At 39.0% G+C, this 1,153,433-nt stretch overlaps 1 protein-coding gene, 5 long non-coding RNA genes and 2 pseudogenes across 16 annotated transcripts, besides 12 other annotated features; 5 read left to right on the top strand and 3 right to left on the bottom strand.

The window, feature by feature from the left end:
• Positions 1-34,811: 34,811 nt before the first annotated feature.
• On the bottom strand, positions 34,812-91,793 carry LOC105370955 (uncharacterized). The gene is made up of 3 exons (XR_932582.2): positions 91,737-91,793; positions 89,414-89,522; positions 34,812-35,160 (listed from the first exon to the last, which is right to left on the bottom strand). It is a non-coding gene; the product is annotated as an uncharacterized LOC105370955 (long non-coding RNA).
• On the bottom strand, positions 181,911-1,133,767 carry AGBL1 (AGBL carboxypeptidase 1). 11 transcript variants are annotated; one of them, NM_152336.4, is made up of 25 exons: positions 1,133,364-1,133,767; positions 1,071,320-1,071,383; positions 1,069,542-1,069,688; positions 1,058,826-1,058,957; positions 1,054,361-1,054,454; positions 988,436-988,473; positions 965,508-965,716; positions 956,369-956,534; positions 955,356-955,423; positions 950,493-950,609; positions 948,549-949,129; positions 946,930-947,013; positions 946,311-946,397; positions 943,320-943,468; positions 941,681-941,768; positions 933,604-933,748; positions 917,979-918,132; positions 815,841-816,021; positions 690,448-690,577; positions 667,254-667,385; positions 658,850-659,026; positions 657,102-657,164; positions 538,951-539,114; positions 225,299-225,400; positions 184,335-184,562 (listed from the first exon to the last, which is right to left on the bottom strand). In NM_152336.4, the coding sequence occupies exons 1-25, from the start codon at positions 1,133,412-1,133,414 to the stop codon at positions 184,547-184,549; spliced, it is 3,339 nt and encodes a 1,112-aa protein (NP_689549.3). In that variant the 5' UTR covers positions 1,133,415-1,133,767; the 3' UTR covers positions 184,335-184,546. The 11 variants fall into 11 exon arrangements, 9 of the variants coding, with proteins under 9 accessions (XP_011519529.1, NP_689549.3, XP_016877407.1 ...); XM_011521227.4 differs by lacking the exons at positions 225,299-225,400; positions 657,102-657,164 and having other exon boundaries at positions 181,911-184,562; XM_017021918.3 differs by lacking the exons at positions 184,335-184,562; positions 225,299-225,400; positions 657,102-657,164 and adding an exon at positions 297,231-306,300 and having other exon boundaries at positions 950,526-950,609.
• Positions 224,813-225,454: an enhancer, noted in NCBI's record as "OCT4-NANOG hESC enhancer chr15:87531164-87531805 (GRCh37/hg19 assembly coordinates)". NCBI's record gives its function as "activates a minimal SCP1, AML or CMV promoter by ChIP-STARR-seq in naive and primed H9 embryonic stem cells {active_cell/tissue: H9 hESC(naive and primed)}" and the evidence as "EXISTENCE:reporter gene assay evidence [ECO:0000049][PMID:30033119]".
• LOC102724452 (uncharacterized) lies at positions 224,961-274,590 on the top strand. Its single transcript, NR_135683.1, has 3 exons — positions 224,961-225,050; positions 273,621-273,735; positions 274,297-274,590. It is a non-coding gene; the product is annotated as an uncharacterized LOC102724452 (long non-coding RNA).
• Positions 225,868-226,814: an enhancer, noted in NCBI's record as "NANOG-H3K27ac-H3K4me1 hESC enhancer chr15:87529804-87530750 (GRCh37/hg19 assembly coordinates)". NCBI's record gives its function as "activates a minimal SCP1, AML or CMV promoter by ChIP-STARR-seq in primed H9 embryonic stem cells {active_cell/tissue: H9 hESC(primed)}" and the evidence as "EXISTENCE:reporter gene assay evidence [ECO:0000049][PMID:30033119]".
• LOC105370954 (uncharacterized) lies at positions 267,056-280,507 on the bottom strand. Its single transcript, NR_135682.1, has 3 exons — positions 280,418-280,507; positions 278,194-278,304; positions 267,056-267,205 (listed from the first exon to the last, which is right to left on the bottom strand). It is a non-coding gene; the product is annotated as an uncharacterized LOC105370954 (long non-coding RNA).
• Positions 305,957-307,156: an enhancer, noted in NCBI's record as "MED14-independent group 3 enhancer chr15:87449462-87450661 (GRCh37/hg19 assembly coordinates)". NCBI's record gives its function as "activates an origin of replication core promoter dependent on BRD2, BRD4, P300/CBP and CDK7 cofactors, and independent of MED14, by STARR-seq in HCT116 cells {active_cell/tissue: HCT116}" and the evidence as "EXISTENCE:reporter gene assay evidence [ECO:0000049][PMID:35650434]".
• Positions 601,116-601,617: an enhancer, noted in NCBI's record as "NANOG hESC enhancer chr15:87155001-87155502 (GRCh37/hg19 assembly coordinates)". NCBI's record gives its function as "activates a minimal SCP1, AML or CMV promoter by ChIP-STARR-seq in primed H9 embryonic stem cells {active_cell/tissue: H9 hESC(primed)}" and the evidence as "EXISTENCE:reporter gene assay evidence [ECO:0000049][PMID:30033119]".
• Positions 622,474-623,203: an enhancer, noted in NCBI's record as "OCT4-NANOG hESC enhancer chr15:87133415-87134144 (GRCh37/hg19 assembly coordinates)". NCBI's record gives its function as "activates a minimal SCP1, AML or CMV promoter by ChIP-STARR-seq in naive H9 embryonic stem cells {active_cell/tissue: H9 hESC(naive)}" and the evidence as "EXISTENCE:reporter gene assay evidence [ECO:0000049][PMID:30033119]".
• Positions 640,233-640,861: an enhancer, noted in NCBI's record as "H3K27ac-H3K4me1 hESC enhancer chr15:87115757-87116385 (GRCh37/hg19 assembly coordinates)". NCBI's record gives its function as "activates a minimal SCP1, AML or CMV promoter by ChIP-STARR-seq in naive H9 embryonic stem cells {active_cell/tissue: H9 hESC(naive)}" and the evidence as "EXISTENCE:reporter gene assay evidence [ECO:0000049][PMID:30033119]".
• Positions 640,862-641,491: an enhancer, noted in NCBI's record as "H3K27ac-H3K4me1 hESC enhancer chr15:87115127-87115756 (GRCh37/hg19 assembly coordinates)". NCBI's record gives its function as "activates a minimal SCP1, AML or CMV promoter by ChIP-STARR-seq in naive H9 embryonic stem cells {active_cell/tissue: H9 hESC(naive)}" and the evidence as "EXISTENCE:reporter gene assay evidence [ECO:0000049][PMID:30033119]".
• Positions 684,456-685,040: an enhancer, noted in NCBI's record as "H3K27ac-H3K4me1 hESC enhancer chr15:87071578-87072162 (GRCh37/hg19 assembly coordinates)". NCBI's record gives its function as "activates a minimal SCP1, AML or CMV promoter by ChIP-STARR-seq in primed H9 embryonic stem cells {active_cell/tissue: H9 hESC(primed)}" and the evidence as "EXISTENCE:reporter gene assay evidence [ECO:0000049][PMID:30033119]".
• Positions 896,419-916,554, top strand: AGBL1-AS1 (AGBL1 antisense RNA 1). The gene is made up of 4 exons (NR_046012.1): positions 896,419-896,657; positions 901,005-901,255; positions 908,303-908,475; positions 916,313-916,554. It is a non-coding gene; the product is annotated as an AGBL1 antisense RNA 1 (long non-coding RNA).
• Positions 975,582-976,460: an enhancer, noted in NCBI's record as "OCT4-NANOG-H3K27ac hESC enhancer chr15:86780158-86781036 (GRCh37/hg19 assembly coordinates)". NCBI's record gives its function as "activates a minimal SCP1, AML or CMV promoter by ChIP-STARR-seq in naive and primed H9 embryonic stem cells {active_cell/tissue: H9 hESC(naive and primed)}" and the evidence as "EXISTENCE:reporter gene assay evidence [ECO:0000049][PMID:30033119]".
• LOC124900360 (uncharacterized) lies at positions 1,040,117-1,040,189 on the top strand (annotated as a pseudogene).
• On the top strand, positions 1,075,008-1,075,118 carry RNA5SP400 (RNA, 5S ribosomal pseudogene 400; annotated as a pseudogene).
• Positions 1,089,540-1,090,077: an enhancer, noted in NCBI's record as "H3K27ac hESC enhancer chr15:86666541-86667078 (GRCh37/hg19 assembly coordinates)". NCBI's record gives its function as "activates a minimal SCP1, AML or CMV promoter by ChIP-STARR-seq in naive H9 embryonic stem cells {active_cell/tissue: H9 hESC(naive)}" and the evidence as "EXISTENCE:reporter gene assay evidence [ECO:0000049][PMID:30033119]".
• Positions 1,090,078-1,090,615: an enhancer, noted in NCBI's record as "OCT4-NANOG-H3K27ac hESC enhancer chr15:86666003-86666540 (GRCh37/hg19 assembly coordinates)". NCBI's record gives its function as "activates a minimal SCP1, AML or CMV promoter by ChIP-STARR-seq in primed H9 embryonic stem cells {active_cell/tissue: H9 hESC(primed)}" and the evidence as "EXISTENCE:reporter gene assay evidence [ECO:0000049][PMID:30033119]".
• Positions 1,090,616-1,091,153: an enhancer, noted in NCBI's record as "OCT4-NANOG-H3K4me1 hESC enhancer chr15:86665465-86666002 (GRCh37/hg19 assembly coordinates)". NCBI's record gives its function as "activates a minimal SCP1, AML or CMV promoter by ChIP-STARR-seq in primed H9 embryonic stem cells {active_cell/tissue: H9 hESC(primed)}" and the evidence as "EXISTENCE:reporter gene assay evidence [ECO:0000049][PMID:30033119]".
• Positions 1,096,670-1,130,042, top strand: LINC01584 (long intergenic non-protein coding RNA 1584). The gene is made up of 6 exons (NR_120368.1): positions 1,096,670-1,096,772; positions 1,103,526-1,103,614; positions 1,105,733-1,105,852; positions 1,125,044-1,125,083; positions 1,127,014-1,127,137; positions 1,129,667-1,130,042. It is a non-coding gene; the product is annotated as a long intergenic non-protein coding RNA 1584 (long non-coding RNA).

Raw genomic sequence — 1,153,433 nt, 5'->3', positions numbered from 1 at the left:
TGATGGGTTTGAGGAGGAGGTTGCCGTGGAAACCATTTAGTTTTTAATGATGGCACATCTTCTGGAAAGAACTTGAGACCGGGAGGACACTTGATCCTTTTTATGGCACAGATAGCACAGGGCCTAGAATTGAGTTTCCAAACAAAAGACAACGGGGCAGCCTCTTATGTTTCTTTTTTACAACACCCACACATTCACTTTTCTTTCAAATAAACAGTGACTCTACGGTCTTTATGACACAGGAGTTCAGTGCTTGGAAACAAAGTAGTTGTAGAATGAACGTACTTCAGGATATGTTTCCTTGAGGGGATGACTTGATTCCAATTAAAAGGTAATGGTAAATTCTCCTTGTAAATAAAGAGAATTTAAATGATAAAAGTCTGGTTGTCCCGTTCCTCATTCTCTGTCTTGTTTCTCGTTTTCTATGCCTCTTTTGTATCAGCCAAAGTTAGGGTACATTTGGCTTCTTGTTCATTTCAGGTAGAAATAGGGAAGAAAATAATGAATGATTGAAACATGATAGAATTAATGAATCATAAGACATTCTCATGAAAGCAGTGTGGGACCTTCATATTTTCTTTTGGCCACTCTAAAGGAGAACTAGGAAAAGGAAGAAACAAACAAGAGGCTACTCTTGTGCAAAAGTTCTTGGAGTTTCATAAGATTTTCAAATTGTATATGGTAACTACCACTGAAAGATGTTAGGGAATAACACCAAATTGCCATTTGATCTTGGACAAAGCACCCCATTTGCCAGGCTTCAAGTGCCTCCATGAATGGTTTGGACTGAAGTCACAGGAATTTTCCAAATGATAAAGGTTATGAGATTATAAAATAAAGCTCAGTGTTGCAATTTATGTTTTACACTAGTGTGTATCTTTCTCATTAACCTAAATTCTTGGGTTATTGTTTTCCCTCTATCATTGCCCTTGGCCAGAGAACAGTACTTCGTGCATTCCCCAAACGACAAGCTTCCTTTTGACTCTGCAAAGGCAATCACGCATAAAAACAACAAAGGAGAAACACTAATTATTTGAGGGCTGAAAACACACCAGAGTGAGACCCTGTTTAAAAGATTTACAAAGAGATTTATACCAGCCAGGTCATTGCAAAATGAGAAATTGACTCACAGTATTGAAGTAGACATCCCCAGAAGGGTTTGGTTTCATATTGCCTGCCTTTTGAGAAACTCAGATATGCTGATTAAATATTTTGCTGTTGCTGACTTTCAGAAGCCTGTTGCTACAATAGACTTGCCGAGTTGCCTGTGATTGCACAGGGTCTTGCTTAGAGTGGCATTATCTCCTCATACCTACAACAGTCCAGCTAGTCTAGTTGTCAAAAAGATTGACATATGTTTGGCATGGGCTGCCACCCAGTTGTGTAGAGTTTTTTGTTGCCATTATTCCTATATAGAGTCAGTTCTGCTATAACATTTATTTTGAAAATAGGAATTAGTCCCAATATAATTGATATATCAATGAGTAATTTGAGCCTAATTCAAATTTTCCATTTGCTTATGCATGATTTTGTTCACATCTAAACTAAACTGAAGTGTTCAGTGAACACTGAAAACTGTACTGAGTCACACACACATATGTACACCTTAAGCATCTACCAGTGACCTCAGTTCATCACACGTTATGAGCCACAGTCATCCACACCTGGTGTTGCCTGACATCAGCTAATCATCCTTCCACCACTTCACAGTAACTCATGAGCTGGAATCCTTCTGACACCTTCTTCCACAAGCAAACTTCAGGACTTTTTCAAGGTAAAATGCTGTATTTATTGCAGTATTTATTGCAGTATTTATGTGTTTCTTAATCACTTCATATATGTAAAACTGCTACCATTTTTATTAGATTTCTCTCAATTTCTTTGTTTATATGTCAGTGTCAAGTTTTTGAGTATTTTCCTCTTGGTCCCTGCAGTTTTTGTTGCACAATTTTGCATGCTGGAGTGTATCAGTTTTCGGTTACTGCTGAACCTCAAAAGTGGCTGCTTAAAACGACACAAATTGGCCAGGTATGGTGACTCACATCTGTAATCCCAGCAATTTAGGAGGCCAAGGTGAGAGGATCACTTGATACCAGGAGTTTGAGACCAACTTGGGCAACCTAGTGAGACCCCATTTCTAAAAAATAATAAAAATAAATTGGCCTCGCATGGTGGCATGCACCTGTAGTCCCAGCTGCTCGAGAGGCTGAAAGAGAAGGATTGCTTGAGCTCAGGAGGTCAAGGTTGCAGTGAGCCATGATCGGGCCACTTCACTGTAGCCTGGGCACAGAGTGAGATACTGTGTCTAAAAATATATATATACATATATATATATATATTCTCTCATAGTTGCTGTGAGTCAAATGCCCACTCACAGTGTGACTTGACTGGATTCAACTGGGTTCTCTGCTTAAGTTCTCACAAAGCCAAAATCAAGCTGTTGGTCAAGCAGGGCTCTTATCTAGAGGGTACTGGAGGAGAATCCACTTCCAGGCTTATTCAGGTTGTGGGATAATTGCAGGCTGTCCTCCCTATTCCCTTGGTTGTTTTCTTAGTGGTTCCACCCATATGCCTTGGCTCATAGGCCAGCTCCATTTTCAAAGCCAGCAACAACATGCAAAGTTCTTATTTTGCTTTGAATCTCTCTATTCTCTCCTTTCGCTCTATCTCCCTGATTTCCTCTTCTGACCTCAGCTGGAAGAAAATTCTGCTTTAGGAGCTATGTAAGGACTTTCAGCCCATCCACAAAATCCAAGATAAATCCCTCCTTAATTGTGTCTGCAAAGTCTTTTTTTTGCCATGTAACATGACATATTCATACCAGGGGTGAAGGTCATGGGGCCAGATTTCTGTCTATTACACACAGTGATTTGTAGGCATATACCCATCACCTGAAAGCAGAACTGACAATGCTGATGAATTGTCTTTGTGTTCTCATAGCTTTCCTGCTCCTCGTCCTGCTTTTAAAATGTTGAGATCCTTCAACATTCATTCTTTGCTGTCTTTTCTTTGCACTCTTTGGAATTAGTACTTATCTTTTCTTTGAGTGACAGACTTTGGAGAATGTAATAAAAAGAGTGCTCCATCTCCTCAGGCAAGTGCAAATACACATTACATGTCATGGATCCCCCTGCAACCCTTCCAGGGAACTCCTGAAATATGTCTCCTTCTGCCAGCTTATGTTGAAGGATGGCTTTGATGTGACAAGTTCTTGCTATGTGCCAGATAAGGTACAACACACTTTGTGTTAACTACCTTATTGCATCCTCATAGCAAAACTATGAGGATAGTTTTGTGATTCACATTTAGCCTGAGGCTTTAAAGCAGCTTGGTATTCTATAAAATGGACTGGAAACTCAAATTCACGTTTTTCTGGCTCCCAAGAAAAACACCTGGCTTGAAATATTACCTCACTACAGTTCATGAAAAACTGTCTGTCTTTTGCCCTGATCTCTGTGCTGATGTCCAACCCAACTAGCACCCCGCTCTCTGTGCAGCTCCAAATTCTCTCTCCATTTCTTCTGCAGCATTCCCTAGCTTTATCACTCTCATCCCTATTGTACCCTCATCAATCAGGTAAACACAAAAACTTGGTTTGTTTCTTCTCTTTTGCTGCAATACCTTATCAATCACAAAAACCCTGCTAATAACCATCCTCTACTCCCATGGAAAACTTCTATTTACCTTTTTTTTTGGAGATAGGATCTTGCTCTGTTACCCAGGCTGCAGTGCAGTGGCACAGTCTCAGCTCACTGCAACCTCCGTCTCCCAGGCTCAAGCGATTCTCCTGCCTCAGCCTCCCGAGTAGCTGGGATTACAGGCACCCGCCACCGCGCCCAGCTAATTTTTGTATTTTTAGTAGAGATGGGGTTTTCGCCATTTTGGCCAGGCTGGTCTTGAACTCCTGACCTTAAGTGATCCTCCCATCTTGGCCTCCCAAAGTGATGGGATTACAGGTAACTGCTATTTACTTTAAAAAGAAAAACAGAAAACATGTCTCCTCCAGAAGTTTATCCAACTCTATCATGGAGAAACATTAAATAATCTCAGATTTTAGAAATATTCCTAATAAATTATTAATAAAATACTTCTACTCTCGCACTTACTTCATTGTATCACAATTAATTATTTTAATCTGTCACAAACTAGATATGAAGTGGGTATTCCCTTGAGTAAAAGGCCAAGTTCTTAGTTTTCATTTTACCATTCTTTCTTAGCATTTGTCTGGAATACAGTGTGTGCTTAGCAAATATTTGTTAAGGGTAACTGACTTAAACTCAATTCAGGTAAAAACAGCAAAGGTATGAGGTTTGAGTAAGAATAGTCTGACTTTTGGCTGGGAGCAGTGGCTCACGCCTGTAATCCCAGCACTCTAGGAGGCCCAGGTAGGTAGATCACCTGAGGTCAGGAGTTCAAGACCAGCCTGGCCAACATGGTGAAACCCCATCTCTACTGAAAATAGAAAAATTGGCTGGGTGTGATGACATGTGCCTGTAATCCCAGCCACTCAGGAGGCTGACACAGGAGAATCGTTTGAAACCAGGAGGCAGGGATTGTGGTGAGAGGAGACAGTACCACTGCACTCTAGCCTGGGCAACAGAGCAAGACTCCATCAAAAAAAAAAAAAAAAAAAAGAGAATAGGCTGACTTTTGTGAGTAAATGGATCTTAAGGTATCATCCCAATTAAAAGAATGAGATTAAAAGTTAAAATGATTGACATGTTTAACCCACTTTAGGGAGTACTTTTATTCCAAATAATGAGTTTTCTAATTAAATAGCATAATACTAGGGGCTACCCTAGGAGGGATGGCTCTTATGTAGACTCCTCTAGTGTTCTGGGCCCAGCCCAAAGAACTGGCCCCATTTTTCTCTACTGGTATTTCACAGCAACTCATTTTTAGGACTATGAATACATGAAATCAGTTGCCCAAGCAACAAACTGCTGGAAACCCTGTGTTATCAGCTTTGTAAATGATTCTAATCTTACAAATGTCAGTCAATGTTGCATCATGGCTGGGTTTGAGAGAGGCTCTGATATCTCTTAGTCTCATCTCATGAAACTTATTGAAGATGGAACATTGAATCAGATCCCTACAAAGACTGCCTTCACATTCTTTAAAAGTAGAAAATATTTTAATATTTAGCATAGTGTTACCATGGATTATAGGATGTTTGTCATGAACAGGCTCAGAAAGTGAGTCAGGCCTATTTTCCTCCAAGTACTAATGGATATGAGTAATATGATTCCACAAAGAAACATTTTCTGAGTGCCACACTAAGCCCAGCCTAGTAAATGACACATTCATCCACTTTACCATATTTAATCCTCAGAACAATACAAATAAGAGCATACTTGTAATCCTCCATTTTTGAGATGAGGAAATTAGGCTGACAGTGATTAAGTAAGTTGCCTAAACTCCCATCACTAGAAAAATTGAACTTAGGTCTGTTTGATGCTAAAGTTTGTTCTAACTTGGTTTATACTCAAGGCAGAACAAGGCAATAATTAGAATGCTTAAGGCAGGAAACTGTAGTGGTAGGTCCAGGGCCCATCTGCTCCATGTCTCCTGCAGTTTCTCTGGAAGCAGCTTTGCACCTGAGTGTTGAAGGATCCATCTGGGACTCCAGAAGTCATATCTTCTAATCTTTCCCAGTGAACTGAGTGAGGCTTGGGCAGATGGTGATTTCTATGCCTCTGCTACAGGTGATTGCACTGACAAGGTTCCTCTACAGAACCATGCCAAGCCGATGCCAGGCCCCTGCCATATGCAGACCTCCAGCCTTTCAACTCTATGCTCATTAACTTATCCAAAGAGCCATTTGGAGAACAAGCCAGTGGGAAGACTTGGAGCCCTGACTAAATGCACTCCAGTTACAGGTCTGTCTTCCACCTGTCAGTTTGCATTCAGACAAGGATGATAATCTGATTAGGTGAATTGGGAATTATCAAGATTCACTCCCTCTCCTTATTTCCACAAAACAGACAGATCTAGAGATGGCTGGTAACCAATGAAACACATGTCGAATGGCCAATTAAATTCCCCCAGCTTTGTTTGACTTCTCAAATTGAAAATCTAATCCTCAATTTCTCTTCACTGGTTAAACCAGCATAAATCTCTCTTGGCATGTGACCTACTCTGACCTAGGAAAAAGCTCCTTTAAATCCCCTGTTATTAGCCTTGATCTTATATGATCCAAGGTCTTTCATTAATTTTCAGCGTGGCAGATGTAAGTCACTCAGTCCCTAAGAACACAAGCCAGGGTCTGGAAGGACAATAATGGGATATCAGGGATATTTAGACAAGGAAGCCTAATCTTTTGAAGTTGACAAAGAAGGAAATTCTCTTGCTTTCCCAAAAAATGACTCTTAGGGCTGCTGTCAAAGAAACAGCATTAAGCAGTCTTTGATTTGAGGTAGGGAGATATTTCCTCCATTACAACCTCACAAAAGTCAAAAATTATTGCATCAATGTTTAAGGAGTCATGAGGCCATCAGGACATTACAGACACTGACCGTGCCTCATGTTCATGGTGTCATTGCTCTGGATTTTTCCTGAGCTCTCCCAGTTAGCGAGCAAAAGGTTTTTCTGGTTTTTGATCAACATGAGTCAACATGGCTCAAAAACTAAAATAGTTTCCCAGAGTGCCCAAGTTATATACTATGTCAGCAAAGGTAAATTTTAAGTGAAGTTAATGAAGGATAAATTTCAGCATCCTCACCTGCATGAGTCACTTCTGAAACCCTAGGAGGGGGCCTGTGATGCTTTAACTTGATTATATATTTTTATAAAATTTGCAAAATTAAACAATCTAACCAAAATCAATTAAAACTATCATAGTTCTACTTGATGCCACCCTCCACAATACTTTCTCTCTTGTTGTATAGCACTGGAGTGGCTGCAGGTATGTTGGGAGTCAGCTAAATTTAGGTTGAGTTTAATGAGATATATTTATGTGATTTGTGGTTATGTCTATAGTCAGGTGACTGTTAGCCAGCTCCTAATAGGAATGGCTTCTGGGAACCCCTCTCCTGTTCACTATGTTGACTCACCCAATATTATGGCAGAAAGTTGTGGGACCAGGGATTATATTAAAATATAATCCCAAAGTGTTCAATACCAAAATATATGGTAAAGACAGAGAAACATGGTTAGATATATAGAGAACCAGAAGCTACTCTGTGGAAAATTCTTCCAATCATCATATATGTAAAGCCATGGTTGAAATGAGGTTCTTTTCCATACTTAGTCAAAGCAAAAGTTTGCTCTTGTCAAGAACATACTTAATAATATAGCATATAAATTTATAAATTCATCAGAAATAAATTTTGTGATTGCTTGATAATTCAATTAATAAAAATAATCATTTGAACACATTGGAAAATAAACAATTTTCTTGTTAATATGACATGAAATACTGACATGGACAAAATAACATAAAACTTATATTATACCATTATAATTAGAATGTCAACAATAATTAGGACAAAATGGATAGTGATTTGCAGCAATTGAAATAATATCTCAGATGATTATATAGGAAAACTTGAAATTCCCTAAAATCTTATAGTTTGTATGTGACAGAATCCTGACAGTTTTCTCAAGTTTGACAATAATCTACATTTTAACAATAATGTCCTTGCCAGTAATGGTTTGTAAGTCTCAAAAAAAAAATTCTGGACTATAAAAAATTTAAAACAAAAACAAATTGTGATCAACTACCAGATGATATGTCAATTCTATTCCATCTTTAGAATAAAATGATACCAAAACAGTGTCTCAGGACAAGTCAAATGAATTTGCAATAAAAAGCATTATATAAAATATTAATTTAAAAGTATATTTTTTATATTTAGTTTTTGTAAGGTCTGTGACATTTGTCAGTCCTTTACAATTATTACTTGTTATTTATTTTCAATTTCTTAATAAATAATTACTTTCTATCTCTTTTTCTTTTTATAATTTTGTACTCATTTCTTAAAAAGCACATCCCAAATTGTATGAGCCTCAGGCTACATGAAACCTGGATCCACCAGTTGAAAGTTGATAAAAACCCAACTCAACATAGAAAAAAATATATGAAAAATCAAGCATGGCTAGATCCAGCATCTCAAATCATGCTATTATTAATAGAATGCAGTCTTATACTTTTACTTGCTTATCTTTCTTTTTTCCCCTTCTATGTTAGTTCCATGCTCAATCCAGCAGTGACAGACTCTCCTCATCCTCACAGTGCTCCCAACACTTTTGACCAAAGTCCTGTGTTGAATCTCATCAGTTTGGACCAGCAAATAAATCTATCCATGAACAAATGCCAGGGAACTGAAAGACTTTAATTGGCCAGAGGTATCACATGTGCTAACCCCTTGCCTGCTACACGAACATCCTAGAATAAGAAAGTGAGAAAATTAATTCCCTGAAGAAAACCAGGGAACTGTTATTAACAGAAGAATAAATGGTTGCTGGTTTAGCAAAACAGCAGAGCTCCAGGACACACGCATATTTTCTTCTATATATTTTATTAAGACCTTCTTAAGGCCCCAGGTAGCCATAAAAAGAAGCATATACCTGGCCAAAGAATGAAAATGAAGAAAGAAAAACCATGACATTTGTCTTCAAAACTTGTCTCTACACTTTGCTTAAACAAATTTTAAAGTCATAATTTTAAGGTGTAGTTGTGCTTAAATATAAGTGCTAGATCTGGAAGGGAAACAATAGCACCAAAGATTCAACATGAATATTGTTTGACATGCACTAGGACTTCACTTCCATTGGAGCACAACATGACCTACCATTACTGGACATCTGACAAGTGCCAATAGAATGGTAGTCTCCTGTGGTGCTAGATAATTTATGCATGCATTTCTAATCTTCACAGCCACCAAAAATGTATTTTTATGTATACTGTAAGGGTGAAAAATGTGACCCCCATCAGATTATGTAAATAGTTCAAGATCACCAAGATCATATGTAGAAGAGCCAATATTCAAACTTCTTAATGAATACTTTTTGTATATCATGCTGCCTCTAAAGTATTTCACCATACTTCAAACCTAAAGCATTTTATTTATGCCTGTGTGTGGTTGTATGTCATAGAATAAATCTTGCTAGAACATACCAGATTATAGTCCTCTTCCTTAAAACATACAGATTCCCCCATTTCAGCTCTAATACTCTGCAAATGTGGGATACAGCCCATCTCCTAAATAATTAGTAGTCTCGCTAGATCAGTTTCATCAAAGTCCCTGGTGTTGGCAGCAGGTGTCATATCAGGTTAATATGACAGAGAGCCTTTGTAGGCTTTGATGTGCCAGAAAGAAAGTCCAGCACATTCTGGAAGTTACCAGGCATGCTTAGTCTCTATGCTGTAGCCTTCTGTTTGGGCAGATATTTGTGCAAGCTTACTCTGCTTTCAAAGACCTTATTAGAAACATCTTGAGTTTCTATGACACTCTAACTTTTGTGAAGCAAATTTAAATAAGTTAAAGTTGAAAGGGGTTTAGAGAGAGTGAGAGATAGAGAAGAGATTCAGCTTCTCTGTTCCCCAAAAAATCTAGCAAGGAAGAAATCAGAGCAAGTGTAGGTAAGCCTATATAAGTCATAGTAGGAACTCTAGGTCTTTCAGGCAGGCTTAGCCCTTCTCAGACCCTATCTGGTGCCCATCACAGGAATGTGAAGCGTTTATCCTGGGTTCTTCCAGTGAAAGGGGAACTAGCTCCGCAGCATAAGGCAGTCCTGTTCCAAAATGGCAGGCTCAATCATTAGTAGAGTTCATACTCAACCCCTCTAGAGGAAGGAGGCTTCACATAAGGGAGCTGATAGTGTCAAACTATCAAGGGGAAGATGTGAGAATCCCAAGCTCTGCAAAAAAAGTGTGTGGTTGGGGGGGACCTGGAATAGCAGTGATGGTGGGTGGTACAGTTCCAAGAGCTTTGAAGGGCATATAACACATATCTTACAAGAGTGCATTTTTCAATGAAGCTGACTTGAAATTGTCTTTGGCAAAGACTCACATGGTGTGACTCTGGGAAATGTGTGAGGCATAGCTTTTCCAAGACAGGAGTGTTTAGACTTTAATAGGGGCAGCAAACCCTGTAGCTATCCTCTATTTTCCCCACCTTTCCCCACTTCCACAGGCGAATCCCATAGAAACAGATAACTTAAAACTTAATGAAGATTTACAGGAGTTATTAAAAAATAAGTGTGTTATGAAGAATGTTAATAAGATGACTTATCTGTGAATATCAGATTAAACAGAATACCTATAAAATTGAGAAAACGGAGAAACCCTGCACATGTGGTAAAAACAGATGACCTCATCTACTGGTGTATTGTAGTGACCATTGAGGGCAGAAACAGCCTGTGCTTAGATATTGTACTTAGATCCCTTAATCCATTTTTATTGGCACTTACATCTGTTTTCCTCCAGAGAGGCTAATCAGAATGATTTGAGAGGTTTTTAAATAATTTCTCATGGACACCAATGAGAAACAGAGCCACTACAATCAAGGAAAATTTTATCATTTCTGTCTTTGCTTTCTTCACACATCAACCCTTTTCTTTCTGGTCATGGATATATTATGATGTGAGCCTAGAATGGCCGTGACCATCAAGCACACTTTTAAATTTTATGTAAAAGGTTCATATATGACATTATAAAGATGGCTTTATTATTATTATTACTAATATTATTATTATTTTGAGACGAAGTCTTGCTCTGTCGCCCAGGCTGGGGTACAGTGGCACGATCTGGGCTCACTGAAACCTCTGCCTCGCAGGTTCAAGCGGTTCTCCTGCCTCAGCATCCCAAGTAGCTGAGATTACAGGCATGCACCACCAAGACTGGCTAATTTTTGTATCTTTAGTAGAGACGGGGTTTCCCCATGTTGGCCAGGCTGGTCTCGAACTCCTTACCTCAGGAGTTTCCCCATGTTAGCCAGGCTGGTCTCAATCTCCTGACCTCAGCCTCCCAAAGTGCTAGGATTATAGGAATGAGCCACCGTACCCTGCCCCAAAGATGACTTTAAAGTTAAAAATATATATACAGAATCATCTGAGACCACAATAAAAGAAAATAGTACTTAAAAACAAAGCCAGAGTACAATGCTGAGAATGAACCCTGATATAAACTACAGATTTTGTGTGAGAACGAAAAGTCAATGTGGTTTCATCAGTTGTAACGAATGTTCCACTGTGGTGGGAAATGTTGAGCATGAGGGGGATGGTGCTTGTGTAGGGGCAGAGGGGCTATGGGAAAGCTCTGTACCTTCTGTTCCATGTTGCATCAACCTAAAAGTACACAAACAAGAAGTCTGTTTTTCCAAAAAAGCTATTAAACAACAACATGTACTCAACTAGTTTTTAACTTGTTTTCTTGAATCTGCATAGGCAATAAAGACCTACAATTCCTGAATATTAAGAGTGTATCAATAATGAAATAATTACATATTAAAATGAATGGAGTTCACTGAAACCTATAGACAGGGATAAGTTCACGGCTTCAAAGATTTTTATTACTATCAAAAACATGACAAAAATTAAATGAATGTCACACTTTCAACTAAAGAAGTTAAAAATGTATATAATAAAAAAGTTAAGAAATTCATAAAGATAATTGTAGAAATTGGTAATTTAGAAAAAACAAATAAATATTTTCTTTGAAAAAATGAAATGGAATCAAAAAACCACTGCACTATTGAGTTTTTATTTTTGATTCATCTCACAGCTAGCTGATGGAGGCCTTACAGCATTTTTTTTTAATATATGAAGTATTTTCTGGACCCATACATATCTGAAAATAGCTTCTTCTTGTAATCACACATGAAAAGAAAACGTTAGCTGGGAACAGAATTCTTCAATAGCAACAATTTCTCTCTTAAAGTTTACTAGATATTTATTATCAGCTGACATTGCTATAAACAAAAAGTCAAAGGCTGGTTTCATTTTTTCTTTTTAAAAATAATATTTCACTGCTTTATCCTTGCAATATTTTTTAACTGATGCTTTAAATTTTCTTATTTTGTTTTTCAGTAATTTTAGACCATGAAGCAGTTCTTTTTTTGTTTAATAATATTTTCTTCTGCTAGCTTTTTGGTGATTACTTTTGCTCAGTTGTTCTGGGTCCTTCCTGAGGATGTCATTTATTAATATGTGACTATTTATATCCTGTCATTCTTAACATTTCTTTAAAAAAATAATAAGTGAGTAGTAGATGCTCGAAAAACAATAGTGAACAACATACAAAGGATTTCTAACTTTCGGCACATACAATCTAAGAAAAAAATAAATTAATGAAATAAACATAAATATGTTTACTGTTTAGTCCTACAGCCATTTATTTTCTTTTATGTGTTTTTAGTTTTTGTTATTTCCCCCCTCCATTCTTAAATCTCTAGTTTATCATCTACATTACTGCTTTAATTTTCTACTGTGTTAATTTTATTCTTTACAGTTCTACACTTCAATATATCTTTTAATTATATTTTTAAAATTTTCACTTACTATTTAAAACCTTCCTGTAAACTTCTTTTCTCTTGCAAATTGTATCTCAACCAAATCCATCTTCATGCTGCTATCACAGAATTCATGATTTTTGGCCTTTATCAAAAGCACCAACAAATGCATTCTTAAAAAGTTTTACATAATTTTTTTATAAATATGATTTTGCTCCAAATTTTTCAGGACATTTACCCTCGTAATGTTACAGAATCTTTGCCTAAATTTTATTTTGTTTCAGTTTACCTGTTTTCATTAAAGAGAGATCTCTTTAGATCTGGAGCTTTCCAATAACAGTGTGCATTTATTCATTTTGATCCATTTTTCCTGTCAATCTAAGGATTTCCTGAATGTCCTTGCAAGTACAAGTACGAGCATATGTGTGTGTCACCTAAACAGACTACTAAAATCTTAGAGACATTAATCTAACAGTACTATTGGAGTAAGGCAGGGCAATCTGCAGCCATCTCCATCTGTTCTTTTGCAAAACAAGGTGTATAAAGTTACATTCCACAGCTCCCTACTCCTGCTGCTCTCCTTTCCTCTGTCCTGACCTATGCAGGGCAATGTGCCCTTGCCTATTCCCTTGAACACCCTATGTCTTTCATACCAATTGGACATAGAGGTAGACATGGTAATGGAAACTTTATGTGGAGGATGATGACATGGTGGGAGTGTGACTTCCAGGGCTCCTGTTTGCTGGCACAGATACCAGGTTAACTGAGACTGCGGTTCCAGGAAGAGTAGGTGCAAACCGTGGCTTACCTCTCGTGTCACTGGCTGTGTGGCTGTTTAAGTGGACTGGGCATAAGCAGGAATTTTTGAACTAATCTGTGCTCTGGTACTGTAAACAGGAGTAACTTCTGCTGTAGTGTGACCATTTTCTGATTACTGTCTTAGCGCCTTAGGATGTTGTCATTTAGTTTTTTGTCATATTGATTTTGAAAGGAAGGTAGGAAAAGCCAAACACTGTGTCATAATTGCCATCTAGATACAGGGTTCCTTCCTTCCTTCCTCTTTCTTCTTTTTCTTTCCTTCTTTCTCTTTCTTTCCTTCTTTCTCTCTCTTTCGTTTTTCTGTTTATTGTGTTTCATTCTCAAGGTCATACTGTATCTGTTTTCTCAAACTTTCTACTTCAAGCGCATGAAAGGAAAGGTTTCCCAAGCTTGGGGTAAATACCTGGCAGTGGTCTTCAAGTTCCTCTTTCCATTACAGCAATAGTCACTACATCAATCAAATGGAGCAATGATTTGTAAGACCTTGGAAACCAGAGAGCATGATAAAGTGGAAGAGGTATTATCAAGGAAGATACATTCCATGTGCAGATACATTTTAGAGCACAGGTTATTCAGGGTGGTCCCAGGACCAGCAGCATCAGCATTCCCATAGAACTTGTTAGAAAAGCAAATTATCTGGCCCCACCCTAGAACTGCAGAATCAAACTCTGGGGCTGGGGCCCAGCAATCTGTTCTTTAACAAGCCCACCAGGTGATTCTGACACTTGCTAAAATTTAAGGACTGAGGGTTCAGGTTTCACAGAGGTTAAGGGGTACAAAATTATAGCTAGACAGGAGGAATACATTCTGGTGTCATACAGCACTGTAGGCTGACTAGAACTAACAACAATCTATTATATATTTTCAAATAGCTAGCAGAGAGGATTTTGAATGTTCCCAACATGAAGAAGAAATGAGAACTGTTTGAAGTGATGGATATGCTAATTACCCTGATTTGACCATTACACATTGTATGAAAGTATTGGAACATTATACTGCATCCCATAAATATGTGCAATTATTATGTGCCAATTAAATTTTTTTTTTAAATTGAGAATCATTGACTTAGGGAATAAAGCATGTTGTGGTCAGTTCACTGAGAGGATGGGCTCTGAGTGCAGCATATATTCTATCATCCTGACAATTGAACTGAGAACAAATTACAATAAAAGTAGCTGGTAGTTTCACTGTTTATTCACTCATTCAACTTCCGTGTCCAGCCATGCACCCAGTGCCGAGAAAACAATGTAAGATCTCCCAGTCTGGTAGTAGATAAAAACAAATATAAACTCCTCAATTACAAAGCCCAGACCAGGAAAGAATGCCATGAAATCACTCAAATTGGCTTTGAGGATGTAGGGAAGGCTTCCTAGAGACGAGCATATCTGAGAAACGGGATACGGGTAGAAAAAAGTCAAGGATCATGCAAGTTAAGGTGAAGTGAGGAGCAAATGGGGTTAAGTGAAATTTCTAGGAGAACAAGTTGTGAAAATGTGATACCAGTGCCAAGAGAGGTCACATTAACAGGTGCAATGGACTGCAGAGTCAGAGAGATGGAAATGGGGTGGTATGCAAGGTTAAGAGTAAGAGTCATGACTCCAATCAAAGTGCAGGGAAGAGTCAGGTGAGTGATCCTAACAAGTTGCCTTGGCAGTAAGAGCCCACTTAGTCTGTTCTTAAAATGGCAATTGGATGTGACATCTCCAGAACCATGTCATGAGATCTGACTCCATATACCCTGGTCCAATTCCGAGCCCTCCAGTAGATGGAATCTTCGCTAAGAACCAAGAAATTGTGAAAATTTGCAGTGTGTCAGGGAATTTGGCAGTAGAAACTGGATCTTACATTTGATGTATGGTGTCATTATATATTCCAATGTATGAAATTTGGGATCAGGCTATTTTTGATATAAGGGTCTAGCATAGCTTGAAGTATAAATTAACTCTTCCTTGAAGCCAAATTTTTTGAAACTTGGTGAGCAATAAACTTGAACTCATCAGATGCATTGGGAATTTTAAAATGCACTTCTTTAACTGAAGAGTTATATGGCAATCGAAATGGCAGAAGATGCTGATGCCAGTGCCAAGAGGGCAGGGAATATAAAAGAATCTGGAGTCTATAATTCTGACATATGGGTTGTAGGGAATTGGGGGAAAAGAAAGCTCAAAATTTGAAGTATTGGACCAGAGAGTTTACATCTGTTGAAGTCTCTGCAGAACTAAATATAACAGCTCTGGGAGGTATCAGGAGAGAATGAACCCGTCTTGAATGTCAGGCATTATTCTAGAAATGTTTCCATCTGCCAGGCCATTTAATCTTTACTCAACAAGGTTAGAGGCAGGGATGTGCATCACAACATTCGGTTGAGAGAATGGATGATCCAAAAGATTTGGTAATTTACCCAGACTCTCACATCGCTAAAAGAAGGCAGATCCAGGATTGGATCCCAGCCCTTCAGGGCACCAATATCTTTCTCCTACCCAATCCCACCAGGATCTCTTTCAGGAGACCGTGTCTTCTCTTGCCTTCTCCAAGAGCTCCAGCCTGCCGAAGGGGCCCCTGAGTGTCTCTGTTGATGTGGTTTGGGAGCCTGAGTAGCAGCCTTTAGTAGTTTCACAAAATACATCTGAATCAGGTTTCAGTGATTCAAGTAGAATGAGGCCAGATTTATGAAGTTAAGAAACATTAAATCCTTCTTTTCCTGGGGTTCAGGGAGAAGAAAGGTCTTGCTGCCAACCAAAAAAAAAAAAAAAAAAAGTAGTTTCTCATTTCTCCAAGGCTGCATTTGGAAGCTCATGCTTCCATGATATAGGAAACACAGATGAGCAAAGTTTCAAAGTTCTCACCACATGGAGAGAGCAGACTCAGCAGTCATCCAGCGCCCACCTCACTCTGAATGGGCAAGTTTCCCAGGCCCCGAAGCGACATCTGGAATTGGACATACAGGCGCAGGTAAGGGGAATCATCAGAGGAGGGGGCATTCGTTCAATCATACGTTCGTTCATTCAACCAATATTTGTTTTGGCAGGTTCGTAAAACAGAGCTAAACGCAGCCAAAGTCTCCATTCTACTGCAAGCCCGGAAGTTCCATAAAGCTGGTCAGGGGCTAATATAAGACTGATGAGCTTAGGCTGAGGAAGTGGGAAGTGGGGCAATAGGAAGGCAAGTCCGTCCAGGCAGTTAGGCAGATTCAGGGCCTGGTAGGATACCCAAAGAGAATCAGGAATGCAAAGGAGACACAATGGTCAGGGCAGGGGCAGTGAGAAGCCAATAATGAGCTTGAGGTATAGAGGCAAGAAAGGGCTAGAGTATGAGCTGCGGACTTTCTGAAGCCCAAAGGCTGGATTCTTCACATATTTCTGGCCCAGGACCCACACATTTCTCAGTACATATGCAAAGCGGATCTCATAGGCGAAGACAAGTACAGCCTCCTGAAAGATGTAGGGTGGGGAAGAGAAAGGAGCAGTGAGCCAAACAGTTTTAGCAGCTCTGTAGGCAGCTTGGGCTTTGGAAGGTGCAAACTCATTGTTCTCTTGCATGGTGAAATGCAGTTACACCATCCCACAACATCCAAACCGACACACCAGGGTATATGAAGTCTGGTCTAATCCATACTAGGGATCAAAAAGATTAACAGGTTTATATTGCACGAGGTAAGCCCTGCTGAAAAATCCTTCCTGCTAACACATCCTAAACTCAAACACTTCCCATTGGGACCAGCTTTCTTTCGAAAAGTAAAAGTCCCACTGTCCATTTTCACAAGGGGCAAAACGTAAAGATTTAAAACCCCAACCTTGAAGGTTTATTTTTCAAATTTACCAGGCCAGAGAGAATGACTTTTAACCTATTCATTCTTATCCAGGGTTTGAAAATTAGGAGCATTTCTGTGTGTCGGTTACAAGTAAAAATTTCACTATATTCTAGGAATTACACAAAGCTTACAGCTCCTGTCAAATTAATACAAATTATAAATAAATGCAAGTACATGTCCCTTCAGATTAAGCTAATTGGGATGGTGGCTGCTTCTGCATCTGGCAAGGGTCCCAGCAGTGTTGGTCAAATAGAAAGACCACAAGTCCAGTGCTCAGAGATAGCTGAGTTGGAATAATCTCTGGCCCACCAAGCAATAAGTACCTACTATCATGTCTGATCCATGGTGGTACCCACTAAATTTAAATCTCCCTCCTTTAACTTCATACTCCATTTGGGTTGCCTCTTCACTCCATCTCTCTCTCCAAGGAGGATGTTAATCTTTGGGTTTGTTTGTTTGTTTTTGAGGCAGAGTCTCACTCTATCGCCCAGGCTGGAGTGCAGTGGCGCTATCATGGCTCACTGCAGCCTCAAACTCCCCAGGCTCAGGTGATCCTCCGACCTCAGCCTAAAGGGTAGCTGGGACTACAGGCATGCACCACCATACTTGGCTAATTTTTTTGTATTTTTTTGTAAAGGTGGGGTTTTGTCATGTTGCCCAGGCTGCCTGGAACTCCTGGGTTTAAGCAATACACCTGCCTCAGCCTCCTAAAGTACTAGGATTATAGGTGTGAACCACTGCACCTGGCCAGGATATGTGATAGGCTCCTTTCCCCAACCACCCCCACCTGGCCCTTCCTAGTTCACAGTGCATACCTGAAGGCAAGGCTCAAGAAATTGTAACAGAGCTCAGAGAAGCCAGGCTTCAAGGTTCAGTGGGAATCCCGAGTCTTACACTACACAGCACCTCCAGAAGCCAATTTGTCCAGCACACGCTCGCAGACAATGAAACACAACAAGATAATGCCCCACATAGTGTCTACCACTTTTCCTCCTCTTCTCTGCCTGCCTTCCCCAACCACCTGGGATTTGCCCGATCAGGCACCTTCTTCGTTGACCCAGTGTGGGAACCTTCTCAGGGCCCTCCCTCCACTCCCTCATCTCCTGGGACAGGAAGGACTCCAGAGAACAGTTAAATAGACTGGCAGGATGAGGAGGCTCTGCCTCATGATAGAGCACACAAACCAGGGGCTGCTTTCCTGCCCCAGCCTTGCCTCGCGGTTAGGAGCACATAGACTACTGAGTCACATCATAAATTGTTTCAAATGAGTTTTTCTCTCCTGTTAATGTACCACGGCAGGAGGAAGGGGTCAGGGGAAAGATGTTGAGCAGAGAGAGACTGAATTGAGAGGAAAGGGCTCAGCGGAGCTGGAGGGAGCATAAAGGGATAGGATTTAGACGCCCACTCTGTGGTGACAATCAATTTCAGCCGTAATAATAAGATAACGCAGAGGGGAAAAAGCAGACGTGCCAGAAGTGATAAAATGGAAATGAATTCTCATTACCTTGCTGATGAGAGAGCCACAGCTTCTGCCACTGCCTCGTCACTTGGCAAGGGGGCATCTCATCCCAGTGTTTATCATGTGGGTCTGGGCAAATAAGAGAAGAGAGAAACGTGTACAAAGTTTCACTGCAGAGCAGGGAAACTCAGCCATGCCGTCAATAGAGATCTCAGAGGCTCTCAGCGAGTCACTCCCAACCTCTACTCCAATCAGCAAGCCCCTACCTTTGGCTGCGGGGAAGGGCGCCTTGATTCACCAAACCGAACCATTTGAGCCCTCAGAGCTGCATTTGGCTTCCAATTCTCCAGCAGAAACACCTGTAATCTCCAAACACCTGAGTGTGGCAAGGGTGCAGGCAATGAATCGGTGCAATGAATGCCCTGCATGTAAGCTTCTGTCTGGAGCTGGTGGTGACAGTAGAGTTCATGGCACATTGCAACAGGCAGCCCAGAAGTCTCCCTGTTGTCCCACAGACCACACTGCTCAGCAAAGTTTAGGGAAAGATACATTTTGCCTTTGGCACCCAACACTCTGTAGTTTGTCATTCAGAGCCTCTCCATTAACTGGCTCCAACCCATTGCATTCACTTTGTTAAGCTTTCTGCCAGATTCTAGCCTTATTGGACTACTAACCATTCCTAGAACATGCCTGTGCTTCCTGTATGCATTGGTTTCCACATCCCCCTCTATTCTGTCCTTTCTTCCTGCTTTTATTGCCTGAGTGTTATTCTTAAAGATACAGGTGCAATGGTTGGAAATGTCTTCTCCATTATGTAAATCTCCTTTATAGCTGATTTATATTGTTTTATTAACTTTACTATTTCATATATTGGACCAGAGTTATTTGTACAGTTATTTGTACAATCTAATCTAAACCGTTAGACTTTAGAGTCATAAGCCTTTCGGTCTAGTGCAGTGATTAATAGAGAGCGATCCACATAGTAGGTGCTCACTGTCTTATTTTTGTTTGTTTTGTCTTTAATGTGTGAATGAGAAGAGGAAACAGGAAGGTTAATGGCTTTTTTCCCTTCATAGCCATTGCTAAGGTTTCTTTTCCTCCAGTTCCTCAATCCTCCGTGGATCCTTGGAATGTCAGCTGTTGTTGATTTCAGACTTGCTGATAGACTCAGACTACAGCCTTTCCAATTCTAGCTGGTGTTTCCTTCCATGAGTTCCTGGATGAAGCGTGCGCTGGCAGGAATCATTAGTGTCCTGACACTCATTATTGTAACTTAAAATGGACACCAGATTCTATTTGCATGTATATTTCAACAGTTTGATTCCCTTTAGAGCAGGCCCACTTTCCCGCCGACCCTGACCCTTTGGACACATCCTTGTTGTCATGCAAGGCTTCTTCCCTCCTTGCATCAACATTTGTTCTACCTATAATAAGGGCCACCTCCTATATGAATCTGGGTCAAGTGTGGAAGAACTCTGTGTCTAAGATGTTATCCCTACCTTTTAGGATATGCACTACAGAGTACATATCCAACAGTTGTCAAGATCTCTCAGGATGGACACATGGCAATGACAGTTTTATCTCAGGAGCATACGCTGGACCAGCAAAGAGACAAAGGAGCTGTTATGGACCAAATGTGTGTGTCTCCCAAAGTTCATATCCTGAAATTCCAACGCCCAATATGATGATGTTAGGAGATAATGTGTTGGGGAGGTAATTAGGTAATGAGGTGGGGTCCTCGTGAATCAGATTAGTGCCCTAATAAGAAAAGAGACAAGAGAGAGCTTCCTTCTTCTCTCTGCTTTCCACCATGTGAGGATACAAGAAGGTCTACAAACCAGGAAGAGGGCTCTTACCAGAACCCATCCATGCTGGAACCATGATCTCAGACTTCCCAGCCTCCAGAACTGTGGGAAATAAATGTTTGTTGTTGAAGATACACAGTGTATGGCATTTTTGTTGTAGTAGCCTGAACTAAGACAGAAGACCACTTGATTGTGGGCACTGAAGTTCTTCCTAATACAGCTTTCTAAACATGTGGTTCACATCAAGCTGGCAGTCCTTTAGTTTTCAGCTGGTGCCTAGGCAAGAAATTAAACACTATGGAATCATGTACAGATAACTACTTCCCTTTCAATTGTCTGACTATAACACAGAGAAAGACTCAATTTGGTGCTAGATGTGAATATCTTCAGACACTTACTAATAATGCCTTTTAACAAAACTAGACTAAGCCAGAGATCTGCAGCCTTTGAGATCACCACTGTCTGGCCAGAATTTAATAATAATGGCTTATTTTTATAGTCTTGACTTACATGATTACCTTTCATTTAGAGAAGGCAATTTTGGTTTTCCACTAATGTACTAATGATAACAATAGGTAACAGTTCTTGAATGTTCATCATATACAGGGCACTGATGTGTTTGTTGTGTTTGGATCTAATCTTCATGGCAATCCTTTTAGTTGGGTGCTATTATTATTCCTTTTACAGATGAGGAAACTGAGGCATAGAGAGGCAAAGTAAGTTACCTGAGATCACATAGCTAGTAATTAATGGACATGGGATTTGAACCCAGTATGTGCTCTTAGTCACTATTATTGCTTCTGGTAATGATATAAAATGCGTTTTTGGAACAAAGTTATTTAAGTAAAAATAAATGTTAAACGAACTTAAATATTACATAATAATAAATTATCCTGAGGGTAGAATATAAACACTTAGACTTTTGGAAGCTCGGAATTAGAGTTACTCTGTTACGGTCTGCACAGTGCCCCCTTGGCCTGTAACAACCCAGATAAGGGAAGAGATTGAGCAGAGTTTGGGTGGCCAGTTGTCCAGATTTCCTTTACAAAGTAGACTGGGTGAGGAGATTTTTCTGAACCTTGTATGGGGTAGTGGAAGCTTGTGGGCTCTGAAGTAAACCAGAGCCATAAACCCTAATTTTTCTACTGCAGGCCTTGTGCAATTTTCTGGGTCTTTTTTTTTAATTTAAACTTTCTAATCTGAAAGCATGAAAAAAATCACACATCAGAGGATTGTTGTGGCAGAACAGGGTGACATACGCAACATCACTAGTGGAGGACACAGCCTAAACGAGATTTTTAACAAAGATCTGTTTCTCACCCCATGATTTTTTTTTTATTGTGGCAGATGCCAAGATGTGCTCAGAGATACTGGTGTGACCAGACTTACAGTTTCAGAAATATTTCTGAACTGGGAATTTAAAAGATGTGTGAATATTGCTATTTAGTGTTCAACTTCTAATAAACCACTAGATCCTACCCAAACCCCACCCCATTTCCCATAGTAGACTCTTAATATACTTGGCCAAAGTCTTTGGGTAGAAGCCTACATATTGAAGATATACAAAAGTCATATTCCTTGCAGCACTAGCAATGACGAACGTGTCCACCCAGAGGATGGTGGAAAGACTAAAGGACCACCTGCAGCAAAGTTTGAAAAATATTTTCCATCACCACCTGAACAGCTTCCTTTTTTATTCTCTTTTTCTTCAAAAAAAAGTTTATCAGAATTGATCTTATATAATTTCAGTAAATATTGAACAGTAACAAAAATACGTATTTTATTGCTGGGGAAGAAGAGAGAGTCTCTGTCCTGCAGAAACTTGGTTTAATTGAGGAGAACAAAAACTAAACATGTAATGAGTCAATTCAATTGAAAAAAAAAATAGGCTCCTACTGTTTAGTGCCTAGAACTATGCCTGGTGTACAGCAGAAATTTGATATTTGCTGAATGAATGAATGAATGAATCCTGAGGTCGGAACTAAGCCTGGTATACAGAAGAAATTCAATATTTGCTGAATGAATGAATGGATGAAACTTAAGGTCAGAACTATGCCTGGTGTACAGAAGAAATTCAGAATTTGCTGAATGAATGGATGAATGAATCTTGAGGTCAGAAAATTTGCTTATTGTTGAAGCGTAAACATGAGCTTGCTTCCCCTGCCCACACTTTCATGCTCATTCAGTACCTGTACCTTAGCTCCTTTCTTTCTTGACATTTGTGTCTTCTTCATTATACTGAAGGCCCCTTAACAGGGAATGTGTTTTCCATGTCTATGTGTCCTAGAGCCTGGCACAGAGAAGACACTTAATAAAAGTTCTTTGAATTCATTTTGATATAAGCCCCACTTCCTTGCATGCTTTTCTTCTAAACCTGGTACATCATGCATTAGAAACATGGGGTGGAAGCACCTGGTGCTTACAGATCCTACTAAAGTGACTATCCGGCACAGGTATGAGATAAAAAGATTGAGGTCATTTTAATAAAACTTCAGTTTTACCCTCTGGTTATTTTGCAACCAGCTCTGTAGGGTTATAGTATCCTTTATCAGCTTATAAATCAGTTTCAGTAAGTTCATAAATTTTGTATTATGTGTCACAAGAATTTGGCCTTGACTTGAAAACAATGGTTGTGTTGATTAAAATCCAGGCCAAAAACTTCTACTCAGGCCAGGTTTGAATCTGTCTTTCTCATAATGACATCCTCAGTTTTATGCATTTTTGTTAAATTTAAACAATGCTTCCTATGAATGGATCATGGATTTACACCAAACTAAATTTGTAACTGAGGAAGAAAATATGATATTATGATCTCATCATCTGGTGGAAATATTTCTAAGAAAGAGGAAGATGGGAAGAGATGAAAAGCCAACTAGAGGGAATTAACCTCAACTATGTCTGAGTTTCTCCGCTGGGGGCTTCACATATGTGGAAGCTTAATATCCTCACTACAATACTACGAGGCCTGTGTTATTAGCCCCTTTCACATAGGAGAAAGCTGTTTCCAAAAAGAGATTTTGGTCAGCCCACTGTTACGCAAAATTGACAGAGCTCAGGATTTTAAAACCACTCCTGAGTTCCTAAAAGCTGAAGGTCTTTCCACTGGTAAGTGAAAACAGGCCAGGAAAAACCAAACTGATTTAGCTGTCTCTGTAGAAAATGGATTATGAAGAGAACATCTTCCATGAATATCCCCAGAAATACCTCTCATTATCGGAGGAACCCACTGAGCATGTCCATCTTCATCAGTGTGCTATGGTGAGACCAGGGCATCTGAGGATGGTCTGAAATGAGGAAGACTCAGGCCAACTCTGGTGAGTGTTTAGAATATTAGTATTTTCAAAAGGGTCATTTATTATTGTTTGGTTTGGCTTGGTAGTTTTGCTAAAAAGTATATGAACATTAACAGAAATGAATTAACATTACAGAAACACACACACACATACTTTTTTTTTTCTTTGTTTTGAGACGGAGTCTTGCTCTATCACCCAGGCTGGAGTGCAGTGGTGCGATCTCGGGTCACTGCAGCCTCTGCCTCCCAGGTTCAAGCGATTCTCCTGCCTCAGCCTCCCAAGTAGCTGGGACTACAGGCGCACGTCACCACGCTCGGCTACTTTTTTTTTATTTTTAGTACAGACGGGGTTTCACCATGTTGGCCAGAATGGTCTTGATCTCCTGACCTCGTGATCTGCCCGCCTTGGACTCCCAAAGTGCTGGGATTACAGGCATGAGTCACCGCGCCCAGCCACACACATACTTTTAAATGCTACAAGACTTCTTTTGTTTTTAGCAGTATAAGTGCAAACTTCTCCTCACAGCTTGCAAGGACTTTTCACTTCCTGGCCCCAATTCCCCTTCAGCTATTTCTCTTCTGCAGCATATGCTCAGCTAAACAGCTTGACTTGCAGTTCATCCAATCCTCTTTCTCTCTCTGTGCCTCTCTTTGAGAACAGCTTTATTGAGGTATAATTTATAATAAAGTATACCTGTTTAAAACAGACAATTTGATAAGTTTTGACATCTGTATACCCCTGTGAAACCATCACAGAGAGTGAACATAGCAATTATCCTGAAAAGTCTCCTCCTGTTCCATATTCTTGCCCCCTGCCTGTCCTTCTTCCCCACACCGAGAAACCACTGTTCTGCTCATTGTCACTATAGATTAGTCTGAGTTTCCTAGAGTTTTATATAAATTATGCATTTGCAGACCTTCGTTGTCTGGCTCCTTTCACTCAGCATAATTAGTTTTGGATTCATCCATGTTATTTTGTATTATCAGTGTATCATCCGTTTTTATTGCTGATAGTATTCCCTTGTGTAGATATACTATTATTTATTAATCCATTCCCCAGTTGCTTTCACTTCTGGGAAATTACAGATGAGGCTGCTTAGGATCATTTGTTTACACGTCTCTGTATGGACACATTCTTTCATTTCTCTTGACTCAACATCTAGGAGTGGAATCACTGGATCATATGGTAGATGTATATAGATTTATGTTCATTTTTTTTCTGGGTTAAAGAACAGAAATATATTGTCTCAGTTTTGGAGGCTAAAAGTTTAAAGATCAAGGTGTCAGGAGGATTGATTCCTTCTGAAGGCTATGAGTGAGAATCTGTTCTTGCCTCTTTTCTGGCTTGTTATAGTTTACTTGCAATCTTAGCCATTTTTTGGCCTGTAGAAGGATCGTCCCCATCTCTACCTTCATTTTCACATGCCTTTCTCCCTCTGTGTGTGTCCACATTTTTCCTTTTTTTTTTTTTTTTTTTTTTTTTGAGACAGAGATTCGCTCTTGTTGCCCAGGTTGGAGAACAATGGCGCGATCTCAGCTCACAGCAACCTCCGCCTCCCGGGTTCAAACAATTATCTTGTTTCGGCTTCCCCAGTAGCTGGAATTACAGGAGCCCACCACCATGCCCAGCTAATTTTTATATTTTTAGTAGAGACGGGGTTTCCCCATGTTGGCCAGGTTCATCTCTCACTCCTGACTCTGTGATCCGCTCTCCTCGGCCTCTCAAAGTGTTGGGATTGCAGGCATGAGCCATCGCGCCTGGCCCACATTTTTTCTTCTTTATAAAGACACCAGTCATGTTGGATTAGGGGCCCACCCCACTCCAGTATTATCTCATCTTATGTGTTTGATGTTTCAAGAAACTGCCGAACTGTTTTCCAGAGTGGTTGTACCATTTTTTATTCCTAGCAGTAGTTTTTTGAGATTTCTAGTTCCTCCACATCCTTGCCAAGTGAACATCTGATAGAGTCCATCATTTTTTAAAATTTTACATATTCTGGGCAGGGCGCGGTGGCTCACGCCAGTAATCCCAGGACTTTGGGAGGCCGAGGCAGGCGGATCACGAGGTCAGGAGATCAAGATCATCCTGGCTAACACAGTGAAACCCTGTCTCTACTAAAAAAAAAAAAAAAAAATTAGCCGGGCTTGGTAGCAGGTGCCTGTAGTCCCAGCTACTTGGGAGGCTGAGGCAGGAGAATAGCGTGAACCCGGGAGGCAGAGCTTGTAGTGAGCCGACATCACTCCACTGCACTCCAGCCTGGGCGACAGAGCAAAACTCTGTCTCAAAAAAAAAAAAAAAATTACCTATTCTGATAGTAGTGTATTGATATCATATTGTGTATTTCATTTGCATTTCTCTAATGATGAATTGTATTTCATGCACTTATTTGCCACCTATCTCTTTCTGGTGCAGTATCTTTTCAAATGTTTTGTCCATTTACTTATTAGGTTGTTTATGTCATATAATTCAGTTGTAGGAATTCTTCACATATTCTAGATACCAGTTTTTTATTAGATGTAGAATTAGAAAATATTTTTTCTCATTCTGTAACTTATCTTTCATTTTCTTAGCAGTGCCTTGTGAAGAGCAGTTTTTAATTTTGATGAAGACTGAATTATCAAGTATCTTAGTCGGCTTGGGTTACTGTAACAAAATACCACAGACTGAGAGGCTTATCCAACAGAATTTTTCTCACAGTTCTGGAGGTCAGAAGTCCAAGATCGAGGTGGTAGTAGAGTAGGTGCAGGGTGAAGGCTGTCCTCTTGGGTTGCAGATGTCCACAATATCCCTGTGTGCTCTCAGGGCCATTCCTCAGTGAATGTCTGTGTATGGCAGGGGGCGGAGGCAGGGAGAAGGAGTGAGAGAGTGCTCTGGTGTCTCTTCTAATAAAGACACCAATCCTATTGGATCAGTGTTGCACCCTTACAATCTCATTTAAACTTAATTACTTCCATATAAGTCTCATCTCCAAATACAGCCACACTGAGGGTTAAGGATTCTACATATGAATTTTGAGAGGCAAAAACTCTCAGTCTACAACACTAGTTTTTTTTTTTTTTTTTAATTTTGTAGATTGTTCTTTTGGTGTCCTATTTAAAAAATTATTTCCTAACCCAAGGTCACAAAAGTTTCCTTCTGTATTTTATTGTTTTAGATTTTACATTTAGGTCTATGATCCATTTTGATTTAATTTTCATATCTCTGTGAGGTATGTATTGAAGTTCGCTTTTATATATGGATATCTAATTGTGCCAGCATCATTTATTAAAGAGTATTCCTTCCTCATTGAATTGCCTTTGGCAACTTTGTTTTAAATTAGTTGTCCATATACGTGTGGCTTTATTTCTGTTTCATAAACTGATTTCTCTAGCTTCATATTGATACCACACTCTGTTTATATAGTTTTATAACTCTTGAAATCTGGTCATACTAGTCCTTCAAATTTGTTCTTTTTCAAAGTTATTTTAGCTATTTTAAAATCTATGCATACCCATACATTCAGAATAAGACTTTCAATTTCTACTCCTCCCACACCAAAGTAAAACACTACTGGGGTAATGGTTCTGACTCATAAATGCTATATATATCACAATGTATTTAAGTTGTCTCTGATGTCTGTCAGCAATGTCATAATTTTAGTGTATATGCCTGTACATTTTTGTCAGATTTATCCCTAAATATTTTATATTTTTAAATAATGTGAAAGATATTTTTAAAAATTTCAATTTCATATTTTTTGTGTTTTATTGAAACATGATTGGCTTTTGTACATTGATCTTGTATTATGCAGCCTTGCTCAACTCAAATATGGGTTCTAAGAGTGATTTTGAAGGTTCTACCAGATTTTCTACATAGACGATCATGTTATCTGTAAGTAAAGAAAATTTCATGTTTCTTTCCAGTCTGGGGACATTTTATTTATTTTTCTTGCCTTATTATACTATATGTTACCTCCAATTAAATATTGAGTAGGAAGTTGGAGAGCAACCATTCTTGTCTTGTTTTCAATAAAATATTCAGTCTTGCACTATTTTGTATGATGCTACCTATGTATTTGTTTGTTTGTTTTTTAAATGTCCATTATCATATTGAGGAAGTTTCTTTCTATTTCTGGTTTTCTGAGAGTTGTTGTTGTGTTTTTTAAAATCAGGAATTTCTCATTTTCTTTTCTCTTAATTTCCCATATTCTTTTTTCCCCAGAATTTACTGAGATAATCAGTTGCTCTTCTGTTTTTTAGTTTATGGCAAATTGCATTGATTAATATTTGAATGTTAACCAGACCTTGCATTCTTGGCATACATCCTCACTTGATCATGATATACTATTATTTTTATATACTGTTGTGTTGATCTACTGAAATTTTCTTTAAAACATTTTTTATTTGCGAAGATGAGAAATACTAATCTGTAGTGTTATCTTCTTGTAATATTTTTGTCTGGTTTGAGTATCAGAGCAATACTGTCCTCATGGAATTAGTTGGTAAGGATTTCTTCAGTTTTCTGGAAGAGCTTACATAGAATTTGTATTATTTTATCTTCAAATATTTGGTAGAATTTATCATTGAAGCCACCCGAGACTGGGATATTCCTCAAGGGAAGAATGAGAGAAAGGAGAGAAAAGATGTATTTAACTACACATCCAATTGTTTTTAAATGATATAAGGCAATTTATGTTATTTACTTTTTCTTGAATGTGCTCAAGTAATTTGTCTTTTATGGAATCCATCCATGTCATCTAAGTTGTTAAATTAATTCATAAGATTATAAAATATTTTCTTATTATCCTTTTAATATCTGTAGAAACTTCAGTGACGCCAGCACTCTCATTTGTGATATTGTTAATTTGTGTTCTCTCTTATTTTCCTGAACAGGCTGGCCACAGTTATATCAATATACTGATCTCTTTCTCTCTCTCTTTTTAAATATGTCATTTGGCTGCATTGATTTCCTCTGTTTTTTTTTTCTGTTTTCTATTTCACTTATTTCTGTTTTTTAAAATTATTTCCTTTTTTACACTTATTTGGAATTAACTTGCTTCTATTTTTCTGATTTCTTAAAATAGAAACTGAGATAATTGATTGGGAATATTTTCTTTTTTACTAACAAAGGCATGTAGTGCTATACATTTTCCATAAGCACTGTTGTGTTTTCAGTTTTTATTTGTAAAAAATACTTTATTTTCTCTTTTGCTTTCTTTAGCCCAAGAGTTATTAATAAATATTTTATTTGGTTTTCATATATTTGAGAATTTCTCAGAAACTTTTATGTTAATTATATCTAATTAAATTCTATTACAGTGTGTATACTAAATTCTTTTCAGTGTATTAAGATATTTTATGATCTAGAGTATGATCTATAAGTGCTCTCTGTTTGCTTCAAAATAATATGTATTCTGCTGTTGTTGGGTGTAATGTTCTATAAATAGCAATTAGATTAGCTAGTTGATAGTGTTATTCAAATCTTCTGTATCCTTACTTAGGTTTCTATCGGTCTATTAAATATTAAGAGAGGATGTTGAAATCTTTGACAATAAACTGTAGATTTGCTTTTTTTCTTGGAAATTCTAAAAAGATTTAGGATGATTATATGCTCTTGATGAATTAATACAGTCATCATTATGAGTGACTCCTTGGTCTATGATAATATTCAGTGCTATAAAATCGACTTTCTCTAGGCCAGGTGCAGTGGCTCATGCCTGTAATCTCAGAACTTTGGGAGGCCAAGGTGGGAGGATCACTTGAGCCTGGGAGTTTACGACCAGCCTGGGCAACATAGTGAGACCCTGTTTCTAATAAATAAAAAAATAGCGGAGCATGGTGGCTCTTGCCTTTTGTCCCAGCTACTTGGGAAGCTGAGGTGGGAGGATCACTTGAGCCCAAGAGGTCAAGGCTGCAGTGACCCACACACTTCAGAGCAACAGAGCGAGACCCTGTCTCAAAAAAGAAAAATTAAAAATTGACTTCGTCTGATATAATATAGACATTCCATTTTTCTGGACTAGAATTAGCATTATATATGTTTTATCATCCTTTTGTTTTTCATCGATTTGAGTTTTTATATTTAAAGTGTATTCCTTTTAAGAAGCATATAGTTGATACACTCTTTTATATAAAAATAAAATGTGATAATCTCCACCTTTTAATTGGGATATTTACCCTAGTCACCCTTAATGTGATCATTGATAAGTTTAATTTTATCATCTTGCTATTCGAATTCTGTTTGCCTTATCTGTTCCTTGTTCTGTTTTGGTCTTTTTTTGTATTATTTTCTATTATTAGGTTTTTTGGTTAATTCATGGCTACAACTCTTGATTTTGTTATTTTAATTATTTCTTTAGAATATACTATATGTATATATATACACACATATATATTTAACTTATAACTTCCTACTTTCAAGTGATATTGTACCACTTAACATATAATAAAATAACCTTACAGTGGCATACTTCCATTTTACCCCTCCTGACCTTGGGATATTGTTGTCTAGCATTTTACATATATGTGTGCAGACATGTGTGTGTGTGTGTGTGTTTGTATTTTAAATACCATATTATTATTTTAATTTGAGCAGACAATTTAAAACATATATTAACATTTTTAAAAAATGTTTTCTCTTTACCCATGTAGTTACCATTTCTAGTGTTCTTCATTTTTTGCAGAGATCCATATTTAATCTGCTATTATTTCTCTTCTGCTTGAAGAAATCTCTTTAACATTTATTATATTGAGAGTCAGTTGGTGTTGAGTTCTCTTAGCTTTTGCATGTCTGAAAAAGTATTTGCCTTCGGTTTTGAAAGCTATTTTCATTGGATATAAAATTCTAGGCTGACAGTTTTTTATTTCTTTTAATACTTTAAACAATATTGCTTCATTCTCCTCTGCAGTGTTTTTGAAGATAAATTAGCTCTCATTCTTTTCCTTGTTCCTCTTTGTTTTCTCTGCCTGCTACGAAACTTTTCTCTTTACATTGCTTTTGAGCAATTTGACTATGATGCATGTGTACTTTTCTTTATTTTTCTTGTGCTTCTAGTTTGTTGAGTTTCTTGGGTCTGTGGTTTATAGGTTTTACCAAGTTTGAAAAGTTTTCACCCATTTTCTTTAAATACCTCCCCCAGTCTGCTCTGTTAGGGACTCCAATTGCACTGTATTAAGCCATGTAAACCTGTCCAATTGTTCAATAACCACTTTTATCATGATGTCTTATCTTATTTCTGCCACTTCTTATCCAGTGTATTTTTCATTTCATGCATTTTAGTTTTCATATCTAGAAATCTAGTTTAAATAGTTTTAAAAATATATTTTTATGTTTAAGTTTTAGCTTATATGGAATATAATTATTATAACTATTTGTGTTCCCAGTCTAACACTTGTTTCTGTTTGCCATCAGTTTCGATTCATTGATTTTTCTCCCCATTATGCATCATATTTTCCTGCATCATGCTTGATTAGTATTTGTTTGGGTGCAAGACATTGTGGATTTTGCTTTATTGGCTGCTGGATATTTTTATGTTCCTATAAATATTCTTCAGTTTTCTTCAGAAGAGATGGAGTAAAGTTACTTGGACATAATTTGGTCCTTTAGAGCTTGTTTTTAAGATTTGTTGATAGTGGCCAGAATGGAATTTAGTGTAGAGATAACTATTTCCCACTACTAATGCAAGATTCTTCTGAGTATTCTAAATAATGCTCCATGAAATAAAAGGCTTTCCAGTCTGCATATTTTTGGCTCTGTTGGAGCAGTCAGTACTGCTCCCTGTAATTTATTTAGGTAGTGATATTCCTGGCCTTGGTTAGTTTTTTTACACACATGTGCTAACCAGTACTCTGCTGCTTCCTCAAGGAGACACTCTGCATATCTCTGTAGTTCTTTCTTTCTGGGCATCACTCTCCTCTCTAGTACGCTTTCCAGTGAACTCAACCCACATTAGCGGCCCTGGACCCTCAACTGTGACTCCTCAATATCTAGTCTACGTGTCTCTGCCTTGTTTTCCCCTCCCTTTGCTAAAATGGTTCAAGACCATAAACTGAGGCAATTGCATAGTTTTTCTCATTTGTTTCCCATTTCTCAGGGATCACTGTCCTTTGTTGCTTGAGGGCCAGTGTGTCACAAATCATAATTTCATATATTTTTCCAGGTTTTTTGGTTGTTTCAGGTAGGAAGTATATCTAGCACCTAGCCAGAAGTGGAAGTCCCTCTCTGATTCTCTTTCATTTCTGCCTTTTGCACAATCTATTAGCTTTACCTGAAATAGTCTTTCCTCCATTCTTGCTATCATTTACACATATTTTGGATCTTTACTTAGTCATTTCTTCTCCTGGGTGATCTCCCAGGCTACCTTTCCTTAGTGCTCCTAGAGCACCTGAGGCTTACCCCTCCTTAATACCAATACTATTGAATATAATTGTCAGTTCTTAGTATCTTCTATTCTACTAGACTAAGGACATCTTGAAGGCATAATGAGAATGAGAATCACTTTCTTTTCACCATTACATCCTCTGGTCCTTGAACTGAACTTTGCATATATTCTTCAATATTTTTAAAAGTGCAAATAAATAAATGGGCTAACTCTTGATTGATTCCAACACAATATGTAAAACAGAGAAAATAAAAGAGACACATTTTGCTAAGGATATTTTACTCATATAAATTTGACCATATATTAGAATATTTGTATTTCCAGATACCAGGTGTGCATTCTCTAGCATGTTTTCAGACTTGCCAATCCCACACTAAGGTACAAGGATTGATGTGTGCCCAAGAGATTGCCTCCTAAATTGTCGAAAGCAATAGTAATTCAACAAGTCTGTGGATTGCTCCTTAGAAGAATTGACTAGTCTATTGATGGCTGTAGGGCTTTCACATAACCATAGAGTCAGAAATCAGAAACCCAAGCATAAGCACTCTGAAGAGCTATGTTAGTTTCCCCTTGCTTTGTTCAATGACAAGATGACAAAGGTAATGAGACATGCGGGGAGAAACAGTCTGATATAAACTGAAGGAAGGAAAAGAGGAAGCATCAAGATAGCATCAAAAATGAGATGCAAAACAATTCCTATTGAGAGTCACCTCTCCAATGTCAGGAAAAGTTATATAGACAAGGGATTACAACCTGGCTCCAAAACAATATAGAAGTTTGGGATTCCTCTCTGGATAGCAAACACATGAACCATCAAGGCTGTGCAATACAGAGTTTGTAAAAAATATCTGTAAAGAATTACCAGGTATCTAGTGAATGTGGCCCCAATTGTGAAGAATATATGGACTCACAAGGGGATAGTCCAAATTTTAGTAGTTTTTGTTAAAGAGAGCCCCAAACCCTATTTCCCTGCAATTTTCAACCACTAGTAGTGGCATTTTTTTTTTCTACTGGATCTGTAGAGTATTTCTGCTATTTTCTTTATATGCCTACTTTCAGTGTTGTTCTAGAGCCAACTTATACCCACGTGTATGAGCCAATCTTCACAGTGCCATGTTCAGTGCCTTCACATAGGCAGTTGGAAATTAGACATGATGAAAGTATCCACACCATAGGAACCAGCTACGCAAGTCAGGGCTCTCCCCAAGGAAAGTCAATTGTTATACATTTATCAGCATACCACTGACTACATTTTAAATATTTCTTGACAATGACGGTTTTAAGAATAACAACCTCAGGATCACGTGCCCACATTGAGCTGAGCTCTATATTGCAGGACAGCTGACACCTTCAGCCTGTGTTCTCCAGGCTTCTGTGTCAGTGAATTTCTGGCTTGATTTGGTCATTTGCAGACACTGAAGAGAGATTGGGGTAGCCAATAGAAGGGAGGCAGATCTTTCTACCCCCTTGTTTCTGTCTGTGTCCCTTGCAGCGTCTACATCTCTTCTTTGGTTTCAGCTTCTGACAATGAGACCTGCCATGGAGCCAGCTTCTGAAATAATCCTAGTCTTCTAGCTGTAGCATCACCACTCCCTCCCTCTTTTCCCTCTGGTCTAAGGGAGTGGTGGCTCGTGCTATTGCTAATGTCAGAATTGCTATCTTCTATTAGGCTTCTAAGCTGGTTCATCACCTGTGCAAATTCTGCATTAAAGTCATTCTGCTTAAATATTCATGTGGCATCTGAATCCCAGTTAGGTCCTGACTAATATAGTGCTTGAGTAATTGGCCAAAGTTCACATAGCAATTAGTTAAGCTTGGATTTCAAGCCTTATGTTTGACTGTGGAAACTCTGCTATATACAGTAGTCTGATACCACCTTCTAATCTTGTTCTGGTTTTCAGATTCTCTATACAGGCTGACCCCTATGGCCTACTAAGAATGAATAATTAAAACTCTAGGAATCCCAGGTAAGTCTTTCAGGCAAAGGTCCTGGAGAAATGTCCTCACTGATGTCCACATTGAAAGCTTTCAGTTATTCATCTCTGCTTCAAATTGGAAAACAAAGAAGATTAGATGAACTTTCCAAAGCTCTTTTCCTGTAGGAGTATATAATCTTGCTGTGTCTAAAAGCAGTGCTATTTTATGTTTTTGGCCACAAATACAGACTTAATGTGGCATATAATAAAACATAATAAAATACGTGACATATTATAGGCTCATGCTCCTCTGTTATATTTGTGGTTGAATTAGAACTATGTCATAAGGTTACCAGGGAATAAGAAAACATTACAGACACGTGCACTTGGTCATCATTACCCTGTTTTTCTGATCCCTGTAACTCGCCCTTCTTAGCTCTCTTTGGTCAAAATCGTGCCCAGTTTTCTTGTCTATCTTGTTGACAAGTGCAGACTCTATCACTGTCCCCAGTTGTGCCAAATCCATGATAGTTATCACCTACTTTGTTTTACCCCATCAGGTGCTCTGGTGGTGAATATAAAGACAGTCCCCTGAGAAACCAGGGTTTTAAATTCCCGCTGTGAGACGTCTATGTGTATCCCTGTGACAAACTTGATTTTGCCCTCTTCTTGTTTTGTTTCTACAGGGTTTGTTGGAGTTCAGGGTTGTCGCTGAGTGGTGGAAATATTGTTCTCAACCAAAAAAAAAAAAAAAAATGTGGGGATTACATGCCAGTACCATCCACCCCTGCATTAGAAGTTTTCATCGAAGAGCTTCATTTCACAAGGTACTATTTTTCCTTTCATAGCATTTGCCACAAATGCATTTTATTTATTCATTTATTCCTTGTTGTTTCTCTCCCTTCACACTGTTAACTCCATGAGAACAGAGTTTATTTTCTCCACCTCTGTATATAGGAGAGTGTCTGGCATAGTAGGGAAGCCAGAGATATTTGTTGCTTGAACAAAAGTAAATGCATAAGTTGAGTGAACAGATGGCTGCAGGTCAAACATTATACAATATCGAACACCTTCTCTCTGTGCACTTCTGAGCCCTCCCCACCTTTCCTCAGACAGGAATGAGAAGCACAGGCAGTCCCAAGCTAGTCCTCGGCCATAGTTTGATCTCTGCCATATACTAAGCAATGTTGCTTCTGACTTTTCTTCGGGAGCCCTTATGGTCCATGAATTCTAGATGAAATGAAATCTGGAAAAAGAAGATTGTTTCTACATGTTAGAGGTAGAATAAATGAAAAAGGAAAAATATTGTGTATTAGGAATAAACAATGATAGCAACAATGGTAGTATCATATTCGCCCTGGGTTTAAGTCAATTCTTTATCACTTATAAGCTGTGTTACCTAAGACAAGACATTTAGCTGCTCCAACTTCCATTCTTTTTCTCACATGTAAAATGTCAGTGATAATTGTACCTTCTTTTACTAATTCATGCATTTCTGAGGGATTTAAAGGTGGGTTTTCCAGGCATGTTCTCACTCCCAAGTGACCCCTTTTTTCCCTCACCTTTTTCTCTTCTCTCACAAAAGCTCCAGGTTTTTAATACATTGCCCTCACCCAACTTACAAAAAATAATTCTCTCAAGTGTCACTTTCCCTCAATGATGGGAGTGACTTGTGATTGATTTATGTCCTTCCCAGGGTAATTTATATTTTTAAATTGGACAAAGGGATATAATTTCAATGGTAGAACTTTAGGGTGGGTTATAAACTCATTGGGAAGTTGTCTATGTCCTGGGAGCATACATAGAGTCTCTCAAATTAAATCACAAATAACTGCCTTTCTCATAAGTATCTAAGGCCAAGTCTGCTTGGTTGATCAACCTCTGAACATGTGGTACATAGCACTCACCAAAGGTGCTATTGATATGTTCTGATGTACACTGCGAATGTTTCCTAAATAGATAAAGTGCAAGGCATGTGATAGGAGTTCTCAATAAATAATAACCCATGTCCTTCATGGGGCACAGTGGTCCCACTGTCCGGTCTGGCTGCTTGAAAAGTAAACTTGAAGAAAGTTATAACTCGTAAGGAAAGTAAAATTATCTAAGGTTAGACTATGGGCCTCAGATGACAGCTGAGGGCAGAGCTTTTCCAAGAAAGGATTATTCATGGAATAATAATTCAATTTAGGATTCCAACTGTAACATCTCAGATAATTTATTCAAGTTTATGTAATTTAAGGTCCGGAAAGCACATTATTAATTGTATTGTTTACAATCATCTAGACTTTGCTGTGGTATCACATTCACCCTCCAATCTAGGTGACTTAACAGTATCAGCTGTTTTTTCTTTAAATAAAGTTACTTTTGTTTATATTTAAGGTATATGACATGTTGTTTTAAGCTACACATATACTACAGTGGAACAGATTAATATGTCCATTATCTCATACATTTACCCATCACTGCCTTCCATGTCAAAAGCAGCAATAATCTAGTCATTGAGCAAAACTCCAACACAATACACTGTTATTAACTATAGCCATCATGTTATAAGTTAGATTTTTCAGCTTGTTTATTCTATATATTTGCTGCCTTTTATCCTTTGAACTGCATCTCCCCATTTTCTCCCCCAACTGTGGCCATAGTCATGATTCTCTATATTCTCTATCTCTGTATGTTTGACTTTTTTTCTCCCTTTCATTTTCTGTTCTTTCTTTTTTTTTCTTTTTTTTCTTTTTTTTAGATACCACATATAAGTGAAGTCATGCAATATTTTTTCTTTCTGTGATCTGCTTATTTAAATTAGCACAATGTCCTTCAGGTCCATTTACGTTGGGGCAGATGTCAGCATCTCCACCCTTTTTAAGGCTGCATAATATTCCATTGTGTATCTGTACCATAGTTTCTTTATCCATTCATTCATCGATAGACAACTAGGTTATTTCCATATCTTGACTATTGTGAATTTTGATGCATTGTGGATAAGTTTATGAGATGGTGATTTCATTTCTTTTGGATATGTACCCAGAAGATGAATTGCTGAATCATAGGTAGTTCTACTCTTAATTTTTTTAGAAATCTCCACACACTTTTCCATTGGCCACACCAAGCTACATTTCAAACAGTGTACAAGGGTTTCCTTTTCTCTACATCCTCGCCAAAACTTGTTATCTATTCTTTGTTTGACAATAGCTATTCTAACAAGTGTGATGTTGTAGCTCATAGTGGTTTTGATTTGCATTTCTCTGATAATTAGTGAGGTTGAAAACCTTCTCATGTACCCATTGCCCATTTAATGGTGTCTTTAGAGAAATACATATTCAAGTCCATTGGCTACTTTTTAATCAGGTTATATGTTTTCTTAATATTGAGTTGTATGAGTTTTTATAAATCCTGGATATTAATCCCTTATCTGATATATGGTTTGCAAATATTGTTTTCCAATACATAGGTTGCCTTTTCATTTCATTCTTTACTTTGTTGTGCAGAAGTTTTTTAGTTTGATGTAGTTCCATTTATTTATTTTTGCTTTTATAGCCTGAGCTTTTGGTGTTGTAGCCAGAAAATCATTGCCAAGGCCAATGTCAAGGAGATTTTCCCCTATGTTTTCTTCAAGGAGTTTTATGGTTCCAGGTTTTATGTTTAAGTCTTTTATCCAACCTGAGTTGAGTTTTACGTATAGTGTAAGAGAAAGTTTCCATTTACATTTTGCATATAAAAATCTAGTTTCCCCAGCAACATTTATTGAATAGACTATGTTTTCCTCATTGTGTCTTTCTGTGCCCTTATCAAAAATTAATTGGCCATATATGGTTAAATGTACTTCTGGGATCTCTCTTCTCTTCCATGGTCTATGTGTCTGTTTTTGCTACTGTTTTGATTACTATAGCTTTGTGATATAATTTTAATTAGGAAGTGTGATTTCTTAAACTTTGTATCGTTTCTATTTTCCTTCAGAATTTCATTAGCCATTTGGAGTCTTTTGTGGTTCCATATGAATTTTAGGATTATTTTTTCTATTTCTATGAAGAATGCCATTGGAATTTTGATAGGCATTGCATGGAATCTATGTATTATTTCAGGTACTATGGACATTTTAACAATATTCTTTCAATACACAAGCATGGAATATATTTTCATTTATATTTGTCCTTTTTAATTTATTTCGCCCATATTCTCTAGTTTTCAGTGTACAGGTCTTTCACCTCCTTGGTTAAATTTATTCCTAAGTATATTATTTTTGATGCTATTGTGAATGGGATTGTTTCTTGATTTTTTTGGCTACATTGCCATTTGTATATAGAAAAGCCATGGATTTTTGTATGTTGACTTTATATTCTGCAATGTTACTGCATTCATTTATCAGATCTAACATAGCAGTTTTTTGGTGGAGGCTTTGGGGTTTTCTAGATATAGGATCATGTAATATTATCTGAGAAAGATAATTTTACCTCTTCCTTTCTGTTTTGGATACCTTTTATTTATTTTTCTTGTCTAATTACCCTTGATGGTATTTTAGTACTCTGTGGAATAGAAGTTCAAGAATAGGCCTTCCTGTCTTGTTTCAGACCTTACAGGACAAGCTTTCAGTTTTCTCTATGATTATCATGTTAGCTGTGAGTTTTTCATAAATGGTCTATATTATGTTAACAAACTGTCTTGGTCCATCTAGTGTCACTATAGAGGAATACCTAAGGCTGGGTATTTATGAAGAACAGAGATTTATTTGTCTCATGGGTCTGCAGGCTGGACAAGAAGCATGGTGCCAGTATCTTCATCTGGTGAGGGCCTCAAGCTGTTTCCAATCATGGTAGAAGGGAAGCGGAGCCAGTGTGTGCAGAGATCACATGACAACAGAGGAAGAAAGAGAGAGAAGGGGAAGATGCCAGGTTGTTTATAAAAACCACCTCATAGAGGAATTTACAGAGTGAGAACTCATTCACCCCCTCCCCAAAGGAGGACATTAATCTATTTTTGAGGAATCTGACCCCGTGACCCAAACACCTCCCATTAGGGCCCCACCTCCAACATTGGAATCAAATTCAGCATGAGGTTTGGGAGAACAGACATCCAAACTATAGCAGAAACTATCTATACCCAACATTTTAAGAGTTTTCACAAGAAAGTATGTGGAGTTTTGTCAAATGTTTTTCTAAATCAATTTGATATCATATTTGATTTATGTCTTTTAGTCTATTAATGTGATTGATTTATGTATGTTAAGCCAGTCTTGCATGAAAGGGCTACATTCTACTTGATCATGATGTATAATCTTTTTTAATCTGTTGTTGAATTCAATTTGCAAATTTTTTGTTGAGGACTTTTGCAACAATATTCATCAGAGATATTGGCCTGCAGTTTTCTTCTGGTACCTTTGCCTGGGCCTAAAATGTCAAGGTGATTTGTTCCTCACAAAATGTGTTAGAAAGTATTCCTTACAGCTTTATTTTTTGAAAGAGTTTAAGAAGTATTAATATTAATTATTTTTTGAAAGTGTGGTAGAATTCAGCTGTAAAGCCATCTGGTCCTGGGTTTTTCTTTGTTGGAAGGTTTTTAAATTACTACTTCAATCTGCTTGTCATTCATCTATTCTGGCTTAAGATTTATTTCTTACTATGTTATTACCTATTGTGGATTAGCAGGGCCTCTGTTCCATGTAGTTACCCAGAAACCCAGGCAAACAGATTCAAAATGCACAGCTTAGCCTTGGAAGTGACAGATGTCACGTGTGCTCATGGATCACCTCCCAGAATTAGTTACATGGCCTTCTTAACTACAAGGGGGGCAAGTAAGAAGGAGAATTGAACCAGCTATTAATTGTAATATCTTCCTTAGATATCTTCTAGGTAGTGTTTTTTAACCCATTTGGGACCATGAACTCATGATACATCTCATAAAAATTCCGGGCCAGCTACACAGAAAAATGTAGATGATTATATACAACTTTTGCATTGAATTTCATTGAGTTTACAGATTCTACTACAACTCAGCCAGGAGGCCACTACCAGAAGTGTGGTGGAGCTGACTTAGAGTGGACAACAGGAGTCTTCTGTAAAATTGTTAAGAATTTTGCAAGACAATTGATGTGTTGCTAGCTCCAAATGGCCACAGTGGGAATGCTGACACAGTGGAAATTGGCGAATGCTACCAAATCAACTCTGCCTAGTGCTTCTTTTTCTGGAAAATTGTTTGCTAAACATTTCCTGTAACACCAATGCCACTAGTGGCCTCCACTTGTTTGCATCTAAGCAACTCCTCCTCTAGATCAAAGATCTCAAATACACATCTCACATGTCTATTCTGCTTGACTGGTAAGCAATGTCTTAGAGCACTGTCTTGGGAAGGAATCTGAGATATCAAAGTGTACTAGCATCAGATAGCAATATCTGACTTAGATGTTAGAGTCCAGAGTGGAAGCAAAAGTGTGTAATTCTTTCTTTTTTAAAACAATGGCCTTATTATGCATATAGAGATACTAAAGCCCAACAGGATTAAATGAAATGACCTGCTTCAGCTCAATTAATGTTGTCAACAACTCTGGATTTCTATACTGTATCCAACCCTGTCTCTGAATCAGTACTGAACAACTAGTTTCTGCAGCAGCCTGACATGACCATTGGTTACCCAGGAGACAGTGATCTGAGATGGTTATCACTCCTCTACTAATTTTATTATCTTGACCTTTGAAGGTCATAGCTTTTTCTATGGGTGTGCATTTTTTCTAGTACCATTTAGCTGAGAAGTATTGAGGCAAGTCTTCTTCTGGGAGAAGAGATTGTGTTTGATATAAGCTGGACATCTGAGATTTCCATCTGAACTGGAGATTAGATTTGGAGATCAAAGAACAGGGCCAAATCATTCTTTAAATTAGTAAGTACCTTTTGGCATGACAACCCCTTGGCACTAGCCAACAAATTAGGGGTGATCCATTTTATCACCTGTGCACTTTAAATTAATTAAATACATTAACCTTGAGTGTTTGCATTTTTCTAATGTACAATTATAAAACATACACAAAAAGATTAAAGTTAAAGGAATAATTTTAGCTAGAGACCTGGTTAAGGTAGTGCCCTGTACATGGCTCCCAGGTTATCTAAAATGAGGCAGCCATGGATGCTTCTTATGTGTGACAACATGACGCCCAAAGTATTTAACAAACCAGTAGGAATGACCCCCTCATACATTGGGGTATATATGTGCCAGCCATTCTGGGTACCCAATTGAGGGCACACTAAATTAGCCGCCTCCCACTGTTTACCTGGTGTGCTCCTAATTGAACTATGACCATCGGAGCATAGAAGAAAGGGCCATAAAGGTGTTGTTGCATTGATTAATGATAGTCATTGATGAAGTGTCAAGTCGTTACTGCTTGACCAACGCAGGACACAGTACCTGCCCTCCAGCAGCTCATAACCTGTGGATGATGTCCTTGTTCTACATGCAGAGAGATGGGGAAATCGTGCTACTCTGGTCCCCAGAATTCCCAGTCTCCCTTCAACAGATGGCCCATGTCCCTGACAAAGGGGATCTTGCTACTCCTCTTATTTTACATCCTAGAAGGAGCAAGAAAGGGAGAGTTGAAGAATGTTGTTGCAATGCCTTCATTCTTCAGAAAAATTAGATCCACAGAGGGGAAGTAATCTTCCCAAGATTGCACAGCTACTTTATTTTACACAAGTCAATGCAGAGACCCAGTTTTCCCAGCTTCTAGTCCAGTGTGCTAATCAGTGGCATTTTAAACAGAGTTGAAATTATCTAAAATTTTGTTGGAAAAAAATGGCACAATTATGCCAGTTTTCATACTACTCATTTACAATCAAATAATCACTTTGTTTATGAGGAACGTGTTTTTTTTTTCCTGATGATTTCTATTCGTTATTGTTGATTTGACTGCTTTGCATTTATGTTTTTGACTTGGCCGTCTTTTTCTTTAATATTCTGGTTTCTACTAGTCATTACCGTGAAAGAAATTAGGACAGAGACTGAAAGAATAATTAACTGCAAATACACATTCATGCTTATGGTATTTTTGTTTTTCAAGGAATTTTCCACTCTCATTTCCTCAGTTCATTTTCAAAGAAACTTTATGAGGCAGATTGACTATTACGACGTGACCCATTTTAGAGTTCATCAGTTAGGTAGCATTCACAGCATCACACAAGCATTTAGTAACCAAGCAATGACTAGGACCAGTTTTCATGGCTTCCAGTCCAATGTTCTTTCTATGATACAAAGGCATAATATCTGCTCTAATATCTGAGTAATACCTACCAGCCTAAATATTTAAATGCAGGTTCCCAGAAGAGGTCATTAAAGTCATAATTAAATAATAACAAAATCTCCTTTTGTTATTTAGAAATACGTTTCTAAACTTCACTTCCTACTTATCTGGGGCATTTTCAACACTGGGCTCAAGGTAAAAATCCATCAATATGCGTCAAAGGGTTCACATTCATAATCATGTACCATTTTTTCCATAGAAGTTTATCTCAAGTTCTCATTCATAATATGACTATTTAATAATTCTGGGCACATTTCTAATCAGTTGCCAAACCTAGAACAGACTAGGATTGAATGGAGGATGGGAGTGAGAAAAGGTGGGTGGAGTGATTATACTGCAGCAATGACTGTGGTAACAATAAGAAGTGATAGCTGGGAAGGTAACAGCAAGGGGGAGAATTTGAAAAATTTGGGAAGAAAACGAAACTGAAAGAAGGTAGTTGCTCTCCAAATACCTAGTAGCCCAGTTCCATTTTCTGAACCTTGTTAGATCCTCCAATCTTACAGATAACCCCGAGCCATTAAGAGCAGTTTCATTTAAGTTCATTAAGATTAAGAAAATGCAGGGAGGTAGATTGTCACCCATCATAGAAATGTTTCAATCCCACTTGCTCAAGACTAAACCAAAACAAATATGTTTGTGTGTGTGTGCGTGCGCGTGTGTGTGTGTTTGATGCTTTATGGCGTATAAGCAAATAAAATCAGTGTGTCTTTTGCTGTTGTTGCTTTTTAATTAGGAGGCAGAGGAATAAACTTCTGTTACCTGGAATTGCCCCCTAAGTGGAAAACATCCTTTGCCTACAATAGCAGATAAATAAGGCATTAGTATCTGTTCTCTTCTATATTCTCAAAGGCTACCTTATCTCCCAGGATACAAAGAGATGGAATCAGACAGCCTGAGAACTTTGCCCTCCTGTCAGAGCTGGAACCATCACTGTCACAGTGCACACATCTGGTGCTTTATGCCCAAATACAGATTGGTCATGGTCTGTAGTATTTCCCAGAGCAGAGGCTGACTTTGGCAGCTGGTCCTGGAAGAGCAGACAGCCTGGAGGCTAGGGGCATAAGGCAGAAGGAAGGAGCAGTTCAGAGGGTCACTGCATGACAGCCAAGGCCCTTAGGAGGCTGGCAGCCATCAGGGCAATTCAGAGAGTGCAGTCCTGAGGTTGACTGCCACAAACCGTGACTTCCCACTTGGGCTTGCTCAAAAGAGGACTTACTGGGTATTTTTGCTCTTCTGCTTGCTTTTTGTGGTTGCATTAACTTCAGTATGCCTACCCACAACAACCTTGTTTCTGGGATTATTAACCACCAGTGGCCACTGGGGTACTACAGTAACTGTGCTAGCTGCAATCACCGCAGATCTTTGCCAGTCCGGTTTCTTCTTGGTACTCGAGGTTGATCCCAAACACTAGTAGAAGAGACTGATCCTGATGATGCTACCTAATGCTGCCTTCACCCTGCAGCCCAAACAATGTCCTAAGTCTTTGATGCTCTATGTTTTTTTCATAATAGCGTTTGAAATTATCTTACTGTTTATATAATTCTTTACTGTTTCTCTCTTCCTCCATTAAGGTAGAACCTGTCTGTTCTGTTCACTGCTGCATCACTGTACAAATCCCTGCTTAGGACACAGCAGGTGCTTAATAAGCACATGTAGGAAAATGATGGATGAATAAATGGATACATTAGGATTACTCTTGTTTTTCTCACCAAGTTTCTTTTAATTAACACTTGTAGAGTACAAGACATTGAGGATGCCACTGTGAGTCACAGGAAGGCTAAAGGACTGTCCCAGTTCAAGCAGCTTCCTTGTTGTGTGCAGGTCCATTTTAGGAAGACAAAAACAACTATTGGATACAATAAGCTCTGGTAATGTTAGTGACATGCATGGGAACCTCTTGTCTTTAGTGAACACTCTTTGTACTTCATCGTCTGTGCACAGGTCTTTGATGGAACAACAGAAGAGACAGGGCTCATCTGACTGATCCAAGGAGCAAGGACACCCAGGACTTATCTTTAGATCTCACCTCACCTGCCTGAGCAAGCCAGTGAGAATGGGATGTAAGGAGTCAGCTCTAGAGGTCTAAAGAATCATCTAACAGGGAAAGCTGAATGTATGGACATTCTGCGGTCTTCTGCCACCCAGAAGTACAGGGCAAGATGTCCAGAATGTGGATCCTATCTCTGACCTTATCCCATTTTTTCAGTTATTCTCAGCAGTCACTTTTTTGCTTGTAAGTATAGAGACGCTCACCTTACTCATAATACAATCTAAAGATCTTCCATGACCTCTCTGACCTGCAGGATCTCCCTCTAATGCCTCTCTTACCCTTCCCTTCTCTTGAGCTTTGCTTGACATTCCTGGTATCTCTGCCAAGGCCACTCTCCTCCCTGAGTACTGCTTGGCTCACTCCTTCATTTAACTTTCACTTTGACTCAAGTTACCATGTTTTCAGAGATATTTACATATACTTCACAAGTATTCCTACTTATGATGGTTTTTTGTGTATCAACTTGACAGGGCAAAGGGATGTCTAGATAGCTGGTAAAACATTGTTTCTGGTTATGTTTGTGAGAGTGTTTCTGGAAGACGTTAGCATTTGAATGACTAGACAGAGCACAGAAGATCCACCTTCACCAATGTGGGTGACCATCATCTAATCCCTTGAGGGCTAGAATAGGACGACGACAACAACAACAACAACAAAAGAAACCACAGCAAATTTACTCTTTCTGTTTGACTCGGACACTCTGTCTCCTCCAGCTTGGGGACACTGGTGCTCCTGGTTCTCAGGCCTTTGAAGCCAAACCAGCAGGGTTTACAACATTAGCTCCCCTGGTTTTTGGACCTTTGGACTTAGGCTGAATTATGGCAGTGGCTTTCCTGGTTCTCCACTTGGGGATGGCAGATCATGGGACTTCTTGGCCTCCATAATTAAGTGAGCCAATTCCCAAGCTGAAGAATAAAATTCAATAGAAAAACTTGACTTTTGCACCATTTTATTTTGGCAGCCATTCTCAGACATAATCTCATTTTATCCTCTTTCTTCAACAAATTCCTCCTCTGATGCTGCTGAATACTTATTTTCACAATGATACTATAGAGAAAGGAGTCACCTCAGAGCATCCATTCAGCCAATCTTTATTCTTCACTTTTTTCATTCCCAGGCCAAACCTTCAATCTATTCTCTGATTCAGCTCAGAGGAAGGCAGGCATGTGTTTACCTGCAGCTGAGAGTCAAGCAGGAAGCAGGGCAGTTGAACTGCCTCCCTGTTGTTACACCTGAGCTCTTTCTACACTGGGTACTATATGGAATGATTCATTTGAATGGGTATTTTCCCGTGGTATTGACTGACATCTACACCATTAGTGTGCTCAATGATGACATAGAACTAATTTATATATAACTTGATAGTGTGTTCTTCCAACCTCCTTGCTCAGCAGAAAATTTTAGGCTAATTCTTCTTAGTTCCATTTTGGTGTTAAAGGAAGTCTTGGGCAGTCCACTAGTGCTTCCATCTCCAAAGAAGATATTCAAGGCAAAGTTTATGTTTCTGCGTGAGTAGGTGAGGGCTTACATTGGTCCAAACCGTCATATTTGTGGTTATTCATGGAAGAAAGTTTTGCTGGGGTTGGTGGTTTGTTACATCCCCAGGAGCAGAGTTGAACATCATTTCAAAGTGGACACTTCATGAGTAATGGGCTTCCCACTGTTGGTGGATAAGTTCCTCTGGAGGGCAATGAGGGGAACCATCTGTAGTGAGGCAGCTTCCTAATCATTGTCATTCTTTACCTCAGAGATGGAGGTTTATCTTGTCCTTATACTGTTATCTCCCCAGTCTCTGTGCAACTACATGTCTCCTTCTTTGGCCTCTGTCATTTATCAGTCTCTGCAAAGGGAGGCTTGTATCTTCCTATCTAAGCAGTTTGCAGAGCATTTGTCATTGTTTCCACAGTGAGTCACTACCCACTGTATATATGTAGAAGAGAAGGAATGGACCCTTAGGATATAATTGAAATAATTTAGTGGGTGTGGGGGACAAGCTGTTTGATTCTGGAGAATACTTTATATGAATAATTTTAGTAATGGAAGATGTTGTTCTCAGAGTCAAAATTAGAGTGGTTTAGACTCTGATGAGCCTAACAAAGTGACATTACTGTGAAGTCCCATCCAGTACAGTAGGATCCCATCTAATACTGAGTTCATGGAAAGCTCTCAACAGATGAAGGCATCATGCCAATTGGTCAAGTCAAGAAACACTACCTGGAGAATTACTGTTTACCTAGAATTGTTTCTGTTTGAAGAGATGATTTAAAACATAATATAGAGCCAGACGTGATGGTCCACACCTATAGACTCAGCTGCTCAGGAGGCTGAGCCAGAAGGATCCTGTAAGCCCAAAAGTTTGAGGCTGTAGTGCGCCCTATGATGCCATAAATGGAAACTTCCATGACCTGACACCTTTGCTTTCTGATGGTTCAATGTACATAAACTCTGTTTCATAAATACAATTATTGAAAATATTGTATATAATTACTGTTAAGGTATGTGTATGGGATATGTATGAAACATAAATGAATTTCATGTTTAGATTTGTGTCTCATCCCCAAGATATCTCATTATGCATATGCAAATATTTCTAAATTCAAAAACATCCAAAATTGATAACACTTCTGGTTCCACATATTTCAGATAAGGGATACTTAACCTGTATTTCATTTAGACAATGCATATTATTTTAAGATATCTGAAAAATCCCTCAATTAATTTACATGTTAGGTTTCTTCTAAATCTGAGTCTGTTATAAACCCTGTATGGTTTATATAGACTAGAGGCTAGACTGGCCAAACAAGGTACTTTAAAGACATAAGACAACAGGCTATCACTATCAGAGTTCTATGTCAGCAATGGTGCAGAACTAGAGGGCACTTTCTTTGGAAGAAGCTTAGGAGTCTGTCCATTGTCTGGAATCTAGCACTTTTATGTTCTGGTTTAGAAAGCACGTTATACGCGTTGGGCTTGATGCCACATGGGAATATAGCAAGAGTGAGAAAGTACACGGATGGTGGGAGGTGTAAAATACTTCCTGAAGACCAGGTGATTTGAACATCATTTCCACTCCAGAGAAATCAAGGGCCAGTGCCATTATCATTTCCTCAGGGAAGATGCAGATGCATTTATTTTTGTAATAAATTAGATGATTTCATTGCATCCTGCAAAGTCAAAGGACTTCTCTTCAAATTCATTTTATCACATGAAAAAACAGACTATTGATTAATTATGCAACCAGTAAGGCTATTTTCCCTGAACCAAACACTAAATTCTTTCAGCACTGATAACATGGTTTTCAACTCAACTCTATTTCACAAACTATTTGAGCACTTAATATGTGCAAAGGGCTGTTTGTTTTCAAGCTTTGTCCTAGTGAAGGGATTATTAGAAGTTGCAGAGACTCTGTCATCTGGAAATCAGAGGCAGTGGAAAGCTACAGGAAACAGGAAGTGGGAAAAAGCCTTACACCTCACAAGAGGAGCAAGACAACCCAAGTTGTGTGCCCACAACCACAGCAAATTCAGCACTCAAGCCTGAGGGTAGTTCTCAGTATTTCAAAGTCAGGCAAAGGTAGGGTGAGCATGGACGAAGACCAAATCCCTGTGAATTATGAGTTAACAGGCACCTCTGCAAAGAGTTGGTGTTTCAGGCAAAATTCCCTCATAAAAAGTAATGTTCTGTATGGACACATAGACACTAAGAAGCCCCCAAGGAGAAGAGGAGCTGATAACAGCTTGGGTGCAACCAGTAGATATTAAAGAAGAGCTGCTTGTCACAAATGATCAAACCAGTGCCTATCACAACCTGTGAGCTCTTTCACTACTTGGTCTAAACACCTCTGAGACTTGAGAAAGGGACTTTTGTTATATTTCCTGACAATTTATTTTCCTACTGTTTTCAGGAAAAGAGCTGAGTAGACTGCAATCACCTGGCTATTCAAGAATTGTTAGGGGCTAGGGCAGGAGGTGGGAGAACTGAAGAGAGGCAGGGTCTCTGCATTGAAAGAGTCGGCAGACTATTAGAGATGAGATACCATTGTGCAAATAACTACCTACGTATAGACTAGTTGAAGAGAGGACTGGTGCAGAAGTTTGAGAAACATTACCCTGAAGGCTGAAGATGAATGTAGCAGAGAGAGCTGAATGAAAGGGCACAAAGACGGGGGAATAACATTAGCAAAGGTATTAGAAAAAAAAAAAAAAAAAGCAGACCCTTCAAAGCTTCGATGTGAGGTTTATGAAATTAGGTAGGAAAGGTGGCAGGTAGGTGGGGGTGTTCCAGCTCCTGCTTTCCTATGACCTCCTCCTCATACCAACATGACCCTTACTTCTTACCAAAGCCATGTGTGGGTAGAAAGCCCACCAAACTAAAAAGAAGGAAGTGCAATCAAAATGAGCCTCAGAGACTGTGAGCTCACAGGTGGCCCCAAACTGCAAGAGTGGCCTGACCAAAAACACTTCCTCCACACTTATCCTTATAGTCAGTCCCTTACTTTTGAGGCTCCAGACTCAGACAAGGTTTCATTTTTTATTTGAATTTCATTACAGGAAGTAAGGAGGGGAGTGCCTGCTAACCCAGTGCCAGATACCACCCACAATCCTTTAGCATATTATTATTACAGATTTTCTGTTTGTTTGTTTTAATACATGTGCATGACCTACACACCATTTCAAGGAGTGCTTGTGGTCATCAAGAGAGGAGGTTGCTTGTGCCACATCAGGTAGGTAGAGAAAAATGACCTGTAACACTCAGATCACAGCGAATAAGGAGACTGAGGAGAAGATAAACCTTCTCATTGGACATTTCAAAGCCTCTCTAAAATGGATGCTTCTGACATATCTTTTAATGAATGTTAAGTGAAACATTTAGAATATAGAAGTGGGTAACAGTGTTAGGAGTCTCTTTATAGTTATTATTTTTAACTTTTAAAAAATGAAGTTTTGTTGATGATAGAAGTGTTGCTTTCTTCATTAGTAGTAGTCCTATCACCCCGCTCAGCTAAGTGGAAAACCCTTCCTTCTTTCCCTGACTTGTTATGCCACCAACACGAGGCTGCATCTTTATATCCACTCTTTAGCCCTATGATGGAAACTAAAGGCTAATAGTAGTTTGAGGCTAGACTTTAGAGGACCTCAAATGTTATGGTAAGGGCATTCACTGTTATTTGGTGAGCCCTTAGAAACCATCGCAGAAGGAAGTGTTAAATAACCAAAGATGTCCTTAAGGAAGATAGTTGCAACATTTAAAGAGAATGAACTGGATGGTAAACTGGAAGCCCTTGCAAGTGGAGGCCATGCTAGCAGCTGTGATCTGATCCAGGTGAGACAATAAAAAATTAGCTGTACTGGGGGCATTGCAATGAAAAGAGAGCATAGATGCTGCCATTCTCTAGATTTACAGCAACCTTGACACACAATACTAGAAATAGATGCCAGGTTCCCTGCACTGCTGCTGACATTATCAATAAAATATAAATAGTAATAAAAATAATAGCTAGTAATTACTGAGTACTTTGTGTCTGGCATCATACTGAATTCTTTATATTTATTAACTTATAGAATGAATAAACTTCTCAACAACTCTCCCAAGCAGGCCTATTATTATCCTGCTTTGTAGGTAAGGATTTTGATGCTTCATGATGCTAAGTAACTTGCTCAAGTATTAGCATCAGGTAAGCAGAAGTACTGGGCACTAAACATAGGTCTGTAGGACTTTATAGTTCATGCCCTTCATAAAAGATTGCCCCTCTTCTCTACTGCATAAAGCAGTTGCCTGCCACACCCAAAGAAAATGATAAGAAATGTGCCTCTTTTGAATGCTGTGATTCATTTCCACTTTGAATAAGAGGGAATAGAAAGGAGATTCTAGGAGAAGGCTTTGGCTTAGAATCAGGGGTAGAGAAAAAGTCATTTGTTAAATTAAAATTTTAAAATATAATCTTAATATCTGAATTGAGAAAATGGAAAAGAAAAGGGGCAATGCCAGCCGAGCACAAGGAGGAATATTTTAGGGCAATACACCTGTGTGTGCCAAAGAAAGGTAAATTGAAGGGAGGAACAGAAGAACTCCATAATTAGGTTTCCAATTCACTGAGTTTGCATCACACATCCTCGAGCGTGTCTTTACTGAAGGGATTGTAAAAGACAGACAAGGTGGTTGAGCTTTTGAAGCCTGTAATTTGGGATATCTTTGTTACTGGATGAGAGACTGATGTTAGACAAAAGTGACATGTCAATAATGGGGAAGAGGAGTGGGTGGAAATTGATGCCTCATGGTAAACCCTGATGTTTTGAAACTCTTGGATTAGATTACTGGCTCCATTTACTGATTTTAATAGTGAGTAGAAGGAATTGGTGTGAAATTTACAGGAGAAATTTACAATTGAGTGTCGCTTTGGAAGCACCCAAGTAACAGGTTTTGTTTTGTTTTTGAGACAGGGTCTCATACTATCACCCAAGCTGGAGGGTGCTGGTTGGTGCAAACTGCAACACTCACTGCAGCATTGACCTCTCAGGTTCAAGCAATCCTCCCACCTCTGCCTCCTTAGTAGCTGGGACCACAAGCTCATACAACTATGTCTGTCTGGCTATTTATTTTTTATTTTTTTATTATTTTTTGCAGAGACAAGGTCTTCCATGTTGCCCAGGCTGGTCTCAAACTCGTGGACTCAAGCAATCCTCCCACCTTGGCCTCCCAAAGTGGTGAGATTTACAGGTGTGAGACACTATGCCCAGCCTGAGTAACAGGATCTTATGCAAACAAATCAGTAACCAACTGGGGTCAGTTCAGGTTGATGGCTTTAGCAGATTCTGTTATGTGGACCTTGGAAGTTATTGGAAGATGGAGATACGGCATCCTCAGAGTGTTTTCCAAGGGACTGTCTCATGTTAAATGCACTATTGAAAGCTTCACATTTCCCTGGAAGATATTTAGTGGTGCATTTGACTTCCATTTAGGAATAAATAATTATTTACGAAAGGTTTTCCCCTAATAAGAGCTTTGATTATTTAGAGAAGGTTTGTCCTTTTTGTGATAAAAATGCTTATTGCCGTGCTTTAAATTAGTTGCAAAGCATCCTCATTAACACAGCCAATCTGGTAAATAATGTGTCTTAGGGAAATTATCTTATTAAATAATAATTAGAGCCCTTGCTCAACAGAACATTAGAATCCTAGTTTCATAAATGAGACCCCCTATGCCATTCATTCTTTTATTTTTTGTCTGTATACCTATAAAACTAGTAATGTCAGAGAATAACAAAAATAAATCCCATGAATGAAGTGAATTCTTCTTGGTTCTAAGCTTTGCTCTGGTAGTTATCTTTGCAGTTTGAGTTCCTCCTTGGTGTAATGGCAGAACAAAGCAAAAACTTCTTCAGATATTTTTATTTTTATTACTTTTAGAGATGAGGTCCCTTTCTGGAATCTATGCTGGAATGCAATGGCAGCATCATACCACACTGTAATCTAGACCTCCTGGGCTCAGGCGATACTGCCACCTCAGCCTCCCAAGTAGCTGGGACTACAGGTGTGCACTACCACTCCTAGATAATTTTTAAAAATTTTTTTTGAAGTGACAGGGCCTCACTGTGTTGCCCAGGCTGTTCTGAAACTCCTGGCCTCAAGTGATTCTGCCTTGTTAGCCTCCCAAAATGTTATGATTATAGGCAGGAGCCACCATGCCCAGCCTGGATCTTTATTGGTACTTACTGTATTAGTTTATTTTCATACTGCTATGAAGAAATACCTGAGACTGGGTAATTTATAAAGAAAAAGAGATTTAATGGACTCGCAGGTTCCACGTGGCTAGGGAGGCCTCACAATCATGGTGGAAGGCAAAGGAGGAGCAAAGTCACGTCTTGCGTGGCAGCAGGCAAGAGAGTGTGTGCAGGAGAACTGCCCTTTATAAAATCATCAGATCTCTTGAGGTATATTCATTATCATGAGAATAGCATGGGATAAAACCACCCCCATGATTCAATTCCCTCCCAGTGGGTCCCTCCGATGACACATGGGGATTATGGAAGCTACAATTCAAGATGAGATTTGGATGGAGACACAACCCAACCATATCATTCTGCCCCAGCCCCTCCCAAATCTAATGTTCTCACAATTCAAAACATAACTATGCCCTTCCAACAGTCCCCCAAAGTCTTAACTCATTCCAGCATTAACTCAAAAGTCCAAGTCCAAAGTCTTATCTGAGACAAGGCAAGTCTCTTCCACCTAGGAGCCTGTAAAATCAAAAACAAGTTAGTTATTTCCTAGATACAATGAGGGTACGGGCATTGGGTAAATACACCTTTTCAAAATGGGAGAAACTGGCAAAAACAAAGGGGCCACAGTCTCCATGCAAGTCCAAAGTCCAATAGGGCAGTCATTAAACCTTAAAGTTCCAAAATGATCTCCTTTGACTCCATGTCTCATATCCAGGGCACACTGATGCAAGAAGTAGGCTCCCATGGCCTTGGGCAGCTCCACCTCTATGGCTTTGCAGGGTATAGCACCCCTCCCAACTGCTTTCACAGCTAGCATTGAGTGCCTGTGGCTTTTCCAGGTGCACAGTCCAAGCTGTCAGTGGATCTGCCATTCGGGGGTCTGGAGAACAGTGTCCCTTTTCTCACAGTTCCACTAGGCAGTGTCCCAGTGGGGACTGTGTGGGGGCTCCAGCTCCACATTTCCCTTCTGCACTGCCCTAGCACAGGTTCTCCATGAGGACCACACCCCTGAAGCAAACTTCTGCCTGAACATCCAGGCATTTCCGTACATCCTCTGAAATCTAGATGGAGGTTCCCAAACCTCAATTCTTGACTTCTGTGCACATGCAGGCTCAACACCCCATGGAAGCTGCCAAGGCTTGGGGCTTGCACCCTCTGAAGCCACTGCCTGAGTTGTACTTTGGCCCATTTCAGCCATGGCTGGAGCAGCTGGGAAGCAGGGCACCAAGTCCCTAGGCTGCATACAGCAGGAGAGCCCTAGACCCTGTTCCATGAAGCCAGTCTTTCCTCCTAGGCCTCTGGGTCTGTGATGGGAGAGGCTGTTGTGAAGGTCTCTGACATGCCCTGGAGACATTTTCCCCATTTTCTTGGTGACTAACATTCAGCTCCTTGTTACTTATGTAAATTTTTGCAGCCAGGTTGAATTTCTCCCCAGAAATGTGGTTAACTTTTCTATCACATTGTCAGGCTGCAGATTTTCCAAACTTTTATGCTCTGCTTCCTCTTGGATACTTTGCCACTTAGAAATTCCTTCTGCCAGACACCCTAAATCATCTCTCTCAAGTTCAAATTTCACAGATCTATAGGGCAGGGGCAAAATGCTCCCAGTCTTTACTTTACTCCAGTTCCCAATAAGTCCTTCATCTCTATCTGAGACCATCTCAGCCTGGACTTTATTGTCCATGTCACTATAAGCATTTTGGCCAAAGCCATTCAACAACTCTCTAGGAAGTTCCAAACTTTCTCACATTTTCCTGTCTTCTGAACCCTCCAAACTGTTTCAATCTCTGCCTGTTACAAAGTTGCTTCCACATTTTTGAATATCCTTATAGTGGTACCACACTCCCAGTAACAATTTACTGTATTAGTCCATTTTCACACTGATATGAAGAAATACCCAAGATTGGGTAATTCATAAAGAAAAAAAGGTTTAATGGACTCACAGTTCCATGTGGACTCACAATTATGGCAGAAGGCGAAGGAGGAGAAAAGTCACATCTTACGTGGAGGCAGGCAAGACAGTGTGTGCAGGGGAACTATGCTTTATAAAACTATCATATCTCATGATACGTATTCACTATCATGATAACAGCCTGGGAAAAACCCAGCCCCCGACTCAGTTACCTCCCACTAGGTCCCTCCCATGACACATGGGGATTATGGGACCTACAATTCCACAAGAGATTTGGGTGGCGATATATCTAAACCATATTAGGTACTATGCATGGAGAGGTTCTTCAGATGTAGATGACTTTAGCCTTTATTTAGTTCAGCTTTCTATTTATAAAGGCTGTGTTGTATAATTTCTCCAATTCACAATTATGCATTGTTTGGTTATTTGCTTTCAGTACAACTCTATTACGACTTTGTGCTATTTGTACTATTGTCAGACTGGCCAAATTAGCAAAAAGCTCCTGCTTATTTTGAGCCAAATTGAGACTCCTTAAATTCCACTTGCTAATCCTAAGTGTAAGGATTACTCTTATGTCTGGAGTAAGTCTTATACCACAGTTCCCTTGATGTGTTCCAGGATGGTTCTTCACACATCTGCAGGAAACTCTGCTATAGCCCTTTAGTCTGCTGTAAATGTAGCAGCTTCCTTCATTCATTCTTTACATGATTCATTTTCAAACAATTTTTTTTAGTGCTTCTATGGGGTCGCATGGGAGAGGCAAGAGAACCAAAACCCTGCTCTCATCCTTCAATTTTTAGTGGAAATTAGAAATTCTTCCACTTCTAACACCTAAACAAATAGGTAAATAAGATAATTTCAGAGAGAGAAATGTAAAATGAAGACCAGCCTAAACAATGTGGTGAAACCCCATCTCTACTAAAAATACAAAAAAATCAGCCTGGCATGATGGCATGCACCTGTAATTCCAGCTACTCAGGAGGCTGAGGCAGGAGAATCGCTTGAACCCGGGAGGCAGAGGTTGCAGTGAGCCGAGATCATGCCATTGCACTCCAGCCTAGGTGACAAAGCGAGACTCTGTCTAAAAAAAAAAAAAAAAAAAAAAACACACCGGAAGGAAGTAAAATAGGGTAAGATAATAGGGATAATAGGGGGTGATGGGGAATGGGAAGTCAGGTGGTTAATTTTGATAATGTTGTTAGAAGAGTGCTCTGAGGAAGCCTCATTTATGTTTAAATATAAATTCCAAAAGGAATCCACCCAAAAGGGTAGATTCCAAAACTACCAAATGTATAAGGCAGAACCTTACAATTAAAAGGAGTAGAGATAAAAATGCCCTAAGCAGAAATAGCATAAACATAATTGGATGGCTGGGGGCACACAAACCTTCCTCTGGACCAATTCTACTTTTTCCATATTGCTCTTAAATGTTGGGGCTCAGAACTGGAAAAAATGGAGTAGGTGGGCTCTGACCAGTGCACATCACAGATGTCTCCATAGTGTCAACTGTCAAGGCTGCATTTAGTAACCTATGACACTGCAGACTTATTTAAGCTTCTGACAACTTTGATATTGAGAACTCCCCTACCTATGCTTTGGGACCATCTCCTCACACCTGTATTTATAAAATCTAATATTTTAATGTAAATGTAGAATTCTCATATTTTTCATTTTGTTTCATTCTATTTTGGTTTACATAGAGTGTAACAACCTTAAGGCATTTTCAATTCTGTTTTGGTCACCACTGTAATCTAGCCATCCAACAGTAATTTGTTAAACACATTGTATGTGCTTCTATTAAACTCTTACATGAAGATGTTCACCAAAACAGGACTGAAGGTTGAGCCCCCACAGCTGTCCTCCAGAAAACGTTTTCTCCATGTTCAGAACCACCAATGCATCATAGGATGGATATAGAACCAATTTTATTTTCACATAAATAATGTAATATCTTAGTCTTAATTCAGCATGTTTTTGTATGTCATGAGAGATTATGTCCAATCCATTCATGAAGCTGAGATAAAATAGCTTTAGCACTATTTTATTAACTAAGTAACTAAACTGAAAGAAAGGAAAAATAAACAAAAAGAAAAGAAAGAAAGATAGTTGGAGGAAGGAAGGGATGGAAGGAAGAAAGAGAGATGGAGGGAAAAAGAAAGAGAAGGAAAGGAAATGAAAGGAAAGGAGAGGAAGGAAAGGAAAGGAAGAAGGAAAAAAGGAAGGAAGGAAAGGAAGAAGGAGAAAAGGAAGGAAGGAAAGGAAAGGAAAGGAAAGGAAGAAGGAAAAAAGGAAGGAAGGAAAGGAAGAAGGAGAAAAGGAAGGAAGGAAAGGAAAGGAAAGGAAAGGAAGAAGGAAAAAAGGAAGGAAGGAAAGGAAAGGAAAGGAAAGGAAAGGAAGAAGGAAAAAAGGAAGGAAGGAAAGGAAGAAGGAGAAAAGGAAGGAAGGAAAGGAAAGGAAAGGAAAGGAAGAAGGAAAAAAGGAAGGAAGGAAAGGAAAGGAAAGGAAAGGAAAGGAGAGGAAGGAAAGGAAAGGAAGAAGGAAAAAAGGAAGGAAGGAAAGGAAGAAGGAGAAAAGGAAGGAAGGAAAGGAAAGGAAAGGAAAGGAAGAAGGAAAAAAGGAAGGAAGGAAAGGAAAGGAAAGGAAGAAGGAAAAAAGGAAGGAAGGAAAGGAAAGGAAAGGAAAGGAAGAAGGAAAAAAGGAAGGAAGGAAAGGAAAGGAAAGGAAAGGAAGAAGGAAAAAAGGAAAGAAGGAAGGAAGGAAGGAAGGAAGGAAGGAAGGAAAGAAGGAAACCTTGACTAAATTTGACACAACGATCTACCTAGTCACCTGTGTTGTTTTATGTAATCTTGTTTTCAATGTCCCCAAGCTACCTGCATCATAACAGCCTGCAGAATTTTGACATGGTGGACATTGCCTTACCTGTTTTTGCTGAAGAAGTAGAATATTCATGTTCTTCTCCCTGATCATTGCAGGACTGATTCATTTTTATCCTTCAGCTTTCAGCGTTGATCTCACCTCCTCGAAGATGACACATCTGATCCCTCTGTCTAAAGTAAGCCCCATTTACAATATCTTTTCATTCTTTCTCCAAACATCCTACTGGTTTCCTTTATAGAATATACCATAATTAATAATGACATATATTTGTTTATTTGATTTTGGCTCTCTCTTCTACAAAACAGTAAGCTTCAATAGGGTTGGCTGGTGCCTACTTAGGTTGCCGCTGGAACCCCATTTCCTGGTATGGTCGAATGAATGAATGAATAAATGAAGGATCATGTAAATGTAAGAATAAGATATTAATTAAAACTTGAGTTTTATAAGTAGGCAGACCTGAGTTAAAATTCTAGCATAACCATTTACTAGCTATATTCCTTTTGGAAAATCACTTAGCCTCAGAGATTCCTCCTCCTATAAAAAGGATTGTTCTGAGATCAAGAATATGGAAATGCCTGCTATGCTGTAACTTCTTACTGAACGCTAGTTTTCTTCTCACTCTCTCTCTCTCACTTTCTTTCTCTCTGGACACAGCCTTGCTCTGTCATCCAGGCTGGTGTGCAGTGATGCAATCTCAGCTCACTGCAACCTCCACCTCCCAGATTCAAGTGATTCTTCTGCCTCAGCCTCTGTAGTAGCTGGGATTACATGTGCCCACCACCACGCCCGGCTAATTTTGTTGTTGTTGTTGTTGTTGTACTTTTAGTAGAGATGAGGTTTCGCCATGTGGGCCAAGCTAGTCTCAAACCCCTGACCTCGGTGATCCACCCTCCTCAGCCTCCCAAAATGCTGGGATTACAGGCATGAGCCACCAAGCTGGACCCTTGTTACCGATTTCTTTAGTCTTTTAGCATTTCTCACATTCTTCCTGTGTTCTTAAAGATTACCTACATTGTCTCTAACTTATCTGAAGGTTTTTATCAGTAGCACTAAATGCAACTTGGTTGTTTTTCATTTTAAGTTTTCAACTTCCTCACATGATTCTTTCATTTACATATCCTTATAGGATGTTTTTTAATTTTCTAGTTGGAGCCCCATTTCTTCTCCAGAAGCAATCTTTACCTCCTCTACTTCATCAAGCATCACAATTTTCTAGGTTAGTAATTTAGATACTCAGGTCATATTTACATAGTAGATATCAAAGATATATTTGTTGATGAGTAAACTGGCTAATCAGGGCCTTGCTTTTGGAAACTCTGTCTTCCACAGAGTAGAATTCTTCTGTAACATGGAGGCTTCTTTGGTTTTGAGGAACTCTTAAACTCTTAGAATTAAGAAAGGATCTTAGCAGACAAATCAAAAAGAAAAAGGCTAAGAAACCTTAGTGAAAAAAGTCAAGAGTATATCCCATACATCCAGATCTGAGGCCAGTTCTCTCTCTTGTAAGATTAAGAACTACAGTTGATGAGTAATACTACCATGTGCTGAGTAACTAATTCATTTAATTTTCACAATAACCCTAGGCAGAAAGCAAACAACATTATCATCTCCATATAGAAACAGGCTAATCATGATTGGTTAACTTGTCCAGTTTCTCACTGCAGAGAGCTTGTCTGACTCTGTGGTGACTAAACATGAAATTGTGTTGCTTCCTTTAGTTCACCTTAATGGCAGAGAAAAGATGAGGTCAAGAAAATATAGTCTGCATTGAGCCACTTTCCCCTTACTGGGTTCTAAAGAACAGGAATTGGTAATAGATTCCAAGAATGCTTGAAGAAAAATTCAGCAGCCAAGAAGAATCTGCACTACTCTGTTTCCAGAATACTATAAATGGGGCATAATTGAAAGATTATCATGAAATCCTTGCCTAAGCCAATGTCTAGAAGGGTTTTTCCAATTTTATCTTCTAGAATTTTTATAGTTTCAGATCTTAGGTTTAAGTCTTTAATCCACCTTGAGTTGATTTTTGTATAAGGTGAGAGATGAGGATCCAGTTCCATTCTCCTACATGTGGCTAGCCAATTAACCCAGCACCATCTGTTGAAAAAGGTGTCCTTTCCTCACTTTATGTTTTTGTTTGTTTTGTCAAAGATCAGCCAGCTCTAAGTATTTAGGTTTATTTCTGGGTTCTTTATTCCATTCCACCAGTCTGGATTTCATGACCAAGAACCCAAAAGAAAATGCAATAAAAACAAAGATAAATAGCTGGGACAAAATTAAACTAAAGAACTTTTGCATGGCAAAAGGAACAGTCAGCAGAGTAAACAGACAACCCACAGAGTGGGAGAAAATCCTTACAATCTATACATCTGACAAGGGACTGATATCCAGACTCTACAGCGAACTCAAACAAATCAGTAAGAAAAAAGCAAACAATCCCATCAGAAAGTGAGCTAAGGATTTCATGACCCTCAGTCTTTCAATTATGCCCCATTTATAGTATTCTGGAAATAGAGTAGTGTAGAAAATTGAATAGACAATATTCATAGGAAGATATACAAATGGCCAATAAATATATGAAAAAATGCTCAGCATCACTAATGATCAGGGAAATGCAAATCAAAACCACAATGCAATACCACCTTACTCCTGCAAGAATGGCCATAATAAAAAAAAATCAAAAAACAGTAGATGGCGTGGATGCGGTGAACAGGGAACACTTTTACACTGCTAGTGGGAATGTAAACTAGTACAGCCACTATGGAAAGCAGTGTGGATAATTAAAAGTAGAACTACCATTTGATCCAGCAATCCACTGCTGGGTATCTACCCAGAGGAAAAGAAGTCATTATTTGAAAAAGATACTTGCACATGCACGTTTACAGCAGCACAATTCACAATTGCAAAATTGTGGAACTAACCTAAATGCCCATCAATCGATGAGTGGATAAAGAAACTGTGGTATGCATATATGATGGACTACTACTCAGCCATAAAAAGGAATGAATCGACAGCATTTGTACTGACCTGGATGAGATTGGAGACTATTATTCTAAGTGAAATAACTCAGGAATGGAAAACCAAACATTGTATGTTCTCACTGGTACGTAGGAGCTAAGCTATGAGGATGCAAAGGCATAAGAATGATACAATGGAGTCTGGGGACTTGAGGGGAAGAATGGGAGGGGAGTGAGGGATAAAAGACTACAAATATGATACAGTGTATAATACTGGGGTGATGGATGCACCAAAATCTCACAGATCACCACTAAAGAACTTACTCATGTAACCAAATACCACCTGTATCCCAATAACTTATGGAAAAATAAAATAAAGTAAAAAGAAAGATCGAGGGGAATCACAGAGGTAAGAGGTACACATGAAATTGACTTCCATAGTCATATTTTCCATGGGAGCTTTTGGTAAAGCTGCCTGATGCCAATCTGGTATTTATGAGTTTCCTCCCCTAAAAAAAACCCAAAACTAAGGTGTTCTTAAGGTTAAGGGGTCTATTGGTACACCCCCAGCCCCCATGAAATGATTTTACTATACTGTTGTAAAACTATGATTGGGAAGTTTCACGATTTCCTCTAACATAAAAGTACCACGGAAAGGTTAAGACAAACCAACTGCACAACTTGGTATTTCTTAATTGTAATCAGTTGAGGCCTGTGATTCAATCATTATGGATATCATTTTTTAAACACATGCTATATACCAGGCATGATATTAAATATGTCATGTATACTAACTTTATTCCATGAAGCATTCTACAAGGGGTTTATTATTCACATTTTACAAATGATGGAAATGGCTCTAAAGGCTGGGCATGGTGGCTCATGCCTGTAACCCCAGCACTTTGGGAGGTTGAGGTGGGAGGACTGCTTGAACCCAGAAGAAGTGCTTGGGTCTGGGAGGTCAAGGCTGTAGTGAGCTGTAGGTCAAGTGGTGATTGTGCCACTGTACTTCAGCCTGGGCAACAGAGCAAGACCCTGTTTTGAAAATGAAAAAAAAAAAAGTGGCTCAGAAAAATCTATTGGATTTGCCAAGACCAGATTGCAAAGCCAAGACCCAGGATGCCTGCCTCCACAGTTTCTTCCACTATACTTCTTATAGCTGGTATCAGTGTCAATATTGCTGGCAAAGTCCTGTTAGCAGAAAAGTAATTAGGTTCCTGAGAGGGAATTGAACAATGGAGAGAGCTGTAATTGGGGTCTCAAGGGAACCATGAGGAAGTAGTGCATAAAATTTTAGAGGAGAGGGCATAAGGAAGTGGAAAGGTAGGAAAATGGAAGACTTCTAAGACCAATTTCCGTCTTCTATTATTGGCTTTCTCTTTCTGTGCAGTGCCTCCTGTGAAGCTTAGGGTAGTAGCACACTGCAACCAGGAATCTCTATGAACATGAAAAAGAATAATATTGCCTCTTCTGAGCACAGTGGCTGAAACAGAATTACTGACTAAAATTCAAAGTGATAAGTGAGCCTATCTTGGCAAGGCTTTTGAGATTTCCCTTTCATCTTTCAACACTAGAGCTGGGAATTATCAACTTCCAGTTGTTTTCCAGCTGTTTTCCTTGAATCTTAGGGGACCACAAAAGACAAAATTGGAGGCCGAAGGGCAATGCTTAGGCCATAATGCCACCTAAGCATCAACCAAAACACCTTAATTTATATTTTATTAGGAAATCATTTGGAAAAAAGTAGTTATTCTATTTAGAAAATAAAAAATAAAGAAGGAAAAAAGTTACTTTTGTATTTGATGGGAGAACAGTCTTAGGCTCAAAGAAGCTGTAAATAGTTAAAAAAAATTAGGTTGCCTTGAATATGAGAGTGAAATTTAGACAATAGATCTTCATATGCCCATGTCAGTGCTAATTCCACATATAAAAAGGTTTATTTTTCAGTATTTAAAATACTTCCTAAAATTTAACGTAATATTTTTCAGTATTGCATCAAATATTAAAATCAGCTTTCTACAGCATCCCTAAACAATGACACTTCATGTCATACTGCAAATCTACAGAGACTGTCTTTGACCAGTTGAAGCTGGCTTCTTGGAAAAGACCTGAACTTATACAGTATTTGATCATACAGTATTGATTGAGACCCATCCTGCTGCTGAATGAATTTGTTCAATCCTCTCATTTTCAGAGGAACTGCTACAAAAATCATTTTTTCTCTTGGTCATTGTTGTTCACATTGTGTATGCTTCTTTGATTTATTCTATCTCAGGCAAAGGGACAGACTGATTCTTCTGCCTAGGCTGTTCTGATTGGTTGCTTTGGGATATCACAGAGAAAGCCCTAAGGACCAATTCTGATCATGCATGTTTGAACTAATTTAAAATGCCACTGTTATTGCATTTAGTTATTATTTTTATTGAGGTATAATACGCAAACACAAAGTTCACAGATTTTAGCATACAGCTCAGTAAATGTTTACATATAAATGTAATTATGTAACCAACAACCCAAATAAAAATAAGATCATCCCCAGCACCCAGGTTTTCAGTGCTGCTTCAGAGTCAATAACTGTCCTCTGCTATGAAGTAACCAATTTTTTATTTCTATCATCACACATTTATTTTACCTGTTATTACATTAATAGAATCATGCAATATGTACTCTGTTGTGTCTGTCTTTTTTCATTCATCACTATCTCTGTGAAATGTATCTATGTTATTGTATGTATCAATAAACTCTTTCTATTATTGCTGAATAGGTAACATTCCACTGAATGATTAAAACATAATTTGTTTTTCCATCTTCCTGTTGATGGGCATGTAAGTTGTTTCTAGTTTTGGGCTATTACAAATCAAGTTGTTATGGACATTCTTAAATGTATGTTTTGGTGGGCTTATGCACTCACTGGTTCTTGGGAATATGCCTAAAAGTAAAATTAATGATCATAGTTTAAGCTACTGTTTGACTTGAGTAGATACTGCCTAATAGTTTTCCAAAGTATTTTAACCATTTTACATTTAACCACATCCTTTTCAATATGTATTTTCATTTTGCATCGTAGGTTTTTTATTTTTATTTTTTTATAAACTGGGTCTCATTATATTACCCAGGCTGGAGTGCAGGGTTTATTCACAGGCATGATCATTGTGCTCATAATGCACTGACACGCTGGAACTCCTGGGCTCAAACAATCTTCCTGCCTCAGCCTCCAGAGTGGCTGGAACTACATGTACACACCATGGTGCCCAGCTTTCTGCATTGTAGTTTTGTTTTTATTTTTATTTTTTTTTGAGACAGTTTCTCACTCTGTCACCCAGACCGGAGTGCAGTGGTGCAAGCATAGCTCAGTGCAGCCTCGACAACCTGGGCTCAAGTGATCCTCCTATCTCAGCCTCCTGAGTAGCTGGGAGTACAAGCATGCATCAACATACCCAGCTAATTTTTTTTTTTAATACAGAGATGAGGTCTCACTTATGTTGCCCAGGCTGGTTTTGAACTTCTGGGCTCAAGCAATCCTCCTGCCATAGCCTCTCAAAGTGCTGGGATTAGAGGTGTGAGCCACCAAACCTGGCTTGCAATGTAGTTTTGATTTGCATTTCCTTAAAGGCTGATGGTTTGAACTCCTCTATATATGCTCATTGACCATTTGAATACTTTATTTTGTTAATTGCCCATTAAATTATTTTGTCCATTTTTTTAAATGGGCATTTTATCTTGTTATTATATTCTTTATTCTAGTCTTTTGTGGAATATATGTACTGGAAATATCTTCATCCAGTTTATGGCTTGCCTTTTTAAATTTTTAATGGTGTATTTGGATAATTCGAAGTTTTTAATATTATTGAAGTGCAATTAATCAATTATTGGCTTAAGGTTAGTGCTTTTTCTGCTGTGTTTAAGAAAATTTCTCTACTTGACACACAAAGAATCTTCTATGCTTTCTTCAATATTTAGGTCTATAATTTATCTTGAACAGTTGATTATAAAATTTCTCTATTGTATAATGTAGTGGTCAAGTTTCATTATTTTTTTCTTATTAGTTGTCCAATATGGAGTCTAACTGCTCCCTATTATTTATGGAAAAGACCACCATTTATTCACAAAATTGCACTGGTACATCTACTGCAAAGCAGGTGACTGAATATGTGTGAGTCTGCTTCTAGACTTTCTGTTCCATTGGGAGATTTGTCTTTATTTGCACTAATACATCACTGTGTTAATAGTTACAGTATTTCAGTAGTATTTGACAGTCTCAGTCCATAAGCTTTGTTTTCTTCTTTACAATTGTCCATTTATCCTACGTCGTTTACATTTTTATATACCTTTAGAATTAACTTGTCAATTTATACACCTCCATGCATATATGGTCTGAGATATTGATTGGAATTGTATTAATTTTAGAGATCTATTTGGGGAAAATAGAAATCTTAACAACATTTAGGCTTCCAATCCATAAAAACAATTTATCTCTTTGCCTTTTTAATTTATCACAGCAATATTTTTAAATGTTAATTTAAATATCTTGCCCATATTTTGTTGGATTTACTTCTAGATATTTAAAATTTGATGCTATAGTAAATGGTATTAAAATATGTCCTACAGAAAACCAAACACCTCTCATGTTCTCACTCATAAGTGGGAGTTGAACAATGAGAACACATGGACACAGGAAGGGGAACATCACACGCCGGGGCCTCTCAGGGGTGGGAGGAAAGGGGAGGGAGAGCATTAGGACAAATACCTAATGCATGAGGGTGCGGAGCTTAAAACCTAGATGATAGGCTGATAGGTGCAGCAAACCACCATGGCACGTGGATACCTACGTAACAAACGTACACGTTCTGCACGTGTATCCCAGAACTTAAAGTAAAATAAAATATATGTATATGTTATAACTAGTTCATTGCTAGTGTACACAAAGGCACTTTCTCTTTGCCTTTGGTGTTCAGCAGTTTGACAATAAAATTATTTGATATGATGTTCTTTACCTTTATTCTGCTTGATATTTGTTGTTTTTTTGAGAATAAGTATAACTTTCATAATTAAAAAATTATTAATAATTGTCTGCTTAAATATTATTCTGCTCTCTTTCTTCCCCTTCTGAGACTCTAAAATACACAGTCAGACCGTTTCAGTGTGTCCCACATATGTCTTCTAGTCTGTTCTTTTTTTTAATCATTTTTTTCTGTACTGCGCTTTGTTTTTCTTTTCAAATTATTTTAATATATTATCACGTTTGCTCCTTATATCAATTTTGAAGGGTGAAAAGGTAGATGTCATTATTCCTTTTTTACAGGTGAGGACACTGAGGACTGAGAAATGTAACCAGTATGCTGATCACCATGCATCAAATTGATTATTGAGCTAGGAACTTTTAACTTAATATGCTGTCCAATAGACCAAACCTCATTAGAATGAATTCTAAACTCCTAAGCAAAAAAATATCAGAAGTGTCCTCAATTAAGAAGTGACTCCCTTCAAGATGTAATTACTTGAGCAGTATTTATCCTGTGATATAATCTCAAAATCTCATATCGATAGAAATGCAAAGTGACTCTTCTATATACCACACCAATGCCAGGAGATTCAGAGATTATAAACTCAGTAACTAATTTTATACTACAGAATGGTGTTAGGACACTATGGTTCACTACATAGTATTGCATACCTCAGGTGACAGCTTTTTTCGTAACTAAGTCTTGGGTTTGAACAAGTCTCTCCCTATCCCTCCCTTCCCTTTCCCCTTCCCAGCCGCTATTATCCTCTGTTCTACTTTTTACTTTTATGAAATCAACCATTTTTTAGCTTCCACATATGAATGAGAACATGTGGTGTTCAACTTTCTGTCCCTGGTTTACCTCACTTAATGTCCTCCGGTTCCATTCATGTTGCTGCAAATGACAGGGCTTCCATCTTTATTATGGCTGAATAGTCTTCCACTATGTGTATATACCACAATTTAAAATCCATTCATCTGTTGTACACTTAGATTGATTCCAAATCATGACTATTATGAATAATGCTGCATTGAATATAAGGGTGCAGATGTCTCTTTGATATACTGATTTCCTTTCCTCTGGATAAATTCTTAGTAATGGGATTACTGGATCATGCAGTACTTTTATTAATACTTTATTGAAGAACTTCTATCATGTTCTTCATAGTAGCTGTACTAGTTTTAGTTTACATCCCCACCAATGTAAATAAGAGTTTCCTTTCCCCTGCATCCTTGCCAGCATTTGTTATTTTTTTGTCTTTCTTATAGTAGCCATCCTTACTGGGATGAGATGATACTTCATTTGGGTTTTAATTTGCATTTCTCTGATGATTAGTAATGTTAAGAATTTTTTCATATATTTGTTAGCCATTTATATGTCTTCTTTTGGGAAATGTCTGTTCAGATCATTTGCCTATATTTAAATCAGATTCTTTGTTTTCTTGCTGTTTTGATGTTTGAGCTCCTGGTACATTCTGCATATTAATTCTCAGTCAGATGAGTAGTTTGCAAATATTTTCTGCGACTCTGTAGGTTAGCTTTTCACTCTGTTGATAGTCTCCATTTCTGTGTAGAAGCTTTGTAGTTTAACATAATCCCTTTTGTTTATTTTTGCTTTTGTTGCCTGTGCTTTTGAGGTTTTAGTTATAAAATATTTTTCCAGACCAGTGTCCTGAAGCATTTCACCTATGTTTTCTTCTATCTCTACTACACTTTTAATATTTTCAATTGGTCTGCCTTCATGTTCACTGATGCTGTCTTCTATTGTATCCAGATGTTAAACTGATCTGTGGTAGATTGAATGCAAACATGGTCTCAAGTTGCCACTGTTCCATGCATTTATATCCTTTGCAATGCAAATCTGAAGTTTCTTTTTTCAAGAAATTGAGTCTGTTTTCCTACACTTTCATCTGGACTGGCATCTCACAGTTGTTAAATTAGCAAATATCTTGAGGTGGGGACCATGTGTTTGTGTAACTTACCTAGGCAGCCACAATCTTATAATATCTTCTTCATCTTAGAAGACATAATATTGTACGCCTTTTTTATTATGTGGGTGATTTCATTCTGTCTTTTAGAAGACAGATGATATTTCTAGTATCCCTTCCCACCAAAATTCAATGACTTACCCATGAGAAAAACTGACCATGTTTTGGGACCCTTCTGGCTTTCAATCCATTAAACCAGTGCCATACAACCACCATGATTCCCACTAGTTTCTTTCCTCCCAGTAGCATCTGTTTATCATGATCTGGCTTATACACAGAATCAGAAAATGACCCTGGGGAGGTAAACATTTGGTGATCTGCTCACCAAAACAGAACTCTTCCCTTTCTTGAATTTTAGTTGATCTAATTTCTGTTGCTTCAATAGCTCTCCAATGCATTTTAAAATATGTCTTGCAATTTATCTTTTTTCCCCTTGGTCATTGCAGTAGAAACATTGGTCTGTTGTGACCTATTGCATGTTACCCGAAATGAGCTAAAAATGCAATTTTTAGACAGAAATGTCAAAGCTTTGGGGGGGGGCAATCTTAGTAAGAACATAAAGAGTAATTATAACAGTATGCTTATGATATGACCCTATAGACTTCAGGGAATTGGGAGAATGCATTTTTCAAACAGAGCAAGTAAGGATTAGCTTAGCTCTAACACCACGTTCATTTAATGGTGGGTGCTGCTACACATTTTTGGTGAGCTACTCTCATCCCCATTAAGCGTTTCAGATTCCATCTCCCTGTCAGTCCTGCCTTTTGCACTATCCACTTTGCCTCCAAAACCATTCCTTTCTGAGCTTTGTGGAGATGCAGCCCTATGAGTCATATATTTAGATTTTCTCAATTCAGGAAGAGCTCCAGTTTAATTTATAGTTGGTTTTCAACTTTGTTCATATGGCTGGTTCATTTCACCAGTTTGACACTCTTTGTCTACATAAATAATAGCTTGAAACATGGCTAATTTCTCAGTTTTAAAAACCACCTGGTGAAGACAATCACTATCCTTTGTGTGGGTATAGCTTCTTAGGGCATAGCACAGGCTTGTGTTCTAATAGGTGGTTCTGTGGAGTAGGAAAGTGACTTCTCCTTTCAGGTAGGATGTGGAAGGTTGTAGTCAACCACTGTTCCCTCTTTTACAGATTAGAAAATTGAGACACAGTGAAAGTCCTCAAATAATATTCCACTGGAATCTAATTTTTTTAAAGAAATATTTCTATGTGGAAATTATAACTTTATTTTTAAGTCTAGAAAATTATCTCAGAGATAGGAAATTTATCTCAGTTAGTAAGTACCAGTACTATTTAAAACCAGGACTATAAGACCCCAATCCTTGCTCTTTCTATTATGCTAGGAGAGGTTTTTAAGCTAACAAGAGACAAAATCAGGTTCCAATAGCACATTTTGTGACTCTAAGACCAGAATACTTTATTACATCTTGCACTGACTCCTAAGAATGCATCTCATTATTCTTAGATGACAAATTTTCCAGGTGTCAACAGAGGCAAAAGACTGAAAAAAAAGTGAAGAAGATGGTTATTGATAGCATCTATTTCTGATGCCTGTGAATTATCAGTTCTAAGAAAGAAAAAAAAAGAAGCAGGATTTGCAACACCAGGGCTTTCTGATTAGCACTCTAGCCAAAAGGCAGTACCATCTGACATTGTGCAAACATACTCCATCTGTCCAATGTTTGGATAGGCATGGAGTGGGAGAGGAAGCAGAGGAATTTATCTCAGATGTAAGTAATGGCTGAGCTGTCTGGCAGAGTCATCCCTGAACTACAGCCACTGCTGCTGGGCCAGCCTGATTGATTGATTTCAAAGTTTGCTCTGCACAAGGTTTTTCTAAGCCACGCTATTTCATTTTCAAAGCCTATATAAGAAAAGAGGATGAGAAAGTGGAGGAAAAAAAGAGATGTCCTAAAGGCCTCAAGAAAATTAGAAATAGTCATACCTTCTGGCCAGCACAAAATAAGCATCATAATCAACCTCTAAAGAAGGAAATGCTAGGGCTGAAGATGCCAGCCAGGGACCTCCCTGAAGCCTGTGAAGGCTTGAGCTTCCATAAGGAAATGGACAAAATTGCTCTGCAATGTGCATCCCCGATCAATATTTCATTATCAATCTGTTATTGTTTGTAAGAATTTCCACTTCAGACTCCTAACGGCAGTCAGTAAATCTTGCTGATCAGTGCAGTCTTCTGAATGAGGGCAATTTTTCACCAATCATCTTTCTCAGATTTGGTAAAATGGGCAGCAATTCATGTTCCTTCTCTGGTTCCCAGCCTATAAGTAAGCAATCTCCTTTTGATTATCACAGGCCACTACCTTTTGGCTTTCACATAAAGTCCATAAATGTTGATGTCCACACACTGTGACATTTTTAAGTAGAAAAGTCAAATGGTAGTACCTGGTACACCAGGTTGTCAAGAAATCTAAAAGTAGAAAGAGATATTTAAGTCATCTAATGTATATTTTAAATTATTCATTCATTCATTGATTTGTTAAATAATTATTGTTTTCTGCTATTTGTCATGTACTGTGCCAGGGACTGGGAATTTAGCAATAAATGAAAGAGGTGACTTATATGAATAATTCACATTAACGATACAGATTTGGGAAATGATTGGGCTATAAATTGGGTGGATACCTGATTAAATAGTTACTTTCTGGGAAGACATTACAGTTGAGTAGAGACTTGCATGAACAGCAGGAGCCAACCACATTAATAAAAAAGGGACATATTCCAAATGGAGAGAAATATAAAGATAAGTCTCAAAGTCAAGAAAGACCTTGGTTTTGTCAAGAACAGATAGATCAACATGCCTGGAAATGTTTATTCCATGATGATTCTAGTTTTTTTTTATCATTTAAAAATATAAAGAATTTATTTTTACCAAGACACTAAAAACCAGGACTATCTAAAACAAAAGGCCACTGTGAAAAGAGAATGTATTATTCCAAATATTTATTAGGGCCTTGGTCAAGGAGAGTGAGATATTTAAAAAGTCTTTGCTTTTTTGAGGGCAGCTGCTTTCCCTGGTGAGCTCCTTGTGTCAACATGGAAAGTACCACCAATGTGATGGACTGCACAAGGCAGTGGATGGGGCACTTTTAAAAGTCTGTGCTAATCAGGAAAAAGTATGCCTACATCTTATCATTACTCGTTCTTTTTTTTTTTTTTTTTTTTTTTTTTGAGACACAGTCTCACCTGTCGCCAGGCTGGAATGCAGTGGCATGATCTCGGCTCACTGCAACCTCAGCCTCCCAGGTTCAAGCGGTTCTCCTGCCTCAGACTCCCAAGTAGCTGGGACTACAGGCATGTGCCACCAGGCCCAGCTAATTTTTGTATTTTTGGTACAGGTAGGGTTTCACCATGTTGGCCAGGATGGTCTTGATCTCTTGACCTCATGATCCGCCCACCTTGGCCTCCCAAAGTGTTGAGATTACAGCCGTGCCTGACCCTCATTACTCATTTTTAAAACACTGATTATATATCTACCATGTGCCAGATCTCATTAAGCCTTGAACATATTATGATGAATAAAAATGTTAAGGGACATCATGAAGCTCATTCTAGCCACAACTCTTCAAACTGCACCATGGATCATTTTTGAAAGGTAAGAAAGATCCTTTATTTTTGTAAATATTCCTAGAGTTCTTGGGCCATAGCAAAGATCTAACAAGGGAATAAAATTATTCAAAAGTTGTTACCCAGTAAAACAGTAAGTAGGAGAGAACTGTGGCCATACCAGCCCTACCCCTCACAGAAAGAAAAATCTCCATGGCTGGAGATGCTCCTGCTGCTCAGTTTCCAAGGCCAACAATTGACAACCTAATTTCTAACACAGAAAAATGAGGCCAAGGTGTTTATATGACCATGCCCAAACTGAGTAAGTCAAAGGGATATGACACCTTTCACCATCTGTGAGTCATGATGTCCTGATATTCAGAGTCATCATAATAAACAAACCTGTATTAGGTACTTTTGTGACATTTACCAAAAAAGAGGACTCAGAAAATTTTAATGGTCTGTCCTGGGAATAACATAGAAGAAAAAAAAAAAGAAAAAAAGCTCATTAAAAAAATTATTTACTGCAGATGGTGAAACATTCCTTATAAAATTAATAAAAAGAAACTGCTGGGTTTCTATCAAAAGCATGAGCTTTGAGTAGAACCATAGCTAAGCATTATCTAGCTTGCCCTATGAACCCACTTTTTAAAATAGCTGCTTACTGCTTAAAAGTCACATAGTCCCTGTCACAAGGTCTTAACTTCCCTTAATTGCTTTTACAGATAACATCTTTAACATTAAGAAATCTCAAGTTTTCCATTTGAGAAATCTTCTGGATTCTGCATTCCAGTGGTTCCACTGAAGCCAGTAGGGCTGAATACCCCATGTAGGAACAGACTCAGCACAAGAATGTAGGTTCTACATTCTTATCATTTCATTCCCCATGCCCTAACCAATCAGTGATCCCAATTCCTCAGCCCACTATTCTCCAAAATTTCCTTAAATATGCCCATCCAAAACCCCTCAGGGAAGCAGATTTGAGGTTCCCTTCAGTTCCCTTCTTTGGTTGCCCTATGATTATTAAACTATTTCTCTACTGCAACTCTTGCTGTTTCAGTGTATTGGTCTGTTATCATGCTGTAAGCCATCAAACCTGGTGGTCCTATAACAGTTCAAGGCCATTTTTGATAAAATACACAAAAATTGGCATTGCACATATATAGCTAAGATGCTAATGGTGGTTTGTAATATGCTGGACATTTTTATGTTGTTTGATTTTTATTATGTTTTTCACAAGTGGCAGGAGTCAAAGCTGTTTGTCCTGCTGGAAGGTTCTATATTAGAGTTAATTATAAATGGGTCAGTCTTTTCCTTGACTTTGACATTTTGGGGAACAAGAATTGTACTGTTTGTAGTCTTGAATCATTAATAACTAGCATAGTGATGACAAATAACGAAAAATAGATGGCTACTGCATAAATGAATGAATGATTGGATGCATGACTCCATGTGGTGACCCAAGCCTTGAAGTTTGTTGGTTACTGCTATAGATCTAGCCTCAATGGAAGTTCTGTGTCTTGTATCCCTGCTTTAAATTTTTAGTAAGGTCTTCAAAGATTCTTAGCAAAGGTTAAAAAAAAATAGAAAAAGGAGATGAAAGGTTAAAATACATGCTATCCTATTTCTCTCAGGTTACACTATGTTTTCAAGATCCATGCCTCTTTTTCAAAGCACTGAGCATGTTTCAACTTTCCAAGTCGTTAGAAATAGGAAAGAGGCAGGAGAAAATGCAAATCAGCTCTTGGCTTTCTAAAGGAAAGAGGTCTTTGATTTGCACATTGTTTCAATTCTTTGATTATCAAATTCTAAATAATGCCTGAAATAGCAGCTCAGAACTAAGCTTGATTCTCACCAGCAGCCCAGACAAGGTGGTCATTGAACCAGACACCACTGCAGCCATGCACGGAACCATTTGGAATGAAGGTAGGTTGAGCCAAGCCTGTAATCACCTAGCTTTACAAAGAAGAAGCTTCATTTGAAACACACATTGCTTCCTGTGTGCCAGCTATTTATTCCTTTTGTTTTCAACCAGCTAGCAAATCAGAAGAATTAAGGGGATTAAAAAGCAGAGGAACTCATGACTTTATGCATTAAAACGGGGGTAGTGTTGAATGAAACCATTTCTGGGCAATGCCACTGCATAAAAATGGACTGTGGAAAGCAGCCCAAGGGGAAGAAATACTTCAAGTTTGTTCCCTCCTTTCACTCTTGCTCAACACACAATGCAAGACCAGATATGTTTCAGGATGAAAGCCCAGAAGAGATGCTAGTCAAGTTCACTTAAGTTTAGCAATCTGCAGGGTCTCTGCTGCAGAGGGTGTGGAGAGGTGCATTGCTGGCAGTCATGCAACTTGGTACAACATTTTTGGAAAGCATTTTGGCAATATTATCAAGAGCATTAAAACTCCTTTGATCCATTAAATCCACTTTGGAAAGCAATCCTGAAGAATTAGCTCACAATTCACATAAAATCTTATGTGCATGAGTATAGATCAAAGCTTATCCATAATACAAAAATATAGGAAATAAATATTTGCCAAATGAGAGAATATTTAGAAATTTTTTTGAAATAATATTTAACCCTTAAGATTATGTTTGCATAAAAATGGGTAGTGAATCAGGCAAAATTGAAAAAATATGTGGAATTCAAAGATGAGATAGTAAAATTTGATTCGTTTGTTAGATTATGGGGACACTATAATCTATGTAATAGAAAACATCAAGTACCTTAATGTTAAACACCTTATTATTTGCTTGAATTACTGAATGCTTCTTTGTTAATGTTAAAATCAAGGTAGCTAAGCAATCGAGTTATTTGGTGTTTGCGCTGTTTCCTAAATTGTGTCCAAAAAATGTGCAAGGGAAAATTTTTGATATTGGGCATAGATTAAGTAGTAAGAGGACATGGAATTTATGTCATCTCCCAGTATATGTGTGTGTGTGTGTGTGTGTGTGTATCTGGTGTGGTGTGTGTGTCTGTGTTTTATCTGATTGTGTTAAATGAAATTGTGCACATTTGATTAAAAAAAGAGCTTGGAGAATCCTAAGCTGTGACTATTTTCTTCTGCTTTTTGCTAATGTGTAAGCATGGGCAGCCTGAAATAGTAAACTGCTGGGGCATGATACCTAGCACTAGAGGACTTGGCTCTTCCACTTTCTAGAAGGTGTTGCGGTATGATATTTAATATTTTTTAAGTTTCCTTTTGTCTTTAGAAAAATAAAGGCTAGGCCGGGTGCAGTGGCTCATGGTTGTAATTCCAGCGCTTTGGGAGGCGGAGGCAGATGGATCACCTGAGGTCAGGAGTTTGAGACCAGCCTGACCAACATGGTGAAACCCCGTCTCTACTAAAAATACAAAAAATTAGCTGGGCGTGGTGGTGTGTGCCTGTAGTCCCAGCTACCCGGGAGGCTGAAGTAGGAGAATCGCTTGACCTCAGGAGGTGGAGGTTACAGTGAGCTGAGATTGCACCACTACACTCCAGCCTGGGTGACAGAGCGAGACTCAGTCAAAAAAAAAAAAAAAAGAAAGAAAGAAAAGAAAAGAAAGGAAGGAAGGAAGGAAGGAAGAGAAAAAAGAAAATGAAAGAAAGGAAGGAAAGAAAAGAAAAGAAAGGAAGAAAGGAAAGGAAAGGAAAAGGAGGAAAAAAAAGAAAAATAAAGGCTAATAATACCTTCCCTGCATAACCCATTAGTTTTGGGGATCCAAGGAGTATGTGAAAGAATTTCACAAACTTAATAATTCTAAGGCTGCATTTTTAAAAGCCATTTCACATTCAAGTGACAGACATGAAGAAACTTTTAAAAATTAATCATAACACCTGTATTCAACTTAAAAATAAATCATTTATGTCAACACTGAAAATATATAGTGTAAAATTATATCAATTGTGCCATCAATTACTTCATTTGGTTTGTAAATCAATATCTACATCATGTCCACATACTACATTTGACTGCTAAGTCTCTTGAGTGTATTTTAACCTATAAAATTCCCCCTCTCAGTCTCTGTCTCTCTCTTTTATTCTTTTTTTTTCTCTCTCTCACTCCTTTCCCCACTATCCTCGAACATTTATTTGTTGAAAAAACCAAGTCCTTTTTCCTGTCACGTTTCTCACCTTCTGAATTTGTCCATATGGTGTCATATAGCACGTTCTATCCTTTGTAAACACTGGGCCTTGATAGAGACTTAATGAGATTCATGTTTGATTTTTTTTCTCAAAAATACTTGCCTACACTTCATTGCTTTAATAGTCACGTATTATCTTGTTGCCTCTCTTTTATGATGTTAATATTTATCAATAGGTTCAGGAGTTGTCAATTCAATTCGTCCATTTTTAAATTCTCCATTAGTGTTTCATCTAGTAGTTTTAGTAGCCACCAAGGATTATTGTCTAGATTTATAATTATATTAACGGATGGCAAAATGATGATATCCTTCCATTATTTCTGCTCTTGTCAGCTGTGGAATTTTTCTATAAAGAAAAGCTTGTATTTCTCTACTATTAAATTACTCTGAAACCTAATTGGCATGGGAAAGGCAGGATAAATGCATGTGTTCCCCTGCCCCCATTTTTTTGCTACCAGTTTTTTAAATACTGAATTTGTGCCTTAAAAATTTCCTCAAGTGATCAGTGAGATGTATTTTTGTGTCACTATGAATTCAGAAATGATGATCTTGAATCTTTTATAACCAAACTTCTTTTTGATGCTCAAATTGTTTATTCTTTTCCAGTGGAGGTCTTTCAGAATGATGCCTATGTCCTTTTACAGCATAACCCCAATATACATTAAAACTTTCTTATTTTCTGGTAAATATGATCTTTTATGATTCTTTTTGTAAAGATGTCCATTATGTGGACATCATGTAGACATTGATTTACAAATCAAGTAAAGCTCATTTCCTGTCCCAGATCTGGAATAAATCATTTCACCAAAAATTATTGGTTCCTTTTAGTGAAAAATAGTATTCTGAAATTAATTTTCAATTTTGAAATCTTATTATTATTGCTATTGGATATTGTTATCATTGTAGACCATTTCACCGGACAAAGGTAGTAAAAAGTAATTTATTTTTGTAAAGCCAAAATACATTATATGTTCATAAGAAAATTTCCTATTTGAATTTAAGATAGTATTAACTTATTTGATTTTATAGTTTCTCCTCTTTCTTTGCACTAGAAATCTTAAGTTGAAATATTTTTAAGTAATTACACAGTTCCTTTATCTTAAAATTATGTATCTATATGTATCTAGCTATAGAAACAATAACATTGTTACAAAAAATACTAGAGTTCTATAATTAGTATTTAATATTACTAAATACTTGTTACTCATAAAGCTTGGATAATCAAATAATATTTTTAGGCCAGCAAATTTATATAAAGTTAGAATCATTTGCTTTATTTTGTTTTTGAATTTTAGGCATCACTTTTATTTTATTTTGATTTAAGTTTATTTTATAATTTTGGAATCATTTACGTATTTCCAAAGAAAAACCTGTCACACAAGGTAGAGTGAGATAACTCCAGCTTTTATTCCATCCTCTTTACTCTTTTCCATCCCTTCTCCCATATATAATAATTCTTATTAAATTATCTTCATCCGTATCTATATCTCATACACTACAAGCAGTTGAAGAAAATATTACTGAATTAGAAAAGAAATACGAGGAAGTTATCCAAACATACCATATGGATGGTAGATATAAAAAAAGAGCATTTATATCCTTAAATTTTTATTTTAGAAAGCAAGAAAAAATGAGAAATAGTGAGCTAAAACTTCTATTGGGGAAGCTAGAAAATAAAACCAGAGTAAACACAAAGAAAATTATAAAAGGAAAGCTATAGTAAAGTTAAAAACCAGGCATTTGCAAAGTAAAACACAGAGAAACCATAGAGATAATTAAGAAACCCAAAATTGTTTACAAAAAAACTAAAACAAAGCAACAGAAAAACAATACTTCCTGGAAAACAAGGAAAGGTCTGGAAATGTTTACAGAGCAGAGGGGACTAAGGAGATGAGACGATTAAACTCAATATATCCTGGATAGAATCCTGAAACAGAAAAAGAGCATTGTGGGAAAACTAATTACTGTAAATCCAAATAAAGTGTGAAGTTTTAGTTGAGCAATGTATCAAAGTTTGTTCATTAGTTGTGACTAATGTACCATGATAAGGTAAGATATTATCAATATGGGAAAGTGGGTGAAGTGTCTATGAGATCTCCCTGCACTATATTTGAATCTTTTCTATAAATCTAAAATTATGCTAAAATTAAAATTATATTTTAGCAAATAATTATTATGGGTATGTGAGTGTGTGTATGTGTGTGTGTATATATATATATATTCTCTATCTGTAGGATAGGTCTGTTGGAGGCCCTCAAGACAACCTCCATGTTCGGAGATCCTGTAGAACAAAGTATACTCAACATATAATTGTACTCACAGCTAAGATTTATTGCAGTGATAAAGTAATAATATACCTGGATCATGAAGGAAAAAGACACAAGTGCAGTCTGGAGGAGTCCAGGGGCAGATTTCCTCGTGCTTTCTCGCTTCCACATAAAGCTTTCTTTTGTCCCACAGAGCTTTCTTTTGTGTTGCTGCACAAAAGTGCATCAACATGTGTGTTATGGTTGTGTCCGGAGTAGCTTACTCAGTGCTCAAGGTGTTTTCTGGGGATTGCTTATGCAGTTACCCTCTGCCTAGCATGTACCAACATTTCAGACACCCATAAGGAAAGCAAGTATTCATCATAAACCATATTGTCTGCACAGTCTATAAACAGTGAACCACTTTTATCAGTTAGGGAAAATTTCATTTCAGTATAGAGAACTATTTACCAGCCAGGTTCTCAGACACCAGCCAAGGGCAAAACTTGGATGGCGGCATTTCTAAAGATTGCATTCTCAGGTTTGCTACATTAATTCTTTTCTGCACAGTAAGGCACAAATTTTTATTTTTGTTTTGTTGTAGCAAATATATCTCTACATATATTAAGCTGAGTTTCTTACCTTAGTACTTTATATTTGTGATGGTTAATTTTATATTTCAAATGCCTACGCTATGGTACCCAGCTGTCTGTTCAAACACCAGTTTAGATGTTGCTGTGAAGGTATTTTTTTTAAAGATGTGATTAACCTTTAAACAAGTAGACTTTGAGTAAAGCTCATTACCCACCATAATGCTGGTTGTTATCATCCAATCAGTTCAGTGGCTTCAGAGAAAAGACTGAGCTCCACATATCCACCCTACAAAGAGGAAGGAATTCTGCCACCAGGTTGCCTTCAACTCAAGACTATAACACATACTTTTGCCTGGGTCTCCAGCCTGCCAGCCTGCCCTGCAGACTTCAAACTTGCCAGACCCCACAATCACATGATCCAATTGCAATTGTTTTAAATCTCTTTCTCTCTCTGTATGTGTATATTTATATATATATATATATATATATATATATAGAGAGAGAGAGAGAGAGAGAGAGAGAGAGAGAGAGAGATGCATACATATATATGCATATTCTTTTTGTTGTTGTTTAGTTGCTTACAATTCCATTTGGGGAAGATATCATAGTTTACTTCACCAGTTTCCATAATCAAAATCTGGGTAGTTTTCAATTCAATCATTTGATATATCACAGTGTTTCAATGAATAGTCCTATCTTATGTTATTTAATATTGTTATCTATCAGTATGTTTGAAATAGATTCCTAGAAGTGAGATTACTGCACCATATGATTTCCCTTGGCATTTGGCAAGCACACTAAAAATTACTATAATGAATGACCTCACTTACCCTTGGGCATTATTTATTCTTTAGGTCATCCTTTGAAACCAGACCATAAATCATTTTGCATATTTCAAATGCACCATTGTATATTTTAAAGGTTCATATGTGGAAATAAGAAAACATTAAATAAAAGATAAGTTGTATCTCAAAATGTATGGGTTAATTAAGGTAGTAGGGTGTGGAAAGATATTGGCTTGAAATGGAAGGTTTGCACATGGAGAAGCAATAAAATCAGATAGCTAGTTTAACTGGAGGTAAAAGTATGGATCTGTGAAGAGAAACCATACTTCTTGGGAAAATGAGGTCAAAGAAAGTTAAGCTGAGAGACAGTTTAAAACAACCACTCGCAAAATAATAAACAAAATGCATCTTCTGTTTCCAATTAATGTGTGTATACAAAATAATTGTTTGTCTCTATCCAGAGTAACTAAAATATAATTGGATTTTAGATATCCTATATTTTTATGTTAATTTATTCAACAAGAAGATAATTGAAGCAGGAACTGCGGAAATGAGTACTTTGTCCCCCAGGTGCCCTGAAGACTTCAGGCTGATGGAACGAATGTGAAGAACATGAGTCTTTGGGGAAGAGCAGGTTTGGAGGGCAGGAGAGAGACTAGGGAATGAAGACCATGCAGACGGATTTTTCTCAGACCCATGTCCTGGGGGTATATTCAGGAAATGTGACCTATTTCAGAGATATTTTATAGATACTATTCAGGAGAGTTACTGGCGTAAGACTACACTGAAAAGTGTCTTAAGCAGCAACATTGAAATAGATCCACAGACCCCATGGAAAAAAATAACCTCTTAAGAAATCAAAAGAGTGGGCCAGGCGTGGTGGCTCATGCCTGTAATGCTAGCATTTTGGGAGGCTGAGGCATGCGGATTCCCTAAGGTCAGAAGTTTGAGACCAGCCTGGTCAAAAGGGCGAAACCCCATCTCTACTAAAAATACAAAAAAATTAGCTGGGTGTGGTGGCACATGCCTGTAATCCCAGCTACTTGGGAGGTTGAGGCAGGAGAATCACTTGAACCCAGGAGACAGAGTTTGCAGTGAGCCAAGATGGTGCCACTGCACTCCAGCATGGGTGACAGAGTGAGACTCTCTCTCAAAAGAAAAAGAAAAAAAGAAAGAAAGAAAAGAAATAAAAAGAATAGTAAAATGTCACCAAGCTAAGTCATAAAGTTAAGGACCATGTCTGCTTTTGTTCATGGTTATATTCTCAATGCCTAACACAAAACAGATATTCAGGACAACTGGGTCAAAAGAATGAAGACATTAATTAATTTAAAATATGCCAGAAAATAGAACTATAGTTTTTTATAAGAGGCTGATCCTTAGGCTAACATCTTGCTGAGTAACTCATAGACTTGGCCCACATTAGCATCTTCATAAGCATTCTATGAGTGAATATTCACCTCCATCTCCATTTTCTTCCTAGGAGCTGATCATTCTGGTGTAAGTCTATGGGCTCATTTCCTGAGTCTGGTTGACTTTCTGTTTTATAAGGGCCACCTTGCTATATCCTTTCAAAGCATTTTGAGGGACAGCTTTCCCCTCCTCAGCAACCACCTTCTTCAGCTACATTCAAGAACACCCACAGAAAAGCCTTTGGCTGTGGGGAGTCATTTGTTAATCAGCATGGGAATCAGAGGAACAGAGGAACATAGGAACAAACACATGTAGAGGGAAATGGTGTTCATCTTCTCAGCAGTCTTTGACTCCCTTTCTCAGATGGGATCTCGATATTCCAGTGGCTTCCAATCATCCTTGTATCTCAGGTGGCTTTTGCCAAACCTCCCTTCTCCTTGAGACCCTGCACTGTCCTCTACAGCTTGGAGTCAAGCTTATATCGTATAACTCTTTTTATCAGGTGTCCTCTTTCTAGCATAGTCCCCAAAGTACAATTAGAATGAAGCAGCAGGTGAGCGCTGTCATTCACTTACCTGGCCTGACTTGTATTTTACACTTGTGGAGACCTCCAGGCTGAATGACCCCCATCTCCTGACTCACCACCCAACTTCCCACGTCTTCAGAAGTGAATGTTTTGTGCGATGTTAAGAATCCCTCTGACAAGTTAGAATTAACAATAAAACTATTTTAAGATAACCTGCCTAAAAGCTGGTGCCTGAGTTTCCCTATGTTATCAAGTCAGTTTAACGTGCTGTGTAGCTGACTTGGAATTCAAGCATTCAAGTCAAAAAACCCCATATGTAAGAGTAGGATAGAACCAAGTATTCCATTCATCAATTAATCCTCCTCCCGTTCCAAAACGTTTTAGTGATCATGCTAGTTTCCCTTCAACTTTGCTTCTTTTACACTTTAATTCTTGTTCCAGGCTCTCTACCTTTCTCATTCCACACCAGTTCTTTTGAAATTTTATCCACATCATTCTTTTATGGCCAGTTATGTGCCAGTGACAGTCAGAGGTACCCTCCAAAGCTTGGACTGTTTCTAAAAGTTCCTGGCCTACAAGTACATGTATCTAAACGCCACAAGAGTTCCAGTACTGAACACAAAATATCTACCCGGCAACCATGATCCTCCTCCAGGATTCCTTATCTTGGTAAATGACAACAACAGTTTTGTAAGTCAGATATCAAGGACTCATCCTTGTAAATGTATTTTCCCTACCTCCCCACCCATATCCCATCTACAAGGAAGTCCTGTCAGTTTTGCCATCTAAATGCTTCTTGAACCCATCCGTTTGTCACCATCTCTTTCTTAGCATCCTACACAAAGCTGTGATTGTCTCCCACCTAGACTATGGCAATAAGCTCCTAACTCCTCCATCCATGGCCATTCTACTCTCCCTTTCAGTGTATCCTCTGTGCTATAGTAAAAGGGATCTTTTTTAAAAAATTAGATTCATGGGTTACATATGCAGGTTTGTCAGAGGGATATATCGTGTGAATGTGTCACCCAAATAGTGAACATAGTACCCAATAGGTAGCTTTTTGACCTTTGTGCACTTTCTTCTCTCCCCTCTTTTGGGGCCCCTGGTGTTCTATTGTTCCTATCTTTATGTCCATGTGTACCCAATGTTTAGTTCCCACTTACAAGTGAGAGCATGCAGTATTTGGTTTTCTGTTGGTTTTCACTTAGGATAATGGCCTCCAGCTGCATCCATGTTGCTGCAAAGGACATCACTTCAGGGTTTTTTATGGCCGTGTAGTACTCCATGGTGTGTATGTACCACATTTTCTTTATCCAGTCCACTGTTGATGGGCACTTGGGTTGATTCCATGTTTTTGCTATTATAAATAGTGCTGCAATAAACATGCAAATGCAGGTGTCTCTTTGGTAGGCCAAAGGGATCCTCTTAAACACAAATTTTTAGGCACAAATTGCTTTATGTCTCATCTCTCAACTCTACTTTAAAAGTAAAACTTCAGAAACTCCAAACCCTCCTTAAAAATTTTTTTTTTTGCCTTTAAAATAAAGACCAAAGCATATTCTACTCCCTGCCTCTGTCTCCAGTTTCGCTTTATTATTTGCCCTCCCCCCATCCCTTGTACTCTTTACATTACGTTTTGTTTCATTGTTTGATTGTTCGGGTTTCTTTTTCCTGTTGTTGTGCTCTTTTCAGCCACAGGACCTTTGTACATGCTATTCCTTTTTATGTTTAAACTTTTTCTATGTTCTCTTGTTTTAGCTAACTGAAGACCTTACTTACTTCCTCGCTTCTTGTAGATGAAAAGTGATTTAATATACATCATAATGTTATGTATATTATGAACAATGATGATCATTACAGCACTATATTACATAGTAAAAAATGGAAAACATAAATATGTACTCATATTGGAATAATTAAAGAAGTTATAGTATAACCTATGTTGGAGTATCATGCATCACTTTAAACATGCTTTTAACATTTCAATAAACTTGTTTTTCTAAATAAATTTTATTGTGTATGTTTGAGATTTACATCATGATGTCATGGGATACATATAGACAGTAAAATGGTTACTACGATGAAGCAAATTAACATATCTACCATCTTACATATTTACTTTTCTAGGGACAAGAGCATTTAAAATCTGCTTACTTAACAAAAATCCATAATACAATGTAATTTTATTAACTGTAGTAATCATCTTGCACATTAGATCTCTAGACTTTATCCTATATACCTGCCTCTTAGTATTCTCTGACCTACATCCCACCCTGCCCCAGCCCCTGACCCTACTACCCATTTTTATTCTCTCTCTGCATATATTTGACCATTTTTGAAGATTCCAAATATAAGTGAGATCATTATGCAATATTTTTCTTTCTGTGTCTGGCTTACTTCACTTAACACAAAATATGCTTATAAAGTAAGAAGGAAAAATAATAATACATAATTATGTTTTCTATGAAACCTTAATTTTCTTAAAATCAAACAAATATGTATGTTTTTATATGTGTTTGTGCATTTATACACACAGATAAAAAGCCTAGACATATATTCACAAGTATATAAATAGAAATGTCTTGGAGGTGAAATCATAGTGGATATTTCTCTTCTTCACATTTTTGTTTTCTATATTTTGTACGTTACATATGGTACTGCTTTAGCTGTTCTAAGCATTAACATTGAAACTGTAAAATGTAAAACAATGTTTTAAGAGATCAGTGACACACACGTTAGATCTGGAAAGAATGGTGACAGAAAGTCCTTCTGACTTATTCACATTCGGGTAAGAAGGATGGTGGGATCTCATGGCAGGCTGGGCAAGTGCAAATGCTGTGTCAGGAGTGTGGTTGTTGTTCTGATCTCCATCCAGCACACATTTTGATAATGCCACCAGGAAACCTTCTCTAGGGCCATCCTGAGCATGTAAAAATGACTGGCCATTGAAAACATGTCAAGTAAAAAGAAAGCTGGAGACTACCACTTGGTTCTTTTCTGCTTTGGGCCAAACTCTGCATTTGCTTCTCTTAGCCCTATGATCCAATAAACCATGACCCTATCAAATGTGAAACCTCCTCTCCTCTGAAACTGGATTTAAAAAATCAGGATTATGTGTTATGTTTTTCTGGGGTCTTGGATAGACTTTGTAAAACTAGAGGAAAGGGAGATGGAGGGAGGGAGGGAGAGAGAGACTAAGAAAGAGAGAATCTCCTTTTGTAATTGTTGCTCCACTTTAAGACCAACATGAGTCATAGGGGTTCTTGGAAGACTGTTCAAATATTTTAACAAACAATACTAGTTTTTTAAAAATCCAGAGGTATAATAAGCACTTGTCAGGAAGTGAGCCAAGGTGGATCCTCAGCATGGCCCACTGAGCAACCAGCGTACATCTTATTGACTTAACACAGTCAGAGAAACATGAGTTTGAAATCTGACCCTCTTAGACACTTTGTGACTTTGGAAAAGTTACTTAAATGCATTTATGCCTCAGTTTCTACATCATACTTACTTTGAGGGGTTGTTATAAATAATAAAAATGCTGTATGCAACATACCCAACAGACAGAGTACTTAATCATAATTATTTTTATCAAAGGACTTTTAATGCGAACCTGAATGTTTTGTGCTTTGGACTGGATTTTGCTGGAAATAGGAAATAGTGATATTCTGGTAGTCATGGGGTATTATAATCTCAAACCTGTGAACCATCAACAATTATCAAAACTTTTGTTGGACTTATGAGAGAGTTTAGGTCTCTTATTTTATGGAAAGTTATCTGAAAGATATGCAGTTTATGCATCTAGTTTTTGAAAATTCATCCTTTTGTTAAGCTGGACAACAGAGAAGCATTTTGTCTCTTCCTCTCCCTCACCCTTTTGATTCCCCACCATCTGTCTTTACCACATAGAATGCTTTTATTTTTCTTTTTATGAGCCAGCTTAGTCTTATTCTGTTGCCCAGGCTGGAGTGCAGTGGCGTTATCATAGCCTACTACCACCTTGAACTCCTGAGCTCAAGTGACCCTCCCTCCTAAGCCTCCCAAAGAGAGTAATTAGGACTACAGGCATGCACAACCATGCCTGGCTAATTTTTCTCCTTTTTTTTTTTTTTTTTTTTGAGACAGGATCTCCCTGTCTTGCCCAGCTTGTCTCGAACTCCCGGCTTTAAGCGATCCTCCTGCCTTGGACTCCTAAAGCCTTGAGATTACAGGTGTGAGGCACTGTGCCTGGCCAAAATGCCTTTAAATGAAGCACTATTTGGCATTATGGCAAATGCTCATGTGGAGGAATATTAAAAGAAGCATTCTTATAAAAGTTGTGTTTTTTGCAAAAGTTTGTTGAAAACCATGTCTACAACAATCCATGATGTTCTCTTTATTTCTCTCCAGCCCCAGGACCAGTAGCAGTCATGCTTCTCCTGATCAGCAGGTTTCTTTTTAGCTTGTAGAAATGCTGAGGCATATAATTCCTTATTTTTCCTCTTTTTCTTGCTATTATGAAACACACTGCAACATTCTAGAAAGAGTGTTAGGCATTTGCTAAGCATTTTGTTTATTTACCTCCGTCCTCTATTCCTCATATCCTTTATGAATGTACTCTATCACTTTATATATCCTATATCCTCATATTCCTCATATCGTCTAGGCATAGACTCCATTGTATATTTATCCTAGGATCATCCCACTTTTCCTTTTGCCATAACCTCTTTATTTAAATTACACTTTTTTTCTGTGCCTTTATGTAAAGCACCTGAAAGCATTTTCAGAAGAAATATTGTGAAGAAAGAAGAAAGAAAGAGAGGGCAGAAATACGGAAGGAATGAAGCAAGACAAGAAAGAAAAGCACGGAATATGTTAATAAACAGACAAAAGCCAACAAATAAATAATAAACTAATAAACCCTTCAAGGTAAGTATCATGTAGAAACTGTGTCTACTAAAGTCATATATGTGGCAGAGCTGTAATAAAAATATTTTGATTATAATCGATCAAGAATTAGGAAATAGATATTCAAGAAAGACATTATTTGCGGAATGTAAGGGTCATTATCATGGAAAATGGATTTTCAGCAAGGCTATGCATCTTTCCTAAGTGAGTGAATAGCAAAGCTTCAGAGCTTAGACCTTTCAATAGTTAGTTAAGACTTTTCAGGCTCAGCAAAAGGAATTCTTAGTATTGTACTCTGCTGCGGTATCAGAGCTTGTGAATGTCCCATCCTTTCCCTCAATCTTGAGTATGGAATAAGTATGGAGAGCAGGGAGTGAGGGTGCTGCGACTGTCTGCAGGGCCCTTCACCATCCTGAAAGCCTGCCAACCAGTTTGATGCTCTAGCAGAGGGTAAAAAAGCCAGCTTGCAAGCAAGCAAATAAAAGATACTAGATCAAAAAGATCTTTTTAAAGACAGTACATACACCAGCCCCCGGGTATTTCAAATATTTATAATTCTCTACATATTTAATCTTTAAGAGTTCTTGAGATGCTATGTTCAGAATCTGATGCTAACATACCCAGCTCAGTGATACTATCAAAGTCATTGAAGGAACATAGGAGAGAGATGAAGGAAATATATGAAAAAGACAAAATAATCAAAACTCCTAAGGCAGTCCACAGGACTAGAGTCATAGAATGACAAAATTGAAAGAGACCTTGGAAATCTCATCCCTCCCTTTCACAAAAGGAACACTAAGGCATAGAGAGATTTCCCAGCATGTCCGTGTTACTCAGAACTGGATATCTTCGGGGGAAAGAACCTTGGTACTTTCAAATGAGATGAGCAAACAGCGATGCAAGAAATGCAGAATATTATTGCTAATTCCACAGGTCAGAAATGTGACAATTATGACATAAGTTAGGCTGGCCCATACTTTAGCCAATGGGGTAAAATATTAGCTACGTAAGTTAACAATTCCAGCTATCAGTCATCATAGTTATTAAGGGTTTTTCTCTGAGCCACACTAGAAGGAAGAGAAGGAAGTTAGGAGAAGCCCAGGATAAGGACATGGTCTCTGGCTTCAGAGAACTTTCACTTTAATTGGGAAGATGAGGAAATCACAGAAAAATATAATGATTCAGGATTATCCAGCAGTATGTAGACTGTATAGCATTCATATCTATGCTACAGTTTCTCTTGTCCAGCCCAGATTTTTTGAAGGCATTAATCTCTTCTATAAAGCTCTAGAGGTACTCATCCAATATCTGTTAAATTTGTTGACTGCCAACTCCTTTTCCCAGTGAAGTTCATTCCATTTAAGAACATTCCAATCATTCCACAAAGTGTGCATAATTCAAAACATCAAATTGTACATGATAAATGTATACAAGTTTTTCTGTCAATTATAGAAAGTTAAAAAGAACATTCTAAATGATAAAAATGTCCCATTTATATTTACTGTAGATTCCTTTCCATTTTCTTTCTTTCTTTTTTTTTTTTTTTTTTTGAGACAGTGTCTTTGTCTCCCAGGCTAGGGTGCAGCGGCATAATCACAGCTCACTTCAGCCTTGACTTCTCAGGACTCAGGTGATTTTCCCACCTCAGCCTCCCAAGTGGCTGGGAATACAGGTGTGCACCACAACACCCAGCTAATTTTTCTATTTTTTGATGAGACAGGGTTTCCCCACATTGTCCAAGCTGGTCTCGAACTCCTGGGCTCAAGCCACCTACCCACCTCAGCTTCCCAAAGTGCTGAGATGATAGGCTTGAGGATAGGAGAACTCTGATTCTCCTTATATTCCAAAATTGTTGGATATTTTAAGATACTCATTGTGGCTTTCTTCTACCAGACACTGAGTTCCTTCAATCACTTCTCACATAACATGGATCCAGGACCCCCCACTACCTGAGTGCTCTCCAGACCCCAACCCAACACACCCCAACCCAGGTGTGATTTCACTGGCTCAGAATGAGCGGGATGACGGTCTCTTGTTCTGAAAAGTCTATGCTATTTCTATTCTTTTTGCCTAATATTGCATTAATATTTTGGCATCTATATCACATAGTTGACTCATACTGAGCTTAAAGTCAATTAAAACCCCTGTATCTTTTTCACATGTGTTATTGATAAATCCCCCCCCCCAATTATTCATGTCTGCAATTGTTAGTGGTTTTCATTTTTAAATCTACATTTGTGCCTGTTAAATTTCATCATGTTGTATTGAGCCCATTGTTGCAGCTTTTGGAACATTTTTTTGGACTCATTTTTAGCTCTTTTTCCCAGCTCTGTGTCACGCACAGGTTGATTTGGCCATATGCAACATCCAAGTTAAGAACAAAAATGTTGATTAACCTTAGGCCAAAGCCAAGATTCAAGAGTGAAATTCGTTTAAGGTAGAACCTATTCATTAGTTATACGTCTTTGGGTCTTGTCAGTAAAAGTGGATTTGAACGTGAGGCATCCTGAGATTGGATGGCAGTGATCCTAAATGAGAATTTCCTTGGAACCATTGATAACATGAAACAAAGCAAATCTATGTCATGCGTTTAAGATATATTGTTGTTGTTTGTTTGTTTAAGAGAGGGCCCTCTAATGATAATTCGTAATATAGGTCAGGCTTCAGCTTTTTGAGGAATGGTAACTGGCGAGAATAAGGATTCAGTGTAGCAAATTAGAGTGGGAGAGGAACTACAGTTATTGATGGAGATTGGTTAAAATAGATATAGAAATTATAAAGAAAGAGGGATAGATAAAGCCCATATTGGCAATCCTGAAGAGTCTATATAATACTCAGGATTAATCTTTGGCACTGTGGCTCCTGAATCCAGAAGGCAGTACAGTGTCAATTACCACCAGATGATGTGGCTGAATATATCTCTTGTCCCTAGGGATAAAGTTGCAGTTGGACCTATAGCTGGGATCCATTAGATACAGATGTGAACAGCTGGGGCAGCCACCAAAAGGACAGCTCAATCAGAAACAAATACTCTACACTTAATTAACATATAATCCCACATTTTCTATATATTTTAATATAAAAAAATTATAAGGAACCTAGTGAAACCTATATATATAAACATATAAATGTATATTTATATGTTTATATATAATATATAAACCTATAAATGTATATTTACATGTTTATATATAATATATAAACCTATAAATGTATATTTACATGTTTATATATAATATATAAACCTATATATATATATATATATATATATATATAACTTACTTATCATAGCTCTGATCTACAAACTTAGCAATTTTATTAAGGAGGGGTGGAAGAAGGTGGCATAATATTAGTTTTACTTTATTTATTTTTTTTCAATGAACTTTGTGACCCAAAATAAGCCATTGAATTTCTATGAACTTTAGTTTTCTTATCTGCCAAGGGGACCTAAAATGATCTACTTTGCAGTGTTTAGTAAAGATCAAAACTACAAATAATAGTCAGCTGGCACATCATGGTAACTCAACTAATGATAGCTCTTACAAAAGAAAAATTGGGGGGGGGAATCATGAAAATGGGAAAATCAAAGATCGCTATGATTTCAAGCCTGAATGACTAAAAGAATGAATTAAAAATTATGTAAGAGAATTGTTTTCAAAAGCCCTCCTGAAGCCAAATTTTTACCAGCCATTGATGTAACAAGAAGCTTCTAAAAAACGATGTTCAATCCAATTGCCCCTTAGGGTTCCTTTTTGGTAACACTTAATTAACTATAATTATATGTTATTCTATATACTTGAAAGAGATAAGCGTAGATTTCTTTAAGAATATTCTGAATTTGAGCTTTCCACACATCTTCACTGACCTTCACCCCTTCATTTCAAATCAGTGGGGCTTCACTGTGTTCAAAGCATCCCACGTCCTCTTTTTCTGTCGCATGCTAGAGCTAGGGAGAGCGTGAGCACAGCCCCCGCTGGTCCCAGGGCAGAAAGCCGGCAAGGGAAAGGCATCTTCGGGGTCTCCAATAATTCTTCATCGGCTCTTTTAGTATTCTGGGATTTGTGTGATAAAAGATGGCGCCTGTGAGGGCCGTACCGCTTGCTGCCTTCCTAATGATGAATAACCTGGCTCAGATTAATAATTAAAAGTGCACCAGGGAGTCATTCGTGGGATGAGACGAGGTTTGCCTTGTTCCTACCCCTTTCGAAGAGCTGTGCAGAGCTCAACTGTGCGGGAGAAGAAAAAGCAGACAGAAGGATAGAAAGTGTGCTTTGGTGATTAATGCGGAGCTGGTGTCCAGGCGAGGCGCTTTCCTGCCACGGCGATTTCCTCTGCAGTCTTGCTATGTCAGGCGGGCGCAAGGCCACGCCCTCTCCACTCTGGCTCCACCCTATTCTTTCCCATCGTCCGGGCTCCATTGAGTTTAAAATGAAATTACGAATCTCTGCAACATAGCCCCACTGTTGCATTTTAAGCACTTGGCACTCCTTATACTGTTCCTGAGATGCCCATGGTAATGTGTTACAAAAGCACATAAATTAGTGACGACTTACAGGTTGCTCAAAGTCGTGTAGTCCTCCAGAGTCGCCTTGCTGCTTGGCTCTCCACTCTGGCGAGTCTAAATACGCTACTGCCTTCCTGACCCAGAATCCTTCTTCCAGCCTAGAATGTGATTGGCAGGGCAGGAGTTACCGGCTGATAAACGCAACTGAGAGTCTGGATTGCAGGGCAGCATAGACCTATGGGAAAGACCACACTCACACGAAAATATGTCAGAAAGGAATAGGCTTGGGTGGGGTGGGCGGGAGTCAGCACCGGGTAAGCCGAGTCCTTTTTCGGACTAGAAGGATTAGGCTGTGACTTTTCTGTGGTGTTCGGGAAGGTACAGCTTTGGCAAAAGGAGCACAGCTTGGGAACCGAGATGGGGCCATAACTCCTCCTTCCTCCAGATGGTTTTCTGTGCATCCCTGCAAGCAACAACCAAGGAAGAGAAATCCTGTTAGCAGGACTCCCTTGGCGTGCTGGGGCAGCTGCAGCTCTATTACGGTATTTCCCATTCACTCCAAGCCAGCGGCTCAGTGAGGCAGCCAAGTGGAGCTGCCCACTTTGCTGTACCCACTCATTTGACTTATTAGCAAGATGGTAATTATGTTGGGAAAAGATGAAGAGCAACGAGGGGGAGGCAAAGGAAGCAATTTTTTGGCGATGGGATGACAGCCCCCAACCACCTCGGTGTAGGTGACTAGGAGAGAGGGGAGGAGGAGAGGGAGGAAGGTGGACGGTAATTAGCAAATCTGCAATTGTGCCTGAACATCTTGTGTTTTTTTTTGGAAACTTGCTTACAGAGAATGGCCTCTATAATCAGGCCATCCGCCCACTCATCCTTATGAAACAGTTACCCAAGCAAGGCCCAAAGGGGCCCCTTTTAATAAGGAGAGTGCACTTGCTTCTTATGGGTGTTTTTGGGGACAGTTATAGCTGCCTATTGCTTTTAACTAACTTAATGGTGTCTCTTTCAAGAGAGTTAAAGATAAGTGTGTGTTAAATTCAAGAAAGCCTGCGTAGTCTTGTCCACCAGCCAGGGCAAGTTATTCAAAATGAGAAACTTCCTTCACAAGGTCATTCAAAAATATTTGCTGAAGACCTCTTATGCCCTGGGCACTGTCCTAGATGCTGGGACACAGCAGTCAAGCAAGCAGATACTCCTGGGTCATTTACATTCTTGTATGAATGTGGAAAATAAATAAGTGAATAAATATTTTAGATAGTAAAAAACAATGTGAGTGATTAAGGGGTGTGGGTATTTTCTATTGTGTGGTAAGTAAACAACTCTGTGAGTAGGTGGTGTTTTTGCCAAGAGTCAGTTGATAAATATGAAATAGCTGAAGAATGAAGCTAAACACCAACACTGGGGGAAGTGGTATTCCTGGCAGAAGGCAAAGCCATGGAAAGACCCTAAGGTGGAAATGAACTTGGCATTCTGAGGGACAGCAACAAGACAAGAAGGGCTGAGCAAAAGGTGTGGAGGACCGAGGCAAGGCAATAGGAGCAGGCAGGAGGGCAAATCACAGGCCATGTGGACTTGCTTACATTTTATTCCAAGAAAATGGGAAACTATTGAAGGGTCCTAATCAAAAAGGTGGCGTGATCAGGCTCATGTTTTCAACATATACCTCTAAATGCTGAATGGATAATACATCAAATAGGGACAAGAGAGAGTGTGTAGAAAATGGGGGAGTGGGACTGGCTATTGAGCCAGGCAAAAGGTATATAAAGTCTGGCGCTCGAAACAAAACAGGTGGATTACAAAGGAGATGTCTCCACAGCCTAGAGGTGCTAGGACTAAGCAGCTACTGTACATGCCTATTTCACATTGGCCATTGGCTGTGCACTCTAACAATGCTACTTTACTTGTTGCCTACTAGGCTCTGTGAGGTTGGGACCCCCATTTTATAGATGGGAACTCAAAGAAATAAAGTGACTTGTTTTTCATCCCATCTAATAATAGGGAGTAGAAACAGGATTTGAACCTAGGAGTCACATCTGAAGTTCATGTTGTCCCCATTATATCTCACTATCTCTAGCCTGGGGAGCTTAGATGCTCATGTTACCAGGCACCAGAATAGGTCGTAAGCACAGGACTCTAGTCTGGGCTACTGTTCTATCTCCTAAATCTAGAATAGTTCTTGGCAAATAACAGGCTTCTAAAAATGTGTCTGAGTATACAAATGGTTGAATAAACAAATGAAGTTCTCAAGTATTAAATTCAGTGGGTTAAACAACAACAACAACAACAACAACAAACATCTTTTTCTGCATGCAGGAAATATTGGTCCCCATAACCAGGCTGAGTCTGAAATGCAAGTCAAGTATTACCAGATCTTTAAGAGGAGAGATGCAGAGATGGGAAAGAGGGCAGAGACTGTATCATTCAAGGATGACTTGCCTAAGATTACATCATAGAGTAAATAAATGACGAGTGGTTACAGAACTCTCACACCCTCACTGTCAACCCAAGGAAAGGGAGTCAGTCCTGGGAAAAAAATCAAAGGGTCTGAGCTTAAATCCCAGAGATTATCATCAGTTGTCTTCAATGTCCTCATCGCAAAGGGGAATATTATCCATTTCTGAGTGATGTAGTACAGATGAAATAATGAATTGTGAAATAGCTAAGAACAAGCACTGGGTAAATAAAAATTTTGATGAGTTTGTTAGATGTCAGTTTTATTGATGATATTATTTCATCATATAACCTTCAATTTGTTCTAAATATTACTAGTCTATCCATGCAGAACAGAAGTATATAATTTACTCAGAATTCTGAATCTTCTAAAAACATATGTACCCTTGATAAATGTAGCTTGGACGTTTCTTTGGAAAATCTATTCATTAATCCATATAAATTCATTCATACATTTATTAATTCAATAAGTATTTTTAAACATTATACAAATACAAGATAACTGATATTTTGACTAACTCATGAGGACACAGGGCAGAGCATTGAGGATCCAAAGGGACACATATTCTCAGGAGTCTCTGATGTCTTGGAGTATAGTGTGAGATAGAAAAAAAATGTATGGGTAGAAAGGGGATTGTCTAAACCTAGTCCAGAATGATGGAAAGTCCTCATCTGCTAATGGTTATTTTTAGCTGGCAGAGATCATTGCCCAAAGTCTAAGGGTCAGTGCTTTCTTGTGTTTTCCAAATGGTTCTCAGGGTGTCAGAGAGGAAATGGTCAGATGGCCCTCCTAAGGATGAATGTGCTGACTATTCAGTTTCCTCACTACTCTTTTACATGTATGAACTTCTTCCCAAGTCCACCATAAAACCTTTAGTAAAAGCACCAGATCTTCATGTGTTTATTACTGATCTTGTTTATCACAGTTAAATCTTTACTGACAGAAACTAAATGTCAACTAGGATGCCTCCTTATGCCTAAAAGTTTAGTGAGATTGGCTTGAAACCCCATTTACACATCCTTTTGAGGTTCAAAGCCCATCCATCTCATTATTTTACTATTTTAATTCCTGGAAAGCTTAAATTAAATACTGCTTGTTTGCTTGCTTGTGATCCCTTCAGTAAGCCATATTGTTTCAAACAAGAAACCCATATCTTTACTAATTTTCCCAAAAGAAGATCTACCCTCCCATATAAATACACAAGACTGCAGAAGACTTTTTGAAGGAGCTGAAAAGAGAGTTTAGAGAGGAGTAGGGGGCATGGGGAGAAATATTTGCCCAGGCAAAGCAATCAAAACAGTAGAATTTTAGAGTCTTTTTCTCCAAAAGTCCTTTTTGTTTTCTCTGTCATTTGGAGTTCCTCTCTTAGCTCTTTGCCCTCAAGGTCCACTATCCTACCACCGACTGATTGCTTACTCTTCTTCCTCTCTATCCTCTACTCTTCTACACCCTTCCAGGGTAACAAACGAACTTACTTTCTGCATCTTACTTAAAGTAGCTTGCCTGCTTCTCTGTGACTCTTGCCACATCCTACATAGAGGCTTTTGCAATCTGTTTCTATACCAAGTGTTCATCAAGATATTGTTTCAATCAAGGCCATTGTCTCATCCTCGTAGGAAATCAGGTGTTATCTATCAAAGTACTTGTCGGATTTCCATAGAGGTAGGCTCTCTGGGAGTGGCTCCAACCACCCCCTCTACCTCCATCTCTTGTGTTTCTGTCCCTTTATGTTCCAGTCATAATGAATTATTTGCAGCCGGTGCTCACTGGCACTTCCACATTATTGCATGTTCTTGTTCCAAAGCCTGGGAACATCAGCATCTACTTTGTATAGCTAAATCCTGCTTAATTTTTAAATCAGCTTAAAAGTGGCCTGCTTTAAAAAGATTTTTCCATCACTGAGCAATGTCATAGTCCCCTTCCCCTCAAAAATTTGGGTATTTCTGTGACATCTGTGTTAACTTCTACAATCGGCCTTATTGTTTATATTTTAACAGTTTGACCATTGTCTTCTCATCTCTGCACCCCATATCCATACACTGTATGTGTAATTCATATGATGCCTTAAGTAGTGCTGAATGAACAAAAGAATAAATGAATTAACTGACAAATAAATCAATGATGTCATCAATGACTATCTCTTTCATTGTTTCTATAATAACAATATCTATATTTTTTTAAAAAAATATAAATGAGAACACAACATGTATAACATTTTTTGTTTTTCTTGGTTTTTAAATTTTTTTGAATTGCCACAGCTTTAACAGCAACTGGATCAGTTGACTGCAAACACTATGATGTGTTTTGGCCCTTGAATCCTATACATTATGGCATATGCAAAAAAGTCATAATTTCAAGATGATAATTTGAATGGAAACAGATGGTATTTCAGTAGTGGCACACATAGATTCTTGCATCTTGCAGGTCATGTTCCCCACCCCCCCTTGGGAAAATATTACATTTGCCATATTTCTTTCCCCACCTCCCCGTCTCCACCCCTCTGGCCATATGTTTCATAATGAGGGCACTTAAAATATCATAGAATTGGCCTGTCCTCATGATATTTAAAATGTGAAATGTGACAATATCTTAAACACATTTCAAACACATGGCTGCAAAGAAGGAGGAAAAAGAAGCAATGAAAAAAGTTCACACTAAGTTATTTTTAGGGAAGGTCGGCTAGGAGGGAACGGGTATCACGTTAGGGATTTCAGATAGAAAAACTGGCTGCTCTGCCATAATGCATGAAAGATGGTATTTGATGAATGTGTGATCGATGTTTCTGAGAAACAGACCATCAGTCAGAAAATATGTATTTTAATTTATAGAAGCAAAGGGCCTGGGCCACCCAAAGAGTTTGGCTATCTGTTCTCTAGTCTGGAGAGCAGGCGAGAGAAAGGTCACCCATCTGCTTCCCTGGGTGTAATTCTGCTTTGCTGGGATCATCTGCCTGCAGGCCAGCCATGGACGAAACTTGGCTGGGCTTAGCTGTGTTGGCAGCAGGTGAAATATCAGATGGGAAGACCATAAATAATAAATGGGCCCATTTTTCATATTTGGATAGAGAGAAATGTTAATCAAGTTAGGGAAAGTTTAGATCCCTTGTTTTAAACAGCTAGGCTTTGATTAGTTCAAGATTGACCATTCAATCTCCAAAGGCCTTGGTATTTCTCTCCGCCAGAACATGGGGAAAAGCTGACCATATTGAAGGGTCTGTGTATCTCAGTTCCGTTTAGAGGTTCAGCATGTACAGGTCCAGCTGGTCTTTTAATTCTCACTTGTCCTTAGAGTGAGCATGGTAGATGTGAGATCTGCTGTCTTTCACACTGCCTGCTTCTGAAAAACAAAAAAAAAATTATACTACCCATGCTTCCACAGGGGTGTGAGCACTCCAGGAATGCACAGTGATCTGCAGTGAACACATGTATTAAAAAGAAGACCAAAATTCACAATAATTCTGGAAATCAAACATAAAACTTTAAAGAAATATCAAGGCTTTTAGTAGGCCTCTTTACACCTCCAGATCCCTGGGAATATTTTTTCAGTCTCTTCTGTCATTATTCCACCTGGGAAATTGTCGCAGACAGATAGAGGAGGAGCAGCCTTCTATAAAAGCACTGGCTGGTCTATCAGGCTTAGAAAAGCAAATAACTTCTCACTTCATCTCATTGCTTTCCCTTTAAGTATCTGCAGTACAAAAGTCATGTGATGCTTCTGGTCTTCAAGGAATGGCGTTCATTCAGAATTGGAATTTTGTCATGGACAGATAAAATCCCAAGTGGAATCAGAGGAATATCTCTTGGACATCCAACAAACTCATGGTTTGTGGAACCAGTGCTGGCTACTGTGCTCAGAGGAATAAATTCCTTTGGTGACAATGGAATATTTAGTGAAGTATGCTGCAGTTGATCATGAGCACTGATTGCAAATATCGAGCCTGAAAAAAATCTGCACATGTACCTCTTTCCATGTGTCCTTTACATTGATGCCAGAATGATTCCAATCTGATCATGGCACTTTTATGATCACAAATGGCTTCCTTCAGTGGCTTTTCATTGCCTATCAAATAAAAGTTTAACTCTTTTGCTTTGCTTTCACCATCTCAGTAATGCGTTCTTATCTTCGTCACTCTACTCAACACAGCTTTCTCCAAATTCTATCCTCCAAAGTGCTTGCCCTACTTTACCACCTGCCTTTTCCATTTATTCCTCCCAGAGGACCCTCTAATACTGATTTTACTTATTACCATCCTAGAGGCCTCCAAAGACCACTTCAAAGAAGTCTTTTCTGATCTTCCCCTCCTGCAATGCCTTGATCTTCTCAGAAAGTTTTCAGTGCTATAGGAATGACCACCGTATAATGCCTTGAGTTAGAAACATTTGGTCAGTTCTTTGATCTCCCCAGGTATATTGAGAACTCTAGGAAGGCAGAGATCTTTCATTTTGAAATGTCCCAGTGCTTAGTGGAGTGTATGTGTTTCTTTGTTCTTTTGTTTTATTATTTTATTTAGAGTCAGGGTCTCATTCCGTGGCCCAGGCTGAAATGAAATGGCACTATCACAGATCACTGAAACCTGGAACTTCTGGGCTCAAGCAGTTCTCCAGCCTCAACCTCCCGAGTAGCTAGGGCTACAGGCGCTCACCGCCACACCTGGCTAAATTTTATTTTTTATTTTTATACTTTTATTTTTTGTAGAGATGTATTGCCTAGGCTATTGAAGTGTTTTGAATATAGTAGATGCTTAATAAATATTTGTTAAGTGAATTAGTGGATTTTAATTTTGTAAAGATGACATAACATAAACTTCTATGATGTTTATTAATATTCTAAGCAACATGCTATCAACTACAGAATAAATTGTTTGCTTTTAAATGCTTCCTGGAAAAGAGATTAATTGCTCTGGTTAAATTAACTTGCATAGCTGATAGGTGAGATTCCAGATGCAGGAAAGAAAACTAGCACAAGCTCATAAATTCAACATTCTGAATAACAAATGTTGCTTCTTGGAAGAGATATACCAGATTACAGCTAGGTTCAAGCCCTGTATCACAGATATCTATCAGGAACAATATAGTTTCACCATGACAACTGCAGAAGGCAGTTCTGGCCTCCTTTCCTAGGTTGGATTGAGGACTAGTTTCCAAGAGGCATCAAATTGAATTTCATGTGTAGAATTCAACTGGCAGGTTAAAAGGGCTTGTAGATCTAATTCGATGTGTAGAATTCAACTGGCAGGTTAAAAGGGCTGGTTTTCCTGTGAGGTAACTAGTGTTAGTTAAAGGCACTGAAAACAAAGTACAGACAATCTCTTTCCCAGTATTCAAAGGCAGCAGAAGAGGTGTGGGCTGAGGTTAATTCACAGCTGATGATGCAACTAAATAAAAATAAACAGATGTGATGAGTGACTGTTGATTGAAAGCAATTTTTAAAAATTAAAGTTCATATATTTATTCAAATTAGCTTTGACCTAATGCCCTATTTCTATCCACCCAGGACACCACAATACACTTCATCATGTCTTCATAGTCCTCTCTTGGCTGTGACGGTTTCTCAGATGTTTTTGATGACCTTGACAGTTTTGAGAATTAATGGTCAGGTATTTGGTAAAGTGTCCCTCATTTGAGATTTGTCTAATGTTTTGTAGGCTGAGGTTATGTGTTTGGCAAAGAAGACCCACAGAGGCAAAGTACCATTTTCCTCCCATTACACCAAGGGTATATACTATCTGCATGGCTTAACATTGTTGATGCTAACCATAATCACCTGGCTGGGACAGTGTTTGCCAGGTTTCTCCACTGTGAAGTTACTGTGTTGTATCACTTTCCACACAGTACTCTTTGGAAGAAAATTACTATGTAAAGTGTGAGGAGTTATGATTCACCTCCTTGAAGGTGGAGTATCTACATAAATTATTTGGAATTCTTCCACAGGAGAGATTCGTCTGTTCTCCACTATTTATCTAATCATTTATGTATTTGTTCAATCATTTATTTATATCAGTATTAACTCATGTATAATTACTTTATACTTTCAGTTATCCAATACTACTTTATTTTCTTACTCAAATTGTTCCAGCTTTGGGCATTGGGAGCTCTTTCCATTCTTCTCTACATACCTTTGATATCTCCCTCCATTGCATATGCATATTTAATTACTTTTTTAGCAGTTTCTTACTTTCTGGTACTACAAAATGGTCCAGGTTCATTTTGTATATTTCCAGTCGTGGCCCTAGAACTGAGATGGGATTGTTCCCTTGACCCCATTCGCGGGTGGGAACTGGAGTGGCTCATTTCATTCCGCCCATGACTGGCCACTTCTCATAGGAGGGACTGTGTGAGCGAGCTAATATGGGAACCAGAATGAACCAACGCTGGGACTGACTTGTTGCTCATCTGGCAACAGCAGGCTTTGTGTGGGCCCCAAAGCAGCATCACTCAGTGGCAACAAGGATACTTACCATCCAGAGATCTTGGTTTCTATGCCATTCTCCAATCAAAGGAAAGGGAGCTCCTTGGAGAAATTGGCTAATTCTGATACAGAAGGGCTGGGCTCCCAGCTAAACCCCACCCTTTAAGCCTGCAACCGTGGCCCTAAGTGAAAACAGTTGACCCCGTTTTTCTGTCCAAATGTTGCCTTTTTGGCTTGCCCCTATCCTGTGCCCATAAAAGACTTCAGGTGGTGGAGCAACACGAGCAGCTGAGCATCAAGGCTACAAGTGGCTCAGTGGTGAGCAGAGAAGCTTCTGAGCAGCATCCAAATGTGTTACAACCAATGCTCTTTCACCTCTGCCATCCGGGGACAGCCAAGTGCCAACCTGCTCAGTGGAGGGTCAGAGTGGCAGCCCCTGCCCTCTCGGCGCCCAGGTTCTTGTCTAGCGTCCAGGAAGAATCAAGTCACACGAACCATTTGAAAGGTAATGAATTTGGAAGATTTTATTGAGCAGTGGGTGGCTCTCAGCAAAAAGGGAGGCTGGAAAGGGGATGGGAAGCTGATCATTCCCTGAAGCCTGGCGGTCTCCGGCTGGGCCCCTCCTAGAAGCTGCACCATCTGAAGTTAGCAGTGTCTATCCGTAATCTCCGATGCTTCTCTGCTCACTACTCAGCCACTTGTAGCCGTGATGTTCAGCTGCTTGTGTTGCTCCGCCACCTGAAGTCTTTTATGGGAACAGGATAGGGGCGAGCCAAAAAGGCAACATTTGGGCAGAAAAACGAGGTCAGCTGTTTTCACTTAGGGCCACGGTTCCAGGCTTAAGGGTGGGGTTTAGCTGGGAGCCCAGCCCTTCTGTATCAGAACTAGCCAATTTCTCCAAGTGGCTCCCATTCCTTTGATTGGAGAACGGCATAGAAACCAAGATCTGTGGATTGTAAGTATCCTTGTTGCCACTGAGTGAGGCCCTCTCAGTAGGCAAAACAAGGAAACATAAATGTGTATGCTAACCTGTGTATATATATAAATATCTATAAATTTTTCAATGCATTACCATCTCTATTATGCTAAGCTAATTATGAACTCATACTGAGGTGTCCAACTCAAATATATTACCATCTGGGTCATTCTAGTCTTATCCCCTTGTTTGTCTGTAACTGCCATTCTGATAGTGAGAACCCTGCCTTACATCATCTGCCATCCATTTATGTGATTGTTCAATGCCAGTATTTTGTATAGTGGTTTCAGAATTATTAACCCATATTTCCATGAGAAACAGCTTTACTAATTAGATTACATTGCTGTATAAAAGTTATTTTGCCTTAGTTTTACAGACTATGCACATTTCCAAATTTACTTAGATTAACACCTTTTCCTGAACCTCATTTGGTGAGGTTGTTCACATATCTGTAATACAATTCGATTATTTTACCAGAGTCTGCCTTACATTCTAGAATCCTCCAACATCCTAAATGACTTTGTATACATGCCTAAATGTCTTTATATATATAGACACAAATATATATATAATTTACTTTGCATACTTTAAGAATCAGTCATTGCTATGTCTCTTGCAACTATTGATCAATTACCATCTTTATTGATTTGCCTTTTGCATGTCATCTAATTGAAATTATATCATATGTAGTTCAGACTGGCTTTTTTCACTTAGCAACGTGCATTTGAAGTTCAGTCCTTTGAGGTTTTGATAGCTCACGTCACTATATTATTGACTAGTATTCCAGTCTATAAATGTACCACTATTTAGTTATCCATTCACCTATTGAAGAATGTCTTTTTTCAGTTTTTTTTGTCATTATGAGTACAGCTTTTATACCCATTTATGTGCAGGTATTGTATAAATATATGTTTTCTTATATTTATAGAAACTAGGTAAATATCTAGGTGTACAATTGCTGGATAATATGGTAAGGCTATGTTTAACTTTGAAAGAAACTGCTAAACTGTCTTCCAAAGTAGCAGTACCATTTTGCATTTGGATCAACAATGGTCCCTGCTGCTCTGCATCCTCTCTAGTATTTGGTACTGAATTTTTTTTTAAGCCATTCTGCTAGGTATGCAATGGTATCTTATTGTTCTTTTAATCTGTGTTTCCCAAAGGACAAATTATGTTGAGCAGCTTTTCATGTGTTTATTTGCCATATGTGTATTTTCTGTGGTGAGGTATTAATTCAGATCTTTAGCCTATTTCCTAAAATAAGAATTATTTTTCTTATTATTAAGTTTTGATATTTTTTATGTCTTTGTATATTTTGGATACAAGTCATTTATCAGATGTGTGTTATGTAAATATTTCTCCTAGTCTATACCTTGTCTTTTTACTTTTTCAACAGTGTCTTTCCTAGAGCAAAAGTTTTCAATTTTACTAAAGTACAACTTACCAATTTTTTCATGAATCATACTATTTGCATTGTATTTGAACACTTGTCACCAAACCCAACATAATTTAGGTTTTCTCTTATGTTTCCTTAAATAAATTTTACAATTTTGTATCTCACATTTAGGTCTATCATCCCTTTGGAATTCACTTTTTTGTAAGGTGTAAGGTTCTTTCTTTTTTCATTTGCTTTTTTCTGTCTTTTTTTTTTTTTCTTTCTTTTTGCATGGGGATATCCAATTGTCCTACCATCCTTTGTTGTAAATATTATACTTTCTTCATTGAATTTACTTTGTTACATCATCAAAGATCAGTTTACTATATTCACACAGATCTATTTTGGGCCTCTCTGTTCTGTTCAACCAAACTATCTGGCAATTTTTTTTCCCAATAGTACACTATCTTAATTACTGTAGTTTTATAGTAAGTCTTGAAAAACTGGTTCATAAAAGTTTTACACCTTTCTTCTTCAGTATTTGGTTATTCTATGTCCTTTGTTTCTCCATATAAACTTTAGAACCAGGTTGTTGATACTTACAAAATAACTTGCTGAGATTTTGACTAGGGTTGCATTGAAGATATCAATAAAAAATACGGACTATATGTTTTAATATTGGGTCTTTCAATCCATGCATATGGACTCTCTATTTAGATACTCTGATTGTTTTCATCTGTATTTTATCATTTTTCTGCATATAGATTCTGTACATGTATTAGATTTATATGTAAATGTTTATTTTGGGAGGAGGAGTTTATTGTAAATGGTACTTATGAAAAAAATTAACATTTTATGTTAACCTCGAGGCCTGCAGTCTTGTTATTCCCACTTATTGGTTTCAAAAGTATTAATGTAGATTCTTTGAGATTTTCTAGAGTGACAGTATTGCCATTGGTAAATAAGGCATTTTTATTCCTTCCTTTTCAATTGGTGTACGTTTTATAATTATTATTCCTATCATTGCACTAACTAGAATTTCCACAAATATTTTGAACAATATTGGTAAGAGATGACCTCTTTGCTTTGTTCTCAATTTTAGGGCATAAACTCTTAGTGTCTTACTAAGTATGAGGTTAGCAATTGGTTTTTGACTTGTCCATCAAGTTAAAGTAGTTTCCCTTTATTTCTAGTTTGCTGAGAATTTTTATCATGAATGAGTATTGAATTTTCTAAAATGCTTTTTCAATGTCAACTGATAGAATCCTATGACATTTCTTCCTTAGCCTGTTGATATGGTAGATTACATCCCGGTATTTTCTAATGTTGAATCAGTCTTACATATCTGGAAAAACTTTCATCTCACCATGGTGCATAACTCTTTTCAGTCATTATTGAATTTGATTTGCTAATTTTTTAAAAGGTTTTTCTGTTTATGTTTATGATAGATACTGTAGCTTCTCTTCCTCCTCCTCCTCCTTCTGGTTTCAGTTTAAGGGTGATGCTAGCCTCAAGAATGGGTTAGAAAAATTTTTCTCTGCTTTTATTTTCTGCAAAGGATTGCGGAGAATTAGAATTATTTTTCCCATATGTTGATACAAACTTCCCAGTGAAACAAGATGGATGTAGCGCTTTCATTTTTGTGCAAGTTTTTATGAATCGCATTGTTCAAGGAATTGGTTTATTTCATCCGCGTTATCAACATTTTTGCTAATAGATTTATTTATGGTATTTCTATAGTATCCTTTCAGTGTCAGTGAGCTCAGTTTGTATAACCTCTCTTTAATTTTTAATATTAATAATTTGTGTCTTCTCTTTCTTCATTGGTTAGCCCAGCCTGATGTTTACCAATTTTATTTATCTTCTCAAAAATTAGCTGTTAGGCTTTTTAAATTTTCACAATTCTTTTACTGTTTTCAATTTAATTGGTTACTGTTCTATTTGTTTTCTCTGCTTGCTTTATGCTTAAATTTTCTTCTCTAAGTGGCAGCTTGGAGGTATTGATTTTAGAGCTCCCATATGTTCTAATACAGGCATTTAATGCTGTAAACGTCCTTGTTAGCAATATTTTTCCTGGATCACATAATCTTTGATAATTCCAATTTTAATTTTTTGATTGATACATAATATTTGCAGTTATTTATAGCATACATGTGATATCTTGTTACATGCATAGAATGGGTAATAATCATGTCAGGATATTTAGGTTGTCCATCACTTCAAGTATTTACCATTTCTGTGTTGGCAATATCTCAAGTCCTCTCTTCTAGGTATTCTGAAATATATAATACATTGTTAATTATAGTCACAATGCTCTGCCATCAAACATTAGAACTCATTTCTTCTATCTAACTGTATATTTGTACCCATTAACAAACTTCTCTTTATAACCACACCAATCCACATATCCCACCAGCCTCTGATACCTATCATTCTCCTTTCTACCTTTATGAGATCAAATATTTTAGCTCCCACAGATGAATAAGAACATGCAGTATTTGTCTTTCAGTGTCTGCTTTATTTCACTTAACATAATGCCTCCAGTTTTGTCCATGTTGCTGCAAATGACATAATTTCATTCTTTACTATGACCAAATAGTATTCCATTGTGTATATATGCCATGTTTTCTTTGTCCATTCGTCCATTGATGAACACTTAGACTGATTTTATATCTTTGCTATTGAGAATAGTGCTGCAATAAACATGGCGGTGGAGATGTCACTTTGATATACTGATTTCCTTTTCTTTGAATAAATACCCAGTAGTGGGATTGCTGGATTACATGTTAGTTCTATTTTTACTTTTTTGAGAAATCTTCAAGCTTTTTTCTATAGTGGCTGTACTAATTTACATTCCCACCAAAAGTATACAAGAGTTGCATTTTCTCTACATCCTCTCCAGCATCTGTTATTTTTTGTCATTTTAGCAATAGCAATTCTAACTGAGGTAAGATTGTATCTTATCATGGTTTTGATTTGAATTTTCCTAATAATTAGATATGTTGAGCATTTTTTATATACTTGTTGGCCATTTGTATTTCTTATTTTCTGACATTATCTCTTCATGCCTGTTGCCCACCTTTTAATGAGATTGGTTTTTGTTTGTTTGCTTTGTTTTGTTTTTTACTGTTAGGTTGTTTCAGTTCCTTGTATACTGTGAATATTATTCTCTTGCCAGATGAATAACTTACAAATATTTTCTGTCATTCAAAATGTTGTCTCTTTGTCTCTTCACTCTATTGATTGTTTCCTTTGCTGTGTGGTGTTCCAAGCACCATTTATTAAAGAAGCTGTCCTTTCTCCAATGTATGTTCCTGGGGCTTTTGTTGAAAATCACTTGGCTATAAATATGTGAATTTATTTTTGGGTTTTCTATTTAGTTCCAATGTTTTATGTGACTGTTTTTATACTAATACCAAGCATTTTTTGGTTACTATAGCCTTGTAATATATATTAAGAAGGGTGTGAGGTCTTGCTCTATCACTCTGGCAAGAGTGCATTGGTGCAGTCATACATAGCTCACTGCAGTGTCAAATTCCTGAACTCAAGCAATCCTTCAGCCTCAGCCCCCTGAGTAGCTGGGACTACAGGCATGTGCCACCATGACCAAATATATTTACTTTTGGTAGAAACAGAGTCTCACTATGTTACTCAGGCTGGTCTTGAACTCCTGGGCTCAAGCAACCCCCCACACTGGCCTCTCAAAGTGCTGGGATTATAGGCATGAGCCGCCACACCAAACCCTTGTAATATATTTTGAAGTGAGATACTGTGATGACTCCAGCTTTGCTCTTTTTACTTACAATTGCTTTGGTTCTTTGGGCTCTTTTTTTTATTCCATACATATTTCAGAATTTTTTTTTTTTGTATTTCTGGGAAAAATGACATTGGTATTTTGATGAGATTGCATTGAAACTCTAGATTGTTTTGGGTACTATGGTTATTTTAGCAATATTAGTTCTTCCAATCCATGAGCATGGGATGTCTTTTTGTTTGTGTCCTCTTCAATTTCTTTCATCAGTGTTTTGCATTTTTGTTTGTGGAAATCTTTCACCTCCTTGGTTAAATGTATTTTAAGGTATTTTATATTTGTAGCTATTTTAAATGGTATTGTTTTCTTGATTTGTTATTCTCTGCTAGTTTATTATTGGTGTGTAGAAATGAAAAATAAATTCAGTAAAGTTGCAAAATATAAAACTGTATGAAAAATAAAAATTTCTGTTAATAAATTTTTTCATATGGTTTTATATTTTGCAACTTTACTGAATCTATAAGCTCTATGTTTTATTTTTCTGGTGGAGCTTTTTCTAGATACAAGATCATGTTATCTGTAAAGAGGGACAATTTGACTTCCTTTTTTCCAATTTAAATGCCTCTTATTTCTTTATCTTGCCTTATTTCTCTAACTAGGACTTCTACTGCTATTTTGAGTAGAAGTGGTGAAAGTTAGTATCCTTGTCTTCTTCCAGTTCTTTAAGACTTTCAGCTTTTTCCCATTCAGTATGATGTTAGTTGTGGGTTTGTCATATATGGCCTATATTATGTTGAGGTATGTTTCTTCCATGCCTAGTTTGTTAAGAGTTTTTATCATGAAAGAATTCTAAATTTTATCAAATGCTTTTTCTGGATCTTTTGAGATGATTACATTTTTTGTTCTTTGTTCTGTTGAGGTAATGTATCACATTTATTGATTTGTGTACATGAGACCATCCTTCCATCCCATGTATAAAACCCACTGGATTATGGTGTATAATCTTTTGGATGAACTGTTGAGTTCTGTTTGCTAGTGTTTTGTTAAGCTCATTTGCATTTATATTGGCCTATATTTTTCTTTATTTGTTGCATTCTTGTCTGCTTTTGGTATCAGAATGATGATGACCTCATCTCAGATTTAGTTAAGGAGAATTCCTTTTTTTTTTTTTTTTTTTTTTTTTTTTGGTGGGGGAATAGTTTGAAAAGAATTGATATTAGTTCTTTTCTGTAAATGTAGTAGAATTTAGCAATGAAGCCATCCAGTCATGAGCTTTTCTTTGTTGGGATTTATTTTTTATTAGTGATTCAGTATCATTACTTGTTTCTTGTCTCTTTGGATTTTCTGTTGCCTCCTGATTCAATCTTTGTAGGTTGAATGTGTCCAGGAATATGTTTAGTTCCTCTAGGTTTTCCAGTTAGTTAGCATATAGCTGTTGCTAATAGTCTCCGATCTTTTGTATTTCTATGGTATCAGTTGAAATGTCTCCTTTTTTATTTCTGATTTTTTTGGTTTTCTTCTCCTTTTTCCTCAGTTAGTCTAGCTAGCAGTTTATCACTTTATTCCAACTTCTCATTTCACTAATCCTTTGTATTTTTAGTCTCTATTATGTTTAGGTCTTCTCTGATCTTTATTATTTCTTTTCTTCTACTAATTTTGAATTTGGTGTATTATTGCTTTTCTTATTTTTTGAGGTAGATCATGAGATTGTTTACTTGAAATCTTTCCACTTTTTGTTGTAGGCATTTATTGCTATAAACTTCCCTCTTAATGTTTTTGCTGTATCCCATAGATTTTGGAATGTTGTGTTTTAATTTTTGTTTCAAAAATTTTTTTGATTTGCTTCATTGACCCGCTGGTCACTTTGTAGCATGTTGTTTACTTTCCATGAATTTGTACAGTTTTCTATGGTCTTACTGTTATTTATTTCTATTTTTATTCCATTGTAGTCTGAGAAGATACTTGATATAATTTTGATTTTTTAAAAAAATTGTTGAGACCTATTTTATAATCTAACATATAGTCTATTGTAGATAATTTTCTATGTGCTGATGAGAAGAATGTGTATTCTGTAGCTGTTTAATAAAATATTCTTTAAATGTCTGTTAAATCCATTTGATCTGAAGTGCAGTTTACATCCAATGATTCTTTGTTAATTTTCTTTCAAAATGTTCTGTCTAATGCTGAGAGTGGAGTGCTAAAGACTCCAATTGTATTGCATTGGAGTCTATCTCTCCCTTTAGAAATAGTAATTTTTGCTTTATATATCTAGGTGCTCCTGTACTAGATGCATATATGAGAATTGTTATACTTTCTGGCTGAATTGGTCCCTTTATCATTATATAATGACATTCTTTGTTTCTTTTCACTGTTTTTGATTTTAAATATGTTTTATCTATTATACGTACAGTGACTTTTGGTCACTTGTGGGTTCCATTTGCATGGAATATCTTTCTCAGTCCTTTTTAGCTTCAGTCTTTATTAGTGAGGTCAGTTTCTTGTGAACAGCATATAGTTGGGTCACACTTTTTATATTCATTCAGCCATTCTATATCTTTTAAGTGGAAGTTTAATCCATTCATATTCAAGATTATTATTGATATGTTAAGGCTTATTCCTGTCATTTCATTAATTGTTTTATTATTATTTGGTATATCCTTTGTTCCTCTTTTCTATCTTATTGTCATTGTGGTTTGGTGGCTTTCTGTAGTGGCAATAGTTGAATCCTTTCTCTTTTTTATTTGTGTGGTTGCTTGACCAGTGGGTTTTATGCTTGTGTGTGTTTTCATGATACAATGCATGATAGATACTGCTTTTTTTCTTTGTGGTATAGGACCCTCTTAAGCATTTTTTGTAGGTCTGGTATAGTGGTAATGGATTTCCTCAGCTATTGCTTATCTGAGAAATACTTTATTTTCCCTTCATTTATAAAGGTTAACCTTGCTGGGTATAGTATTTTTGGTTGGCATTGTTTTGTTTGTTTCAGCATTTTGAATGTATCAACCCATTCTTTCCTGGCCTGTGAGGTTTCTGTTGAGAAATTTGTTGTTTGTCAGTTGGGATTTATCTTATAAGTGACTAGATACTTTTTTTCTTGCTGTTTTAGAATTTTGTCTTTGTCTTTGATTTTTGACTGTTTGACTACTCCGTGTAGTGAGGAAGACCTTTCCAGGTTGTATCATTTTGAGGATTTCTGAGCTCCCTGTATCTGTATGCCTAAATCTCTTGATATGCTTGGGAAATTTTCAGCTATTATTTTCTTAAATTGATTTTCTACCCCTTTGGTCTTTTCTGCACTTTCTAGAACACTAAGAATTCAAATATTTGGGCACTTTGTGGTGTCCCATATGTCATGTTGGTTTTGTTCATTCTTTTTTTTTATTATTTTTCTTTATTTTTGTCTGACTGTTATTTCAAAAGACTTATCTTAAAGTTCTGAAATTTTTTTCTTCTAATTGATCGAGTTTATTGTCAAAGCTCTTGAATGTATATTTTATTTCATTCATTGAATTCTTTAATTCCAGGATTTCTGTTTGGTTCTTCTTTATGGTATCCTATCTCTTTGGTAAGTTTCTCATTTATATTGTGAATTACTTTTCTGATTTCTTTTTATTGTATATCTATGTTTTTATCTAAATGAGCTTTTAAAATATCATTATTTTGAATTTTTGTGGCATTTTATAAACTGCTTTTTCATTAGAATCTGTTGCTGCAGAAGTATTGCATTTTCTTGCAGGTGTCATATTTCCTGGCCTTTTCATGTTCCCTGTATCCTTTCATTGACACCTGTGCATTTAATGTAACAGTCATGTCTACGTTTTTGGATCTACTTTCATAGGGGAAAACATTTTCCTGAAGATATATCTATGGTGTTGGTTGATTAGGGCACTTTGGCTTTGGTTCTGGGTGCAAGCAGTAACATTGTCTTCATATATTTTCTTCAGCTATAAACAGTGTCAATGATATATGTGATTTCCCCGGTAGCTTAGGGTGCAGTTATCAGTGGAGATTGTGGTGAAGTTTTGCTGAGGATGGGGAAGCTAGGTAAGCCAGTGCTCAGGCCCCAGTGGTGGCAGTGGCAGGCTAAGCATGCTTGTCTTTTGGTCTGAGGGTGGCATATGCTGGTATCAGTGTTAGTGGTTGTAGGTTGGCCAGTTCTTGGACCTCCAGGTACCTTGCTTGAGTGTCAGCTGTGACATCAGTAGGTCATATTGGTGGACAGTTTCTCAGATCCCTGGGAAATAGGCTTGGTGTGGTTGATGGCAGCAGCAATGGTAGGGCAACCATTTGGCTCCCAAGCTGTCTGCACTGGTGTTGGTGATGGTTTCAACAGGCTGAGTGGGTTAGTATAGTATCTGTGGCCAGCCCAGCAACCCCAGTGATATGTATGGGTATTGGTTGTGGTGGGCAGGAATGAGGTGATCTTTAGGTTCCCCCTTGGATGGAGGCAGCAGTGGTGGTGGTAGATGGGGAAGCCTCTCCTCAGGGCACATGCAAGTGCACTGTGCACCTGCTACTCTGGAAGGTAAGGTTGCTGTCAGTGGCAGCAGTGTCACCAGGGCTGGTGTCACTGCCAGTAGCTTGCACTTTATCTATAGCAGCAGCATCCAGCAGCAGTGGTGGCTGCAGGCAAAGGATGTCAGTTGGGCTTCAGGAATGTAAAGATGCAGGGGCTGATGGGCCCAGGGCAGGATATAGTCTGTTGTGGGCTGGGCTCTCAAAATGGCCCTGCAATGTGGCTGCTTAGGTCTCACCAGGTGTTTAAGACTCAAGATGAGCTTCCTCTCTGAAGCAATGTTTCCAGGCAACTGCCTGTGTTAGTCTCAGGGCCTGCAAGGGTCAAGGGGCTCTCCTGTGGCTAGAATTGCAGGAGTCCATGGTGGGAATTTAGACTAATGGGAGTCTCTCACTTCACTTTCCCCACATTGAGGAGCCTTTCCAGGCTCCCAGCTGATCTTGGCTGAGCAGACTGCCTAGCTTCCCTCTCCTTCCTTGCCTTAGGTGTTTCCTGTCACTTTTCTGTTGAATTTCAGTATTCTCTCTTAAATCATTCATTCAAAGTGTGATTATCTACTCACTGTTTTGATTCTTCTTCATGGAGGGTGCAAGTGTCAAATGTCCCTAGTCAGCCATCTTGAAACCCCTTCTGAATTTTTATTTTCATTCTGTTCAAAATACATTTTAATTTTTCTTGAGAAATATATTTTTTGATCTGTGTGTGTTAGGAAGCATATTGTTTCATTCTTGAATATTTGGTAATTTTTCAGCTTTCTTTTTGTTATTAATTTTTACTTTTATTCTATTACGGTCTGAGAACATATTTTGCATGATTTCAATTATTTTATATGTTAGTTGTATCTTATGGCCAAGAATGTGGTCTATTTTGGTAAGTGTTTCATATGAGCTTGTGAAAAACGTGTATTCTGGTGTTGTTAGATGGAGTGAATTATTTAAATGTCAATTGGACCAAGTTGATTGATAGTGCTGTTTAGGTCATCTACATCTTTACTGATTTTCTGCCTGGTTGGTATGTCAGTTACTGATAAACTGTGTTGAAGTCTCTGACTACAATAGTGGATTTGCCTACTATTAAGTTTTTTCAGTTTTTGCTTAATGTATTTTGTTTGGGGTATACACTTTCAGCATTGTTATTCTTCTTAAAGAACTGACACATTTATCATTATACAGCATTTCTTCTTTATTCCTGACAATCATCCCAGCTTTGAAGTCTGCTTTCTCTGAAATTGTCAAAGGTCCTTCAGCTTTCTTCTAATTAGTGTTCGCATGGTATGTCTTTCTCCATTTCTTCATTTTTAACTTATAGGATTATTATGTTAGTTTTCTGTAGATTACATAGTTTGGTTTTAATTTTATTCATTCTGATAAGTCTTTGTCTTTAAATTTGTAAAGTTATACTATTTACATTTAAAGATATTATTAATATTCTTGGTTTTTATTCATTGAATTTTTCTTTGTTTCTTATTTTTCTTCATTTTTCTGCTTTTCTGGTTTTAATGGAGCATTTTATATTTCCTCTCTTAACATATCAGTTATATTTATGTTTTAAAATATTGGGTGCCTAGAGTTTTCTGTATGCAGTTATAATTAATATAATTTCACTTCAAATAATACTATATTGCTTTCATATGTAGTGCCTTAGAACATATTCTTCCCAAATTCTCCCTTCCATACCTTGTGACATTGTTTTTATTTACCTCATTTATTCATGTGCTATATTCACCCAATATATTGATTCTATTATTACTTTGTATAGTAATCATTTAGATGAACTAAGAATAAAAAATGTTAATTTTCTTTTAATTTCATTTATTCCTCTTTTTATGCTTTTTTCCTTTACAAATATCTAAATTTTTTACCTATAACATTTTTTCTCTGACTGAAAAATGTCTTTTAAGAATTTCACTGCATATAATTCTAGGTTGATTTTTTTCTTTCAGCTATTCAAATATTTTACCAACTCTCTTCTTGCTTACATGATTTCTGATAAGAAATCTGTCATAATTCTCATTCTATTCTTATTTCTCTATAAGTAAAGTCTCTTACTCTCTCTCTCCCCTTCTCTCTTTCTCAAAATTTTCCTATTGTCTCTGGTTCCTAAAATTTAAATATGGTATGTCTCTCTCTCTCTCTCTCTCTCTCTCTCTCTCTGTGTGTGTGTGTGTGTGTGTGTGTGTGTGTGTGTGTGTGTGCATGTTTCGGTAATTTACCTGCTTGTTATTCTCCAAGATTTTGTTTAGTCTATCTCATTAATTCTGGAGAGTTGTCAGCCATTATTATTTCAAATATTTCTCCTATTCTTCTCTTATTCTTTTTATCCTTTTATCCTAATTATATACATGTTACATTTTTTAAAATTGGTCCAGAGTTCTTGAAATTCTGTCTCCCCCCACCCCCAACATACACTCATTTTCTTTGTATTTAAGTTTAGGAAATTTTTATTCACCAGTCTTCCAGCCCTGATTCTTTCCTCAGTCATTTATAGTCAATGGATGACCCCATCAAAGACACTGTTCATATTTGTTATAGCATTTTTTTGTTTCTAGCATTTGTTTTTTATTATTTTTTAGTTTTTCCATTTATCTCTCTATATTACCTATTTGTTATTGCATATTATCTACTTTTATGTCTGGTATAGCCCTTAACAATTCAATTGTAGTCATTTTAAATTCCCTGGCTGCTAATTTTATCATTCTGTCATATCCGAATCTGGTTCTGATTATTGCTTTGTTTCTTCAAATGGTGTTCATTCTTGCCTTTATGCATGCCTTGTAATTTCATTAGAGGCTAGACATATTGTATCAGGTAATAGGAACTGAAATAAATAGAAGTATAATGTGAGGATACTTGTTTATCTGATTAGGATGTGGCCTCTGTTTGATGTTTGTTATAGCTATAGGTATCAGAGGCTTCAAATTGCTATAGCATCCGTGTTTTAATTCCCTTGGGTGTCCCTAAGTAGTTCTAGTTAAAGTTTATGTCTTGTATTTCTTTCAGGCATAATCAATTATATTTATAAGGTAGTCTTTTTTCAGTCATGTGTATGGGATGGGGAGTGTTCTATAATCTTCCTATTAAATCACAGTCTTTTAGTGGGCTTGCATATTGGAGCTGTGTTCTCCAAAGTTGTTTCTCCAGTGGTACAGCTTGTTCTCAATAGTCTCTAATTCTTTCCTTGACTAGAATGTTCTCCATCCTTTTCCTTGATACTCTGACTTCTATTGGATATCCTGTTCCTTTAGGTGAATTGGGAAGACTGAATGATACTGAATGGAAGAAATTTTCTTTCTGGTAGAAGTTTCTGGCAAACACTTTCCCTTGGAGAGTAGGATTTGCTTATATAGAAGGTTATGAGTATACTTCACAATGATTGTTCTTCCCCTTTCTCCATTAATAAAAAGTAAGGATATTCATCAAATCTTCACCATAAAAACTGGTCGGAGTTTCTGGGGATAAAGCCCATGAAAATTTGGGAAACTCCCAAAAAAACAATGATCTTCAATAGTTCCTGTCACTTTGTCTACACTTAGTCTCCTGCAATTCATCAAATGTAATATGTATTTCTATGGGGGAGTCAAGACCACCCCCAGTTTTAATGATTTACTAAGAGGACACATAGAACTCAGCCCTAATCATACAGTTATAATTTTCTGTAGTAAAATGATACAAAACAAAAGTATCAAGGGCAAAAGATGTATAGGATGAAGTCTGGTGGAAAACAGACTCAAGCTCCCCAGAGTCTTTTCCCAGAGGAAGCACACAGCCTGCTGTTAATTCCTACAGCAATGAGTTGTGACAATGCATATTAAATGTTACCTACCAGGAAAGCTTATTAGAGACTCAGTGCCCAAAATTTTTATTGAGGTCATCCTCTGCATAGCACATACCAAAATTCCAGACTCCCAGAAGAAAAATAGTGTTCAGAATAAACTGCCTGGTTTGTACAAACAATGTAGGCAAAGTGAGCCCTGTTATTAGGTCTGGGAATGGTAGTAACTCCCCTGAAATCCAAGTTTCCAAACACCAGCCAAGAGCCAACCTTTCAGCAGATCTTTTTTTGATTTTTATTTTTTACTTTAAGTTCTGGGATACATGTGCAGAACGTGCAGGTTTGTTACATAGGTATACATGTACCATGGTGGTTTGCTACACCTATCAACCTGTCATCTAAGCCCACATACATTAGGTATTTGTCCTAATGTTCTCCCTCCCCTAGCCCCCGACCCCTCAACAGGCCCCGGTGTGTGATGTTTCCCTCCCTGAGTCCATGTGTTCTCATTGTTCAACTCCCACTTACAAGTGAGAACATGCGGTGTTTGATTTTCTGTTCCTGTGTTAGTTTGTGGAGAATGATGGCCTTCCAGCTTCATCCATGTCCCTCTGGCAAGTCCTTCTAAGGACAGCATGTACAGTCCTGCTGTGTTGAGTCATGCGCATCATGTTTCTCCCAGTTTATGGCTCCAGACTCTTCTGCTTCAGATTTCAGTGGCTATATCTCTCCAGATGTGCCTGTCTCACCTGATTTCAGGGTAGTAACTTATCCTTATCCTGCAACCTCAGTTTTTTAAAAGGTCCAAGAGAAGTCATTGCCTTTTCTTTATTGTAGGAATTTCTTGTTGAAATAATGACAGTGATGAATTCTATGTTCTTTATATGTCAGAATTGAAATAAAGCCCAAGGGGCAATTTCAATGCCACAAATTCCTTTGGGAAAGTTTTTACCGAACTCTAGTGTTGTTTTGGTAACAACAAACAAGCCTTTCTCTTCTTCCTGGAGGAAAAAGAAACAAAAAGAAAAATAAAGAAAACAATGTCCAGAGGGTAGGTGTATGTGTGTGTGGGTTAGGGAATGGGGAGGATGGCTGGGAGGGTGAGTGGTTGGGTGCAGCCAAATAGCAATACCCGTCAACTCTCAGCAAAATTTTGAGGGTTTGGAGCAATAACTCTTAATTGTATACATACTAAAATACTAGGGGTGAATTTTGGTAGGATACCATTGTTTAAGCCCCATCCAAGACCAATTAAATAAAAATCTTTGTGACAGAACTCAGGCAATGGTATATTTAAAACATGAACTAAAAACACTGCTAAAATAAAAGATGACACAAACAAATGGAAAAAAATTCCATACTCATGAATTGAAAGAATCAATGTTATTAAAATGTCCATACTACCCAAAACAACCTGCAGATTCAACAGGATTTCTATCAAACTACCAATGTCATTTTCCACAGAATTAGAAAAAAACTGTTCTAAAATTCATATGGAACCAAAAGAAAGGGACTGAACAGCGAAAAAAAATTCTAAGTAATAAGAACAAAGCCATAGGCATCACATTACCTGACTTTCAACCATATTAGGCCATAGTAATCAAAATAGCATGGTACTGATACAAAAACAGACACATAGACCAATAGAACAGAATAGAGGATCCAGAAAGAAAGTCACACACCTACAGTCATCTGATCCTTTGACAAAGTTGACAAAAATAAGCAATGAGGAATATTTAATAAATGGTGTTGGGATAGCTGGCAAGCCATATGCAGATGGATTTAAGATTTAAATATGGCCAGGCGTGGTGGCTCACACCTGTAATCCCAGCACTTTGGGAGGTCGAGGCGGGTGCATCACAAGGTCAGGTATTTGAGACCAGCCTGGACAACATAGTGAAATCCCATCTCTACTAAAAATACCACAGATTAGCTGGGTGTGGTGGCGGACACCTGTAATCCCAGCTACTAGGGAGGTTGAGGCAGGAGAATTGCTTGAACCTAGGAGGCGGAGGTTGCAGTGAGCCAAAATCACACCACTGCATTCTAGCCCAGGTCACAGTGTGAGACTCCATCTCAAAAAAAAAAAAAAAAGATTTAAATATAAGACCCAAAACTATAAAAATCCTGGAAGAAAACCTAGGAAACAGCATTCTAACACAGGCCTTGAGAAAGAATTTACGGCTAAGTCCTCAAAAGCAATTGCAAGAAAAACAAAAATAGATAAATGGGACCTAATTAAACTAAAGAGCTTCTGCACAGCAAAATAAACTATCAACAGAGTAAACAGACAACCTACAGAATGGGGGAAAATATTCACAAACTATGCATCTGACAAAGGTCTATATCCAGAATCTATACAAAATTTGAATAATTCAACAAACAAAAAGAAACAAACCCCATTAAAAAGTTGGTAAAAGACATGAACAGACACTTCTCAAAAGAAGATATACCAGCAGCCAACAAACATGAAAAAATGCTCAACATCACGAATCATTAGACAAATGAAAATCAAACCCACCATGAGATACCATCTTACATCAATCAATATGGCTACTACAAAAGAGTCAAAATATAACTGATGCTGGCAAGGCTGCAGAGAAAAGGAAACACTTATACACTGTACGTGGGAATGAAAATCAGTTTAGCCACTGTGAAAAGCAGTTTGAAGATTTCTCAAATAACGTAAAACAGAACTACCATTTGACCCAGGAATCTCATTACTGCAAATATACCCAAAGGAAAAGAAATCATTCTACCAAAAAGATACATGCACTGGTATGTTCATTGCAGCACTATACACAATAGCAAGGGCATGGAATCAATCTAGGTGCCCATCAGTGGTGGATTAGATAAAGAGAATGTGATACATATATACTATGGAATACTATGCAGCCACAGAAAAGAATGAATTTGTGTCCTTTGCAGCAACAGGGATGCAGCAGGAGGCCATTATCCTAAGTGAATTAATGCAGTAACAGAAAACCACATAACACATTGATCTCACTTATAAATGGAAGCTAAGCATTGGGTACACATGGATATCAATGCAGGAACAGAAAACCAAATAACACATTGTTCTCACTTGTAAATGGGAGCTAAGCATTGGGTACACATGGATATCAAGATAAGAACAGCAGGCTGGGCACAGTGGCTCATGCCTGTAATCCTAGCGCTTTGAGAGGCCAAGATGGGTGGATCACCTGAGGTCAGGAGTTCGAGGCCAGCCTGGCCAACATGGCAAAACCCCATCTCTAAGAAAAATACAAAATTAGCTGGGCATGCTGGCGCATACCTGTAATCCCAGCTACTTGGGAGGCTGAGGCAGGAGAATCCACTGAACCTGAGAAGTGGAGGTTGCAGTGAGCTGAGATTGGCCACTGCACTCCAGCCTGGGTGACAGAGCAAGGTTCTGTCTCAAAAAAATAAATAAATAAAAAGTAAGAACAACAAACAACAGACACTGGGGACTAGTAGAAGTGGGAGGGAAAAAGAAGGGAAAGGGCTGTGAAACTACCTGCTGGGTACTAAGCTGACTACCTGGGTGACAAGATCATTCATATCCCAAACCTCAGTCACACAACATACCCATGTAAAAACCTGCACATGTACCACCTGAACCTAAAATAAAAGCTGAAATTTAAGAAACAAAAGAATCTTGGAAATAAAGGGAGTATCAGCAAGCTTGAGAAGGCTGGCTTAAATCCATGGAGTGGAGCTTAAGTATATAGCAGATTTCTATACCTGAGAGCATGTGATTTGGGAAGATTAGTTACATGTATATACACTAGTGAAAGCATATTGTCCAACCCAGCTTTTAGGAAGTAATCCTAAAGAAACAACATTTAAAAAGAGATATGTGTTAAGTGATATATACAAAAATGTTTACTGTAATTGTGATAGATACACTCTTGTCCCAAATTCTTCACCCTTCTCGGTATCCAAGCTTTTTACTATGTCCTGTTGGGGTTTTTCTTTACAAAAGTTGGAGTACACTTTGAGCTTGGTTATGATTTGCTTTGGACAATTTTTTATGGGCAGCTGTAATGTCACCAAGGATTCAGAATGTGCTTGCAAAGTCAAGTTTGTTCCTGCTGTTGCCATAAAATAGCATACCCCAGATAGCCTAATGTTTCATGGAAGAAGAGAGCCACATGGAGAAGATCCTGAATTGCCAATATATACAGGGAACCACAGCTGCCATGGCTGAGCAGTAGATCCACAAATATAAAGATTATTATTTTAAGACACTGAGTTTTGTAGTGGTTTGTTACTGAACATTATTTTAACAATAGCTGACTGATACCATAGTATAATTTACAATATCAAAAATTCAAAAAACAACTTAAATATTCCATAATAGGATTGACTAAGTGAAATATGGCATGTGCATGCCATGGATATGTAGTTACTAAAAACAATGTTATAGAAGAATATTCACTGACCTGGAAAGTCCCATTAGATACTTGATAAATGAATATATAGCTATCAAATACTATGTATAGTATGCTTTTTTGGTAGAAAATATATATAGATTTCTATCTCTGTATATCTATACATTTACATATAAATTTAAATTTTTGCATAAAAAAGATTAAAAAACTAAAGACTAAAATATTAAAAGTGGTTATTTCAGAATGTTGAAATAATAGTTTTTTTTTCTACCTTTATACTCTTCTCTTTTCCAAATTTTAGGGATGCAAATAAGGACAAGGAGAGATTTAACATTACTAAATATTCCAGACAGCTGCAGATTTCCCTTCCATATTACAAATTTCGAGCTGGTCTCGCTGCATGCTAACATGACTGGAAACATCTGAGAGAGTGTCTGCACATCTCAGTATTTGTAAAATCTGAATGAATGAGAATCTGAATGAGGATACATAGTTTATTGATGTCAATAAATGTTTTCATCATCACAGTATATCATTTGTAATTTGTATCAACTCTTCCTTCTTGATTCAGGGTGAAACTTTCTGCAAAACAGTATTGCTGATACAACAGGCATTTAGTGTCTATTTGGTGAGTGTATGAATGGGTGGTTGAAAGACTGAGTCAATGATGGAATGAATGTCAGATGGCTGAGAGATTGTAAAGCAAAACACAAAAAACTCTGGTCCACTTCCTCTTGTTTGGCAAGGAGACCAGGTGGGAGTCAGGACCAACTGCAACTGGGGTTGAATCTATTTTTTAGTGTATAAGAGATGACTCCATACACTGTATCTATGTGAGTGTCACCATGGTTTTGTTCTTATTGATAACCCAGTAGTCTTTTTTCTAAACTTGTTAACCTCTATGTTACAAAAATACATTTAACATGGGTAAATGACTTCAATAATACATTGGCAAGATTCTTTAAATCTTTGTGCCACCAAAGAACAAGGGCTTTCAGAATAGTGGATGTCTTCTTTAAATGGATGCATGAATATGAATAGGTTTGGTATAAAGCTTTGGGATTAGATCAATATTATATGTCATATAAAATAAATCAACTCACGCAGGAACTGACAACAAAATCTTTCCATATCCAGAAATTTGTCCACATTATTACTAGGAGTAATCTGAGTTTGAGTCTCATCATAATCTTAACTTAGGACCTCAAGCAATCATAATGATATAGTCTTCCCTTAATAATGAAAATATTAGCTAATGCTGACAAAAGAAACCACCTCATTTCAGAGTGATATGTATGTAGTAAATAGTGCATTTAGATGTATTTGTATAAATTTCAGATGTATTTGTATAAATTTCAGATTTAATCCACATTTCAGCTCTTCCTTACTGTATGATTCAGGAAGGCTATCTTAGTGCATTTGCACTATTATGACACAAAATATCCTAGTCTTGGTAATTTTTAAGAATAGGCCAGGTGCAGTGCCTCACACCTGTAATCCCAGCACTTTAGGAGGCTCAAGCAGGAGGATCACTTGAGTCCAAAAGTTTGAGACGTCCCTAGACAACATAGTGAGACTTTGTCTCTGCAAAAATTTAAAAACTAGCCAAGTGTGGTGGTGCGTACCCATAGCCTCAGCTACTTGGGAGGCTGAGGTGGGAGGATTGCTTGAGTCTAGTAGGTTGAGGCTGCAGTGAGCCGGGATTGTGCCTCTGCACTTCAACCTGGGCAAAGGAGTGAGCTCCTGTCTCAAAAAATAAAAAAAAAGAAATGAATTTTTCACAGTATTAGATGTTCGTAAAACTAGAGGCACAGTACTAGAGGCTGGCTTGTCCAAGATCAGGATACCAGTAAGTTCAGTGTCTGGTGAGAGCCTGGTTTCTGCTTTCAAGATGGCACCTTGTTGCTACATCCTCTGGAGGGGACTAATGCTGTGTCCTCACCTGGTAGAAGGGATGGATGGGCAAAAAGGGTCCCACAATAGTTCCTTCCAGTTCCTTTATAAGACAGTAATCCCTCATGAATGACAGAGCCCTCAGGAATTCATCACTTCCCCAAAGGCCCCAACTCTTAATATCATCACAATGAGTATTAAATTTCAATGAGGATTTTGGAGGGGACACATTGAAACCATAGCACTCTCTGACATTTCTGAGGTTACCTGTACACAGAACTATGGAAAGCTCTGAATGAGATAGAGGTGAAGAAGCCTGGTCATGTTCCACAAGGCAAACAATGCACTCATCAGTTTGGACAACTCAATTTTTGTAAATTCTTCTCTACACATGACACTAATAGTACCTAGTTACTGTGAGAATAAGTGACGTTAGTCATACACAGTGCCTGGCATAGGTGTTTGGTACATATTAAGCACTAAAGAATTATTAGAGTCCTCCTTGCTTTTTTCTCTTTTAATGTTATTTTCCTCTGTCTTCTATTCTTTGTCTCTTTATGTTCTCCTTATTTTTCCATCTCATGTACTAGGAATTGCTGATTCAGTACAGATGTTTGTGACAGGATATACCCTACTGCATTAGACCCAGTTTCTCTCTTGCCCCAGCATACATCTACTTCCTTTGAGTGAACATGTTCTAAATTTGAAAGATAATGGTGGCAGTTCTTGACATCAAATTCTTCCAGATTCAAGTCAGATGGAAATAGAGAGATTTTAAGGTCTCAGCAAAAATTTGATTGTATCTCACATGCTTTGATTGAATCAGAATTTTATCTCGGCAGGGAGAATGTGCTGCAATTGATTGGCTTAAGTCTGGGTCATACGCTCCAATCCTGGAGTCATGTGTCAGGGCTCCACTTAAATCACAACCTGCAAGTGGGTTGAATAGATGCTGAGAGGCTTAAATGAACATTTAACTTACACAGTATTTTATTTTATTACCAGCCTTAGAATCTTCCCATTCATATAGTAACAGCTCCTCAGGTAATATATAGGAGGCATGGACTGGTTTATATGGAAAGGATTAGGAGAATTTTTAGCCTCAGGATATCAATCCATAGGCTTTTATCTTTTAGAAAAAAAAAAGTCATGAAGACTTATATAAGGACCTCTATCCAATATTGCAATATCTTCACCAGTCTTTTCCCAATTTGACTGTTTCCTATTGTTTAAATTACCCAATTATTCCATAATTAAAGAGGGAGACCAGGAAAGAGCTTCTTCTGTTTTATTTTCTGTGTCTCATCTTCTTCTTTGACATTCCACCATCTATAGCATCACCAACCTGAGCCTGAGTCTCCAACTATTGAAGAATATTTGGTGCCAATATTCTTGTGCCATACTTTTTACGTGTTTGGATGTACTCCCAAATGCCTAATGGTACCCATTAAACTTCAAATTACAAAGATTTTTTTGAGGGAAGAGGCATACAATCCTGTAAATAAGTAATGTAGAAGGAGAAATACACATACACACAAACACACACACACGTTACCGTGTGTGCCAAGAGACATGAAATCTAGGGATAGGATGATAGTTTGTACATATTCATGATTAGAACCAAAGAGAGAAAGAGAGGAAAAACAGATTATAAAGCTTTCTTTTTAGCACTTTGCTTCAGTTCCATTAGAGTTTTAATATCAACAAAGTATTTCACCAAACACCATTATGAATTAGGCCCACCTATCCCTGTCGTTCAGATATGGGAGCTGAGGCCTGGAGAAATTTGGGGTCTTTCTCACTTATTCACTGAGGACTCAGTAGACCTGGCCTCCATTTGCAGTATGGGTAGACATCACCCTTATAACACACACACTCACACACACATACACACACACGCATGCACACACACAACTACAAACAAAATTACTTGGATGAAACTATAATTTTTAATGAAACAGTTCCTATATGTAATTGATTCTATTAATTCAGTTTACAAATCAATTCATTTTGTTAAAAACAAGCCATAAAATTGACTGAACCTTTCACCTTTCCACTGGTCTGATGACTGCATATACAATATAAGCACAAACACCTCCACGTGTGGTTTCAGGGATAATAGACTAACAAGAAACAGGAAGGAAAGTCAGAAAAAAATTAAAAGTGAAGGAAGAACAATGCCAAGGAGTGAGTATAAAGGGGAACAGAGAGGAATGCCAGTCTTCAAAGGACACAGCCTGTTGAGCAACCAGAATTGAGATGCATTGAGAGAAACTGTCAGAGTAAGCCGATGGGAAGACTGACACTCTGGGAGCTCTTATTATGATCCAAGAACTGTTATTTAATTCTCCCCTGACCTGAGAAGGCAGGTACTGTTATTATTATCACATTTGCAGAGATGAGAAAGCTGAGGGACAAATGGGTTAAGTAACTTGCCCAAAGTCATAAAATGGTAAGAGATGAGAAGAGTTTGTGACTCCAGGTAGCCCATGGTGTGATCCTGAGCACTGCTTGTCACAGTGACTGGGAATGAACCTAGAGGTGTGCACAGAAGCCATGGGGCAGTGAGGGGCTGTGAACAGGGACAGTGTTTAGTGCAAGACATGCCCAGTATATGTTGTATGTACACGGAGGGGATTCACGTGATTGACAGCGGTAGAGTAAAATGTGCAGGTAGATGAAAAATGGGCCCAGCATAAAATGCACAAGGGGCAGAAAGAATGGGGAAGTCAGGAGAGAAGAAAGAAAAATAAATGAGTAATTAAGGTAGCCAAAGCCTTGAACTGGACTGAAACACCAGCCAGTTGCACAGGGGCCAGAGCCAGCCCACTGTAGGCGCATCCACAGAAGTGGCCACTGTCTTTATAGCCGGGACCACACGGAAATGTGGTGGTTAGGTTCTAGGAGTTGATAACGTCTGCAGAGCTGAGCACCGTATACAACAAAGAGTAGACCCTCAATCAATGTTAGCCCTTTATTCCCAGTACACTGTCAATACCTACTATGTACTAAGTACCTACTACAGGTTAGGTAGTGGTGATACTAAAGAGGGCCTTATAAACTAGGGTTTGGAGTCAGGCAGTTTTGAGTTTGAATCCCACTTCTGTCACTTAATGTTCATTGGAGCTTTGGCAAATGTTCTTAGTTGCATTTCTCTTTTCTCTGAATTGTGCGTAATAGTAATTAGCACAGTACTCATGGCATTGTGATGGCTCAGAAGTGGTTAGGTGTTGAAGATATTTTGACATTATTACCAAAGTCTTACTGTGCATCCCTTGCAGATGATGGAGCTCACAGTTTAACAGGAATGAGAAACACATAAACAATGGATGCTCTGGTGAACACAGGCATGATCTTGAGAAAAGAATGCACTCCTCCCCCCCATAGATCTAGAGACTGCCTCTTCATTTTCAGGAAACTGCCCTTGTGGGTATCAAGAAGGTCAAGGTGACAATTCAGCTGTCTCAGCAAAGCCTGAAGAATAATAGAAAGATTCCACTGCCGCGTTTAAAATTGACTCATAAAACTATGCAGGAAAATGGCAAGGTTGCATTGTATGTTTAAATATAAATTTCATCAGAAGCCTGGGAAATATTTCTGAGGTTTAGAATTCAGGCCACACACCTGAAAGCAAACCTTTGTCAAACCAAGAATTCCCTTACAAAGCAGTTCTTCACATTATTTGGCATTCGTTTGTCACATAGTAATTATCCTATTAATCCAAATTAAACCCTTATCTTAGGCTCTTTATCCAAAGTGTGAATATAACAATTAATGGGGGGGGGGCTAAAAAGGAGGAGGATTTTAGAATCATGCCTTTTCATGAGAGTAGACATTGCGTTTTTTTGGCAGCAAGAAAGAAATACACTTTTAACATACGCAGTGTAAGAACTAAGACATGAATATAGTTAAGAAATATGATAAATTACAGGTTTTTAAAGGTCTTCAAAGTTCATATAGTGATCTGCAGGGAGATTATAAAATCGCAAGCAGTCTCAGTTAGTGGGCACACCAGATCCTTCTGGCACTTTATATTCCAGAGACTTCTATTTATGTGACCAAAGAGTCCTATAAAAGACCGTCACTTAATACAGGATCCCATCCCACAGATCCAACGGGCAGCAGCAGAGAAATCCTAGGGTAGGACTTCCCAAATGCCACGAGGAGCCCTGTGCAGCTGCTTTGTAAGAACACTCTCAAAACCTAGATGACGGGTTGATAGGTTCAGCAAACCACCATGGCACATGTATACCCACGTAACAAAACTACACGTTCTGCACATGTATCCCAGAACGTAAAATAAAAAACTAAAAAATAAAAAGAACACACTGGAGAGCCTGCTAAGAGACATATTCTTCTGCCCCACTTTGGAAGATTCTATTCAACAGATCTGAAGCATGGTTTCAGGATCTGTAGGTTTTATCAAGCTCTCCACGTGATTCCGATAGCTAAGAGTGGAAAATTAGTGTCAAATGCAAAGTGCAAATCACACCTGACAGTGAGAATCTCCTAGGCAGTTACATAAAATACAGACCTCCAGGCCACACTCCAGACTCACTGTATCTGAATCTCTGAGTTCTGAGCCCAAATGCCGTTTCACCTCCCCACAGATGAGTCTCAGCCTCTGACCTAGTATGAGCTTATGCGTCAATGCTTTATGTCTGTAAATCCACTTCCTAACAATACCAGTCAGTTCAGAACTGGAGGCAGCTTTGAGTTTTAATTCACCTGTTTTACCTACTAGACCTGTGACTCTGGATCAGTTCCATGACCAAGAAAAGTCTCTGGTGACTCATCTGTGAAATAAGCACAGGTTATTGTGAGGATTAAATAGTAGTGAGTATAAAATCTCTAGTAAACTGTCTGGCAGGTAGTGGGTATTGAATATTTATTTCTCACCACCATAACTTTATTTATATCTTAACTTCAATATAAATTCACACATTTGAGTAAATCTAAAATAGAACATTTTGGTGGAGGAATTATGATCAGAACAAAAATAAGGTCACATTTTGCTTTTGCTAAAAGAGAAAAATGAAAAAAAACACCAATTTGTGATGAGGTTGAAATTAAACCAGTACATTTACACTGCCATAGGCAAAGTGAATTGACAAGTCTTTTGGAGATTTGATGTGTTTTTAAAATTATAAAAATGCTCAGATATTCTGACTTAATCATTTTCCTTCTGGAAAATTTTCTAATGAAATCGTCCCCAAAGATGGAAAACACTATTTTGATCAAGATGTTCACTTCAGTAGTGAAGAATTTTGAGATGAATGTTGAATGTTCAACAAGGCATTTAAGACCAGGTACATTCATTTAGATGTAATATTATGAAGCTTCTAAAAGCAATAGTATACGTTATACAGCAACAAATAAAAGTAGCCACACAGTAATGAGAGAAAGTCAGAGCGTAAAATTGTATCTATTCTATGATTACAAGTTTAAAGTATTTATGTATAGAAGACATGAAAAATGAATAACTGACTCCAAGTCTGAGATATGATTTTTTAAATTTAATACTATTATTATTACAATACTGCTGCATGTTTAATGACTACTTGAAAATATTGCTCATCCGTTTTATTACTTAGCAGAAAAAGACAGCATCCACAGAGGTTCTGACATAAAGCCACCTTGAATATCTCTGACAATTAAAGAAGAATCTCATTTGTATTATAGGGCTCCCCTGGTTAATCACCAAGCCCCAAACAGAAGGAGATCAGGTTCAGTGATAGGAAAGAAAAAGGGTAACCCAACAAGCGCATGCCAAGCTGGACACAGGAATATGAGCTAAACCCAGAACGATGTCCAAATTCAGGTCTGGAAGGGAGTGTTGATCCACAGGACGGCTGCACCTGGAAGGCATCAGAGGTATGGATGCCTCTGCGGGTTTGTTACGTCCTGAGGCATGGGAAAAGCAGCGGAAGTACATTTTCACATATACTGAGTAGAGTCTGAGATGAGCTGAGCTGAGCATTAGCTGGGATGGCCTAAAGAAGGGATTGGTTCTCTTTTCCTATGCTTATTCTCTTCTCCATATCCCTATGTGCTCCAAGGCCATGCCTGATTCTATGGGTGCACTTTTGACCCTATTATGGTGTTGGTATATTTGTTTGCTAGAACTACACTTTGCTTAAGAAACAGAATTTTGTTTTCACACAATTCTGGTAGCTAGACATCCAAGATCAAGATTTCAACAGGGTTGGCTTCCTCTGAGGCCTCTCTCCCTGGCTTGTAGATAATTGTCTTCCCCTCCCTATGTCGTCATGTGGTCTTTTCTCTTTATTGTCTGTGTCCAAATCTCCTTCTCTGTTAAGGATGCAAGGCAGATTGGATCAGGGACCACCCTAATGATCTCATTGTAAGTTACGTGCTTCTTTAAAGACTCTCTCCAAATACAGTCACATCCTGAGGTACTGGGGCCTAAGGCTTCAACATATGGATTTTGCAGAGAACACAATTCACCCCACAACAGTTGTCGTGCTTTAGCTCAGAACATGAAAAGGGTCCCTGGAGAACCAGGTAACCAGTCACATGTGCAATACAAGGTGTGCATGGGCAGAGAGACTCTGTGTGTTGGGAAGAATCTTGGAGATTAAACTTGACCTAATCTTGGAAATTACTTGACCTTCATTTTATAGAATAGAGGGAGACTTGGGTGGGTTAGGTGAGCTGCCTGGGACTATAGCAGGCAAGTTCACCTCCATCTTTGGAGCCTCCTGGTCTTTTTGAGATACCATGCAAGTTATCACTTTTTTTTTTCCTCCTTCTCATCCCTGGACTTCCCCTTCTTCCCTTGAAGTAATCCTAGCTAATTGTGTCTCAAGCCTGAGTCCACAGAGACACTAGCCTTGACAGAGGGGGATTCTGAGTAAGGGTCAGAGGCTACATGAGTCCTTCTTCCCCATCCTGAGATGTAGTTCTGTTGGATCCAATTGAAGGACAAGAATAAGAAGGCTCCATCCTATTCCAGCTGAGGCCTTTTATCTGCAGGCTTCTGGAACAAGTGGAGTAGGAAAAATGGTTCTCATCAGAGGACTCTACTTCCCCACCAAGGAAGAGGAAAACCCCGGCCAAGATGATTCCTCATGCTGAAAAACAGTTGGGCTTTCGGTCTATTTCTCTGTGCCTCCCCCTCTTTCTGACCTCTTCCCCTTCAACAGTGGCCTCCTTCGCATTCCTCAGACATGCCATGCACCATGTTCTGTCCAAGGACCTTTGCAGTGGCCGCTCCCTGTTTGTCATGATCTTCAGATCTTCAAGTATTCATATAGCAGCTTCCTTCAGATTCTCTCACTGAAGCCTACCCTGATCATCCTATTTAAAACTGCAAGCCACTACATCCCCCAGTCCTACACCTATTACCACCTATGCCTTTTCTGTTTTTCTATAGTAATTATCACTTTCTAATATATTCTATAATTTATTTACTTTTTAGGTCTTTGTTTATTGTCTTTCACCCTCCACTAAAACACACACAAGTCAATTATTTTTTTAAGAATAACGAATTCCAAGAACTAAGAAGGCACTCAAGAAATAGCTATTGAATGAATGAATGAATGTCTTCTACCCACAGTTTGGGGTGACTAAGCATTCTTTTCTCCAGCCAACTGAAGTCTCCTAGTAAGGAGATTAAGAGACAGGGAGAAGGAGGGAAAAGGATGTTGGTTATCCCTCTGTGTACTGGTTTGGAGAAACATAAAAATGTCAATTCTAATTATATAATAATAATAGTGGAAAGATCTTACGGTTATTGAAAATCTATTTGGCTGCAGTCAATTCAATAGTTATATCATACAGCAATTCTTTACAGATCCAAAAATTCAAGTTCAGAAAAAAAATAGGTCCCTGTTTTAAGATCACGCAGGAAGTAAAAGAAATCAAATTAACAATAAAATCCAGATCGGCCTGGATCCCACATTCATTGCTTTTGGTACACCATCACTACAGTCCTTTATTTAATGACACACCAGGACATGTTCATTTCCCTCTATTTTCTTAGAGGGGATATTTGTCATGAGAGAAAATTAGCTCCCTAAAGATTCTGAGTGAGATATCACCTGACCTCAACTTTATGGCTGTCTGAATATCAAACCAAGGCCCCCTCTTACCTAGTGGATTCCCATTTCAGTGTTATAATACATGTGGGTGTTGACTAATTTGGGGTGTGTCCTCTAGCATTTGTTGCCTACATTAAAGTACTGTCTTATATGACTGATGGAATTTTATAAAGAAATAACAATTCAATGTTTTCTTTACAAAAGCATCACTACAACTTCTTTGTTTTTCTATGTTCTTTCTTAAGTGGAATAAAAATGGATAGAGTCATAATTAGCTTGCCCAGAATTGCCAGATACACCAAGGGAATGAGCCACCCTTGTGCAGGTTCATGATGGGTGGGTCTGCTCAGCCAGTGGGCTGCTCACATGAGATCTGTACATCCGGGCTGGGACCGATCCTCTTCTTGAGCCACACATGTCTGCAGCAGGTATTGATGTTCACATCACAAATGTAGAGTGATAGAATATCTCTGTTTTTCCTAAAGTATAAATAAAGATATGCTATAAGCCCCCGTTTTGAAAAGCACAAACATTTAACCTCAATAGATTTATGGAGACTTGGTCAGCTGGCCTATGTCTTAGGTATTACGGGGGAGCAGTAATGAGACACCAAGCTTTGCTGGATATGAAGGTGAAATAGATGTTCAATTATCCATCTGTGCACATCGTGTCTCCTCATTCTGAAAGCAGGCATCAAGGCCCCTTCATGTTCACTGCTGTCCTCATCTGTGGTGCTCAATTGTACATGTCAGTTTGACTGGACCAAGGAATGCCCAGATAGCTGGTAAAATGTTACTTCTGGTTGTGTCTGTGAGGATCTCTGGAGAGATTAGCATTGGAATCAATAGACTGAATAAAGACAATACCCTCCACCATGTGGACCAGCATCATCCATTCTGAGGGTCAGAATAGAACAAAAGACCAAGGAAGGACAAATTTGCTCTTTGCTTGAATTGGGACATCTAAATTTTCCTACCCTCAGACATCAAAGCTCCTAATTCTTGGGTCTGTAAACTTGGACTGAGAATTCTCTCTTATATATATATAAGAGGGAGAGAAAGATAGATAGATAGATAGATAGATAGATAGATAGATAGATAGATAGATAGATGAGAGAGAGAAGATGGATGGATGGATGGATAGATAGATGAGAGAGAGAAGATGGATGGATAGATAGATGAGGGAGAGAAGACGGATGGATAGATAGATAGATAGGTAGCTATTCTATTGGTTCTATTTCTCTAGAGAACTCTGACTAATACCTCATCCATTTTATCATTTTTCTCTTTTTGGAATTTCAGAGCATCCTACTGCCCTTGTGTACCTGGGGACACCAAGAACTCTCCTTTCCTATTAAGAGCTCCTGGAAACCTGAAGCAACCCAGGAGATAAGGACCAGGGCTTCTCTCACAAATCTATGGAGTACTAAGCCTCAGTCTAGAATCCAGGATATAGGGTATCTTATCCAGGACTCACAATCATCCAAGTCCTCCCTTTGGTGTCCTGACTCTCTTCTCCATACCACCCATGACTTTTTACCTAATCTAGAAACAAGGTTGCTTGACTTTTTATCTCTTCATTCCAACCTACCACCAATAGCCTAAGGTTTGTGCCTCCAATTCTTTGTGGCTCAGAATTTTGAAGATTAATGTTTATGTTCCTTAACTCCCAAAGCATATTCCATCTTGATACTCAAAAGACTAGAACTGACTTGTTTTCTGGGCTCTGTGGTAAATAATCTAACCTGAGGCAGTAGATCCTTCATTGTCTCTTTTGAATGGAGAAGAACGATGGGTTAAAAAAATTACGAAGATTAAAAACTTACTGTCAAAATAGTATCTTACTAGACACCTTAACTAATGAGGGAAACATGTGGTCAAACTCATCAAAAACCAGTGTTGCTAACTGAGAACTATGAGCTGATAGGTATCATCTCTATTGCACAGGACAGATAAATAAGAATTCTCAGAATTCTCAGGATCTTCAGCTGCAGTTGCCTCCTGGCAGGTTTTTGTGTGCCAGGGACTGGAAGCTTTTTAAAATTTTTTCATCATTTTCCAACTAATATGTCAGATTTTGGGTGCCCTAGTCCAGTGCTTCTCAAACTCTAACATACATGCAAATCACCTAGGATATGGTCAAAATGCGATTCAGATTCAGCAGGTCTGCAGGGAAGCCTGAGACTATGCATTCCCAAAGAAATCCCAGGGGCTATTGATGGTGCAGGTTCATGGACCAAATTTTGAGTACAAAGTAGTAGGTTGATTTCATCTGCAACTTACTCATATGAACCCTATACTCCAAGCCTGCCAAATACCCATAATTTTAAAATTATGTTTTTTCTGTGTTGTTTGTCCTCTGTCTAAAAGAGCTACCCAGATTAGCTGTTTGTTTCTGTCTTTGTGGTTGTCAATCCTCAGGCCATGCTCTCCTGATCCCTTACTTCATCCATGTCCTAAACAGGGGGGGTTTGATACAGTTGCCATGTCAACGCATCACGCTGCTCTCTAGCTTTTTTTTTCTTATGCAACATATTATGAGTTCATTAAATACAGGGATTATGTGTGTCCTTTCTCATTACCTAATATAGTGTGTGGCTTAAACCAGATATTAGTGATTGCTTGAATGAATGGATGACTAAATGAATGAAGCTTAATGTTTGACAGGTGAGCAATGGCACAAATTATATGAACCACGTATAGATATATGCACAGGGGGAAAAAACCCTCCCAACCTCATATTCTGACAAGAACAGATGATCAAGGCTGTGTGTAGATTGCTAGGCCTGTTTCAGAAGAGGGGCCAAAGACATTGAGATTTTATTCTGTCACTAATGAGATGAATTAATCTCTAGGACTATCTGTGTAAAGAGATTCATTCACTTTATACCTCCAGCACTCTGGGGTGGGAGTGGGGCAACCAGGAAGAGGGGAAGAAAAAGATTTCTCCTGCTCCTCGAGGCTCCAGGAGAAACCTCATTGCACAGTGGAGATCACAAGGGGAGGCCCGTGGCGATTATTACCTTTTGAAGATGGTAGATTCATTTCTGCAAAAGCCAATTCCAGGTTTGTTCCCATTAATCCCCTGCTTGATGAGAACGGCGGGGTGTACTGCTAATGGTTTCTGGTTGCTTTTGGGCTGATGTGAAATGCATGTGATAATTAGCTAACTAAATTAGTTCTGTTCTGTTCTCATTATTTTTTATATAAAATGGTTTTGTAGGGATGGATTTTTATAACAATGTCTGGTCTAATTTCTCATTATCACCATTGGTTAAAAAAACCTGATAACAATTTTCTCCCCATTTTCAAGGATATCTCTTGTACTCACCTCTCTTGGTGATTTTCAAACATGCTCATGTATGTATGGCCTATTACATACGAAAAACACTAAAATTCTGGAATTGTCTCCGTCCTCTGTCTTTCCTTTGGGTTCATAGGACTGTCATCACTATTGGATTTCCTCTTGAATATTCACAGGTCAGTGGTGATTTTCCTCATGGCTCTAAATGCAGAGAGAAGCACAGGATTTTCTGCTACTGCAAGCACAAGGACTTTCCACCCCAACACGTTAACATCCCAGATGTATGACATGAGCCACTCTCTGGGACTTGCCCATCTGTTCTAAGTCTCAACCACCTGGTGATTATGCAGAAAGAGCAGAATGCATGCGGCTTTTTGTCCTGGCATGGCCATTAGGTTTTAGGGCCTTACAAATCCCTGCATATACAACCTGCTCTGGAGAGCTCCCTGTAGGATTTTTGATAGTGCATTATGCTGAGTTGCTTGAAATTAGTTGAATTTGCACCTCCTTCTTAGAGGTTGTTTCTTATTTTTGAACAAACCAATTCTGGACAGTCTTATATATAGAAAAATTCCCAGACAATATTGTGAATTGAATTACATGACTTTGTCTATTTGGGACTCAGCTACTGCATCAGCAACATAAGATGTGCTCCAGGGTTAATTTTCCTAAATGTGATATGGATGTTGTTAAATGATATACTGAGATTTAGTTCTTATACTAATTGGGTTACTATGGTGTAACTTTTTAAAAGATTGCCATAGATTCTGTGACACTCCTCCCAGGGTCAGATGGGGTCTAATTTATCTTCCTGTGCTGGGCTGGCCTGAGTGAATTGCTTTACCAAGAGGAGTGAGTGGCATACTGAGACTTTTTTTTTTTTTTTGAGACATTGTCTCACTCTGTCACCCAGGCTCGAGTGCAGTGGTGCCATCTCAGTTCACTGCAACTTCTGTCTCCCAGGTTCAAGTGATTCTCCTGCCTCAGCCTCCAGAGTAGTTGGGATTACGGGCCTGAGCCACCATGCCCAGCTAATTTTTTGTATTTTTAGTAGAGACAGGGTTTCACTAGGTTGGTAAGGCTGGTTTCAAACTTCTGACCTCAAGTTATCTGCCTGCCTCAGCCTCCCAAAATTCTGAGATTACAGGCATGAGCCACCACGCCTGGCCCACATACTGAGACTTCTGAGGGCAGGACATAAGAAACCTTATAGCTCAGTCTGGAGGATAACAGCCACCATATAAAGAGTCTGACAAGCCTCCCACCGCCATGCTGTAAGGAATCTCAGGTTTCATGTGGACAGGCCACATGGAAGGAGGAAGAGAGAGAGAAAGAGAGATACCCAGCTAGGCTCCTGCTAATTAAACCATCTTAGTTCAGGTGCTACACGTGAGAATAATGATGCCATTTTGGATGTTCTGCTCAGTAGAGCTTTCAGATGACTACAGCCCCAGCTATGCAAAAGAAAGCCCAAGCAAACACCATCTAGTTGAGCCCAGTCAACCCACAAAGCCATGAGAGGCCATAGTAAAGTATTTCTTTTTAAGTCACTAAGTTTTGGATGATTTGTTTAGCAGCAACATAGAATGTACAAACAAATAACTCAGTATTCTCATCTATAAAATAGAGATACTTACGCCTATCTCCTGTGAATGCTGAAACTTAAGTATAAATAGGTAAATCCCTTAGCACATTACCTGCAGGAGGAGATTCTTAACAATTCTCACTTCCTCTTCCTTTCCAGTTCTAATCATTTATAAATTTGTGATCAATTTTTGTAGGTCTGTATTTGCCTTCCAAAGTTCACTTGTCTGAAATATCGTCAGAAAGAGAAAACACTTACAACCATCCATTTATTTCATCAGTCACTACTTTCAATAATAGCTAAATCTTAGCCATCCAGAAACACCAAAGAAATAATAATCTGGATAGTTAAGTTTTATGGTGAGTTCAGCATACATTTTTCATAATTTTCAAAAATTTATTTTAAAAATCCTAATTTAGATGTAAATCTTGTTAACATCGATTATACTTTTTTATACTATTAAAATACCAATATACTCAACATGATGTGATATTAATGTTCACTGATCACTTAGTCACTGGGATAAACACAAGTTATTATATTGTATTGTCATCTAATTATTACATAACCATTTGTGTGTACATCACAGATCCCTGGTTGCTATCATTTTTTTTTTCTTGTTTAGTGAGTTCTTTCCCATGCCTTTCTGCTAAACAGGTTAGCTGTCGCATCCTGGAACTGACAATATAATTGTTTCTGGGAAACTTCTCAGAGACTGCCTGGACCACTGGCCAGACTACACATGTGTGCCTTTAGGTCAGGTGTCCACTCGTGGTCTGTCAGCTGTTGCATGTTTGGGTGATGAGACAGAAAACATAATGACTACGGGGGGGAGTGGAATGCTACAGAAATACAAGACAATCAACTGAAGGCCTTGGGAGGCACATCCTAATATCTAGACCACTTGAGGGTTCACGGAAGGCTACCTAATATCTAATAAGCTGTAGCAGTAAGGCATTGCTCTTACCGCTCCCATATTAACCTGGTCTGTAGAATTTAATTTCCTGATTTGCTGTCTGCTTTCCCTGATGATATGGCGGCTCTTCTTGTAACTTCAAATCATCTGTTTGCTGCCTTGACAATTTTTCAGGTCCTTACCAATCCCAGTCCCTTCTTTTTGGGGTTTGGACTCCATCCAACTGGCTGCCGTTTGGGGCCTGAATTCGCATTGAGAAATAGTGCCTGGATCCAAGATGCCACCATCATAGAGTATTATTCCCTAGAGATTAATAAGAAGAAATAAAATCAAGCCTTGAATAACAGTGCAGTTCAGAATGAGCCAAAGGTCATCTCCCACTGGACAGTACTCCACATTTATTAGCATTACCCCAACAACCATAATGATGATTGCTAATATTCTGACAGCAACTCAGCATGTCCCATGCATCATACTAAACATAATCTTATGAGCTGGATTTTACTATTATGCATGGTCCATAAAGAGGAAATAAAAGGCAGAGCGGTTGAGAGAATTCCCCAAAACTACAGAGTGAGCAAGAAGGAGCGGCAGAATCCAAACCCAGGCAGGGAGTGTGCTCCCTTACCGACTGCACCCCAGTGCCTCTCACAGTGCTAACCCAAGCCTGGCCTTGGCAACCTTACTTTTCTTACTTTTGCAGCTCAGTGAAGACTGTCTGGAATGCATCGTGGCACAGGCTGTGTGTGTTGTCACATTCTCTAGTGACCATTTTGGAGCTATCTTCAGATCGTGCATCAGCGTAATTAGAGAAACAGTGATGAATTACTGAAAAAATTAGCAACTCTAGCTCCCCAGTGAGATCCATTACAATTTTCCTGTCGAATGCTGGCTAGTTTACATGATTTTAATTTCTCATATTCCTTAAAGAATTGCATCTTGGGAACATATCTCAAAAATTCCATATTCCTTGACTATATTGTTCTTGTTCTACCGTACTTTGAAATTTAATTCCTGATTGGAAAGAGCATAAATTTTTGTCACTGCTACCTAGAAACATAATAATGTTTCTTCATCATAACCATAAATCTTTCTCGTCTTTCATTCTCCTTAAATTTAAGTGGAAATTATTTGATAGATTAGAAAAGTCCATAAATGGCATTCAGACATACTGCTTTTTTATAATTAATTTCTATTTAATTTTTTTAGCCTATGTTTTTAACAACGGCTCTTTGTCAAGGTCTTCATTAAGCTTTAACTGTTTCAATGTCTATTTTTTTCCTTATCAATAGGGAATTTAAAATTTTTCCTAGCCATGTCATTTTTAGCTGTGATCTATCCTTTACTACAGTAATAAACAGACTAACTAGCCTGTATTTCTAGTTGTCATTTATTGAAGCAGTTAGTAACTCAGCTTCTCAGAGGATCCAAATGTATCCCTAGGGGAATTCAGTTTGCCTTTTTGTTGTACATATGACATTCGTAGAAACCCTGGTCTAATAACTTTATTATACAAATAAAAATAAAAAGATCAAAATGTTGACGGCCTTAACAGTGTGAGTTTAGAGCCAAGGATCCTCTAATTTTTTCTCCTGTGGTTACTAAAAAATAACAAGTAATAAGATTATTGTTGGTTTTGAACTTCAGACACCCTAATTAAGATGGTGGAAAAACTTCCCTTGGAACATCCAGTTCTACTCCCAAAGATAATAAAGAGATCACAGACAAAAGGAGCATCACGACCTTTTTAAAATGTTTATTTCTTTCCTCATACTCCATTACCCAGAGAAAAACAATAAATAGCAACCACAATGAGAAACAGGGAGGTGGGAAGACAGGACAAATGATGTACAGTCATGCACCATGTAACAACGTGTGGGTGAATGATGGAGCACAGATATGATAGTGATACCATTGGATCATAATGAAACGTATCTAACAACTTGATATATGGCACTTGATATTGGCATTTCAGATCAAAGAGGATAAATAATTAATATTCAGTATAAATAAAAATGTATACATCATCTGCGTTTCTGTAACTGTACTCTATAATGTTTGGACAACAACAAAATTGCCTAATGACACATTTCTTAAAATGTATCCCCATCTTTAAATGATGCGTGACTACATATATTTTTAAAGTCTTAACTCTAAAAATAAGAGGCATAGTTGAAAATGTGGCAAATAAAAAGTCACTTTCTAGAACCCAAAGACAGGTAAGGAAATTTCTCATTGAATTTTCTAGTTGAAGGAATCAGCCTAAATTCCCTTTAATGAGAGACTGGCTAAAGAAAATGTGGTACATATACACCATGGAATACTATGCAGCTGTAAAAGGTAATGAGGTCATGTCCTTTGCAGGGACGTGGATGGAGTTGGAAGCCATTGTCCTCAGCAACCTGAAGAACAGAATACCAAACACCACATGTTCTCACTTACAAGTGAATGATGAGAACTTATAAGTGAAAGCTGAATGATTAGAACACATGGACACATGGGGGGGATTAACACACACTGAGCATCTGTTGTGGGAAGGAGAGCATCAGGAAGAATAGCTAATGGATACTGGGCTCAATACCTGGGTGATGGGATGATCTGTGCAGTAAACCACCATGGCACACATTTACCTACGTAACAAACCTGCACATCCTGCACATGTACCTCTGAACTTAAAATAAAAGTTGAAGAAAAAAAGAAAAAGAAAAAGTCAGAAAAGCAATCCATTTTGAAGTGGGTGTGTTCAGGATTCTTAACCCCTCATTTGGTATAGTCTGATGGGCCAAAACCTGAACCATTAATCTCAGCTTACCAGATGAGAGCCCTATGCTTGCCTATAGGTCTGTGTGTTTTTTCTGTACTTCGGTACCAATGACTAGAGATGGTTTTACTTAGCATTACAGGTAGCCACTTAAGGCTAAACTATACTTGTCTTAACCCACTGCATCCTAAATAACCACTACCTTGGAAGTGGGGCCAATGAGATTCTTCAGCACTGACTGATAATCTTTTCTCTAGTTCCTCTGCTGGAGAGGTATAGCTTATTTCTTTCCATTTCCTCCTGTAGCATCAGGTATATTCCATACACTATTGTACCTTTCAATAGTATGCTAGGCTAATTACATCTGACTATTCCATAAGTCATGACAACAAAAAGGTCATTCTTCAATCTTTGCTGTTTCCTATGTTCTCACTGTTTAGTCTGGATCAGCTGGTCAGCTTGAGTTAAAAGGGTTGGAGGAATTCAGAACAGTCATTTTCCACGGCCAGACTTCCCAGGGACATTTAGCATACATTTCCATATGATGTTGTGGTAGTGATAAGTGACTAGGCTGGTGAAGGAATATTGTAGGAAATCATCAAGAGGGAAGAAAATATCTACAGACCAAAGTGGTAGTTCCAGAGAAGCATCAATAGAGATCATCCTGAACTAGGTCGATGACGAATCACATATATGTACTTGAAGCACCATAGGATTCCATTCTAAGAGAGGGAAATAGGGCTCATGTGAATATTTGCTGAGAAGATGTGCCAAGCAAAATAGGACTTGATCCCAACTCATACTACGAGGCCAGTATTAGACTGATGCCAAAACCAGAGAAAGATGTCACAAGAAAACAACAGTAAATATCCCTTATGAATATGGACCCAAAACCCTCAACAAAATACCAGCAAAACGAATTCAGAAACAGATGAAAAGGATTATGCACTGTGACCAAGAAGGATTTATCCTAGGATTACAAGACTGGATTAATACCCAAAAATCAATACTATGTTTATAGCATGAAGAGCAAAAACTACATCATCATCTCAATAGATGGTGAAAAATTATTTCACAAAATTCAATACCCTTTCATGATATAAAAAAAAGAGTCAAACAACTAGAAATAGAGGAAAACATTATACTTAATGGTGAGAAATTGGATGCTTTTCCCTTAAGCTTGAAAATGAGGCAGAGACATCTTCTCTACCCACTCCTATTAAACATGGTACTGGAGGTTCTCACCAGGGTAATTAGACAAGCCAAATAATAATAATAGTAATAGGCATCCCGATTGAAAACAAGGAAGTAAAACTATCACTATTTGCGGATAAAAAATCTTGTACATAATTTTGTTAAGCCAAAGAAAGACTATTAGCAGTAATAAGTGACTTCGGCAGGGTTATAGGATAAGCTAACAATATTCAGTATTTTTAATACCTTAGCCATCAAGAATCTGAAAATAAAACTAAGATGCAATTCTACTTACATTTAAATTTCCCCTAAATTAAAATGCAAAATAAAATACTTAGGGATAAATTTAACCAAAGACATGTAATAATTAATTGTATACTGAAAACTACAAAGCAATTGTTACAATTTCCAGGAGACAGAAATAAATGAAAAGTTACTCCTTGCCATGGATCAGAAGATTTAATGTTGTTAAAATAGTGATAACACCTAAATTGATCTACAAATTCAATGCAGTGCCTATCAAAATCCCAGCAGCCTTATTTTCTTCTAGAATTGGCAAGATGATCATACAAGTTATATGGAAATGCAAGGGACTCAAAATACCCAAATCGATATTGAAAACAAAGAACATAATTGAAAGACTCCAATACTTGATTTCAAATATGCCCCCCACACATACACACACAGTGTAATATTTCTATGCCACAAAAAGAATGGAATCATATCTTTTGCAGCAACATGGGTGGAACTGAGGCCATTATCTTAAGTGAAATAACTCAGTAACAGTAAGTCAAATTCTGCATGTTCTCATTTATAAGTGGGAGCCAAATAATGTGTATATGTGCATGGAGAGAGTGTAGTACTGGACATTGAAGACAGAAAAGTGGGAGAGTGGTAAGAGGGTGAGAGATGAGAAATTACTTAATGGGTACAATGTCCATTATTTGTGTGATGGTTATACTAAAAGCCTGCACTTCAGAGCTAAGTAACATATCCATGTAACCAAACTGCACTTGTACCCCTTAAATTTATAAGATTTTTTTTAAAAAAGGTATTTCTAGTCTCACCAAGGATTTCTGCATTGCTAAATCCAGTGAGCAACATTAAGGAGAGTGTCTTTCCTGCTATTTCAGCAGCACTTAACCCCAGTTGATCCCTCTTCCTTCTTGTGTAAACTCTCCTGCCTCGATTTCTGTGACAGTCCAGAGTTCACACTGCTCCTTTCCCTTCCTGTTTGCATGCTTAGCCCCCACTACTGAGGAATTAAGTGTTGATGTCCCTCAAGATTTGACCTTAAGTTTGCTTCTCTTCATGCTCTATCCTTTATAAAAGTTGGTAAAGATGTGGCTTGCCTATTGGTCCAAACGCTAAATACATAATCATTTCATACCCACAGTAGCTATGTGAGGTAGAGGGTTCAGGCAAAACCTACATATGTCCAAGGCCATGTGCTATGTTTATAATTCAGTAAGTCCAAAGGCTGGTAAAACCACTGTCTTACCTCTGGATGATTTCACCTACTTCCCTTACTTCACTTCATATCTGTAGGCTGATAACCCAATGTCTTATCTCCATCCCTTCTCTTTCACTCAGTTAACTTCTAGTCAGTCATCGGGTCTTATCTCAAATGTTACTTCTTTTCCATAACTCCCAAACTAGGGGATATCCTGTTATGTATTCTCATTTCCTTAACGATGCTTAGAAGGACAGTTATTTTACAGGTATAGGTTTACATATTCAATTAATAACCCTCCCTCTCCTCCACAGAGAATAAATTCTGTAAGGGTTGAGTCCAAGCTACTTTTGATGTCTTCTGTTTACAGCAGTATCCAGGACAAAGTAAGCATGGAATAATAATTTAGTAAGTGAAGGAATGCATGTGTGAATAACTAGTCAAACAGACCTTTGTTGATACCCTACTTCTTCACTGTGCTGATGGGACTTTAAGTAACCAATTGACTCTCCTACTCCAGTATTCCTTATCTGTAAAAGGAGGATCACAATACTCCCAGCCATGCAGGTTTTCTGTAAGGATTAAGTAAGATAATATATTTTAAAAGCTTCCAGCAAAGTTCCTGGAATGTCATAAATGTTCAGCGTTCTGACAACCTATACTACAAGAGCTTCATCTTAGAACAGCATCTAGAGAAGGACGGGATTTGCCCAACATCCCATAGCTTGTGGCAGAGGCTGGATTGCATTTTACCACCTTCAAGCCGTTGTTAACTCATTGTTCATCTGTGTGACATACTCAACTTTCCATTTTGGCAAGATTACTCTGGCTGCTCTGTGTGTGTGTGTGTGTGTGTGTGTGTGTGTGTGTGTGTGTGTTGGGCAGCAGCCACCTTTCCTGTCTCAGACCATAGCTTTAACAGCACTTTCTTATGATAGTGGAGTCTGACGTCCTCACAACCCCATAACCCCTAAATCCCCTGGTAGGAAGAATTACAGGATTCAAATGCCTGCGTTTGTAAAGTGGGGAATCATTACAATTCTAAACTCACTATGCTGCTCCTTAAATCCAGTCAGATGATTTCCATTGAATTGCTGCTGTATGAGATGAAACATTATCTTTGTGTTATATTATTATTATTCTACCAAGACATTCAAGCCTCTGAAATGCACTTTGGAAAAGCCTTAGGGTGCATGCTGTTTGGTAAAAGGCATTGCTTCTGCACTGACACCTGTGTGCAGTGGTTTAGTCAACTGCTTGTTTTCACGCCCCTCACAACAAGGGCTTCTGAACTCAGGGATGTTTAACAGGAATCTGAAATAATCAGAAAACAACGAGAGAGGTCCACGGGGGAGCAGCTTTGGCAGGGAGAAAGGGAGTCCGTAATTCACAACTGCCAGTTCCTGGGACCAAAGCAGCCACCTGACTGACAGCCAGGGAAGAGAGCCTTTTTCAGCCTCGTTCCCTGGGCTTCACGCCTTGCCTCTCCATTTGCTCCTGTTCTCTAGCTGCAAAAGGAAGGGAGAAGAATATCTGCTCTGAGCTGCAGAAAGGGGTTTGAGGAAGCTTTTCAACCAGTGCTGAAAGCTGCCCACAATTACAATTATCCATCATGAAACCTGCTTAACTGTGCAAAGCCAGATAACCAATTCTCATTTCTTCGCACAAGTAGGATTTTTCAGGCCCAGGTCAGGCTTTTTCTCTCTTACTCCATTTTTAAAGGGAAAGGAGCATGGTGCTTAATTCAACCAAGGGCCAGCATTTTGGACTGAATGGTTTTACTCCCTTTCCTGCCCTGCAAATTCATGTGTAGAAACACTAACCCCCAATATGATGGTCTTTGGAGATGGGGCCCGTAAGAAGTAAGTAGACCCATGATGGGATTAGTGCCCTTATAAGGAGAGATGTCAGAGAGAGAGAAAGAGAGAGAGAGATCTCCATGATCCTGAACCCAGGAAAAGCCACTTAAGAAACAGCCATAAAGCAGATGTCTGCAAGCCAAAAGAGAGCCCTCAACAACAACTGAATCAACAGGCATTTTGACCTTGGAACACAGAACTGTACAAAATAAATTGTTGCTTAAACCACCTAGTCTATGTTATTTTTTTTGAGATGGAGTCTCACTCTGTCACCCAGGCTGGAATGCAGTGACACAATCTCGGCTCACTGCAACCTCTGCCTCCAGCGTTCAAGCGATTCTCCTGCCTCAGCCTCCCAAGTAGCTGGGATTACAAGCCCTTCCACTATTCTCGGCTACTTTTTGTATTTTTAGTAGAGACAGGGTTTTGCCATGTTGGCCAGGCTGGCCTTGAACTCCTGACCTCAGGTGATCTGCCCACCTCGGGCTCCCAAAGTGCTGGGATTACAGGCGTGAGCCACCGTGCCCAGTCATCTATGGCATTTTCTTATGGCAACCTGGGATAACAAAAGACAGTCAGGGGCCACCATGTAATGAAACATGTATAAAAAGATGTCACTTTTGTGACTTCTAGGAAGCTGTGGCTACTTGGTGTATCGGGTTCAAATGTCCTTTTTTTTGGTCACCCACAGTGTGTGGCTTGGGCCAGAGGAGCAGTTTTCCTTTAGTTAGCACTTCTCTTGGTGGGATTCTGCCTTGCTTTCCAAGCACTCTTGATTCAAAGCCTCCCTGGCCTTGTTAATAGCATCAGACTGCAACAGGGGCTGGCACAATTCAACAATGATTTTGCCCTTTCTAACCCACTGCAGGTGGTAGCTTTTGTTATTATTAATTCTGGCCTCCATGTCATTCAGGTCACCCTGGGAACAGAAGCTTGGAGCACATGGACAAATGGACTGAATATTCCCTTAGCTGCTTGTGGTTAATTCCTGAGTCCATCCTTAGACTCAGCTCTCTAAGGCTGTCAGGCCAGTGGGAGCTAAAATCCCCTCAGTATATACTTAAGGGTTTTGTGGGCTTTTTTTGTTTCTCAGAAATGATTAGATAATTCTCTTCTTTTCTTAAACCTGGGACCTTGAGGAAACCTCAGTGGCTAAAATTTGTCAGCAATGAGAATTAAAGATCCACATCCAAAGTCAGAATAGCCAGATAACTCAGCCCTCATTTATCCACTCCAGAACTCAAGGCTTACTGTCTTTAAAATGAAATGATTAAATAGTCTTATACCTAATATATGAATGTTTTCTCTGAAATAAGTGTGACTCTACACATTTTCCAGGCTCTCTATGCTGTATGACTTGGAAAGGGATTTTTGCATAAATCGTTCTCTACGCCAGGGGCTTCCAAAGCATAGAACCGGCAGCATCAACATCACCTGGGAATTTGTTAGAAATATACAACCTGAGGCCTCATCCAGGACCTATAAGATTGAAAACTCTGAAAGAGGAACCAAGAAACCTGTGTCTTAACAAGCCCTGCTTGATTATGATGTGTTCTTAACTCTGAGGACCACTGTTCCATCTTAGCCATACTTTTTTCACTAATCCTATTTTTAAGCACCTTTACCAATACCAAAAGCATGAAGCCAGATAGTGAAACCTCATCCCTCTTACTGAAGTGACTGGCACAGTTTGGTTCAAATTGTCTGAGAGCTTGTGACTTTTGATCTCTAATTGGTGAACAAGATACCTATGTATCCATAAGAAATGTGCCTTTTCCTTTTTTCAATTTCTTCATTTATGCCTCAGTAGAGTTTCATCATTTGCTTCCAACAATGAACATTTTTCCAGTTTATTCCTAGACAATGTAACTCTTTTGTTGCTGTTGTAAATTAGATCTTTGCTGCATTTGATTTTCTAACTTTACTATTTGTGTCTAGGAAGCTATTTAATTTTATATATTAATTTTTTAACCAGCCGATCTCTAAAATTCTCTTACCATTAAAACAGTTCTTCAGCTGATTCTCTTTCCATGTATACAATCTTATCATGTGCAAATAATAATAAATTTGCCTCCATTTGTATATACTTGATACTTTAACTTATTTTCTTACTGCATTGGTTTGTACTTTCAAAACAATTTAAGTACAAGTAAGTTTGTTCCTGGTTTTTAATGGTAACACTTCTTTTTATTTTACTAATCATGATCTTTGCCATTCATTTTATGTGCATTTATCAGATTAAAAATTTACAAATATATTTCTAATTCAAATTTTATTGGCAAAATTAAATAGAAAATCAAGAAATGCATGTATTTAATATACCAAAATGTCTTCGTCAAGTTTGTGGAAAATGTTGGATTATTTAACAAATACTCCTAGTGGAATTTATTATCTAGCAGAAGAAAACCTATCTGGGCTTCCATTTTATACTATTTCCCAACGGAATTCCCAGGGAACTAAACATTCCAATTAAAAAAAAAATACGATATTGATGATAAAATATGACATTAACAAGGTCAAATAGATGATAAAAATAGATTTTTACTAACTTTTTTCCAATTCCGATAACACATAAAAGGTTAGTGTCTCTAATGTCCAAAGAAAATTTACAAATTCCCTAGGAAAATATATATATTCCGATAGAAAATACCAGGCAAAAGCTACAAACAAGTTACAAAAGAACGAACTCAGATTGTCATCAAACATGAGAGACTCCAATTAATAACAAGAGAGAAATGTAGATTTAAATTGTAAGATGTCTATTTATAACTATCAGACTGACAAAATTTAAAAGGAATAGCAGCATTGTGTCTTGTGTAGGATGCGGGTAATAGGCTTTGCTATGTTCACTGTAGGGAGGTGGATTGCTACTGTTTTTGAGGAAAGCAATCTGGCAGCATCCATCACATTTAAAACACATGTATTCTTCATTCTAGTCATTTTAATCCTGGAAATCACTTTCATTAAAATAAAGCACTAGTACTATAGTTGGATGCTGTGGTGTACCACCCAGATCTCCCCTCAGGACTGAGTCACTAATGCCCCAGGTGTCAGGAGTGTTGTAGCGTATCTTCAATTAGAGTAGCAGACCTGCTATGGTTGATATAAAATAAAGAATATATTATAAAGACAAGACGTGACACAGTGGTGGGAAGTAGTGGAGATGTCTGACCCTACATCTGGTGTTGGGCCTGAAGTCACTGTAGGTCAGCCAGACCATCAGTCACAAAGGAAAGCTGGGCGTGGCTAAAGGAAGAACACACTGAAACTGGGACAGTGATCTGCAGTGCATGAAGACAAACTGGAGTCCAAGTCTCTCACCACCTCCAACCTCAATGCCACAGGAGACTTTCAGGAGCAGCTGGTACCATTCATCACAGATGTGCATACTCACTTGCACAGGGTCAGAGAAGCCAAAAGAGTAGATGTGGTGGGAGTTGGGGAAATTATAGGTCCATCCATTAATCAATCAGGTGAGCTAGTAGATTAGCAAAAAGGTGCACAAGCTGTCTGTGTCTGGCATCCTGTACCGACTTTTATTTTTTAATTTATCTATTTATTTTTGAGACAAAGTCTCACTCTGTCACCCAGGCTGGAGCGCAATGGCACGATCTTGGCTCACTGCAACCTCCGTCTCCTGGGTTCAGTCTCAGCCTTTTGCGTAGCTGGGATTACAGGTGTGCGCCACCACACCCAGCTATTTTTTTATTTTCTTTTATTATTATTTTTTTATTTTTAGTAGAGATGGGGTTTCACCATGTTGGCCAGGCTGGTCTCGAACTCCTGACCTCAAGTGATTCACCCGCCTTGGCTTCCCAAAGTGCTGGGATTACAGGTGTGAGCCATGCCACCCGGACTGTAACAACTTCTAGACATGGCAAAACAGCAGCACATTTACCTCTGCCTTTGGTTATCTCCCACCACTTTCTGTTTTGTCCAAAAGGAACCTAGAGCAATACAGGGAAGGGGATTCTGAGAAATGTAGTTCTAGCCTAGCTAAGATGATAAGGAAAAAAGCTCTGCAATCACTCAGCCAAGTTGCTCTCCAGTAATTGCCCTCAGTCAAAGTAAGCTGCCCCATCCAAGGCTTTGACCCCTCTTTGGGGACAGCAACCACTATGGAGGTACAGAGGCTTAGCCTCCTTGCATCAATTGGACCAACTGCGAGCACCTGATTTCAGAGCCACCCAAACTCCTCAAGGCCTCTGATACAACTGTATTGCAATTCAGTGGCTCCTTCTGCCCAATCCTGGTCCTCTCACCCCTCACAGATGTTCTTCCTGGGAACGCCTCCCCAAAAGCCTCCTGCAGCAACTCTCAGAAACTCAGAATTCGTTTCCCAACAAACCCAACTTACTACAAGTATATATAGATATTTTATGATGCCTTGTTTGTGGTAACAAAATGAGGAGACAATGTGAATTTCAATTATTGGTTGAATATATTAGGTATCTACATCATAGACTATATGCCAGCAAGAATATGTAGTAGTTGCTCACTCAGGTCTCCCTTTTGAAGTGCTCACAGGGAAACGCACTTCCTCAGATCTGGGTGACAGTCCACAGTGCCCACAGGGGCCTCGCGGCATCTCCCAGTCTCATTGGCGTGGCTGTGACTTGGAGCAAAAACTCCCCAGGCCTCATCTGTGGTTGTTTCCTCATTTTCATTTCTAATTTGAGGTATTTGTGATACTTATGCTTTCTCCTCCCACCTTTTTTTTTTTTTTTTTTTTTTTTTTGAGACAGAGTCTCGCTCTGTTGCCCAAGCTGGAGTGCTGTGGTGCGATCTCAGCTCACTTCAACCTCCAAAGCTCTGTCTCCAGGGTGCAAGCGACTCTCATGTCTCAGCCTCCCAAGTATCTGAGATTACAGGCATGTGCCACCTATGCCAGTCTATTTTTTGTAATTTTAGTGAAACAGGGTTTCTCCATGTTGCCCAGGCTGGACTTGAACTCCTGACCTCGGCCTTCCAAAGTGCTGGGATTACAGGCGTGAGCCAGCGCATCCAGCCTCCCTTTTTTACTTTTTAGTTAAAATGTAATTTTTAGAGTTTCCACTAATTTTTCTAATTTTTAATTCACTTATTTCTGCTTTTATTTAAGTTCTCCCTACTCACCTTCAATTTATTTTGTTTTCCTTGAAACCATAATTTTCATGTTTTCTAGTTTAGTAAACATGAATAATTTTTTTTAGTTTAGTTTTAGTTACAATCTATTGATTTCCTGGGAGTTATTTCATGATTCCTGATTCATGTTGTAAAATGTTGGTTTTGATTTTTTTTAACACAATAGAGGGATTTTTAAAGTTTCTAGATTGGAGGCTTTTTAATTTTTCATGTCTATGCTGGGAATTATTTAATAGCTTTTATACAAATTATTTTAAAAATATGATCCATATTACTTTCATTTGAGAATTCTTGGAAGATTTCTATCGCCTAATATATGGCCAATGTTTCCAAATGCCCCATAGGTATTTAAAAACAAGTTACCTTCCGGGTATACAGCAGGGAAAAGTTCAAGAACACATTATTGAGTGTACTTTTTAAATTGCATTTAAAAATCTCTATTGTAACTTGGATTAGTCATGCAATGCAAGAGAAGTTAAACTCTGCTAGTTACCATGTTTCTATATTTTCTCCTTTTATTGCCCACAATTCTTGGTTATGCATTTTAATGTTTTGTTATTTGATGCATGAAGATCACATGAACACTTAGACGTGTATGCGTCTGTAAATTTTATTATTATACAGATCCTTTAGTCATTTAAATTTTTGTCTTGGATTTAACTTAAATACCATTGTTGTGGGCTGTGATTTATTTTTCGTTTGTGTTTGTCTGATGTGATTTTATTCTATCTTTTCACTTTCAAACTTCTGAGTCAATTTCAGATATGTCTCATATATATGGCATATAGTTAGGTTTTATTATTTGATATAATCTGAGTCTTTTTCTTTAATAGGTTAGTTTATCCCACTGACATTTGTTGCTGTAACAGATATTTTTGTTCTGAATTCTGTCATTTGTGTTATTCCATTTGTTTTTAATGTTTCCTATAGCATCTGTCATTAGCTCGATGGTTTGTATTTTCTTTTGCTTTGTATGTATGATTTGGGTTTTAGTTTTGATAATCTGTAATGTTTATAGACTCTATTTCTTATATCATTGGCTTTACTGCTACCTTTATTACTAACATTGCCCTTAAAATATATAAGGTCTAATAAATCTATCAATTTCAAATCGTATCAAATAATAGGAAAGCAATATTTTTACATGTTCTTTCAATATCTGCTTACATATGCCACCACATTTTTGTAAGTTATGATATAATCTTTAAATTATCAAGATTAAAAACATTTATATTTTGCTGTTAAAATGGTCACACTTGTCCAGTTATACATTTAAACAAAATGTATATTTTGTTTAACAAAATTAACACTTGCCACCAACTTTCACCTCACAGCTTCTCTGACCCTAAGCTTCTTATTTTGTTTAATGATTTGTTTGATGGAGTGTTAAACTCACTCCTCATTCTGAACCAATTCTCTCCACTCCTGAGCCTTCCATGTTTCCCATTTTCTGCAGGTCAGAAGCCAAAATTCTTAGTATTATATTCAAGTCCCCCCATGTACTTGTTTCTGTCTGCTTTTCTAGCTTCCTCCCTCATCAATTCCTGCCTCCAAGTTTTCATTTTGTTTGTGGAGCTGCCTATAGTTTATACATGTATCAAACAATTTTATGTTCCCGGACCTATAGCTACATTGCCAAACACTTAACTCTTCCTGCCCTATTTTATGCTAATTCTAATTTGTTCATAAACATTCAGGTCAGAATTTATATTTCAAGTAAAAATTTATGACTGTATAACTTGAACATAGAAAGTTACAAATCCTGAATGTGCAGCTTGGTGAATTTTTACACACAGACACACAAAATCACACCTCCCTATCCAGATGAGGGAACAGAAATTAATCTGCAGGCCAGAAGCGCTGTTTATACACCCATAGTCACTGCCTCCCTCCCCAAGGAACCACTCTGCTGATTTGTTGCCATTAGTTATTTTTGCATGTAAGTTTACATGCATGGAAAAATATTGTATGGGTAATTTCGTGTTTGATTTCACAGGCCCTGCAGTTTTTGGTTACTTCCTTGATCCAGTCTTTGATCACCTCTGTAGCCCCAACCTCTCAAGTCTTACCAGCCCCCATCTATCCCTTCAGCCCTGTCTGCCTTTTTTGTTCTAGATTCCCCCAGCCTGGCCAGTCCAGGCCATCTCTGTAGAAGACTTGATGGCCTCCACTGGACCTGATCACTTAGGGAAGAGAAGAAAAGCCATAGCAATAGAAGACCAAGAAAGGGAGAGATATAGAATCATTTTTTTTTAAGAAGCCAAAAAATAAAAAATAAAAGGAAGGGAGAAAAAAGGAAGAACACATCTAGGGCATTCCTATTTTTAGGTATTGAGATTTTCAAAAAATAGACACACACCTAAATACATATTTGTCAAAGAAAATATGTGTCTTCTAGTAAACTTTTCTACGTTGCTATCTATTTTTAGACAAAGTATATATTATTAGTAGTAGTATTATTTGAGATGGAGTTTTTTGTTCTTGTCACCCAGGCTGGAGTGCAATGGCATGACCTTGGCTCACTGCAAACTCTGCCTCCTGGGTTCAAGTGATTCTCCTGCCTCAGCCTCTCTAGTAGCTGGGATGACTAGCACCTGCCACCATGCCTGGCTAATTTTTGTATTTTTTGTTTGTTTGTTTTTGGTAGAGATGGGGTTTCACCATGTTGGCCAGGCTGGTCTCAAACTCTTGACCTTAGGTGATCTGCCAGCCTTGGCCTCTCAAAGTGCTTGGATTGCTGGCAAATTATATATTATTTGAAGTCCATATCTGATGACTTAAATATATGCATCATCTGCAGATAGGTTTATTTTGTTTATTTCTTATCTTTGTCCTTTTTCTTGGAATTCTCGATAATTTTTAAAAGAATGTCACGTGCTGAGTATGCAAAGATGCCATGCCCTCTGCATATAAAGTCTCTGGATGACATTTGCTTATTTTAGAGAATATTTCCTTCAGGTTATTATTTGTAGTTAGATTAGTAGTAGACCACCAGTCTTGTATTGTGACAACTCAAGGCTGATTTTAGGCTTGGTAAGACATAGGCCATGTCCACCTGACTCCCCTAGACTGCCAGGAGTCCCTACATAAAATTATGGGATGTTTATCAGGGTCTCTTCACCTTCAAGTGCTCTGAATTATAATGTTTATCTCTCTCATACCATAAGGTGGCTGATAGCTCAGCTCCACTTAGCCCCTTATGACCTACTTTCTATTTGGCTTCTCCACCTCTCTGACAGCACAAAATACACATCAGAGAATTTATCAAGAGGAAAAGTTGGTCTCACTTCTCTTCCCTTCTATTTGGGATCTTGGGCACACAAGAAATAAGGTCTATGCAGACCAATTTCTTCTTTTTTTTCCCTGTGAGACTGCCAAAAGCTCTGCCTTGTTTTTAACTTGGTTATCAGCTGGAGCAGCTGTTTCTAACTAGGTTCTTAGACTTTCCACAAATCTTGTTAACGATTCAATAAGTTACTAAAGTGAAAAAGTAGAGTAGAATATCATACTCTCCTCAATACCTTTCCTTGGGGACTTGGCATTTTATATCCTGCCTGCCTTGGTACATATATAAGGTTTTTACACAGATTTTTTTCTGAAATATATGTTATCCAGTTTTGTAGTTGTTCTCATGGAGAGGATTGGTCAGCTATGTGCTAGTACATCATAGGCATAAGCAGAATTCAGGAAGTAGTTTTAAAGCAAGACAACTACTAACTCTCTCCACACCTCTCCCAGATTCATTTTGAAATCATAAAATATGAGAATAAGAGTCATCTGCAATAGTGTTGAACACTATACATGTCTATTGTTCCCATACCTGAGATCTTGACATTGATACCGTAGATACCTGTCTACTGGTTGGAAAGAAGGGCTCATCCAGAGTGTCCTTTTATGCAAAGGCAGATTTACTAAATCTGAAATAAGGAGCTGCAGATGATATAATCACAAGTCTCCAACAAAATCCATCAATTTAGGAAAGGGTAAGAGCTTGATTTGAGGGTGTTCTGTGGTGAAAATAGGCAACACATTTAAATCCTAACAATGCTCTAGGACAACAAAATCATATTGTTGCATGTCTGACTCCATCACTAGAGGGTAAGCTTCCTGAGGGCAAAAAAAAAAAAGGCATCATTTTTCTTTTGCAAAGCCAATTTTTCAGGAAATGTTGGTTAAATTCTGTACCATAATGACTCCCTTAATGCTTAATTTAGAATTTGCTTTGTTCACTCATTTATTCATTTATTATTTTTTTCTAGCAACTCAATGCATATTGGGAATGAGCACCCTTCCTTAAGGACACGGCAAGGAACACAGACGCTAGGGCCTAGGCTTTGTGGGACTTACTATCTAATCCCCTTTCCACTCAAACACTGATTGTTTGGGGATTGTGATCGCTTACTCCTTGATGATAAAGACCATAAGCCTAAATTACGGAAAAAATAGGAAACTACAGAGAAAGAAAATGGAGAAGAAAGTCATGTCTTATTTTTTCATCTGAATTTAACCAAGGTAATGCCTCCTGCTATATTCCTTCATGCATTCTCTTATAGTTCCAAACGCTTATTCATAGATAGTTTTACAAATGTAAATAGTTTTATACCATATATACTGGCTTTTAAAAATCCTATCAGAATATATTGAATAACTTTCTACTTGTTTCCCTTATATTTTGAACCATTATAGACATATATAAGTAGTCCGTGGAGTGACAACATAAGCCACCCCCCACAAAGTTTTAGAAAAAAATGAAAATATTTGCCTTTTACTTCGTATACTTCTCTCCGCCGTATTCTTGTGCCTACCTTTCCCTCCCTACACTGTGAGGCATTCCCAAAGATAACCATTATCCTGATTTTTCTGTTCATAAGTATTTGAATTTTCTTTACTTACTAAATACTTATGCATCTGTCCATGTTGTATAATTAAGTGTATTTGTTAAATTTTATAGAAAATCACATTTCTGAGACCCTTTTTTTCTTCTCAAAATTATAGTTGTAGGATTTATCTCTAGAGAATTATGTAAATCTAGTTTTTTAAAAACTTTAATATAGGATACCACTATTTAGTATAGGTTTTATCACTGTCTTCTTAAACATTTAGGGTTATTTTCTATAATTTTTCACATTTCACCCAAATGGGTGAAATGAACATTCTAATTCATGCTTTCTCAAGTACCTATGTAAGAGTTATAGCCTGAAAGTAAAACTGCTAGTTAAAGGGTTCATGCAATTTCAGCTTAAATAAATATTGCCAAACGTTTCTCTAAAGTAGTTACACCAATTAAAATTCTTAATTTCAATTTACAAGTGTATATGTTGCTACACATCTTTGTCAATTCTTAGCATTATCAGGCTTTACACTTTTTAGCAATTCTATGGCTATGGAATCTGAAATTTCATCATGGCCTATATTTGCAAAACTTTCCTGACAAGTGAGGGTGAATGTTTTTATATATATTAATTGGTCATTTTGGTTTACGCTTCTAAACTGTTTATTTCTTTGGCCAATATTTTAATTGAATTATTTTTGTTGAACTTATTTTAGGGATAATTTTGAACAATTTGCACACTAATTCTTTGTTATCTAAATGCAATACAAGTGACATATTTGCAGGTTTTATATAATTTTTTTTACTATTTTCATTATCTGAAGTTTTAATTTCTTCCTAATAATACTGATTAAATTTTTCCCTTATGGTTTATGAAAATTTTGATTAAAAGCTGCCTGTCTAGATCTTCTTTTTGAAGTTAAAGTTTGGCTGTTCACTTTGAGGTCAATATTTCATCTGCAACTAGTTTTCTTTATAGCATAGAAGTAGAGTGTTTTCCCTATAGAGATAATTGCCACAACATTGCCAATTACAAGCGTGTGATTTCTTTTGCAATATCTGTCATGTGTCAATTTTCTATAGATATTTTACATTTGTATCTAAGATCTTATTCTGTTTCTTCATTCTATTTTTCTATTCTTGCATCAAGACTATGTTGTCTTAGTTACCCTAGCTTCTAATAGTTCTTGGTGTTTGTTATGATATGTCTTTCTTTATTCTCAATTAACTAGGTCATTTAAGACGTTTGCTCTTTGAGGCATATTTTAGAATACACTTTCTAATTCCATTATAAAATTTGTTTGAGATTTTGAGCTGAAATGCTTTAAGTTTTTATATTAATTTTTAAAAATTCAATATTTTATATCATTTCTGTATCCATAGAATGACCATATGAATTATCATTAAGTATATATATGTATCAATGTGAAATGTTTATGTATTGATTAACAAACATTATTATATTGGTGAAATTATAAAATAAATCTCTTCAAAAACTAGTTTCAAAAATTAAGCTATTCCAAAGAAAAAAAGTAACATGTAACTGTGTAAAAAAAGACAAAATGAAAAATTATCTCGTGCATTTGATTATTAAAATATAACATAAGCAGAATAATTATTCTTAAGACATTTACATATTTCATCAAATTTTAGCTCTGTCTCTAATACAGAGGATCTAATATTTTTCTAAATAATTTTTGATATGTCTTTATTATTTTCAATTTTTCATAAATTGGCCTCAAGTGCATTTTATAATAAACTTGAAACTGCTGACACCTTAAACCTACTCTATTCTGTATATTTTCTCTTCCTTTGAAAAAATCTTTATAAACTCATCCAGTAAGTTGCTATATGATTATTTTCAATTTTTTTTTACCAATTTTAAAAACCACAAAATCATACACTTTTAATATTATTTCATTTTAGTGTAGGATAAATGTATCTACTTAAAAATAGACATTCCACCAAAATATTTTTCATGCAAGTCAAGATGTTTGAAAACACAATTATAGAAATTTGACATTTAATCTGGTATGCCATTTTAACTCTTTTTATTTAATTTATTTAAGACCTTTTTGGCTTTGCGGTGCACGAAGTTTATTTATGTAAGGCACACATACAGAGGAGTTTAAAAATCACAATTGTGTAGTTATGGTAACCAGCGTCACATTAAAAAGGAAAAAATCGCTCTGCTCTAAAAGCTGCCCACCATCGTGCCCTCTTCCAGTGACTACACCCATCCTCCACAAAAGACACCACTGCCCTCATTGCTAACACCATGAATTAGTTTGGCCTGCTTGTGTACTTTATATTAATGGTATTATACAGAATGTAGTTTTTCATGTCTGGCTTCTTTTATTTGATACTGTTTGTAAAATTCAGTCATGTTTTGGGGAATAGTTATAGTTCATTTATTTTCATGGCTAAATATTTTATTTTGTATATATAGATTATATTTTATTCTGCACTATAGTGATTTTCAATTTCAAGCTATTGTAAATAGTGGTGCTATATACCTTCTCTTATGCATCTTTTTTTTTTTTTTTTTTTTTTTGAAATAGGGTCTTTCTATTTTGCCCTGGCTGGTCTTGAACTCCCGAGCTCAAGCGATTCTTCTGCCTCAGCCTCCTGAGTAGCTGGGGTTAATTACAGGTATGTTCCACTGCACCAGGCTACACATCTTTTGATGAACTTATAGACACATTTCTATTGGATATACAGGTAGGATTGGTACTTCTATTCTACAGAGTGTGCATGTGTTCTCTTTTATGAGAATCCCAATTGGTCCACATTTTTATGAACGCTTGCTGTTTTCAGTCATTGTTACCTTTAGCCTTTCCAGTGGTGAGTAGTGGTATCGTGTTGTATTTTAAACTTCAACACCACTCATAACTACTGAAGTCAAGCACCTCTTTATACATTTGTTAATATTTTGGTGATATTCATTCATGAAATATTTGTTCATACTTTTTGTTGTTGGTTTGGATGTTTGCAAGGTTTTTTTTTTGGCCAATTCTTCTGCTGGTGGTCTGCCTTTTGGTTATTGATTTGTAGGAATTATTTTGTTGTATTGAATACAAATCTTTGTCAGAATTTTTTCCCCAGATGTGTGACATGCCTTTTTCCTCTGTTACTAGTGACTTTTAATGAATGAAGGTTTTAAGTTTTACTCATAAGTAGAAAAAAACTTAGTATTTTAGTTGAGAGAACTTTTGCTCTGTAGATACTGGTATTTCTATTGAGCTCAGAAAATAATGTTCTAGAATGAAGATACTAATTTCTATATTTTTCATGTTTATAGGTATAAATATTTCAGCCTAACTATGTAAACTCGTAAAATAATTTGCCTGATTCTGTGGCATGTCTTGGATTCTAAGATGATATTATGTGCAAAGTTAGAATTTTCATTGTCTTGTTGTGGCTGCTATTGTCATGCTCACCCATTGCTTTTGTGGGCATGAATTTTCATATCCCCTTTTGTGTTCAAACTTTGTTTTCAATAACAACATTTAATTAAGAGCATCAGCTACGGAATATTTTGACATTCCATTTGTTAATTACTTTAAATAAAGATTTCCAACTAAATTTGCACAAGATACAACTAAATTGAGAAGAACATTTTATTTTAAAAAATGTTCAATAACATCGTAAGCCATGGTGTTTCATTTCCCAAATAGTTTTTCAAAAGCTCAAGTGTTTGTAAACTTTGGTGATAAGTAGCAAAGAAAGAGTATTACTTGCATGGGCCCGGTAATCTCCTTGTTTTGCCAATTTCTTCCCTTTGGAATGGCTTCATTTACCGAATACCTGTACTCCCATTGTAACTAGGAAGTAATTTGCATTTGATTTTTTCAGGCTCATAGGCAGAAGGGGCTTGCCTTGTCTCAGATGAGACTTTGGAAAGTGGACTTTTGGGTTATTTCTGAAATGAATTTAGACTTTGGGGGACTGTTGGGAAGGCACGATTGGTTTTGAAATGTAAGGACATAAGATTTGGAGGGTCTAGGGGAGGAATCATGTGGTTTGGCTCTGTGTCCCCACCCAAATCTCATCTTGAATTGTACTCTCATAATTCCCACATGTTGTGGGAGGGACCTGGTGGGAGATAATTTGAATCATGGGGGCCGTTTCCCCCATACTGTTCTCATGGTAGTGAGTAAGCCTCACGAGATCTGATGGCTTTATCAGGGGTTTCACTTTTGTCTCCTTCTCATTTTCTCTTGCCATTGCCACGTAAGAAGAAGTGCCTTTCACCTCCCACCATGATTCTGAGGCCTCCGCAGCAATGTGTAACTGTAAGACCAATTAAACCTCTTTTTCTTCCCAGTCTTGGGTGTGTCTTAATCAGCAGCATGAAAAGGGACTAATACACTAACTAAGACAAAAAGAGAGAAGACAATAATTACAAATATCAGCTGGGCACGGTGGCTCACGCCTGTAATCCCAGCACTTTGGGAGGCTGAGGCGGGTGGATCACGAGGTCAGGAGATGGAGACCATCCTGGCTAACACGGTGAAACCCCGTCTCTACTAAAAATACAAAAAAATTAGCCGGACGTGGTGGCAGATGCCTGTAGTCCTAGCTACTTGGGAGACTGAGGCAGGAGTATGGCATCAACCCAGGAGGTAGAGCTTGCAGTGAACTGAGATCGCGCCACTGCACCCCAGCCTGGGTGACAGAGCGAGACTCCGTCTCAAAAAATAATAATAATAATTTTAAAAAAATAATAATTACAAATATCAGGAATGAAATAAGTAACATTGCTATAAATACTACAGACATTAAATAGATAATAAGGAAAAACTAGCTTTATATATGCCCATAAATTGACAACTGATATGAAATGAACCAATTCCTTCAAGTACATAAACTTTCTAGCTCACTCACAAACAACAGATAAACAGAACAGATCGATTTCTGCTAAATAAATTGAACTTGAAAAAATTTAACAAAAAAAGGTTTTTTTCCAGATAGCTTCATTGGCAAACTGTATCAAATATTTAATTAAGAAGTAATAACAGTTGTACGCCAATACTTCAAGACAACAGAAAAGGTTAAAAAAAAAGTCCTAACTCACGTTATTATGCCAGTACTACCATGAGGCCAAAACAGTACAAATACAGTCTAAGAAAAGAAAGTTAACAAGCAGTATTCTTCATGAACATAGATGTCAAAGTCCTCCACAAAATATTAGTAAATAAAGTCCAAAAATACATGATGAAGTAGGGTTTATCCTGGGAATGTAAGCCTGATTGAACATACAAAAATGAATCAGTTGTAGCTTATTTCTTATTTGTGCCTGTAAAGTATGTTTCTTCTCTTATTTTTGAGATCAAGAAAGGGTTATATAAATTGAGAGACTTTCCAGAGTCTTGAGAGGTAAAGAGGAATGTTTTCTCTAAACTTCTCACCCAATTAATATAGTATTATTCTGCAAACTTACTACAAAGGGCAAATGATATTTTTAGAAGACATTTAAAAACAATTATAATAAGAACTAGAAGTAATACATGTACAGAAAAAAGAGAGATAGAGTAACATTAATGAAAATATGTACTACTAGCTTTTTAAAAAATATTTTTAATAATATTCAAAACTGGTACATTAGTAGACTTCTGTAGTAAAGAAGTCTATCAATTCTTCAAAGCTGTTCCACATCTCAGTTTTCTTTGCAATTGATTCATGGTATTCACAGATAGTTTTTTCTCTCTAGATATATTTTGGTTTTTGTTGTGGTGGTGGTGGTGGTGGTGCTAGTGGTGAATAGATAAAATGTGTGGTCTTTATTGTAGCACTTTGACAGTCAGCATCTTCAAACTGCCTTTAAAATAAATCCAATCTCTTACAACAAACATTATTTTCAGGGCCATTTCATTTCCTCTTTTATGTTGGGCTAATTTTTATGTTTTAAGGCTGCTTTATATTTGAAGTCCGATGATTTATTTTCATTTCACTTGTGGTATAAGTGCATTGTGCTTTGATTCTAAGTCTGCTTCTTTTTCTCTCTTTCTTGAATTCCTTTTTCCTTTGATAATGCGTTACCTCAAGATATTTTTCTCAAAAAATAAGTACATGGAAATTTTTTTTAAGTTCTAGTACATTTGAACATATTTTAAATTTTCATTTACATTTGATTTATATTTTAATAGATGTAGCATCCTAACTTCAAAATTGTTTTCCCTCAAAATCTACTTCCCTCAAAATATTAATAATATTAATTTATTGTCATTTGACATAGAGTGTTGCAGAAGAGAAGACTAAGTTCTTTGCCATTTTTTCCTTTGTCAGGAATACCATTTTGTTTTGTTTTGCTTCCTGTTTCTTTTTCTTTCCAACTTTTATTTTAGCTTCAAGGGGTACATGTGCAGGTTTGTTACACAGGTAAATTTCATGTCACAGGGGTTTGGTGTACAGATAATTTTGTTACCCAGGTAATCAGCATAATACCCAATAGGTAGCTTTTTTATCCTTACTCTCCCCCAACCCTCTACCACAAGTAAGCCTTGGTTTATATTGTTTCATTCTTTATGTCCATTTATATTCAGTGTTTAGCTTCTGCTTATAAATGAGAACATACAGTACTTGATTTTCTCTTCCTGCATTAATTCACTTAGGATAATGGCCTCCAGCTCCAACCATATTGCTGCAAAGGACCCAATATTTTTTATGGCTGTGTATTATTCTGTGGTGCACATGTACTGTATTTTCTTTATCCAATCAACCATTGATGGGAATCTAGGCAGATTCCCTGTCTTTGTGACTGTAAACAGTGCTACAATGAACATATGTGTGCATATGCCTTTATGGTAGAATGATTTATATTATTTTTAGTATATATTCAGTAATGGAATTGCTGGGTGGAATGGTAGTTCTATTTTGGGTCCTTTGAGAAATCTCCAAACTGCTTTCCACAGTGGCTGGACTAATTTACATTCCCACTAGCAGTGTATAAGTTTTCCCTTTTCTCTGCAACATCACCAACATCTGTTTTGTTTTGTTTTGTTTTGTTTTGTTTTGTTTTGTTTTGTTTGTTTGTTTTTTACTTTTTAATAATAGACATTCTGACTGGTGTGAGAGGGTAACTCATGGTTTTGAGTTGCATTTCCTTAATTATTACTGATATTGAACATGTTTTCATATGCTTGTTGGCCACATATATGTGTTCTTTTGAGAAATGTCTGTCATGTCTTTTGCCATTTTTAAAATGGGGTTGTTTTTTGCTTGTTAGTTTGAGCTCCTTATAGATTCTGGATATTAGATCTTTGTTGAATGCATAGTCACAAATATTTTCTTCCATTCTGTAGGTTGTCTGTTTACTCTATCGATAGTTTCCTTCGCTGTGCAGATGCTCTTTACTTTAATTAGGTCCTACTTGTCAATTTTTGTTTAGTCTTTGTCATGAAGTCTTTGCTGGGGCCAATGTCTAGAATGGTATTTCCTAGGTTTTCTTCTAGAGTTGTTATAGTTTTAGGTTTTACATTGAAGTCATTAATCTGTCTTGAGTTGGTTTTTTATATGGTGAAAGGTAGAGGTTCAGTTTCAATCTTCTGCAAATGGCTAGCCAGTTATCCCAGCACCATTTATTGAATAGTGAGCCCTTTGTTCATTGCTTATTATTGTTGGCTTTGATGAAGATTAGATGGCTGTAGGTGTGCTGCTTTACTTATGGGTTCTGTAAACTGTTCAGTTGATCTATGGGTCTGTTTTTGTACCAGTACCATGCTATTTTAGTTACTGTAGTCTTATAGCATAGTTTGAAGTCAGGTAGTGTGATGCCTCCAGCCTTATTCTTTTTGCTTAGGATTTCTTTGACTATTCAGGCTCTCTTTTGGTTCCAAATGAATTTTACAATAGTTTTTTTCTTTCAAATTCCATGAAAAATGATGTTAGTAGTTTGATAGGGGTAGCATTGAATCTGTAAATTGCTTTGGGCAGTATAGCTATTTTAACAATACTGATTCTTTCTATTCATGAGCATGGAACGTTTTTCCATTTGTTTGTGTCATCTCTGATTTCTTTCAGCAATGTTTCGTAATTCTCATTGCAGAGATCATTCACCTCCTTGGTTGGCTGTATTCCTTGGTATTTTCTTCTTATTGTGGCTATTGTGAGTGGGATTGCATTCTTGATTTGGCTCTCACCTTGGATGTTGTTGGTGTACAGAAATTCTGTGGAGTTTTGTACATTAATTTCTTATCCTGAAATTTTGCTGAAGCTGTTGATCAGATCTAGGAGCCTCTGGCCAAATAATATGGTGTTTTCTAGGTATAGAATTATATAGTCTGCAAAGAAGGATAGTTTGGCTTCCTGTCTTTCTATTTGGATGCCTTTCATTTCTTTCTCTTGACTGATTGCTCTGGCCAGGACCTCCAGTACTATGTTGAATAGGAGTGGTGAGAGTGGGCATCCTTATCTTGTTCCAATTCTCAAGGGAAATGCTTCCAGCTTTTGCCTGTTCAGTATGATGTCGCCTGTGGGCTTGTCATAGACAGCTCTTATTATTTTGATGTATGTTCCTTCAATGCCTAGTTTGTTGAGGGCTTTTAACATGAAGGTTGTTGAATTTTATTACAAGCCTTCTCTTTATCTATAGAGACGATCATGTGGTTTTTGTTTTTAGTTCTGTTTATGTGATGAATCACATTTTTGATTTGCATATGTTGAACCAACCTTGTATCCCAGGAATAAAGCTTACTTGATCGTGGTCAATTAGCTTTTTGATGTGCTGCTAGATTTGGTTTGACAGTATTGTGTTGAGAATTTTTACATCCAGGTTTACCTTAGATAATGACATTTTTATTTTTCTCTGATTATTACTTTCCATAACATGATGTTAAATCATTTTTTTTTTGGTGGGGGGGGATGGAGTCTCACTCTGTCGTCCAGGCCAGAGTGCAGTGGCGCGATCTTGGCTCACTGCAAGCTCTGCCTCCTGGGTTCACGCCATTCTCCTGCCTCAGCCTCATGAGTAGCTGGGATTACAGGTGCCTGCCACCACGCCCGGCTAATTTTTTGTATTTTTAGTAGAGACAGGTTTTCATTGTATTAGCCAGGATGGTCTCGATCTCCTGACCTCGTGATCTGCCCATCTCGGCCTCCCAAAGTGCTGGAATTACATAAATCATATTTTTAAATAATTAGCTCTTTGATCTTTCTGATTAAAAATTTTATTTAAAGGTCTTTTCTGTTACCTGAATAATTTATTTACTTGCAGGTTCAGATGTTCTGCTGACTTCTAATGGTCTTGTGTATGTGTGTGTGTGTGTGTGTGTGTGTATGCACATGCGTGCTGTTGGTTTTCTTTAAGTGCCAAATGATCTGACGTGTTATTGTTGCTATACAGAAAAACTAGTTAGTTTTAAATATTTACTATGTATGTAACCCAATTATAAAATTATCATTATTTATAATAGATTTTCTTTCAGTTTTCTCCTTTTGATTTAGGTAAAATTGCCATTACCTGTGAAGAATTATCTTTTAAAATATTCCCTATTTTAATTAGTATTATTATTTTTATTCTTTTTTATTGTATTGGTTGTAACTACCAGAAAAAATTTAAGTATAGTATTGTAATATGTTTAACAATACTTATTATATAGATAATACATAACATTTCATATTATGTCATAGCATATATAGTTCTTCTAGAATGTAATCATAATGACATCAGCTAATGGTTTTGAAATCATCATGCAAAGTTAGTATACTTCACTTGACAGTTTGCTCAAAGCTTACATTTTATGTTCTTAAATGTAGAAAATTACTATAAATTGTTTTGAAATTATTTTTAACATCTATTAATATTTTTTCTTCTTTGCTTATTAAAATGACAAATTATGTTAATATATCCTTTTGTTGAAATAGCGTCACATTCCTTTATATACTTTATGCACTTGTATGTTATTAACATGCTGGTTTCATTTATTAAAACATTTTGCATTTCTATTCTTGAAAAATGAGTCGATTTTCTTGAGCTATCTTTGTGATTCATTATGAAAATTATACTTGATTTATAAATTTAATTGAGAAGAAATGTACTCCTTTCCACAATGCAGAAAAATGTAGAGAGCATGAGTGTTACCTGTTTCTTACTGATTTTATAGAATTTAAAGCTCTCTGGACCCACAGTTTTAGTGGAAATCCTTAACAGCATGCTCAATTTATTTCCCCGTTTAATACATTTGTTAAATTATCTCTTCTATTTTAAGAAAAGCATAGAAAATAACCCTTTTCATATAGATTTTCCAATGTTAGCTGTAGAAATGTATAGGAGTATTGTTTTAAATCTGTCCCATATTTGTGCCCTCTTGTTTATGTATGGATTTTTGTAGTTTTAGTTTTCTGAATTCTGAATTTTGCTTGATTACCTTTAAAAAAAACTTTGACTATTTTTAGAGTTTACCCCCAAAACTAGCTCCTGCATAAATTTATCATTTTTTCAATTCTCTAATATATTAATTTCTAGTGTTATCTTTGTGATTTATCATACATATTATCATCACATCTTTGCAGGAGAGGAGGCAGTTTGTTTTTGAAAAATTTATTTTCTTTTTTATAGTTCAATAATTAACATATTTGAGACTATGAGTATGCTTCTAAAGACATGTTTTTCTGCCTTAAGTTTTCACATGTTTTTATTCTAATTGGCATTAATATCTAAGACTGTAACTAGGCATATTACTTTGATTCTGGAACTACTTAGTATACTGTTTTTATCTTCTTTCTTTTCAATTTAAAAATGAGTCTATATTTTGTAAGTATTTTATTATTACTTGTTTTTTATTATAGAGTTACGTCAGTCCCATCTTCTGTAATAAATCTGTCTTCTCGTTTGCCAATATTATGACATATTCCTTTTACTTAGCTGTTGTTATGATGTTTATTAGTAAAATCATATCCTGAGTTTTCAGAGTTATTTCTTGTGTGATATATTCTGAGAAGAGAGATATCCAGCTTATGATATTAGTATCTAAATAAAGATACTCAGGAGAAAATTTAGGATTTTTAAACAGCTTCCGAATTTAGAGGCCAAACTCTAAATAAGATCCCATAAGGTTCCACTTGTTTAAAAAGAAATCTTTTGCTCTCCTTACTGCAAAAGTAAACCATAATTCAATTAACTTTTCAAATATCAAGCCATTTGGACTAGAATTAATAATGTGGTATCATAAGGATAAATAAGTTCTGACAAGAGTTCTGTTCTTTAATCCTTCAAAACAAGTAAATAATCAAAAAGGGGAGATGAAGCTTAGCAGAGGCTGACAGGAATTTTTGAACATATCACAAACACAAGGAAAGTCTATAGTGTTTCAAGTTACTCTCTATTGATTTCTCTTTTGTCCTTTCCATCAAAGAAGGCTCATGTTCATTACGATGTGCTCTAGACTTGGAATAGGATGTCCCTGACAGCTGCTAGCAGGGATCCTGGGATGTGTCAGAAGATATCCAGTTTCCTTTGAAACTGGACATTCTGAAGAGAAGCTGCTGTTGTTTTTGATGTTAAAAGCACAAATGCAAAAATGGTCCAAATTTCTTAAGGTCTTACTAGTGTGGTAGGATATATCTGTGAGATGAGTCTCAAAACATGCATGGCTTTGGCCATACAGCATGATTTTAGCCTTCATCAGATTAATATGTGAAAAGCCAGGCCCTCAGTTATTTTCTCTGGATTGCCAAAAATCCTATATTATCTTATATTTGTTTCCAAGTAGTCACAACTGACCTTTCTTCTCACATTTTAGCATCCAGTTTCCACTCTATTTCCCATCACTATACTTGTATTTGTATTTATATTTAGACACTTGGTCCATATGTGAACATTCCTTTTATTATTTATGAATGCATCTCCTCATAACTAGATAATGTCAGTTCTTGCTCTAATATTCATTACCATTTTCAGGAGCCTCCATGTCTTTGTTTTGTAGCAGCAGGGAGGATGTTTAACTATTCAGAATCACAGAAAAACTCCATTCAAATAGAACCAAGAGACCATGATTTTGTCCATCATCTTACAGGTACAAAGTCAGTGCATGACATTCATAAGTTCACACACAGTTTGTCTGTAAAAGATACAGGACTGGAATCTAAGTTTCCTGAATTTAGTTCTGTGTACTTTCATCTACAACAGTCATTTTCTAACTTTTTAAAGGCTCAGAACACTTTACATGATATATGCCCTTGAGTCAAATAATATAAAATAGGAGCTAATTTAAAATAAATGCTGGGGATCTAGACCCTATCTCTTCCACTGCCCCACCTCTTCCCCTTCAGCAGGTCGTGAAGCAACCCTGCAAACACATAATTTGAGAATGACTGCTATGAAAAAGAAAAAAAAATAGAGAACAGAAAAGACAATCGGGAGTGTCAGAGCCCCAGGGAGGCAACCAATTGTGTAGGAAAATAATTTATATTTTAAATAAAATGGTCAAGGTAAACCACAACGAGATGGTGACATTTGAGCAATGACTTAAAAGGAAATAAGGGAGCAATGCATGTGGACATCGGGGTAAACAACATTCCTGGTGGAAGGAACAGCCATTGCAAACTCCTGGGCATGTCCAAGTCCCAGTGAGAAGGTGCATTTGGAAATACAAGAGGGGAAGGTTTCATCTGCTAGCCAGCTAGGTTAAATCAGAGAGCCCTGAGGAGACTTCTGATAACACGTGTTGCAGCTAAACCATCTTTTGTATCATTAATATAACAAGCACTCTCAACCTTCTTATAGGACCAAAACTTCTAATTAATTTGAACCTTCTTAAGTGTGGGTTTGTGCATGCGTGTGTTTAAGTCATTCATATATATTTTTATATATAGGCACACATACAGATATATTGGAAGCTTACCAAAGAGGTTGTTCTAGAAGATATCACTGATTTTTACTATTTGCAGACACTACACCTATTTGATACAGCATCTTTCAAGCTGAGAACATGGAGCTACCTGGGCAAAAGCATTACATGCATATGGGTATAACATAACCACATCTAAGCAAGTGCTTCTGTAGAAGATTCCATCATAGTTAAGTGAGTTGTCTTGCAGTCTGAGAAGGCATGTGGTTTCTTTGACCAGTGATTCAGAGAGACCTTTCCCAATAACTAAGCTTTATCAATCTATTCAATATTCTGTAAAACATTGTGTTCTAATCAAAGTGCCAGTGTCCCTTGACCATCTCATTTCCTTTCCCATGAGATCTACTCTGCCCAGAATGCTTTTCCTCTGGTCTTTCTTTCATCATCGCACAGACTACCTGGCAAGTATCTGTTCATCCTCCAAGAAGAAGTTCATTTATCATCTATTCTGCAGCAAGCAGAGCACGTGGCTTCTTTCTCTTTGCTCCTTCAGCATTCTGCTCCTGGCCTCCTTTGAAGCACAGTTGCATTCCATCATTGCTGTGTATATTTGCACAGGTCTTTGCCTTGTACCACATTGTGAGCTCCTTAAGGACACATAATGACAATTGATTTATTTCTGCATCTACAGACTGAACCCAGTGTCTAATGCACAGTAGACTCTTAATAAATGTATATTCAACACGTGTGAATGAGTTCTATGAGTTCAAACCTATTATGTCGGTACACATGCGAACTAACATTTAGAACATCTATGGAGAAAATTTCCATGTTGAAAATCAAGAAGCTGAACTCCGATATCAGTAACACTTTATATGAAGTTTTTCATTGGGATTAAAAACATATATCATTTTATTGTGCTTCACTTTATTGTTCTTCACAGATATTGCTTTTTTTATTTTTACCAACTGAAGGTTTGTGGCAACCCCACATCAAGCAACTCTGTCGGCACCATTTTTCCAACAGCATGAGCTCACTTCTTGTCTGTGTCATATTTTGATAATTCTTGCAATATTTCAGATTTATTATTATTACTATTATAACTGTTATGGTGGTCTGTGATCAGTGATCTCTGCTGTTATTATTATGGTTTGGGGCACCATCACTCATGCCCACATAAGATGGCAGACTTAATCGATTAATGTTGAGTGTGTTCTGACGGCTCCACCAACCAGCCATTTCCCCTTCTCTCTCCCTCCACCAGCTAAAAGACTACAACTTGCTGAAGGCTTAGATAATCGTTAGCACTTTTTAGCAATAGAGTATTTTTAATTAAGAAATGTACATTATTTAGGCATAATGCTATTGCACACTTAATAGGCTACATTTATATGTATTGGGAAAAAAAATTCCTGCGACTTGCTTCATTACCATATTCACTTTATTGCATTGGTGTGGAAACAAACCCACAACATCTCAAAAGTATGCCTGTATATGTAAAGCAAACCTCCTTGGGTCTCACCCAACATGAACTGGACTTGCACTGAACCATTTTTGACTATGCAGGTAACAGGTCCTGAAAACAAAAATAATCATTCCCATTCAGAAGATGAGATTTCTATATCAGTGAAATAAAGTGCCTTAACAAAGATGCACCCATTCCTTTATTTATTCCACACATTTACTGAGCTTCAGGCACTGTGTTAGATACATCAGTGAAATAAAATACCAAAACCTCTGTCCTTATAGAGGTTGCATTCCACTTGTAGTTAACAAAAAATAATTCACTGATTTAGCAATACAGCAGAAATAGGAGGATCAGTAACACAAGGGATTCTGGAGCAGGTTTGAGTATGAATAGGGTTGTCTGGGTGGACCTAATTAAGAGAGGTAAGCTTTGAACAAAGATTTAGAGGGATAGAGACCTCATAAGAGACCTCAGCCCAGGAGGATCACCTCTAAACTGGAATCTCCTGTAGCAAGGACCCCAGGAAATCAACCTGAATAGCTGAGCAAACGCAGCAAACATTCCTGGCACCGTTTGTTAAGTTCTCCTAGTACCAGTAGCCTGCAGAAATGGCATCCATAAAATATTCTAATAGTATAGCCATCTCCAAGATGAATCTGGTCTATGCATTTTAAAGATAACAAAATGTTTCCATCACCATGGTGCTTTGAAATTATTTTTAAAGATCAAGGAAATTGGCCAATTTGGATGTGTTTAAAATGGAACATATTTACATCACCTTATATATTACCCACCCTTTAACAATGCATTCTGTGCCTATACCAGGGGTACAGTTGTGTCCCCACCACCTTGTGGAATAAACGGGCTAAATAAATGCTGCTGGTAAAAGGCTCAGTGATGATAGATTCATGGCAAGTTCCCTGGAGGTCACTGTTCTTAAGATCGGCTGATGTTTCCTTACTTTGCCAGCACCTATCAGACTGCCATTTGTAGAAAATTGACTTGGGCAGAGCTATCATTATTATTAATATTATTTTATTCTTGCCAGAAACTGCCATTTCAAAGTGTGTTCTTTTCTGGACTGAAAAACAAAATAATGAGCCTGTATTTTTATTTCCTGGGAGGCCACATTCATTTGCATTCATTTACAGTTTAGACTCTCCAGGTCCTATAATTTGCACAATGCTTCTAGAGCCAGGCATATAATCACAGCAGGGGAGAACTGAGTCCCCAAAGCTTAGATATTGCAAGATGCCTAGGTTGTGCTTATGTTGGCTCAGGGGTCCTAGTGCTTTCAGCACCATATCCATGTATGTATGGGCTGAGACATTTCATATAGAGAGATTTGCATCCTAGCTATTGTGCTCAATCTCTGATGGGTCTGAGCCTGTCTGCTCGTAAGTCTGTTTGCACAGGCCAAGCACCATAAATGCGCTCTGTTGAACAATCAATCAGATCCCTGACCTGTCATTTTTTTTTCTTTTGTGGTTGTAACACCAACGTGCATGTATATAGCACTATTAGATAAGTGGCCCCCAGGACAAACCTGATTAGTGATAAAGAGTGACTTTGTGACAAGACACTATTTCTGGTCTTTGACCCCATCTACTCTTAAGCATCCAGACCTCTAGCCCACCTGACTCTAGGAACCTGCAAGGAAATCTCACAGATATTTCCAGGCTTCCTGCTGCTGTGTTTCATGTTATTCCCTTCTCTGCTATTTCTTGTCATGATTTATATCAGCTGCTTAAACCATCAGAGCATCCACAGCAGACAGGGCTGGTCTCTGTTCTGGTTTCCTATTGCTACCTAACAAACACACTAAAACTTAGTGGCTTTAAACAACAACCATTTAATTTGCCCACGATTCTAGTTTGTGAGCTGGGCTCAGCTGGTCTTGCCAGTGATCACTCCTATGACTGCATTCAGCTGGCAGGTCGTCTGGGCGCTGGGATGCCAGTAAGGCTGGGCATCTTCCTCTGCTCCTGTAGTCTCAGAGCTTCTCCCATTCCACATGAAGTGTCCACTCTGTATCTCCATGTGCTCTCAACAGTAGTATGACTGGACTTCTTAGAAGACTGAAGATTCCCAAGAGCACAAAATAGTGGCTTCCAGGCATTCATAAGACTTAGACCCAGAACTAGCACAGCGTCACTTCCAACACATTCTATTTGTTAAAACAAATCGCAGGCTGAGAACAGATTCCAGAGAAGGGTCAGGATTAGGGTGAGGCAAATAAGGTTCCTTGGACACATCTCTGAGTAAGTGGATCTGTGTACATGGATCTCACTTATATTCTGTGCCATAGGCACCTACGTGGTCTCACTCTAGTCCAGGTCCTGCTGAAGAAAAATGGAAAAGGGCATGAATCTCAGCAGCCAGGATTTATTGGGGACCATCAAGGTGACAATGTAACATAATCTGGTTTATAATGATTCACATTCTTCCCAGATGAAAAATATTCTCACTCCCTACCCCACAAAAGCAAAAAGTATGACCCCATTTTAATGTTATGCTTGGGTTTGAGGTCTAGGATATTGTCTTCTAAATCAGACCCAACGTGGATGAGGTTCATTGTCTGTTTTTCCTCAGGGTCAACCGAATGAGTATACATCTTCTCAATCTAAAGGCCTGTAAAGTGATCTTACACACCCCAGGGTATAACACAGAAGCAGACATAGAAGTAGAATAACTGCAATGGACAAGACCATGCAAAAAGTAATTTAAAAAATAAAAAAGATGCATTTCAGTCACTGGCTTGCAGAAATTCTCTCATCTACCAGGGCACATATCATCAATTTTCTTATTCCAGGGTGAAAAAATATTCCTTGATTAAGGCTCAATTTTAGTCCTTGGAAAATGTGTGTGTGTGTGTGTGTGTGTGTGTGTGTGTGTGTGTGTGTGTGTGTTGGCTGTGCTCTTGGCATCATCCTTTTAAAATCAAATTGGCATGTGTTTTGTACCTAAGTGGTTTTCTCATCCTACCGCCTGTCTGTAGGTGTCCAGAAGCCTGTTATTATTTTGAACTGTCCTTGGTCCTTTTAGTTCAAGCTGCTAGTGCTTCCATCAATATAATTACATTTACAAACTTTGTAAGTTTTCTATGAGTCATATCGGTGTTTACTTCATCAGACAAAAACCACACCTTCACATATCTTCAAAAGAAATCACACTCTACTTTGGGCTGCTGTGATACAATGCCCTTCAGATTCTTAGAAGTCTTTTGGCCTGAGTTCATAAGGCACCCCATTAAACTCTTCTGAGGTCCTGTCACAGGATTTGCAGTTGCATTTCTCATTTGATTTTGACCTGACCCTGAGGCCATCTTTTACTGACAGAACCCTAGATTTGGTCCTTGCCCTGAGGCCAATTCTTATTTTGAGAATCTTTATTTTCTGGAGAAGCTGCCTATGAAAAGCGTTTAATTTTCCATACTATCAAATTCAAATGTGGGTTTTATTTTCTCTAGCTTCTATTAATACTTGAAAACTGAACAGCTTATCTCTTAGTTCATCTCTAGCTGTATATTATGAAACAGACAAACATAACTGGCACTCATACCATTCAACCTAGACATCTCCTTAGCTAGAGGTACAAACTCACTGAGTAAATTTTCCTTTTTTTTTTTTTTTTTGAGAAACAAGGCTGTTTATTTCACCTGGGTGCAGGCGGGCTGAGTCGGAAAAGAGAGTCAGCGAAGGGGAGATAGGGGTGGGGCCGTTTTATAAGAATTGGGTAGGTAAAGGAAAAAGGGGGGTTGTTCTCTGGCAGGCAGGAGTGGGGGTCACAAGGTGTTCAGTGGGAGAGTTTTTTGAGCCAGGAAAAGGAATTTCACAAGGTAATGTCATCAGTTAAGGCAAGGACTGGCCATTTTCACTTCTTTTGTGGTGGAATGTCATCAGTTAAGGCAGGAACAGGCCATTTAAATATCACGTCTTTTGTGATTCTTCAGTTACTTCAGGCCATCTGGATGTATAGGTGCAGGTGACAGGGGATATGATGGCTTAGCTTGGGCTCAGAGGCCTGACATTCCTGTCTTTTTATATTAATAAGAAAAATATAATAGTGTTGAAGTGTTGGGGCGGCAAAAATTTTGGGGGTGGTATGGAGAGATAATGGGAGATGTTTCTCAGGGCTGCTATGAGCGAGATTAGGGGCGGTGTGGGAACTGAGAGTGGGAGAAATTAAGCTGAAGGAAGATTTTGTGGTAAGGGGTGATATTGTGGGATTGTTATAAGAAATATTTGTTGCATAGAATTATTGGTGATGGCCTGGATACGGTTTTGTATGAATTGAAAAAAGAACGGAATAAGACAAGGAGAAAAACAGATATTAAAGGACTAAGAATTGGGAGGACCTAGGATATCAAATTAGAGAGTGCCTAAGGAGATTCAGCATAGCCCTGCCAGCAAAGATTATTTATTTATTTTAAGAGGGAGTAAAGAGTGGCAGTTTGGGGATAGCACCAGGAGATATCAGCTGTGATGGCTTGGAGAAACAGTGTAAACCGGCAGTGTAAACAAGAGCAGGGCATTTATGAGTAGTTGAGAATGGTGAATAGGAGTATGACTAGACAGAAGATAGTAGGGATGGCAAGTTGTTTTTTTTTTTTGGGGGGGGGGCGGCAGGGGCACAGTCCAAGTTGATCTGGTGTCTGGAATGAGACTGAGACTTAATAAAAAGGAGCATCCATTACAGGAGCTCAAATGGGCTGTACCTTGTAGCATTCCGATGACAGGCCCGAATTCTGAGAAGGACAAGTGGTAGAAGTATTGTCCAGTCCTTTTTATGTTGGTGGCTGAGCTTGGTGAGGTGTGTTTTTAAAAGACCATTAGTTCACTGAATACTAAGAGCCTGAGCAATTGCTTGGGTGCTTTGACTAATAAAGTCCTTCTAGGACTGTATAGAGGTGGGAAGGCCAAACCGAGGAATTATGTCTGACAGAGGGAAGAAATGACCGCGGTGGCCTTCTTAGACCCTGTGGGAAAGGCCTCTACCTATCCAGTGAAAGTGTCTACCCAGACCAAGAGGTATTTTAGTTGAGTAAAGCCAATTTGCCAGTCTTGGGCGGGGGCAAATCGCCGAGCTTGATGTGTAGGGAAGGGAGGGGTCCTGAATAATTCCTGAGAAGTAGTAGAATAGCAGATGGAACACTGAGAAGTTATTTCCTTGAGGATAGATTTCCATGATGGAAAGGAAATGAGAGGTTCTAAGAGGCAGGCTAGTGGCTTGTACTATAGCATAGCCTGCCTTAGCTGGTGTGTGGCAATTAGGCCGGGCGGAACTGCCATCAATAAACCAAGTGTGATCAGGGTGAGGAACAGGAAAGAAGGAAATATGGGGAAATGGGGTGAATGTCAGGTGGATCAGAGAGATACAGTCATGGGGGTCAGGTGTGGTATCAGGAATAATGTGGGAGGGCAGATTGAAGTCCAGGCCAGGAACAATGGTAACTGTGGGAGATTCAACAAAGAGTGAGTACAGCTGAAGGAGCCAGGGAGCAGAAAGTATATGCATCAGGTGTGAGGAAGAAAATAGATTTTGGAAGTTATAAGAACTGTAGAGAGTGAGTTGAGCATAGTTTGTGATTTTAAGGGCCTCTAAAAGTATCAGGGTGGTGGTGGCCACCACATGCCAACTTGAGGGCTAGGCAAAACGGTAAGGTCAAATTGTTTGGATAAAAAGGCTACAGGGCATGGTCCCGGTTCTTGTGTAAGAATTCTGACTGCACAGCCCTGCACTTCAGCTGTGGGTAATGAAAAGGGTTGGGATGAGTCAGGGAGAGCTAGGGTGGGGGCAGTCTCTAAAGCTGTCTTCAAGGAACAGAAAGAGGAGTGGGGAAAGGATTTAGGATCTATGGGGTCAGCTAGGTCTCCTTTTGTGAGTTTATATAATGGTTTTGTTAGGATGGCAAAACCAGGTATCTAAAGTCGAAAGTATCCAACCATGCTTAGGAAGCAAAGGAGTTGTTGTTTTGTAGAAGGTGCTGGGGTTTGAGAGATCAGTTGGACATGATAGGCAGGGAGAGCACGTGTGTTTTTATGAGAATTATGCCAAGATAGGTAACAGATGAGGAAGAAATTTGGGCTTGACTGAACTAATGGGGGCTGTCCGTGAAGCCTTGTGGCAGTACAGCCCAGGTAATTTGCTGAGCCCGATGGGTGTCAGGGTCAGTCCAAGTGAAAGTGAAGAGAGGCTGGGATGAAGGGTGCAAAGGAGTAGTAAAGAAAGCATGTTTGAGATCTAGAACAGAATAATGGGTTGTGGAGGGAGGTATTGAGGATAGGAGAGTATATGGGTTTGGCACCACCATGTGGATAGGCAAAACAATTTGGTTGATAAGGTGCAGATCCTGAAATAAGCCGTAAGCCTTGTCTGGTTTTAGGACAGGTAAAATGGGGGAATTGTAAGGGGAGTTTATAGGCTTTAAAAGGCCATGCTGTAGCAGGCGAGTGATAACAGACTTTAATCCTTTTAAAGCGTGCTGTGGGATGGGATATTGGTGTTGAGCAAGGTAAGGGTGATTAGGTTTTAATGGGATGGTAAGGGGTGCATGATTGATCGCTAAGGAGGGAGTAGAGATGTCCTACACTTGTGGGTTAAGGTGGGGAGATACAAGGGGAGGATGTGAAAGAGGCTTTGAACTGGGCGAAAAGGTGGCAATGAGGTGTGGCTGTAGCCCAGGAATAGTCAGGGAAGCAGATAATTTAGTTAAAGTGTCTCAGCCTAATAAGGGAACTGGGCAGGTGGGGATAACTAAAAACGAGTGCTTAAAAGAGTATTGTCTAAGCTGGCACCAGAGTGGGGAGTTTTAAGAGGTTTAGAAAACTGGCCGTCAATACCCACAACAGTTATGGAGGCAAGGGAAACAGGCCCTTGAAAAGAAGGTAATGTGGAGTGGGTAGCCTCCATATTGATTAAGACAGGGACAGACTTACCCTCCACTGTGAGAGTTACCCAGAGCATCTGTGATGGTCCTGCAGGCTTCCGAGGCAATCGGGCAGTGTCAGTCTTCAGCTGCTAAGCCTAGAAGATCTGGGAAGGTGTCAGTCAGAGAGCCTTGGGCCAGAGTTCCAGGGGCTCTGGAAGTGGCTGCCAGGTGAGTTGAACAGTCCGATTTTCAGTGGGGTCCTGCACAGATGGGACACGGCTTAGGAGGAATCCGGGGTAAGTTTTCTGTCTTCTAAGTCCATGGTCCCCAACCTTTTTGGCACCAGGGACTGATTTCATGAAAGACAATTTTTCCATGGATGGGGTGGTGGTGGGACATAGTTTTGTGGTGAAACTGTTCCACCTCAGATTCTTAGGCATTAGATTCTCATAAGGAGCTTGCAACCTGGTTCCCTCGCATGTGCAGTTCACAATAGGCTTTGTGCTCCTATGAGAATCCAATGCCCTGGCTGATTTGACAGGAGGCAGAGCTCAAGCAGGAATGCTTGCTTGCCCTCTGCTCACCTCCTGCTGTGTGGCCCAGTTCCTAACAGGCCACAGACCAGTACCAGTCCACAGCCTGGGGGTCAGGGATCCCTGTTCTAAGTCACCTAAGATGACAGTGTTTCCAAATATTCTGCCATTACATAACACGAACCATCTTTCCTCCAACCTTTATTTACAATTCTGTACTAGTTCATTTTCTGTTGCTTATAACAGAATACCTGAAACTGGGTAATATGTAAAGAAAAGAAGTATATTTTTTATAGTTACAGAGGCTGAGAATTCTGAGATTGAGGGACTGCATCTAGTGAGAGTCTTCTTGTTGATCGGGACTTTCTGAAGAATCCAAAGGCAGCACAGGATGTCACATGATGGGCGGCTGAGTGTACTATTTCAGGTCTCTGTTTCTCTTCTTATGAAGCTACCAGTTTGTTTCCCATGATAACCCATTAATCCATAAGTGGATTAATCTATTCATGAGGTCAGGACCCTCATGATACAATCACCTCTTAAAAGATTCCACCCTTCAATACAGCCACATTGGGGATTAAGCTTCCAACACATGAAAACTGGGAGACACATTCAAACCATAGCAAATTTACTCATGCCTTTCTAGCACCCAGTAGCAGGCTTCTTATTGCCCTTTAAGTACCTATTCTCCACTAAATCCCAATGGCAATGTCACATATATTCGATATTTGTTATGGCAGCACCTCATGTATAGGTAACAATTTAAGTTTTAGATATCTATTACTGCATAACAGAGAGCTCCAAAACATAGTGACTTAAAACAACACTAGTTTATTTTCTCATACCCTGTGCATCAGAAATTTGCACAGGGTTCAGTTTGACAATTCTATTATTTTATAAGGTTTTGGCTTGGGTCATTCACTTGACTACATTCAGCTAGTGTCTAGGCTAGTGTAAAGATACAAGAAGGCATTTGGATAGCTAATTTCTCCAGCACCATGTTTGATTCTATTCTCTATCTAATTGCATTGGCATCTTTGTCACACTCAATAAACTATTGTTTTATTGATCTAAGTGTTTATATTTTACCAGTACCATACTGTTAAAGTTGGTTTCTTATAGAGATCACTATAGCAGTGACTTTTTCATATCTAGTCAGATAATCTCAATATTTTGATTAAAGTATTTAAACTCTTTATATTTAATGTAAATATTAATATGACTAGATTTCAATTGATTATCATGCTATTTCTTTTTTATTCTCTCATCATTTATAATTTAGTCCTTTTCTCCTCTTTTACTGAATAATTTTGTGTTACCTGAATATATTTTTCTATTCCAACTTACGTCCACTCTTGGCTTATTAGATTTATCTGATTTTTAATTTAATTTTATAGTGATTGCTCTATGATCTAAAAATCCATTTTTAACTTATTACCTGCTACCTGTAAAAATATTATACAACATCCTACAGCATGTAAGAAACATACAACAGTATGCTTCTGTATTTCCCACCTGACCTTTGTGCTATTGTTAGCATACCTTTCATTTCTATATGTTAGGAACCTCACGACACATAGTTATTATTTTTACTTTATATGTTAAAATATTAAATAAATTTTTTAAACATGAAATAGACTTTTATATCGACCCACATACTACCATTTCTAACACTCTATTGTTTTCTATATGTCCAAGTTTTCATGTGGTATAATTTTTCTTTGGTATGAAGAACTGCTCTAAACATTTCTTGACTACAGGTCTGCTGGCAGTGCTTTTGTCAGAAAACGTCATCATTTCGTGTTCATTTTTGAAGAATATTTTCATTATCTACAGAATTTTGTCTTCGCAATTATTTTTCCTTCCAATACATAAAGGTTGCTGGTCCTTTATCATCTGGCTTGCTTTGTTTCTGACAAGATGCCTACATTCATTTTTATTTTTGTTTTCCTATACAAAATATGGCTTTCCCCCACTCTGGCTGTTTTTATTTTCTTTTTATTACTGACTTAAGAAATTCGGTAATGATTTGCTTTGGTGTCACATTTTTTCATTTTTCTTCCTCAGGATTTGTGAGGCTTCTTGAATAAAGAAATACATAATTTTCACAAATTTGAAGTTTTTAAATAATTTCTCTAATATTTTCCTGTCCATTCTGCTTCTTTTCTAAGAATCCAATTAAGCATGTTAGACCTCAATAATGTCTGCAGTTCACTGCTGTTGTGGTCACTTTTTCAGTGTTTCTTCCCTCTGTGCGCTTGAGTTTCCTCTGCTCTGTTTTCAAGTTGACTGGTCTTTTTCTCTGCAGTGTTTATTTTTTGCTAATTCCATCTCTTGCTGAACTTTTAATTTCAGATAACGTATTTTTAAGCTCTGGAGTTTTAACAAAAATGTTGTTCACTTGTTTACTCATAATTTCCTTCTTATTCTCCTCTTAATTTTTGAACATATAACAGCATTTTGAAAGTGCTTACATGCTATTTCAGTCATCAGTTGTGTTTAAATCTGTTTCTGTTGACTGATTTTTCTTCTGGTAATAATAGTTCACATTTTCCTGGCTCTTCACTCATCTAATATTTTTTATTGGATGTCTAGTATTATGAATGTTACATTGTTGAGTATTTGGATTTTGTTGTCTACCTTTGAAGAGCACAGCAGTTTGTTTTGACAGCTAAATTTCTTTTGGATCAGCTTGTCATTTCTAAGGCTTGTGTTTAACTTTTGTTAATGTGGATATAGATTAGCCTTTGTTCCAAGGCTAGTTTAGACTCACTGCTTCAGTAACCTACTTGGATCTCTACTGAATGTGCTCAGAATTCAGTGTCTCTCACTGTATTCATCCGTTTTCAAACTGCTATAAAGAAATACCCAAGACTGAGTAATTTATAAAGGAAAGAGGTTTTAATTGACTCACAGTTTCGCATGGCTGGGGAGGTCTCAGGAAACTTACAATCATGGCAGAAGGTGAAAAGGAAGCAGACACCTTCTTTACAAGGCAGCAGGAAAAGACAGTGCAAGCAAAGGAGGAACTGCCAAACACTCATACACCCAACAGATCTCGTGAGAACTCACTGGCTATCACGAGAACAGCATGAAGGAATCCACCCCCATGATCCAATCACCCCTCCCTCCCCTGTCAGGTCCTTCCTCAATACAGTTTGAGAAGAGAGTTAGGTGGGGACACAGGGCCAACCCATCTCACTCACTGTGGCTATTAGGAACTTGAATGTCTCCCAGCCCTGTAAGAAATCTGGAAGTTGTTAGCACATAGTTTCCCGGCAATTGTTCTTTTTAGGTTTCATAGAAGATTACTCTTTCCCTGTAGAGAGTAATATTTAGCCGGAGACTCAAAAGGGCCCCTGCAGATTTCTGTGGCTCTCCCTGTGAGTAATCCTTTGTTCTCTGGTGCTCTTCTTTCACCTATTCTAGTTACCCCTGACTTTCCAAGATTTTTTCTCTGTCTTCTCTTATCAGCAAAACCTTCAGGCTCTGATTAAATTTCTTCTTCCTTTGCTAATGGACTCTAGGCAGAAAACTGGGATAGTGATTTAGACCAGCTCTTTAATTTCCATTTTCTTAGGGATCACAGTCTTATCCTACCTGTTGTCCAATGTCTGAAAAATATATGTGTGTATATATGTATGTGTATATGTATATGTATGCAGTATGCCACTTTAATTTTTTTCTCATTGCCATCTGTGTGTATCTTAAAAGATATTTTCTGAGTGGTTCCACTCAGAAATTAGTCTGAATGATACAAATATAGATTCAAAGTTTCCATAAAAACTATGCTTTAATACAGCTCCTCCCTCCCCCCAATTTATGTTATTTTTGTGGCAAGTTGCATCTTTATATAGGATGTATCCATTAACATAGATTTATATTGTTTTATGCATTTAAATCATATAAAAAATAAAGTTAACAAAAACTAAAAATACAATAATATCAGCTTTTATCCTTATGTAATTATCTTTACCAGGATTTATCATTTATGCATATAGCTTTGATTTTCTGTCTGATATTCTTTAATTTGAGCCAAAGGATTCTAATTAGGATTTCTTGTAGGGCAGTTCTACCAGCAATGAACTCCTTCAGCTTTTGTTTATCTGAGAATGAGATTCTTGAATGTGTAGATATGTCTTTTATCAAATTTTAGAGTTTCTTCAAATATTATTTTCTCTCCTATTTCCCTTTCATCTCCTTCTGGGATTCTCATTATGTGTATGTTTTTATGCCTAATGGTGTCCCACAAAACCTTTAGGCTCTGTTCCTTTTTCTTCATTTCTATTTTTCTTCTGTTCCTCAGACTGAATATTTTAAATGGTTCTACCCACATTTTCTCTGATTATCTTTTCTGTTTGCTCAAATCTGCTATTGGTATCCTTTAGTGAGTTTTTTGCTTCAGTTATTATATCTTCAGCTTTAAAATTTCTGTTTTTTATAGTTTCTCTTTATTTATATTTTTTATTTATTCATATGTAATTATTCTGGTTTCCTGTAGCTCTTTAAGGTAGTTGAATTACAGTTATTTGTCTAGTAAATTAATGTCTGCTTTCTCAGGAACCGTTCCTATAAATTTCTTCTGTGAATAGACCACACTTTCTTGTTTTGTTTCGTGCTTCATAATTTTGAAAACAAACATTTTTAATACTAGAGTGTGATAACTCTGGAAATCAGACTTTTCCCTATCCTCTGCAATTGTATTAGTTGCTTGTTATAGGCTGTAGCCATTGGTTTAGTAATTTTGCTGAACTAATTTTGTACTGTATAGTCTTCTTCACGTGTGATCTCCAAAGTCTCTGTTCATTTAGTTTGTATTCAGCAAGTATTTTGGCAGATACTTCCTTACATGCCAGGAACGTCAACCTCCAAAATAAGAAAATTGACAAAAAAAGAGGAGGAAACAAATTTTAATAATAATAATAATCTATTTATCCTGGCCTTTGCAGGATAGGCTGAGTAACAGCTCAGCCTTCCAACATCAGATTAATTTCACTTTATTCTGCAAAAAGAATGTACTATTCTCCCACCTCTGTCTTCCATGTTTTGAAGCTTATGTTTGAAGCTATTACTTTGTGTTAATGATTCTTAGTTCACAATCTTAAAAAGAAAACAGACTGCAAATCTGTGTCTTTTATGGCAAAGAAAGAAACAAGTAGTGGTGTTATATTACCCCTTCAAAAGGAATAGCCCCTGTGTTATTTGCAGATTGGCTATGTGCTGGGTCACTCCTTCGATGTTTAGCCTTAGTTTTCGCTTCCTGCTTGTTCCAAGCCTAGAGATTAGCCCTAAGTGAAAGCTTAGGGCTTTCCCAGGTCTTTTCTGAGCATGTATCATGTCGTGGGCATATGTGTACCTTTCTAAATCTTTCAGTATACACAGGTGTCTTTGAGTAGCCTACTTTCCCAAAGAATCTCTCTTCTTATGTTTTCACCCATGCTTTGGGTATTCTCCTGTATGCTTCAGCCATAATCTTTTGCCTCAGGTGATTTTGGCTTCTTCAGTTGATTTACAAGGTTCTCAAGGATTGCATGCTGTTTTTCCACCCTGTGTGAGTTCCAGATCAGACAAAACAATGACAAGCAACTTGTGTCAGTTCTTCCAGCAGCCCCCAGACAGACAGATTAGAACAAACATAATTCTTTGCAAATGAGGTGTGTAATACTCCCTCCAGAATCAGGAAATGAGGTTCTGGGAAAGTGGGCTGCTGTCTTCAAAATCACTGCCAAACTGGAGAAGGGGTAGAGCAAGGGCAAGTAAAAATGCTACATAACTTTTCTACCATTTTTAAATGGTCTTTTTCTTGATTCAGCATTTGCTTGGTTATTGTAATTCTTTTATGATTTTCAGGATTCTGACAGTTGATTCTGACAACTTTGCTTGATTTTTCTGTTTCTGTTTGAAGAATGAATTGTTAGAGTTGCCTACTCCCCTACTTCTGCTGACATCATCTCTATTTTTACTTATTTGTTTTCTGGACATTACTAGTAGATAACAAAAGAGCAATAGAGATGAAATATGAAACAAAACCCCTGCAATTCTTTCCTGCTCCTGGACTGCACTTTGCAATAGGCAACAACATGAACTTTTACAAATTCAAAGGTGAAATCCAGGAGAAGGTGTCCTGAAGGGATTTGTGGGCATGCTGTTGCTAGACTTGAATACGTTCGATTCCTTTTACATATCTCCATTCTAATGAGAAGACCCTACATTTTCATAATTAGTGTGCCAATCTTACCAGCAGAAAGAAGACTAAAAATAATTTTGTCCCTGCAGTGTAGCAATGTGCCCAATAAATGTATTTGTTTGGATCCTCAGATAATTAATTTTGGCAGTATGTGTTCATTATTCATCCATTGATTAATTTACTCAACATATAAACTCTATGTATATACATATATATACACATATATATACATATACGTATATAAGTATATGTATATATATACTTATATACGTATATGTATATTATATATGTGTATATATACACATAGTTTATATATTAAATATATACATATATACATATATATACAGGTATATATACACGTACGTATATGTACATATACGTACGTGTATATATACAGGTATATATACACGTACGTATATATACATATACGTACGTGTATATATACACGCGTATATGTACATATACGTGTATATACACGTATATACGTATATATACGTATACATATATCTATATGTATAGATATACGTATATACACATGTATCTGTATATACATATATGTATATACACATGTATCTGTATATATATATTATGTATGTATACATTTATACATATGTATGTATACATGTATATATGTATGTATACATGTATATATAGGTATGTATACATGTATACATGTATATATGTATGTATACATATATGTATGTATACATGTATATATGTATGTATACATGTATGTATACATGTATACATGTATATATGTATGTATACATGTATGTATACATGTATATATGTATGTATACATGTATACATGTATATGTATGTATACATGTATACATGTATATATATGTATACATATACATATACATGTGGCTATATACACATATATATATACATATACATGTGGCTAGGGGCTGTTGCATTGGACAGCACACAGATCTAGCTGGTTTCTTGAGCTGTTACTTGGGCATTTACCAAGTGGTTCAGTCAGAAAAATTAATGTTTTATACTTAAAATAAGTTGTTTCTACACTATACTATATATGGTATAATCTATAGCATAAACCGCACAGTTCTTGAACACATATATATATGTGTTGTCATTTAAGTGTATATCATTTTGTTCATTAGTGGTATACATAAATGGAAAAAGAAAATCCCTGACCTCATGGAGCTTATATTTTAGTGGTAGAGGAATTTTTAAAAAGTATGTAAATAAATAGACTTAATAAATGCACATTATGAATATATATTATATAATATGCAAATATAGGCTATATGGGATATTAGTTTTTAAACCATATAGTAAGGTTAGAAGATTTTGGTAGTGATGCCAAAGAGAAAGGGTTATAATTTTAAGAAAATGATTGATGAGGGTAGTCTTTATGGAGAGGTGACATTTAAGAAATATATCAAATATCTTGAAGGAAGTAAGCAAAGAGTGGTTCAGATAAAGGTTCAGTCAGTGCAAAGGCTTCAAAGTGGGACTTGACATATATGAACCACAAGAAAGGTACTGTGTGGAATGAGCAAGGAGAGACATAGTAAGAAATAATCAGAGGGATTTTTAGAAGCCAGATGCTGTTGCCCACTATGAGTCATTTTAAGGACTTTAGCTATCTCACACTTTTGCTGAGTGATCTCTTGCTCAGGAATCATTAGAATATTTTGAAAAGGAGAGTGACATGATTTGACTTAGATTTTAAAAGAATCATTATGGCTACCATGTCAAGAATAATCTCTAGGGTAAAAAAGACATAAACATGAATTTTCGGTATCTCCTTCCCACTAGATTATCCCGTTTCCTTGTCCTGCTGCACTTTTCCGGAGTTTCCAAAGAGGAATTACATGCCGTGATATGACATCTTTAAGTTTTGTATCCAATTCTCCTAAATTCTGATCAAGTTCTACTGGTCTAGGTTTCAAGACAGTGAACATGAATGTCATTTTAGGGCCTATTGTCTTCCCAGTCCAGCATGGGCAAGATTCATTGTCCTTTTCCTTGATGCAGTCAGATTGACAGTGTCTCTGAACTTCCGGTACCTATTTTCATTATTAGTTAGGATTCTTTCACTTGCAAGCAACTTAATAAAGAATTGTTTTATTTTTACAGTCATATTTCACCAAAACCAAGGGCAGAAATTAAGCCAAGCTTCAGAGAGTGCTGGAATCAGAATCTGTAAAGCCACTGGGAATGTACCCAATCCTTTAAGAAAGTGAATATGATTGGCCCAGCTTGGGTCAGGTCTATCTTGATTAATCGGTTGTGTCCAACTGGACAGTCACATTGTACAAGAGTAGCCATAAGGGGCCCCCTTGTGGAAGGAGGAAAGATATTTTCAGAAAACGTAAAATGGTTCAAGAACTGTGCAGTTTATACTATAGATTATATCATATATAGTATAGCATAGAAACAACTTATTGTAAGTATAAAACATTAATTTTCTAACTGTACCACTTGCTAAATGCCCAAAATAACAGCTCAAGAAACCAGCTAGATCTGTGCCGTCCAATGCAATAGCCCCTAGCCACATGTAGCTATTGAACACACTTGAGATGAGACTAGTCCAAATCAAGATGTACAATAAGTACAAAATACACCTTTGATTATGAAGATCAAGTACAAAAACAGAACATAAAATGTCTCAATATTTTTTATTAACTACATGTCTGGATATACTGCATAAAATAAAATGTATCATTGAAATATATATATATATACTTTTTTTACATTTTTAATGTGGCTACTAGAACATTTAAAATTACACATTCGACTCACATTATATTTCTATTGGACAACACTGAGCTAGATTCATAGTACATTTTAACACTGAATGACAGCATACAAAATATATGCAAATATGTCGAGATGTAGACATGGTGTAGAAGTCAATGCTCTTTTAAGTTTCCCTTGGAATCCGTTAATCATATTCATGCATTTGTCTCCAGCTTCTGTGAACTTCGCTTCTAATGACCTGTATCTGCAATGCTGTTCGCATAACTATCTATCTCTTGGCTAGGAGAGCCACCTTTTCCTGCATGCCTTAGAGCTCACACCCCTCCAGGGCAGATTGTAGCCAGTGGCTGACTTATCGATCAAGAATGCCCAGCTCCTGTGCTTTGAGTTTTGACAAACTGTGAGGTGCAAACTATACTCCAGAGTTCCCCACAGAATCAGCTAGAGATTCGACTTTGCCTGAAATCATACCTTATTAACTTCTTCCCCTTCCCCTTACTTTCTCCATTTTTTTTTTTTACCATTTTATCCTGGGAGTGCTACCTTAAACTATTTAGGTTGGTGCAGAAATAATTGCAATTTTTGCCACTAAAAGTGAAGGCAAAACTGCAGTTACTTTTGCACCAACCTAATACTTGCCCATGAATCTTTATCTCAGGCTTTGCTTCTGGAGAACTAAAAAAGGCACATGGTAATTTTCTTTAAGTGGCAACTTGGACAGATTTTTGTAGTAAGGCTATGATTCCTGATGAGCCATATTCTCTCCCATGCTGCAGAGTGTTTCCTTACAAGCACAGAGTCCACAGAAATCTACAACTGCAGAGTTTTAATCAATATCTCAGTTTGCAAACGAAGGAAAAATAATAAATGGATACGGCACTGAAGGACAGTGTGTAATTGTGAAAGTCTTTTCTTTGGTTACTGATAAAAGTAATTTTATTCCAGAGAAGACCAAATTGATCTGAAAAATCTCCTTCGGCTCCGAGGAGAGTATGTTTGGATTGTTCCTTAAAAGTCATGCGGAGACATGTACAAGGCATGAATGGGGTGCAATGGTACATCTTTGAGCAATTAGCTAAGTACCGTAGAACTTGCCAGGACTGTCTGTCAGATTAAATGTGGAACAATGCCCAGCTTCAACTCTGGCAAAAATAAAACAAAGCAAAAAAAAAAAAAAACAGCAAATGAAGTCAAAACAATGTAATAAACCATGCTAAACTAAGTACAATAAAAGTGGAAGGTATTGAAAAAGAATAAAGCTTTAGTAAAGAGCCTGAAGGGCAAAAAAAAAAAAAAAAAAAATACAACAAATATTAAAAGTCCATTTCTCGTCTCATGTTAAAGAAAAAATCATTTGACATGAAGTTACATTTTTTATCTGCACTTAAGGCTGGTCTGTGTTATCTTAATACAATAAGGGAGCCACATATTTATTCCTATTTGCTGTAAATGTATATTTTTCATGAGAAATATCTCTCTATTTCTGTTAATATGTCTTCTTTTTCCAATTTTGCCGTTGACTAATCTTCCATTTTGTAATTATGGTTACATCAGGGTATCACAGATGTTGGTTTAAAAAAATTAAGGAAAAAAATGAGACAAAATATCAGTGATTTCAGGATATGTTTGAAAAGTTGCCTTCTTCCATACACAAAGCTGACACATGAAAAGATAAGGGAAGGTTGAATTTGTTCTGGCTTACAGAAAGCCCAAGATATTGTAGTGGGAATTGAAGAAGTAGGCAAATATGTTTGCCTAAAAATGAAAATGCTTTTTTTAAATAACAGCAAATATTTGCCTTCAGTTGACAGCAAATCGATGTCACTCTTCTCTGAAGTAGTGTTGGTTGTATCGGAAATATCAGGACCTGTGATGCCACCTCTGTCCTTCCTCAGCTCAGCCGCAACATCCTACCAGAGTGTAGACTTGTATGGACTGGGTGAGAGGCTGTGGCTTGGTGCGAGTAGAGTAATAGAGTTCAAATACACTGATAATTGGGAAAAATAGACCGAGTGAAGGAACTGGGATAGCTTTCTAATGGAGAAAAAGTGGATTTTATTCATAAGGAAGTAGTAAATTGGTAAATGTGCTCAATATAGTTAGCAAGGCAATATCACAAATAAATTTATTTAGAAAAAGAGGGGAAAAGTGCACAAGGAAGCTTAATGTGTGTCCTCAAACCACCAGGAATAATTTTGCTGGGCTTACTTGCAATGACATCATTTTCTCTACTCTTTCCTTAGTTATTTGCCATGATGGCAAAACTCACTTTGATTATTCTTATATGTTAAACACCAATGATTTTGTTAGTGATACAATCTATGGTCAAGCAAAGAGTTGTAAATAGAATGAGAGACTAGAATAATAAAACCTGCTTTTATTACTACTGTTCAATAAGAAATACTTACCTGTTCAAGCTGCCCCAGTAGAAATAAAAATTATATCTAAGAATTTGGTTCTTAAAACGATTGGGTATTTAAATATTGATATTTAAAGTTGAGTTTCACTCAGTCTTGAGGATAGAATCAGCTGCTCTTTATTATTTTTAATCTCTTCTCTTAACCTTGTATACATATGCCCACCATAAGATTTCTGAATCCTTGCATATTGTGCTAAAATGTCATGGGTGTACAGTAGACACATAAAGTAATAGTGGTAATAGTGACTTCAACTACAGCCACAAATGAGCTGTTCAGTATAAGCAGTTTTTCCAGATACCTTAAGTTTAGTTTAAGTATCCAACCTTTTAATTGTAATAATCTTGCTTAGATGTCTTTCAAAAATATAGATTTTTTTTTCATTTATCCTTAGTCAAAAAGAATCAATGAAATTTCACTTTTACTTCATTATTCAGAATTTTCTTTATGTATCTTCATTAACATCCTAGGAGCCATCAAGGGATGAAGGGTTGTTTGCCTCTACAACAAAATACCCAGAAGTGCTATGCATTTTAGTTTTGTGGCTTTTGTGTGTGCATGTGTTTGCATGTGTACGTGTGTGTGTGTATGTGCACCTTATTCTATGTCTCCCTCCATTTATTAGCTGTTGTGAGTTATGAAATCAGATATTTGAAGGAAAAGATTATATTCTAGAGAAATACAAACATAGAAAAACATTAAAATTCTTGTTTCCCTACAGACTATCTCTTTGACTTTAAAAAATACTCTCTAAACCTTAGTTTCCTCATTATAAAATGGACATATAACTATAGTCATCTCATAGGGTTTGTAGGAGGACAAAATAAGAAATTATACATAAGTACCAATGAAGGGGTAGTGGCCATTACTATTCCTAATGTTGCTGTCGTTGTTGTTATTATTATAAATAGAGTGCTGGTCCTTTGAAAGAGGATCTAAGAAAAATGCAAAGAATAAAGTATTAGCACATCAAAGCATGCATGAACTAGGGACATTATGCTTGGTGGTTAGATTCACTTTCTTCTTGATGACTAGTTTTGGTCTATGTTTAAATTGATGGATGTTCCAGAAAGTGATCCCTGGATAAATGAGTTGTTTCAGTATTACATAAAGGATATTGAGCCCCTGATGCTACAAAACCACTCATGGCTCTTTGAACCGAAAAAAGAGGCACTATTTCAAATATGGAAGCTGCCTTGGTAAGAGACATTTTAATGCTTGAGTAGAAGACTATCTATGTGAAGTACCTTTGCGATTCTTTCATTCATTTAGTTAATGTATATTTATTATATTTACCTAGTGTTAGTTCTGTCCTGTTCTAGGTTCAGAGAACTATGAACCAAATAGGTGGAGTCTATTTTTATGAAGATTGCCTGTCCTTATGTTTTCTTATGGAGGTAGATATACTAGATAAGGGAGTGCAGGGATGATGGAGCAACATTTTCCATAAGACATGTACAACATCTTGAAGGTTTCAGATATTTCCTCACAGATCCAGGAGGAGCTGGGCACATGGCATGAACTTCAATACTTGCTCATTTGAAGGGAGCCTCATCAAGTGTCACAAACTCTGAGAAGGAATAAGAAATATATTAATTACTATGCTTGAAGCCGTGTAACTTCTGGTTTGTGCCACAAGTTTGGCAAATTGACCTTTTAGAGATACGAAATTCATTTTCCTCATCTATGGATTATAAACAATCATACTTACATTTAGATTAGAGATGTAAGAGATATTTCTCCTCTTCAACCAGAATGTGAGAATGTGAGGGCATGAATTCTTATTTACTGCTTTATTCCCATTGCACTGAATAGGACCTGATACCTAGAAAATTCTCAATACATTTTTTTTAATGAATGGATGATTTAAAAATATAAAGTCATTAGGTAAATTCCAAGTATTAATATTATTGATATTATCATCACTACACTTAAAGTATTATTGTTTACACATGAAATTAATCTTTAAAAGTTCTATATGAAATTGGCCACTTGAATAAATTTAATTCAACTGACTTACTCACTAACCACGTTTGAGTCTATATGGGTCAGATATCCTATTTTGATACAGATACAAAAGCAAACAGGAAATACAATGCCTCTGCCTGCATGATAGTTGTATTATAATACAGCTTACAAAATATTTCCATTATTTTTCCAATAGAAAGACATTCTCAGAGAAATCTCACAACTTACTGCATTGAATATTATGAGGTTGATCAATAAGCAAAGGGCACTTAGATTTCTCACTTTCCAGTTAATATTGAAACAGAAGGTATTAGAGGAAATGGAGACTTTCCTTTTTTTTTCTTTTGGCCATACATTTATATATATATATATTTTTTTCTTCCACTTTTAAGTTCAGTGTATGTGCGCAGGATGTGCAGGTTTGTTACATAGGTAAACATGTGCCATGGTGGTTTGCTGCACAGATCATCCCATCACCTAGGGATTAAGCTCAGCAGCCATTAGTTATTCTTCCTGGGGCTTGCCCTCCCCTCACCTACACCCCTCGAGAGGCCCCAGTGTGTGTTGTTCCCCTTGATGTGTCCATGTGTTCTCAAAGTTCAGCTCCCACTTGTAAGTGAGAACACATGGTGTTTGGCTTTCTGTTCCCGCATTAGTTTGCTGAGGATAATGGCTTCCAACTCCATTTGTGTCTCTGCAAATGACATAATCTCCTTCCTTTTTATAGCTGCATAGTATTCCATGGCGTATATGTACCACATTTTCTTTCTCCAGTCTATCATTGATGGGCATTTAGGTTGATTCCATGTCTTCGCTATTGTGAATAGTGCTGCCATGAACATAAACGTGCATGTATCTTTATAATAGAATGATTTATGTAATAAATATACATCTATATAATACATATCTATATAATGTATTATATAATGCATAATACATCTATATAATGTATTATATAATGCATAATACATCTATATAATAGAATTATTTATATTCCTCTGGGTAATGAGATTGCTCGGTCAAATGGTATTTCTGCCTCCTGTCTTTGAGGAATCACCACGATGTCTTCCACAATGGTTTAACTAATTTACACTCCACCAACAGTGTAAAAGCACTTCTTTTTCTCTGCAATCTTGCCAGCATCTGTTGTTTTTTAACTTTTTAATAATACCCATTCTAACTGGTGTGAGATGATATCTCATTGTGGTTTTGATTTCCATTTCTCTAATGATCAGTGATGTTGAGCTATTTTTCATATGTTAGCCACATGTATATCTTTGTATTTATTCATTTTTATATGTTATTGAGGAACAGGTGGTGTTTGGTGACATGAGTAAGTTCTTTGGTGGTGATTTGTGAGATTTTGGTGCACCCATCACCCAAGCAGTATGCACTGCACGCTATTTGTAGTCTTTTATCTCTCATCCCCTTCCCACCCTTTCCCTGAGTCCCCAAAGTCCATTGTATCATTCTTATGTTTTTGCATCCTCATAGCTTAGCTCCCACTTATGAATGTGAACATACAATGTTTGGTTTTCCATTCCTGAGTTACTTCACTTCAAATCATAGTCCCCAGTCTCCTCCAGGTTGCTGCGAATGCCAATAATTCATTCCTTTTTATGGCTGAGTAGTATTCCACTGTGTATATATACCACAGTTTCTTTATCCACTTATCAATTGATGGGCATTTGAGTTGGGTCCACATTTTTGCAATTGCAAATTGTGCTGCTATAAACATGTGTGTGCAAGTATCTTTTTTGTATAATGACTCTGGGTAGGTATCAGTAGTGGGATTGCTGGATCAAATGATAGCTCTTCTTTTAGTTCTTTAAGGAATTTCCACACTGTTGTTCATAGTGATTGTACTAGTTTACATTCCCACCAGCAGTGTAGAAGTGTTCCCTGTTCACCACATCCATGCCAACGTCTACTATTTTTTTGATTTTTTGATTATGGCCATTCTTGCAGGAGTAAAGTGGCAGTGTATTGTGGTTTTGATTTGTATTTCCCTGATCATTAGTCATGTTGAGCATTTTTTCATATTTGTTGGCCATTTGTATATCTTCGAGAATTGTCTATTCATGTCTTTAGCCCACTTTTTCATGGGATTGTTTGTTTCTTGTTGATTTGTTTGAGTTCATTGTAGATTCTGGATATTAGCCCTTTGTTAGATGTATAGATTGTGAGAATTTTTTCCCACTCTGGGTTGTCTGTTTACTCTGCTAACTGTTCCTTTTGCCGTGCAAAAGCTCTTTAGTTTAACTAAGTCCCAACAATTTATCTTTGTTATTATTGTATTTGTGTTTGGGTTCTTGGTCATGAAATCCTTCCCTAAACCAGTGTCTATAAGGGTTTTTCCTATGTTGTCTTCTAGAATTTTAATTTTCAGGTCTTATATTTAAGTCCTTAATCAATCTTGAATTGATTTTTGTATAAGGTGACAGATGAGGATCCAGTTTCATTTTCCTACATGTGGCTAGCCAATTATCCCAGCACCATTTGTTGAAAAGGGTGTCCTTTCCCCACTCTATGTTTTTGTTTGCTTTGTTGAAGATCAGTTAGTTGTAAGTATTTGGGTTCATTTCTGGGTTCTCTACTCTGTTCCATTAGTCTATGTGCCTATTCTTATACCAGTACCATGCTGTCTTGGTGACTATGGCCTTATAGTATAGTTTGAAATCAGGTAGTGGGATGCCTCCAGGTTTGTTCTTTTTGCTTAGTCTTGCTTTGCTTGCTTTGGCTATTTGGACTCTTTTTTGGTTCCATATGAATTTTAGAATTTTTTTTCTAATTGTGTGAAGAATGATGGTGGTATTTTGATGGGTATTGCTCTGAATTTGTAGATCGCTTTTGGTAGTAACGTTATTTTCACAATATTGATTCTACCCATCCATGAGCATGGGATGTGTTTCCATTTGTTTGTGTCATCTATGATTTATTTCAGCAATGTTTTGCAGTTTTCCTTGCAGAGGTCTTTCACTTCCTTGGTTAGGCATATTCCTAAGTTTTTTTCATGTTTTTTGTTTTTGTTTTTGTTTTGCAGCTATTTTAAAAGGGGTTGAGTTCTTGATCTAATTCTCAGCTTGATAACTGTTGGTGTATAGAAGAGCTACTGATTTGTGTACATTAATTTTGTATCTGGAAACTTTGCTGAATTCTTTTATCAGTTCTAGGAGCTTTCTGGAGGAGTCTTTAGGGTTTTCTAGGTAAACAATCATATCATCAGCAAACAGCAGCAGTTTGACTCCCTCTTTACCAATTTGGATGCCCTTTATTTCTTTCTCTTATCTAATTTCTCTGGCTAGGATGTCCAGTACTAAGTTGAAGAGGAGTGGTGAGAGTGGCCATCATTGACTTGTTCCAGTTCTCAGAGGGAATGCTTTCAACTTTTCCCCATTCAGCATTATATTGGCTGTGGGTTTGTCATAAATGGCTTTTATTATATTGAGGTATGTCCCTTGTATGTCGATTTTACTGAGAGTTTTAATCATAAAGGGATGCTGGATTTTGTCAAATGCTTTTTCTGCATCTATTGAGATCATCATGTGTTTTTGTTTTTATTTCTGTTTATGTGGTGTATCACATTTATTGACTTGCCTATGCTAAACCCTGCATCCTTGGAATGAAACCCATTTGATCATGGTGAATTTTCTTTTTGATATATTGTTGGATTCAGTTAACTAGTATTTTGTTGAGGATTTTAGCATCTATGTTCATCAGGGATATTGGTCTGTAGTTTTCTTTTTGGGCTAGATCCTGGTTTTGGTATTAGGGTGATACTGGCTTCATAGAATGATTTAGGGAAGGGTCTCTCTTTCTCCATCTTGGGAAATAGTGTCAATCGGATTGGTAGCAATTCTTCTTTGAATGTCTGGTAGAATTCTGCTGTGAATACGTCTGGGAATCTGTCTGGTCCTGAACTTGTTTCATTGGTAATTTTTACGTTACCATTTCAATCTTGCTGCTTGTTATTGGTCTGTTTAGGGTATCTAATTTTTCCTGAGTTATGCTAGGAGAGTTGTATCTTTCCAGGAGTTTATCCATTTCTTCTAGGTTTCTAATTTATGCATGTAAAGATGTTCATAGTAGCCTTAAATGATCTTTTTTATTTCTGTGGTGTTAGTTGTAATATCTCCTGTTTTATTTCTTATTGAACTTATTTGGATTTTCTCTCTTCTTGGTTAATCTTGCTAATGGTCTATCAGTTTCATTTATCTTTTCAAAGAACCAGATTTTTGTTTCATTTATCTTTTATATTTTTGTTGTTGTTTCAGTTTCATTTAGTTCTGCTCTGATATTGGTTATTTCCTTTCTTCTGCTGGGTTTGGGTTTGGTTTGTTCTTGTTTTGGTAGTTACTTGAGGTGTGAACTTAGATTGTCTGTTTGTGCTCTTTTAGACTTTTTGATGTAGGTATTTAGTGCTATGAACCTTCCTCTTAGCACTGCCTTTTGTGTCTCAGAGGTTTTGATAGGTTGTGTCACTATTGTCATTCAGTTCAAAGAATTTTTTAATTTTCATTTTGGTTTAATTTTTGACCCAATGATCATTCAGAAGCAGGTTATTTAATATCCATGTATTTGCATGGCTTTGAAGTTTCCTTTTGGAGTTGATTTCCAGTTTTATTCCATTGTGGTCTGAGAGAGTGCTTGATATAATTTCAATTTTCTTAAATTTATTGAAGCTCATTTTGTGGTCTATCATATGGTCTTTCTTGAAGAAAGTTCCATGTGCTGTTTAATACAATGTATATTCTGCAGTTGTTGGATGGAATGTTCTGTATATATCTGTTAAGTCCATTCGTTCTAGGGTATAGATTAAATCCATTGTTTCTTTGTTGAATTTCTGTCTTGATGACCTGTCTAGTGATGTCAGTGGTGTATTAAAAAGTCCCCCACTATTATTGTGTTGCTGTCTATCTCATTTCTTAGGTCTATTAGTAATTGTTTTATAAATTTGGGAGCTCCAGTGTTAGGTGCATATACATTCAGGATTGAGATATTTTCCTGTTGGACAAGGCCTTTTATCATTATATAATGTCCTTCTTTGTCTTTTTCAACTACTGCTGCTTTAAAGTTTGTTTTTTCTTACATAACTATAGCTACTCCTGCTCACTTTTGCTGTCCGTTTGCATGATGTCTCTTTTTTCACCCCTTTCACTTAAGTTTGTGTGAGTCCTTACGTGTTAAATGAGTATCTTGAGGGCAGCAGATAGTTCATTGGTGAATTCTTATTCATTCTGCAATTCTGTATCTTTAAGTAGAACATTTAGGTAATTTACCTTCAATGTTAATATTGAAATGTGAGGTACCATTCCATTCATCATGCTATTTGTTGCCTGTGTACCTTGGTTTTTTTGACTTCATTTTTTAAATGGTATTTTTATTTTATAGGTCCTGTGAGATTTATGCTTTAAAGTGGTTTTGTTTTGATGTTGTTTCCAGGATTTGTTTCAAAATTTAGAGCACTTTTTGAAAAGCAGTTCTTGTAGTGGTGGCATGGTAGTGGTAAATTCTCTCAGCATTTGTTTGCCTGAAAAAGACTGTATCTTTCCTTCATATATGAAGCCTAGTTTCAATGGATACAGAATTCTTGGCTGATAGTTGTTTTGTTTGAGGAAGCTGAAAATAGGGCCCCAATCCCTTCTAGCTTGTACGGTTTCTGCTGAGAAATCTGCTGTTAATCTGATAGGTTTCTTTATTTTAATAGGTTACCTGGTACTTTTGTCTCACAGCTCTTAAGATTCTTTCTTCCGTCTTAACTTATATAACCCGATGACAATGTGCCTAGGCGATGATCTTTTTGTGATGAATTTCCCAGGTGTTCCTTGAGCTTCTTGTATTTGGATGTCTAGGTCTCTAGCAAGGCCAGGGAAGTTTTCTTCAATTATTCCCCCAAATATATTTTCCAAACTTTTAGATATCTCTTCTTCCTCTGGAGCACCAATTATTCTTAAGTTTGGTCATTTAATATAATCTCAGACTTCTTGGAGGCTTTATTCATATTTTCTTACTCTTTTTTCTTTGTCTTCGTTGGATTGGGTTAATTCAAAGACGTCTCTGATTAGCTTAATAACTAACATCCTGAATTCTTTTTCAGGTAAATCAGGGAGTTCTTCTTGGTTTAGGTCCATTGCTGGTGAGCTAGTGTGATTTTTGGGGGGTGTTAAATAACCTTGTTTTGTCATATTACCAGAGTTGGTTTTCTGGTTCCTTCTCATTTGGGTAGACTCTGTCAGAGGGAAGGTGTAGGGCTGAAGGCTGTTGTTCAGATTCTTTTTGTCCCATTCAGATTCTTTTGTCCCACAGTGTGTTCCCTTGAGGTAGTACTCTCCCCCTTTTCCTATGGATGTGGCTTCCTGAGAGAATAGCTGTAGTGATTGTTATCTTTCTTCTGGATCTAGCCACCCAGCAAGTCTACCAGGCTCTGGGCCAGTACTGGGGATTTTCTGCAGAGTCCTGTGATGTGAAACATCTGTAGGTCTGTCAGCCGTGAATACCAGCAGAGTATTTGGCATGTCTCCTGGGTCCTGCAGGAGCAATCCGCTTCCTTCAGGGGTCTGTGGGTCCTTTCAGGTTTCCTGATTTATTCCTGCAGTTGTTCTGGAGCAGAAATTCATAATGCAAGCCTCCACATGCTGCTCTGTCTGAGTTAGAGCTGCAGTCTAGTCCTGCCTCCCATCTGCCATGATTCCCTAGGAGTTGAAAACACATGTCTTCTTTTGAGAAGTGTCTGTTCATGTGCTTTGCTCACGTTTTAATGGGGTTGTATGTTTTTTTCTGGTAAATTTGCTTAAGTTCCTTATAGACTCTGGATATTAGGCCTTTGTCACATGGATAGATTGCAAAAATTTTCTCCTATTTTGTAGGTTGTCTGTTCACTCTGATGAGAGTTGCATTTGCTGTGCAGAAGCTCTTTAGTTTAATTAGATTCCATATGTCAATTTTTGCTTCTGTTGCAATTGCTTTTGTGCTTTTGTCATGAAATCTTTGCCCATGCCTATTTCCTAAATGGTATTGCCTGGATTTTCTTTCAGGGTTTTTATAATTTTGGGTTTTACATTTCAGTAAGTCTTTAAACCATCTTGAGTTAATGTTTGTATATCGTGTAAGGAAGAGGTCCAGTTTTAATTTTCTGCATATGGCTGCCAGTTCTTCCACCACCATTTATTAAATAGGGAATCCTTTCCCCATTGCTGGATTTGTCGGGTTTGTCAAAGATCAGATGGTTGTAGGTCTTATTTCTGAGTTCTCTACTCTGTTCCACTGGTCTATGTGTCTGTTCTTTTACCAGTACCATGCTGTTTTGGTTACTGTTTGGTTTGTAGCATAGTTTGAAGCCAGGTAGTGTGATGCCTCCAGCTTTGCTCTTTTTGCTTAGGATCATCTTGGCTATATGGGCTCTTTTTTGGTTTCATATGAATTTTTAAATTTTTTTTTCTAATTAATTCTGTAAAGAATGTCAATGGTAGTTGAATGGGAATAGCATTGAATCTATAAATTACTTTGGGCAATATGGCCATTTTCACAATATTGAGTCTTATCCATGAGCATGGAATGTTTTTCTGTTTATTTATGTCCTCTCTGATTTCTTCAAGCAGTGGTTTGTAGTTCTCCTTAAAGAAGTCCTGCACATCCCTTGTTAGCTGTATTCCTCAGTATTTTATCCTTTTTGTAGCAATTGTGAATGAGAATTCATTCATGATTTGACTCTCTGCTTGCCTGTTTTTAGTGCATAGGAATGCTAGCAATTTTTGCATGTTTATTTTGTATCCTGAGACTTTGCTGAAGTTGCTTATTAGCTTAAGAAGCTTTTGGGTGGAGATAATGGAGTTTTCTAGATATAGGATCATGATATCCACAAAAATAATTTGATTTCCTCTCTTCTTATTTAAATACCCTTTATTTCTTTCTCTTGCCTGATTGCCCTGGCCAGAACATCCAATACTGTGTTGAATAGGAGTGGTAAGAGAGGACACCCTTTTCTGGTGCTAGTTTTCAAGGGGAATGCTTTCAGCTTTTGCCTATTCAGTGTGATATTGGCTGTGGGTTGGTTATATATGGCTTTTATTATTTTAAGGTATGTTCCTTCAGTTCCTAGTTTATTGAGAGTTTTTAACATGACAGGATGTTGAATTTTATTGAAGGCCTTGTCTGCATCTAATGAGACAATCATGTGATTTTTGTCTTTAGTTCTGTTTATGTGATCAATGACATTCAGTGTAAATTGTACCAGCTCTTGTTTGTACCTCTGGTAGAATTCAGCTGTAAATTCTTCTGGTCCTGGGCTTTTTTTGATTGGTAGGCTATCTATTACTGCCTCAATATCAGAACTTATTATTGGTCTCTTCAGGGATTCAATTTTTTTCCTGGTTCAGTCTTGGGTGGGTGCATATGTCCAGGAATTTATTCATTTTATCTAGATTTTCTAGTTTATGTGCATAGAGGAGTTTATAGTATTCTGTGATGGTTGTTTATATTTCTGTGGGGTCAGTGGTGATATCCTCATCATTTCTGACTTGTTTCTTTGATTCTTCTTTCTTCTTTATTAGTCTAACTAGTGGTATATCTATTTTATTATTTTTTTCAAAAAACAGGCTCCTGGATTTGTTGATTTTTGAATTTTGGGGGGTTTCTATCTCCTTCAGTTCACCTCTAATCTTGGTTATTTATTGTCTTTTGCAATGTTTTGGATTTGTTTGCTCTTGGTCCTCTTGTTCTTTTAGTTGTGATGTTAGGTTGTTAACTTGAGACTTTTCTAGTTTTTTAATGTGGGCATTTAGTGCTATAAATTTCCCTCTTAGAATTGCTTTAGCTGCATCCCACAGATTCTGGTACATTGGCTCTTTGTTTTTATTAGTTTCAAAGAACTTCTTGATTTCTGCCTTAAGTTGATTGTTTACCCAAGAATCATTCCGGAGCAGGTTGTTCAATTTCCATGTAGTTATATAGTTTTAAGTGAATTTCTTAATCTTGCATTCTAATTTGATTGCACTGTGGTCTAACAGACTGTTTGTTATAACTTCAGTTATAACATTGCTTTTGCTGAGGAGTGTTTTACTTCCAATTATTTATAAATTTTAGAGGAAGTGCTGTGTAGTGATGAGAAGAATATATATTCTGTTGTTTTGGGTGGAGAGTTCTATAGATATCTGTCAGGTCCACTTGATCCAGAGCCGAGTTCAGGTTCTGAGTATCTTTGCTAATTTTCTTCCTTGATGATATGTCTAATAACGTCCATGGAGTGTTGAAGTCACCCACTATTTTTGTGTGTTAGTCTAAGTCTTTTTGTAGGTCTCTAAAAACTTGCTTTATGAACTTGGGTGCTCATGTATTGAGTGCATATATATTTAGGATAGCTAGTTCTTGTTGAATTGAACCCTTTACCATTATGTAATGCCCTTCTTTGTCTTTTTTTTTATCTTTGTTGGTTTAAAGTCTCTTTTGTCAGAAACAAGGATTGCAATCCCTGCTTTTCTCTGTTTTCCATTTGGTAAATTTTCCTCCATTCCTTTATTTTGAGACTATGTGTTTCTTTGCATGTGAGATGAATATCTTGAAGACAACATACCAATGGGTCTTCTTCACTCATTATCCAGCTTGAGATTCTGTGCCTTTTCATTGGGGCATTTTGCCTATTAACATTTAAGCTTTGTATTGTTATATGTGAGTTTGATCCTGTCATCATGAGGCTAGCTAGTTATTTTGCAGACTTGTTTATGTGGTTGGTTGCTTCATAGTGTCACTGTTCTGTGTACTTCAGTGTGCTTTTGTAAAAAAATACTTTTGGTAACAGTTTTTCCTTTCCATATTTAGTGCTTCCTTCAGGAGCTCTTGCAAGGCAGGTCTGGTGGTAATGAATTCCTCCAGCATTTGCTTGTCCAAAGAAGATCTTATATCTCCTTTTCTTATGAAGCTTAGTTTGGCCAGACATAAATTTCTGGGTTGGAAATTTTTTTTAAGAATGTTGAATATTGGCCCCCAATATCTTCTGGCTTGTAGGATTTCTTCTGAGATGTCCATTGTTAGTCTGATGGGCTTCCCTTTGTAGGTGACCTGGCCTTTCTCTGGATGCATTTAATAATTTTTCTTTCATTTTGACCTTAGAGAATCCGATGATTATGTTTCTTGGGGTTGATCTTCTGGGGGAGCATCTTAATGGGATTCTCTGCAGGTCCAGAATTTGAATGTTGGCCTGTCTTACTAGGTTGAAGAAGTTCTGAACGATATCCTGAAGTATGTTTTCCAACTTGGTTCCATTCTCATCTCTTTCAGGTACCCCAATCCATTGTAGGCACAGTGTCTTTACATGATCCCATATTTCTTGGAGGTTTTGTTCATTCCTTTTCATTATTTTTCTCTATTCTTATCTGCCTATTTTAGAAAGATATTCTTCAAGCTCTGAGATTCTGCTATTGATACTTGTGATTGCATTGTAAATTTCTCGTGTTATGTTTCTCAGCTCCTTTAGGTTGGTTATGTTCATCTCGAAACTGGCTGTCCTGGCTATCAGCTTTTGTATTGTTTTATGATGATTATAGCTTCTCTGCATTGGGTTACAACATGCTCCTTTAGCTCAGCAAAGTTTATTATTATCCACCTTCTGAAGCCTACTTCTGTCAATTTAGCCATCTCAGCCTCAGCCCTGTTCTGTGCCCTTCCTGGAGAGATGCTGCAATAATTTGGAGGATATAAGGCACTCTGGCTTTTTGGGTTTTCAGGGTTTTTGTGTTGATTCTTTCTCATCTTTGTGGGGTTAACTACCTTCCATCTTTGAGGCTGCTGACCCTGGAAAGGAGTTTTTGTGGGATCTTTTTGCTGATGTTGTTTTTGTTGTTTTCTGTTTGTCTGTTTTACTTTTAACAGTCAAGCTATTCTTCTGTAGGACTGCTGCCATTTTCTAGGGGTCCACTATGGACCCTAGTTGCCTTGGTTTTTCATGTACCTTGAAGTATTATCAATCAGTGAAGGCTGCAAAACAGCAAAGATTGCAGCCTGCTTCTTCCTTGAGAAGCTCAGTCCCAGGGAAGTACGGACATGTTGCCAGCCCAAATTGTATCTAAAGGAGGTAGCTGGAGACCTCTGTTGAGAAGTCTCATCCAATCTGGAAGAATGGTATCAGGGACCTGCTCCAAGAAGCAGTCTGGTTTTTTTTGGTAGCAGAATTGTGCTGTGTTGTGGGGGACCCTTCCTCATCTGGACTGTCCAGACTCTCCAGAGTTGGCAGGCTGGAAAAGCTGAGTCAACCAGAACACAGAATGGCAGCCACCCCTCTGTCCAGGAACTTTGTCCTTCTCAGGCAGACTCCAGCCTGTTGCCACTGGCTGGCTGGAATTCCAAGCCAGTGTGTCTTAACTTGTGAGGTATTGTGGAAGTGGGGCCTGCAGAATGATGCTGCTCAGCTCCCTGGATTTAGCTCCCCTCTTAGGGGATGTAGGGACAGATCTCTTACCTTGTCAGAAATCCTGGGGCCACAGTATGCAAAACTCCTGGGTCTCTGTGTGTGCCCCAGTGGCTGCTCTGCAGGGACTTCACACAGCTCTCTGTATCAGACCCAAGGCCTTGGTGGTATGGGCTTAGAAGGGGATCCCTGATCTGCTGGTTGCAAAGATCTGTGGGAGAAGCATGATTTCCCAGGTGGAATCACACAATCACTCACCACTTCCCTTGGCTGGGGGTGGTGGTTCCTTTGGCTCTATGCCACTCCTAGGTGGGCCATCACCCCATCCTGCTTTTCTTCATTCTCTGTGGGTCGAGATGTTTGCCTAGTCAATCCCAATGTGAGAATCTGGATATTTCAGTTGAAGGTGCTGAATTCACTTGCCATTTTCTTTTCTCTCCATGAGTGTTGCAAACTGTAGCTGCTTTTAATTGGCCATCTTGGCCCAGTCCTAGACTTTCTTTTATAATGTCCTCAGTTTATAGATGAGATAATAAAGGCCAGAGAGATAAGTATTTTGTTGAGACTTCCTTTGTTGGGAACATCTTTGCACCTCTTCTCAGCCTAGCAAGCACCCACTCATTCTTCAAGGCACAGCTCAAATGTCCCTTTGTCTGAGAGACCATCTCTAACTCCTCCAGGCTGAGTCCATTGCTAAGCCTGCACTTAATTCTTGTCTCTATTATAGCAGTCAGAACAATGATCTGAAATATGGCTGAACATAAATCACCTGGGACAGTTATTAAAAATCCCAATTCCTGGGCCTTATATCAGTCCTAGTGGATCAGTGGGTCAGATTCTCCTTAAGGGTTACTTGAGAGTTTGCGTTTTAAACAAGAATTGGAGGGGACTGTCATGATGACGTGATATGGAAAGCATTAAATTAAACTAGCATTCAGCTAGGATGGTTCTGGCTGCAAGTAAGTAAAAATTTATTTCAGACTTGGTTAAGCAATAAAGTCATTTATTAGCTCAGATAACATCAAGTCCACAGGCAGAGCAAGAAGTCTTCAGATTGCTTAAAACAGCTGCTTATGTGTATCACCTAGGACACAGTAAACTTCCCACGCTCTACTCTGCAGTTGGCAAATTTAACATCATTCTAAGGTAGTATACCTTAAAGGCATTAGATGACCTCTTTAGCCCATGAGGGCATTTTTCCCATAAGTGTCTAAAAATTACTCCTAATGTTTTAGTTTTCAAGTTAGCTTAGACTTAAAGCTCTATCCCTGAATTCATCAATAGCAGGGGTGTGGGGTGGGGGAATGAAGGATGAAATTACTATAATTGGCTAAGAATAATCAACTATGGGAAATAAGCCATAAAATGCTTTAGGAGATAAATAGATTTATTTATGCACATCTGTTTCCCTCCACTAAACCATTTTCAACTGAAGTCAAGAATCATGTTGTATATATAACTCCTAGCACAGAAGGCACTCAGTGTTTACTGAATGAATGTTGCAATGAATCACATAGCTTGGAAGGGTGAACTGGTTTGACTTCCATATCATTGCCCTTACCTATACACATAGTATATTCGGTCAGGGTTTTCCAGAGAAGGAGCCAATAGGACAGATAGAAAAATAGGTAGATAGATAGACAGACTAGATAGATAGATAGATAGACAGACAGACAGGCAGAAAGATAAGGGATTTATTAGGGGAATTGGCTTCCATGATTATGGAGGCTGATAAGTATTATCACAGGCTGGAGAACCAGAGAAGCCAGTAGCAGGGCTTAGAATAAGTCCAAAGGCCTGAGAACTAAAGAAGCTGGTGGTGTAATTCTCAATCCAAGACCAAAGACTTGAGAGGCCTGGGAGGCTAAAGGTGCAGGTTTCAGAGTTCAAAGCTTGAAGAACCTGGATTTCTGATGTCCAAGGGCAGGAGAAGAAGAGTGTCCCTTTCCTGAAGAAAGAGAGAATTGATGCTTTTCCACCTGTTTGTTCCATCAGGGCCCCAAGCTGATTGAATCATGTCCATTCACATTGAGCGCAATCTTCACCACTCAGTCCACCAACTCACATAAAAATCTTCTCTTAAAACACCCTTAGAGAGACGCCGAGAAACAATGCTTCACCAGCCATCTAGGCAGCCCTCTATTCAGTGAAGTCGACACCTAACATTAATCATCAAGCATGGCTACAGAAAGGAGTTTCTTTAAGCAATCTTCTAATGGAGGGCAAGTAGGGAGATAGACATAGTATTCAGAGCAGGCCTCCTTGTTCAGGTATTCCCCCACTGAGCCTGGCAGTACAAGTGATAAAAGAACTTCTCCATTTAAAATGTTCAGGAATAAAATGCATTGAAATATCCGGGTACTCTTCTGTACCTCTTCCTTCTGATTCTGCCTTTGTAATGGACTTTATAAGCACATATCCGTTAATCTGAACACTTCTTAAGAGGTAATCATAATAACTCGCCTAGATCTAATGTTGTAGAGAAACATTTTATGGCCCTAGGATACATTTTCATCCAAGTTATTAAAGCCCAATTACATCATGTTTTCTTCTAAGGAATGCCAAGTACTTGAGGGACAATATTGCAGTCACTCTCACTTGTGTCTTGGAAATAATTACACAGATATAGCAGATAAAGTCCTCTGCCCTTCCTCTCAACGAAATGCAAAATTGTACTTACTTGCCTAAGATCACGCAATAGAATTAAGAGAGGGAAAATTGAAATAAGAATGCAATTTTTCTCTTTCTTTTGCGTTAGCTAATACACACAGCCTTCTTTGTGAAAACATTAGACATATATATTGTGATGATGAAGAAACTATCATGTTGGGTGGTCAAGGGAGGAAATAAAACTTAAGACTTTCTAAATAACATTTCTGGGCTATATCATGATTCATATCACAACTGTCAGCCTTAAACCAAGCAATGTGTTGGAATTAATACAAGAAATAATAAGTGTCTATCATTTATTATTATTGATTATAGTTTAGGTACATTAAAGGTATTTTTTGATAATTCATATTAACCCTATAAGTTGGACTCTATTTTGCTTTTTAGAGATCTGACACTCAGAGATCACTAAGATGTAGAAGGATGTACAGCTAGGAAAGGGTAGCTCCTGGAATCAAATCAAGTGTGTCTATGTTCAAAGCCCATGACCTCCCTGCTACCCCATGCTGCTCTGGAATAGTTGAGCTGGGAATTCAGCATAACTAACTCCATTTTGTTAAATTTAAACAAGTCACTAATGTCTCATTGAGTGAACTTCTTTAAATGAGGACAATATTCTCCCCTCCAAATTCTTCAGTCGGGTAACCTCATGTAAGTCTTCTAGAAGACAGCATGCCTAAAATGAGAGGCAAGGCCTCGTAACCAACTGGACCCAGATCAAGTGTCTAATAATTGTCACAAGATCACCTGCATGGGTCTTGGAACCCTTCCTACTTATTTATTCAACCAAAATAAATCTTTAGGAGTCTTGTAAAAAAAAAAAAACTATTCAAAAACAAAAGAAAAAATAGATTATTATTTTGCTCTAATGAGGTTAGGTATTTTAAACATTGTTAAGAATGTTTGGGCCACCTCTAAACAGCAGCAATTTCAGCTTTAGTTGCTGAAAATCAACCAGGACCCCAGTGAGCACACAGCTTTAAAGCTCCTTAAAGCCCCAGACTTGGGATGCACTCAATGCCAATGGAAAATTCACTGAAAAATAACAAAGAGACCAGGGCTGGCTTTGTTTCATCCAGCCTTCCTGTCTTGCCAGACCTTTCAGATAACAGAGCAGGCATATTTAAATTTGAAAGTTTTTTATGATTATTTAATAAAATGAGGATGAAGTAAGCAAATAACTGTTGAGAAGAAGTAACATTTAATTTCCAAGAGTGCCCTGAGAGACATATCATGGAGTGAAGCCACCGCAATTACTTGGGAATTCATTGTCAGAAATGTTAAACTAATTCAGGCTACAAGAAAATACTTAACAGTATTATGAAGTGTAGATATCAGTAGCCGTGGTCAGAAAATAAGCATTGTTGCAACCGCATCCAGGACAAGGTTGAAGATTTGAAATTCCAAGTCAAAGACAAAATATTCAGCCAATTATCTCTCAACTCAGAAACTTAGAGCATCAAAGTGCAGAGCTGGAAAGAATTTTTTGAGATGCCCTCAAGGGCAATCATCTCCCTCTAGGTAAGGATATATCTCAGCCATACAGAACTGATGGATTTCGAGGGGTATTTAATTTCAGGTTTCACTTTTTATTTAGCTTCTAGCTCCCTATCTAGTCTGCTGTACTGCTCCAAATGCCAAAAAATAATTTTTTTCGTATTGACTACACTGGACATATTTAGGGTGAGATTTAAAAGTGGCTCCTCCTCCATTTAACACCAATACTATAATAGAGGAAAGGGCAGGATACAGCCCAGAACACACTCAGTATTCCTTTCCTTACCACTCAATTCCCCATCATTCTGTTTCCATCAGTGGTACATAAGTTCCTCTTACCAGGTGACTGTGAACAATTTCCTTCTAGTAAAATGATTATGTCTTAACATTGTATCTTCACCCTTTTCCCCACTGAACCATATATTCGAACCATATATTCAGTAATTGAGGTTAAATACATTTCCTTAAACATTTACAAGTATAATCCTTTGTATTTTACCCTCCAATGTAGGAAAGTACCCCCCCAAAAATATGGAAATGAGAAAAATCAAGGAATTAGCTTTATGTTACTACATTCTTGTTGGATTTTTTTTTTAACCTAGCTTGGGCTGAATAATGAGCAGATATGCAAGCGTGTGTGTGTGTGTGTGTGTGTGTGTGTGTGTGTGTATAAATTTGTATATACAAAGAAAAGTACTAGAAGAAACTAACATGAAGGGTCACCTTGATTTAGCAGAGCATACCTGAGCCTATTCTCCTTCTCAGCATTTATATTTCTAAATAGTTATCTCTATTAAAAATTGGACATAGTAGCCTCTGTTGGGCCTTTTATAAACCTCAACAGAAGAAAATTAAATTGGCTATTTTTTTTTCTTAGGTTTCATGGTGAGATAGCTCTATGGAAAGTAAACGGAATATGTACCAGCTTGTTCTCATCTTCAAAACTTTGATGACTCTTTATAGATTTTCTGCAAAGTAATTAAAGTCCAATTAATTAGAAAAATATACACAATGGGCATTCTGAATATAATATCTCCAATGGGTGCAACTTTTATTATCTTAAACAAGTGGCTAAGCCAATGTTGCAAGTTTAAATTTTGAGCTCCTAAGCAAATATCTCAGAAAATACACTCTTGCACTTTGTTGACTACAAAATAAACTCCTCTCCAGTGGAGAGCTATCTCACCTCCTTTGGGAATCCATTACAGTGCAGTCAGTTTGGGTAGCATGCTGGTAGATCCCTTTTTCCTATAATGACTGTACCCACAAACATACTGAAAATGCAATATTTTTAAATGGACAGTAGAAGCTGACCACTGAAAGGAATACAAGGGGAATATTTTGGTGACATACAGAATTACCAAGTAATTTATCTCTTATTTAAATCTGGACATTCACTTCCTAAGTATACATAAATTTAGCTGTTGTTACATAATATTCCCCCTTTTCCCCCATTTATGTTCTACTTGTAAATAATGCTGGCTTCTATTACAATTTCATGTTCTCAATGGATCAACACAGTGAAGGTTTCTTTTCTATTCACTCCCTAGTTCAAATTTAGATAGTGTGGGAGTGGGCCTCTTCTCCATGCAACCATTCAGGTACTCAGGCTCCTCCCATGTGGTAGTCTCCTTCAATACACAGTTAGGGGTTGTCCTGACATCATCTAGCTGGCAGATGGGAAGAAGGGAGTGCAAAGACAAGGCAGGTTCTTATGTAACTTCTGTCACTGAACTGCAAGTGACAAATCACTTTCATTCACTATCTATGGCAAGAACTGCTGACATGGTCTCACTCATATATGAGAGAAGTTCACAAAATTTAGTTTATCTGCACTTAACAAGAAGAGAAAAATGGGTTTGGTGAGCATTTAGCCAGACTCTGCTACATTTTCTAGGCTTTGTCTCTGTTTGATCTTTTCATCTTTAGATAGATGTATTAGTCAGGATTTTCCAGAGATGGAATCAATATGATGGGTGGATAGATAGATGAACAGATAGATAGGTAGGTGGGTAGGTAAGTATGTAGGCAGACAGATAGATGACAGATAGGAGATTTATTAGGGGATTTGCTCTTGTCATTATGAAGGTTGAGGAGTCCCATGATAGGCTATTTTCAAGCTAGAGAACCAGGGCAGCTGTAGCATAGCTTAGTCCAAGTCTAAATGCCTCAGAACCAGAGAAGGTAATGGTGTAATTCTCAGTCTGAGGCTGAAGGCCTGAGAATCCAGGATGGGGAGCAGGGGAATGGCGCAAGTTGTGAAGTTCAAAGGCCAGAGAACCTGTAGTTGTGTGGTCCAAGGGCAGGAGAAGAAGAGTGTCCCAGCTCCAGCAGAAAGAGTGAATTCACCTTTCCTTTGCCTTTTTTTCTACATCAGCCCTTAGCTGATTGGATGCACTCATCCATGTTGGGTGGTGTATTAGTCCATTTTCACCCTGCTGATAAAGACATACCTGAGGCTGGGCCATTCACAAAAGAGAGAGGTTTAACGGATTTACAGTTCCACATGGCTGGGGTGGCCTGACAATTATGGCAGAAGGCAAGGAGGAGCAAGTCAATCTTACATGGAGGGCGGCAGGTGAAGAGAGTTTGTGCAGGGAAACTCCTTATAAAACCATCAGGTCTCATGAGACTTATTCACTATCATGAGACCAGCATGGTAAATACCTGCCCCCATGATTCAATTGTCTCCCACTGGGTTCCTCTCACAACACATAGGAATTCATGATGAGATTTGGGTGGTGAGACAGCCAAACCATATCATTCCACCCCTGGCCCCTCCCAAATCTCATGTCCTCACATTTCAAAACTAATCATGCCTTCCCAACAGTCCCCCAAAATCTTAACTCATTTCAGCATTAACTCAATAGTCCACAGTCCCAAGTCTTATCCAAGACAAGGCAAGTCCCTTCTGCATATGAGCATGTAAAATCAAAAGCAAGTTAGTTACTTCCTTGATAAAATAGGGGTGTAGGCATTGGGTAAATACGGCCATTTCAAATGAGAGAAATTGGCCAAAATGAAGGGGCTACAGGCCCCATGCAAGTCCAAAATCCAGTGGGGCAGTCAAATCTTAAAGCTCCAAAATGATCTCCTTTGACGCCATGTCTTATATCTAGGTCACTCTGATGCAAGTGGGCTCCCATGGCCTTGGGGAGCTCTGCCCCTGTGGCTTCACAGGGTAGAGCCTCCCTCCCAGCTGCTTTTGTGGGCTGGCATTGAGTGTCTGTGGCTTTTCCAGGTGCATAGTGCAAGCTGTCAGTGGATTTATCGTTCTGGGGGCTGGAGGCCAGTGGGCCTCTTCTCACAGTTCCACTGGGCAGTGCCCCAGTGGGGACTCTGTGTGGGGGCTCCAATCCAACATTTCTCTTCCACACTGCCCTAGCAGAGGTTCTCCATGAGGCCCTGCTCCTGCAGCAAACTTCTGCCTGGGCATCCAGGCATTTCTGTACATTATTTGAAATCTAGGCAGAGGATCCCAAACCTCAATTCTTGACTTCTGTGTACTCACAGGCTCAACACCATGTGAAAGCTGCCAAGGCTTGGGGCTTTCACCCTCTGAAGAAATAGCCCGAGCTGTACATTGGCCCCTTTTAGTCATGGCTGGAGTAGGTGCAATGCAGGGCACCAAGTCCCAAGACTGCACATAGCATAGGGACCCTGTACTGAGCCCATGAAACCATTTTTTCCTCCTAAACTACCTCTGCACCTGTGATGGGAGGGGCTGCTGCAGAGGTCTCTGATATGCCCTGGAGACATTTTCCCCCATTGTCTTGGTGATTAATATTCAGCTCCTTGTTACTTATGCAAATTTCTATAGCCAGCTTGAATTTTTCCTCAGAAAATAGGATTTTATTTTCTATCGCATTGTCAGGCTGCAAATTTTCCAAACTTTTATGCTCTGTTTCCCTTTTAAAACTGAATGCTTTTAACAGCACCCAAGTAATCTCTTGAATGCTTTGCTACTTAGAAATTTCTTCTGCCAGATACCCTAAATCATCTCTCTGAAGTTCAGTGTTCCACAAATCTCTAGGGCAGGGGCAAAGTGCCATCAATCTCTTAGCTAAAACATAACAAGAGTCACCTTTGCTCCAGTTCCCAACAAGTTCCTCCTCTCCATCTGAGATCACTTCAGCCTGGATTTCATTGTCCATATCATTTTGGTCAAAGCCATTCAACAAGTCTCCAGGGGGTTTCAAACTTTTCCACATTTTCCTGTCCTCTTCTGAGCCCTTCAAACTGTTCCAACCCCTGCCTGTTACCAAGTTCCAAATTTGCTTCCAAATATCAGGTATCTACAGCAGTGCCCCACTCTACTGGTACCAATTTACTATATTAGTCCCTTTTCATACTGCTGATAAAGTCATACCCTGAGACTGGAAAGAAAAAGAGGTTTAATGGATTTACAGTTCCACATGGCTGGGGAGACCTCACAATCATGGCGGAAGGCAAGGAGGAGCAAGTCATGTCTTACATGGATGCTGGCAATTAAAGAGAGCTTGTGCAGGGAAACTCCTTCTTATAAAACCATCAGGTCTCATAAGACATATTAACTGTCATGAGAACAGCGTGGGAAAGACCTGCCCCCATGATTCAATCACCTCCCACTGGGTCCCTCCCACAACACATGGGAATTCTAGATGAGATCCGGGTGGGGAGAGAGCCAATCAATATCAGGTGGAAGCAGATCTTCCTTACCCAGTCTACTAATTCAAATGCCAATCTCTTCTGGAAGCACTCCCACAGACGTGCTTAGAAATAATGCCTTACCAGCTATCTGCATATTTCTTAATCCAGTCAAGTTGACACCTAAAACTAACCATCACACCTTCCCTCCTTCACTCACCAGAAAAATCTATCTTCAGCAATGAATAATCCAAATTTTCTTCTTTATGACTTCCATTATTTCTCCTTATAAAGGCTGCAGAGATTCAGTTTCAGATTCAACAAATATCATTCGGAGTCCACTATCATGGCAGGTTGTTACAAGGAATTGCCATATACATTAGGCTATTTAATATAGAAACAAGCATTGTAGAGCCAGCTTTAAGATGAGAAATCTGAGGCCCAGGAATTGACTAAGCATACACAGAGGTAATCTGTAGAGTCAGCATTCCCATTTGCTCCTGTGATGGATTCACTTACATATCTAACTGAGCTGATTCTTCCACCAGCAAACATTTTATATCTTTTTGTTGCCCAGTTATTTTCTTAATTCCTTTATCCTTTATATTTTCCCTCCCAACTTCTTATATAGTTATCTCTCAACTAAAACACCTCATCCTGTCTGTGTTCTTATTCATGTCTATTATGAACAAGACTAATGCTAGCAATATATTTGTATCAAGAAAAAGTATGTTGTTTTGTAAAGAAATCAGAAATACCAATATTGAACTGGTGATATCAATTTTAAAGTTCCTACCAAAGTCCAGAGTACCTGCAAATTTTCTATTAAAATTGATTTTCTTGAGGAAATAGTTTAGCTAAAAGCAATGTATTTTTCTATCTTAGTGGGGTTTATTTTGCTGCTGTATCTAATATGGATCATTTTAAGAGTCCAGTATTCTGTTAGTTTCATTACAAACCTGTAGTATTTCAGCTGCATTATGGTTATATATATATACAGCTAGCGTAAGAACCTGGTCTTGATGCAAAACATTTCTTTCCTGGAAAAAATGTACTGTATATTTCAAATGAATACCAAACAATTTTTCTTCAGTGGCTTTGTTAAAAAGGCATAATTTCTGTGATTCTTTTTTGAACCCTTTCTATAACTTCACTTGATTTTTACCCAATACAAGAGAATTTAAACTAATTTTGTACCTTCTCTGGAGTATTATTCAGATAGAGCATGACTTAGTTTTTCCCTGCTTTGTTTTACTTTCTGCTATGTTTTGGGGATAGCAAAACCCATCCTACTTAAAGCTCAACCCCCTGTCTCACTCCTCACCCATGAAACAGGACCCATGTCAGATCCTTTACTTTTCTCTCATTCCATTCTTCTCAGGCTGTAGTCCAGGTTTAAAATCTTGGCTCCAAGGGGTTCCAAGATGGCTGAATAGCAACAGCTCCAGTCTACAGCTCCCAGAGTGAGTGACGCAGAAGACGGGTGATTTCTGCATTTCCAACTGAAGTACTGGGTTCATCTCACTGGGGCTTGTTGGACAGTGGGTGCAGTGCACAAAGCATGAGCCAAAGCAGGGTGAGGCATTGCCTCACCCGGGAAGTGCAAGGGGTCAGGGAATTCCCTTTCATAGCCAAGCAAAGCTGTGACAGATGACACCTGGAAAATCAGGTCACTCTCACCCTAATACTGCACTTTTCCAATAATCTTAGCAAACAGCACACCAGGAGATTATACCCCGTGCCTGGCTCGGAGGGTACCATGCCCACGGAGCCTCACTCATGGCTAGCACAGCAGTCTGAGGTCAAACTGCAAGGCAGCAGCGAGGCTCGGGGAGGGGCACCCACCATTGCTGAGGCTTGAGTAGGTAAACAAAGCGGCAGGGAAGCTTGAACTGAGTGGAGTCCACCACAGCTCAAGAAGGCCTGCCTGCCTCTGTAGACTCCACCTCTGGGGGCAGGGCATAGCTAAACAAAAGGCAGCAGAAACCTCTGCAGATTTAAATGTCCCTGTCTGACAGCTTTGAAGAGTAGTGGTTCTCCCAGCATGCAGCTGGAGATCTAAGAACAGACAGACTGCCTCCTCAAGTGGGTCCCTGACCCCTGAGTAGCCTAACTGGCAGGCACCCAACAGTAGGGGCAGACTGATACCTCAAACGGCTGGGTACTCTTCTGAGACAAAACCTCCAGAGGAAAGATCAGACAGCAACTTTTGCTGTTCAGCAATATTTGCTGTTCTGCAGCCTCTGCTGCTAATATCCAGGCAAACAGGGTCTGGAGTGGACCTCCAGCAAACTCCAACAGACCTGCAGCTGAGGGTCCTGAGTGTTAAAAGGAAAACTAACCAACAGAAAAGATATCCACACCAAAACCCCATCTGTATGTCACTATCATCAAAGACCAAAGGTAGATAAAACCACAAAGATGGGGAAAAAACAGAGCAGAAAAACTGAAAATTCTAAAAATCAGAGCACCTCTCCTCTTCCAAAGGAATGCACCTCCTCACCAGCAACGAAACAAAGCTGGACAGAGAGAGAATGACTTTGACAAGTAGAGAAAAGAAGGCTTCAGATGATCAAACTTCTCTGAGCTAGAGGAGGAAGTTCGAACCCATGGCAAAGAAGTTAAAAACCTTGAAAAAAGATTAGACAAATGGCTAATCAGATTGACTAATGCAGAGAAGTCCTTAAAGGACCTGATGGAGCTGAAAACCATGACACGAGAACTATGTGACGAATGCACAAGGTTCAGTAGCCAATTCGATCAACTGGAAGAAAGGGTATCAGTGATTGAAGATCAAATGAATGAAACGAAGTGAGAAGAGAAGTTTAGAGAAAAAAGAATAAAAAGAAAAGAACAAAGCCTCCAAGAAATATGGGACTATGTGAAAAGACCAAATCTACATCTGATTGGTGTACCTGAAAGTGACAGGGAGAATGAAACCAAGTTGGAAAACACTCTGCAGGATATTATCCAGGAGAACTTCCCCAATCTAGCAAGGCAGGCCAACATTCAAATTCAGGAAAGACAGAGAAAGCCACAAAGATATTCCTCGAGAAGAGCAACTCCAAGACACATAATTGTCAGATTCACCAAAGTTGAAATGAAGGAAAAAATGTTAAGGGCAGCCAGAGAGAAAGGTCAGATTACCCACAAAGGGAAGCCCATCAGACTAACAGTGGATCTCTTGGCAGAAACTCTACAAGCCAGAACAGAGTGGGGGCCAATATTCAACATTCTTAAACAAAATAATTTTCAACCCAGAATTTCATATCCAGCCAAACTAAGCTTCATAAGTAAAGGAGAAATAAAATACTGTACAGACAAGCAAATGAGAGATTTTGTCACCAACACTCCTGCCCTACAAGAGCTCCTGAAGGAAGCACTAAATGTGGAAAGGAACAACCGGAACCAGCCACTGCAAAATCATGCCAAATTGTAAAGAAAGACCATCAATGCTAGGAAGAAACTGCATCAATTAATGAGTAAAATAACCAGCTAACATCATAATGACAGGATCAAATTCACAGATAACAATATTAACCTTAAATGTAAATGGGCTAAATGCTCCAATTGAAAGACACAGACTGGCAAATTGGATAAAGAGTCAAGACCCATCAGTGTGCTGTATTCAGGAGACCCATCTCACGTGCAGAGACATAAATAGGCTCAAAATAAAGGGATGGAGGAAGATCTACCAAGCAAATGGAAAACAAAAAAAGGCAGGGGTTATAATCTTAGTCTCTGATAAAACAGACTTTAAACCAATAAAGATCAAAAGAGACAAGGAAGGCCATTACATAATGGTAAAGGGATCAATTCAACAAGAAGAGCTAACTATCCTAAATATATATGCACCCACTACAGGAGAACGCAGATTCATAAAGAAAGTCCTTAGAGACTGAGAAAGAGACTTAAACTCTCCCACTATAATTGTGTGGGAGTCTAACACCCCACTGTCAAAACCACTCAGCTACATGGAAACTGAACAACCTGCTCCTGAATGACTACTGGGTATATAACGAAATGAAGGCAGAAATAAAGATGTTCTTTGAAACCAGTGAGAACAAAGACACAACATACCAGAATCTCTGGGACATATTTAAAGCAGTGTGTAGAGGGAAATTTATGGCACTAAATGCCCACAAGAGAAAGCAGGAAAGATCTAAAATTGATACCCTAACATCACAATTGAAAGAACTAGAGAATCAAGAGCAAACACATTCAAAAGCTAGCAGAAGGCAAGAAATAACTAAGATCAGAGCAGAACTGAAGGAGATAGAGACACAAAAAACCCTTCAAAAAAATCAATGAATCCAGGAGCTGGTTTTTTGAAAAGATCAACAAATTGATAGACCACTAGCAAGACTAATAGAGAATAATCAAATAGATGCAATAAAAAATGATAAAGCGGATATCACCACCGATCCCACAGAAATACAAACTACCATCAGAGAATACTATAAACATCTCTATGCAAATAAACTTGAAAATCTAGAAGAAATGGATAAATTCCTTGACACATACACCCTCCCAAGACTAAACCAGGAAGAAGTTGAATCTCTGAATAGACCAATAACAGGCACTGAAATTGAGTCAATAATTAATAGCTTACCAACCAAAAAAAGTCCAGGACCAGATGGATTCACAGCTGAATTCTACTAGAGGTACAAGGAGGAGCGGGTACCATTCCTTCTGAAACTATTCCAATTAATAGAAAAAGAGGGAATTCTCCCTAACTCATTTTGTGAGGACAGCATCATCACGATACCAAAGCCTGGCAGAGACACAACAAAAAAAGAGAATTTTAGACCAATATCCCGATGAACATTGATGCAAAAATCCTCAATAAAATACTGGCAAACCAAATCCAGCAGCACATCAAAAACCTTATCCACCATGATCAAGTGGGCTTCATCCCTGGGATGCAAGACTGGTTCAACATACGCAAATCAAGAAACATAATCCAGCATATAAACAGAACCAAAGACAAAAGCCACAGAATTACCTCAATAGATGCAGAAAAGGCCTTTGACAAAATTCAACAGCCCTTCATACTAAAAACTCTCAATAAATTAGGTATTGAAGGGACGTATCTGAAAATAATAAGAGCTATTTATGACAAACCCACAGCCAATATCATACTGAATGGGCAAAAACTGGAAGCATTCCCTTTGAAAACTGGCACAAGACAGGGATGCCCTCTCTTATCACTCCTATTCAACATAGTGTTGGAAGTTCTGCCCAGGGCAATCAGTCAGGGGAAAGAAATAAAGGGTATTAATTAGGAAAAGAGGAAGTCAAATTGTCCCTGTTTGCAGATGACATGATTGTATATCTAGAAAACCCCATTGTCTCAGCCCAAAATCTTCTTAAGCTGATAAGCAACTTCAGCAAAGTCTCAGGATATAAAATCAATGTGCAAAAATCACAAGCATTCTTATACACCAATAACAGACAAACAGAGAGCCAAATCATGAGTGAACTCTCATTCACAAATGCTTCAAAGAGAATAAAATACCTAGGAATCCAACTTCCAAGGGATGTGAAGGACCTCTTCAAGGAGAACTACAAACCACTGCTCAACAAAATAAAGGAGGACACAAACAAATGGAAGAACATTCCAAGCTCATGGATAGGAAGAATCAATATCGTGAAAATGGCCATACTGCCCAAGGTAATTTATAGATTCAGTGCCATCCCCATCAAGCTACCAAAGACTTTCTTCACAGAATTGGAAAAAACGACTTTAAAGTTCATATGGAACCAAAAAAGAGCCCACATTGCCAAGTCAATCCTAAGCCCAAAGAACAAAGCTGGAGGCATCACACTACCTGACTTCAAACTATACTACAAGGCTACAGTAACCAAAACAGCATGGTACTGGTACCAAAACAGAGATATAGAACAATGGAACAGAACAGAGCCCTCAGAAATAATACCACACATCTACAACTATCTGATCTTTGACAAACCTGACAAAAACAAGAAATGGGGAAGGATTCCCTATTTAATAAATGGTGCTGGGAAAACTGGCTAGCCATCTGTAGAAAGCTGAAACTGGATCCCTTCCTTATACCTTATACAAAAATTAATTCAAGATGGATTAAAGACTTAAATGTTAGACCTAAAACCATAAAAACCCTAGAAGAAAACCTAGGCAATACCATTGAGGACATAGGCATGGGCAAGGACTTCATGCCTAAAACACCAAAAGCAATGGCAACCAAAGCCAAAATTGACAAATGGGATCTAATTAAACTAAAGAGCTTCTGCACAGCAAAAGAAACTACCATCAGCATGAACAGGCAACCTACAGAATGGGAGAAAATTTTTGCAACCTAGTCATCTGACAAAGGGCTAATACATCCAGAATCTACAAAGAACTCAAACAAATTTACAAGAAAAAAACAACCCCATCAAAAAGTGGGCCAAGGATATGAACAGACACTTCTCAAAAGACGACATTTATGCCACCAACAGACACATGAAAAAATGCTTATCATCACTGGCCATCAGAGAAATGCAAATCAAAATCACAATGAGATATCATCTCCCACCAGTTAGAATGGCGATCATTAAAAAGTCAGGAAACAACAGGTGCTGGAGAGGATGTGGAGAAATAGGAACACTTTTACACTGTTGGTGGGACTGTAAACTAGTTCAACCATTGTGGAAGTCAGTGTGGCGATTCCTCAAGGATCTAGAACTAGAAATACCATTTGTCCCAGCCATCCCATTACTGGTTATATACTCAAAGGAATACAAATCATGCTACTATAAAGACACATGCACACATATTTATTGTGGCACTACTCACAATAGCGAAGACTTGGATCCAAGCCAAATGTCCAACAATGATAGACTGGATTAAGAAAATATGGCACATATACACCATGCAATACTTTGCAGCCATAAAAATGATGAGTTCTGGCACAAGACAGGGATGCCCTCTCTCACCACTCCTATTCAACATAGTGTTGGAAGTTCTGGCCAGGGCAATGAGGCAGGAGAAGGAAATAAAGGGTATTCAATTAGGAAAAGAGGAAGTCAAATTGTCCCTGTTTGCAGATGACATGATTGTATATCTAGAAAACCCCATTGTCTCAGCCCAAAATCTCCTTAAGCTGATAAGCAACTTCAGCAAAGTCTCAGGATACAAAATCAATGTACAAAAATCACAAGCATTCTTATACACCAACAACAGACAAACAGAGAGCCAAATCATGAGTGAACTCCCATTCACAATTGCTTCAAAGAGAATAAAATACCTAGGAATCCAACTTACAAGGGATGTGAAGGACCTCTTCAAGGAGAACTACAAACCACTGCTCAAGGAAATAAAAGAGGATACAAACAAATGGAAGAACATGCCATGCTCATGGGTAGGAAGAATCAATATCGTGAAAGTGGCCATACTGCCCAAGGTAATTTACAGATTCAATGCCATCCCCATCAAGCTACCAATGACTTTCTTCACAGAATTGGAAAAAACTACTTTAAAGTTCATATGGAACCAAAAAAGAGCCCGCATCGCCAAGTCAATCCTAAGCCAAAAGAACAAAGCTGGAGGCATCACGCTACCTGACTTCAAACTATACTACAAGGCTACAGTAACCAAAACAGCATGGTACTGGTACCAAAACAGAGATATAGATCAATGGAACAGAACAGAGCCCTCAGAAATAACGCTGCATATCTACAACTATCTGATCTTTGACAAACCTGAGAAAAACAAGCAATGGGGAAAGCATTCCCTATTTAATAAATGGTGCTGGGAAAACTGGCTAGCCATATGTAGAAAGCTGAAACTGGATCCCTTCCTTACACCTTATACAAAAATCAATTGAAGATGGATTAAAGACTTAAACGTTAGACCTAAAACCATAAAAACCCTAGAAGAAAACCTAGGCATTACCATTCAGGACATAGGCATGGGCAAGGACTTCATGTCTAAAACACCAAAAGCAATGGCAACCAAAGCCAAAATTGACAAATGGGATCTAATTAAACTAAAGAGCTTCTGCACAGCAAAAGAAACTACCATCAGAGTGAACAGGCAACCTACAAAATGGGAGAAAATTTTCACAACCTACTCATCTGACAAAGGGCTAATATCCAGAATCTACAATGAACTCAAACAAATTTACAAGAAAAAACCAAACAACCCCATCAAAAAGTGGGCGAAGGACATGAACAGACACTTCTCCAAAGAAGACATTTATGCAGCCAAAAAACACATGAAAAAATGCTCATCATCACTGGCCATCAGAGAAATGCAAATCAAAACCACAATGAGATATCATCTCACACCAGTTAGAATGGCAATCATTAAAAAGTCAGGAAACAACAGGTGCTGGAGAGGATGTGGAGAAATAGGAACACTTTTACACTGTTGGTGGGACTGTAAACTAGTTCAACCATTGTGGAAGTCAGTGTGGCGATTCCTCAGGGATCTAGAACTGGAAATACCATTTGACCCAGCCATCCCATTACTGGGTATATACCCAAATGACTATAAATCATGCTGCTGTAAAGACACATGCACCCGTGTGTTTATTGTGGCATTATTCACAATAGCAAAGACTTGGAACCAACCCAAATGTCCAACAACGATAGACTGGATTAAGAAAATGTGGCACATATACACCATGGAATACTATGCAGCCATAAAAAATGATGAGTTCATGTCCTTTGTAGGGACATGGATGAAATTGGAAATCATCATTCTCAGTAAACTAAAGTATCACAAGAACAAAAAACCAAACACCGCATATTCTCACTCATAGGTGGGAACTGAACAGTGAGATCACATGGACACAGGAAGGGGAATATCACACTCTGGGGACTGTTGTGGGGTGGTGGCAGGGGGGAGGGATAGCATCGGGAGATATACCTAATGCTAGATGACGAGTTAGTGGGTGCAGCGCACCAGCATGGCACATGTACACACATGTAACTAACCTGCACAATGTGCACATGTACCCTAAAACTTAAAAGTATAATAAAAAATATATATATAAAAATTTTATATTTTATATTAAAAAAATGATGAGTTCATGTCTTTTGTAGGGACGTGGATGAAGCTTGAAACCATCGTTCTCAGCAAACTATCGAAGGACGAAAAAACAAACACTGCATGTTCTCACTCATAGGTGGGAATTGAACAGTGAGCACACTTGGACACAGGAAGGGGAACATCACACACCAGGGCCTGCTATGGGGTGGGGGAAGGGATAGCATTAGTAGATACACCTAATGTAAATGATGAGTTAATGAGTGCAGCACACCAACATGGCACATGTATACATATGTAACAAACCTGCATGTTGTGCACATGTACCCTAGAACTTAAAGTATAATAAAAAATATATATATATATAAAAGAAAAAATAAAGTAAAATCTTGGCTCCATGTCACCTTGGGCAGGTTGAGCTAACTAACTTGTCAGAAGTGTCTTTTTCTGCATCTGTGCAATTTGCAGTCATGCTTATATCTCAACCAAAGCCTTACTTTGCAGAATGATTGTTACAACCAAATGAGATTCTGTATATCAGCTGCCCATTCCCTTGTTGAGTACTGAGCATGCATTCCACAAATGTGGCCTTTATTGCCATATAACAAATTAACAAACTTATTGGAGAAAATAAGGTGTGATTATTATTTTCAATTTCTCTAAGTCTAGGCATGACTTATCTGGGGTCTCTATATCAGAATCTTTAAGAGGCTACAATTGAGGTATCAGCCAGGGCTGCAGCCTCATGTAAGTCTCAGCTGGGAAAGTATCCACTCCCAATTCATGTGTCTGCTGGCAAAATTCAGTTCTTCAAGGGCTGGTTGGATTGAAGTCCTCAATTTCTAGATGGCTGCTGGCCAGCAGCTGCCCTCAATTTCTTGTCCCTTGAGTCTCTCAAGATGGCAACTTGCCTTACTAAAGCCATGAAAGGATAGAGTCAATTGAGAGAATCTACTTGAAATACAAATGTTACAGTCTTTTGTATCCAGTCACTGAAGTGGTATCCTATCACTTTTGCTATATTTTATTACATAACAGCAAGTCACTAGACTAGATCATACTCAACGGGAGGGAATTACACAAAGCAAATATATCAGGAGGTGGAAATTCTTAGGAGGTCATCTCAGAAGCTGCCTGTCACAATCCCCAATCCTATGTGTTCCTAAGACATCACAGACATTCAATCTACTATATATACATAGCTCAATGTGTTACATATCTAGTTCATTTACACAGAACATGTAAAGTATAAGAAAGTAAATATATAAAATACAAAAATAGGCAAAGTGTGTGTGTGTGTGTGTGTGTGTGTGTGTGTGTGTGTGTGTGTGTCTTCCACATGTTTGGCCAATATATTGTGTTTTTAGTATATAAGGAGTTATGAAATATGTCTTCCTCTCATGAAAGAATGCACAGTTCAGGTGTTTATATTAGGTTTTCCATTAAGTCTCTTTTAAAAAAAAGGAGCAGAGATATTAAGAATGTGGGCTTTACAAACATGCTTAATGGCTCTCTCTGTGTAATTTAATAATCAGATGTTGGGAACCCATGAGGAAAAAACAAAAAGAAACCTAGCACATCAATCAATCATAAAATCATAGACTCTAGGCCTAGAGGATACAGTCTATCAAGTGATCCATCAATATCTATTGTGCTTTTTTCTGTTTTCAAAGGCTATCCTAGTTGCTAAATTCCAAAGTCTGAAGGGGGAAAAAGCCACAATTGAAAAGGGGCTTGATAAACTGAAGCTGAGAATTAATTTAGTCTTCAATTATTTTTGACATGTAAACAAATGTTGAAGCAGTCTCCTTAGGGCCAGGGGAAATTTGAAGGAGAGTATACTTCAGGGAGAGAGATGGAAAAAATGAAAACACAAAAGTGAAAGGATGCAGGGAAGAGAGGGCACTGCAGGAGGCCGCCAGGACCTGGTGACTGTAATTAGGGAAGTTGGCCATGCATTTGGTTATCTCTGAGATACAATGTATGGAAATAAGAGACCGGCATGCACAGTTAGACTCTAGAGTGCCATGGGACCAGGAAATATGATTAGACCACATACAAATCATTTAAGTTCAAAAGAAGGTTAGTGGATGAGGGACTAGGTTTATTCATAGATGCATACTTGGACAAATACAGATCAAAACAACAGGAAAGAAAAAAAGGCTATTCATGTCTCTTTTTTTTCTTTCTTCTTATTTTTTGTTTTCAATTGCAGCTTTATAAAGATGGTTATGATTCTAGAAATAAGTTTTATAATGGATATTTTCTGTGGTGGTCTCTTAAGAAATTTTTAAATCAAAATATATATTGGAGTATTAAAAGGGAGCAAAACAAAATCCACAAGTTTTGTCATTGTTTTTAATGGTGATGAACTCCAAAGTTTTCTCATTTTGGTTTAAATAAAAATTTTTAAAGTATGAGCAATAGCGTTGCTATTGAATTGTAAATGATTCTTATCAGTCAAAACCATGCTTTAGGCTTTCAGGTAAAAGATGGCAAACAGATCTAATGTGTTTATATTTTGTTCATTCCAAAGCCTACTGAAATGACAGAAATATGTAATAATAGAATCAATCAAAGCCAGCAATTCTACTCTTAGGTATATGCTAGGTATATGCTTTGAGACAAGGTCTTGCTCTGTTGCCCAGGCTGGAGTACAGTGGCACCTTCCTGGCTCACTACAGCTTTGACCTCTCAGGCTCAGGCTATCCTCCCACCTCATGAGAACAAATAAAGCATGGCTACATGCAAGAACAGGGGTGAATCTCCAAACACAGATTAAAGAAGCAGTGCACAAAGTGTATATACTGTGGAATCCTGCTTACATAAAGTGCAAAACAGGCAAGTTTAATATGGTGCTAGAGGTCAGGATAGTTGACTTCCTTGGGAGGGGGGCTTAGTATCTGGAAAGGTGCAGGACATGGGTTTCTGGAATTCCTGGGAAGAATCTGCTGCTTGATCTGGGAGATAGTTACACAAGCATACTCTTCAAAAATTAATCAAGTTATAGCCTCACAATATGTTCACCTTTCTGTATGTATAGACTTCAGTAAAAAGTTGGGTATATGAACAAATGAGTAAATGAATAAAATATCCATAGCAGGGCTAGGAGGCTGGGAGGAGTGTCATCAGCCCACATGATGGTTATGGGGTTTGTAAAAAATGCAAAGCTGATGGGAACAGGGTAAAAAATGATAAAATACAGTGAACCTGAGAAAATTGCAAACTCATCCAAGTGAAGAAGAGTATCTCTAAAAAGTGATTTTTTCCATTAGTGTTTCGAATAATTTCAGAATGATAGGCAGTGGTGTCATAAAATTAGAACCCGGAGGCTGGAGAAAATACACTCCTGCTGCAAAGACTGATCAATGCAGATTCTTATTTACAAATATGAAAAGATGACTAAAAATTCCCAAACATTTGAGGCAATTCACCCTTGTGAGAAAAAGCATCAAACCAAACAAACACAGAAAATTCAAATTCAGGAGGAAAAATTGTTAAAATTAAAAACTAAAATCTTAATGTAGCAGAGAATAATTAATGTATCAGAGACATTGGTGGCAAAAAGCTGCCCCTCAGGTCAGGCGAATTTTCTACCACTGTATTTTCAAATATTTTCTTTTTTCTCCTCTGTGCCTTCCTTCTGGAAATAATCTTCAGGGCTTTTTGAATTTTGACACATTTCTATGTCTCCTAAAAGACTTTCGCCCCAGAAGTTTCACTGGCATAGAATTGTATCTATTTGATTGAGAGCTGTGGGCTCTGTAACTTGGACAGGTTGGTTAACTTCTATGTACCTTAGTGCCCCTATGTTTGTTTATTTACTTATTTATTTTTGAGACAGGTTCTCGCTCTGTCACTCACCCTGGAGTACAGTGGCACCATCCAGGCTCACTACAGCCTTGACCTCCCGGGCTCAGGTGATCCTTCCACCTCAGCCTCCTGATAGTTGGGATTACAAGCACGCACCATCAAGTTCGGCTAATTTTTAAATTTTTTGTAGAGATGGAGTCTCTCTAGGTTGTCCAGGCTGGCTCAAACTCCTGGGCTCAAGCGATCTTCCCACCTTGACCTCCCAAAATTCTGGGATTACAGGTGTGAGCCACTGTGCCCAGCCCAGTACCCTTATTTTAAAAGCACAATTTACTATCTACCACATAGGACTAGAGAATGGATTAAAGGAAATAATGTAACACGGTCTCCATCATAGTGCCTGGCCAAAAAAACATAAAGTCAGCTCAGCACCAACATAGCTCTATGCTTGGTAAATACCAGGTTTAAAGAAATAGTTCATTACAGCCTCATATTTTACTGTATGGGTCAAAGATTTTACTTCACCCCACAGTATCTGTTTCTTTCGACCATTATAAGGTTGAGAAATAAAATGAAATTAAATCTTACATATACTTTATGTTCTAAAGTCAGCTTGTAAGATGACTAATTGGAATGTTTAAATTTGCCCTTGGAAAGCCTTTTAATGGCTTATAAAATATAGAAGGGTATATGTGATTTTTAAATACAACTTTGAAAGCAACTTTTCTTTAAGCATTTTTTTCCCTCTGAACCTCACTGAATTCTTCAAGCTCTTTTATGATAAAGAAGCAAACTGATCTACTTGCCTAGAAATAAATGTATCATTTTTTCATTGTCTGGGAAATCTGTAAAATCATTAACCTATTTTCCAAGACGACCAACCACTTCAGAATTGCCTCTTTCTAGGGCTTGAGGGAGAGTGGTATGGTAGAGAGTCTTTTAGTTATTTTCTCTTTTCTCTCTCTCTCTTTTCTAACTATTCATAATTGAATAGCTACCCAGTTGGCGTCTAACACTCTGGACAGTCTGTGCCCGGCTGTGCCCATCCGACCCCATCCTGGGACGTAGAGAGATCACAGGCCAGGATATATATATATAGAGAGAGAGAGATATTCCCTTGTTGTTTAGGCTTTTCAAAGTTGTTCAAGTGAAAATCAGTGCTCTGATTTCTGAGGGCCATCTCAATTCCAAGGCTGGGCTATCCATATCATTCCAATCTACTGCTTTGAATTTGAAAGACAAATTTCCCATCAAAACTCAGTTCCTGGTTACTTTCTTTGCTGCGGGGAGCTTCCTCTTTCAGTGGTCTCCATAGGACTGAAGTTGAGTTCTTCTTCAGAACCTGCGTCACAGAATGAATGTGACACAGAACCTGTGTCACACTGAATGAAGCGTTGTGACGTCGAATGAAAACGTCACTTTGGGGTTTGGCAGGATGGATGGGAAAGGATCTCCTGTAGAACTCAGGTTTGGATCAATATCTCTAATTCCTCTTACCCCTACCCTTCGAGAGGAGTCCCGGTTTCTGCCAAGAGCTCTCAGTAAAGAAGTGTCTAAAGAGCTATCCTTGCAAAGCAGGCCAGCGCTAATAAAATGACAAAAAGCATACTGAGAAGGGGATCTGACATTTGAAGTGGAGATTCATTGAAATCTGGCTTCAGGCAAAGGAAACTGTTGGATTTAGATAGATTTGCTTCTCTCCCTGCCTTTGGAGTGAGCTTTTATTGAAGAACAACATACATAAAGAAAAGTTCACATAGCACAAATCATAAGTGTGAAACTCACTGAACTTCAACAAAGGCAGCATACTCATATAACCACCCACGTGAGAAGAACACCAACCCCACCCCTCAGAAACCTCCCTCAGACTCCCTGCCAGTGACTACCCCACCCATAACTGCTCTCATGTTTGTGACAGCAGAAGTAACAGGTATATTTGCTTTTGAAACTTTGTTCAGCTGCCTATTCATAATACACCCTAGGAAAACTGGGTTAACTTGTGGGTTTCCATATCAGCCATGTGGGAGATAGTAATTCTTATATTATTGCCTATCACAGTGTCCAATATATAGTTGGTATTCAATAGAAGTTTTGAATAAAGGGCAAAGAAGAAAACAAGAGTTGATGTACAAAATGCCTTGGGAATAAACTGGGGTTACAAGGAGAAAAATAAGGATCCAGCTGCTTAGGACAGTACATATTAAGTGAACTGTGTCTATCAGTCACAAATTTAATTTGTAGCAGTTTATTATACTTTCCTTTTATATTACAGTTAGAGCACAATGTTGATACTCTGAAACTATTTATGTCAAATATTATATCACTTTACTTTTTATTTTAGGATAATAAAAAAATGACAAATATTGGTCATAAATGGGAAGTGTTTATTCCAGTTAGATTGAGGACCTCTGCTTAATTCAAATTTCTCTTCCACACACTCACCACACTGGAGATATTTTAGGGATGCTCATGTCTCTTTGCATAGCTCAAGTCATTCCTGCCATTTAAAACAGTCACCCGTAAGGAAACTATGACTAGATAACAATGGCTTTGAAAAGCCAAGCTAGGAACTGAACTTATCTTTTAGTATGCACCAGATAGCCATTGTGTAATATTTAGCCGTTTAGGCATTGTTGATATTGAGCAGGCTTAGCATTAGGCATGGAGGTGAAAATCATTACAAAAAAAAAAAAAAATCCAGACTTCCTTGCAATCCTGGTTGGCAAGAAACACTCAGACCCAGGGAAACAGCAGCCCTGAACCCATGGCCATCTGTCCATTTATGGCGGTGCACCCTGATGAGGGAGGTGACACTTCCGCTAAGTGCAGTGCCAATACCTAGCCAATAAGACTGCAATTAGGAAGGGATTCTGGTTCCAGCAAATAGCTGGTCACTGAGAAATAAATTTAGTAATATATCTAGTACTGTGTTCAGTGCAATAGATCAAAGTATGTGGCTTACTAGAGATGAAAAGTGCAATTCTAAAGATTTCAAGTTAAATGGGAATGTATTTTTGCATTAACTAAATATTTGCTAAGTATCTTACATAGTTCCGATGTTTCCCTCCAAACCTCATGTTGAAATGTAATCCCCATTGTTGGAGCCGAGGCCGGGTGGGAGGCGTTTTTGTCATGGGGGCAGATTCCTCATGAATGGCTTGGTGTCCTCCTGGCAGTAATGAGTGAGTTCTCAATCTGAGAGCACATGAGATCTGGTTGTTTAAAAGAGTGTGGCACGTGCTACATCCCCTTGTTCACTCTTGCCATGTGACATGCCTTCCCCCACTTCCCCTTCTGCCATGAGTAGAAGCTCCTTGAGGCCTCTCACCAGAAGCCAAGCAGATGCCAGCACCATGCTTCCTGTACAGCCTGTAGAATTAGGAGCCAATTAAACCTCTTTTCCTTATAAACTACCCAGCCTCAGGTATTCCTTTACAGCAGCACAAAAACAGACCAACAGTATCTACTATGTACCTGGTATAGGGAAGATACAGAGAAAGACAAAATTGACAGCCTTAGTCTATCCCCAACTAATACAATTGTTTCAGGAAATGCTTGATTCCAAGTCCTTGGAAGAAGTAAAGCTGAGATTGAGATTTTGGGTGTCCTTGGTGATTACTGAGGGAATTTCTATTGACCAGAATGTGTGAGGAAACCATACGCAGTGCTACGGGCTAAAGTCAGAGAGAATTGACATAAGTACTCACAGGCAGGCATCTCTGTCCCTCTCTACCTGTGTAAAACAGACAATATTCACATCCAGGCTCAAATCCTAGTTCCTCCTCAGAGCCCTCCATGGTCCCTCAGTCAAGAGTCATTCTCCCTTCCTCTGAAATTATCTTATTGCCTAGATCATCCTTATGGATTTTGTCCTGCATTGCTTTGGTTTGTAATGACTTGATCTCTCATACTTTGGTTTCCTAAGCATTTTGCAAACCAAAAATAAATAAATAAATAAATAAATAAATATAAATCTGAAATGAACAAAAAGTACATAAGGGGCCTGGAGAACTTCACTTTTGGGGAAACGATGGAAATGGGCAAACGTGTAAGCAGTTCAGATGCTGAGGGAATTTTAGAGACATATGATAGTTTTATGCAAGAAAAAAATAAGTTGGTGTTCTGTGCCATCACACTAAGAATGCACAGAGCTTCATTTCAACAAACAAACAAATGAACAAAAAATAAAAAGAAAAAGACTTTTGTATCATTTGCCAGAGAAAATTCAGATCCAGTATTAAGGACTGATCATGGGAGAAGACAGCGAGAATCCTAGACACTCTACTTCTTTCTCTTTTTTGTCTATTATAAAAAACTACATTGCAGGTCTCAGGATCAGAGAGCCTAGGTACTCTTATAAAATGTAATGCTAACAGCAACAAATGAATAAATTATGTAATCCTACCCCTCCTTCACTATTCTCAATAACAGAATCCTCTTGTATCCACAGCCAGAGTGGAGATTTCTATCCTAAGAAACATACCCTAGAATCATAGCCAGATAAAGCATTCATGCCATTCTAAAGTGAGGCCCCAGACAGCCTATAAACCTCCCCCTTCTGAGTTTCCATATGCCAAGGACTCTCCCTCCCTGTCCTTGCTCCTGGTGGCCTTGAACCACCTTCGGAGGTAGACCTTGTTTGATGTTCCCCAGCCTCCAAGCTAACTCCCTGAGACTCTTTAAACATGTGCAGGTATTTTACCTCTCTGTACCTCAGCTTCTCCATATAAAATGGTGGTCATAATAGTATCTACCTGTTGAAGCTGTGAAATGAGTACATATTTATGAAATTCTTAGAAGAGTGCCTGGTAGATAGTAAGTGCTATAAAAGTATTTGCTGTCAGTATGGATATTCCCCATGTGTCCAGAACCCAAACCTTTCTCTTTTTTTTTTCTGAGATGGAGTCTTGCTCTGTTGCCCAGGCTGGAGTGCAGTGGCACAATCTTGGCTCACTGCAAACTCTGCCCCCTGGGTTCAAGCAATTCTCCTGTCTCAGCCTCCCAGGTAGCTGGGACTACAAGCACCTGCCACACGCGTGGCTAATTTTTGTATTTTTAGTACAGACAGGGTTTCACCTTGTTGGTCAGGCTGGTCTTGAACTACTGACCTCAGGTGATCCAACTGCCTCAGCCTCCCAAAGTGCTGGGATTATAGATGTGAGCTATGGCGTCCGGCCCCAAACCTTTCTTATTTGACCAAGCCCCTATCCTCTCTCATCTGGAGTTACACAAGAGCCCTCTAACCATTAGTTTGCTTGTGATTTTGCTTTCTTATACGCTTTCTATCTTCCACAAATAAGCCAGAGGATCCTATTAAAAAATAAGTCACACTCTCCAGAGTTTTATCTGCTTCAGAATAAAACTCCAAAGTTCTGGCCATGGCCCCCAAGACCCTGGAATGAAGCATCTGATATTTAGAACCTGTCAGGTCAGATATGCTGCTGTGTCTTTGACTTTATAGAACCCCACTCACACTGTTACTTGCCACCCCTTCGCCATCCTGACCAACTTCTTTCTGCCACAGGGCCTTTGCGCTTGCCAATTCCATTGCCTGGAAAGTGCTTCCTGCATGTGTCCATATAGCTCATTTTCTCACTTCCTTCTGATCCCTGCCTAAATGTCATTTTGATCAGATAGAAAATTCTTAAACATCTTCTTTAAAATAGTACCTACCAATCTCTATCTTGTTCCATTTTTATTCAAAACATTGTCATATGTCATATTATTTATTTGCTTAGTTTTAAAAAAATAATAAAATCTTTATCACCATTCTTCCTTTAATCATTGCTATATACTTCTCAGATGCTAACAGAACACCCAGCACTAAGTGGGCAATTAATCAACAAATTTAATATTGGCCTCATTTTAGAAAATATTTTAATCATTTCCCATCTTAGCAGATTAAAAGGGGGAAACCCTTATAATCTCTTCAAGAGAAGGGGAAAAAAGCAGTTGAAAAAATTTAGCAATTATTTAATAATAATAATAAAATCCTTATCATACATAGACTAGAAGAAAACTCTACTAACCTAATAAAGATAATCTACCAAAAATCCATCAGACTTTACAGTAAAAGCTTAGAAGCATTGATTTAAAAATCACAAATGAGGGCTGGGTGTGGTGGCTCATGCCTGTAATCCCAGCACTTTGGGAAGCCAAGGTAAGATGATAACTTGAGGTCCAAAGCTGGAGACCAGCCCAGGCAACATAGTGAGACCCTATCTCTACAAGAAATAAAAAATCAGCCAGACTTGGTGGCAAACACCTGTAGTCCCAGCTACTTGAGAGGCTGAAACAGGAGGATCATTTGAAGCAGGAGGATCAAAGCTGCAGTTAGCTATGATCACACCATTGCACTCCAGCCTGGGCAATAGAGCAAGACTCTGACTCTTAAAAAAAAAAAAAAAAAAAAAGCAGGGGGAAAAAAATCAGAGATGAATAAGTATATTGGCAATCATCATTTTCACTCAATATTTTATTCAAAGTCCTAGCCATTCAAGTAAGAAAAATAAAATGAATAAATACTTGTCATAAATGGGACAGAAAACCCTGTCAATTCTGGGGTGATATTAATATTCATGTAAAAGAAGCATGGGAATCCATAATCAAATTACTAAAATTAATCATCAAAATGTATAACTTTGTTTCTAAACATAAGACCAAAATTTGAAATAAAGTGAGTTCTTACACACTAGCAATATACAGTTACAAAGTATAATTCGAACATACTATTTGCATTGCCAAAATATTAAGAACTGAATAACTTTTAGATAAATCTGACAACAGAAATACAAAGAGAAAGTGATAAATCCTTATGTAATAGCATTAAGAAAGGTAAAATTAAATTGTTTTTTTAATAGGTCTCCACACAATTATAAAAATATACTTCTCAAATTAATCTATAAAATGTAATATCATTGCAGTGTACCTCAAAATGATATGAATAGGTATTTTAAAGAAAAGAAACAAGAATCAACAGCAAGCAAGACATTTACCAATGAAACCTTGGTGTATATTTACTAACAAAACCACAAAGGGATCCACCAATTGAGATCAACATCTACTGGCAGATAGTAAGTACTGAGTTCTATGCATACAGAACAACCAGTAATCGTATTCATTTGTGTGAATGTAAATCGTTGCAACCACTTTGGAAAAGAAGTTGGCATTGTCTTGCAAAGCTGAAGGGTATGTTGTTTTTTTGTTGTTGGCCCACCCATTTACTTTCTCTTTGTCCAGTCCCAATGTAGTCACATGCAGGGTATTTCATCCAGCAATCCCCGCCCCAAGCAATGTACAATCAGGAAACTGACATACTCACGGGGAGACATGCAGAAGAAGGTTCATCTTGAAAAAGTTTGTAATGGCAAAAAAGTGGTAAGCAAACCAAATATGCTTTGGCAGGAAATTGGATGATTTTAATCTGTAATGTTCAGATAAATGAGTGGTACAGATTGGTGAAAATAAACCATAGTGTCACATATTATTATAGATGGATTTTAAAAACATATTATTGAGTGGGAAAAACAAACTTTAATAGGATATATATAGTAAGATACCAGCAACATAAGGTCAGAAACATACAAATATTTATAATCTATTTCTTATTAAAATATACATAATGTATGGTAAAATATATGGTGGTCTAAGAATCTGATAAAAAATTAAGAGTGACTATCATTGTCAGGAATGTATGGTACCGTAGTTATGAATAAAGGAAAGGAAACACGATTATATCATTAGATGCGGAGAAACCTTTTGATAAATTCCAATACCTATTAATGATAGAAACTATTAACAAAATAGTAAAAGAAATGGAAGGGAAAATTTCTCAACCTGATAAAACTAATTAAAAACAGCCAAATTTCACCACTTTTGTTTAATAATATAAAAGGAGGACTTGGCCTGTACGGTAAGTCAAGCAAAGAAATAAAAGGCATACAATTTGGAAATAAACTGTCTTATTTGTAGTTGATAAATCATGAATACAGAAAATTCTAAAACATCTACCTAAAAGGTTTTTAGAAGTTTTTAGAATTACTAGATACACTTATGTATGCAAAACAATGTACAAAAATCAACTGTCTTTTTATGTACTAGCAATAGCAATTGTAAATGTAATGCAAAAACACCACTGACAATGATGTCAACTGTCAGGCCTCTGAGCCCAAGCTAAGCCATCATATCCCCTGTGACCTGCACCTATACATCCAGATGGCCTGAAGTAACTGAAGAATCACAAAAGAAGGGATATTTAAATGGTCTGTTCCTGCCTTCACTGATGACATTCCACCACAAAAGAAGTGAAAATGGCCGGTCCTTGCCTTAACTGATGACATTACCTTGTGAAATTCCTTCTCCTGGCTCATCCTGGCTCAAAAAGCTCCCCAACTGAGCACCTTGTGACCCCCACTCCTGCCCGCCTGAGAACAACTCCCCCCTTTGACTGTAATTTTCCTTTACCTACCTAAATCCTATAAAACGACCCCACCCATATCTCCTTTGGCTGACTCTCTTTTCAGACTCAGCCCGCCTGAACCCAGGTGAAATAAACAGCCTTGCTCACACAAAGCCTGTTTGGTGGTCTCTTCACATGGACGCGAGTGAAATCAATGAAACAGAAAACACTTAAATATAAATTTAACAAAGCAGGTACAAGATTTGGACACTGCAAATTACCAGCATTAATAAAATAAACACAAATAAATGAAGAGATGTACAATGTTCATCTATTGATCATTCAATATTAGTAAGGTTCTCTCAAACTGATCTATAGATTCGACACAACCCCAGTCTAAAGCACACCAGATATATGACTCCTCTACATCTTCCTCCCCTTTTTCCTCCTCCTCCTCCTCCTTTTTGCTATTATTTTTGTAGAAATGGATAAGCTGATTATAAGATGTATATTATATGAAAAGGCTATACAATGACTACAAGTTTGAAAAAGAAATAAGTTGAAAGACTATCTGATTTCAAAACGTATTATAAAGTAATTAAGAAAGTACGGTAGTGTGTGTGTATATGTGTGTGTAAATATATATGTATATAGTTGTAACAAGCTAGGAGTCCAGAAATAAATACCCACATGTCAATTGATTTTTATAAAATTTACCTAGACAATAGAAGAAATAAACTTTTTTAAATTTAATTCTTTACAGATAGTACTCTAACAATTGATATCCTGGCCGGGCGCCGTGGCTCACGCCTGTAATCCTAGCACTTTGGGAGGCCGAGGCGGGTGGATCACCTGAGGCCAGGAGTTTGAGACCAGCCTGGCCAACGTGGCGAAACCCCGTCTCTACTAAAAATACAAAAATTAGCCGGGCATGGTGGCAGGCACCTATAATCCCAGCTACTTGGGAGTCTGAGACAGGAGAATGGCTTGAAACCGGGGGACAGAAGTTGCAGTGAGCCAGGATCCTGCCACTTCACTCCAGCCTAGGCGAAAGAGGGAAACTCTGTCTCAAAAAAAAAAAAAAAAAAAGATTGCTATCCATATAAAAAAATAAACTTTGACAATTCACATTGCATACAAAAGCGAACTCGAAATGGAACATGGGACTAAATGTAAAAGCTAAAACTATAAAACTCTTAGAAATAAATATGGAAATACAGTTTAGATACAACAGCAACAATATAAACCATAAAAGAAAATGTTGATACGTTGGACTTCGTTAAAATTAAAACCATTTTTCCTTTGAATACCACCACTGGGACAATGAGAAGGTAAGCCACAGAGTGGAAGAAAATATTGACACAACACAAATCTGATAAAAAAAAAATTGGAACAAAAAATTTTTACAAATCCTAAATGAGAACGCAAACAACCCAATATAACATGGGTAAAATCTTGAATTGACACATCACCAAAGAAGTTTTAAGGATGGCAAATAAGCATATGAAAAGCTGCTTAGCAGCGTTAGTCATCAGGGGAAAGCAAATTAAAACCATAATACGATGTCACTGCATACACATTACTAAACTAAAATTAAAAAGGCTGACGATGCCAAATGCTGATGAGATATAAAGCAACTGAAATTCTCATACATTGCTGGTAGGGGTGTAAAATGATACAACTATGAGGAAATCATTAGGAAGTTCCTGATTAAGTTAAACACAACCTACCATATGAACCAGACATTTCATTACCAGATACTTACCCAAGAGCAATGAAAATAGATGCCTACACAAAGCATTGTACATGAATGTCCATAGAGGTTTTATTCACAATAAGCAAAAACCAGATATAATCCAAATTCCCATCATTAAGAGAATGGAAAAACACAATATAGCATATCTACACAATGTACTACTATTTTGCAATAAAATTAGGATACTACTAAAACATGCAACCACATAGATGGATCTCCATGAATGAATCATTATGCTGAGTAAAAGAAGTCAAAAATAAAAACTGAATGTTTCAATTTATAAATCGAAAAACCTAGAAAATGCAAACTAACCTATTTTGACAGAAGGCAGATCATCGGTTGTCTGTGACCAGCCAGGAGTGGAGGCAGGGATGGAAGTATTTTGTATATATTGTAGTGGTGGTTTAACAAGTGTATGTGTCTGTCAAAACTCATTGCACTGTGAATTGTAAATGGATATTTTTTTAATGACACCGTTAAAATAAAAAAGCAAGCCACTAACTGGGAAAAATATTGCACCTATATGTATATGAGAGAGGTCTTGTCTCCCAACTATATGAAGGACACTTAACTCAATCATAAAAAGAAAACAGGCCGGGCGTGGTGGCTCACGCCTGTAACCCCAGCACTTTGGGAGGCTGAGGCGGGTGGATCACAAGGTCAGGTGTTCAAGACGAGCCTGGCCAAGATGGTGAAACCCTGTCTCTACTAAAAATACAAAAATTAGCCAGATACGGTGGCAGGTGCCTGCAACCGCAGCTACTTGAGAGGCTGAGGCAGGAGAATTGCTCGAACCCAGCGGGGCGGAGGTTGCAGTGAGCCGAGATCACGCCACTGCACTCCAGCCCGGGCGACAGAGTGAAACTCTGTCTCCAGGAAAAAAAAAAAAAAAGAGAGAAAAAAATGGAAAACAATCTACTTTGAAAAAATTGACAAAATATGTCAATAGACACATTTCCAAGAAGATCTACGAATGATCAATAAATACATAAAAAGATATTCAACATCATTAGTCCTCAAGAAATGTCCATTTAAATAATAGTAGCTAAAATTAAAACAAAACTTTGAACTAAGCCTACCTAATGAATATGGATTACCTGAAACCTCCCTACATTTCTGGTGGGAATGTAACATGAGTACTAACACGTTGGGAATGTTTTAAAGTTAAACATAGGACTTACCATACAACCCAAAAATTTCTCCCCTGGGTACTTATCCAAGAGAAATAAAATGATATGCCCACATAAAGCATATGCCTATACTTGTATATAAATATTTTAGGATCCAAATTAATAAGAAACACCTTAATTGTCCAGCAACAGAAGAGTGGGTATGCAAACCGTTGCATACAGTGGAATACTACTCAGAACTCAAAGAGAACTACCTATGTACACAACAACATGGATAAATCTCAAAGCACTATATTGCACAAAACAAGCCAGAGACACCAAGTACTTTTGTATAATGTACGATTGTATTTATATAAAATTCTAGAACACTGAAGACTAACCTATATTGACAGCTGATACTGGTTGTTTGAGGCTGGAGATTAGGAAAGGGGCTACTTGCAAAGGAACGCATGGGAACCTTTTGGAGGTAACAAGTCTGTGTTCTCTATCTTGATTATGGGTATATATACTTGTCAAAAGATATCAAACCATATACTTAAAATGTATGCATTTATTGCATATAATTACATCTGAATAAAGCTGAGTTTTTAAAAATTCAAAAGAGGGGTTAACATAGTCAGGAAAGACAAAAGAACATCAAAAGACCTTCAGGGGTATTGCTGATATTTCATCACCAGGTCATAAGGTAGGTGTTTGGCACAAGAATTTTTGTTTTATTATATTTCAAGCCTTATATACTCATCATATATATTCTTTGTGCGAATGAAATATTTCATAATAAAAAATAGATTAGCCATGGTCTGGGAGATGATAGTAGCCATGCATATAAGTGACAAAGATTAATATACTGATTATAATAGAAGATCCTGCAAATCAATAAGAAAAGATAAACACCACAGTAAATATTAGGCAAGATATATTAGTAAGCAATTTGAACAAGAGGAAATGTGAAGATCAATATACATTCAAAAAGAAGGTCAACTCAATAGTAATCATGGAAATACTAATTAGAACCATAATAAGACACCAATTATCACAACAAAAACAAAACAAAAACAAAACAAAAAAAGGTGTGATAATAGTAAATTCTAATGAAAAATGGAAATTTAAATTTGTAGAACCACCCTGAAAAGCAAATTCCAGTCAACTAAAAAATGGCGTATTCTGATCTAGACAAACTCACAGGTTCTCAAGAATATACAGCTGATCCTTGAACAGCATGAAGATGAGGGGTGCCGCTTTTCCCATTTGGTTAAAAATCCTTGTATAACTTTTGACTCCTCAGAAACTTAACTACTCATAGCCTACTTTGACCAGAAGCCTTACCAATAGCAAAAACAGTTAACACTTATTTCGTATTATATACTGTATTCTTACAATAAAGTAAGCTAGAGAAAGGAAAATGTTATTAAAAAAATCACCAGAAAGAGAAAATATGTTTACTGTTTACTAAGTGGAAGTGAATCATCATAAAGGTCTTCATTTTCATTTTCTTCACATTGAGTAGGCTCAGGAGGAAGAAGAGGAGGGGTTGGTCTTGCTGTCTTAGGGATGACAGAGGCAGGCGAGGTGGAGGAGGTAGAAGAAAAGGCAGACACACTGTTTCATCTTTATTGAAAAGAATCCATGTATAAGTAAATGAGATCACATTCATATTGTTCACAAGTCAACTGTATATAAATATTCCTATCAGCTATGTTTATAATAGCAAAAAAAAAACAAGATAAAAGAAAATAAGAATGTACCACAAGCTAAATGTCCATCAACATTATACAATGTATACTATAAAAGAGTAAAATAGGTATCAACATGAGTGAGTTTCAAAACATAATTATGGGTGAAAATATATGTTCTCTGCTTAATGAAATTGGAAATGTGCATATTTGACAATTTTAAAACCATTCTGCCTATTATTTGGGATGATATAACTATATGATTAAATATAAAGAAGTTCTTAGGGATAAGAAACTCTTTCTGAGGGCAGTAACTTTTTCTAGTTTGGGAGGACATTAAGAAGAATGTGATCAGCATGAGGTACCTGGGGCCTTCATCGTTTTGATGATCATTTCTTAAGCAGAATATTCATAACATGAGTGTTCATGATATCCTTACTCATATTTGGTCTGTTGAAAATATTTTACATTATAATTTTTAAAGTAATTATAGGAAGCAAAACAAATAAAGAAAATTAAGAATGAGAAGAATTTTCTGGTCCCAGGAGGAATCATTCTGCTGGACTAAGATCCACTTACTCTCTGTGCCTCTTGTGCCATAATCATCTCAGATGTCTTTACAAAGCTGATGGTTTAGAATGGTGATGGATCCTGTTTTCCTGTTTTGTCCCAAGGCAACTTTCATTTTTCTGGGCCTAGAAGCTGGCTTAACGGGGAGATATTTTGGTCATAGGCATTCAAAGAAAAAACAATTTAAATCAAGCAAGGACCATCATTTCAAACTCAAAAAAAGGTGCAACTGTATTAAAAGTTTCAAAAGTATTCTGCATTTCTGTGACGAAAAACAATCAAAATCTATGTCAAAGGTTTATACTAGAACTATGTAAAGAGCACTTACAAGTCAAGGAGAGAAACCAAGGAGATACATGGACAAAGATCATGAACAAAATACTCATATAATAGTGACGAAGAGCTGAGAAACATATAAAGACATTTCTTATAAGTAATTAATGAAATTCAAATTAAACAAACATTAGCTTTTCTGTCCATTAAACAGGCAAAGTTTGAAAAACAATGACCATGGTGTTGCACAGACTGCAGTAAGACTGAGACTGTACGATGCAACTAATGAGAATGAAAATTGATAAATTCTTTCTGAAAGCACATTATTAAAATATACTAATAAATTTAAAATATTCATACATTCTGGTTAAATAATTAATATTGTAGAATATTCACTGAGGAGATACTAAGAGATGTGAACAAAAGTATACTTATAAGAATGTTTTTGCAATCCCAGCACTTTGGGAGGCCGAGGTGGGTGGATCACCTGAGGTCAGGAGTTTGAGACGGGTCTGACCAATATGGTGAAACCCTGTCTCTACTGAAAATACAAAAGTTAGCCAGGGGTGGCAGCGTGCGCCTGTAGTCGCAGCTACTCAGGAGTCTGAGACAGGAGAATTGCTTGAACCTGGGAGGTGGAGACAGTCGTGAGCTGAGATCACACCACTGCACTCCAGGCTGGGTGACAGAGCAAGACTCTGTCTCAAAAAAAAAAAAAAAAAAAGGATGTTTCTGAAGCACTATTTATATTTAGTAGACAGTAGATAAAGCTTCAATGATCATGAAATTAATTATGTTCATATAATCATAAGTGGTTTTAAAATAATATATAATTTGAGTTTTTAAAATAATAGCAAGAGAAACGAATGAGAACTCAATATTTAATGAAAAAACATGATGCAAGACTCTATTTAGTATGATGTCAATATTGTATTGTGTGTGACTAGTGGAATCTACGTTTTTGTCCATTTTTGAGACAAATGAAGGAGGCATATTTTCTCAAAAAATCTCTCTAATATGTCTGCTGCAGCCCACAACCTAGGAGAGAAGTTTACGATTTTCTTAGAGGAGGAATGGAAGTTACTTTTTAAGTATCATTGACAGAGGATTAGGCTTCCCAGGGAAGATGCTTTCACAGAATTCGCTGAGCCATTTTCCACTGATGAATTTTGCAGCCCCTTTGCAGTATGAATCTGACTCTGACATTGATATACACAGCAGCCAATGCTATTTTTTGGAATGCTCCCGCAGGTGGCAAAATCTCCCATTCAAACAGAACATTAAATATAGTTTAAAATCACAATAACACACAAAAAAGCAATCAGCAGGCAGCTCTAACTTCTGGCCACCGTCTATAAACAGGTGGTGAAATTCTTGTACCAACCAATTATTCAGAGAATATTGGATAAAATCAATGGCTTCAACTACACTTCTGATTTAAAACTAGGATCTGATTACTGAGTTGAGTTGCTGCTCTAGGAGGGCAAAGAATTCAGGATTGAGGTTAAAATCAAATAAGATGACAAAGGTTTTTTCTTTTTAAGAAGCTCCTTCCTAGATTTCAATCCCAACAATTTCTCAGGCTATATTTGGAGATAAGGGCATTAGGGGAGAGGAAGGGAAAAGAAAGTGAGAAATTGCTCTCACCTGTTAAAAAGTCTCTTAGTGGATCCCAGTAAAAATCACTTGGTAGATTTCTCTCTGTTGTTATGGGATGGGAAAGGGAAACAGTGAGATGTGTATGAGATGGGGCCAAGAGGGGTCCTTCACTCTAATATGGTTTCAAGTTCTTCAAGAAAGTGCCTCTGGCCGGGCGCAGTGGCTCACGCCTGTAATCCCAGCACTTCGGAAGGCCAAGGCGGGCAGATCACGAGGTCAGGAGATCGAGACCATCCTGGCTAACACGGTGAAACCCTATCTCTACTAAAAATACAAAAAACAAACAAACAAAAAATTAGCCGGGCGTGGTGGCGGGCACCTGTAGTTGCAGCTACTCCGGAGGCTGAGGCAGGAGAATGGCGTGAACCCGGGAGGCGGAGCTTGCAGTGAGCCGAGATCGCGCCACTGCACTCCAGCCTGGGCAACAGAGGGAGACACCATCTCCCCCCCGCCAAAAAAAAGAAAGAAAAAAAGAAAGTGCCTCTACATTGCTTTTAATTATTGGCTCACTTACCTGTGTGTTTTCAAATAATCTACTCTTAAATTGTATCATGTATTAGATATAGTAAGATAACTGTGATTTTAGGACATTGGGGGAAACAAATGTGCATTATAATTGTGGATAGTTATTTTATTTGAAATAAGGTGCACTCGAATTTTTGTTTGCATTTTCAATATTGCACTGCATTTCCCAAATTGTCATAATGGATTTTTCTTAAAGAGCGGCTTATTCTTCATGATTTATATTTTAATTGCTCAGATAGACACATTTTTAGCATTTTAATAATTTAAGGACAAGTGACCAAAATGTGTAGAAATAGTTCAGTTTTAATGACAGTTTAGATGAAAGCATCACCAAGCATTACAAGTAGGATTTACCTCCTCACACTGTGTCATGCCAGTGAATAGGATACAGGTTTTCTGAAGCCTGTGCCTTCACCAGTTCCAGAATGCTCAATACAGACATGTTAATATCTCCTTCAGTTTGAGTGTGAATTTGAAAAGCAAGAACTCATTAAATGATTCCTGTCAGTTTTCTGCCTCAATTCTCCACCTCTTATGGGTTCCCCCTGACTGGATCCACTGGACTATGTAAGTTCAGATTTATTTCCAAGGAGAAAATAGGCTGATGACAAGACATAGTAAGAGGCTCCATATCTTGCCAGTCTGAGAGGCCTTAATATTATTTGTTCTTTTACATGAACTGCAGTGACTTAGAGCTTATCTCTAAGTTCTTCCCTCCTGCCCAGCTCACAGCCTGACCCCAGAGGTGCTAACGTGATCTGATTCTGAGGGCTTCAGTAACCACATGTTCACTCCTTCACCTGGGATCCTTTGGTGGGGCTAGGTTTCTGAGCTGGTTTATATTTTGGTCCTACATCAGTAACTTTTCTGAGTCATTCATTTTCTGTTAAGGAGCACTACTTGTTTTACCTTGCTGTAGGGCTGCACGAGTACTTAAACCCCCAGCTTTGTAAGTCAGGCTCTGCAGCTCATAGACATTTCCCAGAAGCTATTTGTCTAAATCTTCGTTGCTAAATTTGGTCTGCCTCCTACTTTTAGAACTTTTGAATATTTATGACCATCACTAATATATGTGCCCTAACTGAAACTTACAATCGCTTTGTGCTATCTGGTCAATTCCATTGACCCTATTCCCCTAACCTAGGAAGAAGATCTACTTTCATTCTCTGAACCTTAGTGTATTCTTTTTTTAGTCTTGTTGCAAGTCTGTATATGGCATTTCAGATATGAAAATTTCAACCTAAGTGTGTGTTGACTTACTTGTAAGGTTAACAGACAATAGTGGTTAGGTAGTAGTCTGTGAATTTGGCTGATGGAATTACTTATAGACAGTTTTAACTGAATTAGAAAAGTAAGCATTAGTTTAAAATAATACTGCTTTTATCTAAAAAATTATTTATAAAAGACTACATGATAGTCTTAGAAACATGATAGCTTAGAAGATAATTTTGATAAAATTTAACATTTCTTATTTTAAATATCCTTAGTAATTCAGGAGTAGAATGATTCTTCTGGGGCTCCACAATCAACTTAATAAACAAGCTAAAGAGGCATTCCCCTTAAATTTGAAAATTAAGACATATTTCCTTATTCAGTAGTCAATATCGATCTAAAAGTTTTTAAGTAAGCAATAAGAAGAGAAAATAACATCAGAAATAATCATACAAAAGTAGGATGCAAATTCATAATCATTTGCAAGAAAATGAAATCTAGTAGACTTAAGTAATTAATTACATACTAAATTCATAAAACCCAATAATTTTCCTATCATTATAATAACAACTCAGAAAAATGTAATGACAAGAAATAAATCTCATCTATAATTGCAATAACAGAAATGTAATGCTTAGGAATAAACTTGACAAATATTATATTGCAGTTAAGGAAAATAAACAGCTTTTTTTCAATATATAAAAAGATTTGAATAATGGCATAAATTAATCTCTAATTTTAATGTGCAATGACTATCCAATGATATTTGATGAGTTCTTTTTATCTATAAAAATAAATGTATCACAATAGTAAAAAAAAAAACTTTAATAAAGAAAAAGGAACAATAAGGAACTTACCACACATTACAATTTATTATAAAATTAATAAAGTAGTTTTCTATTAGCTTAGTAGACCGCTAAAACTGCATACAAAATCCAATGCCAAAGTCAAATATATATAAGATTTGCTATGTGTTATGAGTGGCACATGAAAAAATGAATTTTTATATAAGTGATATTTGATGGAACAAATGAAAATTTATTTGGAGAAAAAAATGGAAAATGTTACCTCATAACTTATAGCACCAGAAATATGAAATCTTTATATAAGATGTAAAACACACACACACAGAGCATAAAATACCTGAAGAGAACAATAAAAGATGTAACTTTCACTATATTAAAATGTGTCACTTTACAGCAAAACAGTGAGTCAAAATTAAAAGACATCAACAAATTCAGAAAATATAACATGCTGCAAATGTAGTATAAGTATCTTTGAAATATATATGAAGACATTTATAAATCACTAAGAAGACAAACAACTTGAGTGAGGACAGCAACAGATCCATACACGACATAAACAAAGTTGTTTTTGAAATGGTGAATATGCGTATATACGAATAAATATATGAGCATATCTATCTGTGTTTATGTATAAATTCCACTCTTTTTGTAATAAAAAAGATACGAATTTAAAAAAAAATCTACAAATTTTGTCTATCAACTTTGAAGAGTTTAAAAGGAGTATAGGAATAATATTGTTGAGCTGGGTATTACATCTCACTAGTGTAAGAGAGCTTTAGAATTACTTTCCTTTTAAAGACAATTTGGCAGTATGAATCAAAATATTAGACTCAGTAATGCCACATTTAGAAATATATCCTAAGAAAAAGGCATGCAAAAGTTAGCAAAACAGTTGTTTATTCTAGCGTGTTTATAATAAAATATTTAAAATCATCCAAATGCCAACAATAAGCTTTAGTTAAATAAACTGGGGTACTTGAGAAAGAAACAAACAAATGCAATGCTATTTAGCAATTAGAAATTATATGGGTAAAGAACATCTAATGACTTGAAAATTTTTTTATGATATATTTCTAAGTTGTAATAAAAAATTTATGAACAATATATGCCCTACCATCCAAAATTATACATGGATACATATTCACATATATATACATATATACTACAGATATATAAGCATATATATTACTAGAATAAATTATAATTTCTTAAATAATATAATTTATTAATACATAAATAAGTAAAATCATAAATAAAAATATAATAAATGATTTAGCCTATGTGATAGATCTAAAATTTTTTATCCTATTCATACTTTTATAATTTTAAAACTTTCTACAATGAATATGTGTAACCAACATAATAATTTTAAAGTATATGATTTTTTTGCTTATTTACTCAGTTATTCATTCACATACTCAGCTATCATTACTGAGCAGCTGCAGACAGTTTATTAGGTATGAAGTTAAACTGCTCTGCTGTCATGGGGCTTGCAGCCTAATGGGATAGCCAGGCCAAACAATCATGCAGAAATTCCATGATTTCAAACATTTTGGCTATCTAGGAAAAGAACTGACCAGGTGTTCTTGAGAATTTATAACTGCGATCATATTTAGTCTGAAGACCCAGAGGATGCTTTCCTGCAAAATTGACATTTAAGCTGAAAGACAGGTTGAGTGTGGGATGGTTAAGCAAAAATAAGGAAAGAAGTTCTCAGACAGAAGGAACATCATTTGCAAAAGTCCACTGTGTCAGGAGGGAGCCTGAAACATTGTGCTTTAGAAACATTGCAAATATTTGCTGATGAGGTTGGAGCATGGAGAGCAATGGGAATTTTTGGAGACAGGGTCTTTAGTTGTAAAATAAGGGAAATACTTTGTCTTTGATATGGCTTGACTGTGTCCCTACCCAATTCCCATCTTGAATTGCAGCTCCCATAATTCCCAGGTGTCGTGGGAGGGGCCCTGTGGGAGGTAATTGAATCATGGGGATGGGTCTTTCTCTTTCTCGTGCTCTTCTGGTGATGGTGAATAAGTCTCATGAGATCTGATTTTTGTATAAAGGGGAATTTCCCTGCACATGCTCTCTTGCCTGCCACCACGTAAGAAGTGATTTTGCTCCTCCTTCACCTTCTGCCATGGTTGTGACACCTCCCCAGCCATGTGGAACAGTGAGTCAATTAAACCTCAGTCCTTTATTAATTACCTAGTCTCCGGTATGTCATTATTAGCAGCTTGAGAACAGACTAATACAGTATCCTTAGAGCAATGGGAAACCACTGTGGGACATTTTATCTCTTTGCTCCTCTCAAAAAAGCTCCAGAAAGTTGAGGGGAGGATTACTTGGTCCTGTCTCCAGAACCTCAGAGCTAATGAGAAATGAATACCAGGAGTTCCCCAAAACCACTTATTTTAGAGACCTCTTAGACCCTTGCCTAAAGTCCCTAATACCAAGAAAAAAGCTCCAATAATCCCCCTGCAACATTATTCTGCTTTATATCTCCACTCAGGAACTTCAAAATAATCACCCAGAAGTGTGGTTTCTCTCCTGTCAATTTACTACATTGTTACCTCTAGCCAACATACAGTAAATTCCACCATATCCCCAACTAACTTGCTTGAGATTCTGTTTTTGATCTGGCTCAGAGTGGAAATTCAAAAACTGATAGTCATAATTAGCTAGTATTGCTCATGTCCTCTCTGTTCTGATCACTGTTTTTTTTACTTGCTATTATTCCTTTTGATCTTTCTTCTCATCTTTTTTTGCAGAAAAGTTAAATATATAAATATATATAATTTATATTATATAATTATATATAATTTTTATATATTTAATATATATAATTTATATTATATAATTATATAATTTTTATATATTTAATATATATTATATATATTTATATTCAATATATAAAATATGTTTATATTCAATATATAAAATATGTTTATATTCAATATATAAAATATGTTTATATTTAATATATAAAATATGTTTATATTTAATATGTTTATATTTAATATATTAAAATGTTTATATTTAATATATTAAAATGTTTATATTTAATATATTAAAATGTTTATATTTAATATATTAAAATGTTTATATTTAATATATTAAAATGTTTATATTTAATATATTAAAATGTTTATATTTAATATATTAAAATGTTTATATTTAATATATTAAAATGTTTATATTTAATATATTAAAATGTTTATATTTAATATATTAAAATGTTTATATTTAATATATTAAAATGTTTATATTTAATATATTAAAATGTTTATATTTAATATATTAAAATGTTTATATTTAATATATTAAAATGTTTATATTTAATATATTAAAATGTTTATATTTAATATATTAAATATGTTTATATTTAATATATTAAATATGTTTATATTTAATATATTAAATATGTTTATATTTAATATATTAAATATGTTTATATTTAATATATTAAATATGTTTATATTTAATATATTAAATATGTTTATATTTAATATATATATGTATATATTCATGGCACATTGCAAACATTTTTTAAAGGATTAAGAACACTGGGGGTACGCAGATTTTATAATTCTGCTTTTCAATGAAGAAATATATTCAGAAATGTAAAATGCATTGCTGAAGGACAAACCTGGGGAAGCCTGGTCTCTTAACACAAGAGAATGCTCCTTTCACCACAGCATACCACTTTTTATTAAGCACAAAGATCCTTTCTCTTTCTGCCTGGAGAATAGAAGTTGCTGGATTACTATGGCTATGTCTGTGTAATGTACTTCTCACAGTAGTTAGCATAGCATTATGCCCTTTTAGGTGCTGAAGAGATGCTTTTGGATGATTGACAGCCAACTTGTGATTTTTTTCCGATCATGCTAGGCCAACCTGACATGAGAAGTCTTGGGAGGAACTAGTTCCCTGAAGAGGAATGTAGGCTGACACTGAGTGACTTGGAAATGACAGGAAGTCAATTGAAATTGCTACTATAGTTAAAATGTCCTTTTAAGTAATTCTACATAAAATAGATTTCTCACCATCAAGAAGCTTCAACTGTTGATGGTGTAGCAATTTTAAGTCACAAAAGTAAGTTTAGGTTTCATGAGCATAAAATCATTAGGAAGATGATACTGTTCACATGTCACCATGCTCTTCATGTGGCTATTTAATGTCAGTGGAGTTTTAAACAAGGAATAATAACAACTAATATATACCAATTGCTAACAAACAGGACTACTGACCATATCTATTCATCATTTCATACCATCTTCACAACAAGCTTACAGCATCACAAATACATACCAGTACTACTGTTACACAAATGCCAAAACTGAGGCTTAAAGAGGTTTTGAGATTCACCAAAGGTCACACAACCAGAAAGTTGCAAAAATCCAATTTGTCTGATCCAAATTCTTTGTTCTTAACCACCGAGCTATACTGCTTATACCAAGATTATAATGAAAGAAGCAGATGGCTACTCCAGAAATTTGATTCTGGGTGAAGTTTATTGAGACTCTGGATCTACCATTGTCAGAAAAAAAACTCAGAAAAATTACTTGTCAGATTGTGAAAAACTAAGTTTTAAGGGAATGAAAATTATCAGACTTGCAATAGATTAGCATACAATGAAAGAGAAAAGAAAGCTTTTGTAAAGCAGAATGGCCACATTAGCATGCATGCTCAGTGCATTCTCCCCCTGTAAGGAAAGGGGAGCAAACAAACATGCAAATATTTGGTGATCAGGAAATCAGAAATGCAGGTGAGTTTCAGAAGTCAAACATTTAATGGTATCTGGCCAAAAGCTCAGTGCATCTATGTAACATAAAGATAGGCTTGACAGTAATGCCCATAAGATAAAAGTGTGATAGATAAGATTCTTATTTTCAAATCAGAAGTTATAAATTTAATAATTTCAGTAAATAAAAAACGCTTTGTTTGAAATACATATCTTTATCTGCAATAGACCATTTATCATCCAAGCCTGAATGAAGTCTATGTCTTGGTCTGGAATGGCACCAACAGGTGCCACTATTTCCTCAGACCTACTAGAATTTCACGTCTTAGTTATATGTTGGGCAAATAGCAAGGCCTATTTCAGGAATGCCAAATGTTGTATCTGTGAAACTTCTTTCTCCTTCTCTCCTCAGATCAATAATCTATGACAGAGTTGGCAACTAGGGCTCACAGAGTGGTAATCATCTATTTGGCATGGCTTTCTGACATGCTGTGTTAAGATGGATTCTGAGGTCTTATCCAGGGTAAATGGAAAACTATATTCATCAGTGTATTAGTTCGTTTTTGTATTGCTACAAAGAACTGCCTGAGAGGATAATTTATAAAGGAAAGAGGTTTAATTGACTTACAGTTCAGCATGACTAGGGAAGCCTCAGGGAACTTAGAATCATGGCAGAAGGTGAAGGGGAAGCAGGCCCCTTCTTCACAAGGCAGCAGGAAGGGGAAGTGCCAAGCAAAGTGGGAAGAGCCCCTTATAAAACCATTAGATCTCCTGAGAACTCACTATCATGAGAACATCATAGGCGAAACTGCCTCCATGATTCAATTACCTCCACTTGGTCTCTCCCTTGACACAGGGGGATTATGGGGATTATGGGGATTACAATTCAAGATGAGATTTTGGTGGGGACACAAAGCCTAACCATATCAATTAGTTAATTCAGCTGGCCAAAGAATGAAAAGAGAGGGAGCTGCAATGTTTCCAGATACCAAATTACCTCAGTTATTTAAGTTACGCAAATAAGAGGAGAAATCATGTATTTTACTGACTTAGTAACATATTAGATGCTAGAATAGCAGCTATTCCTATTTTTTCTTTTACCTTTCTCATAGAGCTCAGTGTTTTCTGTTCTTGACTATTTAATTAAAAAGCACATCCCCTCTCCCCATATCCACATACTTGGGTTAGTAGGAATAGTATAAATGAGGCAATATTTAGCATTAATATCAACTGGTAACCTTTATTAACAAGCCATCCCTTACTGTAGAATGCTGTTTAGAGCAGGGTGCTAAGGAAACACGTAGTAGATGGCAATTAATGTCTCACCACATGTCACAAAATACAGCTCTTAATAGAAACATACTCAAAAAAGGGCATAAGAAATATACTTCTCTCAGGTTTGAAGATTCCTAGCATTTCTAGGTTTCATCTACATCCAAGTATGACAGTACAGTTTTCCCAGTTCATGCAAACAGGAAGAGCTAATAGGTAAAGTGAGCCATGCTCATCTTGGGTACTTGATCTTCTAATTTGGTTTGAACTGTCCTGAATTCGAGTTGTCCCTCAATATCCTTGCAGGATTTGTTCCAGAACCACTGCAGATGCCAAAATTCACGAATGCACAAATCTCTTATATAAAATGGTGTACTATTTGCATATCATCTACACACATTCTCCTGTATACTTTAAATTATCTCTAGATTACTTGTAATACCTAATGCAGTGGAAGTGACATGCAAATAGTGGTTAAATGTATTGATCTTATTTGTATATTGTTATGTTTTATTATGTTTTTTCCAAACATTTTAAAACCTCAGTTCGTTGAATCTGTAGATGGAGGACCCATAGATATGGAGGGCCAATTGTACACTATTCTGCAGTTCAGATATCTAGGGGAAAGTTTCAGCTAACTTCCATCCAATATGCATATGGAAACTGAATGTGGTAGGAACATACTGAATTTTGTAAATTGCTTTGTAATGTTTTCCCTTGCTAGGATAAAGAGAAAAATTGGCTATCACATATTGCTTCTGCATTATCAAATCAAACCTAGGTACCATGATTGTAGTTTAGAAAACTAACTCTGAAAATAAAGACAATTTGTAATAGGCCTGCGTTCAAATCATTGCTCCACCACTATGACTTTGAGCACATAGCTCAACGTCGTTGAGCCTGAGTTTCTGCCTTAGTAAAACTGACTTATTAATATAGACTTCAACCAATGGTTATGAAAATAAATGTAAATGGAATCATATCTTTAATGCACATAGTAAAGTGCCTGATATACAATTGGCAATTCATAAATGACAACAATAAGCAATAATGACTTCTAAAACTCTTTAAATGGTGCTTGCTCATACTAAGTACCATATAAGTATTTGCTACTATTATTAATATTCCTGTATTGAAATTGGGGTTTCTTTCTTTTTCCTGCCTCCCAGTATATTGGGATCTCATTCAGGGGTTGTTCTGAGGGCTGGAAGGAAGGGATTAACACAATATTTCCAATGCTGCCTTGGCCTGGGCTCCACTTCCTCCGCAATTGAAAGACAGAATAAGCTACTAGAGTTATTGGGTAGACTTTTGGGCTCCCCATGCCTTTACCTTTTAGTCTTATTTTGCTTATTCTGGATACAACTCTTCCCTGTAAAGCAGCTACGACCTACCACCCAACTTCCTTATAGTTATAAGGAAGCCCCATGTAGCTAGAGAAAATTCAACATGAAATCCAGAGTCCAAGTAACTCTATTTTTGCTGATGTTTAAAGATAATTTCAACTGTGTTCTTCCCACATTCCTCAGTGAGGTGACTGTAGACCAGCTCCTGATTTGGTTAATAGCATGCTGTTTCCTTAAATTCCCACTGTAGGTTCAATGAGAGAATTTCATTCTATTTCCATTTTCTCCTTCTTCCCACTTCCACCCTGATGACATATTCAGAAATCTATGCAAATTCAACCAACAAATATCTGCAGATATATATGTACATCTACCCTTATATCCACACCCACATATACCAACACATGAATACACAAACTAAAATGCACATATGCCCACATACACATTCCCACGCAAATAGTCACACAAATGCATATGCTTGTGCAGAAACACCCACATGCAGACTGATGAATACACTTGCCTATGCGTATGTGCATACATAAAGGTGAATATTCACATACATATGCATGTATCCTCACTGACTCTGGTCTGGGACATGGCAGAGACTTAAGGTGTTCCACTTCCTGTGCTTCGTTTTCTTGTATCCCGTGATTACTAGTTTCTAAAGGAGAGCAGGTAGTATCTTGCAACAACTCAAGTTGGAAGGAAAACGTGTCTGTTTTTTGAGTTAAGTTGGGCCAGTCCTGAGGTCTGAATGATTGTGCAATGTGTTGTGGAAAGCACATAACTTGTTTGATTTCACTGGCCCACAGCTGGAGCAGAATTTGCTCTCAGAATGAGTTGTACCTTGAGTCTCACCCACACCTGATTTAGATGAGACTTTGAACTTTAAATTTTGAGTTGATGCTAGAACAAGTGAATACTTTTGATGCTATTGGGATGGAATTAATATAGTTTGCATATGAGAAGGACATAAATTTTGGGAGGCCATGGGCAGAGTACTATGATTTAAATGTTTCTCCTCAAAATTTATTTGTTGAAATCTAACCCTAAAGTGATGGTATTAAAAGGTGGGGCCTTTGTGTGGCGACAAGGTTATAAGGGATCTGCCTCATGAATAGAATTAGCGCCTTTATAAAGAAGGCCTGTGGGAGCTTGCTTGCCTCTTCCACGATGTGAGAAAGCTACAAGGGGTCTCCATCTGTGAGTAACAAGCCCTTACCAGACACCGAATCTCCTGGTATCCTGATTGTGGACTTTCCAGCCTCTAGAACTGTGAGCAATAAACACTTTTGTGTATAAATTACCTAGTCTAAGCCATTTTGTTATAGCAGCCTGAAGAGACTAAGGCACAGAGATATTGAATCCATTATCATGGTGTGGGATAAGGGAGGTGGCTGAAGAGTTGATTGAGTCTGCTTTCCCTCATTTTTATGCCAGGGTAAGATGAAAATCAGACCAAATTTAGTTACATGGTGTAGTCACGGGGCCTAAGATCATTTTGCTTCCAAGAGTCTTAATTTGATAGAAAACTTTGAAAGAGCATTGTGTTATTTCCCTATGCGATAATCCCCCTGGCCATTTCTATCCATTGCAAAATGCGATGTAAGCAATTAATTGTAAGTTTTGGAGCAATCAAAGCTTAATGTTTGAAGCCATATTTGTGCTTAGAAGTCGTTTTTTTCCACTGAACATTCCATCTAATCATTACCTTAGCTCTATGAGATAGAGACTATTATTGCAATTACACAAATCTGAGGCTCAAATATGAAACTCAGAGACTATTGGCCCCTAGAAGGTCAAAGAGATGGTAATCATTTGAGGAGGTAATCTAGGCCTTCTTTCTGACTCCAAATCCAATGTCATTGTCACTACTCCAAATGATTTTGGGTGACCCTCTTTCTGCATGTTCAGGAAGAGACTCTCCTCACCTTTGAAGTTGGGCAATATTACTAGCCCCACTCTGCAACATAAAAGAGAACCTGATATTTTGTTTGAAATGATTCAATCCCGGACCTCTTCAAGGAGAACAACAAACCACTGCTCAATGAAATCAAAGAGGATACAAACAAATGGAAGAACATTCTATGCTCATGGGTAGGAAGAATCAATATCGTGAAAATGGCCATACTGCCCAAGGTAATTTATACATTCAATGCCATCCCCATCAAGCTACCAATGACTTTCTTCACAGAATTGGAAAAAACTACTTTAAAGTTCATATGGAACAAAAAAAGAGCCCACATTGTCAAGTCAATCCTAAGCCAAAAGAACAAAGCTGGAGGCATCATGCTACGTAACTTCAAACTATACTACAAGGCTACAGTAACCAAAGCAGCATGGTCCTGGTACCAAAACAGAGATATAGAACAATGGAACAGAATAGAACCCTCAGAAATAATACCACACATCTACAACTATCTGATCTTTGACAAACCTGACAAAAAGAAGAAATGGGGAAACGATTCCCTATTTAATAAATGGTGCTGGGAAAACTGGCTAGCCATATGTAGAAAGCTGAAACTGGATCCCTTCCTTACACCTTATACAAAAATTAATCAAGATGGATTAAGGACTTAAATGTTAGACCTAAAACCATAAAAACCCTAGAAGAAAACCTAGGCAATACCATTCAGGACATAGGCATGGGCAAGGACTTCATGTCTAAAACACCAAAAGCAATGGCAACAAAAGCCAAAATTGACAAATGGGATCTAATTAAACTAAAGAGCTTCTGCACAGCAAAAGAAATTACCGTCAGAGTGAACAGGCAACCTACAGAATGGGAGGAAATTTTTGCAACCTACTCATCTGACAAAGGGCTAATATCCAGAATCTACAATGAACTCAAACAAATTTACAAGAAAAAAACAAACAACCCCATCAACAAGTGGGTGAAGGATATGAACAGACGCTTCTCAAAAGAAGACATTTATGCAGCCAAAAGACACATGAAAAAATGTTCATCATCACTGGCCATCAGAGAAATGCAAATCAAAACCACAACGACATACCATCTCACACCAGTTAAAATGGCCATCATCAAAAAGTCAGGAAACAACAGGTACTGGAGAGGATGTGGAGAAATAGGAACACTTTTACACTGTTGGTGGGACTGTAAACTAGTTCAACCATTGTGGAAGTCAGTGTGGTGATTTCTCGGGGATCTAGAACTAGAAATACCATTTGGCCCAGCAATCCCATTACTGGGTATATACCCAAAGGACTATAAATCATGCTGCTATAAAGACACATGCACAGGTATGTTTATTGCGGCATTATTCACAATAGCAAAGACTTGGAACCAAGCCAAATGTCCAGCAATGATAGACTGGATTAAGAAAATATGGCACATATACACCATGCAATACTATGCAGCCATAAAAAAAGATGAGTTCATGACCTTGGTAGGGACATGGATGAAGCTGGAAACCATCATTCTCAGCAAACTGTCACAAGGACAAAAAACCAAACACCACATGTTCTCACTCATAGGTGGGAAGTGAACAATGAGAAGACTTGGACACAGGAAGGGGAACATCACACACTAGGGCCTGTGGTGGGGTGGTGGGAGCAGGGAGGGATAGCATTAGGAGATATACCTCATGTTAAATGACGAGTTACTGGGTGCAGCACACCAAAATGGCTCATGTATACATATGTAACTAACCTGCATATTGTGCCCATGTACCCCAAAACTTAAAGTATAATAATAAAAAAAAAAGATATGGGCCAAAGAATGAGGATTTCTGTTAAAAAAAAAAAAAAAGAAATGGTTCAATCCCACACCTAAATTCAGACTGGACCTTAAGCTCTGTTACAGCTATTTTCACATTTTTGTTTTGTTTTGTTTTATATTAAAAAATACTACAGAGTCCCTGATACCTTAGCCTTTATTGCTATTTTGAAAAGGCGTTTTCAGTAATATTTGTGAAACATGGCCCAGATGGGCAAAATTAAAGGCCTTCACTTATTGCCAGTGACCTCAAAAACAATTTACCTAAGATAAACTGTCTATTATTTCCTTTATTATTATTATGATGATGATGATGCTTTAAGTTCTAGGGTACATGTGCAGAACGTACAGGTTTGTTACATAGGTATACACATGCCATGGTAGTTTGCTGCAACCATCAACCCGTCATCTACATTAGGTATTTCTCCTAATGCTATCCCTCCCCTAGGCCCTCAACCCCTGACAGGCCCCGGTGTGTGATGTTCCCTCCCTGTGTCCATGGGTTCTCATTGTTCAACTCCCACTTATGAGTGACAACATGCAGTGTTTGGTTTTCTGTTCTTATGTTAGTTTGCTGAGAACGATGTTTTTCCAGCTTCATCCATGTCCCTGCAAAGGACATGAACTCATCCTTTTTTATGGCTGCATAGTATTCCACGGTGTATATGTGCCACATTTTCTTTATCCAGTCTATCATTGATGGAAAGAAACCATCATCAGAGTGAACAGGCAATCTACAGAATGGGAGAAAATTTTTTCAATCTATCCATCTGACAAAGGGCTAATATCCAGAATCTATAAAGAACTTAAACAAATTTACAAGAAAAAAACAAACCCATCAAAAAGTGGGCAAAGGATATGAACAGATAACTTCTCAAAAGAAGACATTTATGCGGCCAACAAACACATGAAAAAAAAAGTTCATCATCACTGGCCTTTGGAGAAATGCAAACCAAAACCACAATGAGATACCATCTCACACCAGTTAGAATGGCAATCATTAAAAAGTCAGGAAACAGCAGATGCTGGAGAGGATGTGGAGAAATAGAAACGCTTTTAGACTGTTGGTGGGACTGTAAACTAGTTCAACCATTGTGGAAGAGAGTGTGGCGATTCCTCAAGGATCTAGAACCAGAAATATTATTTGACCCAGCAATCCCATTACTGGGTATGTACCCAAAGGATTATAAGTCATTCTTCTATAAAAATACATGCACATGTATGTTTATTGCAGCACTGTTCACAATAGCAAAGACTTGGAAACAACCCAAATGCCCAACAGTGATAGACTGGATAAAGAAAATGTGGCACATATACACCACGGAATACTATGCAGCTGTAAAAAAGGATGAGTTCATGTCCTTTGCAGGGACATGGATGAAGCTGTAAGCCATTATTCTCAACAAACTGTCACGGGAACAGAAAACCAAACACTGCATGTTGTCACTCATAAGTGGGAGTTGAACAATGAGAACACATGGACACAGGGAGGGCAATGTTACACACCGGGGCCTGTCAGGGGTTGGGGGGTAGGGGAGGGATAGCATTAGGAGAAATACCTAGATGATGGGTTGATGGGTGCAGCAAAACACCATTGCACGTGTATACCTATGTAACAAACCTGCACATTCTGCACATGTATCCCAGAACTTAAAGTATTTAAAAAAAAAAAAAAGATTTCTATTTCTTTTAGAAGCAGAAGTGACCATAGGCAAGCCCACTAAGCTGTCTACATTAATAAGGTTGTGTCAGTGGTTCATGTTCAGGAGGTGATTTACTGTAACATGCTCACTTTAAGGATCCTACGGACCTACTATTAATAGATCAGTAGCTTCCAATCAGGGATGATTTTCTCCCAGGAGACATTTGGCCATGTCTGGACACATTTTTTGTTATCACAGTGGGGGTAGTGGTGGGTAATGTGCTTCTGACATCTAGTGGGTAGCAATCAGGGATGCTTCTAAACATTTTACAATACATAGCATAACCCTCCACAACAAAGAATTATCCTACAATACATAGCAGGACCCTCCACAACAAAGAATTATCCTGCACTAATTGCCAATAGTACTGAGGTTAAGAAACCCTGCAAAAGAGTGATTGAAGAGTCCTAGTTTTACAGTCAGGCAGAACCAGGTTTGGTCCCTAATTCCAGCACTGACTAGCTGTGAACTTAACCTCTCTAGGTATAACTTTACTCAAGTAAAATTAGTATAATAACACCGAGTCTTCCAAATTGTTTGAAGTCACACACAAACACACACACACACACACACACACAGAGAGAGAGAGAGAGAGAGAGAGTTTCCTGGCTCAGATCTTCCATTAGTCTGATTGCTTGCAGAGCTGGCTTTCTATTCTTAAATTATGCCAATGTATTACCCTTGAATCGCTCATAATTCTTTCTTCAAGATCTCTTATCTCTGGCTTTATAAGTATGAACTCTGAGCCCAGCTCTGTACTAGGTAGTGCTGGGAAAAATCAGACACTCGTCCACTAGGAAGCTACTGCCTTCAGAGGACCATTGTTCAGAAAAATCATTGAACAGTGGTTCAATGAGAAAGGCAGTAACTCAAAAAGGACTAACACAGAGACTTTGGAAGAGAGGGAGTCTCCTACTCCACCCTCTAACCTACAGACTACACTAACTCCGAGTGATGTGATGTGAGGATACACCGATAAATAATGAGACTGAGCTTTTTCCAGATCCTTAATCATATTCTGACACCCAATATTTGTCATGTATGTTTCCTGAAACTTCTTGCTATAACTTTGTAATATGTGTGCTTTCAACGTGGTAGATTGTTTATAATTCATCCAGTATACTAGATGATGTTCCCTTTGATTGGAAAGTTTATGTCTAACTGATCTGAGGACAGCACTAATCCAAAGAAAGCATTTTTGAAATGATATAATTAACCAGTGATAAATAAATGTTAAATAAATATTTTCAAACCATTAGAATATTTCTAAACTTGACATTTGGCACTATTAGAAGAGTGTAAGTAAACTGAGGATTCTGTATACTACGTGTCAATGTAGCCGTGGCACATTCATGCCATTAAATGTCTTTCTCTACTCACTAGCAAATTGTTTTGTGTTAATCAAGCGAGAGTTGTGGTTTTATGCCAGGTTGTCCATGGCTTTTGTCATTCTCCTTATTTCCTAATATATTCTTATCCAGTTATTTAGATCCAGATCTGATGCTGATATATATGAATTCAAACTGGTCACCTATTCAAGGCTTACATGATATTTTAATATCATTGTTTATGCTTTGCAATTGGTTAATGCTCACGTTTTAATCGTCACGTTTTAAAAGATAAGTGCAATTAACCTTAATTACATGTTTCTAGTTTGTGTTTTCTAATTTACATGCAGAAATGTGTGATATTCATAACTTTAGAAGTTTGAGTCTTCTACAATAGACTTTCTCAAACTTTTTGTGCACAGGAATCAGCTGGGGATGTTGCAGATAATGCAAGATTCTCATTCAATAGCTCTGAGGTGGGACCAGAGTTTCCACATTTCTAACAAGATCCACAGTGATGCTAACCTTCCTTTTCCAAGAACCATATTTTGAATAGCAAGGTCCTAAATAGACCTGCCTCGAAATATGTTTTATAAATGTTTGTGGCTTTTCATGGAAAGAAAATATCTTCTGGTGTAAATCTTATATTCAATGGTATGTCCTGCATAACCTGAAATTTATTTACTCTGCATCATTGTCTCCCTAGGAGAGCTTTATGAAGCAAAATTTCCAAGAAGTGTTATTAATAAGAATTCTTAAAAAAAGTGTTTTGTGGTGAAACGAATATGTGGCATGATAGTAAACAAAGTAAAAAGAGATTTTTTTCTTTTAAAGACATATGATTAAAAAAAAGATGTTTCTTTAAGAATTTTTGGAATCTTAGACATGTTAATGCCTTGTGAATGATAATAAAAAATGTGTCCTTCCTGGAGAATCATTTGGAAATGCTATTCCAGAAAACACACAGATCCAGGAGTCTCTTATGTCTCTCCACCAAAAATCCTCTCTCCCACTTCTGGCCCAATCTGGATCTAGAAATTGCCCATTTTCAATTTTGCTGAGGCTTACATTTAACACTTTTGTGTCTACATGTGTATTTATAAACCTGGGTGCAACTTGTCTTTCTTTTCAAACACTGCTAAACTTATTGGTTGGCTGTCTCCAGGATAATTGAATTTGAGAATTGAATTTGCAATTTGTAATAGAAAATAGTAACATCATATGACTGCAAATAAGAACTCGCCAATACATCACAAGAGATTTGTTTAGTGTTTTGTGGGGAGAAATGATTATTTATCCTCACATCCAGGCTTTTCGGACATTACTCTATAAAGTCAGTTTCAGGCCCTTCTATTTAGTAGCCCTGGCTGTTCTACTGCCTTCACTGCCCTCTTCAGGAATGCTGAATCAAGATTATCCTAGGTGATGGTAAATGCACCTGAGAGGCAATATCTTAGGCATACCCTAAGAATGGCCCTGTATGGCAGATGCACCTGAATGTGTGCTCTAGAGCTAGGGAATCCAGGAGTGGCTAAACTAGAGATTCATTCCTGTCTATGAGAAACATCTGAGCCCCCGGCCTGACCCACAGAACATGGGAGATACAGAGGATCGAGGTCCTGAGTTTTGGGTTGAATGAATGTTGCCAAATGGAGGTGGTCAGGGAAAGGGTTCTAAGTAAAAATACTGTATAGATTGCATGCCTTTCCAAGTGGTGGCAGTTCTCCTGTTCATCCCACCACCACTGGACCCTCTCCCCTGTGTGTAACCTCAATGAAGCCCCAGGTCTCGTTTGCTGGCTCTGGGTCTCTTCTTCAGACCCTTGAATCTGGTGCCCTCCCCACTGAAGTCGGTAGAAGTTTGGCATAGCACTTAGTCTCCACAGTGATAGGGTTGTCATTATACTGACCAATTTTTCAGAAATCCTACAGTAGAGCTGCAGAGTGGACCCTCATTGGCTTTTTTTTTCTTTTCTAAAGCCTGGGTAGATTTATAAGTACTCCTAACAGAGGTTGCAGCAATGACTCCCTTTTTTGAGCTTTATTTAGTATTAGTGACAAAAATTGTAAACATTTAAATGTACAGCATGATGATTTGATAACACATACGTATTGTGAAATGATAACCACATCAAGCTAATTAACATGTCTATTATGTCACATAGTTACCATTTGTCTGTGGGAGTGTGGGGATAAGGACACTTGAAATCTACTTTTTTAGCAAATTTCAAGTATACAATAGAGTATTATTAACTCTAGTCATCATGCTTTACATTAAGTCTCTAGAACTTAGTCGTCTTATAACTGAAAGTTTGGAGACCCTTAACCAACCACTCCCCATCTGCCCCAACCTCCAGCACCTGGCAATAACCATTCTATCCCATGTTCCTATGAGTTTGACTATTTTAGGTTCTACATATAAGTGAGATTATGCAGCGTTTGTTTTTCTGTCTGGCTTATTTCACTTAGCATAATGTCATTCAGGTTCATCCATGTTTTCAGACATGGTAGATTCCTTTTTTATGGCTGAGTAATGGCTAAGTGTCCATTGATGGATGCTTAGATTGTTTTCATATCTTGGCTATTTTGAATAATGCTGCAGTGTACATGGGGGTGCAGATATCTCTTGGGGATGGTCATTTTCTTTCTTTTTGGGGGGGATATATAGCCAGTATTAGGATTTCTGGATGATTTTGTAGTTCTATTTTTAATTTTTTGTTGAATCTCTATACTGTACTAATTTACATCCTTACCGAATATATAAGGGTCCTGTTTTCTTTACATCTTTGACAACACTAATGTTTTGACTTTTTGATAATGACTTTCTCTTGTGTCAAGCTCTACTTGAATCTGATCCTTACCCTATGAAAATAAAACAAGAGTGGTGGATTTGGCTCATTTCAACCAGATAATTTATATTTCTAAATAATATGGAATTACCTGTAGTTTATAGATATGAGCATAAGTTGTACAAGGAAAGAAAAGCTATAAAATAGAGTGATAAGAGCTTGAATGGGTATAAGATCTAGAAGTAGCTCCCTAATAGAATAAAAACTAAGAGCCATCAACTATCAACTCCAATCCTGTGTCTACATCTTTTTAACAACTAAGAAAATGTTGAGTCAGACTGTGCGGAAAGCAAGATAAGTAGTACCCTGCATTTTTGTTACATTTTCATTTGTTTTCAAGTCAACAAAGAAAGGTTAAAGAAGCAAAAGGCCTTCAGTTGAATTATTTAAAAAATATTTTGAAATATTATGCGCTGCACATTTACCCGAAACCTTAAAAGAGTTGGTGGGCATCTTTAGAGATGACACAATTAAAGAAGAGCTAATCCCATTTCCCCTGAACAAGACAAATGAACAGAGCAATAAAGATCCAATGTGGCTGTGTAAACATCCAATCAATGATCCACTTGTTAAGCTAAATCTGACCTGGAAATAGAGAAGTGGAGAGAAACTCAGATAAGAATAATGTGCATCATTATTTTGGCTTTAGAAGAAAAAGATAAGTCTTGTGAAAGGGTATTGAAGCAAATGAGCACAGAGATGAATGTGTTGAGGAGAGAAAAAGAAGGAAAGAGTAAGAAAGGAGAGAAAAAGTGACAGAAGCTCATTAATAAACAGGAAAGAAAAACAGAGTAGATTTACCAGTTATCTGAAATAGGGAGCTTAAATTTTAATTCATCTCTCCTGACAAATAACAAATCAAAGAAAAAAAGAAGACTTTGGGTGTTTGTGTGTGTTGTAATGATGATCTCATAAGCAAACACTCTTCTAAGTAAGAAACAGAAAATGGAAAGTGCATATTGCAAGTCAGTCCATATTAGAAATGTGAAACCACTTCTGGTCAAACCAGAGAACACCCATTTCCAGGCAGGGACATTTTTTAGAAGAAGCATGGAAATGAAAGGCATGCATTTGGGTTCTTAGGTACAGAACTGGATGTTGAACTACTCATTTTATTGTGTTTGTATAAGTAGATTTAATTTTTTTTACTAAATATTAAAATACCTTTAATCAATTGGACAAGAATACCTTTTTTATGAACACACTTCCACATATAAAAACAGAGAGCAATAAGATTATTATGTTTGATGAACAAAGATTAATAAATACTAAACTATTGCTACATTAGCTTCAGAAGTCTTTTTTGTTATTAACGACTTAAGTACATCTGTAACTGAAATCTCACATCATCCTTTTTTGTCCCTCCATTTCCAGAAAGGGAATATTTTCTCTCAGGATTCTGTGTACTTACTACATTTGTAGGCAACTATAAACAGTATATATTATTGTTTCTGAGTGTTTTAACATTTCAAATATATGGTACCTTACTGTAAGTATACTTTGCAATATTTGCTTCCTTCTTGTGGTATTATATTTTTGAGGCTTATTCATATTGATATTTTTAAATCTAGCTAATTCATTTTAACAGACACATAGTGTCCCACTGAATTAAACATAAAGTTTATTTGTCTTAATAATGGATAGTAAAATTGTTTTCATGCTTTTGCTATTACAATCTGTGCCAAAATGAATATCTTCTGAACTATCCCTTTGAATACATTTGTGAAATTTTTCTAAGATCGATTTATAGAAAGTGCTGATAAAAAATTATATATTGCTTTAGCTTTTCAACTGAGTCTTTACATTTAGTTTTTTAATCAATAGATTTATGTGTATAGCACAGAAATCTATTTCATTAATTGTTTTCTATAAACAGCTAATTGTTGCAGAACCTTATACTAAACTTTTTCCTGTTAAATTTACTACCATTGCATATACACCAAATTTCTATGAATGTAGGTCTGATTCATGTTTCTTTTTCTTTATAATTATTTTTCTTGTCTATACCTATGCTAAAATCAAATGGTTTTAATTAATTTAACTCTGTGGTTCTCAATGGAGGACATTTTACCCTCCAGAGGGCATTTGGCAATGTCTGGAGACATTTCGATCATCACACCTGTAGGGGCAGTGGCCAGGGACACTGTTGAATATTCCATTAATACAATGCAAAGGAGAGTCCCATTCTACCATCTTTCATTTTCTTTTCTTTTTTTTTTTTTTTTTTAAGAAACAAGATCTTGCTCTATCACCCAGGCTGGAGTGCAGTGGCACAATCATAGCTTACTGCAGCCTCCAATTCTTTAGCTCCAACAATTCTCCTGTCTCAGCTTCCCAAGTAGCTGGGACTACAGTTGTATGACACACAATCGGCTAATTTTTTATTTTTATTTTTAAGTTACAAGGGTCTTGCCATGAGGCTTAGGCTGGTCTCGAACTCCTGGCCACTAGTGATCCTTCTGCCTTGGCCTCTAAAAGTGCAGGAATTATAGGTGTGAGCCACCGTGCCTGGCCTCAAACATGTTTTTGTTCAGAGTTATATTGACTGTACTAGGTTTTTTATTATTCCATACGAATTTTAGAGTTAAGCTCTTAAAATCCAAGAAAACAAAATCTTTCAACATTTTAATTGAATTAACATTTAACTTATAGATTAATACGACAAGAATTGATGATTCATTATATTGATTCTTCTCATTTATTAAGGGATAAATCTACATTTGTTTTGAAATTGGAAAAGCTTCTTTAATTAAATTTGATATTTTTACTCTGAAAGATCATTCAAATTTTTGTTAAATATATTACAGGATGATTACCTGATTTCTTTCTTCTGTTTTATATGTAATTGATTAAATTGTTTTTCTGATTGTTTGCTGCTGCTATATAGTAATGTGATTAATTTTTATATATTGATATTTTCCATTATATATTAATCTAACATTTTTTCCCAAATTCTCACAGTATATCTAAATATTTTTTATGGATTCCCTGAGATTTTACTTTGTTGACATACCTCTATCTGAGAAAAACGAGAAGATTTTAACTTTTTCCCAAATGTTACATATTTTATTGAAATTTTTTCTTCTGCATTAGTGGCTAGGCCCCTCACTACAATGTGATGATAGAGGAAATGGCTGAACTCAGCATTAAAGAGTAAAATTTTCTGTAGGATTTTAGTAGATATATTTACCACATTCACTGAATGTCCTTTAATTTCAAGGTATTAAAATATTGAATAAAATATATAAAAATAGATTATTTTTCAGTGTGTTGAATTCAGATTTTAGACTTGATTTCAGATCCCACACGCACAGAATGGAGACAATCATACTGCTTAGTTCCTAATTACTAGATTGATTGCCCTTATCATCAGACCATGTATAACACCTCTAATGTTTCATGTCATGTTTTTTCTTTTTGTGCCCAATTGCCTTTGTATTGTTCCTTCTAGACATGCACTTTATTTTCAACAATCTATACCGTTTTAATTCATTCTGTATACACACTTATGTGCATAGATGTGTTCAGTGTTATATGCTGCATGTTTAACTTATGTAAATATTAATTGTTATTCCATTCAATTTCTTATTTCACTAACATTTTGAAATGCTGCTACATTGCTCTATGAAAATGTAGCTCTTTACTTCTCATTGCTAAATAGTAATCTTTGGCATATGTGATGATTAATTTTATGTGTCAACTTGGTTAAACAATGGTGACCAATTGTTTGGTCAAATACTAGCCTTGATGTTGCTGCAAAACTATTTTTTAATGTGTGACTAACATTCACATCGGTTGGTTTTAAGTAAAACAGATCACTCTCCATGACATGGATGGACCGCATCTGATCTGTTGAAGAGCAAAGACAGATGTTTCCCAAAGAAGGAATTCTGCCTCAAGTCTACAATAGAAATTTTGCTTGAATCTAGTTTTTACACTCAAGTATGCAAGATCAACACTTACTTGAATCTCCAGCTTCTGCCTTGTCCTGTGGGATTTGGACTTGCCAGCTCCCACAACTGTATGAGCCAATGTCTTAGAATTTATCTCTTTCATTTTATCTGCCTCTCTCACTCTCTTTTCATCTATCATCTATCTATCTATCCATCTATCTATCATCTACCTATATCTATATCTATCTATATCATCCATCATCTCTATCATCTATCTAATCTATCTATCTATCTATCTATCTATCTATCTATCTATCTATCTAATCAATCATCTATCTACCTATCTATATCTAAATCCTACCGGTTCTGTTTCTCTAGAGAACCCTAATACAGAATTTATAACTTTTTCCTTATATATTTTCCTAGTTAATGGACCCATTAATAGTCTATAATTTCTTGCTACTACCAACAATGTTGCTTGGGATAATTTTGTAACTTGTTTCGTATAAACTGTATAGCTCTATTTACCCAGATTTGATACAGCATGCACATGTATACTTAATTTCATTCCAAAATGCTAGACTATTTTGTAAAACCCTGGCTTCATGTCTCACTCCCACCAGCAGGAGTTTCTCCATGGCCACAATAACATATATATTATTGAATTTTTCATTTTTACATGTTTGATATAAAGTCGTATCTCCTAAAACCTTTCTTCTATGGAGGGAAAGCCTTGGAATCCTATTTAAGTATACTAAAAATCGAGTCTAGTTGATTTTCATTTTTCTTCTTCATAATCCGGTTGTTAATTTATTTTCAGAAATTAATTCATGTCATATGCATTCAATCATGTATATTTCATAGTACCTTTCCAAGACTTTAAAAACTTTTGTTGATTTTATCATTATAGCTACTCTAATCTTTCTTTTCTCTTAATCATACTTGTCAGAAGTTTGTCTATCTTGTCTTTGTAAACCAAGCTGTAGTTTTATTTTTACATTTTTTGATTTCTTTCTCTATTCTGTTCATTTTTGATTACATGTTCATCATTTGTGTCTGGTTCTTTTTTTAAATTTACTCATTTCTATTTCTTCCATCTTGAGTTGAATTCTTGGCTCCTTTGTTTCAGAACTGATTTGTTTTCTGATAAGGGTAGCTAGGGCCACTGATTTCCTTCAAGTACTATTTTGTTAGCAACCCACTCATTTTAACCTTCAGGGTTTTCATTGTGATTCTATGATTCAATTTTAAGTATGTGCTAATTGTGCTTAGGAGTTTTAAAAAAATTTCATTACAATGAATATTTAATAACATTTATTTTGACTTTAGATATATATTAAAATTTTTATTTTTAGTAAATTTGTACTGGAGTAAATATACATATAAATTTGCACAAATCTTAAATCCAAAATGATAATGAAATTGCAGGGTTTCTAAAATATGCAATAGTGAAATGTACGACAGCCATAGAACAAAGTTCTGGAGGGGAGAAATGGAAGTATGTTTTTGTAGGATTCTTATACTGTATGAGAAGTTATGTAGTACCACTTGAACTTACACTCTTACAAGTTAAAGATATATAAGTAAAGATACGTGAACTCTAAAGCAACCACTAATGTAATAACACAAGTTATCATGACTAATAAGTCAAAAAAGATATAACCATAAACTAATATTCAATTAAAATTCAGAAAGAGAGAAGCAGAATAACAGATGGAACATTTTTTTAAATTTCAGTGTTTATGTTAGATATAGAGGGTTCATGGGCATGATTGTTACATGGGTGTATTGCATGATGATGAGGTTGTGGAATGGATCTTGTCACCCAGGGAGTGAGCAGAGGACCCAATAGGTAGTTTTTCTAACCATGCTCTCCTCTTCTTTCCCCCCTTCTAGTAGTCCACAGCGTCTATGTTCCCATGTTTATGTCCAGGTGTGCTCAATGTTTAGCTCCCACTTAAAAGTGAGAACAGGTGGTATTTGGTCTTTTGTTCCTGTATTAATTCACTTAGGATTATGGCATCCAGTTGCATCTATGCTGCTGCAAAGGACATGATTTCAATCTTTCTATAGCTGCACAGTGTTCCATGGTGTATATGTATCATATTTTCCTCCTTCAGTCAATCACTGATGGACACCTAGGTTGATTCCGTGTCATTGCTATTGTGAATAGCACAGTGATGAACATACAAGTGTGAGTGTCCTTTTGGTAGAATAGGATAATTTATTTTCCTGTGGATATATACACAGTAATGGGATTGCCAAGTCGAATGGTACCTCTATTTTAAGCTCTTTGAGAAATCTCCCAACTGCTTTCTATAGTGGTTGAACTAATTTCCATCCTTACCAACAGTTTATAAGTGTTCCCTTTTCTCTGCAGCCTCACCAGATTCTGTTGTTTTTTGACTTTTTAATAATAGCTATTCTGATTATTATTATTTTGACTTTTTAATAGAAGCCATTCTGAATTTTATTAATAGCCAGACTGGTGTGAGATGGTAACTCATTGTGGTTTTTGATTGATTGGCATTTTCCTGATAATTAGTGATGAGGAGCATTTTTTCAAATGTTTGTTGGCTGCTTGTCCATCTTCTTTTTTTAGCCAGAGTGATCCAGCAAGAAAAAGAAATAAAAGGCATCCAAATAGGAAGAGCAGAAATCAAACTATTTCTTTTTGCTGATTATATAATTCTATACCCAGAAAACCCTAAAGACTCTTCCAAAAGGCTCCTAGAACTAATAAACGACTTCGGTAAAGTTTCCAGATACAAAATCAGTGTACAAAAATCAGTAGCATTTCTAAACACCAATAATGTCTAGGCTGAAAGTCAAATCAAGAACACAACCCTTGTCCAGCCACAGTGGCTCACACCTGTAATCCCAGTTCTTTGGGAGGCCGAGGTGGGTGGATTGCTTGAGCTCAGGAGTTTGAGAACAGCCTGGCCAACATGGTGAAACCCTGTCTCTACAAAAGGTACAAAATTGAGCTGGGCATAGTGGCATGTACCTGTAGTCCCGGCTACTTGGGAGGCTGAGGTGGGAGGATTGCTTCAGACCAGGAGGCAGAGGTTGCCGTGAGCCAATATCACACCACTGCACTCCAGCCTGACATGAGATGCTGTCAAAAAAAAAAAAAAAAATCCAAATACAGCTTACCAAGAAGATGAAAGATCTCTACAAGAACTACAAAACACTGCTAAAAGAAATCAGAGACTACACAAATAAAAGGAAAAAATATACCTTGCTTGTGGATAGGAAGAATCAATATAGTTAAAATGGCCATACTGCCCAAAGCAATTTATAGATTTAACACTGTTCCTATCACACTACCAATGTCATTTTTCACAGAATTGGAAAAATATCTAAAAATTACATGCAACCAAAAAAGAGCCAAAATAGCCAAAGCAATTGTAAACAAAAAGAACAAAGCTGGAGGCATCATACTACCCCACTTCAAACGATAAAACTATAGTAACCAAAACAGCATGGTGTAGCACAAAAACAGGCACATAGACCAATGGAACAGAAAAGAACAATCAGAAATAAAGCTGCACACCTATAACAATCTGATCTTCAAAAAGGCCAGCAAAAACACACAATGGGGAGAGAACTCCTTATTCAATGACTTATGCTTGCATAATTGACTATATGCAGAATGAAACTGGACCCTTACCTTTCACTATATACAAAAATTAACTGAAAATAGATTAAAGATTTAAATGTGAGACCTCAAACTCTAAAAATTCTTTAAAAATCTAGGAAATATTCTTTTTAACATGGGTCTTGGCAAAGAATTTTTGGCTGAGTCCCCAAAAGCAATTGCAACAATACAAAAAATTGACAAGTTGGACCTAATTAAATTAAATAACTTCTCAGCAGATGAAACTATCAACAGGGTAAATAGATAACCTACAGGATGGGAGAAAATATTTCAAAAACTATGCATCTGACAAAGTTCGAACATCCAGAATCTATAAGGTATTTAAACAAATCAACAAGAAAGAAACAACCTCATTTAAAAAATGGGCAAAGGATACAAATTTTTTTACAAGTAGCAAGATACCAGTTTTAATTACAGTTATATCAATAATCACATTAAGTGTCAATTATCTAAGCACTTAATTAAAAAGTAGAGATAGTTAGATTGGATAAGATATCATGACCTTACTAGATATTGCCAATAAGAAGCATGTTTTAAATATAAATAAGCAAATAGATGAAAAGTAAAGTAATCAAACAATGAAATAATTTGTATGCTACTAACACTGACTAAAAGAAAATAAGAGTGACAAAAAAATTTTTTTTTTTTTTTGAGACAGAGTTTTGCTCTTGTCCAGGCTGGAGTGCAGCAGCGTGATCTCGGCTCACTGCAAACTCTGTCTGCTGCTTTCAAGTGATTCTCCTGCCTCAGCCTCTGCAGTAGCTGGGATTACAGGCACCTGCCACCACACACAACTAATTTTTGTATTTTTAGTAGAGACGGGGTTTCACCATGTCGACCAGGCTGGTCTGGAACTCCTGATCTTGTGATCCACCCGCCTCAGCCTCCCAAAGTGCTGGGATTACAAGCGTGAGCCACCGTGCCCAGCCAGGAGTGACTATATTAACAGCAGACAAAGTTGATTTCATGGAAACAATGTTACCATATATACAGTCATTTCATAATGATAAAATGGTTATGAAGAAGACATAGCAGGCCTAAACATGTGTACACTTAACAATAGAGCTTGAAAATATATAAGAAGCAAAACTGGATAGACTTATGAAAAGCAATAAATAAAAATTGCCCAAATCATGAGTGTGGAGCTCAATAAATTTTTACAATTTTCAGATCAATAAATATGATATTATTGGCATTCCAAAAGTTTCCCTTTGTGTCTCATCTTAGCAACTCTTTTTCTCAAATAACCACTCTCCTGACTTCTAATCCCACAGACAAGTGCCTTTGTTAAAATTAATATAAATCAGTTAATATGATCTTTTGCATCTCCTTTCACTCAACATTATATGAGATTAACCATGATGTCATGTACAGCTGCACTTTGTTACTATATAGAATTTTTTGAATTATTTTACTAAAATGTCTTTACATATTTTTTGGATCAACATTTGAATTGTTTTCTTGTGAGTGCTATTAGGAATTGGGCAGTCGTGAGCATTCTTATATTTGACTTTTGATGAACGTAAGTATTTATTTGTCTTGAGTATAATAGCAAAGAGTAGAACAGCTGAAAACTTAGGGTATGTGGGTACACATTTAGTAGAATATGCCAACATATTTATCAGGTGGTTGTGCCAGTTCATAGTTCCACTAGCTTCTTATCCTCACCAACACTTAACATTAGGTCCAGGAGTACAATGAGGCAGGTGAGGCAATGAAGGTAGAAAAATTTAAAAGGTACACACCCTCATTGACTTTTGAACCTAGCATAACTTGCATGAACTTAAGAGGGTGTCTCTCTAAAAATTAGGTGCTCGGACACAAAATTTAAGAAGGCACCCAGTTTGAGGTTTTTGTAGAACTCTGCATTTGAGCAAACTTGAGAGTAAGTGCCTTCTTAAATTCTATACCATAGACACACTTCGTTTATCTCACTCTACTCTCAGCCTTGTTTCATATAGTGTTTTTATTTTATTTTTTTATTTATCTAAGGGGATTGTAGTGTTTTTGCATTGTTATTTTTACTTACATTTCACTGATGATTAATGATGTTGAGAACATTTTAATGTATTGATTAACCATTTTGACATCCTCTTTTGTGAGTTGCCTTTTCAAATCTGTTGTCCAATTTTAATTGGATTAGCTGTGTTTCTTCTTCTTATTTAACATTCTTTGTATATATTCTTCATGAATCCTTTATTGGATTTCTGTATTGCAAGTACATTTCACTCTGACTTTCCATTCCATCCTCCAGTGGTTTCTAATAGTAAATAAAATATCTTAATTTTAGTAGAGCTTAACTTATAAATAAATATACACACACAAATATATGTGTGTGCATATATATATACATATATATATTTTTTTCTTTTTGGTTACTGCTTTTCTGTCCTACTTATGAAATCTTCTTTCTTATTTTCTTTTTGTATATGTAAAATCTATGATTATGTCTCTTTTACTACTCCTGATATGAGTATTTTTTTAACTCTTGGTTGAATTCTATGAATCTAATTAGTCTTTCCCAAATGTAAATTTGATTTTATTTATATTATTTTATTTTACATTTGTTTTTTATTCCATTAGTCTATCTTTTTATTATTTTCTTGTTTTAACTTTATTTGGGGTTAACTGATTATTCTTTCCTTAGCTTCTTGAGATGGTTACATAAGTTACTGTTTTTTGAGAATTTATTTTTTAAGTTATATTTATTTAAAATTATCTTTCCTTTAGGTAATTTCTCCTCTAAACAGGCTTAACAGATATATTTTGATAGGGCATTTTTTGGTCTTTTAGTTCAAAATATTTTCTAATTTCCAGGTTGATTTATTTCACCCCTGTCTTATTTACAAGTATATCTTAGTTTCCAAACGGCTGATAATTTACTTTTTGTTATTGATTTATAGCTTGATTCCACTGTAATCAGAGAACGTACTCTACATACAATCATTCCTTAGAAATTTGTTGAGCTCACTTAAAGGCCCAGTATATAATTATTAATGATAAGTGTCCTATGTCCAATGAAAAAATATGCTATTTTGCTATCATTGGGTATAGTGAGGTTCTATATGTGTTCATATACAAAGGCTCATAAATTACTGTAATTGCGAGTTTGTCTATTTCTCATTTTAATTTTTTAATTTTTACTTTACATATTTCAAAACCTTTTTTACTCTTTTCTTCCAGGTTCTAGAATGGAGAAGGATCAAAGCATTATTATACACATAAAACATTAGCAGTTTTATGATTTTTGTGGATTGACCCTTTTGTTATTATGTAACCCCTTTCTTTTTCTTTAGCAGTATTTTTTGTCTCAGAGTCTACTTTATTATTAATATATTTAAGTCAACTTTCTTTTGATTATTTGACAGCCTGAAATATCTATGTTATCCTCTCTATTCTAGGAGTTTTGATTTTTTTCATCTAGTTTATTTATGTCTTAACAGTGGCCTTCTTCCTGAATTGGCTCCAAAAGTTTGAAAATTCCCTGAAGGGTGGAGCAGTTACAGGACATGGGCATACCTCGCTACAGTTTCTTCTTTCTGGGATCTTAGTTACTTGATTCTAGGAAAACTCCTGACTGTTTCTGATGTCTTCAAACAGATTTCAAATTTCATCTTGATTTTGTAAGTTTTTCCTAATAGGAACATGGGTCTGCTGCAATCTGTTCTATCAAAAAGAGAAACAAAAATCTTAATGGGTCATTATTTTTTTATTTTTTTCATTTAAGAAAATTATCTGCCATTATTCTTTACAGTATTTCTTTTTTTCTTCTAAATTATCTCCTGTTGGAACTTTTACGTGACTTTTTCTGCAGTTTTTATTGTCTCCATTTCTTCATTACGGGAGACATTTTATGTAGGCTGTATGGACCACACAGTTCCTGTCACTACTATTCAGTTCCACTGTTGTAGCACGAGAGCAGTTAGAGATGTTACATCAATGAATGTCTGTGGCTGTATTCCAGGATACTTTATTTACAAAAAGTGGTATCCAGGGCCTACAGGCCTTAGCTTACCAATTCCTGGGCTAGGTTATGCTAGTGTATTAAACATTCTTGACATCTCACTCGTCCAAGATATCAAATAGTTATTTTATTTTTCTCTTCCTCATGCTACATGTTTATTTTAGATATATCAATGGCACTCTGCTCATTGCAGTTTTTCAGGGATACTAGCTAAGACATCTTGTTGGCACTCAAACAGAAAAGAATGTTCTGGCAATTAAATATTTACTTTGGAAGACATACTCATCACACGCATTCAATCACTCGTTGGCTAGAAATATGATGGGCCACGCATAATCCTCTAAGTGTACAAAGTGACCAGGAAGGGTAATCTTATGGCAGTCAAAAAACAGACAAATCAAATGAGTGGCTCTAGTGTCCACTTAGGTGAGTTTTAACCTTTTTTAAATAGATTCATTTCTTTTTCCTTCGATATTAGTATTCTTATATTTATCTTCTAATTTACCAATTCTTGTTCCATATGTGTCTACGTTTTTATTTTAAATGTCCATTTACATTTTAATTCTAATGACTATTTTTTATTTTTAAAAATGCAATATGTTCTTTTTTAAATCTGTCATTTACACATATTGTTTTGTGTTTGCTTTGGTGTTTTCTAGGTGCTCATTGGTGTATTTCATTCATCTCTTTATCAGTCTGCAGCTTATTGCCTGGGTGTCTGTCTGGTGGTGTTTGGTCTAAATCCACCTCCTCCCCCCAAGTCAGGGAGCCTCAGTGTCACTGCACATGCTAACTCATGGGGCTCTTGGTTCTATTTTTGCTTCTGTCATGCCGTAAAATGTTAAACCAGTATAGCCACAGAATTGCAGAATTGAAAGGCTCTCTTTCATCTTTTGAGGTAGATGACAACCTTAACATCATGTTAATGGGGGAAAATTATTTGATGATGTAGAGAAAAACTTCAGCTAAAGCAGATAATTAATGTTTCTCCTAATGTCCGTTATCACCAGTATAGCAGATAGCAGTATAGCAGAAAAAATACTATATTTTTAATGTAAAATCTAAAGGAAAAAACAACGTCAGATAATCTGTATGAATTATTTTATATACTAATCACAACAACTTCACAAATTTGGTATTTTTAAAATGAGTAATAAAATAAGAAATATAAGGCTAACTTGCCCTCAGTCATTCAGCTGCTACACGGTGAAGCTAGGATTTGAACCCTGGATCTCACTCAATGCCTATATCTTTTGACTCTTTTGTGCACATTTTCTTCCTTCAGTGTTGTAAAGCAATCATATGACTTACAATTTGATAACAAAATTACAACAAAGTTTGATATTTTCAAAATAAATTAATAAAAAATTCGCTGGAATTAGCTCAGCAATCCTTTCTGTTTTCGCCCTGAAGCCATGATCAGGCAAACATTTCAAAGTTCCATAATTTATCTGCAAATGATTGAGTCATAGAACAACATAAAATATGAAATATCTGACATAAAATCTACCTAAAGCAATTTATGAAATACCTGAAGGAATACTAAATTTTAAAAACCAACAATATAAATTTAGGTCAGGTCAATAAGACAAGCTTGCCAGGTTTCAGGACTAGAAATTATGCTCATGTGAGTAACTGTCCCTCAATTCTGGTATCATTCAAAACAATTACCAAAATATGAAATTAAATGGCTGATCAAATCCAAGCATATACTTAGTCAACAGGAGCCGGGCAGCTTTCATTATTCATTATTCATTAAGATCAGCAAAGAATTCCCACCACCCTTCTCAAATTTAGCATTTAATTTTCAGAGAAGCAGCAGAGATGATCTTCGTGTTTCTAGCTGATTAAGTCGGTAGTCCCTGGATAGGTTTGTGTGCTTGCAGGGAGTATTGCCACATCCTTAAAAGGTTCCTTGAAGAACTTAAAGCCCATATGAAAAGATGCCACACAGATTTCTGAGTAATGGGCAGGGGACATGCGAAGGGATGAATCAATTCCCATCTCCCATCTCACCTCCCTGTAGTATTTCTTTTTCTTTCTTTTCTATTTTGTTTTTTTTTTTTTTTTTTGGACCGAGTTTCACTCTCGTTGCCCAGGCTGGAGTGCAATGGCATGATTTTGGCTCACTGCAACCTCCCCCTCCCGGGTTCAACCAATTCTGCCTCAGCCTCCCGAGTAGCTGAGGTTACAGGCATGTGCCACCATGCCTGGCTAATTTTGTATTTTTAGTAGAGACGGGGTTTCTCCATGTTGGTCAGGCTGGTCTCGAACTCCCAACCTCAGGCGATCCACCTGCCTCGGCCTCCCAAAGTGCTGAGATTACAGGCTTGAGCCCCTGCGCCCAACCTCCTCATGGTATTTCTTAGCATTCCCCACTAGACACTTCAACAGAAATAATCATAGTGAGTCTATTAATAAATGAATAAAAGGTTTATGGACTCATGTGTTCATGTATGGAAAGGATAAATTAAGTAGATTATATATACTATATAAACTAGCACTGGAATAAATTCCACTACAAAAAAAAAGAATCCTAAATGTTATATCCTTAAGCTCAGTGAAGTATTCAAATAGCAGAATGGGAGTTTGAATTTTTATTAATTTCAGTGTTGTTTTAATTTTCTGGCCATCAGGCAAGATCCAGTCTGCTCAGCACATCACTTGTGCACGTGACTCTTCAACAACTTTTCCAAAGGCTTCTTCCAACCAAATAGTAGCCCCTTAACACTGCCTGTAATAAAATATTGCATCATAATTAGTGACCCGGGATGAACCTAGGTTGCTGTCTTTGAAAGAAATTTGAACTTAGAGTTGGGAGATGTGAGTTATAATTCTCACCCCACCTTAAAATATCTGTTTGACTTCGGGCAATTAAGTTAATCTTTCAGAAATTCTGATTCTGGAACTGTAAAATGAGAATTATAATACCTGTCTTCTGTTGAGTAGATGAAATCAGATAACGCACATGAAGGCACTTTAATGTGAAAGTGCTATACATTTGGGAAGAATTATTATTCTTTGACTCTGAGCTGTCCTTCAGCTGAATCTACTTGTAAAAACTTTGGTGAGGTCCAAAAGTATCTTTTTAAAGTGCTGTATCCCCAGACTGCTGACTAATAACAATGAATCAAAATAGAAAACATACATACACGCACACACATATGCACACACATATCATTCTACTATTCAATGAGTCAACCAATTTTAATAAGTTGTAACAGTTTTTTACTTTTCTTTTTTGAGATGGGGTCTCACTCTCTTGTCCACACTGAAGTGCAGTGGCACAATCTCAGCTCACTGCAACCTCTGCCTTCCAGGCTCAAGTGATCTTCCCACCTCAGCCTCCCAAGTAGCTGGGACCACAGGTGCATGCCACCACAACCGGCTAATTTTTTTTTGTATTTTTTGTAGAGACGGGGTTTCACCAGGTTGCCCAGGCTGTTCTCAATCCCCTCTGCTCAAGCCGTCTACCTGCCTCGGCTCCCCAAACTGCTGGGATTTACAGATGTGAGCCACTGTGCCCGGCTGGTTTTTTACTATCTTTTCTACTACCACCCATTGAATGGAAATAAATCTGTAAACTTTTTTTCTCTATCTTTACATATCGTGAACTCTTTTCATGATATCAAATATTTTCTTTATAACTTTTTTTTTTTTTTTTTTTTTTTAGTGATGGGGTCTTGCTCTGTTGCCCAGACTTGGGTGTCGTGGTAAGATCATAACTCACTGCAACCTCGAACTCCTGGTTCAGGCGATCCTCCTGCCTCAGCCTCCCAAGTAGCTAGGACTACAGTGTGCACCAGCACACCCAGGCATAACATTGTTTTATCAGCTGCTTACTATGTCATCATTTTACATGATAATTATAATTCCTATTTATTGCTATAATTTATTTACTGTGACATTGTAAACAATGATGTGACAAATTTCATAATACTTATATACACGATGACCATACATTCTGATTTGCTCAGGAAAGAGCCAGTTTACAGCCGTTGTCCTACTGTAAGTATTTAGAGAAAACCCTTTTCCCTGCAAAAGTCTCCTAGTTCGGTCAATAAATTGTATTGTCACTCTATCTTAAAGATTCTTACTTATTGCCCTTAAGAAAATTGAAAATGGAATTGCTGAGTAAAAGATGATAATTAATTCTACTTGTTTTCTAATGTGAAATACATATTCATTTCTGAAAATGAATTGAAGGTATTAAAAATTTGCAGATTTCATGAATGAAGGCATTAAAAATATGCAGATTACTTATGTAGGTACTACATATTCTTGGACTATCTTAAACAGTTATTTTTGTCCCTTCCTCTTTCAGTTCTACTGTGCGTCCCTTATGACTTCAACATTGCTAAAGTTCTGAGCAAAGCGATGTCCAGTCGAATGTTCTGTCTCTCTATCATCAGGACTGACTTTGAATTGGTCCCCTAACTCAGCTCAGTATGTTCCCCGAATGGTGCCATGCTTTCCCTGCACATGCTGGTCGGCCATCCTGAAACATGCCTGCCCTCATTATTATTATTATTATTATTTAGACGGAGTTTCACTTTTTGCCCAGGCTGGAGTGCAGTGGCACAATCTCAGCTCCCCGTAACCTCTGCCTCCCTGGTTCAAGCGATTTTCCTGCCTCAGCCTCCCAAGTAGCTGAAGTAGCTGGGACTACAGGCATGTGCCACCATGCCTGGCTAATTTTGTATTTTTAATAGAGACAGAGTTTCTCCATGTTGGTCAGGCTGGTCTCGAACTCCTGACCTCAGGTGATCCGCCCGCCTCAGCCTCCCAAAGTGCTGGGATTACAGGATGAGCCACCGCGCCCCACCCTTCATTCTTCACCTGACTCTTACTCTTCCTTCAGGTCTTATCTTAGATTTCATTTTATCTTAGGCATACTTTTTTGACACAGCATATGTTATACTGTGGCAGAGAAAGTTCGTGGTCCAAAAGTACTCCATGTGCCAGCTACATTCTCCAGTCTTCCTTGAAGTTAGGTTTGGGCCATTTGGCTGCTCCTGGCCAATGGGCTGGTGATACAGGAGCTAGAAGGAAATGATTTAGGCAGACAGCGAGGGTAAGAGAGTCCTTGGTAAGGTTTCCCTTTAATAAAAAGCAGCCTGAAAAATCAAGCTGCAAGCATAGATAAGCAAGCTAAAACTTGCATAGGGAAATGCCAGCAGCTGTGCCAATAGAAAAGGGATACCTGGAAGCCAGGTATATTCAACATGGAGGTTCCCTCTTCCTTTTTCTTCATCACCACATGTGCAGTAAAAAAGCAGGCAACATGGTGCCGGCCGGGTAGAGAACCCATCTGCATAACAAAAGATTAGGGTGGGGTGGCCAGCATCTTCACACACTGTGTGAATGGCGCACCTGGTCCAACCAATCTCTCGTGCCCTATGTAAATCAGACACCACATCCTCAAGGTCGTCTGTAAAACCCTGTGTATTTTGTCACAGAACCAGAAGACCTACTGGGGAGCTCCTGTCTCTCTGCAGGAGAGAGATATCACAGATTCCAAAATTAATAGAAATTTTGAATACTGTTTTGTGAATTTATTTTTTTCCACATCTGGATATGTTGTAATCTCTTTCCATGTCTTCTATGTCAGGATATAAAGTCCACACAAAGTTTCCAGTAGAATTGCCATTTTTCTTCTTCCTTATCATGCTAATCTTAAAAGTGATGTGTTCCAGATAGGTAGTTTCAAGATAGAACAGGACTCTTTAATTTGTATGAGACTTAGGTTAACTGAGAAATAATCCTTAAATTATTTTAAGTACCTGAGATTTTAGAGCTTTTACACTGTAACCAAATCTGTTAACTCTCCTGACTTATAGGAATCTTGGTTCCAAAAGTAGGGTAATGACGTTACAAAAACCTAATTTATGTGGCATTGAATAAGGAGTTGAGCAGTTAACAGTGAGGCTAAGAAGATGGTGATCCATTTTTTACAGTGAAAAGTGAGAACAGGTACAATGTGCCTGCAGTGTTAGAAGGAAATAATACAAAATTTAAAAGGCAGTTGTTACTGAGATATTAGCAACTATTGGTGGATTGACAAGGTATTACAAGAAAGACAAGAACTCAGTAATTCATTAGCCTCCTTATAAGTAGAAATGAACTGGAATGAAATAGAATCCAGAAAATTGGGTCCTTGCAGGGTTAGAAAAGCCGACTGTTTCTAAAGCCCAAACTGTAAGAGAAGGGATTACAAAAGGCTTTGAATCACAAACGCTCAGTAAGATAAAGTGATTCTAGGCAAAGATCAGATTGAGTTTTAAGGTATTTTAATTAAGTTGAGAGAGAGAGGTGTGAGGGAAAAAATGAAAAGTAATAAAGTGGCTCTAAAATCTATGTCTCTTCAGATGTCTAGGTGTGGTTGCTGGTTCCTGGAACTGAGTGAGAGTCCATGAGTCAGAATCTGATTAACTTTTTGAGACAATGAATAACCTAAGAAGCCACAAGTTCAGAATGTAAACATATCTTTTACTGAAACAATTCTAAAACCCTCGGAAGAAACTTCCCGACAGTAGAGTCAGGGAATCTAGAAGAAATGTCAAATGAGCCCTTCCAGGAGTAGAACCATGACTTCCTCTTGAGTCCTCCTCCACCTTAGGGGATGAAAACTTCACAGTCCTCCAAGCACAATTGCTATGGGTGGTGACTGTTGCTGTCTCCCTCACATTCCCTTTTTAAAATGGGAGTATTTACTACAGTTATCCTATTCTGGTTACACCACTGTGTACTGAATGTTTTGCGTATGTGTGTGTTTGTGTGTGTAGGTTTACAGGGGAGGCAGTTAAGGAGAAAAGGAACATCTTAGTTCTCAACTCTCTGGATCAAGAGTTGACTCTTCTGTCCTAATGGAGAGAATACTGTATATTGCCTGGTTCGAGTTGGATGCCTGTGCTATTCATCCATTGCCTCTCAGTTCCAATATCACCCTTTTTACTGCCTTGTTGAAATAAATCTGCAATCTTAACTCTTTTTCTTCCACCAGCTAGCACTAATTCACTACAAGGCACTGGAGAGAGATTCTGGCAGAGAAGAATTTTGCCTCCTGCTTCTGGCATGTTCCCTGGGCCTGCTCCTGTAGTGTGCATGGTTCTCCTGCATCAGGCTCTGCATTGCATGGCAGTCAGCAGCTCTCAATGGCTGGCACCTTGCCTGGCAGCTCTTCTTTGAGCACTTTGTTGTAGAGTGCCTCCAGTAAGAAAGATGCCTCCTGGTGAAGTTTTCCTGGAGGGCAGTTTTCCAGCAAATTCCAAAGGGCCTATTTCCAGCAAGATCTGCCAGGATGGCTTCTCTACGTATATTATCTCTATATACAGTGACTTCTCTGCCATCATGAGCCACAAAATGGCCTCTCCAGCCAGGTTGGATCTCAGCTTTGGGTGGGGAATGGCCACTGCAGAGGGCTCTTCCTTGGGCGTGATGTCTCTGCTCCATAGCTGTGACTGTTCGTCATGTTTACTATTTCTATGTTCTTTAGAGTTCTCGACTTCCAGTGACCTAATTCCTGATTACTCCAATTCCCTATTAGAATATTTATATTACCATAACTGTTAAAGTACTGTGTAGTTTTTCTCCTGACTGACCCAGAAATTACAACGTCCTGACAGGGTTGAGCTTTAGCTTTTCCTCCTGGGGAAGTGTGAATACATTTCAAATGTGGAGGAAAAGAGTCTCAGAATATTTAACCAAAAGCCAAAGAGTTTGTGCTCTTCAAATATATCCATTCATCTTGTAAATGTCACAGTCTCCTTTGCAAGTAGATTCCATGTTACTTAGAACCATGTTTTTTACTTCATATCACAGCACGCATAGGACCAAAGAGTATGGTTTATCTACTGATTGCTTTTGCCAAAAGACAAAGTTACAAGAATTACATTTAAAGATCTAAGGTTGCTTTATTTGAGGTCCTAGAATTGGGCAACACTTCATTTCATAAAATGGAATAAGTTCCAGTGAGCTGAGCAGAGGACATTGGTTTTATAGGCAGAGCAGGGCTGAAGAAAGCAGAAACAAAGAACAGGAAGTGATTGGTCCTTTCAAATTTATATTTCTTGTAAGGTAGGAAAACAGAAACAAAACAATAGAAAAGTGATTGGCTAACATCAAGTTACTTCAGGTTACTTTTTGTTTAAGAGTTAAAGGCAGAGGGAACTTCATTACCACGCCAATTGAAACTGGCCTGTTTGGGAAATTTGCCTATCTCTCCCTCCAGATTTCTCAAGTTGGATAACTCAGTTTTGGTTTGGTGATGTGGAGCCTCAGCATAAGTGACTCCATTTTGACTTTTAGTTTGGTCTGTTGGGCCCTTGTGTGTGCACTTAGTTTGTAACAATTTCCTTCTATAATTTTTATTCAACACTCTTATAAGTTCCCTGAAGGTAGGGACCATGGCTTAGTGGTCAACATTATATGCCAGGTATTCAGCATATAACCAGTACTTAATGAGTATTTGTGATTCAATGAGTGAGTGCCTGATCACTCAGAGAGATTACGTTTCTTGGACACTTACCATGTGCTGTCAATCTTCTAAATAGTTTGATAAATCATCTCAGCTGAAACAGCAACTCTATGAGGTCTATATTATTATTATCTCCATTTTACAGATCAACAAATTAAGAGGTTAAGTTTTTCTAAAAGAAAGTGTGTTTCAAACAAGACATACCAAATCAAAGGGCTCCATTAGAAACAGTGCACTCAACCGGGCACAGGCTCATGTCTGTAAGCACTTTGAGAGGCCAAGGCAGGTGGAGCTCTTGAGCATAGAAGTTCGAGCCCAGGCTGAGCAACACAGAGAAACCCCGTCTCTACCAAAAAAAAAAAAAAAAAAAAAAAAAAAAGGACTACCAAAATTAGCTGAGTTTGTTGACACATGCCTGTAGTTCCAGCTACTAGGGAGGCTGAGGTGGGAGGATTGCTTGAGCCTGGGAGGTCAAGGCTGTGGTGAATCAATAATGGTTCCACCTGGGCCAGTGTAAGACCCTGTCTGGAAAAAAAAAAGCATATATATATAAAATAAAAAAAGAAACAGCGTACTCTATTCTCTCCCATGGTTATCAAGATTCTGCCAAAATTACTGGTGCATTTGGCTGACTTTCTTCCTTATTCCAGTCTTCTGCTTATTTGCCACTCAGGTGATCAGCAAAAGCTCAGAAAGAGTGGTACTGATGGAGAGGATAAATGCTTACCCAAACTCACATAAGTTGGCATATCTGCAGGGAAACATCACGTTAGCCTTTGAGGAGAGAGGTAAGTTATTAGGCTGTATTAGGATTCTTTAGAGGGACAGGACTAACAGGATAGATGTATATTTGAAGGGGAGTTTATTAAGGGGTGTTGACCCACACGATCACGAGGTGAAGTCCCACAATAGGCTATCTGCAGGCTGAGGAGCAAGGAAGCCAGTCTGAGTCCCAAAATCTCAAGAGTAGGGAAGCCAACAGTGCAGCCTTCAGTTTGTGGCGGAAGGCCTGAGGGCCCCTGGGAAATCATTGGTGTAAGTCCAAGAGTCCAAAAGCTGAAGAACTTGGAGTCTGATGTTCAAGGGCAGGAAGCATGCAGCACAGGAGAAAGATGAGGGTCAGAAGACTCAGCAAGTCTGCTCTTTCTATCTTCTTCTGCCTGCTTTATTCTAGCTGAGCTGGCAGCTGATTAGACGGTGCCCATCCAGATTGAGAGTGGGTCTACCTCTCCCAGTCCATTGACTCAAATGTTAATCTCCTTTGGCAATACCCTCACAGACACACCCAGGAACAATACTTTGCACCTTCAATCCAATCAAGTTGACACTCAATATTAACCATCACACAGGCTATGCAGGGATCCAAACAAGAAAATGTGTAACAATTTCAGAAGTGGCAAAAAGCAACAACGAGATGGAAAAAGATGTGAAGGATGTGACAGTGAATGTGGGTCACCCCCAAGGCTCTTTGTGGCAAGACAACGCTGGAGCTTCTCCTTTGCATGAAACTGATTGATGCTGCAAGGTCCTGAAGGAAGACAGATGTTTTTTGTTTTGTTTTGTTTTAGTGCAGTTCTCCAGTAAAAAGAAAACCCAGGCGGTGAATAAATTCAGTCTTCTCCTTTGGGAGAAGTTCACTTCTACTGGGGCCAGAATCTGCTTTTACATACCCTGAACTAGAGGATCAGAGTATCCTCAAAAGGCTTTCTTGGTACTTCAACTCTGATATCCACCCATCCTTAGAACTACGGCTGCTGCTCCAAAACCTCATACCTTGCTTTCTCCAACCCCTGAGAGAGAGATATTGGCTTGAGTTAGTCTCAATTTTGTTAGGTATCCTGGACTAGGTGCTTGGAATGGCTGAGTGTCCCTCCAAGCAGATGGAACAGCCCCCATGCCATTCTTCCATATTAGTTGGAAATACGTTCAGCTGCCTGAATTAGAAAATCCCATGACAGAGGCATTAGGGAACAACACTTTGGTTTTCTCCAAAAGATCAGGGAGGTAGGCAATTACTATGATTATTTTAGTAGCTCTACCAAATTAGGTCAAAAGTTTCTTCCATTTTTGTGGCCTTCCTCTCCTGGTCACAGCGAGGTTACTGACACTCAAGCCATCATATCTGTGTCCCGTGCAAGATGGGAAGACTATAAAAGGGGAAAGGGCTCTTGGAGGCCATTCTATTTTCTATAATCAGGAAAGCAAATATTTTCATAGCTCATCTCTTCACACCCACTTCCCAGCAGACTTCCATGGGCAGCAAGTCTTCCCACAGAAGCAAGGGAAGCTGGAAAATTAGGGACCACACTTATCAGAAGTGTCTCTGCACAATCATGCCTTGGAATGGATATGTTGCTGCACCCCAAAAAAGTAGTGTGTCTCAAAACAAGGAACAATAAGAGACTAAATACTTGATGGGCAACCAACTGTATTGGCCATTTCTTCTATTTAATTTAATACATCAGACCTTACTCTGCTTCCCTTAGCTGTATGGTCTCACCTCTTGCAATTCTACTTTGAGGTCCCTGCATGCTTTACGTCCAGGCTGTAGAAGGATTGAGCCTGCTGAGGCTGTGCAACAGGGTAGTACATAGCATGTAATATTTTACAGGTTGAAAGAAACTTTTGTTTTAACTTTTATTTTAGTTTTGGAGGTACATGTGAAAGTTTGCCACATAGGTAAACTCATGTCATGGGGGTTTGTTGTACAGATTATTTCATCACCCAGGTATTAAGCCCAGTATCCAATAGTTATCTTTTCTGCTCCTCTCCCTCCTTCCATCCTCCATCCTCAAGTAGAACTCAGTGTCTATTGTTTTCTTCTTTGTGTGCATAAGTTCTCATCATTTAGCTCCCACTTATAAGTGAGAACATGTGATATTTGGTTTTCTGTTCCTATTTTAATTTGCTGAGGATAATGGCCTCTAGCTCCATCCATGTTCCTGCAAAGGACATTATTTCATTCCTTTTCATGGCTGCATAGTATTCCATGGAGTATATGTATTACACTTATCCAGTCTACGACTGATGAGCATTTAGATTGATTCCATGTCTTTGCTATTGTGACTAGTGCTGCAATGAACATTTGTGTGCTTATGTCTTTATAGTAAAATGATTTATATTCCTCTGGATATATGCGCAGTAATGAGATTGCTGGGTTTAATGGTAGTTCTGCTTTTAGCTCTTTGAGGAATCACCATACTGCTTTCCACAATTGTTGAACTAATTTACACTCCCACTAACAGTGAATAAGTGTTCCCGTTACTCCACAACCTCACTAGCATCTGTTACTTTCAGACTTTTTCATAATAGCATTCTTAGAGGTGTGAGATGATATCTCATTGTGGTTTCCATTTGCATTTCTCTAATGATCAGTGATATTGAGCTTTTCTTCATATGCTTGTTGGCTGCATGTATGTCTTCTTTTGAAAGGTGGCTGTTCATGTCCTTTGCCCACTTTTTAATGGGGTTGTATGTTTCCTTTCATAAATTTATATAAGTTCCTTAAGGATGCTGGATATGAGACCTTTGTCAGATGCATAGTTGGAAAATATTTTCTCCCATTTTGTAGGTTGTCTGTTTACCGTGTTAATACTTTCTTTTTCTGTGCAGAAGCTCTTAAGTTGAATTATATCCCACTTGTCAATTTTTGCTTTTACTGCGATTGCTTTTGGTGTCTTTGTTATGAAATCTTTGTCTGTTCCTATGTCTAGCATGGTATTGCCTAGGTTGTCTTCCAGGATTTTTTACAGTTTTGGGTTTTACAATTAAGTCTTTAATTCATCTTGTGTTGATTTTTGTTTATGGTATAAGGAAGAGGTCCAGCTTCAATCTTCTACATATGGCTAGCCAGTTATCCAAGCACCATTTATTGACTAGGGAGGCTTTTCCCCATTACTTGTTTTTGTCAGAGAAGAAATATTTTAATAGTCCTGATAACATTCCCGTATCTTGAATGTCCTGCTAACATTCCCCTATCTACAAAGCATAGCACCTGGGGTGGTGTTGAGTCTGGATTCCTTGGAAGTGTCAATATACACCAGATAATGGCCAGTTTTCCACAAGAATATAGATGACTAGCACTTCCTGTCACAATACCTGGCACAGTGAGTAATTTACTTTTGTTTTTTTTCTTGTTTATCTGTTGTTCTCTCTCTCTTTCTCTCTCTGTCACACACACACACACACACACACACACATACATACACACTGCTGTTTACAATTTGGCAATGCATTTGTTGTCCATTCAAAAGCACTCATTGACAAAGATGGGCTCTCTCGAGTGTGGCTGAGATGGTGTGCACTTAGTGGCACTGCAGAACCCCAGGGCCTGGGCACCAGGGCTGCACCTGCCGAGCAGCCCGCCTGTGAGACCCATCCTCGGCCGCTCTGCTGCTCAGTGGCGGCCTCTGCCTTGCCTGCTGGAGCAGGGCTCTTCAGCCGAGGACAGGACAAGTCTCTCCTTTATTCAAGTCTTTCACTGAGCTCCCAGAGCTGCAGTTGCGAATCTTTTGTTTTTATTTGTAAACTAAGTGAATTTGACCTGGAAATCACCAAAGGGGAATACATTTGGAACATTGAAATGCCATTTTTACAGGCACATTTCTAATCATAGCTGCCCTTTAAAACCCACATACAATTGTCACCTTGAGTTCCCCTGTTTTCCAGCCTCAGTGCGGCTCTCTTTGCAAATCCCACAGCATGACAACAACAAGATTTCATTTTTAGTCAGACTTGACACTGGCTAAACACTAACGTGGGCTCTTTATGTTTCCATAAACTCTCTTATCACAGAGCCACCAGTAGAGCATGGGAAACTGAAAAATAAGTTCCAATTAGAGACTGTGTTGGTCCACTCAGGGTGATATGGCTCCCAGTGTTTTTAGAGAGGGAAAGAGCATAAAAGAAGAAGGCTGTGTGCCCCAGCTTGCCCCTGAAGGAGCTGTGACCACTATGGTGGCATGGGGAAATGTCACTCATTAGCTGGCTTGCCTCCTAGCCTAGAATTTGTTCTTACCTTCTCTGTCTTCTCCTAAGCCATCCCTTTCTCTGAGCAAATCCAATGCCTTAGAGCACCACCAATGTATTCACGTGTACAATTAATTTTAATGTCACATGTATAACCATAACTCCGTGTGGTGACTCACAGTGCCCGCATTATCCTCTTTGCCAAGTAAATGGTAAAACACTGAACGACCCTCTAATTGATCTCTGGGGTCACAACAAGACCTGACAACGGGACTCACCAGGCACAAGAACATGATGGAGAAGTCTGAAAACAGAAAATGGAGAGGAATCGGGGAGAAAATCCGCTGAGTTCATTTTCACTCCCATAATGAAAAGAAATCTGGTTCAGCCTGGAGGATTACAAAATAGGACAAGACCAAGGTGACCCCAGCTGCAGTGTAAATTTATTTTATAGTTTTTACATTTTAACTTAAATGCTACATTTGTCCCATTTATTATGGCACAAGGTTGGAAAATTTGGTGTGATATCAGGAGGAGAATGGATCCAGAATATCTGGAGTATGTCTTATCGTCCTACCAACAATTTCCCCAAAATCAGTGTTTAAAAAATATTTATCAATATATGTAGAGGTTATTTTGGCAGCCCATGGAAAAAGGGAACTTACTATTTTCCTCACCATGTATCTGGTACCCAGAAGTAACCACAATAATAAATAACTACACTATTAAAAGGCAACATTTATTGTGTGCTTACTTTGAGCCAGATACTGTTGAAGTACTGTATTAACCAGCTCCAGGGGCTATAATCTTAATCATGACATCCTATTGACCCTGTAACTTATAAATATAACATAGTATGCAGTTAATAAATATTTATTTTAGCCATCTCCAAGAACTTTGGGAGACAGTTTTGTTCTGCTATTTACTTTTTTTTTTTAACCTATATAAGGTTTGAAATGGAGAAATAAGATAATAGCAAGGAGGAAGTCTGTAAGCACAGAACATACTGGCTTGTTTATTCTGCCTCTCTCTGGTTCAGATGAGGGAATATAGTTGAAGATTCACACATTCTGGTCTATTGTTCTAAATGGATGATCCCAAAGACTTATTCTTGGCCAATAGGGAGCTGTTAGACCTTTTTCTTGCTTTAACAGCTTTCTGGACACTTAAAGAGATAAAATAAGGAATAAATCATTTGATGCCCCTACTTTGCCACTGGGAACATTGGGTTAACAGCACTCACAAGCTGCAGAACAAGTCTCCTTGGAGAGGTGAATTCACTTACTCCTCTCCCCAGCTCACAGCAGCTTTTAGCTGTTTATCATAATTCTGACCTCTGAGCATAAATTTGAAGAGATAATGGATGAAAAAACACTCTATTAAAAGTATAGTGCAGGAAGCCAGTGCTCTCTGATGATTTTATTATTTTGTTTCTATAACTGAGATTCATCATAGAATCCACAGACGGAGAACATTAGAGATGATCTTGCCCAACTTGTTCAATTTTTAGACGGAAGAATTGAAGATGGAGAAACTTAATAAGGCCACAGAGCTTGTACTGGGCAGTGTTAGAACCTCAACCAAGATCTCCTGACATCCAAACTAGAGTTGTTTTTCCCAAAGTGGCAATTCCTCCGGCAAGGGAGCCTATGTTATATGCATTGCATAAGACACTGGGGAATACAAAGAGATGGGTGTAAGAGAAGACTTAGTGGTTAGAATAGAGCTATTCTTTGAAGGAACCGGATACACGGAAAGTGGGTAGAGTGAAATAAAACACAGGCAGGCAGATAAAACGTGATCATTGAGGAGGGGATGTAATCACCTAGCAGGTTCTTCCTGCCTGCTGCACAGACAAATCCAATTCCCTGAGACTGTGGTATTGCAGTCAAGAAAGGAGTTTAACTGATGCAAGGCCAGACACACAGGATAACTGGAGTTGATCTCAAAAGATCAATCTTAGGTTCTACAATAGAGATGAGATCTATGAGAGCAATTGGGGAAGTCACAAATCTTGCGACCTCTGGCTACATGACTCCTGAGCTGTAATGAGCTATAGAAATTATGCCTACATTTGAGCAGAATTCAGACCCCTCCCATATCCCTTATTTTGTGGCCTTTTGGTTTCATCCCCCAAACAAGGAGGGGATCAGTTGTAGGGAGGGACTATTATCATCCTTGCTTCAAAGTTAAACTAAAAACTAAAGTCCTCCCATGGTTATCTTGGCCTCTGCCCAGGAATGAACAGGGACAGCCAGCCTGTAAGGCTACAAGCAGGATGGAGTCAGCCACGTTAGATTTCTCTCACTTCCATAATCTTTGCAAAGGTGGTTTCAGAGAAACTGTTAAGGTCATGTTTGAAGACTAGTTATAGATTAGACTAGCACATGAAAAGTCTCAAACAGCAGAATTAAAGGCAGTCTATCTTGTTTAAAATTCTATTATTATTTATTCAACTGCATATTCACAAATTATGCCTCAATATTTAGAAGAATGACTTACACTTAGCCTTAAAAAATCACCATGGAGATGACAGCTGACTAACAATTCTGTTTCCACCAGGAAGGCTCTCACAGACAGTCAAGACCAGAACATTTTTTTCAAGCACTTAAAACATTGGCTAAAAGTCTTCTCATCAGAAAGAAAATCAGTCCAGATTCAAGTAACTAGACTTAATGGGACAAAACTTCCATAAAAGGTTAATTTCTGCCTTCAGCAAAACATTCATAATGGGCCATTATATGGTAAGCAGTGAAGCAGGAGAATGGGGAGTCAGCCATAGTTGATGTCATTGCAAAGCGATTTTGGAAAAAAATACAAGACTCAGGACCAACCCCTGTCCTTGCTTCACGGAGTTGACTAAATGTGACCTAACTGATTGTCTCTGAAGACTGGTGATTTGATTTATTCTCAGCAATTCTCTTTTCAAACAATTCTCTGGCTTCAACACCCACGCAAAGCTATTATACATAGCAAGAAGGGAAGGAAAGAGTTTCCACGCACCCTTTGAAACAGGTCCTAAACACTATCAAATCAGCTTATCCACACAGCAGTCCATTTTAGAACCTGAAAGATCTGAACTGCTGGCATTAATCAAATGACTTGAGTAATGCCTGAACACCCCTTCTCCACTTTTAAATGTGTTGACAGAGCCTAAAGTTAATGGTCAGGTCTATCCTTGCAGTAATATCATGTTTAGAAATTACTTCGTTGTTTATATGCACTTAGGGAATTTTACATTATACATTAGCAATAGTTGATATAACAGGGCTCTTCAAATGGGAGGGTGTTGGAAGGAGTCTTGTGTTAGGTCTTGGGAAACCTGGGTTTGAGTCCTGTCTTTCCTACCTGAATGACCTCAGGAACTAATTATATTTTAGCCTCACTTCCTCCGTGAGTAAACTGTACAAGCTAGATAAGATAAATTTAAAATCCCTTCCAGCTTTATAACTCTATGATTCCACAATTACATTCATTTTGTCCTTCAGAATATCAAACAGAACCACAAGTAGGCATTTAATAAACATTGCTAGATAGCATCACACTTGATTTTTTTTTACTGCTTGCATGTCTTCCCCTAAACCATTCAAGAATTTTAAAGTATTCAAATAAAGATTCTGCAAATTGTACATTTCATTTTGCTTATATATTTAGGCAACCATGATGCCTTCAGGGTTATAGTTATAAATGATGGCACTGGCTTGTTTTAAGAAGCAAATAACTCTAGGAAAATAGAATTCAGAGTATTTCTACCCAAGGTCCCCCCTCCACCTCACACCACACACATACCTTAAAATTTCAGAAACGTATCAAATGAAAAAGATTTGTTAGCATGGAATTGATCAATACAACAACCAGCAGCAGCAGCAGCAGCAGCAGCAGCAGCAGCAGCAGCAGCAGCAGCAAAAGCACCACTATTCATTTTGTTGCTGTAATTTTTCAGTGAAATAATGTAATTTTTTTTATGTAGATTCCTATTGTTACCAAACTGAACTGGGGTCCACTTGCCCAGCATGGTAAGGCCAAACATTCCTACCCAGGTTTTGCAGCAGGAGAAAGGTGGGTGTTTATCTGCAAGGCGCCAAGCAAGGAGAATCAGGTACCTCACTCTGAAGACCTGACCTCTCTGATAGCTTACAAACAAGGGTTGTTAAACGTAGGGGTAAATTTCAGGGAAGCGGAAGTTACAGGCAAAATTGTAAATCAACACATGGAGGTTATCCTTTGGTTTGGCCTATAAAGGCGAAATATCTTGAAGCGAAGGGTAACATGTCATAAGTAGATTCAAAGATTTTCTGATTTGCAATTGGTTAAGGAAAGGAAGCATTGTCTAAAGACTTGGGGTCAACAGAAAAGGATGCTAGCTTTGGCTTATGAGGATGACTCCTTCCAGGCCTCCGAGGAAGAAATTTGGAGTAAAAGACGGCAGGCAGTCAGAGTCCAGTCCTCAGCTCCTCCTTATCTGAGGTCTACATGCCAGCAGATCTGTTTGGTGGGGGTCTGGGTTTCTGAAAAACAACTAAGGGATTTATGGTAAGATGTTATCTTTAGTTTCTATAGGGAATCAGACATCTCGCAACTCTAACTTCCTTGACTATTGTTTTAAGCCACTATTACCTTTTTGCTTGCCAAGTTGCTCATTTACTTTTATGTGCCTGGAATTCCCCTTGAAGAAACTCAAGATTTTCCTTTATATCTATGGTTCAGGGGCTGGCAGGCCCCTAAGAGGGATCCCTGATCTATCTCACTTTGAAAATAATTGTTGAATTATTCTGAGTATTTTCTTTTTTATCATTTTTTTCATGGACCCTTAAATCCTATAACGAACAGCTAGCACATGGCAGATAAATGTATTTTCTTTCGCTCATATGCTGAAAATAATTGTTTATTTTTAAGGGAGCTATCTACAACCAGAGAAAATATTTATTAAATAGCAGTCAAATTGAAATGATGACCTCTAAGTAAGCATCTCAGAGGTCTCCCTTGCTTATTGTTAATTACAGAATAAACAGATCTCCCGAAGCAGTGCCCCCAACAGAATGGACCTCCTCTTATCACTGGCAACTGCTATCCCGCCCCTGTCCCTCCCTGCCTCACGCTGACCCCTTATATTTATATAGTAGTGATAAATAAATTGTCACATGCATCACTTCATCCTGTTCATAGTTACCCTAAGTGGAAAGTAGGACAGGATTTTTATTTTCACTCTGGAGGGTTTTTCAGAGTTGGTGACTTGCCTGAAGTCACCCTATCAGCAGTTAACTGGAACAAGGATATAGGTCTCCTAACTCCCATTCCAGTGATATTCGTTATATTTTGTGGCATGGGAAGGAGTGAGCCATTGACGATAATATTCATCATTTATTTGTGCCCTTTTAAGTAGTATCTGGGGGAAGACAAATACCATGATTTATGGTATGTTTCCTTCGGCAAGCAAGCGTGGATTGTTGGAATGCATGATAGACAATTTACACACACCTACCTATGTGCTTACCAAAATATTAGCCAGCCAAAGGGCATTTATAAATGAGAATTGGAATAAAATTGAGGAAAGGCAGGTAGGCAACCTCCATGAAGTGGCATATTCTAGTTTACCCAGTTTAGAAATCATATTCATCTGTGAATATGTTCATCTGTGAATATGATATATAGAACTTCAGTTGGATGCCAGTGATGAATGTCAATGATCATAAAGAAAGCTATTACTGGAAGTTTTTCAGTTATAGTCAAAGCTGAAACACGCTGGCTCTCTGGAAAGCCCGGATTCCTCTGAAGATCACCAGGCTGATGGATAGTGCCATGCAGTCCTAATATTTTGAGAACTGGATGTTGAATTGTGTATCTGAAAGGAACCTCTGGGCACTGCTCTTTCATAATTTTGTGACTTGCTAGACTGGGAATCTCTTCATTCCAGAGCATTAGTATTACTTGGATGCCATTCCCTAAGATGCATCTACCTGGCCATGTAGGCAAAGGTGGTGAAAATTCACAGGTAGATTCAGGCCTCTGAGTTGATATTGGAGGGGAATGTGATCAGTTGCTGGGATTGTGAGGCGTAGCTATCCCATTTTGTGTATTGTCCAGAGGTTGAGGAAAGAGTATTAAAAAACTGTTTCCTTGATAATCATGTTGATAGTCTTTTTGTTCAGAGCCACAAAGGGCAGACCTTGAAAAGGTATCTCAACCTTCAATCTTTCCCCATTTAAAAAAGCCAGACCAGATGTCACTACTATTGCTATTTACATCAGATTCTTTCTTATTAAGAGAATGTTTCAAGACCTGACCTGAGGAGACTGAATAGTGGTAAATGAAAACCAAATAGGAAAGAATGTAAATGAATAGTGGACTGAGGAGGAGGACATGGCAGACAGTGGAAGAAACTACAAATAAACACTGCACTCCAGCCTGTCGACAGAACCAAGACTCTGTCTCAGAGAGACAGGGAGTTTGAAAAAAAGAGTTTCAGTATGGAATGATTAAAAAAAAGTTCTGGAGATAATAGTTGCAAAACAATGTGTATGACACTAAATTGTACATTTTAAATGGTTAAATGGTAAATTCAATGTTATGCATATTTTACCACAATAAAAAATAAATTATTAAAATGTGAAAAAAATTATAAATTAACACAGCTTAAATTAACATTCAGCAACCTCACATGTAAAATAAACAGGTAAAATATGAGAGACAACTTAATTACTTTCATTCATTCAAATGAAATGCTTTATTGCCAGAAACATTGTAGTTAGAAGAGATTGGGATAGAAGAGGCAGAGGGGCACATTCAAAATGACCAAAAGGATATAATTCATACACATACAGAAAACATGCATGGTACTTGGAGAAAAAGATAGATATGAGTGATAGAGCATCGTTGTTGTTAAGACTCATACGTTCTTCCACATTTGTAGAAGCTCTGCAGCACGTGATAGTGCAGTGGAAAGAGCAAACCAGCCCTAGACTCAAATAAATGCTCCAGTCCATATTAGCTCACCAGTTTCAGGAAAGGGGCTTTACATCACTGAGCCTCAAAGAAAATCGGGTTCATTGTCAGGATTGATTTGGACTCAGACGGGACCTGAAAATCTTTCTGCAGACAGGGCCTCTCTTAGGCCAGGTCCTCCCTGGTCCCTTCCACCGTGAGCTGTGTGTTCTCTGCCTTTGCTTCTCTCTGTGCCTATGCCCTGGTTGGTCCATTCTGTTCCTCTGCCCTCTCTTTGCTCTGCATCACAGATTCTGACAGCCCAAGGGCTCAGCATCCTTACTTGAGTTTGCATATTGTTCTTCATGCCATCAATTGCCTTATGACTTTTCAAAACCTTTCAATGAGCTAATTAAGTCATTATCTTGATATTCTTAGTTTAAATGGCCCATACAGGGATCTGACTGGCCTAGCTTATCCTTCCTTTTTTGTTTTATACATTTATTTCTATTTCCTCAGACATTCCTTACATAAAGTACATTTTAAGTGCAAGACTCAAACATATATACACACATGCTCACAATATACATACACACACATTTTATATATATATATGCATATATAAAACTATGAATTTGCTGTCCTTGAAGTAGCTGCTCACCTTTGGTCTAAATATTTAAAGGGAAGGGTGAGGTCAGGTAATACACAATATTGCAACCTAGGTTTGTCCTTCAATCAGTGGTTTTGAGAGGAACAACTGCCCTAGAGGTCTGTGTAGGCAAGCAGACACAATGATTGACATTTCTAGTATGCTGGCACATGGTAATTTTTTTTCAATAACTACTACTGGTCATGATTATCAATATTGGATTATATTATTGCTACTTCCTCTATTCATTATAGCCTTCTGCCTAGATCTTAGCCTAAAGTAACTTTTTAAAAATAATTTTATTTATTTATTTCAAAGATGGGGTCTTGCTCTGTCACCCAGGTTGGAGTGCAGTAGTATGATCATAGCTCACTGCAGCCTGGAACTCCTGGGCTCCAGTGATCCTCCTGCCTCAGCCTCTCAAGTAGCTAGGACTTATAGGCCTGTGCCACCACACCTGGCTATTTTTTTTTTTTGTAAAGATGGGGTCTCCCTTTATTGCCCAGGCTGGTGTCAAACTCCTGGCTTCAAGTGATCCTCCCACCTCAGCCTCCCAAAGTGCTGGGCTTCCAGGAACAAGCCACCACACCTGGCCTAAAATAACTTTCCTTATTATTTGTAAGTTGAGCTACTTTGAGGCATAAGGAACAGAGATACTCAGTTTATCCTAAATAGCATTTTACAATTATACTAAGCAGGATTCCTAGAGTGGAGATTTTATTTTATTTTATTTTATTATTTATTTATTTATTTATTTATTTTTAAGATGGAGTCTCACACTGTCGCCTGGGGTGGAGTGCAATGGCATGAACTCGGCTCACTGCAACCTCTGCCTTCTGGGTTCAAGCGATTCTCCTGCCTCAGCCTCCTGAGCAGCTAGGATTACAGGCGCCCACCACCACACCAGGCTAATGTTTTGCATTTTTAGTAGAGACGGGTTACACTATGTTGGCCAGATTAGTCTCGAACTCCTGACCATGGGATCCACCCGCCTTGGCCTCCCAAAGTGCTGGGATTACAGGCATGAGCTACCGCGCCTGGCCTGAGTGGAGATTTTATTGAGGTCAATGCAATAGTTCTAAAAGTACAACTCCTGCTCTGATGATGCATAGAAATTCTGGTGATTGCCCTGTGGTATCCAATCCTCCAGACTCTGGCTTGAATGACTTGGCAATTTTTTACCTCTATTTCTATTATTAGCACTGCTTTTGTAAAATTATTCTACATGTGTCTCAAATTCAAACTCTTCAACAAAGAAAAATCGAATTGGCTTGTTAAGTCTCCATCCAGTCTATGGCATTCCTATTAGAGCTTTCACACCAAGTCACTTCATAGATCTAAGGAATCCCTATAAATTGACTTGCTTCTTTTGGGTTGGGGGTCAAATCCATCGTGTTCAAGGTCATGATATCATTGAACACAAACAAAATGACCTATTTGTATGGAGTCTCTTAAAAGGAGGTTGTTTACATGGCAGGTATACTAAGCTATTGGAAAGTCATTGTGACTGGCTAGCACCTTGCCTGGCCTGAATGGTTCAAAGTCTCAATAAGTTTCTAGGACCAGAACGAATGGCATTCATTTTGTTCAGAAAAGATTTATGTAGTGAGGATAATGTAAGACGAAGTAAAGTCATGGAGATGGAAGTTGGCAATCCTCCACAATAACTTCTTTTCATCTGCAGCAGATAGAAAGGAGAGGATAGACAGAGGCTTACAGACCTAAAGAGAAGAAAATGACAGGGGCAAAAGGAATAGGGGAGAAACATGAAAGGAACGTGGAGGGAAAAGGTAATGGAAGGAAAGGAGAGGAGATGAAGCAGATATTGACGTTTTCCTTCTCCTATAGGTTAGTGTTCTCCTGCTTTCCCTGATCCAGACTCTCCTTTTCGCACCTATAATCCCAGCACTTTGGGAGGCTGAGGCGGGTGAATCACAAGGTCAGGAGATTGAGACCATCGTAACTAACACAGTGAAACCCCGTCTCTATTAAGAATACAGAAAATTAGCCGGGCATGGTGGCGGGCGCCTGTAGTCCCAGCTACTTGGGAGGCTAAGACAGGAGAATGGCTTGAACCTGGGAGGTGGAGGTTGCAGTGAGCCGAGATGGCGCCACTGCACTCCAGCCTGGGTGACAGAGTGAGACTCTGTCTCAAAAATAAAAAATAAAAAAAAAAAAAAAGAAAAGAAAAAGAAAAAGAAAAAAGAAAAAAAGAAAAGAAGAAAAGAAGAAAAACTCCCATCAATGAGAGGAAGCCTGTCAGCACCTATTTGGTGGACAGCTACTTTGCTTACATAAGAACAAGGCTTGAGATAGTAATATGAGCATCTGTGTAATGCATAGAAGCTCTCTACATTCTCTGAGATATAAAGGAGAGCACTGACGTTGGAACAGAAGAAAAATACTTAGGACTGGTGTTATTAATAGAAAAAGCTTCCTGATTATCAGTATCATATTTTCTTGAAGGAAACTAATGCTTCTTCTTTGCCCTATAATTACACACCATGTCTGTTAGGACAGCAGTTCTCAAAGGGTGTTCCTTGGACCAGCAGTATCAGCATGATTTATGAACTTCTAAGAGATGCAAATTATTAGACTCTACCATATACCTCCCCAATCAATCACCAGGATTGGGGCTTAGCTCTCTGTTTTAACAAGCCACCCAGGTTCAGGTTCTTCTTTCTTCTTCTTTTCTTCTTCTTTTCTTCTTTTCTTCCTCTTCCTCTTCCTCTTCCTCCTCCTCCTCCTCCTCCTCCTCTTCCTCTTCCTCTTCCTCTTCTTCTTCTTCTTCTTCTTCTTCTTGACAGAGTCTCACTCTGTCACACAGGCTGGAGTGCAGTGGTGCAGTCTCGGCTCACTGCAACCTCCACCTCCCGGGTTCAAGCGATTCTCCTTTCTCAGCCTCCCGATTAGCTGGGACTACAGGTGCCCACCACCATGCCCAGCTAAGTTTAATTTTTAAATTTTTTAATTTAATTTTTTGTATTTTTAGTAGAGACGGGGTTTCACCATGTTAGCCAGGATGGTCTCAATCTCCTGACTTTGTGATCCACCCTCCTCAGCCTCCCAAAGTGCTGGGATTACAGGTGTGAGTTACCGCACCTGATCACCCAGGTGATTTTTATGTGGCCAAAGTTTGAGAGACACAGAGTAGCAAAATGTAATGATTCTTATCGTGCACATGGAAACTATCCGCTGCCAAAAAGTGATGTCCAAGTTATGAAGGGAACCTACGAACAATCTTGTGGTACCTTCCCCACCACAATTCCCTCTCTGCTTCCCACTTCTGAAAGATTATAGGTTTCAGAGCTGTCGTCTTTCTCTCCCAAACAGAGAATAAGCTGAGAACCTGGACAAACAATATGCCTGCTGAGCACCCTCCACATTCATTATACTTTCCAGGTCATGATTAACAGAGGAATTGACATAGAGCTTTTCAATAGCTAATATTACAACTAACACGGCTGTACTTCAAAGTAATTTGCTGACTATAAACCAAATCAATGAGGTCTGGGCATCCTTGCAATAAAATTGAGCCTCAAAGCATTCTGCTAAGATTACACACCTTTCTACCCTAAATGGGATTAAAAATTCTCTATGTCCTTGCCAATAAGACCATTCATTGTACCATTAGGATCACAATGTCCTTTCAGGCAGAACTTGTGTGTGGCACTTACCAGCCAATCTATCGTGATGCAAACATTTGTGTGTATGAGCATGTGTGTATGCATCCCTGTGTGTGTGCACATGTATGTGTGCATGCATACATGTGCATCTGTGAATATGCATGAATAGACATTTTATCTAGGCTTTCCATTTAAAGATTGCTTCATAACTTAAAACTTGTGGGCAAATGAAGTAAAATAATTGACACGTATTTATGGAGACTGCTTTTGTATGTATATATGCTATGAATATTTTATTTTGATGTATTATCTAGAGTAATGGCTCCAGGAAGGTGTAATGATATCATGGCCTCATGGGAAAAGTAGAGGATTTTCGTCCAAATCACATGGCTTTAAATCTTGATTCTGTCACTTATTAGCTGTATGACATAGGGTGGGTTTTTAAACTTTGTTAATCCTCAATTAGGTAGTTCATATAATGAGGAAAATAATATTTAACATGAAGTTTTATAGGGAGCATTTTGTCAGATAATATCCATAAACAAACTGAAATTGGAAGATGCTAAATGATGAATGATATAAAAAAGACATAACCTTGCTTTCAGGGAATAGTGTACTTGCAGAGATATGACAGTCACATGTGAAGCATTGAACCACAACAAAAGAGATAAACAGCCAAATAGCCAAGCACGAAAGGATATAGTTAATTGCATAATAAATGCTTTAAGCGTTCATGGATAGAAGCACAGAGAGAGTAGGAGTTACAAAAGATACTCAGATCAGGGGTAAGCTGAGATTTGAATTGGTCCTTGAAGGGAGGGAGGAACAGCAGGAAAAGGTGAGGAGGTGATAACAGGCAGGATAAACTTAGGAGATGGGGAATAGGCCACTCTGCCTGAAAAGCTGGTCCTGGGCCCTGTGTATTGAAGACAAGCCCGGCAAGGCAGGCAGAGGTGAGCTAAATTGTAGAGGCTTTTGAATGTCAAGCTGATACATCATATGGACAACTGAAGGAGACAGTCTTTTCAATTCACTTTAATCTGCCCTAAGCCCACATAATTCAACAGATCTGTTTACCCACTCTGCCTATTTATCATGTGTTCAAAGTTATCTGGTGTAAGAGAGAGAGACAAGGGATGAGAGCGCAGATAGACACATCACCACATTAGTGATATCCAGCTTCAGCGATTGCATCCCTGCCACCACCATCCCTCGGGCCGGATACCTGGACTCCTTCTTGCTGCAGTGCCCTGGGTGGGATCATTGTGCAATTTTTGTCTCCTTATTTTTCACATGCTCTCACAGTCAGATTGAACATCTCCTCCTGGTCATCATGCCCTTCTACCACAGCTGTGATAATAAGCTGATTCATATTTCTCCTAGTTTCCTAAACCAGTCCCGTTATCTAAACCGTTGCTTCAGAACTTGAGCTTGCACTTGTAATTCTTCTCATTGGTAACTGCTCCCTAGAAATCGCTTCATTGCCTCTTTTCCACCTGGATTGTTTCATTATGAATCTTTTTATTTTGTTATGTATAATGAATGAAAAATAGTATTATGTTTATTTCTTGATCATACTTGATATTCTGTGTCATTTAGTGGTATAATTTATAGCATTTAAATTATAGCTATAATTATGAAATGTCAGTTTTCTACCTTCTGTTTAGTTTTTTAAAATGTTTCTGGGCCGGGCATGGTGGCTCACCCTGTAATTCCAACATTTTGGGAGGCCAAGGCAGGTGGATCACCTGAGGTCAGGGGTTCAAGACCAGCCTGGCCAACAGGGTGAAACCCTGTCTCTACTAAAAATACACAGAATTAGCTGGGCATGGTGGCACATGCCTGTAATCCCACCTACTTGGGAGGCTGAGAGAGGAGAATTTCTTGAACCCAGGAGGCGGAGGTTGCAGTGAGCTGAGATTGTGCCATTGCACTCCAGCCTGGGTGACAGAGCGAGACTTCATCTGAGAAAAATAACAACATGTTTCTGGATTTTGATTTTTGTTATGCCTTTTGCTATATGCAACAATGTAATTTTATTGGTGAAGTTGCTCTGTTAATACTATTACTAATAATATTAAGGCACTGCAAAATACTATTTTTGAAATCAACTTTGTTTCATATTTATTAGCCTTTTTTCTTCTAATTTATGATTATAAACTAGTTATACCTTTAAGGATATATCTTCATCCTCCTACATAAGCCAAAATAATGCAACCCAATCAATGAAAGACTGAAAAATTACGACTAAGTCCATACAGAGTAACCATTGGTTTGTTAGGTCCCTTTTTTATATAGACCTGTGCAGGAAGCAGAGTCCCAGGGACATGGAGGTGGGATATCTGTTTCATGAAGACCTCACTTTATACCTTGAACATCTCAAATGTCGTTACTAGATCAACTGCTCCTGAAGGATATATGGGAGAGCGGACAGTCTGGGGAAACGTGTGCTCTTTATAACTAAGTAAGACTCTGAGTACAAGATGGTGAAATTAGAAGAGGTGGACATGCCACAGGCGCCTTGACATTACAGCCTTGGCCACAGACAGTCTGATCCATGCATGCTGTGCTGCCTTCTACTGCATCCTATTCCTGTCCCACTAGGCAACTCCAAACCTCATCAAGAGGGAGTAGGGACTCCTCTTAGGGGCCTCCTCCTCATTCTCCCTCCCCAAGCATGGAAATAAAAGAAAATATTGAGTTTCTTCCAGGGAAATTCCAGACACCTAGCTGGCCTTGAGAAGTAAGTGAGCAACCTGATAAGCAAGAAGGTAACAGTAGCTCAAAACAATAGCCAAGGAAGCTAGAGTCATGAGATGTTTGGTTCCCTATAGAAACTAAAAATTACATCTTAACGTATGTCCCTGAGTTGTTTTTTCAGAAACTTGGACCCCGACCAAATGGATACACTGGCACGTAGACCTCAGACAAGAGGAGACTGAGGACTGAACTCTGACGGCCATTTTCTGTTCTAAATTTCTTCTTGAGGAGCCTGGAGGAAGTCCCATCCACAGGCTGGAACTCACCATTCCTTTCTGTTGACCCCCAAATCATTAAACAAAGCTTCGTCTGCTTAACCAATCACAGATGAGAAAAATCTTTGAATCCTCTTACGACCTACTTCGAAATGTCCCAACTTTTTTGGTCAAACCAATGTATAACCACCACGTATTTATTGATGACTTTGCCTATAACCTCTGCCTCCCTTCCTTTAAAGACCCTTACCTAGAAGCCGCTGGGGAGGTCAGGTCTAAGTGTGAGCTGCCCAGTTCTCCTTGCTTGGCACTCTGAAAATGAATGCCCTCCTTTCTCCAATTGCAAAACCTCAAAGTGGATGTTTTGCCTTAATGCACAGGTGAGCAGCTCCCTAATTTGTTTTGGAAACACCATGTTCACATCCCAGCTCAGGCAAAATGAAGGAAAAAAACTATGTCTAAGAGAGTACATTTTTAGATGGAGCCAAGAAATCTGGCATAAACCTGGAGCTGTACTTGTCGAGTTCAAATCACAACTCAATCCCAGGCTAGCTGTGTATACTACATCAATACTTTGGCCTCACATGTAAAATCAGAATACTGGGATGAATATACCTATGTTATAGGATTGTCATGAAGATTCATGTTATTAATGTATATAAAATGCTTAAACTGTTCCTAGCACTTGGAGAGAGCATTACATAACCCTTGATAATATTACTGTTTGTGGTAAGCAAAATTATAAAAATAAACCCAATGAAATCTGCCCTGTGTTTTCCCCTTCCCCACTTTTGATCATGGATAGAGGCCCTGACTATGATGAGATTTCACTCCTGTGATTATACTAGGTTTTAAGGCAAAGAATAGATGATCAGGGTGGGTCTAACCTAATCACACTAGCCTATTAAAAGAAGAGAGTTTTTCTGGCTAGTAGAAGTAAAAGAGATTCAAAGCATCAGGGAGGGGTGGTGGTTAAATCCACTTTGTTGGCTTTGAGATGTCACAGGCCAAGGAATGGAGGCGGACTGTAGGAGCTGAGAACAGCCCCTCTGACAGCTGGCTAGGAAATGGGGAGCTCAGTGCCTACTACCACAAGGAACTGAATTCAGACAACAGTTTGAGCTTGGAAGCAGATTCTTTCCCTGAGCTTCCAGATAGGAGTCCAGGCTGACTGACGCTTGGGTTTCAGTTTCGAGGCCTCTTGAACAGAGAACCCACGGAGGTTCCCTGTGCTTCTGACTTACTCACCCTAAGACAGTAAATAGATAATGTTCGACAGCACTAAATTGGTGGTAATTTGTTTCCCAGCAATGTAAAACTGAGGTACAGGTACTGATATCCCTCCCCCATGAGCCTGCCCTTTACTCCTGAGGCCCATGGCAGAGTGGGCCAGGCAGCCCCTGCCTACTCCTTCTCCCTTGTCCCATTTCAGCCCCACTGGGACTCCAGACACTGTGAGTGCTTTACAGGCTGGACACATCCTGCCACACCATCTTTCTCATATCATCTGGCACAAGGTATTACAACACCAATTATAAAACATCGTGAGAGAGCTTGCCGCAGTCGCTTCTATTTATAATCTTCCTCTTACCACAAAAACTGCTCTCTGCAACAGGCACCAAATTAGTGTCCTTGAAGGCTCTGGTTTTTTCTTCATTCATATAAGAGTTTTTCCTTAGGTAGTCGGGTGTGTGTGTGTGTGTGTGTGTGTGTGTGTGTGTGTGTGTCTCAACAGGGAGTGGGCAACTAAGCAGCTAGTCATTGATGAGCCCTAGAGATTTCAGTGTCAATTCATTCTCCCTTGCTGGGCTCTGTTTTTCCTTACCTTAATTAATGTCATGTGTTTCTGGTCTTTTCATCTTGTAGCCACTAAAGATGAGAAAAAAGCAAAACAAAAAACAACAACAAAAAAACTATTCAGAAAAAGAGAAGCATGGCTCAGGTAAGGCTGTCTTTCGGGAATATCACTGACTTATGTCAGACTACAGGAAAATCTATTTCAACAGAGACAGGAAAAGGTAGAGGACCAAGGTGTGTTTCTCCTGTTGCTCTTTGCTAAGCGGTCTTGTTGAAGGGGCCACTCACTTATAGCATTAATTTTTAGGTTGAAGTCAAGTGAAGTTGAGGAACAGTAACAGTTTAGGATTTAAAGAGTATAGATCCTTTCCTAATAAAGTAAACTGAGTATCACTTGAAACTAGCTGATATTGATGTGGTGCATTATAGATCTCTGAGCGTAAGTCTGCAAGGTATCCCTAGCATTACTATGCCACAGCCTTCAAAGTAGTACTCTGAAAAAAATAGAGTCACCAGGGGAACACATGATATTGTTCAGAACACGCACGGACATGACAGACAGAGACCCAGAAGAATCATTTCCTGAACCAGAGCAGACACCTTAAGGGAAATCCTGCTGATCCCAATCCAGACCCGATTTTGTTGGGGACATATTTCTCTATGATGTTTACTTAACCACTGTTTGAAATTCATGTTGTTCATCTTTAAAAATGTTGCTCTGAACATTTGCTAGGGGAAGCTTATAGTGTGCTTCACGTATTTCCCATACACATCATCAACTACCACCATCAGCCCATGGTAAGATTTCTGTAAAAGGTCACACAGCATTTTTGTCTGGAAATGTGGAGAAGGAAGCTGAGCAAAATTTAAATTAATAGGTACGTGGGGGAGAAAACAGGCCTTGACTAAGTCTGAAAATAAGACTCGGAAAATTACAGATCCATTTCCTTTTTTTTTTTATTTTTTGAGACTGGGTCTCCCTTTGTGGCCCAGGCTGGAGTGCAGCGGCATGATACGGATCCATTTCTAATTGAATTTGAAGAAGAAAGTGTGAAGGCAAGTTTGCCTCAAGGGAAAAATGAAGGGAGGAGATGTCCACTGCCACTAGGAACATTTCCTTTTCCGAGGTGTTACACCATGGGGAGAATGGGAAGAGGATGCAAGCTCAGTTCAAACCCAAATGCAGCCTCTCCACTAACCACTCACTTTGCCCAAGCTGCTAACTATCTCCCAGACTTTGTTTCTTTGTCTGTAAAATGGGTATCATAATAGTTATTTACCTCAAAGGGGTTTTGTGAATAGTAAACATTCAGCCCAAGGTCTGGTTCATGTTTATGGTAAGTTGATTATTATCATTACCATCATATTCATGAACTGCCCAAATAAATGGAATCTGTAATTTCCTAGAAATGAACTTTGCAAATTTCTTGCTTCTGCTGAATTCTCTTTGGTGGCTTCCCCCATGTTTTCATCCAAAATGAACAACTGAACCTTTCATCTATGCAAAATATAATGAGAACCCAGCTGCTTGGGAGTAATGGACTTTTACTAGAGATTTGAGGGACTAGGGATGGAGTGAAATGAGATCCCACAGAACAGAGAACAACTTAAAATTCAATCCTGGACATCACTTTTTTATGAGTCAGGACTTCTCTGAGGCCCTCTTTGCTCCCCTGCCTTGAGCCATGCTGGGAAGTCCTCATCCTCTCTCTTCTCTCTCTCTCCTTCTCTCCCAGTGCACACCCCTGGCCCCACTCCCCGAATCTTTGGTACCATCTAATGCACAGCAGAGCAGCTTTTCATCCCTCACCCCGACATTTGCATATCCCCAAATTCAAGAAACCGCCTCACTAAAGGAAGTCTCCAACTGCTTTGAATCTCTACGCTTCGCAATGACAAGGCCTGGAACAAGGTTGTAGAGGTGATCCGCATATGTTTACTTGCCCTGTGGCTGCTGCTAGGTCACTGCTGTCTGTCTCCTTGCATGTTGCATGTAACTGTACAGTGGCCGGAACATTCAGTGTGCTCAGTAATAATGAGCTCCCTTTCCCTAACCCTCTTGCACACATCCTCCCCTAAATGACCAGATTTGAAAGTCATTTTGATTGAAATCCTGAGTGTGTGCAAAGAGCCTAGGAGGAAGCTGGGCCCCAAATGCTGAGAGACAAGGTCGATGAGGGCAGTTGGCCCAGGCCCAGGCAGAGGCCAGGGACAGGAGAGGGACTGTGAAAGAACTCTCTCTGAACAACCAACAAAGAGTCAGTGAGGAGTGGGTGGACCAACTGCACAGTGGGGAGGAAACGAGCCTGAGAGAGCAGCCACGCCTCTCCCCCATCTTCTCTATCTTCTCCCAGGGTGGCATCAAACTCCCCCTTCCAACAGCACTTTAAACACCAGTGCAGCACCTAGCAGGCCAAACCATGTGGATGAAAACAAATTAGATTCTTCCCTGCCCCACCCCAGCTGAAGTTTGCTGACTCAATTCATTCCCCCTCCTTTAGGTCTTCCTGTTTATGTTGTCATTTTGTTTTATTATTTATTTTTAGCCCTGATTTCGGAAGCTTTTATTCTGCTGGGCATTGGCAGGATATCAACGGCACTGCTCTGCTCTGTGCTCTGAATAGATCATTGTGCAGGCCTGGCCTCGGTCCCTGCAGAGACAGAACGCTAGTGTGAGCCACCTCACGCTGCCTCTTCACCGGCCTGGCCAGCCCCGGGCCTGCTGGTGTTCTCTGCAGGCCCCGCCAGCACAGCATTCATGTTCATGAATATTAGAAATAGAAGTGAGGTTAGATTTCGTGTGGTCCAGCCCTTCACCCTCCAATGGAGAAACTGAGACCCAGAGGAAAGGGTCAGCCCAAAGCCATATATTGAAGTAACCGAGCCAGAGCCTAAACCTTGGACTCTCAACTTCTGTTATAATGTTCTATTCCATATGCTACGGAATCACTTAAAGAACAAAACCATCATTTCCTAAATTACACAATAGGTGAAGACCAGAGTGCCTGATCCATTTTTATTATTTACATATTTTTTCTGGACTCTGGATGTACTTACATTCACACACACACACACAAACACACACACACAAAGTCCAGGACATCAATAGGAACTCCTTTCATCGTTCTCACAGGTTATTCTCTGTTATTTTTTCTTCTTTAAAAAATTTAAAAAAAAATTGCTGTGAGCTGGTAGCAGCAACCTGGTGCGGCTTGCCTCCTTGGACAGGCTGCAGCAGCAATGAAGCAAGGGACACGCTTCAGTTCCCAGGACAATGGTCTCTTTGACTGGGAATATACCAAACCAGAATTACAAGTGTGCAAGAATAAACAAGGCTGGAGTCAATCTAAAGTTGTTTTACACTCTGTTTTATTAAAGTCAATGCATTTCCGTTCCTATGTGCCCAGCTTAGGCTTGCTTAATTATAGACACCCGGGGTGAATGCTAATGTAGACAGGACAGTCGGTGATTGGAAAACAAGGCCCTTTTCTGACCTCTACAGGCCATTTGGAGGAAACAAGAAATTGCTTCTGGAAAATTACCGACCAGGAGGCACCGCAAACGGGGCTGAGGGAGGTTTCTCCTGGACGCCTCCTTGAAGCTCTGAGTTGGCTGGACTCACGTGTGTCCTGCTTTCCTGCAGCTCTGCTCTCCATGCGTAAGAGGTTACTGAGGCAACGGGTAGGAGGTCATTCTCAGGAGACCGTTCTAACAGAAATTAAGATCTCAACCATTCAACACATATTTATGGAAGTCCCACCACATCTTGGGCACGATGCTAGGCTCTCAGGATGTAGCAGTGAACAAAATTGTCTTTGTTCTCCAAGATATTACAGTCTTGGTGCAGTGGGGCGGTGGGGGGGAGGTGAAGAGGGGACAGCAAAGTCCACAGGCAATGCCATACAACAAAAGCTGTGACTGGGTTTCTCCAAGATGACAGTAGGAACTCAGAATCAGATCATGGGAGACTTCTTGGAGGAGCCTACATTTAAGCACATAATGGATAGATCTAGGCACATGGATGGAAGAAGAGGGAACAGAAGAGTAAGGTGCTTTCTGAGAATTGAAAGTAAGTTTTTATGACTTTAACAGGGGCTGATGTCAAGAGAAGAGACCAGAAAATTACGTAGTGGCTGGATCTGAAAAGGCTCAAGCACTAGGTCCTGTCTGCATTTTATCCTTAAGACCATGGGAGGTCACTGACAAATTATAAACTGCGAAAGTAGAAGCCGGTTTTCCTTCCTAATACTATCAGGCTGCACAGGGATGAAAGGGTTGGAAAGGAAGCACAACCAAAGGTGAGAAGAGTGGTAAGAAAACTTGAAGTCCAGGTGAGAACAGTGTTACCGAGTCTGATTCTTAGCTTTGGACTCCAACCAAAGCTAAGATTCACACTCAACAACATTGCAGATTCATCTATTTAGTGAAGATCTGAGTACCTGCCTCGGCCAGACAGTGAGCTCTGCATCTGGCACACAAATAAATCAAACAACGCCGGTTTACTATCGGCATAATCAAGTTTAGGAATTTGGAGGTAGAGATTTTGTTGGGAGGAGATTTTGACTTTGAACCTGTTGAGTTTGAAAAGGAGCAGGAAGTTATGCAGAAATGGCCAGTAGGAGTTACTTGTATTTGAGTCAAGGATCTACAAGAACAACACACTTTCCTAGAAATGGAGACTTGCTCCATAACCTCTCAGAGGGCCCTTAGGGGTCTTTGAAGAAAGATGTTTTTCCTTGGAGAGCAAGTTTAAGAGTCCGATTGCCTGAGTTAAGGTTGTGATCTGCTACTTACTACCTGTATCATCTTAGGCTAGCCCTTAAATTCTTAATGCCCTCATTTATAAAGTGAGCATAACAACAGAGTTTAGCTCGTTGGGCTGAAGTTTTAGGCTTAAACATGATGACACCTGCGATGGTCTTAGACTATTATAGATACTAAGTGTTGCTAATTACCACGTTAGCTGTAACTGTGTTATGGTTCATATTCACCTCCTCTGGGGAAGTGGAGGGAGCATGAGTTAGGAAGTCAGATTTCCCCGGGAACAGATTCCAGCTCTATCATTTACTAAACGTGTCTCTTTAAGTATGGGTGCACTTCATTTTTAAAATGGCAATCATAATGTCCATTTATCCCACAGAGCTGGTACTGAGAGTGAAATGAGTCACTTATGTGATTGTCTGAGCAGAGCAGAAACACAGGCAGATTTTTCCTCCTCTAATACCTCCCAAAATAACTTCCTCTTCAGAATGAAGTGTGGGTGGGGTCTGGTTGATAGTCTTCTACCCCAGGACATTCATTCATTTAACCCCCATACCCTGGATGTTTGGATGGCAGACCTGTCGGCTTCTCTGCTTCCTGTCCCGTCCCACAGCCAGTAGAGACAATTGAACTCAATGCCATGTCTTGCCCTGCCCTTCAAGACCAGGGCTACACTCAGACACTTTAACTGAATAGCTCCAAATAATTATGCTTAAGTGTTACTTATTTTGCCAGGAGCTGGTCATAATACTTGTCTGATACCAAGAAATCATTTTAACCCCATAAGAGCCTAGAGACTATAAAAGATCATTGAAATCCCCCCATGTAGAATCATCTTTGCTTCAGCCTTTTTATTTACTTTTAGACAGAGTACAGGGTCTCACTCTGCCACCTAGGCAGGAGTGCAGTTGTGCGATCACGACTCACCGTAGCCTCAACCTTCCACTTCCAGGCTCAGGTGATCCTCCTGCCTCAGCCTCCCTAGTAGCTGGGACTACAGGCATGCACCATCACGCCTGGCTATTTTTTTTCTTTATTTTTTGTAGATTCAGGGTCTAACTATGTTGCCCAGGCTGGTCTCAAACTCCTGGGCTCAAGGGATCCTCCCAGCTTGGCCTCCCATAATTCTGGGATTACAGTTGTGAGCCACCACGCCTTGCCTGCTTCAGCCTTGTAAACAGTCAGTGCTCTCCTCTGTTTAACTACTTGTCATAAGAACTAAATGTGGCTCATTTGGTAATTCTCTCATAGACTGTGTTCTCTACCAATGATACTGAACCCATTTTACTTTGCATTGGAACTGGCCCAGAATATATACACACTTCAAGTACAGTTTATGTCACATGCTAATGAGAGATGAGTCCCGTCTTCTGCCCAAAAGGCCTTCATCTTGACATCTGTGTGACAGTAGAGCCTAAAATCATCAACCAGCTGCCCCTCACCTGTATGAACATGTGTCATGTGTCTGAGGATCAACCTTCCCTCACTCATTGTTATGCTTAAAGCCCTGTGCCGTGTGTGTGTGTGTGTGTGTGTGTGTGTATGTGTGTGTGTGGTGGGGAACTCAAACTCAGCTTCAGCTCCATTATGTTGAATTGTGTGTGTGTAATAGATGATTTTAAGTTATATGCAATTGTATCTTTTTATTATTAGGCACTGAAAGGTTGTAATAGAATCCATTTTTATCTCAAAATTCCCTTTTACCACTCTATTTTTTCTTTTCTAAAGAACACTTTTTATCAAGCATTGGTAGCATGAACCAAACTGCAACACAAACAAAAGAGGACATCTGTTGGGAAGACAGCAGCAGGCTCCAGAGCTGATGAATTATTTTTGCCCAGAAAAGCCCTCCTGGTGGGCACCAGGCTACTATGCATGTCTTTCCAAGACTAGAGAGTTTGGGGAGCTGGGGTGAGCTGTACCAGCAAGGCAAAACAAATCCATCATTTTAATGCAAATCCAAATGCTGAGATCCACCATGCGAGTCATTCTTCTGTGGCCCTAACAAGGATGACTTATGTCAGGCATTTCCTGGGAGCTCCTTCTCTTGGCATAGGGCAGAGGCTGCCCTTAGCATATGAAATCGACTCTACGGCACCATTTTCCAGGCTGATAAATGAAAGGGTGTAATATGACCTTCCTTGTGTTGGCAGCCCTCAAGGTGAGCTTGTAACTCAGGGAGCAGGTTAATTTCAAATATTCTTGGTGGCTCTGAATCCTCTTTCTGGAAGGAAACTGAAGCCAATGTATGGAATTCTTGGATGCTGATTCTTATTGATGGGATTGCAAGGAGAGCCCAGGCAGCCAAGTTGGCATGATATCCATGGAGCTGCACAGACAGTTCTCACCAAAGGGAGCATAGGAGGCAGAGCCCCTGGGTAAATGTGGCAGCTCCTGGGAACCCTTGGAGATGCCACCCCTCCATTATCACCACTCTAAGCATTTGCACAACACAGGTAAGGAAAAGGACACCCTGCCCCTTGTTAAGCTCGCCTCGCACTGGGAACTCTTCCATGGCAACCACCAGCTTGAGAGGCCAGGCTGCACTTGTGCTACACGTCCTTTTAGTGAAACTACAACACAAACTCTTCTTTGTGTTTCCCTGTCTATAACACAAACTCTTCTTTGAGATGGAAAACGGAGGGATTTAAGGAAAATAAGTGAGATTTCATTGAAACATTGGATGTCTGAGTTTGAAGCTGAGGGGAAGACACATTTTTGAACACCTGCAATGTGTTAAGAAGTATGATAGGTATAGGGACAGATGCCAAGATAATAGCAGGTTTGTGCACTTTAGAGCTCACTATTCAATGGTGAATGGGGGTGTGGGTATAAAAGACATATTTATCAAGTTAAAAATAAGCATAGTATAAAAGAGATATATAAACAGTGCAACAGGGGCATGGAAGAGAGATTATATATAACTTGGCATTGGGTGATGAGGACAAGTTTTATAGAAGAAAGGTGATATTTGAACTGAGTTTTGATATTCCCAAATGAGAGAATGGGAGATTCTTATCAGAGGCAGAGGAAAAATGTGAAAATGTTAGAAAAATCAAAAAGTACATTTAGGGAGCTGTGTGGCTTAAGAAGTGCCCTTCCATGCCCCTATTGCACTGTGCATGTGCATATGTGTGTAGACACTCACAAGCATAAGTGCGATGAGAGAGAAAGAGGGTATGTTCTGTGGCAAATCAAAGAGAACAAAGAATGTCAGAACCTGAGGCTGTCAAGGAGATTGGGGCCAGGCTATAAAGGGATCTGTTGAGACATTTAGACTTCCTTCTGAAGGAAATGTGAAGCCACAAAGCCTCTTGCCAGAGGGAAGTGTTACGAAGGGGTCAGTAGTTTCCACCCTTGAGGGCTCGTGGGTGGCAAGTCTTGGGCTTCTATTCTAACAATGGGACTATCTTAAAGGTGAAATCAGAAAGCTCCCAACCTTTGCCCATCAGAGAAGTTTTACCAGGCTGTCCCATGAAGCTGCAGGCCCCCACAGCCCCTCAGCCCCAGTTCCAGTCCTGCATGCAGAGCACCGGATGACAGTTGGTACAGGACAGCATGCACTTGGCCTGCCCCAACATCGCCTCTCTGGACTCTCCTCTCTCCTCTGCACATTTTGGACCACATTTGCTTCCCATTATGGCCTACAACTCCTTGGAATTCTTGGGTCATCTTAGTTTGGCTTTGAATTTGGTAGAACACGTTTTATCCCAACAATTCACTGAAGTGGTCTGGCCAGCAAGAGAAAGTCCTGGCTTGACTGGAAGAATGGCTCTTATAACTATTGAGAGTTAACTCTCAAGTAAGTACCCTCTAACTCTGGATGGAAGACTGGTGAGATTTGACACAAGATAGCCTTCAGTCCTAGCAGGAAAGGAGAGAGGTCTGCTCCCAAGTCCCCTCTTCCCTCCAATCAATTGCCTTCCCAACTCACTGACACCTGGGCTTAGGTGCTCAGGACATTCACCTGTGTCCCCAAAATCACCAAGTGTTAGGTACACCTCTCTTTGTTCTCCTTCTGCTTCCTGAGGTACCTCTGATTTCTAGGAAACCTTTCGAACGGGCTATCATGTAGGCCACCAACATTTAACATGTCCCCAAACTGCACTTATTATCTTTGACCTGAATGCAAACGTTCTGCTCTTCAAATATAGTAGTATCACACCTGGGGCACTCCTCAAACTACTGAACAACCAGCATAGCAGGAGCACCAAACCCTCAGCCATAAACAAGGGAAAAATGGCGCTGATATCAGTCACGGGCATGCCTCTGCTGAAAGCTCTTTAAGTCTCCCCCATTACATTCAGAATTAAATTCAGCCTTTTCATCAAGGAATGCCAAATGCAGCTTTATCTGACTGCTGTCTAGTTTTTCCATTTCATCTCTTGTCACTCTCCTCCTTTCCTCACATACAAACACATCTTTTAAACCAGTCACACTGAACATTTTATTTCAAGCTCTAACTCTACCACAGGGCCTTTGCACAAAATCTTTCCACTCCTTCGCATGTCTTTTCTCCCTTTATACTTGAAAACTCCTGCATATTCTTCAAGAATCACCCAAATTATGACCTTCTTTTGGTAGACTTTTACCACAACTGCCACCCCCATTAGATTAGGCGTTTTTGTAATATTCTTTGCAGAGTTCCATAATGGCATGGGCCATACTGCATTAACTTAGAATGTTTATTGTTCTTCTTTGTCTGGTTACTGAGGGCACAAAATAGGTCTTTCTTATCTGCATCCGTAGAGCTTAGTAAAGTGCATGACCCACAGTTAGGGGTTAAATATACATTTGTTACATAGATGGATCAACAAATACTTCATGTTCCTGGCTTTTTCTGAACATGCCACATAAAAACTTATCTGTCATGGTCACGTTTTTTAAGAAACATGCCTCATGACCAGAAGCTAACCCCCAAAACTAATTTGGGCTGAAATAATAATTAATGATAAGCTAGCATCATTCCCACCTCTCTCAGCAATTACATTTCAATATTATCTTCTTGAATCCTCAAAGCAAAGAGAAATCAGCACCATTATGCTAGCCTTTATTTAAGAGTGGAAAGATTAAATATGGGAGGAGTTAAGAGCTATATAGCGTTTGGGTTTCACTTTCATTATCTTTGCTAATAGTCTTCAAATTTCTTGCATATGTTACATAAACATACATGTCTTAATATGAAGAATGGATATACAATTTCTGAACTACAAAATGGAAACTTGGAAAAGAGTTAAAAAAATAAGAGACTATTAATAATGTTATCAACTCCCAAAATCACAACACAGATGCCTTTCTTCTATGCCTTGGAGCTAATCCTGTTTTGTTCTGTGGCTTTCTGCTGGTCAAGAGGTGTGTGCTATGAGTGTCATCTGAGATTATTCTGATATATCCAAAACTCCCTTGGTGGTGTTTGGAACATCAGGAGAAGTCTTTTGGCAGATATGTAATCTCCCAATATGTATTATTATCTTTTCCCTTAGTATTCAGACTTTTACTTCAAACTTCAAATTTTAGCTGGGCCCACCTCAAATAAAGACTATGTTTTCTAACCTCTCTTGCAGCTTCCTGTGGCTATAGGCCCATTTTTTTCAGCCGGTGGGATTAAGAAGAAATATTATGTAGAGCTTTTGGAAAGATAGAAAACAGGCATTTCTTTTTGTGTTCTTCTTGCTACTGCCTGGGATGCAGATGCAGTGACTGATGCTTCAGCAGCCATTCTAGACCAAGAGTAGAAGCACACACAGTAGAGCCAGAAAACTGCAGAAGCCAGGTCTCTGACACCATGCAGCCATGACACTAGGACTGGTCTTCCAGTGTGTAAAATTCCACAGGAAAGAGAAATAGACTTATGCCTTATGAAAGCTACTACTATGATAAGTTGTCCATCTCTTGCAGCTAAACCTAATCCTAACTAATACACATGACATCTAAAACAGCCTAAGTTTGACCTAGCGTATTCTATCTCTCACTCTACCACTGCCTTTGTCGTCCCTTCTCATCCTTTCTTCGCAGGTCTCGTACACTTCATTATTCAAATAACTAAGCCTCTTCCTTCCGAATGCTAAAAGGCCTTGCTCCATTTTCACCTGTTTTAAGTGATTCCAGCCTCCTAGATTCTGCTCCTCTGTAATCTCCTTCCCAGCTCCCTTCCAGTAAGAGGGCCTATTTCCTACCATGTGACTCCAGAGAATTCTGGATTCTGGGTTTGTCGTCGTTGTTGTTGTTGTTGTTTGAGACAGAGTCTTGCTCTGTTGCCGGGCTGGAATGCAGTGGTGCAATCTCGGCTCATGGCAACCTCCACCTCCCAAGTTCAAGCGATTCTCCTTTCTCAGCCTCCCAAGTAGCTGGGATTACAGGTGTGCGCCACCACACTTGGCTAATTTTTGTAGAGATGGGGTTTAGTAGAGACAGGGTTTCATCATGTTGTCCAGGCTGGTGAGAATTTTTTCTTAACTGTCAGAATTCTTATATAGAATGTTCTTTTGTGTTATGAAGAAAAATAAGCCAATGTTGTTGTGTACCAAATGCTAAGCTATACACTTTTATATATCATCTCATTTCATCCTACAATAATTTTATGATATAGATATACTTATCCACATTTTATATATAAGAAAACTGAAGTTTAGGAAAATTTAATTACTTGCCTAAATTGTCATAACAAGCAACTGCCAGATCTAGCATATGAACCATATCTGTCAGATTCTGAAATGAATAAATTTTCCAGTAGGTCTGGTACTTCCTAGCATTATGTTTGGTGATCTGAATACATAGGATCTTAAAATCTGTGAAGATCAGTGACAATGTCTTATTTCTAAGAGTCTAGTGCAGCTTCTGGCCTGTACCACATATGTAAAATATATGCTGCTTGAGAAGATCACAGATGAAACCTGCAATTACTTGGATGCACAGTTTTTCATGTTCAAGCCCCAGCACCTGAAGACCCTGCCAGGATCCCCAGAGTCTCAGTGGTTTGTTCTGGGGTGCTCAAATGCTATGGTGGGGAGATAACATTGGAAGATAACACTTGTATATGGAACAACTTAAATAACCACTTAGAATTCTGGCTGAGAAGCCAAGAAGAAGCCCAACTCCTCTACTTCCAGCTTGCTCCAGTTCAAGCACAAGAATGGAGAATAACTCAGAAAAATCTTGAAAGGATCCATGGTAATCTTGAGGCTACCCATTGGGTCCCATTCTAAGTACAATAGCAGCTTGCATAGGCCCCAAGGGCTACCTAACTCTAATATAAAATGTTATAAAGTGGCTAGCTTCTACGCATAGGGAAACTAGAACAAAATCTGGAAATGGGGTTGCTGAGCTCACACAGGCTGGCTTTTTGCACTGACATATACATTGTGTGTGTCTGATGATGAAGAAGCAGCAACACAGCTGCTAGTCCAATCCAATGGTTGGAGACACAGAACTTGCTGTGAACCTCGGGGCTATGGGATGGCTTCTCCTCCCTGCCCTGGTGCCTCCTCTTCTTCCTCTCCCTCAAACTTATTGAAGGCACACTCCTGGATCCTCCGGTCCAGCTCAGACAAGCTCCCTTCCTGGTCTGAGCTGTTGTCGGTACTGTAATCAATCTCCTCCAAGCAGGCAGGTTCATCCTCCAGTTCCGAAGGGACGCTGCCACTGCTGCTGCTGCACCTGCCATTGGGTCCCGGGAAATATGGAGAAGAAAGGAAGAAGAGGAAGGTAGACAGGGAAAATGTACAAAGGGAAAGGGAAGTAGAAGGAGGAAGATGGGGAAGAGGAGAGAGAAATGAAAAAGAGAAATTAGCCAAAAAAGGGAACACATTCAATTGGTTGGAAGAGGAGAGTGGAAGTTTCCTGCTTTGAGTTTTAACCTCAGATCACTGCTCCTTTAAATGTGTCATATGCACACTCCCCTGTGTCCTCAACCTTGAGGCTTGGGGGGGAAAGTTGTAACAATTTGCAGGCTTCTTTCTTCCTTTGCCAGCAGAGTATACATTTCTTAGCCCTATTTCCAATCAGAAGATGTGCACAGCCTCACATGTTTAGAATTTTTCAAAGTAGTTTAGGCTTTAAGTGAACAATCAGAGAAGGTCATCACTGAGTGTCTGAGAATGCCATGTCATTTTCTTCCAGGAAAGAGTGGGATTGGAATGCAGGTAGACAGAACTCAAAGCCCTCGTGTTTCCCACTCCAATAAACAGCACTATGAGTCATATTACACGGTTCTCCTTCATCATGATGAATGGTTTATAGTAGCTGGAAAATTAATCCAGGTTGAAATTAACAAATGACAGAGTAAGTGGGCAAACAGCATTCTGCTTCTACAGTGTTTGTGCTTTCCCACTTATGCCCTCTCTCCAGTTTATTAACAAATGGAAGATCAACAGGGGTTGACCAGCAAGCGATAGAAGGGGGCAGTAGGAACGAACATTAACAAAAACTTTACAGCATATTGTGAGCAGGGGGAGTTTCCTCCCAAGGAGCTGTATGTCTCCCTCATTTGCATAAGGCACCTTCTTTCCTGAAGACTTTCTAATCACTCCCTACTTAGGACTTAACCAATTAGGATTAGCAGCGTGCTGGGTTTCTGCTCTGTGATTTATAGAAGGCAAGCACTTCATAAATCAGGCAGAGCTGTTCATCCACCTGCCTTGCCATAAACAATGAAAATGGGTAATCAGCAGCATGGTTACATGTTAGATCGGGAAATGAATCAAAGGCCAGTGTCTTAATTGTCTGCTGACTGATGTGAGCTGCTTCTGTGCTCTCCAGGCTGCGGTACCCTAAACTGAAGGTCTGGTGGGACATTGCCTGAATGGAGAGGAAGGGGAAGAAATATGAAACTTGTTTCTACAGCATCACAACATTAAATTGTTATCATATTTTACAGGCTGACTTGTGGGTAATAAAGTAGCTGAGTAAAGGAAGGCAAGAGCTGCCCCAGCTGCAACACAGGCTCAAGTCATTGAGAACCCTGGGAGCCTGTGCCTCACCTCCATCATGCTAGGTATGGAGGTGTCAGTGTCATGCAATGTCAAAAGCCTGTATTTAAATATTGGCTGTGGGACTTTGGAAAAACTGCTTAATCTAATAGAATGTCAATAATAATACCTCAATAGTTGCATTGAATACTAAATGACAAAACACATGGATATTGTCTAGCAGAGTATTCTGTGAAATAAAGGCAATCACCACATTTTAATTCCATTGCTGTGCTGTTGATTCTGAAGAACATGGTGAAACATGGTGTGGAAGAAGAGCATGCATGTAGATTTGTTGCTTCACACCTGGGTTACTGCAATAACTGTTGCAAAACCAGCCAAATTGGCACTCCTAATAATTTCTCTAAACATCATTTTTATTATGCCACTTTTGTGGAACTTGCAATGATGCTCCCTTGCCTATTAGTGCAATGTGAGTATTGATGAACAGAGCCTACAGGGTCCAGTGGGACACAACAAGGTCAGTCTTGCTTAAATAATGTCCTGCCTTGCATCCTGCACAGTTGGCTCTAGTCACTCACAAACTTGCAGTTCTCCCGCGCATCAAGTTGTCAAGTCGTACTTGTTGTGATCATTTAGACATACCAGATGTAATATTTTCCCAAGCCTTCACAATTTCCTAAAACCGTCTGCCAACCCCTCAACATACAACCAAATGCAGCTTTTTTAAAAAGCTCACTTTAATTTCTATGAAATGACTATTTTGATAACTCCATCTCTTAATGAAATTTCCATTTTCTAAATATGAGTCTTTACAAATTAATTTATTTTTATCATTAACATGGTTATAGTGTTATTGTCAATAAGGCCCATGCCTCTGTCAGATTTATGTTTATTTTATACTATAGAACACCTAGAATGTAATGAGATCATACTAGACATGCAATAAAGAGTTGCTGAATTGAACATATAACAGGGGTATATATAGAAAAAACCATATTTGAATCATCTTTTGTGGAATTACTTTTTAATTTATTTTTAAAATATTTTTATATATGGATTATACCACAATTATCATGTCTGTGAATTTTAGTGTTTTATAACAAATATGGTTTTGTCATTTATATATAATAAAATACATGTAATATATTTATATATAATAACATACATTTATTATACATAACAAAATAAATATAATAGATACTACAAATAGAATATATAATACTTATTATATATGATATGATAATACATTATGTAACATAATATGTTATAAACATATATATAAATTTAGGAGTCTCAAAATCATTTAATTTTATCTCTCACTTATTTGCCCAAATGCAATGTAAGCATTCTAATAAGGAATTAAGATACATATTCAAGGACTTTCACTTCTGAAAAGATGGAGAAGTATTTTTACTTTTTCCTCTTCCTAATTTCCTTCAATATTATATATTAAAATATTATATACTAAAAAAATAAGAAGACACTGAAACGTGGATGGAGTAGGGAGAGAAAAAGGCAGACCGTATCAGGGCCTCAGGACTAGCAGGTGGAGTTGGCAATGATCTCTCTGGGTTTCCTTTGGGCCTCACATACTCTAGATTTGGAGCTGGAACAGCTGAGAGCTGGAAATGCCAAGAGGTGCAGATGATTAAAAGCCCCAACAAGAGCTTGTTTCCTCTAGCCACACGATGAGGAAGGGGGCAGCTTATCAAGAAAGAAAAGTTTGTTCTACTCCAGGCAAACACCACAGAAAAGCCAGCAGTCCCACCCCCATCCCCACCAACAAAAGCAGGGAGCCTAGGCTTCTACTCTCACCAGACCCCCATCTCCCTCATGCGGGAGCCAAGACTTTTATCCCCACTGGGTAATAATGTGGCTTCCTCCCCTTCAATATCAGTGGAGGTTGTGTGGGGAACCTGGACCTCTACAGGCAATTGTTGGTAACAAGACTGTCCCCTACCACTGGAGAGCAGTAAGGAGGAACTGCTGCTTCTTCTGGCCAGAAAGGGATCAGCAAAGTCCTGGTGGGGAGCTGGAATTCCCACCATGGCCCAGCAGTAGCAAGGAGCCCCTCCCCACACTGGGTGCCCCTGGAGGCCTAGTGGGGAACCTAGACTTCCACCCAACACCTGACAGTAACAAGCTCCCTTTTTCTGTTGTGTGAATGGTGTCAGAGAAATCAGCTCAAACAGAAGATTTAAATAAGATCCATAGCCTCATAGGATAATACTCAAAATGCCCAAGTTTCAACAGAAAATCACTCATCATACCAAGAATCAGGATAATCAAGACATGCCAACAGCAAGATGATACAGCTGTTAAAATTATCTGACAAGGATTTTAAAGCATATAAGTGTTGCCATAAGTAATTATGGACACACATGAAACAAATGAAAAAAATAAAATGTCTCAGGAAAGAAATAGAACATCCCAGAAAAAAAGGTAGGGAAAATAAAGAAGAATAAATGGAAACTGGAGAGTTGAGAAATCCAATAACAGAATTATAGAACTCAGTAAAAAACAAAAAGTCTCAGCAAAGAAATGGAAGCTATAAAGAAAAATGAAATGAAAATTTTAGAATGAAAAAATATCAAAAGCTAGATAAAGGAAACTCAGTAGAGGGACTCAACAGCAGAAAGGAGAAGGCAGAGGAAAGAATCAGTAAACCTGAAAGTAGAAAAATAGAAAAAACCCAGTCTGAACAAAAACGTGAAAATAGACTTTAAAAAAAAATAAAGAGAACATTAAGATCCTGTAGGACTATAACAAAAGATCTAATCTTCATTTCACCATTGTCCCAAAAGAAGAGAGGCTGTGAAGGTATCCAAAGAAATAATGTCTGAAAATGTCCTAAACTATGCAAAGGACATAAACCTACAGATACAAGAAACTTAGAAAAACCCCCAAACAGATAAAGCCAAAGAAATCAAGGCAAAGACAGATGATAGCTAATCTTCTTCAACTAAAGACAAACTTAAAATCTTGAAAGCTGTGGGAGAAACTTTAGGGGAACAATGCCATAGGGAAAAGCAATTAGAATGGCAGCAAAGTTCTCATCAGAAACCATAGAGGCCAGAAGAAAATGGCACACCATTTTTCAAGTGTTGAAAGCAAAGAACTGACAACCTAACACTCTAAAACTAGCAAAGATATCCTTCCAGAATGAAGGGAAACTTAAAACATTCTCATGGGAAGTAAATTTTTGATAATTTTTTGGTAACAGATCTACCCTAAAAGAATGGTTAAAGGAAACTCTCTAAACATAAATAATAAAAAGAAATTTTTAACACAAGCAGGCAGAAAAAAGCAACAAAAGAGTAAAAATATGAGCAAATACATAGATTTTTCTTTTCCTAAGTTTTTAAGATGATGTTTGACAGCTGAATTAAAATTTATAAAATTGTGTGGTGTTTTTTACTATATTATATAAATATTTAAGATGTTCAACAACACTAACTGTGAGGGAAATGCAAATTAAGACTATAATGAGATATCACTGCCCACCTATAAAAAGAAATACAATTTTAAAATAGTCATTATACCAAATGCTGGAGAGGAGATAGATGAGCCAGATCTTTAATACATTCCTGGTATGAGTGTACAGCTGTTCTGGAATGTAGTTTGTTAGTTTCTTTAGAAACTCAAAGCATACTTTGTAAAACGATGCCACAATTACACTCTTGGACATTACACCCAGGTATATAAAAACTTATGTCCACACTGAAACCTGCACATGATAGTTCACAGCAGCTTGATTTGTAATAGCCCAAACCTGGAAACATCAAAATGTCCAAAAATAGGTGAATGGTGAATGAACTGTGGGACCTGCATACCAGGAAAAACGACTCAGCCACAAGAATAAATGTATTATTATTAATATTGATATTAATAGTTTTGCTGTTTGAACATTAACCAGCTAAAACTTTAATGTAACAACTAAAAAAAATTCATCCACAACAGAAAAAACATATATAAAATGCTTAGTCATAAAAGCAATAAAAACTATGTAGGTTTACATGAAAAAAGTACCAAATTTCAGTGTGGGTCATAAAGTGACACCTAAATGCATACAAAGAAAATTATAAACTATTTTGAAGTAAATATTTTATTCAATTATTAAAAATTTTTGAAATTGTTTGAAATGTAACTAGAAGACCAAATCACCAACAAAAACATGGAATTGGGTTCAAAGAAAAAATTATTTAAAGAAAGGGTAATGTGGGGTTACTTGCTCTATTTGTCTTAGGACTCTTTATAAGTTGGTCTAACAAAATATAGTAAAGCTGAAGAAATAAAAATATAGTGCAATAGAAAAGAAAGTTGGAAATGAAGACACCATTATGTATACAAACTATTACACTATAAGAGGGTTTTTTTCAAATAGAGCACCTGCAACAATTTTGGCATGAAATCAAGTTATAACCCTATCTCACACCATGATAAAAATGTAATTCTAAATGGCTTGAAAATATTAAGAAAATACATTATGAAAATATCAAAAGAAAACACAATTAATGTTTTCTAAAACTTATGATGGAATTCTTTCTAAATTTGACACCAAAGGCAATTGAACTCTTTAAAAAAATCTTTTAGAAATGAAACAGAAATCTAAAACCTAGTCAACATATTTGAAAGCCATATAAAAAACCAGAAAAGTCTTGCAATGTGGAAAACCATCGAATGGTCATTATCTGGACTATTTAAAGAATTCTTATAACCTGGACTCAAACAAAATCCTCACCACTGGAAAATGATCAGGGGTATGAAGAGAAAACTTATAAATGAAGAATATGGGGATTAAAAAATGAGGAAAACATTAAAAAGTGAGGTTTACACTAAGTAAAATAAGAATAGCTAATATAATGGGATGTCACTGTTCATGTATAAAATTGACACTAAATATGTGAGAAGATTGTTAAGTGTTGCATTAGAGAGGGTCCAGGTAAACTGATAGCTTTGCAAGTGCTGAAGGGTAGCACAGTCTTTCCAGAAAGTAATCTGCAAGAAGTATCAAAAGCTTTAAAGAAGACACAATCTTTCACCCAGATATTCAACATCTTATCAGTAAAAAGGTTGGGCAGAGATATTTATTTTGTATACCAGGAAGTTCATTCTAGCATTGTTTATAGAAGGAAGAATACACAAGCAAAAAAAAAAAAATTCTGATATAAGATAGTCGATATAAGATACTCGATTATCTTTTCTGAACTCTCAAAAAATAAAAGTCCAAAAAAATCAATTACACTGAAGTTAGAAATTGGCCTTAACCTCAATCTATAGACTATGAAAAATATGTGCTAAATATACTCAAGTTTGGAAAATTAAAAGAAAGAACTAAGAATGGATAAATTATTTTCCCATTTGTCAAGCAGGCTGAGGAGTTTTCTGAAAATTACTAAGCATTCTGATAAGATCAACCAAAAATCTCTCTGAGGAATCTTAGATTCCTGGGATGAAACTAGGAAAAGTAAGAAACATACGTGTATTAGTCAGGGTTCTCTAAAGGGACAGAACTAATAGGATAGATGGATATATGAAGGGGAGTTTATTTGGAGAATTGACTCACATGATCACAAGGTGAAGTCCCACAATAGGCCATCCACAAGCTGAGGAGCCAGAAAGCCAGTCTGAGTCCCCAAAACCTCAAAAGTAGGGAAGACAACAGTGCCGCCTTCAGTCTGTGGCTGAAGGCCCGAGAGCTCCTGGCAAATCACTGCTGTAAGCCCAAGAGTCCAAAAGTTGAAGAACTTAGAGTCCAATGTTCAAGGGCAGGAAGCATCCAGCACGGGAGAAAGATGAAGGCCAGAAGACTCAGCCAGTCTAGTCCTTCCATGTTCTTCTGCCTGCTTTATTCTAGCTGTTCAGGCAGCTGATTAGATGGTGCCCACCCAGATTGAGGGTGGGTCTGCCTCTCCCAGTCCACTGACTCAAATGTTAATCTCCTTTGGCAACACCCGCACAGACACATCCAGGAATAATATGTCGCATCCTTCAATCCAATCAAGTTAACACTCACAATATGCATCACAATATGCATCAGGCTGCAATGTATCACCAAAGCACAGTGTGCCTGGCTAGGACTGAAGGGAGGTCAGGCCAGGATCATTTTTCCATGATATGCACAACTAATTCAGATGAATTGTCTTCATGTGAGGTAAAATGAAGAACAAATCAAGACTTGATATACCCAATAAATATATATAAGTATTATCAAATATAAATTTTAAAGAATTTTAAGATTTTGAAATAAAGAATTTCAAGCTACTTTTTTAACATTTATTTTAGGTTCAGGGGTACTTGTGAAGGCTTGTTACATAGGTAAACTTGTGTCATGGGGGTTCGTTGTACAAATTATTTCATCACTCAGCTATTAAGCCAGTACCCAATAGTTCTCTTTTCTGCTCCTCTCCCTCCTCCCCACCTCTACCCTCAAAGATTCTAGTGTCTGTTGTTTCCTTTTTGGGTTTAAAAGTTCTCATCATTTAGCTCCCACTTATAAGTGATAACACGTGGTATTTGGTTTTCTGCTCTTGCTTTAGTTTGCTGAGGATAATGGCCTTCAGCTCCATCCACGTTCCCACAAAAGACATGATCTCATTCTTTTTTACGGCTGCATAGTATTCCATGGTGTATATGTACATTTTCTTTACCCAGTCTATCATCGATGGGCATTTAAATTGAATCCATGTCTTTGCTATTGTGTATCGTGCTGCAATAAACATTCGTGTGCATGTGTCTTTGCGGTAGAATGATTTGTATTCCTCTGGGTATATACCCAGGAATGGAATTGCTGGGTTGAATGGTAGTTCTGCTTTTAGCTCTTTGAGGAATCACCACTGTATTTTCCTCAATGGTTGAACTAATTTACACTCCCACCAACAGTATATGTGTTCACTTTTCTCCACCACCATGCTAGCAAATGTTATTTTTTGACTTTCCAATGATACCCATTCTGTCTGGTGCGAGATGGTATCTCATTGTCATTTTGATTTGCATTTCTTCAATGATCAGTGATGTTGAGCTTTTTTTTTCATATTCTTACTTGCCACCTATTTGTCTTCTTTTGAAAAGTATCTGTTCACGTCCTTTGCCCATTTTTAATAGGGTTGTTTGTTTTCCTCTTTAAGTTCCTTATAGATGCTGGATATTAGACTATTGTCAAATATATAGTTTGCAAATATTTTCTCTCATTCTGTAGATTTTCTGTTTACTGTGTTGATAGTTTCTTTTGCTCTGCAGAAGCTGTTAAGTTTAATTAGATCCCAGTTGTCCATTTTTTATTTTGTTTCATCTAAGACCTTCATCTAGGATCTTTGACAAAGTGGGCAAAAACAAGCAATGGGAAAAAGACTACCTATTCAATAAATTGTGCTGAGATAACTGGCTAGTCATATGCAGCAGATTGAAGCTGGACCCCTTCTTTACACTATATACAAAAATTAACTCAAGATAGATTAAAACCTTAAATGTAAAACTCAAAACTGTAAAAACTCTGGAAGACAACCTAGGCAATAATACCATCCTGGACACAGGAATCAGAAAAGATTTCATGACAAAGACACCAAACACAGTCAAGCTACTTTTTAGACAGCAGATCAGAGTTGAAGAATAAAATACTAAATTTCCCAAAAATGTGTATTTATTCTGGTGCTTTAATAAAACTCTGGAGAAGTTTTTTCCTGCTATTTTGTGCATCTTTCTTCATTCATTTAATAATTTATTTATCAAATATTTTATTCAGGGCCAGGTGCAGTGGCTCATGCCTGTAGTCCCAGCACTCGGTAGGTGTGGGTGGGCAGATCACTTGGGCCTAGGAGTTCAAGACCAGCCTGGGCAATAAGGCAAAACCCCACATGTACAAAAAATACAAAAATTAGCTAGTCATGGTGGCACGTGCCTGTAGTTCAGCTAGATACTCAGGAGGCTGAGGTGGGAGGATCACCTGAGCCCAGGAGGTCGAAACTGCAGTGAGCTGAGTTTGTGCCACTGCGCTTCAGCCTGGGTGACAGAGTGATTCCCTGTCTCAAAAAAAAAAAAAAAAAAAAAAAGATAAAAGATGAAAGGAGTAAATTATCATAGTTCAAGAAAAAAAAAGGTGATTAAAATTTATGGAAACCATAATCACATTTGAAGCAACAAGAATTAGGGTGGAAACCACTGGGGGGAAAATCAGTGACAAGAAAATCAGAGTTGTGAAGTTTACATAAAACATACTGAACATATCCAAGGAATAAGAAAAATGTAATAAATATGAAAGAAACATTGAAAAACCAATGTAGGGGAGAAAGTTACAATTCAAATATATAAGAAAGAAGTTAATAGGAGAGAAGATAATAGATGTGAAAGTAAAACAATAAAGGATCAATGTAATGGGAAAATATATAGTTTAAAGATATAATAGAAAAAAATCTCATATACAGAAAAACTTACTTGTAGCTCAAAATGGTGCATCATATACACTAGAAATAAGAATAGACTGAATGATCCACAGCAACATATAATCTTACTTATTCAATCATCCATTCAATCCTGCAACACTGAATACTGTCTCTATGTCAAAGAGGGTGCTTGGAGCTGAGAAACATGTAAGGCACTATAGCAGTTTCAAATTCAAAGATAAAGGAAAAAAGTATATAAGCATGTAAGTAGAAAAATAAGTCTTCTAAAGTGAGAAACATAGACTGATTTTAATGTTCTCTACTGTGGAGTCAGTGTCCCTAATGACAGAAAAGGCCAAAAGAAAATTAAAATCTGGCTAAATAATTTTCTAAAAAGCCAAATTGTTTTGCAAAAGAAAGACACTGTCTAACATGCAAGACCTCAAGAAATATAAAAGCTATTTGCTTTCCTTAGGAATGTGCATGTAGTGGGTAGAGGGAGACACTACTTGAGAAAGTCTAGGAAATCCAAAGATTGATATAGTGAAGATCTCACAAATGGGGAGTGCATGGTCAGAGAAGTGTTGATGAGCACAGAACTATGTTATAATAAACATATAACTAAGGATAATCTGGAAATGATGTTTACAAAAGAGAATATAAATGCTATCAATCTTGTCAATGGAAAGGTGATGCTATAACTAATAAAAATAAGAACATATGCATGAGAAAGAAAATGCATATTGGAATAATTTATCTTTTACAGCAGAAGTCAATAGACAATATGCTAATTTTAAAAAAGAAACAAAAAATAGAGATTTAAATATGGGAAAGTAATGTTAGCAACGCAACAAAGTTAGAAAACCTAACTACCAGAAGGGGGAAAATGTTGACAAAATATAGAAATCATAGATTACACAGATGTAGAGTTCACAATTACATTGTGAATCACAAACCATGTAATTCTTGTTGGTGAAAACTTGAGGCCCCCATCAGAAACAAATACAAAATTACCATGCAGGTATTTTTTTTTTTTTAAACCCAGGGTATATGGAACTCTCCTGAGAGGGGGTGAAGACTACAGCCTGCAGAAGATACACTCAAAATAACAAATCATAAGTCAAATGAGGAAATAATCCACCTTGAACAAGACTCAGCAGATACGAAAAGCAGCAAAAGCAGACACTCACGAACTTGAAATATTATGACCCATTTGGAAAAGACTATAGAATGGTTATATTTGAAATAATTAATAAATTAGAATAAGTTCTCGAAACATAATGAAAGAAAAAGATTTTTTTGGGAAAAAAGGTAGATTTAAATATTAAACAGCCTTTTCTCTAAATGAAAAAACATTTTAACAAAAAGCTTAATAGAATGGTTAAATGTCACAGACACAGTTCAGCAAAGATAAGAAACAAGAAGGAATTTTTAAAAGTCGTGTTTAGGGTAAATGGGTAAGAGATAATATTTAAAAAGATACCAGTTGAAAGATGATCATCTTCAAGAAATACTCTAGAAACCAGAAAAAAATAGGAAATATATGAAGTTCATAAGTAAATACATCATAATAAACATCAATAAAGCAGGGCAAATCTTAGAAAACTTGAGAAATAAAGACAGATTATCTTTAAATAAGGGACATTTAGATCAACAATAAATTTTCCATAAAAACAAATTAAATAAGGGAAACTAGGTGAAAGGAACTTTCTGTGGTATCTTTGCAGTGTTTCTATAAATATAAAATTATTCTAAATTTAAAGCTTAATTTGCAAAAGCAAAAACAAACAAATAAATAAAAATGTTAAAGCGAGGCAGAAAAAAGAAATTAATTATGTCTTGTCAATGCTGAGGGAAAATGAACCCCAAACTGCAATTCTATACTCAAAAAATCCCTTTATTTCTTTTGCATGAGTAAATACATCTTCCCATGGAGAAACCACTGCTAAAAAGAACTACTATAGTATATAGCTTAGTAAGAAGAAAACGGAGCTCAAGAAATACACGCAAATGCAAAAATAATTAAAAAAAAAAAAACTAAACATGTCAGATAAAGAACTGGAAAGTCTACTCTTGTAGGCTGACAGTGGTTATACTTAGACAATGAGAATAAGATGACATAAGGTACAGGTTATTTTTTATGTATCAATATTTTCTATATTTTTCTCAAGGCTTAAAATGAGTATTTTAATGAGAAAAAAAGAATATAATGTTTTACATCTAAAAACAAAAAAGTAAGGCTGGGAAAAGAAAAGAGGGGGGAAAGAGAAAGAAGAAAAGAGTAAAAAGAGAAAGAGAAGAAAGTAGAAGGAAGAAAGGAAGGAAAAAAGAAAGGGAAGGAGGGAAGATAAAAGAAAGGGAAGGAGGGAAGATAAAAGAAAGAAGGAACAAAAGGGGATGGATATGAAAAGATGAAACACTGTTGTTAGATGTCCCTGGCAAGTGGTCAGAGTCACTGTGTCCTGCCACCACTTAATCCATTATCTTATTCCCTTTGAACAAAGTTGTTCAGATCTAGCAAAATGCAATAAAACTGCCTTGACACTCCTGCCAACCTTTCTATCTTGAAGGTAAAGCTTGCATTCAGCTCTTTGAAATCTTCCTTGAGAACATCAGCCTCTCCCTTCTTTAACTTGTTTGAGCACTTTGTTGGACCACTCTCTTTGACTAGATACTTCTATTTTGTTTAATATGACTGGCAGTGGTAAGAAGCAATTCTGTGTGTGGTGGCCTCCTACTGGTTTCACCACTGCTCCTTGTACTGCCTTTGTGCCCAGGGCAGTGTGGAATACTTAATAGATACCAAATCACCTCCAATCTTATTAACTGTTTGCTCATTCCAGATAATTCCCCATTCTCATAAACAGCCTCACACTTAAGTTAGCCTAGCGGTCCAGAAGAGCAACACAGCCCGTGTCCAGGAGAACCTTCTTCTAAGGGCAGCATTCTACATGCCAGAGAGCAGACAGCAGCTTCTAAAATAAAGCTCCAACGTCATGCAGAGTTGCTCTCTCTGCAGCTCAGATTCAGCTCCCTCAGGATGAAATACATATGTTAAGGCATGGTTACAATAACTTCAGCAATAGTAGGGTGTTAGCTATTCTCTCTCTCTCCTCCCTCTTGATTTTTCAAACCTGATGAATTCAATTCATACTCACCATTTGCAACTGAAGTTAAATATAAATGAAAGAAAATAGCATTATAGCATCATGCAGAAATCAAACGGTAGTTCCACTGATAGAGTGGGCCTTAATATTGAGATGTGGGAAATACATGGAGAAAACACCTGAAAATTGATTTTATTTCCTCCTTTCACTAGGAAGCTTTGATGTCCTGTAAACACACATTCAAAAGTGAAGTCACTTTAGGCGGTATTGGAGAGTCATGGTGTAGGGGCAAAATATAAATCAGAAACAAAACATAAAATTAGAGTCAGATAAGTAATTGTGGGTTTGAATTCTTCTCCAAATACCAAGTGAGAAACAGGAATTTGCCTTCTCTGAGCTTTGTTGTCTTCATGTGTAAAATGGGAATCTTATTGTTTTTCTTCTTGAAATGATATACATAGAAATGAATGCCATAGCATAAAACCTCTTCTTCTTGAAATGATGCACTTAGAAACAAATGCCATAGCATAGAACCTCACACATAGTCACTCGACTGAATTTTTATTCCCCTTTCCTTTCCACAGAGTTTGGAGACAAAGTATGAAAATAATTTTCTCCTGGCAAGTTCACCATCCTCATCCTCAAACATAAACCTATATAAATGCAGCTTTCAGACAATCTCTAAGCAAAGCCATTAAGAAGACTCTATCCCTTGCCATTCTTCCAAGCCAGCCTATACAGCAATTTGCAACTTTATGATGTGATAGAGTTTCTTTGTTTTGATTTTTCATTTGCATATTTATTGAGATATGACGATCTTAATTAGTTCTGCTTTTTTTGTTTTGTTTGTTTTCTTGGTTGGGAAAAGACAGCTTCCTATAGTGAAAAATAATTCTGCATGCTAACAGGGTGAACAAAACCCAGCCTGTGGCATTCCTTAATGTTGATGGTGATTTAAACGCAGTTTTGCGGATTCTTTTTATCACTTGTTTTCTCTTTAAATGCTGAGGTAATGCTCAAGACTTGGGTGAATGCCAGACCTCAAGAGGCAGCCACCTACTGAGAAGCAAGAGGCGAACACTTAAAATTCCAGACACTCAGATTCATCCAGCATACTCTCCCAGCTACCTGTCACCCATCTCCCTCCTGAAAAAGCTGAGCTCCACCGAATGTCTCCTTCTAATGAAACGCAACTCTGGCTGCATCTCAGTTTTTGCAGGCGAGAAAAGAGCAACTCTGAATTCCCTGGGTGAGTGAGTCCCCGAGGCAGTATTTAGCAGCATTGCCCACACCCTGCTATTCTCCCTTGACCTTCTATCTATTTTCTCCAGGAGCAGAGCTGTGTGAACGCTGTGCTCCATCTAAGAGGCACGAGCAGCCTATTACACAACTCATCCACACTTACAGACACACTGAGTATGCTCACCATGAATGTCTCACCATCATCACCCGGGACAGTTAGCATGGTTCCCTAGGGTTTTGTGTTTGTCAGGTACTTCACACCATCACAAAGTGTGTCCCTGAGTTAACACATTTAAGAGGAAGGACATAATTTATTACTCTCCGGTTTTTTTTTCTTAACTCCAGTAATGGAGCATTTTCTATGTATAGAGAAGAGCACTAGGCACTGTTGAGAAAAGAATAAGAATAAACATTGCCAATCACCTACTGTGTGCCAGGTGCTTGGCCATTGTTCTCTCTTAAAATATAAGCAAATAAACAAATCTATGGGGTAGATCTTATCAATCCTACTTAACAATTGGAAAAAGAGATTTAGAAGTTTAGATAATTTTCCCAATATCTTAAAGCTGCACATGGCATAGAAAATGTGTGATAATTAGATAAGACCAAGGGTTCCTATATCCCTTGATTCAATCAACAAATATTTATAGATAAGGTCTACTCTGCCTGAGGAAGAACTGGAATGAGGTATTCATTCAGCCCCAATCGAAGTCATGAACTCTGTTACATGATCTAGAGCTCTAGAAAAAAATCCAGTCATTCCCACATAAAAAGTAATGGAAATAAATGTCCTATTTCTTATTGAACAAGTGTACCCTACATAGTGTGGGGAGATGCAGTCCAAACTCTTTATGAAAATGGGAATGTAGAATAAAACAGGAAGGAAGTGGGAGAGAGTGGGTTAATGAGGAAAAGAATGAAAGCAAAAGAGAGGGAAAGGAGAGACGGTGTTTGACCTGTTTAGTCAAACTTGCTGAATCAATTCATCAGCAAGTGCTTTTCTCTTAAGTTCTCATAACTTATGAAAAAATGGGTTGACCTAAGTGGTCTAAAGGAAAAGATATATAAGAGGCTGGTTCACTGAGAGTATGGTCAATAGCTAAAAGTTTAGCATTTACATGAGAGGACCTCTGAGTACTGAGTGGCCCATTGATGTTTCAGACATGTAATTCAAACTATTTACCTAATTAGTTGATGAAACTCCACTGAACCAAACCACATTCATTTGCTCATTCCTTCTGTTTAGAAACTTATTCAGTGTTAAAATACAGCTGGGCTTTGGTGTGCATGGTTGGCTGTAATGTGTAGCTAAGGGACCAGGAGAAGTTAACAAATTCGTATAGGTATCAAAATCAAGGTCATAATGACCCATGTCACTTGAGTAGAGAAGGTGCTTGTGGGCAACCCAGTTTTTCACTTTACCAATGAATGATGGTGCTGTTGCTCAAGCTACTATTGTTTCAGCATTCAAAAGATACCCACTCCCTTGCTTGTTTTTTTTTTTTTCCTCATTATTTCTTGTTGAATGGTGTCAGACACATTCTACTGGATATCTGTGGGTCATTGCTAAAATGAGACAGTGTAATCAGGTATGGCTAAGATATTTTACCATTTGGTATAATACATTCCCTCAAGCAGTGGGACACATGGTGCAATGTCAGATCTAATGAATCAAGGAAAACACTTTACAGGGAGATGGGACCATCTCACTCAACTACACTGCTGTAAAACTCATCAATGTCATTCTAAAACTTACAGAGGAACATTTTCTCATTGTCTGAAAAGAAATCAAAGCATCCAGCCCAAAAGCTTCTTAAGCTGATAAGAAATTTCAGCAAAGTCTCAGGATACAACATCAACGTACAAAAATTGCTAGCATTCCTATACACCAACAACAGGCAAGCAGAGAACCAAATCATGAACGAACTCCCATTCACAATTACTACAAAAAGAATAAAATACCTAGGAATACAGCTAACAGTGGAAGTGAAGGACTTCTTCAACTACTGCTCAAGGAAATCAGAAAGGACACAAACAAATGAAAAAACATTTCATGTTCATGGATAGGAAGAATTAATATAGTGAAAATGGCCATACTGTCCAAAATAATTTATAGATTCAATGCTATTTCCATTAAACTACCACTGACATTCTTCACATCTTCACAGAATTAGGAAAAACTATTTTAAAATTCATATGAAACTAAAAAAGAGCCTGCATAGCAAAGATAATCCTAAGCAAAAAGAACAAAGGTGGAGGCATTATGCTACCTGACTTCAAACTATACTACAAGGCTACAGTAACCACAACAGCATGGTACTGGTACCAAAACAGACACATAGACCAATGGAATAGAATAAAGAACTCAGAAACAAGACCACACACCTACAACCATCTGATCTTCAACAAACTTGACAAAAATAAGCAATAGGGAAAGAATTCCCTATTTAATCAATGGTTCTGGAAAAACTGGCTAGCCATGTGCAGAAAATTGAAACTGGACCTCTTCCTTATACCTTACACAGAAATTAAGATGGGCTAAAGACTTAAATGTAAATCCCAAAACTATAAAAACCCTAGAAGAAAATATAGGCAGTACCATTCAGGACACAGGCACAGGCAAAGATTTTATAAGAAAAACACCAAAAACAACTGCAACAAAAGCAAAAGTTGACAAATGGAGTCTAATTAAACTAATGAGCTTCTGCATGGCAAAAGAAACAATTATCAATCAGAGTGAAAAAACAACCTACAGAATGGGAGACAATTTTTGCAATCTATCCATCTGACAAATGTCTAATACACAGAGTCTACAAGGAACTTAAACAATTTTACAAGAAAAAAAACATTAAAAAGTGGGCAAAGGATATGAACAGACACTTCTCAAAAGAAGACATTCATGCAGCCAACAAACATGTGCAAAAAAAGCTCAACATCACTGATCATTAGAGAAATACAAATCAAAACCACAGTGTGATACTATCTCAAGCCAATCAGAATGGTGACTATTAAAAAGTCCAGTAACAACAGATGCTGGCAAGACTGCAGAGAAAAAGGAACACTTTTACACTGTTGGTGGGACTACAAATTAGTTCAACCATTGTGGAAGACAGTGTGGGTGATTCCTCAAAGATCTAGAGGCAGCAATATCATTTGACCCAGCAATCCCATTACAGGGTATATACCCAAAGGAATATAAATCATTCTATTACAAAGATACATGCATATGTATGTTCATTGCAGCACTATTCGCAATAGCAAAGTCATGCAATCAACCTACATGCCCATCAATGATAGACGGAATTAAGAAAATGTGGTACACGTACACCATGTAATACTATGCAGCCATAAAAGGAATGAGATCATGTCCTTTGCAGGGACATGGATGGAGCTGGAAGTCGTTATCCTCAGCAAACTAATACAGGAACAGAAAACCAAACACCACATGTTCTCACTTATAAGTGGGAGCTGAACAATGAGAACACATGGACACATGGAGGGGAATAACACACACTGGGGCCTGCCGTTGGGGGCCAGGTGGGGGAAGGGAGAGCATCAGGAAGAATAGCTAATGGATGTTGGGCTTAATACCTAGGTGATAGGTCGATCTGTGCAGCAAACCACCATAGCACATGTTCACCTGTGTAAGAAACCTGCACATCCTACACATGTACTTGAGAACTTAAAATAACAGTCAATGAAAAATAAAACACAAATACCCCCCACCCACCCCCCAGAAAAGAAGATCAGAGCATCTGGAAAGAAATATAGATTTGCCGAAAGCACTTAGATTTCAGTTTAATTTTTGGTCAAACTTTCTATAGTAAGCGGTATCGCCACCCTAATTTTCTATTAGAAGGTCTTTTCTATCTTATATGCTTCAAAACAACAGAGATAAAATGGGTTACTGGATGTCAACTAAGCCACATAAGGATAAACTATGGCATGGGAAAGGTCAGGAATGACTTTTCAGTGAACGGAAAACAAATTATAAACGTTGTAAAAGTAAACATAGGATTTAATCCTTTGAAAAGTTAAAAGATAATATGCATTTATTTTCTGACCTAAATTTATAGATGTCTCCTTTAGTGCCAGTCTTTACTTGTTATATAACTCTTACTAAGTGCTTATATATTGTTAGTCTTGTCCCAGAAATTAACGCCATCTATTGCTCCAGCCAATGAATGTAGCATGCCATTCAGCGCTTTGCTCATTTCCAAAAGTGCTCATTTTTAACTCCTCTGCAGCTTTCTCTTTCTGACATTATTTTATGTTCTGATTAACAGTTTTGACTCATAATGGCTCATGAAAGACGTGCAAATAATAATGCTAGAGGTACATAGACATGAATGCTATGTTTTAAAGCAGCTTGAGGCCATAAGCACATTTAAGGAAATGAAGGGTAAGGCAACAGATGGAAAATGTCCAAGGTCAATGTATATCCCCAATGAGATCTCTGAGAAATCCCCTCACGCTGAGCTTTAGGACCACCCCACTCCCTCTCATCCTCAGAAAACTTCATTTTATACCTAGATCTTCGTTGGTTACCATTTTCTCCTCAAATTATTGACACACATACATCTTAGATATAATTCTAGCTAACAAACCTCGCAAAGAATCGACAGTGTGAATTTCAGCATCAATATTACCTTTAAAATAAAGGTATATGATTCATCTGTAGCTCTACAGTTTATGTGGATTGGTGCATTCTTTTTTTTTTTTTCTTTTGAAGAGAGCTCCAGTCTTCTGAATATTTAGTTTCCACTGGACAGCCTAATCTCTTTCTATGAGGTAGCCCTAAGGTGAGTGGTGCTGGCCAGGTCACTTCTGATACAATCAGACCCATCACCGGGCTTGTTAGAATGAATGGTGCTGAGGTTGCCTCAGACTAAGGCAACAGGACTGGTCTTGGTCCATGTAGTTCTCGTTTCCCTGCTGGTCCCAGGGACTGAAGTTTTTGATCTCTGTGGGCCCAAACGAAAAGAATCCAGCTTCCCAAGCCTTGATGCTCCCGCAAGATGCACCTCCTTTTTCTCATCTTTGGCATGTAGAGGCAGCCGGAGTGGTGAGAGATTGTAACTCTAACCTCTTCTTCATTGTTATATTTTTCTCATTCTTTTCCAGAGGGTTTAGAGTAAATGGAAGGCAAATTAAAGCTTCCTGGGGCTTATACACATCATTATGAATCTATACCTCTGTGTAGTGACCCCCTTATCCAAGGATCCAGAGGGGGTATATGTTTTCTTTCTTTCTTTCTTTCTTTTTCTCTATTTATACTAATTCAATTGGAGAATTGTCGAAGTCCTTTGACATTATAACACTGCCTTCTGTGAGGTGCATATTCCTAATTGTATGATCTGCGGCTAAAAGAATCTTGGTGAGGTGCATGGAACAATGTCAGGGAATTAAAAGTGAAATGACAATTGTAAAGTTCAATGTCAGAAACTCATCTCTATAGGGACTATGTTTTAAGGACTTGTGTAGCTTTTATTCAAATGGTATTTCTATTTTCACAAACACTTCCTCCTCACTCAACTCATAATGCCTGTACATGCTAGGAACTAAAAGCTTAAAATGAAAGCATAGCAGAATATGGCTTGAGAGAGATGCTTAAACAATACTAGAGGTGCAGGTATAAACTGCGCAAAAGCCCTGTTGAGCTCAGTGAAGTCTGAGTTCAGGCAGGTGGATGTGAGCAGTTAGGCAGGTGAGTGTTAATGAAAGAGATGCTTATCCTTAGAATTGAGGTCTATAATAGGAAGAGTTTAAAAGTAACAGCCAAGATAGATCGATTTGATAGATAAATGATAGATAGGTAGGTAGATAGATACATACATAAATAGATATATGCATAGATGGAATGACAGAGGATAGATGGCAGAATGATAGACATATATATCTTTACACATATACCTTTACATATATGTACCTTATTATTTCTATTTGTTTTAATAAATTATGTTTATGAATCAGAATCCTTACATAAACAGTCTAATTGGAATTTACTGAGTGTTAATATCTTAGACACATATTATGAGCAAAACCTTCTCACTGTGGGAACTCTGTGAGCATTCCACTAACCTTGGGCATTCTCTGCCCCTTAAGTTAATAGAGCTTTGATCTGTGTCATCTTCTGTTTTGGAGACTTGGTATTACACACTTGGCGAGAGAAAGGAGCTTCCAAAACCTCGTCTTTACTTATTTCTTCGTCTGAGTTTTCAACTACATGGTCCTACCTAATCCCTTCATTAGAATTAACTTGATCTCTCACCTCTCCTCAAATACGGTTGGGGCCTTGCTGTTCTCCGACTGGGTCCAAGCTGACTCTAGCTGGAATGCCATCCTTCTTGCCACGGCTAATTGAAAACTCTACCACAGCTTAAAATAAACCCAATGTTACCTCCTCCATAAAAACATCCATGATCATGCAGATTAGAAATAATTACCCATTTGATTTTAATGCATTTATTCACCGTATGGTCCCTTAGAAGCCAGAGACACATTTCTATTAATTCATAATCCTTATGGTTCTTATCCTTTGTCTTATATATAGAATATGCCCAAAACAAATGCTAATTAAAGAAAGGCAGAATAATTCTCTTCTTTAAACTTGAGAAATATACACTCCACTTCCAGATTAGGGATAACCAAATATCTCTGCTGCTTTCATTACACCATACACAGAAATGGAAGGGGCAGGAGTGTTTAAGAGAATTCATACCTTAAACTGTTAAACTGCAAAAGTGATAGTGCTAACGTGGGCCATTTCTTCCCAAAATAACTTGCTATAACTTCAAGTTAATTGGCAATTTTATAGATGATTTTAGTACACTTGCCATAGGCAAATATACTAATATAAACTACAAACATTTGTATGCTATTTTACTGTCTGTTCTATCTTTGTGTTTTATTTTGCTTCTTACTTCATATGAAGTATGAGAACAGGATGTTTACAGTTTCGATAAAGAAAGTACAGATGGATAGAAGTCCAAAACTTGCAGGATGGGGTGGATGTTTAAGAGGCTATATGAAAAAAACCAAAAAATCAGCAATGCTATTTAAAGACTCTATTTTGTTATCTTGGAACTGTTTCCCAAATTCTATGTTTCTATCAGGCCTTTAGGTTTCAGATAAAAGGATTTAGTGTTGCTATTGTTACAGACTAAAAGAATTCTTTACACAGGCCTTTTTGTTGTAAGAGCAAAATCAAATCTGCTTGCTTTCTGAAACACCCAGGGATTCGAAGTTTACAGAGCAATGAATTTCAGTCTCAGTTGTAGGAAGAAAACCAGATGGCTCTTGGGCTCAGAGCATGGAGTAAGTTATGCTACCACCTACCATTGACTCTGGAGTAAAACCATAATTTTGTGGATGTCTTATTCTATTTTAGTTAGAAGTAACACATTTACAGTTATCTATATCTTATTGCTTTTTTCACATACATTTTTCCTGACAATGAAATTATATTACAGTCAGGTAGCATGGCCATAGATGCTAGTACTATAAACATCATTGGGAGAAATCACTGTGTAAGTGAAATAAGAATGAAGCATTTATGTTTATTAAATATAACATGATATAGAGAGTGTCACTCTTTTTTACTTTTAAGTAGGTAAATAATCAACGTATGGTATTTTAATAGTTGTGAAGTATTTAGAATGGACTCCCATATTGTTCAAGTCAGCTGCTGAAAAACCTTGTCTTTTCACAAGATGTGTGAGCGAAAGCTGTCAGTACCTTCAGAGGGAGGTTACCCCAATCTGATAAACAAATTTGAATTTATCCCACATTCAGTTCTATAGTAATTTCATTACTATATGCCACATACAATATTATAAAATAATTTAAGATAATGCATAATATGTTACAGCAACTTGGTATAAGAAAGGAGTGAATTAATATACTTAACAAAACCATGATATTGTATTATAAGAATCATAACAAAGAACAGTATATGTATGTAAAGTTATTTTACACATTATATATAATTAAACTAGGTTATATATTATAATTTATTTCAAAAGCTTTTTAAATGTAAATAAAAATAGCATTGTAAAATAGATGTTTCAGCATCATCTGGTAGCATATGTTCTATTAGGTAGTTCTTTTTTATTTACTAATTACTGAACAACACAGCAACCATGAGAAGAAGCACAATGCACAGTAAAGCACATCTTCCGTATCCGAGAGCTCGCTGAGAGGCATTTTGTGAGACACTTTAAATAAATTACCTCATTTTACTCAATGGCATTGCTTTATAGTTTGTTTGTTTTTGACACAAGGTCTGGCTCTATCACCCAGGCTGGAGTGCAGTGGTGCAATCTCAGCTCACTCCAGCCTCTGCTTCCCAGGTTCAAGCGGTTCTCCCACGTCAGCCTCCAGAGTAGCTGGGATTACAGGTGCACACCACCAGATCTGGCTGATTTTGGTATTTTTGGTAGAGGAAGGGTTTCACCATGTTGTCCAGGCTGGTCTCCAACTCCTGAACTGAAGTGATCTGCCTGCCTCGGCCTCCCAAAGGCTGGTATTATAGCCGTGAGCCACTGCACCCAGCCTATAGTTTGTTTTTAACTTTTTTATTTTAAAATGCAGTAGTCTCCTTTTATCTACAGTTTCACTTTCCAGGGTTTCAGTTACATGAGGTCAACCTCGGTCCAAAAACAATGAATGGAAAATTCCAGGAATAAACAAATCGTAAGTTTTAAATAGTGCACAGGTCTGTGTAGCGTGATGAGATCTTGTGTCGTCCCACTCCATCCTGGCCTGAACATGAATCCTCCCTTTGTCCAGGGAACCCACCCTGTGTATACTACCTGCCCATTCTGCCCATTAGTCACTCAGCCATCCTGGTTACCAGATCCATTGTCATTATGTTGAAGTACTTATGTTCAAGTAACCTTTGTTGGACTTAATAATGGCCCCAAAGTGCAATAATAGTGTTGCTGGTGATTCTGATGTGCCAAGAGTAGTAGTAAGGTCAAAAGGTGAAAGTTCTCAACTTAATGAGGAAAGAAAAGATATGCTGAAGTTTCTAAGATCTATGGTAAGGATGAATATTCTATCCATGGGTCTCAGAAGAAAAACAATTAGTGCATAGTATATATAGAGTTCAGTACTATCTGCAGTTTCAGGCATCCACTGGGGGGTCGTAGAACTTATCCCTCATGGAAAGGAGGGACTACTGTATACATATTCTGGTTCTGATTTGTTACCCAGTGTGCCTAGGCCATATAAATCCTAAATGCACTAAAATTCTTACAGTCACTAATTCATTTAATTTATCCATTCATTCAACAAACATATATCATTAGTCTACAAATTTTATTTATCTATTCATTAATTTAGAAAAAAAATGGAAGAAGGAAAGAAAAGCAACCTTTCTTCCACCTACCTACCATGTGCTAGGGATATTACTGGGCACAGGAATAGAAAAGAGCCTAGGAGTGGAGTCGGGGCGAGATGGGCTTGGAGATCAATTACGGTAGAGTTTGGTGAATGTTCTAGCAGAGGAACAGGCAATGCACCCTAGGAGCTCAGCAGATGGAATCAGTAACTCTGTCAGGGGGAGGCAGGAAAGGTGTCTCTAAAGAGGAACACGTGAGATTTTCTCCAGGTTCAGAAGCAAAGAATGGACACTACAGGGAGAAGACTCACACACACAAAATCCTGCATTATGGGAGACCATAGTGTGCACAGCGAATGCTGGTGTTGGAAGTGTAAGCTGTGTGTGGATTCTGGTGGGACTTGAAGCTAGGAAGAGGGAGGCCTGAAGCTGAGGAGCTGGTTAGCCAAGGAAAGAAAATCAGACTTAATTTTACAGGTCATTTTATGTTGTGTTTCTAAAGAAGATGCTGAAGCACACTCCATTTTATTAGCATTAGATGTAATTATTTAAATATAACTTGTTCAAAATTAGCTGTTTAATTTAAAAAACATAATTAATGGAAGCAATGTTTTAAATAATAATATTTGACATCTATTAATGAGGATATAATTAGATGTGCTATTAAAAACTTAATGCAATACCAATATTTTCTCATAAAGTAAAGTGAAGAATACTAACTACCAAGCAACTCTGCAACTCCTCTAAATTCATTTCACAATTCACATCTCTGGCAAGAATCACTCATATTTTAAAAATCTGTTTGAAATTTCTCCACATAAACTTATGTAAGTGTAAGAAAATTCTAGTACTATTTTCATTGGAAATATGTTTTTAAAAAGAAAAGAGAGAAAAGATTTCCATTAGGTTCCTGTCTAGTTTTTTTAATAAAGACCTCTCTCTCCTCTCAGACTTAGGAGGATTTAGAGAAAATGCCTCCAGTGAGTTGTCGTTTAGTTACAGAGTATCAGAAAGGGTCCAGACAAGACTGATCCAAACAGAGTTGGCCTTGAATTGATCCAGAAAAATAATGCCAACTCAACTCCATGGAGAACTTAGTAGGTGCAAATAACCCTACAGACCATTTTATATGCACTTTTACTTTAATTTTCAGACAAGCCCAGTTGGTTAACTATTATTAATATATCTAAATTTTATATGAAAAACAGTGAAGCTTAAAAAGGTGAGTGATTTATCTAAGGTCACTCAACTCAAAATTAGTAGTGTCAGAACCAACTCAGATTTGGCAGACAATTTTTTACTGGGAGAAATGGTGTAGTGACTTCAGAAAGGATAGAATTCAATTGATATTACAAAGAGGCATAAAATGTGTACATAGAGATGTTTTATTATTTGATTTGAACATCGCATTTCAGAGGTAAATATCTGATCTTCACTGTTGGTTACCCAGCAAATGACATCGATGGGACGTGAGATTTTGGATACCACCCCACTTATTTAATTCTGAGGAAGTGATTAGGAAACAAAGTACAGCAAGTTCTTCTCAAAAAACCATTGTCATGAGAGGCCAACACAGACTCGAGAACTAGGTAGCCGTGTCATGGTGACCTGTGTTAGACCGCGAATTTTTGCAGGTCAAGAGAGGTTGGATACGGGCAATTTCATAGTTTCCCATTTAATGCAAGTAGATCTTCTTACTGAAAGGTAACCGATATGGTTTGCATTTGTGTCCCCACCAAATCTCATGTTCAGTTATAATCCCCAGTGTTGGAGGTGGGCGCTGGTGGGAGGCGATTGGATCGTGGGGACAGTTTCTCATGGTTTACCACCATCCCCTTTTGGTACTACCTAGTGAGTGAGTTCTCATGAGATCTGTTTATTTAAAAGTATGTAAGCCTAGCCCACATGGCAAAACTCCATCTCTACTAAAAATACAAAAATTAGTCGGGCGTGGTGGCACACAGCTGTAATCCCAGCTACTTGGGAGGCTGAGGCAGGAGAATTGCTTAAAACCCGGGAGGCGGAGGTTGCAGTGAGCTGAGAGCACCCCACTGCACTCCAGCCTGCGTGACACAGTGAGACCCTATCTTAAATAAATAAATAAATAGCACTACCCCCTCTGCCATCTTCCTCCTCCCCTGGCCATGTAAAGGTATTTCTTTATACCAGTACAAGACAGAGTAATACAGTAACCTCGGCAAGGTGTACAGAATGAAATAAGGGAAATGGAAAAAGAAACCAAGCTAGCAATTTTGTGGTGACACAGGCAAGGAGGAATGACTGTTTTCATAAAAGCAGCTTTACAAAGAGAGATTGAGTAGGTTCCTGAATCATTTCCAAACTAAAATGACAGATTACCAAGTGGACATGAGAGGCGAGAACGTGAGAATCACCAGGAGGATGTGGAGGTTTGCAGTAAAAGACACTGAGAGCATTCCACGAGGTTTCTTCCGATGTCAAGAATTTTGAAAAAAGAAAAGTTTCTTCAGATTTCTATAGACTTTATTCTATATGCCAGAATTGGGTCCATGCTAATTCAAAAAATTGCATTTCTGTCTTAAAAACAAATGCTCAAAAAACAAGTGACAAAACCTAGACTCCCCATGTTGCAAAATGGAACTTAGCATGTCTGGTGAGGAAGGAGGTGAGATGAGAACTGCCCGCCATGCACACTAACTGTCCCCCATCCCATCAGTGTGGGGTGCAGTTCCACCGCTCTGCAGACACTGAGCTAGCACTTACCAGGAGGCAGGCTCAGGGCTGGGTGTGCACCTGAAGAACACACAGACGCCCCCTCCCCTGGCCCTCCTAGGAGAGGAGGCGGTCAGTTCAATGGGAATCTACAGTAAGAACCACGGAGGCTGTAACAGGGAAGTAAAGGCCAAGGCTGCAGGAGAAGAGTAAAGGGTTCTTATCTTGTGTGTTTTGATGTCCCTATACACACACACACGTGCACACACACACAGAGGCATATACACACATGTACACCCACATACATATGCACACACACCCATACCCAGCAACACATATACAAATGCAGAAATGCACACATGTACACACTCACATCCACACCCACTCACATCCACACACATGCATACACACATGCACACAATTCACATCTGCATGTGCACATGTATATGCACACATAGTCACTGCCACATACACATACCACCCCCGTGCATACATAGACACACAGGAAAAACCCCAAGCTCACTCCTCACTGGGAACCCTCTCACTACTATTGAGACTCAAAGAACGTTTTCTTTTCTGTCAGCCTTCCTTGGCCCTCCTGACATAAGCAATTGTTCCTAAACTTCTCCATCCCCTGCTCCATGCCTGAGATGTTTACAAGTTTGCTCCCTGTTTCCCCTTTAATCCTGATTATTTTATTAAGAGTTATGAATAGCATTTCACATGAATGGCAGCTCCCAGTGAAGGGTCTGCAACTCTGAGGCTATGAGTCCTCTAAATGAGTGAATTTCTTACTTTATCACTGACATAATTTTATAGTGTGATTTTCAAATGCATTTAGGTCAAGGAAAGCCTTTATTGGTACCTAAAGCTGAGATTCAGCAAGCTCGGAGATTCCATTGTCTGATGATAGTGAAAAGAAAACAAGAAAAGAAAAATGTAAATGTCGGCTCTGGATTTCTTCTCTGACAGGCACTGTTGCTGAGGAACGCTCTAGTGATCCATCACTTAACAGGACTCCACTAGTCTCAGGCCAAGGTTAACACATTGCTTCTCTTTCCTTTTTAAGCATCTCCTGCATCTGCTATTTGCTTTCCGTTACCAGAACTCCCAGATTTTTGCCCAAGGAAACTGAAGTTTCTCTTGGTGGTGGAATGACAAGAAGACATGGTCCCATGGGTATTCTGGCAACATCCCCTATGGTGGCAAAAGATGATGTGGCTGCTGCCCAGAGCCCTGGCACGAAGCCTGTGGCCACCTCTGACAAACACCCACAAACATGCAGCGGAGCTAAATAAAGAGCCGTTTCGTGAGCATCCCTGGCAGAGATGAGCAACACTTTCTCTGCCTCCTCAGAAAACAGTTTTCTGGAACATCAAGCCAAAGGAAAGGTGTAATTTATTGTGGGGATTGCATATTACATAATTAGTTTTTGGGAGTTCCTTCGGTAATTACAATCTGTAACATTTGTAATTGATTTGGTCAGATTAAAAATGGATGTGTTGGTGCATCTGTGAAACTAGCAAGAGGGCAAGGAGGAGTGGGAGGGGGAAATGTCTCACTGAAGGAGACCAAGAGCAACCTGGACTCAGGCCAAGCCCCAGATGACACCATTTCTGGAGCCAAAAGCACAGCAGGCCTCTAAGATGCACACTCAGCAGGTAAGTTCTTTCCCAAAAAAAGACCATGTGGGGAGGCCCAACATCCCCTGAGCAGCTCTTTATAACCATCAGAGGAGCTGCTGCCCCAGGGGCTTGTGAAGTCAGACACTTACCTTAGCCCTGCGTTGACCTGGGTCTGTCAACTAGATTGGCATAAATGAAAATTAGTCATTTTGCAAAACAGGAGGAAGGAGTCCTTCTCTTGAAGAGATGAGGGCCAAAGAGAGGATGAATGGGGCAAGAGTGCAGAAAGGAAGCTGCCACCTGCCAGACATCCTCTTGGGTGGAACACCTCTGACCCGAGCCCTATGAAAAGACTTCTGCCTTCTGGGACCTTCACCAAAAGGCTTTCGCCCCCTCTTGGTCTGACTCATGCTCCTGCCAGGGCTCCTTTGTTCTCCTGTCACAACCAGGTGTGCTGTGAACTGGAACAGCAGCTCTCTCTTCAGGCGGGGACCAGCTGCTGAAGGTTCCTGGACTCAGAGAATCCCATCCCAGTGGCTGTTCCTCCAACACTGAGAGCTCCAAACAGAGAGGAGGAGCTGCTCCTGAAACACAGCTGCTGTGGAGGTTATGGGAGGAAGACCAGGCATTCAGGAAAAGGAGTAAAATGTCCCAGTTGAGCAGGCTGATTAGCTAACATTGAACGAGCACCTACTGCCTATAAAGCATTGCAGAAAACTACAAACTCTCAGAAACAGAGCCTTAAGGAAGTCCAGTAGAGGACAGATCTGGGTGCAGATGATTACATTACAATGTGGTGGGCAAGTGCTTTACAAGAAAAACAGAAAGAGATTGAAGATATAGAAGAGAGAAACAAAGAAAGGAGCAGAGAAAGAAAAGCGAAGGAGAAAGGAGGAAAATAGAAGTACCGAGGAGCACCCGCACTGGGCCATGAACAAGAAGCTTGATGGATAGGAGGGATGGCCTTGTGGAGAAAAGAGTATTTTTCTCCAGAACAGGTGTCAGCCAACTACATTCTGCAACATAAATCTGGCCCACTGCCTGTTTTTGTAAACAAAGGTTTTGTTTTGGAATGCAGCCATGCCCATTGTATTGTCTGTGGCTGCCTTTGTGCTACAAGGGCAGAGTTGAATGATAGCAAGACAGACCCTATGACTTGCAAAGATTAAAATATTTACTACTCTTTGCAGAAGAACTTTGTCAAGCCCAGCCCAGGAACAAAACCCTAATCACAAAATCATACTGCATGCATAAAAGCATGTCTTCATTCTGTCTCCAGAGTCTCATGACACAAAAGCAAACACAGGATCTGCTTTTGTGGGTGGCATCGCTGAGCTACTAAACTCCATGTGGAAATCAGTCCCTCTTGGAGGTATTTTCTGTTCCAGAACAGACGCAGTTTACACTTTCCAGTGTTCTTTGTTTTTCCTCAACATCAACATGAGGTGGATGTGGAGGCTGGGTTATCCATGATGGGGGTAACTCCGTTTTAAAACACAGACATGTGTCATTAGAAATGTCACCATTTTTAGCTTTGACCTTAGGGAGAAAGAAGAATGTGAGAAGAGAGAAGAAGGTTGGTAAACACACTTCATGAGATGGGGAGGTCACGGTATCTTGGAAAAAAATGCAATTTAAATAATCCAAAGGAGTGTCCGGAGAGAAGCTGTTAAATTATGGAGCAGTAAGTGTCCCTTGGGCTTCTTTGTCTGGATGTGTTTCTAATCACTGATGGTTACAAGATATAGATAAATCTCATTGTCTCCCAGGGTCAGAGGGTGAGCCTGCTTACAGTGGATGGCAAAGTTCTAACTGGACTTGGAGATGCCTAGTGTGTTTCCTTCCTGTAGGGGAGGCTCATGCTTCATTACCTTCTACTTATCCCTTCCCCAGCGGTAACAGGAAGGAGAGATTCCAAGTATCCTTTGACAAGAAAGTCTGTCCTAAGAGGTCAACTGAGTTCATCCTCTCATCTCCAAGAACACAACTTAATATCCTCCAGAAGAGATGGTTATCTGCCCAATCTCTTCTGCATGGAAGAGCATGCCGGCCAAGACTAGTGACACACTGTTTAGCAATCCCTTCAGTTTGGTGCTATCCACTTAGAAAATGGGGCAGGGCTGGGCACCTGTCATACTCTTTCCATCCAGGTTGGGGTACTATGACTCAGGTTTTCTTAGTAAGTCCATTGTTGAGTGGCAGCCAGGATGCCTGCAGAAGAATGAGCTAGACAAGATCTCAGTGAGCACAGGAAGAGTGGGCAGGGATTGGTTATGGGGCTTTTATGCATTTGAACAGAGAAAGGTTGGAATTTGATAATTGACCCATATACCCTATCTTATATGGATCTGAGAAGAGAGCTCATTAAGTGCAGTGAGTGAGATGAGTGGGCAGAATTGATCTCTGAATGCTTTTTCCTAGACCAGGAATGGGAAAATAATAATAATGACAATACGGATTGTATTGCTATTGTTATTTTTATTATTGTGCCACGCATAATGCTGCAGGATTAGCATGCATCCATTCATTCAAACCTTTCAACAACCCTAGAGATAGGTATCATTATTCCATTTTAGAAATGAGGAAACCAGGACTTAGGGAGCCCAAAGTACACGTGCTCAGCCAACTACATTCTGCAAGGCAAATCTGGCCCACTGCCTGTTTTTGTAAATATATATTTTCTTGTTTTGGAATGCAGCCATACCCAGTGTTCATGTATTGTCTGTGGCTGCTTTTGTGCTACAAGGGCAGAGTTGAATGATAGCAAGACAGAGCCTATGGCCTACAAAGCTAAAAATACTTACTACTCTTTGCAGAATAACTTTGCCAAGCCCAGCTCCAGAAGAAAACCATAATCAGGCTGGTCAGCCACAGACTAATCTCCCTCTGACCCAGAACTCATGGCAACCAATCCCAAGAGGAACTTGTTCCCGCAGGAGAGGGAGTTCCTGAGGAGTCAGTTTTCTTTTATCAGCAGCATCTAGTCTGAACATCTCGGGGAGTCAGCAGCAGTATCACCTCCAGTCCCCTGGCTCCCAATTCTGAATGCCCTCCATCGGTGCAGCTTTCCCTCCACCTGGCCTCTGGTTTCTAAGGCCCTCTCTATTCATCTGTCTGGAGTCCTGCCCCGAAGCACAGACCAGGTTACTGGGTTGTGACCTTCCCATTCAACCCCCGCCTTCCCTTGTGTTTGAGACTCTCATTGTTCTCATCTGCTTAGAAGGGCCTCCTGGGCTGGGGTTTCAGAGTCCTTGGTATACAGGATGGCAGCTATGTAGAAACTGAATTTAAATGTTCCACCCTACAATATTTTGAGCATAAATGTTGGCCTCGATCAAACTTGAGGTGGCTACATTCTCTTATTCTTAGTGACAAAAGGACCCCAGCATTTATGACAAATGAAATTCTGCCACCTGCCTGACAAAGCTGTTTGGATGTTTTATGAGTCAAGGGATCACTTTGTTTCCTTCTTTACCAAGTACCTGCTAGTCCATATGGATTACCTGATGCTTGAGGATTGATCAATGCAGAGGAAGTCTGGTCTCACATTGAGGTGAGGTGGTATCTCAGCCTTAGACCCCTAGTCTAGCTTTCATTGATCTCTATCCCATTCTTAATGGTTAATTTTCACAGATCTCTACCCCATTCGTAATGGTTAACTTTCATTGATCTCTACCCCATTCTCAATGGTAATAGGAGCCCCTTTGTAATCTGTATCTTTAATCCAGCCTTTGAACATGGAGGCCAGAAAGTTGGAGGAAAGCCAGGGGTTCAATATCCTATGCAAACATTAATTTCTTTCCTATGGAAAACAATCTATGTGTCAGTGCTGTGCTAACATTGTATCTTTAATATTATGGCTATAGCTGTAGGCCAGTAAGCATTAATAAAACAGACCTACTTGAACAGATGCAAGTCAGACACTGAAGAGAAAGTTATGAGGCTCAACGCTGATCCCAACCGCTCACTCATCTGTTCCTCTTCTATGGAATCTTCTAGTAAAAAGTTTTTTAAAAAAAATCCAATTACACTGCAGCAAGGAATATGCTGTGTGTCTAAGGGAAACTGGTACATTTGTCAACCACGTTCTGGATAGTAAGATGTGATCTGGCTCTGGGCTTGTCCCAGGTAGCAGACACATTTGTAAGACCTAGATCTTATTTATGGTGACAGTGGCAGAGCATGATGAAGTGCCTGCCCTGAGCAGGGTGTGGGGGGCCTAAGATGGATTTCACCCTTTTATTGTTATTAAAAGATTCTTAGCATTTACAGGGAAGAGAAATTGTGACACGTTTTCTCTGGGGGTCATGAACAAAGCATCTAAGAAAAACAAGTTATATTTTTTTCTGTTCTGTATTTTTTAGCTCCTCTAAACCCATGGTCCTGGTTATGATCTCTTTGTTTTCTGAACTGCAAAACAATTAATAGTCAGTTTGTCACTTGTCAGGTCCCTAAGGGCACACCTTAGGGAGTGCCCAGAAAAGTTATGAGGTTGGAGGTCATGCCGGGAGACCTTCTACAGTGGCATTTTTGAACTGTTGGACTGCTACCAATTAGTGTGTCCTAAAATCCTATTTTTAAAAGTAATAGGATTAAAGGAATAGAAAGTAGCATATGTCTGGTTCATATGTGTTGTGCTCTTTATATATACTGGGCCACTGCATAAAAAGTACTCATAATATGGGGTTACATTTAAAAGTATTTGAGAAATTCTGTTCTAAAGGTTAATCCCAGGTCAGTGAGGGGAACAAAGAATGTCCCCATTTCTTCTTCCTCCTGTGCCTTACTCCACATAGAGGGATTTTCCTAACTCTGGATCATCTGGTGCTCAACTAGCAGCTGTTATTTCCCAGGTGCTGTGGCAGGGGCTCAGGTACCCACTCTGGTACTCCTTCAATAAGAACCAGGGCCTTTGCTCAAACTAGAAGGGAGCCAGAGTGGGTGAGGCTCTCAACAGTGTAATGGGGAGAAACGAACATAATTTAGTATTTATTATGCATAGGTTACTGGCCCCAGGGTGTGTGTGTGTGTGTGTGTGTGTGTGTCCCACCCACAACAATCTTGGGGCAGGTCCTTTTACTACATTTTGCACATAAAGTAATTGAAGTTGAGAAGCATAGCACCATAATTTTTCTTAAAAATCTGACTGTCTAGATAGTTTTTATTTTTTTCTTTTATTTAAGCAACTCTTGGGACAGTTACCATGCCCTGTGGAATGGATTGGAAAATATTGACATAATTTTGGCTCTCCATAGAAGCCTTTTTCATGATATTATAGGAAATAATGCAGGCAGTTATATTAGGTTTTATGATTAACAAAGCACTTCCATAGCTGAATCAGACTTGACCCTCACCTCATATGTGTCAGGTGGTTATGGGAAGTATTGTCCCCATTACAGAGATTTAAAAACTGAGAAAAGATATAGTAAATGACTCACAGGCTTAATAGGTAATAGAGCCAAGTTTTGAACCTAGGTCTTGCCTCCAAGTCCACTGTTCTTTCTATTATAACTACTACTGTTAAGATCATAAAGACTATTGTATCTTGAGTTCCATTCTATAGTTTCTATTATGCTGAAGGCAAAAAATATTACTACCACCAAAAGAGGTAGTAATATTTAGTTTCTTAGTCTGTTCAGATAGCAATAGCAAAATACCATAAATTGGGGTGCTTATTAAACAACAGAGATTTACTTCTCACAATTCTGGAGGCTGAAAAGTCCAAGATAAGATGTGGTGTTTGGTGAGGGCTCATATCCTGATTCATAAATGGCACCATCTAGCTGTGTCCTAACATGGTGGAATGGGCAAAGGATTGCTCTAGGGCCTCTGTTATACGGGCACTAATCTCATTCATGAAGGCCCCACTCCCCAAAGGTTCTACCTCTCCATACCATCAACTTGGGGCCTGGAATTTCAATATGTAAGTCTTTCATGGGGACAAAAACTTTCAGATTGTATCAGGGAAGAAAACTGGACATTATCATTGTGGAGTGGAGATTTTTCAAACATCTTTGAAAGCGCTGAACAAAAGTCGATTCTTAAAATTTTTATTCTCATTATTAATATCTTATGGCATTCAATGGTATCTAACCAGATTACTAACCCCTTTATATAATACCGAGAATTTGCTCAGAAATCAACTCATCTGGCTCAGCAGGGAAATAGGAAAAACCAACATGCCTTTGCTCCCACACTGCCTTCCCCAAGCTCTTCAAGTGAAAAGCAAAAGATAAGACTTTTGTCTGTCATTTTAAACAGGAAAAATTAATTGCTCCTGCAGAGATGAAAACTTTACCTTTGAAAAGAAACCACCAGTGAAAAATGCTTTTTTTCTTCAGTTCCCACCTGTGGAGACCTGGGGTTTGGCAGCAAATTGGAGCTGAAAGAGTATAATCACAAAGACAGATGCCAGATTCCTCTCTAATTAGAAATGACTTGTCTGGTAGACACTGTGACTGAAGGCTGACAATAGGTAGAGGGAAGCAAGATGACGTGTATAACATTTGCATGTTTGAGAATAAGTGTCTTCACATTGGCTGTGTATATATAACTAAGTCTGCTATTGAATTTCTGAGAAGGAAAGGATAAATAAAAAACAGGATTGCTAAACATATCATTATGGATTTGTAACTGGCATAGAAAGTACTTTCTTTTTATTTATTTATTTATAGACGGAGTCTCACTCTGTCGCCCAGGCTGGAGTGCAGTGGCTCTATCTCAGCTCACTGTAACCTCTGCCTCCCAGGTTCAAGCGATTCTCCTGCCTCAGCCTCCTGAGTAGCTGGGACTACAGGTGCACACTACCATACCCAGCTAATTTTTTTCTATTTTTAGTAGAGACAGGGTTTCACCACATTGGCCAGGCTGGTCTCGAACTCCTGACCTTGTGTTCTGCCTACCTCAGCCTCCCAAAGTGCTGGGATTACAGGTGTGGGCCACTGCACCCACGGCCTCTTGTCTATATTTTTAGATTTTTCTCTGCAATAATAGTAAGCGGGTTTGCAATACCATTAGCGGCAGAATTCAATACATTAATTTATGAAGGAGGAAAACTTGGTCTAAGATTCAGGACTCAGGGCTTCTATTTTCAAATTGTTTCATCAGCTTGTGTCTCAATTTTCTCCACCTGAAACAATGAAATGTTGCCTATTTGACTTCATAAAATCTATTAAGGAGGAAAATGCAAGGGGACCTGATGAGAATTCACAGGCACTGCTTGTGATTTATGCGACAAGCTCTTCTGTCCCAGCCATCTGACTACTACAGCTGTCCTGACAGAGCTCCCACGTGTGCGTGGGGCTGCACAACTGCATTGGAATCTGCTCTGTGTTTGAGTTCTAGATATGCTTCTGTTGATCGATAGGAATTTGTGAAATTCATTTCAGCATCACTTAAAGCATTTTCTCATCTGAATGAGAAAATGGAGATATGAATACCACAGGGTTTTTGTAGTATCAGATGTGAACATATGTACCAAAGTATTTTCTAAATGTAACTGTATTTTAAAGCTAAATGTGTCAAGTGACAATCATTCAAATAAATAATTCAACCAATCATTTTATTTTCATTTGAGGGATGATGTAGAAAGACAAAGTAGTGTTGTCCCAAAAACTCTTTTGGCACAAGTAGGTCTCCGGAGTTCTTGGAGCCAAGATGGTAGGTGTGGAAGGAAGTCAGAGCTGTGTTATTTTGAAGAGCGTGAAGGTAGAGGTGACCCAACAGTCCCGGTGTATGCAATACCAGAATAAAAACCTGAAGATGAACCAAAGCATCCAACCATTGGAAGAGGCCAGGGGACCCCAAGTCTGAGGCAATGAGGCAGTTAACCATCTTAAGGCTTAGTGAACAGAGTGAGGAAGGAGAAAAGTCGGTAGAAGGAGGAGAGAGCCTGAGGATCCAGACCACAGGAGTGGCAGCCTTTTGCCAAAGAGCATGTGGGAAGGGAGAATGAGGGAAGGGGATTCTGTGTGTTTAGTCTATAGAGATCTAATGATACTACAGAGATCTAATAAAACTATGACTCATGGCAGGTCAAGGAGTTCATTTAGGCTTGTTTTGTGAAGGTATCTGGGCTTCCTATTGAAACAGTTGTCAGGTTGACAGGTTGAGGTCAAGCTTGATCCTTTTGAGGGTCTCTGCAGATAGATACTCCCTTTGAAATAGCAAGCCCCATATCTGACAGATGGATGTCTCTAGGGATCATGGATACTGGAGACAATTTCCTTTCTGTTCCCATCTCCTACCCACAAATCATGAGGAAGAAAGGAAGCAAAATGACAACGGCTTTTCTGATTTGGTTTCTTAAGCTGGCTTCCTGGCTAAGTCACTCAGATAAGTTTGTCTAATTTCATGGAATGTTTCCAACAGGAAGGCATCATGTGGGTTGAGGGAGATAGTGAGCGACAGATAAGAGTTACTATCCCTAAGCAGTTAGTTGCTGGGCACCAAAGGCAAGCTAGCCCAATCTCTCTGTCAAGTCGACTAAGGAATCTGTACTTTAGATATTCCCTTGAGCTAAAATTTTGTTTGGAAAATTCCAATGTTGTTTCTGTAGCCAACTGGCCAAACTGAAAGATCAGATCCAATATCATCTTTGATGAAATAGTAATCTCAGTACATATGATGTATCCCCTATAGTATAGACAGCACCAGCAAGCCCGTTTATCCTGAAAGAAATCAGGGCCATGATTACACTGCATCTCTTTTCCTCATGATTTCTCCCACTCATTTATTCATCAGATGCCTTTTTTTTCTCTGCTCCTTTCTTGCTTTCCATATATCTATTTGAAATATGTCTGAAATAAATCTCAAGGCTCCCAGGAATATTTCTGCTCATGTAAGCATGTGTACAATTTTCATCCTCATGTTTTCACACAAGCAATGTTTAAATGCCAAAGGGAAAGGGCTTTTGCTGTGTTTGTTTCTTCTTTTTTTTTTTTTTTTTTTTTTTTTTTTTTTTTTTTTTTTTTGCAGTATGCTTTACTTTTTTCTTGCCACAGTTGGATGCAGGCTATGGATTCTCTTTTAAATGTTATTTCTGAGGCAGAAAGAGGAAATGGAAAAGCTTAAATCCTGACTTTGCCACTTACTCATTATTTGACCTTCAAGATGTGACTTAAATTCTCAAAGCCTCAGATTTCTCCCTTGTAAACTGAGGATGAAAAATAGAGATAAAGTATTTCTCTTAGTCTATATAAAGCATTAAGTATTAGTGGCTATAAATTAGTTCCCTTTTCTTTCCTTTTCCAATTAGATGATCTTAAGACAATTTAACTAGAAAGTTCATGTTGTTCAATTATAAACATGAATCTCTTCTAATCAAGGTTATCTGTGTGTTAGAATAGGGGGTCTGAAAGGCCCTGCAGTCTAAATAGAAGTGGGGTGATGCAGTCGAAGGAAGGAGGGAGATATGACTTTGATGCAATGGTTTCAAAATGGAAACTTGCGGGCAATGGATTAGCCTATTTTGCAGCTCTGCTGGACATAAGTCCAGGTAAGCAACCAGGTACTGTCAAGTAACAAAATGATGCTTGTCTCCTCATAAGCTTCCTAGGAAAATGAGAATTCAATTTAATGACTTAAGGTAGAAAGGATCTCAAGAGATGATCAAGCTTAGACTTGGGCCACTTGGGATAAGGTATGTGAAGTACTTAGCCAAGGGCTTGGTACATGGCCCTCCTTGTCAGCATGTGTAATAGTTGGGGTAGTAGGGATGGTTATAATAATTATTATTGTTATTTTATCATTACTATTATTAGGAAGCATTTGTCTAGAATCAAGTCAAGCAAAGTTTGGTAACACTTTCTTCTCTGTCTCTAGGCTTTATCCACATATCGGATCTACAGGGTCTAAATAGACATCCTATGAAATATGCCCCTCATGACTTCTAGACTGTGCCCCAAGTTCTTCTCTAAGGAAGTTGAACACTAGTGTGTCATTTAGCTTTACCATATCTTAGATTAAAACATCTACATGTTTATTGCTAAGGAAGGAAACCAAAGCCCTGAAAATGACCATGATTATTAATCCAAGGATGTTGAGCGGCTCTGAGGCAGAGAGGAGGAGAGACCTGCAGCTGGATTCTCTGTGGTGGGTGGGAGCAGCTGTGCCATTGTGCATTCAGGGGTGGGCATCACGTGGACCACTGGGAAGACACGGTGGGGGGTGGCTTTTGCATACTTGTGTCTCTATCTCCCACCTCCATGCTAGCTTTTCCCCTGACACACCTCTCTGTCTTACCCAGTGGGAATTTTGGAGAATTGACCATTAGACAGTTTATCAGTTGTGCAAGCACAGTTTCATAGAGTTTAGTCTGCTTAACTCAAATTCAGAAGCATTTATCACCCTGCCACCAAGGCAGTTGACAGCTAGTATATAAATGCCCTAAAAATTCTTTCAAAATGATGCCTTTGCTTGGTCCTTGAAGCTGTTGATTTAAAGGCCTTGAATTGGGAATGTCCTAGCTGTAAGCCAAGGTGGACGTGCCACTTTCTTTCATTATCTTCTACTAAAAGCACAGGCAGTTTAATTCATACCCGTTGTTTCTATTCTATTTTTTTCCAATTTTGAGATTGCTTTTTATTTTTTCAACATGTTGCATGTCACAATTCCATTAATTTCTGTCACCCCACCAATATCTACTAGTGGTTCACAGGCCTTACTTTTTAGTAGTTTTGTTGGACATAAGCCCAGATATAAACCAGACAGTGCGAAGTCACAGAATGAAGATTTTCTCTTTAATGAATTCCCAGGGTGAGTGGAAATCAGTTTAATGTCGTTCTAGATAGTCATATTTCGTTACAACATCCTCTTCACGAATGCTTTACACGCCTATGTTTTTAAAGCATTAATTTCTAGTTTTAAACCACTAGATTCGAAAGTACTTAGAATTATGTGATAGTTGAATGTGTCCCTTGTGCAACACCCTTGTGGGGAAGTGGACATTTCTTCCATGATTTCTAGTCACTAAACCTGAAAGAATTCCCTTAGCTTGGTGCTAAAAGTCATAAAGGATTTTCTAATTGCTATATAAACAAGACTTCTCATCTAGAAAGACCCAAGAGGTTACAGTCTTGTGTGGCTTGGTTAGCTATATGCAAGCTTTGTGCTATACAGTTAGTGCCACATATGAATAGTCCTCTGGCGACCTCACAGGGTTTGAAGCTTTTCTTGTGACCCATTAAACCAAATCATCTTCACTCTACGTCCATGGCTGTTCCTTTGCTTCTTGCCTATTTTTTCATGTTTTTTTTCATGTACGTTTCATGTGTCTTCAACTCTACCTGATGACCGATGTTCAACTTCATCTGATGTTACATCCTGACCTCTCACAGACCGGATTAGCCACATTGATAATTCCTTATTTTGAAAAACTGTAAAATATACACAATCTGACATCTCTTGGATCATGGCCCCAATATATGATCTGGATTCAGGCATTTATGAAACACCAAAATAAGGGCTCACCTCTCTGTAACGATTGCTATTTCCTTTATTCCCTATTATAAAATAATCTGGGTTCATTGGGATATCTGTATATTGGACGGCCATGGATAAACTTAGAAATTTGCATTTAAGGAGACAAATTAGTACCTCAGATCTTTAAAGTCAATCCTATCCATTTCCTCAGCTTTAAGTTACAGCTGCTAATTGATTTCCCTCTGCTTTCATACCAACATATATCCTACTTCTTTTAAATGTCTATTTATTTTTGCACAGTGCCATGAACAATAAAATTGAGCCTAAAATATCTAGCACTATAAGCCCCACCTAGTCCGGGTGCATTTTGCCATTTTATTGTTCTCCCCGCCTCACAGGTTCACTCACATGACATGTTTCTATTTCAAGTATAACACAATGAGTCTTCACCAAAGCATCAAAGCCCATTACTGAAAACAAAATTAAACACGTCCAGTGTAATTTAATGCTTAATTTTTTAAAAAAACTGTTGTTTTCACTCCTGCCACATACAGAATCCCTCATCCTCGGGGCAAGCAGTAAGTGGAAACATGTACCACAAAACGCAGAAAGTTATTCTCTCCTACCTAGTAGGTGAGTTGATTTGTAAAATGTAAAGTTAGCATAATGTCAACTCTTGGCAAAAGGAAAATTGAAGTACCAGCACATCAAGTGTGGTTTTGAGGGAAGTGTTATGCTGTGACCAACGTGGGTAAAGAAAAAAAATGAGGGCTGAGTAAACCTTCAATGAGTTCTATAATTGTACCTACCATTTATGATTGTGAAATACAATTCCCCCACCCCCAAGAAAAGGATAAAGCTTAAGTCCTGACAGCATGAGATGCAAGTGTGTTTATGACATGACCCCTCTTCTTCCTCATTACTCACTCCACTCCCAAACTCCATGCCACAGCCACACTGATATGATAGATGTCTCCTAGGAGTGTCTCACCATCTCAACTCATGCCCTTGCAGACATTAGTTAATCAAATGGGACCTCTGTTCTGCATCTTGCCTAACTTCAATCCATTCTTGCAAATGCTCTACTGATACTCTCTTCTCTGGGAAGCTTTTCTGACTTCTACAGTCTCTGTCAGATGGGCAAATAGTGGACTAAGCATAGTTCTATTTAACAAATGCTTGAGATGGAGTCTTGCTCTGTCCTCAGCTCACTGCAACCTCTGCCTCCCAGGTTCAAGCAATTCTCCTGCCTCAGCCCTGAGTAGCTGGGACTACAGGCATGTACCACCATGCCTAGCTAATTTTTGTGTTTTTAGTAGAGACGGGGTTTTACCATGTTGGCCAGGCTGGTCTTGAACTTCTGACCTCAAGTGATCTGCCTTCCTCAGCCCTCCAAAATGCTGGGATTACAGGCTTGAGCCACCACACCCGGCCAGAGGTAGTATTCTATTTATTGTTGATTTGCCAGCATCTAGAAAAATGCCTCCTTTGGGAAAGAGTAGGTGCTCAATAATTGTTTTCTGAAAGACTTATGCAAGAAGTAGATGACTGTTGTATTAACCATCATTCCCCCAACCTGGTTTTGTCACAGAAACAAGATCACAGTTTGCATACCTCCTTTGAGGGTGTGATCAATGCCATAGCGACATGAAGTAAATATGGCTCAGGCCATCAATGGAACTGAAGTCCAACCAACAATTCAAGAATAGTACCTGAGGAAATGGTATATAGGCAATGATAATGGTCACTATTAAAATACCCATTGTCCTTCATTTGTCAAGATGACTTTTCTAATTCCTTCAATGGAATGTTTATTTTGAGTCATAATCCAGTTATGAGAAGAAAAATGATCTTATTTTTATATTCAGAGTTATGATGAAAGGAAATTGTGGTTTGAGAATTTAGAAGGGAGCCAAAAAGAATGGCAGAGTAGATGACAAAGATGTTTCTTACAGTGCAACTTGGGGGGAAGGGAAAGATGGCTGAGGCAAGGTCATCTGGATGTTAGAATGATAATGAAAATGATAATGATAACAGCTAAAAGATACCAAGCACTTGGTTATATGCCAGACCTAGAACTAAACACTTCATATGCATTAACTCATTTAATCTTCTCATAAACCTGTGAAGGATTGAAGCACAGGGAGTTAAAGCTACTCATCCCAAAGCTGCAGAGAAAGGAAGAGGGAGAGCTAGGATCTGAACACAGATAGGCTAAACATAGACTCCATTTACTTCAGATGAGGGACTGGGAAAAAATGAAGGCGCAGGTTGACACAGTGTATAGCACTCTGCTGAGTTATAACATGCTGTGACATCAGGTGTTAGTGGATGAAGCTAAGGTTGTGCTTTGGGAAGAAAATGGAACGATTAGCTCTGCAGACATGGGATTTTTCTCTCAGTTATACTGAGTTAAGAAAATGAAACATGGTTTATCTAAACTTGTCATCCGCTTAAACTATTTATACTGTCCATTTTCTTTAGGACTATCATACAACTGAGAAGGCAGAAGTTGATTCTTTCTGCCTATATTCACTCCTCCGGTCCAATTATGCCAAGGGCCTGTGTTTCTGAAGTGCTCAGTTTCAACAAAGGGTACCTCCAAAATGTTGTCACAGTTTCATTTGCAAACTTGCAGAATACAAAACGTGGGGCTTTGAGTCAAAATGGTTGCAGTTTTCACACTTGTGACTTTGGATAATTCAAATAACCTCTTTGATTTTTCTGATTCCTCTTCTATAAAATGAGGAATGCAAGTTAGCTCTCCCACAGGGCTGTCGATGAATATCAAATTGAATATTGTATCTGCAAGCATTTCCTAAACTTCAGTGAAATGATGTAAAGTGTTATACTAGGGTTTATTGTTGTTGTGTTCATTCACCGTTCACCCAACAGCTATTTATGTAACTCCCACGATGGATCAGCACTCTTAGGGGTACCAGGGATTCTACAGCGAACAAGTCAACAAGACCCCTGCTCCAGGGAGAACAAATATTCCCATCAGGATGGTAAAGGGAAAGAAGGCAATAAGCAAGAAAACAAACGTAATGATTTTTTATTGTGATAAGTGCTCTGAAAAATCAAAATATGGAGAGAGTTTAGGGTTGTTTTTGCTACATCATATTCCAACCAATAAGACTGATTGCAGAATGCTTTCATAGACATCCATAGCACAGTGGTATGAAATCCAGGGCGACTTGCTGCACCGTTGATTGTGCATCGTAACTCCTGACGCCTAGCTCCTGGTAGGCTCTTTGAACACGTGTTTGTTGAATGCTCCACTAAGTCTATGCCAGTGACTTAATTTCCTGATGCCTTCCTGCTATAAAACATTCATGAAAGAGTCATGACATTTGTAGTTAAGATGGAGCTTAAAGCTTCAGTGAGATCAACATCTTGATTTTGGTGGAGGTAGCTTAGTAGAGTAGTATGAAGGCAAGCTCTGGAGTAAGATGACCCAGGATTTACTCTCAGCTCTAATACCAATTACCATAGCCAAGTTGCTTCAACTCTGCATATCCATTTTCTTATCTATGACATGAAGGTATTAAAATTCTCTTAACTCATAAGATTACTAATAGTGTGATATGAACTAATGCAAAAAGTACTTACAATCGTGCCTGAGTAAAGCGAACTTTCAATACATTTTTTGGTAGATGGGAAAACTCAAGGCTTCAAGGTATTTTCCTATGAGTCAATGCAAGTTAGTGGAAAAATAACTAGAAATCAGAGTGCTGTTTAATATTTATTTCTACAACTCACAGCCATAGGCTCTGGTGTCCCTCTGGGCTTGGATTATGTTTTCAAGCAGGTCAGGCTGACCTAGGGAGCAAGTATGCCTTCTTTCTTACATTCAACTCAAGAGAAAGAGCCTCTGGCAGCTATTTCAGAGGTGTTTTGGCTTCTGTTTTTATGCAAAGCTGTGCTACCTAAGTAGTAAAAAGTGCTGTGCACACAAGTATGCCTTCACTGGGGACAAGCAGGTGGGACTTTGCTGTTCTGGTCATTGTTAATAATTGTATCAATTACCTTTTGTTGAAACCCTACCATCCCCCAGGTGCTAGGCTAAGTAGTTTGTGTAGACTATAACATCTACTTCACGTAACAAACCTATGAAATGGTTCTTATAATCCCCATTTTAAGACTAAGGACAATTAATTATGTAACTTCTTTAGTATCACACAGTTTCTGGTCCATCTGACTTCAGAACCCATGTGTTTTCCTTTAGAAGCTGTTGCACAGATATGATCACATTTCTGCTATTATTACTTTGTTATGCCCATGATCCATACAGAATGTTCCAACATTTACAATATGAAATGCTTGCTACTCACAGGGAAAGTCCCATCTAATAAACAATAGGAACACTTCCCAATACCTACCCAGACCAAATCCTTTGCCTCAAGCAAGAGATGGTGACTTCTCTTACTTATCACAGCAAGGGAAAATGAGGGCTTTTTTTTTTTTTTCCAAAGAAAACTGAGCCCAGTAACAGGCACTGGTGGTGAGCTTTCTCAGGCAGCGATTACTGTGGCTTCCTGGCCATGCTGTGGATGAGACATCCATTAGGCCTCAAGGGCTTGAATCTAGAGCCTGAGTCACAGTTGCAGCTGCTCACACGGTGTGAATGCTGAAAGCTCTAATCAGACATCCAGTCATTGGCTTCACGGTTGCCTTTCTCTTTGATGAGGAAATATGCAGTTCCTTAGGGGTGAATGTCAAATGTTCATAAATAGAGAAGCATCTGAAATATCTATGAGCAATTCTTATTTATAGGAATCATTTATCCGGAGTCTCTATATGCCTTTCCAGCTCCAGTATTTATCTATGGCATTATCTATCACCATGCAGCACCCATATATCCACATGCTCTTTCTATTTATACGCATGGAATCTATCTCTCTAATTGTTTTCGAACCTCTAACTAGTGAGTAGAGTAATTTACCTCCTGCAGCATGGTAGCACGTGCTTCCCTGGACTGCTAATTCTACCCTCAGCAAGCCTATTGGCAAATCATTTGTCCATCCTCTCACAGTTTTTGCCCATATTCATCAGCAAGTACCTGTGTTTCTAGCTACCATGTTTGGTCCAATTAATGTAGGACTCTTTTCCTTACATAGTGCATTTTCCACATCCACCTTCTTGCTTTCCTCTTCTGATAATTTCATAGATGTCCTCGTGTATGTATATCCTCAGCACAACCAATAGCTGTTACGTAAATGCTTGTGGCCAAAATGGTAAAAAGAACTTTGTTTTTGTATTCGTATTTGTTTTTGTTTTTGTTTGGAGATGGAGTCTCGTTCTGTCAACCAGGCTGGAGTGCAATGGCGCGATCTCAGCTCACTGTGACCTTTGCCTCCCAGGTCAAGTGAGTCTCCTGCGTCAGCCCTCCGAGTAGCTGGGACTACAGGCATATGTCATCACGCCCGGCTAATTTTTTGTATTATTAGTAGAGGTGGGTTTCCACCATGTTGGCCAGGCTGGTCTCGAACTCCTGACCTCAGGCGATCCGCCCGCCTCGGCCTCCCAAAGTGCTGGGATTACAGGCATGAGCCACCATGCCTGGCTGAAAAGAACATTAACTTTGAATTAAGGATATACAAATTCAGATTAAATATCCAATCTTATAGGTGTGCACCCTTGGGCTAATATCATAAACAATTTGAGCAGCCTTATCTGTAGGACTTATCAGTAATACTAATCTTGTAGTTTTGTTGTGTTGTAGATTTTTAAGTAAGTTATAATTTATGTGTTCTGCCTATAAATGCTGGTTCTCTGTGCAATACACTTTCCCAATGACCTATAAGTAACATTCCTCAAGCAGTTACTCTGCGTAGAGACTATGGTTTGTGTTTTTCATGTCACTTAACCCCAAATGATTCTAAGAAGTAGGTACTGTTGTTATTCCAATTTCATAAAATGAGAAAGCAATGCTATAGAGGTTGGTAGCTTGGACAAGAGTACACAAGCAGAAGGAACAGGGAGCAAGATTCCAACCCTAGTTTTTCTAAATCTGAAGTTCCATGTAGACTCTTAATTGCAGTATCCTTAGCACCTAGGACAATGCTCATCTTTGCAGATTTGACCTGATGTCTATGAGCTATTGCTATCTTCAGAATTGCGTTTATTTTTTGTGATAGCTGATGACATATAGTTGGTTTGACTTTGTGGATAAACCTGACAATTAACCCATGAATACAAATAAATACTTTAGGGTTGGACATTTCAAACACATCAGTCTCTTCTCAGGAGTATGGGTGGCATACTGAGGACATTGATGAGGCAATGTTTTAAAAAACAGCTAACATTTTTGGTGTCCTCACTATATGCCAGCACATATTAAATACCTAATATATTGTTTTATCCTTACAACAGCTCTGTGAAGTAGATAACATCATTATGCAATTGTAAAAACGGGAAAACTGAGTAACAGAGAACTTTAAGTTACCAAGGTCACACTCATAATAATGTTTAAAACCAGGCTCTGAATGTTGATATTCTAGCTCCCTGTAGTCGGAATAGTTACTAAACCTTTTTGAACTTCATTGAACATATTAATAGAATAGGGATAATAACATAACCTAACTCAAAAGATTTTGAGAATTAAATGAGAAACTGTTCTTGAGACAGTCCTTAGAACATAGCACATTGAAGAATGAGCTCAATACAGGTTAACATCATCATTTGTAGCTGCTGGATTTCAAGCTCTCTGAGGGCAGGTATCATATCTAGTTCACTTTTGCTTTCCCCACAGCACCCAGACAGTATGTTATTGCCTATGGTTGGTGCATCATAGACACCTTTGAATGAAACTGAAGAGAAAATAGATACCTTCAATGGGGATCAGAATTCCCTAGAAAAAATTTGGGAGCAGTGACCTTCAGGAGTGCCTGGGAGCTTGGAAAAAGGTGAAATAACTTCATTAGTGCCCTTCCATCCACCCAATGAAATCAACAGACCCCTGCGACCTCCTTAAGAAGGCCCATCACTTGGAACTGCATTGATCTAGGGCAGGTGCAAGACTGACACAGCTTCCCACATCCCTGCTGCCCCCTGCCTGGGCTGGGGAGGCACAAGAGCAGCCAGAAGCCAAGGGGTAGGTAAACAAAAAGCCTCTCCCTCAACTTCTTTCACCTCCTTATTGCTTTCTGCCCATGATAGGTGCAAGCAGAATATAGATTTCCCTGTGGTAGGTGGTGGCTCTGTTAACATTTTCAGAAACATAGAAACATGTGCTCATCCAGACACATGTGTATCTTCATAGGCACACACACACACACACACACACACACTTACTCACAGAGGAAAGGAAGGATCACTGATGGCAGGAACTACCAAAAATAAGCTCCTTGGGCTTGATTGTTGAACAGCAGCCCCTGCTGCGGGACAAGGCACCAAAGCATAATTTGTAGTCGTGTAGTACCAACATGTCTGGATGGCAGTGTAAAACATTTATAAGTCAGGCTCTAATGAACAGCCTCTGTGCTTTATGACTGCAGTTAACTCTTTCTCACTTCTCAGCTGGTAGGAAAGAGGAAGAAATTGTATATAAATATAAATATATATATATGAAATTATATATAAAGAGATATATATATATTCCAGGAGAAAAAGAGAAAAAGCAAATTTCTGACACAAAAGGAATGAAGGGGAGCTGGCTCTCTTGATGTAGTTGTTATAGTCAATAATAATGATAATGGCTATGTCTAGTCTATTCAGAACTCACCATGTGCTGGGCACTAAACTCAGAGCCATGCATGCGTCATCTCCTGTAATCCTAAAACATGGTACAGGGGAGGCTTCATTGCCCTCCCTTGACAGATACAAAACTGAGGCTCAGAGAGGCTTGGTAACTTGCCCTAAGTTCACCGTTTTTACAGTCGGTGAATGACTAAGTTAGGTTCGTAGGGCTTTGAGATATTCCGCCCCAAAATCAATCATTAAAGTATAGCAAAAAGACATTATTGAATCAGACTAGACCTAGGCAAAACTTGGGATCAGATGCCTGAACATGTTCAACTAGTTTCAACTTCAGATTTAATCCTCTGGCTAACAATCCTCAGTGGGAAGTCTCATCATCTCACTTTGGATAGCAAACTCGACAGTATCTTTAAGTTGTCCAAGGTCACACAGCTGATAAACTCTAGAGATGGAATTAGGAAGCAAGCATGTCTGACTCCAAAGCCATGTATTGTCCCTAGAATACCAAGGTGTTGAGGTGTGAGTATTCTTCTTCCATATGTGCACTCATGCCTCTGAGTGCTCCCCACCACACATGAACACTTCTTATGTACTCTCTCCTTCATGATTTCTAAGGCGACTCGTCCAGACCTGCTGCAGCTGGTCAAGCCTCTCGTGACAAGCCGTGTGTTCTCGGCACCCTTACAGAATGGCATTTGTCCAGATAGCAGAATGCCTTACCAAAACTAAAAGCTTTGATAGTAGCAACCTTTGAACCCAAAGGACAGCATCCCAAGTAGCATGGATTTATGGGACAGTACTCTTCATGGGAGATAGATTTAAGGGGAAGAGGGTTAAAGGCCACTCTCAACTTCACACTACTTCTATATGATGACAACATTCTTTTATTAAAAGAGGAGTTTTCACCTTAGCTCAGTGGCCCTGCCCTGTTCATGTTTACACCCTAGCACCTGGCACACTAATGCTCAATTAGTGCCCATGAATATCCTTTGCACAGATGTGAATGTCTAGGTCATCACTGCCTGTGGGAAGTGCCTTGCCCAGGGTGAGGCTAGAGCCGTTTCTGGCATCCAGGGTGATCAGTTGTGCTGGAAACATCCATCTATGGATTTATCACAGCTAGACTCATATATTAGTTCCTCTGAGAAACATTCTCCAATGCAATAATTAGGGTTAACTCTTCCCTATTCCATATGCCTTGGAGCATGCTTTCACTAATATAACAGCAGCACAGCAAAACAGGCTAGTGCTGAGCTTGGGCAGCAGTTGAGCCTAGTCTTGAGCATTTGTCCTACCATTTGGAAGGTATATGAGCTTAGGAAAGGTAAGTAGCCTTTTTTGAGGTTCTAATTCTTCTCCATAAGGTGGAGGTAATAATATTTAACTTTTAGAGTTGTTTCAAGGATTAAAGATAATACAACTGAGAAGAAGGCCTGATAAGAAAGACACAGTGGTCTGGAGTCCACATGCAGTAGTCTTTTAGACCTATCTAGACCACCTTAATTCACATACAAGTACACACTCCATCCCCCTACCCCACCCAAGTTTCCTGATTCTTCATGACAGTTAGCACTTTCCAACATTCCGTAGATTTTACTTATGTTTGTTCTTGAGCCTGTCCCTGTTACCCCAACTCCCTCCTGAGCATGTAAGCTCTTAGAGAGCAAGGGGGTTAGTTTCTTTGCTTACATTTATGTCTCAGTGCTTACAACAGTCTCCTGGACATAATAGGTTGTCCGTGAATGTTTGCTGAATGAATGGATGAATGATAATTACCATGTTGTAGTTACCAGTCTCCTGCTCCCTTACACACACACACACACACACACACACACACACACCACCTGAAAGGTGTGAACTGAGAACTGCTTGAAGTCAGAAACTGTCTCCTGTTTTTCTCTGGCCCCAGTATTTAGTCCTGTGCCCAGCATAGTGTTAAAGGAATAACGCTTTGGGCTGGTAAACTCCCAGTGATGTTCCACAAGGCCCCATGACACTGAGTTTTAGAAGTCCCTATTATATCTAATTTTCCAATACTTTTCTTCACTCTAGCTTCTTCTTCTGAGCAATTATTTATTTCCATTCCAAGCTTTTGCCTTCTTTTCTGTGATACCCTCTTATAGCACTGAACATGTCCCCCTCCAGGAGGTGTATGTTGAATCTGTGCTACAGATATTGTATCCCCAGCATGGCCTTACATACTATTTGTAAAAGTGGTATCAGGGGAGCTTAGCCTGTGTGTAGTGGATATAAGGTGTTACGTGGGCAGAGTGAAGAAGAGAAACTAGAAAGACTATTCTGGAAAGAAAGAAAAATTCTGGTAAGGGCTCATAAAAGCAAGAGCCCAAAACTACAGTGCCAAGAAAACATTTGTGAAAGAAAAGACTCAGTTGTGGGATGTGGGAAAGAGCTTGTGGAATGCAGAAGACACCAAAGAGAAATAAATGAAAGAATGGATTCCAGGCCGACTGGAGTGGATTAACTCATCATGCCAGTGAATATTTATTGAGACCTTCTAGGTTCAGGCTGCCATCCTGGGGGCCAGGGATGTCCTGGTAAATGAGACGGACACCGTCCTTGCCCTCCTGCATCTCAGAGCCTAGTACGGAGCCAGGTCTGAATGAAAGAGTCACATGAGTATATAAAAACAGCAAATGACTACTCTCTGTGATGATATGAGGTTCTGATCTATTCAGAAGGGTCGGGGAAGGCCTCCATAAAGAGGTCACTTTTGAGTTGAGATTCAAAGTAAGGAATAGTTAGCCAGGTAGAGGCAGGTGGGGCGAAGTGAAGAGCATTCTATGCAGAGGGAGTCACATGGGAAAAGCCTCTGTTTTGAGAGAGACCATGTGAAAACAGATGAAAGAAGGCCACATGGCTGGAGCAAGGAGGCATGGATGTGGGCTCGAGATATGGGATGGGTGAGAATCCCATACTGAAAAGAGACGCAGGCCATGAGAAAGATCATGGCCTTTACTGGAAGGATGGGAAGCTGATGGATGGGTTTAGCCAGTGAGTGACATGACCACATTTGCAGTTTTTAAGTTCACTGTGGTTGACACGTAGGGAATAGATAGTAGAAACAGGGTTCCCAGTTGGACAGTAATAGCTGAATCCAACTAGGAGATAATGGTGGCCTGGACAGCATGCTGGCTGGGGGATGGATAAACCGGAGAAGGATTAAGCACATAAAACGTACAGAAATTGGTCATAGAAACAATGTGGCAGGTGACAGGGGTTTTCAGTCTGGGGTCTGGGTTTCTGGATTGTGCAGCTAAGTGGCTGGTGGTGTCACCAGCTGGGACGTAGGACCACTGGAAGAAGACCAGGTAGGCACAGAAGAGAGCACATGGGACTTCGGGACAAAACTAGGCTTCACCACTCTCTAGTCATGAAAATGTCTGCCATTAGCTTCACCACTTGGAGCTCATTTGCTTCATTTGCAAAGTCAGCATAGTACAGTGATGCCTGGTCCATAGGGTTGTTGCAAGAATAAGAGGAAACAAAATATCTAAGCGTGTAATGCAGTTCTGGCTCTAAGCTTATGTTCCACAGACAACAGTGGTCATTGCGTTACTCAGGCTAGGTAACTAACTTTTTTGCACATCAGTTTTCTCATCTGTGGAATGGAAATAATAATGGTGGCTATACTGTGCTTTGCTGTGAAGGACAATGCACACACAGTGCCTGCTGCAGAGTGGATGCTCAATGCACTTTATTTATCAATACCAAAGTTCCAGAAATGTATCTGTTTCTGTTTGGCAGAAAGTGTAGGGAATAACTGTGTGAAGGAACCATAAGCAATATAATTGCTTCACAAAGACATTTGCCTATTTCTGTCAGTCTGTCTTTGCTAGCTTAGTCTTAGATCTAGACCTCCACTTTCCAATCCATAAAATGTAGATAAGGTTTTTTTCCATTTTATCTCCCAGTAACCATGGAGAAGATCATTGAAGAAAAGACCTCCCAGCAATTGGGGATATTTGTGCTGTTATGGGTACAATAGAGCCCTGCTTCTAAGCACACTCAGAGAAAGAGGACTTTCTCCTTCAAAAAACTCACAGATAACATCTCAGCCTCTGGGGAGGCAGGGACAGAGAAGCCAGGAGATAATGAAAGAGAAAGGGAGGAGGACAAAGACATAGCCTGGAGCTAACTGTGAAAGACAGTCGGCCTGCCTGCTGTCCACCCCTTTGCGGAAATGTCAAGTCAGAGCCCATCCACACTGATGAGAAATCAGATATAGGGACTGTGAGAGGGTACATTCCAAGGAGTAATTTATCTCTGGAGGCTGAAGCTATGTAATGTCCTTACTAATCTTGAGCTCCCGGGTTTTAAAGGCTGCCATTAGGGATGAGTTATATTTTCAATAAATCATTCTAGCTAATCAGACCCTCTCATCAGGAGCTGCTAGAGAAGACGACACGATGAACCCCTCTGCAGATCTGAGCAGGGGTCCCAGATGAGGAGAGAATCCTTGGCAAAGGCCTCTACCATAAATGGATTCTGCTATCTCCCCTCCCCTTGGAATTGAGCAGAGGGAAACACAGACTGCGAGCACAGGAAGATGACGGGATCTGTGTTTGATAAGGTTATGATTAAATCAAGGTTTTTGCTCTAATTACACTGCATTTAAATAAATGCAGCCTAGTAACTAATTGTAATTGATGTGCAATTAAACATGTATTTATATCACCATTGCCTTTCCCTGTGCAGCTGTCTGTTCCTGCTTCTTATTGTGGCTGGGGATACTGAAATCTGCCTGATAGGAGGAGGAAGCACCACTTCTCCCACGTGGATGCCATGTTCCAGTGATTCAGCAAGAGATCTACTGGGACAGTGAGAAATAGCTGGATTGCTTAACCCCAAATCTATGAGGAAGACCCACACATATCATTCAAGCCCTGGAACTCAAGAGGCACTCTTAGAAATGCCATTATATTCATAAACATATGGTGCTCTGGCTCTCCTTGGCTTTATACTAAGCTACTTGAGCTTTTTGTTTATCAGATTTGTGTATTCTTCAGTGTCTACCCCCTCCCCCTGTGTTTCACACATAATAGCTGCCCAATAACATCGTGGAAACGAACTTTAAATATCAGTGTGGAATCTTCCACTGAATATATATAATTTATGCTATTGAATTTAAGACTTAGACCTTGACCCTTTATTGGGAAAACTGGTAAAAATGATGCAGTAACAACAGCATCACAATAAGATCACAGGTCCTTCTTCCCCATATTTCCCTGTCTCTGCGTGCCCTTAACCTTTGAGCAGAAGACAAGTTTCTCATCTCCTCTGCATGCCAGATGGGCCACTAAACTAGGACCAGTGGGGGGGTGTAGCAAATCACAACTATATAAGATATCACTGAAGTCATCAAAAAGCAGTGATGGAGATCGAGGGCAGTTGAGGGGAACGAATTGCAACTATGTAATGTTTTTCATGCGAATCATCAAAAATCAGTGATGGTCTTTGAGCTGCTAGGCGGAAAGTCTGAGAATTTCTATACAGGAGATAAGACCCAGATACTGCAAGATGGAGAAAGAGGAACAGGTAAGCAATTGCATGAAGAGTCAAGCTCTATTTATATTTCAGTGAACATTTATCAATGGCCTTTGCTAGAATAAATTATAAGGCTGAAGAAGATACACCCTTAGAATGTTTCTAGTCTCCACTACCAAAAGTTAGAAAACTGGCTCAGGCAAAGGATGAAAAAATGGAAATAAAATCAGGTTGTGTGCATGTAACACTGGCTCCAAATTGACTGTTTATTTGGGACATAGATGAACATCATAATCCTTTGGCTTGACTCCCCTGCAGCCCTGATGGAACACATCCAGTTGGGCCTCCTGTCACCCATCAGAGTGCTAATTAAGGAGCCAGAGAAATACCACAGTTCACCTCATCTGTTTGTGTTCTTCTGCTGAAAGGACACCATGCATCTCCCTGACAGCTAGTCATTACAGGAGCATATGGGCATATCAGGCTTCTGCCAGGGACAGCTAAGCCCCTAAGAACCCAAGCAGAGCTCTGAGTTACGCTGGCCTGTACATGTCCATTACCACTCCAGTGATACAAAGGGATGTACACCCCCATCAACTAAGATGGCTAGTGCAAATTTTGACCTCCCAAAGGAGTGTAAGTGAGACACCGTGAATGGGATGACAGAGTTGGTAGAGAGGGAAAATGCAGAGGAGGGAGAAACAGCTAGATTTGTGTTATTGCAACTCTCTCAGTGCCATTTCAGACCCAAGGTACTTGGAAGGTGCAAAATGACTTTCTGCATATTTAAAAAAAAATTGCTGTCCTTTCCACTTTTACGGCTCTTGGGTATCGAGCATTTCCCTATGCAATATTTTCTTTGACCTTTATCATCTGGCAGAAATTATTATCTCTAAGTGACTAATTAAAAAAACACGGAGACCCAGTAAGGTTAAGGAATTCTTCAAGGTCATAGTACTGTGTAAATGACAGGGTTGGGAGTAAAACCCAGGTTTTCAGACTTTTAGTCCGATGTTCTTTAAAAGCCAGTCAAATGGGCACAAGCGATCTTTTGAGAGTGACAAATGTTTTAAAACTAGATGTAGCGATGGCTGCACAAGTCGGTAAATTTTTTAGAAATCATTACATGCTTTAAAAAGTTGAGTGTTACGGTATGTAAATTGTATTTCAATACAGCTCTGAAAAATAAAGGCAGCCAAGTGTAGTAAGTAGAGCCCGGGCTTTGGTGTCATTATTCTGTAGTGCAGATCCTGATTCCAGCTCTTCTGCCCTGGGCAACATTGGGTAAGTTCTTTAATTTCTTTAAAGATCAATTTCTTCATCTGTAGAATTGGAATAATATTCTCTACTTCCTAAGATTGCTGTGAGGATCTAGCACTAAAGCAATAATAGCTAATTTTATTTATTTCTGATGACTAGAAATCGAGATATAAAAAATAAGGTAATTAGCTCTCTACTGCTTGCTTAATTGCTAATGCTTATTTGTGGATCTTGTATGAGCATTAGACGTGTGAAACTATTTTGATTGTTTTGGTCAAAGGTCTAAATCAGTGCTTTTAATTGGCATTCAACTAGCAAATAACAGTGATTTGGCATACCAAGGAGAAATAAATCTTTGTTTTCTCCTAAACTACTTATTCTAAAACTTGACTGGTCATCTGGGGAGTTGTCAGAATTCTGATGCCTTGGCCCCACCCCAGATATTGTGATTTAATTGGCATGGGGTGTGGCCTGGGCTTTGAGATTTTTTTTGGAACTTTCCCATGTGATTCTAATTGCAGCAGAGTTGAAGAACAAAAACTCATTGGCTTTCAACTCTGACCACAAATGATTCACCTGGGAAGCTTTAAAAACAACGAAGCCTGAGCCTCGTGCCCAGAGATTCTGATTTAAATGGTCCAGGGTGAAGTCTGTGCACTTTAAAAGTTCCCCAGTTGATTCTAATATGCAACCAGGCCTGAGAGCCACTGCTTCAAACCTTTGCAATAGGCAAGATGCCTTCTAGGTAGGAGATAAGGGATCTACTCCATAGCAGCCTGCCTCATTCCTCTTCCCTGCTTCCAGGAAAGAGGTTCACAGGATGGCTTGTTGAGCCCTCCATTACATGTTGACCTGGGGTAACCAGCCATAGGCCTGCTCAGTGAAAAAAGCCCTGGGGCATTTAGAACCCCTCAAGGAATGTAGGAAGGATATTTTTAAATGAAGATAATGTACCTTGCAAAAAGAGGCATTGGGAGATCAGCTTCAGTGTTAAGTCACATAATCTATATAGTGTCTGGGGGCTTGCAGGTGGATCAGAATAGAGTTTCCAGATAGCAGGGGATGTCGTAAAGTGATTTAGGAGACTCTCAGGAAATGGACTGATATGGTTTGGCTCTGTGTCCCCACCCAAATATAATCTCCAATTGTAATCCACATGTGTCGAAGGAGGGACATGTACTCTCAGTGTGTGGAGAGAGGGAGGTGTTTGGATCGTGGGAGCAGTTTCCCCCATGCTGTTCTCACAATAGTGAGTGAGTTCTCACAGGACCTGATGGTTTTATAAGTGTCTGGCATCTTCTCTGCTTGCACTTCTTTCTCTCCTGCCCCTTGTGAAGAAGGTGCCTGCTTCCCCTTCCACCATGATTGTAAGTTTCCTGAGGCCTCTCCAGCCATGCGGAACTGTGAGCCAATTAAACCTCTTTCCTTTATAAATTACTCAGTGTCGGGTAGTATATTTATAGCAGTGTGAATACGGATGAATACATGGACCATCCATTCATCCATCCAACAGTGTTTATGTAGTAGTTCCCCTGCAGTAGCTGCCATGACAATGGTGAGCAAAACAGATGCAGTCGTCTTTTTACAACTAAACAATAAAAAATAAAAAATAAAAACCTGCCACTGCTGCAGGAAAACCATTCACCACAATGAGTCTGAACTTCCCACTACCTCCCTCTTTCCATATGAAATTCAAATCTCTGTTGGCCATTCCAGCAACTCGTGGAGAATATCTCCTGCATCCTTCATGTGTGCACACTTCTCAGGGACCCCACTGCTCACCATCCCCATGCCTTCCCCATCCAGGTTCAAGTTAATGCCCTGCCTTTCTTTCCTGCTACTGCCCATGCCTAGGCCCAGATTCTTTATTTATCAAGCTAGTTACCACTCTAGAGACTCTGAGGATGGAAGAATTTGCGGGTTTCATGAGTCAGATAGAACTAATCTTTGCAGATTTTATTGGAAAAACTTGCTCTTATAATAAAGATGTTTTCAGGAAATTCTGGGGATACAGAAAGTTGTGCCCACTGAATGGGTTTGATATATATCTTACCATTTCAAACAGACCTCCTGTTCTCAATGCCCAGGGAAGAGCAATGATGCTGTGTTCTTGACCAGGTGATGGACCTTTCTGTCCTCACTGTTTGCCCCCATCAAAACTGTTTAAAGCCCCCTCCTACAGGGTTAGGTGGGCAGAGTGAGCCAGTTCTAGTAGACTTGGTTTTGAGCTAGAATCAGTTCCTGCCCCAAATCCTAGAGATTTATAGTCTCAGGAATCAGAGAACCCATAGGTCCAGCTTTCAATTTTCTCCCAGGGCTTTATATGCAGCACTCCTTTCTTCCACTTCTTGCCCTCTTTCCCAAAATAGTAGATGAGGGTGACGCTATCAGGAAAGCACTTAGAAGGGATAAGAGCAAGTGATCTTTCCATTGCTGTGATTGGTGACATCACTCACCCTTAATCAGAAGGTCTAAAGCAACTTATAAATCCAGTCCCTTCAATAATTGACCAAAAAGCCTCTCCAAATGCATTATAGAAGTGATGGCAGAAAATTATTATTGATTTCCTATACTCCAGTTTCTTTATCAATAAAATGGGCATGGCAATAATTAATAAAATATTATGCTTCACACAGTATCTAAGTAATATAAATATTACCTATTACTATCAATGTTGACCAGAAGGAAACTATCTTTTCATTTTGTTTTGTTTTGTTTTTTAGCTTTTGGAATGATTACATGATATGCAGCATAGTAAGTAAATACTTGCTATATGACAAGTATTTTTTTCAGCATTTCTATTATCTCATTTAAGCCATACAACAATATATCATACAGGTATTCTTATCACTCCCATTTTATAGTTAAAGGAAATGGTCAAGGTTAATTTAGGTAACCCTATCAATAATGATTCTCTGTGTTAATAAGAATGTTTGGCAGAGCCCAGAGGAAATGAGGGTGGGAGGAAGATGGGTTTTGATGCAGAAAGAATTATCTGGAACAGGAGCAAACAAAACAAAGACAGGCAATGTGGGCGCAGTGGGGCACCCATGGTGTGAGGACGATTGGGTACTTGGTTCTTTGGCAAAGATCTGTTTATAAAATGGCATGTAGTCGGTGCTATAGGAAATGTGTGAAAAACAGGAAGGGGGCAGGAGCAGAGATAAGACTGGGAAGTCAAATAAAGCAATGCATATTGGTAATTTCTCCAACATTTAATCCATGCCATGTACAGACACTTTTTAATAAAATAATGGATGAAGAAATGAATAAGTAATGTCCATAGCCTAAGGCAGCAAGAATGTGACATCTTGCTACTTATCAAGCCTTGAAAATGACTGTCCCTTTTGAGCCCAGTTATCAGTACATTTCAGCTCCACTAAATAGGTGTTTTACACATGGGAAACAGCTGAACAGAGTTCTCTTATCATTTCCATTGAATGCGATTGGGTTGAGGGAGATTGAGCAACACACCAGCACATAGGTGACTACCTTTATGCAATGGAAACTACAAAGCAATAGCATTAAAGTTCCTAGGCCAAAATGACTGAACAGCATAGGAATGGAAAGATTAACAATTTTTTTCTTATTTTCCAAATTGTAAAAGACCAAAAAGACCAGCTCCTTCTATGACTTCTCATTAAAATTAAAGCGTGATGTCGACAGAGGCCTTACTCACTCTGTTTCTAAAGCAAGCACAGTGTTGCTGAGGCAGGAGAACCTTGCTGTCCTGAATGCTACCCAGCACACGCTGCCTAGGATGAGGATCTGGGCACAGAAGCTAATGGGAATCGCCCCTGCGGAGCACAGATACTAAGCCTGGCATAATCTGTGCCATGCCTGTCACTTCTGGAGCCTGTGAAAGAAACTGGCCAGAGCTGCTACTCTCTCTATTCTAGATATAATTCCACTTTTATCCATAATAAGGTCCATCAGGATTTGGGCAATTTTATTCTCACATGATTTGCAATTCTGATATTTTCCTTGTGATTGGCATAAGATCAGCCAAAAAAAAAAAAAAAGAAAGAAAGAAAGAAAGCCATCACCTTATTTTCATAGCTCTTTGTTCTACTTAGCAAATGCCCTCAGATTCAATAGCTGCTAGTAATTCTGATTTGAATTATTTAGCCCCATGCTGATTTGTGTGCAGGTCTTCTAGTAGAAGGAATGGCTACTTACTATGCCGAATGTGATCCCAGCGTGCATAGCAGCCTGGCCGCTTCAGCAGCCAGAGGAACTGCTTCTTAGGGACTCTTCCGAGGGACTTGCAATTTGCTGAGGCAAAGCAGAGAAAGCTGCATAAACTGAAACCATGCAACACTGAAATGTGCTGTAGATTGGAATCATTTAGAAGTTTACAGCACCAATCTTTTCTCAATCTCCTTCAGAACTGGCGATGGATAAGCAAGGCATGCTCAGATTAGCTTTCAATGAGAAAGCTCTCCTCACTAGACAGTGAGTAGCCCTGCATATTCAATCAACACTGAGCATTGGATCCAGAGGATCCCTGCTCAAACTCCAGTTTGGCCACTTAATAGCTCTGTTATTTTAGGCAGGTTGCTTTACTACAGTTGATTTCAGTTTCCTCATCAGTAGGGTTGCCAAGATAAAAGGGGTGGTAATTTGTAAAGCACCTAAAATTGTATCTGGAGCATGGAAAGTACTCGAGAAATATTGGCTATTATTGATATTATCACAATCTCCTTTTCCCCTATGTATATTGCTACCATAAAAAAGTTTAAAGATAAATATATTTGTGCTATTAATTCCAAATTTCTTCCATGGAAATTTAGTCTAATGCTTTGTCTCACTGTTTTTCTACCATGGATCATCAGCCAGAGCCCAAACAAAATCTATTAAAAGGCTCAACTCTCATTGCTGCCTATTGGAAAAAGGATGATATAGTCTTAGGTAACCCATTCTACAGAGATAAGTTACAACTGCTTGAATGACTGCGACCATACTTGAAGTATTATGTTTAGTTCTTGGGACCATGTATTATAAAGGGGTATAAGTAACCAAAGATATGGATCAAGATGATGAAGGGATGTGATACCATATAACAGAAATGAGCAGAGAATTTCATGTCTAATTAATGAGGAAAGTATGATAGTTACATTCTCATTAATTCTTTCACCTATTCCTTCTTTCCAAAATAATTTATTGAAACAGGGATTCTAATATGGCACAGTTTTTAGCTCAGCAAATTCTCTCCTTCAAAATCAGCTACAAAATTAGAAAAAAGTAAAAACTAAAAAATAAAAACCATTTTCAGGCTTTGGAAATCAACCAAATGCATACACAAAGTCGAGGAGCAGTTATTTAAAACAATACTGAACTTCTGGTGGGAAAATGGGAAGTCTGGCATTCTTGCTGTGGGTAGCTCCCACTTCCTGTCCCCCACTCAATTGACATAATAGTTCTAACAGAGTGGGTCCAGTCTGTGAAAAACAGAAGCTTCACTGAAAAAGAGGATTGACCTGATTTATAGCAAGCAGGAAAAAAACACCCCACACTAAGCAGCATTGTCCGTGTTTATAGGTATCTCTGTCACGAAGGAATGAATGAATGACCAGTCTCTCTGCAAGCCTGAGGTGAGGACCTAGTGTGATCAAGCAATAAAGCAGCAGACCAGCCAGAAACTGAACAAGGAAACCTGGGAGGCAAGACAGCTGGAAGGGGCCTCGGTAAGCTTTCTACCAGTCCTGAGCTGACTGGAAAGCTGTGCACACATTTAAGGTAGACTTAAGATAATCTAAGTTATCCACACATCACTGTCTGACTCCAAGTCTGCATACGTGTGCAAGAGGACGTGCAAAAAATAAAATCTGGAGCCAGCTTAAAAGATGGATGGGTCTGACTGTGCTCCCCAACACATACACAGATCCGTTGGCAGAGGGTAGAGACTTGTTAGATTGAGAGGTTGAGTGCAACCTCTCAAACATCATTGTTTAATTACTAAGCTATGCATAACTGCGTGGCCTTTAAAAATCCATGAATAAAACAAAAACAAAAATTTTCAAAACTTGAGTAGAAACAACAGCAGCCACCTATGAAGGGGAAACAGATGACAAAGACTTAGTCAAAGCAAGTTACCAAAAAACAAAACAAAAGCAGCAAAACCAAATATCATTGGGCAGAGAAGGCATATCAGAATTCAGGGTTAGCACAATGCATTATCTACAATTTTCCAGCTTTCAGTAAGAATTCTGATACAAAGAAAGAAGAAAGTATGACCCTTATTCAAAAGTGAAAGAACAAGCAGTGATTAGAAACTGTCTTTGAGTGGGCCTATAGATTGAACTCAGCAGAAAAAGACTTCAAAGTAGCCATTATAAATATGTTCAAAGGACTAAACAACACTATGCTTAAATAAAGAGAAATATGATTAATTTCAATGAAGCAATAGAAATTATGAAAAGAACCACATAAAAATTCTGGAGTGGAAGAACATAATAACTAAAATAAAATGTTATTAAAGGAACTCAATAGTAGAATTAAAATGTTAGAAGACATAATCAGAAAATTTAAAGATAGATCAATAGAAATTATTTAATCTGAAGAACAGAGAATAAAAAGTAATAACAGATAAAAAATGGAAACTTAAAGGGTGTCAATACATACATTTTAGAAGACTCAGATAAAGGAGGAAGAAGAAAGGCCAGAAAAAGAATATGAAAAAGTAATGGATACAAATTACCCAAATTTGGCTGGGTGTGGTGGCTCACGCCTGCAATCCCAGCACTTTGGGAGGCCGAGGCGGGTGGATCACTTGAGGTCAGGAGTTCGAGACCAGCCTGGCCAACACAGTGAAACCTCGTCTCTACTAAAAATACAAAAATTTGCCAGGTATGATGGCGCACACGTGTGGACCCAGCTACTCAGGAGGCTGAATCAGGAGAACTGCTTGAACCCGGGAGGCAGAGGTTGCAGTGAGCCAAGATGGCGCCACTGCACTCCAGCCTGGGTGACAGAGGGAGACTCCGTCTCAAAACAAACAAACAAAGAACAACAAAAAAAAACTACCCAAATTTGATTAAAAGTAGTAATCTGTAAGACAATGGAACTCAAATTCTAAGTAAGATAGACACATTGTAACCAAAATGTTCACTGCCAAACACAAGTAGAATTTCTCCTTATGTACAGATAAAAAGAATATAAAATTAATGGCAGACTTCTTATCAGAAACAATAGCAGTCAAAACAGTGAAATGACATGCTCGGAGCAATGAAAGCAAAACGATCACACAAAAAAACTGTCAACTATCCAGGAACACTATCCTTCAAAAATGAAAACAAGACATTGCCAGACAATCAAAGCTTGAGAGAGTGCTTTTCTAGCTGAGATGTCATACAGGAAATACTGAAGAGTCATTTAAGTTGAAGAGAAATAACACCAGATGGTAAAAATCCACATGAAGAGACAAAAAGGAAAAGAAAATCTAAGTATATGTGTAATTGTCATCCAAAAGACTACCAGGCTGGCTAAATAGAAAAGAGAGTTTTATTGGCAATATCAGTTTGCAAACTGAAGGAGACAGTCTCAGGCATGTGTCGAAGGTGCTCTTTCTTTCAAGAGGGAAGAAGGTAAGTTGGCTTTTATGCTTCACTGGGTCTGTGTCACACAATAGAGTCATACATATTTAGCAGGTTTGGGAGAAAAGATATACATATTTATGAGAGAGGATTGAGAGAATGAACAATGGGTAAATATTTACCAGATTTACCAAACACAATTTACCAAAATGGATTCATGAAGAAATAGAAAATACAAATATATCTATAACAAGTAAAGAAATTAAGTTAGTAAATAGGTATTCTTTTATCAAGAAAACCCTGGGCGCAGATGGCTTCACTGGTGCTCTATCAAAAAAGATGAAATAATACTAATCTTTCACCAACTCTTTCAGATAATTGAGATGGAGAATACATTTCTCAATATATGGGGCCAGTATCACTGTGCTAACAATGCCAGATCAAAAGAATAAAGTAAAATACAGATCAATATCCTTCATGAGTATAAACACATATTATTAGCAAACCAAATTGGGCAAAGCATTAAAAAAAGGATTGTACATCATGACTAAGTGAGATTTATCCTAAGAATGCAAGGTTGGTTTAAAATTCACAACTCAGTTCATACGGTAAACAATAGAGTGTACACTGTATTGTGTACAGTGCATAGTATAAAGGACAAAGAGAGTACAGTCATCTCAATCACTGCCTATAAAAAGGATTTAACAAAATTAACCACCCTTATTCATGTATTAAAAAATTCAATATTAAGATGACAATTTTCCTCAAACTGATTTATACATTCGAAGTGATATATATCATAATCTCAACAGACCTTTTGTAGAAGCTGACAAATAGATTTTAAAATGTACATTGAAATGAAAATTACCAAGAATAGCTAAAATTATTATGAATAAAAAATTTGGAGGACTTTGATTTTAATACTATAAATCTACAGTAATTAAGACAGCAAGCACTGCATAAAAGTGTAGACCAATCAAAGATTAGAATAAATTCTTACATATATGCTTAACTGATTTTTGACAAAAGTATAATTCAATGGGAAAAAAGCTAACCAATAAATGATACTAAAGCCATTAGATATCCACATGTAAAATAAATAAACAAAAATTAACTTACACTCTTACCTCATACGATACATATAAATTGACTCATAGAACATAAGAGCAAAAACTATCAAACTCAGATGGAAATATAGGACAAAATTTTCATTACTTTGGGCAAGCAAAAATTTCTTAACTACAATACCAAAAGCATGATATATAAGATTAAAATTGTCATTTTGGATGCCATCAAAATTAAACATGTTTGTACTTCAAAAATACCATAAAGAAAATAAAATGCAAGCCACAGACTGGGAGACAATATTTGAAAATTATGCATCTGACAAAAAATTTGTATCCAAATATATAAAGAATTCTCACAACTCATTAATAGGTAGACAAAAATCCTAATTAAGAAATGGGCCAAATATTCGGAGAGGGATTTCACCAAAGAAATACATGAATGGCTAACAGGCATAAGAAAAGATGCTCAATATCTTTAGTTGTTAAGGAAATGCAAATGAAAACCACAAGGTGATACCACTATACAACTCACTAGAATAGCTATAGTAAAGATAGACAATGACAATTGTTGACAAGGATGTAGGAAAACTGGAACCCTCATTCACTGCTTATGAGATTGTAAAAGGTACAGCCACTTAAAGACGTTTGGCAGTTACTTAAAAGTGAAACGTATCTTACCATACAACCCAACAATTTCACTGCTAGTAAAACTGAAACATGTCCACACAATGATTAGTATGTGAGTGTTCACGGCAGCATTATTTATAATATCCCCAAGTTGTAAACAATCCCAATTTGTATAAACTGGTGCATGGATAAACAAAATATGGTATACCCATACAACAGAACACTTTTCAGCCATGAAATAGGAACCAGCTACTGATAAATGCTATAAGATAGATGAATCTCCAAAACCTTATGCCATGTGAAGGAAGCCAGAAGACTACATATTATATGACACTATTTATATAAAACTTCCAGAAAAGAAAATCTGTAAGAAAGTAAAGATTAGTAGTTGTCTGGGCTGGGACTAAGAGGAGGGTGGAAGGATTAACTCCTGGCGGACACAAGGAAAATAGGGATGATGATAATACTGTATTCTAAAACTGGATTCTGGTGATGATTTCATTACATACATTTGCTAAAAATCATTGAGCCTTACGCTTACCTTGGATGGAAATTTATATAGTATGTGAACTATACCTCAATAAAGCTAAAAAAAATCTTCAGTATATGATTCTTGAAGGTCAAGGTCTAGCCATCAAATTCAGTTACAAGTCTTTAATTCAAGCAGACATGTAATTAAGGTTGAAAGGAGAAATCATTCGGCGTTGCCTTATTTCCCTGCCTGGGGGACAATGTTTGCAGTACCTCCTTCTGGATAACTTCATAAAAAGGACCAAACATACAAACAAAAAAAAACGGGGTCTTGATTTGGTTAACCTACCAGTATTAAATGCTCATTAAATAGCCTTACCCCAAAGGTTATGTTAAAATCCAACCCCTATCTCTTTTTCATACACCCACCCTTACCCTTCTTGCCTTAACATCCAGACCTTTCACCATTTGTGAATTATTTTTTAAAAAAGAAAAAAAAAAAGTCCTGGCTTCAGTGTTGCCTGCATGAAACCTATACTATTCTTGCTGCTGGAACATCCATGACTCTCTCTACAGCAGGGCCCTCAAAGCTGAGTGAAGTCTTGCTGATCCAATGTGCTCATCCTTTGAAGATCCTTGTGAGAAGCATCAGGCTGTGGTAAATGCAGATGCATGACCTTTAAGCAACTTGCTTTTTCTGTTGTTGCCCATTAAGGATGCTATCATTATTTACCCATCTGTAGTTTTGAGTGAGAGCCACTCACTCAAAGTGCTTGGTAGACGGCCCCCAAATCTACCTTGAATGTCCCAAAGTATGATATCTGACCTGTTTGAAGGAGCCCTAAAACCCCACCTTGGGTGCAATTACATAGGCTGGAGGAGTTGCAAGCATTTTCCAGATTGAATTGTCTAATGAGATCATTAAGGAAGCAAAGGGGAGGGAGTGTAACCCCGCTAAAGACAATTAGGAAGACTATACCTCTGACTGAATTGCAGGCATCACTAATCCAACAGGTCTAATCACCAGGCCTCATAGCAGAGCTGAATCCTCTGCTTCCAGTTGGAGAGAAAGAATGTGTTCTCCCAGAGAGCATTTGGAGAATTGAAAGAATTAAGGAAAAATACATTATTCCATTTGGATTCAGTACTAATTGGAATGAGCCAAATAATCAGCCCACCAGCATGAAGCATACTCCTCACTTTCCTGCTGCAGAGAGGAGCATTTCTTTATATTAGCATGAGCCCATGTCCTCTTCATCAATGGTTAGATTGCCTGTTTCTCCAGAGAACCCTGTGGAATGTTCCCATACCATTTTTCCTGCCAGCCAGTTTCTAATTCAAAGAAAGAAAATCTCTTAATTACACTGAAATAGAAATGGAAGACCAGCCCCATGGCTGGGCCAGACTCTGCCTGCCACAGAGCTCAGGCAGAGATGACTGCAATATCACAGAGCAGGTTTCAAAGGTTTGATTTATTAGAGTGAAATTGATCTATCTGAGGAGCTCAGAGTCCAGTATAAAGGTTTTCAGTGATTCCTATACCACCATTTCAATAAAAGCTTTCCAGTTCTTAAAAGCAAAAACACTCAAGGCAGGTGAAGTTGCACTTTTTTTTTTTTTTTAATATCGATGGCTGAGGACTCATGCCCTTCCTGAAGAATGAACACTTAAATCTTTCACACTCTCAATGAGAACTAGCAAAGCAAAGCAGTTTCCTCTAGGTAAGAATTTAGATTGTATTTTTTTCTTCTGCAAGATCCAGAGTTTCAGAATCTTCTACCACCCACATACTCATCCATCCATCCACCTTAATGTGCCTTGTCTTCATTGTCTAATATGAGCCAGACTCTGTTAATTGGTTTATTCCACTTTACAGATGAAGAAATGTAGTCTGAGAATTCTTAAATAACTTGTTCAGGTCCCATATTTAATAAGTGGTAGAGCTGGTATTTAAATCTGATTTGTCTGACTCTATTTTTATTTTTATTTTTTGAGATGGAGTTTCACTCTTGTTGCCCAGGCTGGAGTGCAATGGTGCCATCTTGGCTCACCACAACCTCCGCCTCTCTGGTTCAAGCGATTCTCCTGCGTCAGCCTCCCAAGTAGATGGGATTACGGGCATGCACCACCACACCCAGATAATTTTTGTGTTTTTAGTAGAGACAGGGTTTTTTCCATGTTGGTCAGGCTGGTCTCAAACTCCCGACCTCAGATGATTCACCCACCTCGGCCTCCAAAAGTGCTGGGATTATAGGCACGAGCCACTGCGCCCAGCCAACTTTTCTGACTCTAGAGCTCAAATCGTGAGATGTGTGTTGGGAATGCCAAATTTTGAAGACAGATTGATTAAAAGTAAATTAAAAAATAAATTAAAAAACATTCATAGGTCTTTCGAGACTAACATCACAGCAAAATATTTTCTGCAATTCTTACCTGTATTTGGCATGTGTCTATACATTTTTCCAAATAGAATTGTGCACCTATTTCATCATTTTCCCTCACTGCCCCTGACCCCTTATACTCCATCTCCTCTCTCTTCTTTGCTAACAAAATCCCTCTGGAAAAGATCCAGTCAATTCAAAATGAATGATACATGCCTGGGTGGTCTCAGCAACACTTGTATTTTATCTGTTTGGTCAACTGCCATCTTTCTTCTAGTTAAAGGGGAGCTGCCAAAGAAATGCTGAGCTGCCTGTAGGGGCTGAGTGTGGAAAAATACTGTCATTCATCCTTGCTGCTCTATTCTCTCCAAGTGTACGCATCGCTGGGCTTGTCCTAGAACCTTCTGATGGTAGGGAAGAAATTTCAAAATTATTACTGAAAAAAAGTAATCTTGTAGTCTCATTTTTCATAGATAACTTTTTTTGGCATAGGGCTTTTGACTGTTGTTTGTGAGTTGCAGTAGAAAGATTGTGCACCTTCCATTGAAGAAGCTTTCTGTTTAAGTTCTGGAGAAATAGCATGGTTGGGACATGACCTAGGGAAACACAAAAACTGGGGCATAGTTAATTCAAACATGTTGGAGGAAAAGAGGAAGCAAGAGATAAAAAGAAGATGAGAATAAAATAATATACCTGTCTAAGAATAGAACATGCATTTGCGACGGGTGTGGTGGCTCACGTCTGTAATCCCAGCACTTTGGGAGGCTGAGGTGGGTGGATCACCTGAGGTCGGGAGTTTGAGCCTGGCTAACATGGTGAAACCCCGTCTGTACTAAAAATACAAAATTAGCTTGGCATGGTAGTACACGCCTGTAATCCCAGCTACTCGGGAGGTGAGGCAGGAGAAATCGCTTGAACCACGGAGGCGGAGGTTGCAGTGAGTCGAGATCATGCCATTGCACTCCAGTCTGGGCAACAGAGTGAGACTCTGTCTCCAAATAAAATAAAGTAAAATAAAAAGAATAGAACATGCATTTGGACAGAGCATCCTGGGTTGCATCTTTTGGGAGCTTAAGCTTGGTCCAATTTCCACACAGTGTCATCTTGGAGCAATAAGAATACTCCATCTCTCAACTTACTAAAATGTTACCTCTACCACTGAAGAGAGATTTATTTGTCTGTGACTTGCCCTCTTGATGAAATGAAAACTGCTTAACTCTAGTTAAAGTGTTAAGAGAGAGAAGAAAACAACAACCAAAATTCTGTACCCTATGTTGACAAACGCAAAGATTTGATGAACCCAAGGAATTTAGAATTCACATTAATTAGATTTCAGAATTGAAGCCAGTCATGGGTATTGACAGATACTGTGCATACCTCAAATTTTGAAATATGTTTCTCTCCCAATAAAAATATGATGCTCCATGTAACTGAGGAAAATTATTTACTGAGATACTATAAACCTTCTGCCCAATCAGATATAAGAAAGTTGTGACTTGCCTGGAAAGGTAGATATGCATAAAAAATTCATAGAAGTCTGAGTTAGGATTTGATTTGTATAAACATCGTGGTTATGGTAAGGGGAATCTCAGAGGAATAAAAGTAGAGGAGTTAAATGATATGAAGCTGGAACCCAGCTTGACTGGGTTGAATGGTTTTTGCCCTAGATCCCTGAAAGGAATTAGAAGGAATCCTCTCTTCTTTTCACCTATCTATCCTATATGCCAGAATTCCTTGACAGGAGGCAATTTTGGTACTCAGGAGACGTTTGGCAATATTTAGTTGTCATATTTAGTTGTCATATCTGCTAAGGGATGGTGGGTGGGGAGTCTGCAACTGACATATAAGGGGAAGAGGCCAGGGATACTGCTAAACATCCTACATAATCCCTAATAACAGAATATTATCCCACCTAAAATATCAGTAGTGCGAAAGCTGAGAAACCCTGCTACATATGGACAGCAAATAGAGACAGCAAGAGAAACTCCAGAGCTTTGTGAATCAAACTGATAAATTTAACATGCAATGGATCCAATAAGAAATATGCAGACATCACCTTCAGAGGATGAGGGCCCCTATGGCAGAGAGCAGTAAGAATAGGATTTGATGAAATAGTTGCTTGTCTGACGATTACTAAAGCAAGACTTTTTCACTAGAATGTATGTAGAAAATCAGCAGAGTAGAGGCCAATATTGGAAGTCCTCATTCATGGCTTTTCAGAGAACAAGTTGCTCTGTCCCAGAATTTGGTTTTCTTGTCTTTTGATGTTGCAACTCCTAAATGAGAGATGAATGCAGCTGGGTGTTCATTTACTGTCAACAATGTAATCTTCTAACCAGTATTTCTCCTCTCTCTGCTTGCATTCTACACTCACCAAACAACCTTTGGATTATAATATGGCTTCTCATATGTGTAGGTTCTCCTGGAAGAAGAGAACGTGCTGACCAAGGAGATTAAATCATTCTAGTCTCCTCTGCTGCTACATTTCTTTCTTTTTTTTTTTTTTTTTTTTTTTTTACAGGATCTCATTCTGTTGCCCGGGGTGGAGTGCAGTGGCCATAGCTCTAGCTCATTGAACACTTGAACTCCAGGGTCCAAGCAATGCTCCCACCTCAGCCTCCCGAGTAGCTGGGACCACAGGCATGCACCACCATGTCCAACTATTTTTTTAAATTTTTTTTTGTAGGGATGAGGTCTCACTATGTTGCCCTGGCTGGTCTCAAACTCCCGGGCTCAAGCAGTCTTTCTGCCTCGGCCTCTCAAAGTGCTGGGATTACAGGCATGAGCTACCATGCCTGGCTGCTGTATTCTCATCATGATATTATCAACTGACATTTTGATTTCTTTATCAGATGAAACTTTGTCAATTTGATGTAAGCCAGTGAGGCACCCCAAAATCTGAGAACCCAGCCTTAGATCATGGTGAACTTGCTAAGATAATGTCACCACGGACAGACAGTCAAACGTTATTCCTGGGCCATATATTTTCCATAGACTAGAACTTGCAGCAGCAGAAATACGAAATGGTTGAAAAAATGTAATCTAATGTCCAGCCTTTCCACACTTTAAAAAAATTATTCTAAAGGAGGGCTATGAAAAAGAATAAGGGTATATTATACAAACACTCTATAGCCTCTTCTATAAGAAGCTTGGTATATAACACACTAACTTACAGGCCAGTGATTTGTCTTTTTATATAAAGAGCACTGTGTTCAGAGCAGGAATAGAATGTAAAATCTTTCAAAGGAAAAATATAAACATAAGATTTTTTTTTTTTTAGGTTACAGAGCAATTAGGGCTAATTTGGTCAAACAGCCAAAAAATTCCCAAATGGCAAGGTAAAAATCTTCTTGTGGGAATGCCTTGAGGTAAAGCCAATTCAATTAGTTTCCATAGCATAACTGTCAGGACCCAAAAACTAGGTGAAATAATGAACTGATTAAAACCTGTAATTGCAATTCAATGGAGGAAACGATTCATCATGAAGATGGCAGTGTTCCCTACATTCCGGATTGCACAGAGAACAGATGCAAACAAAGGTAGGAAGAGGGGGCCCAGTGTGAAATGGAAGGGAACTAAGTGTCTCTTAGCAAGAGAATACAGAACTAGCCTGAAAGAAAGGTTGGTCTTCAGCCAGTAAACTTCTGATTTCTGAGCTAACCACTGAAATGTAGTCTTCTCTCTCACGCTCTAATCCAAAACCATTTTGAGGATACACTTCTAATTTGGTCACTATCAAATTTCCTGGATTTTACCCAAAGAAAACACCAGTCAATGCTCTCATTTCTCCCCCTGACATTTTGCAGCTCTTTTTCTCACACAGTTTCTATTTTTGAGTACATATTGCTGTATATCAAGAATCAGTAAACTTTTTCTGTAAAGGGTCAGACAGCAAATATTTTCAGCTTTGGGGGTTATACCATCTCTGTCGCAGCTCCTCAGCTCTGCCTTTTTGACACAAGAGAAGCCATAAAAATATGTAAACAAAAGGCTGTGGCTGTTTTCCCATTAAAATGTATTTATAAAAATAGGGGGTGAGCCAAATTTGGCCTGGAGGCTGTAATTTGGTGACCCTTGCTTCATATACACAACAATAACTCAGAATTTGTAAGGCAAATAAACAAATAAAATAAATGACCAGCATGCAATAGTATTCAATTGGTACTAGAACGTCCTTGGTTTCTTGGAAGGCTTAGTAGTCATTTTGTACTAAATGGCATTTTTTTTTTTTTTTGATAGTCAGGAAGTCTTCTGGAACAGCCTGTAATAAAAGTGGTAATCTTGGGGATGTATATGCAGGGATCCTGAAGTTGTATAGACTGTGAAATGCGCTAAGAATATTTAGTTTCATGCATTCATTCATTTACTCACTCATCAATTTTTATTTGGGGAAAGGAGTGTGTGTGGCTGTCTTCCAAGCCCTTTTCTAGGTGCTAGAGGTGTAACTGTGAGCACTGCAAAATTAGTTCTTGCTCTTTTGAAGATTATATGTAGTATGAGGAAGCAGATAATGAACAGATAAATATATAAGCAAGATAGTTTCAGATAATGAAAATTAGCATAAAGGAAACAAAAGAGTGATGTTACAGGGACAAGACATAGCAGGAATGGCTACTACTATCTGGGAAGTTGCAGAAGGTCCCTCTGAGATGGATTCTTTCAGCTGAACCCTAATGATTAGAAACCTCCTGTAAAAAGATTAAGGCACTAAACAAGAGAACAAACACTAGTATGACTGGAACATGTGGTGAAGGTGAGGGGGAGGGTACCCATATGAGGTGAGAGAGGCAGGCTAGAGCTAGGTCACTGGGACCAGGATAAAAATTTTGAATTTTATTACTAATGCAAAGGGGAGGTATTGTATGGCTTGAAGGAGAAGATAATATAACTAGACTCCTTAAAGGAGAGCTTGTCTTGGGGTGAGAACAGACTGTTGGAGGACCTGAGAAAAAGTAGAATCTGAAAGGTAAGTTAGGATACTATTGCCTGATGTCGGTGTGTCTGGAGTATTTCTTTCATCCATTACACTGTGTTAATTAATTTAGAGTTGAGATAGTGTAAATTGGTACGCTAATACCTCTGAAAAAATTGCTTCTACTGAAAGGACGAAGATCTGAGAGCTGGTTCTTTGTTATCTTAACTCTTAAGTCACTGACCTTCTCTACTTCCCCGCCTTGATTTCATCAGGTTCTATTTTCAGGGCTACCCATGGGGCCTATTGAACAAATAAGCTATTGGACTTCAGAGCATAATCTCCAATATTTTAAAGTCAGTGAATATTCTTTTCATCCAGTACCAATTTCCAGATTTTTCTTTAAACAGGCAATCTCTGTTTAGCTGTATAAAAATGAACTTCTGCCTCTCATGTTTGCAAGGGTAGGAGAGGTTTTCTTTCTAAGACTGCAGAATATAAATAAATATAGTTTAGTCAAGGGATAAGCTAGAAGCAGCATGTTCTTGTTCAATAGCAGACTTGATGAAAGATAAGAAACTGTTTTTCCTTCACTTTGTGTGTGTGATCTGGCCCATAGACCTGTGTGAATGAAAGAAGATGGACTTTTCTTGATAGGAGCCAATGGATCGTACATACATGGATCATACACATATTTCTGTGCATGATGGCAGGTCCAGCTTCTGATATCTGCTCCACACCTACCTCCTTCCCAGCTAATGCCCTGCACCCTTTGTTCCCTGCCCAGGTCTCCTACTATAGTCGTTTATATCCCAATCCTTGTAAACTTTCAGCTCAGACCCTAACTATTCATCACTTTTACCCTAGCCATATATTTCACCTACTAACTTGTTAGGGAAATTCCCTCACCCTGTGACCAGGTCTTAATTTTTTTCCTTCTACTTCTTCCTCTCTCTCTCTCCTCCCTTTTTTTGAACCTGCTTACCAGAAACACCATAGACATCTCTTATAGAATGCTTTTTCTACGGTATTTCCAAATGGCAGAACAGTGTCCCTACACTGGTCTATGCCACGCTAGAAGGCAACAGCCTTTTACTTACTCTCACTGAGTAATTATCAAATCACCTCTCCTGATCATTTATAGTTCAGGACTCCGTTAAACACCACCCCATTCAAACCATTACTGCTTAATCTACAGGATTGATTTTTACCATCCCAACTGTTTTCAGCAACTAGATCATGTCTTCTATTAAATACATTAATTAAGATCTAGATTTTAAGCCAGGCTGATCTAGGTGTGAAAGACCTAGATATATGATCCCAGCGAGTTGCTTCACTTCTTTTTGCCTCAGTTTCTCATCTATAAAATGGGGATCAAATAGTATACACCTGTCTTAGCCTGGACTACCCAGAAAAAAGAGCCTGAGGCCACTAGTTAACCCTTAAATGTAATACTAGGGAAGCAAGAGCCTGGAAAAGGGAAGTGACTCAGACAAGAGAGTCCATATGTAGGTACCTTACTAAACTGTTCACTGCATGGTAGCAAGTGAACACAATTGCTAAATATCGTGGGATTGCCTTTAGAGTAGTCTTAAGAAGTACTGCTCCTCAAGACAGTCCATAGGAAAGGAAAGAAGAAGAATTTATCCTCTGGATCCCACGTTTCATAGGTTTTCCCCAAAGGAAATTAACTTCCCCACACCTCTGGCTTGTGCATGCCATGTAGGTCTCATAGCATCTCACGCTTTAGTGTCAACGGAGAAGCTCCAGAGTCGAAGGTGACAGTGGCCTGGCATGGACAAGTTCTATTGGGTTGTATCCATGTGAAGTGGGTCAAAGTCCATGCCGAGTTGGCTCCCTAGTGGTAACTGGGCAAAACACGCAGCCTAGAGACACATAAGGTCAAAAGGATCAGAGAGGGTACATAAGGAGGTGCCTGATACAGTGTTCCCCTAGCAGCACTCAGATCCACACATGCCCTCTTACTATTCCAGCCTCTCACAATACAGAGGTACTTCTATTTTTATGAGCAGATCCTAATTTATCCCTAAGAGGGCCTGTAAATTATTCATGGAGCTCTCTTTAGCTGGTGGCAGCTATGATTTCTGAGAAGGATTAAGGCAAGAGTGTTTATGAAACAGGTTAAATTCCCTGGTGCCATAGAGCTGATTCTGAGACCATGACATTCATGATCTCCCTTCTCTACTTCCCTTTTTTGATTTCTTGCACACTGAGCTGGTCTGGGTTGCTTGCCTGATGGAGTGACTCAGAACTTTATCCCTATAGGGACTGAACTCTTAGTTACCTTGCATCTATTATTGGGATACCGTGGTTGCTGCAAACACTTGTTTTTACCTTTGTTTTGGGGTACAGAAGCACAAACAGATGCCCCATTGAATCCTCTGGTATCCCGACATAGGGCTTCCTTGTCTCCATTGTGTAGGAGAAACTATAATGCCTCATAGTGATCAAAGTCAAGCACCCACCTCCAGCAGAGTAGCTCTTTTCTTGTTTGCTGGCTCATAAGCCTAATATGGGCTTATGAGAGTTGTAGCTTTCAGTTCTGCAGGAAACTAAATGTGTCCCCTGGCACCAGACTTCTTTTTTGGGAAACTGAGGGTCTTTAATTAGGAAGAGGCTGAGTTTTCAAGGGTGAAAAACAAAATAGAAATTGAGTTGACAGGAGTGAGGCTGAGATGTGTAAATTCTATTTTTGCACACTGATTTCTGGACCCATGTATCTTAAGTACTGGGGACATAGCACTATGTACTCTTGTTGATTCTGGGCATGTTCTCAATCAAAGAAAATAGTGTCCCAGCTGTTCGTGATGTTGTTCTGAGATGCTGCTCTATTTGAGCTTTAGCAGGCTATTCCAGCATTCTTTTGGTCTGAAATGTGGTGATGGAGTACTGTATTAGTTCGTTTTCATGTTGCTGATAAAGACATACCTGAAACTGGGAAGAAAAGGAAGTTTAATTGGACCTACAGTTCCATATGGCTGGGAAGGCCTCAGAATCATGACTGGAGGCAAAAGGCAAGTTTTGCATGGCAGCAACAAGAGAAGAGTGAGGAAGAAGCAAAAGCAGAAACCCCTGATAAACCCGTCAGATCTTCTGAGACTTACTCACCATCAGGAGAATAGCATGGGAAAAACCAGCCCCCATGATTCAATTACCTCCCGCTAGGTCCCTCCCACAACACGTGGGAATTCTGGGAGGTACAATTCAAGTTGAGATTTGGGTGGGGACACAGCCAAACCATATTAAGTACATTACATGATTTGTGAATCTCATGGGCATGTGCCCAAGGACATACTCTTTTTGCCATTAAATGGGTGATATGGTTTGGCTGGGTCCCACCCAAATCTCATCTTGAATTGTAGCTCCCATAATGCCCATGAGTCATGAGAGGAACCCAATGCGAAGCAATTGAATCATGGGGGCGGGTCTTTTCCATGCTGTGATTAAGTCTCACGAGATGTGATGGTTTTATAAAGGGGAGTTCCCCTGCAAATGCTCTCCCTTGCCTGCTGCCTTGTAAGACATGACTTTGTTCCTCGTTTGCCTTCCATGATGATTGTAAGGACTCCCCAACCATGTGGAAATGTGAGTCCATTAAACCTCTTTCCTTTATAAATTACCCAGTCTATGGTATGTCTTTATTAGCAGCATGAGAACAGACTAATACAGTAAATTGGTACCAGTAGAGTGAGGTGCTGCTATAAAGATACCTAAAAATGTGGAAGTGACTTTGGAACTGGGTAACAGGCAGAGGTTGGAACAGTCTGAAGGACTCAGAAGAAGGCAGGAAGATGTGGGAAAGTTTGAAACTTCCTAGACCTTTGTTGAATGGCTTTGACCAAAATGCTGACAGTGATATGGGCAACAAAGTCCAGGCTGAGGTGGTCTCAGATGGAGATGAGGAACTTTTTGGAAACTGAAGCAAAAGTGTGACTCTTTCTATGTTTTGGCAAAGAGACTGGTGACATTTTGCCCCTGTCCTAGAAATCTGTCAAACTTTGAACTTGAGAGAGATGATTTAGGGCATCTGGTGGAAGAAATTTCTAAGCAGCAAAGCATTCAAGAGGTGACTAGGGTACTGTTAATAGTATTCAGTTTTATGTATTCACAAAGCTATGATGGTTGGAATTGGAACTTATGTTAAAAGGGAAGCAAAAAATATAAAAGTTCAGAAAATTTGCAGCCTGATGATGGAGTAGAAAAGAAAAACCCATTTTCTGAGAAGAAATTCAAGCCGGCTGCAGAAATTTGCATAAGTAACGAAGAGCCAAATGTTAATCACCAAAACAATGGAAAAATGTCTCCAGGGCATCTGAGAGGTCTTTACAGCAGCCCTTTCCATCACAGACCTGGGGGCCTAGGAGGAAAATATGGTTTCATGGGCCTGGCCCAGTGCCCTGCTGCTTTGTGCAGTCTCGGACTTAGTGCTCTGCATCCCAGCCATGGTTAAAAGGGGCCGACATAGAGCTCAGGCCGTTGCTTCAGAGGGTGCAAGCCCCAAGCCTTGGCAGCTTACATGTGGTGTTGGGCCTGCAGGGACACAGAAGTCAAGAATTGAGGTTTGACAACATTTGCCTAGATTTCAGAAGACGTATGGAAACACCTGGATATCCAGGCAGAGGGGTGCTACAGGGGTGGAATCCTCATGGAGAACCTCTGCTAGGGTAGTGCAAAAGGGAGATGTGGGGTGCAAGCCCCCACACAGATTTCCCCACTGGGGCACTGCCTAGTGGAGGTATGAGAAGCAGGCCACCACCCTCCAGACCCCAGAAAGGTAGATCCATTGACAGCTTGTACCATGTGCCTGGAAAATCTGCAGTCACTCAATGCCAGTCCATGAAAGCAGCCAGGAGGGAGGCTATATTCTGCAAAGCCACAGGGGCAGAGCTGCCCAAGACCATGGGAACCCACCTCTTGCATCAGCATGACCTGGATGTGAGACATGGGGTCAAAGGAGAACATTCTGGAGCTTTAAAATTTGACTGGCCTTCCGGATTTCAGAATTGCATGTAGCCCCTTTGTTTTAGCCAATTTCTCCCATTTGGGTGTATTTACCCAATACCTGTACACACATTGTATCTAGGAAGTAACTAACTTGCTTTTGATTTTACAGGTTCATAGGCAGAAGGGACTTGTCTTGTCTCAGATGAGACTTTGGACTATGGACTTTTGAGTTAATGCTAAAATAAGTTAAGACTTTGAGGAACTGTTGAGAAGGCATCATTGGTTTTGAAATGTGAGGATATGAGATTTGGGAGGGTACAGGGGTTTAATGATATGGTTTGGCTCTGTCTGCACCCAAATCTTATCTTGAATTTTAGCTCCCATAATCCTCATGTGTCATGGGAGGAACCCAGGGGGAGGTAATTGAATCATGCGGGCAGGTTTTTCCCATGCTGTTCTCATGGTAGTGAATAAGTCTCAGGAGATCTGATGGTGTTACATAGAAGAGGTCTCCTGCACATGCTCTCTCTTGCCTGTAGCCACCTAAGACATGACTTTGCTCTTCCTTTGCCTTCTGCCATAATTGTGGGGCCTCCCCAGCCATGTGGAACTGTGAGTCCATTAAACCTCTTTCCTTTATATATTACCCAGTCTTGGGTATGTCTTTATCAGCAGCATGAGAAAAGACTAATACAATGTGTGTCTTAATCTGAAGCATTGTTATATGAGATGCCATGCAAGCATTTTATAAGTACTCTTAGTGGTATGGGTGGAGTCCTTGCTGACAAAAAAGAGGAAATCATAGCCTGGAGTACCTATTAAGTCCAGTAAGGACAAATTAATACCCTTCCAGGATAAAAGACGTTCAGAATAATTGGCCTGTCTGCTATTAATGGCTGGCCTTTTAAATAAATGGAGCTACGTGGAGGGCCCAGTGTATGTTGCTGACAGGATAGACACTAGGCCCTGACAGTAGCTAGATCAGGGAGAACTTATGCTGTTGAGTTTTTGTGTAGCCTTCATCTTTACCACCATGACCACATGGTCATGGACTGATTGCACCAACACAGGGATAAACTAGTCAGAGACTAGTTCACATGCCTGGATGAGTCATTCTGTCCACCTGGTGACTGAAGCCTCCTTGGTGGTAGATGCTTTCTGGAAGGATTAAAGACAGAGATCTGAATGCTTTACTATGATTGTTTTTTTTAAAAAAAATAAGGTTCAAAAACAGGCAAAACTAATACATGGTGATAGAAGTTAGATTAGAAGTTAACCTCTCAGAGGTTGATTGAAAAGGGTCATAAAGATTTCTGAAGTCCTAAAAATATTCAGCATCTTAACCTGGATGGTGATTGCATGGGTATAATGTGTAGGTAAAAAAAATTCATCAAATTGTATTCTTTAAAACTTAATTCTGAGAGTAGAGTATATGCGTTATACCTCAAAAAAAGATTTAAAAATACATTAATAATATATTTGAGATAATCTAAATACATCTAACTCTAAAAATTGGAAACATATAAAATTATTCTAAGAATCATACCTGGTGGTAAGTTTTACGGTATTAAATCATTCTCAAGTAGAATGAGAACTAAATACCCTCCTGGGGGTGTGTGAAAATGTGTAGCAGCATTCTTGGCTATTGCAATAAAAGTGGTATACTATGGGCGTTTAATCCTTAGGCCAGGGTGCTAAAGATTCTGCAATGAACTGAACAAATGCACGCAACTAGTTTTCCCAACCAAAAGTCAATAAATCTATGTTATAAATAGTAACAAAATTTAATAAATATTATAATTTTTAAAAAATAAAATAACTGTATGCTTTGGGACCATTCCTACAGGTCTGTGACTATATCTCTCCCTCAAATCTGCTGGTCTCTGATCTTCAGGTTTAATTTCTTCCAGAATCCTATGCAACAAGCTCAGCCATTCCTCAAAGCCCAGAAGCCTGTGTGTCCTTATCTCAGATTACTTTTCTTTCCATTTGAAATGACCAAATAGTTCTACTGATGTTTTTTTTCAAATGGCAAGTGGTTCTCTTCCATAGAAGGCCTGATATTGCTTCAGAAATCTGGCATGTGAACTGTGACTCTCTAATTAGGGCTTGTCAGAGAAACAACACATCATCATTCTTTACCACAGCAACATCTGACACCATCAGATTTACAGGGTCATATGGCATGAGTGGAAGGGCAGCCTGCATTGCATTCTGAGCCTGTTGCAGAGGCTTCTCTTTATCAGAGCCCACTTGACCCTTGCGGTTTTCCAAGTTGGAGCAGTATTCTCATATGTGGCATATGTTTCTTCTAAAATTCTAAGAAGCCCACTAAGAGTTGTGCCTCTTACCTAGTGGTAGAAAGTGCAAATTCTAACAACTTATCCTTAACTTTAGACAGTCCCAGCACATGGTAGAGACTGCATCCCTCTGAACTTCACCAATGCATCACCCCACGAGGCTCTGTTGAGATTATCTTCTACTCTCTGGCAACATGTAATAACCAGGACATCAATAATATTTGCCATTTCCTACTCACTAGGTCCAGTCAACATCATGTCATCAATTTAAGGACAATAATATATTCAATTATATACATACTATATATATAATATTTATTATACCATATAAATACACAGTATATATATATATATATATATATATATACTTTTGAACTTTATGACCATATGAATTATATATGACTGTATATGTAATTTTAAACTTTATCACAGCCTTGGTGCAGGCAGTGAGTAATTTGCACTGTGTTAATCCTTTTTGCTGATACTAATGGCATATTCCTTTCTTATGGCTATTGCAACAAATTACCACAAATTTGGTTTCTTAAAACAATACAAATGTATTCTGTTATATTTCTGAAGACAAGATGTCTGTAACTAATTTCACTGGGCTAAAGGCAAGGTGTCAGAAGCGCTGGTCCCTTCTGGGGTTTTAGAGGAAAACTCGTTTCTTTGCCTTTTCTAGATCTTCTACTTTCTACTTCTAGAGACCCCTGGTGTTATTCAGCTTGTAGCCCCTTCCTCTATCTTCAAAGTGCATCTCTACAGTCTCTCCTCCTGTCACCACAGTGCTTTCTTCTGACTCTGGCCCTTCTAATCCTATTTATAAGGACATGTATGATTACATCCAGCCCACTGGGATAATTCAGGATAATCTTCCCATCTCGAGATTCTACACTTAATCACATTTGCAAAGTCCCTTTTTTCCATGTACATTAAAATTTATAGATTTCTGAGATTGTGACATGGACATATTTGGGGGTTATTATTCAGCCTGCCAGAATGATCAAGAAATCATTTGCCATAAAAAAGTCGTACGACAGGCTGAGCACAGTGGCTCATGGCTGTAATCTCAGAACTTTGGGAAGCCGAGGCAGGAGGATCTCTTGAGCCCAGGATTTTGAGACCAGCCTAGGCAACAAAGTGAGACCCCCGTCTCTACAAACAATTTTTTAGAATTAGTTGGGCAAGGTGGCATGTATTTGTAGTCATGCTTATTCAGGAGGCTGAAGCAGGAGGAATTCTTGTGCCTAGGAGTTTAAGGTTGCAGTGACTATGATCACACAACTGCACTCCAGCCCGGGTGACAAAACAAGATACTGTCTCAAAAAAAAAAAAAAAAAAAAGCCCTACATCAAGTGCCAGAGACTATGTTAATTGTATGTAAAAATAACACACCCAGCAGGAAGGCACAGATAGGGCTACCATCTTTTATCTTATGGTAGCCACCATAATCCACCACAATCCACCTGGCTTTTGCAGGATCTAGACATATTGATGGGAGAAAGGAAGAGGACCACTACTCCTACATAATTGCACATCTTTGGTGGTGGTAGTGGTCTCAGAGTTTCCTCAAAGAAGACAAATATTGCCTCTGATGTGTATCTTAGCTGAAAGGGAGAGGACATGGGGGCTTCAACTTAGCCATTCTCACTGTAACAGCCATTGCTCTACACATCAGATAATCAACATGGCTGGCTATTAAGTAAATCTATGTCCATCATACATTCAGAACCCAGGAAAATAACCAAATAACCACAGGCTATATATATATATATATATATATATATATATACACACATATATATATATATGTATATATATATATATATATACACACACATATATATATGTGTATATATATATATATATACACATATATATATGTATATATATATGTGTATATATATATATACACACACATATATATATATATATATATACACATATATATATATATGTGTGTGTATATATATATATACATATATATATACATACACACCCATTGGGCCCACTATGAGATATGCTTGAGCCAAATCCTATTTAATAGCTGGCTTTCTTATACCCCAACTCTAGAGAAATGTGAAGGCATTTTAGGTCCCCTGGTATTGGTGTCAGCTTAGAACATCTATCTAACAGCCCTCAAATAGTCTAGTTATTTCCTGCTCCTCATACATAGTAATCCTAGCACAGGGCCCTTTGGGGGAAATCAGAGGGATCTTTACCACATGTACTTGCAATGACATTGTAGGGCTCTTCCTTATGGGGTAGACCTTTGCCTTTAATCAAAAGTCACCTTGATCTCAGACATTGCTACAAACTTCTACAGGTTGAGACATCCAGATTACTATGACAGTGTTCTTACCCATTATAATAATTATGTCAGGCATATTCTCCTTGTCTGATAGTTAAGTGCTGCCACCCAGTCTCAACCACTCTGGAATCTCATCATCACCATTTGTCTTAGGGAGATTATTTCCATGTTAAGAATTCCAATGGTCATATCTAGCCTACAGAGGACACCCACCACTGAACTTCTCAACAATGCTGATGCTCCCTTATCCCCAGTGCATTTCTTACTGTGTTAGTGCAGAGTTCTCTCTCAGTGTAGACCCCAGAACAGTAACATTAACAGCACCTAGGAGCGTTTTAGAAATGCAAATTTTAAAACCTGAAATTTTAGGGTCTACTAAATGAGACTTTGGGAATGGGACCCAGAAATCTATATCTAACAAGCCCTTCTGGAAATTTTGATCTCCTCCTGGGAACTCTAAAGTTCAAGTGTAAGGACCACTGACTTAGTGAAAGGAGTGTTTTCTGGAAATTCTAAGAAAATATTATCAGATGGTAAATTTTAGATGTCGTGTAATAAATCAATTCTAATATTTCCATTGCCCCGACTCTTCTGACTTCATTCTCAATATTCTTCAGGTGGCAGACACTGCATCCCTCGGACTTTACCAAGCATCATCCTCAAATCTCTATTGAGATTATCTTCTACTCTCTGGCAACAGTTAGTTCTCCAGAACATCAATGATATTTGCCATTTCCTACATAGGCAAAGGGATCTCTATCTCCTTAATATAGGGATTTGATGTGTAGAAGCTTTAAGGAACTACTCTGAAGATTTTAACTTTTCTTCTATACGTACATACACACACAAATAAGTACAAGCAAAACTGGAGAAATATGATAAAATCAGTGGATTACATCAGTGTGAAATATTCTGATTGTAATATTTTTTTTTTGCAAGAAGTTACTGCTGAAGGGAACTCAATGAAAGGTACCTGGAATCTCTCTGTATTATTTCTTACAACTGCATGTGTATCTATAATTTATCTCATCTGTCTATCTATCTATCTATCTATCTATCTATCTATCTATCTATCTATCTATCCATCCATCTATCATCTGTCACATTTCTACCAGGAATGAATGAGTGATCCAGGTTCTCTACATTCTCATCAATATTTAGTGCTATCACTTAAAAAAAAAGTAGCCATTCTGATAGGTATCCCATTATTGGTTTGTTTTTCTTTCTTTCTTTCCCTACCTCCCTCCCTCCCTCTCTCGCTTTCTCCCTCCCTCCCTCCCTCTCTCCCTTCCTTCCTCCCTCCCTCTTTCCCTTCCCTTCCTTTCTTTCCTTCCTTCCTTTTTTTATTTTCCTGATGGTTAATAATGCTGAACATATTTTTCATGTGCTCTTTGCCATCTGTATACTTCCTTTGCTAAAATGTCTCTTTTTTGGGTATTTTGTCCATTTTCTAAGTGGACAGTTTGAACTTTTACTGTTGAGTTGTAAGAGTTTTTATTTAGTATATTATTGATAAAAGTTCTTTCCCAGATATCTGGCTTGCAACCTTTTTTTTTTTTTTTTTTTTTTTTTTTTTTTTTTTTACAGTTTCTACCTTGTCTTTTCAACTCCTTTTTGAGTCTTTTACAAAAAAGAAAGTGTTTAATATTGATGAAACCCAGTTTATCAATTTCTCCTTTTATGGATCATGCTTTTGGTATCAAGACTAAAGACTCAGCCAATTATTGAATAAGGTGTGAGTTGTAGGTCAAGGTGCATTTTCTTTCCTATGGATGTCCAATTGCTTCTACACCATTTGTTAAAATGATTTCCTCCCTTCAACTGCTTTTGCAACTTTTGAATATATTTGCGTAGGTTGAGTTCTGAATTCTGTTTTTCTGTTTGTTTTTTGTTTTGTTTGTTTGTTTTTGTTTTGAGACAGAGTCTCACTCTGTCACCTAGGCTGGAGTGCAGTGGCACAATCTCAGCTCATTGCAACATCCACCTCCTGGCTTCATGTGATTCCCCTTCCTCAGCCTCCCAAGTAGCTGGGATTACAGGTGTGCACCACCACGCCCAGCTATTTTTGTATTTTGAGTAGAGATCGTGTTTTTCCATGTTGGCCAGGCTGCTCTTGAACTCCTGACCTCAAGTGATCCACCTGCCTCGGCCTCCCAAAGTGCTGGGATTTTAGGTGTAAGGCACCATACCAGACCTAGTTCTGAATTCTCTTTTCTGTTCTATTGATCTATATGTGTCTATTCCCCTGCCAATATCATGCTGCCTTGATTACTATAGCTATAAATTAAGCTCAAGTGTCAGGTAGAGTGATTCATCTCACTATATTTTTTGGTCAAAATTGTTTTAGCTACTCTAGGATATGTATCTTTTCATATAAATTTTAGAATAAGCTGTGTTCATGAAAAAAAAAAACTTCCTGGGATTTTGATAGGAATTTTATTAAGCCTATAGATCAATTTGGAGATAAATATCATCTTTACTATATAGAGTTTTCCAATCCATGAACATAGTATGTCTCTCTGCTTACTTAGATTTTCAATTTCTGTCTTCAGCATTTTATAATTGTAATCATACCATTCTTGTACATGTTTTGTTAAGGGTATATGTGGGTGCTGTATTTTCTTTGAAGCAATTATAAATGGTATTATATTTTAAATTTTAGTTTCAGTATGTTCATTTTTAGTATAGAAAAATGATTGGTTTTTGTGTATTGATCTTAGATTCTACAATCTTAATAACCTCATTTCTTAGTTCTCAAGTTTTTGGGGGGTATTGGGTAGGATAGATTCCATGGAATGTTTTACATAGACAATCTTATGTGCAAATAGGGAGGATTTGATTTCTTCCTTTCTAATATGTGCCTTTTATTTCTTTTATTTGTTTTTTTCTTGTTCTTGCTAGAGCTTCCAGGCTTGTGTTGAATAGTAATGGTGAGAGTGGACATCCTTGCCTTGTTCCCAATCATCAGGGGAAAACATTTAGCCTTTGATAACTAAATACAATATTATTCATATGCTTTTTTTGTAGATGCCTTTTATTGTTGAGGTAATTCTCCTCCATTTCTAATTTTCTGAGATGAAAGGTTTTAATGAAAGGGTACTGAATTTTGTTAATTTTTCCACAATAATTCTATGAGTATGATTTTTCTCCTTTAGCCTGTTGTTATGGTGGATCCAGCAGACTTTCCAAATTTGCTTTAGGGTCTTTGATAAAACATTAAACCCAGATTCTCAGGTGATTTCTCCTATGTTAATAAATTCTACCCTGTCCAGTCTTATATTTGCTTCTCGCTATCCCAATCTTACCTACTTAGGATACATTCTCATATAGATTTCTCCTGTTTCTCACTCAAACACATTAGCAAGATCTTGCAATTTATTTTAGTTTATTATTGCATGTAGTCTATATTTCCTAGAGCAAGGCTGTATTTTCCTGATTGGTCTGTGCTAAGACCTAACCCTGATTATTGGCCTGGAGGCAATGAAGGATACGAGAAAGACTCTTGAAGTGTATAAGCATTATTTTGCAAGGCTCCTTCTTCAGGTGAGATATTGCAAATTTCAAGGCACTGACAGACTGTTGTCCTGCAGAAATTGAGAGGGGGTTACTTCTACTGGCCTGAGGAACTCAAGAGAATTTGGGGATTAAAGATTCTCAGACATATTCGTCCAATGTCCATATCTCAGGTCGTATGTCCCACCCTTTCTCTCAAGGCCTTAATTTTTAAAGGTGAGTATTTAGGTTCCATTAGCAGCTCCATTACAATAGAGTCTGTGCCTGATTTTCAGTACTGTATGCCTTATAGTTACAGAAGATAAGGGTATTACTAAAAGCTTTTATAAGGTGACTCCAGGTTTCATTACATGACTTAAGCTAGCAGTTGACCTGAGCCTATCATTTTCTATTGTCAAGGCTACTAGCATTGTTAACAAAAGCCATCTATTGAGACTAAAGCAACTCCATCTTGGCTGCTCATGTGCCATGTTGACTTCTGTTTAACCCCAATATTAGGAACGCCTCTAAGATTTCTATATCATCTACTCTTCCTTGTGTAAGAGCATGTACTTACCATAAATCCTGCCCTTAGGTCAAAACAACTCTGATGTTATTATACTTACTGTAAATCCTGCTCTTCAGTATTTATCCTCCACATCTCTTTCCCTACAGTTTAGCTAGGTCTGAGGGGTAATGGTGTGGGAATCCACTATCTTGTCTTGCCACCACCCAAGACACAGACATGGCTTCTGTTGTAAGTCCCTGTTAGATGTTTACCTCCTTCTTTCCTGAAAAACTGCATATGTCAGCCTCTTTCTTTGGCTTCTCAGCTTCCTTGGACTTTTAGGGGTAGGTTCGCATAGACCTGCTAACCACAGAACACCACCCAACTCCACAATTCCTATACTTGTCATTGTGCCCATTTTCTTTCATCACCACAACCACTGCATATCCCATGCTCTGCGTTCCACCTTCACCTCATCCCAATTATGCACAGGTGAAGGTCACAGAGATGGTGATGCCACTGCAGAACAGACATTATAAAACAGCCTAGTTCTGGTGCCATTGTCTTAGCCTGGGTTCTTAAAAAAGGCAAATGCTGGTGCTATACTAATTTATTTGGAAGAGAAATATCAGAGAAGCAGGAATTTGAGAAGGGGTTAATGAAACTGAGAAGAACAGGGGATAATAGAGGTATGTCATTGTGGTGGCTATCATGTGTGATCAAGAACAACCCATTGCTCTAACTTAGGAGATTCTCCACTGAGAAGTCTCATGAAGCTATTGCATCACAGGAAAATTAGTCCAGGGGCAAAAAAGGAGGCAAATATACTCACGAACTTCCATTTTTTATTGGTCACAAGTTCATCCCAAATGGCAATAAATCCCTGTACTTCAGGGCTGTGCACACATGGACACTGAACAGGTACTGTGCACACATGGACACTGAACAGGTACTGTGGCACTGTATCTCTCAGGAAGTGTCAGAAAACTCTGAGACAGGAGCCGAAAGGTGACCAGCACAGGTATGAGGTAAGGTGGGTTGGGTTGTGCCCATGCGATATTGGTTAAATCCCATGCCTAGTTAGTTACTGCAGAGGCAACTGGGATGGAACAAGTAGCCAGGGGTTCCAGAGATAAGTGAAGCTGAGCAAATCTGAAGCAGCACCTTAAAGGTGTGTGAAACACTACCTCAGAGGATTGATTTAAGAATTATACAAAATAAGACTCATAATACCATCAGTACTACCACAGGAAAACAGTAAATGCTCAATAAATGACAACTATTACTATTATCATTTATGCTGATGACATTATTGGCATGTTTACACTATCCATTGACATCTATGGCCATTACATAAAAAGGCAAAAATTCATCAGCATAATATACCGTTCTGTTACACAAATGAGTCATCATGAATGCTTTATTTTCAACAATTATATTTTTTATCTATTATCTTTTTTAAAACTTGGTCTTGTATTCCATTCCCTCTCTGTTATCTGGAATTACTTTCAGTTTTTTCACGAAGACCAAAATGTTGTTCTTCATATCGAATAAATGTATTCTTAGCCTTAGATTTCAAATTCAATGTTATTCTCCCTAAGATATTTAACATGCTTTTTTGTTGTTATGTTTATTTTATTTATTATTATACTTTAAGTTCTGGAATACATGTGCAGAACATGCATGTTTGTTACATAGGTATACACGTGCCATGGTGGTTTGCTGCACTCATCAACCCGTCATCTATATTAGGTATTTCTCCTAATGCTATCCCCTCCCCCAACCCCCCAATCTCCTGACAGGCCTCAGTGTGTGATGTTCCCCTCCCTGTGTCCATGTGTTCTCTTTGTTCAACTCCCTTATGAGTGAGAAAACGTGGTGTTTAGTTTTCTGTTCCCATTAGTTTGCTGAGAACGAAGATTTCAAGCTTCATCCATGTCCCTGCAAAGGACATGAACTCATTCTTTTTTTGGCTCCGTAGTATTCCACGGTGTACATGTGCCACATTTTCTTTATCCAGTCTATCATTAATGGGCATTTTGGTTGGTTCCAAGTCCTTGCTATTGTGAATAGTGCTGCAATAAATATACGTGTGCATGTGTCTTTAAAGTAGAATGATTTATAATCCTTTGGGTATCTACCCAGTAATAGGATTGCTGGGTCAAATGGTATTTCTGATTCTAGATCCTTGAGGAATTGTCACACTGTCTTCCACAATGGTTGAACGAATTTACACTCCCACCACAGTGTAAAAGTGTTCCTATTTCTCCACATCCTCTCCAGTTTCTGTTGTTTCCTGACTTTTTAATGATCGCCATTCTAACTGGCATGAGATGGTATTTCACTGTGGTTTTGATTTACATTTCTCTAATGTCCACATGGTGATGAGCTTTTTTTCATATGTTTCTTGGCCGCAAAAATGTCTTCCTTTGAGAAGTGTTTGTTCATATCCTTCTCCCACTTTTGGATGGGGTTGTTTTTTCATGTAAATTTGTTTAAGTTCCTTTTTGATGGGATTGTTTCTCATGTAAATTTGTTTAAGTTCCTTGTATATTCTGGGTATTAGCCCTTTGTCAGATGGACAGATTGAAAAAATTTTCTCCCATTCTGTAGGTTGCCTGTTCACTCTGGTGATAGTTTCTTTTGCTGTGCAGAAGCTCTTTAGTTTAATTGGTTCCCATTTGTCAATTTTGGCTTTTGTTGCCATTGCTTTTGGTGTTTTAGTCATGAAGTCTTTGCCCATGCCTATGTCCTGAATGGTATTACCTAGGTTTTCTTCCAGAAGCTTTATAGTTTTAAGTCTTATGTTTAAGTCTTATATCCATCTTGAGTTAATTTTTGTATAAGGTGTAAGGAAGGGGTTCAGTTTCAGTTTTCTGCATATGGCTAGCCAGTTTTCCCAACACCATTTATTAAATAAGGAATCCTTTCCCCATTGCTTGTTTTTGTCAGGTTTGTCAAAGATCAGATGGTTGTAGATACGTGACATTATTTCTGAGGCCTCTGTTCTGTTCCATTGGTCTATATATCTGTTTTGGTACCAGTACCATGCTGTTTTGGTTACCGTAGCCTTGTAGTATAGTTTGAAGTCAGGTAGCGTGATGCCTCTAGCTTTGTTCTTTTTGCTTAGGATTGTCTTGGCTATATGGGCTCTTTTTTGATTCCATATGAAATTTAAAGTAGTTGTTTCTAATTCTGTGAAGAAAGTTAATGGTAGTTGATGGGGATAGCATTGAATCTATAAATTACTTTGGGCAGTATAGCCATTTTCATAATGTAGATTCTGCCTCTCCATGAGCATGGAATGTTTTTCCATGTGTTTGTGTCCTCTCTTATTTCCTTGAGCAGTGGTTTGTAGTTCTCCTTGAAGAGGTCCTTCACATCCCTTGTAAGTTGTATTCCTAGGTATTTTATTCTCTTTGTAGCAACTGTGAATGGGAGTTCACTCATTTGAGTGAACTCACTCTCCATTTTTCTATTATTGGTATATAGGAATGCTTGTGATTTTTGCACATTAATTTTGTATCCTGAGACTTTGCTGAAGTTGCTCATTAGCTTAAGGAGGTTTTGGGCTGAGACAATGGGGTTTTCTTATTAATATATGCAAAGCATGTGAGAAGTATCTGGAACATAGTAATCACTTAATAGAACCACTGTCCCTTTTTCTCCTTATCTTTGTGTACCTCCTTCTATTACTGCTCCTACTATTAGTACTACTACCAACCTACTACTAGTACTACTGCCACTACTATTAGTATCACTACCGACCTCAGCATCATGGTGCCCTTTTCATACAAACAAATACCCTTCAGTGTTAGATTTTTGCCCCCATCACTTTCTTTTTCTGCTCCCTGTGGACAAAAATGCTGGCTATACTTTGGAAATATTTTGTCTGGAAAGACTTCCAGACAAAAATGCTGTTAGAAAAAGGCATATAATGGTAAAGGCATAAACAACAACTGTAACTATTATAACTACTAGGAACTCACCTCACTTTATTGAGCACTAAAAGGCACTGTGGCAAGCACTTTACATGTTTCATGCCATTTAATCCTCATCATAATACCATGGAGTAGGAATTATTATATCCATTTTGCAAATAAGTAAACAAAGCCTTAGAAATGTTAAATAACATTATCAGTGTCTCCCAGCCTAAAAGAGGCAGAATAACAATTTGAACCCATTGGTGTCTGGTTCCAAAATTACTATGCTGAGCCACGATGTTGTACTACTGGCCTGCAAGTATTTATTCCAGAAATGCATTTTCCCCTTTGTCAACTCCCACTATCACCATCCACTTTGGTCATTCACACCTTCTCTTTCCTGGACAAGTTTTCACCAAATCCATCTAGGTGATATGCTCCCATATTAGTTCTCTAGAGCAGCAGTCCCCAACCTTTTGGCATCAGGACCTGCTTTGTGGAAAACAATTTGACAATTTTCCAGGGACCACAGTTGGGGTTTGGGGGAGTGGTTTCTGAATGAAACTGTTCCACCTCAGATCATTAGGCATTAGGCATTAGATTCTCCTCAGGAGCATGCAACCTGGATTCCTTGCATGTGCAGTTCACAATAGGGTTTGCACTCCTATGAGAATCTAATGCTGCCGCTTATCTGACAGGAGGTGGAGTTCAGCTGGTCATGCTCACTGGCCCACTGCTCACCTCCTGTTGTGTGGCCTGGTTCCTAACAGGCCACAGAACAGTTCTGCTCTAGAGCTGCCGTAACAAATATCACAAATTAGGTGGCTTAAAACAACAGAAATGTGTTAAATGTGTTATCTTATAGCTCTGGAGGCCAGAAGGCAACCCATACCATCTCCCAACACTCTCTCTCACGCGCATGTGTGTGTGTGTGTGTCACATACACGCACACGCACACACAAACTTGCCTTATTTAATAGCTTGAGGTGGTAGCAGGGCCATGCTCCTTCTAGAAACTGTAGGATAGAATCCTTCCTTGCCTCTTTGATGTTTACTGGCAATCCTTAGCATTGCTTTGCTTACAGATCCATCACTCTAATCTCTGCCTCCATCGTCACATGACTGTCTTCTTTCTATGTGTTTGTCTCTGTCTCTTCTCTTCTAAGGATGTCAGTTATATTAGATCAAGGGCCTACTTTTATTCCAGTATGACCTCATCTTAACTAAGATCTTGAGTAACATCTTAATTACGTCTGCAAAGACCCTGTTTGCAAATAAACACACATTCATTGAGAGTGGGAATCAGGGCTTCAATGTATCTTTTGGAGGACCACAATTCAACCCATACCCTCTCCCAGCACTCTCTCTCCTGTCTCTTTCTGTGTGTGTGTGTGTGTGTCTGTGTGTGTGTGTGTGTGTGTATGCCTGTCTCTTTTTCTCTCTCTCTCTCCTCTGTGTGTGTGTGTGTGTGTCTGTCTCTTTCTCTCTCTCCTCTGTGTGTCTGTGTGTGTGTGTGTGTGTGTGTATGCCTGTCTCTTTCTCTCTCTCTCTCCTCTGTGTGTGTGTGTGTGTGTGTGTGTGTGTATCTCTCAGAGACACACACACACTTGCCTTATTTAATAGCTTGAGGCCACAACCCACAACATCGCTGTCATCTTCTTTGGTCATATTCTAACATTGGTGTAGACAAATGTGATGAGCATTTAGAAGGCTTGGCCCATGCCTTAAGTTTGGTGGTTTTTTTTTTTTTTTTTCCAGATGGAGTTTTGTTCTTGTATCCCAGGCTAGAGTACAATCGCACTATCTTGGGTCACTGCAACCTCCGCCTTCTGAGATCAAGCAATTCTGCTGCCTCAGCCTCCTGAGTAGCTGGGATTACAGCCACCTGACCACCACGCCTGGCTAATTTTTTTTGTATTTTATAGTAGAGATGGAGTTTCATCATGTTGGTCATGCTGGTCTCGAACTCCTGACCTCAGGTGATCTACCCACCTCAGCTTCCCAAAGCGCCATGCCTTGTTTTAGGCTTAAGAGGTCTGGGATCTTGTCCTAACTCAGCTACTCCCTGTTTATGGAATCTTGAATTATTTCCTAACCTGCTCTGAGACCTCAATTATACAATGTAAGATTAATGTAATAATGCCTTTCTTACACAGTGACTGTGAAGGTTTAATGACCTAAGGAAAAAAAATATTTAGATAAAAAACTGCATTTATAGTCTTGTAAGCTAGGGAGTATTTTCAAAGATAAGATGACATGATTGTCATTTACACCCACTTACCTCTTCTGGTCACTGACCTCAGAGAGGGGGCCAGTTTCCCAGTTGTGCCAAGTCTTCTCTCTGCCTCCTGAGGGATTTTTGTTTTTGTGTTTTTTTTACTACATCTTTCTATTTTAATCTCTCCAGATTTTTCCCCTCAACTGAATTGCTTTCAAATAAGGTATTTTTTCTCATCCTGAAATGATTTTTAAATGACCCTACTCACTATTTTTACCTGTCACCTTCTCTTAACAGCGAAACTTCCAGATGAATGTTCTACAACTATGCTTCTATTTCCTTTTAACCTATCCTCCTGATATTTCTTTGGTGTCGATGTCACCTGTCAACTGAACTGCCTTTTTGAAAGTCACAATGGCATTAAAGAATCTTGGCACTGAAAGGAAATAGCCGGGTGCAAATGTGTCTTTTCTTGGCCTCCAGGCCTCCTCACTATTCTGCGGTGTATCACAGCTGGCCACCTGCCTTCTTCACTTTCTCTTTATCTTGACTTCTCTGATATGACAGAAGGCTCTCTTGGTCCTTTTACCTTTGTGAATAAGACCTCGCCATTCTATTTGCTACTATACATTTTGTCCTCTGTCCTAAAGGTGGGTGTTCCCAAGTTCTCAGGCTTTTATAATGTGTCCTCTCTTTAATTCCTCTGGAAGACATCATTCTTTTTACGGTTTTAACTGACACGTCTTATCCATCTTCCTGCCTTATCTTCTTACTGTGTCCTTATCCCATATTTCTGGCTGAAAACACAAATTACTCACCAGGACTTGAAATATATGCTTGTTACACTTACTACCACCTCAGACTCAACAGGTCTAAAGCATGAACAACGAACTTACTTTATGCTTCCCCACCGTTTCCTTCCCCAAAGCATCCTTTATGAAAATCTCCTTTGCTATAAATGTTCTGTTTATTTTGTTTGTTTGTTTCAAAATTCTGGAATCACCTTCAAACACTTTGAAGGTGATTCATAGTCTCCATATTCTGGGAGGTAGAAGAGGAGAGGACGGGGATAGAGTGTTACTTAGAGCTGGGGTTGGGATTTTGCTTCTCTCTAAATATATCAGAAAGATTGGAGACCCCTCATCTCCTCCCAGTCCACAAACTGAATCCACCAAACCCAGAACCGTACTACTTATCTCCTGGGTGCTTGTCTTTCCTCTTTGCTCCAATTAATCTTAAAAATGCAGTGTGCTACTTCAATAACTCCTGATAATGTGCAGTTTTCATCAATGTGGTGATCCTGACCAACTTCTTAAGTTTTCATAACTTTCTAAATATGAACATTTTGCCAAAAATGATTGGTCTCTTTAATCTCTCTTACACACGTTTTTACCCCCACTCCTTGCAGTAAGTGGGAATGTCTTAGAATGTTTTGCAGAGCAGAACACCAACACCACACTAGAAATTGGTGGTGGACCCTATAAATTTCTGTGCACTGATGTGACCCAACTCATCTAATTCTGGCAACCTATTTACATTAAATATCCCCCAATTTTAAAATTAAATGAGTAAAAGTTCAAAATATCTCCTAAATCATCTAATACATAAAAATTTTTGGAACCTCTGCTGAGCACAAAGTACTTAAGTCATTACTGTGGAGAGATTAAAGCATAAGCCAGTTCCTCAGTCAATTACCTCACAAATAAATGTCACTTATTTACAGGTACACAAAATATTATATTATGCTTTCCCATAATTCTTTCCTCAGATTTACATTGGTGGTCAACTGCCATATTAAAAAAAAACAAAACAGTTATCTGACTACTCCATGTAAATTACACAGGGACACAAGAAACTAAAGGAGAGAAGTAAACCAACATTTATTCGTACATTTCTACTAAGAAGGCAGGAACTCTGTTAGAAACTTTAATGCATTTCGTCAGGCAATTTCCACAAGAACATAGTAGGTATTTTTAACCTCTACTTTACAGAGGAGGAAAATGAGGCAAAGGCAATAAAAGTCCCAAAGAATTAACTTGTTTAAGAAATCAAAAATTGACTGTTTTCTTTGGTGAGTGTTGGGCTACCTCGAGGACTAAAATAAACCTAGACCTTTCCCTGGATGTTGGCCTGATATGGCAGCTCCAGAGCATTAACCATGATAATAGAATCATTTGAACCAGATAATGCAGACTTCAGAGTCCCAACTCTTACTCTAAGTAACACTTTATTCTCTTCCACTCCTCTCTACCTGATGGAATATGGAGACTATCCCTTTTGAGATCCAGAGAATGTGTTTCTGTGACCTAGATGCTTCTGTGGGCAAGCTTTTATGTAAATCTGTAACACATTAATAGTCGAGGTTCATTGTGACCATCCTATGTAGGTTCAGTCTCTGCCTGGCCACCGAATTCCTACCCATCCATCTAAAGAGCAGTCCCCAACCTTTTTGGCACCAGGGACTGGTTTCATGGAAGATGATGTTTCCACAGATGGTAGAGTGGAGGGAATGGCTTTGGGATGAAATTGTTCCACCTCAGATCATCAGGCATTAGTTAGATTATCATAAGGAGTGCTCAACCTAGATCCTTCATATGCACAATTCACAACAGGTCTCGTGCTCCTACAAGACTCCAGTGCTGCCGCTGATTTGACAAGAGGCAGAGCTCAGGCGGTAATGCTCGCTCACTTGCAGCTCATCTCCTGCTCTGGGGCCTGCTTCCTAATAGGCCATGGACCAGACTGGTACCAGTCCACAGCGTAGGGGTTGGGAACCCCGGTCTAAAGCATCCGGCTTCCCAGGCCATGAGCCAAGGCAGACCAGAGCAGTTGGCAGATGAGACAGGGATCTAGACTCAGTTTCACAGTCCTAAACCTGGTATCTACTCACTTCTAGTCAGGGTTCAGGGTCAATTCTATGTGGAAAAAGAAGTAATGTTTCTCCCTAGCTCTTACAGCAGGTGCAAAGTTCATGGGATTTGCACTGATGATGTTCATATCTCTAGTAAGATTATTAGTTATCTCCAAAACTGGAGCTCATTCTTGAATGCTATGTAGTTTGAATAGCCCTGAATCCTCTGACTGTTTGTTACAAACCCTCTCTCTGGATTGTTATTCCCTGTTCTATAACTGACTCTGAGCTTGTTTCAATGTTAACAGGTCTTAGAACAATAATGCTGCCACCCACGAGAAATGAGAGCCAGGTGAGGACTCCAGAGGATCTGTCTGTTGGCCTGAGAGAGATGAAGGGCCAAAGGGCCTTAGGATGACAGCTTTCAGTGCTATCCTCTTTGGAAGACAGCAAAGAAAGGACAGAGTTTTCTGCTTTGGAAGACAGGAAAAGAATGCTCCAGAAATCATATATGACTCTTCTTATAAAAGGAAGGCAGAAGAGAATGTGATAGAGGCACTTTTTGTCAGAAGGTCCCTTCTGGCTCAGAAATGTTATTAAGAATATTTCTTTACTTGAGATTAGATGTGTATTTTTGAAAAATCATTGGGAAAACGAGAATGGAGAGACATGCTGTGTACTGGGAATAGCACAGCGGAGCTCCATAGCATTGCACTCAAGGCCCTTTGGACTGACCCCTACTAACCTCTCCCTCCACATCCCCTGAGGCCCCCCCAACCCTCAAAGGTGTGACCCATCATTACTCCCATCAGCCTGAAGGTCCCATGTGTTCGAGGCTGTTTCATGACTCCTTGTACGCACTCCCTCATCTTCCCAGAATATCTTCCTTCCTTCTTTCATCTCCCAACAGCTACCTGCTCTCCATTTCCACTGGCTTGACCCACTTTCTTCCTCTTGGACAATTCTCACTCATTCTTTAAATTCTGCCCAGAAATTTCCTCACCTGTAAAGCCTTTTCTTTCCTGCTCCCTTCCAGTGAAAAAAAAAAATCTCTCCTTTAACATGGACTTTGGCATATATATATAACTGCAAATATTATACTCACATTAGGTTTACTTCTTTACCTGCCACGCATACCTTTAGAATGCCTTGTAAGCAGCAATTGTGTTCATTCATGTTTTTATCTAGCATAGTGCAATATAACATGGGTGGTGATTGTGAGTCCAAATGGGTCTGCATGCTGTGCATTTCCAGCAGTGCATGGAGGCATGGCTGTGCGGTGGGAGGCAAGGCAGGGGGATCTGTGTGCATTGCAGATCTACTGTGCTCTATGAACTTACATGTCAGAGGTTGTGGGGGCCAACTATCCACTTAAGCACGTACCAGGATCACCACTGTCCATTTAGCTAATTTCATGTCTTGGGGTTCAATCATTAAGGGAAATACAGGATATCCTGATTCAAGAGGCTTGTGGTGGAGCTCGAGCATCAAAACTGTTTTTCTGTTTTGTTTCATTTTAATTTAAGAACTCCATAGGTGAATTTAATACCAAAGCAAAGTTGAGAATTCTATTAGTCATTTTAAGGAAGCAAGTTGTTCAACCCCTTTTGTATTCTTTGTAAATTCTTCTAAAGTAAATTGTAGTCCATAGCTTGACTGAATCATTCTAAACACCATATTGGGGTGTCAGAATTAGGGAGACAGTATAATGTTTTATACACACCCATACACATGACTTAGTTTGCTACAGGAAAAGAAGGTATTCAGGCTTAATTCTTTTTGAAACTAAGTAAAGTGTATACAGGAAAATATGAAAAATAAAAAGTAAGCGCACACATTGTCATACTAGGCTAGGATGGGTATCAGGAGACCTTTTGTCTTGGCTCTGTCACTAATCAGTTACTTACTCTTACACATTACAACCCAAACCATTTAATCTGACAGTATTTTAAAGTTTACAAAGTGCGTTCTTATATGTTGATTGATCTGAAAAGTGAGTGAGATAGGCATTTTTCTATGCTTTTCAGAGTTGAAGAAACTGAGCCTTAGAATGCACTTTGAAAATGGCTGTAGCCAGTTAAAATGAATTAATGTACCTGGTAGATATGAAGTGGGTTCTAAACCCAAAAGTTGACTTGTGTGTTTTTTTATAACTCCTTCCAAATTTATTGACAGGTGTTACTGTGTCAGTTTAAGAAGACTCACTCATAACACTTGTCACATCTTATATCAAACTGTAACTTTCTTTTTGTATTTACAGTGGTATTTCAAACATCTTGGGACTGTTTGAGTTCCAAACTGTTTGGGACTGAGCCCTCTAAAATCCTAGGAAACTAAGATTATTCCATGATTGCTGATTGATAGAAGTATCACAGTCTTAAATATTCAACTGCAATGAAATAAAACAGAGGGGAGTTGGGAGAGCTCTTTACACAGGGCCAGGAAGAGAAAAGAAAGCCTGTTGGAACATTGGGAATATATTTGTCCATCTTAGAGAATTGTTTTTACTTTTAATTAAAAGAGCAAGTTATAAGGCCAGGGAAGAGAGCTGTATCTCCAAAAAGAACCACGGTCACATCCATAGACCCAGATCTTACTACTCCAGTTATCTCATATCTGAACTTTTCCAGTAGCCTTCTGACTGTTCTCCCATCTTTCATCCTCCTCCGAGTTCTATCCTTTTATTTTACCAGAGTGATATTTCAAAAACTCAGCTCTGCTAAAACATTTCTGATGGTTCACCACTACCAATAGGAAGAAGACTGAGTTCCTTGGCCTATTGTAAATGACATTTCTTTATTTAGCTGGTCTTGATGTTCATTCTTTTCTACCACTTCACTTGACTCTCACACTCTAGATACACTGAATACCTTTAGCTCCAATAAATGGGGCAAGAATGATCCACATATTTGTACATCATCTTCTCTCTTTCTCTAATAACCTTCCTTGATCCATCTGCTTCGCAAACAATAACCAATCTCTTGAGACTTTGCTCATGTGTTGCTTCCTCTGGGACTGTTGGCAAAGTGAAGCACTTCCTCCTCTGTGTGTCCATAAGGCCTCCTAGTGAACAATTTCCCCTCCAGAGCTTAGAGCTGCTTGAGGTGTGGCCTGAATCTTGCTCCATTTTGTTCTCACCAGTACCACGAACTGTGTCTAGTCAATACCAGAAATGCAGTCATCCTTGTTGAGCTTATGGATGTTTTAGAGACAAAAGCTGAAATTTAAGAGTAAGGACAAACCTAAGGCAAAGAAAGCACACCAGAGATGGAAAAAAAATTTTCCTCTGCACTGGCCACACACAAGCTTCAGTACAGAGAGAACTCTGAACTCAAGAATTCTGAGAAATGGGGTTAATTAATCAAAGAAACACTGGAGACTGAGACAACTTTAGGTCATTTAGTCCTGCCAGGACTATAATATTCCCCACAGTATATTTCCTAGTGTATTATCCTGTCATACTTTAAATATTCTCAGTAATGGGGCCTTTCAGAGGTGCTGATTAATAGGGTTTAGAGAAAAATGGCAAGAAGAAAACTGCATGCCAAGGAGCAGAGGAAGAGAGAGTGATGGGCAATTTCATGTCTTTGGACCTAGAAGGTGAAAGGGTCATTCTCCCTATAGACTGGGTGTTGCAGACAGGCAAGAAAATATTTGGTCACGTTGTAGCTAAATGACAGATCAGAAAACCTCTACTCACTCAAAAGGAATAGCTTTGAGCCAAACCCCCAAGAAGGTTATATTCCAGGGACTGTGTTCTTGTCTTTCCCTCTCTCTCACATTGCAGCAGAACTAAGAATCTACTTAGTCCCGAGGAAAGGAAGACTGATGTGGTTTTTATTGTTGCTGTTTGTTTTTACAAAACCTTCCCAAGTTTGAACTTATTTGAGGCATACTGACCAAGGCTGCCAAATCTCTCACTTTAAGTTGTAGTGAACCCAGGGCTGAATTAATGTGATGTTTTAATGAGATTTTTTTAAAAATCTGGAACCAAATGTTTCCATTCCAAATATTTTGTGTTAGAGGTAATTATTTATCCTATTAAAAAGCTAATGATCCAGCAGAGCTTTTATTGGCCAAACGACATATAAAACTCACATCAAGAAAGCCCAAAGCCAGGTCCAGAGCTGCTTATCTCCTCAGAAATTTTTCAATCTTTCCTGGATGGCCTGAATTTCAACCTTACATTGAAAACGTGTGATCTACCAAAATAATATAGATGAATGGGTTCTTAAATGTTGTTCATTTAAGTCAAATAGAGCTACATATCTCTAGAAAATGACCCAATATGATTGGAAGTTCCCCAACTTGACACATTCTTCCCTTAATTCCAAGGACTGCCTGCATTTCTCAACCACTACCTTCCTGAATTAAGGCAATGCCACCAGAATGTTCCAGCCAATGAAGTAGTACTAACACTAATGGCTGCTCACAAGTTAGGATACAGGGCTAGTATAGCAAATCGTGTGTTTCAAAGGACACAGATATAAAGGAATGGGACAAATACCAGACACAGTTTGATAGGATAAAAAGAATCCTGGTTATGGAATAGCTCAGCATATATATATGTGAGAGGAGTGGAAATGGCTTTTTGAGATGTTAACTTTTAAGGACAGGGGCTTTTGAGGGTAGAAGGAGTCATCAAAGTAAGACTTTCCTAACCTCATATTTGTCTGGGGAAGACTTTGGTAGTAAAAGCTTTTAAGTAACCAGTTATAAAAGTAGAAAAACGAGAAGAGCTACAGAAATTATTTCACTGCACATTCAAATTAGAATGAATCACTGTGCCTCAGTGAAACAGATCTTGGATTGAATTATGAATCTGTCACTGTCTAGCCGGTGACTTTAGGCAAGTCTGTTATATTTTTCTAATCCTTACATTGTTGGAAATTGAATGAAACAATGTACATAGCAAGCCTCTCCTTTTTTTAGATATTCATAAAAATTGTTTTGCTAAAGAATAGTACTTTACGAAAGAAACCATAGGGTTATGCCTTTTTCCATTCATCAGTATCTCACACATTATCTATCAGGAGTGCTAACAAATAGTTATTGAGTATGTAATTGAATAAATTATTCAGAAAAAAAGAGAAAATCCATCCATAATTGCCAATGATAAGGAAAGCAGAGAGACAACTAAAATTGAAGTCAAGAAGAATTGCAAGCAGTTAAAGAAACCATGATCCAGATGAGAATGGAAGGAACTAAAGAAATAATGGAAAGGAGAGAAGGAAGGAAAGAAGGGAGGGAGGAAAGAAAGAAAAGGGAAGAAGGAAGGAAGGAGGAAGGAAAAAGGAAGGAAAGAAAAGGAAGGAGGAAAGAAAGGGAAGGAAGGAAAGAAAAGGAAGGAGGAAAGAAAGGGAAGGAAGGAAAGAAGGAAGGAAGGAAAGGGGAGGAAGGAAGGAAAGGGGAGGAAGGAAAGATAAAGAGGAGAGAAAATTTATAAAACTGAGTAAAAATCAGTTTTTCATCTTAGCAGATGTGGAAGAGGTTTATAGCCATTTTTATATCTCTCATTCAGTTTCTATGGGACATTATGAAAGATGAGGGAAAACTAATGAGATGTGGATACAAGAACTTATTTGCTATGTCAACTCAATGACATGCTAGTGAAATCTTGGTCAGCTCCTCAGGTGTTTCTGAAAGCTGTTTTCTGAAGTTTGTGCAAATGCAACATAGAGAACACCATCTTCTCTACAGGAAAGGCACGGGTAGCATGGAGAAGCACCACTTCTAAAATTCTCTCAACTGAGACGCATGGAGAATACCAGGGGTCAACCACAGTTTAAAAGCTTTATTTCTCAGAAAGGTCATTCTGTATAAGATTTATGGATTGAAAATTTATTAGAAGAAAAAATAAAGGGAGAAACAGGAGGGAAATCACATCTAATAATTGCTCCTATGGAGTAATTTTCTCTTTTAATTTAATCCTCCTCTAACTCATCAAGGTTGGTATTATGAGTCTTACTTTACAGATGATAAAATAGAAGCTCTGAAATGTTCCACAGCTTGCCCATGTTTATGCAACTACCAAGTGTGAAGCTTATATTCACACTCTGATGCCTCTAACTGGAGGGTGGAATGGGTGGAACATAGCAGCTATAACACTTGTTTTACTTCAATTATCTCTCACATACTGTAGGTACAATTTTTTATTTGATAACAAAAGTGCTACAAGTCAGGATTTGTTTTCCCTATTTGACAATAGGAAAATATAATTCAGAGAGGCCAAGTCATATATTCAGAGTGAGGATTCACTTCCAAGTACAAAAACTCCCATTACCTAGAAACCACCTCATTCTTAGGAAACTGGGCCAGCTGGTCACCCTACTTTTCATGGCTCCAAGGTCAACACACTTTCCACAACACCCAGGACTTCCAAGGTACACAGACCATACCTATAGGCTGCATGGCCTCTCTACTTAAAGTAGTAATATTAAAACAGGTTCCAATTCCACTTTTGCTAAGAAACAGAACAATGACAGCAAAAAAAAAAAGTTCTTTTCTGTCTCGTCTTCCTTGCGCTACCACTGTTGTCATCAGCAACCACAAAAGCAAATATTTTTGGTGCTCCTACTATGTTCCACATTTGGTGCTCAATGCTTCCAACGTGATGTCTCTTACAGTTCTCTCCAACAGGTTATTATGAACCCACAAAAATAATATTTGTAGGTCACAGTAAATGGACAGTTATGGTCAGAGATGACCAGGTAAGAGCCCCAATTAACCCAGACCCTGGCTGTCTATTTGCAAGGCTAAAGTGCTCACTATTTGGCTTGCTTGTAACGAATGCATGGCACATTGGCTGAGCAGCTCTGTTCTATCTTATTTAGATCTTTACCCACCCCTATGTTCAAGATCAACTAACTTGGACTTAGGGAGGTTTGTCACAGTTCCACAATTAGTATATGTTAGAGCTAGTTTTGAGCCAGATTATTTGGAATGTTCCTCAGGAAATCTAGAAAGCAGTTACAAGTTTTAAGGAAAAAAAGGTAGATATAAAATATAAATTAGATTCAGTTCTGCAATGCAGATGTAGTCACCAATAAAGAATAATATATATGTACCGTATGATACGTGGTATATCACGTATTGTATATAACACAGTACAATAGAATATAATAGATGTAAAAGATAAAATAGTTATTAATTATAATATTTATATAGTGTACAAGTAAGCATCATTATATATTATATGCATTATGTATATAATTAATATAAAATAATAATGAGAACTTTTATATTACTTTATAAGTAGCAGCACTCTTATGAGTGCTTTTATACATAAATTAATTCAATTTACCTTCATAACAACCCTCTGAGATAGTATTATTTCTCCCATTTTACAGATTAGGAAGGGAAGGCATAGAGAGGTTAAGAAGCTTGCTTAAGTTCACATAACTAGTCAGTGTTAGAACCAGAATTTGGACACAGCCAGTTCCTCCGAAGTCCTTGTCTTGAACTACCACATCATCATGGAATGTGAAACTAATATGAGGTCCATCTCCTGAGATTTCCAGGCCCAGAACACATATTTCATATGGCATTAACTGTTTGATACTTCTTTTGGGAGTTTCAGTTCTGCTCAGCCACTTTTTAAGTAATTTCTCCCTAATTTTTCTCTCCCAGGTCATATTTCCTCTGCTTAATCAGAGTTTTGCACCCTCTCAATCTGCTTAAGATTGATCTGGCAGAGTCAGTCTGAAGTGGTGGAGATCATTCCAGTTTCCATCTTGACCCCATTGATCTATAGTATGTCTATGTCCTCATCATCTGAATCATAGAATCCCAAATGCATGACAATGTATTGTCCCTGGAGGAAGAGCTGGCTCCAAGTTTCTGGAATATGTCTTTGTGTTCTGGAGGCCTCCCACCCTTCCTTCCTTCCAGTCTCCAATCCCCAGCAAGCCTCCAAACAGTGAGGCCAAAGTATGAATATGCTGGGCCTTGAGCACTGATCAATTCTTGGCAGGAAAAAGTCTCTGGGGAAAGAGCCCCTGAAATCAGCATAGACCCCATTAGTATTTTCTGGAGTTTGTGCTGTTACAGAGCTCTAACTGTAGTGTTGTAGACTGTTTTGGTTTTCCCTGCTTCTATTGGGTCTGTCACAAACTGATTAGGACTTATTCATAGTACGAGTTGACTTTTGGGGATTGCAACTGGGTAGTAAATGGTTGAGTGTGTTGTAGTTGGTTGTAGAAAGACTGTCAATGCCTATCCTGTATATTTGGGGCAAAATTAGCATTTTATTTTGGAAAAAAATACTTTTTACACATGAAACATCATGAAAATAAGCATTTCAGAGAACAGTGAGAAAATCAACGAGCATGTCCCACCAACCCCAAGGGGCTATGTTAAGTCCACACATCTTCAGAATAGCTAAAAATCATTCCAAACAATTCGTAATCTTGTACACTCTGAGATATGTTTCTAACCCTCTTCCTATTGTGCACATGTCTACAGCACAGAGCCCTACACATTTTTATTAGCTCCCTTGTTGGAAGGCTCAGCAGAGAGGGCTAGATGCTGAGTGGTTGGCAGTACTGAGGAACTCTCATCTCACACCAAGTGGCAGTGTTGGGCAGCGGGCAGAGTGGGCAGAGGAACAAGGCTCTTGCAGAAAGTCTTGTGGCGTGCTGGAACAATTCACAGAGGAGACTTTTGCACCACTCTTGCTCAGTTAAGTCACTATATGTGTGTTAATAAAAAACTTCGGCCTCTAGGGTCTATTTGTCTGATGCTCCTTACAGACAAAATTTATTTTGAGCAATAGGAAAAAAAAAAAGAAAAAACCCTCTTTTCTCCTTCTTGAAAAAATAATGGATTGATATAATTTGTCATTGGCCCATGGGTGAGACAGCTCTGCTCAGCTAACCAATTATCTCCTGGGGCCAGAAAAGACCACTTGAGTCCTTTGCAATTATTTTATCCAATATGCACTAGAAACTTGGCACTGGGAGTCCTTCAGCCTTTCCCACGGGACCCTGCTCACTCCCCGATGGCTCTGTCTAAACAGCATCTCCCTTATTGGCTAATCTAAACTTTTCCTACCTTAGCTTTGAGCTCTTGGTTTATATTCCATGGTTTCTGGCCACCGATGCTTCTTTTCTTTGTGGAAAGTGAGTTTGGAAAATAATTCTTCCAAAGAAACTTTGGTATTTAGACATTAAAATCCTCTGTGGCTTTCCTTCTATGCAGACATAAAAACTCAGGGCCTCACACTCCACCTACTGCTTCATATAGCCTTTCCCATCCCTCATTATACCTTCCCCAAGAATAGTGATATAGCTATTTCTGTGCAAGAAAAAACAGTATGACCCAGGTTTTTGAGGTGTGTCTTGGGCCAGAGCCAAGAGAACTGGCATTGCTTAGTTTAGGATCACATTAAATTGCAATCAAGACACATGCGTAGCATTCATATTTGGCTTCGCTTCCTTCCATTTTGCATTTTTCCTGAGGCCAGATTTGTTGTTGTTATTATTTTTGATTTGGGTTTTTTTGTTGTGTTTCTGCCTCCACCATTGGCTTGAAACAGAGAACCAGCTAAGGAGAAAATATGGTGAATTAGAAACACTTCAGAAAGTTCTGTATTGAGTTCTGATTCTGTCATTAACCAGCTGTATGTTTAAGAACCCAAATTTCTCAACAGTCAGTAATACTACTCACCTGAAGCCTTTTCTAATGACAATTAACCTGAGATATGTCAAAAGCTTGTCAGAGAACATGCACTTAACAGATGGAAGTCTCCTTCCCCCTTTCTCAGATTCACGAATGTTTAAATGAATTCCAATGAAATTTATGGTGCTTCTTCCCACTCCTTTCATATTTACTCTTAATGTTAAATACTAAAGGGCTGGAATTTCTGTCACTTCCCATGATCCCTTTGTCTTCTAGCCTGTACTTGGCTTTCTTAGGGGTTGGTTTTTTTCATGTCTCTTTTCCTGAAATCTACTCACCAAACCATTGGATAACAGACTTGTTATAAGCACTAGTCCATATTGTCTTTCCCTATGCCAAGGTTAATTAGCTACACCACTACTGATACAATGAGCCAAGTAATTCTTTATTGCGAGGGGCTGACCTGTGAATTGTAGGATCTTCAGCAGCATCTCTGATCTCTACCCAACAGATACCAGAAGCATCCTCCACCCCTGCCCCAAGTTGTGACAACCCAAAATGTTCCCAGACATTGTCAAATGTCTCTTACACACCACAGTCAGTCCTGGTTGAGGACCACTGCACTATATCTTTCCCAGTCTCTTTCCTTCAAGACTTTTAGGATGAATTTTGTCCTTACCAAGAAGCAACAGCAATATTGCCACACCATTTAGGAGATTCCAAATCACCATAAGATTAGGTACAACTCAAGGAGAGATGCAAATAACCTGATATAATTTAAATGGATCACTCATGAGATGCCAGAGTTGACTCTTACCGTTTCTGAAACGAGGCAGGATAAATACTAATTGATATACATATTAGTGTTTGTACTAGTCTGTTTTCACACTGCTATAAAGAAATAACTAAGACTGGGTAATTTATAAAGGGAAGAGGTTTAATTGACTCACACTTCCACATGGCTGGGGAGGCCTCAGGGAAACTTACAATCATGGCAGAAGGTGAAGGGGAAGCAAGGACTTTCTTCACATGGCAGAAGGAGAGAGAAGAGCATGAGCAAGGGAAATGCCAGATGCTTGTAAAACCATCAGATCTCATGAGAACTCACTCCTATCACAAGAACAGCACGGGAGAAACAACCCCCATGATCCAATCACCTCCCTCCCTTGACACATGAGGATTAGAATTCAAGATAAGATTTCAGCGGAGACACAGAGCCAAAACATGTCAGTGCTATACATGATGCTCCTTATGAAACAAATCTAAATTCTTCACCATACTATGGCCCCTCATTTGGATGCTGTTTCCAACAAGGTAAATACAAAAGAACCCTCACTTCCTTAGGAAAATTTCTCTGATTTTTGGAGTAATGGTTAATAGCAGTCCAAATAATGGGTCACACATAGTGATTTGCTTCTTACCTATCTTACGTCATGAAAAGCTTATGACAGTTCTATACTGAGTGTCTTATTATCTTCCTTTTGTAGATAAAGAAATTGGAGCAAAGAAAGGTTAAGGGACAATTGCAACGTAAAGTAATTAGTGGATGACTGAGGTTCAGTTTAAATGCAGGTCTGTCTGACCACAAATACTTATAGCTCACCTTTACCTCACCTTTATGTTCAGTAGCTCCATGAATTGCATTTATAGCACAATATTGAGATTTCATGTTTGTTTGTGTGTCCCTCAATTACTAGACTGTGAGGTCAGAAACAATGATATGCATATTCCCAGCTTCCCCTTAGATATAGAATCTGAATCTCGATGTGTTTTTACGTGTTAACATATTTACTACATTACATATTAAGTATATGCTAGACTAAAAATAAAGAGGGTAGAATTATATTACCGCATTGGGCTCTCCAGCATTGCAACATGGTTCTACTTTGTGATTTGAGGAACAGGTGCATGGTGGAACTTGAACATTTGTCCACTGGAAATGAATCAGGTAAGAAATATTTGAGTCCCTTGCAAGTGCCAGGCTCTGTGATAGGAACTGGGGTTACAATGGTGAATCAGGTAGACATATTCCCTGCCATCAAGAATACTACAATGCAATTACTGAAAACTGAAAAAAAAAATGAAAACCTCATTAGAAAGCATCTGGCTCATTTGAAAATGGGAATAATAATATAAAGTCTAAAAAAATATAATTCAAAGTTGAGAGCTGATGAGTCAAACTTGAAAAATAAAATGCTGCCCACTGTTTCTGTATATGGAATCATTCAGTGAGACTCATAAACTTAGTCTCCCTGTATAGCCACAAAAAGAACTCGGCAAATTTAAATCCCTAACTATCATCAAAAATGTTTTCAAGATTTATTCCCACCATCTAGGGAGCTGTTTAGTCTCCAAAGGATATAAAGTTTAATTCTTCCCAAGTATAATAGCATCCATAAGTTGTTGTCAGGGCTTGATCATTTCTCATCTTTAGCATAAACTGACCAGATTCTGACTCCCATTCCCTTTAAGTCTCTGAGAGCTCCAGGTTCCTCTGCAGCTCTCTCCAGAGGGCACATGTAATAACCACAGCAATGATCTTTTCTATTTACTAGTACTTGCTTTTCTCCCAGGGCATTCCAACTGGTTTAATAATAACTCCACCAAATCTTCATGTAAAATGTACTGGTAGCATCTAAATCTGTACCATGATGGAGAGATCTCCATGTTAAAGTTAAAAAGAATCTAGATATAGTTATCTCTATGTTGAAGGTTAAACAGATCTAGATAGATAAGTTATAGAGATACACACAGATACAGACAGATATATGCCAAGAGACGTTCTTGGGAATGTAGTATCTTCCTTTATGAGACTTCATTGAAGTAGGTAATATCCCACAAACGGAAATAAAGTGTGATGTAACATGAGTGAGAACCAGGGTCCATGGGCAGGTAAAATATTAATAAACTAGAAGTCTCTCATCATGAAGCAACACAGTAAGTAGCAGGCACAGAAGAGAATGGGATGAGTAAGTTTCTGAGGGGCTTTTAAGAAGGCTTTAATATAGATAGATAGATAGATAGATAGATAGATAGATAGATAGATAGATGTAATCATCAACAGTTATAAGCCAAGAAAAAACATGCATATTCTCTTTTCTGCTTCTCCCCAACATTTGCCAAGAAAGAGTTTTACTCCCTGATAGAATTCAGAAGAAAAACTTAAAAGAACTAAAGGAACCATGATGGTTGCTACTACAGGAAAAGGCAACGTTTGAAGCTGTAAGATGGTGAATGTAAGGATCATTTTGAGGATGGGCCATAAAAAAGTGTTATACATGTAAGTTCGAGTTTTTTTGTCTGAAGGCAAAGATGTGCTAAGAAGAGACACCTATTTCAAACTCAACGACCTTTTGTTGGAGAAATTTGCTTTAAAAAAAAGTTTCCTAACACTAATCTTTAGTTGATATTTCATGCATCTCACCCCTTAAAATGTCACCTTCTCTATAACCTAACTCAGCAACTGCTGCTTCTGATAACAAGTCATTGTCTTCAATCAGATAGCTTAGTTCTCTTTTTTGGGCCAGTCTCCATTTCTTTATTCTCTATTTCTACCTTTGTAAGTGACCTTCTTTTCTTCAGGTAGGAAATATTAAAGCAAATATTTTCAAACAGGATATACAGCATCCCAAAACTGTTCTGCAATGAACTTGCCAGGTGGTGGTTGCTTGCTAGCATATGGCTCATGCTTGAACTTAGCACTGCTTGCCATATTTAATTTTTAAATTATGTCTTACTTTTAAAAATCTCCTGAAAACATAAGGGCCAGTTTTCTAAGCCAAATTTGTAAACCAGTTATGCAAAGTGAGAAAGGTACTTGGAAATAAATTAGGGAAAGTGTAGAACACCAAATAGACTTATGGAAGAAGGATTCCTAGGTTCCATATTTCTGGATTCCTTCTGTCCTAGAATCTCTTTAAAGGAAATTCTGGGCCTTTTTTCTCACTTGTCTTCTAAGATGTACTATTTGCAAGGATATGGAAAGGAGAAAAAACACAAATACAAAAACACAAATACAAAACTATCCTAATATAAATTAGTCAACTCATAATTCTCTTTACATGGCTTCAAACATTTTATAGTTTTGTGGCATGGTTTTGCAAACTACAGCTCATAAATATGTCCCAAAATAATATGTATAAATATGATGTGTTGGTTAATTGCCAGGATCTACGACAAAAAAAATAATATCCTATCAAATGATCTGGTTCTAATTATTTCATGGTGGTGCAGGTGTTTTTTGCTAAAGGGAAAGTGGCCATTACTTATTAGTAAACAAGCATGATATTGGCTGCTGTAAGATGAAAAATGAGAATAATGAAAAATAATGAAAAACCACTTGACGCTCTCAAAAGGGACTTGCTATTTTGAGAAGCCCGGGTTCCAGAATGTATTAAGCTGCATTTTATACCTGGGTAATTATATGGATATTTTTCAGTTCTTCGCTGGAGCCTTAATTTTCCAATCTAAACACTGCCAGTTACATGGTAATTAATCTTTGAACTTTTTGATGACTTCAAGTATTATTAAGCAGTAACTTGCAGAACCATTTCATTACAAGGTAATGATTAGTTTTATATGCAATTCCCTAGAACTTTTCAGCTAACAATTTCAAAATGGCTTGTGGAGTCAAATGAAGATGTAAGGGGGTTTTCTTTTTTTTGTCCAAAGTCAACAAAAAAATAGAAGTGAAATTCAAATTACTTATTCAATTTCTCCAACTTTCTGGAGATGCGGGAATCCTTAGAGCAAGAATTCTAGATTTTACATAATTCCGTCACAATATCAGATGCCATTTTTTAAATAAGATGAGCTACTCTGAAAATGAGTGAGAAGGAGTGTTAAGAAATAAATGTGGTATAGCCGTGCATTAATTATTCCCATGTAAAGAAGAGAATGTTACCTCTTGGCACTTGCTTAGTCTGGATTCATCTCTTAACACCCACCCTATTCGCCCACACCTTGCAAGGGCAATTTCTGTGTGCTCATGCATTTTTCAAGAAATCAAGGATAGATTTATTTAATGTTAGAGAAAAAAACTGCCTGAAGATTTCTGCCCACAACAAGTGGCCCTAGAAAATTACAGTTGCAGCACACCAGCATGGCACATGTATACATATGTAACTAACCTGCACATTGTGCACATGTACCCTAAAACTTAAAGTATAATAATAATAAAATAAAATAAAGTAAAATAAAATAAAATAAAATTACAATTGCATTCAGATACAAACAAAAGGAACCAGAGAGAACTGTCTTACTAGATAGGACTTTGAATCTGGAGTCTGATTCCTACCCAGACACTGAGCACTAATCAAATGCCCTGGTATTGAACGAAGGATATTCCCAAAAAGAATACTCACCTCAGGCAAATACATTTATTATTTTAATTTTCCTCAGAATGCCAAATGAAGACTGCCCAAGCAAACCAGCTTCTTCCCCAAATCTTTAAGTCAAAGTCTCCTCATTCAGGAGGTTCACTTCCAACAATAATAATCAAAAACGGACAAACGACAACAACAAAAACTCCACCACGAACAACTGAAGATTTTGTCTCCTGACTATGGTTTCTTCAGGCTCTCTAAATATATGGGACTCTGGGCTCCTCAACCTAGCAGATCTAGTTGCCGGTCCTGGATATCCAGACGTACTACCCAGCATGTATGTAGTATTAACAGGACAAGTTACTAAGTTTGTCTTCCTCCCAGTTTCCAAGAGGAAAGTTGAAATAAATAATATTTATCAAACATAGTTGTTAAAAAACAACTAAATAAATTATGCCAGGTAAAGTGTCTAGTTCATTGCTATTATAGAATAGTGGCTCATTCAATAGGTTACTAACCAATCTTAGTAACAAAGGAAAGCAGAGTCTTCTCAATTCAAATTTCTAAGAATGTCCAGGGATTGAGGGTACTCTTAACATAAAGAGATTCTTTTAATAATCCCATGTAATTTGTTTACATAATCCTTAAGATGCAGACATTATAGATTGATTCACCCAACCCTATCCCAACACCCTTGTAGTGTGTGTCCCAGCTCACTTAATGCTGGAGAGTTAAAGTCTAAATTTCCCAGACTCCTTAGTAGTCAGAGTTCCACAGGTAATCTGACTGTTACCAAGCCAACTCTGTCACTCGAGATTTTGAAGGCAAAGATAAATGTGGTGGAATCGGTTGTTTTTGTTGTTTTGTTCTGTTTTCCTGTAGATATTGAAACTGAATTTCTGTTCTATGGTCTGCAGTCTAATGGATACCAAGGGACTGCAGTGACAGCCTCAGGATTTCAATTGCAACATCTGTACCAAGTGGTCGGCCATTTCTCCTGGCTGCATTGCTTACAGCTGGGCAGGACCCAAGCTTTAGCTGCATGAACCTCCAAGACATTCTGTAACTAATTGCCCTTAATAAATTTCTTTCTGCTTAAACTAAAACCCTGACAAATACATTAGCAGAATACCATTTGACAAAAAGGTCATATCCAAGAAAAGAAGTAATTTTACCTCATATCAAACTTCTGATCTTATTCTAAGGCCTCCACCTCCAAGGGCTTCCTTCCCTTTGCAGGTTCTTCCAAGTCCTTCCCTTTCCATTTTGCTGATGGATCACCTCCCCACCACCCCTGCCCCATGCTTTAAATATGTTACAAAACTCTTAACTTGAAGGTCCTTGCCTCTTGAAATGCATTTCTACCTTTTTTTCCTGCAGACACTCTGTCATTCTTCCATAGAAATATTTAAGCAGGGCCTCTTTGTCCTGACCTATCTCAACTGTGATCACTCAGTAATCTGAGATGTTTGAGCCAAATGGAGAGATCAATAGGGAGAGAGCTATCAGCAATTAGCAATTGCCTGGTGCATTTTTTATTTCTCAGAGTGAGCAGGTTGAAATGCCTGCAGGATAACAAGTTCTGGCATGAGGAAGAGAAACCAGGAAAGGGAAATAAGAGGGGGTTCTGCTCCTTTTTTGAAATGAGCGTGGTTTTCCATTCTATTCTTAGAGCATGAAGACACAGCCTCCTGTGGGTCACTTATCACTGGGATGTAAAGAGGAATCTGTCATGCTGGAACAGCCCAGGGATAGTGAGCTCCAGCGTGCATACCCACAAAATGTCAGTTTAACTGAGGTCTTCATTATGTGGGCATGCAGTCCTTTGAGAATTATATATAAAATATCACGGAGTGAATACTACTATGTGCCTGACACTGGGCAAGGTGCTACAAATATCCCATGCAATTTAATCTTCAGAGGTCCTGCAAGGTCAGAATTCTAATGGGCACTTCACAGACGAGGAAACTCAGAGTAGTTAAGTGACTTTTCTGAGTGCACAGCCAGATAGTTGTTAAAATTTGAACTCAGGTTTGTCTAATGTTCAGAGTCCATGTTCTGTACAACTGCACCACCTCTTGGAGTCAGCACAGCTACCTCAGCCCTGGACAGTTCATTCTGGTTGATTCTGAGAAATAAACTTTGTAGTGAGAAAGACTTAGAAAGCCCTTTCTTCCTAATTCATAAAACAGGGCTTGAAAACATTTTCATATAAAGAGCCAGACAGTATCGCTTTGTGGACTAAACAGTCTCTGATGCAAATAGTCAACTCTGCCTTGTAGAGCAAAAGCAGCTACAGATGATATGTAAATAGATGGGTGTAGCTATGTTCTAATAATGTTTTATTTACAAAAGCAAGTGGAGGACTGGATTTCATCCTGTGCCATAGTTTGCTGACTATTGCTCCAAAACCAAACAAAGCCATTTCAGAGTGCATGAGCTTCTAACTGGTATGAGCAAGAATGACTGTAGAACTCCAAAGCCATAGCTAAATCTTGGGCCACTATTAAAGATTCTTGTCATGTCCTGGGTGTGACTTACATTTGGTTAGAGGTATTTCGGACTGTGGCATCCAAGAAGCAAGCAATACAGTTTTTATCTTTGACCCTTGCACTTGCTTGATGCCAAAGAATAGATTGAGACCAACTACTTCAGGTTTCAGAGAGTTTACTTGTGTCCTTTGAGGCTTAGGGACAATCCTTTGTGACAGAAATGAAAGGACAGAGTGTATTATGTTCAAAGCCCAATAATGCTTACTTTTCTGACAGAACAAATGTCTAGTCATCCAACTCATCTCTTCACTTTTCCCAGTGTGAGGTGGAACAAATGTGGTCTTTGCATGAGAAAGAATGAGAAGAGAATGCTGACACCAACAGTTAATTTTTTATGTGACCTTGAGAAAAGCATTCATTCATCTGGGCCCAAGTTTATGCATTTTAACTTGGTGATAATTGTACCAATGTGTGCCTCATAGAGTTGGTAAAACTTTTAGTTGGTTGACACATGTAAGAAGACTGCTGCATAGTCTTGAGTGCCTCATGTACACGTGTTGGGTTCCTAACACAGTGAAACTGAGGTGCCATGTCTCCAGGAAGGCAATCTGGTGCTTTCTTATTGTGTGCCTTCTGGGCTGTAAGATCAAGCAGAAACCGGCCAGGCAGGATGGCTCACGCCTGTAATCCCAGCACTTTGCGGGGCTGGGGTGGGTGGATCACCTGAGGTCAGGAGTTTAAGACCAGCCTGGCCAACATGGTGAAACTCCATCTCTACTAAAAATACAAAAAATTAGCTGGGTGTTGTGGCGAGCACCTGTATTCCCAGCTACTCGGGAGGCTGGGGCAGGAGAATTGCTTGAACCCAGGAGGTGGAGGTTGAAATGAACTGAGATCGCGCCATTGCACTCCAGCCTGGGTGACAAGAGTGAAATTCCGTCTCAAAAAAAAAAAAAATCAAGCAGAAAGCAAGGTTTACTAGTCAAATGCCTGTGCTGAGGGGCTGGATGAGGAAGGGCAGTGTCACTTAGATAGGAGAGTTGAACTCCTGAACATCACATTGGATCTAAGTCTCAAACAAGCAATTGCAGAGTCATGCTCCCCATCCCAGGTAATGGGACCCTCAGGGAATGCTCCCAATGACATTATTTCAAGGACGAGCATTTCTGAGTGTTCCACAAAATTCCAGTCCTCCTCTTCATTCCCAGAAGGCTTTATAAAAGATCGGCTGTCAGATATCACAACAGGGCTCCACCAATCAGCCTCCGTCCAGGCAATGATTTGTCTATCCCCATGTCTCCCTTTCACAATGCAGGGGATCCAAGCAAGAGCAGATAGTCAATGGAAATTGACGATCTGGCAATTAAAGCTGAAGATTCCAATTGCAGCTAAAGTGCCAGGGCTGGGCCTTGTAGCCCTCAGAGCCATGGAGACTAAGTTTCAAATTTTGATAGCCACTTTTTTCAGCTGATCTTTAGCAGATGGCCCTGAGCCTGAAGCTGTTTAATTGATTATCCCCCAGGGTGCTGGGTCTCTTATTTTCCCCCTTTGGCAATTTTCTTGCTTTTGACAGGTGCTGGTCCCCCCGGGTGGCCTTCTAATTAGGAACTTTCTGTGATGTGATGACACAGTCCATTGTGTCCACTTTGGGACTTTCTCAACATAACTAGAAAAAATATAAAACTAGCAGTTCCATTGCTTGTATACAGCACTGTGCTTAGCACTGAAAGACTAATGTTACTTTCATCCAGCTACCTAAGAAATAAGCAAATTACTTTTGCCATATGGATAGTCATGAGGTATATATCTAAGGGCTGTCCAGTTTCAGAATATCACTGAACATGGATTGGGGAAAAGTACACTGATATAGAAGCAGTAAACATGAGACCCTGCATGTTTTTTTTTTGTTTCATCAAAGTAAAATTCACATATTATAAAGTTCTCCACTTTAATCATTGTAAAGTACTGTGTACAATTCAGTAGCTTTTACTGCGCTCACAATGCTTTGCAATTATCCGCCACTATCTAATTCTAGAACATCATTACTCTAAGGAGAAACCCAGTACCCGTTAAGCAATCACTCCCCATTGCCTCTTTCAGCTAGCCCCTGGCAATCACTAATCTGCTTTCTGTCTCTGTGGATTTGCCTATTTTGGCCATTCCATAAAAATAGAATTATCTTCTCTGTGGCCTTCTGTGATTGGCTTCTTTCACTTAGCATAATGGTTTTGAGGTTCACCCATGTTGTAGCCTATATCAGTACTTCATTCCTTTATGTGACTGAATAATATTCTGTTGTATAGACACACCACTTTTTATTTATCCATTCATCAGTTGATAGACATTTCAGTTGTTTTCACTGCTTGGCTATTGCAAATAGTACTGTTATGAATATTTCTGTACAAGTTTTGTTTGAACATATGTTTTCCATTCCTTGGGTATATTTCTAGGAGTGGAATTGCTGTGTCATGTGGTAATTTTATGTTTAACTGTTTGAGGAACTGCCAAACTTCTTTCCAAAGTGGATACACCATTTTCATTTGCACCAGCAATGTATTAAGTTTCCAGTTTCTCTGTAGCCTCACCAACGCTGGTTACTTTCCATATTTTTTATTATGGTCATCTTAATGTGCATTCAGTGGTATCTCATTGTTGTTTTAATTTGCATTTCTCTAATGACCAGTGATGGTGAACATCTTTTCATATACTTGTTGACCATGTGTGCATCTTCTTTGGAAAAAGTCTACTCAAGACTTTCGTAATTTTTAATTGGGTTGTTTGTCTTTTTGTTGTTGAATGTATATTCTGGATACTAGACCGTTATCAGACGTATGATTTGCAAATATTTTCTTCCATTTTGTGAGTTGTCTTTTTACTTTCTTGATAGTTTCCTTTGATAAACAAAAGTTTTTAATTTTGATAAAGTCCAAGTTATCTGTTTTCTTTTGTCACTTGTGCTTCTGCTATCATATTTTAAAAACAAATTGTGAAATATAATGTCATGAAGATTTTTGCCTATGTTTTCTTCTAAGAGATATATAGTTTTCACTCTTAGGTCTATGATTCATTTTGTCTTAATTTTTGTAAATGGTGTGAGGTAAGGTCCAAATTCATTCTTTTGCAAGTTGTCTTGAACCATTTGTTGAAGACTATTCTTTCCCTACTGAATGATCTTGGAACTCTTGTCCAAAATCAATTGACCATAGATGTATGGGTTTATATCTGGATTATCAATTCTATTTCACTGGTTCATATGTCTAGAGTTATGCCAGTCTTCCCTAAATATTCTTTTGGTCAAGTTAATCCATTCTTTGAGCATCAGATTTCTCATATCTAAAGTATGTGTATTGGGAGGAAGGAGGCAGATGGATGAATGATAGTCTATGGTGCTTTTCTAACTCCCATAATAAATGTTTTATCATGAAAATTTTTGTTACCATTTTTAAAAAGAATGGGAAATTCTATAGGCTCCTTTCTGTACCTTGAGGATGGCGTTAAATTTAAAAATATTAACTACGGTTACTATTTTTTTTAACTATGGTCTAATTTTTTTAAGTTATCAAGAGGCACAAAAGTGCAAATACCTGTGTAGTTCTAAAATATGTATAGAATGGGACTGACTTGACAATGGAAGAGACAAATATCTATATTTTTGTTGATAATATTACTGGGAATCATGGAGATATAGCTTTGACTTCTCTAACCTTTTGTCATAATTTCTGGATATTGTTAATTGTTTTCTCTTTTCTCTTATATTTTTAAAAAAATAGAGATGGGGTTTTGCCATGTTGTCCAGGCTGGTCCTGAGCTCCTGGGATCAAGCAATCCTCCCATCTCGGCCTCCCAAAGTGCTGGAATTACAGGAATGAGCCACCACACCCCGCTAATATTGTTAAATTTTAAAAGAATTATTTTAAAGGTGCAGGCCAGGTAGAACTAGGTCTGGGTGGATGGGTAATGATTTCAAAGTCTATTTAACCACTTTATTCTCTCCAACAAATTTCTTCATAATATGAACCCAAGTTATTCACATAACTCATATGAAACTCCCAATAAAAATCTTACAGGCCACTCTCAATAACTTCCATGCTAAACAGACCATGTTCATTCCTTGCTTGACATCTTTGCTGTCTAGTATTTGGAATGACACTTTCCAAATACTAGACAATGAACAGGTTATATCAGAATTACTAGAGTACTCCTTGCTAATAAACAAATTATTCTAGAATCTACCCAGATTAATCAAATTAGAACATGAAAGGAAGAAGGGGACTAGAGAAGAAAGGCACTGAACAAACACCCCATGGAATTCTGATGCAGAGCAAAAGTAAAGTACTCTGTTCTAATGCTTAAGGGACAGCTGTACATAGTATATGGTATTGAAAGTTAGGACAGGCCTACTTCAGAATAAGTGTGGGCACTGGAGTTAGATATAGAATCATACAATGTTAAACTTATAAAATCAAATATATGTTGAGGCAAGGAATTGTGTTAGAAACTACATAAAACAGGCCGGTGCAGTGGCTCATGCCTGTAATCCCAGAGCATTAGGAGGCCGAAGTGGGCAGATCACTTGAGGCCAGGAGTTCAAGACCAGCCTGGCCAACATGGCAAAACCCTGTCTCTACTAACAATAAAAAATTAGCCAGGTGTGGTGGCACACACCTTTAATCCCAGCTACTCCAGAGGCTAAGGCATGAGAATTGCTTGAACCTGGGAAGCGGGGGTTGTGGTGAGCCAAGATTACACCACTGCACTCCAGTCTGGATGACAGAGCAAGACTCTGTCTCAAAATATATATATATATATATATATAAAAAACAAGGAAAGATGAGTTCAGAATTCAGCTGATACTATTGCAAAGATCAGAGGAAAAGATTCAATGACTGCTGTTTGGATTAAAGATTTAGATACCCAAGAAACTGAGGTATCCAAGAGAGTTTCAATGACATTAGCTTGTAGAAAAGCAATGTGAAGGTAGGCAACATTTCTGTGTCTGAGTTCCAGCTGACTTTACTTCCCTAAGGAGTACTGAGCTTGAAAAAGACTGAGGCCATTGTGGCCAGCTTTCCTGCCTAAGGATACAGGTGGGCATTTACCGAGCACCTGCTATGGGTGAGGTGAATTACTTGTTTTAATTCTGAAATGATCATGCAAACTACAGTGCATCCGTAACAGGCAAAAGTGAAAACTCATGGAGTTTCAATACTTATTCAAAGTCATACAAATAATAAATGGAAGTACTGAGATTCATATATAATACTATCTACATTTGGTATATACTACTCAGAAAGTTTAGCCTAAGCCTTATTGGGAAACTTATCTTCAGACCTAAGTAGCTTACTAAAGTGACCAGGTCATCCAATCTAATGGTAACTAACTGGGAGGATTCATCCACTGTGGCAAATCATTTTACGTTCGTGTGTTTTCCAGATTAAGGATGTGATCTCAGTCTAAAGACTGGATTTTCATATCTTTCCAAATATCATCTATCTTCCAATGCTATCTCTTACTTGTTGATCATCTGACAGTTCTGAAAATTCTGACAAAGATTGATCTTTCCCCTTCCTGTCATCTGCTACATGGATTATTTTGGTTATTTTGTCTGTAGATTTTACAACTTATTATTATTCTTGTTTTAGTGTTTGGGACTGATTACAACTTCTTTCATGCAACTGCTTCTTGGTGGTTACAGAAGCCATACGGTGTGTTCCAGGAGCTGCTACCACATAGAACTGTTATACATTTTCTAAATGCTTGTTGAATTAAATTGAAAGTATAGTGAATGTCTATGACAGGAGGGACTTTTAGGCACACAAGATGAAGAGGGAGCAGTCCTGAGAGTAAGTTGCTAAATTCCTAGATTCCATTACATGTTTCATGCTGCTACCCTATTAGTATTCCAATGGAAATCATTTCCCATAAAATACATTAAAAAACCATAGGAACCCTAAACTAAGAGACCAAATGGTCATCATCTATATCTCAGTATTCTAGAAAAGAGGTTCAAATAGCAAGTTTGCCACAGGGCACTAGCTTGCAGGTCCTATAGTGATGCCCACCAAGCTCTGAGGAAGCTCAAACACCTATTAAGATAGAGGTGTGTGAGAGTGGGGAGAGAAAGTTTTTTTAAAAAAAGATACAGGACTGTGTGTGTGTGTGTGCGTGCGTGCATGCGTGTGTGTGTGTGTGTGTGTGTGTTTGAAGGACAAAAATATACCCATGGCTTCCTTTCTATTCAGCTGGTGAAGTTAATATGCCACACAAGTTCCTTTCCTCAGGTTGATAATGTTACCCAAATGCCTTGATGAAATAACATCTAGAATGTCTTTTTTCTGGAGAAACACAGTACTTTCCTCACCTGAAGTTTCTTTCTGTGGGCTTTGTGATTAGAAAATGGTTGCCAAGTGCAAAATGCAGCTCTGTGTACCTTCTTCAGAAAGTTTTTCAGATCCTGGGATGAGAAATAAGTAATGAGAATGCATCATCATGTTACAAATAACAACAAAAACACCCTTATAATACTGCTGAGTTTTAAGAAATCAGATAAGAGAAAGCAAAAGTAGTGGAAATCAAGGATGACAGTGTATATGTTACTGACGGTGGAGTTTCCTAGTCTCCTGGTGACTATTTTCATCACCAGAAACAATTCAAATGATTGGAGCCATCTAAGCCAAATTGAGAGTCATACAGATAAATTTGATAAGACTTACCAGGGCTAGCCCCAGGCAAGGGTGAGATATCTTATGCTCCCTATCATCAGAAGCACTCACTTGGTCAAGTGAACATTCCCCTACTCTTTCAAAAACATAGGGGGTCTCTAAGTATCACAAAGACTGCTAAAACTTACACGTGTTTCAAACCACTCTCTGGAGTGAGTGAGGATTGAGAGCCACTGAAATGGGCACTGTGGCAATCCAGGTTGGCCGGGGCTGGATTGCAGTTTTACTTAGACCTGGATCATTGGCCAGGAGGTATAATTTAAAGGCTCATTACTCACCTCCCCCTTAGCTTTCCAAGAGGGTGGAATCAAGTCCATTTGTATTCAGCTGTTTGTCCCCCTCAATGGGATCATCTATAAACTCACATGAAATTTCCAGCAAAGAAAAATTTAAACAACCTGGCAGCAACTACCAAAGCCAAAGTACAAGCTGCGGTGATGGGAATTTGGCTGAAACTTGTCTCAGATGATCTCTATCTCACCCTCTTAACTCCAATTGATAATCCGAGTCTGCATTATGCTACTTCCCTGGGGGAAAACATATTTCATTGTTGCATGATGTGATATTCCTTGCCTAACAATGGAGCCTATGGAAGTGTTGGGACTCCAGATTAGGAGCACAAGTGTACAGGCAATTGGGCTGAGCCCAGACATCATGAAACATTGCAGGCAGTGGCTTGTAGGACCTTATTTCTGACTCTGTAATTAGACACAGTAATGGATTTAGATGCAAAAGCTTTGACCTTGCACATGTTATTTCCTCTAGCTAGAAGGTTCTTTAGCTTATTCTCCATCCTTCCAGATTTTGCAGTGTGATCTACTCTGCAAAGCTTGCCTTTAACCTGAAACCCTACTGCCTGCCAGCAGATCCCATTACTTCTTTTTCTATGATTTGTGCTTATCTGTGAACCCCAATCTTATGCCTGCCTTGGAGCCTTGCACTTTGCACTTGCTTTTTTTTGGTCTGTGATATTCTTCTGAATTTTGTACGTCTGATTCTTTCTCATCACATATAGCTCACTCAAATGTTTGTACCTTAGAGAGGCCTTCGACCATGCTGGATGCAGATCCATTCCTCAACACTTTTCATGACATTATCCTTATAAAACTGTTCAGCACAACATTTGTCACTGTCTGAATTATGTTACTTATAAACATATTTAATGATCACTAATTTATGGCCGTGATTTTGTATGTTTATTTACTAATTGCCTATGACCGTCTCGCATCTTTAAAATATATGCTCCAGGAGGTCTTGCTTCTCTTGTTCACTGCTATATCCCTAGACCCCATAGTAGATGTTCTATAAGTATTTTACAAATGAAGAAATCAATGGCTCCAATATTGTCCCGTACTTAGTGCTATTAAAACTCTTACCACATTTTCTTGCAGTGACTTCATTAGAGATGAGTCTTTTAACAATCCTGAAATCTCTTGAAGGTCAAGTTCTGTGTCATCTTCATGTGTATAATACTAGCAACTTGGTACACAGCCTGGCATATAGTATGTGTTTACTAGGAATCTGCTAAATAAAATAACAACCAGGCTATGTATTCTTTACTTTATTCATATTTTGTTCTGTGGTAATAGGTCTGCTCAAGCTCACAAGCAAGAGACCAAAGAAAGCATCTAAGTCCTTCCAAGGGCTTGGCCTCAGTGGGCACCGTGCAGAGCCACTACCTCAAACTCCATCAACTTCTAGATCCTGTTCTTTTCCCTCCGGCCTTAGCAACTGGCCAGCATCTCCCATTTCCTCATCCTTCTACTTTATAAAAAGTTGATGTACATTTCTTTGTTCCCTTACTTGACTTTCTTATGTTCAAGAAGGTGGCCTTCAAAAAGATGCACCACAGTTTCATGGAACTTATTTTCAATGCAATTAAATAGCAAGAATTAGTGTTCAAAATATATAGACTCTTTGAAATCAACATTTAAAAAAATCAAAAATTCAAAGAAGAAAAAAAAGATGTAAGTATTGATAAAACATTCTTGGAAGAAGAAACCTAAGTGACCACAAACTCGGTAGTAATTGAGAAAAATGCAAATTATCCATATGACCCAGCAATCTCTCTGCTGGACATATCCCCAAAAGACATGCAATAAGAACCTCAAAAATATATCTGTGCTGTCATGTTCATTGGAGGACTATTCATATTAGGCAAAATATGGAAACAACCAAAGTGTCCACATACATATGTATACAAAGGAACATTATCCAGCATTAAAAAAGAAGATCCTGACATTTATGAATGAATCTGGAAGACGACATGCTAAGGGAAAAAAGCTAGACCCAGATAAAAATACTGCATGATTTCACTTATATGTGGAGTCTAAAGAAAAAGTTGAATACATGGAAACAGAGACTAGAACAGCAATTACTAGGGTAGGGGAGGGGAGGAAAATGAGAGGATATAGATTTAAGGGTACAAATTTGCAGTTACATAGAATGAGTAAGTCTAGAGTATGTAGGATGAATAAGTCTAGAGATCTAATGTACAGCATGAAAACTATAGTTAATAATACTGTATTGCATACTGAAAATTTGTTAATAGATTTTAGGTGCTCTCACCACACATATACACATAAAAATGGGTAACTATGGAAGGTTATGGATATGTTGTGGATATGTTAGTTTGCTTGACTGTAGTAATCATTTCAGTATATATATATATAAACATTATGTATTAAATATATACAAATTCATTTAAAAAACAATCAAAGAATACCCATTAAATATTTGATTAGTACAAAAGAATCAGTAATAACCCTTCAAACAACATCAATTAGGCAAACACCACCAAGTGTTGACAAAATGTGGAGCATTAAGAAATCTCATGCACTGTTGGTACGAGTGTAAATTGGTACCACCAGTTGCAGACCAATTTGGCAACATCCAGAAGATGAACATACCTTTTGGCTCGACACTCTCCATACTGGCAAAACAGTAGTACAAGGGTACAAGGAGATAGGTGTGAGAATGTTAAATGTAGCACAGTGTTTAATAACACATGCATAAATTCTAGTGTTTCTAATCTAACACAACAAAACTAAAGGGCTAGATCTACATGTAGCAACATGCATATGTCTCAAGAACACATGCTGAAATAAGAAAGAAGGATTCATAAAGCATGACAACAATTACATGAAAGTTGAGATGTATCAACAAATGATAGAGAGATGGTCCTTAAAATGGTAAAAGCTAAATTTAGAATAATGGTTATTTTAGGTTGCAAAGAGGAAGATGGATTCTGACATGGGTATAGAGAGGATAACCATTTTATTTGTGATATTTTAGCATTTAGCTTATTAGTTAAGTATGTATGTGTCTATTATATTTTTATGTATTTAATACATAAATATGCCCTAAATATTTTATTAAAATTAATTGTACCCAATATCCTTTGTACGTATTGATGACTGCACAAGCCATATCCTGCCACACTCTCTTTCTACAACCCAGAGCCCCTGGCAGTCATGAGCTTTCAGAGCCAAGGCTTTGACACAAGTGTTAGTCCCGGAAGAATCAGGGGAACATCACACTCTAGGGACTGTTGTGGGGTCGGGGGAAGGGGGAGGGATAGCTTTAGGAGATATACCTAATGCTAAATGACGAGTTAATGGGTGCAGCACACCAGCATGGCACGTGTATACATATCTAACTAACCTGCACACTGTGCACATGTACCCTAAAACTTAAAGTATAATAATAATAAAATAAAATAATCCAGAAAAACTTTCAAAAAAAATCCAGAAAACCAAAAAGTCTCTGAAAAGAAGCCAAATCCCTTCACAACTATTTACCCAGTGGGTGTTTGTACACAAACTACCTGATACACTCCTATATCCTATGTCACCAGCACTAACCTAGAACACTAAAATCACTTCCCATCTCCAGTCATAGTTTCTGCCTCTGATGTAGTCCCAGCTCTCCTGTTTGAGTTTCTGTAACTAGACACTAGCTCTTACCCTCTGTACCCCACTAGAAAGAGCTCTCTGACTACTCAGTTGCCCTATAACTCAGTTCTCTTGGGGTTCGATTACCTGATTTATTTCTTGTGATTTTCTCCTAACTTCTGCTTCATTGCTGATATCTGTGTTTTCCAAACTGGATTGCTCATCATAATCACTACTGACCCTTTAAAACACGCACATCTCGGGCCGAGCATGGTGGCTCATGCCTGTAATCCCAGCACTTCGGGGGGCCAAGGCGGGTGGATCGCCTGAGGCCAGGAGTTCGAGACCAGCCTGACCAATATGGTGAAACCCCGTCTCTACTAAAAATACAAAAATTAGTGGTGATGTGCGCCTGTAGTCCTAGCTACTTGGGAGGCTGAGGCAGGAGGATCGCTTGAACCTGGGAGGTGGAGGTTGCAGTGAACAGAGATCACACCACTACACTGTAGCCTGGGTGACAGAGCAACACTCCATCTCAAAAAAACAAAAACAAAAAAAAAAAAAAAAAAGAACCCGCAGATCTCTGTGCCTCTTCCCAGACCTTTTGAATCAGAAAAAGTCCTAAAGGATTCCGACGGTCAGCCAGATTTTCCAAACACTGACCTTGACCATGCTTCCCCTTGATTCTCTCCCTGCACCTCCTACCCAGACACTTAAGCCCCTTACTAAGTGCTATCTGGATGTGCTCCCTACAGCTGTGCCCTGGCTCTCCTTTCTCCTATTCCTCCTTAGCTTCAGGGATGGAAAGGGCAGAGAGTGCACCTTAGGAAGTGAGGTTTCCTCTGCAGTAACACCAATTCATTTGCATTCATTGTAAGAATTTGCCCGAGAAAGTACAGCCTTCCTCTTAATTTATACTGATAATTATTACTATTATTTGTAATACCGTGCTTGAAAAGGCACTTGAGAAAATACGAACTTACGAGCTAATTTTTTTTTAATAATCTTATTTTGAATAACTTGATTTATAGAAAAGTTGCAAAGATAGTAGTACAAAGATTATCTGTTCCAATGACGTCAAACTCCATTTCACCAATGAGCTATAAACTAGAAAGAACCTAATGCCTTGTAGGAACTCGGGCTATAGCTACTGAGCACTATTGTATTTTAGAGTATTCTATAGGCCAAGGCAGTCTGACTAACCTGTCTCTATGGATAATTTATAACGCAGTAGAAGCCACAGTTACCTCTGAACTGTGGCTCAGAGAGTGGTGGGAAACTGTATAAGAAAAGTAAGCTTTATCAAGCAATAGGGTCAGCCTGAATCAAAGCCCAGTACAGCAGTTTTTAATATATAGTTAATGAAGACACCTGGGGTACTCCCTAGAAAGCAGAATCATGAACCCAAGGGCAAATAAACTAAAATCTCTAAGGATAGAACCTGGGTCTCTGCATTCATAACGAGCTACCCAGGGATTTTTATTCACAGTAAAATCCGAAAACCAGTGGGGCAGAGAATATGCTCTGGCAAGCTGAAATAAATGTTGGCTATTATTTCTGGAATTTGCATAACCACGTCTCCTGTTTTCATTCGACCAGTTCACAAAGCAAATTATCTTTCTGGCTATATTTTTCCTGAATTCCATCAGTAGGTTGCCTCTGTGGGGAACAGGACTTTCTATGCTCCAACATTATTAATATCATTATTAATATTTAACATGGCACTAAGAGCTTATGATGTGCCAGCTCTGTCCTAAATACTATATAAGTTATCTCATTTAAAATTAACAACACTCCTTTATAGCAAGTATTATTATTATTCACATATTACAGACAGGGAACTGAGGTTAAGAGATTGTGCAAAATTGCACAGTAAGTAAACATTAGGGCAGGGATTTAATCTCACGTCACTCTGACCTCAAAATCCATGTTCTTACTTCTACTCCAACACCATTCCTCCTCTAAACCAGCAGTTTAAAATTTTTTTAAGAAAAGTGGGGGCAAGGCATGGTGGCTCACGCCTGTAATCCCAGCACTTTGGGAGGCCAAGGTGGGCAAATCACCTGAGGTCAGGAATTCGAGACCAGCCTGGCTGACATGGTGAAACCCCATCTCTACTAAAAATACAAACAATTAGCCAGGTGTGGTGGCATGCACCTGTAATCCCAGATACTTGGGAGGCTGAGACAGGAGAATCTCTTGAACCCAGGAGGTGGAGGCTGCAGTGAGCTGAGACTGTGCCTCTGCACTCCAGCCTGGGTGACGGAGTGAGACTCTGTCTCAAAAAAATACAAATAAAAATGGGTTAGAGTCCCAAAGAACCTCACAGTGTGTTCCTCTAATTATAATTTTCAAATAGTGATGCAAAGAAAGCCAATGGCAGGGAGTCCTGCACCTTGGAGACAGGACCACTCTACCATGATGGGAAGACATTCTTGGACACATAGACCACACATTCTTCCTGTTCTTGTGCTGTGAAGAAAAAGAAGACCATTTCTATTCCCAAAGAAAAAGAAAGGGTAAAAATGAGTGAAAAAGTTTGCTTTAAACAACAGACTTTCTGGAGATCCCCAGAGATTAGGAAATTCCATAGTAGCTGATAACATTAATTACAGAACAGATGCATGTCTTTAGTAGAAGATGAGAAAGAAAACAGAATAGAGGACCAGAACTTATTCTTAGGACTCGTGGTAGAAGAATAAACATGCATCTAAATGGATTAACAAGAAGGGAAAGGCAGTACCGGGGACATGGAAAGCAGGGGGTAACAATTAAAATAGCAATTTCATTTGGTGGAATAACTTCTTATAACAACTGGAAAGCATAAGCAACTTGGAAGGAGTAAAACAATTTCATGGATATGGATTCCTCTGGGATGCAACTGTTTTTCTCAGCCTTTTAACTAATTATACATGTCACTGGAGAGATGAAACATCACTTAAAACAAACAAACAAGGAAAAGTGGCCAAAGAATTTGGTTAGTGCAAGTTAAAGCTAATTTCCCTTCAATCAGACGTTGACATAGAAAGTAGTTAGCTTTGGGGCTTGTCAAATTTAACAAAAATGGCCCCACTGTCTTTAATTCTTAAAACATTTCACTGCTGACCTTCACAAGAATAAAGTATTTGCTTTACCATTGCAAGGCAAAGTTTCAGCAAATCTCAACATTTATAAAAATGTTTTCTAAGTATATGTAGATTTTTCTTACTTCCCTATTGCCACCTATCCCTACCTTGATCGATCCTGAATTTGATTGATATGCCCCAACTTTAAGTTGACTGATATCAACTTGAAGCAAAAATTAATGCAATTGTTAGAGTATTATCCAAGATTAGTTTCACTCATATTTTTGTGTCTAACCACCAGTCTCATCATATCTTTCAAGAACGCACACAAAAGTAGGAAATGATTATTTTTGGATTTTGCTTCCAATTCCTCAAATAAGATTAGAGCAGATTACATAGCATTTCAAACACATTTTAGAAATGAGAAATAGTAAAATCCTACTGTCTCTCCTGTAGAGTTTACACCTGAATTGTCTTGTCTGCTTTTGCAAGGGAATAATATATATCTTGGAATGGGAGATAATATCTACCAGGTAGCATAGAGTCAAATAATGACTCAGACATTATATATGGAAAATAGTACTCTTCATTGTTTTATAAATACTATTGTCAAATAATCCTTAAAATTTAAAAAATAATAAAGATTTTGAAATGAGTCAAGGCCCTTTGAGAGTTAAGGCTCTAATTATTTAAAAGAGATAAAAACGTAATACAGAAATAACAAACAAATATAATTTTTGATTCCTAGATTGTGTCAGGACTGATATTTGAATGAGTAGCGTTTTGAGATTGTGACTTTTGAGTCACAATTTTTGTAGATTAAAAGACTATGAAGTCCAAGATCTATAATAACTCTGCCACAGATCCAGAAGATCTATAAATTGTGATTAAGAGGGAAGGACAAAGAGAAACTTCTCGATAAAAAGTAAAAGCCATGATTCTGTTAATAGCTATAACAAGGCCAATTAAAAAAAAAAATGGGCAAAACCTCTCATGCTTGTTCTTCCCAGTAGATGATCAGAGTGTCATCATAGTCAACTTTTAACAAGATACATGTAAATGAGGTGGAAAAAACATGTTTCAGCTTCCAGTCTCATAAGCCTCAAGCTGAGGCTCCACTACTCTTGACTATATTGTCTTTGGTAGCCTAACCATCCCTGGAGATTTTAGTGACTCAATTTTCTTCTTACAATGAAACGACTCAGATATAAAAGTTCTTTAAGGATAGGTTTAATGTCACTGTTTAGTCCTAGAAAGGTATGTAGAGAGTGACACAGGGAGATATACAAAGAGTGGGGTAAGAAAAGATGATTTTTGTGTCTTAAAACGATCTCTAAGAGTCCTAAAAATCCTCATAATGATAATTACTGGTTTTGAGCACCTGTCATGGGTCATGCACTCAGAATACATTGCCTCATGTTTGCTACTAAATTCTTATATCAACTCCCACAAAGGAGGTGTTACATTGAAATATTAAGGGAAACCTATAAACAATTAGAGGCATAATGTGCACTTTTCAAAACAGTAAAGAGGAACGTGAGAATAAATAAAATTGATTAACCCTACGGAAGGCAGGAAATATAGAGCTAAAACTAAAGGCAAAACATAGTAAGTAGAAAATTCATAAACTGTTGGAGAAAATAAATTAACACATATCAGTAACATACATGGGCTAAACATGTCAGGTAATGACAGAGAGAACTTGAAAAAAAATTCATCTCTATGTTATTTCAAAGAGAAATGAACATAATACAGAATTAACAAATAAATACAAATATTTTAAAGGGTGCTATTTACAATAACATCAGAACATGTTAAATACTTAGGAATAAATTAAATTAATAAAAATTATAAAAACTTCAAAAATGAGCAATTCAAACAATTAAAAGAAGTTAAATTCCAGGTGCAGTGGCTCATGCCTGTAATCCTAGCACTTTGGGAGGCTGAGGTGGGTGGATCACCTGAGGTCAGGAGTTCAAAATCAGACAGGCAAACATGGTGAAACCACGTCTCTACTAAAAATACAAAAATTAGCCAGGTGTGGTGGCACATGCCTGTAATCCCAGCTACTCGGGATTGAGACTGAGGCAGGAGAATTGCTTGAACCCGGGAGGTGGAAGTCGCAGTGAGCCAAGATATCACGCCACTGAGCTCCAGCCTGGGCGACAGAGCGAGACTCTGTCTCACCAAAAGAAAAAAAAAAAAAAGAAGTTAAAGAAGACCCAATTAATTGAAAGATATTTTATAGCCATAGAATAAAAAACTTTTATGTTGTCAAATTCCAAATCTTCCCCCAAATTGATCTACTGACTCAATGCGATTCCAATAAAGGTGATTCCAATAAAGATCCAGAATGTACTTTTGGTGGGAGTTTATAAGTTGATTCTAAATTTTTACATGAAAATGCAAATGGCCAAGAAAAGGCAAAGTAATATCAAAGAACAATAAACATGAAGGACATACCCAATAAGATATTGAGAGCTGTTATAAATCTATATTAATGAACACAGTGTGATATTGAGATAAAAAGGGAAACATAAATCAGTAGAACAGAAAAGAATCCAGGGATAGTTTCTGAAACATATGGTCATCTGATTTATGACAAAACTGACACGGCAGTGAAGGCAAAGGTGGCCTTTTTAATAAATGGTATTGTGCCAACTGATGTCAATGGCAAGAAAATGTGTCTTGTTCCTTACATCATATTATATACAGAAATAACTAAAAGTGGATCATAGACCTAAATGTGAAAGGTAAGACAATAGAGGTTTAAAAACACATAGGAGGATAGCTTCATGATCTTAGAGTAGGCAAAGATTTCTTAAATAGGATATGAGCAGAACTAGCCTTAAAAGAAAAATAAGTTATAGTACATTAGACTCAGAAATAAAACATACTGACAAGGGAGTGAAAAGTGTAGGGGTGTGTGTGTGTGTGTGTGTGTTGGGGGGGTGTCCAACACATACTTTTCCAACTCAATCAGAAAAACACAATCAACTCAATACAACGATGAACAAAAGTTTGAATAGGCTCTTCACAAAAGAAGAGACTCAAATGGTTAATAAAATATAAAAATAAAATACTCTATTTTATTAGTCATCTGAAAAAAATGGAAATTAAACCACAATGCAATCCCACTATTTCCCCATTACAAAAAATCAGTGAAAAAGAAAAGAGATACAAATGGTTGGTAATGTGGATCATCAGAATTCTCCATACAATGCTAAAAATTTCTTTGGCAGTATCAACTACAAGTTGAATATATATACCATATGACTCATTAAGCCCACACTTAAATTTATACCCAAATAATTAGATGCATATTTTCATCAAAAGACAGGTACAATACTGTTCATAGCAGCCCTATTTATAATGGTCCCCCACTAGAAACTATCCAAATGCCCACTGAGATTTCAGGGAATAAATGATTCCAATGGATAAATAATATTCACACAATGGAATACTGTCTTAGTGCATGTGGGCCTCTTTAACCAAATGCTATAAACTTGATAGCTTATGAATAAAACAAAGTTATTTGTTAGAGTTCTGGGGACTGAGAAGTTCAAGATCAAGGCACTGGCAGATTCTGTGTCTGGTGAGGCCTGTCTCCTGGTTCACAGATGGTGCCTTCTCCCTGTGTCCTCACATGGTGGGAAGGGCAAACATCCCATTCATATCACATTTTTAAGAGGACAAACTAGTCAATGATGTGTGATAATAAGAATAGTGAACGATCCGTAGGAAGGGTGATGAGTCAAAGAGCAAAAGGAGACACCAGGAGACTTCTGGGATGTGCATAATATTCTCTTTCAAGTTTAGCTGTTGCGGGAAGTCAGGAACCTGGAAGGGAGGGACCGGCTGAAGCCATGGCAGAAGAACATAAATTGTGAAGATTTCACAGACATTTATTAGTTCCCCAAATTAATACTTTTATAATTTCTTACGCCTGTCTTTACTGCAATCTCTGAACATAAATTGTGAAGATTTCATGGACACTTATCACTTCGCCAATCAATATCCTTGTGATTTCCTATGCCTGTCTTTACTTTAATCTCTTAATCCCATTATCTTTGTAAACTGAGGAGGATGTATGTTGCCTCAGGACCATGTGATGATTGTGTTAACTGCACAAATTGTTTGTAGAGCATGTGTGTTTGAACAATATGAAATCTGGGCACCTTGAAAAAAGAACACGATAACAGCAATGTTCAGGGAGCAAGAGAGATAACCTTAAACTCTGACTGCCAGTGAGCCAGGTGGAACAGAGCCATATTTCTCTTCTTTCAAAAGCAAATGGGAGAAATATCGCTGAATTCTTTTTCTCAGCAAGGAACATCCCTGAGAAAGAGAATGCGTCCCTGAGGGTAGGCCTCTGAAATGGCCGCTTCGGGGGGTGGCCGTCTTTTACAGTCGAAGCTGTAGGGATGAAATAAGCCGCAGTCTCCCGTAGCACTCCCAGTCTTATTAGGACAAGGAAATTCCTGCCTAATAAATTTTGGTCAGACTGGTTGTCTGCTCTCAAACCCTGTCTCCTGATAAGATGTTATCAATGAAATTGTGTGCCCGAAACTTCATTAGCAATTTTAATTTTGCCCCCAGTCCCATGGTCCTGTGATCTCGCCCTGCCTCCATTTGCCTTGTGATATTCTGTTACCTTGTGAAGCTCGTGATCTCTGTGACCCACACCCTATTCATACACTCCCTCCCCTTTTGAAAATCACTAATAAAAACTTGCTGGTTTTACGGCTCAGGGGCCATCATGGAACCTGCTGACATGTGATGTCTCCCCTGGACACCCAGCTTTAAAATTTCTCTCTTTTGTACTCTGTCCTTTTATTTCTCAGACCGGCTGACCCTTAGGGAACATAGAAAAGAACCTACATGAAATATTGGGGGTGAACTTCGCCCGATATCTGGCTGAATTTCGCAGGATATCTGGCTGAATTTCCCCCGATAATTAGCTTTTAAAAATTTCTCTTTGTCTAGGTGACAGTTTCTTGATTATGACCCCTCTGTAATCAAGACTTACTATTATGATTTGTTCACTTATCTTTATATATGTTAAATGTGGATAAAAATTAAAAGAAAAAAACAGAAGAGGTAACATGGCTGTTGTCAAATGTAAATGGACAATTAGTTTCAAGATGAAACATATTCAAAATAAAATTTTCCATGTAAAAAACATGTTTGGCCTGAATGTAAAATTTTATTGAAGACTAAAAAGAAATGTTATAAATAAAAACAGATATATCTACATGGATGGTAATTATAATGTCATAAATATCCCAATTCTCCCTAAATAAATCTGCAAATTGAATGTGGTTATAGTTAAAATTCCAAAAAGATCTTTCATGAACTTTGACATGCAGATTCTAAACTTCCTATGGAAACTGAAAATTAAATAATGACTAAGATGATATTGTAAAGGGAAAAAAAAATAGATGGAAGAGGCCACTGTAATAAGAAGGAAAGGGGAGGCACAAGAGAAAGAGTATGAATTTATATGAGTAATATTTTTATTTTAATATAATTGTGTAATATATAAATAAGTATTTCACCAGTAAGTAATTATAAATATTAACGAAATGTCAATATTTTAACCTGGATGGTACAGGTGCAGGAATAGGAAATAAATCAAGGGAACATAACATGGAAAAAAGAAACAACCCCCTCATGTATATGAGAGTTTGGCACATAATGGAAGTAGGTTTTTATAAAACTGGTGATGGTGCTGGGACCATTAATTGGCTGTCCATATGGAAAAAGACAAAATTAGAACGTTTCCTCTGCCTATATGCAAAAATTAATTTCAGCTAGATAAAATACTTAAATGTGAGCAGTAATCCTCTAAAATGTTTAGAAAAATGTATAGAAGAAAAAAAACCTTATTGTGTTTGGTTAGGAACAATTTCTTAGAGCACAAAAGAAACATAATACGTAATGAAGAAAAATCACATATTTTAACACATATTAAGTAAAACTAGCAAAAAATAATACATACTCCCGTGTCTAAAAGTTGATTTTTTAAAAAAACCTGTTTTATTAACAAATTCCCCTTAATTCTCTCTCTCTCTCACACACACACACACACACACACACACACACACACACACATATATATATATAATTCTAAGCCATTGATTCACAGAGAATAAAATATGAATCAGGAATGCTATCCATTCAAATAAAAGCAAAACAAAACAACAGCAAAAATCTTTTTTCCATAAATAAAAAAAAACCACAAAAATGAAAAGACAAGTCACAAACTGGATGAAAATATTACAATCCCTGGAACAAAGGCCTAAGTTCTCAAGATACAGAATGAACTTCTACAAATCAATAAGAAAAAAAAGAACAGAAAGAGAAGCAACGAATAGAAAAAATGGACAAAGCATATTAATAAGTGACTCACAGTGGAAGAAACACAAATAAATAAAATATGAGGGGTTGAGCTCAACCTCACTAATCAGAAAATGAAGGTAAAAGCAACCATGAGATTATATCACTTCCAGATTGTCAAAGGGCAACTACATGGATATCACCAAGTTACGATGAGGAAGTAGCTCAGCAATTCTGCTTCTCAATTGCTGACATAGAGAACTTTTATACAAGGCAAAGGACAGAAAGGTACTGTCTCTCAGTAAAGAAAATGGATCTGTAAACTGTGATCATCTATGCAATGAGCATATACAGCCATTAGAATGAATAAACTGAGTTCACTTTTATCAACCTGAAAATCTCAAGCGCAACATGTTGAGTGAACAAGAGGAGGTGGAAAATGATTGATGACCACTGAACAATCATCAGAGACCAGATTGTCAGCTACAATTTAGGTTGGATTGCTAAAGAAACTATGTGTTGTTTGTGGACCCACTTACGTCTAGCAAAGGTAGAAAAAGAAGTATATAGGATGCTATTTATCAACTTCACAGTGATTCTTTTCTCTAAGATGTTAAGGATGATGAAATGGAAATGGTGATTTAATTGTATTTTAACAGCTTAAATAAAAATTACTTAAGATTGGTGATTGCTGAGTACATAGGTGTCTGTCATAATATTTTCTAAATGTTTTTATGTGTTTGAAATGTTTATAAATAAAATGTAAACAATTTTAATATAAAATATAGTAATAGCTTGGAAAAAATCTTCTGGCATGAGTTAAAAATGTAAGTATTTACCACTGCATGAGCTCTGGCTGAAGAAAAGGTCCAAGTATAAATTTTAAATAGACTTTTGAATCTTAACCTGTACTAAGTCTTTTTCATGTTAGCCACCCAGAAACTAGCCATGCCAAGTGATCTTCTTCAGAGAGTATGAGATATTGACAGCTCTTTTCAAATATCAAGGCTGCCTGAATTTCTATGTCATCTCTCACCACCACAGGATTTAACTCTAAGATGCACCAATAGATTTGCAAAATTTGAGCAGTTTCCTTTTTCTTCATGGAGCGAACTAATCCTGAGCATGCTATTTCATCAAGAGAAGTGTATGGTCACCAGGAGATCCCAATTGCCTTTTGCATTTTTCTTCATATATTCAGTCATAGTGTCCCAGGGTTTCTCACTCTATACCACATCTGGAATTAATCTATTACTCCCAACCCTGCTATCTGCCTTGGATTGAGCCACCATCACTTTCTGTCTGGTTTATCGCCACAGGCCTTTAAGTCACCTCCCTGTCTCTAGCCTCTTTCTGTTCATGTTCCACATTGATATCCCACTGACCCTTCAAATCATTTGTTTAACATCTGTCTTACAAGTGCTGCAAGGGCAGGAATCATGCCTGTTTTGAACACCACTGTGTTCCCAAAGCAATGTCTGCCATAGAGCAGGGGTTGTCTGTGTATTTTTTGGGATATGAATAAACAAATGAACATTTCCCAAAGTACAAACATGAGTTTGCTTCCTTTCCAGTTAAAACTTTTCTATGGTGACTTAAAGGGCAACATCCTCACTCCTTAGCATGGCATTTTAGACTCTTAATGTCATAGCCGCTCCTTACCTCTCTTCCTCTCCACTTCATTTCTTATACTTCTATCCCAGCCCTCTAAGTCCCAAGCCACAGTGAACTATTCATTCAAGAAATATGCCCTGCTTGTGTCTCCTGGCCTTGATACATATTGTAGCACTTCTCAGAACACCATACTTTGTTTTCCTCAATATAAATCTTAATTTTTCTCATACTGTACCTCCCATTCTTAACTTTCCACTAGCCCTCAATGATAGGGCTGCTTCTGTCTTCCAGGAGCTCCCTGTACTTAGAGCTTCCTGCCCTGAGAGCTACCTGTTGCAGTAATTATCTCATTGCACTGAAATTACTTTATTGATTTATTCCCATAGATTTTAAGTTTTTGAAGTCAGATACTCTGTTTCATTCAATATTGTGCCCCCAATATGTGAAAAATTCTAAATAAACATTTGCTCAACGAATAAATTGAATAAAACAAAAGTATGTATTAAAGACTCCATTGTCCTTTTTCTATGTCCCAACCATCTTGCAATAACTCTTAAACATTGTTTAATATTCTTATTTGAAATCATCCACTATTGTAATTATATGCCAGATGTAAAAGCCATACAGATTTTTAAATTAGTGAGGGGAGAAAGATTTTATTTTAAGGACTGTGTTGATCTGTCAGAAACTCCTGATTTCAGTGAGGGAAAAACAGGGGCACAATACAGCATCGGGCTCAGGTTCCCGGTCTTCTCTTGCTACTGTGCACATCACTCTAATTTCTCCCACTTGAAGCTCTCTCACAGGACTGAAGTTGCAGATGGTCTTGGTTACTGTTGCTAGGCAAAGCCTTCTGGGATGGAACCACCTGCCCTAATTAATAGACAAATACTTCTGAATGTGGGTCATTGGGGCTTGCCGACACCCACATCCCTGAGAATAGATTTATATGGCTGTGCTATCCCTCTCAGAGCCAGCCTATTCATTTCCCATGGCTTGTTAAATAGGTTCCCATCTGTCAGAGGCTTTCCTGTGGAGCTGGTATATTTCATTCTGAAACCCCATGGAGATAAGAAATCTAGGAGAGATTCTTTTCCATACACACCTAGCTGCTCTGCTTTTTTCTTTTTCAGTGGATACAGAGCCAACTAGTGGTAGGTGGACAGCATCAGGGGTCTAAAGAAACAGGCTTCTGCTTCTCTGCACATTTATTCCACTGAGTGCATGAAGGCTAATTGTATTGACATCCACTTTCTTTTTTTATTATTATACTTTAAGTTTTAGGGTACATGTTCAACAAAAAACCAAACACCACATGTTCTCACTCATAGGTGGGAATTGAACAATGAGAACACATGGACACAGTAAGGGGAACATCACACACCAGGGCCTGTTGTGGGGTGGGGGGAGGGGGGAGGGATAGCATTAGGAGATATACCTAATGTTAAATGACTAGTTAATGGGTGCAGCACACCAACATGGCACATGTATACGTATGTATTGACATCCACTTTCTATGGGTTGGCTCCATATGTGGAAGAGTTAGATTTCCGGAGAGAGAAACTTAAACCCTACATATCCTTCGAGGCTTGGTTCAGCTATCACACCTCTTCCACTCAGGAGTGCCTCCTCCGTACCCCATCACTGCATTACCATGTTGAATTCAAATATTCTTTTTGCAAGTCTTTTTCCCCACCTGGATAGTTCGTTTCTCAAAGCCAAGAACCAAATTCTGTTCTTCCCTACAACTCAGGGCCTAACACAATGTATATACTCAATAATGTTGGTTGAACAGAACTGAACCATGGACAAAAAGCCAAGAATCAAGAATCAAGGCCCATAAGTGCACCCTTGATTCCGAAAAATCCAGGTAAATCTAACCCCAAACCACAGTTTGTCATGCAGGCTTCCAGCTGCCAGTGGCTCAGTTTTGCACGTTAAGGGTTCACTGGTTTGGAAGGGTTGTTTATGATAACTTATCTCCATTTCCTCTCTCTTCAGTCACTCCTTAACCCATTCCCTCTGGCTTTTGCTGTGATCACACTACTGAAACAGCTCCAAAGGTCAGCAATAGCATGCATGTTGCTCAATTTCAAAGTATTTCTCTGTTCTCAGCTTATTGTACGTATCAGCAGCTATCAGGATTGCTGATTACAACATCTTCAAACATTTTCTTTCTGCCTTAGTTGACAAAATGACCTCCTTGATTTCCTCCTACCTTTATGATTATCCATTCTGTGTCTTCATTTTCAGACCCCTTATTTCCTATTTGGCCATTAAATATTGGCATTATCCCAGGCCCAGCCACAGGCCCTCTTCTCTGCTCACTCTTAACCTTTGACTCTGTGATCTCATGTGTGCTTATGAATTACCACCAAGGAACAGATGATTTACCAATGTTTCTCTCCTGTCCAGAGCTCTTCTCTGAAACCTAGACTCAACTTTCCAGCTGCCTAATTGAAATTTCTATATGAATGTGACAAAGACACCACAAATAAAATGTAAACTGATGATCTTGACTTCACCTCCAAATTTGTTATTCTTATAGGTTTCCCACACAGAAACATCTTAGAGATTATTTATACTGGTGCTGCTTGGGTAATATGCTCATTTCTATAACAGCTACTGTGGCTGGGATCAGCAGAGGGTAATGAGGACTAAATCAAGTGATGGGCCAAGTCTGGGTCAGGTTCCCAAACCAGGAAGTAGAAGGTGCTCAACCCCAATTTAATTTCAAAGACTAATAATAGAGGAGAGGTGGTTTCCCAAGGAGATGCTGAAGGAGATGCTGGGCAGACTGAAAGCCTGAGACCACTACAGTGACCTCCCGGCCTCATGTCTTATACTTCCACTCTCAGATCCAGCCACACTGTTCTTCCACTTGTTTTTCATAAGTGCCCCATCAAATATGTACATTCTGCCCCTCTCAGGCCCTTACTTCATTTCTATCCACACAAGAACTTCCGTATCTCCCAGGGCTGCTATATGTAAACACCCATTTCCCTTAATGACTCTGCCTGCCTACTGGCAACTTCCCCATCCAGCAGCCTTAGGGGCCAATAGGCTCTCTAACTGGGAAATAAAACATGGCTTCCAGCAGCTAAGAGAGGCAGAATGGTCCTTTGTTTCATGTACCTTTCCAGTTCATTGGAGAAAAAAATAATTAAGGAGAAAGACAACTACATTTGTGAAAGCTTTTTCTTTTTTTTTATCCATCCCTGAATGTCTGACAAGCAATGTACCACTTACGCAAGTGCAGTTTCTATTTACCGAACATGTTACCAGTGGACCAAAAATTTTAGGCGATGAGAGTACTGCATTGGTATACTAAACCAGGCATGGAAATACGGGGGTTAGGGGTAATCTTTCCCCCATACCAAACCAGAAGAAATACAGAAGAATGCAAGTCTGTATAGGAAAGCTCTCCCTCCAAAAAGTTATCCAGAGTCATTCAAAACTAGCTCTTGTAAAGAGAAAGCACATACCATTAAGCGCATTGGAAAGAGCAAGCATTTGATCCCTGATTCACTCCACTTAATAGCTTTTGTCACTTAACTACTTTGAACCCTTTTTCCTTATGTTTAAAATATGTAGAATAACATCTGTATTGCAAGATTATCAAAAGGATTAGGGATAATGTAGCTAAAGTACCTAGCACTATTTATACTTAGATTAATTATAGTAGCACTTTCTACTATAAGAGATAAACCCTGAAATCTCAGTAGCTTAATGTCATAACAACTTAGTCTCTGCTCTAGTCAAGTCCGGTGCGTAATCTTTTATGCAGTGATTCAGGGACCAACTTCCTTCCATCTTTGACACCTCCCTCCTCAGGGCCTTAGAGTTCCTCTAGACTGTGGCTGAGGAAAGAGAGCAAGGACCACACATTGGATGCCTTTACGAGTGAGGCCTGGAAGTGGACACCTCAATCCTGCCAATAGTCCAGGACTGCACTCAGTCACATGGCCACATCTAACTATGAGTGTAGCTGAGATAGGTAATCTAGCTGTGTGCCCAGGTTTGAGAAGGACTGGCCTCCCTGCCCTTAGCACAGAGTAGATGTCTGAACAAGGTAGGTTGTTATTATTCTGTGTAATCCTAGTTGCTTCCTGTGTACTACTCCTCTGTGGTCTTCAGTAGCCTTGGGGAACACAAAGTTCTCTAGCAGGAAATCAATGCTCCATGCCCCAGCCCGTGAGGGAGCTTGCTCCTACGATACCCTCTACATCTACTTGGAAAACTCCTAATTGTCCTTTAAAGTTCAGCTCAAAACTCACCTCTTCAGGTACGTCTCCTCTGACCAACTCTGCCATCCTTCGGTGAGACACTCAATCCTCCATCGTGCAATTGCGGTGTCTTTCTTAATTTCTGGTTCAGCTTGGTTACCCTATTGTAGGGTTTCTAAATCTTAGCACTACTGACATTTTGGACCAAATAATTCTGTTGTAGGAAACTGGCTTGTGAATTCTAAGGTGTTTAGCAGCAGCTGTAGCTTCTACACAGTAGATGTTCTTAGTAACCAACCCTACCTTCCCAGTCATGAAGATAAAAAAACCGTGTCCAGACATTGCCAAATGTCTCCTGTGCGGGGATGCAAAATCAACCCCATGGAGGGACCACTGCACTGTGATAGTTATTTATGTATCTGTTCCACTAGATAGTGAGCTTCATGAGAGCAGGACCCAGTCTTATTCATCTCTATAAACTAACTATAGCGCCAGATACATGTAGATTATCTGTCTATGCTTTTGTTTGTTTAGTTTTGTTTAGTTTTTCATTTATAAAGGAAATAAGAAATAAAGAAGAACAAGAAAACCAATAGGGACTATTGAAAAGGAACAACCTGGGCAGAATATTTTCATCCTATTGCAGAGGTAAGGAGTCAATATACAGTATTAAAGGATTAAAGTAAGAGCCTTTAAATTGGGTTGAGGAGCCCAGCGGAATCTTCTTAATGCTTGGTATATAACTGGTCCTTTGTTCTGGGATATGCACTAGAACCCAGTCATCTTTAAGCCTTTCAATCTGCCTTTCTCGGAAGCTCTCCCCAGATTTGCATTTGTGACTTTAAAAGGGAGGCAATGAGATGAGGTGGAGGAAAATATACTCATCCCAAACATGTCTCTAAATGAGCCTTGCATTTCAAACTTCTGCTACTGGAAGAGTATTATTTAACTTGAGCTGTATTACTCCACCTGCTAGTAAAGTCCAAGGAAAGTCACCATTAACAGCAAATGCTACCAATGTCGATGGGGATGGTGAATGAACAAGTGTCCTTGGACTCAGATACCTTGGGTCTAAGCTCTCCTGCAGGTGGCCAGGCCAGGGCATCAGTCAAACTGGACAATGGAAAGGTTTCCAGAGTTCTTGGACAAGATTACTTGCAGAAGGTAAAAGTAAATACAACTCAGAGTCCTTAGTCAATGACATGGAAACTGTGTGATGAGAAATCATTTTCTATGAATATCTCATGTTTACACAGGGTCTCGGTCCTCTGAGCAAAGGCATTTATAGCCAAATTAAGAATACTTATATAAGGATACATTCCAGGATAGTAAAGCATAGAGAAATCTTCCTTCCTAGAGATAGCCTGGGATAATGAAGATACAGAACTCTCATTCCTTTTCCCAGGAAATGTTTGCTTATATTCCAGAATAAAAATGGAATATCTCTTCCCTCTCCTTTCCTCTCTCTCTCTCTCTCTCTCTCCCTCTTTCTCTGTCTCTCTCTCTCTCCCTCTCAAAATGAGAAGCCCACCAACAGCTTTAATCTTGGGTTCCTCTCCTGTAATGTATCCCATTGCATGTACAGGTCCCATCAAGCCCTCACTGGATCCAAGGATTGGACACTGGCAACTGATGCAATATGCTCCTTTGGCGACTGCTTTTGTTATGAGTAATAAACTGTCTTTGTCTCTAACCCAGGGGTCTATGTTATCTAGCAAGTAGGTTAAAAACCTCACACCCTTTACAGTGTCTGACAACATTGTGTTCTAAATATCTAATCTCTTCAAACATTCACTCATTCTACAGATTATTTTTAAAGGGTACCTATTATATTTCAGAGATTCCTGTAAGCCCTTAAGGCACAGCAATTAATATGATATAAGAGGCCCCTGATTTGCTGGAACTTACATTGCAGAAAATTAGTAAACAATAAACGACTATACATGTTAAAAAGTTAATTTCATATGGTTTAATTTTTATAACTCCCATAAAGAAAATCTAGAAAATGCAATGTGGTAGATAGTGACTTGATGTGGGCCAAGAGCCAGTTGATCACTAGGTTGTCAGGTCAGGCTTCCCTACGTTGCTGAAATTTGAAGTGCCTAAAGGAAATGAGGCATGCAAAGGTCAGGGTAAAGGCATCCCAAGCATAAAAAGCAAGCACAAAGACCCTTACACCAGAGCAAATGCAAAATGTTTGAAGAATTTAAAATAAGAGACCAGTGTAGCTGGAGGACAGTGAACAAGGCAGAAGGTGGTATAAGATAAGGTGGGAAGGGGAATCAAAGACTGGGTGGATCATGCTTGCGGGCTATAGCAGTAATGTTATGTTGTGTTGTTATGAGTATGTTATGCTATGTTACGTTACATTACGTTATATTATGTTATGTTAAACTATGTTATATGCAATGGGAAGGGTATGGAGATGTTTGTGTCCAGAAATTTGGAGTAAAACTAAATTGGAGAAAAATGCCAAAGGTGTAAAGTTAGACTGAATAAAATTTGCGAGCAAATCAGCAGGGTCTAAGACTATTCCCATCAGCTGTAATGCAATGTTCCCACATTGACTAGATTCACTGTGGAGCAATGATTGAGGATATGGCTGGCTTGAAGCAACATGATCAGGGCAGACACCTTGCAGTGATGAGTTCTTTCTGTATAAATGAAAGCAATCTAAGAAGGCCCTTTTTTCATCTCTGTGTAGCTCTGTCTGATTCTACTCAACTCACGGTTTTCATGGTTTAATCAAGGAAAATAAAATCCAAAAAGGTTGAGTTATGCAAATTTTCACATTTGAATAGAACATAAGATTGTTTGACTTCTCGATTGTGATGTCTTGTATTATCAGAGAGATGGTGGCATGCTTTACAGAATGCTACCAGTAAGAACAACAAGAAGAGGAAGTAGTTCTGGTCATCGCATCAGAAAATCTGACTTTTAAAATCTCTGTTCTTAGTCTGGTGAACTGTGTGATCTTAGAAAAAAGCCTCAGAAGCAAATCTCAGTTTTCTCTACTATAAGATAGGAATATTAATAAATCCATGGGAAAGTGTTGAAAGAAATAAGTCAAATGAGATAACAAATATAAAACTGAAGCTCAATAAATGCTATATTATTTCCTTCAGTTCAAGGAATAGAATTCTTTGACTGTTTGCCTCTGAAATATTTGCTACCTCCTGAAACTAAATCCATCCTTTGGGTAACATGCCTCCTCAGCATTTATTATTTAAGAAATTTAATAATAAAGTTCTTCTTAATGTTGAAGTTCTTAGAGAAAGTGAAATTCAAACAAGCAAAGAGGGAAAAAGTCTGTCTTTCCCTAGCTTGGCTTTACTTATTTTAGAATAATTTATAATGACACCAGACAAAGGCCCATTCGTCTCTGTCCCTGGTGCCATGAACACATGATCAGAATGCCTGCATTTGCTACTAGAGTGATGACCGGAGGTTAAGTTTAGGCTATCTAGTTCCATAGATTCTCAGGGTTCACCTCTGAGCAGTATTGCATTCTTTAAAAAATAGATTCAAAAATCTGAGCTTCACTTATATAGCTAATCATGTTTTTTAAAAGTTGATACTTATTTAAGCAATAGCTAAGAATTAAGCATTAAACACAACTGAATACCTCATCATTAATTCTTAAACATGATTACTATTTAATAACACATAAATTTCCTACTTAAATTTTAATCTAATATTTTACTAAATTACCCTAAATCTTTATGTCAGAGCTATAGTTCCTCCCTCTATTCCAGCCAGCCAGATTTTTAGAAATGGCGTCTGTAGGTTGTCTTGTTAATTCTCAGAGCAGAGGGGTGTGTGTGTGTGTGTGTAGATTATTTTGTCAAGATGGGATTCTTTCAAAAAAATTATTTCTTGTTTCCCTGTTTCCTTCATTGTGGACAGCAGAAATTTGATTAGGCCCAAATGACCAGATTTTTGAGGGTTAGAACTGTGTCTTTTTGACAGTATCTCTAGTACATAACCATAATCCAGCATTTAGTTGACACTCAATCAATATATGACAAAAGAATAAATGGACAAATGGATGAATAAGGGAATCTTGGCACTGAAATAAAAATCACTATGACTTGTTCCCTTATAATAGAAAAAAAATTATATGACCATCTATCTTCATATAAATTTTGTATTTCTTGTAATTGATGGGCCTAGGATGAAATAAAAACGTTGAATGGAATAATTTCATTATCAATGAGTTTAATGATAACATCAATTATTAACTTGTCTGAGACATAGGGTTAGACCTACAAAATCCTCCATTTATACCATAAGTAGTTTTATAAAGGGACCAGTGTCTGGTCGGAAGGAAACAAATTCTAAATAACATGTATAAAATTACAAGAAAAAATAGTGGAGTGACATTGTAAATTGCATTAAACATAAAATGGTCTTGATCTAGGAGGCGGTACACCCTGGGAGACAGAGTATGAACTCTGGAGCTGCACCACTTGGGTTTGACTCTTGGCTCCACTCATTTGCTGGCTGTGTGACCCTGGACAAATTACTAAACCTCCTTCTACTTTATCTGTAAAATGGGACACCACTGTAACCTATCTCACTGGGCTGTTGTGAGAGTTGAGTGAATGCAGGTGAATTATTAAAAACATGCAGGGCACATAGTAAACACTCAGTAAATATTGGTTATGATTATTATTACTATTATTAACTATTAGAAATTACAACCAGTCTGGGTGATGGAGAGCTAAAGGTACTTTAAGGAAAATAGTTGCTGACTAAACTAGGCTCAGCTCTCCCTCTTTTAGACAACACCTAGAGACTTTTTCCAGCTCAGTCTACTGAAACCACCATATGTCATGTCAGGTCCCTATAATCCTGTTGTGTTTTATCTGTCCTTTGGTTATAAATTATTTCCCAGCCATAGGTATCTTTCTTCTTCAGATTCATACTCCAATAAGATAACATCTACACTGCCATGACAGAGATGTTTTTAAAAATTTTTAAAAAAAAGCCGAAGTCTAGTCATTCTTCACCTCAAGATACTTCAACAGAACACTGAGACTTTCGCCTGTACTTGGAATTTTTTTGTCACGTCTCTCCCCCTTAAAGCTCCAGGGAATCGTAAATGCTGTCCCTACCATGTGGAATGTGTTCCCCATCTGTTTCACTTAGCAATGGCTGCTCCTCTGCAAATGCTCCTTTCTCCACGATGTGTCTTCTGAAACACCAGCTGCAAAGTGGGTGCCCTTTCCTGCCCTCGCTATAATACACTAAATGTCTCATAGCAGAGCCTGTCAGTTGGGATTGTAGTTGTCTGTTGACTTGCTTCCTTTCCTCACTAGACTGTGAGGGCCTTAACAAACATATCTGGGTCTAGCATAGCTCTGTGTCTCCAGTGACTGTCATGGTTGCACTTATTAGGAGCACAATGATTATTTGTTGGAAAAAGCATATTTTTTGCAAGGGGAAGAAGGCAAAGAAACTGAACATAGGGAATTTCCACTGTCATAAAAATACAAGTCAGGGGCTTCTCTGCTTCCGGGTCTGTATCATCTTCAAATATGGAAAACCACACATGTAATCCTTATGGATCTGCAATGTGACATGGTGTAGAAGCAGTTAAGTTTCATTCAAGTCATAAACTATACCTAATGGATTTTTCCAAGCTTCTTCTCCCTCTGGTTTCTCCTAGGAACACAAGCCTACTCTGCCTATCTATCCACCTGCAATGGAAATGCCTGTCCTGGAGAATCAAAGCATCCTAGAGCAATGGATTACAGAGGATCAATATTCTTTATCATTGTCTAGAAATAGGTTCATTAGAGTAGAGATTAATCAAGTGATTTCTGTATAATCTACATTCACCCAGCTCAAAGGTGGCCCAAATTAACATGAAAATTCATTTTAATGTTCACGCCCAAGATGTTTAAAAATTTCGTAGTTATAAAATAAGTTGGACATGTTGTTTCCTAATAACTTTAGCATCTGAGGCAAAGTGGGCTTAAGAAATTTACATTAGAAAGGGAAGTCTTTGCAGAGTTGATAATCAAATCTATAACACTATTATTAATATTCTTGTAGATCATAAACAACGCCTTTATTATACTTTTACCCTACAAATAACTTTAAAATGTAAGAGTATACAGGATTTATAATAGGCACCCATGTGCCCATCTTATAGATATAACCTATGTTAATATTTGATATATTTGTCTCAGATCCTTTTAAAATACATAAACACACTTCCATCCACCCACACAGAGCATTAGACACACTCAGTTAATTACTTTGGCCAATACCCCTATCATATTCCTATCTTGCCTTCCTAATAACCCCATCTGACAACAGCATGCTTCTATACTGTCATTGTTTTTAAACTTTCACTACATATCACTGTACCCATATACAGCTTACATTGTATCACCCGGTACTTAGCTGTACTGCTACATGTATTATCTTGCTTCTTTCTCCTTTATCTCCCCTGCCCTTCAATCCCTGGTTTGTTTCTGGAAGCGTGTATATTGTAAGGTTCAATGGTTCCAAGCAGTGGCAGCTGGACTTTCTAATCCAACCCACTTTCTCCTCAGAGAGATCAGAAAGGTAAAGCAACTTCTGTTTTTCCTTCTGTCTTTCCCCATTAGAAAAGTTCTTTCACTTCTACCCAACCTGTCTGTCTTCGCTTTCCCTACCCAATTATCTCAGGAAAATACTTGTCCCTCACTTCATTTCATTTTTCCATCCCACAATCCTATTCTATCTCTGTATCTCCAGATATTCACAATAGAATTCCTGTTCCATCACTTGGATGCAGTCTCTTTACAATAAGCTCAACTATTCCATAAATATTCCACAAGAAGGAACACCAAAGATAGGTGGAAAATCATGCACTGTTTGAGTTAGAATCAAAGAATTCCAAAGCTACAGTAAAACTCTGGTTTCACAGCTAAAGAAACCAATTGTAACTTGTCTGAAGTCACAGGTTCATCAGCAACAGTGCCAGGGCTAGGACACAGTCCTTCTGATTCCCATTTCCTATGATTGACAAGTGACAATAATCTTGGCCAATAAAGGTGAGAGCTGTGTTAGGCATTCAACTCCTTCAACATAAAAGGAACATCCTAGATTTAAAGTCAAATAATGACAAGCAATCGGGAACCACAATCTCTGAAGTCCTATAGCTCTCCCAGATATTCATAAAAGAATATCTGCCCCATCATCTATCTCCCCATCATCTTTAAATATGTGTTTTTTTCACTAAAGTGAGTATAATTTTTGTAATTTTTTTCCTAATTTGTTGAGAACAAATTATCAACATTTTCTACTGCAATTCATTGAGGATACAATATTCTCAGCCACTTTGTGAGTTAAATAGTTCTTTAGTGATACATCCTGAGAACCCACAAATAATCTAAAACATTTTCTCTATTGGAAAATATTTGAGAGATTGCCTACATGAGCCATCTTCTGAGTGTCCATGTGCATAAGTCATAAATCTTACAGTCAATACATATCTATAGTATTATTGTTATAGTTTTTGTTGTTGTTGTCATCCTTGTGGTCAGTGGAGACTAGGTAAAGGAGTGTGATTTGGAACAAAAATGCACTTACAGTAATGCAACTCCAAACATCACGTGATCAGCAACTGCTCACATCTTCTGCTATTCAACCTAGCTTTTCATTTACACAAAATTAAGCAACCTGAATTGTGTGTGATAGACATTGGACTCTATTTTAGCACAGTGCTATGGTGTTTTCCCTTCTCTGTTTCTGTCTCTACCCACCCGAGGCAAAGCAATATTTTCTCTTCTCTCTTCACTTCCACACTTCTCTTGGAGGTGGCCTCTTTACAACACACTCAACTATCCCACAAATATTCCACAAGGAGGAACACCAAGGATAGGTAGAAAATAATGCATTCTTTGAGTTGGAATCAAAGAATTCAGAAGCTACAGTAAAGCCCTCTGTTTTCAGAGATAAAGAAACCAAATGTAACTTCTCTAAAGTCACAGGGTTTATCAGCACTAGCACCAGGGCTAGGATACAGTCCTTCTGACCCCCATTTCCTATGCCTTCTCCATGGATTGGCTCCTTTGTAGAGTGGTTGAGAGCCTACCAGTCAGGGCTTCTTCCCTCAGAGCTTTATAGTAAGGAGTAATAAATTCCTGAGCCACAAAGAAAACTCCATGATTAATTTTTCACCTTCTCTTAAGCTTTCCAAAACTGCTGCCTCAAAGTCTATTGGGATATTAACATGACTCTTTACTATTTCACATTTGGATTCAACTTGTTAGGACGCTCATCTTTTGCAGGGGGCAGGGGGTATTTTTTATTTTTTTAAGTTCTGGGGTACATGTGCAGGATGTGGAGGTTTGTTACATAGGTAAACATGTGCCATGGTGGTTTACTGCACCTGTCAACCTGTCACCTAGGTATTAAGCCCAGCATGAATTAGCTCTTTTCCCTAATGCTCTCCTCCCACCAACCTCCCCCAACAGGCCCCACTGTGTGATGTTCCCCTCCTTGTGTCTATGTGTTCTCATTGTTCAGCTCCCACTTATAAGTTAGAATATGCAGTGTTTGGTTTTCTGTTCCTGTGTTAGTTTGCTGAGGATAATGGCTTCCAGCTTCATCCATGTCCCTGCAAATGACATAATCTCATTCCTTTTTATGGCTGCATAGTATTCCATGGTGTATATGTGCCACATTAACTCAAGATGGATTAAAGACTTAAACGTAAAACCCAAAACTATAAAAACCCTAGAAGAAAATCTAGGCAATACCATTCAGTACATAGGCATGGGCAAAGATTTTATGATGAAATTGCCAAAACCAATTGCAACAAAAGCAAAAATTGACAAATGTGATGTTATTAAACTAAAGCGCTTCTGCACAGCAAAAAAAGCTATCATCAGAGCAAAAACACAACCTACAGAGAATGGGAGAGAAATATTGCAATCTATCCATTTGACAAAGGTCTAATAACCAGAATCTACAAGGAACTTAAGCAAATTTACAATTAAAACACGAAACAACCCCATTAAAAAGTGCACAAATGATTATGAACAGACACTCCTCTTTTTTATATGCCAAATTTCATTGCAGTTGAGATATCAGGGAGACCAGAGTCAGATCAGCTTCTTCTGCTTCTAACTGAATGGAAGCAAATTTACCACAGAGCTGATGAAGATTCAGCTACAGTGACCCTCCCTTTCACATGCCCTTTCTGTATCCCTGTACCTACATTTGTATTCCCGCATTTTTCATACAGGCTATTCAAGTAACTTTCAGGACCTACAGAACTTAGATCTGCCTTGTCTCAGCTGCATGAATTCAGAAACACAATCACTAGCACTAGGTTTTTCACCAGTAAAATTAAATCCTTACTTTGGAGTGCAGTGGTGCAAATTAGCCATTTTTTGTATATGTCAGGTTTCTTGTTAGAGTCAGTGCTTGGCATACAGTAAGTTCTCAATGAACTTGTTATTGTATTCCTGACCTTCTAGTCTTGCCTGGAAAACAGTATATGAAAGCTAAGAGTGTCTAAGATCCATGATCAAAATTAATTCCGGAAGTAATCAGAGGCAAAAACCTGGGGTACTTGTCTAAGGAAGAGGCTCCTAAAATCCCTTTGTGTACATGTATTAGCATCAACAAGTATATTCTTGGAGAAGGCAAGGCTAGAATACTGTTTCCCTCTATGAATTGCTGAACAGATCTGTCTGTCTACACATCGCTATTGGATTAACCCTTTTAAGGGTGCTTACCAATGCATTTAGACCATGAACCAGTTCAGTTTTACTGAACTGTCCACTTCACTTTTTTGTAGACCTTACAGAAACTTAAGTTGTGGCTTTTCCTCTCTAGGGTGGGACAGAGGGCAGTTTAGGAAGACACAATTAATTTCCCAAAGTTGGTACTCCTCCAAGAACCAGCCAACGTCCTCACTTTCCTTATCTGTCAGGAAGTTATGATAATGAAGAAAAGAAAGAGCTGTCTTTCACACTGCCAAAGGAAAGAAATCTAGGTGGGAACCAAGTTATTTCTTTTTGCAGAGGGGAAAACAGGAGGCAACAGTTTCTTTACCTCTTGTGGCAGCAGCTGGCTGGCCAAGTTATCGATCATTTGGTTTTTACATAGGTCCATTTACATTCACAGGAGCAGGAAGCAAGCAGCAAAGACATCTCTCTGTTGTGTTTTTCCGTAATGCACCTCCATCCCTCACCCCTTCTGTGGTTTTTCTCTGCATTTAGAAAGTCATTGAGAAATGTTAATGGTCTAGGGGAATCTAGGGATTGGGGAATGACGAATGGGCAAGTAGGAGAATGCGGGTGTGGAGCTAATGATTTCCTACAAGTGATGATTAAACATCATTCCTCCATCTCTCAGCACCTAATTCTCCCCAAGGCTGATTTATGGAAGACACCCTAACGTACAGTTCCTGCAGTTTTATTAGCCAGGAACAATTTAGTCATGAGGTAGTCTGCCCCTGCTTCTCATTTTCTCCCAGCCCGGGAAGAAAGAAATGATAAAATGCAAAGAACAACCAGGGCCTCATTCTCTTAATACTAAAAAGACAAACTAGCATAATGCAAAGGCCACTAAAGAGGTAGTTGATCATCAGTGGGATAAAATTTATGATGGCAAAATCATTACTTCATAGAAGTCATTACCTTGTCCCAGACATAGGGGAAGGTTCCTACAGTTCCTATAAATGGAAGCCTGCTGCTGCTGTTTCAGTAAGTCTAAAAATAACCACACACCTCATTTTTCCAAATGTCAGAATGCCTGCCTTTACTCTGCTCTAGGAAAGGTGATAAGGTTACCATAAGTACCAGAAATAATGTGGGAGTGTTTGTGATTTTTAAAAATGATTACAATAAATGTTTCTATTGTTGCCAAAGAGAATTAGAATCACGTGAAGATCATCGAGAAGAATGTAGAGTCATCATCTTGTTTTCTTTCCTTAAAACAATCTACTTGCATGTTTCCTGTCAAAGATTTTAATGTTCTTCCATATTCTGTATCCAGATTCTCAATGAATGTCTAGATGTCATCTCAAATCATGACTTTCTAACAATGGCTACCTCACCAAATGTTACAAAGGGAAACTAGTTGTGTGATTTGGGGAGGAAAGCCAAAGCAAGTCAATTAACATTGATTAATTCTTAAATAACTTGATAATGTATTAATCTCTTAATTATATAAGAACATTTGGGGGCACTTCCTTGATGCCCAGCACTATGCTATGCACTTTGCCTAGCTTACCTTGTTTAAGCCTTTTCAACTTTATGAGGAAGTTTCCGTTATTACTTCTATTATACAAGTGAGAAAACAGACTAAGAGGGCAACTAAATATTTTGCACCAAATCACATGCCTATTAAGCAGAATTTTATCTAAAAAAGTCTCATGCTAGAACTCGGACTTATAACCACTATACTACTCTAATTCCCTAAATGCTTTCTCTGTTAACATTTACTTTCTACTGGCCAACTGTCTTTAAAAAGCATAAATTAATCCCATATTATTTTGGATCTCTGAACTAAACATGAATCCTGCAAGATTTTGTATTAAATACAGAGTTCGGAACTGATGGGAATACGAAGAGATCCATATTAAGAAGATACAATTTAAACTCCTTTGATTCAAAGAAATCTATATCAAGTATAATCATGCTCTCTACTCTCATGAGGTATAAGTTTAAATTCTTTTCTTTTTTTTTTCTTTTTTTTTTTTTTTTTTGACAGGGTGTCTGTCATCCAGGCTGGAGTGCCATGGTGCAATCTCCACTTACTGCAACCTCTGCCTCCCAGGCTCAAACAATCCTCCCACCTCAGCCTCCTGAGTAGCTGGGACTCCAGGCATGTACCACCATGCCCAGTTAATTTTTGTATTTTTTTGTAGAGACAGGGTTTTTTCATGTTGCCCAGGCTAGTCTCAAACTCCTGTGCTCAGGCAATCAGCTCACCTCGGCCTCCCAAAGTGCTGGGATTTTGGGTACGAGCCACCACAACTGGCCAGGTATCAGTTTAAATTCTAACAAAAGTGAGTCCTCGGCACCTGGATCAGAACAATTCAGATGGCAATTTAGTCACCCATAATATAATCCAGAGCATTCATTCAAACTTTCAACAGATGCTTATCGAGCACCTAAGTCCCAGTTACTTAGACCACAATGGTTTGCAAAAGCAGACTTGGCCTCTATTATTATGAGGTTTATCATCCAGTGAATGAAATAGATATTAATCAATTAATTACAATATAAATAACAATTTGCATGGTATGATACATGGTACTACGGAACACATATAATAGCCCAAACTACTCTAGGGGCTAGAAAATACTTCCTTGAGGAAGTCACCATCAATTAAGATAATGAGTAGATTATGAACCAGAAAGCTGTTAAGAAGTTTTCAGGCAGAAACTATGCAAAGACCTTGTAGAAGGAAGGAGCTTGGAGTGTTTAGGAAATGAAAGGAAGGCCATTGGAGATGGAGCACAAGAAACAAATAGTCTTATGGTATCACATGTGGCAGGGGAAGGCACAGGAGAGTGGACATGGTGGGCTTTGAATGCTATAGTATAGTTTCCAGATTTTACCATAGGAGAATTGGGAAGCCATGGGGATCATTGACTTGGACTCAGAAAAAATATGTAAAATGAAAAGAACTTCAAAGGCCCTGATAATTGATTGTCTTGAGATCCCCTCCATGCTTTAAATAAAGAGGAGGAATTGCTATTCTCTTTGTTAGAGATGGAGCCACAACAAACTCTACAAAGTGGAATAAAATGTATCTAGAATCACTTGTCTTACATTTTAAAATCAGAATCATTCAGAGAATCTGGGTTTTCTTGTTCTACTATGGTTAAAGAATAAAGAGCCAGCCACGGCAGGAGCACTCATAGTTCAAGGCTAGAAACTACAAATCCGCTTAGAGAGGCATAATGGGCCAGCAAAGAGGACCAGCGGGAGGAAAGAAAGGAAATTCCTAGGAACTAAAAGAACGTGGCCAAGACAACTTTCCGGAATGGAGAAAATGACAAAAAAGGGTGGAGAGACAAGACCATTTGTCATTTAAACATATCCATTTTCTTTTCTGTTTTCCAAGAACACTCCAGAGCTATGTGAATCTTGGACAAGTCACTTAACCCCACTGAGCCTTGGTTTTTCCCTCTGTAAAATCAGAGTTAATAAATCCTTCCCAATAGTGCCATTGAGAAGATCAAAAGAAATGGCAACAGAAAGTACTTTTCACTTTAGCATTTGCTCAGTAAAAATTAGGTCACTCCTCTAGTTCACAGGAGGACATTAAAGTTGATAGCTAAGAAAGTGATCCATTTCCCCAAGTGTGACAAGTAGAATACAGTGCTACCCACTCATCCTACCTGTAGCAGTGCTGTGAGGTTAAAATGAGAGAATGTAGAGAAACCTTTGACACACTCTGGCTGCTCAGATTCAGCAGTAATAGCAACATCAAGGTTACTCACTTGCCGCTAGAAATAGCAAGAAGGACCACGCTTTTTCTATGTATCTTCAGAAGTCAGCATCTAATGTTAATCATGAATAAACTTGTCTAGACATTCAGAGATGATAGGAATTTATAAATACTCAGAAAATCGTATACTGTTTTTAGTTGTAAATTCTCAGCCTAATGAACAATTTTCAAAAGCCAATATATGACAGTCTCTGGGGATCTGGGGATCTGTAGGTAAGTAATTAGTTACAAGCGGAATGAGTAGAGGATGGGGAGAAAAAAAAAAAAAAGACATGTTTATTGGATTCAAATTTGGTCAACACAACCAAACTACAGCCAGAGGGAGCTATTTGAACTGTCAATATTCTTCCTTAAAAACCTTAAGTGTCTTCCAATTATCCTATTGACAAACTCTAAGCTACTTACCATTATTTATAAGACAAGCTCTGTCTATTTTTTCCCTCTCAACAACTTTTGACTTCAATCTACAATTCGATCGGCCATACTGAACTTCACTCCCATGATGCTCCAGGTTTTACAAATGCTGCACCCTCTACTTCACACAGTGGGTCCTGGTTATAGACGCTCCACCCCAGACCCTCCTTCTCTCACCCTCAGAACTCCTCATCTTCATTTAGGAATCAGCTACTATGGGAAATCTTCCCCAGTTCCCTTATTCTAGGTTAAATTCTTTCCACACCTGCCCAGGCAACTCTGCCCTTCCCTTCTTAAAACACCCATGGCATGGAAGGGCAGCATCTCTGTCCTCTTCTTCACCTCTTACTTAGTCAGGAGCCAACAGGCAGGGCCTGTGTCTATCTTATGAACTGATGAGTCCCCAATCCCCAGCACATGGTAGTTCCTTTAGAAAGTTCATGCATGAATAAATGGACTCTAGAAAAGGGATTTGAAGATTACATAGCAAACTTCACTTGGAATCTGAAATTTTTCTGAGAAAATGGCTGTGTAGTCTTTTTCTTTTTTTGGTGGGGGCGGGGGCACTACTGGAATTTCATGGGGACTTATCTTTTTCTGTGAGCTGTTTTTGCATATTTCAAGATATTTGTTTGGCCTGGCTCCTGGCATCAAATGCTAATATTACCCATTCTTCCCTCTGGTCAGTATGACAACCTATAATTGACCCTACTATATTTCTGCATGCCCCTTGGGGAATTTGCTAACCTCAACTGAGAACCAAAAGAAGAGCATCCAAGCCATCTGGGCTCTTGGCTAAACAGCATGGGGAAATTCCAGCCTCTAGCCATCTTTTTTCATTGTCACTTTAATGGATATCTTTTAGGAACCAGCTCTTGGGGAAACAAATCCAGCTGTGCACAATCTGACTGATTGCCCTGGTAGAGTCTCCTCCCCAACACTACCTCATCCTTCCTTCTTAAGGGTGAAGCAAGATGTCCTGTGCTAGAGAGAAGTCAGGTAACAATAGTGCAAGGCTGCCTTGTCTAATAGGAAAGAATAGCTGGGAAGAACTAAAATGAAAGCACTCACTGTCTACTCTCAACAACCATGCAGTCAGGCAGGAAAGTACATGAAGGAACAGAGGCACAGGACAAGAACTCAACACATTCACAAAAGTAAGATAGAGCGGCAAGTGAGCATAGAAGTATACAGAGGGTTGTCAATCAGGGAAGAATCCTTGGAAGAGGGGGACTTTGAGGTCAACCTAAAATGAACGGTACGTTATATCTGAAAAACAGAAAAGACTCAGGAAATGGCAGTGGTGTCCATTGCTCCTTGAAGAAGATGGGCAACTTCTTGTTCCTGGCATTTTAACTTTAGCTGTGCTTTTCACCCACCACTCTAAACCTAACACAGAAAGCTTGCCTTCTCAGGACTCTGGGTGTTCCTGGTCTGTCCGCTACTCAGCTGTAATAATAACTCAAACTTCAAATGAAGTATAGAATAGAATTTCCACACTTTCCATTCTATACTGTAGAGTGTTTTCATTTTAATTTTGAGCAGGGATGGGTTGAACCAGCAGCCAAAAACATTAGGTCATCCACCCTACTTTTATTTGCCTTCCTGTTTTTTGCTCCCTCCTTTCCTTTTTCCTTTTGGTCTTTTCCATAGAGCAGACACAAGTATGAAAGTAGTATGAAAGTCCGTCACATTGTGGAAATATTTTCTCCATCTGGTCTTTCTCAGACATATATATGGATGATGCAATTTCCCATGCCATCATTTTGCAATGAAAGGTTTCTGATAAATCTCAAGTCCCACATCATATACCCCCTCCTTCTCTCCAGTTAGTAAGGCTCCAAATGTGATACGGGGAAGAAAATGAAATCGAAAGCAAAGGATGGATATGAGAGAGAAGGGATAAGGGGAGAGGAATGGGGATGAGCTACAATTGCCAGGTAAAGGACAGATTGGGTTTTCTCTTGAGCCTGGCAATGCATGCAAGCTAAAAGGTCAGTGCCTCTGAACAGGGAACACAAAAAGATAAAAGGATGGGAATAAAGAAACCACTTTATGCAGGGATATTAGTGCCATAAGCAACAATAAAGCTGCACAGCCACAATTGAACACCGGAGTGGAAGATGTCACTGAGGAGAGGCCAGGCTGATGCTTTCAGGACACGAGGAGCACTTACTCACTTGGGGTGGGTATACACATCAAAGCCCTGCAGGAATCTCTGTCAGGGATTAATGGGATCAGGAGCCCTTTGGACTCATGGACAGACACAAAAGAGTTGACATGTGTACTCTCTTCTTGCCAAGAACCCCAACCATGCACAACTCTCAATCCTTAAAAAATCCAGAGGAAAATAAACAAAACCCAGACATCAGAACCTACCTGGTGACAGAACCATTAATCAATCAATATTGTTTGATTGTTGCTTAAATTCCTTGGTACCCTTGAGTTCCAAAAATCAAGTTGCTCATGGCACCTGCCCTCAAGAATTTTATAATCTAGCTGGGCAAGCAAGATATATCTGCATGAAAAGACAAACACAAGTACTAATTAAGGCTATGCTTCCACAAACTTGGAGTAAGCACGAATCCCTTTTAAATATGAATATTCCCTTAAATTTGTTGATAATTTTAAAATAATAGTGTTTAAATCTGCACAAACATAAAATATATTATAGTTAGAGCTCTTCTACTAATAAAATTTGAATTAACCATTCTAATTTAGTATGATGGATGCTGTTGTTTGGTTGAAGCCAAGTCTTTGACTCAAGTTTCCTGATTTAGGTTTCTTTTCTGTGGAACAATTGTCACAGCATATGATGAGTAAGATTCTCAACATGCTTAGGACATAGGAGGTATGGAAGTACAGTGGCCCTACTCTCAAGTCACTGATGCCTAGCTCTAGAGAGCAAGTGGAACCTGAAAAGACACTGGGATAGAGGGAGACCTGCATCTAAGCAAGGGAGACAGACTTGTGATTCACATGTTCAGTGTTCTGACATTCAGAGTTTAACCTGGACAAGTGTTTGTAGGTGAGATAAAGGGGCATCTCTCCCCTCACTCTTCAGACCTAGACATGATTGACAGTTAGAAAGACAGCCTTGAGGCCAGGCGCAGTGGCTTACGCCTGTACTCCCAGCACTTTGGGAGGCCAAGGTGGGTGGATCACCTGAGATCAGAAGTTCAAGACAAGCCTGGCCAATATGGTGAAACCCCGTCTCTACTAAAAATACAAAAATTAGCCGGGTGTGGTGGTGGGTGTCTGTAATCCTAGCAACTCAGCAAGCTAAGGCAAGAGAATTGCTTGAATCCGGGAGGCAAAAGTTGCAGTGAGTCAAGATCATGCCACTGCACTCCAGCCTGGGCGACAGAGTAAGACTCTGTCTCAAAAAAAAAAAAAAAAAAGAAAAAGAAAAAGAAAGAAAGCCTTGATTCCTGCCCCAGGTTACTCTTGTGTGTCCCTAAGCAAGTTTACTGAAAATGAAGCTCCTTGAAGCAGACATAAAAACGTACCTGGTGCCTCATCATTGGTCAGAGTCCTTGGCTAACACAGCAAGAATGGAGATTGAGCCAGAAAAACCATGGATCTGACACCACCCAGGGCCAGATTGAGACCACATAATATAATCATACACATATTATCTATATAACATAGAGACACAGTCTCTACATGCGTTTGTCTCTGTTTTTAACAGATTTAGATAGAAGGGTAACAAATTTACAGAACAAAGTGATTTTAAAAGAAAAGAGTTGTCAAGGAGGAGAAAATAGGACAGCGTCTTATAAACAGTGCCTTGTTTTTAGAAGGACTGAAGAAAGGGCGGGAGCAAGGAAAGATAAATTGACTGGTTATTCTGTACCAAGGAAATTTTGTATGTGAAAATTGCAATATTCTGGTCCATTAATTTAGCAATTAATGTCCCTCATCTAATCAAGGGTCCTTGATTTTTGGTTCAGAAAATGCATTTACTAAATAAATAGCTACTCCTTTTATAAGCAACAAAAAACAAAAAGGTTTGGTCACAGAGAGTTTGGTTTCCTCTCTTAACAACTTTTTCTCCCAGAATATGGCTTCAAAGGTATCTATTCTTTGGAGGTGGGAGAAGGCTGTCATCCTTAATGTCAGTCTGAAAAATATAGATAACAGTAAAAAGAGTACAGGGAGCCTTCCTGCCCAGCCTCTGGCCCCTGGCAATGGGGTAGAGCCTGGAGCAGAAACAGGGCTGAGTTCCTGTGCTCCTGCATTCTCCCTAAAGCATGGATCTGGGAAGGTGATGACAGACATGGAAGAATCTGCCTGCATCTCCTATCACCACATCACTAGACTCAAACTCATTACCTCAGGAAGAACCTAGAAATCCCTTTTGTACCAGATAAAAGATGAATGGCTTTGTCTTTAAAATCTGGATGGATTAAGACACATTTCAGAAACACATCTGTTTTGCTTCAGGACCCAGCACATCACAAACCCACAGGCTACAAATGCTAGTTCCAATGAGACTGAAAAGATGGATACACAGAAAATCAGAAAGATTGGAATATATCAGTTGGGAGGGACAGAGCTGTGAGCTGATGGAGTAACTGCTGCACAGTGTGAGGGCTTCATTTAGCCTTTTGGTCTCCATCCTGGCATCACGGCACACAAACAGATAAGTAGAGGTTCTAGAATGTCCACCTGTGGTACATTAACTCCTGCTAAGATGGGCCATTGGGAGGGGTGTGTGATTTACAGAATGACATAAGGTGAAAGCTAATTTATTCCATATAGAGAACAAATTGAACCAAGGTAATAAAGTGCTCCCTACTAAAGATCATTCCAGAACAACTTAGATTGAGGGTGGTTTGTAAATAGAATATGAAGCCTTTAATGACAGATGAACATCTCTAAAATTCTGGGACCTGTGATTAAAACATGTTTTTTTCCCTAAAAGGGCTTTACCATTGTCTGTGCAAACCTGTGTGTATTTAGGATGTGCTAATAATAAACCTTTTCATTTCTAACTGATCTTAAGGTAGCATCTTAAGAAATACACATATCAGTAAGCAGACCAAAAATATGCAACCTCACTTTAAAAACATTTAAATAAGATATGTAATACAGTTTTCATCTATAAGATGGTCATTGAACATTGCTCAGGAGGCTGCAAGAAATGAATCTACTCCTACACTGATCAATGTGACTTGGAGGGTAATTTAGCAATATCTAACAATATATAAAATGCTCTGTTGATAGTTTCTTTTTCTGTGCAGAAGCTCCTTAGTTTATTTAGATCCCATTTGTCAGTTTTTGCTTTTGTTGACATTGCTTTTGGCATCTTAGTCATGAAATCTTTGCCCATGCCTACATCCTGAATGGTATGGCCTAGGTTGTCTTCCAGAGTTGTTATTGTTTGGGGTTTTATGTTTAAGTCTTTAATCTGTCTTGAGTTAATTTTGTATATGCTGTAAGAAATGGGTTTAGTTTCAACCTTCTGCATATGACTCAGAGTGGCTATTATTAAAAAGTCAAAAAATAACAGATGCTGGCAAGGTTGTGAAGAAAAAGGAACACTTACACACTGTTGGTAGGACTGTAAATTAGTTCAGCCATTGTGGAAGACAGTGTGGTGATTCCTCAAAGACCTAAAGACATAAATACCATTCGACCCAGCAATCCCATTACTGAATATATGTCATTCTATTATAAAGATACATGCATATTTATGTTCACTGCAGCACTATTCACAATAGTGAAGACATGGAATCAACCTACATTCCTACTGACAATAGACTGTATTTAAAAAATGTGGTACACATACACCATGGAATGCTATGCAGCCACAAAAAAGAATGAGATCATGTCCTTTACAGGGACATGGATGGAACTGGAAGCCATTATCCTCGGCAAACTAATGCAGGAACAGAGAACCAAATATCACATGTCCTTGCTTATAAGTAGGAGCTAAATGATGAGAACACATGAACATATAGGGGAACAACACACACGCTGGGGCCTATCAGAGGGTGGAAGGCGGGAAGAGGCAAAGGACGAGAAAAAATAACTAAGAGGTACTAGGCTTAATACCTGGGCAATTAAATAATCTGTACAACAAATGCCCATGACACAATTACCTACACAACAAACCTGCACTTGTACCCCTGAAGTTTAAAAAAATTAAAAAATAAAAAATAAAATGATCACATATCATTCTTATAAGCAATCCCATTGCTTAATACCTAATTTACAGTTACACTAGAAGGAAAATGCCAATGAATGTTCCTGCCAGGATTGTTTTTCAAAGCAAAAACAAACAACTACAATTGCTTGTTAAATAACTGATGATCTAGCCATAAGACAAAAGATTACACAGCTATTAAAAAGAAAAAGGGAGTTCGGTGTTATTGTTATACAGAAATTACCAGGTTCTATTTTTCGCTGAAAAATAAAATGTCAATTACCCTGATTTGATCATTACACATTGTATACAGGTATTGAAATACCAATCTGTACCCCATAAATATGTAAAATTACTATGTGTTAATTTTTAAATCTTATACTTAATAATTAAAAATAAAAAAGTACAAAACAACATTGTTGAATGACTCCTTTTGGTATTAATAATAATTACATATATATACACACATGCACACACACAGTTATTTGACTAGAAAACTTTTCTGCAGGGAATCCTGAGTATTAAAAATTATTGCCTCTAGCAGTACAAGGAGGAGCTGGTACCATTCCTTCTGAAATTATTCCAATTAATAGAAAAAGAGGGAATCCTCCCTAACTCATTTTATGAGGCCAGCATCATCCTGATACCAAAGCCTGGCAGAGACACAACAAAAAAAGAGAATTTTAGACCAATATCCCTGATGAATATCGTTGCAAAAATCCTCAATAAAATACTGGCAAACGGAATCCAGCAGCACATCAAAAAGCTTATCCACCATGATCAAGTGGGCTTCATCCCTGGGATGCAAGGCTGGTTCAACATACGCAAATCAATAAAAGTAATCCAGCATATAAACAGAACCAAAGACAAAAACCACATGATTATCTCAACAGATGCAGAAAAGGCCTTTGACAAAATTCAACAGCACTTCATGCTAAAAACTCTCAATAAATTAGGTATTGATGGATGTATCTCAAAATAATAAGAGCTATTTATGACAAACCCACAGCCAATATCAAACTGAATGGGCAAAAACTGGAAGCATTCCCTTTGTAAACTGGCACAAGACAGGGATGCCCTCTCTCACCACTCCTATTCAACATAGTGTTGGAAGTTCTGGCCAGGGCAATTAGGCAGGAGAAGGAAATAAAGGGTATTCAATTAGGAAAAGAGGAAGTCAAATTGCCCCTGTTTGCAGATGACATGATTATATATCTAGAAAACCCCATTGTCTCAGCCCAAAATCTCCTTAAGCTGATAAGCAACTTCAGCAAAGTCTCAGGATACAAAATCAATGTGCAAAACTCACCAGCATTCTTATACGCCAATAATAGACAAACAGAGAGCAAAATCATGAGTGACCTCCCATTCACAACTGCTTCAAAGAGAATACAATACTTAGGAATCCAACTTCCAAGGGATGTGAAGGACCTCTTCAAGGAGAACTACAAATCACTGCTCAACGAAATAAAAGAGGACACAAACAAATGGAAGAACATTCCATGCTCATTGATAGGAAGAATCAATATCGTGAAAATGGCCATATTGCCCAAGGTAATTTATAAATTCAATCCCATCCCCATCAAGCTACCAATGACTTTCTTCACAGAATTGGAAAAAACTACTTCAAAGTTCATATGGAACCAAAAAAGAGCCCACATTGCCAAGACAATCCTAAGCAAAAAGAACAAAGCTGGAGGCACCATGCTACCTGACTTCAAACTATACTACAAGGCTACAGTAACCAAAAGAGCATGGAACTGGTACCAAAACAGAGATATAGACCAATGGAACAGAACAGAGCCCTCAGGAATAATACCACACATCTACAACCATCTGATCTTTGACATACCTGACAAAAACAAGATATGGGGAAAGGATTCCCTATTTAATAAATGGTGCTGGGAAAACTGACTAGCCATATGTAGAAAGCTGAAACTGGATACTTCCTTACACCTTATACAAAAATTAATTCAAGATGGATTAAAGACTTAAATGTTAGACCTAAAACCATAAAAACCCTAGAAGAAAACCTAGGCATTACCATTCAGGACATAGGCATGGGCAAGGACTTCATCTCTAAAACACCAAAAGCAATGGCAAAAAAAAAAAAAAAAAAAAAAAAAAAAAAAAAAAAGCCAAAATTGACAAATGGGATCTAATTCAACTAAAGAGCTTCTGCACAACAAAAGAAACTACCATCAGAGTGAACTGGCAACCTACAGAATGGGAGAAAAGTTTTGCAATCTACTCATCTGACAAAGGGCTAATATATCCAGAATCCACAAAGAACTGAAACAAATTTACAAGAAAAAAACAAACAACCCCATCAAAAAGTGGGTGAAGGATATGAACAGACACTTCTCAAAAGAAGACATTTATGCTGCCAACAGACACATGAAAAAATGCTCATCATCACTGGCCATCAGAGAAATGCAAATCAAAATCACAATGAGATACCATCTCCCACCAGTTAGAATGGTGATCATTAAAAAGTCAGGAAACAACAGGTGCTGGAGAGGATGTGGAGAAATAGGAACACTTTTACACTGTTGATGTGATTATAAACTAGTTCAACCATGATGGAAGACAGTGTGGCGATTCCTCAAGGATCTAGAACTAGAAATACCATTTGACCCAGCAATCCCATTACTGGGTATATACCCAAACGATTATAAATCATGCTGCTATAAAGTCACATGCACACGTATGTTTATTGTGGCACTATTCACAATAGCAAAGACTTGGAACCAACCCAAATGTCCATCAACGATAGACTGGATTAAGAAAATGTGGCACATATACACCATGGAATAGTATGCAGCCATAAAAAATGATGAGTTCATGTCCTTTGTAGGGACATGGATGAAGCTGGAAACCATCATTCTCAGCAAAGTATCTCAAGAACAGAAAACCAAACACCACATGTTCTCACTCCTAGGTGGGAACTGAACAAAGAGAACACATGGACACAGGAAGGGGAACATCACACACTGGGGCCTGTTGTGGGGTGTGGGGAGGAGGGAGGGAAAGCATTAGGAGATACACCCAATGTAAATGACGAGTTAATGGGTGCAGCACACCAACATGGCACATGTATACATATGTAACAAACCTGCACGTTGTGCACATGTACCCTAGAACTTAAAGTATAATAATAAAAGAAAAGAATTATTGCCTTTGGCAAGAAATTTCACTTCGTGTTTTTTAGACTTTCATACTTAGACATTTTGCAATTTTGTATGTTTTATTATTTTTATTTATTTCAATTTTTATCTGTCAGTTTAATTTTCTAACTAAGTTTGTATATTACTTTAATCTACAAAATGTCATCAGCAACCATCTAGACAATGGAGACATGGGCTATTACTGTTTTCTTTCAAATATTTTTACAAACTCCTTAATAAGCATTATTTGAGGCAGGAAAATACTCTTACATTCTCCTCTCATGGCCATGGATTTCTAAGGAAAAGCAGCATGAAATCATGGCCTATATTTGGGGCCCATGCTCTTTTAAAGGCGGAAGGGCAAAAGTGATCCCTCTAGAGTCCTGGGGTGCATATGCTCGGGGGGCTGTGAAGCTGAGACATTGGTGGTATCATCCCTATTCACTTCCAGTTTCCATTATGGAAATGAGCATGCCACTTAATTGCTGAGTTACTGAATATTTTTTCATGCGATCTTATCAATTCCTTAATAGTTAAACAGTATCAGAAGGTAATCTATGATTGAAAAAGTTTAGGTCACCATGTAATAGGGTCTCTTGTAATGTTTACATAGAATATTTATCAGAATTTATAGTTATATTGTTTGTGTGTGCCTATGTTGTTGCATAGTTACATGTGTTTCGGCCAATAGACTGAAGTCTTTAGGGGGCCAGCGTCATACTAATTTCCTCTCCATTTAATGACCAACACTAGATACAGTGGCTGCCATAAAATACACAGAAGAGAAAGGATGTGTTCACAAAACATCCAATAAGTGCTTCATTGAAGAAATATTTGTTTGGTACCTATTTTGTGCTGGACCTTCTCCTAAGCACTGGGGATATAATGTAAATCAGACAAACATGGTTACCAGCTCCTGGGACCTCACAGTCTATCGGTGGAGGCTGATGTGCACGATCAGGGAATTATAATATGGGGTGATAAGTCTAGGCCTGAGCTCTGTGCAAGGTATGTTCTGAACCCAAAATAAAAAAATCAAGGGTAAACTTACTGAGTGAAGTGATGTTTATACTGAGACCTCAGGAATGACCAGGACTTGGGCCAGACATACAAAGATTTAGGAACTGGGAATAGCAAGGTTAAAGGCTCAGAGGCAAGAGACATATGTCATGTTTGAAGAAATAAAACCTTTTCAATATGGATGGGTTTACAGAACAAGAAACAACCATTTCTTACAAGGTCATGCATAAGTCATGTGAAGAAGGATGTGCGGAAGGAGTCTACTTCATCTTGTCAATAAGAGCGAAACATAACCAGGTGTGTTGTGAAAACTCTCTTGGGCTACAGTGTGGTGAACAGACTTCAGGGAAGGGAGAAAAGAGGCAGAGGGGAGGCCCTTACTGGGATGAAGTACTAGGTGAGAGGCATAACCACAAGAAGCCCCAACAGGAACCAAATGGGTCACTATCCTGCACTGCCCTGGCTTCTTAGCACATCAAAGAATGGGAGCTGTATTCTCTACCTGAAAGAGAGACATCAGAGTATCTTAGACCAGATGTGCTCTGGTGCCCATGGTGTTGGGCTGTGAGTTTCTGTCCCAAATCTATTGCTGACAGCCTGTGTGAGACCAAGTGCCTGGGGTTCTCCAGGTGTCATGGGAAAGATGAGCTAAATAGATCTTACTGCGTTAACAAGATGTTTTAACTGCCACCAAATAATGACTGGCTACCAGTAGGAGAGGCTTATACACCAAAGACCTGAGTTACAATTTCGGCTCAGCCTTGGACAATCCATTTTCCCCTTTAGGTCTGTTTCTTCACAGATAAAATCGGGAGGTGGGATTTAAATAAAATTTCTGAAATCTGACATGCACCACGTAGTATTTGAAAATGCCAGGCCCTCAATGCCATCTCCCCTTGACCAAGATTTTGGTCCAAAAAACTGGTTCCTACATAAGGTCCAGAAAAAGACTGAGCCTCTCTGGGCAGTAGTTCCCAGTTCTCTGCACCTCCTTTTTAGACCATTTACTGACAACTTTTCCTGTGGCATAGATGCATGTTTAAAACAACGGACTTTGGGGGTCAGACGGCCCTCAATATAATGTTTCACTTAATATTTTCTATACTTGTGTAATTCAGAGCAGGTCATGTAAACTTACAGCCTCTATATTCCCATTTTTTAAATGGGGATAATAATACCCCTTCTTCAAGGTTAATATATTCAGAAAGATTGGGCACAATGCCCATCACATACTAAGACCTCAGCAAATAGCAATTATTTCTATCAAAATTATCTATATGTTTATTCTTAATATGCCAGGATGTCATTCCTTGAATTAAACATACTCTCTCCTTTGTTTTCACTGGTGTATTTTGGTGCTACATATATAAGAAATGGATCAGCAAACAGCAGTACGTCTACGGAAAGACATACTCTATTACCTTGTCTTCCCCCAGTGGTCCACCTGGTCCCAAACTCTTCCTGGCCCCGCTTTTAGCCCTATCCCTAATAGGTACTTCTCGAGAGAGATCAATGGTTTCAGATGAAGACCAAGAGCAGGATAGAGCTGCTCCGCAGATCAACAGAGGTTTGCAGAATGACACCAATCTGGCACCTGGGTCTAGCACTGAATTCACACCAAAAAATTATAATGAGTTAAAGGCAAAGACAAACAACCCATCTCTCAAAACTATGTATTAACTCAACTGATAGAAAATAACAGCGAGTGAGACATCCTGTGAAAGTGTGATTTTCTCCCATATTAGTCTCAGGACTCAGTGCAAAGAGGGAGGGTGGGAGAAACACGGGGAAGGGAGAGCTGATCTATTTTAACTCCTCCCCCCCTCTGGGGGTGAATGTCTCCCTTCTTGCCTTAGTCTAATGTTGATCTATAAAGAAAGGTGCCTCTGCCCTTTGCTTTCGGAATTGATGGTCTTGGACTCCACTGTTATTGCCCTGATTCCCTGAAAGGTCCCTTGATTTATTCCCTTTATATTAGAAAACCATATCTGCTCATTATCTAGGAAGGTCACTGGGAGGGAGATATTTCTTCCAGCTTCAATAGCAGATCACTTGGCCTTGTTTCATATCTCTGTTGGCACGGCAGGAGCTCTGTGAGAATGGGGTAGGCCGGGACAAACAATAAAGGCAAATTTATTCCTGAGCAGAAAGCACAATGCAAAGACATGGCAGAATATATAAATATGCAAAGCGGGCTCGTCAGCTAGCATCCTTAGTTTCCATTTCCACTTTTATTTCCAAAGCTAATTATTCCTGTCAATAGGAAGTCCTGCCTTAACTAAGGTGGCAGGAAACCGTTAGTCATTGGAAATGTTTGTGTTTTAAACTAGAGTTGAATCTCCCATTTCATTCATTTCTCAGCAAGAATCTGGTCTCAGCTAACATTTGGAAGGGTGGATGCATATGTATCTGTATCCCTTGAAAGTAAATATATATATTTAAATAAGATGGCATTGTTCTAAAAAATATTTTCCCAGAAAATTATGATTTATTTTACTTCTAAGTTATCTTTTCCTAACTTACCCATATCAACTTGTCTTTTCTTTTTGTCAAAAATAAAGATTGTGTGTAGACGTGTGTGTGTTGCGGGGGATGGGGGTGTGTGATCAGATACACTGGAAAGGCCATATTAGGTAGTTAAAGCTAGAACTGGTTAGACTAGGGCAGTCAACATTTCCAACTCATAACCTTTCCAATATTGCTATAAGGTCATTCAGAAGCTCTCAGATATTTTTCAGGGATCATCCGCATCAGAATCCCCTTGGGGTCTTCTTTAGAATACAGATTTCTTGGGCCTACATTAGCCCTCCAGAACCAGCCATTTGGAAAGTGAAACCTGGGAATCTGCACTTTAAAAGCACACTCCTCTAATGGAGGTCCATTGGGTTATTCAGGTAAGAACGCTCCCCAGTGTATGTAAGTGAAGATCCCACATGCACTATGGCCACAACCTTCATCTCACAACCCGACACCAGGGGACGCTCTCTTGCCAGAAGCTCAGCCTACTAAGAGGGGAAAAACAGCCCAGGTGGTTCTGAGAAGCTGTAAGGATGAAAATAGGATGAAGTGGATTTGAAAGATGTTCCCCAGAACCTAGGGGAGTGACAGATTTGATGATAACATTTAACCCCCTTAGGCTCCCCTAGAGTTTCAGTCAGAGAGATATTCTTCCTTCCTTCCATTATAACAAATGTTGGGTCAAAAATAATCGCAAAGTCAATAGCCCACTTAAGTAGATGAATTTTAAGATACGTAAATTACACCTTAATAAAACTATCGAAATAAATAATTTAAAAAAATACTTTTTAAAGAAAAATATAACTTGGGTGTCTTGAGGAGCTATATGTTCAAGTCTTTAACATTGCTGTGACCACGCTCCTTGGGAGTCTTCAAAATGCATCCATTCATCCAGCTTACAATTATTGAGCCCTGCTTTCATCTAGGTGCTACAAAACAAAATACAAATTTTTTGAATAAATTATATATGATACTATTACCCCCACAGCGTCCACAGAATTTATCCATATAACAAGCATTGAAGTATGTTGATTTTCAGTTTGGTTTTCTCATTATTTGCTGAACTAAGCTACCTGTAGGCTTCTGATTCTTTCCAATGCAGAATTTAATTTAGTGACTAACAGACCAAAGCAGAGAGAGCAGCAGGGACTGTTTATTCTGCATAAGGAGACTTGTATTTACCCAGATTCTATCAGAGGAATGAATAGAGCACTGAAGGAAAGAGGTTCTTTTCTGACACTGCTAATGGCAATATTATCAGAGTCCAAGTCCCTCTCTGTGGCAAAATGGGCAAATCCTTGGGAAAGCCACAGCCCTGAGACTGGCCTACGGGGAGGTAACTTGGAGAGGCAGAGGCAATAGGCAGAACATAGGGACAAACAGAAGATGAGGGTAGGTGCTTCTTTTTCCTTCCCTGCATCCCATAATCTGATCTCGTGATACTTCAAGCCCATGGGAACAACAAGCTAAAGAAAGCCTCATTGGTAAATAAGGATAAGGTCAGATTAACAGAGAAACAACTTTTGGCTTTTGCCAAAGTGTGGGTAAAGAAGAGTTTAGTCACTTCTGTCATATATTTCTTGACAAAGGGACTCGACAAAAGCAGAGGGCATTGTTTCATCTGTAACTAATTTTAATCAATCTTCCTCTACAAAATGTCTGGAAAAGCCATGCCGTCTGATTCCATTTGTAGGGGCTCATAAAAAGTACAAAAAGGAAATCCTCTAGGAAAGAAGCTGTGACACAATTGGTCCTTTGCAGTCTGGGTCACGTTTCTTTATGTATGCCCAATAAAAAGAATAGCCATGTCATCAGTGAGTATAGATGGCTCAATGCCTCACTGCTGGTTCAGAGTCACTGCCGGCCTCTCAACCCTCCTCTCCACACAAAAAAGCTTACCCTTCCCTTTCATCATCTTTAGCGTGGCATGGGTTTTAAGCCACTCATAGTTTAAAAAAAAAAAAAACTCCAGTGGATAAAGAGAATTAATATGGACCTAGATCTGAAGAGGAATAGAGAAAAACTGAAATTAACATTTATAAAACATCTACCATATACCAGACACTATCCTAGGCACACTGTATGAATTCTTAAAATAACTCTTAAATGTAAGCATTGTCCTTTTGTTTTGCAGATTGAATAACTAAAACAAGGAGAGGTTAAAAAAAAAATGTCTGCTAGCAAATATTAAAGCTAAATTAGAAACTGGAGCCAAGGATCTTTTTCATCAAGCTGTGGTGTTTCAAAATTCAGTAAGGGACTAAATTCTTTTCCTGAAGGTCAATTAGAACAGTGTATAGAGTTCCTTTCTCATTGCTGTTTGATTGCCTCCTGATCTAAATTTCAAGAGACTTCATCAACATGCAGAACTATGATGTCTTATAGTTCAAGACTTCAACATTGTCCCCACCATAATGGTCAAAATCCATTATCCTATTTATTTACATTATCAGTGCTTATTTTCTTTCTAATCATTCATCATTTCCTTGAATTTCAAAGCCATGCTTCATCTGGTTGAATTCTTTTTTTTTTTTTTTTTTTTTTTTTTTTTTTTTTTTTTTTGCTTTGCCTTAGACCACTGTTCACTTGGGCTAGGAAATTCTCTTTACAGGCTCAGTGTTTCTGCCCCTCATTTTCTGTAACCTGATGTGACACTTTGCACCAGCAGTATTGTTTGTCTTCCTTGTTGAGGAACCTTTTCCTGCTAATATAAACAGTCCTGCCTGTAGCCCTTGGAACGAAAAGTCCTCTGTACTATGTGACCCTACCCTTGGGCATAGCTGACAAACCACAGTGGTCCCCTAACTTGTGAGGATGCAATCAAAAGACTGGCTAGTAGCAAATGATGTGTAGTGTTCTGCCCACATAGAGGAGTTTTACCATTCAGAGGCTGGAGCTGCCATTTGAGTGTGCTCCCAGGCAAAATAAAGAGTAAGCAGTCGTTCTTCCATGTGTCCTCTGAGAGAGAGGAGGTTGAGCAGGTATACTTGAGGATCTATAGTCAACTGTGTATCCTCTGAGGGATGGAGGGGATCTCACCTCTGGATCCTGCGGCATTCCAGTTATCAATTTCTATTCACCTAAAATTTGGCTGTATTTTCTTTCCTAACTGGAATTCACAAAATACCTTATCATTGTATTAAAACTTGATTTTTACTTGGGATACCTTACATCATTTCCTTATCTTTGCCAGTAAAAAGATCCTGAATAGAACACCTTCTTTTTCTTGATCTGTCCAACACTCATTCATCTGTCTACCCAGCTCCCCATGAAGCCATTTCTGAACGGATGTAATCACACTGTCTACTAATCTTCTACAAGCACTTATAAATTGTGTGCCATAATCATCACTCAACTTCACACTGACTGTTTTCTATTTCAGTCTTATGTCCCCAATTAGACAGCAATCTCCTTAAAATCAGGGACAATTTTGGATCATCTTGAATCTACTCGCATGTTAGCAGAACTCCCAATTTTACTCCTTCCCTCAGATCTTCAGACTAAAAGAACACAAGAGTGTGGGGCATACCTGGCAACAATTTTATGTCAAGAATCTTAGAACTTTCTGGGTGGGCAAGCTGGAGCAAAAAATGTTAACCTCTTCAATTTATATATACAGAGGTTCAGAGCAGTTAATGGTTACCTAGTTAATGAAATTCAGCATGAGCTCCCATGTCTGAAAGGTCTGGGGCAATCCCAGTATGGGGATGCTAGGGAAACAATTTTCTTCTTTATACTTTACAACAAAAGAGACAAAACTGTCCAACTCTTCCCTGATAGAAGACTGAGCTGTAGTGAATGAAATGTACTTGCTGGGCTTCTATTCTTTAAATTACTAAGGCTCTAGCCAAGTCACTTTTATGCTTTAAAAAAAAATGTATTGCCTCTTTAAAGTGAGGTTATTTTTATAGCTTTAGAACTCCTGGAACAGTAAACAGGAGGCAAATGTATCAGGCTTTAAAGGTGAAAGGGGTTATTTAAGAGTGTTATCGAACTAGCCAGCTGCAGCATCAGAAAACCATAAACATTTCTCTTCATAGCAGGGCTCAGTGATTCATTAGGCCACCCTTCTGGAGAGGGAGGGTCTTTATAAACTTAGTGTCACAAAACCCTGGAGGTATCCAGTCCTCTCTGCCATCCTGCTGTTTAAGGAGTGAAAATTATCTTTGCATCCTCCCTTGTTTCCAGTGCATTAGGGTTTTGAAAGGGACAATGATAAAAGTAATAATGATAGTTGCTGCCATTTCCTGTACTTTCCAAGTGCCAAGGTAAGTCTGTTATTCTAAGGGTGGATAGATTATTTATGGGAGCTGGTACAGTAAGTTAGTTGGCAGAGGTGGGATTTGAACCCAGGTCTTTTGAAGATTGCAAATCATGGTTTTCACCTGTTACTCTCACATGTCTAATTTCTTGCTCCCCCCGAAAAAAAAAAAATGAATCTTGATGGATCCTGTGAAAAATTTTTTTTTCTCTTTTACTTTTTTTTTTTTTTTTTTTTTTGAGATGGAGTTTCGCTCTTGTTGCCCAGGCTGGAGTGCAATGGCACGATCTTGGCTCACCACAACTTCCACCTCCTGGGTTCAAGCGATTCTCCTGCCTCAGCCTCTTGAGTAGCTGGGATTACAGGCATGTGCCACCAAGCCCGGCTAATTTTGTATTTTTAATAGAGACAAGGTTTTTCCATGTTTGTCAGGCTGGTCTCAAACTCCTGACCCCAGGTGATCTGCCTGCCTTGGCCTCCCAAAGTGCTGGGATTACAGGCATGAGCCACCGCACCTAGCCTATTTGTTCATTTTTGAAACAGGGTCTTGCTTCTGTCACCCAGACTGGAATGCAGTGGTGTGATCATGGCTCACTGCAGCATCAACCTCCCAGGCTCAAGCAATTCTCCTGCCTTAGCCTCCTGAGTAGCTGTGACTACAAGCATGCACCACCATGCCCAGCTAATTTTTTTATTTTTATTTTTTTTTTAGAGATGAGGTCTCATTTTGTTTCCTAGGCTGGTCTCAAACTTCTGGGCTCAACGATCCTCCTGCCTTGGACTCCCAAACTGTTGAGATTACAGGCGTGAGCCACCAAGCCTGGCTGGGATATTTTTTTAAGTATGTAGAAGTGGCTTCATGGTCAAATTATCTTCCCCCACACAACTTCTATCTTTTGGAGCCTTATAATGCACTCTAGCATATTAAAGACTTCTTAGGCCTGCAATAGAGATATTTATGTTTCTTGTATAACTTAGATTTCCCAAATTCATTTGACTTCAGAACCCCATTTCATGTCACATGAGACAATATTCTATTGCCAGAATATTGGCAATAATGCATAATGGACAATAATGCGTAACGGATGAAGAGAGTCAGAAAAACCCATGTAGTTAAAAATGGGACCTTTGTATGTAAATCTGTATTTTGCCAGTTTACTGAATTTGTTTACCATTTCTAAGAGTTTTTGGTGGCATCTTTAAGTTTTTCTATATATGAGATGATGTATTTGCAAGAGGGACAATTTGACTTCTTTTTTTTTCCAATTTGGATGCCTTTTATTTTTTTCTCTTGCCTGATTGCTATGGCTGGCATTTCCAGTACTGCGTTGAACAGGAGTGGTGAGAGTGGGCATCCTTGTCTTGTTCTAGTTCTAGAGGAAGTGCTTTCAATTTTTTCTCATTCAAGTATGATGTTAGCTGTGTAATTGTCACATAGGACCTTTATTAAGTTGAGGTATATTCCTTCTATGCTTAAATTATTAAGAGCTTTTATTATGAAGCGGTGTTGAATTTTATCAAACTGATAAATGAATTTAGTAAACTTGCAAGATACAAAATTAACATATAAAGATCCCATATTTTTATCTCAATAGACACAGAAAGGATTTTTTTCTGTGTTCTGTAGAGATGAACATATGGTTTTGGTCCTTCATTCTGTTGATGTGATATATCACATTTATTTATCTGTGTATGTTGAACCTTCCTTGCATCCCTGGGATAGATACTAGTTGATTATGTTGTATTAACTTTTTTGATATGTTATTTGATTTGATTTGATAGCATTTTGTTGGGGATTTTTGCATCTATGTTTATCAGAAAAAGTTAATTTCATGAAGCCCATTTACATTTTAAAATACTGCACATTTACACCAAATGCTTTTGACAAATGTTTTCATTAATAATAAAGTGAAATGTGATCTTGAAATTAAAAGGGGTCACATTTTCCCTTATGGAATATTATAAAAGGAGCAGAGCAGCAGTATGTGGGATCTTTACCATTGAAACCCCACCTAATAATGCTCAGCTGTGCTCATTCTCCCAGATGTCATTCTCCCTGAAACATACCCTACGTAGGAGGAAATCAAGGCTCAGCTCATACTACACAATGTGGTTATAGCAGGAAGAACTTGGCTCCTGACTCTGGCTCATACTCTCACAAGCCGAGATATCATAGGCACTTTGTTAGGCTTTTGAAACCTCCATTTTCTTGTCTGTGAAATGGTGATTTAAAAGAAAACGAAACAAACTTCACTTTGTAGAGATGTTGTGATAACCAGAAATAATGTGTCTTAAGACACCTGGAATAAATCACCATTGTTATGGCTCTCATTGAACAAGGAATATCACCTTTGCCTGGAAATTGCATCAGCTGTTTCTCTCCTCAGCAAAATCCTTTCACCTGATCAGGCCCAGCTCAGATATCACCTCCTCCGTGAAATTTTCCAGGCCCTACTACTTCCCCAGCAACCTTCCAGCTCCCTTCCCCCAGTCACTGAAAACATGCCTTGTCTTCCATTCCTGCACCATTCAGCACCTTGCTTCAATAATATTCTGTATGTTTTTGTCTTCTCTATCAGCAATTTGAAGACAAGGTATGTGTCACAAACACAGTGTCTTCTACACATAGCATTCAGCACAGTACAGGGCATATAAATGCCAGAAAATATTGTCAGGAAAAAGACATAAGGGGGATTGTTACAAGCTAGGATCTTTGCCTCCAGAGAACTTGACTTCTAAGAAGCAAATACACATACCAGAAATTACCAATGATCAAACATAATACGTGAGGATTCCAAATGCATGATACTTTCTTGACCTAGGAGTTTAGAGAGAAAAAAATAAGAGGCTGAAGGGAGCTAAAAATGTTCAAAGGGTACCCTCATAAGCATGTCTAAAAGCCAGGTATTAATGTCGCAGGCCTGTTTATACTTCCAGCATGCATACTTATGTCCTTATCCCCATGGAGACTATGCCCAATTTTACATGAATATTAAAAGGGATGATGGATGAAGCGGTGTAGTTTACGGCTAGTGGAAGAGCCAAATTGTTTCACAATATGAAAAAGGGTATTTGCTGTGACATTACATGAGAATAGCCTTGAATGCCAGTGACATCACTTATAGCCTTGGTGGCCTTGGGCAAGCTACAGAAGTTCTCTACGTCTGTTTCCCTATCTGTAAAAAATTGATCATGGAGCCCACTCATAAAGTTGTTATGTGAATTAAATGGGAGATGCTATATAGAAGTGCACTAGGCAGAGTATCTAGCATAATATAGGTGCTAAATAATTTTTTTTTTTTTGAGACAGAGTTTCACTCTGTCACCCAGGCTGGAGTGCAGTGGCACGATCTCAGCTCACTGCAACCTCCGCCTCCCGGGTTCAAGCCATTCTCCTGCCTCAGCCTCCTGAGTAGCTGGGCTTACAGGCATGCACCACCGCACCCAGCTAATTTTTGTATTTTTAGTAGAGATGGGTTTCACCATATTGGACAGGATGGTCTTGATGTCCTGACCTCGTGATCTGCCCACCTCGGCCTCTCAAAGTGCTGGAATTATAGGCGAGAGTCACCATGCCTGGCCCAATAAACTTTATTTATTCATAATATTTATCTCCTTTGCAATGCTGAGCTCTTTGAGGTCATAGACCTTGCTGCAGTAAACTTGGTATCCTCATTGTCAAGCACCACACCAAGCATGTGCTGGCACCTCCATAAATATTTGCTGTACAATTAAAATGAATAAGCAATGAGAATCAAGAGCAAAGTGAGCATAAAAGTCGTATCTCATTTCTACTTTATTGAAATTCTAGCAGCCACACCTGTGAGGTACGGCACCCCTGCTACTGTTTACAGAGCGCTTGCTACATGCCAGGCCATGAGTCACGCCTATGTACATTTTAAAATATAGCACACTTGTGCCAAGCAATTTTATTCATTTTTAAAAATTTACCTTCATTTGACAAAATAAGATATTTGAAAGAGACCCAGAGAGACAGTATGCAGACAAATAAAATATATATATATATCTCTCTTTGTAGCAGGAAATACACACACACACACACACACACACACACACACAGTCTGTATCTCTATATCAAAAGAGACAATAGAAGGTAGTAGTAAAATGTGCAATAGTTGGAGGAAGACAGGAGATTTGATTTATAGATAGATAGATAGATAGATGTTCTAATGATCTTCAATATATATGTGTGCATTTTCCTTTGAAATCTGCCCACTCAGCATTAATGTGTGTGTGTTTTTAAGTTGTGTGTGTGTAATGGCTTTAATCTAATTATAAGCCAGCTGGGTGCCATGCCTCATGCCTGTAATCCCAGCACTTTGGGAGGCTGAGGTGGGTGGATCACCTGAGGTCAGGAGTTCAAAACCATCCTGACCGACATGGTGAAACCCCATTTCTACTAAATACAAAAAATTAGCTGGGCACGGTGTCGGGTGCCTGTAATCCCAGATGCTTGGGAAGTTGAGGCAGGAGAATCTCTGAAACCCAGGAGGCGGAGGTTGTAGTGAGCCAAGATCGCGCCACTGCACTCCAGCCTACGTGACAAGAGTGGAACTCCGTCTTAAATAATAATAATAATTATTATTATAACTATATGCCAAGAAACAACATCTTTATTTCACACTGAGTATGATGCCTATGAACATATCAAGGTATGAGCACAAAAGAAAATAGAAAACTGGATGGAAACACATCCTGAATCTGGGGCATGTATATGTGTTTGTGGGAGGGAACTATGGTTTCCCTCCTGTTCCCTTATTGTTCCCTCACAATTCTACAACATATTCCCCATCAGCTCACTCAGGGAACAGTGGCAGAAATGTAAGGAAAGGCTTGCTCTTTTATCTTCTTTTTGGTTTGTCTACAGAGAACCAACCTAAGAACCACAAAAAACTAAAGAGGCTGCCAGTGGGAAGGAGTCATCTGGCCTCATCATGGAAAGAGCCAGTGTTGTCTCCTCCTCATTTTTCCTGATGTCACTTCATTGCTTTGTCGCAATAGAGAAGTATAGGAACCACCAGTGACAATGACTCCACAGCATAGGAGTTGGCCGGCTGTGGCTCTGAGCAGGTAGGAGAACCAGCATGAAGGATGTATGCCCATTTCTACCTAGCTTTCCTTCAGCACTCATCTCTCACCTCTTGCAGACCTGAGGCACAGCCCACACCTCTCCTTACTCTCTTAAATCTCTTTATTCATCACCTCCCTTCATATAACAGTTCTTAGTCTCTACATCTTTTCCAAGTGAAGATCTCCTTGTCACTCCCTGCTATCAAGTTCATGAAACCTGTCATGCCATACTTCTTCCTATAATTGAATTATTATTTCATTACCACTCTAGCCATTTTTCTTATTGGAATACCCCACTCAGGGTTATATTACACAGAAATATATACTTTAGAGTCACACAAGCCTGGTTTTCAATCTTGACTCTACTTCTAGGTCACAATGTGACCTTGAACAACTTTCATAACATTTAAGAACGTAAGTGCCTTGGGTCAAAACAGATATGGCTGTATGTCCTAGGGTTGCTTATAGCCTGATCATTTGAAAAGAAAACATATGCAAACTGCCTAGAACAGGGTCCAGTACAAAGAACGGTTTCAATAAAGGTCACTCCCCTTCTCATGAGGGTATCAGAGGGGATCAAATTTAACCTGTATAAGGGGTCACTGGAGATGTCATAGACCTAGAGAAGGGAGGAGGAGTTTACTTACAGAATGGTGAGAAGGACTGTGTAGTCTCATCAGCAGTAAGTGTATGAAGGCAGAGTGTTCTGGGTGTATACGACCCATGCAAAGGGACTTTACCCTTCCCAAAGAAGTTCCCATAAAGGATAAAGACACTTTTAACCAGGATAAAATACTACATTTGCCAATTCCTGTTTATGAGATCCTGGGAGAAGATCTTTGAATTTTCTGAGCCTCACTTTTCTTTATAAATGGCTAATGATAGCTCCTCATAAGATTGTTACGAGCACATATAGAATGATTAGTACCATGACTTCTACATAGTAAACAGTCAATGCATGTTAGTGATATTTAAATACAACAACAACAACAAACCACTGGGAATAATAGTAGTTAATGCTTATATTATAGTTACTAAGTGCCAGGTCCCATCCCAAGCAGTGATTAAATATTCTCATCTGGGACAGTTAATTTTATGTGTCAACTTAACTGAGCTAAGGGATGCTCAGATAGCTGGTAAAGCATTATTTCTGGGTGTCTGTGTTTCTGGATGAGAACAGCATTTGAATGATTAGACTGAGTAAAAAAGATTGCTCTCATCTTCACAGTGGTTGGCCATCATACAATCTGTTGAGGGCCTGGATAGAACAAAAAGGAAGAGGAAGAGAAAACTTTTTATCACACTCTCTGTTTTTGGGTCTTCAGATTCTGTGCAGGAGCAAGCTCTACCCCCACCCCTTATCCCCAGTTCTCAGGCTTTTGGACACAGACTGCACTATACCATTGGCTTTTTGGTTCTCCAACTTGCAGATGGCAGACCTTGAGACTTCTTGGATACCATAATTGTGTGAGTCAATTCCCATGATAAATCCCTATGTATAAGATATATATATTTATATATAATATGATTTATATAGGATATATACGGGATATACATGTATATAGTATTAATATATAGAGATATTATATATAAGATATATAGCCATCTCCTGTATGTATGTATATGTATATGTGTGTATATATTTCTCTCTATATATATATCTACAAATCTATCTATATATATATTTGTAGATTTATCTATAGCTATATATCTATCTATATATATCTTATTGGTTCTGTTTCTCTAGAGAACCCTAATATATCTTCTAATGCTCAGAGATGAGGATATGAGACAGATGCTATCATTATTCCTATTTTAAGATAAAGAAACTGACAGATACATACCTGGCTTACCTAAGTCACACAGCTAATATATGGCACAGTCTAGAATCAAATCCTCAATTCCAAGCAGTCTAGTCTTAGAGTCTGTATAGTGAATACTATATTGCCTTCAAAATGAGGAAAAGTGAACTCCTTGTTACTTACCCCATATTCAAGAACTTAATTTTCAAAAGAGTACTATCTTTCTTAATCTCCACATTTCAAATCAATCGTGGTTCTTAACTACAAGGAACTAAAACCAAATCTGCCTAATTTAGAAATGCATAGAAAGAATATTAGGGAGCTCACAAAATAAACAGAAAATCTGGAAAACAAGGATGAGAAAAAAAGGCATTGACAAGGGCAGCTACATAGTTACAAACAGTTGTAAAATCACATCACAAGAAATTTCAATTTCCAGCTGTGGTGGAGTAGATTATATGAGATCAACCTATTACTAATAAAACCTATAACGCTGGAAAACATCACATAAACAAATATACATGCATACACATGCACTATCATTTGAATAAATGAAATTATTATTTTTTCAGACCACTAAGGTATAAAAGAATAAATTAAGTTTATTTATTAGTCTCTAGAGCCCTACTGCCTGCATTCAAAATGTTGCTCTGCTATTTACTGTCCGCAAATTCTTGTGCAAGGCAATTAATCTTGCTGTGCCTCAGTAGCTGCCTCTGTAAAATGGGGATAACAGTAACATCTGCCTCATAAGACTGTTAAGTAAACCTTCCTCTCAATCTTCATGTGATAACCAGACAAAGCAGAGTGACTGCAGATCAGTGCCCTTGAGGAATGCCACGTGAGTAAATGCAGAAAGAAGAAGATGGTCCTTAAAGAACTGAGTTTTTATTTTGTTCAGAATCAACGGTCAAGCCAGTTCCCTGGGGCACATTTCAGAGGCTTACTACCCCTCAAGACACCCCAGTTTCTGGCTTCCAAAGCTGCTGCCTTACACATAAGCAAGCTTTACTTCAAGACATCTGTAAAAATGCAAGCTACTCTGTTATCTTAGGTCAGTGACTTACTCTGCAACTTGAAAGTCAGTCTGGTTGGTGGAGAAAATTCTAGGTGAAAATGATAGCTTCTTCCTCTCTCTATCTTTGTATCTTGTTGGCTTTCAAGTCTCATCTGCCAGCATTACAGAAGTGGGAAAGAAAACCAACAAGATTTCCTTCCTAGCTTTGCAGGATCAGATAGAATCCCAGAAGAACAAAGCTGGAGACTTTGCTGCTTGGCAAATCATCACCTGAACCGTCAGCTAAAATCCCACTGCAGAATATTTATTGTTGGTGACAATATAAAAAGCAGAAAGATCGCAGCACAATTTGGAGATCCCTGGTGACATTTTCTATTTTCAACAATGGTGGAGAATCTCTAGTCTTAGGATCTGAGAATGTTGGATGTGCATATGAGAGTAAGAGAATCAGACTGTGTCCCCCATGAAGTTAGTCTCGAGAGACTTTCAGGTACGTGAGACTTCTTTCTAGGATGGTCAATGTAAAAAACAAAAAATCAACTGAACCTACTATCATTCCAGAAAGGCTATGAACATAATTCAATAGTTTGGACATAATTCATGTCTTTTCTCTTTTTGACCCCTGATTTGTTTATATATAAGGCCGGGTGCAGTGGCTTACACCTGTAATCCCAGCACTTTGGGAGGCCAAGACGGGCGGATCACCTGAGGTCAGGAGTTTGAGACCAGCCTGGCCAACACAGTGAAACCATGTCTCTATTAAAAATATAAAAAAAATTAGCTTGGCATGGTGGCATATGCCTGTAATCCCAGCTACTCGGGAGACTGAGGCAAGAGAATCACTTGAACCCACGAGGCCGAGGTTTCAGTGAGCCGAGATCATGCCACTGCACTCCAGCCTGGGCAACAGAGTGGGACTCCATCTCAAAATAAATAAATAAATAAAATAAAATAAAATAGGTACAAATCTGAAGTTTTTGCTTTTGCATGGAATTTGTAATTATACACTCTGAAATTTGTGTTCTCTTTACCACTTGTAAAGTCCATTCCCATGCATTCTTATTTTTTTCCAAGCAGTTTGTAATAACTATCATTATTGCCAGATGACAAATGAAGAATTTCATGTCCAGAAACATGGGGACACATAGTCAAGGCTACCAGGAAAGCAAATGGCAGCCCATGCACTTAACTGTGGAAACACTAATAGCAAGAGACCCTACATTGTATCTGAATAAGCCTGGGATGATGGAAGAAAGAAAAAAAACCCACGGACCTAAAATAAAATGTTCTAAAGTTTAAGAGTGATTAAAAAGTAAATATGTCATGTCCTTTGCCCATGTTTAATGGAGTTGCTAGTTTTTTGCTTGTTTGATTATTTAAGTTTCTTATAGATTCTGGATATTAGATCTTTGTTGGTTGTATGGTTTGCAAATATTTTCTCCCATTCTGTCTGTTGACTCTGTTGATAGTTTCTCTTGCTATGCAGAGGCTCTTTAGTTTAATTAGGTCCCACTTGTCAATTTTTGTTTTTGTTGCAATTGCTTTTGAAGACTTGGTCATAAATTTTTTGCCAAGGCCAATGTCCAGGTTTTCTTATAAGATTTCATAATTCGAGATCTTACATTTAAATCTTTAATTCATCTTGATTTAACTTTTGTATATAATGGAAGAGTCCAGTTTCAATCTTAGGCACTTCTCAAAAGAAGACATACATGCAGCCAACAAATACATGAAAAAATGTTCAACATTGCTAATTAGAGAAATGCAAATCAAAACCACAATGAGGTACCATCTCACACTAGTCAGAATGACTATTACTTTAAAGTCAAAAAAATAACAGATGTTGCTGAGGTTGTGGAGAAAAGAGAATGCTTATATACTGCCGGTGGGAATGTAAATTAGTTGAGGCATTGTGGAAAGCAGTGTGATTTCTCTAAGAATGTAAAACAGAGCTACCATTTGACCCAGCAATCCCATTACTGAGTATATACCCAAAGGAAAATAAATCATTCTATCAAAAGGACACATGCACTCATATGTTCATTGCAGCACTGTTCACAATAGCAAAGATATGGAGTCAACCTAGATGCTCAACAGTGGGCTGGACAGACAAAATGCGGTACATATGCACCAGGGAATACTATGCAGCCATAAAAAAGAACAAAGTCATGTCCACTGCAGCAATATGGATACAGCTGGAGGCCATTATCCTAAGCAAATTAATACAGGAACAGAAAACAAAATACTGCATGTTCTCCCTCATAAGCAGGAGCTAAACACTGAGTAAACATGGGCATTAAGATGGCAACGGTAGACACTGGGGACTACTAAAGTGGGGAAAGCAGGGTAGGTTGAAAAACTACCCATTGGGTACTATGCTCACTACCTGAGTGACAGGATCATTCTTACACCAAACCTCAGTGACACACAATTTATACACATAACAAACCTGCATGTGTGCCTCCTGACCCTAAAATAAAGAGCCAAAGAAACAAAGAAAAAGCGAAGATTTCAGAAAATAGTTAATCATTTGAGCTATTTTTCAGTTAAAACCTAACATTAATAGTGGCTTGTTTGAAAATCACTATTGTTCTCTTTATCTATTTAGAATACTCTAGAGACCTGGCAAGACAGAGAGCTCAATTCCCAGAAACTTGCCAGAAATTGGTTACAGGCCTAGGAGACTCTATTGGAGGGAGCTTAGATAAATGTTAACAGGTCATAAACACTAAAAACTGTAGAGTTTTGTTGCATTTATTTATTTATCCAATGAATATCAATTGGGTTTCTACAAACTAAATGTACTGAACTCTGTAGATACATCAGAGAATAAAACACACAAAATCCCTGCCCATGTGAATGGCTTCACAAGTCCATTTCCTAGTGCAAACTAAATCTGGATGTGCAGGTTAGATTCATCTGGAAAATGGGTGGAATGGGCCCATTTTATCTATATTTTAACACAGTGAAACCAGAGGCTACAGCAAGTAAAGAGAAACCTGGAATTCTATCCCCTTGATAACTCCAGACACAAAATTTTAAAAGATGTGAACAAAAAAAAGAAAAGAAAAAGAAAAACCCTCAGTAGTCAAGACAAATAATGTCTTAATGTAGTATTTTAAAAAACAAAACTTAATGCAAAACAATTCATGATGAGCATAATATCAGAATTCTAAATAAAGGCAAGGTTTTTTTATTTAGCCCCAGGCTTCAGTATGGCTCCACAAGGCTCTGAGTAAAAAGGCAGCTGAAAAGATGCTGGAGGCGAAAAGGTAGGCTCTGCTGATACCTATGGGGCCACCTGTCTGACTGAGGACTTGGAATGCCTCGTTCTACCCTAAGCCTGGGCAGTTGTGGACAGGCTCCAAAAAGAAACTTGTTGACTTTTATGAATAGAATTTCTTTAGAAGCTCAGTGCCTCATGCAAATGGAAAGGAACTCATTTTGTCAACTCTAGCCTGCTTCTATTTAAATAGTGTCACATGATGGAATGGAAAGAACCCTGCAGCAGGAAGCCAAAGGCCCCAGGTCCACCTGCACTGTGTATTTCCTGGGTAACTGTGGTACGGTTACTTAGTTTTGCTGGACCTCACTTATCACATCTATAAAATAGGTACATCCTTTCCAGTTCAATGACTGTTAGACCCTTTGCCAGGCTGAGGATTCCAAGAAAGGAGAGGGAACCAAGAATGTAGACCATTTTGTATAGGTTCATTGTACATGCTAGAAGTAAGGTCTAAACAATGTTTCCCTGTATATCATTTGCATAAAGGGAGATCAAGGAACTTGCCTATTGCAAAAGCTTTGCTTATGGGTACACAGTAAGTCACTGTAGAAGCTAAGTATATATCCAGATATCTTCATCTTAACTGCACCTGTTCTTATATTTCCGAGTAAATTCACTGGATAAGCAGTCACTGAACCTTTCTAGACCTCAGTCCTTTCATTTATAAAATGAAGGGATACACAAAATGATTTGTGGGATTTTTGCAACTTAACATTCAGTGATTCTCTGAGTCTATAAATTGATTTCTCCTTAGAGTCTTTAAATTGAGAAATCAGAATTAAGCTTCTGCCTATGGAAAATATCCCATTATTATTAGATAAACTCTATTTTACTTTTCCAGCTTTAATTGCACACTCCTGCTTCTGATGCTCTTTCTTTACATTTGAGTTTGAAAAGATAATGAAGCTGAAAGCAATTTAGTTTTTTTTGTCATTGAAAATAAAACAAGTTCTTGGGGAAGAACTATCCCTATACATTTCTTTTATCCAGCAAGGACTATGTTCATTAGTTGATAGTCCAGTGTCAGGGCCATAAAACATAGAATGGGAATCAAACTAAAATTTAAAAAAAATTAATGATATCTCTTTCCCAAGGCACCTTTTTCAGAGCAAAATAGTCGTTGCCAGCCCATGTGTGATCGCGTCACATCTCAGCTGATACTTCTGAATTCGCACATTTAGCCAGTCTCCTGGCCAAGAGAGTCTCCCTAAGTCTGAATTTTAGTGTCACCTTTGTGGTGTGGAAGGTCCCTGAGTATGGCAGGATGTCTCACACCTTCCTGATATACATTTAAATGGTGCAATCACATTCCCTCTTTGGCCATCATGTCACAGGTTTTGCACCTTTGCCTTAGTGTCATTATCACTAGAGTCCCCATCATCCCAAGTACTGCCTGACACTTTCTTTTCCATTTCCTTGATACAACACAGTCCAAAGGGAGTTTAAACGTGTTCTGCATTTTAATATCCTTTTCCTCCCACTGACTTCTTAACTGTGCCAAGACTCAAAAGCTCCCCACGTGTATCTGACCAACGAGGAAAACGACGTTTCTACCATTCATTGTAGCCTTGTCAGAAACTAACTGCCACTAAAACCTGGTGTATCCAATGATAATGATGATACATAGTACTGGCTGGGTGCAGTGGCTCACACCTGTAATCCCAGCACTTTGGGAGGCCGAGGCAGGAGGATCGCTTGAGCCCATGAGTTTGAGACCAGCCTTAGCAACATAGTGAGAACAGAATAAATAAAAACAATTAGCTGGGCATGGTGGTGCCTGCCTGTAGTCCCAGCTACTCAGGAGTCTGAGGTAGAAGGATTGCTTGAGCCCAGGAGGTTGAGGCTGCAGTAAGTAGTGACTGTACCACTGCACTCCACCTTGGGTGACAAGGCAGGAACCTATTTCAAATAATAATAATAATACATAGTACCTACCAACTTTAAGAGCCGCGTATTGTGCCAAACACTATGCATATTATCTTGCTCAATCCTAAGTTAACCTTCATCTATTGGTTACAATTGCTTTCTTTATATAGATGGAGAAACCGATCCTCACAGAGTGAGTTCACACAACTCAAGTTTCCAGAGCTGAGATTTGGATCCAGTTATGCCTGACTCTGAGGTCCACTCTCCTCCCACTATCCCATATTGGCAACCCAAATTGGCCCTGACTTTCTTGTTGCTAAAGCGCACTGCCTTTTCCAGATCTTGCATCTGTCACTGAACTATGGACCAGAAAACAAAAGATTTAGTCACAGCTCTGCCAAGTAATTGAGAGCTTTTTTGCTAGGTAAAGCAGAATTTGATAAGCATCTCAGGGCTTTGTTTATGGCATCTAATAAGTTAATGTATATTCAAAAGTCTTAAAATTTACAAAGCACAATGTACTCTAAACAAGCACTATTATATCCTATGACAGTATTGCTAGATGATTTCTCACATTTATCTGTTCATTGGCTTCATTGGTGAAGGTTGAACAAAATACCATCTTTTTTTTGACCATACTGTTTGCCAGATGCAGAATTAGTACTGGGAACACAATGATGAATAAGATATGGCTCTGTCCTTTAAGAACTCATAGTCCAGTATATTCTTCCTCCAATCATAGCTATACTTAGAAGGGCTTTAGTGAAATCTGCAGCAATCACTGGTATGTGTGTGTGCATGCCTTTGTACTTAGGGTTGATTCATCCAGAATGATAACACACATATGCATATAATGCATACCTACCAGTGGCATCAGAACACAACTCACAATGTCACCTTGCTCTTTGACTTAGTGGTAGCTCACACCACCCCATGTCCTACCTACCAGTAGAAAGAAACCCTACTTTACAAAGGAATGTTTCTGGAAGAGTTCCATGGGAAAAATTGCCACACACATGTTCACACATGCACACAGGCAGATTCACGCATACAAAGGAATTTATCTCAAGCCTTTGTCTGCTGATACTACATTGGTAAAAGAGGCAGCCACAACTTTTCAGCTAAGCCTGGTACCCCTAATGTGTTCTCATACCTTTCAGACTTCACCCATGCTCTGCTAAACTGACCTCCCAGGAATTAATTACTTACCTTTAAACCATCCCTTTCCCTGGAAAACCTCCCCTACCCTATCCTAGAGATCTATACCACCCTGGAAGCATTACTTGATCATTTTCTGTGTTCCCGTAACATCTAGACCATGTCTCTGTGCATTAGTTTCATTGTACATGATTTTCTTGGAAATACATGAGAACCAGAGCTCCTATGAGCTCCTTGAATGAAACAATGTATTTTGTTCTCCTGTAGCTTGTCATATATTGGAAATTTAAAAGAAATGTAATAATAGCTATTATTTATTCATTTATTCAACCCACATTTAATTTTTAGCTCTGCTGGCTGCCCTTCAAGAATGCTACCTCCTTTGCATCCCTCACAAACAGTGGCTGCTTTTTTTCTCATGCTTCATATACCACTGTATTCGGCCATTTTTGCATTGCTATAAAGGAATATTTGAGGCTGGGTTATTTATAAAGAAACAAGGTTTAATTGGCTCATGGTTCTGCAGGCTGCACAGGAAGCTTGCTGTCAGTATCTACTTCTGGTGAGGACCTCAGCAAGCTAAAAATCATGGCAGAAGGTGAAAGAGAAACCTACTTGTCACACACCAACAGTGGAAGCAAGAGAGAGAAGACGGAGGTGCCACACACTTTTAAACAACCGGGTCTTACAAGAACTTACTATACTGAAGGGATAGCACCAAGCCATTCATGAGGGATCCACTCCCATGACCCCAACACCTCCCACCAGGCCCCATCTCCAACATTGAAAATTACATTTCAACATGAGATTTGGAGGGAACAAATATTCAAATTATAGCAACATTTTATGCTAAAAATGGAGCAAATATCCTCCCTGTTCCTCATTGTCACCACCAGGTCACTATTCTTTCTCCCTTACCTCTACCCTTGCCCCCTGCTGCTGTGATTTTTGGGCCAAAAGATTATACCTTCACTATTGCTATTCATCCATGATGCTATCACCTATACACCTCAGGTCACTCCTCTTCCTTCCTTAAATATTTTAGCACTGAATCAATCTAATGCTTGTCATAATTCTTGAGGACTTCAAGATCCACACCGGTAGCCCCTCCAACATTCTGGCCCCTCTATTCCTTGGTTTCCTTATTGCCGATGTTCTTGTCATTGATTTTTAGCCATTCACTGTCATGGTCATACTCAACACCTTCTTTTTTTTTTTTTTTTTTTGAGATGGAGTCTCACTCTGTCATCCAGGCTGGAGCGCAGTGGCGCTATCGCAGCTCACTGCAAGCTCGGCCTCCCGGATTCACGCCATTCTCCTGCCTCAGCCTCCCAAGTAGCTGGGACTACAGGCGCCCGCCACCGCACCCGGCTAATTTTTTTGTATTTTTATTAGAGACGGGTTTTCACCATGTTAGCCAGGATGGTCTCGATCTCCTGACCTCGTGATCCGCCCACCTCGGCCTCCCAAAGTGCTGGGATTACAGGCTTGAGCCACTGCGCCCGGCCTACTCAACACCTTTTGATTTAGTCATCTTACTCCCTCATAATCTCATTTTCAAGCTTTTCAAGTATCCAAACTTTGACTCCAACAATTCCCACTCTGCCAGCACGCCCACTGCATTGGTCCTGCCACCTTTTCACTCCCCCTCATCTCTTTCACATACTCACTTCCTTTCTTCTTCTTTTTTTCTCTCTCACAAATTTTCATTTACATTTTAATTCTTTTGTATATTTTTGCCATATATAAGTTCTAGTTTTCCGTTTAGTCAAATCCATCAATTTGCTTTGTTTTCTTTTTTTTATTATTATACTTTAAGTTTTAGGGTACATGTGCACAACGTGCAGGTTAGTTACATGTGTATACACGTGCCATGTTGGTGTGCTGCACCCATTAACTCGTCATTTAATATTAGGTATATCTCCTAATGTTATCCCTCCCCCCTCACCCCACTCCACAATAGTCCCCGGTGTGTGATGTTCCCCTTCCTGTGTCCATGTGTTCTCATTGTTCAATTCCCACCTAGGAGTGAGAACATGTGGTGTTTGGTTTTTTGTCCTTGCGACAGTTTGCTGAGAACGATGGTTTCCAGCTTCATCCATGTCCCTACAAAGGACATGAACTCATCATTTTTTATGGCTGCATACTATTCCATGGTGTATATGTGCCACATTTTCTTAATCCAGTCTATCATTGTTGGGACATTTGGGTTGGTTCCAAGTCTTTGCTATTGTGAATAGTGCCACAATAAACATATGTATGCATGTGTCTTTATAACAGCATGATTTATAATCCTTTGGACATACACTCAGTAATGGGATGGCTGGGTCAAATGGTATTTCTAGTTCTAGATCCTTGAGGAATTGCCACACTGACTTCCACAATGGTTGAACTAGTTTACAGTCCCACCAACAGTGTAAAAGTGTTCCTATTTCTCCACATCCTCTCCAGCACCTGTTGTTCCCTGACTTTTTAATGATGGCCATTCTAACTGGTGGGAGATGGTATCTCATTGTGGTTTTGATTTGCATTTCTCTGATGGCCAGTGATGATGAGCATTTTTTCATGTGTCTTTTGGCTGCATAAATGTCTTCTTTTGAGAAGTGTCTGTTCATATCCTTCACCCACTTGTTGATGGGGTTGTTTGTTTCTTGTAAATTTGTTTGAGTTCATTGTAGATTCTGGATATTAGCCCTTTGTCAGATGAGTAGATTGCAAAACTTTTCTCCCATTCTGCAGGTTGCCTGTTCACTCTGATGATAGTTTCTTTTGTTGTGCAGAAGCTCTTTAGTTTAATTAGATCCCATTTGTCAATTTTGGCTTTTGTTGCCATTGCTTTTGGTGTTTTAGACAGGAAGTCCTTGCCCATGCCTATGTCCTGAATGGCATTGCCTAGGTTTTCTTCTAGGGTTTTTATGGTTTTAGGTCTAACATTTAAGTCTTTAATCCATCTTGAATTAATTTTTGTATAAGGTGTAAGGAAGGGATCCAGTTTCAGCTTTCTACAGATGGCTAGCCAGTTTTCCCAGCACCATTTATTAAACAGGGAATCCTTTCCCCATTGCTTGTTTTTCTCAGATTTGTCAAAGATCAGATGGTTGTAGATATGCGGCATTATTTCTGAGGGCTCTGCTCTGTTCCATTGGTCTATATCTCTGTTTTGGTACCAGTACCATGCTCTTTTGGTTACTGTAGACTTGTAGTAGAGTTTGAAGTCAGGTAGCGTGATGCCTCCAGCTTCGTTCTTTTGGCTTAGGATTGACTTGGCAATGCGGGCTCTCTTTTGGTTCCATATGAACTTTAAAGTAGTTTTTTCCAATTCTGTGAAGAAAGTCATTGGTAGCTTGATGGGGATGGCATTGAATCTATAAATTACCTTGGGCAGTATGGCCATTTTCACGATATTGATTCTTCCTACCCATGAGCATGGAATGTTCTTCCATTTGTTTGTATCCTCTTTGATTTCCTTGAGCAGTGGTTTGTAGTTCTCCTTGAAGAGGTCCTTCACATCCCTTGTAAGTTGGATTCCTAGGTATTTTATTCTCTTTGAAGCAATTGTGAATGGGAGGTCACTCATGATTTGGCTCTCTGTTGATCTGTTATCGGTGTATAAGAATGCTTGTGATTTTTGTACATTGATTTTGTATCCTGAGACTTTGCTGAAGTTGCCTATCAGCTTAAGGAGATTTTGGGCTGAGACAATGGGGTTTTCTAGATATACAATCATGTCATCTGCAAACAGGGACAATTTGACTTCCTCTTTTCCTAATTGAATATCTTTTATTTCCTTCTCCTGCCTAATTGCCCTGGCCAGAACTTCCAACACTATGTTGAATAGGAGTGGTGAGAGAGGGCATCCCTGTCTTGTGCCAGTTTTCAAAGGGAATACTTCCAGTTTTTGCCCATTCAGTATGATATTGGCTGTGGGTTTGTCATAGATATAGATAGCTCTTATTATTTTGAGATATATTCCATCAATACCTAATTTATTGAGAGTTTTTAGCATGAAGCGTTGTTGAATTTTGTCAAAGGCCTTTTCTGCATCTATTGAGATAATCGTATGGTTTTTGTCTTTGGTTCTGTTTATATGCTGGATTATGTTTATTGATTTGCATATGTTGAACCAGTCTTGCATCCCAGGGATGAAGCCCACTTGATCATGGTGGATTAGCTTTTTGATGTGCTGCTGGATTCGGTTTGCCAGTATTTTATTGAGGATTTTTGCATCGATGTTCATCAGGAATATTGGTCTAAAATTCTTTTTTTTTGTTGTGTCTCTGCCAGGCTTTGGTATCAGGATGATGCTGGCCTCATTAAATGAGTTAGGGAGGATTCCCTCTTTTTCTATTGATTGGAATAGTTTCAGAAGGAATGGTACCAGCTCCTCCTTGTACCTCTGGTAGAATTCAGCTGTGAATCCATCTGGTCCTGGACTTTTTTTGATTGGTAAGCTATTAATTATTGCCTCAATTTCAGAGCCTGTTATTGGTCTATTCAGAGATTCAACTTCTTCCTGGTTTAGTCTTGGGAGGGTGTATGTGTTGAGGAATCTATCCATTTCTTCTAGATTTTCCAGTTTATTTGTGTAGAGGTGTTCATAGTATTCTCTGATGGTAGTTTGTATTTCTGTGGCATCGGTGGTGATATCCCCTTTATCATTTTTTATTGTGTCTATTTGGTTCTTCTTTTCTTCTTTATTAGTCTTGCTAGCGATCTATCCACTTCCTTTCTTATCTTCTTTTCTTTCTTATGTCCCATGGCCCATCGGTATACTCACCCCTGACATTCACTCTCAGCAACTTCGCATTCTTTCTATCATACTTGTCTGACAGCCACAATGGCTAAAGGTAACTGTTGCCCACTATAGTCCTGACCAGAGCAATGAAAAGCTGAGGAACTGATCACATTTCCCATCTATAGCCACATATCTCAAGTGGCCCCATTGGCAGCGAAGTAAATTCCTTCCATAAGTGGAGTGGCCCTACATGTTCTATGGTAAGAAGAAGGAATACTTGAGAACTTTAATACAATCTACAGTGGTAGCATTAAGAACAAAAATAAGTTGGTTATTCAAGATATATTTTGAGGCTAGGAATGACAGAAAGTAAACATAACTGAAGAGAAGAAATCATTGATGACCCCCAGGATTTGAGCCTGGTAACTGGGTAGATAGTAGTGTTATTCATCCAGGTGAAAAAACTAACAAGGAATAATGTGCAAGGTTAGGAGGTGGAGAAAAAAGTCTTTATCATCATCAGTCAGGTTAAGTCTGAGTTATCCAAGCGAAGATGTCACAGGATTGATTGCCCATGTAAGTATGGGGCTCTGTGGAGAAAAGTGAAGCTTAGAGATATTAATTTGACAGTAATCTGTATATACTTGTCATTTAAACCTAAGTTGATCACTTAAGATAGAAAATAAATAAGCAAAGGTCTGGGAAATCAGAGTCAACCCCTGAAGCAGCCCAACATTTTGTGACTAGATGAGAAAGCTAGGGAAAAATCGGCTAAGGAGCTTGAGAATCCGTGGCCAGAGAGGCTGGAAAGAAGTGTCACAGAAACCAAGAGAGCACTAGCATGTGCTGGACATTGAACACACATTATCCTCATCCTCCCACCTTGCTAAACAGGCACGGGTATTTCCATCTAACAGAAATAAATCAATACCTGGAAAGACTAATTACTTCATCCAAGTTCACACAAGTGATACATTTTAGTGTTGGTAATTAAACTGAAGTTGGCTCACTTAAAAATTCCTGTGTCTTCCATCACCCTTTACCATCTTAATTGAGGATAAAAAGGAAAGAAGGAACAAAGAAAGGGAGGGAGGGGAAGGCAAGGGGAGGAAAAGGGAAGGGAGGGAGGATAGGATGACTGAATGAATGACCCCTAGTGATCTGAGAGAAAAGCTTCAGGATGGAGTCTGGTTTTACTGGGAAGCTCACCCTGCTCCCTATGCATAGAAAGGAATGCAAAGAGGGCTTTACTCCTGATGAAGATTTCAACCTTCACTATAAGGATGCTGTGTCTTTTTCTTTTTCTTTTTAGATTAGTGGATGTTTTCTCTACCCCATCTTTAGCTCACATGCCTACTCAGAGCTGGTATTAATTAACTTACTATTGTATGTAAGGTGCTTGGAGGCAGCAGAAAACTGGGGCTATATAGATTTAAAAACAGAGTTGTCTCCTATCTGACTGCTGCTGACTTTCCCAACCCCAGTTCTTGTAGGTCAACTGGGGGAAGAAAAAGCCATTGAGTGAGTGAATCCCAATTTCTCCCCCACAGACTTGAAGTTTGTCTCCCTCTCTTCTCAAATGCTTACATATTTTTTCTTGTTATATTTGCTCTATCACTTACTAAATTTTGATGGTATGTTTCCCAGAGAGCCATTCCCATGAACTTTTTTTTCTCTTTGGAGAGAAAAGGGAGACTACTGAATGGGGGGAAAGGGGTGTTGAGGGATAGATCGTTGATTTCATTAGGCAGTTAGACCAGAAGCCAAAACTTTTAGCAGTACCAGACGCAGGGATTCCAATCAAATTTATTCAGAAATGTTTAGATTTAAGGGTGGATAGGACTAATATTAATAGTTAACTTGGTGGAATCACCATTGTTCTCTTGTTCCCCAAAAAGACTTACTTCATTTGTTTCTGTTTAGAAAACAGACTTATGAAATACAATTTTTTTTAAAAAAGTCCTTCATTTCCTGGCCTCCTCCTGGCTACATACCCCTTCTGTGATCATTAACTTCACCTCAGATTTTTCAAGCATTGTTTTCCCTTCATAACTCCAACTAGCCAAATTCTTTCTCATCGGATGCCTCCATCTCCCCTTGGTTTGGGGTACGATTTGTCCTTCTGACTGCCGCTTTGTTAAGCTGCATTGATTGCTTGCTTCTCCATCAACACAGGATGGTTTTTTTCTTATTATTACACTTCAAGTTCTAAGGTACATGTGCACAATGTGCAGGTTTGTTACATGTCTACCTGTGCCGTGTTGGTGTACTGCACCCATTAACTCGTCATTTACATTAGATATACCTCCTAATGCTATCCCTCCTGCCTACACCCACCCCACGAGGCCCCAGTGTGTGATGTTCCCCACCCTGTGTCCAAGTGTTCTCCTTGTTCAATTCCCACCTATGAGTGAGAACATGCAGTGTTTGGTTTTCTGTCCTTGAGATAGTTTGCTCAGAATGATTGTTTCCAGCTTCATCCATGTCTGTACAAAAGACATGAACTCAACACAGGATGGTTTTCTAGCTGGGCAGCGATCAGCCTTACTTCAGTGGTAGGGTCTCTGGCTCTGGCTGTTTTGTTCATACACAGCCAATATTAATAATATTTTTTCTCCTGTTTCTATAATAATTTTTTTGTTTAGATGGGGTCCTGCTCCATTGCCCAGGCTGGAGTCTGGAGTGCAGTGGCACAATGTTGGCTTACTGCAACCTCCACCTCCCAGGTTCAAGTGATTCTCCTACCTCAGCCTCCTGAGTAGCTGAGATTACAGGTGCATGCCATCACGCCCAGCTAATTTTTGTATTTTTAGTAGAGACGGGGTTTCACCATGTTGGTCAGGCTGGTCTCGAACTCCTAACCCTGTGATCTGTCTGCCTCAGCCTCCCAAAATGCTGAGATTACAGGCGTGAGCCACCATGCCCGGCCTGAATTGGGTTTTAAATTCTCCCAAATCTGCCATCTCAAATATGGCTGTGATACTATAATCCCATTTTTCTGGGAGGTATCAATGGGGCAAAAAACAAAGATCCCTGAAGTCCAGATTAATCAGAGGCAATACAAACATGCTTCCAGGGAGCCAAGCCTTTGCTTTTCTACTTGGCTAAGGCTACTTCTGCTCCCTAGGGCAACTGGCCAATCAGTGAAATGTGAAGGTTCTGGGAAATGTCTGCAAAACATTGAAAACTTCAAAAGGAGGGGCTATATAAGAATTGTAATGGAAGAACTAAATGTGCTTATCTTTACAATGACCCATAGAATCTAGCCTCTGGTCTTGGTGGAGTCCTTCCTTGTTGGATAATGGGGCACCCTATTGCTTAGCCTAGCAATCTGTTTATAGAGCATTCTCCCCTGGGTTTAGTAGGTCAATTAGAAGAGATCGTCATGTTCCACACTGACCATATTAGCCCATTGCTTTTGCCCCTGATATATGAATTTTATTTGCAGAAATCGAGTTTATAAAATGGAAACTAATACTTTTCATTATGAAGTGCTACCCCACTCCTTCTCCTTGTTCTCAGCTCTTATCACATTTCATCTCAAATTCTCCTTGTCCTGCCCTTCGCTTCCCTTGTGGCTTCTTTCATCTTTGCCTCTTAACCATTTTGTCACCTAGGACATATTTCCATCTTGCTTTAACTAATAGTTAATATTTGAGCACTTACCATATACCAGGCAATTGCCTGAAGCACTTCATGTGGATTAATTCACAAAATATTTTTTGAGTCAGTTTATATTATCATCTCTGCCTTAAAGGTAAAAACAAAACAAAAACTTCTGAAGCATAGAATGATAAAACAACTTCTCCCAAATCACATACGTAATAAATGGCCGGACAAGGGTTCCAGTAGGCCCTTAGAGTCAACCCTAGAACCTGAGCTTTTAACCTCCCCACCTCATTTGGATTCCCAATCTACCTATGAGGTCCTTTATTTAAAATTTAACAATTTGTTGAGTAAAATAAATTTGGTTTATGCATCTATTCCAAATCTTAGCAATGACGGCTTTGGGATAGTTGACATCTATGTTATGAGCTCCTGAATCAAATGTCTTAATTGTCTCAGGTGTAGGTGTCCTTTCTATTCTGACATCTGAAAGCTGAGTATTGGCTGGAGATAGCCGTGAGCTTTTTTCTTACTGCTTTTTCTATTTTCTTGCTCCCTTCCAAGTCTTGGTCAGTTGGTTATCTTTAATATCTTGCTGGGATCTTCCAAGCTGTAGAAATTTTAAGCAGTGACTACCAATGACACATTTAGCTCAGCTACAGATCAAACTGGGAAGAAAGTCACATGAAATGGAAGTGACATGTACCCTACCTGATCCTGGGAGAGATGTTAAAATACACATCATCAACTAAAGCCCTCCATGGGACCCCACTACACTTCCGAGCCTTTCAGATTTCCCCCATGCAGCAATGCTAACTTAAAAAAAAAAAGGACTGGGTTGAGTATTTAGCAGTCACCTTCACTGTAACACTCTGCAGTGTATAGCATCTTCACTGAAATCCTTTTGAGAAAGACCTAGACTGGGAATGGTAGAGAGATTCCAGGAATGGAGGAGAAATCCCTAGCACACTTTAAAATATAGATATTACTACCAATAGACTAGCAAACTAAAATGCAATAGCGAAAATAACTGATTTCTTTTTTTTTTTTTTTTTGAGACGGAGTCTTGCTCTGTTGCCCAGGCTGGAGTGCAGTGGTACCATCTCAGCTCACTGCAAGCTCCACCTCCCGGGTTCAAGTGATTCTCCTGCCTCAGCCTCAGCCTCCCAAGTAGCTGGGACTACTCGGCACCCACCACCACGCCTGACTAATTTTTTGTATTTTTTAGTAAAGATGGGGTTTCACCATGTTAGCCAGGATGGTCTCGATCTCCTGACCTTGTGATCCGCCCGCCTCAGCCTCCCAAAGTGCTGGGATTACAGGTGTGAGCCACCGCACCCGGCCTGATTTATATTTCAATAACCACAAACTAATCAATTAAAACTCATTAATTATACATTTTCCCTGTGCTTTTCCTTCATCTTTCTTTCTTTCTTTAAATTCCAACAGCCATCCCTACTTAGTAACACAATCTTGCAGATAAAACAGATCCACCAAGCTATCTTCTTCCTCAAAAAATTTCAGAGAATAAGCTTAATACAGTTTTCATTCCAAATTATCAATTCCACATCAATCAGTAACTATTCTATTTGCTAAAGACCCAAAGAAAGGTAAAATAAGACTAAATCACCATGAAAATGGGATCAGTTCAGTTATGAGTTAAAAATCTGTGAATTCTTATTTCTTGGTATTAAATACTCAGGTATAAACGCTTCTACGAGAAGACCATAGATTGTAGCTGTGTGAGGGGCAGGAGCTGCAATACCAAAGAGCAGTCCATCAGAGCTGTTTCCTTTGTGACTTCTCCGCTGGGTGATAAGGATAATTTGCCATTATAGAAATAGTGAACAGCAACAATAACAGGTACATAGGTCTCTGCCACTAATTCACTGTGCAGGATTTAGATTATTTTCCCCCATTCTCTGACTTCAGACCTAGCAGAACAACTCCATTCTCAGCATTCAGCTTTGCAGGCTTAAATCAGTGAAGTTGCTGGGCCAGGTCAATTTCTTACATCTCCCCTTCCTAAAAGCAGATTACATTCCCACGTCTGGGCCAGCAAAAGTGCTGGGGGCAGGGAGTACAGAGGCATGGTGGGATGAGGAGGAAGGTCATACGGAAGATCATTAAAGTACTTAACTTTATTTGAGCAACCCTAAATTTCAATAATCCAAAAATTTAAAGTGGTGAGCACACCACTTAAAATACTTGGAGTGCAGACTGATTGCATGCCTGCTGGGAGACATCAGACAAGGAAGCTCCAAATAGGAGGGATGCTGAGCAGGGGCCCCTCCCTTGATGCTCCCTGCTTGTTTCCCTTCAGGGGACCCTTTACATCGTGGTAGAATGGGGAAGCAATGAAGCCTAGAAGCATCAGGAAGCCTTCTTCTCTTTTTGGGAGCCATGTTGACTTTCAGAGGGTTATTGACAACAAGGTCACGACTTTACTCCACAGTAGAGGACTTTGTCAGGAAAGCTGAATCATGCCTGCTCTGAAAGGTTATGCTGGCATTCAGGGTCTGTAAACTTTTTTTTCTAGACGTTTGAATCTTAGTTGTTTCTGTTTCTTATAGACCTCACACCACTCCATGATGTCTCATACCACTCAGGCTCCTGATTATCTGCACACACACATGGCTTTGATAAGACAGCCATTGCTCCAAATCCCCTAGAGTTTAAACTGCTTCAATTCCTTGCTTCCAGGCTAATTTCCCACTGATAGTTTATCTTATGATCTGTTTGAGTCTTTGCTGTGCTTCCCATCCTTGTGTTCTGCCCTTCCCTCTCAGCTCAGCCCACTGACATTCAACTACACTTGAGTTCTGATTCACATATCACCTGAGCCTTGAACTCCTTTATCCCTGTCACCAGTAAAATGTGCCTTTGCCATCCTCTGCAACTTAACGGCACATGGGTTGTATTTCTTGGGCCCCTTATCATTGCCTCATAATTAATTCTGTGTTTATATGCACCCCTTTCCCTAACACTATATATTCTTTGAAGGAAGTGGTGGTAGCAATTATATTTATAACTCCTATGCCTCATAGCTGGTGTCCACATGTGTTGCCTAGACAGAGTAAAAGTTCAGCTATCGACACAGGTTATTCTTCTCTCCTGTTGCCTATGCTTTCAGCCTTTGTGTGCGCGTTCAAGGAAAGACACACGTAGACACCCATCATGCATGGCATAATTTCACTCTCTCTAACAGCCGCATGCTCAACTTGGTCAAATGCTCTTTAATTAGCAAACTCTAATCCAAGTCTACGTTACAGCTCTTTCATGATTTATTTGATTTTAGTGGATTTCTTTTAGTAGATTCATGGGAAAAAAAAAATACACTCTCTAGCCTGTTCACTTTAGCTTTGGGGCTGAAGGAGCTCCCAAGGCACGTCCTGGTGAGTTATGTACCCTGGAGGAGCAGTGCTTTAGGCTCCCATCACTAATTTATTATGCTGACCTGAAACACTTTGAAGAGTATTGGGGCACAGTTCTGTCTTCTATTAGATCACTCCCTAGTTAGCATCACCCAGTTCTTTTCCCTCTTGCTCATTCATTTATTCAAAATATACTTTAATTTCCACAACCCGTCTAGTGCTCTATGGGCACTGGGGATACCAATGTAATACTTATAATTGTAACAACCATGCAGTCCAGACCAAGAGTGGGATTATGTTTAAAGCAATGCACTTCCATAGCCATAATTAATTAAAAATCAACTTAAATATGGATTTGTATATTTTAGAAAGTAAGGAGGCCCTGTTTGCAATCCACAGCAACGCTTCATAACATACACATTTTTCTAATTCCAATGCTCTCTTCTGCTCCACCCCTAGCATTTTTTTCCCCAGTAAAACTCTTCTATAAACATGCTGCCTGAATTTTCTATCTTTGTCCTTCCCCAAACTCTTTCATAATTAATGATGTAGCTATACTTAGCCTCCCTTTCTCTTTCAGTGGAAGAAAAGGAGAAAGGGAAAGGGCAAAAATAAGATTCTATGTAGTAGGAAAGGGAGTGTAGGGTCCAGTAATGCCTGTGTAAATAAGACAAAGACCCCAGCCTCAAGGAGCTTGCTTTCTCCTGGGGAAACAGACACACAAGCTAAATTGTCCCTTCTGTGGGATGGGTTGTAGTGCACATCATTATCACATAGGAAGGGGGTGGCAATTGTTAAAATCGCATCATGCAGACCAGGAGAGGAGGGAACCATGGAATGAGGCTGGAGAGGGCAGGAGCCCCATCCCAGAGGGTGCTTAAGGCTTCTGTTCAGCAGGCTAAGCTTCAGCTCCAGCCCTTGCTGCTATCTTCACTAATCAAGTATCTAGTTCCTGGAAACAGACTCCTCATCTTTTTTGTTACTTAATGAGTCCGGAATTGGACCAGATGCCTTGTTGTGTTCCAATCAGCACCTTACAAAAGGCCCGTATCCCAGGACTAATAGAATAGCCCTCTGAACACAAGCTGACAGCATTTTAGCTCTTTCCATCACTGCTGCACAGTGAATCCAAAATGTAAATGTTCATTCTCAGAGTACAGGCGGATTTTTTTTCTCTGCTGTATTAACTAATTAAGCACCATTTAAGTTGTACTTAGCCTGGGCATTATTTCTACCCAAGTGCATCACTTAGCCACATTAAGTTTCATATTCCACTTTGAAGCCCAATTGCCTAATCTCTCAGTGTTTATTCTGTGAAATGGTTCTAGCTGGGTTTCTTAACATTCCGTTTTAATGTCAGTGGTAAATTAAAAAAAAAAAAAGTACACATCGTCTCTGTAATCCCTTCTACTAAGTACAAGCAAAGAAAGAAACATAATAGAGAGACAATTTATGCTCAACAAACTTACAAAACGAGGCTGGGACATCTTTATTATTGCTTTGTTTGTTTTAATTATTTCTACCCTAAATCCATGATAAACAAGGAAATGGAAACACTGAAAATTTTAACAATATTCTCATGGTCACTTAAAATGTCTATACTAAAATGTATTAGTAGCTTAGGTTAGTATAAAAATCAAAGGCTATAGAGTCAGAAAGGTTGAGGTGGAGGGCAGGGGTGAATTTGAGCTCAGATAGCACTCAGCTCTGTATCTTTGCAGAAGTGACTTCTCTGGGTGTCAGTTTCCTCATTTGCAAGACAGCAGAAATAAGACCCACCTTGCAAAGGCTGTTAAGAGAGCAAATGAAAGCACCTAAAATGTCTTGTCCATATAAGACATATGTGATAGCTGCTCTGATGATGGTGATACTATCACAGTATTGATTTCTATCTTCTGAATCAAGAGTGGACAATCTTTTTTTCTCTGAAGTGCCAGATAGTAAATATTTAGACTTTGTGGATCAGGAAACACATACTCTGCCACTGTAGCAGCAAAGCAGCCACAGGCAATAGCATGTGAATAAGCATGACTGTCTTTGTAGGCCATTCAAAACAGGTCATAGGCTGGACTTAACCAGTGGGCCATAGTTTGCCAACTCCTGTTCTTTGCCATGACCTATTAATTCATTCAACAAATATTTATCTGGGTGCCTACACTAAGCTAGCAACCGTACTAGATTAGCAACTGTAAGGGCTAGCAGTTCTTGGAAAATTCATATTCTTGTAAGACTTACCTACATTCCTATAAGAGGAGGCAGTGACTAAGCATGGACACAAATGCTATAAACAAGAAAAGCACCCAATAATGCTGGCACGATGCAGAGAATTAGAACAGATGTCAGTGACAAGGTGGATACATGAGGCTTCTTGCCATATCTTGCCACAGAGAGGTTCAAAGTACTGCAGAACTCATTTACCAAAAGGCTTTCATTGATCTTGTTGGAACTTTTACCTCAGGATTTTTGTAAAGATTTTCAACTTCCTCAAGTTTCCTGTTTCCAAAGAACTAAGCTGGGTTTTACAGTGCTGATCTCTTGGACAGGTATTTACAGAGAGGAAAACACTTGAAACATATATAAGGTACCAACGGCTCAAGAGTACAGCAGAGCTTGGACCTCAGTATTACCCACAGTCTTGACAGCATATTGAAGTATTTGCTTCCCCAAACTCCCTAGAGTCCTATGTGATCAGGGGAAGTCACCTTGTGGCCTAGGGTCTAGATCTAGTGAGAAAAATCATCCCATGGAAACCTGCTATATGTTGAGCCCTGAACTTTAAAACCATTGGATTTGTTCTTCTCAAGAACCCTGGAAAGAAACTATTATGATTCTTATTTTATAGATCCAAAATTTGAGGTTTCAAAGACTGTGACTTGTCACAAAGTCAGTAATTGGCAGTGCTAATATTTGACCTTGAAACTGTCTGCTTATCCCTCCATTCCTGGCATTTTGTGCTTTTCCAGCCATTCCAAAGAATTGCTATGTTTCTTTCTAGATCTTCAACCTTGGCACCCATTGTCTATTGCCACTTGACTATTACTTATAAACCTATCTGAAACCTATCCATATGCTTAACACTGATAAGGAATGTTGCCAGGCGACTTAAAAAAGAATTCAGTTGTATTGCATTTACTTGTTTCCTCTTCTAGCTGGTCCAATAGCAATTTAATTTTAAAGGGTAATCAAATGTGTTTGACATGATTTATTTTCACAAATCTACGCTGCCTCACACCAATTAAATTGCACTTTTCCAAATGTAATGCTGAGCAGAGCCTTAAGTATCAGCTCAAATTATCTTTCCATTGGAAATAATAGAACTACCTTGGTTCACAGTCATTCATTATTTTAAAAATAATGGGATGTTATTTGCAGTTTTATAATCATTTATATCTCTTGATTCAAAAGACAACTAACAATGGGTCTAATAGGTCTTACTAAGTAAAGCGATGAATTCTCTAATCACGTGCATCACCCCAACATGCAATCCATCGATACTTGGTGTTTTGTCTAATTATATTTTTCCCAAAGCATTGTAATGCATCTGAAGGATTGGCTGTCACATTTTTTTCTAAGTTCAGCAAATCAGCCTCTTCCTGTAAGGGATGATGAGTGCGACAAAAAGTGATCACATACAATCCTTCTATTTAGTACCTTTGTTCTAGCACATCCCCTCCAAATTATCTGCTCCTCGCCCCATTCAAAGCCAGACTAGCATTTTGGCCATGTGTTAGAACCAGCTATGCATATTGCTCATCTTTGAAGCAGGGAAAAGTTGGGGCAGCAATAAACATAAAAAGAGTACAGTTAACAGGATAACAAGGCTCTCTATTTAATGATTTTCAATGAACACAAATAGCAATTAGGAGATTTAGTACATTTCATTAAGCATTTACTATGGGCCAGACTCTATGATAGAAACTTTAAATAGGGAAACTATGATTTAGAAAAGTTTAATCATTATCTGGGAGGACAAAAGGACAAAGTAGATGGAGGTAAGATTTAAATTGTTCTAACATCCATATGGTTTCCATCACACCATGCTGTCTTCCCATAGATCAAATACCTACTCTAGTCACAATTCCTTGTTGATGTTATTGGTGAACAAAGACAAGATTGTGTTGGCTATTCTTTGGTTTTCAAGCACATAGCAGCGATATCATTATGTATTTCATAAATTGTCATTTGTTGAATGTCTTTGCATCATTGGAATTAGCCATGAAATACAGAAAGGAAAATATATTTCGAGCCAATGCCATTCAGTTTTGCAAAGCCTAGGTCATAGTAAGTGCTCAGTAACTATGTATTGATTAGTAGATCTCTTGGCTGCTTGATTTGTTGGCTAGATACTTGAGCATGCATTCAAAGAGTTTTTGTTCCCCTGCCTTCCCCACCTGCTTTTTGAAAAATTCCTCCTAAACATAAGACAAGTAGGAAATAACACACAACCCAATAGCAAAAAAGAAATAAATTGCCCAAAAAAGTCTAGAGAGTTTTAAGTAGGAGGTCACTATAGACTGATGTAAGAAAAGTTTTATACAAGTGCCTGGATTGAGTCTGTCTTCAGATGATGAGTACAAGTTTTGTGTGTGGAGGGATGAGAAAAGTGTTTTCCAGGAGAGGGAATACCATAGATAGGATTATAAATACAAGAATTAATGTAGTATAATCTTGACGTAGTGAAGTGAATTGGAATTTGGCATTTGAGCTTTGAGAAAATAGTCATACCTTTTAGTTAAGTGGGCTCAGATTTTGAACACACCTTAAAAAGCTGGTTAAGGATTTGGAGCTTGTCCTGGGAACTCTCACAGGTACATTAAATGAGCTTGAGCAGTGGAAGTGAAGCAACAAAATGGATGATTTAGGACTTGGCAAGTGTGCAAAATTAACAAGAGTGCTGGGTAGCTATAGGGAGATGCTGTGAACCAAGTAAGTCACTGAACAAGGAGGGCCTGGCCTAGGGTGATATTGTCAGTAGCATGAAGGAAACACACTTATAAAATAGAGCAAGGCTCAAATTGTAGTTCCTACATCTTTAAGTTCTGAGTTCTTATAATTCAGTGAATTAACCTCTTAGAACATCAGTGTCTTCATCTATAATAAAACCTCATTAACACAGGGCTTTTGCAAAGATTTTTTGAAATCTGGCATAATATATACATAGCTCTAATTCTGGAATATTGTAATTAACCTTGTCTTAGACTGCTCAGGCTGCGGTAACAAATACCACGAACTGGAAAGCTTTAACAATAGCAATTTGTTTTCTCACTTTCTCATAGTTATGGTGGCCTGAAGTCCAAGATCAAGGTCTAGCAGGGTTCTGCTTCTGGTGAGGGCTATTTTCCTGACTTGCAGATGGCCACCTTCTCACTGTGTCCTCATATGGCCTTTCTCCTTGTGTACACCTGCAGAGAGAATGACCTCTCCTATGTCTTTTCTTACAAGGACACTAACCTTATGAGATCAGAACCCTGCCCTTATGATCTCATTTAATCTCAGTTACTTCCCTTAAGACCCTATCTCCAAATATTGGGTCCAATCCAATATTGGCCAAATATTGGCTTCAACTTTAACCCCTAATGTAACTACATTTGGAGAGAGGAGAGCACGATTAAGTCCAAAAGCAGTATACATGTGTTAATGCCTGTGTCACTGAAAGAAATAGGATGAAAAATATTAAGAATGGCAATTGTCAAGCAGTAGCTACAGACTACAGAAGGAAAATGAAAGAAGGCAACAAGTTAAATGGAATGTCAATGTTTTGAGACTGAGTAGCTAAAAGAATTGTGGTCTGTGTTGGACCTCCCCGCTCCCTCTATTAACCCTCCATTTCCAACTATGATTTCCAAAGAGCTGTCATCCATAGTCTAATCAAGTATGGCCCCTTTAAAGATTGGTTAACATATATCTATCTCCTCATCTCCATTGAAAAAGGAAGTTCAGCTTCTACTTCTAGGAAAATGCTCAGAAGATCTCATGATAACAATAGTCTTTCAGAAACAGTTTTTGTCATGGAAGAATTCAACAGCCTCCTTATGCAATGTTGCTTCAATATTTTATAAAGAAAGTCCAGAAAAAAGGATTTTTATTGAACTTATGAGGCTTTGCTTTTCTTTGGTGTGGTTTCTGTAAACTCTACACATTCGATTTTGTCTTTTTTCCAAATTATGGGAAAGGTATGAGAGGAAAGCATGCAATAGTCAATTACATTTCTACAATGTAGTATCTTTAGAACATGAGGGATGTGGTGTGTGCAAACGTGGCAGAGTATGTTTTATTTAATGCTCTCTCTCTACAGAGCTGGGAAAAACAAAAACAGAGCCAAGCTACACAGTTTCATGAAAACATATTCTTTCCTATTTGCTTGACTGGAAAGTAATATTTACAGAGTAACCTCCAACTGATAAAATGGAAATCATTCCCATGACACCATCAAGAAAAATAACTGACTATATACCTGGATTTATTTTTATTCCAATTTTTGGATTCATTGGTGGAGTAGACCTTTGTTCCCTATTATGGTATTGTGCACAGATGTAAAGGTGATGTAGTGTTATGAGAAGAGACAGCTGAAAAGGGAAAGGAATCCCTGTATGTCAGGTACTTGCTGAGTGAAGTGCTCTAATAGGATCTAGCACATAGCTAGCAAAACTAGAGAGATGAACAGATAGAGAGACTTACAGCTCAGGGACAGAATGTTGAGTTGTTCACATTATATGATTCATGTTGCATCATCATTATCAGTAAATGCAAAGTCCATCTCTTATTATATCTATTCATTTTTCCCTTTTGACTACGTTTTCCACTCTTATCCCTTTTTACTCTCCATAGGAAAATGTGTTGTGTCATAGATGAGTAACTGGTAGAGAAAACTGAAGTAAGCTAGGTTAAGTAGGTGTTTCTAATATTCCACAACAAATTAGTGCAAGTGCCTGGATTTAAATTTGGGGCTAGTTAAAATGTATATTCCATTGAATATGCTTATTTTGCAAAATCCTCAAAGACAGAAGATAAAATATGCCCAAAATTTGGAACAAACAATGGGATGCATTTGTCTTGTAAGGAGAACAGCATGGTGTTAGGCAACTGTGTTAACTGTCTACGTACACCATTTCTTTAAATTTAATAGCTTTTTCTTATAAAACAAATCGCGAGCCTTAGGGAATTGTGATTACTAGCATGTTGCAGCAAGTTTTACAAAGCAAACTTAAATCTTTCCTGAAGAATATGTTCTCAAGGAGATGAGTGCAAGGTTGTGGGAGAAGGTTAGCAGTGATTACCATAATTAAGTGCTATAATCAAACTCAAAAGACTGGCATTTCAAATTTATCCCCAAATTAACAGACCAGGTCCAAGAATCTGAGTTCTGCCTCTATGATTTTTTATTAAATAGAGCTTTTCCAAGCTTTTTCTTTTTTACCACTTGAACTTATTTCATAATCTTATATCATTTTGTAAAAACCCCTTGGGATTTTTCAAAATATTTTTTAAGTTTTTATTGTGACAATAAAAAATGAATTAAGGTTAAAAACGATATTTTATCTTTGATCGGTAAACTATGACATATATAATATATAGTTAATTTAGCATAACCTTCAATAGTATTCATAATCCATATAGACAAATTTTACTTTTTCCATTTGCAATTGGCAGACGTTATTTAATAATTGATTTCAGATGGAAATTAAGCCATGAAATTAAACCTTACCTTATAGATCTCATGTCTTGAATTATTGCATTTGGTACTTAAAAAACTATTTATTTTTAAAGTTTTTTTTTTCCAAAAGATGAAGTAAGAGAGATGGTTTCAGTATTCCATTTGCAAGTACTTCTCCACATATAACACCATGTTGCTTGTGAAGATAGTGTTTATTTCCCCAAAATGAAAATCAAACTAGATGTAATCATCACTGAATTTTATCTTTTTAACATTGGTTTTCAAAGCACTAGAGACACCTTGATGTGCTCTGTGAGAATTTTGATCAGATGAATGCACCTCAAAGATCCAGTGAAAATGCATGCACATCAATGCCCCTTATGCTTCCTGTTGCCAACCAATGGTACATTAAGAGTATAAATTAAACAATGTATGACTTAGAATAAGACAATTTAAGGCTGTATAATGCTTACATCCCCATAACCACTAGCAGTCTCAATTGAGGAATGAAGCGAGTGGCTGGCTCATTTAACTCCAATGCTAAATGATAAACATACTTTCCAGTAATTCAGCCAATACATATGGAGGTCTTGCCATGCAAGAACACTTTACGTGGATTACCTAGATTGATTTTCACCATAACTCTATGAGTTTGAAATTATTTGTTATGCTTGTCCAAGTGAGGAAACACAAATTCATGGAATATGTTTTAGTCCATTCTTACGTTGTTAATAAAGACATACCCAAGACTGGGTAATTTATTTAAAAAAGAGGGTTTTTGTTTTGTTTTGTTTTGTTTCAGTTCTGGGATACTTGAGCAGAACATGCATGTTTGTTATACAGGTATACATGTGCCATGGTGGTTTGCTGCACCTATCAACCCAACATTTAGGTTTTAAGTCCTGCATGCATTAGGTATTTGTCCTAGTGCTCTCCCTCCCCTTGCCCCCCACCAGCCACTGACAGGGCCCAGTGTGTGACGTTTCCCTCCCTGTGTCCATGTGTTCTCTTTGTTCGACTCCCACTTATGAGTGAGGACATGCAGTGTTTGATTTTTCTGTTCCTGTGTTAGTTTGCTGAGAATGATGGTTTCCAGCTTCATCCACGTCCCTACAAAGGACATGAACTCATTCCTTTTTATGGCTGCATAGTATTCCATGGTGTATATGTGCCACATTTTCTTTATCTTGTCTATCAGTGTTGGGCATCTGAGTTGGTTCCAAGTCTTTGCTATTGTAAATAGTGCTGCAATAAACATACGTGTACATGTGTCTTTATAGTAGAATGATTTATAATCCTTTGGGTACATACCCAGTAATGGGATTGTTGGGTCAAATGGTATTTCTGGTTCTAGAACCTTAAGGAATCGCCACACTGTTTTCCACAATGGTTGAACTAATTTACACTCCCATCAACAATGTAAAAGCGTTCCTGTTTCTCCACAGCCTACCAGCATCTGTTGTTTCCTGACTTTTTAATAATCACCATTCTAACTGGCATGAGATGGCATCTTATTGTGGTTTTGATTTGCGTTTCTCTAATGACCAGTGATGATGAACTTCTTTTGATATGTTTGTTGGCCACATAAATGTCTTGAGAAGTGTCTGTTCATATCCTTTGCCCACTTTTTGGTAAGGCTGTTTATTTTTTTCTTGTAAATGTGTTTAAGTTCCTTGTAGATTCTGGATATTAGACCTTTGTCTGATGGGTAGATTGCAAAAATTTTCTCCTATTCTGTAGGGTGCCTGTTCACTCTGATGATAATTTCTTTTGCTGTGCAGAAGGTTTTTAGTTTAATTAGATGCCATTTGCCAATTTTGCCTTTTGTTGCAATTGCTTTTGGTGTTTTAGTCATGAGTCTTTGCCCAGGCCATGTCCTGAATGGTATTGCCTAGGTTTTCTTCTAGGGTTTTTATGGTTTGGGATTTTACATTTAAGTCTTTATGCATCTTGAGTTAATTTTTGTATAAGGTCTAAGGAAGGGGTCCAGTTTCAGTTTTCTGCATATGGCTAGCCAGTTTTCCTGGCACCATTCATTAAGTAGGAAATCCTTTTCTCATTGCTTATTTTTGTCAGGTTTGTTGAAGATCAGATGGCTGTAGATGTGTGGTGATATTTCTGAGGTCTCTGTTCTATTCCATTGGTCTATATATCTGTTGTGGTACCAGTACCATGGTATTTTGGTTACTGTGGCCTTGTAGTATAGTTTGAACTCTGGTAGCATGATGCCTCCAGTTTTGTTCTAAAAAAAAGAGATTTAATTGACTCACACTTCCACATGGGCAGGGAGGCCTCACAATCATGGTGGAAGGTGTAGGGGAAGCAAGACACATCATCTTACCTGGCAGCAGGCAAGAGAGCATGTGCAGAGAAACTCCCCTTTATGAAAACATCAGATCTCATGAGATTTATTCACTAGCAGAAGAACAGCATGGGAAAAAACCATCCCCATGATTCAGTTACCTCCCACCAGGTCCTTCCACAGGGATTATTACAATTCAAGGTGACATTTGGGTAGGGACACAGAGACAAACCGTAACAGAAAAACAGTCACTAAGAATTTATTTTATCGCACTGTTCTAGGCTTTTCCAGTATATTTTCTCATTTAATCTTTAGATCAACATTATAAAAGAAGTACTATTATTATTCCTATTTGATGGACTCGGAAATGGAAACATAAACAATGTAAACAACTCACCTAAAAGCACATCATCTGCTTACAAAAAGAGCCAGAGTTAAAGTCACGCCATATGGCTCCAGAGTCCAAGCTCTTACCACCATGTTATGCTCATTAAGAGGCAGAGCCAGTATTCAAACTCAGTGTATCCAAACTGTTTTCTTGATGTATATCTATTCGTCTAGGCATTTAAAAAATAACAAGTGAAACAAAAATGCTATTCCACTTGTAATAATGTGAATTTACCAGAATACTACAACCATGGTTGGAAACATTGATTCATTATCACCACTCTACCCAGTTGATAAAAGCCTTTCAGTGTTGCTCCTTAAAATTATTCTCTTGGATTCTGAGACACTACAATAACTGGATTTTCCTCCACTATATCTGGCCATGTATTCTCAGTCTTCTTTGATAATTCATCCTCATCCTCCAATCATTTAAAAGTTGAAGTGTCCCAGGGGTCAGTCTTCGAATTATATTTCTTTTCCATCTACACTTGCTTCCTTGAAAGATTTTTTTAAGCACAGAGATTATAGTCCAAGTCATTGGAGGTTGACGTAATTACCCCAGGAGACTGGGCAAGGAAAAAAAAAGGGAAGCTAAGAAACTCCTGGAAACACCAGCAGACGAAGACAAGCAAGTGAACTATATTACCAAGTACTTAGACTGTTAAGAGGAGACACATAGGAGATGCAAGAAAAGTGTGAAGGAAATAAAGGGAGAAAAGAGTTTAAAGGTGGAGAGAGAAATGTACTACTTGTTACAAAGAGGATAGTGCAATGAGGACTGGAAAGAAGGAAGTGGATTTGGCAGCAGTGTGGTGTCCCTGTTGAAAGTAGTTCCTATGGAGTGATGCTGCAGTGAGTTAGGGAGTGGATGGGAAAGGAGGAGTCAAGTATAATTTTGAAAGGGTAAGAAAAGAGAAACAAGTGATGATAAAATAATGTAAACCCTTTGATTCATTTATCCATTCAGTACTTATTGAGCACCTACTATATATCTAGAACTATTGAAGGGACTGACTACATAACACTGAACAAATCAATAAGGCCATCTCTGTCCTGCTAGAGTTCCACTCTAGTGGACTTGATGAAAGTAAAATATTTTTATTAGTCTATGGGGAATTATTACAGGTATAATATTCACATTGCTTGTCAGTTCCTTTTTATTATACTAATTTAATATTTGTCATGGCTTATTTACTAGATTTAAGTTTTCAAAACTAAAAAGTAAACCTCTCTTTACTCATGTCTATATTTCTTTGTAATACTCTGATATTTACATTTGTTTAATATGAGCTATGGATTGGAGCTATGGATAGGATTTAGTGATAATTTGTTGTAGTAGATCAACCACAAGGGAAGGGGAGGGAAGAGAAGAAAAGAGGAGAGAAGGGTTGGGGTAGATCAGCCACAAGGGAAGGGGAGAGAAGGGAGAGAAAGTGAGAAGGGGAGTGGAGGGAAGGGATAGAGGAGGGGAGGGGAAGGAAGGGTAGTGGATGGGAGGAAAGTGAAAGAAAGGGAAGGAAAGAAAAAAGAGAAGGGAAGGGGAAGGAATGGATAAAGGAGAGATGGGGAGTGGAAAGGAGGAGAGGTGGGGAAGAGAAAGGAGGGAAGGAAGGAGTGGGGAGGGGAGAGGAGTGAAAGGAAGGGGAAAGGAGTGAAAGGAAGGAGAGAGGAGTGGAGGGAAGGGAGTGGAAGGCAGAGGAAGGGAGGAGGAAGAGAAGAGGGAAGGAAGGGGAGGGAAAAAATGGAGAGGGGAGGGGAGGGGAGGAGAGGAGAGGAGACATGTTTTACCATTCTATCTGGTTCTCTTCAACTGCTTTCTTTTCCTAATCTCTAGAGACCATTCAAGAGACAAAGCAAGTCTTAACCTTTGAGTATAAGCCTCTTATTGTTTCACAATTTAATCTTGATTTACCCACAATTCTGATGATGTATATCTTTGTGCACACTCAGCACAATTCAGCTGGGACTTTGTAAACATCCATGTGGATTCTATCAACTATTTATGAAGGATTTCCAGAATTATTAACAATTCTAGCTTCAGAATTATGAACACACACAACCAGAGTCCCCATATTTTTTCACCCTTCACCTCCCCTCTCCAATGAAACCTCCAACACACACCACTCTCTAAAAGCACCAAATGTGAAAATCATATCCTCTCTTGTCTCCTTCTCTGTGATAATTACTCCATTTCCTTACTTTATAAAGAGCACACAGGCTGAAATTCTCCCAGCAGAATGTCATCATTTACTTTCCAAAGCAGGCACAAAATTAAAAAGCACTGTGGATAATGGAATGCAAATGATCCGAGGCTGACACCTTCTTAACAAAGTTAAACTGTTAATGTGCACCTGGAATTCATCCAGGGAATGAGCACAGGACACAGCTCTGGAGCAACCCTCAGCACTTTATTCCCTCAGCACGACTGGGGAGGATGCTCAGATTCACAGCATTTCACATGGTTCCTGATCCGGCTGACTCTGACTGTCTCTTGGGGTTGTTTGTGGAGACCACATGAACACCAGGCCAAACACTAACATTTTCACTTGGATGAATCGATTTAAACTACACTCGAATCTCAACTTTCATGGTATCAGGTATCTTGGTAATAAACTAGATCTCATGAAGAAACTTCTCTGAGAACAGGGAAGCACAGAAAAAGAAAAGTTAGGATTACTTGAGGCACAGAATAAAACACAAGGCAGCAAAAATCCTTGCCTGTATCTTTAGTGTATCATTTCTATTTTTTGGTCCTAATTTTCACCAGCTGAAAATTGCAAGTTTTGATTATATCTTGAAAAGTGTTAATGCTCTATATCTTTTCTAAAGAAGGTACTATATTGTTGCCTAAACTACTTCTTGTCAAGAGAAAGACCACTTCAAGAGAGATTTTGTGTGTGTGTGTGTGTGTGTGTGTGTGTGTGTGTGTGTGTGTATTAGTCTGCTGAAAAAGTAAACATGAACAACACCTACATCTTGGTTTATAATACTAACTTCACAAAAGGACCAAGCATTATTTAAAAATGGGTGATTCTAGAGATGAATTGGGGAATGTACAAGATGAACCTAGAACATACTGCTGTGCCAGAAAATAAAGACTTGCTCAGAGAATGATGGAGACATAACAAAAGGATACAACAGCCAGCATGAGAAATTCCCACTATCAACATTTAGGAGAATTTGAGCATCAAAATAAATAATGATAATAATGAAGTATAAGTCACTGAAGAAAAAAGTAATCCTTGAATCCACAGAGATATGCCTAAATAAAATAATGAATTGTAAGTCACTGAAGAAAAGAGTAATCCTTGAATCCATAGATATATACCTAAATAAATACATAATGAAATGGGGAGAAGAGGGAAGGAATAGCTCTTCCTTACCACAGAATGCCAACTAACAAATGTAGAGGAAATAATGGAATTGGAAAATAACAATTTGGCGTTTATTCACCATAATAATAATTGTTTCAGACGAAAAAGAATCATCAGTGGATGCTAAAACTGGTAGGTGCATAATTTTAAAAATAGAACATTTATATAGTCTCAGGGTAGCATCTCACAAAATAGCTATTAGTTACAAGGAAAAATAGAAACTATACAGAGGGGAAGCTTGGCAGACACTACTTTAAACAAGCGGTCAAAGTAAACATCATCTGTAATGGGACAAATCAACCACATGTGCTCATGTCTAAGTGTATGAAGCACTAATAAAGACAAAAACACCGTCCCTGTGGTATTCTTGCCCAAAGTGGATAAGCTAAATTTAATCAAAAGAAAATATCAGGAAGACCCAAAATGAGAGACATTCTTCAAAATAACTGACTAAAATCTTTTAAAAAACATAAAGGTCATGAAAGGCCAAGAAAGATCAAGGAACTGTTCTAGATTAAAGAAAACTCAATAGATTTGAAAACGAAATGAATCTTATTATTTTGACTGGATCCTGTAGCCAAGGTATTTGTCCCCTATTGCTATAAAGGGCACTGCTGGAACAACTAAACATTTTCAGTAAGATTTGTACATTGTTTTTACATTATTAATTGCCATTGTTTTAATTATACTGCACTGGTAGGCAGGAATATATATTTTTAGGAAATGCACACTGAGATATTAAGGAATAAAGTTGAATTATATCTGCAACTTAAATGATTTGGAAAAAAATGACTGGGTATATATAGTCTGTGTATAATAAAATATTAACATTTGACAAATCTCAATGAAGATATACAAAATTTTTTTGAAATTTTTGTGAGGTTGAAATTATTTAAAGATAAAAGGTTAACATTAAAACACTAAAAAAAATATGAAAGGCATGTTACCTGAGATTGAGAATACTTTATCTTCCTGCTTTTTATGATTTAATACTTTGACCTCCTCATCTTTATTATTTGAAAAGAAAGTTATAGAGACTTTTAATGAAGTCTTAAAAACTGATATTTTGGTCTCATCTTACTAAGAGGAATCCACAAGAAGTCTAAATTACATATATATCAAATGAAAACGTTGAATAAATCTTTATTTTTCAGTAATGATCTTAACCTTCACAACCTACAACCTTCACAATATACCTTCAAAATCCATTTCATTAATGGCAGCAGGATCTCAGAATGGCATTTCACGTCTTGTTCCAGAACCACTGTCTCAAATTCCTACTGTCTTTTTTAGGCATCCCAGAAAAACTGCAGCACTAGATAGGCAGAGTAGGATAGTGGGATTGAGCTTCCTTGCCTGAGAGTACTGATCAGTCACCTCCATAAATCCTGTTGGTCTCTTTTTAAAAAAAAAAAAAAACAATGATCAGCACTATATACAGATGGAATTCCAATAAAAAAGGAGCGGATGCAACAATATATTGTTTTACTTCCATGGATTATCTCCCCTAAAGAACATCATTGGAAACACTGTGTATGGGGGTGCAGGTGGGTATGCAGCATGGTATAGGGAAGGGAAAGAACGTGGAAATTGAAGTCAGACAAATCCTTATTCGTACTGAGGCAAAGTGTTTAATCACTCTGAACCTCAGTATCCTTTTCTATAAAAATAAGGAAACTAGTTATTTTAGGGGATATTTCGAAGAACCAATAAACTAACATGTGGAATGTGCTGTTTATTCTTTCTTTTCCCCTCCAGGTCTGTTCATCAGTTTTCTGCATCCCACTCTATGTCCTAGGAGACCAACCCTAAAGACTACTTTAACCAATCTCCCTTGCCTTGGGCTATTAGTTGGGTTCAGACAAATTGTGGCATAATCAGTTTAGAAGTTAGTAAGAGAAAGAAGGGGTAGGAAAAAATGGCGGATAGGAGGCAGGACTAAATTGCAGATCCAACTCATATGGGCAGAGCAGCATGTGGAGACTCACATTGTGAACTTTTGCTCCAAGAACTACTGCAGGAATATACTAGGAAAGCTAAGAAAATTCATAGACTCTTTGAAGGAAGTGGATTGTTGTTGCAGGACCTGGGAGACAGCCCAAATACTGTGCTGGTATCCATGGCTGAGAGACCTGAAGATAGTTCACATCCCAGGAATCTGCTAGATCCAGAAGAGAAATAACAATTACTACAGTTAAGCTCTCAGGAAGCCACATCTCTAGGAAAAGGGGGAGAGTATTACATCAAAGGAACAACCCATGGGCCAAAAGAATATAAACAGCAGTCTTGATCCCCAGATCTTCCCTCCGACATAGCCCACCCAAATGAAAAGGAACCAGAAAAACAATTCTGGTAATATGACAAAACAAGGTTCTTTAACACTCCCCCAAAAATCATACAAGCTCACCAGCAATGGAGCCAAACCAAGAAGAAATCCCTGAATTGTCAGAAGGTTGATTATCAAGCTAATCAAAGAGGCACAAGAGAAAAGTGAACTCCAACTTAAGAAAATTAAAAAAAAAAAAATGATACAAGATGTGAGGGAAGAAATCTTCAGTGAAATAGCATAAATAAAAATAAATCACAACTTCAGGAAATAAAGAACACACTTAGAGAAACGCAAAATGTACAGGAAAGTCTCAGCAATAGAATCGAACAAGCAAAAGAAAGGAATTCAGAGCTGGAAGACAAGGTTTTTGAAATAACCCAATCCAACAAAGACTTTAAAAAGATTTCAAAATGAACAAACTATCCAAGAAGTTTGGGATTATGTTAAATGACCAAACCTAGGAATAACTGGCATTCCTGAAGAAGAAGAGAAATTTAAAAGTTTGGAAAACATATTTAGGGGAAATAATTGAGGAAAACTTCCCTGGCCTTGCTAGAGAACTAGACATCCAAATACAAGAAGTTGAAAGAACACCTGGGAAATTTATCACAAAAACTTCAATACCTAGGCACATAGTCATCAGGTTATCTAAGGCAAGATGAAGGAAAGAATCTTAAGGGCTGTGAGGCAAAAGCAAAAGGTAACCTATTAAAAAAAACTATCTTATTAACAGCAAATTTCTTAGCAGAAACCCTACAAGCTAAAAAGGATTGGGGCCCTATCTTCAGCCTCCTTAAACAAAACAATTATCAACCAAGAATTTTGTATCCAGTGAAACTTAGCTTCATAAATGAAGGAAATATACAATCTTTTCCAGACAAACAAATGCTGAGAGAAATTTGCTGCTACCAAGCCAGCACTACAAGAACTGCTAAAAGGAGCTCCAAATCTCTTAACAAATCCTGGAAACACATCAAAATAGAACCTCTTTAAAGCATGAATCTCATGGGTCCTATAAAACAAAAATACAATTAAAAAAACAACAACAAGGTATTCAGGCAACAAATAGCCCAATGAACGGAATAGTACCTCACATCTCAATACTAACATTGGATGTAAATGGCCTAAATGTTTCACTTAAAAGATACAGAATTGCAGAATCAGTAAGAATTCACCGGCCAAGTATCTATCTATCTGCTGCCTCCGAGAGACTCACTTGACACATAAGGACTCATATAGACTTAAGGTAAAAAGGTGGAAAAAGACATTCCATGCAAAAGGACACCAAAAGCAAGCAGGAGTAGCTATTCTTATATCAGATGAAACAAACTTTAAAGCAACAGCAGTTTAAAAAGACAAAGAGAAACATTATATAATGATAAAAGGCTTTGTCCAACAGGAAAATATCACAATCCTAAATATAGATGCATCTAACACTGGAGCTCCCAAATTTATAAAACAGTTACTACTAGACCTAAGAAATGAGATAGACAGCAACACAATAATAGTGGGGAAGTTCAATACTCCACTGACAGCACTAGGCAGGTCAAAACAGAAAGTCAACAAAGAAACAACAGATTTAAACTATACCCTAAAACAAATGAACCTGATAGATGTTTACAGAACATTCTAACCAATAACCACAGAATATGCATTCTACTCATGAGCACATGGAAATTTCTCCAAGATAGGCCACAAAACAAGTCTCAATAAATTTAAGAAAATCTAAATTATATCAAGTACTTTGTCAGACAACAGTGGAATCAAATTGGAAATCAACTCCAAAAGGAACCTTCATAACCATGCAAATACATGAAAATTAAATAACCTGCTCAAGAATGATCATTGGGTCAATAATGAAATCAAGATGGAAATTAAAAAGTTATTTGAACTGAACAATAATAGTGACACAACCCATTAAAACCTCTGAGATACAGCAAAGATGGTGCTAAGAGGAACATTCATAATCTTAAATGCCTACATCAAAAAGTCTAAGAAAGCACAAATAGGCAATCTAAGGTCATGCCTCAAGGAACTAGAGAAACAAGAACAAACCAAACCCAAACCCAGCAGAAGAAAAGAAATAACCAAGACCAGAGCAGAACTAAATGAATTGAAACAAAAAAATACAATACAAAAATAAATGAAACAAAAAGCTGGTTCTTTGAAAAGATACATAAAATTGATAGACCATTAGCAAGATCAACCAAGAAAAGAAGAGAGAAAATCCAAGTGAACTCAATTAGAAACGAAATGGGAGATATTACAACTGACACCACAGAAATACAAAAGATCATTCAGGGCTACTACGAACACCTTTGTGCACATAAACTAAAAAACCTAGAGGAGATGGATAAATTCTTGGAGATATACAACCCTCCCAGTTTAAATCAGGAAGAATTAGAAACCCTGAACAGACCAATAACAAGCAGCAAGATTGAAATGGTAATACAAAAAATTACCAACAAAAAAATTCTAGGACCACATGGATTCACAGCTGAATTCTATTGGACATTCAAAGAATAATTAGTACCAATCCTATTGACACTATTCCACAACATAGAGAAAGAGGAAATCCTCCCTAAATCATCAAAGAAGCCAGCATCACCCTAATGCCCAAACCGGGAAAAGACATAACAAAAAAAGAAAACTACAGACCAATATCCCTGATGAACACAGATGCAAAAATTCTTAACAAAATACTAGCTAACCGAATCCAACAGCATATTAAAAAGATAATCCACCATGATTGAGTGGGTTTCATATCAAGGATGCAGGAATGGTTTAATATATGCAAAGCAATAAATGTGATACACCATATAAACAGAATTCAAAACAAAAATCACATGATCATCTCAATAGATGCAGAAAAAGTATTTGACAAAATCCAGCATCGCTTTATGACTAAAACCTTCAGCGAAATTGGCATACAAGGGACATACCTTAATGTAATAAAAGCCATCTACATAAACCCACAGCCAACATAATACTGAATGGGGAAAAGTTGAACATGTTCCCTTTGAGAACTGGAAAAGACAAGAATTACCACTCTCACCACTTCTATTCAACACAGAACTGGGAGTCCTAGTCAGAGCAATCAGACAAGAGAAAGAAATAAATGGCATCCAAATCAGTAAAGAAAAAGTCAAACTATTGCTGTTTGCTGATGATGTGATCGTATACCTACAAAACCCTAAAGACTCCATCAAAAAGCTCCTAGAACTAATATACGAGTTCAGCAAAGTTTCAGGATACAAAATTAATGTACACAAATCAGTAGCTCTGCTATACACCAACAAGGACCAAGCTGAGAATCAAATCAATAACTCAACACCCTTTACGTTAGCTGCAAAAAAAATTAAATACTTAGGAATATATCTAACCAAGGAGGTGAAAGACTGCTACAAGGAAAACTCCAAAACACTGCTGAAAGAAAACATAGAAGACACAAACAAATGGAAACACATCCCATGCTCCTGGAGGGGTAAAATCAATATTGTGAAAATGATCATATTGCCAAAAGCAAGCTACAAATTCAATGCAATTCCCACCAAAATATTCCCATCATTCTTCACAGAACTAGAAAAAACAATCCTAAAACTCATATGGAACCAAAAAAGAGCCTGCATAGCCAAAGCAAGACTAAGCAAAAAGAACACATCTGGAAGCATCACATTACCTGACTTCAAACTATACTATAAGGCCATAGTCACCAAAATATCATGGTGCTGGCATAAAAATAGGTACATAGACCAATGGAACAGAATAGAGAATCCATATATAAGCCCAAATACTTACAGCAAACTGACCTTCAACAAAGCAAATAAAAACATAAAGTGGGGAAAGGACACCCTAGTCAACAAATGGTGCTGGATAATTGGCAAGCCACAGGTAGGGGAATGAAACTGGATTGTCATCTCTCACCTTATACAAAAATCAACTCAAGATGGATCAAGGACTTAAATCTAAGACCTGAAACTATAAAAGTTCTAGAAGATAACATTGGAAAAGACCCTCTAGGCATTGGCTTAGGCAAAGGCTTTATGACCAAGAACTCCCCAAAAAAGCAAATGCAACAAAAACAAAGATAAATAGGTGGGACTTAATTAAAAAGCTTCTGCACAGCAAAAGGAACAGAGTAAACAGAGAGCACACAGAATGGGAGAATATCTTCACAATCTATACATCCAACAAAGGACTAATATCCAGAATCTACAAGGAACTCAAAAAATTAGCAAGAAAAAAATTAACAATCCCATCAAAAAAGTGGGCTAAGGATATGAATAGACATTTCTCACAAGAAGATATACAAATTGCCAACAAACATATGAAAAAATGCTTAGCATCACTAATGATCAGGGAAATGCAAATAAAAACTGCCATGTGATACCACTTTACTCCTGCAAGAGTGGCTGTAATTAAAAAAAAATAGATGTCGGTGTGGATGCAGTGAAAAGAGAATACTTTTACACTTCTGATGGGAATATAAACTAGTACAACGACTATGGAAAACAGTGTGGAGGTTCCTTAAAGAACTAAAAGTGGAACTTCCATTTGATCCAGCAATCACACTACTGGGTATCTACCCAGAGAAAAGAAGTCATTATACGAAAAAGATACTTGCACATGCCTGTCTATAGCAGCACAATTCTCAATTGCAAAAATATGGAATTAGCTCAAAAGCCTATCAATCAACAAGAGGATGAAGAAATTGTGATATATCTATATGGAATGGAATACTACTCAGCCATAAAAAGGAACAAATTAATGGCATTCACAGCAACCTAGATGGAACTGGAGATTATTATTCTAAGTGAAGTAACTCAGGAATGGAAAACCAAACATTGTATGTTCTCACTCATAAGTGGAAGCTCAGCTATGAAGATGCAAAGGCATAAGAATGACACAGTGGTCTTTGGGGAATCAGGAGAAATGGTGTGAGGGGGATGAGGGATAGAAGACTACAAATTGGATTCCGTGTATACTGCTCAGGTGATGGGTGCACCAAAGTCTCACAAATCACCACTGAAGAACTTACTCATATAACCAATACTACCTGTTCCCTCCAAAATCAATGGAAATAAAAAAAAATTTGAAAGAAGAATTTAGTAAGTTAGTAAGAAGTTAGCAAGTGAAAGAGATGTGGTATTTATTCCTCAACCTCCCTCCTTGCGAAGCCATTGTTTGGCAGTGGCTACGTGACCTAAGGCTGCAGTTCCTGGTGGGTAGTCCTTCTACAGCCCCCAGCTTTCATAGGTGAGGGCAATTCTTCGCCAGTTCCACCCTCTTCCTCACTAAGGGTGATACTAACTTCCCACTTCTGCTTTTCCCAAGGTGCTTCACCTTTTCTTTATTGCTTCCCTGATCTTGCTTTGTAAAGAGTTCCTTCATTGAAGTTTCCTCAATTACGCCTTTGCCATGTGCCATCTGCTTGATGCTAGGATGTGGACTGATTCGAGAACAATTCTGGCACTCAAAGGAGGTCAGCTTTTTTGGTTTTTTTGTTTTTTGTTTTTTGTTTTTGAGATGGAGTCTTGCTGTGTCACCCAGGCTGGAGTGCAGTGGTGCAATGTCAGCTCACTGCAAGCTCCGCCTCCCGGGTTCACACCATTCCAAAGGAGGTCAGTTTTACAACCCTTACCTCATCCAGCAGTGTTGTCGAGCTTAAGAAACCTCATATTAAGAGAGGGACAAGCCTCAAATTGCTCTTTGAAGTCAGAGGGATACTATAATTATGATGATTCAACTTCTTAATAATAAAATTATTTTTAAGAACCACCTTAAAGGTTAATGATTGGACATGGGATCAGGCCCCTAAAAAAATAAATCCAGTCCAGATTTTATCCACATGCAGTCCCGTGGCCCTTGTGTAGAAAAGATAAGTTGGATCATAGTTAATGTACCATTTATTATGGATTAGCAATAATGTTCCTTAATATTTTTTTATAACAGCCTCAGGCAGATGGGAAAAGAAAAGGAGCAAATCGGTTTAATATAGTAAAACTTTATCATTATTGACCTTCCAGAAGGATTTCATGCCTATGATCTTATTTGTTTTCTTAGTTTTTACATCAACAGATTTTATAATGTCTGAAACCCACCTCAATTTGATCCTTGTTCCTGGCATTTTCCCTCTCATGCATCAAACATCTGGGAGCATTTTACAAGGCTTTCCTGTAATCTGCCAAACTACACACACATGTGCCTTTCAGGAGTCCAATTTTCCCCTCCCAGTAATTGGCCAATGCAGAGAAACAAAGTATCATTTTATTTTACATAATGGCACTATGTAAAATGATTCACTAATTCAGTACTGAAAAATAATAATCACAAGTTGGAAGATTTAAAAACACATGTGAGAAGATAGCACCCAGGGAAATCCAAGCTCTCAGTGCTTACACAAGCTCGCTCTTGCCCCCTGCAGTTTGCTAAGAGACAAAAGAATATTTTATAATTAGCCTTGTGTTTTGCTTGCAAACTTTAGCCAAAATGTTCATTTGCCTTATAAGGAGCTGTCAGTACCTCCAGGAATACACCACACAACAGTATTATTTAGAAACAATTTTGCTTCCATATCACGTAACAAATATGTCTTTGTTCTTCCTTTGTCTCCACTTCTTAATAGAGAAAATTGTCTAGGAAAAAAAAATGCAACCTACTACTTAATATGAATTAATATCTTTTGTTCCTCTTACAATTTAAAATAAATGTCCACATAAAAGAAAAATACATCAATAGCTAATACATTTCCCTGATTAATAATACAATTATGAACAATAGAATTCATAAATAAATAAATTAGACAAGCTTATCTTGTCACCTGCAGTTTCATTCTACTAATGAGATTGCTGAGAAAACTTCCCTTCAAGAGACTAACAATTCAGCACCCATGCTATTGGACAGTACCCTCTCAGCAAGCACCCACACAAAACCACCCAACCAAACAGAAATTGAGGAATGAAGCATAATTTTCTATGGTGACTAAGATCCCCATAATTCAGTGCCTTCAGCATCACCTTCCAACACCCTACCACACACTACTCTTCTGTGCCTTAAACAAATAAAAACCTACTCTCCTTTGTCACCCTAATGATTCGAGATAAATTTTCAAACAAATCCCAGTTCCTTGCCACTTTTCAAACCTACCTCTGCAGTGGATTACCCATGTTAATAAGGAATTTAGGGAAGAATTCAGCGTTTTTGCCTGTTTAAAAAGGTGAATGGACTAAATCTCACCCCAAATGAATTAAATGAAAACGAATGGATTTCTTTATTAAGATGACATGTTTTCATTTGTATTTCAGAGTTGGTACAAACTCCCTATGCTGTCAATTCCAAGTATAAATTCATACTTTTAAGTCTTTCCAAACACTGTATGGTCCTCAAGTCAGTAAGAGTTCATTCTATCTTGGGGCATCTGTGATCATCAGACAGGTCTTTGTAGTATCAGAGATTAATAAATCTTAGTTCCTTGCTATAAGCAAGACTTTAATTTCATTACAGAGCTATTTGAAGACAGCTAACAAAAGAACACTACCTATTTCTTATAACATTCCTTGTATGTATCACTCTTTACTTACCATTATGCAGTCAATCCACTGAACCCATTTCCATTTCTGTGGCTCAGAAATGAACCATAATATTCTAGGTTTTGTGTTGACCACAGCAAAACAGAAACCATTCCCTATCTAATTCTAGACATTATGTTTCTACCAAAGTTACTAGTTGCAATAAGAGCTTTTGCAGGTTTAGCACACAGAGCCTTAAGCTCACTGCCAATTACAATTCCCATATAGAGAACCGTGTACTCTTCCAAGGTGGCATGCTCTTGGCTAGGAACACTTTGAGCAGAATTTATCCTTATCCACTTTTATCTTTTTAGTATCATCCATCATTTCAATCTGTAAAGATTTTTTTAAATATCAATTATATTATCCTAATGTGTTGTAGTATCACATTATACAGGAAGGGACAATCGTTTCTATAGTTACAGCTAATTTTTTTTAATACATAAAAGTTCTCTAATAGGACAGAATTTGAGGTAATGCCATGGGTGTAAATCCCCATCAAGGTTAATTAATATCCATTAATCAGCGTATTTTGAATATATTCCATCAATGAACAACAATTGCATGGAATTATACTGTTATTTAGCCCGTAAGTCTTCATATCTTCCCATAAATACAGGATGAGAGGCTTGACAAAGATTTGTTCATTTATTATATTTATTGATTACTTCCTATGCATCAGGCATTATTCTAGGTGCTAGGGATTCAGCTTTAAATAAGACAGATAAAATTCCTTCTCCCATGGATTATACATTCTAGCTGGAGGAGACAGATAATACTAAATTAGAGGCCTTACAGTAGGAGTGGCTAGAAATGCTACTTTAGGCAATGTGGTCATGAAAAGTCTTGCTGAGATGGTGAAATTTAAGCTGAGATTATGACATTTAAGCTGAGACTTGAATGTCAAAGAGGAGCCAGCTATGCAACCATCTGTAGAAAATGCATGCCAGACAGAGGAACAACTAGTGACAAATTTTAAGTTAGAACTGATGCGTCTCAGGCTGTTAGAGAAACAGAATATCTGGTCGACATCCAGGTAAACAAATTCTGCTTTCTTTGATCCACTGACCATTTACCATATAAAAGTAAAATGAAATAGGATTAGAACACGAGTAATTCGCAAAAGTATTATGCTGAGTGTAAAAAACTAAATGGAAAATGAGTACATACCATATGATTCCATTGACATAAAATTCTAAAAATGCAGGCTAATATTTAGGGACAGAAAGCAAGTCAGTTGTTGTCTGGGGATACTGGAGTAGAGTGACGAATGAATTACAAAGGAACTTGATATTTGGTGTGATGATGGGAATAACTGTGATTGTGGTGATAGTTTTATGCATATATATAGATATATAGATATGCCAAAATCATCCAATTAGTATTTCAAATATGTGCAGTTTATTATGTATCAATTGTGCCCGCCTCGTTAAAGCTATAATAAAATCAGGTTTGTTTGAACATTTCACTTCATAGGGAAATATTTGGTAGTTTGAGTAATGTTTGATTCATTTTCTAAGAACCTAATAAACCTCCCTTGATAATCCATCCCATGCCCTCCTGACATCTGCATCACACTCACTTGCGTATATTCGGGAGACTATACCACTTTCTCAGTTTTGGACAGTAAAACAATATTTGCTCAACTTCAGTTTGCAAATAAGCCTCCTCAAATACCTTGGAAAAGAGTTAGATAACTTAATTTGCATATGATTTCAGAATTGCATTTTAATTCAGACAGTTTGAAAACCCTGAATTCATTCAGAGTTCCCTCTCTCACCTTGACCTCTGTTCCTTCTTGGCAAGTTTCTTCTAGTCTCCTCCTTCCCTTCTTTCTCCTCCCTTGTCCTCCCCACCCTTCTCCTCCTCCTCTTTCTCAGTCTAAATATCATCTTTATGTTGTGAAGAAAGCAGCATCCAAGGGTCAGAGAGGACCTCCCTCCTCAAGCATCAATCCCCTGCAGCACCAAGCAATGTGCCTTCCCCTTTAGCTGCATTCATACATGAAACAACGACATGCGCTTGTTGTTTCTCCTGGCATTAGTTTTATAAATTCCAACTTTTTAAGGAAGTTTCATACTCTGTTCTCATTTCATGCCCTGTTCTCATTTCTGCTGCTAACAAAAGTTAGGGTCTTGGGGAAGACAAAATCTCTGTGTTGCTGATGGAATTAGTAACAACTATTTTACTGGATATAGGGGAACTGTGCCTGGGATATGATTTACAAATGCTGAGAGGTGATTGTACTGACCTGGCTGCCAGTGTGTATGGGTCTCTCACACTCTCAATATTTCAGTGTATATCTGAGGACACTCATCGAGGGGCTATAAATAGAAACACCTGAACATAGTGAAGAATTATATAAATTAAAATTATTGTAATCATTATGTACACTTTGGAAACTCAACAAAAACGTGCAGATTTAAGAATTCCCATCAATCTACTCCATAGCAACTTGTGGAACTAACTTAGCCTATGCTTTACTCTTATGGCACTCATACTTCTGCTTTGAAGCTGTAGATTTGTCTATTCACAGGCCATGATTTTTGAAATCACTCATGACTATATTAAAATATTACATAGTATTCAGCCATATAATCATCCTATCCTTTCACTCTGATTCTCCAAGGTTTCAGGTTAGATTCTGTCAATCTATTTGTTGGATTTGGAAGCAGAAGAGAAGAGGCCATTGTTCTTGGGTAGGGGGCATTTGTGTCAGATGGATGGGCAAGCAGCAGACATGAGGGTCTAATTAGCTTTCAGGCAAGCCTCAGCCAGACACCTTCTTCTTGGTTGTTGGCTACAGAAACAGGTGAGGGCAGTTACTTCAGAAGTTCTCCAGCCGACTTTGCAGACAGAGGTGCCTGACAAGAGTGTCTTAGAAGTTCTTGAGGCTCACAGCAGCTTCTAGGTGTGCTCTTGAAAATGGCCAACTTTTCTATTGAAGGTAAACTGGCCACAGAGTTCTTGCCTTTGTTTCCATATATAGCCTTTTCAATGCCTTAATAAACCTCTAATTCCCTTTTTTTTGCCATTGATATCTGGAATTCATAGAGCAGCTTGTTTTCCTGACAAAACCCTGACCGGTGCAAGGATAAGTTAGAAACCAGAGATGAATGATTTTACAAAACCACATCCACTGTTCAAATGGGAGTAGTGGTTAAACATTCTGGTCTTAGAGTCTAACTGCCAGAGTTCAAAACCCAGCTTCATCACTTACTAGCTGTGTGGGCTTAGGCAAGTTATTTAAACTAGCTGTGTGGGCTTAGGCAAGTTATTTAAGCTCTCTGTGCCTCAGTTTCATCTCTGTCCAATGGGATATGTATAATTATATTATGTATCTCATGACTATTTGTTGTGAGAGATGATAAAAATTCATATGAATAAAAACTTAGAGGCCAGGCATGGTGGCTCATGCCTGTAATCCCAGCACTTTGGGAGGCCAAGGCAGGCAGATCACGAGGTTAGGAGTTCAAGACCAGCCTGGCCAACATGGTGAAACCTTGTATCTACTAAAGATACAAAAAATTAGCTGGGCGTGGTAGCACACACCTGTAATCTCAGCTACTCGGGAGGCTGAGGCAGGAGAATCACTTGAACCCAGGAGGCAGAGGTTGCAGTGAGCCGAGATCATGCCATTGCACTCCAGTGACAGGGCAAGACTTCATCTCAAAAAAAAAAAAAAAAAAACTTAGAATATGCTAAGCAGTCAATAAACATCAGTTACTATTATCAGTAGTGCCATTAACTCCTATTTTTCTGATGGGGATACCAAATTCCCTGGTGTCTATTTCTTCACACACTAACATGTGAGAGGTTAAAAACTAGCTAAGACTGGAATGCAAATCACTTCTAGGTCCTCAGCACTTCACTGATAGGAGATGGAGTCAATTCAAACTCTCCAGGCCTTCTTTAAAAAAACTAGATCAATCCTTTAAAAAGCAAACATTCAATAGCCAATATCATGTAGACCTAAAAAATCATTGCATGTCCTTTGCTGAGAGTGGGGAGGAGAAGTTTCTTTCACTTTTTCTAGGTTGACCACAAGTAATTAAATACATAAAGATCAAGAACAACAACAAAGGCAGGCTAACTAGTTTTGCTTCCTGACCTGGAACATCTAGTGGGTGAAAAGTTTAGATCATTGGGACTTACTTTCACATATATTTCCCTATAGTGGAGGATGTTACGATCTTTGTACTGAAATTACAGGAAGTCAGCTCTTCGGTAAAGAACAGTGATTTATATAGATCACATTTTATGGACTAATTTTTCCACTTCATCCTGGAAACTGTTTTATGAATATATTTTCAGAATCATTTGCAATATGTTTCAGAAATAAAAGAGAAAAAGCTTTGATTCAGTGACCAACATTTGAATCACTGATCAGTCATATAATACTGATTTGGCTTTTATCAAACATTTAGCATCATAAACCTCCTTTTATTTATCTATAAAATAGTATTAATCATAATAGTAATAATAATAATGACTTTCTAAACTTGCTTTAAGATAATGCCTATCAAATCTTTATCACACTTCCAGGCACATGGTATTCTATATCATTATCGTCTCTTCCTTCTACTTATTTTATTACTCACTGGCAAAGCACAGGGAGCTAGTCAGCTTTTCTGATTCAAAGCCACATAATAAAATGATGAATGCTAAGTCATCATAAACTTATTGACTCTAATTTAGTTTCCATTCCTATTGTACTGAAACAATATTGGCTTATGCTAAGTTATCTTCGTTTTCCAATAGGCTCATCTCTCACCACAAATAGAATCAGTAAGTCTATGATGAGCTATCACATGACCGAAGATATTTTTCTGGCTTACTAGAACATACTTGAGGTCTGAATTGGACAAATCTGTCTAAAGAAACTAAAAGGACCAAGCAGAGGTAATCACTTCTTTCTCCTGAGGTGTCCATGTCCAGAAACAGAAAATAGTACCTATTGACATTCCTGGTAAGAACATTTAAGCCCCTTGTAAAGGGTCGTCTTGTATCGGATTCTACTTTGGATGCTAGATGTTGGTTTGATATTTTCCACACATCTTGATATCTACTTCTAAACATACCTCTTTGTTCCCATCTTTTTCTCATTGCTTGTTTACAACTCCTTTCTGTTACCCATGCACTAGTAAGGCTTCTGTTTCTTTATCATCTATCCAGTCAACATAAAAATAAAATTTAATTTTTATTCAGTCAAATACAAGCTGTTTGCCACTTAGCATAATTCAACTGCTTTGCCTTTTGTATCTTGAATTCAGGGTTGCAACTCTACTACTGATGTTAGAATGTGAGGGTGTCAGTAGCTGTACCTTTGAGAGTAAATGCAGGATATTAGATCCGAAAGGAGATTCCCTAATGTTAAAGCCAAAAAATCTGAGAGTAAACAAGTTAAGACAACGCCATAGATTCACAGAGCTTGTCATCCCAGAAATACTTTGAATCAGAATTGAACTTCCTTGAATTTAAGCCTTATGTCTGTGATCTAAACTATGCTACGGGTCAGGTGTGGTGGCTCACATCTGTAATCCCAGCACTTTGGGAGGCCAAGGCAAGAGGACTGCTTGAGCCCAGGAGTTTGAGACCAGCCTGGGCAACATAGTGAGATCCTGTCTCAAAAACAAAAAGAAATAGAAGAGAAAAAAGAAAAAAAAAAAGAGAGAACTATGCTAGGTACTAACTAAAGTGAGGACTTCATGGAAATTTACAGGACAGCAAAAGCCATGATAGACTATTTCATCTTGGGTACAGTAGAATGTAGCCAGGGTTCTTTACTTCCTTCCTTCCTGAGAGGGGGCAACTTGGCAATTGGCAAAGATAAAGAAATCAGGTAAAAATGTGGAAATGTTCACAGAAACTTTAAAAGGCACCATCTTTCTTCTAAATCAGTAATCTAAGCTCATGATCTTTCAAACCAAAAAATGTAAACATTCTAAGATGCTTTTTATCCCCATAACGATCTGTTAGTTCAAATGCCTTGATTTCTTCTCCTGTTCATTAGCCTCCCTCCCTCTTTCCTTCCCTCCATCCCTTCTCTCCTTTGCCTTCACTATTGTATTTACACTTTTGTTTTCCTCTAGCACATCTGGTAGATTTGCTCTCACCAGTAAAATGGCTTTGACCTAAAGGACTAGCTCTTCGGTAAGAGCCATAGGTGTCACAGGGTACTTAATAAAAAGAAATAAGAATTAGATAGAAAGAAGAGAAAGCGGTAATGATGTAAAATTAATGAAAAGTTATTGAGTTAACTTAGACCACCCATGCCAGGCTATTTGAAGCCTTCTTAAATGACAACAACTGCTCCTGTTTGGGAAAACTTCAAAAGTTTTATTTGCCTTCCATTTTTAGAATTGACAACAAAAGACAAGGGCTGGGAAGGGCTGCAGTTGCTATAGAGAGTAGTAAGAGTGAGTTTCTTGATTGAAATCCTTTTCCAGGGGCTGGTAGCCTATTCTATTTTCAGGTATTTATAGTTTCATAGGCAAGAGACCTGCCGTTCATTTGGTTGAGCCTGAGGCAGAGGTGAATGAGATCCCCCATGTTGACTGGCAATGTGTAAATCACTTAACTACACCTAGCAAGTCACTTAGATTCCCTGGACTCCCATGGAGTCACTTGTAAAATAGGCATTATTTTAGGTTAACTTTCATGGTTGTTATTAGGTGGTAACATTTTGGAAGCAGCAAATGCAGTATGAAGAAAATGTACTTTCACTCCTTGGCATGTGCAATCTTTTTCTCTTTTCAATTCACCATGGGTTACAACACATTCAACCTATAATGGTATACATTAATCTTCCCTGAATAGTATTAAAACAATCAAGGGATATTTATGGTCCAAAATGAACCCAAGTCGTTTGAGTTTTAAAACTTACCCAGAAACACACACAGATATACATGTACCCAATACATACGTTAAGGAACTATAAAGAGAAATTAATAAAACTAAATTAAATTTAGATTATACATTTAATGCCCCCCCATCTGTCAGTTTTTTGTGTTGCTGAACTCGTAATCAGCATGTGTACACCATTAATTACTCTGCTTTGCTTTTCATCTATTATTCAAAAGGCTAAATATAACAAAGGATAAGAACTTGAGCCATGGAGTTAGGCAAAAGTAGATTCAAATGCCAGTGCAGTCCCTTAAATATAGTCATGACATTTGGCAAACTTATTAGCCTCTATAAAACTTAATTTCCTTGTTGGTAAAAAGGGAATGTTAATGGAAGCATCTACTACATGGGATTATTTATAGGATTAAGAGAGATAATATTTATAAAATGCTTAGCACAGCATCTAGTTCATGGTAAGGCCCTAATAAATGTTTGCTTTATTATTATCTTATATATAAATTGACATACTTATTATTTTCATGGTAGTATAGTAATTCAGAAAATTAATCAATAATGTTCTTTTTTTACTGCTAAGAATTTGAGTTGTTTAAAATTTTGTGGAGAAATAAGTACTATTTATATAAATATGTGCATAATAAATATTCTTTTCTGTTATGTTTATTGTCTTGAGTAATATTCTGTAAGCTGTAAACAGAGGATCAAATGAGAGATTTTTATGGGCCTTTTTACAAACTGCCAAATTGCTCTCCAGAGAAAAGTAAATCAATTTACCAATAGCTTCATGATATTATTAAACCTCTTTCTTCACAGAAATGTGAACACTGGGTTTTCACTATTTTAATTTATCTATTATAGAAGAATCAGCATAAAATCATACCAAAAATATTTGATTTTGCTTTTAACAGCTAATGAAACAAGGTTTTTGTTTGTTTGTTTTTTGCTATTGTTTTCCCAGCCTAAAATTAGCACTTCTTCTGGCCAATCAGTTCATTTCCCTTGACCAGTTAGGGAGCCATTTAATGTTTTAAAGCAGGATATGGTACTCATAATCTATAATAATTCCCAGGCGGAGTTCCATTCCAACATTTCCCAACATGTAGCATTTATTTGCCTGCAACTATAGAAAGAAGCTAAGAATAGTCTCAGATATTTCATACTATGCGCTAATTTTTAAAATCTGAATAGAATTAAGACAACAGCAGATAATTAAAGAGAGCTATTACCAGAATAGTCACGTAGCATTAATTTGGAATTGATGGAAACAGAAAGTTAACTTGAAACTGAAGATTCTACTAAGACTCCATCCTTCGCTTTACTGTAATGGGATCTTTATGGAAACCATTGTCTCCAATCCCAAATTTCCCATTTTGGCCCATAGACATTAGTAGGGCACTTTCCATCTTCATTCACTTCTCCATGCCTGCTCTCCTTAACCTCTCCAACACAATCACCCAACTTTGTACTCTCAGGTAAAAGCCAAAATACCATGAATTCTTGAAGAGAAAGCACCACCTAAATCACGTTACTTTCTATTAAAACAAGAGGACCTCTCTACATCCAGCTAGACCATAAAAGGGCTTAAAGAACATATAAACTCTTGATTATTGACTAATTGTAAGTCATGATAGAGCTCTCATGATTCAAAATGAATAGACCAAAAGAAAATGAGGAAAAGAAGTTGGAAGAGCAGAAACAGGTAAGAAGCACAACCTAGAGGTGGTGAAACATCCTGCAAAAGTACAAGGAGGCCAATGCCTTTCCAGAAGCTTGGCAGTGGTGCACTTCAGGGGAATGACTAGCCACAGGACACAGGAGGCTGTATAAAGGTATCTGGAAAGTTGTTTTTCAAAAAGGAATCTATGGGACGATAAATGAAAAGATAACTGATCCAAATGGAAAGTGAGCTGGCAATAGTACAAACATGAATAAAAGGAAACTCATGAAAGATGAGGAATAGGTGCAATGAAACCTAAATGTAAAGTCACCAAAATTAAAATATGTTATCAGCAAAGAGCAGAGAGTCCATGCTGCAGAAAATTGAATGTGTGAGGGCAAACTTGAGACATACTTCCAGAATTTGATGAATTGGGGCAAGGAGGTAAAAAGGATTAAAGAAGAAGAGATAACAGATACAGAGGTGAGAAAACAGATAACAAACACTTCAGAGGAAGATAAATGAAGACGTGGGGTGGCATCACTGATCCTTTATAATTGAGACATGTTTCAAGAGAATAGAATGTTCATATTCAAAATCAATTAAAGGAACTAAACCACACACACAAGAGAAAAGAAAGAAGTGAGGAAAGAAAGAAATATTTTTGATGTAGTAGAGAAATAATTTTTGTTTTAGGGAACACAGAGAAACTACTACAACTATGAAGGTAGAAAAGACAGGGTGCGGCCAGGTGCAGTGGCTCACGCCTGTAATCCCAGCACTTTGGGAGGCTGAGGTGGGTGGATCACTTGAGGTCAGGAGTTCAAAACCAACCTGGCCAACATGGTGAAAACCTGTCTCTACTAAAAATATAAAAATTAGCCACGCATGATGGTGGGCACCTGTAATCCCAGCTACTCAAGAGACTAAGGCAGGATAATCCCTTGTACCCAGGAGGCAGAGGTTGTAGTGAGCCAAGATTGCCCCACTGCACTCCAGCCTAGGTGACAGAGAGACCCCCATCTCAAAAAAAAAAAAAAAAAAAAGAAAAGAAAGAAAGAAAGAAAAAAGAAAAGAAAAAGAAAAAACAGGGTGCATACAAAGAAAGAAAAATTAGGCTGGCTACCATAAGATTACATACCAGAGTAAATTTGGCCACGTCTACATTGTTTTAATGTGTTACCCATAAAATCTCTAGGCAGGGAAAGTAGAATTCCTAGGTAAAGGGAAGAGAAGGATATTCACATATGTATTAATATGCAAAAAACTCCATTGATTTACATTTTAAAAAAGAAAAGCTACTTTTAAGGTGCTCTCTGAAAAATGTAAGATGAATCAACATTGAGAAAAAAGAATGAGGACATGATTGCATACAATGGGTAGAGATGAGCAATGCAAGTCATTAAACACAAAGTTGAATTTTAAAATGATCTGAATATGATTATAAGACAATTTAAATGCCATAGATAATTCTTATTTGGGAAAATTAACATTGGAAAAATAATATTTTTGTTTCAAATAAATAGAACACAGATGATTTTACAGGCAGTATGTACATGTTCAAGGTGCAGATGTATCCTACCTAGGAAATTTAAAGTGTTCCAGGTCATAGAACAATAGAAACCAAGCACAGACTTCACTCACTCACAAATATAGGCACAAAACTCCTCAATTCACAGTAGGTAATATCAATCTCTACATTAAAATAATATTTCAGATCACAGCCAGATACATTTTCCTTAGAAATGTAAAGATAGCTGAATATTAGAAAATCTATAAGATTTTATTAATTCAAGTAAATAGTTATTTTTCTAGATACTAAAGAATCTTTTGATAAAATTAATCATCTAATCTGGACTTTGTTAAATTAATAAGCTAAGAAAATATAGTAATAATGGAGAAGATATCAAATATTAATATCAAACCAAGAGCCATTTCACTTAATTCTTAAATGCTTAGAGTCATTCTCATTTTGAAGTTAGGTTTATGGTGAGGATGCTCATAAATGCCTCAGCCTTAAACATTAGTCTCAAAACTCTAGCCCAGATCATAAGATAAGAAAAAGAAGTAAGCAAAGCTGATGGTCAAAAATTATAAATGATACTGTTTTCTATCCAGAAAAACAGAAAAATCCCTGGAAATACTTTTAGGTATAACTAGAGAGTTCACTGAAGTTACAAATAAATATATAAATAACCCAGAAATTTCCTATATAACTAAAACAAGCACTTAGAAGCAATGTAGTGAAAAATACACATTTTTTAGATGAACAAAACTTTTTTAAATATTGAGATTAAAAGTTTATGATGATATATTCAGGAACTACATAAAAAGGATACGAACAGAATCCCTACAATACTTTACTGATGAACATCAAAGCAGATCTGAATCAGTAAATAAAAATATCAGATTTTATAAAAGTAACATAGACGAGCACTCAATAGACCAAAAATATCTATAATTTAATATTACCTGAGTTAAAATCCCAGTGGGTTAGGTTTTGGCAGCTAACAACTCATTATAGAGTGCATCAGTGAAAATAAAGAAGAGAATGCAGCAAAACACATTTTTAAACAAATACTAATGAGGTGGTGTTTGCAACATCATACATTTAGATTACAAAGCTACAGTATTAAAAGCTACGTGCTCTTGGCAGGCAGACTAATGGAACAGAATACAAATCCAAAAAATATACCCAGTTATATGCATGTGTATATACTATATAATAAACCGGCATTACTAATCCGTGATAAAAGGTGGATTACTTAAAAATACAAAATGATTCAATAGTAAAAATGGAAAATAAATTATAATATGTAAATATACTCACTATAAAACTACCTGCCTACCTCAGTTCAATAACAGATAGATAAACAGTGGGTGTGAATTTATCTGTTATTAAACCGAGGTAGACAGGTTTATCCAAGGTAAGAGAAGCAAAGAAAAGAATTGATAAACATAATTACTTGAAAGCAAAAATATTCAATGTCAATAAACCATATAGAAAATGTGAAAGGTAAATGACAATTTGGGGAAAATATTTGCAGCATACAAGACAAACAGAAGTTGAGTACCTTTAACACAGAAATTAAAATTAAATGTAAATATAACTTTTTTAAAAAAAGGGATGGTTAACAGAATAATGCACAAAGACGTGATTAGGAAATTTATAAAAAATACTCCTCATGATATAGAAGGATTTTTATCTGCATCAGAAAACATCAAATTCTAAATTAAAACAGCACCCCATTTTCTCCTAAAAATGGCAAAAGTTTTAAAATAGGAACAAGTGTTTATAAAGCTGCAAAAAAGGAGAACTTATAGCACATTGTTTTTGAGAGTACTGTATGTCTATTTATCCATAGGTAAAAAATATAACCTAGGAATAAGTTCAAATAATTTATTGCCAGCATGGTGAATATAGTTAATGACAATATATAACATTCTTGAGAAATGATAGAAGAGTGGATGTTAAATGTTCCCACCACAAAAATAACTTTGTGGGGTGATACATAGGTTAATTACTAGACTTAGCCATTCCACAATGTATATGGGCTGCAAGGCATCATATGGTACACAATAAACACATACAATTTTATCTGTCAATTTAAAACAATAAATTAAGTTAAAAACAGAAAAATAATTTAGGATATTTCGCCATAATGCTGACAGTAGTTATCTGGATGCTGAGACAGGGATAGGGGCGCTTTTGTCTGTCTTCCTAATTTCATTTTCTCATTCAAAAGAACAAAATTATACTTTTACAAATGAAAATCAAGCACCTTTTTAATTATTAAACTTTTTTTTCTAATATCTATGTAGAATTTTTATTCTTTTAGTGTTGTCCGTCAAACAAACCTAGTTTATGTAGATACTAAGGTGAGCCCAGGCTAAAGCAACAGGACTATAATTTCGGAGAACACGGGAGGTGTTGAGCCATTGCTGAGGCACAGCTCTGAAGCTCTGAGCTTTAGCTTTCTCTTGTTATTAAGTGAGGGACAAATGGAGGTGGGGGGCTCGGCTGAGAAGAGCAAGAGGCAGTGGAGGGATACAAATCGAGACGAACAGTGGCTGACTCGGCAAAACTTAAGTGACTTTGCAAAAGACCTGTCACAATGGATAAACGGCTCCTCCTGAAGAAGCAGCTTAGCATTCCTGCAGTGCACACACAATTATTTCCAGGGATAAGATTGAGAGGAAGGAGAAAGGAAGAGGAGAGGAAAGATCAAAAGATGCTTTCGTGAGTATGCAGACATTTCTGAAATGAGCAACTGGGAAGAAGAGGACTGCAAAAGGAAACCAAAAACAAAGCATGCATGTACTTCATTTTCAGCGTCAGCCACCAGGCAAACATCCGCTATCTCTGCTCTTCCTCTGCTCTTGAAAAATGTTGAGTTGCTCTGTGGATATTGAGTACACTCTAATTGTTTTTATGGTAAATGAAGCATGAAACCTATTGTCAGAAAACATGATGTCCACAGTGTGCAGCCACACTTTGTCTTCCTGGCTGATCACTCCCAAGGAGTTAATGCTGTCTGTGGGCCTAGGAGAGGATGCAGTACCACATCCTTGCATTTTTTTTGTTGTTGTTTGTTTGAGACAGAGTCTCCCTCTGTCGCCCAGGCTGGAGTGCAGTGCCATGATCTTGGCTCACTGCAACCTCCGCCTCCCAGGTTCAAGACGGGGTTTTACCATGTTGGTCAGGCTGGTCTTGAACTCCTGACCTCGTGATCCACCCGCCTCAGCCTCCCAAAGTGCTGAGATTACAGGCATGAGCCACCGCACCCAGCCATTCTTGTAGTTCTTTAGGGCAGACCTTTGGAGAAGAGCCCCCTCACCCACAATGTTATTCACAATTCCTTCCACGCAACAACAATACAAATCTTCTTGTAGGATGCTGGAAACCCTGTTATGTCAAAGAAAGAGGCAGGAGGAGAGGAGGGTGGTAGAGGTCTCCTCTTTAAAACATACATAGATTTGTGTTGACAAACATTGGTTACACTCTTTGTATTACAATAAGAATCCTGATACTAACAAAAGTTCTAGGATTCACTCTGCTGATTATTATATCTCAGGATTTAACTTTATTCTTCAGAAACTAATCAAATGGTTCTCAAAAAGCCTGTTGATGGTTTCAAACCAGTAGATTTTATAAATTTTTCTCTCTGTCATCTTTTTGTGACCATAAGCTTATTGGCTGGAACATTTTTGGGGTCAAGAAATGCTCACGGTGATCTCCCTCTCAACCATGCAGTTTTCAGGTCCTTTGGGCAAGAATCGCAATCCGTGTGGTCAACTGCATCATAACGAATAGGAAAATATATTACCATACAAATGTCTGGGTGAAATAGGTAGTTTCCCTCCTGCTGATCTACACCAAACTCCATGCCTGCCAAACTTAATTCAAATATATTCAAAGTAGACATATTAATCACATCCTGTGTTCAGGTATCTTTCCTAGACTGGGAGCTGCACCAGCCTAGGAAAGGTCAGAGGTCATGGGAGGACCTCTAGCTTCAATCCCCTTGGTCAGGATGCAATTGAAAAATGAATAATTGTGTGAAATGGTGTGGAAGGGTGGAGGCAAATAATACTATCTCCTTATAATAACCTATATAGCAGCCATTGTATTTGAAGCCTGACATCAAATTCTTTAAACTTGAATTAGAAAAGGCATTTCTTTGATAGATTTCTTTTTGTTCCAGTTTGCAGGCAACTAATCCTCACTGAATTGGATCAAACAGACGGGCACAATCAATTTGACGAAAGCAAGCAATGCCAGTTCTGCTCAATCTTCCCTCAATGAGCAGCAGAGGAGAGAGGGGGAAAAAGAGAAAGAAGGAAAGAAAATCCAGGCATGCCTACACCCAAGATAGCTTAGTAAAGGAAAAGATGAAAAGACAAGTTGAAATATATATGCTGGCAGGTGGAAGCGCTTGCTGTCAGAGGGAGAGTCTGAAAACACCACAAAGATACCAAACACACGAAGCCTTCAGACACTGAGGGGTGTTGAAGGGACCAGGGGCAGGCAGAAGTGGTTGTGATGTCAAAATAAATCAGCAACGGCAGCTCTATGGAAAGAGCCCTGCACTTACTTAAGTTTCTATAGTCTATGATCTATAGCCCAGTGTGGTGAGCAAGTTAATTACTGCATTTAGGTAATCAAGTCTCAGAAAAACCACGGCCTTCCAAAGCAGTATTAAGGCATACTGCTAGATCTTTCTAGGTTTCACTGGCCATTCAGTATGTCACACTGCAACAGCCACCTAACAGGAACAGGAGGAAAATTCAAGAAAATTAGCTCAAAATAAGATGGCCCCAGGATGAATGGCTTTCTCTCTGCCTTTGGACGTGAAGTGCACGACCAGATGCCTCCTCATTTACCAGGAGACACTTCCCCAACAACTCAATTTCTCCATCCATTCTGACACTCAAAGTGTGGGCAATGACTTAGCCGCTTTTGGCTTCTTGGACTCCCCTCCATCCTCTCTCCTCTCACATGCCCATTATTTCTTCCCCTCTTGCCCACTGAATTTGTTTTGGTCAAGTCTAAAATATTTCTCAACAGGAAAGAACATCAAAACGGCTCATTTGGATAATGGTTCTCCCTCACTTGGCTCATTAATAATCTCCACGATTCTCAGAAATCTAGCCTTTCCCTCCTATGGCTGGGAGTCCGGTTCTCTGAGCCAAAGTATTAATCATCTTCAGGTGGTTCCCTTCATCTTCCAAGAAGGAACAATGATGTTTGAGAATGGGAAGAGTAAAACATTTCTTGTCTCCAGGTGCCTAGATATTGTCAATGAGATTGCCATTGTTTTTTGTTGAGTAATGGCTCAAAAATGTTATCTGTATACATATAAACACATAACTGGTAAATATAAGTGTATGTAGATATCCTGTGTGTGTGTCACCAAGCCACATCTTATCATAAATGTGTTACCTAGAAATATGTATAAATACATATAGTTTTATATTTGCATATATGTGTACAAACAGGCAGCATCCTCTTTTTCATCAGTAGGAAACGAGATAGTGTACCTACCTTTACTTGGGAATTCTTCCATATTTTCTCTGTGTAAAGACCCCTAGGTCCACTCGACTTTCATTACTGAGATATTGAGCAATGGAACCACCAAGGTCCAAATTTCTCTGAGCCCTTGGGAGCATCTTACCGTTGGAGGTGCTGGTCCAGAGCGTCCTCCTCAGCACTCAGCAGAGTTGCAGCTTGAGCCAGGAGCTGATGGCTGCAGCTGGCAGATTTGAGCTCCAGGATGAGGAGGCCCAAACAGAACATGGCTCCCATCTCCTCCAGTTCTCTGGTACCAAACTGTAGACCCTGCCAGTTAAACAAAGCATTAACTGTGGCAACGTATAATGGGAGCTGAGTGGTGACACTTTGAAATTAGGAAGAAGGACTTCTACACACAGGCATTTTTCAGACAGTGAGAATTAATTGTATTTGTCAGTCACTGTCCATTACATTCTGTTGTGTGCATTGTGGAGTGGTGGTTCTCAGTCTGTGTGATGTCGACATCCAGGGCTCCCCAGAAGTACCCCCATGACAATAATGAGCTGGTAGGGGTTATAAAGGGAAAGGGGGATATATGGAGATCCAGGAATCTGTACCCTTCCCACACCATGGTCAAAGCAGCAACGCTTTTATCTGTATTTTTAAAAAGGGTTTTTTTTCACTTCTGAAACAGAAGTTCATAAAGAATCTTACTAAGAGATAACTTTTCCTTCCTCTGAATTTATCGGCCAATGGAGAAAAGTAGGGGAAATATTTCATATATAAATACTGAACACTGAAACTTTAAAAAACCAGTATTCATTTAGAACCCCCTATTCAGCTGTACTCATATATGCATGAAAGCAAAATCATGACATGTACTCTATAGTATAATTCATGAAGAAACAGATAATAATAACAATTGACCAAACTTAATTGATCACTTACTGCATGCCAAATACCCTTCTAAGCTCTTTGATTTGCATTAACTCAGCGGATCCTTACCAAAGCCCTGTGAGGTAGAGATTGTTCTTTTCTCCATTCTACAGATAAGGAGATGCAGACTTATGAATACAAGTAACTTATCCAAGGCCTAGCATCTAGTAAGTACCAGAGGCTAATAAGTAAATTCAGTCTTGACTACTCAACATAAAAAGCTGTATAGCGACTAGAAGAGACTCCATTGTGGTGAGCTAGAAAGTGCGTGGTTTTTGAAGTTAGATCAGAATTAAGTGTGAATCTGGTTTCACTAGTTTCTAAATGTGTGGTCTTGGGCTCAGCGAACTCTTTTTGCCTTGATTTTCTCATCTGTAAAATGGAATCATAATTCTCCCCTTCATACCTAAGCATCTGGTGATAAGGAATATTTCACAGTCATAATATTGATCAAAATTAGCTCAATTTATCTTTCTCTCTTCCTATAAAGACGTTTAATACAACGGAATTCAGTGTGGTCCTGAGGCCTTCCTGTTTATAAAGTACATTTGACCTAAATAAAAAATAATAATGAATCATTTTTTATGAATAGATTTTCACATCCAAATAATAATGATTTATTATGGAGGACAGGAATGGGACAATAAGAATGCAGAAGGATTGCTCATAAGCACCTCAAGGAGAAACAAAATTCCAAACTGGGAAATCATAAGCCTCACAAAAGAATTCCTGGCTAAAAGCATTAAAAAGGTAGAAAATCCTCAAGTTTATTTCAGCTGTTTGAAAATCTGATTTGCTGCATGTTTTGACACCTGTTTTCCTAAAGAAAGGAGACATTACTTCAGAGTTAAGGGAAGTCAGTTCCTCCTTAAGCAACAGCAGTCAGAAGGGAAAGACAGATGTTGAACAAGTTGTTTTTTTCTTAAGTCAATAGAAAAGATCACTTTCTAAAGAAAGAGAAATCTGAGTCTCTTTTCTAAAGCTCCGAGGTCTGATTCTTTCCCCAACCCCTTTTCCAGGTTACTTTTATACAATTCTAGAATGGCTGGCTTGATTGGAAGTGAAGGTCACACCTGCCTGCTCAGTCAGCCACCTCACAGGTGGCAAAGGGGAGGCGAGAAGGGGAATGAGAGTAAGACTCTGGCCCTCGGGGGCAGGAGCACTCGCATACACATTTGCAACCCCAGCCTCCAGCAGACACATAACAGGTGCTCTGTAGAGGTTAAAAGAAGGAGTCATTCAGGAAAATAAACCTCACAGTATATGCCATACTGGTAGGTTAGGGAGAGTTCCTTCATACCAGTCAACTTCTATACAATAACAGCTAAAATGATAGTATTTTATAATGTAAAAAAAATTTGATGCCCCAGATGTTGGTCCACATATTTCAGGTCATAGTTGTCATTGTAACAAGTAGTCCAGAAGACCTTGATTAAAGGAACTTGTACCACTTCATTGGCTGTGGAGACTTGGGCAAGGCCCTTATATTCCATTTTGCCCTTTGATATTAATCTCTCTTTACTACTCTGTTTTTTTCTCTTTACTCTCACACAGTATAAAACATATTTGAGAGTTGTTTTTGTTTTGTTTTAGAAAAAGGGTCTTGCTCTGTCACCCAAGCTGGAGTACAGTGGCGCTATCACAGCCCACTGCAGCCTTGAACTCCTGGGCTAAATATATTTGTTTATGTAGATGACCTCCTCTCACACCCCATCACTGGTGTGGAAGAGAATTTTTCAAAGGCAAAGACTGAGGAGTATGTTTCTTCCTTTACATCTCTGGCATGGAGCACATACCTGTCAAATGTCATATCCTCAGTATGTGATAAATGGGTAAATAGCGACTCTAAATGAGTGGACGTGGAGAGGCATGGATGGATTTTTATCTCTCAGATACATATTGTAACTGTCAAGTAGAACTTGACTTCTCTGGGTTTGGGTATGTGAGTGCCTTTAAATCTTGTTCTCCCATTGTCAAATGTTGTGAGCATTAAAAATAAAACAGATTTTATTTTGGCTCCAGGAGACTTATTCATATCTCTGGATATAAACTGGGAAACAGGTAAATAAAATTTAGAAATTTTGACCTCCACTTTGGTCAGTTATCACGGGTTCACAGTAGAAAGTTTATGAATAAAACTGGCTCCGGATTTGTTTAAAAGTGAGTATAAATAAAATGAAGATCCAATTCCCTTCTCACCCAGCTCAGATGTCTTAATTAGAAATTTTTTCCACAGACAGTAACACAAAGTCTGATTATAGTGACTTAAACGAGGTTTTATTTTGCACAAAAATAAATTTGAGGAAAAGGTAGAAGGTTCATGGCATTATTTCAGCAATGTAATAAAATAAAGGCCACACTATCTGCCATTCTCCTGTTTGTTTGTTTGTTTGTTTAAATCTGATTGCAAGGTGGTTGCTATGGCTCCAGCAACCACATCATCATCTGAGGAAAAAGAAAGAGAAAATGTGGCACAACGGCACCAGCACACTCTTGCTTATATTTTATTGGCCAGGCTTTATAATAAAACCACCTCCAGCTTTACTATGCGCTGGTCACTCAATGTTTCAGCCTGTTCACCCTCCTTAAAAGAGACAGGTAAGAGAGAAGAGGGTTAGAAATGAGTGTCAGGCAAGCCAACAGTGTCTATCACACTAGTATTCTGATGCCAATGCTGCTAGAAAATATAGGTCCCTATGTCTGCACAGTATTAGTAAGCAAAGCTAACCAGTACAACCCTCTCTGATTTAAACAACTTTTCTTGATAACTCACCACAAAAGAAGAGTATCTGTTAGATATCTGTAAGACAAACATCAGGTCCAAAAAAGATGTCTAAATAGCATAAGTACTGATAATTGGTGAGCAAAAGAGAAAAAAATAAGGAAATGTGGGAAAATGTTCCATTTCATTTAAATAAAAATGCCTTCTACACTCTGCAAATTGATAGACTATTACATATATGTAATATATATGTACTATTCTTACTATATAAGTTTGCTATATATATATATACACACACACACACACAGCGTGTTTGTGTGTGTGTGTGTGTGTGTGTGTGTCAGAGTTTCACTCTTGTCACCCAGGCTGGAGTGCAGTGGCACGATCTCAGCTCACTGCAACCTCTGCCTCCTGGGTTCAAGCAATTCTCCTGCCTCAGCCTCCCGAGTAGCTGTGATTACAGATACCTGCCACCACACCCAGCTAATTTTTGTATTTTGAGTAGAGACAGGGTTTCACCACCTTGGCCAGGCTGGTCTCAAACTCCTGACCTCAGGTGATCTGCCTGCCTCAGCCTCCCAAAGTGCTGAGATTACAGGAATGAGCCACCGCACCCGGCCTTTATTTTAAACTTATAATACTCAGTGCTGACCCTCATGCTGAAACTGGCACATATCAAAATACCTGGTGGAAGTGTAAATTAATCGAGACCTTCAGGGCAGTGGCTCCATAACATTTGACATGGTAACGTCACTTCAGGGAACCCTTCCTAATAAACTGAACCAAAATAAAAGGGAAGCTATAGGCATAAAAATGTATATTATGACAGTATTATATATAATAATCCAAATTTGAGGGAAATAAAACCATAAGTGTCTAATAGGCGAGGAATGACTGAGGAAATTGTAATGGAATAAATTTGATGTAATATAAGGAAGCTATTAAAATGATAATTATAACAACCATTTAGAATATGAAAAATGCGCATGATTTAAATAAAGTTGAATAAAGTCAAGGTACAAAGCAGGCAGTCACACAATTTATGCCAAAGATTTGGCAATGAAAGCAGAGGTGATGATCCTCAGACCCCACTCCCCTCCACACACACTTTCAGACTTTATTGCCATAGTTTGCCAGGAAAATGTAAACATTTCCAGGAGACGGGGCTCTATAATCTCATCAAGAAAATATCCACATATTTCAGAAATTTTAAAGAATACTTTAAGAAATTATTGCTACCTGGAAAAAATGTTTTAAAAGTTATATATGCCTACAAATGAATGGTGGAATTTAGGTTAGCAGTTTGTAAGATCTTCTCCTTATCTTGGATTTTCTGAAGTAGATTTAAATTTATTTTCATTTCTTTTATTTAGAATTTATTGACAAGATAATTAGTATTTTTCAATAATTCTAGAAAAATGTCATCCATGATCTTTTTGAATATTGCCTCTCCCTTACCTCTGTCAAGGAAATCAAAGATAATATTCAACGTATGTTATGTTTTCTATTTTCCCTTTGTCCTCCACATCTCTTAACCTTACTTTCTTATTTTCTATTTCTTTGTTTCACTGTAGTAAATTCTGATTTTTTTCATATTTTTGTTCCATATTAATAATTCTTTCTTCAACTAGATTGAATCTACTTGTAAACTCATTCATCTCAAAACCATTTCTGAAAAACATATAACCATGGTTATTTTATATTATCATACCTGATTATTCCTGCATATGCAGTGTTTCTGGGCATCGTACAGTAGTTTGATTTTTCTGTTGAGTGTCAGTAGTGTAGTCCTGTTTGCTCAATTATTTTATAATTTTTAAAATGCTAAACTTTTTTTTTTAACATTAAAGTCTGTTTTTGTAGATTGGTGTTAGCGCTCTTTTCTTCAGTTGGAACTTTTGTTTTTCTCCCCTAAGTACTTGAGGACACTACCAATCAGGAACCACTATAGAGAGAATTTTTGGCTTGAGGCCTTTTGAGCTACAGGTACATTTGAATTGTGATTCCAAATCTGCTTGAAGGAGGGCTGTGTTTAGAAATTATGAATGAAGACTTTGCCCATTTTTACTGCTCTACCCAAAGACATGGCCAAGAAAGTCAAATATGCCCACATTGTCCCTTTGCAGATTGCGGTCTTACTAATTTATTGACCACAGTTGTCATCTCTGGAGGTCCTGGCTTTGTGTGATGGTCCCAAATCAATCCTCAAACCTTGCATGGGCCTCTGTCTTTGTTACAAAACCAAGTTATAAGTGAACAGGGTTTAGTATCTGCCCCAAAGTCTTACAACAACCTCTGGCAATCACTTTTTATAAAACAGAGCATCATTGAACATCCTCTGTAAACATGCACAGAGGAAAGACATTAAATCTGTGAAGAAATATTGCAGATAAAAGGGGGCCACTCTGAAGATACCAAAAAAACGTCTTTTTGTGAAATAGATTTACTGCCAGAAATAGGAAAAATCTGGGAAATTTCTTGTTTATATTTTCTGAAAGAAATGAGTATATTGCATTGGTGAAACTACATTAAAAGGCACAAAAAGGAAACAATAAGAAATTAGAAGTGACATCACTATTGAGATTAAAATTCATTTTCTAAATTAAAGGCCAAAATTGTGAGTTAGACTGTTCAATGTAGAAAATAAAATATATTACAGAGAAGACAACTTCAAGAAGTTTTCCAATATCTCAAAGGTGGATGATATGAATTGGATATTTATCCCCTCCAAATCTCATGTTGAAATGTGATCCCCAATGTTGGAGGTGGGGTCTGGTGGGAGGTGTTTGGTTCATGGAGGTGAATCCCTTATGGATGGCTTGGTGCCCTCCCCATGGGAACGAGTGAATTGTTAGTTCAGGCAAGAGCTGGTTGTTTAAAGTGCCTGGCACCTGCTCCTCTCTCTCTTGCTGTTCTCACCATGTGACATGCCTGCTCCCGCTTCACCTCTGCCATGAGGGAAAGCTCCCTGAGGCCTCACCAGAAGCTGAGCAGATGCTGTGGCCATGCTTTTACAGCCTGCAGAACTGTAAGCCAAATAAACCTCTTTTCTTTATAAATTACTCACTCTCAGGTATTCCCTTACAGCAATACAAAACTAACACAACAGATTAGATTAAAATGATGAGCTAAACATATAAATAGGAATTTTAGAAGAGATTAGGGAAAAGTGATATGCTTCCATTTGGAATTTCAAACTCAGATAGTATGGTAGTCATAGCAGAAGCCAAGAAGAAGGAAAAGGAAGGAAAGGAGGATGAGGAGAAGGAAGAAAGTACTCACCTACGGTCCAAAAAATATCTGAGTTTACATATCAAACAGGATCTCCAAGTATTTGAAATATAATTAAAGAAAATAAAGAAAAAAGGATCAAGATCCCTATAAATAACTGAAATTAAACAGTCTAATATTTATTCATACTACTAATACCTAAGACAGTGGAGCAAGATATAAATAATTTTGAAGAGAAAGTATTGCACCTCAAAATGTTTTGGGTAGTAGTGTCAGGAAGACAAACCAAGAGAAGGGGAAACATTGAATGCAAACCACATCATAAACAAGAAAAAGTTTCATAATTTATTTTATAATATTAACATAATCCTAATACCAAAAACTGATTATTGCATTACTAATATATAAACAGGGCAGCAAGCCAACAGCAAAGATAGACAGATAGATAGATAGATACATACATACATACATACATACATACATACATACATACATAGATACATACATAGATATCTCAATTTTAAAAAAATTTATGTTCAGAAATATAAATATATAAAAATATAAATGATTTAGAGAGTATTTTTCTAAGAATGGCATGATGATGGTATCATTAGGAAATCTGCTAGTATAGATGTTAACATACCTAACATATCAAGATAAAGGGCAGAGAACAGAAGAAAATATCAGGAACTTCTAGATGGATGCATCTATGTCTGATACAAGTCATCTCATATGAGCCCACCAGGATTCTCTGTAAACCTGAGAAGATAGCCTGGCATGGTGTGTGTAAACACAGGCCCCAAGACCCATATTGCTGGGGTTACAGTCCTAGTGCTTCCACTTCTAACTGCAGGGTCCTGAGGAAGCCCTTTGACTTTTTAGTGCCTCGGTTTTCTCATCTATGTAATGGAAATAATAATTATAATAAGCATAATAATATCTAATTCATGGAGTTGCTGAGATAATTCAGTGAATTAATATATAAATTGAGATCAGTAGTTGGTCCACTGCATATTATGTAAGTACTTATTATTATCAATAACAGCAGCAAATGCTCATGCAAAACCAATTGTCAAAATCGTACTTGACACTAACACAGTCCTTGTTAAAACTATCACCAAAATTATGGCCTGCTTTCACCACTGTTATTTCCTATTATTTGGCAAGACCCAGACAATTCAATAAGATAAGAAAAAATGAGTCATACATATTAGAAAGGAATAATCACATTATCTTCATTTGAAGACTGATTATATCCTAAAACAAACTAAAGACATCAACTGAAAGACAAAATTTATTAGAGATAGGGCAACAATTGAGTAAATAGACAGGTTACAAATTAAATATACAAAAATCAATTTTCTTTGTTTAAACCAGCAAAATAAATTATTAAATATAATAAAAATTCCATTCACAATAGCAACAGAACTATAAAATATCTGAGAATGAAATTAATAATAAATATCCCAAGGGTTATGTGATAAATCCTAGGACCAAGAGACAGCAAGGAACATCTAAATAAATTCTGGGAAAGCAAGGCCCAGGACCATGCAATATCGATTCTCCTCCTATTAGTCTATCAAAGCATAGGAAATCAGAACACCACTGGGGATTTTCAGACTTGGAAAACAAATTCCCCTCTGGAAGAATACATGGCAAGAATATCCCAGAATAAAAAGTAAAAACTATTAATGAGGGTTTTCCCTTACAGATAAGAAAAAGCTCTTCTACGCGATGATGATGAAATGTTTCGGTATTGATATAAAACATGGCAGGCAGATCAAAGGAAGAATAGAGAAAGCACAAAAATCTTGGGGTAAATAAGTTTGTAGTTGACAAAGGAGCCCTTCAGGCAACAGGAAAAGGACTACAATAAAGATAAAAACTCAAAAGCAGTTGGTTAATATTTGAGAGAAAAATCTTACCCCAAATATAAAAAAAAAAATTTATTTTGATTAAAGAGTTAAATGATCAAAGAATTTAATGATAAAAAGGAATAGAATACATTAATGTTTTATCATCTCCAAACCAGGAGAAGGTTTTTCAATGTATATTTTCAAAGGAAGAAATCATAAAGGAAAATATTAATGATTAGATATATAAAATTTGAATATATCTAAATAACCTGAAATACCATAAACTAAACTAAAATGGAAACAACAAAATAAACATAATTCCAACAGAGAAGAAAATGTTAATTTGCTTTGATATAAAATGCAAATTAATATAACAATAAAATACTATGATTCTCTTCTCATCGTAGGCTTACTCTCAGCCCCAAATCATAATCGTCTCCTGGAAATGGACTGGAAACAGTCACTGTTACATTCTATCATTGGCAAAATGATAGACTGCAGTCTTTCCAAGGAAATTTGGAAGTGTATTTCGAAAGCCTTAATAGTGTTTAATTAAACTCTTGGCGTTAACAATACAAATTTCAGAAATTAATATTAAGGAAATAATCGTAAAATGAGCAACAGAGACAGTCCAAAATGTGCACCAGTCTATTACTAGTCAAATAAACTTGAGTGAATTCACACCGTGGAAATATTGACATCATGTGTTTCAAATTGGCAACGTCATAGGGATATAATCATAATGTAAAGTATAATTGACTATAGTATGCTATATTCTTTATGACCCCAATTTTACTTTAAATTTTTGTAATGCTATATGGGCACAAAAATGTTAACTGGTTAGAAATGCGCGATGAGGTTGCATGATTTAAATATTTTCTTTGTGTGTTTTCCTTATTTTTTTAAAATCCGCAAATTACCTAATTGCTTTTGCCACTCATTCTTTCCTTCAGCAATGCATGTAAGCCTGAAAAAAGTGTATCTGAATTAAGATATTATTTTATGTAATATGTGATTTTAAATCTACAAATAAAATTAAATTTAAAATTAACTTTTATAAATCATTAAATTTAAATTTAATATTTTAATTTAAATATTCAATAATAAAAGGCAAAGGAATGAGCTGGTTAGGCCTATCTAGTTTCTTAGGGTCCTACTTTTTCCTTCCCATGAACTACCTGGTATCACCTAGATTCCCCTTAACTTTTTTAGGGTCACTAGGCTTGTGTCTACTTGGCAGGGGAGGTAAACCCCCAGCAAAAAGGTCTAGTGAAGAAATAGCAATGAGACATCCATTTCCTTAGTATTGTCCCTCCAAACATTCTCAGAACCTTTACAAAGAGCCAGCATGAGTTGAAAGACAGTGACTTTTGGAGTTTTAAACAGGTTTGGAGAGGCTCTGAACTTGAATTAAGTGTGTATATTCCCTGCCTTGACATGTACCCAACAGAGAAGTTAAAACTGAGTCAATCAGACCATGCAGATCTGTGAACTCTAATAGGTAGCAGAGAAGAAAGCATGAGGGCTGGTGGATGGGCTCTGTGGCTTCTCCACTTATCGACCCCAACAAATGGACTCTAATGCTTTCATGCTGAGGACTGGATCAATCACTAAGCATGTTGGTGTCTCTGCCAGCTTTCATCTGATGGGCTCCTCCGTATAAAGCCTCCTCTGTGTGTGTCCTTTCAGCCCAGGTTTCCTAATCCATTACTGACAATTGTTTCCTTAGTAACTGCAAAAAAGGCCATATATTCACTGGCACAGCAGGGTTGAAGGTGTGGGCTAGACTTCAAACATGTCCTTCATTTCTATGCTGGACCTTCCTTTGGGTCTTTTATTGGTGAAATTGTCCCTACACCATGAATGACCACAGCAGACAGCAAAACCCTCTGTGATTACATTTCCATGTTTTTCTAGAGGATGCATACAGAGGGTAAATGTGAATCAGAGACTATATCATTAGGTAGCCTAGAGTCTGATCAAGCCAAACTCTGTTTTTTTCGGATGCATAAACTGCATTTAAAAAGTTATGTAATTAAGTAGCAGTAGAGCCAGAGTGACAGAAATAGTCCCTGACTCTATTAAATTGTCCATTTCAACAGAGGCTTTATACTTCATGGATTTGTTTACCAAGAGCTTTTGCAGATCTGGAGGTCAGTCTTTCTTATAAATTATGTTCTACCTTTCCAGATTCCCTCTCTCTTTTCTCATGCCTCCACCAAAAAACTCAATATGGCACCAGAGACATGCACAAGCCCAGTATTGTGCAACAACAGCCTGCCTCCCTCCCCTTTGCTGTTGTGACCACTGTTTCCTGCACTCATCTTCTCTGGCCCTTTGATCCCTAAGCTCCACATCCTGGCTTCTGAAACCTACCTGCAGCTACCTCGTGTGGTGACTAGCAGGAGTAATCTCTTTAGACCTGGGTCTCTATGGTTTCTCTCAGACCTAATTTTGAACTTTCCTTCTAAGACCACAGAGTGAGGGAAGAAGGAGAAAGGTGCTGCTCTCCCCATGGTTACATACATCATTTTGAGAAACTCAAATGAAAAGGACAACGACCAATTAGAACAGAAGCTGGCCACAGCAATGGAGCTGAGTTCCGTTTTGTTTGGCTTTAACCCTTGGGTTTCTGAATCTCAGTAAGGTCCTGGTGGATCATGTAAGAAGTGTGGGGAAGAATAGGATAGAGAAGTAGTGGGTAGGGGATTCACTTGGTGGGTATGAGCAGGGGCCATTAACCCATAGGTGTGGAAGTCTTGTAATGCACTAGCAATTGGTATAGTCACGCCAGTGAAAATCAGTGGAATATCAATCCTAATCTTTACTTAGACCTCCAAGCCCCACAGCAGCTCATTCAAGTCCATCCAGTGTTCTTGGAAGATGATGGGGATAAGACACAAATCAAAACTATTTTCAAAAATGTGAAATAATTTTAATATGAAGATGTTGCTCCCTAATCTTCCATATGGTGTCTGCCAGGAGAGTGGTCCACTAGGCATATCTTCACTGGTCATGCGGAATGGCTAGTAGTTTTTGTTAGGTAAGAGGACCATAATAGTCAAGTCCAGGGGTATACAAATTATGGTCTGCAGATTAGCATTTGCCTGTGAAATAGTTATGAACTTTTATTTGTGATAAAATAAGAAGCCTAAGCCAGAATGTAAATCAATCATGTAACTAAGCATCTGTTTTTAGTTCAGCTGATTTTATCAATGAAGGTGGCATTGGGATAGTGAGTACAAGCTCCCTCTATCATTGCAGCAGCCAATGAATCAAAAGCTCATAGACCAGATACTTTGAGTAGCACTGCTCCAAAATACACTCTCCAGCAAGATCTCTCTACTTTAAGTAGCATAAAGGGAGTATTTTGGTAGTCAGCTCTCTGGGATCTAAATCCCAACTTTCTGTCCAAATGACCACTTTTGAGTTACATAAGCTCTTCAAGTTCAATGTCCTCTTCTTAAAAATGGGAAAATATTATCTACTGCTTAAGTGCTTCTATAAAGATTAAATGAGATATAAAGTGCACATGCCTTGCATGGAGGCACAGAGTAAATGCCCCATAAAAAAGTGAATTTTTTCAGACACTTTTTCCCTATGCAGTATGTAATATTACACACAGAGGCATAGCAGAATATGCACAGATCACAGATATGTGTGTGTATGCACATTTACATGGATATATAAATGCCACTCATCTTTGCTTAGTTTTGCTTCTCTTTTTCCAGCTGAAATCTTTATTTTTCTCCAATTTTACATGGTCATTTGATATGGATAAAACACAGAAAGGCCAAGTATTCAGAAGTGATATTCAAGGGAAGCCAGAGCTTTTATTCCTCTACATAACTGAAGTTGTTGAATGAGGTAAGATAAAAGATTAGTATTCCCATTATACATAATTTATGTGGAAAGTGGAAGTTGAACGAAGAAAGAAACTTTAGATCTTAGAGCAGAGAATAGAGAAATTGTCCACAAAATGATTCATTTGACTAGTTAAACTGCACAGAACATGAGATGAAGCAATGCGACATTCTCAGAGCGACGAGAGTGACTTGGTATGGAGCCCTGTACTTGGATGACACCTTAGCATGGTCACCGTGCTTAGCACCATCTCCCAGCTCCCTATCTCCAGTTTATCTGGGGACTGTTTGCTTGCTCTAGCAAAAAGGCTTTTAACTGGGTTTCACTGACCAATGAGAGTCCGTGGCAATTGGTAATTCTCCTCTTATTGCATGTAAATTTGTGCGTGGGTGTCTTTTTAAGAGGTGTCCTTGGCTTCCTGAAGAATTACAGGGTTCTCATAATTATTTGCTGCAGATAATGATGTTAACCCAGTCTAGTTCTGCTAACTGGACTGGGTTAGCATCATTATCTCCAGCAAATAATTGTGAGAGCCCATTGTTCATTCATTCATTTAATGGCCATTGAATTAGCTTTTACTATGTACATGACTCTGTTTTAGGAGTTGGGAAAAAAAGCATGGTCTGAATTCTTGAAGGTGACTCATGTACCTGCCTCCAGTCTAAAAATTGCCTTTATTTCTACATCTCTAGCACAGCGTTTGGTACAGGGTGTCATTTTAGAGTCCAGGGTGGACATTTAAAGGATCATTGAAGGGAATAAGAAATGTCAATCCCCAATGATCTTATGCGTATTAAGGAAGCTAAAACATACACTAAAATAGGATTTGCCTTGAATGTCTGAAGGAAGAATAGCTTCTCTGCATTAGGACTTTGGGACGTGTATACTTACAGACATCTTTTGGTTGCTTGTCCCTGCACAGTGTTTTAAAGGTGAAAGAGCTAAGCAGGTGTAGCAACATAAGCAGTTAAGTCCATACTGTTTTACACTTTCTCAGTCCCTGAATTTACATTACCTGCTTGGCTCCTGTAGGCATTCAAGTTCTGAGCATTTTTAGTCACTAAAACTCTCCTTCATTAATACTATTATTATTTTCCTTCAAGTTTTGCTTGACTGAATACTTTGGAGAAGGAGAGACTTAGAACAAACACAAACAGGAAGAGAGGCTAATATACATTAGAGTCTGCAGATTTACGCATGGCTAGAATTTGCTGTTATGATCTAAAAGATAATATCTGACCAAAAGCCATATAGCAATTTTATATTCAGTTCAGTAAATGAGGCCTGACCAAATGCAGAGAAAATCATAATTCAGGTCTTAAAAGCAATGAGATTGCTGTATAAAACTCATACTGAGTCTATAAGTAAATTAAAAAATAATGGTTAATTTTCAAATCTTTGAACTTAAAAAATCAGTAAAAAAAAAATGTGTTGACTATATTGGATTAGTAATACAATTAACTTTAAGGGGAAAAGATTGTTTCTAAAACTTTGCTCTGTTTTTGAGCAAACGTCCCCTACCAAAGTGTAAGTAGATTTGAAGAGAGGATGATACGTGTATATGTTGCCTTTTGAAACATGCACACAGTAAGAATGCAAAGCATTCTGATTGTTCTAAAGGGTAAATTTATTTATTTGTATGTTTGTTTATAAATGTATTTATGTATAGCTGTAGCAATAATGGAAGTCTAGGACCTGAGCAGTTTGACAATGAATATGTCTCTCTGCCCAGTGTCAGGCATGAAGCCCCGGTCAATCGGCCCCTGTAGATCTTTTCAGATGAAAATGAAGATACTGCAGTCCCTCCTTTCTGCTCCTTGCCTGGAGTGGAAAACTGACATTTTCTGCAGGAAACCGTCTTTCTTGCGGGAGTAGGTCTAAACATCTATGGTTCTGCTTACTAGATAAAGGGAATATGCTAAATTCATAACAATCCAAGAATTGCCAAGCCGTGGCTACAAATGTGCCTGTGGCTTTGTGATTCCCCAGGGTGTGCATCTGTGTTGGGAGGCCCCCAAAGTCCATGAGCAGGGAAGTAATAACAATAGTAATAAATACAGGAACAGACCTGAGCACTGTCAGACTGTAATTGCCCTGGCAACAGAGCAAACAGTCCTACCATGGGCCCATATAACTTTGATGCCCAAGTGCTCAGGAGGGAACAGCTGGAAACCCCAGCAGGCAAAACACTTGTTAGCAGACTTTGTTCAGTTCAAATGATGAGAAATGTTTTATTTTTTAATGAAACCTTTTCCAGTTAGTCCTGTCTGCTTCCTGCCTGCCTCCAACCTTGTTTAGCTGTCTCGTTCTTACTTACCTAAGAAAGATTAGGTTATGATCAGGTTCATAACCTGATCAGGTTAGATCTTACGGTTGACAAAAGAACTGGGATGTATTGTCAATGAAAGAGACTTGGAAATTAAAGACGCCGTGGCGGGTAGCAGAAGATAGGAGCATACTGCTGAAATTCTGCAAAGGGGCAACAGTTGCTATAGACAGAAGAGAAAACCCCAATATTGGGCACAGAGATGAGGTTGTATTAGATCTACCTGCAGGTCTAGATTGTATCACCTTTACCTTCAGAGTCCTCACCTTTGGCAGGGTCTTAGCTTATGGAAGCCAAAAGTCTCCCGGCTTCAAATCATCTCATCCATCAATCTGACAATTACTGATATTCTTTTTATTAATGGCTCTTTAAATAGTGTCCACTAATAAGCAAAGTAACACCAATTCTTGCACTGTTTATTAGTGCATAACTGCTACATAGCCATTCAGTGGAGATTCAAGGCCAGATGAAGTGAAACATGGAACAGGTAGGTAAATTCTGGAAAAAAGATCAAGAATCTAGAAATCTTCAGGCCTTCAATGACCCTTTTTAGGAAAGGGATGTGGAGGGGGGACAAATAGGAAATAAATGAGACAGGAACTTTTCTTAATTAAAAGATCATGGCTTACTTCTGTCTTTGTGAATACCCGCCTTTGCTCTCTGTGTAGTACAGCCAGCCAACACATGTTCTGCGTAAATGAAGGGACCGTTACTATAACCTCCACTGAATCTGCATGATGCTTGGTAGTGCATCCCAAACAGCTTTCCTCCAGAATGTTCTAACATTCTATGATTTATCTCTACATACCAACATGGAGGATTGCTCTCCTTAGTGTTTCTGTGACCACGTTTTTTCCCTAAATCAAACCCCAAACACATGGCCTAACAAGTGCTAAATTATTAATGGGGTTATGGGCCAAATATCAGAAACACCCACCAGCCTAGGAACTCTGGCTATGGCTTTCTGTATCCACATGCCCATATAAGATTTGCAATCCTGAGTGTTGCTGATACCTATGTGTCAAAGTAAGAGTCAGTCTACAAATGAGAAACACTGGCCAAAACCAAGGTCCAGGAGGCTGTAAGAGTCATAGTTGTAAAAAGGGGTTCATATTTTCATTTTGCTAGATAGTTAAAAATTAAATGGGCACCTAGGATATTATTGACTCTTACTTAATCCAGAATCAAAATAAAGCAGACCAGTAGAGGTGTCAGTGTCCATTAGTCACAGAAAATCCCCAATAGAGTTCATTTCTATTCAGACTTAAGAAACATTAACATTTACTATTCATTCATTTTTGCAAAAATATATAGTAAGTTCTTTCCAAGTGTCAGACATTGTTACATTCTCAGGCTAAGGACAAAATCCCTATACGCTCATATAACTTAATCCAGAGGAGTCATTTTAATAATTGTCTTGGTCTAGAGGCATTACATTATTAATTGCTTCATGATAGTTTTGAAAGTGCTGTGACCAAAAACTACAGGATGCTACGAGAATACATTAAGGGAATCCAACCCAACCTGGATTTTTGTGCTGATCATGTTCTTTCATTATACATACATAAATACATGAATATATACACACATACATACATATATATATGCATATACAATATAGTATATACACATATAAATTATATATATTTATGTGTATGTATATATTTTAACTCTTACAACAGTCCTAATGATGAGTTTGAGAGAAGTTGAGCATCTTATCTCTGTATTCTCAATAAGCAGGAGACTTGCATCCCTAACTTAGCTCCCCTAAACCTAAATCCAGGGTGCTTCCCACCAAGACACCATGGCTGCTGGCCCATCAGAAGCCCTTGCTCCCTATTCCCTGTTCTGGTCTACCCCAGGCCAGTAGCCCATTTTGTCAATCTCAGAAGTAGGAGACTTACGAGAGATGTGTCCTTCCTTATGATGTGAGATTAGGCCACCACCTTAAGTTTGGAGCAAGCAAGTCCAGACATAAATTATACTGTGATTATCCATAGAGGACACAGCATTTCTAGGGAAAACCATTAACTAGGGGTTTGAAAATGTGACCTCCATTAGCAATAACACCAAATCTTTCTCCGGCATTTTTATATCCCACTGTGAGTCACTTTCCAACCCATGGGGCAATGGATTTCCACTCTAAACGTCACCTCCAGTCAATATGTGTACATACAAACACACACAGAGTATTTTCTGCATCTAATAGCTTTACCCACACACAGTGGTTCTGCCCTGAGGCTGGGTATAAATAAATTGACAGTCTGATTTCCCACTAATGCCATCAGAGAAAACTCTTTCTGAATACTAATCAGAAACTCTCATGAAGTGAGGAAAGCTTGTGTCAAGGAGCAGGAGGAAACGAGCTCTTACCGGGGCTGGCAAACTGATTGGCCAGGAGGCACACAGTCAGCCCGCGGCACTTGTACAGTTGGCATTGTCCCAGGTCAGCTCCCACTTCATGAAATATTTCTGGAGGAACAGAGCAAAGGCTGCTGAAGGCTTAGTGGAAGGGGCATGGTAGACAGTGAGCATATTAGCAAAAGAAATCACACTGAGAAACGAGGAAGGTGAGGGTCTTGGAAGCAGCAACAGTTAACATGAGAGAAACCTAATGATCTTAAAAAGAAATAAGGGCCAGAGAACCAACATGGCTGAGGCAAGATGGAGGGCTGGGGAGCAGGTAAAAGCCAGGGCAAAGAAAAATACAATTTCCTAAGGGAAGGGAGCAGAGAAACCAAATCTGTGACATGAAAACTACTCTCAGTTTATTTGCATTTCAAACCTCCAGTGGAGATGTGGAATTCCTTTTGGTGGAGTTCAGGTAAAAGAACAGACCCTTCTCATGTTAGCTAAGGAGGCAAAAGAGCCACTGAGTACATTTAACCCTCTTCCATGGAAGGTAAACAATGGAAGATAAGGGAGCTCAGGGGGTGTAAAGGAAGAAGGTCACAAGGGTTCTGGCCAGGAAAAGGGAGAGATCTTCAATAAATAAGGGAAAAAGAAGGGAGAGAAGCCAGATTATTAACATCAGTGGTCAAATTAGACTATGTCATATTTTAAGAGATACTTTATTACTTTTTGATGCATAAAGAACTTAGGAGTGCACTACCAAAGTCTGGCTACACAGAGGCCTGCTAGACATTCCCTTCAAAGAATAAACAAGAGTGATGTGTCATTAGAACCTCAACAAGCAGCAAGTTACTTCCTTTAGAACTCTACAACACTGGGTTTGTAATGAAGTTGTTTTCCTACATAATGCAGGCAACCCCCCTAAAGCCCCAGGGTGATATCTAAGCACTTTTGAAGCACCACTAATTTTGTCAGCGTGCTCTTTCTTTCTAATAATGCTAGTTCTGCTCAAATTAAGAGAAAGTTCAAATAATCCAAATGAAATTTAATATTGTACATAGTTTCTCACCCTCTGCCACTTGTTAAGATGGTTGAAAGTAGTTTATGTGTATTTAATATAGAATAAAGACTTCCTATAAATCACAACTTTCCTCAACAAAGGCCAGTAGAAATATGTCCAAATTCATCACACAAAGACCTCCATGATTTTATCTATTACACTGCAGGTGCAGAAAAGGGCCTGGAAGCATGCTTCATGCTCCGTACATTATTTCATTACTTATTTCACTTAATTGATAGCATCTCAATGGAGGTAAGCATTACTACTCCCATTTTACACATGAGGAGACTGATGCTCAGGGAGGCAAATTAACTTGTCCAATATTTAAATTATCTGCCAGTCTTTCTTCTAACTCACACTAACCATCTATAGTAATGTGGTATAGCAGCAAAACTACTACGAAGCCCATAGCTAGACTTTCCTCATAATGTTTATCCCTACTCCACCTCTCCCAGGTATTTCTCCTCCTAATGTATCCAAATTGTACACTTTCTTGAAGTGTTTCCTGACCACTGCAAGTTAGCAATGACTTCCCTTCTCCCAGCAAGTGACAACAGCAACATTTATTGGACATCTAATAACACACCAGGGCAATTTCTAGTTTTTTGAATTGCGTATGTTCTTTTTGTCAACATATATGAATTTGATGGGGAGGAAGTCCTTTCCTAGAGGTACGATGTACACAGAATTACGCATAATATAAGATGCTTTACAAATATTTGAGGGAAGAAGAGGAGAGAAAAGGAAAGACAAGAGAAAAGAAAGTAACGGGAAATTATTGATTACCTACTTCCAAAAATTAGTTTGGAGATACTCAATAGTGTTATTTATATGTTTACATATTTTCTACCAAATATTTACTAGTTAGGACATCATTGCGTGTATTGGTAGTTAAATAGAAGCCGGAGTCAATTGGCTAGTTCAGTTTCTATTTTCCTATTGTGTATTCAGCTGCGCTTCAATTGTTGGGGAACAATGGGAAGGCAAGTTGTTAATAGATATTCAGGATTTAAACAGAAATAAAAGGAAGGTCTGTTTGAATGCCCTGCACACCTGTCCCTCCTTGCTAATAATTTTCCCAGGGAAGAATGCATTTCCGGAGATTGGAATCAGCCCCAGAATTGTCCCACCAGATGCATCTGGAATGATTGTGCCAATGGATAGAGTAGGCTCTTCCCTTACCTCCCTTATAAACAGATGCATCACCTTTTCTGGCAAGCTGTGAGTATGAATTCTTGGCTAACAGAAACAGACCTCCAACTGCTTTTCTGCAAGGCTGCTCTGAAAAGTAGGAGCTGTTGAGAAGATATTACATTATAAAAGAGCATAACCCTACTGAGAGAGATTCCAGAGTGGCAATCTCTCGGTGCCTGGGGCTATGAGAAGCTCCCATTTGATTTTGATGCTCACTGGCATCTTTAGTCAGGAAAGGCTGTATGTAATCTTTGTTTCTCCATGGCTGGCTGACTAGGCAGGGCCCATCATCAGAAAAGGTTTACCATGAAGGGGACTGGGAGGTCAATGACCACAGTCCTCCCCAAGGAGAGCATCGGTGACACCTATAGGAGAAGGTTTGAAACAAAAGGGGATGCCAACACGTTACCCTGACACCTGCCATCCACCTCTTTCCATGAATGTATGTGGATTCTAAACATGAAACTTAAAAAATACAACAATGTACTCTGTAAAGCCTTGATTAGGGTCCTGGTACTAATGGACACTAACTATTAACTTCATTTTCAAGGATGAGACATTGCATACAGGGCCATGGGTAAAGAGTGGTGCCAGCCTGGTAGCTCACAGCTATTAATAGTTCCAGCCCACAGATATATTTTAGTTTGTTTTGGCCCATGCATTTTTTGTCTAAATGCAATTACTTACCCATATGTAAAAATTGGAAGCTTCTACACTCAAAATAAGTCTTTATTATATAGCTTTGAAAAAAATGGGAAGATCTGAAAAAACACTCCTACTTGCTAACAACTTGGCAGAGCTCTAGGGGAGGAGTAGAGATTATAAACAAGGAATGTGATCCAGATGACCAAAGACTCCCCTTCTTGCTTTTCCCTTTTTCTACCCCTTTTTCACTCAGGTACATGATCTGCTTGGCCCATAGAGACATCTGAGTTTGTGGCTCAGAATAAAATCTTCGCATTTTGATTATCAGTGAAACTCTGCAGTCATTCTACCAAAGACAGAGGTTTTCCTGTGAAGAAAGAACATTCTAACTGTGGTTTCCTGTTACCTCTGCTTTGGGGCAAGCTTTTTATCAAACTACTCACATTCTTCTGCTCTAATCTGCTTTCATTTACTGCATAGACTAATTGCAGCTCCTTCACAAAGTTGAGAGTTGGAAAACACACTTAAAAAAAAATGAGCTCTAGGATTGAGTGTTGTGCTGTATTTGGTCTCTGGGAGTATGAGACATTGGCTAGTTCCAGCCCAAGGTGATCGTGTTTATTTCTCTGCAGCTATTGAGCACCAAGTGGAAAGCCATCATGATGAAAGGCATATTTGAAATGAGCTCTTTCCTTCCTCATACTTGATATGCTGGCTTGTATGTCTTCCATTTGGGAGTGGAGACAGCCTGTGGTCACTAGGGGGATGGCATAGGTAGGGTGAATCAACCCATTAGGAACAATAAGGGGAAGGCCTTGGTGCTTTTATTAGCTTTGATTTGTGTTGCCTTCAGGGCTCAAGTGCACGGTTTATAAAAAAGAACCAAGCAGCTATAGATTGTGCGCTGCTCATCACTGTGGTTTATATCCGATGTCTGTGAAGGTTTTATTGGATTATTGGTGGCGTGTTTATTTGCCTGAGTGCAAAAAGTCCTGCTAGGGCTTGAGAATAATACAAAGAGCAGGGGCTTTGTGGTATTATAGGATTTAGGGAAAAGTCTGCATCTTGTACTCCGGGTGGCAGGGAGAAGGGAAAGGAGCAGGCACTGAAGGACACAGTGTATGGACTCTAATTTAAGATGAGACTATTGACTTGGTGTGGAGGGAGCTTGGCAAGCCAGGGCTAACTATTTCTTATTTGTGTATCAGGATCCCCTGGGATGTTTGTGCTGACATAACTCATTTTGGTTTGCATTTGAGGAGGTTATGGAAGGACGGTGCAAGAAGGCTACTCGGCAATATCCCAACTGGTTGATGGGTGAACTAATCTTTCGTGAAAATAAAATGAATATACATTCTCATGGATAAAACGCATTTGTTAGGGTCTATAACAAGGATTCTCTACATCAGCACTATTGACATTTGGGTCATAAAATTATTTGTTATGGGGACCGTTCTGTGCATTGCAAGAAATTGTGCAACATCCTTGACTTCTCCTCATTTGATGCCCATTGCATCCGTACCTAGTTAGGACAACCCAAAATGTCTCTAGATACTGTCAAATGTCTCTGGCAGGGGAAGTGAAAAGGGGGCAAAATTTCTCCCTGCTTAAAACCACTGCTTTACACACACTGAAGTGTGTGTATACATACATTTTTGGGAGATTTAATGTAGTCATTCATGAAATTTCAAAGAGAAAACTTCAAACACAATACTTTTCATTAACTTAATACCCTTGAAATGAGTCTCAGAATAGGGTTCCAGAAACAAATATTGGAAGATTTTTAAAGAAGGAGAATAAATGGATAGTATGCTAGTTTTAGGCAGGTCTTACCCAAACAAATGTTTAAATCTACAATCCGAGGTAGGTATCTACATAACTATGAAATATAAAGCAGCTAAACCACATCTCGGTGTGTTAATATTGATCCTTTGACAACATCTTTCTAGAATGGATAAATCAGGAAGTATAAAAACCTCCGGTAGCCAGTCTTTCTATTCTGGCCTCGAACATTAAAGCCTAGCTCTTATCTTTGGATCTTCAACAATAACAACATTAGGAGGCTGAGATCCCTGTGCCTCTCTGGAAGAACCACAGAAATGGAAATTGATTTTATCCCCTTTGTCACTAAGTGGAAGTCATGTCACAGCTGCGAAGCTCCCTATGATGCTTGAGTTGAAAGAGAACATGAGGAGAACTGGTGTACCTCCATATATTGTCTGCCAATCTTTTGACCCTAAAATGACATTTAAATTGAGAGTGCACTGGGAGTAGAAGCACAGGTGTCAGACTTACTCTTTTAACAGAGGTTTCCTTTTTATTGTATTGGGGAAAGAATAGATGAAGTTAGTGAAGATCACTCATTTGTTAAACAATCTCAGACAATGGAAGGCTTCTGAGCATCCAGTAGAGTCCAGTTGGACTGTAGAAAAACAAGCAAAAACTCCCCAGACTTTTGAAGTACCCCCATCTCAATGACACTTTATGCTGGTGGAAGTAGGGCAACCACATGTGGGACCACAGCTCAAGAGACAGTGTCTCAGATGGGGCAACCAGGACTGACACCAAGCAGTGGACCAAGGAAGACAATACTTTGTCAGACATTCAGGAAGTCAACTGAACTCAGTGTTAAGAGTTAACGTACTCAGTGGCAGGTTTAGTAAGATATCAACACTCAGAGAGATCAGTAGTTGGAACTTATTAGCAATCTATGGAGGGGTCAAGAAGTTTCATGTAACTAAGAAAATGAGAAGAAAGAGGAGTGGGAAAACAGGAACACCGTCATTTACTGACGAACGTCAATGCTCCAGGAGCCAGGCTAGGCATTCCAATCCTGACAACAGCATTGTGGATGAGGATTGTATATGCCAAATAACTCATCTAAATCACTTAGCCAATAAGTAGCAGTGCTGGAATTATAATAAGATCTATACAATTCCAAATTCACACAGCAAGGAAAGCCATGCCATTTCTTATGTGTTTCTACAGTGAGAGAAGTTTTAACCAGAATCTAATCCTCTTTGAATTATCTCTTTGATACAGAAGTGTTCTTTCCTTTCAGCATGAGCCTTAGAAGTACTAGAAAATTATAACTAGTTAGATTGTCTGAGTCAAGACCCTTGGAGGCCTCTATGCAATTTCTCAAAACGTGACCCCTGCAGGGCCCACATCAGAGTCATGGAATAACACTGGTTAAAAATGAATAATCCTGGGCCTCACCATGATAGCTACCAAATTAAGAACTCTGAGGCTGTGGTCAGATGAGATGCATTTTTATCAAGATTTTATGCTGATTAAAACTTGAGAACTACTTAATTAAGTTGTATGTTGGGGGAATATAGGAAACATAGGAAAGGGTGTCTTAAAGACACTTCAGTGAGTAATATCAGAATTTCCTTCTCAGATGAAAGCCAATTTGAGGATTTGAACCAAGAAGTGCTAAGGGATTTACTAACTACAGAATTTTTAAGAATCACTGCTCTGCCAATGAACTGTGAAGTCAATGAAATCCCCAAATCAAACCTACTTGGAATTTGTCCTTGGCAGAGAGTAGCGTGGGCAAGACTAGCTGCAGGATACAAAAAAGTTACACCTATATTCAGAATCCATAGGTCTGGGAGATGAGGGAGCTCGGGAAAGAAGCCTCTAGACAGTGTGCTGATACTGTATGCCTGCCAGTATGTGATTCAAGGACAGTTGCTGGAGGATCACAAATATGTACTTTACAGACATCTTGCCCTATAGTTTTTAAATTCAGGGTTTTTTTTCTTTGTCCTTTTTAAAGTAATGCCTTTTTATTTTGCTCTTATTTTCAGAGAGTCTCATGTGGACTGAAGAAAAACAAGCAATAGAATTCTTGGCTTAGGAAAAAACAGGTATGTTGGACTTTCGTGTTATCAGATGGCTGAAATTCATCTGTGAGGCCCAGAAAAAACCACAATAACAGTAGCTTATAAAAGAAGTTATTTTTCTTTCATAGTCATTTTGACCAGAAGTATATCCCCCATAGTGTCAGAGACATAGATTCCTTATACCTTATAAATTTATATAGCTTCCATTGTCAAGGTTATGGTGCCAGATGACTGATGGCTGAAACACCACTTTCACTTTCATCTGATTGGCCAAAGATGGTCACATGGCCATACTTAGTAATAAGGAAGCTGGCAAACTTAGTCCTCATTTCAGGTGGCCGTGTACCAAGCTAAAAACAGGGAAAGGGATTCTGTTACTAATGAAGAATGGGAGAAGAGAGTATTTTAGAAAAACTGCTGGTCTCTTTCACAAAACTAAATGCCCCCTGTGCCACAAAAAGAACTAGATATATATGCTGTAGCTTATTAAGAAACTAGACTATTTTTACATGTCCATAAAAGAATGCTGAATGATACTTTTAAAGCTTATCCCAATTTTTTTTGGTCCTATGACTTAATGCTTGTCAGACATATGGCATGGGCCATTTTCATGGTTAAATTGATTGGTGAGTGAGTTATTGATAACAATGGGTGTTATAACCATGAACTGACATGTAGTTTTAAAGGACAATACAATTAGGTAGATTTACAAAAGTAAAAATAAAAATTAATGCAATCATTAATTGTATATAACACCACACATAGGCATTATATTATAAGCCCCCCACCAAAAAAAAAAAGAATGTTGAATAAAAGGGCATACTCCAGAATAATTGTTTTTATGTAAAAAGAAAAAAAACCCAAATTAATCCTGTGCATTAAAAAGATAGAAGGAAATGAAACAAGGTATCAATTATGAAAGTAACCATTTTTTCTTATGCAGAATTTGGACTGATATGATCAGCCAATCTAATCACATATTTGCATATATTCTCAGCTTCTGCTGTCTTACCACCTACATTCTTCCAAGTAACTGAATATAGGTAGGGAAAAACACATCACTCTGCTGATTGGGCTCACTTCAAATTCATGACTGAAAATTTCCAGTGGACTCAGTACTACCAAGTCATCACAGTATGTTTCTTTTGCCCATTCATTCTCCTACTCTCTTGTTGAACAATTACTTACCTCTTTCTTCCCCCTAAAACCTTCAACAATTCTTCCCCATCTTCATTCTCAATGATCTTACTTCCAATTTCACTGGCAAAATTGAAGCTATCAAAGGAGATCTTCCAAAGACTCCCACAACCTCTTCTACCCCTTCCAGAATCTATTTCCATATACTCTGCCTTTCTCCTGTTACTATAAGTAAACTACCCATGACACTCTTTAAGGTCAATTCTTTCAGGTATGCATCAGATCCTATTTCCTCATCCTCATAGATGGACAGCCATCCAGCAATTCTTGCCTCTCTTCCACACCATAAGCTTTACCTCTCTGCTAGATCATTCCCATCAGCATTCAAACATGGTATCATTTCTCCATCTCTTAAAAAGGGTCTCTTCATATCACTCTTCCTTCCAACAATGGCCCCATTTCTCCATTCCCCTTTGCATTAAACTTCAAATTCTTCTTTTATAATCTCACACCCATTACTCTACTGAAACTTCTCATGCCAAAGTCATCAATTGCCTTCATTTCATTAAATCTGATAGCCAGTTCTTACTCCTCATCTACTTCATTTTAATTTATACAGAGAATCAGTTATTCTTCATTACAATATTCTCTTCACTGGGCTTCTAGGACACTATACTACTAGTTCATCTCCTGGTTTTCCTTCTACCTCGTTTCTTATTGTCTTCTGTTAGTCTCTACACTTCAATTCTTAGTAACAAAGGTCCCAGGAATAAGTCAAATTTACTTCTACAGCCCAGACCTTTCCGGTGAACTCTTGGCTCATTATCTGACTAAGGACTTGACATTACTACTTGGCTATCTAACAGAAATCTTACACAAAACATTTTGCAGAACCAATTGTTTATATTGTCCCCACCTGCTCCAAACCTATTAAACTCACAGTTTTCCCCATCTCTGTTGATGGGGAACTCCATTCTTCCAGTGGCTCAGGCCAAAAACCTGAGAGCACTCCATTATTCTTGATTTTTCTCCCACCCACCACCTCTAATCCATCATAAAGTCCTATTGGCTCTGCCTTCAACATATATTCAGAATCTGATCCTCACCACTCTCAAGTCTAGCACCCCACATAGGAAGTCATCACTAGCCCTCACTGAGAACTGCAATAGCCTCCTACCTCATCTTTCTCTTTCCACTCTTGCCCTCCCCTTCCTGTCCTCCCCCACAACATCCCAAACAGTTTTCGCAAAGTTTAGCAAGAGTGAGACCTTCAAAATGTAAGTCAGATTATGCCACTAACTTCTCATTTCTCTCAGAGAAAATTCCAAACCCCTTATCATGACCTAAAAGGCTACAGGTTATGGTCCTTGAGCAAGTCTCTGACTATTTATTTCCTAACACTCTACTCATTCCTTATTATGATCAGTCACACTGGCCACATTGCTGTTCCTTAGAAATGCCAGACATGCTTCTACCCTGGCTCTGACTCTTCCTCCCTCTGGAAGGTTCTTCCACCAGATACCTGCATGGCTCACGTCCTCACATATTCAAATTATCACCCAAATTTCATCTTCTCAATAACACCCTTACCCTACTTCCAGAATTTCCAAACTCTTTTCCTTTCATTCTTTTGACAACACTTATCACCTTCTAGTAATCTATATGATTCATGCATTTATTGTGCATTGTATATTGGAAATTTAACATATTTTCTTTTTGTATTTTGAGACAGAGTCTTGCTCTGTCACCCAGGCTGGAGTGCAGTAGTGTGATTTCGGCTCACTGCAACCTCCGCCTCCTAGGTTCAAGCAATTCTCCTGTCTCAGCCTTCCGAGTAGCTGGGGTTACAGGTATGCACCACCACATTTGGCTAATTTTTGTATTTTTAGTAGAGACGGGGTTTCACCATGTTGGGCAGGCTGGTTTCAAACTCCTGACCTCAGGTGATCTACCCGCTTTGGCCTCCCAAAGTGCTGGGATTACAGGCGTAAGGCGCTGCGCCCAGCCAGATATTTTACATATTTTCTAAGTTGCATGAAAACAAGGATTTCTGTTTTGTTCATTGGTGTATTCTTGGCCTTTAAAACAATAGCTAGCATATAGTAAATAATCAACATTTATTTAGATCATTAACAAATATAGGACACAGGTGATTTTATTGTCCATGTTTTATTGTCCATTTCTACTTTACAAATTATCTTGGATGCATTATTTTACTACCTATGCAGTAAAAAAAAGATATTAAAATTAAGATTTTTAAACTATTAATTCTAGCTCAAATATGGTTGATTGTTATATAAATCAATTAATGTTATATAAATCAATTAATTTGCTACACTTTCATTTGTGTATTTTAAAAATGGGTTTTAAAATGTTAGTCTTTTATGTGAGCTAGAGAAGATCACATAAGAGAAGACAACAAAACAATGTGTTCAAATACATTAAGTCATACAGAATAAGGAAATGTCATGACACTTTAAAAAACTAAGAAAAAAATTAATTCAACTTTTCCTGGATAATTAAGTGTTGATTTTTAAAATATATCTTTTAGAATGTATTTTCATATATAATTTAAGAATGAACATGTATAACCTAATTACTCACCACCTATCAAACACATGTGAAGGCAGAATCGTTCCATTTTCTCAACGTTATTTAGTGATGAAAATAATGTGATCAAGGTCATAGGACTGACTAATGGCAAAATTGAAATTGTGACCCCCTGACTTTCAGTCCAGAGCTCTTCCTATAAAAGCATACAGTATTCTGTGGGAAAAAAGTTATTTATAGTGGGGCAGAGTATACTATTGTTCAAGTATACTCAATAACTTAAAAAAAAGAAAAGTGTAACCCAAACTCAGGGCACAGAGTCTTGAGTGTGGGAAGGGAACATGAGACACATCCCTTTCCTCTCAGGTTAGGCAGGGAGCCAGGAAAAGTAAACAGAAAGATGAGGATAATAGAAACAAAGAAATTGAAAACAAAACCTTTTCTATGAGAAGAGGATAAATGAGACTGGAAAGCACTCTCAAGTTCGAGAAGGACTGTCTAGGGTCTAACATTCCTATTTTCAGGAAACCTGCTAATAGCCACTAAACTGAAATTAACAAAACCAGACATGAGGAAGCCTTCCACTTAGAGTTGTTACTGCCGCCGTGCAAATCAGCATGGCTCTCTGCAGAACCATTTACATGGAATTACCCATAATGCCTGACACCATGATAATTCCCTTCTGCCCTGATGCATATTCTACTGACAGCATTGAAACTCTGTCAAAGAGAAAAAGTAAATGATTCAGCAAACTGTTGATGTAAGACGGGGAAATAAACACTCAGATATTCTGCTACACGCCAAGATACACTCCCAACCTGGCTGGGAAAGAGAGCAGGGATATTACACATTCAGAGGAGTTATACAAAATATTCCCGACTCAAGCCGAAAACAATGCCTGATTGACATGTGGTCAGAAGTCAAGCTTAAACCTGAAAAGCAAGCTGAGGAATTTGAGGCTTTTGTTTTGGTTTTTGATTTTGAACTTTGTTGTCCTAATGTTCCATGGCCCAGAATTCTATCTGCTTGGAACGTTCAGCTCATTGGTGGTGCAGTAAAAATAATATGGATTTTAAAATTAGAAAACCAAGATTGTAATGCAGGCTCTGACATTTCTAACTCATTCTGTGAACTTGGACTGAGTACTTGACCTCCTTGACATTTCTAAGATTAGAGAATCTGATTAGCTGATCACTGTAGTTTCTATCTACTCTAAAATTCTAGGATGTCTTAATAGCTTTTACCTTTCTCAACTGTCAGTCAACAGTGTCCTTGTGGCCTTCATAAAAGGTGCACAGGAGATGGTCAGAAGACCTAGATCACAGAGTCATCAGGGCCACACTCTAGGCAATGTGCCAAACTCCACTGAGCCTCAGTTTCTACATATGCTAAATAAAATCACAACAGAAAATCTACTGCTCAGTTATTAAAAATTAGGATTAAATAGCAATGTGTGCTTATCTTCCCATTTTTTAATTTTAAAATATTTCAGCCCCCACAGAAAAGCTGAAAGAACAATACAATGGACACCAACCTGTCCTTCCCCAATTTTTCACATTTTGCCACACTTCCCTGCTCTTTTTACACACACAAGTATATATGTATGTATATTACTTTTACCAAACTATTTTAAAATAGCTTACAGATCCTAAAACATTTGACTCCTAAATGTATCCTGTCATCTAAGATCAAGAATATTCTTCTATATAACCACACCATTTCACAATAAAAGTTTTAACATTAAGAAGATAATATTAACATGTTGATATTCAATTTTTTTCTAATTAAATCATATGTTTGTTCATCAAAGCTTCTCCTTTTTTTTGTTTTTGTTTTTTGTTTGTTTGTTTGTTTTGGAGACAGTCTCGCTCTTGTCACCCAGGCTGGAGTCCAGTGGCTTGATCTCCGCTCGCTGCAACCTCCGCCTCCTCGGTTTAAGCAATTCTCCTGCCTCAGCCTCCCGAGTACCTGGGACTACAGGTGCGTGCCACCACGCCCAGCTATTTTTTTTTTTTTTTTTTTTTGTATTTTTAGTAGAGATGAGGTTTCACCATGTCAGTCAGGCTGGTCTCAAACTCCTGACCTCAGATGATCCACCTGCCTTGACCTCTCAAAGTGCTGGGATTACAGGCGTGAGCCACCACGCCCAGCCACGTCTCCTTTAATGTAGACAAGCCCTTCAGCTTTTTGTTTGTTTGCTTTTCTGGTCTTTCATGATATTGATTTTTTTTTTTTTTTTGAGTTCAGGCCAATTGTTTTATAGAATGTATCACACAAAACACATGACCAAATCTAATGTTGAATGAAAGATGCCAGACATGAGACATTACAAAAACAAACAAAACTTATCTATGCTGTTAGAATTAAGGATAGCAATTACCTGTGAGTGTTAGTGACTCAATAGAAGCAGGAAGCTGACCTATTAAGTTTGTAAGTCCTGACTTAGGTGCTGATTTTGTGAGTGTGTGCTCACATATTACACATGAAATCAATTTTTTTCTTATTTTGTAGAGACGGGCTCTTGCCATGTTTGCCAGGCTAATCTCAACTCCTGGCCTCAAGCAATCCTCTTGCCTCAGCCTCCCCAAGTACTCCACAATGCCCAATCTGAAACCAACTGTTTAATCAAGCAATTATTTGTCAAAATAAAATGAAATTAAAAATTGAGATAAATATAATTGGAATTGCTTTAATTCCCTACTTTCACAATATAATAAAGTAGTCAAAATGTATAGAAATAGTGATGATTAGATTAATATAATCAGCATATAAAGTGAATAGACATACAGTATATTTAATGTTTATACCACTTAAACGTTAAATTTTTTTAAGTCTCCAAAGAATAGTTTAAAATTTTTTGTTTACTGAGACACAAAACTGCAATAAGTCACCCAAATTAGACATTGTATAGACTGCATTATTTATTCAAGATTAAGTAAGAGTAAAAATAGGAAAAACAACTTTACAAGGTCCTAAAAGTTGAAAGCTGCTCTTCTCTAAGGGCCTGTTGAGTTAAAGAGTAAATGCATAACAAAATAGTAAACTATTTAGATATGTCCACATGACAAATGTAAACCTGCATAAATAAAATCCTTAAATACTTTGTCATTAAATAACTTTTATTCTTAAAAATTTAGAAATATAAAGTCAACTTCAAGAAAAAAGGAGAAAATAATAAAATGCAGTAAAAATGATTTAATGTATTTAAAAAATGTCAAACTAATTACTGAAAAATATGTAAACCAGCAGATAGAGTAAGTAAATCCAATAATCAGTTCTTTTTAAAAAATAGACAAAACCCCAAAATTAAACAAGTCCTATAAATCTAATTAAGAAAAAAAGAGAAGTTAGCGACAAGCTAATATACGTAAAATTTCTTTCAAAGTACTTAAGTCAAATTAAGTCCTCAATATTATGCATATTCACAAAGAAAATCAAGGCTATGGCAGCAAATATAGGGGCATATAGGAGATTAAAAATAGGAGAATTGCAAGTAGAATGTTGGCAAACATTTTAAAATCAGGATAAAATAAAGGTTATCTTTGGAATAGATATAAATTACAAAACAGATTTCATAAAACATATGAAACCTAAATTGATCAATAAACATGAAAAAGTATGTGACTAGATATATATTCTAGGACTATATATGTTGAATATATATGTGTGTACTTCTCAAAATAAGATACTTCTTTTTTATATGAGCTTATAAGGAGCCAGCCCATCTTTCTCTTTATGAACAACGTACTACAAAATGTGATGACTGAAATTGCTGCAGCCATTTTGCTTCCATGCAGTGAGCCAGCCTAAAAAGTTTGCCACCCCAGAAGTCAGAATTGAGATGTAAAAAGAAACCAAGTCATTGATGTCATATAATCATTGATTTAAAGCAATCTCAAAACCCCAAACTCGCTCTACCTATTTACCATCCTGGTATATTAGTGCATAAACACATTTATTTATTTTAACAGTATGAGTTAGTTTTTCTAGTATGTGTAATATTAAAATAAAATAAAATAGTCCTCCTAAAGCACAGAAAAAGATGGTAGCTACCCAGTGCTCTTGGTAAAGGTAGCACAACACTAATTATAAAACTTAAGAAAATAAAATGAAATTGCGAACATAGATGTGAAATCTTAAATAAAAACCAAGCAAATAGAATCAAAAGGATGTAAGGAATAATTCACCATCAATAAATAGTGTTTATACTCAGATTGTAAAAGTGGTTTAATTTCAGTAACATTAAATATTATTTAATAAGTAAAAATTTTAGAAAATATTATCCCTATAATTTCAGAAGACAAAAGTTGCATGTTGTTTAAAATTCTTATTAAATTAGAAATATGAATACTCTTTAACACAATTTTTTTTAAAAGAATTCACTGTAAACTAACAGCCAATATCTTGCTATAGTGAAACGCTGGAAGAAAAAAAATGATAATGTAATATCTGTTAATTACCATGTCTCGTCAATTCTTAAACACTTAATTGTAAAGCCATAAACTATTAACTCTAAACTATTAACCATAAAAAGAAAAAGACAGGGAATGAGATGCATGACAATAAATTTAGCTATTGAGTAAAAGATATATTTCACTTTAGGAAGGCTAAAATGCATGGCAGATCTCTTTATTGTTCCAAATTCTTCAACCCTTCTGATTATAGTTTTATATAGCTTACATGCATTCCTGTTTCCATATGACTTTACAGTCACCACTAGAAATCCAAATATATTTCCCTGTTTCATTGAGGTTGAGCTTGTGTGATTTGCTTTGGCCAAAAGATTATTTGTGGACATGATGCAAGCAGTGATCAAATGTGCTTATAAGTATGACTAGTCTACTCTTACACTTTTCTCATTACCATGAGAACAAGTTCAAGGTAGCAATCACATAATAAGAAAAGACATATGGAGCAGGCTTGAAGTCCTTTCACAGTCTGAAGTAGACCTGCCCACCCAAGCCCTAGCCTAAAGCACAACTGACCAAGCACATCCATGAGCCTGAAAATGAATGCTTGTTGTTTAGGTTACTGAGTTACAGAGTAGTTTGCTACACAGCATTGCTGCAAAAATAGTTGACTGATAAAAGCTGTGGGGTTTTTTTAGGTCTTTTTTTGAAATTCAGAAACGGAGTCTCACTATGTTGCCCAAGCTAGTTTCAAACTCTTGGCTTCAAGCACTCCTCCTGCCTCAGCCTCCCAAAATGCTAGGATTACAGGCATGAAATGATACAAAAATATACACACTGTGGTTGCATTTATATAAAGTCCAAAGACAAGAAAAACTAAAACCAAACAATATATTGATTAAATATTAAATATATACAATTCACAAATTCAGGAGAAAAATGATTCTCACAAAAGTCAGGAGAGTGGTTAACTTGGGGAAATAAAGGAGAATTGTGTGACTAGGGAGTTCTCATGGGGGCTGCCAGGTAACTACCGGCACTGCTTTTTTTTTTAAAAAAAATTGAGTGGTAGAAACTAGAGCTTTCATTTTATCCAATATTCTTTAAACAGCGCACATATATTCTATACGTTATTTGTATATTGTTTTGTGTATTTTATACATTCATTTGTGCACAAAATATTTTACAATAAAAATAAGTGATCACAATAATTTTTGGAAAATAGTTCAATATAGTACACTAGCCTGAATAAATATTACTTAAGAAATTAATATATTTACATGTCAAAAACATCATATACAAAATCTTGAAGGCAAACAACTGCAAAGAAATAATTGTAGTACGATAGCCTAAAGGTGAAAATAAGCTATTAAAGATCTTTTATCAATTAAGAAGGAAAACATTAGGACTCATTCAAAGTCAAGAGTTCAAAAGAGGTAACTAAGCCATTCACAGAAGAATAAATGCAAATGGCCAAAAGGCACATAAAAAAAAAAATCAACCTCAGTAATTAAAAAATAAAAACAAAACTAAGTGTGAATATTTTTGTATCAAATAATCAGAAATTTTAAATTAATATTATTCATTGTCACTGAGGGTGGGATAAGAGAGGCAATCTTCTAGACTCTTGGAAGGATGTAAACTGGCTAATTATTTTCAGAAAAATGCCTTGCCAGATTTATAAATATATTTTAAAAGGTCATACCATTGACCTACTAATTAAACTCTTAATTCCTAAGGAAGTAACTAGGGCTGTAGACAATGACTTATTACCAAATCTTAATTGAAATCTTATTCATATTAGGAAAGAGACAGAATCTTAGATCTCCAAAAAGTAGAGAAATGGTTAAACTTGTTATTACATATATTTGAGTGGAATATTATTTTACCAACAAAATAATAGTTTTAAATGTATTTAATGACATAGGAAATTGCTCATGAGACTATAAACACAGCAACACATAAATCTTTATACCCATAACTACCTATACACAAATCTATGTATGCATGTATTATATATTAATACACACAAGGATGGACAGAAATGTGGTAAAATATTAACAATGGTTTCTTCTATTATCTCATTTCTATTTCTAAATTTTATAAAAGATATCTGATTGCTCTTCCAATCAGAAAGTGTAAGTAACATTTAGAAACACTCATGCCATAATATGTGATATTCCCACTCTATTATAATTCTGGACTTTATAAACATAGGAATGACACATAAATATATCTTTGGAAGGAATTTGTCTATTTTGTTGAGCTTAAATCCTGGTGGTCTAGGTGGAGCATTCATCTAGGAAAAAGCCTATTTTTGCAGATGGTGCATAAAAGATGTGCTAGAGGATGATGATGATGGTGCTGATAGTAACAATAATAACTATGACATGTATATAGAGTATTACAATTTACATTGCACTTTCAGACACATTATCTCTTTCAATCACACCAGTCCACTGGAAAAAATGTCACAGCCCAGTACACACACCATCCATTCAGCAAACCTCGGTCCCACATATGCTGTTGGGAAATACAAGAAAGCAGAAGATAAGGACAAGCTTTCAAGGAGTTTGCAGCCTGGTTATAGAGATAAAAACCTGCACCCAGAAAACGTAATGTGATGAGGCTGAAAATATTAATATACATGGGTTTCCCGGCTTTCCTCCTTCCTTGCCTGCTAAGGAGAACTTGCTTTTCCTGCTCAGGTCATTGCTCTCCTCCACTCCCCAAAGAGGGATCAGCAGTTGCCAGACCATTTCTGTGCTGCAGCCAGACTTTGTCAGTGGACATTTGTCATCTAGAGATGGAAGAAAGGACAAGAGACCCGGGAAGCTGTATGGGGGAGGTAGGAAGAGAGCAATTTCGGAGCAACCCAAGTGTAGTTTATGAGTTAAGTAGATGGGAGGGAAAAACTGGAATTCAGAGGAGGTGTGGCACAGAAGATGCATGGCCCCCATAGTATTTTTAAGAAACAGTAGTAAATAATTTGAGTCCACTGAAATCACATTTAGCCACCAGACTCTTTCTTTGGCCACCACATTAATCTAATCCTGGATCAGAGTTATACCAGAGTAACACTTTGGAGTTGCTTCCATGTAGAAGTGAAGGTACTTACCAAAGAAACTCCTGCTCTTCCTTCACTGTACCACAACAGTTTTAATATTTGCAAGTAGATCTAGTGCAAGGTCATTGTGGTAGGCAGACTTCCAAGATGACCCTCAGTGATCTCTATCTCCTGTATTTGTGCCTCTGTGTAACAGCCTCTTCTTGAGTGTGGACTGGAACTAGTGACTGGCTTCTAACCAATAGAATACAGTAAAGGTGGCGAGATGTCAATTCTATGGTTAAGTAGCAGAAGACTGACTTCCACCTTGCTCATACTCTATTGCCTTCTCGCTTGCCTAGATGGATGAAGTGAGCTGCAGCATCAATGAAGCAAAAGGCCCACCTGGCAAGGAACAGAGTGGCCTCCAGCCGACAGATAGTAAGAAACTGAATCCCGTCTACCAGCACGGAGAGAACTCGGAAGTGGATTGCTACCAAGTTGAAACCTGAAATAACTACGATGAGCTGACACATGGATGGTAGCCTGTGAAAGGTCCTGAAAGCAGAGGCCCAACTGAGCCACACTCAGACTCAGACCCACAGAAACTATGAGATAATATGTATGGTGTTTTATGCCTCTGAGTTTTGCAGTGATTTGTTACTCAGCAATTGCAGACTAATACAGTCCTATGTTTACCTCTTCTTTCATTTTCCTCTTTCTCTCAGAAGTTCCTCATCTCCCCACTAAGTCCTCCTGGCCTCCTCTTAAGGCAAGCTCTCTATTCGGATTACTTAGACACTGAAGCTGCATGTGAAGAACAAAGTGTGGGGCTGACAGGAGTCTTGGAGATAAAGGAGAATGCTGCCTCAGCTGTGGCCATCCACCAAGTCCAAAGACCCCACCAGAGCAACTGCTTGGTCCTCAACACTCACTACCCACACCTGCTTCCCCACAAGATAGAGTGATAATATGATGGCAGCCTGAACGCGGCACCCATGGTCTTGAAATGGACCAGGTGATACAGATGCAAGTGAAAATGCAGCACATCGCTTCCTTGGAAGATCATTACAAAGAGCCAGATCCCACACCATTGTCATTGAAGTATTCATAGAAAATTTCAAAAGGCATATGAAGACATTTTAAAGGCACATCCATCTGGTCACTACACAAAACACAATGATACCAACTGTTGTATTGCAATATTTCTTTAACTTGACTGGGCTACCAACTGCTACTATCTTGAATAGCACCTTTAAGATGGCCACCATTGTAGGATTTTTTTCAAAAGGGCAGGAGCAGTTCTGGGTCTCTAGCCTGTGCCAAGTTGAAAGAAGATGAGAAGTAGTCCCGAAGTATGAAGTATAAAGGATTTTTTTTCCTGTTCTTCCTCTGAGGTCCTATCAGGAAGCAAATACACAGGGATGGAAAAAACATGAGAGCCCTGAGGGGCAGAAGGATAGAGAAACTAGATTTTCTACCTGGGAAAACAAATTGCAAATTAATATTTTCCAAACACCATCTCCCTCTTTGATGCTATAAAGAGCACAGATCAGGCAGAAAGCATGTCCACTGCCTCAAAGAACTTACAGTCTCATGACAAAGTTCAGATGACAATATAAAAGCAAACAGTCTGGTGTGTTCCTTCTCTTTCATTCTCCCTGTTTAATCCATAATCAAGTCTTGTTGATTCTACCTGCAAAATCTGAGTGCTTCTTACCACCACCACCCCTGCCACCCTCATTGCTTTTGTCCTACTCCAAGCCACCATCTTTCCCTGGGATGACCCCAATAGCCTTTGCTAGTACTGCTTTCTGCTTCCAATCCATACTTTATATTGTACATAATATTTTTGTAGCTCCAAAGAATTCCCATAGCACAGAATCATTAACACGCCTTTAAGTTCCTTGACACTTTAGCTTCTTTTCCTCCTCTCTGAACTATCTTCTGCCACCCTCACTCACTATAACCCGGCCTCATTCACCTTCATCTGTTCTTCAAGCTCATCAAGCTATCTTCTTCCTTAGTGCCTTTCTCATTTGTGTTTCTCTATGCCTGAAACAATCCACGTTATCCTCCTTCACCCAGGTCATTCCTCCTCAGCACTTAGCTCTCCCTGACATGCCACATTCTCACACTTTTCATGACCCTCCACTCTTCATCAGGACTCTGTTTCATTGCCTCTTACATCTATTTTTTCTTAACACATCACAATTTATAGGTTACATATTTGTGTATGTCCTGTGTTGTGTAATGTGCATCTTCCTCACTAGATTACAAACTCTATGAGGGCAGGTACCAAATATATTTTGTCCATCCTCTGTCATCGAATAAATGATTGGATGGTGCTCCCATACTTCAGAATTTTCACAGTTCTTTATGTCTGCTTGTCACCCAGCATTTCTATGATAGTTACTTGTATACATACCTGGTTGTGCCTAAAAAGAAATCTGAACTCCTTGAAGATGAGATCTGTTCTTATAAATCTCTAAATCCACCTTAAGTCCAGCAAGAGCCCTATATATAATTGGCACTGATAAATATGTAATGAATGGATGAAACAATTGAATTGTGCCTATGAGTCATCATAGGTGATGTCACAGTGTTTCAGTTAAATGTATTAAAGAAGGTAATCTTCTCTTGCCTTTCTGTATGTATGTGTATATATATATATATATATATATATATATATATATATATATATATATATATATATATGACTGGTGGTTCCATGCAAAGCTGTAAGCCAATATGATAAGATTAAAAATTTCTGACTCACAGTGATTCAGTAATCTAATAATCTCCTTACAGTGAGGATGTGATGAATTTGTTTTAAAATGTATTTCATAAGGGAAAAAGTTTTACTCTGTGTCTTCCTAATAGGAATTTTTTTTAAATGTAGGAGATGTTCCAGAAAAAAAAAAAACTATCTTGATGAATTAAATAATACTTTTCTCATGTCCCCTCTTCTCCTCTCCTGTCTTCTCTGTATGTTTTAAATCGGAATGTTTCAAAATGTCCTGAAATCATTACTCCTGTAAAATTGTCCAGATGAAACGGTGAAAATGGACTTCTTTGACTAGACATCTATAAAATGTCTCTGAAACAGAGCATCAGTGGAGATATATTTATTAAGAAACTAAAGAAGGTGAGGTTTCATGGGCCCTTGCTAACAGGCTCCTTCCAGGGCCCTACTGTTATAAAATTTGTAGAAGTGGGTATTTTAGCAGCAATGAATTAACACTGTGCTGTCTCCCCTCTCCGATACTGCCACTTTTCCAGTCCCCTCCATCATATTTCCCCTCATGTGGTATGGTAAAGCAGTGTTCCTGGACATTTTGATCATCACACTGAGGAGGAGATGATTTAGGGATCTATTTAGTTCATGGTGAGTGGTACCCACTTATATGGTTCATAGTGAATCCAATGTGTCATTAAATCATGGCTACCATCCCACCATTAGAGCTTCTAATAACTCTCCTATCTCCAACTGTGCTGACTCACCCAATGTTGGGACACAAAAGTTAGGGCCAGGAGTTCTATTGATAACTCCTTTGGCAGTTGGCACTGAGAGGAGAGAGGAATGAGACACAATGCTTGAAATAAATTATGTTTTTTAATCTCATGTTGGAATGTGGCAGCATGTTGACCTATGTGATGGGTGATATCTTTTGTCACTCTAAATATTCACTTTTGTAACTATTTTTATATTTGTAATATGTAATCTTTTTCTTATAGAGGAACTCCCGAATGTTATTAGATGAAGGCCCCACAAAAGCTGTATTTACTGCTAGACCCAGCACACCTACTTTTCCTTGAGTAAGAACACAAGACAACTCTCAAATACATCAGGATCCTTAAACGTCCAGCCTGGCAGGAATATCACTTGTTGAGCTGAGTCTGTTACATTAGCCTTCAAAACAGAGAGCCAAAACAGTGAGTTGTTCCTCTAAGTTACCTCCACAGCAACCTGAATCGCAGTTCAGGGCAACAGTACTTTGCCCTTGATAATTACACAGCAATGAGGAGGAAGAGGAATAAGAGGAGGGGCAAGAGAAGGAGGAGGAGGAGTAAGAGGAGTAGGAGGAGGAGGAGGAGGAGGAGGAGGAGGAGGAGGAGGGGAGGGGGAGGGGGAGGGGAAGGAGGAGGAGGAGGAGGGGGAGGGGGAGGAGGAGGAGAAAGAAGAAATGATTATATCCCCTGCCACCCAAAATAGGGCAAGACAAGAAATTATGGGTAAACTCTAGTTCTTTTAGTCTTAAAAGAAGAAAATATGAAGGAAGCACTCATTCTTTTCTCTTCTCCACAGCCTCTTAAATGAGAATATATCATTACAAATCTGATAAAAATTACTTTTCTCCTAATTCATAAAACAATTTTATCAGTTTTGTTTATGCAGAATGTCCTCATTTTTCAATATACATCTAGTGGCGTTCCCTTTAGACACCATGAGGGTACACAAAATGAAACATGCCATCTCTTGTTAAGTCAATGCTTATAGAGATAATTTAAAGAAAAAAAATGTCTTTTAGAGATTATGCTATTTAAAGAGAGATAAAACAAATGCGGCAACATAATGCAAATGAAACGGAACATTTTTATTGCCAGAGTCTTTTCAGTTATATTAGCTTCATCAAGTTTGTGTGAATTTATCTAAAGTAGTGGTTTCCTGGCACATTTTTCTTTTTTATGATGGTTTTATTGAAAAATAATTTACATATTATAAAATTCACCCTCTTAGAGTATACAAGTTTGTTTAGGATATTCACAGAGTTGTACAGGCCTCACCACTATCTAATTTTAGAAAATTTTCATCACCTCAAAAAGAAACTCCACATCCATTAGCAGACACTTCCCATTTTCCATTTCCCTAGCTCCAGGCAACCAGTAATCCACTTTCTCTCTATATAGATTTTCCTGTTCTGAGCATTTCCTATAAATAGAATTGTGCTTTATGTGGTATTTCATGATGGGCTTCTTTCACTTAGCGCAATGTTTTTAAGCTTCATCCATGTCGTGGCATGTACCAGTACTTCATTCCTTTCCATCAAATCCACCCTATGGAAATACCACATTGTGTTTATTCTTTCATCAGTTATCCGGCTTTGGGGTTGTTTCTACTTGTTGGCTGTTATAAATAGCGCTGCTATAAATACCTACATACAAATTCTTGTGTGGACATATGTTTTCACTTCTCTTGCATATACACCCAGCCATGGAAGAGTTGGGTCATATAGTAACTCTATTTTCAACAATTTAAAGAATTGCCACACTGTTTTCCAAAGTGATTTCACCACGTTACATTCTCGCCATCAGAGTATGAGGGCTCCAATTTCCCCACGTCCTTGCCAATACTAGCTATTTTCTGTCTTTTTATTTCAGCCATTTTAATGGGTGTGAAGTGGTATCTCCTACTGATATTGATTTGCATTCCAAACACTTTTGATTGTGCATGCCTATTAGCATTTGAGCATTCACCTCACTTTATGTGTGGTGGATTATTTATAAAGTTATATATATATACATTATATATATATATATACATTATATATATACATTATATATATATATACATTATATATATATACATTATATATATATACATACATTATATATATATACATTATATATATATACACACACATAAAATATTGTATTTATACATATTACTGTGTATAATACAGTACAAAGATAGCATATAGTATGAAACATCCCCTAAAATATGTTTGAAATATAAGACAGAAGTTCTAACATTTTTTTCCAAATATTTCAGAGAATGATCTTTTTTACTCCCTTGGGATTAATTCATTCCACTTAGAAAACACCTATATAAAGAACCATCAAAATTTAAAATAAAAATTCTGCTAAGGAGCAAAGATTCTAATATTCTTTCAGCAGTATTTATTTACTGAGAGTTCACTATATATGTAGCATTCTAAGTACTTCCCAGTAAACAAAGTACATAAAAGATGATCCATGATGTCAAATGTTACAGTATATATATCATTTCATAAACAGGTCCTGTTGATAGAGATTTTTTTAACTTAGCAGCAGGTGACCATATTACATAAAAAAAATTCATGGTGCAACCAAACACAGCAAAACTAATCTGATATGTCTTAATGATATAGGTAATAATTAACGTGTGTGCAAGAAACCATAAAAGCTAACATTCACCTAAGTTCTATCCATTCATTATCACACAACACAGCATTTTTTTTCAGAGCTGCACCACTTTTTTGTAAGTATTAAATGGTAGTCAGATAATCTATGTTTTCTCTGTAGTTGCTTTCAAGATACTTTCTTTGTCTTTATTGTTCTGAATTCTTACTACTTGTCTAAGTGTAGATTTATTTTTATTTATCATATAAAGAATGGCTTATGTCTACCTAATGTTACATTTCACAATGTTCATCAAGTCTACAAAGTTCTCATCCATTTTGTCTTCAAATATTGCTTTTGTGTTTTTGTAGGCTTTTTGGTTAATAATTGAACTATGCAAGTGAATCAAGTATGGTTAGTTTGAAGCAAAAATTATCCATAATGACAAGAAAGGTAAGAAACAAAAAAGGCAGTAGTATTAGCAAAACCTTTTTTACAAATTAACTGCAAAAACAAAACTACGCTGGCAGAAGAAATCCCTAACACTACACATGCATCTTAAGAGCAGTGGCAATGAATACACCTGCTCAGAAGCCCTTACTTATAGGCAACACCACCTAAAAATTACATGGGTTAGTTTGAGCTCACAGAGAAGGAAGCCTTTGTGAAAAAGAAAAAAAAAAAAAAACATGATGAGATTTAGTTATTGTCATGGTAGTAAGGTTGGAAGTGAGAGAATCTGAGAATCTTGATGAGACATCCAGAAGCAAGGTCTGAACAACCTGAATAGTAGAGTGGTCTACAAAACTCCCCTCCTTTCTCATGAGTTGCAACTACGTAATTCAAATGGACATGATTAACATTTTTTTGTTGTTGAGACAGAGTTTCGCTCTTGTTGCCCAGGCTGGAGTGCAATGGTGAAATCTCGGCTCACCGCAACCTCCGCCTCCTGGGTTCAAGCGATTTCCCTGCCTCAGTCTCCCACAGTGCTGGATTACAGGCATAAGCCACTGCACCTGGCCAGCCTTTTTTTTTTTTTTTTTTAAAGAGAAAGACAGGGTCTTGCGCTGCCACCCTGGCTGGAGTGCAGTGGCATGATCATAACTCACTGCAGCCTGGAACTCCTGGGCTCAAGTGATCCTCCTCCCTCAGCCTTCCAAGTAGCTGGGACTACAAATGTGAGCCACCACACCTGGTTAACTTTAAAAAAAAAAATTGTGGAGACAGGGTCTCCCTAGGCTTGCGCAGACTGCCCTCAAACTCCTGGTTAACTTTAAAAAAAAAAAAAATTGTGGAAATAGGGTCTCCCTAGGCTTGCGCAGACTGCTCTCAAACTCTTGGTTTCAAGAGATCCTTCTGCCTCGGGCCTCTCAAAGTGCTGGGATTACAGGTGTGAGCCACAGCACCTGGCCGACCTAATTAACTTTTAAAACTAGTACGAAGCAGGGAACCCAATGAGAACAGAGGGAAGAAACCATCAACAAAAGGGGATGGAGGCAGAGGCAGTAGAAAGAGGCTCTAGGCTCCATTCAGATAGGAACAGATTCAGGACCTGGGGTTGGCTATGAGAACCCACTGGGCCCTCTAGCTACCCTAAACAGCCTTCTTCTGCATCTCCCTGGGAACTCCCATGAACCACACCTCCCATCAGGGAGTGTGTTCATCCTTCCAGGAGGTTCCATTAGCAGGCTGCCCCATACATCTCATGAGAAAGGATGCAAGAGATAAATAAAAGATGCCAGCAGGCCTCAACTCAAACTACAGGTCTCAAAGAATTAGTAAGTCAGAAACATGTATTTTAGAAATAAAGGAATATGGGCTTTAGGTCTTCCCAGTAAACTTGACTCTTGGCAAGTCACACAATCTCTCTGAATCTCTCTCAGCCCCTCTGAGTTCCTTTATCTTTGACTTATGCTGTTACTGACCCCTTAAGACTGTTGCTAAGATTAAAAATTGAAATGTTTGTTAAGCATAGCACAAAGAGTGCTCAATGAATATGACTTTTTTTTCTCCCCAAACCTACGTCTCCCCCTACTTCCTCCTAAGGAAGCTGTGACAAGAGGAAACTGTAAGATTCTCCCAGGGACTTGAAAGCTTAAGGAGATGAATAACTCCTCCCTTCTCAGGCCTGGTCCCAAGGCCCAAGGCCACTTGTGTCACCAGCGTGTGTCAGCAAGATAGCAGAAGCAGGAAGAGAGCCGGACGGAAGACACCTACCCTGGCTGGCAGACACCCCTGAAGATGGAGAAAGAGGCCTTCCAGGTACCAAGTAGCAGTTATGTCAGACTAGGACACTTCCTGTTTCCAGGAGGCTATAAAACCTCTGTCCTGTCCTCACCTAGGCTGACGCCATTTTAGGCCTCAGCCCACCTGCACTCAGGCGCTCGTTAAAATAGCACGTTGCTCCACACCTCCTCATGTTATCTGTTGGTGCGCTCTCCGGGTTTGAACAGATCCAAGAATCTGGTTCATTTGCTTTTACTTACCTCTACATTTTGAAAGGAAAAATTAAGGGGCTTTTAGCAATCCTGCTAATTTACCTATTATTTATTTACTTATTTGTGACTTTGGAAAAAAATAGCTATGTTGTCCTCTCGAGCTATCTGAGCAGAGCTCACTTTGTTCTTGTCACAGAAGACAGAAGGTTAAATTGAAGAAGCTGAAATGCACCTCTGGCTCAGGTGAGAGAAGGGAAAGGAATTAAGACAACTCAAAGAGTGGCTCATGGACCAGCAGCACCTGCATCCGTGAGAGCTTGTGGAGCCACAATCTGCTTTTTAACACAATGCCCAGGTGATTCTTTGCATAAGATTAATGTTTTGAGAAGCACAGCACTCTTGCATCTTAGCACTTATTGCCCTTAATTGCCCTCCCGTAAGTGTGGGAGTCAGCCTATGGAGTCTGTTTTGCACTCTGGCTCTCCATTCCATTATTAATGACAGAGCCATTCAGGTGTCCCTGTTGGTACAGTGACACAAGTGACCAACGCTGAGTTCCACAGAAACTATCATGGAACAGGCTGGTTCTTTTTGTCAGTGTTGGGGCCACCATCTCACCAACAGCCAAGAGGCGAGCAAGATTAGAATGTGAAGGATCTGGATTCATAATGCCTGAGGGATAGACACAAAACACAGTCATTAACCTTGTACACAAAGGAAGTTGGACAGACATGGCCACTTTGCCTCACCCTATGACTTGCATCCTGACCACATAGAAGGAAGATTCATATAAGGAGAAATTTTCATCCTCTTCAAAGCACCACATTGCAGAATTAAAGATGCTGAATTTAACAAGCAAATGGCAGCAATGTATCTGCAATTGCAATAAGCATCTGCTTTGGCTGCCATATCCTCTATTCTTATATTTATTAATGTAATGCTAATTAGTTCTACTAAGGAGAGTTATAACAGAAGGGTAATGACCAGAAGCCCCATACAAATTGTTCCTCTTCATCTGTTTTCTTCTTTCTCTTTTTTTCCTTTTAGCAATGAATTGATTAGGGCCTGAAATAAAGGAAATGCAATATCTGTCAACTCACTATAAATATGAACGGGAAATTCTGAGAGGGTTTTTTTTCCTGTTTCTTTGGCATTTGTTTCAATGCTGCCTAGATTTATTCAGAAATGAGCCAAGAAGCCAGTACTATAAAAATGACTAAATGCAAACATAAAAAATTAAACCTTTGTACCTTGGACGAAGCTGATGGTTATCTAGCTGCAACCTCATCTCCATTTTTATTGGAAGCAAATTACATACCTATGTATGATTCAAAGGGTGCGTTATTTTATTCTTATTCTGAATGTGTGGGGTTTGAGTGCTATAGTTAACTTTGTATAAGCAAGATGATAAAGCTTGCCTTTAGGCTTCGTATGTCCTGTTCACACAGACAAACTGACTGACCGATATGCAGATAATCATAAGACTCATGCCAGCTCTAAAATTAACTGCTATTCCACAGAGATCCATTAATTCAGAGTAAATCTTTTGCCCAGCAAACATGAATTTGCCATGCATCTTGGCATTTCTTAAATAAGCAAAATAAACACATTTTTTTCCTTCCTGTTACTTTCTCAAGCTCCAACCAATCTTTATCTTCTTAAAAATGTTTATTGGAATGTAAAAAAGTTGAACTCATAGAAACCAAGTAGAATGGTGGTTACCAGGAGCTGGAGGGTGGAGAAAATGGGAAGATGTTAGTCAGCTGTAAATGTTACAGCTATAAAATGAGTAAATTCTGGAGACCTAATGTACAGCATGGTGACCATAGCTAATAAGAAGCTATGGTATACTCGAAATTTGCTGAGACCAGATCTTAAGTGTTCTCATCAGATACACAAAAAAGTTAACGATGTAAGGTGACTGACATATTAATTAGCTTGATTGTGATGACTCTTTCCCAATGTATATCAAACATCTTGTTGTACACCTTTAATATACTGTATACATTTTATTTGTCAATTGTACCTCGGTAAAGCTGAAGACATTTAAAAATAAATCAAATTTCAAACAAAAAACTTTTTTTTTTGAGATGGAGTCTCACTGTCTCCCAGGCTGGAGTTCAGTGGTGCAATCTCTGCTCACTGCAAGCTCCGCCTCCCGGGTTCATGCCATTCTCCTGCCTCAGCCTCCCAAGTAGCTGGGACTACAGGCGCCCACCACCACGCCTGGCTAATTTTTTGTATTTTTAGTAGAGGTGGGGTTTCACCATGTTAGCCAGGGTGGTCTCGATCTCCTTGCCTCCTGATCCACCCACCTCGGCCTCCCAAAGGGCTGGGATTACAGGCATGAGCCACTGCGCCCAGCCAAAAATTTTTTTAAAGAAAAAAAATTAGTTCAATAAACATGTTTTAGACAAGTACTGAGATTTCATTCAACGCGCCTATCAGTGCTATGTTCTAGGTAAGACCCTCATCTTGCATATGAGAAAATAGGCAGAGAGAAATACCTCAAGGCAAAGAGCCAATAAGGAGTTGGGACTCAAACTATGTCTCCTAACTGAATATACAGGGATATTTTCACATGCCTAGGGGTTCTCAAAGCATGATCACTGAACCTGTGGCCTCCGCACCATCCAAGAACCTGTTTGAATGGAAATGCGGGGGCTTCACTTCAGACCTATTATTACAAATCGAAAACTCTAGGGGTGGGGCCCAGCAAGCTATGTAACAAACCCACAGGTGATTTTGATGCATGCTCAAGGTCTGGAAGGACTGCACTAGCCCAGAACTGCCTTCTCCCCAGAACTATTTGGAAAGACAGAGGACACCTGCAAGACTCAGAAGGCACTCCCTCTTAACACCTTTGTTTCCATGCCTACAGCTCTCCTAAACAGCCCCGTGTCTGTGTTTTCCTTTCTCCATTCAGGAAATATTCATTGAGCGCCTTTGATGGGCAGGACGCTGTGTTGGAGGCTACAAATACACAGGCACAGACAGAATTTCTCTATGTTCAGAGAAAATGGCAAAGATGTGAAAACAGCACTCATCACAGCATTTCCAAAGGCTTTGTCTCAATCCTTCTCAACCCCTGAGGTCCCTGCCACTACTGACCCTGCTGCTTTCTTCAAGGAACTCTCTCTTCCTTCCTAACTGTATACCCTGGTTGCTGGTTTCTCTTTTTCATTAGCTTTACTTTCTTTCTTTCACTGCATTACATAAATTCTTCCCAATGTTCCATTTGTATACTTCTTTTCTCTTTATGTATTTCCTCTTGTAAGCTTTTTGGAATTTGCCACTCATTATGATATTTCTGCTTATCCTAACAGCACCTTCGTTTTCCCACTGAGGCTTAAAAACTCCACCATCTGTTTGCCCTGTCTCTAATACTCCAGAACCTGTGTTTAATCAGAGGCCAAGTCTTCACATTTGTACCTTGGTATCTCTAACACCTCCTCATTCTCACCTCTGCCACCAGATTATTTTAAGGACTGTTTTACTAACCTCTCCTCTGGCATCCCATCTCCTGTTCCAGCATCCATGCCCAGACAATAGGCAAAAACTTCTTTATAAAAATTATATCAGGCAGGGCACAGTGGCTCACACCTGCAATCCCAGCACTTTGGGAGGCTGAGGTGGGCGAATCACCTGAGGTCGGGAGTTCGAGACTAGCCTGACCAACATGGAGAAACCCTGTCTCTACTAAAAATACAAAATTAGCTGGGGGTGGTGGCGCATGCCTGTAATCCCAGCTACTCAGGAGGCTGAGGCAGGAGAATCACTTGAACCCAGGAGGCGGAGGTTGCGGTGAGCCAAGATTGCGCCATTGCATTCCAGCCTGGGCAACAAGAGCAAAACTCCATCTAAAAAAAAAAAAAATTAGCTGGTCGTTGTGGCAGGCACCTGTAGTCCCAGCTACACTGGAGGCTGAGGCAGGAGAATTGCTTGAACCTGGGAGGCAGAGGTTGCAGTGAGCCAAGATTGTGCCACTGCACTCCAACCTGGGGGACAGAGTAAGACTTTGTCTCAAAAAAAAAAAAAAAAAAAGAAAAGTATATTACTCTTGTATTGGTTCTCCATTGTCCACCAATCTCAAAATTGTCTTTTAGGAAGGCTCTCCACAATATGATTTCAGAGGAACTTTTCCAATCCTATGTCCCCTACACACTTCAACAGAATAGTCTTCACTGTTCTCCAAATGTAACCCTTTCTTTTCTTAAAAAAAAACAAGTTTTAAGTTCAGGGGTATGCATGCAGGTTTGTTACATAGGTAAACTTGTGTCATGAAGGTTTGTTGTACAGATTATTTGTCACCCAGCTATTAAGCCTAGTACCCATTAGTTATTTTTCTTGCTCCTCTCCCTCCTCCCACCTTGCAGCCTCCAAAAAGCCCCAGTGTGTGCTGTTCCTCTCATGTGCTCTCACTATTTAGCTCCCACTTACTTAAAGTGAGAACGTGCTGTGTTTGGTTCTCTGTTACCGCATTAGTTTGCTAGGGATAATGACCTCCAGCTCCATCCATGTTCCTGCAAAGGACATGGTCTCGTTCTTTTTCACAGCTGCATGGTATTCCATGGTGTATATATACCACATTTTCTTTATCCAGTTTATCGTTGATGGGCATTTAGGTGGATTCCATGTCTTTGCTATTGTGAATAGTGCTGCAATGAACACACGTATGCATGTGTCTATATGATAGAATGATTTATATTCCTTTGGGTATATACTCAGTAATGGGATTGCTGGGTCGAACGGTATTTCTGTCTTTAGGACTTTGAGGAATTGCTACACTGTCTTCCACAATCAAATGCAACCCTTTTTTTCCTGACTTCTGTTCATGCATCTCTTTCTTCCAGCTAGCTCATCCTTTGTGTTATTACCTGTTGATACTCTACTATTCTTTATGACTCAATTGAAACTTTCTCCTTGGTGCCTTCCAAGTTCCACCAATGGGATACAGCTTCTTCATTCGATTCTTGATTGAATCCTGCAGTACTTTGCTTGTCTTTTTCCTGGCTTTTTCTTGCTTTTATTTGCATTCGGATATTGGCATGGCTGGATTCTCAGCTGCCTCTAGGGTTGCATGTCTTTTGCTGCCCTGAACAATAACTTTTTCAGGGGAGAAACTTAATAAATATTGGTTGAGTATTATTAAAATGTGTTTCTCTTCTGTTTATCCTTTACCTGCCATTCTTGACCCATTTTGCTACTACCATTTGATTCACAAATATCCCTTAGCTTCTATCCCAAAGATCCAGAATTTACTTTTTATGAGACTTATTCAAATATATTCTCTGTGTCTTTCATCTCATCATGTCTGAAACTCAGTTCCCAGGAGTCACAAAACATTTGTGTGTAGTTTGTAAATGAACACCCCAATTACAGTGGGATTAATCTGGACAGATCTGGATTAAAATGTCTCCTCTGTATTCTCTTTTGATTACCTTCTTTTAGTCTCACAGGCCCTCAGTTTCTGTGTTTGTAAAAAAAAAAAAAAACAAAAACAAAAAAAAAAAAACGCTAATTTCTTCTACCTTGGAGGCTGTCAGAGCCAAAAAAAGAGAAAGTAATTGAAATGTCTAACCAAATAAGACATGGCCAATCCTTCATTAATGTTCAGAAGTTGAAAGGATCCACCTTCATTTTACAGATTGGGAAACTGAGGCCCATCTCTGTGGATTCAGTGGCTGAAGGTCCCCAACTTGAAGGAGGCAGAGCCGACACTAAAATCATTGTCTCTTGACCCCCTGCCTGGTCCTTCTCCAAATAAATGATGCAGATCCTTCCAGGAACAAACCTGGTCGAATGACTGGAGGTCTATGAGGGAGCCGGTGCTGCGTGGGTGTGGGGCTGTCACCAGTCCTTCATCTCACTCACGGGCACTGCCAAAATGTCGATCCCCTCCGTTAGACCAAGAGCCACACAGAGCCTGGTAAGCAGCTCTGAAGGCATTCTGTCAGGCCCTGGCAGCCGTGACATTCTAGATGATTTTTGAGCAGCTGGGCTGACTCAGGGCTGACTCACTTGGCAATGTGGGCAGGAGAGGGAACGACAAGCTGCTGGTGTCTGACCTTTCAGACCTTGTCTCCCTCCTGAGTTTGTAGAGGAGTCCCTGGGGCAGTTGTGACACCCTGTGGCCAGGTCAGCTCATCACAGCACAGTGTCCCTTAATAAAGAGTGCACTGGGCATTTGCTGGGGAAGAAAGGGTGCTCTCCTGAGTTAGTGGATTATTCCTCCTTTTGGCTGCAGCTCAGGCTCACTGCTCCTCCACTGTCTAGCACCACTTCCAGCCTTAATTAAATTTATGTGCAGCCTTTTGGGCCTTAATTGAGAATACCTTCCAAGAAAGTAGATATGAAGAACTGAAAAAGTGAAGGCCACAGGAAATGACTCAGAATCGATATTGAACACTTCTGGAGGACAGAGGATATGTCTTCCATTCCACAGAGCCCTTACTCAAACCATGGCACTGTATACTGTAGGTGCTCAATAAATGTTACTGCATGTTGAATGTGTTCCATGCCCAATAGCTTGACCAAAAGGCTAATAAGTGTCACATGCTGTTGTATTACATTTGATCTATCAATATCAGCTAGACTCATACTTTTAACATTCAATTCACTTGCTCTTGATTGTGACTTCCCAATAATGAGAACTAGAATATTATTACCTTTCTAAGCCTGCCTAGAGAAGTTTAGAAGAATTTGACAGGCATGCTCTGACATAGGACAATTCATTATAGGACAATTAGATGATGCTATTCACACATGTGTGTGCTTCTTTGACTTTCCATGCTTTTGTTTAGCTTTTCTTCACTCAGTATCCCTTCCTCCCATTCCTCTCAATCTCTATTCTTTCTCTTATGGAAAGGCCCCTAGTTTTATTTTTTATGCTTGCTTTTATTCTTTGAGAAAATAGTTTTTAATGAAAGTATTTAGCACAGCAGTGTCAGACTAGAATGAGATTGCATCTAATTGTGCCTCTTCTAGGTGAACTGTGCAGCAAAGCCCACCAGAATTTAATTTCAGGTGAATAGACAGTAAAATCCACAGAAGTGTATGCACTGATTTAACAGGATTTGGAATTATTGTAAAATTATTTAGAAAATCACTGTCATGTCATTTGTGTTGGAGGAACAGGATTTCGAATTATTGCAAAATTATTTAGAAAAGCACTATCATGTCATTTGTGCTGGAGGAACTGACAGGGTGAAATGCATCTCTTGTCATATACTGGTTCCTAGAAGTATCTCAGAGTATTACTGTCTGCTTCTATCAGATAACAAAAATAAAATAAAGAGAGCAAGAACAAGCATCCAGAGCTGGTGACATTCCTGTGGTTGGAGGACAGTTTGGGTAGTGAACAAAGAGAATGGCAGTAGAGAGAACCTAGAGTTGGAAAACGAGGCAAAAGTTCTGCATATCCTAGACAGCTGTACCAGTGTCTGGAGAACCAGCCACAGTGGTCTCAATTCACACTGCAGACTGCCCTTCTGAATCACAGCTAGCAGTAGCTGTTGCCCTCAAACCCTGTGCTCTGCCAGCCACACTGGATCCCATCCAGCATTTATGATGGCCCCATCCCAACCCTGGCCAACCAGGCTCTACATGATTGAGCTCCTGCCTTCCTCCAAACCCGTCCCCATACCCCACTGCCTTACACACCCTGACTGTCCTGCTTTGCACTTGCGATTCCTTCTCTCTAGAACAGGGGTCCCCACCTGATACCGCTGCATGGCCTGTTAGGCAGGAGGTAAGTGGAGGGTGAGAGAGTGAAGCTTCATCTGTATTTACAGGCACCTCCCATCGCTTGCATTACTGCTGGAGCACTATCTCCCGTCAGATCAGTGGTGGCATTAGATTCTCATAGGCGTGCGAACCCTATTGTGAACTGTGCACTTGAGGGATCTAGGCTGCACTGCATGCTCCTTTTGAGAATCTAATGCTTGATGATCTGTCACTGTCTCTCATCACCTCCAGACGGGACTGTCTAGTTACAGGAAAATGAGTTCAGGGCTCCCACTGATTCTACATTATGGTGAGTTGTATAATTGTTTCATAATATATTACAATGTAATATTAATAAAAATAAAGTACACGGTAAACAGTGCCCTTGAATCATCCTGAAAGTATGCCCCACCCGTAGTCTGTGGAAAAATTGTCCTCTGTGAAACCAGTCCCTGGTGCCAAAATGGTTGAGGATTGCTGGTCTAGAACGTGTGTCCCCCAGTCCCTTGCATGGGATGACCCCTCACTTTATCCAGAACTTGCCTTAAATGTTACCTTCCCAAAGGTCATCATTTCTCCTGCCATTCAAAGTGCTCCATCTTTTCATCCTGTTTCATTTGTCTCTATTTTATTTACTATTACTTGAAATTATATTTCATAGTTTTGTGTTATTGTCGATTTTATATCTTTCCATGATGACTGGTCACTGGTCTCTTTTGGTCAGTGTTTAGTACTTAGTAGTTGCTCAGTAAATATTTATAGACTGAAAAAAATAGGCCTGTCTGGTTTTTGTGTGGACCCCCTACCCCCTTTTTTTTTTTTTTTGAGATGGAGTCTCAGTCTTGTCACCCAGGTTGGAGTGCAATGGTGCCATCTCAGCTCACTGCAACCTCCGCCTTCCTGGTTCAAGAGATTCTCCTGACTCAGCCTCCTGAGTAGCTGGGATTACAGGTGCCCAGCACCACGCTTAGCTAATTTTTTTGTATTTTTAGTAGAGACAACGTTTCACCATGTTGGCCAGGCTGGTCTCGAGCTCCTGACCTCAGGTGATCAGCCCGCCTCAGCCTCCCAAATTGCGAGTATTACAGGCATGAGCCACTACACCTGGCTGACCCCTTTCTTATCAAAGTTTTCATCTTTGTCTTGCAGATGAATTATTTAGAGGGAAGCTGGTTTCTAATTGCATATAGTGATGTAACGCTAGATCTCTAAAAATGTCCTACTCTGTAAAACAAGATTGTATTTGTTTTCTAAAAAGTCCTACCAAAGGAGTAATAGAAATTTTGGAAAAGGGAATTAATATTCATTGATCACTTACTATATGCCTGCCATGATGCTAGAGGCTTTCTAAACATTTTATGATTTATTTCTCTCAACAACCATTCTGGAAACTGAGTGTGAGAGAGAATAAATAACTTGACTAAGGCTATATCGCATTGAATAGTATCCTTCCAAACGATATCTCCAAGTCCTAAATCCCAGTTCCTGTAAATGTGAGCTGATTTGGACATAAGGTCTTTTCAGATGTAATTAAGGATCTCAAGATATACTGGATTTTAGTGAGTCTAAGATCCAATGACTATTATCCTTTCAAGAAGAGGAGAGACACAGAGACACACTGAGAAGATGGCCCTGTGAAGATGGAGGCAGAGATTGAAGTGTTGCAGCTACAAGGCGAGGAATGCCACAGATTGCTGGCAACTACCAGAAGCTAGGCAAGAAATGTGGAATGGGACTCCTGCCCTCCAGATCTGCGAGACAATAAATTTCTTTCAAGCCATCCTGTTTATAATAATTTGTTACAGTATCTTTATTTTACTAACACAAAATCTTGGGCTGGTAACGGCAGAGCAAGGACTTGAACCAGGATCTGTTGAATCCAAAGCCTGTACTCATTTCACTATCCCAGTTCACTTCCCTGAATTCTATAGCAGAGGAGTCATCCTTGATCAACATATTATAACAATTAAGGAAGATGTAAAAGCACAGCCCTATAACCAAATGAAATCTGCAAGCACAGTTGTTACCTTTGGTCATAGTATCACTTATATTCATGGCCAAAGTGCAAAGAAGACCTCACACAAAAGAAACTCTTAGCTGACTCCAAATAGAAAGGGTTGCAAATTCCAGGAAAGCGAGGAGAAGAGAGATGCAGAGGAACTTAGCAGCAATAGCTATGAGAGTAGAAAATAATAGAGAGATTTAACTGGAGGGAAAGAGCAGCCCCTCCCTTTGAAGAGAAATATTCAAAGCACGCAGGCGACTTGAAAAAGAGCCGTGAAGAGAGACATGCAGGCGGCAAGTCGGATTTAGACCAGTCATGCAATGCTATAGAAAAAAAAAAAGGAGCTAATATCATTTCAAAGTTCACTTTCAGAGGTGGAAAAATCACATAGCTGGCAGGTTGCAAAGTCCCTTTTTACGAGGCTCTAATGAGAAGATAGATTATTTCTGAGTCACTTCAAACCAGAAAGTAGAAATGCAGCAGGGCAAGGTAGGAAATTGATAAAAGGGTTAAACAAAAGTAATGCATGCAGAGGATAGATTGATTTCTGGGGACAGATTAAAAGCACTAAATATGTATTCTTGATGAGGTGATAATTAAGGTCACTGGGGAAGCCAAAGGAGCTGTCTGGGAGATGAGAGGTCAGCATGCAGACAAGTGTGGAATAGCATACAAAAATCTCACACAGGCAAGCAGGTAAGTGGGAGTGATGGGGTGCAATCCACAAAGGATCATTCACAAAGTCTCAGCGCAACCTCCTGACAGCGTGAAGTTTATTGCTTCTCTATGTAACTCAAATTTCAAATGACCTTTCGCTTTTCCACGAGTGAAGTCATTTCCTTTGAGGAAAGGTGCTATATAAATGTAAACATGTAAGTCTGAGGTGGACAGAGTGCTAGAAAATAAACACATCCCGGAATCCTCCTGCCCTGATCCTCCAGAGACAGACTGGATGTGACCTCATGGATCTTTCTTTTCATCTTCTACTTATGGGAATCGTACCTGACACCACCAATTTTGTGGACCCTTTCCACCTGGGGAAACTCACAAATAAGTGATATTACTGGAGACCACAGTGTTTTAATAAAAACACTCTGAGATCCGTCTTCACCCAGCATTTCTGGAAGAACAGTTATGTGGCTAACACTAGTGAGTCTGGAAAGCCCATCAGCAGGAAAGACTGGGTCCTGATAGCAGCAGTGTGACTTAGCTCTGTTATAGGAATATCCAGGAGTAGACTCTTGTAGAAATCAAGTTTGCCCACTCTCTCTGCGTGTGCATGTACATTTCAGTTCCTTTGAAGCTTAGCATATATTATTTAAGGTTCAATTCAAATGTTCCTTCTTCTGAGGCCTTCCCTAAATCCCAGGTCTGCAGTGAGCCCTCTCTGCCCCGGGTATTGTACCTCTATTTCACTGCTTGTCACAGTCTGAGTTGTCACTTACTGATCTCGTTCCTTTAATGGCCACTGTGGCCCAGGCGCTGGGAATCAGAGGCCAAAAGGATGAGTGCAATATTTTGCTTCTGTTCACCCCCACCGCACAGCCCATCTCATAGGACTGCACTGACCAGCAGCGTCTAATTACCTCTTAACAGGAAAGACACTAAGTGTGATTTTCTCCCAGCTGTGAATTAACTAAAAAGGTCACCCAAAAATGTGATTTTTCTCCCCAAGGAAAAGTGACATCAAAAGCTAATGAAATCTGAACTTTATCATTTCCCACTGAACTTTTCATTTTGTTTTAGGACATTAAAAGAGAGAAAGAAGCATGGAGAAAGGGAAGAAGTGGAAGTCAGGGGTAGATCTTAAAAGGCTCTTCCACATTAGTAAGTGATCTTTGACCTTAGGCCACACACCAAGTGTAGATGGGTCACTGGTAAATTAAAGGCATTGTAGGAGGTTCAGTGTCACGTCTATTAAAAAAGATATATTGAGTACTTATTATATGCTTGACGTTATAATTGATAATAAGTATCTCTCGGGCCTAGTATGGTGCCTCATTCATAGCAGGCACTTGATATATATATATTAGCTTTTAAATGAATGAGTGAATAAAGAGGTTTGAACCTCAGCACTCTGGCCACAGACCCCTGAGGGTCCTCATTACAGAAGGGCCTACGAAATTTTCTGAACTGAAAGTCATTTTTAAAAATCTTTTAGAACCTAAATGATCTCTAATGATAGTTACTGCCTACATTTTTTCTGCATTCTGAGAGGACAAGCAACTACAAAGTAGGAGCAGAACCTGTATCCCAAGAGAAGGAGTTAGCGCCAGAGGGTCCAGCAAAATAGGGATGTGCCTGAGACAGCAGGATCCACGGAGGGTCTGTAATGAGGAGGGCAAAACGGGCATCTTAGAAAAACTCCATGTCTTTACCAGAGATTTCAGTAGATCAGTCTATGATCCACTTTCCCATTTTCTGGTGCAGTAAGGATGGGAGTCTAGGATCAAATAAATCTGCATGTCTTACCACACTCTCTGGTTTAGCAGTTCTCAAATTTGAGATGCCTAAGAATTATTAGCACTATACATGTGACATAAATATTCATTTACATAGCACTAACAAAATTCCAGGCATTTGGAAAAGCTAATTAAATGCAGATTCCCTAGGCCTCATCCCTAAGGATTCTCATTCAGTAGGTCTGGAGCTAGAGCCCAGAGATCTATATTTTTAATAAAAGCCCCAAATGAGTCTGATGAGGGTGGCCCTGGGAGGAAACCTGGAGAAAGATATTTTAGCTCCGTTTGCTTTATCACCTTAATAGACCTGCTGGTGTCATCAGGAATGTAATGAGCCCCATCTAAAGTGGGGAGAGGTCTTTAAATCATCTTAGCCTCATCCTAATGGCTTGCAAATAAGTTGCCATAGCACCAAGAAGTTAGTAATTCTTAAACAAAATTGCAGTTGTTTAAAGGCAAGACTAGGCAGACATGGTTTTTGCCTCCTGTTTCTTTATTTAAATTATCTTCTCTGATATCAAACTTAGTAGCATCCTGCATAGTTTGGAATTAAAGAGTATTTCTGTTTGTTGGTTATAATTAGCCCCCTCTAATGAATATTCCATCAAGACTTCAGTTTCCAAGATATGCATGAGAAATGTTAAATCTCAGGCAGAAGTATAATATAGTGGGAAGCCCTGCTCAGTTTCTACCTTATAGAAATGTTATGATTAAATATTTTACCCATAGGAAGTCCTCAATTAATATTATTCCACTAATATTGCATAATCATTGACCCAATAGGAATAATATGTTTTGTTTTTGAAATGGCAAATCAACACTTTCGTATCAAACTTCTGTTATGAAGTACTTGCATTTTAAGAAAAAATCTCTTTCTCTCTCGCTCTGGCTGGCTGTGTGTGTGTGTGTGTGTGTGTGTGTGTGTGTGCGCATAAAGTTGAATCACACAGAATTGCCATTATTAACCATTTCTGATCTATGAAACAGCAATCTTATACTGTCTACCTAGTATATTATATACTTATGTCACAGCCCAAGAAATGAAAAAGCTTTTTAATTTAAAAATAAAAAATATACCTATGATCACAGTTTTGACAATACCATATTCTTACCAATTGAACGAAAATTTGACAATACCACTTGTAGCTCCAATTGTCAGAACTCATCATAAATTACAGAATATTTACATACATACAATTGATTAGTAGACAGGAGGAATTTCATGCTCAATTCTGTACTAGAGAGTTTTATATTTTTAATGTAAATCATTCTGACTTTAGTCAGAGGCATCATTTCTCCTACTGAATGGAAGAAAGCCAGTTTGGGCAGTTCTTTCCAATCTCATGTGTCTAGTCCTTACAGCAGAAGAAAACAGTGACTCTGAAAGGTCACAGGAATATTATTGTTGGCTATCGACTCTGAAATCCAAACAGCCGTCAGATTGCAGAAAACATCAATTCTGTCGAATGACACTAGTCCAAATTCCTGTCAAAGGGTCAATAAATTGTGTAAAAGCAGGACCCTTTATAGAATGCAATTAGAAATCACAGATCAAAGGGGAAGTCAGGCCAAAGGTACTTTGCTAAGGCTAAGAAGGGACTTGAGGAATAGATTTTTACATGTGAGCAGAGAGTGAAGGTTAAAGGAGGCAAGATAACATTTAAACTGGAAATGGGATCATAATGTTTGTGATGGTAAAGGATTACAACACAAATCCTGCCCTACCAGCAAGCAATCGCTCCTGGTGACAGAAGAAGCAGAAGAGATAGATGAAGTAGCAAAAGTCCCTTTTCACAATACTTACTGTGAGCTAAAGACATAGGACTAGCCCTTTCAGTTTCTTTCCTTTTCTTCTTTTTGAGTCAACTTTATTGAAGTATAATTTACAAAAGGAGGAGGAAATTGAGGGGTAGAGATGGACAAGCGAAGTATATGTCTGAAATGTGACAAAGTGACAGGTGACTGGTAACAATTCATTAATCAACCAAATATTTTGTCTGAGTGAAGCCAAGTATAACAATATTTCCAAATCTATGACTCTATAGAAACATCAAGTGACTCAACATTATGTAGGCATAGGATAAAGCTGTGCCAGGGTCAACAGCAAGTTAAATCAATAACAAAATCAGACAAGAGGTGTCTAGTTCTATATTTACCCATTGATCAGGCATTTTGAAGACAGTGTCCTCTACTTGCTCATTCTTTTCTCCTTTCCCATTTTATCACCCTGCCCACTGCAATTTGTACAGTCCAACCTCTATAGTAACATCATACAATGACCACCAATCTAATCCAACGACAAGTTTTCCATCTTCATTTTTTTTTTTTTTTTTTTTTTTTTTTTTTTTTGAAGTGGAGGAGTCTTGCTCTGTCACCCAGGCTGGAGTGCAGTGGTGCTATCTCGGCTCATTGCTACCTCTGCCTCCCGGGTTCAAGCGATTCTCCTGCCTCAGCCTCCTGAGTAGCTGAGATTACAGGTGCCTGCCTCAATGCCCAGCTAATTTCTGTACTTTTAGTAGAGACGGAATTTCACCATGTTGGCCAGGCTGGTCTCAAACTCCTGACTTCAGGTGATCCACTTGCCTCAGCCTCCCAAAGCGCTGGGATTACAGGGGTGAGCCAATACTCCTGGCCCATCTTCATTTTATTGTATTGTGACAATTGCTATCCTAATCAGCTTAATCTCCCTGCCCCAACCTCCTGAAACTCTTTTCTTCTGTGGTTTACCTTCCACTTCCGTGGGAGTATTTTTTTTTTATTTCCTGTTGACATCTTTTCTTATATTGATGCCCCCTATCAATGTATGTATAACCCCAACACTGTCATCCCTATTAATTAATTTTTCATTTTACAACAGTCTTTCCCTGAGTTTCCATCTGCTTCCAGAACTTTTATATATGTTGTTGACTTTTAAATCTATTTTTTAACCTCTGTCCACAATATAAAACTCACATTTCTAACTCTGTGGCTTTGAGTAGTTTTGAATCTTCTTAACATGTCAATCAATGTCTTTGCACCCATGCCAGCTGTCCAGAGGTGAACCGGAGCCTCAGTGCTCTGTTACACTCAGATTAGATTGCCTCAAAGTCCATGGAAGGTTTATTGCCTTCTCCACTGTGCCATCTCCACCGGGATGGCGTGTGGCCTTCTCAGGTTCAGCATAGCACAAGGAATATTTTTCATTTCCTCTACATCTGTTCCTGCAATTTGTGTTGCCTATTTTAGTTAAAGCCACAGTAACCATCAAATAATCTCATAATCATCTTACCTTCTTCCTCCTTACCCCAGATCCCACTGGACACCACCTGCATCAAACCTACTCCTGAAGAGCTCTCAGATGTGTTCCCATATCCCATTCCTCCACTCTAGTCTTTACCACAGTCCCTCATCACATCTTTTCCTAGGCTGGTTTTTAGTCAATAGTCTGTTTTTAGTCTCCCTGGCCCTCTACTCTACTTCCAATGCTAGAATTAATCTCCCGCATTGCTGGCAGAGGCATCTGGAAGGCAAATCTGCTAGAATTACTCTCATTTTTAGATTTCTTCAGTGACTCTCCATCACCCTCAACATGCTGCTTAATGTGTCACTCAAGACATTTGACATTCTAGTCCTAACCTTTTCTAAAGGCCCATCCTTTTGGTATCCTAATTACTTTATCCAAATTGCCCTGCCATGAACTCTCACCATTCTAGTTTTCTTTGCTCATCTTAGAACAACTTTGCTCATTCTCTATAAACTACCTTCACTGCCTGGTCAACTCCACACCCAGTTTGGTTGTCACCTTCAGAAAGAAGCCTCCAATAGGCCATAAAGTTACTGTTAATTGTCTCTTCTCTTTGTCTACACAACACTTTCTTCTTACGATCAGTAGATTATATGACAATCTGGTTTTTTCCACTTCATTCCTTCATTAAGTAAATGAAAAAATATCTTTTGAGCACTTACTTGGAGTTGACACTGTTCTAAATAACACTGTTCTAGGGACCAACTGTGTGATGGAAGCTGCTCAGGCCAGCTCACAAGAGTCAATTGTGCACATTTTTCCTAACATCACATTCAGTGATGTAGTAACAGTAGCTTCAAACTGGCCATGACAGGAATATTTACACCAGAGGGATTGGCAAACACTACAAATCAAAGCTCATTTCAAACCTGTTTTATCAGTATTCCATCAGGGTACCACCATACCTAAATCTTCTTACTAATGAAACATGTAATTCTAGTGAAAGAAAAGCAGACCACACAAATGCTAAATAAGAAAATAATTTATAAAAGTGCTTGAAGGTGCTAAATACTAAGAAAACAATAGAACAAGGTGGAGTATTCCAGGTATTGGGTATTCATGTGAACAGCAATATTATCAAGAATTAAGAAAAGAGCAGGGCTGGAAGAAAGTGACAATAAGGATGAGCTAAATTCATCCAGAAATTAAGGCAAGAGCCCCAGGGTCAGTAAATGATTTCAACCATTAGGGGCAGAGTATAACAGTTTAATACATAGAGCTCGATGCATATATTATTCATTTTGTTTTATTCCCAGTGCCTGGCAGAGTGTAATAGATGCTTACAGTTAAAACAGATAGAATCTTCTATTATCCAGAGCCAGCTAACTAGTTCTGGGTTGCACATTCTTCTGTTCTTAGGATTTATTTTTATTAAAACCAACAACTCAGCGGGATAAGTTTCTTCCCTTACCGTACAAAGTTTGCAGCAGCACATTACCCCACCTCCCTTAGGAGATGGAAAGGAATCCACCTATCCATTAATTATTTGAACTACTTTGAATAACATCCCTAGAGATTGGTCTTTTCACTCAGGACTTCTCAAACATTAACATGCATATAGATCACTCAAGAATCTTACTATGCTACATATTCTAATTCAGTAGGTCTGGGATGGGGTCTGAAATTCTGCATTTCTAACAAGCTCCCTGGTGATGGAGATGATGCTGTTCTGAAGATCCTACTTGGAGTAGCAGAGCTTGGGCTTTAACCAACATTTGTTTTCATCCCTCAATAGAAAATGCCCTCTTTCTGGGAAACGTCATGCCTTCTTTAGGTAGCTGGTAAGTACTCGTGACTTACTTTCTGTGATCTGAAATCTGGCTCAGGTAATTTCCTACTTTACAATTCCTAGTTCTAGCTCTTATAAACACACTGAATAATCCTAATCTCTCTTTCACATGGCAGCCTTTAAGTACTTCACAGCAAGCCTTCTCTGTCTGAGCTAAATGCCCACAGCTCCTCCTGCCACTCATCTGGCTAAGCAGCTTTGAACATGCCAGACACTGTCTTCTCACCCACTAACTGTCCACGCACCAACCGGTGTCCTACTGCCCCATTAGATCCAGCTAAAGTCACCTACAAGTTCATGGGACCTCGACTGCCTTCACCATGCTGCAGTTCTCCAATGGTTTGGGATCTTACGTTCCAAAACCAACAAACCTCTCGCTCCGATTCCTGCTTTAATTTGTTTTCTTCTTTAAGGTACCTGTAAACCAAAAAGTATCTGAGACAAGTCTTAATCAATTTAGAGATTTATTTTGCCACGGTTAAGAACCATGGCCTGTAACACAGCCTCAGGTGGTCCTGAGAACATGTGCCCAAAGTGATTGTGTTACATCTTGGCTTTATACATTTTAGGGAGACAAAAGTTACAGACAAAGACATGAATCATTATATGTAAGGTATACATTGGTTTGGCCTGGAAAGGCAAGACATCTTGAAGCAGGGAAGCTTCCAGATCATAGGTGGAGTCAAAGATTTCCTGATTGTCAATTGGTCGAAAGAATTGAAATCAGCTTGAGTTAAGGTCAGTTAAGGGGAGAGGGATATTGCAGAAGCCAAGGTTCTTGTCATGTAGATAAAGCCTTCAGGCCAGCCGGCTTCAGAGAGAATGGATGGTAAAATTCTCTTATTGAAACTTAAAAGGTGTCAGACACTCTGGAAAAGACCTAGTAAGAAAGAAGGTTCTCTACCGAGTGCAAATTTTCCCCACAAGAGACAGCTTTGCAGGGCCATTTCAAAATACGTCAAAGAAATATATTTGGGTGTAAAATACTTTCATTTCCTTCAGGGCCTGCTGTCCTGTGATGCTGTACGAGAGTCAGGTTGGAATTCGGTATTTTCTTGCTATAATGAGTCTGTTTTGTCAGTCTTAAGATCTCTGTTTTAATGCCGGTCACTGTTGTCTAAACTCCGAAGGGAGGAGGGTGTGATGAGGCATGTCAGACCCCCATCCTTCCCCTCCCCCGACCCCATCATGGCCTGAACTAGTTCTTCAGGTTTTTTTGGAATCCCCTTGGCCAAGGCAGGGCCCATTCAGCCTAAGTTTATTCAGGAGCTTAGAATTTTATTTTTTGTTAATATGCCTTTAGCTCAAAATTATCCTTAGGCAAAAGTGGCTAGCATATTTTGGGGTGGCATATTGTGCTACCCTTCAGGGGCTTCTATTTGCATATTCAAAGACTCATGGAGGTGATGCATCCTGCTGCTGGTCAAAGGCAGATCTCTTAGGGTCTCATCCTTCCTCTTCCCCCTACAATCTCCCAAAAAGTGAAGAGCACTATGGAGGTTTTATCTCCAGCTGAGGGTGATGGTTCTCTCTTTCCCTCACAATTACTAAGTAGAGAAGCTAGAGTCTGATTTGGGTTGGAAATTTGGGGTTTATTTGTTAAATTCCTTTGAACTGGGCTCAAAACAAAAGGCAATACTCCAGGTGTGTTCTGACCTCTACTGAGCAGAACACTCACAGCCTGCCCCCATTTTAAATACCAGCCACTTGTGCATGCAGGGTAAGATCAAATTAACTTTCTTGGCAGTCTTGTGGTTCTGTTGACTCACCCTGAGTTTACAGTAAACTTCCGCCTCTGAGGTTTTTTCATGTAGCTGCTGCTTTCACAGTATCTTACAAATAGGCTTGTTCTTCTAATATGAACCTCTTCTCTGGCCTCTGTTGCCTGTGAGTATCATGCTTTAAAAAATCCCACAGAAATGTACGTTGTCTTTCTGATTAGATTACCAAGGGGGAAAAAATACCTTGACAGAAAAGGCTGCAATAAATCAGCAAAGATTTCCACATCCTGTTGTAAATTGCAACAGGATGCAATTCACCTTGTAGGATCTGACATTAACTCTTTCTTCCTGGGATTGGTGAATATTCCTCCCTCTAAGTCTTTCTCCTGATTTGGGGTTGAGTTCAAATTCTAGGCCCCAGAAAAACTGAATGACTCTGCAGACAAAAACATTAAAGGGATGTTTCACATCATCTATATTGAAAAATTCTCAAAATTAAATTTGATTTCCTCCTGGTTTGGTGTTATGGATCACCAGTGGTTGGGGTGTCTGCTAATTTAAGATGGCTGCACATCGCAAATATGCAAATATATTGGTGACACTCTTTAGACAATAAAAAGTTGCTGAATTTAAAGTGTCACAGAAGTTCCTCTAAAACATTGATTTTTATTTTGTTGCTCTTTCTTTGTTCATCCACACACCCTGAGCATACCTATATCATATAGTTTATCATAAACTAATAATTTAATGCAGTGCCCATTATCAAATTGCAAGCTACCAAGAGCAGATACAAGATACAAGTCCTGTTCAATTTTGCAGTCTAGTTTAGTCACAATTTCAATCTTGACCTCACATCAGGATCATCTGGAGGTCTTGTTAAGACACAGATTCCCAGATCCCACTCCTGAGTTTCTGATTCAGCAGGTCTGAAGTGGATCTGAGAATTTTCACTTTTAACATTTCCCAGGTGACAATGAAGCTGCAAGTTCAGGGAGCAGACTTTGAGAACCACTGATCCAGAGCACAGGACAGTGTGAATATCACGACCTCTACAAATACTTTATGAAAGACAAAAGGCAAGAAAGTGGTGGGAAACACAGAAGGAAAAAAAAATACGTGATTAGGGAAGCAAAACATGTGATTAGGGAAGCGAAGTTAAGTACTGATTTTGGACCTACCTTGGAACGTCTCAACAAAGTATGAAGCAGAGTTTTTGCATTCAAAGTCTAAATCAGAAACATTCCTTTTATTCTTCCCCATAGATTTGCGGGAAATAATTTGGATTTGGTTGTTTCCCATTTTAAACTCTAAACTGTATTATCTAGTTAGTCTAGGGAACTCCTTTGTTTATCTGTTTCTCCCTGGGGCAGAACAGTGAGCAGCCCCAGGCTGACTTTTTTAGCTGTCGCCCAAAGTACATTCCACATTCACATCCAAGAAAGTGTCTCTTCACAACTAAGGGCCCCAGGTAAGCATTTCAAATCCATCATCACATGCTAAAAATTTTAATTTTTCTTGAAGTATTTGATGTTGCTTAATCTTAAACTTTTGTTTACTATTATGTGGACCAAAGAACCACTGGGTTGACTAAGTTTTTCTCTTTCTCAGTCTGCTGTGTTGGAGGTTTGGCATTAACCCAACAGTATGGTGGTAGTGACATTCAACTATCCACATATATCACAACCACAGTGCTGTCATGTCAAAAGAGACGAAATGACTATCTTCCATTGAATGTATTATGCTACAGAAAGAGGAGATCACCTTTTTAAACCGGTAGTCAAATTAAATCCCTAATAGAAAACAATGTTTTTGCCCCTAAGAGACATTAAAAGTTTGATGTTCCATTGGTGGAGATGGGGGGGACATGTAGTCTTTTTGGATGCATAGCTCTGCTACTTATTTGATCTGTGAACTTGCACAAGTGGTGTGTTCACAGAAGCATGGCCTCATCCATAAAATGGGCACAATTAAAGTTAAGATAAAAATTTGAGATAGGGTCTGTTAAACAGAACACAAAACCCCAGCATATGGTTGGCATTTAATAAGTAGTCGAGGGAAATCTGGATGAATTGTTATGAGTACCTGGGTTGTTTTGCTTTGCTTTGTTTTTCCTACAAGAGTATGTCGTTTACAAATCTTTTTCCCCCCTAACTTTTTGAGAAAGCATGCATTGTTCACCTGGCTATTGTAACAATTCTCACATGACCTCTGTTTGTTATGCCAAGTTATTTGTTAGAATAAATGGATTTTTTAACAAGAAGTTTTCACGAGAATGAGGTGTTTGGGGGAGACAATGCAATGTGTCCTATGATTGAGTTCTATAACCTGGATCGACTAAAACGGTATTAAACCCAAGAATAGGTCAACACAAATTAACTCCTAGAACTACACATACCCTACCCCACAGGTGCCAATACTCCCTACCACAGCTACTGATATAGAAAGCAGTAAATGAAGTGTGCATCAGCCCAGGCACCAGACTTCTCTGCCCTCAGCTGTGATTCTCAGCTTTGGTATCTGAAACATCATTTGATGGCTGGTGACCTTTGAGTCTCAGCAACCTAGCAACTTCTGCTTCCTAGGATTTCTGGTCTGAATTCCTCCTCCTTTCTGATTTTCTTGTGTGTGTTCTCTTTCCATCTCTTCCTACTTTGCAGAGCCTGAGATCTAGTACTCCTCAAGAGGAAGGCTGGTTTCCTCAATCTTTATCCATATACAGGCAGTAACACCTTCAAGGATGTATCTCTCTGTCTGGGTTTGTGTGGGTTGGATCAGACAGCAGGTAGAAAGGGAGTGTAATATGCATTCACAAGAGCCAACCCGCACAGTTTAGCTAAATATGTTTGGAAGCAAAAAAGTCACGTACTTTAAAATTATGCAAAGTGTGCTTCCCGTGTCATATTCCACATAGCCACCTTGTGTTTGCCAAGATGCAGTTTCTTGTCAGCAAGTCACTAGCGATGCAAACCCAACTGGAGCAAAAATCACCAACTTGGAAGCCCTGTGATAGGCCAGATCTCATTTATAGATATGTTTCATGATGCTCACAGGGTCCAAACTCATTGCCAACATTTGAAAATTAGGAGATTTTACATTAAATTCAGATTTCCAGCTTCCCTTGAAAAATCAGAAGATCTGACTTGAGCCCACATTTTGGTATGCAGCAACTGACTGACACTGAATAGCAGCTGTTCTTTTCAATGGGCAGAGTTCTCCGGTATGCTGCCGTCATCCTGCCTGGATACCTGCCAGGTCTCTGCTGGTGAATCCTGCAGCTCAGCATCATGTCGTATATAGTGGTCTCTCAGGGAAGGCAGTTCAAGGCCTCCTTTGCTTTGCCTCTACCACTTTATGCCTCTCAGGACCCAAGCATTTTACTTTTCAGTGAGAAGGTTGCAAGGCTATTCAGTTTGAGCCACATTTCTCTGCATAGTGTCTTATCAACAGAGAAAAAAGAACGTTGTGTTTAGGCAAATATTCTTGCTTGCTCTTGCATTCCCCTACTTTAAAAATCTAAGATTGGAAAGTGAATTTGGGGAAAAGGACAAAGAGCAGTCCCTCTTCTCTGCTTTGGTTCTAGCTCGAGCCTGTGTCTAACCAAGGCAAAGAAAGTCTTGCCCTAACATAGTAGAGATTATTGTAGTTTGTGACCAAAACCTTGTAGTGATATTTCTGGTGTTTCTCTCCAGAAACACCTGAACTGCAGGATGAGAAAGGGATAAAGCTGTTCTGGATCTCAGATAATATATCCACATACTAGCAGGATTATAAAATACTGGTTTTAAAAATACTGCATTAAAAACAAATGATGTCACTGTTGTGTCATTACTTGGTGTTAAAGCACTTGTAAATACTAATGAAAATGCAGGCGCAGAAAGAAGATAAGACTTGGTTTCAAAGTGGTCCTCCAGCTTAGCAATACATGTTTCTCTTATGGTTTATAGATATCATCTCAAATAAAATAATAATTCATAAACCTTTGACAATATGTCCATGCACTGCCTGCCTAGACTTTCCTTACCCCAGCTTGAGAAACACAAAATTTGCATAACAGTTGTTCCTCTATAGCACATTCCCCTTGAGACATCAGAAATCAAAAAAGCAAAGCACATCTTAAAACTCAACAATAAGAAAATAACCCAATTTTTAAAAGGGCAAATGACCTGAACAGGCACCTCACTAAAAAAGATATATACATGTCAAAAAGGCTTACAAAAAGATGTTCAACATAGTAAGTCATTAGGGAATTACAACTCAAGCAACAGTGAGATACCACTACACACCCAGTAAAATGGCCAAAATATAAAACACCAAATGCTGGTAAGGATATGGCGTAGAGGGAACTCTCACTCATTGCTGCTGGGAATGCAAAATGCCACAGCCACTTTGAAAGACAGTTTGGTGGTTTCCTACAAAATCAAACATACTCTTACCATAGGATACAGTAATCCCATTCCTTGCCATTTACCCAAATGAGTTGAAATTGTATGTCCACACAAAAACCTGCTCACAAATGTTTAAAGCATTCATTCAAGAGGAGGTTCATTCAAGAGAATGAACCAAGCACATCAAAGATTTGGAAAGTAAAAAGGGCTTGAAATAGAAACCCCAATTGGCTTCCAATCCCCAGATGCACCTGATTCATGATAGCTAAAGCTTGGAAGCAATCAAAGTGTCCTTCACTAAGTGAATGGATACATACACTGTGGTACCTCCAGATAATGGAATGTGTAGTGTGAAAAACAAGTCAGCTATCAAGCCATAAAAAGAAATGGAGGAACTTTAAATATATATTGCTAAGTGAAAGAAGCCAATCTGAAAAGGCTTCATACTGTATCATTCCAACTATATGACATTCTGGAAATGGCAAAACTATGGAGAGAGTTTTTAAAATTCAGTAATTTCCACCAAGGGAAAGAAGGAAGGATGAGTAGGGGAAGCACAGGGGATCTTTAAGGCAGTAAAACGACTCTATATGACACTACAACATAGGATACATGTAATTATACATTTGTCAAAACCATTGGAATGAACAACACAAAGAATGATCCTAATGTAAACTATGGACTTTGGTTAGTAATACAGATATTGGCTTATCCATTGTTACAAATGTACGACACTTATGCAAAATGTTAATAATAGGGGAAGCTGGGAGGAGAGAAAGGGGATATATGAGAACCCTCTACTTTCTGTTCAATTTTTCTATAAATCTAAACCTGCTCCCAAAAAAGCCTGTTAATTATCTTTAATCAAAGCATGCTAATTTCACAGAGTTCAAGAGAGGAGGAGTAGGGTCTGGTTCTGTGTCTTGTCTCTAAACACCATTTTACTCTCACTTTATTCTTAACAAGATTTCAGAACAAAAGCAGATTAAATTCTATTTAATGGTGAGTTGTTCAACAATTATCAGGTGTCCAATAATGTCAGATACCAATAAACAGCGTCTTTATATCCCTTCCCTGGAGTGTAACTTAGACGAAGATAATTTTGGCCATCTCTCTGTCTTTACTGATTATTTTACTAAAACTAATCTCACGCAGAAAACTCTATACTGTTGAGTGTCCTTGCCAAATTTACCAGGGAGCTCTGTTTCTAAGGAGATTGTGGAAGGAATGTTTTCACTCCCCCAAATATGCCATTTTGCTTAAACAGAACCACAGTAGCCAAATCTCAGACCTTAGTCTGTAGAATAGAAGCCGATTAATTCAATAACTAGAACACTTTGTCACTCAGACTCCTTTCTTCTTTACTCTTTTTTTTTTTTTTTTTGAGATGGAGTCTTGCTCTGTCACCCATGCTGGAGTGCAGTGGCACCATCTTGGCTCACTGCAACCTCTGCCTTCTGGGTTTAAGCGATTCTCCTGCCTCAGCCTCTCTAGTAGCTGGGATTACAGGTGCCTGCCACCACGCCAGGCTAATTTTTGTATTTTTAGTAGAGACAGGGTTTTACCATGTTGACCAGGCTGGTCTTGAACTCCTGACCTCAGGCGATCCACCTTCCTTGGCCTCCCAAAGTGCTGGGATTACAGATGTGAGCCACCATGCCTGGCTTCTTTACTCTTTCAACCAATGCTGCCTCCTCTAGCCCAGCCCAAACCACACAACATACACACATGCACACACACATACACACACACACACTCACATACAGCCTGAGTCCACGTCAGTAAAATATGAACTTTTTGCGATATTCTGAAAAATCAAAACCTGGCTTCAACTGGAGATTGGACTAGCAAAATCAACGTCAATGTCTTAACCTCTGAGGGCAATTTCTGTCTTCCATGTGTTGTTAAGAATGAACCAGGTACATCAGAGATTTAGAAAGTAAAAAGAGCTTGAAATACACAGCCCAACTGGCTTCCAATCCCCAGTTGCACCATCATCCTCCATACCAATTTCCCTCAATGTAGAAGTTAATGCTTACTGCCTGCATTGTATCAAAGGACAGTTTTTAGCTGCTGCACAGATTTGTGCAATAAATCCACAAAGAACTAGATTGAGAAGAAAGAGACATCAGAAATCAAAAAGCAAAGCATGCTGATTTCACAGAAAACTTAAAGATGTAAGATTCTTTTTTTTTTTATTTAAAAAGTCACCAACAGGACAGAAAACCTACCATGTCTCATTTGTAATGAAAAGGATATTCCTTTAAGAACAGGCTTGTTGATAAAAGCTGAAGGAATGTTAGCTGTATTTCTTTCAAACAATGTTGTTTACTATCTTCAACTTGAAAATTTGTTCTTTTTAAAAAAAATATTCTTCATGTCACCAGTTTTGACTACCACATATGAAAGAAAGGTGAGCTGAGCGCGGTGGCTCACGCCTGTAATCCCAGCACTTTGGGAGGCTGAGGCAGGCAGATCACCTGAGGTTGGGAGTTCGAGACCAGCCTGACCAACATGGAGAAACCCCGTCTCTACTAAAAATACAAAATTAGCCGGGCGTGGTGGCGCATGCCTGTAATCCCAGCTACTCAGGAGGCTGAGGCAGGAGAATTGTTTGAACCCAGGAGGCGGAGGTTGCAGTGAGCCGAGATCACATAATTGTACTCTAACCTGGGCAACAAGAGCAAAACTCCATCTCAAAAAAAAAAAAAAAGAAAGAAAAGAAAAAAAAAGAAAGAAAAAGAAATGTGAAAATAGCAATCATTGCAATTCATAATAATTTATATATAATTTTAATTATTGGGCTCATTCACCTGCCTATCCAACTACTAAGAAGTAGAAAAGAAAATTTTGTTACCTGTTAATTGAGGTTGGTATATGTCAACCCAACTGTACAGGTATTATTAAAAGGTAAGGCACATAGAAAATATAGCACAGGAAAAGAAGAGGCAGATAAATGTGTGGTGATCCACAAGCTAGTTCAGCCACTGTGTAATTGAGAGTTAACTGAGGAGTAAATATTGCCTGGCCTCGGGATCAGAAAACATGGATTGAAATTTTAGCTCTGTTCATGATTAGATGGGTAACTTTGGCCAAGTCCCATAACCTCGATGAAAATTTAGCTTTCTTTGAACCTATTAAATGAAAATATTACCTTCTTTCACAGGGTTGTCATGATAAATAATTATAATAAAACAAATAAAAGTGTGTAGATCTGACATATGGTAGGTAATTGATAACTGTTGTTTAATGAGAATGTTAATTATCATCTAATTGCCTACAATTTCATATTACAACTTTGTAATTTTTATTTCTTTGCTTGTTTGTTGAGTTTTTGTTGCTCCCCTAAGAAAAACATCTATTTTAATATCTGCTGAGGTGGCCCCGATGAGTTTGTTAGAAATGGATGTAATTTTAACACAATTTGTATAGGTGGATGGTCGATATGATGAGCTAATGGTGTAAGAAAATGCTTGCCTGAAATTTCACATTGTGTGAATCTTAAAGCAGAAATATTTGGGGATGGCTCAATAGTTCTGTCTCTAGTGGCAGAATCTGAAACACCCTTTTGAAATCTCTGAGGGACAATCTGTCCTCCTTCGTCTTGGAAAAGAAAGTGGAAATTTGCTACTCAGGGGCTATAGTAGAAAAACAAAAACAACAACAACAACAACAAAAACAAATGGCAAACAGACTGCTGCAAATGTCCACAGGGCCCTCTGGGTTCCTTCCACTAAAGGATAAGCTTTCACATTTTTTTTGGCACTTTCAGTAGAAGTAATTAAACTTTGGCAACTTTTGAATTTCACTGTTTCTCTTCTCTTCCAGATGGAGGGGGCGGGAAGAGAGGGAAGGGGTCAGGCTCCCCTCTGAGAGATTCGATTCAATACTTCTGTCTGAAAACAAAGATTTCTTTTCTGGTAGGTAGTGTGCCAGCTTTATCCCATTTCAGGCAGAATGCCCATCTAGAAAGTAAAAGGGATGGATATTAGAAAATAGGGGGCTAAGGGGGACAGGAAGCCTGTGTCATTGCACTAACCTTTAGCCAAGTGCCCAGATGCTTGAGATGGTAGGGGGCGGGGGTGTGGGGAACAACAATATTAAGAGGAATCTTAAATGGATTTTATATCCTTATTCTTAAGTCAGTTTCCAACTATTTCCTAAACAACCACATAATTAACACATAAAAGTGAGATGTTAAAACATGCATCAGATACTGGGTCCTTTGGAGGGGAAGGTTTGTGTTGTAACCAAGGAAATCTGAATTTGGAAAGATACAGTCCAGAAGGTCTACAAAGTAATGTGGAGAAATGGATGATGGTGGGGGATGGCTAAATGTTGAGGGGTAAGAAATCTTGAGTTCTGAGAATAAAAGGAAACCACCTCCTCTGGCTGAGAGATGCCAGAAATTGCCCACATTCAGAATGCATGTGGACCAATACTGCCTTTATCCTATCATTGCTTTCTTCTGAACTGTAATTGAACCATTTGGCATGGGGCTTCATCTACAATTGCAAGTCAAGTCTACACCCAACAACATGTCAGCAGCCAGGGTGAGAGGCCTGATTTAAGAGGTGTCACTATTATGAATGAGACCTCCACTGGTCCACTGCTGGAGGAACACAGATCCTAGCATTCCACTTAGAAGGAAGGCTTTTGATATCGACTTCAAGAGATCAAAGCCATAGCTGAAGTCTCTCTTCCCTCCAAGCCTTATTTTTTTCTGCTAATGCTTTTAACTTCAGAATTCTCATTTTCATATTCCAAAGACGTTTCCCTAGTTAAGTCCTGATCTTTAAATAATTTCCCATCTTGTTTATAAAATAGAAACAACCCATTCCACTAAATCATAATTATGATTTCACAATCCTATTGTTAACTAGATCATTCATGTATTCCTCACTAGCTGGGTATTTTTCAACCCACTACAAATCTTTTCGTATGCAAGGACTATATTAAACTTGACTGGAATTTGCCCAGAAATAGCCCTAACTAACTGACAGCATACCTGGGTTTCATCTCAAATCAAGGCTGTATATTTTGTGACTCTATTTCCCTCTCTTTGAAATGAGGATGAATTTCTTTTTATCAATTTCAATTTCATTGTTACTTGGTGAGCATACAACATCACAGCATCAACAGCTACCATTTATTGAGTAGTTAATCTCTCAATGTACTAGAAGTTGTGCTGAGCACTTCACGTAATAATCAAATCTAATCCTCAGAATAATTCTATGAAGGAGGAAATTTTTATACCAACCCCACTCCCACCATACAACATGTGATGAATTAAGAATCTAAAACTCAGACTCATTGTTAGTGAGGATTAGATTTTCTCTGGCAAAGGGATTACTAATGCTTGCCAATGTCGTGATATTTTAAAGAAAGAAAAATGGAGAGTAAAGAAGAGAGGGAAGAAGAAAGGGAAGAGGAAAAAGAAAAGAAAGAAAGAGAAGGGAAAGAAGAAGGAAGGGAGGGAGAGAACAATTAAGATACAGTAACTACTGATGGCTTATATTTAATGGAGATAATTCATAAATTTTGCTTGTCCAGGTAATCTAGTGGAAAGAGTATATGGTTAAGCCAAGAGCCCTGGGATCTGGCCTCAAACAATTTATTAAGCAGCTATGTGACTTTAGGCACATATTTATCCTGTCTGTCTCCATTTCTTTATCTATTGGATGGAGTAATGATGATAATTTGCCTAAACCACCTCAAAATAAAATAACATGGTGAATATAGAAGGGATTGGAGAAATTAAAACTGCTATTAAATGGAATGTGTCATTACTGAGGATTCTGCCTAAAACACCAGTTAAAAACGTCTCCTTTTCTTTCCCTTTGTCCTCCATAGCTCACCACTTGTGCCTTCTTCTTAAGTCTTAATTGGCTGGGCAGAAGCTTATCTGTCTTTTCAGAAACAGAAAGAACCTTACTCGTATCTTTTTAAAAAAGCATTTGTTTATCTGTTTATTCATTTATTAATTCATTGAATTAATTAACCCACTTGCACCCAACAGAAGCTTGATCAAAGCTTAGCTTTAAAGCCACATTTTTGTGAAATTCACTACCTATTTTCAAGACCTCAATTCTAATTCAGAATATTTCCAACAAATGCAAAATAATTGTATTATTAGTATAAGCAACACATACTTGGAAAGGTAAATATATTAAAAACAAAGTCAAATAATGTATTGCCCAGTCACTTTCAAAATTCCAGGCTGAGGATTTGATAACCCTTAACTGAGTGCTAGCTAAGTCTACAGAAGAATCTTCTCATTATTAATTAAATCTATGTAACTTTCTTTTGACAAAATGACTACCAGAGAGCATACTTTTTCCCTATTATTCCCACCATTTCCTTGACAACAAACAACTCTGTCAACTGTTCCCTCCATAAGGGTCTGGCTGGAAGTTAATGCAAATAAGATGAAATGGAATGGTTGCAGTTACCACCAATCCTAGGGTATTTTAATATCCAGGAGGGTTTTGCAAAAAGAGAAGTTTGAAGAAATTACAAATGGAGCCCAGCAGGCTCTGGACCCTTGGAAAATGTCAGAGCTTACAGGGAATACTGTTACAGACTTCCTCCTCTGCCTTGATTAAATTAGTATCAGCTCTCCCAGGTATACTGCAGTAGTGTTTAGAATGTTTAAGATTTAAAATGCTTTGGAACTGTGCCACTGAAAGAACAAGTCAGCCCATTTTTCTCTCTTTTATATTCTCTGATTTTGATACTGCTTAGCCATAAAAGCAGATTCGGGAATTGTTTTGGAGGTGAGGGTAAGGGTAGGAAAAGCAGGGCTCCCCACCCAGATTCTTTCTGATTCAGCTTCCTTTCCTAGGAACCAGTTTCCAGGCTACAGGGATCTCTCCTAATCAATCCACCTAAGGTGCCTTCTGTAGGAAAACAAAAAGCAGATTGTTTGGGTGACAGAGTAAACCCATCCCATACTGCCAGGGGATGACTATTCCTAGAACACAGTCTAGGAGGTATACACAGAGGTGGCTTGACAGGTAGGTTGCCACATGGCAGTTATCAGAAAACCACATCCCGTATAGTCCTTTTGCAAGACCTTTAAGATATTTTGGGCACTTGATGTAGTGGTATTTTGGTACCATGAACATGTACCACCTGTCTGATAATATTTGTGTTTCTGGAAGATTCCATGTGTGCACAAGGTTTAGTGCACAGTGGAGAAACTCAAGTCTAATATTTGAAAGAAATAACCATGTCAATGTAATCACTTTCCAGACTAAGCATTCATAGCTCCAGCAGTGACAGGCAACATACTTTCAAAAGTCCTCAGAAATGTGTTAACTTCCTCCGAACCTATTTCAGTTAGCTGACATCCTTCTCCAAGGATGTTGCCCAGAACTGGGCACATTCTATACATGCTCAGATCAGTAATAACTGGAAAGAAGCAATTACTTTTTACTATTCAAAAATTAATTCAAAATTAAATCTAAGATGGCAAATCAAGTGTACCATAATTTTGGGACTAAATGTACTGCCAATTTAAGTAGGCTGTATATAATTCAAGGGGTATTTAATAAGTTTTGTTTTCAATATGGGGGTTTTTATTATTAGAAGCACATTCTTCTATACATCAAGCACCTACTGAGCCCTAATTATGATATGTAAAAAAGGTGTAGGATATTGTCACCCAATTTGTTATTAACCAATTGGATCTCAAGCAAAAAAATAGTGTTTACCACAACTGTTCAGAATGAGCATAGAATTGGGGCTGATGATTATCCAAATGGGAATCCATCTGAGGAATCGGGGAATAAGAATTTGGATATTGGGTAAGAATGAAAATTACTGGCAAGGATAGGAATTGATAGCTTACTGGGCCATTGTGGAACATGATATTATCACCGCTTATAGGCACTTACCCAAAGAAACACCAATTTGCCATGCCATTATATATGCATTCACTTATCGATCCATTCATCCACTTCCCATTGCACTTCCCAAAGGATTTGAGGTACTTGAAAGAATGCATAACATAAGTAAATTTAAAACATAAAAATAAAGCCAGAGACAATGTCATTTAAAATAAGAGATTGAGACCAGGAAGAAAAAGCATAAATATAGAGACAATTTGACCCTGCATGGTTAACATGTTCAATGGCAAATTTGTCCCTGGGCTTTATGGCAGCTAAAAAAAAAATGGAAACATCTTCAGTTACATGATTCACACAGTCTTTAAAGAGAAAATACAACAAATTTTTAGGGGAAAAACATATGACTATAGAATATTCTCATGGCAGGTAAAACAACATAATACTAGTAAGTGTCCCTTTGTAACTTTTGTAACTCTGGCTTAAAAACTTAGTAAACTTTTAAAAAACTAAGTAAAACTAGGTAAAATAAAGTCAGCTCGGTGTGAAACTAATCACTATTCTCCCGACAGGATTATCAACGTCTCACAAGAATCATTCTGAGACATAGACTCTTAGCATTGAAAGAGACATTAAAGTTAATAATCTATTTCAACCTCACCCTCAAAGCTGGAATATTATACACTCTCCCATTACACTTGAGAAATGGCTAATCACTCTGGAAAACATTCAGTAGCCCACTGCTTTCTCAGGTCAGTCTGCTCCATTTTCAGATTTCTTGTTAATATCAAATTCATCCTTACATTGACAATTCAACAGTTGACCCTAATTTCACTGTCTACAGAACAACAAAATCTAAGTTGCATTTCTATATTTAAATATCATTAACATATCTACAGTAAGTCATCTCAATGTAATATCCTTAGTATAGGTGCAGCCATGTTTTAAATTGACCCATTGCTTGTGCAGACAGTCACAGCAGTGTTCCCAACAGTGGGAAGCATACATACAGAAGTAAAAGCTCTAAAAGAGTGATCCCTAACTCTGGCAGAAGTCATTAAGGACACTACTTCTGCCCTAGATGGAATACAAAATGGTGTCACTTGTTGACAAGAATAGTGATGGACAATTGCATTGCTCTACATCCCTTTTGGGCTAGTCGTGGTGGCTTCTATGTCATTTTTAATATTGATTTTGCACTTGGATCAAACAGGCAAAGTAGAACTGGCTATATTTTGCATTAAGGAAAAAGCTACTTAGATCACTAAGGTCAATCTCCATAGCCTCTGGAATTTGTTGTCTTGGCAATTGGCGTTCTTGGGTCCAAAGCATCTTACGTGAACTATTAATTGTCATTTTAGTCATAGTGTCAAGACTATGGTCCATTGCACTCTACTCAGAGTTTTAAATGCTTCTTCACAGCTGCTCCCTTATTATATGATTACCATGATGATATAACTAAAAAGTCAGTATTTCATAATACAGTTGACTATGGTGACAATCCTCTAGCAGTGAATATCTGAAACCATGGCCTTCTCTGAATGGGTTAAACACCCCTCATAAGCAAGAAAATGACAAAACCAAGGACCAAAGAGACCAAATTTACAGACAACAGCCAGACAAAATATGATGATAGAACTCTGACCCACATAGGAAGTCCAGAAAGCTATACCACAACCTCCAAATCAGTCAGCTCAGGATGATCAGGACTATCAACAATGGCAAACTTTCTTATCTTTGTTCCCTCTCTTTTATCTGTTTCAGAACAGACTAGAGAAAGCCAAAATCCTCCCCAAACCAATCACATAAGTTGCCCCACTTCTATCTATCCAGTTTCCCCTTGCCAACAATCTCCAATTAGATCACCTGAAGTTTTCCCCTTTTTTTCACTTATAAAGCTTTCCAAATACCTAACTGCTTCTGCATCTCTGCCAAACACAAGTGATAGTAGCTGACTCCCTTGATAAAGCAAGCTCTGAGTAAGTAGGCTCTGTCTATTCTCATTTGAATATTCTTCATTTATTTCCACAAGACATGAATACTGCAAGTCCATCTTAACTATCCTCTTGAGTTCTATTACGTACTGTATTTAGGAGCTATATGCTTAGGAGTTTAACTGCTTTATGGCAAGAGATGTCTTATACTTCTAGTGGTACACTGGTAAACTGGGGTTAGGGGTGATGAAGGGAAAGGGCAGGAAAAGCCCTGATTTGCAGAATTTTCCAATTTCTCTGGTATAAATACCCATACCATGGCCAATTTCAAGCTACCACTATTTTAAAAGCCAGCTCGTAAAATTTCTGAATATTGAACCATCAGTTCCTATAAGCTGGCGTAAGAAGCTCTAGCACATCACTGTATATTTACTTTTTCCAAAGCTTTTAACACTATTTCTGACAGAGTAAATAAAGAGTAAATGCTCAAAAACAGATAGACAGAAAATAGTAGGTAAATAGATGGATAGCTGGCTAGCTAGCTAGATAAGAGAGATGGATGGATGGATGGATGGATGGATGGATGGATGGATGGATATAGGTAGATTAGATAGACAGATCAATAGATCAATCTATCATGGATATATGGACAAAGAAACAAATGGACTGATGGATAAATCCATCTTGCTGTGGAAAATGAGAACAACCTGTCTAATTTATTCCATGTGAATTTATTAAATATCTGTCACATGTTGGTCCATATTTTAGGTACACAATACTAGTGAGCCAAACAGATAAATATCCCTGCTCTTGAAGACTAAATGTTAATAGGAGTACAGGCAATAAATAATAAATATAGTACATAAATTTTATGATATTAGAAGTTGATGAGTAATAGGGGAAAAAGAAGAAGGAAAGCAAGGTAAATAGATTCAGAAACTCTGAAGGTGAAGATGAGATATTTATAGTTTTTGACAGAACAGTCAAGGTAGGATTTAGAAACTCTGAAGGTGAAGGTAAGATATTTATGGTTTTTGACAAGACAGTCACGGTAGGCTACATTAGGAGGATGGATGAAAGTTGAATGATGACTTGAATATAGTTGTTAGCCAAGTATATCTCTGGGGAAAAAAAAAGAGAGAGAAGTCCACCAGGTGTTTTCCAGGAATTGCAGAAAACCACAGTGTCTGGAGCAGTGAATGAGGAGATGTACTGGAAGAAGATCGCTTAGGTGTGGGGCCCAAGGGCCCTCTGAAGGACTGCTGAAAAATCAGTTCTCAGAAAGAAGATTAATAGGAGAAAAGGCACACAAAGTTATTTAACCTATATATACATAAGAGCCTTCTGAATGGAGATCCAACCCCCAGTGAGGAACAGAAGTTCATATATCATCTTAAGGTTACAGAAAGAATGGGGACTTGGATCCTAGCAAAAGAGGATATGGGAGGGGGTGGCGAAGAGGACTTTTGTTGAAGGGCAATAAATGATCATTAGGGAGGGCTCATGCAATCCTCCCACCTCGACCTCCTGAGTAGCTGGGACTACAGGCACACGCCAACATGTCCAGCTAATTTTTTCTTTTGTGTGTATGTGTGTAGAGATGGAGTCTTCCTGTGTTGTCCAGGCTGGTCTCAAACTCCTAGGCTCAAGCAATTCTCCTGCATCAGCTTCCCAGAGTGCTGGATTTACAAGTGTGAGCCACCACACCCAACCCCCTAAGATTGGTCTTTTGAGATGCTTTTCAGACTTTGGCTTTCTGGGGACTAACTAACTCCACAGGGATGCATGATTCATAGCTAACTCATTCTGTGGCTCCCACCCAGAGACCGACTCAGTGCACTAGGATCATTTTCCAGACTCTATGAATTCATCTCCAACCAATCAGCAGTGCCCATTCCCTTGCCCCCTGCCCATCAAATTATCCATAAAAACCTTAGCCTCTGAGTTCTTGGGGAGGCTGATTTGAGTAAAAAACTCATATCTATCACTCCGCTAGCCCTGCATTAATTAAACTTTTTCTACTGCAATACTACTATCTCAGTAAATTGGTTTTATCTGTGCAGTGGGAAAGAAGAACATGTCAGGTGATTATAGTCCAAGAAAGAGGTGATGGTCCCTCAGACTCAGAAAGGAATGAGAGAGACAGGAGAGGGTGAGAGGAGATAATAGTTGATAATATAATGACATGGTGAAAAGTGGTAAGATTTTTGATTTACTAGAAATGTAAAGACAAGAGAATTTGAATTTTGATCAATATAAGAGAGCAAGAAATTCATAGTTGAAGCCAAGGATTCTGAACTGAATAACCAGAAAGACAGAACTGACAGCAACTGAACTTTTAAAAGGTTAAGGAGTAGGTTTTGGAGAATTTATAAGCAGGTGAGAGGAGCAAGTTTTGAAGCATTTGGTGTGGAACATGATGAGTTAAAGATGTCTGTTAGACTTTTAGGTCTGGGGTTAGAAAAAAAGATCCAAGCTGGAGATATAAATTTGGAATTAACAAGATAGAGGTGACACTTTAAGTTATGAGACTGGTTGAGATTACCAAGGGATTAAGGTTATAGAGAGAGGAGAAGATGACCAAGAACAGAGCTTCACGGCATTTCAACATTAAAAGTTCAGGGACAAGAAATGGAACCAGCAAATGACATCAAACAATAGCAGCCAGAGAGGTCAGGGAAACTCAAGAAAAGGTGGTGTCCTGAAAGCCAAGTGAGGAAAGAAGAAAGTGACCAACTTAGTCAAATGCTGCTGATGGATCAAGTGAAACAAGGACGAAAGACATACCAACTCATTTAGCAAAGTGGAGACAATTAGTGAGGTTGGCAACAGTAATGTTATTCAAGTAGGCATAAAGGCCTCAATAGAGTGGGTTTAAAGAAAACGAGAGTGAGTATACAAGTAGTGAAATCAGATAAATAGTCATGTGTGTATAAAATGAAATACTCTGCAGTATTCAGGTGTATTTGCTGATGTAAAACTATGTTCCAATGTATGATTGAGATTTTAAAAAATAGATTTTACTTTGTACTATTCTGGTAGTGAAGGAATATCATGTAGCATACTAACATGCTCTCAAATTACAAATTTTAACATTGAAATAAATTTGGAAAACAGAACAAAACAAAGATATTTAAAGGCACTGAAGAGTGACCAATAGCCTTATATCATTATAAAAAGCATTCCCACAAAGAAAACTCCAGGTTAGACAGCTTCACTGGTGAATTCTAGTAAATATTTCAGAGATGAATTATAGCAATATTCTTCAGTTTACTTAATAAAAAATAGAAGAAAAGAACATTTTTTATTACATTTTCTGAAACTAACATTACTTTGTGAGCACAACCTGACAAAGATGTTACCAAAAAAAGAAAATTACAAATAGACCTCAAAATCAAAGATGCACTAATCTTTAACAAAATATTTGCAAAATGACTCTAGCAACATATGAAAAGATAATAAATCATGAACAAATATGTTTTATCCCCGGGATGCAAGCTTGGTTTAAAAATCAATCAGGGCTAGACGCAGTGGCTCACTCCTGTAATCCTAGAACTTTGGGAGGCCTAGGTGGGAGGATCACTTGAGGCCAGCCTGGGTAACATAGTAAGACTTCATCTCTATTAAAATAAAAAAAATAGCCAGACATGTGTGATGGAGTGCACCTATATCCCATCTACTCAGGAGGCCAAGGCAAGAAAATTACTTAAGCCCAGGAGTTCTAGGCTGCAGTGAGCTATGATTGCACTGTTGCACTCCAACCTGAGTGACAGAGCAAAACTCTGTTTCAAAATTAAAAAAAAAAAAATCAATCAGTGTCACACAAGATAAAGAATCTCAAAAACATCAAGAAGAAGCAGAAACAGGAACACATATTGTATGATTCCATTTATATGAAATTCTAGAAATGAAAAATATAATCTGCAGTAACAAAAGATTAGTCGTTCCCTAGAGCTACAGATGAAGGATTAACTACAAAGTAGTAGGAGGGAACTTCTTGGAATATTGGAAATATTTTGTATTTTGATTATGGTTAGTGATTTCAGTGGTATATACTTTGACAAAACTTATCAAACAGTACATGTAAAGTGGGTGAATTTTACTGTATATAAATTATATGCCAGCGAAGTTGATATAACAATTAGTCCATGCAATTTATCTATTAACTGAATCATGCAGAAAAATAATGAGTCTCATGCCAGGTTTCTCAATTCCCAGCTGTTGAAGAAGACATTTAAAAATATGAAAAACAGAAAACTTAGAACATACTCTTTAGTGTTAAGCTGGAGATATCCATATGCTCTCATGGTTAAATAACTGCTGTCTGTATCTCCTATCTCCTAGGTCTGTCTGATGAGACACATCAGTAGCAAGGAGCACACCAGATCCACAGATCTTGGTTTCTAAGTTCTTTTCTCAAAAAAAAAAAAAAATCTAAGGTTCCTTGGGACAAGAGCTGATTCCACAAGTTGGACAGAGAAAGTACAAGGTTAGTAAGAAACATTTTGTGGTGCCAAGAACTAAAAAAGTGCTCACAGAATAAGGACATGTCAAAAGGAAAAAGCAGCAGCATGAAGGGCCTCCCTGTGACCACACTGGGGCAACTTGAACAATAAAATAAATAATGACACTGGTAGACTATAACCCATTGATGAATCCATGAATCCGTACTGCAGAGAGAGAGCAAGAGAGAGGATAGAGATAAAGGGAGAGGTTTTCCCTTGTCATAGAATGATAACTAGTAAATATGAAGTAACGATGAAGTTAGAAAATCCCAAGGGGATGTTAAACCAGTGGTTTTGTTAGAGCAGGTAGCTAGGCAGATATAAGCAGGGCAGGAGATGGTCCCGCACCCCAGGAATGTCAAGCAACCATTGGGTGTTGGTCTGGCATGTGTTATACTGTCTCTCTAAAATAATAATTAGTTACAGCTGACACCAGGGAAAGGCAGTTTCCCAAGATAGAAAACACGTGAAGCTGGTGATCAGCAGCATTCTGATAAGATCTCAGAAGCTGGGTGAGTGGGCTCAAGCATGTCTACTAAGAGACAAAATGGCAAAGTTTAACTGTTATGCGACCTTCCTCTAAGAACACTCAACTGGTAAGGGAAAAACGCTTCTAATGAGCATGGCACAACTTCAGTAAACACACTGCACACACGGCCCCTCCCAAGTGCTGGCAGGCCACTGTGCATGCGCACAGTGCACCCCAAGGGAAAAATCAAGGGAAGAGAAATGGAAACTCTGGAACCATGCCAATGTACAAAACAAGTTAAGGGCCAAACAGCACACTTGGATCTCTCAAGTCTCTTGCTTGGCCTTCTTCATTTCATTCCTGCTCTAAAACTTTTTAAATAAACTTTCACTCCTGCTCTAAAACTTGCCTTGGTCTCTCCCTCTGCCTTATGCCCCTTGGCTGAATTCGTTTTTTTCTGAGGAGGCAAGAATCGAGTTTGCTGCAGACCCGTTGGATTCGCTGCTGCTAACAGTTTGATAAGAAATAGGACATTTACGTGGCCCCAGAGTATTTCCCCAAAGGAAAATGACTCATTACAATGGGAGAAAACAGTAACTTTACAGTTGAGAAACCTGGCAGACAACACTTTAACCAAGTGATCAAATTTAACATCACCAATATTGGGATGACCAACACTATGTACCTCCTGATATGATGCATTGAGGTGGGTCTATATTACTTCTGTGGTATTGTGATATTGTAAAATATATATTTGGTCCTTGACCTCATTTCCTGGTATATAACTTCTAAAATCCTTAGAATCTCCACAGTGATGTTTTGTATGTTAATTATTGACTGGTGACTGGCAGCCCCTAGGTAGCTTCAGGATGGCAGCTGGTCACCCGAAAGACCAAGATACAATTAGGGGGTTGGGATCTTCAACTCCACTCCTAACTTTTAGGGAGAGGAGAGGGGCTAAAGGTTAAACTAATCAACAGTGACTAATGGTTTAATCAATTGTGCCAATGTAATGAAGCCTCCATAAAAACCCAAGAGGATAGGATTTGGGGAGCTTCTAGATAGCTGAACATCTGGAGGTTCCTGGAAGGTGGCCCACCTAGAGAGGGGATGGAAGCTCTGTGCCACTTCCTCCATACTTCACCCTATGCATCTCTTCATCTATATTCTTTGTAATATCTTTTATAATAAACTGGTAAACACAAGTAAGTGTTTCTGTGAGTTCTGTGAGCCAATTTAGCAAGTTAACTGAATTTAAAGAGGTAATCATGGGAACCCCAACTTCAAGCCAGTGGGTCAGAAGTTCCGGAAGCCTGAACTTGTGACTGGTGTCTGGAAGTGCCAAGGGCATTCCTGGGGACTGAGCCCTTGATCTGTGGCATCTGGCACTATCTGTAGGTAGATAGCATCAGAACTGAATTGAATTAGAGGACATCCAGCAGGTGTCCAGTGGTTGGTGTGTGTGGAAAAACCCTTACTCATGTAATCACAGAAGTATTGCATTGATTGTTGTGTTGGGAAAGAGAATAGGAAAAAGCTCTGAGTTTGTATTTTTTCTCCTCAGAGGTACACTTACCAAAGATGCATAAAATGAATCTAACAATGAGAAAACAATCACACAAATTGAGGGACACCTTTAAGCGTCAAGGTTAAGAGAGATAAATCATGAGTAAGTATTCTAGATTAAGTAAACTAGAGAGCGAACTAAACTTAAAGTGGAATCTCAGACTGGATTCAGGACAAGGAAAACACAGCTATAACGTACATTATTGGGACAACTGAGAAAAGTTGAACACAAACTCTGGATTAGACAATCATACTGTATCAATGTATATTTTCTCATTTGGTCATTTCATTGTAGTGTGTGAGGAAAATAAAAGTGTTTTACACCAGAATATATTTCTTTGACATATTTTGAGATGGCTGTCAGAGAGCCAGCAAATAAAAGTAGCTCTGCAAAGCTGTCTTTCCTGGGAGAAATTTACATCATCTGTAGGGAACCTGCATTTATACTGCCAGGCCTTCTCCCTTGTCTGGATCCAAGAAAGACTAACTGAGAGTCTGACACCTTTAAAGGTCTCAAGGAAACATTTACTATCTATTGTCTCTGAGGGTTGCTACCTGTGAGGTTTCATCTACATAACAAGACCCCCTTTGCAAACTGTATTAGTCTGTTCTCACACTGCTAATAAAGACATACCAGAGACCGGGTAATTTATAAAGAAAAGAAGTTTCATTGACTCACAGTTTAGCATGGCTGAGGAGGCCTCAGGAAACTTACAATCATGGCTGAAGCAGAAGCAAACAGGTCCTTCTTCACATAGTGGCAGGACAGAGAAGAACAAGAGTGAAGTGGGGAAAAGCCCCCATATAAAACCATCAGATCTTGTGAGAACTCACTCTCATGAAAACAGCATGAGGGTAACCACCCCCATGACTCAATTACCTCCCACAGGGTGTCTTCCATGACACATGGAGATTATGGGAACTATAATTCAAGGTGAGATTGGGTGGGGACACAGATAAACCATATCACAAACCAAGTCTCCTCTTCTCTCCCTCCCATAATGTGTTTTACCAATACAACCTATTTTTGGCCATTGTCCGAGCTCCCATTCTGTGTGTAGCCTCAAGATGGTAAATAAGCTTTTGCAGCCCACTGGGGAGGCCAATCACTCTGTGGTTCTCCCTGTGCACACAGTAATAAACTGGATTCCTTTTATCTTATGAGTCTGCCTTTTGTGAGTTAATTGTTCAACAAACCCTCTGAGGGCAAAAGGAAGTTTTCCCTTTGCCCCTACATATGTAAGAGAATATGTAGAGAATATATTTTACTGTAGCTATACAAGATAGCTAAAACCTTGTTTTTAGGAAATGCATACAGAAATATACACTAAAAGGACATGATGTCTCCAAACTACTCTCAGATGATTACAAAAAATATGTGTGGACAGATAGAGAAATGATAGATTAGATAAAGAAGTAGACTAATAGATAGGATGGGAGGGAGGGAGGAAAGGAGGAGGAAGGAAGGGAAGGAGGAAAATTATAAAACAAATGGGGCAAAATGCAAACCATTTGGCAAATCCAAGTGAAGAAAGCAAAGATCAACTGGTGATCATCAAGCAAGCCATCCGGAGGCAAAACTTTTTATCTGAGGAATTTGAAGTAATTGGACTTCCCTTCTATCTAAAATAGGCATCTGGTTCCAGGCTTCTCTACCCAAAGTTTATAAGTAATTAGAATTTCTATACATCTCCAGAATGCATGCATATCGAATCTTATTGTGCAACCCTTGCTGCCATTAAGGCACAAAATGTCTACAAATTTAACCATTTATCATGGGCTATGTGACTAACATGATCCAAATTACCCTTAAGGTCCCACTTTAAGTTCCATAAATACCCCTAAGCAAAAATTCCTCATGGGGTGGTCAGCCCTCTCTTGCTGAGATGCCCCACTGCACTCTTCTGCAGTATACTTTCTATCTATAATAATAAAAATTTCCTTTTCAAACCTATAGAGTTATCAGTAAATTCTTACCAACCTGTGAGTTGATCACTTTCTGATGCCGGGGCTCTGACATCTCATCCGGCACTAAGTAATGAGTACTTCATTCTGTTCTAAAATGATACCCAAAAACAGACTTCAAATCAACCATCGTAAGTTATTCATATTTAAAAAAAATTGTTGTCCTTCTGTGTCCATGCACACAGTGTATATATACATATATATATATATGAAGATTCTGAAAAGATACACATAAAAAATAAAAATTGTGAAAGATACATGAACGGGAAATGTTTAATATTCTTTAGATCTTTTATGATCAGCATATTCTCAGTCTTCTCAATAAACATTGATAACACGTATTTGCCATCAAAGAAATAATAAAGGCTTAACACAATTCAAAAGACACTTGCTTCAGTTTCCTCTGAGGAAGAGTCACTATCAATAAATATGGGTTTCTGTTCAGTTCTTGCTGCCTCCTCATAGGGTCAGGTTTAATTCTTCCCCAAGAGGGAGACTAAAAACAAAGCTTAGTCATGCTGCAAACAGAAGATTCCGGAGTCAAACTCTGCTTCAGAGGTGAGCCTGCTGTGCTCCATCACAGAGGCCCTGACACACACTCCAGGGGTTGGATTTGATCAGGTTGTGGTTGCCGTGGTGTCTGACTTCAGGCAAATGAGTTCTATCTGCATATGAGCTTCAGCCTTATGAAAAATGTTGAAAAGCCACATCCCACAGATCCCAGCACTCCCTGCAGCTACTTCTCCCTTGCAGGACACAGCAGGCAGGCCAGTCCTCAATGGTTACTGCTGCAAGTTTTCTTCTGGTAGGGGCAGGAGTGGGGAGGCATATCTCGTTGTTTAGGACAGTAGAATTACTACTGGCTGAATCCTCTCAGTCAGTGATAACTGGAGGAGATCAACTGTGTAAGAGGGTCTTTGATAAGACCTGTAGGTGATCAAGGCTCTCTAAATATAACTTCTTTATTCACATTCACATTTATTCACACTGTGTAGAGTAGCCAACCCAGGCTCATCCTGATTTCAAATATCATAATATTGTATTAACGAAGGTATAATGCAGAATTTTAAAATTCTCTTCATGAACTTTATTCTTAAACCCACAGGTAATTTTCTAACTGTGCAATTAAACATAAGCATTACTTATACCTTTACATAAGTTTATATTTAGAATAATGAAGAATAGTGCCAGCAGATATGTTAGTTATTAGTAATCCTTTCCATGTACATGCATACATATACAAAGCAGTTACTTTTTCAGAGACAGGTTGGGGTCTAAAAGACAAGTCTGGGTTCATAGTGAGTCGTTGGAGCCTGGGGAAGAACTAGAAGCTTCCTACTGTGATATGATACTTGCTTTGTGATTTTGATCCTAATGGTTCTCACCCCTGGATGTAACACAGCCCAGCAGCTGTTGTGTGATTACTACGTGGGTTCTCATGGCAGCATCTTCCCTGTCTTGGTCACTTTCTGCGGTTGCATGTGGGTACTCTGACTTTAATCAAAACTTATTTTTTCTGTCTTCTGAGTTTCTCTAAATTGCTGTACTTTTAAAGAAAATATATACTAAAAGGTACACACCCTCACTGCTCTAAACTGAATGACAACTGAACATTTCCTGCAGCAAACCCAGTGCCACTTGGCCTTTATGCCTTTGCTTATACTGCTCCTTCTTCCACGAACGCCCTCCTCCCACTTGCTTCCTATAGAATTAGACCCACTTTCCCAAACCGTAGCCAACACAAGCCCCTCCATGAAGCCTTTTTAACAACCCCCAAGCAACCAAATATAATCTCATCTTTCTCCAAACACTGAAACGGTGCTGCCACAGGTGAGCTCGGATTCCATCTGCCTTGCTGCACAATTGCTTAGTACTGCATATCCTTGCAGCACTCTGAGAGGAGGCCAAGGAGCATAGAGGTCAGAGGAAAAAGAGACAGCAACCCAACTTAGTTTGAATCCCTGATTCCTCACTTCATTTCTGATTTTAGATAAAGTATTCATCCTGTCCGTGCCTCAGTTTCCTCATCTGTAGAAGGAAGATAAAAACAATGCCTGCTCATAAGCTCATGGTGGGAGTAAGCTAAGACCATGACTGCAGTGTGCTCAGGGAAGCAGAATAATTTAGCAGTAAGGAGAGAAGCCTCAGTTGCAAATCTGATGGGTTCTAGTCCGAACTCTTTAAAGGTACTGAGGAATGGACTCTGACCTTTTTACTTCCTCATATGCCTTTCTAAGGGGCCTGGGGAGTCATGCCTCACAAACCCTTAAAGCTCATTAAACAGGTCTTTTTTGACCCAGTATATTGTGGCCTACTTTTCAACCAGACTCTAACATGGCATCACATGACAAATAACAGACCCCCCCTTAACTTAAGCATTCCTTTCTATTGACCCCAAGTTTTTAAACAAAGCTTAACTCTTTCAACCAAGTGCCAAATAAATAACTCCTAAACCTTCCTATGACTTATAAGCTCCCACTTCGAGATGGCCTGCCTTTTCAGACCAAACTATTGTATACCTCCCAGGAATTTATTTATGATTTTACCTGCAATTCTTATCTTCCTGAAATGTATTAAACCAAACTGTAACCCGACTGCTTTAGGTGCACTTTCTCAGGACCTCTTGAGACTGTTTTCCTGGGCTGCTGTCACTTACATTGGCTCCGAATAAAACACTTTATATATTTTAACAGAATTTCGGTTTTCTGCCATCATTACGCTCTGTGTGACCTTGGACATGTTACTCGACTATTCTCTGCCCTAATTTTCTCATCCTAAAAGGTATATGATAAAAATAGCAACTACCTCATAGGTTTACATTGATAGTAAATACAACACATGCAAACATAAGAACACATAGTAAGTTCTAATAAATATTACGATTTATTATAAAAGCCACTCCAAGCAGGTAAACTAATGGCAAACACTTAAATAACATTACTTGTTATCATTCAGTTATGAATGTTTTCAGGTGTCCCTAGTACCTTGTCTAGATAACTTAGAATTACAGGCTAGGAGAGAAAGAGATAGAGACAGAATGAGAGAGTAAGCAAGAGAGAGGGGGATTTATTATTCCTTCCTCTTCTCCTTTCTGACTCAGTTTTAGAAAGCATTATCTCTCAGATGAGAATGTTCTTGCCTGTGAAGCTGAATCTGAATTCATGGTTCTATTCGGTGCAGAGGCATGCCGACAGGCAGCATGCCTGTGTGTCTAAATAGACACTGAACATCACCAAAGCCCTTGTCATAGTGAAAGCAGTGGAATGTGGAGCATGGCTAGGTATTCTTAATCATTTTCTTCCTGCTTCATCCTCACAGTCTGTCTAGAACTCTGAGCTCCTTGTCTCACCATTGTTATGAATTTGCTAATTATTCCTTTCAATCTACTTTGAATGCAATTCCTGGATTTCACACCTAGTCTCCAGTCTGTGCAACTTAAATAACCAAGTGATGACAGAGAGAGCCTTCCAACAGAAAACAGTTCCTGGACTCCTTGAACCATTTTTTCTCTAACCCTTTGTTTATTTTATGTTTAAAAGGAGTGGTGTCCAAATAGCTCACTCAGGTAAGATGGCTCATACCTTTAATCCCAGTGCTTTGGGAGGCTGAGGCAGGAGGATTGCCTGAGAACAGGAGTTCAAGACCAGCCTGGGAAACATAGTGAAACATATCTCTATAAAAAAATAGAAGTAAAAAATAGCTGGGCATCGTGGCACACACCTGTATTTCCAGCCACTCGGGAGTTCAAGCTTATAATAAGCTATTATCACACCACTGCACTCCAGCCTGGGCAGAGACAGTGAGACCCTGTCTCTAAATAAATAAATACATAAAAAGAAAACAATAAAAGGAGTTCTGTATGTATTTGCACACTTGAAAACTACTGATTTTACCTTCGCTCCTTTTTTACTCTTATCTTTGGCCAGCATTCTATCTTCTGACTCCATCACACTCCAGCCTGCTTCCAATCTCAAAATTCTGGGGCATTTGCACAAATAAAACTTCCAGTTCTGAGGAAGTACTAGCCAGAGCAATCAGGCAAGAGAAAGAAATAAAAGGCATCCAAAAAGGAAAAGAAGAAGTCAAATTATCTCTCTTCATAGACAGCATGATTCTATGTCTAGAAAACCCTAAATACTCCACCAAAACTTCTGGAATTGATAAGCAACTTCAGTAAAGTTTTAGGATACAAAGTCAATGTATAAAAATCAGTAGCATTTCTATACAACAGTAACATTCAAGCTGAGAGCCAAATCAAGAACACAATCCCATTTACAATAGTCACACAAATAAAATAAAATAACTAGGAATAGATCTAATCAAGGAAGTCAAAGGTCTCTATAAGGAGAACTACAAAACACTGCTGAAAGAAATCACAGATGACACAAACAAATGGGAAAACATTCCATACTCATGGATTGGAAGAATCAATATTGTTAAAATGACCCTGCTGCCCAAAGAAATCAACATATTCTATGCTATTTCTATCAAACTACCAATATCATTTTTCACAGAGCTAGAAAAAAACCTATTCTAAAATTCATATGGAACCAAGAAAGAGCTCAAATAGCCAAGCAATCCTAAGCAAGAAGAACAAAGCCAGAGGAATCACATTATCAGACTTCATACTGTACTGTAAATTTATAGTAACCAAAACAGCATGGTACTGGTACAAACAGATAAATACCAATGGAACAGAATAGAAAACTGAGAATAAAGTCACACACATACATCCATCTGATCTTCAACAAAGTCAACAAAAACAAGCAATGGGGAAAGTACTCCCTTTTCAATAAATGGTGCTGGGCTACCTGGATCGCCACATACAGAAAAATGAAACTAGACCCATACCTTTCCTCATATGCAAAAATTAACTCAAGACGGATTAAAAGATTTAAATGTAACACCTTAAACTAAAAGAATACTAGAATATAATCTAGGAAACATCATTCTGGACATTGACCTTGGGAAAGAATTTATGACCAAGTCCTCAAAAGCAATTGCAACAAAAACAAAAACTGACAAATGGGACCTAATTAAACTGAAGAGCTTCTGCACAGCAAAAGAAACTATCAAAAGAGTCAACAGACAACCTAGGGAATGGCAAAAAGTATTTGCAAACTATGCATCCAACAAAGGTCTAATATCCAGAATTTACAAGGAACTTAATCTAACAAGCAACAAAAAAATAACCCCATTAAAAATGGGTAAAAGACATTAACAGACACTTCTCAAAAGAAGACATACAAGTGGCCAAGAAACATGAAAAAACGTTCCACATCACTAATAATCAGAGAAATGCAAATCAAAACCATAATGAAATACCTTCTCACACCAGTCAGAATAACTATAATTTTAAATGTCAAAAACAACAGATGCTGATGAGGCTGTGGAGAAATGGGAATGCTTATACACTGTTGGTGGGAATGTAAATTAGTTCAGCCACTAGGGAAAGCAGTTTGGAGATTTCTCAAAGAACTTAGAACAGAACTACTGTGTGACCCAGCAATTCCATTACTGGGTACATACTCAAAAGAAAATAAATCCTTCTAAAATGATCAGTCTAAAAGACACATGCAGTTGCACATTCACTGTAGCACGATTCACAATAGAAAAGATATGGAATCAACTTAAGCGCCCATCAGCAGTGGACTGGATAAAGGAAATGTACATATATACACCATTGAATACCACACAGCCATAAAAGATGAAATCATGTCCTCTGTAGCAACATGGATGCAACTGGAGGCCACAATCTTAAGCAAATTAACACAGGAACAGAAAATCAAATATTGCATGTTCTCACTTATAAGTGGGAACTAAACATTGGGTACATATAGATAAAAATATGGCAATAATAGACACTGGAGAGAGGGGTAGGGAGGGGGCAAGGGTTGAGAAACTTAATATGAGGTAGTATGCTAAGTAGGTATATACCTGCTAATTTTAGGTACCAGTACCTTGGTGGCAGGAGGAATTGTACCCCAAACTTCAGCATCACTCAATATACTCAAGTAACAATCCTGCACATGTACTCCCTGACTCTAACATAAAAGTTGAATTTTTTTTTTTAAATTCCAATTCTCATCTCTAAAAATACTTTTCCTCTTAGATAAAATAATAGCTAATCATATTTACATTCCCCAACTAATAATACCATGGTGTTTTTTAAAAAAAAAATTTCAAAAAATATTATAACTTTTTTTTATTGTTATTATACTTTAAGTTTTAGGGTATGTGTGCACAATGTGCAGGTTTGTTACTTATGTATACATGTGCCATGTTGGTGTGCTGCACCCATTAACTCGTCATTTAGCATTAGGTATATCTACTAATGCTATCCCTCCCCCCTCCCCCAACCCCACAACAGTCTCCGGTGTGTGATGTTCCCCTTCCTGTGTCCATGTGTTCTCATTGTTCAATTCCCACCTATGAGTGAGAACATGTGGTGTTTGGTTTTTTGTCCTTGCGATAGTTTGCTGAGAATGATAGTTTCCAGCTTCATCCATGTCCCTACAAAGGACATGAACTCATCCTTTTTCATGGCTGCATAGTATTCCATGGTGTATATGTGCCACATTTTCTTAATCCAGTCTATCATTGTTGGACATTTGGCTTGGTTCCAAGTCTTTGCTATTGTGAATAGTGCCTCAATAAACATACGTGTGCATGTGTCTTTATAGCAGCATGATTTATAACCTTTGGGTATATACGCAGTAATGGGATGGCTGGGTCAAATGCTATTTCTAGTTCTAGATCCCTGAGGAATCACCACACCGACTTCCACAATGGTTGAACTCCCATTGTGTTTATAGCCCCACCAACAGTGTAAATAACTTTTAAACTTCAGGAATTACAAAGGCTAGGGCTTTAAAGATTATATAGACCAGTAAATCTATTTCCCTGACCCTGGCATGTTCAAATACCATTAATGTTGTAGGGTAACTTAGATAACCAAGTCTTTCTTTTGATTTTTCAGCTAAGGAAACCAAGACTCAAAGAGTGAACCTGAGAAACTAAACCTTTGTAACTAAGCAATGGTTCTCAATAATGGGTGATTTTGATCTACAAGGGGACAACTGGCAATGTCTAGATATATTTTTTGGTTGTCATAACTACAGGGGTGTTACCTGCATCTAGTGGGTAAAGGCCAGGGATGCAGCTAAATATCCTACAATGTCAGCCTCTACTACCAAAAATTATCCAGCCCAAAATGTCAAAAGTGCTGAGGTTGAGAAACTTTCCAAGCCAGAGAGATCACCCTTGCTTCAGTAATACTTTTAGGATCTCATGCCTGTCATATATCCATAATTATTACATAAGATCCTCATAATCAAAAGTAAACTCATCTCCCATGTCCTTGATGAAGAGAGGGGTTTGGCTGGTTTCATTTCACCACCTTCCTTGGTAATTTATTTTATATTTCCTGACCGAGACTACAAATGGTCTCATTTTTGTACCTATGTTGAGCCAGTGAGGAAGTAGCTATATCAGAGAGATTTGGGGGAGAGGAAGATTTGATTTCTAGGTAACATTTGGGGGTTGCTCATGACAGCTGTACTCAACCCATTCATGGGTGACTGAAGAGTGCCCGAGGAGTGTTATGACACACAAATTGATTTGTTATGGAAACTGGCAGTGGGTGCCACTGGTAAATGAGATTTCAAATGAATGATAAAATGATGATCCAATTTGGAAGTCAACATAATGGTTTTTGCAATGGCCTCTTTTAGGATATCATTTCATAAGCACTAAACAAAATAAACAACCCATCCTTTGAATTCCTTTCTATGATAATTTATCTGAATGAGAAAACTTATAAGAAATGTTGCCACCAGATCTTGTCATTAGCCAATGGGGGAGGAGGGGAAAGTAAGAAGGGACCTATCAAAATCAAGAGATGACAAATCTTGAGAAAAACGTTTAAGATAAAAGTGGTCATTTTATTCCTAATTTGCCTTCCTTTCTTTTGCCTCTCCATTAAGCTTAAATGTCGTATATATTGTTGAACTAAAAAGCCCAAGTAGAAATACAACTTCTCACGTTGACCATGAGCAAGGAGTCAAGACCACCCAGGCTTTAATTTGTTGAATAATATTTTATAATATCAAGTTCCATAATTTTTCTCCAACACTTTGACTTAGTAACTCCCCTTTTGGAACTCTCATCTACTAATTCAAAGTATTGGAGTGAGTGAAGGAAAGTTTCCATATGAAGATCTTATTTCTAGGGCTGCACAATACAGCAAAAATTTGGATGCAACCAAAATGTCTAACAGTTGTAAGTAAATTTTACTGTAGTTAATGTAATGTTGGAACAAAATACAAATATTAGAAGCATGAAGGCTTCAAAGCAATGTGGAAAATTCTTATCATATTAATTAAAAATAAGTGGTTCCAAAATTATAGCTAGATAGGAGGACTAAGTTCTAGTGTTCCATAGCACTATAGGGTGAATATAGTTAACAAAAATTTCTTGTATATGTTTAAAAGCAGTAAGAGAGGATTATGAATGTTCTCAACAAAAAAATGATAAATGTTTGGGGTGATGAATGCCCTAATTACCCTAACTTGATCATTATACATTGTATACATGTATCCAAATATCACTCTGTACTCAGTTAAATATGTACAATTATTATGTCAACTAAAAACAAAAGGAAAAAAATTAATGATCCATAAATGTATGTACAGACTGAGTACTAGTCTAGAAAAATATGCATGTAACAAAGTCTAGAAAAAAATACCAAAATAACAAAAACAATGATAAAAATAAATTCATACATTTATGGTCCATATTGCTTGTTTTACCCTGGGCTTGTCTATAACATAGTTAGAAATATATATATATGTATACATAGTTAAGTTGACTCAGACTCCCTTTTTTCAGCCAAAAGTATACTTTCAATACTAAAAGTACAAATCTGCATTTATAGCAAGTTAGTAGTAACAAGGAAAACTATAGTCAGAATTTTGGAGTGCACAGAAGAATAAGCATTATAATTTAAATTAGGCTGCAACATGGATAAGGTCAGCTGTGTTGAAGCAGTAATGAGTATATGTTAGAAAGTCCCTCCTACGGTTAACTCAGCAATTTCACATTCTCTTCCATTAATGGTCTGATTATATACTCAAGAATTTCACAGAAGAAATTGGCCATGGACTTTATCTATCAAGCCAAACACAGCTTCTTTTCTTCCTTAACATCAAAAGAAATTGGTAGTTCCCCTGCCTATGCTTCACTTTCTGATGCATATAATCATCCAAACATCCCACAAGACAGTTTTCCTTCTTACATTCCCAGTATCAAATACAGTCCAGAAACCTGGGAGTCATCATAGGCTTTTCCCACTTCTTCCTCCCTCACCACCTCAACCAACCAATTATCCAGTCCGGTCAATTGCACCTCCTGAATATCTCTTCATGTGTCTATCTTGTTTTCTGCCCTCCCTCCAACCATGGGCTTCACAAAAGCCTTCTGACTGGTCTCCCTGCCCCAAGTCCCATTCAACATTCACATGTTAAAAGACAGCTGTGATCCCATTACTCCTCTTTTTAAATCTTATCAATGGATTCTTACTGTGTCTGAAATAAACTCCATCCCCTTAGGATGGCTCATAAGGCTCTTTTTTTCTGACCATTGCTTACTTCTGCTACAATTCCCCAATAAGTGCCCAAAAATCAAGTTACATTTTTGCATGGAACACATTTTTCTCAGTGCATTGAGACTTACGTGGAGAAAGTAGAAATATCAGCTTCCTCATTTTAGTCACTATGATAATTTTAACATAATCTAATATCACATTCACGTTTTTAACAGTCATAATTCACATTTAATTCATATTACATTAAAAGTAAAATCTCTAAATATTTGTTATAAATCTTGCAGTTCAGTGATGCCTTTTTGTTTTAACCAAATTCAAGACTTCCCAATTAGCCATTTTAAGTTCCTCTTTTGAGATTTTGCCCAGGATTCCATTTTGCTAAGATCTTTTTAGACACAAAATTTGCAACGTAATGCAATAACTGCTTGTCCCAGCTTTTTGACATCTGAAAATTTCATCAATATAAGACAAAGCAGTATAATTGAAGAACACTACTGACTACTTGTCAAGCATTTAGGACGCCACTGAAATATTTTTCATCTAGGTTTTCACATCTAGGCTTTTACAAAAGTCTTTTGTTATACCCTAGGCTGGGTATAACAATATGCAAGCAAGATGAAAGGATTATGATGATGGTGAAAATGAGGATTAGCTAGTATTTTGTGTCAGACACTGCTAAATTAAGTTTAGCCTAAAGCTGCCTGTATTAGTCCGTTTTCATGCTGCTGATAAAGACATACCCGAGACTGAGCAATTTCAAAAGAAAGAGGTTTGTTGGACTTACAGTTCCACATGGCTGGGAGGCTTCACAGTCATGGTGAAAGGCAAGGAGCCGCAAGTCACGTCTTACATGGATGGCAAGAGGCAAAAAGAGAGAGCTCGTGTAGGGACACCCCCTTATAATAACCATCAGATCTCATGAGACTTACTCACTATCACAAGAACAGCACAGGAAAACCTGCCCCCACAATTCAATTACCTCCCACTGGGTCCCTTCCAAAACATGTGGGAATTCAACATGAGATATGCATGGGGATACAGCCAAACCATATCATTCCACACTTGGCCCCTCCCAAATCTCATGTCCTCACATTTCAAAACCAATCATGCCTTCCTAACAGTCCCCCAAAGTCTTAACTCATTTCTGCATTAACTCAAAAGTCCACAGTCCGAAGTCTCATCTGAGACAAGGCAAGTCCCTTCTGGCTATGAGCCAGTAAAATCAAAAGCAAGTTAGTTACCTCCTAGATATAATGGGGATACAGGCATTGGGTAAATATAGCCATTCTAAATGGGAGAAATTGGCCAAAATGAAGGGGCTACATCCCCCATGCAAGTCTGAAATCCAGCAGAGCAGTCAAATCTTAAAGTTCCAAAATGATCTCCTTTGACTCCATGTCTCACATCCACATCATGCTGATGCAAGAGGTGCGTTTCCATGGTCTTGGGCAGCTCTGCACTTACGGCTCTGCAGGGTACAGCCTCCCTTCTGGCTGCTTTCACAGGCTGGTGTTGAGTGTCTGTGGCTTTTCCAGGCACACGGTGCAAGCTGTCAGTGGATCTACCATTCTGGGGTCTGGAGGACGGTGGCCCTCTTCTCACAGCTTTACTAGGCAGTGCCCCAGTAGGGACTCTGTGTGGGGGTTCCAACCCAACATTTCCCTTCCACACTACCCTAGCAGAAGTTTTCCATGAGAGCCCTGCCCCTGCAGCAAACTTCTACCTGGGCATCCAGGCATTTCCATACATCTTCTGAAATCTAGGCGGAGGTTCCCAAACCCCCAGTTCTTGACTTCTGTGCACTCACAGGCTCAACACCACGTGGAAGCTGCCAAGGCTTGGGGCTTGCACCCTCTGAAGCCATGGCCCGAGCTCTATGTTGGCCCCTTTCAGCCACAGCTGGAGTGACTGGGACACAGGGCACCACGTCCATAGCTACACACAGCACGGGGACCCTGGGCCCACCTGGTCCATTAAACCACTTTTTCCCCTCAGATCTCCAGGCCAATGACAGGAGAGGCTACCATGACAACCTCTGACATGCCCTGGAGACATTTTCCCCATTGTCTTGGGGATTAACATTTGGTTCCTTGTTACTTATGCAAATTTCTTCAGCTGTCTTGAATTTCACCTCAGAAAATAAGATTTTCTTTTCTATCACATTGTCAGGCTGAAAATTTTCCAAATTTTTATGCTCTGTTTCCCTTTTAAAACTGAATGTCTTTAACAGCACCCAAGTCACCTCTTGAATGCTTTGCTGCTTGGAAATTTCTTCCACCACATACCCTAAATTACCTCTCTCAAGTTGAAAGTTCCACAAATCACTAGGGCAGGGGAAAAATGCCACCAGTCTCTTCGCTAAAACATAACAAGAGTCACTTTTGCTCCAGTTCACAACAAGGTCCTCATCTCCATGTGAGACCACCTTAACCTGGACTTCATTGTCCATATCACTATAAGCATTTGGGCAAACCTATTCAACAAGTCCATAGGAAGTTCCATAGTTTCCCACATTTTCCTGTCTTCTTCTGAACCCTCCAAAATGTTCCAACCCCTGCCTGTTACCCAGTTCCAAAGTCACTTCCACATTTTTGGGTATCTTTTCAGCAGAATCCTATTCCTGGTACCAATCTACTGTACAATTTCATGCTGCTGATTAAGACATATCCAAGACTGGGCAATTTACAAAAGAAAGAGGTTTATTGGACTTACGGTTACCACATGGCTGAGGAGGCTTTACAACCATGGTGGAAAGCAAGGAGCAGCAAGTCATGTCATACATGGATGGCAGCAGGCAAAAAGAGAGAGGGCTTGTGCAAGGAAACTCCTCCTTACGATAACCATCAGATCTCATAAGACTTACTCACTATCACAAGAACAGCATGGGACAAACCTGTCCCTATGATTCAATTACCTTCTATCAAGTCCCTCCCACAACACATGGGAATTCAAGGTGAGATTTGGGTGAGGACACAGCCAAACTATATCACTGCCTCCTTAGGTATTTCAAGTGCAGCCTAAAGACCTCTTTGTATATAGTGAACTGTAACCTAACTGGATGTGTAAAGAGACTGTAACTTACTCTTGTGTCAGTCACTTTGGCTGGTTTCGGCCAATCAAAGGCAGCCAACTGTTCAAACCATGTTCAAATAAGGCAAACACCAAGCTATAACCAATCCAGCTGTTTCTGTACCTCACTTCCATTTTCTGTACATCTCCTTTTTCTGTCCATAATTTTTTTTTCAGTGACAGTGCCTGTGCTGAAGTCTCTCCGAATCCATTCTGGTTTGGAGGCTGCCCAATTCCCAAATCGTTTTTCTCTCAATTAAATTTTACTAAATTTAATTTGTCTGATGTTTTTCTTTTAACAACACTCTAAGTGCTTTATATACATGTACTCTGCAGGAGGTACAATCATTAGCCCCCTTTTCTTTCTGATGACTACACTAAAAATTTTAAAAGCATAAATAATTTACCCAAAGTGCAGTCAATAAATGATGGAGTTAGCATGCAGAAATGCTAAAGTCCATGTAAATATTAATTATCTTCTTCCTTCTGAGTCATCCAATGTTCAGACAATTGTTTATTTCACTAATTTTCTACTTATGGGAGTTAAGCTTGTTTGCACATTGTTATCACTAACAAGCAATGACTTTCTTGTATATGTATGTTTGTGTAGTTCTGGAATTAAATTTCTGGAAGATTTCAGAGTCAAAGGTCATGAAGGCCCATCATGGTGGCTCAAGACGTAATCCAAGCAATTTGAGAGGCCAAGGTGGGAGGACTGCTTGAGCTGAAGAGTTTGAGATCAGCCTAGGCAACATACCAAGACCCTGTCTCTATAGAAATTTTTTTTTCAATAAATAAGCCAGATGTGGTGGTGTGTACCTGTAGGCCCAGTCGCTTAGAAGGCTGAGGCAGGAGGATCACTTGAGCCCAGGAAGTCAAGACTGCAGTGAGCCATGATTTGTACTACTACACTCCAGCCTGGGTGACAGAGAGAGATCTTGTCTCTAAAAATAATTTTTTTTTAAGTTCATGAATTTTAAAATTTGAATATGGCTAGTTTGTGCTTTAGCTTTTATTTTCAAATTTTTATTTATTTATTTACTTATTTTTTTGAGACAGGGTCTTTCTCTGTTACCCAAACTGGACTACAATGGCACAAACATGGCTCACTGCAGCCTCAACTTCCCAGGCTCAAGTGATCCTCCTGCCTCAGCCTCCCTTGTAGCCAAAACCTCAGGTGGGTCCAACCACACCTAGCTAATTTTTTGATTTTTTGATAGAGACAAGGTCTCACTATGTTGCCCAGGCTGGTCCTGACTTCCTAGGCTCAAGCGAACCTCCTGCCTCAGCCTCCCAAAGTGTTGAAATTACAGACATGCACCACCACACCCAGCCCATGTGCAATAACTTTTTTCTTTCTTTTGAGACAGAGTCTCCCTCTGTCACCCAGGCAGGAGTGCAGTGGTGTGATCTTGGCTCACGGTCACCTCCACCTCCCAGGTTCAAGCGATTCTCCTGCCTCAGCCTCCCAAGTAGCTGGGACTGCAGGCACCTGCCACCATGCCCAGCTAATTTTTGTATTTTTAGTAGAGATGGGGTTTCACCATATTGGTTAGGCTGGTCTCAAACTCCTGACCCTCTGATTCACCTGCCTCAGCCTCCCAAAGTGCTGGGATTACAGGTGTGAGTCACCACGCCCAGCCATGCAATCACTTTTATAATTAAAAACATTAGGGCCAGGTGCAGTGGCTCACATCTATAATCCCAGCACTTTGGGAGGCCAAGGACGGTAGGTCACTTGAGGTCAGGAGTTCGAGACCAGCCTGGCCAACATGGTGAAACCCCGTCTCTACTAAAAATACAAAAATTAGCTAGGAGTGGTGGTGCTTGCCTGTAGTCCCAGGTACTCAGGAGACTGAGGCAGAAGAATCGCTTGAACCTGGGAGGTGGAGATTGCAGTAAGCCGAGATCACACCATCGCACTCCAGCCTGGGTGACAAGAGCTAAACCTCATCACAAAAAAAAAAAAAAAAAAAAAAAATTAAAACTTTTAAGAATTGTATAGAACATATGTTATGTATCTCCTTAGATTCCTTCAGATATGTCAGCTCCTGGATCCCCAGTTGTGAACTTTGCCTTAGGTGCCACCAGTTCTTGTTGGGCCCTTGTTGCACCCCTTGGGACTGACCAGTCAAATTCCTAAAAGGACCTTCTTCTTTGCTGCTACTAGAGAGCAAAGCCAACCATCCTTCCACCTCAAGTTTCTGGCTTCTCCCACCATTTCTGGACTTGGATGAGTGGCTGCAGAAGGGACCAGATGGTGCAACCTGAACATGTCAGTTTAACCTTCTGGGTACACACTTGGACTAACAGGAAACAGGAAGGTAGGGTGGTGCACAGCATGCAGATAAATGCTCTCGCCTTCCTTTTCAACTATGTACAGCCTATCCAGCAATAGCCCACATAGCTGAGTGGACCTCCTTGACTGCTTTGACCATTGCAGCAATGCAACACTCTGCATTCCTTTCCATTGCCCTGTCTCTCACTTTTATGGTTTTTTTTTGTTTGTTTGTTTATTTGTTTGGTCGCTGGTAGTTTTCTGGCTTATCTGAGAAAATAAAGTTTATGAAAATGTTTTGTAAACTATACATCATTTTGAAAAGGGAAAGTATTTTTATTATTGTGATTTTTGTTGTTTTCAGGAATACTTGGGGGTAGATAGCCAGAATTTCATTTGGAACAAAATAATTAAGATGGGCCCTATTTAAATTTTACTACTCTTTATCAGTCTGAGGAGTTTGAAACATTTTGTATCTTTCCGATTCTGTCTGCCTTCGGGGAGGTGTAGTTAATTATAAGCTTCATAGAAATACCAGCAGTACATTTCAGCATGCTCCTAAAGAGGGCATGTTGGAATAAGGAGGAGGATCATGTTCTTACATACTCCAGTGGACTCAGATCCAGCAGGATGCATACCCTAGCATGCAGTTCTATGGGGAGATTAGAATACGAAAGGAGGAGGAAGTAGGATGAAAGACAACTAGGATAAAAGAAAAATCAAGGACTTCCTGACCCTGCCCTACTTTCAAAGAATTATCTTCTATTTTACCAGATGTTACCTTTTCCAGTTTCATACACACACACATACACAACCAACATTTCCGGAAGCCTAAATCATCATCTCCTTCTTCTGTGTTCTCTTATGGCACCCACTTCTTTCCATACTCTGCTGTTATTGCTTACTTAATTATCTGCCTTTGTGGCTGGACTATAAACTGTAGAAGACATGGAAGTTGTCAGTTCTACTCCCTGTCATATTCTTGGCACTTAACATATTGCAGGATTTAAAAAGAAAAACGTTTCTTGAATGGATAATGCAAGAAAGAATGAATGAAGAATGTAGATGAAATGGCTATTATCTGCCCTTGGTTATGTGCTTTTAGTTGTATATACATAAACCCAGTCACAAACTTCAGCTTAAAACAAAGTAGATAACTAGTAAATATATGTTGACTAATTGATGAAACAAACATTTATATAAAAACCTCTAATTATTGGCTTCCAACAACAGGATTCAAGGTATTCTAAAAAGTTCTCATTTACATTTAGGGAACACAAGCATATAAACAGAATTATTGCTTACTGTTAGAAATAGAGATGATTCTTAAGGCTGCTCTATTAGATTGCAGAAATGGTGAAGAATGTTGAAGACTTGAACCGTCATTGGCCTCTTACAGTGAGACAGAAATAATACAGGGCAGTCACAGGAGAATAGAAAATTCCAGGCAGCAGTGCCACACTGATGGCAGGGGCGGGCCGTCCAGAGCAGCCACTGCCATCATGCTGGCTGAAGCAGCGAAGCGCAGGCGGTGGCAGCTGGAGAAGCTGCGGGAGCAGCTGTGGCGATGGTCGGACTCCTGTGCCCTGTACCCTGAGGCAGCCGACTGCACCGCCCCCAACATTGCGTGACTGGGCAGGACCCACTCCTAGGCCCAGAGCCTCCGCAGCTCTGGCCCCTGTCCCCATGTTGCTGCTCTCACCAACCACCACTGCGGGAACGGTGCAGGCAGGAGGCGGACAGTCTCCAGAGCCTGCCTCTGGGAGCCTCCTGGAGCCTGCCACCCCGGCAACTGCCACGATGGGGCCGGGCTGAGCTGCCAGCCGTCAGGAGAGCAGCACGGTATGGTACAGAGGAACTCTCAGAGGGGGACCCAGCGAGGACCTGGAGCCCCCACCCCAGACTGCAAGGAGGTGTGGTCTGGGCTGCACACTCCATGGAGCCAGCGGGAACCAGGGACAAGTGAGAGCCTCGCCCCTTCTGATTTGGCAGAGCGGGAGCTCCACAGGTGCAGCTGCAGCCTCCCTGCCATGGCTCAGGACCCGGGCATCTCTGTTCTTGGGGGCCCAGGAAGGGAGCCGGCACTTCCCCCTGCGGGCCCGGAAGTGCCTGCTCCCACTGCCTGCCTTCTCCCCGCTGTCAACGCCCACTCCAATCTCAGAGTAAAGTCAGGGCTGAGCCTGGGCAATGTCACAGCCTGGCCAGATATGCACACAGTCGGGGTAGAGCTGACATGCCAGACGCCTGCCGGCTTGGCCCCCTCAGGACTTTGTGCACCAACAAGCATGGGAGGGAGGCTAAGGGGGTGCTGAGGACAGCTGATGCTGGCCTTCAGGCTTCCCTTAGCATGAACAGCCTGGGTGTGGAGAACAGCGGCAGGAGGCAGTTTCCTGGGCGAAGGAGGCAGGTCCCTAGTGAAGCCCCACCTTTAAGCCAGGGAGGGCCTGAAGCCTGGGGGCTGGGCCACGAGACCCCCAGACCAGAGGGGGAGCTTGTGGTGCTTTTGCCTGGGCCCACCCATGGCTGCTCATGGATCAATCAGCACCCGCTTCCTCCCCTCTGAGGCCAATAAACACCCCATCCCTTGACTTGAGCAGAGGACAGAGAGGATAGGAAACAAGGGGGAGATGAAGGGATGACCAGCTGCAGAGAAGAATTACCTTCTCTGCTGAGAGCTGGACACTCATCAGGATGACCTGCCTAGCAGAGAGGAACCACCCTCTTTGCTGTGAGCTGAAGAAACAATGGGACAACCAGCTGCAGAGAGCAAGTACCCTCTCTACTAAGAGCTGCACACTTGTTGGGACACCCTGACTATGGAGAGGAGCTGCCTACTGTGGGCCCTCTGAGCTATTCCATTGCTCAATAACGCTCCTCTTCATCTTGCTCATCCTCCACTTGTCTGTGAACCTCATTCTTCCTGGATGCAAAACAAGAACTCGGGACCTGCTGAATGGTGAGGCTGAAAGATCTGTAACACAAACAGGGTTGAAACATGCCCCTTGCTTGCCATGTTGGGAGTGAAGAGCAGAAGAGAAGAGCTGTGGCCCTTCAGGGATCTCAGACCTGGGAGCTCCCTGGGCCAGGGATGTGACTCCATCTTTGGGGCCCCCAGCAGTTCCTGGCATCTCCAAACTTCAGGGTGCCACCATATTCCCCAGTGCCAGCCAGGGAAGCTGCTTGTGGTGTAGCCGGTCCAGCCACAGCTCGGCCAAGAGCCCGTGTCCATGCCAGCACCTGGAGCTGCCCACCCTATAGCATCAGCCAGCGTGTCTGACTGTGCAACGGCCAGACCACAAACTGCTCACAGGCCAGCCCGCATGCTGCTCACACACCCCTCACTGCTCCATGCTTGACTCTCCCTTGGCAGGCATGGGATCCAGGCCAGTAGCATGAGCCAAGTCCAGCCTGCCAGGTCGAGTGAGCGGAACAAGCCCAGAGGGCCCAAGCAAAACTTGGGCAAAGATGCCTCCAGCCACAGAGGTTTCCAGCCAGAAAAGCGACACCCCAAAGATCCCATAAAAACATGAATAGCAAAAGGAAACCTGAAATAGCTGCACAAGCTGGGGCTGAAAAAGACCCTGAAAAATAGTTTGTGGACCAAGCTCGCTAAGACCGACTAGATCCAACATGGTGCTGGATTTGACCTAGGTTTCTCCTAGAATGTCATTATATGCTCATTAACATATTAACACTCATGGACACCATGACAGTTCGGGGAACACCCATATTTGGTGTAAAAATGGGTGGCATCATAATTCTGAGAAATTCCCACTTTTTCCAGGAATCTTTATGAATATTCTACCCCTTGATTAAAGAAAAACCCATAAAGGTAGCAGCTGTAAATGTCTTTGCACATGACTCTCTCTTGAGTGTGCCTGTCCTCCCCTTTCTTGAGGGTGTACCTTTCACTTTGCAATAAATCTCTGTACTTCCCCTATTTTCTGACTCATCCTTGAATTCCTTCTCACGATGGTGTCAAGAGCCTGGACAATAGCTGGGTTCAAGGTCCTACCAGTGTTTGGGGACCTCCCCCAGCCCACTGGTATCAATAGTCAAAGGGGATATTATGGTTTGGGGTGCACCCCATTTTATGCAGAGAGAATACCCCATGACAACTCTTCATATCCTGGACTCTGCCCTTCTCAGAACATTTGTATGGAAATGCTACTCCAAGCATCCCAGGTTGAGTCAATCCTTTTTCCCTACACGACAAGATAAATAAAACTCTGGATTAAGTCAATGCTTTCTTTGATTTTGTTTGTCTGTTCCTTAAGAGTATCTGGCTTATGCATTTACAACAGTCACATGGGAGAGTAAGATTTACAGAGATAAACCATCTTTTCTTCTTCTTTGTCATTTGAAGTCAAATTATTTTTAAAAGATCATAGGTCTTTTGAGGCTCATAGGATTATCCCAAGTGCCAGATCTCCTCCTTATTTTTCATAGAAGGAACAATTTTCTACGATGGGCGTTTAAATTTCATGGTTCCCAGGGCTTTTCTAATCCCAGGAAAGATCCCTGCTGGCAACCTTATTAGCATCTCTGCCTCTTGATTTTTATTTAATTCCTTTTAATATTCTATCATGATGCTGACAGACATTATAGAACTGAGGGTAACAGAATGAGGACAATATTTTACTACATAATTAAGACTGCAGTGAGTTAATAAACTGCTCATAGTGTGCTTTGAGATCATATCCGAAGAAGTTTTTCTAAAAACAAAACAAAAGAGACAACAGCAAGGCATCACTTGAATTGCAGTTAATAAGGAATGACAGAGTGTCAACATAAATGGCCCAAATAGTATTTCTACTAAAATGATAGATTAGCATCCGGATTTCTCTCTTTTTTTTTTTTTCCTTGTTTTCTTTTTCTTTGAGACAGGTCTTGCTCTGTTGCCTGGGAGTGCAGTGACATGATCTCAGTTCACCGTAACCTCAGCCTACCAAGTAGCTGGAACCACAAGCACGTGCCACCATGGTCGGCTGATTTTAATTTTTTTTGTAGAGATGGGTCTGCCTATATTGCCCAGGCTGGTCTCAAACTTCTGGACTCAGGCTATTCTCCCACCTCAGCCTCCCAAATTGTTGGGATAACAGGCATGAGCCATTGCGCCCAGCAGCATCTGGATTTCATATTTGTATTTTCAAAGAAATAAAATGGCATTCCAATGGCAAAACAGGCATTTGGAAAATTGTCCTCTTTTCCAAGACTTTGAGAAGGGAAAGGTATTAGAGAATATGGGAGTGAAAAAAAAAAACAGTTTATGTAACATTAAAATGTTGGCATAGATCAACAAAGTATCTCATACTAGGAATTATTTATTTTCAACTTTTAAATCATATTTATCATACATACAGCATCTCATTGTCATTAAAAAAATTTCTGGGAACAATGTCCTTGCCTTAACAGAAAAGTTGGAGCTCCCCAACTTCCTATGCTTGACCCTTCACTCTTTCCAATCTACCTCACCTCTTTGACCAAGGGTGTTCAAAATCCATGTTTCTCAAATTTATGGGAAAAATGGATCACCTGGAGATCTGGTTAAAATGCAGATTCAGTAGGTGGGGCCTGGGAGTCTGCATTTCTAACAAATCCCAGATGCTGCTGATGCTCTGCTCCAGGGTCTATACCACCACTTGTGAGACAGAGCATCCTAAGAAGATTAGCATCCCATGCAGTCACAGAAGATTTAGACTGCTTAATCCAATACACATTTAATGAGATGCTTCATTCTTCTTGTGCTAATTGATAAGTAGGCAGAAATAGTCAGGGATTTACAGCCTCCATTTGATTTTCACAAAGTCAAGCCAAGCACTTCTGAGCTGATTTAAGAGCAAAAACTAGGAGACTGTGAAGGGCCCTCTAGAGATCCTGGAATCAATAAGTTAAGGCATGATCTCTTAATCTTCTTGGGGGCATTGCTCATCCTTTTAAGAATACCTTTAGAAATACAGGTATTCTCCCCAGAAAACTTACACAGAGCCAACAAATAATTTTATATATATCTGTTCTTAAACTCTTGAAAGTCCACATACGAAGACTGTTCAAAGATACTGATTTAAAATACCCTGACCTGGGAGTGTCCCAGGAGCTAGAGAAAACAAAGAAACAAAGACATCTTTAAACTCTCAATGGGATATTAGACAGTTTCTTGTAGTAGAATTAAGCTAATTACCTAAAAGCATGGATGAAGAAAAAAAAAGTAAAAGTGGGAGCATAAGGAGAATTTGAGACTTCATGACAAAAGCCATGGGGAATTTTCTATCCCAAAGAAGATCAGAAGCAAGAGAAGAAAAACAAAAACTTGTCTCAAAACCATCTCACCTTTTACATCTGGTCTGACTATCCTGCCTCAGTCTCTCAGTAACTGGTCTCTGGGCAGCTGGGCTCTGAATGTCCGGGGACACTTGAAAAAAAGGTAGATTCCTGGACCATGCCCCAGATCAAGATACCTCTGGACACAGAGTTCAGACTTTCTTGCAATTTAAACATTTGCAATTTCTAAACTCCACAAGTGATTCTCATGCACACTAAGGTTTGAGGTGGTCCTCAATCTCTCCTCAGATTACATTAATGAAAGAAAGACACCTCCTCCCCCATTCAAAGATCAAAAAAAAGATCAAAATTATATTCCTCTAAAGGTTATCTGTAAAAATGATTCTGAGAATAGTGATCTAAAATATTTTTGAGTTGTGCTCATAATTAGAATAGCCTTTTAAATTCAGCAATCTTGGAGAAATTTAAATCTGTTTCCTTCCCTGCCTCAACTCTTCATGCCTTTCTTTCTCTTCTCCTAGAAGAAGGCTCACAAATTGTCTTCTTCCCCTTCCCTTCTCTGGGACTTCACATACAAATTAACTAAAACATAGATTAGGCAGCACAGGAATTTTGACAGATAGAATAAATGAGTGGATAATAAAAGAAATGTCTAAATGATACATATAGACATTACTTTGATGTAGCTAAGCCTATAAATACAGGTATATGGATATTAGTGTCTATGAAAGCCAAAATCTGTGGTTCTCAACCCTGGCTGTATATTACACTTCATAAAAGCTTAGAGTCTTAATCTTAGACCCCAAAGTTTCTAATTAGGAAGGTTGGAATAAAATGATTATGGTTAAGAGTTGGAGCCTAAGTGTCTTTATCTAAAATAGAAAAAGAAAACCACCATTAATGATCCTGTTAATCAATAAAAATACAAACAGTAAACATGTATTGAGTTTTTACTATGAAAATGGTGATAAATGTTTTGTAGGCAGTAGCTCATTCAGTCTTTATAGCATCTCCATGAAGTAGGAACTATGAGGAGCACCATGTCTACCACTAAAGCTCATAAAAGTCAGGAACTGTCTCAAGGTCACAACTGTGAAATGTAGAGCTCTCCCTGGAACTCTACATCTGACACAGGAGCCCATATTAAACAATAAACTCTGCTTTCCTGTATACATCTATTATTAAAAACCATTGATATGGATACATGTTTGTGTATATATGTGTGATATATACATATACTTGTGTGTTGGAGAGAAAGAATCTGTGTGTGTGTGTGTCTGTATCCTGATACAGAGGCAATTCTGCAGCTCAGGACACTTTTAGGGAGGAGAAGTGTCCCATCTGGGCTGCGCAAGTCCAAAGAACTGTGTGAGAGCCATGGTTCTCTGATGAGACAAGGAGAGAAGTCAAGAGGAAGTGAAATGAGAAAAGGAAGCAACCTAGGAGGTTCCCTGCTATAAAAAAAATTGGCTGTTTCACTGAAGATCTACTCTGCTCCTTATTCACCCTGCTGATGGAGAGCTGCCACTTAATGTATTACATTCCTCTCAGCCCTCTTTGTATACTCTAGAAAGGTGAAATAAAGACCAGCAAGAATAAAATGAAAAGGAGAGGGGGAAATAGTGGATAGAACAGCCAAAGTCACTTGAAAACTACCTAATTGGTTCTAAAAGCAGAGCACTTTCTCCCTAGAAAAATGTGCATACTCAAGAAAAATTAGGGTTCCAAGATGGCCAAACAGGAACAGCTCCAGTCTACAGCTCCCAGTGTGACTGATGCAGAAGACGGGTGATGTATGCATTTCCAACTGAGGTACCGGGTTCATCTCACTGGGGCTTGTAGGACAGTGGGTGCAGGACAGTGAGTGCAGCCCAACGAGGTGAGCCAAAGCAGGGCGAGGCATCACCTCACCTGGGAAGTGCAAGGGCTCAGGGAATTTCCTTTCCTAGGCAAGGGAAGCTGTGACAGATGGCACCTGGAAAATTGGGTCACTCCCACACTAATACTGCGCTTTTCCAATGTCTTAGCAAATGGCACGCTAGGAGATTATATCCCGCGCCTGGCTCAGAGGGTCCCACGCCCATGGAGCCTCGCTCATTGCTAGCACAGCAGTCTGAGATCGAACTGCAAGGCAGCAGCGAGGCTGGGGGAGGGGCACCCACCATTGCTGAGGCTTGAGTAGGTAAACAAAGCTGCCAGGAAGCTCAAACTGGGTGGAGCCCAAGGCAGCTCAAGGAGGCCTGCCTGCCTCTGTAGACTCCACCTCTGGAGGCAGGGCATAGCCAAACAAAAGGCAGCAGAAATCTCTGCAGAATTAAATGTCCCTGTCTGACAGCATTGAAGACAGTAGTGGTTCTCCTAGCATGGAGTTTGAGATCAGAGAACGGACAGACTTCCTCCTCAAGTGGGTCCTTGACCCCTGAGTAGCCTAACTGGGAGGCACCCCCCAGTAGGGGCAGACTGACACGTCACATGGCTGGGTACCCCTCTGAGACAAAGCTTCCAGAGGAACGATCAGGCAGCAACATTTGCTGTTCAGCAATATTCGCTGCTCTGCAGCCCCTGCTGCTGATACCCAGGCAAACAGGGTCTGGAGTGGACGTCCAGCAAACCGCAACAGACCTGCAGCTGAGGGTCCTGACTGTTAGAAGGAAAACTAACAAACAGAAAGGATATCCACACCAAAACCCCATCTGTACGTCACCATCATCAAAGACCAAAGGTAGTTAAAACCACAAAGATGGGGAAAAAACAGAGCAGGAAAGCTGAAAATTCTAAAAATCAGAGTGCCTCTCCCCCTCCAAAGGAACGCAGCTCCTCGCCAGCAATGGAACAAAGCTGGACAGAGAATGACTTTGACGATTTGAGAGAAGAAGGCTTCAGACGATCAAACTTCTCCGAGCTAAAGGAGGAAATTCAAACCCATCGCAAAGAAGCTAAAAACCTCGAAAACAGATTAAACAAATGGCTAACTAGAATAACTAGTGTAGAGAAGTCCTTAAAGGACCTGATGGAGCTGAAAACCATGGCACGAGATCTATGTGACAGATGCACAAGCTCCAGTAGGCAATTCGATCAACTGGAAGAAAAGGTATCAGTGACTGAAGATCAAATGAATGAAATGAAGGGAGAAGAGAAGTTTAGAGAAAAAAGAGTGAAAACAAACAAACAAAGCCTCCAAGAAATATGGGACTATGTGAAAAGACCAAATCTACATCTGATTGGTGTACCTGAAAGTGATGGGGTGAATGGAACCAAGTTGGAAAACACTCTGCAAGATATTATCCAGGAGAACTTCCCCAACCTAGCAAGGCAGGCCAACATTCAAATTCATGAAATACAGAGAACGCCACAAAGATATTCCTTGAGAAGAGCAACTCGAAGACACATAATTGTCAGATTCACCAAAGTTGAAATGAAGGAAAAAATGTTAAGGGCAGCCAGAGAGAAAGGTCGGGTTACCCACAAAGGGAAGCCCATCAGACTAACAGCAGATCTCTCGGCAGAAACTCTACAAGCCAGAAGAGAGTGGGGGCCAACATTCAACATTCTTAAAGAAAAGAATTTTCAACCCAGAATTTCATATCCAGCCAAACTAAGCTTCATAAATGAAGGAGAAATAAAATCCTTTACAGACAAGCAAATGCTGAGAGATTGTGTCACCTCCAGGCCTGCCCTACAAGAGCTCCTGAAGGAAGCACTAAACATGGAAAGGAACAACCAGTACCAGCCACTGCAAAAACGTGCCAAATTGTAAAGACCATCGATGCTAGGAAGAAACTGCATCATCTAATGAGCAAAATAACCAGTTAACATTATAATGACAGGATCAAATTCACACCTAACAATATTAACCTTAAATATAAATGGGCTAAATTCTCCAATTAAAAGACACAGACTGGCAAATTGGATAAAGAGTCAAGACCCATCCGTGTGCTGTATTCAGGAGACCCATCTCACGTTCAGAAACACAAATAGGCTCAAAATAAAGGGATGGAGGAAGATCTACCAAGCAAATGGAAAACAAAAAAGGCAGGGGTTGCAACCCTAGTCTCTGATAAAACAGACTTTAAACCAACAAAGATCAAAAGAGACAAAGAAGGCTATTACATAATGGTAAAGGGATCAATTCAACAAGAAGAGCTAACTATCCTAAATATATATGCACCCAATACAGGAGCACCCAGATTCATAAAGCAAGTCCTTAGAGACCTACAAAGAGACTTAGACTCCCACATAATAATTATGGGAGACTTTAACACCCCACTGTCAACATTAGACAGACCAACAAGACAGAAAGTTAAAAAGGATATCCAGGAATTGAACTCAGTTCTGCACCAAATGGACCTAACAGACATCCACATAACCATCCACCCCAAATCAACAGAATATACATTCTTCTCAGCACCACATCGTACTTAGTCCATAGTTGGAAGTAAAGCACTTCTCAGCAAATGTAAAAGAACAGAAATTATAACAAACTGTCTCTCAGACCACAGTGCAATCAAACAAGAACTCAGGATTAAAAACTCACTCAAAACCGCTCAACTACATGGAAACTGAACAAGCTGCTCCTGAATGACTACTGGGTACATAACGAAATGAAGGCAGAAATAAAGATGTTCTTTGAAACCAATGAGAACAAACACACAACATACCAGAATCTCTGGGACACATTTAAAGCAGTGTGTAGAGGGAAATTTATAGCACTCAATGCCCACAAGAGAAAGCAGGAAAGATCTAAAACTGACACCCTAACATCACAATTGAAAGAACTAGAGAAGCAAGAGCAAACACATTCAAAAGCTAGCAGAAGGCAAGAAATAACTAAGATCAGAGTAGAACTGAAGGAGATAGAGACACAAAAAACCCTTCAAAAAATCAGTGAATCCAGGAGCTGGTTTTTGGAAAAGATCAACAAAATTGATAGACTGCTAGCAAGACTAATAAAGAAAAAAAGAGAGAAGAATCAAATAAACGCAATAAAAAATGATAAAGGGGATATCACCACCGATCCCACAGAAATACAAACTACCATCAGAGAATACTACAAACAACTCTACACAAATAAACTAGAAAATCTAGAAGACATGGATAAACTCCTGGACACATGCACCCTCCCAAGACTAAACCAGGAAGAAGTTGATTCCCTGAATAGACCAATAACAGGCTCTGAAATTGAGGCAATAATTAATAGCCTATCCACCAAAAAAAGTCCAGGACCAGACGGATTCACAGCCAAATTCTACCAGAGGTACAAGGAGGAGCTGGTACCATTCCTTCTGAAACTATTCCAATCAATAGAAAAAGAGGGAATCCTCCCTAACTCATTTTATGAGGCCAGCATCATCCTGCTACCAAAGCCTGGCACAGACACAACAAAAAAAGAGAATTTTAGACCAATATCCCTGATGAACATTGATGCAAAAATCCTCAATAAAATACTGGCAAAGCAAATCCAGCAGCACATCAAAAAGCTTATCCACCATGATCAAGTGGGCTTCATCCCTGGGATGCATGGCTGGTCCAACATATGCAAATCAATAAACATAATCCAGCATATAAACAGAAGCAAAGACAAAAACCACAGGATTATCTCAATAGATGCAGAAAAGGCCTTTGGCAAAATTCAACAGCCCTTCATGCTAAAAACTCTCAAGAAATTAGGTATTGATGGGACATATCTCAAAATAATAAGAGCTATTTATGACAAACCCACAGCCAATATCATACTGAATGGGTGAAAACTGGAAGCATTCCCTTTGAAAACTGGCACAAGACAGGGATGCCTCCTATTCAACATAGTGTTGGAAGTTCTGACCAGGGCAATCAGGCAGGAGAAAGAAATAAAGGGTATTCCATTAGGAAAAAAGGAAGTCAAATTGTCCCTGTTTGCAGATGACATAATTGTATATTTAGAAAACCCCATCGTTTCAGCCCAAAATCTCCTTAACCTGATAAGCAACTTCAGCAAAGTCTCAGGATACAAAATCAATGTGCAAAAATCACAAGCATTCTTATACACCAATAACAGACAAACAGAGAGCCAAATCATGAGTGAACTCCCATTCACAATTGCTTCAAAGAGAATAAAATACCTAGGAATCCAATTTACAAGGGATGTGAAGGACCTCTTCAAGGAGAACTACAAACCACTGCTCAATGAAATAAAAGAGGATACAAACAAATGGAAGAACATTCCATGCTCATGGATAGGAAGAATCAATGTCATGAAAATGGCCATATTGCCCAAGGTAACTTATAGATTCAATGTCATCCCCATCAAGCTACCAATGACTTTCTTCACAGAATTGGAAAACACTACTTTAAAGTTCATATAGCACCAAAAAAGAGCCCGCATTGCCAAGACAATCCTAAGCCAAAAGAACGAAGCTGGAGGCATCACACTACCTGACTTCAAACTATACTACAAGGCTACAGTAACAAAAACAGCATGGTACTGGTACCAAAAAAGATATATAGACCAATGGAACAGCACAGAGGCCTCCGAAATAACACCACTCATCTACAACCATCTGATCTTTGACAAACCCAACAAAAGCAATGGGGAAAAGATTCCCTATTTAATAAATGGTGCTGGGAAAACTGGCTAGCCAGACGTAGAAAGCTGAAACTGGATCCCTTCCTTACACCTTATATAAAAATTCATTCAAGATGGATTAAAGACTTAAATGTTAGACCTAAAGCCATAAAAACCCTAGAAGAAAACCTAGGTGATACCATTCAGGACCTAGGCAATACCATTCAGGACATAGGCGTGGGCAAGGACTTCCTGTCTAAAACACCAAAAGCAATGGCAACAAAAGCCAAAATTGACAAATGGGATCTAATTAAACTAAAGAGCTTCTGCACAGCAAAAGAAACTACCATCAGAGTGAACAGGCAACCTACAGAATGGGAAAAAATGTTTGCAATCTACTCATCTGACAAAGGGCTAATATTCAGAATCTACAAAGAACTCAAACAAATTTACAAGAAAAAAACAACCACATCAAAAAGTGGGCAAATGATATGAACAGACACTTCTCAAAAGAAGACATTTATGCCGCCAACAGACACATGAAAAAATGCTCATCATCACTGGCCATCAGAGAAATGCAAATCAAAACCACAATGACATACCATCTCACACCAGTTAGAATGGCGATCATTAAAAAGTCAGGAAACAACAGGTGCTGGAGAGGATGTGGAGAAATAGGAACTGTTTTACACTGTTGGTGGGACTGTAAACTGGTTCAACCATTGTGGAAGACAGTGTGGCGATTCCTCAAGGATCTAGAACTAGAAATGCCATTTGACTCAGCCATCCCATTACTGGGTATATAACCAAAGGATTATAAATCCTGCTGCTATAAAGACAGATGCACATGTGTGTTTATTGTGGCACTATTCACAATAGCAAAGAGTTAGAACCAACCCAAATGTCCATCAATGATAGACTGGATTAAGAAAATGTGGCACATATACACCAAGGAATACTATGCAGCTATAAAAAAGGATGAGTTCATGTCCTTTGTAGGGACATGGATGAAGCTGGAAACCATCATTCTCAGCCAACTGTTGCAGGGACAAAAAACCAAACACCACAAGTTCTCACTCATAGATGGGAATTGAACAATGAGAACACTTGGACACAGGAAGGGGAACATCACACACCGGGGACTGTTGCGGGGGTGGGGAGGGGGGAGGGATAGCATTAGGAGATATCCCTATTGTAAATGACGAGTTAATGGGTGTAGCACACCAACATGGCACATGTATACATATGTAACAAACCTGCCTGTTGTGCACATGTACCCTAGAACTTAAAGTATATAAAAAAAAAAGTACAAGAAAAAAAAGAAAAATTGCATAAAATTTTTAAGGGCTTCACATTACACTGGGTCACCCTGGTCTGGGTGATCCATAAGTCCCTTGGATACCCAGCAAAAAACTTGGTCAACATAATGTAGCAGAAACCACACCTATCTTTTAGTTCCAATTCTGTCTTCCTATTATAAATAAGAAAATTGTGACCCAGAGAGGTTAAGTGGCTCACCTGTTGCTGCAGATCTGCTTAATTACAGCCAAGTGCAGAAGGTGGGTCTCCTGCTTCCAAAGCCCAGGTCCCCTTTTACCAACCACATTCTACTAGACAGAAAGCACGAGGTAAAAGCAAAGATCCCAGCAACATATCTGTCTGGCTTCAAATCCTGGCTCAGAAAACTTCTAGCTGTGGGACCTTGAGCAAGTTACTTAACTTCTCTGTCTCAGTGGTCTCATTTGTAAAATAGGAATAATGAGAATAATAATGAAACTGATTTTGTAGTGCTTTGTTGTACAATAGCAGACATGAAGTAATTTAAGATATGTAAAGGGCTTAGCACACAATAAGTATGATAGATGTGTTTGTTATCATTATTGCTACCTTAACATTGTGTATTATAATACTGGAGCAGCCTTAATCAGCACTCATACATGCCATGAGTCTCAAATTTGTCTTCCAAGATGTTCCAAGAAAATCTGAAACTTTTCATTTTCCTCATCATGAGGTGGAGAGAAAATAAGAACTGTTATAACATATTTAGGGCTTTACCACATGGCAATATGGAGACAGAAATAAAAACCTTCCCTAATTCTTGGAGATAATTTTGTGTTTTCTTGTGTGACCCAGTTTATTAGCTTGAATAGTATCTTGCCCAATGCCCAAATTTATCTCCTTATCAGAATGTCAGAATATGAGCTTATTTGGAAATAGGTTCACTACAGATATAATTAATTAAGTTAAGATGAGGTCATCCTGGAGTAAGGTGGGCTCTTATTCCAGTATGTCTGGTGTCCTTATAAGAAGAAGAGGGGAGACACAGAGATAGAGGTTCACAGGTAGAGAAGGCCATGTGACAAGAAAGGAAGAAATTGTAGTGATGCGTTGACAAACCAAAAAACACCAAGGATTTCTGGCAATACAAGAAGCTCAAAGAAAGGCACGAAACAGTTGCCTTTAGAGAGAACATAACACTGCCAACACCTTGATTTCAGGCTTTTATCTTCCAGATCTGTGAGAGAACAGATTTATGTTGTTTTAAGCCATCCAAGTTGTGGTATTCTGTTACAGCAGCCACAGAAAATAAATACAGTCAGCCTACAGTCTGGGCTACTGCAAGAAACCCTGCTCTGATCTGCGGTCTCTAGTTTTGTAGTAGAGGGCTTTGTTCCCTAAACAGCTAAGGCAAGTGGAGTGAATAAAGGGCCACTGGGAGCCCTGAACACGGAGTTCCGATGATTGAATTTCCTATATGAAACTCATCCCCACTAAACCATCTCCAACAATTTAAGTGCTTAGTTCCAGCATGCATGTTTTATAATCTAAGCCTTTTTGAAATACTGTTATAAGTTGTTTACAGCAGGAAACAGCCTCTGAGATGCTGAGATTTGCATACAGAAGGACTTCTGGGGAGTGCTTGCTGTAACAATACCTGTGAGTTACTAGGGAAACAAAGTTGGGCAGAGGGGGAGGTTGAACCACAAGGGAATTACAACAGAGGTGCCAGCTAATCCTATAGGGATATCTAGAGCTGGAATGGCCCTTTGGAGTCATCCCAACTGAAGCAGAGATAAGGCTTTTGTTTTCCCACAGATCAGCTATTGGATGTAGGCTGCAGGTAGGGAGGAGCCATAGCTTTGGGGCAAGATGGGGTCCTTTAGTTACAAGCAATTCCTGGTTATAGACACAGCTGTGAACAACCAGGGGAAATTGAGTGCCTGGGTCCTAAGGAGGGATCTCGAGGGTGGACCGCAGCATCTACTACGTATATGGATGGAAGTCTTTCTGCCTAATTATCATCTGTTATTAGAATGTGTCCATAAGAGATTCCATACCTGAACTAGAATTGCCTTACTCTGGGAAATAATCCATTGGGTGGATTATTGTCTCTCAAACCATATCTAGTGGCAGGTCTAAGAGATCTCAGCCCTGCATTCTTGTGTCTTTCCTTCTTTCACCCACACATTTTCCAGCTCTACCCATTGCAACGACTCTTAATATCTCCATTTCAGAATGGCATCTGATCACATTTGGACCACAATAATTTCTTCTCTTTTTCTACTTACCCAAGGACAGTGAGGATCATCATTTGAGGGCTTGGAAATTGCCATTTATTTACTTGTTCACTTACTTACTCACTTGTCAGCCATCATACATTTTTAATACCTACTTTATACTATACTAAGCATTGAGTATAAAAAAAAGAAAGAAGAGATTGTAAAAGGCCTTACTCACCACGATGATGAGGTGGATTTTATCGAGACACAATGAAGACACTTATGGGCATTACTGTGACTTGAATAGATTTGTGTTATTAAAGGAGCCCTTGTGGGTGGTAGAAAGGATGCACTGCAGGAAGGTCCCACAATACAAGGATGCAGCTCGCAGGTAGAGAATTTAAACACAAGTTGAGTCACTCTTCAAACCTCAGCTGAGTTACCATCTTCTGTCCTTCTTTAAGATCCACTTTGCTGTCCAAGTTAGCAGTGTTGCAAGGAGCAAGCTGACAGCCTGCTTGGGTAAAGGGACTCACATCCTCCTCCTAAGCTACCAGCAACCCCTGGGGCCCAGCCACATGCCTTTGTGTATGCAAACACACCACGTGTGTGACCTCAGGTCACAAACACTCAGTGTGAAGCCCACAGCTGTCCACATGGACGGGATGCCTCTAAAAAAATGAGCCCCCAAAGGATGCATCATTTCATTTTGGCTTTTTCCTCAACAGCCTCAATAGCTTTGGGCCCATCCCTAATAGGTAAAGTAAATCTCTCAGTGGGTGGGATTTCCACATTAAATACAAGTTATAGATCTAAGTGTATGACCTAGCAACAGAGACTGTATCCCAAAGAAACAAGAGCAGGATAATTCTTTTTCTAATTAGCCAACTATAGACTGGAAAATAGAAGAGGAAATATCGTATTAATAATCATTATTTTAAGGTAATAGCTTATGTTCTTTAATGCAGTTCCAATATAAATGTCACTGTAAAGAATGATATTTCATTTCAATACTTACAAATCAGGTACTTAGTGTGCTGGGGGAGAAATGATTGGAACTACTTTAAAGCTGCATTAACCAGAGAAACTGCAAAAATATTTACATTCTTATGAAGGAAGGAAAGAATGCCTCTCACGGGTGTATTTAAGTATCCTCCATCTTTTGGATAAATGGTAATGCTAAACAAAAAATGGAAAGATGACCTTAGAATAATAATCTCAAGACTCAACTGGGACTCAGCTTCCCAATGTACAAAAAGCATTTGCAATATGTTCAGGATGGAAATTTCTATACTGCTTTGTAGCTCATAGACTGCATTATGTACCTTACGCAAAAATCACCAAAACACCCAACTCCAGGCTGGCTTCCTTCCCATGGGGTGGGCCCCCCCATATGTAAAATTACTCACCATCCTCTGTGAGTATCACTGCCTGTGATTCTGCTCAGTTACTCAACAATGTTTGTAAGGACAGGAAAACAAAGAGAAGGAGGAAACTAATACATTCGGAGAAGTGTTTTTCATATAGAGAATGGGATTCTTAAACCAAAACCAGGTCTGGCACTGTTAGGGCTTTCTCTAGCCAGTTCTCCCTCCATTATTCCTTCTAGTGACCCAATGCAAAAGCCATTTGGAAAATTTCACAAGATAAATGCTGCTCCAATACCTGAAGGCCATCCACTGGGTGAGCCCTTTCATTCTTTGTCCTCTCCAACAGCCTCTGTGTACACTGCACAGTAGAGAGTTGGTGAGGGCCTGAACCTATGAGTCATTTCATTTTCAAACAGCTCCAGAGAACTTTGAGTTTCCAGCTGATTTATTGTGAATGGCACTGATACTTACGTGACTAGAAGCTGTTTGTTTGAATTGGTGCTTGGAGAAACAAACTCAATGACAGTCACAAGCTAATAAATCTTTGAAGAGTTACATGGAGTTGTCTTTTAAACAAATGACAAGCCCCTTCCCATCAAGACACATGTACAGAGAGAGACACAAACCTATGTCCATAAGGCCTTAAAGTCACAATATTTAAAGCTTTTTTTTTCCAATCTTATACGTTTTGAATGACAAGGGAGTGAACAGATTTCTGATTATATAACCTCCAAGTATATTCACATATATGTTTTCTTTTAGTCCCTACAAAACCTTGTACGGTAGGATAAAAGGAGTCCTTATTAAAATCTGCATTTGACATATGAAAAAAAATAGGTTCCTAGAAGTAAGTAGCTTTCAACACTGCTGGTAAGTGAAAGAGTGAGATCTCTTGATGCCCAATCTCAGACTCATCCAATGATTTCAGCTCTTCTTATTCTTCTTTTACATTAATGTGGGTGAATAGGATTAATTCAGTCTAAGAATTTATTAATTCAGTAACAAAACAATTATTTGAAACAAGTCTTTAGACTAAGTGGCTATTTGACAGAATTAATAGTCAAAAGGGTGGTTCGGTAGCTCTGAGTTAAAAAAAATCTTCGACTACATGAGAAGTTAGATAATGTGCATTGCCTGTCACACCCTGTACTCTCTTTGGTAACTAACAGATTTCTACAAGCTCAGGATTGCATAGATGCCAAGTGCTTCCTAGCTGTTCCAGGAGACTATCAAAGCCAACACAATGAGCTTAATGCTGGGGAGGTCCAGGTATTCTTAGGGTTGAATGGAAGTCACCGAGGAGCAGTCTGTCAGCTTGCCTAAGAAATTTACAAGAGTCTATTACCCTGGCACTGTCAAAATGTCCTTTATTTATGCTTCTCTATGGGGGAGTGGGAAAAGCAGCCAGAACAGCCTGCTGTAGCAGCTATCCAGCTGCTCATGCAGTTAATATAGCTGTAGAAAGAATGTGATTTATACAAGAGCACTTTCTCTCAACACTAGCATATGAGTCCAAAACCCACTCATTCTGGGAGACCCACGCCATGCACACACTTTTGTGTGCTCTGGAGACAGCAGGATAACAAAGAGAACTACAGATTTAGATTGACGCAGAAGATGGAAACACAATAGATATATGTACCAACAATATCTACACACTGACCTATGCCCTTTATGATGTACATAGAACTAGTCCACTTGTTGCAGAAGGCAAGAATTTTATGCATATAACAACAGAGCCAGGCAAGCAGAGGTTCTGTAAAAGTTGGGGATGCATGTCAAAGAGAGGCTCCCAGCTGCTTGCTAGTGAGGGCAGCTGATTGAGGAACCAAATTGGAAAGCATGCACGCATTGCTTCCAGGATCAAGATAGATGATCCTGCAGGTGAAAGCAATTGTTGAACCCGTTTTTCAAGGCAAGGGAGGACCAAACTCTACTTGGAGCCTTCTTCCCCTTTTAGGTGAGAAAGCAGGTACGAGCTGTCTATAATTTCTATGTATTGTTGCTGGACAGAAAGTATGGGTGTCCTGCAGCCTCACATACCTGATAAGGGCCCTGGTTGCAGCCACAGTAGCTGCTTTCCATGGTGTAGCTTCTGGACACCCCCATCTCTCTCCACACCACCACCCGGGCCGTGGAAGCTCGAGATTTCTCCACGAGAAAGCTGCAGCTGCTCATTGTGAATGCTGGTGCTAGCTTATCAAGGATTTTGGGAAGAGTCTACAGTAAAAACAAAAATCAAACGATGATTAGTTGTGGGTGACTAGGGATAGTCATCATAAAAATAGCTTCTCAACATTGTTAAGCATCTATATATAAAATACTCGTTACTTTAAATCATTTATTAACCCTAAGAAATGGCTATCACTTTTTAAAAATCATTTTGCAGATGAGGAAACAGGCTTAGAAAAGGTAGAAATAGGCCAGGAGCGGTGGCTCATGCCTGTAATCTCAGCACTTTGGGAGGTTGAGGCAGGTGGATCACCTGAGGGCGGGAGTTCAAAACCAGCCTAGCCGTCATGGTGAAACCCCGTCTTACTAAAAATACAAAAATTAGCTGGATGTGGTGGCAGGCACCTGTAATCCCAGCTACTCAGGAGGCTGAGGTAGGAGAATCTCTTGAACCCAGATGATGGAGGTTGCAGTGTGCTGAGATTGCGCCACTGCACTCCAGCCTGGGAGACAGAGTGAGACAGCATATCAAAAAAAAAAAAGTTAGAAATAAATAGCTGAAGTCCAGAAAACCATAAAGTTGCTAGAAAGGAATCCAAATGCCAACCTGGCCAACTCCATAATCTTTCAATTCCTGTATTGCTATGGACCAAGGCTGCACACATACATTTGGCCTCATACATGAAAGAGTTGAGACTACGGAAATCCTCAGATTTCAAAGGGACTTGAAATTTACAGACTACATCCAGCCTCACTGTTACTTAGCAGGGTCAGACTAGGGACTGTTCACTTATTTCACAAGGCCAAAGGGGCCAGTGATGATTCTAGAGAAGAAGCACATATAGTTCACTTCTTTCCTAAGAGTATATAATTGCCAGAATGATCTTTTTCGTCTCATCTTCTAAGCCAAAAATCTGAGGCTTGATCAATATGAAACTCCTGAAAATCCATCCTCTCTGGGTTCATATGTTCCACCTTTTCTTGGGGTAAAAATATTTTATTTATGACTACTTAATCTCCATTTAGAAGGCATCTCTAGACACTTGACACCCTGATTGACAGAAAGGGATCTTCCAGCCACTAGACCTCCTCCCCAGAGGACAATGACTCAGAGTTGATAGTATACACAGTTCTGAGTCAGCAGAAATACTGCGATTAGTCCCAGAACTTTTATGACATTAACAAGAAGGATTCTCTCATTTTAGTGTTGGCAGAATATGCATAAATAACACATAGTATAAAATTACATACATTAGACAATAGTGAAGCCTTAGGCTTTTAGACAAATTACAGGGAGAAAGTAGAGAAGCATAACAAGTTAATGAGAATACAAATGAAAGAATTGTTTTTAAAGAGATGCAGTTTTGTTAATTTCTAGAACATTGAGCAAATCTCTTACTCTCTCTGGTACTTACTGTCCTCATGTTAAATGTAACTGTTAATTATAATTATTAATCATCTTATAAATTACATATTATATAAATATATTAGCATAATTAATATAATTCACTATGATCTCTAAATTCCTACATAGCCTCCAGACTTACAATCATCTAAAAAAGGGAAATAGAATGCTAATGTTATCTTCACTTGAGTGTCTACAATTGCCTCCTAACTGATTTCATCTTATCCACTCTTGTCCCTCCCTTCCTATAATCCCTCCATCTATTTGTTCCTTCAAAGTGCTCATTACAATTACAACTGAATTATTGTGTATGTATTAGTTGTTTGTTTTCTATCTCCCCAGAAGCCTAGAAGTTCCATGAGGGCAGGTCTGTGTCTTATTCACAGGAAAATCCCTACACATCGAGCAGTATGTTGCTCATAGAGGTTACTACATAATTATTTGCTAAAATAAATAGAATCTGCTAGTCCAGACCCCTGGGGGGCTGGTCAAATAGACATAAATATATTGTTTCCATATCCTGCAACTAAAGTGATCAATAATACTGGCAAATAGCTTTAACTTAACATTGGCATACCATGTCGCAAAAGTTTACTCTTACATTGTTTAAGTGACTTTTCCTTTTTTACTTAAGTGAAACCATTTTTTTCTTCCATAGGTTCTATCTCTCTCTTTTTTAAAAAAAATAAAAAGGCTTTATTTAAAGCAGTTTTAGGTCCACAGCGAAACTGAGAAGGAAGATGCAGGGATTTCCCATATGCCCCCCACTCCTGTACATGCATGGACTCCCTCAACATTGACATCCCTCACCAGAGTGGTAGGTTTGTTGTAACTGCTGAACCTACATAGAAACATCATCACTCAAAGTCTATAGTTTACATGAGGATTCTCTTCACTTTTGGTGTTGTACATCTTATGGGTTTGAAAAAATGTATAATGATGTGTACTCAATATTACAGTATTATCCAAAGTAGTTTTACTGCCCTAAGAATCCCCTGTGTTCCACCTATTTTTCCTTCCTTCCTTCCAAACTCCTGGCAACCCCGATCTTTTTAGTCTCCATGGTTTTGCTTTCTCCAGAATGTCATACAGCTGGAAATACAGTATGTAGCCTTTTCAGGTTGTTTTCTTTAACTTAGTAATATCCATTTAAGGTTCTTCCGTGTCTCTTCATGGCTTGATAGCTCATTCCTTTTCAGCACTGAATAATACTATTGTCTGTTTATAACAAATATTGGGCTGTAGCTGTCTTTTCTTGTGATGCCCTCATTTTGGCTTTGGTATCAGGATAACACAGACCTCATAAAATGAGTTGGCAAGTGTTTCTCCTCTATTTTCTGAAAGGATGTTTTTATAATTAGCACTATTTTGTTCTTAAGAGTTTGATAGAATGTATCAACAAAGCCATTTGGGCCTAGACTTCCATTTGTGGGAAGAGTTTTAATTACTAATTCTTCTTTCCACTTAAAATAAACCTCATCAGATTGTCCATGTGTCCTTGAGTCAGTTTTGGTAGTCTGTGTTCTCCTAAGAATGTATTCACTTGTTGGCATAAAGTTGTTAATGATATTCATTTTTACTTTGTAAGATCTGTAGTGATGCCCCTTCTTTCAATCCCAATTTTGGTAACTTGTATCTTCTTTCTTTTCTTTGTCTAGCTAAATAATGATCATTTTGTTGACCGTTTTAAGAAATCAAATTATGAATTATTGAATGAAAAGCATGTTCTTTATGGATTCTCTATTGTTCATATGATTTTTATTTCATTGATCTAACTTTGGCTTTTATTTTGTTCTTTCTTATACTTTGGGATTTATTTGCACTTATTTTTCTTGTTTCTGAATGTGGATGCTTAGATTCTTGATTTTAGATCTTTCTGCATTTCTAAATATTATAAATTACAAAGTTCCTTCTGTGTACTATTTTTGCTGCATACTATAAATTTTCACATATTGAGTTTTAATTTTTATTCACTTAAAGATATTTTCTAATTACCCATTGGATTTCCTCTTTGATCCATAAGTTAATTTGATACAAATTGTTTAATTTCCAAATAATCAGAGATATCCCAGATTTCTTATGAAAGTTAATTTATAATTTAATTCTCTTGAGTAGGTGAATATTCTGTGCATGGTTTCAGTCCCTTAAGATATATTGATATTTATTTAATAGCCTATTATAAGATCTATGCTGGAGAAATTTTGATGTGCACTCAAAAAGAATATACATTCTTTTGTTTTGAAAAGAACTGCTATATGTAAGTTAAGTCAGGTGTTCTCCATACTAATTTTCTTTTTGGTTATTCTATCACATACTGAGAGAAGACTACTAAAATATTCAGCTATTATTATTAAATTTTAAATGCCTTCTTTCAACTTTTTCTTCTTGTATGTCAGAGTATATATATTCACATACATTTATAATTGTTACACCTTGCTGATTAACAATTTGTTTCAGTATTATGAATTGCACCCTTAGCTCTAGTAATATTTCTCCTTTTAATGTATATTTTGTCTTATGTCAATATAACCATCTTTATTATGGTTACCATTTGCATGGTGTATCTTTTCCCATCTTTTAACTTTTAAGCTGTTTGCATTATTGAATCAAAAGCATGTCATTTATAGACAATATATACTTGAACCTATTTTTTAAATCTGGTCTTACAACCTCTGCCTTTGGAATGAGGGTTTGTTCGTTCATATTTAATGACATCATTGATATTTTTGGATTTACATTTGCCATTTTGTTGTTTGATTCTATATGTCTCATATATGTTTTGTTCCTCCTATACTATCTTCTTCTCTCATTATATCTTCAAATATTTTTTCAGACATTTATTTTCCTCTCTTTTTGGGCCTCCCATTACATGTTGGTTGATATGCTTTATGCTATCCTATAGGTCTCTACAGCTGTTTACTTTTCTTTAATCTTGTTTTCTCTGTTCTTTGAATTGAATAATTTGGGGTTAATCATCAAATTACTGATTCATTCTCTACTATCTTGCCATCTCAAATCTGCTGACAATCCCACCTAGTGAATTTTTCATGTTGGTTATGATACTCATCAACACTATCTCCTTCCTTCCTTCCTTCCTTCCTCCCTCCCTCCCTCCCTCCACTCCCCTCCCCACCCTTCCCCTCCCCTCCTCTCCTGTCCTCTTTCCTACCTTCCTTCCTTCCTTCTTTCTGTTCTAATTATCCATCAAATTTCCATATATATTGAGTAATGGTCATCATATTTTGCCATTAACTTTTGAACATAATTTTCTTTAATTATTTGAACATATTTTAACAGTTGCTTGGAAATAATTATGAATCCAACATGTTGGCCCACTCTTGTTTCTACTGACTGCTTTGTTTCCTGAGCGTGGATTTCACATTCTTGATTCTTCACAAAATTGTAGTTTTTGGTTGCAAACTGGACATCATAGATTATACTTTTTTTTTAGCATCTCTGGATTCTATTTTTTAAATGTTTTTAAATTTTTAACTACTTTCCTGGATTAATCTGCAGAATATTTCTTTCTTTTTTCTTCTGCAATGTGTGCCACTGATGTCTCTACACAGTTTCTACATTCTTATTTAAATTATTTAGCTTGACATCTGTGGCTGCTTGGCCTAGTGGTTATACAATAATTTGGGCAAATGTAGTGCTCAAATATCTTGAGTGCATAAGACTTCCACTCTCTGTTGATTGATTTGTATGTGATTTGGGAAGACATTCAAAATTGTGGCAGTTCTTAAGTCTCTTTGGACTTTCTTTCTCACTGGGCCCTCTTGGGTCTCCTCTAGAGACATATATTTTTCCATAATCCATACGATATAGTTTAGATACATGTCCCCACCAAAATCTCATGATGAAATGTAACTCCCAGTGTTAGAGGTGGGGCCTGGTAGGAGGTGACTGGATTACAGGAGTGGATTTCCCATGAATGGTTTTGCATCATCTTCTTGGTGCTGTCGTTGCAATAATGAGTGAATTCTCATGAGATCTAGTAGTTTAAAAGTGTGTGACACCTCCCCCTGACTCTTTTCCTGGCTCTGTTCTCACCATGTGAAGTGCCTGCTCCCCCTTCACCTTCTACCACGATTGGAAGCTTTCTGAGGCCTCCCCAGAAGCAGATGCCAACATTATGCTTCCCGAACAGCCTGCATAACCATGAGCCAATTAAACCTCTTTTCTTTATAATTTATCCAGTCTCAGCAATGCAAGAATGGCTTAATACACCATGTATTTATAGAGAGCCTATCTTAGCTTTTCTGTGGCTCTCTCATTTCTAAGGTCTCCCTTGTAAATTTCTGGCTGTGTGTGTGTGTGTGTGTGTGTGTGTGTGTGTGCGTGCATGTGTGTGTGTGTGGCTATCCTTCTGTTGGTAAAACTGCATTTCTTGATGACCACATAGAGTGGTGTCAGGAGCAGCCCCAGTCAAGAAGGTTACAGACCCCTGCTGTTCTTACATGAAGTTCCAGCAATTTTCAAGAATAAATGCTTCTCAATTTATCATCTGTATTTGGTCAATTTACAGAGTCCTAAAAGGGCTGCTTTTCAAAATTTTCTTCTATTTTATACTGCGTTTTGCAGAGAGGATTCACTGACCTCTTTATACCAACATAACTAGAAGTAGTACCATTAAAGTTGATTAATAAAACTGAATAAATGTTGCAGAGTGGATGTGAAATATAACAGGGTGTATAATCGTCTCTTCAATACTAATGGTAAATGACCAAATAAAGTCTTAGATAAGTTTAACATGTTTAGAATTGTTCCACTTTTGATGGTAATGAAGGAATCAGCCTCTAAGCATCAACAGACTCTTGACTGCTGGTAGATATCATGATGATAACATTAACCTATCTTACCAAGACATTCTCCCCTGAGTCTCAATTTTCCCATCTGTAAAATGAGTGGGTCCTTTCAATTCTGACAAGATCCATTTGTATACACAAAAGTCTTTTTAGGCAGATCACCAGTGTTAAGATAATTATTTACAGATCATTATGTCCTAATTTAGAGTGTCAGTGATAGAGGGAGTTATATACTATGTGGGACCCCAAAAAGCAAAGCTGTTTGGGTTGAAAGCCAGGGATGTGACCAAACCATATTCACTTCACTACCTCCACATATGTCATAGTAGCCCATGAATCACCTTTAAGGAATCCCAGGGCACCAACAAACTTGATGTAATAAACTATGTAGAAAATTTAACTTCCTAATTTCACAAGGGAGAAAAGTGAGGCTCAGACAACTGACCCACTCACAGTTAAAGAACCTTATAGGTGAGCATTAATGTCTAGATGGATTAATCTTTTTAACAGCATTGCTATTAAATACCACTGTCCTTATTCTCATAGGCAGAAACTGGCATACCTGTCTCTATAATGTTATGCCTTTTACCTTAACTGACACTAATCTGGGCCTCAAAATGTGTTTTGAATTTATTAATTAAACAGTATGAATTATTCACAAAAATTAAAATACAGTTGATAAGAACCCATCCTATCATTCCCTACAATGTCTGACCTCTGCCCCATTTCATGTCAGCTTCGTACAGGAGACTTTTTAAAGGTTCTGTGTCTTATACCTTTTCCTGTGTATAGGGAATTATCTATTAATATTATTACCTTCCCTTGGAAAAAGAGAAGTAAAAAACATGCTGACTCTATATTTAAGATTGGACCATGGTAGATTTTTTTGATTCAAGATGTATCACATATAAGAGATCATTTTATATGGGTTGGGTCCACAGGAGCTGCCCAGATGAATGCTTTAATTTACTAAACTAGTTTCCTAAATAAGATTAAGTTATTAAGCTTCTTATGGTTTATCACCATTACTCTGGTTGAGCCTTACAGCAAACAGGTTATTGAGGATAAGCTGTTGATTCTGCTATAAAAGCCTTGGGGTGGTTGTATTGATCAGCGGCAGTCTATTTTTGATGGACTGAGTGAAGAAGGCTAGAGAAGAGGGGATGTATTTCCAGGTGAAATGGTGACTTGGTGGATTTTTACCTCTTAATACTATCATTAACCCTGGGGATGAAGCTATTTTGCACATAGTAAATTGCATACCCAGAATAACAGTAGAGGCAGACACCATCATAATTTTCTACTTTTTCTACAGAAATTTTAAACAAAGACCAGTTTTCATTTAGTGTTTGGGCAACTTTGCTTCTTCCTGATTCTCATTATGCAATAGCTTGTTGCCTTTATCCTGATGGGAAGAAGTACTCCCTTCTTTACCCCTCCCTAATTTCCTATGTGGTTTCATGGAGGAACAGTTGAGCTCTAACCACTAAAACTAAAGTAAAATAGAATTAGGGTCAGTGGATTACTGATCTGCTTTTTATAGAATTCTCATGCAGAGAGATGTAGATGGTTTAATGGCTTATGTTTATTCATCCCTTCCTATTTATTTGAAGTCCTTTTGTATTCAGTATCATTGTGTTCCTTCCATAAGCTATGTAACAGAGGCAGTATTTTTACTATCCTCATTTTACAGATGGCAGAAGGGTGGTTCAGAGAGGTAATGTTAATGACCTCATAATCACACAGTTAATAATCGAATAATTGTAAAGCCAGGTATTAAGATGAGGTCTTCTGTCTCTAGTTCTCATGCCTTTTATACAATATCAAACCACATAGAAAACAGGGGCAAAGCAACAAGTCAGTAAGTCATTATTCAACAAAAATTAGGAGAGGTTACACATGCTTCCAGCCTGCTTGTATTACAATCCTATGGTTAGAATAATTAAAATGCTTATTTACAAAAAAAAAAAAAAACTAAATAAATGAGTGGGGCATGGTCTTAAAGGTAAGAATGAAGAATATGAACACAGCATGTCTGATGTCATTCCCCACAGCGGCTTACCCTGTAGTTGACCTCCTCTAGGATAGTAGATGTGCCCACAGTGCATGCTGCTTGCCACAAGGTTTCCTTGATGCTACAGCCATAAAGGAACACATTCTTCTTTTGGGAGTGGCCATGGAAGTCACAGAAAACCTACAATAGCCCAACAAAGGAGAAAATAAAACCAGGTCAGGTCATTGGTTTCTTAAATCCACTTAAATCGTATCTACTCATGTTCCATGGCTCAAAGAAAGTTTACAATGTCAACTTTCTCGGATGCTGTTGAGTTAGCAGACCAGCCATGTGCGGATCACTGGTGTCTTTGGCAAGAGTGGCATTGATTGTATCGATGGAGTTATCAGAGGAGAATGTAGACTTTAAGGGTCTTAGGAGTGAATAGAATACGAAGAAACGCAAGTCATGTATAGCTCTTTTGATAAATTTACTTGTGACTGGGTAGGAGGAATGGGCAAAGCTGGAAAAGAAAATAGGAACAAGGGCATTTTAAGATATCTATGAGTATTTTAAACAATTTGATGAGAACACATGGACACACAGAGGAGAAAAACACACACGCTGGGGCATTTCAGAGTGTGGAGAGTGGGAGAAGGGAGAGGATAAGGAAAAATAACTAATGGGTACTAGGCTTAATACCGGGGTGAGGAAACAGTCTGTACAACAAAGCTCCATGACACAAGTTTACCTGTGCAACAAATCTGTACTTGTACCCCTGAACTTGAAGGTTAAAAAAAATTAAAATAAAAGTCAATAGGAAAGATCCTTCAAAAGGGAATTGGTGAAATATACAAAAACAGAAGCTAATCAATCACTCTAATTTTTCTCTAGGCTCCAATGTGGAAAAGAATGACCATCAAAACACAATGGCTTATCAAACAAAGGATTATTTTTCATTCATACTAGAGATCGGCTATGACTCTGCTCTGCATGTTTTCTTCATTCTAGGATCCAGGCTAAAGAAGCCCTAATTTGAAACATGCTACTCTTGTGGTAGAGGGGAAAAACTGTCAAAGGTAGAATCAGGTAATGGCCATTAAAGCTTCTACTGAAGCGTGGCAAACGTCATATCTGCTCAAAGTCCACTGGTCAAAGAAAGTCACATAACCAATTTTATCAGTGGTGTAGGTAAGTACGTTCCTCCTAAAGGGAGGTTCTGCAAATCATATGACAAGGGCAGTGATGCAAAATCTTATTATAAGGAGAGATGCTAATAATGGAGAAAAATAATAAAATCTAAAAAAGACCACAACTTTTTTTCTATTCTTGTATGCATGACCCTTTGCAGTAGACTATGTTTCATCTTCATCAATAGGTAGAGTACATTTCTTCACCTCTGGAATATGCACTTAGCCATTGATATGGTTTGGCTGTGTTCCCACCCAAATCTCACCTTGAATTGTAATAATCTCCACATGTCAAGGGTGGGTCCAGGTGGAAGCAATTAAATCATGGGGGTAGGTCTTTGCCATGCTGTTCTCCTGATAGCGAATAAGTGTCATGAGACCTGATGGTTTTATAAAGGGGAATTCCCCTGTATTCCTTCTCTTGCCTGCTGCCATGTAAGATGTGACTTTGCCCCTCATTTGCCCTCCACCATGATCGTGAGGCCTCCCCAGCCATGTGGAACTGTGAGCCAATTAAACCTCTTTCCTTTACAAATTACCTAGTCTCACGTATGTCTTTATTAGCAGCATAAGAACAGACTAATACAGCTATGTAGCATCTTTTGGTCAATAAGACTGAGCAAATATGATGCAAGCTGAGGCATATTAAGGGGTTTGCTGTCTTGCTGTTCCCAGGAACCTTGCAACAACCATCACGTGAGTAAACATAGGCTGGGCTGCTGGATGATGAGACTCTCTGCAAAGTCATCCCGATTGACCTAGCTGATATCAAGCCAACCACCAGGTATGTGAATGAATCTAACTTAGACCATCCAGTCCTAGCCAACCTGGGTCAGAGCAGAGGAATCATAATGCATAGCTTTTGTTTAAGCCACTAAGTTTTGCTGTGGTTTATTATACAACAAAAGCTAAGTGTTAGAATAATCTCTCCTCCTAGTCTAAATATTTGTTTCCCTCCCTTCCACATACAAAATACACTCACCTATTCTCCAAGGAAAATACACTTAAAGAGCCCATTCCATTACAGTATCAGTCTCAGCCCAAAATTCCATTATAGTTTCTATATCCTGTGTATGCCTTCTCCTTATCTATGAAGAAAAAGGCAAGCCACCTGTTTTCTGTTCATCTACCTACAATGGTTGAATGAGGAAATAATATCCCCAGTAACACTCATGTTTCAAAGGAGATGAATAAGATGGATATAGCAGTTGCTGGTTCATAACAATTCTGTAATGCTTTCATCCAGGCATTGTGAGATGCCTGTATCCTTTGGGTAGGGCCAGTTGGTTGATTAGACCCTGGTTCTGCTCCCTGTCATTAGTTGTCCAGTATTATTTTTTCTACAGATATTTACTCTTTCCTTGTGAGGTACTTATTTTTCCTGTATCTTTCTTGGCCATGCATGAAAAGGGCATTGAACAATATTGCCTACTTTAAGGCAAAGCCTCTAACTTCTCCAGTTCCTGATGTAGAAGTTTGGGGTCCAAAGATCATTTTGGTCTGAAAAAGTCACAGTCTCTTTGAATCAAAACATTAAAAGAATGGAAATGAAACACACGACAGTAAAAGAATATATTTTTCTTTTTTTCTTGACTTTAATTTCTCTAAAACACAACTGACAGTCTAAAGAAAAATAGTAGCAATATACTGCATGTTTATAGCATATGTAAAAGTAAATGTATCACAATCGTATTATAAAATGTGAGAAAATAAACGGTTATATACTGTCATAAGGTCCTTGTAGTAGAGAGGAAGCAGTATGTTATCTCAAGGTAGACTCTAATTAATTAAAGATAGATATTGTAAACAATAGGGCAAACACTAAATTACTTTTAAGGGGCATGAATAATAATTCAAATGTGGAGATAAATTGGGATCATAAAAATGCTCAATGAATAAAAGAGAAAGCAGAAAAGATAGGAAGCTCTAAGAACACATGAAAAAATAGAAAACAGCAAAATGGTAGATTTCAACCCAAACATATCAATAATCTTACTTATTGTAAATGGTCAAAACACACTAATTAAAAGGTAAAGAGTATCAGTTTGGATAAATAAGAAAGATCAAATATATTCTGCCTACACGAAGTTCATTTTAAATAAAAAGACACAGATAGGTTGAAAGTAAAAGGATGTAAAATATAGTATGCAAATACAAAACAAAAGAATGCTAGAGTAGCTATATTAATTATCAGATAAAGTAGACATCAGAACAAGAAGAATTATCTGGGATAAAGCGAGATACGATGGTTGATGTATCCCTCCTGTCTTTGGTGGTTAAGTGCTACCACTTGGCCTCTGTACTCTAGGATTGCATAATCTCCATAAAATCAAAGACCCCATCTCGCCAGGCGCAGTGGCTCACTCCTGGAAATCCCAGCACTTTGGGAGGCCGAGCCAGGTAGATCACCTGAGGTCAGGAGTTCGAGACCAGCCTGGCCAACATGGTGAAACCCTGTCTCTACTAAAAATACAAAAAATTGGCCAGGCATGGTGGCATGCGCCTGTAATCCCAGCTACTTAGGAGGCTGAGGCAGGAGAATTGCTTGAACCTGGGAGGTGGAGGTTGCAGTGAGCCGAGATCGTGCCATTGCACTCCAGCCTGGTCAAAAAGAACAAAACTCTGTCTCAAAAAAAAAAAAAAAAAAAAAAAAAAATCTCAATGGTGGCATCCCCTACAAACCTGGCCTTCAAAGGAGAACAACTACAGAGTTTGTCAAGGATGAAGACACTACTGTATTTCTCATTGCTTCATGGAGGGAGTGTCTTCTGAGCCCTCTCATAAACAGGATAAACTCAGTATACATTTCTATCTCCTAGAGACTTTGCATACTCTCCCCTACATTATGCCAGCAAAGCTCTGGAATCTTGACCTTACTAAATGTAGACTATTGTTGAGCACAACATTCATTCAACCACCCAATTAAGCTGTTAGATCCACTTCCAGCTGCGCAAGCTAACACATTAAATTTAGAACCTCTAGATTGTATACTCATGTCAATGAAGTCAGCCAAATCTAGTGAATTTCTGCCCTTATTAGAATACTCCCACACATGTTGCCCACGTTTCTAATGATATATATTATCAAATCTTGTAATTCTTTTGTGTGCAAGCTATTTCTTTTTGGGTAACAGCATGTACTTATCTTCTAGGATCATGCTGATATTTGATTCTAGTTAGGAGATCAGGAGGCAACATGAGGTAGTTGTTGTGGGTCTTGAAAAAAATTGGCTCAGTCTCTAGAGGCATCTGTTCCAGGTGATGTTATTACAGAATTTTCCAGCAGGGGAAAGCTAGTCTCCTCAGTTACTATTGCTACTAATACGTGAGGCTTGCATGATTTGCATGATGTCCTATTCTAGACTTTAGAGCAGTGGGTCTCTCTCTCTCTCTCTCTTTTTTTTTTTTTTTTTTTTTTTTGAGACATAGTCTCACTCTTTCACCCAGGCTGAGAATGCAGTGGTGCAATCATGGCTCACTGCAACCTTCGAGATCCTGGGCTCAGGTTATCTTCCTGCCTCAGCCTCCAAAGTAGCTAGGACTACAGGCAAGCGACACCATACGTGGCTAATTTTTAAAATACTTTTGTAGAGACAGGATATCCCTCTGTTGCCCAGGATGGGTCTCAAATATTAATAAGCATCAGAATAACCTGGAGGTCTTGTTAAAGCAGACTGCTGAGCCACACCCTGGCAATTCTGTGATTCAAGTAGGTCTGGGTTGAGCCCAAGAATTTGCATTTCTGGCAAGTTTCCGGGTGATGCTCATGCCCCAGCCCCAGGACCTTACTTTCAAAGCCTCTAGTCTAAAGGAACAAATAAAATAATTGTTTGAGGTTTAATCCTCTACTATCACTAATTTTCCACCAACTTTTACCTCTTACATCTTAGTTTCTCTCTGTGAATAAACACTCACCATTCTTATGAAAAGTGTGCAAACAAATTAAAACTGTGTCTTAGCAACAGATTTCTCAATAAAGCCAGAAGCTATGCCTCCTTGGTGATAGGCACTCCTTAAATACTAAATTCAACTGGAGAAAATAGCTTTTCTTCCTTCCCTGATCCTTACAGACTCTGAAAAAGGAAGTAAACGACAAATTATAGAGCCATTCACCTGCAGGAATAAACATGGTGAGTTCTAGTAGCCACAGAAGATTCAGAGTGAAGGAGAAGGAGACATTGTTCTGCTTGTTTCTCAAACGATATCCCTGAAAACAAATGCCTGTTAATTCTAAGAAACATGTGTTTCTTCAAATTGCAGGGTGCAATTACAAGGCAATTATCCAATTATTTAAGTTAAGGAAGCTTTTTCTTTTCTACCATAAGATTTAATACTTATACTTCTTTTCAGTACAATTCTTTAACAGGTAAGCAGAAACTGTTCCCAATACAATATTTACAGGTTAATCAATAGCCCTATTTTTTTTTAAGACAGAGTCTCACTCAGACTGGAGTGCAATGGCCCAATCTCAGCTCACTGCAACCTCCATGTCCCAGGTTCAAGCAATTCTCGTGGCTCAGCCTTCCGAGTAGCCAGGACTGCAGGTGCCTGCCACCACGCTCAGCTAACTTTTTGTGTTTTTAGTAGAGACAGCATTTTGCCATGTTGCTCAGGCTGGTCTCAAACTCCTGAGCTCAGGCAATCTGCCTGCCTTGTCCTCCCAAAGTGCTAGGATTACAGGTGTGAGCCACCGCTCCCCACCTCAATAGCCCTATCTTGTTGTTTATCAATTGATTCAACAAATATTTACTGGGTAACTGCTACGTAATAGGAGAAGTTAAAATTTTAATATAACACAGCACTGCTCTCCGTAACAATAATAATAGCAACAATAGTTAATTTATTGAAGACTCTAGATAGCATGCTAAAAATTTAATCTAGATTATCCCATGGTGAAGTAGGTGCTATTATTATGCTCATTTTGTGGCCGAGAACACTAAATTCCAGATAAAATAAGTAACTTGCCCAAGTTTGTATTGTTATTGTGTGAATAAATATTGGAGCCCCAGTTTGCCCTAACCCAGAGACAATGTTTTAAAACACTTTTCATTTCTATATTACCCCATCCAGAAGCTGATTTGTTGATATTATACCACAAGCCAAGAGGTCATTGTATTACCATAAGAGAAGAGCTGAAGTAGAGATAAGCAGCGTTCTCTGGGAACCCAATAAGAACAGTTGCACACTTCCAGGGGGCAGCATTCACATTGCACTCCAAGGGAGCAGCACCTTGGAAGTGTGCTATGTGGTGCTTCTGGGATTCTCAAGGGAGGTTATACATAAGATGAACCTTACTGAGTGAGAGCTATCCAAGCAAATGACAAAACAGCAAGAAGGATCTGTAGATTTGAGGTATTAACAATAATTTGGAATAAGAGGGTAGAGTGAAAGGAGAATAAATTAGGTATCTATAGAAGTGGGCAGTGGTCAGATCGTTAATGCACTTGTACATCATTCTAGAATGTTGAGACATTTTCTTGAAGGTGGTGAAGGAGCCTTTAAACTAAGCAAGAAGGAGCAAGATGATCAGATCATTAGAACGAAGAACAGAAGTGTTAAGATGGGAGGGACTGAGACTAGGCAAGTGAGATGAGAAGGGCCTAGCTTAAGGCACCAGATATAAGTATATAAAGAAAAGAAGTTTTGTGAGAGTAAAGAAGTAAAATCTACAGGAGTTAGAGACAATGGATTTAGAGGCTAAGAAAGGAAGAGGTTAGGAATAACTCCTTGATTTCCAGATTAAGTAAACAGGCAATGATTGTGCCTTTCCGCAAAGGCAAGGAACATAGGAAGAAATGCAGAATTGAAGACTTTGTGTAGTTTCATCTAGTTTCCTTTGAGCTGGAGTGTTTAGTTTTGAACTTTGGGCCTTTGACTAAACCAATTCCCCTCTCTGTGCCTCAGTTTCTTCATCAGGAAGGTATGGATTGGATTATGCATCTTCCTAGGACCTTTTCCAATGCATTCTTGTCTGAGCTAAATTGCAAGGTTAATTTAGTTCATGCAAACATGAGTTCCATGATTTCTTGCTCCGCAAAGAAGCTGATGAGGACCAGATTGCCATGCTTCTCACATGCCTTCCTCATCTCCTTCCTCCTTGGTCCCATTCTAGTTCCTCTGCAAGTTAATAGGTCCCCCTTGTTCAAGAGGTTACCCTCTCCCTCTCAAACACCTCTCCCTTAGCCGTTCCCCTTTTCCCCAGGGCTCACCTATTCCTGATTGTGTTTACCGCTCTGCTTTGCCAATGTAAACTGCTGTGCTTTCCATTCTGACATCTGGGTCTCATTCCTGCTTCCCAGTATCAAGACATTTGCATTATTTATACCATTGTCACAGGAAAATGAAGGCAAGGCTGAAGCCTAGAGGAGATATATTTGAGAATATGATGGAAACCCAAAACAGCAATGTGTCCAATTAAACCAACTGAGGCTAACTAAAGCCCTGGAGGTTCCAGCTTGTGCACAATATTGTGCAGATGGCATTCAGCCCAAGTTCCTAAATGGAGTTAACATCTCTTTGAGGGAAATGATATTGGTGACACGTTCAGCTACCTTCCAAGAGGCCAATTTGCAAGACCACATTTCCTAGTCTTTTTATTGATAGCCATACTCTCTCCTTAGTAAGTGCTTCATCTGAGTCATCAGCAACATCCAGTCCTAGCTGAGGTTAACCACATTAGGCACATGCAGAATTTATTCCTAAAACCACCTGAAAGGGATTTTATGCTCTGTTTCCTTTCCCAAAGCGAGAGACTCAGACTTTCACTTAAATTGGGTCATCATGGGCCAAAGTTTCAACATGGCCTTAGAAAAGCAGCCTTTACTTACAGATCAGTCTTGGACCCCTCCAATGGCCACTTTGGGGAGAAAAATTTCACATTAAACTCAATAGAATGTATCAATAACCAACTGCTCATGAGACTGCCCACAGTGGGACCCTTTATGCTGAAGGACGTTTTTGGCCATCTCACCTCAGCAGCATGTATTATAATGTTCTTTCCAAAATATTTCAGTTACAATGAAAGAGCGCCTGTAAATCAACCCAAAAACATACAATCTAATATGTGGCTTTGTTTTGTATCTAATGCCCTTCTAGTAAGTAATGATTTTAACGTCTATTATTTATTTGAATGCCAGATATGTGTCGGTCACCATGCTGAGATTTTACACTCCTCTATAATCAGTATAAGAAGTCCTAAAGGAGGATGTTATCCAAATATAGAGATGAGGTTCAATTTCTTCTAAAGTTAAAGGAGGTTAAGCAACTTGCAGATGGACCCATTAGAAAGTGATGTGTGATATCTCAAACTCTAATCAGTGTGGTTCTAAAAGTTTTCCAAACACGACATTTTAAAACATTTGATGGACGAGTGATGAAGAACAATATAACAAAACTCTCAATTCGCGTATTTGAAAGTGAGTGGTCTTGCGTTTTTCCACTCTCCATCTCTGGCCAGCCATCCCTCCATGAGTGGTAAGCCTAATGCCCTGAGAAGGCACTTATGCAGTGAGTTCCTGGGAAGATTCCTCAAGAGTTAAATCTGTTCCCTTTCCCCAGTTTCAGACATTGAAGGGAGAGAAGCAGTAGCCTGGATGTCACCTTTCTACACAATCCCTGCAACCTATCAGCCTGAGAGGCCTTTGCCATCTGTCTCGCTCAGTTGCAGGTACTGAAGTTCTCGAGGTAGAAGCATTAATCTATTTGGTGTACCAAGCCCAATCAGAGCAGATGGTTATTGGGACCTCTGTCTTCACCATAATGTGGGATTCAGACTAGTCTTTTTGACCTATAACAAGGCTTCTATATTGTCTGGCTAAACCCTTGGGGTAGGCTGGGGACTGAATACTGACCTATCACCATGCCTACTCAGTCCCTGTAAAGAGATTTGCCCTTGGCTTTTGCCTCTGTTTCTGAGTTGCTTTCCTAACTGAGAACTGTTGATTGCCTTGGCCCCCAAGGATGGACTGTGCTTTGCTCTGGGCAACCCTCACTGTCTGCGATGAGAACTTTAAGCCCTACGCCCAATGCCCTTGGCCACGATCATTGCTACCTTGCTGTGTTTACCAGATTAGTTTTCTTCAGACATGCACAAGTCTCTTCCGTGTCTTCATCGGAAGCCTCTGTTTTCACTTCTGGCCTTCACGGAGAGCAGCCTTATGGCAAAATTAGTCCCTGTGGCCCCATCTCTATGTATTTCTTGCTTTCACCTATTTCCACTAGCTCTGGGCAGAGGGACCTTCACAAAGGCTGAAGAGGAATGCTTTCTAAGCGGTTACCCTCCTATTTTCCCCTCCCCTCCATCTCCTCATTTCATTCCATTCCACAACAAATAAAACATAAGAAATTTGTTTAGACTTCTTTGAAAATTCTGACTTGCCCTCCCTCTAAGAACATCCCAGATTTTTGACCAGGCACAGTGGCTCATGCCTGTAATCCCAACACTTTGGGAGGCCGAGGCGGGCAGATCATGAGGTCAAGAGATAGAGACCATCCTAGCCAACATGGTGAAACCCCGTTTCTACTAAAAATACAAAAATTAGCCAGGTGTGGTGGCACGTGCCTGCAGTCCCAGCTACTCAGGAAGCTGAGGCAGGAGAATTGCTTGAACCCGGGAGGCAGAAATTGCAGTGAACTGAGATTGCACCGCTGCACTCCAGCCTGGTGACAGATCGAGACCCCATCTCAAAAAAACAAACAAAAAAGAATATCCCAGATTTTCAGCTCTTGTGTTACACAGAAACTACATTGAAGACACTGTTGAGAGCAAGAGAAAAAATGCCCTTTGCTTTTCACTAAAATTTATCAAGAAACTGAAGCAATTCAATTAAATGTAGTTTTTTTGTGTCAGTAAAAATATACACAAAACTTGGTTTCTGGTATGGTAAAGAAGCCTTGTTTAACCTTCATTCTGATAGCATGGGAACAATTCCAAATAAAAGAATATGGAAGCAAACTGAAATATTTTTAATTCAGGACCTTTATGGGTATTCTGTCCTTCCTGACTATGGAACAGGAGTGTTTGTTCTTTTCCTACCATATCCTCAAATGTAAAAAAAGGGAAATTCTAGATGTGGTACCTTAACACGAGTTATGAAAATAAGCAAAAATAACACTTATTCTTCTGCTACTGCTAAGGAATAAAGTGGAAATAAAACAATTCATGTGTATAAAATATCTTGAGGCCCTTGGCGACAAGGGTTATAGAAAGGAATACGCCATCCTTTTTTTCATCTCCTTTTGTGCTTCTTTTAAAAGAAGCTGATTAACCCAAAACATATGCCAGAGGGACAAAATAAAACCAGAAAAATCATTTAAGTAGCTAAAAATTCTATTCCACTGGGCCCCAGAGAAAGACAAAACTACAATATGCCCACCCTGTCCTCTGGCAGAAGGCAGCTCAGTTTGTGTGAGTTATAAACAGAAATTGATGCGCTCTTCAAAGAGGACTGAAATCCCTTTACCAAAATGCACTCACATAGTGAGAGCCAAGAGGATAGGAATCGATCCCATTCCCATTTCTGAAGCCCCAATTACTTGAACAGCACAGGGGCCAGGCCAGCTGCAATATGGCAGCTCAGAAGAGGCTGTCCACCTGGCTCCCCAGGAGCTTGCTGTAGTAGCCTAAGAACTTTCTTCCAGTCCCAGGGATGTCCCCGACTGTCCTCATCTGCCTCCTTGGCCATGAGCCTCTTGGCTTTTAGAGGGAGCTCCACAAAGGGAAACTGGTTCAATGCCTTCTGCTAGCTGATTGTAGAGCTTGTCCGCTTCTTTGGGCTTCTCTGCTTATAGGCCGCCTCTCTGGCTGGATCTTTCTGACTTCTAAACAGACCTTCTTCTACAACCTTTCTGCTCTTTCCTGGGAAAACTGTTTTCCTTGGCTCACATGCCTGTATGCTAGTCAGCTTCATTTAAGGGAGCCCCCTTTGTCTCCTCATTGCATTTTAAATCTCTGTGACTTTGCTTTAATTTTAATTTTCTGCATTTAGGTAAATGTGTACCTAGAGTGAAAAACGCAGATCCTGAATATATAGTTCAATGAGTTTTTGTGTAACCGACTCTGATCATGATATTGAACATCTCTGCTAACCTATAAAGTTCCCTCCTGACCCCTACTATTCAATGCTCTTCCTCAGAGGCAAACACTGTTCAATTTATGTCCCCATAAATTACTTTCACTGATCTTATACTTTACATAAACAGACACATAGAGAATAGAGTATGTAGTCTTTAGTGTCTAGCTTCTTTCACTCAATATAATGTTTATGAGATTCACCCACGTTATTGACTATATCATAGTTCATTTTTTGGTTTAGTTTTGGTTTTAGTTACTGAATAATATTCCAGTGCATAAATATACCAAACTTTGCTGTGTCTGGGCTTCTGTATCTAACATCTGGACTCTCTAACAAACAAAAGAGACAGAAAACCTGGGTTAAAGAAAATGGGAATGGAGTCACAAGAAGGTCTGTGTGATATCAAATGAATCTCTGCGACCCATCAAATGAGAAGCTTCTTTTCCTTTGCCCTGTGTAGTAACCCCAAGCACAGAAAACTCCTGGACTTTCAATTTCACAGGGCAGAAGACTCAAGAGATCATAGGCCTACAGATTCTTTGAGGAAAGAATATTTCTCAGCCTTACTAGAATAAAATCCAAGGGAAACTCTTCTTCATGCAAGTCCAGCTCAAATGGTACTTCTAATCTCTGGCTTTTCCATAACCCTGAGAGAAAATGACTCAACCCTTCATCTATGTTCCTATCAAAGCTCACATGGGCCTTTGTTACAGTGCTTACTATTTTCTACCACTCCAGTTTCCTTGTAGACCTGACTCTACTTTCTACCAAAGTAAAATCTGGGTTCCTCAAAGAAAAGGACAATCTTTTTTTTTTTTTTTTTTTTTTATTATACTTTAAGTTTTAGGGTACATGTGCACATTGTGCAGGTTAGTTACATATGTATACATGTGCCATGCTGGTGCGCTGCACCCACTAACTCGTTATCTAGCATTAGGTATATCTCCCAATGCTACCCCTCCCCCCTCCCCCCACCCCACCACAGTCCCCAGAGTGTGATATTCCCCTTCCTGTGACCATGTGATCTCATTGTTCAATTCCCACCTATGAGTGAGAATATGCGGTGTTTGGTTTTTTGTTCTTGCGATAGTTTACTGAGAATGATGGTTTCCAATTTCATCCATGTCCCTACAAAGGACATGAACTCATCATTTTTTATGGCTGCCTAGTATTCCATGGTGTATATGTGCCACATTTTCTTAATCCAGTCTATCATTGTTGGACATTTGGGTTGGTTCCAAGTCTTTGCTATTGTGAATAATGCCACAATAAACATACGTGTGCATGTGTCTTTATAGCAGCATGATTTATAGTCATTTGGGTATATACCCAGTAATGGGATGGCTGGGTCCAATGGTATTTCTAGTTCTAGATCCCTGAGGAATCGCCACACTGACTTCCACAATGGTTGAACTAGTTTACAGTCCCACCAACAGTGTAAAAGTGTTCCTATTTCTCCACATCCTCTCCAGCACCTGTTGTTTCCTGACTTTTTAATGATTGCCATTCTAACTGGTGTGAGATGGTATCTCATAGTGGTTTTGATTTGCATTTCTCTGATGGCCAGTGATGATGAGCATTTTTTCATGTATTTTTTGGCTGCATAAATGTCTTCTTTTGAGAAGTGTCTGCTCATGTCCTTCGCCCACTTTTTGACTGGGTTGTTTGTTTTTTTCTTGTAAATTTGTTTGAGTTCATTGTAGATTCTGGATATTAGCCCTTTGTCAGATGAGTAGGTTGTGAAAATTTTCTCCCATGTTGTAGGTTGCCTGTTCACTCTGATGGTAGTTTCTTTTGCTGTGCAGAAGCTCTGTAGTTTAATTAGATCCCATTTGTCAATTTTGGCTTTTGTTGCCATTGCTTTTGGTGTTTTGGACATGAAGTCCTTGCCCACACCTATGTCCTGAATGGTAATGCCTAGGTTTTCTTCTAGGGTTTTTATGGTTTTAGGTCTAACGTTTAAATCTTTAATCCATCTTGAATTGATTTTTGTATAAGGTGTAAGGAAGGGATCCAGTTTCAGCTTTCTACATATGGCTAGCCAGTTTTCCCAGCACCATTTATTAAATAGGGAATCCTTTCCCCATTGCTTGTTTTTCTCAGGTTTGTCAAAGATCAGATAGTTGTAGGTAAGCGGCGTTATTTCTGAGGGCTCTGTTCTGTTCCATTGATCTATATCTCTGTTTTGGTACCAGTACCATGCTCTTTTGGTTACTGTAGACTTGTAGTATAGTTTGAAGTCAGGTAGTCTGATGCCTCCAGCTTTGTTCTTTTGGCTTAGGATTGACTTGGCGATGCGGGCTCTTTTTTGGTTCCATATGAACTTTAAAGTAGTTTTTTCCAATTCTGTGAAGAAAGTCATTGGTAGCTTGATGGGGATGGCGTTGAATCTGTAAATTACCTTGGGCAGTATGGCCATTTTCATGATATTGATTCTTCCTACCCATGAGCATGGAATGTTCTTCCATTTGTTTGTATCCTCTTTTATTTCCTTGAGCAGTGGTTTGTAGTTCTCCTTGAAGAGGTCCTTCACATCCCTTGTAAGTTGGATTCCTAGGTATTTTATTCTCTTTGAAGCAATTGTGAATGGGAGTTCACTCATGATTTGGCTCTCTGTTTGTCTGTTGTTGGTGTATGACAATGCTTGTGATTTTTGCACATTGATTTTGTATCCTGAGACTTTGCTGAAGTTGCTTATCAGCTTAAGGAGATTTTGGGCTGAGATGATGGGGTTTTCTAGATAAACAATCATGTTGTCTGCAAACAGGGACAATTTGACTTCCTCTTTTCCTAATTGAATACCCCTTATTTCCTTCTCCTGCCTGATTGCCCTGGCCAGAACTTCCAACACTATGTTGAATAGGAGCGGTGAGAGAGGGCATCCCTGTCTTGTGCCAGTTTTCAAAGGGAATGCTTCCAGTTTTTCCCATTCAGTATGATATTGGCTGTGGGTTTGTCATAGATAGCTCTTATTATTTTGAAATACGTCCCATCAATACATAATTTATTGAGAGTTTTTAGCATGAAGGGTTGTTGAATTTTGTCAAAGGCTTTTTCTGCATCTATTGAGATAATCATGTGGTTTTTGTCTTTGACTCTGTTTATATGCTGGATTACATTTATTGATTTGCGTATATTGAACCAGCCTTGCATCCCAGGGATGAAGCCCACTTGATCATGGTGGATAAGCTTTTTGATGTGCTGCTGGATTCGGTTTGCCAGTATTTTATTGAGGATTTTTGCATCAATGTTCATCAAGGATATTGGTCTAAAATTCTCTTTTTTGGTTGTGTCTCTGCCAGGCTTTGGTATCAGAATGATGCTGGCCTCATAAAATGAGTTAGGGAGGATTCCCTCTTTTTCTATTGATTGGAATAGTTTCAGAAGGAATGGTACCAGTTCCTCCTTGTACCTCTGGTAGAATTCGGCTGTGAATCCATCTGGTCCTGGACTCTTTTTGGTTGGTAAACTATTGATTATTGCCACAATTTCAGCTCCTGTTATTGGTCTATTCAGAGATTCAACTTCTTCCTGGTTTAGTCTTGGGAGAGTGTATGTGTCGAGGAATGTATCCATTTCTTCTAGATTTTCTAGTTTATTTGCGTAGAGGTGTTTGTAGTATTCTCTGATGGTAGTTTGTATTTCTGTGGGATTGGTGGTGATATCCCCTTTATCATTTTTTATTGTGTCTATTTGATTCTCCTCTCTTTTTTTCTTTATTAGTCTTGCTAGCGGTCTATCAATTTTGTTGATCCTTTCAAAAAACCAGCTCCTGGATTCATTGATTTTTTGAAGGGTTTTTTGTGTCTCTATTTCCTTCAGTTCTGCTCTGATTTTAGTTATTTCTTGCCTTCTGCTAGCTTTTGAATGTGTTTGCTCTTGCTTCTCTAGTTCTTTTAATTGTGATGTTAGGGTGTCAATTTTGGATCTTTCCTGCTTTCTCTTGTGGGCATTGAGTGCTATAAATTTCCCTCTACACACTGCTTTGAATGCGTCCCAGAGATTCTGGTATGTTGTGTCTTTGTTCTCGTTGGTTTCAAAGAACATCTTTATTTCTGCCTTCATTTCGTTATGTACCCAGTAGTCATTCAGGAGCAGGTTGTTCAGTTTCCATGTAGTTGAGCGGCTTTGAGTGAGATTCTTAATCCTGAGTTCTAGTTTGATTGCACTGTGGTCTGAGAGATAGTTTGTTATAATTTGTCTTCTTTTACATTTGCTGAGGAGAACTTTACTTCCAACTATGTGGTCAATTTTGGAATAGGTGTGGTGTGGTGCTGAGAAGAATGTATATTCTGTTGATTTGGGGTGGAGAGTTCTGTAGATGTCTATTAAGTCCGCTTGGTGCAGAGCTGAGTTCAATTCCTGGGTATCCTTGTTGACTTTCTGTCTCATTGATCTGTCTAATGTTGACAGTGGGGTGTTAAAGTCTCCTATTATTAATGTGTGGGAGTCTAAGTCTCTTTGTAGGTCACTCAGGACTTGCTTTATGAATCTGGGTGCTCCTGTATTGGGTGCATATATATTTAGGATAGTTAGCTCCTCTTGTTGAATTGATCCCTTTACCATTATGTAATGGCCTTCTTTGTCTCCTTTGATCTTTGTTGGTTTAAAGTCTGTTTTATCAGAGACTAGGATTGCAACCCCTGCCTTTTTTTGTTTTCCATTGGCTTGGTAGATCTTCCTCCATCCTTTTATTTTCAGCCTATGTGTGTCTCTGCACGTGAGATGGGTTTCCTGAATACACCACACTGATGGGTCTTGACTCTTTATCCAACTTGCCAGTCTGTGTCTTTTAATTGGAGAATTTAGTCCATTTACATTTAAAGTTGATATTGTTATGTGTGAATTTGATCCTGTCATTATGATGTTAGCTGGTGATTTTGCTCGTTAGTTGATGCAGTTTCTTCCTAGTCTCGATGGTCTTTACATTTTGGCATGATTTTGCAGCGGCTGGTACCGGTTGTTCCTTTCCATGTTTAGCACTTCCTTCAGGAGCTCTTTTAGGGCAGGCCTGGTGGTGACAAAATCTCTCAGCATTTGCTTGTCTGTAAAGTATTTTATTTCTCCTTCACTTATGAAGCTTAGTTTGGCTGGATATGAAATTCTGGGTTGAAAATTCTTTTCTTTAAGAATGTTGAATATTGGCCCCCAGTCTCTTCTGGCTTGCAGGGTTTCTGCCGAGAGATCCGCTGTTAGTCTGATGGGCTTCCCTTTGAGGGTAACCTGACCTTTCTCTCTGGCTGCTCTTAACATTTTTTCCTTCATTTCAACTTTGGTGAATCTGACAATTATGTGTCTTGGAGTTGCTCTTCTCGAGGAGTATCTTTGTGGCGTTCTCTGTATTTCCTGAATCTGAATGTTGGCCTGCCTTGCTAGATTGGGGAAGTTCTCCTGGATAATATCCTGCAGAGTGTTTTCCAATTTGGTTCCATTCTCCGCATCACTTTCAGGTACACCAATCAGACGTAGATTTGGTCTTTTCACATAGTCCCATATTTCTTGGAGGCTTTGCTCATTTCTTTTTATTCTTTTTTCTCTAAACTTCCCTTCTCGCTTCATTTCATTCATTTCATCTTCCATCGTTGATACCCTTTCTTCCAGTTGATCGCATCGGCTCCTGAGGCTTCTGCATTCTTCACGTAGTTCTCGAGCCTTGGTTTTCAGCTCCATCGGCTCCTTTAAGCACTTCTCTGTATTGGTTATTCTAGTTATACATTCTTCTAAATTTTTTTCAAAGTTTTCAACTTCTTTGCCTTTGGTTTGAATGTCCTCCCGTAGCTCAGAGTAATTTGATCGTCTGAAGCCTTCTTCTCTCAGCTCGTCAAAGTCATTCTCCATCCAGCTTTGTTCCGTTGCTGGTGAGGAACTGCGTTCCTTTGGAGGAGGAGAGGCGCTCTGCGTTTTAGAGTTTCCAGTTTTTCTGTTCTGTTTTTTCCCCATCTTTGTGGTTTTATCTACTTTTGGTCTTTGATGATGGTGATGTACAGATGGGTTTTCGGTGTGGATGTCCTTTCTGTTTGTTAGTTTTCCTTCTAACAGACAGGACCCTCAGCTGCAGGTCTGTTGGAATACCCTGCCGTGTGAGGTGTCAGTGTGCCCCTGCTGGGGGGTGCCTCCCAGTTAGGCTGCTCGGGGGTCAGGGGTCAGGGACCCACTTGAGGAGGTAGTCTGCCCGTTCTCAGATCTCCAGCTGCGTGCTGGGAGAACCACTGCTCTCTTCAAAGCTGTCAGACAGGGACATTTAAGTCTGCAGAGGTTACTGCTGTCTTTTTGTTTGTCTGTGCCCTGCCCCCAGAGGTGGAGCCTACAGAGGCAGGCAGGCCTCCTTGAGCTGTGGTGGGCTCCACCCAGTTCGAGCTTCCCGGCTGCTTTGTTTACCTAAGCAAGCCTGGGCAATGGCCGGCGCCCCTCCCCCAGCCTCGCTGCCACCTTGCAGTTTGATCTCAGACTGCTGTGCTAGCAATCAGCGAGATTCCGTGGGTGTAGGACCCTCCGAGCCAGGTGTGGGATATAGTCTCGTGGTGCGCCGTTTTTTAAGCAGGTCTGAAAAGCGCAATATTCGGGTGGGAGTGACCTGATTTTCCAGGTGCGTCCGTCACCCCTTTCTTTGACTCGGAGAGGGAACTCCCTGACCCCTTGCGCTTCCCAGGTGAGGCAATGCCTCGCCCTGCTTCGGTTCGCGCCCGGTGCGTGCACCCACTGGCCTGCGCCCACTGTCTGGCACTCCCTAGTGAGATGAACCCGGTACCTCAGATGGAAATGCAGAAATCACCCGTCTTCTGCGTCGCTCACGCTGGGAGCTGTAGACCGGAGCTGTTCCTATTCGGCCATCTTGGCTCCTCCCCCCAGAAAAGGACAATCTTAAATAAAATATTTTCTTTGTATCCCTGACACGTAGCACCATAATTATACATATATGATGCAAGTGAATGAAGAAATGAATGACTGCCTACATTGGGTGGATGGGTGGGTGGATGGATAAGTGGTTGGATGGATGAATGGATGATGGATGGCTAGGTGAGTGGATGGACAGATATATGGATGAGTGGAGGAATTACACAATATGTGAATATTGCCATATTCACTATAAAGTGAATGACTTGTCTGGTATTTAGCAATGCTCAACGCTCTCAGGGTACTGCTTTTTCTCACAGTACCACATTCTTTTTGGTCCTGGGAGTCATATTAATCCACTCACCAATAAGCAAATGGCTGAATAGTATCTAGAACCGGTGGATCTTCCTAGCCACCATAAAGTGGCTTCCCAGTGCTTCAGAAAACATTTTCATAAGAGCCAGAATTTGGGCAGAGTCACAGTTAATCTCGTCGCAGTGGAAATCTTCCCAGTACAGGATAGGCCTGAGTGCTGAGTGAGTGGCAGCGCTTCTGCTGCCAGCAGGAGACTCATTAAATATAGCCTCCTAGGTAACTAAAAGGTGATGTTGAGCCCATTAGAGAGCTTTGTAACACTGTGAACAGCATTTAGTGCTCAGCTGTTTCTCACCCACCTCTCAGATGGTCCCAGCAGGAAACATGTCTGTGGCTGTCATGTTTATAGCTAATTAATGTTTATTTATATTTTTAAACAAGGCTTTCACCTGTCATGCTTTAAAATAAATGTTCTGCTCTTCAATTAGAGGTTGTCAGAGCAGAGAGGAATTCTGTTTTGTTGTGGATTGAATGTGTGCGTGTTTAAATGTGTATTATATAGGGATTTCTTCCTTTTAAGTCCCACTCTCTGTCTCTCCTCTTAGAAGCTAAAGCTTTCTACTCAGAGAAACATACTTTTTTCAAATTGTGACCTGCTGTGCAGGCCATGTGCTTGCTTCCAGAGGGTAGACTGCAGAGATTACAGTGCCTTCTAAGATTGCAGGAGGGAGAAGGTCAGAATGAAAAGATTGTACATTTTCAGCAGTGTAGAACCAGTATTCTTGTTTTAACTTTGTAATTTCAATAGCTTTAGTAGTTTTTGGTTATGTGGATGAATTCTATAGTGGTAAAGTCCCCTTTAAGTGTACCTATCACCTGAATAGTGTACATTGTACCCAACAGGTAATTTTTCATTTCACTCCACTCCCACCAACCCCCTTCTGTTTCTCCAAGTGTCCATTATACCAGTCTGTATGCCTTTGCATACCCGTAGCTTATCCCACTTAATGAGAACATGTGATATTTCATTCCTGGGTTACTTCACATAGGATAATGGCCTCCAGTTCCATTCAAGTTGCTGCAAAAAATATTAATTCATTCTTTTTAAGGTTGAGTAGTATTCCATGGTATATGTATATGTGCATCTGTGTATAAATATATATATATACTGTGTATTTATATATATATACACTATATACATATATATACTCTGTGTGTATATATATATATATATATATATATATATACACAGACACAAACATATCTGTGTGCATATTTATATATGCCACATTTTCTTCATCCACTCATCAATTGATGGGGACTTAGGTTGATTCCATATCTTTGGGCAATTATGAATTATGCTGCAATAAACATATATGTGCAGGTATATTTTTAATACAATAACTTTTTTATTCCTTTGGGTAGATACCCAGTAGTGGGATTGCTGGATCAAATAGTAGATCTCCTTTTAGTTCTTTGAGAAATCACCATACTGTTTTTCATAGAGGTTGTACTAACATACATTCCCATTGGTAGTGTATAAGCATTCCCTTTTGACTGCATCCATGCCTACATCTGTTGTTTTTGATCTTTTAAAAACGGCCATTCTTACTGGCGTAAAGTGGTATCTCACTGCAGTTTTAATTTACATATCCCTGATAATTAGTGACGTTGAGCATTTTCTCATGTTTCTTGGTCACTCATATAACTTCTTTTGAGAAATATCTGTTCACGTCATTTAACCACATTTTAATAACATTATTTCTTTTTTGTCTTGCTGATTTGTTTGAGTTTCTTGTAGATTTTGGATATTAGTCTTTTATCAGATGTATAGTTTGCAAACATTTTCTCCCATTCTGTAGGTTGTCTGTTTACTCTGTTATTTCTTTTGCCATGCAAAAGGTACTTAGTTTAATTAGGTCCCATTTATTTATTTTTGTTTCTGTTGTCTTCACCATAAATTGGAGTCTTCACCATAAATTATTTGCCTATGCCTATATCCAGAAGAGTTTTTCGTAGGTTTTCTTTGAAAATTTTTACAGACTCAGATCTTAGATTTAAGTCTTTAATTCATCTTGAGTTAATTTTTGTATTTGGTGAGAGACAGGGATCCAGGTTCATTCTTCTACATGTGGCTATCCAATTTTCCCAGCGTCATTTACTGAATATATATTTTTTCTACTTGGTCAAAGATTAGTTAATTGTAGGTGGCTGGCTTTATCTCTGGGTTCTCTATTCTGTTCCATTGGTCTATGTGCCTACTTTTATACCAGTGCCATGCTGATTTGGTAAATATAGACTGGTAGTATAACTTGAAATCCAGTAATGTGATGCCTTCAGATTATTCTTTTTGCTAAGGTTTCAGCTATTTTTTGGTTCCATATAAATTTTAGGATTGTTTTTTCTAATTCTGTGAAAAATGATGTTAGTATTTTGATAGGAATTGCATTAAATCTGTAGATCACTTTGGGAAATATGGTGATTTTCAAAATATTGATTCTTCCTATCCATGAGCATGGGATATTTTTCCATTTGTCGGTGTCATGTCTGATTTCTTTTATCAGTGTTTTGTGGTTCTTGTTGTAGTGATCTTTTACCTTCCTTGTTAAATATATTCCTGGGTATTTTTTTTTTGTAGCTATTGTTAATAAAACGGAGTTCTTGATTTTATTCTCAGCTGGTTGTTATTGGTATACAGCAGTGCTATTGATTAGTGTACATTGATTTTGTAGCCTGAGACTTTACTGAATTCAGTTATCAAATGTAAGAGTCTATTGAGGGAGTCTGTAGGGTTTCCTAGGTATATGATCATATCATTAGCAAACAGAAATAATTTGATTTCCTCTTTTCCAATTTGGATGCCCTTTATTTCTTTCTCTTGCCTGATTGCTCTGGCTAGGACTTTCAGAATGAGGATTCTTAAGAGAAAAGAATCCACTTTGTTCTCTAAGCAAAAAAAGATTGACTCAGCAAGACTAGAGGGTTCAAATCCTGCACACTCTGAAATAAGATCTGTCCCTTGAATGACTCCTAGGAAATAAACTTCACACTCTTGGAATATTCTGCTGGATAACAGATCTTTCTTTACCTTGGGACTTGGGCCATGCCAGATGGTTGATGCTAACAATGTGACTTATGGTGGGGCTCTAGGACCATGAGATATCAATTTGACCTCTGGAGAGATGGGAGACAGAGTAACTAAGATCAGCCACGTAGGATATTTGATGGCTACATAACTGACCCCCCAACAAAAACCCTGGACACCAGAGCTAAGTGAGGTTTCCTGGTTGGCAACCCATATTGTTGCTGGAGAGTCAAGCACTGTCTGTGTATCTCTACTGGGCAAGGATACCTGGAAATTTGTACCTTGTCTCTCCTGTACTCTGCCATGAATGCCATTTACCTTTTCTGATTTTAATCTGTGTCCTCTGAAGGTAATACACTGTAATTATGAATATAACTGCTATTCTGAGTCCTGTGAGTCCTTCTAAGGAATCACTGAGCCTGCGGATAGTCATGGAGCTCCCCAACACACGCTTTCAACAGTAAGTAATGAAGAGAGGCTATGTTGCAGGGTAGAAAAACATATCAGAACTGAATTCCCACTCTGCCATACACCTCTGGGTGATCTCATTGAAATCAGTTTACTTGTTCATCTCTTTTGAGATTTAAATAAGATTCTACATTATATATTCATCCATTTTAAAAATAAATATTCATTGAATGTGCCACCTTTTTGTCACATAGTAGATGTTCAAAAAGTGGCTAAAGGTAGAGATGATTAATTGATTTGGCCCGTATGTGAGCTTCTTCACTCTATTTTAAGTTTGTTAGGTTAGGTAAGGACTCTGAATTTGGACGTATGTCCCTCTACATGTTTGTAGACAGGTATGTTCACAGTTTGTAGTTAATAAATGAGCATTTTCATATGGTTACTTGGCTGCCATTTTCTCTTTATTATCTTGAGCCAAGTCCTCTGGTTTCAAATAGTGTTTTTTCAATCAATTGTATAGTACTAGAGGCTTGGGAAAACAGCCTAGATATAAAAATCCCTGGGGCAGTGCCAGAATAAAATTTGGAATATAAGTATTAGTTGAACATAAACACCTAGAGGATTTCGTTCCAAACACTATTTAATAGGTATATACATTTTCTTTCTTATGCAATAACTGAGATACCAGAAAAATGAAGACTCAGGATATGGAATGAAATATGATTTTTTGCCCAGTTTTTACCAATGACTACTACGCTGGGGGTTTGCCTTTGTTGTGGGGTCAATTGTGTCCCCCCAAAAGATGTATTCAAGTTCTAATCCCTGGTACTTGTGAATGTAACCTTACTTGGAAACAGGGTCTTTGCAGGTATGATAAAACTATGATGAGGCCATACTTAATTAGAATAAGCCCTAATACAATGACTAATGTCCTTATTAGAAGAGGGCAACTTGGACACAGAGGGAAGATGGCCTTGTGAAGACAGAGGCAAAGATTAGAGTTACACTGCCACAAGCCCAGGAATGCTAAAGATTGCTAGCAACCACCAGAAGCTGGAACAGACAAAGAAGGATTATTCCTTAGAGCCATCAGAGTGGGCATGATCCTGCCAACACCCTGATTCCAGACTCACACCTCCAGAAATGTGAGATAAGTTTCTCTGGCATTACACAAAGCTACCCAGTTGTGGCAGTTTGGTACAGCAGCCCAGGAAGTCAATGCACCATGCATCCTCCATTCTATCTTGTCATACATAGGTTTTTGGTCATTGTCTATTCTTGCCTTGGCAGAATATACTCTGCTTCCTGGAAGGTAGAAGGAAGCAGCCAGGAAGGTGGAGGCAGAAGGAAGTGACTCACCACGGGACTTCGGCCAATGCTGCTCAGGTGGTAGAGGAGGCCTTTGGCATGGTAAATGGTTGGCTGCAGATGAGCACTGGGAGAAAGCCATTGTCTGTTCAAATCTTCCCCGCTCAGTGAGCATCTGTGGCTACAGGAACAAATAATAAGCAAATAAATACACATTCAGAAGAAAATAACTTGAGAAAATAAAGCTCCACAAGATAAACAATTAAACTAATGACTTCAAAACTTTCCTCTGATTTCTTCCCAATTGGCATCAATTTCAGATGTCTAGAAAGCTGTAGATCTGTCCTTTAAGCTCCAAAGTATCATAATTATTCACAACCCCCAAATGAACTAGAAACCATATTTGACTTGCTATCAGATTATCAGAGTTTTAAGACAAAGTTGGAAAATGTAGTTCCCCATTATATACATCCATGGGGAATACATTTAATAAATTTCTCTAGGCTATGCGTTCTTCAGTTCTACAGATAATTAAGTTGCATTCAATCTATCATACTTGGTGTGTTACATATGATATTTCCAGCTGGTTCAATAACTCTGCAAGGTAGACATTAGAACACCCCAATGAAGAGAGTGAGGCTTATAAATTATTAAATGGCTGGAGATCTAGGCCATAAGAAGGAGCTAGGCTTTCCCCCCAGATTTATTTGCTTCTAACCCTGTTCTCTCTCTTCTATTGCACTGCTTGACATTTACCAAGAGAATCAGAGTGCCTTTTTCAACTATATCATCATGGTATATTAGAGCAATAATGAGCTCAAAATCATACATTCCCTTATTTGGGGGAATGATGATGTTCGTATTCAAAAGTACCAAGTTACTTTACAAAAGTGACCTAGCTGGTAGTGAAAGGATTGACTGCCACTCACAGTGAGGAAACTGAGATGCTGAGTTGTCAGGCAGAGTGATCCTAAAAACCCACAACCACCAGAGATTACCAAGGGCAGCCCCTGCACAGGACACATTCCCAGTAGTCCTGCTAAGGTATTATTTACTCAGTAGGGTCAATGAGCTAAGTGCCACAGATTGGGAGGATCAGCACAGCATCCCCAACACCTCCAGCACCCCCAACTCCTCCCAAATCCTCCACCATTGTCCTTCCACACCCAAGCTCAGTGGAATTGCTAACAGTTCCCACTTGACTTATGGCCTCCAGAAGTGTGAAATGAGTTTCTGTTGTTTTAAGCCACCCAGTTTGTTGTAGTGTGCTGCAACAGCCCTAAGAAACCAGTACACAATACATCACCCATTCTATCTTATCATACATAGGTCTTGGCTGGGGCTCCTCCATCTTCATGTACCCCTACCTCTTCAACGTTTAGGGGATCAATCTGCAGGGGAACTTTCCCTGATTTTCCAGGCCATTGCATCTATCTCCTATTTGCTGCAATAACATCCTGAGGCCCCCTTGATCAGAGTCCTTATAAAACCATTTTGGATGGATTTTTATTTTTATTTCTCTTGACTTCCCAATTAGACTAGGAGCCTCCTGGGGGCAGGGACAGTGATAGTCTCTTGGTCACCATCAAAACTCTAATATAGTAACTCTGTCAAGAGTTGATATTGGATAAATAATTTGGAAAGAATAAATTTACCAGCATTCATATGCAGAATCAGATATGATTTCTGTTTTGTTTTGTTTGAAACACAGTGTTTTCAATAAACATTGGAGGTAAAAAGAAGGTTCAGTCTTCAGTCTTCTCCTTTTACCACTTATTCATTTCCATGTTCCTGAAATTATCTTTAAATATTAGCTTCCTGTTGCCTGTCAGACCTTCTTACAACTTACTGGAAACTAAAAATCTTCAGATTAATCACTTATCCTGATTTCTCCATTAAAATATTTTGACTTGATAAATGGTAGGTCTTGTGCATGTTCCTCTCTGGCATTTTTTATTCTTTGCCTGCTTTTTTTCTCCCTTTCTGTTTTTAATAGCAATGACATCTAGAAATAGAGTTTATCAGTTCTGCCTGGTGACCAAGGATGAAGGTAAAATATGAAGCAGATTTTCAATGCCGATAGCAACAGAAAGGAACAGGCAGCCCAGACTTGCTCCCAAGCACATTTGCTGTGTTTAAATGAATTGCTTTTCTCAAATCAAGGTACTTGCAGGCACAACATCCCAGAGCCCCAGGATTCTCTTTGACTGCTCTGTGATTTCTCCTTGCCTTGACCTGGATTCTCATCAACACTGGGGATTTGTTTTTTCCTTTGTAACACTGACTGTGACGAAATTAGTTGAGGCCCTTTAAAAGCATTTCTGCTTGTATAAATGAAAATGCAAGCATACATGTGTCCAGCAGCCAGCAATTCTGTATGAACTCTCTCTACATCTTCTTTCCCTATGCTCCATGGAAACCAAGTTCAGGGGCAACATCTACATGGAGAAGGCTCACGTATTACCACTTTGCAGAAATACTATTTTAGATCACAATTTCCAAGAATAAAAAAAATAAAGTTTTGTGCTGAAACCAGAAGCCCAAATTTGAATAAGACCTAGTTCCAACTCCAAGCTGCTACCAGATATAGGATTTGAGACCTCTTTGAGAGTCAACATTCTCATGTGTGAAATAAATAAGTCAAATCTCCCCCTAGGTTTATTTTGAGGATCGAATGAAATAGCTATTTTAGATATCCCTATAGAGAAATATCATATACTTCTATCTCTACCTATGTCTGTGTGCATGACTATATCCACATCTGTATCTATGTCTACATCTTCATCTACATCTAAAATGCTCAAGGATGCATAGCACAACTTTGACTACATTCATTGGTTCCTTACCTCATCCTAATTTTTTTTTCTTATAAAGAATAATCAGATAGCTATATGCAGGGTGAATGGAAGGGAGAAGTGTCTTGACTAAGAACTCCAGGCAAGAGGCTGTGGTCATTTTTAAGTAACAGTGTACTTGGACACACCTAAGGGTAGAGGCAGTAGGCTGAACAGAAAAGAATTCATCTAAGAAAAAATGCAAAGAAATAATCAGTAGAAATTGCTGATTGAAATTTGGGCTGTTAAACAGCACACAAAGGAGGACCACATCTAAGAATATTTAAACATAGAGATTTGGAGAGAAATTGGGCCAATGTGAGACATACAGAACTTAAGAAAGCTCTTATTTTGGGGAAAATTTGGTTTGTTTGTTGTCTGTTTTGGAGGTAGAGGCAATGAATCATTCCATTTGTGTAGATAGGTTGTGTGGATTTGGGAAGCCCATGTGATTGTATTTGTCTTCAGGACTCTATGGTGGTTATGATTTGGAGAGTATCTCTGTGTGTGACTAGGGCTTTGGCAGTCCCTGTATCTATGCAAATGCAGGTTATTATAATATGTACAACACCTAACTTGAGTGCTTTTCCTTTTAAAGTGAATCCATTTGCTTCTGATCTCTGAATCCATTTGGCATTTTGTGTTAATAATATCAGAGATTCATGCAGTCAGAAGAGCTGTTGCTGCTCTTCCCAGGGATTTAAGCATTTGAAGATGAAATGCACCCTATCTTATTATCTACTGTAGCATTTCTGAAATGACAGCTGCTCCTTCTATGGGGGGAGAATTAGCAGATGGACAGCTATGACTGGCTGGCAATAAATTCAGTGCCTATAATTTCTGAAAAGTGGTCCTCTCTCAAATAGTTTGAAGTTCTGCTTTCTTTATAAGAATCATAAAATGGTGATTATTGCTATAGTTGGCCCTCTGTATCCATGAATATGGAGGGCCAACTGTACTAAGCCATTTTATATAAGAGGCTTGAGCATCCACGAATTTTGATATCCATGGAGGTGGGTGTGGGGAAGGTGTCCTGGAACCAATAATCTGCAAATATCAAAGGATGATGTTATTTTTCCCTTCACTGAAAATAAGTTACAGGGAAAAATTATCCACTTCATTTTGTTTTTCACAAATAAAGACATTTGATCTGACTTGTCCTCCTTATTTTAAAAAGCTTTAGTTTAAATAGCTAGTTTAAGATAAAGTTTATAGGCACTAAATATGCCAGATCTAGGATGCTCAGATATCCAGTTTGTCTAGGAATGCTGCATTTTTAGCTTTGAAATGCTTGCATCCCTGTAACTCTCTCAACAAATGCACACCAGAGATGTGATAACCTTGCCTAGATCCTTAATTTTAGAAGGTGGTACAGAGTTGGAATACTTCACCAGAACTAGACTGAATTATTTTGCACTGACTGAATGTTTTTAGGTGGGAATTTCATATGCCACTGAGGGTCAGGCATCCTTATTGCCTATGTTTACCTTGATTGTTTCCCACACGCATTATCTTTCTGTTCTTTTCAGGCATTTGCAGCCAATGTCTGGAAATCCTTAAAACTGAGGTTTTTGTGGGGCATATCTTTTTCCTTAAGAAAAGAGAAGACAGCTTCTGATCTCCAGAAAATATGGTCATTTTATGACCAAACAAAAGCATCTCAACTGAAATTATCGAAGAGTCAATCAGCAGCACTAGTCCTAACTAAAGGGTCACTGAATAGAAGCCACCAGCTGCATGACATTCTGATTAAAAGGGAACCTTAAAGGCTGGACAGTCTAAAGGACAATGATGCCACGAAAAATAATTCTTTTAACATTAATTGTGGATCTCGTTTATCTACTGAGAACAGGGATCCTCCAGAGGTTGGGAAACAAGTAACATAACCGCGGGCTTTAACAACTAGATCCTGAACTACCAGAACTCCTAAAGCCAAGAAAGGACCACAAGCAGAGACAGAGGAAAAGTGAGTCACCTTCTAAAAATGAATCTATAGGGCTGCCGTCCCAATACAAGAGGATTCAAAAATCTCCCATCCGTCCATGACTGAAAAACAGAGGGATAGAGCCCATCAGACTGAATGAATGATGCCAGGCTAGATAATATTAGTGCCTGCAGCACAGCAAGCTCTGGAGCCTAAAGAGAGGCAGCATGTTTGAGATTTAGGCAGCAGCTTCGCCATTCACTGTACATCCTAGGTGAAGAAGGCAGGAAGGGTGCAGGAGGAGAATATCTATGAAGGCAAAGAGATGCATGAAAGCTTCAAGAACACGACGAAGAGCATGGGGGACTATCGGCCAGACACTGCACCCAGAGCTTTCCAAATAAACATGGTTTGGATGGAGAAAAGAAAAAAGAGGAAAAAACCAAAAGACAACTTCATTTCAAAGCTACAGTTGTTCTAAAGCTCAAAACAACCAGGGTTGTCAGGGACATGTTATTATGTTCAGGATATTTTTTGTCACGCAAAATGCTCAGGAGAGTCAATAATCCAGAGAGCAAGGGAAGATAAGAGATCTAACACAGGTGTTCCTACACACCTCCAGGAACCCAGAAATGGGTTACCAGAGGCATGATCACCCCAGAGCCCAGAAATGGGAAAGCCAAAATCTTTAAAGATAAGCCAGAAGAACTGACCTGGGTTCAAATGTCATCTTTGTGAAAGAAATTACCCATAGTTAACATTTGAACTTTGGTAGGTCTAAATACAAAATAGTTCTTTATGCCCTTGTTCCTCCAAGGGTAGTCACAAAGGAGGAGCAACAACATTACCTGGTAGCCTGTGAGATATGTAGAAACTCTAGTCCCAACCCTGAGTCTGCATTTTAACAAGATCCTAATGGACTGTGTATGCACATTAAAGTGAAAGAAGCAGTGCTTTCTACTAGAATTTAAGGTAAGAAGAAAATTAACATTCACAAAGGAATTATTACTTTATAAAGGGATTTATTGCCACCATGCTTCCAGAACTAGAACACATATTTAGGACTTTTAGCATCTCATCTGGAGCAGAGCCAGCTCCAAAAGCTTGGAGACACTCCCACTTACATACTTGCCCAACCCATTTTTCCCACTGTTGTGTTAGTCTCTTACATGTTTTAATTTGAACACCAATAGAGAAGATTAAAATGTGGTTTTCATTTCTAAGTTATTTTCACTAGTCTGATTTCATAATATCATTCAGCTATTCAATGGGGCAATTCAAAAGATCACACGACCAGGACAACTTCAGCTGAAATCAGCTCAGACCAGATTAAGTGATGAGCCAGATTAGCTGCAAATATAGAGAGAGCCCTACCGCATCACTTGCATCAATCAAGAACACGTGATCAGTTAAATCACTTTTTTTTTTTTTTTTTTTTTGAGATGGAGTTTCACTCTTGTCAACCAGGCTAGAGCACCATCCCGGCTCACTGCAACCTCCGCCTCCTGGGTTCAAGCGATTCTCCTGCCTCAGCCTCCAGAGTAGCTGGGATTACAGGCATGTGCCGCCACGCCCAGCTAATTTTTTGTATTTTTAGTAGAGACAGGGTTTCGCCATGTTGACCAGGCTGGTCTCAAACTCCTGACCTCAGGTGATCTGCCCACCTTGGCCTTCCAAAGTGCTGGGATGACAGGCGTCAGCCACCGCACCCAGCCAGTTAATTCACATTTCTACACAACACTTGTTCCCACATACAACTGACTGAATAAATTAAATATTACTCCCTGTGAAACAGTCAGCCCTCTGCGTTGGAAGTTTCTAAAGTTACGTCACCAGACTGAAAGGAAAATATATCTCGAGACCTCAAGATCACTAAGCTAAAGGGAAAAGTCAAGCTGGGAACTGCACAACCTTCCTCCCATTTTATTACCAAATAAGATAGCTACAAAGATAGAAAAGCTACATACCTGCCTCACAATTTGCCAACAAGGAGATTCCTTGTGGACAAAGATGACGGAACTCAAAGCCAACCCTCCGTTCACCTGAGACAAATGCATATATAATGGCTTTCTCTGCCCTGTTGTTTCACTAAGCCAGACTCAGGCATAAGTGACTACTCCTCTAGTTTCCTCTCACATGGAACTTGTGTATTCAGTAAAAGGCTAATCAGAGTCTCAAAAGAATGCAACTGTTTGTCTCTTATCTACCTATGACCTGGAAGCTCCCTCCCCCGCTTTGAGTTGTCCCACCTTTCTGAACCCAATCAATGTACATCTTACACATATTAATTGCTATCTCATGTCTCCCTAAAATGTATAAAACCAAGCTATGCCCCAACCACCTCGGGCACATGTCATCAGGACTGCTGAGGCTGTGTCACGGGCACGTCCTTAACACTGCCAAAACAAACTTTTTAAATTGATTGAGATCTGTCTCAGATACTTTTGTGTTCACAAGACCAACAACTGTTTGTGAAGAATTTGCCAAATACACATGCAAGTGAACAGTGAAACCTTAGGCTGTGCTACTAATTCTGAGGCCAGCCAGCCAACAACCACTTGAAGTCATCCATTGCAACCAGCTGACATTTTGAACAACATAACATTATTTAGTAGATAAAACTAAGGGTCATTTATTTAAAATCTGAAATTTTAAATTCTTTTTAATTCTCACAAAAAATTGTTAGAATAGGAAATAATAAAAGACAATGTTTAAAAATCAAGAACTAATTATTATTTTTATAATAATTAAAGCAAATAGAAACCTTTGAAAAATTCCACACCCACTCCTGATAAAGACAATCAAGAAAATAAGAATTGATAGATACTGTGCGTGTATGTGTGTATATACACACATACAGGCACACATGCACACATTCCTAAAGCCAGGAATTCTAAAAGTCTTAAAGGAAGAATTTTATTTAATGGAGAAACTCCAGAGGAATTTCCACTAAGAGCAGGCACAAGGTAATGAGGATCACTCTCTCCACAACTCTTCAATGTATAATTAGAAGTATTACCCAATGAACCTAGACAAGAGGTATTATTCAGAAGCATGCAAATCAGTAAAGAAGATCTGAAACCATGTGTATTTGCAGATAACATTGCAGCATACCTAGAAAACCAACTATTAACTCAAACAGTAAAGGAATTCAGTAAAGTAGCAGGATACAATATTAGCATACAAAGGTAAATTTCCATAAAGGAGAGTAGTTGAATAATTTGGTGCCGTCACAAAATGAAGTATTATGCAACTATGTAAAAAAAGAGGAAAATCCCAATGAGTTGATATGGAGTGGTAATTTTTAGGATGTGGAGTTAAATGATAAAGTTGAATGAAATATAACTTTTACAAATAAAAATATACAGTTAAGGGATAAAATAGCATAGCTAAGAATGAAGGAGATGAACAATAAACATGCATTTATTCCTTTGTGCAAGAAAATACAAGAAAGATAAATCAGAAACTAATAAGACTGATGGCCTAATGGACATGGGGTGGACATGGGGTATAACAAACAGAGAATGGGTAACTGGGAATGGGGTAAGAAGACTGAGGGGCAAGTGACATTTCCCTGAGCATATATTTTTGTCTAATTTCAACTTTTAGAACCAAGTTAACATTTCACATATTCATATCAATAAATAAATAAATATAATCAAACACAAGAGCCATGGAGAAAACCCAAATGGGTTACAAACATTTATAAATAAACTCTGTCACAAGTGACTAACACTAAACGAAGTAAGAAGAAAAGAACTGAACTGAGTAACTTTAGAAAATAAAATTTTGGCTATAAATGGTAAAGCTAAGGATAAAAAGAACAATACACAAATTTGTTTTTCATAGCAGTGCACAATTCTGAGCTGGCAATTCTAAAACTACTTTATGTGTATTCTAGGATTGAATAAATAAGTAAATCAATTATGAATAACAACAACCAGGTTTCTCACTGTTACAGAAAGGAATTACAAATAAGGAATTAACTCTGTGATTTTGTATTGAAATCAGAGGTATCAGCATAAACTCATGATTTTAAATTTACAGATAGATAAAGAAATAGATGTGTATGTGTGTGTGTGTGTGTGTGTGTGTGTTTGTGTGTGTATTCATACATCTATTTCCCAGCTCTGTCTGCTAGAAGAACCGAGAAATACTAACAAGCAAGAAACATATCTAGTTCCCAGATATCAGTTTCTAAATACCATTATTGAATAAAAGAAACCAGGGCTGCTTGAAGAAATGCCTGGTTTCAGAGGTGGGGCAGAAGAAAAGAATATCAGTCTGGAACAGAATATATAATGGTGCCAAAAAATAAGGAAGTATTTTTAAATAATGGAGACATGTTGAAATGACGCAGAGATCAATTCTAAGGGAACCACAATGGTGAAATGCAGTAAGATTTGACCACGAACAATAGTACTATGTTATAACCCATAGAATAAATTAAATATTCATAAATTCATAGTGATTTAAATAAATAAGTAGGGAAGAAGGAATAGCTCTTAATTTTAGTAGAATTCCAATTAGTACATAGAGAAGTAGATTTATACATTTAGAGAAAACTTAAAAAACTTATCATTTGACAAACATCACAGTAATAATCGATACAAGCAACAATCAGCAATGTAGCTAAAGTTAGTGGGTAAAACTATAATGAGCAACAGAAGATTCACATCAGAGTATCTCCCCACAAGACACTTACTAATCCCAAAGCAAATAATAGTAACTTTATGATGGAGAAGTCTGGAAGATACCACTTTATTCAAATGATCAAAGTTAACATCACCATTTGTGAGGCATGTCAACATCACATGCCCCTGATATGATACAACTGAGAAGGGTACAACATCACCTGTGTGACAACCTTGCCAGAAATACAAAGCCACTATTTAATAATGAGGAAACATCAGACAAACCCAATTCAAGGGATATTCTATATATAACTCACCAGTACTCTTCAAAAAAGTCAAGATAAACAGAAAAAAAACCTGAGGAACTATTTTAGATTAGAGGAGATTGAGAAGACACAACTACTAAATGCAATATATGATCCTGGAAAAACAACATTATTGGAATGATTGGTGAAATCTGAATAATGTATGTAATTAATACTAGTATATTAATGTTAGTTTCCTGGTTTTGATCATTATCTTACAGATATGTAAAATGTTAGCATTTAGGTAAGCTGGGTGAAAGATATGCAGGAATATTTTTATACTATTACTGTAACTTTGACAGATACAAATTATTTCAAAATGAATACTTAAAAGAGTTTTAAAAGTTATAACTTGAAAAAAGGAAAAAATCTATAATTTAAAAAAAATAATAACTGGAAAAACTCAAAAATTAGGTGATAATAAATGGTTAAAAAAAGAAAATATCATTTTGTAAATAAAACCTAGTGTAGAAAGAACACAAACATGAATAAATAAGACAAATAATGCCTTTAGAGAAAAATGTAAAATTAAAAACTTTGTTTTAATTCTGTAGAAGGGTAGAAAAAGATAACAAGGATTCAAGGCAAAGTGACAAATATTGAAGACAGGCAAAGAACATCTAACATATGAATAATAGTAGTTTCTGAAAAAGAAAAAGCCAAGGATCAAAAGAAATACTAAGACTTCAACCAATACCAAGAGATAATCTAGTGATATTAATGGATTTTAAAGAAAAAGAAACTCATTGGAAATCTAGGTAATAACAGGATATGACTTACCAAGGAAAAAATTAGATTACACCTTTTTGAGGACAATGTTTCAAAAGAAAATTGAACAAGGATATTCAAAGTATTAAATAAAAATATTTAAATAAAGAAAATGCGAGACAATGATTTGATGTCCAGAAAAACTGATTTTTCAAATATAGAGGTATAGACAAATTCTTATCAATATTCAAGAACCTAGGAAATATCATTCCCCATAAGCCTTGTCCTTAGAAATATATTAGAAAAAACCCAGATAAACAAAATGAGCAGAAAGATATGGACATTTTCAATTTTTGCAAAAGTAATTTGAGGACACCTCAGCGACAGACTTGATTTTACCTTACTATAATGGTTTTTTCCACCAGACATTCAGCACTTTAAAGACAAGATAGTGTTTTGTGTACCTCTGTGTCCCCAGAGCCTGAAAGAGTAGCTGGAACACAGATATTATTTCATAAACGTATATTCACATGAATTAAAATGGCATTTAATTGTATATTTTAATGTCCTAAACTGTGCTCAAAACCTTTTTGTTAAACCTAAAAAGCAAAATAAATGCTTTCTGACACCACAAAAGCAAGAACACATTATTCTCTACATTTATTTATATCTTGGTTGTCATGTCTGTAATGTAAAATGAAATGGATAATTATATATTTCATTTAATATTGAAAGCTCCTATCACACGGGAAAAATAAATGAGCCCTACTTCATCCTTTTGTTTTGTTTTAGACCAGGTGAGTATCAAAAGCTGTTCTTCCTCCCAATCACCATTATCTCAATCATCATCATCATCACCACCATTATAGTTCACATTCATTGAGCACTTATTTTGTACCATGCCTTTTATTAACTGCTATATGTATTCTCCTCATGGATCTTCACAACAACCCTAGAGGCATTTATAATTATAATTTCCATTTTGCACATGAGAAAGTTGAGATTTACAGATGTTAAGTAACCTGCCTAAGGTCACACAGCTAGAGTAGCCTCTGAATAAAGAGTAAACTATGTAACAGAGAGGACAGTTACTTATAAGAAGCACAAATGTCCTAACCATCTAATTAGCATGATTTATCCAGTGTTTGCAATGGATGAAAAGGGATGGGGAAGAAGCCTACAGAAATGAAAGGTGTCTGCTCCCCACACCTATATGAACCAATGTGTCTCAGCTTCTATCTGATTTGCCTGTTGAACTCTGGAGTCCAATTTTGTTTGAAGAAAGGATTTCACTGCTTAATATTTTAAAAATGGATGGGATGTGAGGCCAGTGCTGTCACCTGACCATAAGCCTTAGAAATCTTCTGACATCCTTGTGGTTTTCTTCTATGTAAAATTAATATTCCTCTTCCCATTTGACAAGTTTGTTTCAGGTACAAAATTATATTCAAAAGACAAAAATGTCATATAAAAACACTTTATTCACTAATTCACCACACATTTGTTGTTCAACTAGAACACCTACTATGTGTCGGATACTATTCTTATTCTGAGGATTACAGCAGTGAATAAGTCCTTCCAGGAATTTACATTCTGGGGATTATTATCAAGTGCCAGCTCCAAGCTGATATTATGTCTCTCTCGTTCTGACAATTTCTCAGCACCAACCCATCACAGTGGTCAGAAGGTGATAGACAATGAATTCACCTTTATCTGAGGAATAAATGAAAGTCAACTCCCCATTCTACTGCTGTCAGAATATTTTTTCTCTGGACAGTCAACTCTAAATTAAAACTGCAGCTTTATTACTGTGAATTCAACAGGTTTAATTATGAAATATTGATTGTTCCTGATCATCTCCATCTCAGCTGGGGCTTCCTCTAGGCTGCTGTAGTCTGCTTTGGATTAAAAGTCACTGTATATTCCTTGTTGGAGAGAAATCTTTAATAGAAAAATATCATGTAATGTTCCAAATCATTAACATTAAGAAAAATAGACATTGTTTTGTATAAACTTGCAATAGAACTTCTAGTCTTCTATCCCTACTGCAAAAAAGTTGATAAAGAAATTTAGAGCTGAGTTTTCTCAAAGAAGCTCAGAAATTAGAGTCCTGTAATGAATCATAAGACCCCATATTTATTTTCCTAGGTGGGAAGAATGCATGGGGTTTTACTTGTTCCCTTTTTCTATGCCTAAGAGCCTTCTTCATATTCAGGTAAGTTTTCTTTGCAGGCCATGAAGGAATTCCCCTGATGAGTTGATCAAGCCAAAATGTGTCTCTAGAGAGTAACAACTCTTCTCTTTCCTGCTAACTAGCAGATGTAGAAAAGAAGGTGATTCTTATGCTTTCTTTAGAGGATGTCAATGTGTTTAACTCTGGATGTATAATAAAATCCTGATTAGTCTCTTAGGACACGGGACACAGGTACAGAAAAATAATTTCTGCTGATTGGGTCTTTAAATAGCTAGGAAACATTTATCCCATTCCCTGAAAGCAATGCTGACTGCCAATACCTTCCTAGGTAAAAGAATGTCAAGAGTCATCTTGGAATTCTGGAGTTCCTTTTCCTTGATTTCCTGGTAGGAGAAAATGGATAGCACTCAGTGCCACAGAAGAAATCAGGAAAAAAAAAAAAAAATGAGCTTCAGCCTTGTTTTGACACTTGCTACAGTGTAATCCTAAGCAAGCTCCGTAGTTTTGGTTGGCTCAGAGATGTTGTTTTGTTTGTTTTGCTGTTGTTGTTTTTAAAGCAGAAAATTAGAACACATGATCTCTATCCAAGGTGACTTTCTCCTTTGAAAATGCTAATTCTAGGTAAAGGCATGCAAAAGAAAAGACAAAGTGTCAGTGACATAAATAAGGGAAGAGAAAGAGAGGGGAGGTAGGTTATAAGGTTTTATTTTTTGAAACCAAATTCATAAGAAGAAAAATTGTCTAAGATTTATTATCTCCTATATAAATTACAGCAATTGCCTCCTCACCGTTTTTCTCATCTTCTATCTATCGTAATGTTTCTCCTCCAATTTGACATAATTCCAAAAGTATATTCAAATTCTTTCACTGACTCCTGTTACCTAAAAAAGGATGTGTAAACTACTTTGGCTGACATTCAAGATTTTCTACAAACTAGTCTCATCTCACCAGTCCAACTCAATCTTCTATTACTGCCCAACACAAACCCAGTGGTCCAAGCAAACCATGTTTCCTTATTGTTCCCAGGCCACTATGTGCTCTCCCAACTCTCAAATCCCCTCACCTGCTGATGGAGCCATGTCTGCAGACCCAATCTTTTTCTTCTCCATCTCTTTCTTATTCTACCTGTCTTTCAGGAAACTTATCAAGCCTCGCCCCTTTCATGAGACTTCCTTTGACTACAATCTGTAGCAATTTCTCCAACTTCTAAAATTCCTTGAGAAAACAAAAATGGTGAAAAGTGTATGTGCGTGTCACCGGATTCTGGCTGTGTGCATTCAAGTCTGGATCTCTCACTTGCTGTATAAACTTGACCAAGTTATTTAACTTTGTTAAATTTTAGACTCTCAGTATCAGATGACGAACAAGCCTGTCTTTTTATTTCGACCTAAGGGTGATACCAGTATTTAACTCACAGGATTTTTGATTGTTTGTTTCTTAGGCTTAAGTGTCATAACACACTTAAGGCACTTAGCAAAATGCTTCGTATGTACTCAGTGATGAACAAATGTTTGCATTTTTTAAAAGCAGTTCTTTTTAGCATTCACATTTGCATCACCATCAATACTGTTCTGAATTTTCGCTTAACTACAGATTTAGACTATAAATCATTTGAGGATAGTACTGCATCTTGTATGTTTATTGAATCTGCTTCAATACTCATCATCATGTCCTACATTTAATGGATCTCAGTTACTACTTGTAATATATAATCTTAGAGACTAATTGGATCATCAATATAGGGCTTTTCTGAGACTTTCAGTAAATCATAACAATAAAATAAAAATAAGAGGAGAAAAAGCTATATTTATCATTTAATCCTCGAAAAAAATCCTGTTTTATATTTGAAGAAACTGCAATTCACAAGGTTTATGTAACTGTTCATAGTCATGTATTTCAAGCATGAATTTGATCCCAGGTCTTTAGCCAATGAAAAATAGGTTTCCTGGAAAAAGTCTGGAAATTTCTTTACCTAAAGCACAATCTTTTTCTAATCCCTTCTTTTTTGTCATTATTTTTCCCCTCTCTCTCTTAACACACTTTGTACTGTTTTGTTACAGAAAAGCTTTTGTGTTGGTTTCAATTCTATCCAGATCTTCCACAACCTGTTGGTATTGTTCAGCTGAATCACATACACAAGTGGTTCCAGGAAATTAAAAGGCAAATCACAGGTGGGGCACAGTGGTTCACGCCTGTAATCCCAGCACTTTGGGAGGCCAAGGTGGGCAGATCACAAGGTCAAGAGATCGAGATCATCCTGGCCAACATGGTGAAACCCCTTCTCTACTAAAAATACAAAAAAAATTAGCTGGGCATGGTGGCTCGTGCCACTGCACTCTGGCCTAGCAACAGAGTGAGATTCCATCTCAAAAAAAAAAAAAAAAAAGGCAAATCACTTTTAGGCTTCCTAAACAAAGAAGGAAGGAGCATCAACTACCCTCTCTCTATTTTCATTAAATGGCTCCCCTAATCACCAGTTGCTCAGGTCAAATACCTTATAGTCATCTTTGAGGCATCTTTATCACATACCCCTAATCCTGTTTAATAGCAAATCTTCAAAATATTTAGTATATACAGAAACCAAGTATAACTCACCACTTTCAACACTACCACCCTGTCTAAGCCACTATCTTCTTTTACCTGGACTATGTCAAGGGTTTCTTAACTGCTTTCATTCTACCTGGCAGTCTCTTTCCCCAAATATCCATGGTTTACTCTCTCAAGTTTCTGTTCAAATGTCATCTCATCATAGAGGATCTTCTTCCCACCTTTCACCTGCTCATTACCCTCTATTTTCCAACCTACATTATTTTATTCACTACAATTAACACTATCCATCATTGTATTACATATCTACCCTAGTTTAGTTCATGTTCTCTCTTCCCCACTAGAGTGTAGGCTTAATGATAACACGGACCTTACCTATTTTGTTCAACTACTGTATCCTCAGCCCCAAAAAACAATTCGTGACACATAGAAATCACCTTATCGATAAAGAATGAATGGATGAATTCTCCAGTCTCTAGTTTCTGGGAAACATATTTTTATGGTCTGAGTATATTTTCCTTTTAGAATAGTTGCAGTTTGAGTACAGATATGGTATTAATGGATCTTCCATGAAATGATTAGATCTTCATCTTTCTTACTGATAAGTAAGCTTGATTCTTTTCAGTGGTCTAGCTCCTTCAAATACATGGCATTAACATTTTAAAGTTATTTTACTTTAATTTATTTCCACTAAGATCCAAGGAGAAAATCAGAGGGCTTTATCATTAGTAGCTTGGCTGCGTCTTTTTATTTAGGGAGTCATTTTTGCAATATGAGAAATCAAAACATCTTTATAGTTAGGTCTCATGGATCAGAAAAATGTCATCTTCAGTTCACTGGGTATTTTAAACTAAAATATACACTTCAAGCTAAACATAGGCAATATGACTTTTATATATATTTATAAAAGAAAATAATTCTCAAAATAATATTCCTTAAGAAAAATTATCCTACATGATATGATACCTGCTTTCCTTCTTTGTTGCTCTCCATTAAAGGTGAGAAAATCTCAAATAAATCTTGAGGAAATAAAATGTACACATTTATTTATTCAATGTCAATCCTTAGTACAAGACTCAAGATGCTACCTCTCCCCTCCCTCTAAGGCTCCAGATTGGGTAACCACAATTATCAGGAAGGGGTTGTTTTCTCCTTTCACTCTGTCATCGGTTCTGAATTTACATTTTACTGGGCTCTGTCAGGTATAGTGCAGCAGATGGCAAGTGGAATCCAATTAGTGATGTCTTGCAAATTCTGTCAAGACTCTTCAATTAAGGTTGTTTTGTTGAAAAGCTATTGGATGAGTGTTGGCTCTGTTCACAGGCAAAAGGAATCAGCAGCACTGGTCCTTATTTGACATGACTCAAATCTTCCCGAATGGAAACAGACTTTTTCCCATGGGCATTTGTTGAAAAAAATTAGAGGCAATTGCTAAACATCATGGGTCTCCCAGATAGTAGAAAACTGTTGGGCAACCAATGGGCAAACCACCGAACTTAAAACTAAAAGGTGAGGGGAAAATGTCCACAGGGAGATTTTGAAAGCTCTAAAATATTTCTAGAAACCTGCATGCATAGGGTTGTATGTACACTCAGGGCTATGTGCATGCTCAGGAAAGACCTAAAAAGGCCCTGAGCTCTCAATCCTGACAAACCTTGAGGTTCTGAACAAGCAGGAAGTGAAGATTAAAGAAGAGATGTAAACTGTCTGACTGAGTGTTGAAGGCATGCCCAGACATCAACAGTAGGTTCCCTAGCAAACGCTATGAGACTTATTAGTTACAGAATACTAAGAAACTCTGTCTAATCATTAGAAGACCACTAAGCTAGCCAAGCAAAGACTTTAATGGCTGCACATGACAAGAACATAGACTTTACGGATTACTTCAAGAAGTCACTAAACAAACAACAATAAATCCTGGGTTTGGGGAAGAATCTGATTTCCAGAATTGCAACATTATGTATTTAAAATTTCTACTTTTCAGCAAAAAATTTATGAGATATTAAAAAAACAAAAAAGCATAGGCTATACACAGAAAATATAACAGCTAATAGAAACTATCCTTGTGGAAGCCCAGATATTGAACTTACTGTCTAAGACTTAAATAAGCTATTATGCATATGTTTAAGGAACTAAAAAGAGAGAGAAAAACAGGTCTGAAGAACTAAAAGAAAGTATGAGAATGATGTCTCAGCAAATAGAAACTATCATTAAAAAACAAAAATTTTACAAAATAATCAAATATAATTTCTGGAATTCAAAAGTACAATACCTGAAATTTACAAATCACTACAGATCCTCAACAGAAGTTTTGCGCAGACAGAAAAAGTATTCAGTGACTGGAAGGGGTTATCCACTTTCAAGAATAGAGAGAAGAAAGGATCTAAAAAATTAACAGAGTCTCAGACACCACTGGGACACCATCAAGCATACCAACATACATCTAATAGGAGTTCCAAAATAAAAGGGGAAGCAATAGAGAGACAAAGAGACAGAACGAACAAATAGTTAAAAAAAAGTAATGGCTGAAAACTTCCTAAACTTAGTGAAAAACATTAATCTAATCTACACATCCAAAAATCTCATCAAACTCCAAGAAAGATAAACTCAGGGTCCACACCTAGACATGTAATAACCAAAATATCAAAAGACAAAGAGAATTTTGAAAGCTACAAGACAGAATTGACTAATGCTATACAAGAAACCTACAATGAAATTAATAACTAATTTTTTTTTCAGAAACTGTGGAGACCAGAGTCAGTGAGATGATATACTCAAAGTACTAACACAAAAAGACTGAACATCAAGAATTCTATACTTAGCAAAACTATTTTTTAACGGAGAAATTAATTTGTTTCCTAACAAAGAAAATAATAAGAGAATTTATTGCTATGAAATCTGCTGTACAAGACACACTAAAGGGAAGGCTTCAGGCTTAAATGAAAAGACACTAGACAGTAACAAGAATCCACATTTAAAAAATCACTGATAAAGTTAATACATACGTAAATATAAAAGGCATTGTATTTTTAATTATAAAATTTCTTCCCTGATTTAAAAAACAATGGCATAACCTGTAATTATAAACTGTGTTGATGTGTCTACAATATATGAAGACGTATTTTATATGATAATAGCACAAAGAAAGGGGAAGGAAATGAAGCTATATAATGGCATATTTTGTACACTATTGCAATTAAGTTTGTTTTAATCTGACTAGATTGTTATATATCAATATTATAAATCCCCAAGGCAGTTATAAAAGAATTCAAAAAATACTATAAAACTAATGAAAACAAATTTAAATAGTGCCTTGAATATTTATTAACTCAAAAGAAATAAGAGAGGAATGAAAAAACAACAAAAAACACATAGAAATATGGAAAACTGATAGCAAAATGACATACATAAAACCTTTTTTAAAATCAGTAATTATATTAAATGTAAATGGATTAAACAATTCAATCTAAAGATTGAGATTAGAATGGATTTTTTTAAAGTGTTCCAACTACAAGCTGGCTATAAGAGATATACTGTGAATTCAAAGACACAATGGGTTAAAAGAAGGAAAAGAAAACACCATGCAAACAGTAACCAAAAGAAAGACAGAGTGGCTATAGGACTATCAGACATAATGTACTTTAACTCACAAACAGTTACAAGAAACAAAGAAGGACATTAAATAATGATAAAGGGTTAATTCATCAAGAAGCTAGATTGTAAATATGTGCACAACTAATAACAAAGCACCATCATACATGAAGGAATAACTAAAAGAAATGAAGTAAATAGACAATTCACCAAAAATTGTTGGAGATTTCAGTTCCCCACTTTCAGTAATGGATAGAACAACTAGACACAGAATCAAAAAGGCAACATAAGATTTGCATAACAATATGAAACAAGTAGATTAACAGACATCTATAGAACACTTGGTCCAACAAAAACAGAAAGCACATTTTTCCCAAGTGCACACATTCTGTAGAGTAGATCACATGGTTGGCCATAAAACAAGTTTTAATAAATTTAAATGATTTAAATCATACAAATATATTATTTGACCAAAACCAAAATAAATTAGATACCAATAGCAGAGGGAAGTTTGGGAAATTTATAAGCACATGGAAATTAAACAATGCACTCCTAAATAATGAATGAGTCAAAGAAGAAATTACAATATAAATTAGAAAATACTTTGAAATTAATAGAAATGAAAACACAGCATACCAAACCTTATAGGATAAAACAAAAGCAGAAAAAATACATATTTGTAAATGCCTGTATTAAAAGAGATTATTTTAAAACATAACAATCACAAATCAATAATCTAGCCTTTTATATTAAAAAACTAGAAAAGAAGAGGAAAACCTGAAGCAAGCAGAAGAAAAGAAACAATAAAGATTAGAAGAGAAATACATAAAATACAGAATAGAAAAACAATAGAAAAGTCAAGGAACTAAAAGTTGGTTCTTTGAAAACTGATAAACCTTTTTGTCAAACTGACAAGGAAAAAAAGGAAGAAAAGATGTAAATTATTAAAAGGAGAAATGACAGAGGGAACATTACTAATGACCTTACTGAGGCTGTAAAGAAATACTACGAATAATTTCATGCCAACAAATAAGAAAACCTAGATGAAATGGACAAAAAGTTAGAAAGACACAATTTACCATACCTGACTGAAGAAGAAATAGAAAATATTAAATTGAAATAGACCTATAATAAATAAAAGATTGAATTATTAATCAACAAAGCTCTCACAAATCAAAGCTGAAGACCAAGTATAGGACTTCACTGGTGAATTCTGCATGGCCTCAGTGGTGAATTCTACCAAGCGTTTAAGGAAGAATTAAAACCAATCTTTCACAAAACTTTCCAAAACATACATAAGAAGGAAACAATTTTCAACTCATTCTGTGAGTCCAATATTAGCCGGGTAGCAAAACCAAAGATATCATGGGAAAAAAGCTACAGAACAGTGTCCCTGATAAATATAAGCCCAAAATGCTCAAGAAAATACTAGCAAATCAAATCTAACAACTTATAAAAAAGATTATATATGTAGTTCACAAACAAGTGGGATTCATCTCAGGATTGGAAGGTTTGTTCAATGTATGTAAATCCATCAATGTAATACACCATGTTAACAGAATAAAAGACAAACACAATCATCTCAAGAGCTACTGAAAAAACGTTTTATAAAATCCAGCATATGTTCATAATAAAAACATGTTAAAAAAAAAAAAACTAAGAAGGGAACTTCTTCAACCTGATAAACCCACAGCTGTTATTTTACTTAATGATAAAAGACTGAAAATTTTCCTGCCAAGATTTGGAATGAGCCAAGGTTGTCTGCTTTTACCACATCTATTCAACATTGTATTGTGGATCCTAGCCAGAGAAATTATGCAAGAAAATGAAATTAAAAGCATCCAGATAGGAAAGGAAAAAGTAATACTATCTTTATTTGCAAATGATACAATCTTGTATACAGAAAATCCTAATTAATCTACAAAAAATTAGAGGTAATAAACTAGTTCAGCAAGTTTCCAGAATTAAGATTAATGCACAAATATCAATTTATTTACATACATCAGCAATGAACAATCTAAAAATAAAATTTAAAAGCCAAGTTTACTTACAATAGCATTAAAAAGAATAAAATACTTAGGAATAAATTTAACCAAAGAAGTGTAAGGTTTTTACACCACAAAAGACAAAACATTATTGAAAGAAATTAAAGAGCACTTCAACAAATGTAAGATATCCTGTACTCATGAACTTGAAGACTTGATATTAAAATGGCACTACTTCCCAGATTGATCTACAGTTTCAACACAATCTCTATCATAAGTCCATCTGGGTTTTTTTATTTTCAAAATTTGACAAGCTAAGCTTAAAATTCACATGGAAATGAAAAGAACAAGGAATACACAAAGCAGTATTGAAAAAGAATGAATCTGGAGGACTCACACTTCCGAATTTCAAAATCAAAGTTACAATTATCAGAGCAGTATGATACTGTAATAAAGATAGACATAGATCAATGGAAACAGAAGTGAGAGTCCAGAAATAAACCCATATATTATTGATCAAATCATTTTCTACAAGGATGCCAAGACAATTTAATGAGGAAAAAATAGCCTTTTCAACAAATGGTGCTAGGAGAACAGAATATCCATACATAAAACAGTACATTTGGACCTTCACCTCAAGTAACACATGAAAATTAACCCCAAAACAATTATAGATCTAAATGTAAGAGCTAAAATTATAAAACTCCTAGAAGAAACATGACAATAAATCTTGGTGACCCTGGGTTAGGGTATGGTTTCTTAGATATAACATCAAAAGCAAAATCAATTAAAAACACAGATAAACTGAATTTCATCAAAAGTAAAAACTATTGGGTATCACAGGACACTATCAAGAAAGTGAAAAAGACACCCCACAGAATGGGAGAAAATATTTTCTTATACTCAATAATACAAACAATCCAATCAAAGGCTAGGTAAAATATTTGAATAGACATTTCTCCAGATAGGATATACAAATCACCAATAAGCTCATTACAAGATGTTCAACATCATTAGTCATTAGGTAAATGAAAATCAAAATTACAAAAAGATACCATTTCATACCCACTCCGATGGCTAAAATATAGAAAATGACAAGTGTTGGAGGGAATGTGGATCAATTGAAACTCATATATATTGCTGGTGAAATATAAAGTGGTTCAGCCACTTTGAAGTAGGTTTGTAGTTCCTTAAAGTGTCAAACATATAGTCCCCATATGACCCAGCACCATATGATCCGACAATTCTACTCCTGGATATATATCCAAGAGAACTAAAAATATATGTCCACATAAAATCTTGCACATGGATGTTTATAGCAGCATTACTCCTATCAGTCAGAAAGAGGAAACAAGCCAAATGTCCATCAACTGATGATGAATAACAAATGTGGTATCCCCATACAATGGAATATTATTGAGCCATAGAAAGAAACAAAATAGTGATGCATTCAACACCATAGATGAAACCTTGAAAACCTTGTGCTGAGTGAAAGAAGGCAGACATAAAAGGCCATACATTATATCATACCATTTATATGAAACACCCAGAATAGAAAAATCCGTAGACATGGGAAGCACATTAGTGATTGCTGGGGACTGAGAGGAGAGGAAAACAGGGAAGGATGGTTAACAGCTTTCTTTTGGGGAGATGAAAATTGTACTGGAATGAGCTAGTGGTTGTACCAATTTGTGAATATGTTAAAAACCACTTTACCCACTTGAAATAACTGAATAGCAATGGTATATGAATTATATCCTGATTTTTAAAATGTAATTGCAAACATTATGAAAACTACATTTCATATTCCAAATAGTCCATACATTAGCCCCTTAATTACCAAAGTTTTACTCTTTCAGCATATGGCTACCTATTTCCATACTAGAACTTGGGATAACCTATTCTTAACTTTCCAGTTTCTTGTGTGAATCTGCAACTTTCATTTTTAGAAGTCAACCACAATTTATTAGCAAGTTCTCTAAAACCTAATGATTATCAAGAAGCCATGAGACACACATAAAGACTCCCTCCACAAACCTGTGCATCATAAAAGGAATTTCCAGGAATGACTCCAACCGCCAGCCTCATAAAGCTCTCAAGTCCCACCTCTGTGATGAACAGGTATCTGTCTATTCTTTAGAAGAAGGAAATAGCACCATTTTCTCCAGTTGTCCATTTTGTCTGGCAAATCAGCAGGACCACAAACCCAGGAATTCTTCAGCTTTCACACAACATAAAAATAGCTCAGATTGGCAACTGACAAGCTCTTTCAGTAACCAAGAGAGTCACACCTGTAAAGCTGCTAGGTATTCACAGGTGACTTCCCTGATGCTATGATGTGATGTTAGTTAATTTGATCTCACTGAAGAAGGAGGAACAACAATTCCCTGCTCCCTTCATTTATATAACAATAGAATGTTTCTGCTGCTCACTTGAAACTGTGTCTACTGACTGCTAACCAGGTCACTACTTTCACTTACCTTGTTGGCAGTTTAAGATGGCATAATGATTTATTTACAATTTAAAACTTTAGTTTCCTTTAATGCATTTAAAATGTATACCTCCTACTAGCTGAATCCATGCTTAAAACCTCATTCTATGGGACCAGTCCAGAATTGAACTGTAATACTAATTAGTAGAGGATGCATTACCTGTTTGCTATTCTGCGATAAATAACCTCAAGTCAATGTACAATCCTCCTTTCAGACTGAATCAGCAGACTTTAAAGCTCCTACCAGGCAACCTCTTTGTGGTAATCCTTTCCACAGATTTGATTCTTGCTTTGGAAACTCTTCTTCAACTTCTAAAATATTTCTTTGTCTAAGCCCAGCTTTCCTGGTTCCATTACACTTCGTTCGAAATTGCATAGCCACAGACCCCAACCCTTCTCAAACCCATATTATTCTTTTCTCCAGAATCCCAGCCTAGCCAGAATCCCCAGGCCTCCCACTTCTTGAGGAGAGATTAGACAATTCTCAGAATTAACAATAGCGTGTTTTTCTATGCCAGGCAAAAATTATCATTATTCCCTTTGCTGATAACTGTTGGTTGTCAAGTATCTTTGTGGTTATAATTGTGTCTAACTATAATATTTTTACTAAATAAGAACTTTGTTTCTCTGCATAAGGAGAGGTCCCTCTACTCCCTCCATTTAAAATATTAGAGAGGATGAGCTCAGAGCTGTAATCCATTTCTGGTCAGAATGTGGAATTGGGTAAAGAAGTATATCTGTGTCACTCTTCATGGGCAGGTGGTCTAGCACACAGGCCGTTTCTGTAGATAGATACATGTTGCACCAAATCCCCTTTTCTATTTCTCTTCAAAAAGCAGGTGTGTGCTAACTGCCTCATGGTCATATTCCTTAGGAGAAGAGTAATACGGAAAGGAAAATTCAGGCCTGTACTTTGGCAATTGGCAAGTGATCCATACTTTTTAAAACCCCTTTAAGAAGCCCTTCTAGTTTCCTGCCTTCACTGCTCATAGTTTTATATAAAATGTCAAATATGGGAATTTCCTTTCCTTTTCCTAAATTGATGATGATTATTCTCACCAGTATCTTGTAAATAGGCCTTGCTATTCTCCAAAATTGCAGGGATGTATGAAGACTTTAAAAAATTATGGGTATAGAAATATCTTAAACAATAAAAGGATTATACACATACCAAGTAATATTGTCATTCCATTATTACAGGGTTTCCATCTACTCATAATGTCATTTTCTAAGCCCAGTAATCAATCAAATCATGTGACAAATCTGGGAGAAAAATATGGTAACATAGTGAACATCTGGTTCAAATTTCTTGCCAATAGGTGAGAAACACTCTTGTCATAGAGGAAAATTTTTGTGTTAATTCTGATTCTAAATCACTCCATTTTATTGAAGAAGCATGTATGGTGCAACCTCTGTACCAGGCACTCAAATGAGTATTTAGTACCTGTCATGGTACTAAGACATAATCCCAAGAAGTCTACTGTCTAGTTATTGAAGCCTGCCAACCAAAACCATAAATATGTGAAGGAGATAAAACCAAGATATGGAAGCAATTAATTCTGAATTGGGGGTCAATTATAAAGAGGAAAGCAGACAGCCATTTATAATTATAAGTTAATGTGTTATGTCTCCCTGGGATATTTCTAATTATGAAATGAAGGACCCTATCTTCTGTTAATAGAATTTCCAAAGTCTATAAAATCTTAATGGAAAAAAATTTTGTTTAAATGTAGAAGATTGAATATAGGCACTCATTCATTATACCTCCAAGAAACCCCCTCCAAAATTACTGTAAGGAATTTTAGAAATATTTATAAATCTTCAGACACAAAGAAAATAGCAAAGGAGGATGATAACAGACAAGAAATATCTAAATATTGAGAGACTGAAAGCAGATGGTGTAGCGGTATGTGATTTAGCAGTTCAGAGATCCCTCAAACTTATGTGCCAAAAGGAAGCAAGGCAATTTACATGAGAAAAAGGTCAGGAACTGGGTGCACCAGGTAGCTCTGAATGTGAGACTTACAGAAAATTTCCAGACACAGAAGGATTGTTTGAAAGTCTGCATTAGGAACAATCAGATCCCGAGTCCCATACTCCAGGTTATATGACTAAGCAATATCCCCTCCCACTCCAGTTCAGAAAATGGGAGATTTATTCCCAAATGATGGGGCCCCAGGTCCCTAACCTAGGGGCATGGAACACAGCTGAGGGAAGGGTGAGGTCCCATAATAAAAACAGGAGGACACATTTCAGTGAAAATAAACAGAAATGTTTTGAAAATTATCAAACGGAAAAGCCACATTCTCTTCAAAGCAATGGCAATTATATTGTGAGTAGATTTAAGAGTAGTAACAATAAATAATTGAAAGCAACAGAGAAACATTTCAAAGAGCTGAGGGAAGACAATTTTTAAATTAGAATTTTGGAACTGGATACAGTATCATTCCAATGAAAATGAAATAAAGACATTTTCAGACATGAGGTTTAGAATTCTTGTAAATTAGTAGTAAAGAACTACTAAAGGATGTACTTTAGAAAGAAGCAAAAAAGGCACAGAGAAGGGAAGCGAGATGCAAAATTTATATAACTACTGAATATAAAATAGCTGACTTTCTTTGCTTCAAATAAGTCTTATTAAAATTAAAAACAATATCACAGAAGATGAGAAAGAGTGTTTGATGGCTAGATAAGTCAGCTTTGCTAATGTCCTCATCTCAATTGGGAAGGTATAGAGATATTGCACAACTTTAGATAACATAAGAAACAAAATATAAAGATTTATTTTAGATTGTGGTAGTCATTTCACACTGTATATGTATATCAAAACATCATGTCGTACACCGTAAGTATATTCAATTTTTATTTGTCATTTATACTTCATTAAAACTGGAAGGGAAAAGATGCATTTTTAAAATGCATTAATGCTCTATACTGCTGAAATACTGGAAATGTTTTATTTCTTGTATGACAGTTACATGAATGTTAATTTTGTGATCATTCATTTCTGTCATGTACAATTGTATGTATGTACATTGTATTTTGTTATTTTTGAATTAAAGCAAAATCACCAAAATAATAAAATATAATTAGTAGCTTCCAAACTGGCAAAAGGGAAAAAAAATACATTGTTAAAAAGTGTATAATCCAAGGAAGGTATCAAAAATGAATATTAAAAGGAAGTTAAAAAATGATGTTAAATAGCACAAAATGAGATGGAAAAAATTAATCCAAATACAGGAATGCTCACAATAAATATAAAATTAAAGTAATCTATTAAAAGACACTACTATATATTGGATCTTTTAAAAAAGCTATATCATCTCTGCTGGATGCATACTTAAAACAGATTATCAGAAAAACACTGTGTATTAATCAATTTTCACACTGCTATAAAGAATACCTGAGACTGGGTGATTTACAAACAAAAGAGGTTTAATTGACTCACAGTTCCACATGGCTGAGGAGGCCTCAGGAAACTTATAGTCATGGTACAAGGCAAAAGGGAAGCAGGTACTTTCTTCACAAGGTGGCAGGAGAGAGAGAGCAAGTGTGAAGGAGGAACTGTCAAAGATTTATAAAATCATCAGATATTGTGAAAACTCATTCACTATCATGAGACCAGCATGGGGGAAACCGCCCCCATGATCCAATCACCTCCCACCAGGTCTGTCCCTCAACATGCCGGGATTATAAGGATTACAATTTGTGATAAGATCTGGATAGGGACACAGAGCCAAACTATATCAGGTTGAAAATTTAAAAAAAAGACTCAATAGGCATATTTTTACCTGGTGTAGCAATACTAGTATTGGGGGTGAAATAGAATTGAGGGCAAAAACATGGAACAGGATAAAATAGTTCCAAGGAGATATAATATTGGGATATTTTTATAAACATCCTTCAGAGATACAGATCAAATAGGAAAAAAAAAGAAAAAGCAAGATAAAAAAATCTACATAATACATCAAAAAACCTTGATCTTAAAAAATTATATACCAAACAGAGAAGATGCATACTTTTATACCATATATTGAATATTTATTAAAAATGTTCTCATGCTATGTCAAAAATAAGACTCACTACATTTCAAAAAATTACTGTAGAGACCAGGTTGTTTAATCAAAATGGAATTGAATTAGAAATCAAGCATCACCTTAAAAGTTATAAGAACAGCGTTCCAACAATAGTTACCTCTACCATGACCTTCTGGCATCAAAAAACAGAATCTATCAATTTATGGGTTAAAGAAATGATGGAAGTTATAAAATGTAGAAATATAAGAAAATAATGCTTATCAAACTACTTTTGTAAGGTTTTTTAATCAAATTTTTATAAGGTTTTTTTAATGAAATTTCTTTTATAAGGTTTTTTTTTTAAAAAAAAGATAGAGGTATTTAAAAAAAAATACCTTTCACAGAAACTGATAGATCAAGCTGGAAAAAAACGACATTAGAGTTTCGTTTTGTTTTGAATTTTAGAAATTTTCTTGGAATGGGGTGTGTTTGTTTGCTTTTAATTAAAGAAGAATTTAATAAAAATTTCTATATAAACATTGTAAATTAGCCATACACAAGCATTAAAAGTTAACCAAAGACATCAAAGAAAAAATACAAAAGCAGAAACAGAGAAAGAGAGAGAAAGAAAGAAAGCGAGAGAGAGAGAGAGAGAGAGTGAGCGAGACAGACGGAGCGCACTAGGGGGCAGGTAAAACTGATGCCAGGTTCAGGATGTTGCAATTTTGGTGAAGCAAGGATGAAAATTGGATTGTGAATGGATTCAAAGGGGGCTTAAATCTTTATCTACAATATGTTATTTATTTAAAAAAAAAACCCTGAAGCAAATACGTAAAAATGTTAAACTTTGTTAAATATTAGCATTAAGTGTAAGTGTGTTCCTTACATATCCTTTGCACATTACTTGATGTGTGAATTATTTAATAAAACAAAACAAACACATGAGTAATAATGGCTCCTGATATACCTGTATAAAAATAATCACTATCTAGACTTATTTTTTAAAGGTCAATGTTCTAGAGTAAAGGATGACATCTTCTTTTCAAGCAAGGATAGTTCTAAATAAAAGTACTAACTGAAAAATGCTGAGTCAGAGTTTATGATTAAACAAAAGTAAATAAACTGCTCATGTTTTTAAGTCATGAGCCTGATCGGTAGGTGATAATAAGTTAGGTCTGAAGAGACTGTCAAGATTAGGTTGACTGAGGAGAAAGTTGAGTTCCTCAACCCAGACTGGAGACATCAACACTCTAAGCACACCATCATCCTGCAGATCATACAAAACCAGCATGGGAAGAGCCAGTGAGGGGAAAGAATAATGATACTCCATAGTCAACTTTCTTATGTTGAGGTGTGACCATAAGAAAGAACAGAACCACCTACAAAATTCTACACTTTATAAGAAAAATCTTCTAGGAGGGAGGAGATTAGCTGTAACCATAAGGGTAATTTTAATGTGCCACAGACATGTCAAATGAAACTTGTCTAAGATAAAACAGGTCACCTTCTGTTACAAACATGACCCCACATCAACCATGCCTCATATTAACCACATAATAAAGTAGATAGATTAGAATCACTTTATAGCCAGGACCTCAATTATCTTTGGAAGAAAATACTCTTGATAAACACTTAGAGTAGAAGATGACTCATCTCCCACCTCTTACCCCATGCTCCAACGTCACAAGGACTGAGATGTCAGTGAGCGTCAAGGGTTCAGAAATGAAGGAAGAACCAGTATGCCTGCGAAAGGGAGAGGTTTGGGAAAGAGATTTGTGGCTCCAGAAAAGGAGTAAAGAGGATGAGAAAAGAAAGGAGAATGGAAGGATAGAGTGAAGAGAGGAGCCATGCACTGATATGAAGCTAAACAGTCTAAATAGTCGGGGCAGTCAGGGGAGGGGGAAGTGGGCAAGGGGATGTTTGAGTGTAGGACTGTAAAGGAAGTAATTTTTCAAGCTTTCTTTCGTGGAAGACCATAAGCTCTTCACTGGAGTCGATGATGTTTAGAGATGTGTCTGTGTGTGTTTTGCAGGGACAAGTGAAGGGAAGTTTTACATATGGATAAATATTGTGCAAAAACCCACAGCATTACGGAAGAAAGTGTGTGGACTGAAATCATGAGAACTTAAGCTTCATGAAATCTTGAAAATGTTGGGGAAGACTCAGACCTCCAAAAGTGAGGAATGTGAGATCAAGACCCAATTATTCTGGCTCTCAATGGGCCAAGAGATGCCACCTGACAAAAGGTTGTCCTTCTCTGTAAATGATGCCACTGTCCTTGGGCATGCTCTCCCCTTCATCTTTCACATTTTACCAGTTTACCTTCTCCTATGTGTCTTCTAAATGTCTCTCCATTCTCTTCTTTCAACCCCTTTTCCTCCGAAATACTCCTCCATTTGTAGCCTCCATCTGATGGAGGTTTCAGTCTACCATCTACCCAGCCCCCAAACAAGAAAGTGAGTGGCATTTATATCCATCTCTTTCTAAAACACGTGATCACCGTGTTGTCTCTCTTTACCTCCTGAATGTTTTTTTGTATGTGTTTTTGTTTGTTTGTTTGTTTGTTTCTGAGGCAGAGTCTCACTCTGTCACCAGGCTGGAGTGCAGTGGCATGATCTCAGCTCACTGCAACCTCCCCCTTCCAGGTTCAAGTAATTCTCCTGCCTCAGCCTCCTGAGTAGCTGGGACTACAGGTGTGCACCACCATGCCCAGCTAATTTTTGTATTTTTAGTAGAGGTGAGGTTTCGCCATGTTGGCCTTCGGCCAGGATGGTCTGGATCTCTTGACCTCGTGATCTGCCCACCTCAGTCTCCCAAAGTGCTGGGATTACAGGCGTGAGCCTATAATCCTGGCCTATATCTATCTCTTTCTAAAACCCCTGATCACCATGTTGTCTCTCTTCACCTCCTGAATGTTAGTCCTACCGCATCTCCACTTTTACCATACTACTTCAAGCTTCTACCTCCTATGACCTTGAAATTGCCTTTCCCTGATCTTCTTCTTCCCTTCTACACTACCCTCAAAATAATCTTTCTTAAGTATTTATTTTATCTTAACACACACTTGCTTAAAACTCATCAATGGTTTCCTATTTCTTTTATCATAAGGCCCAGTCCTAGCATATCCTACAGTTTCACTTTCTTTTTTTTTCTTTTTTTTTTTTTCTTTTTTTTGATAGAGTCTCGCTCTTTCACCCAGGCTGGAGTCCAGTGGTGTGATCTCAGCTCACTGCAACCTCCGCCTCCCAGTTTCAAGCAATTCTCCTGCCTCAGCTTCCCATGTAGCTGGGATTACAGATGCACATCACCACACCCAGCTAATTTTTGTATTTTTAGTAGGGATGAGGTTTCACCATGTTGGCCACACTGGTCTTGAACTCCTGACCTCAAGTGATCCACCCACCTTGGCCTCCCTTTGCTACTCCTATGAGCCATACTGATCCATTTGCAGTTCTCTGTTCATAGTCCTTCAAATTTTGAACATGTGACTCCGTGGGCTGCCCCCTCCTACTTCGTGGACAAGTCTCAATCACCTTACAGATGCTACCACCTCTGAGAAGTTTCCCTAAATATAGGTCAGCACTTTTCTTCTATATGCTTGCATCACTCCATGTTCATCTTCATCATAGCTTCACTCATAATGAGTTATAATTCAATTTATACAAATTTCCCTCACTATTCTAGGAGCACTTTGAGGGTAGGGATTGTGTTATCTTTAAGTCTCCATCTCTCATCCAAAAATGAAGGTAAAATCAACTTTCAAGGGCTATTGTGAGAACCAAGATAAATCATGAATGTGTAGTATTAGGCCAGTGTCTGGAATAACATTTTTTATAAATATAATTTCCCTTCTATTTTCTGTACTCCCATTCTTTCACTATGCTCCACGCCCCCCACCCCCCACACACAGCCAGAACTTAGCTAGGGCTTAAAACTGAGCATAACATCACTAAATATATTCTGAAGAATGACTAAAAATATCATTAATTTTTTTCCAGTGCTTTAGAGTTTGTGCAATGCTTTTACTCATAATGGCTTGTTTAATCATCAGTTTAAACATATCCCCTCTTCTTCACCCACCCTATCCAATCAACCTCTCTACCCCTAATGATTTCTTTACTGATTCTAAAAACCATACCCTTTCTTTCTGTCCCTTCTGTCACAGATCTAGTCTGTCTCTTTCCTGGAAGCTGTAAGAATTATCTCTTAACTTTAAAACTCTCTTCTGTTGGACTAGTGCCTTATACACTAGCCAAAGTGATCAAAAGTGCACTGTAATTGCTGTACCACATCCCTGCCTGAAAGCCTCACAGAATTCCCAGAGCTCTCTGGATAGAGTCAGAAAGGATCCCTTAGCAAGGCCTACAAGGCCTCTCATGACCTGGTCCTCACATGCACCTCCAGCCACATAGGCTGCCACCGTATGCTTTTCTCTTTATGACCAAATACTGCCAAACATTTTGGGACTTTCCACATATACCATGCTGTTTCGCACACCCTTGCTTCCTGTCATGCTATGGTCCCCATCTGGATAACCCTTCTCTTCTACCCTGGCTTAATGACACTAATTTCCCTGGACCCTCAGACTGAGAAAAATACCCTCTTCTGTATCCCTGTAAAACTCACATAGAATCCCACATGCTCCATACCAAATTATATAGAACTCGTTCTTATATGTGTCTGACTTCTCAATTCACCCTAGCCACTTAAGGAGAAATAAATATATTTTTGTATAACCACAGTGCTAGACAAAGAGCCTAGAAAGAGTAAATGCTCAATAAAATTCTGTCAGTAGAAATGGAATAGAAGTGAATTTAGTGAGGCTGGTGATACAATCATCATCTAGATTTCCTAGAGGAAGAGACTGAAGCTCACAGAAGTTACAGAACAAATTGGCAAGAGACTTGGAATCTGTTAAGTGGTGGGAGATGTGGCTGGAATCCACATTCTCTTATTTCTAAGTCTATGTTGTTTTAATACAGCAGGTGCCACTGAGAAACAATATTTCAGTATTCTCTTTATTTGCATGACTTCACTTTAATCATGAAGTCACTTAACCAGTTTGCATTCGGTTTCCTAATCTATAGCTCAGTGATAAAAACAGCAAGGCTAAATGGCAGCTGCCAAGATAAAGAGGCAGATTGCAAATCCTCATGTTGGACTTGTTCTAGAACATTGGTATTGTCATGCAGACAAATTAAAAGTAACTGCCTGTAAAAAAAAATAATCTCAACTTATCAAAGTAAATAAGCATCCAAAAGCAAAAATTTCCCCACAACTAACCAGATATCTCATGACCTCCTGCCCGTGTGAATGACAAAATCTTCAGAGGCTGCAAAAACAAGAGGAACCTTTCGTTCTAACGAGCAGAGGTTTACAAATGGATTCATCAGAGGAAATTGCTAAAATGCCTACAGGTACAAGAGGTCCCATATGTTCCATCTACTTATGGATCCAGCAGGGAAAAATTAAGCTCTCAGAGTGAAGGCAGCGTGCACACACTGCAGGGATGATGAAAGAGCAAGGGGAGGGACCCATACCTAATTATGTTACTTTCAGCAGAGCTGCATCTGGAGTAACTTCTCAAGTGTAAAGATAACAGAAAGTACGAGATAAGGAAGAAGGCTAAGATGGCTCAGCGGGACGTCATAGCTGCCTTGTGGGAAAATGGGCCCTCCGAAGCACTTTATGTTGAGCTGTTTGAGGTAACACAAGGCAACCTGAGTGTGAAATCCTGGGTACTCCAGTATGCCTTTACCCATGCATCCACTGAAGAGGATAATTTTATGTTTTATATACTGCTCCACTTTTCCTGCCTGCTGTTTCTTTTTAAGCACATAACTTTGGTCACTGATCAGAAAATACCACCCAGCTATCAAGAAGAGTTTCAAAGGCAGGCAGACTTTCTCTAGCTTTCTTGGCATCCTAAAAAGTGAGATGTGCCCCCTGCTGAACGAATGTCTCTTAATCATCTAGACCAGAGGTCAGCAAACTTTTTCAGTCAAGGGCAAAATCGCAAATGTCTTGGGCTTTACAGGCCTGACCATCTCTCACAACTAGTTAGCTCCGCTATTGTCAAGATAAAGCAGCAACATGAACAAGTATGGCTGTGTTCTGACAAAACTTTATTTACCAAAATAGGGGATAGGACAGATTTGGTTCGTGGGCCACAGTTTACTGACCCCTGATATAGACCCGAATGCCAGATAGAAGATAATATATCTCATCATCTATGCCATTGCTCCTTCTGGTTTTATTCTCAGAATTAAATTAGTTGCTTATTTATATGTTTTCTGGCTCATTGACAGAAGTGCAGGAAAAAAATGACAACTTACCAATAGTCACATCAAGTCAGATGATATATGTGGAAATACTTGGGAAAATTTTACAAATATAGGGCACTATCATTAGCGCAAGCAGATCCAAACAGATTTGACAGTTCATTCATTCATTCACACTGTTCATTGCCTAGGCATATTTTTATGCCAGGCACTGTGCAAGACCCTGCAAATATAAAAGCAAATGGAAGGCTCCTTATCATAAGGAGATTTTGGTCTAGTCCCAAAGGCAAAGATGCCAGGGCAGTGCAGTGCCAGGGCTTATCACTGTAGCCAAATAATGGTTTAGACTCTTGCAGATATACTTTCCTTTCTTGGCCTCTTTTATTAATATCTTCTCCCCTTAGCTCCTGCAGCCCTTCTGCTATGAAGACTAGTTAGTCCAAGAAGCTAAAGATCAGTACCTCAGGATAAGGGAACAAAGAAATCATTGCTCAGCTCTTTAAATCCACAATAAAATGATAGTCTTGAAAGCCAGACTTCAAGCAGAAGAAAACTAAATTTGATTTTTTTTTTCCTATCAAGAGCAATGCTTGGTGGATTAATTGTAAAGACAGAAGAATGAATATTTGACTATAGGGAAATTCCTTCTGCAAAGGAAGAGGAAAGCCCTTTAATGCTTGTGAGAGAAGTTCAAGGAAGATGAACATTTCCCCATCATTGGAAAGGGCCCGGTAGAGAGGGGCGATGAGTTGTAGGAGCTGTTTGAAGCAAGGAGGACAGGTATGTATATATGTAGGGAGGAATGGAAAAGAGGAACGTAGAAGAGGGGAGGCAGGGAGTGAGGGGATGTGTCAGAAGGCTGAAGGGAGGAAACAAGAGGCTCTGCTCCCAATCATGTGTATGGTGGTGCAGGTGGTGCTGGATTGGAGGGCTGCCTTTGTGACCCCATAGATTTTATCTTAGGACCGCATCTGAGTCTAATGTCCTGGTACTACCTTACCATCACGTCACCCTCAAACTCTAACTGATCTATCTCCCTGGCTCAATCCATGGCTAGATTTACAAGACTGGAGCTGGGTCAGCTCCTAATGAGAAGCAAACATAGTTTGGGAGCTGGAACTGGACTTCACATTTTGGCAGCAATCTCGGGGGTAAGAAGGAAGGGAAATGCTTTTCAGTTGGGATGGAATGCATAGTTGCTGGGTTACAACACAGAATACATATCTTCGGGTGACTTCCCAGCTGCAGAATCCTGGCTGCAATTAGAGACCTATACGTCTAGCCATTTTATCATTTTTATACATATAGGAGCTCAAGTGTTTGCTCTAGCAGGCTACAGCTGGGTTGCCATCAACTTCCAGCTGTTATTTAGCTGAAACACCATGACTAAAACTGTGGGCCAATATGACTGGAAACCAAATTTGGGGCTGAGTAGAAAAGTTCAGGATGAGTTAATGATGTTTAGTGCTCTTATTGTTTGCTTTGACCAGGTAAACCCCACTCATTGAGAAGAAAGCAAAGGAGGGGAACTTGAAACTCATCCAGACATGTTTGAGCATCCCCGATATAAAACAGGCATGCCCTGCAGACCAGTGTTCTCTCAGCGATGTTCCATTATGCAGGCTTCTGGTTTCCCAGGCTTTCCCAAAGTCACCAACTCAGAGACTTAATTCCAAATAAATATGTTCGGCTGCTTAGAGAAAATATGAATTCAATATTCAACATTCAGTGCAGCGTTGTTGGACAACTGAAAGAAAAATAATATTAATCATGCAGTTGATTCCTTAATAGATGGGATTTAGGGGCAAACTAAATGCATTAAGCTTGCTGTCTGGCACTGGTCTCGGCCTCCTTGCCAAATGAGCTTTCATTCTCCTTTAGATTGAAGCTACTTTCCTTTAAAAAAAAAAAAGTCAGGGGGCCTTTTCAAATTTTTAGCTCGTTTCATTACCAGAAGTATCTGCATTTCTAAGAAGCATCTTTATGAGACCCATATTATGCATTGATCCAGCCTACTACAAAGGTGTTCCTGATGAGTCAATAATACCCCATCACTTATTAATTACTATTTTCACCATCGTTCTGCACATTGGCAAGGAGTCCACAGCACTTTTAGCAACACAGGATTAGGGCTTCACTTCATCTTCCATGGGCTGGGGTGCAGCTGCCCTTGGAGGATGAAGCTCCTTTTTCAAGCAAAGAGTTACAATAGGAAGAGAGAAGTTTTCATGCGGACTGAGCTTGTTTCTGGATGAACGCTGCACCCTGTGGCCATCTCCTTGTGACCTGACTTTGCCATCCCTTTATTCCTGATTATAAAATGCTCTCCGGTGACAGTTCTGGAAGGTCAGGAAAGACTGAAACCAAAAAGAGCTGGCAAGCCCAAGGGCTGGCAGGATGGTTAGAACCTGAGAATATTGGGCAGCTACAGATCCTGGCCAGTTTTATAGCAAGGAGCGTGCGGCACCGTTGGACACCTATGGGCTGAAATGAAAAGAGGATAAGCATCCAGCGGGTTACAGAAAGAGGAGAAGCTGGAAAGCTACACATGCAGGGTTGGCATCCAAGACTCAAGCTGGGAACTCGGCCACTCATCAGGAATCCATGTACAGAGGTCCAAGTCGAATAAAAGTGCATAGGCAGGAGTAGGGCAAATGCATGTAGATGGGCACAGCTGAGACCCAAGTGTCCATAAGCAGGGAGACATAAAAAGAGAGAGGGAGGATTTGAGCTCCAAAAGACACATGGAGATTCACTGTATTGGTCAATATCTCACTTATAGCAATGAGGTTGAGAAATTAAAATTATAATAAAAAGTCTGTACTATAATAAAGGTAATTTCATCACAATTCTCAAGTTCTTTACTCATGACAACTACTGCATGTATCTCTTTAATTCATGCAGCTGTTGCTTGCCTGCTCTGGGAAATGGACTGTGCCCAGGTGCCTGGGTTTTAAAACCAAATCAGACAGATCCCAACGTCCAGCCAGTGAGGCAAATATACACATGACCATGCTAAAATGTGACAGCAAATGTAGTGATGTGATTCACAAAGCAAAAGCATGGAATCATTACTTTTGCCTAAGTAGGGATTGGCACAGTGGGATGAGTTAGGAAAGATTTTAGAAGAGGAGGGACTTATATCCTGAACCTAGAAGAATATGGAAATAGAAGGGACAAACGAGGGAAAGGTAAACTGGGCAAAAGGATCGTAAGCCAAGAAATCGAGAGCTAAATATTCACAGCATGGATCAGGAATCATGAAGCCTTATAGAGAATTTGTCATGTGCCAAACATTGTGCTAAGAACCCTGCATACTTGATCGTTATTTTACAAATAGCACAAAACTGTCAGCCAGCCATTATATAATTATCTCCAAATTAATGATGAGGAGACTAAGCTGTGCAGAGGTTAAGTATCGTGACTAAGGTTCACATCGTAAACAGAAGAACCTAAGTGTCAACCCAGATACAGGTGATGCCAATGCTCAGCCTCTTAGCTGCTCTGCAATCCTGCCTTTCTGAGTGTCTAATGTATTGGGTTTAAAAAGAGGAGGAGAAGGAAAGGAGAGATGTGGTCAAGGTTTGTGAAGAGCTTTGGGTGTGATTTCAAAGTTTAAACCTTTGGACCAGGATTTGTCAAGGGTATTTCTGCAGGCCACCTGGATCAGAATAAGAATAAATTTTGAATGAATACCTCTGCAACACAGAATAAAAATTAAACACATCTCAATATGTTTTAGGAGTTTGCAAACTACGGTCCACAGGCCACATCTGACCCATCATCTGCTTTTGTATAGCCCATGAGCTGAGAATAATTTTTACATTTTTACAAGGGTGAGCAGAAATCAGATGTATATTTTGCGTCATATGAAAATTATGTAAAATTTAAAATTCAGTGTACATAAATACAGTTTTATTGTAACATAGCCATACCCATTTTTTTAGTTATTGTCTGTGGCTGCTTCTGTACTATAACAGCAGAGTTAAAGTTTCATCAGAGACTGTGTAGCTGCAAAACTTAAAATATTTACTATAAGCCCTTGACAGAAAGGATTTGTTTGATCCTGCACATGTATTAAAATAAGTATAGTTGTTCATATATAAGCAGTGAAAAATCATGGGTGGAACTCTGCTGGTATTGGCTCTTAAAGTCTTTTCTTTATTCAGATGTGGCTTTGAGCAGCACTCTTCAAACTTTGCACGAAGATCACTGAAGATTCTGGTAAAATGCAGATTTGAATTTCACAGGTTTGGCACGAGGCCTGAGATTGTGCATTTCTAACAAACTCCAGGTAATGCCAGTGATACTGGCCCACAGACCACACTTGAAGTAGCGACGGCTTAGCAGATCTTCTATTCCCGCCTGTTCTGGTGGCATTTAGACTGTTCAGGGATTGAGATGCTGCTTTGTTTGGCTGGATGTGCTCTGCTCTTCTCTCTGCAAGGAGTTCTCAAAGATGACTAAGGTTCAAAGATAGTTTTCCAAAATCTTTACAAAGCACTAGCAAGTGGGAACTCTTAAATACAGTGAAGTATTCTAAGTAAAGTGGGGCATGTAGAAAAGGTAAAACAGAGTGGAACAATCCGGGAAACTATTTCAAGTGTTTTTCAGTCACCTCCAGTGATTCTGATCTGGCCTGATGTAAAGTTTTGAAAAAGTTCTCATAGCAGTTCTCTAGAATTCATCTCAGTCGAACAATACAGCTGCAGATTTGGAAGGAAACAGACCCCAATAGAGGAAAGAGATGCTTTGGAATTTCTTGATAAGACATGGAATCAATTGATAATAGGCTCTCTTTTAAATGCATTTCCTACTCAGGCAGTAGTATTTCAGTGTGCCAAGGGTGAGAGAGTACTCAAGCTTAGGCGAACTAAATGCACCGAAACGTGGAAGAAGCCAGCCTGTTTCTATTTTAACACATGCTTCCTTAAAGAATACCTTTGGGCTCAAGAGGGTCTTAGTCACATAATCAAAAACCACTCAGATTCATAACTGATCCCTTGCATTTTCAATTTGGGAAAATATTAAGGTTTATCTGTTTTTTCTTTATGTTCATCTGATTAAAAAGTGGCCCAGGACATTATGAACACATGTTACAATAACTCCTCTCTGCTGGTGCACAAATAAAAATGATTCGCTGCCCTCCTCTGTGCAGTTCTTTCCACCTCACACTCCCTCCAAAGTGTACAAAACCTGCCTTGCTTCATTCATCTCCTCTATCAGCCTTCCCCTCATGGTTTCTCCCAAAGTCTGTGCCTTCTTGCAATTACAGGTTCTCAATTACACACACTTGTTACTTGCTTGAGGGGAGAGAAAGTATACTTCCTCTTTCAGCAGCTGCTCAAGCCAGATGTTGCACTGGCAGGCTGTGATTGGCTGGCAGATGAAAAAGAATGGCTCTTCACGGATAGATAAGAGGAGAGATGTAAACAAACCTATTTCAGCACTAAAGCAGCAGGTCTTCATTAACCTGATTGGAAATGTCCTTCAAACTTGAACTGGAAAACAGGGAGGATATTGTCACAAGATCATTCAGCTGAATACTGACTGCTCCCTCCCTGGCTAAAATAGCAAGAAGCTTCATTTGAGGAGATCATAACAGTATTCAAGATGAGCTGGGATTCATTTAAGCTGCATCTGCATTGGTAAGCAATAATTGTAGGGATGCAGAAGTTTGTTTATTTTAACAGCTAAATGTTTGTGTCTCAAAAACCAATGAAACTTTTCTGTAATCACTTTGGAAATGTGCTTGAACCATTTCATCTACCCAAATCTTTCCATTGTGTTTCTCAGGCAATGACAATAGACAGTGATTGGGGCAGAGTTAAGTAATCATCAACTTTTCCCCCTGCCTCCTTGGAGCAAGCCTGAAACTGAATGAAAAATAAAAATAAAATTTTAAGCTCCCTAATGGACTGAAGGGACACCCTCTTGGTCAAGAGGAACTGCAGAGAAACCTCAGAATATGAGTTCCTGGCCATGATGGGATGGGAGGTCAGACAAGCCTCATTATACCTCCTCCCTCGCTAACTGCCATTAGGCATTTTTTCCTAGGGGTTAAATAAACCAGACCTTTGGAAAGACTGGCTCCACCATCGATATCAACCAAACCCCTGACACCAACCACCTTAAACTGCCCCTCTCTTTTGCAGTTTCAGCCCAACTACCAACTAGCATTCCTTGCTGATAAGAGACCATCAACCATGAAGTGGTTCTGGCCAGTCTACAGAGGATGTACAGTGAGGGTTTTCATGTTCTCTGCTTCACATTTTTATGTCAGAGGACTGAAAACTGCACCCTCAGATCATGCCAATGCCGCCATATTTTGAACATGGGCCCCATGGAGAGGCATGCAGCTCAGTTGAGCATATACATGTTTCTCCTTTTATACATATTCATGACTCCTCCTCTAGCTTATAAATACGTATATTCAGCCACCCCTCTCAGCATAATTTTTGTTCCCTTTTCTTCTCCCTTGAAGTGTCTGTTTCTGGCTTCTGACTGGAGGCTATGTTTCCCAGCCTGTCAGAATGGCCCCCCTGCAGACAGTAACTCTTTATGAGAAATACAGCTCTCCTTTCCAAATTTATGAACCTTGTCATCCTTCATCTGACATAATGAGACATACTTTGCTTGGCTGATGAAGCTTTTGTTGGAATGATTAAGATCATGTAAAGCAAAATGATTGAAAAAAAAATCTGATCTATGTTGACTGTGTATAGACCCAGTTTGGACATTCTGGGTGGCAAGAACATGACTACAAGACACAAAGTAGGTGAAATATGCCAAGGTTACATGTAAAACTACATTTCATTTGTTTCCTCTCCTCATGTTATGCAGGTGAGATTAATTCAAGTAGACGGTCTTCACACTGCTTCTTAATATAAAACATGAAGGGTCCAGCCAGGGTTTCAGTGCAGTTTGTTTCAATTATAGGTATCGAAAGTCACCAGATGAAATAGGAGGAGAAAAAAGCATCTCATTCAGAATAGATTATGGGAAATCATTATTTTTTTAATCCAAAGTAGAGTTAATCCTTCTAAAAGATTAGACATTTATGGCACACTGGACTGGCATCTGCAGCTACACTCCTGGGGATAAAGCATGGCAGAGGCCATCCATCTCCATGCTCTGGGCAAGAGTCAATAATAACAATAATTAATAACCATTTGTGCTCTCTAGCTCCCTTCAGCTGGGATCTCAGAATATTTTACTAACCCAAATTCATTAAGCCTCAAACTACACCTGAGCATTCAGGAAGTACTTGAAGGCTAGCCTTGTTATTATTTTATATTCATATTGCATCTTTCCTCCAAGGAGCTCAAAAGGATTATAAATATATTACAAAAGTAGGTTAACTCATCACAGTTATAAGTCAGGAACACATTGCTTCTGTCTCCTTTGCAGAGGAGTTCCTAAGCTGTGAACGATGAGTAAGGCTGGGAACAACACAGCAGACTACTGGACTTATCTCTGGCAGCATCTATACATTACTTTTTCTGTTCAATGTTTAACCTCTCTAGAAGCAAACATGGCTTTCCCTCTGTCATTCCACTTCTCAGCTATATTAAATGAGTCATTTGAGTAAAACACAACCCCTTCTACTGCAGTCAAGTCTTGAGTCAGACAATATCTATCAGAGATGCTATATTGGGATTTCAGAAGGGTGAACAACAAACCAGGTGACCGCCAAAGTTCTGTCTAGTTCTAAGATGATGATTTGGCAGAATCTGAAGAAAATAAAGTGCAAAACAGGTAATTCTGAGTTACCATTCCATTATAGGAATTAATACTGAATAAATAATCAATGATATAGGAAAAGATTGGCAACAGTGCAACAGTTCATGACACTGCTGTTCTTAAGACTGGAAAACTGGAAGCAAGTAAAATTCCAAAAACAGGATAGTCGTGCCATAAACATAAGCACCACAATTTGGAAAATTATTAATATGCATTCATTGCATATTCCAACCCAAGCTCAACATGTCTTAGGATTCAGAGATAGAAGCTATAAGAATAATAAAAGAACGCAGAAAGTCCTGCTCCCAGAAGGTCACATATTCAATACAGGGCAGTAGTAAGAGCATGGGATCTGGAAGCAACTGATTTAAATTTTATTCCCAGCCCTTTGTGTGATCCAGAACAAGGGACATGAACTTAATAGACTTTGACTTCCTTTTTCATAAACTGGTTTAAAATATCTACCTAAATTGTTCAAGGAAAGCTTAGGAAAGCATCTAGCACATAGTAGGTACTCAATATCCTTATTGCCAAGAAACCCTCAAGAAATCCTCTAAACATGGCAAGCCAATGAGACAGAAAAATGACTTTTTTTTTTTTTTTTTTGCTCTCATTGTCCTTCAACTGTTATGTTCAAGTTGCATTTCATGGGAAAGATTTTATTCCTCTTCTTCCTCTTTTGTTCTGCTACCTCCCTCTTAACTGATAAATCCTACCCATTGAAAATAGTCACCAGCCTTAAATGGCAGGAGAAAAAACATGTCAAGAATATCCAAGTAGTACTTTTGCTATTGGAATAAGCTTCCAAGTTCTTAGCATGATGATCAAAACCCTTCACATACTTCCTAGGCTTCAACCAGACTAGAATGCTCACCATTGCCTAAATATTCTTAGCCTTTCTGACCTTATGTGCTTTCTTCATGCTGTTCCTATGGCCTTATAATCTCCATCTCTTAAAATCCTGCCTAGCCTCAGAGGGCAATCTCTTTGCCATACCTTCCAAGAAAACATGATCTTATCTTCCTTTCTGCTTGAGTCTGTATGACAGTATATATTACATTCTTCCCTCTCATATGTATATATATTTATTCATAGGCATTTGTAGGTTTTATTCCTCTGTAACACTGTGTACTTTTTAAAAGGATGACATCACATTCATCTTTTCATAGTACTAGATTCAAATAAACTCTTATCCTCATGATTGATGTTCAATGAATGTTTATAAAATAGAATTTAATTGACTCATTTCTGGTGCAATTTCCCTTGATAAGATTTTTCACCACTAATTTCCATTAGCATGACAAAAATAGCCACAAACCTGAACTCTAACATAAGCATTTAAGAGAAAAAAATGAACTTTGAGTGCTTTGAAAATTAGTAAAACTTTTTTTAAATTGTGTACATTTACAGTATACAATATGATGTTATGGGATACATATAGATGGTAAAAAAGGTTATCATACTGAAGCAAATTAATATATTCATCACTTCACATAGTTACTCTTTTTTATTATTATACTTTAAGTCCTAGGGTGCATGTGCACAACGTGCAGGTTTGTTACATGTGCCATGTTGGTGTGCTACACACATTAACTTGTCATTTACATTAGGTATATTTCCTAATGCTATCCCTCCCCCCTCTCCCCACCCCACAACAGGCCCCAGTGTGTGATGTTCCCCTTCCTGTGCTCAAGTGTTCTCATTGTTCAATTCCCACCTATGAGTGAGAACATGTGGTGTTTGGTTTTTTTGTCCTTGCGATAGTTTGCTGAGAATGATGGTTTCCAGCTTCATCCATGTCCCTACAAAGGATATGAATTCATCCTTTTTTATGGCTGCATAGTATTCCATGGTGTATATGTGCCACATTTTCTTAATCCAGTCTATCATTTTTGGACATTTGGGTTGGTTCCAAGTCTTTGCTATTGTGAATAGTGCCGCAATAAACATACGTGTGCATGTGTCTTTATAGCAGCATGATTTATAATCTTTTGGGTATATACCCAGTAATGGGATGGCTGGGTCAAATGGTATTTCTAGTTCTAGGTCCTTGAAGAATCGCCACACTGTCTTCCACAATGGTTGAACTAGTTTACAGTGCCACCTGTAAAACAGGGTAAAAGTGTTCCTATTTCTCCACATCCTCTCCAGCACCTGTTGTTTCCTGACTTTTTAATGATCACCATTCTAACTGGTGGGAGATGGTATCTCATTGTGGTTTTGATTTGCATTTTTCTGATGGCCAGTGATGATGAGCATTTTTTCATGTGTCTGTTGGTGGCATAAATGTCTTCTTTTGAGAAGTGTCTGTTCATATCCTTTGCCCACTTGTTGATGGCGTTGTTTTTCTTCTTCTAAATTTGTTTGAGTTCATTGTAGATTCTGGATATTAGCCCTTTGTCAGATGAGTAGATTGCAAAATTTTTCTCCCATTCTGTAGGTTGCCTGTTCACTCTGATGGTTGTTTCTTCTGCTGTGCAGAAGCTCTTTAGTTTAATTAGATCTCATTTGTCAATTTTGGCTTTTGTTGCCATTGCTTTTGGTGTTTTAGACAGGAAGTCCTTGCCCATGCCTATGTCCTGAATGGTATTGCCTAGGTTTTCTTCTAGGGTTTTTATGGTTTTAGGTCTAACATTTAAGGCTTTAATCCATCTTGAATTGATTTTTGTATAAGGTGTAAGGAAGGATCCAGTTTCAGCTTTCTACATGTGGCTAGCCAGTTTTCCCAGCACCATTTATTAAACAGGGAATCCTTTCCCCATTTCTTGCTTTTGTCAGGTTTGTCAAAGATCAGATGGTTGTAGATGTGTGGTATTCTTTCTGAGTGCTCTGTTGTGTTCCATTGGTCTATATCTCTGTTTTGGTACCAGTATCGTGCTGTTTTGGTTACTGTAGCCTTGTAGTAGAGTTTGAAGTCAGGTAGTGAGATGCCTCCAGCTTTGTTCTTTTGGCTTAGGATTGTCTTGGCAATGTGGGTTCTTTTTTGGTTCCATATGAACTTTAAAGTAGTTTTTTCCAATTCTGTGAAGAAAGTCATTGGTAGCTTGATGGGGATGGCATTGAATCTATAAATTACCCTGGGCAGTATGGCCATTTTCATGATATTGATTCTTCCTATCCATGAGCATGGAATGTTCTTCCATTTGTTTGTGTCCTCTTTTATTTTGTTGAGCAGTGGTTTGTAGTTCTCCCTGAAGAGGTCCTTCACATCCCTTGTAAGTTGGATTCCTAGGTATTTTATTCTCTTCGAAGCAATTGTGAATGGCAGTTCACTCATGATTTGCCTCTCCGTTTTTCTCTTATTGGTGTATAAGAATGTTTGTGATTTTTGCACATTGATTTTGTATCCTGAGACTTTGCTGAAGTTGCTTATCAGCTTAAGGAGATTTCGGGCTGAGACAATGGGGTTTTCTAAATATACAATCATGTCATCTGCAAACAGCAACAATTTGACTTCTTCTTTTCCTAATTGAATACCCTTTATTTCTTTCTCCTGCCTGATTGCCCTGGTCAGAACTTCCAACACTATGTTCAGTAGGGGTGGTGAGAGAGGGCATCTCTGTCTTGTGCCCGTTTTCAAAGGGAATGCTTCCAGTTTTTGCCCATTCAGTATGATATTGGCTGTGGGTTTGTCATAAATAGCTCTTATTATTTTGAGATACGTCCCTTCAGTACCTAATTTATTGAGAGTTTTTAGCATGAAGGGCTGTTGAATTTTGTCAAAGGCCTTTTTGCATCTATTGAGATAATCATGTGGGTTTTGTCTTTCATTCTGTTTATATGCTGGATTATGTTTCTTGATTTGCGTATGTTGAATCAGCCTTGCATCCCAGGGATGAAGCCCACTTGATCATGGTGGATAAGCTTTTTGATGTGCTGCTGGATTTGGTTTGCCAGTATTTTATTGAGGATTTTTGCATCAATGTTCATCAGGGATATTGATCTAAAATTCTCTTTTTTTGTTGTGTCTCTGCCAGGCTTTGGTCTCAGAACGATGCTGGCCTCATAAAATGAGTTAGGGAGAATTCCCTCTTTTTCTGTTAATTGGAATAGTTTCAGAAGGAATGTTACCAGCTCCTCGTTGTACCTCTGGTAGAATTTGGCTGTGAATACATCTGGTCCTGAACTTTTTTTGGTTGGTAAGCAATTAATTATTGCCTCAATTTCAGAGCCTGTTATTGGTCTATTCAGAGATTCAACTTCTTCCTGGTTTAGTCTTGGGAGGGTGTATGTGCCCAGGAATTTATCCATTTCTTCTAGATTTTCTACTTTATTTGCGTAGAGGTGTTTATAGTATTCTCTGATGGTAGTTTGTATTTCTGTGGAATCGGTGGTGATATCCCCTTTATCATTTTTTATTGCGTCTATTTGATTCTTCTCTCTTTTCTTCTTTATCAGTCTTGCTAGCAGTCTATCAATTTTGTTGATCTTTCAAAAAACCAGCTCCTGGATTCATTGATTTTTTGAAGGGTTTTTTTGTGTCTCTATCTCCTTCAGTTCTACTCTGATCTTAGTTATTTCTTGCCTTCTGCTAGCTTTTGAATGTGTTTGCTCTTGCTTCTCTAGTTCTTTCAATTGTGATGTTAGGGTGTCAGTTTTAGATCTTTCCTGCTTTCTCTTGTGGGCATTGAGTGCTATAAATTTCCCTCTACACACTGCTTTAAATGTGTCCCAGAGATTCTGGTATGTTGTGTGTTTGTTCTCATTGGTTTCAAAGAACATCTTTTTTTCTGCCTTCATTTCATTATGTAACCAGTAGTCATTCAGGAGCAGGTTGTTCAGTTTCCATGTAGTGGAGCAGTTTTGAGTGAGTTTCTTAATCCTGAGTTCTAGTTTGATTGCACTGTGGTCTGAGAGACACTTTGTTATAATTTCTGTTCTTTTACTTTTGCTGAGGAGTGCTTTACTTCCAACTATGTGGTCAATTTTGGAATAAGTGCAATGTGGTGCTGAGAAGAATGTATATTCTGTTGATTTGGGGTGGAGAGTTCCGTAGATGTCTATTAGGTCTGCTTGGTGCAGAGCTGAGTTCAATTCCTGGATATCCTTGTTAACTTTCTGTCTCATTCATCTGTCTCATGTTGACAGTAGGGTGTTAAATTCTCCCATTATTATTGTGTGGGAGTCTAAGTCTCTTTGTAGGTCTCTAAGGACTTGCTTTATGAATCTGGGTGCTCCTGTATTGGGTGCATATATATTTAGGATGGTTAGCTCTTCTTGTTGAATTGATCCCTTTACCATTATGTAATGGCCTTCTTTGTCTCTTTTGATCTTTGTTGGTTTAAAGTCTGTTTTATTAGAGACTAGGATTGCAACCCCTGCCTTTTTTTGTTTTCCATTTTCTTGGTAGATCTTTCTCCACCCCTTTATTTTGAGCCTATGTGTGTCTCTGCACTTGAGATGGGTCTCCTGAATACAGCACACTGATGGGTTTTGATTCTTTATCCAATTTGCCAGTCTGTGTCTTTTAATTGGAGCATTTAGCCCATTTACATTTAAGGTTAATATTGTTAGGTGTGAATTTGATCCTGTCATTATGATGTTAGCTGGTTATTTTGCTCATTAGTTGATGCAGTTTCTTCCTAGCATCGATGGTCTTTACAATTTAGCACGTTTTTGCAGTGGCTGGTACTGGTTGTTCCTTTCCATATTTAGTACTTCCTTCAGGAGCTCTTGTAAGGCAGGCCTGGTGGTGACAAAATCTCTCAGCATTTGCTTGTCTGTAAAGGATTTTATTTCTCCTTCTCCTTCATTTATGAAGCTTAGTTTGGCTGGATATGAAATTCTGGGTTGAAAATTCGTTTCTTTAAGAATGTTAAATATTGGCCCCCACTCTCTTCTGGCTTGTAGAGTTTCTGCTGAGAGATCCGCTGTTAGTCTGATGGGCTTCCCTTTGTGGGTAACCCGACCTTTCTTTCTGGCTGCCCTTAACATTTTTTCCTTCATTTCAACTTTGGTGAATCTGACAATTATGTGTCTTGAAGTTGCTCTTCTTGATGAGTATCTTTGTGGCATTCTCTGTATTTCCTGAATTTGAATGTTGGCCTGCCTTGCTAGGTTGGGGAAGTTCTCCTGGATAATATCCTGCCGAGTGTTTTCCAACTTGGTTCCATTCTCCGCATCACTTTCAGGTAAACCAATCAGACGTAGATTTGGTCTTTTCACATAGTCTCGTATTTCTTGGAGGCTTTTTGCATTTCTTTTTACTCTTTTTTCTCTAAACTTCTCTTCTCACTTCTTTTCATTCATTTGATCTTCAATCACTGATACCCTTTCTTCCAGTTGATCGAATTGCCTACTGAAGCTTGTGCATTCATCACATAGTTCTCGTGTCATGGTTTTCAGCTCCATCAGGTCATTTAAGGACTTCTCTACACTGGTTATTCTAGTTAGCCATTCTTCTAATCTTTTTTCAAGGTTTTTAGCTTCTTTGCAGTGGGTTCGAACTTCCTTCTTTAGCTTGGAGAAGTTTAATCGTCTGAAGCCTTCTTCTCTCAGCGCGTCAAAGTCATTCTCTGTCCATCTTTGTTCCGTTGCTGGCAATGAGTCGCGTTCCTTTGGAGGGGGAGAGGCACTCTGATTTTTAGAATTTTCAGCTTTTCTGCTCTGTTTTTTCCCCACTTTTGTGGTTTTATCTGCCTTTGGTCTTTGAAGATGGTGACGTACAGATGGGGTTTTGGTGTAGATGTCCTTTCTGTTTATTAGTTTTCCTTCTAACATTCAGGACCCTCAGCTGCAGGTCTGTTGGAGTTTGCCGGAGGTCCACTCCAGACCCTTTTGCCTGGGTATTAGCAGCAGAGGCTGCAGAACAGCGAATATTGCTGAACAGCAAATGTTGCTGCCTGATCATTCCTCTGAAAGCTTCGTCTCAGAGGGGTACCTGGCCATGTGAGGTGTCAGTCTGCCCCTACTGGGGGGTGCCTCCCAGTTAGGCTACTCAAGGATCAGGGACCCACTTGAGGAGGCAGTCTGTCCGTTCTCAGGTCTCAACCTCCATGCTGGGAGAACCACTACTGTCTTCAAAGCTGTCAGACAGGGACATTTAAGTCTGCAGAGGTTTCTGCTGCCTTTTGTTTGGCTATGCCCTGCCCCCAGAGGTGGAGCCTACAGACGCAGGCAGGCCTCCTTGAGCTGCAGTGGGCTCCACCCAGTTCGAGCTTCCTGGCAGCTTTGTTTACCTACTCAAGCCTCAGCAATGGTGGGTGCCCCTCCATCAGGCTTGCTGCCGCCTTGCAGTTCGATCTCAGACTGCTGTGCTGGCAATGAGTGAGGCTCCGTGGGTGTGGGACCCTCTGAGCCAGGCACGGGATATAATTTCCTGGTGTGCCACTTGCTAAGACCATTGGAAAAGCGCAGTATTAGTGTGGGAGTGACCTGATTTTCCAGGTGCCATCTGTCACAGCTTCACTTAGCTAGGAAAGGGAATTCCTTGACCCCTTGTACCTCCTGGATGAGGCAATGCCTTGCCCTTCTTCGGCTGACACTCAGTTGGCTGCATCCACTCTCCTGCACCCACCGTCCGACAAGCCCCAGTGAGATGAACCCGGTACCTCAGTTGGAAATGCAGAAATCACCTGTCTTCTGCGTCACTCACACTGGGAGCTGTAGACTTGAGCTATTCCTATTTGGCCATCTTGGAACCTCCCAATCTAGTTACTCATTTTTTGTGTGTGTCAAAATCAGCCAAAATCTACTCATTAAAAATAAATACCAAACAGTGCAATTTTATTACTTGAGTCCAGCAACACATATTCATTCTTATGAAATTCAGACCAGTCATCTAGGTGGGGGTTTTCCAGCCCACTACATGTAGAAGTTCAAGTCCACACAATTTTCCAAAGGAAAATTTGGCACAATTTATCAAAAACAAGGAAAATTTCCAGAGGCTCAATCCAGCCACTCCATTATGGGAATTAATACCGAGTTAATAATCAATGATATAGGCAAACGTTGGCAACAGTGCAACACTAGAAGGAACTAAAATTCCAAAAACAGCATAGTCATGCCATAAACATAAGCATCACAATTTGGAAAAATTATTAAGATCAAATAAATTGTTTTCCAGTCCTATGATAAAATGCCTTCTATGTAGTCATTGAAATACTGTCTCAGAATAGTTTTGATATGAAGAAAATACATACATTAACACAAAGTATGTACACATGACCTTTTTTAAAAAAAACAAATAGAAAAAAATATACACACTACATACACATAGAAAATGATGAAACTTTATACCCTAAAATATTAACAGTTATTAACTGACAGAAATAAAACTCTAGGCAATTTGATTTTCTTCTTTGTGCTTTTCTTTTTTACTTTAATTTGTATTTACTGGAAATCAAAGCTAATAGATAAAAAAAGATCAATAGAGAAAAATTTTCCTAACAACTGACCAATAATTTTTCACCTGCATTATCTCCTTGAATACTTAGAATGGCCCTGGGAGGGGGCCTCACTCTTCCTATCACATTCAGTCCTTCCCTGGAAAGCCATCTAGACTGGATCAGGGTCCCATTCTGGGTTCCTAGAACAAAATCCAGTACCCAAACCTATATTTTTGTGCATAGGAGAAATTGGGATGAAACCTAAATGCTACAAAATTAGAGAACAGTATTCTCTATAAAGGACTTATAAAGGCATTATAATGATATTTTAAAGTAACATTTCATTTAATCTAATGTTAAAGTAATATATACTATTGTAGTTATAAGAATATTTATAAAATGGATTGAAAGAAATCCATTAAAATATTAACTGTGATTAAACTTTGATTCTGGGCTAATGGGTTATTTTATTGTTCTGTTTTTTGTTTTTTGAGATGGAAATCTTGCTCTGTCATCCAGACTAGAGTGCAGTGGTGCAATCTCGGCTCACTGCAACCTTTGCCTTTTGGGCTCAAGCAATTCTTCTGCCTCAGCCTCCCAAGTAGCTGGGATTACAGGCCTGTGCCATCACACCTGGCTAATTTTTGTATTTTTAGTAGAGACGGGGCTTCATCATGTTGGCCAGGCTGGTCTTGAACTCCTGACCTCAGGTGATCCACCCATCTCAGCCTCCCAAAATACTGGGATTACAGGCGTGAGCCGTGGCGCCCAATCTATTCTATTATTTTTGCCTATATTTTTTAAATGTTCTCCAATTAGCATGTTCTCCAGTTGCAATATTTATAGTCAGATTAAAGAACATTTAACAAACATACTGTAATACTGGTCTCTTTGCATTACCTGTAAAATTGTATAATGTTAGGAAGTGCATCTACTTACCACAATGCCTACCACTGTGACTAGAGCACACAAAGATGTAATTATAAGCTTGTTGAGGAACCAATTAATGAATTGTCAATTCACTGGCCAATCAGATGTCGGAGAGGATATCTTAGCCTAAGGCCATAGAAGCAAAGGAGTAAAAATGCCTGAACCTTAACCAGGTCTTGTAATCACCAAAGCCCATGAACTTTGTCACTTTGTCTTTCTGATATGAATCCTCTAGTCATCTGGACTAGTTTCCTGGGGCTGCTGGAACAAATTACCACAAACTTGGTGATAACAGAAATGTATTCTCTCACACTTCTGGAGGTCATAAGTCTGAAATCAAGGTGTCAGCAATACCAGCCTCCTTCCAAACTCTCTAGGGGAGGATCCTACCTTGCTGCTGCCAGCTCCTGGTGACTCCAGGCTTTCCTTGGCTCATGGCTGCATCACACCAGTCAGTGGTTCTGTCTTCACATGACCTTCTTCTTTGTGTGTCCTCTCTTGTGTGTCTTATAAGCACACTTGTCATTGGATTTATGGTTTACTCAGATAAACTAGGGTAATCTCATTTTGAGATCTTTAACTTAGTGACATTTGCCAACATTGTCTTTCAAAACAAGATCATATTCGTGGGTTCCTATGGTCAAGACATGCCAATATCTTTTTGGAGGTCACCATTCGACCTACTACATCACCCTTAAAATGACCCTCAGTTTTAAAAATAGAATTTCCTCTATTTTTCACATTAGTGCACATTTTACTTTGAATATAGAAGCACTGGAATGCCCTAAAGAGGGAAAATTTACAAAGAGAAGCCAACACCACTGTAATACTCTGTCCTCACCAAATATTAGAAATGTGATTTAAATATCAATCACATACAAAAAAATTGAAGAGGAGTGAATGCTTCCAAATTCATTTTACGAGGCCAGTGTTGATCTGATAGCAAAGCCAGATGAGGAAGCTATAAAAAAAAAAAAAAAAACTATAGGCCAATATCCTTGATTAACAGATACAAAAATTCTCACAAAATACAAACAAAGTGAATTTAACAGCACATTGAAACAGTCAAACACTGAGATCAAGTGGAATTTGTCCCTGAGATACAAAGATGGTTCATCATATACAAATCAATAAATGTTATACACCATCTTAATAGAATGAAGGATGAAAATCATATGACTGTCTCAATAGATGCAGAAAAAGCATTTGACAAAATTCAACATGCTTTCATGATAGAACCAGTCAACCAATTAGATGTAGAAGAAAACTATCTTAATATTAAAAAGGTCATATATAATATTTAAAAGGCCATTTATGTCAATCCCACAACTAACATTATATTCAGTGGTAAAAAAGTGAAAGATTTTCCTCTTAGATCAGGAAGAAGGCAAGGATGCCCTCTCTCACTACTCCTATTCAGTATAGTACTGGAAGTCCTAACAAGGGCAATTTGGCAAGAAAAGGAAATAAAAGGCATAAAAATTGAAAAGGAATAAGTAAAATTATCTCTGCTTGCAGGTGACATAATTTTAGATATAGAAAATCCTAAAGACTCCACCAAAACACTGTTGGAACTAATAAACAAATTCAGTAATGCTGCAAGACACATAATTAGCACACAAAAATCAGTAAAATTTCTATACACTAACAAAGAACTATCCCCCCAAAATCAATCAAACAATCCCATTTACAATAGCATTAAAAAAACACTTAGAAATGCATTTAACTGAGCTGAAAGATGTGTACACTGAAACTATAAAACACTGATGAAAGAAATTTAAGACGACACAAATAAATGGGAAGACGTCTCATGTTTAAGAATTGAAAAAGTTAATATTGCTAAAATGTCCATGCTACAAGTGATCTACAACTTCAATGCCATCCCTCTCAAAATTACAATGGTATTTTTCATAGAAGTAGAAAAAGCAATCATAAAATACATATGGAACCACAAAAGACACTGACTGGTCAAAACAATCTTGAGCATAAAGAACAAAGCATACCACGAACTTGTAGAAATTAAAACAGAATGGTACCAGCATAAAAATAGACATACAGACCAATGAAACACAATAGAGATCTTAGAAATTAATCCATGCAATTACAATCAACTGATCAACAACAGTGCCAAGGACAGACAATGGTGGAAGGACAGCCTCTTCAGTAATTGATTTTGAAAAAACTAGATAGTCACATGCAAAAGAATAAAATTGGACCTGTATCTCACATTATATACAAAGTCAATTCGAAATAAATTAATCACTTAAAATCCAGATCCAAAATTGTAAAACTATTAGAAGGAAACATAGGCAAAAACTTATTAACATTAGTCTGGACCATGATGCTTGGCTACGATCTCTAAAGCACAGGCAATAAAAGCAAAAATGGGCAAATGGAATTGTGTCATACTAAAATGCTTCTGCACAGCAGAGGAAACATCTGACAGAATGAAAGAACAACCTACAGAATGGGGGAATATATTTATATACCATACATCTGTAAGGGGCTAACATCCAAAATATATAAGGAATTCAAACCAATAGCAAGAAACAAGTAACCTGATTTTTTAAATGGCAAAAGGACCTAAATAGACATTTCTCAAAAGAAGACATACAAATGGCCAACAGATAGATAAAAAAAAGTTCAACTTCACTAATCATCTGGGAAACGCAAGTTAAAATGACAATGAGATATCACCTCATACCAGTGAGAATAGTTTTGAACAAAAAGACAAAATATAACAAGTATTGGAGAGTGTGTAAGGAAAAATACCCTTTGTATACTGTTGGTGGCAAGCAAATTGGTACCGGCATCCTAGAAAACAATATGGAGCTTCAAAAAATACTACAATGAACTACCCTATGATCCAGCAATCCCCCTTCTGGGTACATATCCAACAGAAATGACATCAGTATGTCCAAGAGATCTCTGCCCTCCCATATTCAGTACAGCACTACTCACAATAGCCAGGATACAGAATCAATCTAAGTGTCCATGGAGAGATGAATGGATAAAGAAAATGTGACCCATACATACATACAATGAAATAGTACTCATCCTTAGAAAACAGGGAAATCCTCCAACTCAGGATGAACCTAGAGGATATTATGCTAACTGAAATAAGCTGTGCATATAAATATAAATACTACATGGTCTCACTTATATGTGGAATCTAAAAAACTTCTAACTCATAGAAGCAGTCAGTCAAAGGTTGATTACCAGAGGCTGAGGGAATTGGAAAAGGAAATGGACAAAAAGCTGTTGGTCAAATGGTACAAAGTTTCAGTTAGACAGTATGAGTAAGTTCTGGAGAACTTGTACTTCAAGGTGCCTATAGTTAATAATAATGTATTTTATACTTGAAAATTGCTATCAGAGATCTTGAATATTCTCATCACAAAAAAAACAAACTTTGTGAGGTGTTGGCTACATTAACTAGCTTGACTGATAAGCATTTAACCATTTCACAATGAATATATATATCTAAACATCACATTGTGCACCATAAATACATACAATTTGTATTTGTAAATTATACCTTGATAAAGACAAAAAGTCAATCATAGGCCCCTCTGCCTACCCCACTTCATTTAGGTTCCAAGAGGGGAGGCAAAAATGTCTATTCCCCTTCAGCTTCAAGATGAATAGTTCCTCTCTCCTAATTTCTTTACATCCCCTCTCATGTCTATCCTACAAAACACTCTTTTAATACCATAATTGCTGAATTATTAGCGAAAGAATTTACAAACTCTACTCATTATTCCTTGGTGATGAAGAGAAATGCTATGAACATGAACAACACAATTTTAATAAGCACAGGAGCCTTATTAGTCAGTGTTTAGTCCAATTTAAATCTGAAAAAAATGGAAGCTCCACCAAGGGCTAATAATGAGGTCATTTAAGACACATCAAACAATTCTCTCCTCAGAAGAAGAGGAACGGCAATGTCTGTCCATAACAGGTGTTTCCAAGCTCCTCTGTGGGGAAGGTGACCTGCCCCTGGAATTAGCCTGAATCAAAATGAGGGAGCCAAGTGCCCAGAATGCAGATTCCAGCAGTGCGGTCTGGGAAACTACACCCCAAGCTTAACAAGCCTCATTCTCTAGGGAGGCTCAGTAATTTAAGCTTCAGCATGCCAAAATTTTGTGCGATGGACAGGGTTTCTAGATTTCCGTTCTCAAAGACAGACCTTGCAAAGTTTGCCTAAAGATCCAATTTAGGACCAGTTAGAAAAAAGGTATCTAAGGACTTGAATGCCTGTCTAATGCTTTCTTCTTGCGGAGAGGAGGAGAAGCAGACATGCAATTTTTCTTCAAGGCCTTAGTGTGAATTATCCAAGTATCTGCAGGTAGGAAGTTCCCTATCTGTCCCCCTACTCTCATTATATACTTGCATGTCTGGGAGTAGGGACAAAATGATTTAAGTCATATTCCTGCCCCAAGGAGTTTACAGTCTAATGGGCAGAAACATGCTAGTAAAAGAAAATAAAGGAACATCTGTAAAGGTGAAATAAACAAGCAGAAATGATGCAGCAGGATTTCTGGGCAAGATGACCAAATAGAAACAGCTCCAGTCTGCAGCTCCCAGCCAGACCAACACAGAGATGAGTGATTTCTTCATTTCCAACTGAGGTACCTGGTTCATCTCACTGGAACTGGTTAGACAGTGGGTGCAACCCATGGAGCAGAAGCAGGGTGAGCAGAAGCAGGGTTGGGGCATCGCCTCACCCAGGAAGTGCAAGGGGTTGGGGAACTCCCTACCTAGCCAAGGGAAGCCCTGAAATACTGTGTGATGAGGGGCAGTGCATTCTGGCCAAGACACTATACCTTTCCCATGGTCTTCGCAACCCTCAGACCAGGAGATTCCCTCAGATGCCTATTTCACTAGTGCCCTGGGTTTCAAGAACAAAACGGCAAGGCCATTTGGGCAGACACAGAGCTAGCTGCAGGAGTTTTTTATTCATACCCCAGTGGGGCCTGGAATGCCAGCGAGAGAGAACCTTTCACTGCCCTGGAAAGGGGGCTGAAGTCAGCAAGCCAAATGGTCTTGCTCAGGAGAACTCACCCCAACAGAGCCCAGCAAGCTAAGATCATTGGCTTGAAATTCTTGCTGCCAGCACAGCAGTCTGAAGTCGACCTTGGATGATCAAGCTTGGTGGGGGGAGGAGTGTCCGCCATTGCTGAGGCTTGAGTAGGCAGTTTTCCCCTCACAGTGTAAACAAAGCCATCAGGAAGTTCGGACTGGGCGGAGCCCACCACAGCTCTCCAAAGCCTCTGTAGCCAGACTGCATCTCTAGATTCCTCCTCTCGGGGCAGGGCCTCTCTGAAAGAAAGGCAGCAGCCCCAGTCAAGGGCTTAAAGACAAAACTCCCACCTCCCTGGGAGAGACCCCCTGAGGGAAAGGGTGGCTCTGGGAGCAGCTTCAGCAGAATTAAATGTTCCTGCACGCGGGTTCTGAAGAGAGCAGCAGATCTCCCAGCACAGTGCTCCAGCTCTGCTAAGGGACAGACTGCCTCCTCAAGTGGGTCCCTGATCCCCATGACTCCAGATGGGGAGACACTTCATACAGGAGAGCTCTGGCTGGCATCTGGTGGGTGCCCCTCTGGGATGAAGCTTCCAGAGGAAGAAGCAGGCAGCAATTTTTGCTGTTCTGCAGCCTCCACTGCTGATACCCAGGCATATAGGATCTGGAGTGGACCTAAAGCAAACTCCAGCAGACCTGCAGAAGAAGGGCCTGACTGTTAGAATACAAACTAACAAACAGAAAGCAATAGAATCAACATCAACAAAAAGGACGACCACACAAAAACTCCATCTGAAGGTCACCAACAGCAAACACCAAAGGTAGATAAATCCATGACAATGAGGAAAAATCAGCACAAAAAGGCTGAAAATTCCAAAAATCAGAAAGCCTCTTCTCCTCCAATGGATCACAACTCCTTGCCAGCAAGGGAACAAAACTGGATGGAGAATGAGTTTGACAATTGACAGAAGTAGGCTTCAGAAGGTGGGTAATAACAAACTCCTCCAACCTAAAGGAGCATGTTCTAATTCAATGCAAGGAAGCTAAGAACCTTGATAAAAGGTTAGAGGAATTGCTAACTAGAATAACCAGTTTGGAGAAGAACATAAATGGCCTGATGGAGCTGAAAAACACAGCAAGAGAACTTCATGAAGCATATGCAAGTATCAATAGACAAATCGATGAAGCAGAAGAAAGAATATCAGAGACTGAAGATCAACTTAATGAAATAAAGCATGAAAACAAGATTAGAGAAAAAAGAATGAAAAGGAACAAAGACTCCAAGAAATATGGGATTATGTGAAAAGACCAAATATCGGGGGAACCAGCCCCCAGTATTTCAACATAGGTTCTTTTCTATTTTCCCTAAGTGTCGGCCGGTCTGAGAAATAAAGAGAAAGAATACAAAAGAAAGAAATTTTACAGCTGGGTCTCCAGGGGTGACATCACATGTCGGCAGGTTCCGTGATGCCCCCTGAGCTACAAAACCAGCAAGGTTTTATTAGCAATTTTCAAAAGGGGAGGGGTGTACAAATAGGGAGTGGGTCACAGAGATCACATGCTTCAAAGGCAATAAAATATCACAAGGGCAGAGAGGCAGAGTGAGATCACAAGGCCAGGGTGAAAGTAGAATTACTGATGAAGGTCCATGTCCCACTGGGCACACATTGTCATTGATAAACATCTTAACAGGAAACAAACAGTGTTTGAGAACAGACAACCAGTCTGACTAGAATTTCACCAGGCTGGAATTTCCCAATCCTAACAAGCCTGGGGGTGTGCAGGAGACCAGGGCATATTTCATCCCTTATCTACAACTGCATAAGACAGACACATCCAGAGCGGCCAGTTTAGAGACCTCCTACTGGGAATGCATTCGTTTTCCCAGGTTATTCGTTGCTGAGAAAAGAATTCTGCAATATTTCTCCTATTCGCTTTCTGAAAGAAGAGAAATATGACTCTGTTCTTCCCGGCCCCGCAGGCAGTCAGAATTTATGGTTATCTCCCTTGTTCCCTGAAAATCTCTGTTATCCTGTTCTTTTCAAGGTGCCAGATTTCATATTGTTCAAACACACACGCTTTACAAACAACTTTTGCAGATAATGCAATCATCACAGGGTCCTGAGGTGACATACATCCTCAGCTTATGAAGATGACAGGATTGAGAGATTAAAGTAAACACAGGCATAGGAAATTATAAGAGTATTGATTGGGGAAGTGATAAATGTCCATAAATCTTCACAATTTATGTTCAGAGATGGCAGTAAAGACAGGCATAAGAAATTATAAAAGTATTAATTTGGGGAACTAACAAATGTCCATGAAATCTTGACAATTTATGATGTTCTGCCATGGCTTCAGCTGGTCCCTCCGTTCGGATTCCCTGACTTCCCACAACAACAAAACCTACATTTGATTGGTGTACCTGAAAGTGACAAGGAGAATGGAACCAAGTTGGAAAACACTCTTCAGGATATTATCCAGGAGAACCTCCCCAACCCAGCAAGACAGGCCAACATTCAAATTCAGGAAATACAGAGACTACCACCAAGAAAAAGAAAATTTCAGGCCAATATCCCTAATGAACATTGATGCGAAAATCCTCAATAAAATACTGGCAAACTGAATCCAGCAGCATGTTAAAAAGCTTATCCATCACAATCAAATCAGCTTCATCCCTGGGATGCAAGTCTGGTTCAACATATGCAAATCAATAAACGTAATCCATCAAATAAACCAAACCAACAACAAGAACCACATGATTATCTCAATAGATGCAAAAAAGACCTTCTATAAAATTCAACACCCCTTCATGCTAAAAACTCTCAATAAACTAGGTATTGATGGAACATATCTCAAAATAATAAGAGCTATTTATGACAAACCCACAGCCAATATCATACTGAATGGGCAAAAGCTGGAAGCATTCCCTTTGAAAACTGGCACAAGACAAGGATGCCCTCTATCACCACTCCTATTCAACATAGTATTGGAAGTTCTGGCCAGTGCAATCAGGCAAGAGAAAGAAATAAGGGGTATTCAAACAGGAGGAGAGGAAGTCAAATTATTTCTGTTTGCAGATCACATTATTGTATATTTAGAAAACCCCATCGTCTTAGCCCCAAAACACCTTAAGCTCATAAGCAACTTCAGCAAAGTCTCAGGATACAAAATTAATGTGCAAAAATCACAAGCATTCCTATACACCAATAATAGACAAACAGAGAGCCAAATCATGAGCAAACTCCCATTCCCAATTTCTACAAAGAGAATAAAATACCTGGGAATACAACTTACAAGGGACACGAAGACCGTCTTTCTGGGAATTACAATCACTGCTCAAGGAAATAAAAGAGGACACAAACAAATGGAAAACCAATCCATGCTCATGGATAGAAAGAACCAATATTGTGAAAATGGCCATACTGCCACAAGTAATTTACAGATTCAATGCTATTCCCATCAAGCCACCATTGACCTTCTTTATAGAATCAGAAAAAAACTACTTTAAATTTCATATGGAACCAAAAAAGAGCCTGTATAGCCAAGACAATCCTAAGCAAAAAGGATGAAGCTGGAGGCATCACGCTACCTGACTTCAAACTATACTACAAGGCTAGAGTAACCAAAACAGCATGGAACTGGTATGAAAACAGATATATAGACCAATGGAACAGAACAGAGGACTTGGAAAAAATGCCGCACTTCTACAACCATCTGATCTTTAACAAATCCGACAAAAACAAGCAATGGGGAAAGGATTCCCTATTTAATAAATGGTGTTGGGAAAACTCACTAGCTATATGCAGAAAACTGAAACTGGACCCCTTCCTTACAACTTATACAAAAATTAACTCAAGATGGATTAAAGATTTAAACATAAGACCTAAAACCATAAAAACCCTAGAAGAAAACCTAAGTAATACCATTCAGGATATAGGCATGGGCAAGGACTTCATGACTAAAACACCAAAAGTAATGGCAACAAAAGCCAAAATTGACAAATGAGATATGATTAAACTAAAGAGCTTCTGCACAGCAAAAGAAACTATCATCAGAGTGAACAGGCAACCTACAGAATGGGAGAAAATTTTTGCAATCTATCCATCTGACAAACAGCTAATATCCAGAATCTATAAGGAACTTAAACAAATTTACAAAAAAAAAAAACAAACAACCCCATCAAATGTGGGCAAAGGATATGAACAGACACTTCTCAAAATAAGACATTTATGCAGCAAAAAAGCACATAAAAAATGCTCATCATCACTGGCCATCAGAGAAATGCAAATCAAAACCACAATGAGATACCATCTCACACCAGTTAGAATGGCGATCATTAAAAAGTCAGGAAACAACAGGTGCTGGAGAGGATGTGGAGAAATAGGAACACTTTTACACTGTTGGTGGGAGTATAAATTAGTTCAACCACTGTGGAAGACAGTGTGGCTATTCCTCAAGGATCTAGAACTAGAAATACCATTTGACCCAGCAATCCCATTACTGGGTACCCAAAGGATTATAAATCATTCTACTATAAATACACATGCACATGTATGTTTATTGCAGCACTATTCACAATAGCTAAGAATTGGAACCAACCCAAAAGCCCATCAATGTTAGACTGGATAAAGAAAATGTGAAAATGTGGTGCATATACACCATGGAATATTATGCAGCCATAAAAAAGCATGAGTTCATGTCCTTTGCAGGGACATGGATGAAGCTGGAAACCATCATTCTCAGCAAACTAACACAGGAACAGAAAACCAAACACCGCATGTTCTCACTGATAAGTAGGAGTTGAACAGTGAGAACATATGGGCACAGGGAGGGGAACATCGCACTCCAGGGCCTGTTGGGAGGTGGGGGCAAGGGGAGGGATAGTATTAGGAGAAATACCTAATGTAGATGACGAGTTGATGGGTGCAGCAAACCACCATGGCATGTGTATACCTATGTAACAAACCTGCACATTCTGCACGTGTATCCCAGAAGTAAAAGTTTTTTGTGTTTTTTTTTAAAAAAAAGAAAGAAAGAAATGATGCAGCAGAGGAAACGGGTCTTGAAGTCTCCCAGCAGGAGTCAGCGAACAACTTAAATAAAGGAGAGAGCTTGGGCTGAGACTGGAAGGCTTGTCTGTGTAGATGACAGATGCTACTAAGGACGTCATCATTTATTGATCATCATGCCCCAGATATGGCCCTCCATACAATACATGGTTATCTCAATTAATCCCCACCACATCCCAATAACAGAGGCTCAGAAAGGTCATACGCTTTCTGGAAATGACAGAATTTCAACCTAGATCTCTGACTCCTAAGTGTATATTTTCAACTCCTATAGGATTCTGCCTTTTGAAATTGATACAGGCAGGCACAGTTGCCATTTTTTATTGCCCAACAAATAAAGCTACTCATAGTTTGTAAGTAATTGTCAAAGGAAAAGGAATACCACAGAGCTAAGAATTTGTATGGGCTGCGTGAGGCAGGGAGGGGTTGTATGGTAAGATTTGAAGCAACGGATGTTGCAAGCCGTTTGCTCACCTTGATGCGATTGCCACCATGAGCATGTGGAAAATAAGCAAACATGGTGGGTGAAATAACCATAAATGTAGCCATAGGAATTTCAGCAATAAAGAGACATGAAAATTCTTGCAAAGGGAAGGAGAAAGAAAAAATAGGGTACCATAGAGTAAAAGATGGAATTGAAAGGAAATGTTGATCAATGCAAGCACATTTGATGGTTTGTGTTTTATATATGTTATAGATATTTTCCGGGTTTTATATACACCCAAATATAAATGTTTATGGAATGTAAATAATAGTTTGAAAATTACATGGCACTTATATATATTTTTAAAATTGTGTTTTCAGCATTTATATATTGCCGTGATACTCCTGTGAAATCTTAAAGGAAAAAGTCTGTGAGATTAATGAGATCTTAAAACATATCTGCATGGTATGTGTGCTCTAGGGAGATAAGCGCTATATAAATACGATATTATAAAACGTTCTTCTCAGATGCGGTCCAGGGAAGAGTGGTGGCTAGGCATAAAAGGGGCTCACTGAAGATTTTTCTCTCCTTGAAAAGAGAGTTTGGGTGAGCAATATGCTACTTTGGCTGATTCCTTCAAAGATAGCTCAGATGGATTCTATACCTAAAGCAAACATTTTTTATAAACCCAGTTCCACTCTCCTAAAAACTAGTAGAGTGGTTGCAGGACTTTCTAGAGTGTTGGTACCCCCACACCCTACCACCGATGGGGCATGGTAGAGGCAGCTGGGGCCTTTAAAGTCCCTGATCCCAGGCTATAGCCCAGAACAATGACATCAGAATCACCCAGGGTGGTTTGTAAAGCTCCCTGAGGAGCTGAGCCAAGGTTGACATCCACTGACCTAGAATGCATTTGCTTAGCTCATATCCAAAACAAAGAAGAAAATAAGATCATATCATTCTTTGAACTTCTGGGGTGGAAATCATCTGTTTGGGTACTGAACCGCCAGTTCTCTCACATGGGTCAAATTCAACGGAAACAAAATGCAACGTTAATAGTAGAAAATGGCAAGCGGTTGTGACCCAAGAGGCAGAGTGGTATACAGACAAGAACTGGAGCAGCTGCTAGGAACCCAGGAAAGGATGTATGAGGTCAAGTGTCAATGGCACAGAACCAGCACTAAAGGAACTAGGAAATCAGAGACAAGCATTTAAGGAAAAGCGGCAAGGAAGGCCAATTAATTCTGCCAGCTTCATCTTCTTTGCCTTGGCAGAGTATCTCTGACTTCTCTGATGGTAAGGATTTCCCGTGGTGTATGTTAAACTTGCAAATTCCCAAGTTCGTCTCAGGCCCTCTGAATCCCTGTCTCCAGGAGAGGTACCTGGGAACCTGGGAAGCTGTATGTTTAACAAGAACCATTGTTTTTGTTGTTGTTGTTATTGTTTGTTTTGTTTTGTTTTAAGACACAAGGGATTGTTCTGTGTGTTGCCCAGACTGGAGTGCAGTGGCTCAGTCATTGCTCACTGCAACCTCAAATTCCTGGGCTCAAGGAATCCTCCTGCCTCAGCCTCCCAAGTAGCTAGGACTATAGGTACCTATCACCACGCCTGGCTATTTTTTTTTTTTTTTTTTTTTTTTTTTTTGTAGAGATAGGGTCTTTCTATGTTGCCCAGGTTGATCTGGAACTCCTGGGCTCAGGCAATCCTCCCACCGCAGCCTCCCAAAGTGCTGAGATGATAGGTGTGAGATGCCTATCATCCAATGGCCTCCTTTTACTTTTTTAATGGTGCAGTTTGTCCCTTGACATCTAAGTAGCTGCAAGTGACACCTAAGACCAGGAGACCAAATTGAACCGAGTATCAAGTAAACACTCTTCTATTGCTGAATCTGACCAGCCTGGCCCTGACCAAAAATAACAATGGCCCAATTTACAAGCTATTCTCTCTACTTGTTGCAGAAGCAGGAAGATTTTGCCATCAATTATGCTCAAGCCTTGATCCTAAATTTTTCCTCACTTTTAAATTCTCTGGAGTTTCCATCATATAGCAAATCACTGGTCACTGTAGCTATGTAAGCTGATTTCACTATAAGCATTGCTTCATAAGAGTAGCTGTACCCGTTGGGCAATAAAAAATGGCAACTGTGCCTGCCTGCATCGATTTCAAAGGGCAGAATGCGGTAGGACTTGAGAATATACCCTTAGGAGTCAGAGACCTAAGTTCAAATTCTACCATTTCCAAAAAGCATATGACCTTTCTGAGCCTCTGTTGTTGAGATGTGGTAGGGATTAATTGAGATAACCATGTATTGTGTGGAGGGCTGTGTCTGGGGCATGATGAGTGATCAATAAAATCATATAACAGAATCAAGACTTAAACTGGGAAAAAATTTATAAGAGCTTAAGTTTTTTATTCCCAAATCTTTCTTTTCACCCAAACTATTTATAAATATGAATTATGAAATTTATGGCCAATGTTTGATATAAGCATATTGAATAAAGATTTAATCACCACATATTTTTAGGCAAGCTGAAACTAGAGAAAGCAGTACTGTTATTCCAGTCTCAATCTTGGGGACAAATGAACATTTGTCACTCGTTGTGGCTTCGGTTTCCCTCAAGCATGTGAGTGCATGCTCCTGGTCTACATGAAATTAGGCCAGAGGAAAACTGGTAGTATAAAAGTGCAATTCCTATTGATCTTACCACATTGGCAGCAAGTTCTATAAATGTGATATTACACTGAAAACAATAACACTGCAGCTGTTCTCTTTGAGGTGGGCACTATTCAAGGGAGCCTATTACACTCACGTGATTACTGCACATACACATGCTCCATGTCAACACGTGTGAATATAAGCCAGAGAGAAGCAGAAACTTCTAGTTTCTTGGATCAAACTATAATTTGTAAGCAAGCATATAGAGAAGCAGTAGTTCATTCGAGGATATGTATGAGATTTTACCAAGCTTTTAAGGCAAAAGGTGAGTACAGTGATACGTTAGTAATTAACGAGACATGTAGCATATAATTAATTCATAAAGGCTTTGAGCAGTGCACAGTGGGACCTTAATATGTCTATTTGCCTCAAAAATCAGCTGCAATTTCCGTTCTATTTTCTTAGCTGCAATTTTCTTCATAGCACTTAACTACACAGGATAGCCTTGCAATAAACCCAAAAATTATCTCCTGCAACCTAGGGTAACCCCTCTGCAACAGGTACTTAGTGATGGTGTGCCTTTGGTGAGCTCTATAACCTTCTCTGCCTTAATGTTCTCATCTCTTAAATGGGACAGTAAATGTATTGCTCACATACAATTATTGAGATAAATATGTTAGAAAATTGATGTGGCCAGACTATTTAGAAAGCAGAGTTCAGCTTGCTCAGTGACAAATGGTGTTAGTGTAAGCTTTGTTCCCAATTCACTAAAAAAGATAGCTCTGATAGAAACAATGTAACAGACTGACTACCGTGGAATGAATGGTATACATGTTTCTATAAATTAGATCCAATTGTAACAGAATCAGTTTACATTAAATCTGTCACTTGGTAAAGAGAGAAAGAAAATTGATGCAAAATGGATAGCTTAATTCTTGGTACACGAATGTAAATTATTATAATACATCATCATATAGACTACATATGGCATAATATATCCATTACAAGATTATATTTCATATAATAAAATTATTATAGTTATTTTTATTTTGTAGTCTACTTCTTAAAATTTTGATTTTTATTTAAAATAAGCTCTCCTCCAAATATTGGAAAAACAGGCTTGATTTTTGTACATTTCTTCAGATTGCTACTTAGTCATAGTAGTTGACCTCATTTAAGCCAGCCTTCTGAGCCTTGTTATCAGATTTTTTTAACTCATTTTTTTCAAGTGGCAATATACGGGGACAGTGTATTTGGCTTCCAAAAAGGAAAGTAGGAAAATCATTTCTCCCTATTAAACCTGCATTGTCTTCACTTTTATTCCGTCAGCCTTCCTTTTATACCAGACTACCCCTATGATCGAAAGCACTGACAGTTGAAAGAGGCCAAGGGCCCCACATGGAAGAATCGGGGGCACTCACTAATCCCAGGCCCAGAGAGGTCTTAGAGGAATTATGAGAAGCAACGGCTGGAGTATGTGTGTCTGGCATTGCCCTTTCTTTTGCTGGTAGATTATTAACCTTTATCTTTAACTTTGTCAAAGTGGATAATTCATATAATCCCTTGACATCCTTTCAACCAACAAAACTATATCATCCTATATAATGTGACTACTGGGAAGATATATCTCTTGGACTTCTTCTCCAGAGCACTTCTAATCTGGTTTGATTTTAAGATTATTTGGTCTTAAATCTTTCTACAAGATATGAAGCTTAAAGCACAGTGGGGACACTTTTCCCGAGACATAGATGCTCTAATCATACTTTCCTGACTCTAAAATTCTCCTGAATAGATTAAGACAAAACTTTATTACGATCACTCTTAATGTCAAGTATTCTCCGGATGTCCTGCCCTCTTCAGAAAGCAGAGAATATTTCAGGTATTAAAATTGGCTCCCAGCGGGGTCTTGGGTGCAGAGGCTGCGACGAACCTGTTGAGTGAAACTCCTCTTTACTAGAGGGAAAAATTAGTGTGTCAACTATAGCCTGATTGCAAACCAAAAGCCTTTTGTTCATGCCACAAAAAAAATGGAGTTTGTTGCACATCTAACAGGCCAAATGCTTATGCTGGGTTTTAGTCTTTAAGAAAGGAGTTGCCTTCATAATGGAAAGCATGCAAAAATAAATTTTAAAAACATAGAAAGATATTTGCTTCTGTCCCTTTGAACAGCTTTTTTTTAAGAATGCGTATTTGAAGTGCATTCTTAAATTTTGAAATTTTTTTCGAATGTGGTAATATTAGCTAGGCTGCATAATGAAAGGGATTTTGTCCATTTAGTTTACTAACAAGGCAAATAGCGGTGTGTTCTTTCTCTACATATATAATTTTTGAAATGAATCCATAAGGAATACTTAATAAATGTATCTGTCTTCAGAATGTAGGTAATCCTTTTTGAAGATATTCAAATGTTGGTCATTCAACCTAGTTAATACAATAGCAAAGGTTATAAAGTCTGAACAAGAAAGCATTGTAGATATGCTCTATTTTATAAAACCAATCCGGTAAAACTGACATTTCATTAAAAAAATCACAATTCCTTTCTTAAAATGAAGCATCAAAACTGTCATGAAATACATTAAATTGTATTTGCTCTAGAGGCATGTTTAATCACAGTTTCCTCGCTGAAATATCCTAATCAATGTGCAGCTTTTATCAGACCTCTTCTGAACTTATTCTCCTTGGGGACTATTGCCCCAAATGTGAGATCCAGCCTACAGACATGCCTGTCAACCTGAAGAGTAAACCTCTCTAGCCCTTTGAAGGCTTCTCCTCTGAATACCACAATAGTTAGAGGTTTTTCTTCTCAACTGCTCTCAAAGGCATCATCATCTACTGTGCCCATGCTGCCTGGTCATTGGGAAGAATGCTAATGACTTTCTGGCCATAAGCCCTTTAACTATTGAATTGAAGAGTCAAAATTTGGAAATCCCATGCTAGATTTTTCCAACATATTTTCAAGAGAAGGAAAAGAGAAACAGTATGGATGGAATATGTAAGATAGCTTTCTGGAGTGATAAGTCCTTTGTGTCTTTTTTCAGTTTAAGAGAACATTATTCAGATAAATGTGATGTGACTTATTAATGCAAAATTTACCCAACTCAGATTGGCAGCAATAAAAGACAAGCTATGCCATTGTTTTGCTTGTTGTTATTGTTTTAATCTAGAGGAACAGTTTCTATTCTGAATTTTAAAATTGGTTGAAATTTCAACTGACATATAGAAAAATATACATAACTTGCAGTCTGTTCATCTATACAGAACATCGAAGTGAATGACAATGAGGTGAGGATATCACTGAATGAACATTATTTGTCAGACGTGTTGCAAGGAAATATGCTAAAAACTAGTGTTGTGGGGATGGAACGATGGATGGATGGGTAGGTAGGTAGATGGATGGATGAGAAAGTATAGGGTAATGGCTATGAGAGATTTGAATAAAAACTATTTGGATTCAAATCCTGGCTCTGCCACTTACTACCTCTATAACTCAGGGGAAAAAATGCATGAACTCACCTATAAAATGGAGATGTTGAAGACAAAGATAAGACAATGATGATGATGATATGTACCTCAGAGAGTTTTAAGTGAGAATTAAGTGATTTTTATAGACTACACAGCACTTAGAACAGTGTGTGGTACATTTTAAGCACAAATGTTAGCTTTTATTATGTTAGGAAAAAAGAAAGCCAAATTTTATGCTAAGCCATATTGCTTACATCTTGTTTTTCTACAAAGCTTTGGAGTTTACAAAGATTGTTCACATATTTAAATCATTTGATAGCCAATACAGGCATATGATTTAGATATAATCATAACAATTTTACATTAAAAAAACAACCCAACCAATTGGGAAGCAGGATATCTTGCATTAAATTGAATTTTAATTTAATGGAAAGCCTGATGCTAGAGACCTGGGCTCGAAAAATAGCTTTGAAAACTCTTAGAGACTTTGGAAAAGTCACTTAACTTCTCTGACCCTGGCTTATTTATCTATAAAATGGTGATACATTCATTGTAACGTTGTTATAAGTTTTGTTCTACTACTCAATCAATATTTATGGTGTGCCTCCTATGTACCAGGCACTGTGCTAAGAACCAGACATACTGGCACAGCATTACAAATGCCTGGTATTTCAACAAATCAATAAATATGCACTGTTTTCATTGCTTTTATCATCAGCTGCTATTCTCCCAGGGAGAGGCCAGGAAAATCAGGTCTTGAATCAGAGCTTGCTCTTTGTAATAATTTAATGAAATTTCCTAAAATTCTCCTGATGGGTAAATGGTCAGCAGTGTCTTAGGGAGGCAATAGTCTGCCTGTAGACAGACGGCTTGACCACTGAAGATTTCAGTGGGAATTGACTTCAAACATGCATTAGTTTTGCTTTTTTGTTTTTATTTTAAATTAACATTATTGAGGTTTAATTTACATACAACAAAATGCACCCATCTAAAGCGTAGTTTGATGCATTTTCACAAGCGGGTACATCTCTGTAATCACTCTCACAGTCAAGATATAAAATTTTTTATCACCTCAAAAAGTTTCCTTATGCCCCTTTGCAGTCAATAGCCCCAACCCTGTTTTGAGACAACCATCAGTTTAGTTTAGTTTTGTCTATTAAAGAATTTCATAAAATAGAATCATTCAGTGTGTACTCTTTTTATGTTTGGTTTATTTGGCTGATCATGTCAGTGAGGTTCATCCGTGTTGTAGCATTTACCAATATTTTGTTCCTTTTTATTGCTGAATAGTATTTCATTGCATGGATTTGCCACAATTTGCTTATTCATCCATCTGTTGATAAATATTTGGTGACTTCTCAGTTTGGGGTGATTATGAGTACAACTGCTATGAGCAATCATGTGGACATGTTTTTATTGCTCTTGGGGAGACAGTGGAATTCACTGAATCATATGATCAGTGTATTTGTAAACTTAACTTCAAAAATGTTTTCCAAAGTGGCTGTATATGAGTTCACCCCAACTGGCCACGTAAGAGAGTTCCAATCGTTCTATATTTTTGGCAACAATTAGCTTCATTTTTAATGATGAAATAAGCAAAAATAGTAGAAGGAACTCCATGTGGACAGGCATAGGACTCTCAGAAGCCACCACAGTGTGCACCTCTAAGGGAACTTTTCTAAGGTTAGTCCAAAGATTCAGAAATAACAGTCTTCCATACATGGTGAAGAGAGCGAGAAAAAGACACACAGATGGGTGAGGGCAAAGTCTTCCATACGTAGTGAAGAGAGTAAGAAAAAGTCACACAGATGGGTGAGGGCAATTGAGGAAAACAAGAAAGAGTAAAAAATAGCAGTCTATCCTTAAAAAGGCAAATTATGTCTGTCAGTGACCAAGGTGGAAAAGAATGGAAAGAGAAGCTCCATAAAATTTACAGAATTCTTTTAATTGCCTATTCACAAATCTATCATATCTATTACAAAATATGATATTTTAAAAATACTACACACAACAAAATCTATTTTTTTTCCAATGGGTAAGGCTGGGGTTTTGTCGGTGCTTTTATTACAAAGTTTTACTCAAACATCCAGGGCTTGGCAGTAGCTGCCAAAGATTCTTCATTAGCCCACCTCTAAGAATGTAAACACTGAAATCAGTTATTTTAGGGTCAGGCACTGGAAAAGATGCTAATAAAATAAATTGACCAGCTTACTACGGATGAGAAAACTCTAAAACCTGATGGCTTTTTGCTGGTAACTGCAGCAGTAAATTCAGGCAATCCTGGATAAATGTCAGGCTGCTTTCGGGAAGAAAATGCCTCCATCAAGCTACCAAAATATTATGAAAAGGGGTACGGAATTGCTGTAGGGAGAAGTGTTCGGGCTCTCTCCTCTCTTTTCCCAATCTCCTTCACAAAGCAATGTTAGACATGATGTATTTTGTATTATTAATACCATTGTGCCTGTATTGGATTTGAAGTTTCCGGAACATGCATCTATATTTAATTTAGGTATCTGTCTGTTTCTGTAGAGAAGGGAATATGAATGGCTGGTGGGAATAGCTATCTATATTCAGTAGTGTCCAACATAATTATTTTACATGCTTTGTGTTCCCTTACAACCTTTTATTTCTTTAGCACGTATTCATTCACTTAACAAACAGTAATTGAGTGCCTACTGTGTACTAGGCATATTCTAGAAGCTGAGGATAGAGTCGCAGACAAGACAAAGTCCCTACCCTCATGGAACTACCATAGAGAAAAGGGCGAAACACAATAAACACACCACTGAACATATATCGTGTAACATAAGGCTAAGGGCAGTGGAAATGATTAAGAAGGGTAAGGCATATAGGATGTGCTATGTAGAAAGCACTTTATAATATCAGACAATCAGGGACCTAATTAGGTTATTATTGAGCAGAGCAGACCGGGTACATACCAGGGGAAAGAGCAATTCCAGCAGCGGGAACACTCAGGGCAAAGAGAATGAATCTGGAACACACTTGTCACTTTCGGGGACACTGCAGTGTCACAGAAAGAGCAAGGAGGCCAGTGGGCAGAAATAGCAAGGGTGGGTCAGGGACAGCGTGAGGAGATGAGGGCAGAAGGGCAGCAGGATCACGTCTTAGGGAATATTTTGTTTCATTCAGTAAGAACGTTGGTGTTTACCATCACTGAGTTGGAGCCATTGAAGTACTTCTGTGTTGAGAGCTTCCTTGTGCCCCATCTTTCTCTGTGCACTAGGATGTGACAGGGTGTAAATAGGATAGGTAAAGTTTGCACCATCCCTGAGCTTCTACACTAGCTAAGCATGTGCTAAGGACAGGTGATAAAGATTTGGAGGGCTCAATTTTTCCATGAAGGAGTTCCTGGTGTAATTGAGACAGGGAGAGTAAATGGAAATTACATTACAGTGTCATAAGGGAATATTCAGTGCATCATGAGGCTACAAATCAGAGGCATCTCCCACTCACTAGGAGAAATCAGGAACAATTTTTCTGAGACAAGTGTCCAGGTGAGAGTGGTCAGCACTGGAAAGAGATTGTGGAATGACACTCAAGAAAGGGAATACCACATACTAAGGGACAAACATGTGGCCACTTGGCCTGCCTGGAGACCTGTGAGTTTTTCAACATGATAGACACACAAAGCATGCCTATAATGGGGAACAGGGAAGAATTCCAGGAATGTTAGGAGATGAGTCTAGAGATTATGCTCAGATTATTCCTAAGATTTCTAATGAGTCTACATAATGTGTCCGGGCAAAGCTACTGTGGCTGGCATAAGGCTCCTCCACCAATCCATTGAGGCTGTCTTTAGGATATAAGAGCCAATTCATTGAACAGCTGGTTCAAGTAGAAATTTCTGAATAATAAAATCATCAATGTTGGTAAAAGACAAGATTTTTTTACGGTCTTGAATGCCAGGCAGAAGAGTTCAAACTTTATCCAGTGAGGATTAGAAATGATGGAAGGTTTTAAAATATGGTAAATGCACTTTTTGGGAAGTTTAATTTTACAGACATGTGCAAATCATATTAGAATTGGGAGAAAACAAGCAGGAGATAGGAAAGCACATTAGAACAGTGGCCAAGGCCTGGAGAAAAAGGGAGACATGGAAAAGACATTGAGAAGGTGGTCTCTGGTAGGTAATGGAAAATGGAAAAGGGGACATGAACTGCTCTTGCCTTCCACTATTCATTTCTCCTTTTGGTAGGTAGCAGCAACTGGGTTTTCCTTTGGAGGAATTACCTCTATCCCATGGTATCCCAAATTAATACAGCTTTTAATCAGAATTTCCAAGCCCTATTTGGCCAAAGTTTGGCCACGTGACCACAGGTGAAAAGAAGAAACTAATTAAATATTCAGAAGCCTAAGAAAGGCTGTTTTCTGAGAGATCCTAGTAAAGAAGAATTATAACACAATTTCAGTTAAACAAGTATTTCTTTTAAACAACTTTTATGGGTATATAAGAATGCAAAGAACAAGGTCTCTATCCTCAAACTTCCTACACTTTAGATGTCTCTAAGGTCCTTCTTTCCCTCTGCCTTCATTTACACTCTTTCTCTTCTTAGCTTACATGACCAGCAATGATAGAACAAAATAGCAAAGGCAATGGGAGGCCCAAGAAGTACTGAGAAAGTCACACATGCTGAAATTTAGTGGGTGGGAAAGAAAGTGTCTAACCAGTTCAGGCATAAAACATAATCTCAAGGCATACAAAAATGTTCTGTAATGAGTCTGTATATTTAGAAAGTCAATAACTAATTCTTTTGAGTATGTCTGTACATATGTATACATTTCTAAATTAACATTCTCAAAGAAAGAATGGATATCCGTTAAAACATATCCTAGAAGATATAATTAGCTGATGACAAACCCCAAGAAAAAAAATCAACATAAACCTATAAATAGCTGGAATATTATAAGGATAGTGCAGTAAGAATATCTATTGATTAATCAGTAACTAATGAAGATAAATAAAATATTATTAATAATGGCTCTATTTAAAGCATATTCCATGCCTAGGTACTCAGCTAGAGAATTTTTATGCAGCATCTTCTTTAACCCTAACCACAAACATGTGATATGGGTGTTGTCTGCATTTTATAGATGAGGCTCAAAGAAGTGAATTAGCCTCTTCAAAGTCACAGTCAGTACATAACTAAGCCAGAATTTGAGTCCAAATATCTCTAACCCCAATTCTAATATTTTGACCCTATTCTTAAATAGTAGTAGTCAAAAAAGTTAGGTTTTGGGTAAGTAAGTAGTCATTCTCCGGCCTGAATAAACAGAATGAATACTGTTCAAAATTTCTGTAGGTTGAATCTAGGAGACAGGAAGCATGTGGCCCCAAACACTTCATTCTAGAGCAAACAGTCAACCAACAAATCCAGTTCAACTTTTCAAAGACTTCTTTCCTTATAGGTATGATTTTACCGCTGACTGTACATCCGACCCAGCCAGGGAGCCTTATAAAAATATGTATGTCCCAACTTCATACCTAAAAATTCTAATGCACCAGGTCCAGGGTAGGGATTTGACAAGGAAAAAATGTGGAGTAAAAACATAAACCTCTCCTGGGAGAATCTAATGGATAGTCAAGGATAAGCATTACTGCCTTAGATAGCTAACAGTCAAATCCATCATTAAATGGACCCCATGCATCACGGGAGGTGGCTGAACTGAATGGCTTTATGCAACAATCGATTTATCTAGATAAATAGAGACATGATTTTCAACAGGCCAATGTTCATGGAGTCAGAAGTCACTGGGCATTGATGGCAGGGGTACTTATAAGCTGCTGGAGTAAGCTGACATGCAGGACTATGGGTAGGTGAACAGATGGCACACAGAAGGGAAGCTTGAAATGCCACAATTTACTGTTAATTTTTTTTTAATACGCCAGCAAAAGAGAAAGGGGTTTTATTTGCAGCTTATTTCTCTGCCTACAGAGCCATGGATGTCACTGGCCATCATAGCAAGCCAAAGTATGGCTCTCCTGGGTGGAAGGATTGGACATGCCGTTCCTCAGTCACTCCACTCACAGGCACGCATGCAACAACCCAGAATCTGCCTCACTGAACACCAGGAGGCTGCCTTAGCTGGACACATAACAGAATTCTGCTGCCTAGTCCCAGCTAAGGCTTCCTACCTTCTCCACACTCTTAATAGACATATGCTGAGCACTGTACCAGACAGTGGTCTGGATGCTTTATGTGCTATTCATTACTTAATCCTTGCCATGAGCCTGTGTGGTAGGTAAAATCCTCCACATTTTTACAGAGGAAGAAACTGGGCCACTTGGCCAAGAATCCACACAGCTAGTTAAGTGCAGACCAGGGTTTCAATCCCAGGTCTTGCCATCTCCATAGCATAGACGTTCAACCACTGTACCACTGTTGAATATGCTTCTCAAGGGCAGAACCCCATTCTACCAATTGAAGATCTCATAACCCACTTGAAAGACAGCCAGTATGAGTTGCCTTGGATTTTTCTGTAATTACATCTGTCCTCTGATCCTTTTTTCTTTGCTTGGGAGAGAAAAAATGCCTTTGATCCTTCTAAGGTATATTCATGTAGTGCTTAAGCATAGTGTCTGGCACTTAGTAAACAGGCACAGTTATCACTGTTGTGGCCGTTGTTTTGTTGTTATTACCATTGCCTCCTTGACCAGCCTATCTCTATTTATTTTCTGAGTTCCATTTCTTCCTTTTGCTTTAGAAATTTACTCATATTTTGGCATTGATCCTCATATTTTCTCGGTATATACTCTTTATGGGGCTTTGTATCTGTTCTTCCAGCTTTAACTTTTATTGTTACCCCAAAAAGCTGCACCTGTAGCCTCGACTGCCCTTCAGTACACCACATCCTTATTTCTCATATACTCGCCACAAATATCTCCATACAAATATCTTGCCAGCCAATGAAATTCAAAATATTTGAAACTGAAAGAATTATATTCCTTCGGAAATCAGCTTCTCCTTTTTTTTTCTTTTGAGTTAAATTTTAATGGCACACTAAGTCCCATAGTAACTCAGGTTAAACATTTCATAATTACATCTAATTCCCTCCTCTCCCTTTATCCTCCATAACCAATCAATTACTAAATATTCTTGTGTCTACCTGGCCTCAGCCTCTCCCTGACAATCTGATTGCCCCCACATTCAATCAGAGACTAAAGAGATGTTAGCCTAGATACTTGAGGGACCTTCCTTTCTTCTAATTCACCTTCCTCTAAGACACTCTAGACACAACTGTCATATCAGTATTCCCAGATATGCCAGGTGCATCTCTCCACTGCTAAAAATCCGAAGTGTTGTTCCTTAACTGACAATGGGTGGGGAGGTGGATCTTTAAGTAATTTTTAGATCAGTAATTCATGTAGCCTCTTCTTTGTAGTAGTCAACTACGCATGGCTCTACCCTCAATGATATCAGCATGCTTAACTCATGAGTAGGGATGCCTGTCTGACCTGAGATAATCGACGTCTTATCTTCCCTTTTGTCACAGGAGTTACCCAAGAGTAGCCCAAAAAAGGAGACAGGAAATGGCGTTCGTAAACAATGATGGCTAACAAATCCAAATACTACCTCCTCTACATCTCTGGCCCATGATGAGCTTTGCTTCTTACTCCTCTAACTTCCTTTCATTTATTGATTGCATTTATTCTGTTTCGATACTTCTTATTTTTTGTTTTTGAGACAGGGTCTTGCTCTGTCGTCCAGGCTGGAGTGCAGTGGCGTGATCTCAGCTCACCGCAACCTCTGCCTCCCTGGCTCAGGTGACCCTCCCACCACACCCTCCGGAACAGCTGGGACCACAGGCCCGTGCCACCACCCCCGGCTAGTTTTTGTATTTTTTGTAGAGTCGAGGTCTCGTTATGTTGCCCATGTCGATCTCAAATTCCTGAGCTCAAGCAATCCTCCCACCTCAGCTTCTCAAAGTGCTGGGATTATAGGCATGAGCCACTGCACCCGGCCCTGTTTTGATCCTTTTGTGTTGCCTTATATTATTAGTTCTTTTACAAGGTATACTGTCCTCTCTTTGTATTCAGAAAATCTCAAAGAACTGGCCTTCTCAACTCCAGATATTCCGCGCTGGCCTTAAATAGTGCTTGGCCCTACCAGATACTCAGTAAGTATTATTAGAATCTAGTGTCTGGTTCATGCTTATTTTGGATTCCCTACCTATTTGGGATGAGACTTAGAGCAAGGTTTCCTCAGTGTGGCTATTTGTATCAGGTGGCACTTTTTTGGTTTTGAGTGATTTAAAACACACCTCATCTTGACTTAAACACTTTGACTGATGTTGCTGAAATACCTAGACATAGATTTCAAGTCAGACAAGCCTGATCAAGAAGCTCAATTGATACATCAAGGATCCAGTTTCTTTCCATCTCTCCTCTCTGCTTTCCACGGTGTCAGCTTCATTCTCAGGCTACACATGGCAGTGCCCAACAGCTTCAGGCTTTCCCTGGCTATAGCAAACAAAATGTCCACTACAATTCCGCGGCTCACACATCTTTATCCACTGTCTTCAGAGGAAAAGAGTCATTTGCAGTAGCTCTAGGTTTTAGGATTTACTCTCTACCATTGGCCTGAATGGTACAAATGTGGATCTATCTTTTAAAAATAACCACATGGTGGAGAAGAGGCGGAAATTAAATACACAGAAGGAAATTTGGGTACTGGTGGCAGGAAAAGAGTAAAATTAATTTTTAGGCTGAAACCAATAACTTCACTACATTGATCATCAGAATCACCAGATAAACAAAAAATTCAGATTTATGGGCCCTATATCAAAACTTCTGAATCAGAATCTTGTTCTAAAGTATACGATCTGCATTTTATAAAACCCACTCAGGTAATCCAGACTGTTGGATCAAAGCATCTTGCTTCTGTCTCTTCCTTTATTTGCTTCTGTAACACAGAACAACAATCCAGATATACATTTAAAGGATATAAAATAATGCTTAGAAAGAAATATGAGTACCAAGGAAACTAACTCTGTAAATATAACAGTGTAATTATTTTCAAAATTGCATTTCTGCCTGTAACCTCATCTAAAATAAAAGCATATGAGCTGCAGGGATGTCTGATTCTGATCTTTCAGAGTTACTAACACAGATTTATTCTCTTAGATGGCATGATGAGCAGTTGCATCTTTAAGGGGAGTCGAAATCTATCCTCCTGGGTACCCTGGCCCCATCCTGAAAGAGTCACAGATATAATATCACAAAGAGAGATTCGATATAAATGGAAGTTTCTTCTGATGAAATAAAATAATCAGAAACTTTGCAGGCATTTGCATAAGTGTGACAGGAATGTTAGAAGGATGAAGTGCTAAGAAATCCAAGTTCCCTGCTGGCACAAAACCTGCTCTCAAACACTGGCTTCAGAGCATTCACTTGAGCAATTCTAATACAGCTTGCTATGCCAATGAAGTTGCAGAATGCTCCCTTGAGCTTCTCTGGCTCAGAAGAGATCCTATGCAACACCAGAGCAGTGCGTCTGGAGAGGGAAAAGAACAGAACAACTGTGCAGCCAGCTCCCATTCCTCACCTGCTGGCATGAAGGTTTAATATGCTCAACTGATTAAACTTAGACAAACAACCAAAAAACATGAAAACATAAAGGGAAGAGAGATGTGAGGGACAGGAGAGTGGCAGGTTGCTGGAGGGACTCACTTTAGCTCATCCTCTTGAATCATGTCGGCTCTCTTATGGTGAGCAGGTCATTTTCCTATCTTCTCCCAGCTGTGTATAGTCTTGCTTCCTTTCCATTTACCCACCTCTCAGCCACTGTCTACCAGTCTCTCTCCCTTCTTCATTCTTCCTCCCTCTCTCTCCATCTCAAGTGTTCTGAGGAAGCCGACATGATGGATAACAGATGTTCTTTGACATATTGTGTCATTTATCACACAACAGCCCCAATCCTGCTAACAGGGCCTTTCCCATATGTCACTGTCGACTTTTACACGGCCCCAATGCATCACAAAGAAATGATTTAATACAACGTGCTGTAATTCCTGAGTCACAGCTCAGTGGAGGGGTTTGGGACACCAAGCTCCCTTTCCTTTCCACTTCATTTATTTGTTTCAACTGGCTCTTGTGCCTGATAAATGGATGAATGAACTCATCTGAGGTCAGGTGGAGGGAAAAATCATCCACAGAATTGTGCTTCAGGTTGGAAGAAAAAGGGAAGGTAGGTCTAGAGTGGAAGGCAGGAAATGCAGGCTGCACTCTATTACCACACTCGCTAGCAGGCACTTGTTTATTTTCTATGGAGCAGGGCATCTGCCATACTTAACAACAAGGAGTGCTCAGTGGTGAAATTCTATAAATTCAGACTGACATGGGAATGCCCCACTATGTCCCCATAGGGAAGAGAGTTGACCACATCAACTGCAAGGGAAGTTCCCCTGACCAAGCCTTCACTGAGGGCTGCTCCTGCTTTGGCTGAAGCAAAAGGGTTTTGAGGTATTTCCTGTTATAATCCATTCATCCCAGAAGCATCGCTATAGCAAAAAGTCATATCTTTGTAAGCACCAAAGGCTATCGCACATTCACACACTTTATGGATTTCTTTCTCTCCAAATCCTCATGGCTGACTTGCTACTCCTGTCAGCTTGCCAGTGGGCTGCTCTCCCCCAGGGTGATGGGCTTCAAGTCAAGCTGAGTGCCAGTGTGATTGTTCTTGACCCCTGTCTGAGGCCTTTAATGTAAGCCACATCCATTCCCATGTGAAGCAGATAGGAAGATGCACACGGTAATAATACAGATTTTTTTCACACCCCAACTCAGACAGGCAAAGACAACGTGGTTTCCACCTTTTTATATATAAGCACCCACCCCACCAGATAATTAAAATCTTAAATTTGCAATCTAATGTATCTCAATTTATTTTTTTGTTAAAATTGTCTTTGGAGTTAAAACAACTTTGTGGGAAACCAAATTAAGTGAACTCACAATTTAACTTTCAATTAAATTTTCTCCCCTCCTTCCTTTTTCCCAAGATGGAATGTGGTTGTCATGGGACTGTGAAGGCATGGGGAGTGGGTGGCCCCTTGTCTTGTGCCGGTCTTTTGACTGCAAAGGGCTGGGCTGGCTTTTAGGTGTGAGGTGCTGGCCCTGGTGCTGACTCCCAGCACGCTCTCCCTTTCTGCTGCTGGATGTTTCTGCTGGTTTTCTTGCTGTTATTCATAGCTCTGCTTTTGCTGCATGGACAATGCTCCCAAGAATCCTAAGAACCACCTTGGTTCTTAGTACCTGGAACTCCCACTCAGGTCTTAGGCAGGTTGGCCTGCCCCCAGATAGCTTTTGGCCCTAGGCTCACACTACCCTGTAGTGAACCCTTTGGGCAAGCTCTCCAGCTAGATTTCCAGGAACTCTCCACTTCTGAGAGTCATGTGAAAACTTTCAGGTCCTTTCCCATCATGCAATAGCTGAGTGAATCCAGGTAGGGCTAACCCCAGCTCTTCTTCTCCCTGAACACTAGAGTAAGAATTCCTATCCAAGTGACTTATTGGGGCGGGATATTCTTTGAAGAAAAGCGGAATGAGGAAACCCAGCAAGAGGGGAGAATAAAGCCAGTGAGATTGTGTTCTCCAACAGATATATCAAAAAGAAATGCTCAACAATGCTAATCATCAGGGAAATGCAAATCAAAACAGTGAGATATCATCTTACCCCAGTTAGAATGGCTATTATCAAAAAGACAAAAGATATCAAGTGCTGGCAAGGTTGTGGAGAAAGGGGAATGCTGGTACACTGTTGGTGGGAATGTGAATTAGCACCACCTTTATGGAAAACAGTACTGATATTCCGCCATAAACTAAAAACAAATCTATCATATGATCCAGCAATCCTACTACAAAGTATTTACCCAAAGGAAAGAAAATCAGCATATCAAAGTGATACCTGCACCCTTATGTTTATTGCAGCACTAGTCACAATAGCTAAGATATAGAGGAGTCAACCCAAGTGTCTATCAATGAATGGATGGATAAAGAAAATGTGGCCTATATATATGCAATGGAATACTATTCAGTCATAAAAAGAGTGAAATCTTGTCATTCATGGCAACACAGGTGAGTTTGGAGGACACTATGTTTGGTAAAATAGGGCAAGCACAAAAAAAGAAATACTATGTTTTCTTTCATACATGGAAGCTAAAAATGTTGATCTCATAGAAAGAGAGAGTAGAATAGCAGTTACCGGAGGCTGGGAAGGGTAAGGGCAAAGGGGGAATGGTGAGAGGTTTGTTAATAAACACAAAATACAATTAGATAGGAGGAATAAATTCTGGTGTTCTGTAGCACTGTAGGGTGACTATAATTAACGATAATTTATTGTATGTTTTTAAATAGCTTGAATTTTGAATGTTTCCAACACAAAGAAATGATAAATATTTGAAGTGATAGATATGCTAATACCCTGATTTCATCATTACACATTGTATACATGTATCAAAATATCACATACCCCGTAAGTATGTGAAATTATTGTGCATCAATTAAAAGTAACAAAAGTGGAAAAAAGAAAAGAATGTTATCTCAATAGGAGATTCCCATCCATCTGATCACACAGGGAAACTAAGAGCACAAACTGTACCCCCAGCAGCCATGAGTCCCATCTGGAGATCCCTGGTGCCCTGCGGCAGATGGTCATTGCAGAAGGGCCACAGGGGCTGAGTGGAGAGAGAGCCACTAGGTTTCTCCGGCTCAGTGACTTCTGTCTAGCTGAGGGCAACAACAGAAGAGAACAACAGTTTCTCCTTGTCAGACAATACAGTATCCGGGGAGAGATGCACAGGCTGGTACAGGAGATCCAGACAGAATAGCAGTAACACCCACGATCCTGCCCCCATCACTTTTACTTCCTTGCAGCCACCTTGCCTTGCGGGCAGGAGCAGGGGGTGGGAGGAGAAACCCTTCTACACAGCAATCGCATCTCTCTGCTTTTTCTTCCAGAGTTCTAGAGACAGTCACATCTGTCTCCTCTGCTTCCTCTTCACCTTTCTCTAACACATTTTCCCCAAAACACTTCAGCCCTGAGAATGGAGGCCAGGATGCCTATGACGAAGCCCTTGCTTTTCTTGCTGTTGTTCTTTTGCTTCCCATAATCCACCAGAGCTATAAGAGGTGGCTTTTTACTTCTCTCTCCAGCACTGATTCTCCCACTATTATATCTAGTTCTTTCCCAAAGTTAATTCATTCCAGCCATTTCCTTGAGCCACAATGGTGGATTGAATGAAGGAAGAGAAAGCGGCTTACCAACAATGACAGATCTAAAATGATCTTTTATTAGGACTGTTATCGTTATTAATGGCAAGATTAAAAATATACTTTGACTCAGGCTCCGGGGTTGACATTCCCAATGAAATTTTGAAAACCTTTGTGAGGTAAATATGATTATATTCACTTACAAATGAGGAAGAGGCATCTAGGCCAGAAAAGAAAATGGCGAGCTTGACACAGGTAACAGGGAATGAAACCAGAACCTGAAACCAGCTCTGTCTGATTCAGAGGCTCAGGCTCATTCCATTATACTGTAGCCCTGAGAATATTAAGAGATGGGGGAAATATCTCCTTCACTCTCAGCCTGCTCCTCAGATTCAAAGCCAGGGATTTTTGTTTTCTTTTTCTGACCTGACCATATGCCTTTAAACCTAGCTGAATACCACACACCACATAGCTGGTACCCAGTGACAAGGCACAGCCTCCCGGCTCCTTGCAAACAGTTGTCTCGAACCATGCTTTGCTTCTATCTTGACTCTTAGCTCCCTTCTCAGTTCCTGAGGGTATTGGGCTCGTAAAGTTCCAAATTTCATCAGTTGTGTTACCATCTACCCCACCCTTGTGGATTTGGCAGCTTTCCCTTTGATACACAGAGGTCTTTCAAGCATGACCTTAACTTTCCTTAAGTTCTTCTGATCCTTCCCTGTTCAAGAACGGATCTCAGCCCAGCACCTGAGAGGTGGAATGGACACCAGGCTGCTGGGCTAGCATCTCTGCTGGACTTGTCTCTTCCCTGTGATCAATGCAGACAGAAGATTCTGGCTTAACTCCTGCTGCCAACTCCATTATTATTACATTCATCTCTGGTAATGGACCCTTTGGTTGGACAACAGCTATGGTTAGATTCTGGAGAAGGGAAGCTACCCAACCTCTTCCAATAACGGGGATACAATGCCCCCTGTCCAAGTACACACACTGTTATTTAGTCATTTAGTCCTTTTAGGAATAATGGTAAGGCCTTGGCATGGGTCTGCCTTTACGGATACCTGGATATTCTCCTAGAAGCATATCTATGTCATTGGCACCCCTACTCTCACACCGTCTTCGATGGTTCTCAAAGTCATTTATTAAACAGAATGAGTCATTAAAAGCAGTCCACTATGTGTGCTCTTCACTGCTTAAAAGGTGGTACATTTTGTTTGAGCAGGAATTGGAGAGAGCCGCTGAAGAATTTTTTTTGTTTTCCATAGCACGAGATGTTGAAGATTTTGGTTCCAAAGGAAAAACACTAGGTCAATATTTTTTTTAAAAAAAGTAAGATTCGGACTTCACTAGTTTAAAGGGTTCTTCAACAACAAGTGATAATTATATCCACGCATCCAAATTTACTATAAGAATAACCATCACTCAGGGCTATGTAGTACAGTCACGTGGCACAATAACCACACCGAGCACCCTTTATAATACAGCTCTTGCCAGCAAGCCTTCACCTACCAGATTTGAGAAAATCATCTTTCTTGAGAGATTATAGTAGAATGGATGGTTTCTGTCCCTGTTCTTTAACCATATTTCTAATTCTAAATGTTAGGTCTTTACTCCATCTGTCCTGACCCTTGCTCTAATGTATGACTCTGACCCCAATGTCCACTCCTGACACTGTGTTTGATCTTTTTGTTTCTTGAGCCTGTTTCCTATGCCTGATTCTGATTCTGATGCTTGTGCTACTCAACTCTTTTATCTCATGTCCCAGTAAAAGGCACCTTACTTTAACTATATTCCCTTGGTTCAACTGTCACTTATGAGAATGTTCTGGAGTTTGATGGAAGCTCCCTGGTTTCCATTCCTATTGTGTTTGTGCTGCAGTATTATAGCAGGAGACCATGTCAAAGGCACAGTAGGTACATACTCTACCTTGGGTTAAAGCTTCAATGATATCATTCACGAATATGTGTCTTGGGGCTAACTACTGGACTCATTTCCTTGTCTAGTAAGAAAATCAACCTCATAGGATGGTTATGAGGAATAAATGAGATTGTGGCTATGAAATGGTAGGCACATTGCCTGGAATAAACTGGTTAACTTCCATTAACTGTTATTATTATTATTATTATTATTATTATTCTCCATCCCATGGTGGTGATAGGACAATCACACATGTCAATTTAGCCCTTGATAACAGATTCTTGATCGTACTCTCAACTTCTCCTTTGTTGATGATCTAAAAAGGCTTTTACAAAGACATCAATTTCTGAGTATAGCCAAATAATATATAAACCTACCATAAGTGATTATGTATTCTTAAGCATTTCTCTGGTTGGGCAGATTCTTTTATTATTTTTTAAATTATTCTACCCATCCCTCATGAAAATAGCATTAAGTTTCCTGACCCAAAACATCTTAAATCCCAATGAATGATTTTCAAAGTATCATTTGCTCTTTTTCTTTCATTATTATTCAGCCTACAAACAGTGTTTCCATTTCATAAAAACATGGCAGCACAAGAATCAAACACAAATTATGGTGCAAAATTAGTCAATAAACTTTTATTATATTAGTTCTTAATGCTGTTATTAATATTGTGGGACTTAAAATTAATTTCTATCCAGGGAAAAAATTATGGCTAAAAACTTCAGATATAAGACTGGCTAGGGTACTGATGAAGGCCACTTCAGGAACCCTCTGGCCGTTCTCACTGGGGCCGTGTGCTCTGTGCTCTGACATAAGGATTTTCCCTAAGTAAACTGGGAATGCTTCTGTTTACACAGCCTATCTGCTGTGGGCTGTTTGAGCGACTGAGGCCTGAGGGACAGCAGCTGTTGGAGAGAGGAGGAATTTAACTCATTTCATAACACCTCAAGTAAATGTATTTAATTGAGAACCACAAGAAAATACCACAACGGGATCAAGTTGTTGCTGCCTGGTCATGGTTTGAAAAGTGTTGGATTTCTGTGCTTTGCTCAGTATTGCCTTGTCTCACTCCTGTTGTTGACCCTATTAGTGATCTTTGCTGACTCCTGCTAAACCGAAATGTATTTATTCATTTATGCATTCCTTTATTCATTCTTTCAACTGATAACACATTAAATACTAAGCCTTGGAGAATAAAAAAATGAACATTGTTTCTACTGTCTTCAAATTTATAGTCTACTTGGAAAAAATTAAAATGTACCATACAGGGCCATTAATACTGAGCCATAAGAATGCAGCTCCCTATAGGGAATTCAGCTGAACGAGATGTCATCTCTAAGTGTGGGATATCAAGGAAAGTCATGTGGGGGGAAATGTAATTATACCGGCTGGAGTTTTCAAATTTGCGACCCTTGAGTGATTTTTAAATTAGTTTCAACGTTTAAATATTGGCAGATAACACACACTTAATTTTTTGAATTTCTGACTACCCTTAAATACTGGGGACACTAGCAACACAAGTTTTACATTCACACATAGAAACAAGCAGGAGATGAGATGCTGCTCCCCTGTATACACTGCCCCATTACGACATCCTCATCGGGACTCTTCCACCCATCAGCATTCCCTACCTGGTTGAGTTTGCCACCCGCAAACAAGATTTTCAATAGCAGATAGGGCTTGGTAGGCAGGAGACAATGGAGGAGGGAGAGATGCCAGATAAAATACAGACTATCAGACCATGCACAGTGGCTCATGCCTGTAATCCCAGCACTTTGGGAGGCCGAGGTGGTGGATCACTTGAGGTCAGGAGTTCAAGACCAGCCTGGCCAACATGGTGAAACCCCGATTCTACTAAAAATATAAAAATTAGCTAGGCATGGTGGCAGGTGCCTGTAATCCCAGCTATCTGGGAGGCTGAAGCAGGAGAATTGTTTGGACCCAGGAGACAGAGGTTGCAGTAAGCTGAGATGGCACCACCGTACTCCAGCCTGGGTGACAGAGCGAGACTCCACCTCAAGAAAAAAAAAAAAAAAAAAAGAGACAGATTATCAGTTATATACGAATTTAGATAAGTAGATAAATTTTTAGGATAAGCATATCCCATTAAATATTGCATGGGACATACTTGTACTAAAAACTATTGGTTGTTTATTTGAAATTCAAATTTAACTAGATGTCATGTATTTTTACTTGTTAAATCTGGTAACCCTGGATGGTGATAGAGGAATTGGGGGATAAGGAGGTCATTTCTGATAAAGCGAATGTTATTTTAAGGAGTAGAGAGAGAGATAAAGTATATTCCTGAGAAAGAGAGTATTCCAATCTGCTCAGAGCATGTGATTGTGGAGTATTAGGAGATAATGAGATAATAAAAATAAGAACTTAGGTATATTGAGCATTTCATGTCAGATCTCTCTTACCTAGTTTAGCCTGCCTTTTTCTCAAAATCCACCTATAACATTCACCACTTTATAAAAAAACTGAGGCTTGGCCGGGTGCAGTGGCTCACACCTGTTGTCCCAGCACTTTGGGAGGCCGAGATGGATGGATCATGAGGTCAGGAGTTGGAGACCAACCTGACGAACATGGTGAAATCCCATTTCTACTAAAAAAATACAAAAATTAGTTGGGCATGGTGGCACGCATCTGTAATCCCAGCTACTCTGGAGGCTGAGGCAGGAGAATCGCTTGAACCTGGGAGGCAAAGGTTGCAGTAAGCCGAGATTGCACCATTGCACTCCAGCCTGGGCAATAGAATGAGACTCCGTCTCCAAAAAAAGAGAAAGAAAAGAAGGGAAAAAAAAGAAAACTGAGGCTTAGCTGGATCGTGTACTCTGACCTGTGACATTTGGTTGGCAATTGAGAGAGGCTGGGTTTGACCTCAGATGGCATGAGCTCATCCACTCTACACGCCACTCATGATAGAAACAGAAGGGTGGGAGGAGACAGATGAAGAGACTGGGAGCTCATAAGGGTAGGATTGGCACTTTTTAAAGCCTAACCTCCATCCTGAAGTGCTCACTCCGTGTTAGATGAAACTGTTGATGTTCTTGTAAGAGGCCTAGCACTTTAGTCACCAACCAGGATTAGGATTAGCTGGGCTTGTGACAGACTAGGTGGCGGGACCCAGCTGAGTTGGGGAAACTGCATGCATATTGGGAAAAAAAATGAATTGAAGGTTCAGGATAAGGTAGTTCTTTGAGAGCACCAGACTGTGAAGAAGGGACTACATCTTACTCTGATTTTTAAAATGATGGTGCTCAATAAATGTCTCATAATGGTAACATAATGGAGCTCTGAAGCAGGAGCAGTGCCTCCTCAATCTTATTTAAGCGCTTTCTCTTTTCTCTATTGGAGAGAAGAAGTGGCTGATCACTGGGCTAGTGCTTCACAAAAAGCCAAAATTATTTCTACAAATACCAGGACTCGGAGAGGGGAGTTTTGGTCACAACACCAAGATATTTAGAATTCTATCGAATATTTGACAGCAATATTTATTCTCAGTCTTTCTTATTTAGCTTCTCTAGTCCATACCTTCTTACACACCCTCAGTGTCCTCAAATTAAGCTAACTTATAAAATTATAAAAACCACTCTCTCTGATGATAGCAACTAGGGGAGAAGCTGCTTTAAAAATAGTTTCAATGGAAAATCCCCAAGAAATTTGGAGTCATTTGATGCAAAAAAAAAAAACAAAGTCCTGCTCAAATCCGTCTGCACAATGATGCTTTTTCAAGATTTGGCAAGGCCAGTTTGTTTTACTTTGGTGAGTTACAGAGTCTTGAAACATACTAGAAGGCCCAACTTTGGTGATTACTTACTCTTTATTGCCCTGTAGTTATTTTCCAGAACCATAAGCAGTTCCTTAGGCACTCTCTAAAAAAAGTATTTATACATCCTTAGTCTTTCCTCAGCTAATCCATTAAACTAATTAACTTTTGGTCCCTATTCCTCATTAACAGCTGCTGCTCTGCCTATTTGCAAAATAATAAATTTGAAATCATGGTTGTCAACAAATATTATTACTAATATAAGTCTTCCCATTAACTTAGTGTAATTGTTATGGCAGCAAAGGTCATGTCTCTGGTCTTCGTCACTCTATTTACAATGCTTAGCACAGTGCTTGTCACCTAGTGGGAACACATTAACTATGTATTAAATGGATGGCATGAGCTAGAGTTTCCTGGCCCTGAAACTCTTCTTGCACATTAAGCTAATCCTGGATAAGACTATCATTCTGAACAAGAACCTTGTTCCCATACACCCAACAGACACACTTATCCCATCTTTATGTCTATTTTTTTCCTTAGCTTAATTTTATCATTCTCCACATTTACCTCTTTCATTATTTATTTTCAATCTCTTCTTTGGTGTTTCATTTGTTGCAGCCCTGCCCTTTCTCCCCCACCTGACTCTAGCAAGGCACAGTTCTGGGTAGGAGATGAGACTTCCTCTAAGCTTAGCCCTCACTGGGATGCTACTAGATCTCCCTACACACCTTCTCCACCACCACAGAGAGCGGTAAGACAATAATTTTCTATATGCATGCAAGGCTTAGAATTGAGGATTTCACTAAGAAATGGGACAAAAAAAAAAAAAAAAAAAAGAGAGGAAAGGGATTGAATGGAAAGTTTAGAAGCTCCATTGCAATCACCCTGAAGTACCATCTTAGGGAAAGAAAACTGAATTTAAATATTCCTTGGACTAATGAACCACTGTGAGAAGAAATTTAAGTTAATATAGGATTAGTTAATGATAGTTGTTAATAATTATTATTGTGTTGCTATATATTGGTAATATATTGGTAATTAACTAGAATTACAATAGCTGAAGATGTATTGAGCCTTTATTATATACTAGGAACAGTGTTAGGCACTGTACCTTATTATCTCATTGAATTAATGGATTCTATTATCTTCACGACTTTACTGGGAAGGAATCCGAGCCGCAGAGAGGTAAATAAATGTACCCGAGGTTTCTGGCTAGCCTGGGAGTTTAAGAATTCTGGCTCCAGAGCCCATTTGCTTCACCTATATACTACACTAGGTGAATGACCAATCTAAAAATTAACTTCAGATGCTCCAAATTCTAAAGCAGCCCATTGAGTTTTAATAAAATGACACAGAACCTTAAATCTCTAATTTGGCTTGAACTTCTGATTCACATGGAGATTATTCTTTTAAAATTAGCCTAAATGGAGCACCTTTCATGGCTTAAAACATAGGATTCTTCAAAAATGTAAATTTACCAAAAGTCTGATTGAAGTGAAACTATTGACTCTCATCCGGCAATATCACCCTGGTTCTCACCTAGTAACAATAATCCTCACAATACTTAGTGGAATATCTTCATAATTCACAGCTTATCTTCTCCCTGCCTGATCTCAGTCACCCCCAACTGCCTTCAGCATAACCTCAACTCAGAGCTAAAACAGTGAAAACATCAAGAACATAAATGGAAAAAGGGACAGAAAATTTAATATGCACATATTTTAATGTGGGACTCATATGTGCTTATGTAGAGATTTACTTGGTAGGTTAATGACAAATATGTATTTCCTTCCCTTTCTAGTCCTTTCCTCCTAGAAATTATGAAAAGAACCATCTGAGTTGTCCATTCAGTATTTCTCACTGTCCTACATATTTCAGTTCGATGGATTTACAATAGCTCAAGGATCTTTCAGCGTATATATTCAATAGAAAAACTTACTATTGGACACACACCCTAATTTGTAAGCTTTAGTAATTGCTGCGGCTATGTGAGCAAAACAACTTCAGAACAATAGGATATAAAAGCCCTGAATGTTGTGTTCATTTCTTCTACATCAATTACAGCTGGACTATAAACCTCTTCTGAGAGGAAGCTATGTCCATTTAATCAAGCTTTGCATACTACCCTGCATGAGTCCAGAGACACACCTGATATTAGTTGCTGCAATGCTACAGATATAGTTCCCTTATCAACTCTGACATCCTCTGGTGTCAGATATTTTGGCAGCAGGTAGAAAAATAGAGGGGACCGACTAATGGATTCTATTTAAGGACATTTGATGAAAATGTTGACTGGCCCATGACCGATTTTATTCTTAGCGCTTAAATGTTAGTCAATTTGAATGTTAATTAGCCATAATGACAAGGAGTGTCTCTTTTATGATCCTCTTAACATGTATCCAGAGGCTAATAAGTAATGGGTGCATCCCATAAATATAATAAGTAAATAAATTAGCATCAGTTAATTTAAATGTAAGCAAACTGCACTATCTGCTCTCCCTGCATTTCAGCTATTTTCCTCTCAGCATCTCTTCTCGCCTCATCAATTTCACAATCTAAACAATATACTCTACAGCTGAAGAGCAAGGTCAGACATTATTGAATTCAGTGTAAAGCAAGTGGACCTTTTTTCACTTTTTAGACACATGTTGTCAGATAACTGGGTGGTGAGAATAAAGGTCAAAGGAAATGAGACTCGTAAAACTCTGTGTGGACAACAGCTTTCACCACGGTGATTAATCCAGATGGTTAGCACAGTCATCAAAAAGGTTAATTTGGTCAGAGAACTACCTAGACTCAATTTTTTGAAAGCTGAAATGACTAGGTAAGTGAATGATCGAATATTTCAGCCACGATAAAAGGATCAGTTGGGTTTGTAGATGCCTGTAATTTCCTCCACTGGCTGTATCAACTAGAATTTCTGGATCAATTACAGGTGCTCCACTCTGGATGGTAGAATATAGTCAGGAACATTTTATAAACTGGGTCCCAATAGCTTTTGTTTCTGTAAATCACTGTCTCTTAGAGGAAAAGGCCACAGGGACACATTCCAGTTAGAAAGGAAAGGAAGAGAGTTATTTGAGAAAGATGCTGTTATTTCATCCCTGCCTCTGCTTACTCATTCACTCGCTCACTCAGTATTAGTTTCTGGATTGTATTAGTGGATACATTAACAAATTTAGCACATCTCACAGAGAAAGGCTGAAGCTTGGAGATTGAGTGGGAGTAGACACTGGAAGCTTAAACTGAGGGGCACCCTCCCTGGAGGTACCAATTGCCACACAGTGCATGCCAGAGTTCTCATGGGAACATCCCTACTGGGCTTTAAAAGTAGAGACCCTGACACACTTCTCTCTCCAAGAAATGTGAATGGCGGTCAAAGTTGCTGCTCTGTCAGTCAAGGGGCAGGATTTGGGAGCAACTGGTTTTCTTAGACAGATATATTTCATTCAATGTTTCATTCAGTCTTCCTTGCACAAGAAATGCCAACGTAATTTCCAGGGAACAGCCTGAACAGGGGCCTTCACCTTCCTCCTTCTAGAAGGGGCTAAACAAGCTCATTTAGAATGATGCAATCATCCTGGTTCTGTTTAAATTTCCTCTACCCATCCATTAACTATGTGGCCAATGGCAAAAAAAAAAAAAAAAAAAAAAAAAAAGAAGAAGGAGGAGGAGGAGGAGGAGAAGGAGGAGGAGAAGAAGAAGAAGAAGAGGAGGAAAGGAGCTTCATCTTCTTCTAGGAATTTATTCAGACTCCTCATCTTTTTAAGGCCAGGAAGTGGCTTCTTCTCAGTCCTCCCAGGCCACTGACCTTTGGCTCCTGCATCCACCCTGCTCCGGCCTATCAGACTTGCCCTGGCTTGAGCACAGCTGAGTCATCCTTGGGAACTTTGTTCTTAGCATCTTGAATGTGCACGCTTGTCCTGATATGATCACCAGGACTGGACCTCAGCATGGCCCCTAGCAGCCCTGCAGCCAGGCCCTGCCAGAACCCTGAGGGAGACATGGGGACAGGGGCCACTCCAGTCAGTGCAACCTGCCCCTGTGCTGACACACTGGCTTACAGCCACCTGCCAGGGGCTGCTCCTCATTGTTCTCAAAGCAAAAAAAAACCTCTTTCAATTTTTCACACCACTGGACCCAAGAAAAAAATTAAACCCAAAGCAGAATAGCCTCAGGCTTTAGATCTCCCTACCTCCTTCAGGCTTTTATCTAAGCTCCTTTATCTCTGCTATCCTTGGTGGTGACCTGATATTATTTAAGTGAAAAAGGTTGGCCAGCAAGAGTAAAGTATAAAATGAGAGGGAAAAAGAGTAACTCTACAATACAGAAACCCAGCAACATTACCTCAGCAAGGTCAACATCAATAGTGATAAGTCGTATTGATATAGCTCTCTTAATAGAATACAATAAAAATGGCACTTTACACCTACAGTCTTCTTCCCAAAAATACACACTAACACAGGCTAATCATGAGAAAAACATTAGCTCAATCCTAATTAAGGGTCATTCTACAAAATATCTGACCAGGACTCCTCAAAACTATCGAAGTCATCAAAAACAAAGTCCAAGAAACTGCCATGGCCCAGAGGAACCTAGGGAGATGAGAGGACCAAATGTAATGTGATGTCATGGATGGGATTCTGGGAACAAAAAATACCCTAGGTAAAAACTAAAGACATCTGAATAAAGTATGGACTTTACTTAATAGAAATGTCTTAACATTGGCTTACATTAATTGCAGTTTGACATGTATGTAGTTGTTTGTCAGAAGGTCGGATCCCAGGGCAAGCTGGACTCAAGCCCTTATGCCAGGTCCTTAGCAAACAGAATCCTGAACCACAGAGTTAAAAACCTGATCCTGGGAACTGGGTTGCTGAGAATCACAAGGGCCCCACCTTAGCAGAAGGATGGGAGGATAACAGGTGAGTCCCTGGATTCTAGGGCTGGCTGGCTGGAGAGGGGATTCAGAGCTATCGTGTTGCCAATACACAGCCCAGTAGCCCTGGGGTGTTCAGGTCTGCTGGAGGGAGGGGAAGCCTTTGAGATGATTTAAAACTGACTTTCCCATGTCACAGCAACCGGGAGTCTCAACCAAGTGGAGTCAAGGAAGGTAGTAGAGTCAGAGAAGTCAAAGAGGGGATAACATCATAAGCACTATAATAGGGTCCTAATAAAATGACCACAACTCAGTCCAAAAGCTGATACAGTGTATTCAGTAAGCATTAACATTTAGAAATGCGTGTGGAATCCTTTGGCTTACCAGACATTGCATAATAACTCAGGATTAGTAACAAAAAGTAAAATAAAAGCTTATAAACCAAGACTAATTAGTGTGAAAGTCAGTCTAAGTTACAGAAATATTTTACACATAGTTCTTTCACTTTGTCCTATGGAGACAGAAGCAGACACTGTGGACGGCATTAGCGCAAAGGTTGGGATACTCCAAATTGCCCTATTGCAAATTACTCGGAAATGTATATGGTAACAGACACTTTTGTGGACACCATATTATGTGCCCTGTGCTTAGCACTGTGTGCTTAGCTGTCCACGTGTATAGGTTAAAGATTACCCTACTAAATACTTCATAATGAAGGGAACATTATATTCATTTTACTTATAAGAAAGTAGGGCTATTCAATTTTATGTAACTTGTCCCAAGACCACTTGAGTACTGAAACTGACACTGAAAGAAACAGAGAATCCCCAGATGCCAAGTCAGGCACTAATCTCTCCTGGTCATGGTTTCAGGCCAAGTTCTGGGAAGTGAGGTTCATCGTGGGATCTTACGAAGGGTTAGCCAATCAGTAAGGTCACTGCTAACAAGCAAACAGGTCCATTAAAATACTGGGACTTTGGAGCAAGATAGACCAGGTTCTAATCCCAGCTCCGCCACTTGGTAACTGTGAGAACTTGAGTAAGTTACTTACCATCTCTGAGTCTCACTTTCCTTATCTATATAAGGCATTTTAGTATTACCCCTTCCATAGGACTGTCACAAGAATTAAAAGAGATTTTGTAGTATAAAATGCTAGAAACTATTTATTGTTACATAGTAAACAACCAGTTTAATAATTCATTTTAAAAATGTATATGTATCACAAAGTTATACGTAATACAACCCACATTCTCAAAAGTGAGTGCTGTGAAGTCTTTGTTCTCTCAAAGCCCCACTAAAACCCCAATTATCACCTGTGGACTGTTCAGAGCAAAGTTAATTCTCAGCGTGCCTTTTCTTTGCTTCCACAGCAAATTACTGATGCATCTATTAAAGCATCTATCCTATGTGCAGTGTGGTTAGTTCTTCTGGGTCTCTCTTTCAAGCTTGATGTGTGCTTTTGAGGATAAGATTATATCACTGCTTCCCTAAGATCTAGAATAGTGTCTAGCACTTGGCAAAAGTTACACACACACACACATTTTTTTTTTTTTTTTTGCGACGGCGCTTTTTCACCCAGGCTGGAGTGCAGTGGCGTGATCTCGGCTCACTGCAAGCTCCACCTCCTGGGTTCACGCCATTCTACTGCCTCAGCCTCCTGAGTAGCTGGTACTACAGGTGCCTATCACCGCGACCAGCTAATTTTTTGTATTTTAGTAGAGATGGGGTTTCACCGTGTTAGCCAGGATGGTCTCGATCTCCTGACCTCGTGATCCACCCACCTCAGCCTCCCAAACTGCTGGGATTACAGGCCTAAGCCACCATGCCTGGCTGAGATATATCTTTAATCACTGAATTCTGCTTTAAGGTGCTTAGTAAATCCTATTAAGAAAATGTTAAATATCACAACTAAAACATATGCACTGAAAGTACAATTTGCCTTATCTAAGTATACTCTCCAACATATAATGACATTGATACGATGCTTTGATTCGCAATGTCTTCGAAATTCAAAGATTGGCTACATCAATGTAGACACCCTAAAATGTTGGAATTGAAATAGGCTCTATTCCATTGTGCTGTCCCCCAGAAAAGCAGCTCCAAGCTTCATCACTGCAGGCTAAAGAGCTGACTGAACTCCAGGCCAGTGTGGACAAGGGTAAAGAATATCAAAGTCAATGCATTGTTGTTATTTGTTTCAACTACGAATTTCCCTTGGGTTCCTTTTAATGTCTCTGGCTTTCTTAGAATTATAAGTGGCAATGCTCAAAGGCAATGTTAAGAAAAATGCCTGATTTCACATACAATATGTCCTGCAAGGAATTCATTTGCCTGAAATAAAATGAAAAATGTAGACATGGTTCAAGGTTGTATTCATCCACATGGTGAGAACAGAGCATGAAATTATAGGGGCATGAGTATTAGGGAGAGTGGAGCTTTCATGTAGATTCCTCAGAGATGAATTGAAGTTACGGTCCCAGGAGGCATTTGTGCAACACTTGCCTGTTGCCCTACCTGTCAGATTTACATTGTGAGTCTGCTGGGTCCAGCTATAATTTTAAGTTTGATAGCATGGCTGACAGTCTATTATGCTCAATGCATTTTTTAAAACTTTTACTTTCGAAGAAAAATCACAGCTTTCTTATTCTTTTCTATTCATCATACGTCCATGTTGCTAAGGTGGAGTCTTGGAATTTTCTTGGTCTCAATGCGGTAGAATAGGCCCATCCCATGGAGTTTTGCCATAAGACTGGCCCTGGAGAAAGGCAGAGGCCAAGATCCCACATTTGGCATGTTTTAAACCAGTTCTGAGAGATACCATTGCATATTTGTTTTCTTGCCATCCGGAGTATGATAGGAATCTCCCAACAGAGAGAGCACTCTACTTGCTATTCTAGACCTAAGGTCCTCATGACCTGGTGATCCAAGGAATTGGTGCCCTTTGGAATGTCTTTGTGAGGAGGCAGAGCGAAGGGAAAGGATATTGTCTATGTGTTTCTGGAAACTTCTGTGAAACCAGCAGCCATATTTTCCCACCTGTGTCTATCCTATTTCTCAATATTCACTTGTTAGTAGCACTGGTCCCAAAGACACCACCTCGTCAGGGACACACCATGGAATCAGGAACTTCTGGGACATAAACCTTTCCATTATTTTTTCTTTCCTTCTGTAATAGATGAGAACATGAGTCTCCAAAAGGGCAAAGTTATTTACTCACAAAGCAAGAAAGGGTTTCATGTATTCCTTTGCTTTTGGAAAGACTCAGTTTATTCCTAATTTATTCCAGGAAGGTAGAAATCCAAGGTACAATTAATGACCTTCAGATATTCTGCGAACTCTATTATTGATCCATCCTCATGATTAACAGCCCCAGTGGTCAATATATGAGTCCTTAATTCTAGTCACAGTCTTCCCTATTACAGAGTTCCTCTTGTTTGGTTTTCTCAGAGGAGAGGTAGAACTCAAATCAACTCATAAAATAACAAAGACATATGAAAAACACAATGCATATCTTTTACTGGATTTGTCCAATAGACAATAAGGACTCTGAGAAATAGATTATTTCTGATTATGGAAGTTAAAGAAGTCCGTGTATTTAGAAAAAAAGACGGGGGAAAATAGGACTATCAATAAGAAGATGTGTATCTGCCTTCCCTGGAGTATTCCTCTTTAATATATTTCCCCTACTTTGGGATAGTTAATTGTGCTGTCACAGGAATGGTTCCTAGAGCCCAGGTATTGCAGGTGGCACCCTAGAGCAACAGGAACTCCCTCTTGTCCTACTCTGTTTAGCAGTCTTTCTACCCAAAGCTGTGCTGCATGAGGATTCCAAATACCCAGGGTTTCATTTGGATTTATGTAAAATTCCACCTTCATGTTGGCTTGGTTTTTCAGATCCCTCCTTTTAGTGAGTTTATTTAGGACCCTTTTTAAATACTAATTAAATTGAAAAGCATGCTGGTCTAAGAGACAAGCCATCCATGGGCTAAACCCATTATACCCTCTTTGAATCCCAGTTACATCATCTACAGAATGGAGGGTCAGAGATACCTGAATACGTATTTAAGATCTATCCCATTTTGTATGTTACTTCTCTCTACGAGGTCAAGAATAATAAAGGAAAAGGGAGAGGGTATTTGTCCGTAAGCTTTGCAAACTTCTATCATGTTCACAGTGTTTGGATCCCAAGGAAAGACTGGGAACATGAGCTTTAATTCCTGGAGAAGACACAGCTGGGAAGAATAGGCCTAAACAAGCACAAAAACCGCTAGTGTTAAAGTCAAATAAGTAGTGACTCTGTTAACTATATTAAGGGATGCCACATAATATATCATCTACAGTTTTTGAGAATAAACTGGTATACTATTAAATAATTACACTGGAAAACCAAATATAAACTGGGGCTGTCTCATGAAAACTACTATAAATAGTCAAAACTTTATGAATGGTCACCTTGCTAAATGCCAATAGGTGTCCTTTTTTTTTTTTTGTAACCATGCACTAAAATTGAAGAATGTATTTTATCATGAACTGTGGGTCTCAATGCTTCAAACAGACTGAAAAAAAAATAAAATAGCATAAAAGACACTGAATGGCAACATAAAGCTGGAAATGTCATTTAGGACTCTGGAGATGTCCTAGTTTTGACCTCATAGAAATATTGCCTAATTAATGACACACAGTATGTACTAAAACATCTTATGAAAGACCCTAATATTCATCCTTATGCAATTTCTGTTTTTCGGCTGTGAACATTACAAAAAGGTCTAGCACATTTGTCGTCACCCTTATAAAATGAAACTTTTATAATTTCATTTCACAAACTGTTCCTCTTTTTCCCTCCTGCCTATAAAAAATACTTTTATGCAGTGTCTACCCCAGTAATTCAGTCAAAAACAAAGTCATTTGGTGACAAAGAAAACATGAAGTCAATTTTTTTTTCTTTAGGTGATCTCCATTTGACTCAAATTAAATAAAACAAGGCCAGGTGCAGTGGCTCATGCCTGTAATCTCAGCACTTTCGGAGGCCGAGGCAGGCGGATCACCTGAGGTCAGGAGTTCAAGACCAGCCTGGTCAACAGGGCAAAACCCTGACTCTACTAAAAGTACAAAAATTAGCTGGGAGTGGTGGTGTGCACTCATAATCTCAGCTACTTGGGAGGCTGAGGCAGGAGAAACACTTGAAAAGGGAGGCGGAGGTTGCAGTGAACCAAGATGGTGCCATTGCACTCCAGCCTGGGTGACAGAGTGAGACTCCATCTCTTAATAAATAAATAAAATGCAAAACACATAACATAGTGGACAAAATAAATAGTTAAGCAGCCCCACTTGGGCAGCTTTAGGATATGATCCACAAAGGATTTCAACTAATGTGTGCATTTATATTATAATGTATTCTTACAGCAGAACAGCCTTAAGGCTGCATTTAGGCAGGGCATAACTCATGTCCACTACTCACTTTGGCCACCATGTTTGAGGCTTCAGTTGTTGGCCGGTTCCATCTGGCTGAAGTTGATACTTCCTGAAAGAACCTTTGTAGTTAGGACCAAAGGTATTTAGACAGCATTGTCCCTGTGTGAATGAACCCACACTATGGAACCATACACAATTTCTCTTGGTGCTCACTTAAGCAAATAGCTGGTAGACACAAAATATATGTAAAATCATTTGACAGACCTGGGAAAAGAGATTTTCTTTGTCCTGGATCTGCCAGAACACCTTTCTTTGGTAACAAAGGTTCTAGATTTTCCTTTAATCCTTTTGTACATCATACAAATTTGTCTTAGACCCACCCATGGCTAAGCTGACATTCCTTTGTATGAGGGCTTTTACATTAACTTCAAAGAATTCGCAGTCTTTCAGAGTACAAATCTTCAATGTTCAAGTTCTAAATATAGAGTTTTAGCTAGCTTCATTTCTATATTGGTTCCTGTTTTCTACTACATGTGTTCTGCTACATATGTTCTACTATATACTAGAGAAGTAACAATACTCTAGCTGATGCTTTGAAAAAAATGTTTGCTACCTCTCCCATGGGGTTGGCATTTTCTTCCTGTTTCTCTTGGTGAATTATCTGTGTGTTATTTTTATGTCTCTATCTCCCTCACACACAAACACGTCTTTGTCCATCCATAGACGGACAAAGATCTCTCCACAATCATCTGACAGTGTGACGGTAAAAAGATTATACAGATGAGTAGCATAGAGTTGCCTACTTTTAGAATTATCCAGTATATTAAAAATACAGACACCCAGAGCCCACCTCTCCCTCTTGAATCAGATATCAGAAACTATAGCATGTTGGCCCTGGACATCACTTTTAGAAAGCTCCTTGGGGTATTCTGATGATCAACTACATTTGGAAATCACTGATTATAAATTACCAGAAGTTTAACTGAAAAATAAAACACACTTTATTGAAAATGTTTTCTGCACTATACAGGAATCATTGACTTTAACTTGCTTCCCAATTTCTATTAATAGTCTGGAATTTTGCTGGGTTTTTTTAATTATACTTTAACTTCTGGGATACATGTTCAGAACATTCAGGTTTGTTACATAGGTATACACATGCCATGGTGGTTTGCTGCACCCATCAACTCATCATCTACATTAGGTATTTCTCCTAATGCTATCCCTCCCCTAGCCCCCCACCCCCAAACAGGCCTTGGTGTGTGATACTCCCCTGCCTGTGTCCATGTGTTTTCATGGCTCAACTCCCACTTATGAGTGAGAACATGTGGTGTTTGGTTTTTTGTTTCTGTGTTAGTTTGCTGAGAAAGATGGTTTCCAGCTTCATCCATGTCCTGCAAAGGACATGAACTCATGCTTTTTTATGGCTGCATAGTATTCCATGGTGTATATCTGCCACATTTTCTTTATCCAGCCTATCACTGATGGGCATTTGGGTTGGTTCCAAGTGTTTGCTATTGTGAATAGTGCTGCAGTAAACATATGTGTGCACGTGTCTTTATAACAGAGTGATTTATAATCATTTGGGTATATACCCAGTAATGGGATTGCTGGGTCAAGTGGTATTTCTGGTTCTAGATTCTTGAGGAATCACCACACTGTCTTCCACAATGGTTGAACTAATTTACACTCCCACCAACAGTGTAAAAGCATGCCTATTTCTCCACATCCTCTCCAGCACCTGTTGTTTCCTGACTTTTTAAAGATCGCCAGTCTAACTGGCATGAGATGGTATCTCATTGTGGTTTTGATTTGCATTTCTCTAATGACCAGTGATGATGAGCTTTTCTTCATATGTTTGTTGGCCACATAAATATCTTCCTTTGAAAAATTTCTATTCACATCCTTTGCCCACTTTTTGATGGGGTTGTTGGTTTTTTCAATTGTAAATTTGTTTAAGTTCCTTGTAGATTCTGGATACTAGCCCTTTGTCAGATGGATAGATCAAAAACATTTTCTCCCATTCTGTAGGTTGCCTGTTCACTCTGATGATAGTTTCTTTTGCTGGGCAGAAGCTCTTTAGTTTAATTAGATCCCATTTGTCAATTTTGGCTTTTGTTGCCATTGCTTTTGGTGTTTTAGTCACAAAGTCTTTGCCCATGCCTATGTCCTGAATGGTATTGCCTAGGTTTTCTTCTAGGGTTTTTATGGTTTTAGGTCTTATGTTTAAGTCTTTAATCCACCTTGAGTTAATTTTTGTATAAGGTGTAAGGAAGAGGTCCAGTTTCAGTTTTCTACATATGGCTAGCTAGTTTTCTCAATGCCATTTATTAAATAGGAAATCCTTTCCCCATTGCTTGTTTTTGTGAGGTTTGTCAAAGATAAGATGGTTGTAGAAGTATGGCATTATTTCTGAGGCCTCTGTTCTGTTCCATTGGTCTATGTATCTGCTTTGGTACCAGTACCATTACCATGCTGTTTTGGTTACTGTAGCCTTGTAGTATAGATTGAAGTCAGGTAGCATGATGCCTCCAGCTTTGTTCTTTTTGCTTATGATTGTCTTGGCTATATGGGCTTGTTTTTTGTTCCATATGAAATTTAAAGTTGATTTTCTAATTCTGTGAAGAAAGTCAATGGTAGCTTGATGGGGTTAGCATTCAATCTATAAATTACTTTGGGCAGTATGTCCATTTTCTCTATATTGGTTCTTTCTATCCATGAACATGGATTGTTTTTCCATTTGTTTATATCCTCTCTTATTTCCTTGAGCAGTGGTTTGTAGCTCTCCTTGAAGAGATCCTTCACATCCCTTGTAAGTTGTATTGCTAGGTATTTTATTATCTTTGTAGCAATTGGGAATGGGAGTTCACTTATGATTTGGCTCTCTGTCTGTTATTGGTGTATAGGAATGTTTGTGATTTTCACACATTGATTTTGTATACGGAGACTTTGCTGAAGTTGCTTATCAGCTTAAGGAGATTTGGGGTTGCGACAATGGGTTTTCTATATATACAATCATGTCATCTGCAAACAGAGACAATTTGACTTCCTCTCTTCCTATCTGAATACCCTTTATTTCTTTCTCTTGCATGATTACCCGGGCCAGAACTTCAAATACTATGTTGAATAGGAGTGGTAAAAGAGGACATCCTTGTCTAGTGCTGGTTTTCAAAGGGAATGCTTCCAGCTTTTGCTATTCAGTATGATAGAGATACGTTCCATCAGCACCTAGTTTATTGAGAGTTTTTTGCATGAAAGGTTGTTGAATTTTATTGAAGGCTTTTTCTGCATCTACTGAGATAATCATGTGGTTTTTGTCATTGGTTCTGTTTCTGTGATGGATTATGTTTATTGATTTGCATATGTTGCATCCCATGGATGAAGGTGACTTTATCGTGGTGGATAAGCTTTTTGATGTGCTGCTAGATTCAGTTTGCCAGTGTTTTATTGAGGATTTTCACATTGATATTCATCAGGGATATTGGCCTGAACTTTTCTTTTCTGTTGTGTCTCTGCCAGGTTTTGGTATCAGGATGATGCTGGCCTCATAAAATGAGTTAGGGAGGAGTCCCTCTTTTTCTATTGTTTGAGATAGTTTCAGAAGAAATGATACCAGCTCCTCTTTGTGTCTCTGGTAGAATTCGGCTGTGAATCTGTCCAGTCCTGGACTGTTTTTGGTTGGTAAGCTATCAAGTACTGCCTCAATTTCAGAACTTCTTATTAGTCTATTCGACTTCTTCCTGGTTTAATCTTGGGAGTGTGTATGTGTCCAGGAATGTATCCATTTCTTCTAGATTTTCTAGTTTATTTGCATAGAGGTATTTATGGTATTATCTGATGGTAGTTTGTATTTCTGTGGGATCAGTGGTGATCTCCCCTTTATCATTTTTTATTATGTCTATTTGATTCTTCTCTCTTTTATTTTTTATTAGTCTGGCTAGTGGTCTATCTATTTTGTTAATCTTTTCAAAAAAAATCAGCTCCTGGATTCATTGATTTTTTTGAAGGGTTTTTCATGTCTCTATCTCCTTCCGTTCTGCTCTAAGTATTTTCTCGTTTTCTGCTAGCTTTTGAATTTGTTTGCTCTTGCTTCTCTAGTTCCTTAATTATGATGTTAGCTTGTCGATTTTAGATCTTTCCCACTTTCTCCTGTGGGCATTTAGTGCTATAAATTTCCCTCTAAACGCTGCTTTAGCTGTGTCTCAGAGATTGTGGTAAGTTGTGTCTTTGTTCTCACTGGTTTCAGAGAATTTCTTTATTTCTGCCTTACTTTTGTTATTTACCCAGTAGTCATTCAGGAGCAGGTTGTTCAGTTTCCATGTAGTCGTGCAGTTTTGAGTGAGTTTCTTAATCCCGAGATCTAATTTGATTGCACTTTGGTCTGAGAGACTGTTTGTTATGATTTCCATTCTTTTGCGTTTGCTGCAGAGTGTTTTACTTCCAATTATGTGGTCAATTTTTGATTAAGTGCTATGCAGTGCTGAGAAGAATGTATATTCTGTTGATTTGAGGTCGAGAGTTCTGTAGATGTCTATTAGGTCCACTTGGTCTAGAGCTTAGTTCAAGTCCTGAATATCCTTGTTAATTTTCTGTCTCGTTGATCTAATATTGACAGTGGGGTGTTAAAGCCTCCCACTATTATTGTGTGGGAGTCTAAGTCTCTTTGTAGGTCTCTAAGAACATGCTTTATGAATCTGGGTGTTCCTGTATTGGGTGCATATAAATTTAAGACAGTTAGCTCTTCTTGTTGCATTGATCCCTTTCCCATTATGTAAGGCCCTTCTTTGTCTTTTTAAATCTTTGTTGGTTTAAAGTCTATTTTATCAGAGATGAGGATTGCAACCCCTGCTTTTTTTCCTTTCTATTTGCTTGCTAAATCTTCCTCCATCCCTGTATTTTGAGCCTATGTGTGTCTTTGCATGTGAGATGGGTCTCCTGAATACAGCACACCGATTGGTCTTGACTCTTTATCCAATTTGCCAGTCTTTGTCTTTTAATTGGGGCATTTAGCCCATTTACATTTAAGGTTAATATTGTTATGTGTGAATTTGATCCTGTCATGATGCTAGCTGGTTATTTTTCCCATTAGTTGGTGCAGTTTCTTCATAGTGTCAATGTTCTTTACCTTTTGGTATGTTTTTGCAGTGGCTGGTACTGGTTTTTCCTTTCCATATTTAGTACTTCCTTCAGAAGCTCTTGCATGGTAGGCCTGGTGATGACAAAATATCTCAGCATTTGCTTGTTTGTAAAGGATTTTATTCTCCTTCACTTATGAATCTTAGTTTGGCTGGATATGAAATTCTGAGTTTTTTTTCTTTAAGAATGTTGAATATTGGCCCCACTCTCTTCTGGCTTGTAGGGTTTCCATAGAGAGATATGCTGTTATCCTGATGGTTTCCCTTTATGGGTAACCCGCCCTTTCTCTCTGGCTGCCCTTAACATTTTTTCCTTCATTTCAGCCTTGGTGAATCTGACGGTTATGTGTCTTAGGGTTGCTCTTCTTGATGAAGTTGCTGTTTGTATTGTTCACTGTATTTCCTGAATTGGAATGTTGGCCTGTTTTGCTAGGTTGGGGAAGTTTTCCCGGATAATATCCTGAAGAGTGTTTTCCAACTTGGTTCCATTCTCCCCGTCACTTTCAGGTACACCAATCAAACATAGATTTGATCTTTTCACATAGTCCCATATTTCTTGGAGGATTTGTTCACTCCTTTTCATTCTTTTTTCTCTAATCACATCTTCACACTTTATTTCATTAAGTTGATCTTCAAACTCTGATATCCTTTCTTTCACTTGATTGATTTGGCTATTGATACTTGTGCATGCTTCATGAAGTTCTCCTGCTGTGTTTTTCAGCTCCATCAGGTCATTTATATTCTTCTCTAAAGTTATTCTAGTTAGCAATTCCTCTAACTTTTTTCAAGGTTCTTAGCTTCCTTGCATTGGGTTAGAATATGCTCCTTTAGCTCAGAGGAGTTTGTGATTAACCACCTTCTGAAGCCTCCTTCTGTTAATTCGTCAAACCCATTCTCCATCCAGTTTTGTTCCCTTGCTGGTGAGGAGTTGTGAGGTTTTGGAGAAGAGGCATTCTGGTTTTTGGAATTTTCAGCATTTTTGGACATTTTTCCTCATCTTTGTGCATTTATCTACCTTGGTCTTTGATGTTGGTGACCTTCAGATGGGGTTTCTGTGTGGATGTTCTCTTTGTTGATTTTGATGCTATTCCTTTCTGATTGTTAGTGTTCCTTCTAACAGTCAGGCCCCTCTGCTGCAGGTCTGCTTGAGTTTGCTGGAGGTACACTCCAGATGCTGTTTGCCTAGGTGTCACCAGCAGAGGCTGCAGAACAGCAAAGATTGCTGCCTGTTCCTTCCTCTGGAAGCTTCATCCTAGAAGGGCACTCACTGGATGCCAGCCGAAGCTCTCCTGTGTGAGGTGTCTGTCGACCCCTGCTAGGAGATGTCTCCCTGTCAGGAGGCACACAAGTCAGGGACCCACTTGAAGAGGTAGTCTGTTCCTTAGTAGAAATCTAGTGCTGTATTGGGAGATCCACTGCTCTCTTCAGAGCCAGCAGGCAGGAATGTTTTAAGTCTGCTGAAGCTGTGCCCACAGCCACCCCTTCCCCCAGGTGCTCTGTCCCAGGGAGATGGGAGTTTTATTTATAAGCCCCTGACTGGAGCTGCTGCCTTTCTTTCAGAGATACCCTGCCCAGAGAGGAGGAATCTAGAGAGGCAGTCTGGCTACAGCAGCTTTGCTGAGCTATAGGGGGCTCTGCCCAGTCCTAACTTCTGGGCGGCTTTGTTTACACTGTGAGGGGAAAACTGCCTACTCCAGTCTCAGTAATGGCGGACACCCCTCCCCCAACAAAGCTAGAGCATCCCAGGTCGACTTCAGACTGCTGTGCTGGCAGCGAGAATTTCAAGCCAGTGAATCTTAGCTTGCTAGGCTCCATGGGAGTGGGATCCACTGAGCTAGGCCACTTGGCTCCCTGGCTTCAGCCTCTTTTCCAGGGGAGTGAATGGTTCTGTCTTGCTGGCATTCCTGCACCACTTTGGTATGAAAAAAAAAAAAACTCCTGCAGCTAGCTTAGTGTCTGCCCAAACAGCCACCCAGTTTTGTGCTTGAAACCCAGGGCCTTGGTGGTGTAGGCACCCAAGGGATTCTCCTGGTCTGCCGGTTGCAAAGACTGTGGGAAAAGCATAGTATCTGGGCCATAATGCATCATTCCTCATGGCACAGTGCCTCACGGCTTCCCTTGGCTACGAGGGAGTTTCCTGACCTCTTGAACTTCCCAGGTGAGGCAACACCCTGCTTCTGCTCACCCTCCATGGGCTGCACCCACTTTCTAACCAGTCCCAATGAGATGAAGATGAGCTAGGTACCTCGGTTGGAAATGCAGAAATCACTTGCCTTCTGTGTTGATCTCGGTAGGAGCTATAGACCGGAGCTGTTCCTATTCAGCCATCTTGCCAGCCACCCCCCAAATTTTGCCGTTTAACCCCTGAAAGCTTACCACATGTGGACAAAAGTGCCAAGATATGCAGGACATATCTTAGTCATGTATCTTTGATAGCATATCACACTATCAAAAAATGTTCAGTCTTTGCCATCTATGATCTACTCATATCCAAGAGGGAACTTGGTTAGTACTACAGAGCATTAAGTCAATGGAAGTAAAACAATGTAGTGTCATAAAGCATTTTCTAGATTAAAACACCTGAAGTTACAATGATTTGGGCCCATATGTAACATGTCAGTTCAGTGAACCAAGGTCAAAGGAATTGCAGTTTCACACCCCCAGACTAAATCATCCCGACAAGCATGATGAATGATCTATTCTGAGGACAGGTAAGACTAAGTGCTGCAAGTTCTCAATTATGAGAGGTGCCTGTGGGAAGTCTGAATCATCCTAAGTCAGGAGCTGGGGTCTCCTCTTCACTCTTCAAAGGCAGTGGCTTAGCCCACCCTTAGCTTAAGACAATGTCAGTAATCTATGGGAAATTATCAAGACTAAGGATGAGCAAATATGTCTCCATTTTTGAAAAAAGAGAAAATGGCAGATGAAACCAGTGAGCTTGACACTGATCTTCAGCAAAATTCTGGAGCATATTAACAGGGAAATATGGGGTCTCTTAGGAAAGGAAGTAGAACTCATAAAAACCAGCACCTGTAACCAAGAACAATTTTGGGAATTGTTCCAGCTGTGCCAGCCCAACTTTGTTTCACACTTTGACAGGTTATTAGATAAGGAGACAGAGCTTAACAGGCCTTCAGTGAGGAATTTGCAAAAGTCTCTCAAGATATCCTTGCAAGTTATATAAAGAAAGATGGGTTCAATGGCAGCACTAAAATAGATTAGAAAGTGGTTGAATGATCATAACTAAATGGACCTGTGCCTTTGGTGATATGTCTTCTAGTACACTGTCCTTGGTTCTCTCCAGTTCAACAAATGTATCAATGACATGATAAAAAGATAAAAGAAATTCTTGTCAGCTCTGAAGTTTCCATGTAAATTAGTAGAAAGCCAAATGAAATGGATAGCAGATTCAAGATCCAAAGTGGTCTCCAAAGAATGGAATCTAATTGGATGAAACTGGGATAAGTGTGATTCAAGACTTGATCCATCTAGATCAACTATAGAGTGATACAGCAAGATACTTTCAGGTTAATGGCAATTAATATAAAAAATAACTTCGAGGCTTTATTTGACAATAAGCTGAAAATGAGTTAGCAATAGGATTAGGCCATCAAAAGAGCTTAAGTCTTCATGCTTCAGGCTTCATGAATAGCAATTTGGTTTTCAGAATAATAATGGTGGTCATCCGGGAATTCCATCATAATAAAAACTTAGATATTCCTGGGCTCTGAACATGCCAGTCTCTCATGTAGACCAGCATGCTCTGACACCTCCCTGCTTCTACTGCACACACACTCTTTGCCGCTGGCTAACCCTTCCTTCAGCTCTCAATGTAGATGCTACAAGAAGTTGTCCCAGACCTCAGGACCAAATTAGGTCCCCTTTCTCTGGGCATCTGTATGGCTAACAGCCATCAGATGATGTCTAACACTGTATGATACTATTTTGAATTGTCTGTTTCCACCTCTCTACTGTAAACAGCTTGCTCTGTTCAATGTTACATCCACAGGTTTACCAATGTTTCTTACTTAGGATATGTTCAATGAACATTTATTGCATTAATGAGTGAGGTAATTCAGATAACAATCGGAATGATGGAGAGATCCAAAAATACATCCCAAGACAAGTGATTGAAGAAACTACAGATTCTTACTGTGGAGAAAGGAAAACATATAGAGGTGATATGAGGGTAGTCTTCAGTTGTGTGAAAGTCCAAAGAAGAGTAATTCAACTTACTGTATGTGGCATGAAGGATAGAAGCTTTGAGAGGAAATATATTAACATGGTTTAAGAAATGACTTTCTAAGAGGACTATCGAAAATGAAATAAGTTCACATGAGAGGAAATAAGTTCACACACTACAGACATGCTAGAGCACAGGCTATTTGGCCACATGTGATGAATGCTATAAAGGAATTTTAAGTGCAAGTTGAAAAACTGAACTAGACGTTAAGTTCTCTAAGATTCCATGGTTGTATGATCAAGTCACAGAAATATATTCATGTAGAGCTCACACTGTCTTCCTCTGTGGAATAATAGGGATAAGATCTTTGTCCAAGAGAAATTGCATATCACTGGAATGGAAGAGTCCATTGTCTTTTGACTTGATCTTATCTATGCCAGGAAACTGGGTAAACTTTTTACATAGCATCGAATTGCTAAGCCTATTTCTTTTTCCATACAATGAAAAACTAGGTTGAACAAAATGATTCTCAATACTATTATGGATATATAATCTATTTTATGTTATTCAATGGCTTTAAATAACCTAGCCAAGGAGAACAATTGCTTTTCAGATGATATCCGTTACATTACATGCATTATGGCTGAGTCTCTCAGTGGCCAAATCCACTGAATTAGAACACTCAATAATGCACTGCCAAGATGGCTAGATTAATAGCTAGATATTGAATTACATTTTTTTTTTATAAAAAAGTGTTCCCCACCTGAGATCAGATGGACATCAATGGCCCTGATTACTGCTGAAAGGAGTCTTGCTGGCTGAGTTTCCACAGTTACTATCACAAATGACAGGCACTAATGTGCTGCAGTCTCCCCTTCTAGAGAGAAGCCCAGCCTGATCAGGACTCATAAACACTCAAATTTTTTGCCCTGACATTGGAAAGCACAGCCCAAGCTTTGGACATTTTCATTTAACACCGCATTTACAAAAATAAAAGAAAAATTGATCTCAGCTATGCTAGCATCAAATCTCTTGACATTATATTGGAATAGGCCATCTTTTCCATGAATACAGTTCCCTTTAGGTCATGTCAAAATCACAATCCACTTCTTAGAAACGAGTCAATATTTAGTCATCTCTACTCAAATTACATCTTGGCCTGGACTGAATTTTGTTTGTTGGTTTGTTTGTTTATGAAATACATGAACTGTCTGAGGGGGTACCTTCTGAAAGAGTGGGCCATTCTTATAACAGTGATATCTACATTATTAGGTAAAGAACACAGCAGAAAATGCAGTAATAGCCTCTTTGTCCAAGGCTAAGAAAAAGCTGTGAAAAAAAAGTCATGTGAAAATACTATGACATATAGGCACTTGTTTTTAATACACTAGGAATGAAGGATATATTCTCTTTGTTTTTCCAGTTTTCATTGTCTTAACTATAAATGTGAATAATCATAACATTTATAAGAGCACAACTTAGTGTACAAAATGGATGACAGATTAAAGATCCAAAGTGGTCTCAGAAGAATGGAATCTAATTGGATGAAATTGGGATAAGCATGGGTTCAAGACTTGATCCATTTAGATCAACTACACAGTGACATACCAGGAAACATTCAGGTTAATGACAATTAATATTAAAAAATCTTAGATGTTTTATTTGACAATGAACTAAAAATGAGTTAGCAATATGATTAAGCCATCAAAAGAGCTTAATAAGGCTTCATGCTAAATACACTATTTAGTTTATTTAATAGTGATTTTATAGGTGTTAAAGTATAATAACTGTTCTTATAAGTGTTGTTTACTTTAACATGTATAAGAACACTATTAAGTATCAGGCATATTATATAGTAACTCACTTAACTCATAATGGCCTTATTAAAAAGGTCATTACTTGCTATTATCCCCGTTTTACAGATGAGGAAACTGAAGCACAGCAGATACTGTGGTGTATCCCTCAGAGTACCGTTAGGACCAAGGAATTCATTCCTCAGCTGCTACTGGCTGCTGAAGCTCACAACTGAGTACTTCCCCTAGGAATTGCCCTCAGCCAAAGGGATCTTCTTTCCCTGGGGTTGTATACCCTCCCTACAGGAAGCTCATATTCAAGAACGGATCATTGGTGGGGAGTACAAAGGAAAGGCTCAGTCCACTTGCCTTAATTCCAGACACTGAAAGGCCATTGGGTAAAGAGGCATCCCAGCAGTTAGTGGTACCCACTGATCATCTGAGGCCTTCGTAATAGCAAATGCATCACAATTCAACTGTACTCTATGCCCAATCCAGCTTCCCTTACGCTCTCATAGGTGTTATTCCCAAGAACTCAACACAACTAATTTCCTACAGCAAGTCTCCATCTTGGAGACTGTATCATAAATAACCCAACCTATGACAAGTTTCTTGTCCAAGGTCACACAGCTAGTAAATGGCAAACCCAAGCAATACAGCTCCATTCTAAGTGTTCTTAGCCACGATGCTAATGTGCTTCTTCTAAGTAGGCTTAATTTTATGTCTGCATCTCAGTTAAAAGCCTGGGGAAACATTGCCCAAGTTGAGTGATCGTTAATGTTCCTCTAGATAGTTTAGGTGTACTTCAACAAATGTGACCCTGTTCAAATAACTTCAGGAAATGGCATATATTTTTTCCCATCTTGGAGAGTCTCCATGCATGTTAATATTTTAATGGCACTGAACATTTCTACAATTAAAAGAAAATTTGTTTACCCAAAATTGTTTGAACTTTTCAAGCCATAGCACCCTCTTGTGTGAAACATCTATTAGCACCAATCTGCTAGCGTCCTGCAGAAGCCATTAAGAAAATGCTGGTCTGGAGATACTATCACTCTTCTTCCAGGGGTATTCTGCCTCCCCTTTTAAAGCACACTTAGACATCCAACTACCTCTGGGAAGCTATATTAGACAGGCTAAAATATTTGTGATGTTTTGACCATCTCTACACAGAACTCTTTGCATTCTCTCTTTTTAATATAAATTTAAGGGGTACAAGTGCAATTTGGTTACATGAATATATTGCATAATGATAAAGTCTGGGTTTCTAGTATACCTATCACCTGAATAATGTACAGTGTACTCATTAAGTAATTTCTCATCACCCACCTCCTCCTCACCTCGCTATCCTTTTGAGTCTCCAGTGTCTTTCATTCCATACTCTATGTTCATGTGTATACATTATTTAGCTCCCACTTATAAGTGAGAACATACAGTATTTGTCTTTCCATTTCTGAGTTTTTTTCACTTAAGATAATGGCCTCCAGTTCCATTAATGTTGCAGCAAATAACATGATTTCATTCTTTTATATGGCTGAATAGTATTCCATTGTGTACTTATACCACATTTTATTTATTCAATCATCCATTGATGGACAGTTAGGTTGATTCCACATCTTTGCTACTGTGAATTGTAAATGGGAAAATTAAACCAGAAAGCTTCTCCACAGCAAAAGAAATAATCAACAGAGTGGACAGACAACGTGCAGAATGGGAAAAAATATTTGCAAACTATCCATCCGAAAAGGGACTAATATCCAGAATTTACAAGGAACACAAACAACTCAACAAAAAATAAATAAATAACCCCATTAAAAAGTGGGCAAAGGGTATGAATAGACATTTTTCAAAAGAAGATATACAAATGTCCCACAAGCACCTAAAAAATACCCAACACCACTAATTATCAGAAAAATGTAAATTAAAACCACCATGAGATAATATCTTATACCATTCAGAATGGCTACTATTAAAAAGATTAAAAAATAACAGATGTTGGTGAGGAAACAGAGAAAAGGGACCACTTATAGACTGTTGATAGGAATGTAAATTATTATCCCTATGGAAGACAGCATGCAGATTTCACAAAGAACTAAAAATAGAACTACCACTCAATCCTGCGTTATCTGTCTTAATGAATAACTTATCTTTGCTTTGCATTCCCAAATGTCATAATATTATGCATAATAGTTTACATAAATGTCTGGCTAGATTGCAAATATGTTATCCTTGCATGTAATGGAGATTCAGTGGGGAAAGTTTTAGGCCTGGACTTCAAATTCAACTCTAATATTGTGGAGATTTAAGAACCTACTGTTACCTTACTGAGCATCTTTTATTTTTCTCTTCTATAAAGAAAGGGTGGGGCCGGTTTGTTGAAATGTAAGATGTCTTTCACCTCTAACATTACAGAATTCTATAACTTCTGATTCCATGTATAATGTAGTTGTTAGTGGGCAGGATCTAGAATCAAAATAAAAAAAGAAAGAAACTGAATTGAATATTCTTTTTATCCAAATACTATCTGTGTTCTGAATGGCCTGGGACACTTATTTTGCTCTTAAAATATTACTTTTTTCATTAGTAAAGTCAAGATATTATTAATATTTACCACAGAGGGTTGTGTGAGAATTAAAAGATAATATATGTAAAGTACTTGGCATTGTCAAGCATGTGTTAAATGCTCATTCAATATTTGCCATTTTCTTGTAATGTCACTGATGGTGGTGGTGATAGTAGAGATGGTGGGGATGGCAGTGGTTTAGGGAAGAAGTGTTGTAGTAACTGTGTCTAAATTTTGTATTTGCCCTATATTTCAAATGTGTAGACGACTAAGACCACTTGTTTAGAGCAACTTAGAAGGGCACATGGTCACAGGAATTAATAAATGCACTTGAAGTTTAGGGATGGTGTTGTAGAAAGATGCTAAGATGCATGGGAAAGCCACTATGCTGCACCTCATCCTTCCACACTCAAGAGCAACTTGGAGAAGGTTAAGGAAACCAAACACTGACAATTATAGTTAAAACACTGTGTATCAGGACTAAACACTGAACATACAAGATTTAGGTTCAAAAAGAAAGAGAAGCAACTCAAATACCAAAAGGACTTGGAAAGATGACTATCAGAAATAGGATAATAGTCATGATTAATGAAGAAAAATAAACATTCCACACTTCCTCTGTGGAAACAAAGGACATAAATTGCTTTTGGATAAAATTAGATTGGCTATAAAGAAAAATGGTCTAACTCTAAGATTGGTCAGCACCAGTGTATTCTACAAAAGGGTGTACTGTGTCCTCGACTTGGTGATCCACGGATGTTAGGGTGAATGCATGTCTGTATAGACTAGTTAAGAGAATGTTATCTACAGAGGGAAAAATGCCAAGTAATTATTTGCAATTCCCAAGCTTTGATGATGATGAAACTTAACATGCTAAATGCTGCTATTTTCCAACATTGAGCTGCTGACAAAGAGATTTTTCAAGGGATTCCTTGGGCCAAATGTCTCCTTTAAAGACCTAGGGATAAGTCAGCTAGGAGTGGGTGCTTTCAAAGACCAATAACAACCAATCCCTAATTAGACACAATCTCCTAAGCAGGGTATGAACAGAGTAACAGAGACTGGCACTAGTAAATTAAAATTTTAAAATCCTGCTGTAATCACTACCCTGCTATGTCCCCTTCTTTAAGCTCCACTCTCAGTTATTTTTTATTTATTGTAATTACTTTAGTAATAAGATTTGTTTCCTTGTTATTATGCAGAGTAATGACAAAAAAAATGGCCAAAAAGAGTTATGTCTCTTATTTATCTCCTTGGCCATTAGTTATCGGACCAGAGGGAAGGGTAGGGGGCAGAAAGAAGCTGTAAATAGAGAAGAAAGCATTTTCTGTGGAGTGAAAATGTATGGGAGCATGTTTGCAAGAAGGAAGGTGGGCAATGAAGGAGTAAGGCTAATAATTCAAAAGGGCTATGTGGCTCAGAGAGATGAATAGCCAAGGAAAAGACAACCTGTAAATCGCGGTGGGGAGGTGGATCTGCATTATCAAAGTATATATGCTGCCTTTGACTTTCCTGCTTAGAAACTCCAGACTGCCAGGCAGAGTGATCCAGAACAGAGAGCAGAAGGCTCTCGGGCAATTTTCCAATGCCAGCCTTCGAGGTGCAATTCCTTCTGGTTCCTGATAGGTGCACTTTTCTAGGAAACTGGGCTTCTGTGATCTTGAGGCTTGGGTACCCACCCCAGGGAGGCAGTCCCCCGGCTGGGGAAGACAGACTCCATGCACCACAGATGCTGCTCATTACAGACACCCTGAAAAGCTCTTGGAGATACCTTGATGGAGGCTGATGATAGGCTGGCTTCTGAAGGCAAGAAGCCAGGGTTTTTCTCCATTCCAAGGTGCCAGTTAAATCTATTTGATGAGTAAGCATGAGGAAAAAAGGCATTAGCTGAACTACTCAGTTCCAAGCTTTCTCTGTTGCTGAATTTTTTGTACAACCTATTCAGTTCTATACTTGCCCCATAATTTTAAAATCAAAAGGATAACCAAAACTTTAACAAGATCTCTCTCTATATATATATAATATATGTTATATATATTATATAACATATATTATATATAATATTATATAATATATATTATAATATATATTATATATTTTATATATAAAATAGTATATTATATATATATATATATATATATATATATATATATCTACATTTGACCTTGTCTCTTCCTCTGCAAAATTTAGAATTTCTATCCTATTGCCATGGCTTATCCTGGATCTCTTTGCAAAACTAAAAAATGAAAAGCAGGAAAAAGATTATTAAGACTGTTTGGCCCTACCATTGAGAAGAACATAGATGCCCTACCACTGAAATTTAGGCATCAGAACACAATAAAAGGAACCATTACCTTTGTTCAGTACTTAATAGTTTTGAAGTACTATGGTACTTGATTGTGATATTAATCAAGTGAGGTGCAGTGGTTAGGGCTTACTACTCCCTTAAAAAGTGGAGCAAACAGGAGTAGAGAAGTTAAGTAAATTGTCCAAAGCCACACAGCTATAAAGAAGCTAACTTTGACCTAAAGTGGGTCTTCTTCTGACTGTCTTGTTGGAATTTTTTTATACTACATCACCACCACAATCATCACTGATGAAAACAAAGTAAAAGCCAGGGAGAATGAAGGAAAAGTAAAAACTGTTTCTCCTTGAGAAAAGCAGTGAGATTGCATTACAGTTCTGATAACACAGGGACAGGCTTTTCCTCTTCCTCTGCAAAATCAGAGCACCCCTGAGAGTAACTACCAAAAGAAAAAGCTTCCTCAGTTTTGGTGGGGGTTCTCAGAGCTATGCTTCCTATTTTCCCATTATAGGCTTTCATGTATTTTAGGAAGCCATGTATCACATCCATCCCTAAATACATGATAGATGTATTTAGAAATTGAGAAATAACTTATCTATATTATACCCAAGGGTTTGCTTTATAAAGATTTCTAAGTTTATGTTGAAATAAAGAGTTAGAAGTGGGGATGCTAAGAAGAGAGATGTCTAAAGGGGAAATTTAGAATGAAATAATAGATGCTCATCTACCTCCCTCTATCCCTGCATCCCTGCACGGATTTCTTCCTCCTATAGGAGGATCAGAGGAGGGGAGGAAGGAAAGGAGAAACATTGGAATGCGGACAGACATCAGAAGCTGCCCGGCCAATGAAAGAGCAAAGCATTGAACAAAACAAGTGCATTTCCTGAGGAGCCTCAGCCCCAACTTGATCAATGATTCTGCAACACTGAATCATTTTTAATTTAATGCTTCTGGGAAGTGAGGGGGGGAAACCCATCAACTACAGGCACAGTTGGCAAGAGCTGGGTATTAGAATTTGGCAGCATTTATTATCACTGTTTATGATGGCATAAATTAGGTTTATGCTGATATAATTAATAACTCTAAATTTGGGGATAATAAATAGTAATATTTATTCAAAATGGCAATGTCTGAGGAAGGCAAATGGAGTCCTCAAGCTCCTGACGCCTTCTGTGTATGCAGGCGATGGTGGGAATGGGGTGTATGTGAGGAAGCCCTTGGGAACACACTCCCAGAATCCAGCCCCAGCACTATGCATCATTTAACACTATGCAAATGACTTAGCAGCAGGACCTTAAGAGTTCCCAGAGCAAATAATTTCCATTTTGATCTCTACGAACAAGTTCATCAGAAAGATTGAGTGTGTTGCCCTCTAGAACCAGGGCCCTCAGTGCTGTCTGAGTCCATACTATGTCTGTGGTTTATGGACAGAGGTTTGGACGGTTGCACCAAGTGCCATGTTCTTCATGGGTCTCTCCACCTCCTTCCACTTGTCTGAAGACGCATTGCGGATGCCCTGCAAATTCTCTACAGACCATGATTTGGGAATTACTGACAGGCATTTGCCAGGCAGGAATTTAAGGCAGAAAACAGTTACTTCTGCATATTTTTTAAAATTTAAATATGTGTCTGTCTTTCATTTTATAAAGTTGTAAACAAAAGCTGTGAGATTAAACTATTCCTATAATGTTCATTTTTTGTTTTTTTGTCTAGGAGAATATCTTCACATTCAAAATGGCTGAGACCTCCACCCCTACTTTTTTTCCAGTGAGGGCAGGAGAAAGTGAGGAAAAATTGTAGTTCCTCAGACCCCTTCTGAATCAGAATAACAATTTTCCCCATTTTTAAATATAAGGAAAGTAATGCAAAGGAAGATTAAAAACCCTTTTGCCCATCTCCCCTTAGAGCATCTTGACACAGAGATGGATAAACAGGGTAGAACCAGAACCCAGATTGACATTTTCATCCAAACACTCAACCTCTGCTTCATGTCTCAAAATTCTTAAATTTTTCTAAAAACCAAATGAAGCAAAAATTTCCATCCACCAATAATTCTGCTCTGTTTCAAACAGTACAAAATAGCAAAGCAATCTAAATTAAAATGTGACGAATGAAACTCAGGAATTAAACATGATTGCAAGTTTAAGCTCCTTTGTCAGCTCCCAGGAAGAGCAGTTGAGTTCCATGTGGAAGGAACAGATGACTGGTAGAGGTTAAGCTTTAACTGCGAAGAGATTATGATTTTCGGATAGCAAACATTTCACAGAGAGATGTTACAGCAGGAGCTTTGAATTGCCCTAGCCTGTGCCTGAAAGGAGAAGTTTGGAGCTGAAACCTTGGAATGAGAATTCACAAGGGAGTCAGGGGAATTTTACTCCCCCATCTTGTCATTAGCATCATTTCTACAGAGAATATCAATAGAATTATTCATTTCCCAGAGGCCACAGAACATAGAGAACTTTCTCCTACAGGTTCTTCAGCTTGTGATCATGTAAGCTTTCAGAGAGGGGATGCAATGCCTTGAAGAGTTACAGAAAGAGAGAGATTGAGAAACAGAGATAGAGACAGGGAAAGAAAGAAAGAGACAGAAACGCCTGCTGGGAGCTGACCATGTGACAGCCAGTTGCCCTCTGCCTTTGCTGGTCTGCGCTGCTTCTTCCTGTCGCTCCTTCTCCCTCCTGCAGAGGAGTCCTGGTCCTCTGCCCTAGCTTTGTGGGTGAGCACTGCAAAACTCACACCCATAGGCATACAGGGAATGTGCATTTCAGAAGCCAAATGTGGACCAGCGAATCATGGGAAAGGGAATCATTCCCCCACATGATCCAAGAGTCCCACGATCATAAATCCAGCTTGGAAGGATCCACAGACCCCATGCTTATTAAACCTTAGCCTGTTGGAGAATGCCCAGACATAAAACAAGGCTCCCCAGTATGGCTTCAGTAATTCTTTCAAGACAGTAAATGATGACTAAAAGGAGAAAAAGGGAATTAAAAATGCTAAGTGATTGTTATGCGCACAAGTTCAACAAAAATCATACCTTCAATGAGTAGTACACAAACTTTACCTTCCTATCTGACCTATAGTAAAACATTTTAGAAGCCTTTCTGTTCTGGAATGACCTTACCTGGAGGGCCACATTTTAAGAGACTTTAGAAAGATTAGGTACACTCAGAACTAGACTTACAAGACATATATTGGGCACTTACCACTTCCCAAGTTCTATGCTGGAAACACTCAAGAGGAAAGACACCAGGATGATTGTCTAGAAGCTTTGACACAGTGGGGCTGTATAACCCTAGTGAAAAGAACAAGAGCTTTGCAAACAGATGAACCTGAGTTTAATTTCTGACTCTGAAACTTATTAGACACGGGACTGACCTTGAGTATGTCACTCAATCTCCTTTTGCCTCAGTTTCATTTTTCGGTCTGCAAAATGAAATTAAACAGTTTACTTTTTCAGGTAGTTGTAATAATTAGAAGTTATAAATATAAAAAATGAAAATAAAATCATGTTTATCCAATCAGATTGACAGAAAATGAAAAGGTTGATAATGTGTAGTGTTAACAAGCATATGAGGACCAGTCACTTCTATCCATTAGTACAAGGAATATAATCTGTGAATTTTCTAAGGAGGGTAATCTGGCAACAATATGTATCAAATATAAAATATGTATAACATCTGACTCAATTGACTACTTTAAAAATTTATCTTAAGAAAATAACCAGAAAAAATGCTAAGAATAAACAAAATATTCATCTTTCTACAGTTTATAATGAAGAATTGTTTACATTAATTATGGCCCCATCAATACTGAAAGATGGTTATTTTTAAAACTGATCATTTAATTTGTATTTTTGCCATAGGAAGATGTGGTTAGTTTATAAATTATACTACAAAATATATTATCTTATGAAAGTTAAAATAGAAATATACTTAAAGATATAGCTGATATACCTAAAGCTGTCAATTTATAGACAAATGGCTAAAATATCTCCTTCAACTTGCTAATAATGTTTTTCTCTGGGCAGCTTGATTCAGGAAGAGCCTCTACGTTACAAAATTCCAGAGGCACTATGTAATTATAATAGATTATAATGTAAATGATGCCCTTTGGAATTATACAATGCAATAGTCCTGAATTTAGGTGCCTTTAAATTTCTTCCTTAAGCTTTCTCTATACATATTGAATTGTTTATAATAATGATGTGCATTTTTTCCCACTGGAAACAATAAAATCATTTTGTTTTTTGAAAACAATGAAGTCACATAGACAGGGTGCTAAGAACCATACTACGGCATGTTGAGCACTCGGTAAATAGATACTTTGCACTTATTTTCACTTGTTGTTAAAACTCTGCAGACTACAGTGCTCAGATGCCCTTGACAGTTGACAGTAGGTTCTGCCAATGAGAAGCCCTAGAGAAAGATAGGAAGGCAAGTTGAGAAAGAAACACACTCTTTCTGTTTCCCAGTTCCAGTTAAGAAGACCAGAGCAGCTGCAATCAAATATGTCAATCCCTACTCCTTCAGCTCCCATAGTACCAGCATTGCTGCACTCCATCAAAGGCATCAGCAGCAGGAAGAACCAAATGGTTCCTTTACTATTTGGATACAGGCCACTCTAGACTCCTTCACCCTCTAGGCTGTGCCTGCTGTGCACTGAAGCCCTAGCCAGATCAGTCTCCCTTCACAGAGTTCCAAACACCAGCCTCATGGAGCCCCTCAACCTGCTAGGTTCTGGTAACTCCTCCTCTGGCATTTGCTTCCTCCATTATTACAGGTGGTAGCTGCCTCTACAGTTCTTAATCTTTTTTTTTTTTAGCATCTCCTTTTGAACTTAGACTTCTACCACTTGCGCGAACCTTGTATTAGATTTGTACTAATTCCTTATATTAAGTCTTATTTTTGAAACACCTATTATCTTGGCTGTATCATGTATCATTTTTATAATTAGAAAACAAATCTATTTTATTTTCTTAAATGTTCTCATTTTACTGAGTACATCTCTTAAAATGTATTAGCCATTGTACTATTTCCACTGTTCCCTTAGGAATTTCGTTACGTATGAGAGCCACTTTTCCCCTTAACCAATCTTAGGCATAGGCACTTTCTTTTTTGTTGTTGTTTTTTTGCTTTTTTGTTTTTTTGAGATAGAGTCTCACTCTGTTGCCCAGGCTGGTGTGATCTTGGCTCACTTGCAAGCTCCGCCTCCCAGGTTCATGCCATTCTCCTGTCTCACCCTCCCAAGTAGCTGGGACTACAGGTACCCACCACCACAGCTGGCTAATTTTTTTTTGGTATTTTTTAATAGAGACGGGGTTTCACTGTGTTAGCCAGGATGGTCTCAATCTCCTGACCTCGTGATCTGCCTGCCTCGGCCTCCCAAAGTGCTGGGATTACAGGCATGAGCCACCGCGCCCGGCCAGGCATAGGCACTTTCTTTAAAGCCCAGTAGCATAGCTGAAACAAGACTAGAAGACTGATTAACACTTAGATAGTCAATTATATAGCAAAAGATAACTACTCAAAAAAATTAAAACTGATTATTAGTATAGCTGTTCTCATTCTCAAGAGGCCACTTGTCTCCTCTGGCCTCCCCCATATGGCAGAGGCCATCATTCCTCTATGACCTACGGGGACCCCCTGGTTAGACCTGAGTATTCCCAATTTAAAGCTCAAGAGCATTGCCTCTTTCCCTTAAGGGCCCATTTTTCAGGTACATTTTCCTCTTCCAGAATTTTCCCTGTTCCTGGAAAAGGATGATTAACAGTGGGAATAACTAACACACTTATTGACTACACACTTCTTCCTGTCCACAAAGAAGCCTTCATGGGTACCAGCAGCATGGCTTATAGTGAACATGGCAAGTATGCTCATTGCCGTGATCTACAGGCCCAGCATCACATCTCCCAGATTATCTGCATAATCCCATGTAGAAAAGGCAGCAGCTCAAGAAACAAATGAGACTGAAACTTTCCCCAGTCAATTGTTTGGGATCTCAGAGAGTATCTTCCATTCTTACTTGTTCAAATGAAAAATGACATACTTACTAATCAGTCCTCTGTTTATTTAAATTCAACAGATCTGTGAAATCCAAAAGTCTGAGAGCCACTGCTGCATGTCATTATACCAAAGGACTTTAAATACATTCAAAAGTAGAGCTGAGTTCAAAATGGGAAGGAAAAGGCCTGGCCCAGCCCAGAGGAGACAGTCTAAGCTCCTGGTGATCCTGGCGAGTTGAGTGAAAGTGAGCCATAGAACAGAAGTCCCATGACAATAAATATTCACAGTCAGCTGAGGTGTTTGCAGCCAAAAGCTGGCAGTGACAGGGAAGGACACAGCATTCTCTAGTAGAGAAAGCTGGAAAGTCAAGGTAGAGTGTCCAGGATCAAGCCCAGCTAGGAAGTGAGGATGAACCAAATCATTCATCCCGGGCAAGAATAGCAGAAATCTGGGCAAGGCTGCGCCATGGCTTCTCCCAGGCACCCTGGATATGAAGATCTGAGTCAGCAAGATGAATTTCAGAACCAAGCAGCTGATGGGGCTAAGACTCTATTTATATCTCTATCCAAGGTTGGGAAGACCTGATAGACCAAAATGAACAAAGGATTTGAAGTTAGCTCTCCCACAAGCTAGTCATATAACCTTGGGCATGGATGTGTGTGTGTGTGTTTTCAATATCTAGACAATTTCTTATGCCAGTTCCATGTTGAACTAGCTATGTAATTGTGGATAACTCACTTACCTCTTTGGTCTCAGTTTCCTTATCATTTGAATGACTGGGACTAAATAATATACAAGAATCTGCCCTGCAAGAACATGTTAAGGTTCTTACATTCTAACTCCCTTAAATATCTACAGCAAAGTAATGTGGGATAGACTTGAGTTCCTGGCTCTGTAACACCAGCTGTTTAAACTGCACTCAAAACTGAACGCCTGTGTGCTCAACTTTTCTTATCTAGAAATTGCATAGAACACCTACATTTGTTGGGCTATAGTGATGATTAAGTAAGACAATATATGTAAAGGAACTAGCTTCTTTCTTGGCCCATAAAAGGTGCTGAATAATTTTTTAGATGGATTCTGTGAGTGCTCTTATTGTAAAGTCTTCACAACCCACAGTGGAGTAAACACTACTGGCACTAACTTTAAATGGTCCCAGATTGTTAAAATGGTCAAGATTTTGTATCTGATTTTTATAGCTTGATTTGTTTCCTCTAGTGCATTCAACTATTATGTTTTAATACCTTGGTGTATTTACTTATAGTGGAGTCTTTGCTCTTTATTGCTGTTTGCTTCTGTTCCACAATGGCCTTGAAAGAAGATAATCAAGTTTTTAGAGTTGTATATACTCTAAGAATCAATATGCCCTGGTTCTCCTGTAAATAAAATGTTAGGCTGTGTGTTGACTTTATAAAAATTATTTTGTTACTACCACCCAACAACCAAGATAAAAAGATTGGGAATCATGCTTGACTTATCCTCTCCCTCACCCCGTGCTCATTTATACATCATGTCTACCTTTAATGCAGTTCAGGAATCACCTGTCTTCTCCCCACTTCCCACTCTAATCCAGCTACCAATTATCACTTCTGCTCTAAGAAAATCTGTTGACTGCCCATTCTATTTTTACCCCACCTTGGGAAGATTTTTAAGTGTCAAGAAACCGCTGGATCAGTCCTCCTGATTTACTTAGAACTCAGCCCAATTCAACACAAACTACCAGGCCAGAAAGATGACAAAATGTTTGTTTGTTTGTTTGTTTTTGAACTTAACATAACCTTCCATCTTTGTATTTTCTTTCCCTGTTCAGACATGTGTTGCTAAGAGATCCTTGGCTTGGCAGGACTCCCTAAATTTTGCTGGGAAATCATGCCTTTATTTCACTGGACACTCTTATCAAAAGCTATCAGGCACTCTCAGAAGCTCCATCACCATCACCACAAAAGGAAACGGGTCTGCTTTTATTCATTATTGCAAGCTCCATAAGGCCCATTTTTATTGGTGAGAGAGAAGTAAAGCCTTGTAGGCTAAGTGCCAAGTTCAGGTTTTGGTTCTCTAATCTTTATGCAAGGATTGTCTCTTTACTGATCAGACAACACACAGGACATTTCTTTCACCTTTAAGAAGCCTACTAAGAATGCCCACATTAATCACTTCTATTCAACATAGTACTTGAAGTCCTAGCCACAGCAATCAGACAAGAAATAAAGGGCATCCAAATCTGTAAATAGGAAGTCAAACTGTCACTGTTTGCCAGTGATATGATTATATACCTAGAAAACCCTAAAGACTCATCCAAAGAGCTCCTACATCTAATCAATGAATTCAGTAAAGTTTCAGGATACAAAATCAATGTACACACACTGCTATACACTAACAGTAACTAAGCTGAGAATCAAATCAAGAACTCAGTCACTTTTGCAACAGCTGTAAAAATAAATAAATAAATAAATAAATAAATAACCTAGAAATACACTTAACCAAGGAGGTAAAATATCTCTACTAGGAAAACAAAACACTGCTGAAAAAAAATCACAGGTGACACAAACAAATGGAAACACATCCCATGCTCATGGACAGGTAGAGTCAATATTGTGAAAATAACCATGCTGCCAAAAGCAGTCTACAGACTCAATGTAATTCCCATTAAAATACCATCATCATTCTTCAAAGAACTAGAAAAAACAATCCTAAAACTCATATGAAACCAAAAAAAGAGGCCACATAACCAAAGCAATACTAAGCAAAAAGAACAAATCTGGAGGCATCACATTACCCGACTTCAATTGTACTACAAGGCTATAGTTACCAAAACAGCACGGTGCTAGCATAAAAATAGGCATGTAGACCAATGGAACAAAATAGAATATCCAGAAATAAAGCCAATACTTAACAGCCAAGTGATCTTTGACAAAGCATACAAAACATAAAGTGGGAAAAGGACATGCTATTCAATAAATGGTGCTGGGATAACTGGCAAGCCACATGTAGAAGAAGGAAACTAGATCCTCATCTTTCACCTTATATAAAAATCAACTCAAGATGGATCAAAGACTTAAATCTAAGACCTGAAGCCATAAAAATTCCAGAAGATAACATTGTAACAACTCTTCTAGGCATTGGCTTAGGCAAAGAATTCAGGACTAAGAATCCAAAAGCAAATGCAACAACAACAACAAAAAAAGAGACCTAATTAAACTAAAAAGCTCCTGCACAGCAAAAGAAATAATCAGCAGAGTAAACAGACAACCCACAGAGTGGGAGAAAAATCTTTGCAAACTATGCATGCAACGAAGGACTAATATCTAAAATCTACAAGGAATTCAAACAAATTAGCAAGAAAAAAAAATCCCATCAAAAACTGGTCAAAGGACACGAATAGACAGTTCTCAAAAGATATACAAGTAGCCAACAAACATATGAAAAAAATGCTCAACTTCACTAATTATAAAGGAAATGCAAATTAAAACCACAATGAGATACCACCTTACTTCTGCAACAATTGTCATAATTAAAAAATCAAAATGTAATAGATGTTAGCGTAGATGTGCAAAGAGACCACTTTTACACTGCTGGTGGGAATGTAAGCTCGTACAATCACTATGAAGAACAGTATGGAGATTCCTTAAAGAACTAAAAGTAGAACTACCATTCAATCCAGTAATCCCACTACTGGGGATCTACCCAAAGGAAAAGTCATTATATGAAAGTCACTTGAACACACATGTTTACAGCAGCACAATTCGCAATTGCAGAGATATGGAACCAACCTAAGTGCCATCAACCTATGAGTGGATAAAGAAAATGTGAGATATATAGAAATACATATATATATATATATCAGCATGGCATAAAATGGAATGAAATAATGGCCTTTGCAGCAACTTGGATGGAGTTGGAGACTGTTATTCTAAGTGAAGTAACTCAGGAATGGAAAATCAAATATCATATGTTATCATTTGTAAGTGGGAGCTAAGCTATGAGGATGCAAAGACATGAGAATGATATACTGGACTTTGGGGACTTGTGGGGGAAGAGTTGGGGGGTGAGGGATAAAAGACTACACATTGGGTACAATGTACACTGCTCGGGGGATGGGTGCACCAAAATCCCAGAAATTACCACTAAAATAACTTATCCACGTAGCCAAAAAAAAAAAACCTGTTCCCCCAAAACTGTTAAAATACATTACAAAGGACAAAAGACCACAGCGTCACAAAAAGGAGCCTATTAATAAGAATATACCCAGAGAAAACCAGTGAAGATGAGAACATCGAAAAAAATACCATATACACAAGATTTAGGTGAACTGCATCAAGGTTGGAGAGAACTTCACATGGGAAAATTCAGGCACGGATGAGGGGGATTAGATTTTATCCATGGGATATCCTAAGGGAGGAATGATTAAAATGGGTGAAGCTCACAGGACAAAGATCAAAACACAGTAAAACACAAATCCACCTGATGATACACAACAGAGTGGGCATGCCCTGAAATAAAATGTCAATTACAGAACTAGTTCAAGCAGAAATTAGATAAACCATGTGTTACGTATGTTCTAAGGAAGGGTCAGGCACTGAGACTTTTAAGCTCTTTTATGATGAGGCATTATCCATTCAGGCAGTCTCAAGTTTTTTCATAATGATGTGCTACGACCTGTAGATTTTTCCTTCAGTAGAATAACACTATGATTTCCAAGTCCCTTTCAGCCAAAATTGTTTGGGTAATCCAAGTGATCTACAAAGTGCCTTGAGCTCCATGATGAAAGATGCTATATAAATGAAAAGGTAATTTTAGTCATATCATAATAAATAATGGTAATGATGATAAATGCCAGTGTCACTAAGGAGAAGCTGGCCTGCCATTTGGGAATCCAAAGCAACCAGCTGTGAGCTGGAAATAATGTGTGTCCAGGCCAGGAGGATACTCAGTGACTGAGATCACATTAACCTTTAAACCAAAGATCTGGATAAATCCCCTGGTTTGGTGGTGTAAGCATTTAAAATTGAAGAAACTACAGTACTTAATCCCTGAGCTTGAATATTGCCTTGGGTTTCTGAGACCTTTTCCAGAATGGTCAACAGGGAGCATGTTGTCTTCCTCTTCCAACAGAAGAGAAAACTGACTAGGGCAGGAGAAAAGCCAGAATTCCCAACGAATCATATGACTCTAGATCCAGGGCTCTTTCCATTCTCTACTGGACCTCAGACAATTCCAGCGAAGGAGAGATTTCAGAAAAGAGCCAACTTGGATGAGAAAATGTCAAAATGGGATCATGTCCCTCAAGATGCCTTGCATAACTGTTTTCCATCCATTTAGGCTGAGAAAGTTTGCTAGTAAAATCTTTGGCTGCTCAAGCAGGGAGGAGCCATTCACTGATGTCCCAGAGCTGTTCTCTGCCATTAAAGGAACACATAGCAAGAGTCGGCTGAGTTCTGTTTGACCAGGAGCGAACACTGCTTTGGGGCCTTTCCAGCTTGAGAGCTCAGAAGGCTAATTTCTTTCCAAGGTCTGATCGAGTTTCTTAGTGAAGAACTTGGCCTCCCAGTTTTCCCATGTGCTTAAAGGCCAATCAGTCACCACAGAGAAAGAGAAGAAACCCTGCTCTCTGCCCAACATTCTCTGCCCTCAAATAATCTCTATAAAAAAGTAAATAAAATGAAGTCTGGCAACAGCTAAGCTGGGAGGAGCTCACCTGTAAGGAACACATGGGTACATGGGTGTCTTTCCTTTCTGTATGTGTGTGTGTGTACTGAAATTTTATTTTTATGGTCTGTAGCTTTTATTTGCTTTCCTTTAACCTGGTTTAACATATTTCATCATTTGGAATTTATGCTTTTCATCTTTTTGTAATTTATCATCTTCATACTTTTAACCTTTTCAACTTATCTATCTTCGGTGCTTATCTTTTGAAACTAGTCTATTCTTGGCTGTTTAACACTTAAATTGTTTCTTAAAAATTGAATTATTTCATCTTTCTTACATCATTCTTATTTATTTTAAGTCATTTTCATTTTATTTCTTTGAAGTTTTTGTGCTTTTAGCATTTCTTTATAATTCTCATTTTGTCTCTTTCATTTAACAATTTTAATATTGCTCTATTTTATAGTTTTCTAAACTTCTTTTTTGCTTCTTTGATACTAATTTTTATTAAAAATACATTTTCCATTGTAGGTTTTGAATTTTTTTTCCTTCAATGTTTTCAGTTTATCTTGTATTCTCTTTTTCTCATGGGATAGAATGTCCATTCCTATTCATCTATTACCATGGCAAGGGGCGGCTTTATCCTTTGCCCACAAAGTTTGAAAGACCTCTTTGTGGATGTTAATCCTGTCACCCTCATGCACCACCTGTGTGACTTTGGGTGCCTCATCTGATGTCTGGGCCTCAGCTCACAAACTCTGAGAATGTGGTCCATTTCAACAGAGCTCACCAGGCACAGGAGCCATCTTTCCCATCATATATTTCGAAGAGTTCTGTAAGGGCTAGGTAAAGAGAAGAACAACCTCAACTTCTGTTTTTCAGCTGACATTTTATTTAGCTAGAGGGACACCATTCTTATAGCTGTGTCCTATCAGAGCTAATTGAGAATAAAGATTTCCCTGTAGTAAATATTAATAAGTAAATAAAAGCATTGGTCTTACTCTGAAGAAATCACAGTTTGGGCCCTGACTTTATCATTAACCCACCATGTGATTTGGACAAGTCATTTGATTACCCTGGACACCAGTTTCCTCCTTTTTAAAAGAAAAATGTTAAACTAGATTCTTCCTCTGCTATTAATTGCCTGTGATTCTATAGCTTCCTATTTTTTAATTAATTTGTTTTGTAGAGGTGGGGTCTCACTGTGTTGCCCAGACTGGTCCAAGTCTCAAGTGATCCTCCTGCCTAGGCGTCAATTCTATACCTTTCTATTCAAAGAAACCATGAGACTGACATCAGTGTGTATGGAAAGTATGTTGTTATTTGTAGCAGAAAACAGAAAACCAAGAGTTTATTCTCGACAGAGTACCGAGGCCTCTCCAATCACGCCTACTTGGTGAAATGACAGTGTCACTGTGGTAGCATAATTGTGGGTTTGGCTGAGCCAGGTGCCTGACATACTTGCCGTTGATGACACCATCTGGGTTGAGCATGGGTATGATCTTGAAGATGAAGTTTTCCCTCAAGAGCCTAGCCACAGGGTCACTGCTGACCAGGAACTCCAAGGTACCCTTCATCACCCAACTGGCATTGCTCTCTCCTGGATGAACTCGAGCAGTGATCACCTGATATGGACGATGTCCTGCAGAAAAAGGGACATAAGAAAATTAAACCCAAATTTTAATATTGCTCTATTTTATAGTTTTCTAAACTTCTTTTTTGCTTCTTTGATACTAATTTTTATTAAAAATACATTTTCCATTGTAGGTTTTGAATTTTGTTTCCTTCAATGTTTTCAGTTTATCTTGTATTCTCTTTTTCTCATGGGATACGATCTTACTCATACAGAATCTAAAAAACCGTAGCCTTTTTGAAGATACAAACTGATTTTCACATGATTGGCATGAGGTTTTAAATAGATGGATTGCTCCTAACACATATCTGATCTACATTTACCCATTTTCTATCTTCCTCTGTGGTCTGCAAGACTCAAGAAAGTATGAAGGTACAGCTCAAGGCTGTCATCAAAAATGTAACTATTTGATGGTATGAAAAGAACCCAAGAAGCAGATTTTATCAAGATCACAAAAGAAATAACTAATTCTCCAGAGTTCAATAGCATGATGCTAGATGTCACAAATCTGAGATTGATTATCTTCATCTCTCACTACCTCTGGGATCTCAGGCAAATGAATTAATTTCTTTCACACTATCTCCTATCTATAAAATGGGGACAATAATACTGACTTTATGTGGTTGTTATAAAAAACAAAAAGAAGTAAATATAAAGCACTCACTATATTGCCTGCCATTCAGTATGTGTTAGCTCTTTCCCTCCTCATTCGTAAAGTCTGTGGGTGGGATGGTCCCTCTCATTCCTTAGCAGAAATAGAAGGCAAGTAACAGAAGCAGTATCTTTGGAATTCCATGACTGTAAGACCCTGAACCCAGTCCTTGAGAGAGATTTGACAAAAGAGTTAAATATCTGGAAGCTCAATCTTGGAGTTACAATGCTTGCTTCACTTTGCAAAGGGAGTCAGGAAAACACTCTCTGCCCAGTTACAGGTAGTGTATTGACATGAACAGTCTTTATGGAGAATGTGCTGATGAGGGAAAGATAGGAATGTCTTCCCTCCTTTGTTTATAGAAGATAGCTGGAGTATCATAGTGCTGAAATGCATTTTAAAGCCATGTCTGGGCTCAGGTGGAAAATGTGTTTTGATTCATTTACTGACGTGTGTGTGTATATATATATATATATATACACACACACACACACACATATATATACACACACACGTATATGATTTTATATATATACACATATATATGAATATATGATTTTATATATATATATATACACATATATATGAATATATGATTTTATATATACACACACACATAGATACAATAGAATACTATTCAACCATAAAAAAATGGAATTCTGTCATTTTCAGCAACATGGATGAGTCTGGAGGACATTGTGTTAAGTGAAATAAGACACACACGGAAAGACAAACATGATACGATCTTACTCATACAGAATCTAAAAAGCCGTAGCCTTTTTGAAGATACAAACTGTGTTTCAAATTGTGCACAAAGAAAGAAAAAATTGAATATCTTTTGATAACAGAGCTAAAGAATAGGCAATGGAAGATATAAAGAAAACACTTTAAAATTACTGAATTATGTTATTATCATCACTAAGACCAAAAAAAAAATAAAACCTAAAGACTATCTGTCTCTTCCGTATTTCTGCTGACAGCCATTAATCCACTGAGGTCTAGATTTAAGGGGTGTAGATCAGTGCATTTTTACTGACTACGGTGAAAACAGGTTACTTCAGCTCCTTGTAGGTCACCTATACACTGGAGGTAACACTCAGCTATATTTTCCCTTAAGCAGGTGTCTTGAGCATATTCCAAGAACTGCAGGAGCACTGGGTAGAAAAAGTTGAATAAATTATAGTCCTTGTTCTCTAAGAGGCCATAGCATTTGTCAGTAGTGACAAATATGAAAGAAAATAATTACAAGTGAGCTAATGGAGGTGTATACAAAACACCAAAATAGATATGACTGAGAGAGGTAAGGCCATTTCCAAAGATGTGATGGTATTCACATTGGAGCTTGCAAAATAAGTATTATTTACCAGATGGAGACGGTGAGGAGGGTCTTCTGAACAAAGAAAGGGACATATGCCAAAACCAGTGGCGCAAAAGTCGATGAATTAAAAAATGAAGACAAGTTATGTGTGGCTCAAGCAAAGGGCTAGAGATGATGGAACATAAATTTTAAAAAGTAGGCTAATATTAAACTGGTAAGATCCTTTCTTATATATTTTGTTTAGGGATTTGGACTTCATCCTGTAGATCAGACATTCTCAACCATAGAGTCAGTGTCTCACTGATATCCTGTGATAAGTAACAGAGTATATTGCAGAGTCATCAGTTACCAATAAAAGTGCAAGTGCTTATGATATTACATACATGGCACAAACTGCCGGTCACCTGCCCAGTAGCCTTTCTCCCTTTCTTTCTTATTACCAGGACCCTGATTTTTGAAGGGGAAGGAATTTGTCCATATTAAAATACTAGCTTCATGGATCCTTTTGTAGGTAGGAGTGGCCATGTGACACAGTTGTGTCCAGTGACATTTAAGTGTTACTAGAGTGTGAGTCCTTCTGGAAAACTAATTAAAGGGGACAGTTTCATCTGGTAAATGCCTACTTGGTTTTTGTGTCTTGTCCTTCGCCCTTCTTCTTCCTCCAGTTTTGCACATAGATGTGATACCTTCAGATGAGAAAGCCAACTTGAGAATCAAAGTCACATGCTAAAGATGGTGACTATAAAAGTAGAGGGAGCCAGGGTTCTTGGCAAATTCCTTAAGCAGCTATACCACATTTTCACCAGCTTCTTCGTTACTTCTGGATGTTTGAGAACAGTAAACCACTATTTGGTTAGGCCACTGTACTCATGTTTTTGCTACACCCTGTTAAACTCAATGTAAGATCAGGTTTAAAGTCATCCTTATAATAATATTACCTTGAATGACATGCATTCGTGTGTGCTTTCTAGATTGTGGAGAAAAGAGTGAAATAGTTGTAGGGAGAATGATATTTGACATGTGTGTTTTAGAAAAGAACAATTGAGAACCGCTATCTTAAGAAAAAGGGAGATGATGCATTTTCATCAGAAGAAATATATGCCAAAGGCTGTGCTTTATAAAACGAATTCTGAAATTATTATAGATGACATGTTTACCCAATCAGGGACAGTACAGCATAGTGAATTAGAGAACAACTTTAGGAGCCGTATTTCCAGGGTTCAAATTCCAGCCTCACCATTTTTAACATGAGATGAGTTATGTAAGTTTCTGAAAAAACTGGGCAATGGATTTGTCTTACTTTTTCTGGGCTTCCATAGCAGAATACCATAGACTGTGTGGCTTATAAACAACTGAAATTTCTTTTTTACAGTTCTGGAGACCAAGAAATCTATGATTACGGTGCCAGCAAATTCTGTGCCTGGTGAGGCCCCGCCTTCTGTTTCTTAGATGACTTTCTTTTTACTGTGTCTTCACATGTGGAAGGGACAACTGAGTTCCCGCAAGCCTCTTTTCTTAAAGTACTAATCCCATTTATGAGGGCACTACCCTCATGACCTAATCAACTTCCAAAGGTTCCACCTTCTGACACCATCACTTTGGGAATTAGGATTTCAACATATAATTTTGGGAGGACATACATATTCAGTCCATAGCAGATTAGGTGTTCTGCACCATAGGACTAATGACTCACTAACTGAAACTTTCTAAAAAAAAATGTTGGAAAGAAGGAGATGTACAGTTAGCTAGCTAGGCACAACTGAAATTAACGGGAGGTCAACTTTCCTACTATATCATTTGCTCACAGTTGGTTTCGCTTTTTCCAAAGCAAGCTGTGTTGGCACGCCAATAAAAAGCTTGTTTCGAAATAAAGAGGCTTGATGAATTTGTACCCAACCAGTATCCTATTTTCGGTTCTATAATTCCACATCACTCTCTTTGTGATTTTTGAACTATGTTCATTTGCAGCATATTGGACAACAATAGTAAGTGCTTTCAGCCCAGCAAGAAGAAATAAAAAATGGCTTAAGCTCTTGTAAATTTTTGACACTAACAAAACACTTCCATTGTCTGGGCCAGTTGGCTTCCATTGCCTGATATACCTAGTACAACGCAGTACATTAATCAATAAGCCAAATGCAAGCTCTAACAGAGAGACATCAACAATGTGTCTCTTTCCATTGGAGAGTCAAGTTGATAATCTGCTGTATTGTAATACACCACAAGACCTTGCAGGCTGTTCTAGTATCCTGAAGAAGCAAATGGGGACAACGATGGATTCTCATGAAGACATAAGCAGTATTTTAGCCAGTTCTAGTTGGCTTTCCTCTCTTCCCCTCTGTGATTTAAGACAATTTTGCAGTCATGTTGGTAAGTTAAACTTACAAGACCATTCAATTGTAGCAGCAAATGGTACTCCAGAGAACTCATAATGGACAACAGCTGTAAATAGTATGCACCACACATACCATGTGGTTTTTTCTTGCAATTGACAATCTCAGTCTTAGTAACTCGTGTCTGCTTAGGGTCAGGCAAAAAGTGCCAGATATTTGCATTTATTTTTTTCTGCAATTAATAAAATATGTTTCAGTGACCACCATAGTCTACGGGGGAGTCATGGTTTGGACAGATTTTTATTCTTAAAGCTATATATTGAATTTATAGTGGTAATGACATCTGTAAAAAGAGATTAGGAACAAGTAGGGGATTGAATAATGCCTAAGAGATATCAGGCCTTTAGGCCAATGAAAAGTTGAGTAAAAACTGAAGACATGTGTGATGATAAACATGTGTACCCAACTATATAAACATCCATTCATTTATTCCTTCTTTCTTTCAACAATATATATTAAGCTTCTACTGGCACTCTGCAGGGTTCTGTAGATTACAAGATAAATAATGGTTTTTTGCTCTCAGGAAACTAATAACAGTCTGGTAGGAAAGAAAGGCACACAGATAATTACAATCCAATGCCATCAGGGACATTCATCAGGATATTTTCAAACACAGTGGAGTATTCATTGTGACATCATTTATACTAACGCAAACAACTGTAAATGACTTAAACACACATTCATAGGAAACTAGTTCAGGAAATAATATGCAAAACAGAATGCTATGCAGCCATTAAAAATAATACATAAGTCTTTTTCTGTCAACAGAAAAAGGTACCTGTGATATAACAGTGAGTGAAAAAAAAATAGACGACAGAGTGCATCACAGAAAGATCCCATTTGTATGTGGCTGTAAAATTTATACAAAGGTATCTATACATACAGACAGCTGCAAGTAGAGGTAATCTACGTGATTTTTAGGTCATCTTTATCCCTATCTGGAATGTTTACTTTTTTAGAGAATAACAATCATATGTCAATTTCACAAAGGCAAAGTATTTTCAAATACTAAGGCACCACAGGAGAAGAAGAGTAAAAAAAATGAATTTTCACAGAAAAGGTAACATTTGATCTGGTCTGTCCAGTTTAATTGTTTGCCAAGTAAAGAAAAGAAAAAAGAAAGGTAGTAGAAATGGCCTAAGTAGACGTATTTGCAAACGTCTGAGGTCATAAAGTACATAATACCCAAGGAAAAATGAAATGGTTTAATGTGACTAAAGCACAGGCCGTTTGGAAGGCAAGAGAAGAAATGAAGGTACAAAAACTAAGTTCCTGCCTGCTTCTGCAGCCCTTTCTGGGGCATACTAAGGGTTTGGGAACAATCTTGTATGCTATGGAAGCACCACAAAAAAAAAAAAAAAAAAAAAAAAACCAACAACAACATTATACAAAGGTATGATCAGACGGGGCTTCTTGGAGCTGAAGAATTAGATAGTGGGATTAAGGGGTAGAAGAAATGGCCAGGAGAGCAGGTTTGATTTCAAGGTGGAATCATGCAGCTAACATGAAGTCCAGCAATCCTAGAAGAGAGTGTACACAACCTGATAGAAGGAAAACAGGAGAGGAAGGAAGGAGACAGGAAACAGGAGTGGAAAAGGAAGTGGAAAGATTCTGAGAAAAAAAATAAAATGAGAAAAATTTGTATATAAGACACATGCTACGTTTTCCAAAAAAGGTACATACTATGCACATTTTATGCATTGTGCATTTTTCATTTACCAATGTATCTTGAAGATATTTCCATATCAATATTAAAAGATGTTTCTATCTTTTTTATTAGTTTTATTGTGATATAATTTACAGACATAAATTTTACCAATTTTATGTTACAAGTCAATAAATTTTGACACATGTATACAGTGTTGTAAAATCAAATGATCATGATAAAATTATTATTGTCATCTCCGATATTCTCCTCATTTCACTTTGCAGGCAATCCTTTCACCCCACCCCTAGCCTCTGGCAACCACCGATTTGCCTTTTTTTTTTTTTTTATCACCATAGTGCTTCGTTTTCTGGAATTTCATAATTAAATCATACAGTGTGAGTAACGGTGGCTCACGCCTGTAATACCAGCACTGTGGGAGGCCAAGGCAGGCAGATCACCTGAGGTCAGGATTTCAAGACTAGCCTGGCCAACATGGCAAAACCCCATCCCTACTAAAAATACAAAAATTTGCTGGGCATGGTGGTAGGCGCCTGTAATCCCAGCTCCTTGGGAGGCTGAGGCAGGAGAATCGCTAGAACTCAATAGGCGGAGTTTGCAGTGAGCCAAGATCACACCACTGCACTCCAGGCTGGGTGACAAGAGCAAAACTCTGTCTCAAAAAAAAAAAAAAAAAAAAAAAAAATCATACAGTATATAACTTTTCTGCCTGGCTTCTTTAACTTAGCATAATACTTTTGGGAGCTATCTATGTTGTTGGATGCATCAGTAATTTCTTTTAATCACTGAGTCGTATTCCAAGGTACCACATAGCAATGAATATGCCACAATTTGTTTATTCTCTTACCTCTTGATAGACATTTGAGTTCTTTCCAGTTTAGGGCCATTATGAATAAAGGTGTTAGGATCAAAGAATGTTGTTGGGTACAATGTCCCATATACACCAATTAGGTCAAGTTTGTTAGTCATATTTCTCATATTGTCTATATTCTTACCAATATTATATCTGCTTGTTCCATGAATTATTGAGAGTGGTATGTTAAAATCTCCAAAGATGATTGTGAATTTGTCTATTCCATATTATGTTGTCAATTCTTTATTTTTAGGCTATGTTATTAACTGCATACAGATTTAGAATTATTATATTTCCCTGCTTAACTGAACTTTTTATCATTATATCTCTCCAGTTCTCCTAAGGCATTGCCTTAATGTCTCCTTTGTGTGTATAAATATAGCTTTGCTGGCTTTCTTTTGGTTAGTATTTAAAATATATATTTTTTCATCACTTTCAGTGTTTCCATAGCTTTACAAGTATTTCTCTTTTGAAGCACCATATGGTTGTATATTGTATTTTATTTAGTCTAGCACTGTTTTATCTTAATTGAAGCATTTAGTCAAAATTTCCATTTGATATAATTAATGATTTATATTGGCATATAGCTATCAATTTAATATTTGCTCTCCATTTGTCCTAATGTACAATCAATTCTTTTTCCCATCTGACCTTCATTTGGATTGATTGTTTTTTTCCCATTGTTTCTTTTTTCTCCTCTATTAGCTTAAGTTATACATCCTTCTATTCTTTTTCAGCAGTTACCTCAGAGATTACAAGGTACTTCTTTGATTTATTATAGTATAATATAATCTACTATATTTTAGTTTCCACTACATATCCTAAAATCCATAAGACATTTACATTTATTGTGTAATAAAGTCAATATTGATTTAAACCACATATTTACTCTTTTAATTACTCCTCACTCCTTGCTGCATCTACAAACTTTCATCAGGTTTCATTTTTCTCCTGCCTGAAACTCACCTTTTAGTGTTTCTTCTGATATGAATCTGCTGGCAGTGAACATATGCACTTCTGATTTGTCCGAAAGTGAACTCATTTTATCCTCAGTTTTGAAAAATATTTTTGCTGGGCATAAAATCGTATCACCCTTGCTCATAACCTCTCCATTTTCCACATCTCTCCATGTTTCTTCCACCAAGATTGTGCAAGAACTTGACAGCTTTTAACAGTCTTTAGGTACCTGGAAACTTGTCTTCTCATTTTCAGAAATAGAAATGTGTGTTTTTGTTTTCTGTTGTATGTGTTCTTTCTACATGTTTTCCAAGACAAGGAAAAAAACTTTTATCGAAATTTCCAGATTATTGAACTTTCTTATACTCCTTATTTTTTTAATGTTTTCTGTTGATTCTCTTAAAGTTTCCAGGAAAATAATCCTAACCCCTGCAAATAATAAAGTATTTTCTTCTCTTCAAAAGCTATATCAGTTATTACCGATACATTTCTAATTTCTCAAAATTTTCTCAATACTGCAAAATAAAAAGAATCCTTTAAATTCATGCCATGTTATTACAACTGGTAGATATATGACATAGTAACAAATAATTCTGACTAGCTCTGTTCAAATGTGTGGGATTGTATGTAAACACATTCATGGCATTTTTATAGCACCTTGCAGCAGAGAAGGCGTTTTCACCTGTATTATTCCTTTGGTATTGAGAGTAAATCTGTGAAGTAGGCAAGGCAGGAATTATCACTATCTTGCTTATAAGGCAAGAAAAGAGGGAAAGCAAGCGAAAAACTTAGGTGTTCTGAATCAAAATCCAATATTCTTTTCATTTCATTATGTATTATTTTGCCTGTATAGATTTAAGAGGAAGGCCAAAATGAATCTTATTGAGACAAAATATGATATAGTGAGGGAAGAAGTACCATGTAAAGTATGAATTGGAAGACTTTGGTTTGAGATCTCGTTCTGCCTCTCACTGATTGAATGGATTTGGGAAAATTAAAATCTTTTGAAATCTGTTCTCTACCCATAAAGCAAGGCTCTCCTAAGTCTTTGCTGCACTAAATTTAATGATTATCAATGGCAATGTGAAACAGGGTAGATGAAAATCAAACTTTTTACCCAATGGTTTCAATCTGCTTTAATTCTATTGGTTCCTTCAGTATTCTTTTAATAGAGCTGCTAACAGGAAGCAAAATTACATGGAGCTCCTTCATCTCTCTTTTCCTCTTTTCCAATATTCAGATGCTAGTGCTAATAAGCAGAAAAGTGGTCCAAAGTTGGGTGGTAGCAGAAGAAAATAGAAAGTGCAGGTAATCACGGCTAATAATCAGCTTCAGAACAACGAAGTGTGAGCTGGCTTTCTCTTGCTGGGACACAATTCCTTCCCAGATGAGCAGGGTTTGTCTGCACCCAAGCCATCTTTTACAAACTCTTAAGCTGTGATCTTTCTGACCCATATACCACTGGAATAATAAACTGACCAGATTATCATTTCCAAACCATTTGCCTTCACCAGAAATTGTTCTTCTTCAGCCCTACCCGCCTTCCAGTGACAGGAAGTAGCCCCAGACCCTGTCCCTCCCAGAACTTTGCACTCTGCCTTTTCCCCAAAACCTGACATGTGACCTCCATTACCTCCAGATGACAAGGAGCCCAAGAAGCTCTGACATCTTTCAGTGATGGATTTGCTTAGTTTTCACCAAAAAGGAGTGGGGATTCATACATTGGCAGAGCGGGGAACAGAGATTCTGATGGTCCTACTCACCGCACTGGGGATTCTTGGGGACAGCAGGGAGGAAGGCATGGAAGCCAAGGCTGACCACAGGCCCTTTGTAGCTGATAAGTTTTGGAAACTGATTGAAGGATAATGATCATTCTATTGGCAGCCTACAAATCTTTTTCTTAAATCTTTTCAGCTTCTTCACAAATTGTAAGTAATACACATATTTTCCTACTAATGTTCAGGACCTTCAAGCCCCACCCTCTCTCTTTCCTTCTCTCTCAAACATATATCCCCCTTTCTTCTTCACTGCGTTACTACAACCTCTTCCTTAACATCTGGTCCAGCCACACAGCAGCATATAAGGTGTGAAAACGAAAACCTAAGTCTGATGGTATCATCTTCCAGGTAACACACTGTAGTAGAACCCACAGTCCTTAGTCTCCTCATTGAAAGTGTACCCCACTCCAGCTGGCCCAGCCAATTGGTCTCCTTTCCTGTCACTCCTGAACCAAATACCCATCCTCTGATTTTTACTATTCCCAAAACACACTGTGTCCTTTCCTGTTCATCCTCACTTCTTCTACCTAGCAAATTCTCATTGTCCTTCCACCTGAAGCTTTTCTTGATGCCCCAGGCGAAAGAGTAACTCCCTTTCGCCTGTTACATAGATGTAACATCATCTATGCAACTGTGTACAACTCACCATGTGACCCTAGAATCCATTTTCATATTTGGTCTCTTCCATCCCCCTTTCTGCTTTCCATACCTTATTTCTCTGTTGTCTACACGGGAATTATTCAGAAAATATTTGCTGAGTAGATAGGTGCAATTAACTGTAATTAGCTCCTGTCATTAACTCCTCCATGCCCAGTTATGTCACAACATAAACAACATAATCACTCATTTTTTATTCATTCATTCATTCATTCAAAGAATATTTATTTATTGAGGTCTTGTGATGCAACAGGCACTATAATAGGGACTGTGGTGAAAGAGTTAAAGTCCCAGCCAAATAAGGGCTGGGAAGTGGAGAAGGGAGACAATAACATCATGTAAGTACTATGAAGGTCCCAGGCTTGAGGTCCTGGGCATTAGTGGGTATTTACTTAAAGCAGAGGGAGGTAATGGGGATTGAAAGAGGAGGAGTGGAATCATCATTTTAGAAAAGAAGGCTCTTTGAGGAGGTGACAGATAAGCAGAGACTTCTCTGGATTGAGGAAACTTGGCCAGTTAAAGAAATGAAATGAATTTAAGTGGGGATGGCAAAGAGTATGTGAGGAAAAGGGTACCACGTGCCAAATACCACGATCTCATTTGTAATTTTGCTCCATTCCATATAATTTTCCATACCACAGTCAAAGCCAACCCCTCTCCCAGAAAACTCACAAATAATCCACCCCTCGTCTAGCATAAAATCAAAAAATAATCTTGAAAATGGGCAACCAGCTGGCCTGGGGCTGCTCTGCCTACAGAGTAGCCATTCTTTATTCCTTTACTCTCTTAATAAACTTGCTTTCACTTTACAAAGAAGGAGGAGGAGGAGGAGGAGGGAGGAGGGAGGAGGAGGGGGAGGAGGGAGGGAGGAGGAAGGGGGAGGAGGGAGGGGAGGGTGGAGGAGGAAGAGGGAGGAAGAGGGAGGGGGAGGAGGGGGAGAGGGGAGGAGGGGGAGAGGGGAGGAGGGGGAGAGGGGAGGAGGGGGAGAGGGGAGGAGGAGGAGGGGGAGGAGGGGGAGGAGGGGGAGGGGAGAGAGGGAGGAGGGGGAGGGGGAGAGAGGAGGAGGATGAGAGGGAGAGGGGAGGAGGGGGGATGGGGAGAGAGGAGGAGGATGAGAGGGAGAGGGGAGGAGGGGGGATGGGGGAGGGGGAGAGGAGAGGAGGAGGGGAGGGGGAGGAGGAGGAGAATAAAACAAACAAGGTAATTTTTAAAAGTCAGATAGGAAAACCAGTTAGGATCCTAACATATGAAAATAAAACAGTTCTGTGCTTCAAATACCCAAAGGATGCACACATCACTTTAAATTATTTGGACTGGATAGTGGTCGCCCATCAGAACCCTTCACTTTATGTGACCATTGAGAGTCTTCATCCATGAAGTGGCAGACAGGACTATGTGCCCATTCATGTATTCAACATTTATTGGATATCATCTTCTGTGTGTCAAAGACTATACCAAACCCTGAGGATGTCAAGGAGTGTCAGACAAAGTTTCTGTCCTCAAAGAACTCCCACTTTCCCCATGGGAAACCAATAGGTATTTATGGGAAGTAAAATAATTTAAGCCTTTCAGAAATTTTCCTCTACTAGAAAAGTGTTTCTCAAACTTCAAAGTGTGTGTGAATCCTCTGGAGATCTTGCTGAAATGCAGATTCTGCTCCAATGAGTCTGAGGTGATGCCTGAGACTCTGCATTTCTACCAAGCCCCCAGATGGTGCCAAAATTAAGGAATCAGACTTTTAAGGAGCAAAGCTCTCCCTGTTCAACAGAGATATAATACAAGGCGCACGAGTAATTTTATTTTTTCTAGTAGCCACATTTTTAAAAAGCAATGTAAGGTGAAATTAATTTTAATAATATATTTTAACCCAATAGATAGTAAAAATGACTATTTCAATATGTTATCATATGAAAAAATGATGAATGAGACATAGATATTGAGTGAGACTTTTTGGTGCTAAGTTATCAGACTTTTGGGAGTATACTTTATACTTGCAGCACAGAGCAATTTGGACTAATCACTTTTAATTACTCAATAGCCTCAGGAGGCTCGTGGCTGCCGGATTGAAAGATGCAGCCCTAGACCCTCTGCCAGCTTGCTAACTAAAGCCCCTCACCACGCTGAATAGTAAAAGTTTACTATACCCCAATGGAACAGAGCTGAGACACTGAGAAAATGAATAACAGAATAAGGTTTTTTCCCCTCAAAACATTCTGTTTTGCTGCCTTCTTTCTCACAAAACTATCCAATTTCAAAATATTACCAACTCGTATTTCTTTGCAAAGGGTAATCTCGCCTTCTTATTTTGTACCCTCTGTCTCTAAACTATAAGAAAGTGAGCTCACATAATGGGAATAAATGAAAAGAAAATCAGCAAATCTATTCCTGGGCAATTTTCAGATAACCAAGAGGAAGTGGTGTAATCGAGGCTGAGATAACAATTTTAGACTCTGAATAAAGATGAGCCAATCCATCTGCATTCCCTCATCTGCATCAAACTACAGATTTCTCTGGAAATTGTTATATTATAATATGCTGGGAATAAAAAATAATACATCTGTGCTATAATGATACGTAATATATACAGTATAATAATAAAGTATTTGGGTTGGGTTTGAGAAATTTACTACACACAGAAACGGCAGTCACTTGGGAGAAGTGTGTAATCGCATCAGGAAAATTGCAGACAGATGCTGTGCACCCGCCCCCATCAATCTATCAGCTGATTTCACTTAGGGATGTTTGCAACTGTGGTGCAGACCTGCCGGCTGGCTCACTTGTATCCCACGCTACTAGCTCCTTTGCCCCTAGATCTCCCTGGTAAAATTAGCACTGCCAGGAGGAAAGCATTAACTGATTCCCTCAAGCTTCAGGAGTTCTCATGAAAGCTCCTGACACCTCAAGGCCAGATCACTTCTGTTTGGCTGTTCATGGCCAAGTCTCAAGCAATCTCCTTCCAGAGCTCCTGCCCTAAGCACTACCTCAATGGAGCCCACGCGGTACAGCAATCTAGACACATCACCAAAATGAGATGGGAAGGGGACCGTGACATGCTCCACGAAGACTCATTCAACACATCCCACCCTGTTATACTTTATTACATTTCACTAGGTTTAGACATATTATAAAGCACTAAGAGATAACAATCTTGAAGAAAGAGAAAGCTATTGATTTAATTCAGAAAACTTTGAAATACATTCTAGTGAATAATTTTGCTCTCAGGTCAGATATGTTTCTTGCTCTGCTCTTTCCCACATTATTTGCCTGAAAAAAAGTATTAGAACAGGAGAAAGATCCAAAATCCTTGAGGAAGCAGGCTCTGGGCTCCGGGACAGAGTTTCCTCTAGAAGCAAAGTATCTGCTCTTGCAGCACTGCAGCGGGCTGAAGTGGGTCAATTTTGTTGCAGGATGCCCTTACACGTCAGCGAAGAACGGCAGGGAAAAGGTAAGAGGAGTGAAACAATGTGAACTCACGTGCAATGAAATGTTTTATTATTTTTATTTTTATTTTTTTGAGATGGAGTCTCACTCCGTTGCCCAGGCTGGCATACCGTGGTGCAATCCCAGCTCACTGCAACCTCTACTTCCCAGATGCAAGAGATTCTCCTGCCTCAGCCTCCCGAGTAGCTGGGATTACAGGCGCCGCCACCATGCCCGACTAATTTTTGCATTTTTAGTAAAGGTGGGGTTTCACCATGTTTGTCAGGCTGGTCTTGAACTCCCGACCTTCAGTAACCCACCTGTCTCAGCCTCCCAAAGTGCTGGGATTCCAGGTGTGAGCCACTGCGCCCGGCCCAGTGAAATACTTAAGATAAGCAATTAGGATTTTTTTTTTTTTTTTTTTTTTTTTTTTACATACTGAATGCTTACTCTCTTCAGTGCAGCATCTCTCAGGAATCTTGGGCTTCCCCCAAACCCTTTCCAGCTCCGGCTATTTAAGACAGCTGACATCTAGACAGCAGAAAAACCACCACATGAGAACAGCACAATGAAGAAATGACAGTCCTGAGCCATAAGGACCAATAACATAGAAGGTGAAAATGTAAGAGTCTGAAGCTGAAAAACAGATGTCACCAGCTGACACCAGAGCAGAGCTGTTCAAAATGGAAACCGTGTCAGGAAATTTCTATAGCTAGGTTACTTGCTTTGAGAGGTGGATTGTTTTACTCTCACGAAGCTTAGCATAGTTCAGGTCGTTTGTGCAGTTCTGGAGGTGTTCAAGGAATGGGGGAAGTCAGCAAAAGGGAAGTGGCCTTGCTGCTTTGTTACTCCACAAACAGAATTAAGAACTGTTATGGGCTTATGTTAATTTAAATAGAGCTATTATATTTTAAAATTAAGGCTGAGCTGCTGGTTTCTGGTAGGAAATGGAAGGAGGGAGGAAGGAAAGAAATCAGAGAAAAATAAAAAGAAAGAGAATAATAATAATTATTATTATTATTGTTACTGTTGCCACTGTTCACTCAAAATGACTACAGCGGTGGCCTGCCAGTTCTCCACTTACATAGCCTGACAAGGGTATTTCAGATTTCCAGTTGCTGGGCAACCGGCCTTTTACGTTTAAGCCGTTTAAATGTATTCACCTTTAGAATTAGGTATATTTACAGATGACTGGGCAACAAGAAAGAGCCCCTGGCAGGCCAAGAACTCCTAGGATGTGTGGAATCAACAGAGTGTGTGGGGAGCAGGTCTGGTCAGAGAGCCTGACGGAGAATATTAGTGACACATTTAGGCCTGAAAATGGGAAATTGAGATCTGCATACAAAGTCTTTTGCTGCTTGCAAACAGTCTCAAAGACTTATTTCTGGCCCCTTCGTTTCAAAGTTTACTTCTGCCATCCTAAAACCTTCCTGCGGGTCTGTGTGGCATACCAGCAGTGGCCTGAGACAATGGCTTAAAGATGTGTCAACCCTGCACAGGGGCATGTCCCCCACTCCCCTGCCCCCCATCCCCTGGGACTGATGTGGGGAAGGTACCCTGCATTGCCACCCTTCTAGTCAACTCTTCTGGAAATGTGGCAGGGCGGTGGGGGAGTCCCACAAGACATCTACATCACAGAGGTACCTGGCACCCAGAGCGTTACTAAGTCCCATCATTCCCACCTCCTAAATACCTTTTGGATATTTTCCGTCCTCTCCATTCCTATTTCTTCCAAATATTCAGCGGCTCCCCATTGGCCTCAAGATAAAATCAAGACTTCTTATTGAGGCACAAGGCCCTTCATGATCTGCCTTCCCAATGGGGAGATGTTCACCCCATGCCACAGACCCCCACCTGCACCCCCACAGTACAATTTGGTTCAATATGCTCTGTTCTGCTCCTGATCTTTGCACAGGCCCCTCCTTCTGCAGGAAAGCCCTCTCACGCCCTCTCTTCTTGACCAGCTCCCTTGGACTTCTGGTTACGTCGTGTTTCACCCATTCTGGGATTTCCTTCTTTCCTCCTTTAGAGACTGAATTAAGTTCTCCTGTGCCTGTTCTCCTATGCTGTCTGGCCCTAATTTCTACCATAGCATGGGTCATTTCAGTCTATCCTGCCTTGTACTTCTAGATTTTTCTATCTGTCTTGAGCCAGAACAAGCCTCAAGGCAGGGAAGACACACAGGGTCCTTTACCCCTAAGTTTCCAGTCTTCCTGGAGCCAACACACTTTGTAAGATTCAGAAAAATATTTGAGACCTGAAAAAAAAAGTGTATCAGCTCCAAAACATGAAAAGAAACTATTAAATTGAAATAAACATTTAATTGTCCAAAAAATAGAATATTATGTCAACTTCATTAATTGTTAAATTTAGTATTCATAAGAATGTCATTGACTTTGAAAGCAATTTGTAGGTAAGATTTCCACACTTCACAAGAATTCCCAATTACAGACAATGATGGCAAAAGAGTCACTCATAAATTAAATATCATCCATAGCCAAATAGTTGTAAAAGCAAACATGAAACTTTTTCAAATTCAGTGACAAAAAGGATATTTAATGTGGGTTGTGATTGCATTTTATTATGTTTAATATGCTATATGATGGGCCCTCCAATTCTTAAAGTACCTCAGGCCTAAAAAGGATTTTAAAAGGCCCCTGAGTATATGTGTTTAATTCAATTTTGTTTCCCCAGTAATTAGAAACAAGCACAGTGACTGGTACACACACACACACACACACACACTTTATAAGTAATGTGGATTAGAACAACAAAGAGTAGTGAGTAGGATATCACCCTGTCTGAGAATAAGGCAGGCATTAAAGGCAAGAATTTAAAAAGTTCTGCTGTGTAGCCATTAAGAGATGTGGCTCCAAAGAGGATTCAAATGAGAATGAGTAGCTTTCAAAGGACACAATTTGAAAGTTGGAGCCAAATAAAACAGATTTTTAAGCCAAGCATGTGCATAAATGGCCTTGTAAATGAACGGGAAGTTAATGGAAATACTTCTTTTTTCTTGCAGGGTTTAGAGACAGAGAGAAAGACAAACACCAAAGAAGCAGAGAGAATGACACAGACGGATGAATATGCCATAGGGAGGGAGTGAGGGAGGGGAAAGGGACGGAGGAAGAAGGAAGGAAGCGAGGAAGGGACGGAGGAGAAAAGAAAGGAAAGAAGAAAAGAAGGAAGGGAACAAGGAAGGGAGGGAGGGAGGAAAAAAGGAAGGAAAGGGCCGGGCTCAGGTGGCGCACGCCTGTAATCCCAGCTACTCAGGAGGCTGAGGCAGGAGAATCACTTGAACCCGGGAGGCAGAGGTTGCAGTGAGCCGAGATTGCACCACTGTCCTCCAGCCTGGGCGACACAGTGGGACTCTGTCTCAAAAAGAAAAAGAAAAAAAAAAAAAGGAAGGAAGGAAGGAAGAAAGGGAGGGAGGGAGGCAGGCAGGCAGGGGAGGGAATGAGAGAGGGAGGAAGGGAACTCTGGGTCCAGAATATCTGTCTGTGTGACCAAAGTTGTCTATCATGTGAGAATTTTTTGGTCGTCAGTTTTTCCTGAGCAGTATATAGATTTAAAAGTCCCCGGGAAGTCATTTAATACAAGCCTAACGACATCCCTCTAGTGCCTTGGTTTAAAACAATCCCCTAGACCATGCCAAAGGATTGTGCCAGAGATAGGCCTTACAGATTGCATGTAAATGAATATTTTACAAATCAAGTCATCATTTAAATTTACTTTGAAAGCCCTCAATTTTGAAGCACCCTGCTATGAATCTTTCTGAAAAGTTAAGAGTTCTCACAGTTGTTTTTTAAGTGAGACACAGCTACATGGTTAAGATTGGACTGCTCCACTGCAAAGCCCTTGAAACCAGCTCTGAAACTCTGTAGAGAAGGGCAAATAAGCTGTGTTGAGATCACTATGTCCTGTGTCAGTGAGCAGGCTGGACTTGGGTCAGAATCTCGACTCTGCCCACTCTCTATGGCTAGTCATTGAAGTACCCTGAGCTTCACAGCTTTACTTACAAAACTGGGGAAAACAATAGTCCCTATCTCATGGGGTTGTTGTCAAAATTAAATATGATAATGCATGTAAAGCATTTTGCAAAGTACATGGCACACATCAATTGCCCAATCAATGTAATTAGTTAAGTTGTATAATTACTGGCATTATTATTAAGGAAAATTATATTATTATTATTCAAACTGTACTCAATCAAATGAATGAGTGAATACATTATTGGTATGGCCATATCTAGTTTGAATGAGAACCACTCAAATTTGACTTTAAAAAGTTTTCTGTAAAACATAAAAATTTAGAAAGATGGAAATAATGAAGAGTGGATATTATCGTATTAATTTATGTAATAATATTATCATATTCTGTTCCATGTGGGTAAGGCAGTATCCTTCATGGTTAAGAACAAGGGTTTTTTCAGGTAGTCAGAGGGACTGAAATCTAAACTAAAGTGACCGGCCAGGCACGGTGGCTCATGCTGGTAATCCTAGCACTTTGAGAGGCTGAGGCAGGTGGATCATCAGAAGTGAGGAGTTCAAGACCAGCCTGACCAACACGGTGAAACCCCACCTTTACTAAAAATACAAAAATCAGCTGTGCATGGTTGTGGGTGCCTGTAGTCCCAGCCACTCGGGAGGCTGAGGCAGGAGAATTGCTTTACCTAAGGAGGTGGAGTTTGCAGTGAGCCAAGATCGCTCCATTGCACTCCAGCCTGGGTGACAAGAGTGAAACTCCATCTCAAAAAAAGAAAAAAAGAAAAAAAAAAAAACTAAAGTGATCAACTATCCTTCTCTGTCAAGAACTGTCCAAGTTTTAGCACTGAAAGCAAGCGTCCAGGTGAACTCCTCCAACCTGGGAAAACTGGGGCAGTTGGTTGCCCTGAACCCTCGCCCTGCCACTGAATTTGTGGCTTGACTTTGCATATGTTACTTACATGTGGCCTCAATTTGTTCAGCTGTGAAATGGGTATAATAATAATAATAATAATCCCATCTCACTGCATTGTAAAAATTAAAGGAGACAGAATAAAGAGCTTAGCCTGAGCCAAATACATAGGAAATGCTCAGTATCACCTATTTGTAAGCCCCTGTGAAATCAGCATAGCTCTCAGAATGGCCCAGTTGGAAGCTGAAGCTACTCAGCACTTACATGAAAAACAGCACTGGATGACCAGGGCTGGCTGAGTGATTGTATTTCCTCTGTTCGGCTGAGGCAAAGGGGTCTCTAGAAGACTGGCCCCTGGAGACAGACCCCCAAAAGAAAGTGGCAAGAGAGGAAGGCCGATGGGAAGGGAAAAAATTTCCACTGACACAGAAATATCTTCTGTGGTAATCAGCATTGACGGGAAAGGGAAATAAAGGGAATTTATGTGACAGTTTAATAGGGTTTTGAGAAATATGATATTATTTTAAAGTTTGCCTGAGTGGGGCAGACAGCACATTAAGGTAACTCCAGCTCTAAAAAGATGACAATACTGCATTTTAAACTCTGAAATTTGCCCCACTCTTTCTTTGCTGTATTATGCAGAGTGTTATATATTTGCATTATACATACATATGTACACACTGTGGTATGACTGTTTTAGATGCTAAGTTGGTCCGTAGGCAAAATGAAGCATGAAGCCCAGGTTTGTAATGCCTGGATGTTACACCAGGACTTAAATTCCCATCCAGATATTACAATCTATTTTTTTCCTACCATTGTTATTTGTTTTAATGGTCTCTCTTCTACCATGGGAAAGAAGAGAGGACCACAGCAGGATATGTATCTTATGAGCATGAGTTTTTATCTTCAGGCAATCATACGAATAATACCTGCTCACGTTATCTCTAGAAGATAAAAACAGAGAAATCAAAGATGACCTCCAAATCACCAGGTCCTTGAATCCCTGGTGTAGGAATGGGCTGGGAATATCTAGCTCCTGGACCTAGTGAGCATGGCAGCCCCCACCTGGACGAGGGCGGCCCTAACCTACTCTACATGGTAACTTAAAGCTGCCTTAGATTAATGTACTAGGAACCACTTACTCTGAGATGTCACTTATATAAAATAAGCTTGTAAATTATAACACAAAATGTAATGAGAGAAGCCTTTGGGACCTGATAAGAAATAATAAAAATGGAGACTTGGAAAAACAGGACTTGTTAGCACTGACCAGGAAAAATTGTGCTCTCATTTTAGGAGTCTGATACTGTTATTTTAGAGCAAAAATGCTGCTAGAGTAGGCAAGGCCAGTCTTCAGGCCGTGAGAACTACCATATCTTCAACAGCCAGCTCCCTCTGCTCTGATTCTGTGCTGAATAAGCTGCCTTCTGCGATGTATTTCAGTGTCCTGAGTGGCTCACCTCAACAAGACTGAGACATGCCATGTGAGTGACTTCTTCTGGTTCTTAGTAAAGGTATGCACATATGTGAGTATATATTTAATTATAAATTAATAGATTTGTGATTTTTAAAATCCATCTCTTGGGGCATTGGTCCATATAATCCAATGCACCCAGATGAATGGATAAAATCAAGTATCTGAGACTGCAAAGTGAAGGCTAGGACTGGGTCCGTGGTGGTTCTGCACCATTAGGCCCAGCCAGAAAAACCTCACCAGCATAATCCTGACTTATAAAGACCTGGCCCACTCTATCTGGCTTTCCCATATAGATAGGATCATAAATTAATATGGTCTAGCTTGGTAGAGTCCCTATAATCTGTTTTGCCCTGTGCCACCATTTGCAAGGTGATTTTGGACAAAAGGGGAATTTAAGAGTTAATAACTATGCAATGAAGCATCAACTTTACCCAAAGATAAGTCTGGCCTTTGCCTTTGGCTACATAGAGGAGACCCCCTGTGCCCCTAGAATGTTCTACCTGATTGGAGTATATTTGTTTGGGTGCTTTGGCACCAGGACTGTCTAACAATGTGACTTAAGATGAGAGCTTGAGCCATGCTCTAGCCCTAGCCGTTCCAAGCTCTGGAGGAACTGGAGACTAAAGGTATTAGCCCAGCCTCTGCAAGGAGAGAGACTGCAGGTCAGCCACATAGGCAGTATGCAATCAAGCCCCAATGCAAACTCCATACAAGGACTGGATGAGCTTCCCTGGTTGGGAATACTTTACACCTGTTATCACACATCATGGCAGTGAGGAAGTAATGCCAACCAGGATTCCACAGGAAGAAAAGGAGCAGAATCTCTGCATTTCAATTCCTCCTGGACTCTGTCCTATGCATCTCTTTCTTTGCCTAGCTCTAATTTGAATTCTTTCCCTGTAATAAATTATCACTGAGTGTAATAACTTTCAGTGAGATGTGCAGTGATCCAGCAAATCATGGAAACTAAGGGTGATTCTGGGAAGTTCCCAAACTTGCAGTTAGTACAGAGTGAGGGCAGTTTTGCAGAAACTGTTCAGACTTTGAAATTTGGGTAAAAATATATCCCTAACACTGACCTTCTTCTCATCTAGCTGACAATTGTCTCTGATTCTGACATCAGTGGCATCCTTCTGACATCTTTCTCCTTTGTCCCATTGAGTCTCTAACTTGTCAGGAAGGCTTAAAACACATACCATATTCTCAGCTAAAACCTTGGCACCTCTCTAGCATAATTCTGCTCTCCATATGCTCACATAGCCATAAACTATATTAGATAAATGCCTACTCAGATCCAACTTGATTTAAGACACACCAACTTGTCCATAGCAGTTTGGCTGCCTGGCTCACCAGACTCTGAGAATGTGAATGCGTCAAATAGGACTCCACCCTTCCTTTCCCAACATGAGCCCTGCCTAGCCATTGGCAGTGGCCCAAAAGTGGCATTTCTTTATGGCATTCTTTCACTTCTCCTTCACCCATGGCTCCCACACCTTGGTCTTCTACCCTTTGCCAAAACTCAGTAAACTATAAAGTAACTGAACACAGAAGCAGCAGCAGTGCAAAGTACAGATTTTTAGGGCCAGCTAAGGGCTACACAAGAGACTGTGTTTCTTCCCTGCATGTACTTGCTCATGTGGTCAGCACAGCCGAGTACCTTTTTTGCATCAGGTACCATGAAAGACACTAGGGATGGATTAGTGAAAAGGCCAACATGACATGAGAACAGAAGAATTCAAGGAGTTTAATATGATGCTACAAATCAAGATCATGAGTTCTGTACCTGACATGGTTTGGCTCTGTGTCCCCTCCCAAATCTCATCTTGAACTGTAATCCCCATGATCCCCATGCGTTGAGGGAGGGACCTGGTGGGGGGGTGACTGGATCATGGGGGCAGTCTCCCCCATGCTGTTCTCATGATAGTGAGTGAGTTCTTACAAGATCTGGTGTTTTTATAAATGTTTGGAAATTCCTCCTTCATGCTTCTCTTTCCTGCCGACTTGTGAAGAAGGTGCCTGCTTTCCCTTCTGCCATGATTGTAAGTGTCCTGAGGCCTTGCCAGCCGAGTGGAAATGTGAGTCAATTAAACCTCTTTTCTTTATAAATTACTTAGCCTTAGGCAGTGTGAGAATGGCTAATACAGCACCTTTCAAAGCAAACCCATGCCCAAATATCATCTTACCAGGGGTCAGATAGGCTGCCTTGGGTCTGACCAAAAGTCAAGGGAAGAGTTGAACCCAAGTGGCTGAGTAGAGAAGGAGTGTGACAGATTCCACAAAGGGAAACCAAGAATCTGTAGCTTTAGGACCAGACAACAAATTAAGACACATTTACTATGTATCCATCATTGACTAAGCACTGTGGTTGTTTTGACCCAAATTATCCTCAAGACAGCTCATGATGAATGTGCTACTGTAAGCACCATTTCACAAATCAGAATACTGAGGCTGGGAATAGTTAAGTGACTGGCTCAAGATAATATGGAAAAAACGTCCTAAAGGCTGGGTTCTAAAGCAGGCAGTCTGGCTCCTGTGTGCCACATTCTTAACTAAGCCCTGCTACATTTCCAAAGAAATAGTTTCATGAGAGATACCCATGGAGCAAATCAGGAGCTAAAAGCAGAGTCAAGGACTCTGAGGTTCTCCTTTTGGCCAGATAGATGCATGAGGCAAGTGTTTGACTGATGATCCTCAATTTATGGGTTTTAGATAGACAACCTAGCTCACTCCATTCCACAGACTGTGCTCTAACTCCAATCATTGTTGTCATGGCCAGAGGGACTGGGATGGGAAAGCAGATAAATCAAAATGATCCATCACCAGCAGTGTATACACAAGACAAGTCACATGCCCCAAAGAAGGTGCTGCCTGGTTCTCATCATCTCCTTCATATGGTCTTCCTATTACTTTTATGACATTTAGATAAATGCAAGCATTAAAGTCAAACATGCAGACCTGTAGGGCAGTCATTAAGATGCATCCATGAAACATAAAATAACACTTATCTTCATAGGCTTTGTAATAAATCCACAGACGTTTCCTCACTAAGATACAAATCTTATTTGGCTCCAAGTATCAATGGATACCATTAAGTATTTACATGCTTAATTGGAGAGACCTGCGGATTAGAATTTAGAAAAGCTGAGTTATATTTCTGGCTTTGTTTCTAACAATTGCTGGGACCTTCACCAAGTCAAGTAAACACTCTAGACTTGAGTTTCTGTCTAAATATGCAACCAAGTCGGACTTAGGTAAGAAACCCACAGGAATTCCTCACCTGCTAACCTCTGTATGACGGTCAACTTTCATTCATACAGCTATGCCACAGGACCTTGTCTAGGGCAGGGGGTAGTGAATTATCAGTTAGTAATAGCTACTATACAGCAAGCCCTGTATTTAGCATTTTACACACATAATTTTACTTAAACCTCACCATAATAAAGCAAAGGGGTTTTATAGGTTTCATTTTAAGTAAAATATAAATGGCTACAGATGTTAATTATGCTCAAGGAGAAACTCCTTGTAAATAGCACAAGAACTTGAACCCAGACCGAATGTGAGACTTAACCCCTGGTCTTTCCAGCATGCTGTGCTTTGCCTACAGCTTTTCCTCTGTTACCTTTGTCTTTGTCCAAGGGGCTCTTGACCTTGTTATCCCCACAATCTCCACCTGAATCTTCAATTTTCTTTGCTTGGTTCTCTGATCTGGATTCTCACTCTGGTGCCTGCTCTCCCTGGACTCCTGGCCACTGGCCTGCCTAGTGTACCTTCTCCTCAGATCTGCTAAAAGACTTAGATTTCATCTCTGACACATAGAACTTTCTAAAACCCTCATCCAATACAGCCAAGCTCCCAGTCCTGGCCTTTAGAGCAAGCCTTCTATGATTCCCATGCCCTCCACCATGCTAAGCCATTACTATTCTGTCCCTGCTCATGCCCCAGCATGTCAAGGTGATTTCTCTGCCCATGAGAGCAGAGCTTCTAAGTGTTGAAAGGGTGCCAAGACTTCTTCCGGGGGAAAGTAATTAATCACATTATAAGAGGCACACACTCTAGAAGAAAATTGCATATAAAAAGTCAGACTAGAGAATTTCAAGCAAAATATCACCAACCTTTTCCTAAGGATATGTTGATTAAACCACAAGGAGTTAATTAGGTGAGGGTCAATGAGGTATATTTGTAAAGGTAATGACCCATTAGGCTGCATGCTATTTGAAGGGGATGTGGGACTAGTTTCAAAACTTCCTGTTGCTTTGACCATTTCATTACGTGCCAGAAACTATAAACAAAAAGAAAGAAAAGAAAAGAAGAAAAGGAGGGGTTACAGGGTTAGATCAGTTCTTCCCAGCACTTTAAAATTTACTCTTCTGGAATCCAAATTTCATCCTTAGCACCCAGTAACAGCTGGATTCCCTGGTCTGTAGGGGCAGCAAGGGTGGGAGGGACCTCTTCCTCACTATAACTACCTTGATACCTTCTGCTCAGAGCCCTATAGGCCCTACCCCTTGTCTTCTTAATTTTTCCAGAGAAGCCTTTGTAGCATCTGGAATCTAGCCAGCCAGGCTGGCGTGAGACAGAGAGCAACCTCCCCGATGGAAACAGTTTCTCAGGTATTGGTCCCAGGTGACATTGTAGAGGTAGCCAGGAAAACTACGACCATAAGAGAAAAAAACCAAAAGTCTGTATTCCAAATCGGAATGAACTATATAAGCATATATTTGCATTTATGCAAACATGTGCATATGTATGAATGGAGAGAAATAGAGAATGAATGAGAGAGAAAAAGTGGCAGGTAAAAAGACAGAAAGGAAGACAGATAAGACACTCAAATAAAAGACACCAAGGGAGGAAATGATGGGTAGAATGAATGGGAGGAGGGAAGGAGGGAAAGAAGGGAAAACAATCTACATTTGACCTTAAGACAGATGAGACACTCAAATAAAAGACACCAAGGGGGGAAATGATGAGTAGGATGAATGGGAGGAGGGAAGGAGGGAAAGAAGGGGAAACAATCTACATTTGACCTTAACTTATGTTACATTTGAGGCCAAGACTAAGCCAACCAAATGGGTGCTACTCTTGGCTGAATTGGGACATTCTCATTCCAAATCCTGGAAAAGCACAACATGGAGTCTGCACAGAACTCATATGCACTTCATGCCCAGGCATGCTGATGAAGGCAAGGGTCTGTCCTATCCACCATCTCTGCCTGGCCCCAGGCCACATTATACCAGGATGAAAAGCCCAGCAGCTATGGGTCCATTAGCACTGCACTTTCGGGGAAATGCTGGGAGGGTGGGGAGGCAAAGGAGCATAAGAAATGTCTGAGGGATGCCAGGTACCCCCGCCCCAGATGGAAGTGGCCACTGCCGGGAGTGCAGGCAGATGCTGCTCTGACAGTGGCTCTGCACACCTCACCTCCCCCCTACAAGCAGCCACTCTCTACTACGTTACCACAGCCAACCAAAATTGTGCCAAAACACATTACAAAGGGTGGAAAGAGGCAGCGTTGTTGCCTTAGCCTTTCCCCTCACCACACCACCCCTTTGTGCGTCTCTCACCCTCATAAAAATATTTTCTATGAAGGGAAAGATAACACATTTCTGCACACGGTGTTGGAAACTGGGACACACACATAAATGGTCTTGACCCCAAAACCTCACATTCTCAGCCGGGGTGAGGTATGGGAGTCCACACACACATAATAATGACGTATAATAGTAGATAATGATTGTGATGTGTAGTAGTAAAAACTTATGTATATGTGTGTATGTTATTTATATCCTATATATGCAATGTGATAAATATTACATATGTATAACTATATATAATAAAAACATATGATATATATGAAGTACATGCAGAGGACAGGCTGTGAGCCAAGACTTGAGGGGTGGAAGAAAAGGCACTCCAGGCAGAGCTCTTCATGCACAAAATTATGCAGGCAGCTCACTCCAATCTCATGTCCAACTCCACCATTTCCTTCAAACTGACTTTGCTCCAGGCCCCAATGACCGCCATTGCTTTTATTCCTGTGAACTCCTTTCAAATCTCTTTGTTCTTTGCCTACCAGCTGCACGAAGCACAACTTAATTTTTTAAAAAAACACTCTTTTCTCCAGATTTGCAGGTACTTACACACCTCATTTTCCTCTTACCTCTTCAGCTAGCCCCTTCTCCAAGTCTGTACTGGACTGTGCTGCCATTCCTCTCTTCCTGAACCTGGGCTTTCTTTGCTCACACCAGTCAATGCCTAAGTGATCTTAACCATTTTCAGGCTTTATATATCATCTGAATGCTGATGATTCTCAAAGTCAGGTCTATAGCTTGAGCACTGCTCTGAACCCCAGACCCATAGACCCAAGAGCCTTCACATGCTTCACATGCAGAGGCACTATGTGTAGGTGCCTTCTGTGATCACTTTGGCACTCAAGTCTGTGAACACTTACTGCACACCTACTATGCACAAGTCTCTTACATGGAACAGGGCATATACAGATCCCTTCCCTCAAATAGTTTACTGCTAGTGGAAAGAGGAGTGGAAGGAGGAGAAAGGATTAAACAAGGTCATGGATAATGCTACGGTAAGAAAGATGGAGATGTGCCATGAGAGCAGATAAGTAGAGGCAAAGTAGTATAGATCAGCTCAGGTTAGATATCACAGGCTGTGCTTTGGGCAGGTATCACCTGTCCTGGCGTTAAAGAATAGAAACAGGCCAGGCACAGTGGCTCACGCCTGTAATCCCAGAACTTTGGGAGGCTGAGGTGGGTGGATCACCTGAGGTCAGGAGTTCAAGACCAGCCTGGCCACATGGTGAAACCCGGTCTCTACAAGCATTAGCCAGTCATGATGGCGGGTGCCTGTAATCCCGGCTACTCAGGAGGCTGAGGCAGAAAAATCACTTGAACCCGGGAGGTGGAGGTTGCAGTGAGCCGAGATCATGCCATTGCACTCCAGCCTGGGTGACAGAGTGAGATTCTGTCTAAAGAAAAAAAAAAAAAAAAAAGGAATAGAGACAGTGGGAATGAGGCTTACTAGGTAGCTGCAGATGTAAATCCTCACTCCAAGACACATGATTTACCCAGAGTGGCTAATACTGGTTTAATGGGCAGAAAATTTTTTCTAATTACTGATTTAGCTACACCTCATATGTTTTTATATGTAATGTTTTCATTGTCCTTCAGTTCAAGACATTTTTAAATTCTAGGGTGATTTCTTAATGAAAAATCAAGTTTCTAAATATTTTTTATGATAGAGATGGAAGTAAATTGCTCTCTGCTCATAAAACCGGTGATTGATTTTTTAAATTGCTGATAATTTTTCTTCTGTGACCCGGAATATGGTTAGATTTTGTAAATCCAGTTGTTGGGTGTGAAATTCTATATATGCCAATTAGAAATATTTGTTTAAATCATCCATTTTATAGGTTTGTTCCTACCTCCTTGTAATTCTGTTTTTGTTCTGTTGGTAGGGGCTTGATAGATCACATGATTGTATTTTTTATTATACAGTAGCCCTTGTTATCCCTATCATTAGATTTTCCATAATTTTTTTCTCATTTAATATTAATATTACTGCACAAGCTTGTTTGGTGTTTATATCTGCAAACCTTCTCTGAGGGTCATCTTAAGTATGTCTCTTGTTAGCAGAGATGGAGATCGATTTCATTTTTCTCAAACTGTTAATTTTAGCCAAAAATAATTTACTTTAACCCAATTATTTTTATTGGTATTACTGGTTACATACACACACTCATTTTAACCAACTGATTTTGTGTTTATCAGTCTGTTTTTGTTCCTTTCCCCCTCTACTTTCCAGTCATGCTTAAGTTGATGGAGTTTAATATATTCTACTCTTTATCTATTAGTGTCAATCAAATTATAGATTTTATGTCTTGACTTTAGTGGTTTTCTTTAGCCTATAACCATTCTGAACAAAATTTATGTATTTACAATGCATCTGCACTCCCCAAAATATGACAAAAATTTTAACATATTTTAAGTACCCATTAAATTCAGTCTTCCATATTGGCATTGCTATCTCGAGTTTGCTTTATCAAATTAAACAATGAATTAGTTTTTGTAGCCAGTCCTTTCTGTAATTTCTCATAAAATGTATCAATTTCTATATTCATCATCATTCCTCATATAACATGCCTGTCATCTCTTGTTTATTATTCTTCTTGCTGAAGTGCATCCATTAATTGTTCCCTTATTGAGGGTCTTGTTGGTAGACTTTCTTCATCTTCAGTGACTGAAAACTTCCACTTTTAACTTCATTCTTTTAAAAGACATTGTGCCTTGTTGCTCATCCCTTTCTTTCAGTCTAACTGTTGTCTCTTTGAAAGTCATCTGTTTTTCTCCCAGGCGCAGATTCTCAAATTTTCTTTTTATCCTCTTGTTCTGCTAATTAAATATGATGTTTCTAAGTGTGGGTTAATCTTTATTTCTTTTGTTTGATATTCAGAATACACTTTTGAAAGACAAATCTTTCCTCTATTTTACAAAAATTTCAGCTATTACATCTTATAATACTGTTTCTCCACCATTCCCTTCATTCTCTTCTGGAAGTTCTATCAGATAAAAATGTGCGAGCCTCTCAGTATATCCTCATGTCTACTAACTGTGCTTACAGAAATATTTTATCCCATTCCTCTTGTGCTGCCTCTGAGCAGATTTCTTTCACTTCATTAATTCCTTCTTTAACTGTGTCTAGGATTAAATTTATCCCATTTACTTTTTTGAATAAACTATACTTTTTTCATTTACAAGATTTCAAACTAGTTAATTCTCACACTTCTTAATTGACATTATTTCTTCATTTGTCACTTTGAGCATCCTAAATGTAGTAACTTTAAAATCTTCATATAAAATTTTTATATATTTGATGTCATATAGAGTGAATTTGTGGTTTTCTTACTGGCTTTGTTGGCTGTCTTTCTCATGACATATTTTGGAAGTTTTATTTGTTATAGGGTCATGTTGAAAGTGGGTTTTCCATGGTTGTTGTTTATGTTTATCTCTCTCCCTCCGTCTGTGAATATCGTACCTATCTAGTGGTGCTGTTTTTGTCTTCCCTCACCTTCAGACCCCCAGTCCAGAAATATTAGGGAGCTCTTTACCCATGGTGATATTAGGGCTATGGCATCTTGGTGCTATTCCTGGATGCATCTTTATCCTCCTGACTTTGTAGGTCCATTGATTCTGAAAAAACAAATCCCGAAGTCGTGAATCAGCACTTATTTATTTTTTTCAGTGTACTTTTCTTTGTGGGAGGGGAACCAAACCCAGCTCCAGACTCTGACATCAAATAGTGAGCCTGACTCTAGAACCCTAACCCATGTTTATTAGTTTTAGCAGAAATAGCCTAGGAGTAAAATGCTAGCTACCACGTCTCCTTCTAGTCTTAGAGCCCAGCAAGCCACTGACTTAAGTCTTCCTCAACATTTCAAATTTCTGGTCTATTTGTGGTCCATGATAACTTATTTCTGGACTTATGTTCTTTTCATGTGTTTAAATTATATTTTATCTACCAACGTCATCTGTTTGGACGACAAGGAAAGTATCCTAAAAGCCTCTTTTTCTGAGATCACACTTGTAAATATGGGAGGAGGCAGCTGAGCTTCACATACTACGGATTACATATCTTAGTTTTTCCTGCCTTCCTCCCTACCATGCATCTCTTTTCTTCTGGTAAAAGAAACTTTTTTTTTTTCAGTTAACAATTGCTTCCCTACTTTCAGCCCATGTGGTTCAGGCAAGTATGATCCCTAGGTTTTGGGCACAGGAAACTTGCATATTATATCATCATTCCTCCCACCACCACCACCACCCTGCCCCCAGCAGACTGACTGGTAAAAACTGGCACAAAAATCAGTCTCCTAAGAGGTAGCTCTAGGACTTGTATTTGACCTAATAGGAAAGATGCTTCATGCAATTCCCTTCATATTAGAATTGCTAATTAGTAACATATAAACTTGTATCTCTAGGAATAAACTAGACTGTCTATTAGAATTCCCTGACAAAATACATTCCACACAGAGGGGAGCATGGCAAAAGACTAAATTCTGAGGGCATTGTTTAGTTTTTGGATAAAACCATGCTTAAAGATTCCATTCTCCCAAACTTTTGATTTACATGAGCCCATAGATTTTTCTACTTCGTTGAAACCATTTTCAATTGGGTTTTGTCACTTGGTTCTAAACAGTTCTTAACTAATGGTCAGGCTTCCATGAAATTAAATGAAATTAAAAGACACATATTCACACATGCAGACACATTATCTCAGATTTGGTGAAAAGTTTTAGCTGACCCAAGTCGGCCCGCCCCCAGAAGATAGACTGAATATGAGACATATTTCTAAGCATGGTCCACAAGCCCGGGTGTCGCAGAGTATGGGGTCAAGGCGAACACCTTATTGCTGGAACAAAGGCAATCACTTAGCTGAGCCTCATCTTATTTTACACATGGACAAGAAAGACAGTAAAGGAACCTTTTTCCCCCCAAGATCATATAGTTTGTTTCGACAGAGCTGAGACTGCACCTCTGAGGCAGAAGTAATTCCAGGATTTGGGAGTCTGGACATCTCCTGAATGCTTCTGGCATAACTTGTTTGGGGAATGTAAAGAAATATGATGGGAAACATCCTTCCAAAGAGTAGTTCAGAGACTGAACAAATAAGAACGGGCAAGATGTCTGGGAGAGACGGGTGATGCCAGGATAGATGCACATCTAACTGAACAATTTAATGTGGAGGCAGCAGAGTAGGTGATTAAGAGTATTGATCCTGGCTGCATTGGAATCCTGGCTTTACCACTTGCTGGTAACTTGAGTCATTGACAATTAACCTCTCTTTGCCTCAGTTTTCTCAACCATAAAATGAGGATTAAAAATAGGATCAGCATCATATAGGATATGATGACCATTAAATGAATTAATATGTAGAGATCTCTGAAATGTTGCCTCACTCAAAGGAAGCTCTTTAAGGGTCTTCATTAAATAAGTACTACTTTGTTCCTCTCTAGCCTTAACCAAATTCTGGTGTGTTAACTTAAAAGGTCAGTTTTCAGCCATTGTCTCAGACTCCTCAAGTCTTCCTTAATTTAAGAAATGGAGCTGAATGAAGAATGTAGGGGAGGATTGTGTTACAGCCTTTTCTAGATAAATTTCTTGGTGACAACCACAGATTAAACCAGAAAAAAACACATTTAATAAAGAACCTGAGCAAGTTTATGAAAATATTTGCTGCCAGGCCTGGGGACACAAAGGGCTAAAGGAATATCAGGTGCCTTTCTTCACTATCTGCACAGAATCCACTCTGCTTTGATTCAAGTTTCTCAGGAGGAAAAAAAGATTTTTTTCCAACAAATTATGAAAAGGCACTACAATCAGAGTCTTCCATTATCACAGGGATAAAATATCAATTTTTGTCAGGATAAAACGAAGCACAGATTGGCCCTGACAGGGAAAATTAAATTCCTAGCCTCCATTTGATTTGATATTTATCACTCCCTTACCCCAGAAATGTTCTGTCACAAAACATTTTAAAAAATGTATTCATCACACACCAAACAAGCTTAAAGGTTCTTAGAAAGCAGAACTAAAAAGTAATGGGTGTGATTGAGAAAAAAATCAATGGTTTGAGTGAGAAAAAGGGCTAAAAAATAAGAAATATGAATAATTTCAGGCAGCTCTGTAAAGAGATAAATGGGTATAGAGAGAGAATGTAAGAATAGGTTTCACATAAGAGGCAAAAATTCAATTACCCACTCTCCGAGACAGGGCTAGCAAATGGTAAATTTCAATTTATTTTTCCAAACAGTTGTTGAGACAGTTGCACCCCTCCATCTTGGGTAACAAAGACATGGAGATCTACAGCAAGCAGTCAAGTGCCCATCACTTCCTCATTGTCAGTTTCTCCCAACCAAAATGTTAGGATCAGAAGAATTCAGATAACTCAAAATTAGTTCTTCCAGATGAACTTCTCTGTAGAAAAATTTCAGACTACTACACATGGACTTGAATAGCTTAGATGAATCTCTTCTGACTAATGTAGGAGATCAAAACTAGGCCATTAATTCTAATTAATCCAATTTTAAAACATTTTCCTTCTGTCTGGACATTGCTGTGACACTTTTTCAGTTACTACTGCTTGTCTTTTGTGGAAATAGACTTTTCTTTTCCTCAGCAGGGCAGTTCTGGAGATGTAAATAAATCAATTATATATATGTGTGTGTGTATATATATATGTGTATATATATGTGTGTATATATATGTGTGTGTATATATATATGTGTGTGTATATATATATGTGTGTGTGTATATATATATATATATATATATATATATATGTGTGACATATAAATCAATGCGGCTCCTGCAGGCTGTCTAAACACTAATGCAAGAAGTAATAATCATAAAAGCATGAAAGGTGCATTGTAAGGAATTAGGACAAGTTCTGATATTTAGTTAAAGTGCTACTAGCCAATTTAATTCAAATGAAGACCCTACCAGGTTGTAGGTAAGGTGCTTTTCTAAGTAACTTAAAGCATAAAAAAAGGGATTGAAACACAGTTTCTGTCTCTATGGAGATAAAAAATATTAAAACTGAGATGCTAAGGGCACACATTGTTATAAGAAATAAATACAGTTGTATATCAATATTACAAAGTAAATAATGTAGGATTTCAAATATGGGGCAGGGGTCAGTAAAGAGTCTGTAGGAAAGAAAATATTTTCTAACACAACATGTGTAGAAAAACATTCCAATCAGTGGGAGGTGGGGCAGCAGTCAATGGTGGACGCATTAAAATTCCAGATTAAAGCTTCATGTGGTACGAGTAGGTGATAAGCCAATAAAACACCAAAATGGTAGCAGGATCTGGAATCCCCTCACATAGGCTCAAATGCTTACTAACTCTCTGACTATAGCACATAATTAATGTAACTATCAAATTATAATAACAGTACCTACTTCATTGGGTTATTAAAATCACTTAGCACAATGCCTGGCCCACAGTGAGTTCGCATTCATGTTCACTATTATTAATGGCTGTTATTCATGGTGGTTAAAGTATGTGGAGAGCTGGGTCCTACATTGTGGAGGATCCTGAATTTCACACTGTATTTAATTTTTTCAGTAAGGGAAGCTAAGTGATGGCGTCTGAAGAAAAGAATGATTATTCCAGAGTATGGAAGTTATGATGGAAAAGAACAGAGACTTTGTGTATAGAGATTATGGGTAAGAAGGGGTCAGAGGAGAGATAATAGGCATCACACTAAAATAGAGATGGGGGAATAGAAAAGCAGGATGCTCACCTGAAAGAAATTATAGGTAGAATATAAAAGCTGGGCACTGATTATGGAGTAAGAGAAAGAATCAACTCTGATTACTAAATTTTGAGCCTGAATAGTGTGGATAATGGTGATATAAGGAAGAGCAAGTCAAGAGGGAGCAGGAAGAGCTGAGTGGGGCAGGGGGAGGGTTATCAACTGGGTTTTCACCATGCTGGCTCTGAGGTATTTAGGAGAACCAAGGAGAGCTCTCGAGCAGGCATTTGGAAATATGAATCAGGGATTTGGGAGACAAGTCAGGCCTAAATTAATGAATTTGAGAGCCATTTGCATACAGGTTTATAGCTGAAACAGAGTAATCATAAACATTCCTGAGATACAGAGAAAGAAGAAAAATAGGTGAATATTGTTTCCTGGGGAAACTACTGTTAGAAATATGAGAGGGAATAGAAAGGAAATCAGTATGATCCTGCCATGGAGGTCAAGGGAAGAGAGGGCTTCCAGAAGGTGAGGAAATGTATCATCCATACAAAAGGGTCATGAAGAATTCAAGTGGGGACAAGGACTGAGAAAATGCTGCTTGTTTTGACAAGGAAGAGATCCTAGAGAGGCTTATAATCATGAGAAATTTTTTAAACCAGAAAGTTACAAAGAATATGGGAACAAACCTCTAAGTACCCACCACTCAGTAAAATGATGATGAAAGAGTAGTATGTCTAAATGACACCAGTAAGATAGCAGAACAGGAGGTGCCCAGTTTGCATCTGCCCACACAAAAATTGATCTGGCAATCATTCCCCGCAGACAAAAGTGCCTTTGTAGGAGCTTTAGGATCCAGATACGAGATTGAAAAACACTGGCAACGCTCATAACCAAGGAGATCCCCTTTGAGAAAGCAGGCCTTTGTCCCAGTGGCAGTCTTACCAAGCCTGGCCACAGCTGCAGACCAAAGAAGCCCCATTCCCCTGTAGACTCAGCTCCAGCCTCACTTGGCCACCATCCTGCAACCAGCCTGATGTGCCAAGAAACTCTGGAGAAGCCACACCTGTCCATGCCCCAGGTATTAAGCCCTTGGTTAAACTGCAAATCCTGAGGCAGTCCTGTGACTCATTTCTAGCTCCAAGCTTCATCCTGCCAGTCCAGAAGCAGTCCTGCCCACCCAGGGAACTGGGTGAAGGCAGGAAACACATCCACCTCAACTCTTGGTAGCAATCCACCTGACTTTGGTCCCTACTGCAGATCTTGAAGTAGCTCTGTGACTCAGCTCTAGCCCTGCCCTACCACAGTCCAGAGTCAGCCCTGCCTGCCTGGGAACCCAGTGACTCACATCCATGCTTCTTGTGGCAGGCCCTCCCACCTCAGTCTCAGCTATGGAGACTTAAGCAGACCTGAGATTCTGTTTCAGTCCTGCTCTGCTGCAGTCCAGGGCCAGTACTCTCTGTCCAGGCATCCAGGAAACATGCCTATCCCTGTCCCCTATAGCAGGCCCTCTGAACTTAGCCGAATTATGGATCCTCAAGCAAACCTATGACTAGGTTTAAGAAATATATATCCTAAGTGAGTCCTTTGAGTTGAAACAAAAGAACATTAATTAGTAACATGAAAATATATGCAAGTATAAAACTCACTGGTAAAAGGTAAGTATATAGTCAAATTCAGAATACTCTAAAATTGCAATGGTGTAATATAAACCAGTTTAACTCTACTATCGAAGTTAAAAGACAAAAGTATTAAAAATAACTAGATATAATAATTTGTTAACGGATAAAAATATTAAAAGATGTAAACTGGAACTTCAATAACATAAAATGTGTGAGAGAGTAAAAGTATAGTTTTTGTGTGACTGAAGTTATTAGCAGCTAAAAATAGTGTTATAACTGTAAGATAATTTACATACATTTCATGGCAGCCTCTAGTTGATACACAAAAGAGAAAAAGAAAGGACTCAAAGCATACTGTCCCAAAAAATCATCAAATACAAAGGAAGACAGAAGCAAAGAAGAAAGAAAGAAACTACAAAACAGTTGGAAAACAATTAACAAAATGGCAAGACTAAGTCCTTACCTATCAAAAAATGTAAATGGATTAAATTCTCCAATCAAAAGACATAGAATGGCTGAATGAATTTTTTTAAAAAGATGCAACAATATGCTGCCTATAAGAAACTCACTTTAGCTTTAAGGACATACATAGGCTAAAAGTTAAGGGGTAGAAAAAGATATTCCATGTGAAAGTAACCCAAACAGATCAGGGATAGCTATACTTATATCAAACAAAGTAGACTAATACAAAAAATATTGTCAAAAAACACAAATAAAGTTATTATATACAAAAAGATCCATTCAATAGAAAGATAAAACAATTAAAATTACATATGCCCCCAACATCAAAGAACCTAAATATATAAAGTGAACATTGACAGATCTAAATAAGAAAATAGACATCAACACAATAATAGTAGGAGACTTCAATACTCCATTCTCTATAAGGGATATATCTTCTAAACAGAATATCAGTAAGGAAAAAGCAGAACTGAACAGCTCTACGGACTGAATGAACCTAACAGAAATATACAGAACATTCTGCCCAAGAGCAGAATAGAAGACTTTCTTCTCAATTGCACATAGAACATTTTCCAGGATAGATCACAAGTTAAGTCACTAAACAATTCTTAACAAATTCAAGAAGATTGTAATTATTCCAAATATCTTTTATGAACACAATGGAATAAAAATAGAAATCAGTAACAGTAAGAAAATGAGAAAATATATGGAAATTAAACAACATACTCTAACAACCTTTGGGCCAAAAAAATTTTTAAAATGTTAAAAACATTTTGAAATGGACAAAAACAAAAATGCTACATAACAAAATTTATTGGATGCAGGAAAAGCAATACCAAGATATAATTTTGTAGCTATAAATGTCTACATTATAAAAGAAGAAAGATCTCAAATAAATTTTATACCTTTAAGAAATTAGTTTTTAAAAAAGATCAAAATTAGCAGAGGAAAGAAAATAAATATTAGAGCAGAAATAAATCAAATAGAAAATAGAAAAACAATTACAAAATTAACAAAACTGAAAGTTTATTTTTTGAAAAAATATGCAAAATCCATAAACCTTTAGATAGCTTAAGAGAAAGGTGACATTACAGTAGATGTCTCAGAAATAAAAAGGATTACAAGGGACTATTATGGGCAATTGTATACCAACAAAATTGATAAATTCCTAGAAATATACAACCTACCAAAACTAAATTAATAAGAAACAGAAATCCTGAACATACCAATAACAAATAAGGAGATTGAATCAGTAACCAAAAACCTCACCAAAAAGGAAAGAACTGGAGCAGAAGCCTTCAGAGTTGAATTCTACCAAACATTCAAAGAAGAATTAAAACCAGTCTTTCTTAAACTCTGCCAAAAAAGATAAAAGGAGAGCACACATCCAAACTCATTTTATGAGGCTAGCATCACTCTGATACCAAAGAGACAAAAAGGAAAGAAAACTATAAGCAAACATCCCTGATGAACATAGATTTTTAAATCCTCAATACTAGCAAACTGAATTAAAAGGCATATTAAAGGGATCATGCACCATGACCAAGTGGGATTTATCCCTGGGATGCAAGGATGGTTCAACATACACAACTCAATCAATGTGATACACCACATTAACAAAAAAAAAAAAAAAGGAAAAAACCCTACATTATTATATCAGTAGATGCCAAAAAACATTTGACAAAGTTCAATATCCATTCATGATTGAAACTCTCAACAAAACAACAAAATAGACATACAAGGGGCTTACTTCAACACACTAAAGCCATATATTAAATGCCCACAGATCACATGATAATCAATAGGGAAAGCCAAAAGTGTTCCCTCAAAGATCTGGTACAAGGCAAGGATGTCCACTCTTACCACCTCTATTCAGCATAGTACTGGAAGTCCTATCCACAGCAAATAAGACAAGAAAAATAAATAAATAAATCACATCCAAATCAGAAAGGAAAAAGTAAAATTATGTCTGTTTGCAGATGATATATATGTAGAAAACCCTAAACATTCAGCAAAAAACCTTTTAGTACCAATAGATAAATTCAGTAAAGTTGCATAAAAATATTAGTCACACTTCTCTACACAAAAAAACAAAGTATCTGAAAAGAAAATTAAGAAAGAACCCCACTCATAATAGCAGCAAACAGAATAAAATGTTTAGCAATAAATTTAACCAAAGACTTAAAAGACTTGTATGCTTATTTTATAATTACATATAATTACAAAATATTGGTGAAGGAAATTAAGGAAGATAGAGATTAATAGAAAGACATTTCTTGTTCAAGGATTGTAAGAATTAATACTGTTAAAATGTTCATACTATCCCAGTGATCTGATTCAATGCAATCCTTGTCAAAACCCCAATGACATTTTTTACAAAAATAGAAAAAAAAAATTGTCCTAAAACTGATATGGAACACAAAAGACTGTGAATAGAGAAATCAATCTTAAACAAACAAATGAAAAGTTGGAGGCACTACACTTCTAGGTTTCAAAATATATTACAAAACTACAGTAACAAAAACCACGATAGTGGAATTCAAAAAAAAAAAAAAAAAAAAAAAAGAAAACCAATACTGATAAATAGAATACAACAGAGAGCCCAGAAATAAAACTGAGGAAGTACAGTCAACTGAATTTCAAAAAATGTGCTGAGGACACTAAATGAAGAAAGAACAGTCTCTTCAGAAAATGGTATTGGAAAAACTGGATATCCACATGCTGAAGAATAAAATTGGACACTTATCTAAACCACACATAAAAATCAACTCAAAACAGTTTAAAGACTTAGACACAAGGCATGAATCTAGAAAATACTAGAAGAAACTAAGAGGAAAAGCTTGTTAATATTGGCCTGGGTGATGACTTTTGGATATGACTCTTAAAGCACAGTCAACAAAAGCGAAAATAGACAAGTAGGATTACACCAAACTAAAAATTTTCTAAACAGCAAAGAAAACAATCAATGGAGTAAGCAACCTACAAAATGGAAAAAAAAAATACTTGCAAATCATACATCTGATAAATGGTTAATATTCAAAATATATAAGGAACTCAAATAACTCAAAAGAAAAATTAAAACACAACTTAATTTAAAAATGGGCTAAGGACCTGAATAAACATTTCTCAAGAAAAAACGTACAAACAGCCAACAGGTGTAGGAAAAGATGCTCAGCGTCAATAATCATCAGAAAAATGCAAATTAAAACCACAATGAGATATAACGTCATACCTATTAGAATGGCTATTATTTAAAAAAGATAAATATTAGCAAGGATGTGGAGAAAAGGGACCCCTTGCACACTGCTAGTGGATATGTAAATTGGTAAAGCCATTATGCAAAACAGTACAGAAGTTCCTCAAAAAATTAAAAATAAAACTACCACATAATTCAGCAATCCCACTTCTAGGTATACACTCACAGGAAAGGAAATCAGGATCTCAAAGAGATATCTGCACCCCCATGTTTATTGCAAGATAATTCACAACCGCCAAGATATTGAAACAACCTGAGTGTTCATCTACAGAAAAATGGAAAAAGAAAATGTGTACATATATATAAGAGAATATTATTCAGCCTTAAAATGAGGGAAATCTGCCATTCATGACAGTATGGATGAACCTGAAGGATATTATGTTAAGTAAAATAAGCCAGAGTCAGAATGACAAATACTGCATGATCTTACTTTTATGTGGACTGTAAAAATTTCTAACTCATAAAAACCAAAAGTAACATGGTGGTTTTCAGGGAGTAGAGCTTGGGGGAAATGGGGAGATATTGATTAAAGGATGCAAAGGTTCAATTAAGAGAGATGAATAAATTCTGAATACCCACTGTACAGCATGCTGACCATAGTTAATAATACTGAGTTATTAATACATACTTGAAATTTGCTAAAAGAGTTTATCTTAATTGTTCTCACCACAAAAAAATTATAAGTATGTGAGGTGATAGATATATTAATTAGCTTAATTGTGGAAATCATTTCACAATGTATCTGCACATCAAAACATCATGTTGCATACCTCTTAAATATATAGAATTTTTATTTGTCAGGTATACCGCAATAAACGTGAGGGGCAAGAAGAGTCATATGTTAAGAGTTTAAGGCCTGTGCATGAATTGGGGAAGCAGAAATGCCAACTTTTTAATTTTAAAATTGTTCACAAATTATTGCTTCATGGAAAGATTCAGATTGGAAATACAAGGAGTGGCAGAGTTAAGGGAACATTATTTTAGTAAAGAAGCACGCTATGTTAAAGCAAAGAAAGTGCCCTGGAGAAGATATTAGAAAGGTAAAGGAGGGAAGTAGATAACTTTATGAGTAAATCAGACAGGAAATGAAAAAGAGAGGACTGAATCCAGGAAGGTAAGTTAGACTTTGCTAACCACAAGGCCCTTTTTTACCCTACATAGAAATAAAAGCTTAGATGGAGAGTAGAAATCAAAGGCAAATAGGAAAGAATAAAATAAAGAAGTTCAGGTGGAGTCATTTTAATTTTGATAGAAACAGTGAATTTTAATATCTGGGTTATCAAGCACAAGCCCACTCCAATGTTGCGCCAATTCTATAATTCTCTGTACAGCATCCTGGCAAATGATCATTCAGTTTTGACTTAATTACCTCAGAAGACATAGAATTCATTATCACACAAATTAGCTAATTCCATTTTAGATTCTTCTAACTGGAAGAAAATTCTTTCTTATCCTAGGTTGAAATCTGTTTTCCTGTTGCTACTACTCTTTAATCCTTCATCAGCCCTCTAGGACCACAGGGATTTAAGTAAATCCCTCTTTTACATACATGACTCCCTGTTAGGTGAAGATAACAATCATGTTCCAACTGAGTTACTTAGTCCACGTTAAAATATTCTGAGTCCTCAAATGTTCTTTCATTCACGAATAAGCTCTACGCTGGTAGTGCCAATGTTTGCCCAACAAAAACAACAAAACCGGAAACAAGGTTATTCTCAGGCAACATGGGAATAGAATTGTTTTAGAACTTGAGAAAAATGGAGAGTATTTGCATCAATTGGTACGTATGTTGCTTACTGTGTAATGTTGGACAATTCTGGTACCCTTGTGGGACTCAGCTGACTCAAATGTAAAATGAGAATCTGCATCGCCTTGCTTCTCCAGCATCCTCCACAGAAGAGCTACAGAGCAAATTGCCGGGGATATCACCAAAAGGAATACCTCCTCGTTTGCCCATGGTAAAGACAGCCTTAACTCTTGCTCTAACTCAAAAAACTTGTCTCAGGAACTGTAGCCCTGCTTCTTACTTCCTTCCAGTACAATTCTCAGGGTAAAAAGACTCAGAAGATCATCAAACACATGGGATGCAGCATGGGATCTGTGCTGAGTCCATCTGATCCACTCTAAGACATCTGCTTGGATTCTAGCCTAAGACCAGCAAGCTTGCCTCTCATTTCCTCTCAGCTTTGGAAAAAAACAAGGCCACCCTTATTATTTCTCAGCATATAAACTCAAGGTCTGGACATTAGTTGATCTTCCAAGAAGGTATTTAACTCCCTTAGCTATTTTTTTTCATTTTCCCTATTCTCTGACACATGCGCGTGCGTGCGGGCGCACGCGCACACACACACACACACACACGTCTATCTTCGTAGATATAAATCCAAATAGCTTTTTCTAAGTTATTCTACTTACAATAAAGTCTTAGGCCTTTCTCTGGGTTAACTCTAAGCCATTCTATTTTTAACCTCTTTGATTTTATTCCCATCAGTCTCTATTTCTCACTTCCATTTCCATTACCCCTTCCCAGCCTCAACAAATGGCCTCTCCCTCTGCTATGTGCTTCCTGTCAATCCAGCTCTTGCTTACCATAAATTAGCATTTTCCAGTATCCACACTCAGATTTAAAACGCAGAAGATAGCTCTGTTGACTACATAAGGAGTGCACACATACTGCCCAACTGCCTAGGGGGACTGTCCATCCCAGTCTGGTGCTGAAAAGAAGACAGGCAAGCAGAGTGGTGGCTCCCATGAGTGCATCATTAAATTCTTATAATCAGGATGTTTGCAAAGAATGAAGCAGGAGCTGTTTTCTCTGGGTAAAATCATGAGTGAGCTTTCAAAACATGGGGAAGCACAAATAAGAAAAACCTCCAAGAGATGTCACTGTGAGAAAAGGATAGGCCCAGTGTTGATAAGAAACCAAAGCCTCATGCCCCCCTTCACCTGCTGTTCCCCAGTCCATAGAAAGTGGGCATCTCAGTGTTTCAGCAGGACCAATTCTGTTGTATTCTTAACACATTATAAAATTGCTTTGAAAATGGCAACTATATATCTGCATGTATATATACTAGAGACACATAAACACAGATACATACATATAATATTGGCTGGAAGATTTGTCAAGTTTGGCAAAAGCTTGGGTGAAGGCTGAAGATGGGTTTGAATTTCTGACAAAATATAGGAGCCAGCAGCCCTCAAAAGCAGATAGTATGATAATTTCACACATGGAATCTCTTTTTTAATTTATCATGGAAGAAGTTTAAAATGATCAAAATGCATCATGCTTCCAGACCAATCCTTGGTGGTGTGTGCCAGAAGCAATTGACCATAAAGCTATGTATACCTGACCGATGAACCATTTATTTACTCTAATATGTTATATGGTGTATGATACTTTTCCTGAAATATCTGCGTATGTTCCCACACTAAAGAAGAACATATATACCTTTATGTAAACATAAATATGTGAATATGTTAGTTTTCTATTGCTGCCATAACAAATTATGACAAATCTAAAGACTTCAGACAATACCCATGTATCTCACAGGTCTGTACAATAGAAGCCAAACATAGGTTTTACCAAGCAAAAAGTCACCTGGCCTGGGCTCTTATTTGGAGGCTAGGTGGAGAATCTTCTTTGGCCTTATTCAGATTTCTTTTTGCTGTAGAGCTGAAGTCCCCATTCTCTTGCTGGCTGTCAACTAGGTGTCTCTCTCAGCTTCCTGCCTCCATCTTCAAAGTCCACAACAGCACATCAAGTTTGTTTCATGCTTTTAGCCTTTCTGGCTTCCACATCTCTTCTGCCTCCTTTCTACCACGTCTGATTCCAGCCACAAAATGGTCTCTGTTTTTAATGGCTTGTACAATTACATTGGGCTTGCTTTAATAATCCACAATAATCTCCCTATTTTAAGATTTGTAACCTTAATTATACCTACAAAATTCCTTTGCTATGTAAAGTAACCCATTCACAGAATTAAGGGATTAGGGCAAGGACATCTTTGAGAGACCATGATCTGACCTCCACAATGGATATATCATATGAATTCCTTGATATACTAAACTTCAACTGTCATTTCAAAACTATTGGCTGATTATGCAGATCTATGCACATCATGCTAATATGTCTCTCCTCTGTTTTCATATTTTACATGTTTGTAAATCCGCTTAACCTTATTTAATGTTGGTTATCATTCCTAGTGATGTCTTCTACCTCAGCTCCATTCAATCCCTGGTCCTTTTCTGACAATGGCAAAGATTACAGATTTGTGTTACAATCTAACGAACATGAGTAGGCCATGCCAATTGGTCTGTCTCTTATCCAAGACGTTAAAGACTTGTCTTTGATTTTCATCTACTCTCAACAATCCTACCATGAACCATCGAATGCCTTAGCAGCTGACTGCACTGGCCCTCCACTTATATTTGCCTAATAATCAAATGAATTTCTGCTTACCTATGACTACCTGAACCATACCTTGGAGCAATTTTACCTTAACACCCTATGCAGATGCCCCCTCAGGGACCAGCTTCTGGGAGAAAGTATCTGTTGTTCCATGTACAAGGTGTGGGAATACCCATGCTCAAGTATATGGAAGTCATGACAGCCATGCCATTTAGCAGCTGCATCTATGCAGAAGTGCAAATCACCCGCCTCATTAGTGTCCTTCACAGAGCTACATTCTCTGAAATTAAAGTATTGTTCTGTAATATATCAGCACACTGTGTCTTGAGCCATGCATGAAAGAAAAAAGCACCTACTTTTTCAAGGATATATCAAGTTTATTATAACCACACCACTACTCTAGTTTCTTATCGTCCAACATAACTAAATGATTGGGTTCTCATACGACTCTCATCTCTCGGGTGTTTTTTGAGATGTCTGCTCCCTTGTTTCTAATTTTACTCCCATTCTTCCCTAAAAGTCTGGACTCCATTTTTGGGCATTCTCTCTATCAAATCTGTCTGTCCGAAATTGAATTCCAGTAACTCATCCAGATGATAGGTCTTGTGGTTTCCAAGATAAACCTCTTTCATACCTGCATTTCTCTGCTACTTTCATTATTTCCCTTATTCTTCAAATGATTTTATCATAAAATCACACACACTGCAAAATAATTAGAAAATCTTTCTAAATGTGAAGAAATTGGAATGGCATGTATTTCATTCTCCTGGAAAGGCAGGACCTTCCACTTTGGAATCATGATGGGTTTCATTAATGTTCTCCACAGTCCTCTCTTTTCCTTTCATTAGGAAATGAAACTTGACCTAGAGCTGACCTCAGTGGCAGCCCATTAGATACATCCTCGCTATTAAGAATATTGCTTTGTATTGATGGTCCTTGTTTATAGGCATGCAACCAAATTGAAGCTGCAAGACTATCTTGATCCTGGCCAATTTAATTTTGCAAATAGAGTTTTGTGAAACTCTGTCTTACTCTTTTCCTGGCAACAGCCTGAATATTTTCTGATAGCCCAAAGCCAATCCAACTGACTTCCCTCACTCAGCTTTTCTGCAAAGCATGGTATAAAAGCTACAATGGATATATGAATTGTTGGACCAAGGAAAACTAATTGGAAATCACATCTAAACGTTTTGGTCAGCCATCTTTCCATCCTCCTGAGTTTCATATATACTGCAACAGATGCTTTATAAAAATAACAACATACTCCACAAGAAAAGAGATTTTTAATATCATTTCATATCATTGAAACAAAAACTTTTTATTTTTTCTGACATGTAGAACACAATCCAAAGCATGATCCTCTTAAGACTATTAAGCTACTTTCCAACTTAAGAGGTTGTCATAACCTGAGGTCTCTAGAAAATAGAGACACAGAAAAGAAATAAAGTGCTAATCCTTTCTTTGAGAGGCCCAAACCATGGGCCTAAAGAGTAAAGAAAAAGTGGCTGGGCATGGTGGCTCAAGCCTGTAATCCCAGCACTTTGGGAGGCTGAGGCACTCAAGTGAATCACTTGAGGTCAAGAGTTCGAGACCAGCCTGGCCAACATAGTGAAACCCCATCTCTACTAAAAATACAAAAATTAGTCAGGTGCAGTAGTGCACACTTGTAATCCCAGCCCCTCGGGAGACTGCAGCAGGAGAATTGCTTTAACCCGGGAGGCAGAGGTTGCAGTGAGCCGAGATGGTGCCAATGTAATGCGCTCCAGCTTGGACAACAGACCAAGACTCCATTCCAAAAAAAAAAAAAGTAAAGGAAAAGTAACAGGAGACAAGGAAAGATACAAAACCATGAAAGTATTACCAGTTGATTCACAACATTCCATGAGTAGATAGAACAGATCACTCAGCACATGAGTTGCCTACTGACATGTTGCAAAGATCAACCATGATTCCAAGAGGTCAATAAAAGGAAGAAATGGGGAATAATTTCTAACTGTATCTTTCCTGTCTTCTGTTTCTAGTTGGTCAGAGTTCATCTCTCAGAGTATTAAGCCCTTCTCTATATCATAGTTGCTTTAGTGACTCAAGATGCCACAATCCGAACCTTCATTGTGAGGTTCTGTTCAAGTCTAGAAATGGCTGTTAAGAACCAGGAACTCCAGTCTTGCTACTGGCCAGCCTAGCTACTCAGAAACAGCATTAGAGAAGGAGTCTGGCCTTTCCAGAACAAGTGACTGGTCAGCCCCCAGTGTCCGTAATGTTGTTCAGGCATTGGGCAGCACTTCTCACAGGAAGGAGGTAGAATATCTGAGGAGTCCTATAAATCATGTGCCTGCTACACTAGATGTCACACTTTTAATGTAAGTTAAAGGCTCAAAGAACACCCTTGGTCTATGTTTTGTCAAAACTAGGTAAACTGGAAAGGAAGGATATGTGAAAATATTTCTAATGTCATATTTATACAGAAATAAATGGCGTCAGCTTGTAGAGAAGGCAGAAGGTGAACAGAAGGACAGAAAAGAATCCCAAAGTTACTTGTCTCTGGTAGAAATAGATGTAGAAATATATTTTATATTTGATCTTCTGGATGTAAACTTATAAAAAAATTCAGGGTACAAGTATTACCCTGAATATCCACACATGATCAGATTTACAGATGCCACATTACCTAAGTAATGAAAGCTGGGTCTTCCAAAGGCAAGACTTATAGCATCACGTGTGCAAAGGAGTGGCCTTCAACCTTCAATGAAATTTGTTAATTTCAAGAGTTAACAAATTAGTTGACATACCAACACACAATGGTAGAGGAACGCCATGCTTTCTCTTCATGTGGGCTTCTGACATAAATTCTTTGGATAGCAGGTACTATCATTTGAATACCTGTCCCCTCCAAACCCATATTTATGTTTAATTGCTATGGTAACAGTATTAACAGGGGGGACATTCAAGAGGTAATAAGGCCATAAGGACTTTGCCCTCATTAATGGATTAATGCTGTTATCATAGGAGTGGGTTTGTTATAAAAGGACAAATTCAGCCCCCTTTTGCCTCTCTCTTACCTAGTCTTTGTCCTTCCACCATGGGATAATGCAAGAAGAAGACCCTTCTAAGATAATGGTTTCTCTATTTTGGACTTCCCAGCCTCCAGAACTATGAGCCAATAAATTTCTGTTTATTATAAATTACCTAGCCTAGCAGCACAAAACAGACTAAGACAGTAGGTCTGGCATAACTATGCACAAAGTGCTTAGGTCAGACCAGAGAAATTTAAGACAGGCTTTTCCTCACCCTGATTCTGGTCTCTGATACAAAAAGTATTCTCTTGGGTATCACTTAAATGCCCTTATTTTTTAATTTACTTTTTCTTTGAATTGCTCATTGAAAACTCTCCAACGGATTAACACATTTTCCATTAGGGCATAAGCCACCAGGGCATAAATAGTTTCACAGAGAAGCTGCCAGAGTATAAATTCCTAACAGGAGCATAACAAGAGGCTTTGGAATATTCTTCTGGATTACCATGTAATATCCTGACGTGTTTTCCAGACCTTTAGCATTGTCATTCTCTAGCTCTGATAGCCAAACTTCTGAAACTAGCTAACTCAACAGAGTGCCTTGTAGGACTCCTGAGACCATGGCCCATCATTTTCTCTCTAGCCCGTGTCCGTAGATACCACTATTAATGCATTACAGGCAAATCCTGGAGACCAAGCACATGTATAACTTACTACTGCTACTAGAGAAAAACAGCCTATGTATACGGAACAGCAAAGGCGGGTCAGAAACATTGTCTTACACAGAGATGACACCCGACCAGCACATGCTCACTTCATATTATCTTCATATATCTTCTGTTCCAATACAACATGGGCTCATCACCTTTCTTTGATTTGTCAAACAACCACTCAAGACTTCACATCAGCTTGAAAAGCAACATGTTCAGTTGATACATTTTGGGCTTTAATATTAAATCAGAGTCTGTCAATACTGACTGCAGCTCTTTGTGAGATTCTTTTTGTGAGTTTCACCTCCCTCATATTTCCAAATTGAGAATAGCAATTGCCACCTCATAAGGTTGTCCTAAAAATTAAAGAGAAAATGTGAAAACATCCCTGGCACACAGGAGGTGCACAGTGTTAAGCATTACTCCCTCATCCATGATCTGTATTTCCCAGGCAAAACTCATAGCTGCCTCATACAGACATTTATGTCTCCTGGTATGTGACACTTTTATGAACCAGGAGAAGATGCTTCTTCCACTTTTTGCATGGTCAAAAATTAAAAGTTTTGCTTAGTACTTTTGTCAAGGTCTTTATGTTATAAGCTGCTTGATCTTCACAACAATTCTATAAACTAGGTTCACTATTTGCATTTCATTGAAAGGAAAACTGAAGTTCAGAGAGAACATGTGAGTTGCCCAAAGATATATAAATTGAACGCTTCTCTTTCCTTCCAGAGCTCTTTCCAATAGGCCATGCTTCTTCTATGTCTTTTTCACTTCAGAACTTCTTTGCTGAGTTGACAGGATTTACACAGACATCTCAAACTTAAGGAACATCAATCACAACTTGGAAAAGTACAACCTCAAGACCTCAGAATATGCTCTACTGACAGAAGTAAAGACAGGTTCATTGCAACTGGCTTGTGTGCTAACAGTTTTTGTTCATTTATTTAGGAAGCATTTATTGAGTTCCTACTATGTACATATCAATTAACATTAAAGGAATCAAAGAGGCAAACACATGCCTTTCAAGAGTTAACAAATTACTTGACATACCAACACACAAAGTCCCAAAAACTTAAATAACGTATAGGAATCAGGTGAGAAATTGCAAACATAGAAACACCTCAAAGCATACATAATAAAATATTGAGGAGACCTATAGACTTAAGATCTATAGCAGGGTTTTTTAATCTCATCATTCTTAATGTTATGGATCATATAATTCCTTGTTATAGGTGGTTGTCTTGTGCATTGTAGACTGTCTAGCACCATTCCCAGCGTATTAATTTCCTAGGTATTTGTTTCCACATGAATCAAGTGGCTTAAAACAATGGCTTTATATTCTCAGAGTTGTGGAGGCTAGAAGTCCAAAATCAAGATGTTACCAGGCCATATTTCCTCCAAAGTCTCTAAGGAAGAATACTTTCTTGTTTCTTTTAGTCTTTGGTGGTTCTTGGCAACCTTTGGCATGCTTTGGCTTGTAGCAGCCCAATCCCAATCTCTGTATCTGTCTTCACATTGCCATCTTTTCTCTATGTCTGTGTCTCCATGTCCAAAGTTTCCTTGTCTTAAAAGGACAACAGTCTTTGGATTTGGGCCCACCCTGATCCAGTATAACCTCATCTTATCTTGATTACATCTACAGAGACCTCTTCCTCAACATGATCACATTCATAGTTTTCTGAATGGACATGAATTTGGGTGGGAGGGGCACTATTCAACTCAAGATACCTGGCCTTAACCCACTGCAGCATCCTCCTCTCTGCTTTTTTTTTTTTTTTTTTCTTTTGAGACAGTCGCGCTCTGTCACCCAGGCTGAAGTGCAGTGGCTCAATCTCAGCTCTCTGCAATCTCTGCCTCCCAGGTTCAAGTGAGTCTCCTGCCTCAGCCTCCTGAGTAGCTGGGATTACTGGTGTGCACCATCATACCCAGCTAATTGTTACATTTTTAGTAGAGACAGGGTTTCACCATGTTGGTTAAGCTGGTCTCAAACTCCTGACCTCATGATCCGCCCGCCTCAGCCTCCCAAAGTGCTGGAATTACAGGCGTAAGCCACGGCGCCTGGCCCTCCTCCCTATTCTTACCACCAGTGGTGATCATCAAAAGTGTCTCCAGACATTGCCAAAAGTCTCCTGGAGGAAAAATCACCAGTAATTGCGAAGCAGTGCCCTGCAGAGCTCAGAAGAGGGAGATATTTTTGTGAGCTGCATATTCACTAAGGTGAAAACACAGTAGGTAGGGGTCAAGGCGGGGCTGGTTTCTTTGACTTTTCACAATTTGCTTCTCCCTTTCATTTTTCTTTCCCCTTTGTTGCTATTTATTTCTTCTGTTTTTTATTTCCTCCTTTTATTTTCTTATTCTTGCTGCCTCTTCTTTTCTCTCCCACTTCTCGGCAAGTTCCTTTCCCCTTCCTTAAGAAGATGCTGTGGACTAGCAACAGGAGGAAAGCCAGCATGGAAAGCATCAGATTCCAGCTGGGAGGTGAAAGAGAAGTAGGGGTGAATTGGAAACGCATGGGGACACAACAGATTCACTCCTTCCCTGTCACCTTGTGAAGAATGGCTCTTACCCAGCCTTTTCTCATTCAATAGTTTATTAAATTAAAGCAATGAGAAAAAAAGAAGAAGAAATGTAAAAGGAATTATGAAGTCTTGAGGAAAATTACATTTTTTAAGGTTAAGTAGCATGACAATGGCAGCTGATAGAGCAAATTAAATTCTAACTGCACCAGTGATTTGATAGATATCATTTTGCTAAGTGTTACTAAGAAAATGTCTTCTTGGGGATATGAAGCTCAAATTCAGAATGAACTCTTGTCAGTTGTGGCATTTCATTCAATTAGGTGAAATTCATTAATATAAAGAGGAAAAGGGTCAGATGGAAAACTGAAATTTGTAAAACATATTCAGAGCATTTTATAGAAAATATACATGCAACATCTTCAGGAAGGCATATATTTACTTAATTCAGAACCAAAAAGAAAGGAAAATATTTCACCTCTGTATCAGTGAGCAATTATAGCTGTGGCTAGAAAAAGTTCATTTCTTGCGACATTTGAAATGCTTGCATAAAATAGGCTTTGTCTCTGTGAACCCAAAACAAAGCTTGCCAATGACTCACCCATTGCAGGAAAACATGCTCAGTCTACTAGGACGTAACCCTGTTGTTACAGGTAGCAAGATAAATCTAGCAATGACTATAATTACTTTGGGCCAATCCTGCACATCATGAATTTTGAACACCAAAGACAATTGCCACCTGGGACTTTCTAGTAACCATCTAGTTATCCTTTAAAAAGTTAGTAAGATGGGTGTTGTAAAATGCTCTTCATGAAATATTTATCATCCATTTAGTAGATCACTTCTCCTAAGGCATTCATGCAGGGCTAGCTAAAAGAGTTACAAAATCTTACTTTGCCTAGATGAAAGCAAGTCTGCCTCATTAGTAATCAATTACCATCCAGGTCAGCCCTAACAAGTCATTAATATATACCTTTTACTGTCAAATCCAGTAATTGGGCACCACATATTCAATAAACCGTCAGATGCTATTATTAATAAAGCCCTCAAAGCTCCACCAGGATCCATATTGTGTAAACGAAGCATCAGATGGGGTAATTTTTCATAGCCTTCCAAGTTGACCTACAACAGATCAACACAAAACAGCCAGTGCTTGGACCCAAAGGCAGAGTCTTGCTGTATGGCACATTGTGGGCATGGATTCTCAAAGCTTCCAACAGAGGTATACAAGCACAAGCTTCTTCCTGTGGATGTTAAGCTATGACTAATTACAAAAGGTCCATTTTTCAGAAGTTCCTGATTCCTCCTCTTCAATGTGTAAGATTTCCAGGTCAGCAGTGCTGCTATTCACTTGACCATAAAGAATGAGCTTTCACTTGACCATAAAGAATGAGCTTGGCCGGGCGTGGTGGCTCACACCTGTAATCCCAGCACTTTGGGAGGCCGAGGTGGTAGGATCATGAGGTCAGGAGATCGAGACCATCCTGGCTAACATGGTGAAACCCTGTCTCTACTAAAAAACACAAAAAATATTAGCCAGGCATGGTGGCGGGCGCCTGTAGTCCCAGTTACTCGGGAGGCTGAGGCAGGAGAATGCCATGAACCCAGGAGGCACAGCTTGCAGTGAGCCGAGATCACGCCACTGCACCCCAGCCTGGGCAACAGAGCGAGACTTCATCTCAAAAAAAAAAGAAAAAGAAAAGAAAAGAAAGAATGAGCTTATATCCTATATCAACTAAGTACTTTTTAAAAGGAGGAGCTATGGGCTGGGCACAGTGGCTCGTGCCTTATAATCCCAGCACTTTGGGAGGCCGAGATGGGCAGATCACAAGGTCAGGAGTTCAAGATCAGCCTGGCCAACGTGGTGAAACCCCGTCTCTACTAAAAATACAAAAATTAGCTGGGTATGGTGGCACACGCCTGTAATCCCAGCTATTCGGGAGGCTGAGGCAGGAGAATCATTTGAATCCAGGAGGCAGTGGTTGCAGTGAGCCGAGATCACGCCATTACACTCCAGCCTGGGCAACAAGAGTGAAACTCCATCTCAAAAAAAAAAAAGGAAGAGCTGTGTATGTCTAGTCAAAAGAAAAGAGAGAATTGATGAAAGAAATTATAGCAGCCAAAAATCAGCAAGAAGAAGGCCAAGGAGTAAGGATGGTAAATAACTCTCTCTCTTCAACCTATTAAAATGCCAATGACCCTGATCCAGAGAATCTTCAGGATTTTTCCTAATGCAAGATTTTATGTATTCATGCATTCACTCACTGAAGATGGATGATCTATCCATCTATTCATTCTGTCACTTAACAAATATTTATTGACCAATCAATTGTCAAGCCCTCAATTGGGAAAAAACTTACTAGAAAAATGGCCCAACATCTTCAACTTTTAGAAAAAGTTAGAGATTTCAGAAGCTGCTCTCCCTATACCTGCCTTTCCCCTGCAACTCCTGGTCATCCTTCAAGTCTCAGTGTAAATGTCACTTCCACAGAAAAGCCTCCCTTGACTGCTTCCTTACAGTTAGAGGTACTTCTTTGAACATTTACTATTAGTTAAGTAATTACTTTCAAACTTTCTTTAATGTCTATGTTCATACGAAAATAAATTTCTGTTGTGTTCACGACAGTATTCTTTGTGCCTAGCACAGTGCCTGGAACATAGTAGGTGCATAATTAATGTTGCTCGCTGATGCACTATTGGTGCCACAAACTGTGGGAGGTTAAACACCAGGGGGATGGCTTAGCAGCAGCAGAGTCTCCTGAAAAAGAGCACAGAGCCAAGGCATTTGAATAATAGTTATAGCTTTACTTTCCATTAAAAAAAAAAAGTCTTGTCTAAATGTTCTCTCTCTCTCCTAAACGCATGTTTCCTGCAGGTAAAATAAGATGGTTAATATAAAGCTCAAGCAGACCAGTAGAGGCAGTGTAAAGAACTTTTGACATGATTTGTTTATTGTCTTCTTTGTTCCCTGCTGCTCCCCAGAGTCTAAAACGGTGCCTGAAAAAGAAGAGGTGCTCAATTAATATGCTTTAAACAAATGAATAGATTGATTAAATAATTAATTGTAGGAAAATTATGTTCCTCTGTTCACTGATGACATTATATGACTCTGAAAAGGAAAGGAGTCAAGTACAAACAAAGGGCTCTGAACAGGGCATGGCAAATCAAGTTCCCGTCCATGTTTTTCCATTAATTATTATCATTTCTGACAACAATGGGTTCTGGGGCTCCAGAAAGAGCCTACATTTTAGGTAATAAGAACATTAATAGTTAACATTGTGAAACTGCTTATCATGCTGAGCAAGGTGCCTTATTTGCATTATCTGATTTTATAATCAAAATCACATATGGAGGTGTTATTACTATCACTACTTTTAAAATGCATACCCAGAGATGCTCAGAAAATTTGAATGATGTGCTCTAGGTCATACAGCTAACAAGCAGAAGACCTGTGATCCAACCCAGGACCATCAACCTCAGAGCCCTCACTCTTAACTCCTGGACTATGCTGCCTCCTCCTAAAGCTGTGGTGTTGTGAACTCAAGGCTATCCTACATGGCTGCACAGCCAGTACACTGCACAACTCTAGGGGGCTCCATTCACATAGATGTTGATGGGAATGGTGTCCTCTGGATCTTGGCAATGCATAGCACTGCTCAGACTTGAGGGGATAAGACCTCATGACACCAAGCTATTGGCTTCGTGCTTGGCAGAACTTCAATACTCACCTCCCAAAGGAAGCTTTGGAAAAGAACGCTGCTGCCATTCATTGTCTCATCACACTATTCCAGTGATCACTCAGTGTGACAATAACAGTGGTTCTAAGGCCCGTGGTACAATTCTGCTTTTTTGTCCAAATCACCCTGGTACAAGAGCCATGCCCCTCCAGCCCATGCTATGCCCATCAATACACATTTACAATAGATTTCATTCAACTCAAATGGCCCTCCAGTTAATTTACACAGTGCCAAACTGACCTTTCCAAATGTGTCCCACAGCACAGGGAGAGTGAGGGAAATTTACCGCCAGGAAACAAAAATATGCTACCTTGTGAAATATAGGTTTTTTCATGGCTTGATTTGAGCTTCATATCAGAAACTGTGGAGTGATTCAATGATTATTCACCATTTGAGGAAGGGGAAAGGCAGCTCAGAGGCCTTCAGGGGCCATATTTCATAGCCCTATCAGACGTTCATACAGGTGATTAAAAGCCCTGCGAGCAGCGGCAACAGCAGGACCTGCTGGTCACATTCTAGAGAAAGAGATGAATTTCTCTAAAAGGGAAGAAACTTGAGAACCCACAGGCACTGGAAAAGTTGGTACAAATTTCCCCAGTGAATTCATTTAAGAAGAAAAATTTCCCAAGCCTTCCCCTCCTCTCCCAATATTTGTTCTTCCATGAAAATCTATCACGGCCCCTTTAATCCATGTTTTCTGAGCACAAACATGATTTCAATGCTATTTGGATTGAATCCACTCTACCATGAGGCATCTTCCCTGTGAGGAGATGCAGAAGCAAGAATAATTTCCAACCCGACTGGGGCATCATTTCAAGCATTGGCAGGAAACAGCACATGAAACTGGAGAAATCAGCAAGGATAGTACAGGATCCTGGGGCTAGCTGGAAGACCCCTAGCCTCAAGACACAAGGGGAGGGAGCCATTACAGGTACTTAGAAACGACAATGGGATGCAGGGGACCCCACCAAAAGCTGGACTCTTAAGGGGAGGGATTCATAGCCAAGGAGGAAGCTGGGAGAATAAAAACCATGCTGTCACTCTTCCTCCCTTTATCTAATCTTTTGTATTATCTTCCATTGGCCAAACCCAATCAAAGCCATTCCAGCAAAGATGCAGGTCATAAAGATTAGCCTCTCAATTCATAAAATCACTCTCCAGGGCTAGAGAATAGATATGGGATACTGGGGAGGTGGGTAACATGAAAATGTCCAGCACATCAAGAAAAATGTAAAAACCCACCTTTATCCTTGACCCCCAAGACTATGTCTAAGTTAGTGAAGATCATTCATCTGTATATGCCAATCTGAATGGTGTGCAGCAATACAACTACATTTAACTTATACAACCCATTGCCAGTTTGATGTGAGCTTTCTCCTTTGAATTTACAAAATGCTGCTCTCATAGGAAAATCTAAAAATGTTCTAATTACTTTGAACATATTCTTCCTTCTCTACTATACTATAAGCTCCTTTAAGGCAGAAAAACATATTTTCTTAATAATCAACATAAATCTAGTACCTACTTACATCAGGTATTCTATATGTTTGTTATTTCATTTAATCATCATAACAAACATACAGAGGAGGAAATCAAAGCTCCGAGAAGCTTCATTTCACAGCGACACAGTTAGTATGGGGCAGATCGGAGATCTAAAGTCAGGTCTTTCTGACCCTGAAGTCCAAGGTATTCATCATCCTGTCCCTCTGTTTCTTTTAATTTTTGAAATCTGTACAATGCTTAGTAAGGTACCTAATAAACAGCAGGCATCCACATGAGAGTTTGTTGGATGGATGAATGGGTGAATAATATAATCTAATAAAAAAAATATTTAATCTTTATTACTATCCTCTAAGCCAGATTCTCTTTACCTCCTTCATTAATTCATTTCACCATCAGTTATTAGGCCAGCATTTTCTTCATCATCCCAAAAGATAAGAAAGAAGTAGGAAATATAGCCTTGGGTCTCACACAGTGTACAATATTTCTGAGAAAAGCTAGTCCAACATATACAAGTCAAGGAACATAATTGAGTTCATGACCAAATTATATAGGGAAGACCAGAATTTGGCTATCTCCCAAATGTTCATCCTGTAAAAAGCTTAGACAGTGCTCATGAACACATTGAGTACTGGGCAGGCAGAGAAGTAGCAGTAAAAAAAGGATGTTAGATAACAAGCGGAGAAACATACAGAGCAGAAAACAAAATTGAGAAAGCGTTCATCTTCAGAAAGTAGCCTTGATTAGCATGAGAAAACCCTGGGGGAGGAGAACACTAGCCCACTGCTTTTCACAAACCAGTATTTCAGAAAGTAATTACTTATTTTAACATCTGGGTTCACGAAATATTCATATAACCTGAATAATATCTTATTCACTCTGGAAGGACTAGCCTTTTTTGATAAATTTTACAGTAAATTCTAAAATGAAGGTGGTCTTAAAAAAAAGTGTTACTATTAATGTTCCTTCCTCCTTAAAGCAATGACTCAAGTGGCCTACTCACAAGTAACAAGGAAGGACAAAGGACATTTCTGACCAAAATCTCATCAAGGTTCGGGGCCCTCCTGAGTTTGGGCAACTCGATTGGTCTCTAGCTCATAGTTACATTTCTAATCTAACAGGATTGCCTAGATCTTTGTAGTGCCCGAGAATGATACACATGAGGAAAGGGCATGAAATGATAAGTTCTACAATCTGGCAAGAATGAAGACATGAGGAATCTTTAAAAGGCACCTGAGGACTGCCATTTCTGGGAATATATAGTAGATGTACCCTTCCTGAGTCCTCCCACTAAGTACAGCTAAAATCCCTGGTCATTACATAGAACACAAATATAAAAAGTATCTGAAAAGTGAAGAGAAGAAGGTGGACCAGCTCAGAAACTCAGGACCCAAGAATGACCTCAGGGTAGGTTGGTTGTTCTTGTTTTGCCTCCTACATCCTAAACTTGGAGCTGAACAAGTCAGCAACCCAGAAATGCCAATTGTCACAAACAAAAAGACCCCCATAAAAGCCTGCTCTGTCTAGTCAGGAAAAGGGCAGCCTAGCAAGTCAGAAAATTTTTACATAATAACATTCCAGCCAAACACCACACAAAAAACCCAGGGAGACTAGACTTCCACTCTGGACAGGTCCCAATGAAGCACCCTAAGTGGGCCACTTCCCAGCACACAGGTGTGTCAGAAAAGGCCAGGTAGGGAACCTGCAGTGTCAGGGGGAGACCTGGACTTTGCATGTGAGAAGCCTGGACTCCCACGTCCTACCCCAGCAGTAATGAGAAGCCTAGCCCTGCTCCCCACTGGGGTGGTATCAGAGGAGCCCTAGTGAGAGTAGGGACTTTCACCACCTACCAGTAATAATGAGGTGTCAGAAGACACCACGTGAGGAGTAGTGGTCTGCACCTTGCCCTCCCAGTCAGAGTGGTACCAATGCAGGCTTAGTGTGCAGCCAGAATCCTCACCCCCAACCAGAAGCAAGGTAGAGGCCACCTCCTTTGGGGATCATCAGAGGATTAGTGGAAAACCTGGATACGCAATTCTGGCAGTAACCGTGGCATCCCCACCCTTCCTCTACCAGATAGGTATAGAGGAAGCCACTTTGTTTCCTAGGACTACCATAACAAATTACCACCAATTAGTTGGCTTACCTCAACATTAAGTTATTCAGTCACACTTCTGGAGGCCAGAAATCAAAATCAACGTGCTTTCAGGGCCACACCCATTCTGAAGTTGCTAGAGGAAATTTTTCCTCACCTCTTCCAGCTTCTGGAGCCTCCAGATGATCTTTGGCTTGTGACAGCATAGCCCTAATCTTGGGCTCTGCATTCACATGTCCTTCCCTGTGTCTTTTTGTATCCTCTCCTCCATGTTCAAGGACACAAGTCATGGATTTAAGGCCCACACTAAACCTAGGATGACTTCATCTCAAGACCCTTAATTAATTTCATCTGCAAAGCCCCTATTTTCAAATAAGATCATATTCTGAGCTTCTGAATAGACATGAATGGGGGGGGGGCAGTGGAGGCAATATTCAACTCACTACACTAGCTAAAACAGAAGGCTTAAATAAGATCCAAAGTCTCATAATATCATAGCTCAAAATATACAGGTTTCCGTCAAAAAATCACTCATCACACAAAAATAAAAATAAAAAACAGGAAAATTGTCCTGAAAGAGAGCAATCAATAGAAGCTAACACTGAGAAGACAGAGATGTCAGAATTAGCTGACAAAGATTTTAAGCAGTTATCATAAAAATGCTTCAGAAGAAATGAAAATTAAAAAGGTCCTTGGCAAACAAGTAGAATATATAAGGAAGGATGAAATAAAAACTTTTTTTTTTTTTTGAGATGGAGTCCCGCCCTGTCGCCAGGCTGGAGGGCAGTGGCACAATCCCGGCTCACTGCAACCTCTGCCTCCCAGGTTCAAGTGATTCTCCTGCCTCAGCCTCCCGAGTAGCTGGGATTAAGGCATGCGCCACTACGCCCAGCTAATTTTTGTACTTTTAATAGAGACGGGGTTTCATCATGTTGGCCAGGATGGTCTTGATCTCTTGACCTTGTGATCCGCCCACCTCGGCCTCCCAAAGTGCTGGGATTACAGGCATGAGCCACTGCGCCCGGCCGAAATAAAAACTTTAGAACTGAAAAATACAATTACTATAATAAAAAATAATTAACAAATAGGCTAAACAGCAGAATGGAGGGAAAGAAGAATCTGTTACCTTGATGATAGAGCAATAAAAATTACCTAATCTGAACAACAGAAAAAAATTCACTGAAATAAAAGAAGAAATCTCAATGACCTGTGAGACAAAATAGAAGATCGAACATTCATATAATTGGAGTCCCCAAATTAGAGGAGAAAGATGGTGGAGCCAAAAAGGGAACTAAAAGAAATAATGGTTTAAAACTTGCCAAATTTCGCGATAAACAACCTACAGATTCAAGAAGCTGGGCAAACACCAAATAGGATAAGCTCAAAGAAAACTAGAGCAGGACATATTATAATTACATTTTGAAAAATAAAGAAAAAAGTTCTTGAAGACAACAAGAAATGGATAACACCTTACCTATCGGGGAAAAAACTGAATGGTAGTGTATCTCTCATCAAAAACCAGAGGCCAAATGAAGTGGCACAATATTCTTCAAGTGCTGAAAGAAAAGGACTTTCATCCCAGAATTCCGTATCTAGTGAAAATTTCCTTCAAGGATGAAGGATCATAAAGCAATGTATTATCTACCATATTAACAAACTAAAGAAAAATCACACAATCATATTAACGCATAAAAAGCACTGACAAAATTCAACACCCACTTATGATAAAAATTCTCAGAAAAATAGGAACACTTGTAACCCTCTAGTAGAGGGTTACATCCTCAACTTGATAATAATCATCCACAACAAACCTACAGTTAACATGACATATAATGGTGAAAGACTGAGTGCTGTCCTCCTAGCATTGAGAGCAGAGCAAGGAGATCCACTCTCACGACTCTTTTTCAATGGTCCAGGAAGCTCTAGCTTTACGTGGATGACTGAGAACAGTCTCTACACCGGTTTTCCTGGTTCCAGTTTGGGCAGCCCATTCAAACCATTTATCCTGGGAGTCATCCTTGATGACTTTCTTTCTTGCACGTCCTTTGTCCAATCCAATAGCAAAATCTGTTGTTCTGCCTTCAAAATGGGTCCAAAATACAGCCACCCCCCTACCTTTGTGGTTCTGTTCAAAGTTACCACTATGCTTTCCTGGATCAGAGCAAAGGATTCTTCGGGGGTCACTTTATCCCTTCACAGTGCCCTCATAACAGCCAGAGTAATTCCTTTAATAAATAAAACATAACGTATCACTCTTCTACCTCAAGCCACCAATGGTGCCAAATCACTCAAAGAAAAAGCCAGCATCCCTACAACTGCTACCAGTGTCTGCAGAAACTGCCCTCGTCACCTCTCAGAACTTACCTCTGCCTCTCCACCTTGTTCTCCCCATTCAGCCACCTGACCTCCCTGATTAGGACCCACCAAGCACATTCCTGTCTCGGGGATTTAAAACATGTTGTTTTCAAATGCACTTTTGCAATTGCTATTTTCTTTGCCAAGAAGAGTTCTCCAAGTCTCTCTCCTCCAACTGTTACCTTTCACAGAGACTTCCTGACCTTTTCTCATAATTCAGAGCCCATGTCCCCATGTCCCCTTATCCTCCATTTTGCTATTCTTTCTTCCATTTCCTTTAGAACCATTTCAATTAATCAGTTTATGTGTCCCTTCACTAGATTGCAAACTCAAAGGGCAAGACCTTATCTTTTTTGCTTCCTACTCACCGCATCTCTCCTGACTAGAAGTGTCTGGCATATACCAGACACTTGATAAATATTTGGTAAATGAATGAATTAAAATAATACCCTACATGCATCTTTCTTTTTTATTTTTAAGTGCATTTTTTGTTTGTTTTAAGTTCCAGGGTACATGTGCAAGATGTGCAGGTTTGTTACACAGGTAAACATGTGCCATGGTGATTTGCTGCACTTATCAACCTATCACCTAGGTATTAAACCCAGCATGCATCAGCTTTTTCCCTAATGCTCTCCCCACCCTCCACCCTCCCTCGACAGGCCCCAGTAAGTGTTTTTCCCCTCCCTGTGTCCATGTGCTCTCATTGTTCAGCTCCCACTTATAAGTCGGAACATGTGGTGTTTGGTTTTCTGTTCCTGTGTTAGTTTGCTGAGGATAATGGCTTCCAGCTTCATCCATGTCCCTGCAAAGGATATGATCTCATTCCTTTTTAATAGCTGCATAGTATTCCATGGTGTATATGTACCACATTTTCTTTATCCAGTCTATCATTCATGGGCATTTGAGTTGATTCCATGCCTTTGCTATTGTGAATAGTGCGGCAATGGACATACACATTCTGCATGCATCTTTCTACCTCATTCCTTCCTTCCTTCTTTTCCTTCCTACTTTTTTTTTCTTTTCTAGAACTAATATAAAAAAGCCTACTGGTAATACAAGACAGTGCACTGAATTCTTGCACAACATGAGTGACTAGGTTTGTCTGTTTCCTGCGTAAATCTGTGTATGTAAACAAAATAACACATGAGAATCAAATAGCAACTCAGTTTACAAAAAGTGTACTAGTGTAATTCTGTGCACATTATTAGATAAACATAGGAAAGAAAGAGAGAGGCACTGGGAATACAAATGCTCCCAGGATTTCTAAATTGTTTTGTGTGTCCATCTAATGCTTCAACCTAGAGAGTGATGCTAATTCTTGTCCCCATTCCCGGACAGCCAGAGTCCTTAGGAGTGCTTCCTAACACTCTAGAAATACAGAGTCTTGTGGCCCCTTCACTCATTCAGACAATCTTCCTGTGCTAGAAGACTATCAATACATGAAGAAGTAGATGGCAAGGTAATTTTTACTTAGGTTGGGTATGCAAAGATCATGTGTCATCATAGGAGCTTGCCTCTAGCACCTTTCATTTGTCTCTTTCTTAAGGCAGCAGCCAGTCTGGAACTAACTATCAGAGCTATGAAAAGCCCCCATTAAGTCTCCTCTGTAAGGGATTTAGTGGGATAGGTTTGTGTCCATAAGCAAAAGCCCTGAAAATGGGCAGTGTCTTGCTTGCTATTCCCATCTTGGTATAAATTATGGATCAGAGCTGGAAAGTGTCCAGCCAATCCAGCAACTCTACACTGATGAAACACCCCTCACCCCTCCTCATGCTGATGCCAGCCCTCTGGATAATAAAGGCAATCAAATGCCAACTCTCACGCAACAGTTGTTATTCCAGACAAGTGCCTTGTTCCAGTCTGCCCAAGAAGTAGGGAAGATTATTCACTTAGCTCCAAATGCAATTTATTTTCTGAACTTGTTTGATTCTCTCATGCTTTATGCTTCATAATAAGTTTATATTCTGCTCTACTTGAATCAGCGAAACCTCAGGGGCGTCTCTTGCAAGTTACAGAGAGTGATGACTAGCAACTCAAAACTGAAGCATGTTCAAGACTTGCAGAAACAGAACCCAACCCCATGAGTAAAATGTAAGTCACAGCCTGGAGCAGATGTAGCAAGAATCTGTGGTTTGAGACATCGAATGGGCACCTCTGCTCCGTGCAAACCACTTCCTTGCTGGCCTCAAAGCCTCAGTTAGTCCTAAATGCCTAGGGCACTCTATCACAGGTGGAGGCTGAGTTTTGGCTGCTTCTTCGAATTCTGGATTTCTCCACCCTTTCTTTCTGCCAGACAGGAAGCTAACTTCATGCTTTCTCTCATCTTTGTGTCTAACACCTTCACAATACAGCACATTGGGCTCTTTCAGTGGAAAATAAAAATCACTGTGCGAGAGGGGCTGATTGCTGATGATTGAAGCTTATCGAAATAAAACCAGAACACATGCATGTTCTTATTCAGAGAAGGTAGGTAACCTAGCCAAATTCTCACAGGTAGTAAGTGACAAACCAGGAGTAGAGTGTCCTGAATTTAAGTGCTGTGATCTCCCCTATTTAACACTCTTGAAACTATTCCCTTCTTTCATTTCTTACAGTTTCCTTTTTCTCAACATTCTCCTCTCATAGTTTTCTCCAACTTTCTTATAACAACACCTTATTTTACTCTTGAGTTTTAGAAAACAATAATCAAGGACTGTGTCATTTTATGTATTTTATCTTTGGTTTCTTCCAAGAATTTCCCTCAATATTTGGTGTTCTGCAACTTCACTTTGGTGTGTTCAAGTGCACTTAATCCTATCCTCAACTTAAGGATTTATATCTTTTGTACTTCTGGAAAATTATTAGCCAATATATTTAAGACAGTGCCCTCTTCTTCCTACTCTCTATGCTCTTTCTGAAGCTTCTTCGAACTTCTCAATCTAGGCCAGGCATGGTGGGTCACACCTGTAATCCCAGCACTTTAGGAGGCCAAGGTGGGTGGATCACAAGGTCAAGAGATCGAGACCATCCTGGCCAACACAGTGAAACCCCATCTCTACTAAAAATACAAAAAATTAGCTGGGCGTGGTGGCACATGCCTGTAGTCCCAGCTACTCGGGAGGCTGAGGCAGGAGAATCGCTTGAAACTGGAAGGCGGAGGTTGCAGTGAGCCGAGATCACGCCACTACACTCCAGCCTGGGCAACAAGAGCGAAACTCCGTCTCAAAAAAAAAAAAAATAACTTAATCTACCTTCCATGTCTCTCAGTCTTTCTTCTGTGGTATCCATTTCTTTCTCTAGGTCATAAATTATAGGTTATGGCCCCAAATATGTCCTTCATTTTCTTAAGTTCTTCAACTGTGTCTAAACTGCTGCCTAATTTGTCTACCATGGTTTTAATTTCAATGGATATATCTTTCATTTCTAAAAAATGCCTTTATTTTTCTTAAATATGCCTGTTGATTTTCATAGTTTCTTATTCTGTCTTCATAATTTTTATTGCTTCTTTCATCGTCTTGGTCAATGGCATTATTTCTGAGCTTTCTGTTGTGTTCCATTGGTCTATGTGTCTGTTTTTGTAGTGTACCATGCTATTTTGGTTACTGTAGCCTTATAGTATAGTTAGAAGTTGGGTAATGTGATACCTCCAGGTTTGTTCTTTCTGCTTACGATTGCTTTGGCTATTCGGGCTGTTTTTTGGTTCCATATGAATTTTAGAATAGTTTTTTTTTCTAGTTATGTGAAAAGTGACATTAGTAGTTTGATAGGAATAGCATAGAAAATATAGATTGCTTTAGGCAGTATGGCCATTTTGAAATTGATTCTTCCAATCCATGACCATGGAATATTCATCCATTTGTTTCTGTCATCTATGTTTCTTTTAGCAGTACTTTGCATTTCTCTTGTAGGGATCTTTCACCTCCTTGGTTAGACGTATTCCTAGGTAGTATTTTGTGGCTAATTTAAATTGGATTGTGTTCTTGATTGGGTTCTCAGTTTGAATGTTATTGATGTATAGAAATGCTACTGATTTTTGTACATTGATTTTGTATCCTGAAACTTTACTGAAGTCCTTTATCAGTTCTAGGAGCCTTGTGGTGGAGTCTTTAGGGTTCTCTAGGTATAGAATCAAAAGTGAAGAGAGATAGTTTGACTTCTTTTTTTCCTATTTAGATGTCTTCTTTTTCTTGCCTGAATGCTCTGGCTGGGACTTCCAGTAGTATGTTGAATAGGAGTGGTGAGAGAGGGCATCCTGATCTTGTTCCAGTTCTCAGAAAGAATGCTTTAAGTTTTTGCATGTTTATTATGATGTTGGTTGTGAGTTTGTCATAGATGGCTCTTACTATTTTGAGATATGTTCCTTCAATGACTAATTTCTTTAGAGTTTCATTATGAAAGGATGTTAGATTTACTGAAAGCTTTTTCTGCATCTGTTTAGATGATCATATGGTTTTTGTTTTAAATTTTTATGCAGTGAATCACATTTATTGATTTGCATATGTTGAACCAACCTTGCTTCTCAGGAATGAAGCCTACTTGATCATGGAGAATTAACTTTTGGATGTGCTTCTGGGTTCAGCTTGCTAGCATTTTGTTGAGAATTTTTGTGTCTATGTTTATCAGAGGTATTGACCTGTAGTTTCCTTTTCTCATTGTGTCTTTGCCAGGTTTTGGTATCAAGGTGATGCTGGTTTCATAGAATAAGTTAGGAAGGAGTCCATCTTCTTTGATTTTTTTGGAATAGTTTCAGTAGAATTGAGACCAGCTCTTCTTTGTATGTCTAGTAGAATTCTGCTGTGAATCCATCTGGTTCAGGGATTTTTTTGGTTGATAAGTTTTTCATTACTGATTAATTTTTGGAACTTGTTATTAGTCTTTTCAGGGTTTCAATTTCTTCCTTATACAATCTTGGGAGATAGTGTGTTTCCAGGAATTTATCCAATTTTTTCTAGATTTTCTACTTTGTGGGCACAAAGATGTTTATAATCATCTCAGGATCTTTTGTATTTCTGAGGGATTACTTGTGATGTCACCTTTGTTAGTTCTGAGTGTGCTTATTTGGATCTTATCTCTTTTTCTTTCTTAACCTAGCTAGCAGTCTATCAATCTTGCTTATGCTTTCAAAAAACCAACTTTGGGCTTCATCAATTCTTTGTATGGATTTTGGAGTCTCAATTTTGTTCAGTTCTTTTCTGATTTATTTATTTTCTTCAGCTAGCTTTGGGATTAGATTGTTCTTGTTTTTCTAGTTCCTCTAGGTGTGACATTAGATCATTAATAGGGGATATTTCTAACTTTTTGAGGTAGGTATTTAGCACTATAAACTTTCTTCTTAATCCTGCTTTTGCTATATACCAAAGATTTTGGTATGTGGTATCGGTGTTCATTTATTTCAAAGAACATCTTGATTTCTGCCTTAATTTCATTGTTTACTCAAAACTCATTCAGGAGCAAGTTGTTCAATTTCCATGTAATTGTGTGGTTTTTGAGAGAGCAGAGGATTTTTATTCCACTGTGGTCTGAGAGTATGATTGGTATAATTTCTAGTGTTTTTAATTTATTGAGACTTGCTTTATGGCTGAGCATGTGGTCGATCTTGGAGTATACTCTGTGTGCAGATGAGAATAATGTATATTCTGCAGTTGATGGGTGGAGTATTCTGTAGACATCTATGAGGTCCAATTGGTAATGTGTCAAATTTGAGTCCAGAATTTCTTTTTTTTTTTTTTTTTTTGAGATGGAGTCTCACTCTGTCGCCCAGGCTGGAGTGCAGTGGCGCAATCTTGGCTCACTGCAAGCTCCACCTCCTGGGTTCACGCCATTCTCCTGCCTCAGTCTCCTGAGTAGCTGGGACTACAGGCGCCTGTTGCCACGCCCAGCTAATTTTTTGTATTTTTAGTAGAGACAGGGTTTCACCATGTTAGCCAGGATGGTCTCGATCTCCTGACCTCGTGATCCGCCCACCTCAGCCTCCCAAAGTGCTGGGATTACAGGCGTGAGCCACTGCGCCTGGCCCGGAGTTTGTTAGTTTTCTGCATCAATGATCTAACACTGTCAGTGGGGTGTCAAAGTTCCCTCACTATTATTGTGTAGACATCTAAGTCTTTTCATAGGTTCAGAAGTACTTATTTTATAAATCTAGATGTTCCAATGTTGAGTATTTAAGATAAGTCTTCTTGCTGAATTGAACCCTTTATCATCACATAATGCCCTTTTTTGTCCTTCTTTACTGTTGTTACATTGTTTTATTTAATAAAAGAATAGCAATCCCTGCTTTTTTTTCCCATTTGCATGACAGATTTTTCTCCAGTCCTTTACTTTGAGGCTATGGATGTCATTATGTGTGAGATGAGTCTCTTGAAAACAGCAGATGGATGGGTCTTGGTTTTTTATCCAACTTGCCACACTATGCCTTTTAAGTGGGGCACTTAGACAACTAATGATTACTATTCATCCACTGTGAAGTTGTTAGCCTGTTGCTTTGTAGTTTCTACTGTGTGATTGCTTTATAGGGTCTTTGGGCTATGTGCTTAAGTGTGTTTCTGTATAGCAGGTATAGTTATGTTGTTCCATGTTTAGAACTCACTTAAGGAGCTCTTGTAAGTCTGGTCTGGTGATAACAAATTCCCATAGCACTTGCTATTCTGAAAAACATTTTATTTTTCCTTTGCTTATGAAGTTTAGTTTGGCCAGATATAAAATTCTAGGTTGGCATTTCTTTAACAATGTTGTAAACAGGCCCCCGATCTCTGCTGGCTTGTAAAGTTTCTGCTGTGAAGTCTGCTGTTAGCTTGATAGGGTTCCCTATGTATGCAATCTGACCTTTTTCCCTAGCTGCCTTTAAGGTTTTTTCTTCAGTGTTGACCTTGGACAGTCTGGTGATTATACGCCTTGGTGATTTTCATCATTGTAGCATCTTGCAGGTCTTCTCTGGATTTCTTGTATCTGGAGGCTTACCTCTCTAAGTAAGATTAGGGAAATTTTCTTGAATTATTCCCTCAAGTATGTTTTCCAGGTTGTTGCTTTTTTCTTCTTCTCTCTCAGGAGAGAAGAAGAGAGAAGAGGAGAGAATTATTATCTATGCCAATAATTCATAGATTTGGTCACTTTACATAATTCCATATTTCTCAGACTTTGTTTTTTTTTTTTTTTTTTTGAGATGGAGTCTCACTCTGTCACCCAGGCTGGAGTACAATGGCACGATCTTGGCTCAGTGCAACCTCTGCCTCCTGGGTTCAAGTGATTCTCCTGCCTCAGCCTCCTGAGTAGCTGGGATTACAGGTGCACACCACCATGCCTGGCTAATTTTTGTATTTTTACTAGAGACAGGGTTTCACCATGTTGGTCAGCCTGGTCTCGAACTCCTGACATCATGATCCACCTGCCTTGGCCTCCCAAAGTGCCAGGATTACAGACATGAGCTACCGCATCTTCCCTGCTCATTTTTTTAAATTCTTTTTTCTTTATTTTTGTCTGACTGGGTTAGTTTGAAAGGCTAATCTTCAAGCTCTGAAATTCTTCCAATTCGTCCAGTTATTATAAAGCTTTCAATTGTATTTTGAAATATTTCAATTTTTTTTCCAATTCCAGAAACTCTGATTGATTTCTTTTAAAGATATTTATTTCATCCTTCATTTCCTGGATTGCTTTAGAAGTTTCTTTGATTTTCATCCTTGCCTTGGATTTCATTGAGCTTCTTTGCAATCCATATTTTGAATTCTTTATCTGTCATTCCTGAGTTTCCATTTTGGTTAGAGACCATTGCTGGAGAGCTAGCGAGATCCTTTGGTGGTATCACTACATTCAGATTTTTCATGGTGTCAGAATTATTGCACTGTTTCCTTCTCATCTGGGGATGCTGGCACTTCTAATTTGTGTAATTATTTTCACGTAAGTGGAATTTTTTCTTTATCTTTCCTTATAGTTTTTTTCTTTCCCTTTCCCCTCTTCCCTACGGAATGTGACCGTAGAAAATGCTAGGCAGAGTTTTTGGGTTTGCCAAAAATAGCCCTATTTCTTTGCCAAAAATAGCCCTATTATGCACATCTGTCGGCAGGTTTTATATTGGGCCATGCAGTTTCACCTAGAAGCCAGTAGACGTACCTTATGGGTTACAGCCAGCTGTGGCCAATGCAGCTGGGTATATACTTGATCCTTGTTTACTGGCAAAAGTTCTCTGTTGCCTCAGGAAATGGGCTGACTTGTGGAGTACACAGTGGTCTGAACTCCCTGCTCAGCTCCCAGGGAGGCAGCAGCCACAGTGGGCAGGGCCAGGCTGAGCCAGCTCACCTAAAGGTCTCTTGATGGTAGGCACAAGCATCAGTGCAGAGGGAGAATCCAACGAGCAGCCACCAAGCACCCAGATGTGTGCCTAAGTCTGAATCTGGAAAACCTCCTAGGCTCCAAGTCCTCTGCACAGTGATGTAGGGGGAAGCCTAAATTCCTAATCCAGGAGAGTGGATGCTCTGGATGCCTGGAGATCTGCCTGGGCATGGAGCAAAGAAGGCTCCTCTCCACTTGGATCTCTGCACAGGAAAAGTGGGGCAACTCAGGCTGCTAAACCAGGCAAACAGGTGCTCTGAATGCCTAGAGATCTGCCTGGGCATGAAGCATAGAGGGCCCGCATTTACCCAAATCTCTTCACAGAAAGAGTTTGGCAGCTCAGGCTGCCAATCTGTGTAATGAGGTGCTTTGGGTGCCTGGAGATCTGTCTTGGCTTGGAATGCAGAGGACCCCACTGCACCATGATCTATGTCCAGGAATAGTGAGGCGGCTCAGGCTGCTTGACCAGGGAGCAGGCACTCCAAATACCTGGAGATCTGCCTGGGCATGAAGTGGAGAGGGCTTTGCTACACTAGGATCTTTGCACAGGAAGGGTGAGGTGACTCAGGTGAGCGGGTGCTCCAAATACCTGGAGATTTGTCTACATGTGGAACAGAGAGGGCCCCTCTGCACCACAATCTATGCACAGGAAGGGTGAGACAGCTCAGGCTTCTGATCCTGGTGAGGAAGTGCTCCAAATACTTGGAGATCTACCTGGACATGGGGCAGAGAGGGCCCCACTGCACTATCATCTATGTCCATGAGGGTGGGGTGGCTCAGGCTGCTGGTCCAGGCAAGTGGGTGCCCTGAATGCCTGGATTTCTGCCTGGGAGTGAAGTGGAGAGGGATCTGCTGGACCACGAACTCAGGGGAACAGGCTGGGGTAGGCACCCAGCAATGATACATGCAGACTGGTTCCAGTCTGCCAAGATGGCCCTGGCTGCAAGTCTCGTCACCTAGGAGAAACCACAGCTGTAGCAGCTCTCCTTCCACCCCAGGCCTGCAATGGGGAAGAGCACAATTCTAGCACCTACTGCTGAAGCACTGTCTACAGTTCTGGCTATGGATGTCCCTAACCCCTCCAGAGCAGGTGCTCTAATCTCTGGCCCAAGACTAAAATGCTTGCACAGCTATGCAAATTGTCAAAGAATGACTGACTTTATATGAGCCCAAATTAAAAACGGTGTCCTGTCCTTGGTCCTGAATCTGGGAAAATGCCTGCAGCGTTTCCCAGTGTCTTTCCCTCATAGTGTCTTCAAGCCTCATTCCAAGTTAGCTCTAGGGCTTGGGAGAAACAAAATGCTCTCTCTCAGCCTCAGTTGCTTGGATCACTAGTGGAAAGGTGAGTCACAGAGGGAGGCTGTCTGTCTCTCTCATGTACTGGGGCTTCACTCAAATTTTATGAGATAGACACTGTCACAGGGGCTGTTTACCCACATTCTCCTCCTCGGGATTTGGGGTGTCCTTCATGATTCTGGTGGATTCCTGTTTTTCCTCTTGAGTTAAGGCTCACAGAGTTTATCTTTGTGCACTATCATTCTATTTCCAAGTGGCTGAGGCATGCTACAAGCCTCTAATCTGCCATCTTGGAAAAAAAATTAAAAACCGTTTTCTTTATAAATTGTATTTTTTTTAAGTTTTATTTGAAATAAAAAGTTGCAAAAATAGTTCAAGGGATGTCTTAGTAATTTCATCTAAAATCTTTCAAATACTTTTTACCATACTTTCTGTATCGTTCTCTCTCCATTTCTCTCACTTGTTCACTTTGTCTCAATTTATTTATAATTGTTAAGTTAGGTTATTTTGATCCTGTAGTTTTTGCTCTTGTTGTGGGAGAAGAATCACAATAAGCATTAACTTGATCTCTCATGTTTAGGAGCTGGAAGTTTTATAGTTGGGGGAAGCAGGTAGGAAATGAGAAAAACAAATATCCATAGGAACAGGAACTAAGCTCTCTGCTTTAAGTATTTGTTGACTCATCTTGTTTTCAGAATAACAGAAAATTATGTATTATGAGCTTCATTTTTAAGAAAGAGGAAAACAGAGGCTTAAAAACAAAGCTTGCTCATATAGGTATGGGGTCCACATAACTATGAAGCCAGGATCCTAAACCATATTCTTCTTCTTTCCTTTAAAACACACTGCCTGGAGCAACTCAGGAGGACGTACCCCGACACACCCCATCTGGCAATTGCTGAGCCTCCTCATATCATTAGAGTGGGATGTAAATAAATTAGAATAGCTGTGCTTTTTCCATCAGCAAGTAATTAGGCAAGTCACACCTGCCTAAGGTTCATTTGTAAATACATTCTGATTCCTTTCTGAGTTTTATACCTGTCTCTTTGGGCAATTAACAAACTCAGCTGAATTTCCTATGACTCACCTCAAAATGCCATATGCTCACAATGGTTCGTGTATAGAAAAAGCAGCTGACACCTCAATGAAAACATAAACAAACACTGCATATACAAACACTTCTGCTGGGCACATATGCCTAAGATTTATTGTCTCTTAGGTGGCTTTCATCGCTTCTTAAAATAAATAAGCTGAACTAAACTAATTTCTGGAAACATTTACATTCAGACCAAAATTTCTACATCCAAAGAATACATTTTACTGTCAGAGAATGAGTCAGAGATGTTGTAACCTTCAGCATCCTAAGTAAAGGACAACATATCTAGCTAACATGTGTCAAGAACAAAATCATTACCTAGTGTTTGGAATGCCACCAATTTATCAGATAAGAACTTAGCTGGGGCTCTAACTCCATAAAACAAAGAATTTATGACCCTAAGCCTCTTTTATTCCCCAATTTTGCCACTCCCTTGTCATGCACACCCTCCACATTGGGTCAGTCCGCACATTGACTATCTCTGTTCCATCAGACCTATTGATCACTGCTGGGGAAAAGTACCCATCCACATAGGTTGAAGCCACAGAAATCCACAGTCTTCCTTACCACTGATCCTTTACCTCTGTCCCTCTTTGCTCTATCACTGGTCAGTTTTTCCTTCCATTCCCTTTAATGACTGTTCCTCCTTTACTATTTTCCTCAAATCCTTCTCCTACTCTATTTCCCATCAGCAGATGACCTCATAATGCTCTGTGCAAAATTAAAAAAAAAAAAAAGAAAAAGAAAAAAACTCGAGGATATGGGGGATAACATCATTCTACCTCCTGCTCATGGTTAGAAGTTCATGACTAATCTATTCTGACCCCCTTCTAGCTTCTTTCAGATACTTCATCAGTTGTTACCAGTCTTGGCTGCACTTCTGATCTTTTCTATCTCAAGAATGGCTTCTGCTCCAGACAGATATTTAAGAAGGTTGCTCAAATGCTGTTGTCTGTAAACAAAACAAACAAGTAAAAAATTAACAACAACAAGCAACATATACCTCCCTCAATCCTGAATACTCTAATTATTGCTCAAATGGTCTCTTTCCCTTAACAATCAAGTATCCTTAAAAAGAAAAGAAAAGAAAAGAAAAGCTATACACATTTTCTTGTTTCCCACCAGCCAAACTTCTCTAGCCAAAGGAATGAATCACTTCTTTTTCTGCATCCTCACCTTGGTTGGCCTTGTTATAATATTTGATAATTTTATTTACATTGTATAATAAACTGAAAATCATTCTCTATACCCTTCTCCTATGTATACTTATATTTAGAAGTATATAATAAGTAAAAAAAGAATGTAATGGAACTGTTTTTCCCCCACACCAGATGGCTAAGAGAGAGACACTCATGGCTAGTGTAGACTGATAAGTCTGCATTTCTTGTTTCATAAGGAGGCAGGAAAATATCTTCTAGACTGAAAGGGTATACATTATGTCTATGAGACTGAACTGTGCTGTCCTGAACAAAATGAAAAAAAAAAGCTCACTGTAATAAAGTGTGCTGGCTTCCTAACAGTGAAAAAATCAACTACTTGTTGATGGAGAGAATGAATGAGAATTGGAGCATCGATCTGCCTTCACAAATGGGACCAGAGCTGCACTCTTCTCATTTGAACCTTTAAAAAAGTTATTTATTGTCTATTAAAGACTTACATGATCATATCTGGAAGATACAGGAGGGGATAAGGGAACAGAACTTCCTGCTCATGTAGGAAGGCTTGGAATTTTCTGAAGAAGAGAGCAGCTACTGGATATGAGGGCTTGAGTGTAGGAGGTCTGAGAGAAAATTGAAAAAATTAAGAAGTTATCATGTGCCCCTTCCCACCACCCCCAACGTGCACAGACTGTACCACTCTGAGATCTATGTGACCCGTTGGAAAAATAGCAACCTATATTTCCAGTATAGTCCAATGCCTTGTCTGGTGAAAACAAACCAGGAGTTACTAAGAACTGGAGAAAGGGAGATTAACTGTTCGATGCTCACCTTGCTAGGGGGATGGAAGATGGCTGTGCCGGCAGATATTGATTGGGCTGTGGAGCTGGCCCACTCGGTGATATAACAATGCCAGGCTGGCAGCAGAGGCGAAGACTCCCCATGTGTGAAACCTGATTCCCTATCGTGTATTTTAGCAAGTTACAGAAAAGGAGAGGCCCTGCCAAACCTGCATTCATCTCTAATTCAAGTCCTGATTGCTCCATAAGCTCCAAATAGAACTGCATTCCCCAACTCCAGGCTGTTCTCTTTTCTCATGCTCTTAAAACCTCAAAAGTTACCCATTTAAGAAACTTTCCTTCCCACTACAACTAGTTCCTCCTGCTTAATTTAGAGATTTGGAAAATGACAGCATCATCTACTCATCCCCCGTGGATGTTATCTGCCATTCTTCCTCTATTCTTGCCCAAATATTTTTCATACATTTCTTCCTAGAATTCCCAATTATACTCATTATTTTTTGTCCACACTATTACAAAAATCACTCCGTGTTTTCCTTGCCTCTCTCTCTAGTCTTCTAGGCCTCCATCCTATCCTGCCTACTGATGGAAGAGACACATTTCTAAAACCCAAAACCCTTTAAACATTCTCCACTGACTATAGGATGAAACAAAACTCCTCCTTAGCCTGGTCTATAATGCACTCCAAGATCTGTCCCCTGTCTACCTCTCCAATGTCACTTACTTTGACTGTCTCCCTTGTCCAGTCACCCTCACCTCCTTTCCGATCCTGAAACACACCAAACTCATTCCTGCTACATGGTCTCCTCACATGCTAGTGAGCTAGGGAGACATTGGCTCACTTCCTCTAACCCTCTTCCCCAAACTCGGCCCCACTTCACTCACCTTCTCAAATGGCAAACTCTTGTGGTTGGGGTATTGGCTTAAATGTCTTTTCAAAGAGGCCATCCTGTTCTAAATGATTTACCACTACGACTCTACCTTATTCTTTATTACTACCACCCACTTTTTTTGTTATGGCTACTATCACATTATGTGAATACTCACTTAATTGTTAACTGGACAGTTTATCGACTGTCTCCCATTAGTGTGAAAGTGTCAAAAAACCAGAAACTCTCTCTATAAATATTTTAGTCCCTGGTACCTAGTAGATGCCAATACAAATTGGTTGAATGAATGCCATATAAACTAATGAATGAATGCCGTATAAACTAATGAATGAATGCAGGCTATGAGATGTTCACAGCTGCCTCACATCAGTGGACCTTCACTCACTATGATTCCTAAGCCTAGAGAAGGCCCTTTGTCTACTCCACCATAATGGGAAACACCTACCCCTACAGCTTCCATCCCTTAGTGCTGGCATCATTTGCTCTTTTAAGTCTTATCTGACTTCCTCCATTCATTCCCGGGTAGAGTTTTAAGCTCCCTTCTTTATACTTCATCTCTAATTTGCTTCTATCATAGTGCTTACAACACTTACACATTCTATTTGTTTGTATATTTCCTCCTAAGAAAATCATTAATTCTTTAAGGATGAGGACTATCTTAGTCATCACTCTACCCCTAGTATCTAGCCCAGTGCCTGACACTAAATTAAAGTAATTTTTAAATTAGCAAATAAATGGCTGAATGAGACATGCTTATGACTCTATTTTTTCTTATAGCACATGAAGCATTTCACTGCAGAAATTATTGACAGTCTTCTCTGTGCACATCACCATCCATTAACTGGGGTTCTGGGATATACAGCAGCTCAACATACAGGTTAATACTTGGTAAATTACATCCTTTCCAAAAAGCAAGTCATGCCAGACTGCACAGAGAAAAGGAAAGACACCATGAAGAGAGGTCAGTAGTGGTAAGTCCATTAAGTTTGCAAAATACTGTGCAAAACTGAGCACCAATGGTCCATGACCTTAGTAGGGTAAAAGGATAGTTTCAGAAGTCACACTGACAGTGTTGAGTATACAGATGGTCAAGCAAGGTAGAGTCAGAGGAATTATTCTTTTTAGATTGTCTATACCTGAATATGAGGAGCATCACATTTAAACCCTAAGACCACTTAAACCACATTTAGCACCAAAGGGCAAGCAGGATTTTGCACTGGCAGTTATTTAACTTTCAATGCCCTTGTCTCTAGTCAAATTGCCCTTAACATAATCTGTCAATGAAATGATTATTTCTCCTGATAGTGGATGGACCATTTATATTTAGTTATTTAACATGACAATGCACAATACTGAGGCTTACACAGCCACCTTAGAATGAAGTTAGTTGATTTTTTTTTTTCAAAATATGACTCTCCCTGACATGTTTTGCCTCAATTGGTAATGTTATTTGGTTATTTACATAATTATGGAAAAGCCAAGTACTTTATTTGTCATATATTATTTTCCTGATCCCCACAGCCACCCTAAGAATAAGATATGAAAAATATTCATTAAATAGACTCTTCCACTTCTAGCAACATGGTGGATGAGGTGCCCTCATTCAACCTTCCCACAGAACCAACTGAAATGTTCAATAAAATACAAAAAAAAAAAATCACTATGCTGGCCTAAGAAAGAAAATGTGCTATGCTCCAAAGTAAAGTAAAACCAAAAATTTGGGGAATAAGTGACTATTGAAGTCATCTTTGAACCTGAGAGTTTCCTGCCAACCCCTAGAGATTTTGAGTTTTGGTTTGACAACTCCACAGATCCCAGGAAATAGGAGAAACAGCCCAAAGCTTGTCCACAGTGGAAAATTTAATAGACCACTGCAAAAAGCTGGTACTCAAAAAAGCCACAAACGTAATACAAAAGTGAACCAGAAACAAAACACTTTTGCAAAGGGAGTGGCAAGAAAAATTACTGCACTTGGCTCCAGTGCTACTCTGGGAAAGTATCCATGTATATCCCCAAGCTGGTTTTCAGTACAAATGCACACTACTAATGTAGTTTGATAGTCATGAAGTAAATAATTTAACTTCATCTGGACTTGTGTTGAGCATGCTGCTGGGTGACTAGCAGAAGAAATTCTCTCAGGAATATAACTTAACCCATTATAAAGTGTTCCCCCAGATGCAGTTCCAAATAAATAGTCACCTTACAATCAATATTCATAAAGCATACTAGTAATGCGATATTACAAATAAAAACTAGCTGAAAAAACCGACATTAAAAATAAACCTCCAAAGACATAATCTAATTGGAAATAGATTTACCAGGTCCCCTCAAATTTCATGTATTGGTCCCCTCAAAATTTAAAGCATAAATATTAATATCAAAGTGCCCTTTAAGGCATTTAAGGTAAAGAAAATCACTACATAATGATCAATGTTACAATTAATTAGAAAAATACAGTATAATAATTCTAAATTTATACGCACCTAACATCATAGTCTCAAAATAGGTAAAGAAAAACTGTTAACAAGAAAAAAATATCAAATCTCTTGTTGTAGTGGAAGATTTAACACAATTCTCTCAAACAGACAGATTAAGCAGTCAAAAAAAGAAGTTAATAAAGATATATAAGATTCAAATAGCACAGACAAACATGTTTCACCTAAATCGGCTATACAGAACAATGCACCCAATAGCTGGAAAGTACACATTCCTTTCATGCACACGAGATAGTTACAAAAATTAGCTATACACTAAGCCATAAAGATAGCCTTAACAATTATCAAAGGATGGGTAACAGGCAGATAACATTCTCTGCTTACAATAAAATTAATTTACAATCAACATTAAATAGATAACCAGAACATACTTGAAAAACTTCACATATTTGAAAATTTTAAAGAAAGTATTGAATAATTCATGGGTTAAAAAAAGTAACAATAAAAAAAATTAGTACTGACAGAAAATGAAAATATCACATAGAAAAGCCAGTGGTATAGAGATAAAGTGGCATTTAAAGGAAAATAAATTCTATTTTTTTTTTTTGAGACAGAGTCTCACTTCATTGCCCAGGCTGGAGTGCAGTGGTGCACTTTTAGCTAACTGCAGGCTTCACCTCCTAAGTTCAAGCAATTCTCCTGACTCAGCCTCCCAAGTATCTGGGATTACAGGCATCCGCCACCATGCTCAACTAATTTTTTTTTTTTTGTATTTTTAATATAGACGGGTTTTTGCCATGTCGGTCAGCCTGGTCTCGAACCCCTGACCTCTGGTGATCCACCTGCCTCAGCCTCCCAAAGTGCTGGGATTACAGGCATAAGCCACTGCACCCGGCCTCTCTGAAATTTTTATATCAGAAAAGAATAAGGTATGAATAAACAACATTAAGAAAGAAAATAAGGACATAATTACACAAGCGGAAGAACTTGAACAGCTTACAGTCAAGGTTAAAAGTCAGATTAAATAGAAACATTACAGAAAAAATAAGGACAACTTGTCAAACTTGTTTCAAAAATAAATAAGAAAACCAGAAAATATTATTTAATCAATCATGAATTTTAATTAACAGGTTAAAAAGTTCTCACAAGAAAGCACCAGAACTATAGAGGCAAATTCTCCCAAACATACAAGGAAGAGCTCATTCTAATGTTATTAATGTTACACACACTCTTCAGAGAATTTAAAAATAAAAGAGTATTATGTCACTTAATTTTAAGGGATAAGCACAACCTTGATACCAAAAGGAGACAAAGACACAAAAGAAAGAAAATTACAAGCCTCTCACCACCTTGAATATATATGCAAATCCTAAACAAAGTAAAAGCAAATTTAATCAAGCAATGTATAAAAAAGATAATATATGATGACAAATGGATTTATTCCAGAACTGCATGCACAGTTTAACACTATAAAATCAATTCATGTGATTATCTCAATAGCAGATTAAAGGAGAAAAACTATCTGATAATTATAATAGATGTGGGAAGAAGCATGTAATAAAATTCAACATCCATTCATGTTAAAAATCTTATAGCAAGTGGGGAATAGAAAGACACATCCTTAACCTCATAAATGAATACACACACACACACACACACACGCACACACACACCTTCAGTAAATGTCATACTTAATAGTAAGACGTTAAGAGCATTTCTTTGAAGATCAGAAACAATACAAAAATACTCACTATCACCGCATATAATAAGCATTGTTCTGAATCATAAAAAAGAGAAAATAAAGAATATAACAGAAGCAAAGGGGAAAAAAAAACTTGTCAGTTTCAAATGATATATCGGCATAAAAAATTCTAAAGTTTTGCAAAAATTATTTAAATTTTAAAAGTATATCATTTTAAAATACAAAACAAATATAGAAAAATCCATCACATTTTTCTATACCAGTAGGAATCATTTTTAAAAGAAATTATTAAAGAATATATTATTTGTAATAGCCACAAGTATATAAATTATCCAATAAAAATATGATGTGAAAGCAAGCTCTTTATACAAAAAAAAAATAAAATTTTATGAAACCAATTGTAGAATCTTACTTAATGGTGAAATAACATGTTCTCAAAACCTTGGAGAGGAGCATTAGATATCATAGGAATGTCCTTTTTTCCCGATAGGAATATCATTTCAATAAAATCTCAATGAAAAATCTCAATAGACATTTTATATTTTTGTTTTAAAAGTAGACAAGCTGATACCAAAATTTATTTAGAAGTGAAAGAGGCCAAGAATAGTTAAAATACTACCAAAGAGGCCGGGTGCAGTGGCTCATGCCTGCAATCCCAGCACTTTGGGAGGCCAAGGCAGGCGGATCACCTGAGGTCAGGAGTTTGAGACCAGCCTGACCAATGTGGTGAAACCCTGTCTCTACTAAAAACACAAAAATTAGCCAGATGTGGTGGCGGGTGCCTGTAATCCCAGCTACTCGGGAGGCTGAGGCAGGAGAATCACTTGAACCCAGGAGGCGAAGGTGGCAGTGAACCAAGATCGTGCCATTGCATTCAGCCTGGGTGACAAAGAGTCCATCTCAAAAAAAAAAAAAAAAAAAAAAAAAAAAAAAAAAAACTACCAAAGAGGCAAAACAAAGTACAAGACTACAAGACTTCCCCACGAGGTATCAGAATTTATTTAAAGTGACATAAAGCTAGTAACATATGAGTGCAGAGATGGGCAAATAAAACACAAATCAGAACTAAAATAACAGAAACAGACCCACGTCTATAAAAACATGATTTACGTCAGAATTGGTATTACACCTCAGTGGCCAGAAGGATTCCATATATAATGTGAGAGAAAGACAAACCAATAGCAAAATGTGGGGGGAGGGAGGAGAGGATGAACAGAAACATCACAAAAGAGGAAATCCAAAGGGCTAAAGAAATATTTGAGAAAATGTTCAACCTTATTTATTATCAAAAAAATGCCAATTAAAACTACAATGAGATACCATCACATACTCATTGGACTGGCAAAAATCAGAAAGTTAGCCAGGATGTAGAGCAACTCTCATTCACAACTGGCAGGAAGTTAACTCTGTGTAATGACTTCAGAAACCAGTGCAGTATTCCCTAGTAAAGTTAAACATCTGCCTGCTCCTAGATACTATGATTCCCTTCTAAGTATATACTCGGTTAGGAGAGACTTTGAACCACATCATAGCAGCATCCCTTGTAACAGCAAATATTCAGGAACAACTCGGATGTTATCAAAAGTAGATTGGATAAGTAAATGTCAGTCTGTTCATATAATGGAATATTATATAGCAATGAAGAAAAACTATAGTGGTAAAGTTAAATTGTTTCTTTGTTGTTTGTTTTAATGTCCTTGCTGGTAGCAAGACTGTACGGGGAAAACTGATCATTTAATCAACATATATAAAATTCACCCAGACTCACAAGAAAAATAAACTATGGCCAACTCAGCTACAATGTACATCACAGACCATATAATAATAACACTTCATTCAGATCCATATATCCTAACAGAAAACCACAAACAGACCTTTACATGGATTCATGCATTCTAAAGATAAACCCATTGACAATTCCAGCAACTCTCTGGCTTACAAATCCTGACCAATCCCTGCCAAAAAAAAAAAAAAAAAAAAAAAAATCTATGATCAACTCTACCCTTCAAATCTTATAAATACCCTCCCATAACTCCCCTTTGAAAGGCTCAGTGATTCTCTATTCTCTATTGCTGCAGCCAGTTAATAACTCTAACATTGTTTGACTACACATCTGGCTCTAGTGGTCTTTGGACCCAGGCTTTATTAATAGCTACACACGTCTGTGTGGATGAATGGGAAAAAAAAAAACATTGAGTAAAAGATATATGTCAAAGGATAGTACTACATTATGGCTCAAATAATTTAAAACATCAGAGGCAAAATTAAGTTTTTTTTATGAAATATTTATATGATTAAATCAAAAAACAGACAGAAAAGAAAATAACAAAATATTCTGAAGAGAAGAGAAGGATAATGAGACCTGGGAGAGACACACTAGTGGCAATGTTCTACTTTATGTTAACATGGATAGTGGGCAAATAGGTATTTATTTTATGTTTATGTTCTACATAAATTGTTTTGTATATGTAATATGACTCATGATTTTAAAAAATTACATCCCCACAAGAGAAAGCTGGGGCTGACTTTGGGTAAATGGTTTGCCCAAGCTGTCCAGCTAATTAGGACATAAAACTTTTGATGACAGACATTCATGCACTGCTGTATTCCCAATGCCCAGAATATTTCATGAAGCAGATTCACAATCAAGTTTGTTGAATAAATGAAGAAGCTTGGACTCAGTACCCACCTATTCTTTTTACTCATGACACTATAATACTTGGTCCAGAAGTCTCAGGAGTGCATCTGGTGTCCATACAACTATCAAGGACCTTTCCATTTAAATATGAAACTTATATTCTATAGTCTTCCACTTCAAGAATTTCATGGGCCACATCTGGCCCATTCCTATTTTATAAATAAATCTTTATTGGAACACAACTATACCCATTTGTTTATTTATTGTCTATGTCTGCTTTTGTGTGACAAAGTCAGAGCTCAGTAGTTGAAAAAGAGATCTTCTGGCACAAAAAGTCTAAAATATTTACTATCTGGCCCTTTACAGAAAAAGTTTGTCAATCCCTGCTCTATTTCATCATTAATATCGACTCAATCCTCCTCCCAAAGCTAGTCTGTGACTTGCTTCACAGCCCTGGCAAATTCTTTCGCCTCTCAAAGTTTTATTTCCTCATTGTGCATGGTGTTCATCACCCCAAGGGAGTGGTGCCGATTCATCATTCATACTGCCTGAAAGGAAACAAACATTGCTCGCAAGTGTTGCTAATTTTCACTCCTAATTTCTCCAGTGCTGTTTGGAAAGGATTCTTCCTTTCTCTCATTGCTTCTTTATTTATCTCTCCCTTGCTCTTTATTACCAAGGAAATCTCTGTGCGGATAGGATATTGTTTTCCTTTTCTTTCTTTACAAAAGCCCATCTGCTCTCTTGCCACCTAATTCCCACCTCAAGTCATCCCCCTCTGTTTGTGACATCATGATTGGTTGCTATGGAAACAGATGAGCTAGAAACTAGGTTGATTCAAAGTGTTTTGTGGACACTTCCTTTAAGAACAGTATTGATAGACTGCCTTTATGCAAATCCCTTTGGAAGAAAGGATGGAGAGGAAGAAGCCGGAAACAGATGAGAGGCAGGAAATACCAAATTGCATGTTTATAAATGCTGTGAAGGAATATGGCAAGAGGGGATAATGCTAGACTGGCGGCCATGGAAACTGAAGTCTTCTGTTTGTTCACAGGACGGCTCATAGCCCTGAAAGTCCCAGTTCAAGCTTCCACAATCATCCTACACAAGAGCACTGCTTCTCACAGGACTGCCTCAGCCTGGCAGGATTCAGTCTCCTGCTCTGAGGGAAAAACAGGAAGTCAAGGATCAAGACCGAGTGCTCAACTGAGATCAGAAAGGAGGACACACAGTGACTTGGCCAAATCACTGGAGATTCACACAGCAGAGCTCAGACGAGTGCTATCAGCACAGCTGAGGAAGACAACAGTTAGGGTAAGATGGAAAATGTGGTCTTGTCATCTTCAGACCCTCTGACCCATTTTTCCCTTACCATGAATTTGCTCCTCCACCTCACAGATAAAATCTAGTCAGACAGGAAGAGCATTATTTCGGTGGCCTGCAGAAAGTCAAGGGACCCACTGATTGCTGAATCCTCTGAAGTGGGGTCACCTCCACAATGACTGACCTCTGGGTTTCTCAGAGGAGGAGACAGATGTTCAAATTACCGAGGGGTAGAGCAGGCATGAGAGCCAGGGCCGTCAGGCTTCCAAACCCACTCCGTTCACTCCTGCGTTTGATGGCTTGTTCCTGTCCACCCACGGCATGAGTGGGTGTGGTTCTTTAGTATAAGCCGTGTAGGAGAGAAAGAGGAGGAATACAAGAAAAAATGAATCAAGCACAGCTCAAAGTTCTAAGGAATCATTTGGGGCCTCTGGAAGAGCCTTTCACTCCAAGATGAGTTGGGATTTATTTCAACTCGGAAACAGAGTTTCAGTCATTAAGATAGGACACTTCTCCCCTGTAACTTCCTCTAAACCTTTTACACTACTGTCATGGGACCCTGTTAGGCATCCTTCATGGGTCTATCTTTAGTAGACAAGCTAGGAATAAAGAAATAGGTGAGGGATAGAAGGAAATTCATTTGCCAAAGCAAAAATTAGATACATTTGGATTCATTTGAATAAAATGAATGAGATAGTGCTTTAGTCTTTGCTGAAAGCTGTCTCTAACTTGTTGTACTAAATATAGATAAGGTTTTTTCCTGAGAGCTTTAGGCTGAAGCAGGATGTTTTGTAATGCTTGCTATTTCCTCCCCTCTGGTATTTTCTGAAACTACAGATGGGAAAGGCTATATCCTTCCCTTTGACCAGTGCCACTTTGGAGTTAAATGCTAGCTATAGTATTCCCGTGTGAAATAAAAGGAAGGTAGAGGACTAATATTTTATTGAGCATCTACTGTGTGCCTAGCACTGTGTTTTACATATACTTTTTTTTTTTTTTTTTTGAGAAAAAGTCTCACTCTGTCACCCAGGCTGGAGTGCGGTGGTGTGATCTCAGCTCACTGCAACCTCTGCCTCTCGGGTTCAAGTAATTCTTCTGCCTCAGCCTCCCAAGTAGCTGGGACTACAGGCGCGCACCACCTCACTCGGCTAGTTTTTTTTTGTATTATTAGTAGAGACGGGGTTTCACCATGTTGGTCAGGCTGGTCTCCAACTCCTAACCTCGTGATCCGCCTGCCTTGGCCTCCAAAGTGCTGGGATTACCAGTGTGAGCCACTGCGCCCGGCCCCACGAATTTTTTAAGCTTTACCATAGTCATATGTGAAAATACTACAGGTATTTCATTTTACAGATGATGAAACTGAGGCTTAACTAGGTTGCCCAACAGTCAATACCTTTAGAAGTCTACCTAGCTACTCTGAGAGAAAGCCCAAATGTGAGTGCAGATAAGAGTGACTCCAATACCTACACCTGAGCTATAACTCTTGACATTACATTTCAGTAGCTTGCCTATCCATTTGAGTTTCACCATTAGAAAGGCTTTCGGGTTACCCTGGGTATTAAAATGGCATTGTATAAAATGGGCAATTACATTTCAGCTTGCAATGAACAAGGAGGATGGAGTGAAAGATTATGGGTATGAGTATTTAACAAGCACCCTCTCTTTACGCTGTGTTAGGAAAACATACCTTACCTCATTAATCCTCACCACAACCTTAGGAAGGTGGGAATATTATCCCTATTTACAGATAAGGAACCCGAAGCTTAGACAGTTTAAGCCACTTTCCAAAATTCAGAAAATCGAGATTTCCAATCCAAGTCTGATGACAAGCCCATGTTTTACAACTCTATCAAAATGCCTTATTTCCTGGAAAACATGCCCTTGAAAACATGGCTTTTTATGGAATTCACAACGAGAAAAGATGGAGCTTGAAGATTAAATCTCACTTCCTACACGGCTGGTTTCTGAGTGAGGTGCTCAGGATTAAAGGGACTTCCTACTGGGGAAGCAATGTCTCAGGAAAGCCAGTCACTGTTACAAGCGGGAGCTCCAATTCATTCCTGAGTGAAGGGTTCCTCTTGGGCTAAGAACCAGAGGTGGTGATAATGATGCCTCCCAGGGTGTCTTCAATAAAATTAAGCCCAGGTCCTACAGAAATGTCTGTGCAAAGAGACCCACCATAGAGGAAGGGGCCATAGAATTTCTCCAGTTGGTTCCTGCTCCTTAAATTTCATCCTTCTTTTGGATATCAAGCAAGAATTCACTGTGCTGCCAAAACCAGGCTGGCCATGGGGACACCATGCCCTTTTTTAATGTGAATTCATTCCCAGCTCCTGTCTTGACTCCCCCAGCATAGACCAGGCTGGCACTCTAAAGGAAGATCTTACTAGCCAGAAAAAATAACTAAACAGAACTAGGCAAATGAAGTAGCATGCAACAGGCTATCCTGGTTTAGGTGTGGTAACTCCTCTTGTTTGGCCAAAGGCCTCTCTCAGAGTGGGAGGCCATTTCCATGAATAGCTCCTACCCATCCCACCTATACCCAGGAGAGGTCAGTTCCTTCTCCTAAAATACCCTTGGGCATATCCAAACCTCAAAGATAGACTATAAGCACCAGGAGGGAGAGCAGGAATGATACCTATTTAATATATATTCAGATAGCCTCAATAAGCAGAATCCTGTGGCAGTAAGGATCTAGGCGTTTATGATTCTGATATCACCCATCTCATTTAGTAGGGCTCATCATCTAACTTGTGTGTGGGTGCCTTCCAACCCTGTCTCTAATTATTTGAGCCTCAGCTCTAAAAATGCTAAATGCCTGCTCCCACTTAATGAACAATACAGGGTTGAAAAAGCCTAGCTCTTCTGACCAGCTCTGAACTAAAGATAATCTTGGTTCATTAAAAACCCCATCAGCTTTATCTCTAAAGTTATTCCAAGAAAGTGCTTGAGCATTTCATAATTAACATGTGGCAGCAGGTGCTATGAACAAAGCAGGACAATTATAATAACTTGAAGTCAATAATTCATAAATGATAATGTATTATTAATCAATTATTGGGGTCTGAACAACAGTTAATGAGATTAAGCTGATTGCCAGGCTGAACTGTTGGATACATATTGATTTAATCAGAGTGCTTAATTAAACTATGTAAGTTGCCCAGCAAATCATTACATCACAGCTTCCTTCAAAGGAAGACAGTTTCTATTTCGCTTTCCTTTTCCTTGTGAATTAGAAATTGTTATTGATTGAAAAGAAATTAAGATAAGGATTCTTGCTTTTCATAACAACTTAAGAAACTGCCATACCCTCTGGCTACATTTCTTTTTAATCATAAGGAATAAATGTTGTTTGCGTAAGTGTGCTTAGACTGCAATTTGGTATGTGGGAATTCTTTGTTTTTTTTCTAAAGAGTTCAGAATCTGAATAAACAAGACTACATTATATACCTAAACAAAGAAGATAGTCACTTACAACCCTCCATTTTAAAGACCAAGAAAATCGACCTCAAAGAAATAAGTCCTGCAAAATATTGAGATAATCCATGATTCAAATTCAGGTGTCCCCCACTTCTTACCATGACTAAAGTGTTCCCAAAACCTCAAATTAAGCTTCCATCTGCTGAAAACCAGAGAAGCATACCCATTTGACTCTATGGGTTTCCAACAGCACCTTCCAGAAGCTGAAAGCTGCTTCCCCAGCAGCTTAAAGTTTTTAGAATCACTCATTATTTACAACGACGCATAAATCCTTTTCTTTTGACATGCAGGTCCTTTCACTTGTCATGTTGCTAATGATGGGAGTTATTTTTGTTGAACATTGAACAAAATGTTTTTTGCTCAGTGTTTCAGCCCAATGATCCTGCCTGAGGGGAGACAGTGACAGCTCTGTTGAAGCATCCTGGGGTACAGAGAGCCCTGCTGGTCTTTCTAATTAGGGCTTTACCCTGTCAGTTTCATGAATAGCCACTTCCTAACGGGATGTGCATCACTACATGTTGAGAATGCCCTTGCCCTGTAAAATTCTGGGATGTCAAAATCCACAGCTGCCACCTGGACTCGTTGCTCAATGAGCCACAGAAAATCAGCTGCAGGGAAGATACACATAGGACACTGGGGTAACACCAATTCCCTCTGAGCTGCAGCATGCAAGCTCTTAATGCGATCATCTGTTACCAGGAAAGGCAACAATGCGCACAGTTGCTTAAGGGGAGAACTTGATCACTTGATCATTACCAAGGTGGCTCATGGACATACATTTTAATTATCACATTTGGGGCAGTTAATTTGCCCAGTGACTCAGCTCATAACCTGTGTTTCCAAATCTCTCTTGTGAAGGGAATCAGTGAAGTGAGCTCCCAGCTACCGCCTCGAGAGGCTGCTATTGACAATCTCCTGTCTGGCCAAACAACTTCCTTTCTACAACTTTGCCTGGGCGAATGGCAGTAGGAAAACACCACCAACAAATTGGAAATTGCCACATCATTCACATCGGTTTTCCTCTACTGAATCCAATCCCTGCTTTCAAGAAGAAAGAAGTGGTAGTACAATACAATCTCAGCATTCTGTAATCTGGCTTGAATGTGACTGTAAGTTTTGTTTTGGGGTGAGGGGATGTCCCTGTGGCCATAATCACTCATCACTTACTCTAACAGAGAAATGAAGACTCCCACTAGGTCATGAACATTCATTGTGAAAAAATAGCTAGGATTCATATCTGGGTTCTACTACATCACTCTATCCTGATTTTTGAGAGCATGGGAACATCGATCAGCTATGCTGAGAATTATTCACTGTCCCAATTACTGTAATTACACCCGCCCTGTAAGTTACAATTTAGAAGTTCCATCTTGGGACTGAGAGAATTTCCACCAGCTGCAAGGGAACAAGCTCCTTCCGCAGCTGAAGGTACCTCAAGCAAGCCTCACAGATCAGAACAGCTGGGTGTGGTATATCGAATAACTTGTCTTTTTGAGCTTTCTGGTGTTGATGTTGGATACAGGTGACTAAAAACACACATGAGGTGCCTCTGGGTAAATTAGTCATCTTACAAGCGGAAAAAATAAAAATCACACTCTTCTGTTGATATTCGTGATGTCAAAAAAAAGAAAAAAAATAGGAAGCCCCGGAGAAAACCCGGGTTTTGGTTGGAATCTTAATTCAGGAACTCCAAAATATTTCTTCACTAAAATTCTTACTATCTGCTAAGGAAAAAAAAATTCCAAGAACCATAAAAGAAAGCGTATTCTTTTCAGCAGGAATAATGTCAATTCTAAACGTAGAATAGCAGATATGCTATTTCAAATTACAAACAGACCTTCAAATTCATATTATCCATTATAGCAAACAAAAAATAGACTTTCATTTTTCTTTCTAATGGAAGAAAGTAGCATGTAAAGTAGAAAGATCAAGGGGGTAAGAACTTCCATTTTTTGCAGAATAATAGACTAACTATTCTGAACAACCTGCCAAAGGAAACAACAAAAATGTTGAATTTCTTTTCAAAAGTCATTTTTGATGCATTGCTGAATTGGTCTGAAAGAATAAATCTGTAAGTGCCAAGAACAAAGGGAAACCAAAAACACAACTTGGAAAATAAGCAAGCGTCGAAGCCTGTCTCTCCCCCTGAAGGTTTCAACTGAGCCTTGGAGACCTTGAGCTTCTGTTCTGAGGGCTGCAAGGGACGCAGGGAACCAGGAGTGAAGCGCGGGGCCCACCCACGGCAGGGCATCCAGTAGGAAATCCCTGCATAAAGCTAAGTGTCCAAAGGTCTTTACTCTTAATTCACAGAACGGGAGAGCAGGAACAGCTTTTTATGTCAAATTTTCCCTAGGAATTTATAATGATAAGCAAATCCTCACATACGTTTGAATTTATGATCCATATGTGATCCCAAAAATCCATAGTAGAGAATATGGTCATCCCAGTTTGCTAGCACTCTCAGTTGACTAACAGAGGCAAATAGAAATGCTTTTGCCAGGCCAGCTTCTGTGGCCCCAGGCTCTAGGCTGGCCCCCACGGCTCCATGCCTCAGTGGACCCATGGTCCAACCCTGCCTCAGTAGAGGTGCTCGTTCAGCCCCTGCGAACACAGGCTCCAAGCCAGTCCCCTGAGATCCAGTGAACAGGTCCACCCCAGGGGCCCCCTGCACCAGGCTGACCCTTGGAGAACTAAGATTCAGGGCCACCCCCAGCAGATCCCAGCTTTAGGCTCCCCTCAGTGAATCCAGGCACAGACCCACTCACCTGCTGACCCTGGAACTAGCCACCTGCCCAAGGACTCCAACAGGAAGCCTGCCTGTGGATCATGCCAAACGCCCACCAAGAATCTTTGGATCAATGAAATTAAGAGTTGCTTTTTCAAAAAAATAAACAAAATTGACAAACCTTTAGCCAAACTAAGTAAGAGAAAAAGAGAGGAGGTTTAAATAAAATTTTAAACAAGAGGCATTACAACTGATACCACAGAAATACAAAGGATCATAAGCGACTACTATGAACAATTCTGTGGCAACATATTAGACAACCCAAAGAAATGAATAAATTCCTAGAAACATAAACCTACCAAGACTGAATCATGAAGAAACAGAAAATATTAACAGAAGACCAATAACAAGTAAGGAGATTGAATCTGTAATCAAAAAACTCCCAACAAAGAAAAGCTCAGGATCTGATGGCTTCGCTGGTAAATTCTACCAAGTATTTAAAGAATTAACTCCAGTCCTTCTCTAACTCTCCCAAAAAATTGAAGACAAGGGAACATTTACAAGCTAATTTTTCAAGGCCAGCTTTACTCTATGACTGAAGCTAGACAGGGATATTATAAGAAAAGAAAATTATAGGCCAATATATTTGATAAACATAGATACAAAAATTGCCAATGGAATACTAGCAAACAAAATTTGAGAGCACATTAAAACATCATACACCATGATCAAGGGGGATTTATCTCTAGGCTGCAAGGATGTTCAACATGTACAAATGTGTTACAAAACATGAACAATAAATGTTATTATTGTGATACACAACATTAACAAAATGAAGGATAAAAATCATATGGTCATTAAAACAGATGCATAAAATGCCATAAAATTCAATATCCTTTCATGATAAAAACAACTCTCAATAAATTAGTTATAGAAGAAACTTACTGCAACATGATAAAGGCCAAATATGACAAGCCCACAGCTAAATACATACTCAAAGACAAAAAGCTGAAAGCTTTTCCTCTAAGATCAGGAGTAAGACAAGGATGCCTACTCTCACCACTTCTATTCGATATAGTACTAGTGGTCCTAGCCAGACCAATTAGGCAAGAAAAAGAAATAAAAGGCATCCTAATTGGAAAGAAAGAAGTAAAAATTTTTCTGTTTGTAGATGACATAATCTTATATGTAGAAAACTCTAAAGACTTTCACACAAAAACTGCTACAACTAATAAATTTGGTAAGTTGCAGAATGCAAATTTAACATACAAAAATCAGCAGTGTTTCTATACACTGACAACAAACTATTTGAAAGGAAATTTAAAAAATCTCATTTACAATAACATAAAAATAAAACTTAGGAATAAATTTAACCAAGGAGGTGAAAGAGCTCCACACTAAAAACTATAAAACATTGAAAAATAAATTGAAGAAGACACATATAAATGGAAAGGTATACCATGTTCATGGGTTGAAATAATATTGTTAAAATTGCCATACTATCCAAAGCAATCTACAGACCCAATTCAATCTCTATCAAAATTCCAATGATACTTTTCACAGAAATAGATAAAACAATTCTAAAATTCATATGAAACCACCAAAGATCCCAAATAGCCAAAGCAATCTTGAGAAAAATAAAGAACAAAGCTGGAGACATCACAATACCTGATTTTAAAATATACTACAAAGCTGTAGTAACCAACTCCACATGGTACTATCATAAAAACGAACTTACAGACCAATGGAACAGAATAAGGAGCCAGAAATAAATCCATGCATATGTGGTCAATTGATCTTTGATGCAGGTGTCAAGAGTACACAATGGGGAAAGGACAGTCTCTTATATATGTTGTTGAGAAAACTAAATATACAGATGCAGAAGAATGAAATCAATCCCTTATCTTACACCATATACAAAAATCAACTCAAAGTGAATTTAAAACATAAATGTAAGACCTAAAACCATAAAATACCTAGAAGAAATATTATAGACTGGGTGGCTTAAACAACAGAAATTTATTTTAACGGTTTTGGAGGCTGGAAGTCTGATAGCAGAGTGCCAACAAGGTCAGGTTCTGAAGAGGGCTCTCTTCCTGGCTTGTAGATGGCCACATCTTCTCTCAGTGTCCTCACATGGCAGAGAGAAAGGGAGTAATCTCTCTTGTGTCTCTTCTTATAAGAACACTAGTATCATCAGGGCCCCACCCATATGATCTTGTTTAACCTTAATTACTTCCTTACTTCAAATACAATCACATTGGGGATTAGGGTTTCAACTCATGAATTCTAGGGGAGAAACTGACCTAAATTCATACATAGGAATTCGTTATAGAGCAATGAAAAATGAGTAACTCAGATGCCAACTCAAACATGTTAACATAGTTTAATCTTTAAAATATGTTTAATAAGATAAGCAATTATAAATAGAATTATATAATGTTTCTGTTTATGTAAAGTCCCAAACAGGCAAACTCAATAGTAGATGGTCAGAGATATATAAATATGTGATTTAAAAGTATAAAGAATAGCAAAAGACCATTTAGCACAGAATTCAGGATGGTAGTTACTCTGAGGTAGTATGAGTGAAAGCCATTGAGCAAATTGTTATGGGGACTAAAATATAGGTAAATGTCATATTTCTTAAATTGGATTGTGTATACATAGATGTCCATTTTATTATTGTTCTTTAATCTAGGTCTATATGTTATATAAATTATTTTATAAGATACTAAAAACAAAACTGTTTGTCTGATTAGAGAAGACCTAATTTTTTTTTTAAGACAGGGTCTCACTATACTGTCCAGACTAGACTCAAACTCCTAGGCCCAAGTGATTCTCCCACCTCAGCCTCTCAAATGGTTGGGACTACAGGCACACGCCACCCTATGCTGCTGAGAGAAGACCTAAATTCTGATTTCTCACTCCATATTTAATAGCTATGCAACCAGGCACATCACTTTTATTCCCTAGGTCTTACTTCCATCATCTGTAAAAAGGGAAACTTTTTCCTAACACATTATGCTTACAAGTGTAAAAAATAGACTACTATATTAGATTCCATGAAAATTAAGCAAAAAAAAACTAACAAATTTAAAAAGAGGTGACAGGGAGAAAATGTTCCCATATTTAGTAAAATGATCAATAATCAATAAATCTTTGCTAAATGAATGAATCCATGTTTAACACAGAGGAATATTCCTAATATTCAAAGAGTTCCTCATAAATCATTTATAGAACAAATCATCTAACATAATAGACAAACCAGACAAATGATTTTAAAAATAAACAATTTAAAAGGAAGAAATGAAAATCACAAACATTTTAAAATATGGACCACCTGAGTCACGCCCCCAAAAATACAAATTAGAATAACACTAAAATGGTGAGTTCTTTTTGGAGGGGGGCAAGAGAGTTAAGATTTTTTAAAACTCCCCTCTGACAAAGAATTAATAGCCAGAAGATATAAAGAGCTTAAACAACTCTATAGGAAAAAATTGAATGATCCGATCAAAAAATGGGCAAAAGATTTAAATAGACATTTCTCAAAAGAAGACATACAAATGGCAAACAGGTACATGAAAAGGTGCTCAACATCAGTGATCATCAGATAAATGCAAATCAAAACCACAATGCGATATCATCTTACCACAGTTAAAATGGCTTTTATCCAAAAGACAGGCAATAACAAATGCTGTTGAGAGTATGGAGAAAAGGGAATCCTTGCACACTGTTGTGGGAATGTAAATTAGTACAACCACTATGGAAAACAGTTTGGAAGTTCCTCAAAAAACTAAAAATTGAGCTACCATATGATCCAGCAAGCCCACTGCTGGATATATACTCAAAAGAAAGGAAATCAGTATATCAAAGAGATATTTGCACTCCTATGTTCATTGCAGCACTGTTTTTACAATAGCTAAGATCTGGAAGCAATCTAAGTGTCCCTCAACACATGAATGAATAAAGAAAACGTGGTTACATATACATAATGGAGTATTATTCAGCCATAAAAAAGAATAAGATTCAGTCATTTGCAACAACATGGATAGAAATGGAGATCATTATGTTACATGAAATAAGCCAGACACAGAAAGACAAATATTGCATGTTCTCACTTAATTGTGGGATCTAAAAATCGAATCAATTGAACTCATGAAGATAAAGAGTAGAAGGATGGTTACCAGAGGCTTGGAAGGTAGTAGAGGGTCACAGGGGGAGGTGGAGATGGTTAATGGGTACAAGAAAATAGAATGACTAAGACCTACTATTTGATAGCCCAATGGGGTGACTATAGTCAATAATAACTTAATTGTATATTTTGAAATAACTTAAATAATGTAACTAGATTATTTGTAACTCAAAGGATAAATGTTTGAGGGGATGGATGTCCCATTGTCCATGATGTGCTTATTTCACATTGTGTGCCTGTATCAAAACATTTCATGTGCACCGTAAATATATACACCTACTATGTACCCACCAAAAAATTAAAAATAAAAAAAATTAAATTAAAAAAAATTTTAAAAACTATTAAGTATAAAAATGCAGAAGACAGATAAAATTGTTGACTGAGCCATGGAAGAAAATAATCTCTTACACTTTGTGGGAGTGTAAAGTGGTAGCACAGAATCTGGCGAGGCTGTCAAGTCTCAGATTAATGGGAAAGAGATTTGGATTTCCAAAGGAAGTCACAGACTTCAATTGTCAAGAAGGCCAATTTAAGTACTTTTTACCTAAATTTCAAGGCTCTGTACATATGTATTCATGCGTCAGTATGTGAGTGTGCATGTGTGTGTGCATGCATCTGTGTATTAAAGGATAAATTTAAAACTACTAACAGTAATTGTCTGAGGAGTAGTAATAGGAGGAATATGGAGTTATTTTCACATTTCTAACTCTAATTTATGCATTTGTTAGACAAGGATGACATGTTGACACTTTTTAGTTTTTTAATTTTAGACATGAAATATAAAAATAGTTGGAGGCAGAAAATAATATGAGACACCCATGTTTAAAATCATTAACATTTTTACATATTTTCTTTAGAACTCTTTTTCTTTAAGAAATACAAACTCCCCAATAGATGAGATTTAGATTTCATTTTGCTTTCCCTTTCTGCTTTAAATTTCGCTTTCCCTTTCTCCTTCCTCAGATGGAATCACTATCTTGAATCTGGCGGTAGCTTTCCTTCAGCATGGTTTTATACTTCTCTACACATGTAAATATCCATGAACAATAAATTGTATTGTTTTGCTTTATGAAAACCACATATTTTATTGGGAATTTTAATAGCAAACTCATGGTCATGCCTGGCTAGCACCGTCTTATATCCTGAGTTTGGGGAACTGACAAGGTTGCTAATTACCCAGCCCTCAGGACATGTGTTAATAACAATGGAAGACAAATCGGTTGTGTTTTTCTGCCTTAGGTGCAAGGATCCTGAAAGAGAAACATTGGTTGTGTTTTTATTCCTTGGGTATAAGAATCCTGAAAGAGAAAGGCATCTGAACCTTGGAGGCATGGGGTTCATCTCATCCTCATCCAGCCTGTGATGATGGAGCTGTTTTCACCAGAAACGTGAGGAGACTCATACCACTTGAGGTAGTGTGGATGTGTGGCACAGTTTTGGAGAGGGCTATTCCCCTACCTTTACATGGAATCCAGTAACTCTCTGAAAACATAGCAATGGCAAAAGTCCTTTTCGAGACTGCAAGGAAAACAAACAACTACCAAGAGAAGTCCAAGCATCAGGGAAAGAATGAAGTGGTGTGGAGACCATAGCCAATAGCTGCTTTATGAGCACATTTGTGGCTACCCTTGGGGACCCAAGAAATAACCGGGTAAGAGGTAACTTTCCAAGAGAGGTTAAAGGTCCTACATGGTGGCTAGGAGCAAGAACAGGTTCAGGGATTTCACTTACTTGTTGAATAAACATGTCTTGTGCACCTGCTTCATGCAGAGACTGTGTTAGTTCAAAGACATACAATAGAAAAAAATACAACATATAGTCTGTGCTTTCATGGAGCTCAGTCATAGAGGCAATGAAGAAAAAAAGTAGCAAGGTCATGTGATAAAGAGATTCGGAGTAGGGGAACAACATTAGATATCATGATCCGGGAAGACTTCCTTGACGTGAGCATGAATACTATATGACAAGGAGAAATCAACCATGCATAGCTATGGAGAAAAAGTGTTGGACACAGAGGAAACAGCAGATATAGAGACCCAGTGGAGGTGGTTAGGTTGCTGTGTTCAATAAGTAGAAAGAAGGTTAGTAGGGATGAAGCATTTTAGATACGGGTGGGAGAGGAATGCAGAGTATTGTAGAGGCAGTAATATTTAGATTTTACTAAAATTATAAGGGTTATTAGTGTTTAAATGACCATTGGAGGAGCCTAGAACATATTACTTGTAGTGTAAACAATTCTTCTGACATATGGGTGATTGTATCTTGAAGGTAAAGGATTTTCCCTCATTATTGCACAGCTGAAAGAGGCAGTCAGTACAACAGTTACGATTATGGGGTTTAGAATTCAGATTTGGTTCAAATCCAAGCTCTACCTCCTACTTATTATATGTCTTTCTCAGGTCTCAATTTCATCATCTAAACATGGAGATAATACATCCAATTCTTTCTTTTTTCTTACCTCACAGGGCTGTTGTGAGGTATTAGTCATATGTAATTGTTTTGTAAATAATGACCTTGAAATATGCAAATCATTATATCACATGAACAAATTTGTAGAATAGAATGTTCTAGGACTGATTCTGATGAAATATATTACATGTTTCTGCTGTAATAACTGTATAGAATTAACTCTGATATCCTTGCTGATTGAGAAAATTAGGTAGTATAAAATTTGTTTTATTTCTCTCTAAAATAGAGTATATTTTATAGCATATTGGCTGTATAATTATATTTAGCCTTAGTTCTTAAATAATTTTTAGGCCTCTGAAAATGTATATTTCCAAAACCAAACTTCTTATCCCCCGACAACAGTCTTACTCTTTTTCACATATTCTTTGTTGGCATTCAACTATCCACCCACCAACCAAAGTGGAAATATTAATATTTCAACTCCCTACCCTTCATACCTACTCTCAGCCAGTCACCAAGGATGTCTCACTTCTGAGACACATCTCTTAAATTTAGGCCCCTCCCTCCCATTTCCCTAGACCTATCTTCCTTTGAAACCTCATCACCCACTTAGTTGACCAACAACTGATAATATTTCTTGAACACTCACTATGTGGGAGACACCCTTCTAAGCCCTTTACAATCTTCAAATTGCTCTATGAAAAAGTATTATTATCCACAACTTATATGTGGGGAAACCATGACACAAAGTGTTTAATCGTCTTTTCCAAGGTCATAAAGTTAACAAATGGCAGAGCCAATATTTGAACCCCAGTAAGTCTAAGACGTAAATGCTTCAGAGTTCCTCTGTGCTGGACTCCATGACACCACTATCCTCCTTACCCCAAACTTTCCTCTACATTACTGCCACAAAACTTTCCAAAACAAATCTGATCTTGTCATTTCTCTGCTTTTAATAACATCCTATTAGCTCATAATTGCCTTCAATAAAAACTTTTTAACATGAAAAAGAAGGCTACCTATCATTTAGCCCAACTTACTTTTCCCATTTTATCTGCTGTCCCCATACTCATTCCACAATTCTGTAGTCCTGTACCCTGAGATTTTCTATTTACTTTTTTTTTTTTTTTTTTTTTGAGACAGGGTCCCACTCTGTCATCCAGGCTGGAGTGCAGTGGTGTAATCTCAGCTCACTGTAACCTCCACCTCCTGGGATCAAGCAATTCTCCTACCTCAGCCACCTAAGTAGCTGGGAGTACAGGTGCGTGCCACCACATTCGGCTCATTTTTTTGTATTTTTAGTAGAGATGGGGTTTCACCATGTTGGCTAGGCTGGTCTTGAACTCCTGACCTCAAATGATCCACCCACCTCGGCCTCCCAAAGTGCTGGGATTACAGGCATGAGCCACCACACCTGTCCACCCTGAGATTTTCAAAGCACCATATCCAGGTCTCCTTGCTTCTGCATATGCTATGTTTCTACTTGAAAAGACATTGCCCCCATTTCTCTGCATATAGAAGTTTGACTTCAAAGTGTAAATCAATGGCATTGGCACTGAATCTAATTTTTATCATCCATAAAATAGGTGTAATAATTACTGTCTTTCTTAATTCATAAGATAATTATAAGAACCAAATGATATTATGTAAAACTGTATAAGAATAAAATATTTACATGATAGGGTGTTAGCCAAGCTATTCAACTACCTTTAAGGTTTTACAATCTTTCCCACCCACTTCAACCAGCCTTAGAAGGAGGAAGGATTCCTGACTTCTTATTATTAAAGTGACTAGGCCAAAGTGGAAAGCAGAAAGGAGATATTCAACCATCCTCGATGTCACACAGCTTGAGGGTTTGTATCTGAAGAGGGTAGGATCATGGTGAGTCACTGTTGATATGCAGGCAGATCAACAACAGTGAGAAAAATGAGGAAAAACAAATTTAAGATGGTTTTGATGCGTTTTATATATTTTACTTTTCATGTATTCTCAAGAAAGAGTCATGAGAATAGTTTTTGGATTGCCAACTGAGCTTTCTTTGAAAGCAAAGCTGTGTCAATACAAGACCACCAGGCACGTGGAGTTTATACAGGTGACCATGGTGGGTAAAACTCCCCCTTTGATTTTACCATGAAGATACATCCTCTCTTCTCTGTGCTTCCGCTGAACTTAGTTTCACCCCTGTTAAAACTTTCTGTATTATAATGACCCGTTTGACATCACACACACACACACACACACACACACACACACACACACACACACACACACACCCTGTAGATTATGAGTACCTCAGTGACAAAGACTAAATAATACTTATCTATGTGTTCCTAATATCTTCAGCCCAGGTTGCCTGAAAAGATGGAAATCCCAAGACAAGAAAAGGGCACAGTTCAGTTTCTCTGACTTCTTTTATTAAAGATTTCCATGGAGAGAACTCATTATGCTCTTGTAGTTAATTTTTTTTTTAGCTGTACTATTTGTCAAAAGCATCACTTTCCAGAAAAAAAAAAAAGATTGCCAAGAGACAAGAGGCTGAGGTCTAGAACTACCTCTGCCACCAACTAGATAGGTAACCTAGATAGTCCAGCTCATGTCCCTATGTCCCTCAGCCCAATCTCTCACCAGCAATTGAGAAATCAGGACTCAATAGTCTTTATGGATTGTTAAGCTCTAAAATTCAGTAATCCCATAGTGATACTTGTCCCCACATGTCTCTGGGAGGTACAAAAACAGAAATGTCCAGAGTGAGAGTTTTGCAGTTCGCCTGAGTTTCTGTTTTCCTGGGACCAACCACTGTTGTCACTTCCAGCTCTCCCCAACGGAAAGCTCTGTTCTTCACACCTGATCAGGAGGCTTAGAAAGAGACAAAGGCCAGAGAGAGTGGAAAATGATTTGCAAAGAAGCCAAAAGGGGAATTCTGTAACTGTGTATTTTTCCACTCCTTTCTAATTTAAAACCACTTACAAGTGACAACTCCCAACCCAAGGCAGGTGCCGCAGTAGCTCATTACACCCTCGGGACCCCATGTAAATCTTTTTTCTGAGAACAGCTATTGTCTTCCAAGGAAAAGCTTTTAGCATAATGGCAGGCTGAATAGAACATTGCTTTTGTAAGAATATTTTTAAGAAAAAGAAAAAGAAAGTTATTCTTTAACAACTGCAAATGCAGCCTCTTGCTTTTCCCCACCTCAGGCCCCCTGGAAAGAACAGTTGTGAGCCATAGGAGACTGTGGCAGGGGAGTGAGATTATCTCACCTCCAGAAACATAGAAAGGTTATGCTTTGCTGTTTTAGATTATAATAAATGCAGGGTGGCGGTGTCTCAGATTGCAAAAATAGCATATCCACCCCCTCCCAGCCACCTTTGTTGTTTCTTGACTTCTCACCAGTGAATCAGCCTGTGACTATTCATTTAGAGAATGAGGGTTTCTAATAGGAGAATGACATTTTCCCTCAGAAAATTCCCACAAATTCATTCCTTCTCTCAGATCACTCATGAGGACAGTCAAGACAATGTTGTTATAGGGTCTAAATGTAGAGATGTCCAGTTTGGCAATAAACTTTCTAAGAAAAATGAAGCATCTTCCAGAGATATAGCTCTCCAAACTAAAATGGGACTCAACTTTCTCCAGGCTAAAATGGTCATTTAGAATGCGAGGTTGTGAGAGCAATGTGGAGAAAAAAATGGAGAAGTTAAAAAAATGATAGTAGCCTTCACTAAGTAGTGTGTTCTGGTTGTGTGCATTTCTGGGTAATAGTCCAGTAAGACCAAAGCCTAAAGAGGGGTATCTGGGAATATGTTTGATGGATGCCATCTGCAAAATGGAGGTAAGACAACAAGTATAGGAAGGCCAAGAGCTCATTACTAAGAGGAATTTCCACACAAAGGCAACTCCATCTGTGTGAGAAGAAACAGAAAACAGGCATGGTTTTTCGGAAATGGCTGAGTCTGGGCAAAGGTAGAATCATTCTTCTTTCCAGGATTAGATAAATAATGACCCCCCAAGACTCTTTATTCTGATTGCTTTTTAGTTCTGCTTAAATTCAGCATCTTCTCTCAGTTCAAATTTAAGAAAGGAGATACCACACCACCCACCGACATATCCCATTCTGGAAGAGTATACAAACTAAAGATAGAAAACTTCTCAAATCTACCTGGAAGCTTGCATATTCAAAGGGTATGCTAATCAAAGTACCTATTCACATATAATGTGTTGAAGGATTTAAGTAGGCTAAATGTAATTATGCCAGACTACCATTAACCAATGGAGACTAGGCTCAGAAGGCACTGAAAAGAATTTCCTGGACTGATCGTGCCTACCAAGCCTATTCCCAAACAGCTTATGGGATATCTTCTGCTCCAACCTGTTGGAGCTCCTGTTCCATTTTCTTGGATTCTGTGTGTTCCTCCTCACTCCCGTTCTGCTGTGCAAAACCCAAATGCCCTGCCTGGCTTCCTTTGACATCCCAAATCCTACTAGTTAGGAAGGGCCTGGGCTTCCTAACTGCCCAACGCCTATTCATCACTCAGAGTCCCTGATGCCAGGCTGAGCTGTTGATCCTTTTGTAAAGGTTCCCTGCTACCGTCATTTTCTCCTTAAGCCCCCCTCTTCCATAATGACTTCAGTGACAATCTCCCAGAGAACTTCCCTGTTCACTGTCCCACTGAAAAGGGCAGAGAATGATTTTGCTCTTGAAGACCTGCCACAGTTTGGCTTTGAGGGCTCAAATATCAAGGTGTAAAGTAGTAAGTCTTCTTTATTGGGAGCATTTCAAAAAGGGACTGTCCTCAGTTCTCCAAATAGTGATAAAGTACACAGCTGGCAAATCTGGTGACGACTCAACTGAAAATAAGTTATCAAGAAAGTAAGGCTCAATGTTTTCAGGAAAATAACTTTAAAAAGAAAATGCTTTTGAAAAATAAATCAAACAAAATAAACACTTTTGGAAGACTCTCTGGAGCTCAGACCCTGGGAGGAACTAAAAGTAATCATTAAGTTGTCCTCAGTAATCTTCAGGTCCAGGACTTTAGACCAGATCATCAGGGGAACCAGCCTTGAGAGGGGAGTTCCCCCAGCATTCCATAGCCGTGGTCTTATTTCATGGAATTCTAAAGTAAGACTCAAGTAATAATCCCACACAGTGGAGAGAAAACCTTTATTTCCACTCATGCCTCCTTATGAGGGGTGAGTGACAGCTACTGAACCAGAAACTAGCTAAATTGCAGCTAAATGCAATCCCACACTGAAGCTACCCTAGTCCCTGAGAGGCAGGAAGCAGGTAAAACAATTTAATCTCACCTGAAGGGAGGCCTGGAGGCAGGAGAATCTTGAGCTGCAGGCTCATTTGCTGTTTTCTCCTGAATCAATACATCACATTTTATAATTCAAAGGAAAATAAGTAGTTCCATTTCTGATTTACAGGCATGGTTATTTGCACTTTGAAGGGTAGGCAGTGTTTATACTGGGCTGGGTTTTTTTTCTTCTTTTAGAAACACAGCAACGGCATGTGTTTATATATTCATATATATATAAGAATATATTCATATATATATAAGAATATATTCATATATATATAGTTACCATATATATAGTTACCTATATATATATAGCTACCATATATATATAGTTACCATATATATATATATATATATATATATATATATATTATACACAGACACGTACCCTGTATACATTTTTATTATGTAGCCCTGCTGAAACTGTGCCCCAGCACGTGGCTTAGGTCATGCAATCTCAGCTCTGTGCTGGGATCTGCTGGGTATGAAGAAAGGCCTTCAGGCAGAAAGAATTTTCTTTCTCCCTTCCTGCCACAGTATCTGAAGCATTCACCATGAAAATGCTTCCATTGGGTTAGGAAAGGAAAATAAAATTCGTTGTGAGCAAGAAGAGAGTAATACACTTATTTGTGGTCAATTTAGCATAAATGCTTTAACAACTCAGCTAGTATCTAATAATTTGAGGACAGAATGAGGAAGAGAGGAAGTTATGGCTCCAAGAGTGAAGCCAAAATGTTGATGCTGAACATGTGTTATAACAAAGGAGTCAGCACGTTTGTTGTGTGTGTGGAGTCTGGAATCAGAATAACAATGTTGAAAATCTGTCACCTCTACTGATCATAGTATTTAACCTTTCTGAGCTCCACTTACCCCATCTGTAAAATAAGGGGTCCTGAAATTAATCCCCATGATGAAAGATACCAATCAGCTACATAATCCATACAAATAGTATTTTCAGGGAGTGGGAAAAATAGGTTAAACCTTAAAGCTCTTCATGCATAATTTGGAAACAGAGAAGAGTAGTATCAGAAAGGCACTGGCCTTTGCCACTTTCTACCTTTATGACCTTAAATCACATCCAGGACCAGCTATGTAATTTGCAGGGCCCAGAGAAAAATGAAAAGGCAAGGCCCCTTGTTTAAAACTTTGTAAAGAATTTTATAAAGATAGTAGCAGAAAAGCATTAAGCAGAGTGCATGGCCCTTCTAAGCAGGAGAGCTCTGCAAATGTATAGGTGACACACCTATGAAGATGGCCCTAACTAGCCCTTTCATCTAGGTCAAAGCCTGGTTTCCTCAGGATCTAGCTCAATGATTGTCATTTGCAAGTGACAAAAAGAAAATGCATAGCATTTATCTGATACTTCTTGAGATGAACATCGGATATGTTAGCATGTGTTTAAAAGAAAAAAAAGCTGTTATGATCATAAGAGTGTACACTTACTATAACCCATCTTACAGAGCAAGCAGAAACCAGCCTCTTTTGATTCATATAAGGGTGTACTAAGAGATATTTTTTCTCTTTCTCTCTCTTTTTTTAACAGAACTATTTGTTGGAGTGCCAGATTATTTAAGGGCCTTTGCATGTTTCAAGTCCTCTTCTTAAAGTAAGAATACTCTCCACATTTATAACAGCAACAAAAACACCAATGTCAGCACAAAATGCAAAAACGGAGGCACTTCTATGTCATAATGATACATCAGAGTTCTGCTCAACTCTTTTTTAGAAAAAGAAGCTCAGACTTACACACATCCACTTTCTTAAATAAATAATTGTTCAATGAAAGTTACCCTGGGAGGATTGCTGTCTCCAGCTCCCAAGCACTGCTCATCTGCTGACGGGGGGTACTCTGTGACTGTTACAGAAATTGCTCTTAAATGCATAAAACACAGAAGAGAATTTTTGGAAAATCCCTTATTATTCATTAAAGCATTTTAGGGCCTCATTAATCCAGATGGGTTAATCGGTTGTTGATTTGCCAGGTTGTTAAGCATCCATTGTCAGATGCTGATGGGGTGTGAGAAAATATAATTCCGATCTACCAAAGAGTCACCTGAATGAGGCTAGCACTTCATCAGGGAAGGCTGTATCTTCCTCAGGGAAGGCTGTGTCTTCATCAGGGAAGGCTGTATCTTCCTCAGAGAAGGCTGTAGCTTCCTCAGAGAAGGGTGTATCTTTACCAGGGAAGGCTATGTCTTCATCAGGGAAGGCTGTATCTTCCTCAGAGAAGGCTGTATCTTCACCAGGGAAGGCTGTATCTTCATTACGGAAGGCAGTATCTTCTGGGGATAAATTAAGCTGGGCATCCAGCTTCTTCTTTAATTTCCAAAACTTCTCTGTATCACAAAACATTCCTCATTCTTTGGGTGTTTTTTTTTTGTTTTTTTGTTTTTTTTTTTTTTGCCTACCTAAGGTCTGAAATGATGTCAGAAGCCATTTTCAAAAGCTAGTTCGTAACAGGTCAACAGGTCAGTCGCACATATGCACTTAGGCACAGAAGCCCAACATTTAAAGATGTTTGTGTGTACGTGTCTGTATACGTGTATACACATCTGTGTATATGTTTGTGTCTACACATGTATACACGTCTAGGCGTATATGTTTGTGTCTACACGTCTGTGTATATGTTTGTGTCTACATGTGTCTATGTGTTTGTCTATATGTCCATATGCGTATATTTGTGTGTGTCTGCGTGTGTGTGCATGAGTTTGGCTTTGACTTTGTTTCAAAGTTCTTAGCTAGAGCCTGTCCACATCTTCAGCCCTTCAGACACAAATGGTATTCAGGTTATCAAGGGGATTCTTTAGCCAGGGCTTAAAAACTCAACTTTCTTTCTTTCCAAACCTTGACTGACTGAGAGTCACATAACAGCAGTGAGCACAGTGAGAAAAGTCCCTGGATTAGAAGTTGGAAAATATGATTCAGGGTCCTGGTTCTGTTTTAAGAGAGGAAGTGACCATCATTAGCAAACTGTCATTTCATCTGCCGGACAGTTTGAATTCATTTCATTTTCTCTCCCTTTAACAACAAAGCAACATTAATGTTTAACCTTTGTGTCACACCAAGAAAAGCTGGGGGTGTATTTCTACAAAGACAGACAGTCTCCAACCCTTTATGGAGCTTTTGATCTAAAAGAGACAGAATGCTTCCAAGACTATAAAGGACACCCTTAGTCAAATCTTCTACGAAGAGGATCCCATTTTACTCACGGAACTGCTCTAGATGCTCATCACTGTTGGACTCAGGCATGGCCGTGATGGTCACCAAGGGACACGGATTCCCTCCCAGCGTCTGGCAGAGAACATCTTGCCGGAAGTAGACCTCTTTGAGGTTGACACTCTTTTCCAGGATGTCAAGATGAGTCTGGAGCAGAAATAAAGCAGGCATGTATATTATCAACATTTTTTATAACAACAATAATAGAAAACAACAACGGCTTACATATAGTTTAGAAGTATTGTTGTTAATCTAATCTGTCCTTTATGTATTGGGCCTTGAGTGATTAAAAGGGGGCTATTTCTACTGTGTAGGAGAAACTCAGTGAGACTGAGCAGGAAGCATCATTCCTGCATGTTTTGGCATAACAGAAGATCTGTTTTCAAGTTGCACTGAAAGCAAGAGGGAGGAGGGCAGGGGCATAAAGCCCTCTTCCTATCGCTGTGACATACGAGGAAATCACAGAAAATGGAGACTCGGAAGGGTCAGGGGATGGGGTGGGGGAGGATCATGAGAAATGTGTTAATGGCTACAATGTACGTCATTTGGGTGATGGATACCCTAAAAGTGCTGGCTTGACCTTTGCTCAATCTATGCATGTAAGAAAACTTCACGCGTACCCATAAATTTGTACAAATAAAAATTAGCAAACAATTTAAAAAGAAAAGAGACAAATCTAAGCATGCCTTCCTTAAAATTAAAAAAAAATGTGGTTATCATGAAAATAGAACATGCCCAGAACACTGGGGAAAATGAGACAGAAAACTTCTACAGCACATAGTATCACAGGGCAAAGTAATAGGGAGAAATGTGAGCACATTGAAAAAATAATAGACGTGGTTAATCCAGGGGGACTGCTAAGCTAAAAGAACAACTAACTAATAGCAACAAATTTTTCCTACCATACCTCCCCAATACTCATTTAAAAAAAAAAATGAAATAGCCATTGAAATTAGGACACCTGGTGAACAATCCTTTTTTTTTTTTTTTTTTTTTTTTGAGACAAAGTCTCACTCTGTCAACCAGGCAGGCTGGAGTGCAGTGGCGCAATCTCAGATCATTGCAACCTCCACCTCCCAGGTTCAAGCGATTCTCCTGCCTCAACCTCCTGAGTAGCTGGGATTACAGGCACCCACGACCACACCCAGTTAATTTTTGTATTTTTAGTAGAGAGTGGGGTTTTGCCATATTGGCCAGGCTGATCTCGAACTCCTGACCTCAGGTGATCCACGCTGCTTGGCCTCCCAAAGTGCTGGGATTACAGCCATGAGCCACCACATCCCGCCCCTGGTTAACAATCTTTAAGAATTCCGAAGAAATTTTCCCTAATCAAAACAGGGGCACCAGTCATAGAGAGGCTAAGAGATTTTCCCCACCTGCACTGCATCCCCTGACAGTGGAAATTTCAGTAACCAGAGAGGGAAACACTGCCCCCTCTGTAGCACAAAAACACCACTGCCCAAAAATTATCCTCCCAGCTTAAAATGTAGAAAGTTTTTTCCACAATCAAGGAGGTATTAAGAGGGCCAAGGAGAAACCGCCCACCTTGTTTCTTGACAAATAACTAGCCTGCTGGGTAAATGAAACAAAAAACTCATGAATTTTTTAATAAAATGAATATGTAAAAATATTGACAAATATATAAAATATATGGAAAGGGAAGTAGTGTCTTCAAAAGGTAGAGGAAGTATTTACATGTGGAAATAACTTACTACAGATATGGTAAGAAGAATAGTGGCCCCCAAAGATGTTCACGTTCTCACCTTCAGAACCTTTGGTAGGATACCTCACATGGTGAAAGGGACTTTGCAGACATGTTTAAGATTAAGGTCTACTTGAAATGGGGAGGTCGTCCTGCACTGTCCAGTTGTGGCCAATCTAATCACAACATGATTAAAAGCAGAGGCCCTTTCCTGGCTGCAGAGAACAACTGCTGGCCCCATAAGACCTCAGTCTTCCCTTGCTGGCTTTGAAGATGGAGAAAGGCATCACCAGCCAAGGAATGCAGGTGGCCTCTAGAAGCTGGAAAAGGAAAGGAAACACACTCTCCCCACAGAGCCTCCAGAAGAAACACAACCCCAAAACCCTGGTCTTCGCCCAGTGAGATTCATGTCAAACTTCTAACCTAAAAAGCTGTACAATTTTTTTTAAAAAAAGTACCTGTTCCTGTTGAAGCCACTACATTTTTTGTAGTTTGTTACTGCAGCAATAGACAACTAACATACAAGGGAAAAAGAATGTCCTAAAGTAAGTACAAATCCCGACATCTGAATAGGAATAGACTAAAACCTATTTATACTCTACTGAAATAGTTGAATTGCAAGGAAAAAGAAAAAGTGCCAAGAAAAGAAAAGATTACCAGATAATTCTATGGCCTTTCTCTAGCCTCAGGGGCACCTGAAAATTTGACCTTGAGTCATATTCTCCTTAAAACTGAGAACCAAAATCATTTACCCACACATAGCTTACTGTCTACATTAACATGACTATTATTCCCCAACCTTCATCAGCATAACCTTACTGCTCTGGGAAGACAGAAATTACAAATAAATATATTGTTCATTTCAGGAATATCCCATCAACTCTTCAATAGAAAGCATCAACCCATCTTTGAGCCAAGATTCTTTGAATCCCTCTTCTCACCCTTTTTCAAAATCCTTGCCTTACAGTGTCCACCAATCTTAAACCATTACTTGGTGATCCTTACCCAACCCTAATCAATGCCCCCACATTAAAATATCTGCCTTTAAGCCAGGCTTTAAGGTCTCAATAAATATCCCCACTTTGCCCTCTGCCCTTTGAGACACTAGTAAGACTCTGTCCCATTCTTTCTCCTTTGTCAAGTAAATTAGTTTCCTACTACTGCTGGAATCATCACAAATTTTGTAGGTTAAGACAACACAAATTTATTATCTTATAGTTCTGAAGGTCAGTAGTCTAAAATGGGTCCCACTGGGCAAAATTCAAGGTGTCAGTAGGGCTGCATTCCTTTTGGAAGCTCTATACAAGATCTCTTCCCTTGCCTTTTCTAGCTTCTAGAGGTCACCTGCATTCCTTCACTCATGGTACCTCCCTCCACCTTCAAAGCCAAAAATTGCATCACTCTGACTTCTGCATCCATTCAGTCCCATTTTTTTCTCTGGCTCTGATTCTCTTATCTAATTCTTTCACTTATAAGGACTCTTGTGATTACCCCGCACCCAATCTGATAATCAAGGTTAATCTCCCCATCTTAAAGTCTCTAATCACATCTTCAAAGTCCCCTTACCATGTAAAGTAACATCTTCACAGGATTGCGATGTGGACATTTTGGAGGTCCATTATTCTGCCTACCATGCCAACATGAGCAATAAACCCAACTGTGTCTTAGAAACAGGTTGTTCTTGTGATGTTCCAGAAAGCCAGGATTTGACACAACACTAAGTAAAGGAATTATAAGAAGCATGTTTATACCAGATTCAAGATAAATAAAAATCCAGCAGAGGCCCATGTATCTAACCAAATCTTTGTATGTAATTGTTATGATTGTCCATCAAATAACGAGTATCAGGTATTGATGAGATGCACCTGCATTGGAGATTGGGAGGGAGCCACATACCCCTGAGAATACAAGATGACTAACTACACATACACAAGCACACACACACAACCTACACAACTAGCTAAGCATGAAATCTGAAGGAAGCCCAAGGCTGATAGTATTCCTAGGCTGAGATGGATATGTCCCACTCAACCTAATCTCTCATGACCACATAATTCCATAGTGAGGAGTTACTAGGACAAAGTAAGCTGTGCCTGGGAGTCCAGACTCTCACTAAGCCCTTTCTATGTGTGCTGTTTTGTTGCCTTCTCTGTATTCTTTCTTATGGATAAGTAAATTTACTTCTGGATAAAGCCTAACCTGTGTGTTTGATTGCCAATCTTAACTCACTGCTCATTGTTGCATAGAATGACACTTGCATGCTACACTGAAGATTATTTTTAAACATGTATGTGTCTCTGTGTGGTGTGTGTGTGTATGTGTCTCTGTGTGTGTGCATAAATAAACCCATTGTACATATATGTATACAAAAAAATCATTCTTGGCTCATATTTCTTCTGCAACACTACATGCTAGAGGAAATGAGTACTGCTTAGATCTTGAAAGAAGAGGGGATTATAATCTAATAAACCTATATCCAACCAAGTTTTTGCTCATGAGCAAATGTAGCATGTATGCTCAGACATACAAAAGCTCAGACAACATACTACCTTATCTTTATTGAAAATAAGGACTTGGTCCAGTCTATCACTGTTGGACATTTGGGTTGGTTCCAAGTCTGGATTAAGAAAATGTGGCACATATACACCATGGAATACTATGCAGCCATAAAAAATGATGAGTTCATGTCCTTTGTAGGGATATGGATGAAATTGGAAATCATCATTCTCAGTAAATTATCGCAAGGACAAAAAACCAAACACCGCATATTCTCACTTATAGGTGGGAATTGAACAATGAGAACACATGGACACAGGAAGGGGAACATCACACTCTAGGGACTGTTGTGGGGTCGGGGGAAGGGGGAGGGATGGCATTAGGAGATATACCTAATGCTAAATGACGAGTTAATGGGTGCAGCACACCAGCATGGCACATGTATACATATGTAACTAACCTGCACACTGTGCACGTGTACCCTAAAACTTAAAGTATAATAATAATAAAATAAAAAAAATAAATAAAAAATAATAAGAAAATAAGGACTTGGCCCAGGTGCAGTGGTTCACACCTGTAATCCCAGCACTCTGGGAGGCCGAAGCAGGTGGTTTGCTTAAGCTCAGGAGTTCAAGACCAGCCTGGGCTACATGGCAAGACCCCATCTCTACTAAAAATACATAAAAATTGCTGGGCATGGTGGTGCACACCTGTGGTCCCAGCTACGTGGGAGGCTGAGGTGGGAGGATCACTTGAGCCTGGGAGGTCAAGGCTGCAGTGAGCCTAGATCAAGTCACTGCACTCCATCCTGGGTGACAGAGCGAGACCCTGTCTTAAAAATAGAAAAAAAAAAAAAAAAAGAAAGAAAAGAAGGACTTGAAGACACACTTCAGCTGCCCCCAAATCAAACAGAAAAGCAATATAAAAAGACTAAAATAAAACCCAGTTAAACAAGCTTACATCTAAATGACTATCTAAAAATATGGTTACTATATTAATATAAACATTAAAAAATAATTCTTTAGGGAGACAGTACACATTATCAAATTTTGATGTCATCACCTAGCTCTAAAATGAACTTAAAAAGAGATGTACAAGGGAGGAAAAAGGTGGAACAAAATGTTAATGTTTTCAACTTACATCGATATAGTAATATTATTTAATTCTTGAAAACTGAAAGGCAGTACTTAGTATTGTGCCAAATAAATGCAAACTCTCTAGAATATCACTAGAACAATGGGTCTCTAAAACAGAGTTGAGTTTATTGCTTATGTTGGTGTGATAGGCAGAATAATGGCCCTCCAAAGATGCCCATATTCTAATCCCTGCAACCTGTGAAGATGTTATTTTACACAGTAAAGGAACTTTGAAGATGTGATTAGGAAATTTGAGATGAGGAGACTATCCTGGATCATCAGGTTGGGTGCAGGGTAATGACAAAGGTCCTTATAAGTGAAAGAAGGAGATAAGAAGTCAGAGCCAAAGGAGGAGATGGGATGTAATGGAAAAGGAGGTAAGAGGCATGCAATTTTTGGCTTTGAACGTGGAGGGAGGTACCATGAGCCAAGGAATGGAGGAAATCTGGGTTTACATTCTGGTTGCGTGGATTCTGAAAAAACTGATGTAAATTTTTTATTTAACCTCTTTATGACTCAGTTTTCTCATCTTTAAAAGGCACATAAAAACATCATTACCTATCTCATGCAGTGGTTGCTATAATTTAGTTGTATAATGTATGTGAAGAGCATCTGTTATGTAGGAAACAATAAATGTTAGCTGTTAATGGAGAAGTATAAGTTCAAATATATTATCTTTAAGTAGTAAAAAGAAAGCACTAGTAAAGTTATAAACCCTGAGGATGAAAAAATGAAAGAAATGATGGTCCACATTGCATAAGAAAAAAAGAAAAAGAGACAACAGCGGTGAGGCATGGAAAATAGCATGAAACCAAAATGACAAGTAACAGTAAAAACTGTTTAAGTATAAACAGGCTAGTCAGCCTTAATAATGACAAAAATTTGGATTACTTTTTAAAATCCCACAGCATGTTGTATATAAGAGGCACTTTTAAAGGAGAGAAAGGAAAAAAAATGTGTATGAGAAATGCTCTTAAATTATCTCTTTATTTTGTTTGCCTCTGTTCAAACATTTTAAAGGAGAAATATTGAAACTAAAAGCATAAGCAAACATAAATTAAAGCAAGCATGGCAATAGTAATATACAATGAAGCCATATTCAAGATCAAGTGCATTAAATGGGATTTTAAGATCTTATTTTGATAAAGGGCACAATTCACAATGAACATATAAAACTCATAAATCTTAAGAATCAAATAATATGGGATTCAAATATATAACACAAAAAACAGCAGAAAGAGAAAAAATTCTTCTCGGAGTGGGAGATTTTAAGACAGCACCTCGGTCTTGAATAAATCAATGGCATAAAAATAATAATATAAAGTATTTGAACAATATTGTTTTTGTAGACACATGTCAAACTTTGTCTTTCCAGAGAATATTTTTTAATTTTTTCTCAAATATTCATGGAACTGTAGCAATAATTGATCATACATAGAGCTATTAAAAACTCATTAGATTATTCCCCCAAAAAAGCAGAAATTATACAAATCACATTTTCTGACAATTAAATGAAATTAGACTTAAATAAAAATGGTTTTCGAAACAGCAAAAATAAAATAACCACTAGAGAATAGAAAATAGCCTCTTAAAAGAAGCTTACTGGAAAAAAATTCATAGGTTACAAAAATCAATATTAAATTATTAACTAAAGCCCTGATATAAGAAGTAGACATCTGGGTATCCCACGAGAGATGGCACAGAAGAAGAATGGAAATGTCTCCATCAGAATATCAGTCACGTTTCTAAGTCATCCTGGAAAAGGAAAATTCCAGCTCCTTAGTTAAGAAGGTATGGATAGTGCTGGATTCAGATTATAGTCTCTGTGATCATAAACAAATTATTTTTAAGATTTTTATAAACATTTGAGTGACAGCTGCTCTCAGTATTCTTTATTATCAAAATCTAGACTAAATGTAGCCTGCCTCACAATTACTATCAAGATTCCAAGGCTCTAAAGCCAGAAAGGGAAACTTGGTTGCAGCATTTCCCAAAATATATCCCGTAGTGTGTAAGTGCTGTGGTGTGAACAAGGAGGTGGAGAAGGCAGGAAATTCATAGCCAAAGTGCTTAGAAAATGTTGAGTTAAAGAAAATGAAAATATTTCTGTGGATGCAGGATTCTTCAGATTCTTTAATATTTCAATATGCATTGTGAACTGTTAGAAGAAAAACTAGCACCAGTGCTTCATAAATTTAGATGACCATTAAACTTTTCTTCTCTAAACCTCTCAAGAGACTGAAATGCTATTGAATATGTTTTGGGAAACACTGTCTTGCTGAATTATTTCTATGAGCTCACTCTCTCTCTCTCTTTCTTATTAAATCTGTTTGTTTCACATTTTATTATGACCACATGGGTCCTTGCCAGTGGTGAAGCTTTCTCAACTAAAGCCCAAACATAAACTCAGACACCTATAGTCAATTGATTTTTGACAGAGGTGCCAAAAACATGCAATGGGGAAAGGACAGTTTCTTCAATAAATGGTGTTGGGAAAACTGAATAACCACATGTGGAAGAATGAGAATTGATCCCTTATATAAGAATCAACTCAAAATGGATTAAAGACCTAAGCATAAAACCTGAAACTGTAAAGCTATGAGATGAAAACATAAGGAAAAACCTTCATGACATTAGTCTGGGAAGCGATTTCTTAACTATGACCCCAAGAGCACAGACAAACAAAGCAAAAGTAGACAATAGGATTCCACCAAACTAAAAGGCATCTGCATAGCAAAGGAAACAATTCACAGAGCAAAGAGACAACCCACAAATTGGGAGAAAATATTTGCAAATCATACATCAGATAAGGGGCTAATATCTAAAATATACAAGGAACACCAACTACACAGTAACAAGAAAACAAACAACCTTATAAAAATGGGCAAATGGCCTGAATAGGCATTTCTGAACAGAAGACATACAAATGGCCAACAGATACATAAAAAAATATGTTCAACATCTCTAATCATCAGAGACATGCAAAATAAAACCACAATGAGATACCACTTCACACTTGTTAGATTGGTTATTATCAAAAAGATGAATGATAGCAAGTGCTGGTGAGGATCTGGAACCCTGAACACCATTGGTGGGAATGTAAATTAGTGCAGCTATTTTGGAAAACAGTATGAAGTTTCCTCAAAAAATTAAAAATAGAATTACCATACAATCCAGCCATCTCACTTCTGGGTATATATCCAAAGGAACTGAAATCAGTACATCAAAGAGATATCTGTATACACCCCTATGTTCAGTGCAGCATTATTCACAGGAGCCAAGATATGGAAACGACCACAGTGCGCATTGATGGAGTTTTATATATATATATACACACACAAACACACACACACATATATATACACACACACATATATATATACATACATACACAATGGATTACTATTCAGTCTTAAAAAGCAGGAAATTCTGTCATTTGCAACAACATGGATGACCCTGAAGGACATATGCCAAGTGAAATGCTGGGCGCAGAGAGACAAATAACCACCTGATCTCACTTATACATGAAATATAAAAAAGTCAAACTCATAGAAACAGAGAGTAGAATGGTGGTGACCAGGGCCTGGAGGAGCGGGAACAAGGGGGAGGAATGGAGAGATGTTGGAGAAAGGGTACAAAATTTCAATTAGACAAGAGGAATAACGTCTGGTCATCTATTGCATAGTATAGTAATCATAGCTTATAATAATACACAGAATTATTCCAAAATCCCTAAAAGAGTAATTTTAAGTGTTCTCACCACAAAGAAATGATAAATATGTGAGGTGATAGATACGTTTATTGGTCTGGTTTGATCGATCTGCAACATATTCATTTATCAACACACCCCATTGTACCCTATAAATATAAGCAAGTATTATTTGTCAATTAAAAATGAAACTTTTATAAATAAATTAAAAATAAATAATAAACACAATCTGTAAAAAAAAAGAAAAAGAAAAAAGAGAGAAGGGGGAACAAATAAATGAAAAACAAAAAGCAGTAGTCGTCATTCTGTGATATTACAATTAAGCCATAGCCCTTTGGTGCCTGATATCAAACTTTAAAAAAAAATAAAATCTAGATTTTATAAATCAGATATGCGGAAGCAGGTTAGGCAGAAGGTTGGTCTATAGAAGCCACCAAGCAGTATTAGCTATGAGAGACAAAAAGTCAAAAAGTATCATAGGGCACATGAGCACTGTCCTTCAAAATAGTGTTGGCTGGACAGGCTCCCAAGCAGCAAATGTTGGACGAGGCAAAGCCTGAAAGTTTTCTTCTCTCATGGGTTATCTTTTAATTTGTTATTATTATTATTACATTTTCCACAATAATATTACAAATCAACAAATGCCTAATATTCTCTTAGCTTAAGCTCACTGTATTAGTCCATTCTCATGCTGCTAATAAAGACATACCCGAGACTGGGTCATGTGTAAAGGAAAGAGGTTTAATCGACTCACAGTTCCACGTGGCTGGAGAGGCCTCGCAATCACGGCAGAAGGTGAAAGAACAGCAAAGGCACGTCTTACATGGTGGCAGGCAAGAGGGCATGTGCAAGGGAATTCCTCTTTATAAAATGATCAGATCTCATGAGACTTATTCACTATCATGAGAACAGCATGGGAAAGACCTGCCCCCGTGACTCAATTAATTCCCACGACACGTAAGAATTATGGGACCTAAAATTCAAGATGAGATTTGGGTGGGGACACAGCCAAACCATATTACTCATTTTCTGTAAACTGCAATTTTTCATGGATCCATCTCCCTGCACCCCTCAATGAAATCTCCCTCCTGCTGGACCTGCCATCAGGTCCAGCAAGTATTTAACACTTCTACTTTTAGGGGATTATTTTGACTTCAGTCATATAAAAGATTGCTAGAAGTAAACCAAGTATAAATTTCTGTTGGATTTCCTTTTGCAAAAATGGTTTTGTCCTGTTCTCCTAAAAATGATCTCCCATCTCTGGTCCAGAAAAGTTATGCCTAATTGGATATTGTGGGGATCATTGATGAGAAAAGTAGGACCTCTGAATGCATGTGCCAACTGACTGTAATTACAGCCCTGTGGAAGCCACAGGGGTGGGTTTCTTTATAAAAATGTGAATGAGTTTAAGGCAATTGTAGAAACCCCCAGAGAGACTGACTTCTTAAAAGAAAATCCTGTCTGTGAACAATATCAAGCTGATAACCTTAGCCTGCAGCCTCATCCTGTGTCTCTCCACAGGAGTCCTCAGTCTCCCTTTCCTTTATCAACTACTCCCTTAAAACTTTGATAAAAGACTTCCTTGACCTCAGCAGGGTAACCTGCTGATGGCTACTGATAAAGTGAGAAGCACTATGCACTCAAAAACCATTCATTTTCTATTGTTACCCCCTAAACTGCTGCACTCTCTGTTCCCCTAATTTAGAAGAAAGCCCACTCCTAAGGAGATGGCCTACTTTATTTGTCTACTGCCTAGATCTCAGTTGTCACTTAAATACACTCATCAGAGAATCAAAGACTTCTTATCACAAGAGAAGAACAAATAACACCCTTAAGCTAAATAAAAGGTACAAGAATATGCTACAGGCATGTTCTGATGAGCTTCCTCAAACTGTCCCAGTCTGCCAATATTATGCTCCCCAAGTTAAAGGGACTTAACTTTAAAAATGTGAGAAATGATTAGTCTCTAGATATCTACTCACAGATTTGTCAATTATAAAGAAAGGATGGTTTAATATTCCTTGTCCATTAAAAATAAGCAAAGCTATATTATGATGATTTGGAAAAAAGAGTAAGAAAAAAATAATCATAATCAATTACCCCAAGAAAACCATCAGTAGCCTTTGTAATTTTTGAGGAGGGGTCTTCCATTTGTTTTTTTTTTTTTATTTTAATTTTAGTATGAATTATGGAACGGGTATCTTCCAATCAGTCCAACAGAGAAAATAATCGCACATCATCATAAAAAACAATAAATGCTTTAATGGTTACCATCTAGTATTGCTTACAAGATGTAGACACTTTGCTAAAACTTTCCAATTAGCAATTATTTAATCTTCGAAATAGCCTATGTAGTCACTGCTTTTTTGTTTCCAATTTTACAGATGAGAAAACCGAGGCTAAGAGAAGTTAAATAGCTTGCCTGTGGATACACAGCAAGGAAACACAACACCTAGACTAAAATCTAGGCCTGTCTGACCTCAAAGCTTTCTTTCTTTGTGCCCAAGACCCTGGAATTCAGATGTCCTTGTTGTCAAAGACTGTACCATTCATGCACATATTGGCTTCTTCAGAATGGCTTTCCATGTTCGCCTCTTCAACATCAAGAACCTTTATTGGGGTCTGTCATTTGTTTGGCCTATACAAGGATGGATCTCTGTCTACTGATTACTTGACAGTGCTGATTTATGGCCTGCTCATTGCATCTTCGATATGCCACATGTAAGTCAACATTTCCCACTGGACACTTCTTAAACTCTTCATTTATTCTGAGTCTTTTATAAAATATTGTGCATGTGGCATTCTAATTCCTTTTCTTTTCTTTCTTTCTTTCTTCTTCTTTCTTCCCTCTCTTTCTTCCACCTCCCCCCACCTCCCCATCCCACCCCTGTCTCTGGAGATAACAGTATTCACATCTTTCACAGTGGGTATATGTGTCTGGTAAAAATTCTGCTCTATCCTTTAAGATCCTTAAGCTCCCCCAATACATGGACTCTGCTAATGACCGCTTTTGTTGTCTCTTGTCATTTCATACAGTTATAAGTTCTCAGTGAGATCCCAATTTTTTACCTCCTAAAATATTCATCAGAAACTCTCTTGGGGCCCCATTTTCAACCAATACTACTGGCTACCTAGGGGCTATTTATAACATAATTCTAATACTGTAACGATTATTGCTAACACTTTAACAATCATTACAATTACTGATAACTTGATACGGCTGATTAAAATAGAGCTTTTTTGTTTGCTTCAGAATTACAATAGTATATTTCTTTCTTTTAGCTATATTTGAATGCTATAAAACGAACGATTATCCAACAGACTTGCTGGCAAGCATCTGGAAGATATCCATTTGAAAGAACCAAATACTAATTTCCTTATTATAAGAGAATAAAAAAATTTTGAGAGTTTCAAAATTGTAGTCACGTTGAAAAACATTCAACATACAAGTCCTATGCTATAAAAATGTCTGTAATTACTAAATGTAATCCATATTATAGGAGACTCGCAAATTATGAATTCCACATGGAAACGTATTTTCTACCCCTCAGCATAACCCCCAAGTAACATACAGTTAATTCTCCCCTTGGGGTATCATTCGCATTTAATTTATCACTGATCTGTTGGAAGAAAAACCGTTTCTCCTCAGGACATGTCCAAAAACAAAAATGACTGGTTAGCATTACAGAATGTACTCATTTTGTCCATGATGGGAGGAAGTTTTTTTTAAGAGAAGTCACAGAGTCAATTATTGTCTTAAACCTAGAGAGGACAAAGACCATGAGTTATTGGAAATGTAAAACCTAAAATTGAGAATACACATTTGTCACTTTTAAGTAACAAATTGTCTTTCTAACCCTGTTTTGTTCATTTAGGAGAAATAAGTTATCCCTCTTTCTCATTAACTCTCCACAAACTTCCCTGGAGGAAGACATTCACAGTCAGTAGGCTCAAAAGTAACAATAAAAAGTCGTAAGTAGTTATAACTTATTGTAATTAATAGTAACAGTAATAGTTATTAATATTGTTAACAGTAACAAGCCAATAAGCATCAATTAACAAGGCCTCTCTTTCCCTCTCAGTGAAACTTAGTGACTGGTGGAGAGAGGGGGGTCCTCTTTTTTGTGTGTTTTGTTTCCCTTTAACATGAAATCTTCTCCTCATTGACCCCCCACCCAGTGGTTCTTAGAGTTATTTATCAATTGCAAATTTTAGACCCTGTATTCTTATCTGAAACTGTGCCCAGAAGGTAAGCAGGCCCAGAGGCACAAGGTAAACAACTAGGTACCATCAAGTCAAGGCCAGGTTGAAAGGGGTACACAATTTGAATCAGTGTGTAGGCACCTAGCAAGAATCCATTGGAGCATCTTGGGGTAAGAATTAGACCATGTTTGGAAAGAGATATTATCCCTCAGCTGAACCACATCCACGGCACTCAGCATTAAAGATAAAAACTGTGGGCTGGTGGTTTGAATTCAAACATTAGAGATGTCTGTATCATCACACAATGATGACTACATGGACTCATAAAACGACTGCATGTTTTAGCAGCTTGTGAATGTAATGGCAAGCAATGACACTAATCTGACCCCAGGGCAGAAATTCTGAATTTCTTCTACACTTTTCTACAGGGGAGTAGAAAGACCACAGGAATACACCTCAAGGGCTGATGTTCTGTTCCTGCATGGCTGCTAGCTAAATGTGGGACTTCCGGTCTCAGTTCTTGCATCTATAAACGTTAAGGGTGAATTAGACAACTTCACCCAACCCCTTTGCATTCTAATGTTTTATATGAATGGCCACCAGGAACCTTATCAGAGTCCAAGATATTCTAACAAGCAAAAAGAACAGTGTCCTAGATCCATGATCACTTACCCAATGGGAAAGGCAAACACATAACACGTATTTTAAAAGGAATCCCCATCCCTAGCAGACTTTTTTTTTCTTTTCTGGTTTCTGCTTTTGGTTTTGTTTTTTAGATAGGGTCTCCCTTGGTTGCCCACGATGGAATGCAGTTGTGTGATCCTGGCTCACTGCAGCCTCAACCTCCTGAGCCCAAGTGATCCTCCAACTCAGCCTCCCAAGTAGCTGGGTCTATGGGTGCATGCCACCAGGCCTGGCTAATTTTTGTATTTTTTGTAGAGATGGTGGTTTCACCATGCTGCCCAGGCTGGTCTCGAACTCTGGGCTCAAGCAATCCTCTCATCTTGGCCTCCCAAAGTGCTGGGATTACAGGAGTGAGCCACTGTGCCCAGCCCACAGTAGACTTTTCATGTGCAGTGTTTCACAGGCAAGACCATAAAAACAGCTGTTGAAGGGAGATGAATGTTGCCTGTTCTGTGTCCCTAAAGGCAACAAAACATGTTTTATAACAAATGTGGCTTGTTACAGCCTAGCTTGCAACGCACATTACTTGGATTAACTTCTTGAGCTCTCTAAGTGTGATACACAAATAATACTAGTTGTGTATTTTTTGCAATCTGGAAAACAGTAAAAATCTCTCTTTAGGCAAGACAACATATGGAGAAGAGGACAGATGCACTTTCATGAAGCAGTGAGCCAAGTGGTTCAAGATATGCCTTCTCTATGCGAAAAATTCACATTTATACCTGCACATTCCTTTTGAAGGAAAAGATGTTCTTGGTTATTATCTTTTCCAAGTCCTTATCACAGCCTTAAAATGAAAATGCTCATCCTTCAGGCTAAGTGATACATATACCCATATACACACATATGATTATAAATATGCTAATAACATTTTACATTAACATAGAGGATGAAAGTGCTTTATAGAAGATACTGGAGTTCATTTATCCTCAGGATATCCACGAAATGGTAGCAGTAAGGGTTAGTTTGCCAGCTTTTTCAAATGACAGAAAGCTGCATGGTTTAAGCAGTCCATTTTCTCACAATTGTCTTGTGAACTTTTTGCAGGGCCTTATGGTACACAGGAATGCTAACTGTGAGTCTGCACTGACTTCTTCTACTCTCCCTCATAAAAAGATTGTGGCTGTCTGTTGCAATGATCTAGTGTTTTATTCTTACACTTTTCTCTTCCACCCTGGATCCTTCTAGCCACCTCCAGCTCATGGTCATTGGAACCACTGGAGATGCTGGCGTGGCTACTTGCACACAGACTCAGAAGTTTCCCAAGATCTACCTTCCTGCTTTCTCCATTCCTCTGAATGACTGAATTTTCTTCAGATTTGCATCTCAGCTTACTTGTATGGTGTTGCTCCCCATACAACTCCAACCTACTTCATACTTAACTTGACTTTTTAAAGACAGAGTCTCTTAAGAAATGCCCCCATGTCCTGCCCCAACTTGCAGACCACTTGGGCCTTTGGAATGTCACTGATCAAGGCTCAGCCTTGTGCTCTGTCCAGGGAAGGAGATGGGACAATTAGAAAGCACCAAGTCAGTAACAACAAAACCTGGCTCCTTTAGGAAGGCTGTAGTTCCCCTACATTCCCCTCTGCACCCCATCAGGATGTCAGGGTCTCCAAAATGTTCCCAGGAAAACCTCAGAGAGCCCCTTCAGTCCTGCTGGAGTGATGCTATAAAGAGGAAGTTACCATGAGGGCTGTGTAGGTATAGGGATAGTGGTAGGCCAGGTAGCAGACATCCTCACTGTGTGGGAAGGTGACAGCAAAGGTGAGGGTATAGTAGCACTTCCCAGATGCTCCGCCTGCAACAGCTGTACTCTGGCGATAATGATTTCTAAAGAGAGAGGAGGAGAAGAGAAGAGAATAAGGGAGAGGTGGGAGGGGGGTGCAGGGTCATTTAGGGTCCTAGATGCTATAAATCTTGTGCGTTATATACTGTCCTGGCACAATGGCCTTCACTTGAAACATTTCTGTGGGTGAAACTGAGAAAAGGGAAATGTACAAGTAAACTTACTGCCAGTTCATGAGTCAGTTCAGCAACATGTAGCCTGGCCCATCTGCCTCCCAATTGTGCCGTATATGCTACCGACCTTTCCTTGCTGTCTGAAAATGAGGGCTATATAGTCACTGAGCTAGAACATCGAGGAAAATCTGAACAGTTCTGTTTTTCTTGGGTTTCAATTGGAGACATAAACTTTATCACCCAAATTTGGGTTCCCCCAATCCCTATCTCTCCCCAGACCACATAGGATTCAACTCCTTCCTTTCCGCTCCACCTGCCAAGTAGATTTATTAGCAATCACATGATATATGGAGTTCCAATTCAACATTTAACATATGTCATCTTATGTTATTATTGCAGCAACCCATCATGTGGATGATGAAACAAAAGCTTAGAAAAGTTAATTTGCCAAAGGGCTCAAAGCTAAATGGTAGATACAAGACTGAGACCCAGATCTCTCTGGCTGCAAAGGCTTTGTTCTTTCCACTGTACAATACTTTCTTCCCAAAGGAATATATTTGTCACCTCAAATGTGGTTCAGCTTCGTAAGGCTTGAGAGTGCACATTTTCCTTTGTCAAAGATGAAGAACCAATTTTGATACTTCAGAGAACAGTATCAAAGAAAATTGCTCCCAGAAGTCCATTCCGAGCAATATTTTCCCCACACGCTGCCAACTGATGCTGAGACAGCTGCACAGGCTTTCCTGAGAAATGTTATCATCAAGGCTGCATTATAATGCAAAATACACCCGGACACCAAGATGTAATTCCACCTTTGAACATTTAGAACGTTGGCTTACTAGTCCATTGTGCTTTTGGTTTTACTGGGGGAAAGGGAAGGGGAAGGGAAGAAATAGTAGGTAATTATTCTTGTGTGTTCTTGAAAAATAAAACAAACATGGGTTATTCTTTTCTACCTTTTTGCTACTTTCATGCCACTCCCTACCTAAGCAAAAAGTAAGCATGGAAGAAAGAGATAGAAAATCTGTTTTTTTATTTCTCATGGTTTTGTGGCTTTTCAATATTTATACACCTCGGAATGGGACTAAGGGAAGCTGGTAGCCCACTGACTATGGCCTGATACCTTTATCTTCCTTCCCTCAGCTTCTGCCAACATGGCAATCTGGAGCCTTGGTCATGCTAGGGAAAGGAGGGTACCCTGTAACAACATAAGCCCCCAGTGGCTGTCACACCCAGGTTTTTGGCATTGTATTAATAGAATCCGTTTCCTTTATGCCCACAGAAATAGAAATTTTAAAATAGTGTCTTCCCACATGGTGTGATATGGATCGCAATGGCTAATTAGGTCTACTTTGCCAGATTGCCCCAAAGTTCTGAAGCTTCTCCAAAAGCTATGACTCTGGTTATTAGAAAGTACGTAAAGAAGCAGATGGTAGCTCGGAAAGCATGCAAGTTACATATGCTCTACCTCTTATTTGCTTTCTGATTTCCCTTGTAAAGCCTCCGTGCAAACATACACTCAGTTTACACCTTGCTGAACAACAAATGCTAGTCAATTACTCCTCTTTACGGGAAACAGCAGTTGAAATAAAATGATCCAGGGATAACCAATCAAAGCGTGGAAGAGTGCTTCACTTGTAAGCACATATGTGTGAGTGCACACACAGATGTGCATGTATTCATGAATGTAAAGGCAGATGGAAACACGCACCTTGTGCCTCACTGTCCCCAGTTCTTCACCTACAAATGGTGGAGACAGAGCCTGTATCTTGACTCAAAAATAATAGGTGTCCCGAAGGGCCAGTAGGGTTGGTCTTATTTGGCATGGGCCTTGCTTCTTTTTAGGTTCCCCACTGCACTATTAGTACACTAAAGTCACATCACAAGCACATTTAGCCTATGCAAACTCAACCTCACCACATTCAACCACAGGAGACAGCAAGAAAGAGAGAGAAAAAATAAAATCCATGTATTTATCTCTATGTTCTTTCCCTCATTCAGGCAAAACCTGGACTCCAAGGAAAAAACAGCTGCAGTGAAATGGAAAGAGAAATAAAATGGGCTAATCCTTAGCTCTTGAGCTTCCATGGGCTCAAGATTTAAGGGAAGTGTAAGGAATTCAAATGGTAGTTCTGACTATGTCAAATCTGTCTTCTCACACCACCAACATACACACACACACACACACACATACACACACACACATGCACACACACACACTCTCTCTCTCTCTCCTAACATGCTACCCCCCATAGCTTGGTGATATTAGATTCTCCCGAGCAAGACTAAAGGCTCCCCACCAACAAGTCAGCCTTCTCCAGGATGGTTGCACACTGCTGGAATTCCAAAAAAAAAAAAAAAATCTTATTATAAACACCTTATTTAGAATGACTTTCAGCTAAAAGAAATTCAGTTACAACCCTTGTCTGGGGTCTAAACTCTGGCTGAACCTAAAGCAAATGTCAGGCATCCCCACTGGACTCTCCTGGCAGCCACCTTGTAGCAGGAGTTGTCCAGGAGATGACTCTGCTTCCAGCACACCTTCCTCTGCAGAGGCCTTTAAACTTTCCCAGGACCTTCAAAGCCAAATGTTTGATAAATCTCTAAAGTGAAACACCTGGCTTGCTACAGTTCAGTTCATCCATGATAAACTGAGATCCCATCAACAAGTTCTTTTCGTTTCCCAGTTATGATGTGGACATATCGAGTGATGTTTGCAAGAAGCAATGTTCATCCTTCCTATGTTAAATTGTTCCCATGTTCTTGCTTTGTATGGAAAGCCCTTTCCATCTTCCTTATTTAGCTAAGTCTTCTTCACTCCTCAAGATTTAACTCAAGTGTTTCCTCTTTCAGGAAGCCTGCCCTGATAGCCCCCTTATCACTCCTATTCTCATGGCCAATACTTTATGGCAAGGACCATGCTTATTCATCTGTTTATCTTTATGCTTCCCACCTTGCCTGGACATAGCAGCTGTTCAGTTAAAGTTTGTATAATACACGGACCCAAGACTCCAGGAGTAATAATTAGGTTGTTCAATGTATTATCTCCAATTCTAATGACATCCTTTCAAGGTGAGTATTATTACACACATTCTACACATGGGAATTAAGGCTCACAGAGGTTAAGTGTCTAGAGCAATTCCACACAACAAGTATAGTAAACAGGATTCAACCCCAGTTGTAGGCTTAGCTCAGAAACTAAAATTTTTTTATTATATCATCTGCTTCTTAGGAATGGGTTAAAAAGGACAAGATGTCTTATGCCCAAGGTAGCAAGTAAGAATCTGAAGTTTTGATCTTCATAAATCAGAGCTGCCTATGAACTTACAGTCTAAAATAATAGAAAAAAATGTAAAATAATCAAGATGAGAGCTAATAAAATGATCCATATACTATGACTTTTATATCATTGGTATTTGATGCCACTAAGATGTTTTTACTAATTATTAAAAATAATTGCTAGCATTCATTGAACACCTACTATGCACTAGACACTGTTCTAACCTTTACACGTGTTTTATCTCATGTTATTTTATCTTCAGAACACTTCTATTAGGTAGATACCATTATTATCCCATTTTAAGATGAAGAATCTGAAAGAAGTTGGTATAATTTGCCCAAGGTCACGCCATTAATGAGTGGTGGAAGTTTGAGTCAAAGAACTTCCTCTCCTCAATCTGTTCATCTAGATGGAGAAGCAGCCTGGTGAAAATCAGGAGTGATCTTGAAGATTAGCTGGATCCTATTGGTCATCTGGGGTCAAAAATGACCTGGGCTGGGTACATCCAGCAACTTCACAGCTAAAAGGCTTTTTGTTTGCCTTTCCATTGCCTGAACCATTTATCTTTGGAAGGATCTGCACTTTTATAATCATAAAGACTTCAATGAAGCAAGGAGCAAGTACACAAAGGCATAGTTACGAACTCAGGTTATTTCCATTTGTACTTAAAAATATGCTGGAAAGTCATTGTTTCTTTTCAGCAGGGTGCATAAAATAAGCAAATGCCATGATGGAGAATGGATTAGATAATCTTATAATGACAATGGCTCTGTTTAACAAGGGTGTATCATTTCATTTAACAGGATCTAATAAGGCAGAGCAGTGAAGTTGCCAGACTTCCCTGTGTCTGCAGCATTTCTAATATTCTATATAATACCAGATCTCTCTCTTGAGATCCCATGGAAGGATGCATGATGGCAGAGCTCTTGTATGACATTCATCTTCATGAGTGAGCTGTTCCATCTCCTCTCACGAGCGGAGATAAATGTCAGAAGAGATCAGCCGTTGTGTATTACATGGCCACTCTAAGCGCACAGCTTCCCTCCCTCTGCCCTTCAGCACCAAAATTACTTTAGACCAGAGCTGGGAGAGAATTCAAAAAGGTGTGTGGCTGTGCACATCAGAGGAAGAAGCAGACCACAGGGAACTAAATAAAAAAAGAAACTAAAAGGGCCCTTGCTTACTTTTACGAGAGGCAGGGAAAAATGAATCTGCCCATTTCTGTTCCTCCCTCTCGAGGGGCATTTTTTATTTTCCAGCCTAGTGGTCATCAAGGTGGGGAAGAGCAGGAGGTGGAATAGAAGGGGTGGGAGGTGCTCCAGGGGAGGGGCAGGGTGATCAACTGACCACAGGCAGAAAATATTAGAATTTCTCCTTAAAATGATTATTATCTAGATAGTAAGAAAGAAATTAAGTTGTCTACTATTTAATATGGGGATTGGCATGGCTGTCTCGATGTCAGCCTAATGTGGTGGGTAATTATAAAACAAACTAGATGATGGTACAGCAATCTTATCCACTCATCACTGTCGTATTCCAGGGCTGGAGTATGAAAAACACATTATATTCTGCATCTACGGTTTTTATATGTTAGTTAAGCATCGATTGTTGCATGGGAGAGGTCTCCAAAGGGAGAAGTGGGAACAGCTAGCTCCCCTCCTTTTTCTTTTGCTTTTAGCTTCCGGCAAGGTATTTAAGTTTACAGAAGCTTACTTTCATTTACAGATTGTATTACCTAAATTAAACTAAACCTCACAAACTAGACAATTACTTTTTAAAGAAAAATCTTCTTAGAAGCCATCTATTGATGATAAAATTAAATTGCAATCAAAATGACCATAAAATGGCAGAATGGACATAGCCTACCCCTACCCTTAATATTAGGTCTTTCTCGGTAATTCTCATTTTTGTTAAAATAATCTAATCAGATCTAGAAAGTTAATCAAAATTTCTCAAAATTACCAAAAAGACTATTTATAACTACATCTAATGGTAAACTCCACAACAAAATTCTAGTGTGCCCTAAGCTATAAATAGCATAAAGATGTAACAATTAGGTAGATATAAACTATTATTTATTTCATCTTTTTTTCCTAATTTAAAACTCTTCATTTTTTACATGCTTTCTTAGGTGCATAATATATTAGTATAGTAATGCATATACACTTTTTTAAATGTATAAACTAATCTGGTAAGAACACATACAAATATATCTTATTGATTAGTGGCACATTGTCAAAATAGTTTGGAGACTATTTGATGACGATTGGCCCTACAGAGTAGTCAGCCCATGTCCTTAACTGCTCATCATTGCTGTCAACTTCAACTTCTGAAAGAAAATGCAAATGCAAATCCCATTTCTTCTGAGTCTCCTTTTTCCTTTCACCCTTCTATAAACATACTCAGGTACCACGGCTCACAGTTGTCCCCACAGTGAGCACCCTGGCATCCTCTTAAAACATGGCACCAAATCTGGGACTTTAACAGCATAATAGAAATAGAGCAGAGTATCTAAAGATATATTGGAGACAAGGAAATAGGGAAGTAAAGTTCTCCCAAATTAATATACCAGAGATAATAAAGGCAGGAGAGAAGCAAAGAACTCTTCTAAAGCAAATCAACTCAAAAATCAGGATAGGTAAATAGGGAGAGAGATATTGCATAATCTAAGGCATCATTTTACAATTGAGAGAGGCGTTCTAATTTGTGGGTGAATAGAGATTACACATATCTACCCTGTTGTTACATCACAGTATTGGGAATATGTTAACACAACGTGGTGAATAATTATAAAACAAACTACATTACAATGTAGCAATCTTATCCATTCATCTCTGTTGTATTCATGGCTGGAATATGAAAAATGAATTATATTATACATTCATGGTTTTTTTCTTATCCCTCTGTTGCTCTTTAATCACATAGTAATTGTCTTGCTAATAGCTCTAAAAGCTATCAGCATTGGTTCTCCTTAGGTCAAGGCTGTGCTTTTGAAAGTGTGGCTTCTTCCCTCTTGTGGGAAATACGTGGTCCCCTTAGCCTTCTTACTCCCCAATTCCAAGAGGAGCATCCTCAACTGGAATTTATATATCCCATTAGGAAATGTTATGTTTGTCCAATCTGTTACTAACTTTCAGGTCCAAGCCAGCTCTAAGCTGGGTCTTTCAGATTTACTGAGAATAACTATTTTCAGAGAAAACTAAAAGTCATTCTTGACACACCAAGGTCCAAAAGTAGGTTTTCATTTTTTTTTCCTGCAGTTACAGACTATCACCTTGAGGTGATTTTTAATCTAAATCTCTCTGAACCGTAGGAAAGGCCCTAAGAGTCTTAAGATAGGTGAGCCAGAGAGTAGTTGCCATTTAGGTGAATGGAAAACCAACAAAGTCATAATATTGTGCAATTTTTCTAAAGGATATAAAAAAATCCTCTTTAGATTCATATCCTAATAGATCAGGGATTGAATACCTCCAACTCTTTTATTACAGGCTAGTCAGCCTGGCTCTGTGTCTTATAGACTGTCATTATCTCCATGGTGATTTTTGCCTTTGTATCTGATACAGCAACAAGATTCTTGACCTTTCCCATCTATCAATACTCCTATCTTCAAAGTCTCAAAAGCCAAGAGGCATAAGGGTATATACTCTGTTTCTTTTCCACAGTGACAACTATCCCAAACTCTAGAATGTCTGATCATACTTTTTTAGAGGCCGCTAGTAATTTCAGAAAGAGATGAAACTTACTTTATTTAAGAAAGTAAGTACTAGTCTCTCAGTTTTTAAAAGAAACTAGCACTGAACTAATAATTAATTATATATATTCTACCTCTCATAGCAATCCCTATCCTTATTTTCTTATAAATTTGAATTTTATTTTTCATCTGAAGAAAATGTACATATAAGCAATCTAGATGGCTGGAATGCATTTCTTTCATCAAAATATATGGACAATTTAAAGTTCATTATAACTTTGCAGGATAAACTGATGAAACTGGCGACTGATCAAGGATTGAAGATGAATTTTGAAACTCCTCCCTCTTTTATTTTTTTCCACAAAATTACCTTGCTATGGGGAGGAGTTACTTATGTGTAATTGTCACATATTCACCCTCCTGTACTTTGGAAAACTAAACCACGGGGTGGATAGAAACAGGATAGAACATCTCAGACATTTCACTCTCTGGGTTCAGCGGAAATAAGTAAAGAACTAAGGCTTGACACACTAATCACAGGTAGAATCTCTATGACTTCTAATATCTGACAACAAGATCTAAAAGTTTTAATGTGTTTAAATGAAGATAAACTCTTTCAGCCAATCAAAAGGTATTTCTCGAGGTCTACTGTGCGTGCCAGTGAATATGCTTATATCTCTGAAGGGCCGGACACTGGCCATTAGGACAGAGTGACAAAAAGTTTAGCAGACAAGCACAGATTGCTGATGTTTATAAGATCAATATGGAAAAGTGGGAAATTGAGAGAAAATTACAGGACAGAGAAAAGGAAGCTAACAGCGCTCTAACTTACTTGTAATAACATATTTCATGGCCTGTCCTTATCCAGGTGGGTTTGCCAAGAAGAGCCTCCTTCACAGAATATAGGGTGGGCTGCATCCCTACACAAAATCAGAAAGGAATTAATCCATGAGGGAAAGAGAGTTGTTCTGGGCCAAATAATGACCCCCACATACACATAGGTCTTAATCCCTGGAAACTGTGACTGTTAACTATATATCGCCAAAGAGATTTGCAGATATGATTAAGTTAAGGATCTTGAGATGGGGTGATTATCCTGGTGAGCCCTAAATGCAATCATAAATATCCTTGTGAAAGGGAGGTAGAGGGAGGTTTGACTATAGAAGAGATGCAACGTGGCCAGGCATGGTGGCTCATGCCTGTAATACCAGCACTTTGGGAGGCTGAGGCCAGCAGATCACAAGGTCAGGAGATCAAGACCATCCTGACTAACATGGTGAAACTCCATCTCTACTAAAAACACAACACGGCTACTAAAAAATTAGCCGGGCATGGTGGCACATGCCTGTAGTCCCAGCTACTTGGGAGGCTGAGGCAGGAGAATCGCTTGAACCCGGGAGGCGGAGGTTGCAGTGAGCGGAGATCACACCACTGCACTCCAGCCTAGGTGACAGAGCGAGACTCTGTCTCGCCAAAAAAAAAAAAAAAAAAAAAATGCAACGTGACTGAAGCAGAGAGAGATTTCAAGATGCAACACTACTAGCTTTGAGGATGCAAGAAGGGGCCATCAGCCAAGGAATGCAGAGAATGCTACTCTAGAAGCTGGGAAAGGAAAGGAAATGGAGTTTCCCCTGGAATCCTCAGAGGAAACATGGTTCTCCCAACACCTTGGCTTCAGCCTAGAGAAACTGATGTTGGACTTCTGAACCCCAGAACTGTAAGAGAACAGATTTGTCTTGTTTTCAACCACCAAGTTTGTGACAATTTGTTACAATAGCCATACAAAGTGAATATAAATGTCAAGGTTCATATTTTCTCTTCTCATACCCACAGGAATCTGTTTAGTCACTACAAAATAGAGACAGTACCCTGCACTTGGACCTAGACACCTGGGAATACTTCTTCCTCATTCAAAGCCACCCAGCAAGTTAGTATATGATGCAGCAGTTGTATGCAGAATTTCCATTCCTCAAAACATTTGAAATAAATACAGCCTGCTCGTCAGCCTTTCTCTCTTGAATATCTCCTCCAAAATGGCCACGGGTATTCAGGAGAATTTAAACTTCTTCAAGAGCTTTCTAAGAATGTAAATCAGTGTTGTCCAATTGGATTTTGTTGTTCCTCTACCTTGCAGGAAAAAAAGCAGGTCAAAGCATTTGCTCCTATGGGACTTAGGAGATGGAGAGAAGGAATAAATGAGAACGCTCACCAACCTCAAAAAGTTCAAGGTAGAGCGAGGGAATCCAGAAGCAGTGGATGTCAATGTGTGGCAGAGTGAGGGTGCCCAGCCTCCCCTCTAAAGTAGCAGTGTGCCACTGAGGGCCACTGCCTGCCTTGCTGCACCTGGCAACCCAAAACTCTGCCCAACTTCAAACCCTCTGAACCCAAGCAAAGGCTCTTTGAATCCAAACAGTCAAGAAATGTCATTCCTGGCATGTTCCAGAAAGCCCCTGCTCCCCAAGCGTTCATACCATAATTAAACTGGCTGTTGGGCTTCTCACAGTTGATGATGTTGAAGTGGTAAGGGATGGCCGCCTGCATACCGCTCACTTTGAAATAGAACCACTGCTGGTGCTGGGTGCTATTCACATCTGCGTTGACCAGCAAGTCATACTCGAACCTGCAGATCAGAAGCAAGACTGGAGGGTTATCTGGAAAGTCTTTCAGGTAAACTTCAGACACTAAGAATCTACACGTTTCAGTTTCTGGGTTACAGATCTAAGACCCAGGATCTCAGCCAGCTGGTAAGTTATACTTATCATCCTGATACCACAATATTGGGTACAGATTTTGGAAATTCATGGAGGTGAGGGGGCTTCCTAGTATTACAAGAGTCAATTACACAATAGCGCATATTTTTAAATTTTTTTAAACTATTATGGATACACAATAGTTGTATTTATTTATGGGGTACATGTGATATTTTGATACAATAATACAATGTGTAATGATCAAATCAGGGTAATTGAAATGTCTATCACCTAAGCATTTAACACTTTTTGGGTTAAGAACATTCCAATTCTAGTCTTTTTACTATTTTGAAATATTAGCACACCTTTTTATTAAACTATAATGAAGTTTTTATCTAGCTAGAAAAAATGCAAGTGTGCTATATACCAGAGAAAATTCAATCACATCTGGTTTGGATATGCCATTGCTATTTGAGATCAACGTTACTTTTGAGCCTCAATTTCCACATACGGAAAATGGAAGTGTCTAAACTTGAGGTGCTGTTTATAAAAATCAAATAACCTAGTAAATATACATCCCCCAGCAAAACAACAAACATGAATTAGGCTAGCAATGCAGGGGTTGTTTCATTTTCATTGTGATATAACTCCCATGCTATAAAATACACACATCTTAAATATACAGCTCCATGAATTTATCTACATCTGAAACCACTTGTGTGACTACTACCCAGATATAGGACATTTCCAGCACCCCAGGAGGCCCTCAGGGATCCTCTCCCCATCACTATATATCTCCAAAGATTATTATTTTTCTGATCTCTAGCAACAGAACTAGCAATGCAGTTTTGACTTAAACATTATCAGGATATTTCATTTTTAAAAATGTTGCTCCATCCTCTTGGTATTCTCTTTGCATTGCTCTTATGAAAAGGAAAATGTTTTTGCCCCAATCCATTCATACTCTCCCACACTGGACCCCTGGTAAATGGCATTGTGTGAGATTTATGAAACGCTGAGCTTGGTATAAGACAGATGAGAGCAGAGTAGAGCTATCTGATGGAGTCTAGTCCTCACACTGTCTCTGTGGGCACCACACTCTAACCACTGGGCTCACCACACAACACATGACACATAACCCCATGGAGTGGCACTCACAAGAACAATTCTGGAAAGTCTATGACCCTCAAATTGTCTGCTATTCCCACAGTGCTCTCTCCAAAAAGTAATCATAAAAAATTCCTTACCCATAAGTAGGTTTGTTTCTGCTATTTGACTCTATTACCCTGACCATAACTGATGAATTTAGGATTTTAGACTCTGGTCCAAGGGAAATGTATAGAGAAAAAGACCTGAGCCGGGCCAGCAGCTTAGCCGCATCCTGATCTGATAACTGTTCCACCAGGAGACTCATAATCAGGTCTCCTTTCCTGGATCCTTTGAACATGATATCTGGAGAGAAGAAATAGTAAAAGCAGGAGCCACAGGAAGAAGTGGAAACTAAGCCAACAACACAAAGAGGGCTGAGAAAGAGTCTTGACATGACTGTCTTTCCCGTCTTCAGCCTGATTAAACTGGTCTCTGTTTTATTTGTTGGGCTTCCTTGAAATATTTTATGTACAAAAAAAAAAATCACCCTTCACCTCCCCCAAAGAGGAAGAACTTCAAAAATGAATCATCAGGTGGATATGAGGGAGGTCTCAGCTATACTGAATTCTGAGCTCCAACAATGGCGAATATGCATCCCTGAGTAAGAACGGATGTTGACTAAGTGCTGACCATGCGCCAGGTACTACTCTAAGAGACTTAAGTGTATTACTTAGCTCTCATGAAATCCCAAAGTAGTAGGTGCGATTATTGTTCTCATTTTGTGAGTGAGGAAATAAAGGCATGAAGTGAGTTAGGAAACTTGCTCAGTCTCCTGGTTGGAAGGTGATGAAGTTACCCTGGCACTCTGATTCTGATGTCTGTCTATGGCCACCACACCATTATCTGTTCTGGACTGTTTTTTCAGAAGTTCACCTATAGAAGATGAATCATGTATCTTGCCTTTTGGTATATGGGAAATATATCCACACTGCTATAATAGAAAGAATTTTAACATAGTGAGAACCGCGGTCTCTTCTGACACTGAAAAAGAAGTAAAATTCATTTGTGTTTTATTTCCTTTCTTTTAGTTTGTACAGCCCTAGGCTTTCCTTGGCTAGGATATCCTTTTCTACTGAGAGCTCATCTGTAGGTTCTGCTAGAGAGGCATGGTACTGCATCTTCCCTTGAATGCAGGATGGTTCACCTTTCTCTGGGAAGCTCATGATTTTTGCCACCTAAGTACACAGGAATGAGAGCAACAGGCATAGAGAAGTGCAGGAATAGCAAGCCCATGTACCCTTCCCTTCAACAGAATCAGCCTTGGCATCAAAGTATAAACATCCCAGTCAAAGTGCTCTCACACCGAAATATGGACCCATTATTTGAAACACAAGACACATTAATAACAGTTCACTTCTACTGAATGGCTCACTTAGCTATGATATCAGTGTAGCTATGATATCAGTACACTTAGTGGTGTACTGGTAAATGTTTAACAAATGACTCTCTGAAAGGAAAAACCTTCACTCGTACTGTTTGCCAATTTTTATGATATAAATATTCCCACCATGGCTGATTTCAAGCCACCAATGCAAGGTCACTGAACAGAGCATGGGGAAGAGATAGTCACAGCTTGCTCTTACGAACTGACAGGAGACACCCACTGTGGTTTTCCTTACTTACTCACGCACTTGGATGGCTTTGCGAAGATTTCCTGACTCAAATTTGGAGAAGAACCGTAAACAATTGGAAGCATTGTCTTGCAAAGGCCTACAATGAAATAAGGAACATGTGAACATATGTGTTATCACTACTCTTTGAAAACAGTGTGATGATTCTTTTTTTCATTATTATTTTTTTGAGACAGAATCTCACTCTGTTGCCCAGGCTGGAGTGCAGGGCGGGATGTCAGCTCACTGCAACCTCCGCCTCCCAGGTTCAAGCGCTTCTCCTGCCTCAGCCTCCCGAGTAGCGGGACTACAGGCACCCGCCACCATACCCAGTTAATTTTTTGTATTTTTAGTAGAGACAGAGTTTCACCATGTTAGCCAGAATGGTCTCCATCTCCTGAACTCACGATCCACCTGCCTCGGGCTCCCAAAGTGCTGGGATTACAGGCGTGAGCCACTGCGCCTGGCCGATGATTCTTAAAGCTAAGCTTTCTCTTATAGATCTTTAACCTGGATTTTCATCATGCTGTTTTAGGAGGAGGAGTGGATTATTAACAGGAAACATGTCTATTCTCATGCCATTAAGAGAATTCTCCATGCCCCACCTTCCTCAGATGCACGAGACTACCTACCAAGGCTCATCTAAACTGAAGACAACTTTATTTATAACATCACTTGGCTGGATGAGCCTCCGAATATCCTCAAATATCCTGATCCTGAAAAAGAAAATTGAAAACATTTTAAGGGTCGGCCTTCTCTCCCTAGCTCACTCATCCTGTGATCACCTGGGAAGAACTTTGGGGGTCACCAGAAAAATATGAAAGCACAGAGAAGTTTAATAACACCTCAACTTTGAGCTCAGAGCATACAAATAGCCCTGCCCTTCTTCTTTCTCTGCCTCTATCAAAAAATAAAACTGCATAAGAAGTAGGAATGTAGGAAGTAGTGATGTTAGATTTCAGTTAGAGAATTCTTGGCTTGAAGAATTTTATCAAAAGCACTTGCGTTGGGGGACTTTGGAACTTTTCTAGCTGTGGGAATAAGAGGGTAGTTTGCACTGAGAAAGTTTTGAGGAAGACATTAGGACTATTAGCTGCTAGCATCTTCAAGGTTTGGGAGGATCCAATAAGCCTGTGTACCCTTGTGCAATTTATATTCCTTGGGCTCTGTCTGCTCCGGTAGGCTAAGGTCAATCTTCTAAGAAACACCAAAATCTGGGATATTTAACTAAGAGAGAGAAAGAAAGCTTAGAAGGTCTTTCAGATTACCTTCCTGAATTTCCAATCCAGTTCATAAGGGAGGTGTGAGAGAAGGGTGAAGAAAAGGTGGACATGAGGCCTGGACTCAGAGGGAAGATGTCCTATGCAGGGATAACATGGTGCTAGAACAGCCCTTGTGATCTGTTTCTCAAAAAATGAGCATGACAGATAAAGTGCAGGGGGTAGGGTTGGATATGTCAGCCAGGACCCCAAGTGGGAGCAGTTTGGGGGATTTACCATCAAGAGAATAATTTACAGATGACGTGGATAATAAGAAAACTTTCTGGTCTGCCCACTTTGCTCCATTGACTTGGTATGTGCATACAGTTTTTTTTCAAGGAGAATAATGTTTTCTTTGCCTTTAGCAGTTTTCATTTTAATCTCAATATGCTGAGCCATGGGTAAAGCTCCCTTTCCTGCCTTCTGGGAATAATCTATCAACCAGTGTTTCTTCCCTGGAGAATTTCTCTTCCATCAACTCCCCGCCAGCTCTGTGAGGCAGCAAAACTATTCTCCTAACTAAGCCAGGGTCTATAATAGCTAGGGCTGTGGAATGGAGGCACACCTCCTCCTTTCTATTAGCAAGAGATCCCCTATCAATTTGTAGGAAGCAAGAAAAGAGATCCCAAATAATCAGCTCTTGATTTTCCTGAAAACCTACTTTTGAGGAAGGAGCCCAGTATTTGGAAAAACTGGATGATCTTTCTTTGTGATAGTGGTTTGCAATGGAGATAGGATAAGGAGTTGTATTAGAATTACTCAAGGAATTTTTCATCAGAAAATGCATGCCTACCACTACCCCACACTTGATTCTGAAAAGTCCTTGCAGGAAGCAAAGTTTGTGTGTTTGGCCAGTTTGCCAACAGGCTTTGACATGTTCCTGATTAATGCTCTCTTTCCTATAGATAGTAGAATTATCTGTACAAACCATTTTACTTATAAAATTATCAAAGAACAGAAAAAAAGAGCTCCCAAGTCAGTAGCGCCATCACCTTTGGACTCCACATTTTCGTTCCAACATAGGCTGGGTGGTGGGAGGGGGACAGTGTCCCCAGACATCAGGAAATGCCATCATCTTGAAGTCCACCACAGAGCTGGTTCTTCTGGCTTTGGCCATATAAAGATAGGGATCGTGGAAAGGGACACGCTTCAGATGTGTCTGCAGAAGCTTATCTATTACTTTGACAACTTCTCTAGTCCTAGTGGAATTAGAAAAGGAGGCACTCATCCTTGGGCAGAAAATTGCATCTACGTCCCAGGCATCTGCTTTCGGGGAAGCCTGAATGTCAGGGATTTCACTTTCAGAAGAATCTCTCCTGAGACTATTGGATTGCACATTTTGGTACAGGTTCACTCCAGGATTTTTTTTGGAGCCTAGATGCACAGTGGACCTTCCCGTCTTCACCCTGCACAGAAGGGAAGTCTGGACAGCATATTCTCTTTCTTGCCCACAGGAGCTTTGGTCCTTGCTGTAGCAATGCTGTTTTGAGGAGGCAGCGGCTGGAATGTGGTGGTGATTGGCATACTGAGTCTTTTCAGAGTTCAAATCATCTCCAAGTTTGGACTGCAGTTCCTTCAGGTTCAAAATGGAATACAATATGTTAGTGTGTCCTTCCAGGTAGGGAATACAATTTGATCCCTGTCCTTACTCTCTGGGCACAGAGCTAAGCATAAATCCTGTGAATGTGGAAGCTTTTTCCAAGGTCAACTAAAGACTAACCTTCAAGAGTCAAATAAATGACAGAATCATAGAAACTCATGTTTGGAAGGGGCTTTTGGTGGGTCTAGTCCAATGCAAAACAGTATTTGAATGTCTTCAAGACCCCCTACTAAATTACAATCTGGTTGGAAAACCATATTTATGGGGGCCTCACTGCACCCCAAGGCAGTGCCTTTCACTTGAGAATAATTCTGTTTATTTGAAAAAAATTTTTATACTAAACTGAAATTTCCTTCCCTGAAACCATCCTTCTGCTTTCTGAAGCCAAATAGAATATATTAACTCCCTCTGTACACATGACTTAGCTTATACCCTTAGATGTAGGCAAATTCATGATTACTAAGAGCCATAAGAAAATAATGGAGATCAAAAAGCAGGTCTAAAATATCGATGGCAGCAACAGTGGCAGCAGCAACTAGGCACAGAATTAGCATCACCAGGTCTAATGTTCCCAATTTGTTTCTATTAAAAAAGAAAGCCTGAAGTCAGTATGTCCACCTTCAAAAAGCCATCTAGGACAACGGTCCCACTTTGGCATGAGAACAATTAAATCATCATGAATTTTTATTTGCTTTTTCAGTGCATGGGGGCAGGGCACCCTGCCCACCAGACAATAGGCAGTGATGTGTACCTTCATGCTACAGTCATGCATTACCTAACAATGGGGAATGCTCTGAGAAATGCATCATCAGGTGATTTCATTGTTGTATGAACATCATAGGGTGTGCTTACACCAACTTAGATGGTTTAGCCTACGGTGTACCTAGGCTATATGGTGTGGCCTGTTGCTCCTAGGCTACAAACCTGTACAGCATGTTAAAGTGCTGAACACTGTAGGCAATAGTAATACAATGGGATTTGTGTGTCTAAACATAAAAAGGTGCAGTGAAAATACAGTATTATAATCTTATGGGACCATCAAGGAATATGCTGCCTGTCATCAATGGAAATGTCATTATGCAGCACATGACCTTGTATCCATCCTAAGTGTAAGGTGTCAGACTGAAGAACTCTTGCATACATCGTAACTTTTTTCCATTTTTGCCATCTTTTCCCACTTTTGTTTAGCATTCTGCTTTTCTCTAAGGAAGAGCCCAGAAGCATATGGCTAATGATGAGCAATGCTTTCCATCTGGACACCCTGGTTTGGCCTCCCAGGATCTGCAAAGAACCCATCATGCATCGTCAAAGATCAGAACCACAGCATATGTCCTACCTCAAAGCTATAGGAGAGCTCAAGACACATCACCTCATATTGCATCAGTTCCTCTTCAGGTCGGTCAAGACCAGGTTTGGAACTCAGCTTGTTCACGTCTGTTTCCAAGTCATCATCCTAAAATGGAATAGTCATAGAAGAGATTACAGTCAGGAAATCCACCCTGAGAAGCATCAAGACATGATATGTATGTGCTTCTTCAGAATCTTAGGACATGGTTTTCTTGCCTCCAAATTATAGCACTGGCCCATCCAGTGAAGAATTTGTTATGCTGGATTGTATTTTTAAAATAAAAAGAAAGAAGATAAAGGACTTGTCTCAGCATTTATGTCAGTATTTATCAGCCTTCATCAGAAATAAAAATTTGTATAAAATGAGATAAACTACATAATTGATAAAGCACATTATAAAAGAAATTCTTTATCTCATTGCCACTATCGTCAGCATCATTGTAATTATTGTCCCTCTTTATCTATCTTTGACATTTAGGTTTGTCAGTCTTTTCACAAACATTTAATCAGCACCGACTGTGAGCAGGTACTCTTCCCGGTACTGAAGTTTCGGTCACAATGGAACAGACAAACATCCATGCTTCCATGGTATTTGCCTTTTAGCGAGAGAAGAAAAACAGTAAAGAAGAAAGTAAACAAATGAATAAGTTAATTTCCAACAGTTATAACTCCTCTTGAAATGATAAAAGAGAATGATGTTACTAAGACTGGGGAATGGGAGGCTGTTTGGATTAGGAGATCTCAGGAGGACTCATAAGGAGGTAAAGTTTTAACTGAGACCTAAATGGCAAAAAAAAAAAAAAAAGCCAGCTATGCATAGGCCTAGCAGTGAATTATTAGCAGAAGGAAAAGCTTCAATTTGCTTACAGAAAGAAGGTGGCTGTTGCATACAGAATAAGAGGAAGATTGCAGGAGATGAGATTTGAGAAGTAGGCGGGAGAGAAATTATATCAATCCTTATGAGACCTGGGGAGGAGCTGGTATTCTCCTACTACATCTTTATCCCTTTGTACATTTAAAAATTTACCAAGGCACCGTGAGTCTTTTATTTATTGGACTGAATAATCCCAGGCACTTTATTGTTTATTCTTGATAGATCACCATTTCGAAACCTTTTAATGATGATGGTGACTCTCCTCTGAATACTTGTGTGTTTTCCAAGGGTTGTAGGGTCTTACAGAGAAAAGACACCAGGAATGAACCAGCCCAGTCTCTTCATCTTTTCATATCCTAGATTAAGTTTCCTTAATGAAATAGAGAAAAAAAAAATACCATATGTTTTACAAGTATATTTCATTAGTTAAGGAAAAACCTGGCAGTACTGAAAGGTTAAATCCAATAAACGTGGAAAATAAATGTTTGTATTTCTGATCCAAGGGGCAAAAAAATGCAATGTTCCATCTATGTTTCACAATTTTTCTCCAAACTTCAAATTAAAAGAAAAGTAATTCCCATGAGTTTCATTTAATGATATTTTCAGGTACAGTATACACACCATGACCAACTCCATGGCCCCCACTCTTGTGCTTTGCAGCTTCATCCATCAATTCCTGCTTGCCTTCACCCCCTCCACTGCAACCTCAGCCATGGCCCAGGGTGGTACTAAGGGAAACACAACCTGGAAGGCCACTGGGAAGGATGTCCCCACCAGTGAGTAAGGCTGTGCTCCAACTGGTGCATCTGAAGGGAGGAGAGTCATTCAACCCATGAGCTGCAACCTAATTCATTCCACATGTGACTAGGCGACCCACTTAGCCTTAGAGCAGGGGTTAATAAACTATGGCCCACTGGTTGTTTTTGTCAATAAAGTTTTATTGGAAAAGAGCCACACCCATTCATTTGATCATGGTTGTTTTCTCAGTGCAACAGCAAAGTTTAATAGTTGTGACAGAGACCATTTCTGCCTTCAAAGTTCTGGAGCTTAGTCTCTGAGAACCAGGCACTCAGCCAGGTTGCCACCTCCTTTTGTATTTCTTATAAATGGCATTTATTCTTATCTGGAGGTGGCCTGCTTCTGTGTCCTCACAGCAGCCCAGGCAGTCCTTTACCAGCTAGAATTCTGGTACCCACCTAATCCAGGTAATGCTTTCTGGCTCTTGTTCCATAGGTTGGAGCTTTTGGACATTGTCTTTTGGCTGCCTCAGACTTGAGTTCACCACTCCATTGAAGGTGGTGATTAGAACACTTAATAAGGACAAACTCCAAGTCCACTAGACTGTGAACTCTTTGAAGATAAAAACTATGTCTTATCTGTTTGTGTTTCAGATTATCATCCCCAAGAATTTAGCATGTTGCATACGGATCATACCCAATAAAGCACCTGAAAGAATAAAAAATTAAAAAGAAAGGAAAGGAAGGAAGAAGGAAGGGAGAGCTTGAATTCACTCTGTTTATCACCCTCCTCTTCAGAGTTTGTCAGAATCTAATGCTTGTGTATGTGAAGACAGCCCACATCTAATACGTTGACCTTGGCAGTTTTCAATCAAATCATGGCACCCTACTTTCCACTCTCATAGCCCTTTATGGATAAAAGATCCTCTTAATCATTCTTACTAACAGGCTGGTCCCAATTATTACCTAAGATTGTCAAATGGGAAGGCCACAGGTTAAAGGCCTGGATCAGTGCTGTGGCCAGAAATAAAATATGCCTGACTTCTTGTTCACGCCTCTGGCAGCAAATGCTGCTGGTTTCCCCAGGGAAAATCCAGTTTTCTGGAGCAGTTTCCTTGCTCTTGCTGTGCCTCCAATTTGAGCCCTGACTCTCATGCTCCTCTCCTTCTCTACAATTCATCCTCACACTGACTTCTCATCTTCTTGCCTTGGCTTGAAGCCTTTTGAAGAATAGTTTTCAAGCTCTTACCAATTTGTCTTGTGCTTCTTTGCCAGTTGAGTTTATTTATTTGTTTAGGGTTCTCTCTACCCCACCCCTCCATCCTCTGCAAAGCGTGGGCCAAGGGAACTATCTGAACACCCTCCCTCCCATGCTGTGGGAAGTCAGGCACTATCGTGCACCCGGTCCCTCCCCATCAGATACATGAAGTGGGTGACACTCTGCATCAGACATTCAGTTATCAAAGAGCAAGCAAGAGGGGAGGGGAAAGTGGCATTGATGAATGACTGCAGCAGCACAGTATTATTCAAATAATTCAGCACGTACTCCATAGGCCTGCACCATCAAGCCACAGCAAAGATCCAATTTGCTACGGATGACTTCAGAAATGATTCTATTTATCAACAAAACCCAGAGAACACCAGACTGTCAATAGCAGTCTAAACCTATAGATGTAGCTTAAGAGGTAGTCCCTGTATGTCTGCTACTACCATCAGCAGGGTGAGTGATTATCATGACAGAGAACTCAAAAGCCTCTTTCTTTCTAGACAGATAGGAAAGAAGGAGAGAAAGGAAAGGAGGGAAGATTTTTGATTTTTTTTAATTTGAGTTTCATCCCCAGTAAATGTCATAAAAGGCAGCATTGACCTTAATTTACTGACTCTTATTTTACAGACAACAAAATTAAGAAACTATAACTTAAAGGAATTTGTCAAAGTCCATGTCCACCAACAGAAATGGAGATAGAATTATAATTCACAGACAAATTCTTATTCTAGAGCAGTAGTCCTCAACTAGGGGTGATTTTGGCAAGTCTAAGAGATATTTTTGGTTCATCCCTGGAGGGTAATGAGGTAGGTACTACTGATATCCAGTGGGTAGAGGTGAGGAATGCTGCTAAACATCCTACAATGCACAAGGCAGCCTCCCACAACCAAGAAGTAACCGGTCTAAATGCCAACAGTGCCAAGGTCTAGAAAACTTGTTGTACAAAAACAGTCAGTAAACTATATCCCACTGCTTATTTTTGTAAACAAAGACTGCTTGGAGGCTGGGCACAGTGGCTCATGCCTGTAATCCCAGTACTTTGGGAGGCTGAGGCGGGCAGACCACAAGGTCAAGAGTTCGAGACCAGCCTGGCCAATACGGTGAAATCCTGTTTCTACTAAAAATACAAAAATTAGCTGGGTGTGGTGGTAGGCATCTGCAGTCCCAGTTACTTGGGAGGCTGAAGTTGGTAAATTGCTTGGATCCGGGAGGTGGAGGTTGCAGTGAGCCAAGATCACACCACTGCACTCCAGCCTGGTGACACGAGTGAGACTCTGTCTCAAAAAAAAAAATTTCTTGGAACACAGCCATGCCCATTTGTTTACAAATTGTCTATAGCTGTTTTGTGCTACAACAGCAAAGTTGAGCAGTTGTGACAAAGACTGTATGGTCCACAAAGCCTAAAATAATTACTATTGGACCTTTTATAGGAAGTTCACCAACCTCTCTTCTATAGAATAGGCCTTTTTGGGAGGGGGACCAAAGAGCAACACTTCTCTGCTGGCCAGGTTGTGCACTGTGCAACTTAAGGGAAAACAATTCACAGAGTCTGATGTCAATGGAATTGTACAATGCAGCACCCCTGTGCAGAAAGGATAAGAAGAGTGACTTACAAAGGCAGAAAGCTTCCTGGAAAATCTTTCTAGGGTCTTAAATGGTCTTATCAAATATACCAACTCCAAGTGTTAAATGTGTGCCTAAAGGTCATCTGAATAAAGTATTGGTGTCATAATAATGTATAGGATAGCCTCTGACTTTATAATGAGACATTGTACCGGACCTACCAAGATGAAAATGACAACTTGGAAATCAATAACAGTAGCTATCATTTACTGCGCATCACGACCACTGGAGTGGCAGTACTAAAGTCAGTTCTTAAAATTTACACTGGGCTTGGGCAAACACAGGAAGTAATATTTTTCTGTGCATGATGTGACTATGGACATCATTAGAAGCATGGGCTGGTGTACCTACTTCCACTTTCCCATCTTCAGTATCAGAGTCTTTGTCCACTTCATCATCGCCATCATCTTCAAAATCCTCTGGATGGGGAAAAAGAGGTGAAATAAGTGAAGTTTCCCCTTTGCCCGGGATTTAGGATTTAGATTTTCACCATACAGTGGTTCTTTCTTCTTCCTCTCTCAAATAAGGGGCCCAATATTAATTGCACAATATCCCACCACACACAAATGCTTATTGGTCGGTATAAATGGTGTTCATGTAGGCATGTCGGGGCACTAAGTCATAAAGTTTAAACAGTTATCCCACATTGAATGCAAAATAAGTGCAGAAAAAATGACACATGAATACCACTCTGGATTCTCCCATGAAAGTTAGAGGTATTTATGCAACTAGTGTAGCCAAAGTTTAGAGATCACACACAAACGAAATGTGTTATAACCTAAATATCACCTTGATTGAGCCCCTAATTTTTTGATTGAGGAAGTTATTTAAAACAAAAGTCCATAGAAGGCATCTTGTACCATTGTGGCAAAATTATGCCTATAGAAAATCTGTTCGTACTAGGATCTTTTGACAGGAAGATCTTCCCAGAGATTAAATAATAATACTTTCAAATATTCCAATATGACTAGCCTGCAGTTGTAAATAACAAGAGTTTTATTTCAATTTCATCCTTAGGGCAAATTAATTCCACAGTCAGTATGCTGCAGAGATTCGATCATGGGATTCTAAATAGACTTTTTTAAAATTAGCTGAGATGACTGTACAGGCATTTGATAGCTACCAAGCAAAGCAGAAACAGTTAATAATGAAGAACAAAATAAGCGAGCTTGGTTTTTTCTGTTTATGAAATCACCCTGTTTATGAAAATCAAAACTGCTTTTTCATATATGTCTCTAATTAGCTTAATAGACAATTATGGTTGACCTATAAAATAACGAATTCTATTTTCACCCATGTTCCTGGGAAACATGGTCAAAATGCAAAAACTCATCTTAAAGGTCATAGTTACCAACTTATTTTACCTTCAGGTAGATCATGTGGAGGTTCAGTGGTGATGCACCCGGGGACCGGGAAGGCATAGGCACTGCTGGCTGTGACCAAGGGAAGTGGACTCGTAGGGTAGCACTGCCTCAGGATCTGAAGCACCACAGAGATGACGGGCTCCATGCTCTTGTCATCCAGGCAGTTCTGAGCAAAGGGAAGATTATATCAGATGCCAACATCTGGGCACAGTCCCCTAGCTGTAACACAGCTAATAACACTCTCCAAGCTGTAACACAGCACAGTCTCCTAGCTGTGTTTCAGCTAATGAATTATACGCATGGACAGACCGTAAACAGCCTTAATGTAGAATGTCAAATTTGAACATTCCAACATAGAATTTTGTCTAATGTAGAATCTGCACTTTTCTGTCTCTTGCTCATTTCATACATCACTGCAATGAATTCAGTCTGAATACAGACTTAAAATTCTTTCAAGGGATGCTGCGCCTAAGGCAAGACATTGCTCAGGATAGCTGGGGGAAGAGGAGGCCGGTGTCTTTTCTCAGCCACCCATGTGTCACTGTGAATTATTGCCTACGTTAGGCAATGAGCAGCTGAATTGATGGAAGTTTTGCTTTTCTCTTTCAGCTGTCTTCTGTGGAGAAAAATATTTTTTAAAAAAGATAAAATATGAAATCAGAAGGAAAGACTAAGTGAATCCCAAGTACCTAAATTAAATTACATGCCTCTTCTCAAAGCCCACAGTGTTGATCCCTCTTGGTACCTTCCCAAATCAGAGAAAAATTGGGTTTGCAGATGTAACATTTTGATACTGATGGAACATGACAAGACCCTTCTTTTCAGACACTGTGAAAAATGTAGGAACAAGTTCACTAAATTGAGAGACAGAGAGTTGAGTATAGTTCAGTATCTCTTTGGCAAAAACACAACCATTTTCTTCAGTATCTTTGTAAATGTTTTGTCTACTGACTTGGTACAGGAAGATGACTTGTGGGGTCCCCCAGTTTGCTATTCCTAAAGGGTGCAGAAAGCTCTGAGGCCAATAAGTCACAGAAGTGGAGATGGTGGATGCTAGGTACACACCACAGGGTAGTGTGAATGTCCGTGGTGCTGCTGAACTATGGCATCTCCAGACTCAACATTACAGGTACTTCCATGTGAAAGAACATGGAGGAAAAAAATTAATAAAAATTTTTCCATGAATTTAAGCTACCCAAATGACTCCAAAATATAAGTAAGTCAACTTTCTTTTTTTTTTAGACAGTCTCACTCTGTCACCCAGGCTAGAGTGCAGTGGCACGATCTCAGCTCACAGCAACCTCCACCTCCCGGGTTCAAGCAATTATCCTGCCTCAGCCTCCTGAGAAGCTGGGATTACAGATGCCTGCTACAACACCAGCTAATGTTTGTATTTTGAATAGAGACGGGGTTTCCCCATGTTGGTTAGGCTTGTATCAAACTCCTGACCTCAGGATAAAATACCCACCTCAGTCTCCCAAAGTACTGGGATTACAGGCATGAGCTACCACGCCCAGCCTTAAGTAAGCCAGCTTTCAAAATGAAATGTCTTAATGCAATCAAGAGTGCTCTCTCTCCTTCAGTGTGTGCCAGTCATACCCATCAGGTGTTCTGAATCAACAGCCTCAGGATACACAGCAGGAAATACTCTTGGTGGAAAATGAATTAGTTTTGGCTAATTCATTATGGAGGCTAATGAACAGTTGAAGCTATTTCACCCTTTGGTCTGGTCAAATGGTCTCAAGTGTTTCATGAAAAGTATCAGCAATGGGAAAAAAATAAAACAGAGTCTCAAGGAGGAAGCAAGAAGGTGAAAGAGATGGCTTATCAGATATAATATTCTAAGCTCCAACCTTGGTAGAGATAGAGCCAGCCCAAGCCAGGGAATTCAGTCAAAAAAGCCAACATTTTGGAACCTAGGTATGTTTGTGATGGTCTTTGATAATAAAAGATAATCATGTCTTTTTTGTTGGTGGAATGGAACAAGTGAAAGGATGAAGGCAAGTTCAAATGTTCTGAAAAATTGGGCCATACCACGAACTGAATTTGAAGGCTGGAGGGAGTATTAAAATCTATAAAACCCAAGGCTTTAGGAATCATGATATATTTGCTGTCTGCTGCACTGTAGGGGAAATACTTATGAATGCAAAGATCATTGGTTTCAAGGTGACAGAAATTCTTGAATTCCTTTGTCAACATTTCCCTCATGCTGATGGAAAGGTGCTGTGCAGAGCCAAGACTAAGGTGAGGAAAGGGAGGTTCCCAGGAAGCACTTGCTCTCAGGCTCCTAGAAGTGCAGGGCTGGTACTTGTGCTTTGCATCAAAAAAAGACAAGACTCCAGGAAATAGGATCCTTATGGACCAATGTCTCAGAATTGGAGGGAAAGGTGAGATTTTAGGCTCCCTTTTCCCATCACTCTCAATAACACATCTGCTACTTGGAAGGGATGATGAAATATGAGAATGCATTCAATTAATACATTCAATGCTTCCGTCACAGTTAACATCTTTGAATTCGCTTTGGCGTAATAAATACCCTACTTGCATGATACATAGGCAAGGTAAAGTAAGAGCAAACTGCTCAGGTCCTGGAGCCAGACTACATGAGTTTAAATCCTGGACTAAAGATTACTAACTTCATAACCGTGGCAAATTAATACACTTCTCTGTGCCACAGTGTCTTCATCTGCAAAGTGGAGATAATAACACAACCTCTCTCCTAATGTTGTGTGTGAATTAAATGCATTAAAGTAGGCAAGTGCCGAATAGTAAGCATTTAGTATTAGCCAGTGGGAAGAGAGAAGGCATCCTTAGTTTCATAAAGTCTCCTAGGAGTCTGCAAGAGAATACTAGGAGTCACTGCTACGCAGAGCAGAGTCCTAGTAATAATTCCCATGATAACAAAGCAAGGCATTTTAGTGGAAAAGGACCTTGACTAAGAGTATAAAGTCCTGGGTTTAAATTCCAGCTCTGCTTCTATGTAGCCAAAGCCACGAACATCTCCTGCCTACACTCCTATCAACACTCTAATTCCTCCCCTTACTCTCCTTCCTTCCCCTTGTGCCCTCTGATAATCTCTTTTCCAAATGGCAGCCAGAATGGTCCTTTAAAAGCATAAATCAGTTTAATGGGTATAGAGTTTCAATTTTTCCAGATGAAAAGGGTTCTGGAGATGGATGGGTAGTAGTGACAGTTATACAACAATGTACTTAACCCTACCAAACTGTACACTTAAAAACAGTTAAGATGGTGAATTTGGTTGCATGTATTTTACTACAATTAATTTAAAATTTTTCAAAAATAAAAAAATGAAACACATAAACTGTATCGGGTCAGTCTCCTGCTTCAAACTTGATAGAAATAAAATTCTAATTTATTTTTGTGCCCTAGGAAGTTCTATGTGATCTGGCCCTCCCTATCCCTTTAATTCATGTCCTCTTCTCCTTCGTGCCTCCTTACAAGTTGATGGAGGCCAGGCATGGTGCCTCACGCCTGTAATCCCAGCACTTTGGGAGGCCGAGGCAGGTGGATCACGACATCAAGAGTTTGAGACCAGCCTGGCCAACAAGGTGAAATCCCGTCTCTACTAAAAATACAAAAATTAGCCAGGCATTGTGGTGCATGGCTGTAATTCCAGCTACTCGGGAGGCTGAGGCAGGAGAATCGCTTGAACTCAGGAGGCGGAGGCTGCAGTGAGCCAAGATCACACTACTGCACTCCAGCCTGGGTGACAGAGCGAGACTCCATCTCAAAACAAAACAAACAAAAAAAAGTTGATGGAAGTAAAATTCAAAGTCCCTATCATAGTTCAAGGAACTCTAAATGCCCTGGCACTGCCCATGACTCCAACTCAATCTCATGCCTCCACCCTTACTCACAATGCTCTGCCATGTCTGTGTTTCTCAAGCTCACCCACCTCCCACTCTACTCCCCCACCTGAGGGTCTTTGCATGTACTTTCTTTTTCTCTCCCTGGAACCCTCGTCTCCAGACCCTCATGGCACTGGTTCTTTCTTACTATTCAGGTCTCAGGTGACACAGCAGCTCTTCGACTCCTGCCTGGCATAACCCCTCTCTCCCTTCTCTTTGCGGTGATTCTTTGAACATAGAGGAGAAATTCTAAGCCCAAGGGCAGATGTGGCGTAGCTTCAATATAAAAATATCTTAAATGGAAATGGCTTGATATCTTCTGGATTGTCACTGAGATCTTTCCTTCTGCCTGACCCTCCAAAACGTCCTAGTTGTCCCACTCGCTCTCCACAGCTTCTCTGTCTGTGCCTGGTGGCCACCTCCTGTGCTTCTCTGAACAGTTCACAAACCAAGTGTTTCTCTTAGACTTTTCAAAACGCTCTCCTAGCCTCATTCAAATGTGGGTGCCTTCATGGAGGCTTCTCTGGTCAGCAAGACCAAGTAGGGCCTCCTCTGCATGGTTACACAAAGTCTGCTATTACCCCCACCTGCTGGCTACACTGCATTATCCATATCCTATTTTCCCATATAGGATTCTAAGTTTCCTGAAGATGATGAGTCCTCTATCACCTTCATCTTTGAACCCCCTATAGAACCCAGCCCCAACATCTTTCACAAAGAAGGAGCTCAGAAAACATTTACTGAATAAATAGTAAATGATCTCAGACCAATCTGACCTTTAGGGTATCCAGTTCTTGATTCCAACCTGGTAATATTCTCTTTAGAATTCAGTCCCTCCTTACACAGGTCCACAAGGCTGAGGTCATTGGTCTTGTTGGCCAGAGAGGAGCCTGATGAATCAAGGCTTGGCCTACTGTGCTTTCTGAGCAAATGGTGGCAACTGTGACTTTTAAAAGGCCATATCAGTTCTTATTCCAGTGGTTCTCAAAGTGAAGTACCCAGACCAGTAGCATCAGTATCACCTGAGAACTCGTTAGAAATGCAGAATCTTGCATCTCACCTCGGAACAACTGAAGTAGAAACTCTGGGGTAGGATCTAGCAATCTGTGTTTTAACAATTCCTCTAGGTAACTTTGATGCATGCTCAAGTTTGAAAACCACCAATTTTAGCAACCTTTCAGGCCCCTTAAACTGTTGTAGCTCCAAAGAGTGGTTCTTTTCTCTGATTATCTTATATAGGTTTGTTCCTTCTGCAGTTACCTATTTCTCCAAATTGATAATTATCCCCAAATGTTTCAGGCATCCTTGTAGGAGTTCTTTTTTTTTTTCAATCTTGCATTCAAATTGTCATCCGTCTTCCTCTTTCCTCATGCAAAGCTCCAATAAGATTCCATTATACTACATTACACAGCACCCTTGCTGCACTATGATCTCAGCCTTTGAACTTTTAGGGGATGTTTACAGAATCTGTGCAGAAACGTGAGACTCAGGAAACAGAGAGGTAGGGTCACCAAGAGAGAAACAATGCAAGCAGTGGCCTCAGCAGAAAGGCAAAGAAGAATATTATGATGGCAAAGGTGTGGGAAGGACTTAAAAAAAGTTCCTTTACAGTCAGTCTCATTCTCAGTAGGTTTGTCAGCACATCACAAACATCAATAAAATTAATTTAGGACATTGGTTTTCCAAGTGTGATCCTAAATCAGTAGTATCAGCGTCATTTAGGAAGTTGTCAGGAAAGCACATTCTCAGGCCCCACCAGAGCCCTACTGAGTCAGAAACTCTGAGATTGATGTCCAACAGGCTCTGCTTCAGTGACCCCTCCAGGTGACTCTGATGCATGCTCAACTGGGGGAGCTGCTGGTACAGTGGGCAAAAGCATGGGCTCTCAGGTGAGACTACCAGATTCCAATCCTAGCTCCAACACTTATGAGCTTTGCGAACTTGGGAAAATTACTTAACAGTTACGTGCCTCAGTTTCTTCATCTATAAAAAGGGAGATAATAATAGATCCTACCTCAAAAGCTTTTGAAATTATCAATATTGGAGAGTCTGCATAAATTGCTAAGACAGCCAAGGGATGTATTAATAGTAAGAGTTCAAAGTAACTGTCTTCTCCTTCTCCTACTTCTTCTCTTCCTCTTCCTCCTCCTCCCTCTGCTGCTGCTGCTTCATTAACATTGTCATCACTATCACTGGCAGTAGCAATAGCAGCAGCAGCAGCAACAGCAGCATAATTTGCAAATGGCAACTGAAATAACATCACCAAATCCAAGGCCCCTAAGTTGGCCATCCAGTGACTCCCATGCCTTCTCTAGCAGAAGGGAGAGGAGGGGTGATGGGCAGCTGTAACTCCAGCACACCTGCAAGGGCATCTGTGCTCACAGCACTCACCTGAGGTCTGGGAGGCTACTCAACACTGGTTATGACTGCCGGGGGGAAGAGTAACAAGCCATTTGGTTTCTAAGCCAGGACAGCCTATCTTTCACCTGCAATGATCATTTTCCAAAAACCAGGAGAATGTCAAACATCTGACTTTGCACATAAACTTGATAACATTTTCTCTGGAAGAGCACACCTTTTTTTTTTTTTTTTTTTTTTTTTTTTTTTTTTTTTTTTTTTTTTTTGAGACAGAGTCTTACTCTGTTGCCCAGACTGGAGTGCAATGGTGTGATCTCAACTCATCGCAACCTCCACTTCCTGGGTTCAAGCAATTCTTCTGTCTCAGCCTCCTGAGTAGCTGGGATTACGGACACATGCTACCACGCCCGGCTAATTTTTTGTATTTTTAGTAGAGATGGGGTTTTGCCATGTTGGCCAGGCTAGTCTTGAACTCCTGACCTCAGGTGATCCGCCTGCCTCAGCCACCCAAAGTGCTGGGATTACAGGCATGAGCCACCACTCCCGGCCAAGAGCACACTATTTAAAAGACTAAAAGCAAGGGCGAGTGGTGGTGGTGAGGAATTCAACCTCTTGAGGTTGACACCCATACATTCTATACACTCTTCCAGGTGACAGATGTGTCATGGCCTATTTACTCAGCACTATCCCATAGGCCCCTCCTGAACTGCTTTTCCATATCATACTTGCAGAGATTATAACATGAGCTAGAGAAACCTCACTATAAAGTGCACACTCTGTGTGCACTCACATTCTGCTTCCATTCCAACAGTAGTTCAAGGCTGGAAGCTTCTTGCTAATGTGCTTAATTGAGCAACTGAAGTCTTCACTGACCTGATAAGGAACTGTTTTGAAGAACCTGTGCACAGATTCATAGCACCTCATGCTGGGCTTCATTTGGTGTTTTCTCCACCACCTTTCTATCGTAGACATTTCCCTCTGTGACTACTGTCTTCTTCCTTTATTGGTCTTGTTTTTCTTGTTTGTTTTGTTTATTGTTTGGTTGGTTTTTTAGCACAGAACAGAGAAATAGCCAATAACATGGAGGGCAGAGGAACACGGTAAAGCACTGGACCAGAGTGGGGGGCTGTTAAACATCGGCAATGCAGGAGGGCATTGCACAAGGACTGGGAGGGATTAGAGACTTGGGCAACCACAAGCTTAGAAAGCATGAGGAAGCTTGGAAAAATTCAAAGCCCTGCTTCATGTCGAGAAATAGAAGGTAAAATATAGCTATTTCATGACTGAGAAGCTTTGAAAGCTGTAATGATGGAAAGAAACCCAGAGGTGATAGCAGATAGGGAGTTAGATATTGGTTTGCAGCACTGTATTTTGTTATTGTTTAGCAGGGGAAAAGACCATTTTTTAATGAGAAATGTCTCCAGATACCACGGTTGGAAAAACAACACTCTCATTGGTGGCTTCATTACCTCAGATGTACTCAGATAGAGAAAAACTGGAGGGTGTCCAGAGAAGAGCAAGAAGGCTGATAAAGGGAGTCCAGAGGTGGCCTAATCCAGAGATAATAGGAACATAATGTGTGTGCAACATGGCTGCCTTGGCCCCAGGAGAAGGTGGGTGAGCAGATGATGGATACTGGAACACTTATATCACCAATAAGGAGGGCATATGTAGCCTCAAACTATAGGATTTCAATTAGCCCTAATCAGGTGAAATTAAGGAATTTATTTAGGTTGAAATCCAGGAATCCCTAGAATGCATATTCCAGTGGGGTGCTGATAAGTAGAAACCCTTGAAGACACCATCCCCTTTCCCTGGGATGCTCTTCCTCTGCAACTTGGCCTGACCAGCATGACCAGCTCCTCCAACAACTCAGGTCTCAGCTCAGGTGTCATCTGCTCAGAGATGACTTGACCTCTCTCTCTAAAAGAACACCTGCTCCCTCTACCTATGGCAGCCCCTGTAGACCTATGCCCTTACTTCATTGATTTCACAGTGCGATATGAAATTATCTTCCTCATTGGATTCTTTGCTTACTTAGTGTCTCACTCTTCTGCTAGGAGGTTTTCCCTATAGGATCAAGGGCCTCGTTTGTCATATCCACCACTAGATTCCACTGCTAATTATTCCAATAACGGCTCATCCTCACAACGCAGTTCAGTCATGGCAAGCACTCTTCTAAGCACGGGCCATTTCTACAATAACTTATTTAGTCCACACAACAACCTAGGTTTTGTTATTTCTGCTTTTTTTTGAAGAACCTCAAGGCCCAGAGAAGTTGAGTGACTTCTTCAAAGTTACACAGCTGTAGGCCCTAGAGCTAGGATTTGAATCCAGTACTCTAGTTCTAGAGTCAACACTTAACACTATGCCATACACTGCACCTCTGGTAGTGTGTATTCAACAAATATATGTTAAGTATATATGAATGAACCAATGGAATGAAGATTTTATTGTTGCCGTTGCTGTTGTTTTGAGACAGGGTCTCACTCTGTCACCTAGGCTGGAGTTCAGTGGTGCGATCTCGGCTCACTGCAACATCTGCCTCCTGAGTTCAAGCAATTCTCCTGTCTCAGCCTCCTGAGTAACTGGGACTATAGGTGTGCAACACCACACCCAGCTAATTTTTGTATTTTTAATAAACACGGGGTTTCACCATGTTGGTCAGGTTGATCTCAAACTCCTGACTTCAGGTGATCACCTGCCTCGGCCTCCCAAAGTGCTGAGATTACAGGAGTGAACCACCGGGCCTGGCCTGGAATGAAGCCTTAAATCCAGAACATCCGCCCTTAGCAGGCAACAAGAAATAGACTGAGGCGTTCCCAGCTCTATCTGGGATGATTCCTAAATGACAGCCTTCAGGAATCACCCAGCTGGCCTCCAGCTGCAGAGTGAATCCCCATGCTGCCTGCCTGTGTGGTGCTGAAGAGGATCTCCATGCCCTGTGCTGCCAGGAAGGCCTCCCTGCCGGACCGGAGGGCAGCAATGTGCCTGAGGCAGAGCAGCAAGCCCCGTCGGATCTGCACGTAGGCGTTGGCTGTGTCATGGCTGTGCCAGTCCTGGTGCAGCCCGAGCAGGCTGGTGACGTAGCCTCGGTTCACTGCTCTGCGGCCGTTCGACTCTGAAAACAAAGGGAAAGGCAGGGTCAGTCACAGGCTCTCCACAGCCACACCTCTTTGAGAATGTTCCAGTGTATTTCCCACAAGATACTTATTAATCATCAAGGGAATAATAACATTTTAGTATGAAAACTGGCAGATGTCACCTTAAACCAAGTGATCAAAGTTAACATCCCCAGTAATGGGACAGTCATCACGTGCCACCCGATATGATACACTGAGAAAGATCGGCATCACTTCTATAGTGTTCCTGCCAAGAATGCATAACCCAAGTTGGATCATGAAGAAAATCAGCAAAGCCAAAATGAAGGACATGCTACAAAATACCTGACCTACACTCCACTCCTTGAAAATGTCAAGGTCATGAAAGGCAAAACAAAGCAGAACAAAACATGAGGCTAAAGGGAAATAAAAAGACATGACAAGTCAGCATAATAAGTAATTATAGTTTAAATCTTGGGCCAGCAAACAATTTTTTCTTTTGCTATAAAAGGCATTATTGGGCATCTGGTCAAATTTGAATAAGATCTGTAGATCTAATAGTTATACTAACAGTTTTGTATCAATGTTTATTTTCAGATTTTGATAAACTGGGGTTATGTAAGAGAATACTTTTGTTTTTAGGAAATTCATAATTAGAGTATATGAAAGTCTGTACCTTATTCTCAGAAAAAAAAGAAACATAATAATAATAGTGTGGGAGGAGAGACAGACACAGAGAGAGATTTCCACCAGATTTCCATTCCTCCTATCTGAACTTCAGTGGACCCGGAGGTTGTCATTTGGGTTGAGCTGACTATCAGGTTAGGTGGGGAAGGAGAAGATGCTGAATGAGATATAGTACCTGTAAGGCTGCCATGTCTAAGAGATATGTTGGCTGTCCTTTCTAAAGAGAATGGAAGCTAATTTATATATAATCAAGACTCATAAATTTGTTTCATATAGTTGTAACCTCCACATCCATTTTTTAGGCATGACTTAAGTTGCTTGAAACCCAGTCATACCCTGTTGCCTCTGACCTAGAGAAAACTTGCCCTTCCCACGTGGTTGTTTGCCACATGGCCTGCTTGTTCCTCATCCCACTAACCCAAAACCCAACATTTCCCACATCTGCTGACCACAGTAAAACCCAATGGACAACACCAGAGTCATGTGAATAGGACCTGCTCTTCATGTGCGTTTTCTTTAAACTGCCCAGTCCATAACCCCTGCAGGAAAGCCTGACAGATAACGCCATGAACCTTAAAAAAGGCCCAGTCCCACAACAAGACCTCTCTCTCCCCAGACACTGTTAGAGCTCCCTGCCACCTCCAGGCTCCCCAGCAACTCCGCTTATTCTCCTGGCTCTGTAACGACAGAAACACTTCTGTTACTTCACGGGTTTTGCTGTGCTGCCTCCTCCACACACCCCAACTAACTTTACCCCCTATCAGTGGCTTACAGCCACTCTTGAAAGAGACCCCAAGATCAAGTTAGAAAGAAATCACAGGCCGGGCGTGGTGGCTCACACCTGTAATGCCAGCACTGTGGGGGCCTGAGGCAGGAGGACGGCTTGAGGCCAGGAGTTTGGAGACAAGCCTGAGTAACATAGTAAAACCCCATCTCCACAAAAAATAAAAATAAGCCAAATGTGGTGGCTTGCACCTGTGGCTCCAGTTACTAGGGAGACTGAGGCAGGAGAATCACTTGAGCCCAGGAGTTCGAGGCTGCAGTGAGCTATAGTCCTGAGCAACAGAGTGAGACCCTAGCTCAAAAGAAAAAAAAACAAAGAAAGAAAGAAAGAAATTAAAATACACTAGGCTGAATTCAGGAAAGGAATTCCTCACAGTTAAGGATGTTCAACAAGAGGATAGACTCTACGTGGTAGTGAGCAACAGGGCTCTGAAAATGTTCAGGTAAAGTTCGGAAGCCCACCCAGCAGGGATTTAGTATGGAGCTTTCTCATATCTAATAGGGACCTTTTCAACTCCTTGACTTCTCTGTGTTAGTTCAATATTCCTGTTTGGGACCGCCCATAAAACCGTATTTTACGGACTTAAAACAGAGGAAGAAGAACAGTCCAAGATACCTCTCTCAACAGTTAATATACACTACTTTTCAGGTTAAGCTCCTTGGGCTACAGGGTTGGTGGACAAGCATGTACCGGTTCAGATCTACCCAGTAGATGCCTGGCCCTCTTGGCTCCTAGGGACTAGGTACATTGCAGGGCTCTAACCTGCTGACTCTCAGTCAGAATGCCCAAATTTTGTAGCTCCGTTCTCTCACTACCGCATCTCTCCATCATCGAAACCATTCACACTGGCGTATGAGACAGTATGTGCTTCTGGCTGAGTGTGTGTGAGGGAGAGCCCATGAGGTATAATCAGATAAGCAAAATTTCATCTCAAAGTCAGATTTCTCCCTAAGACCATGTGAGTGCATATGAGTGCAAACAATAACATGGAAATGTAATGCTTTATTCCAGAGGGGATTTTTTTCATAATATTAATAAAACTCTCTTTTTTTCTGCTTGTTTGTCAAATTCTAAATTGTCAGGCTTGACTAAGCCCCACTGATTTTTTGGCCCATTTGTGCAGTTGGTGTTTGTTTGTTTGTTTTTTTCTCTTTACAACATGACCCTAAACAGAGAGTGACGAGCTTTATTCACCTGGTGATACATTTGTGGAGGGTTTGAATTGCCTTCATTACCTCCTTTAATGAATTGTTCTTTTGTATCAAAAATATTTCACTTCCTGGCAGATCTTGGCCATACAGCATGAGAGTTATTTATTGCCTGAAGGAGTTTGCAGCCTATTCAATATCTGATGTTTAAAAGAAAATTGAGAATTAAGTGGGAGGTATTAAAGGACAGTATCACCTGCTAAAAAGATGCCAGAACAACAGTTCACAGGGGCCCCGTGGGCAGCATAAGCTTAAGGACTTTTGTCTTTTTTCTGTTTTAAGAGTATTAGATTGATAATGGGTTATCCCAGTGACCTTCATCCATGTCTTTTTTGGTGGGGGGAGAAAGATAATGAAAAAAAATCTTTAATTTTCTGGGAGAAAAATCCCTTATCAAATCCCAATGATTTTATTCATGATTTCCTGTTAATCCCCAGCAAACTCTCATGTTTACTAACATTTAAAATAGCTAAACCTCCTTCCCCCGCGACCCTACACCCGTCAATCTTTCTCTGAGAATGGCTTGGGAAGTTGTGCAAAAGTCAATACGTATCTAAAATGCGACAAGAGGAGATTCATCAAACTGAGAAAGAGCAAATGTGGAGAAGAGCAAAGAATGAAATGAGGGTCACTGGGATCAGCAACTTAGAGGAGTTCTGGAAGATCTGAGAGGAAGGCGCTGCTTTGCAGGGCCAGGGCAAACAGAGCAGAGATGAGGTGCATTTTTGAATACTGCTCTGGGTGGACTTAGAGTTGAGAGATGTGAGAGGGCTTCAAGTCCCCCTCTTTGGAAGAGACCAGCTCTGCTATAGTCTGTTTACATAAACAGCGTTTTCCTAAGATTTTCCTTGAAACAAAATTTTTATGTTGCTTAATTTTTTTTAAGTTTCTAAATAGATTAGTGTCTATTTACTTATATATATATTTATTTATTTATTTATTTATTTACTTATTTATCTATCTATCTATCTATCTACTTATCTATTTATTTTAAGACAGAGTCTCACCCTGTTGCCCAGGCTGGAGTGCAGTGGCATGATCTCGGCTCACTGTAATCTCTGCCTCCCAAGTTCAAGTGACTCTCCTGCCTCAGCCTCCCGCATAACTGGGATTCCAGGTGCACGCCACTACACCCGGCTAATTTTGCTAATTTTTTTGTATTTTTAGTAGAGACGGGGTTTCACCATGTTGGCCAGGCTGGGCTCGAACTCCTGACCTCAAGTGATCCACTCACCTTGGCCTCCCCAAGTGCTGGAATTACAGGCGTGACCCACCATGCCCGGCCTACATTAGTATCTTTTAAACTGGTTGGAGGATGGGGATGGAATGGACAGAGAGTTCTGAGGGTCTTTCGTATTAACACCTCACCCTCTCCTCTACCCCACCCTAAAAGCATTGACCCTGCTTCCTGGCACCCCCTAGCTCCATCAGGCCCTTGCTGCCAGCCTCATGCTGAAGGTATTTTTTTGGCCAGTTTTCCTTTGGCAAATCCATGAACAACAGGAGATTTATCTCTGTCCTCACCTCCCATTCACCCTTCTATATTCTACTATTTCTGCTTATCTCTCCAGGTTCTATCCTCCAAGGGCCTGACTTGTAGCTAATTCTCAGTCTGAAACGGGACCTAGTGATATCCTTATTTTAACCCCAAGTATTTCTTAACTGAGGTTCACATGTGCCTCTTTAGTGCAGATCCCATTGATGCAGATTTTTACACTTAAAAACTGGAAGGGAATATGCCAAGGTAACAAGAATACTTAATGAGTTGAGGATCAACTGATGATTCTATTTGCTTATTTAGAGTTTTCTGTAGTTTTAATCCTTACGCGTTCTACAACAAACTTTGACAATCAGGAGGAAAAAAAAATGTATCCTTTTGATGTTACAAACTGGTAACCTACAGACTATTAGCCACACAGTGTTGTCAAGGCAAGTGAGAAGGGCAAGCAGTCCACAGGTTGACATAGTAATCAACTCATTTTTTTGTCTAACCCCAGCTCCTTCAGAAGTGAATTACCTGCCTAGCTCGTGAAGGCACTGGAGATCCCAACCATCTTTATAAAGATGTTTGTGGTCTAAACAGGAAAGCCTAGAAACCTTCAAGACTCAAAAAATTGAATTTCTCCTGGGCAATGTGGGGCCACATGACAGGCTGGCGGGGAAAAGTGGTTGGTGTCCTGAATAATTTTACCTGCAAGCAGCCCACTGCTCCTCTTACTTGGCAAAACTAAAGGAAGTTGTTATCACTGCTCTTTATTTCCCATATTTGGGGACTGCCTTATCCTTTTTGGGAGCAGTGATGACCTTAAGCAGAGAAAATGTAGGAGCCTGCAGCAAAGTAACGTATTGGAAGCTTTAACAGCCACAGCTCCAGAAATGAGACATGCAGATGAGTGTAGACTTCTAAACTCATGTACCCCTCCCTGCCTTGCATGTCCTAATCTGTGGGCAGACCCTTCAACTTTCTGTCACTGCCTTTCTGAAATCCTTGCATATAGCCAGAAGCTCCACCACTTTCTAGCTGTGCGACTTTGAGCATGTTACTTTACAGCTCTATCACTCAGTCTTTATCCAAAATAAAACCAATAGTAATCATCTCTCCTTTGTGAGACTGTTGAGAGAATTAAATGAGATAATACATATAAAGTAGATGGCTCGATGCCTGGTACATAATAGGTACAATATCTGTTGCCTGTGGTAACTATCATCATCATGATCAGCATCATCTATTTTTTTTTTATTCCAATGGCTCTCTATTGCTACGGACAAATGTATTAGTCTGTTCTCATGCTGCTAATAAAGACATACCTGAGACTGGGTAATTTATAAAGGAAAGAGGTTTAATTGATTCACAGTTCCACTGTGAATTGTGAGGCTGGGGAGGCCTCACAATCATGGCAGAAGAACAAGGGACATTTTACATGGTGGCAGGCAAGAGAGAGCTTGTGCAGGGGAATTCTCCTTTATAAAACCATCAGATCTCATGAGACTTATTAACTATCATAAGAACAGCATGGGAAAGACCCACTCTCATGATTCAACTACCTCCCACTGGGTCCCTCCCATGACACGTGGGAACTGTGAGAGCTACAATTCAAGATGAGATTTCAGTAGAGACACAGCCAAATCATAACAACAAGAAGAACAGAAGCTTCAGGGGCCCCTAGTTACTCATTTTACTTTTGGCTCTAGTGTTTACTAGCTGTGTAACCTTGGTTAAGTTACTCAATGTTACAGTTTGAACATGTCCCCTCCAAAGTTCAGGTGTTGTCAATGTGATAGTATTAAGAGGTGGGGCCTTGAAGACATGATTAGGCCAGGAAGGCTCTTCTCTTGTGAATGAGATTAAGGACCTTTTAAAAGAGGCTTCACACAGTGTCCTGCTAGCTTGCCCTTTCACCTTCTGCTATGTGAGTATGCAGCAAGAAGGCCCTCACCAGATGCCACACCCTTGATCTTGGACTTCCCAGCCTCCAGAACTGTGAGAAAAAAAAATTCTTTATCAGTTACCTAGTCTCAGGGATTTTGTAATAGAAACACAAAATGGACTAAGAAGGACACTTAGCGTTCTGAACTGAATTTCCATCATCTGTAAATATTAAAGCAATATAAAAAAGATAAAAATAATTGAAACATTCTTACAAGTCCATTATAAGAACTGAAAACATAACTCAGCACCTGACATAAAGTATGTGCTCAATAAATGATCATTCCTTTCCCTACAAAGATGGCATCCAAATTTCACATACCCTTCACCAATGAGCAGAGCCAAAGGAAAAATTTCAAAATAAGTAAAATTTATAACCATTTTCTTCAATCCCCATGGCATGTAGTTGACTTCTCACCCCAAAATGGCCACCAGTCCTACATTGCTGCCTCTCTGAAACACTCCCATACATACAATGAAACACTCCTCTTTACGCATGCTGAAGTTCACACCCCATTTTATACCAGGTGCCATAAAAGGCCATGTCCATGATATAAACCTGAAAATTTCCCTCTCTGGCAAAATGTACACGTATTGAGTCTCATTACTCTAAAGCCTTTTTAGGAGATTAGTTAATCTTCTAAGATCCATGTGACTGATAGCAGTTACATGTTTAATATGCCACCTTTACATTTGATAAGACATATATGAGTAAGAATAAATACAAGGACTTGAGGCCCTCTATCATTCCTGAGAACAGAAATTACCTCCAGCTATACAGAGTACCGTGACATATTCTACCCCAAACAATTGTTGCCCAGAAAGATTAAATAGCTCTACTGTTTCAGAGCCGTCCTGAAAATCCATTCATCTGAACTACTGACAATTCAACTCGTCTTTTTCAGGATAGAAACCCCCTTCTCAGAACAGAAGACCATGCAACTGGGGGGATTGAACTCTTACTTACTCTCCAAAGTTTCCTTCCAAATCCCTTCCTCCCAACCTTGAGCAATTATATTGCAAAACTTGCCTGATCCCAAATAGGACTCCACATTGAAACCCTTGCTTCAAACCACTCTTCTCAAACCCTGCAATTTTCCACCTGAGAATTCCCATTTCTGAGACATTAGTAAGAATAAAGGTAGTTGTGTCCCTAACTACAGTATACGATACCACTGACTTTGCAACAGATTATCTTAGGGGTCTTTTCAGGGAGTCTATTTAGAAGATGTTTCTGGATAAAGTAGTCTCTACTAAGTATTCTAAATCATATTACATGAAAATAAGCTGTCTGCCATCAGAACACATTACAACGTGAATATTTATTTACTAAATATTTCCTATGTGCTCTGCACTAGGCTAATCATCTTATATGGATCATCTCATTTGTCTTATGAAAATGTTTAAAGATAAGTATTACTTTCCCTCTTTTACAAATGAAGACAGAGGCTAAGAGAAGTTAAACAACTTATTTAAGTCTGCAGAGCTTATAAGTGGCATATCTAGGATTCAAATGAAATCCCCTCATCTGACTCCAAAGGTTAATATCCCATGGTAGCCTCAAAGCTCCCTTTTAGTTTTATTTTCATTTTTAATTGATAAAGCAATGATTGTATATATCTATGGAGGTCGATGTGAGGTTCCCGTGCCTATATATATACCTTGGGGAATGAACAAATCGGGCTAATAAACATATTCATCATCTCACAAGGCTGTCAGCATAGTTCACATTCTTTGCACCTATGTAAAGACTTTTAGTTCTTACCACTAATCCAGCTTCTTGAGGAAGATTTCTGAAAGGCTAATGGAGATACAGCCTGCGGTGCTTGAAGAGTGGCTTTTAGCCAATCCCCCTCCTCCAACTTCTCTGTTCCCTCTCAGGGCCCTAAATTGTGGTAAGAGTTGGTTTTTCGTAGGAAACTTGAAAAGGTTTAAAGACCCAAATAAATAGCCTATGGTTCTTTGAGTCCCTGGAGAAGATGTTTTGGGGACTTCTTTACATCCAGCCAATGACACAGTGAGGCCGGCCCAGCAATGTCAGGCCCAGGTGTGAGTGCGGCACCATTGAAGAGAGGTGGAATCAACTGCCACCTCCTCCTGCCCTGCAGCTGCAGGAGTGGCTGGTGCAAAGGAGAACAGCCAAAAGCATAAGGATATGTACAAAAGCATAAGGAAACCTAATGCCATCCATAATGGAAATTATACTTGATTATCATTTCTCAAATAAGAATGATGGTTTTGAATTAGCTTTCGGGTACTTTTTTTCTCTTTGTAAAATAGATACATTTCAATAAACTTGGCTATAAAGTAAATTTTGGTTTCAAGCAAATCTTGTTTTCTCAATTGACTGCCTTTATAAAATTAAAGATGCTTTTCCGAAGCTCCAGAAACCGGGACAGGTAAGAGACTACACTTCAGACCACTGTTTTAAATCTAGATGAATCTATCTTTTTATAAATCCTCAACTCCTTCTAATAACTTGCCACAGAACTAGTCCCAAACCACAGGAATTTCTCTACTTTCAGTAAAGCCTCAGAATCCACACCTTTCTCTTCCTCACACATCTCTGCTCTTCCCCCACCCTCAGCACATACAATGTCTAATGAAGGACCTTAGGTTGCAATGCTGCACCTATGAAGAGAAAGGGGCATGCCTGTAATTCCAGCACTTTGGGAGGCCAAGGCAGAAGCATTGCTTGAGCCAGGAGTTCAAGACCAGCCTGGACAACAGAGTGAGACCCCCATCTCTACAAAAAAATAAAAATAAAAAATAAATTTGAAAAATAAACATAGAAGGCGCCACAAGACTCGAAACTCTTCTGAGTCAACATTCTACATTCCATATGAGGAGTCTATCTCACATACTTTATCAATCCTCAGGCATATGTTTATCCACATTTTAGCATTTCTGAAATTAAGGTGCTTCTTACCAAGGGTGATGTTTTCATTGTAACTGACAGCATTTTCTCACTCAGTGGCACATAAAAAATGGCATACACCTCACAGTTGATGATAGACTTAGATTTGAGAAAATATGGTTGATTTTTCAATATTGCTAGTTTGAAAATTCTCTAACATGGTAGACTCTTGGGAGGTTTGCTTCTTAGATGCAAATAAACATACAGGCCTTTGTCCGGAAAGCCAGATTCTCCCTATGGCTAGGCAGAGAGTAAATTATAAACTAAAACCATGTTCACACACCCAAAACCCAAGGTACCACCCTTAATCCATTCAGCAAACATTTATTTAGCAACTACGATATACCAGTTGTTCCAGGCACTATTATTGACAACAGAGATGCAGCAGAAAATGAAATAGAGAAAGCCTCACCTCTTATGGGGTTTGCAGTCCCACAGGAGTGGCAGGGGGAGGCAGATACCAAATAGGCACACACAAAGAAAACTAAACAAGGCAATTTCACATAGAGACAAGTGATACAGAGAAAACAAAACAGTGGCACTAGAGTGATGAGGTAGGGTGGCTGCTTTAGGTTGGATGATCAGGGAAGACCCTTGAGGAGGGGGCATTGGAGCTGAGGCATGAGCGACAAGAAGGAACCAGGATGCAGAGATCTGGGGATAGGAAATTCTTCAAACCTCAAGGGCACACAGCAAGTGGATAAAGCAAAAACTTGGTAAGTACAAATAATGAAAAGTCCAGGAGCTAAAGCCAGGTGAAGAAAGCAAGGGGACAGTAGTAGCAGATGACGGGAAAGGTGAGCAGGGATCAGGATGTGTGACCCCCCACCATTTTGAGACTCATCCCAACAGGTTGTGCAAAAGCGGGGGAATCTGTCAGGCTGAGAATTTCTCACTCGCCTTTCTGTTGTTTTTGCATCTCTGCAAGAAGACCCTTCAGAATAATTGTCTTAGAAATAGGCCTAGAAATTTGTATAGGAGTTTTTTTATCCATCCAAATTTTTATTTTGAGTCTAGACTGTGGGTGGGGAAGGAAGTACTTGCTAAACCCCAAGACAAGCCATTATCCCTTCCAGGTCTAGAAAATCTTCCACCTGGTTTGACTTTGCTGTGTCCACTGTCAACTCATCAGAGGATGACACTTAAAGAAGAAAGCCAGGATTTACATCAAGAAGAAGAAAATCAGAGACCTTCCCTCACCTTCCTTTCTCCCCAACTTGATATTTAAGGCACCCGTCTGTCCACCAGTGATGCTGCCTGCTTCTGGCCAGAGTACAGACAACCAACATAGACAGCAGGAAAGCAATTCTGCCCTGCGTTGCAAGCATCGCTCATGAATCGGTTCACACTGCATTGTGCCTCTAGGCCCTGAGTGTATGAGGAAGAGGCAAATAGCAAATGCTTCTGCACCCCTGAGCCTGCCACCCTTCAGCCTTATGTCAGCCAATAGTGTGTCACTATTGTTATAGGAGTTATTAAGAAATTATTTTAGGCAGATACAGAGGAAAGAGGGTCCTTGGGAAGTTTTTGTTTCTTTTAAAGTAGCTCCAGAACGTTTCTTGTCTAGCAGGAAAGGCCCGGCTTTTAGAGCTGGGCTGGCCAGCTTTGATATGCAAATGTGGGCCATTAAAAACTGAGTCCACCATTAGAAACTGGGCCCACCCACATCTTCTTGCCCTTGCCCCAACATGTGCCTGGCAACTTGGCGCCCCCCCGCCCCCCCCCGCCCCCCCCCGCCCACATATCCCCGTGTGTGTGGAACATCAGGGTACCCTGTATTTGCATATTAAAAGGCTAGGGTGGGAGGGTCAGTTTTTTCCCCGGGCTATGTGAATGACACGCCTGGTCAAACCAATCCCCTGAGCCCTATGCAAATCAGATACCCCCTCCTCCAGCCTCCAGCTGATTTCTGCCGCACTCTGGTTTCCTCTCTCGGCTTTGGAGCCCCCCTCCCTCTGTCTCTGTATGGGGAGGCTTCTTCCTTCTTTCTTTACTATTAAACTCTCCACTCCTTAAAACTACTCCATGTGTGTTCATGTCGTTTTATCCAATTCGGCCCGAGACTAAGGATCCTGGTGTTCCTCCAGTCCTCAGAGCTGTAACACTATGCAATCACAGAACCTTGAGCCGTGTGCATTCTCCTTTTAACTCAACTCCTATCACTCTCGATATGTCCATCCTCTCCTATTACCTGGGCTGCACCAGCAATCAATAGCCTCATATGTGACCCCAATGCTTCCATTCTCTCTTCTTCTGTGCAATGCATTTTATTGAAGCAGAATTTGGATGCTTCATCCCCTACTGGAAAAAAAAAAAAAAAAAAAGTAGTAGTTTCCAGGGACATCTGGAAGTCTGGGGTGCCAAGAGATGTCTAGTGCTCTGTGTGCCTCACGGTCTGTGGGCAGTGGTTGCCATACTGTGTGCCCCTGGGACTGGTGGAAGGGGCTAAGAAAAAGGCTGAGCAGCGTCTCTAACTTCCATTGTCCCCAGAGCAGCTACACTGTCATCTGTTTATATACAGTGGCTCTGCAAAGGATTTCATTTGAAAATAAAAATAAACATTCATTTCTTTCAAAAAAAAGTTTAAAACCTGCAGTAGTGAAAGGAAGGAGTAGAGGTTAGTCCCAATATGCCAAGTGCATATTACACAATCTCGGGCAAGTCAGTCAATCTCTTTCGGCCTCAGTGTCCTCTGTATAGAACACTATTTTTCTCATCCTCACACTACTGACATCTTGGGCTGATATTACTCATTGTGTGGGGCCATCCTGTGCATTTGTAGGATGTTCAGCAGCAATCTGGCCTTTACTCAGTTGATGCCAGCAGCACACCCTCTCCCACCACAGATGTGACAACCACAAATGTCTCCAGACCTTGCTAATTGCTCCCTCTGGGGCAAAGTCACTCATGTTGAGAACTACTGTTATAGAATAATTAAATATTTACCCGTCTGACAGGACCATGGTGAAGATTAAATGAGATTGTATATATGAAAAGCTGCTTTGTAAACTGCTGTTATTAGAAGGTGCTAGGAAACACCTTAGGTACATCTTGATGTAAATAAATAATTGTACAGCCAATCCTGAAAGTGATGAGGAAGCCATGATGTACTTTCTGAGTCATGAAATGTTTATATTTTTCTCTATCTCCTTAAATCTTTGTGATAATTTATCTTTGTCAATCCATAGCCAGTCATCAATTATGCCGGGATGATACAAGTTCTAAAATTTAAGACATTTAGAACTCATCAACCTTGGATATTAACCTTTGATTCCCTAGAGTAAAACAAAACAAGTGCATGCGGATTGATTGAGCAGGGTTCAATCTGCACGCATTCACTTATTCACTGATTCCTTTGTTCATTTAGATAACTTACTCTGAGTGTCCACTCTATAAAACACATTAGAGTCAATAGCTTAAGAAATAAGGAAGAATGAATAAGAAATAAGAATAAGAAGAATAGCTTAAGAAATAAGAATAAAACAGAGTCCCCAGATCCGAGGCTCACATAGTCTAAAGTAGGGGGTCAGCAAATTGCCCACAGCCCGTTTTCATGAAGTTTTTCACTTCTTTATATGTTGTCTGTTGCTGTTTTTGTCCTATAAGGGAAGAGTTAAGTAGCTGTGACAGAACTGTCTGATCCACAAACCGTAAAATATTTACTATCATCTGGCGCTTTTACAGAAAAAGCTTCTTGAAAAAAAGACAGACTCTAAAAACAACCAGATATCATTCAACCCTCGGGGAAGATCTTGGGAGACAAATTTACATTTCATCAGGCTTTATGCCCTTATATCATCACTTCCTGAAACCTCCAGGACTTTTGAAATGGTGATGACAATAAAACAAGAGTTCATCTTTATTGAGATGTACCAAGATCCAGTACTGTACTCCCACTCTTTTAAACATCACCTTGTTTAAATCTTACCAATTATCTTTGGAGTGTACTGTTTTCCCTGCTTTACAGATGAGGGAAGTGTAGCACAGAGTCATTAAGAAACATGCCACAGTGGCCACAGTTCAACTCTACACAGTCTTTCCAGAGCCTGCACAGTGACCACTGAGCAAGTGCTATTCTCCACTGTGACTTACTCTTTTTTTTTTTTTTTTTTTTTTTGAGATAGAGTCTCACTCTGTCGCCCAGGCTGGAGTGCAGTGGTGTGATCTTCGCTCACTGCAACCTCCGCCTCCAGAGTTCAAGCAATTCTTCTGCCTCAGCCTCCCAAATAGCTGGGACTACAAGTGCATGCCATCACGCACAGCTAATTTTTGTATTTTTAGTAGAGACGGGATTTCACCATATTGGTCAGGCTGGTCTGGAACTCTTGACCTTGTGATCTGCCCACCTTGGCCTCCCAAAGTGCTGGGATTAGAGGCATGAGCCACCGCTCTCGGCCTTGTGACTTACTCTTTCGGAGTAAGAGTTCTGAGCTTACAGGGAACATACACCATTCTGCACACATGCCACCAAGCCACCTTGAGCACTTTTATACTATGGTCAAAGAAACAACATGGCTGAAACCTACAAGCAGATACACAGGACAGAGGAATAGCCCTTGAGATAGAACTAAGTCTTGACAGGATCTCCTGATAAAAGACAGCATCCTGCATGAGTGTAAGAACTAGGATTAGTGGCAATCACAACCCAACAATATCTTATGTGACCAAGAGTTTTGTCTCAAACAAGAAAAACTCAACACCACCATCCACAGCTGTGTTGGACCCAGAATGGGTGCCTGGGAACACCCTGGCCACCTTGGGAAGGTGGAATTATACTGCCCATCCTGCCTGCCAGTAAAATCCCAACTGGAAGCTGACCCTCCTCACTGGGTCAGGTTCAGTTCAATTGTTTCATTAGGTCTGTTAGTCCCAAGAGACTCAGAATTTACTTGACTAGGGCTGGAGGATGAGAACAATATTTTGGATCTTCCTCCAGGTCAAACTTCACTAGTTCTTCCTTCTTGCCACTGCATAGTAAGATTTAACACATTTTCAAACCTCCCAAGGAAAGTGTCAGCCCATTTTTTAAGTTGTAATCTCAAACAACAGACTGGGCTCTGAAAGAGTCCCTTGAGTATATTTACTTCAGAGGTTTTCAAACTTGATTTCTTCTGGCCCCTCAGGAACTTCTTTGGGTGTTTCTCAATGCCTATCAAGAGGCAAGGAAAGGGAGGGGCAAAGGACAAGTCATGCTGTCATTAATTGGGGTCTCCCCTTACTCCCCATTGTTTGCTTTATGCATGCAATTTCCCTCAAAAGATTTTATGTTCAAGAAAAAAAAAAAAAAGGTTTTGCTACTAAAGAATTTCTAATCTCCTCGCCTGGGCTAGCCCTCCCATGTTTGAAAAACCAAACTGAAGTCAAGTGTTTGATTTCAGTTTGATAATTGGTAAGATTTAAACTAGCAAAGAACTAGTTTAAAGTCACAGAGCCAATCAATGGCTGCATTGAACCCAGAGTCCAGTTTCCTGACTCCATGTGGAAGGTGGGAATAATCTTTGAAATATGAAGCTTTTCTCCTTTGGAAATGGTCACAACTGAGTTCAAATTTTAGCTCTTCGTTTACCATGTGTGGGATCTTGGGCAAGTCACTAACCTCTCCTGATTACACCTTCCTTGCATGTAAAATGGGGATCATAATATTACAGGCTCTAGTGAGAATGAGATGCCATGTGTAAAGTGCCTAGCAAGTGCTGTGCTCCGTAATTATTGATAGTCATTATTCAGTGCAGGTACTCTAATAAACACTCATTCTCTCCCTACTCCCTACCCTCCTTCCCACTTCGCTGAGGGCTGGCAGTAAAAGGTTCACAAAATATACTATGACACGGCATGAGGGCTACATGCAGGGCGGGGAGGCAGGAGGGCATTGTCCTTACATGGTGTTTTCCTGACCAGGCAAGGAAGATAACAGGTTATCAAAGAGCGAGAGGGGAAATGGGGAGACGTAACTACAAGATGTTCTAGGATTCACCAGAGGCAGCTCTGAAAAAGCAGCTCCGGGTGCTCCTGCCCTCCGTAAGTCCCGATCCATCATGCTAACATCACTGAAAATGCAACAAATTCCATCGGCTGTTCCCACCCCTGGCTCTGCTCACCCTGCCTCCTCCCAACTCCCTTAAATAATGGCTTAGCAAATGCCTCTGAGACCATCTTCAGCTAATTTCCTTCAAGACACGCAAGCTGCTAACGCTGGGAAGCACAGATAGTATGGAATAGCAAATATGGCCAAAATTACATTAAAATAACCTCCTGATAAACAAATTACTCACTGAAAATAAATATTGGACTAGCGCGGCCAAGATAACTAAAAGAACAGCACCACCACATGGCCGGAAGAGGAACGATATGCTTTACTGTCTGCGGCTCAGCCCAAGGCCCGCCCAACCTACTGGGTCTGACCGTCCCAAGGGGACAGGGATGGGGGCGACGAGGACAGGTAGTATCCCTTTAGCTTAAACCTTTTAAGCTCTTCTATGGACTTATGCAAAAGACATAACATTTTGGCAGAGAGGACTGAATTTGGAGCCCAGGAAAAAAAGCCATGTGCCAAGTTGAACACAGCATGGCATGAGGAGTCTGTAATTCTTCCTGCTTCCTTCCTCTCTCTCACCCCACCATTCATCGGCCGGCCTGAGGCTCGGCCTCAGGGCAGCAGAGACCCTGGCCCTTTACACAGCCATGGTGGTGTGCTGGGTACCTCTTGCTGGGTCCCACTCAGATGCCTACAAGGCATGGACCATGTTCTTTTCTAACCTCAATGACAGATACCCCCTCCCACAATAATCCTTCTAATACTTAGACAGTATTTATTTAGCTTTTTTTCAGCTTCCAGTCATATCTTCTTTAGGCTAAATAAACCTAGCCTCATTAATTTCCTCGGTTCAGCACAGAGCTCAGGTCCCAGGGGTCTGGAGACTGGCAGGTAAGCCCTGCAGCCCACTAACGATGTGAGTTACTTCAGCTTTCCAAACTTCAGTTCCTACATCTGTAAAATGGGGATTATAAAATCTCCTTGATAGGCTAACTGTGTATAGAGTGCCTGACATACTAAGAACTCTTGCTAAATGGTAGATATTTGGGTTGTCATTTCAAACCAACAGCGTGATGGATATAGCTTGCTATGCTGCATTCCTGCACACTCAATCACAGCCGTCCATCCCAGTGTAACAAATGCAAAAATCTATCAATATTATTTGAAGCAAATTTTTGGCTCATCACAGAAATATACTGCATGCTTCTCCAGAAGTTATGGTGGAAGAAGAGACATCAGCTCTATAATCATGCCACAATTTGATTCCTTCTGGGGACGGGAATTAGGCTGGACTCTTCACCAAGGCATACTGAAAGCAAATGTGTGAGGCTAAAGTCAGGAACCTGGAATTCTTTCTTAGTCAACATTAATGTATTATCAGCTACTCTGGGTGTAGCCCAGTATGAGGTATGGGGGATCCAGTAGAATCCCAGTTCCTTTGGAGCTATACCCAGTAGGAAAAATATGCATACACACATAATATGCAAAAAAAACATGATTCATCAATTACAGTATGGTTAGTTCTCTGAAATATAAACATAAGGTTCTATGAACAGTGTTATTTGTGCCAAGACCCAAAGAAGGGCTGGACATGAAACATTCGAAGTCTCAGAGATCTAGGTGGATCACGCCCTCTCTCTGGTCCTCAGTTTCCTCCTGTGAAAATAAGGGGGATGGGGGAGGTAAGATCAATAGTTTTCTGTGTTCACAGGAGCCCTGTTTTTTGTGACTGTGTCTCAGAGGCCGCCTTGGGGCTAATTGATGGGAGCCGGGCAGACGTGACTCTGAGCTCTCTACTCAAAAACTGCATGTGTCAATTACCTCAATTCAACCATCACAATGTCTACATATTTCAAAGCATCATGTGGTGCACCACAAATATATACATTTTAACTTTTCAATTAAAAATGAATAATAAGAACGAATTTTTAAAAACAAATATTTGAATATCCCTGGATGAGACAGCCTTGAAGGTGTTTTCCAGTTCTCGTAGTCTGACTCCATGGCCCTCATCTGGAAACTAAAGGAAGAAATACACTCTGTGGGCAAAACTTTGGGGGCATCATTCTCATCAAGGCAGGGCAGAGCCCGGAGCCAGGAGGGCAGACCACAGGCAGTGTGGAAACACAGAATTTACATGCAAGTTCAGTGACAGCTGCATTGATCCACTGGTACTTGTGCATGGTCATGAGATCAAAGGATTAACAATGCCAACCATCCTAAACATATATTGCCATTCTGAGGACTCCTTGGAACTCTTAGAATTCTTATAAAGACCTGATTTGGGTGCATATCAAAGATGGCCCCTTCTTTGACATTTTGTAGTAGAGCAGCCATTTGGCCATCAATCACATTCTCCCGTCTCTGCATTGCTGATTGCCAGGTCACAGCAGACGACTCCTGAGACTATGAGGCTGTCTGTTCCTGATCCGGCTCTCAGCACTTAGAATGCCCTCCCTTCCTAGCCTCCTGGAGCAACAGGCTGACGGGCTGTCCCTGTGAACCAGCCAGACAGAGCATTAACGAGGAAGATCTGTGAGAAGTCTCAACTTCCTGCCAAACTTCCCATTAGCTCTTTTACATCTCTCCCTCCCCCTTTTCTTCTCTGTCGCTCTTCCTTTGCTAACTTGCTTTTCTGTTCCCATGCCCCAACTTCTGCAAACTTCCAGACTCCTTTAAATGCTAATTCTTAAATTGGAGAGTGGTCTGACAGAGACTTATCATTCCCTTATTAAGTTTTAGGGCCTGAACCAGAAGGCGTTTTCTTGTTGCAAGAATATGACCTTTAAATCTGGACAGCAAGGTTAATACTAAGACATTATTTGAAGATTCATTTCTGGAGCCAGTACAAATCAGGCATAATCCCATTGCCGCACACTTACTCAAGTGCCGCTTCCAGGGTCACAATTTTTCAAAAATGCATTTATGCCTAATGCTCATGGAAGGTAATTGAGGAAGCAAAAAGAAAGAGGGAAAGGTGGACAGGGAAATGAGAAATGACAAAAAGGATGAGGGAAAAAGAGGAAAAGACAGAGATGAAGGTAGAAGAAGATGAGATGAGATAAAGGCAGAGTGAAGGCAGATGATAAGAAAGGGTGATATGGTTTGGCTGTGTCCCCGCCCAAATCTCATCTTGAATCAAAGGGACCTGGTGGGAGGTAATTGAATCACGGGGGCAGTTACCCTCATGCTGTTCTCCTGATAGTGAGTGAGTTCTCATGAGATGTGATGGTTTCATAAGGGTTTTTTTGCCCTTTTGCTTGGCACTTCTCCTTGCTATTGCCATGTGAAGAAGGACATGTTTGCTTCCCCTTCTGCCATGATTGTAAGTTTCCTGAGGCCTCCTCAGCCCTGCAAAACTGAGTCAATTAAACCTCTTTCCTTTGTAAATTACCCAGCCTCAGGTATTTCTTCATAGCAGCATGAGAACAGACTAATACAGAGGGAAAAACAAAGGACATGTTGTTTTGATTTATTATATTAAAAAATTTCCTGCAATAATAAGTAGCACTATTTCCTGACTAAAGCTTTACTACATTTCAGGAATAAAAAGCTAAATGTGTTTGGATAGGATAAAGCATAAAAAGGCAAAACTTTCAATACAGGACAATTTAGGGTGGGATTTGTGCATGTGAGAGTGGAGAAGAGGGGAACTGATACAAGGAAAGGCACGGGATTTGGATTAGACCATTCCAGCCTACATAGACACAGAAAGGAACCTTGAGTGAGCAATGATTTTTAATTTGTAGGATCCCAAATTGCTGAGATAACTGGAGAAGAGAACTAGGATTTCCAGGTTTATTTTGCCTGCTATTGCCCAGAAAGAGACAGAGACGGGAAATGTGTTTGTTCATTTTTCTTTTCCCAACACCCACATATTCTACACTGGCTTTTCATGCAGTCACTACTTGATAAAAGAGAAAGCTGAATAATGAGATCTTCCAAATGCAATGCAGGTGATCTTTCCCTTGCTTTCTGTGGTTACTGTGGGTAGACTCCAAGTCTCCCTGATCCCTCACTTCTGCTTTTCCTGGGGATGACCTCCGCCTGTCACTACTTGATAGGGCCTCAGTGGCCTCAGATTTCCAACCCACCCTAGTGTTTACTGTCACAGGACCACTGACTGCCCCCTCTCCCTGCAGAGTAGTGGGTCTTTACTCCTGGCTTTACTTAGATCAGAGAATTATTTCCTTTTTGGGATGCAATTACAGAGAACGATTACAATGGCCAACTTTTACACTCACTGACAAGCAAAGATCAAGCTCAGAATAATCACCAGCTAAAAGGAGTGTGCCTTTAGGAGCTAAAGGTTTACATAAACGTTCCCAGATATCAGTGCCAGATGGTGAAGTCTTGAATTTTAGACAGAAACTGACTTCCTGAATTTAAGTTCGGCTGAGGCAAACTCACTCTGGGGTCCAAGTCGAAAGATATTCCACATCAGGTCTTAACTATACATGACATATAGGCAATGTAAAGCAAATAGAAAATTCCACAACACTTCTATGCCCTGCAGCAACCCCTGACTCATCAGAATGTTGGTACCATCTATAACCAGACCCTTCATGCCATCAATACTTTTGATAGGCTGGTAAAACAAAGACGGCAGCTGCCTAGCATGCTGTTATTACTTCTCCCCAAATCCATGACAGACTTTGCGATTTAAATGAAGTCCTCTTTCTTGCTGAGCTTAAACATGATCTCAGAATTCTCCTACCCACACATTGGACTTTCTACTCATTATTAAATCTATTTGCCCTCCTCATTCTCAGACCCTCAAGATCCTGTAGAATCTGTTTCCCTCCAAAGTACTTTGTAAATGCTCACAATGACATTCTGCCTTCAGTGTTCTTACCTCTTATGAACCCATATGAATGAGGCTGATACTGAGGAATTTCACATCAATTATGCAAGAAGTGCATTTCTTGGAAATATCAATAAAGGTATTTTGGAAGGGGTCTTTTGAAACTTTGAATGAGCTTCAGCTCATGTGTGTACCCAAATACATACACATCAGTGATTCTCAACAAGTGGAAATTTTACTGTCCACCCCCCATGGGGGATATTTGGCAGAGTCTGAAGATAATTTTTTGGTTACAACTGAGGCATGATACTGGCGTCTGGTGGGTAGAGGCCAGGGATGTTGCTGTATATCCTGCAATGCACAGAACAGACTCTAACAGCAAAGAATTATCCTGTCCAAAATGCCAATGGTACATTGAGAAACCCTGATACACATTAAGGCTGAGTATTTAGTGTTAGAAAGAATGTTAGAGAACCTCTCATCCAACTACCTTGTGTTATAATTAACACCAAAGATGTATAGACAGCTCAGCAGAATTAGCAAATAGGCTATACATCCTCCTAGTGGGACACTAAAACCCGTTTTATATGTGGAGGACAGCAAGCTATTGCAGTTCTCCACCAATCTGTTAGAACAGGTAAATAGAGATGAGAATCACAAATGTTTAGATCATTGGTTCTATGCATGGATGTTAGATTCTGGTAGAAGGGGGCAGTACTGCCATTTTTACACATGGGAAAAATCACAAATCATGTATTCATTTAAAAATTTGGTATCCCAGTACTCAAAATTATTTTAAAAAGAAAACAACAACAAAAAAAATTTAGTCAACAAATACTTATTTCAGGATTTTCATTGTGCTGAGGCAAGTAATACAACAACCAATACAGATGACTCTCTCCCTCAAAAGCTTGCAGTCTGCTGGAAGAGACAGACAATAGCAATTTCATCACAATGTAATCAAGTCTGAGTTGGGAGAGCCTATAAAAGCATTGGTGAGGGGCATCCAAGTTGTGGTAGTCAGAGAAAGGATTTTCAGAGGAGGCAATATCTGAGCTAAGCTCTAAAGGGAAAGAAGAAGTTAGAAATTCTAAAAGCTGAGGCCCATCACTGCACACTCAGCCTACTAGGCATGGCTGGTGTGTTGAAAACCTAGCTACACGGTCTGAGCCTGAATCAAGCCGTGTTTGCACTGGCTATTGGTTTTTCCTGGGCTGAGGCATTGTGTTCCTGATCAATAGAGTAAACAACTGACATAAGACTACTTTCAGAGTTTTACACATCTAGGTAGGTACAATTTATATCAGGATGCTCAACCGTAAGCTCAAGAGCTAAGGAAAGTGTGTATGTAGAAAGTAAGCCAGCCTTACTCAGCTCTCTGGGCTCCCTTCCCATGAAACATCAAGTCCTCCATGCCAAGGCTGGGCTGGGGGGATTTGAGAGATAGCTTCTTTCCCAAGGCATGACATTCACAGGCTGGCCTACCAGGCTGCTCTCAGCATCTTTTCCTCCTGCAATTCAACACCCCCTCACCTTGGTGCTTCAAACACCAGGCATTTGGGAGCAACCGAGGGAGCAGATAAATAATGAGAACCGAGATGCCAAACCTGAAGCAAGTTCAGTCTGAAGAATGAATGGTCCTCTCCCCAGAACCCACAGTAACACTTTTCCATCCCTTCCTATCTCCAGGGCTTCATAAGCCCTTCCTCTTCACTCCCCTATCCTGCTCTTACCACCTCCACTCTACCTGCAGGTCTTTAAGCTGTGGATCTCATATCACAGCTTATCAAGTTATCTCAAGTTATCTCATATCACAGCTTATCAAGCTTATCTCATGTCAAGTCCACAGATGTGGACTTGCATCTCATATCAAATTCAAATAAACCAAATGAATTCAAGCTTCAATTTTTCTAAGCCTATAAAGGGAAACAGCATGTGATTTGGCTCTTTCTCTCTGCTTATAGTTGACAGAGATGTATGGATGGGGGGAGAGAGTGTTTTTATTTTTATTTATTTATTTAAAAGTTTTATTAAAGTTCACCTATTACCCACAGGCCTCAGGCTCCCTATAGAGAAACAAATATCACAATTGAAGCAGCTGGCTTCCAAGGTGCCAAATTAAAATAGATGAAGAGGTAAGGAGGAAAAAATGAGTAAAAACATTAAGCTAAGACTTCTTCCCTCCCAAGTGCATTGTGCCTGCTATTATATTGCACACATGAAATTGACTCCCAACGTAATTAGGCCAGGGCTACCAGGCAAAAAATTCCTCAAATTATTCAGAACCCCAGAGCTATTCTTTTGCAATCACTCAAGTAACTGAGAAAAGAGTCAACTTTTAAATATAAATTTGTTATCAGCATCATCATTGTCCAAGCAATTCCCAGCACTCCACCTGCCCAAGAATATAGACTCATGAGCTGAGCTGAGTTGAGAACCAAATACAGGAATACTTCTCTCCAGCCAGCCAAAATCTTTTCTTCCACTGGGACCTGGAGGCAATCCCACTGGAACCTGGAATTTATTTCAACAATCTTTAGGGACTGCTGGCTCTGTTAGACAGGGGTGGAGGGTCCATCAGCTCCACAGTAGTCAATATACCCCCTTTAGGGTCCATTGTCTTGGTGGCATTGTGTATGGATAATATTTATTTTCTCTTTGTGGTCATGTACCTGGAACAGCCATAATATTCTCTATCTTACCCCCAAAGACCCACGACATGACTTTATCACTTTCAAGGTCAGGAATTAGCCATAGGTGATTGAGAAATAGTAGTTCATGAAAAAAAAAAAAAAAGAAACAGCCATGGGGACCAGAAAGTATCTTTCATTAAACCCAGAGTGGAGAGAAATAGCCACCCTTCAAAAGAGGTGCTTACTGGATTTCAGCAATGCTGCCAAAACTTCAGTGGCTGCCCTGGGGAAAGAGAAAGAAAAGTAACAGTCAACATTCAATGGTCTTTTTCTCAGCACATGGATCCCACAGCCAGCATGCCCATTGCCACCCCATAACAGACCCATGATTAACCAGGTAGCAGGCAATCTATTGATTGCCCCGCTGACCATTAAAGAGGCATAAATGCAGAAATAACGCTGAGCGAAGTGTCCGTCTTGTAGATGGGTCTCTGAGGTCCCCTCTGCTGCTGAAAATCTCTTTCTCTCCCCTGCTTGCCTCCCACCTTCCACCAACTTCCTTGCACAGAGTGGCTCATTTTTCTATTATTCATACCAGGCAGAGCTCTTGTCAGTCTCTTGATTTGTTTGTTTCTGGAAACTTGCAGGGACTCTGGAGGATGGTCTGGGAAGGAGTGGGGCTTGGGGGCTTAGTGAATGTAGCAGCACAGTGCAAACTTCTTGAAACACTCATACCCCTGGGGATGCAGTGGAAAATGCATTCACACATTGCAAAGAGAGGCTGTTTCCTTAGGGTGGAAAATAGTTATGTTGGGATTTTTCTTCCAAATTCATTCCTTTCTGCCATGGAGGAATGTCACAGTCTTTGCAACAAAGGGACACATATGAGAATGAAAAATACTTTTTGACCCACATCTTAGTGGCTTTTCAATCTGTTTCCTGCTTCTGAGAAGGTCACACAAAAATCTACCTACAGGGCAAAGGAAAACTTCACTGGCATTGAGGGCAGTGTAGTATAATTATAGGGAGGAGAGTTGTGTTTGCTTTTTTAAAAAAATAGAAGATTCTGTGTGGCCCTAGTAACTTATCCCTAAGGCCTGCTAAGCAGTGATCTGTTTCCACCACCTCTCTCAGGATTGGAGGAACAGGCCAAAGAGGCTAGATCACACTTCCAAGACTGTACAGACATGTCAGCAGAGCTGGGATCCCAATCCCAGGAATCTCGCTGCACACCTCTGCTTCCTCCCCATCTGTTGTTCTCCAGAATCTCTCAGTGGCCCTACCCTGGCCTCTGCCTGGTCAATGAAAGCTCACTTTGCAATATATTAGCTAATACTGAACAACAGAGCCAGCAGTAAAAAGGAAGATAAATGAAAGAATAAATATAAAGTAAAATACAGTAGAAAAGCAGTACATGTGAAAGCATTGCTCCCCATAACCTACAAGGCAGTTCCACAAGAGCAAAAGCCTGAAATTCACAGGCCCCTGTGCAAACCCACAACTGGGATGACACCCCCACTCAGGGAGACCAAAATGACCATAGGGCAGTTAAAAGAGGGCGAGGCTAGCTTTCATGGATGGACTACTTCATTTATCCTTCAAACGGTTTTCCTCTTATCAACTTTCAGCTTCTTCAATCCCACTGTTGTTGAATCCCACAGAGTTTTCACAACAGTGGATTGAAAACGGAACACATGGAAGGTGTTTCTGAAAATTCAAGTTGTGTGAAAAATCCAGGTGCCATAGTATATGGGGCCTGGCTTGGGCTGGGGCAAAAAGAAAATCAGTGTTTTGGGAAAAGCAGAACAGCCTAATTAATTTCATCAAAATGAATGAGCAGAGAAGAAGGAAACCACAGAAACAGGAATAGAATAAGGATGTCCCAAGCAAGGCGCCTAACCCAATCCTAGTTCAGAGGCCAGGTCTCTAAGGATCGCATTTCTAATTTCCATTGCACTTTTGTTTTAGGAAGTTCACAAATGAAGTAATGATCCATTAGATAATGGTTTTATGAGACAGACTAGTGGTGGGGAGGGACAGGTGGCAAATAGACCAGTCAGGAGAATAAGTAATAATAAGGTCTTAAACCCAAAAAGTGGCATGGAGGAAGAAGGGATGGGTTAAAGCCACATTTGAATCTTGCTACTCAAAGTGTGGGTCTCTAACCAGCAGCCTCACATTTTCTGAAAGCCAGATAGAAACGCAGAATCTCAAACCACATCCCTGGCCTGCTGAATAAGAATCTTTATTCTAACAGATAATTTATATGCACATGAAAGTTTTAGGATAATTGGTTTAGGGGACAGTATCAGTATGGCTTAGTTACCCTTTCGATGTTGAGAGAGCAATTCAAGGTGACTCCCAGATCACAACTCTCTAGAAAGTACCTAATAATATGCTAACCTAAATAAATATTAATCCAAACAGTGACATTATATAGCTGGAAATGCATGATAAGTGTCACATTCATCAAAAAAATTGAGGCTTATTCCTGAGAAACTAGAAAATATTTATTTCTTCCTAGGGCATAAGTAGGAGATCAATGTTTAGTGCAGCAAAGGGCACATTTAGGGCAATGATGGAGATAAGATTTGAGGCCAAAGTCCAATATTCTAAAGAGTTAACATTCAACTCTGTAGGTAATGAGAAGCCATTTGGTTTTTTAAATTGAGATGATGTGGTGTCAAAATGGAAAAGTGAGAGAGAAGTTGTGAGCAAAAAATTAACGAGAGCTGAGGAAAGGTGAGCTGCGGAGGGTGAAGGAGAGTGAAGAGTCAGTGATGGCCTGGAATAGTTAGGCTAGGTAGATAGGGGAATAAGAGAGCCATTAATAGACTAAGAAGAGAAGTTGCAGTGTTTAGACAAAATAATGATTTTGATTTTGGTGCTGAGTTCAAGATGAAGGGTACAACAGAAGGCTACATGAAACTGTTTGGAATGCTGCTGGAAACATCATACAGAATTCAGGAACGCAACCACAGTTAGGAATATACATTTATGAATCACTACAGCAGCAATGATCATCATAGCCAGGCAAGCAGGTGATATCGGAGAGGAAATTCAATCAAGAGCAGAATAGAGGGCTGCCCCAGGAAGACATCAACACTAGAGGATAGGAAACCCCTAAAGGAGTCAGAAGATGTGCATTTGAGGAACTAGGAGACCTGCGGATGATTAGTTTGGAAACTGAACTTCACCAGACTGTCTAGGCACACTGTTTTTCAAACTGGAAATTTTGACCCAATAGTGCATTGTGAAGTCAATTTTATAGGTATCAACTATAGTTTTTAATGAAATAGAAATCAAAATGAAATTTAATATATCAGAGTCATTTCATGTAGCAAAGGTTAGCAGTGATCTAAGAAATTTTCACTTCAATGCATGAACATACACTTGTGTACCTACTGGGAATGTGATATAAGTGCTTTCCTTAAAAAAAAAAAAGTTTGTAAATATGTTGTTTTGGATGTAGTGTCCACATAAGATCTGTATAAGAATAAACATCTGAAATCAACTAATGAGCAAACTGAAAGCACTTCATCTCCCATACGCAGTGCCAAGGATCCAGACATCGAGTCGCTCATGTGCATGTCACCAAGAGGCTCTTGATTTTTGGTTTATTCAGTGGTTACATGTCTGCAGCGCTGGTCCACTCTCATCATTGCTGCTCTGCCACTTGTCTGCTCCCACAGCGAAGCATGAAGAAAGAAGTAAAACCTATCAGAGCCGAGGCAACTACTCTGTCAACCAACTGCTAAGCCCACAAAAAGCAAAAGCTTAAGCTGCTAAAACTTAAACAACTAAGAAGGCATTCAGTTACTTCCACTCCAAGAGCCAAGCCCATTGTATTGAGTGCGTGAACTGGGGGCCCACAGTCAGTGCCTTTGGAGTGCAAGACTGCCTTCTGCTGGATGTGCACATCTGACACCCATGGTTCTGGTAGCTGCACTGATTTTATAGAATAGGACTTCTTTTCATTTTTTATTTTTTATTTTTTTTTGATGGAGTTTTGCACTTGTCCCCCAGGCTGGAGTGTAGTTGTACAATCTCAGCTCACTGCAACCTCCACCTCTTGGGTTCGAGTGAGTCTCCTGATTCAGCCTCCCAGGTAGCTGGGATTACAGGCATGCCACCATGCCTGGCTAATTTTTGTATTTTTAGTAGAGACGGGGTTTCACCATGTTGGCTAGGCTGGTCTCAAACTCCTGACCTCAAGTGAGCTGCCTGTCTCAGCCTCCCAAAGTGCTAGGATTACAGGCATGAGCCATGAGTCACTGTGCACGGCCTGAAGAGGACTTCTTGGGAGGGCACTGTTTTCTTAGAGTGTAAACTCATAACATCATCCCCCATTGTTTGAGCTTCCCTATGGGATGCCCAGGGGAGATAGAAAGTAGAAGTGCCAGAATGTCCTCCAAATGGATGTCCCCATGTTTACATCAATGAAAGAATCATTTCAGAAATTTTTGCAGAACATCTTGCTCCAAGAGAGTTATAACAGCCAAAGGCAAAGTGGAACCGCCCACATCCTATCTATTTTCATACTGTAGGATAACTCAGTTAAGATTCTAGAGGTCACAGTTCACGTCCACTCTCCTTTTCAGAAAAAGCTAAGCTTAAACTATTGGCAAATTTGTAAATATCCTCTCGTTAAGATTTTAGCAAAACACAACAGAATTGCAACAGTTCAATTTACGTCTTCAAGTTGAAGTAAATTTTAAGAGCCATTACAGAGGAGTCTTGAATATTTATCACCCCTATTTAGGGAGCACCTATAAATGCCAAGCAGCAAGCTAAATGTCCTATATACATCATTATACATCACATTTGATCTTCACGGGAATGCTAGAGGGTGAAATTATTAGTCTTGGTTTACAAACAGCAATAATGAAGTTCACAAAGGTTAAATAATCTTCCCAAGTTTCAGCAGCTAGCAAGAGGCAGTATTCACTGGACTTGATGGCTCATGCCTGTAATCCCAGCACTTTGGGAGGCCGAGGCAGGTGGATCACAAGGTGAAGAGTTCAACGCCAGCCTGGCCAAGATAGTGAAACCCCATCTCTACTAAAAACTACAAAAAATTAGCTGGGCATGGTGGCAGGCCCCTGTAATCCCAGTTACTTGTGAGGCTGAGGCAGGAGAATTGCTTGAACCCAGGCAGTAGAGGTTGCAGTGAACCAAGATTGTGCCACTGCACTCCAGCCCGGGCAACAGAGTGAAACTCCATCTAAAAAAAAAAAAAAAAAAAAAAAAAGAGGCAGCATTAGCTATAAGTCTACCTCTGGGTGAATTTAAATCTAGTGATCCTAAAGTCTTCTCTCTACTTTTAACATAATTCTAGAAAGAATCTAAAATATCTCTCTGTGCAATATTTTTATCTTTCAAATAAGGATTGTGGAGATCAAAAGGTTAGATGACTGGTGCAAGGTCAGAGGATTCATACATCACAGAGCCAATGAGGCAAACAACTTGTCCAGCTTGAGTCCACTGTTTGATTCAAGATTCTACATAGCACAGTGTGGTACAGCTTAAGCGGGTTTAGATGTTCAATGGTGGTCATGGAGACAAAGACAAAGAACTCAAGGAGAAGCAAGTCACAGGCATCTTTGAGTGGCAGGACTGAGTTGCTAAATTAGGAATTAGAGGGCTTGGGTTTGAAGCTTGGAGCAGCCACTTTTCTGCTTCTGGGTTCTGGGTTTACTTGATCTCTCTGAATCTCATAGCCTTTCTCATTTATAAAGTGGGTATAAGATCTAACTGATGGGATGGTGTGAAGAGTGAGATAAAGTAAAATTTAAATTAAATTACGTTAAAAAGCTTACTAGAGCCCCTGAAATGTAATATTATTAGGTTGGTCCAAACGTAATTTTTGCCATTAAAAGTAATGGCAAAAACCACAATTACATTTGGACCAACCTAATAACTTGAATGTCATTCTTGGATCATGGAAGGTGGAATGGGTACCAAGTGAGGAAGTGGGTTTATCTCTGTATATGTGTTTGCAGGCAGTGAGCCTGCAGGGTCATCATTCACCAGTCAGGAGAGGTCACTGGAGAAAAAATGTGCTCCTATCCCTGGGTACATGGAGGAAACATAGGACCAAACTATCTCTTGGAAGTCAGATATTCTGTGGCACAGATGGCCTAGATATAGCAATGCCACCCATATTAGTTATCAATTGCAGTGTAATGTTACCACAATTGTAGCAGCTTGAAGCAATATTCATGTATTATCTCACAGTTTATATGGGGCAGGAATCCACTTAGGTGGATCCTCTGCTTACGGTCTGACAAGGCTGCAATCAAGGCATCAGCCAGGGCTGAGTCTTCATCTTGAGGCTCAACTGGGGAAGGATGTTTCCCAACTCAAACAGGTTCTTGGTAAAATACCTTTCCTTGCAGTGCCAAGGCCAAGGACACTGCCGGCTTGCTGTATCAACAGACAGTAAGACCACTCTGCATTTCTAGAGGCTACCTGCAGTTTCTACAAGCCACCAACTGTTCTTTGCAATGGGGGTTTCCCCAACATTACTGCTTACTTCATCAATGAGGAAAGTTTCTATAGAGAGTACATATGCAATGACCTCTTATAACACAATTATGTAATATAATCACAGGGGTGACCAGGGATGACATGTCCTTACCTTGCCATATTCTGTGGGTTAAAAACAAGTTTCAGCTCTTTCCCATCCTCAAAGGCAGGAAATAACATAAAGGTATAAACAACAGGAGGTGAGGATCATGGCAGGGGGCCACCTGAGAGTCTGTCCCCCACCCAAAGCTTCTTGCAATGTTTAGCATCCAGATACCAGCAACCTAACATTCACTTCACCAAGACTTGACCCTCCCCAGACGTCCCCTTTTCAGAGAGTGGAAATACTATCTTCCCAGAAGTTGAACATGCACCCTTAACACCACCTGCCCTTTCCACCTAGATCTCCATCATTTCCTCAAACACCACTTTGTAACTTCTAGAGAGCTCTTAAGTTGTCCATTCCTTTTGATCTCTGCTGTTGTCACCCTAGCCTAAGCATGTGAGGGTCTGGTACTTTAATGAGAAATGTAATTTCTAGAGCTATTGGTCCTTGGTTGGAACATATATTTTAACTTCCTAGGTTATTCCTTAGGTATATTAGAAAATATAATTAAGCAAAAAGAAATGAAATAAATTAAAATCACCCAAATATCTCTCACCCAACTACTGCTATAGCCCCAAAACTAATCTATCCATATCCACTCTGTATCTCCTTCAAGCTGTTCTCCAGTCTGCAACTAGAGTGGTCTTCTCAATCAGAGGCTCAGATTTGAGCACCCTCACATTGCTACCCCACATCCACTCTTGCTCTGGATAAAAAATCCAAATCTGAAACATGGACCAGGAGGCCCTACTGAATCTGGCAGATGCCACCCTCTCCAGCTTTGTCCCACACCACTTTCTCTTGCTTTCTATACCTCTGCCCCACTGTTCTTTTTCCAAGACCTAGAGCATGTACCCATGGCTTGTCCTTTGACCTTGCTAATGCTGCAGCCTAAAATGCCCTGGGCCTTTCTCCCCTTCTTTACCTGTATCTCATACTTTATCCTTTACATCCTAACTTAGGTGTCATTTCCTGTAGAAAGACTCCCTTGACCCCTAGTCCTCTGTTAGGTACATTCATCCTTTTTTCCTCTTTTCTCATTGCACAATTTAGTTTGCAGTTATTCACTCAGTTGTGTGATTGTTTTATTAATTTCTGTCTCCTCTTCCACTCTGCAAGCTCCAGAAAATAGGAAACATGTTTTGTTTTCTACTATTCTACCCCTACCACTTAGTCTTATTTGAACACAGATAACCATCAAATGTTTGCTAAACCTTTTTCAAAAGCTAGGCACTGGTCTAAGAGCCTTAGTTATATTATTCTTTCGTTCAACAAATATTTACTGAGGACCTGCTATGTGTCAAGACAAACTGATAAACCAAAGACTCTTACACCCAAAGAGCTTATGTTTGAGGGAATTAAAGTGAAAGAAATAGCCAATAGACAAAAGTATTTTTGAAAAGCCCACTAAATTAGTATTCTTAGATGTGATAAATGCCATGGGGAAAAAAAGAAAAAACAACAACAAGGTAAAGAGATCAGCTGTAGAGGAATGGGTTACAAGATTTAAAAGGTTGGCTGGAGTAGACTTCTTTGATAAAGCAACATATAAATAAAAATATGGAGAGGAAGTGGTTGTCATGCAATTATCAGGAGAAGCATCTGCTGAGCTGAGGGGACAGCCAGTACAGACACTGTAAGGTGACAATAGCCCTGACCTGTTCAAGGAACAGTGAGATGGGCAGGGCTGCTAGAGTTGAGGATGACAGGAGTGGAGCAGGACTGAGATGAGGTAGGTACTATAAGGGCTTTGGCTTCACCGTAAGTGGAGGATTCTCTACTGGATTTTGAGCAATGATTTAGCATGTTTTAAGAAGACTTCTCTGACAACTCTACATTTTTTTTAAAGGACTAGGAAGACAAGAGTAGAAGCCAGAGACCAGTAGAAAGCCATGTGGAGCAAACTAAACACAGCAACAAGTAAAAAGGATTACACACAGGAGTAAATGGGATTTAGTCCAGGAATGCAGGGTTGGTTTGACATCTGAAATTCAGTCAATGTAGTAACCCACCATAATAACAGAATAAAGAATTTGAAAATACCTGATCATCTCAAAACACGCAGGAAAAGTATTTGATAAAATCCATCATATTTTTCTTACAAAATTATTCAATAAGATGGAATCAAAGGAAACTTCCTCAAACTGATAAAGTGGCCTATAGAAAATCCACAGTTAATATGATACTTAATGAAGAAAGATTGAATGCTTTTCCCCTAAGATCAGAAATAAGATAAAGATACATATTCTGCTACCTCTGCTTAACATTATACTGGAGATTGTAGTCAGGGCACTTAAGCATAAATGAATAAATAAATAAATAAATAAATAAATGGCATGTAGTTTGGAAAATAAGAAATAAAACTATGTCTATTTGCAGATGGCGTGATCTTGGGTACAGAAAAATCTTAGTCACTAAAAACTATTAAAACTAATAAACAAGTTTTGCAAGGTGGCCATGATAACAGATTAACATACAAACGTCAATTGTATCTCTATACATTAGCAATGAAAATTCAGAAATGATTTTGTTTAAATCCCACTAATCTTAGCAGCAAAAAGAGTACAATTCCTGGTAATCAATTTAACAAAAGGCATCCTTTTATACTGAGAACTAGAGAACACTTGAAAAAATATTGCTAAAGATTGAAATAAATAGAAATCACACAAGTATCATTTTTCACCTAACTATTGCAGTAGTCCCCAAAATGACACATCCATATCCACTCTAGGACCCGTTCAAACTGTTCTTCATGGTACAATTGGAGTGATCTCAAGAAGCACGTGGATATGTTTTAGATTTAGAACTGATGGGATTTCTTGACAGATTGCTGTGAGATTGCTGAGAAAATACTAGCTCAGTTACTTCTCATAACAATCGCCATTTTACAGATGAAGAGACTAAGAAAGGTAACTTAACCTGCCTGAAGTAGCCATGTTAGAAAGCAGCAGATCTGGAACTTCACTGGGCATCTGTCTCACTGCAATGTCAGGTACTTAACACCTGCTGTCCAACACCACATTGAGCACTGGCACTAGCGAGCTTTTTTGGAGAGATTTCAGAAAGAAGGAAGAAGGTGGCCCTAGAATTTAATCCTAGAGCCTCACTAGAGTTGGCAGTGGGACAAGGGGTTGTTGCAGCGGAAAAAGAAAGTGAAGAACCAAAGGAGTTAGCCAAATAACAGGTGGATAAAGCAGGAGGACCTTTAAAAGGGATTGAACATGTTGTTTAGAATACCATCTGCTACAGCGCCGGCCTCCTGCCTGAATTGAGAGGGACTAGCAGGATGCATAAAATCACACACACACACACACACACACACACACACACACACACACGCATACATATACACTCACACACACACACAGAGCCAGGTGACCAAGAAAAGTGGTAACACACGGATCTTGCTAACCACCATTTTCAAGGGAGAGAGGAGAAAACAGAAACAGAAACTGAGATGGCTTCTGCATGCTGAAAGGAAAGAAAAAGCATAATAAACATATGGTGCAGAAATGGAACCAGATCCTGTGCCCAGGATGGAGCTCGTCCATTTTTCTTTGGAAACAAAGAACCTCCTCCCCTACAACTCTATCCAGATGCTGTCAAAGACAGATGCAGGAATCCTCATCAATCACGGGAAATTTTTTTAAGAGAAAATGAAACCCAGATCTCAGACTGGTTTGGTTACGAACACTCAGCAGGGAGTGTGACAGAGGATGGCTACTGCCTGAGATAGAACCAGGAGCAGAGCACCACAATCGAGGCTGGGAGGGCCCCATTCTGCCTGGCTTGTCATAAGCAGAGACTCTGCAAAGGAGAAATGGTTTTGAAGTACTTCCAAATTCACAAGCAACAGCATCAGAACAAGGGCTCAGACAAAAGCTTTTGGGAATCCCCAGCACTGGGAAGGAAAAAGCTAATGTCTGAGGGGAAAGGAGCAGACCGGGATTGCAATAAGTTCTCACAAACAAGAGAGTCTCTTTCTACATAGAGGTGTGACTCTCAAGTTAGCACTTAAGGCAAACATTACCCTTAAAATAATTTAACTTCCTTAAACAATTCAAAAGTCCATTATACATGGATGTACAACTATAATCCTATACTGCAATATGTATATAGAGAGGTATAATGAGTAAATAATATAATTAAGCATATATATGCAAAATAGAATTCTACAGAATGTTTGCTATTTGACTACAATAGAATATTCACTATACCACACACTTAGTTGAACTCTTATAAGTCAAATGTACCTATGATATAATCCACTCTTGAAATATCTGGCAGCACAAAAGAAAAGATGTGATATCCTATCTCAATGCACAGCACAGAGCAGGCACCCAGCAGACAGTTTCTGATTCAATAGATGAACAAAAATGTATCTGATTTTGCTCCAGTTAAAGAGCACATTGAAGACAAACCTGACTGTTATCTGTCCTGTTTGATTGAGATGTAACATGGCCATATGCGGTACCAAGGCTTAGCACCTTCCAGCATGAATGCAACTAGCATTTCAAAACGTTGTCATTCATACAAAGACAAATATTGTGCAATTCATTCCACTTACATGAGATACCCATAAAATGATGAGAAATAGAGACAGAAAGTAGATCAGTGGTTACCAGGGGTTGAGGGGAAGGGGAGTGGGAAGTTATTGCTTAATGATTACAGACAGAATTTAGGGGGTAACAACAAAGTTTTGACAGTAGATAGTGGAAATAGTTCTACAATATTGTGAGTATAATTAATGACTGAATTGTACACTTTAAAAGGTTTTAAACGGCAAATTTTAGGTTATGTATCTTTTATAATAAAAAAATAACAAAAAGAGTTATTCTTGTATTTGATGACTAACTAGTCATCCCTCTTTTTAAAAGTTGCTTGGGTCTGTGGGAAAGAGGGGTACAGTGTGGCAAAGACCTACAAAGTGCTCCCTCACTTGGCAGGACATAGAATAGCAACAGAAAAGTTCACCAGCGATCACTGAGACCAGTGATTTTCAAACTTGAGCATGCACTGTGCCTCAGACTCCTTGGAAGGGCTTGTTAAAACACAGAGTTTTAAGCTCCAGCCCCGAAGTTCCTGACACAGGAGGTCTAGGGTGGGACCTGAGAAACTGCACTTCCAACAACCTCCCAGGTGTTGCTAATGCTATGGTCTAGGAATCTCACTTGTGAAACACTGACTGAGGCAGTGGGTGCTCAGTAGATCTGACCAAGGGACTTCCTTAGTAAGAAGTGAAGGGAGTACTGCTAAGCCATTTTTATTTCAGGTCAAATACTCAAGATCCTCCAGGATGCCTCCCAGTAGTTCCATGATTTGCGGAACTCCAAGAAAAGATTTCATAAACATTCTTCTTTCCTAAATAAAACTAAGGACTATCACCTAAAAAAAGAGATCTTTTAGTTTTGAGGAACTCTTTCCTAACTAAGGTCTGCGGTTCCAGACAGTAAGGGCAGTTATTCATTTTTGTACATATCACAAAGCCTTGCAATGATTTGGTGATCACTCCTTGATTGACAGGATTTATGATTCCCAGAATCCTTGTAGTGTTTAGAAATTAAGATCGTCATTAAAACTCAGATGATATGGGAAGACTTCAATAAAACTGTCGTCCAGGTACAGTGGCCCATGCCTGTAATCCCAGCACTTTGGGAGGCCGAGGCGGGTGGATCACCTGAGGTCAACAGTTCGAAACCAGCCTGGCCAACATGGTGAAATCCTGTCTCTACTAAAAATACAAAAATTAGCCAGGCATGGTGGTATACACCTATAATCCCAGCTACTTGGGAGGCTGAGGCAGAAGAATCGCTTGAACCTGGGAGGCTGAGGTTGCAGTGTGCCAAGATCACGCCATTGCACTCCAGCCTGGGCAACAGAGTGAGACTCTGTCCCAAAAAATAAAAAATAAAAATAACTGTCAATCCCACTTCTTTAAAGGATGGGATTTAGTACCAATGAAGTTCAACATGGGCTATAATCTCTCAGAGAACTCCAGGCATGCTGAACTACCTGAAATTCTCATTAACACACATGTTCTTGCATTTCACCCCAAGGTTGAAAGGGAATTTCTCTCATTCTTTAGAAAGCCTTTTCCCCTTTGGCCCTTTCCCAGCTAGCAAACTTTTCCTCCCCTATCTACTCACCTTATATCATCCAGCTCAATTCCAGCTCCCCCGCTTCCTGAGTTCCAGACTCCATAAAGTTCTTCCTTCTCTGAGTTCTCATCACACTTTCTAATTTTCTTTATTATAACATTGTTTACGGTAACATGGAAATTGCGTATTTATGTATCTGACTTCACATTAGTCTAGAAGCTCTTTGAGGACAGCAAATATAATCTTTAAAATCTCAGCACTTATCATAGCACCTGCTATACAGTAATTTATAAATATATGTTTGGTGAGTAAATAAACTAATCATTGAATAGATTGCAACAGTTGTCTGCTAAACTTAAATATACCTCAATGTTAACTCCACACTACTTCTAGAAACCACATAGAAGGTGTACTACAAAGACAAGCCTTTTTTTAAAGAGAAAATAAACAAGAATTCCAGGAGACAACTCTTAAAACTCAACAGGATTCTGTTCCAAGATGGCCGAATAGGAACAGCTCTAGTCTGCAGTTCCCAGCGTGAACAACACAGAAGACGGTGATTTCTGCATTTCCAACTGAGGTGCCTGGTTCATCTCATTGGGACTGGTGGGACAGTGGGTATAGCCCATGGAGGGTGAACTGAAGCAGGGTGAGGCATCTCCTCACCCAGGAAGTGCAAGGGGTCAGGGGATTTCCCTTTCCTAGCAAAGGGAAGCCGTGATGCCCTGTACCTGGAAAATTCGGACGCTCCCACCAAAATACTGTGCTTTTCCAATGTTCTTAGCAAATGGCACACCAGGAGATTATATCCCATGCCTGGCTCGGCAAGTCCCATACCCACAGATCCTTGCTCACTGCTAGCACAGCAGTCTGAGATCGACCTGTGAGGTAGCAGCCTTGCAGGAGGAGGGGCATTCGCCATTGCTGAGGCTTGAGTGGGTAAACAAAGTGGCTGGGGAAGCTTGAACTGGGTGGAGCTCACCGCAGCGCTGCAAGGCCTGCTGCCTCTGTAGACCCCAGCTCTGGGGGCAGGGCGTAGCTGAACAAAAGGCAGCAAAAACTTCTGCAGACTTAAATGTCCCTGTCTGACAGCTCTGAAGAGAGCGGTGGTTCTTCCAGAACAGTGTTTGAGCTCTGAGAATGGACAAACTGCCTCCTCAAGTGGATCCCTGACCCCTGTGTAGCCTAACTGGGAGACACCTCCCAGTAGGGGCCAACTGACACCTCATATAGGTGGGTGCCCCTATGGGACAAAGTTTCCAGAGGAAGGAACAGGCAGCAATATTTGCTGTAATGCAATATTTGCTGTTCTGCAGCCTCCGCTGGTGATACCCAGACAAACAGGGTCTGGAGTGGACCTCCAGCAAACTCCAACAGACCTGAAGCTTAGGGACCTGACTCTTAGAAGGAAAACTAACAAACAGAAAGGAATAGCATCAACATCAACAAAAGGACATCCACACCAAAACCCTATCTGTAGGTCACCAGCATCAAAGACCAAAGGTAGAAAAAACCACAAAGAAGGGGAGAAACCAGAGCAGAAAAGCTGAAAATTCTAAAAACCAGAGTGCCTTTTCTCCTTCAAAGGATTGCAGCTCCTCACCAACAACGGAACAAACCTGGACGGAGAATGACACTGACGAGCTCACAGAAGCAGGCTTCAGAAGGTCAGTAATAACAAACTTCCCTGAGCTAAAGGAGGATGTTCGAACCCATCTCAAGGAAGCTAAAAACCTTGAAAAAAGATTAGACGAATGGCTAACTAAAATAAACAGTGTAGAGAAAACCTCAAATGACCTGATGGAGCTGAAAACCATGGCACAAGAACTACGTGACACAAGCTCAAGCTTCAATAGCTGATTAGATCAAGTGGAAGAAAGGGTATCAGTGATTAAAGATCAAATTAATGAACTAAAGCAAGAGGAGAAGTTTAGAGAAAAAAGAGTAAAAAGCGACGAACAAAGCCTCCAAGAAATATGGGACTATGGGAAAGACCAAATATACATTTGATTGGTGTACCTGAAAGTGACAGGGAGAATGAAACCAAGTTGGAAAACACTCTTCAGGATATTATCCAGGAGAATTTCCCCAACCTAGCAAGGGAGGCCAACATTCAAATTCAGGAAATACAGAGAACACCACAAAGATACTCCTCGAGAAGAGCAACCCCAAGACACATAATTGTCAGGTTCGCCAAGGTTAAAATGAAGGAAAAAATGTTAAGGGCAGCCAGAGAGAAAGGTCAAGTTACCCACAAAGGGAAGCCCATCAGACTAACAGCGGATCTCCTGGCAGAAACTCTACAAGCCAGAAGAGAGTGGAGGCCAATATTCAACATTCTTAAAGAAAAGAATTTTCAACCCAGAATTTCATATCCGGCCAAACTAAGCTTCATAAGTGAAGGAGAAATAAAATCCTTTACAGACAAGTAAATGCTGAGAGATTTTGTCACCACCAGGCCTGCCTTACAAGAGCTCCTGAAGGAAGCACTAAACATGGAAAGGAACAATCAGTTCCAGCCACTGCAAAAACATGCCAAATTGTAAAGACCATCAATGCTAGGAAGAAACTGCATCAACTAATGGGCAAAATAACCAGCTAACGTCATAATGACAGGATAAAATTCACACATAACAATATTAAAATTAAATGTAAATGGGCTAAATGCCCCAATTAAAAGACACAGACTGGCAAATTGGATAAAGAGTCAAGACCTATCAATGTGCTGTATTCAGGAGACCCATCTCACATGCAGAGACACACACAGGCTCAAAATAAAGGGATGGAAGAAGATCTACCAAGCAAACGGAAAGCAAAAAAAAAGCAGGGATTGCAATCTTAGTGTCTGATAAATCAGACTTTAAACCAACAAAGATCAAAAGAGACAAAGAAGGCCATTGCATAATGGTAAAGGGATCAATACAAGAAGAGCTAACTATCCTAAATATATATGCACCCAATAGAGGAGCACCCAGATTCATAAAGCAAGTCCTCAGAGACCTACAAAGAGACTTAGACTCCCACACAATAATAATGGGAGACTTTAACACTCCACTGTCAATATTAGACAGATCAACGAGACAGAAGGTTAACAAGGGTATCCAGGACTTAAACTCAGCTCTGCACCAAGCAGACCTAATAGACATCTACAGAACTCTCCACCCCAAGTCAACAAAATATACATTTTTCTCAGCACCACATCACACTTATTCTAAAATAGACCACATAATTGGAAGTAAAGCACTCCTCAGTCAATGTAAAAGAACAGAAATCACAACAAACTGTCTCTCAGACCACAGTGCAATCATATTAAAACTCAGGATTAAGAAACTCACTCAAAACCACACAACTCCATGGAAACTGAACAACCTGCTCCTGAATGACTACTGGGTACATAATGAAATGAAGGCAGAAATAAAGATGTTCTTTGAAACTAACGAGAACAAAGACACAACATACCATAATCTCTGGGACACATTTAAAGCAGTCTGTAGAGGGAAATTTGTAGCACTAAATGCCCACAAGAGAAAGCAGGAAAGATCTAAAATCGACACCCTAACATCACAATTAAAAGAAGTAGAGAAGAGCAAACAAATTCAAAAGCTAGCATAAGGCAAGAAATAACTAAGATCAGAGCAGAACCGAAGGAGATAGAGACACAAAAAACCCTTCAAAAAATCAATGAATCCAGGAGCTGTTTTTTTGAAAACATCAACATAATTGATAGACTACTAGCAAGACTAATAAAGAAGAAAAGAGAGAAGAATCAAATAGACACAATAAAAAATGATAAAGGGGATATCACCACCAATCCCACAGAAATACAAACTACCGTCACAGAATACTATAAACACCTCTACACAAATAAACTAGAAAATCTAGAAGAAATGGATAAATTCCTGGACATATGCACCCTCCCAAGACTAAATCAGGAAGAAGCTGAATCTCTGAATAGACCAATAACAGGCTCTGAAATTGAGGCAATAATTAATAGCCTACCAATCCAAAAAGTCCAGGACCAGATGGATTCACAGCCAAATTCTACCAGAGGTACAAAGAGGAGCTGGTATCATTCATTCTGAAACTATTCCAATCAATAGAAAAAGGGGCAATCCTCTCTAACTCATTTTATGAGGTCAGCATCATCCTGATAACAAAGCCTGGCAGAGACACAACAAAAAAAGAGAATTTTAGACCAATATCCCTGATGAACATCGATGCAAAAATCCTCAATAAATTACTGGCAAACCGAATCCAGCAGCACATCAAAAAGCTTATCCACCATGATCAAGTAGGCTTCATTCCTGGGATGCAAGGCTGGTTCAACATATGCAAATCAATAAACATAATCCATCACATAAACAGAACCAATGACAAAAACCTCATGATTATCTCAATAGTTGCAGAAAAGGCCTTCAACAAAATTCAACAGCCTTTCATGCTAAAAAAAAAAACTCTCAATAAACTAAGTATTGATGGGACGTATCTCAAAATAATCAGAGCTGTTTATGACAAACCCTCAGCCAATATCATACTGAATGGGCAAAAAACTGGAAGCATTCCCTTTGAAAAGTGGCACAAGACAGGGATGTCCTCTCTCACCACTCCTATTCAACATAGTGTTGGAAGTTCTGGTCAGGGCAATCAGGCAAGAGAAAGAAATAAAGGGTATTCAATTAGGAAAAGAGGAAGTCAAATTTTCCCTGTTTGCAGATGACACAATTGTATATTTAGAAAACCCCATTGTCTCAGCCCAAAATATCTTTAAGCTGATAAGCAACTTCAGCAAAGTCTCAGGAAACAAAATCGATGTGCAAAAATCACAAGCATTCCTATACACCAATAACAGACAAACAGAGAGCCAAATCATGAGTGAACTCCCATTCATAATTGTTACAAACAGAATAAAATACCTAGGAATCCAACTTACAAGGGATGTGAAGGATCTCTTCAAGGAGAACTACAAACCACTGCTCAACGAGATAAAAGAGGACACAAACAAATGGAAGAACATTCCAGGCTCATGGATAAGAAGAATCAATATCGTGAAAATGGCTATACTGCCCAAGGTAATTTATAGATTCAATGCCATCCCCATCAAGCTACCAATGATTTTCTTCACAGAATTGGAAAAATCTACTTTTTAAAGTTCATATGGAACCGAAAAAGAGCCTGCATTGCCAAGACAATCCTAAGCAAAAAGAACAAAGCTGGAGGCATCATGCTGCCTGACTTCAAACTATACTACAAGCTACAGTAACCAAAACAGCATGATACTGGTACCAAAACAGAGAGATAGACCAATGGAACAGAACAGAGCCCTCAGAAATAACACCACACATCTACAATAATCTGATCTTTGACAAACCTGACAAAAACAAGAAACGGGGAAAGGATTCCCTATTTAATAAATGGTGCTGGGAAAACTGGCTAGCCATATGTACAAAGCTGAAACTGGATCCCTTCCCTATATCTTATACAAAAATTAATTCAAGATGGATTAAAGACTTAAATGTTAGACATAAAACCATAAAAACCCTAGAAGAAAACTTAGGCAATACCAATCAGGACACAGGCATAGACAAGGACTTCATAACTAAAACACCAAAAGCAATGGCAACAAATGCCAAAATAGACACATGGGATCTAATGAAACTATAGAGCTTCTGCACAGCAAAAGAAACTACCATCAGAGTGAACAGGCAACCTACAGAATGGGAGAAAATTTTTGCAATCTACCCATCTGACAAAGGGCTAATATCCACAATCTACAAAGAACTTAAATTTACAAGGAAAAAATCAAACAATCCCATCACAAAGTGGGAGAGGATATGAAAAGACATTTCTCAAAAGAAGACATTTATGCAGCCAAAAGACACATGAAAAAATGCTCATCATCACTGGCCATCAGAGAAATGCAAATCAAAACTACAATGAGATACCATCTCACACCAGTTAGAATGGTGATCATTAAAAAGTCAGGAAACAACAGATGCTGGGGAGGATGTGGAGAAATAGGAACACTTTCTCACTGTTGGTGGGAGTGTAAACTAGTTCAACCATTTTGGAAGACAGTATGGCAATTCCTCAAGGATCTAGAACTAGAAGTACCATTTGACCCAGCCATCCTATCACTGGGTATATACCCAAAGAATTATAAATCATGCTACTATGAAGATACATGCACATGTATGTTTAATGCAACATTATTCACAATACCAAAAACGTGGAACCAACCCAAATGTCCAATGATGATAGACTGGATTAAGAAAATGTGGCAAATATACACTATGGAATACTATGCAGCCATAAAAAAAGGATGAGTTCATGTCCTTTATAGGGACATGGATGAAGCTGGAAACCATCATTCTGAGCAAACTGTCCCAAACACTGCATGTTCTCACTCATATGTCAGAATCGAACAATGAGAACACTTGGACACAGGGCAGGGAACATCACACAGAGGACTGTCGTGGGGTAGCGGGCAGGGGGAGGGATAGCATTAGGAGAAATACCTAATGTAAATGACGAGTTAATAGGTGCAGCAAACCAACATGGCACATGTATACCAATGTAACAAAGCCACACGTTGTGCCCATGTACCCTAGAACTTAAAGTATAATCAAAATAAAATTAAATTAAAAACTCAACAGCAAGAAAACAAGCAGGCTGATTTTTAAAATAAGCTAAAAACCCTAACAGACACCTTATCAAGAAGACATACAGATGTCAAAGCATAGGGAAAGATGCTTCACAGCATATGTCATCAAGGAAATGCAAATCAGAACCACAATGAAATACCAATACATACCTATTACAATGACTACAATCCAGATCACTGACAATACCGACGAATGGTGAGGATGGAGCAACAGGAATTCTCACTCATTGCTGATGCGAATGCAAAACGGTAACAACCACTTTGGAAGACAGTTTGACAGCTTCTTACAAAGCTAAACAAACTTTTATTATACAATCCAGCAATTGTGCTCCTTCGTATTTACCTAAATGGGTTAAAAACTCATCTCCACATGAAAATCTGCACATGGATGTTTACAGCAGTTTTATTCATAATTGCCAGAACTTGGAAGCAACTAAGATTTCCTTCAGTAGGTAAATGAATAAATAAACTTTGCTACATCCTGACAATGGAATGTTATTCACAACTAAAAGGAAATGAGCTATCAAGCCATGAAAAGACACAGAGAACCCTTAAGTGCATATTGCTAAGTGAATGCAGCCAATCTGAAAAAGCTACGTATGTGTGATTCCAACTAAATGACATTTTGGAAAAGGCAAATCTATGAAAAAATCAGTGGTTGCCTGGGGTTAAAGGAAGAAAAGGATGACATTACCCCCAACATAATAAAAGGTTCTGCCCTGTTTGACAGTGAATTGTTGAAGCACAGAGGATTTTTAGAGCAGTGAAATTACTCTGTATGATACTATAATGGTAGATTCATATCACTATAAATTTCTCCAAACCCAGAGAATGTACAACACCAAAAGTCAGCTCTGATGTAAACTATGGACTTTGGGTGACAATGAAGTGCCAATGTAGATTCAGAAATTGTAGGCTGGGCACGGTGGCTCATACCTGTAGTCCCAGAACTTTGAGAGGCCAAGGCAGGTGGATCACCTGAGGTCAGGAGTTCAAGACCAGGCTGGCCAACATGGCGAAACACCATCTCTACTAAAAACGCAAAAATTAGCTGGGCATGGTGGTGCACGCCTGTAGTCCCAGCTACTCGGGAGGCTGAGGCAGGAGAATTGCTTGAACCCAGGAAGCAGAGGTTGTAGTGAGCCAAGATTGCACCACTGCACTCCAGCCTGGGTGATAGAGTGAGACTCCGTCTCAAAAAAACAAAACTAAACGAACCAATGAATGAACAAATGAAAGAGCAAGCAAGCAAAGAGAAGAGAAGAGAAAAAAGGAAGGAAGGAAGGGGAAGGGGAAGGGGAAGGGGAAGGGGAAGGGAAAGGAAGGGAAGGTAAGGGAAGGGATCAATGCACCACTCTGATGGGAGACACAGATAACAGGTAGGGGGCTCTGCATGTGCAGGGTAAGGGGTATATGGGAAATCCCAGTATCTTCTGCTCAATGTTGCTGCAATCTTAAAATTGCTCTAAAAATAATACTGAGTAAAAATTAAAGAATACCAGGAGTGAGCTGGAATGGTGTGAGGAAGGACAGGGGGCAATGAAGGTACTGAGTTGGCAGGAGAATATGGTGCTAGGTAGTTTTCTTGGCTCCACTGAGTATTGGGACACAGAAAGCATAGAATGAGGATTCCTCTAAGTGGCTTGACAAGCTTAGAGCTCTTCCTAGTGAGGCTTCCAGAGCCACAGGTACAGTCCACCTGCTTTTTTCAGCCTCCCTATAAAGATCTTGGCTATTGTCCCAGACTCCTCATCCATCATAAGTCTCATCCTTCACTCTTTATCTAGGAGTGTCATGTAAAGTGTAATATCTTGCCAAGAGTGCAACATAAATAAATTTTTATTTTATTTTCAGTTTTGTTGCTTTTTCCTTTTGAATTATTGAATCATCACATCTATTGGATCCTAATCAAGTCTTTGCATAAATAAATAAAGAATGAATGAATAAGATGAGAGACAGGGACTTCTCCTTCAAAGTAAAATAGTAACATAAATTCATTTCCTTTCCCACAATACCCCATTAATTTCAGAATGGAAATACGAAGATGAGTAACTCCGTAACAATGGAGGTAATGGCAAGGGGAAGTCACCAGTCAAACAAATACCTCAACAAATTTTTGAAAGAAAAGACACAAAGGAAGTCTATTGACAGATTAAACAGAGTAAAGGTAGCCACAGTCCAAAAATAGCTGTGGTCAGGTAGCAAAGATGCTGAAGTCCAAGTAGGAGTCAATCTGTCAGTGAGAAACTCAAAAAGCCTGTGAGTCAAAATTCTATCCAACTATCCACTCCTCATCTGAAACACCACAGTTTCTTATACTTGAGAAATACACAGATACTGTGTATTTATAAAGACAAACAATATTTAGGTTGCCAGTTTCAGAAACAATGACCTTAGAAACTAGCCTTATAAAAATATTTTCAGCTATAAGTTATCAATGAAAAGTTTTCTATATATTTTTGGTAGGGTAGCACATTTGTGACTATCTTTAAAACGTAAGCATAACATTTTAAAATTGCTATCAAGCTCTCAGGCTCTTGAAAATGTGTTGATCTTAGATTTTCAAAAACGAATCTGTACCATGAAGCATTTCCTGATCCTCTATCCAGATGTGAACTCCCAACTTTTGGATTCCCCTCAGCATCTCAGTAACTTTTATGGTGATTAGCATCATCATCATCATCATCATCATTATCACTATCATTATTCTTTTTATTTTCAGAGACAGATTTCTTTTTGTCACTCAGGCTGGAGTGCAGTGGTGTGATCACAGCTCACTGCAGCCTTGAACTCCTGGGCTCATGCAATCCTCCAGCCTCAGCCTCTCAAGTAGCTAGAATTACAGGCATGAGCCACTGTGCCTGTCCTTATGGTGATTATTAAATAGTAATTTGTGCAATTGCCTCAGCCTCCTTATGCAATCTTAAACCCCTCCAGAGCAGGGATGGACCCTGATAACTCTAGAAGCACTTAGCACCAGGGCTTTGCCTGTGATAAGCCACTACAGTTCTTATCTGAATCAAAAATTTCCACAAGTTTCATATGGGTGAGATGGAGGGCAATTTTTCCAGTATGGTGACCCAGCTCCTTTCTGGATTCTCAGAAATATTATAGGAAATAAAAATATTGAAACTTTGGTATTTTAAGGATTATAAAACATTACCCCCAACATAATGAAAGCTTCTGCCCTGTTTGACAAAGCATTGTTAGTCAGTGGAATCCACTGAGTACTTGCAATGTGGCAGGTGCAATGTCAAGGTCCTTATTCACTCATTTCAATTGTTTTTACAACAAATCTGAGGCTGTCTCATTTTACTATGAAGAAACTGAGACTTAAGAAGATTAACTTTTTCAGTGCAGGTCTTCTGATCTCTATAGCACAAGGATATTCTTACAAATAATTGAGAGAGAAAAAAATAGACAAAAGGAAGAAGTGAGAAAATAGGGTCATATGACAGAGCCCCTTCCTCCTGTGCCTAACACAGGTTTACCTGTTTTTGTTTTGTTTTTTCAGACAGAGTCTCACTCTGTCACCCAGGCTGAAGTGTAGTGGCACAGTCTTGGCTCACTGCAACCTCTCCCTCCTGGGTTCAAGGGATTCTCCTGCCTCAGCCCCCAGAGTAGCTGGGATTACAGGCGCACACCACCATGCCTTGCTAATTTTTGTATTTTTAGTAGAGATGGGGTTTCACCATGTTGGCCAGGCTGGTGTCGAACTCCTAAGCTCAAGTGATCCACCCACTTGGTCTCCCAAAGTGCTGGGATTACAGGATTACAGGCATGCGCTCCCATGCCTGGCCACACAGGGTTTACTTGTTGCTGAACTTTCCTAATTGGTTAAATGGATGAACTCAAATTGGCCTTCTTTGTCTGCCAGCACCGCCCCCTACATGTGCCCAAACCTATCTGTCCTTGTGTGAGTTGCCTATAAAGGCCCTTTAAAGAGAAGGAACTTCTAACCCATTTAAATCCGTGCGGCCTACTGAAGTAGCTGACATGACAGATTCAGTTACTGAAGCTCCACATAAATGATTTTTGTCAATGAAAAGGATGCCCTAGATTCCCAAGGGGTCCTGAGAATTGGGCACATTAGTCTTTAATGCTGCACTGCTCCATTGTGCTCCCCTCTCCTCCCTCCAGCTGCCAGGTTTTGCACCATGGTGAGGTAGAGGTAAATGCTAGCTGCTATCACCTAATCTCTTGACTAAGCTTTCTCAGTGAAAACAACATCATAGACTCTGTGTTGAGAGGGAAAGGATCTGTCAACCCATTGAGTCACAGTGTTTTGTGATAACATCATCTCTGTGGGCTGAAAGGCATTTTCTATTCAAGATAGCTCCTACTCTGCCTTCAAATGTCTCAGACATGGCTTCAGGACACTGTGCTTGCTATATCTAGATTAAAAGACAAGAATGATAGTCAAATGATATCTGTAATCAACATCCTACCCAAGGTTGCCTTCCTAAATATGAAACTGCAAGAAACTTCTTTTTCTTCTTAAGGGTACAGAGATGGAGAAGATTTGAAAAATGTCATTATATCCTACATAGAACTTCCCATTATCTTTCCTAGGTCTTGATTGATCTATAGATAAGTACACAGTCGTTTTAAAACACTGGTAGCCTGGACTATTCCTATTCATTATTAAAATTATATTAACCAAGTAGAGTATAATGGTAATAATAGACAAGACTATTTATCATATATAATTATACATATTTATGCATGTGTATCATTGAATACATACTTTAATAAACTTATGATTATTAGTATAATTGTAATTATACTATTACTATATGCCTTGTACTTTTACTGTATGAAAACATTTGGATAGGAGTTTGAATAAGAAGACAATTTTATTTTCCAATTTAAAGAATTCATGATTCCTCGCCAGGCACAGTGGCTCACACCTGTAATCCTAACAATTTCGGAGGCCGAGACAAGTGGATCACCTGAGGTCAGGAGTTGGAGACCAGCCTGGCCAACCTGGTGAAACCTCATCTCTACTGAAATACAACAATTAGCCGGGCGTGGTGGCAGGTGCCTATAATCCCAGTTACTCAGGCGGCTGAAGCAGGAGAATTGCTTGAACCTGGGAGGCAGAGGTTGCAGTGAGCCGAGATCGCGCCATTGCACTCCAGCCTGGGTGACAAGAGCGAGACTCCATCTCAAAAAAAAAAAGAAAAAGAAAAAGGATTCATGATTGCTTAAAACAACACCATGATGGGAGCAAAAAAAAAAGGGGGGGGGGGGTAGGGGTCTATTACTCTAGAGTAGGATATAATGCAACTAAAAAGTGCTATAAAATAAACACCTTTAAACAATAAAGCATGGGAAACATCTCAGCTTCCAGTATCTGAAATCTGTGATAATTTGTAAGTCACTGTTGTACAGAAAAATGCCATAGATGGCATAAATGAGGTGCTAAAGATTAAGTGGACTTGGGAAAGATCTTCTTTCTTATAATTTGTTGAAATCAGGAAAGGAAGCTCACTAAAAAAATTTTAAGTCTCTGATCCATCAATTTAATGACACTGGTTCTTTTTCTTTTTTTATGTATATGTGCTGTCACCTAAAATAAATCCAAGCCTAAATGAGGCTTTAAATATGAATAAAAGAAAAATTAAATTGTCATAATTTTAAAAAATTAAATTGACAAATCTTCCAAAATACAGCTCTGGACCTTCAAACAACTGAGTCAACAAACTGAGACACGTGTATAACAATTAACAGCGTTTGCATGGAAATTGGATTTTCAGAATAATCTTTATGTTGTAAATCAATTCAATCCCCAATGGTAAACACAAGAATACCTTGGCTCTTGCAAACAGGACAGTTGTGCAAACTCACAGGCATGTTAGAATCACCCATGTTTATCTTCACAACCCCATTAATAGGATTGGATGGCTTTAGGGATTAAATGGCTTGACTAAGGTGACTTTTTGTCACTTTCAGAGTATTTGTTGATACATAAAATTAGATTCAAGTAATATAAATTATGAGAAATAATTTTCCTTATAAACACTACGCAAATTTTAAAAACTTTTATGGAGGCCAGAATCTTTCATGTTGCCAAAATCCTGCCTGTTGATTCATTAGTCAGATTTACTCAATTCAAGCCACGTAGCTAGAAGGAGAGTTCATCCAAGATGAAATAAGTCAGCTGCTGAGTAATGTCACAATTTCCGTAACAGTTCAGTGTCACAAATGAAAGAACAAAGTACTTGGTCCCCTAAAGAATGGGAAGTTAGCACTTCAGGTGCACGAGGACCAGACGGGGACCATCCAGCACATGGGTATTCATTAGTGCCCTATATTATCATGGCTTTTGAGAACTATTAGCCAATTACATTTTGCCATGGCCAAATGGCCAAATGTCTTGAGAGCCTCAGGAAGTTACATCTTCTTTTAAGGCAACAAACAGACACAGACAACCTGAAGTTCTAGAATAGCAGGTCCAAAATTATATATTTTGGAGATATATATATAATATGAGATGTTTCATGTTCAGATAAGTGTGGAAACCACTTCACGCAACATTCTCCCATACTGAAGTGGTTGAAAGAATTATAATACATCTACACAATCTATCTATATAACCTTTATAAAGAATGAGATAGGGCTATGTATTTTGTTAAATGGTAATACACAACTTGTATAACAGTAAGTAAATATCAATGTTAAAAAAATAAAAAGTAAACAAAGCATGTATGTATAATGATTAATGTATGTATACATACACAAACATATGCGTGCATTTGGTAAGTATTAAAGCGACTAGAAAACTACACCACAAATTATTTTTAGCAGCAATCTTCAAGGCTAGAATTGTCATAGAGAGAGGAATCTCATTTTTTTCTAGAAACTTCTGTTTTACTTTAATTTTTATCACATTGATATAGGTATTAGTCTTCTACAGCAATAATAATAAAATATCAAGACTAGGTGGCTTAAGCAATAGAAATTTATTTTCCCACCAGTCTAGAGGCTGGAAGTCCCACATCAAGGCCTGGGAGGGTCAGTTTCTGCTAAGGGCGCCCTTCTTGGCTTGCAGACAGCACTTTCTCACTATATTCTTACATGGCCCTCCCTCAACACATGCACACATACACACACACAGAAAGAGAGAGAGAGAGAGAGAAAATCTTCCTCTTCTCATGAGGCCATCAGTCCTGTAGGATTAAGATCTCACCCTTATGATCTAATTTAATCCTAATTACCTCCTAAAGACTCTGTCTCCAAATTCAATCACATTGGGGATTAGGGCATCAACATATGAATTTCAGGGGGACTCAGTTAAGGCTCTAGCATTCTGCCTCTGACCCCTTGAAATTAATATCTTTCTCTCTTGCAAAGTACATCCACTCCATCCCAACAGCTTCAAAAGTCTCACCTCATTTTAGCATCAGCACTAAAATCTCAAGTCCAAATTCTCATCTAATTATTGTCTAAGTCAAGTACGGTCGAATACAATTGTATTCAGAATACAATCTATTCTCAGGCAAATTTCTCCATAGCTGTGAGCTCATGAGACCAGAAAACTTATGTGCATTGAAAATACAATATTAGGACAGGTATAAGACAGGCATTCCCATTCCAAAAGTGAGAAATCAGACCAAAGAAAGAGATGACAAGTCCCAAGCATGTTCCAAACCTAGCAAGGCAAATTCTGTTAGATTTTAAGGCTGGAGCATAATCCTTTCTAGTTCAATGCTCTGTCACCCCCATGACTCTGTCAGTTAGAGATCCTGCCCCAACACTCCAGGAAGAGATAGCTTGGCCTCTTGAAACCAAGGCAGTGACCTCACCCAACCTTGCACCCTGGGCCTGTATACTCTGGGCTGTGATGTGAGTGGTAGCCTTGATCATCTCTGAATCATCTTTGGAGTCTTTCCTTTTTTTTTTTTAAAGAATAGCTCATGTTTTCAGTGAAATAGCTCTGTTGTTCTGTCCTGAAGCATCCAAGAATCTGACAGTCTTTCTTCACTTAGTTCCTTTTGCTCTATTCCCTTCAGTCCAAGCTGTTTTCTGCCCATATAATCTCATTATCTCTTTATCAAGTAATAGTCCAGCCATACTCTTAGTGTTCTCTTTAGAACATGCTTCCTCACTTTTTGCAACATGGATAGGCTGAGAATTTACTAAATTTTCAAGCTCTAGTTCCTTTTTGCTTAACAATTCCTTTGTCAATTTCTTTCTTCTCTAGAATTTTCTCTAAGCATTCAGGAAGAACATAGCCACATCTTCAACATTTTGCTTAGAAATCGCCTCAGGTAATTATCCAATTTTAGTGCCTGCCAGTTCTACTTTCCACAAAACACTAGAACACCCAAGTTATTTGCCACTTCATAACAACGATGGCTTTTCCTCCAGTTTCCAATAACTTGTTTCTCATTTCCATCTAATTCCTTGCCAGAATGGCTTTTGATGTCCTTACTTCTACCAACGTTCTTTCCATCGCGCTGCACTTATTCTGTAAGCAGGTGGAGGCTTTCTCTGCGTCTCTCCTCTTTCCTTTTTCAGTCCTCACCAGAATTGCCTTTAATGTCCATATTTCAACCAACAGTCCCTTCACAGCAACCTAGGCGTTTTCTGGCATGCACCTCAAAACTCCTCCAGCCTCCACCCATTACCCAGTTCCAAAGCTGCTTCTGCATTTTTAGGTTACAGCAGCACCCCACTTCTCAATACCAAAATCTGTATTTGTCAGCTCAGGCTGCCATAATAAAATGTCAGAGACTGGGTGGGTTAAGCAACAGAAATGTGTTTTTTCACAGTTCTAGAGGCTAGAAGGTCTGGCAGGGTTGGTTTCTGGTGAATTCTCTTTTCCTGGCTTGCGTTTAGCTGCCTTCTCAGCATGTCCTCATATGGCCTTTCGTGTGTGTGTGTGTGTGTGTGTGTGTGTGTGTGTGTGTGTGTGTGTGCGCGCGCGCGCACATGTGCACATTCGCATATGCAGGGAGAGGAGGAAAGAGAGAAAGGAAAATCTCTTTCTCTTCTTATAAGACCACCAGTCCTATAGGATTAAGGTTTCATCCTTATGACCTCACTTAACTTTACTCCTAAAGACCCCATCTTAAAATACAGTAACATTGGGGGTTAGGGCTTCAACATATGTACTTGGTGGGACACAATTCAGTCCATAGCAGTGTATTTCTTTAGAAAACGTTGTTAGTGATCTACTTGACACTTAATCCCACATAACTCCCTCCAATTTTGTGCAGGTATTACCCACCCCATGTGTATCCAGGTGCTTAAAGGAGAGCTCACCCCTTCTCCTTGCTGTTGATTGATGTAGGAATAAGGCTAATACCCAATTCTGTCCAAAGATACATGAGAAACAGTACATTTGGGGATTCTGAGACAAGTTTCTTCACACCTAAGGGCTCTAGGAACAAATGGCCACTCCTCTTCTTAAGGATATTGCTATTGTAGATTTCAGGACACTCCCTCTACCACTAGGTATGCAATCAACACTGAGTATGGCAGAGGCGAAGATGGAAAAAACTAAGCCTGTGATGCCATCACTGAGCCACTGAATCAACCAACCCTGACGTCCATCCTACATCTGAACTCAGTTGCATGAAATAAGATTTCTTTCTGCTTAAATCATTTAAGTCAGAATGCATGCTACATGCGGCCAAAGTCATCATAAATGATATAATTTATTTGAAATATTTAAAGTAGATCTCTGAAAAAAACTAAAAAATCACTTTCTTAAAAATGTACAACATATATTAGTATGCTAAAAATCAGATATCCTATGGTTTTTAAAAAATGTCTTATGGCATTTGAACTGAAGCTCCCCAAATTTATTTGACCACGAAATCTTTTTATTTTCTCCTCAGTAAGTCTTATGATCCTCAACAAAAGAGAATAGTTGTTGAAAGACGCCCCCACGGCAGAGCTTGGATAGACTTAGAAATATGGGCAAATGACAAACCTTGAGTTAAACAAAAAAATAAATAAAAAAGCAAAAATCCCCCAGGAGAGGAAATATTTGAGGGACTTTTAAAATCTTGCATAGCCAGTATCTATATTTTTGCTATCCTGCTCTGTGGTTTAGTTGCCATTTAAACCACGTTTTGCCAAAAGTCCTCAATAAAAAATGCTATATGGACATTTATTGGTGAACACTGAGAGTGACAGGATGCTGGATTTCCCACCAGATTTGGAGTCAAATCTCACTTTAATCTAAAGACATGGGAATCCCAGCAAGCCAGATGATTTGCAGACTTTTAAGAAGCTGTAATAGATATCCAATCTTTTTTATTTTCTAGGCATTATTTTGATAGAAAAATTACTTTGGGGAGCTTTTTATTCCCTGAATCTGATTAACAAAATAATGTTAACTGTGTGTTAAATGCAATAAAAACTACCAAACCCTGTGAAAAATAAACACTACAACATGACCTCACCTTCAGAACAGTTACAGCCAAGGACACACATGTATGTGTGTGTCTAATTTAGTCCAGGATGACTATATGCAAATTCAGCCAGTCAGAACACCCCCAACATGCCCTTCACCAAGGTACCCTTCAACTAGGAGTTATCATCGCCATGATTTTACAAGGATTTGTGGGATGTTATGATTAACATCTGTCTTTCCTATAGATCTATAAAACTCAGGACAGAGACCATATCTTTTTCTACTCATCAGTCCTTCCCCAGCACCCACAAAATACCCAGCCTATAGTAAGCTCTCAATAAATGCATGATGAAAAAGTGAATACATGAGTGAATAAGGCATTTAAAAACCCTCATAGATCAATTGAAGAAGTAAATCACTCATGCTTAGTGACTATAATAAAAGAATGAATTTATACCCATCATAAAATAGTGTCTACAGGTGGAAGAGAACTTGTCAGACAGTATATTTGTATCAAGTTCTACAGTAAGACCTAAATGACAAATTGTAGAAATATATATCTTTCCTTACATATGTCTTTTGCCTAAGACCTTGCTAGCTTATTCAGGTCTAGTTTGATGAGGTTGGGACTATGATTAAATCACCATAGTGTAAATTTTCAGACTCTGGCACTCCTGTTGGAACAGAGGGTTACCTGTTCTGTGCCTGAGTACTGGCCCATCTTCCCTCTTATACTAACTACCCAACACGGGGTCAGGAATTTATCTCATGATATATCTTGCCTGTTGGCTATCACCCAGGTTATCGTAGGAAAATAAGTTACACAACTGGTGAATGCTTCAGGAAGTTAGGTCTCCCAGTACACAGACACACAAACACAGAGAGCATCAATTTCCAGAATGCTCTACTTCTAAAACCATCATCATGGAAATCCTGAAGTACATTAAAAGGAACAGCATTCTGGATTGGAAAATGAAAGTAATGTTATGATCTAGCAAGGATAGTGGAAAGCAAAAGAACAGACATGGGAGAAAAGATCCCAAGACGCCCTCCACATAGACACTGTACTCTAGTAGCAGGCATCACTCTTTCTTTGCAAATGCTTAAGCATAGACCCAGACATCTTGATAAATGAGTAGGATCACGCAAAACACTGAGGAAGATGATTAAGGGAGTGGAATAATTGATATACGAGGAGAGAGGTTTTTGAAAAATCTAATTATAGAGCAGCCCAGCCAAACGATGAGTTCGCTGAGAAAGTGCAGATGTACTTCTGGGTTTGCACTCCGAAGAAAATCCCAGAGCAGAACGAGAACAAAATGAGTCGTTCCAACAGGATGTGAGTACGAGTGAAAGGAAGAAATTAAAAAACGGCAAAGTCAAGAGCAAGTATCAGGACAGAATTCCTCACAGGAGAATGTATGACTCTACAAAGATTCTGCCTCATGCCTGGCAGTCTCATTTTCAGAGACAGGACTCAGAAACTGACCCCGGTTATACTCTGCTATGCCTCTCTCTTGGCCTGATGGGCTTGCCAGAGAGGCTCTGTCATTTCCAATCAGTGTGATTGTTTAATGCAAACAGCCTTGTGTTTATGACAAGAGGTTGGTTAGAATAAACGTAGAAAATATTCCAAAATTCAAAGGTTTTGAACAGCCTCCAAAATTTGACTAAAGGAGTGACTTTCTCCAGGGGACACCTTGAGAGAATGCTTCAGACACCATTCTCTACACACTGGTCTTCTCCACTGAATTAAGAAACACGATCCCTTGTTCCAATGTCCAACCACTTCTCCTCAAGGCTTTCCAGAGCCCTGAATGAGAGACTCACAGATGCAGTCCCCCACTCTGTGCCTGTGTACAAGTCTCAAGCACCCCAAGCCTGACATTAAGCCAAAGCTACAAAGAGTGGAGAGGTGGTTTCATCTCAAGTGGGCTGCGGGGTCAAAATCAGAAAAAGACACAAGTGGGCCAGAGTGACACCTTCAGTTTGCCACCTTCTAATTTAGAAAAATGGATAAATGGGCTCTATTGCATCATTCCAGTCTCCAAAGAAGTGAAAAATTCTTCACCCAAAAGACCACATGCTCCCATTTCCATAATCATATTCTTTGGTCTCCATCTTTGTGCCTGTACTCTATCAAGTCCATTAGCATTTCATCTGGTCCTTTCGTTTCTTGGAAAAAATAATGCTTTGGGGAAGCTGGGCAAAAATAAGGGGCAAATTCACCCTCCTCTCAGTGACATCTCCAAACAGAACCAAGGAAACTGTTCCCATCTGGGGTGAAGAGGGTTCCCAAAGATTCTTTTGACACCCATCACAGTATCTGGTATGATCACATTTACTAATAAATTAAGGTGCTATCATTTCTGCAGTTATATTTATTTTTCTAAAAAATACTTTTTTTAATATTTAAAAATATTTTTGACTGAAAAATGTGAAATAAATTAAGTACAAAATTAAAATCTCTTTTTGGTGCTTATGTGTGCTTTCAATAGAAATAAATGGAATGGATGCATAATGGACAGATCACTAAATAAGATTATATATGTGTGTATATTTCCATATAGTCATGATCATACTATACAAAGTTTTATAACCTGTATCTGCATTTTTCACCTATATTTTCAGCATTGTGTTATGAATTCCAAATTTTTTCCTGACATCTGATTTTTAATGACTGAATAGTATTTGATTTTTCATATATACCACTACCTACTTCATGAACAGGCACTATGGTTCAATTTTTAAGTTATTTCTAATCTTTTAGCATTAGAAACAATGTTGTCACAAATACCCATGCATATAAATGTTTATTTTTAAATAAGAATTTTAATAGTGAAATTTCTGGGTCAAAGGAGTTAAACACTTTTATAGCTTTCAATGTGCATAGACAGCTTTAGTGTATGACCAGATCTGTTTAATCACAGCCTCGATACAAGTCAGGTTATCATTTTTTTTAGAATGGCCCATGTGATAGACAAAATTTACATGTGCACATACACATATGTATGTACATTGCATTATTGGATTCATGTTTTAAACTATATAAGTTTATAAACTTTATATTTCACTATATATTATTGAAAACATTAATATCTGTAATATATTTATATAAATATATAATAAAATGCTCCATTATATGTAAAAATTATATATACAGTATTAAAATGATCTATATTTTTAATATAAAATTATAAAAGCATTTTATTATAAATTTATAAATTATAAATGTACATGTATTTTTATATATGTGTGTGTGTGCATGTGTGTGTGTGCACGTGCATGCGTGCATGTGTGTGGGTGTGTGTGTATTGGGGGCGTGCAGGAGTGGGAGAGACAGGATCTCCATCTGCCACCCAGGACAGAGTACAGTGGCACAATCAACTCCCTGGAGCCTGGAACTCTTGGGCTCAAGCGACCCTCCAACCTCAGCCTCCTAAGTAGCTGGTACTACAGGCACATGCCATTACACCTAGCTAATTTTTGTGTTTTTTGTGTTTTTTGGTTTTTTTTGTTTTTTTTTTTTTAAGAGACAGGGTCTATGTTGCCCAGGCTTGGTCTCATACTCCTGGCCTCAATCTTCCTGCCTTGGCCTCCTAAAGCTCTAGGATTACTGCACGCAGCCCATGTGTTCATATGTTATTATAAATAAAATAAATTACTTCCTCAATATTAGGTAATAATGGAGGAAGATTTCCCAACATATATAAATTTTAAAAATAACAGAAAAATTTACAGCAGAGGCAAGTGAAGGATGCCTGACCCAGGATTTCTAAGGCCACTCTGGTAGAGTTTTCTGTCATTCACAACGGTTGGCATTCTCTCTCTTTCTATTCAGAAAGACCAGTTGTTCTTGATAACAGCATCATCCCTGGCTTCTTATAAATTATTGTCATTCTAGTTGCATTAATCTCTTTGACTTTTTCTTCTACATTCAGGGCTATCATTACAAGCCTTTGCTCTCTCTGTCACAAATTAACTCTTTTGCTGTATCTATTCTGCTTCTATTCTGTTAATTTCATTTAAAAGGAGAATTTGTGCTCTTAATTTCTCTCTCTCTCTTTTTTTTTTTTTTTTTTTTTTGAGACAAAGTTTTGCTCCTGTCGCCCAGGCTGGAATGCAATGGTGCAATCTTGGCTCACCACAACCTCCGCCTCCCAGGTTCAAGTGATTCTCCTGCCTCAGCCTCCCAAGTAGCTGGGATTACAGGCGCCTGCCACCACACCCAGCTAATTTTTTTTGTATTTTTAGTAGGGAGGGGGGGTTTCACCATGTTGCCAGGCTGGACTCAAACTCCTGACCTCAGGTGATCCCCCCGCCTCAGTCTCCCAAAGTGCTGGGATTACAGACGTGTTCCACCACACCCGGCCTGTGTTCTCAGTTTCTGTCTTCTTCAGGCATCTTTCTTACCAGCTCATTCTGTTGTTTTGGCATCCTACCCTTTGGATCTTGAGTCACTGAATTCATGATATCCTGAAATTCTTCTACACTGCAAAGCAGTTGTAGGAAATTTGCATTTGTTTCTTGGGTAATGTTTTCCCCAGCTTAAATTATTCATGTCTTTTGTACGCCGTCTTGCTTATATCTTTTAGAGGGGTTTTGCCCCTACATTGTTACCTTCTATGTTAACTAGGACAGTCCTTTCTATGTGTTTTATTCATTCTACATAAATGTCGTTAAATTATCTGTTAGTCTGTGTCCATGTTCTTTGATACCTTATTAGCTTCCCCTCAGATGTTCGGTTGGAGGTAAGGGTATTGTAAGTTATGTTTGTCTTTACACAGCCTGAGTCAGTTATATCTGCTTTTATGCATTCTATAGGAAGAGGAGGAGGGAACCCAGGTGGGCCTGGAGCTGGTTATGATGCATTTACCTAGGGAGAATTGCCAACATTTTAGAAAGTCAATCCAAGACACGGCTGTACCAAACAGACAAAAATAATAATTTTTAAAAAATTATAGACATTTTATTACTTTAACATAAAATATGAAGAATAGATGTTTACTTGAAATCATATATTATTACTTACTATTTACTTTCTATTATATAAATGCTAATATTTAAACAACAAAATAAGACTAAAAGTGGTAGTTAGTAGTAATTAATAGTAGGTATAAACAAATATATGTGAGAAAAATGTAATGATAATTGTATCAATTTTTTCTATTCTTTAACAGAGCAATTTATTTAAATCTTTTTAAATTCTCTTGGATATTAAAGAGATGCTATATATTCATCATGCTATATTAATATGTATTTTTAAGGTGCATAATACTTTTAAAAAAGAGAACATAAATAGAACTAATTAAAAATGTCTTATTACCACTATGCAATGAAAAACAAGTTTCTTTTAGTCCTTTGAGACATAGGAAAATTATAATCTTTCTGTTTACTTCTCTAATGATACTTCTTTCAAATGCCTGCACCCTTTAGGACATCCTTCTTTTATGTAGGCAAAACTATATAGCAAATGTAACATTACTTTGTCTTGCAGCTCTGCTCTCATTGAGCCTATGTTACATGGGTACCTGGTGTCAGTCCAGCATGGTAATGTCAAGGTGATATACATGCTCTCTACAAAAGCATTTGCGCTTCTACATCTTAGCCTATTTGTGTGTTGCTATAAAGGAAGACGTGAGACTGGGTAATTTACACAGAAAAGAGGTTGATTTTGCTCATGGTTCTGCAGAAGCACAGCACCGGCATCTGCTTCTGGTGAGGGCTTCCAGAAGCTTCCTCTCATGGCAGAGGTGAAGGGGAGCCAGAATGTGCAGAGATCACCATGCTGAGAGAAGCAGCAAGAGAAAGAGAGAGAGAGGAGGGAAGTGCCAGGCTCTTTTTAACAACCAGCTCTCATGGGAACTAATGGAATGAGAACCAACTCGTTACCATGAGCAGAGCACCAAGATGTTCAAGAGGGATCCACCCCCATAATCTAAATGCCTCCTACCAGGCCCCACCTCCAACACTGGGGATCCGATTTCAACATGAGATTTCGAGGGGTCAAATATCAAACTATAACAATGGAATACTTAATATTTTATTTACTGGCAACAGCAGGCTTTTAGATATGTAGGATTAGTTTTCATCCCCAAATCTCCACCCACTTTGTGTCTACAGGCTTGTTACCACAGACCAGCTTGGGCCTGTCCATCAGGTCTTTTGCATCTTTAAATGTGTGCATAAGTTCTCCAGATGTAAAATGGACATGGTTTTAAAACACGAAGTTTAACCTACCCCAGGGAAAATGGTTTTAAAGCACAGAAGTCATCTAAACTTGTGAAATTAACATTGCACTCTAAATAAATTACAAATTTAGTAAGGAAATTGAGAAAGTTCTGTTTAATTTGGTTGCCCTTTTCATTGACATTTTCTCAATTCTGAAGCTGTCTTATTTCCAAAAATTGAGGCTTTTTTCCATATAATTGTCACAACTTAAAACTATTCATGTACAGTTAATTCATCCTTTTCTAGGATACTTAATGTCTCTTCAAAGATCAAACAGCTTCAGAGAAACAGCATATAAATCTGTTTTACAGTACTCTTTTTCCCCCATTCTCATCCTCAACATATTTCCAAATTACAAGAGATTTCTTCTTGTCTCACACTTTGAAAATAGTTTACTGCAGGCCAAAGATTAAAAATCTTTTCTATGGCCAGCAACAGTATATCAAGATGTACCATCTTGTAGGCACATGTCTAAGAAGCTATCACTTCCCATTTTTATAAAGTCAAACATGTTGTTAATTGCTTCTGCATGTTCTGAGGAAACTTCAAAGTGACCAGGAACTTTTATTATGAAAGCCTCGATCCACAAGTAAGCAAATCACACCCCTTTTCAGCACTGTTGTGTTCAAGATGTGCAGGACATTTAGCAGGTAATATCTTTTTATTTCCTTTAGCAGAAAGTTTATAGCCTGAATAGAATTTGTTAAAATCTATATTAGTTACGTCTGCCAAGTCTGTAGATAGATGAGCAAAGTCTAATATGAATTTGGACAAGATTATCAACAGTCTTTTTTTTTATGTTTTCTATAGCTCCATTAAAATCTTTACAGAAATAAAGAAGATGATTTCAAACTCATTTTTTCACATCTAAGAGCTGGGGGAAACTTTTTATTCCTAACACATTACTCAGTACTAAAGAAAGCATGATCATTAACAAGAACTGACAGGATCAGCTCCATAGTGTGGGGGGCCAACAGATCAGTTACTAAAATTTCCCCTTTTTGTCAACCATACAGTATTTTAATTACAACCTCTGAATCAGGAAATGTAACTTCCTCAGTTTCACAGAAGATTCACAGAAACAATATGATAACTGTGTACACATTCATGCCATGTGCCCAAGCTAATTCAGTAGCTACTATTAAGCATTGGTATCATTTGAGAGACGAAAAAACTTTAAATTATCTTAGAAGTACTTGTATCTTTTCCTAATCTGGGCCTTTCTGTACTGTATCTATTAGAAATGCCTTGAAGAAATGCATGTGGATGATGCTTTGCTTAATTTCCAACCCTGAATGCCTGAGGTTGCAGGGAAATAAAGCAACGTAAAAGGAAGCAGCGTTTTGAGCAAGCCTTAGGGAAGATGTTGACTTCAAATGTCAATACAGATAGCTATATTTGCCAACCAAAGGACAGGATTTGCTACACCTTGGGATAGTGCATTGGTTGAGCAGTGAAAGTCATAGTCACATGTGACCTGTATATCATCTGGACAGTTTAGAGAAGGCCTCTTGAGGGATGAAGGATAGTATTCATTATTAAAACTTGTTAAATTCAATCCATTGTTCTGGGCCCTGATATGCATCATACCACTTCAATCTCACCACAGCTCCATAGGACAAGCACTATTATACCTGTTTTTAAGGTGTAAAAATTGAGGCTCAGCAGCATTAAGAAAGTTGCTTAGGGTCAATGAAAGAGAGGGAGCCCACTCTTGAACCCAAATCCATGGCTTCTGACCTAATGTTATTTTCAATAGTTTGAGGGGCTTTCAATACATCTTCTTTCAAGTCCTGGAATCCCAGAGAAGGTGATGAGGCAGAGAAGTTTCAAGTCAGAACTCTGAAGTTTTAACTATAGCTTCCAACAAGGCGGCTCTTATCTGTGTTGTATTTTGGAATTTCATTAGAATTCATTTGAAAAAGGAAGCAGGGATCTTCCGCTTTAAAAAACCTCGTAAAGAAATCAGCCTGTAACAATGTAAAGCAATGTCTTTCCTTCTCCCATATCCTTTTTTAATTGCTGATACTATGTACAATCTTGTTAACTGATTTGTGGATGGGGGTGTGTGTTGGTTTTCATTCCAATGTGTGCGTTTGCAGCATAGTTTGGATGTTTTTGCTTAAACACAAAAACGAAGAAGCAGTTACAAATGCTTTAACTTTGTTTGCTATAACGTTAGTATAAATAATAGACTAATGTCCTCAAATTATTAATGGAAATAAGCATAGCCTGGGGCTGGATGACTTGAAAAACCAGTGTGTGTTGTATAATGAAGAGAGTGTGGAATTTAGAGTCACATTTTGTCTTGAACTTCATTTCTGGTATGACCTTGTGCATGTTACCAAATTTCTCTCAGGCTCTGTTTCCTCATTTGTAAAACAGCAGCATAAAAGCCAACTTCACAGTGATGTGAAAATTAAATAAGAGAATGTACATAAAAAGAGCTGACACATTTGGGGTTGCTAACTGATGCTCCATTTTTATTGATATCGATGGATCAAATTCTTGAAAGTAATGATACCCTCTGTGAGATTTACCAACAAGAGGCCTTTGTGGCAGCCAGAGGGCTCCGTGTCAGCCTGGCTCTCGAGAATAAAACAGCACTCCCATAGCAAGCATTTTGACAGGCCTGCAGCAGGTTTGCCCTCACGTTTAACACTACACTTGAAATGGTGGCTTGAAAGGCCTGGAGCATCCATAGCACAAAAGAACAAACAATCTTTACACTGACATTGATTTCTCCATTGTTCACGTTTACTGATCAGGACGTGAGGTCCAGAGACTTGTGTTGGAATGCATAACATTTTCTCTTTTTGATTTCTTCAACTTTTATTTTAAGTTCCGGGATACATGTGCAAGATATGCAGGTTTGTTACACAGGTAAACCTGTGCTGCACAGATCAACCCATCACCTAGGTATTAAGTCCAGCATACATTAGCTATTTATCCTGATACCCTCCCTCCCCATGCCCCGCCCCCTGCAAGTCCCAGCGCCTGTTGTTCCCCGCAATGTGTCCATGTGTTCTCATCATTCAGCTCTCACTTAAAAGTAAGAACAGAACGCGTGATATTTTCAAACCCATTTTGGGGGACAGCAAATACACCTTCTCCCAAAGATTTGAATGAATTCAATTGTTCAAGTTTTGGACACCCATAAACCAGATCTAGTGATGAAATCCCACCCTATAGGAACTACTTAAAAGGTAATTTTCAAAAACAAAAGCTGAACTTGAGAGAGAAAAAAAATTTTTATTTTAGAATCCCCTTTTTAAGAAACTGGAAACGATTTTTTTAAATTATACTCTAAGTTCCAGGGTACATGTGCACAACGTGCAGGTTAGTTACATATGTATACATGTGCCATGTTGGTGTGCTGCACCCATTAACTCGTCATTTACATTAGGTATATCTCCTAATGCTATCCCTCCCCCAGCCCCCCACCCCACGACAGGCCCCAGTGTGTGATGTTCCCCTTCGTGTGTCCAAGTGTTCTCATTGTTCAATTCCCACCTATGAGCGGGAACATGCAGTGTTTGGTTTTTTGTCCTTGAGATAGTTTGCTGAGAATGATGGTTTCCAGCTTCATCCATGTCCTTACAAAGGACATGAAGTCATCCTTTTTTATGGCTGCATAGTATTCCGTGGTATATATGTCCCACGTTTTCTTAATCCAGTCTATCATTGATGGACATTTGGGTTGGTTCCAAGTCTTTGCTATTGTGAATAGTGCCGCAATAAACATACGTGTGCATGTGTCTTTATAGCAGCATGATTTATAATCCTTTGGGTATATATCCAGTAATGGGATGGCTGGGTCAAATGGTATTTCTAGTTCTAGATCCTTGAGGAATCACCACACTATCTTCCACAATGGTTGAACTAGTTTACAGTGCCACCAACAGTGTAAGAGTGTTCTTATTTTGCCACATCCTCTCCAGCACCTGTTGTTCCCTGACTTTTTAATGATCGCCATTCTAACTGGTGTGAGATGGTATCTCATTGTGGTTTTGATTTGTATTTCTCTGATGGCCAGTGATGATGAGCATTTTTTCATGTGTCTGTTGGCTGCATAAATGTCTTCTTTTGAGAAGTGTCTGTTCATATCCTTCGCCCACTTTTTGATGGGGTTGTTTTTTTCTTGTAAATTTGTTTGAGTTCTTTGTGATGGTGGATATTAGCCCTTTCAGATGAGTAGACTGCAAACATTTTCTCCCATTCTGTAGGTTGCCTGTTCACTCTGATGGTAGTTTCTTTTGCTGTGCAGAAGCTCTTTAATTAGATCCCATTTGTCAATTTTGGCTGTAGCCTTGTAGTATAGTTTCAAGTCAGGTAGCTTGATGCCTCCAGTTCTGTTCTTTTGGCTTAGGATTGTCTTGGCAATGCGGGCTCTTTTTTGGTTCCATATGAACTTTAAAGTAGTTTTTTCCAATTCTGTGAAGAAAGTCATTGGTAGCTTGATGAGGATGGCATTGAATCTATAAATTACCTTGGGCAGTATGGCCATTTTCAAGGTTAGAGAAAAAGGAGTAAAAGAAATGAACAAAGCCTCCAAGAAATATGGGACTATGTGAAAAGACCAAATCTACGTTTGATTTGTGTACCTGAAAGTGACGGGGAGAATGGAACCAAGTTGGAAAACACTCTGCAGGATGTTATCCAGGAGAACTTCCCCAACCTAGCCAGGCAGGCCAACATTCAAATTCAGGAAATGATTTTAAGACTCCATTTTTAAGCTGTTTGCCCTCTTGAGACAAAAAAAAAAAAAAAGAAAGAAAAAAGAAATAAGGAATAGATCGTGTATAAAAGTCCATGGAAAATCAAAAGCCTTTTAACAATTGCCCTCCAATATACACTCTTATACTTCTGCTTTAACAGACAGAATTACTATGGACCTTATGACTAATTACTCAATGAACTCATTTCAGCCTTCACTGCAACCCTAATGAGAAAAAGACTACTACTAGGATGCTACTTGGAATGAACATTTGTCTCCACTACAAACAAAATTTAAGAAGTCAATATTTGGGTTCTCCCAACAATGGAGAGAAAAATCAGCAAATTAAATTTTTTAAAAGCAATTTTCTTTGCATTTCTTGGAAATCACATCTCTATCAATAAGACATTATAACACTTTATCTCTTTCTGTCTTAAGGAATGTGTACACCAGCTTGTGGCTGTGGCAAACTGGAGCTGTAACACCCACGGCTACCAAGAGATGACAGGCAGGCACGAGTGTGCTGAGGATTAGTGGGTGGCTGCCATCTGGATCTGACTCATGTTTCTCTGCCTCATTGACTCTTGATCTTGTTTCAGAATGATCATTTTCCACGTTCCCTCTTACCCTTTTATATTTTAGTTCTGTAGTTTAATTATTTAATTTCGTAACGGCATCATCTGATTGAGGGACTTTGGTATTAGCTCTGAAAAGCATTTTTGGGGGATTCATTTGGCCTGAAACACCACATAAAATGTGATTTTATTATGTGTGATGAGGATTACTATGATTAGGGTGGACCATTTTCAAAAACAAATTAGTTCAAGGAAACAGAGGTCTGAGGCTGGCTCTTTCCTCTTTAGAGCCCTTGGGCTCCAGTAAAACTGTCCACTGCTCATGTTTTATTTATTTATTCTAGTCATTTAGTCATTTCTGTTTTTAAATTTGAGGAAAAAACTCATCATGCTACAGCATGGTGTGGTGAAAATACATATGCATAGGACATCAGGAGACCTGGAGTCTTCTCTGAGCTTTTCTACCCACTATTTACTTGTGTAAATTATAGGAAATCATCTATTTTGGACTCATTATCCCTGTTTATAAAGTGAGGGTATTGGATTGAATACCTTTTACTTTTTCATTTGCATAAGGCATTTAAAGATTCTATGGAATTAAAAAACTTACTGATATGTCATAGAGTCAAAAATTGTGTTATTTACCCTTTAGAAAGTCTCATAAAAATATTCAAACTGCAAAAATTTTAGCAGTTCTGAGAAACAGGAATGGAATATGCCAAAGTAAAATATTTAGAACTCTCTGATAGCCAGAGATCGGACAGAGGCACCAGTAAACACTGGAGAAATCCCCTATCCCAGAGAAACAAGAACTCAAGGTCAAAACCACGTAAGAATCTTTTGGATAAGCATGAGTTTGATTACCTTCCTCCTTAGTAAACCTGCATATGAGAACTTCTCAAAGTTTGCTCTTAATCACACACACACATGAGAATTAGCCATAATGGGGAGCATCATATTAGTGATACTGAAATAAAATAACAACATCTCTTGCTATGGGTATAGACCTGTTCCACTACACTACTTCTCCAAGGAAACTGTAAACTGCAAACGCCACATGTAAACTGCTAAAATTGTACTACTAGGGTTTCCTTTTGCTTCTTTTATTCTGATCTTAGAGATCCTCCTATAAAATATTTGAGGAGAGATCTATATCAAACTCCAGCATAATCCAATGTGACTTATTAAATAAAACTAATACTGAGAGAACAGCTCTGCTTCTGCAATGCTGAAATAGCAAAGAAAACTATTCTTTAGTTCAAAAAAAGGAGGTAATCAATTTCCTGAATATTCAAGGGGTAACTTCTTGTGAAAGAGAGTAAATGTAATTTAGAAAAAGGAAATTAATTTGGAAGTACTTGATTTGCATTCTCGAGAATATTCTAGGGGCCATTTGGGTCTATAACACTAGACCAAAGCTGTCATGAGACCATAAATCTAAGAATATAAAGAACTGAATATAGAGAGAGAGAGAAATATATAGTTAGATACTTTGTGGGAGACAGTAAACAGCAGATAGGATGTAGCAGAAAATTGAATTATTCAGGTTGTAAACAAACACAAGGAATTTCCCTAGCATGCAAAAAACCTAAGATGACAAAGGGAGAGAAGAGAAAGGGAAGAAGAGAGGAAGGGAGGAAGAGGAGCAGAGAGAAAAAAAGGAAACAAGGGAGAACAAAAGTGGACAAGATATAGAGGCAAGACCTTGAATTGGTTTATGCCTTTCTCTCCCATTACCACTCGTCTCAAATGTTACCTTATATTAATATCCAACCAATTATTTGTCCCACCGAAACCAGTCCATTTCTTGCTTTGTGCATTTGCTAATGCTCTCATTCTATGCTCAAAAAACCCTTCTCTATTTTATTCACTTCCTTTCCATCCCCAACACTGATGAGTTAAATCTAGTTCATCTGTCAAAACTCCCCTCAATTCCTTTTTGAATGAATGAATGCATGATCTAATTATTGATGATGGTGTTGTTAGTTATAATGCATTTGCCTGTAGCCACACAATCAAAAAGAATATATTTTCGACTAGATAGTACTGAAATTATTTTCATTTAATTTTAATAATTATAAAAGTAATTTCTAATGTTATACAAAAAATAAATCATTTACCCCCCACCATTCAAAATAACTAGTTATTGGTATCCTTCTTTAAAGATTTTACTATGCATATTCCTTAATATAAAGTGAACTTTTTTAGTTTTTTGACTGATGTATTGACTTATTATTGGCATGCAATAAGTTATACACATTTAAAATGTATAACTTGATGAGATTTCATGTATGTACCTTTGAAACATCACCACAATCTAGATAATGAATATCAATATCCTCCTCAAATTTTCCTCATTCTTCTTTATAATCCCTCCCTCCTACTCCATATGTACCTCCAACCCCCATCTCCAGACAGCCATTCATCTTCCTTTTCTCACCATAGTTTATTTTACATTTTCTGGAATTTAATACAATGGTATAATACAGTATATACTTTTTAATCTGGCATCTTTCATTCAGCATAATTATTTTGAGATTTATTCATGTTGCAGCATATATCAATAATTTTCTCTTTGTATTGTTGAACAATATTCTATTGTATGAAAACATTACAGTTTATTCACCACTTGATACATGTAAGGATTGTTTCCAGCTTTCGGCTATTACAAATAAATAATGAAGCAATGAAAATTTGTAAATGAGTCTTTGTAAGGATATATGCTTTCATTTCTATTGTGTAAATGAATACCCAGAAGAGGAGTGTGTGAACAATATGATAGGTGTGTGTTTAATATTTAAGAAACTGCCAGACTGTTTTCCAAAGTGGTTGCACCATTTCTCCATTCCCACCAGCAAAGTGTGAGTGTTGGTGTTCTTCTTTGCCAATTCTTGTGATGGTCAGTCTTTTAATTTCTAACCATTCTAAAAGTAAGTAGTAGTATCATATTACAGTTTTAATATGAATTTCCCTAATTAATTCTGATGTTGAGCATATTTTATGTGCATATTTGCTATCTGTATATCTTCTCTAGTGACATATCTGTTCAAATCTTTTGTCCATTTTTAATTGGATTGTTCTTTTTTATTATTTAATTTTAACTGTTCTTTGTATATACAGAATAAAACTTTTTTACAAGGTACATGATTGGCAAATATTGTCTCCCAGTGTGTAGCCTGTGTCTTCATTCTTTTAATAATGCCTTTTGAGCTACAGAAGTTTTTAATATTGATAAAGTACAGTTTATCAATTGTTTATAAATTGTGTTTTCACTGCTGTTATATAAATAATTTTTGCCTAGCTGAAGATCACAAAGGTTTTCCTCTGTGTTTTCTTCCAGAAATGTTATAGCTGTAGGTTGCACATTTAAGTCTATGGTCCATTTTATATTCATCTTTGTTTATGTTGTAAAGTATAAGCTGAAATCTATCATTTGCACATGAATATCCAGATTTTCCAGCACCATTTATTGAACATACTATTATTCCTCCGTGAAATTTGCCTGTGCCAAAAATTAATTGTTCATGCATGGGTTTATTTTTGAAGTGTCTATACTGTTCCATTAATCTATCTTGACACTGATACCCCACTATCTTCCATACTGTAGCTTTATGATAAATCTTAAAGTATTCTTTGTCCTCCAATTTTGTTCTTTTTTTTCAAATTTGCTTTGGCTATTCTAGGTCCTTGGTCTTTCCATATGAATTTTATAATCAATGTATCAGTTTCCACAACATACAGAAAGCCTTCACAATTTTCACTGGGAGTGCAACGAATCTATAGATCAATTTAAGGAAAATTGACATTTTGCCAATATTAAGTCTTCTGAACCATTACCTCTAGTTATCTCTCTATTTATGTCTTCTTTCATTTGTTTCAACATTGTTTTGTAGCTTGCAGTGTACAGGTCTTTTACATCTTTTGGCAGATTTATCCCTAAGTTTTTACATTTACATTGCTATTGTAAACTATATTATTAAAAATTTTCAGTGATGTATTTCCAATAATTTGTTGCACTATGTAGAAATATAAATTTTTTGTATGTTGATCTTGCATCCTGGAACCTTGGTAAACTCACTTATTAGTTCTTGTAATTTTTTGTGTATAGATTCCGTTGGAATTTCTACAAAGATAATCATCTGCAAATAGTTTTACATCTTCTTTACCCAGATGGATGTCTTTTAGTTCTTTTCCTTGCCTTATTTCACTGACTAGAATCGCCAGTATAATGTTAAATAGATTTAATGACAGTAGACAGTCTAGTTTTTTTTCTGATCTTACTGGGGAAGCATTCAGTCTTTTAACCATGAAGTATGATGTGGCTTAACAGTTTTCATAGATGTGATTTATTGAGAAAGTTCCCTTCTATTTCTAATGTATTGCGCTTTTTATTGGGAAATGGTAGATCTTGTCAAATGTTTTTTCTGGGTCCATGGAGATAATCATATATTGTCGGGTTTTCTTAATTTTTTATATAATCAATCATATATAATGATTTCTACACGTGTTAAACTAGTCTTGCATTCTTGCAACAAATATCACTTGATCTTGATCTTGTATATATTGTCGATAACAATTTACTAAAATTGGGTTAAGAATATTTGCATCTCTGTTCTTAAAAGATATTGGTGTCAACACCATACCTGCTAACCTCGAGGCTTTAGTCATACAAAGAAAATGGCCTTTCTATATTGTTCTTCTGTGCTCTCATAATGCTTAACCATGTCTTTTACTTAAACAATTCCAGGAACTGGCCTTAGGAGATCCAAAATAAGGAATCAAGATTGCAGAGTGCCCCATCTTGGGAGGGAATGCTGAATAATTAATTGATTTACAGCCTTGTTGCTGCTGGCCAGACCACCAGGTGGCCCATTACTCAAGATAATCATCACAACCAGATGATGCTAACCTATATCCTCTACCCTTCGCATGCTTTGTCTGGGAAAAGCCTTTGGCCCCATGTCAATTTCTATTGCATTGAGAGCCCAGGAGCCCCTCGTCAGTCAGGGATGTTTGCAAAGTTTACTCATGTTGTAGCATGTGTCAGAATGTCATTCCTTTCTATGGCTGAATAAAATTCCATTGTATGAATATTTTAAAAAAGAGAGATATTGGTTGGAAGTTTTCCTTCTTTGTAAAGTCTTTGCCTGCTTTTGGTATCAGGGTAACGCTGGCTTCATTGAATAAGTTAGAAAATATTGTCTCTTCTTAAATTTTCTCCAAGAGTTTGTACAGAATTTTTATTATTTATTTTTAAATGTTTGGTAGAATTCGCCAGGGAACTTATCTAAACCTAGACTTTTCTTTGTGGGGATAATTTAACCATACATTCAATTCAATTACCAAATATAGGGCTATATAGGTTATCTTTTTCTTCTTGGGTGAGCTTTGATAGTTATGTCTCTCAAGAAATTTTTCCATTTCATCTAAGTTGTCCAATTTATTGGCACAAAGTTGTTCGTAGTATTTCCTTGTTATCCTTTGCATATCTACAGAAATTGTAGGAATTTCGCCTCTCATTTCTGATACTGGTCATTTGTGTCTTCTCTCTTTTTCTTATCAGTCTGGATTGGATTTTTTGTTTGTTTGTTTGTTTTGTTTTGGCAGAGTCTCGCTCTGTCATCGGGCTGGAGTGCAGTGGTGTGACCTTGGCTCACTGCAACCTCCAACTCCCTGGTTCAAGGGATTCTCCTGCCTCAGCCTCCCACGTAGCTGGGATTACGGGCAGGTGCCACCACACCCAACTAAATTTTTGTATTTTTAGTAGAGACAGGGTTACATCACGTTGGCCAGGATGGTCTTGATCTGCTGACCTCGTGATCTGCCCACCTTGGCCTCCCAAAGTGCTGGGATTACAGGTGTGAACCACCATGCCCAGCCTGGAATGAAGTTTTATCAATTTTATTGATCTCAAAGAACCAACTTTTGATTGAATTGCTTATTGTTTTTCTATTTGTAATTTTATTTATTTCTATTCTGATTTTTCTTATTTCCTTCATTTTACTTACTTTATATTTCAGTCTTCTTTTTATCCTTTCTTATGGTGGAAGCTGAGGTTGTTGATTAGAGATTCCATCTTTCTTCTTTTCTGATATGTGCCTACTGGTCTATAAATTTCCCCCAAGAATGTGGCATCCCAGAGATTTTAATATGCTATACTCATTTCATTCAGTTCAAGATACTTTCTAGTTTCACTTTTGATTTCTTCTTTGACCTATAGTTCCTTTAGAAGTACATTATTTAATTTTCAAATTTTGGGGACTCTTACAGAAACCTTTCTGTTGTTGATAATTTAATTTCCTTGTGGTCATAGAACATACTCAATATCATTTGAATTCTTATAAATTCATTGTGACTGGCTTTATGGTTCATAATATTATCTATCTTTGTAAAAATTCCATTGCAGTTGAAAAGAATGTATAGTCTGCTGTAGGTGGGTAAAGTATCCTATGAATATCAGTTAAGCCACATTCATTGATAGTGTTATTTAAATCATCTATATTCTTACTGATTTTCTCTCTACTTATTCTATCAATTATTCAGAAAGGGTTATTAAAATCTCCAACTAAAGTCATGGATCTATCTATTTTTCCTTGCAGTTCTATCAGTTTTTACGTCAATTATTTTGAAGCTCTGTTATTAGGTAAACATTTAGGACTTTTGTTTGTTCCTAATAAACTGACCCTTTACTATTACGGAATTACCTTTTTATACCTGGCAATATGCTATGCTCTGAAAGCTACTTTATTTGATATTAGAAAAAGCTTCCTAGCTTTCTTTTGATTATCATTAGCTTGGTATATCTTTTTCATCCTTTTACTTTTAACCCACTCAAGTCTTTATATTTAAAATGTGTTTATACACAGCTCTGAGTGGAGAGACTTCAAGATGGCTACCTGGAGGCACCCAGGGAATCTCTGAGGCATGGAAGGAGAGGGAAGCTAAGCATCTAGCCTGGCCAGGATTAAGAACAGCTCTGTGTCAGAAGAAACTCCATAATGCAGGGAAAAGGTGAGCAAAGGATCCCCAGGACTCCACATTCCCACAGACTCCTGCAATCCTAGCCACAGGAGAGCCCCTCAGCCCTCATGGGCCCTGAAACTAGTATATGAAGCTGCCTAGAGTTCATACCATGACATTGTTCCAGAGATGTAGTTTAGGCTGGATCCCACACACTCCCCAGACCCAAGCAGCTGCAGCACACAGCCATTTTAAGAGCCCAGGCCCCACCAGATGATATCCTGCCCTGGGGCCCAACAGCCCCTGAATTTCCACATCCATGGAGCCCCACTGATATTTCCTCATGTCCACCAAGTAGGCTGGCTGGACCCAGCATTGCAGCCAGGTCCCCAGCACTCTAGCCCACGCGGTGTTCTACACCCTAGTGAATGGCAGTGCAGTGCACCAGGGAAGCTTTCTCCAGGACAAAGGGAGCTGAAGCATGCACTCCCCGGAACCTGAGAGCCACCTGACTGGGGCTGCTGCCACTGACAGCAACCTTGCATCCCCAGACACAGACACTCTGCACATGCATGTGCTTTCAGCAGGCTTGGAGTCTGGTCTGTCTGGGAGCCTTCCTGGGGCCTGAAGACAAGCCTGTCCTCACCACTGCCACCACCATGACCACACCATCTAGGGACCTACACATCAATAATGCTTGCCAGTTTGGGTGCTTATGTGCACCATCAGCAGGCTTCAGGACAGTTCTGCCTCACCTGGCATCATTCCCCATGCTAGCACAATCAGGGAACTTGGAGATTAACCTGCTCTACCCACCAATGACCTTACTGGAGAGATAGACTCCAATTCAATAATAGTTGGGGAATTCAACACCTCACTTTCAGCATTGGACAGATAATCTAGACAGAAAATCAGCAAAAAAACATTGGATTTAGACTGCACCTGAGAACACGTAGACCTAACATTTACAGAACATTTCACCAAACAGCTACAGAATACACATTCCTCTCATCAGCACATGGAACATTCCCCAGGACAGACCATATGTTAGGCCACAAAATTAATCTCAGTAAATTTTAAGCATCAAAATCCTATCAAGTATCTTTTCAGATCACAGTGGAATAAAACTAGAACTCAATAATAAAAGGAAATATGGAAATACGTGAAATTAAACAACATGCTCTTGAATGGCCATTGAGTCAAGGAAGACACTGAGAAGGAAATTTAAAAATTCTTGAAATAAATGAAAGTAAAATTACAACATACCAAAATCTGTGGAATACAGTAAAAGTGGTGCTAAGAGAAGTTTATAGCAAAAAAGTGACTATGTCAAAAAAGTAGAAAATTTCAAATAAACAATTTAGTGATGCACCTCAAGGAACTAGAAAAGCAAGAACAAACCAAACCCAAAATTAGTAGAAAGAAAGGAATAATAAAGATCAGAGCAGAACTAAATGAAATAGAGACTAAAAAAATACAAAGGATCAATGAAATGAAGTTTTTAAAAAATAAATAAAATCAATAAACTGCTAACTGACTAACAAAAAAGAGAGAAGACCCAAATAAATAAAGTCAGAAATGACACAGGAGGTATTACTCCTGATACCACAGAAGTACAAAGAATAATTAGATGCTATTATGAACAACTATATGCTAGCAAATCAGAAAACCTAGAGGAAAATGATGAATCCCTGGATACATACAATCTACCAAGATTGAACCAGGAAGAAATAGGAAATCTGAACAGAATAATAATGAGTACAAGATTGAATGAGTAATAAAAAGTCCCCTAACAACAACAACAAGAACAAAAACTCAGGACCAGATGACTTTACTGATGAATTCTACCAAACTTATAAGGAAGTACTAACACCAATTTTTCTAGAATTACTCCAAAAAATTAAAGAGGAGGGAATTCTTCCTAACTCATTCTACAAAACCAGCATTACCCTAATACTGAAACGAAACAAGGATACAACAAAAAAAGAAACCTATAGATCAATATCCCTAATGAACATAGATGCAAAAGTCCTCAACAAAATATAGCAAACAAAATACTAGCAAACCAACAACACATCAAAAAGATAATATACCATGATCAAGGGGGATTTAACCCAGGAGTGCAAGGATGGTTCAACATATACAAATCAATAACTGTGACATATCATATAAACAGAATGGAAGATAAAAACCATACAGTCTTCCCAAAAGATGTAGAAAAGGCATTTCATAAAATTGAACATTCCTTCATGATAAAAAACTCTTAACAAATTAGGCATAGTAGAAACATAATAAAACATAAGAAACATAATAAAACATAAGAAACATAATAAAACATAAGAAACATAATAAAAGCCACATGTGACAAACCCAGCTAGTATCATAATAAATGGAGAAAAGCTGAGAGAATTTCCTCTGAGAACTGGAACAAGACAACAATGCCCACTATCACTATTCATACTCAACATAGTACTGACAGTTCTAGCCGGAACAATCTCTAGCAAGAGAAAGAAATAAAAGGCACTTAAATTGGAAAACAGAAAGTCAAATTGTCTCTCTTTTTATATAACGTGATCTTATTATATTTAGAAAAACCAAGACTACACCAAAAAAACTCTTAGAACTGATCACTGAATTCAGTAAAGTCTCAGGATACAAAATCAACAAATATCAGTAGTATTTCTATCACTAATAAGAAACTAGCTGAAAAATAAATCAAAAAAGCAATCCCATTTACAATAGCTACAAAAAATAACAAAATGCCTAGAAATAAATTTAACCAATAGGTGAAAGACCTCTAGAAGGAAAACTACAAAACACTGATGAAGAAATTGAAAAGGACACAAACAAATGGAAAGACACCCATGCTCATGGATTGAAAGAATTGATATTGTTAAAATTAATCTTGAGACTATACTACTCCAAAGCAATCTACAGATTCAATGCAACCCCCATCAAAATACCAATGACATCCTTCACAGAAATAGAGAAAAACCTCCAAAATTCATATGAAACCACAAAACACCCAAAATAGCCGAAGCAATCCTAAGCAAAATGAACAAAGCTGGAGGCATTACACTACCTGCCTTCAAAATATAATACAAAGCTATAGCAACCAAATCAGCATGGTACTATCATAGAAACAGACATACAGACCAGCACAGCAGAACAGAAAACCCAGAAAGATATTCACCTATTTGTAGCCAATTGATTTTTGAAAAAAGCACCAACAACATCCTTTGGGGAAAGGACACCCTCTTCAATAAATGATGATGGGAAAACTGGATATCCACATGCAGAAGAGTGAAACTAGACCCCTACCTCTCGGCACATACAAAAATCAACACAGAATGGATTAAAGACTTAAATATAAAACCCAAAACTATGAAACTACTAGAAGAAAACACTGGAGAAATTCTTCAGAAGGTTGGTCTGGTTAAAGATTTTATGGCTAAGATCTCAAAAGCACAGGCAACAAAAACACAAACAGACAAATGGGACTACATTAAACGAAAAAGCTTCTGCACAGAAAAGGAAACAATCAGCAGAATGAAGAGACAACCTGCTGAATGAAAAAAAAAATATTTGCAAACTCTCTGGCGGGGGACTAATAACCAGAATATACAAGGAACCCAATTCAATAGCAAGAAAACATATAATTCCATTAAAAAGTAGACAAAGGTTTCTGATGAAGCCTATGTTGGTAGAGACATCTGAGAGTATTGATGAATGCCAACAGCTTAAATGGAGAAAATGATAATAATAAAGTGGGCAAAGGATCTAAATAGACATTTCTCAAAAGAAGACATACAGGTGGCCAACAGATATATGAAAAAATGCTCACTATCACGAATCACCAAGAAAACACAAATCAAAACCGCAATGAGATATCATCTTACTTTAGTTAGAATGGCTGTTATCAAAAAGACAAAAAAATAACAGATGCTGGCAAGGATGTGGAGAAAAGGGAACTCGTATAGCCTGTTAGTCAGAATCTAAATTTATACAGCCATTATAGAAAACAATATGCAGGTTTTGAAAAAAAACTAAAAATAGGACTATCATGCAATCCAGTAATCACGCTATTGAATATTTAACCAAAAGAAAGGAAATCAGTATATTAAAGAGATACCTGCTTCCCATGTTTATTGCAGCACTATTCGCAAGAGCCAAGATATGGAATCAACCTAAGTGTTTATCAACAGATAAATGGATTTTTTAAATGTGGTCTATATCCATAATGGAATACTAGTCCACCATTAAACAAGAATGAAATCCTGTCATTTGCAGCAACATGGATGGATCTGAAGGTCATTATGTTAAGTGAAATAAGCGAGACACAGACAACTACCACTCACATTTTTCTCAGTCACATGTCTGAGCTAAAAAGTTGATCTCATGGGGATGAAAGTCGAATGATAGTTACCAGAGGCTGGGAGTGGGGAAGGGAGAAGAGAAATCGGTTAATGTGGGTACAAACACAGTTAGATAGAAGGAATAGATTCCAGTGTTCAATAGCATAGTGAAGTGATGATAGGTAACAACGATATCTATTTCAAAATAACTAGAAGATTTGAAATATTCCCAACACAAAGAAATGATAACTGCCCAAGGTGATGGATATCCTAAACACTCTGATTTTATCATTACACATTGTGTGAATGTATCAAAATATCACATGTGCTCTATAAACATGTATAATTACTATATACCAATAAAAAATTTTAAGTGTGTTTCTTATATGCAGCACAATTTTAATTTTTTTATTTCAATAGGTTTTTGGAGAACAGGTGATGATTACATGAATAAGTTCTTTAATGGTGATTTCTGAGATTTTGGTGCACCATCACCTGAGCACTGCACACTGTACCCAATGCGTAGTCTTTTATCCCTTACACTCCTCCCACCCTTTCCCCAAGTCTCCAAAGTCCATTTTAACATTCTTATGACTTTGCACACTCACAGCTTGGCTCCCACTTACGAGTGAGAACATAAGATGTTTGGTTTTTTATTCTTGAGTTACTTCACTTAGAATAATAGTCACCAATTTCATCTAGGTTGTTGTGAATGCCACTATTTTGTTTCTTTTTATGGCTAAGTGGTATCCCACGGTATATTTATACCACAATTTCTTTATCCATTTGTTGATTGGTGGGCATTTGGGCTGGTTCTATATTCTTGCAATTGTGAATTGTGGTTCTTATATGCAGCAGAATTGAGTAACTTGTTTATCAATATGATTATATATTTGCCCTTACATAGAGTATGCAACATTGACATCTGAGTGGAGAGGAACTCCACTCAGGAGTTATGGTTAGGTTTAAGTCTACATTCCTGTTAATTTTTTGTCTATTTGTGACACCTGTCCTTCAACTACCTTTTTCTCTTTTCCTGGCTTCTTTTGGATGAATTGAATGTTTTTATAACAATTTACCTTCTTGTCAACTCATTAGCCGTAACTCTTAACTGTTTTAGTGGTTGCTTTAGTGTACGTTTTCAAATTATCATAGTCTACATTTAATTGTTAATATACCATTTAATACATAAGACACTTACAATAGAATACTTTTATTTCTCTCTTCCTGATCTTTGTGCTCTTGTTGTCATATATTTTAATTTTACAAAAAATATAAACTCCAGACTACATTGAGATTACCTTTATTTAAATACTTAGCTATTTTTAAAGAGACTAAAATAATAATCTAAAATCAAATATATTTACTCATGTTACCATTTCTAGTGCTCCTTGGTCTTTTGAATAGATACATCTTTCCACTCGTATCATTTTCCTTCTGCCTAAAGTTTTCTTTTAATATTTCTTGGCGTGAGAGTCTGCTGTTGATGATGTCTTTTAGTTTTTGTATGTCCGAAAAGTCTTTATTTCATCAGCAGTTTTAAAAGCTATTTTCACTGAGTACAGAATTCCATACTTCAAAAATGCTGCACCATTGTTTTTTCACTTGCATTGTTTCCAACAAGAAATCTGTTAGATTCTTATTTTTGTTTCTGTGTACATAATGCATCTTTTTTCCTTTCCTGGGTGCTTTGAAGATTTTTTTTTTTTTTGTCATTGGTTTTGAGTTTTTTGTTTGTTTTTGTTTTTGTGGAGACAGAGTCTTGCTCAGTCGCCCAGGCTGGAGTGCAGTGGTGTGATCTCGGCTCACTGCAACATTCATCCACCTGGTTCAAGCAATTCTCCTGCCTCAGCCTCCTGAGTAGCTGGGATTACAGGCATGAGCCACCATGCCCAGCTAATTTTTGTATTTTTAATAGAGAGGGGGGTTTCACCATGTTGCCCAGGGTGGTCTCGAACTCCTGAGCTCAGGCAATCTGCCCAACTCAGCCTCCCAAAGTGCTGGGATTACAGGCATAAGCCACCACACCTGGCTGGTTTTGAGAAGTTTAATTATGATTTTCCTTGAAGTCGTTTTTTTCATGTTTCTTATGCACATGGTTTCCTGTGTCCCTATCATTTTTATTGTATCTCAGAGATTTAAGCCTTTATTTCCTCAAATATTTTTTTCTGTCCCTACCTATTTCTCCTCTCCCCAGTGGCTCAAATTATATGTACTGGGCTGCTTGAAGTTGTCCCATAGTTCACTAGTGCTCTCTTCTTCTCAAATCTCTTCTCTGTGTGTTTCATTTTGGAAATGTTCTGTTTCTGTATTTTCAAACTAATCTTCTCTTCTGCCACATCTAATTTTCTTTAATTCAATCCAGTGTGTTTTTCTCCTACACACTGTAGATTTCATCTCCAGAGGTTCAATTTGGGTTTTTCTTATATCTTCTGTGTCATTACTTAATTTTTGAACATGTGAAATATAGTTAGAATAGCTCTTTAATGTTCTTGCCTAATAATTATAACATCTATCTCAGTTCTGGTTTTGATTGAATAAATTATCTCCTCCTCATGGGTAGTGCTTTCTTGTTCCTTTGCATGCCTGATAATTTCTTCTTGGATTCTACACATTGTGATTTTACCTCACTTAGTGCTGAATATTTTTGTGTTCCAATAAATATTCTGAGGCTTTGACTTGGGATGCAGCTAATTTACTTGGAAGTAGTTCTATGATTCAAGGTTTTGCTTTTAATATTTGTTTGGCAGGACCAGAGCCCTGGTCTACAGCTAACGCTCAGTCTAGAGGTAACAACAGTCAGCTCTGTATTCATGGGTTCCACACACATGGATTCAACCAACTGTGGATTAAATATATTTTTAAAAATTGCATCTGTGCTGAATATGAACAGATTTTTCCTTGTCATTATTCCCTAAACAATACAGTCTAACAACTTATTTACATAGCATTTACATTTGTAGGTATTATAAGTAATTTAAAGATTTAAAAGTATACAGGAGGAAGTGCATAAGTTATATGCGACTATTGCAATATTTTATATGAAGGACTTGGGCCTCCACAGATTTTGGTATCTACAAGAGGTCTTGTAACCTATCCTCTATGAATATCGAGGGATGACTTTATTCCTCCCTACTGAGGAAAAATCCTGTGTACTTTATCCAATGTCCCATGAGTCATGAGGTTTTCCAGTCTGTCTTTCAGAACCAAGTACTACTTCCAGTCCTGTGTGTGTGTCAGATATTGTTCCCTCCATTTCCTGCAGGTGGTCTTTCCTTGGCTTTGGCTAATTTCCCTATAAGTACGCTTGCATATCCAGCTAAATACCTGAGGGTAATCCCTGAAGATCTCCAGAGTTTTCCTTCTGTGCAGCTTTCTTTCTAGGACTCTGTCCTACAAATGCTATGCACCTTGGTTTCTCCAGGCCTTCAGCTCTGTCTCCCAACTGTTTCTTTAACTCAGGGAGTCTGCTGGGCTGCAAGTCAGTTCATTGTCCCTGCACTGCAATCTAGAAACTCTCTAAGACAATGAGCTGGGGGAATTTAAGGGCTTATCTCTCAGGAATCACTGCCCTTCGTTGCCTAATGTCCATCAACATTGGTTTATATATTTTATCTCTAGTTTGTTTTTTAAGGTGAGAACACTAATATCTTAGTAGACAACAGAAGAATGGGAATATGTAATTCACAAAGAGGAAATAAAAAACAGAGAAACTCTTAAAAATATTCAACTATCCAATAATCACAGAAATGCAATTGAGATCAAGACAACAATCTCAGAAATCAAAGTAATAAAAATTTAGAAAAATGGTAATATTTATTGTTGGTGAGGATTCAATTAAATGGACATTCATATGCTGCTGGGAATGTAGATTATATCACTCTGAACTTTGAGACTTACTTTTTCTAGTCAATATTTTATCATAAGCTGTTTCCCACAACAAACATCGTTCCTAACCTATTTTTGTGTGTTGCTTCATAATATGATATGGAAACATATCACTTTTACCAAGCATTCCCTATTATTGAGCTTTTTCAGGTTATAATATTTCCAATTATAAATAATACTGTGATTGATATTTTTGCACATAAATCTTAGTTCACATTTCAAAGTGAATTTTTAGGACATAGTTTAAGAAAAGAAAAATTGGGTTAAGGAATAGGAATTTTTTTGTCTTGATACATATCACTCATTGTTTTCATGCTTTTTTGTCTTTGCTCTTGCTTCTGCCTCTGCCTAGAACGTGGTGCTCTTATAAAATTAACATCCAGAAATTCCTTCCCTATTTCAAATCAAAAGCTGCCCTCTCAGTGAGTTCCTCCTTGCTAATTCCTGAGCAGACTGAAACCCTCCCTCTTAAATATCCCCCCCATGATCACATTAATCTTATTTGTTTACATGCTAATGTGTGCATGTATCAATACAATCCTTGAGGGCAAGGACTGTGTCTTTTCAACTCAATGCCCACAAATCTCTGACAATAATAAAAGCCCCACAATACTGCTGAATGAATCAATGGATAGTTAAAAGAGGACAACTCAGGCAAACCAAAACAACAGTGTTCATTCATTCAACTGGCATTTATTGAATACCTATGATGCACCATATGAAAGAAACTCAGACCTGATCTCTACTAATTCACTCCTTTTAAATAACCATTTATTGTTCTCTACTCATTTTTCTCATTAGCTTTGTTGAAGATGACTAATGATCACATAGAGAGCTAATATTAAAATAGCACTATAATTGAACTTAGGCAGAAAGCTTTCAATCTGTCCTCATCCTACAATCTCTGCCTAAACTCTTAAAAGCAGCTAGCTTTCCATGGCTACACATTTGTGTGATGGCCTCCTTTTGACCCTTTCCTTCCCAGCCAACTGAGTTGGCTTGTCTCTGCTAAACAAGCACATCTCCAGACACTGCACCCTCTCACAACCCCACAGGAAAACCAGAGTGTGTTTTCTTCCCCCATCTGCTTTATAATTTATGGTGCCTGAGTGTGGAATCCATCCCTGAAGAATTTAGAATTCTATTAGAAATATCAGTTCCCGGGCCAGGCATGGCGGTTCACGCCTATAATCCCAGCACTTTGGGAGGCTGAGGTAGGCGGACTGCCTGAGGTCAGGAGTTCAAGATCAGCCTGGCCAACATGGTGAAACCCCATCTCTACTAAAAATATAAAAATTAGCTGGGCATGATGGTGGGCACCTGTAATCCCAGCTACTTGGGAGGCTGAGGCAGGACAATCGCTTGAACCCAGGAGGTGGAGGTTGCAGCGAGCCAGGATCAGGCCACTGCACTCCAGCCTGGGCAACGGAGTGAGACTTGATCTCAAAAAAAAAAAAAAGAAAAGTAAAAAAGAAATATCAGTTCCCTCAAAGTAAAAGGTGAAACCACAAGAGTCCCTCCTGATAAGAGTCTTTCCATACCTCCCCCAAGTTCCTCAAACTCCCTTTCCTCCATATTTGTAGGTGGTTACAGTGTTGTGAGGAAGGTGTGATTTACAGGAAAATACAAATTTCTTTGCATAAGCTCCTCACTGAGTCAGGCTGGGCAAGAAGATTAACTTCTATGGCAAGTGAAAGTTCCTAGAGCCTGCCTCTAGTCTCTAGAGGGAAAACTGAGGGAAATCTATAGGGAGGTACGAGCTGTACAAGCTTCAGCAGATAAAGGTGGAAATGCAATTTCTGTAGAGGACCGTCATCAGGGGAAAGTGGTGCATGTAAGGCCTCCCCAGGATATGAAGGACCAAGGGAGGTTTGTCTTGTTTTGTTTTTGGAGGCCTGTCTGTGTAACTTATTTGATCCATCCAATATCAACATATCAAGCACCCTTCTCACTGTCCAGCATGTCATCCTCAGGAATAAATACAGAACCAGCAATGGGAAAGATCTGCTCACCAGTCCAACACACCTGAATCAGGACAACCCACACGCAGGATGAGTTCCTGAGCTCCTCCTCCTGAAGGAATCTGGTTCACCACCCAGGTGACAGGGGATTAGAGAACACCTCAAAGGTGAGAAACAGGGACTAGAGCCCCCCTGGATGGCACTGCCAGACCAAGCCCTTCTCAAGCACCAAAAGAATACCTGAGACATTTCAAGGAAGACTCTCCAAAGTGTAGGGTCGCCTGAGGCCCAGAGCCCAAAGCAGAGGCCCTGTCTGCTCAGCTCTGTGGGCTTTTCTGAGAAAGGCATTATAAAGGCATTTCCACAGGATAGGGAGCTGGTCATTTCACAAGCCCAAGACTGGATCAGAATGCAAGGCCTTCCTCATACACTACATCATTCTTGTTGGCATAGGCTGTCGGCAACTTGAGGTCCCCAAGCAACATTTCTCCAGCACTTAACATTGAGACAGGCACATAGAATGTTGTCAAATAAAAGTCCTAATTCAAAGCATGTTTGTTTTGTAATATGCAGAAAAGTGTCTTGGAGTAATAAATGGTGCCTTGAAGTTAGGGTAGAAGGCTTGGTTCAGCCTCTCTGGGTTTCAGTGACCTCATTTTAAGATGAAGGAGATGATAAGAAGGTCCCTTAAGACCTTCGAACTTTAGATCCTACAACTTGAATATCTATGGCTTGCCCTTATCAGGAAGAGCTCAGTGGCTTCTTAAGAAGATGAAAGGGCTTTAACCCTATAACTCTAGTTGCCAAGGCTTAATTCATGTAAGAAACTATTCATTCCCCATCAGCTACAGGCTTGGAGTCAGGTTGCAGATGCAATAATAACTCTGCTAGTAACTTGAGCTCATGGTGCACGCCCCCAATATCAGCGCTTGTGAGGCTGGGGTGGAATTTTTTTGCTCCTGTTCCAAGGTATTTGAATTGGAGTGCTCTGGAGACAAGGTACAAGCAGAAAGTGCTGAGACATAGAGTGAAGCCCCACTGTGAGGCCATGCCCTGGAGACCACAGACTCTAATGTTGAATGGGGAATCATGAAGCCGTTAGTTGGGGCTGGGAGGGAATTAAAACCCAGGGGGAATTCAGTAACTATTTTAAGAAACAGAAAAAAATCCATTTCTTCTAACTTGGATCTCCATTGTCTCAGTGAAGAGTAGCTGAGTCACCCACTCACTCATGATCTCATGGAATCCATTAGCTCTGGCTGAGTCTCACTCATCTATCAGTTACTATGATCAGATAAAGTGGAATGGAGTGATGGTTGGAGAAAGCCCAGAAGACCCGGCTTTGGGCAGAGGCAGTGAGTGATTTGGGGGCAGGGAGAAGAGAAGCAGGACATTTTTTCTAGCTCATAAATTGCAGATGAAATCACCAGAAAGGGCTGCCAATAAAGCAATGCCCAGTAATCCTGCACTCAGGCAGAATTCTAAGGCCAGGGAGGCCCTAGAAGATTGGTCCTTTGGAGGGAGAATATCACCTAACACTATTCCAAGCACAAGGAGCTACTAGGACAGCCAACAGGAGACTAAGGTGAAGAATTTGCTTATGAAGCTTGCTTGAAGACCAAACATATCCATCTCCTCCCGTTGCCAAGGTGTTTAAGCCCAGGTACTCCGACCTCCACAATCTCATAACATGAGACTGACCCTGAGGGTAAAGAGATAAATCATAGCATGACCTTCCTGCTGAAAACCTGAGAGGGCATTAAGAAGGTGGGGATACTAAAGATGTTATCCTCTGTGAGGGTGAGACCAGCATGGTCTTGAGCAAAACACTTCCTGACTTCCTGTGTCCTTGGGGCAGCTCCAGAGAAAATGAAGGTGAGCGGTGAGGGAGCTATCCCAGCCTGTGAGCAGCCCGAGTCCTCTTTCTGGAAGTGTGGAGCAATGGTCAGAGAATACAATGGGCTTCAAGACCTGGTCTCTGCTAGGAAGATCCAACCCATTTCCAATTGGCTATGATACTTATAAAGCAAGGCAAGCCAGCAGAGTTTAAAATCCTGGAAGACACACTGATGACAACATCTGATAACCCAGTTCCAAAGGTTGGGTTCAATATTACACTGTGAGAATCCAAAAGGATCAGAGGGGATGTGGCTGTACTTTGGAAAAGGTCAAGCACGTGGCCAGTGGAAATGGTCCTTATTATTATCAAAATCTTCAGGCCCATCCTGGGAATGACGGCACAAAGGGACAGCCTCCCGCAGAAAGTGTTGAGACGTGGAGTAATCACAAGCTTTCCTAAGGTCACAAGATGAGTCATTCGCAGACAAGTAATCTGTCTGCCTCAATAAATTTCCCTACTTAGTGAGTTTGGACAGCTCAAAGACAGCTTTAGTGCAGATAAACAAGCTTGTCCACAGTGGAACAAACGAGCAAGAGGTAGCACACTCTGGCCCAGTGTCATTTCCTCCTCCCTACTTCTATAAAAAGCACCCCCAGAAAAGTTTAAGCCCCAGCTGAGTTCATTAACAGACCAAACACTAGAAGCCTATTTCAAATAGACAGCAAAGTTTTAATGTGAATGCTGTCCCCACATGCCCCTCCAATTCAGATCTTTCCCTGCTCCAATCTCTGTCGGTTCCCCCAGACAACTCTAAAAGACTCTGAACTTTTTTCTTCCCTCCAGTGAGAGAAACTTTGCTCCCTTTCAAGCTGGTGGCTGCTGCTTCGCAGTCTCTCAGAATGAGTTCTCTCCCAGAAGGCACCTCATTCCCTCATGCAATAGAGCTCTTGGGAGGTGTGCCAACTGATGTTTCAGACATGTTTGGATGGGGCAGAACTCTGCATGTGCAGCCAGCCTGGTATCAGGGGGAAAAAAGGTAACAAATATGAAGTGCCTAGCATAGCACCTACTCAGTACATTCTGGCTTTCATTCATTACTACATAGGAAATTCACCAATAATTTTTTTTAAAATATTTCTTTTCAATGTATTTATTTAATTTTATTTATTCATTTTTTTTTGAGACAGAATCTCACTCTGTCTCACAGGCTGGAGTGCAGTGGTGTGATCTTGGCTCACTGTAACCTCTACCTCCTGGGTTTGAGTGATTCTCCTGCCTCAGCCTCCCAGGTAGCTGGGATTACAGGAATCCACCACCATGCCCAGCTAATTTTTGTATTTTTAGTAGAGATAGGGTTTCATCACGTTGGCCAGGCTGGTCTCAAACTCCTGATCTTAGGTGACCCACCCACCTCAGCCTCCCAAAGTGCTGGGATTACAGGCATGAGCCACAATACCCAGCCCTCATTTATTTATTTTTAAGACAGGATCTCAATTTGTCCCCCAGGCTGGCATGCAATGGCATAGTCATGACTCACTGTAGTCTCAAACTCCTGGGCCCAAGCAACTCTCCCACCTCAGCCTCCTGAGTAGCTGGGACTACAGGTGTGCACCACCACACCCAACTAATTTCTTGTAGAGACAGGGTCTGCCTACGTTGCCCAAGCTGGTCGCAAACTCCTGGCCTCAAGCGGTCCTCCCGCCTTTGCCTCCCAAAGCACTGAGATTACAGACATGAGCCACCATGCTCAGCCTCGTTTGAATTTAATTAAGAGCCTATTATTATCTAGGCGCTGGGCTAGGAGGAATGGAAAATAACAAGATACATATAATTTGATTTCTACTTTAGGAAGTACAGAATTTAGGGAGGAGAAAAGACACCCAGGCCAATATAGTACAGAGTCCAATAGAATGCATGTCGAAAGAAGGTCTGAACAAATCTCTGGAGGATGTTTGAGGAGAGTAGATTCCTTTTCTCTGATGAAATGGAGCAGGTGGCATCCAGTGAAGTCTGGAGACTGGGTAAGACTTCTACCACTGCACAAGGCAGCATGGCATTCCAGAGGAAGGGAGAGACCTGGGGAAGAAGAGGGAATGCCACACTCAGAGATAGCTGGCTGGAAAGCGAGATGAGAGCAGGAATGAGAAACCACTCTGGAAAGGGAAGCTGAGGCACATTCCTGATGGCTTTGAAGTGAAGTGAGACCAACTAGAGGGCTATCATAGCAGTTTAAGTCTGACCATAACTGTTCCCACTAGCATGGGACTCATGAGGAGCCGAAGGAAGGAAGTTGGCACAAGCCAACACAAGTGTGTGCAGCATGGTGGGTATTTGGGAAGTGGAGGAGGCCTGAAATAGCTGCCTGCCCTGGGCTGAGGGCTGGCACAAGGCCACAGAGGGTTAGTGACATTGCTCTTCATGTCCCTTCTCTCTAGCAAGTATGTGGTTGGAGCTTCTGTTGTAAATCTTGCCCTGAGTACTATCTGGAGACAGAGCTTCATTGGAGGACAGCTGCACATCTAATTTTAGGTTCCTGCTAGAGAAGTAGGGCAGGTCTAATCTCCACAGGAGGGAGGAGTCATCATGACACAACACTGGGCATCTGCTCCTACAAAGGCATCCCGGAATAACTCTCCCATAGCATGCTAGCATTTGGAGGATGATACTTAGTAGAGCTATCCATGCCCCCTGACATGCGACTTTATCCCTTCCCTGCAAGACCCCCCTTGAGCCCACAGGTTCTGTCAACCAAATGGCTTGAGTAGAATTCATTTGGGTATGTCTTAGTTACTATTCTCAGGATGGAGTTTGTGAAAGATGGAAATTGGCAGGACGTTCTCATCTCCAGACTCTTCCCCAGCCTCTGCCATCTGATCTGCAGCAGGCAACCAGACATCCCATAGTATTTGTATTAATAATGATTAACAATGTCATAGCATGTCAAAGCACACGATGTCTTTACACATTATTTGTTATTGCCCACAATAAACCTAGGAGGTAAGACTTGACATTCATGCTTTAAGAAATGTCAAAGTTTAGTTAAGAAAAGTTAAATGACTCGCCAAGGAATCTGGTAGAAGGAGGCTTACAGAGCAGGTCTTCCAATTTCATTACCTTTGTTCTTATCTTGCTGTTGATGAGTAAGGATAAGATAGAAAACAAGGTAGCTTTGGGAAAGAATTCAAAAGCAGAGGGAATAGATATTTAGCCTTTGAGAGGAAATAGCCAACTGATGGAGGAGTAAGACTCCTCTATCATTAAGCAAATTGTTCCATGGGTATAAGCCATTTAGATGGAAAAGAAATTTAAGCAAACTTTAACTGCATATGATCGTCTTACATATGATGGTTGTAGAAATAAAATGCTGGAAATAGACTGTATAAGATACGCCAGTGGTGGCTTAAGAGCTGAGGCTCATGTATCAGACAGGGTTTAAATCCCAGCTCTCTCACTTAAAACCCAGCATGTTACTTAACTTCTTTCAGTTTCAATTTATTTTCCGGTAAAATTGGGGGCAATAATAGCACCCGCCTTGCAGAGCAGATGAGAGGCTCAAAGGAAGTAATGCATGCTAAGAGCTTAGCACAGTGCAGGGCACCTCATAAACACCATGCCAATGACAGCTATATTGTAACGGTTGGTGGAAAAGCCTCTTTCCTACAGAGGTTTGGTTTTAATATGGCATTTGACTGAAGAAGGAAAACCATCTTGCCCAAAATTTACAAAACAAATCAGACATGTAGAAATATGCCTGGAATCCCTGGAAGGCTCCTTTTGTGATTGGGAGCACCCTACTCTCACTCCCTTAATCCCTGGTATTACTTTCCCACTTGCCTCTGACACTTTGATCAGATCTGTGCCTGAATTCAACTCCCTTTGCAGGAGGAAAAGAAAGCATTAAAAATGGCAACTAGTGTGAGTCTCTGAGGAAGAGGTTTCTATGCTTTGTTGATTTCTCCCCGCTACCCCACAAGTTTGGCCTGAATGAGGAAGACAATAAAAGCTATGTGAGCACCCCAGAAGGAAGAGACCTAGTGCCTTGATACCCATGGCTATGTGGGAAGAGCTTCCTAGGGGAGCCTTCCAAACAACATGGTACCCAAGTGGCAGAGGAGAAGACTGAGTGAGACCCGTATGTGGATGAGCCCAGCAAATATCACAAAGATTTGCACATAATCTAAAGGAAGAAACCAGATATTCCTGACCTTCTGAACAGCTGAATTATGACAGCATCAGATTAGAAGAAGCCTTGTGAATAGGGCAGAAAGATAAAGTTCATAGATTGGTAACCAAAGAACATGTTGAGACTGCAGATGTCAGCAGCAAAGGCCTGCACACAATGATAAAAATGAGACATATCCAAGTCATATATATGTCCAAATGGACATGAGATGATTGAGGACAGTCTGTGTTTTTCCATCAACACCCCAGCACTACCATGGCTTCTTAGAACTCAGATGTACCCCAGGAAGTGGGGGGAGAAGAGTGAAATCCCTGGATGAACCAAAGACTCACTAATTTGACTTAGATTCCTGATAAGACACTGGTTTATATTTCTTGTTATCTGACATAAATGTAAATTTAAGACAGAGTAAAATATAATCATAGAAAATAAATTTTTTTGGTCCCTGAGTTTTTTATTTTGAAGTTTTTTACCTACTAGATGAGGGTTCTTAGCAGAATTTAATTGAATTCCACCTTGCAATAAATTCACACCCTGGAGAAGATGTTTCCAAAATGAGAGACATAGAACACTGACCCCTCCTTCCCCTAAAAAAGGTGATCTCAAAAAAAAAAAAAAAAAAAAACCACAGTTCCCTGACTAAATCAATTTTGGATCAGGGTATACTAAATAACAGATATTCTCAATATGTATTGGCTTTACAAAGGCTCTGAGAAGTCTTACAGTAAAGAAACCAGCATTCAATCCAGTATTTCTCAACTTACTGGATGAGAATTTTTTTTCACTGAGATATAATGTATTTCACTCTACGAAATGCTTGGTGTAGAGAGCTGCAGGTGAGAATGGATGATAATGGCATAACTGTAGTGACCCAAGAGAAAAATAATCAGGTGGAATATGAGGCTAAGATTGACGCTGAGATGCAGAAAATATCATGGTTGGGCATGGAAATGTTACTTGCCAAATGATCCCATCTATCTTGGAAATTGGCTGAATTTCTTCTAATATTCTTTCAAGGTCCTCGCTGAGTCACTCCCATAAATGATAGATCTTAATAGTCCCGAATATCTCTAAAGCCTTCATGTCTAACCATCTCCCTTTTTAACTTGATGATTCACTCCACTCCAGCAAGCAGAGGCAGGGAGAACAGGCTGAGTTTCATTTTCCAATCATAAAAATACATCTCAAGACTAGCACATGACCATGATGGACTATTATAAGGCCCAGAACTCATGCCAGAAGTTTAACTGGCTGTCTCTTTAGAGACCCTGTCATTTATGAAATGTCTTTTGAGGATTATATTTATTTATGGTAGATTTGCTGCGAGTAAAAAGTATATACCTGAGGGCTTCAGGCAAAAAGAACATGAGGTTTCGAGTCTGAAAGATCTGGAATCAAATCTCAACTCTACTATTTGCTACCACAGGGACCTTGGATAAGGCTCTCGACATATTTTAACTTGCTCGTCTGAAAAAGAGAATAATAATATACCCATTCAGGGTTTTGATGAGAATTAGAGGAAATGACTCATGGGTGTGGAGGGATGTAAACTGAGAAAGGATAAAGACATGGTACCATATTTCCAAAGGAGAAATGACCACTAAACTGAGCTGGAAGCATCATGAAAATACATGTAGGGCAATCTCCATCTCTCCATCTGTTACAAAAGGGGCAGAAGTATTACATGGCACTCTGTACCTGATTGCTTGGGTGCGCTTTCGGGTGTAAGGAGTAATAACCTTGAAAAGCAGTTCCATGGCTCCATTAATTCCCAGCATGGCTCCCATGGAGACTAAGAAAAACAAAAGCACAGTAGTTATGGTCACAAGTGGATGAGTTAAGGCTCAAGACAACTTGGATTGACTCCTTTAAATCTTTAAGGGGCAACTTGATAAACAAGATAGCTCCCTTTCTTTTCCACCCTGGTTGCACATTCCTCTATAATGTCATTCTCGGGTCTCCCATGACTAAGGTAATGACTTGACTGTGCCGCAACTAGAATGTCAAATGAAGAATCAGTTCTTCCTGCTCAGCAGTAACTAGACTGGGAAGTTTTTGCCTTTTTGGCCAATTGGGTGATTATCAAAACATTTTCATAGATCTGAATGATAGAAAGAAACTCCAAAGAGGTATCTGGTTAGGTAAATACAACTTTTGGATATTACTCTTGTCTCCAAGGATGCCCCAGCGTCTCTCCAACATTCCCAGTACCCTATTCCACTTAGATCACTTTAGGTAGAGCTCTGCTCATGTCAGAAAATAAGAGGAGTCCACAGACACTCTCGTCTGTCTTTCCTCCACTGGACTTGTGTTTTTAAGACAAAGACCTATGAATGCCTTGTGCTTTAGGCTAGCCTTGATCTGAGAAAAGTGAGTGGGAACAAGAGGTCTTAGAGAAGCAAAGAGAGGGAAACAAGGGTGGATGATACTGAATTGCTCCAACCCTCAGGAAAGGAAGCTAAATGGAAATCTGAAGCTTCCTCATCTCACTACAGTCTTTCAGATAGAGACTGAGGCTGATGTCTTTGCTATTGCAGAGTGCATGTTCCTGGAACATCGTCCATGCATATGTCCCTCCTGAGGCTAGTACATGAAGTAATTGCCTGGATCAAAATTCAGAGATTTGGCATCCTAGTCCTGCCCATCAATCTTCCACTCTTGTGGCTACTCATTCAGCTCTTACTTCCGAATTGGGAAAACAGACTAGAGAAAACTCTTGGCAAGTAATTAAAAAAAATTCTGGTATTGAGTAAGGGAGGAGTTAATTTTAAAAGCACTGATTCTAACATGGAAGATTTTAGGCTTGAAATTGGAAGAGGATAACAATAAGAAATCCTCACTGAGTTCACTTTTGTGGATGCCTGTCCGAGGTTAGAGCTCCGGCAGCTCTGTGAACATCCTCATTGGCCATCTGAGAACTTCCAAAGGGTTCATTGGCTCTCACAGACCCATTAGGGTTCCAGCCAACTCCTTCTGAAGATAGGAGCTGTTTAGAAAGCTTTGCTGGAACATTCAACAGTGGCTAACAATTGACGGAAAAGATAGTAATCCGCAGGCTTCTTGAACTCTGCTTACCTCTCATCAGTAAAGTGAATGTATGGAGAGTGACAGTATAATTTTTTTAAATACCTTATGGAACAGTGAGTTGGTACAATCAACGTAGGCTTAGAAGATGAATCAGATAGCCACCTCCTCATACCCACAGGAAAATCCCAGGACTTCTCAGAACTCAGCTGAAGGAATTTTTCTAAATCTCCATAACCATTATATTTAAGGAAGGCAAGTTTTTCAGCCTATTTATGCTTTAGGAAACCAGGAAATGCTTCAAATTTCGCTCTGCTGGCACACTGCAAATGTGGGTGGCACACCTTCTGTCTATTCATTAATGAGAGTTGTCCTTTATATAAAGCCACAGTTCCTCTTTTCCTTTATTAGAGATGGGTGTATGCAAATCTACTCAGCCTTTCCCTAATGCTCTCTGGTGTTCAGGTCAATATACGGGAGATAGGTGAGTAGAGGCTCCATCTGTGAACAAGGATTCAAGCATCTATCCCATTATTCCCCCAGAAATACCTTCTTTTTATGAATCCTCCATGTTTATTAAGAGAATTTACCAATGAAAATCAGGTTATTGTGGCCAGGCACAGTGGCTCACACTTATAATCTCAGCACTTTGGGAGGCTGAGGTGGGTGGATCACCTGAGGTCAGGAGTTCAAGACCAGCCTGGCCAACATGGTGAAACTCCGTCTTTACTAAAAATACAAAAATTAGCCAGGTGTAGTAGTGCACAACTGTAATCCCAGCTAGTCGGGAGGCTAAGGCACGAGAATCATTTGAACCCAGGAGGCAGAGGCTGCAGTGAGCCAAGATCATGCCACTACATTCCAGCCTGGGTGACAGAACGAGACTGTCTAAAAAAAAAAAAAAAAGAAAGAAAAGAAAAAAGAAAGAAAAGAAAAAAAATCAGGCATTTTAGTAGTTCTTGGGGTAATTAGAAATAAAAAGTCACCTATTAACTCCCCATATCTGTACTCATTCTACTATTTCAAAAGACTAAGGGAAAAGCATAGGGCGGGGAAGAGAAACTAGCAATTATCAAGCAGTTGCCATGTGACGAACATGCCCATGAACATTCTCCCATTCACCCCATCTACCAAGTCTATGAGCTCCATTATGGCTAGTTGTGTCCACTCCTAAATTCATACATTGAAGCCCTAATCTTCAGTACCTCGGAGTAGGACTGTATCTGGAGATAGGGCCTTTAGAGAGGGAACTTAAAATGAGGCCATTAAGGTGGGTCCTAGTCTAATGTGGACTTATGTCCTTATAAGAAGGGAGAATTTGGACACACAAAGAAACATCAAGGATGCCCAAGCATAGAAGAAAGACCTTGTGAGGACACAGGGAGCAGCCAGCCATCTGGAAGCCAAAGAGAGGGGCCAGTAGAAACCAAATCTGCCGACATCCTGAGCTCCAAATTGTAGCCTTCAAAAATGTGAGAAAAAAAGGGCATGGTGGCTCACGCCTGTAATTCCAGTAATTTGGGAGGCCAAGATGGGCAGATCACCTGTGATCAGGAGTTCGACACCAGTCTGACCAACATGGTGAAACCCTGTCCCTACTAAAATATAAAAATTAGCCAGGCATGATGGCAGGTCCCTGTGATCCCAGCTACTCGGGAGGCTGAGACAAGAGAATTGCTTGAACCTGGGAGGCAGAGATTGCAGTGAACTAAGGTCACACCAGTGCACTCCAGCCTAGGCAAAAGAGTGAGACTTCATCTCAAAAAAATAAAAAAAAATTAAAAAAATAAAGTGAGAAAATACATTTCTTTTGTTTAAGCCACATAGACTGTGATATTTTGTTAAGGCATTAAGGCAGCCCTAGCAGAGTAATGGTAATCATTATTACTACTGTAATTTTGTAAAGGATGAAACTGAGGTTCAACAGGGTAAGTATTCATGCTTTATGACTCATTAAAAAAAGAACCACAGTCAAACTCAGGTCTTTTTGGCTCTAAGCCCACGTTCTTTCCCCTATCAACTATATAACCTCTAAATAATTGTCACTTTCATTTCATAGGAAGGGAACTCGGAAAGGAGAAATGAAAGTCTATGCTCATTACATATCAGATAGAAGGTATAGGATCTAACGTATTAATAAAAAGTTTCCATATGGAATAGAATTAAAATGAGCTCTGGAGTTAGAAATTCCACCCTCCTGACTTTTTATCTGTATGAATTCAAGCAATCGCTTCACTTTTTTTATTTTTTTAAGACAAGGTCTCACTCTGTCACCCAGGCTGGAGTGCAGGGTCACAATCAATGCTCACTGCAGCCATGACTTCCTGGGCTCAAGTGATTCTCCTTCCTCAGCCTTCCAAGTAGCTGGGACTATAGGCACATGCCACCATGCCCAGCTAAGTTTTTGTATTTTTAGCAGAGACCAAGCTGGTCTCAAATGCCTGGGCTCAAGCGATCTGACCACCTCATCCTCCCAAAGTGCTGGGATTACAGGCGTGAGCCACCATGCCTGGCCCTGCTTTACTCTTTAAAGTTTCTTTTTCAAAACTATAAAATTATGGGTCTAAATACAAAATTACTATGATAATTAGAAATAAGTCAAATCAAGAGATAGCAAATAAATATCAACTGAGCAATGATGTTCCTAATAATTACCTGGAGGACCCTGTTGAGAAGGATCATGGGTTTTTTTAAATGGTAAGGGATGTTGTAATCAATGAGTAATTTCAGGAATATGGTAGGGAGATTTGTGATGTGAGAGTCATTCTGCCCAGATATAACACTTGAATGTGACAAGGACTAAATAAAGTCTGCCCTTCTCCTGTCACAGACCTTTTTTTACCTTGTAGTACGAATAGAAAAGCCTACAATGCTGTAATGTGTAACTGCCAAGGAGAAACAATATTGAAGTCCATCTCTAGGAGCAGACTCAAGAGCTCTACCCAGCTAAGGAGAAGATGATGAAGTAACTTCTCACCTCCACAGCCTCTGGATTGTCAGTCTCTTTTATTTATCTGGCTGGGACCACCATGTGTATCTCTCACCCATGCTTTTCTTCCAACCAGACCCTCATGCAGTTTCCATGTGTCCCAGCCCAGGTTTGGAAGCCATCCCCGAGAGCCACAATAGAGTCACTTACCACTGGAGGCAAACACACGCAGAGCCCAGAGACAGTGGAGGAGATTCTGGCCATGGGATAGGTTCTTCCTGGCCAGAATCAATGTCACATCAAGTGCTTCCAATTCTAGGGCCTTCCGTCCAATCTTTTTATCTAAGAACACAAATCAATCTATCTTAGTTGCACTTCACATTGATTCTGGATTGTACAATGAGTACAGTGGAGGAAGGGGAAGATGGTGAAGGAGGAGGATAATCATAGCCAAAGACATTTTTCAGACCTAGTGACAAATGCTGCTAAATATGTCCCCACTAGAACCAAATGAATCAAAAGAGCTAATTCAGGCTACACATATTTACATGGAAGCTTGTGGGTTGAATAACTCTCAAGCCCCTATATTTAGGTTGTCCTCATACATTAACCACAGTTCAATTGGGAATAAAGTTGTTCCTTTAAGACGATTCTAGAATTAAGAATATTGAATATTCTTAATATTAATATAATTCTTAATATAACATTCAAATGTAGTATGTCAACTTGGATTGGATCTTGCTTTGACTATGTCTATAAAAGACAGTTGGGAACATTTGGAGAAATTGGAATGAATATAAATTACACACGTATTTTTAATTTTATTAGGTTTGTAATAATGGTATTGTGATTATGTAGGGAAATGTCTCTTTTCAAAGAAATGCACTTGAAAGGATTTAGGAAGAAAATGCTAACCTGCAATTTCTCTTAAAATATTTCAGATAAAAATAAATAGGTGAAGAAAATACGGCAAAATGTTAACATTGGTTAGAACTAAGTTTTAGGTATATAATAGGCCATCTCTCTACATGAGAGAGAGTTTTCATAATAAAAAGTCAAAAGACATTGTTAAGAAAATAAAATTATCCCCTCTAATGTTTCTTTCTTTTTTAAAAAATAATTTAAGTTCTAGGGGACATGTGCACAACGTGCAGGTTTGTTACATATGTATACATGTGCTGTGTTGGTTTGCTGCACCCATCAACCCGTCATTTACATTAGGTATTTCTCCTAATGCTATCCCTCCCCCTGCCCCCCACCCCACGACAGGCCCCGGTGTGTGATGTTCACTGCCCTGTATCCAACTGATCTCTGTTCAATTCCCACCTACGAGTGAGAGCATGCAGTGTTTGGTTTTCTGTCCTTGTGACAGTTTGCTGAGAATGATGGTTTCCAGCTTCATCCATGTCCCTGCAAAGGAAATAAACTCATCCTTTTTTATGGCTGCATAGTATTCCATGGGGTATATGTGCCACATTTTCTTAATCCAGTCTATCATTGTTGGACATTTGGGTTGGTTCCAAGTCTTTGCTTTTGTGAATAGTGCCAAAATAAACATATGTGTGCATGTATCTTTATAGTAGCATGATTTATAATCCTTTGGGTATATACTCAGTAATGGGATTGCTGGGTCAAATGGTAATTCTAGTTCTAGATCCTTGAGGAGTCACCACACTGTCTTCCACAATGGTTGAACTAATTTACACTCCCACCAACAGTGTAAAAGCATTCCTATTTCTCCACATCCTCCCCAGCATCTGTTGTTTCCTGACTTTTTAATGATTACCATTCTAATTGGCATGAGATGGTATCTCATTGTGGTTTTGATTTGCATTTCTCTGATGACCAGTGATGATGAGCATTTTCTTCACATGTCTGTTGGCTGCATAAATGTCTTCTTTTAAGAAATGTCTGTTCATATCCTTTGCCCACTTTTTGATGGGGTTGTTTTTCTCTTGTAAATTTGTTTGAGTTCTTTGTAGACTTTGGATTAGCCCTTTGTCAGATAGGTAGATTGCAAAATTTTTCTCCCATTCTGTAGGATGCCTGTTCACTCTGATGGTAGTTTCTCTTGCTGTGCAGAAGCTCTTTAGTTTAATTAGATCCCATGTGTTTCCTTTGGTTTTTGTTGCCATTGCTTTTGGTGTTTTAGTCATGAAGTCCTTGCCCGTGCCTATGTCCTGAATGGTATTGCCTAGGTTTTCTTCTGGGGTTTTTATGGTTTTAGGTCTAACATTTAAGTCTTCAATCCATCTTGAATTAATTTTTGTACAAGGTTTAAGGAAGGGATCCAGTTTCAGCTTTCTACATATCGCTGGCCAGTTTTCCCAGCAACATTTATTAAATAGGGAATCCTTTCCCCATTTCTTGTTTTTGTCAGGTTTGTCACAGATCAGATCGTTGTAGATGTGTGGTGTAATTTCTGAGTCCTCTGTTCTGTTCCATTAGTCTATCTGTTTTGGTACCAGTACCATGCTGTTTTGGTTACTGTAGCCTTGTAATATAGTTTGAAGTCAGGTAGCATGATGTCTCCAGCTTTATTCTTTTTGCTTAGGATTGTCTTGGCAATGCATGCTCTTTTTTGATTCCATATGAAATTTAAAAATAGTTTTTTCCAATCTGTGAAGAAAGTCATTGGTAGCTTGATGGGGATGGCATTGAATCTATAAATTACTTCGGGCAGTATGGCCATTTTCACGATATTGATTTGTCGTATCTACAAGCATGGAATGTTCTTCCATTTGTTTGTGTCCTCTTTTATCTCGCTGAGCAGTGATTTGTAGTTCTCCTTGAAGAGGTCCTTCACATCCCTTGTAAGTTGGATTCCTAGGTATTTTATTCTCTTTGTAGCAATTGTGAATGGGAGTTCACTCATGATTTGGCTCTCTGTTAATGGTGTATAGGAACGCTTGTGATTTTTGCACATTGATTTTGTATCCTGAGACTTTGCTGAAGTTGCTTATCAGCTTAAGGAGATTTTGGGCTGAGATGATAGGGTTTTCTAAACATACAATCATGTCATCTGCAAACAGGGACAATTTGACTTCCTCTTTTCCTAATTGAATACTCTTTATTTCTTTCTCTTGCCTGATTGTCCTGGCCAGAACTTCCAACACTATGTTGAATAGGAGTGGTGAGAGAGGGCATACTCGTCTTGTGCTGGTTTTCAAAGGGAATGTTTCCAGTTTTTTCCCATTCAGTATGATATCGGCTGTGGGTTTGTCATAAATAGCTCTGATTATTTTGAGATATGTTCCATCAATACCTAGTTTATTGAGAGTTTTTAGCATGAAGGGCTGAATTTTGTTGAAGGCCTTTTCTGCATCTATTGAGATAATCATGTGGTTTTTGTCTTTGCTTCTGTTTATGTGATGGATTACATTTATTGATTTGTGTATGGTGAACCAGCCTTGCATCCCAGGGATGAAGCTGACTTGATTGTGGTGGATAAGCTTTTTTTTTTTTTTTTTAATTACACTTTAAGTTTTAGGGTACTTGTGCACAATGTGCAGCTTAGTTACATATGTATACACGTGCCATGCTGGTGCGCTGCACCCACTAACTTGTCATCTAGCATTAGGTATATCTCCCAATGCTATCCCTCCCCCACCCCACCCCACAACTGTCCCCAGAGTGTGATATTCCCCTTCCTGTGTCCATGTGTTCTCATTGTTCAATTCCCACCTATGAGTAAGAATATGCGGTGTTTGTTTTTTTGTTCTTGCGATAGTTTACTGAGAATGATGATTTCCAATTTCATCCATGTCCCTACAAAGGACATGAACTCATCATTTTTATGGCTGCATAGTATTCCATGGTGTATATGTGCCACATTTTTTTAATCCAGTCTATCATTGAGATAAGCTTTTTGATGTGCTGCTGGATTCGGTTTGCCAGTATTTCATTGAGGATTTTTGCATCAATGTTCATCAGGGATATTGTTCTAAAATTCTTTTTGTTGTGTCTCTGCCAGACTTTGGTATCAGGATGATGCTGGCCTCATAAAATGAGTTAGGGAGGATTGCCTCTTTTTGTATTGATTGGAATAGTTTCAGAACGAATGGTACAAGCTCCTCTTTGTATCTCTGGTAGAATTTGGCTGTGAATCCATCTGGACCTGGACTTTTTTTGGTGGTAGGCTATTTATTGCTTCAATTTCAGAGCCTGTTATTGGTCTATTCAGAGATTCAACTTCTTCCTGGTTTAGTCTTGGGAGGGTGTATGTGCCCAGGAATTTATCCATTTCTTCTAGATTTTCTAGTTTATTTGTGTAGAGGTGTTTATAGTATTCTCTGATGGTAGTTTCTGTTTCTGTGGGATTGGTGGTGATATCCCCTTTATCACTTTTTATTGCATCTATTTGATTCTTCTTTTCTTCTTCATTAGCCTTGCTGGTGGTCTATCAATTTTGTTGATGTTTTCAAAAAAACAGGTCCTGGATTCATTGATTTTTTGAAGGGTTTTTTGTGTCTCTATCTCTTTCAGTTCTGCTCTGATCTTAGTTATTTCTTGCCTTATGCTAGCTTTTGCATTTGTTTGTTCTTGTTTCTCTAGTTCTTTTAGTTGTGATGTTAGGGTGTTGATTATAGATCTTTCCTGCTATCTCTTGTGAGCATTTAGTGCTATAAATTTCCCTCTACAGACTGCTTTAAATGTGTCCCAGAGATTCTGGTACATTGTGTCTTTTTTCTCATTGGTTTCAAAGAACATCTTTATTTCTGCCTTCATTTCGTTATGTACCCAGTAGTTATTCAGGAGCAGGTTGTTCAGTTTCCATGTAGTTGTGCGGTTTTGAGTGAGTTTCTTAATCCTGAGTTCTAATTTGATTACACTGTGGTCTGAGAGACAGTTTGTTGTGATTTCTGTTCTTTTACATTGACTGAGGAGTGCTTTACTTCCAATTATGTGGTCTATTTTAGAATAAATGTGATGTGGTGCTGAGAAGAATATATATTCTGTTGATTTGGGGTGGAGAGTGCTGTAGATGTCTATTAGGTCTGCTTGCTGCAGAGCTGAGTTCAAGTCCTGGATATCTTTGTTAACCTTCTGTCTCATTGATCTGTCTAATATTGACAATGGGGTGTTAAAGTCTCCCATTATTATTGTGTGGGAGTCTAAGTCTCTTGTAGGTCTCTAAGGACTTGCTTTATGAATCTGGGTGCTCCTGTATTGGATGCATATATATTTAGGAGAGTTAGCTCTTCTTGTTGAATTGATCCCTTTACCATTATGCAATGGCCTTCTTTGTCTCTTTTCATCTTTGTTGGTTTAAAGTCTGTTTTATTGGAGACTAGGACTGCAACCCCTGCTTTTTTTTGCTTTCCATTTGCTTGGTAGATCTTCTTCCATCCCTTTATTTTGAGCCTATGTGCATCTTTGCATGTGAGATGGGTCTCCTGAATATGGCACTCTGATGGATCTTGACTCTTTATCCAATTTGCCAGTCTGTGTCTTTTAATTGGAGCATTCAGCCCATTTACATTTAAGGTTAACATTATTATGTGTAAATTTGATCCTGTCGTTATCATGTCAGCTGGTTATTTTGCCCGTTAATTGATGCAGTTTCTTCCTAGCATCAACGGTCTTTACAATTTGGCATGTTTTTGCAGTGGCTGGTAGTGGTTGTTTCTTTCCATGTTTAGTGCTTCCTTCAGGAGCTCTTGTAAGGCAGGCCTGGTAGAGACAAAATCTCTCAGCATTTTCTTGTCTGTAAAAGATTTTATTTCTCCTTTGCTTACGAAGCATAGTTTGGCTGGGTATGAAATTCTGGGTTGAAAATTCTTTTCTTTAAGAATGTTGAATATTGGCCCCCACTCTCTTCTGGCTTGTAGGGTTTCTGCCAAGAGATCCGCTGTTAGTCTGATGGGCTTCCCTTTGTGGGTAACTTGACCTTTCTCTCTGGCTGTCCTTAACACTTTTTCCTTCATTTCAACCTTGGTGAATCTGACAATTATGTGTCTTGGGGTTGCTCTTCTCGAGGAGTATCTTTGTGGCGTTCTCTGTATTTCCTGAATTCGAATGTTGGCCTGCCTTGCTAGGTTGGGGAAGTTCTCCTGGATAATATCCTGAAGAGTGGTTTCCAACTTGGTTCCTTTCTCCCCATCACTTTCAGGTACACCAGTCAAATGTAGATTTGGTATTTTCACATAGTCCCATATTTCTTGGAGGCTTTGTTCATTTCTTTTTACTCTTTTTTCTCTAACCTTGTCTTCTCACTTTATTTCATTAATTTGATCTTCAGTCACTGATACCCTTTCTTCCACTTGATCGAATTGGCTACTGAAGCTTGTGCATGTGTCACGAAGTTCTTGTGCCATGTTTTTCAGCTCCATCAGGTCATTTAAGGTCTCCTCCACACTGTTTATTCTAGTTAGCCATTCGCCTAATCTTTTTTCAAGATTAGCTTCCTTGCAATGGGTTCGAACATCCTTCTTTACCTCAGAAAAGTTTGTTATTACCGACCTTTTGAAGCCCATTTCTGTCAGCTCATCAGTCATTCTCCATCCAATTTTGTTCTGTTGCTGGCAAGGAGCTGCAATCCTTTGGAAGAGAAGAGATGCTCTGATTTTTAGAATTTTCAGCTTTTCTGCTCTGGTTTCTCCCCATCTTTCTGATTTTATCTACCTTTGGTCTTTGACGTTGGTGATCTACAGATGAGGTTTTGGTGTAGATGATCTTTGTTGATATCAATGCTATTCCTTTCTGTTTGTTAGCTTTCCTCCTGACAGTCAGGTCCCTCAACTGCAGGTCTGTTGGAGTTTGCTGGAGTTCCACTCCAGACCTTGTTTGCCTGGGTATCACCAGCAGAGGCTGCAGAACAGCAAATACTGCAGAACAGCAAATATTGCTGCCTGATCCTTCCTCTGGAAGCTTCATTCCAGAGGGGCAGCTGCCTACATGAGGTGTCAGTCGGCCCCTACTGGGAGGTGTCTCCCAGTTAGGCTACATGGGGGTCAGGGACACACTTGAGGAGGCAGTCTGTCTGTTCTCAGAGCTCAAACACTGTGCTGGGAGAACCATTGCTCTCTTCAGAGTTGTCAGACAGGGATGTTTAAGTCTGCAGAAGTTGTTTGCTGCCTTTTGTTCAGCTATGCCTTGCCGATAGAAGTGGAGTCTAGAGGCAGTAGGCCTTGAAGAGCTATGGTGGGCTCTACCCAGTTGGAGCTTCCCGGCTTTGTTTACCTAGTCAGGCCTCAGCAATGGCGGACACCCTTCCCCCAGCCAGGCTGCTGCCTCACAGATTGATGTCAGACTGCTGTGCTAGCAGTGAGCAAGGCTCCGTGGGTGTGGGACCTGCCAAGCCAGGCACAGGAGAGAATTACATTGTCTGCAGGTTGCTAACCTTGGGAAAAGTGCAGTATTTAAGTGAGAGTGCCCCCATTTTTCCAGGTAGTCTGTCAGGGCTTCCCTCACCTAGGACAGGGAAATCCCCCAACCTCTTGTTCTTCTCAGGTGAGGCGACGCCCTGCCCTGCTTCAGCTTGCCCTCCATGGGCTGCACCCACTATCCAACCAGCACCAGTGAGATGAACCCGGTACCTCAGTTGGAAATGCAGTAATCACCCATCTTCTGCGTCAGTCACGCTAGTTGCTGCAGACCGGAGCTGTTCCTATTGGGCCATCTTGGAATGCCCCCTATTTCCCCTCTAATATTTCTACATTACTGTTCCAAATAACCTGACAGCTAGTGTTACAAATAGTCCTCATTATTTTAATAATTAGAAAATAAGCATTAAAAAAGAAATACTTATTTTCTGTTCTTTGCCCCCACTATGATACCTGTCAATGGGTGATGTCTAAATCATCCTGTTTCTTTTTGCAAGAATACATCACTATCAGATTTATCGGAGGTAGAAATGAGTAAAACAGAAATAAAATCCTAAACCTCGTTTACTGATATGTACCTCTGGACTAAAGGACACCAGCAAAGAGGTTGTAACTAAACCTACATAACCCATTCCCTTCATCAGAAAAGAGATATCTATCCCATTCCTTCATGAGCAGCCAACCTCATTTCTGTTCTGTTCAGGTCAGCCCATGGCAACTTGAATGTCAGTGTCAAGGACTATAACCCCTTGATGGCAGAAACTGTGGTGATGTAATCACTACAATAGTAATATCAAGGTGAATAACTTGGAAATCACTGGCCTGGTGTATCTCTCATCTCTCTCTTTCTCCTATAAAACCTGTATGACCCTAGTTTGCCAGGGCACTGAACATATGATAAGCATGTGACATGCAATACTTTGTTTAATCCTCACAGCACCCTGGAATTAAGTAGAGTCATCCCTCAGTGTCCACGTGGGATTGGTTCCAGGATTCCCACAGATTCCAAAATCCACAGATGCTCAAGTCCCTGATATAAAATGGTGTAGTATTTGCATATAATCTACACACATCCTCAGACCTTACATCATCTCTAGATTACTATAATACTTAATCTAATGTAAATGCTATGTAAATCATTGTTAAACTGTATTGCTTAGGGAATAATGACAAGAAAAAAGTTTGTACATGTTTAGTACAGATAAAATTTTTAAAAATATTTTCAATCCAAGGTTAACTGAATCCATGGGTGCAGAACCCACAGAAATGGAAGACCAACTATACAGATAGCTCTATTTTATACATAAGGGCACAAAGCTCAGAAAGTTTAAGTACTTTGCCCAAGGTCACACAGCTAATAAGTGTCAGGGCCAGGCCTGAAACCCATGTCTGACTCTCCAGCTTATACCGTTTATGACCGAGGTATATATCAAGTCTCTGTGGTCCTTTCCTGGAGTCCACCTGGCTCACTCTTTGCTTTACTGACTTCTCATTCTTCAAGTTTTAGCTCCAATGTCACCTCTCCTGACCATGCCAGTCTAAAGTAGCATCACTCTTGCTTCCTCTTACAGCCCTCATCATAGTCTGCTATCATCAAGTTATTTGTTGATTTGCTGGCCTTCTCCACTTGAACATAAGTTCCATGAGAGCAGGTCCTTAACTGCCTTGGTCATCATGGTGTTCCTAGTGCCTAAAGCACCTGGCCCTAGGAGACATGCAGTAAATATCTGTTGAATATTCACCAAACGAATTGTATTGATTTTTTCTGGGACACGCTCATGCAGGTGTTGGCAAAAGCCTAGTTCTCCATCATTATCAGCAGCATGTTGAATGGACTCAGCGTGGAGATCCAAATATTGGAAGGAAGAGTGCTCCAGACCCCCTGGGCATTTGGCTGCCACTGATAGCACTGGACATCAAAGGCCCACTTTTCAGAGGATCTGAGCTTCTCAGCTGTGACCTATATAAGACTCAGCACACAATTAGAACTTAACACTTGTGACTCGTTTGCAATGTCTGCATGAGTCCTGAGTGCCCATGCTTTTAAACTGTGCTCCAAGAACTTCTAGAGTTTTAGGGAAATGTTTCAGGGTTTTCCTTGGTGAAAGAGAAATGACTATGGAGCCTAAATGGAAAGAACTCTAGGCCCTTCTTCCATCTTCCCTTCAACTAGGAATGTTCCACTTCTGTGTGACTTGTAGTGGATTGAATAGTGGCCCCCAAAAATTCATGTCCACCCAGAAGCTCAGAATGTTATTCTTTTGGGAAACAGAATCTTTGCAGATTTTATTACAAATTAGAGTGGGCCCTAAATCCTATGACTGATGTCCTTACACAAAGAGGAAATGATACAGAGGAGAACAGCACGTGAAGATGGAGGCAGAGATCAGAGTGATGCATCTATAGTCCAAGAAACACCAAGGATTTCTGGCAACCCTCAGAGGAGAGGGGCATGGAACCGATTCTCCCTCAGAGACTCCAGAAGGAACCAACCCTGCCAACACCTTGATTTTGGACTTCTGACCTCCTAACAGTCTTCTGTTACGTTAAGCTAAACAGTTTGTGGCAATTCGTATGGCAGCTCTAGGAAACTAGGACACTTATATTATAGACTTTATTTTTTTAACTTTTATTTTAAGTTCAAGGGTAAATGTGCAGGTTTGTTACATAGGTAAACTTGTGTCATGGGGGTTTGTTGTACAGATTATTTCAGCATCCAGGTATTAAGCCTAGTACCAATTAGTTATTTTTTCTAAGCCTCTCCCTCCTCTTACCCTCCATCCTCTGACAGGCCCAAGTGTGTGTTGTTCCCCTCTGTGTGTCCATATGTTCTCATCATTTAGCTCCCACTTGTAAGTGACAGCATGAGGTATTTGGTTTTCTGTTTCTGCTTTAGTTTGCTAAGGATAATGGCCTCCAGCTCCACCCATGTCCCTGCAAAGGACATGATCTCATTCTTTTTTATGGCTGTATAGTATTCCATGGTGTATGTGTACCACATTTTCTTTATCCAGTCTAGATGGGCGTTTAGGTTGAGTCCGTGTCTTTGTAATTATGAATAGTGCTGCAATGAACAAATGCATGCAGGTGTCTTTATAATAGAATTATTTCTATTCCTTTGGGTATATACCCAGTAACGGGATTGCTGGATCGAATGGTATTTCTGTCTTTAGGTCTTTGAGGAATCACCACACTGTTTTCCACAATGGTGGAACTAACTTATACTCCCACCAACAGTGTATAAGTGTTCCTTTTTCTCCACAACCTTGTGATGCAACTTTTAGACATGTTCCATTTATTTTTAAAATAATTAAAAACTGCATTGGAGTATCTCCCCTCCTTTCCCCCATATTATCCATGCCCCATGTAGCCCATGTTTGTTCTGGGCTCTGTCCTGAGCACCATACCTTGGATGAGCTGACATCAAAGTCAACAAAATGGCCTCTCCTATGGGGCTGGTCCTGCCATCACCATCAAGTTGTCCAGAACCTCCCTGACGCTTTCTCCCTGTGCTACTCCACCAAAGCTTCCCAAATTGCACTCATGATAACAACCCTAGAAGTGCCTTTTCAGTCAGCTTTAGGTCTTGGAGTACGAGTACCTCTTAGGCCAACTTTGGCCAGCAGCCGGAAGAGAGGCAGGAGGATGTCATAGTCTGGAGGAGCTGTCCTCGCTGTGTCTACCAGGGTCTGCAGAAGAGCTTCACTGCCACCCTTGCTGATCATGTAGTGAATTCTCCGGTCTGTGCCTGAGGGGAAACCGGAGGAAAGATGAGCCACAAGTAATAATCCCCATTTTCCTTGGAGCAGAAGACAGACCTCCCAACTAGAGACAGAGCAAGAATTAGTTCATTTCAACTACGTAAAATTATGTAGTTCTTGAAGCAACCTGTGTTAAAGTTGTACTATCAGTTAAGGGAAGAGGGTTGTGAAATAGGAAAATAGTGGAATATTTAAGAACCTAGTTGTGTTCAGCTGCAACAGCTGTAATAAATAGAGCTTATCTGAGATTCTGTTGAATATTCAGTATATGTATGTATACATGTGTGTACATGTATGTAAATATGCATATGGGCTTTTGAATAATCATATACTTAGAAGAGAGAATATCAGTATCCCTCTGCTATACATTTGAATCTTCTGTAACAAGGATTGGGATGATGGCCTAATCTGGAATCATTGTATTGATGGCATAATGATTTTCTGATGCTAGCCTTCAGAAATTGATGGAAGAAAATTACAGAAACCACTGCAGTAGTCCCTTGAGAAAGAAACATCCAATCATCCTATCTAGGGAATTTTGAAGACAGTCTAGAGCTATGACGAACTATTGGTCTTTCTACCTAAGTACAATTTTGAACAGGGACCTCCTCCACCTTGCCCAAGGACAAACTCAAAAGCAACGATTTCATTACAACTTGGCCTTGGTTGATTCTCTCTATGTACGGGGCAAAGTTGACTTAACCAAGGTGGCCAACAGGGTGGTACATTATCAAAGACGACCATCTGATTTTTTGTCCTAATGAAAAGTAGCATTCTCTGCAAGAGGCAAAGTAATCACCACCTTATCAGAGGGAGAACTTCAAGGTTTTGTCTTAAGAGTTTCAGACACCTCTGGACAAATGTAAGACAGCACTATCCCAGAAGACGAGTGACTTCACTTACACAGGCCCCACGTGAAAGACTAAATGTAAGTCATCCTGCCAGTGGAACGCAGCACAAACCATGGAAAGACCCCAATACAATGGGCCCCTTCCTCTTGAAACCATAATCCTGAGGATCTATGGGTCTGGAGTGTCATTTATTTCTGATATTGCCTGTTCAGTGTTAATATTTCTTTCTAAAGTAATGAGGCAAGCATACATAAAAATGCAAATTGAGTGAATGTTGGAATGTTCAAAAATCTCAGTAAGAACTTGAGCGAATAGAAGCATGCTCCAGTTAATCCAGTTGATTCCAATGTAGTCAACTCTGTTATCTTATCTCTGAAAACGTGATGCTTACATGCTTTCAAGTTCAGCTTCTGCCTGATATTCCTGCCTCTACTTCAAATAGCCAAAGCAGCTTCTGATACTCAGCTCTCTTAAATAGGTCACAATGGAAGCGAGCAGGGCGAGAAGAGGGGTAGAACCACGGAGGGTTACTACTAAATCTAATTTCCTCCTCAGTGTCGGGTGAGAAGACTGAGGAGTGCAAGTACAAACAGTCCAGGTTACTTGGGTCTTATTAACCTTAGAGAAAAAAGATGGGCTAGTGATGCTGCCTCTCACAGGAAACTGAAGCAAGAGCAAACCCCCAGGTCACAGAGGTGCCTGGGAGAGATCACAGCCAGCAGGCTCCACATCCGCCATATGAAAGCATGAGAGCATGGCCTACTCACCAACAGAAAGCAGATCTCCGAGGACCTTGAGGATGGTCAGGATGGACTCCTTGTCAGAGGAGCTCTGCAATGAGAACACAGGCAGCCATATTTAAGAATGCAAGAGGAAGGAGTTGGATGATCAGGGATGTACATGGAATGGCAGAGCTCTACTTCCTGTCATGGAGAAAGATTAACTACAGCGAAAGGACAGGCAAGGGGATTCACTTGGTAAGAGACCCAGGGGCTGTGCCTCCCTCCATATTTAGTCTTCAGAACTCATCTTTGCAGACGTATCTTGTAGTAACATCAGCAAGATGAACAAAAGAATAAGCAATAATGATTTACACAGAAAACAAGGAAGTAAAAGGGGCTTTGTGGGCCAGAGTAGCACAGGTCTGTTATTTCAGTAGGCTTGGCTTATTTTTATTTTTATTTAAGATGAAGTCTTGCTCTGTTGCCCAGGCGGGGGTGCAGTGGTGCGATCTCCACTCACTGCAACTTCCACCTCCCGGGTTCAAGCAGTTCTTCTGCCTCAGCCTGCCAAGTAACTGGGGCTACAGGCATGTGCCACCACCCCTGGCTAGTTTTTTGTGTTTTTAGTAGAGACAAGTTTCCACTGTGTTAGCTAGGATGGTCTCAATCTCCTGACCACGTTATCTGCCTGCCTCGGCCTCCCAAAGGGATTACAGGCATGAGCCACCACACCCGGCCGGCTTATTTTTCAATACAGCACAGAGGCAAGAAACAGAAATCCACTAAAATGTTCTGACGAAAAGACTTCCCTGACTGACAAGAATGAACTCCTCCTTTTCTCAGGAGAATCCCAGGGTGGTGCCAAATCCTATTATGAAAAAACTCTAAAGGATCTCTGCAATGCTTGATACTCTATCCTCTGTTATACAGAAGAGAACCCTGAATTCAGAGACAGTGTGGACTTGCTGAGTCTCCTGAAGTAATACATACAGCAAGGCCAGAAGTACCACTCAGTCCAGTCTCCCAAAATCAGGCCAGCGCTCTTTGCACTGTAAGATATTTGGAGGAGAGGGTATTTTATTTAAGGCAAAGCCTTAATCTTCCATAAGACTCATACTCCTCATCCACTTCAAAGGCCTCAATAATTCCCCATCACATATAGGATAAAGTCATAGCTCATTAATAGAATTTCCAAAGCTCTTTATGATCTTGTCCTTCTTATGTCTTCAGCTTCATTATTCATTACAACACCCTGCCTGAAATAGATGTTTCATCAACACGGAACCCCTTGGAGTTTCCTGCTCAAACCATGCCATTTCATGCCTCTGTAACTTTGATCACACTCTTCCCTCTTCCAGCCGCACTTTTCCTTACCTCTCAGCCTAGTCAATGCCAGCTCATCCTTCAAGTGCACTCCAGCTCCACGAGATCCCATCCAACCCCCAAGCTGGGTCTGGAGTCCCTTCTATCTCCACATCACTCTGGGCTCAGCCCTGACATTGCACTTACCACATGGTGTTGGTATCATGGTATAATCTTGCTTCCCACTCCACCCCCACTAGGTATGAAGATATTTAAAGAAGAAATCAAGTTTTGTGTATATATCTTTCCAGCACCTGGCACAAGGGGTCTTTCATAAAAGGTGGGCAAATATTTGTTGAATGGAACCAAACTGAACCAAAAAGAACTCCAAGGAGGCCATGAAGTCCAACAACATCCCCAAAGGCACATGATGCCTACACTTTCTTCAGTCCCAGCCTTAAGCCTCCCCAGGGTCTTAAAGAGTTAAAATCAGACTTCAAAATCCCAGCCAGGGCCACCTGCTTCAGCACAAAATTTAAGGGGCATTAAAAAAAAAAAAACCCACAGTAATCAAGATAAATATTTTTACAAATCAAAATTAATTAATTGAAAAAATCAACTAATTGATTAACACCTGTGGGCGGGTGTTTGAGAAGTACCCCCCTGAGGGTGAAGAACTTGGCATCTGACTGCGCTATGACTCTGGGAGGGGCACCCACAACATGCACGGGGAATACCAAGACCTGACCACCAGGGGCGCTGTCACCCAGTGCTACCCAGACAGGGGCTCTCCACATCATGTCCCGCCCACCCATTTAGATCATGAAGGTGGAGGAGATTGTCCCCAGCAAGTGCCACCGGCCCACAGTGAAGCAGTTCCACGACTCCAAGAACAAGTTCCCGCTGCCCCACTGGGTCCTGCGTTGTCAATGCAAGTGGTACTTCACCACCAAGAGACCCAACACCTTCTTCTAGGTGCTGGGCCCTCTCACCCAGGTGGGCCCCACTTAAACTAAGGAATGCCCTGGTTTTTAAAAAAAAAAAAAATCAATTAATGTATTTTTTCAATTAATTTTGATTTGTAAATTAATTGATGAACAAGATATCAAAATTTAACTTTCTAACTCCTATTCTGAGAAGGATGAGACCTCTAGGGATCCCTAGATACTTGATGGGATCCCTAGACACTTACCCAGGAGATTGATTGTGTTTTCAGAAGAGACGAGTTTCCACCATGTTAACCAGGATGATCTCGATCTCCTGCCTCAGCCTCCCAAAGGGATTACAGGCATGAGCCACCACACCCGGCTGGCTTATTTTTCAATACAGCACAGAGGCAAGAAACAGAAATCCACTAAAATGTTCTGATGGAAAGACTTCCCTGACTGACAAGAACGAACTCCTCCTTTTCTCAAGAGAATCCCGGGGTGGTGCCAAATCCTATTATGAAAAAACTCTAAGGGATCTCTGCAATGCTTGATACTCTATCTGTATAACAGAGGTGTTATACAGAAGAGAACCCTGAACTCAGAGACAGTGTGGACTTCCTGAGTCTCCTAGGGATCCCTAGACACTTACCCAGGAGAAAGACTTGGGTTTCCTCTAACATCTTCTCCACTGGGAGCTTTGGGCTAACAAGGGCAGTCTTGGCATATGCTTTGCTAATGCCTGTCATCACAGCTGCACTAAATGTTAATAGATGATATCATTCTCTGAAACTCCAAGTCCACACCATCCTCCAGCAACTGTGATATATACGTGTACCAATGTGGGTGCCTCTCCCTCCGTAGTCTATGAAAAACTAGAAATAAGAACCGAGGAGCTGTCCAGCAACTGATCTATTATTTGGGGGAATGTTCAGGACTCTAGCCCTTTGAAAATGGACCCAAAGATGGCTCACAGAAGAAAATGAAGTCTCTGGAATTAGTTTCCTGATCAACATTGACATTTCTGGATAGACCTGTAGCACAGCTCATCTTTCTATGAAGAGGAGGGGCATAAAAGCCTTTGGAAAGGCTGTGCAAATGTTGGGTAAATTTTAAAATGCTGAAGTCATTAGTTGATTATAAATCATGAGCAAGGAAAAGGAAAATAAGAGAGAAAATGAGGAGATGAGAAAAAGAGGAAGGAGAAAAGGGAAAGAAGAAAACTAATAAGGTAAAAACTGATTAAAGGGGAATAAAAGGTCCAGATATAATTTATTTTCATTCAATGATTCATGCATTCATCTCGCAAACATTCACTGGGAATCATCTACATTCCAGCCACCAAGCTGGGCACTGAGGATAAAAATGGATGACAGCACAACCTTCCTTCATAGGGCTCCAGGCCTGGCTGAGATGAACAGCTGGCAGACAGGACCCAAGACAGCAAGGGCTGTGACAAAGGTAAACTGGGAGAAGTAGAGAGAATCCTGGAAAGAAACATTGAACCCAGCCAGATCCATGAATGATAACTCTTGAGAAACCTCTCAGAAGCTAAACAGGGTTGGGCCTGGTTAGTACTTGGATGGGAGACTCTTGAGAAACCAAGTTGAAAGGGGAGAAAAGAATGTTCCCACTGTGATGTAGCCCTGTGTGTTCCGAGGGCAACATGGCAGAGCATGGGGAGGCTGGGGGATGAATCTGTCTGCAGTATGACCAGATTGAATAAAGCAGATGGTGAAGGGAATTGCACATTATTTGTGGGCAAGAACTAGGTCTTATTCATATCTCTATTCCCACCTCACGAGCTGTAATAGATAATCCATATATTTTATTAATTTCTCAAGCTAAGGAATGGCCTGCTTTATTATAATGCCCACTGATACTCCCTGAGAACAAGCATTGTCTTCTATACTTCTGTTTTATCTGCCAACAGGGATATAGAACTGGGCATATGGTATATATTAAATCAACATTTAATATACAAATCAATTAAATTGGTTTGACCTGTGGCCAACATCATATGCTGCACACACTTCAGTCATTCCTCCGGAGCTGCCTCTGAGAAAACCCCATTTGCTTCAAATACAGGATGGTTGAGTGTTGATGGAGGATGTGGGTCTCTCTCCCCTGCCCAGGGAATGGGCCATGGTTCATCTCCTCTAAGCTTTTTCTCTTTCCTGTGGTTGGTTTAGAGGAGGATATGAACCCAGATCAGAAATAGAAAACCTGAGAGGATACCTGCAAGATTTTGGAAAAAATTTTTCTCCAGAAGTTAAAAAAAAAATTTAAAACAAAACACAAAAAATATTTCCTGTGTTTGGACATTGCCGTATGAAGACACAATTTTGGGTCCTCGGTGACTGGTAAGCCACCAGATCAACTCTAAGGAGCCCCCCACATGTGGGCTTTCAGATAAGAGAAATAATGAATATCTTACTTAAAAAAGCCACTTTTAGTAAATTCAGATGTGACAGAGAAAAGAAAATTTTACACCTCCACGTGCTCTCTTCCCAAGTACTGTGGTCTTGAAAAATAGGAAAGAAGTTGGTTTCACAAACAAACCAGAGAGCCAGCTCACCCACAGGGTCCTGCCACCCCATGGAAACTAAGAGACAGTGTTGTCCTAAAGACGTTCAGTTCATAATGCCCTCACTTAGCGCTGAGCCAGAATGGAGCAGCACAAATGGTTTTACTTTAAGTAAACATTATGGTGATCAGTGGAGAAAAATAATCTCAACTGGCATTAATTTATGTACTGCTACATTTACCAATAAATATTTTACACTATTTAGAAGAATAACACAAAGCTGTTATCTCACCCACAGTAATAATAAATGAGCAGTTAAAGAAGGCAGGATGTGATGTGCCTTGATTTTCCTTTAATGATCCTTTGAAATGAAACATTGAGTAATCCCCTGTTGTTGAAAAAAATCCTATAAAAAAATGTATCTACCAAGCTTTCAGGGAGACTCAGGGAGTTGGAGTTGGAAGAACAGTGTCTTTCATAGTCTGTGGGGTTTTGAACTGCAATTTTCTCAAATACTGTTTTGAATGTGTCACTCCCTGCTTTAAAATCTTCTATGTGTCCCTGTTGCCTTCCTCCTCCCAGCTCCTCACCACAGTATGAAAGTGACGCCCTTTACGTCACTCTGCCTTTGGAGGCTCAGCTGCAGCCACTCCTCCTACCCCAACACTCCATGCCAATGATACAGAACCAGTTATTATGTACCAAGAGTATCATGGGTACCTCTGCTCTCAAGTCTGGGCTCATGCTGATGCAGGCTTAAGCATCATTTCTCCCCACTCTTTGTAGCATATGTTAATTCTCAGCTCCAGTTCCTTTTCTTTATGGTTTTCCCAGCTAACCTGCCTTCCCAGCCCCCATTACCCACAATTGCCACATATGTCTGCTCCTATTGGGCTCTGCACAACTCCAGGGCTGCTGTTCACAAAGACTACAACATGATTGGTGCCCCACCAAGTGAGGCACTGTGGTGGCCTGGCCTCTCCAAGAACAGAATTATTTGTTCTAATTCGTTGTCCAACAACACTTTGTACATACCTTTTATTAAAGTTCTTACTTGATGCTGGTTATTTTCTTATATCTCTGTTCTCACTGTCTATTGTGGGGGTAACAAACTATCCCAAAACTTAATGCCTTAGAACAATGGCCTTTTAATTCTAGCTATGGATTTTGTGGGTAGGTAAATTTGGCCAGAACTTGGCTGGGAGATTCTACTGCTTCCCATGGTATTAACTGAGGTCACTGAGTGCCACTCAACTGGCAGATGCACTAGACTGGAGGGTCTATGTTGATTTCAATCACATCTGGCACCTTGACAGGTATAGCTAGAAGACTGGGCACACCTGGACTAGTGACCAGAATGCCCACATATGTCTTTTTCAGCATAATAGTCTTAAGGTACCTGGACCTCTTCCATGGCAGCTGGCTTCCCCCAGATCAAGTATTCCACATGAACCGGGTGAAAGTTGCAAGGCTTCTTTTGTCTTAGCCTCAGAAGGCCAAACATCACTTCTGCCACATTCTATTGATTAATCAAATCAATCTGGACGCTAGTCCAAATTTAAGGGGAGGGGAGTTAGACTCTACCCCTCAACTGGAGGAGTAGAAAAGAATTTTCAGCCACTTTTAATCTCCCACACTCACTTTAGACTGTGAGCTCCTCTAGAGCAAGATTTTTGACTCATTCCTCTTGCCCTCCCCTGATCCTAGCATGGGGTCTTTCACACAGTAGGCATTCAGGGAACTATGGAATGATATGAAGTGGGATTCAGACTGAATATGCAATCTGACAGAGCCTTGTCATTCTGTTCTCGATGCCAGGATGTAAAGTCCATCTCAGTGAGAACATTGTTACAGAAGTTTACAAGGTGCACAGCTCAATTTTTCTGTCAATCTAGCAACTGAGCAAGCAAATACAGAGTGCCAACTATGTGTCAGTGTTTTAGTCTGTCTTTTGTGTTGTTATTTTTTAAAGCTTGAGATTGGGTAATTTATAAAGAAAAGAAGTTTGTTTGGCTCACGTTCTGCAGGCTGTACAAGAAGCATGGACCCAGCATCTGCTTTTCGTGAAAGTGTCAGGCTATTTCTGCTCATGGTATGAGGCAAGAGGAGCCTGCATGTGCAGATCACAGGGTAAGCGAGGAAGTGAGAGAAGGAAGGGAAGTGCCAGGCCTTTTCAACAACAAGCTCACGTGGGAAACAGGAGTGAGAACTCACCCGCTCCTGTGACAGTGGCACTCAGCCATTCATGGGGGATCTGCCCCTACGATCCAAACACCTCTCATTCCATAGTTTCCTGAATGCCTACTCTGTGCAAGGCCCCAGCGCCCCATTAGGCCCCAACTCCAACATTGGGGTTCAGATCTCAACATGTGACTTGGTAGGGGCAAACAAATCATATTCAAAACATAGCAGTCAAACACTGTTAAAAAAAAAAATAGGCACCATTGGCTGGCACAGTGGCTTACACCTGTAATCCCAGCACTTTGGGAGGCTGAGGCAGGCAGATCATGAGGTCAGGAGATCGAGACCATCCTGGCCAACATGGTGAAACCCCATCTCTCCTAAAAATTAAAAAAATTAACTGGGCGTAGTGGCACGTGCCTGTAATCCTAGCTACTCGGGAGGCTGAGGCAGAAGAGTCGTTTGAACCTGGGTGGCAGACGTTACAGTGAGCCGAGATCATGCCACTGCACTCCAGCCTGGGCGACAGAGTGAGATGCCATCTCAAAAAAAAAAAAAAAAAAAAAAAAAAAGGCACCATTGATCCATCACAGTCTTAAAGTGGAGGGGAAAAAAGGATCCTGTAGTCCCCCTCTCAATTTTCTCCACAAGTCTAGATCCAATTTTACTAGACTGGGAAAAAAACAGTCCATCCCCTCGCACTTTGAGTAGTGCCCCTGATCTCACAGAAATAGAGTGCTTATGCCCTGCCAGACTGAAAGAACAAGCCCATAACATTCTATTTCTTAGCCTCTAAAGAATAAGACAGAACCTTTCCAAACTCATGAGCCAAGAGCTCAGGACACAGCTCATAGCCCAAGGAAACCATATTGCCAAAAATAAATTTGTTCTTCCAGTCATGCAGTTTGAACACTCACTAGAGATGGTCCACTGGTTAAATAAAAGACATTATTAAATTTGAAGTTGTTAATGAATGACTGAAGGGAGCACTAATCACAAACTTCAATTACTAAAAATGGTTATATAACACCAAAAATAGTGACCAGCCGCTCTCTGTCTTCACACAAGAGGAAACAGGCAGAAACTGCATGATTAGAAATTTAGTATAAGTTGAAGGAAAACATTTCCTGGAGAGGTTGAAATGAGTTCATAAGAAAGAAGTGTTTTAGAAGACTATGGGCTGAATAACTATGATATTTGTTTCAATAATGGTGGGGGTTGGCATGGAAATACTGAAGACATATAAGAAAGACGTCTGCTATCACTACAGAAGCTGGGTGGTAGGTAATGTGGTTTTGTAACAAAATGTTAAGATATAAAATAAAACAAAATAAAAAAATAAATGGCATATACTATTTTCTGACTGGAGTATCTTAGATGGAACCTTGAAAACAACCTCAACAAGATCTTTGCTGAGAGTTCTCCAGCCCCAGAATTTGACAAATGTCCCAACCACACATTGAGTCTTATATAATGAATTGTCAAGGATATCAATGATCCTCCTCGGTAAAAAGGGTATTCACGGTCTAGAACAAGGTAAAGATAGAATGTAGTCTGTTTTTCATTTATTTGGTAGATGTTTGTTGAGCATTTGCTATGTACCAGGAACTGCGCTAGGTGCTACGAATACATAGACAGCATGTATACAGACAGTCCTTGTTCTTACAAAGCTTCGAAGTTAGTTGGGGAGGGATGTATTGTGCAGAGTCACCCAGATATAAAAGTGCAACCAGGAATAGGTGCCGGGTTTATTGTGACATGTGAGCATAAAATAGAGTTATTTGATGTGAATCAGAAAAGGATCCCTTAAGAAGTAACACTTAAGCTGAGAGCTGAAAGATAAACAAAAGTGAACTAGCAGAAAATGGAAAAGAAAAATGCTCAGGGCAAAAGAGGCTAGTATGCAAAGTCCTATGGCAAAGTTGAGGGACATTCAGAAGGCTAGTGAGGCTGAGGCACAGAAAGAGAGAGGTAGAGGGAGACAGGGAGAGAAAGACAGAAGAGAAGGGGTTAAAAATGTAAGTTTAATTCAGATCAACTTTAGGCTAATTTCCATAACCTCTGTAACACCCAATTTCCTCACCCACATTATTGGACTAATACTTGTACCTAACTCATGGACAGTTGGGTTAGAAATACCATAATAAATGTAGGAATGTTTAGCTTACTGCCTGGGTCACACTAAACGCTCAATAAAATGTTGATAAATAAATAGGCGATGGCCATGACAGACAAAAGGTGAATAATCTAAAAATAGGTCTGAAGATCCTTTGAGATACATCTTATGAGATCAATTTTCCACCAGGATCACAATGTTCCCAATTTAGCAGAATACTCTTAAGGAGAGAGAAAAAAAATAAACAAAACATCTCAAGAGGGTGAGATTGCATGCTCTGGGCAGAAACAATTTTGAATCCTGTGCTTTGTCAACAATGCCCGGCACGTTCGTGGTCTCTCTATAAATTGCAAAGTCTCCGGTCATCATAATAATGCTAGCAATCAACAACCTCACATGCCTAAAAGGTTCTCTGTTTTCTTTTAAATGATGCTGATTGGAAAGCAGGCTCCATCTCTATTTCTAGGAAGTCTATGAAGTCTTTCCCAAGCACAGTTGACAAATTATAGCACAAAACTTGCAGGTTAGAATTAAGGATTTCTGAAAGGAAGTGGCAAACAGTTTTCAGCTTTTCTAAAAGGATTCTAAACATAGCAAGTAAATAACACTTCCAGGTGTCTACCACCCAAGGCTCACACCGTCGTCAAGGAAATGGGTTGCCGCCTTCTTCCTTCAACCAGCAGCTGCCACTTGCTACCTTCATCCCCTCTGAATCCACCACCTCCAAAACATACATGGACAATTAAGAGCATTCAGGACAGGGAGGCTCCTCCCTGCCTCTACAAGTCACCTTCATTCCAAAAACACTGGGGAGATGCCCTTTTCCTTGTCCTCTACCCAGCTCATTCTCAGCAAGCTAGTCTAAAGCAGAATTATGAAGCAGGAATGATTCGACCCTGCTGTCTTTGCGCCTCTCGTTTCAGGGACTCCTGTTGTCTTGTGGGTACTCCGCTACTCGGGTACTCTTTAAAGTAGTGGGTAATGGTCTTCCCTACCCCAATCTGAAGCGCTGTTTTCAGAGATGTTCTGTACAATTTGAGGGTTAAGAAATAGGCATCAGGATATGAACTGGCATCCCATGTAGACAACGTTATGATTTTTTTTTTTTTTTTCGAGACATGGTCTTGCTCTGTCACCCAGGCTGGCAGGATCACAACTCACCGAAGCCTCAACTGGACTGCAGCCCACCTTCCCAGGATCCTCCTACCTCAGCCTCCCGAGTAGCTGGGACTACAGGAGTGCACCACCACACCTTGCTCATTTTTGTATTTTTGGTAGAGACAGGATTTCCACCATGTTGCCCAGGCTGGCCTTGAACTCCTGAGCTCAAGCAATTCACCCACCTCAGCCTCCCAAAGTGCTGGGATTTACAGGCGTGAGCCACCGCACCTGGCCAATATTATGATTATTACCATTCGGTGTCTACCTTGTTTCAGACACCATTTACTGCTTAATTCTTAAAACAAAATTCTCATCCTAAAATTTAGATATCATTATTCTTATCATAACGATAAGGAAATTGAGGCCAAGAGAAGTTGAATAATTTACTCAAAAGCAAACATAAACTTTCTTACTATTTTACAAATTGAATTTTGAAATATAGCAAGTTTAAAAAAAATAGGACATTGTAAAATAGCCAAATTAGTATTTATTTAGTGGAAACTTTTTGACTGTAAAATCCAAACTGTGATGATTTTAAAACTTGTCCACAAATGCTTTGTCATGTGTACCACCAAGAGATGGTATCCATGTCAACTACTCTTGAATCTTAGCCAATTTCAGTAACTCTCTTATTACCAAATAGAATGCAATGGAAGTGACATTGCTTACCTTTCAAGAGTAGGTCATGAAAAGCAAAGCAATCCTGGGGTACAGCTTGATGATTAAGAAATAGGCATCAGGTCACTGGGATACTTGCATCTGAAGCCCTAAGTCTCCATGTAAGAGGACTGACTACCATAAGGAAGCCATGCCATAACAAAGCCCAGTATGGGTCTTGCCATACGGAAAGACCCATATGGTGGTCCAGTAGACAGTCAATTAAGCTCTCAGCTGAACTGGGATCAATTGGCATTAAATGTCAACCAAATAATGGAAGGGAGCAATCTTAAATGTCCAGACCAATTGAGGTTTCAGATAATTGCAACCCCAGCCAACTTCTGACTGCAACCATACAAGAGACACCAGGAAAGAACTGCCCTGATGACTTATTTCCAAATGCCTGACCACCAAAATGTGAGAAAAATAAAATGGCTGTTTCAAGCCACTGAGATCAGGATAATTTCTTACCAGCAATAGTGACTAGAATGCAAACCAATCTCAATAGGAGATCAATAAAAAGCATTGAAAATCTTGTTTCTAAAAACTGAATTTGGAATGCATGACAGTGAAAAAGAAAAAAATCTATACCAAGCATTTAAACTGCAAAATCTCTCAAAGATTTTAGTGAGTTTCTCTCTTACTCAGGTGTTTCTACAAAAAATTACATGATAGAGAATAGAGAAACATCAGACTTGGAGGTGGTAAATCCAGTTCTAATCCTAATTTTTCCATAATGATTTTAGAGAAGCCATTTACTTTCCCTGGACCCCACTTGCTTTCCTCATGTTTCAATTAAGAAAATAAGAAGACACGATTTTTCAGGCTCCTTCCAGTTCCATAACCTAATGATGTTCTGTGATGTCAAACTGGAGTCAATAGGAGATCTTCATGCTTAACGTATAATAATAATAAAATTTAAAAAAAAAGAAGCCAACTTTCCATTTTTGACAGTGTGGCAGACTCTGAAGATGAAGAATGAGAGAGAAAGTGGTAGTGTATGTTCATCTGCTGGAAACATGCCCAGGAGTCTCAGAGGACAGGTGTGCCCTCAGAAAACTCAGGTAGGGCACGAAGCTCTTCTAAAGGTGTCCCTCATGCTCCAGTATAGAGTGAGACATATAAAAGAGGCCAGTGTGGACTTCAGTTCAAGATCCCTGCCCTTTCCCCTACCCACACGACTGCTGACCTTTGTTAACTTAAGACGGCACCATGACATTTTAAAAGAACAGCTCTACAGTTGGCATATTTCCCAAGAAGGAGTAATTTTTTCCCTTTCAATTCACATATGTTAGCCAGGAGTCTCTGGGGTGTAAAGGTATCCCAGCATTCATCCTCCCATTCCACAATTTTAAATTTATGCCTTTCTGTCCACCCCACACGCTCTCTCTCAAAACCTCCACTGTGTTAACTATCTTCTCAAAAGAATCTATCAACGAGTTACTTCACCCTAATGCAGGCTTTCTCAAGCTCAGCACTATTGGTATTTTGGGGCAGATAATTATTTTTTTAATGGGAAAGAGGGAGCCGTCCCATATATTGCAAGATGTTTAGCAGTATTCCTGGTCTCTACCCGCTAGAGACAAGTAGCATAACCACCCCACCACTCTCAGCCCCAGTTGTGACAACCAAAAATATCTACAGATGTTGCAAAATACAAACTTGGCCCTGGTTGAGAACCACCACACAAATGCATTAATTACTCATACCTATGTAACATACTATTCCTCCCGGTAAACCTAATGGGGATAATGAAATAAATCAAAGGAATAAAAATCTCCCTGTTTCAGGGATCATTTAAAGCCAAGTCAGGGAGATGCTTTAGGGCTTGGAGCTTTATGGAGCCTCCCACAAATCATTCCTCCAAGACAATTGCCTACCTTCCATTTTCACTCAAAGCCAGGACTAGATTTTTCTGAATCAGATACAAGACCAGTCAGATTCCTATACACACAAACGCACACACACAGAGGGTTAAGTGACAACGTAGTTAAATTTAGCAAGTTTCATTCTATAGATATATCCAGCATCTGCTCAACTATTTGAAAATAAATCAATAACCAGGAATTAAATTGAGGGTGTGGCTTTGATCTAGAATGAGACATTATATTCATTTTTGAATGACTATTAATTCATATTCCCACTACAGTATTTGGTTCTGTTATATTGAAAGAAAGCATCCACCACATTCCAGGCGATAAAGACTAAGATTTTCTGTTCGTTTTATTGTCAGTGTTCTCCCCAATTTATCCATGATTGGCTTCATTATTGGAAGCACTGTGTTAATATAATTGGGAGATATTTATTAGGTAGCCACTTCAGGTCAAGAACTGGAGATGCGGTTGTAAATAGGTCAGTAAGGTCTCTGTTCTCACAGATATCTCACCCTAGGAAGTATCTGCTCAACTAATGTTTCAGGTATGGTAAGATTAATAGCTATAATTGTCATATACCCCAGTTCCCTTCATTCTGCTACATAAGTACAGATTAATTCCCCAGATCTAGTAAATGAGTTCATTTGGCCAAAGAAAAAGAGATAAAGAAAGGGAACATAGGTAAGTTAGCATAACTTACATACAAACTTCTTGCCTCCATTAATAAAATAACGCGCAAACACTGTAAGGTTGAACTGGGGTGGAAGGAACGAGGTGTCACCATGCGAGGTGGGGCGCCTGTATCTCAGGGACTGATTCTCTGCGCCTGGTGATCCAGCTTCCTCCCAAGTTGCTCATACGGTAAGTTAGAACCAAGACATAAACTTTGCACATATCTCCAGAATTCCAAGTTTTACCATGACATGTAATGTGGTTTGGCTGTGTCCCCACCCAAATCTCACCTTGAATTGTAGTAATCCCCACCTGTCAAGGGCAGGGCCAGGTGGAGATCATTGAATCATGGGGGTGGTTTCCCCCATACTGTTCTTGTGGTAGTGAATAACTCTCGTGAGATCTGATGCCTTGATAAATGGGAGTTCCCCTGCACAAGCTCTCTTGCCTGCCGCCTTTCCTTCTCCTTTGCCTTCTGCCATGAGTGTGAAGACTCCCCAGCCATGTGGAACTGTGAGTCCATTAATCCTCTTTCCTTTATAAATTACCCAGTCTCAAGTATGTCTTTATTAGCAGCATGAGAACAGACTAATACAACATGAGACTAATTGGTAAATAGACAAGTTTGTAAGGTATACAGGTGAGTTAAGATAATGTTACCCACTAAAACAACCACCCCCCAAAAAAACATATGAATGGCCCAATCAAAAAAGAGGGTTTTTAAAAATTCATAGAAGGTCCTAAAGAGATATTCTTAATTGATGGGCAGGGCTTCTCTAAGTGGTTATTCAATAACCCAGTTACTCCTCTCTTGTGGCTTTCCTTTTCTCATGTACCCTCCAAGATCAACATGTTCATCTGCCTTAAGCTAACTGAAAAAAAATACAGAGGACCTCTCACAGGAGGGTTTTATGTGACAGGTCTGAAAGTGGCACATGTCATTTCCAACCCCATCTCATTTATCAAAACTCAGTCACATGTTCACACATAACTGCAAGGGAGGATGGAACTTGTAGCCCAGCTGTTGTGTTAAAAGAAGAAGAAGAAATGGCTCTGGAAGATAGATAGCTTGGCTCCGCCATAATAGAATTTTCTCCTTTTCCACTTAGGGTTTCCCAAGAGGTATGATTTCCCACGTGCCCTCGGCCACGTGGCCTGCTTTTGGTGGATGCCATCTTTCCCTTGCTACCTGGGATCACCTTCCATTGTGTCCATACTCACCACACTATAGGCCAAAGTAATCAAGATCCACAGACACTGGATTTCCTATCCTGCAACAGAAGGCAATTTTCCAAGTTCTTATTTCTATAGGAGGACCCACGTCATTTATAAAAGATTGACTCTGATATTGATTACACTTTTTGGGATGAGCCAAACCTTTAATCTCAATAATAAACACAATGTTATATATGAAAAGAAAACTCAAACAATAACAAGAAGAGTCAGTAAATCATACAACCTATGTCCACGGTTGAAAACACAAAGCCCTTATACTTCTGAGTGAATTACTTCATAAACATAATCATCAACAGCTAAGGTCAAACATACCAAGGATCAGAGAGTAAGTATTCCTGTAGTTTTCCCCCTTGTTTGAAGGCCAGATTACTGGGGACTACAGCTTTAAGTTTCTATGAAGAGAGATTACCCATCCTGTCTGTATAGTGTAGCCTCCTCATCTCATGAGGCACATCTCAGAAGTATTTAAGCCATATCATGAGCTCATTGGACCAGCTGGTCCACACAAGCACCTCTAAAGGACTTCAACTGTGATTTTCATCCCAGCAAATCTCATCTTCAAAGCAGAATGTTTCCCACCAAATATATCCAGGAATCTCAGTGCTATGTGGCCAGCTGCAATGAAAATTTGTTGCAAGATTTGGTGTATCAATTATAACCACAGCGCAACAACTAAACAGGAAGCAGTTTGGAAGAAAATTAGGCATCCTATTTATCTTTCCCTATGCCCTAGGTCTTCATTTCCAAAGAATCAAATGTATTTTTTATCTGTATCTCTATTATAAATCCCACTAACCCCTTCTTCAGTGAAAGAATATATTCAAAATTTTATCATCACTAGGTAATAAGTATGGATAAGAGTATATGGATAATGTCATAAAACATTCTCCTAGAGAGGTCTCATTTCTCATCAACAGGATCTTGTGCTTGAAGCACTGTTCAATTCATATAGACTCTACCATCTATTTATGAATATTCTGTATATCTCTTTGGAAATATAAACATTCCATCCTGGAGCAACAAAGACCCACAGATGTCACCCTAGAATTCTGCCAAGGACACTGCACCTGCTTCAGATGGATTCTTGGTTGTCAATAATTTTATACCAGGTTCTTCAGTCTTTACCAGATTATATTTCATGAAGTAGAGGAAGCAGGTAAGAGTAAACTGTTTTTATGTGAAAATAAGGCTGAATAGAAACTGATGACATTTCATCTTTCTTATAGTTCACACCCCAAAAACAGAGGATTCCAGAAAATCAATGTCAGCAGGCGTGGTTATAAAATTAATTAGTTAAGAGGGTAAATAAATGGGAAAGATAATAGAAAAAAAATAGCTTCCAAGGATGAAGGTGGTAGTTCCACTATGGATCAAGTCTTCAACGATCAAAGATTACAACAGGACACCGAGAAGAAAATAGTCTATTAAAAGCCATGAATGTTTGGCAATTAGCCAGTTGAGTCACAATTTTCATAGGTCATAAAAGCATCTGCAGCTGTGTAGGATCACATAACCCATAAAGAGGACATCAGGCTTCTCTTCTCTAATTGCCAGGGCTGAATTCCAAAAACTAAGGAGATATTCAATGATCTCTTAGTTCAATGCTCCCACTTAAGGAATACAAATTTGTTTCATGCCTGTTTTCCGGAATTCCACTTTATGTTGAATTATCAAGTAAATGTCATGATGATAGAAGTTGTTTTTGACTTTGATCCTTTCCATGAATCTGGGACACATGGCTGGGACACTAATATGCAGAGATCCCTGCCTAGGTTGAAGAGGGATGAGTTTTAAATTATTGATTGAAAGTCACCAGGACATACAGTCATAGAGAGTTGTGGCTTCCCTCATAAGCAGTCACTTGACAGAATGTCCATTGTCTGTCCTTCTATATATCCATTAATCAATTGTTTATTAAGACTATTAGATGTTCATCAATACATTTAGCCATGGATGAAGGGGACTCAGAGGATGCCAGCAGAATGGGAGTTCTCAACGCAGCTGCAAAACAAGCCAAAAAGGACACAGAAATATTGACAAGTTACCGTGATCAAGTGCAAACTGAATTCAGTGAATGAGAATGGTTAACGGAAGTTGAGAGAGAGGTATGAGAGAAAGGGAAAGTCTAGTCACGAAAGGCTTCATCATGGAAATAAGATTAATAGTGATGGACAGTGAGGAAGTGGAGGGTCTTTCCAAATAGAGGCAACAGTTATCTTGGTTAACCATGGCTATCACAGGGTGGAAACCTCTTTCAAAAACCTTATTGATTATTTCTGACTCTGTCTTAAGTTTTGGCTCCCATTTTCTTCAAGGAAGTCAACCAATCATGTAAAGTAAGCACACATTCACCATGACTGAAAACCAAAGTTCTTTACTCTCACAAAGTGGATGTGGGTTGGCTAGACAAGCACAAGCAGAGAGCCCCTCATGAATCAGAGATGCTGCAAAGCCATTATTGCACTTGGAGAGATATTTGAACAACTTAATTCTAAAACCCCTTTTTATTAATTCCTCCCCAAAATAAAGTCTACCATTCTAACATCAATCAGCTTTATGCCCATTTACTGAGAGTAATTATAATTGTGCCCTGCCATTATATAGACTGTTGCGAGCGACTGTATACATAATTACATAATTAGGTTAAGCATTACAACCTTCTTCTGTTTGTCAGACTCTATGGTGAATTGTCAAGCAGTTGATAATGAATGGCTACTCTAACCATTTACTCTTAAGAATTACATCCAAAATCTGGTGTTTGAGCCAACAATCAAAAATGTAGACTCTCTTTGTGAGGAACATGCTGATTTGCTTAAAACCACCTGATGGGTCAGTATCAGAGGCATGAACCAAGTCCCTTAAGGAAACAGAAGAGAAATCTGCGTGGAGAGAAAAAATCTTTAAAATATTTTTAATAAACTTTTTAATTTAGAATAATTTTAGATTGAAGGAAAAGTTACAAAGGTAGCACAAAGAGTTTCTTTATAACCTGTTGTGTTATTGTCAACATCTTATAATAGCATGATACATTTGTCAAAACTAAAAAACTGACATTGGTACATTATTGATTTTTTTGGTATTTTGTTTTTTGGGATTTTTGGGGGTTTTCTTTGTTTTTTTTTTTTTTTTTTGAGACAGAGTCTCACTCTGGTGCCCAGGCTGTAGTGCAGTGGTGCAATCTCAGCTCACTGCAACCTCTGCCTCCTGGGTTCAAGCAATTCTCCTGCCTCAGCCTCCTGAGTAGCTGGGACTACAGGCACCTGCCACCATGCCCCGCTACATTTTGTATTTTCAGTAGAGATGGGATTGCACCATGTTGGCCAGGCTGGTCTTGAACTCCTGGCCTCAAGTGATCTGCCTGCCTCGGCCTCCCAAAGTGCTAGGATTCTAAGTGTGAGCCACTGCACCCCGCCTGGTACATTATCGTTAACTAAACTCTGGACTTTACTAGATTTCACCAGGTTCACTAATGTCCTCGTTCCATTCCAATATCCCACCCAGTTACCATGTTGCATATGGTTGTCATCTCTCCCGAGTCTCCTCTGGTCTGTGGCGGTTTCTCAGTCTTCCTTTGTGGATAAAAAAGAGTCAAACACTGCAAAATATTTGAAGGGATTTACTCTGAACCAAATACAAGTGAACAGTGGCCCATGACATAGCCCCAGGAGATCCTGAGAACATGTGCTCAAGGTGGTCAGGCTACAGCTTGGTTTTATACCCTTTAGGGAGACATAAGACATCAATCAATACATGTAAGATATACATTGGTTTGGTCCAGAAAGGTGAGACAACTAGAAGCAGGGGCTTCCAGGTCATAGGCGGATTCAAACATTTTTTGATTGGCAATTTATTGGAAGAGTTATTATCTAAAAGCCCGGGATCAATAGAAAGGAATGACTTAGTTAAGACAAAGGGGTCCCGGGGTGGGCGTGGTATCTCACGCCTATAATCCCAGCATTTTGAGAGGCCGAGGCAGGCGGATCACCTCAGGTCAGGAGTTCAAGAGCAGCCTGGCCAACATGGTAAAACCCCATATCTACTAAAAACACAAAAATTAGCTGGGCATGGTGGCAAGCACCTGTAATCCCAGCTACTCAGGAGGCTGAGGCAGGAGAATTGCTTGAACCTGGGAGGCAGAGGTTGCAGTGAGCTGAGATTGTGCCACTGCACTCCAGTGTGGGCAACAGAGCAAGACTCTGTCTCAAAACGACAACAACAAAAAAAAGACAAAGGGGTTCTGGAGACCAGGGTTTTCTCATGCAGACAAAACCTCTATGCAGCAGGCTTCAGATCTCTTATCAGAGCTAATAAGGTGCCCGACTCTTAGTTAATTCTCTCCTGGAGCAGGGAAAAGATCTAGAAAGGAATAGAGATTCTCTATAGAATGCAGATTTTCCCCACAACCGACAGCTTTGCTGGACCATTTCAAGATATGTCAAATACATATATTTTGGGGTAAAATACTTTGATTTCTTTCAGGGCCTGCTATCTGTTATGTGATGCTATACTAGAGTCAGGCTGGAATTTGGTGTCTTATTGCTATGAAAAGTCTGCTTTGTCAGTCTTAAGAGCTCTGTTTTAATGTTAATGCTGGTCAGCTGTGCCTGAATTCCAAAGGGAGGAGGGTATAATGAGACATGTTCAACTCCCACTTCCCATCATGGCCTGAACTAGTCTTTCAGATTAACTTTGGAAGGCTCTTGGCCAAGAGGAAGGGTCCACTCAGTTGGTTAAGGGGCTTAAAATTTCACTTTTGGTTTACACCTTTTTTTCACAACCTTGACAGTATTGAGGAGTAGTGAAAACGTAACCTGTAGAATGGCCCCCAGTTGGGTTAGTCTGATTTTTTTTAATTAGATGAGGATTATGGATCTTCAGAGGTCCTTTCTGTTATATATCCAGGGTCAGTGATAAACACATGATGTAGCTGATGATGTCTTCACTTGGTTTATCACTTAAGTGATGCATGCCATGTTTCTGCACTGTGACATTATTTTTGCTTTCCATACTGTTTCTTGGAAGCCAGTCACTATGTCTAGCCCACACTTGAGAAGAAGGAGTAGAATTAAGCACTATCTCTTGGAGGGGCAGTATCTATACATATTCTTTAAATCCTTGAAGTTTGAAGGAGAATCACATTTCATTCCATCAGCTTTCACGGGAATATCTACATTCTCCTCCTTCCTATTTTCCATGATCACATATGCCCATTACTCCGTTTGCAACAGGACCCTGTACAACACTCAATCTGTCAGAACCTCCTGTGACCATGTCGGGAAATGGACAATATCCTGTTGCTCCAATGACTATTTTCCATCAGCAGTAGATTCTGGCTGCTGAGAGGTGAAGGGGAAGAAACTTGGAGACAGTTCCTTGGAGGGAGAGCGCACATTCAAACGCAAATGTGTGTAGTAATTAGGTATGATGGGCTGTAATTTTCCGACTTCCTTGTGCAAAGCAAATTGCTTTCTGAGTTGAAATGTTCTCTGGCTTTCTTTCCCTTAAGTTTGGCCTTGTATGAAAGTCCTCCTTTTCAAAAAGCCAAATTTGTTTCATTTTATCTTATAACTAATTTAATGCTAATTGCACAATGACTACATTAGGCAACACTGAACTATACCACACTGTGGAACGAAAATTCATCTGTCAACCTGAAAAGCCTAAGTAAACCTAAGAGTGTGTTCAAAGATTAACCTCTGAGAGGCTGCCTTTCAGGATTATGCTGGTTGAGACAGGGCTACAGAATGCTAGGCCTTCTGGCTCTCAACACAGCAGACACTTTTAGAAACGTGGGTTCCTCTTAGAATCCATGAGGATTCTCCAAATGAATCAGAAACTCAGACTTCAGTTCTTTAATATGACTATTGTCGAGTACATGAATCACCCCTACAACTTGCAAATGAAGAAGTTTCTAATCTTTTTGGTTTTTAAAATACATCCAGGGACAAGGAACTTAGCATCTCCCAAAGTAGCAAGCACCACTGTTTGAAACTCTAATCTTAAATAAGGTCCCTCTTAGACCTATTTCTTTGTGATTTTTACATTTACATATTTGCCTAATCTCTATTTAAAGGGGATGATTAAATTCATTTTAAAAATAACCCACATTGGTGTATATTTTTGGCACAGAAAAATATCTGGGAAAGTAGATATTAATAGTTGTTATTCTTAATAGTAAAATGACAAATTATTTTTGCTTATTCAATTTTCAATTGTTCTAAAATGACCATAGACCCTTTCTATAATAAAAAATGATAAAAGTGGGCCAGGCACAGCGGTTCACACCTGTAATCCCAGAACTTTGGGAGATTGAGGCGGGCAGATCACCTGAGGTCAGGAGTTCGAGACCAGCCTGGCCAACATGGCGAAATCCTGTCTCTACTAAAAAATATAAAAATTAGGCAGGCATGGTGGCACATGCCTGTAGTCCAAGCTACTCAGGAGGTTGAGGCAGGAGAATCACTTGAACCTAGGAGGCAGAGGTTGCAGTGAGTTGAGATCATGCCACTGCACTCCAGCCTAGGCAACAGAGCGGGACTCCATCTTAAAAAAAAAAAAAATCCATAAAAGCAAACAAGAACTTAAAGGGAAAAGGAGAGGGAAGTAGGCAGTAGGAAATACATGAGCCCAAAAGTTTCTTTTATCCTTGGGGCAGAAACCAGAAACACATTTATTATGCCAAAGGGGTATTTCTAGAGAAATTAATACTCTTGTCTTATATTTTACTCATTTTTGCATTGAACCAAAATACCTTTATTGAGAACCAAAAATGTGCCAAGAGTTCTGCTAGTCACTAGGGATCCACAATTAGTGAGAAACAATTTGTGCCAGTGGCACAATGGTGGAGACAGACACACAAACAGAAAAGCGCAGGCTGTTGTGCAGTGGAGGTGGTTCACAGCCACTGCATCTACCCATGCACCTTGTGCTCTTCTCCATGGGGCCAGGTCTAAGAGGGCACATCTACCATCACAATCAGTATTGATTTGCATGCTTAATACAATTTTTTAGCATTTGACAAAGTGTCTCCAGGAGGGGACACCATCTTTTCACTGACAGACAAGTACACTGTAGGTTAATGGGCATCCTGGAGACAGGCTCACTGAGTACTATGGGAACATTAGGAGTGACTTAGCTTTGCATTAAGAGCAAGGAGAGTGTTGCAAAGACAAGGCTGGGGAGAGAATACTGGAACTTTGCCTTAAAGCCAATAGGTGTTCATCTATCAAGTAAAAAAGGCAAAAGAACATTGCAACATATCTTACAGCCCCAAGTACATGCAGGAGAAAGCAAAAGATGACCTGGGAAGGCAGGATGGGGAGTTTAGATTTTAATGGGGAGTTTAGATTTTATCCTATAGGCAATGGCAGCCTCTATATTTGAGGCTTTGTTTCTTGTGTTCAGTATATCGAATGAATAATGAGTACTTGAATGAATGAGTAGATGAATGAGTGCGAGAATGAATGAATAATGTGTACATGAATGAATGGAAATCGAGTTAGTTTGTAAATAGTTAACAGACATTTAGATTTGATGCTAAGAACAGATTATGGACAAATTCTTTTCTTCCTTGGCTTTCTTCAGGCACCACTCGAATCTTTCTACTTTTGTCCCTTGTGGGGAGCCATCCACAAGGATAGAATTAAAAGTGATGTGTGGCAAACTATGCAGCTACTAGGACCCCACAACCAGGAGATACTTGCAGTCTGCACAGTCATACTGGACAACTTTTATCTACTAGTTTCCACATACAGACAAACGTGCAAATACATACACACACACACACACACACACACACACACACAAACTACTTTTCTGAGATATGCTCTTCCATTTTTATACCACCTAGCCATTGTGGGGTCCATCATGTTCCTATAGTTTTAACCTCCCCACTGGCCCCAGTTGATGGGTCCGGGGGGGCAGATCATTTAAGCTGGGCCAATCAGTCCACTTATCACGACTATTGAATCTGGTGTCTCTTCAGGTGCCTTGACTGTGTCCTGCTGAACTCAGCAACCGTTGGCAGTATTTGCAGGATGTGGGGATAGTTGAGAGAGGAGCCAGAAGAAGCCCATCAGTAGCAAGAAGGAAAAGTGAACTGAGGTGTGCCAAAAAAAAAAAGCAAAGACAAAAATCTGCAGGAGTCCTACCTACACTTAAGCACTGGTTCCAGTTCACTCAGGAGACACAGACTCACTTTAGTGTCTGATGAGAAACCTTTGCATCTCTGTGATAAATTCTCTTTTATATGTAAACTGAAATTGAATTATATTAGCTTTACTAAACCCAGAGTGTGGTTTAAGTTGAGTTGGTTGAAATTCAGAAGTAGGCTTTAGTTACTTGCAACCAAATGAGTCCTAATCAAGCCAATAATCTAGAGAAAGGAGCAAGCACTTTGGACCCTGTGGGTTTAAATGTTGGTATTGACACTTACTAGCTATGCACCCCTTGTGTGCCCTCTCAGAGACTCTCAGAGTATTACATAATACTCACCCACAATTTTGCTGTGGCAGCTTGAAATCATGTCTGTAAAGTTCCTGGTACCCTGTCTGGTAAGCAGTGGATGCTACATAAATGGGAGTTGCTATTATTATGCTTATGCCAAGAGACACTTTTTCGCACAATAGACGAGAAATTGACAGGCTCATGGTTAATTATTAGTACAAATTTGCCTGCTAGTCCCACCACCCCACCCCACCCAAAAAAAGCTTTAGCTAAGCCTCCTTACCCTTGTTTGACTGCATTATAAACAGAATCCAAGAGAAGAACTCCTATTTCCTGCCCCATCACCTCCCTTAATGGCTGAGCCTCCAGGAAAGCATTCTTATTTATTATGAATGTAACAAAAAGACACTGGGTTCTAGATTTTTATGAGCATATTTTTAACCTCTGCACCTGCTCTCCAATGCTGTACTCAAACAGAAGCTCCTAGAGCAACCAAATAAAGGAAATTTAAGATGCAACTTCTCATTGCCTTTTTTTTTTTTGAAGTGTAATTATAATGTTGTCATTGGTGCTGATTCGCAGAGGGCCAACAGTGTACGTGGTGCTGCAGAGTTCTTGCAAAGACAGCATTTTGTGAGCATAAACAGAGGGGAGACGTGTCTTGAATACAATTAATTTTGTTCTTTGAAATCCTACCTGCCAATTTGGACTTTTAATAATTTTATTCTCATTCTCCTCTGCCAGCCTTTACTCCAGAGAGAAGCAAAGGGAGAAAGACAAGATGAACTAGGGCTCCCCAGCACCTCAAATGAGAGTTTGCTTTTAAAGCCCTTGGCAGCACCTTTAAAAATGGAACTGAGTCCACCTGGGAAAAGGTGAGGGCCATCTCTTGAAAGAGAGATTTTCTGAGTAGAAACATTATATTGACACCCAGGAGAACGGTAACAATGTCAGTGTAACAAGAAATTCAGAGATAGCAGTTTAATGTGACAGCACAAACACTGGAATAAGCAGAGACTTTTCAAATCAAGAAGATACCAAACTAAGATCCGCAGAGCAAGTCTTGACAGTTATTCTTCTTGTGCCAGAAGCTCACTAATGGAGTTACACATAACCTTTCTAAACTACAGATTCCCGCACCAATCCAAATCACCAAATCACAGGTCCTGGGGTTGGATTTCAGGCATGTGAATTTGTTAAAACCATGATGTTCTTCTATCATCTCTAATTACATTAAGCTTAGTTGTTGTTGTTACTTTTTCTGTGAAAACCCAGAAAAAGAAAAAATATGAAGGATGACGTGTCCCATTTGATGATCAGGAGGGAAACTTTTGATTAAAACAGGTCAAGAAGAGTTTTGAATACCTCTTGTGCACACGTGAAGTGTTAATCATTGCACATTATACATTGCTTGATATGCACTAAAAACACATTCTGAGCCTTGGTTTCCTCATCTGTGAAATAGAGATAATTCTTACTTTGGAGTCTTTAGTGAGAATTAAATGAGATAATTGTGTAAAGTATCTAGGTCATAGAAGTTACAAAACTTGCTCAACACAATAGTCACACAGGGAAAATTGGAAATTACAGGTAGGTCAATCAGATGCCAAATAGACCTCATTTTAGGCTTTATTCCTTACACACTCAGACTTCTTCTGAAAAACAAATTCTCAAATACTGAGAAATAAAGGGAAAAAAAAGTTGGTCAGGAGAGCAGACTGCCGGTTTCTCCCCATTTTCCTTAGTAACAGACCAATTTTAGCGGGGATTCCCAGCAGCCATCCCAGAGCCCGGGGTGTTCTCAAGGCAGGTAATCATGCATCACATCAGGATGGAGGGAAACCAGAGCCATGAGTGTGGACCCCCAGAACACTCACCTCCAGATTTCTTTATGTAAAAAGGAATAAAATAGTGATTTTAGTTCCCATGAGCCATAGCCAAATCTAATTCTAATGAATACAATCACACAGGAAAACTCTTCAACAAGACTTTGATGATGACCATTGATAGATCACTAAGCAACTGGCCTAAGTAACACGAAAACATGTTAAAAAAAAAAAAAAAGAAAAGAAAAGAAAGGTGTTTCTGAGGCCAGATGAAGAAAGATGCTTGGTTACCAACTGTATTAGGGTTGTCTTGAGAATCAGAACCAGTGAGAGAGATTTATTGTGATAATTGGCTCATGTAATTATGGAGGTGAGAAGTCCCATGACCTGTCATCTGCAACCTAGAGAACCCAATAGAATTCAGTCTAAGTCCAAAGTTCTAAGAACCAGGGAAGCTGACTGTGTAACTCCTAGTTGAGTGTGAAGACCTGAGGTATCAGGGGTAGGGGTTGCTCTGCTTGTGTAAGTCCCATAGTGTGAAGGCCAGAGAACCAAGAGATGGTCAAGAAGAGAGAGTAAGTGTCCAATGTCCCAGCTCAAGAAGAGAGAGTAAGTTCATCATTCCTCTGTCTTTGTGTTGTATTCGGGCCCACAACAGATTAGACTATGCCCACCCACAATGATGAAAGTGGATCTTCTCTACTCAGCCTACTGAACCAATGCTCATCTCTCCCAGAAACACCCTGCCAGAAATAATGCTTTACCAGCTACCTGGGCATCCCTTAGCCCACTCAAGCTGACACATTAGCCATCACATCAACAAAGTAATTGGAAAAAAACAAACACATAATCCTTCAGCTTTAGCACTAGAGAGAACTAAGATTCAAACCCAGCTCTAATACTTTACTGGCTGTGTAATCCTAAGCAAGTTATTTTAATCTTTCTGAGCCTTACATTTTTGTTCTCGATTGGTTGGTTGGTTGTGTTTTGCTGTAGCTGAAATCACCTAGAGCAATACTCACAAAACAGAGTTGAGATGAATTTTAAATTAAATGAGAGAACAAATGCAAATAACATAGCACAATGGCACTCAATAAATTCTAGGTTCCCTGCCTATTTTAGTGATACAGTCAATTTTATTATTGTTCTCAATTATTTACTTTCCTTCCTATAAGAGAATTTTAGTTGGAAAAGTGACATGATCTGACTTAAATACCAACCTCATGTATAGGATGACATGACTGAAATCTTCTGAGAGAGAAATGAGCCCTACTAATAATTATAACAGGAGAGTAGGTATAAAGCAGAGCTGTCCCAGAAGGCTGAAATGTTTGGTCATCCTGGAGAGATGAGTCTGGAGTTTCATGGAAAAGTCAGGACCAGAGATATAGCTGGGGCATCATTGCCCTTAACATACACATGGTATGTGACTGAGGAAGATGCCCTAGGAAAGTACACAGAGAAGAGAAGAAAGAGAACCCGAGAGATAGCCTTGAGCTTTCCAGTGCTGACAAGTCAGACAGAAAATGAGGCACCAATGAGAAGACTGAAGAGGAGCAGTAGTCCTCATCCCAGAGCACCAGATGTTGGAAGGTGACTAAGCGGTATCTGGGAGTAAGTATAAATAATTCTGAGCATTTCACTACCTCCGGCCTTTACAAAAATCACAATATTGTCATTCAAAGGCCCTTCTTTTCAAACAACAGTGATCACAATGATATTTCTGATATGTTCTTCTAAGTTACAGAGAACAGATAATTTTTTTTCTTAAGAAAAAGAAAGAAAGAAATAGCCAATAAAGTAAAGATTTGCCAGGAAATGCACATCGTGCTATGTTTATACTCTAGCACAACCTAGTGGTACTGCTTTTTACCAGGCAGGTCTAGACTAGAATAAAGTGGATGTTGCTGTCAAAATTTCATCTTCACAGTCACAATCCACCACTGTGACTTTATGGTACTCCCCTGCATCATGGGACTGGAAGCAAGATGGATGTCACAATGCTACCTAGATGGCTCAAACATCCTTCAAGAGGGATATTTTTAGGAAAACAAAAGTGGTCTCATTGTGTCATTTTGAGATCCCAGTAGCTATTTTTTAGCAGTCAAGATATTACCTCAGGTCTTCCTTACTTGAGGTGCCAGGCAGTGTTTATCCATAACCCAGTGGTGAACAGTTAGCACCACTAGCAGCCACAATTTTTTCAGCCCTTTTCACATGAGAGCCTATCATGAAGTTCAATAAAGACATTCTAACAAAAGAGTCAAATTCACTGACAGCTCAGGCTACTCTGACAGTGAATCTCATCAGAACGAGGCTCCAAGTGAATTCACTGAGAAACAGACTTGTAGCGTTGGACCTCAGCATCTCGTTATAGGATACGAATTGTCCCATGCATGCAAACAGTTCTGAAGTGGGCAAGCATGGTGTGGGTTGTCATTTGCACCAAGCTCAGCTAGCATACAGTTGTTTTATCGGCCACATTCTGCTATGTGGAACCCTTAAGCCAGCAAGGCCTACAACTTCAACAGGATTCATATGCATGGAATTGTGACATCGGTGAAAAAAAGACCCTTCCTGGAATCTCCCAAACTTCTTTTTGTTTTAGAGGTTAAAATCTTGGAAAGGGACTCCCATCATGGAAGTACAATATCTACATCATATTGATATTGAGTCAGCATTTGGGCCATAAGGAGCTAAGTTCCTATTGTTTTTCACAAATGCAGGGCGCTCTAGGAGTCCCACTAGATCTGCAACAGAGAATGTCTTCTGCAGACAGGCACACACAAGCAGACCAGAGTAGAAGACGCAGGCCACCTCCCACAAGTTCAGTTGGAAGTGACACCTCTGAGTTCTTCCTTCTGGACTCCTTGCCAAGGCAGAGTGCAGACTCACCTCCCCCAAGGGTCCAAGGCTGAAGACACAGAGCCACTATCAAATAGCCAGTTGCAGATTTTAAATATAACATCATCTTAATATTTCAAATGGGAAAATGGCAAACATGTTATATATAAAGAGTCCCTTAATTGGATTGTTCAACAAGACTAGAAACAGCTATTGGATTTCCATTTCAGACAAGTTTATAAATAATTTCTATTTGTTAAGCCTCAGTTATTAACAAATATAGTCTTTGAAATGTCACTGGTAACTCACATATTTTATTTCAAGTGTAGTTAATGACTTATGTGTAGAATGCTCTTAATTGTTTTTTAGCTCCACAGTAATTATCAGTATTTTCAAAGAACCAATATAACACACAGCATCTTATAAGCAAATATTACCAATCTTTCCTTTGGGGCATGGAGAATAAGCACTGTAAATTTGGGTCATTTTTCTTAGACTACCTAGCAAGTTTGAGGAAGGGCTAGAAAGCTCAAACTTGCCTAGTAGTAAAACGGTACTATTGGGAAGTGGCATTCCCTATTTGTTCACTTCGCATAGTGAGCACCTGTGATGGACAAGTGACTATGTTAGGTGTGGCATGGCATTATAGAAAAAGAAGAAACTTTCCTTGCCTTTTAGAAGCTTAAAACCTAGGATGGGGAATGGTAATGCAGCTACTCAAATAGCTCGACTGAAAGGCAGGTGAAAGAGGTGAAAGGTGGGCCGGGTGCAGTGGCTCACACCTGTAATCCCAGCACTTTGGGAGGCCAAGGCAGGTGGACCACCTGAAGTCAGGAGTTCGAGACCAGCCTGGCCAACATGGTGAAACCCCATCTCTACTAAAAATACAAAAGAGCCGGGCATGGTGGTGGGCACCTGTAATCCTAGCTACTCGGGAGGCTGAGGCAGGAGAATTGCTTGAACCCAGGAGGCAGAGGTTGCAGTGAGCCAAGATCGTGCCACTGCACTCCAGCCTGGGCAACAGAGTAAGACTCAGTCTCCAAAAAAAAAAAAAAAAAGAAAGAAAGAAAAAGAAAGAAAGAAAGAAAGAAAAGAAAAGAAAAGAAAAGAAAAGAAAAGAAAAGAAAAGAAAAAGAAAAAGAAAAAATAAAGAGGTGAACGGTACTGAACAGAAACTAAGAAGGCTGAGAGCCAACTCTGAGGTAACAGCTAGGAGCTGAAGCAGGAAAGCTAAAATCTGCCCCAGTCCCATTGCTGATAGACTCACCATTTACTAACAGAGAAACCATTCCTCCTTTTAGATCATTTCTTCATTTTTCCAGTGGAAGGCATGTTTTTGAAGAGTGAGAACAAAAGACAATGCTTTTAAAAATCTGACCCTAGTGTTTTAAGGGGAATTTTCCTAAAGTAAAACTTTCCCTTACCCAAAAGAAATAAACAGGCAATTTACAAAAGTAGAAATTCAAATAGCTAATAGGCTTATTTTAAAAAAAAAATCAGTTACATTAGTAATCAAAGAAATGCAAATTAAAATGAATTACCATCTTTCTCCTCTCAAATGGGAAGAGATTTAAAAGCCTGATAAAAATCCAGCCCTGGTGAGGGTGAGAAGAAATAGGCATTCTCCTACACTGCTGAAGAGAGTGTAAATTGCTACATCTTTCCTGGATTGGCGATTTAGAAATACTTAATCAAAAGCCTTTAAAATGTACAGACCCTTTGACCCAACAATTTTACTGCAGTTATTCCCAAGGGATGGAGACAAACATCTTATTTGCGAAGATCCTCATCACTTCATCACTGTTGCTAATCGTGAAAAATTGAAAACACTCTAAATGTCTAACGTTAAATAAATTGCCATAATACAATGGAACAATGTTCAATCATTGATAATAATGTTGTTGTAGGACATTTTTATTAATGTGAGAAGATATTCATGTTATAGTGTTAAATACACAAAAATGTATGTGTAGCATGTCGTTTTTTGTTTAAACATGCATATAAACGGATAAATGCAAAGAACAAGATGTGGAATGACAAACGCCCATACATCGTTATCAGCCTTTCTATCAATGCAGAGCTCCCCAGCCTTTTTGACACCAGGGACTAGTTTTGTGGAAGACAATTTTTTCATGACAGGGTGGGTGTGGGGTGGTAGTTGTGGGTTGATTGAAGTACATTACATTTATTGTGTACTTTATTTTCTATTATTATATTATAATATATAATGAAATAATTATACAACTCCCCATAATGTAGAATCAGTGGGAGCCCTGAGCTTGTTTTCCTGCAACTAGACATCTCCATCTGGGGTCGTTGGGGAACAGTGACAGATCATCAGGCATTAGATTCTCATAAGGAGAGAGCAACGTAGACCCCTCACAGGCGCAGTTCACGACAGGGCTCGTGCTCCTATGAGAATCTAATGCCACTGCTGATCTGACAGGAGGCAGAGTTTAGGCAGTAATGAGAGAGATAGGGAGTGGTTGTAAATACAGATGAAGCTTTGCTTACTTGCCTACTGCTCACCTCCTGCTGTGTGGCCTGGTTCCTAACATGGTCTTGTTCCTACCAGTCTGTGGCCCGGGGGTTGGAGACCCCTGTATCAGTGGACGGTCTCTATTTGTCAGCAGTTCCATGTTAACAAGTAAGAGCATGCCTTTTGATACTACACAAGTGTTTTCCCCAACTTGTTCTCCCAGGAAACTTCTACTGGGTCTTCAAAATGTAATTCAAATTGTCACTTCTTTTCCAAATACCTCTATCCCACTCATACCAAAGCAGCAGGCCAAGGGAAACAGCCATGAGGCTTCAGCTTCAACAACAGTTGTTCCTTGCCTGTGTGTCAGCCTCTGTGCTTGGAAAGCCAAAAACTCTCCCCATCTCTACCTTGACACCCAAATTCCAAAATAGATACAAACATTCAGAAGAAGAAATTTCCTCTCTGGTCACTCTCCTAGCAGCTGAATTTATTCTACGTAACAGACACACATACACCAGAATCTTGGCTATTCCCAGGACTTCCTTAAAGCAGCATTCAAAGTACATACTGCCCAAGCAGAACTAGTCACTACCCACCTTTCTCCCATTCCCAGTCCATCCATCAAAGGAGAGAAATCAAAGGCCAAGAGGTAAAGAGAGAAGGTCATGGAATCCTCCCAAACTTACAGTCTGACTTCTAGGGACCTCAAAAACAGGAGACGCTCAGGACCAACCGGGGCATTGGCCTGAGCCCAGCTGCCTCCAGGCAATTCTCCTCCTGCCCTGATGGCTTTCAAAAGAGAAATGCCTGGGTAAGTCATTCAGACAGCTCAGTTCACTCCTCATGCCTTGCTTCTGGGAGAATAAAAGATAGGCCTGTCACATTAGTAATTGTAGCAATACTGGGTGGCACAGAGCTTTCATAGCTTGGCTGTATTGGGAAAACTCGGGATTTGTTTACTAAACAAACCTCTGCTGGAGGAGAAAGGGAGGGAGGGATGGTATTTAATGCAGGAACAACTATTTCCTCTGGCTCTTCCCCATCTGCCCTGACACTGCTAGGCTCGTTCAGAAACTGTTCACCGAATCAACCATTGTTGTGGGTATCAGGAACATTACACATCCCCTAATTTGAACTTCTCACTTCAAAGATGGGAAATCCAGGTCCATAAAAAATAAAATGATTAACCTTAGGTCACACAGCTAGTTCTTGAGCAAACTGGTGGCCCAATTCTACTAGAGTTGGCCCTTGGACAGCATGGGTATGAACTGTGCTGGTCCACTCATACATGGATTTTCTTCCCCCTCTGCCACCCCTGAGACAGCAAGACCAACCCCGCCTCTTCCTTCTCCTTCTCGACCTACTCAAAGTAAAGATGAGGATGAAGACCCTTAAGATGATCCACTCCCACTTAATGAATAGTAAATATATTTTTCTTTCTTATGATTTTTAATAACACTTTGTTTTCTCTAACTTACTTTATTGTAAGAATACACTATACGATACATATAACATACAAAATATGTATTAATCCACTGTTTACATTATCAGTAAGGCTTCCAGTCAACAATAGGCTACTAGAATTTAAGTTTGGGGCAGCCAAAACTTATACATGGATTTTCTACTGCACAGGGGTCAGTGCCCCTAACCCCAACGTTGTTTAAGGGTCAACTGTAATTTTCTCCTCAATGCTATTTGTCACTACCAGAGGTAGAGTTACCATAAATCTTACGCAGCTAAAGCTTTGGAGTCCCTCACTTGCATGGGATTCTTTCAATACCTGACGGGGTCCCAGTCATGTGTTTACATAGACATATGATTTTGTACCACTAGCAAGAGGAAGGTATTTTAACTACAATTAAGATTCCTGTTCGGGTGGCTTTGGAGTTGAGTTGAGGATCTATTTAGCTTGGGTTTAGCGGAATTTATTTGTATGATTTGCAGAAACTTTTGTGGATAGCTAAGTTACTGCTAGCCATCTGATTATAGCAATGGCTTCCAGGAGCATCACGACCTGTGCAGACTCCCCAGCATCATAACAGGAAGGTCCCACGATCACGAGCACATTGCCTTCAGCATCCAGCACTGAATGTGAGTCATGGAGGAGAAACGTGGCATGCAATGGACAGAGCTGGAATCTGCTTTATAAAATGCTCTTTCAAAACTCACAGTTCTTAAAAGAAGTTTGATAGAAGTTTTCTCAAATCTGACAATAATCCCAAATGTTTACTTGATATTACCCCAAAAAACAAATTGTGGAGCTGAAAGAAATTTTTCTTTAATTGTCAGTAGTAAAAAACAAATTTTGATCAACCATGCTACAGAAGAGGTTGAATTATCCTTATTTTCTCTATAGAAAATGGTATTATATAAAATGTCATATGAATAGAGCAATCAAAGAAAATTCAGCCAGAAAAGATATGAGAAAAAAGGATTATAAAGCAATGCCAGGAAGTCAATTTTAAAACACATTATTTTTCTGATTTTGTGAAGCTTGTGGTATTTGTCAGCTTTTTAAAAATCATTGCTTTCTAAAAGTTCTTATTCCAGATAAGTATCCTCATTCATACTTAATTTTGTATTTGTAGTTTTGTATTATTCTCCTTAAAGAGAGATCCAAAGTTGCATAAGCTTCAGGCCCCCCAGAACCTAGATCTACCCCTGGTTATTATTATTGTAGTACTGTATTTTACATTAATAGTAATATTTAATGAGTACCTACCAAGTATACCAAGGAGTTGTAGTAGATATACTAACTCCTTTCATTTTATACTTTCAGGCAACCAATATCCATTTTACAGCTAGAGATGTTTAATCAAAAAAGAGAAGGACCTTAAATATGATAGATATTCTCACTTCAACATGCTCCCCTTCCTTGATTTTGTTTGTTTGATTGTTTGTTTGTTTGAGATGGAGTCTTGCTCTGTTGCCCAGGTTGGAGAGCAGTGGCGCGATCTTGGCTCACTGCAACCTCCACCTCCCGGGTTCAAGTGATTCTCCTGCCTCAGCCTCCCAAGTAGCTGGGACTACAGGTGCATGCCACCACGCCTGGCTAATTTTTGTATTTTTAGTAGAGACAGGCTTTCACCATGTTGGCCAGGATGGCTTCGATCTCTTGACCTCGTGATCCGCCCGTCTCGGCCTCCCAAAGTGCTGGGATTATAGGCATGAGCCACTGCGCCTGGCCATGCTCCCGCTCCTTGTTAGCTATAGATCTTGGAGCATTTTCCAGTCATCTCTCTTGACCTCAATTTATTTGCATTTTACAAGAAGAGAAACTGGAGCACCTAAACGTATCCACTTGAAATTAATAGTGAGCTTCTGAGCCCCTGACTTCCTAGGTTAAGGATGCACCAATGTCCTGGGACTACAGGAGGTATTTGTAGGGTGCACTCTAATCTCCTATATTCTGGCATACTAAATTATTCCTCAATGATTAGTCTAGCCTATACCTTTATGTCTTTAAGCAGTAAAGCTATAGCTGTATCTATCTATTTATCTATTTATATAAATAGTTTGAAGAGAAATTCCCCATGCCCTTAAACAGAAGACACTCAAAATCATCTCACCTTTCTCAGTGAGAATGAATGTTTATTGCTGCAAAAATTACTATTATGCTCAACCTGTTCTATGTGAAGTATGTAAACTTAAATCTCTCCTCAAGAGAGCTGCTATTCCTTGCTTTTGTCAAAGAAGCATCTTTAGTATCTTCCCCTTATTTTAATTTGCTGGTTGCAGCGAGATAATTGGCTTGCAAGTTAGATCAAAAGGTTTAATTGTATGTAAAATAGGGTTGTAAGGCAGCCCTGATTATGGTAGCATGAGGCTCTCCTCACATGGTGTACAGATTTTATAGCATGACATCCATCTGGGCTCTCCCTATGCATGAATTGGTTGTTGTCTTGGTTCTTACTCTATTTTAAGAGAGCTGATCTTCCTATAAAAAATGAGGTACTACTATGCAAGACACAAATTGGAACCCATATGGATGCACCAGGCTTTGAGAAGCTCTCTGAGAGGGCAAAATAGCAGCCAGTCTGTTCCTAGAGATCCCTGTTTTCCAATCCATGAACCTCTTGAATCATGTCTGCCATTCTTCCTCCTCCCGTTTCTCGCCTCACTGAGCCCTACCCAACAACAGAAAAACCCAGAACACTGTTAAATGTGAGTACAAATGTTTATCCTCCCATCCCCACTGATGAATTCTAGATGGTGAATTGCACTCTGAAGAGCTTCCTAAGCTTGTAAGAAAGTGATTCTGAAAAGCTCAACATTTTGGTAGAATGGAGAGATTTGACATTGCTTCTGCTCCAAAAGCAAAAGACTTGGGTGAGTATTCATCAAGCACCTAGGGCATGCCAAGACTGTGTAAGCATATTCACAAACTACATCTCCTTTCATCTTCACAGCAGGTAGGTATCATTTTCCTCATTTTATAGATGAGGACACTAAGGTTTAAAGAAGCTAGATAACTTGCCTAAGAGCACATAGTTTATATGCAGTAGAACCTAGATTGCAACTCAGCTCTCTCCAAAGCTAAAGCCAATTTCTGGCCACTACATATGAAAATTAAGTTCTAAAATCTTTAGCTCTGCTGCAGAAGAAATAAGAACAGAACAGAAACCATGGAGGATCACAGTTGTTTGTGAAATTCTCCTGTTTCACATTGTCCTGTGGTCGCCCATGAACTTGTAAACCACAGGATGCCATATTCATCTTCCATGGATCTTGGTGTGCATACATCAGCTTGCTGGATGATTTTGTGCCCTGAATGTTTCCCACAGTATGTTCTGTTTTTAATCTACTTTAATTGGTCTCCTTCTCCCCTTTGTGAATTATAATACTCTTCTCCTCCAGGCGTGTGTCACTCATATAGTTCAACAATCCCTCCAGCCTCAGGAATACATCAAAGCAAATAACATTGATCACTGCCAGTTGGTTCTCAGGGCTCCACAGCACACTGCCAGCAGGGAGTTAGGAGATGGCTCTGGAGAGAAAATGTTTGTCCTGAGATCCACTAGCCTGATCTTTCTATGAGCAACTCCAAGAACTAGCAAGTACAGCATCTCTGTCTCTATCTCTCTTAGAGAAATTATTATCTAGACAAAATTATACTGTGCTATCTGGTATTGTGCCATTTTAAGTTTCAGCCCAGATCAGTAAAATGGATAAATGACTGATTGAATCGAGTGGGGTTCTCAACTTTGGCACTGTTGACATTTTGGACTGGGGATGAAGGAAGTGTTCTGTCCATTTTAAGACAATCAGCAGAGTAGGACGCTAAGTGTCGCAAGATGTTTAGTCAGTAGCATCCCTCGCCATTATGAAAACCAAAATTGTCTCTAGACATTGCCAAACATCCCCTGGGGGCAAAATTGCCCTGGAACAGCCACTGGAATTGAGTGAAAAGAACAAGTATTATCTGAAAATCAGATGGAGGTTTTATCTCATTAGGACTCAAGGTAGGTCTAAAAATCTTCTGCATTATATCAACCCTCCTTCTCCATGCTCCCCCAGAATATCATGCATGAAAATTGCTTTGATCATAGGTACAGTGGGTACATCCAAATGCATTTTGTTCTAGGTAATGGGGAATTTAGCATTCCTGAAAGGAATTCTAGGGATCACATCTTACAAAGACCAAGCACATATAATGTAAGCACCACATTTACTACCCTGTTATCTGTATATCCAACCACTTGACAAATACAACAGCATACTAGGTTATATCATACCAGAGAGGTTGCCCACACATCAGATGGAACACACATTTACTTGCACATTACTAGTCATAAAAATTCTGTCCCTGTGCCATTTGCAGAATTAAATAACCACATGGGAGCAAAACATTTAGAAGCAAAGACAAAAGTGATTTTTCAGATGTGATTGGAAGAAACAAAGGGCTGAGTTATCAGGTCACTCTAGAAATACTAGTGTAATTCCAGATATTCCATGTAACTTGTAAGGCACACCAAATAAAACTGCATGTGTAAAACTAACTCAGTTTCACAGACCTTGTTAAATTGACCACAAAGTCTGTACACCAAGAAAAGATTCAAAGAGTTACAAAAAGAACTGTGATTGGGTTGGCCTAGAAGAGAATAGAAGACACTTATTTGTGTAATCAAACCTGGGCTTTGTAACTGAGGGATCTATTAACCACATAGAGGTTGTATTCAAAGATGTTTGGCCCTGCCCTGTGACCCGGAAAATAGAAAAAGGGCTGAGTAAAGGCCTCTCTTTCCTGCTGTTCTCCTCTTCTTTCCCCTCACCTTCTTCCTTCTCAACCATTTAGCTGATGGTTGTCATCTTATCACTGTTTATTTATTGACATCAATTGGTTTTATGATAGAGGCCAAGAAGCCTCCTGGTCCAAATTCCTCAGGGATATTCAGAACACAGATCTAACTAAATTAGTGATGGTGGCCCCGCTAACATGAGTTTGTGCCTTTACTAGCCCCAGGTAAGGTAATTTGTATATGTCTTTCTAATTTACTTATTACTACTGATATAAATTGGTACTTACATAGAATTCAGTCATCCTCTGGTTACTTAGCTTAGGTGACTGCAGCAAGAGATGTCCAGAGTCTCAACATTGGGTGATTGAAGAGCAGAAAGACTGGCATGAAATATCTGTCAACATAGCTCAACAAGGAATCAGGAAGAGAGAGTCTTCAAGATGGCTGACTAGAGGCATCTGGTACTTGCCTCCTCCACAAAGAAGAACCAAAATAGCAAGTATATTATTACACTTCGAATAGATCATCTAAGAAAGAACACTGGAATTCAACCAAGAAGTGGCAATAAATACCTAAGGCAAGGAAGGAGAGGGAAATCAGGCATCTTTCTCAGCCAGGATCACCTGGGATCCTGGAGAGGCTCCCCAATGCAGGGAAGGGTAGGCAAGGGGCTCCCAGTGGTCCACATTCTCACCATGGACTCCTGCAACCCTAGCCATGGGAAAGCCCCTTGACCATTGTGGGCCCTGAAACTAACATAGGTAGCTACCTAGAGATCGTACACTGGCATTACTCCAGAGAGGGAGCTCGCACTGGGTCCCACAACCACCCCCACAAGTCCTAAGAAGCTACAGGAAGATGCTATTTTGAGAGCCCAGCCCTCACCAGACTGCATCCTGCTGTAAGGCCCAACAGCCCCTGTATCTCCACATTCTGGGAGCCCCACGGGCATCCCTAAGCTTTAGCCATCACCACTGCTGGCTGCTGCCTCCAGGGCAAAAGCACAAGCCATTGGCAACAAGCCTGCCACTCCCAGTAGGACCTCTGTGCGTTTTCATGTGCCCTGAGAGAAGACTCCCCCACATACAGCCATTGCCACTACTGGCTGCTGCACCCAGGGCCAAAGCACAAGCCACTGGCAGCAACCCTGCCACCTCAGCAGCAGAGCCACTGTGCACTTACAAGTGACCTGAGGACAGGCTACCCTACCTGCAGCCATCAACTGGGGTGAAAGCATATACTCCCCAGCTGCCTGTCTATGGCTGCTGCCACTAAAAGCAACCCACCCAACAGCAGGGCCATGACACAGCCACTGCTGTCCTCACCCAAACATTCCACTGGGACCCTAGGGATCACCCCATCCCTGCCTACCACACCAGCACCTGTATGCACTACCAGAGGGCCAGAGGACACACCCACCTGGCCCATCTTTATCCTCCCCAATACCAAAATGTGTTATCTGGGAGCCTTGGGTTCACCCTGCCCCATTTACCACCATTGGCACCTGAGCACTCCTCTCATGGGATTGAGGACAGTCCCACTCAATCTGCAGCTACCAGCACAGCGGGCACCCACCTGCATGCACCACCTGTGTGCCTCAAGACTGGCCCTCCTCACCCATCACAGCTGCTGCCAATACCAGCACAGGCCACTTGGGAGCTAGAGGGTTGTCCTGCTATGGCTACTGCCATTACTCATGCCATGCCCACTGTCCAGGGTCCTAAGGACCCACCCATCCACCTGGCCCATTGCTGTCATTGCTTGCATCTGAGCAAGTCAGCAAGCCACCTGGCGACCCAAGAACCAAATTGCCTAGAATAGCTAACACCAACGCCAGCATATGCCACCCTGAGGACCAAGGAAAGGCATGCTCAGCCTGCAACTGCCTTCACTGGGGCCTGAGGATTGGACTGTCTGGTGTTTTCATCCCCAGCAAAACTTCACCACAGCCTCCACTAACAACTGCAACCTAAGTCACTGAGAAAATCACAGACACCACTAACACTGTTTACAGGTGAAGAAATTACATGGAGACTATACTACTGCACACACCCAGAAGCAAAGCCAAAGTGTCCTAGCTAACCAACACCATTGGTATGTCTTCAGGAAAAAGCCCTCCCCTACAAAAGCAAATCCAAAAAAAATGGGAGAAGTGACTGCTTTACCAGATGCGCAGATATCAACATAAGGACAAACGAAACATGAAAAAGCAAGGAAACACGACACCTCCAAAAAAAGATAATAATTCTCTAGCAACAGATTACAATAAAAAGGAAATTTACAAAATCCCAGAAAAAGAATTCAACATATTGATATTAAAGAAGCTCAGTGATTTTTCAAATGTACAATTAAATTATTTTTTACTATAATTCACCCTGTTATGCTACAGAACACAGATGAACAATACAAATATATCACAAAAACAATTCAGGATATAAATGACAAATTTACCAAAAAGATAGATATAATTAAAGAGAACCAAACAGAAATCCTGGAAATGAATAATTTATTAAATGAATAAAAAATACTTCAACAATAGACAGCTAGAACAGAAGAAACAATTTCAGTGCTTGAAAACAGGTCTTTGGAAAAAAACCCAAAGATAAAAATGAAGAAAAAAGAATGAACAAACCCTACATGACATATGAGACACCTTAAAGTGGCCAAATATTTAAATATTCAGTGTCCCAGAAGGCAATATTAAAATAGAAAGACAATAGAAAAATAGAAAGACAATAGAAAAATGGAAAACCTATTTAACAAAATAGTGGCTGAAAAATCCCTAACTCTAGTTAGAGTTTTAGACATCCAGATACAGAAAGCTTAGAGATCCCCAAATAGATACAATTCAAAAACATCTTCTCCACAGCACATTTTAGTCAGACTGTCAAAAGTCAAAAACAAAAAGAGAATTCTAAAAACCTCAAGAGAAAAGTGTCTAGTCACTTATGAGGGAACCTCTATTAGACTAACAGGGAATTTCTCAACAGAAACCTTACAGGCCAGGAGAAAATGAGATGATATATTAAAAGTGCTGGTGGGGCGGGAATATTATGCAAGAATACTATACACAGCAAAGTTATCCTTCATAAATGAAGGAGAAATAAAGTCTTTCCAAGACAAGCAAAAGCTGAGAAAAGGTATCACCACTAGACTGACTCTGCAAGAAATGCTTAAGGGAGTCCTACAACTGGAAATGAAAGAACAGTATCTACCATCATGAAAACATGTGAAAGTATAAAACTCACTGGCAGAGCAAACACACAAATAAAGAAGAGAAAGGAGCCCTGGTACGGTGACTCATGCCTGTAATCCCAGCAATTGGGGAGGCCGAGGTGAGCGGGTCACTTGAGGTCAGGAGTTTGAGATCAGCCTGGCCAATGTGGCAAAACCCCATCGCTACTAAAAATGCAAAAATAAGCTGGGCATGCTGGTGCGTTTCTGTAGTCCCAGCTACTCAGGAGGCTGAGGTGAGCGGATCGCTTGAACCTGGGAGGCGGAGGTTGCAGTGAGCTGAGATCACACCACTGCACTCCAGCCTGGGCAAGAGAGCAAGACTCCATCTCAATTAAAAAAAAAAAAAAGAGAGAGAGAGAGAAAGGATTCAAATGTTACTGCGACAGAAAACCACCAAACCACAATGATTAACAATGTGAGAGAAAGAAAGGAACAAAGGTTTCTTCATCTATACAAAACAACCAGAAGTAAATTCATAAAATGACAGGAATAAGCCCTCACATATCAATAACAATCTTGAATATAAATGCATTAAGTTTTCATTTAAAAGATATAGACTGAAATAATGAATTTTTAGAAAACACTGAACTATATGCTGCCTACTAGAAATTCATCTCACCTGTAAAGAAACATATAGGTGAAAGTCAGGGGATAGAAAAATATATTCCACATGAACAGAATCAAAAGCAAACAGCAGTAGCTATACTTATAGCAGATAAAACAGATTATAAGTCAAAAACTAAAAAAAAAAAAAAAGACAAATGTCATTACACAATGATAAAGGAATTAGTTGAACAAGAGGACATAACAATTGTAAACATAACTGCACTCAACACCAGAGCACAAAGATTTATAAAGCAAATAGTATCAAATATAAAAGAACAGGTAGATTCTAATATAATAATAGTTGGGGACTTCAGCACCCAACTCTCACCATTAGGCAGATCATCAAGACAGAAAATTAACAACAACAAAAAAAAAAACCATTGGATTTAAGCTACGTATTAGACCAAATTAGAACTAACAGACATTTACAGACCATTTCATTCACAAGTTACAGAATATACTTTCTTCTCATTGGCACATGAACCATTCTCCAGGATAGACCAAATGTTAGGACGACAACAAGACTCAACAATTATAAAATTAAAATTATATCAAGTATCTTCTCGGACTACAATAAAATAAAACTAAAAATCAATAACAAACGAACTTTGGAAACTGTACAAATATATAGAAATTAAACGTGATCCTGATTGACTATTAACTCAAGGAAGAAATTAAGGAGGAAATAAAAAAATTTCTTGAAACAAAGGAAAATTGAAACCCAATATACCAAAATCTATTGCACACAGCAAAAGTTGTGCTAAAAGTTTATAGCAATAAATGCCTACATCAAAAAAGCAGAAAAACTTCAAATAAACATTCTAACAATGCACATGAAACAACTAGAAAAGCAAGAGCAGAACGAACCCAGAATGAGTAGAAGGAAATGACTAATAAAGATCAGAACAGAGATAAATGAAATACTGACTAAAAAATAATACTAAGGGTCAACAAAATGAAAATTTCATTTTTTGAAAGATAAGTAAAATCGACAAACTGCTAGATAGACTAACCAAATAAAAGAGGAAAGACCCAAATGAACAAAATCAGAAACAACAACAACAACAAAAAAGCTATTACAACTGATACCACAGAAATACGAAGATCATCAGAGACTATTATGAAGAACTATGCAGCAAGAAACTGAAGAAGCTAGAGAAAAGGGATAAATTCCTGGACACATACAACTTACCAAGATTGAACTAGGAAGAAATAGAAGACCTGAATAGACCAATAATGAGTAATGAGATTAAATCAGTAATAATAATAAAAAAAAAGTCTCCCATCAAAAGACGGGAGACTGGGTTTTTCTTTCTCCCATCAAAGAAAAACCCAGGACTGGATGGCTTCACTGCTGAATTCTACCAAACTAACAACACGAGTTCTTCTCAAACTATTCCAAAAAATTGAAGAGGTGAGAATTCTCCCTAATTCATTCTACAAGGTCAGCATTACCCTGATACTAAAACCTGACAAAGACTCAACAGAAAAAGAACACTGCATGCCAACATTCCAGAAGAACAGAGACACAAAAATAAAATGCTAGCTTACTAAATCTAACATGCATCATAAAAAGAATAAGCCATGGTCAAGTGGGATTTATACCAGGGATACAAGAATGGTTCAACATACACAATTCAATAACTGTCATATATCGCATCTTTAGAAAGAAGGATAAAAGCCATCTGACAATCCCAATACCTGCTGAAAAAGCATTTGATAAAATTCAACATTCCTTCATGATTAAAAAAAAAACCTCTCAAAAAATTAAACATAGAAGAAACACTTCAACTTAATAAAAGCCATATATCAGAAACCCACAGTTAACATCATATCCAAAAAGGAAAAACTGAAATCCCTTCTTCTAAGAACTGAACAAGACAAGATGCCCATTTTTGCCACCCTTATTCAACATAGTACTGAAAGTACTAGGCAATCTGGCATGAGAAAAAAATAAAAGGCATCTAATTGGAACCAGGCATGATGGCTCACACCTGTAATCCCAGCATGTTGGGAAGCCAAGGCAGGCAGATCACCTGAGGTCAGGAGTTCAAGACCAGCCTGACCAACATGGTGAAACCCTATCTCTACTAAAAATACAAAAATTAGCCTCATGTGGGATGCTGAGGCAGGAGAATCGCTTGAACCTGGGAGGCGGAGGTTGCAGTGAGCCAAGATCGCACCACTGCACTCCAGCCTGGGCAACAGAGTGAGACTCTGTTTCAAAAAAAAAAAAAAAAATAGGCATCCACATTGGAAAACAGGAAATCAAATTGTCCTTTGAAAATACCATAATCTTACATGTACAAAAGCCAAAAAACTCCACCAAAAACTTTTCGAGCTGATAAACAATTTCAGTAAAGTGACAGGATACAAAACCAAAACACAAAAAATCGGTAGCATTTTTATACACCAATAACAAAATAACCAATAAAAAACTACATCAAGAAAGCAATCTCACAATAGCTACCAAACATAAAATACTTGGGAATAAATGTAAGGTATTCTTAGTAATTTTTTTTAGTCAGTATTTCATTTATCTCTGTTCTGATTTTTATTAGTTATTTCCTTCTACTCATTCTGGGTTTGTTTTGCTCTTGCTTTTCTCGTTCTTTCAGGTGCATTATCAGAATGTTTATTTGAAGTATTTTCTACTTTTTTGAAGTAGGCATTTATTGCTATAAACTTTTCTCCTAGCACAACTTTTGCTGTGTGCCATAGATTTTGATATGTTGCGTATCAAGGCTTCAAGGAGGTGAAGCATCTCTACAGGGAAAACTACAAAACATTGATGAAGGAAATTGAGGAGGACACTAAAAAATGGAAAGACATCCAATGCTCATGGATCAGAAGAATTAATATTGTTAAAACAACCATACTACCCAAAGCAATCTACAGATTCAATCCAATCCTCATCAAAATACCAATGTTATTTTTCACAGAATTAAAAAAAATCTAAAATTTTTATAGAACCAAAAAAAAGAGCTTGAAGAGTCAAAGCAATCCTAAGCACAAAGAACAAAGCTGGAAGCATTACACTACCTGACTTCTAAATATATTACAAGGTTACAGCAACCAAAACAGCATGGTATTTGTACAAAAACAGATACATAGACCAGTGAAACAGAATAAAGAACCCAGAAATAAATCCACATATTTGCAGCCAACTGATTTTGGACAAAGGTACCAAGAACATACACTGGGGAAAGGACATCCTTTTCAACAAATGGTGGTGGGAAAGCTGAAAATTCATGTGTAGGAGAATGAAAATGGACCCCTATCTCTCAGCATGTATAAAAATCAACTCAAGATGGATTAAAGACTTAAACATAAGACCCAAAACTATAAGACCACTAGAAGAAACCTTAGGGGAGACACTTTAGGACATTGGCCCAAAGCAAAGATTTTATGGCTAAGACCTCAAAAGCACAGGCAACAAAACCAGAAATAGATAAATGGGACTATAGTAAACTAAAAAGCTGCTGTGCAGAAGAGGAAACAATCAACAGAATGAGGAGATAACTTGTTAATCAGGAGAAATATTTGCAAACTATTCATCCAAGAAGGGACTAATATCCAGAATATACAAGGAACTCAATGGCAAAAAAAAAATAAATAGTTTTATTACAAAGTGGGCAAAGGGTTTGAATAAACATTCCTCAAAATAAGACATACAAATGGTCAACAAGTATATGAAAAATTACTCAGCATCACTAAACATCAGGGAAATGCAAATCAAAACTACACTGAGATAATATCTTACCCCAGGAAGAATGGATATTATTAAAAAGACAAAAACTATCAGATGCTAGTGAGGATGCACAGAAAAATTAACTCATATGCATTTGGTGGGAGTGTAAATTAGTACAGCCACTGTGGAAAACAGTATGGAGATTTCTAAAAAAACTAAAAATAGAACTACCATATGATCCAGCAATTCTACCACTGAGTATTTATCCAAAGTAAAGAAAATCTATATATCAAAGAGATACCTGCATCCCCATGTTTATTCACAAGAGCCAAGATAGGGAATCAACTTGAATGTCCATCAGGGAATGAATGGATAAAGAAAATGTGGCATATATACACAATGGCATACTATTCAGCCATAAAAAAGAATGAAATTATGTTATTTGCAGCAACATGGATTGAACCAGAGATTATATTTTGTGAAACAAGCCAGGCACAGAAAGACAAATATTGCATGTTCTCGCTCATACGTGGGAGCTAAAAAAAAAAAAAAAAAGTGGATCTCATGGAAATAGAGATTAGCTTGTTGATTATCAGAGGCTGGGAAGGGTGTGTGGCAGTCAATGTGGAGGAAGAGTAAAGAGAGGTTGATTAATATGTACAAGCATACAGTTAGAAAAATAAGTTCTAGTGTTCAATAGGAGAGTGGGATGACTACAGTTAACAACAATGTATTGTATATTTAAATAGAGCTAGAAGAGAGAACCTGAAATGTTCTCAACATACAGAAACAACAAATACTCAGTGATGGATAGTCCAATTACTCTGACTTGCTCGTTCCACATTCTATATATGTAACAAAATATCACATGTATCCCATAAATATGTAAAAATATGATGTATCAATTCTAAAAATAAACATCAAAAAGAATCAGGAATAGCAATCCCAATAACATTTAGAATACAGCTGAAGTCCTAGAGAAGACTCAAAACTCTGCTCCTGATGGTGACCTACATATGCAGAGGTAATAGAATTCTAGAAGTGAGTCTGCAGGTTTGAGCGTCTCAGTACAGGGTCTGATATCTTCCAGGAAGATCACAAGAAGGACAATGTTTTAGGTCCCTCCTATTAATGCCTAAATGTCCCAAGATAAGTGGGCTAATACCTGGTCAGCATGAAAAAAGATATCTGATTAAGAAACTGGTGATTTCACAAAGAGGGGATCTTAGAGCATTTGACTTCAGATCAGCCACTTCAGAGGAGGGGAAGCTGGGACATAGGGTAGGACTATACTAGGTTACTCAAGGAAGGAGTGTCTATTTTCTATGAAAAGCTCCTTCTTCCAGGGATATTGAAAGAATTGAAGCATTGAATTCTCTTTACTATTCATCATGGCTACATTTCAAATATGGCATGCTCATAATATTAGGAACCTCAGCCAACAAACTTAATTCCTCAAGCTTCTGGATAGCATTTAATTTAATAGATGCATGACCTGAAAAAATTATAATTCATATCTTTTCCCCAATACTCTTCTCACACAAGTAGTGAATCATGGAACAATATAATTTTACCCAAAAGACTGCCTAATCCAGGATTTTTTTGAAAGGTAAAAAACCTCCTACTGAGAGTATATGATCTAGATTTAGCTGCCACAGGAGACACAGCATTAAATATCACTGTATCACATAAAGAAAAATGTTTATTCTCAGTAAAGTGTTTATTCTTCTTTTGGGAAATGTCCGTTCAAGTCTCAGTTATTAGTCTATTTCCAGTACCTCTCCAATATTTGCTAATCTTTTTAGAAAACAGAAAGCAGACCTGAGGCTCAGAGACTGCACAGGAAACAGTATCTAGCTGGATTTAAATAACATTATGTGTTTATATTCCATGTATTTTTGTGGCTACTTCCTGTATGTGCTAAGTGCTACTGCTATACTATGGCTATATAAAAAGTTTCACCTTAAATAATGTTAAGTTAAAATGATTACATTTTTGACATGCAGTTCTAGAAAAAGAAACAAAAAAATTTTAATGTATAAATTTACGGGAATAATGTTAAGTAAACAATAGTTTAGTTGAACCAAAAATATGAAAAAAAATATAAAAGTAGTCTGCAAATGATTAAAGTTTAGGAAAAACTGATCTCTTCACTACCACTTATTTTATAGATGAGGAAATTATTTCCTAGAATGTTACATGGCTTGCCTAAGGTCACATAGCCAATTAATAGCAAAGCCAAGATTTAAGCCCATGTCTCATGATGCTCAGTCTTATCAGTAATCACATGTAGTGGATGCTGGACATGTTCCTCCAAGGTCTCCCCTTCAGAACTGAGGCAATTATCCCCCCAACCACAGAGAGTATTAGTGACCAACAGCTCTCAGCAGTATCTTCTGGGAATTGCTGTAAGGTAAAAAAAAAAAAAAAAAAAAAAAAAAAAGGTATCCAAGGTCATGTGACATTATGATATGGTAAAAAATATATATTTGGTCTTCATCCCCAGTTCCTGGCACGGAAAAATCCTTCTAACTTCCTGAATGATAGGAGTATCTTTTGTTATAATATTTGGTCTTAGTCCCTGGTCCCTGACACAGAGCTTCTAAGACCCTTGGAATCTCCAGAGTGCTAAGAGTGTCTTTTTGTATGCTAATGAGATGGCTGGTGACTGGAGGACCCTAGACAGATTCAGGATGGACTCTGGTTGCCAGAAAGACTAAGACATAGTTGGAGGGTTGGAACTTTCAGCCTCACCTCCCAACCTCCAGGGAAAGGAGAGGGACTGGAGATCAAAGTAACTGCCAAAGGCCAATGAGTCAATCAGTCAGGCCTATGCAATGGAGCCTACATAAAAACCTTAAATGATGGGGTTCAGAGTACTTCCAGGTTGTTGAACACATCCACCTGCTAGTAGGGTGGTGCACCCTAACTTCCTGGGACTAATGTTCCTGCACTCAGGACTTTCCAGACCTCCTCTATGTACCTCTCCATCTGACTATTCATTTTTATCCTCTATCATAAACTGGTAAATGTAAATAAAAGTGCTTTCCTGAGTTCTGGGAGCTGTTCTAGCAAATTATCAAACCTGAAGACGGAGCTGTGGGAACTCCCTGGCTATGAAGCCAATTGGTCGGAAGTTTCAGGTGATTGGCATCTGAAGTAGAAGCAGTCTCATGGGATTAAGCCCTTAACTTGTGAGATCTGATGCTAACTCCAGGTAGTTAGGATCAGAATTGAAGTTAAAGGTAGGATACCCAGGTGGCATCCAGAAAGTTGAAGAGTTGGTTGTTGGTGTGGGAACCACCTCACACATTTGATATCAGAAGTGCTATATTGATACAAACAGATCATAGTAGCCATGTCCCATATCTGGAAGCAGCCTTCATCCAATGACTGGTCAATGATGCAGGGGAGAAGGTGTACAGCCTCAACCCCTTTGCTGTAGGATTAGATGACTGCTGAAGGACCATCTAAGTTCCAGAGCTCGGTGTGGAATCATCTGGAGCCTCTGTTGTGACTACATTGCAGATCAATCTCCCCTCTGCCCAATCCTACTTCCTTCATGATCCCACATGTAGATCCAGGCACTCCCCCAATAAACTTCCTGCATGAAAATCTTTGTCTCAGAATCTGCTTCCCAGGGAAGCTACAAAACATCATTTTTCTTCTCTATTTCAAATTAAATAGAAAGTTATCAAAATACCATGTCATTAAAGAGGACAAGGCAAAAGCAAGTAAATATTAATGTTTTAATTACCTGTGATCAGGTTAGAATATTTAACTCAATGCCAAAGGCTGCTACAAAATTTACATTGTAAGAAATCAAATAGAGTATTATCATAGATAACATATATGAGTTTAGGGAGAGTTTTGGTCGAAAATTAATCACAAGCTTATAAATGAGAGCTTAAACTTTATAGTGTCAATTATAGATTTAGCTCTAATTTTTGAAGTAACGACTGCAAATATAGAGATTCAAATATTTGAACACATATCCACATCAGACAGTAGTTCACATTGTCTGATATTATTTTAAAGAGTATAACATTTTGAAAGAACTTTTGATATAATTTCAAAGATACAATACTAGATTAGAATGTAATCGGAATGTTTCCTCACCTAACAAATTCAACAGACACTTAAAGGCAGTATTTCAGGGAATATAGACTTCAGTAAGATGCTGTTGCTATTGTCATAGAATATTATCAGTATATTGAAGGGCTCTCTCTCATTGTCTCTTTAAATATTGTTGCTGCCTCATTCTCTGCTTCCCTTCCAGAACTCCAATTAAATGTATGTCCAACCTTCTCACTCTGTGTATCTTGCCTGCCCTTCAGCATGTTCAATTATTTTGACTTTCTCTGCTTCCTTCTGTATAGTCTCTTATGACCTGATTTTCAATTCTTTCTTTGGCCAAGTCTAATCTGCAGTTAAACCTATCTATTGAGCTGTTCGTTTTGGTTCTTTTATTTTTTAGTTCAAGAACTTCTACTGATTAATAGTTCCTCTTCAAATCTACTTTATCACTTCTTGTAGATTGTAGTTCACTGTCAAAAATTTCAAACTTAGCTTCTATCTCTTTGACCACAGTAACCAGTTCTCTTACATTCTATGTGCAGTATTTTCAGTTTCTGGGGTACTGGTGGATCTAATTCCATCATGTATTATTTCTTCTGGTGTTTACCCACCCATATTAGCTTATCTCCCTCTAATGCCTGGTTTTTAAATCACTTGTAGAATTAATACAGGGCCTCATATGACATTTTCTTCCACCAATGATGTTTTTAACTTGCAACTAGCAGGTACTTAGGATTTTTAGACAGCTGAGACCACCTTTTCAAGTCTTCAAATTTTCTGGGTCACCCAGAAGAGTTGAAGAATGGCTCTATGTGAAGACTAGCTTGTGTGTGGTTCACTTTAACTTCTAGAGAGCAGTCCTTCAGGTCTCAGCCCTAAAGCAGGGAGTGGATCACTACGGTCTCCATTCTTGGAAAGCTCTATATTGTTCTTGTTATCCTAGATGAGCAAGGTCACCGAATATACAATTCAACCTTCCCAGGCACCTTCCAAAACAGTAAATACTTCCGAAGCTGCTATTATTTGAATGTGTTTCCCAAAAACCATGTGTTAGAAACCTAATCCCCAATGCAATTGTATTAAGGGATAGAACCTATAAGAGATAATTAGGCAATGAGGTTTCTTCTCTCATGAAGGAATTAATGCCATTATTGGAGGAGTAGGTTTATTATCTCGGGAGTGAGTTTCTTAGAAAAGGAGGAATTTGACCCTCTCTTGCTCTCACTCTCCCTCTCTTTGGCTTTCCATCATGTGATGCCTTCTATCACATCATGATGCAGCATGAAGGTCCTGGTCAGATGCCAGCCCCTTGATCTTGGAATTCCCAGGCTCTAGAACTATGAGCCAATAAATTTCCGTTCATTTTAAATTGTCTAGTTTTTGGTACTCTGTTACTGCAGCACAAAATGGACTAAGACTGAGGCAAAAATACCAGAGTTTTGCTCTTTTCCCTGAGTTTCTCACCTCTCTTGACTTCAATCCATTACAAGCTCATTTTATCATTAGAACATTGATTTTTAGAATAAAAATTTTATATTTTATCCACATTTTTTAATTATCTAAAGTTCAGTGGTTGGTCTGAAATATCTAACCTACCATTATTTAAGAGCAGAGGTTCATGGAAGGTTAGAGATCAACTGAGATCCCCCCTCTTTAAAAAATACACTGGGAACATTGCTACTGCTTCATTTGTAATAATGCTTTATAACTATTTGTTCATGTATTTACTCAAACAATCACATGGCATAGGTTCTCAATCTAGTTGTGGACAAATCTTCTGAGATTCAAATGTTTGGTTTAAGTGCATGTGTATGCTTATCTAGGGGGAGAGTTTTTAATTTTCTGGAGACTTTCAAACGTATATGTGATTCTTCATATCTGGGAGGACAAGAACCATGTTATATTTATTTTGAGGTTCTCAATGCCTAGTAAGGGTTTGTTGAATAGATGAAGGACAACTATTTTTATAAGCAAGTAAATCATAGATGATTCAAGAGAGAGGTACAAATGCTTGGGTGCAACTTTGGAGAAGAGAGATATACCACCTAGTTTAGATTGTCAGAAAAGGCTTTTTTTGAAAAGTAACATTTTAGTTGATCCATCAAAGGTACTTATGACTTTCACAAGAACAAATCAAGTATGAAAGATGTCCAAGACCAAGTTGGGATATGGACATAGGAAGAATATTGTGTCCAGTACAGATACATGAGAGATATATAATTGGAAAAAAAATTGTGAGATTTATTTTACTGGAAGTTGCTGTATTATTCTGACCTTTAAGAGCTTCATTCGCTGAGACAAAACCCAAGAAGTGTATACCTGGGAAAACTTAAACCTGATCAAGTGGCTTATTGCCCTGAATTGTTCACAAGTTTTTATGTATATCTATCTGGGAAAAGTGTCTTTAGCTTTCAAAGGGTATCTGTGGGATTAAAAAAGAAAAACAAAAACTTATGACTCACTGCCTTGCAGTGTATGAATTGATAACTTCATAGGCCTAGGCATAACTGCATAGGCAGACAGAAATGCATAGGCATAGCTAAACATGTTACAGCTGCTGAGTGTTCTGATCTTCCCCAAGAGACTTGGAGTCATGATGCTAGTGTGTCCTCAGTTGGTCACCACAGAATAGAGAGGTCAAAGAGCAAAGGGGGTCAAGAGTTACCACAACATTCTGGATCTCTTTCTTCCTGACATCAGACATTAGCATTTGAAAGAATTTCAGTAGGAAAGCGTCTGCTGATAAAATTCTGAAAACCTTTCCACCCACTACTTTCCACTCCCTGGCACAGGGAGGCATTTAATAGACATATGAACAATAACAAGAAAATAATAATATGCCAAAGAAACAGATTATATTGCTAGGCAAATCTCCTAGCACTGATGTCAAGACAGAGAAGATGCTGACCCATAGGATTCAAGTCAACCAGAAAGTCGGTGGCAGTACCCAAAATCAACTTTGGCCTTCCTAAAGCCCAGCCAAGAAACCTATATATGTTAATTTAAATAAATAGGTATATCAGATTTCAAACTTTCAAATGTTATCATTGCAGAGCTCTATTGGGTGGTACAGAAATGAGGCCTTCCAGTAAAAGAAATTTTAAAGCCATAAATGTGTTGACTCTTGGCATAAGCAAGTGAATAGTAGTATGGCAGAGAAGCTCTATGAAAGCAACAAGATATAAGAAAAAGGAAATGATATGGTGTGAAACTCAAACATCATTAAGTATAAGAGTTAGATCATGGGGGAAAAGCTTTGCAGCAAAAATAATCCATTAAAGAAAAGTTTGGTAAATTTCACTATTAAAAAGTGACATATATAATATCAAAAAATAAAGAGCATAAACAAAGTCAAGCCCAAGTGAAATGCTAGAAGAAAACGTACTTCTATTTATTTAAATTATGGTACAACCATGAACTAAAAAATGATATAACTATCACACAAGGTTAAGCTGGCTATATGTCTTGGCATGAAAAATGTTCAAGTACATTGGTATGCAGGAAAAGCAAATTGAATAGCAGTGTGTAAAAATGATAAAGATATAGGTATATAATGATAGAAACATCTCATTGCTATATGTATATAAACATCTAAAAGAATACTTAGCAAGTGCTTACGAAGTTGTCTTAGGAAGTAGAATCTAATAGGGGGATTTTTCCTCCCTATAATTTACATCTACATATTAATTAAATTTTTTTACAAATAGTGAACAGGTATTACCTTTACAGAAAAATATGTTTAGTGGAGAAAGGACAGGTAAAAACAAAAGGGATGCTGTAGACTGGTGAATGGAATGGAATGGAATCTGGAGTCAGACTGCCAGTGTTTAAATTGCGACTGCTACTTAAATACTGCAAGAACTAAAGCAAATACCTGGTGTTCTTTATCTATAAAATGGGGAAAGTAGCCATATATTCCTCATAGGATTGTTGTGAGGTTATGTAAGAGAAGACGGGAAAAATACTTAGGCTATTTCCTGGTACATAGTAAGTACTCGACAAATGTGAGGGGTTCCTGACAAAAACACTTCTTGAATTGTAATGCCCATTTTTCTTCAAATATTATCATCTTAACCTCTTCTGCAGTGCAAAAATTTAGTTGTCATTTGGGGCATTTTTTTTCCTTTAGAACATATTAAGTTGGTGCAATTAAAGTCAAAGGGAAAGTGGGATTTGCTTATAGTGTCCTCTTAATCTAAATATGAAAAGTAAAGGGTATCTGCATTATCCTCAGGACTGGTTGGCTTAATTCTGTCTTTAGAGGGCTGGGATATAGATGCTCTGGGTCGAAACTGTAGGGCATTGAGCTAGCACCGATTGGTGGGATCTGGAGATTAGAAATGTTAACATGCATTGTTTTCGGGGAATTGGTCAGGGGAAGGGTGAGGGGAGAATTCATTGCTGACCATTCATTAGAAAAGCTGCTTTTCTCCAAATCCCCTAGGAAAAGCTTCCTCAGATGCTGTGTCTGTGAAATCTGACCCTGCCTTTAATGTGAAACCTGAAGCTAAAGCTATCCTTATCGCCATATGGCCTCCTGATCAGAATCAGAATGGCTCTCTTGAGCCTCTAGAAAGAACTCTTCTCTAAACCTCCACATCTATTGCTTATATTATTTTATCCCAATCAAGTAAGGACCAGAATTCATGTCAATGCAAGGCCTGCAGACTGGTTGTAGGGTCATTAGCTGGTGGTATTCACCAAGCAGAGGAATGACCCTGGGTTTCCCATAGAACTAACTTCAAATCCACTCACATCAGAACAGTTATAACATGCTGAAACCAGTTTCCAAACCAAGAGAAAGTCAACAGTCACAAGCAAGCAGAGATATAACATGGCATTGGTCTAAAACCATTATTTGCCAAATGTGTTCCATGGATCCCTAATGTCCTATGAAATACTAGTGGGTTTTGCCAAAAAAATTTTTATTTCCAAGATGGTTTCAAAATGACATATATTATGTCTCAAACTTATTAATATACTATGCACATTCATTTTATTAGTCAATCAACAAACATTTATTGAGCACCTACCATGTACCAGACAGTGCTTTAGGTAGTATGGAAAAAGAGTAAGCAAGACAGATAAGATTCCAACCATGATGGAAGAAGAAAAGGAGCACAAAAACAAATATTAGAGAATATGCAGACAAGTAAATGAGAGAGGTGGGGCATACAGTGACCCGGTAGCTAATTGGGCTGTCAGAGAAATCCTCTCTGAGTACAAGGTATTTAAACTGAGAATTGAAAACCATGAGTGTCTTTAAAGATTTTTTAAAAAATGAAGATTCTTTAGTAAAGAAATATAGTAAATTTATCCTGACATTTCAAATCCATCTGTTTCCACAACGCTTTTTGAGTGGCACACCCACTGGCATCCCAGGGAACACTAGTGTTCTTTGGAACCCAGTTTGAGAAGTTCTGGTTTTATCTTGGGATTCTAGTGCTGTTGAATGCAGACCATTATCTGCATAATAGTCCCCCATCACACATAAATGCTGATGAAATAACCTGAAAGCCCACCCCCAGTGGGCTAACGGATACCAGCACTTTCTCCACTGATAGCCAGAAAAGCTGTGGCAGCAGCCGGAGTCTCAGGACTCTGAACTGCATAGTTCAGGTTCTCCAAGACTTGCACCCAGAGGCATGGTTTGATCTGTTGCTTTTACAGGAAGGGCACCCTGGGAGTTGAGAACATCCACCACAGAGAGGTAAGTTCCTACTTGGCAGTTTGCCGCAGCAATTACCACCTCGTGCTCCATCACTACCTTTCCACTCCGTCTCCCACCCTTACACCAGGCTTGTGATTCAAAGGCCTTCAGGCCAGGGGTAACAAACTATGGCCTGTGGGCCAAATCTAACCCACTGACTGTTTTCCAAATAAAGTTCCACTGGAACACAGGCATACCCATTCATTTGCATGTTGTCTACAGCTGCAGTGGCAGGGTTGAGTAGTTGCAACAGGGATCCCCTGTATGGCCTACAAAGCCTGAAAACTTGCCATCTGGCCCTTTGCAGAAAGAATGCTGATCCCTGTTCTGGGCACCTGTTCTGCACCCTTTTGGCCAGTCCTTCCAGCCTGTGGAGACAGCTACTGTCCTTGCTGACTGTGCTAGGTGAGGGTCTCCATCTTTCCCCAGCAGACACTTACACCTGAGGAAATCTATTGACAATCTTCCAAATGCCCTTCCTTTTCCTTAGAGAGTTAATGCACCTGGTGAGGGCACTTCTGCTGGTATGAGATTCCCTCTGCTCAAATTCCAGCTATGCCACTTGTTCACTCTGTGATCAAGGAAAATTCACTAACCTCTCCAATCTTCCATTTTAAAGCTTTAAAATGAGGATAATATTAACTGCCTTAGGATTGTTGCAAAGATTAAATGAGGGCGGGGTGCAGTGGCTCACGCCTGTAATCCCAGCACTTTGGGAGGCTGAGGAGGGCAGATCACTTGAGGTCAGGAGTTCCAGACCAGCTCTGGCCAACATGGTAAAACCCAGCCTCTACTAAAAATACAAAAATTAGCTAGGGATGGTGGTGTGCACCTATAATCCCAGCTACTCAGGAGTCTGAGGCAGGAGAATCGCTTGAATGTGGGAGGCAGAGATTGCAGTGAGCCGAGATCGTGCCACTGCACTCCAGCCTGGGTGAAAGAGCAAGACAATGTCAAAAAAAAAAAAAAAAGCCCATTAAATGAGACAATGCATGTGAAAAACTTTGCATAGCTCCTGACTTGCAGAAGCTGTTTCAGAAATGTTAGTTATTATTTTAGCTATTATGAAAAGGACCAAGAAGAGGGAACTGAACACAAAAGAAATAAATGCTATGAGTAGTCCCTTAATGCAGGGCATCTCAAATCACTTTCAACTAACAAATATGTGTTAAACAAGTTTTGGAGTAATATCCAGTGCTTTCGCTAGCTAATGGTATCTATGTGGCTAATAGATATTTGTTTTGGAGCTACCATTTTTGAAAACCATTTGTTGTTATCTATAAAGCTGAACATAGGTGCACCCTAGCATCCCACAACTTCACCCCTAGATATATACTCAACAGACAGGCATACATTTGTTCACAAAGACATGTACTGGAATGTGCAAAGCAGCACTATTTCATTATAGCCCCAAATTGGAAACTACCCCAAATATCACCAACTCCAGAATGGATAAAGATATTCACACAATGGCATGCTATTGGGCAATCAGAACGAACCATCTACAACAATATATGGCAACATGAAGGAATCGCACAAAGTTAAGCAACTTATATGCACAAATTTAAGCAACTTATTTGCTTAACTTTGTGCGATTCCTCCATGTTACTGTAGGTTACTCCATAGATGTATTCAGTTTGTAAAAAGTTACCAAAAAGCAGAAAGGAGAGAAAAAAGAAAGAAAGGAGGGAGGGAGAGAGGAAGGGAGACATATTGAGCACATACGCTTTGCCATTCTGTTTTCTATCATGCCCTGTTTTATATTCATTCTTTTGTTCCTAGCTCTTGACCTTGAATGCTCCCTTGTCTCATATCATCTTTTTCTCTAACAAGAACCTGATTTGCAGACCTATGGCTTTGAAGGAACCATGCAGTATTTGCTCAGTGAAAAAGCACAGACCCCACAAACCCTCCACTTTCTTTATTTCAGGCCTGGCGTAAAGGAGATGGGACTCACACCCAAGAGGATGCATTTCCATACACCCATTTCTGAAATATGAAGAGGTGTCCAGTCTGTTTGATTCATAGCTGCCTGTTCCACAACTGCAGATACAGTAATTGATAACCGAGACCAAGTTCTCATCCCCATCTCCCAGGGCTGGAACTGGGGCTGTGTTTGGTTCTCATAAGATCAGTTCCAGTTTTAGAAACTGAGTAAATTGTGGAGTAAATATTGCCAAGTGATGGCTTTCTGCTGTAGGCGTGGGTCGCTGTTGGCCATTTGCCTCAGCATATCACCAGCAATGCACCTCATTGCATCACTGCATTTCCAATTACACCTCAAAGCACCACTGGTCCCCTGTCCACCCTCTGCCCTGCAGAGGTGGGTGTTCAGGGAGACAGATCCAAAATCTGGGCTCAGAAGATGGAAATGCCAACTGCTCTCAATTTGAGAGTGGGGATGAGACTTTTTGACTCAACTCTGGTTAATTCAGCCATGCTGTCAGAGCTGCTTTGATGCAAGGACATCTGAATGCTATCTGAATGCTGCCCCTAAAATAACAAATTAAAAACAACAACAACAACAAAAATCAAGTGTTGTAGAACAGTTCTCCTGCCCCAATCCCTGAGCCTCAGTTCATCCCAGCCCTTCCTCCTAGGGTTAGAGAGAGGCTCAGGATGAGCTGAGATACTAGGATGAGGTAAGCGACAGGAGGGGCTGAAGGCTGGGACTAAGAGTTGGGAACAGGTATAGGAAGAAGTCCAGTGACAAAAGCCTGGTCAGGAATGGGGAATTAAAACAGATCACATTACATCAGCAGTCATGTCCAATGTTCCTAGTCCAAAGAGCTCTGCAATTATCACCTTGGTTGACTGTCTTGCAACTCCACCACTCACACGCAGGAATAGGCAGCCATTACCAAGGGCATGGTTGGACCTGAAGCTTGCCACTCAAGACCCTCCAGCATTTGGCCAAACTTCCATCTCCATCTTATTTCTTCCCCTTCATGAACTGTCATTTTAAATCAAACTCCATGCCATGACAAATCCCCACCCCCGCCATGACCGGGGGAAGATCACTAGGCACCCTCCTCATCCTGGTAAATGTACCTCCCCCTGCTGAAATTAGACCCATTTTCCAAGGCCTTCCCTGAATCTCTAATCAGGAGAGGTTTCTTCCCCCAACTTCCATAAAATTTTCTTTTGATGTTTACCTTTACCATGGCATTCATCACATGCAAACTTGCTTTATGAATAATTTTCTTTCTTCCTCCTAGCTCCTATACCACATTTTCATGAAGGCAGTGACTGTATTTCATTACAATAAGTGCTCCTACTTATTGGGCATGTACCAATATGCTTACCACTTCTTATAAATTTTCTCTAAACTTATAAAAAATCAATAAGTAGGGGTTATAATTCTCATTTTTACACATCTCTTCCAGCACATAGAAAGCTATGGCTAGGCGAATGAATGGATAGGTGGATGGGTGGATGAACAGGTAAATGGGATGGATGGATGGATGGATAAATGAATGGGTGGATGAGTGAATATACAGATGGATAGATGGATATTGAAAACATCCAGTTGACCCAAATCCAAAATATTACCTTCCTTCATCAGGAGTTCCTTACCCCCACACCAAATCAGGAAGTGGGAGATGATATCAGTTATAAATAAGCCTTCCTCTACTGTAGAAAATTCATATTGCCCCAACCTTCAGGTTTAGTCAGATGAAGGTAATATCCTCAAAATAAAGAATAAGTGAATATTCCATAGGTTTCTTAAGCAATGCAAACCAGTGAAAAGGCTTTAGGGGAACAAAACCTGCCTCACATCTCTTATCTCAGGGTTTACTAAGTTTCTGTCCTTAAGCCTTGAGCAGCTTATCCTTTCCTTAACCATCAGTGTCCTCATCTGTAAGACAGGAGAATAACCACATCTTCCTCACAGGTGGCAGAGAGAGGAAAGTTAAGTAGTGGAGGTAAAAGCCTGGCACAAGTGGACCCTTAATAATTGTTCATTTTCTCCAATCTCTAATTCCAAGAAATGTAAGAAGCTGTGAAAGTAATGAGGTCTTAAAAAACAAAACACCAAATAAAGAGTTCTCCCCACTTAAAGCTCAGCATACGCCTACACACTGTCATCATCCCTTCTCTACCCAGGTTGATTGTCACAAAGCCATTCCTAAGGCACTGACAGATGTAATTTCTTGCCAATTTTGTCTCTTGTCCACTTGGCCCTCATCCTTATAGGGTTTCCTCTTTCTTTGCTTCTACTAATGCTTGAAATTAAGACAGTTTTCAGTTTGTTTCTATGTTTGAGTTGTGGTTGAAGCAGGTATCTCCAACAAACCCAGAAAGCCTCAAACTTCCTAGGGAACCTTGGAAAGTCTACACAGTGTTTGCTATCTAAAGGAAAATTCTTCCCTTGATTGTCCAAATCCTTCTGTTTAAGTCCAAGGGAAAAGCTCAGCGTCTGTTCCACCTGACCCTATGGATACAATAGTTGGATGTTCCCATGTCCTCTACAGAGAGTTCTACAAGGGAAAATTTCAAACACATGTTTTGGAAGCAGAAGTCCCAAGTGCTATGAATGAAACATATCAGTCATCATTTTTCTACCCTTCCTCTATTTGTAGCCCAGAAGCTAAAAATCACCTGCCATCTTGGAAATAATCCCTGGAGGATCAAGTCCAAGGGGGAGAAGTGGACTGGTCACCCCAGCCGAGGTTATCTAAGTTCCATGGCTTACTCCAGACAGGAAGCCCCACATCCTGCAGCCTCATTCATAATCCATAATAGATGGTGTTCTTGGATCCCAAGTTGAGAAAAGAAGTTAACTATGCACATTTTGGCAAAGATGCAGACCAGGGTTTGATCTAAGCAGCTATCACATAAAATAATAAAGTACAAATGGAAATGGCAAAAATGTGCCCATATCACAGTGCAGAGTGTGCCAAAGCTGACCGAAAAATTATGCATTTTTCATGTTTCAATAAACGTACTTAACTGGCATTTTGTGGGACACTGCTGGGTGACAGCCCACGGCATCAGAGCTGGCAAGGAGCCCACATCCTGCAACGCTGGCAGTTCCCCATCTTCTCCATTAGCTCAAACCACATGGAGAGACGAGAGCAGGACAAATGAGACACCTCTTTTTTTTTTCCAAGTATATTGGAGTCCACCCAGGAAAAAAGCCAGGCAGGTTGACAAAAAGTGTAGGCAAGTGTTCCCAGCCTCTCCACTGCATACTCAACGAGGGAAATCATAAAACCACAGTCATTCAAACAGCCATTTAGAGTTTACAAGCGCTTTTCAGATGTATTCTCTTAATCCTCACAGAAATGCTAAGGAACGTATTTTTAAGGCCCTTGTTTTACAGATTACATAAATGGAGGCTCAGAGAGGTCGAGGGACTTTCATAAGGATAAACAGCCGAGTAAGTGCCAGACAAGGGGCTGGATCCAGTCCTTTCTGCCTCTCGCACCTGTGCTGTGGGCTGCCTGCCTCCTGCTTCACCCAGACCCACATCAGTCAGTCTGATTTTCTGCCTCACACCCACGCTGTAAAGGCCAGGAAGTTGGAACATGTCTGGGTAGAAATCTGATTCTCAGACCTTCGGGACAGAGATAAAGAAGCTGTTTTCAAGTTGTGGTAGGGAAAACCACTTACCCCTTCCTCATGTGTGCAGGAAAAAGTTAACACACAGAAAACTGATGTTTCTTAGTGGCCCGGTTTATTTTATGCCCCTAAAGAGTCAGAAATGGTGATATGCTTAAGTAGGAGGACATCCACAAACATAGCACAGGGATATTCTGTTATGCTTGTGTTTGCCTTTTCTGTCCCTCCAATCTCTTTCTTCCTTCCCTTGGCAACCTTTTGGGGCACTCCTAAAAGACATGGGAACTGAGACCTAAGCTCACATTTGGTTCAAACTTATTCACTGCTTTCCCCAAAGGTTTGAGAAGCAATTCAAAGCCTTCTGTCTGTCACCTTGTGCACAAGAAGAGACAGACTGGTTTGAATTGGTAAGATCTTTGGGATCCCCAACTGAGACAGGTTCAGCTAACCCTTTCTCAGAAACAATGTGAGCTCACCTAGTTTAAGTCCATGGGGAGCAGGGATGGGGACAGGACATCAAATCCATCATGAAAGATTATTCCACAGAATATATGTTCTGGGTTCTCTTTTTTAAAAAGCGTTTCAGAGTTCTGACTTCTACCGTAGAGACAGAAACAGGGCTTAGGGAAGCACTTGGTGCAGGCCAGGCCAGGAACCCAGGTCAATTCTAAACCAAACTCTGATCAACTGAGGAGTAAACAGGAAGCGTGCTCCTGTTATCATAATGTTCTGCTTAATTGGGAACTAAGTAGAGTCTAGTGAACATAATTAAATCTTTCTTTGATAATTGGGAATCTAGCAGTGCCCCGGGGTGATCATGCTAAACATCAATTATCAATTCTCACTGGTGGGAATGCAGGCAATTGAGTTCAACCTGAAGTGACTTTGAGGCCGACTACAGGACATTCATTTTTACTGAACCCCTATTACCAACTTATTACTTTCCCTCTTTCCTAGACAGCTAGTGCAAGGAAAATTCTGTCCATGAGATATTTTCAGTTGTTTGAATCAGTTAATCAAGATCTCCATGCAACTATTCAGAAATTAGAAGAGGTCTCAGAATGTCAGCTTATTGTACCTGGTTATTAAATCAAATAAATCTAGCCAGATACAAATAAATCCTTGGATTTATTTTGCAAATTTCTTTTGAGGTCCACTCCTGCCTCCAGTACCCCTGGTCAGATACATTCTCACCTTGCATGAATCAGATAGAATGAGTCAAAGGACGCCAAGTCAACTGAATATTGAAGGCCCAGTTCTCCTACTATGTAGCCATTTGACATCAAGGAGCCTATTTCACTTCTGAGATTCCGTTTCCTTATCTGCACACCTGAAGGTTGCACTTATTGGTTCTTAAACTTTCAGGAATACAAATCTTCTTAAGAATCAGAGAAAAATGGCCAGGTACAGTGGCTCACGCCTGTAATCCCAGCATTTTGGGAGGCCGAGGTGGATTACCTGAGGTCAGGAGTTTGAGACCAGTCTGGCCGACATGGTGAAACCCCATCTCTACTAAAAATACAAAAAATTAGCCAGGCATGGTGGCAGGAGCCTATAATCCCACCTACTTGGGAGGCAGAGGCAGGAGAATTGCTTGAACCTGGGAGGCAAAAGTTGTAGTGAGTCGAGATCACACCATTGCACTCCAGCCTGGGCGACAGAGTGAGACGCTGTCTCAACAAAATAAAAACAAAAACAATCAGAGGAAAATTAAGAACATTTTTCCCAACAGGGAAAAAGGAAAATACGTACAAAATGTTTATATTCTAAACAGGGGAATGGGGTCATGGACCCCCCCCCGCCCCCACAAGCCCATCATCTTGTGACCCCTTCCAGGAACTTCCAGCTTAAACTCCTGGGGTAGAAGACCCCTTGGGCCTTTTTGAACACTGGCATCCTCTGAATCCAGCTAACTACAAGCATAGAGAGTAGTGGTTCTCAGCCTTAAATCTACATGGAGACCCCGGGGGAGTTTTCAAACTCTAACGCTCGGATTGATCCCTAGATCAGTTAAATCCATGTCTTTGGGGGTGGGTCCCAAGCATGAGTATTTTTTGACCCTCTCCAGGTGATTCTAATGTGCAGACAAGTTTGCAAACCACTGCTGTAGAACAAGAATTCTCAAAATTAGGAATGAATAGCATCCCCCAGGGAGAAGGCAGTTTCCCAGGCTACTGCCCTACATGATTCAAACACCTTCTAGTCAGATCCTGCCTGGGAAAATGCACTGATAGTCGGCATCCCAGGCCATTCTGATGTAACTACAATGTGGGAGCCCAGTAAGATAGCCATTTAGCAGGAGATACCCAGAAGGGTCCTCTCCTCACCTACCCTGTCCTCCCAGACAGCTCTGCATGCTCTCAGCAGGTCTCCAGCCTTATTCAGGAGGAGCCTCAACAGGTCCCCTTCATTTGCCAAACAGGCTTTTTCTCCACCTTTCCCATTTCTAGAAAACTCGGATCTTTTACCCAGAGCCTCTGATCCCACGAGGATCAATAATTTAAGCAGAACAATCATCAACATCGTCGTGTTTAATATTTGAATTCCATAGCATCACTTAGGTCAGCTTCAAGGTGAGAGCCGACTCCTGTTCTCTTGCTGTTAACAAACTGGGCCAGTGACTGCCAGAGGGGACTGTGTGCATAGCTCCCAGGCAGGCCAGCCCAGGCAAACACCCAGCCCGCCGGGTTCTGCACCCACTCTACCCTTTCCTACCTGAAGCGTGTGCAGCAGGACCTGTAGCCCACTAGCTTCTTGTTCGGCCATCCTTTTCTCGGGTCCTAGGGAACCGCTGCCTGCGGCCAGATCCAGGCTGGAGAGGCAGCGGCTGCCAAGCTGACCTCGCTGCCCGCCTCGCAGGAGACGACTGCCCGGAGGCCTCAGCTGCACATGCTGCTGAGTGTGAAGTCAGCGCGGTGCAACCCTAGACCTCGGCACAGGCGTGAATACCCACCGACTCCCACTGTGGGGATTAGGTGAGCCCCTGCTGTGGGGAGGGCTGAGCATTTGGGTGCAGGGGTGGGGAGGGCACCAGCATGAGTCACTCACCCACCTCCAGGCCCATGCAGGAGCAGAGCAAAGGAGAAGCCACCCTGGATGGCTGACAGGCATTCCCAGCTGACCTGGTCAGACTCCCTCTAGAGGCTCGCTCAGCCCGCCCCGCTACCCCACCCCACCTCTTTATTTTGGTCTGTTGCCGGCTCCCGGGTAACAGGAGACCCAAGAGTGCTTGCACAACTGTGGCAGTTCAGGGCATAGAAACCCAGGGCCCCCTGAGGTCCCAGGCTTAGAAACAGGAGCTCTGGCTGAAAAGGAAAATAAGTATTCTGGACATTTTTTATGGACCACGTCCCTTACGTAATCTTTTAATTTTTACAGTAACCTAATAGAGGTGGGTACTATTATGACTACCCTATCCCTGTTTTACAAATAAGAAAACTAAGGCACTGAAATGTTAAGCCACAAGAACACAGAGCTTAGAATTGCATGCCAGGCCTCAAACAGGCAAGCTGGCACCAGAACACAAGCACTACCCATTGCACCATCCTGCCTCTTGCTGCAGCAAACACTTCAAAGTAATGGAGGTCTGAGAGCCATGTCCTCAGCCTCAGGGACAGCAGATGCCCGGGACAAGTTTCCTTCAGACCAATGTAGAATCCATGATCACTTTCTATGTTTTCTGCTAGGGATGTGTGAGCAGAGTCTTAGCGACTAGCTTCTCCTCCTCCCCATATCAACACCCTTCAATGCTGACTTCTCAAAGTATGGTGCTAGGGCGTCACCTGGAAGCTTGTTACGCCTCTCCCCAGAACTACTGTGTCCGAAACTGCATTTAAACCAGATCCTCGGGGGATTTAGAGCTGGTTAACAAAATGACCAGAGGATTAAAGTTTGGAAATCTCCAATTTCGACTATATTGATTACATTGCCTGCGTGTTCAACAACTCTGACAATATTTGACCCAATAAACGAGTGCCCAGCAAGGTCAAAGCACAACTTTACTGTGTTGAAAGCTCGCTTTATTGCATGAAATTGGAGCGCTGAGCTCAGTGGAGATTCTGACTGAGAGCACGGTCAGGTATTATAGAAGAGTCTCAGTGACTGGGGGAGTGGGCTGCCAGCCAACACCCCCGTGCGGAGTTTAGGGAGATTCTGTGAGCATCACAAGCATTCATTAGGCAGGTACCAAGCACATTGGGGTGACTGAAGAAACTGCATTTCCAGATCCTGCTTGGCCTAAGTGTTCTGAAGTCCCGAGTCAGGGGTCAGGCCTGGCCAAACCCTCAATTCAAGGGCAAATTCATGTAGTCCTGCCCTCAAGAAATTTCCACTTAATGGCTTTAAATATGAAGGCCTCCCATCTTGGGAACTGACTATAAGCGCTCACATTTATGAAGCTTGCGGGGTGGGGTTGACGCCGTCTACCCCTACCCCAATTTCTCTACATCTGCTGCCAGGAGGGTAGAAATAGAGGTTCTCTATGGATTTCTATGGGAGGGTGACGCTTTTTAGGGCATGTGCTCTCTAATCCTCTAAGGCCCAGGGTGAAGGGAAGACAGAACTGTCTCATGTGATTGTCTTAAGGGGAGATCATTTCATGGTTGTCAACTGGAGGATAAAGAAAAGAGATGGGGGAAGAAAGAAACAAAACCATTTTCCCAACATAGACCTAAAAAATAGTTCAAAGATAAAAAGTAGTGAGAAGTCATAAAAATGACCTCAGAGGAGAGAACTAAAGGTTTTGTGGTCACACTCCCTGATATTAGAATTGGAGCAAAATTTTCTCCATTTTGAAGAGTGTCTCGGTTAAGCTGCCTGGAATTGCATAGGGCAGAAGTGAGATTAAAATCCTATATGTAAAGGATTGCTCTCTTCTACTTAATGATGACTTTCCCCCCACCGCAGTGCCAGGAACCTGGTTTCCAGTAAACCCCTTGTGAGATAAGGAATGGGCTCCCTCTCTTTCAGGTGACACATCTGCCTCCCATGCCCAGCTTGGCTGCTCTCCCCTTCATCCTCTGGAAAGTTACTGCCCACTTGGCCATGTGGATACATGTGGATGCCAGAGAAGGAACAAAGTGCTAGTTTTCACCCTCTAATTTTTCTAACAAAACTAGGATGTAGGCCAGCTTATTGTCAGCCCTCCGCCGCTCCTTCAGCACGCTCCTCCCTTATGCCTCAACAGAGCCCTGTGGAGACCCCAGCAACCCTGTTTCCCTGCCTAGCAGAACCCTCTTCACTCTCATAGTTAGGGAAAGCCCCAGAAGTACCCACACCCGAACTCCCCTCTCCTGAATTCTATCTTAATGACAGCCCATTCTGTTAGTGAACTGATTACTTTAGGCTGAAGTATAAATGGGTGACAGCAGGGAATTATGCTCTTCCCCAGTTAACATCTGGATTTTAGCAGGGACTCTCCTGAAAGGCAGGTGAGTGTGGAGTCTGCTTGGGCAATACAATATCCTACCCAGAGTAGACTGAAGTGAGTACTCATTAAACCACACGGGGCAGGCAAGAGGGGTTGGTCAGTGCCTAGGGCAGGCCATGGGGGAGGAGGCTTCTTTGTGAAGCTGAGAGAGGACTTCCTACACATTTTACATAATATCTTCTGAAGAAAGGGTTTAGGGAAGCCAGAGAGGAGGTTCAAGCAGAAATTCAGAGAGATCTTAGTCCTCTGGCTTTAAAGAAAGACACATTTCATGTAATCCAGAGATTCCTGTTGCAATTCAGGCATCCCCCAGACCACCTTCTGGTTTAGTGATTTGCTAGGACTCACAGTTATAGTTTATTACAGTGAAATGATACAGATCCACATAAGCAAAAAGAGAGAGGCACATAGAGCAGAGTCCAGGAGAGACCATACGTGAGCTTCCAGTTTTCCTTCCCCTATAGAGTTATGCAGCCAACACTCCCAGCAACAATGTGTGCAACACACACAGGGTATTGTCAACCATGGAAGCTCACTTAAGCCTTGGTGTCCAGGGTTTTATTGGGAGTTGGTCATGTAGACATGAATGGCCTTAGTCTCTATCCCTGCCAGAGGTCAAGCTTATACTGTGTTGCCCAGGGCCCCCAGGTAAACAAAGACACTCACGAGGCAGGACATTCCAAGGATTTAGAGATTAGCTCCCAGGGCTAGACGAGGAACAAATCTTCCTTTAGGCAAGATTAATCCTTTGCCGCACACCTGCCCTCTTATCCCATCATCTCAGACTCAAGACTCTCATATCTTATGAATAACACAGAGAAAGAAGTGCAGGCTTCTATAATTAGAAGAATTCGATAGTGAGCAGAATGCCAGACTCAAAGAGTAGTAATTAATAAATTGACACTGACATAGACGGTTTTCTAACAGCATTTATTCAGTCCCCTTGCTCTTTCCTATTCAACATTTTTATCAATGACTTGGGTGAAAATAAAGGCTACACGCTCATCAGATTTTCGGATGACACCCAGTTAAGAAAGATACGAATATGTCAGATGACCGAGTTGGAATCCAAAAAGATTTCAACAGCCTTGAGTAATGGACCAGATCCTACAGGATGAAATATAATAGAGCCAAGAGTAGAAATTCCCTCCCCCAGGTCTTCACTACCACCTGACAAAAATAAGGTTGGGAGGCTTGGCTAAACACTGCTGAATGTGAAAAAAGCTTGGGGGTTTATCCAGAGGTGAGACCAATATGAGTTTTCAGCATGACCCCATATCCCCAAAGCATCTTTTCAGTCTAATGTCATCACCTCTAAAAGGGGGATAAATGTTGTATCTGTAACCAAAATAGCAGTGAGGCTGAACTGAGATTTTTCCATTGAGAGTAAAGGTCCCTAGAAGATAAATTCTCCATAGATTTTTTTTTTTTTTTTTTGAGATGGAGTCTCACTCTGTTGCCCAGGCTGGAGTGCAGCGGTGCAATCTCGGCTCACCGCAACCTCCATCTCCTGGGTTCAAGTGATTCTCCTGCCTCAGCCTCCTGAGTAGCTGGGATTACAGGAGTGCACCACCATGCCCGGCTAAGTTTTGTATTTTTAGTAGAGCTGGGGTTTCACCACGTTGACCGGGCTGGTCTCAAACTCCTGAGCTCAGGTGATCCGCCCAGCTCGGCCTCCCAAAGTGCTGGGATTATAGATAGGTGTGAGCCACCGCACCCGGCCCATAGATTTAAATTCATAAATGGCAAACAGGATTTCTTTCCTGAGAGTAGAAGGGAGAGAGTAGGTAGCAGGAGAGCATGCCCTGCCATGAGGATGGCAGCACAACTTCCAGGAGTCTTAGCCGTGCCTTGAAAGATGCAGTGACTTAGCGCTCAAGAGTGCAGGTACCACAGGCAGAAGAGGAGGCATGAAAGCAGGGAGTTCCTCTACTACTGCACCTGGAACCAGCCCCGCTCCACTCTAAACACAGAACACGTGGTTTCAAGCTTTTGCTCCCATGTCTATTAGCTATGTGACTTGGAGCTAAGTTACCTAATCTCTCTGTGACTCTGTTTTCTCATCTGTTAAATGGGGGAGATGATAATGCTTACCTCATAGGGTTGCTAAGAGGATTAATTTGAGCAGCACTTAAGTTTTCAGCGCAGTGCTGGTCATCTGAAAAGCACTCAATAAATGCAGTCGTTATTGATATTATTGTCATTATTACATTTCAGATTTGATAATACCTACTAAAATAATTGGTGAGAGGGTTAAATGAGCAAATGCATGTGGAAGTGACTAATGGACTTTGATGACAGGGCGGTAAATTATTGAGCAGTGATACCCTAGACTCCTCCTAAATAAGAGGGTACTGGGTGAGGAAAGTGACTTGACTTGACATCCATATTTCTGCCCAGCAAGAAATAGGTTTGGAGTTCTGATCATTCCCAAGCATCTCTCAAATGAATTGACCACAAGGCCTGTGCAACTGAAGGTGCCACTGAGGGCCTGATGAGATACCAGACAAAGCAAAAAAGACGTAGATGAGAGCTCTGCCTCTTTCAAGCTACAGAGACAGAGAGCAACAGCCTGATCCACCATGGCCAGTGGCCTGTGCAGCAAGCTGAAGGGAAGCCAAACCTGTGGCGAGGATGGGCTGACCAACACCAGGGGATTTTGCCCTTTGAAAAAGAACTTGAGACTTAAAGTGAGAGATCCGAAGCAGCTTAGTCGTCTCCACCACAGTGAGATCTTGTAACAAGGGCAACACAGGACACAACAGAGAGGGGCAGAGAAAGCATCTCCAGGCAATACCAGAATCACGACTGCGCTCCCAACAGCACTGGTTAGGAGGAACTACTTTCTCATGGGGTGTCCTATGATCTGACTGTATCACCACAAATTTACATATTGAAATCATAATCCCCAATATGATGGTATTAGGGGGTGTGGCCTTTGGGAGGCAGTCAGGGCATGAGTGTGGAGCCCTCATGAATGGGATTAGGGTCCTTATAAAAGGGCCCTTGTATATAAAGAGCTAAATATTAATATTAGTGCCTTTATGAGGCTTGCTCCTTTCACCACCTGAGGATACAGCTAGAAAGAGCCACCTGTGAACCATGAAACAGGCCCTTAACCAGACATTGAATTTTAGGCTTCCCAGTCTCCGGAACTGTGAAAATAAATTTATTTTGATTATGAGCCATTCAGTCTAAAGTATTTTCTTTTAGCAGACCAAATGGACTAAGACAAGGAGGAATTGAATCTACTCTACTCTCTTTATAGTGTTATATAAGTTATGTTTTTTAAATTGTATGTTGTTCTCAAATGAAACTGAATGTACTCATTTTTCACTAGCCGATAGACTCAAAGAACAATTCAAATATTTTTATATCTGGCTATGTATCTGGCTATTCCATTCTGGGGTCCAGAGTGTACAAAACAGGTGAACAATAATTCTTGCTAAATGTTACAATTCAATCATTTCTGGCATAACTTTGAGGTCCAATAATAATAGGAAGGCTTCCCTTGGTGTTGGGAGAACATTCTTGACCACCACTCCCCCAGCTTAATTATCAGAGTCTTAGTCATACTTGTCCAAGATTCAGAAAGCTCATCACCCTGCCTTTTCTTATCTACAAATCCTGGTCTATTAAACAGGTGTCCAGGTGATAACTTATTCTCCTTCACTGTCTTGGAAGGTTTTTCTCCTCCTCCTGGTTGATGTGAAGCAAAGCCCACATCCTTCAGGACCTATGGGAAGTGGTAGAATACAAAAGTCACACAAAGGGGAACGCCTAGAACAGTGAGGGGAGGTTTCAGTGGCAGTTGATTTATCCTCCTTCTCTCAGTAGTGCTCACCTGCCCCAACCCAACCACACACCACCACCACCCAAACCTCCTACCCCTTTGACCTCTAGTGTGGAGTGATAAGGGTTATAATTAGGATGAGTTCATACAGGGAGAAGATTGTGTGAGGCTGTGGTCTCACAAGGAGTTTCTTGTGAACTATGGAAGCCTTGCTTTCAAATGCAAACTTTTTAGATGGGATCAAGGACCATATTGCTCGTTTATATGTAAATTGTATTTTCTGGCAGAAAAATATAATAAAGCATTTTTTAAAAATCTTCCAAACTTTTCACACAGACTTAAGTTATTCCAGAATCCCAAAAAAGTATTATTACCACAAAAGGGATCACTGGTCCCAGGAGGAAATACATATTAGCATTCCAGGACCAACAGGTTCCTATGCCTGCTGTGAAGTAAACGACCAACACATTGAGACAGCCAGGTGTGCAGCAGAAGAAGAGTTGAATGATCACAGGGCAGATGGGTGAGGAGATGTGAGGAGACCCTCAAATCTGTCTCCCTGAGGAGTTCTGGGTTGAGGTTTCTAAGCGGATCATGGAGGGTGAGGGGCTGGAAAATTAGGGGCATTGATTGGTTTGGGTAAGGGGGAAGAAATCATCAGAATGTGGAAACTGCCTTCTTTGATGAGTCAGTTCCTTCTGGGGTCTTTCAGACCAGCTAGCATCAGTAGTTTCACTGACATGCATGACCAGAAAGAATATCTCAAAGGGAAAACTTAATGTTTCACAATAATTAAGTTGTTATCTACAGAGCAGTTAAGGGGAACTATAATCTTGTGTCAGGATTTCCATGATTCCGGGGTGGCAGACAGCAAACAACTATAAGGAAGCAAGTCAGAGAGAATAAGCTGAGCTAGTAAATGCTGAGTGCGCTGCAAGTTTGGTTTATTTTCATTTCTCCCCCTCCCATCTTTCCTGATAAATTCTATAATGTTTATAGAAATGGTTTCATTAGTTTAATTGAATTATTTCTATCAGAGAATACGAGAAGGGTAATTGGTTCTGGACTAGTCTCTATTGTTTATCGATTTCTTTACTTCATTAATATCTGCTCTTTATTATGTCCTTTCTACTTATTCTGGATTTAAGTTGTTTCTATCTTTCTAACTTCTTAAGGCACAAATTTAGATTACCAATCTTAAATTTTTCTTCTCTTCTAATATAAGCGTATAAAGCTATAAACTTCCCTCTATGTACTGCCTTTGCTGAGTCCCACAACTTTTCATGTGTGTTCATTATCATTTAGCTGAAAACATCTTCCAATGTTTGACACATGGGGTATTTAAACATGTGTTTTATAAATATGCAGATATTGGGACTTTGCCAGATGTCTTGGTCCATTCAGTGTTGCTTTAAAGGAATGCCTGAAGCTGGGAAATGTATAAAGAAAAGAGGTTTATTTGGCTCATAGTTCTAAAGGCTGTACAAGAAGCATTTGCTTCTGGTGAGGGCTTCAGGCTGCTTCCACTTATGGTGAAAGGCAAAGGGGAGCTAGTGTATGTAGAGACCATGTGGTAAAAGAAGAAGAGAGAGATAGGGGAGGTGCCAGGCTCTTTTTAACAACCAGCTCTCACAGGAACTAATAGAGTGAGAACTCACTCACTCTCCTGCTTCAGGGAGGGCATTGATCCATTTATGAGGGATCCACCCCCATGACCCCAACACTTCCCACTAGGCCCCATCTCCAAACACTACCACACTGGGGATTAAATTTGAGCATGAGATTTGGAAGGATCAAACTTCCAAACCATGGCACCAGAGTTCCTTTCATTAATCTTCAGTTTAATTCCATTACGGACAAAGAACATATTCTAAATATTGGAAGATTTCTGTCATTTGAAATTTACTGAGACTTCATTTTTGACCCAGCATATAGTTAATCTTAAAGAAAATTAAATGTGTAAATAAAAAAGAATGTAGGTTCTGAGCTGCTGGATGTAACATACTATAATTGTCAATCATATCAAAGCAGTTGCAATGGATTAGATGTTTGTATACCTCCAAAATTTGCATTGAAATCTTAATCCCTAATATGATGGCAGTAGGAGTTGGGGCCTTTGGGAGGTGATTAGGCCATGAAGGCAGAGCCTTCGTGAATGGAATCAGGGCTCTTATAGAAGACAGCCCAGTTATCTCCCTCATCCCTTTTTCATATAAAGACACAGTAAACCTGACAAAAACAAGAAATGGGGAAACGATTCCCTATTTAATAAATGGTGCTGGGAAAACTGGCTAGCCATATGTAGAAAGCTGAAACTGGATCCCTTCCTTACACCTTATACAAAAATTAATTCAAGATGGATTAAAGACTTAAATGTTAGACCTAAAATCATAAAAACCCTAGGAGAAAACCTAGGCAATACCATTCAGGACATAGGCATGGGCAAGGACTTCATGTCTAAAACACCAAAAGCAATAGCAACAAAAGCCAAAATTGACAAATGGGATCTAATTAAACTAAAGAGCTTCTGCACAGCAAAAGAAACTACCATCAGAGTGAACAGGCAACCTACGGAATGGGAGAAAATTTTTGCAATCTACTCATCTGACAAAGGGCTAATATCCAGAATCTACAATGAACTCAAACAAATTTACAAGAAAAAAACAAACAACCCCATCAAAAAGTGGGCGAAGGATATGAACAGACACTTCCCAAAAGAAGACATTTATGCAGCCAACAGACACATGAAAAAATGCTCATCATCACTGGCCATCAGAGAAATACAAATCAAAACCACAAAGAGATACCATCTCCCACCAGTTAGAATGGCGATCATTAAAAACTCAGGAAGCAACAGGAGCTGGAGAGGATATGGAGAAATAGGAACACTTTTACACTGTTGGTGGGACAGTAAACTAGTTCAACCATTGTGGAAGTCAGTGTGGCAATTCCTCAGGGATCTAGAACTAGAAATACCATTTGACCCAGCCATCCCATTACAGGGTATGTACCCAAAGGATTATAAATCATGCTGCTATAGAGATACATGCACACATATTTTTATTGCGGCACTATTCACAGTAGCAAAGACCTGGAACCAACCCAAATGTCCAACAACGATAGACTGGATTAAGAAAATGTGGCACATATACACCATGGAATACTATGCAGCCATAAAAAATGATGAGTTCATGTCCTTTGTAGGGACATGGATGAAGCTGGAAACCATCATTCTCAGCAAACTATCGCAAGGACAGAAAACCAAACACCACATGTTCTCACTCATAGGTGGGAATTGAACAATGAGAACACATGGACACAGGAAGGGGAACATCACACACCGGGGACTGTTGTGGGGTGGGGGATGGTGGAGGGATAGCATTAGGAGATATACCTAATGTTAAATGATGAGTTAATGGGTGCAGCACACCAATATGGCACATGTATACATATGTAACTAATCTGCATGTTGTGCACATGTACCCTAAAACTTAAAGTATAATAAAAAAGAAAGAAAGAAATTTTAAAAAAGACACATTAAAAAGATAGCTGTCTATGAACCAGGAAGAGGGCCACCACAAGGGAATGACTCTCCCAAAACCTTGATCTTGGACCTACCAGCCTTCAGAACTATGAGTAATAAGTATTTGTTACTTAAGCTATACAATCCATGGGGCATTTTTGTTATAGCAACCTGAATGGACTAAGAGAGTGGTTGACAGCCTTGTTGAGATCTTCTGTCTTATGATTATGGGATTTGTCTCTCTCTCCCTTTAGTTGTCAGTTTAGGCTTCATGTATTTTAAAGTTCTGTTATTAGGCAAGTACACATTTACAATTTCTATGTCCTCCTAATGAATTAAAACTTTTATCATAATGAAATGTCCCTCTATGTCTTTGGTAATACTTTTGTCTTAAAGTCTATTCTGTCTGATGTTAATATAGTCACTCCAAATTTATTATGCTTATGGTTTACATGCTACATCTTTTTGCATCCTTTACTTTACATTTATCTGTGTCTTACACTTAGTCATTTCTTGTACAAGGAATATAGTGGAGTCTTACTTTTTAATCCAGTCTGACCATCTCTGCCATTTAACTTGAGTGTTCAATTGTGTTTAATGTGATTACTGATATGATTGGTTTTGAGTCTGTCATTTTGCTGTTGTTTTCCCGTTTGTCTCATTTGCTTTTAGTTTTTTTCCTCCTCCTTTTTGCCTTGTTTTAGGTTCATCAAATATTTTTAGTATTCAATTTTAATTCTGCTATTGGCTTTTCAGCTCCATCTCTATGCATTATATTTTAATGCTTGCTCAAAGGATTACATTATGCATCTTTCACTTACCACAGTCTAGTTGGAGTTTATATAATACCATTTTATGTAAAAATATAATAACCATGCAACAGAATAGCATTATTTGCCTTCCCCTGTACTTTTGATATTGTTGTTGTATTTATTACGTCTATGTTTGTTATAAACCTCACACTATATTAATTTGGAAAAAATTATATAATCTTTTATATCTTGTTACATGGTTACCATTCCCAGTACTTGTCATTCCTTCCTGTTGATTCTATCAGGAATCTATCAGATGATAGATGATTCTATCAAGAATCATTTTTCTCCTGCTTGAAAACTTTTCTTTAGCATTTCTTGAATTTGTGATCTACTGGCAATAAATCCTCTCAATTTTTATTTACTGACAAATGTGGTCATTTTGCCATCATTTTTGACAGACACAGAAAAATTCTGAGATTCTGAATTGATAGGTTTTTTTTCTTCAAGCACCTTAAAGATGTCATTCTGTGCCTTCTTGTTTCCACTATTTTTATGTATTTATTTATTTTTGAGATGGAGTCTCACTCTGTTGCCCAGGCTGGAGTGCAGTGGTGCAAACTTGGCTTACTGCAACCTCTGCCTCCTGGGTTCAAATAGTTCTCCTGCCTCAGCCTCCTGAGTAGCTGGGATTACAGGTGCCCAAGACCACACCAGCTAATCTTTGTATGTTTAATAGAGACAGGGTTTCACCATGTTGGCCAGGCTGGTCTCGAACTCCTTACCTCAGGTGATCTGCCGGCCTTAGCCTCCCAAAGTGCTGGGATTACAGGTGTAAGCCACTGCACCCAGCCAGCTTCCACTATTTTTAAAGAGAAGTTAGTCATGATATGTATTAATGTTCTCAGTACGTGATGTGTCCTTTTGCTCTTGCTGCTTTCAACAATTTTTCTTTCCCTTTGACTTTGTAGTGCCTGTGGTTTTATTTATTTTATTGTCTGTTTATCCTGCTTGTGTTTAGTGAGTTCCTTGGCCTGTAAATTTGTGTTTTTCACCAAATGTTGAACATTTTTACCCTTTATTTTTTCAAATTTTTTCTCCCCCAATTTTTTCTCCCCTCCTTCTTGAACTACAATTAAATGTATCTTAGATAACTTGATATGGTACCCCTGGTTCCTAAGGCTCTATTTATTTTTAAGCCTTTTTTTCCTCTGTTCTTCAGATTGGACAATTTCTATTAATTTTATAAGTATACTTACCTGTCATCTACCATGTGATATTAAGCCCATCTAGTAATGTTTTAATTTCAAATATTTTAATTTTCAATTATACAACACCCATTGGCTTCTTCACACTTTCCATTTCACTGTTGATGTTACACATCTGTTTATTCATGATGAGTATATTTTTCTTTAAATTCTTGACCATGTTTTAAATAGATGCTTTACAGTATAGTCTATTGATTCCACTATCTTATAGTTTCTATTGCCTGCTTTTTCTTTTGACTGTGGAATACATTTTTCTGTTTCTATACTTGTCTGATCCCTTTTTACTGATTGCAAGACATTGTGAGTGAGATATTGTAGACATTAAAGATTCTGTTATTAGAAGAGCACTTGGGTACCATGCAGTCCATCTTTCTACATTTATAAATTATAAAAGAGAATCAGTCCATAGGGAGAAGGCAATTTACCAAGTGCTCAGTTAGTATTACTCACTGTAGCAGAACTGAAACTATAATTAAATTTCCAACCCTGAGTTCAGTGTTTTCCCAACTTTCCAACTTCCCATCTTACTGTTTTTTCAATACTTTTTCCAAACTTACTTCATGGGAATAATATTTTCTCCTTTTAAGGAGGGAATGCTGATCCCTTTCCTGATTTTTGTGCCTGAAGATCACTTATTCACTCTTCTAGATCTAGGGGTGCCACTACTGTTGCTGCTGACAATGATATCTGCGATCATTGGACACCTACTGCTTGCCAAGTACTATGTTTACACTACTATGTTTCAGTGACCATGCAGGAATTGTACTTACTTTATCTCATGCTAAACCATGTCTTCCTCTTTTGGCAGCTTACCATACACCACTTTGTCTACCAGCAGAATTAAATACTCATTTTTCTTATGTATCCAAAGCACATACATGTATAGCAAATTACTCATTATAATATATCACAATTGTTAATACATGTGGATATCTCTGACGTTAGGCTCTAAGTCTTTCAAGGGCCAGTGGAGCCCTCTAGGTCCATAACTCCCAGCATAGCACCAGGAACATATGTTGGGGTTCAGTTGCCTCCAATGAAAGAGGAAAGCCCCCTCTCTGGGCTAGTATACATGCCAGTATTGCCAGCCTTGTCAGCAAGTGGCAGCTCAGAGGTCATCCTATCCTTGGCCCTATGAGGCAGAGGGCCAACTCTACTCAGCATCCACTCAGGACTTTGTTGCCATGGACACCTGACAAAGTTCTTCAGGGAAAGCCAAGACAATCGCTACCCTCCCACCCAGGCTGTTTTATCCGTGGCCAGACCTGCAGTGCTGACAGGTGTAGAATGTCCATCAGACCCTTGCAGCTGGGCCAGCCCAGAGGCTCATGGGTTCTGGGCCCTAAAGCTGAAGTATCAGGTCACAAACAAGCTGGAACCAAGGGCTCCTCAGGTCAGGCTGCCCAGAGTAGGGAGGAGGAGGAATAGAGATATTAGCCATCAGGGCCGCCAGTCCAGATGCTTCCTTCTGCTTCAGTGAAGGCTGGAGGGACTGCAAGCCAGAACTACAGGAACTAAATGCCAAGCTGAACAGAGGCAGGGCTTCACTGAGGAGGGGCTATGAGGGCAAGGCCGCTCTCTAACATGTGACACTTTCATTCAGTCAGTCGCTCCATAAATATGTATTAATCATAGCTCTATAGTAAGGAGTATGCACAAGACAATAACGTAGGAGCTAAGACAAAATCTCTACATCAAGAAACCCAGGTTCATATCCAGGCTCTGCTAATTCTAGTTGCATGACTTTTAAAAAGTTACATAAATTCTCTGTGCCTTAGCTTCTCATCACTAAAGCAGGAATAGTAACATGAAGACTTGTAAAGATTAAGTGCGTGATACATTTAAAATGTATAGCCCAGTGTCTATCATACAATAAGTGCTCAATAAATGTTAGTAGTTAGTATTATCAGGCCCTAGGATGGCATCAAAGAGATTATAATAAGAAAATATAGTCCCTTGCCCTCAAAAACCCTTAGAGTAGTGAAAGAGATTAACTTTCATGTAACCTTTTCCAGTGTGATTTGATGCTACCAACTGCAATGTGGTAGCCCCAAGGAGAAAGCAAGTTCTCCTCCCTAGAGAAGTTGGGGAAATCTTCCCGAAGCATATGGTCATTGTACTAGATCTCTAAGAACTCCAGGCTGAAGAGAGCAGAGAGGCAACCAAGGTAGCAGTAGGAGTGTGTGACAGGTATACCTGCGTAAAAGAGTTTGGGTTGTTTGTTATAACAAAGGGTTGGCGCAGTATACAAGTATTAGAGCGCTCATGATGAAGCTATAGAGGGAACTCTGGCCAAATAAAAGTTTTGTTTTCTATAATGTGGCGTGGGAGCCCAGCGAAAGTATGTAAGCAGGGAAGGGACATACATAAAGGACATTTTCGTGTTAAAATGTTTTCTCTCTCCATGAAAATGTGAGCCTTCCACAACTCCACGTGCAGCGGAGGATATGGCAAATCCATCTCCCTCTCCCCTCATTCACACTAGGCTGTGAATAACTAATAAAGCAGGATGCAGTGCTTCACCAGGAGAACTTACAATTTACTAGGACACAATTGATTAAATCTGGGGCATCGTCCAGAGAAGGAAGGATTTTGAGATTCAAGGGACTTCCCCAAGTCCCCTCCCTATCTCCTCTTTTCAGGCGGATGTCTAGTAAGTTCATGACAATTGGAGGCTCCCTTTAGCAGTTTAACAATTGATCAACAACTTCTAATGGATCTATCCAGGGATACTCAGTACTCTGTGAACCTGTAAGACACTCTGGATTTCCCTTCTGGGATATTATGACCAACTGCTTCCACTGAGCTATCTGCCCTTGCTGTAGTTCAGAGAGGAAACACCATTACTCACAGCCTAGCTGTTGGGTAAGCAGAAAGCAAGATCCATGGAAAAGGCAAAGTATTTTGTCCCCCTTCTTAGTTTGTATCTCACACTTCACCCAGTGGGATCTTTTCTTTTCTCTCCCACATCTCATTTCCCATACAAATACATGATGACCACATGTTAGCCATGAACAATGGTGACCAGCTCAGGTAACTAAATTCAGTCAAGAATAACTTCAGAGAAGCATTTGAAATTTAAGTCTTCTACCTTCTATCAATTTAACAGAAGACATCAGTTTATTTTATAACAGAAGATTATTAAATACCTGAAAGCAGGCAGAGAGATATTTGAAAGGTAAGGAGGACCAACTCTACCTAAGCTTGGTATAACTTAGGATGTATCTCCACGGTGACTTGAAAGTCAACATGATTTAACCCTTTAATGATACTTGGGAATGGAATTCATAAGGAATGATATGACGGACAGCCCCCTGCCACCTGGATCCCCACCTCCTGGTGTTCATGCTTTTGTGTAATTCCCACTCCTTGAATGTTAGCAGGACCTAGTACTAGCTCCTTCTAACCAATAGCATACGGCGTGGGTGTGGACGTCACGTCTGTGACTGCACTGCATTGTACAAGATGCCACCTTGATACACACTTACTCTAGAGACTCTGCTTGCTAGCTTGATAAAGTAAGCAGCCACGCTGGGAAAGCACATGTGGTAAGGAGCTGTGGGCACCTCCGGAGGCCTGCCAGCAAGAAGCAAAAGCCTGGCATACACCCCCAAGCCTGCCCCTGCCCCTTCCCCGTGTCCCTTGCTACTATGCTACGGCTGGAGAATTTTATTTTTTTTCTGATATAGGATTTCTTTCTGTAGCCCAGGCTGTAGTGCAGTGGCTCGATTACAGCTCACTGTAGCCTTAACCTCCTGGACTCAAGTGATCCTCCCGCCTCAGCTTCCCAAGTAGCTGGAAACACACGCACGCACCGCCAAACCTAGCTAATTCTTTTTCGTTTATTTTTTATACAGACAAAGTCTCACTGTGTTTCCCAGGCTGGTCTCAAACTCCTGGACTCAAACGAGCCACTGGCTTCAGCCTCCTGAAATGCTGGGATTACAGACTTGAGCCACCACGCACGGCCAGAGGAGGATTAGACTGAAGCCTTTCGGAGAAAGCCATCATCATGAACAAAGCGTCCAGCCCAGCTGCTCTCCCTTCTGTACCCCTTCTTTCCCTCCCGCCCCCCACCCTCCAGCAACCTACCCATCCGCACAGGAATCCCAGGGAAATCATCCGCATGCCTGCACATCATTCACACTCAAAAATAAGGAAGCAAAAGAGAAAAACTACAAAATCTGATCTGGCTGGTTGAAACTGATTCTCATTACAGTGATTTACATGAATAGGAGCTCAAATTTGCATACCATTAAGTGTTTAAGATTAACTTGTGCAAGTTTTATTTGATTTCAGCCTTCAATTCTCCACGTAAGCTGAGCCTCCATGGTTTTCTCCTCCAAGTAACAGAGCTTTAAAACAAAAATTAAAAGAACTGCCACGTCTAACAGATTTCTTCTGATTCACTAGTTCACTTTGGGGGAGGGGAGCACAGTTGCGCTTGGGATGCTTCCTCAACACTGAAATGGCAGCTGGTGCAAAGATCAATACTCACATAGAAGCTTCTTTGAATAGGAAATAGAATATTAATAGTAAGCTCTGCAGAGCTCAAAGAAAGAGTTTGCAGAATACTCATACCGCCTGCCAGAACCAGAAGAAAAGCGGTTTCAGGGGTCTGTCATTTTCCACAAGCAGAAAGAATTTAATGTTCACTTTAAGACGGAAAGAACCCTGCCTCTAGGATTAGGCCACACCTGTCCACCGGACTTGCAGTGCCAAAACCTGGATGGATGTGTCTCATCGGCCAGCTCCTATAAAATCTAATAGCAGGACTTTACATGAGGACCAGGAGTGGCAACGAATATCTCCTCACCCTGGAAAATGATCGGGAAAAACAAGTTTTATGAGCTGCGCTAGCACACTGTGTCTGGGTGTGATTAATCCATCTCAAGAAAATGACTTTGAGAGCCAATTAAAGGCAGCTTAGAGGAGCTATTTTGCATTGTCTCTTTATTCTGTTTCTGGCGACAATTGTACCTGTCAGTAAAGCTGTGACAAACTATCAATTTCAGCGGCATGAATTTTCAAAGGAAAATAAGAACTGCTGCCCCGGGAGAGACTGGTTGTTTACCTCAGAGTGGAAATCCCAACCACCAAGATGGAGACCGTTAGGTCTGTGTGGTTTCCAGCTCCAGGTGACGCTTTGCAGGTCCTCCCCTCGCCTCCCTGTGACCTTCTGCTCTGGAACATGGGAACATAAGAACCACCACCTCTAAGCTCAGATAAAGCAAATACATTCCATCCTAGAAGAATGCCTCTGATCACAATGAAGTGGGAGCAGGAGAAGGAAAGAGGAGGAGGAAGAAGAGGAGGAAAAGGAGAAATGCTTTCTATATACCACACAAAATTATGTTCCTAGTTTAAAATGGCAACTGCTTAGAGGCAAACGAGCAGAACAGAGCTTTCTTTCAAGGCAATGACTTTACCTCCACTTAATCAACTCTTGTATCCAAGTAGGTAACAAAGCATTTTTAGTAGGGAAAAAACCCAAATCCTATAATCCTTCCACTTAATGCTTCCCCCAGAAAACAGGAACTGCCCCAACGCAAAGTATTGTGAAAAGAGTCGAACTGGAAAAAAAAAAAAAAGATGTGCTCCCAGCATCCAAGCCTGAAACGGAGTCAGATTGCCCAAAGTGGGACCGAAGCTCAAGGCAAAAGTAATCACTCCTGGGCTTGGACCAGGGAGATCCTCCTGGTTCCTTAGATTGCTGCATCCTAATGCCATACAAAAGGGACAGGGCTGGCTCTGCCTGCACCTCAGGTTCTGTCATTTGGGTAGTGTTGCAAGTGTGTTTTGATGCCTATCGGCCTCTGGTCAAGACAAGCATCTATCAGTTTACCTATCCAAGAGCTCGAGTCTTTGCCAGGTAGCCAGGGTCAGGCAGAGGCAAAACTGGGAAGTCAAGAGGCTAGTCCTGCAGGCCCCTACATTGTCCTTCTGGGAATGACAGGCACTTTTCAAAGCAGATATGGCTCCACTGACATCATGTTCTGCTTCAGGATTCCAGAAACTTGTGTAGCCCCACCCGGCTAAAAAGGTAAGCTATGCAGCTGCAGCCCCATTGCAAGCCCTGGGAAACACGCACAGTTTAATTAGGCCTTAAGAAGATAATGTCGTAATCCCAGCTTCCCTTGCTAGGCTCTTCCTGCAAAGCCTCTGGCCTCAGTGAAGCAACTATGGGCTCATTTTCCCAGTCTCTTGCCCAATGCTACATCACAAATGCTTGCGCACAGAAGCACGTGCACGCGCACGCGCACACACACTCCATCTTCTGTGCTTCTGCAAGTTTCCATCAGGAATCAGCTAAAACGCCAACTCCTTCACAAAGCATTCCCAGAGGCCTCCTCCAAGCATGAATCTGTTTCCCTGCTCGGCATCAAAAGCGTGCCTTCTCTTCATTATGTAGTTTACCATAATCTCCCACACCGGACTGTACCTAGTTTAGCATCCCAGACCAGATCATGGTCATCTGTGTGTCCTCAGTGCCTAATCCCGGGCCTGGGATACTGGAGATGCTTAGAAAATGTATCTTGAGGAAAGGCAGAAAAGAAGGGAAGAAAGGAGGGAGGGAGGGAAGAAGACATTTGACATGAAGGTTGCTTGGCTTCCTTAGGTTGCTAGAGATAGGCAAAGGAAAAAGTAAAGAGAGAAACTCACATTTCTTAAGTGCATATATGTATCTGGCATTATTCTAAGCACTTTATTTTATTATAAGCACTTTCATTTCCTTCAATATATTTTATATATTAAAAAACCAAGGTCGGTTAAGTAACTTTTCCAAGGACTCACAACAAATGAGGCTGAGAGCTGAAATTCTAAATCCCAGCTCATCTGACCATGGAAAGTGCACCTTTTTTCTCTTACAGCATTGTCTTCTTAGGCTCATAAAATATTAGAATAAAAATGAACCTTAGCGATAATCTAGTCTGAGCTCTTTGAGGCCCAGAGAGGTTAAGTCATTTGCCTCAGGTCATCCAGCTGGTCCATGGTAGAGCCAAGAACTCCTAACTCCCATTCCAGTGTTTTTTGGCATCATCCCTGGCTCCTTGGAAGGGCTACAAGTATGTGTGATATCACACTACCAAATTCTATTAAGAAATGCAGAACAATATTTGGGGAACAAGGCTAGCACGTTTTGTCTTCCCAAAGCAGCTGTGGGACCATAATTACACTGAGGAAACATACAAAGGAGACAATCAGCCCCAAACACTCCCAGATGCTGCTCACATCCCCTGGAAGAGATCTGTACCTCGAGGGGAACAGGAACTCTTAGAAAATTTTCTGTTAATCCTGTCAAAATCTGCCCTCCAGACGGGAGGATTAAACGATACCAGTATCAGGCCAGGCGCGGTGGTTCACACCTGTAATCCCAGCACTTTGGGAGGCCAAAGCCAGTGGATCGCAAGGACAGGAGTTCGAGACCAGCCTGATCAACATGGTGAAATCTTGTCTCTACTAAAAATACAAAAATTAGCCAGGCATGGTGGCATGCGCCTGTAATCCTAGCTTCTCAGGAGGCTGAGGCAGGAGAATCGCTTGAACCCGGGAGGCAGAGGTTGCAGTGAGCCAAGATGGTGCTGCTGCACTCCAGCCTGGGGGACAGAATGAAGACTTCGTCTCAAAAAAAAAAAAAAAAAAAAAAAGATACTGGTATCAGGACTTCCATTTATTTCCTTGTGAAATTATTCATTCCAATGGCTCTGATGTGCAGGTCTTCACACCTCAGTAGTTTTACTGCCCATGAGCACTTCTCCATCATCCCATGAGGTGGCCTGCTTTGCTGTCAACGTTTTCAAGATGAGCACACGGACACTGTGAGAAGATAAGGTACTTGCTAGTTAACAGCAGTAGTTTAACAGCCACGCAGAAGCCACCATCACAGCTTTCAAGCCACTGGGTTTGATCAAGAATAGGTTGCTTGGCTCAGATCTGTCTCCTGGGTGGAGTTTCCTTCTGTCTTCTCATCTTTGACTCTTTCCTCTTATGGTGTCCTCTCTCTGGCAATGTCCCCTTGC

Source organism: Homo sapiens, chromosome 15 (genome assembly GCF_000001405.40).
Source record: "Homo sapiens chromosome 15, GRCh38.p14 Primary Assembly".
NCBI classification, from domain to species: Eukaryota; Metazoa; Chordata; class Mammalia; order Primates; family Hominidae; genus Homo; species Homo sapiens.
This window is presented reverse-complemented; position numbering and strand designations above follow the sequence as displayed.

Coding starts and splice junctions, on each gene's coding strand:
- AGBL1 (NM_001386094.1), bottom strand. CDS start 1,133,414: ATGGCCGAACAAGAAGCTAGTGGGCTACAGGTCCTGCTGCACACGCTT. Junction 1,058,958..1,069,541: donor GGCCAAAGTTGGCCTAAGAG/GTACTCGTACTC, acceptor TTGTGTTCTTAG/ATAAAAAGATTGGACGGAAG. Junction 955,424..956,368: donor TCCACATGATCTACCTGAAG/GTAAAATAAGTT, acceptor TTCCCCATCCAG/AGGATTTTGAAGATGATGGC.